Raw genomic sequence first — 971059 nt, forward strand, 5'->3', positions numbered from 1 at the left:
CCCTCCGATGAGGGTGGGCGGCATCTGCCATGTGTAGGTAACTGCGTGTTATTGTAGTGGAGGATTGTGTTATGTGTGGTGTGTGAGTTGCAGGGATGTTGGGGACAGCACAAACACCCAGCCCCCGGGCCATTAGAATTAACCAATGAAGGTTAAAATCCCCGACCCGGCCGGGAATCGAATCCGGGACCCTCTGAACCGAAGGCCAGTACGCTGACCATTCAGCCAACGAGTCGGACATTACATAGTGAACACTTGTAAATAGAGAGAGTTCTTCCATATTTCTTCATATCGAAGGTAATATCAGCAACATAACACACAATAAAAGAAAGTATAAGACATTTCTTTATTTAGCGTATGACATTAAAAATAAAAAACACACAATCACAAATTAAATATACAGTACATTATGTAGGTTACAATTTCACCATCAAGCTCTGCAATAATAGTCTATACAAAAAGGATTTGGGTCAAGAAAGTATTTTGGGTTACCCTGATAAGCACTCAGGGGGCACTGTTCCACTATATGACGAACTGTTTGCTTAGGGGCACCGCAGCTACATTCCGGGGAGGGAAGTTTGCCCCATTTATAAAGGAAGTCAGCGCACTTTCCATGGCCTGTCCTGATACGATTGAGGGTTGTCCAGGTTTTGCGAGGTTGGTCAAATCCTTTTGGAATACTTGTTATACAGGGGAAGTTCTGATACTCAGCTGGAGCCATAGAAGTCCATTCTTGAAACCAATCCTGCTGCAGGCTGAATTTGTCAACCAGGATTTTGGCAGTCCTTATTGGTGGATTTCTGGACCGAAGTCTGTTGTTCAAGGCGTAGGGTATATCTCCATGAATTGGCAGATTGGAATTTCTCGACAGCTTCTGGTACTCATGCAACAAGGCATTCTTTCTCCGTAGGTGAGGTGGAGGAATATGGCTCAGAACTGGTAGCCAAGAAGTGGGGGTAGATTTTATGGTTCCCGATATAATGCGTAAAGTATGATTTAGCTGAGTATCAACCAGTTTTGTGTAACAACTGTTCAGCCAGACTGGAGAGCAATATTCTGCAGTTGAGAAGACAAGGGCAAGGGCTGAAGTTCGTAAGGTCGAAGCAGAAGAACCCCAGGTGGTGCCACACAGTTTGTGGATGATATTGTTCCGTGACTGGAGTTTAGCTTTTGTCATCTTCAGATGTTCCTTGAAGGACAGTGTTCTGTCAAGGGTTACTCCGAGGTATTTTGGGTGTTTGTTGTGGGGAAGTCTAGCGTTCAGGAATTTGACATTAAGTTCACGGTGGGCCAGTTTGTTGTTGAGATATAAACATGAGACTTCAGTTTTACTCAAACTTGGCCTAAGTCTCCACTTACGAAAGTACTGATCTAAGGTGGCGAGATCAGCTGTCAGCGTATCTTCGGTGTTCTCCATAGATTTGCCCTGCGTTGCAAATGCCCAGTCATCCGCATAACCAAATGCTTTAGAGGCTGTTTTCGGTAAGTCTGATATATATATATATATATATATAAGTTAAACAGCAGAGGTGCTAGTACCGATCCTTGAGGAAGACCGTTATTAAGGATCCTTTCCTTACTTGTCTTGTTTCCCAAAATTACACGAAACCTCCTGTCTATAAGCATATGAGCTTGGCGATTTTCTTGCAAGTTATTACTCGAAGCAGTTTGTAGATGAGTCCTTGTGAAGCAGTTTGTAGATGAGTCCTTATCTCCATACTGTATCGTATGCTGCAGTAAGGTCCACGAACACAACTGAGGTTTTTAGTTGATTTTGAAAACCAGCTTCAATATATGTAGTCAGAGAGAGAACCTGGTCTGTGCAACTTCGATTTGGGCGAAAGCCCGCTTGTTCAATGGGTAGATGGCCAAGAAATACTGAGCCAATTCTATTGTAAAGAAGTCTCTCCAGTAATTTGTAAACCACACTCAGAAGTGCAATTGGGCGGTAGCTTTGAGGATTTTTACAAGATTTGCCTGGTTCGAGAATGGCGATGATCTTTGTCTGTTTCAGAAGTCGAGGGGTGGACCCTGTTTCTAAGATATTGGAGTAGAACTTGGCTAACCAGATCATTGCATATTTCCCAGCATGCACTAAAGTTTCTGAGTGAATGCCATCAAAACCAGGGGCTTTTCCTGATTTCACATCTTTTAAAGCCATAGCAACTTCCTCTCGAGAGAGTTGACAAGAAAATGGTTTTCCGTGGTTTCCCATTTTCACACCAGGCAAATGCCGGGGCTGTACCTTAATTAAGGCCACGGCCGCTTCCTTCCACTTCCTAGGCCTTTCCTATCCCATCGTCGCCATAAGACATATCTGTGTCGGTGCGACGTTAAGCAAAAAAAAAAAAAAAAAAAAAAAAGAAAATCTGCTGCCCTCAAGACTGTTTGATTTCAATGCTCTGATTTTCCTTTTGATTGCAATGGTATGGTCGCGATCTTTAGGAGCATTTGAACTTGACAAGATATGAGATGCAACTTTGTTGGGGTTTATACGAATAATATCTCGAGCTACTCGGCTCCCATCTCCTAACTTCCTTAACAAGAACCATGCCTTCCTGCTTGAATGTTTGAAGTCAAGGTTTTCAACTGGTTCTGTCCATTTATGTCGGCGAGCAGTGTCCAGGCTGTGTAGTAGTTGATCAGCTGTGTTCTTGTTTCCAGTTGTTTGGAATTCTTGATACAGTTCTTCGCTAGCTTCGCTCCAGGAATATATTCCTTTCGATAACATTATGATGGTAACACATCATCGTTACAGAAATTATTCATTGTCACTTCGAACATTTATCAGTTTGTAGCAGCCTTAATCTCACTCACTTTCACTAGCACAATTTCTACAAACTGGAATGAGATGCTCCAAACAAATAATTCTCTTCCACTTTTCACATTCAATCTTGGAGTTCCTCTCCCTAAACCGTGGACATAAATGACAACCTCCTTGGTTAGCCGGTTTAGGTGGAGGTAGAGACATCCTGGTTGGCTCTCTGCAAGAAAAAGAGATTCAGTTTTTCTTTCAGACTCCTTGATATATGTATGACGTTTGCTCTTTCTTCCATGAAGGGTCTGGGAAGTTCTAGCCCAAGATTTTGCAGATACTTTCGCCTCTTCGTGTTTTCTTCGGAATTACTTCCATAAATTATCTGCGAGTTAATTCCACATACATTCATCAGTGTAAAGAACACTGTAAGTGGCCATCGTCTACTCTTTATGTTGATATCATATTTAGAACATAGATAGTATACATCCTATGCCCCCTTTGTGGGGTTGTACACTGAGTTAATCTGTGTTTTCATTGATTCTCCTGCACTGGTATCAATTGATGCATCAGTCGGAAGGCCAGCCTCATTACCACCACTATGAGCTTCTTCTGGATCGTCGTTCAATTCGTGGATCATTTGCCAGATTCGCTCTTGTTCAGCATCATATGATATCTGAGGTAAAAGAATCGAAAAACAAACTGTATTTGCTGCAAATAATTGCTAAACTTAACATACAGAATACAAAACACAAAAAACTATATAAATGATGATGTATAACGTACCTATAAAATAATTATTTAGTTACAGATGACTCGGCTGGGGTGTGATACATCCCGGACAGAGTTTGACGCGCCTCACAGAAATGCCCGCCAGGTGACTGGCTGACGGTTACGGTCTAATCATATTCCTCCTAACTCATCTTGAAAGTACAGGGCTGCACGAATATAACGCCTCAACAGTACAACGGCAGCAACTGAAAATAAAACCCTTGAAAAGACAGCCAACATGACAGGTTTGAGAATCTCTGCCGAGAAAACAAAATTTTTGACGAATATAAGAAGTGGCCGGAAGTTTTTAGTAACAGATATTGGTCAAATAGAAAAGGTAAAGCAGTTCAAATAATTGGGTAAGACAATTCAAGAAAATGGTTTAAAATATCTGCTGTAGAGGAGAGGATACAGAAGATGGAAAGAACTTACGGTATAACTAATAATAATAATAATGGCGTATGGTCTCCGGAGAGGCCTGGTGCAGCTCTTTTTCTAGTAGACGGCCTATTAGCCGACCTGCATGTCTGTGAGGATGAAGATGAGGGCCCTACCTAGGATGATTTCTAATGTTGAATACGCCACACACTCCCAGCCCCGAGCCATTGGAATTAACCAATTAAGGTTAAAATCCCCGACCCGACAGCGCGCAGCTGTAAGCTCGCATCCGGAAGATAGTGGGTTCGAACCCCACTGTCGGCAACCCTGAAGATGGTTTTCCGTGGTTTCCCATTTTCACACCAGGCAAATGCTGGGGCTGTACCTTAATTACGACCACGGCCGCTTCCTTCCTATTCCTAGGCCTTCCCTGTCCCATCGACGCCATAAGACCTATCTGTGTCGGTGCGACGCAAAGCAACTAGCAAATATATATATATATTGTACTACATTACTGAGTTCCTGTCATTTGCAAATGCAATTTAAGAATCTCATAAGTGTTCCGTATCGACTTTACATTAAATAAATGATGTAATTTCAAACGTTTGTCTTGATCAATACACAAATGTTGATTAAAAAAACAATTAAAGATACATGTTTTGGCCTTCTTCGCTCTACAAGAAACAGCACACTAAAAATCCATGAAATAATTGATCTTGAAGGATGAAGGATGTAACCTGCCATAATGTAAACAACACAAATATAACAAATAATCATAAGGAAGAATATATAGAAAATCACATCTTCTTGAAGTCTTGTAGAAAAGTATAAATCGCGTCAGAAATATTGTGCTGTAGAAACGTTAGGAAAATTACGATTAGAAAAATTGAAACGAAATGTGTTGTGAAAACGGAAAACAACAGAAACGTAGCAAAAACATGGAACTGATAGACTGCCAAGCAGGCAAGGAAGGGGAAAGAAGAAATCGTGGGTAAACTTTTATGAAATGTCGGAATGTGACTTTATGTTTTAATCAATTTTCTCGAAAAGAACGTTAGTTTCTTCAGTAATGCCATTTACATTGGAAATGGGGTTAATCCTTTCTGTAAATGGTTGAAAATATTTTCATAGATGTTCAATAATTTTCCCTTATTTTCTCTATGGCGAATTAATAGATCTTTGCCAATGGAGTGAATTCATGATGGAAATCTGACATATAGGCGAATCATTCATAGCTGAAAATCGATTGTGTCTTTTGGCATAAACATGTTCTTGATAACGGATATTGAAATTTCTACCAGTTTGGCCAATGTAGTTTGAATTGCAGTTTTGACACTTGTGTTTCAAAACTTTGCATTCTCTTTCATGACTGAAGAAGGCCCAGTAGGTCCGAAACATATATCCTTATGTGTGGTTTTTAATCAACATTTGTGTAATAACCAATGTGGGCTGTTGAAATTAAATAATTTCTTTCCAGTCATTTTGCATTAAGAAATTTATTTTCATTTTGTGTTGTCACAATAAATGTCCAGCTCCTTGGCCGAATCTTCAACGGAGTTGTTTTCCGTTCAGAAGGCCCGCGTTCGATTCCCGGCCGGGGCAGGGATTTTAACTGCCAATGGTTCTCCCTCTAGCCCACAGACTGGTTATTTATGATTGTCTTAGTATGGTACACATCTGCATTTCATACTACCAACCACCACAGAAACACGAAATATCCAATGCATCCCTCGACATAATGTTGGCGTCAGAAAACCGAGTTTAATTTATCATTATTCCTATTTTTTATTTAGTCTGTTTATCGTCTAGGGTTGGTTTCTCCCTCGGACTCAGCCAGGCATCCCACCTCTACCGCCCCAAGGGCAGTGTCCTGAAGCGTGAGACTTTGGGTCGGGGAGATACGTTGGGCAGGAGGACCAGTACCTCGCCCAGGTGCCCTCACCTGCTATGATGAACACGAACCTTGTGGGGGATGGAAAGATCGGAAGACATAGTCAAGGAAGAGGGAAGGAAGCGGCCGTGGCCTTAAGTTAGGTACCATCCCGGCATTTGCCTGGAGGAGAAGTGGGGAAACCACGGGAAACCACTTCGAGGATAGCCGAGGTGGATATCGAACCCCCTCTACTCAGTTGACCCCCCGAGGCTGAGTGGACCCCGTTCCGACCCTCGTACCACTTTTCAAATTTCATGGCAGAGCCGGGAATCGAACCAGGGCCTCCTGGGGTGGCAGCTAATCACACTACCCACTACACCATAGGGACGGACATCGTTATTCCTAACCCTAGATAACTGGGAAAAATGCCAGGAAAAGGAAAGTGGCGGTGGTGGTGGTACTAGTACAACTAGGTAACTATCCTCAATTAATATCAATTAGAGTATGGCTGCCTAGATTACTTCTTCCTAAAACAATAAACACTACCACCACCTCAATTAACGTTAACCAGAGGTAAAATGGAAGGGATTCGACAATTCGTAAAATGTAGGTATTGAGCAAAGACAAGGGCCATGAAGGGCATGAAAATGAAAGACTCTCTAGGCTTCGTGAACGTAAAACCGTTGGGGTTGGAAAAACATGAACTGGTCAATAGGGGTCGGATAGAAAATATGGAAATGAGGAACTTGGCAGAAGTAAATGAAAGCATTATTGCCAGGACTCAGCTAAGAGCCCCGTGATCGCTAAATTACGACCTCAAGTTAAGCTTCTGGGGCCCTTTTAGTCTCCTCGTACGGGAGGCAGGGGATACCATGGGTGTATTCTAGCGCCCTCACCCATCGGGGTACAGGAAAAGGGAAGTGTTGCCAGAAAAAATTACATGATGTAAGTGATTCTCTTTTGACTTTTTCTTTGCTAATTGCTCAATGTAAGGAACCATGATGTCATAAATCTAAGACTACCGAAGGAGAAAACCATTCCCCCCTTTTTAAATTTTTTTTTTTTACCAAAATTGATTGTTCACGCCAAGAACGAAGTTAGTCATTAGTCATAATTGATTACCGTATTGAAATGGATTATTCTTTAAAAGTCAATTATGTTTATATTCGTCGTTCGTGTCATTGGATTTTGCCCAGAAGTGCTTTGGGGCATGGGTGTGACTTCCCACCATGGTAATTCGGTACGGCGCAATAAAAGACAACCGTACTATACGGAGATCTTAACGGGCGGTTTATCAAACAAACACTTCCTAGAACTGACAGAAGAACGTTTGTTCTCTCCAACGGTGAGACGTGGATGTTACACACTTATCGGATCACCAAGCTTTGATTGGCAACATCTGCACCACCACTTCAGGAATGAGGCGTATTGTATTTATATCTATTCATGTCTTCATCCTTGAACACTTTTTAATTTGATTTGTAATAGCCCGCGTAATGAATCAAAGCTGTAAAACGAATTTTGATGCGCAATCTTGTATTGAACAGAAGCTCTTATCACTCGGGAAATGACTCCCAGATGGCAGCACATTCCATGAAGCTGGAAGGTGTAATTCAAAGAGCGCAGATGGGAGCGTTCCCTGCTGGCGAGACACTTAAACACATCGGCCACCAACAGTCTCCTCACAATATATGCCGCGACTTTCGAAAAATCTGATGCTGGAGTTCGTCCACCTAGTAATCCCGTAATTCAAGGATCAAGTAGTGCTTGGGGTATTGAAGGAATATGTTTTAGCCAGTCTGGCCCACTAAGACGTAACTTTTTGCATCAATCATTTTCTTACAGGCATGTTTTTTCCGCACTAATTTATGTGTGATTTCGCGAAAAGGAAACATTTTTTTTTGCCTTGTTTCGCGAAATAGGGCTTGCCCCATCGTTGAAATTTCACAAGGAATTCAATTTGTGTGCTTTTGTGAATTATTTATCTGAAGGTAGATATATAAATAGAAACATACTGATACAGTAATCATTCATTATTTCTTATAATATAGCCCTAATCAAGATTACATAATAAATTATACTTTGACCCTACTCATGGTGCAAGTCAAAGGATTTATTTATTTATTTATTTATTTATTTATTTATTTATTTATTTAATTAATTTATTTATTTATTTATTTATTTATTTTTGACATTTTATGAACGTCTGTGGTTTCCTCCTTGTGAGATGTATCAAATACGTTCCATAGAAGTTATTCTCTCCATCTCCCACCCCATTCGTTTTCTCTCCTTCTCTTATATATATGGCGAGTCATTAGCACCTGATGTTTTGTTATCGCCATTGTTAGTAGTGACTCCTTCGAATAGTTCTAACTACTGTAAATATTGCACTTCCGGCCTCGCGCTCAAGTAGGTTCTTTGTCATCATTGATTAGGGCAGTGATATATAACAGCTAAGAAATAATTAAGAAACGAGTTCATTAAAGAGAAGACAGCAGATGGGATACGCTTATTTACTCCCAATTAGAGTATGATTCCAGTGAATGGGACCCGCACCAGGATTACTTGATACGATAAATGGAAAAAATCTAGATACTACCACTACATCCCGAAGGTGCTATTCACAAGTTACAAGTATCAAATCATTTATGCCAACGCTGAACTATAATAAAAAATAATGTTCCTAGAAGGAAACCATAATTTAATTTCATCGAATGCAAATGTTAAAAACATATAAGCTCTTTTTGATGTAAAGGCCAAAGGCAGACACATGCTTCTCCTAGTGCACCGTCACTGCATTGTCCTACACGAGAGACTTGTATTGTTGGGAGATCAGAAGAATGCACATGCCTGGTGAGGCACGGGGCGAAGGGATTTTCACCAGCAGAGCCAGTGACGCAATGGTTACCATAGCAACTCCACTACTACCCAGGACACTTTATATTATTTTCTACTGGCAGCTATTCGCTCATGTCAGTTGTAATCCAGCAAACTGCAAAGTGTGAGTCAATGTTTTTATGTAGCAGATAATAACCGATCTGTCTGGGCAGAACAGGAAGTTCGTGCTTGCAGGCCACATTCCTCATGCTTGCATTCTTCTCATCTCCACACAGTAGTGGTGTCTCAACGGCGCACTAGCCACCAGCGTCTTGTAAAGGTGTAGCAATCCAACTGATGAGCCCACTGCTACACTGGGGCGAAAAGCTGGTAATTTCACGATTGGAAAAGCCTAAAAAGCTTAAATGTTTATAACTATAATATCCATAATTGAAAATTATCTGTCAAAACAATAGAATGATGGTGAACATTGTTTTAATATGAAATATAACTGGACAACCATCCTTTATTAACACTAATCAGAAGGAGAATAAAGGAGGTCCGACACATCAAGGAATTAAAGTATCGGAAAAAGCGAGGGAAGGTCCATGAAGGGCGTGAAAATAAAAGACTCGGCCTAATAACGTCGGGGTTGGAAGAGAACAAGAATTGACCAAGGAAGGTCGGATAGAAAAGACGAAGGTGAGGAGCTTGACACAACTGGAAGTAATGCCACACTCAGCTAGGGGTCCGTGGCCACCAAACCACGCTCCCAAGTGGTGATGGTGGTGGTGATTATTGTTTTAAGAGGAAGTACAACTAGGCAACCATCCTCTGTATAACACTAATCAGAGGGAAAAGTGGAAGGGATCCGACACTTTGAAAATGAAGATATCGGCCGAAGGAAGACAAGGGCCACGAAGGGCGTGAAAATTAAAGACTCCCTACCCTCGCAAACCTAATAGCGTCGGGGTCGGAAAAGAACAAGAGTTGACCAAGGAAGATCGGATAGGATAGATGAAAGCGAGGAGCCTGGCACAAGTAAATGGAAGCAATGTCAGGACTCGGCTAAGGGCCAATCCACGCTCCGAAGTTCAGAGTCTCTGAGGCCCCTTTTAGTCGCCTCCTACGACAGGCAGGGAATACCGTGGGTGTTATTTTACCGCCCCCACGCAAGTTTAGAGTCTCTGGACGAACTCTACCGCCGCCACCAATAGGGGATTTCAAAACGATAGAGTAGACTTATAAAAGAACGTTGTGCCCTCGTTAATCATGAATCTGAAAATTGTGATCACTATCATTCGACCCCGATAGCTGAAGTGATCGTGTTTAAAGTGCTATGGTGAAAAATCTAATATACGGTAATGATTTTAAGTAAAGTTAACGTCTAGTTTAATGTTTCAGTAGAGGTTCAATGATTGCGAAGAAAGATACGCTGGGGGTAGTGGCCAGGTTCTGATCATGAGATGTCGAGCTCCACCCCGATTTTCGGAGTTCTGTTTAGAAGGGCATGAATTAACCTCGGCACTTTTCGTAATATTGTTGCCATGTTAAAGAACTCTAGCGACGCACTCAGAAGTTATTCTCAGTCTCATCCGGTAAATTTTCCGACTTGATAGAAAACAAGCCACCTAAATTACATCACTGCGAAAATCTACAACTCAGTAGTTGAGGTCAGGAACGTAGTTAGAAACTTATTTCGGGGGTGGTGTGAGTCCAACATCATTTGTCAATTACTTCATATTTTGCCTAAATTTCGCGGTTTTGGAATACGTAAATCACCATTAGTTCTATCCTCGATATCCGATACATTAATCCCATTCGAATCAATTTTGAATAATAATGATGATAATGATAATAACTAATTCTAGTGGATGTTAATCAACTAATGACTTCTTCAGCTTGCAACGTGAAGTATTTGTAGATAAACTGAACTTTGAATACGTCGAAGTGACCGATGGCATGGGTTAAATTTATTATTGCATATAGGCCTATTAATAAGAATGATGCAGGGGCATGAGGCTGACAATCATATGCAAACATCTTATTACGGCAGGCAGGGGATACCATGGATGTATTCTACCGTCCCCATCCATCAGGGGACAGGAAATGGGAAGTTTGATGTTATGTTTCACACTAGAACGCACACATCGGGTCTTTTCTATCAAATAAACGTAAAAGAAATAAGGCAGAAAAATAGATTTAATGTTAAAATTTTGTGTTTGTCAGACCATTAGATTTAATCTGAAAGAAGGGATATGTTTTGTAATTACGATTTACTAAAAGGTGGAACTGGGAATACCTTAGGATCTTAGTTTTGAAACTGTTTATTTAATTTGTAATTTAAAGTCTGGAGCTGCCCTAGAGTTGTTCTCGAGAATATAGGCTATTTAGTGCTTTCGAGTTACAAATTTGGTGACACTGACAGTGCCAATTTCAATTTCCTAATAAATGAACTATTTTTAATTGTCATCAGTCAATATATTTTTTAATGACTGAAGCCTTCTCCACGAAGCTATTCAATGTTTAAATGGCTATAATTAACACGTTGGTACTTCAACCAAACTTTAAAACATAACCTTATACACCTCTGTACAGTACTAGCATCCACTCGTTATGTCTTTCCCTAGAGAAATGCTTTTTCGACAGCTGAATGTAACGGGTAAATATGCATTTTACCACTAACAGTGCAACATTAGATCAGAACATCGTTAATTTTCGCCCAGAAACAGAGGCTAACGACCCTACTTCCTACAACACAGAAGCTGCGCACTGATCACCAAAGAGAATAAGTACTGATCACTGAAGACTTGAAGAGTGTGAGTGTTGCGGTACACTCCAGAGATGGCAGGGCAGTTCACTGTAAAGACTGTAGCTTGTATTAGTCTCCGCTTGCTCGCCAGGTTGGGACTGGTGTACGATCATTATGTCGCCATGTTTTTGCCACAATTTACAGCTTTGTAATGTTAAAAGTGTCAAAAATCCTGTACACAAATTTATGAGATTTTATAATTCTTTTACAGCTATTAAGAAGGAAACGGAATACATAATGTATGTTTAGGTGCTGTCATTTAAAGTCTGGAGCTTTCCTAGAGTTGTTTGTGAGAATATAGGCTATTTAGTGCTTTGCAAAGAATCAGTTTTATCCTGGTACAATAAACTGAGTCAAGTAAGGATAAATATTTCACATAGCCACGTATACTCTAGAGACCTGAAAAAAGAACACCACATCACAGAAAAAGGCAAGTTCCCAAAAAGTGAGTGTATAGACAAATGTTAAGAATACAATGGGAACAGGACCGAACTAATAGGCCTATATAATTTTATTTTAGAATCATTGAATATCAGAAACGTTTGCCCAAGGAAACAGACATTTTGGATGTAGTGAATCCAGAAGAGTCCGCCTTTGTGATGTAGTGGTTAGTGTGATTAGCTGCCACCCCCGGAGGCCCGGGTTCGATTCACGGCTCTGCCACGAAATTTTGAAAAGTGGTACGAGGGTTGGAACGGGGTCCACTCAACCTCGGGGGGTCAACTGAGTACTGGGTTCGATTCTCATCGCAGCCATCCTGGAAGTGGTTTTCCGTGGTTTCCGACTTCTCCTCCAGGCTAATGCCGGGATGGTACCTTAAAGCCACGGCCGCTTCCTCCCCTCTTCCTTGTCTATCCCTTCCAATCTTCCCATCCCTCCGTAAGGCCCCTGTTCAGCATAGAAGGTGAGGCCCCTGAGCGAGGTACTGGTCATCCTCCCCAGTTGTATCCCCTGACCCAGAGTCTGAAGCTCCAGGACACTGTCCTTGTGGCGGTAGAGGTGGGATCCCTCGCCGAGTCCGAGGAAAAACCAACCCTGGAAGGTAACCAGATAAAGAAGAAGAAGAATCAATAAAAATCGAGGAGAAGGAGAAGAAGTGGTCTAGAAAAATGATCATGCAAGGAGAAATGTCCGAGAAGCAGGTCTCAAAATCTTTGAGGGGGCCAGGTAAACAGACCCATGTGGAAAAGAATGCATGAAGCTATCCATGTAGCTCGAGATTAAATCACTTTAGAGATGTTCGGTATGCGACCTCCTGTGGGTTGGGACGATCGAATAACAACCACGGTATCCCCCACCTGTCGTAAGAGGTAATTAAAAGGGCCCCCAGGGGCTCTGAACTTGGGAGCGTGGGTTAGTGACTACGGGACTTTTATGTGAGTCATGTCATTCCTTCCACTTATTTGCGCCAGGCTCTTCACTTTCATCTATCCTATACGACCTTCCTTGGTCAACTAAATAGAGGATGGTTACCTAGTTGTACTTTCTCTTAAAACAATAATCTCCACCACCACAACCTTGGGCAACTCTACTTCTGTTTCGACCCCAATGGTGTTTGGTGTCGAGGCCTACGGAGTCTTTCATTTTCACGCCCTTCGTGCCCCTTGACTTTCTTTGGCCGAGACTTTCATTTTTCGAAGTTTTCGGACCCCTTCCACCTTTTCCCTCTGGTAGTGTTATTAGAGGACGGTTGTCCGGTTGAACTTCCTCCCGAGACAATAATCACCACAACCACCTGTTCAGTATGTGGAATCCAAACAGTAGATATCGTGCTCTTGTTAGAATAATAGGACTGAAGAAAAAGAAACACACAATAATGTCTTATAGAATCAAAGCGTTGGAACAAGAAAGCATACGAAGGCACCTTTTAGTCTGACAACAGCGAATTTGCTGCACTGTATTGCGCTAATGTGTACGGTTTTTTTCAGCAGTTCTCTAATATTCCAAACGAAAAGACAAAAAGTACGGTGTGTTATTGCCGATAATCATTTATGGACAGCAGGAAGCTAGAGGGTCTACGCCTGTGGTGTAGTGGTTAGAGTGCTTAACCGCCACCCCCGGAGGCCCGGATACGATTCCCGGCTCTGCCACGAAACTGGAAACGTGGTACGAGGGCTGGAACGGGGACCACTCAGCCTCGGGATGTCAACTGAATAAAAGGGGTTCGATTCCTGCCTCAGCCATCCTCGAAGTGGTTTCACACTTCTCCTCCAGGCAAATGCCAGGATGGTACCCAACTTAGGGCCACGGCCGCTTCCTTCTCTCTTCCTTGTTTATTCCCCCTGTTCAGCATAGCAGGTGAGGCTGCCAGGGCGAGGTACTGGTCCTCCTCTCTAGTTTTATTCCTCCCACTCAATGTCTACGGCTCCAGGACACTGCCCTGGAGGCGGTGGAGGTGGGATATCTCGCTGAGTCGAGGGAAAAAACCAAGGTAAATGGATTAAGAAATAAAGAAAGAAAGAAGGAAAGAAAGAAAGAAAGAAAGAAAGAAAGAAAGGAAACTAGAGGAAGAACGGTCCACTAAGCCTGCGTGACTGCAATTGACGATTTATTTGGTGGTAAGATAGCGGCCCCGGTCTAGAAAGCCAACAATAACGGCCGAGAGGATTCGTCGTGCCGACCACACGACACCTCGTAATGTGCAGGCCTTCCGGCTGAACAGCGGTCGCTTGCTAGGTCATGGTCCTTCGGGGCTGTCGTTCCATGGGGTTTGGTTTGGTTTTTAGAGGTGGGATTTTACGATTTCCAATGAACTACGGATTACATTAAGCGCAATGTCTTGTATTCTAGTTTTTTGAAAGCCAAACTTCTTCCAGAACATCTGAATGTACATTCCGACCCACGATGTGTGAATTATTGAATATTGAATATAACACCTAACATAACGGTACTGTTGTGGTAGACTTAGACAAAATAAAAATATGGCAGAAGTTACATAGCGTTAGAGAAATGTTGTAAATGACCAAATATATTGAAAGAATATGTTCGGGCTATATAGGCCTAATTAGCCATACGTATAATTAGACGACCAACCAGAAAACTTGGAAATATAAGCGAATGGTTGACGAAAGTGAGTGATTTCAATACATTTGAAACTATATTTCATGCTCTTTAAAAAAATGAAATAGCGGTACTGCTTGAAACTGATGATTCTGAAATGGAACGCTATGTCATATGCGTTGTAATACAGCGAATTTGTTGGCACAAATATGGCGGTTTGAAGAATGTGACAGTACGTTCGATGGATCTTGGTGTTTAGCGTACACGACAAACACAGACGACCTCTAGCGAGCTGAAACGTTACTACTACTCTTTGTGTTATCCATTTCCTTTCATACTTTACATAAGGCGGCCTGTTGGTCTAGGGGTATGATTCCTGCTTTGGGTGCAGGAGGTCCCGGGTTCAAATCCCGGACAGGCCCGATTTTTAAGAAGTGAAATTTAGTTCCATGTAAACTTTCTGACGGTGGCTCTGAAGTTTGTGTGAATTACTACAGTGCTGAAACTGAATCTTACCGCAGATGTTTCAACTTGAAATCGTTCTTTCAGCTACAAGTGTTGCGATGAGTGACACTGCACAGTTAACCGATTATGGTTAAAATTCCCAACCCTACCTGGAATCGAACCCGTGATCCCTGTAACCAAAGGCTAGCACGCTAACCATTTAGCCATGGGGCCGGGCAGCTTTCTCTAGAAACGGCGCTTTAACTCTTCAAGATCAAGGTCATACCAACTGTGAATTATGCTCATAAATTTGATATGGCACCCAAAGAAACGGCGAAGACAAATGTTTAAAGAACCTTTTTTGGAACTTTTTTTGCATGTTCAAATATGCACGACTCTAGCTTATGAGTTAACGAGAGAATCTTTCTTTACATAATATTTGAGATCCATGATGATGTTACATCTAATTCACAAAGCGAAGCAATATTGCCAGAGATGAAAGAGAGGAGAAACACCAACTCGGCCTGTTGGTCTAGGGGTATGATTCCTGCTTTGGGTGCAGGAGGTCCCAGGTTCAAATCCCGGACAGGCCCGATTTTTAGGAAGTGAAATTTAGTTTCGTGTAAACTTTCTGACAGTGGCTGTGAAGTTTGTGTGACTTACTACAGTGCAGAAACTATATCATGCCGTAGATGTTTCAACTTAAATCATTCTTTCAGCTGCAAGTATTGCGATGAGTGACGTTCCAAATTTAAACCAGCTTTCTCTAGAAACGGCGCGTGAACTCTTCAAGATCAAGGTCATACCAATTTGTGACTTATGGTCTAAATACGAGTATTATATGGGATCACCTCACTTTGAGAGCCATGAAAGAAGCGGTGAAGAGAAAATATTTAAAGAAATTTCTTTGCATCTCCAAATACACACGAGGCTAGCTTATGAGTTAACGAGAGGATCTTTCTATCTTTGCAGAAGACTTGAGATCCATGATGATGTTACCATCTAATTCACAATCGAAGCAATATTGCAAGAGATGAATGAGAAGAAGAAACGCATTTGGCAGTTCTGTTCTACGGCGGCTATGACTTCTGTTGAGGGGACACAGTCAAGATTTCAAATGAGACACACTGTAACAAGTTTTGCGGTGCATTGATTTCACCGTAGAATTTGTAATGACAAGAAGTTTCATGAACCGTCTCCGGAATGTGTTTGTGAATGGTACGAACATTTTTGCGACAGATACCACGCATTATAGTGTACAATTACGCAACAATGTAGTGAGTGGTTCACTTATCTTGTTACTTTAACATTGTATTTATTTCCCACATATATGGCCGTTGGCTGTTATCCATATACATAAATGATAACATTCAATCCGGTAAACATCAGCCCGTGTCACATGTGAGTCGTGTGAGGTAATGATGAGCGCGACCGAATTTACCATTGTCTCGAACCTGTATGTATTGTATTGTAGCTTGCTCCTAGCTAACACTGGGTGATAAAAATGGAGAAAGCTCGTCGTCAATGGTTAAGGTTACGGTACTAAATCTTGCACACTCAATCAGGTAATGTTTAAATTCGGGATACTTGTGTCGATATATAGTCCGATGTCCTAGATATCAGACCCCTTTAAACAATAAGCAACAAGCACCTATCATATTAGGCCTGCGTTAAAATACACTCTGTTAAACCTGATTACAGCTGAAAAGTCCGGCTTCATGGCTAAATAACTCCGAATTCCAGGTACCTTCAACATTTCATGTTCCTAGGGTCAACAGTAAAATAAACTACTTTCTTTCTTTCTTTCTTTCTTTCTTTCTTAATCTGTTTACCCTCCAGTTACCCTCCACTTCCTCAAGGGCAGTGTCCTGGAGCGTGAAACTTTGGGCCGGGGGATACAATTGGGAAGGATGACCAGTACCTCGCCTAGGCGGCCTCACCTGCTATGCTGAACAGGGGCCTTGTGAGGGGATGGGAAGATCGGAAGGGATAGACAAGGAAGAGGGAAAGAAGCGGCCGTGGCCTTAAGTTAGGTACCATCCGGGCATTTGCCTGGAGGAGAAGTGGGAAACCACGGAAAACCACTTCCAGTATGGCCAAGGTGAGAATCGAACCCTCCTCTACTCATTTGACCTCCCGAGGCTGAGTGGACCCCGTTTCAGCCCTCACACCACTTTTCAAATTTCGCGGCAGAGCCGGGAATCGAACCCGGGCCTCCGGGGGTGGCAGGTAGGCCTAATCACATTAAGCACTTCACCACAGAGGCGTACGTAGAAGGAACTTCCCATTTCTAAATGAGAACAACAGCGCAGTTCGTAAAAACCCGAAAGACCTGCACCAGGCCGCTCCGGAGGCCACACATTATTATTATTATTATTATTATTATTATTATTATTATTATTATTATTATTATTATTATTATTATTATTATTGTTATTCGCCTCTGTGGTGCAGTGGTTAGTGTGATTAGCTGCAGCCCCCCGGGGGCCCGGATTCGATTCCCAGCTCTGCCACGAGATTTGAAATGTGGTCCGAGGACTGGAACGGGATCCACTGAGCCTCGGGTGGTCAACTGAGTAAAGGGGGGGTTCGATTCTCACCTCAGCCATCCTCGAAGTGGTTTTCCATGGTTTCCCACTTCTCATCCTGGCAAATGCCGGGATGGTACCTAACTTAGGGCCTCGGCCGATTCCTTCCCGCTTCCTTGTCTATCCCTTTCGATCTTTCCATCCCCCTACAAGAACCCTGTTCAGCATAGCAGGTGAGGCAGCCTGGACGAGGTACTGGACCTCCTCCCCGACTGTATACCCCCGACCCAAAATCTCATGCTCCAGGACACTGCCCTTGAGGCTGTAGAGGTGAGATCCCTCGCTGTGTCTGAGGGAAAAACTAAACCTGGAGGGTAAACCGATTAAGAAAGAAAGAAAGTTTATTATTATTGCCACTGCAGCTGAAAAGAAGTTAACACACAGCATAACTTTCCTCCTGTTTCCTGTTAATTCTTTATGTGGTCTGTTCTGTTCATCTGGTGTAGTGTTACCTTCGTCCTCTCTTTCGACTTCGTTGGCCGTTCATCATATGTATCTTGACCTTCTTCTTCAGTCTTTCCCTACAAGTTAATGCTTCTAAACCTTAATCATCCATCTTCCAAGCATGCACGCTCTTCCCTCTTTACACAAATACAGTAAATATTTACTTACGTGATCTTCGGATTCATCATGAAAAGTAAAAATATGCGTAATGTCATTGAGAACAACCGCGTTAGCTGACTTAAGTAGATTCAGAAGACGTGTAGGTTCGAATTCACCGTGAGGTGGTGGTTTCTCATTTTCATATGTTAGAATGGCGTCTTCCGAGTCCAGCTCCTAGGTTGAGTGGTCAACATAGTGACAATGTGACAGTGTTTACTAAGCTAATAGTAAGTCACTGTACCGCTGAGCCTACTGCAGAGCGTTGTTTTAAGGCACAGGAAATATTTAAGTTACCTACGAATCTGTGCCTTTCCTGCCCGGACCAAGTGTTTACAGTGCACTTTGTCTTTTGGTATGGGCTATTGATCTGTCTCAGTCTCATCTTTAGCTTTGACGAAACGAAAGTGACTGTGGTATGAGCGATGTTACAGTAGTAATGCCTTTCCTTACGCAGTCTGTCCCTGCTATGATTGGTGTGAGAATGTCGCTTATAGGGTCGACTGGCGCGTGTGTTTATGTGGGCTTGGTAGACTGCTATGTAATAGCAACTTCTGGCTCACTGAGGAAAGTAGCGTGAAACCAAATCACTACTCTTTTCCCTAGAGCGCATCTTCAGTGACCATCTATGAGAGCTAATGGTGGAGCTGTGGAGGATCAAACCAGCCTTCGGGCTGAATACCCAACATACATCTGCGAATTTGTATGTGATTGTCTTGTAACATTTATTTTGCTACACTACTTATAATGGAATATTTTGTAACTTTTGGGTGAAATTCTGAGTGACTGGGTTGTAATCATGTTACACTATATACAAGGGAATATTTTAAAGTTATTTTCCGAGTTAGTACTAATTTCTATGGTACTCCTTTCAATGATTTGGCTACCCTTGTGTAGAACTTGTGCTTTTACAGGTTAAAAATCTGATAAGCCCTGACTGTCATGGGCAGTAAAGGATGTATACAAACTCAGAGAAAAAGACGGGTAAAATGGAAGCATGGTATGTGTAAATGTGTCTCTTGTTAAGAAAACTAGAATCTGTGAAATGAATTGGCGTATGGCTTTTAGTGCCGGGAGCGTCCGAGGACATGTTCGGCTCGCCACGTGCAGGTCTTTTGATTTGACACCCGTAGGCGACTTGCACGTCGTGATGAGGATGAAATTATGATGAAGACACCACATACACCCAGCCCCCGTTCCAGCGAAATTAACAAATGATGGTTAAAATCCCCGACCCAGCCGGGAATCGAACCCGACACCCTTTGTGACCAAAGACCAGCACAGTAACCATTCAGTCATAGAGCCGGACACTGGAATCTGTAATTAAGAACAGTAAACGTGTGCAGAATCATAGTCGAGTATCAGTGCGTTCTTGTAATGTGTATTCAGTTTTCCATACTGCAATAATTACTATACGCGAACTTTTTCTTGAGCCCGATTTTTACGGGGTGGGGAGTAAGGAGGGAGCGCTGTCGGTTCCGGTTATACTGCCAACTGGATGGAAATGAAATCTGAATTGAATCGATAATATGATCGATCGATATGAATTTTCTAAACATTTATTATCTTCCGTCAACAACTGTGTCACACATACATTATTTAACATTATATAACATTTCTCGATGCGAATCTTGTTACTAGCATGAATGATATAGTTTGGCTTTGCTGTGTAAACAACAACAGTACTAGTTCGTAAAGTGTACGCCAGATGTCGTACAGCGATGAATAAGCGATTCATCGTTTGTGTTTCAAAGATTGCCAATATGGATGTTGAAGATAATCGAGGTCTACCGATTCAGCACTAGGGAGCTCAGGGCTCAAGAAAAGGTTCGCGCATAGTACTAACTATGCTACATAATGGCGACCGTGACAGGACGGGAGAAACTGAAGAAGGGAAAATCGCAAGCGAAACGCATGTTTGCGCAGGCTATCAGCCAAGTGAAACAAAATCTACAGGAAAATGCCGTAGATAAAGTGGAATTGCAGTCGTCGTGCAACATATTGGAAGATAAGGCAAATCGTCCCTTCAAACTGGATGAAGAAATCCGTGAATCTTGGTTATATGAGAGCAAAGCAGATGAGGAAGCCTACCAGAAAGGCTACGATGATGCAGAAACCTACAGAGATGAGTATATTATTATCAAAACAAGGTATGAAAGTGTTATTCAAGTTAATTGTGAAGCTGCAGACCAGACCTACGAGATAGTGTTATAGTACAGTCACTAAGCAGAAATTTTCGTTTCCTCAAACTGGAGCTCACGAAATTCGACGGAAATGTAAAGAACTGGCTTGGATTTTGGGATCAGTTTAATAAAATTGATGCCGACAAATCTTTAGACAACCAGGATAAATTTCCGGATCTTTTGCAATCGATGGTACCAGGTTCGAAAGCTGAGGAGCTGGCCAATTATCGTCATCCTACTGAACAGTTCAAATCTCGCTTTGCAAAGGACGAACTCATTGAAATTTATGTACGTGAGCTTTTGTATTTAGTTTAGTCACCTCCGTACAGGCCATGAAGGCCCTTGGAGGAGTGGAAGGTAAAGGCTTCCACCATTGTTAACCTCGGCACGTGATGGGGTAGAGTGGTTGTGAGCTTTTGTCGCTCGTTATAAATCAAGCTACTAGGGGGAAAGTATGGCGCTGAGCACTTTACATGATAAGCTGGAAACTCAGCTGCGAGCTTTGGAAACCTTAGGAGTTACTCGGGAGAAATATGCTGCCATGTTATACCCTGCAGTGGAATCTTCATTGCCAGAAGGTGTAATGTTAGTCTGGGAAAGAACACGAGGCAACAGGAGTGAAGCAGAGGAGCAGGATATTCTAGCTGGCATTTTTCAGGTTAGAAGCAGGCGCGGTTCTGCCTTTAGGTCACATGGTCACGTGCCCCTCCACCGATTAAAACTATTATAAAAATCAGAACAACATTATGCACGATTAGTGTCACGACCATCTTCAGTGAGTTCAAGAGGCTATGATTCACCATGGTTGTTCTTGTTCTAGCAGCCCTGGACTAAACTAGGCAACATAGTAAAGGTCTAATCCTGGATGGGACCGACTCGTTCTTATACCTGAACATCATCCACTCATTCTGCGAGCTGTGAGGGGTGAAGGGGGTAATGGCAAATTCCATTGACCCGGTCACAGTATTTCTACGACGTGACACTTCAGCGCTAGTTCGTATTTTGAACTTACTTCTCCTACAGCCTACTAGATAGCACCCAGCTACTTTCTTGTCGGCAAGGTCTGTCTAGGGAGGTCAAGTCACGAATGCTACTTATGGAGCCGCCATATTGGGTCTTTAAGCGAGCGTAACCAAAGGCAAGTGTATTCGAATTTAGAGGATTTCGGTACCGTACATTGAAATAAAAACAACATACCAACTGTTTTTCATAAAATATTTAATTGGGCATCTACTGGTCATGTATATATAACTGTATAACACTTAAATGATATGAATACATTCACAGCTATTTGCATAGGAAGATAATTAACAGAGCTTAAAATTCTTTTTTGAGAAACAAGAATCAACAGAAAAGCTCATGTTCTTCTCTTTTACTTCCTTACAATTTGGTCTTACTGTGTTTCTTATTAATATCATCTGTCAAATACGTAATCTTATTGACAGAAACATAGAAATCTGTACAGTACCTGTGTCATATTATGATTACCGGGACATGAAATACTGAACTTGAAGTACTGTGTTTAAAGTACTAAACGACGGTTGTAATAAATTACCTTCAGCGTTTTCTTTATTAAGAAAGTAATTTCCGATATCTACTGCGTTTCTAAAAGGTTACCCCAATATGTTGACAAACACTGAATGCCTCTTGAGTTGAGTGCATTAAATTATGTATGGTAACTGTTGTTATCCATTCATGTGGTATTTCTTTGGGTTCTAAGGCAAAAATATTCTGCACATATGCAACAAGAGTGATGTTCTTAGCTACTCTTAACTAGTTTATTGATAACCCATGCAGTTATATGGTACAAAGTGGTGGTGGTGATTATTGTTTTAAGGGGAACTACAACTGGACAACCATCCTTTATAAACACTAATCAGAAGAAAACAAATGGAAGGGGACCAACACTTCGAAAAATGAAGGTATCGGCAAAAGAAAGATGAAGGCCACAAAGTGCGTGGAAATGAAAAACTTCCTAGGCCTCGAATGCACTAATGCCGTCGCGCTCGGAAAAGAACAAGTGTTGACCAGGGGAGGTCGGATGGGCTAGAATAGTGAAAGCCATTTCAAGACTCAGCTAAGGGCCTCGTAGTGACAACCCAAAATAGATTTCCCCCCGTGGGTGGGGCAATAGAACAACACCCACGGTCTCCCTTGCCTGTCATAAGAGGCGACTGAAAGGGGCGTCAGGCGCTCCTAACTAGGGAGCGTGGGTTGTGGACCACGGGGCTCTTAGTCGAGTCCTAATATTCATGCAAATAATAATAATAATAATAATAATAATAATAATAATAATAATAATAATAATAATAATAATAATAATAATGGTTAAGAAAATTAAAGCCATTGGTAGACACGATTCCATCAGAAATAGAAATTCAGTCGCTATTAAGTTGAGTTAACTTGGGTTAGGCTATTTTAGGGATTACATTAGGATATAAATTACAGTAGTTGGTTAGTGCGAGTGAAGCGAGTGTTGTGATCTTTAAGTATTTGTCCAGCCATATAATGTACTCTATAGAGCATTTAAGATGAATGATTAGCTGTAAATAATAACTACAGTACAGTATAAGACTGCTATTATCAATAAAATTGTTGTAACGATGGCCAGCTGGACATAAATTGTTGGTTTGAAGTGATGGGCTTATTCTTTGTTGTGATTATAATTGGTAAATGAACAGGAACAAGCATTTCAAATATCTGTGAAACATTTCTACGTTGCATGTAGGGTTAGAAAGATACTGTCTGTAGTTTACATGAAAAGGAATGGAATGAATTGGCGTTTGGCTTTTAGTGCCAGGAGCGTCTGAGTACAAGTTCGGCTCACCAGGTGCAGATCTTTTGATCTGACTCCCGTAGGCGACCTGCGCGTCGTAATGAGGATGAAATGAAGATGAAGACGACACATACGTCCAGCCCCCGTGCCAACGAAATTGACCAATTATGGTTAAAATTCCTGAACCTGCCGGGAATCGAGCCTGGGACCCCTGTGACCAAAGGCTAGCACACTAACCATTTAGCCATGGAGCCGGACACATGAAAAGGAAATTTTCATAAACATCAATACTAATATTACACACTTCCTGTTACTTTTCTTGCTTGTTTTGAAAGACAATTCTCTTTCTTTGGGAGGTTTCCTATTATATGTCAAAGACTTAGGTGGATTAGGGACGTTGAAAATTGCTGGGATGGAATTCCACTTGAGTAGATTCCGTCCATCTGCCCTCTTTAGTTCAAATTGCGATACTTCAAAATGATGCTAGAAGAAAATACATAAGACCTATAAATATAGAACATCGTTCATATAAAGGTACTATTATTCAGGAATAATACGAATGTATAACTTCACTAACCTAGCACAAGAAGAATTATCTGTAGGTTGACATTTGTCACGCCTACAGTTTTGTACCCACTGAGCTCTCCTCTGCTTATCTCTCGGGAAGCGAAACACTAATTCCGTCAGTTGTCTTCTTTTGACCATTTGGTGCGGCGCAGTATCCCGTTTTCTTTCAAAATACAAGTAATAACTCACATCATTACATCGGGCACGCCCACATGACAACGATATTTGAGACCCAATATGGCCGCCACCGCAAAGGATTGTGGTAGCGTGACCAGACCTCCCTAGACAGACCTTGCTTGTCGGCAAATGTATTATTAACGCGCGCAAAAGTAGTGTTTGTAGCAAACATGTGCTTACCTTGTACGTCTGTTAGATTAATCGTGTCCATCGGTGTCGATGTTCATTGTAAGTCTGAAAAGTGTGTGAAGATTAGTGTGATGAATCTGAGTGTATTCCTGTGCAAGCATAAGTGTTTTTAAAATGAATCAAGTGAGCTACTTACAAACAAATTCGCTTAATTACGAAAACAGATTATTAGCTAAAGAAATGGGCCGACCAAGACCAGAGCTTAGCATAAATCAAGTGAAGAAGTAAGTATAAATAACCACCTAATCGATACTTTATTAATGCCTCCGGCAAAATTGAATAAAATTAAAACTTACAGGACATGTTTCGACCATTTAGTGGTCCTCTTCAGCTGTATAAATAAAGAACTGAAAAGAAAAACATGTATCGATTAGGTGGTTATTTATACTTACTTCTTGATTAAACATCGATACGGTCATGAAATGGACAACTTGTAATAAATCAAGTGTTCAAACAACCTACAATCACAGTTTTATATGCAAGAAATAAAAAGGTAAGATTAATTTAATTGATTTGATTCCTAGTGTTCCTAATATATTGAACGTGCCCCACCTATTTTTATGATCACGAGCCGCCACTGGTTAGAAGTTGAAAGTGAAGAACGGTTTGCACTCGCTAGACCTGGTTTCAGCTTAAGTTTTGATGTTACGAATTCTGCGTCAAAAGTAGATAAAGTACCCACTGATGCATACATTTTAGCAAGTGAGAATAAGTGTTCTACTAAGGATGCATGTTTATGGTGTGATAAATTATCCCATACTTCTGCAGAGTGTTTTAATGCCAAGAAGTTAACGACAGAGGCCAAGAAGAATTTGCTAAAGCAAAAGGCAATATGTTACTTGTGTCTTAAAGCAGGGCACAATGCTAAGAAAAGTAAATGTTTCATGAAATGATTGATCTCTGAACTCTGATACAGTTGTGTACGGAAGTAAGACAAGTGACCAACAATACATCCAGGAAATCACAAACCAATGGAAGAGACAGAAAATCAAATGGATCTTCAACCCTACGGCCGCACCATGGTGGGAGATGGTGGGAGAGATTGATCCGCATGGTAAAAGAACTCCTGCGACGAATCCTAGGCAGAAAAGTTGTAAGTTTTGAGAGTTGGAAACCATACTGTGTGACTGTGAAACCACATTATAGTCTAGACCATTCACCTTCATATAAGACACGACAAAGACTCTGAAACCATTGACACCGGCTATGTTTGTGCAAGGTCTACCAAGAAATGATAAATGGAGCCCGCAGCCTGAACAGAAGGCTGAGATATCTTCAGAAGCTTCGAGATGACTTCCGCCAGCGTTTCCGCAATGAATATTTGGCCATACTGGTCCATCAGAGGTTGAGGAAGCAGGGAACTCTACAGGTGGGAGAGATTGTGCTGATCCAGTCAGATGGGGTGAAGCAATTCAACTGGCCCCTCGGTCTGGTATTAGAAACCTACCCAGGAGCAGGTGGCGACGTAAGAGTGGCGAGAGTAAGGACTGCTCATGGTGAAAGGATTAGGCCACTTGAATGTCTTTATCCTTTCGAGGTGTGTGCAACAATGAAACAGCTGCTTGGGGAACCTGATTCTCCATTGAACGTCCAGCCAAAAGACTCCAAATTGTCCGAGGTCGGAAGGTTGAAAAATGTTGTGTTACTTTTAAAATTGAAAGGGGGGAAGCAGGATGTGTAAAACTTGTGTTTTTACAGGGTAGAAATCTGGGAAGCCTTGACTGTCATGGGCAGTAAAGGATGTATATAAACTCTGAGAAAAAGGACGGATAAAATGGAAGCATGTTCGTGTAATTGTGTCTCATGTTAAGAAAACTGGAATCTGTAATTAAGTACAATAAACGTGTGCAGAATTTTAGTTTAATATGAGTGCGTTCTTGTAATGTGTATTCTATTTTCCATACTGCAATGATTACCAACTCTCTTACAACCCTACCCGTACATAATAGTTGTCAATTTGTTGCTTGTGTCTTGTTTCATACGTGTTAATTTTTATTCTTCTTCTGTGATCGTGATCTTTTTTTGTCTTATGAAATTTTTCATTTCGATATAATTTCTTGTAATAGTTGGTTTTCATGCAATTATTTGTAGTATTTTTGTAGTTGTTGTTTTTAAGAAATTTGTTTTAATTTTACTTCATTGTTATACTAGACTACTATAAGTAAGCATTGTAATATATTTGTTAATGATAATAATAATAATAATAATAATAATAATAATAATAATAATAATAATAATAATAATAATAATAATAATAATAATAAAAGGACATTCCTTGAAATTGAAAAATACCTTCAACAAATCAGCATAAGAGGTGAAATTATATGGGACAGGGTTAGCTTTAGAAAGCTGGTGAACAAACATCATTTTGCTGAAAAACCCAAGATGACAACCACCACTACATGTACGGAAGAACAGAAGAAAAACACAGAGAGAGAGGATGAAGATATTCTGGGAAGAGAAGAAAGCAAATTCAAGAGCTAAAGAAGTTAAATCGCGCTCCTTACTTGGGCACAAAGTTGTAAAAAAAAAAAAAAAAATACTACGACATTCTGTTCACAGGGTCCTGGGGTCGATTCCCAGCCGGGCCGGCGATTTTTACTTCGTAGGCTCTACCGTTAATTCTTCTGTCTCGGGGACTGAATCCTTGGATTTCCTTTGAGTACACATCTCTTTATCGATACTCGTCCGGCTCCATGGCTAAGTGGTTAGCGTGCTAGCCTTTGGTCACAAGGGTCCCGGGTTCGATTCCCGGTAGGGTAGGGAATTTTAACCATAATTGGGTAATTCCCCTGGCACAGGGACTGTGTGTGTGTGCCGTCTTCATCATCATTTCATCCTCAACACGACGCGCAGGTCGCCTACGGGTGTCAAATCAAAAGACCTGCACCAGGCCTCTCTGGAGGCCACACGCCATTATTATTATCATCGACACTCAACACATCACGCTACCAACCTCCGCTGAAACACACAATAGTGAATACATCCCTCCACATATGACTGGCATCGGGGAGGCCATCTAGCCATAAAACTAGGCAAAATAGACAAATCTACAGAAAGTGCTGACCAGAAAGAAATTGAGAAAAGTGCCATGAAGAAGAAGTATGGTACACTCTGAAAAGTCACGTCCGACTGAAGAAATACCCTACCTAGCCCATCCTCATTTCCCTCCCAGTCTGATAGGTAAATTCTTTACTCTCTTCGTATTTAATGGTCACGCTGCTTCATTTTATACTCACTGTCAGTCCGATGGTAAAGCGCGGCTGAAGATAACCGAAACAATAAATCGGAAGAACAAGACGGGTTCTCAGGTAAGTAATGTAAATATTCTTTTAAACATGAAACTGAAATTCAATGTGAATATTCTGGACTAAATGTGTATGGTATAAATGCAAAATATTGCTTCAGTTAAAAGCAGATAATTGTTTTGAAATGTACTTACTAGATTTGCAACGTCGTTTTTGTATGTGTTTGCGAGCCGTACGAGGAGAATAAAGGAGAGAGAACGGACAAAGGAATAATCTCCACGGACCATATGGTTGTTATGCCACAAGATTACGTAACATGATGAAATATAATCGTGAGATTCCCTTCTTCGAGTTCCATGGGTCTCAGACGTACTGTGAGGTTCTCTAATGTGGGTTTATGGGTCGTATCACCGTTGTGGGTGAGAGCGTAGAAAAGCTTCACGGTATCGTCTGTCTGCCGTAAGAGGCGGCGAAAATGGGCACCCCTCACTAACTCTCTTTTGGAACTATTCGGCCTCTAGCAGAGCCTGGTATTGATTCCAATTAATTGTACCAGGCTCCTCACTTTCAACTGTGGTATGTTTCGAGCTGTCAATGGTGTGTTGGCGTGGAATGACATAAGTAGAAGAATACGCTTGAGTGGAGCTGTTAAAAGTTGGAAAGATCATAATATGAAGATAAAGTTGGAATTCAAGAGGACAGATTGCGGCGAATATTCATTTATAGGACGGGAAGTAAGATATTGGAATAAATTATCAAGCAAAATGTTCGATAAATTTCCAAGTTCGTTGAAAATATTTAAGGAAAAGCTAGGTAATCAATTGATAGGGAATCTGCCACCTGGGCGACAGCTCTAAATGCAGATCATTGATTGCTGATTGATTGACTGATTGATTGATTGATTGATTGATTGATTGATCGATCGATCGATCGATTTATGTGTTCTATCGGATCTTCCTTGGACAATTCATGTTGTTTCGAACCCGACTATAGTGGTGGTGGTAATAATTTGTAATTTTGTGTGGCTATTTCTAGCCGAGTGCAGCCCTTGTAAGGCAGACCCTCCGATGAGGGTGGGTGGCATCTGCCATGTGTAGGTAACTGCGTGTTATTGTGGTGGAGGATAGTGTTATGTGTGGTGTGTGAGTTGCAGGGATACTGGGAAGAGCACAAACACCCAGCCCCCGGGCCATTGAAATTAACCAATGAAGGTTAAAATCCCCGACCCGGCCGGGATTCGAACCCAGGACCCTCTGAACCGAAAGCCAGTACGCTGACCATTTAGCCAACGAGTCGGACAGTGGTGGTGGTGATTATTGTTTTAAGAGGAAGTATAACTAAGCAACCATCCTCTATCTAACATTAATCAGAGAGAAAAATGGAAGGGATCCGACACTTCGAAAAAAGCGAAGTTATCGGCCAAAGGAAGGGTTCGATTCCCGGCTCTGTCACGAAATTTGAAAAGTGGTACGAGGGCTGGAACGTGGTCCACTCAGCCTCGGGAGGTCAACTGAGTATAGATGGGTTCGATTCCCACGTCAGCCATCCTGGAATTAGTTTTCCGTGGTTTCCCACTTCTCCTCCAGGCAAATGCCGGGATGGTACCTAACTTAAGGCCCCTATTCAACATAATAGTTGAGGCCGCCTAGGTGAGGTACTGGTCATCCTCCCCAGTGGTATCCCCCGACCCAGTGTCTGAAACTCCAGGACACTGCCCTTGAGGCGGTAGGGGTGGGATCGCTCGCCGAGTCTGGGGGAAAACCGACCTGGAAGGTAAACAGATAAAGAAGAAGAAGACAACGGCCACGAAGGGCGTGAAAATGGACTCCTTAGGCTTTTTTTTTTTTTTGCTAGGGGCTTTACGTCGCACCGACACAGATAGGTCTTATGGCGACGATGGGATAGGAAAGGCCTAGGAGTTGGAAGGAAGCGGCCGTGGCCTTAATTAAGGTACAGCCCCAGCATTTGCCTGGTGTGAAAATGGGAAACCACGAAAAACCATCTTCAGGGCTGCCGATAGTGGGATTCGAACCTACTATCTCCCGGATGCAAGCTCACAGCCACGCGCCTCTACGCGCACGGCCAACTCGCCCGGTCCTTAGGCTTCAAGTTCTCTAATACCGTCGGGGTCGGAAAAGAACAACAGTTGACTCAACGGTATCAGGTCTACTAGGTCTATGAAGTCTTTCAGTTTCACGTCCTTAGTGGCCCTTCGCTTTTTCTTGCCGTTACTTTTACTTTCATTCTTCTCGGGAGTTAGTGGCTTCGAACCCCACTGTCGGCAGCCCTGAATATGGCTTTCCGTGGTTTCCCATTTTCACACCAGGCAAATACCGGGGCTGTGCCTTAATTAAGTCCACAGTCACCTCCTTTCCACTCCTAGCCCTTTCCTATCGCATCGTCGCCATAAGACCTGTTTTGTGTCGTAGCGACGTGAAGCAAATTAAAAAAAACTTTCATTCTTCTTCGAAGATTGCTCCTGGACAATTTTTTTTTTCGATAACAGATGGTAGGGGATGGTTTTCTCATTGTACCTCCCCTTGAAACCATTGCTGTAGTTGGAGAAAAGGTATTGGGTATTATTAAAATCTTTACTGGACTGCGAAGAGATCTAATAAGTCCAAATTTCAGGAAATCAACCCAGGCTGTTCACTGGAAGGTCAAATACTCAGACAAAAACTAAAGTACTTCGGTCATATTATGAGAAAACATGATTCACTGGAAAAGACCTTAATGCTGGGGAAGACTGATGGTAACAGGAGAAGAGGGCGACAACGGATGAGGTGGATTGATGGCATCAAGGAAGCCACGGCTCTCAATTTAGAAAGACTTCGGAAAATAGTATACGACAGGAAGAATTGGCGCACTTTGGTCTATGGGGTCACGGCGAGTCGAAAGCGACTAAACGACTAACAACAACAAAATCTTTACTGTTATGTCAAAGGAGGCTCCAAATGGACTTACTTACATTACTTCTTTTGTGGCGTTTTTTTCTTTACACTTATTGTATTCATGACAAATAGCCAACGTTGTCAGACTAAAAATCACCACCTCGAAATTTAAGATGGTGAAACAATGAAATTTTAGTGGCTAAATGGACTTCTGAATATGGCTAAGCAATCCTTTTCCAATTTAAAACTAAATACATTCTGTGAATAAACAGTACTTTGGAGGGTTAGGTTTAGCCACAAGTTGTTGCATTGTTGATTTTTGAAACAATCCAATCACTGCAGCGCAATTCTTGAGGCGTTATTAAATTAGCGTTAACTAGCCAATTCGAGGGTACGCCGCGAAATTTTGAAACTAACTACATTTCTCGTCACGCAAGGCTATACAATAAAAGGCAAATATCTCCGCTCTATTCTCTTATTTTTAATGGCTTAACTAGTTACATATCGAAATCACGAGACATAACCATCAAAAGACTAAGCTCGACGTATCAAGAGTGGAGGTTTCCTTACCAAGTCAATGCCGAAATGAAATGAAATGCCGTGTGGCCTCCGGAGAGGCCTGGTGCAGGTCTTTTGATTTGACTCCCGTAGGCGACCTGCGCGTCGTGATGAGGATGAAATGATGAAGACGACAACATACACCCAGCCCCCGTGCCAGCGAAATTAACCAATGATGGTTAACATTCCCGACCATGCCGGGAATCGAACCCGACACCCCTGTGACCGAAGGCCAGCACGATAACCATTTAGCCATGGGGCCGGACAAGTAAATGATAATAAATGATCAATCAAAATATTCATATTTAAGTTGGTTTTCAATCTTAATGAGGAATTGATGATGATGCTTGTTGTTTAAAAGGGCCTAACCTGTAAGGTCATCGGCTCCGAATGAGGAATTAAGGAAATACACACTCTGTCTCTCACCCTCACTCAATTTAATGTTATTCCTGTATTTCTGCCTTTATTTTGAAATGCGCATTACTAAAACCGTATTCTTCGGCATTTGCCTGGTGTAAATAATTCAGCTCCCTTCTTGAAGTTTGCTGTTACTTGTTGGACTGAAGAGATAAGGTAAGGGGTTGTTCTGCCCGAAGGCAGGTCCGAACCTCCGCAGAGGTATTCCTGAGCCGGAGTTTACTTGCGGTAGGGTGGCCAGTTCCTTTCCGCTCCTCCATTCCCTTACCCCCCACCAACAGCGCGTGGCAACCCATCCAACTCCTGACCACGCCCAATGTTGCTTAACTTCGGAGATCTCACGGGATCCGGTGTTTCAACACGGCTACGGCCGTCGGCGGACTGAAGAGAAACCACGCAGTAATAATAGATACAAGCAAGCATATTGCATGTACGTATGCCTTAAGTCAATAGGTATACACAAAGGCTAAGTCTGCAAACCGTACGAAAGTCGCGACAAGACAAGGTTAGGTTAAGTTAGGTTGATAACGAAATTTCCTTCCATTTGAAATGAACTGATCTTTATAGATGATGTAATGTTGCTTTACTTTTCGGACTTCTTAGACATCCTAATCGAATTATGTATGTAAGTATTTAATGAAATGAGACTGTAATTAATGGTGGGGACGTCTACCTCAATTGAACGTGCAGTGTATTGTCAGAAGCAAGAGGTGTTGTAAAGCTCTTTCTACATGCGAAGGGTTGCAGTAATCTTTATTAAGACGCTTAGTTACTACGTACCGGTAGCCATTTTGGTGTATGACCTGGGTCCGCTTTGTTTATGACACGTTGTGCAATGACGTCGTTCATTTCAATTCTTAATTGTTGCAAAGAAGAAGGTTTGTTTTCATTGCTTGTGTGTTTCATTTCAATATGTATACGTATCATGGGGGTATGAACTTGTAAAAGTGTGACCAAATTTCTTTTTTCAGCAATGTATTATACTGACATACTGTATTTGATTTACAGTCGGTGGCAGAAGGGGCTTGTGTTGTTCGGGGTGGTTGGTTTCTCGCTCGTAGGATTTGCTCCACCAGACTCAAGTCGGGACTTCTAGATGACCCGTCCATTCATTGCATGTGGTGTTTTCTCCAAGTAACCTCGCCTGAGGTATTACATGTGGCACTAAAATCTCATCAGTGTACCGCCTGGCAGTATATTTACTATTGTGTTTTTATCTAATGCTCGGTAGTGCGATGCATTGTATGTAAATGAAAATTTGTATTAAGACGGCATAGCCTCCGAACCAGAGGAATTAACCAGACCCATTAAAATCCCCGATCCGATCGCGAGTCTAACCCAAGGCTACTTAACCGAAAGCCACTAAGCTGACCATTCTACTACGGAACGGGACGTTTGGAAATTGATGAATGGATCAATCATTATGTTACCTACAGAATTCACTTCTCTTCCGGCTGAAGTTTCACCCTTCACACTCTCCACCACAATCGGATTTGTCTTATTAGTCTTTGCCGTGTGTCAGTCGCGCTTTGTGTGCCGATAACGATGCTAAGCAGCCGTGTTCAGCTTGAAGCTTTCGTCATACGATTGCTTCTTTTCAACGGCCAATCTCGCATTTTGTAGTCCATATATATCAATTACATGTGTATTACAACAGTACTCTCCCAAGGTAAATGTTAGAATTCAAACCAGTTCTCAAACTGATGTTCATCCGATATTTTTCTGTAGGATGTCAGCCGGATTGACTAGCTCAGACAGCAGAGCGCTGGCCTTCTGAGCCCAATTTGGCAGGTTCGGTCTTGGCTCAGTCCGGTGGTGTTTGAAGGTGCTCAAATACGTCAGCCCCATGTCGGTAGATTTATTGGCACGTTTAAGAACTCCTGTAGGAAAAAATTCCGGCACCTCAGCGTCATTGAAAACCGTAAAAGTAGCTAGTGGGACCGTAAAATCAATAACATTATTGCGGGATGTGAACAGTCGAAGTCTCATTTTTCAAAGTATGTCGAAGTTAGTCCGAGCAAAGGTTAGAGTATTTGTCTTCTATACGTGGACTTTATATTCCTCCTGAGAGAAAACTTACCGCTCAGTTTACGATCATGTTGATATGTTATGGGGCCTATTATTGTGGTTATAGCAACCTCCGTCTCCTTGGAGGGGTTGAATGCATCCACAGTACCCTATGCCTGTTTTAAAACCTCTGACAGACTCTTAGCTTGAGAGAGAAGTGTGTCTACCATGAGAGCGACCTCCAGTTGAGTCTTACCGCTCTGGGTAAAGATGGAAGAACACATCCACGGTATCACCTGCCTGTTGTAAGAGGCGACTGAAAGGGATACCAGGGGCTCTGAACTTTGGAACATGAATTGGTGACCACGATTCTCCCAGCTGAGTCAGTCATTGCTTCTACTTACTTGTGTCGGGCTCCTTACTCTTCCAATTTTCTCTCTTATTAGTGTTAATAGTTGTACTTCCTCTTAAAATTATAATTCACCGCCGCCACCACCATTCCAGCTGAGTATGCAGTTGTTTCCACTTACTTGTGTAATGGATCTCATCTTTATCTTTCCTATCCGATCTCCCTTGGTCAACTCTTCTTTTTTTTCCGACCCCGACAGTGTTGGGGAGTCTTTCGTTTTCATGCCTTCGTGGACATGCCGATGCTTTCATCTTTTGAAACCGGGCGAGTTGGCCGTGCGGTTAGGAGCGCGCAGCTGTGAGCTTGCATCCGGGAGATCGTGGGTTCGAACCCCACTGTCGGCAACCCTGAAGATGGTTTTCCATGGTTTCCCATTTTCACACCACCGAGCTCGATAGCTGCAGTCGCTTAAGTGCGGCCAGTATCCAGTAATCGGGTGATAGTGGGTTCGAACCCCACTGTCGGCAACCCTGAAGATGGTTTTCCGTGGTTTCCCATTTTCACACCAGGCAAATGCTGGGGCTGTGCCTTAATTAAGGCCACGGCCGCTTCCTTTCCATTCCTAGGCCTTTCCTATCCCATTGTCGCCATAAGACCTATCTGTGTCGATGCGACGTAAAGCAAATAGCAATAAAACATTTTTTGAAGTGTCGGACCACTCTTAAAATAATAGTCACAACCACCACTCCAGCTGAGTCTGGCATTATTCCTACTTACTTGTGTCATAGACCTCACCTTCTTCTTTTCTTCTTCGACATCTATTGGTCAACTCTTGTTCTTTTCCAACCCTTACGCTATTAGGTTTACGAGGGCTAGGTAAGTTATATTCAGTTTTATCTTCTGCCATAGTTTTTCCCTTTATTTAGTCGATTCGTCCATTTCATCTCTGTTAGATGGTTACAGTTAACTTTCCATCCCATGCCCCAGTTAACTCGAAAGTTAACACTCATCTTCCGTTGTCTCAACCACGAGTTAACTAGGGTTTCAAATGTCAAGTTCTCTCCCTATCCCGAGTTTAGTCTGCAGTTCTGTTGTTAATGCAAGGTAGAATCACCTGACAGTAGCATATGAAGACGACAATCGATTCGATATATCGCCTTACTTTATCGTTGCGATAATTCTGCATCTTGTGTTTTGCATTAATATCTTCTTCTCTCTTCAAACAAGACTGTGCCTAGATATGTAGAAAGCATAATGGAAGATGATATTTTAGATATTTCAGGGAATGATGATGATGAGTCTGCAGCGAATGTTTCTGTGAAAATTTGTGACGCAGCTGTTACGAGCCAAGAGACAACTATTGTTAATGATTTCTTTTCAGTAACTTTAAAAATATTTGAACGTACAAGTAATGTATTAGCATTTAGGGGCAAAAGATCTCTAATAGGTCGACGCCCGAACAAATAGCATTTAAAAAGAGTGTATTAGCATTTTGCAGCCTTTGTCAAAATATCCGAAAAAGCCTGGAATGTATGAAGAGCAGTGAAATGGTTAAGATTTTTTACCTTTTTGCGGCTTAACGTCGCATCAACAACACTGGAATGGGAAAGCAATAGCGATGCAGTTCTGACATTTACCCTCTTGAAAATGTGAAACCATGGAAAACAATCTTTGGAGTTGGCAATGCTTGTGTTATAAGTTATCCCAAATCTAAGCTTACAGTTAAACGACCCCCAGAAGTTTGTTCATAGGGAATTATCATCTTGATGTTTTTCTCCTGAAAACAATAGTCAACACCATCACAACCACCGATATCAACTACAGTCCGATCTGTGTAGATTTATTCATCTAATCGCTTCCTGACGTAACACACATTTGTGGAGCGATTTCAAGTGGATAATTATGAAATGTTCAATTGAAATGAAATATACAGAAGAAATTGCAGATTCTCGGAGAAAGTTTGCCCCACATTCACTAAGTCCCGCCTCTGTGGTGAAGTAGTTAGTGTGATTAGCTGCCACCCCCGGAGGCTCGGGTTCGATTCCTGGCTCTGCCACGATATTTGAAAAGTGGTACGAGAGCTGGAAAGGGTTCCATTCAGCCTCGGAAGGTCAACTGAGTAGAGGGGGTTCGATTCACACCTCAGTCATCCTCGAAATGGTTTTCCGTAGTTTCCTACGTCTCCACCAGACAAATGCCGGGATGGTACCTGACTTAAGGCCGCGGCTGCTTCCTTCCCTCTTCTTTATCTATCTCTTCCTACCATCCCCAATTAGGCCCCTGTTCAGCATAGCAGGTGAGGCCGCCTGGACGAGGTATTGGTCCTTCTCCGAGTTGTATCCCCCGACCCAAAGTCTCACGCTCCAGGACACTGCTTTTGAGGTGGTAGAGGTGAGATCCCTCGCTGAGTCCGAGGGGAAAACCAACCCTTGAAGGTAAACGGATTAAGAAAGAAGGAGAGAAAGAAAGAAAGAAAGAAAGAAAGAAAGATTCATTAAAACGAGATACAGTGATGATGCTCACTATAAGCCACAGAGGGGCTTATTAGATCATGCACCCCTCCTGTTGATCTTGTTGATCAGCTGTCATACTTCGCTAACTCGGTCTAGCATATCTGTTTTAATCATCTTCTGTACACAGATTATTTTAATCAAACGCCGCGAGGATCACATCTCAAAGGCTTCTAATTTCTTAATGCCACCTTTGTTAAGGGTCCCTCTTTCGCAACAGAATGCAGTAATTGGCCACACGTAGGTCTTTACAAGATGTTTTCTTGAGCTGAGAGACATGGCTCGCTGAGATATGAAAGACTGTTTTCTGTTACGAAAAGTCTATGTAGCCCTAACTATAGGACTCCTGATTTCAGTTTAACACACAAAATCTTCCATCAGAATTTCTCTGTGTTGAAATGTTTCATACGAAAAATTATTCTTTAAAGTGAACACTGTATACTCGCCACATATTGTTCAAACGGTACGACTCTTCACCTTCTACAACTGACCTTTTCCCTTTTAATCGCTTGCAGGCTGGGATACATGGCACGTCGTGCAATATAATGGATTAATATGTAATGCGGTGCGGAAATGATAACCCAGAACACATTCTTTTTCTTATTTTGAGAATACGTTGAAATATATGGAAAAACACTATGCATGCGTTAATACTATCTTACATAACTTGCAGGTCTTTAAAACCTTACTGAGTTGGCCTTAGAATACATCAAAGGACGAAATGATGTGAACGTTGTAACACTGGAGGGCGAAAACAATAACAAGTGGGATGGGAAAAGGAAGAAATTAGTGATGCACATATTGAATGCAAGTGTACATATGAGACTGCTTATAATGTGGGGTGGTGTAGGCAATTAATTTTGAGATAATAATTGTTACCGTGTTTTTGTGGTAGTTATGCGTGAAAGAAAGTGCGGGTGTGAACGGGTCTCAAACTACGAAAGTAAAATTAATTTAAAATTTAACAAGGTTATATTTTCTTTTCAAAAACAAAGAAATAACAAGCATGGCAGGTACAAAGTAGCAAGTCAAAGGGTAGTTACAATATTTACAGGATTTGGGCTTCGAGCCCTGAAAACACAATGCTTGGGCAATCAGCTCAGTTTTACCCCAAACACAAGTTTCAACAGAGGGGCAGAAAACCCCATTCATGTCTAGGAGCCCTTGCTCCAAATTACACTGAAAAGCCTCCACGAGGCATACAACACTCAATTTACAAAAAGAGCCACTCGCTCTCAACTTTAAGCCTCTCAAAGGCCACACCGAACTCCACCTTCAAGTTGTCCTCACTGGACATAGACACAGGGGTAAAATACCCAACCTACTGAGGTCTATTAAATGAAAAGGGGTAATTACATGACCTCTAAAATAACAATTTGAGAGGAGGCGATCTGCACTCCTAATACACTTGTTTTTAAAACCTAATCCGGCTCTAGGCCACTAATGCAAGGGCTAATCCCATACTACAGAGGTGACTTTAGAAAAGAACAATTTGTTTTACGTTAACGAAGAATAGGTTGAGAAAATAAGTTCACCTCAAAACAATATGATTGGGAGCACGAGAGGGTTAAGCACTCTCTATCCCGATATGCAGTTTAAAAGATAGGATAGATACCAGTTTCTTTACATTTTACGGAAGGTTACATAATGGAAAAACTTCGGACCCGCCCCGAGAGTTAAACTGCTGAGCTAGCAAAGAAAGAAGTTATTAATTGGCCATTACCTTGTTGTTGACCGCTGCCGAAGAAAGGGGCGCTTCCCGCCCCCTGCTATGTACTTTACACACAGAAAGATGGAACAGAAGTGGCGCAGAGACCCTAAAATCAGCAGTTTATATACTCTCGCGGAAGGTTCTAGGTGTTAGGGGAATGAAAACACCCTCCCACAAACTTTTTATTGGGTAGGATACAGCAACATATTCAAGTTGGGGGAAGATACCTATGATTGGTCAGAAATTAATAACGGAAATTCGGGATTGGTTAAATGCAAAACAAGGGGAAAGAGAGGGGTATACAGCCAACTTAAACAATAACAGAAAGAAATTTAACAAAGAACAAACTTTTGAAATAAAATTTTCTCCAAAGAACAGTTATTTTTCTTCGCACTAGGGTGCACTATTGTAGTTCTTCAGTAGTGTCCTCTAGAAGAGAAAGTTCACACTTCTTACTTCAAGCAAAACAAAAACACATCAAAAATGACACAGTTCTAAAACTCCGAAATTTACAAGTAGTGACATCTTCTGTGAAAGTAGAAAATTAATACCGTCAATAAAGTTCAGACTTCCTCCAGCAGAGGAGTTTCAACTGGCGCACATTTTAAATTAGCGGCGTGGAGGTGTACCGCCCGGTACAGACCTCCCCCCCCCCCCAAAAGTTCCTCCAGGGGTTACACATGAAATCTGTTTGAGACAAGGTCCAAGTTATGATGTGGATATGAAGATTAATTGCTGAAGAATTTATAAGATTTTCGTAATGAGGTTTGATTCAGTTTCAAAATTTTTGTTGTAACTGGAGAAGTACAGTTTTTATGTTTGTAGAAGTTGAATTCAGAAGGAAAACTTTAGTTTTTAAAGTTTTGGAAAATTTTCTAAGTCCACCAAAAATTGCCGTAGAATACCCAAGAAAGGGTAGTAAAGTTGATCTGGAATGTCCATATAGTTGATGTTGATTAAGTTGGATGGCCAGACCGGCCATTGCAGCTTGCGTCCAGAGGAGGCCGCCCGGACCCCTCAAGTACCCTGAGATACCGCTCGCCCGCACTATGAGGGGAGCAGTGGTGTTGAAACACGCCGCGCCCGCGGTGAACATATACAGGCTGCGGGCAAGTAGCAGGTCGTGCGCCGCACATCAGCCTTGGCCGGGAGGAGAGCTCCGGCTCGCCGTGCACAAGTCGTCCTCGCTGGGGTCGAGGGGGCCCTTCCTCGAGCCCAGGCGCGGCAAGGCGCCACGCGGCTGCGGGGGCACTGAAACATTAAAACTAGGCGGCAGAATTGTTGGACCATCATCATTTTTTGAGGGCACAGGCTTGGTGGAGAAGTTGAGGGGCCAGCGGCGTGCAGATATCCATGGCATTTAATATACGCAAGCCACAGTGTGTATAGCAGGAGACGGGAACGTGGTAATGGCCGTGGTAAGGACAGAAGGGCAGTTTAACGGATCGGGGAAGGTCTTACAAAAGCTTACATATAAAACAAAATATAATAAGAGGAGCAGAATGCCTTAAAAGTGAAACTCAAAAAAAAAAAAAAAAATTATATATATAACCTTCATATTCCTTTCAAATTAGATGAAGCAAGTTAACACAGAAATTACACCGGTTTCACCTGGGACAGGTGAACCCTAAATATCCTCTCGGTGGCTGGATTGCTTACTAACAATGTAACCGGCGTAAGAAAATCGAGAATGATACAAGGCCCATGAAATCTGGGGGCAAGCTTGCCCGCGGGAACAAGGTTCTTGACCATAACTTGGTCACCTGCCTTCAAAGGGGTGGGTCTCCGTCCACGATCATACCTTTCCCTAACCTTTTCATGAGACACTTTAAGATTGGCTTTAGCCTTCTTCCAAAGATCTTTAATGTTGTCCGGATTTATTGTCTCGGGTAGAATGTCACTCAGAGACCAGAGGTTAGAGAGCGGCGTGTTGGGAACAAACTTGAACATCAACGAGGCTGGAGTAAATTTATGTGATTCATGAACCGCCGAATTCAAAGCAAAAGCTAACCAATGCAAGGACGTGTCCCACCTGGAATGATCTTCATGATGATAGGCAATAAGCGCGGACCTGAGATTACGGTTAACCCGTTCAGCCAGCGATGGTTGAGGGTAATAAGCAGAAGTAGTTACATGAGAAATAGACAAGTCAAAACAGAATTTACGAAAAAGGTTTGATGTGAACGCCTTAGCATTATCAGACACAACATATTGGCACGGACCAAAAGAAGCAAAAATAGAATTTAGGCAAGTAATGGTGGACTGAGCGGTAGCCAGCTTAGTCGGAAATAACCAGGAAAATCTTGTAAAACCATCTACACATACAAAGATGAATTTGTTGGCATTTCCCTTCGACTGGGGGAAGGGTCCTACATAATCGATATACAGGCGTTCCATGGGGCGCGACGCTTGATGCGAAGACAGAAGGCCTACCTTGGTGGACATGGTGGGTTTACTAAGCAAACAAGATTTACACGCTTTTACAAGTTCACGGATTTCACCGTCCATACCCTTCCAGATGAACATTTCACGAATCTTTTCACGAGTTTTAAATATTCCCAGATGCCCCCCCCAATGGGATCTCATGATAGTATTTGAAGATCATAGGCACAAGAACAGCTGGAACGACAACCTTCATCATCTTGTCATGCCTCGAAGGGCAACATAAAACACCATTCCTCAGAACATAAGGGACGACATGTTCCCCAGAAGAAAGGGTTTCCATTATCGGAGCCAGCGTCGGATCTTCACGTTGGTATTTCTCAATATCCCTAAAAAGCATGGGAGCATCTGTTAAGATGGCATTAACACCAGATAGTATGGACTCGGGAGGTGATGAACTGTCGACCGGTTCCTGGGTCTCGACGTCGTTAGAAAACATACGGCTGAGTCCATCAGCAACAACATTTTCGGTACCTCTGATATGCCTGACATCGAATTGGAAGGCAGAAATACGGATGGCCCAACGGGCTATACGACCAGTACGACGCGGCCTACCTAAGACCCAGCTTAAAGCTTGATTATCTGTCTCCAGGTCGAATTTGACGTGTTCCAGATAGAGACGGAACTTTTCTAAGGCAAATAAGACTGCCAAACCTTCGAGCTCATAGATGGAATACTTGGCTTCTTGAGCCGATAGAGTCCTAGATGCATAGGCGATGGGTCGCCTCCCTATTTCAGTCTGTTGAAGAAGGACTGCCGCAACAGCTGACGACGACGCGTCGGTTTGGACGATGAATTTCTTCGAGAAATCAGGCATAGCAAGTACAGGGGCATTACAAAGAGCTAATTTAAGATCTTCAAAAGCGGCTTGTTGAGAAGGTCCCCACTCGAATTTGATGCCTTTCCTACGAAGAAGGTTTGAGGGCGCCGCTCTATTAGCGAAGTTAGGAATAAACTTCCTGAAGAAATTCACCATACCAATGAACCTGGCGATACCTTTAATGTCCTTGGGAGGTTTAAAATCACGGACGGCCTGTGTTCTAGAATGATCGACTGCTACACCATCAGGTGACACAATATGCTCTAGGAATGACATAGAGGGCTTAGCAAAGGCGACCTTGGACAACTTAACGGTTAACCCAGCCTTACGAAGGCGATTAAGAACTTCTCGCAGATGATCTAGATGTTCTTCAAAAGTCTCTGAAAATACGACGACATCATCCAAGTAGTGATATAAGTACTCAAATTTGATGTCGGAGAAGACCCTATCTAGTAGCCTAGTGAGTACAGCTGCTCCCGTGGGGAGCCCGAAAGGCACGCGGTTGTATTCGTATAAGTTCCAGACCGTGGCAAACGCTGTAAGATGTTTAGACTCTTCGGCAAGGGGAATTTGATTATAGGCCTGATTCAAGTCCAAGATAGTAAAGAACTTGGCCTTACGAAACCATGAAAAGCAAGAATGAAGGTCAGGAAGGGGCACAGATTGCAACACCACCTTCCGATTGAGAGCCCTATAATCAATGACAGGCCTGAAGCCTCCTTGGGGTTTCGGGACTAGAAAAATAGGCGAAGAATACGCCGACTTAGAGGGCCTAATAATACCATCCTTCAACATTTGATCGATGATTTCTTTCAATGCCTTCATTTTAGGTGGAGATAGCCTATATGGTGGAAAACGGACAGGAATCGAATCCGTGACCTCAATTTTGTATTCAATAAGGTCAGTAACACCAAGAGTATCAGAAAACACCTCTGGAAATGACTGGCATAATTTGCGAATACTATCAGCCTGCTCCTCAGGTAGATGTCTAAGGTCTAACAACATCTCATCCTGGGTAGGCGAAATAGATGAACATGACACAGAATTACACTTTAACAAGGGAATTTTACATTTGGACGCAAATTTGAATGTGCACGACTTACTCTGAAGATGGAGCACAAGACCAGTGTGAGAAATGAAGTCCGCTCCCAGTATGATGGGGCAAGACAAGTGCTTAGCCACAAACAGTTTGGTTTTCCATGTAAATTTAAAAATACGAATTTTGACCAGTAAGGAACCTAGAATTTCTAATGGAGATGAATTAGCCGAAACATATTGAACAGGAGAGGAGACATAGTCAGGTAGTTTACAAACAGACTTAAATTTTGAATACCATTGGTCCGAAATAATTGAACAAACACTACCTGAATCTAATAGAGCGGTTATAGGCTCGTTATTTAACTCAATCTTAAGAAAAGGAATAGGTGCGGGGGTATCCGCCGCAATCCTAAGACATTCTTTAGGGCATTCAAAAGATGAATTTGAAGACTGCTCGTTCCCTGAATTTACAACCTGTTTACCAGGGGCTGAGTCCCGGGAAGATGGATTAGTCGACTCAGCCGAAGCCACTAGTCACTTTTTATTATTGGCATAGGTGGAATTTGCACCAGAAGTTGAGCAGGACGGGGTGCTATTTGAGTTTGGGCAATTCTTGGCGATATGTGAGAAAGCCCCACATTTAAAAGAGCCTTGTGATGAACCAGCCCCATTCCTTGTCCCACTCGACTTGATCAGTGGACACTTATTGCGCAGGTGGTCAGGCGACCCACAAGCATAACATTTACGAGGGGTGACTGATCGGCGAGGTGGAGGCCGAGTATTACTAAAGGAAGGCGGGGGTTCTTTCGCTACACGCAAAGAATCGGGGTATCTAACTCCTTCTGCTGAGACGGCCAATGCTTCAAGTTCAGAGAAAGTTTGCGGGCACGCCGCGAAACACAAATATGACCTATAGGGAGGTGAAATTCCCTCTACAATAGCCTGTACACTCTGATCCTCCGGAAAGTGAAGAGCAAACACCCTAGTATAGAATTTAATATCTTGGATGAAGTCAGCCAGGTTTTCATCCAAACGCTGTACACGTTAATAGTACTTCTGAATCAGAGATGACCTCGCGCGGGCGGGAATAAAATTTGCAAGCAGATGTGCATGAAAATCTTCAATAGATGACTGTTCGGCTATGGCTCTTACTATTTTGTCAGAGAGAATACCAATTGCATAAGGATAGATAATTTGCAAAATTTGACATGGAGAAAGAGAAAACACAAGGGCATGATCCTGAAATTCAACTAGAAATCTTAAAAATGAAATTACGTCACTGGTGGTGTTAACGGAAAATTTAGAGATACCTCTGAGCAACATTGCCAATGGATGAGGCAAGCTACTGAACCCGGGTGACATAGTAGGCAAAGGTTTCAATGGCAAGGAAGTTAATTCCGAACGGATGTTACTCAACGATGCACGGCGTTCAGATTCGTTGTCCAATGGGGCAGGGATAGTTTGAGCAGCAACGGTTATCCTATTGACTTCTCCCTTGGGAGGCGTTTCCTCACTACCTGCATTCACTGTGGTGGGTAGGTCGCTTTTGGGAGGAACTTCCCCAGTTAACAATTGAGTGACCTTGCTAGATAATTCAGACATATTTTCAAGCAGCGTACTAGCTTCCTTCTTCTGAACGTCATTCAACTTTAGAGACAACAGATCGTTAACTCTATTTGAAAAATGAAACAGCCTAGCTTGCACACGCTTAATTTGATTGGGAGAAGGATCATTTTCATCAAAAAAACTAACTACAGAAGCTAGCCCAGTAATATTCTCCGTGATCGTGGAAAGAGAGTCGTCAATTTCTTTCTCTCCCAAATTGGGGATGGAAATGGGCAAATCTAGGGACTCTCTAAGCTTGTTTTTGTCTACTGCAACCGTGCCTCCAGATTGTACATTTCTGATAGTTAACTCATAGATCAACTCCTCCTTGCGAAATAGTTAAGATGGAGAACATCGCGAAATCCGGGCATGATGACAGAACAATTTTGAAAAACTCAAAAAAATTCCAGCAACTGAGAAAATTGTTAGAGTTCGGAACAAAACAATGTTTAGCCGTCAAAAGGGGCTAAATTGAGACCCATTCAACCACGCTCTGCTACCACTTGTTACCGTGTTTTTGTGGTAGTTATGCGTGAAAGAAGGTGCGGGTGTGAACGGGTCTCAAACTACGAAAGTAAAATTAATTTAAAATTTAACAAGGTTATATTTTCTTTTCAAAAACAAAGAAATAACAAGCATGGCAGGTACAAAGTAGCAAGTCAAAGGGTAGTTACAATATTTACAGGATTTGGGCTTCGAGCCCTGAAAACACAATGCTTGGGCAATCAGCTCAGTTTTACCCCAAACACAAGTTTCAACAGAGGGGCAGAAAACCCCATTCATCCCTAGGAGCCCTTGCTCCAAATTACACTGAAAAGCCTCCACGAGGCATACAACACTCAATTTACAAAAAGAGCCACTCGCTCTCAACTTTAAGCCTCTCAAAGGCCACACCGAACTCCACCTTCAAGTTGTCCTCACTGGACATAGACACAGGGGTAAAATACCCAACCTACTGAGGTCTATTAAATGAAAAGGGGTAATTACATGACCTCTAAAATAACAATTTGAGAGGAGGCGATCTGCACTCCTAATACACTTGTTTTTAAAACCTAATCCGGCTCTAGGCCACTAATGCAAGGGCTAATCCCATACTACAGAGGTGACTTTAGAAAAGAACAATTTGTTTTACGTTAACGAAGAATAGGTTGAGAAAATAAGTTCACCTCAAAACAATATGATTGGGAGCTCGAGAGGGTTAAGCACTCTCTATCCCGATATGCAGTTTAAAAGATAGGATAGATACCAGTTTCTTTACATTTTACGGAAGGTTACATAATGGAAAAACTTCGGACCCGCCCCGAGAGTTAAACTGCTGAGCTAGCAAAGAAAGAAGTTATTAATTGGCCATTACCTTGTTGTTGACCGCTGCCGAAGAAAGGGGCGCTTCCCGCCCCCTGCTATGTACTTTACACACAGAAAGATGGAACAGAAGTGGCGCAGAGACCCTAAAATCAGCAGTTTATATACTCTCGCGGAAGGTTCTAGGTGTTAGGGGAATGAAAACACCCTCCCACAAACTTTTTATTGGGTAGGATACAGCAACATATTCAAGTTGGGGGAAGATACCTATGATTGGTCAGAAATTAATAACGGAAATTCGGGATTGGTTAAATGCAAAACAAGGGGAAAGAGAGGGGTATACAGCCAACTTAAACAATAACAGAAAGAAATTTAACAAAGAACAAACTTTTGAAATAAAATTTTCTCCAAAGAACAGTTATTTTTCTTCGCACTAGGGTGCACTATTGTAGTTCTTCAGTAGTGTCCTCTAGAAGAGAAAGTTCACACTTCTTACTTCAAGCAAAACAAAAACACATCAAAAATGACACAGTTCTAAAACTCCGAAATTTACAGGTAGTGACATCTTCTGTGAAAGTAGAAAATTAATACCGTCAATAAAGTTCAGACTTCCTCCAGCAGAGGAGTTTCAACTGGCGCACATTTTAAATTAGCGGCGTGGAGGTGTACCGCCCGGTACAATAATAATAATAATAATAATAATAATAATAATAATAATAATAATAATAATTGTTACGGAGTTTTCGTGGAACAGAGAGGTGAACTAAGGTGCTAGCTTGAATGGGTCTATCTACTAAAACCAAAAGATTAATTAAAAGCTTTAATTTGAAAGTTATATTTATTTTCTCTTCCTTTAAAAAAAAAAATAAAACATGAACAACCAAGTCGCTAAACGACGGCAGAAGATTTCAGGTACAGTAGTTTAAGTAAAAGATAGGAGAAATCAGAAAACCAACAAAATGTGTTAATTGAACCTCTGAGCTTGAAGCTCGCGATTTTTACAAACGTTACTGGAGCACCGTTGCTCCGTACGCTCAAGAGTCAAGGGGACAGGTCTCCTACTTCCTTTTACAGAATTTAAATAACACTACTACAACAATGGAAAGGGCCTCTGTGCTCTATGAATATATGGGGGGCTACGCTCCAAGCTAATACCTTTACTGGCAGAACATATTTGCTCACTAAAATTTACACTTTCAGGTCTCTTGAGGCACAACCTACATTTTACTAGTTCAGACAGACATCACTGTTTTCAACGCTCAACAGTTTAACCATTTGAAAAGCTTTTACAGGAGTATAGAATACTCAATCTGTCCGACTCGTTGGCTGAATGGTCAGCGTACTGGCCTTCGGTTCAGAGGGTCTCGGGTTCGATTCCCGGCCGGGTCGGGTTTTTAATCGCTCCTGATTAATTCTTCTGGCTCGGGGACTGGGTGTATATGTCCGTCCCAATACTCCCCTCATCATATTCAGACAACACACTACACTACCAACCACCACAGAAACACGCAATAGTGCTTACATCCCTCCATAGAGGGTTGGCGTCAGGAAGGGCATCCGGCCGTAAAAACAGGGCCAAATCCACATGTGCGACGCAGTTCGCACCCGCGACCCCACAGGTGTGGGAAAAGCGGCAGGAACAGAAGAAGAAGAAGATAGAATACTCAATCTACCGGGCCTTGTTGGGAAAGAAAAACACGGGTTAATGTTACTGGTCCAAAAATTAAAATGCTGCGGAGGCAGACATTTGCACTCCTTGAAATGTGCACACAAGATAAAATCCTATTTGGGCTCCTGGCTCGAAGTTACAGGGGCTAATCCCATTCTACTGAGGTGACTAGATGGAGAAAATTTAAGTTCCAAGGCTACATATAGAAAACGGTTACAAAACATAGTCACCTCAAATACAAGTTGATAGGAAACTCGAGAGGGTGTCACACTTTCTACTCCTGAATTTCAGCTAAGTGCTTTTAGGCTGGTTTTGAAATTTACTTTAGAAGATGAAGTTTACATTATTGAAGATTGGAAATTAAGGTTACATTGTTAAGGACAGGAAACCTTCCCCTCGGGTTAGCTTTCAAAGGCTATCATCTAGTTAGAACATTGCTGCCATTACCTTATTGCTCAGGACTGCTCGATGAAGGGCGAAACGCGACCACCTCCACTATTAACACACACTCAGTACACTCGACAATCAAGACGACAAGGTGGCTCGAAAAAATGCCAGCTTTTATACCCGAGGGGAAGGTTTGAGAGAGATCTAAACTAATGCCCGACACACTCCCCGTCTTTTATTATCTAATTAAATATGTACAAGAAAACTCTGATTGGTTGAAAACTAAATAGGTACCCAAAATTTCTAATTGGTTACTTTTAAAGTTGGTGGAAATAAATCGAAGTGTGGACAACTGTGACACACACACACACACACACACACACACACACACACACACACACACACACACACACACACACACAGAGAGAGAGAGAGAGAGAGAGAGAGAGAGAGTTTAGGAAACTTTAAAATAAAACATTACTCCATAACTTTTGTAGTGACATCTATTGACCAACGTCCCAACTTCTTGCACTAGTTTTTTCAAGTTTTAGGAGTAAGATGTCAGTTCACAAGACGCTTGATTTGAATGCACGGGGCGGGTGTACCCTTGCGGTACAATAATAATAATAATAATAATAATAATAATAATAATAATAATAATAATAATGATAATAATAATGTTTTTACATCTCACTAACTACTTTTCTCGGTTTTCAGAGACGCCGAGGTGCCGGAATTTTGTCCCGCAAGACTTCTTTTACGTGCCAGTAAATCTACAGACACAAGGCTGACGTATTTGAGCCCCTTCAAATACCACCGAACTGAGACAGAATCGAACCTGCCAAGCTGGGCTAGAAGACCAGCGCTCTACCGTCTGAGCTACTCAGCCTAGCTTTCAAATGGTTTGTAATGTCGAGTAAAAAGGCAAGGTCATCTATCCAGCGTGTGCGTTCTTACATGGCCACAGATGCAGCGGGAGAGAGTATTGAAGGTCAGCCCTGGGAAGACAAGGGGCTCCATAGCATTGACACGCTGAGTAGTACTGAAGGTCAACGCTGGGAGGACACGGGGCTCCCTAGCCCTAAAACGCTGAGTAGTATTGTAGGTCATCCCTGGGAAGGCACGGGGCTCCCTAATCCTGAAACGCTGAGTAGTATTGTAGGTCAACCCTGGGAAGGCACGGGCTCCCTAGCCCAGAAACACTGTGTAGTATTGTAGGTCAACCCTGGAAGGACACGGGGCTCCCTAGCCCAGAAACGCTGTGTAGTATTGTAGGTCAACCCTGGGAAGGCACGGGGCTCCCTAGTCCTGAAACGCTGTGTAGTATTGTAGGTCAACCCTGGGAAGGCACGGGGCTCCCTAGTCCTGAAACGCTGTGTAGTATTGTAGGTCAACCCTGGGAAGACACGGAGGTCCCTAGCCCAGAAACGCTGTGTAGTATTGTAGGTCAGCCCTGGGAAGGCACGGGGCTTCCTAGCCCTGAAACACTGAGTAGTATTGTAGGTCAACCCTGGGAAGACACGGGGCTCCCAAGCCCTGAAACGCTGAGTAGTACTGAAGGTCAGCCCTGGAAAGGCACGGGGCTCCCTAGCCCTGAAACGCTGTGTAGTATTGGAGGTCAACCCTGGGAAGACACGGGGCTCCCTAGCCCCGAAACGCTGAGTAGTACTGAAGGTCAGCCCTGGGAAGGCACGGGGCTCCCTAGCCCCGAAACGCTGAGTAGTAATGAAGGTCAACCCTGGGAAGACACGGAGCTTCCTAGCCCTGAAATGCTGAGTAGTATTGAAGGTCAACCCTGTGAAGACACGGGGCTCCCTAGTCCTGAAATGCTTTGTAGTATTGAAGGTCAACCCTGGGAAGGCACGGGGCTCCATAGCCCTGCAACGCTGAGTTGGGATGGCCCGCTGCAGAACGAGTGGGGGACGTACAGTGTGTACTTATAGTAGAGCTTGTAGTATTACAGAAATACCTCCATGTGTGTACGACTCACAACCATTTTCTCGTTGACAGGGACTGACATGCTACCTCTGAGTTGTTACAGCAGCTGCCATACGGCGTCACGTTACACTGCAACAGCTGAGCGAGGTGTTATGGAGTAGGATAGGTTAGTACTTCATGGTTTGGTATTTTCATCTGGCTGGACTTCAAGTGTAAAGCTATTAAGAAGAGGAAAAGGTGATTTATTTTTATTTACATTGCCATGTTGCTGTCTGCACACGATATAGCACGTTATTTTTATTTTGACATTTCGGCAATAAATCTGACTCTCTTTTTCATTTTTATTTTTTCAGACACTAAGACGTAGATGCGGTTACTCACTGCTCCACGATTAAACCTGGCTGAAAGAGAGCAGAACAGGCAGACTGCAGGATGACATTTCCTTGGCTGCATATGATGAATGGAGTGTTTCGGGATGTTAAAATACAGTATTTGCACTGGTTGTTCAAGTAATCTGGTTGGACGTTTCGGGTAAGAATCCAAATTTTCCGAGGAATATATTTGTTCCTTTGTTATTTTGTTAAATATTACACTAAGACTGACAGATTTCCGGCAACACTAGGACAGGAAACGTAAAGTAGCGACCATTACAGAGTAATAAATAAGTTACAAGATTGTGAGCAACTGCAAAATGACCTCGATAATGTTGTAAGATGACAGTAGGCAATGGTATGATGATAAACGGGGTTATGTGAGTTTCACAAATAGGAAAAGTCCTCTCAGTTTTAATCACTGCGTTGATGGGGTGAAAGTTCCCTTTGGGAATCATTTTAAATACCTAGGTATTAATATAAGGAAAGATCTTCATTGGGGTAATCACATAAATATGATAGTAAATAAAGGGTACGGATCTCTGCACATGGTTATGAGGGTATTTAGGGTATTTATGGGTTGTAGTAAGGATGTAAAGGAGAGAGCATATTTGTCTCTGGTGAGACCCCAACTAGAATATGGTTCCAGTGTATGGGACCCTCACCAGGATTACTTGATTCAGGAACTGGAAAAAATCCAAAGAAAAGCAGTTCGATTTGTTTTGGGCGATTTCCGACAAAAGAGTAGCGTTACAAAAATGTTGCACCGTTTGGGCTGGGAAGACTTGGGAGAAAGGAGACGAGCTGCTCGACTAAGTGGTATGTTTCGAGCTGTCAGTGGAGAGATGGCGTGGGAGGACATCAGTAGACGAATAAGTTTGGGCGGTGTCTTTAAAAGTAGAAAAGATCACAATATGAAGATAAAGTTGGAATCCAAGGGGACAAATTGGGACAAATATTCGTTTATAGGAAGGGGAGTTAGGGATTGGAATAACTTACGAAGGGAGATGTTTAATAAATTTCCAATTTCTTTGCAATCATTTAAGAAAAGGCTAGGAAAACAACAGATAGGGAATCTGCCACCTGGGCGACTGCCCTAAATGCAGATCAGTAGTGGTTGATTGATTGATTGATTGATTGATTGATTGATTGATTGATTGATTGATTGATGAACTTAACCCATTTAACTACAATGACGTGTATGGTCGTTATCACAATTTTGTCTGTATACTTCAAATGTTTGCCTCATAGCCTACATTGTTTTTATTCTGGATTATGTCTACAAAAAAAAAAAAAAAAAAAAAAAAAGCAAGTAAGTTCAGTTCAATTTTTGTCTGTCTATTTATGACATCACGGGAGAACTGCTGCACAGAGTATCTCAGAACTGGATATTTAATTTCAGAGATAGCCGAGATATTATGTAACTATTGTAGAGTGGCGTAAGAGATATTCGGAGAATCAACACAAAAATGTGCCGGGCTGAGTGGCTCAGACGGTTAAGGCGCTGGCCTTCTGACCCCAACTTGGAAGGTTCGATCCTGGCTCGGTCCGGTAGTATTTGAAGGTGCTCAAATACGTCAGCCTCGTGTCTGTAGATTTATTGGCACGTAAAAGAACTCATACGGGACAAAATTCCAGTACCTCGGCGTCTCCAAAAACCTTAAGAATAGTTAGAGGGACCTAACAACCAATTGCGTTATTACTGTTAACGCAAAAATGTTCAATTTCTTTGTTAATGTTAGCTGCATTGAAAAGCATCACTATACGAAAGCTTTGTAAAATATAATATCCGATCTTTCATGCTTTACGTAGGGATTTTTGTGCGAGGAATAATAACGGAGATATTTCGCAATTATTTGTCCAAATATTTCCGGAAAGATTAGTATAATACAGTACAATATAGTCCACCCCTGTGATGTAGTGGTTTGTGTGATTAGCTGCTTTCCCCGGAGGCCCGGGTTCGATTCCCGGCTCTGCCATGAAGTTTCAAAAGTGTTACGAGGGCTGGAACAGGGTCCACGCAGCCTCGGGAGGTCAATTGAATAGAGAGAGGAGGGGGTTCGATTCCCACTTCAGCCATCCTCGAAGTGGCTTTTCGCAGTTTCCCACTTCTTCTCCAGGCAAATACCGGGATGGTACCTAACTTAAGGCCACGGCCGCTTCCTTCCCTCTTCTTTGTCTATCCCTTCCGAACTTCTTATGTCTAACAAGGCTCCTGTTCAGCATAGTAGTTGAGGCCACCTAGGTGAGGTGCTGGTCCTCCCCCCCCCCCGCCCCCTCAGATCTCACGCCCCAGGACACGGCTCTTGAGGCAGTAGAGATGGGATCCCTCGCAGAGCCCGGGGGAGAAACCAAACCTGGACGATAAACTAAAAAATAAAATTAAGAAGATCTGTGTCCGCCTCTGTGGTGTAGTGGTTAGCGTGATTAGCTGCCACCCCCGGAGGCCCGGGTTCGATTCCCGGCTCTGCCACGAAATTTGAAAAGTGGTACGAGGGCTGGAACGGGGTCCACTCAGCCTCGGGAGGTCAACTGAGTAGAGGTGGGTTCGATTCCCACCTCAGCCATCCTGGAAGTGGTTTTCCGTGGTTTCCCACTTCTCCTCCAGGCAAATGCCGGGATGGTACCTAACATTAGGCCACGGCCGCTTCCTTCCCTCTTCCTTGTCTATCCCTTCCAATCTTCCCATCCCCCACCAAGGCCCCTGTTCAGTATAGCAGGTGAGGCCGCCTGGGCGAGGTACTGATCATTCTCCCCAGTTGTATCCCCCGATCCGATGTCTGAAGCTCCAGGACACTGCCCTTGAGGCGGTAGAGGTGGGATTCCTCGCTAAGTCCGAGGGAAAAGCCAACCCTGGATAATAAACAGATTAAGAAAGAAAGAAAGAAGATCTGTACATGACAAAAGTTATAGAGTTATCGAACGGTACAGTTCCTGGTCCGAAGTTGTACGAAATTCTCCCTGCTTCTTGGTTACAAATTGTTCTCTGACCACTGGAATGGCGCTGTGGCTAAAGACTCATGAAACCCATCATTGTTGATAACCTCCCTCATGTTCTGTAAAATGGCCTTTTAGTTCTTCCCGTTAACCCACCTTAAAAGTAACATGCACCAAGTGTTTTACTGGCCTTGCACAGAAAATTCAATTTTTCGTTAGCATCTCAGTTATTATCCGTCGTACGATAAATACGCATATGGCATAACATAACGTTAATAACGTGTTCTTAAACATTTGTTTTATACAGACCTAATTTAACGAATTTAACGAATACATGTTGAGAATAATCTTTCTATAAACGCTAACTCTAAGTGATGTCCACTAGGACATAACCTGCGAAACCGCCGTTAATGATATCTCCCTTATTACTCCTCCTATCGAAAAGGTGCACATGAGAAAAAAGTTTTAGAAATAGATTTCCATTAAGACTGGAATATTTCCATTCAGGTTGGTCTTGTGTATATTTAATGGGATAATAAAACCACTGTTTCGATTTCCTATAAACCCCCAGGCAATTCCTGAAATTTGAAATGGTATGGACCTTAAAATCTACCTTTGAATAGGTGGATGCTAAATTTGAAGTTTGGTTAAAATATTTCCAGTAGTTTTGTAGTTATAAGAAATATGCTTTGCACCTACCCGTTTTCGGGGTAAGTTTTAGAAATCGATTTCCATTGAGGCTAGTAGATTTCTACTGAGGTTGATCATGTATATTTTGTGGAAGTGGAAAATCACTGTTTCGATCTTCCTATAAACCCCCACTCCATTCAGGGATAGAGAAATAATATTGGTTCATAACCTACCCAAGAACAGGTGGATTCTACATACGACATTTGGTAGAAAACTATTCAGAAGTTTTCCAGTTATAAGAACTCAAAAGGACAAACCGACAAACAGACAGACACCACAGGTAAAAATATGCACATGGTCACTATTATACCTGAAACGGATAACTGTACGAAAATTTCGCCAAAATATTCAATGTACAGAAACACGGTCGTCACGATTTTATTTATATAGATATAATAATTTTTCAAAAAGTCCATTAATATTTAGTATGTACATTTTCAAAGGAATTTCCCATTATTTATGAGTGTAGGCAACCCAAACCAGGAAAGACGAAATGATGGGTGTATGATAGTTTTATGCAGTACTTTGCGTTGCTTCAGTGAACTGAAAAGTTTCAATCGTGTGTTGACATTTCTTTATACAACGAGTAAAATAATTACTGTAGGTCAGTGATATTTAAAACAGCTGTTATAGGAACACTGCAACAATTGTATCACATTTAATGAAAATCAAATTAATCATCATCATCATCATCATCTGTTTACCCTCCAGGTTCGGTTTTTCCCTCGGACTTAGCGAGGGATCCCACCTCTACCGCCTCAAGGGCAGTGTCCTGGAGCTTCAGACTCTTGGTCGGGGGATACAACTGGGGAGTATGACCAGTACCTCGCCCAGGCGGCCTCACCTGCTATGCTGAACAGGGGCCTTGTGGAGGGATGGGAAGATTGGAAGGGATAGGCAAGGAAGAGGGAAGGAAGCATCCGTGGCCTTAAGTTAGGTACCATCCCGGCATTCGCCTGGAGGAGAAGTGGGAAACCACGGAAAACCACTTCCAGGATGGCTGAGGTGGGAATCGAACCCACCTCTACTCAGTTGACCTCCCGAGGCTGAGTGGACCCCGTTCCAGCCCTCGTACCACTTTTCAAATTTCGTGGCAGAGCCGGGAATCGAACCCGGGTCTCCGGGGGTGGCAGCTAATCACGCTAACCACTACACCACAGAGGCGGACGAAAATCAAATTAATACTTTTCAATAAAATGGCTCACAAGTTTATAGCTATTTTAGTAACGTCTCATGTCCGGGTCACCTTTAAACGACACCCCCTGTGGGTGGGGGACGCAGACGAAGAATACACCTGCGGTATCCCCTGCCTGTCGTAAGAGGCTACTTAAAGGGGCGATCAAGGGATGATGACATTAGAACCTGAAACTACTTGTTCTTAGTACCATTACGTGAGGAACGCCATGGGTCGACGTTACTTGCAGTTAGAACTACCATGTGAGGAACACCATGGATCTACGTTACCAATGAGTAGTGCATTTATGTGAGGAACGCCCCGGTTCTGTGGTTAGTAGGGTCTACGATCGTGTGTATTCCACCGAAGCGGGGGAGCGGGCATTCGGCTGCGCGAACTAATGTCCATGTGCCGTAACGCTGTGCTGGAATGTGCCGGTTCTCCAGGGTTCAGAATAGATCTGCGCTACCTATGAGTAGTACCACTTTACGAGAAATACCATGGATGTACGTTGCCTGTGATTAGTACCACTATGTGAGAAAAACCACGGGTTTGGCTGGCGCCCGTTGTAAGTACCACTATGTGCGAAAACCATGGGTGTGCGTTACCTGAGAGTAGTTCCATTATGTGACGAATACCATGGGTTTGTATTACCTGTGATTGTTACCATAATGTGTCGTACACCGTGGGTCTATATTGCCTGTAATTAGTAGCACTATGTGAGCAACACCACGAGTATACGTTGGCAGTGATTAGTTCCACTTAGTGAGGGACACCACGGGAATACCGGCGCCCGTGATTAGTCCCACTACGTAAGGAGCACCACGGGCCTGCGTTGCTTGTGAATAGTATCCTTATGTGCGAAACACCATGGGTTTATGTTACCTGTGAGTGCTGCCATTATGTATGACATACCATGGGTGTACATTACCCGTGATTAGTACCACCATTAGAGAAACACCATGAGTCTACGTTTCCTGTGATTAGTACCACTATAGGAGGAACACCATGGTTCTACTTCCCAGTGATTAGTACTATTATGAGTGGCCGGAGACCTGGATTTTGGACCCCCTTATATAATAATGCATCATCCCAGTAATTCAGGCTTTGCGAATTGGAACCACTGTGTTTTTTTTTCCACTGTAATTTTTTTCAGCATCATTCGTTTTAGATTCTAGCCAGTGGTTAAATGTTTAAGCTTTAATTTTCGTTTCGTTCACCTCTTACCATAGGGGCGGATGACCTAGCTGTTGGGCCGCTTTAAACAACAAACATCATCAACATCGTCCTTCAAACGGCTTCAGTTATTGTTCGTCAGCAGGAGTAAACATGACCAAACGAGAAGCAGTGGTTAGAAGGTGTCACTGACCCTTAAAAAATGGACAATGGCTTCATCACTGGCTCGCGCTGGTGTTTAGGTTCATTAGCCGAGGAGATCTCCAAAAGAGACTAATGTGAGTGGCGGCTGCTTCCACTCTATTGACACATCTGTTGACCTACTTATGAGAGGCGCATGGGACAAGGAACGTTTAGGCGGAGGATTGTTTCATTTGCAGTGTTGTCTAATAGCTCGCAGAGTTGTTTCCTTGCACGCACACATGCACTCGGTACATCTGTCTTACGCCAGTTGCTAAACCAAGGAAATCAATAACGGAAGTTATTATAAACAGTTTCTGAAATGTTTCTGATGTAAACATTATTACATCGCTGGAAATACGACAGTCTTGTATCAGAGATGGCTGGTAAAGTTCAATGGAAACGACTGACAAGGAGCATTCACTACTCATCACCACCGATTTCGCTCAAATTTATAGAATATTCAGGGCTTGGCTAGAAATGAAAGTACCCGAAGTGGGAACTCCAGATGGTCAATCGTATAGAAAATAAAAATATAAATGTTGACGTGGCTCTCGCACCGTATAAGCCACTTACGTTAGTGCGCACGTCGAGCGGTAGTTGGCGTAGAGGTAAGAGCTCGGACAGGTAATTCGATGGTCGTGGGTTCGACTCGCCGTGTGGAGATTGTTTTTTTTCTGTCAACTTTTATATTATTTATGTTCCAATTAAGCAAAGAGGTGAATAATTCATTTTATTTACTTATACGCAAAATTCACAGAAAAGGTAAAAACAATAGGGATTTCATTGTCAGACTTTTTTCTTCTTGCGCCAAGAATCTATTGTCGGTGTACAGCCGCCAGGAGCAACCTTCACTTGTCAGGTGAAAACGAATCTTACAGCGAAATGACTATTCACGTTTATGGCACAGTCCCCAAGGAGGGGAGATAGCCAAAAAAAAAAAAAAAAAAAAAAAAAAGTTTCTGTTTGAACACGTCGGGAAAGTTCGCAACTCCAAATTTTCTACAATTGTGCGCTCATTAAAAAAATGACGTCCTATATGTCTTTTGCATTTAAATAAATAAATAAATAAATAAATAAATAAATAAAATAAAAATAAATTAATAATATAAAAATTGAGAAAAAATTCTCGTCACGGGGAGTCGAACCCATGGCCATCGAATTACTAGTCCAAGCTCTTACCGTTACGCCAACTACTACTGCTCGGCGGACGCACTAACATAAGTGGCTTATACGGCGCGAGAGCCGCTTCAACATTTTTATTTTTATTTTTATTTTCTATACGCTTGGCCATCTGGAGTTCCCACTTTGGGTACTTTCATTTCTAGCCAAACCCTGCATGTTCTATAAATTTGAGCGAAATCGGTGGTGACGAGTAGGGAATGCCCCCTTGTGAGTAGAGAAGGAGAGGAATGTGACTCAATCCCGCTCAGTTTCCTGATCATCTGTATGTATCACCTAGGTGGTTTAAAAGATACCGATACCGGCGCTCCTCTGTCGGTCGTTATTTAAGCGAGATTCTTTTATGAATTTGTTAAAAAATGAACGATTTTGTTTATGAGGGTGTACATTAGTTTTAGATTTGTTGTATATAATGATAGGTTAAGTTTATAAAGTATTACCAGAAAACGCGGCTTGTTTATGTTCATGACAGGACTGACATAGATATTCTTTGAAATACGGCATGTGGTTGGATCTGAGTGGTGACCCATCCAAAGACCAACCATGCCGGATGTTACTTTTGGGGTTGCAACTGCACATGCCGTATGTTTTACGCTAATTTAAAACAAGGTTTTAAATTTAATGCAGATGTTGGGTATTTTTGAATAGCAGCCTTGATGTTTGGCTTTTAGCGGCGCGCCCGTCTCGGCTTTTGGCGGTTTCAGTGTTTTATTAGGTTAGGAAGGCTCAAGGCTTTAGTTGTAGGAAGTGAGATCTTTTATGCGGGATCTTGGTGCATAGTTTTATGTGATTTGTTTAGTAGTGGAGAGGGCGGGGGGAGGGGGGGAGAGTTCTGGTTAGGTCTTGTGATTAGTGTATTGAGGAAAAAAGAGGTAGGAGATGGTCTGATCTGGGTCGTGAGTAGATTTAATAGCAGTAATTGAAGTAGACTATTTGGATCATATTTTGGGAGATAAGGGAGGGGGCGGTAATTGAGGTACCTGGGTTCGTTGGTGGAGGGGTTTGGAGACTTACGGGGTGGGGGATGTGTGTTCGTGTGAATGAGGTGGTGTTGTCCGGGATGGAAAACACAATCAAGTCAGACTGGATTACAAACTGAAAGAAGTTTGTTTGAACTATCTGTTCTTTGCTGAACACCTCACCATTTTAGCTAAGGACATAGGGAAGCTTGATTGTAGATGTGTTGGGTATTCAGCCCGAAGGCTGGATGGATCTACAACAGGTTTACCATTAGCTGTCATAGATGGCCTAGGTGTCACTGAAGAGGCGTACAAGTGAAATGAGGAGTGAGGTGGTTTCCCGTTGCTTTTCTCACAGAGCCAGAAGTTGCTATTTCATATCAGTCTATCAAACCCACTTAAATGCGAGCACCAACCGACCCTATGAGCGACATTTTCACACCATTCATAGCAGCGACTGGCTGCATAAGGAATGGCATTACTAGCATCACTCATACCTCAGCCACTTTCATATTGTCATAGCCAAGGATAAGACTAAGACAGGTCAATGAAAGTAACAAATTTATTCTAGCCCATATCTGAAGACATAGTGCACTGTAAACACTACATCTTGCCAGCAAAGGCAATGATTGTATCATTTGAAAGAAACACAGCATTAATACATCACGAACTTGAAGAATGCACCCAGAGAGTTGAAGACCGATTATGGCAACAAAATAAACTGAAGAAATTCACACACCTAGTAGAAAATACCCAGCTTAGTAGGTTAGAAAAATAAGGCAACCAAATGAGAATATTAGGAAAATGGAAGCAGCACTAGAACTAACCAGAAATCTCTATAACAAGTAAGTCATCCTTATCCCAGCTATCTGGGGCCGGTTCTCATGTAGATTAAGCACAGTTTTATGGTCGGATGCCTTTCCTGACGCAAACACTATGTGGAGCGATGTATTCATTATTGCATGTGTCTGTGGTGGTTGGTAGTGTGGTATGTTCTGTGAAAATGAAGCTGTATATTAGCATAAACACCTAGTCCTAGGAATCAAACAGGCGTGGCTAAAACCCCCGTCTGGGCTGGGAATCAAACCTGAGGCCCTTTAAAGATACTACGCTGACCATTCAGTCAAGTAAACGAACGAAGTTATTAAATGCAGTAATGAAACTAGAATATTCCTATGCAGTAGAGTGTTTCAACATGGTCAGAAGTGGGGGACTACAAGAAATTGAAAAAAAGAAAAGATAGGAAAACCATCCAAAAATATCCTTCAACCCAGACAAGTTTTAGGTCAGTACAGACTGAGAAGTGGAGGAGAAATATGATCATATTGAGAAAAGTACAAATATCGTAAGAGGGACGTTCGATGTGCACCTGAAGAGAATGGATTCCGAACAGACTAACTGAACAAAATTTTGACATCTTTAATCGGAGACCTAAAACAAGCTTGAAGTGTTTCCAAAAGACCAAGAAAGTACTAAAGTCAATAAACTCAAATCAAAACTCAATAATGGACTGAAATTTATTTAGGATCTCGATAGTGAACGTTAAGGGGTTCTAGGAAGACACCAACATCAAGAACTGGTCACTAGAAAGGAAGAAACAGCTAGACAAAGAAGGCTGCAATGTTGGAAAAACAAAAAAGTGCATCATAGACTGTGTGTGGTTCTAAGGCAGCCTTAAACGGTGAATAATTATTATAATCACTACCATTATACATATTATGATGATGATGATGATTATTATTATTATTAATTATTATTATTATTATTATTACTATCAATAACAACAACAAAAGCAACAACAACAAGAAAAATAACAGTACCATCATCGGACTCGGTCAGGGTTGTCCTGTTTGCCACTCCACGCTCACTAGCTGAGTAATCACCCGTTTTACTGCGTTCTTACAACAGACGGAGTTGAATATTTTCAGTGCGTACCATCCTCCCACCCACATAAATTACAATAGTAATGTTATTTGTTTTACGTCCCACTAACTACTTTTACGGTTTTCGGAGACGCAGGTGCTGGTATTTAGTCCCGCAGGACTTCTTTTACGTGCCAATCTACCGACACGAAGATGGCATATTTGAACTCCTTCAAATACCACCGGACTGAGCCAGGATCGAACCTGCGACGTTTGGGTCAGAAGGCCGGCGCTTTAACCGTCTGAATCACTCATCTCGGCAAATAAATTATAGTTTTTTTTTTTTTTACTAGTTGCTTTACGTCACACCGACACAGATAGGTCTTATGGCGACGATGGGACGGGAAAGGCCTAGGAGTGGGAAGGAAGCGGCCGTGGCCTTAATTAAGGTACAGCCCCAGCATTTGCCTGGTGTGAAAATGGGAAACCACGGAAAACCATTTTCAGGGCTGCTGACAGTGGGGTTCGAACCTACTATCTCCCGAATACTGGATACTGGCGGCACTTAAGCGACTGCAGCTATCGAGCTCGGTAAAATTATAGTTTAACGTGACTGTTGATATTGTGGGAACTCCAGTTTAAATGAAATTCTGACCTCCCGAACGTGACTTCTGATTTCACATTTCAAAAATCGTTCATGCATAGGCCGTGATACGAACCACATCTGCCTTGGTGAGGCTATCATGGCACCCTAGAAGTAGATAAATGAACAGGTGTCGAGGAATTTACAAGGGTACACTCCTAAGAGATTTACATCTTGACCATTTTCAGATACCGTCCTTGAGCGCCCTGAAAAAAAAAAAAAAAACATAGTTCCAACTTTCCTGAGAGAAATTGTTGACCACGAACGTACTACGCTGGCGAAGCAGGGGGAGAGGTGATACTCCCAGGAGGCGGGTAGTGGGGTCCTAAACGGCTTGCCGGCGGACTTGAGCGAAATGAAATAGATCTCGCGGACCAAGTACACAACCCCCTGTGGGTGGGGGAGAAGAAGAAGATTACACTCACGGTATCCCCTGCCTGTCAAAAGAGGCGACTACAAGGGGCGACCAAGGGATGATTAATAATAATAATAATAATAATAATAATAATAATAATAATAATAATAATAATAATAATAATAATATTAATAATGCTATTTGCTTTACGTCCCACTAACTACTTTTACGGTTTTCGGAGACGCCGAGGTGTCGGAATTTAGGTCCACAGGAGTTCTTTTACGTGTCATTAAATCTACCGACAGGAGGCTGACGTATTTGAGCACCTGCAAATACCACCGGACTGAGCCAAGATGGAACCTGCCAAGTTGGGGTCAGAAGGCCAGCGCCTCAACCGTCTGAGCCACTCAGCTCGGCGGATGATTGCTTAAGAACCATGGCACTACTTGTGATTAGTACCATCACGCGGGGAACATCATGGGCCGCCTTTACTTGCGAGTAGTACCACTATATTAGGTACACAATAGGTTTGTAATTAGTAGCAGCAGAGGGAGGTTCAATGTGGGTTTACGCTACATGTGGTTAGCAGTACTATATTCGGAACACCACGATCTTACGTTGCCTGTAATTAGTACCACTATATGAGCGACAAAGTGGTTTTGCGTTGCCTGTGATTAGTACCACTATATGACCGACACCTTGGGTCTGCGTTGCCTGTGATTAGTACCACTATATGAGCGAAACCGTGGGTCTGCGTTGCCTGTGATTAGTACTAGTGATGGGATAATCGAACACAAAATAATCGCTTATTCGATTATTTAATTTTATTCGATTATATTTCCCAATCGATTATTTTTCGATTATTCATTTGAGTGAAGGAGGCAATCGAATAGTGAATAATGTTTTCTATCCGATTATTTTTTCGATTATTAATTCGATACTCCATTCGAATGAATGAGGCAATCGAATAGTGAATATTTTTTCAATCTGATTATTTTTCGATTAATCATTCGAATAAATGAGGCTATCGAATAGCGAATTTTTCCATTCGATTTTTGTTCAGTTATTCATCCGGAACTGCACTGGAATGAATGCTTTCGAAATAGTCGAATGAAAAGTGATGTTATTAAGACAGTTAATTAACTCATTTAGTTTCAACATTTGGACATAAGTTTGGAAAAAGGCGTGTTTCTATTTTTCATAAGAGATCATCTATTCGCATATTTCGATCGATTATCCATCCGTCACACTTAAACCGAAAAATTGATTCATGATGCATCCGAATATTCTATGCGATACAACTGAATGATATTTGAAAATCATTCGATTATTTTATTCCATTATTTATTCGATTATCTAAATAATCGGATGGAGGTTATTCGAATATTAAAGGTATTCGATTATGCCATCACTACAACTGAATGGTATTTGAATCCTATTCGATTATTTTATTCGATTATTTAAATCATCGGATGGAGGTTATTCGATTACTAAAAGGATTCGATTATCCCATCACTAATTAGTACCCACTATGTGATGAACACCACGGGATAGTTCGGGTCCCTGTGATTAGTACACCTAGGTGAGAAACACCACGGGTTTGCGTTGTTTATGGGTGGCGCCATTATGTGAGAAACACCATAGGTCTGCGTTACCAGTACGACGTACATTACTTGTGAGTAGTACCGTAACGTGTGGAACACCGTGAGTCTACGGTACTTTTGATTAGTACCGCTACATGAAAAATACCATGGTTCTACTTTACTACCGATAAGTGCAACATTATGAAGGGCTGTTGACCTGAATTTTGGATCCCCTTAGACAACAAGCATAATCGATTCAGGATTGTGCTTTGGAAGCAGTACCTTGGTCACTAATAATATTGTTTTAAATTAGTTTCTGGGAAGGTGGGGAATTGAGGGCCGGAGCCACTACTTGTTTTAAGTTCATAATAATTGTTCATCGTCGTCTTTTTGAATTCTAGTCAGTGGCTCGCTGATTATTTTGAAATTAATATTTATCCGTCCATTCTTCATCATCACGTTTTGAATTCTGGTCAGTGGATAAATTTTGGGTCCACCTGTGTGGTGTAGTGGTTAGTGTGATTAGCTGCCACCCCTGAAGGCCCGGCTTCGATTCCCGGCTCTGCCACGAAATTTGAAATGTGGTACGAGGACTGGAATGGGGTCTACTCAGCCTCGCGAGGTCAAATAAGTCAAGGTGGGCTCGATTCCCACCTCAGCCATCCTGGAAGTGGTTTTCCGTGGTTTCCCACTTCTACTCCAGGCAAATGCTGGGATGGTACCTAACGTAAGGCCACGGCCGCTTGTTTCCCTCTTCCTTGTCTATCCCTTCCAAGCTTCCCATCGCCCGCAAGGCCCCTGTTCAGCGTAGCAGGTGAGGCCGAATGGGCGAGGTACTGGTCATCCTCCCCAGTTGTATCCCCCGACCCAGAGTCTGAAGCTCCAGGACACTACCCTTGAGCCGGTAGAGGTGCGATCGCTGAGTCCGAGGGAAAAACCGACCCTGAAGGGTAAACAGATAAAGAAGAAGAAGGATAAATTTTGGACTTTTAAATTGTAATTACATTTTGCCTCATTTCGTGCCATTAGGGGCCGATGACCTAGATGTTAGGTCCCTTTAAACAAAAAACATCATCGTCATCATCAGAAAATGTTGAAGAATACTGTGTTAAAGTGGTTCCTTTTATGGCCATATCCATTTTCACCCGTTGTAATGTTTTGCTCCCTTTACGCCTTTATTGTCACGAAGAGAGGAGTAATGGGCGATATCACTTAGCGCTGATATGATGCTGATCGTATTTAAGGGCTAATACAACGAGATTATCAGCCTCCCATAGGAGCTGCTGATGTCAACTGTGATGAAATTTTACTACTTGTAACAGAATTCGTTTATTGAGGAGAAGGCATATAGAAAAGTGAAAATCTTTTGAAAACGTAGCGATATTTTGATGGTCACTTTTTGTTTTCACAAACTTATAGGAATACCTTGAATTACTTCTAAATTGAAAAACATTACTCCTTGCGTTGATTTGAACTGGGGTAATTTTAGCAGAGGATGGTGTATCTTATATACTCCGAAAACTAGACGACGAGTGCTATGAAATACAGATAAAACTGAATATATTGTTGCGAGAAATGCAAACAGATCTATTGTTGAACCGGGAGTTGTGAAAAAGAGTCAATTAGTACGACTATCTTGGTGTTACTTTTACAAAAGAAGGTATGAGTGAAACAGAGACCAGAAATCGGATACATTAAGATAAACAAGTGAAAAAACAATTACTTACATGTCTTATTGTAGAGCACTCAAATGATACCAGCAACTAAGTGTGCAGGATGTACTACGCCCTTCCGGGCCTCGAACGGAAGACCCGCGCATAAGAATGCCTCCACATAACAGGGTAAACACCCACGGATGAGACTAGAGTAAGGAGCGGCTCGACTTGCCTAACGAGCTTCGAACCGATCCCCTTCCTACTTTCTGTGCTGGCCGCGGCAGCTCGAGCACTTGGGGAATGGTACGTTCGAAAGAAAGAAAAAAAACAAATATTTAAGATGGAGCCTTATGTAATGTGAAAGTAGGATTCTCTGGGTTCAACTGTTTACTGGATACTGCTTAGCACTGCTACAAATGACAAGAAGCATATAATTGGGGGTTTACAAAGACTAATTTATTCAAAATATGGCATAATAAAAAAAAAAATACAACCCTCTACAATGAATTCCCCGCATACGGGAGGGAAAGGAAATAATTAACACTTTGAAATTCGACTCGCCTATGGGCATCGTTTGCACAAAGGTATGATTGAGGTTTTGCGACCACTACCGTCTATCTTTCCCTCATTAGTTCGTACCTTTGATGAATTATTATAATGTGTCGATCACACCGTGAGATGAGCAGATGTCCCTACACTTACTAATTTCTGTTCTTAGCACGTAATTAACCGGTTCCTGCACTACATGATTACCATATTAAAAGATATATTTACATAATTCATAGACAAAACACACATACCATTAGCTAAAATCCCCCCGGACTTCCCGTCTCTGTCACCAAGAAAAAACAACGTGGAACAACGGTTCTGTTTGAACTCAAAATAAATGCACATTAAATACTACACACACAGATATATACACATCATGCATAAAGGAGGCTATTCCTGTAAGGAAAACATAGTTATCAGTATCTTCTGCCCCCGGCGCAAGCTTAATGGAAGCTTGCCCAAGGTGAACCCCTCCTGATCCGGGGCTCGAACTGGATGAATCCCGACTGAGAGGTACATTCCTGAAAGAAAAATCCCTAACTAGCTACGGTCTCATATCACCGGATATTGGGGGGGGGGGGTGAGATCCATATTCATTTATTAATTACTTGCTAAATCACCGTGATATTATCATTATATAAGTATTCTTAGCTGAGCCATTTAAACCAAACAAACGAGCACGGTGAAAACCCAGAGCCCCGAGTCTTACTACAATAGTACAGCAGGACCCCTCTATCACGAAGGGAGCGGAACAGACACGCACAAAAAAGAAAGGAAGGGAGGGTCATTCGCCGTACTGCAACCAGCACTCATTCATTAGCTACGTCGGATTCTTGACCCCTCTCAATTATAACGGCCATCCCCCCGTTCCTCGGAGACACCTTGGCCCATTTGTTTACTCATCTTACCGCAGAATTCTCATGAAATACTCATTTATTCTATACCTTCTCATTCTTTTCGTGAGCACCATCACTTCCGAATTATCTCATCATAAACTATCTGGGCATTCGGCCCTTTCATTACGTCTCATATCGCGCATCTTCTTTCCTTGGGCATAGGACTCTCATGATTCCTCAGTTCCACGTTCCTCATTTTCTTCGCTCACCGCCCAAAGTTATGCATATATTTATATTTCTACCATACATAAGACTCTGGCTCTCCTGGATCTCAGCCGGTTGCATACAAAAAAACTCCATACATTTCTAGTTAAATAATCAAGAATCAAGGGAAACTCGCGAACTGTCCCTCACTATTATACCTAAATAACATATTTATGCACCTCTCTCGGTCAGGATTTCTTCTCTCTTGTTGTACATGCACTTATGATAATTACGCATGCATCGTCTGATTGACCCATGAGTTTCCCCAGCAAATACGATAGCCATGTTGGACATTAACTAGCAACCTTTGGATATGGTTTTCCCTGCTCATTTATTATTGTTCCAGCCACCCCTAGGGGAACTCAAATATTCTCCTATCCTTGTCTCCCTTACTTGCTAGGATATTCTACATATTACTCAGGGTAACCCCTGACGATAAACTAATCATTAAGAAGAAAACGAATGGGTTGTCCGGGGAGTTAGCTTCCTTTGAATTTTAAGTTAACATGATCAAGAATAATAAAATTTCCATATTAGGACATGCATTATTTTATAACATTTAGGTATTACAGAGGAAAGCTCATCCTACTACCGGTTCTACATTAACGTGCTAAGATATATATTGACATCACTCATCTATTTGGTGGCCGTGGTTTTTCCTTCCACGGGAGACCCATGGCGGTGTTTACTGCTGCATGGCCTCGGCGCTGGAAACGGGCGTGCTGTCCTTCACTCCTAGTCCACACAAGTCTGACATCCTGGAGATCTCGTTCACAGCTGAAATCTCAGAGTAATCCACATGTGTAACACTTCACCACTCGTCACACGGCCTTCTGTTTACCGCGACACGAACACAGAGTTAACACCACGAACAAGCAGGTCATGCTAATCACAGCGAGCGCGTTCACAGCATGAATCGGGTAGCTCACAACACTTGAGCACCCTGACTTTGAGTAGCAATTTGGGTGATACCAATTTACTAATATCATGGACTCATTTAGGCCGGCATTGTACAGTATATAGCCGAAACCCGCTACTCGTTTATAAATTCTGCTCGCAGCTTATTTAATGACACGCGGCACAGAGACATTCGCCTAGGCTCGCTTGGCTTCCCGTCCACACTTCACAAAGGCTTCGTATTTCACGGCCGCGACGGACACAATAGCACTGTCTTAGTATGCGGTCGGTAGGGTTCGGACTGTAAAAACTGGAGCACAACGTGACACACTGTCCCCTCTCAACGACCCGCTAAGAACTGTCTCCAGCGAGGGTCAGCTCAGCTTTTATGGTCTATTCACCGGAAAACAATGGGCGTAAACGATTCACGGTTCATTAAGGACAGCAGCTCCTTTCATCCCAGGAATTAAGAACATTTAAATGGTGCATATAGTAACCCACTCTTTACTCTCTTATTTGAACCAAGTGTGTTCTCCCGACGATCGCAGGTTTTCACGTAATTTGCTTCCCGCTTTTAATTATTCCATGAGCGTCATCTGGGAGGTGGAGTCAATTTTGAGCGCGACTCTTAGCTTGGGGGACGCTTTCTCGTTCACATGTGTTTACAATCTGTTAAATCTGGACATCTGGTGACGTCCTTTCTTCCCCTGAATAAAGTATTACATATTTTTAGTCTGGGATACGCAGAAAATTCAGCTCTATTCATAGGTGTGTCTCACATAATTTTCCCATGTCTGGATCAAAGTATCTTATTATCTTTACGCGCCAAAATTCGACGTTGGCAATCGTGAAACGTGCATAAAAAACCGGAAGTTCCTTCTGTTAGTTTGGATCCCTGGTAGAATAGGCCACACCTCAGGGCGTGTTTGACTACGGCCGCGTCGCGTCATATCTCCAACTCTCTCTGCAAGTTGAGAGGGCTTTTTCGCGGGAGCTTGGCTCCTGCTCAGTCTTCCTTTTGTTTTCCAGGCGCTCTTTCGCGGGTTCCGTTCTGGCCCGACGCCGCTCGATCCCCATCGCCCATACTACTACCAATGACGCGACCTTTAGAAGTGATTTTAATTAGGTAGAAAGGCACCTATAATTCCAATGAGCTGTACAGGACACTGTACGGTTTCAGTACCAAAAGTTATCGGCAGCATTTCGGTAATGGATTAATCATAAATATAGAGGGAAGAAAACAAGAAAGGGGTATTACAACTTGGGTTCAGAGAACCATAATTGTATAGTCATCCTACATTTTAGTCAGTTCATAATCAACAGCGGTCGAATACTTAACGTGTCCCCGAAGGTAAAATTCTAGAGAGTTTAAGTCCGGAAAACATGGTGACCAAGCAGTCGGTCCACCTCTACATTTCTAACCCCGTATGGGTGTGGGTGGTAAAATAACATCCACAATATTACCTGCGATTTAATGGAGCCCCAGGGAGAGTGGTTTGGCGACCACGTGGCCCTTAGCTGAGTCCTGACATTGCTTCCAATTACTTGTGCCAGACTCCTCATTTTCATCTATCCTGTCCGAACTTAGCCGGCCCCACGGTGTAGGCATAGCTTGCTTGACTCTTACCCGGAGGCCCCGGGTTCGATTTACGGTCAGGTCAGGTATTTTTACTTGCATCTGAGGGCTGATTCGAGGTCCACTCAGCCTACGTGATTACAATTGAGGAGGTGTCTGACGGTGAGACGCGGCCTCAGTCTAGGAAGCCAAGAATAACGGCCGAGAGGATCCGTCGTGCTGACCACACGACACCTCGTAATCTGTAGGCCTTCGGGCTGCGCAGCGGTCACTTGGTAGGCTATGGCCCTTCGAGGATATTGCGACATGAGGATTGGGCGGTATCCGACCTCACTTGGTCAGCTCTTGCTCCTTTCCGACGCGACGGTATTAGGTTTCCAAGGCCTAGGGAACCTTCCTTTCCATACTCTTCGGGGCCATTGTCATTTTTTCACTCACAGCTCCAAATATTGTTCTCACCCAGGTGAGTTGGCAGTGCGGTTAAGGGCGCGCAGCTGTGAGCTTGCATCCAGGAGATAGTGGGTTCGAACCCCACTGTCGGCAGCCCTGAATATGTTTTTCTGTAGTTTCCCATTTTCACGCCGGGCAAACGATGAGGCTGTACATTAATTAAGGCCACGGCTGCTTCCTTCCCGCCGGGCTGAGTGGCTCAGACGGTTGAGGCGCTGGCCTTCTGACCCCAACTTGGCAGGTTCGATCCTGGCTCAGTCCGGTGGTATTTGAAGGTGCTCAAATACGTCAGCCTCGTGTCGGTAGATTTACGGGCACGTAAAAGAACTCCTGCGGGACTAAATTCCGGCACCTCGGCGTCTCCGAAAACGGTAAAAGAGTAGTTGGTGGGACGTAAAACAAATAACATTATTATTATATTCCTTCCCACTCTTAGCACTTTCCTGTCCCATCGTCGCCATCGTCGGTGCGACGTAAAGCAACTTGTAATAATAATAATAATAATAATAATAATAATAATAATAATAATAATAATAATAATAATAATAACAATAATAATAGGCGTAATTCGGAGGTGGTAAGGGGTGACATTCTCCCCCTCCCCACAATATTTGGAAGGAAACCAAATTTTCGAAATGCATATTTAGAAGTACGTTTTACGGTACTCTATTTAATTTACCTCAATGATACAAAATTATCGTTACAAAATGTTATAGGTATCTATATAATGTTGATATAAATAATTTCTATTATTGTTCAATTTTACCTCAACATTATGTAAAATAAAGAAAAGTTTTTGTCCTTGTTTTCTGCTTGAATTTTACTTTTTTGTTTTATGGATAACAACAGGCTGAGTGATATAAATAATTTCTATTATTATTCATTTTTACCTCCACTTTACGTAAAATAAAGACAAGTTTCGTTTTTTTATGTTGTCCGCTTGCTTTTTAATTTTACAGATAAAAACAGGCCAAATAACAAATACATTTGAATTACGACAACTTTTTAATTCTGTGCGAATGTTGTTTACTTTACAGAGGTTTGGTTTTCAAATTAAGGGTATTAGTATAGAATAGTAGTAAAACTGCTGTAGTCGCAAATTACTCTCAAAGAGGACCCATGGAACTACCCCCCACTTCCAATCAAAATGCTCAAATTAAGCCCATGGTAATAATAATACAAATAATACTACGGGGGTTGGTCTAACTGTCCCATTCTGCAACTGTAACTCCTGAGAAACGCCAGTAACACGAGCTTTGGCACCCAGTAGTCACTACTGTGTGAGTCATGTGCGTCAGTCGAGACCTCAACTGTAAGAAAGTGAAGAACAGGTGAGAGCCCTGTGCTGATAATGGGTGACCTTCACACCTTTGTGTGCGTCACAGGCATTGTGTAAGGACGTGCATAATGAGTTTCGTTTTACTCCCAATAGAGATGGTATCGGAACTGGAGCAGGGAGGACGGGACGATAGCACCAAGGTTACAGAAAACATGATCACTGTATATGTAACGGCATCTTCCGCATCGTATTAATCAATGTACTACACGCAACTCTTGCAGCTGATCCTAGTGGTTCACAGAAGTAATTTATTGCGTGTGTAAGCTGGGTGTTTACATGAGTGGACAAGGGTAACTGGGTTACCTCCTACTTCGATGGGTACGCATCACGGGCGTAGCGTGGTATTCTACTTAGAGGAAGCTGTCAACTAAATCATATTATTGAATTCATTTGCATTATCGTTAAAACTAACACAGTAGTTTCTTTTTAGCTTTTTAAGAATTACTGAATGGTTATGCAAGCATTAAAGTAAAATATTGCTTGTCTTAATACTTCTTGTAAACTAGATCAACTCTCCGATTTTTCGTGGATAAATACGGTAAGAATTAAGGAAGGAATACGCGCCTTTGAGAGTCAACACCTGAGAGAGCGAGAGAGGATATTAAATCATTCTAAATGTGGAGGGAAGTACCACGAAAAACGACTGAAGTGCCAAAGTAGGTTCGAAGTTGATTGTCGTAACGTGCCAAGATATTCAGAATCAGAACATTGATATCTCGGCTCAATGATACACTACTTTCTTTTTGACCCCTAAAAGCAAGTCCCTCAGAGCCTAGAAAGTAAACAGTAGTTATTAAAAGACACCTTATGTACCTGTTCTGTTTAATAGTTTCTGTACCGGGTGGTGCATCTCTATGACGCACATTTAAATCTTGCGCCAATTAGAACTCCTTTATAGGAGAAACACTGAACTTGGCACTTGACCTACTTAAACTTTTCCTCTGAAGATGTCACTACCGTAATTTTGTGATTATGAAGTTGCCAGTACTGTGTGAATTTCAACTTGTTTTTGTTTTTCGTTCATCAAGAAATTTGGACATTCTCTCAGAGAGGTCACTACAAAAAACTATGATCATGCACCCTGGTGCGAAGTGAAGGAACTATTGAACCCTTGAACTTACCATTCCATCGTTGGTCGGCCACGGCTGCTACAGTAGAACAATTTAGAACTCTTAAATCCTGGGTCGTTGCGGGAATAAATTCGGTAACGATCTTAACCAAACGATGGGGTTCAGAAAAGAGCCTAACTACTTGAAATGAGGAGCAAAAATGTGCTTACTAACTTTTATTAAATTGAAAGAGCACGATAACATCATTAATTTAATATGCATTCTTGCAAAATAAAAAATATATAAATTATTGATTTTTGAATGTTCCAAACACAGTCACATTACATACCGTCACTTTGTTTCTTACAATGTCGAAGAGTTGCTTCGGAGAAGCTAATATGTTAGTGGACAGCGAAACTGAAAAACTGAAAAAGGGAAGACCTGAAAACCGGGCACCTATTATTCCAAACGAGAACTGAGAGTTAATCCACACGATCCGTGGAAAATCTGACTTTCAACAAGTAGAACGCCTGAATTTCTCTCAATTAAGGTTATCCACCAGTCGAATACCCTTCACGGATAAGGAACACCCGCCGAATGGACCCTTAATCGAACCAAACTGACTATCAGTTGCTTTGGATAGGTTGCGAAATATTATGGGGAAGCATGGTGTTCACTACAAGTTAACAACATCATTCACAATTGAAATAAAATTCCACCATGTATTTGTCATTCATGACACCCTTAAGTGATAAGGTAATCCCGATGCTAAATGTGCATCAACCCAAACAGCTGTTCGGAAGGAACCAACAACAACAGGATCCGTGAGGATCTTACGTTATGTCGTTCTAAAGGAACAAAACTGCGAAATGCAGGAAACAATTACTAATCATGCATTTAGAAGAAATGCCAAACACTGAAGATAATTAAAAAAGTGGAAAGTCACTTGAAAAGTATTATTATCGAACCGATTTTCAGGTTAGAAATGGGTTTGTTATGCTTAATAAAATTACCAGTCCACGCTAAAATTTACTACAACTTTAAGGAATTCTTTCCCTTGAAAAACAATGCTACCAGTACAGATCTCTCTATTTACTGTCTGTCCCAACACACTACTTGTAAAGTGATTACTTACTTACTTTAACTATGAATAAAAATGAAAGTGCGACAAGATTGAAAATAAAATAAAATACTGGCTGACGAATCGAAACCGCATTCGCAACTCAAGTCTCACACTAATACACTGAGTGTCAATATGCACACTATCCAACGAAAACGGACGTTAAAACGAGAAAACAATGAAGTCCGTAAAAATAAATTAACATCTCGAAGTCAGTAAAGCTTAACACGCCCGGAGAATCACAGAAAAAAAAATTAATCTATATCGAGCCGATATCCAACACTTGGACAACCCTCACTCGTCAACAGCTGTCCCGTTATCTCAATGGAGAGCTACGCATTGACCCTCTTCATAAATCATATCGTACTGTAACCGCTACCTTCATCCAGGCCGCTTCAACAAAAAAACAAAAGAAACATCTAAACTGAGACTTGAGTGTGTACAGCTACCATCCCAGACCTATCGTCGGGCTCACTTGAAATCTGTACATCCTAACACTAATCATTATGTACATGATGCCTTCCAAATTCTATCGTCGGGCGTGAACTAGGACGTCTCATCATCAGTGACTCCAAGAATAACATGTGACGTCCTAAATCTATCGTCGGGCGTCAAAGTGGGTCGTACTACGCCTCCCTTAACATATCAGGCGAACTAGCAATTTCAAACACCTCCGACATTTAATACTAAATCTGGTCAGACAAAATACGCACGACGGAACTACGTCTCTTACTATCAAATGAATGCAAGTCGAAAAACACAGTAAGTCTCTACCATTACAATACGTGAACTCAAAAATAAATATCCGTGACGAACGATTCTCCACCTCGAACACACTCTCAGCCTGTGCACTGAAATGTTAGGGAAGCAAATGAAAATTCCCAACACACGTTTACCATTTAGTAAAATAGTAATCATCACTACCGCATTCGAAATTCTCAAATCGCCTATCATCAATTCCAACTATTTTTATCAATGACCTATCCAGTGAACAAATTCAGTACAACCCAACCATGGGTCCAAAGTGCTCTTTGATCCTTGAGGTCGCTCATTATCTTATTATCCATACGGGCTTACGTAACAAAATCACTGGACGTTTACTACCCAGACTTGAACATTTTACTAGAGTCGTTTTCACTTGGGATCTTTCTATAAATTTACGATGCTTCACACCATAGTCGTCTCAAATTCGGATTGATTTCGGAAAACAATACAGCCTGCCTCAACACAGCCTGTTTCCTAAATACTTCCTCTTCAAAAATATAACTTGTCTCAAACTCCTTCTCCTCGCTTTATTCCAGCGGTATCACTTATCTCCACATACATATAAATTCGTCGCTCTCAATCCCTTTTCCTTCAAGACCCTTTTTCATACTTCGATCCCCTGGTGAAAACGACAACCATTATTAAACACATCTCTTACTTTACTATTATTACGACTTTCGAACCTCGAGAGTCCAAGAGCACCCAGCGACTTTTCGTATCATTGATATACACGACGTCTCAAAATTTCCTTCCCATTAATGACTGTGACTCTAACAAATTTCACCGAAATCATCTAAATATGCCTGCGATCCTTGTAAAAATATACTGGTTAAATGCACTTTAACATATAAAAATTTCCTTATCCCGCGGTAGACATTATTATTATTATTATTATTATTATTATTATTATTATTATTATTATTATTATCGACCAACATTTCTGAATTCAACTGACATCTGAGATTAAGATATTCGCCACGACTAATTTACACTTATAACGTTCCAAAAATCCACGCTTTGGATGATATCTCATCGAACATTCAACACAAAATTTTAAGCGTCGCATTTTACCGTTCTTGACATGAACTTTACACACTGAAATTTTCACACGCTGACCAAAAATTACAACACATTTCACCTGATAATTACGAATATCAACCCGACAATCATCTGGAAAATTTGTTGGGACAGAACAATAACTAACTAACTACAACATAATATAAAATAGACAGACCTGCACAATGGTGACATTCCCAGCATTCTGGTTACATCGCCACCAGCTGACCTCGGGCTTAGCCGCTCATTTTCACAGATAACATTTTCATTTCCAAAATCTCACTCATACAAACACTACCCTTCACACACACGATATTAAAATTACCATATAACTCAGGCACTTTCTCTGTAATTTGCACCACGAACTTCCCTCGTTCTGCAGTCGACTACAACTGTCTGATGCGTTCCCAGAGTGGTTTCTCTCCGTTACTTCAATAAAAACAGGTGTTCAGCAGATAAAGGGAGCAGAACTACTCTGAATAGCTTCCCACAAACCCTCTTCACTTTCAATCGTACATGAGATGATATAAATGAAACTTGCTGTGTATATTTCAACCAGCCTACACCTTCCTAGTTCGTTGGCAAACGTTCAGAACTTTCCCAATCACTTTCTCTTCTTAACCAAGTATATGGACCTAGCCACGGACATGTATTTAATTATTTGTCGGTCAATCTGGCGCGAATTTCCAATGACGGCGGGCACAAGCTCCCGCGGCTTCAAGTTCCAGATCGACACTGAAAAATCCACGGTGGGGGGTTTCTTTTATAATCTCAGGAGGGACGCAATCCCACTTTGAGGCTTGATTGTGAAATCTGCCAATTTTGCGTCTAATAGACCGATTTTGATGAAACTTGTCCCAGAACTCCGGACAGGCTTGCACTGATGTTAGATGTTAAATTTATAAATTTTCTACACTCACAACAGGGGAAATAAATTATTTCTGTCCGTGCGTTTCGCGCGTTTTCTTCATCCCCTGACCTTGGCACGTGTAGCTGGTTCGCTGATCTCACGCTAACATGTACTTAGGCTTAACTGCATTTAAGTTTTTCCCTGGGGGCTCTGTCTTCACGTAGGGTGTACGAATAATTTTGCTTATTTATTTCTTTCTTTACTGTATTCCCAAAATCCCTCATTGTATAGAATTCCATGAATTTAAAGAATTGTCGGGCACTCGAGTTCCACCGAGGTGTCCCGGCAATTCACGAGCTTGCCGTGAGTGAGAACCTTCCCACGCGACATCGGGGCTCTTAGGAGCGCAACATGGCTGCCTTCAAACATAAAAGTACTTTCTTAATACCAAATAAATATTGGAGGAAAAAATTTTTTTCTCACCGTAGAATTATGGGTTCACTATATTTGAACAAATGTTGTATTCATAAGTTTTCTCTTTACTAAATTTCGTTCATTGATTTGTGGGTTGGCAATATTTATCCTTTCTTTCCGCATGTTTTGAATTTAAACAATCAAGAATTTATGTAATTAATTTCCAACCAATCTCGTCTTTCTTCTTCGATTTTGAGTGTAAACTTTGTATCCTCCAATAAAATTCTGTGGGTGTGTCTTGATTATTCATGAAAGGTCTTGAACTTTCCCCGAGGGTTTATAAACTGCGGATTTTCACTGCTCTTGGCCACTTGATCAACATCTAACTAAGTGTGTGTATGTGAAGCAGGAGGCGGGAGGTGCCTCTTTCATCATGCAGCAGTATTTCGACAAGGTATGGCCACTTAACATTTTCACATTTTGCTAGCTCCGCAGTTTAACCCGAGGGATAGGTCCGAAACTTTTCCATGTAACCTACTTTTCTAAATATGTAAGTTTTGCCGGCTTATGTGAAACTTCATAAAATCTTTAACTGTAAATCGGGGATAGAGAGTGCTGTACCCTCTCGAGCTCCCCTTCCTATTGGTTTGAGGTGACTACGTTTCGTAACTGTTTTTCTTCCTTTCTGTAATGCCTTAAATTATTCTTATACGAGTCACCTCCATAGTTTGGGAATAGCCCCTGTTTCATCGGCCTAGTGCCTTATAGGTTTTAGAACGAGTATTTAGGAGTGCAAGTACACGCCTCCATTCATTTTGGTATTTCGGGCCATTTACTTAGCCTGTTCTTATTCCACTAAGGCCCAGTAGGTTGGGTACAAGGTACCCCCGTGTCATTTTTGTAAGTTGTGCCTTGATGGCAATTAATTGTAAACTCTGGTATTGCCTTTAAGAAGCTTGAAAAACTGAGAGCGTGTCAGCTCTTTTCAAGTGTTGTAAAGGTGCCTCTGGGAGGCTTGACATTGACATTTTGAGAGCATGTTCTCTAGGCATTAGGGGATTTCTGCCCTTGCTTTTTTGGTAAAATTGAGCTAAGAGCTCAAAATTGTAAAACTAGGGGCGCGTAGCCCAAGAGTGTAAAAATCACTAAAATTGGGATCTTTCTTGTCTTGTTTCTAGTTTGTCATTGTACCTGATGTATTATTGTGTTCACTTAGTGAAAGATTGTTAAGTTTAAAATTCTAAAAAAAGAACGAAAATATAACCTTGTTACAGTTTTAAAATTAACTTTGATTTGGTAGTTAGACCCATTCACCCCGGCACCTTCTTTCACCTCTGCTGATCCACCAACCACGGTAACAGTTTCAATACGCTCTTCCACGGCTCTGTTATGCTGCTTTCTTAAACAAAACTCAATTTGCGTATTTATTTCAGATAACTGAAGCTTTTTTTAGATTTGTGTCTTTTATCTGCTTTATTAATGTCATTCAAATCGTCGTACTGATGCGTGTTCCATACGTTCCTTTTTGGAAAATATAAGACAAGGCCAACAATGCATATTTAATTGTTTATAGCCACACAGACACGGTACAGAGTCATATATGCGCTCGTTGAAATACTGACTAAATGTCTTTGTTTTCGTTCTCAGAGAAAGTGTTAGGTTCAGTGGGTCATTTTCAACGATATCTAATTTCTCATGAAATGGTAACAAAAGCAAAAGAGCCTTAAGTAGTTTTCAATTGAACACTTCCAACTACTTTCTGTAAGCCCTATACCGCAATCCGTACTTACACCACCTTTGCCCGCTGTCACCAATTTTTCCATGCTGGGTTCAGTGGGATGTAAGTTTTCAACTTACATCCATCTACGCTAGTTCATAGCGTACTGGAAGACTCAAATGTATGGTAACTTAATTCACCTCTAGTGCAAGATAAAATTCACTTCACCGATATACGTAACACCATACACTAATTAAATATACTACTGACTTTCAGAATTCACGTAATGAAAAACTAAACTGAAATACGGAAGATATCTTTACTGTGAGTTCGTACAACTTCGCCATCTCGCCTGTAACTTCAGAATCACATCCATGGGATTCAGGAGTTACTGCTTTCTATTACCCGACGGCCGACCTTGCAATGGGGGTTGGGAGTCTGTGCAGTAACCAGCATGCGGATTTACTAGAAAGTAGTAGGCATGGATCTGCAACTTGCGTGTCCTGCGCGTTGGGCAGATTTATCGCCCATCGAACATGTCTTGGGCGCCAAATTCAAGAGCCTAGGGAGTTTATATGATCACCTAGAGAACCAATAATTATATTAATGAATTAATTAGCACCGACGAATGGGAGTGCTATGTCTGTGAATTCTCGATATCTTCGTCCATCGTGACTAGCGTGGGCAGTTCAAATGGGAAAATGGAGGTGGAAAGTATGTCGTAAATAACACAAAAATGATTTTTGTTGAAAGAAAAATAGCATTATCCCAGGACCATTAATTATATTAATTAATGAGATGGGCACAAGTCAACAACTCGCCCCACCAAGTAACATCAAGCAAAGCAAAATAAAAAAGTTCAAAGAAGTTAAGTGAGCAAAGACTACACACACAGAAGTGTTACATGAACAAAAAACATACTGAAGCGCTGTGACGTAGTAAAATTCATAGTCGTAATATAACAAGGTATGTATATATTTCTCTAGTAATAATGGCATTTATTAATTTTCCGCTAATTTTACTCTTAATTTGCCCTAAAAAGCAATTATTATCTTCCATTTAGGATACAATTATAATGAAATTTCATTGATACAATTCTTTCACGTACCGTACCCAATGTGCACACATATGCTCTAGGATACCATACGAAAACTGTGCACCTCCATGTCCGCTGGTATCACATCTTGTATTCAAGATAGAGGCAGACACATATGGTACTAGAGCCTGCCTTTAAGTTTTCAGTTTTTCGAAGTAAACAATCCTTTTGTTCTGAAATTGCAATCCTTACTTATATTGTAACAACGTTACGATCACCCATATCAAGTTTCACAACTCCTCCGTACTGCGAAATTTATTTTCACAATGAGCGTATTTATAAACATAGCAGAGAGAACCGTGTTCAAATACAATCCTCTTATTTTTCTCCCCCCGTGGGAGGGGGCGGTAAAATAACACCTACGATTTCCCCTGCCTGTCGTCGTAAGAGGTGACTAAAAGGGGCCCCAGGGGTTCTGAACTTTGGAGCGTGGATTGACGACCACGGGGCCCTTAGGTGAGCCCTGGCGTTGCTCCCACTTACTTGTGCCAGGCTCCTCACTTTCATCTATCCTACCGATATTTCTTGGTCAAGTCTTTGTTCTTTCCCGACCCTGGCGGTATTAGAACTTTCGAGGCGTAAGGAGTCTTTCATTTTGACGCCCCTCGTGGCCCTTGTTTTGGCGATGCCGTCATTTTTCGAAGTGTCGGATCCCTTCTATTTCTGCTCTCTTATTAGAGTTATGCGGAGGATGGTTGCCTAGTTGTACTTCCTCTTAAAACAATAATCATTTCTTCTTCTTCTTCTTCTTCAGTTACGGGTAGGAACTTGGATACTGTATTAGATAGGAGGACTTTGCCCTGTTTTCTGGCCGGTGGTAGTAGTGGTGGTGATTATTGTTCTAAGAGGAAGTACAGCTGAGCAACCATTCTCTGATTCCCTTCCTGATGTCAACGCTATGTGAGATGATGTACTCACTATGGTGTGTTTCTGCGCTGGTTAGTAGTGTGATGTGTTGAAGAGGTGTGTATTTAGACACAGAGTGAGTTGGTCATGCGGTTTGTATCGCGCAGCTGTGAACATGAATTGGGGTATTAGTGGGTTCGAATACCATTGTCGGCAGGCCTGACGATGGTTTTCCGTGGTTTTCCATTTTCACACCAGGCAAATGCGGCGCCTGTACCTTAATTAAGGCCTTGGCTACTACCTTGCCAGTCCTAGCACTTTCCCTACCCTCTGTCGCCGAAAACCTTCTATGTGTTAGAGCAAAGTTAAACAAGTAACGAAGAGAATTGTATTGAGACTAACCTAAACACCTAGTACCACCAGACATGGCTAAAATCTTCGATCCGGCCGGAAGTTGAACCCAGGCCCCCGCGACGCTGACCATTCATCAAGGAGCTGGAGGTACTGAAATACAGTAATGCTGCCTTATATTTTTGTGAAGACCTAACCAAAATTGTAAAGGATTACCTGACTCACTCAGTAGAACGTGGGTTCGATTCCTAACCAGGAAGGCAAGAAATTTAAATAATATCAAAATTCCTCTTCTGGAGAGGCACATAGCCGTTGTGTTCACTTAGTATACTTCAAAAACAAGTATCTGGTTAATTCCTGGGGTCAAACGTGACTGCGAAGAGAGTTTACTACTCCATCCCCACTTATAACTGGGTGCACCATTCGCGGTAAATATCAGGCGTTACGAAACTGTGGTAAAACTCTTACTGTGGTAGAGTTATTAACCTGTTACAACATTGCTAATCCTTGGTTTCGAAACCGCGGTTTCTTGACAATCGTTTATCTCGCTATTATTCTCCTCCTAAGTAATTCAAATTAATATTCAGAAGGCAGTGATTAGCTCGACGGTCGCTTGTCTTTAATCACTGCCTTCGTAATGTGCAGGCCGTACTGTAGAAAGCGCGCCAAGCCAATCAGCTGATCAATTGCGGCGAGCTAAGCGAATGTTACATATTGTACTTGTGAATGTAATCCATAAGGATTAATTAATATTTAATTAATATTGCATGTTTTTTCTTTAAATTTATCACATCAGGATTTACGTAAACAGCTGTTATTAAAATAATGAGACCTCATAGTTTAGGTTAGGCATGGGATCTAGACGTGGTGAGTATTGTAAATTCAAGGGATGTAATATTTCTAGTGTAATTTATTCATTTAATTGTTATCGTATAAGACGTTTTTACGGAAATATAATGTGCTACAAATTTAAATACAGTGTGAAGTTCACATTTGTCACGATGCTAAGAACTTGTGCGTACCACGCCGAAATACAACTATACAAGTAAATATACATTAATATTTTCATTTTCTTCGTATGGGAGCAGGTTACCTTTATGAAAAACGAAAATACCAACCGAAAAAATACCTGTTACGAAGAATAAAGGTGTATGTTTCAGTCATTTTCCAGAACTGATGATGAGTTCTGCTTTTGACTTTCTTGTTTTGACATTTTTGTTGAGACAGAAAAAGTTTAAAAGTGGACAGTAACCAATGGAACCTACATATGGTTATTTCTTGGGTTCGTAATGTCGAGTACGCGCTGCCTTTTCTCCCCAAAATGAATGCGAGTAAAAACCATTCCTCGGCACTTTTCGTGAATGTGGGAAGTAACTAATAATGGCCATCTAAAGGTATGAAGTAAAGTTTATTATTGAACGTTTGTTGTCACCATATTTGTATTAATGCATAATAGGCTAATTATTTGTTGGGTACATTGACGAGTAAAACACTGAAGCTTTGACGGCGTAGATCGCACTTCAAACCTACTTCTCCCAAAATTACACAGACCTGACTTACGAGTTACCGATGCGATTACAGGTTTTAGTGATCTCACCTGCAATATTAATACAACTTTTGTGAATATTTCATAATTACAAGATACAAGCGCATCATGTCCTTGCATTACGCGGTTCGGACGGAGGAAGCAGTTCGCCCCTTTGCGTGACGTCATCGGAGGTACAGTACGGCCTGTACATCACGAAAGCAGTGCTTTAATTTATCCAGATGGTAGTGATATTTTCGATAGTCATCTACCTAATTTATCCAGTTCCCGGTGTTTACGTTTTGTCTGAAATCATCGGCTGTCTTTTTATTTCTAGGACGAATTATTATTTAAATTATTTTACACTTGTATGAAATAAGTTTTGTAATCATTTTTCTCCTTGTCATCATCATTGTAGTCATTTTTATAATTTCTTCTAGTGCGATAGACTGCTTTAGTTCTAAGATGAATGAATTTTGTTTCGTTATTTCTATGAGTTGGGAACTCGAGTTGGTCACCTATCAGGCCCTAATTATAACAAGGACGCCACAGTCTCTTTCCTCTCTGTTCATCGTGAGATATTGTAGATGTACGATATGTGGTGTCAAATCCATTTTAACGATAAGATCACGGCACTTTGGATGCACGCAATGTGAATTTATATCGCTCGTTCATGATCGGATCACGACACTTTAGATGCACGTATTATACAACTTACTCGTGAGGTTATGTAGCGTACGTAGGCCTTATAGCCTCGGTTAGCTACAAACCGCTCGCTCACGACCGGTTAACTCATAATCGCGGTACAAACGTCACAAATTTCAAAACTGAGCTTGGTGTAAGAGAAATTCAACTTAATCATGCTAAGCTATCCATTTTACTACGGTTAAGTCATAACCGAGTTTGACACACCCGGGCATTACGATTGAAGTTAATTTACCTTCCATTCGCTGTGGGCCTGCATGGACTGTACAGCTTTTAATTTGTTTTGATTATCTCTTTTAAGTGTTCTCCCTCGACAATTCCAAGGATGAATGATCTCACCAAAATTGGGGTATCCTGTTTTCAAAGTGATGAACGAATCTGAGGATTTACAATTAGACGTAATGAGTTATCATGTCTGTTACCACAGTGTCTTGTTGTTAACATCGGGAGGCTGGGTCCGTACTAGGCACGCGCTGGCACAGGTAGGACTATTACTTGTCGTGTTCTATAATTACTCCAGCTGACGGCCTGTGACATACTGTGACTTATTGGAAGTAGGCCCGCGCAGAAGAAATCTCGACACAGCGCTGTGCAACACGTAATGTTATTTGTTTTACGTCCCACGAACTACTTTTTAAGGTCTTCGGAGACGCCGAGGTGCCGAAATTTAGTCCCGCAGGAGTTCTTTTACGTGCCAGTAAATCTACCGACACGGGGCTGTCGTATTTGAGCACCTTCAAATACCACCGGACTGAGCCAGGATCGAACCTGCCAAGTTGGGGTTAGAAAGCCAGCGCCTTAACCGTCTGAGCCACTCAGCCCGGCTGTGCAACACGAAGAACAAACATTACATCATTATATTCTTGGAAGGTGTGGATTCACTTACTTCTCTTACGTGTCTTGTACTTGAGAGATAGTAATAGCCATGAGCTATGTAATCCACAGCTCGTTTCGAGTCATTCGACCGGGTCGGGAATGGAATTAATGAAGCTCCATCTAGCAGCGAGGATATATATATATATATATGCTATTTGTTTTACATTGCTCCGACACAGATAGGTCTTATGGCGACGATGGGACGGGAAAGGCCTAGGAATGGGAAGGAAGCGGCCATGGCCTTAATTAAGGTACACTCCCTGGCGTGAAAATGGGAAAGCACGGAAAACCATCTTCAGGGCTGCCGACTGCGGGATTCGAATCCACTATCTCCCGGATGCGAGCTCACAGCTGCGCGCTCCTAACCGCACGGCCAACTCGCCCGGTAGAGGAAAGGACCTGTGTCGGCTGCCGAAGCCTGTTGCAATCCTCTGGGGCAATGATTAATGACTGACAGATGAAATGATATTGGAGAGCGCTGCTGGAATGAAAGATGACAGTGAAAACCGGAGTACCCGGAGATAAACCTGTCCCGCCTCCGCTTTGTCCAGCACAAATCTCACATAGAGTGATCGGAATTTGAACGAATGAACCCAGCAGTATGAGGTTGGCGCACTGCCGACTGAGCCACGGAGGCTTTATGTAAGAATAATTTACCCAAATGTGATTCATATGGAATCCTACATCACTGTTTCGCCAGTCTTGTCTTGCTACTCGGAAAGAGCATCATTTCAAACTGGCAGTGAGGTGCAGGAAAGGATATTCTAAAAAATAGTGAAAAAATCGTTCCAATCAAGACAAATTTTCCCTTTCAATTGTCTATTCACTTTACTAGTTGAAGATATTGCTGCAAAATGGGTTCACCATCAGGGGGGACCTGATATATTGAGGAAAAAGTAGAAATATATAATCTTTGCAAAGATACTACTATTTTTATCGTGCATACATTATATTGCCATTATTTTCTCGAATATGAAACTGTAGGTAATGTTTTAAGAAATGTGATTGTCTTTGTAAGATATAAATTAATAATAGAATAAAAGAGAATTAATTTCGCTTCGAAAATGAAATGCATGCGTGAGACGGTTAAAGCCATTTATGAAATGATGAGGGACAACAGGCGTTTGAGACTGAATCAGTGTTGTGAGTGAAATAATTCAACAAATAGGACGCTACTTTCTATCGTCAGCGGGACGCTATAATACGCTATAATGAGTTCGAGAGTTACATCGAAAGATAAAGCAGTGGCGGTGAAATAGGTGTGGTTCATACAGAACTATTTTACACGTTCACATATAAGAAAACTGACCGAGCAAATTGGCCATGTGGTTAGGGTCGTGTGGCTGTGAGTTAGCATTCGGGAGATGGTATGTTGGAATCCAACCGTTGGTAACTCTGAAGATGGTTTTCCGTGATTTCCCATTTTCACACCAGACAAATGCTGGGGCTGTACCTTAAATAATGCTCACGGCCGCTACCTACCCAATCCTAGCCTTTTCCCTTCTTTATGGCGCTGAAAACTTTCGATATGTTGGTGCGACATTAAACCGCTAGAAAAAGGATCATTTATGGGAAGAAGAATTAGGGAATGGAATAATTTATCAAGGTACTAAATGCTCGATAAACTTCCAAGTTCTTTGAAAACATTTAATAACAGCCTACGTAAACAATTGATAGGAAATCTCTCACCTGGGCGACAGTCCTAAATGCAGATCATTGATTGACTGACTGATTGATTTATTGAATGCTTTAAATGTCGAAGGATGGGCACTAAAAGCTTCGTCATAGTATCGATTGCAGGTCTCTGAAATGTGGACTTCTGCAGAGTGTTTAAGATCTCATGGGTAGGCCACGTTATCAACGCGGTATTATTTTTTCATGACAGGAACTCGTGTGTTGTCTTAACTCCCATAAAAAGCTTGAAAGTAGCATATTTCGTTCATATCTTGAGAGATGGCAAAATGGTCGTAGAAGGCACGATGGCAGGTGAACATGACGTGGGAAAATATGATTATCATAGGCGCAGAACCTCAGTCAATGGTTTAATAATAATAATAATAATAATAATAATAATAATAATAATAATAATAATAATAATAATAATAATAATAATAATAATTGTACCGGGCGGTACACCTCTACGACGCAAGTTCAAATTTTGCGCCAATTGAAACTCCTCTACAGGAGAAACTCTGAACTTTAACAACTGAACTAACTCTACTGGTTATCGGAAGATGTCACTGTGTGTTTTTGATTTGCTTTTGTTTTTCATTGATCAAGAAGTGTGAACATTCTCTAACAGATGTATCTACCAAAAACTATGATAACGAACCCTGGTGTAAGTGAATGAACCTTCTTGGAGAAATTTTGTCTTTACTAAATTTTGTTCTGTGGTTTGTGGGTTGGCAGTATTAATCCTTTCCTTCCGCCTGTTTTGAATTTAGCCAATCAGTAATTTCTGTAATTAATTTTCCTCCAATCATAGCTTTCTTCTTCGAATTTCCATGTGTAACTCTTTGTCAACCAATAAAAATTGAGTGGGTGTGTCTACTCATTCCGGAAAGGTCTCGAATTTTCCACGAGGTTGGGTATAAAATACCCCTGTTTCTTTGTGTGCCTTGAGGGCAGTTAGAAGTGAAGTTTGTTATGGCCTTTGATAGGCTTGTAAAATTGAGAGCAGGTCAGCTCTTTCTGGTATTTTGGAAGGTGCCTCTAGGAAGCTTGACATTATTAAGCGGGAGCAAGAGCTCCATGTAATTAAGGGTTTTCTGCCCTTTGGTATTTTGTGATTGTGAGCCGAGAGCTCAAGGATTGATGAATTTGGGCCCGTAGCCCAGAATTTGTAAAGACCACTTAACTGGTGCTTTTCTTGTAAAGCGGCATTGTACCTGATTTTCTTGGTTATTTCCCCTAGTGGACACTGGTTAAATTTTTCTCTAATCTTGGACTTCTTGATCGTGTACCTGATTTAACTTGTTGTTATTTGTTGTACGCTCAAAAATTCTGTGTTACCATTGTTAAGTTTTGAAAATATAACCTTTATTGAAATTTTAATTCATCTTTCGAACTTGTAGTTAGACCCATTCCAGCCCGCACCTTCTTTCACCTCTGACTTCCACGGATAACTCCGTAATAATAATAATAATAATAATAATAATAATAATAATAATAATGCTATTTGCTTTACGTTCCACTAACTACTTTTACGCTTTAAGGATACGCCAAGGTGCCGAAATTTAGTCCCACGGGAGTTCTTTTACGTGTCACTAAATCTACCGACACGAGGCTGACGTATTTGAACACTTTGATATACCACCGGACTCAGCCACGATCGAACCTGCCAAGTTGAGGTCACAACGCCAGCGCCTCGACCGTCTGAGCCACTCAGCCCGGCGACGACAATGGTTTGCCATCCACGATACTGCAACTCTGATACGGGGGATAATAGAAAAAACTTACTCCATAACCATCACCAACAATAAAGACACGGCACCAGAAGAAGTAAGGAAATAATTTTTGCGTAGTAGATATTCGTAACGTACAGATCGCAAAATGGGATCGTATCACTTTCTGCATAACATCAATTTAAAATGGCTATCATGATGATTACTCCTCCTTCTTCTTCTTTATCTGTTTACCCTCCAGGGTCAGTTTTTCCCTCGGACTTAGCGAGGGATCCCACCTCTACCGCCTCAAGGGCAGTGTCCTGGAACTTCAGTATCTGCGTCGGGGATACAACTGGGGATGACCAGTACCTCGCCCAGGCGGCCTCACCGGCTAAGCTGAACAGGGGCCTTGCGGGGGGATGGGAAGATTGGAAGGGATAGACAAGGAAGAGCGAAGGAAGCGGCCGTGGCCGTAAGTTAGCTACGATCCCGGTATTTGCCAGGAGGAGAAGTGGGAAATCACGGAAAACCACTTCCAGGATGGCTGAGGTGGGAATCGAACCCACCTCTTCTCAGTTGACCTCCCGAGGCTGAGTGGACCCCTTTCCAGCCCTCGTACCACTTTTCAAATTTCGTGGCAGAGCCGGGAATCGAACCCGGACCTCCGGGGGTGGCAACTAATCACACTAACCACTACACCACAGAGGCGGAACATGATGATTACAACTTATGAATTTCATAGTTTGTTCCGTATTGGCATTAACAATACGCTAAAATTAATTCTTAAAAAGAATCTACAGTATACAGTATATACATCTAAAATAATAAAAAGGATGTTTTTGTCTGTGTGTCTGTCTGTGCGCGATGCGCAGCAAAATCTACAGCACGCAGAGATCTGAAATTTTGAACATAGGTAGATGGAAGGGGGTCCGAATGCACATCGAAGCCGGAATTTTCATTTTCGCTTTCGTTGGTGAGTTATGAACGAAAAACCATCGGAAAACGTGTATTGGGGTATGACAATCCAACGTGCTGTCACCAAGACTAAAAGCATAGAGTCGCTGTCGCTAGGCAACGTACATAAGATAGGTAGAGAATATAATTCAAGGAGCCAGGGCGTAGGAAGCCGTTTTTCGTCTTATATGGCGTGAGGGCATATGACGGTGTTGATGGTGATTCGTCCGTCGGATCGGGACGTAAAGTCTTGAGCTATTCGAGAGGAGTGGGCATATGTGCTGGCGCCGGGTTTCATCCTCTGCATTCTTACTATCATATATAATGTCATTCATTTCATCTCATTAATCATGTGATTAGGTTGACGTCATGAAAGTCATCCGGTCGTAAAAACTCGCTACGAAGATCATCTCACTTCAGACCCAAACTCCGTAGAGAAAGGGGAAAGGGTTGGACACGTATGCATTTAGAGGAAACATATAGGGCACAAGATAGACGATAAGAATAAACAAGGAATAATACATATATCAGTCAAGATGCCATTTTAAGTCCGTGGAATAGCAAGCCATTTTCCTTCAATCCATGACGTCTGTCTGTCTGTCTGTCTGTCTGTCTGTCTGTCTGTCTGTCTGTCTGTCTGTCTGTCTGTCTGTCTGTCTGTCTGTCTGTCTGTCTGTCTGTCTGTCTGTCTGTCTGTGTTCATATGTGCGGTGCCCAGCAAAATCCATGGCAAACAAAGATCTAAAATGTTTGTCACAGGAGGGCACAGGTTTTCACCTAAGACGCATGGTTGTGTCTAAGAGCAATTCTTGCACCAAGACATGAAACTGTCAACGTCATTAACAAGCAACACTCACAACAATCATCCGGTTTTCGATAAATTGAAGAGTCTATCGACACGACATGTCATACATATGAGGCTGTCAACTACACGACAGATATTTTGAACAATTTGGAGTCACCTGGAGCACCCTCGAACATCTTGGGGTGGACGATTGTGGCACCGATTATCCTCCTCAGGAATATGAATCATTCCCTCTGCAATTAACACGGCTCTGAAACTGATGACGAATATTATTGAAGCCACCATCATGACTGAACATGCCGCGGGCGAAGTAGTATTCCTCGGACTGTAAGTCCATTGAGTAGGAAGCCATTTTCGGTCCGCGACACGAGGAGCCATCAGCCTGTAATATTCGGAAGTGTTTGTGTGCATGTGTGCGAAGCCCAGTCAAATCTATGACACACAGAGATCTGAAATTTTGACCTAATTTCTTCGGATATATCGATTCAATTTAGATGACTGCAGTTCCTCCGTTTGTTTGAGTTTCGCTGTATGCATCAACAAGGCACAAGGACAATCGCTTAAAGTTGTAGGACTCCATCTTCGAAAACGGTGCTTTTGCCATTGTCAACTGCACATGGATTGTTCAATAGTTCGAACAGCAAACACAATACAGTAGGGGAGGCCGGGGCTAGTTGTTACACGGGGCAAGTTGTTATATTTCAATTTTAAATCAGATGGTGTCACTTGTCGGTTCCGATTCTCCTTTCAACCCCGCCACTCGTGGCATTCAGCCACGCAGCGTTTATGTGAGCAAATGTGTATTTCGTGTCTCTGAGCAATTTCTTTGTTAACAGTATATTGTTTCATAGCTTCTAAGAATCAACAGATTGGGATTCGATAATTATATCAATAATTCATCAACATTGAGGTAAGTAACGGTATATTCACAAAATCTAAATTGTGATATTATGGTGTTGATGTAAGCTGCGAAAGTAAATGGCGTCACAGGGAGCTAGATGTTACAGTAAGCTGTGGGTAAGTTGTTACACTGTAACAAATTGCCCCTCACTAGATTTTAATGTATATCAAGTACGTAGGATGCATACAGCTTACTTTTTACAGGAAATATGAGGAATTATAAACAGAAGACAGATAGAGGCGGTACGCCAAAGTACGTTGTCTATCTGGACACCGTAGGCAACGCGTTTAAGTAGAGCAACGAGTTTTAATAGGCACAACGTGGGAACATTCTTTTAACAAGTTGAGTGTCGTGTATGACCGGTATAAGTTTCAGTGTCATGAAGTGTACGATGTGGACGAAACCGCTGTAACAACTGTTCAAAACCCAACCAAGATACTTGCAAGGAAAGGCGTGAAACAAGTTGGTTCTTTGACATTGCTGTGGCTGTAAGTGCGAGTGGAAATTCAGTGCCGCCCTTTTTCGTGTTCCCAAGGAAGAATTTCAGAGATCATTTTATCGCAAACGGAACCAGGGGAGTGCAGGATCTGCAAATAAATCAGGATGAATGACATGTCAAGATTTTCAGTCCTTCATGAGACATTTCATTACTCACTCCAGGGTTACCAAGGGGAAGCCAGTTCTTCTTCTTCTTCTGGATAACCAACAGTCTCACCTTGTTATTTCAGTCCTCGACCTCGCAAAGGAAAATGTTGTGGTATTGGTTTCCTTTCCACCGCACACATCTCACAAACTACAGTCCTTGGATAGATCTGTTTTCGGACCTTTCAAGAAGTTTGTGAGCTGTGCTTCTGACGCGTGGATGAGAAGTAATCCTGGAAAAACTCTTTCCATCTATGATATCCCAACCATAGTGCGTCAGTCACTACCCAAAGCTGTCGCTCCTACCAACAACAAGTCTGGGTTCTTATTACAGGCATATGGCCCGTTAACAGCCAGATCTTTTCAGACGATGATTTCTTGGCTTCTGCTGTAATTGATTAGTCCACTCCAAGAGACCAACAAAGAACAGTGTTCTGGGGATCTTGGTGCTTTATTGCCAATTTTGAACAGCTATGTATGCAGCGACTCTTCTGCATCGTCTCCTACACCAGGACCTTCTTCAACTACTCTTCGCATAAGGCCAGAAGTAAGGCCACTTCCTAAGGCAGGACCTCGTAAGACCGCACGTAAGCGGAAGACGAGAGAAAGTGCCATTTTGACAGACACTTCGGCAAAAGCAGCGTTCCAAGCGGATATTCATGAATTTCTATTTTTGTTGCTAAGTCCAGATCAGTGCAAAGCCACGAGAAAATAGATGAACAGAATTTAATGAAAAACCGATATCTAAAGTCGTGGAATAAAGAACTACAGTCTAGTCTATAAATAACTTTTCACATGTGATTAAAATGGTAGTTCGGAGAAGGAGGCAAAAATTTAATTTTGAAATAAGTATGCTATTATGCAATTTAATAAAATATTATCCAAAATATGTAAACCACAACATCTAGAATTCAGTATACAAATGTAGAATTCCGTAGCGAAGCATGGGTACACCAGCTAATTTATTATATAGGCTCCACCTATTCAACTCTTAAAATCGATTCATTTAACATTTAAAAGTCATCCTTAAAGCTGGAACATGTTTCGGCATTCTTGTGGCCATCCTCAGTTAGATTGTATTAAATATTTTAATCACATTACAGCGACGCGTTAAAAACATGATATATACACTGGGACAATGCAACAATAACATTTTCACAGAATAATTAGCCTAATTATTTTAGTTTGTACAAGAATGTTTCAGTGTGTGTCATGATTCTAACGCGCCACTGTCATGTGATTAAAATATTAAGTATTGAATAGGTGGAAGGTAACTTTATAAAAACTTTTTTATTTAAGAAGTATTTCTTGCATATTACCATGATGATATCTGTAATTGGACAAGTTCTCCTTTAAGGTGCGTCATGATTAAAATGTTTCGACTTCTGTCCAAAAATCGAATTTTCAATTTTAAGCTTAAAAATCCACGAATTCTTTAAAATACCGTTATCATTTTTGCCCTAATGCCATTTTAAAAACTCAAACTGCCGGATATAAAGGGTAGGGACACGGCGTATATAGACCAATCATACGTCATTTTCAACGTTCTTTGGAACTACCATTTCAATAATCCCTCTGGAATATATTTACCTTGTAGAAGGCCTACGCTGTGCATGAGAAGAGAAAGAAGTCTGAGGGAGTAACTTACAGTCCACAACAGTTTTAATGCAAGTATGTTTCTTAAAATTTTCAGTTAATTTTTTCTAGCTTAAAATATTATCAACTCCTTGGCACAGAGTTCTTATCAGATTCACCTGGAATATTGTGATAAAGTGTCACTATGTACAGGAATTAAAATAAGTTCTGCATTTTACTATCCGATGAATATTACCTTCATATTTTTGTTCCAAAAATAGCACCAAACTAGAGTTTTGCCTATTGTGTGAATAATGAAAAATTGAAAAATGCATATCTGGAATAGTTTATAATTATCTGACTGAAAAACCCAGAGTTATTATTAAGTATATAAGCATTTTTGACAAGTTTGTCAGATTATAACCCAAAAATAATTAAAACTGTGCTTCAAGAAGCATTTTTCATACACAATAAAAAAATATTTGTTGATGATTTTGCAAGAAATAAACAAATCAACTTCAAATTTTGTTTGATACTCTATCTGATTAATATGTGCTTGGTTTTTTTTTGCTTTACGTCGCACCGACACAGATAGGTCTTATGGCGACGATAGGACAGGGAAGGAAGCGGCCGTGGCCTTAATTAAGGTACAGCCCCAGCATTTACCTGGTGTGAAAATGGGAAACCACGGAAAACCATCTTCAGGGCTGCCGACAGTGGGGTTCGAACCTACTATCTCCCGAATACTGGATACTGGCCGCACTTAAGCGACTGCAGCTATCGAGCTCGGTATATTGGATAGTATTGGTGAGAATGGGAGTTCGTTTCGCGTGATAGTATGAAAGGGAGATATGTTCACCTTGTATGGTTCACCACGCAATGCACATTTCGTTTCTAGATTTACCTACACGAGATATGTTTCCATCGTAATGATGTACATCAATAACTGTGTTTCGAGGAATGAGGACACGAGTGGTGCACTGTTTACATTCTAGGCTTATTGAGAGACGAAGTTACATGCAACTTTGTAGTACACCCTTATCCAAATTGAAGAATGAAACTAATATTCAGAAGGAACCAAACTGATTCGCAGAGAATGTTATTTGAAAGCAAAATCAATTTCTTTCGAGGCTTCATTGTAATGAAACAAATGACTTTCTGGTATATTCTTATTTGAGTGACTATTGTCTATCTCTCAGGTGTAGTGGATAAGGCAGTGGACTGTTACATGATAGCCTTCAGTTCAATGCCTGACTTTGCCAAGAATTCTCTTTCAGAGTGTGCGACGTGGTCTGTTGGAAGGCAAAGATATGCCCTAGCTGACGTTGGTTCATCCACATTTATTTTCTCCAGTTTCTTAACTTGTGTGGCTCTGCGTTGAAAATGGTAATTAACTACGTTACAATAATTCTGTTGGTACCTCACATTATAAGCATAAAACAGTAATAATTACATTTAAATAATTAACAAGAATGAATAACTCTGAAAATGAATTTAGAATTACTTAGCGAGTTGGCCTCGCAGTTTGGGTCACATAGCTGTGAGATTGCATTCGGGAGTTGGTGGATTTGAATTCCGTCGTCGGCAGCCTTGAATTATGGTTTTCCGTGGCTTACAGCAAATGCTGGGGCTGTACATCAATTAAGGCCACGGCCGCTACCTTCCCAGTCCTAGCTCTTTCCCTTCTTTGCGTCGTTGAAAACCTTCGATTTGTTAGTGTGACATTAAATCACCAGAAAAAATCGAAAGTAGCGTACTGCAGACGACTAAGCATAATAAGTGAAAGTCGCCCAACCTTGATTATTATGAAATAGAGAGAACTCGATAATATTCGTCATTCTCATATGACTAATGACATTGCCCGCAGAACTGCCTCAGGAAGGATATTTAGTTCTGAACTAATTTGAGAATCTGAAATGAGAGTAACAAGAAGCAGATAATGAATTATTACCGAGCTCGATAGCTGCACTCTCTTAGTAAGTGCGGCCAGTATCCAGTATTCGGGAGATAGTGGGTTCGAACCCCACTGTCGGCAGACCTGAAGACGGTTTTCCGTGGTTTCCCATTTTCACACCAGGCAAATGCTGGGGCTGTACCTTAATTAAGGCCACGGATGCTTCCTTCTCACTTCTAGCCCTTTCCTATCCCATCGTTGCCACAAGACCTATCTGTGTCGATGCGACGTAAGGCAGTTTGAAATTGATAATGAATTATTAATGTTGTTATTCTGTTTCTGTTTGGCTCCTTGGGTGAATGGTCAGCGTACAAATCCTTCGTTCATGCCCTGAGTTTGATTCCCGTCCGGGTCGGAAATGTTTAACCATATATGTTTAATTCCTCTGGCTCGGGGACTGGGTGCTTGGTTAGTCTTAATACACTTCTCATGACATGCATACAAACACACCATACTCCCAACCACTATAGAACCACGCAGTAGTGAACACATCCCTCCACATAGTTTGGAGTCAGGAGGATAATCTGGCCGCAAATCTAGACCAAACTCGCATCAAATGCTGACCCCAATAAACTGGGAATAAAGCTAGGAAGAAGAAGACATTCTGGTTACTGGGCTTAGGGCATATTGGTTATCAGTCCTGTGTAATGTATCATCTGGTTGCGTGGGTGGATGGTGAGGTTTATGTGAAGTCTATGGCTTTGGTATCTGAATTCGAGTGTGTATTTGAAATTAATTGGAGCCAAGATGCGAAACGATATGGTCCTAATCTATGTGTTACATACCATCGTAGAGTTGAATTGTGAAATAACTATCTGGAGGGCTCCCTGGATAAACGGTTAGCATGCTGGCCTTTGCCTACTGGGGTCCCGAGTTCGATTCCCAGCAGGGTCGTGAATTTGAAGCATACTAGGTTAATTTCGCTGGCACGAGGGCTGGGTGTCTGTGTCGTCTTCATTATCATTTCATCCTCATCCCGACGCCCAGGTTGCCTACGGGAGTCATATCAACAGACCTGCATCTGGTGAGCCGAACTTGTCCTCGGACACTCCCGGCACTAAAAGCCATATGACATTTCTTCTACTATCTGGAGGGTGCCCCAAAGTTTGATTGCAGACACTCGAATAAGTTTCAAATTAATGTCATTTTCCCCATTTTGATATTACATAAAAGGCCAGCCTAGTTATAACGATTATGCATCGCTGAGAATCAGGTTGCTTACTTCATTCGATGTCAGAGTCACCGTCATGAGCCAGTGGTTTGTACAGTATCTTGCCGTGTTAATGGTATGAGTTTTATTCCTAACTTTAAATATGCAGTATTCATAAAATATGTAATTAAATACGTAATATTTATAAAATAAGTAATAGTATTAATGCACTAAAGTTACGAAAATGTTCGTATATTCCTTTTTTTTTTTTTTTTTTTGCTAGTTGCTTTACGTCGGACCGACACAGATAGGTCTTATGGCGACGATGAGACAGGGAAGGGCTAGGAGTGGGAAGGAAGCGGCCGCGGCCTTAATTAAGGTACAGTCCCAGCATTTGCCTGGTGTGAAAATGGAAAACCACGGAAAAACTTTTTCAGGGCTGCCGACAGTGGGGTTCGAACCTACTATCTCCCGAATACTGGATACCGGCCGCACTTAAGTGACTGCAGCTATCGAGCTCGGTCGAGCCCTAGTTATAACTAATCGACTAACGAAACTTATTTGTTGTGGAAATCGTAGAACAAAAGCGTTTCGAGTTCAATTATAAAAGAATTCCACTATTATCATAAGCCGAATGTAGGAGAAGAAACCCTCCGTCTAACCAAGCGGCTAGGATGGTCATCATTAAGTTCAGTAGTGCTGTTTGGAAGTTAGATTTACTGATTTCATCATCATCATCATCATCATCATCTGTTTACCCTCCAGGTTCGGTTTTTCCCTCGGACTCAGCGAGGGATCCCACCTCTACCGCCTCAAGGGCAGTGTCCTGGAGCTTCAGACTCGTGGTCGGGGGATACAACGAGGGAGTATGACCAGTACCTCGCCCAGGCGGCCTCACCTGCTATGCTGAACAGGGGCCTTGTGAAGGGATGGGGAAGATTGGAAGGGATAGGCAAGAAGAGGGAAGGAAGCGGCCGTGGCCTTAAGTTAGGTACCATCCCGGCATTCGCCTGGAGAAGAAGTGGGGAAACCACGGAAAACCACTTCCAGGATTGCTGAGGTGGGAATCGAACCCACCTCTACTCAGTTGACCTCCCGAGGCTGAGTGGACCCCGTTCCAGCCCTCGTACCACTTTTTCAAATTTCGTGGCAGAGCCGGGAATCGAACCCGGGCCTCCGGGGGTGGCAGCTAATCACGCTAACCACTACACCACAGAGGTGGTTTACTGATTTCATGTAAGCAAACTTCGTCCACTGGTAGACATAACTCCACCTTGCATCCTTAGGAGTATGACTACCGATATAGGAGGAACGAAACAGCACGCCGACGTTCATCACTCGCTTTATGAGCACCAACCTGCTCCTCGGAGACTTCGGTCAGATGAAAAACTACATTTTCTTGCTCTCTATAAAATTTAAGGCTTACAAAGTGGAAGGACGAACTACATCTGCCACCGACTGAGGAAGAATTGGCGTATACCATTTCTAAGTCTTTCAATCGTTTACGTGTCGGTGTATCTAGATGTAAGGATAACTTAATGGAGTGGCGATTCCTTGGTGGATCGGGCGACACTCTTTGTGAGTGTAAGGACACTCAGAATCAGGAACAACAGCTTGTCTGCCCAAATATGAAACAGTCGTGTTCTCAAGATGATCTATGGGCCGTCAATGGACTGCCAGTGCTAGACGGGCCTCGTTGTTGAGTTCTTTAAGAACCGTGTTTGATCCGGACGAGGAAATGAACGTAAATACAGTGCAACACCTGTTAACCGAACTAAAGGGACAGTAGCTGTTTTGGATAACGATTTTTTTGGTTAATTCATGAACTATATAGTCTTTTAATAAATACTTTCTTTACAACATATTTTTATTGCGATCGTTTCCTTTCCCTGTCATGAGTCACCATTGGAATTGAGAGTCCAGGCATAGAAACGAGACGTTGTTTCTCGGAAGTTTTTATGATGGAGTGGGGAGAGAATGAGAACCGTGTGACTGTAATAGACCTTCACAAAGTAGAAAATTCTGCATCTGATATTTTCAAGGCATTAAAGAACTTTGAAAATTAGTAGAATGTTCGTGTAGCGCACTATCCAGAATTTCCTCGAGACCGAACTCTTGGTGATTGGCCAGATCAGTAAGACCACGCTGCGTCAGGACTCTAACGCCGTGGAAAAATGGCTCATGAGCAAAATGTCTCGGAATAAGAAAGAAAACATATCCCGCGTGTTACGTAGTGACGTTAGATTGAAAGCTTGCCGGCGAAGCACAGGACACTTTCTCACAGAGCAGCAGGAGATGCAGAGGAAGCTTAAACCAAAACGCCTCCTGCAGAGGTACGCTCGAGATGGGCACAGGAGAATTCTTTTTACAATGTTCACTGTTGAAGAATCCACAATGACAATATGTATGCCTCATCATCTCGTGAAGGCCGTGCAAGAGCTCCTAGGCTCCAGCGAGGCCATCATCCTGCTTCAGTAATGGTTTTGGTGGGTGTAAGACAATCTGCCACCACTGAGCTCCATTTCTGCAAGTAAGAGGTGAAAACTTCAGCGAAGGTCTACAAAGAGACAGTGTTAGAGCCAGTAGTAAATCCCTTTTAAGCAACGAATTATTTAAAAGTAAAGAATGGTGTTTCTAGCAACATTCAGCGCCAGTACACCCAGAAGTGGCCATTGTTCCCGACTTCATATCTCCAGCAGATTGGCCCTCCTCCAGCTCCGACCTCAATCCCTTGGATTACAGACTGTGATCTGCACTTGAGGAGATGGTTTGCAAGAAGAGACACCCTAGTATCAACAGGCTGAAGCGTTCCTTGGTAAAATCAGTGGCGGATTTCCCTTTTAAGACAGTGTTCTGCCATAGGTGATTGGCCTAAGAGACTTGCCGCCTGTATAAAGGCAAACGGCGACTTTCTGAGAAATGATTGGTGCTATGCATTCACAATAGATGTAATATAAATACAGATCAATCAGAATAAGATATCTTGAACTATATTTATCTTTTGGTTTGAAAACTTTGTAACAGTATTTATGACAAAACTAGAAATTTTTTGAAGTCCAAACGAATTCAAAACTCTCATTGTAGGCTACACTTATGTTCTTTATTAATTTTAAAATCACATTTGTAGGATTACAGAACATCAGTTAGTAGTATGAAATATTCATTCAAAAAATTCAATAATTTTTGTTTATTTCTTGCGTCTTTTCCAACATTTTCGAGAAGTAATGTCCCACCATCTTTCATTAGAAGGACGTCAGGCGGTGGTGGTTCACTGCATTAAATCTTAGGGCAACCCAGATGTACGCACTATAGTTTCTGTGTAGCTTTAAAAGAAAAAGTATTTCCAAGGCATTTGTGATAAGATGGGATTCGGTTAACCGCGATTTTACTGTATACTCTTTAAATATGTATACTTCTTTCGTTTAGGCCAATAATGGACCACGTTAATTCGAATTAAGTTTCATCTGTTTTGTGGGCTTCAATCCTCGCCGAGTAACTCCTTCATCCTTTCACTCTGTAATCACCTTCTTTCTTCTGTCCACGCCGCTTAGGTAAAACCACTAATTTAATAATGATTATTCTCTCCACCTGTAGGGGGCTGGGTTCGCTCCATGCCAGTAATGCAGAGAATGGTGAATGTCAGGTAAGTTAAACTCTCTGAATCTATTCATGTTTCGTAGGTGTACTATTACAGCAAGATTATGTTTTTATACTTTCACTTAAAAAAGAGTAAAAAAACGGTGTGGGGGAATTGGAGAGTAGTATGTAGCGTTTGATAAATGAACTTCGAGGAGTTCCTTTCAAATCATATACAGCTCATAGCTTGCAGAATATCAGTCAGGTGTACAAAGGCAATCTCAGCTGATACATGCCAACAAATAGGAAAGTAATCCATAGTTGACGAGATTAATATGTCACAATTCACAGTCCGCTGAACCTTGCTGTGTTCCAGCATACCAGTTATTAGACTGCCCCTTCTAGCACAATGTACACCGTTAATGACAAACAGTAGCGCTTGAATTGCATTTTAGATCAACAAAATATATTATATTGCATTAAATCCCCGGAGAGGAATAATAATATGTATGTATGTATGTATGTATGTATGTATGTCGAGTACTCTTCCCGTAGCTGGTTTGGACCTCTATAGCTCCACCATCAGCCGTTATAGGTGGCCCTGGCATCACTGAAGAGGCGTACTAGGCAAATGAGGAGTGAAGTAATTTCCCGTTGTTGAGGCTTTTGCATCAGAGGGTCTCGGGTCGGATTCCCGGCCAGGGCGGAGATTTTAATCGCGTCTGATTAATTCTTCTGACTCAGGCACTGGGCGTTTGTCCCAACACTCTACTCCTCATATTCATGCAATACCACCACACTACCAATCACTACCAGAATACTGTACCAGTAAAAGATAGCCCTATTAACTTATTACTTGAAAAGAGCACGAATTTAAGTTCTCAAGACGCTTCCTAGGCAAAAATAGCTAGGGTTTGGTACAGGAGGATAGGTTCTATCTACAATAATGTTCTTTAAACTATTGGTATATTCAAAATTTTAGCAAGTTTGAAATTTATATCACCTTGGTGCAGTGAACCACCATCTCCCGAATCGTCTTCCAGAATGGTTCTCCAGGCAACTCGTACTGCAGGGTCCTCTCGTCACCATGGGGTTGTACTTGTACTGCAGGATCCTCTCGCCACCATGGAAGCGAACCCTTACCAAGTACCTGAAGCTCTAGAATTTGTCGGAGGTCTACGGCGATCTTGATGCGGGGTAATCACTCGTGGTATAGCTTTATACGAGTGTCCACAGTCGTACAGTCCCTGACACGTTCGCAATAACTTGTCACCAAAATTTGCGAAGTACTGCCTTTAATTTATATAGGAAGACAACACGTTGTTTGGAAAATGCCAATTAACTTCACTTGACACTTGCAGATAGAAGATAATGAATGTCACTTCAAAATGTTAAAGTTGAAAATGCGGATAGCATTGATTTAAGAAACGAAAATGGTACTAAAAATGTAATAATGATGGAACACAGTATGGTTATTTACCACTGAAAAACGATGGAACTAAACACGGTTCATTTCCTATATACTGTCTGTGGTTACTTGCCACAACGTAAAAATAATACTGACGCACTTGACACACAAAAAATAGCTATTAAAGAGTTTATCTGTACGACGCTTCTAATAGCGATGAAATAACAGCAACTAGTCAGTCACTCTTAGCACAGTGAGTGTCATAAAACAACAAAGTCAGTGAAGAATATTCAGAAGCAATTATATACAGTTATGTGCAGATATCAGTTCGAATCCAGGTAAGATTAACACCGTAATGGATAATCAGTTTATGTCGCTCGTATTTAATAGTACGCTTGGCACAGTCTATCGTACTCAAAGTTTATCACTAGTTAAGGAGATCTTAAGTGTTGAATGGAAAGAAATATGCAGACACTTGTGCTATAACGGTGAGATATCTCAATAACTTTCAAATATCACAGTTAGTAAAATATTAAATAATGTTCTAACATTTCCACAGCAAAGAAATAAGTTAAACACATGGAAATCAAACTGAATGACTTAAAAATAGAAGCTAAAGAAGTAGGCTTAAAGATTAATTACAAAAAGACTAAAGAAATGCGCCAAAATCATCGTAACAATTGTATCTTAACTCTAGATGGAATGGGTATAGAAAGGGTAGAGGAATTTTGCTACTTAGGGAGCATGGTAAGCCAGGATGGAGGTGCTTTTAGAGATGTGATGAACCTGAAATGTTACGATAGTGGTCGCGCGGAGGTACGACGATACCCCACGTGTGAAGAAAGAGCAAAAACGACTGTCATAGCAATCCTAATTATAAGCACTCGCTGAACACTTCGAGATCAAGGTCACTTTGAGAGGTATAAGCGATTACAGCAGGCTAAACAAACTCGATCCCATGATTTAACTTAACAAATGTACGTCGGGTGTTGCCAACACCCCGCGCGACTCTTTGAGGGTTAATAAAATCTTACTCACAACGTGTACACTTCTTCATCTAGAATTCTGTATACAATATAGACTTCCATAGCTAAGCTAGTGTCGGTGCGACGTAAAGCCCATAGCAAAAAAAAAAAAGCTAAGCTAGTAATAATATAACTGCACAATAATGACCTCTTTCAAGACTATTGCCGTATGTTATGCTGTCTGCAAAGATTTTCATTTCTCGCCACTCAGGCTACCTACGTATCAATTTTGACGTTCCATTTTCCTTTGCCCAATGGTAGAACGACTATGATTCTACTGGTTGGCCTCTTGTGAGTTGTATCTCATTTTGTGGGGTAAACATTCGATTTGTTCGCAATTATATCTTTTTTACATGCCGTCATCGTACGACATGGAGTGTGGAATGAACGCTGCCTTCATCTTTGATAAATTTGATTGCATTGAATTCGCGATGTTCGGAGCCGGAGGCCGACACCGTACAACCATTCCACACAGGATGGAATGCCAGTCCTGGTCGTAAATTCAATAATCCTCAACTTATGGATTCTTCGAAAGTCTTACTTACTGCCCAATTCAATAAATAAATCGATTGGAAGGGGTAATATTATTTTCGAGTGGTTATTCGCTAGCCTGGCGCAGCTCTTGTGAGGCAGACCTTTCGCCGAGTGTTAGCGGCGCCTACCATGTATGGGAAACTGCATGTTAATGCAGGGACGAACGAATGTGTTACGGGCCCGCCTGCCAAAATAAAACTTCGAGCCCCCTCAAATAAAATGTAAAACCTACGAATAACTAATATAAATTTAATTACAGCAAGTTGTCTAATAATACTGGGGACAAAACATGACGACCTCGCCTCACAACACTACCCTCCGGCGTCTATTAGCAACTTATAGGATTTACTATGTCTACTGTAGCCGGACTTGCCAATACCGTCTACTGCATCCGATACGAAGAAAACGTAAAGACTGAAGAAAGTGGTTTGGCAACCTCCCCACACCAAACAAGGATCACTTAGAACTCGTTAACTCAGCAGGGTGCAGGGTGTGATTGACAACTGGCTTCTAGCTGGCTTCCAGGAACTGAGGCCATCATGTTTTGTCCCCAAGTATAACAATGTAATATATATACTTGGCGAGTTGGCTGTGCGGTTAGGGGCGCGAAGCTGTGGACTTGCATCCGGGAGATAATGGGATCGAACCCTACTGTCGGTAGTGCTGAAGAGGGTTTTCCGTTTTTTCCCATTTTTACACCAGGCAAATGCTGGGGCTGTACCTTAATTAAGGCCACGGTCACTTCCTTCCCATTCTTAGCCCTTTCCTATCCCATCGTCGCCATAAGACCTATCTATGTCGATGCAATGTAAAGCCAATTGTAAAAATAAAAAGTTTATATATTGTCAAATCATATAAAGAAGAGAATTATTTATTATTCTAAGACAATAACAGCTAAACAGCTGAATTGCTAACTATACACCACATAGTTGTTCGTACTTAAAATTGGTTTCTTTTTTAGTAAATGCAGAACTATACTCACGACATCTCATAATCTGCAGGCCTTTCGACTGAGCAGCGGTCGCTTCGTAGGCCATGGCACTTCAAGGGCTGCAGTACCATAGAAAAAGAGAACTACACTCTGTAACCGATACCGAAGTCTCATTTAGATTTATTTATTGGATTACAACACAGAAAAATATACGAACAAAATTAAATGAAAAACTGTTCAAATAAAGTATAAAAAATATAAAACAGTACAACTGATAAGGTCCGCCTCTGTGGTGTAGTGGTTAGTGTGATAAGCTAGCAACCCCCAGAGGCCCGGCTCTGCCACGAAATTTAAAAAGTGGTACGAGGGCTGGAACGGGGTCCACTCAGCCTCGGAAGGTCAACTGAATAGAGGGGGATTCGATTCCCTCCTCAGCCATCCTGGAAGTGGTTTTCCGTGGTTTCCGCACTACTCCTCCAGGCAAATGCCGGGATGGTACCTAACTTAAGGCCACGGTCGCTTCCTTCCCTCTTCCTTGTCTATCCCTTCCAAACTTCCCATTCCCCCACAAGGCCCCTGTTCAGCATAGCAGGTGAGGCCGCCTGGGCGAGGTACTGACTGTCCTCCCCAGTTGTATCCCCTGACCCAGAGTCTGAAGCTCCCGGACACTGCCCTTGAGGCAGTAGAGGTGGGATCCCTCGCTGAGTCCGAGGGAAAAACTGATCCTGGAGTGTAAACAGATTACGAACGAACAACTGATAACCCTGTTTTTACCTTCGGGCAAAGAACTGACTGACTCTTGTTATTACACGAACATTGTTACCCCACTGTCGGCATCCCTGAGGATAGTTTTCAGTGCTTTCCCATTTTCACACCAGGCAAATGCTGGGGCTGTACCTTAATTAAGGCCACGGTCACTTCCTTCCTACTCCTAGCCCTTTCCTATCTCATCGTCGCCATAAAACCTATCTGTGTCCGTGCGGCGTAAAACAAATTATAAAAAAAACCCATTGTTGTTCAATAACGTGTGATAAAAGGGAAATGTTCAGAAAAATCTGTGCATAATACGAATTGTTGCACCACACAACAAATACGTCTTTTTCCAACATTTTTGTTATCAATTTTCATTGCTGTGATTATTTTTTAAATAATTTGGCGCAGGTCTTAAGTGAGGAGACTGTTGCGGTGTTGCAAGAGACGGCAACGGCAAATATTGTATGCAGCTGTACACAATTAAAATAACTGCTGCTAGATGCAACCAAGTGGCAATTGCTCTCCTGCGTACAAATTGTAAACCGAACTATTTCGACTGATTGTACAAAACGGCTCTGACCAGTTTCATGCAGAGTGACATTAGGCTAGATATATATACTTTTGCTTTCTTTTCATTACGCCCCTGTGTTAATGTGTTCGAAGATTGTGCTGGGAGTGGAGTTTGAATTGCAGGAATATTGGGGGTGGCATGAACACCCAGTCCTTAAGCAATGGGAATTTTGAATAAAAATTCTTCGACCCAGCCGGGAATCGAACCCTGGGCGGCAAGGAAGAAAGACCAAGACGCTGACCACTCAGCCATGGAGCCCAACGTAGGAATGGAGTAAAGAGATTAAAATAAAGAAATAAATATATTAGGAGATCCTATGTTAACCGACAACAGCTTTGATGTAGGACTAGTTGAAGTGGAACATGAAACGATACCTTTAACCTCTTTAGGTCTGTCAGACAATTGTTGTTAACTCCTCCTTTCTTTAGAAGACAGAGCAACTGTTTCTAAATGCTTTTATATTCAATTTCTGAGAAACCCCGAGATCAGATCTTACGTTAGTACATTTCACCAGAAGAGGGATGTGAAGAATGAGGTTAAAATAGTGTTTCTCTTTAGTTGACAGCCGTGAAATGGGTGCGCTCGAGAGATGTGGACCAGAGATAACGAAGAGACATGCCAAGTCTTTGTGGACAAGATGAATGTCACGGTTTTAACAGTGTCCTGCTTGTCAAATACGTGTTCATTAGTCTGCAATGAACATCCCAGGTCGAGAACCTCGTCTGTGATACGTACAGTACAATGAAATATTAATCGAATATCTAGGCAACCCAGCGAAGACTACTGCATAAATCATAACGGATAACATCAAATTTTGCTGCACTGTGTTCATACTGACACCTATGAACAATAAGAGTATCTTACAACAAGTGGCGTAAATTTAGGACCTGTAAGCCCAATGCAGGAGGGCCCAGGGCTTAAGGGGCCCTCGGACTTCCCTAGAAAAATTAAAAATATGAATACATAACTTTACCCAATGCTACTCTAAGCAGGAAAGTTGACGTCGTGATGTGTTTGTAGAACTGGCCGGGAAAAACAAAATGGTTTTACAGTGCGTACGTAGAGTAATTTTCTGATGGTTGCACCTGACTGCAAATTATTGTTATGTTAATAAGTCTAAGAGAGCTGTCTCTCGTAACACAAGCGACACGCTCTCGCAAAAATATCTGTGCCAAGTTGTTATTAAAGAAACCGTGAAAATTTGTTCCAAAATATCAGATTTTAGACCTAATTATTCCTGTTAGTGTTTCTTCAGCAAAACGATCATTTTCGAAAATGGAACTTTAAAGAACTACCTACGAAATGTTATGGCCCAAGACAAACTCTGTAAACTTAGCCTCCTCAGAATCAAATAATTATGCCATCCTCGGATATCACTGAAAACGTCAATGCCTTTGCATGCCCGAAAGTGCGCTGCGTGGTCCTCCTTATTTTTACAATCAAATGTGAGTACAGAAAAGTTTAAATAAAATTAAAGATAAAAGATTGAAAAAATATTTATTTATTTATTTATTTATTTATTTATATATTTATTAGTCTGTTTACTCTCCAAGGTTGGTTTTTTCCTCGGGCTCAGCGAGGGATCCCACCTCTACCGCCTCACTTTAGGTCGCGGAGATACAACTAGGGAGGAGGACCAGTTCATCACCCAGGTGGCCTCACTTGCTGTGGTAAGTTTTATACGATTTCTTTGAGGGGCCCAGTTTTGTTTCTCGCAGGCGGGCCCGTATCCTATTATTCGCTACGCTACCGCTTACAACTAAGTTATATAATAAGAACGTAGTATGTGTTTGTTCGTTCGCTTTTTTGTTCTTGTTTGTGTTTGTTTCCGAGAGGGTTGGTATATGCTAGTATACACCATACGGAGACAATATCCATCATTTTTTAAAGTTTTATCCGTCTTATCATTCCGCTTGGATTGAATAAAGGCGTTTCTAGTCGACGTGTTGTCACATGCCCACTTTCAAGTTAGTAGTTTCTCCACCCCTGCTTTCTTATTCATGAAAATATTGAACTTCTATCAACAGAAAGCAACATGTTTCACAATCATTAAAAAAATATAGGACACACTTTCTAGTGTTGATCGCTTTTATACATGGCCAGAAATTTAATTTCCACGCATGTGAAATCGCAGCTAGTTACTCAATAATCACGCGTCTGTTTACGCCACTTCAACTGTTAACTTGAGATGGCGATAGTGGTGATTTTTGTTTTAAGAGGAAGTACAACGAGGTAATCATCCTCAGTTGACTTGAGAGACTTGAGAAAGTCAAAATTTTGTTCTGAAAAGGTATCATCAGCACGACAAAAAATCTGACATAGGCTTCTCAGACTTAAATAGGCCTAGTGCGCTGCTCTTCTGACCCGAGATATTGGTTCGATGACCGTAAAAGCATTATTATTATTATTATTATTATTATTATTATTATTATTATTATTATTATTATTGTTCCGAGGTATCTGTGGAACAGCAGAGGTGAAAGAAGGTGCGGGCTGGAATGGGTCTAACTACAAGTTCGAACGATGAATTAAAATTTCAATAAAGGTTATATTTTCAAAACTTAACAATGGTAACATAGAATTTTGAGCGTACAACAAATAACAACAAGTTAAATCAGGTACACAATCAAGAAGTCCAAGATTAGAGAAAAATTTAACCAGTTTCCACTAGGGGAAATAACAAAGAAATTCAGGTACAATGCCGCTTTACAAGAAAAGCACCAGTTAAGCGGTCTTTACAAATTCTGGGCTACGGGCCCAAATTCATCAATCCTTGAGCTCTCAGCTCACAATCACAAAATACCAAAGGGCAGAAAACCCTTAATTACCTGGAGCTCTTGCTCCCGCTTAATAATACCAGAAAGAGCGGACCTGCTCTCAATTTTACAAGCCTATCAAAGGCCACAACAAACTTCACTTCTATCTGCCCTCAAGGCACACAAAGAAACAGGGGTATTTAATACCCAACCTACAGGGCCTTCGCATGAAGAAAACAAAACATCAGGTTAAGTTACTGGCCTAAAGTACAGAAAGGACTGGAGGCGTGAACTTGCACTCCTAAATACACATTTTAAAACCTAAGTGGCTCTAGGCCGATACACAGGGGCTAATCCCAAGCTAGGGAGGTGACTCGTATGAGAAAACTTTAATACATTAAGGAAGAGAAGAAACGGTTATGAAAACGTAGTCACCTCAATTTCAAAAATGAAGGGGAGCTCGAGAGGATAAAGCACTCTATATCGCCGCTTTACAGTGAAAGAGATTTGTAGTTTTTACATAGACTGAAAAGGAATTTACATTTTAAAGAGATGGGTTACATATTAAAGGTTTCGAACCCTCCCCGAGAAACTGCTAGCTAGCAAGAAATTAAGATGTTAAAAGGCCATTACCTTGTTGAAGAACAGCTGTCTGAAGAACGAGGCGCTTCCCGCCCCCCTGCTACATATTCGCACACTGAGTTAGATGTTATACGAGTGGCCCCGAGACAAGAAAATCAGCAGTTTTATACCCTCGTGGAAAATTCGAGACCTTACAGGAATGAGTAGACACCCCCTCAATTTTTATTGGTTGACTAATAATTACACATGGAAATTCGAAGAAGAAAGCAATGATTGGAGGAAAATTAATTACAGAAATTACTGATTGGCTAAATTCAAAACAGGCGGAAAGAAAGGATTAATGTTGCCAACCCACAAACCGCAGAACAAAATTTAGTAAAGACAAAACTTATGAATACAACATTTCTCCAAGAAGGTACATTCCTTTACACCAGAGTCCGTTATCATAGTTCTTGGTAAAGACATCTGTTAGAGAGTGTCCACACTTCTTGAATGAAAAACAAAAGCAAATCAAAACACTCAGTGACATCTTCTGATAAACCGTAGAGTTAGTTCAGTTTTTAAAGTTCCGGGTTTCTCCAGTAGAGAAGTTTCAATTGGCGCAAGATTTGAACTTGCGTCGTAGAGGTGTACCGCCTGGTACAGCCCTCCCCCCCCCAAAATTCCTTCCAAGTGGTGACAAAGAAGAGATTTTTTTTTTTCCAAAACAAGGTCCAAGTTTGTTGCTGATTAGTTGAAGAAGAATTTCGAAGAGAAAAATACAACTTTTCAGTAGTCGGAGGTCTCTGAAGTTCATTAATATGGATGGGTAGGACTAGTTTAATTCCAGTTTTAGAGTTTCTTTGTAGTAGTATAATTGCGAAACAAAAACATTAATTCATGGAAGTAATATTTTTCTATGTCCACCAAAGGTTGATTTGAAGCCAAAAAATTATTAATTGCAGAAATAGAGTGTCCATGTAGCAGAAGAAGTGCATTAGCTGTCAATTAATTTTGACGGCAAGACCAATCGCCGCTGCCAAAGTTCTGTCGAGGTCGCCCTGACCCCTCAAGTACCCTGAGATACACCTCTCCCGCTACTATGAGAGGGGTAATCGTGGTGAAGCTCGCCGCAGAGGCGAAGTTTGTTTCCAGACCTCGAGCAGTTTGTGGGTGGTGTGCCGCACATCAGCCTTGGCCGGAAGGAGGGCTCCGGCTCGCCGTACTCTGGTTGACCTCACTGGAGTGGAGTGGGCCCGTACCCCACCTCAGTGGCGGTACGGCGCCGCACGGCTGCAGCGGCACTGAAACAGTAATATCTCAGCGGCAGAATTTGTGTTGGACATTAATGTTTTAGGGTACTGTCTTTGAGGTGAGGCTGAGGGGCCAGCGGCGTGGAAATTTTTATTTTATTTTAATGCCACTGGTGTGGTTTAGCAGGAGACGGGAGCGTGGTAATGGCCGAATTGACAGGACAGCAGAGTAACTATGGGGAAGGTTTTACAAGGTAAATGAACAAACACAGAGCAGAAGGCCTTAAAAATAAAACCAAAAAATATAATCTTTGGGGTTCTTACAAGATGTTAAAGATCCAATGAGCAAGTAATTTACACAGGTTTCACCGGAGACAGGTGAACCCTAAAAATCCTCTCGGTGGCTGGATTGCTCACTAACAAAGTGACCGGCGTAAGAAAATCTAAAATAATGCACGGCCCATGAAATGTGGGGGCAAGCTTGCCCGCGGGAACAAAATTCTTGACCAGAACTTGGTGTCCTACCTTTAAATTGGTGGGTCTCCGTCCACGATCATATCTTTCCCTAACCTTTTCATGGGACACTTTAAGGTTGGCCTTAGCCTTCTTCCAAAGATCTTTAATATTATCTGGATCTATTGTCTCAGGTAGAATATCACTAAGAGACCAAATGTTAGAGAGCGGCGTGTTGGGTACAAATTTAAACATCAATGAAGCAGGGGCGAATTTATGAGATTGGTGAACCGCCGAGTTCAAAGTGAAGGCTAACCAATGCAGGGATGTGTCCCATCTGGAGTGATCGTCGTGATGATAGTCAATCAGAGCCGACCTCAGATTACGATTGACCCGTTCAGCCAGAGATGGTTGAGGATAGTATGCAGAAATTGTTACATGTGAGATAGATAGATCAAAACAGAATTTACGAAAGAGATTAGAGGTAAAGGCTTTAGCATTATCAGACACAATATATTGACACGGACCAAAAGAAGCAAACATAGAATTTAAACAAGAAATGGCGGACTGAGCGGTAGCCAGCTTAGTCGGAAATAACCATGAGAATCTAGTGAAGCCATCTACACACACAAGGATGAACTTGTTGGCATTACCCTTTGACTGGGGGAAGGGTCCTACGTAGTCGATGTAAAGACGTTCCATGGAGCGCGACGCTTGATGAGAAGACAAGAGCCCTTGCTTAGTGGACATGGTGGGTTTACTAAGCCAACAAGATTTATAAGCTTTTACTAATTCACGAATTTCGCCGTCCATACCTTTCCAGATGAACATTTCTCGGATCTTTTCTCGAGTTTTGAAGATGCCTAAATGCCCCCCTAATGGGGTCTCATGATAGTACTTGAAGATCATAGGCACAAGAACAGCTGGAACCACAACTCTCATCTTCTTATCATGCGCCGACGGGCAACATAAAACACCATTCCTCAATACATACGGGACGACATGTTCCCCAGAAGAAAGGGTTTCCATAATAGGAGCCAGCACTGGATCTTCACGTTGTTATTTTTCGATATCCCTAAATAACATGGGAGTATCCGTTAGAATGGCATTAACCTCAGGTAGTATGGACTCGCGAGGTGAAGAACAGTCTTCCTGTTCAAGGGTATCTACATCATTAGAAAACATACGGCTTAGTCCGCCAGCCACAACATTTTCAGTACCTCTAATATGCCTAACGTCAAACTGGAAGGCAGAAATTCGGATGGCCCACCGGACTATACGACCAGTACGACGCAGCCTAGCTAAGACCCAGCTTAAGGCTTGGTTATCCGTTTCCAAGTCGAACTTGACGTGTTCCAGATAGAGGCGAAACTTCTTTAACGCAAATAAAAAAGCCAAACCTTCAAGCTCATAGGTGGAATACTTGGCTTCTTGAGCCGATAGAGTCCTAGATGCGTAGGCGATGGGTCGCCTCCCTTGTTCAGTCTCTTGAAGAAGGACTGCAGCTAGTGCCGACGACGACGCGTCGGTTTGTACGATGAATTTCTTACAGAAATCCGGCATAGCAAGAACAGGGGCATTACAAAGCGCTAATTTCAGGTCTTCAAAAGCGGCTTGTTGAGAAGGCCCCTACTCAAATTTGATGCCTTTCCTACGAAGAAGGTTCAAGGGCGCCGCTCTATTAGCAAAGTTAGGAATAAATTTCCTGAATAAGTTCACCATGCCTATGAGCCTGGCAATACCTTTGATGTCCTTGGGGGGTTTGAAATCACGGATGGCCTGTGTTCTAGAATGATCTACAGCGACACCATCGGGCGACACAATGTGCTCTAGAAATGACATGGAAGGTTTAGCGAAAGCAACTTTGGACAGCTTAACTGTTAACCCTGCCTTACGAAGGCGATTAAGGACCTCTTTCAGATGATCAAGGTGTTCTTCAAAGGTCTCAGAAAATACGACGACATCATCAAGATAATGGTATAGATACTCAAATCTGATGTCGGCGAAGACCCTGTCTAGCAGTCTCGTGAGCACGGCTGCTCCCGTGGGGAGGCCGAAAGCACGCGGTTGTATTCATACAGGTTCCAATCGGTGGCAAACGCTGTAAGATGTTTAGATTCTTCCGCCAGAGGTATCTGGTTATAAGCCTGATTGAGGTCTAAGATGGTGAAGAACTTAGCTTTACGAAACCATGAAAAACAAGAGTGAAGGTCTGGAAGGGGCACAGATTGTAACACCACCTTCCGATTGAGAGCCCTATAATCAATCACACGCCTGAAGCCACCTTGGGGTTTCGGGACTAGAAAGATAGGCGAAGAGTTTGCCGACTTAGAGGGGCGAATAATACCATCTTTTAGCATCTGATCTATGATTTCCTTCAGAGCCTTCATCTTAGGTGGAGATAGTCTATAAGGTGGAAAACGGACTGGAATCGAATCCGTAACCTCAATCTTGTATTCGATAAGGTCAGTGACACCAAGAGTATCAGAAAAACTTCAGGAAACGACTGACACAACTTGCGAATGCTATCAGCCTGCTCCTCAGGTAGATGTCTAAGGTCTAACAACATCTCATCCTGGGTAGGCGAAACAGATGAACATGATACAGAACTACATTTAAGTAAAGGGATTTTGAAATTACTAGCAAATTTGAAAGTGCACGACTTGCTCTGAAGGTCGAGCACTAGACCAGTGAGAGACATGAAATCAGCTCCCAATATAATGGGGCAAGACAAGTGCTTAGCCACAAACAGTTTATCTTTCCAAGTAAATTTAGAAATACGAATTTTGGCATACAGGAAACCTAAAATTTCTAATGGAGATGAATTAGCCGAAACATATTGAACCGAAGACGAACAATAATCCGGAAGTTTACAAACAGATTTCAATTGGGAGTACCACTCGGCCGAAATAATGGAACACACACTGCCCGAATCTAATAGAACAGTTACAGGCTCATTATTCAATTCAATTTTGAGAAATGGGACCGGTGCGGGAGTATCCGCCGCAATCCTAAGACATTCTTTGGGGCCTTCAAAAGATAAATTAGAAGACTGAGTTTTCCCTGAGATTGCGGCTGGTTTACTTGGGGCTGAGCCTCGGGAAGAAGAGATAGCCGACTCAACCGAAGCCACTAGTCATTTCTGATTGTTGGTGGAAGTTGCACCCGAAGTTGAGCAGGGGGGAGTGCTATTAGAATTCGGGCAATTTTTGGCAATATGGGAGAAAGCGCCGCATTTAAAACAGCCTTGGGATGACCCTGCTCCATTCCTTGTCCCGCTAGATTTAATTAATGGACACTTGTTCCGAAGATGGTCAGGCGACCCGCAAGCGTAACATTTATGGGGTGTGACGGGTCGGCGAGGTGGAGGCCGAAAATTACTAGAGGATGGAGGAGGTTCTTTCGCGACACGTAAGGTGTCGGCGTATCTAACTCCTTCCGCTGAGACAGCCATAGCCTCTAATTCGGCAAAAGTTTGAGGACGCGACCTAAAGCACAATTATGACTTGTACGATGGGGAAATGCCTTCCACAATGGCCTGTACAATCTGGTCTTCAGGAAAATGAAGACCAAATACCCTGGTGTAGAATTTGATGACTTGGATGAAGTCGGCAAGATTTTCATCCAGCCGCTGTACACGGTAATAGTACTTCTGAATTAGGGATGACCTAGCCCTAGCCGGAATAAAATTAGCTAACAGATGGGCGTGAAATTCTTTTATAGATGATTGATCAGCAATTGCTCTTACTATTTTGTCAGATAGAACACCAATTGAATAGGGATAAATGATCTGCAAAATTTGACACGGAGAAAGAGAAAAAACAAGAGCATGATCCTGAAACTCAACAAAAAATCTTAATGAAATAACATCACTGGTAGAGTTAACAGAAAACTTAGAAATACCTCTGAGCAACATTGCTAAAGGATGGGGCCAACTGCTGAAGCCAGGTGACATAGTAGGTAGAGGCCTAAGTGGTGGAGAAGCTGATTCACAAGGTGCATTATTCAAAGAGGTACGACGTTCAAATTCATTGTCTCAAGGGGCAGAGGTTTGTTGAACTCCTACTGATTTCCTATTTTCTTCTCCTTTAGAAGAGTCTTCCTCGCTAAGTATGTTTACCGTAGCGGGTTGGTCGGTTTTGGGAGGGACTGCCCCAGTTAACAATAGACTAACCTTACTGGACAATGTGGAAATGTTTTCGAGAAGAGCACTAGCCGCCTTCCCTTGAATGTCCTTCAACTTTAGAGACAACAGATCGTTAACTCTATTAGAAAAATGAAACAATCTAGCTTGCACACGTTTAAGTTGATTTGGAGAAGGATCATTTTCTTCAAAAGAAACTGACTACGGATGCTAGCTCAGTAGTACTGTCAGTGATCGTGGAGAGAGAGTCGTCAATCTCTTTCTCTCCCAAAGTGGGGATGGAAATAGGCAAATCAAAAGAATCTTTAAGCTTGTTGGTATCTACCGCAACCGTGCCTCCAGATTGCACATTTCTAATTGTTAATTCATAAATTAATTTCTCCTTGCGCAAATAGCCGGGATGGAGGACATCGCGAGGGCCGGGCATGATGACAGACACTTTACAAATTTAGAAAAATCGAAAAATTCCATCGACGGACAAAACTGTTAGAGTTCGAATCAAAAGCAATGTTTAGCCGTCAAAAGGGGCTAAATTGAGACCCATTCAACCACGTTCTGCTACCACTTGTTCCGAGGTATCTGTGGAACAGCAGAGGTGAAAGAAGGTGTGGGCTAGAATGGGTCTAACTACAAGTTCGAACGATGAATTAAAATTTCAATAAAGGTTATATTTTCAAAACTTAACAATGGTAACATAGAATTTTGAGCGTACAACAAATAACAACAAGTTAAATCAGGTACACAATCAAGAAGTCCAAGATTAGAGAAAAATTTAACCAGTTTCCACTAGGGGAAATAACAAAGAAATTCAGGTACAATGCCGCTTTACAAGAAAAGCACCAGTTAAGTGGTCTTTACAAATTCTGGGCTACGGGCCCAAATTCATCAATCCTTGAGCTCTCAGCTCACAATCACAAAATACCAAAGGGCAGAAAACCCTTAATTACCTGGAGCTCTTGCTCCCGCTTAATAATACCAGAAAGAGCGGACCTGCTCTCAATTTTACAAGCCTATCAAAGGCCACAACAAACTTCACTTCTGTCTGCCCTCAAGGCACACAAAGAAACAGGGGTATTTAATACCCAACCTACAGGGCCTTCGCATGAAGAAAACAAAACATCAGGTTAAGTTACTGGCCCAAAGTACAGGAAGGACTGGAGGCGTGAACTTGCACTCCTAAATACACATTTTAAACCTAAGTGGCTCTAGGCCGATACACAGGGGCTAATTTCAAGCTAGGGAGGTGACTCGTATGAGAAAACTTTAATACATTAAGGAAGAGAAGAAACGGTTATGAAAACGTAGTCACCTCAATTTCAAAAATGAAGGGGAGCTCGAGAGGGTAAAGCACTCTCTATCCCCGCTTTACAGTAAAAGAGATTTGTAGTTTTTACATAGACTGAAAAGGAATTTACATTTTAAAGAGATGGGTTACATATTAAAATTTTCGAACCCTCCCCAAGAGACTGCTGAACTAGCAAGAAATAAAGATGTTAAAAGGCCATTACCTTGTTGAAGAACAGCTGTCTGAAGAACGAGGCGCTTCCCGCCCCCTGCTACATATTCACACACTGGGTTAGATGTTATACGAGTGGCCCCGAGACAAGAAAATCAGCAGTTTTATACCCTCGTGGAAAATTCGAGACCTTACAGGAATGAGTAGACACCCCCCTCAATTCTTATTGGTTGACTAATAATTACACATGGAAATTCGAAGAAGAAAGCAATGATTGGAGGAAAATTAATTACAGAAATTACTGATTGGCTAAATTCAAAATAGGCGGAAAGAAAGGATTAATGTTGCCAACCCACAAACCGCAGAACAAAATTTAGTAAAGACAAAACTTATGAATACAACATTTCTCCAAGAAGGTACATTCCTTTACACCAGAGTGCGTTATCATAGTTCTTGGTAAAGACATCTGTTAGAGAGTGTCCACACTTCTTGATTGAAAAACAAAAGCAAATCAAAAACACTCAGTGACATCTTCTGATAAGCCGTACAGTTAGTTCAGTTTTTAAAGTTCCGGGTTTCTCCAGTAGAGAAGTTTCAATTGGCGCAAGTGGTGCGTCGTAGAGGTGTACCGCCCGGTACAATTATTATTATTATTATTATTATTATTATTATTATTATTATTATTATTATTATTATTATTATTATTAGTTCGTTAGGCCTGGGGACCACGGTGCTTGTGCTTTAGCTGTGTTGTTGTTGTTGTTGTTGTTGTTGTTGTTGTTGTTGTTGTAGTTGTCGATGTTTGCCGTATCTGGTGTTCTTAATGGTAGGTTGGCTGATACTTTCTTCTTGGTACATTGACCTTTCCTCTTGCCTCAGTAATTCTTAATTTTCTCGTTGAACTCTATTTTGCGTTCCACGGACCATTTCCTGGACTGATCATCTCTAAGGGATGTTAGGAAGGGTCTGGTTTTGATAGTTGAACGGTAGTTGCTTCTGTTAATTCTGGCATTATTAATGTTAAGTTCTGCCAGAACCTTCTCTACCTGATGGATCCACAGCGATCCAGTGGCTTTACCCTCGCTGGCTACTTTGAAGGTCTTATAGGACAGCCTGTGGGAGTACATTCTATACAGGTGTCCGTAGAAAGCCAGCCGTTTTCTTGATGTCATCTGTGAAGGTTTCTTTGTATTATTAGGTAAGGTAAGGGTTATTCTGCCCGAAGGCAGGTCCGAACCTCCGCAGAGATGTTCCTGAGCCGGAGTTTACGTACAGTAGGGTGGCCAGTTCCTTTCCGCTCCTCCATTCCCTTACACCCCACCAACAGCGCGTGGCAACCCATCCAACTCCTGACCACGCCCAATATTGCTTAACTTCGGAGATCTCACGGGATCCGGTGTTTCAACACGGCTACGACCGTTGGCTTGGTATTATTAGAGATGATAACTTTTTGCTAGGGGGCTTTACGTCGCACCGACACAGATAGGTCTTATGGCGACGATGGTATAGGAAAGGCCTAGGAGTTGGAAGGAAGCGGCCGCTGTCTTAATTAAGGTACAGCCCCAGCATTTGCCTGGTGTGAAAATGGGAAACCACGGAAAACCATCTTCAGAGCTGCCGATAGTGGGATTCGAACCTACTATCTCCCGGATGCAAGCTCACAGTCGCGCGCCTCTACGCGCACGGCCAACTCGCCCGGTGAGAGATGATAGTTATAGGCTCTGAAAGCAATTAAAATAGACAGGCATATAGACTTAAAATAGCCAAATTAGGCATTTAATTAGGCAATAACTTGTAAGTAGGCAACAAAATAGGCATGAAAAATACTTATAATTTAATAACACACTCAATTACTATAAAAGGAATTTACAACAAGCAACTTTCGAATGTTTTCCGGTAACAATCTTGTTATCCTGTCATGCAGAATGTTTTTGTACCGAGAGAAAGATCTCTCAACATCACATGAAGTGATCGGACAAAACTTCAATGAAGCCACTTCATCTGGTCTTAGTTCAATTGTTTCATCTACCTCACCTCGTAGCACCCTGGCTACTTTTACCATCGCTTTCCATCCTGGATTCCGCTGCAGGACTCTGTCGAGCTTGTCGCTGACAGCGGCTACCTTCCAAAAGGTTTGATCAAAACTTTCTCTGACTTCTTCCGCAATCCTAAATGACTCCACCAGGCGCATGCCGTTCTTCTCCAACTTGGTGTTTGCTCCTGGCAGCTTGTTGAAGTCTGCCTGCAGGAATGCCAAATCGGATGGAACCGATGGGCAGGAAAAGGCTTTCTTAGCTTCTCATTCACAGAGAAGATTGAAACGTAGGTTGAATATAACTTGGTGTTTACTACTATAAAATGACTTTTTAAACTTACCGATAAGTACGATGACTAGGTAATTCGGGATATGCTGTAGTATTACATTGCTCGAGTTTTTTCATAAAAATTCTTTGAAGTTTTAATGCTCCAGTTTATGCAGGGGAATATTAGTTTCCACCATTGCAGTGCATAGATCTGAAGAAAATTGTTTTTGGTCACTGTTCACAGTGGAGTGGTATAGAGGCTGCGTTGATCCAGCTCTCTGTACTTGTGTCAGATGCATCGCAGTACTTCTATGTTGATGTATTTTTTTTTCACTTTTGATCTGAAAAATAGTAAAATTGAGTTAAAATACAGTGTTCATATATCTTAAATTTCTACAGTTTGGCTAATTGGCAATAATGCTTAGTATGTATCGTGCATTTGTTTCATTAAAAACAAGAAAAACTCTGAGAGATGATGTTTCCAGAATTACAAAACTTTAAATAGTAACAAGGGTATTCGAAATTTACATGAAAATATGTCCTCAAAGATTTTCCAGTTATAATTTAACAGTATCGTGTCGAGATCATCGGGTGAAAAAATAATAAAAATGACGTGAAACAACACCTGAGTAGCGTATAGAAGAAATCCTTTATATGTATATACTTGCCAGGGACCCATCAAGGTTCCCCTAGCAGTATTTTTACTTACATAGGAGAATTAAAACGGAGGCACTATAAATCTCAGATTTGTGAACATTTTATTTGTTGCTATTCGCCGACTTTGGTCAGCCGGGTCAGCTGTCATGAAGACTATTTTCTGTTGCCTGCAATAGATCCTGCATCATGTGTGCCCACAAGGCTGCCACCGGCGTAGAAAATTAGAAAACCTCGTAATTTGAAATGGTCGTGGCATTCGACAATAGCCTTACTTTCTGTCACAATTTAGCAAGACTCCAGAGGATGCTAGAGGCTTCTTGACCGCTTCACGGTCCTAACCTGGGAGCTTACGCCCCCTAGACTCTCTTTGCTTGTTTCCCAGCACAACTGTTACTAACCGGACTTCGCCAATCCAGACCAACGGTCTTTTCACTGGCCTAGTCTTGTAATGATAGTTTTGGCAATCTTGTAAACCACACTGTGACATCGTCCTTGTCGCGCCACACTGGATTTGCAGCCTATGTTTCGCGAAGGCTTAGCGGAAGCGTAATAGAGTTCATTAAAGCCTACACAAGTCTGGTGAAAGTTACTCACGTATTATTTTTAAGTTTAACTTATTTAAAAAGTTGCACTTCAGTTAAAAATCACTATTTTCACAGGAAATGAAACACAGTTCAAAATACCGATTTTTAATTTTCATCCACTCTGTGACAAGAGACCATCGCCGTTCTAACGTCTCGTCCAGCAATTAAATTATTATTTACATTTTAGCAATAAGAATTATTGAAAGTTCACGACTAATACAGTATTGCAACAAAACAACTTGCCACAATACATAAATTAATAGGCTTATGACTGCTACAATGAAATGCGATCGTAGTTCTCAATAACAAAGACGATAGCAGGAACAAACGATCTTACCTCCTTACAGGAAACTTGCCAGAAGACTACCCTTCCATTCGTAGTGAAACTGGGATGCCCTGGGATCCACTGCTTCAGCCAGTAGGACTTCGACGATTTTTCATTGGGCATTGCCGTGGATGTACTACTTCTTCTTCTTCCTCCTCCTCTTCTTCGTCTTCTTTACAATAAATCACAACACATTCTGGAGATGAAGCGTACGCGTACAACAGTTCGCATCGAGAGGGAGGTAGGTAGGTGATATAGGTTGTGCAACATAGTTCTCGCATATGTTTTAGGAGGTTGAAGGGATTGAAGGCTTCGAGGTCAAATTGTTCCTTGTTTCTCCTGATGGAAATTCCCCAAGCACTATTTCTGCTGACTTCCGAGAATTCCCGTTTTTGTTCGTGGGTTAAACAGATATTGAGAATCGAGAAGATAATAGCCTACTGTGGAACACACCAGCATTATATAATGCATTGGAAGAAAACTGGCTTCTTTAAAATAAAGTCAAAAAAGGCATCAAATAATCAATTATACCCCAATTAGGAACAGATCCCTGAAAGAGGCATTTACAGGCATAAAAAACCAACACAGTCTAACTAAAAAGACCCCAAAACGGATTATATCTCAAACACGTACGTTTCTGAACACAGGAATAAAATAGACAAATATCCATTTCTAATTATTATTATTATTATTATTATTATTATTATTATTATTATTATTATTATTATTATTATTATTATTATTATTATTATTATTATTATAAACCGAGCGGAGTGTCCGTGCGTGTTAACGTGCTACGGCTATGGAGCTAAGTTCTGCATTCGGGAGACGAATGGGTTCGAAGTCACCGTCGGATGTCCTGAGAATGGTTTTCCCTTATTTCCCATTTTCTCTTCCAGGAAATTTCCGGATCGGTTCTTATTCATATGCCACAGCCGATTCCTTCTACATCATCACACAATTTAATTCACGATCATTCATTTCATCTCCATTAACTCCTAACTGAGACTGGCGTCAGGAAGGGCGTCCGGCCGTAAAAATATGTTATGTAATTTCATCTCCCCTCATCTCCGATCCCGTATGAGGAAACGGGACTAAGGGGTACCATTTATTATTATTATTATTATTATTATTATTATTATTATTATTATTATTATTATTATTATTATTATTCTTGTTTCGTTTCGGCCAACTAAGGACCACGTAATTTCAACTGTTTCCCTTGAGCTTTATTGTTGGTCCAGTATTCCTTCATTCGTATACGGTGTTGCTCCTTTCACTCTTTCGTCCATGCCTTTCCAGTTTTCATCTTCGGCTTTGGTTGGAAACTCTAATGTTCTTGTAGTTTTTTCGTAAGTGGGACACGCTCCTGGATATCTTCAAATGAGATCTCAATCTCCTGCAGATCTTTCTGTACCTCACTGAACCATGCCCCCTTTGCCTTTTTCTCTTGGAGGAAAGTGAAAATGCGGTTGGTTAACCGTGTTGAATTCATTCGGGCCATGTGTCCATAAAAAGTAATCCTCCTTTTTCGCATCACATCGGTTATTTTCTCCACATGCGAGTACAACTCCTGGTTGTGCCGTCTCCTAAACTCGCCGTTGTCTTTGACTGGACCTAAGATTTTTCTCAAAATCTTTCTTTCCTTGTCCTCCAATTACTCCATTATGCCTTTTTTGTTCATGGTGAGACATTCCGCTGCATGTAGAGCCTCTGGCCGGATGACAGTGCAATAGTGTTTGATTTTTGCATTCAGTGATATAGATATTTTGTTATAGACATTTTTAGTCAGATGGTAAGCCATTTCCATTTTATTCATGCGTTAAGCAAAGGTTTCTTTTTCGGACATGTTAGGTTCTATCCATTCACCAAGATACTTGCATTTTTCAACTCGCTTTACTTTTCCGTGAGCCCCTTCTAGCTCACTTGGCGCCAGTTTGATGTTTGTAATGAATTTCGTTTTCTCAAAGGAGATTTGGAAGCCCGCCTTTGCAGCTTGTGTTTGAAGCTGGTTGATCTGCTTCGTGGCCACATCCAAGAAATAATAATAATAATAATAATAATAATAATAATAATAATAATAATAATAATAATAATAATAATAATAATAATAATTGTTATTATTATTATTCTATTTTTTCAGAAAATAGTCCTTTAGACGCCATGCAACGCAATGAACTTCTTAAACTACTTGATGTTAGCACAAGAACATAATCCGTCCTTCCGTGTATTAGAACAAAATGGGTAAATAACAGAACAGTTTTAGTTACTCAATTTACATCATAAAAATGTAAAGGAATAATTCGAGATTAAAGAAAGGAAAATCATGAGGAAAATGTTAGGCCTAAGAATTAAAAATAGAACAAATTACCTCAAACTCAACTCGGAAATACATTTAAAAATACCGTATTTAAACTTACTGATACAATGAGACTGAGACGAATTCAATTCATAAGCCATTTGGAAAGAATGAACAACAACGGACTTACTTATCAAATACATAACCTTTTGCAAATCAAACGCACGAGATCAAAATGGTATAAACATTACGATCACGAAATCTGCAGGATAGAAATTTAATCAGGAAAATTTTTCACACAAGGGGATTTGAGGAAGTCGAGAAGGAACCAACACGACATACTTGGTCGGAGGAATAGAAATTACAACAATCGATGAAAATGAAGAACTATTAGGCAAAGAGGATAGCTCAACACATGTTGATTCCGCGTGGTCCTAAGTGACCCATTCGCTCGGAAGAAGAAGAAGAAGAAGAATCCCGCCTAGTGGGCATGATCGTTATGGCATCAAACCTATAAGTGTGACACCGTGGTTACCGGTTCGAGTCCCGTTGGTGAAAAAAGAAAATCTCAATCAAATATTGGTCGGCAGGATAGGAGAGATGGTGGTATACAATTTCTAATTACTACATTGCGAGCCAAAAGTCTGGATTCAATTCCAGACCTCACCGCAATGTTCGTATAGATGGCATATGACGCTGTTGATGGTGATTCGTTAGTCGGATGGGGTCGTCAAGCCTTGAGCAGACCCGTTCGTGCTATTCGACGGGAGTAGGCTATATGCCAACACCGGGTTTCACACTCTCCGTTTCTACTATCATATGAATGGATGAAAACCATAACGTTATAAGTAGCATTTTGTTCATTCAGAGAAAAACGCATTTAAACATCTTAACACTCATATAAAGCATGCTATTTGTAGTTATACCACCCATCACTAGAGCGCAGAATATTACCGCTATCACTTGTATCTCTTTGCTGGTGAAAGGATACATCCTCCCGGAGTTACATCCTGCAGTTAACTCATTTTTTTAAAAATGTCACTTATACCGTTATGGTTTTCATCCATTCATATATCATGTCATTCATTTCATCTTATTAACTCCTGTGATGAGTTTGACGTCAGAAAGAGCATCCAGTCCTTTTTTGTTCTTACAATTTGCTTTACGTCACACCGGCGGATATCTTATGACGACGATGGGATAGGAAAGGCCTACGAGTGGGAAGGAAGTGGCCGTGGCCTTAATTAAGGTACAGCCCCAGTATTTGTCTGGTGTGAAAACACGGAAAACCATCTTCAGGGCTGGCGACAGTGGGGTTCGAACCCACTATCTCCCGGATGCGAACTCACAGCCATCCAGTCTTAAAATTCGCTGCGAAGTTTCATTTCGCTTCATATCTGAAGAAACGAGACAAGGGTCCGACACACACTGTGATAGCTCGTGCGTAGATTATTCGTATCGTGTTGCTATCCCTTGTTGATCACAATTACATTAAATTTTAACTCTACTAATTGAAAAGGAGCCGTTTACAGAGGTTAAAAATAGCAGCTGTAAGCCTTTGTATTCGTTCAGAACAGATGGAGTAAGTCTAATGGTGTAAAACCCAGCGTTTGTTAGTTAAATTGACAGACGAGATGAAAGACCTCTGCTGATAACGAGATGACGGAAATATAAGAGTAGGGCAGACAGTTGCAGGGTAAAGCAGTGAGCCAAACATTTGCATGCGCACTTCACACAGTGTTGGCTACCGGACAATGGGCTGCACTTGTTTTTCTTCCCTTGTAACAGCGAGGTGACTGACACCTGAAGATGTAGCTCACTACAACTCTTTTTGTAGCATACTCAACACAATAACTGTTCTAACGAGCTTGATGATGCAGAACAACTGTAAACAATTAACTCTTTAACTACCTGCGACAACCAGCTAGAGAACTGCCCACTTTCTTTGTCTACAATGAACGGGTACTGTATATAGGTATCATAATCTCATCCAGAGCGTCTTGGCAGGCAGAAGTTTTACGTTACCTTCGTAATATTAGTGTCTTGAGTGAGTTTGCTACAAGCTTGCATTCAGAAGACGGCGGATTGATGCCTCACGACCAGAAAGAGGGGCGTTACGTTAGGGCCAGAAGGGCCTGCAATGCAGGTGGGGCTGGGCCTTGAAGGAACCCCGCAGACTTTTCGCAAAAACATAAAAATAATATTATATCTAGCCTAATTTCACTCTCCACGGAAATGGTCAGAAGAGCAGATCACGACGAAATAGTTCGTTTTACAATTTACACATAGAGGAATTGCCATTAGCTTCCATCCAGCATCGGTTATCGTAATTGTATTGAATGTAACACAGCACAGCTGTTTACAATGTTTACCTTCCCGTTTCTCGCATAGAAATGTGACAAACGGTTATTTTTGTGTAACTGCTACATGTGTCACTGCTACAATAAAGTAACTGTGAAAAGTAAAGGTTAAAAATAACGTCCTACGTTACTCACCTTTTATTGGTCACGGCCTGGTCACGGCTTCAAGCTTATCCCCTTACAGTTGCGTTGTGAAGTCCCATTCATTCACTCGGACATGCGTGCACGCATCACTAGACTGTTGAAAGTCGGTGCAGCAAAACACGCATTCCTATTTGCTATAAAGTTAACGAGAGGCAGACAACCGATGAAATGAGAAGACAACATAGCGTCTTTTCTGAAATCTAGAGGAGTGAGTTTGACAATGCCCCGATTAAGGACAGAAGACAAGAAAACATGATGATCTGTCTGCCAAACCTCGACACAAACCGATACAAGAGGATCGATTAAGTAAAACGAAGTAATGTTTTGTTATCTATAATATGATATCTATAATGTCAATATAGAATGTTAGCATTCTAATTTATTTATGGTACAAGAAAAAATTATACGGGTGAAACTTGTTGTTTGAGTCATCAGTCGATAGACTGGTTTGATGCAGCTTCCATGCCACCCTATCCTGTGCTAACCTGTTCATTTCTACGTAACTATTGCATCCTACATCTGCTCTAATCTGCTTGTCATATTCATACCTTGGTCTACCCCGACCGTTCTCAACACGTAAACCAACTGAACAAGTCCTGGGTGTCTTAAGATGTGTCCTATCATTCTATCTCTTCTTCTCGTCAAATTTAGCCAAATCGATCTCCTTTCACCTATTCGATTCAGTATCTCTTCATTCTTCATTCGATCTACCCATCTCACCTTCAGCATTCTTCTGTAACACCACATTTCAAAAGCTTCTACTCTCTTTCTTTCTAAGCTAGTGATCGTCCATGTTTCACTTCCATACAATGCCACGCTCCACACGAAAGTCCTCAAAAACATATTTCTAAATCCTATATCAATGTTTGAAGTGAGCAAATTTCTTTCCTTAAGAAAGCTCTTCCTTGCTTGTGCTAGCCTGCATTTTATGTCTTCTTTACTTCTGCCATCATTAGTTATTTTACTACCCAAGTAACAATATTCATCTACTTCCTTTAGGACTTCATTTCCTAATCTAATATTTCCTGCATCACCTGCCTTCGTTCGACTGCATCTATTACTTTTATTCTGGACTTATTTATTTTCATCTTGTACTCCTTACCCAAGGTTTCGTCCGTACCATTCAGCAGCTTACCGGGCGAGTTGGCCGTGCGCGTAGAGGCGCGCGGCTGTGAGCTTGCAACCGGGAGATAGTAGGTTCGAATCCCACTATCGGCAGCCCTGAAAATGGTTTTCCGTGGTTTCCCATTTTCACACCAGGCAAATGCTGGGGCTGTACCTTAATTAAGGCCACGGCCGCTTCCTTCCAACTCCTAGGCCTTTCCTATCCCATCGTTGCCATAAGACCTATCTGTGTCGGCGCGACGTAAAGCCCCTAGCAAAAAAAAAAAAAATAATTCAGCAGCTTCTCGAGATCTTCTGCAGTCTCAGATAAGATAACAATATCATCGGCAAATCTCAAGGTTTTGATTTCCTCTCCTTGGATTGTGATTCCCTTTCCAAATTCCTCTTTGATTTCCTTTACTGCCTGTTCTATGTAAACATTGAAAAGGATGGGGGAGAAACTGCAGCCTTGCCTCACTACTTTCTGGATGGCTGCTTCTTTTTCAAAGCCCTCGATTCTTATCACTGCAGACTGATTTTTATAGAGATTGTAGGTAATTCTTCGTACTCGATATCTGATCCCAATCACCTTCAGAATCTTGAATAGCTTGGTCCGAAACTTATAACGATATTATAGTGTAGGTAGCCCTGAGCAGTTGAATATGTCATAACAGTTTACGCTTTAGTTACCAGATGACAGCAGAAACTTAAACAAATACACTATAGAGTATATTATTATACACTATAGTGTACTTGAGGGGCTGCCTGGTCGAGGCGGTAAAGGCGTGCTCGGTCCGCCCGGAACCCCCGTCAGGAAGTCGTACAAATTAAGAAACGAGATTTTCACTTCCAGAGGTGCATATGGCCATGAGGTTCACTCAGTCTACACCAAAGATGAGTACCAGGTTAATTCCTGGGGGCAAAGCTAACCACTCTACCTCATCACATGCCGCGGTTAACAATGGTGGAAGCCTTTACCTTCCACTCCTCCTAGGGCCTTCATGGCCTGTACGGAGGTGTCTTTGTTTTTTATAGTGTACTTGACTTAAAGTAATCTCCTACGAAAGCGCTCTCACTTGGAAGACATCCGTATTATCTGAACTCTGAAGGTCACATTCTGTGTCTGTTATAAGCTGCTACCAGTGACAGTTCCCACTTCCCAGTTACTGTTTTCACTAGTACGTTATTCTGTTGTCGTTACTCGGTAACCTGTTATTTTTTGTCCTCGTTACATTTGTAACAGTGGCAGACATGTAACTACTGTATGACAAAGTAACTGCTACGTTATTTTTCAGCCATCTCTACGTCTCGCAGCACCGCGACATGCTCCTCAAAAAACGATCTGCACCAAATTATTAAAAAATAATTACAGCAATGGAAAGTGATACCAAAATTTCATACTTTACTTAGAAAATGATACTTTCTTGACGTGTAGTGCATCTGAGATCGTATTATGCGCAAAATGTGCAGATCATTAACGTTTTTCCACACATCTATTAGGCAACAATGCATAATTCCAACCATCACTTGATGTAGTAACAACCAGTCAACTCAGTTTCGAACGAGCTCTCTTGGCGTACTTGGTGTACTTACATCTTTCTTATCAGTTGTGCGGTTTGTTATTTTTCAAACTTCATTGAACACTTTTTGATTTAATTTTGTTCGTATATTTTCTGGGTTGTAATCGAATAAATTATTATAACTGTGACTTCAAATATCGGTTACAGGGTATAGTTCTGTAATTACTGAAAAATGAAGCCAATTTTAAGTACAAATATCTAAGTGATGTATGGTTGAGTTGGCAGTTCGGCAGCCTAGCCATTAAAACAGGGAGACAGTCAAATAAAACCTATTGAAACATCATTTTAAATAATCTTACAATGAATACTCCCTTTGTTCGTATAATTTGACAATAAATTTTGTTAGTTCTACCTGCTGTAATTACGTATATGTCAGTTATTCTTAGGTTTTACATTTTATTTGAGGGGGCCCGAACTTTTATTTTGGCAGGTGGGCCCGTATCACATTGTTACTCCCCTGGTCAGAAACCTTGAAAATGGTTTTCTGTGGTTTCTAATTTTTAAATCAAAGAAATGTCAAGGATTTACCCTGTTAATGTCAAGACCGCTTCCTGTTATAACTATGATATATCGGAGGCGGTGAACATAGAATTTTCATATCGTAATGTTCTGCGACATTTCAGAAAGGACTCAAATCGAAAAGGATACAAGGAAGCAGTGGACAGGAAAGGAACTCTTTGATCAAGACAATCACAAGACCCATATATCACTCAAGTTATTTTAGAAAACAAAAATATCAATTGTTCCTAATACAAACTAATCATTTGATTGGTTCTGCGTTCCACTAACTGCATTTTTATGATTTTCGGAGACGCCGAGGTGCTGGAATTTCGTCCCACAGGAATATTTTTACGTGGAATCTACTGATTCAGGTCTGACGTATTTGAGCACCTTTAAATACCAACGGACTGAACCAGGATTGAACCTTTCAAGTTTCGCTCAGAGGGCCAGAACTCTACCACCTGAGCCACTCAGCTTGGCAGTAGGGTAAAATGGGGGAGGCTGGCACAGGGGCTAATGGGCAAGATGGCCGCTATACATTGGCCATATGGGGCTAACTCTGGGGGAGCTTCGCTAGGGCTCCTAAGGTGGATAGTTGGTCACATTTGTTTTAGAGGACTAAGGCTGACAGTTTGGCTGTTACGTCTTCCTAAATGGCTGCCATTCCCTACACCAGACTGTTACAATCAACGCTCCCTATCTCGTAAACGGTGCGTCCTAGAGCAAAACAGACAATTTTCAATGGTGCTTTACAAGTTCATGAGACCCCACCAGCTACGTCCTAGTTAGAGACTATGGCAAAAGAAAGAAGCGAAAAATAAAAAATAAAAAAACTCAGTAGGTGAAATTAATTTTCTTTCTGCATAAGCTACATGTTTAGAACTAATACTACCAGTTTCAAGTGGTGACTTTCCAATCCAGTTTATTCACTTTCATGTTTATCCGATATTTTTTTTCGTTGCTAGGGGCTTAAATGTAGCCTATGTATTTCTTATGACAGAACTAACATGGCTTTTTTTTTCTTTTCCGCATGAACTGCAAGCTTAGAATTTAAGCCAAAAGATTCTAGCGGCATGTTCCCGTTTTAATTTATTAAATTTCATGTTTGTCCTATAATTTGTTTTGTTTCTAGGGGTCTTTTTTTTTGCTATTTGCTTTACGTCGCCCCGACACAGATAGGTCTTCTGGCGACGATGGGACAGGAAAGGGCTAGGAGTGGGAAGGAAGCGGCCGTGACCTTAATTAAGGTACAGCCGGGCTGAGTGGCTCAGACGGTTGAGGCGCTGGCCTTCTGACCCCAACTTGGCAGGTTCGATCCTGGCTCAGTCCGGTGGTATTTGAAGGTGCTCAAATACGTCAGCCTCGTGTCGGTAGATTTACTGGCATGTAAAAGAACTCCTGCGGGACTGAATTCCGGCACCTCGGCGTTTCTGAAGACCGTAAAAGAGTAGTTAGTGGGACGTAAAACAAATATTATTATTATTATTAATTAAGGTACAGCCCCAGCATTTGCCTGGTGTGAAAATGGGAAACCGAAGAAAACCATCTTCACGGCTGCCGACAGTGGGATTCGAACCCACTGTCTCCCGAATACTGGATACTGGTCGCACTTAAGCGTCTGCAGCAATCGAGCTCGGTCTCGGGGGGGGGGTGTCTAAATGTTATCTATGTATTTCTTATGACAGATTTGACTGTGCTTTTTTTCTTTTCTGCATGGGCTGCAGCTTAGAACTTATGCAAACACATTTAAGTGTTATATTTCGGATCCAATTTATTCACTTTCATGTTTATCCGATAAATTGGTTCGTTTCTAGGGACTTAAGTGCAGCCTATGAATTTCTTATGGCAGAACTATTTAACAACAAACAACATAACCATTCAATTTGTAGGTAGAATAACCTTGAACGTTAATAAACTCTCGAATGACGCTTTAAATGACAATTAGAGTAAAATATGGGTTGGGATGACAACTTAAAAGTTCATTATTTCCTTAACTATTAGTTATAAAAAATTAATTTTAGCTTCAAATTACCCTCTAATAGGTGATATATAATAACTCACCCCTAACCGTTTATATTCAAAGTTTCAGGATAAAAATGATTTCTAACGTTAAAATACAGTCTAGGATGATATTTTGAATTAGGTCTACATTTAGTCAAAAATAAGTTGGGGCTGAAAACATCCTTTAAGTTAAAAATGCAATCTCTCTTCAAGCGATGATTCTAGAAAACTGATTTTTAGCTTAAACTTTATAAAAACAATCTAGGTAATATACATATAACAACTGACACTCGACATTTTTTTTAAATTTCGTGTTCGAAATAACCTCAAACGGTAAAAAGGTTATGGATGACGATATTGCTTTTAGAGTAAAAACAGAAAGGGCTAAAGGTATAAAGGGAGAAAGGGCTAAAGGGCATTAAAGGACATTAAATGAATAAATGGGACTAAAGAGGTAAAGGGCTAAAGGGCACTAAAGGCTGAAGAGCATAAGGGCACTAAAAGGCTAAAGGGTAAAAGGGCACTACATGGCTAAAGCCAAAAGGGCTAAAAGACACAAAGGGAATAAAGAGCACTAAAGGACACTCAAGTGTTAAGTTTTAAAGGATGCTAAAGTCAGGAACAATTAATTTCCGATTTTAATTTTAGAGCTTTGAACTCTAGAGCCAACAGTATTTATATATCACTTACAGATTAAAACCTTGTGTTCGCAAGTACGCAATACTTACCTTATTAAAGACATAACAATTTACCTGATATATTTACAACATTTCCGAAACATGAACTAGACTATAATCTTTTAAGAAATAATACTTAGCATGATACAAACATACTTGGATAGCTATTGTATTACTCTTACGGGACTAGGGAGGTAGCGCAAGGGCTAAAGCGTATACGTAGCTACCTCAGGGACTCACAACTTGCAACTAAGGACCTACTTGTCTTATCGCATTAAAGATGTGGAGCTGACGCAGGGGTATTGCGTTTAAATTTCTCTAGTATTTAGGGTGACTCTCTTCCTTTATCCGGGCTTGAGACCGGCTCTACAGTTAAAGGCGGAGTTAACCCTAAGGAGGGAGATGTTATGAAGGAGACAGTGACAATATAGATACTTGATCCCCTGTATGAAACCGCGTATCCAGCCTCTAGGGTGATAACTTTACGGACTAATGACTGGAGACTAATAATGGCGTATGACCTCCAGAGAAATACTTGTGCAGGTTATTCGGCTTCCTGTTCATGAGCTCATGAGTCTGTGAGAGTGGAGTTTCAACTAGGATGAAATCTAATGTTAAAGATGGCACAAAATCCAGTCTTCGATCCCGGGGAAGTAAGCAATTAATAATCCAAACTCCCGCATATAAACAGCTACACTAGTTTCCAAACGTTAAGCATAATCACTAAACGAGGCCATACCACCTGATAGGAATGTCAGACGGATTGCTGAACAAACGGAAGCTGAGTCACACACCATTTGTCACACAACTTGTCCAAAAACAGTGTCGGAAAGGTTCTGATAGCTAAGGCACACCTTTGACAACAACTAACAAAACTTGACAATGTCTTCCACAACAAAATATGCTGTTAATAGGGTACATGGTTACCCCTTACAGCCACACATGCATCGCATCCACGTGGCATGGTCTCTATCAGATGGTCTAGGAGCTCCCATTCCTCCCAAAGGGCAATACGAAGGTCTTGGAGGGTCCTTGGTGGATGATGAAGGCATGCAATTTGCCTCCCTAATGCATCATAGGCATGTTCTATAGGATTCAGATCCGCAGACCTCGTTGCCCAGTCCATGCGATGAATGTCTGCCCAGCCATAAATTCATCCACCAGTGCAGTGCGGTGCGGTCGGGCATTATCGTCCATTACGAGGAAGTCTGGACCAACCGTACCAATGAAGAGTCGAACATGTGCTCTCAGTACCTCATACCTGTATCTCCAAGCGTTAAGTGTTCCTCGCACCACCCACGAAGATGTGCAGGTCCGTACGGCCATTCAACATGATGCCGCTCCACACCATGACACCACCACCATATTGGTCCCGTTCCACGATGTTCCTGTGCTTGTATCGGCTACCCGGTTCTCTCCAGATTAATGTGCAACGGGAATCGTTCTGCAAACTGAAAGGGGATTCGTCCGTGAAGAGCACATGCCTCCATTCATACATGGTCCAGTTTCGATGTTGACGGCTCCACAGTAAACGGGTCCGTCTCTGTGCTGGAGTGAGCGGGACGCACACCGCTGGACGTCGGGAAAACAGTCCTGCTGTTCTGAGCCTCCGGTACAAAGTTTGCCGAAAACGGCAACCCCTGAGACGGCTGCAAGCTCCGCCGACAATTGTCTTGCAGGTGCACTCCGATTTCGTGGGGCGGTTAAGGCCAGATATAGGTCCTGCTGTGGGTTGGTTACCCTTGGTCGACCTGGTATTGGCCTATGACTAACATCTTCTGTGTCTCGAAATCGCCCTCAAAGCCTGGAAATGACACTTCATGGCACATTGAAGGATACGGTGACTTCGGTCTGTGTCTGGCCTGCTTCCAGGCGGCCGAGAATTCTACCCTGCAAACCGAGGTCCAAATGGCGTCATTGTGCCATTATGTTGTCACGTTCACCACGAGGCTACACTCCGCACACTATAACAGGGCAAACACAACTGAGGGAATATGGAGCGCAGGCACTGGCTGTGTTTACCTTGGTGTTACGCCGCTAGTCAAAGCATGGAACACTCCTTTCCTATACAGAGCGAACACGTAAGGTTGGTAGGTGCATATGTCGTGAGATTTGCGGTCTATTTCCTGTTGCCCTGCTTACTCGTAACTTATGCTTAACTTTTGGACACTAGTGTATGTACCAATACCGCATCAGGCTTGAGACGTTGACGCCACACTAAGTTCCCTGTCGTATCCTCCTACCTCAACTGCTACCACTCCCACTTCTACCACCCTTAGCATTCTCAGCCTCTGGCTTCTTCTCCTCTTCAGCCTTCTCCTCCTCCTCTACCTCCTTTTAATCCCCCTCCTCCTCCTCAGACTCTATCTACTCCACCCCAACATAGCCTGCAGGCTATGTCAATACTGCACTGCAGTAATAAGTTGAGGTGGAGATTGAGACGGCGGTTTAAGGCGAGGAGGAGATGAAGAAGGTAGAGGAGGAAGAAGCTGAGGAGGAGGAGAAGGAGGCGGAGGCTGAAGGGGAGGATGCGGAGTATGGTAGAAATGGAGGTGGTAGATGTTGGGGTGGAGACAGGAGGATACGACAGGGAACATAGCGTAGAGTACCACGATTTGTTCTGGGTAATTACCGACAAAAGAGTAGTGTTACAAAAATGTTGAATGGACAAGCAGCAATGCAGTTTCGGTCACGTAGCTTTCAGCTTGCATTCGGCTGTACCTTGATTAAGGCCACGGTCGCTTCCTTCCTACTCCTCGCCCTTTCCTATCCCATCGTCGCCATAAGACCTATCTGTATCGGTGCGACGTAAAACAGATTGTATTAAAACCGAAAATGTTGCAAACTTTATGCTGGGAAGACTTGGAAGTAGGGAAACGGGCTGTTCGACTATGTGGAATGATTCGAGCTGTCAGAGGTGAGATGGATTAGAATGACGTTAGTAGAGGAATGAGCTCGAGTGGGATTTTTAAAAGTAGAAAGGATCATAAATTAAGGCAAAGTTTGAATTCAAGTCGGGGAAATGATCATTTATAGGAAGAGAAATTAGGAAATGGAATAATTTATCACGGGAGAATGTTTGATAATTTATCAAATTCTTTGAAATCATATTATAAGAACAGTTTAGGTAGGGAACTGTAAGGGAATCTGCCACCTGGGCAAAAGCCCTAAGCGCAGATCGTTGGTGATTGATTGATTGATTGCAATTGCAAAAGATTAAAAAAAATTATTTAATGACACTGTATCTAAAATATATCATTCGGCATTCCTTTCTTCACACGATTGTTTATGTTCAGTTTCTCTTGCACAGAGTACGCTTATCTTTTTTATGGCATCACAGCATCTGCACCGAACTCGGAGTCTGTCTGACAAAAGATAAAATTCAATGCGTTCACCTGTTTCGTAAGCGAGGGTGTAGGAAAACAAGTTGTTGACGGGGATTAAGAAGGGTCAACTTTCCCCTGTGTACACACAAGCTTGGGGCTGCTCCGAATACCGTAGGAAAGTAGTTAGAGGGACGTAAATCCAATAACATTATTAATTACAAAAGCTTGGCTAATTTTTCACGTCTAGTTATTTCTGTGAATAGACAGGCACGCAGTTTCTAAAACCCCATCCAGTCATCCCTTGAAGTTCTGTTGGGCGCGGAGTCGGTAACAGTTATAGATTGTAAAATAGAATCTCTGTATGCAGTTCGCTACTGCATTAAAACAAGAATTTTATGGAATTTTTATTTCGGAGACGTGCTTTGTACCGCGTTCAATCCAAATTTGCAAGAATCGGACCATATCTAACCCGACTTCTACTGTATTACCTCTTTCCTCGAATTGTTTGTTGAAATATTTCATCGCCTGATGTGACGACTGTTGAACATCAGAAAATCTCTGCTCAAAGTCTGCTATAACTAAATCTGTGTTTTATTGTGTTTCACCAACATTGCAGCGCAAAAAATGTTGGTGTATGATTAGTTTGGTATTCATTATAAGCCACACGAGCAGTTGTTACCAACACTATCCACCACAATAAACAATGAAAATTCAACGTCGCAAAACAAATTACACAAAAAGATATGAACTGGTTGGATGCCAACTCCCAGCACTTAAACACGGAGTAGTCTTACATTTAATTTATGACACCAGTATGGTGTGTTTATTAGTGGCGAGCGTTGTACAAACTTGTGACGGTTAACAAAAACGGATCAAGTTTATCCTTGTTGCATATGCAACCATCATCACGCATTAGTTGAGCGTGTAATCTAAAATGCCCGAGTTTGCTCCAGTTCTTTCGACAGGGCGTCTACAAAGCGAAGTTTGCTGGCTAGAGAGCGTTGCAAGCAATGTGGTTCATCCAGAGATGAGTAAATCGTTGTTTACAAAGAGCAAAATCCAGGAAATTGAAGGTATAACAGGATGATGGAACGGTTGAGTTAACCATTACCTCCATTAGTTTTGAGCTGAAATTCACCATGCCATGTGAATCGACGGACGGCGTTATGGGCAAAATTCAAATGAACTAATCAAGAGAGATGGACTCAGTTCTGATGTTTGGAAGAAGATCCTGCCTGTGGTCACTGCTGACAGTCTGCGGACAGGATATGTTTCCTGTGAAACTTACACACGTACAATGCAGTATTAATATATAAATCCGGTACAATACGTTAAATAAAACACTATCATTAAAATAAATAAATAAATAAATAAATAAATAAATAAATAAATAAATAAATAAATAAATAAATAAATAAAACAACACAGGACAATGTTCAAATTGTTGAAGCTTTCAAATATTTAGGACAGTTGCTAGATGTGAAGTACAATGAAAAACAGGGCATGGGGGCAAGATCGATATAAATTAAGGCAGCATACGTGAAGACTCTTGAGATATACAACAAGAGAGCATTACAATAGGGTGCTAAGATCCGACACTACCAGACTGTTGAAGACCAGAAATTTTATATGTATCAGAAACAGTGAGCTTGAGAAATACAACCTCAAAACGAGAATTGGAGAAACTAGAACGAAGGATAGGGAGGAAGATCTTGGGACCCATTAAAAAAGAAGTAACATGCAAGCTCAGGAAAAATGAAGAAGTGCACAACAAGGTGAGCGAAGTAACGGACGTCATCAGGAAAATGAGGCTGACTTTCGTCGGTCATGTGTTCCTCACGTCTGACAGCAGACTGACGAAACAGATTCTAACACAAGTTTGGAATCTCAAAGGTAAACCCTGATGTCACCAAGGAGTGGCTGATGATTTGTGGCTGAGCGGGATAAGAGAACAAGATGTCCTAGATAGATGCATCTTGAACAAAAATTCTAGGATTGGAGGGTACCTGAATATGAGTTCAAACCAGCGAAACGACTTCCCTGGTCAGAGGACAGAAGAAACGCTCATATTGAGAGAATGAAGGACATGTGGGCAAGAATACGTAAACGTGGTTGGAAACGTAATTAAAGGAGGTCCAATGAGGCCGTAAGGATGTTAAAAAGTAAGCGGAAAAATTATTATATCTGGATTAATTCCAGTTTATATTAACGAATCTAAGAAAATAAGCCGACTTTTTAGACAAGTTTCACTGGCTTTCATCAGGGCAAAGCATGTGAATGTCTGCTGCTGCCAGTGAGCATAGAAATTCTTCAATGGACCTGGAAGTAACGACCATACTATCCACGGCCCTCCAATAACTGGACTCATGGATCGTCGCGCTGTGCTACGGTGGTTGAGAAGGAAGTTACTGAATCATCGCTCTCTGCCGACAGTTCCTGAGTGCGTCGCGCTGTGCCATGGTGGTGTTACGCATGCATTACTGGAGTACATGTTACCATGTATTTGATAACTTGAAGCTCTGTTGAAGTTACTTGGGCGCAGCTCGATCTCTACGGTTTTCCTCGCAAGTCGAGCATAGAAGAATGACCCTTGCCTGGTCGAAGAGGATTTGATGGTCTGTATTGTAGAAGTGTTTTGCTATGACAGAGTGGCTTATGGCATTTTATGTAGAAGATAGAAGAGTGACTTCACTGATCTGATGTGTTCTTTCACCCTGGTGCTAACAAGCTTTTTTGTCATGCCAATATGTGATAGACCACAACCATATGGAACTTCATAGACACTCGGTGTTTCAAGAAGTAGTTTTTCTTTGACCGGTCAAAACAAGGATTTGAGCTTCCGGTCTGTTGTAAAAACTGGAATTATATGGTATTTCCTAAGAATGCGCCCTATCTGTCAGTTATAGCTTCCACGTTTAAAATTTAATGCTAGTGCTTCTTGGCAAGCATTGTCCGGAAATACACAGCAAACCGCAACCAACGCGTGTGTTTTCATGTGTGCCAAATATTTCCGACCATTCATCACTGTTGCCGGAGAAGGATTTTTAAAAACTTAACGAAGTTCCTCTGTTACACGGAGAATCATAGAAGTATGGTTATGGTTTTTTCTGTCCTGGCGTATATGGATAAGGTACAGTGGTTTCTATGGTTACCGCAGTGTCGAAAAATTGTCGACGCAAAACTGCCCATGCTCATTCTACTGTAGATGGACCCCCAGCCCAAAAATATATGCATGTTAATTAGGAAAAGGACTTATTGATAACGGTGCTAATTTAGGCAAAGTAGATATTGTTGTCACATTCTTCCACCATTAGCGGAAACAAGGATGGGAGGAGAGGAGCACTTTTACCTGTGATTGTGATAGCGCGTGAAGGAGCGAGTATATAGGGGCAAGGACGAACGAACATAGCTCACATCGCCTTTCAGATGCAAACTTCGGTCACAGTCATGCTCGACAAATATGAACCGAGGATAGAGCTTGTTTTGCATGACAATAGTGTTTATGCGAGAATAAATGTGAAGATTGAGAAATATTCTTTGGGGCAAAGCGACTCTTATCGCAACCTGTTGTGTGGTTTACTCATTTACACCTTCCTTTCCCTCCAAAAACTGACCTGGTACTCATTTCTGCTGTAGACTGTATAAACTTCAGAGTCGCATGACGTTTCTGAATTTCCTAACTTCCCGACGAGGAACGAACCCTAGTTCTTTTGCTTTATTGCCTCGAATAGGCAACCAGTATATCTAAACCCTTTGAAGTCTAACATAACAGCACTGTCATGTCCACGGGACATTTTCTGCTTCCGTCTTATTACTTACGAAAGAGAAGTTCGTCAGAGTACTTAATTCCTTCGTTGTCATGCTTGCAACAACAGTAATAGTTTTCCTAAGAAAATATTCTTGTGTCCGCTAACCTGTGAAACATGGATTCAACATTCTCTGTTACACATATAGACCTATCAGTGTTTACCGTAAAATAAATCCATGGAGAGTGTGACTATCTCTGATATCATCCAGTCCTTGACGTAGGGGTAGTGTGAGTGCCCCTTATCTGGATGTTTTGTGTCCTATTTCCAGATCGTCGAAGGTTTTTAATCCTGTGACAAATCTGTCCATTCGGGTAATTCCTTTTTTGTCGTAGAATCGAACCACTACCACCACCAATGTAGTTTTAATTCCTATGATGGGTAAGAAAATAATAATTTTGTTTGTTATTATGAAGTACGCATTAATTAATAGAGTTTTGTTAACAGAATGGGAATACAAGAAATATATTATTAAAATAATTTGGAACAAATAGATCCCTTCAGTCATAGGATGAATCTTAGAGTAACGAGTTAGGGATGGTAAATTTCTATGAAACAATCCATATTTTCGCTAAGGACATAATTTTGCAGCTCATTTGATCATCGTGCGGCTCCGGGCAGCTAACCTGCAAGTGAGCCGAGTAACTGCCGTGAACGAGATAGGTATGACGGAGTAACTGAACAACAGGGTCAGGAGAATGTTCATCCCAAAGAACAACGTGGGAAAAACTGTCTTGCCTAACATTCTCATGATAAGCATGCATTTTAACATAAAACGAATTTAATTGTCTTATAAAAATAATCGAACATTAAATATTTTAAGTCCGCCTCTGTGGTGTAGTGGTTAGCGGGATTAGCTGCCACCCCCGGAGGCCCGGGTTCGATTTCCGGCTCTGCCACGAAATTTGAAAAGTGGTACGAGGGCTGGAACGGGGTCCACACAGCCTCGGGAGGACAACTGAGTAGAGGTGGGTTCGATTCCCACCTCAGCCACCCTGGAAGTGGTTTTTTCGTGGTTTCCCATTTCTCCTCGAGGCAAATGCCGGGATGGTACCTAATTTAAAGCCACGGCCGCTTCCTTACCTCTTCCTTGTCTATCCCTTCCAATATCCCCATCCCCCCACCAGGCCCCTGTTCAGCATAGTAGGTGAGGCTGCCTGAGTGAGGTACTGGTCCTCTTCTCGAGTTGTATCCCACCCAATGTCTCACGCTCCATTACCCCGTTCTTGAGGCGGTAGAGGTGGGATCCCTCGCTGAGTCCGAAGGAAAACCAACCCTGGAAGGTAAAACAGATTAAGAAGAAGAAGAATGAATATTTTAAACTTTTAAAGAAGGGAGATTGATTATTCGTAAAAAAAGGCGTAAATTATTTTTTTCGCCAACAATAAAAACAAAATGTTGATGTTTCTGATTTTAACACATTTATAAAGAAATTACTATATCAAAAATGAAATTTCGATATTTTCGCTTTCAACACAATTTTAAATAAAGGATTGTTATTTTGAAGCATAATAGTTACGTGTTTTTTTCTCAAAAATAATTTTAAAAGTTGTTTTAGAATTTTAAACAAAAGGAATTATTTAAAGAAATACATAATCCGAAATGATTTTATCTCAAAATTTTCAAAGAAACACGATGTTTGAAATTTAAAACAAACAAGTATAAGTACTAATTTTTTTCTATCTCACATAATCCAACCAATACTTCGGTCTCTTTGAACTGAAAACAAGTCTCCTTCATCTCTTTGAAATAGAAACTTAGCACCTACTAGATTCCACCAGTTTATATATGTTGGGATAAATATTTTGGGCTGAGTGGATGCGTAATATAGCTTCTTAAACTGCATCTGATATACATGGTCATTTTTTTAAGGCTTATTAACGTTCATTATTGAAAACATTTGCTCTCAAGCATGCGTAGAGCCAAACTTTACAGCAAATCGGCATGCCTGTGCATGTAGCCGTGGAAACTCTTGCAACGACAAATCTTTAGAAGATCTCTTGTAGAACAGTACTGATCTTTAAGGATTGTATTGCCTTGTAACCTGATCAACTCCCTTAGGTAGTTGGCTGCGGCATCTTCAGGAGGAATAGAAAACGCTGTCATAAAAACCGCCAGTTCACTTGGATTTCCTCCACTCCTTTGAATTGCTTGCCAGGCTGAGTGGTTCAAACGGTTGAGTCACTGGCCTTCTGACACCAATTTGGCAGGTTCGGTCGTGGCTCAGTCCGGTGGTATTTGAAGGTGCTGAAATACGTCAGCTTCGTGTCGGTAGGTTTACTAGCACGTAAAAGAACTCATGCGGGACAAAACTCCGGCTCCTCGGCGTATCCGAAAACCGTAAAAAAAATAGTTAGTGGTACATAACACCAACATTATTATTTACTGATCCTTGACTGCATTTCATGACGATATATTTTTGATGCGAAATAAGATTCAATGTTCCTTATTTCGAAGGAAATCAGTGAATAATGCGTAGGAAATAGGCTATGATACATTTGTGTAGTTGAACTAAGTGATATTTCATTAATTCACCACGAAAGTGGCTGCATACCTAATTCAGTTGCAATAATTATAACCTATTTTAGTGAATTTGCTACACAATATTTAACGATACTTGTCTTAAACCTCTCCAGACGGCCATATAAATATCTCTAGCGCTAGAGAGCCAATACTAGGGTAATTCAGTATGAATAATCATGAGTGGAATGAACATCTGATCTGGTTGACTGGCATTGATATGAAAATCATTTTTTATTTATTTATTGACTTTAAGTTAACAGTGCCGAAGTTAGGTCTAGTGGCCCTCTCTTACACTTAACCACACAATTTACAGATAATACATACATAAAAGGAATGTACTATTCTATTTTAAAATCAAATATAAGCTAAAAATTACAGCTTTGGACAACATATAATGAAGAAAGAAAGCAAAGTTAAACAAATAAAATAGAATGAAATAAAATGGGTTCCGTGGTTCAAATCCCGGGCACTCCATGTGAGATTTGTGCTGGGAAAAACGGAGGAGGGACAGGTTTTACTCCGGGTACTCCGGTTTTCCCTGTCATCTTTCATTCCAGCAACACTCTCCATTCTCATTTCATTTCATCTGTCACTCATTAATCATTGCCCCAGAGGAGTGTGACAGGCTTCGGCAGCCGGCACAATTCCTATCCTCGCCGCTAGATGGGGGATTTCATTCCATTCCTGACCCGGTCGAATGACTGGAAACAGGCTGTGGATTTTCATTTTCAAAATAAAAGAAATCCGGAGGACAAAGATAAAAAGAAAGAGACAAAGTCATAATGAAAAAGTAAGATAGGCTACAAACTGAAAAATATAAGCAATGCATAAAGAGAACACAATGCATAGTAAAGTAAATGGAAATATAAGTATGGCCATGAAAAGTGATCTATGTGTAGAATGTTTCAAGATAAATATTTCGGATGATTAGAAAAAAACGAGTGGGATTGTTGTGGGATCGAGTTCCGATCTGTTTCGGAATTTCCACTTTTTCACTATCAACGAGACTGTCACAATTTTGTATAAGTTCGGTCGCAAAATTTAGATAACAGACATGACTTTATCACTTAAAGGCAGACCTTGTTGTGAAATATCCTTCGACCACTTGGAGAACAGAGATTGATCTTATGGTAGTACAAAAGAAACGTCATTTTTCTTTTGACTCTTTGAGTAAATAAATGGCGTGTGGCCTCCTAAGAGGCATGGTCTTTCGAGTTGACATATGGGCGACCTGCGTGTCTGTGAGTATGGGACCCAAACTATGATGAATTCTAATGTACAAAATAGCACGAACACCAAGCCCCTGAGCCGTTGGAATTAACCAATGAAGGTTAAAATCTCCGACCTAGCCCGGAATCGAACCCGCGACCCCTCGGGTTAAAAGCCAGAACGGGAACCATTTATCAAGGAGATGGACGTAGCTCGGCTTACAGACAATATATGTAGGAAATGCAATGATGCAGAGGAATCAGCTGAACACACTTTTCGAATGTGAGGCGCTGGGTAGAATCCGACTCTCCACTCTAGGGCTACCAGGTGAAGAGAGAGAAAAAAATCCAAGAAGACCCAATAAGAACAACCTGCAGCTTTGTGAAGGGAGCAGGTATATCTAGGTGGGAATGAAGGAAAAACATGGTAGAAAAAGATCTTAGAGGTTGACGCTAATTAGGAACTAATATTTATAGGCCTCATGAAGAAAAGAAGAAGAAGAAGCCCGACTTACAACCCATGACATAGCAAGCTGCAGGCATGTTAACGTGCGGAAGTTATTTGATATGTATAGCAGAGTAGGCTACACGTCTTACCTGCTCTGTAAAAGAATATCTTGTACTTTTCAATTTTCAATTCACAAAAAGATAGCACCAGATATTTCTCATATTTACTATTACCGAAGAAAGATTAATTGAGAAAACGTGCTTCTCGTTGCCTTCATAGCGACAGCAGCGCTGCAGGCGGCGGAGAACATCCACTCCCTGCCTGTTAACATGATTCAGCGAGAATCGTCACACTGGTCATTTCTATTCGTCCTGGCATAAGCGGCGTAGAAGGAACTGATGAGTGAGGTAGTTTCTCGTTCCATTCCTCACCGAGCCAGATGTTGCTAATAATAATAATAGTAATAATGCTATTTGCTTTGAGTCCCACTAACTTCTTTTACGGTTTTCGGAGAGGCCGGAATTTAGTCCCGCAGGAGTTCTTTTACGTGCCAGTAAATCTACCGACACGAGGCTGACGTATTTGAGCACCTTCAAATACCACCGGACTGAGCCAGGATCGAACCTGCCAAGTTGGGGTCAGAAGGCCAGCGCCTCAAACAGTCTGAGCCACTCAGCCCGGCCAAATGTTGTTATTATAGGCCTATATATCAGTCTGTTAAGTGCACTGAACTGCGTACACCAACCGACCTTATGAGTGACATTTTTGCACCATCCTTAATGCGACTGCCTGCATATCGTTGTTCATACCTCAGTCACTTTCATACTGTCCAAGCCAAGGATGAAACTGAGACAGGTTAAAGAAAGTAACAAATTTGTTCTAGCCCATACCAGGGGAGTACACTGTTAACACCATGTCTCGCCAGTAAAGGTGTAACTCCGATGTACAAAATAGTAAATATAAATATTTTGAATTCGTCCTTAGTGGACAAAAATTAACTAAAATAAAATTTTCTGATTGGGCTTAGTTTATTTCAGTTCATGTACTGAATAGCACCATGTTACGCTGTTTGAAGTCTCAGCTTTGTAGTCAAGATGTGTTATATGTTGTCGATTTCTCTAAAAGAACCTGTGAGTTGAAATAAATTCCTGTTACAATCCTACATTAAATGGGCATAACATATCAGAAAGTTTTTGTAGAGACGTTAGGATCCCATATGAAGCTGGTGAAAAGGACTGCTATTTCTACGCATGAGGAGAAGAATGTGAATATGAATGGTCTGTGGTACTGTTATAAGATGTAAATGCGGTAACCGGGCAGGGCACACAAGAAAACGTAAGTGACCGAGCTTTATTGAATAGGTGGCCAGTAGATCGGATGATAAACGATGCAAAAAAGGAGAGTCGAGCAGAAGGAAAGAGTTGAAAATCAGTAATCCTCTGAACTGTAAGTTCGTCGCTTGAGGACATGAAGGTATCGGTAGGGGAAGTTGGAAATTGATTTGGATATCTATATTAATAAACAGTCATATCTATAATCTTCAGTGTCTGAATTAGGGCCTACACTAAGTCATCAATGACAATGAATACGAATTCGGTAAATATACAGTCGATATCTCGAATCACATCAGGAGCTGAATTTTATTTCGAGCTATCGAAATTTCGAGGTATATTGAATTCCCGCCTTTGAGTATTGCACATTATCGATTCTCTTTGTAACGATTTAAAATCAATCTCGAAGTATTTTGTCATTTTATTTACAACGCTTATTATAGCAAGTTGTAGACAGAACACATACAGTAGAGGTACATGTTTTTCACTGTCAAGCTTGTTTTCTTCCGCATAGTTATCAACAACAGTACTGCTGAAAAAATTTTTCATTCGACTGTCTCTGTATGTAGGATCGAAGAAGACAGTCAGTGCACTTAACGCTTGGTATAGCGACAATCCAGAAGAGGGTTCATACAGCTCCAGCCGCCTCTGGTCACCGCATCAGGAGTGAGAAAGATAAACAGTAGTACTGTACGTTAAAGAACAATAACACAAAAATATTAAATGCTGTAATGCACAGTTAATGTTGTACAAAATTCCAGTTACATAATATTTTCAGTTTATATGGAGGAAACGCTTCGAGAAATGGAAATTCGTGTAATGGAATTTCGAGTAATAGAGAAATAAGTACACGTGAAGAATATAACAGACGACAAGGGGATTGAAATTATTTCGAGGTATTGGATATTCGATTTATGGACGTTCCAGATATCGAGATTCGACTGTACTATGCAGTACAACAGGAACAGGTGTCAGTTCTATGTATGTAAAAAATTAAACTTCTGTTGCTTATCGGGAAAAGATATTTTGAAACTATATTATTTCGAAGATACTGTGTGCTTATATTCGGGAGATAGTGGGTTCGAACCTCACTTTCGACAGCCCTGAATATGGTTTACCGTGATTTCCCATTGTCACACTAGGAAAATGCTGGGGATCTGCCTTGATTAAGGCCACGGCTGCTTCCTTCCCACTCCTACCCCTTTTCTATCCCATTGTCGCGATAAGATCTATCTGTGTCGGTGCGATGTAAAGTAGCTTGTAATAATAATAATAATAATAATAATAATAATAATAATAATAATAATTTAAGTCTTTGAGCCTCACTCAGACAACATAAAAAGGTCAGTGCTCAGAATACAAGAGATTCTAATTTTTATTTATTTATTTATTTATTTATTTATTTATTTATTTATTTATTTATTTTGTTACTCGGATATAGGAGAGAGGGATTTACCTTCTCATCATAAGGCCCGTTATGGCATCCAGTGGTACACGTGAGTGGGCCATGGAACAGAAGGAGGTAAGAGTGTTGTACTTCTGGTAGGGTAAGCTCGATGCTAGCTGAAGGTTTCAGATTCGCAGTCCAATGTCAGAAAGAAATGCATACAACTCAAAGTATTCAGACTGGTCACTTTTGTAGAGAATTGACGAAAGAATTGGTGCTAATTGGTATCCAATGACAATACATTTTGTAGTAGGCAAGTAGTGTGAACAAGGTGGTGTGAACATCTAAAGAATGTGTGATTAAGATCTGCAACTGTTATCAGCTGAACATGAACAGAAGGGTGGTCGCAGTACTTGGATATTGTGCAGGTGCTGAGGGAAACAACCATGATGAAATTTCATTCTTCCGATTGCTGTGATGAATGAGCGCGAGTATGGACGCTTATAGTGTCAAAGTACGGTCAGAATATCAATACATGTTTTGTTGGAAACAGAGGAGTGGAAGAGGTGATACGTTTATCCGTCCCCAAAACGAACTGAAAAATACAAATTTGGAAATACGTCGCTCTAGTCCTGACACCTCGATATTTGATAGGCTGTTTACTGCTTCCGATTTCTAACGTAGTTAAAACATTTATATGCGGCTGTGGTGTACTATAAAATTGTCCTTATTAATGAAGGTAATCTAGGAAGAGCTTACTGAGAAGTTTCTTTTCGTTAAAAATAGATAGACAGGCTCTACGACTCCATTCTCCCAACTATCACTTGCTGCAGGCGTCGATGGTCGGAGATAGTAAAACAGCTATCTTAAAAAGTTACGCATATGAATTACTGAATATGAAGACTAACTGCGAATACTCCACCCACGATAGCTACACTGTACATAAAGTCATGTGCGAGAAGTTTCTTCTTTTTGTGACGCCGTCTCCATACGGAGGTTGGCGATCAACGTACCCAGCTCTAATTTTGCATTACAGCATGAAAAGCTTCTTCTGATGTACATCTGTGCCATCTTCGACTGTCCTTTAGCTGTGTCATCTTCGAATGAGCTTTAGCCATGAATTTCTCCGTCTACGAACGGACCGTTTCCCTTGTATCTTTCCTTCAATAATTGGCATAAATAACTGATACCGCTCGCCCCTCATAACATGCCGTAAATATTGTATTTCCCTTTCTTTCGTTTGTTTTTTGCTTTTTCATACGATGAAGGACCTCGATATTTCAAATTTTCAATATCCGAGCTATGCGCATGAGACGGCGATACAGATACATTTCAAAGGCATCTATACGAGAAGCTAATGTTAAGGAAAATTGTAATATGTGGTGAGGCGGAAAACTGGAACAATGGGAAATAAAATTTTAAAGTTCTTTTATTTAAAGTGTCTCAAGGATTTCATTTTTGTTTGGAATATTTTTTATGTAATTGGAACATGCTTGTAATAATATTTTTTAAAATAAGGAAACATCAAGATATATTGAACAGTATGAACATTGCAAGATGCAAAAGCGTTTTGAAGTGATTTTTTGTGTGTAAATTTTATGTAATTCTGTATGTCAAAATTGTAATCTGGTGCTTTATTTTGAAGCATCCTATACCGCACGCGCGGTTACCGATGTTGAAACAGGTGATGTAATTCCTACCCAGGAAATGACCATTTATGGTCATGCAATTGTATTGACAAACAGAAATCTAGTGTAAGTTTGATCTTATTGGTTAATTGTGATCGGCCCATTTCCGGTCTTCTTCCGGGTTTGGGAAAATGATGCGTGTGATCGGCGTCAGTTATATCCGACCGCCCTAGCGAGCGCTTGCGCTCGAGGGTGTAACCTTTTTTATGATAATAATAAATAAAAATATAAATAAAAATATATAAATAAAATTACTTAAACACTTAATAAAATTAATAAGCATAATTAACCGAAATGTCCGTAGTATGGGCGCCAGAGTTCACCAGAATGGATCCCTCGAATTTAGATAAGAGCATGATAGACTTTATATCCCAGGGCGTGTACATAATGCTGCGTACTGGTACATCTGCTGCAGGCCTTACCTAACCTCCTGAAAACGACTAATTAGGTAGGAACTGCACCTAGGTTCATCAATAACACTGATTCTAAAATAGCTAACTATATTCTTAACAAATTCCGTGCATGAGCACCTTATCAACATACAACATTATACATATAATACACACATAAAATATTGCTGGAAGACTCCATATTTACAACAACAACAACAACAATAATAATGAAAATCGTGGGAAAACGAAAGCGAGAACTAAGCTACCATTTGTAGATAGTCCGATGAACAATGTACATGTATGAAGATAAATACCCTTCACTGTCTCTATATCAATTCGACTTACCGATTCTCATAATCGGCAGTTATCACATCACACAGATACTGTGCCTTGTACTACTGTGTTCACATATTTTAACACTTGTTGTAAAGATATATACACACGTCTGTCGATCCTCAACATATAAATTTATGGAAAGTCTGAGATAGCTTTCACCAACATATAATGCTAGGCCGCCACAAGTGCTACACTACTTAATGCGCAAGCACTCTCCACAATCAGCCACTTTCCACAAACATAACAAGACTATGCTCCACGAACGTTTGAAGTCCAGTCCATTGCAGCCGTGTCACTCCAGTACCGTGTATCAGCACCACTTCCTTCCAGTACAGTGCGTCAGTTGTCGTTCCTTCATACAGTGTTACTGCTTGTAGTTGTAGTAGTTCCTTCTCGTTCCTTTACAATCACTCTCACAATGTTCCTTACAATGTCTTATACAATGTCCTGGTTGCCGCCGTATGATCAACCTTTATAGACATCAACATCCCCCTCCTCTCAGATGAGACGTCTTGATTGGTGCTTGCCCACCAATCATGAGTGAACCTCTTGTCAAGACCAAGCCCTGAACTACTTCTTCCTCCCAAGACAATAACAAACTCTCGGGAGTTTTACATGAATCTCCAAATTTTCCTAATACAACAACAAGCTCATCTCATCAGGCTGGGATATATACATGACTCATTAATTTCCCAACACAAGTACATCACAACAAACACTGGGGAAGCCATATGACTCATTCAAATTACCAGAGTTATTAAAGCAATCTTTTCCCACTCGTGCAAAACAAATTACTCATACCTACATATATGGATATCTTCCAGCTTACCAATATAAATGGCAAAATATATAAATGAAATAATAATAATAATAATAATAATAATAATAAATCGAATACTGACAATAATATCTCTAACTTCTACATATAATTCTGGGGTGTGATATATGTACTATCACAAGGGCTTCCCTCGGGAACTCCTGTTTTTATTGGTAAGTGTTATTTCAGTGCTATTTTATGTCATTCTCTATGTTTTCTGATTTCGCTTGATTTAATGTAATTCCTTTTGCGTTTCGGTATTTATTTGCTTAATGTAATTTTTAAAGTTTTAAATTTAACGTGTCCGAGTTTGCCCTAGATTTCCATTGCCGTAATGTCAGTTCTTTCACTTACTTTCGTTTTAAACTATTCATTGTAATGTAGCATCACCTCTCTATGTTAAATCAAGTTTTTCTCTAAGTCACTTAAGTATGTCTTGATTCCGTGTCGTGGAACTGTATTTTGTCCAAGTCTTTTAAGCACCCTTTATTTGTGAATTAGGGATTAGTTGCTATGTCATGACCTTGTTTCTTGTAATATTGACTTTGATTATGTTAATATGATGAGTTTCGAGGTGATGATCGTAAATCTTTTCTCCCCCATAACGTCATACCTTCCCATGGACCTTATAGGGTTCCTGCACCTTCCACAATTCCTCTTAGTTTTCATTTTTAGGCCTGTAAGTGTTCCCTTGTATATGATTCGGATTTGCGTATTGAAAGTTATTCGTCACGTTTCCATTCTCTGATGTGTAATCACGGCGTGATTTTAACTATTTATTTATTCCCATTTTATGTTAATATTTATTATGATTATTGTTATTATTTTCGCATTATTATTATTATTATTATTATTATTATTATTATTATTATTATTATTATTAGTATGTGTAGCCGTAATTGTCCCCAATACGGTTACATTGTTACCAGAGCGTAGGTTATGGAAGGAGAAAGGGTTTACAATGATCATTCCCGGTTAACTTTTATAAAATTAATTTTAAATCTTAAGTTTGAATATAGGTTGTAAGTGTTACGTGTGTATTCTTAATCCCTATTTATTTCTTTTTGAATGATTCTTGCGCGAGTTCATTTCACCACGTGATTTTCGTGCGGCGATGTGCAGTTTGTGTTGCTGTGTGTCACCTTGTAATTAACGGTTGGAGGAAATGGTGCGTCACTATTTGTAACAAGTTTTTTTGGTTCGTTAATTTTAATACATTTTCTTGTGTGGCAAGGTTTCGTTTGACCATGTGTTTTGTAGTAAAGTGATATCTTCACATTTCGTGTGCTGTGTTCGCGTTCCGAAAGTCTTGTTTGATAAATTTCAACATGTTTGATTATTTCAAGTTATTTCAAGTATACGTGTGTTTTGATCTTAACATCTTAGTGATTATTTGTTGTTTTAAACTACATCGTAATATCGAGCTAAGTAATGTACTTCCGTGTCTGAATTCATGTTTATCTCTTGAACAGCTGAACTGTGTTGAAAACAGCTGAGCGTTTGACCCGCTGCAAAGTGTACACACCCTACATCCTAAAGTTATCGTGTGTCGCGTTCTGCTTGTTTTCCTTCTAGACCACGTAAATTGTAGTGTGAATTGTCAGAGTGATCAGTGTGTTCTGGTCAAGTTTTAGCAGGATGTCTCATTAAGTTGTATGAAATTTATATTTTGGTAAATTTTCGGCAACAATTTTGAGGTGAATGTACGTAAATTTTCGTCTATTTCTTCGAGTGTTTTTCTGTTTGCAAATCCCGTGTTTGGCAAAGTATTTTCAAAATTTTTATTTTTATCGCCTGTTTTATTTTATTTGGCAGTATTCCACGTGTGTGATCTTTTGGAATTAGTTTGGTGTCGTGTTTTAGTTCGGTATGTACTTAAATTTCTGGTCATGTGCTGTTGTTTTTGGTCTTTTACTGTGTTTGGGTTCGTTTCTGAGTAGGTATGGGTCTAATTTGGGGATGTTTCCTGGCCATCTGCCAAATTCGAAAGTTTCCTAGTTTGTCTTGTGCTTTTCCATCGTGTAAATGTCTGTTCCCTTGTCACGTATATTTATTTACCCGTGTGTTCATATACTTCCTAGGATGGGTACTACATTGACTGTGATTGTCTTGTAGGGTGAAACGTGCTCACCATATTCACAGACCAGCTAGGCTTAGGCCATTAGGCAAAAATTTTGACGGGTCACGGATCTGCACTTATGCTCGTGACATGTTTGAAATCTGGTGCATCTGGTATGAGATTCCTCGTAATTTTTTTCTTAGTATTAGATGCCTAGATGGAAAATGATGTCCCTTGTTATTGTAGAGTGATTACTAGGAAGATTTTCTACTAATGTTCATTTCAGTGTCCTTATGCTGAGCTATACATTGTTGTTAAATTCATTGTTGGTTTGCGGGTCCTTAAGATTTGTTTCGGTTATTTTAATTTCATCACCAAAACCTTGTAGTAATATTTTGTAGGTGTTACGATTTAGGAAGAATTCTGCAATTCATTTTCCTGCTTATTTGGTTTTAGTCGAGTTTCTTGATGTTAAAAGTTTCTTGCATTACGGGTTTCGTGTCTTCTAAATGTATTTACTCAATTTGCGGAAGTATGGGATTCTGTAAACTGAGTAAGGTTCAAAGTTTGGTTATTCATGCCATATCTGTCCTACCATTTTTGTAAATAATTGTCTGCTTGTCATGGGTGCGTTGGGAAGACATATGTGTGTGTACTGAGACTTAGGACATAAGGTGCTGCGAGGCCATTCCTCTCCTGGGAGTACGATATTGGCCCTAAGAGTCTCATTGTCGTATGATAAGTTCAAGTGTACTTGAGGTCATGTACTGTCCTTTTTTATTTTGAGTACTTCTTGATGTGTCATCGCACGGGTGTTTCTGTGTGTGTACTGTGTTTTGTGATGTCATGTGATGGGTGTCGGCGTTGAGGTCATTCGTGCCTTTTACCATTGGTTGGTTACGCTGATTCAGGGATCGTCGCACTTGTGCTTTGGTGGTTTGGTGATGTTGTCTGTGTGTATGTCGGAGGACAGATGAGCTTTGTAGTCTTGTGTGTCATGCGGTTATCTGGCAAACTCTGGTATGAAGGTTGTACTTGTCCCTTTTTATTTTTATATCAGTGAGTTGTATTTCTGTAGGCGCATTCTTGCAGTGCTTTCGTTTTTCATTTTTGAGTTCCTGTTGGTAAAGTAATGTGATTTCGATTCGGTATTCCTGGCTTAATTACGCCTTAAGTTGACTTGTGTGACATGTAATACGTAATGTGAGTTATCGGTGTTAAAAGTTTATGTGTTCATGACATGGTAAATGAATAGTGACTTACTAACCTCAATTTATTGGAAATGGTTGCAAGCTAACGTAATTAACTATTTATTTCCCTGTTTTGAGTTCCCTTGCAACATTATAAGTTCTTCCTTTTATTTGTTTGGTTCTTTTCTTAATGTTATGTGATTAAGAATGCACACGGTAACTTAAATTTAGTAGTTATTAGGAATTTATTTAGTAGTAAGCAAAATTCTAGTTAATAAGCTGCGCAGCAATATTTTGGACCTGACAGTTAATAATTTAATTAAGAGTTGCCTTTCTTGTAATAAGGGTGGTCGTTTGTGACCGTACTAGGTATACTTTAATGTTATGCATTTTGGGATAATATTAGGATTTTATTCATATGCTTAGATAGAGATTTCGTAATGTTTTTGGTACTAGGGTAAACTCTGGAAGATTTCCTTTTAGTTTTTTAAATTGTCCTAAATTCTGAAATAGCACTTGCCAGGGAGGCTGGGGTATCCCATAATTATAAGAGGGAACCTCCCTAAGGAGGCCTGTTATTGTTACAAAAAACAAAAAAAGGCTACCCTTGAAACTCAACTTTAAGTCGTCAATAGTTCAGGCCAGTGGCCTTATTTCTTCAGTTCCAACTTTCTGCTGCGTCTGTGTATGTTCCTGTGACTGCAATACCACGGACTCTGTTTAACCTGGGGTATCTGTTTGGAGTCTGCGACGCACCTATTGGCCACTAATATCTGATGGTGGAATGGGAAGGTGGTTCTGATGGCGGCAGTCTGCAATGTTGCGCCAACAACCTTCGCCTATTTTGGGCCGCTTCACTAAGCTGGTGGGCTGTGCTGAGGATGTAAGAGAACAATGGTGGGACTGTAATTTGGATGGAGACGTTGTCGTCGGCCGTGGTCAGCGCCTTCGTTTGACAGCGATACAAACGTTCTACTTGTTTTTGCCTGTATGGATGTTCCTGAAGAGAACGAAGGTAAAAATTTGTTGTGTGGTGCAATTGTGGCGTTGCGAGAATCTTCAAATCTCTATTTAAGCCTCCCTTGAATTTCATTTAGATTTTTTATTTTTTATTGTATTTTGTCGAGCGGAGCTCGACTTTGGGAGGAAGAGAATGTAATATGTGATGAGGCGGAGAACTGGAACAATGGGAAATATAATTTTAAAGTTTTTTATTTAAAGTGTCTGAAGAATTTCATTTTTCGTTTGGAATCTGTTTTATGTAATTGGAACATGTTTGTAATAATCTTTTCTTAAAATAAGGAAACATCAAGATATATTGAACAGTATGAACATTGCAAGATGCAAAAGCGTTTTGAAGTGATTTTTGTATGTAAATTTTATGTAATTCTGCATGTCAAAATTGTAATCTGGTGCTTTATTTTGAAGCATCCTATACCGCACGCGCGGTTACCGATGTTGAAACAGGTGATGTAATTCCTACCCAGGAAATGACCATTTATGGTCATGCAATTGTATTGGCAAACGGGAATCTAGTGTAAGTTTGATCATATTGGTTAATTTTGATCGGCCCATTTCCGGTCTTCTTCTGGATTTGGGAAAATGAAGCGTGTGATCGGCGTCAATTATATTCGACCGCCCTAGCGAGCGCTTGCGCTCGAGGGCTTCCCTCGGGAACTCCTGTTTTTATTGGTAAGTGTTATTTCAGTGCTATTTTATGTCATTCTCTATGTTTTCTGATTTCGCTTGATTTAATTTAATTCCTTTTGCGTTTCAGTATTTATTTGCTTAATGTAATTTTTAAAGTTTTAAATTTAACGTGTCCGAGTTTGCCCTAGATTTCCATTGCCGTAATGTCAGTTCTTTCACTTACTTTCGTTTTAAACTATTCATTGTAATGTAGCATCATCTTTCTATGTTAAATCAAGATTTTCTCTAAGTCACTTAAGTATGTCTTGATTCTGTGTCGTGGAACTGTATTTTATTAAAGTCTTTTAAGCATCCTTCATTTGTGAATTAGGGATCAGTTGCTATGTCATGACCTTGTTTCTTGTAATATTGACTTTGATTATGTTAATATGATGAGTTTCGAGGTGATGATCGTAAATCTTTTCTCCCCCATAACGTCATACCTTCCCATGGACCTCATAGGGTTCCTGCACCTTCCACAATCCCTCTTAGTTGTCATTTTAAGGCCTGTAAGTGTTCCCTTGTATATGATTCAGATTTGCGTATTGAAAGTTATCCGTCACGTTTCCATGCTGTGATGTGTAATCACCGCCACTGCGTTATCTTAACTATTTCTTTATTCACATTTTCTGTCAATATTTATTGTTACTATTATTTTAGCATTATTATTATTATTATTATTATTATTATTATTATTATTATTATTATTATTATTATTATTATTATTATTATTATGTGTAGCCGTAATTGTGTCCAGTATGGTTACAAAAATAATTGAAGTTTATACTGAATTACTTTTCATCTAGGCAAGAGCAGTTTTGGGAATAATGTTTCTTCTTCTTTCATTCTCTTAATCGTTCCGGGTTCCTACTATCTCCCGAATACGGGATACTGACAGCACTTAAGTGAGTACAGCTATCGAGCTCGGTGTTCCGGGTGTTGGCTGTCATCATATCTACAGTATCTCTGATTTGTCGAGTACAATCTCGAAGAATTGAACAGAATTCAAAGCATACAATTACTGGGCGAGTTTGCCGTGCGCTTAGGGGCGCGCAGCTGTGAGCGTTCATCCAGGAGGTAGTGGGTTCGAACCCCACTGTTGGCAACCCTGAAGATGGTTTTCCGTGGTTTCCAATTTTCATACCAGACAAATGCTGGGGCTTTACTTTAATCACGGCCACGGCCATTCCTTCCCACTCCTAGGCCTTTCTTATCCCATCGTCGCCATAAAACCTACCTGTGTCGGTGCGAAGTAAAGTAAAAATGTAAAAAAGAAAAGAAATCATACAATTCTCTCAAGTTTTGAAACCAAGAGATACTTCTTCTACCAAATTTTCTACTTCCTTGTAGTTTCCCTTGCGTTATGACTTGCAGAGGGCAACACAAGCAGTTTCGTAGCATGGTTGGTTAATATTCACCTCATATGCTCAAGATTCTTAAGAGTTAAAATATGAGGCCCTGTAATACTTTTACGGAGATGAGAAGTCGACCCAGGGAAACTTTGTGACACTGCGGTGTCCCTTAAGACTCAAAGTTAGTGGATGGTACATAAACACCTATGTATTCTTTCTTTTTCTACCTTTTCCCACATCCTCGGGGGGTAATGGTACATAAACACCTACGTATTTTTCTTTTTTTATCAGTTTTCCTACATCTCCGTGGGGGTAATGGTACATAAACACCTATGTATTTTTCTTTTTCTCCTCTATTCCCACATCCTCGCGAGGTAATGGTACATAAACACCTATGTATTCTTTCTTTTTCTACCTTTTCCCACATCCTCGTGGGTAATGGTACATAAACACCTATGTATTCTTTCTTTTTCTACCTTTCCCCACATCCTCGTGGGTAATGGTACATAAACACCTATGTACTCTTTCTTTTTCTACGCTTTTTCCACATTCTCGTGGGGTAACGGTATTTAAACACATACGTATTTACCTTTTTCTTTCGTGCTCCCCACATCGTCGTGGATTCGAGGGTGCGATGTCTCTCACACATCTACAACTGGTCTAATTTTACGGACGAATGCCCTTCCTGTCGCCATCCCTGTGTGGAGAGATGTCATTCACTACTGTATTTTTCTGTGGTTGTTGGTAGTGAGCTGTGTTGTGTGTTATAATGAATACACACACCCAGTTCCAGAGTCTGAGGAATGTACGAGAAGCGGATAAAATGCCCAACGTGGCCAGAAATCGAACTCGGGACCCTCTGAACTAAAGGCCTCAATGCTGGCCATTCAGACAACGAGCTGGTCATTACGTAAAATACATGATACAGTACTATTAATTATTTCAATGGTGCTGGTGCGAAATCATTTTAAGCTTCTTCTTCAAGGTGACTTGCTTCACATACAGTACACGCGAGTGAACAAAAATACACCGAGCAGGTGGGAATAGGGCGCAGTTTAGTCTCATTCTGGCATATTCTCAAAGCAACGAGCAGTCAAGGCCAGGCCTATGGTATAGGACAGAATCGAGTTATGACTTTGGTGACCTTACTCTGGAGACATCAGCCAATTGTTCTTCGCTTGCAGACAAAACCGGAAACAGAACCTACTTAAACCTTGAACTTCATCAGCGGCTTTCAAGGGAGTATCTCCCCTTCTGGATCACAATTTTCAACAGCCACTCACTCAAACTAAAAACAAGTAAACAGAAGCGTGGCACACATAGCCTACTAGTTTCTGTACACATGCTTCACTACGGAATTCTAAATTGCATACCGAATCCTAGATGAATTCCTGTACACTTCTATATATATATAAAATAAGAGTTTTGTCTCTACATTGCTCAGAATTTGAAAAGAATGGTATTTCTGTATCGATCATGTCCATAGTAACAAGGAAATGCACTTTTTACTTTTCCGTAATGTCTGTCTGTCTGTCTGTCTGTCTGTCTGTCTGTCTGTCTGTCTGTCTGTCTGTATGTATGTATGTATGTATGTATGTATGTATGTATGTATGTACACGCATCACGAGAAAACGGCTGAAGAGAATTTAATGAAAATCGGTATGTGAAGTCGGGGGATGAGCCACTACAATCTAGGCTATAGATAATTTTACTCACGCTGAGTTAAATGGTAGTTTAGAGGAAGGCCTAAGATTTCATTCTCAAATATTTATTTTATTAGTGGTCCTATCAATAAATACTACATAACTAAAGTTATATATAATAAAATTTCTGATCATTTACGTCATACATTGTTACCGTGCCGGCTCTGATAAAACAGATATTCATGAATTTGTATTTTTGTTGCCAAGTCCATATCAACGCCGAGCCACGAGAACATGGGTTAACAGAATTTAATAAAAGTCGGTATATAGAGTGGGGGAATAAGAAACTACAGACTAAGTTATAAACAATTTTATTCGCCCTGTATGAAATTGTAGTTTAGAGGAAGGCGCCTAAAATTTAATTTTAAATACCTGTGCTATTGGTCCTATCGAAAAGTACTACATAACAAAAGTTATAGAGAATACAATTTCCGACCATTTATGTATTATTCAATTTTACCTACCGACTATGATAAGAGTGGTATTTCAGAGTCGGAAGAAAACTAAATGTGAAGGTCTACAATATTGGAAGCGCATAACATTCAACAATAACATTACATTGACCATTATTTGTGGTGATGTTCTTTGTCTCTTATGCTGCCGCTCATCTCCGATAGATGTGATTACTGTTGCGTACCGAGTATAACAGCCTGACTGAATACTGGCGGGAAATAGCTGGGGAGTTAGAAAACTTTATTCTTTAGCATGTCATTCCTCTGGTTCATACATTTTCTGATACCGTTCTGCTGGTACGGAACTCACTGGTTCATCATAGTATTCCAGCTATTCGATCCCTACTCTGACGCACTGTTTTGAATGAGCGGTGTGGACTCTTAAGGCAGAGGCTCACTTAGTAGTAGCAGTACCGAGCTCGATACTGCAGTCGCTTAAGTGCGGCCAGTATCCAGTAATCGGGAGATAGTGGGTTCGAGCCCCACTGTCGGCAGCCCTGAAGATGTTTTTCCGTGGTTTCCCATTTTCACACCAGGCAAATGCCGGGGCTGTACCTTAATTAAGGCCACGGCCGCTTCCTTCCACTTCCTAGGTCTTTCCTATCCCATCGTCGCCATAAGACTAATATGTGTCGGTGCGACGTAAAGCAAGTAGCAAAAAAGTAGTAGTAGTAGTAGTAGTAGTAGTAGTAGTAGTAGTAGTAGTAGTAGTAGTAGTAGTAGTATGACCTGGCCTAGAATTACAATTTAGACATATTCCAAATTATAACATCACAGTTCACTAAATAACTCAAAATTCAACCCTGAAAAGAGCCGTTTCTTAAAAAGAGCGTCTTCCTCTTCACTTTTATTAAATTCTACATTAATTTTATTCAAACTTAGCAGTGAAGAGGGGGGTTTCTCCTCTGGCTTGGAGGAAAAATTTGCCTCCAAGTCAGATAGATTTTTCCGCTGCCAGGGTAGTGAATTGAGATTTTCCGACTCATCGGGTACTCCTAGGAAACAGATTAGTAAAAGGGCATAGTTTCACCATTCGCCCCCTCCCCTCCCCCGGAAAAAGACTAAGAGTGGTCACGAATCACGGCTCTCTGCGGCCTGGTCATTCCAGTTCTGGAACTTTGGACTGTAAGATCGGCAGCGTTGTGCTGTTATTTAAAAGTGAGAAAATATGTGGTTTTAATTTGATCGAGTATTTCATGTCAAATCATTGCTTTTACTCGCGCCATTCCTACTGACGTCATTGTAATGACCTATGTTCATTTTAGTTGGGAAAACCACTAAGACAGTCTTTCAGAGGATGTAAAAGGGCAGGTGGAGAGTGATTGTCTGCCATTATAATGCAATTCCCCAACCTGACTGTGACTGATGGTAGGCAAGTGGGCCTACCATTATAATGAAAATTCCCTAACGCAGTCTTCATATGAGAAAAGACGTTTGGTGAGTTCTCCGTCGCGTTTCTAGGGTAACGGTAAGAGCTATGCAATTTAATACAGTCTTGCTCTCAACGTGTACATTACCGAACCTACAATTCTGTATACAATGTAGAATTCCGTAGCGAAGCACGAGTACATCAGCTAGTCGTGAATAAGATAATAACGTAATAACACATTATTTAAAAATTACACTTTTAGCGCCCTCCCCGAAACTACAATTTCATCCAGCATTAATCAAGTTATCTATAGCCTAAACTGTAGTATTTTATTTCCAAACTTTACATACTGATTTTTATTAAATTCTGTTCACCCATTTTCTCATAGCTCGGCACTGAAATGGACTTAGGAACATAAATCGAAATTTATGAATATCTGTGTTATCACAGCCGGTACGGTAAAACTGTATGAACCGAGCTCGATAGCTGGAGTCGCTTAAGTGCGGCCAGTATCCAGTATTCGGGAGATAGTAGGTTCGAACCCCACTGTCGGCAGCCCTGAAAATGGTTTTCCCTGGTTTCCCATTTTCACACGAGGCAAATGCTGGGGCTGTACCTTAATTAAAGCCACGGCCGCTTCCTTCCCACTCCTAACTCTTTCCTGAACCATCGTCGCCGTAAGCCCTATCTGTGTCGGTGCGACGTAAAACAACTAGCAAAAAAAAAAAAAAAAAAAAAACTGTATAAGACATAAATAATAGGACATTTAATTGTGTATAACTTTATGTTTATCGATAGGACCACTAATAACGTAGATTTTTTAGAATTGAATTTTAGGCCTTCCCCTAAACTACCATTTAACTTAGCCTGAATTATTTATAGCCTAGATTGTAGTGTCTTATTTCCCGACTTTACACACCAATTTTCACTCAGTTCTCTTCAGCCATTTTTTCGTGATGCGCGTACAGACAGACAGACAGACAGACAGACAGACAGACAGACAGACAGACAGACAGACAGACAGACAGACAGACAGACAGACAGACAGACAGACAGACATGACTGTGGACACGACCGATACAGAAATACAATTCTTTTTTAATTCCTTGCAATGTACGGACAAAACTCTCCCTTTATATATTAAGGGATGGACTGAGTGATTCAGACATTAGAAGCACTGGATTCTGAGCCCAAGTTGGAGGATTTAAGTCCGGCTCAGTTCGATGGTATTTGAAGATGTTTACACTTGCCAGCCTCGTGTCGCGGTATTTAATGGCATGTAAAGTAACTCCATTGGCAGAACATTCTGTAAACAAAATGTATATGATTAAGCTATTATTATTATTATTATTATTATTATTATTATTATTATTATTATTATTATTATTATTATTATTATTATCTGCGTTCGTATTGGCCTACTAAGTACCAGGTTATTTCAGCTGTCTTTCCTGGGCTTTGGTCTTTGCCCAGTGCTCCTTCATTCGTTGCCGGTGTTACTGTTTTCTTTCCTCCATCCACGTCTTTCCCGTCTTTAATTTGGCCTTTCTTGAAAACCCTGATCGTCTCTTAGTTTCCTCCTGTGTTGATTGCGCTCTTGTATATCTTCATAAGTGATCCCCGTCTCCTGTAGGTCCCTTTCCACCTCCTTGAGCCAAGTTGGCTGGGTCTTCTTATCTTTAAAATAGGTAAAGATCTAGTTCGATAATCGCGTGGGTTTCATTCGTAGCATGTGGCCATAAAATGGAATTCTCCTTCTCCGCATGACACGAGAGATCTTCTCATCGTTATGCCAATATTTACTTTCATCTATGTCTGTAATTGGGCCAAGATTTTTCCTTAAGAGATCTTTCTTTCTTTCTTTAATTTCCATTTTTTCTATCAGGCCTTTCTTGTTCATAACAATATTATTATTATTATTATTATTATTATTATTATTATTATTATTATTATTATTATTATTATTATTATTACAGTCTCCGTGGCTCAGGCGGCAGTGTGCAGACCTCTCATCGCTGGATACCGTGGTTCAAATCCCGGTCACTCTATGTGAGATTTGTGCTGGACAAAGCGGAGGCGGGACAGGTTTTTCTCCGGGTACTCCGGTTTTCTCTGTCATCTTTCATTACAGCAACACTCTCCACTATCATTTCATTTCATCTGTCTGTCAGTCATTAATCATTGCCCCAGAGGAATGCGACAGGCCTCGGCAGCCGGCACAGTTCATATGCTCGCCGCAAGTTGGGGGTTTCATTCATCCCATCCCTGACCCGGTCATTGACTGGAAAACAGGTTGTAGGTTTTCATTATTATTATTATTATTATTATTATTATTATTATTATTATTATTATTTGCTATTGGCTTTACGTCGCACCGACACAGATAGGTCTTATGGCGACTATGGGATAGGCCTAGGAAAGGAAGTGGCCGTGGCCTTAATTAAGGTACAGCCCCGGCATTTGCCTGGTGTGAAAATGGGAAACCACGGAAAACCATCTTCAGGGCTGCCGACAGTAGGGCTCGAACTCACTATCTCCCGATTACTGGATACTGGCCGCACTTAAGCGACTGCAGCTATCGAGCTCGGTATTATTATTATTATTATTATTATTATTATTATTATTATTATTATTATCATCCTCTTAATGGGATTGGCCTGCCTCGACGAATACTGTCCAATCAGTTGGCCTGCAGATATTCGAAAGGCTCGTGGGCAACATGACGAAGTCCTCAGCCGCATTGCATTGCTATTCGTCAACAGATCTGCTGCGTCTCATATCAATCACCCTGTGGGTGGGGGCGGTGGAACAACATACACAGTATCCCTGCCTGACGTAAGAGGGAACTGAAAGGGGCCGCATGCACTCTTAACTTGGAAAAGTGAGTGGTTCGGTGACCACAGGGCCATTAGCTGAGTCTTCACATTGTTTCCCCTTACTCGTGCCAGGCTCCTCACTTTCATCTATGTTATCCGATCTGTGCTGGTCAAGTCTTGTTAATTTCCGGCCCCGACAGTATTGGGTTTTGAGGCCTAGTGAGGTTTTCATTATCACGCCTTTCATGGCCCTTTTCTTTCTTTGTCGATACCTTGATTCTTCGAACTGTCGGACCTCTTCCATTTTCCGTCCGATTAGTGTTAATAGAGGATGGTTGCCCAGTTGTACTTCCTCTTAAAAATATAATAAGCACCAACCACCCCACAACCACCACCACCACTGCCCTCATTTCAAGAGCTCCTTAGTTGGTCTCACGAGGCTACGCGAAGCTCGTTCCACTCATCACGCCAGACTTAAAAACAGTTGGACTGGTCGGAAATCGAAGCCGCGGTCTCCTGGGTACGTCACTCTCGCCGCAGCGGACTGGCTACTGAAATATAACTTTCTTTGAAGCTATAAGGTCTTTTATTTTACATGCTGCTTCACGTCACACCGACATAGATAGTTCTTTTGGCGACGATGGGATAGGAAAGGGATTAGGAGTGGGAAGGAAGCAACTGTGGCCTTAATTAAGGTACAGCCCCAGAATTTGCCTAGTGTAATAATGAGAAATCACGGAAAACGATCTTCAGGGATGCCGACAGTGGGCTTCAAACCCACTATCTCCCGGATACAAGCTCATAGCTGCGCGCCCCTAACCGCCCGGCAAACTCGCCCGGTACAGATAAGTATTACGGCGACGGTATGATACGAAAGGTCTGGGAGCTGGAAGGAGCGATCGTGGCCCCAGCATTTGCCTGGTGTGAGAAGAAAGGAAAAACATTTTCAGGGATGACGACAGTGAGGTTCAAGCCCAGTATCTGCCAAATATAAGCTGCCAGCTACATGGCCCAAACCGTAAAGCCACTTACTCGGTAAGTTAGAAATTATAAGGCACCACGGGTCCTCAAGTTTACTACCGACTATCGATATAGATATGCATATAGTCTTGTTGATGTCGCTTCTTGAGATGAGAGTTCTTATCTCACACTTTCGAGTGCTTATGTGACTTAATCTTGTCTGGTAAACTGTTCAACTATGGTGTTTCTACTGCTTTGTATATTTCTACTCGCTATTATACCCGTCGTTGTTGGCACAATCATTTAGCATGTGCATGATTACGTACTTGTTGACCCCTCAAGTTGGACATGCGGCGGTCAGCTGCTGGTCGTGACGTAGGCTAATCGCTTCCTGGCTTTCTGCGGCCTTACATTATAGCTGCTCTTCATTTTGATATCTCCCTTCTGGTGTAAAAATCAAGTATCAGATCAATGGTGAGAAAGTAGACTACAGACAGGATATGTATAAAGCCTTTTAAACGTTGTCAGGATGATTTTCATAGCAACTTCTCATAGAGTGACTGACCTGACAAACTTTCACTTGACCGGTACTGACATATTACTTATTTTTCACTTTGTCAGTAAACGTTATAGAACAAAAAAGAAGTTTGTAAATAATATTCTAAATAAAGCGTGTCACAAGAAATTTTTCTGCAAAACGAACCTTGAAACATACTTCGAGTTTTATGTTTAAGGCCGATATGAGTCCCCATTTATGCTGAATTTTTTGAACGAATAATAGCTAAGATCCTACTTGCTCTAATCCTAAACTTTAATTCAAGGTTTAACGAAAATTCACCCATCCATTCTCCCGTAATGCTGTAACACACAAACAGAAAAACAAACGAACAGACCAAAAATAAACTGAGTCTGTCTCTGTGATGTAATGGTTAGTGTGATTAGCTGCCACACCCGGAGGCCCGGGTTCGATTCCAGGCTAAGCCACGAAAGTGGTACGGGGCTGGAAAGTGGTCCACTCAGCCTCGGGAGGTCAACTGAGTGGAGGGGTGTTTGATTCCCACCTCCGCCATCCTCGAAGAGCTTTACCGTGGTTTCCCACTTTTTCTCCCGGCAAATGCCGGGATGGTATCTAACTTAAAGTCACGGCCACTTCCTTCCCTTTCCCCTGTCTGTCCCTTCCGATCTTCCCACCCCTCCCCATAAGGCCCCTGTTCAACATAGCAAGTGAGGCCACCTGGGCGAAGTACCGGTCCTTCTCCTCAATTGTATCCCCGACCCAAAGTCTCAGTCCAAGGACAATGCTTTTGAGACAGTAGAGGTGGGATCCCTCGCTGAGTCTGAGGGAAAACCAACCCTGGAGGGTGAAAGAATTAAGAAAGAAAGAAATAAACTGAATCGGATATAGGCTATTACCTGTATGTCTTGCCCGGTTTAAAAACCAAGTATCAGGCTAATAGGTTATTCCTAAAAAGTTTAGAGGAAAGACGATTGTATAGATAGATTGACTGGGGCTAGTGTTCGAGGGGTTGTCTGTCAGAGGTGGTAAAGGCGTGCTCGATTCTCCGCCAGGAGGTCAAATAATCCCTTTTCAAGTGGGGTAAAATTTCATTCCGTCAGTGTGTATTTCTATGTAGAGCTCGAGCGTACAAAGGAGAAGCTTCCGACTTTCTTCACGCAACACCCTCTGTTATTCAGCGGTCAGTCAGTGAATCTAAGAATTTAAGCATTCCATTACTCCCTTGCCCTGGACTTTTCATATTTATTGTAAAAATATTTTGTTACCGAGCTCGATAACTGCATTCATTTAAGTGCAGCCAGCATCCAGTATTCGAGAGAGAGTGGCTTCGAACCCCACTGTTACTGGGAGAGTTGGCCGTGCGGTTAGCGGCGCGCAGCTAGGAGCTTGCAACCGGGAGAGGACAATTTGGGACAAATTGGACAAAGAGAACAAATTGGGGCAAATATTCACTTATAGGAAGGGGAGTCAGGGATTGGAATAACTTACAAAGGGAGATGTTCAATAAATTTCCAATTTCTTTGAAATCATTTAAGAAAAGGCTAGGAAAACAACAGAGAATCTGCCATCTGGGCGACTGCCCTAAATGCAGATCAGTATTGATTGAACAGAATTAATAGTGAGTTCGAGCCCCACTATCGGGAGCCCTGAAGATGGTTTTCCGTGGTTTCCCATTTTCACACCAGGCAAATGCAGGGACTGTGCCTTAATTAAGGCCACGGTTACTTCCTTCCCACTCCTAGCCCTTTCCTGTCCCATCGTCGCCATAAAACCTATCTGTGTCGGTGCAACGTAAAGCAATTTGAAAAAAAAAGTTCATTTTTAAATATATGTTATTGCTACAAGTATGCTATACGACAAGTAATTTTTCTTCTTTTTCTACTACTCTTCACATACCTGTGGGATAGCGGGTGCGAACTGCATCAAACGTGTGGATTTGGCCCCGTTTAATGATCGTATGCCCTACCTGACGCCAACCCTTTATGGAGGGATGTAATCACTATTCCGTGTTTCTGTTATGGTTGGTAGTGTGGTGTGAATATGAAGAGGAGTGTGTTTGGAAGTATACAAATAACCAGTCCCCGAGGAAGGAGGATTAATCAGGAGCGAACTAAATTCTCGACCCAGGACACTCTGAACCAAGAGGCAGTACACTGGTCATTCAATCAAGGAGACAGACCAATACGATAAATAAATAAATAAATAAATAAATAAATAAATAAATAAATAAATAAATAAATAAATACAGTAATTATAATTTACCAATTCGGGAGAGGCACACTAAAAATGAGTATCACGACATTTTCTAGCAGCAAAGGTGGCCGTGCATGTGGCTAGCCACTCTGTCCCACCTACTGTCGAAGTTCCGGTTAGTGGAAGCATTTAACTTCCACTTTTCCAAGTGCCTTCATTTCCTGTATGGAGATGTTTTTGGTTTGCTTTTGGTGTTAACATAGGAATAAAGTGGTGATGATAGGCTTACATGTGTTAGATGGGTACGGTAAATTACGTACGAAAACTCTCGGGTTGTTCACCTCATAAGAAAATTCTGTAATCAGTAATTCTTCTATCAGAAGATGATGATAATAATCCGAGTGAGTTTGCAGTGCGGTTAGGGTCGTGAAGCTGTGAGCTTGTATTCGGGAGATGATGGCGTCGAATCCCACCGTCGGCAACCCTGAAGATGGATTTCCGTGGTTTTGCATTTTCACTCTAGGCACATACTTGGGTGTAACTTAATTAAGGTCACGGCCACTATATTTCTAATCATAGCCTTTACCCATCCTGGCGTCGCTGGAAACCTGCGAAGTTTTAGTGCGACGTTCAACCACTAGGAAAAAGGTATGAATAGGCTATATGATACTTGTATATATAAAGTAAATAAAAATAACAATAAGTTAGGCTATTTGTACTGATTTACGGAGTCAAAGGACGAACACTAAAATCTTTGTCAATGAACAGATTACAAGCCCGTGATATATGGATGTAGGCTATCACATAATGTTGAAGATACCATGGGTAGACTTCGTCATAAAGCAACAGATACTCCATCGTGTCGGGAAATCATGCATAGTATTAACCCTTGAAAATGCAGGAAATCAGCCTATTTCGGCCACATTTTCTTCCTCTTCACTATTGGAGGACTAACAGGAGTTGTATTAGCCAACTCCTCAATTGATATTATTTTACACGACACATACTATGTTGTTGCTCACTTCCACTATGTTTTATCTATAGGGGCAGTATTTGCAATCATGGCTGGATTTATTCAATGATACGACCGGTAGAAGATCCTTATATTCTAACTGGCCAAATCCTCACTGTCCTATATTTCCTTTATTACATCTTAAATCCTTTAATTTTTTATATTTGAGATAATCTAGTGAATTAGTTATTAAGCTTATGAAAGCATATGTTTTGAAAACATAAGACAGAAGTTCAATTCTTATAACCTTATACAATTGATCATTGAAGACAAGGTAGCTCGAAGAAGTGGACGTCGGCGAAGATTTTGCCCGGTGCAGAACCTGGTACAGTGGTTGAACATCCACAGTATCGCAACTCTGCTATGGGAAACACGAAAAAATGACAGCCGGGCTGAGTAGCTTAACTGGTCTTCCGAGCCAAACTTGGCAACCGACACGTAAAAGAACTCCCGCGGGACAAATTTCTGGCACCTCGGCGTCTCCGAAAGTCAAAAAGGTAGTTAGTGGAGCGTAAAATGAATAATATTAACAAATTATTATTATTATTATTATTATTATTATTATTATTATTATTATTATTATTATGTCCGACTCGTTGGCTGAATGGTCAGCGTACTGGCCTTCGGTTCAGAGGGTCCCGGGTTCGATTCCCGGCCGGGTCGGGGATTTTAACCTTCATTGGTTAATTCCAGTGGCCCGGGGGCTGGGTGTTTGTGCTGTCCCCAACATTCCTGCAACTCATACACCACACATAACACTATCCTCCACCACAATAACACGCAGTTACCTACACATGGCAGATGCCGCCCACCCTTATCGGAGGGTCTGCCTTACAAGGGCTGCACTCGGCTAGAAATAGCCACACGAATTAAAAAAAAAAAAAATTATTATTATTATTGTTATTGAGCCTATGTGGCTCAGGTAGCAGCGCACCGGCCTCTCACCGCTGGGTTCCGTGGTTCAAATCCCGGTCAATCCATGTGAGATTTGTGCTGGACAAAGCGGAGGCGGGACAGGTTTTTCTCCGGGTACTCTGGTTTTTCTTGTCATCTTTCATTCCAGCAACACTCTCCACTATCATTTCATTTCATCTGTCACTCATTAATCATTGTCCGGGAGGACTGCGACAGGCTTCGTCAGCCGGCACAATTCCTGTCCTCGCCGCTAGATCGGGGCTTCATTCATTCCATTCCTGACCCGGTCGCATGACTGGAAACAGGCTGTGGATTTTCATTATTATTATTATTATTATTATTATTATTATTATTATTACAAGAGAATGCGTCAGAAAATAATGCCATTAAGGAGCGGGCGAGAAAAATGGAAATGGCATTTCAACTGACAAAGAACACCTACAACAAGAAGGTTTTGTCTTATGGGGCTAAATTGAGACATCCTGAGACCGTTGTTAAACTTGAGTGCCTGTATGAAGCGGAAAAATGGACATGATTTCGAAAGGTGGACTTGAAGATAACCGGAAGAAAGAGAAAACATGCTGAGAAAAAATCTGAGCCCAAATGTAAAAAGTGGAGAGAGAGGAGACTCAAATCTAACAAAGAATTATATCAAAGAACAGAAGGAGTGGTTGAAGTGATGATATTCTTTTTCTTTTTTTGCTAGTTGCTTTACGTCGCACCAACACAAATAGGTCTTATGGCGATGATGGGACAGGGAAGGCCTAGGAATGGGAAGGAAGCGGCCGTGGCCTTAATTAAGGTACAGCCCCAGTATTTTTCTGGTGTGAAAATGGAAAACCGCGGAAATCCATTTTCAGGGCTGCCGACAGTGGTGTTCGAACCCACTATCTCCCACATGCGAGCTCACAGTTGCATGTTCCTAACCGCACGGAACTGATGAGAAAGTTACAGTTCTAAGGGCACTTATTGGGGATGGACAATAATAGACTAACAAAGAGAATCTTTGAATTCTTCAGCAAGATGAAGACAGAGCTGAAATGGTTTCGAGTAGCGAGGTTGGACTTGAGGAGGAGCGATGATTCGGAAGATTATCGTGGACAGAAATCAATTTAGACAACAAGTCAAAAAGTTCCGTGGTTTCCAGGAGACCGGGCGAAACGCTAGTGAATAAAGGAGGCCGTATATAGAAGAGCAGAAGAAGGAAGTAGGAGAAGTATGAAAGGATACTGGCAGAGAGTGAAGGCAGAGATGGCTAAAGATACTGCAAACGTAGACGGCCGAAAAGAAAACTAAATAATAATAATAATAATAATAATAATAATAATAATAATAATAATAATAATAATAATAATAATAATCACTCGGTGTTGTCCCAAGCCTCTTTCTCGTAACAACGCCAACCACCTTAACGGCGTTCAGATCGCCGTCGCCCTGGCATTGTCTCTTGTTCCTGCCGCGCTCCTCACGTCGTGTGCTATCAACTTGTCTCATTGCTGCTGCTTGGCCTGGAGTATAACACAGTATAGTCAAATGTTCTCTTTGTTGTTTATTTCTAGAAGTTAATGAATAACAGTGCGTGGCAGTAACTTCTTGCTGCAGCCCTCACTGCACGGCACGTCACCATTGCTACGTCACTGTTACGTCACGAAGAGCGCGGCCACGCGGTCGCTTCGAGACGAACAAGCGAGCAGTCCGCTAATATCAGACCACGGGGCGACACGCGCCGCCTTATCTTATACTGTATGTGTTTACGTCCATCCGCAGTCTTCCAACGCCATACAAACTAGGTACTGTACCCATACTTCTCTTATGCAGCTTTGATAGCATTATGACGATCAGAAGACACTGTCATGTACTGTGTTACTGAGTACATACCAGTTAAATGCCAGTGGAATTTCAGTAAAATATTTATGTTAACATATAATTTTATAAACAGTTTTCATTGCTTAATAAAACGGATATATTGTAACGAAATTGTTTTACATATATCGCCGCAAACGTGATATTATTTAATGCTAATTTACTACTAACAGGATAACAAAACGTTTACAATGAGTGAATTACTATAGGCATTTATCAGCGTATTACCATTTTTAAACCGCAGCAAAATATTTGTATTGTTCTTTCATGAAATGTTTAATTTGCTAAAACAGCGAAAGTATTAAACCTTTTGAACCCTGGGTTCTATTGTCGGACAACGCACGTTTCGAAAATAGCGTTCTCATTTCGACGTGGTTTTTGAGTATGATGATTCATTTTAATACATAAACAGATGTTTATTTGCTTGTTTTTAACAAAACGTGTTGCGTACTTAACAATAACTTCACTGTTACTGTTAAATTCTGATGTGGCTTTTAAAAACAGTAATTTGATGTGATTTTTTAAACATAATTGAATGTTGTTTTGATGACATATGTTGAATACTGGCCGATAGAGGGGAATGAATTATCGGAACATGTCCTATTCGCAGAATACATAACCTTTCTCTTCATTACTAAAACAACAGTCGCATTTCTTCGTATAATTTTCAAGAGTGTGGTTCTGTGTGACTTCATTGGTAAAGACAACATGGTCATTAACAGAAAAAATAGAAGAGTAGTTTTTGAATTATTTTTATAATAATAATAATAATAATAATCATGTAATTCTAATCTACTAAATTATAACATAATTTATGTGCAGAAAAGTATTGTATGTGTGGTTAAGTGTAAGAGAGGGCGATGCGACACTTGAAGGAAGACAAATAAATAAATAAATAAATAAATAAATAAATAAATAAATAAATAAATAAATAATCATCATCCAATTTCAGTGACGCAATCTGATAGTCATCGGATTCTGTTCCCGAGATAGGTTTCGCCCCTTCTGAGGTTAGTGACATGAGGGTAAATGGCACGACTCTGCGTTGTTGATCCGGAGATGTTAACAAATACACGTGGATCAATTTGCCGACAGTCTGATATTAACAGTTATAACGAGTGTTATAATAATAATAATAATAATAATAATAATAATAATAATAATAATAATAATAATAAATTCACACGGAATAGTTGCTCTAGAACAAGGTAAGAGTATCAAAGTGATAGTAATATACTGTAATACCATTCAATTTTTCATACAATATTTATAGGATTAAATGAGCATATATATAATTTTAATTCTAAAAATTGTACAGCTAACCCCGACGAGAAATAATTTTCTTTGCATACATCTTATAAAATGGTGATTTTTCTATTGGCAGTGAATTACGTAAAACATCTAATGAAATATCCTTTAAAATGGTATACGAAAACGAAAGAAGAAATTAACTGAGAATTTTGTGGCAGATCCTCGCGCACCGAACAGTAACCCAACCATCTCCCAGCAACTGACGGGAATGCGACATTTTTCTTCAAAATACTTAAAACAGGGTTCGTAGTCTCTCTTCGTTTCAATATCAACTTCTTTGGCCTGTGAAGTGTTACTCTCAAACCTTATTGTTGGATCAATAACAATAATCAATGTAATAAATAAGAAAAATATTTTAGAAATGAGTTTAAAGTGGATTTAAGGAATGACTTTTAAGGGATTTACAAAAATGCATAGTTGTTAAATAGTTTTGAAGACATCAGCATTTGCAATACTCCGTGTCCAGTAGGTGATTCAGATACAGTATTATTTACCATAGTTTGGCCGGGGTAAGTAGTTCAGAATATAGAGCGCTGGCTTTTTCAATCTAAGTGGGTGAGTTTGAACCCGGTTCAGTCCGGTGGTATTTGAAAGTGCTCGCATACGCCAGCTTCATGTCAATAGATTTACCGGCACGTAAAAGAACTCTCCAGTCGGAGAAAATTCAGGCACCTTGCTTGTCTTATGAAACCGTGGAGGTAGTGAGACGTCCAGTCCTAATTATTATATTATTATTATTATTATTATTATTATTATTATTATTATTATTATTATTATTATGGAACATGGAGACTTTCTGACAATGGTTATTATAGGAAAATGGATTCGTGAACGTCTTGAGAATCTGTTGAAATCTGTTTCGTCTCACGTACCTGAGTCTGGCATTTTTCTGAGATTTTTCTCAGCTAATGTCTATTCAGAAACTTCCCGTATGCTTTCGTATTTAAATTGACGAGTCTTCCAGTTTCTACCGTCCACGGCCCTTCGTTTCCTCTACTCGTTAACCTCGAGTGTTCGGAGTTGTATTTTCACCGATTTATATTACGATGAACTGTTAATGTTGCACCTGTAACAACGATAAAAACTACTAAACCCTGATTTAGTATGTTATTAAAGCGACTCATGGTTTTATGAGCAAAATATCAACAAGGACGAAATATTTTACAAACTATAAGGTTTAATGACATAGGACATCTTGCATTTTAACTAACTGCACGTGCTGAAAACCATCTGTCGATTAATGTGTTAAGTTAAAGTTTATATATGTTTTCAGCAGACAAATTTTAGTGTAACATTCTGTTGTTCCTTGTTCAAAGGGAAAGAGTGCCTCAATGTGTTGCACAGCAAGAACGCAGGGACTTCCGCTCAAGGCTAAATAACAGCTGTAGTTTCTTCCGGTACCATCCAACAGACACTATGTTGGAGAAAACTACTCGTAGCAGGATAAAGTCATTTGAAAATCTTCTTCTACCACTTTTCCCGCACCTGTGGGGTCGCGGGTGCGAACTGTGTCACATACGGGTGTATGTATGTATGTAGATAGATAGATAGATAGATAGATAGATAGATAGATTTGGCCCTGTTTTACGGCCAGATGCCCTTCCTGGCGGCAACCCTATGCGGAGGGATGTACTCACTATTGCTTGTTTCTGTGGTGGTTGATAGTGTGGTGTGTTGTCGGAATATGAAGTTGTGAGTGTTGGGACGAATACAAACACCTACTCCCCGACACAGAATAATTAATCAGACGCGAGTAAAATCCACAAGCCGGCCGAAAATCGAGCCCGGGACCCTCTGAACCAAAAGCCTTTACTCTGGCCATTCAGCCAAAGAGTAGGACAGCAAGATCATTTGATTTCATGTTTTTACAATTGGCCTTACGTCGCACCGACACAGATAGGTTGTATGGCGACGATGGGATAGGGGAGGAGTCGGAAAGGGAAGGAAGCGGGAGTGGTCGTAATTAAGGTACAGTCCAGCATTTTCTTGGTGTGGAAATGGGAACCCACGGAAAACCATATTCAGGGCTTAAGACAGAGGGTTCGATCCCATTATCTCCCGAATGCAAGCTCACAGCTGCGCGCCCCTAACCGCATGGTCACTTCCTCGGTCTTCTTCTTCTTCTTCTTCTTCTTCTTCTTCTGCTTTTGCTACCGCTTTTTCCCACACTTGTGGGGTCGCGGGTAAGAACTGCGTCGCACATGAGGATTTGGCCCTATTTTATGGCCGGATGCCCTTCCTGACGCCAACCCTGTATGGAGGGATGTAATAACTAGGGCCCGGATTTTTAGGTTCTTAAAAACCACGTTTTAGTTGTTTAATAGCTCAAAATAGGTTTTTTAGTTTTTTATCCTCCTGAAACAGTTTTTAATCATCATTTCAATCATTACTAAAGTTATACTATTCATTCAAACTTTTTCTGCAGTCGCTTAAGTGCGGCTAGTATCCAGTAATCGGGAGATGGTGGGTTCGAATCCTACTGTCGGCACCCCTGAAGATAGTTTTCCGTGGTTTCCCATTTTAACACCAGGCAAATGCTCGGGCTGTCCCTTAATTAAGGCCACGGCCGCCTCCTCCCCATTCCTAGGCCTTTCCTATCCCATCGTCGCCATAAGACATATCTGCGTCGGTGCGACGTAAAGCAAATGATGACTTGCCTTTAGGCATCGCTACTTCTGAGATGCGCAAGTTTCTTAAACTGCCTTCAATAATAACTTGATTTATAGGGAAAATTAATTTTAGTTTGTCGCATAATAGTGTGTATAGAGCTAAACAGCCGTAGCTGGCGGTAGTCGACCGTAGAGAATGAGAGATGCACTGAAGCTGGCAAGTTAGGCGGGCTTGTACCTGCTAGATACAGGTCAGTGAACGCCAGGGGGTTGTCTCTTGATTTGTGCTGTACCCTAGTGGAATAGTATCGTATCACGTTGTTTCGCTCTCACTAGTTATACTTGCAAACCACTTCCAGTTCCAAACCATGAAGTCATTTCAAAAAGTCGTGCATAATGTTTATTTTTTAAAAAATCATTCAATTTCATTAATATTTGGTACTTCTATTTCAAAATAACGTAATACTGTCTTGAATAGCCCATTTAGTTTTTTTAAGGTTTTAACGTCTTATTTAGTTATTTTTAGGTTTTATAAGATTCGAGTAATTTACTCCAATGATAATGAAATGGATAAGTAAGTTAAAATACTGCAGTTAACTAGCATGGAATAAAATAGTTTAAAACCTAAAAATCCGGGCCCTAGTAATAACTATTGCGTGTTTCTGTGGTGGTTAGTAGTGTTGTATGTTGTCCGACTATGATGAGGAGAGTGTTAGGACGGACACATACGCCCAGTCCCCGAGCCAGAAGAATTAATCGGAAGCGATTAAAATCCCCAACCCACCAGGGAATCGAACCAGGGACGCTTTGAACAGAAGGCCAGTACGCTGCATAGTCACTTGCTCGGTATTAATCGATTTTAGAATAAAACTGTGCAGGTTAGGTGAACACGACTCCTACATGTCTGTCTTGTTTTTCCACCGATTTTCCCACACCCTGGTCGGGTCACGGGTGCGAACTGCATCACACGTGGCCTTGTTTGTGGCCGGATGACCTTCCTGACAGCAACTCCGTGTAGAGGTATGTGTTCACTATTGCGTGCTTCCCTGGTGGTTGGTAGTGTGGTGTGTTGTGTGAATACGACGAGGAGTATGTTAGAACAAACACAATCACTCGGTTCCCGAGTGAAATGAATTAACCAGACGCGGCTAAAATCCCCGACCCGGCCAGCAATTGAATCCAGGGCCCTCTGAAACGAAAATATTAACGCTGACCATTCAGCTAAAAAGCCGGACGAACAGTGATATTTAGAAATTAGCTTTCTTACTTGTTCTTACCTAGCTTAATGCAACGAGACTTGTTCCAGATATGCAGTAGAGGTCAAGTTTTATCGATAATTGTCTGAGGCAAGTGTGATAGTGTCATCCGTTACTAGTCTTCAGCGTGTTATTTTCCGAGCGAGTTGGCCGTGCGGATAGGGTGGTGTAGCTATGAGCTCGCATTCGGGAGATGGTAGGTTCGAAACTCACCGTCGGAAGCCCTGATGATGGTTTTCCACGATTTACCATTTTCATAGCAGCCAGTTAAGGACATGGCCACTTCCATCCCAATAGCGCTTTCCCCATGCTTGCGTCGCCGAAAACCTATGTGTTAGTGCGACGTTAAATCACTAGTTAGAAAATTCATCTCTGACCTGGCACTTCTTACAAAAAATTGTTTAAAGTAGGTAAGAATTTATTTTAAAGAACTGTGAAGGGCTACTTACTTCGTCAACTAGAAGAGCTACTGTATTTTTCTAAACAAGCTGTCTCTGAGCTGCTTACGCTTTTCAGGAGCGTAACATTACCTTTCAAAATATTTGACGTGAAATAAAATAGACGTGGTAGCCTGTCCGGTTTATACCTCGAGGAAAGAAACAAACTGTTGGAAAACATTGAAAAGGAATAATAATAATAATAATAATAATAATAATAATAATAATAATTTCATGTGGCTATTTCTAGCCTTGTAAGTCAGACCCTCCGATGAGAGTTCCATGTGTAGGTAACTGCCTGTTATTGTGGTGGAGGATAGTGTTATGTATGAGTTGCAGGGGTGTTGAGATAAGCACCAGCACCCAGCTCTCGGGCCACTGGAATTAACCAATGAAGGTTAAAATCTCCGACCCGGACGGGAATCGAACACGGGACCCTCTGAACCGAAGGCCAGTACGCTGGCCATTCAGCCAACTAGTCGGACATTGAAAAGGAATGATGACCGAGAGGCATTGTCGCTGGATTGTCATCAAGGTTTCCGAGTCCCAATCCCGGCCATTGCATGTAGAATGATTTTATGTCCCTGTGATTTGCATGAGGAGCCTATACGTGAAACTGAAGGCTACGTGGCTATGATCACGTTTTAAACAATCACGTAAAACTACAGTTTGCGCTTGATTGATTGATTGATTGATTGATTGATTGATTGATTGATTGATTGATTGATTGATTGATTGATTGATTGATTGATTGATTGATTGATTGATTTTGGGGAAAACGAGAAGTTTAAAAAAAAGTACGCCCCTTCTTTATCGTAGTTTTTTCCTTAAATTTAGATATGGCATTCGGTCTGGATCGACCATACTGCCAACAATATACACATCAACATATACAAGTCGTAAATGAACACGTTTAGAATTCTGCTCTGAAAACCACAGAGTTCGTGTTAGGCAAGAAATTAGTTGATCTGCAAAAGTCTGAAATCAAACAAGCTAGAGGTGAAATGAATTATTTAAGAAATATTAAAAATATTGCATGTAGATCGGGCACTGTTACCATGCACTTAAAAGTAAAAGTAAAATTAAAACGCAAAACAAAAATACCACACACACTCAAGTTGACACAGAATCAATACTCGATATATAGAAAGAGATAACTCTGTTATTCACCTTAAGGGTTAAACAACCAGTTGAGTTTGTTGCATGGTGCTGCATAAATTCCAAAGTCATTGGTAGCTAGGAGTACTGGAATCCTCGTTGGCAGTGGCTGTTTGAAAACGATCAACATGTGGAGAAAGATTTGCTGTTGTATATTGTAACGTTGACAGGCAAAGAAGTGATGATCTGGTGTAGTCAGAGATAGGCCATCGCCCGAACAGTAAGTGGTAGGCCTATCTACAACATGTAGGCGATATAAATGACTATTGAACCTTCGTTGATTAAAGCGCAAGCGTAAGATTGACGTGATGTATCGTCGATTCCAGTTCCTTTTGGAGAATCACGATTTTTGGGGGACAGTAGCGGCGATTAGGACGGGCGACGGGGTTGGTCGCCCCCTCCAATTTGTGGAGAAAACATTACATTTTTATTCCATTTTAGTCGCCTGACATTAGGAACTGTATGAATTATTAAGGGGAGGTATGACTGAATTTTTCGTATTTTGAGCCAAAAACTCGGGTTTTCTTGTTATTCATACAAAAATAGCCCAATTCTTCCTCATTCAGAAAATGATATTATTTTAGTCATCAGGCTTTTTTAAAGCATGTAGAAGCCATTTAATATGAGTCCGAAGGACATTTAAAAGCCCATAACCACGCTCACACATCATTTAATGCAATGGAGAAATACAGTGGAGAGGTCCTGTAGAAGAGATCTATCAGGAATGGTTTCCGTTATACATCAATGTTGTCAGATGGGGATGCCAAGTCCTATGTCCATTTGAATGAGATTGAAGTGTATGGTCCAGAACCAACGATTGAGGAAGAGGAATGCATAAATCATATTTCTAAGCGCCTTGGTTACTGCTCTTCGCAACACTGTAAAGGAATGGAGGGCGAAGGTTGTGACACTGGGTGAGCGAAACGAGGGCAATTTGAAATAGAGCACTATAACTAAATTGACCCATTATTATAGGCATGCCATAGTTAGTAATATGCCAGGATGTAGGGAAAATGAAGAGGGCAGTTTTTGCAACTCTTACAAGGGGACATTCCCTACTCGTCACCACCGATTTCGCTCAAATTTATAGAACATGCAAGGCTTGGCTGGACATGAAAGTACCCGAAGTGGGAACTCCAGGTGGCCAAGAGTATAGAAAATAAAAATAAAAATGTTGACGCGGCTCTTGCATCGTATAAGCCACTTACGATAGTACGTTCGCCGAACAGTAGTTGGCGTAGCGGTAAGAGGTTGGACTAGTAATTCGTTGGTCGTGGGTTCGACTCCCCGTGTGGAGAATACTTTCCCAATTTTATATTATTCATTTATTTTAATTTATTTTATTTTTATGCAAAAGGCATATAGGACGTTCATTTTTTAATGAACGCACAATTGTAGAAAATTTGGAGTTGCGAACTTTCCCGACGTGTTGAAAGAGAAATTCTTCTTTTTTCTCCTTTATTGGCTATCTCCCCTCCTTGGGGAATGTGCCATAAACGTGAATAGTCATTTCGCTGTAAGATTAGTTTTCACCTGACAAGTGAAGGTTGCTCCTGGCGGCTGTACACCGACAATAGATTCTTGGCACAGGTAGACAATGACAATGAAATCCCAATTTTTTTTTACCTTTTCTATGCCTTTTTCGTATACATAAATGAATAAATAAATAAATAAATAAACATGAATGATTCGCCTCTTTGAGTAATTGGAAAATGAATAATATAAAAGTTGACAGGAAAAAACCAGTGTCCACACGGTGAGTCGAACCCACGACCATAGAATTGCCAGTCCGAGCTCTTACCGCTATGGCAACAAGTGCTCGACGTGCGCACTAACGTAAGTGGCTTATACGGTGCGAGAGCCGCGTGAACATTTTTATTTTCTGTACGCTTGGCCATCTGGAGTTCCCACTTCGGGTACTTAAATTTCTAACCAAACCCTGCATGTTCTATAAATTTGAGCGAAATCGGTGGTGACGAGTAGGAAATGCCTCCTTGTTAGACACTGTAAGTCAACTGACCGCAAACCTCACCATTTGACTTGTCCTAAAGGTTTCGACTCCTGATGTTTCTACAACCGACAACAGGCAGAAGGAAAACCAACTGATAGCCACAGTAGAATGAGTTGTAAGTTTAGTCCTTCTGTTGTTTTGAATCAAAATCTTTAAAAAAACTATTTTTTACCACACTTAAATTGGTAAACTGTTAACTTTTTCGATGTTTGCTCAGAGAGAATAAAAACCTGCACCATTTGGTAGATTCTTTTATATATATTTACACCCCCCCCCCCCGGCCCACTCTATCCCAGAAACCGGCGTACTTTATTGTCATCAGTACATTGTTTGCCCCCACCAGGAAAGTTCCTGTATTGTAGAGTAATGATATCCTCGATCGTTTATAACGTAGCTCGTCGCGTTTCACGAGTGTGAGATGTTTGGGAGGATCTTGTGTTTATTTACCTGAATAACAGAGGTCGTTTGAATAACAGAGAACTCTCTTGTCATTTGCTGAGCACATATTGATCCCCATTCAATATTTCCTCCTAGCATTTGGGCTGGTCTTCCTAGAAAAAACAACGGACCAAAATCATTCCACAGTCATTTTAATGAACAGGTCTACGCCCAACGCTATAATGTGCATGAAGTGATTGACGTTCTTCTTTCAGTTCAAGAAGAACGTCAACAAATTAAAATAAAATTGTTTAACGCCCATAGTTAAGTTAAGGGTGAAATTAATAATGAAATATGAAGCATATAAGGCTGATGAAGTAGTCCTAATGGAATATTTAAAATATTCTTGGTTTCATTATGGTCCAAATTCGTTTTAAATCTGCAAAATCTGATAGTTCTCTTGATAATTTTTAATTTAAGAGACAACATTTTTAATCATACCATGGCATCAGTTACAAGCAGTGGTTGCTATTAGCTGGTGTAAATGGAGGGTCTGGTTCGATTCCCGGTACTGCCAGAGATTTAAGAAAGACATGAGTGCTGCTGATATGTAATTAAAAGGTTACATACAGCTATAGAGTTATACTGCTTTGGGACGAAGATACGAGCATAATAATAATAATAATAATAATAATAATAATAATAATAATAATAATAATAATAATAATGCAGAAGGTGGAAAAATAAATGAAGAAATTGGAAAGAGCATCCAGCAAGCCAACTGGTTTTACCAGTGTGTGACCCAGGAAGACCGAGAGAAATGCAAGAAAAGTCTGTACTCCGCGTATTACACACCAATTTTGGCATACGGAGGGGGAACAAGTACAACAACGAAACGTGATGAAATCAGGATTGAAGGAGCCCGAGGTGACTTGAGCTTACATGTTCTCCAACTTCAACCAAGGAGGCTGTGCTCCCAAATCCGGACACACCCTCTCATTTTTATTGGATAGTTTAAAAATTACAAGATTCTTATGATATGCTGAAAAATAAATACACAAAGTTCTAATTGGCCAGATTCGAAAGCTGGAGCGAAAAGGAAGTGTTGCAAACCTTGAAATATCAAAATAAATGAAAGTTAATTTAGTTGAGAAAACATAAGAACACAAAACTTTAAATCACTAATTCTTCCACCGTGCACCAGAGTGCATGACCACAGTTTTTGTAAGGACATCTATGGATCTATGGAGAAAAGTTCTTACTTCTTGCTGTACACCAAAACAAAAGAAAGAAATCCAGTCAGTTTAGGAAACATTAAAATAACACAGTACTCTGTTATTTATGAGTGACATCTTCCGATTAATGTCCCATCTTCATGCACTAGCTATTTCGAGATTTGTATGGGAGATAGCGTTCCTTAAGGCGCTTCTTTAGATGTGCGGAGTTGAGGTGTACATCCGGTACAATTATTATTATTATTATTATTATTATTATTATTATTATTATTATTATTGTGTGGTCTCAGTTGCGATGTGCAGGGATTTTCATTTGAAGCAATTTAGGTTGCCTGCGTGCCGATTTCGACATTTCATTTCATTGCCAAATGGCAGAGGTACAGAACTCTATTCTAAGGCTGAATTTTAATTAATTTTGTCGATTAAACAACTTAAGTTTTATTAGAGTGCTAAATGGACTTCTCCAGTTCTTCAGAAATCCAACTACGTCCGCCGGAGTTGAATCTGTGATACTGAGATTCGGTGGCCATCACACTACCAATGATAATGGAGGGAAATAGGGTGAGCACCCAATGTATACATTAGACTTTCGAAAAATGTAGTATTATGCTCAATTCTCAAGGTAGAAAATGAATAATAATCTTCTTCTTCTTTTTATACCGCTTTTTCCCACACGTGTGGGGTCGCGGGAGCGAACTGTGTCGCACATGTGGATTTGGCCCTTTTTTACGGCCGGATGTCCTTCCTGACGCCAACCCTTTATGGAGGGATGTAATCACTATTGCGTGTTTCTGTGGTAGTTGGTAGTGTAGTGTACTGTCTGAATAAGATGAGGAGAGTGTTGGGTCGGACACATACACCCAGTCCCCGAGCCAGCAGAATCAATCAGAAACGATTAAAATCCCCGACCCGGCCGGGAATCTAACGCGGGACCCTCTGAACCGAAGGCCAGTACGCTGACCATTCAGCCAACGAGTCGGATAGAAAATAATAATAATAATAAATAATGTTGTTTGCTTTACGTCCCATTAACTACTGTAACGGTTTTCGGAGACGTCGAAGTGCCGGAATTTAGTCTCGCAGGAGTTCTTTTACGTGCCAGTACATCTACCGACATGAGACTGACGTATTTCAGCACCTTCAAATACCACCGAACTGAGTCAGGATCGAACCTGCCAAGTTGGGGTCAGATAATAATAATAATAATAATAATAATAATAATAATAATAATAATAATAATAATAATAATAATAATAATAATAATATTTGTTTTACGTCCCACTAACTACTGTTATGCTTGTCGGAGACACTGAGGTGCCGGAATTTAGTCCCGCAGGAGTTCTTTTACGTGCCAGTAAATCTACCGACACGAGGCTGCTGTACTTGAGCACCTTCAAACACCATCGGATTGAGTCAGGATCGAACCTGCTAAGTAGGAGTCAGAAGGCCAGCGCCTCAACCGTCTGAGCCACTCAGCCCGGCGGTAGAAAATGAATGTTACTCGTGAATTATATTGGTTAAATACATTTTTCATTAACACTTTGGTGCTGCGTGCTATTTTGATGGTGCAAACCTAGGAGATATTCCGACCTCCTCGTTTACAGCCCAACTTTTCCTTACGATAAATATCTATTTTTGTGGCTAGATTTCGGAATTTGATGAACAGTGCTTAGTTTATAAGATAGACAAAGTAGTATCATTCAGAGCTGTCTGACGTGTTGCTTATTGATTTGGGAGAATATCATCTTGCACTCCCAAGGAGTATGTTGCAATCTTCCCGAAATACGTATGGACCGCAAAGGAGCAGCGCAGTTTGTTATCAAGATCGCACGTGGATGTGGAGCATCACAAATGATGGAAGCAAGAAATAGGTCACACGTGTTAGAAAATGGTTAGATTCTGACAATACTCACCTTATACTGCCGTTCTATTTCTGTGCGGAGTATTGAAAACTAATTTCACTGGTGAAATTCTTACAGTCTGGACGTTGACATGACAGCCACCCACATGGTTGACTGTTTCAATTCCTGTTCTGCCATGAATTCATACGCATTTCACGTGGAGAAGTGGCGTTGAATGCTATTACCGGCGATAACTTCTATACAATCAGGCCACATGCATTCAAATCTTAATGCGACGAAATCGTGTGATTTCGTGCTTGCAACTTTGGAATTAAAGATCCAGTACAACTAGTAGAGGTACATTTTGATTGCAAATGTGTGGTATGAGTGAAAATATGACACGCGATGGTGTTCAATAAAATACGCAGGATGAAGGGGAGCTTTTAAAAATGTGACTGTTTTGAAATATGCAATATTCGTTTGCGATTAATTACACCAAAATCAGACCCACGAAGGTTGTTAAGATGTCCAAAGATAGAGCATTTATAAAAGAAGATGGCCCGCATCCCAAAAGAATAACATTCCAAGGAAGTGCCCCAAAACTTGATTTTACTTCTTGTATAATCTGCGAATCTTCCGTCCAAATGTAATTTCTGACCCCTCATATGATGTACCTTTAGAGTCCGACTCCTTAGATAAATGGACAGCATTGATGCCTTGGGTTCAGAGGGTTTCGGGTTTAGGTATTTTAATCGTGTGTGATTAATTATTATGGCTCTGGGACTGGTCGGTTATTTGTGTCTGTCCCAACACTCTCCTCTTCATATTCAGATCACGCACCCACTACCAACCACCAAAGGAACACGCAATAGTGAATACATCCCTACAAATAGGGATGGCGTCAGGAAGGGCATCCAACCGTGCAACAGGGTCAAATCCATACGTGTGATACAGTTCGTTCCCGTGACTACCAAGGTCTGGGGAAAACCGGTAGGAAAACAAGACGGACATGTAGGAGTTGTGTTCATCTAAACAGCATAGTTTAATTGATTATTTATTGTCAAATTATCCTGCTAGGGAATCGTTAATACTATCTGTGTCAGAGAAACGCAATCCGGCCCCACGGTCTAGAGGTAGCGAGCCTGCCTCTTCTTGGAATGTCCGGATTCGATTCCCGGCCAGGTCAGGTATTTTTAACTGAGGTAAACTATTCCCGTGTGATTACAATTCAGGAGCCATCTGACGGGTGAGATGGCGACCACGGTCTAGAAAGCAAAAAAAACAAAACGGCGGGTGGGTCGGTGGCGTTTCGTCTCGTTGATCACGCGTAACCTCGTAATCTGCAGGCCTTAGAGATAAGCAGTGGTCTCTCAGTAGGACATGGCTCATAAGGGTTGTTATGCCCTTTGGAGGAAGGTGGTGAAGGGGGATGAAAACTGTAAATAATAAAAATTCTGTTAAATAAAATTTTCGACCGTCTATGTTTGATGTGCTTTTACCATTCGAGGAATAATAACAGACATAATCGCGGTTCAAGCACCTAAGCCCCGAAAGCTTATCAAGAATAATGGGAAGAGGACGAGGTGGTGGAGGAGGAGGAGGAGGAGGAGAATTATAACTGTTAATGTTTCAATATTGTAAAAGCTGGGATAGGAAAAGACGAGGCCTGAGGAGGTAAACGCTTTGGCCTTAACTGAGGAAAAGGACGAGTGTTTTGAAAACATGTGACCATTGAGAACTACCCTATATTCAATGCTGCCGATACTGGGAATCGAACTCACCCCGTCCTGAATGCAAATTTACGTCCTGTACCACGTAGCTAACTCACTATATCATTATCATCATCATCATAATCATCATCATCATCATCTGCAAAGATCCTAACTGGGCCTAGGTAACTTAAAATATTATTGTAATACCGAAGATGAAAACATATCTGTAGTTTTCCTACAATGGGACACTAAATCGGGGGGCTAGAAAATAGGAGACGACGTAAACAACCGTGCTGATTAAACTTTCAAAAGAATCCGGAGCTTCCCGTTCTGGAAGCTAAAATTGTGGTCATTAGATCTCCTCTATAAAGAGACTTCCGGCGGAAGGACAGCAAATACAGCGCTATGTAGGTCACCGGCTCATTAAATTGTGGCCCGGGTTGCAAACAAAATGTCCAATGACTATTACTGAAATACACTCTTATATTAATTTTATCTAGCTCGATAGCTGCAGTCGCTTAAGTGCGGCCAGTATCCAGTAATCGGGAGGTAGTGGGTTCGAACCTCACTGTTGACAGCCCTGAAGATGGTTTTCCGTGGTTTCCCATTTTCACACCAGGCAAATGCTGGGGCTGTAACTTAATGAAGGCCACGGCCGCTTCCTTCCCATTCCTAGGCCTTTCCTATCCCGTCGTCGCCATAAGACCTATCTGTGTCGGTGCGACGTAAAGCAAATAGCAAAAAAAAAATAAAAAAAAAATAAATGTGTGTATACTGTATATATATATATATCGTTCTTAATTGTGAAAAATCATAAAATAGGATGAATTACGCTTAGGAGATCACTGCCGACTTCTGAAATCATTAAGATGACCATCGTCTTCTTCTTGTGTCTGCTCCTCACGATAGGTTGGCTATCTTTGTGGAGTATTTAGTACAGTTTTGCGCTTCTCATTTCAGGATTACCGTATCCTGGATGTTGAACCACTGTTGGAGATACCACTCTCTACTCTCACGGCCATATTTCCCTTGTATGTTACCTTAAATAAATAAATAAATAAATAAATAAATAAACCCGTGTGGGAATTTACCAGTTACCTCCATCGGGCGCGTCCCATTGGAATTGGGGAAGCTCGCTGGCTCTGCCGCCAGCAGAGTCAGAGGGTAGTAGGGAAATAAAATACCACCGTGAAAAAAGAACTGGCCCCTTGCCAGGGTTACGGCGAAGACTGGTAAATGACCAGAAGCCAGAAAACATCTTGAGGCAACCTCTAGGGCTAACAACCCTAGTTGTAAAAGGATGGGTACCCGTCCAAAGCAAAGTCAAGTCAAAAAGCATGATGGCACAACATTTCAAGAAACATACCCCAGGGGGTAAATATTCGGATAAATCCCTCGTCGTGAACGCCACGGCGCACGAGTCTCATTCGGATTCTGGGGGAGACTCTACGTCATGCAAGAGACGAGTCGGAGCGTCTCGGTGTACCCCGAAGAGTCAAAAACTCAGGCCAAAATCTAAAACCCTTCTAGCAACTTTCAACATAAATTCACTTACACAAACTGGCAAGCTGAAAACCCTCACCAAAGCTCTTCACGAAAATCAGATATCCACAATGGCCCTACAGGAAACAAAGTACCCAGATGAAGAGATTTTTGAATCCGAAGGCTACCGATTTTTCAAGAGCAAAGCGCAAAGAGGAATCCTCAATGGAGCTGTGATGCTTGGAACCGCGTTTGCTGTTAGAACCAAGATCCTTAAATCGGTTGCAAATTTCGAACCTGTGAATGACAGATTGTCTATACTCAAAATTAAATGCGCGAACAAAACCTACGCCCTAGTTAACGCTCATGCTCCTACAAACGATAAGAACAAGTCTGATCCAGACGAAGTTGATAATTTATGGGACCTACTGGATGAAAAATTAAACGAAGTCCCCAAACACCATGTCAAGCTTCTTTTGGGTGACTTCAATGCCCAACTAGGTCGTGAACAGAAGTACAAGAAAGTTATAGGAAATTACCCTGCTCACAAAAGAACCAATCCCAATGGCAAAAGACTGGTGTCCATTTGCGAAAATCACAACCTGCAGGTCATGTCGACCCATTTTCACCATCTACCTAGAAAGCAAATGACTTGGCGTTCTCCTGTCCAAACTCTCGGAGAGTTCCAAATTGATTATGTTGCAATCTCCAGGAGAAACAGCCCTGAGATTATGAATGTCAAGGTAAAGAAAGGCATCAATGTGGCCTCAGATCACTATATGTCTCTTATCAAATTCACTCCAATTCCCGCAAACACAAGGAAGACAACCAAACAGATCATACGCTTCGACAATGATAAACTTCCGCAAAGGGTCGAGGAGTTCCAGGAGAAGGCTAGACCAAATGACTGTGACTTTAACAACGCCAAAAGTATCCTTGTTGAGGCCGCCAAAGACGTTGCAGAAATTACGAGAACCAAAAAGCATGCCTGGTGGAATGGTACCTGCGAATCAGTCCTCCATGAAAGACTCAATGCGTGGAAACAGTACTACTCTACGAAATCAGAAAATGATTGGGAAACCTACAAAACCCAACGTGCCCAAGCAGCTAGGGTGTTCAGAACTGAGAAACGTAAATACGAGAAATCTCTCATTGAAAAGATAGAACAAAACTTTAGGAAGAATGAAAGCAGAGAGTACTACAGGGCCTTCAAACGCAAACTCACTGGCTATAAACCACCATCTCTATGCTTTGAGCGAAAGGACGGCACACTGGCGACGTCAAATGAAGAAAATTGCAGCATTCTGGCAGACTACTTCAAGAATTTACTTAATTGCTCTAAACCGCAAAGCCCCATTGAGACCAAGGAACCCTTACTCAGGTACCCAGATTCCAGACCACCCGACAGAGATGAAATCAAGCGCCACATTGCCCGTCTCAAAAATAACAAAGCGCCGGGGGAAGACTCAGTAGTAGCAGAACTATGGAAATATGCCCCAGAGGAATCACTTGATATCTTGCAAAAGCAAATAGAAGAAATTTGGAACGAGGAGACCCTACCTGAAGATTGGAAAATAGCTTTGATCCATCCATTACACAAAAAAGGCAGCATGAAGAACATCAACAACTACAGAGGAATATCTTTGCTACCTGTGACTTACAAAATTCTATCACTTGCCATCCTGGAGCGTTTGGAAGCACAAGTCGAACATCATATAGGTGAATACTTAGGAGGGTTCAGAAAAGGTCGCTCAACAGCCGAACAGATCCAAAATCTCAAAACGATCATCAGATATTGTACACTAAGGTCCAAGCAGTATGTGTCTGTCTTTGTGGACTTTAAGAAAGCGTACGACTCCATTGACCGGGAAGTCCTGCTAAACATCTTAAATGAATTTGGAGTTGATTTGAAACTGCTGGCTTTAATTAGAGCCACCCTGATTGATAAAAAATCCAAGGTAAGTTCCACGGATGTCTCTCGCATTCCTTTGACATCAAAACAGGAGTCCGACAAGTTGATGGGCTATCCCCGGTACTCTTCAACTGTGTTCTTGAAAAGATCATCAGAACCTGGCGGGTGAGATTACAGGAAACCAACTACAGTGCATTGAGAATAGGAACTAAATCCAAGGGGATCGCAACAAACTGCCTAGCATTTGCCGATGATATTGCTGTTCTCTCAAACGACATAGAAACCGCTAGAGCTCAAGTTGAAATTTTAAAGGAAATTGCCGAACAAACTGGTTTGCAGATATCGTTTGAGAAAACGGAAGTAATGACTAACATCAAAGAGGCTCCACCAAAACTCCATACGAAATACGGGGACATCACCCGAGTAGACAAATTCAAATAGCTGGGTGAGATAATCATGAAAAATGGACTGGACAAAGAAGCACTTCAGGAGTGAGTACGCAAACTGGAAATAGTCTACCAAACATCCCGCACAATCTACAACAAAAAATGCCTTTCCCAAAACACCAAGATACGTGACTATGAAACAGTTCTGAAGCCAGTAGTTCTATATCCAGCCGAAACCCTGTCTCTAAATGCCAACAAAGGAGTCCTTGAAGAACTGGAGAAAAAAGAACGCAAAATTGTGAGAGGAATCTTGGGATCATAGTACAGAAATGGAATCCATCAAAAGAGATCCAACGAGGAAGTCTACAGCAAAATAGAGAAAATTACAGACACAATCAGAAAAAGACGGGCACGATTTTTCGATCATCTGAAAAGAATGGGCGGAAGAAAGTTAACTAAAGAAATCTTTCACTTTTTTTATTCAAACCCCAAAACCACAATTCCCTGGTTTAGAAATACCAAAGAAGACCTGCAAAGGCTACATATCTCAGCTGAAGACGCCCTTAACAGAGATCTCTTCCGCAAGAAAATATTGACGAACGGGCTAAACCGAGACGAGCAACCGAAGAGAAGACACGGTGCCCCTTGGACAGAGGAACGCAAGCAGGCCCACTCACAAAGAATGAGGGAAATTTGGGCTCTAAAGAAGGCCAAGTTCAGTGTCAAATGCAACAAGACTTAACGTGGTCCTTGATGGCCCCAGCGAATTATATAAATAAATAAATAAATAAATAAATAAATAAATAAATAAATAAATAAATAAATAAAATAAATAAATAAATATTTAATTAATTTATCTGCATCTAGGGCTGTCACTGTATTTATAATTTAGGAAAATGATACTTAAAAGGCAACTTTCCTACGTTTTGCGAGGTTTGAGGTTTCATAGAATTTTGCAATACGACGTAATACCTTCCCGTTGTTGACACTATGGGCGTACGGGATTATCAATATTCTGCGATATATCCATAGTTTTTAATGATTTATTATTTGGTATGCTTTGTGATGTTCCACCTGTTGCTATTTATCGATGGGTGCGGTATTTTTGCCTCCGTCTCTTGGGGACAGACCAAAGCAAAACGGAGCTTCTACTGAAATCTCATTCTCACTTTGACTGTGAGAATGTGGAACTTGCTGAGATGTGAGATATGTAATGATACTCGGAGCACGTTAGTGCGTCTGATTGTTAAGGAAGACGTTACTCGTAGGGCCAATCGTGCTGCAACAGCTTTTTTTTGACCCGATGAGGGAAGGAATGACAAACTACCACACTAATCATGCCTTGCTCGCCATTAGAGCACCACCATAGAGTTTTGCAGTTTCGCTATAATTTTCTTGAATCGCTATTTGCTATTTGCTTTACGTCGCACAAACTGAGATAGGTCTTATGGCGACGATGGGATAGGAAAGGCCTAGGAAGTGGAAGGAAGCGGCCGTGGCCTTAATTAAGGTACAGCCCCGGCATTTGCCTGGTGTGAAAATGGAAAACCACGGAAAACCATCTTCAGGGCTGCCGACAGTGGGGCACGAACCCATGATCTCCCGATTACTGGATACTGGCCGCACTTAAGCGACTGCAGCTCTGTGAATCGCTATTTAAGGATCCAACCAACCTCAGGGCTGAATGCTTTAGTTCACTGGATTGTGACAATGGTTTATTTTACACACAATTAAATGCGCACATTTTAAAAGTATATTTTCTGGTATTTCCGTTTTGCAAATGGTTGTTGATTTTACAACAAACAAAGAGCTAACCTTTCTAAGCCACCTGCTAACCATAAATATGAAGCATTACTGTCTGATTTTGTACAAGGTGTTCAAAAAAGCCAGCGGTGGTGGTGGTGATTATTAAAATAATTCTAATATATACATTCCTCAAGTTAGGTACATTTTTCTTGGACCGTTCTTCTCTAGCACCTTTCATTATTTCCTGAGGCTTGAAAAAATTGAATAGGTTTGTTTTTTCTTGAATAATTATTTTGAGTATTTAAAAATTAACCATTTCAAAAATATTTGTGCCTCTTAATATGTATGATTTTTTAATTTATAAATTGAAAAGATAAATATTTTAAATTTCTTTCCATTCATTTGATAAAACTAGATGGTTACCAACACATTACAAAAAATTCAGGCTTGTAACTGAAGTAATACCTGAGAAAAGTATACCAGAAACTCTAAAATCTTAACTTGCGGGAAAATGTAAAAACTAACTGGATGTGTGTCATGGCTTACTCATCATAATTCAGAAGATTCCAGCACCGTAGTCTCCTTGTTCCACTGATTCCTGACCTTTGGTCTTCCTCTTAATAGACATGTAATAAATAAGCCAATAAGCTAATTGTAATGCAAATTCATTTTTACGCATATGTTTACCGGTATATATCAATAAGTGACAACTACAGGTATTTTCAAACAAATGTTAACACCCCCTATATAAATATTGAACCACTGGTAACAATACTACGAGTGGCGATGGCTATCCTTGCTTTAGTAGTGGTATTATACTTATTCCCATGACTATTTCTACGGTTTACGTAAGAGCCGAGGTGCCAGAATTTCGTCCCACAAGATTCCTTTTATGTGCCGGTAAATATACTGGCACACGTTTGGTGTATTTGGGCACCATCAAATTTCACCGGACTGAGCCGGGATTGAATCCGCCAACTTCAGCTCAGAAGAGCAGCACTTTACCGTCTGAGCCACTCCGTCCACCGTTGTTGTTTTAAGTGGGCAAAGCAGTGGGATTATCAGTTCCTTTTTCACTACCGGTAATTGTTGGAGAATGTTAAAGATTTTCCACTCTTCATGGCAATCTATACTTTCGTGTGGGCAGGGAGGCGTGGTCTCCGAGTGGCGTGGGTACTGGCTTTTCGACAAGGTGCCCGCGTTTCGAATTCCGGTCAATGCATTAAAGAGTTTTCAGACGAAAAGTCACATCAATGTTGTTACGAGTCACTTAGAGCCGCAAGCTTCTTCGCTAGCTTTATAAAACCTGTCGTGGTAAGTTAAGTACCTAGGTGTTAATATAAGGAAATATCTTCATTCGGTTACCCATCATATAAACGGGATTGTAAATAAAGGTTACAGATCTCGTCATATAGTTATGAGGGTATTTAGGGGTTGTAGTAAGGATGTAAAGGACAGGACATATGCATCTTGGGTAAGACAACAAATAGAGTATGGAATGACGACGAATAGGTTTGAGTGGTGTTTGTAAAAGTAGGAAAGATTACAACAGGAAGTTAACGTTGGAGTTAAATTGGACAGATTGGGAAATATTCGTTTATTGGACAAATTGGGAAATATTCGTTTATTGGAAGGGTATATAGGTAAAGTGTTCACTGGCATCGTGGAAACGAGGGTGCGATCAGTGGTTGAGAGGAAGCTGGTTGAAAACCAGTGTGGTTTTAGACCACAGAGGGGGTGTCAGGATCAGATTTTCAGTATGCACCAGGTAATTGAAAAATGCTATGTGAGGAATAGAGAGTTACAAGGGCAGAGCAGAAAATAAGTTGCACTTCCCAGTTATGGTCATTTATTACACCACCTATACTACAGCAACACGACTATAACGACATACACTGTAACGTCATTTTTCCACATAGTTTCCAAGAGACTCCAAACATTTCTGCGAACGCACAACCAACTTGTCGATGCTGGATGCATATAAATTTCCTCCAGCGTTCTGCAACCACTCGGAGACAGCGGCCTTCACCTCCTCATCGGTCTGGAAACTTCGACCACCGAGCTCCGTTTTGAGCTTACCGAACAGATGAAAGTCACATAACGCTAGGTCGGGACTGTAGGGTGGACGTTGCCAGACTTCCCACTTGAAACGCTGCAGCAGTTCTCTCGTTTGGCGGGCCTTGTGAGATGTTGCGTTATCGTGCAACAAAATCACACCGGCACTCAATTCCCCCGGCGCTTCTCTTTAATCGCTTTACGCAACCGGTGCAACGTTTGACAATACGACGCCGCGTTGATCGTCGTTCCTTTCGGCATGAATTCCACGAGCAGCAAACCCTCCATGTCAAATAACACTGTCGCCATAACCTTACCGGCTGAAGGTTGAACCTTGGCCTTCTTTCGTTGTGGTGCACCCATTCCATTGATGTTCGCTTCGTTTCGGGGAAGAAGTGGTGGACCCACGTTTCGTCGCCTGTGACGATTCGCCGCAGAAACCCGTTGCCGTCTACGGCATAGCGTTGCAAAAATGCCAGGGAGGATTGGAAACGTTGCCCCTTGTGCTCATCGGTGAGAACACATGGGACCCATCTTTGACACAGCTTACGATATCCAAGGTCCTCGTGAACAATGGCGAACACACTGCCATACGACATGTTCAGCTGCGTCGTGATTTCTCTCAGTTTAATGCGCCGGTTCTGTCTAAGGATCGCATTCACACTGTTGACCTTTGCACGGTCCTGGACGTTGCGGGCCTGCCTTCGCGACGGTTGCCCGTGATATCCGTGCGTCCGGCTTCGAATTGTTAACACCACTTTACGATACCTTGCCGGGAAATGGCCCGCTCCCCATACACAGCACTAATTTCACGATGAATGTCCGTGTAATTCTTCCTTTTGGCCCATTGGAATCGGATTGTCGCACGCACCTCATGTTTGGAGTGAACGTCCAGTTGACGCGCCATTGCATTTGGTCGCTATTCACACAATACTAGACGAGACACCACAGCGACCTGCCTAACAGACCTGTGGGCTGTGTCTGTCCCTTTCTCCGCTGTGCCCATATTTGCGACACACAGCGCGCTGCTGCGGCGCGTTAGTGCAACTAAACTTTTGATCCACCTACGTATGTTTGTTTCGTAGATCTAGAAAAAGCATTTGACAAAGTACTAGAAAAAGCATTTGACAGAGTACCGAGGGAAAATGTGTTCGCCATACTGTGGGACTGTGGGATTTAGGATAGATTATTAACATCAATCAAAGACCTTTATGTTGAAAATTAGGCTGCAGTGAGAATTGATGGTAGAATGAGTTCTTGGTTGAACGTACTTCCAGAGGTTAGACAAGGCTGTTATCTATCACCTTTGTTGTTCATAGTTTAGATGGATCATCTGCTGAAAGGTATAAATTGGCAGGGAGGGATTCAGTTAGGTGGAAATATAGTAAATAGTTTGGCCTATGCTAACGACTTGGTCTTAATGGCAGATTGTGCCAAAAGCCTGCAGTCTAATATCTTGGAACTTGAAAGTAGGTGGAATGAGTATGGTATGAAAATTAGCCTTTCGAAGACTAAATTGATGTCAGTAGGTAAGAAATTCAACAGAACTGAATGTCAAATTGGTGATACAAATATGGAACAGGTAGATACATTTCTTTTTTTTTTTGTCATTAGCTTTACGTCGTACCGACACAGATAGGTCTTATGGCGACGATGGGACAGGAAAGGCCTAGGAATGCGAAGGAAATGGCGATGGCCTTAATTAATGTGCAGCCCCAGCATTTGCCTGGGAAATGGGAAACCACGGAAAACCATCTTCAGGGCTGCCGACAGCGGGGTTCGAACCCACTATCTCCCGGATGCGAGCTCACAGTTGCGCGCACCTAAACGCACGGCGAACTCGCCTGGTGGTAGATAATGTCAAGTATTTTGGATGTGTGTTCTCCCAGGATGGTAATATAGTAACTGAGATTGAGTCAAGGTGCAGTAAAGCTAATGCAGTGAGATCGCAGTTGGGATCAAAAATATTCTATAAGAAGGAAGTCAGAGAACGAAACTATCTTTACATAGGTATATTTTCAGACCAACTTTGCTTTACGGCAGTGAAAGCTGGGTGGACTAAAGATATCTTATTCATAAGTTAGAAGTAACAGATATGAAAGTAGCGAAAATTACTGCTGGTAAAAACAGGTGGGAACAATGGCAGGAGGGTATTCGGAATGAGGAGATAAAGGCTATGTTAGAAATGAACTCGATGGATGAAGCTGTACGCTTAAACCGGTTCTGGTGGTGTTGTCATGTGATGCGATTGGAGGAGGATAGGTTACCTCGGAGAATAATGGACGCTATTATGGAGGGCAAGAGAAGCAGAGGGAGACCAAGACGATGATCGTTAGACTCATTTTCTAACGATTTAAAGGTAAGAGATGTAGAACTAAACGAGGTCACTGAACTAGTTACAAATCGAGGATTGTGGCGAAGTTTAGTAAATTCACAGAGGCTTGCAGACTGAACTCTGAAAAGCATAACAGTGTATAATGAAGAGGTATGTATGCATGCATGCAAGTAGGACGGTTTGAAATAATTTACCAAGAGAGATGTTCTAATAATTTCCAAATTGTTTGAAAATTTTAAGACAATACTAGGTAGACATCTGATAGACAACCTGCTACCTGAGAGACTGCCGTAAGTGCAGATTGATTGATTGATTGATTGATTGATTGATTGATTGAACGTTATATTAGAGATGAAATTTCTACCAATATTATTTTCAATGAAGTGTAGACCTACGTGTGGCGGCAGTAGATGCTGGTTGTTTCCGTAAGTTTAAAACGCTTTCCTTCCTCCGCTAGCTCGGAATCTGGATTAATTCCATTATGTATCATTCCATGATCAAGGTGTTATTCTGTCGCATGCTAATCCATTCTTGCTTGCAGAAAAACGTGTTTAATGAATGTTTGTAAATAACCTTTCTCGGAAATCCTTGAAGAGGCACGTAACAGAATAGCACGCCTCACAATCGTGCAACATAGGGAACGAGCCATATAGAACCACTTGACCGGCCGCTTGTTACGCAGGATTTTCAATTTTCTTACAAGAATGAGCAGGAAATGAATACCCATTCTTAACTCTCACGATTCTGTTCAATATTTCCTTGAAAAGGACTGATATCGTTGACAGAATGATTTTATATTAGTTCAATGTTCTTTATTTCTTAATCTGTTTACCCTCCAGGGTTGGTTTTTCCGTCGGACTCAGCGATGGATCCCACCTCTACCGCCTCAAGGTCAGTGTCCTGGAGCGTGAGTTTGGGTCGTGGGATAAAACTGGGAAGGATGATCAGTACCTCGCCCAGGCGCCCTCACCTGCCATGCAGAACAGGGGCCTTTTGGGGGGGATGGGAAGATTGGAAGAGATAGATAAGGAAGAGGGAAGGAAGCGGCTGTGGCCTTAAGTTAGGTACCATCCCGGCATTTGCCTGGAGCATAAGTGGAAAACCACGAAAAAACCACTTCCAGGATGGTTGAGGTGGGAATCGAACCCACCTCTACTCAATCAATAATGAATTTTCACGACCGCATTGAACACGTACTAAATGTACGTAACACGCCCTAATACGTTGAAAGGCGGTTTTGATCACCTCTACTCAGTTGATCTCCCGAGGGTGAGTGGACCCCGTTCCAGCCCTCGTACCAGTTTTCAAATTTCGTGGCAGAGCCGGGAATCGAATCCGGGCCTCCGGGGATTGCAGCTAATCACGCTAACCACTACACCACGGAGGCGGACATTTTCAATGTTAAATACGATAATATGTAGCTATCTTCAGCGTTTCCTTTGTGTCACCTTTGGCTCATCACGGTCTTGCTGATTCAGAGTGACTTCTTCTTCTTGTCATTATTATTATTCTACTGCTTTAGTGTGGTGTGTTGTGTTGTCTGAATATGAAGAGGAGTGTGTTGGGACGAAAACAAAATCCTAGTCCCTGAGCCAAAAGAATTAATCGCACGCGATTAAAATCTCCGAACCGGCCGAGAATCGAACCCTGAACTGAAGGCCTCAACGCTGAACATTCAGCCAAGTAGTCGGAATAATGCTAATAGTCACTCTGAATAGTTTAAAAAATGCTGACATTTGAAATGGTGAATCGAAATCATCGATTTAATGAATGTCGGCAATGTGATCACAGAATACATTAGAACATCGTCGCAGGCCTACATTTGTTGTAGGTGTTGCTCACATGAAACGGATAATTTTGTCTGTTTCTGTAATGGTTTATTGTTTGGAATACGTAATAACACTGGTATTTGCTTTACGTCGCACTAATGACTTTTGTGATTTTTGTGATCACCCCAGGCAAATGCTGGGCCTGTACCTTAATGAAGGCCATGATCGCTTCCTTCCCACTTCTAGCCGTTTTCATTCCTATAGTCGCCATAAGACCTATGTGTGACAGTGAGACGTGTGTCGGCGTGACGTAAAGCAAAATACCAAACCGAACCCCATGGCAATACAGCCCTTGAAGGGCCTTGGCCTACCAAGCGACCGCTGTTCAGCCCGAAGGCCTGCAGATTACGAGGTGTCGTGTAGTCAGCACGACGAATCCTCTCGGCCGTTATTCTTGGCTTTCTAGACCGGGGCCGCTATCTCACCGTCAGATAGCTCCTCAATTCTAATCACGTAGGCTGAGTGGACCTCGAACCAGCCCTCAGGTCCAGGTAAATCCCTGACCTGGCCGGGAATCGAACCCGGGGCCTCCGGGTAAGAGTCAGGCACGCTACCCCTACACCACGGGGCCGGCTGACGTAAAGCAACGTTGTAAAAAAATACTGTAAAACGTTTCTTTGATTTTATAGTCACTCAAGAAATGTACGATTGCATGGGATTGTTTGCTCCTCGCACTTAATATTTAATCAGACATTTTTAATTATTATCAAAATATAATTCACCTTCTAGGCCTATGTAGATACCCTGTGGATACCCACAACAAACATATTATTTACAGGTTCATTTCTTTCTGAGAAAAGTATACCTGCGAGGAACTTACATAATACCATGTGCTTGATTACTTTTTTAGCAACTGAGCGTTACATAAAATATTGACTCGGATATCATCGGTAAAATATTAAAGTCAAAATTCAGAAAATTTTCAACATTATCTGTCTTTTAACAATATCACTTATTACAGTTACTCAGGGACATCCTCCCTGTTAACAATAACGTCATGACTGTCATTCAAGTTCCTGAAATATATCCTGCGTATTAACAATAGACCAGGAGAAAATTTTCAAGGTTTCAGTAAAACCGTCATAATGAGGCGGACATGTATGCTTTCTCTCTGAAAGATGTGGACGGACCGATTAGCTTCATTTCTGTTTTATTTTCTCCGGAATTACCTGTTGGTGAATCATGAGACATTGATAGGTCTCTAAGTTCAGCCAACTTTGAGTAATCATAAAATAAAGTCATTAAATAATCACTCCAATAATTGCAGGCAAACGCCTACACTAATCCGCAATACATTCTGTACTTAGCAAGTTACTGAGCGGCTAACACTTTCATTAATATTCTGATATGTGATTTTTATCCTTAGCCGTGTTTGATTACTACCTGTCAAGCCAGAGAGTGTGCACTTCCTCTCATCATGGAAGAATACTGTTCTCTCCTAGATACTCTTTGGTTCTCTGACCTTCTTCAGCTTCGGAATAAACTCAACAGATGGCAGAACGTTCCTAATAACTTACATGCTGCTAAGAGAACACAGCCAACGTACGTACAGACGGGAAGGTATCAAGTCGACCAGCCTTCTGTTTGACCATCAATAAAGCGCATGGACAAACTCTTGAAAAAGTGGGTAGTCTACTTCCTCCAACCAGCATTCAGCCACGGCTAATTGTATGTTGCACAATCGCGAGCAAGATCGTTTGAAAATGTTAAGATCCAGATACGGCTGAATGATCGGAGCACAGAGAATATTGTATGCAAAGAAGTGTTATAAAGGATATTAGCGGTGTTAAATGTTCATAAAACTATTGAAAAGGGCAGGAAGAACAATATGACTGCGACAGGCAAATCAAGATGAGTTATCTGACCTATTTATAAGGAATACTGTGGAACAGCACGGGTCCAGTAAGTTTATGTGCATTAAATCTATTTTGTCGGAAAATGGACATGTGTGGTTTCCAAAATAATCGATTAAGTATGTAACTGAGTAAAATATTCCTGAACGTAACCCGAATCACTCAATCGCTTTTCGAGCTCTATCTTGTCTACATGAGTTACATGCTTGTGTGTATTTGAAAGACAACTTATTTAGTGCGAGTTCTGGAGAGAGTAGTATCACGAGTATTAGAACATCATAAAAAGTGCATACATTAAATCGAGTAAAACTATCCAATCATTGAATGTACAACAAAGTATTTAAACTGTTACCAATATTAGAATTTGTATGGCAAAAGCCTTATAATTTTGATTAAACATCTGGGAAACCTTTCAGGTAATGGAAAACTTAGGTAAATGAAGATTAATACCTATTAAACCTTGTAAAACCGAATAAATAAAATAGTAAACAAAACAAAATCAAATTAAATTTTCCCCATCATGTATTGATATTTTGCTCGATTGTTCTGACTCCAAAATTATTTAATATTATGCCACCTTTCACTGTATTTTGCGCTTACAGTTTACCACGTCTGGTCTACGAGGACAGAAAAAAATTAAATGTGTGAGAACCAATGGGAGAAGAGGGTCTATTACAATTTCAGCAGTTCCCTTAAGGTGTAGTAGATATTGGGTGTTAAAATAATATTGGCCTCTTATTCCTATTTTTACAACCTAAGAACTTAGTTATAGCACATGCTATAGATAACGATAGTAGCATTTTCATCCACTAGACGTACACTTAGCATAAACGTAACCGGAGTTGGGAAATAAATGGGTAAAAATAATAACATTCTTAGTCATTTTTATTTGTAATAGTTACTTTGTACAAAATGCAATTTTTAGTTGTAGTTTACTTCTTGAAAGAAAATTGTAATCGTTACGTTCCAGTAACTGATATCTCTCTTTTAATACAACAACGTCAAAACTCAAAAACTGCCTGTTTTGAGTTATTTATACCAATCATATATGCATGAAAAAACCAGTAAAATGGTACACATAACTGAAAACACGCTGTTTTTGAATTATGACGTTCTTGTATTAAATGAGCGATATACATCGCACGGAAACGGGAACGGGAAAAATATAAATGATGATGAAGATAACTTTTCAGTTCTACTACACTTCCGTCTGTTGTATTACTGTAATTTATCTCAGGACGACCCATAAAATGTATACAAACACAATTCTAACCAGCCATGAATGGCTACACTTGCTAATTGGTACAGCAGGTTGTCCGGCCCATTGCTATTACCTGGGGGCGGCTAATACTTACATTCACTTTTCTAAGTCCAGTCACCTCATACAGCAGCTGGGTATAGGCTGCTGGATTTAAACACAGGGAGCCGGAATTCACAACACACGATTAATATTCCTTGGTTCGACTCCAGAGACAGTCCAGTAAGTCACACAGTGACATGCAGTGATCAACTAAACAGCAACAGCTCTACAGTATTCAGCAGCAGGACGATACTCACAACAGCGAATATTAACACAGGTCCATTTACACTTACACTCACTTAAGCGACTTCCCTCGCTGATTCTCGGCGATCCTGTTCACAGAACCACAGAAACACACAGTACTCTCAGGTAGTAGCCTTCCGATCCGCACGTCTTCAGTCTATCCCCTCTCTGGACACTTCGATACCAATAACAACAGCTCTTCGTTCAGACAAGTGTGGGACACTAACGGCAGCCAACACCTCTGTCACCCTCAACCCAACCACCGAACCCCAGTACACTAAGTCTCACGCTGACTCCGAGTCCAGCACCAACACTAACTGGCCGCGGCTAGCCGCCCTTTTTATAGCTCGGGTGATGCGAACCAGAATATTCGCGAGGTGGCCAGAGGCGGAACATTCTCGTTGAATCTCCTAGAAACCCATAAGTAAGCCAACGGACGACAGCAGTACACGGAAATGCCAGCCATGCCCTCCAGGCTGGCTGGGAGCTCGCCGGTCGGCTAACTCACAACTCCTTTCCTAGAAATACTGAAAGCGGCTACGACAGGGCTGGCACGTAACATTATGATTCTTGTTCACTTGTTATCGACTTTCCCATTTGAAAATAGAATTACAATCAATGGCCCTAACTTAATTAAGATTCAGTTCATTTCTCTGTTTCTATCAGCCAGAAGAGTAAAACAATATTCAAGATAAAATAAACCTATTCCTTTAGGGAATTCAATTACGCACTGAGTTCCCTTAATTATTTAACAAAACAATAATTAATTTATCATTGCGTTTCCTATCGGTCTGTATTATTGTTTAATTACTGTACATTTAGATGTATGAACAGAATATGGATTAATTTGCCATTTGTAGTTTATTAATATTTTTATTCAATTTGTATATATAAATAGTAGGATGAACAAACGGTTGTTCCTGTACTTCAATTTTAAAAATTGTAAATAAATATAACTGCATCTAAAATATTTCCGCTCAATACAAGAAGGTTGTAAGCAATAGAAGGCGAAGATATATTATCCAAAGACATCATTTTTCATTAGATACTTGGGTGAGTGGGATACCATACTGAACTATTGGCAAAGAAATGACACAGAAACCGAAAACGATGTTTTGGTGCTAATAGATACTCGAAAACTTTCGGCATGCGATGGTGCCTTTCTTTATTTTTACAATTGTATATGTGGCCATTTTTAATGGTCCCGCGGAGATATCTCCCTGTGGTTGGGGGCGATGGAATAACATCCACGGTGTCTCCTGCATGCGGTAAGAGGCGACTAAAAGTGGACCTAGGGGCTCTTAACTTGATAGCGTGGGTGGTGGCCATGGTGCCCTTAGCTGAGTCCTGTCATTGTTTCCACTTACTTGTGCGAGGCTCCTATTTTCATCTTTCCTATCCGACCTCCCTTGGTCAATTCTTGTACTTTTCCGTCACCAACGGTATTAGGTTTGCGAATCTGAGGGAGTCTTTCATCTTCATGCCCTTTGTGGCCCTTGTTTTCCTTTGGCCGATAGCTTCATTTTTCGAAGAGTCCGATCCCTTCCATTTTTCTTTCTAATTAGTGTTAAGAGAGTATAGTTGCCCAGTTATACTTGCTCTTAAAATAGTAATCACCATCACCACCTTCCACGGAGAGAAATGAGGAGTGCCTGTTAAACAGGTGCTATTTCTCCTTCGAATTTTTAAAACGTATTATTATTTTGCAGTCGCTTAATTGCGGCCAGTATCCAGTATTCGGGAGATAGTAGGTTCGAACCCCACTATCGGCAGCCCTGAAAATGGTTTTCCGTGGTTTCCCATTTTCACACCAGGCAAATGCTGGGGCTGTACCTTAATTAAGGCCACGGCCGATTCCTTCCCACTCCTAGCCCTATCCTGTCCCATCGTCGCCATAAGACCTATCTGAGTCGGTGCGACGTAAAGCAACCAGCAAAAAAAAAAAAAAAAAAAAAAAAAACGTATTTCGTCCACATTAATTCCAGTAGCTGAATACTGTCGCATGCCATGAGCATTCCAAATCAGACAGTTGTAATTCGTTCCAAGTAGTATCACACCCGATCATGTGTACGTTCCATGTGTCTTTTGTTATACGTTTCCTCGCGTTTATCACACTTTTCGTAGGGTAGAAATAGCTTCTATTGAACAGACACTCCTTAATTAAATTGCAGGAGTAGTTTTGAATGTTTTTAAAGTTATGATATGACCTGTGGTTGACAGGCCAGTAGTTCGCAGCATCACCGACTTATTTGTAACCATCGCCGACGTGTAACCTGTCACTTTTAGATCACTTGTAACGAAATGAGTTTAGTTAACAACTCCATGAATTAGTTCTATACTTGTAGTTAACCCACCTGGAGCAAGAACACACTGGTCACTTCCTTTACTGCCGGGCTGTGTGGCTCAGACGGTTGAGGCGCTGGCCTTCTGACCCCAACTTGGCAGGTTCGATCTTGGCTCAGTCCGGTGGTATTTGAAGGTGCTAAAGTACGTCAGCCTCGTGTCAGTAGATTTACTGGCAAGTAAAAGAATTCTAAAAAAAAGAATTCGTGCGGGACTAAATTCTGGCAGCTCGGCGTCTTCGAAAACCGTAAAAGTAGTTAGTGGGACGTAAAGCAAATAACATTAATTAATTCCTGTATTGACTTCCTGCTAAAGCTACACAGAGCTGGTCATGGATATGCATTATAACAATTATTGGTTCCACACTATAGCGTTATACGCATACGTCCGGTGTCCTGTCTGTCAGTTGCCAAGACCTACCAGGAATCGGCCCAACAGCCAGCCGAACAACGCTCAACCGGTGGATGCTGTGGAACGCGGACTTTAACACCTAAAAGCGTAATTTTCAAGATAATAATTAGATTTAGAAAGGAAATCAGTATGAATTTTTGTAGAAAACTGAATTTTTAGTTCACGTGCTGGGCATTATAGTGTTAACCATTTGGCCATTATTCTAATTTCTAATGGATTCAGGCTCAGTAAGTACCTGCATGCCTACCATTTTGAAACGTTCAAGTGCTGAAAAGTTCGAATAAGCATGTGAAGAGTCCGCTGCAAAAACGGGGAATGTCAGATTGTATCGATTTTACAGGAAAGAAGTTTGGAACCGTAATACTCTGCATTAAGCAAATGAAAATTGTTTATTTCACTTCCATATGCGGAATGGAGAGAGGCTATCAAGATGACAGCGAATGTGTGCGCCGTTCGCTCCGTGCCAGGAAGGTTCCAGGACAACACCCTCTGTCGGCGTTGCCACAGAGAGCACGAAACTCTTGCCCATGTCCTGCGAGCCTGCCCTCACGGGGAGGTATTGAGAAATTCCCGCCATCACACAATACGACACATGATTGCGACCTCGCTGAGGGATCATGGTTCCACGGTGCACGAAGAGGTCTCTGGCCCAGCTACCGACGGGAGTAACAGACGTATTGACATGATAGCCTTTCAACCAGCTAGCAAGCAAGTACTAATCTTAGATCCCACGATAAGCTTCGAGTCGCACGTTGGCCAGCCCGAAGAGGTGGACGCCGAAGAGAAGTCAATATACCAGCCAACTGTAAACTACTATAAAGATAAATATCACCTAGACAATATTCCCGTCCATGGACTCATGATCGGAGCTCGAGGCACAATCCCTAAATTTATTGTACAGATATGGAATTCTCTCGGTCTCAGCCGGACACGACTTCACGACATCGCTATCGCGGCAATACGAGGTTCAGTGACCATACTCTGTAATCATCTATATAACATCTGAAGAACCGTATTGCAAATTTATTCCTGAGCCTTGTGATGATTTTTCTACCTGGCCCACTAGCAAAGTCAACAGTAACTTAGAAGACAAAATACTGTGTAGTCGACATACTTTGTCCTTGTGGCAGCCTCCGCATGGGGGAAGTTGTAATAATAAAGTATACTACTCATCCAATGAACATCAGCCGGAGCCTCTTGATAGTATATTCCTGACTCTAGAATGATTTCTTTCTGAGCACAAAATAAAATCACAAGAAAGAGAAATGTCACTAGCCTTGCAGACCAGTTCTAATTTGTTCTCGACACAGAAGAAGCCTTATTGCCCTTGCTGAAAGAGGAGTTTTTGTAGTATTCTCTTGCATTTGGACCACTAAACTACTTCTTACAACTCTTTGAACTTCTGCCGTGAAATAGGCAACAAATCAGAAACATATATTTTTCATCAAACCAGTGCTTTTTATTGTAACGTTTGCGTTCCTTTTCACGTAAGCTCAATTATTTCACATTCTACTGTATTTATACTGAAAAAATCTTAACTCATATGTCACATTGTGACAATGGAAACATGTATCGTGATAACTCATAGCACCAGCAAATATACTACGAAGCAAAAAAAAAAAAAAAAACATTTTTACGTGAAGGAGGGACGCCAATGTAAATCAGCGACTGTCTCGCTTCTTGCAATGTTTCCATTGTAACATTCCCGAAATTCCCGCATTGCGTGTTGTATGTCAGTTCTTTAAAATGCTGTAGCTATTACAGTGTCATTCTTTTTTTGAAGTGAATAATAATCTTCTTTGGATTTCGAATCTATCTGCGACAAACTGAGCCCAGCTATCGGCGTTCTACACAGGCTGATATATAAAGTTTCTCGTGACTTATTGAAAAGTGTTCTCCAAACACTAATTGAAAGCCATATTACTTACATGATCTATATATGGGCATGTTGTACTAAAGGAGTATTCACCGGAGTTGTTTTACTGCATATAGGAGTATTGAAAATACTTTTTAAATAGCCTCTGTTAACTCCTACTGAACACTTGTACAGGCTATGCAATGTTCTTTCACTGGGTAGCCTACGACGGAAATCATCATGGTTATCTATATAAATAAAATCGTAGCGACCGTATGTCTATACATTGACTATTTTGGCGAAATCTTCGTTCAGTTATCCGTTTCAGGTGCTTTAATGACGTATGAGTTCTTATAACTTGAAAACTACTGGATATATTTCTAACAAACTTCATATTTAGAATCCACCTGTCCTTGGGTAGGGTTTAGGGCCAATATTGTTTCTAAATCCCTGAACTGACTGGGGGTTGATACGGTACCGGAACCGTGATTTTTCACTCCTCCAAACTTAATGGAAATCTACCTGCCATGGAATTACATTTCTAAATTTTTCTCATGAGCATCATTTCGATGCGAGGATTTATAAGGGAGGCACTGTTTTACAGGCATCCATGTCATTTCAAGTTGGATTAAAGGGTTTACCTATAAGGCCATTTTACTCTTTGCGATAAAACAGATAATAAGAGAGGTTATCGTCAGCGATCGGTTTCCTGAGTCCGTAGCCACAGCACCGCTGCCGGTTTCAGATTAATAGCAATATGTAACTGAGAAGTAGGGAGAATTACTCACAACTTCGGACCAGGAACTGTATCGTTCAATATACTCTGTGATCGTCCTCATTCTGTCTCTACTTTGTTGAGCTTTATCATAGTTCACGTTCCTGCCACGTGCTATCGTAGAAGAAAATCAGTCTAACATGCCGTATTGAACTTTTGAATACAGGCATGTAACTTCGCATAAATTCATGAAGGCATCGTGAATCGATTACCAATTCCCGTGCGAAGGACGGGTACATATGCAAGTGATGTATAAAATTATTCGTAATTTTGACAAACTCGAATACATCATGTAAAACAAATTCAGTAATATGCAATTATAATACAAGAAATGCTAATGATATCCACTGCACAGTTATCCATTCAAATAAATATGGAAGTAATTAATTGTGACATTATTCAGTCAGTATCTATAATAAACTGCCAGAAGATATAAAGAATGTTAGCCCCTCTAAACAACAAGCATCATCATCATCATCATCATCATCATCAATACAAATGTTCAAAACGGAGTTAAAGAACAGAACTATCTTAAGTAAAGAAAAATTTAAGTTCATACATTTTGAAACTGACTGTTACATTTTCTGTCTTGTATATTTGTTTAAAATGCTATTTATTCGGGGCGTCGACCTAAGAAGATCTTTTGCCCCTACTTTGCACCATATGTTTTGAACCTGTGTGTATTTCGAAATGGCGGAAGTGTAAAGTGTTGAATGTGAGGAAAGAAACATTAAGGACGACACAAATACCCAGTCCCCAGGCCAGGGATATTAAATCATTTACAATTCAAAAACCCCTGACCCAGCCGGAAATCAAACCCGGGGCCGGCGGGTGACAGGCCCCCTACTTCTTGTATATTTAGTTGTTTGTTTGTTTGCTTGTTTGTTTACTCTTACAGGGTATCAATATCAAATAATTCAATTATGTAAAACGAAACATATACACATGATTATATATCTATGATATATTAATATGTTATGATATTAACGTATGTGTTATATGTAGTAAAAAATTATTGTTGAACTAGTTGATGTAACAAACATATTGCTGGAGTGTATTAATTTATTTTATAAATACTCTGTAGCCATGATAATATAATATACTGCACTACAGTGAGCTTTATCTCAGGTGCGTTGACAAATAAATAAATAAATAAATAAATAAATAAATAAATAAATAAATAAATAAATAAATAAATAAATTAAAAAAATATATCATTGTAACTACTGATCATAAAATTCCTGATGGTGTATGAACTAAACCTTTAACCCGTTATCTACAAAATATTGACATGTCCCCCTCCGCTTTTTTGCTGTCGACTTTTCGTGTGTTTGAACGGAATATCTAAAATATGTCCGTACCCAATTTGAACTCAATTTTTATTGTAGTATTTTTCGTGATTGAGCGAGAAATAAACAGGCAAACACACCAAACGAACCCCATGGCACTACAGCCCTGAAGGTCCCTGGCCTACCATGCGACAGCTGCTCAGCCCGACAACCTGCAGGAAATAAATAGGAACCATTTTATTTAAAACTATAATCCGTAAATATATTTTTTCTATTCAGGTAAAATCTTAACGCTTTAGTTGGAGCCATAGTATTCAACGACTAAAGATTTGTGTATCTTAGAAATGACTGTCACTGCAGAGAATATAAATCTCAATATGACCTTCTCGTATGAAGGGGCTTGAAACAATGTGATCACTTTTTTCTTTTTTTATTTCATTCCTCCCCTGAAGGGGGAGGCGGGCCTCTTAGACGGTGACGCCGTCGCTCAGGCCGGGAGATTTGTTATGGTGAAGGAGATGTGCGGAGAAGGGGAGGGGGTAGGCGGCCGTGGCCTATACTACGAACTGTCCCGGCATTCGCCTTAGTGCAGGATAATGGAAAACCACGGAAAACCATTCTCAGGACAGCCGACGGGCGAGGCCAGGCGAGAAATGCAGCACTGTGCCCCAGGCCCGTCTCCCAAATGCAGAGGCGTAGAGCCACGGTAGAGCCGTGACCACCTCTCCTCTGCTCGGTAGGCCGGTCAGAGTACAGAGCATATGGGACAACAACCCACTCTGCATCTACCGACGTGTGATCACTTGGTTCATCATTAGTCTTAATCTGTATATGAACGTGTATGTCAAGGTGGTGATGGTTTAAAACATTATTCAATTTCAACACAGAATTGTCCGAGATTCGAACCTCAGCCTACTGGGTGTGAAGCCACCAGCTAAGCCACTAAGCTAATCACGTACCCCACAACATTATATTATTATTATTATTATTATTATTATTATTATTATTATTATTATTATGGGTTGTGTACGGATGACGTGTTTATTCTTACCTGGAGGTGCCGGTTTGATGAACCACGAACTGTTACTAGGTGTGTGAAAGTACAGCGTATTAACTTTTTCTGATTTAAGACTTCAATATTACACAAAACGGAGAATATACACTAGTGTTATTGATACTAAACGGAGAGGTTGTTTTAACATAACTAACATCAGGACTACCAGACTGTCACGGCTAGACAGATGAAGGGCATGAAAAGCGTTAAAATGAGACACCCAAGCCATCACAAACCTATCACTGTCGGGAACTGACCGATGGGAAGTCGGATAGAAAGTAACAAGGGAGCCTGGCATAAGTGGAAGCAATGATAAACCCAGCTGGAGACAAATTGTGATCCCCTGGGGGAGCGAATGTATGACAAGTAGCTCTATTAACTCTCCAGTACACGAGAATCTAATCATATCGTGAATATAGACGGAGAGAACCACATTTTGATGTATGGTAATATATAAAATAATGTGATCTTACCGGGCTGAGTGGCTCAGACGGTTGAGACGCTAACCTTCTGACCCCAACTTCGCAGGTTCGATCCTGGCTCCGTCCGGTGGTATTTGAAGGTGCTCAAATACGTCAGCCTCGTGTCGGTAGATTTACTAGCACGTAAAAGAACTCCTATGAGACAAACTTCCGGCACTTCGGCATCTCCAAAAACCGTGAAAAATAGGAAGTGGGACGTAAAAACAATATCATTATTTCATGTATTCTATCACTTCTTGGCTTAAATCAAACACATCAACGTATCTCGTAACTAGGGCTAGGAAGTTGAGGAAAAATCCTTCTTTTCTCGAGTGTCCGAAGACTAAGCCCAACAAAATATATTTTCATTCTGGGTCATTGTAGGTCAGAAAGTGGTAAGTTGTCCTTCTGTGCCTTTTCTGTTTATATATATATATTTTTTTTTGCTTATAGGTGTTTTTTTGGCACATTTTTAGGTGTTAACGGCCTTTCATTTAGTAACTTCACCTTCCTTAGACGACATTTCTACTGCCCATTCTCAGTTCGAATCTTCATTAGTTTATCCATCACCCCTTAAACATATTTTCTATAGTAAGAGAAAATGAAGTCCGCCTCTGTGGTGTAGTGGTTAGTGTGGTTAGCTGCCATCCCCGGAGGCCCGGGTTCGATTCCTGGCTCTGCCACGAAATTTGAAAAGTGGTACGATGGCTGGAACGGGGTCCACTCAGCCTCGAGAGGTCAAAAGAGTACAGGTGGGTTAGATTCCCACCTCAGCCATCCTGGAAGTGGTTTTCCGTAGTTCTCCACTTCTCCTCCAGGCAATTGCCGGGGTGGTACCTAATTTAAGGCCACGGACGCTTCCTTCCCTCTTCCTTGTCTATCCCTTCCAATCTTCCCATCCCCCCACAACGCCCGCTGTTAAGCATAGCAGGTGAGGCCGCCTGGGCGAGGTACTGGTCGTTCTCCCCTATTGTATCCCCCGACCGAATGTCTCGCGCTCCAGGGCACTGCCCTTGAGGCGGTAGAGGTGGAATCCCTCGCTGAGTCCGAGGAAAACCGGCCCTGGAGGGTAAACGGATTAAGGAAGAAAGAAATAAGAGAAAATGAAATGATACAAATGAAATTAAACTTGAAAAATTAGGAGTATCAAATTATGCCCAAGATAAGTGAAATATTGAAAGGAGAAAATTTTGATGCGAGTTTTTGAACAGGAAGATCTCACTTGATGTGAAGAGAAGTTTTTCGATGATTTGCAACGTGCTATCTGAAGACTGACGATCCTTTACACCCAAGAACCTGGAGATGACTATTGTGATACACTGCAAAGCCAACTGTGGTTCGCTGAATTCTTTCTAGGTCGAAAAATCATTTCATTCTAAATCCTGCAAGTACTATTTTTTAACAAACACGGAATCCTTCACTCATATATTTTTGCCCTTTATGTTGCATACCATCAGAATTTTGTAATTTAAAACATTAAATATGTAATTAAAGCTAAAATTATAAATTATAAATGAATTTGGATAACTTTTTTACATCCTTTTTGCCAGGTTTTAGGTCCTTTTTCTGGATAGTTTACAGGTCTTCTTTAGGCAGTTGATAGGTCTTCAACTTCCGAGCCCGAACCATTAACGTTTACTAAGTCTCTTTACTTAACGTATAGAAATGAGAGTACAGCACGGAATGCATCGTCATCTTCGAGACCAAACACATTTTCGAACTTTTTTTGACAAAGGTTAATTTAGCCACCTTACAATGTCTGAATAACTTGGCATGATTAGATTGTATCGCTCCATCTACTCGTAATAACATACAATTTGAATATTACTAAGAAACAGCAGTTTTATAATGGACAACCTAAAGCACGGTTCGACGATGCACAAAAGCCAATACACGCGCGGAGCACAGCGGTATTCTACTATACTTTTCGGAGTGTTAAGCAAAACACATTATTGTAAAACAAAGCATAAGACTGACTGAAAAAATGCGGAGGAATATGTCAGGAAGTTACACAGAACATCAAGGACACCAGTTGTTCCATTTCTTAGCAACACGAACTGAAAGTAGTGGATCGCTATTATGCTCCGTGAGAAGTCTAGCAATATGTGCAATTGTAATTACAGTATTATGAACTAGAATGGGAATAAGTGTATGGAGACTTGTTAAAACAAAGTACCGCTGAATTTACATGGAGTTGACAGAGCGAACTTGCTGTGTGTTACAAGAGATGGGGGTTCGAACATCACCATCGACAGCTCTGATATTTATCCTTACTTCCCACTTTCATTTCCTCCCCAGTCTTATTCTCTCATCATCGGAGACCTATCTGTCTTTGTGTTACGTTAAACCATTAGCAAATGAAAGAAATATCGTGTGGATGGCGGAGGAGGGTGCGTAATAGTCGCTGATTTTTCATCAAGGCGCCTGCAGTTCAAATCCTATGCAGTGTACGGGGTGTTATTCCGCGTGCTTTAGATTCCTCGTAAAATGGGAGGTTTCTTGGTTAAGGTCGCAGTTTCAATATTCACACAAAACTACTACTACTACTATTACTACTACTACTACTACTACTACTACTACTACTACTAACTGTTTTCATAACTCCCCCTGAAGGGGGAGGCGGGCCCCCTAGAGGGTGATGCCGTCCCTCAGGACAGAATATTTGTATCAGAAAAGGAGATGTGCGGAGCAGGTGAGAGGGTTGGCAGCTGTGACCTATAATAAGAACTGTCCCGACATTCACCTTAGTGCCAGAGAATGGAAAACGACGGAAAACCATTCTCAGGACAGGCGACGGTGGGGGACCAGCCTTTCCCCGTCTCCCGAATACAGAGGAGTAGAGCCACGATAGAGCCGTGGTCACCCTTCCTCTACGCGGTTGGCCGGTCGGAGTGCAGAGCTGTCAGACCACGGACCAGCCGTGGTCACTTGTGACCCGAGACCCACTCTGCACCCGCCGACCTGGAAAACAAGCTTAAGTGCTATTTTTAATACAGAGTGAGAAAAATGCAGTAGAAAGTTTGACGCTAGGGTTCGTACCTTGAATGTTCACGAAACTGTTGTGGAATGGACTGAAACGCACAACAACGAAGGCCACAATACCTGCCGTCAGAATGTCAAGCAGATTGACTAATTGTCTTTAAGCGTCTTATGGTAGGTCAATTAATACAGGGAAAAGCAGGAAGTGTCAGTCTCCTGGGAAAAGGCCAAAGCTAGCTTAAAATTGTGCAGCTCAATGAAATCCTATGCTACAGGATCTCTAGTTTTATATGGAATGGAGTTCTTTGTTTTAATTACATTGTTGTTGGGGTGATAGTACCTCATGGGGATAACAGTAAGTATCGAGGTGTTAATATAAGGATTGATCTTCATTGGACTAATCATATTAACGAGATTATTTTGAAAGGTTAAAGATCCTTTCACATGGCTATGAGAGTATTTAGGGATTTAAGGATATAAAGGAGAGGGCATATAACTCATTGGTACGACCCCAATTGGTTCAAGTGTATGGCACCCACACCAAGACTACTTGATACGAGAACTGGAAAAGATCTAAAAGAGAAGAACACGATTTGTTCTGGACATGGGAATAGTGTTAAGATAATGTTGCACACTTTGGGCATAAGGAGACGAGTTGCTCGAATGCTGTCGTGGAAAAAAAAAAGTATAGACACCAGATAATATCTTAATTAAACGTTTATCCTTTGTCCAACAAAGAAACAAGCTTAATCAAAATTGAGATTATTTTATCATCATCATCTGTTTACCCTCCAGGTTCGGTTTTTTCCCTCGGACTTAGCGAGAGATCCCACCTCTACCGCCTCAAGGGCAGTGTCCTGGAGCTTCAGACAATTGGTCGGGGGATACAACTGGGGAGGACGACCAGTACCTCGCCCAGGCGGCCTCACCTGCGATGCTGAACAGGGGCCTTGTGGAGGGATGGGAAGATTGGAAGGGATAGGTAAGGAAGAGGGAAAGAAGCGGCCGTGGCCTTAAGTGAGGTACCATCCCGGCATTCGCCTGGAGGAGAAGTGGGAAACCACGGAAAACCACTTCCAGGATGGCTGAGGTGGGAATCGAACCCACCTCTACTCAGTTGACCTCCCGAGGCTGAGTGGACCCCGTTCCAGCCCTCGTACCACTTTTCAAATTTCGTGGCAGAGCCGGGAATCGAACCCGGGCCTCCGGGGGTGGCAGCTAATCACGCTAACCACTACACCACAGAGGCGGACGAGCTTATTTTATTCTACGTTTAATTATGCGGATAAGAAAATTTTATCGTACCCAGTTAACATCTTAACGGAAATTGAACAAAAAAGTGCCGGTATTTTTTCAATTTTCAACAGAGCGCTCGCTTTGAAAATTCATAACTTAAAAAGTATTGATCTGATCGTTACCTAACTTCTGTATACCAAGTTTGTATTTCATCTGATATTTGTGAAGAAGATTCTTGTAAATTTTGTGAAACAGGTTTTTTCATTAATGCGTGGTCTTAGCCGTAAAAATTCGGCTTATCGTGAAGCTCATAAGCTCATGAGAATGTCAGGATAAAATTAAAACTGCTTTCGGCCTGCATGCAATTCTTGATTTTATATTGATTCATATTTAATTGGGTGGTTATGGTATGTTGCGAGCTGTTAGTCGAGGGATGGCGTGGAATGACACTGGTAGACGGATAAACTTCCCCAGAGCTTTTAAACGGAAAAGGAAAGATCATTATATGAAGATAAAGTTGGAATTCAAGAGGATAAATTGGAACAAATATTCATTTATAGGACGAGGAGTAGGGGATTGGAACAATTTATCAAGGGAAATGTTTCCAAGTTTAAAACATTTAAAAGGCTAGATAAAATAACTAATAGGGAATCTGCCACCTGCAGGACAGCCCTAAATTCAGATCATTGATTGATTGATTGACTTACCAGGAAATGTATTTAAATAATAATCACCGGGCGAGTTGGCCGTGCTGTTAGGGGCGCGCAACTGTGAGCTTGCATCCGGGAGATAGTTGGTTCGAACCCCATTGTCGGCAGCCCTGAAGATGGTTTTCCGTGGTTTCCCATTTTCACAATAGGTAAATGCTGGAGCTGTACCTTAAGGTCATAGGCGCTTCCTTCCCATTCCTAGCCTTTTCCTATCCCACTGTCGTCATAAAACCTATCTGCGTCGGTGGGACGAAAATCAAATAGTAACAACATAAATAATAATCTGTACATTGACCAGGATTCTATCCACGACTGGCTTCGTGAAAGCCTGTTATCACCGTGCTCTCAAAAACAGAGAGAACTTGGAATGTTGGAGTCGGACAGGATACGGCCGTGAGTTATCTCTTTTCCTCTACAACCATAATTAAGGGAGACTAATTTCAGACGAGGTAGATGTCAATTAAAGAAAAGGTGAAGTGTCTGACACTTGGCCCTGTGGTTACGTGTCTCTTTGTGATGACAAACCCGTCTTACATTCTGAATGATTGTGAAACACTCTACCAAAAACATGAATAAGTACATATACAGAAGCTGTTTCCACTGCTAAGTGGAGTGTATAACCTCATAATTAAATAGAGATTAGGACTGTAGATGTTGGTCAATGTAGACAAGTTTTGGTAGGAAAAAGCTCAAAAGTAATTTATATCATGTTGCCGAGTAATATAATTCGACTTGCAAGTAGAGAAAGAGAACGCATATGAATGGAATTGCTGATTAATCTAGAGCAGGGTTACCCAAACTACGGTAAACGCATTCTGGGTCGTTCCAGCAAGAGCGAAGCGGGGCCCGGGTTCGACTTCCGGCCTGATTTTAACCTTAGATAGTTATTTCCCCTGGTTCGGGGACTGGGTAACTCTCACGTCACTCACAACACTATCTTCCAGTACAATAACACGCAGTTCCCTGTAAACGGCAAATGCCGCCCACCCGCGCCGGACGTTCTGCCTCGAAGGGCTGCACCAGGCTAGCAATAGTCACACATTATTATTATTATTATTATTATTATTATTATTATTATTATTATTATTATTATTATTATTATTATTATTATTATTAGAAATGTGAGACATGAGACATGATATGATATACTTGGGAGCTCTCAGTTAAAGTCACACATACCGAGCTCGATAGCTGCAGTTGCTTAAGTACGGCTAGTATCCAGTATTCGAGAGATAGTTGGTTCGAACCCTACTGTCGCCAGCCCTGAAGATGGTTTTCTGTGGTTTTCCATTTTCAGAGCAGGCGAATTTGGGGCTATAACCTTACTTAAGGATACGGCCGCTTCCTTCCCACTACTAGCCCTTTCCTGTCCCACAGTCGTCATAAGACCTATCTGTGTCGTGCGCGTGCGACGTAAAAAAAGTAAATAAGGAAAAGTAAAGCCTACACAGAGCGAGGGGTAGGGGTTGGGGACTTTAAGAGAAGTTATCATTTTAAGTACAGTGGAAGCGCCTTTAAACGCGGTCCGATTCACCGCGAATTGAGCGCCGTATACAGTATGTCTACGAAAAATGTCATCAATAAAATTCTTTTAATGTATCAACGAACTGCACGGAGGGATTCTGCGTTACAATCTGTAACTGTTACAGACTCCGCGCTAAACACAAAAATAAAGGGACATGAACAATTGGCCAAGCTTTTGAGTACTCACCTTCCCCCATCCCCTTCAACAACTCGTTCGTTTGCACCTGCGCTTGCAAAATAAGTGACCATGTTGATTTTTAGCTTTTGTCAGACACTCTCTTAGTTGAGTCTTGTGATGTCACAGAAAATGAAAAGCGTACTCTGTGAACGATAAATTGAACACAATATTGATCGTGTGAAGAATGGAATATCAAATGCGTGTATTTAAGGCACAATGTCATTCATAAAATTATGTCCTCTTGTAACCGAGTATTTTTGCCCAGTCTAGTAGATCGGGCGGTAGAGCGCTAGCATTCTGACCCCAACTTGGCAGGTTCAATCCTGGCTCAGTCCGGTGGTATCTGAAGCTGCTCAGATACGTCAGCCTCGTGTCGGTACATTTACTGGCACATTGAAGAACTCCTGCGGGACAAAATTCCGGTACCTCCTTGCCTCCGAAAACGTTAATAATAGTACGTAAAACCTAAAACTTTTTTCCTCCAATCTTCTGTCACCCTAGAGGTCATTTTTCATTTACCGCGGTTAAACTACAACGCGCGCTAAAGCATGTTCCCAGACATCCGCGTTAAATCGAGCTTCTACTGCGTGAGTTGGTTTGCGATCAATAAATCCGGAACTAAATGGCACAAAAAGGTGCTAGAGATGTTGACGTTTTACTTTCGCAAAACTTAATAAAATGGTCCGAATCCCACGGAAAGGGATAAACCCAAAATTTGCGTTGAAAACGTTTCTAAAATATCGGCGATGTGTTCGTCTAAACATCAATTCCGATCCTTCGCGTGGGGCACCGTCAAAAATCTATCTCTGAGCCCAAGATAATGGAAGATCATTGGTTGTCTTAGGCTGTTATTAGCAACGAATTAAGCAGAGATCGAAAATGAGAGAGAATTTTTTAATTTGCTTGATATCGACTTTTGAATATAACTTCAAATTAATGTTGTATCATTGAACAGAGAATCTCATGCCCAGCATAACAATACCATTGTGGTTGAATGAGGACAGTTGGAGCAGATGTTACGTGCTGTACGAAATTTCGACATTTACCAAATATTTTGAATCATCACTGTGTTTGAAAATATTGGAGAGTAGAATTCGAATAAGATTGAAATGTTCCATCATAACTATTCTTGGAATTTGTTTTCGCAAACCGCCGGCCTGAGTAGCTAAGACGGTAGAGCGCTGGCCTTCGGAGCCCAACATAGCAGCTTCTATACTGGCTCAGTCTGTTGCTCAAATACGTCATCCTTGTCTCGGTAGATTTACTGATACGTAATAGAACTCCTTGGAGACAAAATTTCGGCACCTTAGCGTCCCCGTAAACTGTAAAAGTAGTTAGTGGGACGTACAAACCATTATTATCGGGCCACTCACCTCAGACGTTAGGTCCCTTTAAACAACAAGCGTCATCGAACTATTATTATTATTATTATTATTATTATTATTATTATTATTATTATTATTATTATTATTATTATTATTATTATTATTGTCTTTTTTCGTTTAGGCCTGCTATAGACCACGCTATTTCAACAGTTTTCTGTCTTCAGCTTTAAGACTTGCCCAGTGCTCCTGCATCCTTCTTCGGTGAACTTCCTTCCGTTCTTCGGTCTACGTCTTGCCTGTCTTCATTTTAGGTTTTATTCGAAAACTCTGCAGATTTTCAAGTTTCTTCTTTAAACGTCATGTGGCAAGATGTCATCACTGTAGATCCCCAATTCTTGTACACTATGTTCCACCTCAGTGAAACAGACCCCTTTAGTTTTCTTATTCAGAAAGTAGGCAAAGATTGGAGTGGGCAATCTTTCTGGTCTCACTCGTGTTAAGTGACCGTAGACAGAAATAATTATTTCCCCAATAGTGTGTGTTATTTTCTCTATATGCAGGTATAGTTCATCATTGTGCTTTCTCCTATATTCTCCATTTTCTTTCAATGGGCTCCAAGATCTTCCTTAGAATATTCCTTTCTTTTGTTTCTAGCTGTTCTGCCAGACCTTTCTTATTCATTCAGAGGCATTCTGCTGCATATATAGCTTTTTCCTTTTTTTCTATTTGCTTTACGTCGCACCGATACAGATAGGTCTTATAGCGACGATGGGACAGGAACGGGCTAGGAGTGAGAAGGAAGCGGCTGTGGCCTTAATTAAGGTACAGCCCCGGTATTTGCCTGGTGTGAAAATGGGAAACCACGAAAAACCATCTTCAGGGCTGCCGACAGTGGGGTTCGAACCCACTTTCTCCCGAATACTGGATAATGGACTGCAGCTCTCGAGCTCGGTATATAGAGCTTCAGGTCGAATTACCATATAGTAATGTCTAAGCTTGGATTTGAAAGATACTGAGCGTTTGTTATACATATCATTGGTGAGGAAGTAGGCCATTTCCATCTTGTTGATTCTTGATTTGGATGCCTCTTTCTCAGAAATATTAGGTTATATCCACTCATTATTATTATTATTATTATTATTATTATTATTATTATTATCACAAACCGTTTTGGCTACCTCAGCTTTCTCGGGATTCACAGACGCAGGTATAATGTGCTTCTATTCAGTCATCATTCAAGCACAAATTTCATACTCCACCTTATTACCGTGCTGATGATACATAGCTTATCACATTGTAGTCCCCACTCCGTGTAATATTTGTAAGCATTCCCTACCCCACTTTAACCAATAACATTTATCATCCAACCGCTTTGCTAGACCATCTTGGAAGAAATATTACACTTTTTTTTTTAACTTGCCTTCTCCATTTCCACGTTGTCCTCATATGTAATTTTCAGACCACAGTTGGATAGGGGAATGAAATATATATATGCAGTCGGGTAACTTTTAAGGGTGTTTGAATGCGGGAGAGTTCTGTTAGATGACTAGTAGGTTAAGAAAACTTTTTCCATGGCAAAATTGACAGGGATTTTTAACAGAGAGATGATTCGAGCTTCACTCAACCTACGTCAGTATAACTAAGGAGCTATCTCGTGGCGAGAAAACTGCCCCGGTCTTGAAAGTCTAGAATAACGGCCGAGAGGATTCGTACCACTGACCACGCGTCACCTCGTAATCTGCAGTCAATCGCGCCAGTTCAAACATGCGAACATAAACGCTTTCTGTAGGTCGCATAAGTTGATTTCCGAAAGAAATGGTTTGGTCGTTGTGTTTTTCTTAGCTCATTTAACGTGTGTGTACAATTTACGTAAGATCCGTGATTCCCTGGTACGCACCCTTCTCTTGTAAGAGTGAATTTGGTAGTGGAGGTGGCACAGATTAGGGCATAAGGAAGCTACTGTACAAGGAAATGAAGAGTAGTGCAGGACGAAGAAACGATGGCCTGTAGGGACTACGGAAAACTTTCAAGCATAACTGTCAGTAAAGATAAACTTCTTCCTTTTTCTCCCAGGCCTCCTCCCAGGTACTCGAGTTTTTTACAAGTGGCTTTACGTCGCACCGACGCAGATAGGTCTTATGGTGACGTTTGGATATGGAAGGCCTAGGAGTAGGAAGTAAGCGACCTTGGCCTTAATTAAGGTACAGCTCCAGCATTTGCCTGATGTGAAAATGGAAAACTATGGAAACCCATCTACAGGGCTGCCGACAGTGGGGTTCGAACCCACTATCTCCTGTATGCTAGCTCACAAATGCACACTCCTACCCGCACGGTCAACTCGCCCGGTGTAATCGAGTTTCACAGTTGATATCAATTAAGTCAAGTTTTACGGCCGGTTGCTCTTTCTCCCTATGTGGAGGGATGCATTCGTTATTGTGCTGCTGTGATGGTTGGTATTGTGGTATGTTGTATATAAATGAACATGTGTGTATGAAGATGAACAAAACTACCCATTACATAGTATTCGGAAGACAGTCGGTTCGAACACTACTGTCGGCAGCCCTGAAAATGGTTTTCCATGGTTTCCCATTTTCACACCAGGCAAATGCTGGGGCTGTACCTTAATTAAGGCCACGGCCGCTTATTTTCCACTCCTAGCCCTTCCTTGTCTCATCGTCGCCATAAGACCTATCTGTGTCGGTGCGACGTAAAGCAACTAGCAAAAAAATATATATATCGCCGACCTAGTTTTAACTGTCTAGCAAGTGGGAAAGGGGACAGTAAATGAAAGGTAAATGTCATTATCGTAATATGGAGTATTCAATGCTTTTTTAGTGTCCATCTACAGGCTATTACTTCACGATTAGAAGGTAATGATTCGAAATGTCATGTACCATTCTTCCTCGATGCCTCGGGCGGGAGTTGAGGGAAATTACTGCGAGGATGACTAAATGTGGGATTTTAACTAGCTTCTCCTCCCAGCTGTGTTTAAGAGCCTGAGTACATTGCGATGTAAATTGTCAAATTAGTCTTAAGGTGGCACTAACTGTCCTTCATAAGGGATTCTTTCCCGCCATCAGAACCACTAGCTCAGTTGTAATGACAACCTATAGGCCTACACACAAATAAAATATTTAGAATAGAATAGAATACTTCCATCATTTATTGTGAACCAGAATGTGTTTTGATACATGCATTCTTTTCCCTAATACTACATTAAACATTACAAATAAACTTATTAACTATTTCAATCCAATTTCTAAATGGTAGTTTTTAGCTTATTTTTTTTTATTTTGCCTTAGACCGTGGATCGCAAATTTATACCGAATAGCGTGTCAGTTAAGGTCTTGTGTTTTAATTTTTACTGTCTAATGTACCATCGGTTATTTTCCTTTAAAATCATCATGAAACTTCTCATTTGACTTCATTTAGGTTTTTTTAAATGCTATTTGTTCGGGGCGTCGACCCATGTGGATCTTTTGTCCCTATTGGCACCATATTGTATGAACCTGCGTGTAATTGGAATGGCGGTAGTGTGGAATGTTGTGTGTGAGGAAAGGAGGGTTAAGGACGTCACAAACACTCAGTCCTCAGGCCAGGGATATTAATCATTACAATTAAAAACCCCTAACCCGGCCGGGAATCAAACCCGGGGCCGCCGGGTGACAAGGCGGACGCGTTGCCCCTTACACCGCGAGGCCGGACTCATTTAAGTATTAGATTGCATTACATCTGAAAATTACATTTAAAAAACAGGTACATTTTAGGAATAACTTCTTCTTTTTCTTCCTCTTCTACTTCTTCGCGAATGGGTCACCTAGGACCACGCCGAATCAACATTTTTCGGTCTTCCTTTTTTGCTCACTAGTTCTTCATCTTCAATGATTGTGCACGTCTCCGGTCTTCCGACCATACCGATCGTGTGGGTTTCCTTTTTTGTTTCTCAAATCCCCGTGTTTGAATAATGTTTTGTTTGGAAGGGATAGACAAGGAAGAGGGAAGGAAGCGGCCGTGGCCTTAAGTTGGGTACCATCCCGGCATTTGCCTCGAGGAGAAGTGGGAAACCACAGAAAACCACTTCCAAGATGGCTGAGGTGGGAATCGAACCCACCTCTACTCATTTGATCTCCCGAGGCTGAGTGGACCCCGTCTCTGTTACTAACATTATAAATTAACGAATTCCTAAGCCTCACAATTTCAATAGTTTATGTCCTGTCCCTGCCTGAATGGTCAGCATAGTGGCCTTCGATTCAGAAGGTCTCAGATTCGATTCCTGGCTGGGACGGGGATTTTAAATTCGTGTGGATAATTATTCTAGCTCGAGGACTGGGTATTTGTGTTCGGATTAATACAAATATTCATTTAGATACAACACATCATAACCCACCGCAGGAACACGCAATAGTGAACACAGCCCTCCACGAGGGTTGGCGTCAGGAAGAGCATCCGGCTGTAAAACCAGACCAAATCCACACAAAGTGCCAACCCCAAGAAAATGGAGAAAAGGCTGGTAAGAAGGAAACACTAAGTATTCACAGTTATCAGTTAACTATTTAAGTAGGTGATTTAAAATTCAACATACGTCGAGATAAATGTACACATTGCAAAATATGGAAACATTTTTGATTCATTGTTTTCTTCCCAAAAATGTCATAATTTAGAAAATAGTGTAAGTTATTATTCAGGGGCAAAATATCTCTGTAGGTCGACTCCCGAACAAATAGCATTGAAAAAAGTTACTACTTTTTTAATCATATGCTATGACCAATACAACAATTACTGTTCAAAATATTAATTTATAATAACCTGTACTCACAACCTAATAATTCCAGGTTGATTGGTGTAATGGTTTTGAAAATAGTGCACCTTATTCTTATAAAAATAAAGGTTGTTGGAAATGGCCCTCGAAAAAACTCCGAAAATTGATAACAGTTTTGTTATCTGTAAATGGCTTATGAAAGTTATATTATCAAAGGCATACAACCCTCCCTAGTATGAATCCGTAGCATACAATGAATTGTAGTATTTTTCACCCAAAATGTAATGCCACCTTAAACTGGGAAACATAACCAGGATCAAGCAGGCGGGAACTCATTAACTGTCTTTGGACCACCGTGATAATGATATAGAGTATGTATATATCTTCGTATCTAAGAAAGTTTGTCGCCAGTTTCTTGTATTCCAGAAAACATTTAGTACGTTTACATGGGGATTGAGATCGATTTGAGTACACTTACCGTATTGAATACGATCCCAGTTTACATGCAGTAGGCTATTTAAGAATCGTATTGAATCCGCCAGGCAACATCAACGTATACGAACGATGCAGAATTGTAGTAAAATCGTTATCACCTCTTAGAATTTAAAAACGCCAAATGCAGTAGAAACCCAAAAGATAACTTTCAGTTTTGAAAGTATATGTGGTATTCCAAACGTAATTGGTGCAATAGATGGAACGCACATTCCAATTTTACCCCCAAAAGAAGGTTACTGTGATTTTGTAAATCGCAAGGGCCGGCCGTCTTATGATATGATTGCAGTTGCTGATCATTTATACAGGTAAATATATTTACTGGCTTATTATATTTGGTATTTCGACAGAACTTTGATGATGATGATTTCGTCAGAACAAACATGGAGTGTGTGCGCAGTAGTTTTCAATACGATCTCAGTACGATCCGCGTTTACATGGAACTCAATTCGAACTGAGTACGATACGATCCCAGATTTTACCGTATCGACCTTGAGACTCAATCCGAACTGAGTCCCCGTTTACATGGCGTTTTCAACACGGGAAGTGTACTCAGATCGATCTGAATCCTGCATGTAAACGTACTTATTGATATATCCTGAAGAAGGGATTAAGTCCTACTGAGCGAATTGGTGGTACGGCTAGGGGCGCGGAGCTGTGAGCTTGCATTCGGGAGATAGTGGGATCGAATCGTCCTGTCGGCAATCCTGAAGATGGATTTCCTTGGTTTCCCTTTTTCACGCCTTAATTAAGGCCACTGCCGCTTTCTTTCCACTCCTAGCCCTTTCCTATCCCATCGTCGCCATAAGATCTATTTGTATCGATTGTATCGATGCGACGTAAAACAGATTTAAAAAAGGATTAACCAAGAACTAACCCCATGGCACTATAGCCCTGAAGGGCCTTGGCCTATCAAGCGACCGTGCTCAGCCCGAAGGCCTGCAGATTACGAGGTGTCGTGTAGTCAGCACAACGGATCCTCTCGGCCGTTATTCTTGGCTTTCTAGACCGGATAAAAATAATTATTTCCATGAAAATATAACTCGTAGAAGGGCACTCATGTTCAGAGTGTACTCCGCGCACGACTCACTAAGGAAACCTCTTCATGTACACCTGTGGGTTTGTGAAACGTCATAAAGCATCCTTGGTAACCCACTGATAAATAATAGAGAAAAGAGTTATAGATGAGATGTTTTCCTGTTGTGGTCTGTCCTTTACGTAACCTCTGTATGTAAATATTCTAGTTACCTAGAACGAGCTGGGTGTTGCCGGACGTGCGAGTTGTGGCTTCCAACCGGAAATATCAGGACGGCGGTGCAGAGATTAAGGCACATTGCGGAATACTGTACAGTAGGTGTAGGCTCTGTAAACAATAAGATCGACAGTTCGAATCCCATATGATACTCTTGTTGGGTTGTTAGAGATGTCTTGCTAAAATGTAGAGCACACCCATCCCCATATCGGAAACGTCCCACAGCGTCCAAATCATGCATTTCCGGATATGGGTTCTTCTTTGAAAAAAATATCAATTTGCCGCCCCGCACAACATACTGAGCATTGTTGGTGTCGTTCTGAATCAACCTGAGATCATTGGATACAGTTGTTCGGAGGAATATCTCAGGATCGCATATATAGGGTGGTCGGAAACAACGTGATCCGGGTGATTGAGCATTAGAGAACTGGTCGTACATATAAACCATTTAAAGAAAATACACACCGAGCTCGATAGCTGCAGTCGCTTAAGTGCGGCCAGTATCCAGTATTCGGGAGATAATAGGTTCGAGCCCCACTATCGGTAGCCCTGAAAATGGTTTTCCGTGGTTTCCCATTTTCACACCAGGCAAATGCTGGGGCTGTACCTTAATAAAGGCCACGGCTGCTTCCTTCCCACTCCTAGCCCTTCCTTGTCCTATCGTCGCCATAAGACCTATCTGTGTCGGCGCGACGTAAAAAAAAACAGTCGAACTTCGATATCTCGAACCACCATTACTCGAATTTTCGGTATCTCGAAGTAACTTAAACTTCCCGGCCGTATGTCCTATTCTTCACGTGTGTTTATTTCTCTATTACTTGAAATTCGGTTACACGAATTTCTCGATTTCTCGAAGCAAATATTCCCTCCCTTGAAGCAAAGAATACTCTGTAACTAGAATTTTGTGCAACATTAACTGTGCGATACGACCTATTTGTACTCTATTCTCTAAATCTCGTAATTTCGATAACTCGAAATAAAATTTAGCTCCCGAGGTGATTCGAGATATCGAGGTTCTACTGTAATTCGATACCTCGTGCCGTTTTCATTTTATCAGCTGCTGGAGTTAGCTAATCAGATCGATCCCAGGCACGTGGATTAAGACTGGCTTGGAGGCCATACCGAGAAATAAGACATCAAACACAAATACACTTTGGGTTTCAGCCGGTGTCACCATAGCTAGCGATCCTGTCAGCTCGGAGGTCCATGTTCAGATCTTCCCTCTCGGCCAAGTCATTATCTTGGACTGATGCTCTCAAACTGGTGCAGATTTAACACCACCTCCTCGCAAAGCCCATCGCCCGCGAAGCGATGTGATCAGCTAACTTCAGCGGCTGATAAAATGACAGCGCTGAGAGATATCGAATATTTTTTTCAATCTTTTTTTTTTTGCTAGTGGCTTTACGTCTCACTGACACAGATAGGTCTTATGGTGACGATGGGATATGAAAGGCCTAGGAGTTGGAAGGAAGCGGCCGTGGCCTTAATTAAGGTACAGCCCCAGCATTTGCCTGGTGTGAAAATGGGAAACCACGGAAAACCATGTTCAGGGCTGCCGACAGTAGGATTCGAACCCACTATCTCCCGGATGCAAGCTCACTGCCGCGCGTTTCTAACCGCACGGCCAACTCACCCGGTTTCAAATTATTTATCAGTATGACCAAACCTCTAACGCTAATATACCAACCATCCTGTATAATTCGAAGTATACAGTGATTTAATTTACGACAAATTACATTGAAAACCTTGTTGGGAATTAAAAATAATATGTGAATATTTAGCTTTCACGATGACCGCAATATACTTAATAATAATAATAATAATAATAATAATAATAATAATAATAATAATAATAATAATAATAATAATAATAATAATAATAATAATGTTTTTGATTTACGTGCCACATAGGGGCCGATGACCTTAGATGTTAGGCCCCTTTAAACAACAAGCATCATCATCACGTGCCACTAACTGCTTTTGCAGTTTTCGGAGACGCTGAGGTGCCGGAATTTAGTCCCACAGGAGTTCGTTTACGTGCCAGTAAATATACCGACACGAGGCCGACGTATTTGAGGGCCTTCAAATACCACCGGACTGAGCCAGGATCGAACCTGACCAGATGGAGTCAGAAGGCCAGCGCCTCAACCGTCTGAGCCACTCAGCCGGGCAATCTACATACTTCAAAGAGAACTTCTAAGGCCGTGTCGAATATATGCCCAAGAGATGTGCAAAACAAAACATGATAACCAGGCACCGGCGAGAAATGAAACCGCAGTCTTTGGATTTCATAGCATCGGGCGTGAAATCAGAAGACAATTCAAATATTAGGTCTAAAGAGAGGGAAATAAAGTAGTAGTTTTCTTGTGTAATCAAATTTCTTAGAGTCGGCAATAAGTACAATGTTACGTAGATCTCTATTTTCAGTGTGTTAGCTGGGCTGAATGGTTTCTGACCCTGGTGTGTCTGACTTGATCTCGGATCAGTCCGGTGATGTTTGAAGGTGCTCAAATACACAGCTTCGTGCAGACATATCAACCGGCACATTAAAGTACTCCTATGTGAAATAGTTGATTACTCTGTCTCTTTAATTTCCCTGTATGCTATAGAGAGCGTGTAAGGAGGAAATATAAATATGTTGGACGATTTTGAGTAAGAAAGTTCATATAAACGTGTGTGGAATTACAGCTGTTTGAAAGCTAGACATAAGAACCACCTTACAAAAAAAAGTCATCTTCTTCTTCTGATTATTATTCATTTACCGCTCTTCCCAAACCTGTAGGGTCGCAGGTACTAACTGTATCGCACTTGTGGATTTAATCCTGCTTTATGGCGGTATGCCCTTCGTAACATCAACCCTATGTGAATGGATGTAATCACTATTGTGTGTTTCTGTGGCGGTTGCGTACTTTATCCGACTTTGTGGAAATGTATTTAAAACAGTTTTTACTGTAACCAAGTACTTGATAACCTGCTAGTAACATTGTTCATGATCATTTAAAATCATCTCATACCAAATTAACTGGTTAATTGACCTCATTTGATAGGCACTATATTCTGACGACTCAGCGTGGATAAAATAGACTTGGCTTAGCAATCTCAAATCTGTCTTACTAAAGACCAATTGTCTTACAGATAATTACAGGACACTAATTATACTCCGTTCATTGCTAATTCCTTTATTTAAATATACTTATTTAACCAAAACTTTCTTCTGTATCCATCCACCTTCGACACATGCGGATGACGTCACATCTCATAGCGTGGGAAAGACAGCAGCCATCTTCCTGCATCGTGTAGCCTCTGCGATATAAATAAGTATTCGAGCTTCTCATTTAGATTGACATGGGGTCTCAATTGGTACCTTTAAGATTCAAAATTCTTGGGACACAAAGGTCAGTACGTCGTACTTTCATTTTTTGTATTTCACAAGGGATGGAAAACGAAGTAAAAGAGACGCATTGGTGGTTCGCATTGCGCGTAGTTCTGTCGTCAAGAACGCCAAGACCACCTCTGACGAGCTTCACGTACTATAGCCAAGGAGTGGAAAAGACGTCATTGAAATCGGTGGTGGATTTTTTTTAACATGTGCTGTAAATTCTTCCGAAGGACGTAGGTTTTTCCGTCAATAAATATATCGATAAGTCATTTGAGTTAAACTGTTACACATTGTAAGGTTTTGCATCAACAAGTAATTTGGGTTGGACTGTTGCAAATTTTGTGAGCCAATAAATACGTAATTTAATAATTTGTGTGTATTTATTATTTTTTGGAAGGTTGCTCTTATTCCTACCATACAGACACGTAATTCAAAACATATTGCAAACTGGATACATGTTTATGACTTGTACTTGAAATAGTCCACATTACTGCCTCCCAAAATCCTGAAACCTCCCCTCTCTATTATTTAGTTTACCCTATGGTACAAAATCTCTTTTTTGAGAATTCGTTTCCGATTCCCGGCTCGTCCAATGATTTTAATCCTGAACCGAGTGCTAGTACGGGATTCAATCGACTCACTGATGTTTGTTACGGGGCTTGTTGCGGTTATTGAACCTACAATTTTATGACGTGCAGGTAGAATAGTTGATATATTGACAGATTTGGACCAGGGAGTTTTTATTAAAGGTCAGCGTCTCAATAATATCAGGTACGCAGATGATAATTAGGGTATATTTTTAGATTCCTCATGCCTACAACCAATGCTGAATACGATTTCAGAAGCGCAATGTGTAGTTTAAAATTCACCGCGAAAAATATGAAAGTTAAGATTATTAGTAAGGCCCGGATGTTGATGACTTAAAGAATATTAAAAGTGCACTTGAAATTATTAAAATGACTTTATTAAGTGACCTAGAAATTAAGAAAATTCCTTATAAAATGTAAAAAGTTATGTCAAAAACTAACGTTTAAAAACCCTTCAGAAAACACTAGGACAGACACAAACATACGAAGTACACAATATTGGTAGAAAAAACCGTTTGAAAAGAATTCGAAATAATAAAAGATGATTTGTGAAATTAAGGTCTATGAAAACCATTGAAAGTTATAAGAAACAACTTGAGAAATTAATTTCTACAAAATTTAAAATATAAATATGATTCAGAAACAAATACTCGAAAGAATAAGACTACTTAATATTATATTGAAATGTTTTAGTTCTTGTATAACTAATACTTAAAGCTTTCAGACGTAATTTCATAAAATAATATGGTAACATGACAAAAGAGTCAAAAACTCCAAAATATGATCAAAAAATCTCCAAAATTAAAGGAAATGCTCTTAAAATATAAAAAAAACAAGAAAGGCAAATTATGCAAAATAAAAAGGATATATTTGTAATGAAGGTGCCACGAGTCCGCCTCTATAGTGTAGTGGTTAGCGTGATTATCTGCCATCCCCCGGAGTTCGATTCCCGGCTCTACCACGAAATTTGAAAAGTGGTACGAGGACTGGAACGGGGTCCACTCAGCCTCGGGAGGTCGACTAAGTAGAGGGGGCTTTAATTCCCACCTCAGCCATCCTCGAAGTGGTTTTCCGTAATTTCCCACTTTTCCTCCAGGCAAATTCTGGGATGGTACCTGACTTAAGGCCATGGCCGCTTCCTTCCCTCTTCCTTGTCTATCCCTTCAAAACTTCCCATCCCCTCACAAGCCCCCTGTTCAGCAAAGCAGGTGAGGCCGTCTGGTCGATATGCTGCTTCTCCTCCCCAGTTGTATCCCGGACCCAAAGTCTCACGCTCCAGGACACTGCCCTTGAGGTGGAATCCCTTGCTGAGTCCGAGGGAAAAACAAACCCTGGAGTGTAAACAGATTAAGAAAGCAAGAAAAGAAAAGGTGCCACGAACGGAGTGAGGTATTGCACCTGACCATTCTATATGACATGTAATCAACATCTGAGCCGTAGTTATTAGAAAAAACTAAACATTTAAAGACAATTATTTCTGAATTTTACAGAAATTGAGAAAGTGAGGAAGTTTAAATACCTAGGGAGTCTATGTAAATTTATATGTGACCCGTTGCACAGAAAAGAACCTAAAGTCGGGAATGAATTCTTTTTACAGAGCTGCTTTAAGGTGTACAAACATGGACACTAACTGCAACCACTACAAATAATAATAATAATAATAATAATAATAATAATAATAATAATAATAATAATAATAGTCTCTTTGATGTGGGTCCTCAGACGCATTTACTGAAAGAATATGAGAGACAGACCATACAACAAATTATGAGGTATTACTGAGACACAAGAAGTATTTAGCAAATATTGAAACTGTTAAGAAAAATTAAACCGAGCTCGATAGCTGCAGTCGCTTAAGTGCGGCTAGTATCCAGTATTCGGGAGATAGTGGGTTCGAAGCCCACTGTCGGCAGCCCTGAAGGTGGTTTTCCGTGGTTTCCCATTTTCACACCAGAACCTTAATTAAGGCCACGGCCGCTTCCTTCCCACTCCTAGCCCTTTCCTGTCGCATCGTCGCCATAAGACCTATCTGTGTCGATGCGACGTAAAGCAACTAGCAAAAAAAAAAAATAAAAATATCTGGGACCCATAATGTACATCCTGAGATGTTCGGACTCCTTCAGTTAATACTTGAAGGGAAAGTAGCTGAAGGCCTCGGATGACCTGGCCAAGATATCTGGAGGGGACGATCTAACCAATATCCGAGTGTTTTAAAATAAATAAAAGTTGTTTTCTCAGGAGTACGAAAACAAATACCCTTGAAAATTATAAACAAAGTTTATTCAAGTGATGTTCAAAGGGCAGCATCGTCCTGTGCAAGATTTGTAAATAGAAATCATGAACATTGTCAAATAATACACTGTACAAATTTGAAAAACAAAATCCATACTAATTTCAAATAAATTAAGCATATCCAAGAGAATCACAGTTCCTTTCTTCCAATTCTTTTTCACGTTCACGACGTAATATTAGAGCCCTCATTTCGTGAAACCACACTTGCACTTGGTTAACATAGGTCAGCCAGTTTACTACCGTATATTACGAAGCATTTCTCTTTTCTGGGACAAATGAGAGCTTATCTTAACTAAAATATCTGAATAGGAAGATCTAACCAATTTACGAGGTGATAATTTTACTAACAGACAGAACATGAGAGATTTTTATTTATAGAAAACGATTCTTATTATTTGAAAAGCTCATAATGAATTGATTTGCTTGGTATTTCTTGATACTCAAGTATAGGTATTGTCAGGGAGTGTTGAAGATAACATAGTATTGATAGAATGAGAGGGTCTGTTGAGCTACACATTAAATGCGTTCGTTGTCATGCTGAAGTCGAGAGAAGTTCAAGAGCTCATGAACAACTTTCAAGGGCCGATATTTCGTGGGCGTACTTGTGCTAATAATATACTGAGGGTCATTCACCCTACTCCTGGGATTCAGTCAGACTTCTCAGACAACGAAATTTGACAAAGAAAATCTGAACATCCCTTGCCCCATTTACAAAGGAGATGGAGATCAAATGACAGTTTTATCATATAAACAATGTTACAGCGCCTACATAAGCTTCGAAAATCTTCCGAGGAAACATTGTGCAGGCCTGGCCTTTAGGATGTATGGTAGAAAACTACACGGTTATAACGGGCTGTACAAGCACCCGGATAAAAAAGGAAAAGTCAATTGATAATCCTGCGCGTGTTCCTGAGAAAAATTCTGGATTGTACAGGCCGTCCTGTACATGAATAGCTATCGTCAGGCCGATTTTCGAAGAATCAAATTTAATGACATTATCGAGGTATTTTTTAAGAAATACACAAATCTGGCAGATTAGAAGTAAGGGCTACCACGATAGGATCAAGAGAGAAGCTGTCTTCGTGGGTTGATTTGCGAAATTGCAGGCTATGCAGCCAAATTCCACCAAAGAAACGTTGCTTCTCCCAGTTCGCATATACCTGAAGATCACTGGGAATCTCTCGTGAGGTGAAATGGCAACTCTCATAACAGCAGTCTATTTTCTTTTTTAATCATTGGCGTAACCAAAGCTAACAGATTTAAAAGTTTGCTCTTATAGTTGTTCCAATCCTTCAGTTCTGACAGTAAGTTTATACGGGAAAACTATCCTTTTTATAGCCACTCCTTACGCCATTTACCTCTCTTAACACGCTCCTTGACGCGTGTTTTAATATGTATTGTTGCGAATGAGCTCCCGATAATATCCTGGAAATCATCTAATGTTGCCACTGACAGCTTCAAACGTCGAACTGAACTGAATTGAACTGAACTGATTAGATTGTCTTCCTGATTATCGTGGAGCTCATTGTTGGGCCTGATTCTGTAGGTGTCATCCTATTCTCTTATGGGTCCTAATATCCTCTTTAAGATTTTTCGTTCCATGAATTCTATTTTCCTGAGTGAGCTCTTTTATGTCATCAAGAGACATTCAGAGACGTAGAACACAGATGTGTCTTATTAACTGAGTTGTAATGTTTAAGATTCTTGGACAGATATTTGTATGTGTAAATGCTCTTGCAGGAGTGGTAAAACCCTCTCCAACTTGACACATCTGGTGTCTATTGTCAATGTCTCAATGGCTGATATCCATTCTCCTAGGTACTTGACTGCAGGGACTTAACGAATGGTGCTGTCTTTTAGTGGGAGTGTACATAGGGCTCCCTTAATGTTAGTCATGATTATTACCATTAACAAAGCTGACGGGTGCTGATTTACTGAATTAGGAAGCGTGCAAATAACTCACGCTATTTGCCATATTCTTGTTCTTTTGTTATACTCTCTGGAATGTTATGATGGGAAAAGAACGGCGTGCCGATACAGAATAAGAATTTACGTCATCCAACATCATTTAGATCGCGACTGATCTTGTGTACTCATCGTTAGCTGTGTGCAGAATGTGACAGGTGTTCAAACGTTACAGTGGAATGTCCCATTTTACACCTACCATTCTTCCGGTTGCACTTATAGAATACGTAAATATTTCTTGATAGTGCTCCGAAATAAACGCTGCCCTGAGTGGTTCAGATGGTATCACTGTTTTTCTACAGCAGAGCCCAAGTTGTCGGGTTTGGTTCCAACTCAGTCCAGTTGTAATTGAAGGTGATCACATTCTGCAACCTCTTGTTGATAAATTTGTCGGCGCGTAGAACAAATCTCGGGGAAGAAAATTCCAACACCTCGGCATTTCTGAAAACCGGAAAAGAGGTAGTTACTGGGACGTAAACCAATAACATCGCTATTTCTAGCCGAGTGCAGCCGATGAGGGTGGGCGGCATCTGTCATATGTAGGTAACTGCGTGTTATTGTGGTGGAGGGTAGTGTTATGTGTGGTGTGTGAGTTGCAGGGATGTTGGGGACAGCACAAACACCCAGCCCCCGGGCCATTGGAATTAACCAATGAAGGTTAAAATCCTCGACCCGGCCGGGAATCGAACCCGGGACCCTCTGAACCGAAGGCCAGTACGCTGACCATTCAGCCAACGAGTCGGACAATGACATCATGAAACATGTAAACTATCTGTGAAGTGGACCGAATAGCGCTGGATTCAATCTCACAATCTTGAGCAAGGGGAAGTGTGTCGAACTAAGTTAGTTACCACATGCAACCAGAGTATAATAATAATAATAATAATAATAATAATAATAATAATAATAATAATAATAATAATAATAATAATAATAATAATAATAATAATAATAATAATAATAAATGTCCACCTCTGTGGTGTAGTGGTTAGCGTGATTAGCTGCCACCCCCGGAGGCCCGGGTTCGATTCCCGGCTCTGCCACGAAATTTGAAAAGTGGTACGAGGGCTGGAACGGGATCCACTCAGCCTCGGGAGGTCAACTGAGTAGCGGTGGGTTCGATTCCCACCTCAGCCATCCTGGAAGTGGTTTTCCGTGGTTTCCCACTTCTCCTCCAGGCGAATGCCGGGATGGTACCTAACTTAAGGCCACGGCCGCTTCCTTCCCTCTTCCTTGCTTATCCCTTCCAATCTTCCCATCCCTCCACAAGGCCCCTGTTCAGCATAGCAGGTGAGGCCGCCTGGGCGGGGTACTGGTCATACTCCCCAGTTGTATCCCCCGACCAAGAGTCTGAAGCTCCAGGACACTGCCCTTGAGGCGGTAGAGGTGGGATCCCTCGCTAAGTCCGAGGGAAAAACCGAACCTGGAGGGTAAACAGATGATGATGATGATGATGATAATGAATAATAATAATAATAATAATAATAATAATAATAATAATAATAATAATAATAATAATAATATTGACTTGTTCGTGTGAATGAGAATAACAAGCCCCATATGGACATAAGGGAACAGTATAATATGTAAAAAAGGAAGGATTTAAGTTGTCAGTCTTGAAGTGTGGAGATAAGCGCTGATTAACGAATACGTGATACCAGGTCAAGATAACGACGAAAACAAAAAACAACGCTCGTTTGAATGTTTACCAGATCTGATTCTAATAAAGAAGGGAGTGGATATCCCTCAAAAATAGATCTCAAAGTGGCAACTCTTGAGGTTAGCACTGTTTAAAAACCGATCGTGTACAGGTGGTTTCCATGACGATGATAGACTTTCACGGATGTTGGAGAGGAGCATCTGTATCAAATTGAGATAGGAATCTCCGGTCTGGAAACTCCTTAGTCGCACCTCATATGCCAATACATTTTTTTGTTGGTAGCAGATTCCTCAACGCATGTGGGTTCAACATAATGTAACTCCAGACCACTTTTCACATTATGCTTTTGTGGGCCATATTTCCCGGACAAGTGGATAGGGAGAGGAAGCCCTGTTGAGTGGCCAGCTCGTTCGACTGATCTGATCCTAATGATTTTTCCTTCTGGGGTCATGAGAAGAGTCTTGTCTGCGAAACACCTGAAGAGAGTGAAAATGTGCTCCTGGAAGGAATCAACCCTGTCTGTGAAATCGTTAGAATGACGCCAGAGTTGTTCGAACGATTCGCCAGAATTTACTGTGATGGGGAGGGTGGTGACATCATATTGAACAGCAGTTTTAAATGTCATCGACTCTTAACAGTGTGTAGTACAGCGCTGTTATATAAAAATATCACTGTTCCACACAATTTTTTTTAAACTCGCGCTCTTAGGCTCTCGAAACAAATTTGGCTTATACCCGGCGACTGCGGCGTTTCCCAATCAAGGTTCTATATCTGAAATCGATACATTTACCCTTTCCCAGCATTCTTGAAAGTGTGTATCGTCATAACCGGAACACCTTGTATGTATATCGTTACGCTTGCGTAAACCGCTTTGTGATAATGTTGTGGCGGAAATACTGACCCGCAGCACATATTTCATCAAGAGCGAGAAAATGATAATCCACAGCCTGTTTCCAGTCATTTGACCGGGTCAGGAATGGAATGAATGAAGCCCCCATCTAGCGACGAGGATAGAAATAGTGCCGGCTGCCGAAGCCTGCCGCACTCCCCAGGGGCAATGATGACAGACGAAATGATAGTGGAGAATGTTGCGTGTTGCTGGAATGAAAGATGACAGGAAAATCCGGAGTATCCGGAGAAAAATCTGTCCTGCCTCCGCTTTGTCCAGCACAAATCTCACATGGAGTGATCGGGAGTTGAACCACGGAACTCAGCGGTGAGAGGCCGGCATGCTGCCACCTGAGCCATGGAGGCTCATCAAGAGCAAGAATTCTTTGTAATGATGTATGGTAGGTCATCGGCCCAGAGGCTGGTTGGATTCTCACAGAACACCACCAAAGGTCATGCGGTGATAGGGAAACCGTAAAAACTAGGAAAGAAAAGGAGTGAGGTACTTTACCATTGCTTTCCTCACTGGGCCATAAAGTGCAATTGTAGTACGAGTGACCAGACAGTCCGTGCGAATTAATCGGAACAATGGATTTTGTTTCCTTATTTTCCTACACAGTGTGCTACACATGACTTATTCTTAGCTTTTGAGCTCTCTACACGTTATTTGCACTGTCATTCAGTGTTTTTTAATTTGTGTGGCGATTGTTTTGGATAAAAGGCGATATTTATATCGAAATGAGTCACTTTGGAGGATGATGTGGTAATAAAATATATTTCTTCAATGGATACTATTCCCAGGAAGCGTAGTGCGATTATAGCATTATCTCAAAATACTTCTATGACACAAAGAGAGTTAGCTACTAAATTTTGTGGCAGTTTAGGCACTATAAATAGAATTATTCAGCGGTACAAGCAAACTGTATCAATTTCATCGAAGGCAACGGAGAACTGTGGCAGGAAAAAGAAAAGGACTGATGACCGTTTTCTCTTCAAGAGAAGTAAATTATACCCTAGGCTAACTGCTGTGGACTTGTGACGTGAATAGGAGGAAAGAGGAGTGAATCTGCACGTTTCTAATGTTCGCCGTAGACTTCTGTTAGCTGGGAAGAAAGCCTGAAAACATGTAAAGAAACGCCTTCTAACAGGATAAATGCGCAATAAACATCTTTTTACGAGCACGTAGTCATCAGGACTTACCTCTTAGCCGGAGGCCCCGGGTTCGATTCCCGGCCAGGTCTGGGATTTTTACCTGGACATGAGGGCTGGTTCGAGGTCAAATCAGCCTACTTGATTAGAATGGAGGAGCTATCTGACGGTGGGATAGCGGCCCCGGTATAGAAAGCCAAGAATAACGGCCGAGAGGATTCGTCATGCTGACCACACGACACCTCGTAATCTGCAGGCCTTCGGGCTGAGCAGTGGTCGCTTATTAGGCCAAGGCCCTTCAAGGGCTGGGCTGCCATGGGGTTTGGTTTGGTTTTAGTCGTCAGGACTGGACAGTGGAACTCTGGAAGACAGTTCTTTTCTTTTATGACTTATTTTCAGGTTCAGGGGCAGAGGGTTCAATATGTGCGCCGAGCGTATAATGAGCCAACAACTTCAGATCACTTGCAAGAAGATGTTTTGGGGGGTGTTTCACACATGAAGGATTGGGACCGTTAGTACCAGTCGAAGGGATGATGGAATATTACCAGTACATCCAAATAGTTGTTCTAGAGCTGCAGAATAGGTTTCAAACGGTGATGGAATTTTTCAGCAAGATCTGGCTCCTTGTCATACTTCAAAGAAAGTGAGAAAGAATCATAGAGAACAATATTCGTGTTTTTAGAGTGGCCAGGGAACTCTCCTGACATAAATCCCATAGAAAACTTGTGGGCTATTTGCAAAAGACGGCTCGCATGATTGTCCCTAATTAAGGGGAGGTGGTACCTCCCCCCTCTCGTTCAAAAATTAATTCATTTTTATGTGGATTTTTAAATATTGAAGTGTATTTAATTATGTATGAGTAATATGATTAGCCACAATCATTCCTAACGCCCTCAAATACAATTGAAATGGTAAGTTGACACTTGAGGTTACGTCCCCTTTTCAGTTAGAGTTAAAATGCTTAAATATACTCTGATATTTTACTTCCTGTGGCGAAAGTAATGTTGTTGATCACCAAATGGAATGTTTTTGTTGTGTTTATTTATGTTGTGGCTAGCCTGTGTCGCATATTCCCGCTCTTCTGCTCATTGTTTGTTTCCCTCGTATGAAAACATTTTGTAAACAAGTCTTCAAAATGCCTAGAGAGAAATCAGTTTTAAAAGTCAGAAGGTCGGAAAGGAGGTTCTGGTAGAGGAATAGTCACATCTATAAATACAGGTGGGTGTCGATACAAATGATAATATTAGTGAAAATAGAGCTAATACGAGAGTTAGTGAAGGAAGTATGCAGCAATTAGGGATCGAACCAGGAGTGAGCACTCTCGGTACATTTTAAGAAATTGCTAATATGAGGAGGAAAAGGTCTGACCTGGATGCTTCTGTTATCTCCAAAGCATTAAGAACTGTGCAGAGAAGCCAGAAACGGTCTAGGGAAGATGCTTATGAACCCGATGATCCAGAATATGGTGCTGGCATGCATTAAAAAGGCAATCTTAACTTGTTCCTTTGTTTTCTCCATTTGAGATTATTTTAGGAAAAGGGACCAATATTTCAGGTAGTACTAGGCATATGAGCATGCAATTTTAATCACTTATACTCTTGGGTGTTCTACACATTTCTGTGCTTTCATAACATCATTACTTAATAACTGTGGATTTTACTTGGCTACAATATGTTAAAAAATCAATAAAAATAGGTGTCCGTTAAAAAATTATATACATTCAGTCGGGTTATTATCCAAAGTCTAAAAACAATTGTTGTCGCAAAAGCACTTAAGATGTATGCATACCAAATTTCAAAGTGATATTATTGATAGTTGTCACCAAATGTGTACCTGATGTAGGTAAAATTGACATTGCAATGCTAGGGAGTACCACATCATCTTAAAGTGTGGTTTAATGATGACGAACTGAAAAATATGTCCTCAAAGCTTGTGGAATCAATGCCAAATTGTGTGAAAGAACTTATAAAACACAAAGGAGGAACATATTAGCTATTAGAAGGTATTCAAGGTACGCATTGTGCAAATAATTGAAAAATAAAACATGTGTACTTTATTGCCGCGTTCCGATTAATTCGCACGGGACTGTGTGAGTAATACCTTTCATTACAATCACATGCACTATTCTTGTTACGAAGTCATTCAGCACCATCCATACCCCTACAGCTTCCATAGTGTGTGTGTCCCGCTCCCATCGGGGCCGGCAGTAGACATCCACATGCACGCTCCGAGCGGTGTATTCATAACCTAATGCTGACTCACTGCATAAGCCACGAGGCCCCATATTTTTCAACGATACCATGAATTCCGAGAGTTACCGCACAAATATTGTACACGCAACTTTTAGTGATAGCGGTACCCCCTGTGGGTGGGGGACGCAGATGAAGAATACACCCACGGTATCCCCTGCCTCTCGTAAGAGGCGACTAAAAGAGGCCCAAGGGGCTCTCAACTTGGGAGTGTGGATTGGCGACCACGGGGCCCTTAGCTGAGTCTTGGCATTGCTTCCACTTACTTGTGCCAGGCTCCTGACTTTCGTCTATCCTGTCCGACCTCCCTTGGTCAACTCTTGTTCTTTTCCGACCCCGACGGTATTAGAGCATTCGAGGCCTAGGGAGTCTTTCATTTTCACGCCCTTCGTGGCCCTTGCCTTTCTTCGTCCGTTAATTCATTTTTCGAAGTGACGGATCCCTTGTTTCCTCTTTTTTCTCTCTCTTTACCCCCTGTGGGTGGGGAACGCAGACGAATAATACACCCACGGTATCCCCTGCCTGTCGTGAGAGGCGACTAAAAGGGGCGACCAAGGGATGATTGAATTAGAACCATGAAACTACTTTTGATTTGTACTATCATGCGGCGAACACCATGGGTTGTCTGTACTTGCGAGTAGTACCACTAAATTAGGTACGAAATAGGTTTGTGATTAGTAGCAGTAAAGAGGCTGTCCTGGGAGTTTCCAGTACCCGTGCGTCGTACCATTGTGAGCAACACCGCGGGTCTGGGCGTAGCCTGAGAGTTGTACCGCTATATGGGCGACACCGTGGGTCTGCGTTGCCTGTGGTTGGTACCCACTACTGTATGTGAGGAACACCACGGGATGTGTGGTTAGTACACCTAGGTGAGGAACCTTATAGGTTTGCGTTGGCTATGAGTGGCGCCATTGTGTGAGAAACACCATAGGTCTGCGTTATCTGTACGAAGTGCAATACTTGTGAGTAGTACCATCTTGTGTGGAACACCGTGAGTCTTCGCTACTTTTGATTAGTACCCCAACATGACAAATACCATGGTTCTACTTTACTCGCGACATGTACCATTCTGTGGGGCCTTAGACGTGGATTTTGCACCCCTTTAGACATCAAGCATCATTGCGCTTTATAAATGGTCCCTTGGTCAGTATTACTATTATTTACGATCTTTTTTTTAGTCTTATCCACTGTTTTATGTTTGCTTGTTTTTTATTTGTTTTTTTGTTGGGTTCATGTCCATCCATTCATTCTTCATGACATTTTTTATTTTTTTATTTTGGTCAGTGGATGAATTTGGAACTTTTTGTTATTTCATTTCGTACCATTAGGGGCCGATGACCTCGATGTTAGGCCCCTTTAAACAACAAGCATCATCATCATCATCATCATCAGTGATAGCGGTGTTAAGGGATGAGGAGTAAGGAGGGAGCACACCCGGTTCCGGTTATACTGCCAACTGAACGAAAATAAAATCTGAATTGAATCGATAGTATGATCGATCGATGTGAATTTTCTAAACCTTTATTATCTTCAGCCGACCACTGTGTCACACACACACATTGGGGCCTATATAACATTATGTAACATTTCTCGATGCGAATCTTGTTCCTAGCATGAATTCTATAGTTAGGCTTTGCTGTGTAAACAACAACAGTACTAGTACGTAAAGTGTACGCCAGATGTCTCACGGCGATGCATAAGCGATTCATAGTTTGTGTTTCAAAGGTTGCCAATGCGAATCTCGAAGATAACCGAGGTCTACCGATTCAGCACTCGGGTGTCCATGTGTCACTAAAAGTTGCGCGTACTATACACTATTCTCGCAGCATTGTTTCAAATGTTGGCAGATAATGAGATAAGATGGCTATTTCCAACGGGATTCTGCTACAGCTCATACCCCGATCTTACTGTGTGTGATTTTTATTTGTGTGAAACCCTAAAAAATGAAGTTTACAGAAATAATCCTCACACCATAGATTAAATTAAAAACAATATAGCAACAGTAATTAGGAAAATTACGCAACAGGAACTTATGCGTGTGAATAGCAATTTCATTAGAAGATGCCAGACCGGGCGAGTTGGCCGTGCGTGTAGAGGCGCGCGGCTGTGAGCTTGCATCCGGGAGATAGTAGGTTCGAATCCCACTATCGGCAGCCCTGAAAATGGTTTTCCGTGGCTTCCCATTTTCACACCAGGCAAATGCTGGGGCTGTACCTTAATTAAGGCCACGGCCGCTTCCTTCCAACTCCTAGGCCTTTCCCATCCCATCGTCGCCATAAGACCTATCTGTGTCGGTGCGACGTAAAGCCCCTAGCAAAAAAAAAAAAAAAAAAAAAAAAAGAAGATGCCAGGAATGTTTGAATGCTGAAGGACACCACTTTCACCACTGCCTGTAAAAAAGGTTAGTACTCATGATAAAGGATATTGGTGCACAATAAAGGCTACTGGGTGCATAAATAAGCAATAAATGTAATAATATTGGAAACAGAATAGGCGAGAGGTTATCAATATACCGCTCGGAACATGCATGCTGTCTCCCGGCCCCGCTGGGAGTGGGACACACTGTAGTTACAGCTATGGATGAGACTGGAACTACGGTGAAAGCTACATTTTGCTCAGGCCTGCGCCAAGAGTTGGTTGCAAAAATACTGCATCCATCAAGAAATGGCAAAAGGCCTTCTTTGAAATTATTCGCACAATATTGAACCTTAAATGACAGAACTTTATCAGCCAAAGTCCTAAGCAGAAATATTTTACATAGCTGTTTTCGCTGGCACAACGACGATGTCTGGATTCTGTGTAATGTCCATGTGCATAATTGTGAGTATCTGGGACTAGAACCAGGTCTCGGATTATAGAACTATGAGCAGAAATAAGATACCAGCCTCACATTCCTTATAGATTTTTTTATTACCTTGTAGACCACCACCTCCGCCTCCTCTCTCCTTCTTCGTCTACTTCTTTCCAATCAACTTCTCAATTGAAATGTTGTCTCGGAACGGTAACGGACCTTGTGATCACATGAACAGCGGTCACAAATTCTAACCACTTACCTGTTTGTGACTGCTTGATGTATTTATTTCCTAATATCATGGCTAGGTGGAATTTTATTTTACCGTATTTACTGTACGTCGTTTTCTAGTAGAACGCAGTGCACTGTGAATCCACATAATCTATTCAAAAGCTTTCTTAGAATGTCAGTAATGAAGAAGAGATGTAGGTTTATTTCCAATTCCAGACAAATGTCGGGACAGTTCCTTTTCATAAGCCACAGCAGATTCCTTCCCCATCCCTAGCCAATTTCATTCATTCTTATTCATTTCATCTTCATCAGCTCCTCGACCGAGGTTGATGTCAGATAGAGCATCCAGCCGTAGAAATTGCCATATCTTCTCATCTCATCTCATCTCATCTCATCTCATCTCATCTCATCTCATCTCATCTCATCTCATCTCATCTCATCTCATCCCCGACCCCGTCCGAATCCATGGCTAAATGGTTACAGTACTGGCCTTCGGTTCAGAGGACCCTGGGTTCGATTCCGGACCGGGTCGTGGATTTTAAACTTCAGTGTTTAATTCCGATGGCTTGGGGGCTAGGTGTGTGTGCCGTCTTTATTATTAGAATTCATCATAGGTAGGGCCCCAAACTCACAGACGCGCAAGTCGCCTAATTGCGTCAAATTGAAAGACCTACACTAGACCTCTTCGGAGGCCACACGCCATTTATTTATTTATTTATTTATTTATTTATTTATTTATTTATTTATTTATTTATTTATTTATTTATTTATCCCCGACCCCGTATAAGGAAACGGATTAAGGGGAGCAAACATGCATACAAGATGAAGATTTATTATCAACTTGGAAAGTATTCAAATCTATAACGGATCATTCTATTAATAAGATGTTTTGAATATTCTGACCGTACAAGAGTTCAAGCACATTTTACAGAAACATAAAAAGTTTCAAACACCGTACCATTAAGGAAAATAATTTTTATCGGTATTTAGTTACTCTGACGCGAGGGGTTGCTAAGTCTATGTGGTGAAGCCGTGCTCGGTTCACCAGGAAAAAACGTTTGTTGGATTCCCCGTGAGGAAGTCAAAACGCGCAGAAACTAGAGAGACATGGCTCCTGAAGTTCACTGAACCTGCATCATAAATGAGTGCCACGCTACTGCCTGGGGGCAATGGCAGTCGGGCACAGGACTAGCCATCCTGTTGTAATGTGAACTGAGATTATGGATAGTGAAAATCTTTTCCTTCCAGCACTTCAAGTATTATCTTGGCATTCTTATTCAGACACGACTGACTGACTGACTGACTGACTGAGGAGATCATTTTGTTAGCTAATCGTCTTCCACGGTAAAGGTTGTGCAATTGATCGTCGCGCAATCTATTGACATAAATGAGAACTCAAATTTTTCATCAAAACCCTAGATTTACTGACACAAAAATCCTCCCGGAGTACCACTTTTATAAGCTCAAGTTGATGGGTTTAATCCTGGCTTACTGTGGAGTTGCTTCGTCATCAAACACACCAGCTTCCTGTTGGCAGATAACTTCTGCGGGACAAAATGGCTGTCACGTCAGTGTCTCCGAAAATCATAAAAAGTAGTTAGTGGGACGTAAAACTAGTAACATTATAATTACATACTTATGAGGGGGGCATTTGTTTCCACAATGACTTAGATGCTTATTTTACACTTGGGTGGCCTGGGTGCGAACTCCGGTGGTTCTTCGGTTGAACGTTTCATCTGAAAAATCATATGTCGACCGGAGGAGTATTCGACTCAAGTTTCTGACCGAAACCCAAACTGAGCCAGGACTAATTCAGATAAACATTATTATTATTATTATTATTATTATTATTATTATTATTATTATTATTATTATTACGAAGACTAAATTGATGTCCGTAGGTAAGGAATTCAACAGAATTGAATGTCAGATTGGTGATACAAAGCTAGAACAGTTCGATAATTTCAAGTATTTAGGTTGTGTATTCTCCCAGGATGGTAATATAGTAAGTGAGATTGAATCAAGGTGTCGTAAAGCTAATGCAGTGAGCTCCCAGTTGCGATCAACAGTACTCTGTAAGAAGGAAGTCAGCTCCCAGACGAAACTATCGTTACATCGGTCTGTTTTCAGACCAACTTTGCTTTACGGGAGCGAAAGCTGGGTGGACTCAGGATATCTTATTCATAAGTTAGAAGTAACAGACATGAAAGTAGCAAGAATGATTGCTGGTACAAACAGGTGGGAACATTGGCAGGATGGTACTCGGAATGAGGAGATAAAGGCTAATTTAGGAATGAACTCGATGGATGAAGCTGTACGCATAAACCGGCTTCGGTGGTGGGGTCATGTGAGGCGAATGGAGGAGGATAGGTTACCTAGGAGAATAATGGACTCTGTTATGGAGGGTAAGAGAAGTAGAGGGAGACCAAGACGACGATGGTTAGATTCTGTTTCTAACGATTTAAAGATAAGAGGTATAGAACTAAATGAGGCCACAACACTAGTTGAAAATCGAGGATTGTGGCGACGTTTAGTAAATTCACAGAGGCTTGCAGACTGAACGCTGAAAGGCATAACAGTCTATAATGATAATGTATGTATGTATGTATGTATGTATGTATGTATGTTATTGTTATTATTATTATTATTATTATTTTTTTTTTTTTTTTTTTTTTTTTTTTTTGCTAGGGGCTTTACGTCGCACCGACACAGATAGATCTTATGGCGACGATGGGATGGGAAAGGCCTAGGAGTTGGAAGGAAGCGGCCGTGGCCTTAATTAAGGTACAGCCCCAGCATTTGCCTGGTGTGAAAATGGGAAACCACGGAAAACCATCTTCAGGGCTGCCGATAGTGGGATTCGAACCTACTATCTCCCGGATGCAAGCTCACAGCCGCGCGCCTCTACGCGCACGGCCAACTCGCCCGGTATTATTATTATTATTATTATTATTATTATTATTATTATTATTATTGTTGTTGTTGTTTCAAGGCTATAGTCTGGCTGTTGATAATTTCTCCGTCGTTGATTATGTTCTATTGTCTCACAGTCCTAAGAAGCTCCAGCCAACCGTAACGGTAGTTTTACTCATCTGGGACGGACGATAAAATATGGTCACATTTTCGTTACATCACACATACATAATACCAGGCTTGCCTTGCAGTATCGTTATCGCATATCTGCCAACATTTGCCGCTCCTAAGAATTTTTCGCAAACTGTTGTCATGCAATGAGACTTTCCTAGAATTGTCTGCAGTTGAAGTTAATAATGGTTATCTCCTCCTATTTCCAAGAATTCTAAAGCGGAGATTGCCTTTATTTAGCTCAGTAATTTGCTCATATTTCCTCTTATTTTATGGCTGAAGAAAATACTGATGGTTCCAATATATCCTACAAATTATTTTTAACTTGTACCGCAATCATTGATTACAACCGAGAAATATTTAGTGAGGAGCTAGTATAGGTCGTTTGTTTAAATGATGATTCGGTTTATTGAGCAATAATACGATTTCATTTCGAGAAGGACTAAGGTACTTTTCCTGAGTACCTCTAAACCCATCGTGGCTCTGTAATACCGATAGGCCCACCACTAATACGAACTATTTAATACGTTGTGCGAAGTGGTCTGTTGTGGCAGATTGCAAAATGAATCCTGTGAAACATGAATTAGAGAATATTGTGAGGTGGATGGCCGTGCACTCCAGGTTCGCAGTCCTTACGCACACTTCCGTTTGTAACGTAAGCGTTATTTGCATCTTTCATTGCTTTAAGAGTCCATTTGAGTTTCAAATATTGAAGTAACTTTGGCGCTAACGATTCCTTTTATCTTCCTTTGTCATATAAAGTTGTGAACTCTTACAAAAATATGTCCATATGCCTGGATTCGAAACACCAATTCGCTGAACAGCCCCGACGGGTGACCTGCACTTCCGCTACAGTTGCCAAGTAGCGCTTGGTTCTTAGAAGATATAATTGAAGTATTTTGCAAGTGATTAGGCGACAATTGATATTTGTATGGGAGATTGGTGATATATATAAGGAGCCTTGAGACCATAAAGCCGTAAATCCCACTATCGGCGGCCCTGAAAATGTTTACCGTGGTTTCCCATTTTCACACCAGGCAAATGCTGGGGCTGTACCTTAATTAAGGCCACGGCCGCTTCCTTCCAACTCCTAGGCCTTTCCTATCCCATCGTCGCCATAAGACCTATCTGTGTCGGTGCGACGTAAAGCCCATAGCAAAAAAAAAAAAAGCCGTAAATCTGACCTTAGCCTAACTGACTCGTGCCCGCAATTAGTGGAAGGAAGGAAACAAAGGTAGTACATCGGTAGTTGCCGCAAGAGAAAATCCCTCATAAACCTGTCACTGTGGAGGCTTTGGTGCCAGGTATCAGGCCTATTACAGATCTATCCGTTTTAATACCTTGTATGTAATATACTGTAGTTATAGTGCTATTAAAACAATGTGCGTGTTCTGACAGTTCGCAGCACGTGGCGCCGAAGAAAGGAGTGGGAGCGCTGTGTTGCCACATGATCCGGCATGAGTTACTACATCACAGTCAACAGCTCTCGTTCTGCGCTAGGCTCTGCGGAAAATAATATCCATTAACGGCGATCATGAAAGAGTTAGAAAAACGTTAAATATCGTTGCTATTATTCCAAGATGGCTCAGCAGTAATTCTATCAGCTCAAATATCGTAAGACAAACTCCTCATTCGCCTTCCTCATAGGCTTTAATGAGTCGGGTTTTGCCCGGTGTTGATAACCTGTCATGTGATGGTCCAATTACATCCACTCCCTCTCTTTCCCCTTCACCTTCTTCCCAAGGCTCCTTTTCTTTCTTTTCTTTTTCTTTCCCTATTCTAATTACTGTAGCTTGAGAAATTTTAAAGCTGCTGCTGTTCTTTTTACAACTTTGTTAACGTCTGTCAGTGGGCCTCCATTTTTCCCTTCAGCCTCAAAATATTCCCGTAAGGCACATACCATATCGCGAACTTGACCACGTATAGCGAAGCCATGCCTCTCCATTACGCTTGCCTTTTTTCTAGGTGAATGAATTCTAGGTCGCCCTCGGTGTTTAGCGGCGCTCTGAACGGGTTGCAACATTTTGAATTCAGTAAATGAGACGGTGTTAAAATTACACTATACTACACAATACTATAATTTACACTACACTAGAATGCCAGCCTCGATAACGATACACTTATTAACATGAACACAATAGCACTATAATATTTAGTTGATTTAAAAAACACACGATACAGACAATGATATCTCTCAAAGTAGACATTGTTAGCCCAGCCACATGTGTTACGGTATACTATATTGGCAACGTGGAACTCGGACCGACCGCCTCACGAAGCTTTCAGACAGCGGGGGTAGGAAAAGGGAGAGTGCATGCCGAGCTGGGATTGGCTGAAACAGGAGGCGTGTACCGGTTGCCATAGTAACTGCCACCTCCTACTACCACGCTGAGAGCTGTCAGAACACGCACATTGTTTTAATAGCACTTATAAGTGTTTACAATATCCGAGGTTAACCATTCGCGGATGCGGATAACTTTTTGCATATACGCGCAGGGCTCTACCCATCTTACATTTTCTTAAGGGAGTGAATACATGTGTTTGAAAGTGTTGTTACAAAATAGATTACGAAGGCTGTGATCGCGGATTTAGCTTCATCGGTCGAATTTCACCGTAAATACACCTCCTTACCTCCGCCTGACGGGACTGTCGGCATACATCCGTCCTTTTTTTAAATGAATGTTTTCATTCCCCTTCCCGATAGGGGAGGGGCGGGCCACCTAGAAGATAACGCCTTCTCTCTGGCCAGAAGATTAGAAGGGGTTGGGAAGTAGTGTAAGAAGAAGGAGATAGGTAAACGGTGATGTGTATATGCAGGGAAGATGTAGGAGAATTGGCCTCTTGGCTAAGGTTGGTGTAGTTAGTCAGTGCTTTATTGATACATAGATACATAGGTACATAGATTGAAATACATGTGCGTCTAATAATGTTATTTGTTTTACGTCCCACTAACTACTTTTACGGTTTTCGGAGACGCCGAGGTGCCGGAATTTTGTCCTGCAGGAGTTCTTTTACCGCCACGAGGCTGTCGTATTTGAGCACCTTCAAATACTACCAGACTGAGCCAGGATCGAACCCGCCAAGTTGGGGTCAGAAGGCCAGCGCCTCAACCGTCTGAGCCACTCAGCCCGGCACATAACAAAGATATGAATAGAGATGGTAAGAGGGGAGAGTTTAGACGACGTTGCAGGGGGGAAGGTGAAGTGCGAGGATGTGGAATAGGGATGAGAAGTTTACCAGAGAAGTAAGTAGGAGGCGGAGAATGTCAGATGGAGGCGGTAGTTGTGGAAAGTTTCTGGGTAGGGGTGGTAGAAAACGGATAAGTGCACTAGGTGGTTGTAGAGGATCACACAGTTCAACAGAATAGCCGTAGCGTTGGCCGGACGTGGTTTTGCTCAAGTGGCGCGATAGCGCGCAAGTCTTGGCCACTGCTGGCTTAGATAAACAAAGAAATGAGCTACGATAATCCGCAAAGTTAACAATTCGATAGACTTCGAACACACAATTACCCAAACAAAGCTTAACAAAGCAAAGTCATATCTGAAAGAATGAAATGTGATTAGCACTTGCAAAAAATGAAGTGGATCATTGTTCACTCGACTGCATTTGCCTTCTGAATGAACTGAGTGAACTTAAGAGACATGTACTTCTCCTTTATGAATGTCTCGATTTGCTGAAGAGAAATAGAGCCCATATTCTTCCAGATGAACCAATCGTGCTTCTAAAATCTCACGTGTGCTGCCGATTCCTGAGAATACTATGGTGTTGAAACAGAACAGGAATGGACCAGTAGATTTCTAAAATTGAAAACGAAGCAGTAAGTTACTATCGAACAAGTGCGCCGTGCGGTTAGGGTCGTGCATCTGTGAGCTTTCATTCGGTAGCTAGTGGGTTCGAATCCCGTTATCGGCAGCCTTGCAGGTGGTTTTCCGTTGTTTACCATCACACCAGGCAAATGCTGGGGCTGTATCTTAAATACGGCCACAGCCGCTTCCTTCCCACTCCAAGTCCTTTCCTAACCCATCGTCGCCATAAAACCTATTTGTGTCGGTGCGACATAAAGCAAATCGTAAACAAAAATAAGAAGTACTGGACCCAGTTAAGGGTTCCTTGATTGCGTAGTATAGTATTACGTAGCATAGTATATTAATCTGTGAACAGCGAGATTGGAACTGTAGGTAGCTATACATTTCAAGATTAATTTAACTGTTCAGAACAGGGCTGAGTGGCTCAGACGGTTGAGGCGCTGGCTTTCTGACCCCAACTTGGCCGGTTCGATCCTGGCTCAGTCCGGTGATATTTGAAGGTGCTCAAACACGTCAGCCTCGTGTTGATCGATTTACTGGCACGTAAAAAGTCATTCTTCTTCTTATTTATTGTTTTTCTACCGCTTTTTCCAATACCTGTGGGGTTGCGGGTGCGAACTGTGCCGCACATGTGGATTTGGCACTGTTTTACGGCCGGATGCCCTTCCTGACGCCAACCCTATATGGAGGGATGTAATCATTATTGCGTGTTTCAGTGGTGGTTGGTAGTGTATTATGTTTTCTGAATATGATGAGGATGGTGTTGGGACGGACACATAAACCCAGTCCCCGAGCCAGCGGAATTAATCAGAAGCGATTAAAATCCCCGACACGGCCGGGAATCGAACCCGGGATCCCGTGAACCGAAGGCCAGTACGCTGACCATTCAGACAACGAGGCACGTAAAAGGACTCCTGTGGGACTAAATTGCGACACCTCGACGTCTCCGAAAGTGGTAAAAAATGTAGTTCGTGGGCCGAAAAGCCAATAAAATTATTATTAACTGTTCAGAAACAACTTATTTTAGCCACTCTTAAGTAGTATTACGAGAAGATTCATGTGAAAATTTACTCAGTTGAGTTCGAACCATCGGTCTGGGTGGCTCTATGACTCGAAGATAGTGGGTTCGACGCGGACTTTTATACTCCAGACTTGTGTCGATAGATCTGTCATTACGTAAAACAATTCGTATAGAACAAAATTTGTGACACTTCTGCGTCTCTGAAAACCGCAAAAGTAGTTAGGACATAAAACCAATAGCATTACTTATATATAGTTTTCCAGCCCCATGGTGTAGGGATAGCATCCCTGCCTTTTACCTAGTTTCCTTGGATTCTATTCTTGGCTTGACGAGAAATTCAGTTCTGGAGTGAGGAATGGAACGGGCTGTAATGAGTAGTGTAAGACCAACATAGGAGCTGTGTTTTTTTTTTTTTTTTTTTTTTACAAGTTGCTTTACGTTGCACCGGCACAGATAGGTCTTATGACAACGATGGGTCAGGAAAGCCTAGGAGTGTTAAAGAAGCGGCTGTGGACTTAATTAAGGTATAGCCCCAGCATTTGCCTGATGTGAAATGGGGAAACTACAGAATACTCTCTTCAGGGCTCCCGACAGTGGGGTTCGAACCCACTATCTCCCTAATACTGAATACTGGCCGCACTTAAGCAACTGCAGCTACCGAGTTCGGTGCTGTGTGATGTGAGAAAAGTCCAAGCAATACGGCTGTGTCTGTGGATGTCGTCACCAAGACCACGCAGCACTCTAGTATCTGTTCACCATCTGGCCAAGGATCTGCATGACCTATTGACTTGCTTCAGTTTTGTATAATAGTTTTTAAAGTAGACTTACGTTCCTTGACAACGAGTACATGGAAGGAACAATTTGAAGACCCTTTTAGTGTTTGGGTAGAACGCGTGTATCGCCAAGAGTATTTAATGTAGGATTATGTTCAATATCTCAATTGACAAACAAAAGAGGAGCCTACCTTTTATATCAAAAAATGAGCGTTTCAAAGTAAGCCAAAATTTGTGCTCCATGAACCTACTACGCTGGCGTAGCAGGGGGAGAGGTGATACTCCCACGTGGCGCGTCCCAGGTGGCGGATAGGGAGGTACTAACCGGCTTGCCGGCGGGCTTGCGCGAAATAAAATAGCTCTCGCGGACCAAACACAAAACCCCCTGTGGGTGGGGCACGCAGACGAAGAATACACCCATGGTATCCCCTGCCTCTCGTATGAGGCGACTGAAAGGAGCGACCAAGGGATGATCGAAATAGAACCATGAGACTACTTGTAATTAGTACCACCACGCGGGGAACACCATGGATGGGTCGCTTTTACTTGCTCGTAGTACCACTATGTTAGGTACATAACAGGTTTGTGATTAGTAGCGACAGTGTGTGCTTTCGGCTTTTACAGTACCTGTGATTAGTACCACTTCATGAGCGACACCATGGGTCTGCCTTGCCTATGATTAGTACCCACTATGTGAGGAACACCACGGGATAGTACGAGTCCCTGTAATAAGTACGCCTATGTGAGGAACACCATAGGTTTGCGTTGCCAGTAAATCGCGCTGCGATGTGAGAAACACCATCGGTCTGTGTTACGTGTGCGCATTACATTACCTGTGAGTAGCACCATAATGTGTGGACTACCGCTAGTCTATGCTACTTTTGATTAGTACCACTACATGAGATATACCATGGTTCTACTTTCCTAGCGATAAGTACCATTATGAGGGCCGATGACCTAGATGTTAGGCCCCTTTAGACAACAAGCATCATCGATTCAGTACTGTGCTTTAGAAGTAGTCTCTTGGTCAGTAACACTATTGTTTAACGCTAGTTTCTGGGAATGTGTGGCATTGCGGGTCGGATCTACTGATTGTTTTAAATTCATATCCATCCATTCATTCTTTGTCATCACGTTTTGAATTCTGGTCAGTGGAGGATTTTGGACTATCAAATTGCCATTATATTTTGTCTTATTTTGTACCAGTAGGGGGCGGATGACCTAGATGTTAGGCCCCTTTAAACAACAAGCATCATCATCAAAATTTGTGCTAAATATGACGTCACACGCATACTTTCTTATTGGATGGCGCTGTGTTGACTCGCGCGCTCAGTTGGAGGTTAGCTGTCTTCAATACTTCGAGGTCAGTTGTATAGTATATCAAATTTAATAATGGAAAAGAAAGGTTTGATTTGGATTCGTCAAAAACCTGTAAAAGAAAGTAAGTGAGTCTGCGAAACCCTTAAAACCCTGCGTCCGTTAAAATAGTGACAGCCTACCACCAAGTTTTTAGTTTCAGTTTGCGAACTGGGGTGACTTTCGGTGCCTATTCTGTATGAATGTTGCCTGAGTATTTCTTCATACCTTGTAGACACATTGAAATGGTACCTCAATTCCAGCTCTGGGTTCCCATTTTCAAGTGCCATTACACGTACTACTCCAACAACGCCATAACACTGCATATACCACGGGTTTCGTTCGTCTTTTTTTAACTGCATCACACTCGCAGGTTTGAGGTTTTCTTAGACATCTAGAAGTTTTCTTATAGGCGAATAAATAAGTTCAGGTTGGTGTTTTTGGATATTAAACAACTTAGATGCTGTGAAATGTGATCATATCATCGTTTTTAGATTTGCCATATAACCCAGAAAATCGTTTCTGAATACATCCTCGTGATACAGTTTCCTCCATACTAAATGACCTACATCTTATAATTTGCTGGCGGAAAGGAATGGCAGTCATTATCAAGTCGTAAGTCGTAAGCATCTCCTTGTTACCAGCTACTACATATCCAGGGTTGTAATATATTTCGATGTTGTTGAATACATATTTATTAATCTAAGTACATTTTTAGAACAGAATTTAAACGTTCTTGCATTTTGTGTTCCTTCTGACATTCTTACCATAGTCGAGAGAGTTATCGCATTCCCTACGCGAACGCTGTAAGGAATGTTCAATTTTTCCAATACAGGTTTAAATCTTAAGCGTGATTCCTTCTTAGATGATAGAATTGTGTAAAATATCTCTGAATTCAACTCGTCCGCTCCTTGAATAAAAATGTTTTATTTATTTCCTTCCCCTCTCGGTACATATCGGGTGCAAACTGGTGCATGTGAAATGAAATTGGACTTATTTCTGCAGATGTAATGAGTGACATCATTTGAAGGGACTAAAAGTATGACAAGCAGAAGATAATGACGTTCAAACTAATAATTATTAGAGAGAAGAGGAGGAAGAAGGTTGTGGCAAAGGCTAGGAAGAAGACAAAGAAAAGGGGAGAACTACGGAAGATATGAAGAAAAATAGGAATAGGATAAGGAATCCGGAGAAGAAGATAAGAACAATGGAGAGGAGCATTGGCCTGGATTATAAAATTTTGTTGGGTAAGACGCAGCTTAGAAAAAGCTGTCGTGGATGAGAACAAGCAAATAAGGAGAATGTTGATAATATCAAGAAAATGAGAAAGACAGAAACAAGAACGAATGATACGGAAGTAAATGAAAGGAAAATGTACAGCGAAGAATATAATTATGATGTAGATAGTTATATGAACGAAGAAGAGTAAAGTTTCCGGCTCTTTGGCTGAACGGTCAGCGTTAAGGCATTCGGTCCAGGCGGTATCGGTGTCGATTCCCGGCCGGATCGGAGATTTTAATCACGTTTGGTATTCCTCTGATTAGAGATCGGGCGTTTGTGTTTGTCCCAAGAAACACATCACAGTACCAGCCACCATAGAAACACGCAACTGTGAATACATCCCTCCAGAGATGTTTCGTGTCAGGAAGGACATCCTGCAGTAAAACTGGGCAAAGTTCACGTGTGACAAATTTGGCACCCTCGACCCTACCAGGGTGCGGGAAAAATCTGGAAAAAAATAAAGGGGGGTAAGTATGCAAACTAGAAGTTACGTGATGAATAAGAGAATGGCGAAAACAAAGGAAAGCTACTAAAGCGTAAGATGAAAAAAATCAAGAGGAAGATATAGATAATGAAGAGGCATGCCCGGAAGATAGAGATAAAGTGACCAAGTAAGTGGCCGTGCGGTTAGGGTCGCGCAGCTGTGAACTTTCATTCGGGAGATAGTGGGTTCGAATCGCACTGTCGGCAGCCCTGAAGATGGTTTTCCGTGGTTTCACATTTTCACACCAGGCACATGCTGGGGCTGTTCCTAAGTCCACGGCCTCTTCCTTCCCACTCCTAGCCCTTTTCTATGCTTCCGTCGTCATAAGACTTATCTGTGTCGGTGCGACGTAAAGCAAATTTAACAAAATAAAACAAAATATGGAAAGGATGAGTAAGAAACATTGGATGTCAACGTGACCAAAATAGCAGGTTATGTCTGACAAACAGAACGAGGACCACAATCATGAGGATGTGTATGATGAGAATGGCAATGAAAACAAAGGAAAGGATGAAGACGAGAAAGGGAGATTAATGGCGGTAAAAGGAAATGGGATTAATTTTATTATTACTGTATATTCATTTTTTATTTAGTTACGTTCACTGTACAGAATTACGACATTTCGAAAATATCGGTAGTCTGCTCCGGTTCTGTTTACAGGGACGCGAGTTATTAAAAAGGAATATTCCGTAGTTGGAGTGGTATTTCTTTTATATTGGGGGAATATTTGCCTCAACAGAGAGCTAGTGCAGACTGGCAATAATATTACTTGTTCGTGTGAATGTCTGAATTCCGTGATACTCTCACCTCACGACACATCTGTGACGTCAAAAATCCAATACAAAAGAATCGACATACACACAAGCAATACTAAGTTCACTCTTTACGATGTTCTGACTGTTGATCAATGGTAGAGAATTGTCTGTGCTAGTCCCAAGATGTTGGTTCAAACTGGCAGAGGAAGATGGATATTTCAAGGGCGAAAAGAGTCCATTCGGTACTCTGTCATAAGATGCCGAAATGTTAATGTTCTCTGGTGGCACATTCGATGGTTACTCGACACAACTAATTGAAACTCGGCCCTTGGTCACCCAATGAAGTCTCGGTTTCTCTTCAATTTGTTACAGTAAACGAGAAGTCAAAAATTAACTACCGTAAATGACGTCGAATGAAAATGTCTGCACTTGAAGTAACTTAATGATTTTCTACCTTTCCTTTCCTTGCCTTATTGTGTTTCCAGTATGTCTTCATTCTTTCCTCCGTCCGGACAGACTTCCTTTCCTTTTATCTAATTCTCCTGAACCCCCCCCCACGCCCCTCCCTCATACTCCTTAGTCCCTTTCCTGAAAATGGCTCTGTCTAATATCTCGTTTCTTGTGATACTCAGCTCAGAACTATCCTGTATAATTTCGATAAACCACGCTTTTTATTGAAATGATCAACTATTATTTCCGTTATTATTATTATTATTATTATTATTATTATTATTATTAATTCTTCGTTTCGGCCGTCTATGGACCACATTTGACAATCTTTGCGGTAATTTTAGCCTTTATTCTCTGCCCGTATCTTTTCATGTTTTCTCCTGCTTCCTTCTTCTGATTTTCTGTACAGGATCGCTCTTTTCTCACGTGTGTTTCCCCAATCTTCTGGAAACCACGGAACTTCCTAAAGAGTTGTATAAAAATCGATTTCTGTCCATGAAGTAATCTTTCGGAACCTCCATTTTCGTCAAGTTCAACCTCACTTCTTGAAGCTATTTCAGCTCTGTCTTCCTCTTCCAGAAGAATTCATTCTCTTCGTTAGTCTGTTACCGTCCCGTCCATCTTTAACAAGTGTCCATAGAACTGTTACCTTGTCTTCCTCTTCAATTCAACCAATCCTTCTGTTCTTTCATACAATTCTTTGTTAGGTTTGAGTCTCCTCATTCGAGTTTTTACATTTGGGTCCAGAATTCTTCTTAGCATTTTTCATTCTCTCTTCCGGATAACCGTAGTAGTAGTCATGGAACTAATTATATTACTACACTGAAGAAAATGGAAATTGCAACACCCAGAAGGAGTAGTGCTACATTGCTGCAATTGAACATGCAGGACAAGTGTTCGGTTGTGATTCGATGATTACACTTTCAGGTACCTCAGACGCAAGTTTGGACAACAATCAATACAGGATGTGCCCACCACGAGCTGCAATACATTGATTAATTCGTCGAGGCATGGAGTCAATAAGGCCCTAGATCGCTTCCTGAGGACTTGTAGCTCATGCTTGCTGCACTGCACGGGTCAGTTGTTCCAGAGTTGTGGGTGGTTGAGGACGGTTGGCCAGTTGTCGACCCATCATGTCCCACACGTGCTCAATAGGACTGAGGTCCGGGGATCTGGCGGGCCATTCTAAGGTTGTGATGTCGTGGAGAGCTTCTCTGGAGATGCGTGCAGTGTGAACCCGGGCATTGTCCTGCTAAAACATCCCATTAGCAATGTTTGCCATCATAGGGACAACCCTGGATTGAGTACCCTATCAACGTACTGTCGAGCAGTCATAGTGTCCTCAAAACGCACTAATTGTGATTTCACATTAAAGCCAATAGCTCCCCAGACCATAATGCTTGGTGATGGCCCTGTGTGCCTCTCGACAATAAGATCTGGGCGGCCCCTCTCTCCGGTACGTCGGCGCACACGATTCCGGCGATCACTGCGGGCAAGACAGAAGCGCGATTCATCACTAGACGACCCTATGCCATTCGTCGACCCACGTCGATCTTTCTCGACACCAGGTCAGCCTTACACGTCGCTGTTATGAGGTCAACGGAACACCTTCTGCAGGGACACGGGCTTGTAAGCCAGCTGCACGCAGGCGATTACCAACTGTTTGTTGTGTAAGGTGGGATGCCACAGCTGCTCGAATTTGCGCTGCTGTTTCATGGGGTTCCATCCGGGCCATCCGAATGATGCGGCGATCCTCTCACAGTTGTTCGTCGCGCTGGGCCTGTGCCATGTCTACGAGTGTGGGTACCTTCATTTGACCACTGCTGCCATACACGTTGTACCGTAGATGCCTATCGGCCAACACGTGCAGCGATAGTCCTTAGCGATAATCCAGCCTCACACAGCCTAATTAACCGAGCCCTCTCAAATGGCGACAGTTGTTGATAGCGTGCTCTTGTCTGTCGTCGAGGCATGTTTGACGGGGAACACTTCACTGCACAGACTGCAAGTCAACTACGCTACACCAGAGTCCGTATACTGGAGTTGATTCCTCTGCGACCAATCACGTGGGGGGACCTGTAGCAAAAATCCAATAGGTCTGAAACTTTGATCGTTTACATACCTACATGGCATCGTTCCATATCTTGAAAATCAACACAAGCGACCAATGCCTTCATGGTGTTGCAATTTCCATTTTCTTAAGTGTAAGAAAGAAACCACAAATTTTCTGTCTACTGATGAATTGAAGAAGACAATAGAAATGAGGAATTCAAAAAATGTTAAACGCAATATTCAGTGTTTTCTGACAGCTTCTCCCAGTTAGATTCCATTTATATCAATAACAAATACTTTAAATTACACGGATGGTTTTATACAATTTAGAAGGAATCTCTCAAAATAGATATTGACATACCATGCCGAACATTAGTATGGAGTTGAAAACATTCACCGTCGCCAAAAATTTTCGCTGTGTTAGTGCAACGTTAAAACACTAGCCTAAAAAAAAAAAAGAATTCCCGGAGAAATTTGTTATTCTTCCACGCGCACCAAACGACATACAATAAATTTCCAGTTACTTATACTTGTGCCCCAAGTCACGAAAGCTTGGCTATTATTATTGTTTATGAGAAAGCTGACATTAAAATCGCCAAAATCTCCGAAAACCATAAAAGTAGTTAGTGGGACGTAAAGCCAATGACATTATTATTTCAAATTAAAATACCATGTCACTTCATACGTCGTGGGGGATTCTGTCAAGGAATTTCAAGGGAATTTTGGACTACGGAGGTTATCTGAAGCGGCGTTTCCTTGGTCGCTTCCGTTAACTCTCGAGTTATAGGGTCGGTTACTACCCTAATTTTAATTGCCACGATCCCTTTTATTATGATTTTTGATTATCGGACAACATTTTTCTAACACTTTCTTTCCAATCCATGCCTGGGCCTATTGCCTACCACTACTGCCTTCCTCCCTGTGTGGTGGGAGTTGTGTGGTGCTAGGGATAGAGTGCATCCACGGAATCCCTGTCTATTACAAGTTTGATCTTCAGGGGCACTGAACTTGGCGATTACTTGCTCTTTAGCTGAGACTGACATTTTTCACTCACATTTGTTAGAGTCTTCACTTTGTCTTATCTGACCTCCCGGTCAACTCTTCTTCTCTTTGACCCTGATGGTATAAGCAATAAGACGCCTAGGGTGTCTTTCATTCTCATGCATGTAATGGCTGTCCCTTCCATTTTTTCAGATACTCTCACTTATCGAAGGGTCGCAGTTCATCCATTTCTACTCTGAAAGGCTGTTTGTCCAGATGTACTTCGTCTTAAATTAATCACCACCACCGTCTTCCCTGCTCTCGCCCCTTCAGATTCATATGCTGCAATACCCCCACCCTCCCCCAGGTTTTCTTTCTACAATATGTATTACTCTTTATTAACTGCATGCACTCAACATCCAAAATAAATAAGAACAATAACAGATTGAGGCTTTAATCCCCCATGTTATAGATATTTTCCACAAACTGTTTCTTCCTCACCTACAGTTGATCGCTATCACGACCTCTACTTGATATTTCTTTTTACCTTGAGGATTGATTTCGTTGACCGGTTTTACGACCGTAATAAAGTATTATGTATGTGATATGCTAATGTATTCTGTTCACCCGTGATGCAAATTTGAGGGATCGATTACCCTTGAACTTCGAAATAACTTTCTTGGACTTCTCAGAAAGACATCGAAGGTTAAGAGATTCAGTATTAATATAAATAAGCTGATGCTTGAAAGAAACTCCCAATGTTTTCCGTTAAGCCTTCGTTGGGTAGATTGCTTGGTGCCGGGCTGAGTGGTTCAGACGATTACGGCGCTGGCTGTCTGAGTCCGAGTTAGCAGGTTCGATCCTGGCCCAGTCCGGTGTCATTTGCAGGTGCTAAAATACGTCAGCCCCATGTCGATAGATTCAAAAGAACTTCTGTGAGACAAAATTTCGCTATCTTGGCATCTTTGAAAACCGTAAAAGTGATCAGTGGGAAGTATTAAAAACATTGCTTGGCTTTCTCGATTAGTTTCACTGCCGGGCTGAGTGGCTCAGACGGTTAGGGCGCTGGCCTTCTAACCCCAACTTGGCAGATTCGATCCTGGCTCAGTCCGGTGGTATTTGAAGGTGCTCAAATACGACAGCCCCGTGTCGGTAGATTTACTGGCACGTAAAAAGAACTCCTGCGGGACTAAATTCCGGCACCTCGGCGTCTCCGAAGACCTTAAAAAGTAGTTAGTGGGACGTAAAACAAAAAATATTATTATTATTATTATTATTATTATTATTATTATTATTATTATTATCATCGATTAGTTTCACGTATTAATATCCCCTCAGTCAACCTAGTGAGGCTGAGTTTCAACTTTCAAATCAGGATTAAAATCGTGGAGGAACAGGAAATCGAATCCCGAAAAAGATGATTCAACAGGGACTGATAAAATGTAGGAAATTACAATATACAATTTGATTATGATATTTGCATCATTGATGATAAAATGTTGGGGGGGAAACTTCATCCATTATTTTCGACTTAAGATTTTTTAGTAGAACAGTACGAGATTGACTTTTATATGAATACATTTAAAATAAAAATTAGATGGCCAAGGTTCGTGTCAGTGACATGCATACCGTGATGATCAGTGTATCCTAGCATTGGAGTTTGTTCTTTCGATGGTTCCATAATTCAGCCTTGGATTGTACGTGACTGTTGATATCGTAATCATAGCCACGGGACCTCCGGTTTTACGTAGATCCCGATTTACAGTTACACGACATTTTCATTTCAAAAATTAATTACTACGTGCATTGTCACATTCTTTGAAATAATTTCTAAGTTAGAACTTTAAAATACTGTAGTTATTTACCCCCATTCAATTTGTATCAACGTGAAAACATACAATAAAAAATTATTCAGTGCATTTGAAATAGTTCCTTAGGTTCTTACCGCTGAGTCATGCGAGAGAGTTCATACGTCTATCGACTGATTCATAAACGATATCGATTCTTTCAGGCATGAATAATGCAAATGGTGGTGATGATTGTTTTAAGAGGAAGTACAACTGGGCAACCATTCTCTGTTAACACTAATCAGAGGGAAGAGAATGAAAGGGGTCCGATACTTCGGAAAATGAAGGTATAGGCCAAAAGAAAAGAAATGGGCCACGAAGGGCATGAAAATGGAAGAAGCCCTAGGCCTCGAATGCTCTAATACCGCTGGGGTCGGAAAAGAAGAGTTGACCAAGGAAGCTTGGATAGGAGAGGTGGAAGTGAGGAACCTGGCACAAGTAAGTGGAAGCAATGCCATGACTCAGCTAAGAGTTCCGTGGTCGCTAACCCACGCTCCTAGTTAAGAGCTCGTGGGCCCTCTTTTTTCGCCTCTTATGACAGTCAGGGGCTGCCTTAGATGTTATTCTACCGCCCCCACTCACAGGGGGATAAAGAATGTAAATGTATGAAATTCGACATACTGTAGTATAATAAAGTAACGTACTAAATCTACCCGATACGGTGCACTGTGAACACTTTGTTTAAAAAGGTAAAATACGCCAGTTGTTCTGCGGAACTGAGGCTATTCCTGGAGAGTAAATTGTTACAATATTTTTGAACTAACAGTCTTCTCCTTTACGTCACAATTAGAAGTCTTCTACTTTATTTTCATTCTTAAGTTTGCAAGAGTCGGTATTGTAACCCTGTTCGGAGTACATTTTGGTGGGCTGAGTGGCTCAAATGGTACAGCGCCGGCTTTCTGAGACAAAATTGGAGGTTTCGGTCCCGGTTCAGTCCGGTGATATTTGAAGGTGATCAAATACTCCAGCCTTGTGTCGATAGATTCACCGGCACGTAAGGGAAATTCTGCGCGACAAAATTCCTGCACCTCAGCGTTTTCGAATACCTTAAATGTAGTTATTAAGACATAGAGCAATTATTATTATTATTATTATTATTATTATTATTGTTGTTGAGATGACAGAAGATGGCCATGGTAGCATGTCTGTAAAATCAGTTTGTAGGCTGCACCAACGGTTTATACGGAAGACTCAAAAACCAATGGGGACAATATAATGAGGCGTACTTAGGAAAACGAGGAGCGAAGTAGTTTGCCTTAGTTTTTCTCACAGAGCCAAAATGTACTATTGCAGTATGGCGTACTCTCATAGCATCCCGACTCGCTGCCCTGAATGTCATTTTTCATCAGCACCACTCGTACATCAGCAGCTTTCACACGGCCACACCTAAAAATGCGACTGAGACTTCCATGGAAGCAATATGCGTTCTCACTTGTGCTAAGGGAAAGATGGAAAAAATTCTGCATCCATCAAGCAATAGCGAAAAGGCCATTTATTCCAATTTTCAAACACCATGGCGCAGGCGCCGACTTCAGGTAATTATTGGGGGGGGGGGGGCATGATTAACATGAACACAGGCACGTGAAATGGGGAACAACTATTGATGCAAATATGCTTATATGTCCGCCTCTGTGGTGTAGTTGTTAGTGTGATTAGCTGCCACCCCCGGAGGCCCGGGTTCGATTCCCGGCTCTGCCATCCTGGAAGTGGTTTTCCGTGGTTTCCCACTTCTCCTCCAGGCAAATGCCGGGATGGTACCTGACTTAAGGCCACGGCCGCTTCCAACCCTCTTCCTTGTCTATCCCTTCCAATCTTCCCATACCTCACCAAGGCCCCTGTTCAGCATAGCAGGTGAGACCGCCTGGGCGAGGTACTGGTCATCCTCCTCAGTTGTATCCCCGACCCAATGTCTCACGGTCCAGGACACTGACCTTGAGGCGGTAGAGGTGAGATCCCTCACTGAGTCCGAGGGGAAAACCAACCCTGGAGGGTAAGCAAATTAAGAAAGAAAGAAACATTCCTATATAATAACAATATTCGCAAACAAAGAGAAAAAACAGGACAGTAATGGAGCTTGTTTCTGAAATACATTTTTGAACGAGTCTTACGTACGGAATGGGCTGCCTGGCCGAGGCGGTAAAGGCGTGCTCGGTTCGCCCGGAAGGACGTGGGTCCGAATCCCCTCCAGTTCACTTAGCCTACACCAAAAATGAGTACCTGGTTAATTCCTGCGGGCAAAGGCGGCCGAGCGTAGAGCGAACCACTTTACCCCATCAAGTACCGAGGCTATGGGTAGTGGAAGCCCTTACCTTCCATCCCTCCAGGGGCCTTCATGGCCTGTACGGAGATGACTTTGCTTTTTGCTTACGTACAGGGTTTTCTATAATATTCAAAAGTACGCAGAAAAATTGAACTTTATGAATAAATATATATTTTCAAGGGATGTTTTATGTACGGAACTATAAAAAATAATCACGAGTAAAAAAAGTTGAACTTGCTTTATAAATACATTTTTCAGGTGTCGTAAACTACAATATATTGGACACATCATGAGGTGTCGTAAACTACAATATATTGGACACATCATGAGGAATCAGCAAAGATATGAGCTGCTACAACTTATCCTGCGAGGAAAAATAGAAGGGAAAAGATTTCCTGAGAGAAGAAGAATTTCCTGGCTCGACAACCTTAAAACCTGGTTCAACAAAACATCTGCAGAACTGTTCCGAATTGTAATGGATGAAGTCAGAATAGCCATGTTGATCGGCAACGTCCGAGGCGGACAGGCACGCTAAGAAGAAGAATAAATTTACTGTTACTGTATATTGTTCGTTTCATGTTTCGAAATGTGAAGAGCTCTATCATCAGATGTACCGCCTGAACAGTTTCCACTGGGAAATGTAGTTGTCTGAAGGAATGCCGGCTTTCTGATCTCGTTTCTTGATATAAAACCATCTACCACCTTCTCCAGATTGAACGTCTTAGCAACCTCCGAAGACTAGAAAACTCCACGTTTTGAGGGGACTTAGCATCTAGAAGCAGAATATTTGGAGGGATAAAGGGCACTCTGCCCCTCTAAGATCAATTTGGGGGTGGAGGGTTGGGGGAGAAAACGTATCTCTCTCTCTCTCTCTCTCCTCACAAAGTCGGCGCCACTGCCATGGTGCCTTGAAGAGACATGGGACTGCTAAGAACGTGGAGATAATCTCCTGGCCCATTAGCAAGCCATTGGTGTGATTAGGCTACCAATTAGAGCGGTGAGCTGTGGCAGCTATTGACAGGTACTGACTTATACACGGACATCCAGTGTTAACTTCTCAACAGTGCCCTGCTTTGAGGACTGTTGACGGATCCCTGCTCGTGTTTATTTCACAACCATACAACTTCAGAAAAACAGTCTCGTATAACGTGACATCCGCTATGTGATATCAGAGGCGGATCCAGGACTCCCTAAAGGGAGGGGTCAACTTAAAAAAATACCACACCACAAAGAAAAAACGAGTAATTGGTGCATTTTACTTCCGCAGTGATATATATATATGCTAGTTGCTTTACGTCGCATCGACACAGATAGGTCTTTTGGCGACGATGGGATAGGGCTAGGAGTGGGAAGGAAGCGGCCGTGGCCTTAATTAAGGTACAGCCCCAGCATTTTCCTGGTGTGAAAATGGGAAACCACGGAAAACCATTTTCAGGGCTGCCAACAGTGGGGTTCGAATCTACTATCTCCCGAATACTGGACACTGGCGATTTATGTATTTTAAGGAAAGTTTAAGGAAATAGTTACAGTAGAGTAAACGCTAGTTAAAGTAATGTATTTATATTTATTTCACCACAATATTCCATTAAATAGTGTTTAAAGAATATGAATTTTACTATGTACAGTCACGTATTACCAGTTCACATCAATCATCATTTGACCAGTTAGAAGTATCCAGCTTTCGTAGTTTTGAATTAAGAGATCTTCAACATTCATTGCCCTTTCATTATGGACGTTTGCTATTGCAAAGCCATTAAGCAGTTCTCTCCCATTGTACTTTGTACTTGTAGGATTTTAGCTTACGTAGGGCCGAGAAACTTCCCTCTGTAGAGGCTTTCATGGCGGGTAGGGTGGCAAATATTTGTAGAAGTAGTCTATTACTGGGAAAGAAGTCTCCATTTCGTAGAGCTCATTACATTAACCTTCCTATTACGGTGCCAGTGAAAAAAATGCAGCTGTTTCCAAACCAATGATAAATTCACTTCTTCTCAAAGACGTGCCTAAGGCAACAGTTTTACTTTACGTCTCACTTTCTGGATTTTCTTCTATTTGTCCAAGAAGCCTTACATGTAATATTAGCTCCTGAAATACAATAAAGCTATAATGACTCTTTATCCAATGAGTAGGACAAATTTATTTTTACTTTGTGTCTTTCTGACCCACTCTTTGAAGAACAGACATTCTTTTCGCAGAAGCAGAGATAAACGTTGTCACTGATGAGATAAACCCCGAGCCCGAAAATCTTGAAAGTTTACTCAAACTTTTAAACTTTTAGCATTTAAATGTAACTAGAATGGAATGGGGGGCCAAATCTTCCTTAGTCCCTCCCTCTGCATCCGCATATGTGTGATAATATTTTAGATTAGAACTCTGACCAGAAAGGTTCTGTCACTAAGGTTCATTATTACATGAACTGTATTAAGGAATTTTCCTTCTAAGTGGTACATGTGCTGCGGGTCAGCATTTCTCCCTTCAACGTTGTCACATAGCGGTATTTCGAGGCACAATGACGATGAAATGAAATGTCGTATTGCTTTTAGTGCCGGGATATCCCAGGACGGGTTCGGCTCGCCAGGTACAGGTCTTTCTATTTGACACCCGTAGGCGACCTGCGCGCCGTGATTAGGATGAAATGATGATGCAGACAACACATACACCCAGCCCCCGTGCCGTAGGAATTAACCAATTAAGATTAAAATCCCCAACCCGGCCGGGAATCGAACCCGGATCCTCTGAACCGAAGGCCAGTACGCTGACCGTTCATTCAACGAGTACAATGACGATATCTTCCGGTATTAATAGACACGTACGGTACCTCTCATAGCCTCGATTGAAGAGCTGGCCTACCTCCTCGGTATAAATTTTTGAAATCATACCCTCTGTTTCCCTCGCATGTTTGATCCTTTTTTCTTGCACTTACTATACTTTTTCTCATTTCATTCGCCGCTTCATTCGGAATGCAAAAAAAAAACAAAGAAAAAAACCCTTGCCTCGCCTAAAACTATATTACTTTTTCCTTGTTATGCTTCCTTTACATATACGTTTCTTGAAATCTGCGCTCCGCCGATAAGTCAATTTGTCTCTATTGGTATAGTCCGCAATGTACTGATGCCCGTTGTAAATCAAAAAAGGCTTGGTGGTCTTGGTGAACTCTATAGCTCCAGAACAATTCAATACAGACCAGTAGTTGTCACCAGGTGTCTACTGTGGCAATATCCAATTGCATGGCTAAATGATTAGCGTGCTGGCCTTTGGTGCAAGGGGTTGCGAGTTCGGTTCACAGCCAGGTCGAGGATTTCAACTTCCATCCGTAAGTTCCTCTGTCTCACTGGGCTAGGTGTTTGTGCCGTATTCGTTATTAGAATTCGTCGCAGGGAGGACCCATCCTCACAGACTCGCAGGTCTCCTATACGGCGTCAACTCAAAACACCTGAACCAGGCCTCAGCGGAGCTCATACACCATTATTATAACTGTAGCAATGGACTCTAAAGGCTTCTATCTATCTATCTATCTATCTATCTATCTATCTATCTATCTATCTATCTATCTATCTATCTATCTATCTATCTATCTTTTTACCGGGTGTTCCCTCCCCTCCCATACATCTCCACTCCAACCCTCCTTGAACCACCGTACAAGTGTCACTGTTTGACATGCCCATGCATAGTAATTTCCTGAAACGTTTGGTCTTCCGTGCAAATGTCAACACATTCCATCTCCGTGCAAATGTCTCTCCGCACAAGTGTCACAACCTCGACAGAATACATTCACGGTCTACCTTACCTGTCGTAAGAAGCAACTTAAAGGGGGGCACTCAACTTACGAGCGTGAGATGGCGACCACAGAGCCCGTCGCTGAAAATGACATTAATCCATTTAGAAGCATATAGAATGTAAGTACCCGTATACATTTTTCTATACTTCTAAACAAGTGTGATTTGATGGAATCTGTTTTTTTTTTCAAGAACGTAATTCTTTATTTAATAGTGGGTGTTTTTACAGGTATGTTATAAGTGTTATAATTCGTATGTGACCGATTGAAAGTCCACAACCTGTTTTCAGTCAGTCGACCGGGTCAGGAATGGAGTGAATGAAGCCACCATCTAGTGGCGAGGATAGGAATTGTGCCGGCTGCCGAAGCCTGTCGCACTCCTCTGGGGCAACGGTTAATGAATGACAGATGAAAGGAAATGATAGTGGAGAGTGTTGCTGGAATGACTTATGATAGGGAAAACCGGAGTACCCGGAGAAAAACCTGTCCCGCCTCCGCTTTGTCCAGCACAAATCTCACATTGAGTGACCGGGATTTGAACCACGGAACTCAGCGGTGAGAGGCCGGCGCGCTGCCGTCTGAGCCACGGAGGCTCTCGTATTTGACAGATTGAAAAACTTTATAGTTACATTAACTGAGTCAACTTCCTTCTTAAGAAACGAGACGATAAACGTATATTTCAGTTTTAAGGACGAGGTTGCAATTTCCCGCGAGGATATCCAGAGTATTAGAAAGAAGACATCTGCAATTGAAGATCTCTCCAGAATACAGGTGTAACTAACAAACTTTTGAAAAATGAGATTTCGGTGGAACTAGGGTGTATCATCAAGCTTCTATGATGTGGTGTTATCTTCTGTCTTACATTTGAACTTCAAACAGCCAGCATAACTTTGTCCTCCGTGGTGTGAGGATGCAAAATCAGTCAAGATGATGCTTATGTTGGTTCATCACCAGGTGTAATAGATCATTTAAATAAAGGCCATAGACTAAATCACCTCTACATTTAGATTTTTTTAACCTTTTTATTGTTGTTATTTTTATTGTTACACTAATATTATTTGCTATAATTTGTGTTCCAATTGCACGTACAGAATTTCTCTTCTGTTATATGAAAATGTAAGACATATTTGCAGATTATTTTCAATTGTATCAATCCCCTGTGGGTGGTGGGTGCAGACGAAGAATACATCCACGGTATCCCCTGCCTGTCGTAAGAGGCCACTAGAAGGGGCGACCAAGGGATGATGGAATTGGAACCAGGAGATTAATTGCGACTAGTACCATTATATGAGGTCCGGTCCCGCGGTGTAGGGGGCAACGCGTCTGCCTGTCATATGGAGGTCCCGGGTTCGATTCCCGACCGGGTCAGGGGGTTTTTAATTGTAAATGATTAATATCCCCGACCTAGGGAATGGGTGTTTGTGTCGTCCTTAACGTTCCTTTCCTCACATTCAACACATTACACTTCCATAATTTACAAAATACACGCAGGTTCCTCACATATGGGGCAAGTAGGGGCAAAAGATCTTTCTAGGTCGACGCCCCGAACAAATAGCTTTTTTAAAATAAAAAAAACTTTATATGAGGAACACTATGGGACTGGGCGTTGCCTCTGATTAGTACCATCGTGTGCGTCCCACCAGAGCGGTTGAAGGTGCCGTGAGAAGGTGCCGTACGCTGCACTAAATTGTGTTGGTTCCCCTGTATTCAGAATGGGTCTACATTACCTGTGATTAGTACCACTATGTGACGAACACCACGTTATTGTGCGTTGCTCGTGATGAGTACCACTATATGAGGAACACCATGGGTCTGCGTTGGCTGGCCCCGTGGTGTAGGAATAGCGTGCCTGCCTATTTCGGAGGCCCCGAGTTCGATTCCCATCCAGGTCAGGGATTTTTTACCCGGATCTTAGGGCTGGTTCGAGGTCCACTCAGCCTACGCGATTAGAATTGAGGAGCTGTCTGACGGTGAGACAGCGACCCCGGTCTAGAAAGCCAAGAATAACGGCCTAGAGGATTCGTCGTGCTGACCACATGACACCTCGTCATCTGCAGGCCTTCAGGCTGAGCAGCGGTCGCTTGGTAGGCCAAGGCCTTTCAAAGGCTGTAGTGCCATGGGGGTTAGTTTTATGGGTCTGCGTTGTCTGTGAGTAGAACCTTTATGTGAGGGGAAACCATGGGTCTGTGTTACCTGTGAATGGTACCTTTATGTGTGACATACCATTGTTCTACATTACCTGTGATTAGTACCACTATATGAGGAATACCAATGTTCTGCTTTACCAGTGATTAGTACCATTATGAGGGGCCGGTGACCTGGATTTTTGGCCCCTTCGAACAACAAGCATCATCTCAGAAAAGAAGGCATTGTGAATTAGATCCACTGACTGTTTTGGACTTATGGTCATTTATCAACATTATTCGTTTTAGATTTTAGTGAGCGGATACATTTTGAAGATTTAATTATCGTTTCATTTCGTTGCTCCTCGTACCCTTAGGGGCCGTTAACGTAGCTGTTAGGCACCTTAAACAACAAACATCATGATCATCATCAATTGTATCACATTGTTTTTAATTGATGAACTCATTCGTATACTTGCATATGCAGTTTGATCAGGTAGTGTAAACCATGAAATAAGGCCCCCCCCCAAAAAAAAAAGTTCCTCTCTCCTGAAAAATTACTGATTTATTGATTACATCTTTATTCCGGGAAGGTCTTCAATTTCAGAGGTGTTCACCATAGTAGGCTACCATATGGATTTCTGTAGATAAAGTTAGCCGGACATAGAGGCAAACACTCTTTCTCACTTAGTGCCAAGTTTCTGAATGTCGGATTTCTTCACTTTCCACTTTTCGAGTCTCTGCCATGGCCTGTAACAGATTTTTCGTTGATCTAGACACTTGGAACATAGCTTTTGGCACACGACGATGATATTCATGTTCCTGTTTCTGTATCCTTCCCCGAAGCACGGATTTTTACTCTGTCACTCAGCAAGCGGCTGTTCATCATTAGCACTGTGTGACGTCATCACTGAGGTCACTAGAGTGCATTATGCATAACAACAGGTGCCCGCTGCTGGCCTATACTTTCACATGTTGAAACTGCTGCTGTACACTTCCGATGAAGGTTTCCTACCTCTTGCGCGATGAATAAAGGTTACGTGAATCTTTCCCAGTCTGCACGTACTTCTACAGGGTTGGATTGTCTACGTTTCATAGCACACGACTGAGCGATTCTTACGAAATGTAGCAACTATACCGCTTGAAACACAAGTTATTCCGCTCCTAAATGTAGACAACTACTTTTCATTATAGAAGTGACGTCAACTTTTCATTCATTCATATTATTTTTTACCAATCATCAATTACTGACAAGTCTTACAAAACAGCATTTTCTTCGTCTTCATTTCGAATTACCCATCTTTGGGGTACGTCAGATCAATCACTTCTTAGATGCTTGTGCTCTTTTCTTCTCCCAATAGTTCTACATTCTAACTGATCTCCTTTCCTCCTCTGATATCTGAATCGAGTTTCTGGTGTTTTTCTTAACTTGGAGCCTCCTAGTTTTGTCTTTGTTACGGTTTTGGCCGTATTTCTTTAACATGAGTTCGGTAATCTTAAGATCTCTCAGATCCTTTTCAACTTCCTTAAACCAATTGGGTTTAGCCTTTTTTTTTTAAAGAAGTCAAAGATCTGTTTAGTTAATCGGTCAGGATTCATTCGGAATGTGTGTCCATAGAAATCAATCCTTTTCCTCATGGTATCCGAGAGTCTCTCCGACTTTACGTAGAGGGATTCGTTTCTATAAAAAACTTGTTTGTTATTTTGGAATTTGGGACCCATGATCTTCCTCAATATTTTCCTCTCCTTGATTTCCAATTTCTCCATTTGCCCTTTCCTCCCCATGACTAGCGTCTCTGCTGCATAGAGTGCTTAATTACTGTGTTATAATGCCGTTTTCTTTTTGCATGTTGGGTGAGGAAATAGTCTTGTACGTAATTTCTATGTCCAAGTATGCATGAATAAAGTATTAACGTTTAGCAATTTCACCCATTAGAGTCCAAATTATTTTCTATACATTTTACGTTTCAGTGGAAACATACCACTTTACAAATACGAAGAGAAAAGCTAATGATCTGAATTGGGGTGATGCGGGCCATCCTATCTACGTCATTGATTCTCACATTCACGCAAGTATTCGTACAAGCTGATTACGCACTTAGAAAGAAATACCGGCAATATATTTTTAAAGGAGTCTAATATAGTGCAGTTCCTAACTCTCGATTGGAAGTAAGTCCATATCCTACCACGATTTTAAAGATTTCATTTTAAAGGTTTCATTGAAAAGCCATAAAGTGAGTATAGAAGTGTACAAATATTTCATTTCCATAATCATTAACCAGCAGAGTGTATCGTAATAGGGGATGATATGAGCTTTGTACTTTAATGAAAAAAATAAAGTAGATGAAAGAGTTCTAGTTGTTTGTTGCTAAGTAGCATCGACGAATAAAACATCGCGGTAGTTCAGTATGAGTAATACGAGCGTCTGAATTAATCTTACTTTCATATTGTGTGTAAGGAGCGACTGGTGAAGTGATACTTTCCAGAAAATTTCAGTTATTTATTCATTCCAGTCTAGAGTTTCATACTCACTGACCCTAAGGCTTCCCACTAACTTTACAATGGCATTATCACATCGTTGATCTCTAGTTGGAGTGGAGGTAAAGTACTTATTTTCGAATAGCTACAGCCCTTCTCCGTCTTATAATTACAGTTCGTATATATTTATCAGTAATAGAACGCTTCTCTTACAAACACTATTATTCATGTTAGGGAGCCCAAATAATTTTTATTTATTTATTTATTTATTTATTTATTTATTACTGAGCTCGATAGCTGCAGTCGCTTAAGTGCGGCCAGTATTCAGTATCCAGTACCCCAAAGACGGTTTTCCGTGGTTTTCCATTTTCACACCAGGCAAATGCTGGGGCTGTACCTTAATTGATGACACGGTCGCTTCCTTCCCACTTCTAGCCCTTTCCTGTCCAATCGTTGCCATAAGACCTATCTGAGTCGGTGCGACGTAAGACAACTTGTATTTTTTTTGATAACTTAAAAGGGAAAACTCCCAAATATACTCGAACATAAAACAGTTAAGTTTGTGCTGCTGAAGGTGTGGAAAATGTAGCAGGCTATATTGTAAACTTGCCAGAGTGTTGGTGACTTGACGGTGAATAAATTAAGAACACCTTGCTTATTACAGACGGCAGATCGGCGTCGTACCAATTAGAGAGAAGTTCACTGGTACGGACACATCATAAGGCCAGCACCCAACAGTGTCGCAAGCACTGCCTACCATGTCAATGTGCAAGGAAGAAGAACTTGTGCGTGTCCAAAACTACGATCGCAAGACATCATCATGCATATTTGAGAGAAGTACAACTGCAACCCCAAGATGTAATAAACGGAACAATGTGGCTTTCAAAAATACATACACTGCACCCCGCGCCTGCAGGACATGAACAATAATAATAATAATAATAATAATAATAATAATAATAATAATAATAATAATAATAATAATAATAATAATAATAATAATAATAATAATAATAATAATAATAATAATTGTACCGGGAGCTACACTTCTACGCCGCACATTTAAAACTTGCGCCTAAAAGAACTCCTCTACTGGAGAAATCGTGAACTTGATACTAGTCCTACTTCAACCTTTACTCAGAAGATGTCACTACAGTAAATGGACGTAATTTTCTTATTGTGAAGTTTCATGTACTGTATGAAATTCTACGTGTTTTGTTTACCAGTCATCAAGAAGTTTGGACCCTTTTCAACAGATGTCACTTCTAATAAACTATGATCATGCACCGTGGTGCGAAGTAGAAAAACCCTTTTTGAAGAAGTTTTGTATTCATGAGTTTTTTTTTTTTTTTTACTAAATTGTGTTCAATCATTTTTGGGTTGGCAATATTGATCTTTTCTTTCCGCCAGTTTTGAATTTAGCCAATTCCTAATATCTGTAATTAATTTTCGGCCTATCACAGGCTGCTTCTTCGATTTTGTGTGTAACTGTAAGGTAACCAAATAAAGTGAGAGGGTGTGGCTTGATTATTCATGAAAGGGCTCGAACTTTCCCCGAGGGTTTATAAACTGCGGATTTTCACGTCTCTTGGCCATTTTGATCAACATCTAACTAAGTGTGTGTGTGAAGCAGGAGGCGGGAGGCGCCTCTTTCATCTGGCAGCAGTTCTTCAGCAAGGTAATGGCCGTTTAACATCTTTATTTTTTGGTAGCTCCGCAGTTTAACCCGAGGGATAGTTCCGAAACTTTAACGATGTAACCTACTTTTCTGTAAATGTAACTTCTGCCGGCTTATGTAATGATACTCTCAGTTACATAAGAGTTCTAAATTGTCTTAATTTTCTTTCCATGTACCCGTTTTTTGAGGAACGTAAGTTCACGTTAAAATCATGAAAATAGACGACAGCTCCATCCTTCTTCATAGTCATCGCGCTGTCCCCTTGAAATTAAAATAGCAAGGATAACTTCATTATTAAACCGAATATATTTAATCCAACATTTTGTGGCTGAATGAATAATTAATTCTCAACAACTTTTGCCTCAGTCTTGACTGCCATGAGATTCTTTTCTCTGTTGATATTGAAATTTCGTAAACATTTTTACGACAGCTTGGTTCTAAACCTACTTCGTATCTGTATCTTAACTGGATGGGAAAAGTTTTGGGGTGAATAAACAAAATATATAACTTTTCCTTTGAACTCACAAAAAAAGTTTTGGCAGAAAATAATTTCAAATTATCACTGGAAATAATCCGTTCTTGTATGTAAACTGTGCTAGTGCACACACGATGTGCAGCTTACTTCACCGAAGTAGGTCAGCCTGTCATGAAACTTTGTTTCCAGTGTTAAATCAAACGTTCAGGCAGAATTGAAATAATACCACAAGAATATTGTTAAAAACATGGTGGAAGAAACGGAATATGAAGTGCCGCGGTGTGTATTGCCTGACATACAAAGTCTGCTGACATGGTGACACTTGAGCCGCATTGCGTGACATTCATGCCTGCTTTCTCTGACTATCATATCAGCCAATCTTCTCAATGAGGCTGTAAACCCCGTTCAAACGCTTACCAACGATGATTTATTGTTGATAATAATGATGATAATAATGTTTTTGTTTGAGTCATCAGTTGATATACTGGTTCGCAGCAGCTCTCCATGCCACCCTATCCTGTGCTAACCTTTTCATTTATACGTAACAACTACATCCTACATCTGCTTGTCGTATTCATACCTTGGTCTACCCCTACCGTTCTCACCTCCTACACTTCCCTAAAAAATCAACTGAACAAGTTCTGGGTGTCTTAATATGTGAGTGAGCTCGGTAGCTGCAGTCGCTTAAGTGCGGAGAGTATCCAACATTCGGTGGGTTCGAACACCACTGTCGGCAGCCCTGAGGGGTTTTCCGTGGTTTCCCATTTTACACCAGGCAAATGCTGGGGCTGTACCTTAATTAAGCCCGTGGCTACCACCTATCCACTCTTAGCCCTTTCCTGTCCCATCGTCACCATAAGACCTATCTGTGTCGGTGCGACGTAAATTGTAAAAAAATAAAAAATAATAATAATAAGATGCGTCCTATCATTCTATCTCTTCTTCTCGTCAAATTTGGCCAAATCGATCTCCTCTCACCAATTCAATTCAGTATCTCTTCATACGTGATTCGATCTACCCATCTCACCGTCAGCATTCTTCTGTAACACCATATTTCAAAAGCGTCTCTTCTCTTTATTTCTGACCTTCTTATCGTCCATGTTTCACTTCCATACAATGTCATGCTCCAGAGCGCAAATCCCTGCCCACTATAATGCTTCAGAGGAGGAAAAGGAAGTCTGTCATACACACCACTTCCCCTCTCTTCCTTGATTCACAGCACCGGGCAGCGATTTGCGCTCTGATAGAGCAAATACGGCGAGTTGACCAATTTAAATCGCGCGCCTGGAAGTAACAGAGGAACCTCATGTTCTCGAAAAGAAAATTTTCTCCACCAGTCCGATTGCGCTATCATTCTTTATATAAGACGAAGACAGTCACGAGCGAGACATCGGGAAGTGCGGACGTGTGAATGAGCTGAGGTGCGCAATATGGGAATAACGATACAGCAATACAGGCTAAGAATTGGAAGATGGCATGGTGCAAGGCAGTGTTGGAAGGAAGGTGGAGTTGAGAGAGGAAGAGAAAATAGTGGTTATAAAGGACTGTTGGAGATTATGTTGTGTGCGACGGTTATTGCGACGCTGCTGGTGGTAGGAGGTATAGAAAAAAATCCGGGTCCAAACCAGGGACCGTTCGGCTGGGAGGAGCTTGAAGAGATCAAGAGAGTGGTGAAGGAAGCAAGCAAAGGAGAAGAAATTAAGGAAATGATGCAGGAGCACAAGGAAACCCAAATGAAGGAGATGAAGGACTTAAAAAGTTTTATAAAAGAAGAAATTGGAGGTGTAAATGACAAGTTAGCGGAGATAGAAGATGAGGTAGGGAGCTTGAAAAAGAAGGTGGTGGTACTGGAAGAGGAATTAACAGCAATGAAGAGAGAAGTGAGGTTAGCGAGGAACGAATCAGCAAGAAAAAATGTGTTTGTGTATGGTGTACCTGAGGAAGGAACAGAATCAAAAGTGGAATTAGTATTGAAAGTGGTGGACATAGTTTCGAACAAAATGAAGATAAACTTTTCTGAAGTTGATATAGATGATATATATAGAGTGGGAAGGAACAAGGGACATAGGCCGGTGAAGTTAAGATTAATATCAACCCTGATGGCTGATATACTTCTGAGGAATGCTGGAAATTTGAAAGGATCGAACATTTATTTGAAGGCTGAGATAGAGAAAGAAGACAGGATGCGGTCGGATGTCTATAAGCGGCATATGTGGCGTGCTAGAGCGCAGGGATTGCGAGTCAAGATAGTGGGGAGGTGTCTGGTTACTTCAGGCAGAAATTGGTCGCGATCGTGGACACAGGAGGAACTGCTGAGGATGGAAAATTGTGAGGAGGAAATGAGTTGCAGAAATCGAGAGCAGGGCGACATCAGTACGGAGAAGGAAGAGAGAAGAGGGGACTGCGGTGTCAGCGGGCAGGTAGCGAAGACAGCAGAGTCCTTGGTGAGTCAGAACAGCCCAGGAAGGGGTGAATCAACAAGTAGGACACTAGACCGAAGTGAAGTGGATACAGGTAGTGAAGAGGTGACGGGAAGGGAAAGGAGTCAGGGTAGTGACTCAACCTCCCCGAATAGGAATAATGCAGAAATAAACCTGGAGAGAAAGCAGGCGTTAAATAAGGCGAGATCCTTAAGCTTAAAAGATCTATGGGGTGGGAAAAAAGGCTCTGGCACGGAAAAGGGGAAGGATGGGGGTGAGAAGAAAGAGAGGGGTGGGGTGGAGCCAAAAGGAAGAATTACGAGAAGTAAGGGGGGAAGTGGTGAAATGCAGAAGTATAGGGAGGGAGGGGGAGGAAATAAATAACTAGATATGGTGATAGGGATGCTGAATATTGAGGGGTTGATGGGGAAGTTAGGGAATAAGGAAATTGTGGATTTAGTGAAAGATTTTGAGATTATTGCTCTAGTAGAGACGTGGTTAGGGAAGGGGGTTGAAATTACATGGGACGGTTATAGAGTAGTTAACGTGTTAAGGAAAAAAATAGGGAAGAGGGGCCGAAACCCAGGGGGCATAGTAGTTTTAATAAGAAATGAGATAGCTGAATGGGTGGAGACGTTACAGACTAGGGTAGAAGGGGTAGTGTGGTTGAGAGTAAAAATGGGGAAGGGGGCAGCGGAAGCAATTTGTCTGGCACTGCTTTATAACCATCCGAGCGATTCAGTGTATGCAAATAAACATTTTTTTGACGAACTGATTGAAGAAATAAACACAATTAAAGGAATGTATGTAGAAGATGGGATGATTTTATTGGGGGATTGGAATGCGAGAATGAGCAATAGAGTACCGGTATACGAGAAAGAAGTAAAAGTAGACGGGGTACTGCAAAGGAAGAGTAAGGATAATGTTGTAAATAGTTATGGAGAAAGGTTATTAGAGTTATGTGCTCTAGAACATTTATTTATTTTAAATGGGTGGATGAAGGGGGATAGTGTGGGAGATTTGACGTATATTACAACAAATGGAGGGAGTGTGGTGGACATAGGAATGAGCTCAGAGATAGCGTTAAGGAGAATAATAAGTTTTGAGGTGTTAGAATATGGGTTGACAGAACATATGCCTATCAAAATAAAATTGAGAACGTTGGTCGCTGATGAGAAGGGAAAGATGGAGGAAAGTAAGGAGAGGTATAGGAATGGAGGATGGAAGTATGTATGGGATGATAATACTAAAGAGAAATTAAGACGGCATTTGAAAGAGGAGGGAGATATATTAAGGGTAGGAATTGAAAGGGCGGTAGAAGGGAATGATATGGATAACGTGCTAAAATTAATTGAACTCCCTGTATGGAGGGTGGGGAAGAAAGTGAGGAGAAGGGTAGAGGGAAAAAAGAATAAAATGAATGGGTGGTTTGATGAAGACTGTACGAGAAAACGTGAGGTTGTAATGAGAGCCCTAGCGGAGTTTAGGAAGGAGGGTGTGCAAGAAAAAAGGAAGGAATATTGTAAATTGAGAAGGGAATATAAGGAGGTATTGAATGAGAAGAAAAGAGGATGGAAGGAGGCGGAAGCTGAAAAAATAAACATATATTGTAGAGAGAAGAAATTTGAGAGAATTTGGGAGTCAATAAACAAGATTAGAAGAACGAAACCGGAGGGGAAGGGGGATAAAATAGGAGAAAACGAGTGGGTTAGGCATTTTAAAAGGCTTTTAGAAGGGGAGAGGAAATTGGGTAGAGAAATAGACAAGTCACAAATTGGAAGGGAACTGGAAGTAGGCATTACAATATTGGATGGGGAGATAACAAGGCAGGAGGTAATTACAGTATTAAAAAATGCTAGACCCAAGGCTGCAGGAGGTGTGAATGGTATTTCCAATAGTGTATGGAAAGAGGTAGGGGCAAATGAACCGATGTTGAGAGGGATTGTGAAATTCTTTAATAGGTTGCTGGAAACGGGGAAATTTCCTAGAGAATGGAGGAAGGGGGTATTATGCCCTATTTATAAAAATAAAGGAGCTAGTAGTGATCCAAACAACTATAGAGGAATTACACTCCTAGACTCGCTATCAAAGGTGTACACAGGGGTTTTGGCGAATAGGATAACAAATTGGGCGGAACAGTACGGTAGGATATCTGAGTTCCAAAATGGATTTAGGAAAGGATGTAATACAGTTGATAATGTTTGGATTCTGGACACTTTGATTACAAAGTATGTGAGGATAGCAGGGCGTAAATTATTTATAGCAGCGATTGATTTAGAAAAAGCCTTTGATACGGTCAGTAGGGAGGCGCTATTTTTGAGATTAGGGGAGGTTGGAATGTCGAAAAAAATGAGGGTGGCAATTGAAACTATTTATGAGGAAGTGTTTGTGATGATTAAATTGCAGGATGGAAGGTTGAGTAAGTGTTTTGAGTCAAAAAGCGGGGTGAGACAGGGTTGTAAGCTATCCCCGATATTATTTATATTATTTATAAATAATATTTTAGAGGGTCATGGTGGAGACGCATGGCAATGCCCTTGGGTAGGGAAAATGGAGGTTCCGGGGTTGCTATTCGCGGATGACCTATTGATTTTGGCTTTGACGGCAAATGGCTTGCAAAAAGGGTTGGACAAGGTAGTTGAATATACTAGGAAATGGTCTCTCAGAGTAAATGTAAGAAAGACTCAGATAATGGTGTGTAGGAAAAGGGGTGGGAGAAAGAATAAGGAAGTCTGGAGGCTTGAGCAGGAAGAAATTAAACCAGGGGGGAAAATTGAGTACCTAGGTGTAATAATTAGTAAGAATGCTTCTTGGAAAAATCAGTGTAAGAAGGCAAAACTTAAAGGAAGAGGAGCGCTTGCTGTAGTAGGAGTATTAGAAAAGAAATTTCCAGACGTTAAATACAAAATTCAGAAAACGGTGTTTAAATCACTGGTAATGGGCAAAATGCTATTTGGGGTTGAAGTATGGGGAATGGAGGAAGGCAGGAGTGAACTAAACCAGGTGGTGGCGAAATTTAGCAAGATCATGATGGACCTGCCGAATTGTACAGCCAATGCCGGGGCCAGATTAGTCTGTAAAGAGTCGATAGAGGTTGAAATTGCTAAGAGGGTGTTCAAGTACTGGATTCGATTGGAGGAAGGGAAGGGTGGGGCGTTAGTACAAGAAACGTTTAATTTTCAGAAAGGTATGACGAATGAAGGTTACTGGGTGAATAAGTGCAAAAAATGGTTACAAAAGATTGGATTGGGGGTATATGGAGAGGTCTGGGGGGATGGTAGGAATAAATGGGTATGGGAAAGGATAAAGGGAAGACTACTAGATATTGAAAGACAGAGCTTAATAGAGGAATGTAGAGAGAGAGAGTCTCTTTATCAGTATTAAATAAATTGGTGGAAGTAATAAACCCGAAAACGGAGTTTGAGGGTAGAAGGGATAAGAGAGGTTTGTATTGGTGGGTATTGGGTCTTCCGAGGAATAGGGGGTGGGTTGGTAGTGAGAATAGGGATAGATGTGTGTTATGTGGAGAGAAGTGGGAGGACCTGCATATTTTTAATCAATGCCGACCTTTGGCGGAGATAAAGATCAAACTACTAAGTAAGAAGGAGCTGCATATGGTAGGGGAAAGCTATAAGATAACATCTTGGTTATGTAGAGAGTGGGAGAAAGGAACGAATATAGCGAAATTCTTAAATGTGGCCAGAGCTATATTTATAAAGAAATTGAGGGAGTAACAGGGGTTGTGCAGATAATGTGGTTCGTGCTGAGGGAGAAAGGGGGAAGGCATTCTGCTCAGAGGAATGGATATCCGCCCTGAGCAAATGCGGGAAGGGTATCATGGTAATCATGATATCAGAAGAGGGGGCTGTAGTGTTAGGGGAAAGGGGGAGAACACCTTGCCCTGTGGAAAGGTGATCCACCTGGGGCAAAGGGAAAGCCTGAGAAAATTAGGTAAGCGTTGAGAAAAAAGGGAGGTTGAGTAGGTTTGAGGGTAGTGTAAAGCTTAGATAAAAAAAAAAAAAGCGAGTTGACTGAGTGAACTAATGGACTTGGAATGGAGTACTGTCTGTTGGTGTGTAAATGAGGAGTGAAAAAAAATGGATTGTTTAAGTGTATTTGTGTGAGGAGGGAGTATAAAGAAGGTATATGTGATAGAATTGTGATAGATTAAGTGGGAATGTAGTTAAGGAGAAAATGTTGGCAGTATGGAAATTATGAAAGTAGGTAAAAAAAAAAATCTTTTAACAAGAATTTAAATGGTGTAGATGCCTTGATGAGGGGTGTAAAAATTGAGGGATTCTTGATGTTTATGTATTAAGTTTAATAGGATGGAAGAAATGGGATCTAACAGTTTGATGTAATTGCGGTGTTGTAGACTGAGAAGACGGAGTGAACTAATGGATTTGGAATGGAAACTGTTTGTTTGTGTGTAAGTGAAATGTTAAAAAAAAAAGTCAAATTGTTTTAAGTGCGATATAAAATGATTGTTAGTTGATGTTTAAGTCTGAAGCTTAATAAGGTGAGTCGGTTTGATATATGAAGTGTGGTGCGGTAGGTGGAGAAGACTGAGTGTACTAATGGACTTCGAATGAAAAAAGTTTTTGTGTGTTAAAATAAAAGTGTTAATTGTTTTAGGTGCGTTGATGAGGGATTTTAAATGGTCGTTAGCTGATGTTTAAGTCTTAAGTTTTTATAAGGTGAGATGTAAATAGCGGGAGTAGTGCGTGAGAGGTGAGGGTGACGTATCAAGGGAAGAGGGAGGGGTGGGGGACTTGACCCCACTCCAAAGAAGATAGACTTGAGCATGTCCGCACGGAAATGAAAAGGATAGGGAAGGTAGTGTGCTGACAAGGGACAAGAGTATGTGTGACGTACATAGCGGAAGTGTGTTGCAGGCCACCTGTTGGGTCTGGTTTCAGCCAGGGTGGCTTGTAACACATGATAAGGAAAGGAACACAGTGTTTGTCAGCGAGGGTCGGTGAGATACGATACCAGTTCTCACGTGGCAAGGCTGGTGGCTGCTGTAGACGGGTTGGTGGGCGTGTGTTCCATGCCAGGGCTGTTGCAGCGACCAGTCTAATATATATTTTTTTTAGGTGGTAGTCAGGGGTTGGGCTTTGGGTAGTTAGTAGTGCGGTATCGTCCTGCATGTGTGCTGGCTATCCGCGTACGTGTTGGATGATACTGAGTAGATGTAGAGGTAGTAAATGTAGTTAAGTAGTTTTAAGAGATATGTAGTTGTTATTATTGCTTGTTTTCCTTTGTTTCGCTCTGTCTGTCTTTATTGCCTGTAAGCCGATGGTGTACACTAGGGTGGGCAATAAAGATATGTATGTATGTATGTATGTATGTATGTATGTATGTATGTATATAAGACGAAGAGCATTCTCGATTTTTCGGTTCTGCGGCTCTCGAGATTAGTACGCACAAATATCTACCAGGGGCATTAAAATATGTGTATTTTATTTATTTACTGTATTTATTTAGAGTATGGCTAATATAAAATCAAAACAATTAAACTGGAAAAATACAATATTAATAAAACAGAAAGCAAAAATTTACAATGAAGCTACATTTGTACAGAAAACGGTCACAAGGCTAACGTGTACATTTTGAATGTTCTCGTAGAACTACACGCTGGACTGTTTGTTTAGTTTTTACTGTCAAATCACAGCTTGCAGAAGATCTCATGCTCCATTTATGCATCGAGTCAGCACAATTGCCACAGTCGATCCTTACTCTATGAAGAGCAGAACAGGATCTACGATTTAAATAAACTCCTGTTGGTTTGGTCGTGATTCAGGACATTTTAAGCTGTTTAGGTGTAGCTATGGTTTGTCATATTTCCTTCCATCGGTCAATCAATGTTCAACGAGCTCACTTTCAGTTCTGTCCGGCTCTATGGCTAAATGGTTAGCGTGATGGCCTTTGGTCACAGGGGTTCCGGGTTTTATTCCCGGCAGGGTAGGAAATTTTAACATAATTGGTGAATTTCGCTGGCACGGGTACTGGGTGTATATGTTGTCTTCATCATCATTTCATCCTCATCACGACACGCAGGTCGCCTTCGGGGGTCAAATCGAAAGACCTGCACCTGGCGAGCCGAACTTGCCCTCGGATATTCCGGGCACTAAGAGCCATACGCCATATCATTACTTGCAGTTCTGAATGGAAAGTGACAGGATCGAAGCCCGTTTATGTTGACAGAAGTAGTGTCATCGTGGATTTATACTGTACGCATTTATGAGAACTATAATGACTAATCAAGTATTTTCAACAAAATTTATTCCAAGTAATTAAAATCATCGTAATTTTTTTAATGTACCTGTTCTCGTATGGAGTTCAAACACATACTTTCACGGCTTGCACGTGATAATGGCTTAAACGTTGCAAGCTTATTTAACGCAGCTTTGGATTTCCTGAAATGCACACATTGCTATGACTAAACAAAATTCCCATTCTAGGAATCTTTTAATAAATGCTCTCCTAGAAGGCTTTAGCTTTGTTATAAAAGGAAATCACCTTGAATATATATTATGAGGGTGCTTTCAGTGCCTCAGTATTGACAAGAATCTAGGTTGGCTCCGTCAAAATGTGCGAGTATTTAGCGTTAAACATGAAGTGAAGTGTTTTTAAATTTTTGCTCCTGCATGTCACTCCCAGTCCAGACTAAGGATTAATTTCCATTTTTGAAGTTTTCAGTATGAGCAGCCTACGTCAAGTCTCCGCAGTGGACCCTATTAAACAGAATGACTCACGTCATTTGAGAACAATGAGTCTCGAAGCCCTGACCTTCCACGTTAATAGCCGAGATACTATCTGACGTGATAGTAATTGTAGAGTAATGGTCCTCGAGTGCTGCAGGTTAGGTAGCTGACCTCCAGGGGTAACCAAATATAGAAATAACCTAATAATAATATTTAAGATTGTTTTCAAGTCATATTTTTATTTATTTTTATTGTAAACTAGCAACCCGTTCTTCGCACGGGAATTGATTCTTTCATGAATTTATGCGAAGTTACATGCCTGTATTCAAACTTTTTATACGGCATGTTAAACTGATATTCTTCTACGAAAGCAAGTGGCACTAACGTGAAGGTGGTGGTGGTGATTATTGTTTTAAGAGGAAGTACAACTAGGCAACTATATAACACTAATCAGAGAGAAAAAATGGAAGGGGTCCGACACTTCGAAAAATGAAGGTATCGGCCAAAGGAAGACAAGGGCCACGAAGGGCGTGAAAATGAAAGACACCCTAGCCCTCGCAAACCTAATAGCGTTGGGGTCGGAAAAGAACAAGAGTTGACCAAGAGAGGTCGGACAGGACAGATGAAAGTGAGGAGCCTGGCACAAGTAAGTGGAAGCAATGCCAGGTCTCGGCTCAGGGCCCCGTGGTCGCCAACCCACGCTCCAAAGTTCAGAGCCCCTGAGGCCCCTTGTAGTCGCCTCTTACGACAGGCAGGGGATACCGTGGGTGTTATTCTACCGCCTCCACCCACAGGGGAGACTAACGTGAAGTACGATAAAGCTAAAGTTAAAGCATTTAACCCAACTTGAAATGACATGACAGCCTGTAAAACAGTCCATGAATGACAGCACCCCTGTTATCATCCTATCGAAAAGGTGCACATGAGAAAAACATTTTTAGAAATTGATTTCCATTAAGGCTGGTAGATTTCTATTAAGTTTGGTCATGTATATTTTGTGGGGGTGGGGGTAAAAATCACTGTTTCGACTTTCTATAAACCCCCAAAGCAATCCGGGATTTAGAAATAATATTGACCCTAATACCTACCCAACGAAAGATATAAATTTTAGTAGAACTATATAGAGTAGTTTCCCAGTTATAAGAAGTCAACAAATGGACAAACAGACAAATCGACACAAAAGCTAAAAATAAGTCCGCTCGAACTTGGAGTGAAAAACGGTCCGTTAATGATATCTACCTTATTAATCCTCGTATCGAAAAGATACACATGAAGAAAAAGTTTTAGAAATTGATTTTCATTAAGGCAGGCGAATTTCCATTAAGCTTGGCTGTGTACACTTTGTGAGAGTGAAAAATCACGGTTTTGGTTTCATATAAACCACCAGTCAATTCAGGGATTTAGAAACAATATTGGCCCTAAAACCTACCCAAGGACAGCTGGATTATAAATATGAAGCTTGGTAGAAATATATCCTGTAGTTTTCAAGTTATAGGAACTCAGACAGACAAACAAACAGACACCAAAGCTAACAAATATGCAGATAGTCATTATTGCACCTGAAACGGTTAACTGAATGAAAATTTCTCCAAAATAGTCATTGTACGATTTTATTTATATAGAAGATACATCATACAAATACGGCGGATCAACTAGCGGATTGTCTGTGTATGGGATGTTATTTAATTACGTGTCGGTGTTACAGCTTCCCGTTAATCAAACACCGGGCGAGTTGGCCGTGCGCGTAGAGGCGCGCGGTTGTGAGCTTGCATCCGGGAGATAGTAGGTTCGAATCACACTATCGGCAGCCCTGAAGATGGTTTTCCGTGGTTTCCCATTTTCACACCAGGCAAATGCTGGGGCTGTACCTTAATTAAGGCCACGGCCGCTTCCTTCCAACTCCTAGCCCTTCCCTATCCCATCGTCGCCATAAGACCTATCTGTGTCGGTGCGACGTAAAGCCCATAGCAAAAAAAAGCAACAAAAAAACAAATAGCGTTAATCAAACTCCTTGGATGAAACGTCAGTGCATTGGTCTTAGGTTCAGTTGGTCCTGGGCTCGATTCCCGGTCGGGTCAGTAATTAATTCTGCCTATAGTTAATTACTCCGGCTCTGAAACTGGGTATTTATGTTGTCTTCATGATGACCCAACACTACACGCCACATTACCAACCACAGATGCACGCAATATCCCTGCACACAGGGTTGGTACCAAGAAGGCCATCCGACCGTAAAACTGGCCCAACTGCACATCAAATGCCGACCTAAGTAAATTGGGAAAAGACCAATAATAATAATAATAATAATAATAATAATAATAATAATAATAATAATAATAATAATAATAATAATAATAATAATAATAATAATTGTTACGATGTTTTGTGGATTTGCAGAGGTGAAAGAAGGTGCTGGCTGGAATAGGTCTCAACTACAGAATTAAAGTTAATTTAAAACTTTGACAAAGGTTATATTTTCAACAGACAACAGGGTTTAACAATTTTCATATAGACTTTCAAAACTCAACAAATAACAAGTCAGCAACAAGCCAAAATCAGGTACAAAGAAATTACAAGATTTCGGGGGTTATTACCAAAATCTGGGCTTCAAGCCCCAAGTATAATTCCTGAGCTCTCAGCTCATAACTACCATTGCTGAATGGCATAAAACCCCTAAGTACAAGGAGCACTTGCTCCTAATTACAGTGTTAAGAAAAGAGCAGACCCGCTCTCAATTTGACAAGCCTATCAAAGGCTACAACAAACTTCATTTCTATCTGCCCTTAAGGCACACCAAGAAACAGGGGTATTTGGTACCCAACCTACAGGGCCTTTACATGAGGAAAATAAAACATCAGGTTAAGTTACTGGCCCATAATACAAAATAGAATGGAGGCGAAACTTGCACTCCTAATACACTTTTAAAACCTACTTGGCACAAGGCCGCTTACGCAAGGGCTAATCCCATACTAAGGAGGTGACACGATAAGAAAACTTTATTACATTACGAAGAGAAGAAAAACGGTTATGAAAACGTAGTCACCTCAAAACAATATGAGTGGGAGCTCGAGAGGGTTAGGCACTCTCTATCCCCATTTATAGTTAAAGAGACGAAATTTTACCAAATGTCTATTACATTTTAAAGATAGGTTCCATGAGATAGGTTTCGAACCTGCCCCGAGGGTTAAACTGCTGAGCTAGCAAGAAATAAAGTTATTAAGCGGCCATTACCTTGTGGATGAACTGCTGCCCGAAGAAAGAGCTGCTTCCCACCCCCTGCTACATAATCACACACTAAGCAAGATGTCGATGAAGTGGCACCGAAACAAGAAAATCAGCAGTTTATATACCCTCGTGGAACATTCGAGACCTTTCAATAATGAGTACACACACCCCCCTCAACTTTATTGGATAGCTTAAAGCAACATCTCCATATCGGAGAAGACATACGATATTGGTCAAAAATTAATTAGAGAAATTCGGGATTGGCTAAATTCAAAACAAGCGGTAGAAATGATTAATGTTGCCAACCCACAAACCACAGAACAAAATTTAGTAAGGTCAAAAACTTATGAATACAAAACTTCTTCAAGAAGGTTCGTTACTTTGCAACAGAGTGCGTACATACGTTTTTCTCTGTAGAGACATCCAGAAGAGAATGTCCACACTTCTTGATACGGAATAAACAAACACAAATCGAAATAGACACAGTTCAGAACACTTCAAAATTACACCATTTACCGTAGTGACATCCTTTAAGAAATAGTAGAACTAGTTCAGTTTTCAAGGTTCCAAACTTCTCCTGTAGAAGAGATTAAATTGGCGCAATATTTGAAGGAGTGGCATGGAGGTGTACCACCCGGTACAATAATAATAATAATAATAATAATAATAATAATAATAATAATAATAATAATAATAATAATAATAATAATAATACAGCTTCAAATCAACATTTTGCCCATAATATACACAAAAATTAATGTATAAATACAGCATCCAAATTAGTTCTAAATTGTTTGAGGGGGTGTCGATGCTACGACCGCAGGAGTAGAATACGTTGCGTGGGTATTGGGTGGTTGTTGGAAATAAGTAAATACCAAGAGTTAAGATTTAAGTTTCCTGACTTTGCTCTTTGCTACGTATATTTTTGAAATAACACTATTTCCAATCTTCATAGACTTGGTTTTACATTTCGGGTGTTTTTCAGGTTTGTCTACCTCCAAAGGCCAGAAAGTTAAGTTAAGACCTGCTCAATAGCGGCTTGCATAGCTTAGCCACCTCGGTTTTCTTACATTGCTCTTAGGCTCTTTCACGCACACTCTCGGATATCTTCAGCTTGTTCGCCAGGCTGAGTAACTCAGATGGTAGAGCGCTGGCCTTCTGAGTCCAACTTGGCAGGTTCGACCCTTGATCATTCTCGTGTCGGTAGATTTACTGGGACGTTAAATTACTCCTGCGGACAAAATTGCTGCACTTCGGAGTCTCCGAAAACCATAAAAGTAGTTACGTGAACATAAAATTATTATTATTATTATTATTATTATTATTATTATTATTATTATTATTATTAGAGCCTCCGTGGCTCAGGTGGCAGCGCACCGGCCTCTCATCGCTGGGTTCCGTTGTTCAAATCCCGGTCACTCCACGTGTGATTTGTGCTGAACAAAGCGGAGGCGAGACAGGATTTTCTCCGGGTACTCCGGTTATCCCTGTCATTTTTTATTCCAGAAACATTCTTCAATATCATTTCATTTTATTAATCATTGCCCCAGAGGAGTGCGGTAGCCTTCGGCAGCCGGCACAATTCCCATCCTCGCCGCTAGAATGGAGCTTCATTCATTCCATTCCGTACCGAGCTCGATAGCTGCAGTCGCTTAAGTGCGGGCAGTATCCAGTATTCGGGAGATAGTAGGTTCGAACCCCACTGTCGGCAGCCCTGAAAATGGTTTTCCGTGGTTTCCCATTTTCACACCAGGCAAATGCTGGGGCTGTACCTTAATTAAGGCCACGGCCGCTTCCTTCCCACTCCCAGGCCTTCCCTGTCCCATCGTCGCCATAAGACCTATCTGTGTCGGTGCGACGTAAAGCAAGTAGCAAAAAAAAAAAAAAAAAAAAAAAAATTCCATTCCTGACCCGGTCAAATGACTGGAAACAGGCTGTGGGTTTTCATTTTCATTATTATTATTACTATTATAATTTGAACGTGTTTGATTTTCTTTGATTAATTATTTCTACTTGTTTTCATTTGCGATAGCCTTGGACCTTCCTTAAATGAAGATATTTACCGGGCGAGTTGGCCGTGCGCGTAGAGGCGCGCGGCTGTGAGCTTGCATCCGGGAGATAGTAGGTTCGAATCCCACTATCGGCAGCCCTGAAAATGGTTTTCCGTGGTTTCCCATTTTCACACCAGACAAATGCTGGGGCTGTACCTTAATTAAGGCCACGGCCGCTTCCTTCCAACTCCTAGGCCTTTCCTATCCCATCGTCGCCATAAGACCTATCTGTGTCGGTGCGACGTAAAGCCCCTAGCAAAAAAAAATGAAGATATTTAGAAATTTCGCGAATTTTCATAAAATTCTCAAACAATTTAAAATTTTTCGTGTACCTCGACTAATGTTCTGACATATATTACTATAGATATCGATATACCTATCGCAGACGAAATGAATGACATTTCGCGGTGCGTTCTGTCATATCACGGTCCCAAGTTATATTCATTTTACCGCACCCTCAGAGTTCCGATTTGATCACAAAACGGCGAAGGCCCGTGTCGCTCACTATTGTGCCATATGACTTTGAAATCTGTTTAGCTACACTCTTTGAGCCTCCCTCTTTTGCCAGATTTTGTAGTTTTGAAACTAGGGTGATACGGAAAAGGCGAATACGTCAAGAATTGATAAAAATGAGACGAGTGCACCTAGGGTTAGAAGACCATAACGTCATCATCATCATCATCATCTGTTTACCCTCCAGGTTCGGTTTTTCCCTCGGACTTAGCGAGGGATCCCACCTCTACCGCCTCAAGGGCAGTGTCCTGGAGCTTCAGACTCTTGGTCGGGGGATACAACTGGGGAGTATGACCAGTACCTCGCCCAGGCGGCCTCACCTGCTATGCTGAACAGGGGCCTTGTGGAGGGATGGGAAGATTGGAAGGGATAGGCAAGGAAGAGGGAAGGAAGCGGCCGTGGCCTTAAGTTAGGTACCATCCCGGCATTCGCCTGGAGGAGAAGTGGGAAACCACGGAAAACCACTTCCAGGATGGCTGAGGTGGGAATCGAACCCACCTCTACCCAGTTGACCTCCCGAGGCTGAGTGGACCCCGTTCCAGCCCTCGTACCACTTTTCAAATTTCGTGGCAGAGCCGGGAATCGAACCCGGGCCTCCGGGGGTGGCAGCGAATCACGCTAACCACTACACCACAGAAGAAGACCATAACGTAATATTTCTTTTGGTAAAATAAAAACAAGGCATAAGGGGATATCAGACGTAGATTCGTCAATTTATCTAATTTGAGATCATATAAAGAAGCTTAAAAATTATCTTGTTCCTCTCCTGTAATTTTGTACTTTTTGACTTATTCATTACGAATGAAGCCACATACTATTTTTAGTGTTGACTCATTTCACATAACTTAATACCTGTAAAAATTAACAATTATACCACATTCCACATACATCAATTATAAATGTTAATTTTCTTACACGTATTTGACATTATTCTGTTTTATTCGTATTCGGCAGACTGAGAAGCTTATTAGTTATGTTCCGTACCACCCTGATATTGCTTAAGGAAAGCTGGTGTTGTGATAGTACATATATCACACCCCCGAATTATATGTAGAAGTTATAGATATTATTGCCAGTATTCGATTTATTATTATTATTATTATTATTATTAGTAGTAGTAGTAGTAGTAGTAGTAGTAGTATTTCATTTGTATATTTTGCCATTTATATTGGTAAGCTGGAAGATATCCACATATGTAGGTATGAGTAATTTGTTTTGCACTAGTGGGAAAACATTGCTTTAATAACTCTGGTAATTTGAATGAGTCATATGGCTACCCCAGTTGTGATGTACTTGTGTCGGGAAATTCATGAGTCATGTATATATCCCAGCCTGATGAGATGAGCTTGTTGTTGTATTAGGAAAATTTGGTGAATCATGGAATATACCCCAGAGTTTGTTTATCTCTTGGGAGCTAGGTCTTGACAAGAGGTTCACTCATGATTGGCTGACAAGCACTAATCCAGACGTATCATCTGAGAGGAGGGGGATGTTGATGTCTATAAAGGTTGATCATACGGCGGCAACCAAGAACATTGTAAAAAACATTGTAAGTGTGATTGTAAAGGAACGAGAAGGAAGATAACTACAACCAGTAACACTGTATGAAGGAACGACAACTGACACACTGTACGGGAAGGAAGTGGTGCTGATACACGGTACTGGAGTGACACGGCTGCAATGGACTGGACTTCAAACGTTTGTGGAGCAGAATCTTGTTATGTTCGTGGAAAGTGACTGATTGTGAAGAGTGCTTGCGCATTAAGTATTGTAGCACTTGTGGCGGCCTAGCATTAAATGTTGGTGAAAGCTATCTCAGACTTTCCATAAATTTATGTTGAGGATCGACAGACGTGTGTATATATCTTTACAACAAGTGTTAAAATATGTGAACACAGTAGTACTAGGTACAGTATCTGTGTGATGTGATAACTGCCGATTATGAGAATCGGTAAGTCGAATTGATATAGAGACAGTGAAGGGTATTTATCTTCATACATGTACATTGTTCATCGGACTATCTACAAATGGTAGCTTAGTTCTGGCTTTCGTTTTCCCACGATTTTTCATTATTTTTATTGTTGTTGTTGTTGTTGTAAATATGGAGTCTTCCAGCAATATTTTATGTGTGTATTATATGTATAATGTTGTATGTTGATAAGGTGCTCATGCACGGAATTTGTTAAGAATATAGTTAGCTATTTTAGAATCAGTGTTATTGATGAACCTAGGTGCAGTTCCTACCTAATTAGTCGTTTTCAGGAGGTTAGGTAAGGCCTGCAGCAGATGTACCAGTACGCAGCATTATGTACACGCCCTGGGATATACCGTTTATCATGCTCTTATCTAAATTCGAGGGATCCATTCTGGTGAACTCTGGCGCCCATACTACGGACATTTCGGTTAATTATGCTTATTAATTTTATTAAGTTTTTGAGTAATTTTATTTATATATTTTTATTCATGATTTTATTTATTAGTATTCATCATAAAAATTACAGTGTATATTTGTTCGACGTATGGATTTTCATGAAATACCAGAGTCGAAGGATGGATACGAATGGCTTCGTCACTGAATTAACTGTAGGTCCTTGAAATGTGGATGTATCGCAAAATGAACAAGATTCCACGAGACGACCATGGCACCAACGAGTAGGTATTCCATCGTACCGAGAAATCATTCGAAATCTTAAATGCTGACGGAAATTTTTATTTCGGTCACACTTCCCGAAATGATAAATACAGCCTGGTACAACAAATTTCAGAAGAGAAGATTAAAGGGCAGCATGGCCAGTGGTTCTGGAAATAAAAATAAAATTCTAAGGTGTGAATACAAGACAGAAGAAGAAGAAGTAGAAGAGGAAGAATAAGAAACACCGGCGCCGTTTGGGTTATCAGACAGACTTTACATGCGCAAAGTACAGAGAGCTATTAAACAACTTACCCATGTCGTTTATCGTAAAGCGAAACAAACCTTTTCCTTGCCTTCTCGCACTGTCGAGAAAGTCTGTAAAATGGATGAATTGGAGAGATAATAATCAGGGAAATTTGGGCTAAGGGATCTTGTAGAGAAAGAGATAAAATGATCGAGAAACAAATAAAACATATGGGTCATGGTTCAACATGGTAACGTAATTAAAACCAACACAATTTGAGCAAGAAATAGTACTAGTAGTTCAGTTCATGGCTTGAGGGAAAATACTGATGAGTTCTTAAGTAACATTAGAAAGGTGAGAAGAACACCTGGAGAACATCTTCCATCATAAACTAAGTATCATTTCAAAGAAATTGCCAATTATTTCTTACTTAAAAGGACTGCACGTGAAATCCTTGCCTTATGGTGTAATTGAGTGTCCCTCTTTATTGTGACCGGAAGGACTCTACTTTTGGTACTGTCAGATGGTATCGTTAGGCGTATTCGAACAAATATTGTTTTACTTACTTCCCGGTGCTACAGTTCATCGAGAACGCTAGCTTTACAATTATCGTATTCGCGTTGTGTCTGTCTCATGCTGCAGTTCTCACATTGTTCACAATCACCGCTTTAATGTCAGCTTCTTCTTTGTTTAGCTATCCTTTCCAAGAAGTTCTGGATTTCCTCTTCCCGTTCACCTTTACCTTATAGATTTTCTTGACCCTTCTATCGTTCATGCATGCTTCCTAGGTGACCATTCCATCTCAGAATCCCTCCTTTAATGTTTGTGGTGTCCTTATCTTCACTGATAATGTTAAGTTCTTGATTGATCCGACTTCTCCACACTCCTCTTTTATTCTTCTTTTCCCACCATCATTTTCCACACACCCTGGTGGGATCACTATGTCTCACATGTAGACTTGACCCTGTTTTACGGTCAGATACCCTTCCTGATGCCAACCCTATGTGGAAGGATTGCACGTTTTTGTGGTGGTTGGTAGTATGGTGTGTTTTGTGCTTCTATGAAGGATCAGAAGAATTAACCAGAATAGATTAAAATTCCCGACCAGGCTGAGAATTGAACCTGGGACCCACTGAAACGAAGGCCACGATGCTGACCATTCCCAGAACACGCTCCTCTTTCATTCACAGCCCGAAATATTTCTCTCAGAACATTCCTTTTCCACACTGCAGATATTCTCTTGTTCTTTTGAGTTGTGGTACAAGTCTCTTAAACATTTTCTTTTAAATTTGCTTTACGTTGCACCAACACAGATAGGTCTTCTGGCGAGCATGGGACAGGAAAGGCCTCGGAATGGGAAGGAAGCGGCCTTGGCTTTAATTAAGGTACAGTCCCAACATTTGCCTGGTGCGAAAATGGGAAACCACTGAAAACCATATTCAGGGCTACCAACAGTGGGGTTCGAACCCAGTATCTCCCAGATGCAAGCTCACAGCTGCGTGCCCCTAACCGCATGGGCTACTCGCCTGGTCTCTTAGCCATAGATTGAAACGGGTTCAATGAGAGATTTTTAAATATGATGTCTGACTTTCGTGATATTAAGAAGGGTTTGAGAAGAGGTAGAATAGCATAATAGCGCTCTTTCCAGCGGCTATACAAGGTTTAGTTGTGTCGTTTTATCATTTCTCTCTACAACAGGAGTTCTTAAACTAGCGTTAAGGTGATCCGTAAGAAATCTAATAAACAGTTTACATTCATATTCACTTAACTTAAACGTCGGTCTAAAAAGCCAAGGATAATCGCCGAGAGGGAGTCTCCGTGGCTCAGACGGCAGCGCGTCGGCCTCTCACCGCTGGATACCGTGGTTCAAATCCCGGGCACTCCATGTGAGATTTGTGCTGGACAAAGGGGAGGCGGGACAGGTTTTTCTCCGGGTACTCCGGTTTTCCCTGTCATCTTTCATTCCAGCAACACTCTCCATTCTCATTTCATAGCATCTATCAGTCATTAATAAATCACTTTGGGAGTGGCGACACCATCGTACTACCAGCCTATATCTGCTTCATTCATTACATCCCTGACCCGGTCAATGACTGGAAAACAGGTCTAGGTTTCCATTTCCAATCGCCGAGAGGATTCGTCCCGCTGACCATACGGCAATCAGCGATTGCTTGGTAGGTCAAGGTCCTTTGGGGCTGTTTTGCCACTTTTTAATGAATTGAACGTGAACAGCGGAAGGGTATCTGATAAAATTTATTTTCTGTAACGCATAGTAATAATAATAATTATTAAGCATCGCAGTCAAACGGTAAATATTTGTGTCTGTATTTATTGCAAATGAGTTGTAAATGCACTAATTCGTAACCAGCCAAGCGCTGTTTGTAAATGCGTGAAAGCCGGGCTGAGTGGCTCGGACGGTTGATGCGCTGACCTTTGGACCCCAACTTGGCAGGTTCGATCCCGGCTCAGTTCGGTGGTATTCGAAGGTGCTCAAATACGTCAGCCTCGTGTCGGTAGATTTACTGGCACGTAAAAACTCCTGTGGGACTAAATTCTGGCACTTCGGCGCCTCCGAAAACCGAAAAAATATTTAGTGGGACGTAAAGCTATTATTATTATTATTATTATTATTATTATTATTATTATTATTATTATTATTATTATTAATATTAAATGCGTGAAAAGTAAATCTGGCAATGCGGGACGTTTGCTAAGAAAACAAAAAGAAAATAGATTGGATATCGAAGGTTATATGCGTGTTACCTTGTCCGAGACCATTCCACAGGTTAATTTTATTTATGCCAAACAACATCAACACCACCACCGACGTCAACAATGTTCCCATTGAAATGAGCTCTGAAGTTGGATCCAAGATCTTTGTTTTGTTATATTTGTCCTGTTTATGGTTTGTTTCCGCATGATAATTGTATTTCATTTGTTAATAGAGTGGTGATGAATTTTTCCATGATAATGATTGAAAATGATAGTTTTTTAGTAAAGTGTGGATACTTTCTTCATACATTGCGTTTGACATACGCAGTAAATCAGTTTACGGTAAAATGAAAGACATGAGTTGCCTGCAAATTTGTGTTTATGTGGTTCAGTTCATTTTCATGGGGAGAATGTGTATAGATTTCACAAAATTTTCAAGGTGATTTGTGAAACAAGTTCTATAGCTACGGATCCAAGGTCTTTTAACTCTGATGCTCATTTTTATTGCATGCCTTCACTTTATTTTGTCACTACTTCGAGGATCACTGTGTTTATTAACAGCATGCAGTTTACAACGAAAGTTATTCCTTAAGACTTCTGTGATATCTGTCCATCTCAGCCGGTCGAGGCGCTGACCTTCTGACCCCAACTTGGTAGGTTCGATCCTGCCTCAGTCCAGTCGTATTTGAAGGTGCTGAAATAACTTTCGTTAGCCTCGTGTCGGTAGATTTATTGACACACAAAAGAACTCCTGCCGGACAAACTTACGGCTCATCGGCCTCCCCGAAAACCTTCAAAAAGTAGTTAATGCGACATATAAACAATAATATTAACATTAGTGTCATCTCCACTTACGAATCTCCCGTGAAATACGCTTTCATAAGTTTCAGTAGACTGCAAGTATATCCTGATATTTTCAATTGAGAAAATAGCGTTGGCCCAATGACTAGTCGGTCCGAGTCGCCCAGACTGCTGAGCGCTAGCTTTCTGAGCTCAAGATGGCGGGCTTGACGACGGCTCAGTCGGGTGGTATTTGAAGGTGCGCAAATACGTCGGTCTCGTGTCGGTAGATTTACTGCGATATAAAATAACTCTCATGAGACAAAATTTCGAGTTTCGGCTTCTTTTAAAACTATTAAAGTAGGATAACTAATAGAATGTTCAATCTAGAAAATAATAATATTAATACCGGTAATAATAATATTAGTTTACGTCCCACTAACTACTTTCATGGTTTCCGGAGACGCGGAGGAGCCAGAATTTTGTCCCGCATGAGTTCTTGTCGACACGGAGCAAACGTATTTGAGCACCTTCGAATACCACCGGACTGAGCCAGGATCGAACCTGCCAGTTTGGGCTCAGAGAATCAGCGCCTTAACTGTCTGAGCCACTCAGACCGGCACATTATTATTATTATTATCATTATTATTATTATTATTATTATTATTATTATTATTATTATTATTATTATTATTATTAGCCCCGTGGTGTAGGGGTAGCGTGCCTGCCTCTTACCCGGAGGCCCCGGGTTCGATTCCCCGCCAGGTCAGGGAGTTTTACCTAGACCTGAGGGCTGGTTCGAGGTCCACTCAGCCTACGTGATTAGAATTGAGGAGCTATCTGACGGTGAGATGGCGGCCCCGGTCTAGAAAGCCAAGAATAATGGCCGAGAGGATTCGTCGTGCTGACCACATGACACCTCGTAATCTGCAGGCCTTTTGGCTTAGTAGGCCAAGGCCCTTCAAGGGCTGTAGTGCCATGGGGTTTGGTTTATTATTGTTATTAAAATCTAGACGTATTAAATAATAGCTTTTAAAAGCACAGTTTCTTCGTTTCTTGGTATGAAACAAAAAATATCGCAACTCCCATTCCACCACCGTGATAAGAATGTCTATTTTACAAGTAAGGGCCGTAGTCCCCTAGAGTTAAATGGGTTAGATCTACTGCGTCACGCATATTAAACTTCATTCACGCAATTATTCTCTATAGTTGGCTATTAGGCCTGTTTCCTCGCGGGTGATATTTGAAAGAAGGCCGAAACGAATTACGTCCACTCCCAGCAAATTTATCCACAGTAGAGGCCGTGTGAGTCACGAATACTGACGTGGCTTAGGGATTCAATTATCCGTACTTACACAAGAACATTTTGTTTGTGAAGTACGTGTTAGGCAAGACTTCATTTCCGTTCCTTCGGGCTGTCACTCATTGTAAGGGAGATTATAACTGAAATCTAGAAAACACGTAATGAAATATCTAGCTTTATGCATAATAGGCCTACGTGTTATGTTAAGAGTCAGAGCGAGTTACCTATCCGGTTCTTGCCGATAGCTGTTGGCTTGCCTTCGGGAGACGAGTAGGTTCGAACCCCACCGTCGGCTGTCCTGAGAATGATTTTCCGTGGTTTCCAATTCTTGTTTCCAGATAAAATCCGGGATAGTTCCCTATTCATGGGCCACAGCCTATTCCTTCCATGTCCTTACCCAGTTTCATTTACCATCATTCATTTTATGTACATTAACTCCTTAACTGAAGTTAGTGCCAGTAAGGGCATCCGGCCGTAAAAGGTGCAATAAAATATAATCACGCTTCATTCCTGAACCCTTATCAGGAAACGGGACTTAGGGATAGATATGTATTATTATCTTCATGCATACACTATAATCTTACGGTCACAGTACGACGTAAAATTTATCTCAAATTTTCATTCCACGTACTCTGATAGGTAGTGAATTAACACATGTGGTTATGTAGATGGATTTATTTCACCCACCACAGTTATTTGGATAACAAGAGCCGAAAATTAGGTTTTAATTTTAAAATTAATTTTTTGAAACTAATACATGAGACACACCCAACCTTGTAACGTACAATATTTGATTTAATACAATGTTGTTTTATTATTTTTATTTAAATCGTGTAAAGATGAATGCTTAGTTGAGGACCGACCATTGAAAAAATCGAGGCCATCCATAAAAAAAAAATCTATATCCGAGTTGACAGGATCACGCTATAGGAAGTACGCTAGGGCAGAGTCTTCAAAGTGTGAAACACCTACCACTAGGGGTGCGAGAGGTCATCTCAGGGGGTACGCAAACTTATTGTAGCTTCTATCTATCCTCAGTGAGCAGTTCACTTTCAATAAAATCTTGTTTTGATTTAGTGCTTTTGCCTACCACTACATAGAGTCCCCTTTCCAAACTATTCATTCTAAAATATATCCCAGTTTGTACCTCCCATTGGCAAAGTGTGAAAAATGCTTACTTATACTCTATTGATATATTTAATTTTTCTGTTTAGAAATCCACTCATTAACTTGATTTTTACCGGGCGAGTTGGCCGTGCGCGTAGAGGCGCGCGGCTGTGAGCTTGCATCCGGGAGATAGTAGGTTCGAATCCCACTATCGGCAGCCCTGAAAATGGTTTTCCGTGGTTTCCCATTTTCACACCAGGCAAATGCTGGGGCTGTACCTTAATTAAGGCCACGGCCGCTTCCTTCCAACTCCTAGGCCTTTCCTATCCCATCGTCGCCATAAGACCTTTCTGTGTCGGTGCGACGTAAAGCCCATAGCAAAAAACTTGATTTTTCTTCAGCAGCAGTGTAGTCTATATACTGTAATAAAATAGTAATTGTTGCATTAATACTTTTCGTTGTTAGGCAATGGAAACCTAGTTAATTCCACTCACAGGAAAACCACTTTTCCGTCGGTAGATACGGAGTGGGTCTCTACCGATACGTGGCTACGGCTGATCCGTGGTCCAACTGCTCTGCACTCTGACCGGCCAACTGATCAAAGGGGACAGGGCTGGCCCCTACCGTTGGCTGTCCTGAGAATGGTTTTCCTTGGTTTTCCATTCTTCTGCACTAAAGCGAATGCCGGGCCACCAACGGCCACCAAACCCCTCACCTTCTCCGAGCATCTCCTTCATCGTTACAAATCTCCCGGTCTGAGAGACGGCGTCACCGTCTAAGAGGCCCGCCTCCCCCTTCAGGGGACGTGTGAAAACATTTTAGTAGTAGTAGTAGTAGTAGTAGTAGTAGTAGAAGAAGAAGAAGAACCACTTTTCTCCATCTGCCTTGCGAAGGCTTGCTGCTTTGCCTGAGAAGGGAACAGAAGAATCGAATGGTCGAATAATTGGGCTATCATTAAACACTGAAGATGGCACGAACAGTTCTTCGGCCATTGCTGACCGCTCAGGTTTCAGTGTCTTCTGTAAACTTACGAGGTCTCCTTTCCCCAGCGACGATTGTATACAATATACCATTGTTATTATTGGGAACAAGGTGGTTTTGTAGCTGCTTAGCTGCTTGCCTGTCATCCAGACGACCGTGGTTTGATTCCTGGTGTTGCTGGGGTGAGATTTTCAATTAAAACTCCCGTGGTGTCAGGAACGGCATGCGACCTTAAATCCCTGGTCACAACTCTTTCATGCCTTAGGCTTGCAGGGACCGTGAGCAAGCGGGATGAGCCGTGGAAGATGATGATTATTATTATTATTGTCCAAGTCACTGGCTGAATGGTCAGCATTGAGGCCTTCGGTTCAGAGCGTCCCGGATTCGATTCCCGGCCGAGTCGTGGATTTTAATCGCGTCTAATTAATTCTTCTGGCTCGGGGACTAGGTGTTTGTGTTTGTCCCAACACTTTCATCTTCATATTCAGACAACGCACTACAATACCACCCACCACAGAAACACGCAATAGTGATTACATCCCTCCTTATAGGGTTGGCGTCAGGAAGGCATCCGGCCGTAAAACAGGGCCAAATCCACATGTGCGGCATAGTTCGCACCCGCGACCTCACAGATGTGGAAAAAACGGTATTATTATTATTATTATTATTATTATTATTATTATTATTATTATTATTATTATAGTTTAATTCAGCCACCATCATTTGCTATTTCTGATATAATAGCAATATAGGCTACTTGTACTTCGAGGGTACCATGGTAAGACAATTGCATTTTGGGGGTACGCCAACCAAATGTTTGAATAGGTACCACTGAGCTAGGGTGACAACGGCTGAAACCTACCGTGTATTTGTGTTTGGTGCTGATTTCTCGGTGTCGGTACTTTACGGAAATGTTCGTTAAAGGAGCCATGTGGCAGCCACAAAGGACTTGGCCCGACACTGCACCTCAAGCCTTCGTCGATTGGTGCTCTTAAGCTGGTCTTACGCCACGTGCCGATCTAGCAACACCGCCGCGCAAAGCCCATTTGAATTCACCCGTGAAACGATCTGATTGGCTAACTTCAGCAGCTGATAAAATAACATCGGCGCGAAATATAAAATTATTTATTCAAATTATTTATCAGTATGACCAATCCTCTAACGCTCACATACTCGATTCACGTTGTTTCCGACTCCTGTATAAAGATTACTGGAACGTAACGATTACAATTTTATTTCCAGAAGCAAATTACGAGTAGTCCGCCTCTGTGGTGTAGTGGTTAGTGGGATTAACTGCCTACCACGGAGACCCGGGTTTGATTCCCGGCTTTGCCACTAAATTTGAAAAGTGGCACGAGGACTAGTAGAACGGGGTCCATTCACCGTCGGGAGGTTCGATTCCCACCTCAGGCATCCTCGAAGTGGTTTCCCACTTCGTCTCCAGGCAAATGTTGGGATGGTACCTAACTTACGGCTACGGCCGCTTCTTACCTTCTTCCTTGTTTATCCCTTCCAATCTTCTCATCCTCCTCCCCCCCCACCCACAAGGATCCTGTTCAGCATAGCAGGTGAGGCAGCCTGGGGGAGGTTTTAGTCCTCCTTCCTAGTCGTATCCCCGACCTAAAGTCTCACATTCCAAGACGCTGCCCGTGAGGCATAGAGGTAGGATCCCTCACTGAGTTCAAGGAAAAAACCAACCCTGGACGGTAAACAAAGAAAGAAAGAAAGAAAGAAAGAAAGAAAGAAAGAAAGAAAGAAAGAAAATTAATTACGAACAAAAATTACATTGTGTACAAAGTAACGATTACAAGTAAAATTACCAAAATGGTATTCGTTACAAATAATTCGATTAATTTTACTGAGTTGCTTCCTAACTGATGTGCGGTAAATAACTACAATATCCCGAAGTTCCACTTTCCACATTAATTTGGTGGAAGTAAACAAACGCGATTCTTCATGGTATGAAATAAACTTTACTGAAACCTCCAAAATACCGCAGTGAATCGGTTTTGTTCTTGATGCCGATATCAAGTTTTCCTTACTATGTAAGTCCCCCATTATGCCCTGCTGATCGGAGCCAGCACGCGAACCTGCAGTCTAAAGTTTGAAGTTACGAAATCTGTTTTTAGTCTCGTAGCGGCCTGACCTTGCCTATGATACTTACATTGTTCCTACAGTGACAGTCTGACATACTTACAAAGATCACAAGTGGTACTTAGCTGGAGAGCGGAAAAGGCAAACACTCACGTTCTCTGCTAGATTTCCCGTAGCGAATTTCTGAATGGGAATGAAAATGAAGCATACTACCGGTATGTACTCACTCTTAATGTTTCATATCATATTTGTGACACATTGTCTCTAATGCGAGAGGACTGGGACAAATAGAGATATAGAAGCCTAAATAAGAGGTTATGTCTTAAAATTGGGAACCCGGAAGTGTGATAGGCTCAAAAATGTCAATTTTCGTTTTTGAGTTTAAAAATCTCCAATCTTTCCTAAAGAATTTGATGTATCAGTTATTATGATGAAGTTGTATTTGAGGCAATAAAATTAAGGTTAAACATAACTCTGCACGCTGAGTATCATTGGATGCCAACTACCAGTAATTTTTTTGATTTTCCGTAAGTCATATTTTTTGAAACCTCGTGTACCTTTTTCTCAGAAACTATCATATCAATACATTTGAAACTTGGTAGTCGCTTAAACACTATTTAGTTCTGCTTGTGGACGTAAATTTAATCAGATATCTTGATTAGTTCATGGAGGCCAGCTTAAAGAGCACTGAACATTTTACAGAAAATTCCTATTTTCAACTAGGATATATATAAAAGAAGGATTCTCAAATCCTGTAAACAATAGGACAATAATTTTACTTCATCTACTCAAAAAGGTTTTAATATTATGCATGCAAAGTTTCTTGGGTCTGATTTGGGGAAAGGTATATGTTGAGGAAATGTTTAACAATACTTTTAAAAATACTATATTTATGTTTTTCAGGCACAAAACATTAACCACAGGAGCTTCATATTCTACCCAAATAATCAATAGTGTGTTATAAATATATCAAAAGAACATTTAATGCCTCTTTTAGTTTCTGAGATATATAACTAAACATGGGAAGTTACATTTCTCTATCATTTCATACTTCCCGGTTCCCTTATAGTTTTCGTAAAAATATGTGTAGAATACGTTTTAACATCGAAATGTTTTCGGGCTGGGGTTCTGTCTGGAATTAGCGCCATGAGATTCTCGACGCCACTGTTACCATGGCAACCATCGTTCGTCTTATGTATACGAGGTCGGTAACGTCATCTTCTCACCTCGTGCCTCTTTCTTGTAACTAAGGTCTTGAGACAATCTCATATCAGTAATGACTTTATTGGATTTACGTCCCACTGACGACTTTTACGGTTTTTGGAGACCCGGGGTGTCGGAATTTAGTCCCGCAGGAGTTAATTTAAGTGCCACGAAACTTTTACTGACACTTCGTTTCACGGGGGTTAGGTTCAAGGAGGGAACTCAACTTTTCCAGTAGAACTGCCAGCTGAACGGAATTGAAATCTGAATTGAATCGATGGTGTGATCGATATGACTTTTCCAAACCTTTATTATCTAAAGCCCACAATTGCGTAACACACGCACACACATATATAAATCATGTCTTGTTGTGACATTGTTCTTTATTACCCATAATAATATCAATCACACCTCTTTTACCAGGGTGCGTTGAGAGGCAGGACATGTTTTAATTCTCGTACTTATTGTGAAAACAAATTTTCCAGTATATGTGGCAGATCGTTCAATCAACTTACTGAAGAGGAAGAACAACAGTTTATTTTATTTTTCTGTATCACAGCAGCCTTCTACGTCAGCTATTATTTTACTTTTTCTTTACTAAAATATTTTCATTCCTCCCCGGAAGGGGGAGGCGGGCCTCTTAGACGGTGACGCCGTCTCTCAGGCTAGGAGATTTGTTACAGTGAAGGTGATGCTCGGAGAAGGGGAGGGGGTTGGAGTCCGTGGCCTATACTAGGAACTGTCCCGACATTCGCCTTCCTGCAAGAGAATGGAAAACCACGGAAAACCATTCTCAGGACTGCCGACGGTTGGGGCCAACCTCGAGGTCCAGCCCTGTCCCGTCTCCCGAATGCAGAGGCGTAGAGCCACAGTAGAGCCGTGGCCACCCCTGCTCTGCTCGGTTGGCCGGTCGGAGTGCAGAGCTGTTGGACCACGGACTAGCCGTGGCCACTCTGCATCTACGTACCTATTATTTTTCTACCCTCACTGTATATAGACTATGATGTTCTTTTCCAAGTAGAATTTCTAAGGTGTTCATGTCGTGTACTTGGATCTTCCTCAGCCATTGCAATAGGTTTCAAAAGTTCATTTTTCACCTATATTCCTTTGATTTATTGCAAAAATAACAATAGTATTCGAAGTTCTGCGATTACACCGCCAGATGTCTTACGGCGATGCATAACCAATTCACTTCTGGTGTCATAAGTTGCTAATCCTTATCTCGAAGCCAAACGAGCTCTACCGATTCAGCACTACAGAGCCGAAGTGCCACTAAAAGTTTCGCGGATAAGTAAATCGACCGACACGAGGCTGACGTATTTGAGCACCTTCAAATACTACCGGACTGAGCCAGGATCGAACCTGCTAATTTCGGGTCAGAAGGCCAGCGCCTTAACCGTCTGAACCGCTCAGCTTGGCACTCTCGTATCAAGTTAATCCCGTCCTACTACTCGGTTCAGAATTAAAATCCTTGAACTGGCTCGGAAAACAATACCAGGGCATGGCTAATAATAATAATAATAATAATAATAATAATAATAATAATAATAATAATAATCTAGCCATGTATGCCAGGTATACCAAACCTGAGAGAGCTTTCCTTCTCTGTAAGAAGGTTTGCGAGTCCAAATCCCTTTACCTTCACCTCAAACTTAGACACTATGAAAGCGTAGTAAGTCCTTCGGTATTGTATGTCTCAGAATGCTTTAACATGGTCAAATAGGGACAACTCAGGAATTTTGAACTGAAAGAACGAAAGATCCTGAGAAAAGTGATGGGCCCCATTAAATAGGGAGGTGAATACAGAATCAGGCATAACAACGAGCTTTACCTGCATTTAGTTAGCATAACAACAACCAACAGAAAGAGGAGACTTATCTTCTCTGGTCACATGGTCAGAATGAACAACGAGAGACTGACCTCAAGAATCTTAAACACTCTTTCTAGAGGGAAGGGGACAAACGCTAAATGGACGAAACTGATTTGAAATGACCTAGAATTTTTTAAAATTGATCCCAAGTACATATTCAACAGGGAAAATCATAGAATACTGATCAGAACATCCGATCCAGTCACTGACAGCTAAAACATTGCGTCCTGGAGCGGGAGTGAAGTGGACTCAGGAGAGGAACGCAACCCGCAGCGCAAATATGAAGGAAAGCTGGACTAAGAAGATAGCTCACCAGAGTTAAGAACCATGTGGTCCAAGGGGCCTCAACGAAACAAGAATTAGTGTTGCATTTACGACGTCTAGAATGTCTTTCAGTTATCACAATTAATGAGCCTTGCCAATCCTTTGTTGATACATTCATTTTTCTTTCGGTTTACCGGAACGTTTTATCTGCCTGTGGATGGAGGCAAAGGATGCATTATCTGTACCACCTGCATGTCGTAAGAGGCTACTAAGAGGGGAACATCCAAAAAATCTGTACTTGCTCTCTCGTCTTCTAAGCCCAGACACAAATCTATGATTATTTGCATTTCCGTGTAGCAGAGAAAATGTGCGAGTGCAAAGGTTTCATACCAGTGATATGACACAGGCATTTAAGGGAACCGGGACGTGTAAAACGATAGAAAATGTAACTTTCGATGGTTAGTTACATATCTCAAAAACTAAGAGATATTTCCTTGAATGTTCGCTTGATATATTCAGAATACATTCATTATTATTTGCGTAAAATATGAAGCTTCTATATTTAATATTTTTTACAGAAAGTACATTATAAAAATGTCCGGCTCCATGGCTAAATGGTTAGCGTGCTGGCCTTTGGCCACAGGAGTCCCGAGTTCGATTCCCGGCAGGGTCGAGAATTTTAACCATAATTGGTTAATTCCGCTGGCACCGGGGCTGGGTGTATGTGTCGTTTTCATAATTTCATCCTCATCACGACGCGCGGGTCGCCTACGGGTGTCAAATCAAAAGACCTGCATCTGGCGAGCCGAACTTGTCCTCGGGCACTCCCGGCACTAAAAGCCATACGCCATTTCATTTTTTTCATTATAAAAATAGTCTTTTTAAAGAGTATTGATAAAAATTCCCTCAACTGATGTACCTATTTCTGAGAAAATACCCAAACCGTACCCAAGAAACTTTGCATGCATATTATTTAAAAAAATTGAGCTGCTGAAGTAAAATTATTGTCCTATTGTTTACAGGAGTTGAGAATTATTTTTGTAATATCCTAGTTGAAAACTGAATTTTTCTGTAAAATGTTCACTGCTCCTCAAGCTGGCCTCCTTGAACTAATCAGGATATCTGATTAAATGTACTTCCACAACCAGATCTATATAGTGTCTAAGGGACTACCAAGTTTCACATACATTGACGCGATACTTTCTGAGAAAAAGGTCACACAAAGTTTCAAAATATATGACTTACGGAAAATCCCAAAAGAATGTTTGACTGGTAGCTGGTATCTAATGATATTCAGCGTGCAGAGTTAAGATAAAATCTAATTTTATTGGCTCAAATATAACTTGAGCACAATAACTGATACACCAAATTCTTCAGGAGAGATTGAAGACTTTTCAAAGCTCAGCACACTTCCTGGTTCCCTTAAATTAAAACCAGGGCCACGATTTTGATGTTATGACATCTTTTAATTGGTTCACAACAGACATTGCTAACTTGTACAGAAATCCTGATCAAAGTTCCCACATTGTAGAAATGCTAATTTATTAGGTCATGTTTTGTCATTTTTTGCCATTTTGTACTTTAAGGTCATTTTCTAAAATTATACTTCATTATTTGCTCATCTTATGGAGTTTATTAGACTATTTTGTACTTTTTGAGATTTTTTCCTAGATGTTCGAGAATTTTGAAGCATTTACGTGTGTTGTATTGGCTATTATCGTAACTTCAAGTGAGGATGAATACGAAGACTTCAGAATCTTCACAACGCTTTGTCGATCTGGGGACTAAAGAAACTTTGTTCACCGCTTACTTCTTGTAAATATCCACAGTCCAGGACAGACACCTCCAATTGGAGAAGTCTTCCACATGAAGAGTCTAGATTTTCTTCTGAAGACCCGGAGCAAAGTTCTCTGCGAAACGTAAAGAATTTCCCCTTGTTTTCTTGACACGGCAACAGATCAAGGGATTATTTTAATGTCTATAACATAAATATAGGCTATACAACTCGATTGGTAAATCGATTGTAAAATTTCATTTAACATTTGTCATTTTTTGAAGTTTTCGGATCATTTTATTGGATTTTTGCCCGAGACTTTTAGGCCGTCTTCTTTACATCCTTACTACAACCCCCAAATACCCTCATAACCACGTGATGTGATCGGTAATCTTTCTTTACAACCTCATTAGAATATCATTCCTTATACGGGCAGCCCATGAGGTACTATCACCCCATCAACACAGTAATTGTTTAAGTTTGTTGTCCGCTGATTTATGATCTGACTGACTATCCGTGTTTACATTACTGTGAAGCGGAGTTCAATCAGAGACGATCTAGAATAAAACAGTCCAAAAATAATTACAGTATGGTAACGTTTCATTTTCCATACACGTTTGAGTACGGAAATAAGCCAATTATGTCACAGTATGAAATAAATATAATTTTTTTACTTTAAAGCTGCTTTCTCAATCGATGTTTGTTCGTGTGGTATTTATTTTAAGTCTGTTTTTGTTTATTTATCCAAAAAAAGTCACTAGACCAGAACGTTGGCACATTGGAAAATGACGAAGTTACTGCATGATCCGTTTTCTGCAGGCAAACAGACGGAACCTCTTAACATTCCCAGGAGGCTTATGTCTGTATATGGAGAGAAATTGGTATCTGTCCAAGCAGGGAAGTGGTACCGTCGATTTTCGAAGGGCCGAATGACTGTGGAATGGCCGTCCATTAAGATCAGACGTATTAATTAATACCATTGATAACAGACGTGTAACGCAAAACCAATTAGTTTTTCAACTAATAGGACGCCACTTTCTATCGTAATTTTGCGCTATGAAAAATTCTTGAAAACCTTTCGTGAGTATGTTGAATAATATAGGGGTAATGCCAAACGATGCCGGCCGTGGTGTAGGGGTAGCGTGCCTACCTCTTACCCGGAGGCTCCGGTTTCGATTTCCGGCCAGGTCAGGGATTTTTACCTGAACCTGAGGGCTGATTCGAGGTCCACTCAGCCTACGTGATTAAATTTTGAGGAGTTATCTGACGGTGAGATAGCGGCCCCGGTCTAGAAAGCCAAGAATTACGGCCGAGAGGATTCGTCGTGCTGTCGACACGATACCTCGTAATCTGCAGGCCTTCCGGCTGAGCAGCGGTCGCTGGGTAGACCAAGGCCCTTCAAGGGCTTTAGTCCCATGGGGAGGGGGGTAGGTAAAATGCCAAAAGATAGTAGTGTCCTTTATCATCACCTATCTTCGTCTGTTCACTTACAGGATGACTTATTGACTAACCCTCGTATATTAATTATTTTCATACCTTTCCATTAGACACACACTCCGTCTCCACGGCTGAATAGTCAGTGTCTTACAGTTGATTATCGGGATCCCTGGTTCGACTCCCGCCATGGTAGAGGGATTTTAATCTTAAGCGGTAAATTTCTTTGCCTCGGGGACTGGGTTTTGTAATGTTCTCAACGCCCTTACAACTCATACAATTCACACACAAACATGGTAGACGACGCCCACCATCGTTGGAGGGTCCGCCCTAGTAAGTTAGCAATAACCACATCAAATTGAATTGTTTAGAGTTCAAACACTGATAACTCCTATCTTCGGCAATCACTCAGCTGGAGAACAGGATCGTAAGAAATGCACAGCTGCGCAGATGTCAGTCCTGATGGTGCCAATGAGCGTTCAGAGTAATACAGAGCCTCCCATTGTATTTCTACCACGAAAATCGCATGCTTTCGTCCGCAGCCCGGTAGATGTGGTGAACGATCAGACTTCATTAAATCTAAATTTGGAAAATTTAAAATTTAAGTTGCGATTTGCAGTCACCTCCAGATCCCCAGTCTTAATAGAAAATGTTTGGACTGTGACCTAGGTGTTACGTTAATGAATTTTGGAAATAATGCAACCTCTGCGATTGATGATGATGATGATGATGATGATGATGATGATGTTATTGGCTACACTGAACCCTTCCTCAAGTGTGCTTTGAACATTAGCACACCGTGGCGATAAAAGCATTTAGGCTTAATTGCACATGAAGGGCAATTTTAGTGAGTCTTGTCTACACACTACAGCTGAATAAACGATCCTCGCTTTACGTACGAGCACTCCGGTAAGTTTCACTCTGTTTGTATGGCAAACGTTGTGATAAGTAGACTTGTATTTTAGTCTACAATGAGTGTCTTTCAACACTGTTGCTCACTTAAGTCGTGAGCGTCAATAACGCGCATTCTTTGTTCAAACATTAGGCTCACTCCTTTGTTAGCCATCAAACACAACTGGAATTTTGTAGTGGAATGGAGAAGAGAGGGAACGGACCCTGCAGATTTATATCGTAGTCGTACCCGTAAAGTTAGCCTGTTAATTTCTTGACGGATACAGTTTTTCTTTTGCATCTATCTCTCAGCACAGACGTGATCAAAATGTAGCTTCCACCGAAGTCTGAGATTGATTGATGGCTGTGGCAATATGGAAGCTGATAAAATGTGCTTGGTGCTGAGTAATGCCCAAGGCGAGGATTTAGTCATAAATGCCTATTTTTGACCTCAACCCAAAATTGTAGGCTCATAAGATTAAAATCTGTTTCCGTCGGTTTGTGAAGGAAATTCATGGGATCTCTAGTGCCAATGCAGGCCTGTTTCGTTCATTAATGCCTATTTTGAAGATATTTGCATGTTAAGTGCCTTGGCCTATGCCAGCTAAAGAGCCTGCAATTATTGAATTTCTACGTTTTCACCTTGGCGTTGTTCTCAGTTGGATTGCTTATAGCTTAGTTTTCATGGCCGGTTACGCTGCTTCCTGTATCAGCAATTCCCCACTTGGTCTCATAAGTCTACGTGAACCTCGTTCCAGCCTTATTTCCAGGATCAACAAGTCGTAAATCAAACTCAGAGCCTCCAAGTGAGAGGCAGGCACATTGTTCCTATACCACGGGGCTCAATGGCCACCACCACCACCACCACCACCACCACCACTATCGGGCTCGTAAGTGGTGAGTTTCTCCTTACGCTTATAGTTTCAATTTGGAAACCTTCAGTTTTAATTAATGGCGTATGGCCTCAGAACCGATCTTTTGCGATTTTTTCGAGTTGACGCCGCAAAGGTGACCTGCGCTTCTATGAGGATGGGGCTCCACCTATGATAAATTGTAATGATGAAGATGGCATACACACCCCGAGCCGTCGGAATTAACTCAGAAAGGGCCGGGCTGAGTGGCTCAGACGGTTAAGGCGCTAGCCTTCTGACCCCAACTTGGCAGGTTCGATCCTGGCTCAGCCCGGTGGTATTTGAAGGTGCTCAAATACGTCAGCCTCGTGTCGGTAGATTTACTGGCACGTAAAAGAACTCCTGCGGGACTAAATTCCGGCACCTCGGCGTCTCCGAAAACCATAAAAGAGTAGTTAGTGGGACGTAAAACAAATAACATTATTATTATTAACTCAGAAACGTTAAAATCCCCGACCTGGCCGAGAATCGAACTCGAGCCGCTCTGGACTAAAGGCCAACAAGCTCACCGTTTAGCCAGCCAGACAGAAACCTTCAATAGGCTCCATTTTTAGTGATTTGTCTTGCTTATCAAAATATACTTCATCGAACTGTGCATTTAAATATCTTCTGAGTATCCTTCTTCGGCTTTCCCCGATTATATTCCCTAATTTATAATCAAAATGCTTACATTTATATGTATGTATGTTGAGTGCTCAGCCCGGAGGCTGGCTTAATCCTCAACAGCTACGCCGTCAGCTCATTGGTGGCCTAGGCGTCACTGAAGAGGTGTACTAGGGAAATGAGGAGTGGGATAGTTTCCAATTGCTTTCCTTTCTGAGCCAGAAGTTGCTATTACATCTCAGTCTGTCAAGCCCATTGAAATGCCCGCACCAACTAACCCTATGAGCAACATAAGGAATGGGATTACTAGCATCACTCGTGCCTTAGTCAATTTCATATTTTCAAAGCCAAGGATGAAATGAAATGAAATGTCGTATCGTATGGCTTTTAGTGCCGGGATATCCCAGGACGGGTTCGGCTCGCCAGGTGAAGGTCTTTCTATTTGACACCCGTAGGCGACCTGCGCGTCGTGATGAGGATGAAATGATGATGAAGACAACACATACACCCAGCCCCCGTGCCATTGGAATTAACCAATTAAGGTTAAAATCCCCGACACGGCCGGGAATCGAACCCGGGACCCTCTGAACCGAAGGCCAGTACGCTGACCGTTCAGCCAACGAGTCGGACAAAGCCAAGGATAAGACTGAGACAGATCAATGAAAGTAATAAATTTGTTTTAGCCCATACCAGAAGACATAGTGCACTGTGAACATTAGGCATCGCCAGATATTCTTATAAATTCTAAAATTAGGTTTCGAAATCCTTTTATAAGTTCCTGTCAAAGAAAGTTGGAATTGATTTTAGCTTTCAATCTTCACAGTTGAAAATGGTGGTTGGTGCAGGCGGTGAATCTCACGTCGCGAATGCCTTACGTTGTAAGCTTCATTTGAGGACTCTTAAATACGAGATACTGACATTAGAAAAAGTTGATATGTACTAAACTATTTCTGTAAGCATTGAAGTGCGCCCTTTCAGTGACAAAGTGTAGATAAAGCTCTGCGTAATTTTTTTTCTGCGGTTAAATGTAAATGAGCGAATTCTATTAACTCTATAACATGAGAATACCACATTGTGTGATTAATTTATGGAACAGAATTTAGCTACTGGTTGTGGATACTTCCGTTGACGGAAGGCGTCACTGACATGATGAATGCCGTGCAGTAGTCTTGTGAAGAGTTCATTGTATCGTGAAGTATACACTAATTTGCTCTATTTGTCTGCGGTTAATCGATCTCACTTGCCGCTGGAAGTCACACCAACAAAATTGATTAATAAGGATCCCGTGGTGTGGCAGGCGACTCAATTGTGTCTGCAGTACTTTGAACGGCGTAATTGAATCAGCTGGCCAACGCAGCAGATGTCTCGTCTATGGAACACCGCACACTAATCTTTACAACACCACTCCTACGTTTAAGTTCCCTGTACCTGCTCCTGAAACGTGCGATACAAATTCAGCATCCCTTCTGTATAAGATGTTTAAATAAAATAGTATTTTCTGTTTGCAATCATTAGTCTGCCTCCGTGGCTCAGGTGGCAGCGCGCCGGTCTCTCACCGCTGGGTTCCCTGGTTCAGATCTCGGTCACTCCATATGAGATTTGTGCTGGACAAAGTGGAGGCGGAACAGGTTTTTCTCCGGATACTACGGTTTTCCCTGTCTTCTTTCATTCCAGTAACACTCTCCTATATCATTTCATCTGTCATTCATTAATCATTGCCTCAGAGAAGTGCGACAGGCTTCGGCAGCCGGCACAATTCGTATCACCGCTGCTAGATGGGGGATTCATTCATTTCATTCCTGACCCAGTCAAATGACTGGAAACAGGCTGTGTAATTTCAATCATTAGTCTAATAGTACAGAATATTAGGCAGTAATAGGTTAGATTGTATATTTCTTGAAGCGGGTAATGGCTAGTCCACACCAAAGTTAATAAACAATATTAATTAAAACATTTCTCAACATAGTTAATCAACATTTGTTAACAAATTTCTTCAACATTCAGTCCACACCAGAAAATCTGTTTGTTAGATTACGATGCATAGGGGCAGGAAGGAAAAAATAGACGCGAAATGTGCCAAAGAAAAATATAGGAAAGGCGTGTAGAATTACTGTAAGTTGGGAGAGAACACTTATGTCGGAACTTTTAATTCATGATGCAGCAGGCTTTCAAAATTTTCTTGAGAATGCCCCCAAATGACTTTCAGTTCTTGTTGACAGTAATTGGACCTAAAATTCCAAGAAATGATACAAATTATGGGAAAGACGGCTCCACTAAGGGCATGCCACTTTGTATAGTAAGATTTCTAGCAACAGTAACAGTACAGGTAAACCTCGCATTTGACACTCAACCGAGGACATAAAATGAAGAGTTTTTCCAAACATTTGACCTTCGTTTAGTTTCAAGCGAAATACACGTCAAAGAATGTGACGATCAAGGGTTAATGACCGTATTAAATGACATTTCTTCCCACTTCGGGTTCTTTGTACTTGTAATAGAAAAGTCAAATCAGAAATATTTACACATGCAACAGAGGGAATTAATTCATGAACTCATATTCATCAACGACGTCTAGTGAAAATGACTGAAAAGAAAACTCTATTTTCGCGACTTACGATATTTTTAAGGTGACGGTATCTCTCTGCTCTATTCGTGAATTCTTGTATAGATTGAATTTGCAGTCTCTATCTTCGCAAAAACGCCAGTAGTTCATCTCACCTTGCCTTTATATGATTTGATAAGAATAGAAAGGGGCTTATATTTTCTTTAGAGGAGACCTTCCTTCCTGTGGAAAGCCTCGCTTGTCACATTCCTTTCACTACCTTGTCCGTTGTTCACTAGTTATAGCGGACACACTATTTTTCTTGTGGATCCAGCATGACTCCTTTTGCAGGTGGACATCCAGTAATTTGGAATGTGCCGTTGTAGGATCTGACAGACTGAAGGAAATGTTCATAGTTGGCATGTGTCCCTTCGGTAGAGAACTGAGAGACTCTGATAAATCAACCATCGGATCTAATTAATTTTGGAAACGGAAGATATCTAGTTTCAGTTGAGAATGAGCTTAATTTTCTTGCAAGTCTTACTCTATCTACTTTCAATAGTTTACGATATTCACCAGTGGTCTCTGATCTGTGTTACTGATCTGGCCGCCTTTTCTTATCTCCGCTGAACAACAGGAGATATTCCTGTTTATTTGGAATTTCTTGTATAAATGAAAGGACCTTCCTAACAGATTTATTCGATCCATCCAACTATTTTTCACTTAAACGGTACTCTCTAATCATCTGAGAACAGACAAAACGTAGCTTACGATCAGCATCACACACTGAATATCGAGCAGTGCCCTTCTTGAAACTGTCGACAGAGCGCCTCGTCTCTGACTCTGAAGTAATGCTACAGTGCTAAATGGGTTAGAGGGTAGAGCGTTGGCTACCTGTCCGCAAGCTAGCGTGTTTGATCCTGCCACAGTTCGATGGCAAGTGAAGAGGCATAGCTTGTTGAAAGCTGCAAATCTGCACGAAATATCCGGCACTTCGGCGTCTATGGACACTTTTTAACGTAAAACAGCATCACCCTCTAAACGTCATCTCAAATCTGCCCGCATTAAAACCGTCTTCACGTTCAGAGGCATTTTCAGACGCCCTAGACGTAGGCCGGTGTTTTTCAGCTCTTCAACTTCCTCGATAACGACCGGCACGCCTTAGAAGCCTAGCTGGCTGGCTGCGTTTACATTATTTGTCCGTGTGGTGCCAGGATTTCCCCAGCTCGATACACAGCGTTGTCAACCCTCCATTTTAGCAATATAGCTACTGAGAGTGAGCAGCAAGACTGGACATTACTGTGCAACACTGGAGACCTGACAGGGCCGGCACGCTTCTGAAGTACTTCACTTGGACTGTCACTTAAAAAGCAAGCAGGTTATTGGTCAACGGCCATCTGCTATTGGCCACAACAGAGGCGAAGTCTGGTTACTGATTGCTTATTGTTTGAGTCACCGATCGTTCACGAGGAAATTGTGAGAACTATACTTGAATTGTGTCAACCTCTCAGTGGCTTTTCCGCTCAATATAACAGCCCTGGTGATTCTTTTTAGCTGATTACCACGAATAAAAATAGATACATATGTTCTAAATTAACTTGTTTTCAGCAATTACAGGAACATCAGTGCATTACGTCATGTTAGGTTAATCATGAATAATGAACACAGTACCAGTCAAGATTGGTATTTACGAGGTTATAACCTTAGCTACAAACTTAATGAATGAATTTAAATCCCGAGCTGTTCTTTCACTGAGCGAACTGCTCTGATATTAAACTGCAGCCATATGTTTCCCTGTGTTTAGATCTGTAAATTAAAATGTATTATTGTTCTGCTCTTCGACTGTATAGTAAGCTTAGTCGACTTCGGCTCAGAGAGCGCCGGGTTCGTTTCCCGGTGGCGCCGCGGAATTTTTTAGCGTCTAGTTAATTCCTTTAGCTCGGGAGATAAGTCTTTGCGATCGTCTTAATACACATATTCATCTCACTGCAACACATAGCACTACCAAGCACCATAGTGAATACATCCCTACATTTAAGATTGGTATCTGGAAATGCATTCGACCGTAAAACTTGGATTAATTCACATTAGTGCTGGCCCTAGATAACTAGAAAGAATGCCAGAGAAGGAGAAGACATTAACGTTTATCATGAATGTGGATTGCTTAATAGAGATACTGTAGCTTGAAGGAAATTTCCATGTATGCCTGCAGAGTGACAGCTTTGACAATTTGTAAACAAAACAGAACAATGCATGTAAAGTGAATTTCGGAATAATAAGAATAAGAAAGAAAGGTTATAGTTTTATGCGTGATCTTCCTCACAGGACCTCCCAAGTTATGCAGGGAATACGAACCACAGAGATGTGGGTTTCTTATTTAAAAACAAACACATTACCTGGGATTCGAACAACGGCCCATTTTATGTAGAAGCAAAAGAGAAATAAATAAATGTTACGTGGACTTTCTGAATACCGTAAGAAAGAAAATGTTAAAAAATCCCTACTGAAGTTCACAGTGAAAATTTCACTTGCTTTTGAATTCTTCGGAATTGCTATCTCCTAACATCAACCACAATATTTGAGATTCCGAACGATAATACGATATCATGCCGAGACGATTATGCATAGTATACAGCCTAATATATTTCGGTAGAGGTGAAGATGTTTGTGTCACAGTGCAATGTGGAGAGGTGCTAGTGCTGATTATTCAGATCTTTCAGATCTGAATATTATCCTCAGTGAGAAAAACAAATATTATTAAGGAGGACTTCTTGAATGGGCTGAAATGAGAAACAAGAAATATTAAAAATTCTTACCGTAGTGTTTATAAAAGGCGTAGCCCCTAAAAAAACTGTGAGTGCATAACACAAAGGACTGCGCAGTGTGTTCAAATAGGAAAATGAAGGGTGGTCGACGGGAAACTTGTGGTAAGAAACCCGGTCTGTATCCAGGCGTTTGTTTCGAACGGTACCACACGACAGTCGATTACAGGACTAAGGACTAAAGGTTTAGGTGTGAAACAAATTAGAAAAGCAAAATCATTAGCAATATGTATAACAAATCTGTTTTGTTGTACAACTAGCAGTGTTACCAGTACTTCGAATGGCAATTTTAGGATATGATTTCTCCATGATTGTACGCAAAGTTGTCAGGTCCCATTCACACTGATTTTTTTCTCCGGAAGCATGTAGCAAGAATGGGAAGTACGGTAATGATGAACCAAATTGAGACAGAATGAGGACGATTTCCGAATGTATAGCACCCACTGCTTGCATTGCCAATGTTGGTTTTTGTTTTTCTACATCCGGATATCATTCTTGTGTTAGCCAGTTGAAATGTGACACCCTTTCCATGATGTTTACGCCCAGAGATATAAAAATGTTTCGTTCTTCTTACTGTTAACCATGATTGTTATGAAATTAATTTAATATTGGTTCCGTATTGACGATTATGTTATATAAATTTTAAGAGCTCGTATAATTATTCCACATAGTCAATACATTCAAATTTATTCACAATTCAAGATTGTAAACACATCCGATTAAAAGTAACATTAAGCCATCTTCAGCTACATTGAAATAACATTGGCTTAGAATGTAATGTATCGAAAATTACAGGATATGAACAAATTTACTTTCGTAAGATATATGTCTATTTTAAGATAAAATAGATAACTGCTAAAACATCGTTAGATGCTATTCTTGTTCTTCGAAATTTTGTCCAGGTAGAAAAGGCAAAAAAAATATTATAATATTATTGTCATACAGTATCGAAAGCTGTTCATTTTCAGACTCATTCTCACTTCATTATACCACATTGGGCGATTCTATCATCTAATAACATTTTTTGTTTTTACAATTTGCTTACCGACATAGATCTTATGGCGACGATGGGATAGGAAAGGGCTTGGAGTGGGAAGGAAGCGGCCGTGCCTTACTTAAGGTACAACCTCAGCATTTGTCTAGTGTGAACATGAGAAACCACGGGAAAACGTCTTCGGGGCTGCCGACAGTGGGGTCCGAACCCACTATCTCCCGAATGCAAGCTCACAGCTGCGCGCCCCTAACCGCACTGCCACTTGCTCGGTTAATGATGCTTTAGCACACATCTACTTTATATTAAATTGTATCTTACGAATGTAAATTCTATTCATGTTTTTTTTAAATTTTCAATACAATAAATTCTAAGCCAATTTCCAGGCAGCTGAAGATGGCCTAATGAGACCGAAATATGTACTGTTACTTTTAATCTGATGTTGTTGCAATTTTGTATTGTGAATAAATGTGAATGTATTGACTAGGTGAAACAATGATTGTTATATTCTGGATATTTATATTAAGACCGAACTAGTTACCTACTTCATCGATCCTCTTGTGAAGGAAATGAAGTTCTTCTAAATCGTCAGCTGCTATCAGTTACATCTGCACAGCATATGGGGTTCGTCTGCTTTTCGTTGATATTTATTCCTTTATCAACTATACCACGGGGGATAGGAAATATTCATTAATATTATATACGGAGCGAATTTGCCGTGCGGTAAAGGGTGCGCAGCTGTGAGCCTGAAATCGGGAGTTAATGGGTTCGAACCCTACTGGCGGCAGTTATGAAGATGGTTTTCCGTAGTTAACTATTTTCACATTAGAAAAATGCTGGGGCTGCACTTTAATTAAAGCCACGGCCACTTTCTTCCCACTCCTATCCCATCGTCGACACAAGATGATGCGGTGTGATGTAAAGCAAATTGAAAAAAAAAAGAAATGGCGGTAGGCTGTCACTATTGTAGACCCCTAACGGCCGCAGAAATAAAAGACAGATATTATGTGGATAATAAATGTTATTCAATTGAATGTGTTACACTTGGAATGTTGGTAATATTGCCGAATCGTTATTAAATCTTCCTTTTCCATTATTCAATTTGTCGTTCTATATGATTGACCACCATGTATTGACAACATCTGACGTCCAACTGAGTGCGTGAGTCAACACAGCGCCATCTTATGACAGAGTATGCATGTGACGTCACATATTTTGCACAACTTTTGCCTTGCTTTGAAGCGTTATTTCATTTTCCTTCTTTCATTTCTTTAAACATAATTGTAAGTGAAATACTCTCGCCGATATACGCGTTCTGCCCAAACACTTAAAAGTGTCTTAAATTTTTTCTTTCCATGAAGCCGTCGTCGAGGGACGTAAGTCTACGGGGTAAAAAGGGATTATAATTTTTAAAAATTACTAAATACAGTTCAATGGCATTTCTTAGTAAATAAATAAATTAAGTAAATGCATAAATAAATAAATAAATCCTACCTCATGTAGTTTGTCTATCACTCTCATCTGGCCAACCCATGGCTAAATGGTTAGCGTACCGGGCGAGTTGGCCGTGCGTGTAGTGGCGCGCGGCTGTGAGCTTGCATCCGGGAGATCGTGGGTTCGAGCCCCACTGTCGGCAGCCCTGAAGATGGTTTTCCGTGGTTTCCCATTTTCACATCAGGCAAATGCTGGGGCTGTACCTTAATTAAGGCCACGGCCGCTTCCTTCCAACTCCTAGGCCTTTCCCATCCCATCGTCGCCATAAGACCTATCTGTGTCGGTGCGACGTAAAGCAAATAGCAAAAAAATGGTTAGCGTGCTGGCCTTTGGTCACAGGGGTTCCGGGTTTGATTCCCGGCAGGGTCGGAAATTTTAACCATCACTGGTTAATTTCGCTGGCGCTGGGGCTGGGTGTATGTGTTGTTTTCATCATCATTTAATCCTCATCACGACTCGCAGGCTGCCTACGGGAGTCAAATCGAAAGACCTGCACCTGGCGAGCCGAACATGTCCTCGGACACTCCCGGCACTAAAAGCCATACGCCATTTCATTTCATCTGGCCAACAGTCGTGGCGGCGCAGTGAGCGTTCTCGTCTACTGTAAACACAGTCTCCGGCAGACAATATTTTTTGCTGCGTACGGATGCGCACTCGCTACGTTCTAGGTCATTACTTGTTCGCGGTAGCGGAAAATGTTATTCCTTACCGCTCGACTGTAATACAGTTTGCACTACAGTAAGTGCTATTCATTCCAACTGAGTCGTCCGATAAGGTTCATCTTTCGAAAACTACTTTATTGACAGATAACCAGGGGGTTCTATTTGTGGCTGTGCAGATGGTAAACAGGACTCCTGAAGTACAGTTTGTTCGAAAGGGAAACTCAAGTTTGCTTGGTATTCCGCATTAGTTAACACGATTCTTTGCTACCCCATTAATACATTACAATAATAATAATTTCGTGTGGCTATTTCTAGCCGAGTGCAGCCCTTGTAAGGCGGACCCTCCGATGAGGGTGGGCGGCATCTGCCATCTGTAGGTAACTGCGTGTTATTGTGGTGGAGGATAGTGTTATGTGTGGTGTGTGATTTTCAGGGATGTTGGGGACAGCACAAACACCCAGCCCCCGAGCCGTTAAAATCCCCCGACCCGGCCGGGAATCGAACCCGGGACCATCTGAACCGAAGGCCAGTACGCTGACCATTCAGCCAACGAGTCGGACATACATTACAATAATACTATGAGAGGGAGCCTCCGTGGCTCAGAAGGCAGCGCGTCGGCCTATCACCGCTGGATACCGTGGTTCAAATCCCGGTAACTCCATGTGAGATTTGTGCTGGACAAAGCGGAGGCAGAACGGGTTTTTCTCCGGGTACTCCGGTTTTCCCTGTCATCTTTCATTCCAGCAACACTCTCCATTCTCATTTCATAGCATCTATCAGTCATTAATAAATCACTTTGGGAGTGGCGACCCCATCGTACTAACAGCCTATATGTGCTTCATTCATTCATTCATTCATTCCATCCCTGACCCGGTCAATAACTGGAAAACAGTTTGTAGGTTTCCATTTCCAATAATACTATGAATGCTGATAATTTGAAATATAAACTACAACCATTCGACTATCCATACTCAAAGTTCCACGCGCGTTAAAATGTAGCCATGGATTAGTAGATACTAAGGACAATGTTATTTACCTAAGTATTAATAATAGTCCCGTACATACAACCAGTATACAGTTTTACGAGGACAAGGCAGAACAACTTACTTCGCCCTTACGCAGTATCTAAAAATAAAGCCCATGGCGCGACAGGCCCGAAGGACCATAGCCTACCAAGCGACCGCTGCTCAGCCCGAAGGTCTGCAGATTACGAGGTGTCACGTGGTCAGCACGACGAATCCTCTCGGCCGTTATTCTTGGCTTTCTATACCAGGGGTGCCATCTCACAATCATATAGCTCCTCATTTGTAATCACGTAGGCTGAGTGGACCTCGAATCAGCCCTCATATCCGGGTAAAAATCCCTGATCTGGTCGGGAAGCGAGCCTCTTAAGGCTGGCAAGCTACCCGTATACCGCGGGGCCGGCTTATGCAGTAGGTGCTTCAAAATGAAGTATGAAGTTAGTGTGTGTGTGTGTGTCCTTGTTTGTTTCGTTTTATAAATGCAATCGCATTTCCTATAAGGTATTTCCAATATGGGCATTGGCAAGAATTCTGTGGGGTTTACTTTTTACAGAAGTGATATAATGGAAGATGCAATTTTCAAGTGCGGTTCGAACCTGATACGTTTTCCTTTGTTTTTAAATGTTTAAATATATTATGTTATGATTGTATAAATTGATTATAATTGATATTTAATCTTATGTTCAGAACGCTCTGTAATTTGTTTGCACCATCATATTGTGATGGCCAATAATAATAACACCAAGTCAGATGGCTACGCAGTTTGAGTCACGTAACCGTCTGCCTGCATTTAGGAGGTAGTGGGTTCGAACCAGACAGTTGGCAGTCCTGAATTTTTTCTGCTATTTTCTATTTTCATACTACGTAAATTATGGTCTTCTTCTTCTCCTCCTTTTCCTGGCGTTTTTTTCACACCTGTGGGGTCACGGGTGCGAACTGCGTCGTACGTGTGGATTTGGCCCTGTTTTATGGCCGGATGTCCTTCCAGACGCCATCCCTATATGGAGGGATTTAATCACTATTCCGTGCTTCTGTGGTCGTTGGTACTGTGGTATGTTGTCTGAAACTGATGAGGAGAGTGTCGGGAAGGACATATACACCCAGTTCCCGGGGAAGAAGAATTAATCAGAATCATTAAAATCCCCGACTCGGCCGGGAATCGAACAAGGACCCTCTGAACCGAAGGCCAGTACGCTGACCATTCAGCCAACCCAGGTAAATAATGGCAGTGTAGATTAATTCAGGCCACGGTCCCTTCATTTCTACCCCTAGGCTTTTTCTACCCGATTGTCGGGGACTAGCCAGCAGACGGACTGGGGAATTGCCGTCTCATGCGTAGGCTGCTGTTAACACAACAACACAGACGGCTGCGTTTGAGCGTTGTCTCCCCCTGTGGGTGGGGGCAGTAGAATAACACCCACGCTATCCCCTGCCTGTCGTAAGAGGCGACTAATAGGGGCCCCAGGGGCTCTGAACTTTGGAGCGTGGGTTGGCGACCACGGGGCCCTTAGCTGAGTCCTGGCATTGCTTCCACTTGTGCCAGGCTCCTCACTTTCATCTATCCTATCCGACCTCCCTTGGTCAACCCTTGTTCTTTTACGACCCCGACGCTATTAGGTTTGCGAGGGCTAGGGAGTCTTTCATTTTCACGCCCTTCGTGGCCCTTGTCTTTCTTTGGCCGATACCTTCATTTTTCGAAGTGTCGGACCCCTTCCATTTTTTCCTCTCTGATTAGCGTTATATAGAGGATGGTTGCCTAGTTGTACTTCCTCTTAAAACAATAATCACCACCTTTGAGCGTTGTCGTGACCTGGAAGCACGGACTGCTGATGAATGGTGTCGCATTCTGTTCAGCGATGAATCGCGGTTCTGCACCACCCCGAATGACTCTCGTCTGCGAGGATGGCGGCAATCTGGGGAGAGCTCCCATTCTTCCAATGTTTTGGAGAGGCAGAGCGGTGTTAAACTTGGCGTCATGGTGTGGAGAGCAATCCGCTATGCCTTCAGGTCACGGCTGGTAGTGATTGAGGGAAATCTGACGGCACAACGGTACTCGACGGACATCCTGCGTCGTCATGCGTGGTGTCATTTTACAACAGGACAATGCTCGTCCACGCACGGCACGTGTCTCCATGATCTGTCTGTGTGACGTTGAAGTACTCCATTGGCCAGCAAGATCTCCAGATCTCTTCCCGATAGAACATATGTGGGAGCAGCTTGACCGTCAACTCCGTCCCCGTGCCTGTATCCAGGATATCGAAGAGCAGTTACAACAGTTGTGGGCCAGCTCGCCTCAGGAGAGGATACAACGGCTTTATGACGCCCTTCCTAACTGAATCAGCGCATGCATCCAGGCCAGAGAGGCTGTAAAGTCATACTGATAAGTGGGCTCGCACTGCCAAGTTCTTTGTAAATTTGACTCGATTTTGTAATCACTAAAATAACATCACATATCCTTTCAACACGTGAAGTTTCATTTTGCTTCCTCTTCCCCTTCTGGGTGCGTCAAAATTTTTTTGTCAGAAAGTGTAGACGTTTTTTAAATTACTACCCCAAAATTTTACGACTTTCAAAATGTTAGCAGAATACGTATCTGAGATTCTTTCTCTGTACGTGATCTGAGGAGACCATCAGCATGAAACTAAGATTGATGTGGGACGATGACCTACATGTTGGATCCCTTTAAACAATAATTATCATTATTATCATCGGCCGGCCCCATGGTGTAGGGGTAGCGTGCATGCCTCTTACCCGGAGGATCCGGATTCGATTCCCGCCAAGCTCTGGGATTTTTACCTGGACCTGAGGGCTGGTTCGACGTGCACTCAGCCTACGTGATTAGAATTGAGGAGCTATCTGACGTTGCGATAGCGTCCTTGGTCTAGAAAGCCGAGAGGATTCGTCGTGCTGACTACCTGCCACCTCGTAATCTGCAGGCCTTCGGGCTGAGCAGTGGTCGCTTGGTAGGTCAAGGCCCTTCAAGGGCTGTAGTGCCATGGGGCTCATTATCATCATCGTCATCATCATCATCATCATCATCATCTAATATTGATGTAAACACTCATCTTCCCCATAACAACATACGCGTCAGAAATTTGGACTGTGAAGATGGCTAAACCGTCGCATAATCGATGCGTTGAAAATGTGGTGTAATTGAAGACTTACGAATATCATGAACAGCACGTCGCACCAACGAGTCGATCCTGAGAAAACAAGAAAACAAGACTGCCGATCCTTGTGAGTCAACAGTTTTGAAAGACTTCACACACACATTGCCAGAAGACCAAAGGCAGTGGAAGAACTGATAATTGAGGGAAAAGTTGACGGCTGAAGACTCAGTGGACGTGTACTGCCGCGATATGTACTGGGCAGACCTACTCTAGAGGTGATCGGGAAGGGCCTGCAAGGTGGGATCCACCATACTCAGGATAGGGAATCCTTGAGGAGAACTATCAAGGCATCATGCCATCACACCGCTAAGTAGGGTTAGAACATTAGAGAGAGAGGGAGAGAGAGAGAGAGAGAGAGAGAGAGAGAGAGAGAGAGATGTTACGGGAAAGCCTTTCTTCGTACATGTAAGAACTGTTCTCGACCATAGCGCTTCAATTCTGCAGTAATCTTCCCTGGAGGTGTGTCCTACCAGGCGAAAAGAACTGGTTTTATGTTGTCAGATTGGCAGCTGTTATTATCTGCTGTAGTGATGTTCTTTGTTATTCCAGGAACTCTATTATTACAGGCCACACGTACGCAGAAGCATGTTAAGAATAGAAATCTCTTCTAATAACCAGAAGTGATAATCTGTAGACTTAATATAAAGCAATCTGTGTTGAACATGTAACAGTGAGGCTACAACTGTGGTTTGTATCCAGCCTGAATTTGTAACAAATATGGACTGAAGTGTTCTCTTTGTGTGTGTGTGTGTGTGTGTGTTTTTTCAGTCCTCAGCACTAAGGCTGGTTGGATCCTCAACAGGTCTGCCATCAGCTGTCATAGATGGTCTAGGCATCGCTTAAGAGACGTACTAGCGAAATGAGCTCTGAGGTAGTTTCCTGTTGCTTTCTTCACCGAGTCAGAAGTAGCTATTACATATCAGTCTGCCAAGCCCACTGAAATGCATGCATCAACTGACTCTATGAGCAACATTTTCACACCATTCATAGCAGGGACTAGCTGCATATGGAATGACATTACTAGCATCGCTCATACCTGAGTCACTTTCACATTGGCAAAGCCAAGGATAAGACTGAGACAGGTCAATGAAAGTAAGAAAATTTATCTAGCCTATACCAAAAGACACTAGGTCCCACTAGCAACGGCACGTTTTCTTTATATCTGGAGCTAATTTGAAAGTGGTTCTGTGTTAGGAGGTTCAGATAGTTATTCAGTTCCTGATACACACTAAACTTCAACGGCAATGATATTAACTTTGAGTCTGCCTTGTTTTCTGCGTAATATCAAAGTGACCGGGCGAGTTGGCCGTGCGGTTAGGAGCGCGCAGCTGTGAGCTTGCATCAGGGAGATAGTAGGTTCGAACCCCACTCTCGGCAGCCCTAAAGGTGGTTTTCCGTGGTTCCCCATGTTCACACCAGGCAAATGCTGGGGATGTACCTTAATTAAGGCCACGGCCGCTTCCTTCCCATTCCTAGGCCTTTCCTGTCCCATCGTCGTCATAAGACCTATCAGTGTCGGTGCGACGTAAAGCCACTAGCTTTCTTCTTTTTTAATATCAAAGTGACTGTAATGGTGGTGGTGGTGGTGGTGGTGGTGGTGGTGGTGGTGGTACTGTTTTTATACGAGGTGCAACTGGATAACCATCCTCTCTTAACACTAACGAGAGGGAAAAATGGAAAAGTTTCGAAACTTCGAAGAATGAAGCTATCGTTAAAAGATAGAGAAGGACCACGAAGTGTGTGAAAATCAAACCCAGACTCGCGAAACTAGTACCGTCGAGGTCCGAAGAGAATCAGAGTTGACCAAGGGAGGGCGGATAGGAAAGATTGAAAAGAGGAGCATGGCAGAATAAAGTGGAGGCAATGTAAACTCAGCTAGGGTTGTGATAACCAAATTGTGAACTCCCGGGGTCCTCATTTAGTCTCCTCTTACGACAGGCAGGGAATTTTATCGTCCCCACCAACAGGGGGAATGGATGTAATGTACATACAAAACCGTCATCGAAAACACTCTAGCCGTGGTAAATTCAGTTATCCTTCCATACATCCGTCAGTCATCATACACTACCTGATCAAAAGTATCCAGACCCCTATATGAAACTGCACTTAGATTTTACCCGTGTCATGTTCCCTATTATTGGACATTAATATGGCGTGGGTCCACCCTTCACCTTCATGACGGCTTTAAATCTGCTGGGGACACACTTTTTTTGCTACTTGATTTACGTCGCACTGATTTAGATAGGTCTTATGGCAACGATGGGATAGGTAAGGCCTAAGAATGGGAAGGAAGCGGCCATGGCAATGAGTAAGGTACAGCCCCAGCATTTGTCTGGTGTGAAAATGGGAAACCACGGGAAACCATCTTCAGGGCTGCCGACAGTGGGTTTCGAACCCACTATCTCCCAGATGCAATCTCACACCTGCTCGCCCCTAACAGCACGGCCAACTTGCCCATTTGGGACACATTCAATGAGGTTTCTGAATGTCTGTGGAGGAGGGATGGCAGCCTATTTTTCCTCAAGAGCCTAAACCAGATAAGGTAGTGATGTAGGACGCTGGGGTTTGGAGCGAAGTCTACGTTCTAACTCATCCGAAAGGTGTTCCACGGGTTCCTATCGGAACTCTGAGCAGGCCAGTCCATTTCAGGAATGTGATTATCCTCAAACCATTGCCTCACAGATGCAGCTTTATGAAGTAAACAATCATCGTGTCGGAACTGGTCCTGCACTGTACACATTACCCAGTGGTTTAAAATGTGTTCATACCTTTCCGCATTTAGAATTTCCTTAAGAGCAATAAAGGGTCCAAACCCTAACCAGAAAAACACCCCCATACCTGATACCGCCTCCTCCGTACTTCACTGTTGACACTATGCATGAGTGCAGCTAACATTTCCAACCATTCGCCAAACCCAACCCCTTCCATCGGATTGCCATACTGTATAGCGTGATTCATCACTCCAAATCACTCGTTTCCAGTCATCCACTGTCCATTGGCGTCACTCTTTACCCGCCTCAAGCGTCGCTTAGCTTTGACTACAGAAATGTTTGGCTTATGAACAGCAGCTCGACCATTGCACTCCATTCTTCTTTTACTCCCGGCGTAAAGTTATCGTGCTGTTTGGACTGCTGGTACCACTTTGGAACTCATGAGTGATTCCTTCCACTGATTTCTTGCGATTTTTTACAACCATCCTCCGCAACGCTCGACGGTCTCTGTCCGTCATTTAATGAGGTCTGCCGGTTTTGGTTTCACTGCGGTTGTTTCTTCGCGTTCTCACTCGCAATCTCATCAACAGTCGACTTGGAGAGCTTTAGAAGGGTTGAAATGTCCCTGATGAATTTGTTACTCAGGTGACATCCAATGAATAGTCTTCGTTCGAATTCGCTGAGCTCTCCTGACCGACCCATTCTGCTGTTACTGGTTATCTGCTGACAACACAATACTCCCTCCTACTTTTATACTGGCAGGTCCACCTCTTGTGACATCTAGGATTCAATTCTGCTTACATATGGGTGTCCGGATACTTATGATAAGGTAGTGTAGACTATTATGCCTCTCAACATTCAGTCTGCAAGCCTCAGTGAATGAAATAAGGGTCTCCAAACTTCCTCTGTTTGCAGCCAGCTATCCGTCAGCTTCAGCGCCCATTAACCTTGGAATCATTATGAACTGAGTCTGACCATCGTCGCTTTGGTCTGCTTCTGTTTCTCTTATCCTCCATGCTCGAGTGCTTCATTCACCTAAGTAAAAACTATCGTCCTCTATTCGTCTGACATAACCAGCCCCTCCACCGAAGTCTGTTCATACGTACGGATTCATCAATCGAGTTCATTTCTGACTTTACTTTCGTCTCCTCATTAAGAAAGTCCTCTTTTCAGAGCTGCTGATGATGGCGTTCGATCTTACCATCTCCCGAAATCAAGCTTACGGCTATATACCACGAAGTCATCTCGTTCGGTTGCATGACCAAAGCCGCCCCTTCCCCTCCACCCACTCGTACCAGGTACTCTCTCGATATACCAGTGAAAATGAGTGAAGGCCTTTCCACACCTTCAAACCAATCTCAAATTCTTAGCGGTGCTTGGACATGAAACCGAAATATTCTCATTTTGGATTTTCACGACCGTCAACACTGTTTTGCTCCTTGGCTGAATGATTATCATTGAGGTTTTTATTGGACAAGTTGTGTGACATCTGGTGTACGAGTCAGCTTCCGTTTGTTCAGCAATCCGTCTGACATTCCTATCAGGCGGTATGTCCTCGTTTAGTGATTATGCTTAACGTTTGGACACTAGTGTACTTGAGATTCATGCAAGGTCTCTCAGCGGGTCATACGCTACTTTGGACATATGAGATAAGAAGGTAGTCTTTAGGAGTTAATTGTTGAGAGCAAAGTGCAAGGAATCAGACCACGAGGAAGAGTACCAACACGATGTATCGTTATCGAGTTCTCTCTGAGCAACCACACTGTGAGCTTTGGATGGAGAAGAATGGTGCAGTATGTTTCATCGGCCAGATAGCAGAATTATGATAGCCATGACACCTCAGCCATGAGGCACAGCGAATAAGAAAAAGTGAAATTACAACGATCGAGTTCTTTACCCGTACACTATGACTTCAAAGAGACGCCGGGCACAACCAAATAGGGTCACTAGTGGCCATAGCTTTGTAGAAAACATCTTGCGAAGCGATATACGTCTCCACTAGATAAATAGACATCCACCATACTTGATGGTCCCTGGAAATACGATCTCCATAGACTGAGCAATTAGATTTGAAACTGAAAGAAATCACCGTGAAATAGTAAATGCTCGAATGAAGAATTCATGAACAGTAATTAATTAGTTAATCAAGCAAATTATTTTATCAAATTAATAATAATAATAATAATAATAATAATAATAATAATAATAATAATCATGATGTTATGGGCTTCAGGTCCTACTAACTATTTTTACGGTTTTCGGAGATGCCCAGTTGCCGGAATTTAGTTCCACGGGAGTTCTTTTACGTACATCTACCAACAAGAGGCTGATGTATTTGAGCACCTTCGAATACCACCGGACTAAGTCAGGATCGAACCTGCCAAGTTGGAGTAAGAAGGCCAGCGCCTCAACCGTCTCCACCAAATTAAATTGGGAACTGAGGAATCTTAGTAGCATAAAGTATGTCGTAATCGATGTTTCGTATGCTAAATTCATACCATAACGAACGCCGAAGGGATGTTTTCTCCTAAAAATCGAATTACCTTCGCCAGGTTTAATTCCAAAATCATATCGAGGTAAATAGATATATTTCTGTCTATTTACAGGAAGAAAAGTTGTACTGGACAGATTTACATGTTCTGTTTCTAACTTCCTCACGTAACATTTTTGTGTGTCTAAAGTAGACTTGAGCGATGCGGAAAGCTAATCCTCTCCCAGATTATTTCTTTAACTAAAACAACGTTCACCATCAGTAGGCCTACAGAATATAACCCTCACAAAAAAGATATAAAGATAACGCTCGGAACACAAGGAAGTACTTATCTTTCATGTTGAAACTTCTAGTGACATGTTTGCTAACACAATATTTACTCTCTTCACTTCGTCATATTTATTGAGATTAGAAAACAAATCGAGTTTTACAGGTTAACGCCCATACATGTGTACAGGAAATTAGGATAATATTGTGAAATGTCGTACAGTACAATGGCTTTCAATGATAACTGTGTAACATAGTCACTGACCTCTATCAAGGTGAACGTGGTTCGAATCCAATTCACTTTATTCGATATTTCTCCAGAATGGCAAGCCGTGTGATGCGTAATCGGAATGTTGTTATTGTATAGGCTACTTGTACTTGAGAAGGCTTCAAAGAAAGCGAAACATTTGGCTTCCTCGCTTCATTCGTGAAAATCAATCACATTCAGCTTGTGCGTTAGCCCGAGAACTTTAAGATGGTTATGAATCGTATTAAATTTATAATAATAAACGTCCGGCTCCATGGCTAAATGGTTAGCATGCTGGCCTTTGGTCACAGAGGTCCAGGTTCGATTCCCGGCAGGGTTGGGAACTTTAACCATGATTGGTTAAATCCCCTGGCACGGGGACTGGGTATATGTGTCGTCTTCATCATAATTTCATCCTCGTCATGACGCGCAGGTCGCCTACAGGAGTCAAATCAAAAGACCTGCACCTGGCGAGCCGATGTCCTCGGACACATCCCGGCACTAAAAGCCCTATGCCATTTCATTTCATTTTTATAATAATAAACTATGGTTGGAAAGTGCATTGTGGGTGCTTTTATTATATTTATCGATAGGACCACAAATAACATTAGATATTTGAGAGTTTGGTGATATTATGAACATGTATTAACAAATAATGATTGTATTCGTATTTAACCGTAACCGTATTAACTTAATGAAATATTATCTAATGTGTAGAAGCGTTGTCCGTTGTTTTCTTAAACTGTTTCCGGGCTGTGGTCATGGGGAGGCTAGTGGAAATTTTTTTGCGGGCTTCGCGGAGAGGGGAGAGGAAGCAGGTGAGGATTGAGGTGAGCGTTTTGGATCCTTCCTTCTATCCCCAAACTGTTAATCAATGACAAGCTTCCGCTACGTAAACAATACTGTACATATGTACGCATGATGTAAGTGATTTGATGGAATCTGAGGATGTTCTTGTAGAATGAGACATGTCATTCTTTAATAGTGTGTGAGTTTTCCTTTTACAGGTGTGTTAGTGTTATAATTCTTATTTTGAAATTGTGTGTTTGACAGGCTGGAAAGCTTTTAAGTTACATTTAACTAAGTCGATGCTGGAAAATACGGCATCCTTCTCAACAAAAATAAATAAAATAAAATGTTATTCAGTTTCTTTAAAAATCTCTGCATTATTTTAAGGTGGAGGTTTAGGGAGGTCTACTCCAATACGTTTGACAAGAATGGGCCTAAATCACTGCACAACAGACTGATTTATAACAGGCGTGTTCGAAAACCATCAAAAGTATTGGGACCTAAAAATAATAACATTATTATTGATTTAAAATTTGTCAGTCTGAAACTTATCTTGTACAGTGTTTATGTATAGCACATCGAAATTCAAGGAGTAAGAAGCATTTGACCTGCAATACGTGGTTTCCATGACTTAATGAGTGACCCTCGTAGTTGAATGTGTGTCAGCGCCTTGGGAGACAAGAATAGACTGGCATTGGAATACATTTGCTTGATGCACGTGATAAATATCGTTGACAATGACCTTCAAATATCATATTCACACACAATACAGGCGTCAATTGAAGTAACAGCTGCCGTACCTCAAGTACTAGTTGGATAAAGCCGTGAGAACAAGACAATTTAACAGGTGTTTACGGAGGAGATGTTATAATAAGGATGCAATAGTATGCAATGCTGTTCCAATAGGATTTAACTGGGTACTTCATCCGTTTCAGTTTATCCAGGACAGTATTTGCTATTTTTATCATTTTCCGGGGGATATGTAGATGAATAAAGTCAAGTTAATAATTCTACCTCAATGACACAAGCGATTAGTGGTTGCTGTTTTGTTCCCATATGGTTACAGTTATGTACTTTACAAGGGCCAAAAACTGCGATTTCACGTATGAGTTCTGGTGAATTTGGAAACGAACACGTGAAATACTTTCACTCTTGTAACCTGCAGTATCCTGTTATGTACTACCGGTACGTTGAATATGTTATTAAAATAATATTAAGATGAACACATCATGCTCTGTTGAGATAGTCGACAGCGTCCATGAAAGAATCGATATCAATCAAGAATCATTCGATAGACTGACCCCCCCGCATGATGCAGTGTAGCCATCTGGTAAGTACCTCTAAGTAACTGCTTTACATAGATTGAAGGAGGTTTGCTATTTTTTATGTTGGTAGAAGTCCTTAAGTAACCACAAGGTTGTTTAGTTTCACTTCGCACTTTATTGAAGAACGTAAAAGCATGAAATTGGTAGCAGTATGGAATAAATTAAGGGGCTGCCTGGCCGAGGCGGTAAAGGCGTGCTCGGTTCGCCCGGAAGGACGTGGGTTCGAATCCCCGTCAGGAAGTCGTAAAATATAAGAAACGAGATTTCCACTTCCGGAGGTGCACCTGAGGTTCACTAAGCCTACACCAAAAATGAGTACCAGATTAATTCCTGGGGGCAAAGGCGGCCGGGCGTAGAGCTAACCACGCTACCCCATCACGTGCCGAGGTTAACAATGGTGGAAGCCTTTACCTTCCTCTCCTCCAAGAGCCTTCATGGTCTGTACAGAGGTGACTTTGCTGTGGAATAACTTAGTGTAATGTATAGGTCTAAGGGAATATCGGAAAAAGACGAAGGATTGTGGATGGCAGAAATAAAATGACTTGTAAACATGAATACAAAAACACCTGAACAGAATTTGATTAGTGGCTATACAAGAGAAATGAGAGCAGTAGTCTACCACATACAAATAGAAGTAAAGTCAGACAAGAACGAAAGCGAACGCGACGGTGAGACGAAACAGATTTCACGAGATTCTCTAAACATTCGCAAATCCATTTTCCGAAATAATAATAATAATAATAATAATAATAATTTGGCCGTGCGGTTAGGAACGCACAGTTGTGAGCTTGCATTCGGGAGATATTGGGTTCGAACCCCACTGTCGGCAGCCCTGAAGACGGTATTCCGTGGTTTCCCATTTTTACACCAGTCAAGTGCTAGGGATGTACCTTAATTAAGGCCACGGTCGCTTCCTTCCCACTCCTAACCCTTTACCGAGCAGGGCTGTCATACTCAACAGTGGAGTAACACACAGACAAGGCGGTCATCTGCAGTGTCTGAGGGTGGGCACCCCAACTGGACCTGTCAATTTACGAAGGATATCATTTCTCGTAGAGGGCAGGGTAGGATAGGGTACAATCTAAAGCCACCCTAGATATTTTGGTGTAAAACAATGTTCCAGCTGATTTCCTTCCATCTAATGTTGAGCTTCCTTACTGCTTCCTTGTTTCTAAGGTGGAAGGCACAAACATGAGTCTTAATATGTCCGAACCCACTATCTCCCAAATGCAAGCTGATAGCTGCGTGATTCAAACCCCACAACCACTTGTTCGGTCTCCATTACGAACAAATGTACTCACCACGTATGATGACTTGGCCTAGTTTTACGTCTAGATACGCTTCCTGTTTCTGAAAATGTTCTAACGTCGCACCGACTCTGTTAGGTCTTTGGTGGCGCTGGATTATGAAAAGGCTAGGAATGGGAAGGAAACGGCCGTGGAATAAAAATAAGATTAATTCCAAAAATGTGCTGGTGTGAAAATGGGAAATCACGGAAATCCTTCTTCAGGACTGCCGTCGGTGGATTTCAAACCCATTATTTCCCGAATACCAGCTCACAGTTACGTGACCGAACTGCGAAGCCAACTCGCTCGGTGGCTACCCTTCCTGAGGTCAACTATATGTGAAGGAATGAATTCACTCCTGTCTGTTCTGTCGCCGGCCCCGAGGTATAGGGGTGAAGTACTTGCCTCCTACCCGAAACCCCCGGGTTCGATTTCCGGCCAGGTCAGAGATTTTGACCAGGATCTGAGGGTTGGTTCCAGGTCTTCCCAGCCTACGTGATTACAATTGAAGAGATATCTGACAGTGAGATGGCGGCCCCGGTCGAGAAAGCCAAGAATAACGGCTGAGAGGAATCTTCGTGCTGACCACACGACACTTCGTAATCTGCAAGACTTAGGACTGATCAGCAATGGTGCTGGTGCTGGTGGTGATTATTGTTTTAAGAGGAAGAACAACTAGACAACCACCCTCTATATATCACTAATCAGTGAGAAAAAATGGAAGGGATCTGACACTTCGAAAAATGAAGAAATCGGCCAAAGAAAGACAAGGGCCACGAAAGGCGTGGAAATTAGACTCTCTAGGCCTCAAGTGCTCTAATACTGTATGGGTCGGAAAAGAACAAGAGTTGACCAAGGAATATCGGAAAGGATAGATGAAAGTGAGGAGCCTGACACAAGTAAGTGGAAGCAATGCCAAGACTCGGCTAAGGGCCTTGTAGTCGCCAATCCACGCTCCAAAGATTAGAGCCCCTGAGGCCCCTTTTAGTCACCTCATACGACAGGCAGGGGATACCGTGGGTGTTATTTTACCGCCCCTACCCACAGGGGATCGGACTGAGCAGCGGTTGCTTGGTAGGCCAAGGCTCTTCGAGGCTGTTACTCCATGGGGTTTGGGGGTGTTTCTGTGGCATTTGAGTGATGAGAAGGATATATTAAAATAACCACAAAAACCCAGTTCCCAAGGCAGATGAATGAACCAGGCATGGTGAAAATTCCCTGCTTGGCCGGGAATCAAACACGACACCCTCCAAACTGGAAGCAACTACGCTAACCATTCAGTATGGATCCGGACTTTCTGACAAGTTGCACGAATTTATATTTAATATTAAGACAAGAAATAGTTTTCTTATGACAGACCATAGGTACAAAGTCTGACTCGTTGGCTGAACGGTCAGCGTACTGGCCTTCGGTTCAGAGGGTCCCGGGTTCGATTCCCGGCCGGGTTGGGGATTTTAACCTTAATTGGGTAATTTCAATGGCACGGGGGCTGGGTATATGTGTTGTCTTCATCATCATTTCATCCTCATCACGACGCGCAGGTTGCCTACGGGTGTCAAATAGAAAGACCTGCACCTGGCGAGCCGAACCCGTCCTGGGATATCCCGGCACTAAAAGCCATACGGAATTTCATTTCATACGTACAAAGATTGACATTAACTCAAACATGGAAGTTTTTTTTTTTTTGCGGAAGTATATTTACATTTCAGTGATAATGATTCAACTGAATAAAAATGGTCTCTTGTTTTGCTGTCTGAGGGTATGAACGTGGTGATAACGCTAGCTCAACATTTCCTGACGATTAAAGTTACATACCCGGAAGGTACCACCCACGAAAGATACACGCACGCCATAACTTGTGGTGTATTAGGAAGTGCTGGTTGCGAAAGGCACTCTTATCATGAAGATAGTTTTACGACCTTGTGATGCAATGAACTGATAGAAATGCATTATTTCCGAATGGAATGGTTATAAAAAGCCTCTCTATCGCGCAGTTCTTCAACTGACAGCTGTAAGAGCCTCTCAAGTGGAGAGGTTACACGTGCCGCCGTGAACAAATTGTGAGTAACTTCTCAAACGTGAATGATATAAACGTAACATTAAAACATTTCTAGTATTTTTAAACTGTGTTTCATCAGGAGAGTGATATTCTGAGCTATTCTTGTGAGTAGGCCCTACCCTTCTCTGCTTTCTGGACTACACAAAATATTGGTTGAATGGGTGGCTAAATTTCTAGAAAATTAGAACATCACTTTACAATGTATACGAACAATTTTTCCTTACTTTCTGGTAAAGTGAACTTTTGTTGAGCAACTTTAAATAAAGGATAACGATATTTATGCTGCATCTTTTCCTTTTAATAAAACTGAAGAGTCCTGCTTTGAAACAGGATTAGTCTAGAAGATATTTATCAATTATAATCCGTAAATATTTCCACTTCCTATTAATAAACTTGATTTGCCAGGCAATTTGATTCTCCATTCATCTTTTTCATCAGAGAGAGAAGCATTCATTTTAGATTACCTCTCATGGTAAATAGCTTCTCGCGAACAAATTGCAGGATATAAAATCTCATAAAGAAATGTTTACTACCGCCATTCTATAAGAGTGCTGGTATCCAGAATAACTAAGGAGCTACAGAGAGAATATTACCAGAATTATAATTTTATAATTCTCTTGTGGTTATTGCTATTAGTATGAATTTGAAATTAATAACTGCATGGCTACGAAATTTCACAAATAATTTTACGATATTATTTCATGTATTAATTATCTATATATTAAGAGTTTACTAAAAGCAGCTTCGACAAATCCGTCCGTCCGTCCGTTTTACTCGACCGATTTGCCTCATTTTTGTTTTATTCTTCCCGGAAACACCTGCCGGTGAATCATGAGACATTGATAGGTCTCTAAGTTCAAGCAACTTTGAGTAATCATGAAATCAAATCATTAAATGACAACTCCAATAATTGCAGGTGAAGGCTTACACTAACCCGCAATACATTCTGTACCTAGCAGGTCGTTAAGCGACTAACACTTTCATTAATATTCTGATATGTGATTATCATCGTTAGTAATGTTATTGCATGCAACCTTGTTCGATTACTACCTGTCAAGCCAGATAATATTATACTACCTCTGATTACGGAAGAATACTATTCCTGCTAGATACTCTTTGATTCTCTAACCTTTCCCAGCTTCCAAATATATTCAACAGATGGCAGAGCGTTCATAATAACTTAGATGCTGCTAAGAGAAAAGTCTACGTACAAACAGACCCCATCATGACATACACCTTAGAAATTATCTAGAAATACTTATCGGAGGCTAATCTAGTTACAATAGAAAGAGTTAAGGCCATGTATCTTAAAAAAAGTTCTCTGTCTGGCAAAAAATGCTCCTTCGAGACTTATCTATGAATCCACAAGACAACCGTTCTATGTTTATAGAAGAATTGCTATTAAAAATACAATTGCTTTCTAAGACAAAATACCAAGCTTTACATCAAGAACTGAAGGATAAAAGAGCGAATATATGGATGGACTTTTACCATACAGACGACATGTTGACGTTAGAATGGATGAATTCTGACTACGAACTGTGGCATACCATACGCACTTCTTATTAAATGTTCATAAAACAATTGAAAATGACAGGCAAAACAATATGACTACGACAGGCATATCAAGACAAGTTATCTGACATATTTATAACGAGCACGGTTTCCCTACTTATTCTTGTTTTCGTATAAGACCTGACGGCTCGCGCGCTGCTGTGGCAAAGCCGGCTTGCTTCCCTCACACCCGCGACCCATCTGGCTGTCTGGTTCGCTCCCTGCCCTTCACTTCCGATGCTGTAGTCAGTAGCCTGCGATAGTTTGCGAAGATGAGGAAACAGTTACCTTTCGAGAAACATATTTTTGTATATAAATGTTATTATAAATATGAAGCGGTTCGTTGCGTTCGTGCGGAGTTTATCAGTAGGTTCTTCGGGCAATTGTTTAATTCCAGAATTTCATGTTACGATCTTGTCAAAAAGTCTGAGACTACTGGCTCAGTGAACCAGAAACACACGCCAAAGCGTACAGAGTTGACAGAAGGAGCATTGGAAGAAATTGGTGCCAAACGTCTCAACGTTTGCCACAAAAATTACTACCAAAATTAGCACATTAAATTGGGGTTTCAATCATTTTCTACACATACAGTACTGCAACAAAATTACTAGAACTCAACCCTTACTAGTATTCACGTGTTTATATTTTAAAACCCGCACCTGTGTGTTGTTGCGAGTGATTTCTGTCGTCAGTCAGTCGGAATGTGTTTACCCGGTACAATGCCTGTTTAGTTGCGGAAGGATGACGTTTCCAGCATTGTGTATGAGGTAAGAGTTTAGTTCAGATTCTTATGCTATATATCGTAGTTGTGTCTCGAAATACCGTTACGTGACAATGCTGTCAAAGAAATACTCGTCGTCGTAAGACCTATCTGTGATGGTGCGACGTAAAGCCAACAGCAAAAAAATAAAACCCGAAGCACATGTATCAGAGACCGAAAAATTTGTTGAACCCTTCTAGTCAGAGTTCAAAGCTAAAATATATCACATAGCGGGTTTTCTATGAGCAACAACAGGTATGAAAATTTACAAATTTAAGAAGCGAAGACTTGAGTACAGGTTGGCTGTGACCAGGTCGGCCGCAGCTGGTGGGGAAGCCAGCCGCCCAGCCTTGGCTCAGCTGCTACGATCGGCCAGGACCTTTATACATCGAAGAAGATAGTAGCCTCCGAGTACGCATCAGGAATTGACTGATATTCATGGTATTAGCTACGATGTCTACAGTACATATACACTGACTGACAGTGACAATGCAACACCAAGGAGGAGTGGTTCGAAAGGGATGAAAGTTGGGGAAAAAACAGAGACGGCACGGATGAATAATTGATGTTTATTTCAAACCGATATGCAGGTTACACAATGCGCACGGCATCGACTCAGTAGGATGTAGGACCACCGCGAGCGGCGATGCACGCAGAAACACGTCGAGGTACAGAGTCAATAAGAGTGCGGATGGTGTCCTGAGGGATGGTTCTCCATTCTCTGTCAACCATTTGCCACAGTTGGTCGTCCGTACGAGGCTGGGGCAGAGTTTGCAAACGGCGTCCAATGAGATCCCACACGTGTTCGATTGGTGAGAGATCCGGAGAGTACGCTGGCCACGGAAGCATCTGTACACCTCGTAGAGCCTGTTGGGAGATGCGAGCAGTGTGTGGGCGGGCATTATCCTGCTGAAACAGAGCATTGGGCAGCCCCTGAAGGTACGGGAGTGCCACCGGCCGCAGCACATGCTGCACGTAGCGGTGGGCATTTAACATGCCTTGAATACGCACTAGAGATGACGTGGAATCATACGCAATAGCGCCCCAAACCATGATGCCGCGTTGTCTAGCGGTAGGGCGCTCCACAGTTACTGTCGGATTTGACCTTTCTCCACGCCGATGCCACACTCGTCTGCGGCGACTATCACTGACAGAACAGAAGCGTGACTCATCGGAGAACACGACGTTCCGCCATTCCCTCATCCAAGTCGCTCTAGCCCGGCACCATGCCAGGCGTGCACGTCTATGCTGTGGAGTCAATGGTAGTCTTCTGAGCGGACGCCGGGAGTGCAGGCCTCCTTCAACCAATCGACGGAAAATTGTTCTGGTCGATATTGGAACAGCCAGGGTGTCTTGCACATGCTGAAGAATGGCGGTTGACGTGGCGTGCGGGGCTGCCACCGCTTGGCGGCGGATGCGCCGATCCTCGCGTGCTGACGTCACTCGGGCTGCGCCTGGACCCCTCGCACGTGCCACATGTCCCTGCGCCAACCATCTTCGCCACAGGCGCTGCACCGTGAACACATCCCTATGGGTATCGGCTGCGATTTGACGAAGCGACCAACCTGCCCTTCTCAGCCCGATCACCATACCCCTCGTAAAGTCGTCTGTCTGCTGGAAATGCCTCCGTTGACGGCGGCCTGGCATTCTTAGCTATACACGTGTCCTGTGGCACACGACAACACGTTCTACAATGACTGTCGGCTGAGAAATCACGGTACGAAGTGGGCCATTCGCCAACGCCGTGTCCCATTTATCGTTCGCTACATGCGCAGCACAGCGGCGCATTTCACATCATGAGCATACCTCAGTGACGTCAGTCTACCCTGCAATTGGCATAAAGTTCTGACCACTCCTTCTTGGTGTTGCATTTGCTCTGTCTGTCAGTCAGTGTATATAAAATAACATGTCCTGAATGACTGACTGACTGACTGATTTATCATCGCCGAGCCAAAACTACTGGACATAAATAAATGAAATTTTTGGGATACATTTATATTAGGGTGTAGGTGCTCACTAAGGGAGGATTTTTGGATATTCCGTCGCTGAGGGGATCCAAAGGGGGAGGTGAACTTTTCAAATGAGTGTATCTATATTTCAAAACCTTAACAGTTTAAAGACGTAAAAATTGGTATTTGGAATCTCCTATAAAAATAAATAAACACGTATTTCTTTGGGGGGGGGGGGATCAATGTAAGGGGAGTATAAAAGGAGTTGAATTCTTCTTATGAGGATAAAATAATAAGCGGACTTAAAACGAAAAACCCCTAAGGGGTTTCCGTTGGGGGAGGAGGAATTATGGCATTTATATGAAACCGTTTGAATTACAAAGTTAAAATTTCAAATGATATCCTAGGTGTTAAATAACAGAACGTTTGAAACAAATGTAACTCCTCAGAGAATTAAATGAAAGTTAAGATCAAAAAATAAATATATTCATTCATTTCTCCGAAACGTACGAAGACAAAATTCTAAATAGTGGTATATATTTTAAATCCTAGAGCCTCCGTGGCTCAGACGGCAGCGCGTCGGCCTCTCACCGCTGGACACCGTGGTTCAAATCCCGGTTACTCCATGTGAGATTTGTGCTGGACAAAGCGGAGGCGGGACAGGTTTTTCTCCGGGTACTCCGGTTTTCCCTGTCATCTTTCATTCCAGCAACACTCTCCATTATCATTTCATAGCATATATCAGTCATTAATAAAAATCACTTTGGGAGTGGCGACCCATCGTACTAATAGCCTATATATGATTCATTCATTTCATTCCTGACCCGGTCAATGACTGGAAAACAGGTTGTAGGTTTTCATTTTCATTTTAAATCCTAGATGTGAAATAGGAAATATTTTTTAATGTTCAACCTCATAAAGTATTAAATGAGGTTAGCTCCATAAACGAAATTATTCATCCCTCCATCCCTTCATCCCTTTTATGAGAATCTTCTTTTATGTCGTAGGTGTAAAATATCGTATACTTCAAAATATTCTCCCCTGAGGAGTTTAGGTGGTGGTTGACTCTCAAAAACGCAATCTCCATTCTTCCCAAACCATTTCAGGCACGTGCTTATTTTTTTTTTTATGAAGGGTGGCCTTCTATATCCTAGATGTTATTAAATGTTTAAAAACCGGGAGAGTTGACCGTGTGGTCAGGGACACGCAGCTGTGAGCTTGCATCCGGGAGATAGTGGGTTCGAACCCCACTCTCGGCAGCACTGAAGATGGATTTCCGTGGTTTTCCATTTTCACACCAGGAAAATGCTGGGACTGTACATTAATTAAGGCCACGGCCGCTTCCTTCCCACTCCTAGGCCTTTCCTCCCCTATCGTCGCCATAAGACCTATCTGTGTCGGTGCGACGTAAAGCAAATTGTAAAAAAAAGAATAATTTAAAAACATCCACCCCTTAAAAAAGTATTCATTCCTCCATGCTGTTCGACGTACAAAACAAAAATTTATCAGGTTGGTTGGTTGATTTTTGATCCTTTAAATAAGATTGGGTTAAAACATTCAAATTCTTCCGTATGGTTTCAAATGAATGTTAGATCAGATAATAAATAATCATTCTCCCAAAACCGTTAGACGTACGAACTGAGGGCGTATTTTACAGGCTCAGCTGACAAAATGTAAAACTTTGAATAATAACTTTCAGTATAAAACCGTAGCGAAGCACGGGTTCTTGCTAGTACTTCGATAAATGTATAATTTATTTATTGATTTATTTATTTATTTATTTATTGATTGATTGATTGATTGATTGATTTATTTATTTATTTATTTATTTATTTATTTATTTATTTATTTATTTATTTATTTATTTATTTATTTATTTATTTATTTATTTATTTATTTATTTATTTATTTATTTATCATGTCAGAAGCACTAAGTCAGCCACATATAAAAGACAAATTTTACAACATAACACATAAACTACAAAACATGACTGAAAAGAAAGAAAGAAAGAAAGAAAGAAAGAAAGAAAGAAAGAAAGAAAGCCCAAAGTGCTGGATCTGGGCAGTGTATGTGACCGCGTATATAGCACATCGCTTGGAGATGATGATGTTGCGTTTGGATTTTGACTCCTTAAGATGAGGCCAGTCCTCAGAGGTGATTAAATATAACGGAAGGCATCTAAAGAGGACGAAAATCAAGGAGGATGAACAATCTTATATAGCAACGTTCATATAGAGTACGGTGTAGCAGTCATGAGCTCGTCCATAGTACATGTTGTTGGACACAGTCTTCACTGAGGAAGATGGGGAGTTTTCCATGGTGAGCCGCAATCCCATAGCCCTGAGTATACTTTAAAACTCCACTTCAACAAGTCAGATTTGCTTCTTGTAACACCTGAGCGCAGTCTGTTTAGCGCGTTCCATGTCTCTGATCCTTCTGTATGGCCAGGAGGAAGTTCCTCGAGTGGTGTATCCATTCTTCAGGACTACTGAGCCCCCTCGCCATTGGTGTGCTGTCCCTCCAAGATCCTCTGTTGTTCTGAGGAAACTTTTTTCTAGAAGCTAGGTGAGGAAATGCTGGCTGGTGTCCGTATATCGGGTGAGAGTCAAATGTAACTAAAAATTCCTCACCTATACAGTACATGCCACACGGTGAGCGATTCTCGTTTCAGTGTGTTTCTGTTTACCAACTGGTGGCAGTAACCTAGGTCTGCGTGTTAGATAGGTCCGCCGTTAGTGTTTCGGTTCATCTAACGTTGTTTGTTTAAACCTCATTCTTTCCACAGGTTACAAATTACTATCTATTGATGCTCTTTTATTTAGGGAACAAAGTCAAGGTCTGTGGAACAAAGCTACTCTGTGACCTCTGTTTTAAGATATGACTGAGGCCACTTTTGAATTAAAATTCTTAACCCAAAGAAGTCATTTGCATGGTACTCTTTGTTCACTAGACAATCCGTAAATACAAGAAAACATTCTTTATCTTCTGACACCTTCCTTCATAGCTGAACGCCTAGGAAGAAAAGAACTGCTTAAAGGTCAACATTCTACAAGAGATACCAAAAGATAAGAAACGAGTCGAGGAGAATGGTCTCATTTTAAAGTCTCGTAGCTGTATTAACTATTTTTAAATATTGAATATAAGTTGTACTGCATGAAAATTACTTTTTTTTTTAATCCTGATACTTGCTGTTGTTTCCCTCGTTCTAATCCCACCACCACTTTTCCCAGGAGAAATAAAGAGCATCAGATTTTCTGCAAAGCTGTGACTTCCACAAATGTGGGCGTCGGGTGAGAAGAGGTTAACTCGCCATTTATTATTATTATTACAACTTCCCCCATGCGGAGGCTGCCACAAGGACAAAGTATGTCGACTACACAGTATCTGCTGATGCAAAGTGTCATTTAAACAATACTGAATACCAGTGTACACGGCCGGGAGCCGACCGAGCGACATTAATTCCACAGGAGGCGATGAAGTAACCAGCACTGGCAAACCACATCACTGTTTTCATACGTACCGTACACGTATCTCAAGACTAGAGCCGGGTTTTATGAACAATAGAGTACTAAATAACCATTCAGATATCCATGAAACATGTAAAATTTATGCGCAATAATATGCAAAATCCAATTTAAAAAATTCAAATAAACTACAGTACTCGTCTAGAGGGAAATCTCATCTTATTCGTGACTGTTAATGCATATAAGGAAAATTAACCTGTGATTCTCTTATGTGAAGCACTTATTTATGCTGGTGAAGAATGTTTTTTCAACAATAAAAATGTCCTTTCTACATCACGCGATGTCATAGGTACCTGTGAAGAACACCACATTTCTTCTTCGGTGAATTTTCTATTTCAGTATTTTCGCCGAACATATTCTTGATAATTTCAAAAATTGTTTCGTATTGAGCGTTTTTATTCAACACCTAAGCTTAATGAATACAATTCAGCAAAATCGTGATCTTCTAAAGACAAACAACATTTCTTCTATCAGAGAAAGTGAGTACCCATACTGTAAGAAATTATACGGCATCACCAGTTGAGTTATAATTTGCGGTAATTTGGAGAACTAGATCTTTCTCTCGATGCCATCTTCAGGTAAATTTTTTCTTTCTTTAAGTTTTCGCCATCTATCGAACACTCTTGAAAGTACAATAATTTTCAACGCTTCTGATTTCTTTCTCTCTCTGCCAGTATTTTTCATCCGTTCTCCTACTTCCTTCTTCTATGTAGGATCTCTTTGTTTCATCATCGTCTCCTCCCCTGTCTCCTGGAAACCTCTGATAACATTTAATAGTTTTCTAAATTGATCCATGTCTTCTTAATCCTGTCTTCTTCTTTTTCACTCCCGATCTTAGCCAGGTCCTTTCTGACTTCCCGAAATCATTTCCTCTCTGTCTTAATTTCACTGCAGAATTCGATGATTAATTTCTTTATTCTATTTCTGTCCATCCGTAGTAGGTGTCCATAGTTCAACAACTCCTCCTGTCTTCTGGTACAATTCATTGTTACGTCTTAACCTTCTTTCCCTTTGTGACAACGTTTCTTTCTCTTTTATTGGTGTCTTCGACACCATCGAAGCCTGTCCCTGTCCTTTAGGGCAATGACTAATGACTTACAGATGAAATTGAATGATATTGGAGTGTGTTTCTGGAATGAAAGATGACGAGGAAAACCGGAGAAGCCTGGGAAAGGACTGTCTGCCTCAAATTTATCCACCACAAAACTCACATGGAGTGACTGGGATTTTAACCAGGGAATACAGCGGTAAGAGGCCGGCGCGCTGCCCCCTGAGCCATGGAGGATCTCTTCCATATACTTCAAGCTCCTAAATCTATTTATCATTTCCCCTGCCAGCTCCAAGTGATGGGAACCTCTTTGATGTCGGGCATGAACTCAGTCTTCTATTCCGGACTTGTAGCCCAGGCTTTATTTATTTATTTATTTATTTATTTATTTATTTATTTATTTATTTATTTATTTATTTATTTATTTATTTATTTGGGAAACCAAAACAGCCAGAAGCCGAGTTACAGAGTTCCGCAATGAAAAATATACAATGGAGTAGCACATAGCACCATAAACAAATATGTGGAAGAACAGTGACGATAAAACCTCTAATGATAAAAATAAAACAAAAAACCAAACCCCACGGCACTACAGCCTTGAAGGGCCTTGGCCTACCAAGCGACCGCTGCTCAGCCCGAAGGCCTGCAGATTACGAGGTGCTGTGTGGTCAGCACGACGAATCCTCTCGGCCGTTATTCTTGGCTTTCGAGACCGGGCCCACTATCTCACCATCAGATAGCTCCTCAATTCTAATCACGTAGGCTGAGTAGACCTCGAACCAGCCCTCAGGTACAGGTAAAAATCCCTGACTTGGCCGGGAATCGAACCCGGGGCCTCCGGGTCTAATGTTAAAAATAGAGGAAAAAATTAAGAGCTAACAAATTAATAGTAGAGACACCAATTAACAACAAAACACAAAGGCAAAAGAAACAAAGAGGAAAATTAAAAATTGAACGTAAAACTAAGAGAATAACTTACAGCTAGGCACACTAAGATAAATACAGATATAACACGTAAGTAACGGTATAGTACAGTAAAAAAAATAGATTTACGAATGAGGGGACAGCAATGTGAAGAGAAAAAAGGAATATGAAGAAAATGAACTAGGTTAAGTTAAGGAAGAATCTATTAAAGGAGGAATACGAAGAAAAGATGTATAAGTTCCTGTCAGAAGATAAAGAGTTAAGGAGGATTGGTATGCGGAAAAATAAATTTCGTTGAACGAGAAAGACGTGGGAATACGAAATATGAAGGGGTGGATTAATCCTGGTTTTGCTAGTTGGAACCTGTAGGAAAAACAGGGATGCAGGTTCAGGAGAACGAAATAAACCGTTTACAGCATTATATAGGAATCTAAGGTCGGCTACTTTCCTGCGACTAGATAACGGGCGAAGGTTTAATTTATCCAGTATCTGATTACTGCTCACGTTTCGACAATCAGATACTCTGGCTCTAAGAATAGCACAAAAGAATGACTGCACGCGGTCAATGTGATTCAGATTAGTGGGCGAAGAGGTAGACCAATTGGGAGACGCGAATTCAATAATCGGTATCATTTGGAGATCTTCAACCCTTTTCTTCGACGTTGCAACATCGTTGGCGGGTATCATTATGTTGTCGCTGTCTGAAATAACTTTTCTGTAAAGCTGTGAAAAAGTATACGGTTGCTGGCTTTCTGGCTTAATAACGTCAAGCAACATTTAGGTGAGAACAAACCTTTATTATAAGATTATTCGTTTTAAATGCAAATTTTAAGTTAAATTAAACATAATTACGAAGTGAAATGAAATGAAATGACGTATGGATTTTAGTGCCGGGAGTGTCCGAGGACAAGTTCGACTCGCCAGATGCAGGTCTTTTGATTTTACTCTCGTAGCCGATCCGCGCGTCGTGGTGAGGATGAAATGACGATGAAGAAGACACATATACCCAACTCCCGTGCCAGCAGAATTAACCAATTATGGTTAAAATTCCCTACCCTGCCGGGAATCGAACCCAGGACTCCTGTGACCAAATGACAGCACGCTAACTATTTAGCCATGGGGCCAGACAATTAATTACGAAATTATATTTACAAACTAAACTACACTTCTGACAAAGTAGGCGATATGGCAAGATGGGTAGCCTCAGTATGCAACCCGCAATGACCACGTCCATAGTCGGTTCAGGTCGATCGACCGTAAGAGATGTGATGATGATAATGTTATTGCTGTTACGTCCCACTTACTACTCTTATGGTTTCGGATACGCCGAGGTGTCGGAATTTTTATCCCGTAGGAGTTCTTTTACGTACCAATAAATCTACCGACATAAAGATGGTATATTTGAGCACCTTCATATACCACCGGACTGAGCCAGGATTGAACCTGTCAAGTTGGGGTCAGAAGGCCAGCGCCACAATCGTCTGAGCCACTCAGCCCGGCTACAGAAGTAGTTGCGCGACCTCTATAACTCCTGGCACCTCTTGTTGCATAGTGGGTAAATGCCCTACACTTTGAAACCTAAATGAACGAAATGCACCAACAATTTCCTATCATACGATCAATACAGAGTCCTACCACATTTCGTTAGCCAACTTTTCTAGCCAGTCGAAAGAACGTGTATTTCGCATATAAATTTGGGCTCTTCTTATGCCTGAGGATGTAGCAATTACAGTATACTACTAATCGCGTAAGCCTTAAACTACTTTGATCAAGGATCAGAACACTAATTTTCCACTATTTATCAACTCCAACACCTCCCACGTTTACTAGAACCCCTATTGTAGGAAAATTACCTACAACTTCCTTGGCAACGAGAAGGATTGCTGGTTAATTTAAGGAAATGTATTGGATCTTCCTGGACGTATTTGTCTAGTCATTACACATGTCGCTGTATGCCAAGTATCGCCGTAAGTAAAGCAGAACATACATCACAGCGTCATGCATTCTGCTCCTGGTTGCTGCCAAGAGCATCTCTCTTCTTGTCTGTTAGTAAAAATACTCACTACAGCGGAGAATGTGATGCCTTGCTCCGTTCTCTGTGGAGTTCGTCTTCTGAACCGAACCAGGATACTGAAACAACAGGCGGGGAAGTTCTCATAGGCGCTAGACTGTTGTGAAATGCCCTCCTAATTGACGGGTTAGTTTTCGTAATTCTAACTAGTGGAGATGAGTGGCAGCAGAAGAGTCGGCGCAACCCTCAGCAAACAACAGTAGTCAACGAGTAAGTGGCTGCACGGTTTGGTCACCTAGCTATAAGCTTGCATTCAGGAAATAGTGAATTTAAACTCCACTGTCAGCAGCCCTGAAGATGGTCTTCCGTGGTTTCTCATTTTTACATCAGGCAAATGCAGGGGCAGTACCTTAAGGCCACGGTGGCTCCTCTCTCACTTCTAGCCCTTTGCTATACCATTGTCACCGTAAAACCTATCTTTCTCGATACGACGTAAAGCAAATTGTAAAATAATATAAAGAAAAACCACAATAATAGACATTGCAATATTATTTTTATTAAGTTTATATTAAGGCCATCACATTTCATTTCCTTTCATCTCGGTGATATTGCGACGTTCGAAACCTAGGTCTTTGCTTCAAGCCCCTCTCCACCGGCACCTTTATGATTCCTGTGGTGGTGGTGGTGGTGGTGGTGGTGGTGGTGGTGGTGGTTATTGTTTTAAGAGGAAGCTCTATCAGCCAACTGTCCTCTTTCAGAAGGAAAATGAAAGAGGTCCGACACCTCGAAAAATGAAGGAAGAGTCACGATGGGTGTGAAAATGAAACAACTCCGTAAGCCAGGGATGACTAACCTTTACCGACTAGCGTATTAGTTAAGGTCTTATTTATTACTTTTTACTTTTTATCTAGTGTGCCACCGGTTATTTTCTTTTAAAATCATCATGAAACGTATCGTTTGACCTCATTTAGGTATTAGATTGCATTACATATAAATCTATTCGACTGAATGTTCCATGAATTTCTTTGCAGACAACACTGATTTTTTTTTTTAAACAGGACAGTTTTAAGAATGTCCGACTCGTTGGCTGAATGGTCAGCGTACTGGCCTCCGGTTCAGAGGGTCCCGGGTTCGATTCCCGGCCGGGTCGGGGATTTTAACCTTCATTGGTTAATTCCAATGGCCCGGAGGCTGGGTGTTTGTGTTGTCCCCAACATCCCTGCAACTCACACACCACACACAACACTATCATCCACCACAATAACACGCAGTTACCTACACATGGCAGATGCCGCCCACCCTTATCGGAGGGTCTACCTTACAAGGGCTGCACTCGGCTAGAAACAGCCATACGAAATTAAAATTAATTAAAGTTTTAAGAATAAGGTATTTTTTGCTTTAACCTAATACAATTTGTAAAAAATATGGCCATAGAATTGAGGCATACTTTTTTCATCAAAGCGTAATATTAAAATATGCTATGTTGTTAGATTTCCGACCTATTTATTACGTGTTAAAAACATTCGAGTATGTTAGTATGTTGTCTGACGTGCCAAGGAAGTCCTGTTCGCGTGTCATAGGTCAAAAAGAACCAGAGTTGACCGAGAGAGGTCGGATAGGAAAGGTAAAAGCTTGACACAAGAAAGTGGAAGCAGTACCAGACTCAGCTAGGGGAACCGTGGTCACCAACCCACGCTCCTATTTCCCCCTTTTAGTCACCTCTTACAACGGCCAGGAGATACCGTCTACCGCCACCCACACACAGGGGGTTTATGATACCTTCCTCACTCCGTGAATGATAATTCCTTCAAATATTTATTCTCATTTCGATGATTTTGCACCCTTGTGGGTAGGAGCGGTAGAATAAAACCCACGGCAACCCCTAGCTGGCATAAAAGGCGACTAAAAGGGGCCCCAGGTGTTCTGAACTTTGGAGTGTGGGTTGACAACCATCGGAACCTTAGCTGAGTCCTGAAATTGCTTCCACTTGTGCCAGGCTCCTCACTTTCATAGAGATCCATATTTTACTAACATACTTACCAAAAATATGGGTCTTATATATATATTGATCTAATATATTAAATATTAAAATGATAGACAAGGTGAGGAATGAATAGATAGTGAAATATAATTCTCACAGGTTTTCTCCTATACTATCCCACTTCCCATGGTCAACTGTTGTTCTTTTTCGACCCCGACGACATTAGGAATCGAGGCCTAGGGAGTATTTAATTTCCACGCCCTTCGTGGCCCTTGTCTTTCTTTGGCCGATATCTTCATTTCTCGAAGTGTCGGATCCTTTCAATTCTTTTCTCATTAGTATTAGTAGAGGATGGCTGCCCAGTTGTACTTCATTTTAAAACAATAATGACCAACACCAGCACTTCGATGATTTTCACCTTATAAAAACAACAACAGCATTGCGAGTTGGTTCGTTACCATGACGACTGAACGATATTTTCACACCAGCGGTGCTCGCCATTGATGGACTTAGCAATAAGAATCTAAATGAGTGAATGCCTCCATTTATCGTAATTCGTACAGTAAAAATGTGTGAGGCTTAAACAATTATTTTCTGTAATTTTCGTCAGGTACACTTCTTAGATAGAACTAATATTTACGTGAATATTTGGAAGTTCAAGTGAAATGTAATAATCACAAATGTTTAAACTATATATTACCCAACTTGTATAATGTTAAATATTGTTACGCCACTGTATACTAATCAAATATTACATAGCCCAGTACAAAACTCAGCTCTCCCTAAGCTTAAGTACTGAATTTCGAGAAATTCTATTGAGTCCTTTATCCGTAATGCCGTAAATGACAGACAAAATTTAAATGGATCTGCTGTCGATTTTTATATTTTAAAAACCAAGATAAATATGACACTAAAATTTTAACTGTACAGCCAGAATAATATCTTCCGGGCCGAGTGGCTCAGCCGGTTGAAGCGCTGGCTTTCTGACCCCAACTTGGCAGGTTCGATCCCGGCTCAGTCCGGTGGTATTTGAAGGTGCTCAAATACGTCAGCCTCGTGTCGGTAGATTTACAGGCACGCAAAAGAACTCCTGCGGGAATAAATTCCGGCACCTCGGCGTCTCCGAAAACCGTCAAAGTAGTTAGTGGGACGTAAAGCCAACAGTATCATTATTATTAGAATAATATCTCTATTTATAGAGCTAATTTCCATTCAGCCAAGGTGCTTGACGTTCTTAGCCGAGTCTGGTTAACTCCTCTGCACCCACGATCCCTGTAGTGTGTGAGAATAATAATAATAATAATAATAATAATAATAATAATAATAATAATAATAAAATAACAGCATTATTTTAATTTTCTCATGCAATATATTGTTGTAATTGCAGTTGATAATTTTTAATAATTTTCTCTTTCCTCCTGGCATTTTCCGTCAAGTGGATGGATGTGTTCACTGTTGCGTGTTTTTGTTATAGTTTTTAGTGTAAGATGTCGTGAAAATTTGGTGTTTTAAGATGTTCACAAATACCTTGTACCCGAGCAAGAGGAATTAACTACATGCATTTAGAATGCCCGATCAGATCGGTAATCAAACCCAGGGTCCCCTGAGCCGAAGATTAGTACACTGGCTATTCAGCCAAGGAAGTGAATGGTTTTTTTTTTAAATCGAATTTGTTCAACTGTGGACAGCATAAAAAACTCTGATTTCAGTTTTCTTTGCCGCCGGTTTTCGTTTATTTTCGGTACCTTGTTTCTGAATGTGGTTCTGTCGTGGATGTCTTTTTCCATGATGTCCATTTCTTGCAGGTTCTCCTTGGTGATAGTAAATCATATTTCATGTGAGTTGTATTTTTGTATTGCATTTGTTAAAAATGGTTGAATTACCGAGCTCGATAGCTGCAGTCGCTTAAGTGCGGCCAGTATCCAGTAATCGGGAGATAGTGGGTTCGAGCCCCACTGTCGGCAGCCCTGAAGATGGTTTACCCTGGTTTCCCATTTTCACACCAGGCAAATGCCTGGGCTGTACCTTAATTAAGGCCACGGCCGCTTCCTTTCAATTCCTAGGCCTTTCCTATCCCATCGTCGCCGTAAGACATATCTGTGTCGGTGCGACGTAAAGCAAATAGCAAAAGAAAATAAAAATGGTTGAATTTTTAGTGAGCCTATCGTCTCTCATTCTTGAAATGTGTCCTTCGTTTTCGTACGACGGTTGTTATTTTTATTATTACTACTATATTATTTTTTAAATTGTATGTTGTACCTACATTGTGAAAGCAGCAATTATGTTGGAAGAGAGGACCCGGAACCCTACTTTGCCGAAAATAAGGATTTCATCTACCTAGTTCTACGAAAAAAACCAGACGAACTGCATACTGCGGCCTTCTGGCTTTCTGGAAATCCACCTACTTAAGCGAGCGTAAATCGACGTATTTAAACATAATTTGTAAGTCAATATGGAATCATCATGAGGTTTATTGTGTGTAATATTTCAAACATTTGTTTATTTTCAATATTGACTTATATTGACTAATTGACTAATATTGAGATGGTGATTTAAAATTTGGCAGAATTTCATTAGCACCGTTACTACCTAGGTACAATCTCATCTTTAAGAGAGAATAGTAAGCCAAATCTTCTTAAACGCTTCAAAAAGCCTCGGTATGGCTCCTCGATCTCCCAATAGAAGATCAAAAGCCTCCATTGACTCCAGGTGATTATAGCAGTGGTTTTTTATCTTCTTAGAAGAGGCCACATTTACCGGACGCCAATCTGTTCTACAAGACCCCTGCCCACTTTCTGCTAACATACTCACACACCACGCTCACATAGCCATGACTCAGCGAAATAACACCCGTTACATTACAATGGCCCTAGTTATCTATCACTTATTCTAAATACGTGCCAATTTAACCTCTGTAGAATACCGAAGTGAAAAGTGATTTCGACCATTATTTCGTACTACAATACAGTACTATTGTTGAATGATGCAGAAACGCTTAGCGGACCGGGTCGTTTTTACTACCTCCTGGGCTTAAACTCTTAACGACCATGGGGGAGCAGTCTCGGCTTTTAACATCTGTAAAGAAAAATATGTTTGCAAATATTATGCTTAAAAAGCCTGGATACTTTTTTGTTACTCTTATATTTTCAATCGGTGACATTAAATGAGGGCACCCTACTGGGAAATTAATTTTGATTTTGAAAGGTAGGGCAGGCATACATATAATCTAGCAGTGGATATACTTCTCTAACCTAGTACACTGTCACTGTATTGTGCTTGAAGGGAGGCTTGGAGTGGTATATCAACAACATAATCTCCTTCACCATTAACTTCATGCCTCGTGGGCTGTTCCACTTTTTCAGGATGAGAAATTAAAATATTTCTTATTTCGTGTATCTGCAGTTTAATCACCTGACTGACCAAACACTGGAACTGATGACCACGACATTGCTCACCAACCACACGCAAATATTGGCTACCTATATATAAATGAATAGAATACTCTTCTTTCCCTGTCACGGATGACCACCTGGGGAGAGAATATTCATTTATTGTGATCAAAATGTAATCCATGCAGTTAGTTTTAAAACAATATTTAGAAACAGTATTACAACCATTTTTACAACCTTAGCCTTCTGAGGCATTTCCTACACCTTGACCATGTTACATCGCCCAGGATACCTCCTCTTATACACTGATCAGCCGGAACATTATGCCGGGCTGAGTGGCTCAGACGGTTAAGGCGCTGGCCTTCTGACCAGTGCGGTGGCTCAGTGCGGTGGTATTTTAAGGTGCTCAAATACGTCTGCCTCTTGTCGGTAGATTTGCTGGCACGTAAAAGAACTCCTGCGCGACAAAATTCCGGCATCTCGGCGATTCCAAAAACCGTAAAAGTAGTTACTGGGACGTAAAGCAAAAACATTATTATTATTATTATTATTATTATTATTATTATTATTATTATTATTATTATTATTATTATTTATTTAGCGTATGGCTAACACATCACATTATAGATACAATAATAATAAATAATATTTACAATTTGAAGTATTTACAGGTTCAAATTATTTACATATTCAACACACAAGGGTGAGAGCAGAAAAAAGTCTCTTGGGTTTCCCTGGTAGGCAGTGAGAGGACACTGCTCCACAATGTGCCGAACTGTTTGCTTCACAGCACCACAACTGCACGCTGCCGAATTAAGTATTCCCCATTTATGGAGGGAGTCGCCACATCTGCCATGGCCAGTACGAATCCTGTTGATAGTTGTCCAGGTCTTCCGTGGAAGATCAAAACCCTCTGGTTTGTTTTTCAGCCATGGTAGATAGTGATACTCTGATGGAGCACTGGATATCCATACTTGCTTCCAGGCCTGAAGCAGATTAAAGTTAGCGTCTGCTAGGTTTCTGGCTATTCTAACAGGTGGGCGTCTTGATTTTAGCCTGTTAATAAGAACATCATTCATGTCGCCATGAATTGGCAACTGACTGTTGTTAGTTATTTTCTTATAATCTCGTAGGAGAGAATTTTCTCGGCGGAGGTGAGGTGGTGGAATATGGGATAGAACAGGTAGCCAGAAAGTGGGAGTAGATCTAATTGTCCCTGATATCATACGCATAGTGTGATTCAGCTGAGTGTCAATTAATTTCGTGTGACTGCTGTTCAGCCATATTGATGAGCAGTATTCTGCAGCAGAGTATACAAGACCAAGAGCTGAAGACCGTAGGGTAGATGCTAATGATCCCCAGGTGGTTCCACACAGCTTCTGTAAGATGTTGTTTCTTGATCGTAACTTAGCACATAATGACCACCTACTTACTGTCGATATAAACCCGTCCAGGCGATTGTAGTATCACCTGATGAGGAATGACTGCTAGTCAGAAACACGCACGGTGCGTGTAGTATCAGTGAGCGTACTGTCCGTGTGTAGAATGAGTAAGGTGCGGGATCTATCTGAGTTTGACCGAGGGCAGATTGTGATGGCCCGGAGGCTCAGCACGAGGATTTCGAAAACTGCACGACTTGTCGGGTGTTCGAGGAGTGCTGTGGCGACTCTCTTCAACAAGTGACGAAACCAACGTTAAACCACGTCCAAACGTCCGGGGGGGGGTTGGGCGGTCACCCCTCATTACAGATGTCGGACGTCGTGGGCTGGGCAGACTGGTAAAATAGGACAGACGGTGAACTGTGGCGGAACTAATATCAGACTTTAATTCTGGGTAGAGTACAAATGTTTCTGAACACACAGTGCACCGAACACTCCTAAAGGATGAACCTCCGCAGCCGACGACCCATGCATGTGCCAACGTTAACACCGCGACATTGGCAACTACGACTTAAATGGGCACGTGACCATCGTCACTGGGCGTTGGCGCAGTGGCAGAATGTTGCATGCTCTGATGAATACCGCTACCATCTTCGTAATGCCGATAGGAGGGTGCGAATCCGTCGTCTTCCAGGGGAACAACTCCTTGACATCTGTACTGCGGGACGGAGACAAGCTGGTGGCGACTCAGTTGTGCTCTGGGGAACATTCACGTGGGCATCAGTGGGTCCAGTGGAGCTCGCGCAAGGCACCATGACGGCCAATTATCGTACTCTGGTTGCAGACCACGTACACCCCTTCACGACGATCAAGTTTCACAACGGCAGTGGCATTTTTCAGCAAGATAATGCGCCATGGCACAAGGCCAGAAGTGTGATGGAGTGGTTCGAAGAGCACAGTGGTGGGTTGCAATTGATGTGCTGACCCCCCAACTCGCCAGATCTGAAACCGATCAAACACATCTGGGATGTGATTGAACATGGCTTCAGAGCTCATCGCCACCCTCCCCGGAATTTACGGGAACTCGGTGACTTGTGTGTGCAGATGTGTTGTCAGCTCCCTCCAGCGACCTACCAGGGCCTCATTGCTTCAATGCCAAGACGCGTCGCCGGTGTCATCCATGCCAAAGGTGGACATACTGGCTATTAGGTAGGTGGTCATAATGTTTTGGCCGATCGGTGTATATAGTACTCCTTTTACATATGCATGGTCGAATAGAATGAACATAATCCCCCTCCCCTCAGTCACGGATGACTACCAACTGGGGGAAAGAACATCCGCCCACAGCAATCGTCGCAATCACATGTAACTAGTTTTGTTAGTAATGCAAATGAAAAAAAATACCAAACGTATTCCAGTTAAAAACTGGCACAACAGGATGCCTATATATAGGGTGATTTGATTGTTGTGCGTTCCTTATTTGGTGAAGAAACCTCCACCAACCTAACATCACATCGTGCACTAAATTACAAAGGGATTTGAATTGTCGACCTTCACAGGCAGACATTGGTGCACATGGTCAAAGACGTGTGGCTGTATCTACAGCATTTCAGTGACTGCGTGGATTCTTGCAATAAGGTCCTCATTTGATGACACATGAATCTGGTACCTGTATCCTTGTTTCTACCCCAAGGTATAATATCTTTGACCATGTGCACCAATATTTGCACTACCGATGCAGGCTCTGTTACCAAGTTGAAGGTCAACGGTTCGAACTTCTTTTGTAATACAATGCACACTGTGATGCTCTGGTTGCATTCGTAGACGTTTATTTCGCAAATTATGGAACGCACATCCACCGCCATGTCAGGAGTGTTCTCAAACTTTGAAGCCTCACAGCACTCAAATCATGCATTTCTGGACATAAGGTCCCTCTTTAAATATATTAAATTTGCCGTCTCAGATAAATTAAGTGTTGTTGGTGTTGTTTTGAAACTACCTGTAATTTAGCTGTGCAGATGCATATCTTCCCAAGTGCACCGTAACTGCATTGTGCTTCAGAGGAAGTTTACAATTACAATGGTGTCTCAAAAGTACGATCTCCCAACTAACCAAGCAATTGATCTGATAAACTCCAGCTACGAGCAAAGAATGATTGACTACATATATCCGCCAGTCGACATGAAAAGAAAAAAAAGTTAACGAAGATGTGTCGGGATTATGATGGGCACCTTCCACGTCAAAACGTACTAAAACTGCAAGAAATGAAATTAAGATATTTTTAAAAGTACTAAAATTTTAAAATTTTAAAGCTTCAAAAATGAGATTATGTAAATAATATTTTTCTAACAGCGGTCAGAGAAAGTTAAATTCATCGTTGTAATATTGATTTTCGTGACTTCAGAGGCCCATATTTTAGTAATCCTCAGAGATAGAACATTCCATTAGGTTTTGTTTTCACAGATACAATATAGGTTTTGTTATGACATGCAAATCATGCTTATTGCTCACAATAAAAACGAAGTTAACTAGTGTTCTCATCCCGAGATAAATAATAATTTCGTATGGCTATTTCTAGCCGAGTGCAGCCCTTGTAAGGCAGACCCTCCGATGAGGGTGGGCGGCATCTGTCATGTGTAACAGCGTGTTATTGTGGAGGAGGATAGTGTTATGTGTGGTGTGTGAGTTGCAAGGATGTTGGGGACAGCATATACACCCAGCCCCCGGGCCATTGGAATTAACCAATGAAGGTTAAAATCCCCGACCCGGCCGGGAATCGAACCCGGGACCCTCTGAACCGAAGGCCAGTACACTGACCATTCAGCCAACGAGTCGGACTCATCCCGAGATGGTACATCTCTTATCAGACACACCCCCAATGTAGGTGAGCTGCATGTACCATTTCAACCACATACCAGCCGTCATGCCAGTCTTAAATTTCTGGCAGTACCGGGAATCGAACCCGGGCCTCCGAGGATGGCAGATGATAGTGCTAACATATTGTTCACGATGTTATTAACGTAATCATTGAAATGCTAACCTATATATTAAAAGAGTTTACTAAAAACAGATTTGGCAAATCCATCCTCCCGTTCAACTGGACAGATTTACTTCATTTGTGTTTTATACTCCCCGGAATCATGACTAAGATGGTGTCATCTCCCACTCGGAAGGCTAGCGCTCAGCGAGCTGTCTACTGACGAACAAGAGAACCACTTACTATAGACCAGCGATATAGCATTCTTTAAATTCAAACCTTCATTATTGGAGATGTCTTGGTCGTGAACGGACGAGATTTTCTTCTGAAGATGCGAAGCAACGTTCTCTGTGAAACGTTAAGCATTTCACCTTGTTTTCTGACACTGCAGAAGCGCGAAATCTTGTTAACATATCTACAGTTACGCGCCATGAAAACATCTGTCTAATTATTATTAGACGGCATTCGTGTGGAGTGGAGCATTGTGTGGAAGTGAAAAATGGATAAAAACTAGTTCAGAAAGCTTTTAAAATGTAGTTAGAACAGAATGCTGAAGGTGAGATGGATAGACTGGATTACGAATGAAGAGATACTGAATAGAGCTGGTGAGAGAAGAACAATTTGCTGACATATTGACCAGAAGAAGAGATACAATGATACGGCATACCTTGAGATACCCAGGACTTGTTAGTTTTTGAAGGATGTTTAGATGGTAAGAAAAGTAAGGGTAGACCAAGGTATGAATATGAAAAACAGTTTAAGAGTAGATGTGGAGGTTTTCACAGGACATGGTGGCATTGAGAGCTGCGACATACCAGTCTATGGATTGACAACCCAAATACCAACGTTCTTGTTACTAAACATCTAGCGACAAAATTCTGGCCCATTTGAGTTCATTCAAACCTTACCTTAGGCACTTTATTGTGAGCCTCTCAGTTCGGAATTTCGACAGTCATTCCTCACCTCCTTAGATGTGACATTCCCACGCTGTAGAGCTATGCTGATGCGCTGAATCAGGAAAATAGTTGATCAGGTATCGCCTGAAATACAAGCAATACTTCGGCCAACCTCTTTGATAAATCTCAGGCTATCATTGCCCCCAAGTACCACTGGATTCAATGGCTACGTTCAAATTGTGAAATATTTTAGCAATTTAAAACGTACGTGAAATTTTCTTACTAGTCTCATATCTTAGCACGGCTGAGTAACTCAGACAGTTCAGGTGCTGGCCTTCTGACCCCACCTTGGCAGGTTCGATCCTGGCTCAGGCTGGTGGTATTTGAAGGTGCTCAAATAGGTCAGCTTCGTGTCAGTAGATTTACTGGCACGTGAAAGAACTCATGAGGGACAAAATTCCGACACCTCGGCGTCTCCCAAAACTGCAAAAGTAGTTAGTGCGACGTAAAGCTATTATTATTATTATTATTATTATTATTATTATTATTATTATTATTATTATTATTATTATTATTATTATTATTATTATTATATAATTCGCTGGGGCAATCAAGGACCACGTTAAGTCTTCTTGCATTTGACACTGAACTTGGCCTTCTTTAGAGCCCAAATTTCCCTCATTCTTTGTGAGTGGGCCTGCTTACGCTCCTCTGTCCAAGGGGCTCCGTGTCTTCTCTTCGGTTGCTCGTCTCGGTTTAGCCCGTTCGTCAATATTTTCTTGCGGAAGAGATCTCTGTTAAGGGCGTCTTCAGCTGAGATATGTAGCATTTACAGGTCTTCTTTGGTATTTCTAAACCAGGGAATTGTGGTTTTGGGGTTTGAATCAAAAAAGTGAAAGATTTCTTTAGTTAACTTTCTTCCGTCCATTCTTTTCAGATGACCGTAAAATCGTGCCCGTCTTTTTCTGATTGTGTCGGTAATTTTCTATATTTTGCTGTAGACTTCCTTGTTGGATCTCTTTTGATGGATTCCATTTCTGTACTTTGATCCCAAGATTCCTCTCACAATTTTGCGTTCTCTTTTCTCCAGTTCTTCAAGGAGTCCTTTGTTGGCATTTAGAGACAGGGTTTAGGCTGCATATAGAACTACTGGCTTCAGAACTGTTTCATAGTCACGTATCTTGGTGTTTTGGGAAAGGCATTCTTTGTTGTAGATTGTGCTGGATGTTTGGTAGGCTATTTCCAGTTTCCGTATTCGCTCCTGAAGTGCTTCTTTGTCCAGTCCATTTTTCATGATGATCTCACCCAGGTATTTGAATTTGTCTACTCGGGTGATGTCCCCGTATTTTGTATGGAGTTTTGGTGGAGCCTCTTTGATGTTAGTCATTACTTCTGTTTTCTCAAACGATATCTGCAAACCAGTTTGTTCGGCAATTTCCTTTAAAATTTCAACTTGAGCTCTAGCGGTTTCTATGTCGTTTGAGAGAACAGCAATATCATCGGCAAATGCTAAGCAGTCTGTTGCGATCCCCTTGGATTTTGTTCCTATTCTCAATGGACTGTAGTTGGTTTCCTGTAATCTCACCCGCCAGGTTCTGATGATCTTTTCAAGAACACAGTTGAAGAGTATCGGAGATAGGCCATCACCTAGTCGGACTCCTGTTTTGATATCAAAGGAATGCGAGAGACATCCGTGGAACTTCACCTTGGATTTTGTATCGGTCAGGGTGGCTCTAATTAATGCTAGCAGTTTCAAATCAACTCGAAATTCATTTAAGATGTTTAGCAGGACTTCCCGGTCAATGGAGTCGTACGCTTTCTTAAAGTCCACAAAGACAGACACATACTGCTTGGACCTTAGTGTACAATATCTGATGATCGTTTTGAGATTTTGGATCTGTTCAGCTGTTGAGCGACCTTTTCTGAATCCTCCTTGGTATTCACCTATTTGATGTTCGACTTGTGCTTCCAAACGCTCCAGGATGGCAAGTGATAGAATTTTGTAAGTCACGGGTAGCAAAGATATTCCTCTGTAGTTGTTGATGTTCTTCATGCTGCCTTTTTTGTGTAATGGATGGATCCAAGCTATTTTCCAATCTTCGGGTAGGGTCTCCATGTTCCAAATTTCTTCTATTTGCTTTTGCAAGATATCAAGTGAATCCTCTGGGGCATATTTCCATAGTTCTGCTACTACTGAGTCTTCCCCCGGCGCTTTGTTATTTTTGAGACGGGCAATGTGGCGCTTGATTTCATCTCTGTCGGGTGGTCTGGAATCTGGATACCTGAGTAAGGGCTCCTTGGAATCAACGGCGCTTTGCGGTTTAGAGCAATTAAGTAAATTCTTGAAGTAATCTGCCAGAATGCTGCAATTTTCTTCATTTGATTTCGCCAGTGTGCCGTCGTTTCGCTCAAAGCATAGAGATGGTGGTTTATAGCCAGTGAGTTTGCGCTTGAAGGCCCTGTAGTACTCTCTGCTTTCATTCTTCCTAAAGTTTTGTTCTATCTTTTCAATGAGAGATTTTTCGTATTTACGTTTCTCAGTTCTGAACACCCTAGCTGCTTGGGCACGTTGAGTTTTGTAGGTTTTCCAATCATTTTCTGATTTCGTAGAGTAGTACTGTTTCCACGCATTGAGTCTTTCTCGGAGGACTGATTCGCAGGTACCATTCCACCAGGCATGCTTTTTGCTTCTCTTGATTTCTGCAACGTCTTTGGTGGCCTGAACAAGGAGACTTTTGGCGTTGTTAAAGTCACAGTCATTTGGTCTAGCCTTCTCCTGGAACTCCTCGACCCTTTGCCGAAGTTTATCATTGTCGAAGCGTGTGATCTGTTTGGTTGTCTTCCTTGTGTTTGCGGGAATTGGTTTGAATTTGATAAGAGACATATAATGATCTGAGGCCACATTGATGCCTTTCTTTACCTTGACATTCATAATCTCAGGGCTGTTTCTCCTGGAGATTGCAACATGATTAATTTGGAACTCTCCGAGAGCTTGGACGGGAGAACGCCAAGTCATTTGCTTTCTGGGTAGATGGCGAAAGTGAGTCGACATGACCTGCAGGTTGTGATTTTCGCAAATGGACACCAGTCTTTTGCCGTTGGGATTGGTTCTTTTGTGAGCAGGGTAATTTCCTATAACGTTCTTGTACTTCTGTTCACGACCTAGTTGGGCATTGAAGTCACCCAAAAGAAGCTTGACATGGTGTTTGGGGATTTTGTTTAATTTTTCATCCAGTAGGTCCCAGAAATTATCAACTTCGTCTGGATCAGACTTGTTCTTATCGTTTGTAGGAGCATGTGCGTTAACTAGGGCATAGGTTTTGTTCGCGCATTTCATTGTGAGTATAGACAATCTTTCATTCACAGGTTCGAAATTTGAAACCGATTTAAGGATCTAGGTTCTGACAGCAAACGCGGTTCCAAGCATCACAGCTCCATTGAGGATTCCTCTTTGCGCTTTGCTCTTGAAAAATCGGTAGCCTTCGGATTCAAAAATCTCTTCATCTGGGTACCTTGTTTCCTGTAGGGCCATTATGGATATCTGATTTTCGTGACGAGCTTTGGTGAGGGTTTTCAGCTTGCCAGTTTGTGTAAGTGAATTTATGTTGAAAGTTGCTAGAAAGGTATTAGATTTTAGCCTGAGTTTTTGACTCTTCGGGGTACACCGAGACGCTCCTACTCGTCTCTTGCATGACGTCGAGTCTCCCCCAGAATCCGAACGAGACTCGTGCGCCGTGGCATTCACGACGAGGGATTTATCCGAAGATTTACCCCCTGGGGTATGTTTCTTGAAATGTTGTGCCATCATGCTTTTTGACTTGACTTTGCTTTGGAAGGGTACCCATCCTTTTACAACTAGGGTTGTTAGCCCTAGAGATTGCCTCAAGATGTTTTCTGGCTTCTGGCCATTTACCAGTCTTCGTCGTAACCCTGGCAAGGGACCAGTTTTTTTTCACGGTGGTATTTTATTTCCCTACTACCCTCTGACTCTGCTGGCGGCAGAGCCAGCGAGCTTCCCCAATTCCAACGGGACGCGCCCGATGGAGGTAACTGGTAAATTCCCACCATTATTATTATTATTATTATTATTATTATTATTATTATTATTATTATTATTATTATTATTATTATTATTATTATTATTATTCTCACATCCTATACAATGCTTGATGCAATTAACTTCAAGTAAATATAAAATATATGCACAGTAGAAAATTATAAACCGAGAATTGTCAGACCAAACATTTTAATAGGGATTTTCAGAGTATTGCTAGTGTCAGTATTAAATAGAAAAATTCCAATATGAATCGGATTACTAGTATTTTTCTACAGTTACTCTCTTCTACTTCAGACGAATAACGGTTTTATTCCTAAAATAGGGATCATAGGCCCTTCCTTCCCAATACTAACCCTAATTACAAATATACGTACACTAAAACATACCTGTTAGCGGTATTGTGTATCAGACAACATTTCCACGCTATGTGCACGGGACTGTCCACCACGATGTCCCAGGCCTCTCACCTGAAGTAACAGGAACGCGTAACGGAACCATACCGGAACAAAAAATGTAAAGTAGGAATGTACACTGACTTAGCAAATGTCATTGGATGGTCACCTAATAGCGTGTGGGGCCTCCTCTGGCCCTGCGAACTGCAGTGAGACGCCGTGGCAGTCCTCTGGACGCAGCTGACACCAAATCGTTTGCAGAGCGGCCGCCAATGCTGGTCTGTTCGTTGGTTCAGGATACATGGCACGGAACCTGCGTTCCACATCCCAGATATGCTCGATAGGGTTCATATCGGGCCTCCTGAGTAGCGATGGCAGTCGTTGGACCTCCGCTGCATGTTCCTGGAACCATTCCCGGGCGACGTGGGGGCGACGTGGGGGCGATGTGGTGGCGCGTTATCATCTTGAAACACCGCAGAACCGTCTGGGCGCTGGAAGGCCCAAAATGGGTGGACATGGTCTCCGAGCAGATCAACATACCGCGTACCATTCAAAGTCTCTTCCAGAACAACTAGGGGGCCCATTCCATACCAGGAAAATGCACCCCAACCATAACAGAGACACCAGCGCCCTGGGCCACATCTTCGAGGCAGGCGGGATCCATCGTTTCATGTGCCTCCCATCGGCATGGTGCAGTTGAAATCGTGATTCGTCCGACCATATCACGTTACGCCATTGTTCTAGTGTCCATCCCTAGTAAATGAAATGTCGTATGGCTTTTAGTGCCGGGATATCCCAGGAAGGGTTCGGCTCGCCAGGTGCAGGTCTTTCTATTTGACACCCGTAGGTGACCTGCGCGTCGTGATGAGGATGAAATGATGATGAAGACAACACATACACCCAGCCCCCGTGCCATTGGAATTAACCAATTAAGGTTAAAATCCCCGACCCGGCCGGGAATCGAACCCGGGACCCTCTGAACCGAAGGCCAGTACGCTGACTGTTCAGCCAACGAGTCGGACTCCATCCCTAGTGACTGGCGACAAATGCGCGTCGTTGTGTCCGATAACGTTGGGTTAACAATGGCACCCGTGTGCGGCACCGGCTCCCATATCCCATAGAACCCATGCTCCTACGGATTGTCCACTGGGAGACGTGTCTTGCACGGCCTGTGTTGATTTGAGGCATAATTTGTTGCACGGTTTCCCGTCTGTCACTATTGACAATCCGTCTCAAATGTCGCCTGTAACGGTCATCGAGGGTGGCTGGACGGCCGGTCGTTCGTCTGTTGTGGACGGTAACACCCGCATTCAACCATTCACGATACACCCTGGACACGGTTGATCGTGTGAAGCCGAATTCCCGCACCACTTCCGAAATCGCACTTCCCATCCATCATGCACCGAACACCATACCCCGTTCGAACGGTGTCAGCTCACGACGACGTTCCATGTTACACCTGTCACATGCACAGCTACTGCTCACAAGGTCTCCTATACAACTGCATCTGGCACAGTGGGCGTGTGGTGCGCAGACAACACACCTGTGCATCAGTGCTCCGCTATCCCATGACATTTGCTCAGTCAGTGTACTTAGATATTAAATACAATAATATATTAAATAAGTGGCAATGTATTGCTGGTATTGCAGCGATCACGGTACCTTGAATTTGCCTTTGTTGAGTTTAATGCATTATTATTAATTTTAACTAATACTTGTTCTTTCTTTCAGATTCGATGATTTTGATTTCCGGAGTATACGAGTATATGAATTAAATGAAGAACGAACTGACATACAACATACGTGAGTACTCAACCCTATCATTAAAATATAGCGTTAAGTGACAGTATTGTCTCCATTATTTATTATTCATGTCGTGGATGATTTCCCTATATGAACTGTGAGTAATAATATCTTTATAAAAACTCTAGGAATTATGAGGACATATTGATGGATTTCAGTGAAAACTGTAGATGTTGCGTCACCAAGAATGTGGAGCATAAAAGTGTATGGTGGTATGGTGGTGGTGCTTATTATTTAAGAGGAAGCGCAACTCTCATAACTCTAATTACAGAAAAAATAGAAGAAGTGAGACATTTAGGAGAATGAAGGAATCTGCAAAAGGAATTTAAGAGCCGCTAAGGTCGTGAAAACAAAAACAAAATTGCTAGGCCTTGCAAACTTATACCTTCGGGGTCCGAAGACAACAAGAGTTGACCAAGGGCGGTCCGTTCGGAGAGATAAAAGTGAATAGGCTGGCCCCTGGTCACCACGCCTTCAGAAAGAGAACCGCTGCTGGTTCCTGTTTTAGTCAGGCTGGGGATACCGCGGATGTATTCCAACTTCCCCAACGACAGGTGGTGGTGGTGGTAGTGATTATTGTTTTAAGAGGAAGTACAAGTAAGCCACCATCCTCTATTAACTTTAATCAGAGAGAAAATATAAAGGGGTCCGTCAATTCGATAAATGAAGGTATCGGCTAAAGAAAGTTAAGGGCCACGAAGGGCGTGAAAATGAAGTACTCTCTAGGCCTCGAATGATCTAATATTGTCCGGGTCGGAAAAGTAAAAGATTGACTAAGAGATGTTGGGTTGTATAAATGAAATTGTGGAGCCTAGCACAAGTGGAAGCAATACCAGGGCTCAGCTAAGGGTCTGTGGTCACGAACCCACGCTCCCTGAGACCTCTTTTAGTTGCCTCTTACGACAGCCAGGGTATATCGTGAGTGTTATTCTACCGTACCCGTCCACAGGGTGAATGAAGGTGTATACTGCCAGAAATTTGGTGACGGTGCAAACGGCATGTGACAAGAAAAAAAAGAGAGATACCGGAAGGGTTAATAAAATCAAATACTTTTCTAAAAGTAGATAGATATGGGTGCGGCTATGCTAGTTCCGAATCGTTGCGTATCCGGCAAGAAATTACAACATGAGAAATTAGTTTTTAGAGAAAATCAATATGACATAAGTCAGATAAAATGCTCAGATCTTGAGGTTTTTCCTTCTTTGCCAGTGGTAAAGAGTTCAATATACAAGGCTTCTTGATGTGTTATGGACTATGTCTGTGGGTTATTGAACTCCACGACTGACGTCATCCTGTGATAGGGACTAGGAAGCGAGGAGACTGCGTCTGGCCCATCCTTCTGCTACCAACTAGACTGATAACTCTAGAGATAGAACTCGCTCTCAAATTAGGTTTAACTTCGGAGTTTGATACTTCGTCGAGACCTCTGAATGCTGTTCATTGCAAGTCCATCATGAGATGCGACATCACTCGCAGGTGCGTAACGAATGTTATTCGGGTCCGCCTGCCAGATACAAATTAGGGCCCCTCAAATAAAACACAGATCCTATGAATAACTTAATCTCAATTAAAATTACAGCAGGTAGAAATAATGCAATATATTGTCAAGTTTTATGAACGTCCGCCTCGTTGGCTGAATGTACAGCGGACTGGCCTTCGGTTCAGAGGGTTCCGTGTTTGATTCCCGGCGAGGTCGGGGATTTTAAGCAAAGCAAAAGCAAAGCAACGTCATTTCCGTACAGGCCATGAAGGCCCTTGGAGGGGTGGAAGGTAAAGGCTTCCACCAGTCGTAACCTCGGCACGTGATGGGGTGGAGTGGTTAGCTCTACGCCCAGCCACCTTTCCCCCCAGGAATTAACCTGGTACTCAATTTTGGTGTAGGCTGAGTGAACCTCAGGGCCATATGCACCTCCGGAAGTGGAAATCTCGTTTCTTAAATTTTACGACTTCCTGACGGGGATTCGAACCCACGTCCTTCCGGGCGAACCGAGCACGCCTTTACCGCCTCGGCCAGGCATCCCCTCGGGGATTTTAATCGCTTCTGATTAATTCTTCTGGCTCGGAGACTGGGTGTATGTGTTCGTCCCAACACCCTCCCCATCATATTCAGACAACATGCCACACTACCAGCCACCACAGAAACACGCAATAGTGATTTACATCCCTACATATAAGGTCGGCGTCAGAAAGGGCATCTCGTCGCCATAAGACCTATCTGTGTCGGTGCGACGTAAAGCCCCTAGCAAAAAAAAAAAAAAAAAGAAAGGGCATCCGTCCGTAAAACAGAGCCAAATCCACATGTGCGACGCAGTTCGCACCCGTGACCCCACATGTATGGGATAAAGCGATAGGAAAATAATAAGAATAAGAAGAAGAAGAAGGAGAAGGAGAAGGAGAAGAAGAAGAAGATGATGATGATTGTCAAGTTACATGTACAAAGGGATTATTCGTTATTGTAGGATTATTATTATTATTATGTAATGTTTAATAGATTGTATTTGACAGCCTCCGTAGTTTAACGCTAAGCCTCTGAGCTGTCAACCATGAACCACTGAAATGTTCGTATTAAGTTTAATTGGTTTCATTTCTCAGTAACTCTGTAACCGATACCGAAGTCCGGTTATAATAATTTATTTTATTACAACGCAGAAAAATGTAACTTACGAACAAAATTAAATCAAAAACTGATCAAATAAAATTTGAAAAATATCTAACCACACAACTGATAAGCCCATTACTAACTTCACGCAAAGAGAGCTCGTTTGAAACTGAGTTGACTGATTGTTACTACATCAACTTCTAATTGGTTGTCTAACTATTGTCGAATAAATGTATGACAAGAATTAAATGTTCTGCAAGAGTTGTACATAATACGACCTCAAGTGCACTACACAGCAAAAGAGTATAATTTTGCAATTAAAATATGATACTTTGGTATCAATTTTCATTACTGTAATTATTTTAAAATAATTTGGTACGGTCGGTGTTGCGAGAGAAGACAAGGACAAGCATTTGTTTATAGCTGTGCTGTTTTACACTCAAGACAATAAAGTACTGCTATAGCTCATTCCATGTTCCATATTGCTCTTATGGACCTACAAGGAGTGAACACACCCCCTCTGAGACACCCGTAATTCCCCGTGATTAAAGAATATTATAATGTACTTTATATTGCATTATGAAAGAAAGGAAATGGATGAGGCATGTTTTTTCCCGTGAGTTATTTTAATAACTACTTAACATTGTCTATTTAATAAATACATTCGCAGGGAGGAAGCACAATGGTGGTAACAGCCATCGCTTTGTTGCCTTCCTTCATTTTCTTTCTGAGTTGCTCTGGCACGATACATGTTTCGCGCAATCCATTGTGCTGTGAATCGCCGGCAACTTATCACTGTTGAAGTGAAGTCATCTATTTATTTACTTATTTGTGTGTGTGCTCTGATATTCACGTACTGTACAGCAGATGATAGTGAAGATTTTGATTCTGTGGTGGGCACAACGATACATCACGGCATCACTAGTACTGATACAGAAATTCGCTGTGATGCTTATCTGTGCTTGCTTTTGTTATTTAACTTTTGTTTATTAAGCGCATTTTATTTTTGCTACATTTTTACCGAGCATATAAAAATTATCTTTTGCCTATTTTCTTCCACTTTGCCTTGAACTTCAATGCTGTGGTTTGTATGTGCAGTAGTTTAGCCAAGTTGCTGTAAAAACCTAAATACGCCCTCCACCCCCCCCCCCCCCGCCAACAAACCCAGTAACCTAGATTTAAAAAAATTGCAGCTTACTTTCATCCTTATTTTATTTTCAACTTAAGCACTGACTGTCACCAATATAATTATATGCCACGGTTTTCCCGTAATGCTATTGATCAGAGCCGTTCGATATGGCAACCTTGTTGTTATAAGAGCAGTACTGTTTTCTTAACATGGAATGCAATCAAGTGGAAATTCCTCCAGAGACAAATTGTTAAAAACAAACTACAAAAATCGTCCCGATCATTTTCGTGCAGTGTGACGTTAGGGTAGATTATATAGTATTTTTATTTTTTCGCGAGGGGACCGCGGGGCCCCTTGAAGACCCGGGCACGCCTGCATTGTAGACTCTGCAGGCCCTAACGTTACGCCCCTAATCAATTGGGTATTATCTATAGCTACTCAAACCCAGACACAGACAGTCTGGGTTACAATAGCTACAGCCTGCATTTATATGGGTCAACAGGATGTTTTCGAATTTGAATTGATAATTCGGTGTACATAAATCATAAGTCCGCCTGTTGATGTTCCGTGATGAATACAGTCCTTTCACGTCCGCCTCTTGGCACAGGCCAGAGCAACATAGCTTCAGGTGAATTCTCAGACTCGTTATGGCTGTGACGGTATGCACACTGCTGAGTTATGGATGTTGGATGATAGAAACTAGTGCGTCTGGATGCTTTGAGAAATGTTAATCACAGGACCGGTCGTGCTTCAATAGAAATATATGTCTGGCTCTGTGAGGAAAGCAATGACAAACAACCTCACTCCTCATCGTACCTTGCGCGCCTCATTATTGGGTTGCTGTTTCTCTAAAGCTCGTTTTTTTAAAATTATTCTTAACATATTATGATTGCAACTTATGAATTCCATGTTGGTTCCGAATTCACAATATAACATACATAAATTCATCTCTTATAATATTATTTTATTAATGGGTCCACCTATTCCATATCTATCTTGTTATAGTACAAATTACTTTAAAACAGCAGGACATGTTTCGGCCTACCATATTTGGCCATCTTCAACTGCTATCAAAATTAAGCTATACACTTTAAAAAAGTGAGTGTCATTACAAAGATACATATTAAAACTACAGATTGATTTTGCAATTAAAACGTTCACTTTAACGGTTTTGAATAGCTGATTGTAAGATGGAGAATGTACAAGTTGTTTCCTCTTATCAAAACAAATGACCAATGTGAAGATGTTACTCAAATAAAATACTGACATACTGTGTACTGGTCGTTATAAGGCTGGAAGCATTTGACTTTAAGGACCTTGACAAGCTTTCTGTAGTAATGTATACGTTATACAGCGTGGTCGGGAAAAACTTGAACCGGGTATACGAGCGTTAGAAGGTTGGTAATACTGATTATTAATTGAAAAAGATAATGGGATATATCGCGCTGTTGTCATTTTATCAGCTGCATAATTTAGCCAATCAGATCACTTCGCGTGTGACTTCAGATGGGCATTGCGAGGCGGTGTTACTAACGAGGGAACACATACATGTGTTACACTCGGATTCGATTGAAATTTGGTAGGAATACTCGTGGGAGGCAGTAGAATGCTAAGGTAAAAACTGCATGTGCCCAGCGCAAGTTTAAACGCCAAAATTGAACAAATAAGTAGTCGTAAAATTAGAAGTGCCGCGGGAGTATCGGGGTGTGGCGGAGAGGTAGGGAGGAGCGAAGCAGCGGACGTGAACCAAGCGGGCTGTAACGAGCTGTGCCAGCAGCCAGGCAGCGTATAGTTAGCGTGTTCCCCTTAACTTCCCGATCAGATGTGCAAAACGTAAATATTAAAACAGCACATGAAACACGTATGCAAAGGACGACGTTTGAACAACGATGCCAATAAGGTTTGAAAAATTCACGCCCGAGTTATTGTTACTCGTAATTTTTCAAACCTTATTGGCATCGTTGTTCAAACATCGTCCTTTGTACACTTGTTTCATGTGCTGTTTTCATATTTACGTTTTGCACATCTGATCGGGAAGTTAAGGGGAACGCGCTAACTATACGCTGCCTGGCTGCTGGCACAGCTCGTTACAGCCCGCTTGGTTCACGTCCGCTGCTTTGCTCCTCCCTACCTCTCCGCCACACCCCGATACTCCCGCGGCACTTCTAATTTTACGACTATTTATTTGTTGCATTTTGGCGTTTAAAGTTGCGCTGGGCACATGCAGTTTTCACCTTAGCATTCTACTGCCTCCCACGAATATTCCTACCAAATTTCAACAGAATCCGAGTGTAACACATGTATGTTTTCCCTCGTAAGTCTCGACGTCACTTATGAGCGCCAATAGAAGAAATAAACTTCTCTAGGGGAGGGACTTGAGCAATGACCTCCCTACTGATAGGCTCGCCCCATAGCAAGCAAACTATTGTGGCATTAGGCTGAAACCCATGGTGTATTAGTATTTGATGCTCATTTTCGGCATGGCACTCAAGCCCGGCCAAGCCGCGTGCAGATATAGCAACACTACCCTGCAATGCCTATTTGAATTCACTCGCGAAGCGATATGATTGGCTAACTTCATCAGCTAATAAAATGACAACAGCGAGAGATATCGACATTTTTTTCAAGTTACTTATCAGTATGACCAATGCGCTAAAGTTCATATACTCTGTTTATGTTGTTTGTGACCACCCTGTATTGCCGATTCAAAACTTAATGACATATTGAAAAAATAAGTGACTTCTAATAATTTTCTTTCTATTTGCCAAATGTCCTATCTTTCACCCCTCGAAGTTGATGCTGTCAAGTAAGTTAGTCGTCTTTTATAACAATTGAAATAATGCATAATTATGTTTTGATTGGTTGTTGTGCGGATGAAAGAGAAACTGCTGTGTTCCTTTCAATACTTTACTTTGCCGTGTAGCCTGCAGATCGCTATCACTTAGCTAGAACTGCACTGTGCTACTAGATAATGTTTAGTATTACAAGAAGGAGTAAACATTTCGAGTGCTTTATCTTCACATAAAACGATCGTAAACGTACTGACATATTGCTGAATAAACGTTAATGTGGTCTAGTTCTTGGAACTGGCTCGCGACTAACAAGTTAATTGCATGTGACTGATCGTAAAGACCTGACTCAGGGATGTACAGCCTGGAAACTGTGTTACTGGTAAAGGAAGGGGAACGTCGAAGAACAAACAATTCGAGAAATACTACTTCTAGTTCTTGCCAAAAATTTTACGGTACACTATGACAGGGAAACGCTCCATATTAAATTCGATTAATGAGCATTCTGATTTGTTTTAAGAATTTTGAATTGAGGAGGATAAGTTTTCTAAAAGAATAATGAACTCGGTCACGGAAGGTAAGAGAAGTAAGAGTACACAAATTCAAGAGATGGCTTAAGATCAAATGAAATGCCCGATATTACACATGTACATGAAAATGTGTCAAAGGATGAAAGAGTGTTTTAAAGCATAATAAATAACACACGTCTATGTTGTTTTTTATATGTAATTAATATACTTTTTCCCACTTTCATCTTTGAATTTATTTGAGAACACAACGTATATTGGATTCACATATTCTTCTTGCCTTTATTAAAATCTGCGCAGATTTTGTTACTGTGTACAGTTTACTTTGTCTTCTGTATAATATATAATTTCGTGTGGCTATTTCTAGCCGAGTGCAGCATTTGTAAGGCAGACCCTCCGATGAGGGTGGGCGGCATCTGCCATGTGTAGGTAACTGCGTGTTATTGTGGTGGAGGATAGTGTTATGTGTGGTGTGTAAGTTGCAAGGATGTTGGGGACAGCACAAACTCCCAGCCCCCGGGCCATTAGAATTAGCCAATTAAGGTTAAAATCCCCGACCCGGCCGGGAATCGAACCCGGGAACCTCTGAACCGAAGGCCAGTACGCTGACCATTCAGCCAAGGAGTCGGAGGTCTTATTATATAGACTACAAGAAATACGTTCGTTCGTTCGTTGATTTCATTCACCTGGCAAAGTCTGATCTTTGAAATTGACTCTGGTGTGGTGTAACACCATTCCTTACACAACCAGTCCCTCTGTCGAGCAGTTAGTGGATCAGCCTCGAGATCGCGGGTTCAAACCCGGAAGATGTAGTCGGATTTTCGAAGGGCGAAGGAAGAGATCCATTCGGCATTCCATATCGTACGATGTTGGCCTGTAAAAGATCTCTGGTGACAAATTTGATGTTTACCGGAAAAAAATTAATTAATCCTCAGCCCAACGTATGTCCGGATTCTCTGCCATCTTGCAGAGTAAAATGGAACGTCGAAATTGACACGCAGTCAATATAAATAGTGTTAAATTAACATGTCTGCACACGGTAGCTGAGACTATTCAATTATTAGTTAGTCCCTGTGATGAATAGTGTGAGAATATGGCCTGCACGGTTAGTAGTAAAAGTATATGTTTTAATGGAACTGGCAGAGTGATATGCAATAGCAACTTCTGACTTCATGAGGAAAAACGTGGAAACTACCTCGCTCCTCATTTTCCTAGTACCGAGCTCGATAGCTGCAGTCGCTTAAGTGCGGCCAGTATCCAGTATTCGGGAGATAGTAGGTTCGAACCCCACTGTCGGCAGCCCTGAAAATGGTTTTCCGTGGTTTCCCATTTTCACACCAGGCAAATGCTGGGACTGTACCTTAATTAAGGCCACGGCCGCTTCCTTCCCACTCCTAGCCCTTTCCTGTTCCATCGTCGCCGTAAGACGTATCTGTGTCGGTGCGACGTAAAACAACTAGCAAAAAAAAAAAAAAAAAAAAGCATTTTCCTAGTATGCTTCTTCATTGACACCTAGGCTAACATTAACAGCTATTGGTAGATTATCATTCTGATGTCACTCGACTCTCTTATTTCTCCTTTCGTTTGTGACAGTTGTGTCCATATCGAACAAACTACCAACCTATTCATTGAGGTTAGTTACATTACAACACTCTGGTCTGCATTTGGGACTTTCACCCAGGTGACAGATTCTATATACATTTTTACCTAGTCTTTTCTTAAGTAATTTCAAAAAATTGAAAATTTATCAAATATCTCCCTTGGTAAATGATAATGATGATGATGATGATGATGATGATGACGATGATGTTGGTGATGATACCGAGCTCGATAGCTGCAGTCGCTCAAGAGTGGCCAGTATCCAGTATTCGGGAGATAGTGGGTTCGAACCCCAATGTTGGCAGCCCTGAAGATAGTTTTCCGTTGTTTCCCATTTTCATACCAGGAAAATGCTGGGGCTGTACCTGAATTAAGGCCACGGCCGCTTCCTTCCTACTCCTAGCCCTTTCATGTCCCATCGTCGCCATAAGACCTATTTGTGTCGGTGTGACGTAAAGCAACTTGTAAAAAAAAAAAAGTTGATGCTTGATGTTGTTTAAAGGGCTCTAACATGTAGGTCATCGGTCCACTTGGTAAGTTATTCCATAACCTAATTCCTCTTCCTATAAACGAATACTTGCTCTTATTTGTTCTCTTGAATTCCAACTTCATCTCCATATTGTGATCTTTGTTACTCTTAAAACTCCACTCAAGCTTATTTGTCTACTGATGCCATTCCACGCCATCTCTCCACTGACATCCCGAGAAATATCACTTAGTCGAGCAGTTTTTCTCCTTACGCCAAAGCTATCCCAGGCTAAAGATTGTAACTTTTTCATACCACTGTTTGTTTATTACAGTTCATATGGAAAACTTGAAATACCATGTTCAGCAATCAAATCATTCTTGGAGTGAGGGCTCAATATGTATATTTTCTAGTACTGTACTTTGAACCGCCTAATAGCTTGTCTATGAATCTTGGCTTTCTTTGCCCATTTGCACGAAGGAATTATGGTGCCGTATAATAACAATAATTTTTTCTCTTGATGTACTTGTGAAATTAACTTACGCAGGATTTGAAGCAAACTGTTGTATCTTTTATGTAGCGCATTGTATACCACAGTATTATTATTATCTGCCTGTGCAGGTGGAGTCGATCTTCCTCAAGGTCTGCTTTATGGAATATCTTATTCTATAGTATCCGGTAATGCGGAGAGTATCATTATACAGACAGGAACCAGAAACATGGGCGAGTGCTCGTACTGAACAGTTCTCTTCCGTTAACTGTCAAGCTACCCTGAAATAGTTCTTTATAAAATACCTTGACTGTCACTAGAGAAAAGTAAATATTGCGTTTGCTAACTAATTGTCACCGGGCGAGTTGGCCGTGCGCGTAGAGGCGCGCGGCTGTGAGCTTGCATCCGGGAGATAGTAGGTTCGAATCCCACTATCGGCAGCCCTGAAAATGGTTTTCCGTGGTTTCCCATTTTCACACCAGGCAAATGCTGGGGCTGTACCTTAATTAAGGCCACGGCCGCTTCCTTCCAACTCCTAGGCCTTTCCTATCCCATCGTCGCCATAAGACCTATCTGTGTCGGCGCGACGTAAAGCCCTTAGCAAAAAAAAAGAAAACTAATTGTCAGTCTCTTCTAAAAACTTTAATTTACTCCGTTACTGATGCAATTCTGCCAGCGATTGGCGTGGTTTACGTAGCGGTCGAAGAAAATATATATTTGTACTGCCATTTGGTTTACTAATATTCATTTCATGTGGTTTTTTTTTTTACTAGGGGCTTTACGTCGCACCGACACAGATAGGTCTTATGGCGACGATGGGATAGGAAAGGCCTAGGAGTTGGAAGGAAGCGGCCGTGGCCTTAATTAAGGTACAGCCCCAGCATTTGCCTGGTGTGAAAATTGGAAACCACGGAAAATCATCTTCAGGGCTGCCGATAATGGGATTCGAACCTACTATCTCCCGGATGCAAGCTCCCAGCCGCGCGCCTCTACGCGCACGGCCAACTCGCCCGGTCATGTGGTTATTGCTAGCCTGGTTTATCCCTTTCAGAGCAGACCCTCCGAGGAAAGCGGGCGGTGTCTGCCGTGTATGAGAAACTGGGTGTTATTGTACAGTAGTGGATGGTAGGTAATGTTGTGTGTGAAACGCAGGAATGTTGGGAACAGCACATGTGTACCCAGACCTGAGCTCAGAGGGTTTTCTAAGATTAAATTCCCTCAATCCGCCCGGAAATCGAACCCGAAGCCACAATTGCTTTAATGAAATGGTGTCATGCCACTGAATACAGCCATTTCCTCACTCGTAGGTAGCAAAATGAATTCACCAAGTACCGAGCTCGATATCTGCAGTCGCTTAAGTGCGGCCAGTGTCCAGTATTCGGGTGATAGTGGGTTTAAACCCCTCTGTCAGCAGCCCTGAAGATGGTTTTCCGTGCTCTCCCATTTTCACACCAGGCAAATGCTGGGGCCGTACTTTAATTAAGGCCACGGACGCTTCCTTCCTATTCCTAGCCCTATTCGGTCCCATCGTCGCCATAAAACCTATTCTGTGTTCGTGTGACGTTAAGCTAGTTGTAAAAACAAATCACCAAGTTAGAGAACTTTGGTAGTCATCCCTTGGCATTCTCATTTAAATATGTACCGAGCGAATTGCCTATACTGTTCGATGCGTGTAACTCTTAGCTTGCATTTGAGAGAACTGCATTGTCGACAGCCCTGAAGGTGGCTTTCCGTGATTTCCCATTCTCACTAGGCAATTTTTGGACTTACACGTAAGGCCACGGTCGCTTCCTTCCCTGTCCTAGCCCTATCCTATATTATCTCCGCTTTAAAACTTCTCTGAGCCAGCGAGACATAAAATAAAAATTGAACATTTACTTTTGTGTCAATGAATAGGGCGAGTTAGAAGTTCTGCGTGAACATTGTAGCTCTAGGTAAAGCCACATGGTTTATATCAAAATTTCTTTTTTTTTTTTAGGTTGCTTTACGTCGCACCGACACAGATAAGTCTTATGGCGACGATGGGATAGAAAAGGGCTAGGAATGAGGGGTAAGCGGTCGTGGCCTTAATTAAGGTATAACCCCAGTATTTTCCTCGTATGAAAATGCGAAACTGCGAAAAACCATCTTCAGGGCAGCCAACAGTGTGGTTCGAACCAACTATCTCCCGAATGCAAGCTTACAGTTGCACTCCCCTAACCGCACGGCCAGCTTGCTCGGTATATATCAATAAGATGAAGGTGGTGATGATAATAGTTTTAAGGTGAAGTACTAGGATCCATCCCGTTTTAAATCTAACCAGAAGTGAAAATTAAAAAGTTCCGACTTTTCGTAGAATGAAGACATCATCAGAATACGGAAGGGGCCCACAAAGATTATTGAAATGGAAGAATCCGTAGACCACGTAAACGTAATAAAGTCGAGGTCGAAGGAAGGAGCTCAAATTCGTCAGCCTCGTTTTCCTAGATTTACCGCAACGTAAATAACTCCCGCGGGACAACATTTCTGGCTCCTCTTTCCCTAAAACGGAAGAAGTACAGTAGTGTTTGGGTCGTAAAACCAATAATATCATTGCGATTTGCCATTGTAAATATTAGTAAGTTTCTTGTTAAGTTTGTCGAGAAGATGTAGAAATCTCTGAAACCTTCAGCCACCTAACCTCAGTTAGAATAATTGCTGATGAAACATCGCAGACGCTTGCCTTATGTTTCGAACACTAGATTGTTCATCCCTGGTCTATAATGCAAACAAGACTTGCTACTGCACGAAAATTAGTAAACCATGGACATTTATTGTGTGCTGCAGAACTCTGAATGAGCACATTTACAATAACTTCCGGTAACTAGCTCTTTCTCTCCCTCTGATTCATAATTGGATGTCAGTGAGGCAGTGAATATTCTTTTCTAATGCTGTTGACTTATTACCTGTTTTTGTTGAAGTTTATTGTCCAAACATCCGACGCTGATTTGATAAGACGGATACATAAATATTAATGGATTTCCTTTCAATTGTTCTAAGAGAGAATAGCTCATTGTAAGGCATTTCCGCAACTCGTATTCCACTTCAGTGATATTCTCTGGGATAGAGGAAAACTCCATTGATTCACTATTTCATTCTACTTTGACTCTATGATGTTTCCAAGTTTGGTTTGGCCCTTATCTTAAGATACTTTCGAATTTTGAGGAAAACTGACAATACGTTCGGTATCTTCCCTCGCACTTTAATGTCCATGTGCCTTTCATGTGGAGGATTTGTATAGTTTGCTCGGATTTCATTCCAATGTGGTGCAATTTTAAGCACTAAGGGCCGTATTAACCATCGTTAGTACCTTTTGCTGTTATCTTAGATTTCCGAAACCCGAATAATGCCATTATCTGGAATAACGCTCAATTCTGCATTCACCAATACTTTCTTTTCGATCTGAATTTGAACCTCAAATGTTTCGTACTAACGCACGGAAAACAAATGATTACGTGCTTCCGTCACTATCTAAATGTAAACAAGTTTTGATTGCATTCGGGGTTTGCAAGTAATTTATCATAAATTTATGTCCGCTATTGACCAGAAACAAAGAAGGAAGCCTAATATTAATTTCCAAGATAGCCGGGCTGAGTGGCTCAGACGGTTGAGTCGCTGGCCTTCCGACCCCAACTTGGCAGGTTCGATCCTGGCTCAGTCCGGTGGTATTTGAAGGTGCTCAAATACGTCAGCCTCGTGTCGGTAGATTTACTAGCACGTAAAATAACTCCTGCTGGACTAAATCCCGGCACCTCGGCGTCTCCGAAGACCGTAAAGGTAGTTAGTGGGACGTAAAGCAAAAAACATTATTATTATTATTATTACTTTCCAAGATAGTAAATTATTGGATTGGGTGGCAGAAATCATTAACATAATCGAGAATAAGAAAACTAATTATAGTCTACACATTGTATATTTCACTCAAGACATAAGGCAATATTGCATAGTTCAACCAGTAGTGTACCGTACAAGATATAACCTATGATGGAGAATTCATCTCAGGCCTACCTTTGTGTTGGGAATTCCAGGTTATGTTCGATCATGAATAACCTTGACAGTGTCCAAGCTTTAGATAACCTAACATGTGTTGCAAAATCATTGTCATCGTAGTCTTCAAAGTATGTAGCGCTTTCTTTTTATCCACCTAGGACGTTTTATTACATAATCTTGGTTATATTCCTCGTCACTCTGATTTTTCCTTTCAGTTAAATATCCCAGCCGTCTATGAGCCGCCATCTTGAAAGGCTATTAGATTTCCTTTTCTTACCAGCCAACCTTTCTCAGGTAAAATTTTACACCGAGATTATATTGTTGGTGAATACCAATGTACTGTTATCTCGGTTTTCTTAGCTTTAATCCAAGAAGAAAGCTCTTACTCGTGTTGGTGAGTATGGGCCTAAGACCCCCCCACTTTTAATAACATCACTGCTGTCCACTGTTGAATTTATTCGATAGACGTGTTGATGCTCATCTTGGCATTAGTTGAAATATTTACCTTGTTTTAGCCACAAGACTGTCACTCGCGTACACGGATTTTATTTGCTGCTATTTACAGGTCATACATTAACCACACAAATCACCATTTTTAACAATTGCCGATTACGAAGCACATGGAGATTGCAACCTTGAAATAGCTGACTGCTTACATTAGCACGTCGGCCTAAACACAACACGAGTTCACAAAAACCACTCCAGCTAACCAATAATTCAACTCCACCATCAAGACCGCTTCCTTATAAATGTCGCCTGGCCAGGCTTCTAGAAGGATATGTTACAACATGTCTTCTAGTAAATTCTAGAGTGCTTAATACATAGTTAAATTGGAAGGAAGGTTAGATATAGCTCTCGTCTTACCCAGTGTTATTCTGGATATTACAATGTGTTGCATAATACTGTAGTGGATTACACATTATATATACAGGTAATAATAAATTACATACTATTAATTACAGGTTATTACATTAACTAAACTCATATAAGTATATATTATATACACAGCACATGTTTCATGAAATAACCTCACAAAGAACGCGATCGCATTGTCCGTACATATAACTTAACTACGTAAAAAATAATAATAATAATACTAAATGGATGTAAACACTTCATAGCCATACCTCACATGTCATATAATAATAATAATAATAATAATAATAATAATAATAATAATAATAATAATAATAATAATAATAATAATAATAATAATAATTCGAGGTCGTTTAGGCATTATTTACCCATGGGTTAAAGAATATTTTTAAGTTATATCAGTTTATCACACTTGCGTCAACCTCAAATTTTGAAAGCACGAGGAACAAATCAGGGATTGCTTTTACATTTATTGATCAAGTCATCAATGATCTGACTCCTTTGCTCTATGGCCAACGTAGCGGCATTCAGTTCTGACGATCCCGGTTTCTATAACTGGGGGATCTTATCCCCACCTGGCTAGGGGACTGAATGTTTATGCTTCTCTTAATGAACAAATCTTCATTTAACATAAGCACTATACAAACCTCCACAGAAACGTGCACTAGAGTAGTGGATGCATCCCTATATATAGAACTGCCGTCAGGGGGGACATCTGGTCGTTAAGCCAGCCTCAAGTCCACATGTACACCCCTTATATATCTTGTTACCTGCCCAATATTTTGAAATACTCATTGAATCTCTAATGGCATAGTTACTTCATTCATTCATTCATTCATTCATTCATTCATTCATTCATTCATTATTAGAATAGTAGTAGCAAATTGAGAATATTCAGATGATAAGGAGGTCTAACAATAAGAAGGCGAACGTGCTCATTTTCCTGACTGAGAAAAGTGTGTTCTTAATTAGAGCAATACTTACCATATCAGATAGAATAATTAGCCAAGACATCAGATACTTCCATGTCATTGTTGTTTGGAATCCACATAAACCTGTAGGTAATTTCATTCCACGCCATCTCTCCCCTGACACTTCGGAACGTACCTCTTAGTCGAAAAGCTCCTCTCCCTGCTTCCAAGTCTTCGCAGCCCAAATTTTGCAATATTCTCGTAACACTGTACTTTTGTCGGAAATCACCTAGAACAAAATTTGTTGCTTTCTTTTTATCTTTCTAAATTCTCGTCATTAAAACTGAGAGAATACTTCCTCTTGGTGAAATTTACAAACTGGCATTTTTTGCTGTCTATCTCACAACGTTGTTGATGTCTTTTTGTAGTCGCGTCGCAGGTAGGTTATCTTAAAAGGGCTTTTATGAATACAAAGTATTATGATTACCGATAATGTTGGAAATCGCTTTTTTCAACTATATCCTTTCTATTCTCTAACTGCATTTTCTATGAACAGGTTAAAGAGATGTGGTGACAGTGTCGGTGAACTGGCATGTGGTTCATATAGCAACATGAAGAGGCCAGCAGAAGATCGTCAGATGTGGCTACGGCGACATGATGATGATTACAACATAGTTGCCGAATTTTTTATGTTCGTTTACTTCACATTCTTATCTCTGTTAGTGTTGAACGGAGTGTTACTGGCACCCAGCTGAAACCATACCCAGCGACCTCAATAATGGACGATCCCACTGTTGATGATGTTGACTTCGGAAGTGTACGTCACCTTTGATTCTCAATACTCTTCGACTGAATCGTTACCCATGTGTGCCTTTCTAAGGGCAGAATGTAAACGTCGTAAATTATTCGTAAGGAAGCTACACATTTGTTTACATCTGACGGTGCATGGGAGACATATGTGTCGTACCGTAGCTTCTGTCTACATAGCCGTACATCCTGAACACTGTCTTCTCATTAATATGGCTCATGACCTCAATAAGAAATAGATAGTGAATTTTGAAAATAGTTCAGAATAGCTACTACAGATAACAGTGAAATATCATCGTTGAATCTTGGATAATCACTATGCGAAATATTTCAGCTTAGAATTTTGGCTTGTAAGGCACTGTTATTTAACGTTCAACATTGTTTCGAGTAATTTCAAAAAATTCTCGCTGTCGATGCCGCCCCCCGTTGTGTAGGGGTAGCGTGCCTGTCACTTATCCGGAGGCCCTGGGTTCGATTCCTGGCCAAGTCAGGGACTTTTATCTGGATCTGATGGCTGGTTCTAGGTCCACTCAGCCTATGTGATTACAATTGAGGAGCTGTCTGATGGTGAGATGGCGGCCCTGGTCTAGAAAGCCAAGAATGTCGGCCGAGAGGATTCGTCGTGCTGACCACATGACACCTCGTAATCTGCAGACCTACGGGCTGAGTAGCGGTCGCTTGGTACGCCATGGCCTTTCGGGGCTGTTGCACCACGGGTTTTGGTTTTTCTTTTCTCGCTAAGAAATGTGTGCTGCGGGTCAGTATTTCTCCCACAACATTAAGACATAGCGGTTTTTGCAGGCGCAACGATTATATGTTTATTAATTACATACTGTTTATATTTTTAATTTAATTGAATGTAATTTTATTTTGCGAGTATAATATGAAATAAACATTATAGAGGCTAGACTGAAGTCAGTTCAGAAGAGACACAAGAGGACTGAATGCCATGTAGGGAACTGGCCAATGGATATGGTGGTGATAACCATTGTTTCAAGAGGAAGTATAACTGGACAAAAATCTTTCCTTAATACTGATCAGAGGAAATGTGGATGAGGTCTGATCCTTCCATGAATGAAGATATCGGTGGAAGAAAGAGGAATAGTAAGGGTGTGAAAATAAAAGACCCATACGTCTCGTAAACCTAATACCGTCGGGGTTGGAAGAGAACCAGAGCAGACCAAGAAAAGCTGGACTGGAAAAATGACCGTGATGAGTCTGGTATAAGTGACAGAAACAATATCAGACTCACGTAAAGGCTCCATTGTCGCCAAACCTTGCCCCTAGTTGATAATTAACGTCATTGCTTTACGTCCCAGTAACTACATTTTCTGTTTTCGTAGACGCCGAGGTGCTGGAATTTTGTCCCGCAGAAGTTATTATACGTGCCAGTAAATCTACTGATACGAGCACTTTCGAATACCACCGGACTGAACCAAGATCGAACCTGCCAAGTTGGGTTAGGAAGGCCAGCGCCTCAACCGTCTGAGCCACTCAGCCCGGCTGTCCCCTAGTCGGGAGCTCCTGTGGGATGTCCCTTAAGTCGCATTTTTCAGAACATGCCGTTGATGTATTACTAACTTCGTGTTCGAGCGCCTGGGAATCTTTCCATCTTCTCATCGATGTAGGATTTCATCCGAATTGGGAGAGCTGGAAATTTAAAATGAGTGTGGTCAAAAAGAATTTGTAGAGAATGCCTACACGTATCAAAACCATGTATTCCTCCGGCTTCTTAATTGGAGCTCACGGCGCTCAACCTGGTCGTACACCTCCAGTAGGACCCTCGAGATGCTTACAGTACATTTCTGTGCGAGCTCTCTGGGAACATGATCTTCATTCTGTTTGTCCTCCCTGCTCCCTTGTATTTCCTTTGACTAACTAGTGATTGCTGTATTATTATCCCTCGTACATCATCCCGAAGCTGTGAGTACGACATTAAGCTGCCATTGGCTAACACGCGGGATGTTTCTTCAGAAGCTTTACATATCCACAGGGCATGTTACTGAATTGTTAGCTTAATACTTGAAGATGTTAGGGAAAGGAAAGGTACATACGGCAGCTGACTTCACTGATTTTCTTCATTCATTATTGCCTTAATTAACTGCTTTATTACCAAAAAATTCGAAACATGTATTATTTATGTGCTATTATTTTTTTACAGTTGGATTTTCGTCATACCGACACAGATAGGTCTTATGGCGACGATGGAATAGGAAAGGGCTAGAGTGGGAAGGAAGCGACCATGGCCTTAATTAAGGTACAGCCCCAGCATTTGTCTGGTGTGAAAATGGGAAAAACCGAAAACCATCTTCAGGGCTGCCGACAGTGGGCTTAAACTCATATCTCCCGAATGCTAGCTCACAGATGGGCGCCCCTAATCACACGGCCAACTTGCAATAATTTATTGATATGGAACTTGTTGACGCCGCGTGGAGAGTTGTCACAAACATTTTAAGACTTACGAACGTAAACTAGTGATATCTCGACAGATTGACTTGAGAATACTTTTTGCTGATTTATTAGTCATCGACCTCTATAGAAGACTTAAAAAATATTCATCTAATTGATACATCGACGTCTAGGATATTTGATAGATGTGTTCCTAGTTGAACTGCCGAAGGCTAGGAGACTTGATCGAAGTGCATTTTACTGATAGCATATACTGACCGCTAGAAGACCGCTAGGACGGAGATTTGATTTATCGACTGTTTGCAGACTTGATTAATAAAGTACTTCTAGCTGAGATGTTGATCAATTTGGGACTTGATAGAAGAATTGGCTTTACGTCGCACCGACACAGATAGGTCTTATGGCGACGAGGGGATAGGGAAAGTCTAGGAGTGGAAAGGAAGCGGCAGTGGCCTCAATTAATGCACAGCCCCAGCATTTGCCTGGTGTGAAAAAGGGAAACCACGGAAAACCGTCTTCTGGGTTGCCGACATTGGGACTCGAACCCACTATCTCCCGGATGCAAGCTCACAGCTGCGCGCCTCTAACTGCAAATCCAACTCGCCCGGTGGGGTTTGATAGAAGTACCTCTAGCTGACATACTTGCCTATAAAGATTTGATAAATGTACCTCTAACTGTAATAGCGTCCCCAGCTGAGATGACTGCCACTAGGTGACTGAATAAAAGTACATTCAAAACCGTTTATTGCGACATCGCTTTTAACGACGTATTCGATATAACAGCGAAATCTAACGGTCCTGTCTAAATCCTTTATAAACACTGTATAAAACTCACTTAGTACGACGTCGCTTTTTACGACGAATTTTGATCAGATTTTCGGAAAAATGTATCGGCTATAACGTCCAATGTTGATTTTTGTTTGTTATACTTTTCTTGCTAGTGACTTTACGTCGCACCGACACAGATAGGTCTTATGGCGACAATGGGATAGGAAAGACCTAGGAATTGGAAGGAAGCGGCCGTGATCTTAATTAAGGTACAGCCCCAGCATTTGTCTGGTGTGAAAATAGGAAACCACGGAAAACATGTTCAGGGCTGCCGACAGTGGGATTCAAACCCACTATATCCCGGAGGCAAGCTCACAGCCGCGCGCCCCTAACCGTACGGCCAACTCGCCTGGTTTGTTTGTTACGTATTTAGAGATTGCTGACAACAATGAAAATTATTATTGTAGATTTCAAATCACTATGTCTATTAAATAGTCAAGGCAAGCATTGCATATAATTGCGATTAGAAAACTGGGAAACAAATATCAACATCATGAAGGATTTGTGTGTATCACACTGAATGATTTTTACAATTTCGAAGGTCAGAGAGAAAATCCAGTCTCTTTTCGAAGAAAATTCTTTAAAAATCAAGCTTGTCACAATATCTGATCATATAGATATTGAAGAATCTTAATTTAGGTGGTTTACGCAGCAAAGAACAAGTAATCTGCCGATCAGTGGACCTAATCTTTAAGAGAAAGTCAATTAAATTCCTCGCATTCCCACTCCACAAATACTATTCTATAAATACAGTTACTTACTTACTTTTAGTTGCGTGTCTAAAGATATAACTTCATTGGGTAAGTGTGGAACCTAAAACTTAGAGATATAATATTTTTAGCAACAAAACAAATAACCAGTTTGTGCGACTGTCAGCTATGACGACAGTTGATTGACGGTCCTTTCGGTGTCGTTATAACCGATTTCGACTGTACTTCTCACTGATTGGCCGACCATTAGGAGATTTGATAAAAGTGCTTGTAGCTGATCTGATCTGTAACCACAATAACATTGGCCGGCCTTGTGGTGCAGAGCCAGCTATCTGCCTCTTACCTCGAGGCCCCGGGTTCGATCCCTTGACCAGGTCAGGGGTTTTTACCTGCATATGAGGACTGATTCGAGGTCCACTCGCAATCAACCTAGGTGATTATAAATGAGGAACTATCTGACGGTGAGATAGCGGCCCCGGTCTAGAAAGACAAGAGGGGGAATCAAAAGTATTGTATATAGTACTACTCGCTGACAAGCCAAATATGATAGAATCACTGGCATATAACAAAGATGATACTCAGTAATTCTCCACATTCACTCCAGACAAACGAGGAAAAGTAATAATATTACTGCCCGGTATAGTCTACATATCTCTATTATTTGTCCAAATAATGAGCAACAATTCAAATAATCAGCTTCCTTCAATACAGTAAAAGTACATGTGCCATCGCGATCTACGGATTTTACGCGATGCGTTGGTTCGATTGACTGAGAACACACAGTTGTTATAAGATGGCTAACAGTAATGTTTTGTTTCGGCAACGTGCTGGCATGGAATTCCTTGTTAAAGAGGAAATTCCCGCTGCTAAAATATACCAAAGACTTCAGTGAGTGCATGGAGATATTTACTGTACATGGACGGTTGGAGTTGCACCTTAGTAAACGACACATATCTGTGAAGACCACAGTAAAGTAGTAGAAAAACCCTATATTTTCCATCATAATTTGGACAGAAACACGTATTCCAAGTAGACAAGATTTATCTTGTGCAATGAATGAACATTGTAGATTGTTATTTGCTTGTTAGTTACTGGTTATAATTCATGGTTACTTTTTTATGGCAGTTTATTCCTTGCGATGCTTTTTAAAGCTTCAAATTCACTCCAAGCTTTCGGAAGGGTAACCTCGGAAACTACTCATGTGACATGAATGAAATTTTTACAGCTACTACCCACAGCATGCAGGTACAAAGTGGACTAGAATCATGAAATTTGGTAAAATAGTTTTTTTTTCAAGGAAAGTTAAAATGCTGTTATTCGAATTTTTATGGACTTTGTCGAAAATGTTATTGCCCGCATGTTCATAAATAAAGAGCTACACTCATGATTACAGTCCATTTTAAAGATAATTGCACCTTGAAAAAGTTTTCGAATTTCATTGTTCTGTGATTAGTGGTCACAAAGATAGTAAAATTAATATTGTAAAAGTAGTCTCTTTACAGAAGAGTATTACAAAGTAAAAAAAAAATGTCCAGTACCTCAGTAACTGTTAATGATAGACCAATGTAATTTGGTACACTGTTTCAGTGTGTAATTGTATTAATCATGAATGCTTCTATTTATTTTCGAAAAATAGGTCATAAAATATTCGACAAAGTTTTCCTACAAAAAATTATATTACTAAATATCATTATTGTAATACGCTTTGTACCTACATTCTGTGGGTAGTAGCTGTAAAATTATCATGATTAGTTTCAGGGTTCACTATGCCGAAAGCTTGGAGTAAATTTGCAGTCTTAAAAAATATTGCAATGAGTAAACTGTTGTAAAAAGTAACTATGAATTATAACCAGTAACTAATAACCTAATAACAATCTAAAATGTTCATTCATTAGATATGATAATTGTTGTCCACCTAGAATAAGTATTTCTGTCCAAAGTATGACGGCAAAGATAGTGATTTTCCACTACTGAACTGCGGTCTTCACAGACATGTGTTAAGGTCATGGCTGCTTCCTTTCCACTCCTAGGCCTTTCCTATCCCATCGTCGCCATAATAGCTATCTGTGACGGTGCGACGTAAAGCAACTTGTAAAAAAAGAACAAAAAACAAGGTAATATATTAAAATTGTTTCTATAAAGTTCTATTAGTTAAGGGAACCTCTAAAATGTAATGTAAACAGCTGAGATTTAAAAAAAAATTGTTTTATAACTAATGGGGTGGTGAAGTACAGTGATAAGGCAAGGATGAAATGGCTTCATGGAATAGTAGGATTGGCGTGGATTTTAACTAAGGTATCTTCTGATCGGATTAAAAGTTGAAAGCCGTTAACACATGCTGTTCTTAAAATAAACATACGAGCATGACAGAAGATGAGATGTCACAGCACAATTATTTCAAAGTCACGTCCCTTTGGTTCTTATTCTACCGCAAAACTAGAAGAAATCTTTAGGATACGATCGCGATATCAACAGTCACGTAAAAGTACAAGCATGCTTCTTTATTTTCTTTCCGTACAAGCATCAGGTAGGCTACTGCACGTACTGTTGAAAGAGACTATAAACATATGGACGTTAACGACTTCCTCGAAAGTACACGTTGCCTATAGCTTACATTAGATGTTATACATTATGGTCTATTTGTAAAAAAAAAAAAAAAAAAGGTAAGATGTAAGGTAATTCAAATAAGCTTTGAGAGGTTTCTACCAATCTTGTACGCCTAGCGTTTAACGCAAACAAGCCACACAATAAAAAGAAACTGGACCAATAGCCTCATTGAAATCCAGTACACATGAACCTGTTATAGAAATTGCTAGAGAATTTGAATTCTACAACGACTCTTAAGTGGTACTTTGCATACATTATTTGGCAGTCGGTAGCTGTACAACAAGCATGCAGAGGGAAATTCCTAAGCCATGAATACACTTCATGGGCCACTTGCCGCCAAGTTATGCCGGCATAAAGCGAGTTACAGCCGCTTTAGCAGTATTGTTGGTGTTAGATATATGTGGTATCTATTTTATTGAAATGTTACGAAAGGGTATCGTAATAGTTTTCATTAATATTTCAAAAGAAAAATTGCTCAGTTCTCCGAGGTAAAGCAGAGGTTGTCCCTTAACTATTGTACTGTATGTAAACTGAGGCAGGTCTGAACGAAACGAGTTGCTTTCCAAGAGATATACAGATCCTATTTGTAGCGATTGTTTCAAGAGGAACTGCAACTAACAAAACATTTTGTTTCAACAATAATCGGCGAGAAAAAGGACGATTTTTGGATGAAGCTATCGGTATAACAGAAAAGAAAGGCCTCGAAGGGTGTGAAAATGACGGACTCTTTACGTCTCTTAAATACCAACTGGATCGGAACGAAGGGGATCAGCTTTGTACACGGAAGTAGAAATAATGTAAAAATCAGCTAGGGGATTCAAGGTCGCCAATCCATGTTGCTAAGCTGAGAATCCCAGGGGCTTACTCCTTCTAGTCGCCTCTTAACAATTGGCTTTACATCGCACCGACACAGATAGATCTTATGGGGACGATGGGTGAGGAAAGGGCTAGGAGTGGGAGGGAAGCAACCGTGGCCTTAAGTAAGGTACAGCCCTAGCATTTTCCTGGTGTGGAAGTAGGAAACCACGGAAAGTAATCTTAAGGGCTGTCGACAGTGGGGTTCAAACCCACTATCTTCCGAATGCCTAGTCAACTCTTACTACAAGCAGGGGATATTTTGGATGTACTCTACAGGCCCCACACTTGAGGGGGCGGCGGTCTGTGCCTGGTGGTGGTGGTGATTATTTTCGTTTTGAGAGGAAGTGCAACAGGGTAACTATCCCTCGTTTTAATGAGAGAAAGAAACAGAAGACTTCAGACTCTTCGAAGAATGAGACTATTGGCAAAATAAAAGAAAGGGAAGGACGAAGGGCATGAAAATGACTCCCAAGGCCTCGCGAACTTAATGACATCGGGGTCAGAAAAGGGGTGAGGAGGTTGTCGCAAATAAATGTTAGCAATTCAAGACCCAGCTATGATCCCGGTGGTCACCAGTGCACTGATTGAGAGGCCATACGGGTTAAATCCTTTACTCACATCTTCCGAAAGACAAGGGACACTGAGTGTCATTTTACCACCACCCCACCATCCACTGCGGAATACAGGGCCATTAACCTAAAAGTTTACATTTAATATCATTTAAACCGTTATAGGTATTAGTTTTATGAGCGGGGTCGGGTAACTCTTGACTGTGAGCGTTGACCTTCTGGTCTCAAGGTGGTAGGTTCGATCCTGATCCAGTCCGGTGGTATTTGAAGGTGTTCAAATAGATCACCTTCGGCACGTAAAACTATTATTCATATTCTTTATTCTTATTCTTATTCTTATTCTTATTCTTATTCTTATTCTTATTCTTATTCTTATTCTTATTCTTATTCTTATTCTTATTCTTATTCTTATTCTTATTCTTATTCTTATTCTTATTCTTATTCTTATTCTTATTCTTATTCTTATTCTTATTCTTATTCTTATTCTTATTCTTATTCTTATTCTTATTCTTATTCTTATTCTTTCCGATGAGGCCTGCTAAGGACCACGTGCCAATTTCAATTCAGTTCTTCATACTTTGTTCTTTTCTCTTCCGCTCCTTACAGTATTCTTTCATCCTTTCGCCATGCTGTTCCCTTCTGTCCTCGGACCACTTCGCACTAGGCTTCTTGTTCAATCTTCCTTGGGATCCTTCCATACTTACTACCCTCTTTCTAAAAATGTATCTGTCCATAACTTCTTCTTCTCTTATATTATTTCTTTCCAAATCTTCCTATACTTCTTGAATCCAGCTAGTTGTTGCCTTCTTGTCCCAAAGGTACTTGAAATCCGTTTTGTTAATCTGGAATCATCCATTCTGTAAATATGTACGAAAAATTGCAATCTCCCTTTTCTTATGATTTCTGTTATGTGTTCTATGTTCCTGTATATTTCATCATTAGATCTTAATTTACATGCTTCTATTGTTTTCACAGGGCCTAAGATTTTTCTCATGGTTCTCCTTTCTAGTACCTCAAGTTTATCTAATCTATAGTTTAGTACCAGGTATCACTTGCATATAAGCATTTCGGTTTCACCACTGTAGTGTAGTGCCTTATTTTAAAATTTTTAGATATGCACTTTTTGTTATCAAAATTCTTTGTGATACCATATGCTATTTCCATTTTTCCATCTTGTGTACCCTTTCTTCTAATGCATATTTGTCTAAACCATTTTTTAAAATTATTTCTCCCAGATATTTGAATTTCGTTACTCTTTCCACTAGACCAGTATCTGTTGCCAAAAATTTTGGAGCATCCTTGATGTTTGTAATAAATTTGGTTTTTCTATGAGATTCTCAAACCCGTCTTGTTGGCTATTTCTTCCAAGAGATTGATTTGTGTTGTTCCACTTGTTCGGTTTTTTTGACAATATGGCGAAATCGTTCGCAAATGCTAGGAAATTTATTTCAATGCCTTTGTTTTTTCTCCCCAAAGTTACCGGCAAAATAAAATGCCCTTTAAGCTTTACGTTCCAAATTCTTACAATTTTCTCTAGAAGACAGTTGAATAGAGGGGGTGACAGGCCGCCACTTTTCCGTACCCCTGTATTTATCTTAATAGGTTTGGATATCTCACCCATAAATTTCACCTTTGAAATTGTGTCAGTAAGGGTTTCACGTATTAGGTTTGCCAATTTAGTTTTCACTCCAAAAACACGAATTATTTTATGTATGGTTTCTCTATCAACCGAGTCAAAGGCATTTTTAAAATCTACAAAAGTCACAATGTTTTTTGAATTCAATATCCTATGGCGAATTATGGATTTTAAGTTAAATATTTGTTCTGAACAAGATCTATCTTTTCGAAATCCAGCTTGATACTCACCCAGTTGCTTGTCAAGTGATCTTTCTACTCTATTCAGTAATATTTTTGAGAATACCTTGTATGCAATTATTATTATTATTGTTACGGGGTTACCCGTGGAATGCAGAGGTTAAAGAAGGTGCGGGCTGGAATGGGTCTAACTACAAAGCTGAGATATTGATTAAAATTGCATTAAAGGTTGTATTTTCGAAATGAGCAAAACATAACTATTTTGACATAGAATTTGAACATTCAACAAATAAAAAGAAGTTAACAAATCAGGTACAAGACCAAGATTTAGAGACACTTCAACGATCTGGGCTTCAAGCCCCACTTTTTACAATTCCTGAGCTCTCAGCTCACAACCACATATTTATCAAAGGGCAGAAAACCCCTAATAACCTGGAGTACTTGCTCCCACCTAGCACTGTCAGGCCTCTTAGAGGCACATATCCAAATACAAGAAAGAGCTGACCCGCTCTCAATTTTTTAAGCCTATCAAAGGCCACAATGGATTTTACTATTAACTGCCCTCAAGGCACACTTACAAAGAAACAGGGGTACATTGTACCCAACCTAATGGGCCTTAGAAGAAAAATAATAGGTTAAGTTAATGGCCCGCAAAACCAAGTAGAATGGAGGCGAGTATTTGCACTCCTACATGAAATCTTTTAAAACCCTAAGAGGCTCTAGGCCGATGAACCAGGGGCTATTCCCAAACTATGGAGGTGACTCGTATAAGAAAATTTAATACATTAAGGAAGAAAAAGTTACCAAAACGTAGTCACCTCAAGGCAAAAATGAAGGGGAGCTCGAGAGGGTAAAGCACTCTCTATCCCCGATTTACAGTTAAAGATATATGAAGTTTTACAAAAGTGACGGCAATTTACATGCTTAAAGATAGGTTACATAATAAAGGTTTCGGACCTTCCCCGCGGGTTAAACTGCTGAACTAGCAAGAAATAAAGATGGTTAAGTGGCCATTACCTTGTTGAAGAGCTGCTGCCGGATGAAAGAGGCACCTCCCGCCTCCTGCTACACTTCCATACACTATGCTAGATGTAGTTCGAGTGGCGGAGAGCCAGGAAAATCAGCAGTTTTTATACTCTCGGGGAAGATTCGAGACCTTTAAAGAATAATTAAGACACACCCACAGTCGTTTATTGGCTGGCTAAAAGTTACACATCAAAATTGAAGAAGAAAGACACGATTGGTCAAAAATTAATTACAGAAATAATTGATTGGCTAACTTCAAAACTGGCGGAAAGAAAATATTTTTATTCCCAACCCACAAATGAAAGAACGAAATTTAGTAAAGAACACACTTATAAATACAAAATTTCTTCAAATAAAGTTCTTCCACTTCGCACCAGGGTGTATGTTCATAGTTTTTTGTAGAGACATCTATCAGAGAATGTCCACACTTGTTGATCAATAGAAAACAAAACAAGTTGAACTCCACACAGTACTGACAACTTCGTAATCACAAAATTTACGGTAGTGACATCTTCTGAGAAAACTTATGAGTTGATACAGTTGTTAAAGTTCAGAGTTTCTCGTGTAGAGGAGTACTTTAAGGCGGAAATTCAAATGTGCGGCGTAGAGGTGTACCAGCCGGTACAATTATTATTATTATTATTATTATTATTATTATTATTATTATTATTATTATTATTATTATTATTATTATTATTATTATTATTATTATTATTATTATTATAGTTTTATGGTATTAACTCATGTAAATGGCAATAGAGTGCTCATAATACAGTGGACCTTAATTTTGCACTACGCTCGTAATAAGAGAAATGGGGATGTCAATACAGATTTCGAAATGAAACTTGTTAATTATTATCGCATAATTGTCTTCACTCATTTTTGCTCATTGGTGTGGTTAATTTTTGAAGTCGAATAATTCTAGACCTCTCCTGGTTCTTTTCTTCCGACCTCGTCGGCGTTCGCGAGGAAGTCATACTTTTTTACCCCCTTCGTGGCCCTTTCCATTCTTTTATCGATATCCTAATTATTTTTAAGGTATGAAACTGTTCCACACTTCCCTCCGGTTAGTGGTAAGAGAGTATCGTTATATTTTAATCACTACGAATTAAAATTAGATTTCTAAAAAAAGGTAAAGGTGAGGAACCGGGCACGAGTGGAAGTTTGGAATGATGAACTTAAGCTCTGCGTGGTCACCATTCCTTGCCTCCAAAATGAAGCCTTCTAGTGGTCCGGCTCCGTGGCTGAATTGCCAGCACAGCGGCCTTCGTTTAAGAAGGTTCCGGGTTCGATTCTCAGTCCGGAGGGGAATTTTACTGGCGTCAGATTCTTTCCTTTGGTTGTGAAACTGGGTATTTGTCTCGCTCTTTCGCAGCGTACTAGTTTTCGATTAGGAAGTCCCCGGGTTCAATTCACGGGTACGCCAAAGATTTTGACTGTGCATTGTTAATTCGTCTGGCTCAGAGACTGGGTGTTTATGTTCGCCTTAATACATCTCTCTTCATCTACACATTCAACACTATCAACCAACACGGAAATACACAATGGTGAATACCTATAGCCCCATATATGGTTGGTGTCAGGAAGGGCATCCGACCGTAAAAGTGGACCAAATCTACAGCAATTACCGCTTCCAGTAAACTATTAAAAAGACTAGGAAGTTGAAGAAGCGGTGACTATATATTTGCCTTGATACACATTTCTTCATTTATTTTATCGAGAAAGTTGGCTGTGCGACGTGGGTCACGAAGCTATCAGCTTGATTCAGGAGATAGTGCGTTCGAACCCCACTGTCGGCAGCCGTGAAGATGGTTTTTGTGGTTTCCCATTTTTGTACCAGGCAAATGTTGAGAATGTACCTTAATTATGGCCACGGTCGCTTCCTTCCTACTCCTAGCCCTTTCCTATCCCATTGTCGCCATAAGACCTATCTGTATCGGTGCGACGTAAAGCAAATAGCAATATATGATTAAGTGAATGGTTTGCTAGAAAGAGGAAAAGAAAGAAGCGAGTTATGACAGATAATGTTCCCAGCGGGAAATGCGTCTAGCCCCTGGAATGAAGTTAGTAATAACGAACACACGTTCTTGTCGGGCAAGCTGTTCTTATCAACCACCTGGCTCACTGGTGCCCGATAACGCTTGTAAATCAGGCCAAGCGTCAGGACAAGGACATGTAGCTGATAAAGCCCGCGACCGGTCCCCGTACACAAACACTGCACGTAGTTCTTGGCTCAGTGTAATAACTATTCTTAGCAACAATCGTCACATGCACCCTTTCCTACCTCAAACTACAATAACAATATATATAAAACACTGACGCTGCTTGCATAAAGGCTGACCGCAAGGCCAACTCGCCTGGTCCTACTGTTTTAGCACCTACACTTACCTCAAAAGCAACTGAACAAGACCTGGATGTTTTAAGATGTGCCCCATCATTCTGTCTCTTCTTCTCGTCAAATTTAGCCAAATCGATCTCTTGCAACCAATTCGATTCAGTATCTCTTCATGCGTGATTCGATCTATCCAACTAACCTTCAGCATTCTTCTGTAACACCACATTGCAAAAACTTCTATTCTCTTCTTTTCTGAGCTAGTTATCATCCATTTGTCACTTTCATACAATACCACGCTCCAGACGAAAGTCTTCAAAGACATCTTTCTAATTCCTATATCAATGTTCGAAGTGAGCAAAGTTCTTTTCTTAATAATGACCTTCCTTGCTTTTGCTAGTCTGCATTTTATGTCCTCCTTACTTCTCTCATCGTTAGTTTTTTACTACCCAAGTAACAGTATTCATCTACTTCCTTTAGGATTTTATTTCCTAATCTAGTATTTCCTGCATCAACTGACTTCGTTCGACTGCACTCCATTACTTTTGTTTTTGACTTCTTTACTTTCATCTTTTACTTCTTACCAAAGACTCCGTCCATAACATTCAGCCATTTCTCTGCATCTTCCGCAGTCTCAGATAAAATAACAATATCATCGGCAAATTTCAGGCGTTTGATTTCCTCTCTGTGGATTGTTATTCCATTTTCAAATTCCTCTTTGATTTCCTTTACGGCCTGTTCTATATAAACACTGAAAAGGAGGGAGTAAAACTGTAGTCTTGCCTCATTCCTTTCTGAATTCCTGCTTACTTTTCGAAGTCCTCGATTCTTATCAGTGCAGACTGATTTTTATATAGGCTGTGGATAATTCTTCGTTCTCGGTATCTGATCCCGATCACCTTCAGAATCGCAAATAGCTTGGTCCAATCTACATTATCAAATGCCTATTCTACATCTACGAACATCATGTACGTGGGCTTGTCTTTTTTTAATTCAATCCTCATATCATGTAAGGAACGTTTATGCGTTATGCTTGTACGTACCAGTTCCTGTGCGATTCCCATGATAAGTGTACTAAATAGAATTGTAGAAAATGTTTTCTGACATGGTAATATAGCGTTTCCATACACGTGTCCATATATTCTCTTCTTCTACTTGTGAGGAATGCGCCCTGAAAGTTTAGCCTACCTTATTTTCACACCCTGTATTTCTCTGAGATACATTATCGACTTCACCATAATGACTGAAGACCATGATTGTCTGCTAGAAGAGGTTCGTGAAGAAAAGTGTAGAATCTACAAATCCATCATCCCCTACTCTCTGGAAAAAATCACTTCATACCCATTCAAGTGATAAGTTTGATGGCTGGAGTGGGAGGAACAATACCTCGCCTTTTCTCAGATTTCTATAAGAAATTCTCCTTGACTAACGCCGTTATGACTGATATTGTCCTCGCCGCTGTGAAATTATCTCTGTCCTTAATGAAAAATCATTTATATTCCGTGTAACCACCAAATACTTGATATATTGTTTGATGGAACTGTTACTGAAACTGAATTTGGGTAGTTTAAATAGTTTAAGAAGACCATATGGACTTAATTTTTTTATTTAGAATCTGCTTTACGTCGCACCGACACAGATAGGTCTTATGGGGGACGATGGGTTAGGAAAGGCCTAGGAGTAGGAAAGAAGCGTCCGTGGCTTTAATTAAGATACAGCCACAGCATTTGCCTGGTGTGAAAATGGGAAACGACGGAAAACCATCTTCAGGGCTTCCCACAGTGGGGTTTGAACTCACTATCTCCGGAATGCAAGCTCAAGATCACAGCTGCGCGCCCCTGACTGCACGGTCAATTCACCCGGTTTTTAATTTCTTTGGACTGTATTTCTTTTCATTGCTTTGTTGGATCGCACCAAGTAGGAGAGCAAATTTTTTCGAGATACTAAAAATTATGTAGTGAAACCAAGCACAAAGTAAACTTTTAGTATTATGGTCGCATTGTTGATGCAGGCAAATGCTGGTGCTGTATCTTAATTAAGGCCACGGCCGCTTCCTTCCCATTCCTAGGCCTTTCCCATCCCATCATCGCCATAACACCTATCTGTGTCGGTGCGACGTTAAGCAAATAGCATTGTTGATATCATCGCTGTGTTCATTGCATGTGAAATTGTTTAGGTTAAAATAGATTAAATGTTCCTTCCTCAGCTGCTGGAGACCCGTAGGTGTAGGTTGAGCTCATTCATTCAATGATTCATTCATTAATTCATGCATTCATTCATTCAATGATTCATTCATTCATTCATTTACTCACCCAGTAATAAAGGCTCTTTCCCCAGTTTGTGGTTATCCATGTCGGGCTGAGAGAATGTTTCTTTTCCTTGCATGCATGAATACAGTTCATTCATTCATTCGTTCACTCACTCACTCACTCACTCACTCACTCCTGCATGCATGCATTCATTAATCATCCATTCGTTCTTTCAATCATACATTCATCCACATTGAATATTCTCACCTTATCTGCTGGAGTTTTGTAAATGCAGGCTGAGAACATTCAGCTCATTCAATCACCCAATCACATTCATTCAAGTCATTCATTCATTCATTTTAATTTAATTTCGTATGGCTATTTCTAGCCGAGTGCAGCCCTTGTAAGGCAGACCCTACGATGACGGTGGGCGGCATCTGCCATGTGTAGGTAACTGCGTGTTATTGTGGTGGAGGATAGTGTTAGGTGTGGTGTGTGAGTTGCAGGGGTGTTGGGGACAGCACAAACACCCAGCCCCCGGGCCATTGGAATTAACCAATGAAGGTTAAAATCCCCGACCCGGCCGGGAATCGAACCCGGGACCCTCTGAACCGAAGGCCAATACGCTGACCATCCAGCCAACGAGTCGGACATTCATTCATTCATTCATTCATTGCCCCATACTCATTTAATAACAAAAGCTCTCTAGCCAGCTGGTGGTTATCCGTGACTAGGCGAGACCTCTCTTCACGCATGCATGAACCCAGTCATTAATTCGTTCGCTCATTCATTCAGCCGCCGTGTATTCATCCGTTCAATCACAATTAATTCATTCATTCATTCATTCATGCCAGTGTACAAATATAATACAATCAGGCAAGTTATTCATTCATGCATGCATTCATTCGTACAGTCATTGAGTTAATTCATAGTGTCTATTGTAAGCTAAGGATAACATTGTTCAGACTCGTGACACAAGTAAATACTGGCACTAACGCGAATTAATAAAAGCAAAGCGAAACTAAGTCTTCTCCGTACATGCCATGAAGGCCCTTGGCAGGGTTGTGAAGGTAAAGGCTTCCACTATCCGCAACCTCGGCACTTGATGGGGCAGAGTGGTTTGCTCTACACCCGGCCGCCTTTGCCCCCAGGAATTAACCTGGTACTCATTTTTGGTGTAGGCTGAGTGAATCTAGAGGACCATGTACACCTCCGGAAGTGGAAATCTCGTTTCGTAAATTTTACGACTTCCTGACGGGGATTCGAACCCACGAGCACGCCTTTACCGCTTTGGCCAGGCAGCCCCTACACGAGTAAGATACATGTTATCCTAGACTATATACGAGGACAGATCAAAAAATAAGTTGCACTTCCCAGTTATGGCCATTTATTACACCACCTATACAACAGCAACACGACTGTAACCACATACACTGTAACGTCACTTTTCTACATAGTTTCCAAGAGACTCCAAACATTTCTGCGAAAGCACAACCAACTTGTCGATGCCGGATGCATAGAAATTTCCTCCAGCGTTCTGCAACCACTCGGATACAGCGGCCTTCACCTCCTCATCGGTCTGGAGACGTCGACCACCGAGCTCCGTTTCGAGCTTACCGAACAGATGAAAGTCACATGGCGCTAGGTCGTGACTGTAGGGTGGATGTTGCCAGACCTCCCAGTTGAAACGCTGCAGTATTTCTCTCGTTTGGCAGGCCTTGTGAGGTGTTGCGTTATCGTGCAACAAAATTACACCGCCGCTCAATTTCCCCCGGCGCTTCTCTTTAATCGCTTTACGCAACCGGTGCAACGTTTGACAATACGACGCCGCGTTGATCGTCGTTCCTTTCGGCATGAATTCCACGTGCAGCAAACCCTCCATGCCAAAGAACACTGTCGCCATAACCTTACCGGCTGAAAGTTGAACCTTGGCCTTCTTTCGTTGTGGTGATGAGGGGTGCACCCATTCCATTGATGTTCTCTTCGTTTCGGGGGTGAAGTGGTGGACCCACGTTTCGTCGCCTGTGACGATTCGCCGCAGAAACCCGTTGCCGTCTACGGCATAGCGTTGCAAAAATGCCAGGGAGGATTGGAAACGTTGTCCCTTTGCTCATCGGTGAGAAGACGTGGGACCCATCTTTGACACAGTTTGCGATATCCAAGGTCCTCGTGAACAGTGGCGTACACACTGCCATACGACATGTTCAGCTGCGTCGCGATTTCTCTCAGTTTAATGCGCCGGTTCTGGCTAATGATCGCATTCACACTGTTGACCTTTGCACTGGTCCTGGACGTTGTGGGCCTGCCTTCGCGACGGTTGTCCGTGATATCTGTGCGTCCGGCTTCGAATTGCTGACACCACTTTACGATACCTTGCCGGGAAATGGCCCGCTCCCTATACACAGCACTAATTTCACAATTAATATCCGTGGAATTCTTCCTTTTGGCCCATAGGAATCGGATTGTCGCACGCACCTCATATTTGGAGTGAACGTCCAGTTGACGCGCCATTGCATTAGGCCGCCATTCACACAATACTAGACGAGACACCACAGCGACCTGCCTAACAGACGTGGGCAGTGTCTGTCCCTTTCTCCGCTGTGCCCATGTTTGCGACACACAGTGCGCTGCTGCGGCGCGTTAGTGCAACTAACTTTTTGATCCACCTACGTAACAATGTTAACGTCTAGGACAAAAATAATAAAATATTTAAAAATCCTAGAAACTAAAATTTAGAGATCAAGTGTAATTAGTGAGTAATATTTAAGGTAGTAATAGAAAAATTAAGTTTAGCGAAAACATGTATCAAATAACTTGGATTGCAAGAAGTGATTACTCTCTCTCTCTCTAGTTTCTGGCGATCTGGAACTGGGAGATGAGAGTATTCCATTCCATTCTACTCATTGCTTTGTTTTTTGGTAGCCTTTGTTCGAAGAAAGTAGAAAGTTGAGAGCATTTTCAACATAAAATATAACTGAAGCTAACGTATAACGAAGTATAAAATACTCCGGTATCCGCACAAGCCTACATTATAGAAATCAAATCTAATCAGAAGTGCATGATGTTGATATAATACTTTATTGGCGCAACCGAATTGCCTATTTGGAATATCTCATTTTATCACGCTGTCGAGAGCCCATGTAAAATTGAGAGGCATGCAGCAATGTTCTGAAGTCATAATTATGCATCTCAACAAGTTTCATTGTTATAGATACCTTCAATGCACCACGTTCCATTTAAAACTGCAGCAACATGTTATTACTTTTTAAGTATGTAAATAATATTTTACGGCAGAATGACCATTGCCACTAAGCTTATGACAATAATTAGACATCTTGCATCCGGGAGATAGTTGGATCGAACTCTACAGTCGGCAGTCTTGAAGGTGGTTTTACGTGGTTTCCCATTTTCACACAAGGCAAATGCTGGGGCTGTACATTAATTGAGGCCATGGCCGCGTCCTTCCCACTCCTAACCCGTTCCTATCCTATCATCGTCATTAGACCTATCTTTGCCGGTGCGACGTAAAGCAAAATTTTAATACAAAATTTTCAAAGAGAGAGAGAGAGAGAGAGAGAGAGAGAAAATAAATTTTGCTTAAAGCGAACACTTAGTTTAAAGCAGCCACTTGAGTTGTTGTTGCCATCCGTAATGGATGAGGCTGGCCTCGCAGATCGACGGACGTCTTGTGTCGAAACGCGATCGATACGGAACTTGGTGAACCATTCCACAACGGTGGTTTTCGACATACATGTTGCTTCATACACAGTCTTCATTCTCCGGTGGATGTCCACGGGTGTTTGTCTTTCGGCAGCCAAGAACAGAATAACAGCATGTTGGTCCTGTTTGGACGCATTTGGTAATAACGTCACCATAGTCCACGTGGTCCATTTAACGCACGCACCTCGATTCGACACCGCTGCCACACCAATCCTTTTGCCTACATGTCCGTTTTTATATACCCGGATCGGAGTCGCGCTACGTTTCATGTCCGCTGTAGCAACGCCCTCAAATGGAAACTTTATGGTCACGCTTTGTTATATGTTATTCTCAAAGAGCATCTGAGAAAAGAAAGGTAATTGTAATAACAGCATTTGCGGGGGAGGGTCGGGGGCGGAGGTCGGGGTCATGGGATTTTCAGAACTTACAAAGTGCTGTAACAACTGGAAAAGTTCGGGAACTGCCGTTTTAGAATGAGCGTTTACGACCGAGAACGAAGATGCAAATTTGTTACCTGCGTGGAAGCAATTAATCGTCGCTACATACGCTCGCAGACGGATGACCTAATTGTGTATCCTGGGTACCACAAACTGAGCGCATTGTGTATCCTAGTGTGAAGAGGGGAACCAACTGAGGCTGGTGGGAGGGTTTGGTGACCTTAATTGACGCGGTCACCAGTTTGTACAGTGCGGTGGGAAGAGAGCCACACTAACTCACGTGGAATTCACTGGAGCACATTTAATGAGATCCCTGCTGGCCCTTCCAGAGGCACGGCTTGACAATGGTTACTTTAAGAGGCTCTTAGAAATTCCAGGAAATTATTTACAAACGAAATCTGGGACGCTGTGGGTGTTATCTGCGACTTTGTGGCAGAGTGAAAGGAAGTTTGTATTTTTTCTATTACTTTTACGTCGCATCGACACAGGCAAGTCTCCTGGTAACGAAGGAACAGGACACGCCTAGGAATGGGAAGGAAGTGGCCATGGTCCAGCCTTTGCCTGGTGTGAAATTGGGAAACCGTATTCAGGGTTGCCGACAGTGGGATTCAAACCCACTATTTCCCAAATACAGCGTCACAGCTACGTGCACCAAACCGTGTAGCCAACTCGCTCGTTTTTTTAAATTCTTTACTTCATTGTTAATGTAGTGCTCATTGCCAAGTGATTATTGCTTAATGGAGAGTGCAGCTATGTAATAAATTAGAACCAGGATTTGTATGTAGTAACAGGCTAGAACGCAAACTAATTTGGCTATTAGGAAATGTCGTCTAGCCCATTCTTCTGTTATGTTCCGGGAGTAACATAAATTCTGGAGTTCTGATGGGCTGTGCCCCTAAGGTTTATGCAAAGCTCATAGCATAACGGTTGTGCGGGATAGGCTATACTAGTTATCCGCTTGACTAAGACTGCATTCTAACTATTAGGCTACGTCCTCACCAGAGATGGATTGCATGGGTAGGTGCCTAGATAGGTGTGTAGATAAGAGCTGAGGTGGGATATTTGGTGGCCGCACTGCCAGGAGCTGCGTTAGTTGCTCTCAATACGAGGACGACTTAAAAATGTCTCTGTCGAAGTTAGAAAGAAAATGAATTCTTATTAAGAATTCTTGTTTGAAGTACTTACTATTCTACTTTAGTTTTTCTTCTTGTTGGGTACATGAAGTAAAGAAGCCTAAATCTGTGAATGGGTTGTTTCATCTTCTCTACAAAAAGTTACGAAATCATCCGGACACATTTTATGAATGTTCATGAATAACTGCAGAAACGATCGATATTCTGCTTATTGAAATTCAAGAAACACTGCAAACGCAGGACACAAACTATAGGATATTCATATCACCCAAAGAACGACTCGTCGTCACTTTCAGGTAAGTAAAAGGCCAAAGGTATCATTTTGTTTTTATTGCATACTTTAATTTTCATTCAAAGTAAAAATGCGCGCAAGTCCAGTTTAAAGTGAACAAAAGCTACGTAAAACGTACGTCAAGTACGTAAACAAGTTCACCTTTCTACCTGGATAGAAGCTTATATAGCGACTACGCAGAGAGCCAAGCCGAGCTGAGCGATCAGTGCGGCCACTTCCATACGTTCTTGAGAGTTCGTTCGCTTGGATGAATCCTAGCGGCTATTCACCATCTAGGCCCTAAGCAAGCCGCGGTGTAGGGGGCATCGCGTCCGTCTGTCACCCGGCGGCCCCGGGGTCGATTCCCGGCCTGGTCAGGGGTTTTAATTTAATCTTCCTTTCCTCACACACAACATTTCACACTACCGCCATTCCAATTACACGCAGGTTCATACAATATGGTGCCAGTAGGGGCAAAAGATCCAAATGGGTGGACGCCCCGGACGAATAGTATTAAAAGGAGAAAGCCACTTCTGGTGCGGACGTAGCCTTACTGCCTAAAAGTGCGTGCTATAGACTTAATTATAATCTCTAATGGGAATAAAAGTAACCAACAACTCTAATCTGAATAAAAAAGGAAGGAACAAGCAGAATGGTCTTCGGCTCTACAATGGATAGTTTTACTAGTCTTGCAGCTCTGCACTTAGGAGGCGGAGGGACTAGTCCCCATCGTCGGATGTCCTCAGGATGGATTTCCGTGGTTTCCCATTCTCCTGCACTGGGAGCGGTGCAGGGACAGGCCACTTTTCATTGGCTACGGCCGCTAACCGCTTACCTTCTCTCCGAATCTCAAATCCCCGCTTCAAATCTCATTGGCCTTAGAGAGGAGGACCCCTAGCCCCATACCCCTTAAAAGGTATGGAATGTAAACATTCTTAGGAAGTGGTCTGACCCTGCTTAGAATGAAAGTATCGGTAAAGGGAAGGAGCTGCATGAAGGGCGTGAAAATGAAGAACTGCCTAGTCTTAGTGCTTGCAAGCCTGATACATTCGGAGTTGGAATACTAAGTGGTGGTTAGATAGAGAAGGTAAAAGAGAGCTGCTTAACATAAATAAGTGGAATCAATGCCAGCACGTGATCATCAGCTAATGAATAGCAGCGGTTCCCAAAGTGTGTGTGACATGAAATTGTTTGGCTACGCCGCGAAAAACAATTGCATTAAGAAAATGATGAGTATACGAAAATTGGCATGTATGATAGATATTTTAGTAGTACCATTTACCCTGTAAGAACTACAGAGATATAATAGGAAAAAAATTAGAATGTGCGTCACTAATTCCATTCTTGTTGAAACCCTGTTAGAGATCTTGGGTGGTTTACTTTTGCACAAATGACAATACAGGGAAGAAACACAGAAAAACACTCCCGTAATTCTTAAACTGCAGAAGGAAAGCTCTTGCACTTTTTTTATTTTAACATTGATCATTGCTGAAAATCCTTATTTGCACAAGTACGTTGTTGAAAACTGAACTAGTATTAGGTAGCGCATGGATGATCGGCATGTTTCTGGACCGTTCCCCTACTTTGCGTTAGGGTTTGTGATCTTTTAGAACTGCGTCCTAGAGTTTGAAATCATTCTAAACCATGCTGGATGTGCCGCAGTATTCCACAAGTTGAAATAGTGTGCCGGGAACTAAAAGGTATTCGAGAAGCCCTGGTTTAGAGACTGTGAGATTATCCCCTAGTTTTCTTAACAATCTGCTTTACATTGCGATGATACAACTTTGGTCTTACGACGATGATGGGTACTGTGTCCACTGCCCTCGTACCAACAGCTCATCATGTTCTCATGAGGTTTAGTTAACCCTGTTCCAGCCATCAGTCCATGATTACCATCCTCGGACGTACTATTAATCGAACCCGAGGCCTCCAGGGAAGAAACAATCATGCTACATCTACGCTATGGGACTGATGGAAGGGATTACACTCTGCTTATATAATGCAAATTAATATTTATTTATTTTCCGTGGTTTCCCATTTTCACACCAGGCAAATGCTGGGACTGTACCTTAATTAGGGCCACGGCCGCTTGCTTCCAACTCCTAGGTTTTTCCTATCCCATCGTCGCCATAAGACCTATTTGTGTCGGTGCGACGTAAAGCCACTAGCAAAAAAAAATATTTACAGCCGGCCCCATGGTTTAGGGTTAGCGTGCCTACCCCTTACCCGGACGCTTCGCGTTTGATTCTCGGCTAGGTCAGTGATTTTTACATGGATCCGAGTGCTGGTTCGAGGTCCACTCAGTCTACGTGATTGCAATTCAGTCGCTATTGATCAATTGAGATAGAGGCCCCGGTCTAGAAAGCCAAGAAGATTTTGTCGCATTGGCCGCGTGGCACCTCGTAATCTGTAATTCTTTGGGCTGAGCAGCGGTCTCTTGATAGGTCAAAGCCTATTAGGACTGTATTGTTAATGGGATTTCTTTACTGACGTTTACCTGCGGCTCTGTATGCGTGGAATTATTTTCGTTTCGATATGAATTTCAACCAATGGTAGCTCGCACCTGTTTTCCTGTGAGGAAACGTCAGTGCTTCAGCGCTCCATACGAGCAGTATATGAAGCTTGTCAGTATGATTGTAGCTGGCAGAAGCAACATGCACACAGTCCCTCGACCTTTCAGTGTTACGTTACTTCTCCTCACTCTTTGCCTTCGTCACCGCACAAGTAGGAGGGGCTGATCTTTGTTTCTCGCCTCTTTACCCACACTCAAGCATCCTAAATCTTCCATAGAAGCATGTGTGTGATTTCTTGTGAACACTTCCTAAAGCGATACAGCTAATGGAAAATACATATTGTAGCAAATATTTTTGATCATTATTAAATTCTATTTCTTACTGAAAAATTTATTTTCACAAGCTCCTGGAGATTTTCCAACATTGGTCCAGGCATTTCACATACACATTTTCTGACTCCACGCTGGACGTATGAGTACTGTACCTTCGGCTGCATGGTCAAAATGTCCCTCTATCGCGCGATAAAGCATAATTTTCTAGGAAATTATTATAACTTAGTTACAAAGAAAATGCATATGAGAATTTGTATAGGAAGTTTAATTCCAAATCATGTATGTATGCTCCTTATTCGTAAAAATTGTTAGCCAGCGAGAAAATTCATATAATCTTCCTTCTACGAAATTGAGTTCTAAATACATCTGTTTAATTGGACTCACCGTTAAGACAGCCTATTGTCTCTTCAGGGTTCCAAATGTACATTTTCCTGCGTCTTAGAGCACATTATCTTTCGCTTCATTTCCCCCCTTAAGAGAGCGTAATAGAAAGTAGTCTTGTGTTATTCGAAGTTGTGTTTCCCGATAGGTTAACAACCGGCGATGGGAAGAGGAGGAAGCGGAGTTGTCAGTTTTCTTTCAGGGTGGAGCAATGTTTTATTTCATGTTGCTACACACTTCATATTTATTTTATGGTTTGATCAATTAAGTTTGATATTGGGAGTTCCTTAGTGCCCAAATCACTAAATATTGAACTTGTGAAATATGTAATAACGATACGACAAGATATCGCAAACCAGCGTGTCACGCAAGTCGGAGTTGACAAGAACCTGTCATTCAGCATTATCGAGGTTCGTAATCTAATGATTAGAAATTGTGAATCACCACTTTTCCTACCCTGCCGGTCACCTTTCTGATGGTGATTTTTTCCCCGCTAACAGGGCTGGAACCGGTTAACCACAGTTTCAGACCACATAGACTTGACGCCTTAACTATCATGGCCACCAGGCGGGCCATAATCACGCACGTAGTGACTGGGCGAGATGGTTAGAATGTGCAAGAAGAGTAACAATTTATAATTATTTCTGTAAATAAAGTATAATTTAGTCTAAGTTCCAAGAACTTTTTGAGTCTTTTTTCCAAGAACTTCTCAGTACTACCTCATGCAATAAATGACGGAAACCAATGCCACTATCTTAGAAGTCAGAGAGGTACAATAATAACAGAGCTATACGCCTGCCTAATTTGAGCTCAATCGGCCAAGTTAGTTTTTCGCGAAAGAAAGAGAGGAAGACAGACAAAAGAAAGATATGTCAATTTCTCCGCTAGACGAAAAAATAAATGTTTTGGGGCTTAGGAACGAGAGAGCTATTACAGATTGTTTAGTTGTTCCCCTCTTGGTAGCCTCTTACGACATGCAGGGGGCACTGCAGGGGTGATAATAATAGTTCCGATAAATCGAAAGGAAAACATAAACAGTGATAGACAATGGATGATAGAACGATGCCATTTTGGCGGACGGAATGACGAAGTCACGGAAGTGCTGCAAAGAAGGAATAACTATGTCGTTATGAAAAAAATATAATTATTATTATACTCTAATCGAAAACATACAAATTTACAGTTAACGTAAAAGTCATTTTGAAGTACACAAAACATAACATGTGAGACCATATTACGCATTTTGCAATGTCCAGTGAACTCTGAGTGGCTTGTAGAATGTTGGGCACAGAAGGCACTGAAGCATGTGGCTCGTGGTTTGTTCTTGTCCACATTCACATCTTGTACCAATTGTGCTGAACTCGCATTTCTTCAAGCTATCCCTGGATCTTCTCACTGATGATTGTAGCCTGTTCAGGGACTTCCACATCAGCCAGCTTTCATTATGTCCAGCTGGTAACTGCTCAACTGCTGGCATTCGTCCATGAAGGTGAGGAGTCTTCTTCTTCCACTGCTCCAGCCTTTCTTTCTCTGGTGAGACGGTAAGCACCTCAGGTGTGCTCAGGAAGCTCTTTCGGCATCTGAGCCGTTGCTGAGGAGAACTATGTCCATGCAGCGGGTGGGCGCTGTTCTGTTCCACTTTAATCCTCTTCCTGTTGGCTGCTACTTCTCTACGTACATAGGGTGGGGTTATTCTAGGCACAGGATAGAGCTTATCTGTCGGAGTAGGCTTTAAGCAACCTGTAACCATCCTGCAGGTTTCGTTGAGAGCAGTATCTACCCGTCTGACATGAGATGAACTGTACCAGACTGGGGAAGCATATTCAGCGGCACAAAAACACAGTGCCATTGCTGAAGAAAATATAATAGGAAGTGCTATTGGTCCAGGGCGCATGATTTTATGTCCAAATAAATAACTTTCTCCTCCTTCAGCAGTATTCAAAATACTACTATCAATGTTTTCCCGTCAATATTATTCAACATTGCTTTGTTTACAGCATGTCTTTATAGACCTAATACGTCCCAACATCAGCATCTTCCAAAACATGTCTTTCCGTCCACAAAAATGGCGTTGTTCTTCCATTCATATGACGTACACTGGTTGCCTGGTTACGGTGTCTGATTTTTTTCCACGCAGCTAGCGCGCCTTCTGGCCATGATCATTAAGCCGTTGAAGTCTAAACGCTCTGATACCGTGGTTTTCCGATTCGAGTCCCTTTGGTCGAAAAAATTTCACGATCAGAATGTTGGCCGGCAGGTTAGGGAAGTTGGTGGTAATCACTAGATTGCGTACTAAAAACCTGGATTAAATTCCAAACTTCTCCGACGTGCTCATATGGAATGAGAGCATATGACGCTGCAGATGGGGGATTCGTCCGTCGGATGGGTACGTTAAGCCTTGAGCACATCCCTTGATGTTATTCGACTGGAGCAGACTATGTGCCTTCACGGGTTTCACCCTCTCCCTTCCTACTATCATATAACACGTCACTCGTTTCATCTCATGAGGTTGACGTCGGGAAGGGAATCTGGTTATAAAAACCGGCCACGACAGTTTCTTCTCACCTCATACCCGACCCCGAAGAGAAACGAACAAGGGTTAGACAAACAGACAAAAGGAGCAAAACTGTCCTCGCTAATTTCAGATAGACCCCCAGCCCAAAAACATATCCATGTTAATAGTAGTGATGGTGGTGGTGATTATTGTATATTTTGAGGAAGTACAACTAGGACACCATATAACACTAATCAGAGAGAAAGAAATAGAAGGTATCCGACACTTCGAAAAATGAAGATATCGGCCAAAGAAAGACAAGGGCCACAAAGGGCGTGAAAATGACTCACTAGGCCTCGAATGCTCTATTACCGTCGGGGTCGGAAAAAAGCAAGAATTGACCAAGGAAGATCGGATAGGATTGATGAAGGTGAGGAGCCTGGCACAAGTAAGTGGAAGTAATACCAGGACTCAGCTAAGGCCCCCGTGGTCTCAACCCACGATCCCAAGTTAAGAGCCCCTGTGGCCCCTTTTAGTCGTCTTTTACGACAGACAGGGAAGATCGTGGGTGTTATTCTACTGCTCCCACCCACAGGAGGATGTCCATGTTAATAGATCAACGTTCAGTTTTGTATATTAGAAAATATTTATGCATTTATTTATTTATTTCATTTTTCACCGGTGCTGTTGCTCCTTTAGGCTTGTTTCACACCTACCCGGCAGCCGGCCCGTACAGTGGGGGCTGCCGGCTTCCTACTACAATAGCACGGCAGCCGGGTGCCGTTTATACGGCAACGACTTTAACCGGGCAAGTGCGAAACGTCTCGTACACTTCTCGCCCTGACAACCGTGTACACGGCACCGGTTACCCGGCAGCCGGATAGGTGTGAAACAAGCCTTAGGCCTACTCCTCTCAACACGAAGCTTATCCCTTTTCTGTTAACATGGGTAAATTATTTATTACGCTTTTTAGTATCGCACCTTGGGCAGTAATATAATATGCATTATTATATTGACGTAGTATGTGCTACAGAGGAATTTTAAAAACAACTAAAGGCTGTTGATAATATCATTGAGCATCACATCAAATAAATTGTAATCATGTCAATTATTTGCGACCAATTAGCAAGAGTCTATGTATGCTAATGGAATATTATTCCATAGTCCACCACGTAATGGTAATACATGTCGAACCGAATGGAGGTAAAATATCGTTGAAATATATTTCAGTGATGATTAGTTATGTGCACGGGGAACTGCTTTTCACGGCTGTTGTTATTCAGTATTTCTGTACCGGCTCATCTTGTTATTCTATTATTTCATTTATCAAATGTTAGATGGCATAATTATCATTATCTGAAATTTTGTGCCGATATGATGTCTGTATGGGAGTAAACATTCTTCTTAGTTTGCTACCGTTTTTTCCCACACCTATGGGGTCACGGGCGCGAACTGCGTCGCACATGTGGATTTGGCCCTGTTTACGGTCGGATGCCCTTCCTGACGCCAACCCTATACAGAGGGATATAGTCACTATTGCGTGTTGCTCTGGTGGTTGGTAGTGTGGTATGTTGTCTGAATATGAGGAGGAGAGTGTTGGGGCGGACATATACACCCAGTCCCCGAGCCAAAAGAATTAGTCAGAACCGATTAAAATCCCTGACCCGGCCGGGAATCTAACCTGGGACCCTCTGAATCGAAGGCCGGTACGCTGACCATTCAGCCAACGAGTCGGACTCTGTATGGGAGTAAATATTCGTGCTTAATTGAGGATGGTCTGCATATTGAGCTTGATGTCTGTCGCAGAAGGCGACTGAAAGAACATCCATGAGCTCTCATTATGGGAGATTGAGTTCGAACCACGGGGCCACTAGCTGAGTCTGGAATTACTTCCACTTACTTGCGTCAGGCTTGTCACCTGCCTTTTTCCTATCTGACCCCCCTTAGCCAGCTCTGATTCTCTTCCAACAAGAATTGGAATGTCAACCCAATCCCTTGCCAAAGGGGGTAAAAAGCTACATCAGATCATAATGCCATCATGGATGACAATTATTTCATAGTATACCGGGCGAGTTGACCGTGCGTTTAGGGGTGCGTGTCTGTCAGCTAACATCCGGGAGATAGTGGGTTCGAATCCCACTCTCGGCAGCCCTGAAGATTGTTTTCCGTAGTTTCCCATTTTCACAACAGGCTTTAGCTTAATTAAGGGCACGACCACTTCCTTCCAATTCCTAGGCCTTTCCTAACCCATCGTCGCCACAAGACGTATCTGTGTCAGTGCGACGTAAAGCCACTAGAAAAAAACCTCATGATAGGACTTCAACAAAATATGAAATGTCTGCTGACAGACTAATATGGTGGTATTAGGTTTGGGAGACTGGGGAGAACAAAAATGGCCAATCGGACACCAGTCGGATCCGAACCCACAACCTTTTGATTTCTCGTCGGTTGCTCTACCATTGAGCTATAGTGGCTTAGGTCGTATCTTGTCTGTTGGAAAGGATTTAAGCTACTGGTCGGGCACTACTGCCATCACACTGTAGAGTGCGTGCAAGTCGCCCGTTGTGGGCCAAGTGCATTGTAATCGAAATCAACTTTCAACCCATTAGGTCCTGTAACGTAATTAACATCTCTTCGTCACGTACTCCGTGTACGTAACACGACCTAATGGGTTGAAAGTCGATTACGATTGAATATTTTAAAGCGTATTTTACATGTGTAATATAAATAATACTTCAATTGCTGTAACTTCACCTGCGGGTCACCTGCCACCCGGAAGAGAAACGCACTGAAGATGTTACTGGAGATTAATTCTACCTGACAGGCACCAAACATCCCAGCTGAGTTCTTTTACATGTCGACATGCGTAACATGGAGAGCAGTGGCTCTTTCCGCCCATCGCAGTAATCCGATTACCTTGTTTGGAATATTGAAGCACCTGCGTTCTTTGGGAATGAAGCTGACTAGCAAAGCAGCTTGTTAAAAAATAACGATTCGATCCCTTCGTCAGATGGTGAGATAGGAGAGGCGGGCGACTTGGATGCATGGATTGATAGATTCATTTGTTTATTTATTTATCACCAAAGCAGCCGTGGTTTGAATATCGACCACTGCATGAAGAATGTTTAAATGCCGGGCTGAGTGGCTCATATGGTTGAGGCGCTGGCCTTCTGACCGCAATTTGGCAGTTTCGATCCTGGCTCAGTCCGCTGGTATTTGAAGGTGCTTAGATACGTCAGCCTCGTGACTGTAGATTTAGTGGCACGTAAAAGAACTCCTGCTGGACTAAATTCCGGCACCTCGCCGTCTCCGAAAACCGTAGAATTAGTTAATGGGACGTAAAATAAAAATAAAAATAATAATAATAATAATAATAATTAATTATTATTATTATTATTTATTATTATTATTATTATTATTATTATTATTATTAATGTTTAAATGACATTCGGATGTCATACCAGACGCAGCTAAAATCACCATGGCAAAACTACGCAGTAACGGGTTAACTCAGACCAACCGAGTGTCAACATTTCTGTCACGTCTCACACTCACAGTCAAACGATGCCTCAACCTTTCGGACTGGATCTTTAATTACGAAGCTGTAAGGGCGATTGTGAGCAATTGATTTCGTCACACTAAGATTCGAATGTAAGCAGCCTAATTTATACCAATATTAAACATATACTGTATCTATATTGTTTACGGCTCCTTGGCTGAATGGTCAGCACCGAAGCCTTCGGTTCAGAGGGTCCTGGGTTCGATCCCCCTGCCGGGTCCGGGATTTTAATAATGACATATGGTTAATTCGTATAACTCAGAGACTGAGTAGTTGTGTTTGTCGCAACACACTCCTCTTCATACTCTCACACCACACTGTCGACCACCACAGAAACACGTAAAAATGAATACATCCTTCCACATAGGGTTGCAGTTAGGAAAGGTATCCAGCCGTAAAACTAGGCCATGTCCACGTCGAGTACCAACCCCAATAAATCTGGGAAAAGATGAGAAAGAGGAAGCCTGTATATATGTTGTACACATCTGTATGTGAACTATAACATTTTTCATAAATATTATTATTATTATTATTATTATTATTATTATTATTATTATTATTATTATTATTATAAGGGTATGGAAAATTTGAAGATGCCCTTTAATTAGAAGTAATAATTATGTTATTGTCTTCTTACGAACTGTTCTTGTTTCAAATTTTAGCCTATGTCTTCTATAGTACAATTTAAACTCTGTTAGAATAGTTTGTATCCACGCCATCCTGATGGATTACCTTTAACCAGCCTGACATGACAGATACAAGCTCATCGATATTTTGAGCGATTCGAAGGAGGATATTTCTTAAAATCACCTCCGAAATACCTTTCTGCACCTCTAAGAGGAGAGGTTTTAGGAAAAAATGAAAGATACACGGTTAGACTAGCCTTTCAGTGACTAACCCTAAATGACAATGTTCCGCTTCCTACATTCTAGTTACTCTGTTTTACAAACCGGTGAAGCCCAGCCCGGTGATCTCACCTCTCAAGTTAGTGGGTTGTGGAGAAAGTTTTAAAATACAAGGAGTGAGATGGCGCAGGTAGCAGTAGTCCTGAAATAAACTCGTACCTTGGCAGACATCCTGAGCTTTGCGTTTATTGATCTCGGGGCCACAACCTAACACACCTAAAGCTTTCTTAACATTGACTACAAATTCCTCTAATCTGTAGTCTACCCGGGCCTTCTTTTATATACACAATTCATTAAAGCATTTCTCTGCAACTTTGCCAGGGAGGCTAGTAGTTGTGATTATTGTTTTACGGAGAATGAGCACTCGACAGCCATCCTCTTGAAGAGATAAAAGAAAGTCTGAATGAAGGTACCAGGAAAAGAAAGGCAAAGGTCACGAAGGCCGTGAAATTTAAAAATTCCCTAATTTTTGTAAACCTAATATCACCAGGTTCGGAAGGGACTAATATCTGGTCAAGGGAGGTCAGCTAGGAAAGGTGAAAATGGGGATCTCCAAGGCTACAAATGCTGGGCCAAGAGACGGTATACGCAGCACGGTTGGGGTTCACGTGCTGCAAAAATAAGTTACGAAGACGTCCTGTGGGCGGGGTGAAGAATACACCCATGATATCCCCTGCCTGTCGTAAGGGGTGACTAAAAGGGGCAACCAAGGGATGCTAAATATTGAACCATGACCTTAGTTGTGATTAGTACCATCACGTGAGGAACACCATGAGTCGACTTTTATTGCGATTAGTAGACCTACCACTATTTGAGGAATACCATGGATCTGTGGGTGGATCACTATGGGTTTACACTACCCGTGTATAGTATCCGCCACTATGAAGGAGGCTCTCTCTTTGTCCAGGTACGGATGGAACACCCCGAGGAGAAAAAAACGAAAGACGCTATCCTCATTGGGGTGTTTCAGCATCTGGTTGTGGACATCATGGGTCTGCGTTTCGAGGAACACCACAGGTCTTGGCGTTGCCTGTGATTAGTACCACTATATGAGCGATGCCATTGATCTGCGTTGGCTGTGATTAGTACCCACTATGTGATGAACGTGTGGAGCGTGGCATTGTATGGAATTGAAACATGGACGATAACTAGCTCAGAAAGAAAGAGAGTAGAAGCTTTTGAAATGTGGTGTTACAGAAGAATGCTGAAGTTGAGATGGATAGATCGAATCACGAATGAAGAGATACTGAATCGAATTGGTAAGAGGAGATCGATTTGGCTAAATTTGATGAGAGGAAGAGAGAGAATGATAGGACACATCTTAAGACACCTTGTTCAGTTGGTTGTTGAAGGAAGTGTAGGTGGTAAGAACGGTAGGGGTAGACCAAGGTATGCATATGACCAGCATATGAGAGCAGATGTAGGATGCATTAGTTACGTAGAAATGAAAAGGTAAGCACAGGATAGGGTGGCATGGAGCGCTGCATCAAACCAGTCTATGGACTGATGACTCAAACAACAAAATGTGAGGAACACCACAGGGTAGTACGGGTGCATGTGATTAGTACTGCTATGCGAAGAACACCATGCGTTTGCGTTATTTATGAGTGCCGCCATTATGTAAGAAATACCAGGTCTGCGTTACCTGTGCGTAGTACATTGCTCGTGAGTAGTACCACAATGTGAGGAACACCATGAGTCTACGTTACTTGTGATTAGTACCGCTACATGAGAAATACCATGGTTCTACTTTACTAGCTATAAGTACTATTTTGAGGGGCCGTTGACCTGGATTTTGGACCCCTTTAGACAACAAGCTTAATCCATTCAGGATTGTGCTTTGGAAGCAGCCTTTTGGTCAGTATATACCATTGTTTTAAGTTTGTTTCTGGGAAGGTCCATAATCATTGTTCATCGCCGTATTTTTTAATTCTAGTCAGTGGATTGATTATAGAATTATTTATCATCATCATCATCATCTGTTTACCCTCCAGGTTCGGTTTTTCCCTCGGACTTAGCGAGGGATCCCACCTCTCCCGCCTCAAGGGCAGTGTCCTGGAGCTTCAGACTCTTGGTCGGGGATACAACTGGGGAGTATGGCCAATACCTCGCCCAGGCGGCCTCACCTGCTATGCTGAACAGGGGCCTTGTGGAGGGATGGGAAGATTGGAAGGGATAGGCAAGGAAGAGGGAAGGAAACGGCCGTGGCCTTAAGTTAGGTACCATCCCGGCATTCGCCTGGAGGAGAAGTGGGAAACCACGGAAAACTACTTCCAGGATGGCTGAGGTGGGAATAGAAACATTTATAACTTTCAATATTGTGTGTTGGATCCGCTGATTACTTTAAATTCCTATTCATCCATTCATTCTTCATCATCAAGTTTTAAATTCTGGTCAGAGGATGAATTTTAGAATTTTAAGTTTTCATAACATTTCGTACCATTAGGGGCCGATCACCTAGATGTTATGCCCCTTTAACCCGGCAAGGGGCACATGGTGAGCAAATCTCTCACTCCTTCAATTCGTCATATCCCACTGCACAACGGTTTTGCGCACGAGCCTCTCCTTCCAGGTATTCCACGTTCGTTGTTTTCCGCGTATGTCTGCAATCGTTGTTTGTTGTTGAAGGTTCCTTGTTTTCGTTTGCGATGCATTGTTTTAATCCTTGCAGTTCAGTGAGATTTTCCCTCACCTTGCGCCTTGTTACGTTACTATTTCTGGCATTATTAAGCAAGGTAGAATATTCTACATTTGTAACCAAAATATTGTAAAATACAATAATTCTTATGAAAATAAATTCAGAAAGCTTAAAATCACCAATTAAATCTAAATGTTTAATATAAAGATGATTTTCTTCATTCATTTCATGGGTGAGAGAAAATCTCACCACGCACCCGTTGAATATCCTGCATTTGTAACTAAAATGTTATACAATATAATAATTCTAAATGGTTGGTGGGCTGGCCTTTTGTCACAGGGGTCCCGGGTTCTATTCCCGGCAGGGTCGGGAATTTTAACCTTAATTGGTTAATTTCGCTGACACGGGGGCTGGGTGTATGTGTCGTCGTCGTCGTCATCATCATTTCATCTTCACCACGACGCGAAGGTCGCCTACGCGCGTCAAATCAAAAGACCAGCATCTGGTGAGCCGAACTTGTCCTCGGACACTCCCGGCACTAAAAGCCATACGCCATTTCATTTAATTAAAATAAATACAGAAAGCTTTAAATCAACAATTCAATTTAAATATGCACTATAAAGATGATTTTCTTCTTCAATAATTTTATGGATGAGAGGAAATCTCACCACGCGCCAACTCCTGTTCCAACACACTATGCACCAGTTTCCGGGTTAAACAATAATAATAATAATCATCATCAGCATCAGCATCGGAGTTGCAAAGATAACGAACGTGTCGTCTGTTAGTATTCGTTCTCGATTACGGCAATAAGGGCTACATCCACAAAGTAACGTAATGCGAGCTGGCCTTAGATTTTCAACCCCATTATAAGTATACAAATTTCTTAAAGTAAGGATATTTAATTAAATTGCCGTGCTCTATCTACTGTAGTTATTTACCTTGTGAACATAAACCTGCGTACAGAATGTAGCTTTGTTTAACTTGCCCAAGCAACTTACAATTTACGCGGTAAGTCCAAGGTAAATACCAACTAGCGACATAGCAGTGGCATGGGTGTGCGCAAAGTTGAAACAGATAGTCTCCATATACCTAGTTTATTGTCGGGGCTTACAATAAGTGGTGGTGGTGATTGTCGTTTTAAAAGAAAGTATAACTGGACAACCATCTTCTATTAACACAAATCAAAAGGGGAAATGAAAGAGATTCGACACTTTTTTTTAAATGTAGGTATCAGCAAAATAAAGACAACAGCCAGGATGGGAATGAAAAAAGAAATACTCCCTAGGGCTCGCAAACAAAATACCGTCCGAGTCGGAAGAGATTAAATGTTGACCAAGCGAGGAGTCTGGCACAAGTAACACCAGACTCAACCCCAATCACCATTCATGTTCCCAATTTGAGAGCCGCTGTTCCGCCGGGCTGAGTGGCTCAGACGGTTAAGGCGCTGACCTTCTGACCCCAGCTTGGTAGGTTCGATCCTGGCTCAGTCCGGTGGTATTTTAAGGTGCTCAAATACCTCAGCCTCGTGTCGGTAGATTTACTGGCACGTAAAAGAACTCCTGCCGGACTAAATTCCGGCACCTCGGCGTCTCCGCAAACCGTAAAGGAGTAGTTAGTGGGATGCAAAGCAAAAAACATTATTATTATTATTATTATTATTATTATTATTATTATTATTATTATTATTATTAGCCGCTGTTCCCCCTTTTAGTCACCTTTTACGACAGGCAGGGGATATCGTAGTTGTAATCTACCACCCTTACCCACTGGGGGAAACGAGCCTTGTTGTACGAGAATATTCTTACAAAATTTTCTACTAATGAATCTAGGCCAACCGGTTAAGAAACTGCTATGCCAACCCCTAGACTACGTCGTCGGCCCACATTTATTGCCCTATAGCGCAAAGTGTAGCTTCCACTGAAGTCCCAGTCTCATCCATGGCTGTGACAATATGGAAGCTGCTGGGGTATGAATGGTGCTGATTAATGACATTCAGAGCACAACCAGTGTGTCCGAGTGTCATGAAAGGTGTTGCTCATAGGGTTAGCTGTGCTACAATAGCACTGTCTGGCCCAGTGAGGAAAGAAATGGCAAACTACCTCACTCCTCATCTTGCCTAGTACGCCTCATATTGGTACTGCCATTGGTTTTTGTGGTTTCGCTATAACTGCATAGCCTTTGGTGATGCTATTTGAGGATCCAACCAGCCTCTGGGCTGATGACCCAACAGGCAGACAGCGCTAAATTCTAAATAAAGTTGATTGTTTATAAAAACTGAACAGTTTAATAAAAATGCCATTCATAGAACACTGTTTAAAGTAATTAAACGGTAGAAACATATAAATGAAAAATATTATTTATAATATTTTGCTTTGCGTCTTCACTCACTCGGTTTTTAGCAGAAGTAACATCTACCAAGGAATTAAGCTTGGACGTTGTTTTATTAATACTGTATAATTATTTACAATGCGCTTACAATTTGTACTAAGGGCGGTGACTTTTTGCGATATCACGAGATTTTTTTTTTTTTTTTTGCTAGTTGCTTTACGTCGCACCGACACAGATAGGTCTTACGGCGACGATGGGACAGGGAAGGACTAGGAGTGGGAAGGAAGCGGCCGTGGCCTTAATTAAGGTACAGCCCCAGCATTTTCCTGGTGTGAAAACGAGATTTTTCTTCCACTTTCAAAAATGTTTGGTAAGCGTGATAAAATGTAAATCCCGTTGTAACATTTCCTTCACGTGGTGTGAAATGAAATTCCTTCTGACCCCTCTCAAATGAAGCAACCAACGCAACTCAACTGAGATCAGCCTATTTACTAGCTGCGAGGCAGTCACCTGGCAAAATAATCTAATCAGCATACTCCGGGGCGTATTCTCTGGAGGATTACAAGGAGATCGTTCTTGATGAATGGAGGTCAGGAAATTTTGAGTGCAATTAAGATCTAATTAAGGAGGCATGTGTCTCGGGTGTTATAAATATAAGTCCTATTTACCGGTGGAGTTTATGAAAATATGTCAATCGGCTTTACTTTTGCTATCCACTATTCACCCGAAACTTTAACGTAATTCAAGTGGTAAAAAATCTCCGTTGAAGCATTTGAATGTAATTTTTTTTTTTTTGCTATTTGCTTTACGTCGCACCGACACAGATATGTTTTATGGCGATGATGGGATAGGGAAGGCCTAGGAATTGGAAGGAAGCGGCCATGGCCTTAATTAAGGTACAGCCCCGGCATTTGCCTGGTGTGAAAATGGGAAACCACGGAAAACCATCTTCAGGGCTGCCGACAGTGGGGCTCGAACCCACTATCTCCCGATTGCTGGATACTGGCCGCACTTAAGCGACTGCAGCTATCGAGCTCGGTATATTTATTTGTCGTATGATAAAGTAAACTCGTGTCCTCATTCCGAGGTGGTACAGTTCTCTTCAGGCACACCCCTAATGAAGGTGAGCTGCATGTACTATTTTAACCACATACCAGCCCTCCTGTCATTCTTAAATCTCTGGCAGTACCCGGAATAGAATCCAGGTCCCCGAGGATGGCAGCTATTAACGCCAACCGTAACGCTACGGAGGCGAACTATAGTATGATTTTTTTTTTAATGAAATGGCGTATGGCTTTTAGTGCCGGAAGTATCCGAGGACAAGTTCGGCTCACCAGATGCAGGTCTTTTGCTTCAACGCCCGTAGGCGACCCGTGCGTCGTAATGCAGATGAAATGATGAAGACGACACATACATCCAGCGCCCGAGCCAGTGGAATTAACCAATATTATGGTTAAAATTCCCGACGCTGCCGGGAATCAAACCCGGTACCCCTGTGACCAAAGGCCAGTACGCTAGTCATTTAGCCATGGAACCAGGCAGATATTTTAATTCCATGCAATTTACGCTGTCTGCGAGCCAGCTCCGACCGTTCCAATCTTACTATGCCAGATGGCAGAGTAAACAGCATCTCTGTTGGGGGATGCAAGACTGATTTTTCATTAACTTTATTGGTTGAACACCAAATACTTCAGCAGAGAGATTTTACATGCCGACATCATACATCTCGTTTCCCACTCTATTTAGCGCTGATTTACATTGAAAACTCCTCTTCACAGGCCATGTGCTCGCTATTAGCTGATATGCTCTAAGTGTGCACTTTGATTCAACTTGTGCCATATCACAGCCTTCTGCATTCTTAAAGCCTGGTGGGCACATCTCTACATCTATTCTATACTGTAAAACACGTTCGTCTGTTCTACTGTCGTGCTGAGCAGACACAACATCCACATATGAGGACAATTCTTTATCTTTGGCTAAGAATGTAATGTAATTAGCATTTCTCAGCAGTTTTACTTGGAGTGTGTTCTCAGAGATAGTAGTACTATCGTCCTATCACACAGGTCATCAATATTCTTTAACCAATGCGGTGGTCTTTTAAATGAACTGTCAAGAGGGAGTAACAATATCTTCCACAACAATTCTTGCACTAAGCTGTACCCTAAACGTGAGGAACAGAACTAATGGTTTCTAAAAACCGGATCAGATTAGGGTGACGAAGTATTTCCTACGACAAAATTACTTCGTTAACCTTTGGTAATTTTCACGTTCTGAATCATCTACTTGTTCACTACAGGTTGTACAACAGAGACGACCTATCAGGTTTCTTGGCCTTCACCCCAAGAAAGTTGATTTTGGAAGTTTAGAAAACTGGCATTTGCCGAGCGAGTTGACTGCACGTTTCAGGTCACGTGGCAGTAGTGGGTTCGGACCCCGACTGTCTGCAACCCTGTGGATGATTTTCTGTGGTTTTCCGTTTGCACGCCATGAAAATTCTAGGCCTGTACCGTAGGTAAGACCACAGCTACCTCTTCACCGTCCTAGCCCTTTCCTATCCCATCGTCTCCATAATACCGGTCTGAATCGGTGCGTCATAAAGCCATCAGCAAAAGAAAACTGGCATTCACTTATTTCGAGAAGCATTTAATATTCGATTCTGTTTCCCTTTAAAAGGTAGATCCAAAAGAAAGTGAACGATATATCTTCGACTATTTTTTTAACTCTAAATATAATTAATTTCTCTACAGTATGGTTCCTTAGCTGAGTGGTCAGCGTATCTGTCTTACGTTCAAAGGGTCTACGGTTTTAATGCCTGGTCGGGCCGGGGATTTCAACAGTGTCTGGTTAATTTCTCTAACTCTAGGATGTATATATACGTCTTAACACAAATATTCATTTACTACGACACACCACAGAAACACGTGATGGTGAATACATCGCTACAGGTAGACCTTAAAAGTTCCTACCCCAAGTAATATGAAAAAGGCCAGGAAGAAGATACTAATTTGTCTAAGTACAGAAATGCATATACAGTAGGCCTACATAATGTCTACAGTTGAGGAGTGTCTGTTCAAAAGGCACAACTTCCACCCTAAGAAAGTTGTAAAAAATGCAAGGAAACGGACAATCCATCGTATTCATGATCGGAAAAGGTACTTATTTTAAAGAATAACATATTTCTGGGTCCACCTCTGTGGTGTAGTGGTTAGTGTGATTAGTTGCCACCCCCGCAGGCCCGAGTCCGATTCCCAGCTATGCCACGAAATTTGAAAAGTGGTACGAGGGCTGGAACGGGGTCCAGTCAGCCTCGGGAGGTCAACTGAGTAGAGGTGGGTTCGATTCCCACCTCAGCCATCCTGGAAGTGGTTTTCCGTGGTTTCCCACTTCTCCTCCAGGCAAATGCCGGAATGGTACCTAACTTAATGCCACGGCCGCTTCCTTCCCTCTTCCTTGTCTATCCCTTCCAATCTTCCCATCCCCCCGCAAGGCCCCTGTTCAGCATAGCAGGTGAGGCCGCCTGCTTGTATCTCCCGACGCAGAGTCTGAAGCTCCAGGACACCGCCCTTGAGGCGGTAGAGATGGGATCCCTCGCTGAGTCCGAAGGAAAAACCGACCCTGGAGGGTAAACAGATGAAGAAGCAGAAGAAAAAGAAGATACTTCTGGTCCTGATTGCTCATGGTATTCGATAGTATTCAACTACTGCAATGCATGTGGACGAAATAATACAAAAATTGAAGTGGAAATAGCACCTTTTGAAAAGACGCTCCTCAGTTGTGGACAAATCAAAAGTACACATTTTGTTTCTGGAAAGCAGCCTACCACAGTTGACGGTCATTATGAAAGAACGGTGACTCGGAGAGAAGTTTCATTTTTCTGGCTTACAAACGTAGGCGTCGGTTCTGAAGATGTTATCGTTTTCCTCATTTTGAAATAAGTATGTCTTAGAGCGCCAGCCCCGTGGTGTAGGGGTAGCGTACCTGCTTCTTACACGGAGGCCCGGGGTTCGCTTCCGAATCAGGTCAGCAATTTTTACCTGGATCTGAGCGCTGGGTCGAGGTCCACTCTGCCTACGTGATTACAATTGAGGAGTTATCTGACGGTGAGATGGGGGCCCCCTTCTAGAGAGCCAAGAATAACGGCCGTGAGAATTCGTCGTGCTGACCACACGACACCTCGTAATCTGCAAGCCTTCGGGCTGAGTAGCGGTCGCTTGGTAGGCCAAGGTCCTTCGGGGCTGTTGCGCCATGGGGTTTGATTTGGTTTTTTGTCTTAAAGCTAGTGGTCATCCGAAAATATGCCTAACAAAATGTGTGACGGAAGTTTAACCTAGCAACCGTGCAGGTTGTGATGTCAGGTATGGATGGACGGCCAGACATTGTTACCTAGCAACCGTGCAGGCTGTGATGTCAGGTATGGATGGATGGCCAGACATTGTTACCTAGCAACCGTGCAGGCTGTGATGTCAAGTATGGATGGACGGCCAGGCATTGTTACCTAGCAACCGTGCAGGCTGTGATGTAAAGTATAGATGGTCGGCCAGACCAGACATTGTTACCTAGCAACCGTGCAGGCTGTGATGTAAAGTATGGATGGACGGCCAGACATTGTTACCTAGCAACCGTGCAGACTGTGATGTAAAGTATGGATGGATGGCCAGACATTGTTACCTAGCAACCGTGCAGGCTGTGATGTAAAGTATAGATGGTCGGCCAGACCAGACATTGTTACCTAGCAACCGTGCAGGCTGTGATGTAAAGTATAGATGGTCGGCCAGACCAGACATTGTTACCTAGCAACCGTGCAGGCTGTGATGTAAAGTATGGATGGACGGCCAGACATTGTTACCTAGCAACCGTGCAGACTGTGATGTAAAGTATGGATGGATGGCCAGACATTGTTACCTAGCAACCGTGCAGGCTGTGATGTCAAGTATGGATGGACGGCGAGACATTGTTACCTAGCAATAGTGCAAGCTGTGATGTCAAGTATGGTTGGACGGCCAGACATTGTTACCTGGCAACCGTGCAGACTGTGATGTAAAGTATGGATGGACGGCCAGACATTGTTACCTAGCAACCGTGCAGACTGTGATGTAAAGTATGGACGGACGGCCAGACATTGTTACCTAGCAACCGTGCAGGTTGTGATGTAAAGTATTGATGGATGGCCAGACATTGTTACCTGCCGACAGTGGTGTTGGAACCCACTATCTCCCGGATAAAAGCTCACAGCTGCGCGCCCCTAACCGCACGGCCAACTCGCTCGGTAGCTGACTTGCTGTGCATGACGTCAGCACAAGATGGCAGCCAAATTAGGGTAGGTTTCTGGCGCGGTGTATCTTGGCATGTAGATGTCGTGAAGAGGCGGGTGAGGTGCCATGTGATTTGTCTGGATGAGAGCTATCAGAAAGCACCAACGAATGAGACGGCTATAGGAGTGGCGAAAAACTTGAGCCTGTATTGAAAAAATAAATAACAAATAAAATGATATTATAAATCGCACATATCATACTTTTCACGACATTCACCATTAGTGCTAAAAATTTTGCAAATAAGAATTTAAATGAATGATTACAAACACGCATTTTCATCATAGACGGTCACGACTTTCAGCGTTCAGTTTGCAAGCCTTTGTGAAATTACTAAACGCCTCCGCAATCCGTTATTTGCAACCAGTTCTGTGACTTCGTTCAGTTCCACACTTGTTATTTTTAAATCATTAGAAACCGCGCATAACTATCGTCATTTTGTTCTCCCTCTACATCTCTTCCTCTCCATGACCGAGTCCAGAAGCCCCAGTAATATTGATAGCTCCCAATCGAATTCCATTTCTTTTCGCCAAGTCTCTCGCCTGTCAAATGGGTGTCGGTCTCCGTTACTCCCCTAGGTTCGAGGCTTGCTTAAAACGTTCTGAACGTGCTCGGTAAGAATTCTGTGAACAGGATTCTACCCTACTTACGGGTTAGGAATCACCGATATATTATATAGTCCTAGTCGCCTGAACAAAAGGAGGGTCATGACTCAGAATACTTCAGAAATGCCCAGTCCTTTTTCCATAACAACTGGTATTTCTATTCTGTAAACCACTTACTTGATCACTCAGCTGTTGCCCATGGTTCAAGAACTATGACGTGACTACGGTAACCCACAAAATGAACCATTAAAACGATGTAAATATTTAAACTTGTATTTCTAACTGAAATACAAGAGATTCGTTTTACGAACGTAACTCACTAGGTTTTTTTGGTGAAGGATTTCCTTTAGCATCTAATACTGTGCATAAAAACTAAACGTTGTACAAAACCTTCAACGACATAAATATTTTGCTTTCCAAAATTGAATGCGGTATGGATTTCTTGTGAGACAAGTGGCAAAGGAGTTGATTTGCAGCTACTTAAACAAGAATAATCACAACTGGCATAAACATCAGAAGTGAGAAAATAGTTCACTTAATTTGGAATTAGAGTAGGTTAAGTGTTATCTGATTCTGCAATGAATAAGAGGAGGGTCCCACAGGGCAGTATTATTGGACCTTTGTTTTCTCATATATAAATGATATGAATAAAGAACTGGAACCACAGATAAGACTATTTGCGGATGATGTTATACCACATAGAATAGTAAATGAGTTGCAGGATTGTGAGCGACTGCATTGGGGCCCAGACAATGTTTTGACATAGACAGCGGATAATGGTGTGATAGTAAATGAGATGAAAGTCAAGTTGTATGTTTCACGAAGAGGAAAAATCCTCTCAGTTTTAATGACTATGTTGATGGGGTGATAGTACCTCGCGAGGAACACTGTAAGTACCTAGGTGTTAGCCCGACTCGTTAGCTGAGTGGTCAGCGTACTGCCCTTCGGTTTAGAAAATCTTAATCACTTTTTAATCACTTCTGATTAATTCTTCCGGCTCGGAGACTGAGTGTTTGTGTATGTCTCAACACTTCCCTTTTCATATTCAGACACGCCACAGTACCAACCACCACAGAAACACGCTATAGTGATTACATCCGTCCATAGGGTTGGCGTCAGGAAGGGCATCCGGACGTAAAACAGAGCAAAACGCGCATGTGCAACGCAGTTCGCACCCGCGACCCCGCAGATGTGCGAAAAGCGGTAAAAAAAATAGGACGAAGACTGTAAGTACCTAGGTGCTGTTATATGAAATGATCTTCATTGGGGGTATTCATATTAAAGAGGTAGTTAAGAAAGGTTACATATATCTTCACATGGTTATTGAGAGTATTTAGGGGTTGTATTAAAGATGTAAATGAGAAGGCGTATCTCTGGTAAGACCCTTTTTTTTTTTTTTTTTTTTTTTTTTTTTTTTTTTTTTTTTGCTAGTTGCTTTACGTCGCACCGACACAGATAGGTCTTATGGCGACGATGTGATAGAAAAGGGCTAGGAGTGGGAAGGAAGCGGCCGTGGCCTTAATTAAGGTACAGCCCCAGCATTTGCCTGGTGTGAAAATGGGAAACCACGGAAAACAATTTTCAGGGCTGCCGACAGTGGGGTTCGAACCTACTATCTCCCGAATACTGGATACTGACCGCACTTAAGCGACTGCAGCTATCGAGCTCGGTCAAGACCCCAATTAGAGTGTGCTTCCAGTGTATAGGACTCACACCAGGACTGCTTGATACGAAAACGGAAAAAGATTCAAAGGAAAGCAGCACGATTTGTTCTAGGTGAACGTTGCAAACTTTGAACTGGCAAGACTTGGGAATAAGGAGACGGGATGCTGGACTATGTAGTATGTTTCAAGCTGTCTGCGGAGAGATGGCGTGGAATGACAATAGTAGACAAATAAGCCTGAACGGAGCTTTTAAAAGTAGGAAAGATCGTAATATCAAGATAAAGTTGGATTTCAAGAGGACAAATTGGACGAGCGAGTTGGCCATGTGGTTAGGGGCGCGCAGCTGTGAGCTTGCATCCGGGAGTTAGTGGGTTCGATCCCCACTGTCGGCAGTCTTGAAGATAGTTTTAGGTGATTTCCCATTTCCACACCAGGCAAATGCTGGGGCTGTACCTTAATTAATGCTACGGCCGCTTCCTTCCCACTCCTACGCCTTTCCTATCCCATCGTCGCCATAAGACCTATCTGTGTCGGTGCGACAAACAAAGGGACAAACTGGGGCAAATATTAATTTATATGACGAGGAGTGAAGGCTTGGAATACATTATCGGGAAATATTCAATAAATTTCCAAGTTCATTGAAAACGTTTAAGAAAAAGCTAGATAAATAATTGATAGGGAATCTGCCACCTGCCTAAATGCAGATCATTGATTGACTGATTGATTGATTGATTGATTGATTGATTGATTGATTGATTGATTGATTGATTGATTGATTGATTGATTGATTGATTGATTGATTGATTGATTGATTGATTGATTAACTGAGCTCGATAGCTGCAGTCGCTTAAGTGCGGCCAGTATCCAGTATTCGGGAGATAGTGAGTTCGAACCCCACTGTCGGCAGCCCTGAAGATTGTTTACCGTGGTTTCCCATTTTCACACCAGGCAAATGCTGGGGCTGTACCTTATCTAAGGCCACGGACGCTTCCTTCCCATTCCTAGGCCTTTCCCATCCCATCGTCGCCGTAAGACGTATTTGTGTCGGTGCGACGTAAAACAAATGGCAAAAAAATTGATTGATTGATTGATTGATTGATTGATTGATTGATTGATTGATTGATTGATTGATTGATTGATTGATTGATTGATTGATTGATTGATTGATTGATTGATTGATTGATTGATTGATTGATTGATTGATTGATTGATTGATTGTATTTAAAGGACTTCCATTGTCGTTACTTCTAAATAATCAAACAGAAGTTTCAAATCTTTGGCGAGCAACTCAGGATTTTCCAAGGCCACAGATTCCAGCCGAGGATATTTTAATTTAGAACTCAAGCTAGAAGATGATGCGCAGAATATACATATTTAAAATCCATACATTTCCTTTCCGAGTTACCACTGTGTGTTTGTGACGTCACTGGTGATATAGGTCAAGCCATGTTTGTTATTCGTTTCTTGCTTTCTATTTAAATAAACACACTCGAGTCTTCTCTCTTTCATTGATTATTTTCATAAGTGTCTAGCTATTTCCAGAGCCACTTGCCTGATGTTACTCCTTCAGTAGGAAGCAAAGGAAGGTCTTAATAATACTACGTTCATAGGAAAACTTCTTCCAAACGGGATTATCACATAAATGAGATAATTGACCGCTCTAGAATGAACGCAAGAAGTTCTTCGTGATCTAGATGTTAAAATATTTTCTTTCCAGCCCACTGGGTTCCAGTTCGATTTCCAGCATCCCAATTTAAATCTTGATGTAGAAACGGCACTTGGTCTCTTGAGTGCAATTCAAAAGATGAATTGAATCTTCCTCTGTCAGTCTAGAGGAGATATTCTACGCCAGTCTTTTCTTCATACTCGGTGAGCTGGCCGTGCAGTAAAGGGCGCGCAGCTGTGAGCTTGCATCCGGGAGATAGTGGGTTCGAGCCCAACTGTCGGCAGCTTTGAAGATGGTTTTCCGTGGCTTCCCATCTTCACACCAGGCAAATGCTAGGGCTGTACCTTAATTAAGGCCACGGTCGATTCTTTCCCACTCCTACACCTATCCCATCGTCGCCATAAGACCTATCTGTGTCGGTGAGACGTACACCAAGTCGTAACATGTTCTTCATAATGTTAAGTAAAATACTTGAATGGTATCTAGCCCCAACACACACACACACACACACACACACATATATATATATATATATATATATATATTCGTGGACCCGTGCGCTGCTCCACAGCAGGTCAGATAACTCATCTTGATACGCCTGTCGTAGTCATATTGTGTTTTCTGCCCTTTTCAATAATTTTATGAACATTTAATACCGATAATATAGTTTACGGATTTTCCAAAAATAAAAAAATGTGTTTATTTTTAAAGAAGTTTCCAAATACCAATTTTAACATCTGTAACATCTTCAGTTGTACGATCCCGCCCGTATGTGTGTCTTACCCTACAGTTTTCTTTCCCAAACAGTAAGTCATAACATGTTTACCATACCGATTGGGAACGAACTTTGACTTAAACGGCATTCAGAGTGTCACAGTTCATCTCAGCTACCCCAAAGACTACGAATTCGTCACTAATATAGTCATTTTCGGATTTTTAAGTTTCACTCCCTTCCTTTAGGGGTGCTAGGGGTTTCTTGTCCCTACAGTAATTTTTCCAGATAAAAGCAGAAATAAGTTTTAAGGAACACATCATAATCTTCACATACTGTTGGGTAGGCAACCCGCTGATCGACTTGTCTTGCTGTTTGCTTATCATCCCCTATTTTATTTTTTACCCCTTAGTGCCGAACTACCAATCAGATTTCGTTCAAACCACTTCACAATCCCTCTCAGATATAATAAGAACAAACTGTGAAAATTTCAGCGAAATCGGTCCAGTAGGTTTTGAGTGTATTAGCTTCAAACATACCAACATCTAATTTTATATATAGGTCTTATGGTGAAGATGGCATAGGAAAGGAAGGAAGCGACCGTGGCCTTGATTAAGGTACAGCCTCAACATTTGCCTGGTATGAAAATGGGAAACTAATGAAAACCATATTGAGGGCTGTCGACAGTGGGGCTCGAACCCACGATCTCCCCAATGCAAGCTAATAGTTACGTGACACACACCACGAGGCCACTTGCTCGGTACCGGTATATTCCGTTTCGTCGTATGCTAAATTGATCGAGAACAGTACTAACACTGAACTTAAGACATCACTCAGTCTTCGCGAAGTATGATGAGAGAATTTTATGCCTTGGTGTCGTTTTACACTGGACACAAGTCAGTTTCAACAAGTTCCTGCCTTGACCACGAGCGACATGTTAGTTAAAAATAGCTACATCTCTAAGCCACTCAAACAATTCAGAGATCCTAATCTGAGGTTGAATTCCAGGCCAAGAGTTAATAATTTCACTTAAAGTTGAAATAACCTAGTAAGAGGGAGAAGGGTCGCTTTTGGCGGTAGTGCGTGGCCCAGTGCACTGACTCGCCGACAATCAGGGCCAATTAGCTGCAATGGAACTCATTGAGGATGTGAGCTATGAACTCACTCGGCGACTCGCTCCACAATAATGTAGGGGAGGCAAATTTTCACTACTGTAAACAAGTTAGTGTCAGTTAGCAAGGTACTCCTCGGCTGGTTGTGTACTTCAGTGGACATTTAAGAATCCACGCTGACCTCGCAAGGTTTGAACTAGACACATTTCAGTGAAACTCGGATGAATTATGACGTGTCGTCTCAGAACTCACGAGTCTTAAAGCTCACGAGTATCAAAATTCACGAAATCGAAGAAGAGGATTAGTAAGAGTAGGTTTCTTTACCTGGGCCATGAACCGGGCCAGTTCTTCTTGAATGGTTATATACCCATCCTACCCACATAAGGACTTTAGATCATTGAAAATGTAATCGGAATTGTGCGGAAAAAGTCCATTGTTTGTGCCAGCCGGAACTGCGTGCCCTCTGTAATTGGCACTTCTCTCATCAAGAAGTGGGCCTGTCGTGTAGCTTCACATGAAGTATACGCGACAGAAAGATGAGAAACCCACAGACAGGTACACACTGGTGGGCTGTTTCACTTTAAACGCTATTGTCACTTGAAATTATAACTTTACCGGCACACGCGGATGACAGTATTTTATGACAAAACCATACTGTTCCGTCCGACTTGTTTTCTCTCTGCTTATAAAACCTATAAGTATTGTACATTAAATGTAATTCACCCTTTTGCGAAGTAATGAATTTCATGTCGTGCACTGCTCGAGGACACCCAGCGGAATAACTGGGTAAAGATCAGTGTTATACTTTGAGAATTTGGGCTGTGGTAGGATGATAATTCCTGTCAACAGTACCCCGTACATTCTAAGAGTGGGTGTACAAACATGGGTTGAAGGGCAGAGTGAGTCACTGTGCACCTTCATCATTCCTTCGGTGATCGCAGGCACCTGCTGTCCGGAGTCGTGAATTTTGAGACTCATTTGAATATTAATTTAACTACCAGTTTGTAGTCGTGAGTTTTGATATACTATTTTATACTCATTTTAGCCCGCGAGGTTTGAGACTCGTGAGTAATGAGACGTAACCAATTATGAAATAGTATGTCGTAAATTTAATGACAATGGTAATTTTACCGACGCCAGGCTGAGTCGCTTAGACCAGTGGTATTCAAATATTTTTTGGTTGGCATACCCCAAAAATCCAATTGTTTTATCTTTGTACCCTCGAAGTACGAGTATTTTGCGATTATACCAGAAATAATGAATGATTGTTGCTGAATGCCAAATATTTTTTTTATTTTTTTTTTGCTAGGGGCTTTACGTCGCACCGACACAGATAGGTCTTATGGCGACGATGGGACAGGAAAGGCCTAGGAGTTGGAAGGAAGCGGCCGTGGCCTTAATTAAGGTACAGCCCCAGCATTTGCCTGGTGTGAAAATGGGAAACCACGGAAAACCATTTTCAGGGCTGCCGATAGTGGGATTCGAACCTACTATCTCCCGGATGCAAGCTCACAGCCGCGCGCCTCTACGCGCACGGCCAACTCGCCCGGTGCCAAATAATTTTAACTATAATAATAATAATAATAATAATAATAATAATAATAATAATAATAATAATAATAATAATAATGGGCGAGTTGTCCCTGCGGTTAGGAGCGCAGCTGTGAGCTTGCATCCGGAAGATAGTGGGTTCGAACTCCACTGTCGGCAGCCCTGAAGATGGTTTTCCGTGGTTTCCCATTTTCACACCAGGCAAATGCTGGAGCTGTACCTTAATTAAAGCCACGGCAGCTTCCTTCCCATTCCTAAGCCTTTCCTATCCCATCGTCGCCTGAAGACCTGTCTGTGTCGGTGCGACTTAAAGCAAATAATAATAATAATAATAATAATAATAATAATAATAATAATAATAATAATAATAATAATAATAATAATAATAATAATAATAATCTTCTGCAGTTTAACCCGCTTGCGCAGGGTCCCTGCATGCACTGAGGCATGTAAGAGTTGTCGCCAGGGATTTAAGGTTGCATCCCCTTCCTGACACCACGGTATTTTCAACTGAAAATCCCACTCCAGCAACACCGGGAATCAAACCATGGTTACCGGCATGAGAGGCAAGCAGCTAAGCCGCTACGCCACCCTGTCCCCCAATAATAACAATCATGTACTGTATATATATCGTCGTCTGCCTATGTCGTGTGGTGGTTAGTGTGATTAGCTGCCACCCCCGGAGGCCCGGGTTCGATTTCCGGCTCTGCCACGAAATTTGAAAAAGTGGTACGAGGGCTGGAACGGGGTCCACTCAGCCTCGGGGTGTCAACTGAATAGAGGTGGGTTTGATTCCCATCTCAGCCAACCTAGAAGTTATTTTCCGTGGTTTCCCACTTCTCCTGTAGGCAAATGCCGGGATGGTACCTAACTTAAGGCCACGGCCGCTTCCTTCCCTCTTCCTTGTCTATCCTTTCCAATTTTCCCATCCCCCACCACGGCCCCTGTTCAGCATAGCAGGTGTGGCCGCCTGGGCGAGGTACTGACGATTCTCCCCAGTTGTATCCCCGACCCAATGTCTCACGCTCCAGAACACTGCCCTTGAGGCGGTAGAGGTGGGATCCCTTGCTGAGTCCGAGGGAAAAACCAACCCTAGAGGGTAAGCAGATTAAGTAAGAAAGAAATAATATATATATCGTCGCTGGGCAAAGGAAACCTCGTAACTCCTTCAGAATAAACTTTACTTAAGAAGCCCAAAACTGAGCGGTGAGCAGTGGCCGAATAATTGGTCCTGCCATGTTCAGTGCTTAATGATAGACAAATTATTAGACCGTTGAAGTCTTCCTCTCCTGCTGTATGGTAAGATTTTTTTTTTTCCTTAATATCCTGGGTTATCGTTCACAATGCCTTTCTCGATATCAAAATAACGGACAGTGTTCGGTTACATATCACACCTAATGGAGTAAGAGTAATCCGCAAGCACGAATTGAACAACAAGACGGTTGACTTAATAATGCGGAAATTCCTGTGTAGAGATGGATCATGTGAGTCTCCACAGCCTAACATTTACAAGTTTGTGAAGAACTTAAGAGAGCTACAAAATGACACACATTTTAGAATGAACAGGTCATAAAGGGGACTCTGTGCAGTGTTAGGCAGAAACACTAAATTGCAATAAGATTTCATTGAAAATGAGCTGGCTCAACTCTTTTCTGGACTGTTTACACCAAAAACAGGTAGGAGCTACGATAAATTTCCGTACCACTTGAGAAGAACCCGCGTACCGCTAGTAGTACACATACTACACTTTGCATGCCACTGGCTTAGACGGTAGAGCGCTGGCCTTCTGACTTCCAGTTGACAAGTTCGATCCTAGCTCAGTCCGGGGGTATTTGAAGATGCTTAGATACGTCAGCCTCGTAACGGGAGACTTACCAGCACGTGAAAGAACTCCCGCGGGACAAAATTCCGGCGTCTTGGAAACCTAAAGTAGTTAGTGGCACGTAAAATTATTATTATTATTATTATTATTGTTACCGTGTTTTTGTGGTAGTTATGCGTGAAAGAAGGTGCGGGTGTGAACGGGTCTCAAACTACGAAAGTAAAATTAATTTAAAATTTAACCAGGTTATATTTTCTTTTCAAAAACAAAGAAATAACAAGCATGGCAGGTACAAAGTAGCAAGTCAAAGGGTAGTTACAATATTTACAGGATTTAGGGCTTCGAGCCCTGAAAACACAATGCTTGGGCAATCAGCCCAATTTTACCCCAAACACAAGTTTCAACAGAGGGGCAGAAAACCCCATTCATGCCTAGGAGCCCTTGCTCCAAATTACACTGAAAAGCCTCCACGAGGCGTACAACACTCAATTTTTAAAAGAGCCACTCGCCCTCAAATTTAAGCCTCTCCCAGGCCACACCAAACTCCACCTTCAAGTTGTCCTCAACGGACATAAACACAGGGGTAAAATACCCAATCTACTGAGGTCTATTAAATGAAAAGAAGGTTAATTAAATGACCTCTAAGGTAACAATTTGAGAGGAGGCGAACTTGCACTCCTAATACACTTTGATTAAGACCTACTTGGCACTAGGCCGTTAATACAAGGGCTAATCCCATACTAAAGAGGTGACTTAAGAAGAGAACAATTTGTTTTACGTTAACGAAGAATAGGTTGAGAAAAATAAGTTCACCTCAAAGCAATATGAGTGGGAGCTTGAGAGGGTTAGCACTCTCTATCCCAATATGCAGCTTTAAAAGAGAATAGATGAAAAGAGTAGTTACATTTTAGGAAAAGGTTACATAGTGGAAACGCTTCGAACCCGCCCCGAGAGTTAAACTGCCGACCTAGCAAGAAAAGAAGTTATTAAGAGGCCATTACCTGGTGTTGAACAGCTGGAGAAGAAAGAGGCACTTCCCGCCCCCTGCTATGTACTTTACACACTGAAAGATGGAACAGAAGTGGCCCGGAGACCCTAAAATCAGCAGTTTATATCCTCTCGCGGAAGGTTCTAGGTGTTAGGGGAATGAAAACACCCTCCCACAAACTTTTTATTGGGTAGGATACAGCAACATATTCAAGTTGGGGGAAGATACCTATGATTGGTCAGAAATTAATAACAGAAATTCGGGATTGGTTAAATGCAAAACAAGGGGAAAGAGAGGGGTATACAGCCAACTTAAACAATAACAGAAAGAAATTTAACAAAGAACAAACTTTTGAAATAAAATTTTCTCCAAAGAACAGTTATTTTTCTTCGCACTAGGGTGCACTATTGTAGTTCTTCAGTAGTGTCCTCTAGAAGAGAAAGTTCACACTTCTTACTTCAAGCGAAACAAAAACACATCAAAAATGACACAGTTCAAAAACTCAAAATTTTCCACGTGGTGACATCTTCTGAGAAAGTAGAGAATTAATAGCGTCAATAAAGTTCAGACTTCCTCCAGCAGAGGAGTTTCAACAGGCGCAACTTTTAAATTAGCGGCGTGGAGGTGTACCGCCCGGTACAATTATTATTATTATTATTATTATTATTATTATTATCGTCCGGCTCCTTGACTGAACGGTCAGCGTAGTGTTCTTCTGCTTCAAGGGGCCTCCGGGTCGGAGATTTTAACCTTAAATTATTAATTTCCCTGGCTCTGGGACTGGGTGTTTGTACTGTACCCAACATCCCTGCAACTTACACACCATCACATACAACACTATTCTCCACTGCAATAACACGCAGTTTCCTATACACGTCAGATGCCACCACCTTCGTCGGACAGTCTTCCTTGCAAGGGCTACATCAGGCTAGAAATAGCTACACGAAATTATTATTATTATTATTATTATTATTATTATTATTATTATTATTATTAGTAGTAGTAGTAGTAGTAGTAGTAGTAGTAGTAGTAGTAGTATTGTCTAAAGATGAGTTCCTCAGCTCCGTTTGGTGTGTCATACACCAAGGATCATCGTGCAAGTCTCTCGAATATTAGCGAGTTCTAATGAGCTGCACACGCTCTCGGCAAATCATTCGCTCTGCCTGCCGCGAGTAACGCATTTGCTCATGTGGAAATCCTGTTCTTTAAATGAACTCCATTGATGCTGTACTGGTACATGAAAGATAAGTATCCAACTCAAACAAGTTCAAATTCATTAGAAATCCACAGAAATGTGATATAAGTAGTAGATTACGCCATACGCATTCGGATGAAATGAAGTTTTGTGCCATGAACACCACATTCTAGCTGCTTCCATGTTAGAAGCGTGGAAGTGTTAGTTCAGTTGTTCTGCATACTTCGTGATGTGAAAATACGCCAGATATGAATATCTCTTGTAACTTCAACAACCTTCATTGTAATTTATATGGCATTTGCTTAAATGATTTGAAAGAAGTTGGAACTTTTACTTCCTTCCTATGAACGAATACTTTACCCAATTAGTCCTCTACAATTCCAACTTTATTTTTACGGTTTTTCGTACCTTTTAAAAGCTCCGCTCAAGCTTATTCCCTTATAATGTCATTTTTAATTTAAAAATTTTGGCTTTCGGTCTTAACGACTATTTACCCAGCTACAATTTTGTATGTTTCTGATTATTAATTATGAATTGACTTGAGGAATGGAACTTATACATTTAAGATGAACACAACACTTAGTCTCCGAGACGGAGAGATTAACCAGACGAAGTTATAATCCCCGACGCGGCTGGGAATCCAACTCGGGACCCCAGTGACCAAAGGCCAGGGCGCTAACAATTTAGCCATGAAGCCGGACTATATCATTTCATACCACATCATCTCTCCGCTGACAGTCCGGAAATTACCACGTAGTCGAGCAGCTCGTTTCCTTACTCCCGTATCTTCCCAGCCCTAAGTTTGCAACATTTTCGTAACGTTACTCTTTCTTCGGAAATTACCATGAACAAATCGTGCTGCTTTCCTTGAATTGTTTCCAGTTTTCGTTTCAAGTAATAATCTAGGCATGGGTCCCATGCATTGAAACCATACTCTGAATGGGGCCTTCCAGAGACTTACTCGCCCTCTCCTTAACATCCTTACTACCAAGGTGTGAAATCAGAAATAATGGGCGCGGGGGGGGGGGGGGGGGGTGTAAGGACCATAAGGCTTAACAAATAGGGTTTATTGCAGGCAATTCCTAGTGGGGGAGGGGGCCTGGTGAGTAATTTCCCCCTTCCCCAGAAATATATCAGTTTTTGCAATCCTTAAGTGAATATTGTGCTATTGGCTACCTATCGGGAACACGCCCTCTCCAAGAAGTACAAGTACCGGAATGGTGTAAGCTCGAGCTACTTAGAGCGATGACAAGGGAGGAGGGCTTCAAGTAAGTTATTATTTTGCCCCGCTTTCAGATGGACTTGCCAGAGTGAAGCATGAACAATAGGCTGCAGGTGCGGAATTGCTACCGCTACGTTGCTTTATTGCTCAAGGTCTGCCAGTCATTCTATTATGTGTATTACTGCTGATGTTTTTATGAAAATATGCACAGTAAAAGACAGTATGTATGTTGGGTATTCAGACCGAAGGCTGGTTTGATCCTCTACAGCTCCACCAACAGCTGTCATAGATAGCCGACGTGTCACTGAAGAGGCATACTCGGGAAGTGAGAAGTGAGGTAGTTTCCAGTTGCTTTCCTCACTGAGCCAGAAGTTGCTATTGCATATCAGTCTGCCAAGCCCACTGAAATGCATGCACCAACTGACCCTATGAGCGATATTTTCACACCATTCATGACAGGGACTGGCTGCATAAGGAATAGCATTACTGGCATCGCTCATACCTCGGTCACTTTCATACTGTCAAAGCCAGGGATGAGACTGAGACAGGTCAATGAAAGTAACAAATTTATTCTAGCCCCTACCAGAAGACATAGTGCACTGTAAACACTACATCCCACCAGCAACGGCATAAAAGACAGTAATTTCAGTTATGTATGTGTTCTATACTTTCCTCATTATTTTATAATGAAATATTCCCCCTCCCCCCGGTTAATTTTAGTTGGGAGGAACCTTTGAGATAAAATCGTCGATGGGGAGGAACACCGTCTAGCGCGCTCCACCTCCCCCGCGATTTCGCACCCTTCTTTTACAACCCCTAAATACCCTCATAACCATATGAAGAGAACTACAACATTTATTTACAATCCTGTTTATGAAATTACTCCAATGAATATATTTCCTTATATTACCACCTTAAGTACTTAGTGACCCATATGAGTTACTGTCAACCTATCAACACAGTAATTAAAACTGAGAAGACATCTCTATGTGAAACTTACAACCAGACTTCTCACCCTGTTTACCATCTGCTGTTCATCTCACAACTTTGTCGAGATCTTTATGCAGTCGCTTACAATGTTGTAACCTAGTTTTTACTCCATCCAGTATAACATCATATGCAAAAAGCGTTATCTGTGATACCAATTCCTTACTCATATGTCTTTCTTCAGCTTATCGCAGTTATTTCTGGAGCCACCCAGGCTCATGTTGGTTTTGATTGGATTTTAAGACCAGATGCCTTTCCGGGCTGTAATTCTTGGGATGAAAATCTTGACCCAGGATTGACCGGGACTCGAGTCTCAGCTTTCCGGGTGAGAAGCCAGCAATTCAGCCACTGAGCTAATCACGCCGCTCCTCTCAACCCTTCTTCTTCTTCTTCTTCTACCGCTCTTCACACACCTGTGGGGTTGCGGGTGCGAACTGTGTCGCACATGTGGATTTGGCCATGTTTTACGGCGGGATGCTCTTCTTGACGCCAACCTTACATGGAAGGATGTAATCAATATTGCGTGTTTATGTGGTGGTTGCTAGTGCCGTGTGTTGTCTGAATATGAAGAGGAAAGTGTTGGAACAAACACAAATACCCAGTCCCCGAGCCGGAAGAATTAATCACGATTAAAATCCCCGACCCGACAGGGAATCGAAGCTGGGACCTTCTGAACCGAAGGCCTCAACGCTGTCCATTCAGCCAATGAGTCGGCCTTCTCCCAACCTTTATTCATATCATTTATACAAGGTATATAAGACAAAACACAGGTGCAGGAACAATACCTTGTGGGACACCCCTTTAAACAGTTACAGAATCAGATAATGCTTCACCTACTCGAATTCTCTGAATTCTATTTTCTATAAATTTAGCCACCCATTCGGTTAGTTTTATCTAATCCTCTACTGCATACTGTTGCCGTTAGGCAACATATAACTTTTTTCACCTGTATAAATGGATACAGATTGTGGACACAGGTAGTTTCACGGCACTCCTTCAATTGTACAGTCAATTAAACACATATACCAGTGATGCCTTGTTTATTTTTTATAACATATGACAAAACAGCCCTACAACAAAAGGTACTCCTTCCACCCTGTCAACATCCAAGCGTACCAACCACAGTTTATTTTACGTGACTTCTCCCCATCACATTACCACAGGCTTCAGGAGTACCTCTGGCTCAACCTCAAAGTTATTACCTACGTGCAAGTATACTTCCGCCATGCAATACGAACCCATGGCCAGTAGGCAGTAATGTTCGGTCTCTGTATGTTAAAAGATTAGCCTAAAATCATGAAAAATCGTATATACACCCCATTATGGCAATCCACATCAAATACGAGTGTTAAGCTATTAGCCCCAGTTAAAAATTGCTGGAAGATCTAAAACACTGAACGTAAGTTGAACATTAAAGCTTGAAATTTTCTTCACCAAATGAAAACAAAAACTCATTCATGCAGTAGAGGGCTAATCCAATAGTCCTCATTTTCGTCAATAATCTTCCGTGATCTAACCTTTCAAAAGCCTTGGATACGTCAATTGCGATACAGTCCATTTGGCCTCCTGATTCTAAAATATCTGCTGGACCTTCTTGGAACCCTACAAGTTGAGCCTCACAGGAATAACGTTTTCTAAACTGGAACTGCCTGCTATCAAATTAGTAATTGCGCAAACGATTCTTGTATAACCAAAGCTCAAACGTCACACACGTCAAGCTGACCCGAAATGAATCTTGTGCTGGACTTTGCCACGAATATCCAGCGGGAGAGTCCTTCCCTGTCACACATGCCTCTCCTACCACCCCCACAAACTCTGTATGCTTTTAACATTTCCTTTCTAGAACTTCAACGTCGCATTAATACAATGAATGTTTTCGGCGACGCCAGGATGGGAAGGAAGCGGCTGTGGTTTTAATAAAGGTACAGCCAACCCGCTCGGTTGTATGCTTTTGTATGGTGTATTCATATAATGCGTGTGATCTGGATGGTGCCTGATCAATTGGAAAAGCTTGTTACGTAATGCAGTTTTACAACCACAATTTATCAAATAGGAATCTTTGTGGGCGTTTCTCTTGGTCACAGTTCCATTATTTACTTTCGTAAATCAACCTGCGTTTTTTAACGGATCTTCTGAAACGAAATACGATCACATCAGAAAGAACGTAAAAATTATCTAACAAAAATGCGTAGTGATCGAATAGTACCAACTACAAAGACGTGGAAATCAGCCAAACAATATAAAGTACATAATCCAAGCCTAATATTTCTAGTAGACTATTTGTATTTCTGAAACCACTTACAGGAGCCCGGGAGCCGGTCTGAGTGGCTCAGACGGTTGAGACACTAGCCTTCTGACCTCAACTTGGTAGGTTCAATGCTGACTCAATCTAGTGGTATTTGAAGATACTCAATTACGTCAGCCTCGTGGCACGTAAAATAGCTCCTGCGAAACAAAATTTCGGCACCTCGGCATCTCCGAAAGCCTTGAAAAGTAGTTAGTGGGACTTAAAGCCAATGATATTATTCAAGGGTCCGGACATTAACGCACAGAAATGTATATAGCAACTCGTGAGGGTGTGACATTGGCCCTGTAGTACATGGTGAACTGAAACTTTCTATACATATTGTGACATTTAATGTCCAATAATGTTAAAAACGACCAGGAAGAGAAGTAGGAACATACAGGGTGTAACAAAAATGTACGGCACAAATCGCAGGACACATTCGTCACACGTAGACGAAGAAATTATTTTATATGAACATGGATCCGGAAACGCTTTGTTTCCATGTTACACCTCATTTTCTCCAACTCATTAATCATGGCAGACAAACAGCGTACCAGCATACCACACGCAACTCCTTCTCACAGGAGATGTTCAATATGCCCTCCGTGAGCTTTGAGACATGCTTGCCAAGGTCGTACTGATCACTGGAACAGTTGATGTTACCTGAAAACAAGCAATGATATAAAAGCGCATGGCAACAGGGACATGAAAAACAAAACAAAACACTGGCAGTGCACCAACGATAATAACACCGTTACCAGACGCAACAAAGAGTGCATATTTCCCTTGATTAATGAGTTGGAGACAATGAGGTGGAACGTGGAAACAAAGCGTTTCAGGACCCATGTTCATATAACATAATTTCTTCGTCTACGTGTCAGAAATGTGTCCGGCAATTAGTGCCGTACATTTTTGTTACACGCTGTATATCTTTTAGGCCTACTGGGATATTGGCCACGGCACATATGCCGACTGATTTTTCTGGCACTTGTATAGTTTTCCACGTACAGTTCACAATTATTGATTAGTGTGTTCCCATTTTTGTGGCTGGAGAAATATGAAAGCGGATAAGAGATGTTTCAGTAAAAAGCTACCAAACACAGGGAAACCATTTGTGACATTGCAACTGTTCTCTACCTTCCAGTCCTCCGAGGAGAAAATTCCGTGGTCGGCGGATGCAAGTAGATTTCGGCCTACAACTGGCCACGGCTCGTCCGTGCTCCGACAGCTCTGCACTCTAGCTAGAGTGACCAACTGTTGAAAGAAGGAATGAGGGACACGACAGTCAAAAAACGGGGACATTCCACAATTTTGGGAGACAGCCACATTTTTTGTAGTAATTTTAAAACTACAGACATTTTAACATTTTTTCTGACTAAGGGTACTCTTACTGAAATAATGAAAATGAAAATGAAAAATACATTTCATCCATCTTTATTGCACAATTTATTTTCCAGTCTTTGGGTTGAATACCCTTCATCTACATATTGAATATCTTATTTCAAGGTTTACAAAATGCCTTGTGGACATTACTTCAATGAAGAGATAAGTAGAGCGTGTTGGTTTCCCACTTTTCGTTATATGTATATATGCGTTTAATTTTCCCTTTTGCCTTCCCGGATTTAAATTGATGGCTTTCTTTTTTGTGACGAAGTAGAAGTAGTAATCACGATTCAACGCCGAATCCATTTAAAAATGGCAAAAGTTAAAGAAAAACACCAGTTGATACAACGCGTCTATGCTGATGCGCTTCGTGCTACAGAATGGCCATCCACACCACGCCACGAACTAACAATAACTCTGAAGTCGGAAGGTACATCCGGAACGCGTCTTAAAAGATGTTATAACCTGCTTCTTTGCACTTTCAAGGATCATACTGTTTGCAACGGTTACGCTATGTTTAGTTGAAGCTAGATAGCAGGACAGTTGCGTATCGCGAAAATTCGCACCGTACCGATGACAATAATACATGCCCTCCTGGTGGCCATGATCGTTAAGGCGCCGAAGTCTAAACCGGTCTGATACCGAGGTTAGCCGGTTCGAGTCCCGTTTGTCGAAAAAATGTTCATCAGAATGTTGGCCGGCAGGATAGGGGAGGTGGTGGTATACAATTTCTAATCACTAGATTGCGTGCCAAATTCCAAACCTCTCCGCAGTGCTCATATGGAGTGAGGACATATGACGTTGTTGATGGTGATTCGTCCGTCAGATGGTGACGTTAAGCCCTGAGCAGACCCCTTGGTGCTATTCGACAGGAGTAGGCTATGTGCCGGCACCGGGTTTCACCCTCTCCCTACTATCACATATCACGTCATTCATTTCATCTCATTAACTCCTCTGATGAGGTTGACGTCAGAAAGGGCATCCGGTCATAAAAACCCGCCACGACAGATTCATCTCACCTCATACCCGACCCCGTAGGAAAACAGGACAAGGGTTGGACATACACAAACACCGATGACAATAATATGGAAATTCGTTCAGAGAGAACATGAAATAATCGCGGGACAAATGACGTCCCGCGCGGGACATTTACAAAATAATTTAAAATGGGGGACGGATGGTCATCCTAATTCCAACCGACCAACTAAGCAGAGGATCCCTACCATGGTTCTACGCCTCTGTATTCGGGAGACGGAGAAGGGGCTGCTCACCACCGTCGGCTGTTCTAAGAGTGATTTTCCGTGGTTTTCCATTCTCCTGCACTAAAGCGAATGCCCGGACAGTTCCTAGTATAGGCCCGGCCGCCAACCCCCTCAACCCTCTGAACTTTTCGCCGCTTCAGTGGCCTTCGCAACGTATTACGTCAAGCATTTCCCCTCTATGCTCGCTCAGGTGCACTCGTTCCTCAACAGCGGGGAGCGAACTGGCTTCGAAATTGTTTCGCTTTAAGTTGACTCTAGCTGCTCTAAGAGGCCCGCCGTATACTTTCAGGGTACAGAATGAAAACGTTTGTAGTTAGTTAACATTTAGGTCTCTCAGCTAATACGTAAAACCTTTTCTCAGCCCTTGTATCGTAAAGAACTATTACTATTACTCCTTTCAAAAATCTATACCCAAAGTAATTATAAGTTATCAGTGTGGCCTTGGTACTACTTCGATATGCATTAAACAACTGATACCGTACGGTACTTGGTGAGTCAATTGTCTATCAACTAGGCGTTAATAAGCCAGTACCAGGTCACCTTGTCTTCTTTTCAACTCAACGAAGAGAGAACACAAGCAGTTCTGCTTCCAGGTCTGAAACAGTAAAACAAGGATTCGTCTTTATTGTAGTTTCGGAGCCGTAGTTGCGACGGTAGACGTTAAAAAATATGAATGTTTTGAAAACGAATTATTATAATATTATTTTTATTAGTAGTATTAGTATTATATGTTGTCCAGCAGGGAAGGGGAGGTAGAGGCATACAATTTATAATCATTAAATTACGTACAAAAAGCTTGGATTACCGAGCTCGATAGCTGCAGTCGCTTAAGTGCGGCCAGTATCCAGTATTCGGGAGATAGTAGGTTCGAACCCCACTGTCGGCAGCCCTGAATATGGTTTTCCGTGGTTTCCCATTTTCACACCAGGCAAATGTCGGGGCTGTACCTTAATTAAGGCTACGGCCGCTTCCTTCCCACTCCTAGCCCTTTCCTGTTTTATCGTTGCCGTAAGACCTATCTGTGTCGGTGCGACGTAAAACAACTAGCAAAAAGAAAAAGCTTGGATTTAATTCCAAACCTCTCCGCAGTGTTAATATGGAGTGAGGGCGTATGGCGCTGTTGATGTCGATTCTTCCGTAGGCTGGGAACATTAAGCCTTGAACAGAACACTTGGTATTATACTACAGGTGTAGAGGTCATGCGCCGACACCATGTTTCACCCTCTTCCTACCTCATGATGATGATGATGATGATGATGATCATCATCATCATCATCCTTAACCCAGACGTGAAGACCTCTCATGGGCATCAAATATAGGCTAAACGTCTACACCAGGTGAGCCAGACATCTCCTCGGACACTCCCGGCACTAAAATTCATACGATAAATAAACTATTATTATTGTACCGGGCGGTACACCTCTACACCGTTTATTTAAAAGTTGCGCCAGTTGAAACTCCTCTTCTGGAGGAAGGTTGAACTTTATCTATTCTATTAATTCTCTACTTTCTCAGAAGATGTCACCACGTGGAAAATTTTGAGTTTTTGAACTGTGTCACTTTTGATGTGTTTTTGTTTCGCTTGAAGTAAGAAGTGTGAACTTTCTCTTCTAGAGGACACTACTGAAGATCAACAATAGCGCACCCTAGTGCGGAGTCAAAGAACTATTTTGTTGGAGAAATTTTTATTTCAAAAGTTTGTTTCTTGTTAAATTTCTTTCTGTTATTGTTTAAGTTGGCTGTATACCCCTCTTTTTCCCCTTGTTTTAGATTTATCCAATCCCGAATTTCTTTTAGTAATTTCTGACCAATCTGGTGTATCTTCCCCCAACTTGTATCTGTTGCGGGGTCCTATCCAATAAAAACATTGTGGGCGGGTGTTTTCATTCCCCTAACGCCTAGAAACTTCCGCGAGAGTATTTAAACTGCTGATTTTGGGGTCTCCGGGCCACTTCTGTTCCATCTTTCAGTGTATTAAGTACATAGCAGGAGGCGGGAAGCGCCTCTTTCTTCTTCAGCCGTTCAACACCAGGTAATGGCCTATTAATAACTTCTTTTCGTGCTAGGTCGGCAGTTTAACACTCGCGGCGGGTTCGAAGCATTTCCATCATGTAACCTTTTCCTAAAATGTAATTACTCTTTTCATCATTTTCTTGTAAAGCTACATATTGGGATAGAGAGTGCTAACCCTCTCGATCTCCCACTCACATTTGTTTTGAGGTGAACTTATTTTCTCAAACTATTCTTCGTTTATGTAATGTAAAGTGTTCTTCTCTAAGTCACCTCTGTAGTATGGGATTAGCCCTTGCGTTAGCGACCCAGAGCCAGATTAGGTTTTAAAAACAAGTGTATTAGGAGTGCAAGTTCGCCTCCTCTCAAATTGTTATTTTAGAGGTCATGTAATCAACCTTCTTTTCATGTAATAGACCTCCGTAGGTTGGGTATTTTACCCCTGTGAATACGTCCTTAGAGGACAGCTTGAAGGTAGAGTTTGGTGTGGCCTTGTGATAGGCTTACAATTTTGAGAGCGGATCGCTCTTTGAAATTTGTTTCTGTATGCCTCGTGCAGGCTTTATGTGTAATGTTTGGAGCCAGTGCTCCTGGGCATGAATGGGGTTTTCTGCCCCTTGGCTAAAATTTTTTTTGGAGTAAGGCGGGGCTGATTGCCCAAGAGTTATGAAGTAAGGGCACTGAGCCCGAATCCAGTAATATTGTACCTACCTTTTTGCTACTCTGTACCTTTTATGATTGTTATCTCTTGTTTTTGAAAAGAAAATATAACCTAGTTAAATTTTAAATTAATTTTACATTGCACGTTAATTTCGTAGCTTGAAACCCATTCACACCCGCACCTTCTTTCACCTCTACCTACCACGGATATCTCCGTAACAATTATTATTATTATTATTATTATTATTATTATTATTATTATTATTATTATTATTATCTAAAGGCGAAAAAAGTCGAATATTGAAATTTTGAGAAAAAATGTGGTGCAAAGATGTGCGAAAATTTTCTCCTTCGCAAAATATCGCGACATATTGATAATGAACGACGTCAGAATGCTCAGAAACGCATTCCATAGGTTACAGCAGCCTGTCAGAATTCAAAAAACTGTATAACTACCCATGCATATTTTCAAAAGGATTTTCTGGGAGAGCTTCAAACTTATTGTAAAGCGTCATGAAGGAAGTTTCGCGAAACTGAAATCTACTGCATCCTTCGTAAGGCAGACTCTTCGATGAGGGTGGGCGGTATCTGCTGCGTTTTATAGTAATTAACACCTACTTCTGATGAAGAAATTAGTTAATTCTTGTGGTGGAGATTTGTGTTGTGTGTGATGTATGAGTGGCAAAGCTGTTGAGAACAGTACAAAAACCCATTCCCCGAGCGAAGTGAATGAACAATTTAAGATGAAAATCCCCGACCGGACCAGGAATCGGACCCACACCTCTCTGAACTTAAGGTCAATATGTTGACCATTCAGTCAACGAGCAGGATGTCGACCTAGAGCACCACATAGTGGAGTTTGTAAAGGAATTGTAGTATACTTTCGTTAGAACTTTACTGAAGGACTGGTAATGTTCATGATACGATGTAGGGAGCCAAGTAACTGGGTTTTCCGATACCCGTAAGAAACCCTGCAAAAAGATAAATCACTCTACACATCTCTAGAATATCGGTATGGTCTTTCCGTGATACCATTCACTGTGCATTTAAAGAGCTCATACAGCTGTATTTTCCAATCAAATGTTCATCAAAATAACGATGAAAATACTTCGTAAATTCTCTGTAGAAGGTATGAAAAGCGCACAGAATCATTATTTCCTCTTTTACAGACTTGGGACAGTCTATTGCTCACCACAGACGAAAGACTGAAAGACTGTCATCACAAAGTCTGTGGCCGGGCTGAGTGGCTCAGACGGTTGAGGAGCTGGCCCTCCGACACCAACATGGCAGGTTAGATCCTGGCTCAGTTCGGTTGTATTTGATGGTGTTCAAATACGTCAGCCTCGTGTCAGTAAAATAACTCCGAAAAAAACAGTAAAAGTAGTCAGCGGGACGTAAAGAAAATAACATAATTATTACCATTTATGTGCGTTACCAGTAGGTGTGGCTTAAAGAAACTGAGTGCCATCTTCCGCTGTTGTTTCAGTTTACGATCAGGTTTAGTCGATTGATCTCCTTTAGAATAAATTACTGAGAGCGATTCTGATTTGTTTAAGTGGTCTGTGTCCTAAATCTTCACACGTTTTATCTTATACAGGTGTTTTGGGGAGTTAACCTCGCAATATAACTGCCCACAATTTTCTCCACTACTATTACTACTACTGAACTCAAGACAGGTTTATGGGTCTAGCAAGGAGTACTCTATGCCTTAACGAAGATTATAAATGATAATAGTAATAATAATAATAATAATAGTAATAATAATAATAATAATAATAATAATAATAATAATAATGTTATTTTGCTTTACGTCCCACTAATTATTTCTACGGTTTTCCGAGACGCTGAGGTGCCGGAATTTTGTTCCACAGGAGTTCGTTTACGTGCCAGTAAATCTACCGACACGAGGATGACGTATTTAAGCACCTTTAGATACCATTGGACTCCACCAGGATCAAACCTGCCAAGTTGGGGTCAGAAGGCCCGCCCCTCAACCGTCTGAGCCACTCGACCCGGCGAATATAATAAAGAAGACAAATGGGATAAATCACATCCCTGGCCTTTATAGGAGTGTTTCTCCGTGGTTCCTGCCATTTTAAATTTCGGTAACGGTCCAAACCTATATCGACCACCAGTCGTTTTCTTTCCAATCCTAGTATTAGTTAACTGCAAATGAGCGCACTGACATAGGTACTGCAGCCACACAGCTTATCAGACCAACTTTCCAACTCTAGGAATACGTATCTTTAATCGCCGTTTTCCGATGGTCCCTTACATGAAACAGTAACAACAAGTACATGAGACAACCACAGATTTATATCATGTACCACCTATCTCATTTTTAAAAGTGGAAATAAATGGGAAATAATAAATCTCGCAATAGTTGAGTCTGTTTTGATAATTTTCTAAGAAAGATTTTAGTGCCTTTGGTAATAACGAAGTAGTTAATATTGGTTTACCCACACCTAGACGTTAGCAATGTATTCATTGCCCCAGGTAAGCTACATCATTACTGACGCATCGTCTTTCTGAGCTTACTTGTGGTAGGATGGCCAGTTTGTTACAGGTTTTCCTCTAGCCACCAGTACACGGTCACCCTTCCAAGTGTTGACCATGTTCAATATTGACTAACTCTGGATATCTCATGCGACCCAGTGTTTCAGTATAGCTACACCGTTATCCTTATTACTAACACACCAGTGGCGAAGCGTTCCTAGTATCCACTGTTACCATTGGTAACGGTTTTGAAAATATAAAAATCTAGTATTCATTAATATTATTTAATATATTTGTTTCTTTACCAGGACGTATCACTAGAACTCTGTTACAGTAGATAGTCACCGGCAAAGCTGAGTGAGAGACTGACTGTTACCAACTCGAGGCAGTGGTTACGCATTGAATCTCATCTGACAGCTAGGCGAGTATTACTGCGCCTGCGCTAAGCAAAGCCCCTCACTCCCCGACACAAAGATGTATTCTACTACGTTCTCCGGTCGTGTTACCACAATAAAAAGTGGTAACGAATGCTAAAAATGTTGGTGCTGAGCAGTGTTGTCCGTTCTTTCCGCCGTGCTCAACATTGCATTGTTATAATTTGTGTTAATTATTGTTTTCTATTATAATACGACGTGACTTTTCTCCTTAAAGTGTGAATTTCTATTGAATTTGTGTTAGGTAATGATATCGTATAGTACTGCACAACTTATTAAACGTCAAAACGAGTGCTGTCACTTCCACCTCGAAAATAAGTGAGTTGGTGGGCCCAGAATACTCATGTATAATAGAAAGTTTAATTGCGTTAAGAACCTTTGAAAAAAACAAAAACATAATTGAAAAGTTAGACCTACGCCTTCTCTTAAACATTTAGTCAAGGAATCGAAAAGAACAGTACGATATTTTCATGACCCGTGATTCAAAGATCTGCAATAATTATGTGATGTAAGAGCTAACCGTTCTGCTCTTTCTTTCTCTAAACATCTCCTTGCAGTGTTTCAAGAATTTCAGTGTGGTGTAAACTTACCTTGTGTAGCAGTGCTAGTATGGAGATGAAGTACTACGCCTTACTTTAGGAGAATTGACATCATGGACCAAATTTTGACTGCATAAAACTTAAAAGAGAATTTTCTGTCCTCCACACGAAATCAGACCTTGTGAAAAATAGTGCATATGCCTATAACCTCTACCACCCATTTTTAAGTTATCTTATACAGAAGTAAATTATTTAGTCTACCACTGTTATGATGTGGCATCTGTACTACCAGTAAAAAAGCTGCGGTGCGAGCGACAGTATACTTTCAAGGAGTGTGGTATCACCTTTCAAACGTCACGCGTCGCCACTGCAATGCACACATAAACAAAGTCCACTAACCTTACGACTACCATAACTTCTCATTAATCTTTTCCCCGCGATGGTGGTGATGGTGGTGGTGGTGATTTCACGTGACTCTTACAGCCTGAAAAGACAGAGTCTCCCGTGAGGATAGGTAGCGTACGTCTTGAAAAGTAAACTTCGTGTCACTGTAGTGGATGTAAGTGTGCTGTGTGAGTTTCAGAAGTGTCATGGTCAGAATAAACACTCAATGTCTGAGCTATGGGAATTAACTACTCGTAGTTAAATTCATGGCCGGCCCCGCGGTGTAGGGGTAGCGTGCCTGCCTCTTACCCTGAGGCCTCGGGCTCGATTCCCAGCCAGGTCAGAGATTTTACCTGCATCTGAGGGCTGGTTCGAGGTCCACTCAGCCTACGTGATGAAAATTGAGAAGCTATCTGACGGTGAGATAGCGGCTCCGGTGTAGAAAGCCAAGAATAACGGCCGAGAGGATCCGTCGTGCAAACCACATGGCACCTCGTAATCTGTAGACCTTCGCGCTGAGCAGCGGTCACTTGGTAGGCCATGGTCCTTCGGGGCTGTTGCGCCATGGAGTTGGTTGGTTAGTTAAAACCATGACTGCCCGAGATTTAAACTGAGTACCTCGTGGTCCAAAGAACAGAAAACCACGAAGTGGGATAATTTCCTTCGATAGAAAGAGTGAAAAATATCTAAGACATTTACATATATTGATATCAAATTTTCCCTCGTTATCGAAAGTTAATTTCTACAAGCTTTATAGAGGAACTGAGATACATTTTACGACCACTTCGGTCAATATTATTTACTAAAAAATACTCTTGACAGTGACTCGAGACCTTCATAACAGGAACTGTTAGACCAGTTATTTATTTAGTTCTCAGCTTTTTTTTACGGGCCATCTAAATTTAACGTGACTGTCACAGTTATGTTTGTTTGTTTGTTCAGGTTAGTCTACGTCAATCGCGACTACTATTTAAAATAAGTCGTAGATTCTTTTTTGACCTTAACATGAAGTGGGTGTGGTCATTAGGAGATTGCATCCGAAAGGAGTTCTCTGGTATTCTGGGCTTGTAGAGCTTTATGACGTTATTTCGGTATAATTTCTGGCTTAAAGAATTATTAGCCTATAAACTATGGATGGTATGGGTGTGAGGTACGTCACTTCCTGTTATTGCAATGTGTAAGCTGCTTTCAGGGTCACCAGGAGACGGGAAAGAAAACGAAATGACTGCTTTAACTGGATCATGAGAAGAATGTATCATCGACCACTGGTCATCGACCGATACTCTGTTCGGGTAAATGTTTTTCATATGAAAGTCACGTCCTCATGAAAGTAAAGTTCTCGTGGCTATTATAATAGTTAGGATTCGTAAGTTTATGACCTAAGGAAGTGCAAAGTATGCAAACAAATATGCCCTAAAATCTAGCTAAATATGATGACACCTCCCCCCCCCCCAAAAAAATAGGGGGAAATATGACAAGCATTTTAGGGCATTACTAACATTAAACGTGCCAAAAAGTGATAAGCGATAATAGAGCAGACACATCTAATCATGCAAAGTTTCAGAGCTATAGTAGGTACGTTCAAATTGTGTATAGTACATTCATGCAGTATCACAGACCTGAGGAGCAGTTTTCTTTTTTTTTTTTTTTTTTTTTTTTTTTTTGCTAGTTGCTTTACGTCGCACCGACACAGATAGGTCTTATGGCGACGATGGGACAGGAAAGGGCTGGGAGTGGGAAGGAAGAGGCCGTGGCCTTAATTAAGGTACAGCCCCAGCATTTGCCTGATGTGAAAATGGGAAACCACGGAAAACCATCTTCAGGGCTGCCGACAGTGGGGTTCGAACCCACTATCTCCCAAATACTGGATACTGGCCGCACTTAAGCGACTGCAGCTATCGAGCTCGGTAGTTTTCATTCTGTTTTCCTAAAAAATAACATTAGGATGCTCTTTGGTATCTGTCGGCGTGGGTTCGTACATCTCTTTCTCGGAATCATATACTCTGGGGCCCAGGGATGGCGAACTTAATGCCACGCGTGTCACTAGGTGACACGGCAACACGATTTCGGTGGCACACCACATGAACGTAATAATGTTTTTATGTACGTCTTGTACTATATACTGTACATATCTAGTGCATCGTATAGTTACAGTGTTTCAGGCTTAAGATATAAATACCAAAAATCTAAATTATAGTTCTATTCGGACGTGCATTATAACAAGACTGCAACATTAATAGGTCCGGAAATCAAGTGAGATAAATGTCAGATGCGGTCGGCGATCCATTCGCTTACCCACATCAGTCGACGTTTGTGTGATTGCGTAATTTTGCTTAGTGTGTAACTTTACTGTTTTTAATTTTGTAAGAAGAATAGTTGCCAAGAGATTATCCCAATTACGAGATTTGGAGAAAATATCGCACTTAATTTCAAACCCTCATATTGCAGAAATGAGTGATATTAAGGTCAATTTTTTGAGTGGTTAGAAATGGAGTTGACTGAATTTCAAGAAAGCAGTACATGGGTGAACACACTCGTACAAATTGGTGAAACACTGGTGAAAATCGAGTGTGCTGTTGATGGTTAATATTCTCTCCAGAAGCCGGAGAAATTAATACTAGAACAGTGGAACAGCCTCCCACAACTATTTTTGGACATGAAGTAACTTGCTAAAGCGGTACACACTTTGTTTGGGTCATTATACGCCGGCACAAAGCTATTTTCTACAATGAACTTTGTGTAGTCAACAGAGAAGGTCTTGGTTCACACCTAAGTGCTTCTTCTGTGTTATTGAAGACAAGTTATGAACCTTTTTTTTTTTTGCTAGGGGCTTTACGTCGCACCGACACAGATAGGTCTTATGGCGACGATGGGATAGGAAAGGCCTAGGAGTTGGAAGGAAGCGGCTGTGGCCTTAATTAAGGTACAGCCCCAGCATTTGTCTGGTGTGAAAATGGGAAACCACGGAAAACCATTTTCAGGGCTGCCGATAGTGGGATTCGAACCTACTATCTCCCGGATGCAAGCTCACAGCCGTTGCGCCTCTACGCGCACGGCCAACTCGCCCGGTAGTTATGAACCTAACATAAATGACGTGGCTACTAAGATTCAGCAACAAGTTTCACACTAAAGTTGAGAACGATATTCCCCTTAAAGCCTTCCGGCAATATTAGTATATTTTTTTGATTTCTATATCTAATATTACTCAATAACGAAGTGTGTTACAATGGGCGCTTATGTTAGGTATTATTAAAACTTACATATTAAAAATGTATTTTTGCAGTATTGGCAAATACGACCAAAGAACATGCAAGCAAAAGTATTATTTTACAAGATACATGTAATAAGGTAATAGCGTATTATAAAACATACTTTGAAATTAGGGATGGAAGCCGGGGGTGAGGAGGGGGCGTGGGTTGTAGCTATTCCAAAGGAAAATAAGTGGGCCGATGACCTTCGATGTTAGGCCCCTTAAAACAACAAGCATAATCATCATGAAGGAAAATAACTAGTGGCACAGTAGAAGGTTGAGAATAATAAACCAGACTTAAAATGGCATACTGTTTGGAAAAGGTTCGCCATCCCTTCGTCTAGGCTCTGTCAAACAGGAAGCGGACTGTCCGCGCGGATTTAATGACCGCAGACCGTCGCGGACTGAGGTAGTCAAGTAGAATGCGGACAAGTCAGGGCGAACCAGTGTGAAAGCAGTCGCAATCATGTGCGTACCGACTCAAGTTTTTCTTTCTTGAACTGCTGTTATCATTTTGTTGTTTTAATCAAATGTCCAGCACCCCCTGTGGGTGGGGGACGCAGACGAAGAATACACTCACGGTATCGCCTGCCTGTCGTAAGAGGCGACTAAAAGGGGCGACCACCGAGCTCGATAGCTGCAGTCGCTTAAGTGCGGCCAGTATCCAGTATTCGGGAAATAGTAGGTTCGAACCCCACTGTCGGCAGCCCTGAAGATGGTTTTCCGTGGTTTCCAATGTTCACACCAGGAAAATTCTGGGGCTGTACCTTAATTAAGGCCACGGCCGCTTCCTTCCTACTCCTAGCCCTTTCCTGTCCCATCGTCGCTATAAGACCTATCTGTGTCGGTGCGACGTAAAGCAACCAGCAAAAAAAAAAAAGAAAACAAAAGAAAAGGCCACCAAGGGAAGATGACATGATGACATTAGAACCATGAGACTACTCGTGATCTTTGTAATCGGCGTGCCATGTGTCGTACAGGTGGTCGTGACCACACACTAGATCAATTAATGTCTCCCTATCTTCTGGAGACATTGTTCAGTGTTGGCCGAAAGTTTACAACTGTCCGCCAGTCCGCTGCGAACTAGTCATATCCGCTGCGGTGGGCCGCATTCTGTTTGACCAAGATGATGTACTATCACAGTGTACAGAGTCCGCGCGCACAGTCCGCTTCCTTTTTGACGAGCAAAATATGACCAAAGTATTAAAAAATGGCGAAATATCCATTTATATGCAACATAAAATTGCTTTAAACGGGGGTCAGGAACACATCATTCACAATTATTTCTCAGATTTCCGATAAAATGACCTCAGGAATATGACTTTTCCTTAACATCCGAACCTCAATAATAATAATAATAATAATAATAATAATAATAATAATAATAATAATAATAATAATGGCCTCCAGAGAAGCCTGGTGCAGGTCTTTCGAGTTGACGTCGTATAGGCGACCTGCGCGTATATGGAGATGAATTCTGATGATGAAGACGGCACAAAAACCTAGCTCCCGAACCATAAGAATTAACTAATGAAAGTTAACATCCCCGACCCTGCCTTGGATCGAACTCGGGACCAAAGGCCAGCATGCTAGCCAATTAGCCACGGATCTGGACCTCGTGACTATAATCATGATATCAACACTCGCGTAAAACTACAAGCTTGTTGAGGTTTAATCTATCCCTGTGACTAGGCATGGTGGTGGTGGTGGTAGTGGGGGTGATACTTGTTTTAAGAGGAAGTACAACTGGGCAACCATCCTAAATTTTACACCAATCAGAGGGAAAATGCCAAAGGGATCCGATACTTCAAGAATTAAGGTATCGGTTAAAGAAAGATAAGGGCCACGAAAGGCGTGAGTATGACAGACTCCCCAGGCCTTGAATGCTCTAATATCGTCCGGGTCGGAAAATAACAAGAGTTGACCAAGGGAGGACGGATAGGATAGTTGAAAGTGAGGAGCCTGGCACAAGTAAGCGAAAAGAGAGGCACGGTCTCCAAGTGCCGTAACGTGGGAATGTTCTGCATGTTACATGTTCGAAACTGATGCAGTCAACGAGATGAAGTTCTTTAGAGCGTTCTGCTGACGTTTTACGTGGATAAACTCTTTTAGATGGTAATAAATGTGTGTATTGGTCATTTTGGGATATATGACAAAATGTGCACACAGCCAATGTGATTCTGTATACCATGATACATTCAAATGTCTTTCAAAACCTCCATGCGATTTAGTCTTTTTTTATTCAGGAGTGGGTCTGACAATCGAAATATTATTTCTTTTATCACGAAATGTGCGTGATCCTAATGGATGGTTTACAAGGCGCTCTATAAGATAATCACAATCATAGGAGAAGACTTCACCAGTCAATTTAGAAGCCTTGCTTGGGGAAGTGCAGGGTAAGGAAGGAAAACACCGTTTTCCTTTGTGTCTTACTGGCAAATAAAAGCAAAACACCATGTGCAACACTTTCTCACCATGGCAAAAGATTGGGCGAGTTTGCCGCTGAAACTGTGTACGCAATAACATGTGGCGTAAATTGGAAACACTGAAGACGTTTCGTATTATTGTACTATTCCGCCGTCATCGGGAGACAGGAAACTGATGTAAACAAAAATCATCATGTACTCATCCGCGGTCTTCACGTTGATTGGCGAATGAGCGGGCAACTTTCGAGCACATGGCAAGAGCCACGTGGGGTTGTCTAGGATTGCCTGATTGCCGCGATAATATCAGACTGTTGCTGGGTGCCACTGATGTCAACATGTACATGAAATGCAATGATATTATGGATACGAAGCAAATTATATTCACTGTCCACGAGGAATAAACTACAAGCGAATTACATCACATCTGGATATTTAACACCTCAGAACAGTAATACATAACGGAAGGTTAATGGATTCGAGTTTATGCCCAAAATGAAAATACGTAATAAATCATTCACAGCAGCACATATAGGGAAAAATGCACATTTTTGATATTTCATTTAAATTACAATCTAGAAGATAAATATAGTTTTGAAACGGCAGCATGAAAGAGTTTAAAAGGAGCAGCTTACCTAATCAGAATCTGGTAAAGAACGAACTCCTTTCAGTCGGATTCCTCTTTCTCTCTCTCTCTCTCTCTCTCTCTCTCTCTCTCTCCCCTTTTCCTCACTGTTGCTCGAATCATTCGGCTTAATGACAATACGATCGACAGTTATATCGCACAAATAGTGTCCGATTCCCAGAATCTAAAAGGCCCGCCACATTGCAGCTTTTAAACTCAGCAGAGTCTCATTAATATTCGTGACTTCTGCGAGTGTTGTTATTACGCGCAACGTATCCGTTTACTACGCTTCACACCAACTCTATGGAGATGAATGGATCTAGCCTAAAGTTTCCATCGAGCCTTCGCGAACGGACGACGTCATTGTGGTTAAAGATCCAATGCGACGCGAACCGACGATGTCATAGGAGCTAGAGATTCAACATGGCGGATTAAGAATGGGGACATGGGTACCCTGCATTCTTCAGTTTGAATTACTTGCTTATATTAATGACAATGAATCGGTTCTTGCATATTATTCTGCCTGAAATTATTTGATAAATTATATTGTGGACATTGTGCACGTAGGAAAGCATTATGCTATGATCTGAATAACTAACTATTTTGATGTCTCCTCACAGGCGTTGTGCGGTAGCGTCAACCAATAAACGTTAACATGAACGCGTGCTCATGTTTACAGCATGACTGCTTTTCTCGCTGACGGCGATTATAGGTACGAATATTAGACCGAGTGAGCTGGCCATGCGGTTAGGGGCGCACAGCTGTGAGCTTGCATTCGGGAGATAGCGGGTTCGAACCCCACTGTCGGCAACCCTGAAGGTGGTTTCCGTGGTTACCCATTTTCACACCAAGCAAATGCTGGGTCTGTACCTTAATTAAGACCACGGCCGCTTCCTTCCCATTCCTAGCTGTTTCCTATCTATCTGTATCGGTGCGACGTAAAGCCAACTGCATAGAAAAACAGGAAAAAAGTAATAGTTCAATTCTTTGGCGCTAGATGGTAATCACATCTTTTCTGGCGTTTTTAACGGAAATCTGATAGATTTAGATTATTGATAGAAAATACAAATTAGGTAATAAGGAATATGCCTAATTTTTATTTTTCGGTATGTTACCGGCGGCAATACAGGCAATGCAGACGTCACGCTGATGGTCTCTAATAAGGCTGGGAACTTGTATATTGGGAGATTCGAGGATTGAGTTCCGGTCATCACAGAAGCTACCTTCAGTATAGATACTTAAAACATTGTTGTAGATATTTTTATTAAAATGGGACTTGACCCCGTTATACGGTCGGATGCCTCTCCTGGCATCAGTGCTATGTCGAGGGATATATTCTATTATTATTTGATTCTTTGACGGCCGGCAATGTGGTGTATCGTGTGAAGAATGACGAACTGTGTGTTAAGGCAAAAATCCAATCCTGGGGCCCGAGAAATTAATCAGTTAGGACTGAAGCTCCCAAACTGGCCGGGAATCAATCCCCGGATCCTCCAAACCGAAGTTCAATACGATGACCATTTAAATAAAGAGCCATACACACGAATTCGTGACTCTGAACAATATAAATATTTTACCTGAGCGTGCTGGCTACCCGGTACGTGTCGTTCAGCTTTGAGCTTACTTCATGGAGATGTTGTTTGAATCCCACCATTGGAAGGTGATTTAACTCATCGTCAATAACAATCAGCTAAACACCTTGCTGTCCTAAACACAAAACAAATGTATATGACTAAAGTAGGATTGGAGAAACATTTACGGCATAACAAGAATCTTTATATATTGTAACTTAATTGATCGCCTGAATGAGTCTTTCATCAATTTCAGGAATTTTAAACAATATTTTTCGAGCGTTTGTTCGAGAACTTGCCAAAATAGTAAATGGATTTGTATCTCATGAAGTACGAAGCGGTATAATTGTATATTAGGACAATAAATCTCCTGACAATATACAGAACTGAATACAATAACGATAAGGTGGGCATCATAAATTAAAGTGATAAATCTATCTGACTGATTTACGTGAATTTGCACATGAGGTATTATCTTTGTTTTGTTCAAGTGTTTATCATCATATTATAAGGAAGAAAATATGTTTGTACCCTTCGCTAGGCAGGTAACAATGTTACTTTAACTGTAATCAGTCTTTTCTCTTTATTAATTGAGATGAAAAGTCCTGAAAAATTCTGAAACATTTGCAATTTTCACAACTCCAACTACCTTCTTTCAACTACGAAACCAACAACAGGACTTAGTGAAGCTGATAGTAAGAACATACCGATTGCGAAAATAACTTTCATTAATTAATGGTTAAACCAGTGTAAGCGCTATTTTACATTTTGTAACCGGTTTACTTACAGAATTCTTCCCTGAACGAACCATTATCTGTAAATACTTAAAGTACGTGTGAATTTGTATATGACGATGTTGTAATGTTCAGCTAGTAGTAAGCTCAATCTATAGTATTGTAAGCCGTAGTGTAATAATAATAATAATAATAATAATAATAATAATAATAATAATAATAATAATAATAATAATAATAATAATAATAATAATAATAATAACTACTTTTACGGTTTTCGGAGACGCCGACCTGCCGACATTTTGTCCCATCTCCCTGCCTGACTCCTGTCCTTATTTCATAGCCAAGCCAAGCCCCTTGGCACTACAACCCTTGAAGGGCCTTGGCCTTCCAAGCGACCACTGCTCAGCGCGAAGGCCTGCAGATTACGAGGTGTCGTGTGGTCAGCACGACGAATCCTCTCGGCCGTTATTCTTGGCTTTCTAGACCGGGGCCGCTATCTCACCGTCAGATAGCTCCTCAATTCTAATCACGTAGGCTGAGTGGACCTCGAACCATCCCTCAGGTCCAGGTAAAAATCCCTGACCTGGCCGGGAATCGAACCCGGGGCCTCCGGGTAAGAGGCAGGCACGCTACCCCTACACCACGGGCCCGGCTCTCCTTATTTCATAGGCGCCTGAAATTTCTCCTCTTAGTTTCGCTTCTGAAGTAGTGTCTATCAGGATCTGCTGAATAATTACTCTGTTCGAATCCAACCATCGGTAGTCCTGAACATGGTTTCACACCAGACAAATGGTGGGGCTGTACTTTATTTAAAGCCATGACCACTACCTTCCCAATCCTAGCCCTTTTCTATCCTTGCGTAACCAAAAACCATCAATGTGTTAGTGCAACGTTAAACAAGAAGAAAAAATAAATGCACTTGTTTTGTTGTCCAAGCCAAATTCTTTTATGATTTGTATTAAGGACAATTCGATCAATCGAGTCGTGAGCCTCTTTGAAATCGACGAAAGTCACCCAAATGTCTTGTTCTGAGCTTTATATATAAGAGGGTAGATTTTAGATAAATAATATGTTCGATACAAGACACCCTCTCCTGAACCTTTCTTTGTATTCTCCCAGTTGTGGATCTAGTTGTTCTTCTGCCTTAATATGAAGAGCCTTCGAAAGACTCTTGTAGGTAGGTAATTAGGATGAGGGAAATAATCCACGATAGCTGTTAAAATTCTTTTTTGTCGCCTTTCTTATTAAGGGGGTGAATTAAGGCAGAATTCCAGCCTCTTGGAAGTTTCCCTGCTTCCCAAGTCTCGTGGATTATTATTATTATTATTATTATTATTATTATTATTATTATTATTATTATTATTATTACGAGTATATTATCGTCATTTATTTGGTAATAACTTGGCTCGTACTTACTCATGTATAACAACAACTGTACCAGACATGTTCGGGGCTACTCGAAATGCAGACAAGTGGTGTCCGCAATAAAGGAGTGACTTCAAAGGGTTCACATTGGCTAACTCGGTGAGACGGATACGACTGAAAGTCCTCCCGGAAACAATAAATGTGACACACTTATTGCTTTTCTCTGTCCTGTAATGCCAGAGGAGCAATCGATGTCACCACATCGTGTGTGATTGCCAACTAGTCTCAAATACTTGAAATACATGTAGTACAGAACTATGTGACTTGATGCATTAAGGCTGGTTATCCCAAAACCATACAGCAACTTTATATGACTTACAGGGATATATTCAATACAGTAATACATAACAGTGAAGAAAATACCATATTTGTGTAGTATAGGAAGAATGGCAGTATTACACTAATAGCTGCCCAACCAGGTTTCCCAATGGATCGTCGTCCTAATAATTTCATCAGAGCAATGGTTTATTTAAAAAACATAGCTCGAGATTATATCTTTGAACCTGTGTGGTATATGGCTATCGTCATGGAACTAACTCGTATTGCTTACTTCATTGTAAACAAAACAAATTATTATTTTTATTATTAAGGAAGGTGATCAGTACTGGCAATGCAGTTGCCTCAAACGTGTTGTCGGGGCTTTTGAGAAATTCCATCGTTTCATGAGGAATAATGCCTCTCGCACCAAACACCAGCCCAACAGCTTCCCATCGATTTACTCCGTACTCCCCCCCCCAGGTCTTACTACTACTACTACTACTACTACTACTACTAGTAGTAGTAGTAGTAGTAGTGAATTTTTTCATTCCGAGGCGGGCTTCTTAAACGGTGACGCCTTCTCACAGGCCGGGATATTTGTGCTAGTAATGAAGATGTGTGGAGAAGGTGAGGGGGTTGGGGCCGTGGCCTACGTCACATACAGTAGAGACAATACGCGACACTTCCGGATTTAGCCTTGTTAAAATGGGAGACAATTCGACGGTGGCGTTCCTAGTGGCTTGACCTGAAAAGTCGCACTAAATTCAAATATCAATGGAAATGCATATACGAAAATGGATAAATAAATTACGTCTAGAAAGCAAGTTTTATTGAGATATTAAACTTCGAAGTCACTAAAGCAATTCTGGATAAATGAATGAAGAATTATTTAAAAGGTCATTATTTAAAGACTGAAATTAGACATATAAACAAGATGTGAAATGGACTGCTGTGAAATGGCTTGGTCTTTCATTTATGCATTACTTTTTTTGCTTTAGCATTCCTGGCTGAACTTTCACGGTTAGATTTGTCTTTTTTCTCATTTAAAAAACATTGTATCATCACATTAAGACACTTGTCAATAAAAATATCGGCACATTCGTTACACACATGATGCAATGAATTAACATTTAAAATCTGGACAATTTTCCTCTTAACATGAAGCCTACTAACAGAAAGAAAATCTATAAAATCCCGGCTTTAATCTGAGAAGAGGGATAAAAGTATGAAAATGTTGTTGATAGTGATGGTTTGAGGAATATTTACGTACAATTAGAGTAAAAATGTAACATACCCTTGGCTGTATAGTCGAGGATTTCTAAAGTCGCTGGCCTGGAAATGATCTGAACAGATCTTATAATTCCCTTCTTTCTTGTACACCTTATCCAAATCACTTCTGTGACATTTCAAAACCCACAGATCGCACCTACAACAACACATCGGTATTGAAGGTTAACGGCTGCACTATACAAAAAAATATGCGTATTATATTTTAAGCCAGTTAAAATACGGGTCGAGCAGGTCAGAAAATTATGAAGTACTATAAAAATCTCTTTGTCACTGAAAGAATATATATACAAACACAATATTACTTACATTTTCTTGTCACAACGGAAGCGAAAGAATGACCGCGCATTCTTCTCTACTTCATAGTTACTGCAGCCAAACACAGCACATACCTTTCCCCTCATGTTGAGAGGAATGACACATGCTACTATTTAATTATGTTAACTCACTGAAAACGCAAACACCAAACACCAAAAACTTCACACGCAAATACACGTGCTCTTATGACAGAATCGGTAGTTCTCAGGTCTACCCGCTAGAGAGGGCTCTAATAGCTGTCCCTCGATATCTGGCTGAGTGTCGCGTATTGTCTCTACTGTATTTGCCTACGTACTTGGGGACAAAACGCGGTTGCCTCTGCTCCTGGAAGCTAGCAATGAATCACACCCTGCCTTCTTCCTGCTGAGTTAAGGAGCTCTAAGTTCCCCTTGTTTGGTATGTAGAGGTTGCCAAACCACTTTCTTCCACACCCTCTTCAGTCTTTACCCTTTCTCCGTGTCGAGTGCAGCAGACAATTTGGCAGCTCCGACTGCAGTAGACGTAGTAAATCCCGTAAGATGCTAATAGACACCGGGCTGCCGCTGGAGAGTAGTGGTGTGAGACGATGTAGTCATGTTTTGTCCACAAGTATGCTAGAAGCTGCCCCGGCGTTCGCCTTAGAGCAAGGGAATGGATGACCACAACGCTCTAAGATCTTAAATGAATCTATCCATCCATCTGGTCAGTTTCATTGTTTGGTTCAACAGCACCTTCAGGCTCCTGGGCGATACAGGGATCTCACATCCCAGATTCCAGTATATAATTCTGACTTAAGCTTTATATTTCTTTTCTTTCTTTCATTAATTGTTTGTCCATTATCATTATCATTGTCCTTTTCCTTGCCATGTTTGTCTCCATTAATCAGTCCGGCTTTCTTGTGTTGAAGTTTTGCAACTTGATTTTTTACAGAACGGGGTGTCAGTCCTACGTCCAACCTCGCCCGAAGGACGGGTAATTTGAGTTAGGGTTTTCTTCCCTTAGCCTTTGGGGAGCCAACCCCACGTACTGCAAGGCAACAGCATCTTCACATGAGCCCCGTTAGCCGCCACTTTTCGGGGTTCCTGCTGAGCCTTCACAGTTACCGAAGAGGTCACGGTGCACACGCAATCCCCACTGTACATCACTGCACCACGCAATCCCTTAAATTATGATGTTGCCTGTCTCCCGCGGCGTGGACGAGGGGTAGGACTTACGGGAGACCAACAAAGAGTTTACTATGATCAAATTATTGCCACTGTTCTCCTGGCTGGTGTTAATAAAGATGATACGGAAAATGGAGGAAACGAAACGATTAGGTTTTCTCAGACCAAGGAAGCGTTTGAAGTAACGAGAACATCCAATGGCAACACGTACGGAGGGTAAAGAAATGGAGGGATGGAATCGAAACCGACTTTCAACATATTAGGTCGTATTACGTACATTTATTGCGTGTTGAAGAGATTTTAAGTACAGAACAAAACTGGCCAACCGGACACCAGTGAGATCCGAACCCACAACCTCCCGATTTCGCGTCGGTTGTTCCATCAATTGAGCTCCGTTGGCCTAGGTCATCTTTGTTCTGTTGGAAAGGATCTAAGCTACAGGTCTGGAACTACTGCCATCAAACTGTAGAATGCGTTTAAGTCGCCCGTTGAGGGCCAAGTCAATGAATATTGAATTTTCACGACCGCATTGTAATCGAAACCGACTTTCAACCTATTAGGTCGAACCTATTAGGTTGGAATTCGCGTTTATCAGCCCCATCCTCAGTAAATGTAAAAAGGACGATAAGAGCAAATAATGTTCTGGCCAGCAGGTCATTCGATAGGACAGTACACTCCACCGTATCCGACCATTGCTCCTGCCCCGAGAGCTATTAGGTCGAAAGTCGTTTTCGATTACAATGCGGACGTCAAAATTCAATATTCATTAAATGGAAGGATGCATCCGGAAAATCAGTGTTATCTCATTTGAAACAAAAGAGCGTTACATACTTTTAACGCAAATTAATTCACCTAAAGTAATTCTGATCGAGTACTGAATGTTTCAATATTTTATCAGGAATAGTAATACATTAACCGAGTTTTCTGAACTTTCGTTCGTAGCTGCTGTAAATGTATTTTAGTTTTCTCTGTGTTATACGAAAGCTGTAAATAAGGTAATGGCAATATTGATAGAACGCAATATTTAATGAACTAACAAGTACAATTCCATTACATTCCTTCAATCTAGTCACCCGCAAAGTATATTACCTTTAGCCAAATATCGGGAAGCCGTTGGGAACCGTTGGCAAGACCTTCTCTGTTTATGACAGGGATGGAGCGCCCTACTGCGCGGAGTACAGATGGCACTTCGGGAAATCGGCGGCTTCGGAAGGTTCCCTCAAATTCGGAAACAGGTCGAAGTCACAAGGACTCATGTCTGGTGAGTGCGGAGGGTGTTCCAGGACCTCCCAATAGCACCGTTGCAATAATATCTTGACATTATTTCCGACATGAAAACGCCTCTACGGATAATTCCCGGGCAGTATATCAATGGTCTACGGAAACGATACCACTTACGATGCCAATCTGATCTTGAGGAATGGATGGCAGACTTGTGCAGTGCAAATCCGCATTCTCACTCCGACCCACAGGAAACACCTTGACCCATCGTGCAACCTTTCTATACGGCAATGCATTCACGCCACAGGCTTCACGGAATCCTCCATAACATTCTGATATTTTTGCCACGGGCAACCTGAATTTTAATCCATGAACGCTGATAAAGTTTTGAAATCATGCTTTAGAGCGCTGAAATCGACACTCTTCACTTCAACTCCACACAGCAACAACACTCCCAACTAGATGCTCGTCAAATGCACACGCCACTGACCGCTCCCATATCCTATTTGCGCATATCCGATGTCCTGCGAGCATCTGGAATGCGTTGCCACTTTTTTTTTTTTTTTGCTAGTTGCTTTACGTCGCACCGACACAGATAGGTCTTATGGCGACGATGGGACAGGAAAGGGCTAGGAGTGGGAAGGAAGCGGCCGTGGCCTTAATTAAGGTACAGCCCCAGCATTTGCCTGGTGTGAAAATGGGAAACCATGGAAAACCATTTTCAGGGCTACCGACAGTGGGATTCGAACCTACTATCTCCCGAATACTGGATACTGGCCGCACTTAAGCGACTGCAGCTATCGAGCTCGGTGCCACTATTTTATTCATAGCTCTTGTAATAGAGGTTTTCATTTGTTCCTCGGATTATCCGACCTTTTCTGCGTAGCTTGTGCCGTGACGGTTAGAGAGGGTCTTCTGTATGTACACAAATTGCGAATTTATGCGATATATGTCATAGATTGAAAAACGCAAGTAGGATATACTTGGCTAACGTACATACTCAGAGGCGCGTTTGTGTGTGCATGTGAGAGCTGTTCATTTTTTTTTTTGCTAGGGGCTTTACGTCGCACCGACACAGATAGGTCTTATGGCGACGATGGGATAGGAAAGGCCTAGGAGTTGGAAGGAAGCGGCCGTGGCCTTAATTAAGGTACAGCCCCAGCATTTGCCTGGTGTGAAAATGGGAAACCACAGAAAACCATCTTCAGGGCTGCCGATAGTGGGATTCGAACCTACTATCTCCCGGATGCAAGCTCACAGCCGCGCGCCTCTACGCGCACGGCCAACTCGCCCGGTAATGAGAGCTGTTCAAGAAATACAATATCTGAAAGGGTTGTCCAAATGAAACTGAGACCTTTGTTGGTTTCTGCAATGTTTTTTGTTTGTCTGGAAAACTTAGGCATACATGAAGTAAAGAGTGGCGTGTGGGTGACATATCTGCTTAAATACAGTCGCCTCGTTCATGAAAGTGTCTCAGAGGGCCACTTGACGACTGATACCCCGACTGAACAGCGTTCGTCGTTGGCGGTGGAATAGTTCTTCGTTCTTCAGCGGCGTGTCTGACCCACTAGTGCTTGCAAACCGTCATCCTTTGATTGATTTTTCTTCATTTTTTCACCTACTGTGCCTGATCTGGTTTTGGCACGTCCTTATTCGTCAGTTTTGACATTCCCAACATCATCTGAACACTGTACAGCGTGATACCCACTCATTCTCATAGACATCCTTCATGCGACGGTATATGTCAGCTCTGCTACCAAAATACCGACGCTGCACAATTTTGGACTAATTCGTGCCAGAACCATGTCTAGCCAGTTGTAAAAATAGCACACGAACATTATGACATAAATATGTCTTACAGCTGGGGGGTCATCCGAAAATTTGTGTAACGAAATGCGACAAAATGTGTAACGGAAGTGTAACCATAGCAACCGTACAGGCAGTGATGTAAGGTATGGACGGATGGTCAGACAACGTTACCTAGCAACCGTGCATGGAATGTCTTATGGCTGGTTGCCATCTGAAATTAGCCGCTGATCATAGATGGCCATAACCGGGAGACATATTTGTGATCATTTCATTTTCTCAAAGGGAAAAGTGGTTTCTTTTTGAACGATAACCGATTTGTTCCTGACGTGCGTAGCCATACACCGACCCATGCGTAATATTATCTTTCTTCGAACAACGGTGCTCGAATTATAGTTTCGGTTTCATTAGGACAAACCTTTTATTTTTAAGTTTGCCTGCTGCTTTCTTTAAAGGTGTAGTGGTAAATGAAACCCAAAACCCACCAACACTGCCATCTTTAGATCAGATATTCAGTCGCTGCTATTCAGGAGATAGAGGAATAGAACATTCCCTGTTTCAGATTGCAAGTTTATTCTCATAAGAGGAACTTGACCTGAGACACCTTGTGGAGAAGCAGGAAACCTGACGACACTAGACCGGTCAGTGATAATTGGCCTATCCATAGGTCAAGTGGTAGCCGTCACAACATTGTAACAAGTAGAGACGTCCAGTGACAAGTTGTACTACCTTGCGTGTGTCTTCCCAGGCTCCCGCAAGCACCCAGGCGTTGACCTCTCCTGTCAGCAATATCACTCAATTGATACATACGACTTCTTGATCTCTTAAGAATGTTATAGTTCTTGCCGTATTCTTAGCGAGGCCACTTGAGAACTAACTTCATGTCTATAAATAGAGCCAAATAACCCCGAATTATTTCGTTTAATACGACACTCTGCTCTATGTCCTCAATAGCCATTGGTGTAAAAGCTTACAAAAAGTTGAACTTAGAAATAACTGGATGATAAAGTGATAATTGCACGATGAAAAAAAAGTATAGTGATTCTTTTTAAATTACTAACAGCTCCCTCTGAGGAAGTGGCCGAATGTCAGCCTCTGAATCCCGGCAGAGGTAGTTGGATTTTTGAAAGGCGAAAATATGTCCTTTCGACACTCCATGAACACGATGTCGGCATGTAAAACAAAATATCCTGGTGACATATTTGGTGTTTAGCCCAGAGAATTAATAAAACTTAGCCACAGATCACCCAAGAAAGATCTAGTTTATTCTGTCATCCGGTAGAGTAAAACCGAACGTCGAACTTGATGCTTAGGCGTTAAGTGGCGTCAAATTGAAAAGCCTGCACACGGGAATTGAGTCCATAATATTATGATGATGATGATGATGATTATTATTATTATTATTATTATTATTATTATTATTATTATTATTAATAATAATATCATCATCATCATCATCAAATATTGAAGGGCTTTAAGTTGCGATATTGGCGAAGTAACTATAGATCATTCCACGTTATGAAAACAGTGTTGCTCTTATGGACCTACAAGGAGCGAACACACCCCCTCTTAGACACAGACAATTCCTCATGATTAAGGAATATTATAATGTACTTTTTACATTGTATTATGAAAGAAAGAGAAAAGGATGAAGTATTTTTTTACCCGTGGATTATTAAAATAACTACGAAAGATTTTCAAGTTCATAAATACATTTGCAGGGAGGAAGAACAATGGCGGGAACAGCCATCGCTTTGTTGCCTTACTTCATTTTCTTTCTGTGTCGCTCTGGTACATGTAACATGCAATCCGTTTACTCTGTGAATCCTGTCAGCTTATTACGTTGTGGAGACGTCGTCTATTAATGTGATGCGTATGTTATGTAGACGTTATCAGTGCGTACTTACCTTGAACTTAAATACTGAGTGTCACCAATGTATATGCCGCAGTTTTCCCATTATGCTGTAAATACTAAAATGAACCCCTCTAAACCGCAATTCCGGCGAGTTCATAAGAATAATTTTCAGTTTAGTTTCTTTCCCAGTTTAACTTGAACTTACATACTGAGTTTCACAAATGTACGTGCCGCTATCTCTCCGTGATACTGTTGAGCAAAACCGTTCGATATGGCAACCTCGTTGTCATAAGAGCAATACTGTTTTCTTAACATGGAATGATCTATAGTAGTCTTATTGGCAGCATGTCGAATAAAAGCTGAGGGCAAAGCGCGAACAAGAGAAATATAATTCAAGAATTAGGAATAATATTATCAGTAAAATATTATCTCAAAGCTTCCCTCGCAGAAATACGTAGCTGTCATATCATAAAGTTATATTCCATACCTGTTTCTTTCCGTATTCGACGTAATTATCTCCCACACGACAAAACTGGTTTTAAACAGTTCTCGTAACATTCCATTTTTAATATGTAAAACTCAACCATAGTTCAACCAACAGAGATAGAGTAAAACAAAACGTTAAAATTGACATGCAGGCAACCTAAATGGCGTCAAATTATGATGCCTGCACATGGTTGCTGAGACCGTACGTTGTTTTTTTTTTTTTTTTTGCTAGTGGTTTTACGCCCGAGGGGAAGGTTCTAGAGAGATCTGGGCACAGGCCCGACACACCCCAATGTTTATTGGATAATCAAATAAGTTGGCGAAGAACATAATTGGTAGAAAAATACCCATACAAAATTTCTTATTGGTTAATTTTGAAGTTGGCGGAAAGAGATCGAAGTGTTGATAACTGTGATACACCAAAAAAACAAAGAGAAAACAACTCAGTTTAGGAAACATTAAAATAACAAATTACTTTGGAATTTTAATAGTTCCTCTTCATACAAAAGGACATAACATACGTTCTTTGGTAGAGACATCTGTGAAGAAAAGTCCAAACTTCTTGTACCAGTTGTTGCAAGTTGATATTGACGATGGCGTTCTGCAAGGCGCTTCATTTGAATTAACGGGGCGGGTGTACCCTCGCGGTATTATAATAATAATAATAATAATAATAATAATAATAATAATAATAATAATAATAATAATAATAATAATACCAGGCGAGTTGGCCGTGCGGTTAGAGGCGCGCGGCTGTTAGCTTGCATCCGGGAGATAAGGGTTCGAATCCCACTGTCGGCAGCCCTGAAGATGGTTTTCCGTGGTTTCCCATTTTCACACGAGGCAAATGCTGGAGCTGTTCCTTAATTAAGGCGGCGGCCGCTTCCTTCCCATCGTAGGCTTTTCCTATCCCATCGTCACCATAAGGCCTATCTATGTCGGTGCGACATGAAGCCAATTGTAAAAAAAAAAGAACAACACCACAGGTTGTCCGTGATTAGTACCCTTATGCGAGGAACACCATATGTCTGCGTTGCCTGAGTATGTGAGGAACAACATGGGCCTGTGTTGCCTGTGGGTGGTACTATAATGTGTGATACGCCGTGGGTTTGCATTGCCTGTGAATTAGTACGACCAGGTGAGCGGCACCAAGAGTATACGTTGTCTGTGATTAGTTCCACTATGTGAGGAACATCACGGGAATACCGGCGCCCGTGACTAGTCCCACTATGTGATGAACACCATGGGCTTGCGTTGCTTGCGATTGGTGCCATTATGTGTGACATACCATGGATCTGCATAACCTGTTGGTAGTACCACCATGCGAGGATCTCCATGGGTGTACTAGTACAACTATAGGAGGAACACCATGGCTTTACTTATCAGTAATTAATATTATTATGAGGGTCAGGTCACCTGGATTTTGGACCCCTTTTTATAACAAGCATCATTTCAGAAAACACAGCATTGTGAATTGGACCCACTGATTGTTTCGGATTCATGGTCATTTTTTTTTTCATCATTCGTTTTATATTTTAGTCAGTGGATACATTTTTGTTTTAATTATCGTTTCATTTCGTTGCACTTCGCACCATCAGGTGTCGATGACCTAGCTGTTTGGCCCCTTTAAACAACAATCGTCATCGTCATCATCATCATCATCATTTATACCAAATTTCCAGTGTAGTGCCGGGCTCAAGTGATTGGGGAAAATGCCAGAAAGAAGAAGGAAAACACGAAGGAGAATCTGTTCTCGTTCACTATGTTGTTTGCCATTCTTTGCTCGATAATGAAGACACTCTTGGAGCCGTAAATCTCCATTGGTTGACGTCCAGGACATGTAAATTGGATTCTCCAATATTGCTAAATTGTCAGTATACTTGTTGACCCTTAATTTTATTTCTTCCCTAGTATGTTGAAATCAAGCTCTCTGACACAGAAATGATTACAGGAACATAACTCAAGTGTAGGCATTGCATTGTAGTTTTTTATAGATGTTTATTAATTTGACCCAACATGTAGTAAGAGTGATGTTGGCTGGATTAATTATTGCGTAAGTAAGCCCATTTTCGTTTGCAGCAGACCGAGGCAGACATGTTGATTGAGAGATATGGACCAGAATTTACAACTTAGAATGGCGATATGTCGACAATTACGTGCGAGTTTGATGTATGTCCCAACCAGGTGAAGTTCGTCATGCGAAAAATTGTCTTGGCAGCGCCACCATCAGCATCCTTGTTCTTCTCTCGTATTTATAGCCGGTCGTTTGTTACTCTTGTCCCACGGCCTGAGCAACTGTATTTTGGTTCTATAAACATAAAAGTTTGCTAGAGCCGTTTGTTTTTTCACTTCATATTGTTTGTTCAAATGAAAGGATGTTCTTGATGGAGAAGGTACACTCTGTTTTGGTAAGGATATTGAAGCTAGGGTCCAGTGGCGGCTGGTGGTATCTGAAGCCTGGTGTTGCACCAAAATTTTCAATGTCACATTTTTGTATGAGAATCTTATAGAAATAACAATAAACTCTATTACCGTTAAGCAATGAAATACATTCCTATTAAAACTGAAATAATGTATTCGCGGAAATTACAACACAGGAAACACCTCTATTATTCTTACCTCACTTGAAGTCCTCGGACACTCCCGGCACTAAAAGCCATACGCCATTTCATGTTATTTTATTTTATCTCGCTTGAACAGAAAATTTGCCTTCCTATTTTTCATTGAAGCAGAATGTTGGTAATATTGTCGGCGGACCGGTATTGTGTACCCAGTAGCGTCGGAAGGAAGTCACCGTTGCAAGAGGAGAGAAAGCAGGAATCAAGTCATCGAAGTCATCTCCGCAGAGTGGTGCAAGCTAACAGGAACATATGGAATTGTTTCTGGATAGTTGGCTTGCTGGTCTCGTGCAACACCCAATGACCAATACTGGTGAGCGTGTTACCTGATGCTACGTACAGGCTTAGGCTCATCCCTGTTGAAATTACATTGAGCTGCCCGACCGCTTGGGAGTTGCTGTAAGAAAGCAAACCCCCTGAATTTGATCCGAAGCCGGCAGCGTTTATTGGTCCGTTTTGCGAATCATTAGTAATCGAACGACCAAAGATGGTTGATTTTAACATATTTTAGAATATATGTTAGGTTTATTAAACTCAAAAATTAGAAGAAAAGGCGAAAATGAAGTGTAAAATTATTGGGAGTTGTGCAACACTGCAACAGTACCGCGGACCGCCCGTACTAGGGTGTATGTCTTCTTTGGTCCCTCATACTTGATCAAGAACGCTTGCCACTCTTGCGTGTAAAAGAGCCTGGCACGCCGAACTCAAGTACTCAGGAATAAGAGGGCGTATCATAGCTTATCTAACGAAGTGACTGAAGTCCTTTCTGCAATCATAACTTCAAGTAAAGTCACGAACTTTCAAATCTCGGCACCAGTTCTATCCTATCCCCATGCCGAAATGAGTGGCTCGGACGGTAGAAGCCCTAGTCTTCCGACCCCAAGTTAGCGAATTCGATCCCCACTCAGTCCAGTGATATTTGAAGATAATTAAATCGGTCAGCTTCGTTTCCATACATCTAACAGCACATACAAGTAAAGGACAAAATTTCGGTACCTTCGTGCCCCGAAAACCGTTTAAGTAGTTACTGGGATGTAATAGCAAATATTCGAACACGAGATGATCGATTTTCCAGCTTAATCTGTGGGTCCTAAGATGGCTGCATAGCCCAGTGCGTGAAGCACACAATTTGCCGTAATGAATACAGGTAGGTCTAAGTACTATACGTGCCGAATACGATATAATACGTTGAAAAGTTTATTTCAAGTACAATGCGTCGTAAAAATTAAATATAAATTGGGATGTTGAACGGGAAGCTTTCTTTTACTAAAGGATCGCCGCAGGACTTTTTGGAAGAAATCTCTGCGTAGATGGAAGACAGCTCTGAATGTATTGTTCAACATAAAAGTATTGTTGTACTCCAATAACGATGACATCGAAAATTTTCCTCAATGACAACCAGATGCAATAGGACTGAGGAATTCCTAGTCACTGCAGCCTTAATTTACCATTCTAACTGTGAATAGAGTTTATTGCCCCTACACCTGGTCCTCTTTTGAGCCCACTCTTACCGTAGGGAACAGACGCCACTAGATGATTTTCAGTGACGTTTCCTTTTCTGAGGGATAAGCACCGTTCAAAGGGAGCTTATCCATTCGTAGCCGTTGTCTCCCTTAGGGAGTCAGGTTATTACGCCATAATAATGAGACGTAAACCTATTATTATTATTATTATTATTATTATTATTATTATTATTATTATTATTATTATTATTATTACGGAGTTATCCGTGGTAGTTAGAGGTGAAAGAAGGTGCTGGGATGAACAGGTCTCAACTTACAAAATTAAAGTTAATTTAAAATTTAACAAAGTTTATATTTTCTTTTCAAGGTCAAGAAATAACAAGTATAACAGGAACTCGGTTGTATATCAACAAGTTAAGAAAGTACAATTACAGTTTATTAATGGATTTTGGGCTTCGAGCCCCAGATTCACAATTCCTGAGCAATGAGCCCAACTTTACTTATACATAAGGTTTGACAAAGGGGCAGAAAACCTCAATCATGCCCAGGAGCACTTGCTCCCAATTACCCAGTAAAGCCTCCTCGAGGCACACAGAAAATCTACTTTTAAGAAAGAGCAAACCCGCTCTCAAAGTTCAAGCCCATCAAAGGCCACACCAAACTCCACCTTCAAGCTGCCCTCCAGGCACACAAGAACAGGGGTAAAATTATCCAACCTGCTGAGGCCTGTTCATTAAAGAAACAGGACAATAACATGGCCCCAAAATACCAACTTGAGAGGAGGCGTAACTTGCACTCCTAATACACCTTTTTAAAACCTATTTGGCTCTTAGGCTGCTTATGCAAGGGCTAATCCCATACTACGGAGGTGACACGATAGGAAAATTAATTACATTATGAAGCGAAGAAAAACAGTTATGAAAACGTAGTCACCTCAAAAACAATATGAGAGGGAGCTCGAGAGGGTTAGGCACTCTCTATCCCGATTTGTAGTTACGGAATTTATACCAAGTGTCTTTTACATTTTAAAGGAAGGTTACATGATAAAAGTTTCGAACCTGTCCCGAGGGTTAAACTGCTGAGCTAGCAAGAAATGAAGTTATTAAAAGGCCATTACCTTATGGAAGAACTGCTGCCCGAAGGAAGAGGCGCTTCCCGCCCCCTGCTACATAATCACACTAGGAAAGATGTTACTGAAGTGGCCAGGAGACCAGAAAATCGGCAGTTTATATACCCTCGCGGAAAATTCGAGACGTTTAATGAATGATTACAACCCGCCCACAAAAGTTTATTGGATAACAGCAAAAACTAATACACCAGACGAAGAAGAAACACCTTATTGGTGGAAAATTAATTACAGAAATTCCTGATTGGCTACATTCAAAACTATCTAATTGGTCAGTCTTCCCGGGTTCATTCTGTAGATATGTCCGAAGAGCATGGCTCTCCTCTTCCGGATGGTATATGAGATCTCTTCCATCTCCAGATATAATTCTTGGTTTCCTTTCTTTTTTGTATGATCGATCCTCTCTTCTTTGTGATCCCAGTATCTTCCTCGGAATCTTTCTCTCCACTAGTTCCAATTACTTGAATCCTGTTTTTATCAGGTTCAAAGATTCAGCTGCATATGAAGCCTCCGGGCGGATGACTGTCTGGTAGTGCCTGAGTTTTGCTTTGATCGAGATATTCTTCTTGTAAGTGTTCATAGTAAGTTTATATTCCAAGTTCATCTTGTAGATTCTCGATAACAGTGCTTCTCTTTTTGACAGGTTATTGTCTACCTACTCCATCAGATATTTGAATTTCCCCACTTAATTATTATTATTTTCTGTGCAGTATCAATAGACTAAAACTATACATTTTAAAGAAGAAGAAGAATAACTTACGATTGGTTACACAGAAGGCCTGGTGACCTCGTTTCGTACCAAGAAATTACAGTACGAAAACATAAATAGTCAAGGTTGGTCCAAAGGATGTTGTCTGTGTTCTTGAAGGGGGACGCAGGCTACTGTGGTAGCGCATGGCTGAGGCAGACCAGTCCAACAATGAAGGTTTCTAATAAAGAATGGAGATGTTCATAGAAGGAAGGAGAATTACATTCCCTAGGTCTCGCAAAACTCAGCCAAGACGACCGTAGCTTTGAATTCCAGGCTATATAAGATTTTTCGAAATGGAAATTCAAGTTTCATTGGTTCAGAATTCATGCTCAGCTGTGTGGCCTGTGACTGATGACTAAATACACTCATAAACACTGGCCTTTCTCGCTTTACTTGAATTTCAGTCAAATCGTGGCCTGACAGGAAAGTTGAGTAGTTTAGCTGGGCAGTGAAATCAACTTTAGGTAAAAGTATACTCCTAGATCTCCACACAAGACGTAGAGACTTTACACTTTTACCGAAGGAGTTCGCCGCGCGGTTTGGGCCACTTAGCTATGAGATCACATTCGGGAGATGGTGGGTTCGAATCCCAGTGTCGGCAGCTCTGAAGATGGTTTTCCGTGTTATCACATTTTCACTCCACGTAAATGCAGGATCTGTACCTTAAGTAAGGCCATGGTCGCGTCTTTCTCAGTCCTAACCCTGTCCTATCCTATTGTCATCAAGACCTGTCTTCGTCGGTGTGACGTAAACCAAATCGCAAACAAGAAAGGAAAATTACTATTTTCGAAAACATTTCCAGAATAAAGTCTGAAAACCTTAAATTACGTTGTCTGTCGAACTTTCACACTCACAATCGAACCCCATGGAGAAACATCCCCAAAGGACCATGGCCGAAGAAGCGACTGCTGCCCAGCCCGAAAGCCTGCACATTAGGAGGTGTCATGTAGTCAGAACGACGAATCCTCTCGGCCAATATTCTCGGCCACCATCTCACCCTCAGATGGCTTCTCAATTGTAATCACCTAATCACCTAATCACATAGGCTGAATAGACCCCGAACCAGCCCTCAGATCCAGGTAAAAATCCCTAACCTGGTCGGAAATCCGACCCGGGGCCTCCGGGTAAGAGGGAAGGCACGCTTTTCCTATACAGCGGGGCCGACCGAACTTTCAAATATTCAATTACTCCCGAAGATCGTTTTCTGTACATTCCCCACTTTTCTTGAACTGGCTTTACGTCGCACCGACACAGACAGGTCTTACGGCGATAATGGGATAGGAAAGGACTAGGAATGGGAAGGAAGCGGCCGTGGCCTTAATTAAGGAACAGCTCCAGCATTTGCCCGGTGTGAAAATGGTAAACCACGGACAACTATCTTCAGGTCTGCAGACAGTGGGGCTCAAACCCACTACATCCCGAATGCAAGCTAACAGCTGCGCTCCCCTAACCGCACGGCCAACTCGCCCTGTTTCCCCACTTCTACACCATGTAAACACCTTAATTAAGGCCACGGTCGCTTCCTTCCCAGTCCTGGCCCATTCTTATCTTACAGTCACGAAAACCAATTCGAGGTAGACCCACGTTAAAGAACTAGCGAAAAAGAAGAGAAAAGAGAACAAATAAAAACAAATCAATTAGTTCTTGTCTACTGACATAACGAACTAATCCCTATGTCTTAATATCGACATTTGCTTCTGGAAAACAGAGTTTACATAGCCATGAATGTCTTGTAAGTAGCGGTTCATTGTCGGTCCTTGCTCTACTTAGATAAACGAATGTCGTAAGTGAAGAAGAAAGTCGTCCACTGACTATCACAGTCAGTGTGTACTGAGTGTTAGTGAATTACAGGTGCAAACATACCGCGAACTCTGCCAGGATGGGGGTGCGCTGGTTCGGGGGTTGTATCCAGTGGTTCGACAAGGTAGTACTAGATGTTAACTGATCTAAGACTTTTACGACTGTTCAATTTAATGTCTGGTGACGTTGTTAATGAAGTCTTGTTCATAACGTCTATGTGTTTCTTAAACTAGGACACGGTTCAACACGAAACGTAATATATATTTGAATAATATCCAGCAATAGAAGCCAGAATTTTGAGTGTTGCTAAACTTGAATTAATAAAGCAACTTGCAATTTTACTAGTATGAAATATAGGGAAACATCCTGAATTACTTGCGCGGGTTAAATGTAGAAGTGCATTTAGGTACAATTAAACCGTAACATAATGATTAATATTTAGTACTGTTCGCAATAATAATAATAATAATAATAATAATAATAATAATAATAATAATAACAATGGTTTTAAGTCCCACGGACTACTTTTACAGTTTTCGGGGACACCGAGCAGTTTTCATACTTGCCGGCAACTCTGTTTTGACGTAGAATAGTTTCAGAACCGTACTGGAGCCGGGGATTGTTGCAAAAACACGAACGTTTTAAAATGGAAATATTTTATCTCACTGTAGAGAGGAATGCCCACTACCCCTACACCACAGGGCCGGCCACGGTTTTCGTTACTTAGGCATATACTTACTTTTATTTCAGTGCTTAGTATGTAACTCATATATATTAATTGATTTCACGACATTCAAGAATAGAGTGAATAGAAAAGTTTTGATTAGAACATCGTTAGTGAATTTCGTATTTATTCTTACCAGTGATCGCACGTGTGTCACGTCAAAGATAAATGGATATAAACAATACTTTTCTATCTTTCTTAATATGGTTACCCTCCAGGGTTGGTTTCTCCCTCGGTCTCAGCGAGGGATCGCACCTCTACCGCCTCAAGGGCAGTGTCCTGGAGCGTGAGACATTGGATTGGGGGATACAACAGGGAGGATGACCAGTACCTCGCCCAGGCGGCCTCACCTTCTATGCTGAACATGGGCCTTGATGGGGAATGGGAATATTGGAAGGGATAGACAAGGAAGAGGGAAGGAAGTGGCCGTGGCTTCAAGTTAGGTACCATCCCGGCATTTGCCTGGAGGAGAAGTGGAAAACCACGGAAAACTACTTCCAGGGTGGCTGAGGAGGGAATCGAACCCACCTCTACCCATTTGACCTCCCGAGGCTGAGTGGACCCCGTTCCGGCCCTTGTACAACTTTTCAGGTTTCGTGGCAGAGCCGGGAATTGAACGTCGGACCTCCGGGGCGGCAGCTAATCATACTAACCACTACACCACAGAGGCGTACAGAAACAATACTTTCGGAATATTAATGGGACATAAGATGGTAGGATACTTTTATAGGAATAATAAAGTAAGTTTTAATAAAATAAGATATTCATAACACTGTAAACTTAGCCTGGACATTGGAGGAATAATAATAATAATAATAATAATAATAATAATAATAATAATAATAATAATATGACGTCGCCTGCCATGTGCAGGCATTTTCATTTGATGCCATACAGGTTCTCTGAACGTTAATTTAGACGTTCTATTTTACTCTACCAGATGGAAGAGTAAACTGGATCTTGCTTGGACGATCGACGGCTTAGTTTCTAAATTAATTTTTCGGGTGAACACCAAATGTGTCATCAGAGCCAGGCTGAGTAGCTCGAACGGTGGAGCGCTGGCCTGCTGAGCCCATCTTGGGCCGGTTCGGTCCGAACTTAGTCCGGTGGTATTTGAAGGTGTTCAAATACTGTACATCAGCCTCGTGTCGATAGATTTAATAGCAAGTAAAAGAACTGCTGGGGGACATAATTCCAGCACCTCGTCGTCCCTGAAAACCGTAAAAGTACACCGTTCAAAAAATTAGGGGAACATGTCTTGTAACGTCTGGATTGTGAACATTAATTTAGTAGATGGGGTTCCAACGGTCGTACAGCATACCTTGAGACCTTAGCTACTCAGGGTATGTCAATTCGAGGTTATACTCCATCTGTAGGCGTAGCCATGCATTAAACTGTCAGGTCACCCCTCAAAACAAAGTGAATATTGGTGCGTCCGTGTGTCGTTGTGAGGTACACATACTACTGCGGTCATTCGAGCACGTTGTACGTGAACCGGCACATCCCACGAGACATCTTAATGAGGTTCAAGTCACAAGGGTCTTCCATCTAGAAGGATGGACTTTTCGTCGTGTTCCTGTGGATCTCAATGTCTGTCCGTCAGTTATTCAGCGCTTGTGGAATCGCTACAGTAAGACAGGTTAGTTCACAAGGAGGGTTGGGCAATGTCGTGGACACATGACAACCCCACAGGATGACCGGTATCTGACCATCTGTGCGTTGCGGCGTCGTTCAGCAACTGCCAGAGAACTGCAACAAGACCACAGGAGGGTCAATGGAGTCACGGTGTCTGACCAGACAGTAAGGAACAGGTTAAGAGAAGTGTCCTTACGACCCAGACACCCTGTTTGAGTGCGTCGTTTAACGCAATAACATCGCGCAACTCCCCTTCCGTTTGCCTGTACCCACGCCAAATGGCAACTTCGCCAATGGTAACCTGTGTTGTTCACAGACGAGTCCAAATTTCCACTGACACAGCGTGATGGACGTCAACGTGTATGGGAGACGCCGTGATGAGCAGTGCATGCCAAACATTGTCCAGGAAGGCGACCGATTCGGACAAGGTTCTGTGATGCTGTGGGGTGGCATCAGTATTGATGGCCGTACGGATCTTGCCGTCGTCCGTGGTAATCTTCCCGCTGCAGGACACATCGAGCAGATACTGCTACAGCATGTGTTGGCTGCTGCATACGGTCTTGACCCTGAATTCATACTCATATACGACAATGCCAGAGTTCATGCAGCGCACATCACCAGAGCTATCTTGCGAGAAATGGACATTCAAGAGTTGGAATGGCCAGCAGTGAGTCCCGGCCTTAATCCTGTCGAGCATATGTGGGATAGGCTTGACAGAAGTGTTCGTGGGCGTCCTGTTCCACCGCAGACTCTCCAAGACCTCGAACAGGCTCTCTTTGAAGAATGGGACCTGATACCGCAACGTGACCTCCGTCGACTTATACGGAGCATGCCACGTAGGTGCCAACCTGTGATAAATGATCGTGGAGGACATACACCATACTGAAGCTCTCCAACTGTGAAAAAATCCACCCAACAGGACTGTTATCACATTGTTTTCGCCCCTATTTGAACATTTCCGTTTGTGTTTGTGTTCTGAAAATGAATGTTATTTTGTATACTTCACCGGTAAAGAATAAAAGTTTAGTTGGTAATATACCAGGGTATGAGGTATTGTTTTGTGGAGCATGGCATACGTTCAAACACATGTTCCCCTAATTTTTTGAACTGTGTAGTTAGTAGGACGTAAAGAGAATAATATTGTCATTATTGTGTCACTAGAGACCTTTTAAATGCCGACATCGTGCAAGATGGACTTTCCCTATCCTTCGAAAATAGGGCTACCACCGCCGGCTTTGAATCTCCGATCTTGGAATTTTGAGGGCCACACTCTACCACCGATTAACAGAGGGAGATGATATTATTATTATTATTATTATTATTATTATTATTATTATTATTATTATTATTATTATTATTATTATTATTATTTGATCCGTTTACCGCCGGCCACGTGGTATGCGGGTAGCGTGCCTACCTCTTACCCGGAGGCCCCAGGTTCGATTCTCGGCCAGGTCAGAGATTTTTACCTGGATGCGAGGGCTGGTTTAAGGTCCACTTAGCCTACGTGATTAGAATTGAGGAACTATCTGACGGTGAGATAGCGGCCACGGTCTAGAAAGCCCACAATAACGACCGGGAGGATTCGTCGTGCTGACCAAACGACACCACAGAATCTGCAGGCCTTCAGGCTGAGCAGTGGTCGCTTGGTAAGCCAAGCCCCGTAAAGGGCTGTAGTACCATAGGGATAGGTTTTTAATCCGTTTACCCTCCAGTTTGGTTCCCCCCTCCGGTCTCATTGAAGGAACCGCCTCTTCCACCTTACGGGCAGTGTCCTGGAGCGTGAGATATTTGATCAGGGATAAAACTGAGGAGGAGAACCAGTACCACGCCCAGGCGGCCTCATCTGCAGTCCTGAACAAGTACCTTTTGAGCGTTGGGAAGACTGGAAGGGATTGGCAGGGAAGAGGGAACGAAGCGGCCGTTAAGTTAGGTACCATCCCGGCATTTGCCTGGCGAAGAAGTGGGAAACCATGGAAAACCACTTCGAGGATGACTGAGGTGGGAATCGAACACCCTCTATTCAGCTGGCCCCGTTCCATTCCTCGAAACAGTTTTGAAATTTCGTAGCAGAGCCGGGAACCGAACCCGGACCTCCGGGGGTGGCAGCTACTTACACTAAGCACTACACCACAGAGGCGGACACAGGGAAATGTTACAGGTTTAAATTAACCTTAACCCTTAGGTACTCGCCCTCAATTTCCCCACTTTATTACTCGCGTGGGGTCTTTAAGGCCTCCGGGACAGTATGCATTGAAAAAATACCCTAATTACAATACAATTGCATCTTATTTTACTGCAAACACTGCATCACATTAAAAAGGATGTTTACAAGAAATAAATACACATTAAGTAACATTAAGCTCATGAAAATGTTCTTTTTCTCACATTACACACAATTCTCACATATTTTCTTCATGTGCTCCCCACAGACATGTTCCTTGCATTTTACACATCTAGTTTTTATTTTCCTGTACTTTGACCTAAGGAAAATAACGCAACTCTTTCTTGAATTGTCTGGCTCCTCTACATTTTCCCTGTCACCACCATCTGTACGTAGTCTTTTCTTGAGATTTCTAGGCAGGGTAGGTATAGCAGCACGCACCAACATCCATGGTTTCATTAGTTCTTTCGCCAGCTCTTTCAAAAATACTCTCCTTGGGATGTTTTTCTCGTGGCTTGAATTGAATTCTCATACAACGAAAGCGTTGATACCAACCACATTGAAGAGATGATAGAAAACAACGAGTGTCCATTTGTTGGTTCGTCGTGCTATGTTGTAAGTTTGGCATAACTTGTCATTTGTGTCTACACCACCTTTCGTGCTTTTATAAAACAGAACTATTTCCGATTTCTCCTTCTCAGCCTCTTCAATAGCTACCATAATGCATTCTGGAGATCAGTATTACCTCTTTATGATTGTTCAATATTTCACAATCTGGATCAGAATCAGAAGCAACTGGGACATCATCATCATCATCAGCAGCAGCAGCATCGACTTCTTCCTCTTCTGCTTCTAAAAGCCACTGTTCAATATCCTGTACTTGACGACTGTGCCTTTCAGCCGTATTCATCTGAAAGCGAAATACAAATCGAAGTAACCCACTCTATTTGCTGCACTGTATCTCATGTCAAAGTAGACTCGCCTTATACTGTAGGTTATAGGCTTACTTTTGTATTTTAGCAATTCCCAGACATCACAAGAGGTTCAGATGCTGGCCAAAATATACGTATTACACGTTCACATCATCAAAACTAAACAAATAGTTAGTTATAAGCAATATGTACAAGAATATGAACATATTTTATTTTCATACGTAATTACTCGCGTGGGGTCTTACAGGCCTGGTCACTGCTCTCCACTAAGTACCTTACTTGGCAACAGTGAGCCATCTACTGAACTGAGCTCCCCTCCCCACTACATGAAGCTATTGCAAGTGTCAAGTTCACACCTAGTCACTTCGGGAAAATATAACAATTTAAAAAAGGAGTGGGGCCTCAAAGACCCCGCGCGAGTAATTAAAGGTTAAGAAAACTGCCCTAGCGGGTCACTGTATGTAGTCATCATCACTGCTTTAGAGTGTAGTCTCATAAAATGTAACATTGGTGAGTATATCATAAATAATTGCGCTCATTCATTACAACGATTTCTGATGATCTAATTTCCATTTTGATTAGAGTATTTCAGTCAGATCATATAAAATAATAATCTGATGCATTAAATAGCATCTCCCATAAATTGTTTAATGCTGAATCCAGTGTTATTATCTAAAACAAAAGGCCGCAGTCGCGCTTGAATATTTATTGATTTAACAGCTCTGTGCGTGCTTTCCGTAAATACCAGAGCGTGTAGCGCCATGGAAGTAGGCTGAACTGAATGGGCGGTACGCTTGAGATAATGAAGAGTGAGTTCATTCACAGACAACTGATCGATACTGTGGCACGTGCTCAGACACTTTGTTTTGTATTTACAGTGGTAATAGCCAGGCAATTTCCAAATAAACTCGATCATATGGGTGAGCCTTTGCCGAACAATTAGGAACTGTCTAGTTCAGCTGAGCAATTGAATCCCCCCACTGTCGATTGTCATTTAAAACGGCTAGGATATGACAGACACGCGACAACAGATTTAGAACCGCGATAGAGAACAACCTTCCGACACTATGTAGCTTTAAATGTGAGAGAACGTTGAGCACAAAGCTATTTTTATTTATTTATTTATTTATTTATTTATTTATTTATTTATTTATTTATTTATTTATTTATTTATTTATTTATTTATTTATTTATTTAATGTCAGGCTCCATGGCTAAATGGTTAGCGTGCTGGCCGTTGGCACAGGGGAGTACCGGGTTGGATTACCGCCTGGGTCGAGGATTTTAACCTTCATTGGTTAATTCCAGTGGTTCGGGATATGTGTGTGTGTGTGTGTGTGTGTGTGTGTGTGTGTGTGTCGTCTTCAGCATTATATTTCATCACAGACGAGCAGGTTGCTTACACGGCGTCAGCTCGAAAGACCTGCACCAGGCTACTTCGGAGGCCATACGCATTTATGTATTTATTTATTTATTTATTTATTTATTTATTTATTTATTTATTTATTTATTTATTTATTTATTTATACGTTGATATACTCTATCCCCACAGGTACGCTAGTGTCGTTGAGACGTCTCCTCAATCAGTCGACAACCATGTCCTCAGTGCCTTGTCCAAGCTATACCTTTGTAATGATAATAATAATAATAATAATAATAATAATAATAATAATAATCGTATGCCACCAGTAACCGAGTTTGGAAGAACATTCAGCAGAACCCCCAACTACACGAAATATTAAATACATCCCTCCGTGAAACTAGGTCAAAAAACGGAACGTGGCGACACCAGGTAATTGCCTAAAGGCCAGAAAGAACAAGTGCTTTTACCCCCTGGACAATGGTAGGCTTCTCATCCCCTCCCTAGCTTAACACCTGCTATGAAAGAAATATAATCTGGTTTCCTCCCAGAGACCTTCACTTGTACTTTTCAGTTTCCTGCCTTTCATCTCCTTCACTCTTCTTCTCTTCCACCCTTGGAGGCTGAGGTGAAATTCTTGTTCCCTCCGCCGGATTGCATTTCGCAAAACAGCCTACCTTTACCGCAAAACTTCCTATTTTCATTACAAAAAAAAAAAGGACATATCTTTCCTGAAAATTATTAGAAATCACTACCGCAAATGTAAAGTGTACAATAGCTTACCTTTAAAACTGGCAGCGCAGCGCATTGCTTGCCCCGGTGAAACACTTGTAAAGTGGGAACCGATGTGGAATTATTTTTATGTACTCCAGTAACGATAAGCCAACGGCCGTAGCCGTCTTGAAACACCGGATCCCGTGAAAACTCCGAAGTTAAGCAACATTGGGCGTGGTCAGGAGTTGGATGGGTTGCCACGCGCTGTTGGTGGGGGGGTAAGGGAATGGAGGAGCGGAAAGGAACTGGCCACCCTACCGCACGTAAACTCCGGCTCAGGAACACCTCTGCGGAGGTTCGGACCTGCCTTCGGGCAGAATAACCCTTACCTAGTAACGATAGTTCACCACGTTGATATTTTTCCTACAATTCAGTAGCAACACGATGATTTTCACGGTCACGTATATTTTTCTGTTATAATGCATTGTGTTTAAACACAGATATGTTTCACTTTGCATTTGCTTTAAAGCTTCCGCACACCCGTGGATAGAAGGATCGGGTTTGTAAAATTGTTGTTTTAAATGTCGATGAAACGACTCTGCACCATTTGTAGTTCTGATTTCATCTGTTGGTATAATGGCCTATAAATTAGGGGAAAATTTAGCATCTTCGCTTAGGCCTACATAGTTTTGAAGTACACAGTCTAAAAAATTAACTGATTGTGATTGTGAGCAATACTATGCAACTCTGTGAATGCATCTCCAACTGGGCTTGAAGGCAGACATCTTTTGGGGTTTTGAAATAGTACATTATGCAGCAAGCCTATAATGGCAATAATTAAGACACGAGTATGTTTATCAGAGACCTTGACAATGCCGTATGGTTTCAAAGCTTTGATAGGTTACCATAACCTAGCTTTTATTTCAAATACAAATTGTTGATTGATGTTAATATGTGTGTCCGACATGTTTGATTTTGGAAACAAGTGCGAAGCTAGTGCGTCGAGCGCTGGTGCAAGGTTATTCTTGCCTAATTGGTAAAACAGTTATATCATAATGAAAATATCAACTCTGAATGGTGATGAACCTGTATCATAATGAAACTTGAACTATATTGAACCTCATTAAGATTCATTTTTCTGGCATATAATAGTTGTATAACATTCGTATATTTCGACATCGTCGAGCATAAAGGTATTTTTTGTGGTAATGAAATTTAATTTTTGAGGAATTTCTTTAACGTTTTTTCGGATTTGCCATCCAGCCCTTCCGTCTACGATCCTCGCCCTCTCATCTACATAGCCTATCGTTCTAACAGGGTCTCCAATGGTCTCCCACTCCTAATAAAGCTCCTGTACAACCTAGATTTCAAGCGGATTATTAGAATAATATTTGTAAGTAGGCAAATAAACTTCTTTATTCAAGTTGCGTCTGTACGTGTTTCATCGCTCTTATTCCACTGCCATATATCAGCGAAGAGGAACACTTCTGGATATTTTCTACAAGGCTGAGTTTCGGTACGAGTCGTGTACCTATAAGCTTGCACTAGGGAGATGATTGGCAGTCGTGGTTTATTTTTTTAAACCAGGCAATTACCAACGCTGTCCTTAATTAAGGTAAAGATTGCTACTTTTGCTGTCTTTCCAATGCCAAACACTCTCTGTCCCATCGTCGTCGAAAATTCTCATGAGTTAGTGCGACGTTAAGCAAATAGCAAAAGAAAAGGAGGCCAAGGCTGAGTTAATTTTGTCAAGTGCGCTACCTAAGGTCTTTAACATGCCAATAGATATAACATGAAGTGCCAAAATTTATGCGTACCTTTTAGAAAAATACTATCTCAGCTGGGAACTACGGATCATGAGTCCTGTCACACTGCTCTCCGCCAAGCCAAAGGAGTGCTCATCAAGCATCTGTAGGAGTTTACTTGAAATATAATGGTCAGTTCCTTCTTAATCCCCCACCAATCAACAGTAGCCTACATGGCCATTTACCAGAATAATAACTGCCGTTCTTCTTTCCCCAACTGGAGATAGCCCCTGAGGCCAATTATACAAAAAGACAAGATGAATATTAAAAGTAATTGTGAGTCGGTTAGTACATTCGACATTCTGTATGTTTTTGCATTAAAACGTTTGGGAGGTATGGTTCTTCAGGATTTGGATGGAATATTTCAAGGCAGTCACTGCAGTTCTTTTATTAATGCCTGATTGATGTTAAATGATTTGCGGAACTGGATAAAAGAAAAAGGAATGGTTCCTCTAGCGCCAACCATTAATCCTATGATTTTTGATATCAACTGGCTGGTATTCTTGTTGATAGAACGGCATGGCTGTTGTTTCGTTTGTTTTTTCTTCCTCACGTACCTCATTGGGTTGTGTTTTGGATGTCTCGAATCTGATAGTTGGATCTATTATAAAGCCCTTTCGGTGGTCTTTGAAGGCTATCATGTCAATTCGAGGGGTGCTGCCTGTAACAGGGAGACCATGAACCTCCTCGAAGACAGTAAAGTCTGAGTTCCTTAACGCTTAAGCAATGACAGATCGTATTTTATGGTGCCTAGTATTCCGTAGAGCTTTCCCATGCGAGCAGCAACTTCTATCACGGGATCCGACTGAGCCGTCTGTAGTTTAGGCACTGTGGAGATGAAAGCATCTTGATGATAACTGATCCTAAATATTCATTAAAAAATAATAATAATAATACAATAGAAGAGATAGAGGAAATCATAATACAAATGAAAAATAACAGAGCAGCAGGGGAGGATGATATTATTGCCGAGATCTGGAAGTTCCAAGATTAAAATATCACCCAAAAATTCCATAAGATTATCACAGAAATTTGGACCACAGAGAAAGTGCCTGAGGAATGGAAATGTGCATTAATCCATCCATTACATAAGAAGGGTGGTAAGTCAGATCCAAATAATTACAGAGGTATTTCGCTAGTAACAGTTGCGTACAACATTTTCTCTAATATGCTATTAAACAGGCTGGAACCACAAGCAGATCCACAAATAGGGGAATACCAGGCAGGCTTCAGAAAAGGGGAATCATGTATTGAACAGATCAGGAACTTGAACACTTTTAAAAGTCACACAAACAAGAAACACTGTAGTTACCTTTGTGGATTTTTAGAAAGCGTACGACTCTATAGACAGACGCCCTTTGGCGCACTGGAAGAATATGGCATTGAGAGAGAAACCAGAGCACTTATACAACAGACGCTTTCAGACACCACCTCCAAGATCAAGTTCTTGGGAGAAATTTCGGAACCCTTCCAGCTACACACAGGTCTCCGACAAGGATACGGGCTCTCACCAGTCTCATTCAACATGGTGTTAGACAAAATTATCAAGCAGTGGGAGGAACAAGTTCAAGGAATACAGCCGGGAAGAACACGTGAAACAAAAACCATCATAAAATGTCTGGCATTCGCACATGACATAGCCTTACTCAGTAATAATGCACAGGAGGCAAAGGAAGCACTGGTACGCTTGCATGAAATAGGTGCCAAAACAGGTCTACAGATAGCTTACGAGGAGGCCCAATACATGGAACGACAGAGCAACAATGTGCACACAATGCGTAGTCTATATGGATCGGTAAAAATAGTCGAAAAATTTAAATATATATGAGAATACATGCAAATAGGAGGATCAAACAAGGCGTCTAACATAGAACGAACGGAAAAACTCCACAAAGCAAACACATATGGTCACATTATAATAAGAAAAGCATATCAAGACAGGCCAAACTTAGACACTACAAAACAATCGTATTACCAGAAGCATTGTAGGCGTCAGAAACTACCGGAATTGGAGCACCAGGCGTCATAGAGACAGAAAAAAAAGAACGTAAAATTCTCAGAAATATATTTGGACCAATACACAGAGATGGCATATGGATGAAACGACCTACTGAAGAGCTGTACCAGCACACTGATAGACTCACAGACATGATCAGGAAACGCAGACTAACTTTTTATGGGCACATACAGAGAATGGACAGCAACAGACTTACAAAGAAAATCTTTGAAGTAGTAAACAGTTCAAGCAAGAAAACAAATTGGTATCATGCAATAGGGCAAGACTTAAGGCAGGTGGGGATCAACAGGCAAATGATAGGAGACAGAAAAGAATTCAGAAACAAAATTAGGAATACAAAATTTATAGTAAATGAAAAGAAGAAGACAGGAACATTGTGGACAGAACAAAGGAAATAAGAGCACAGCCAAAGGATGAAGAAATTTTGGGAAGAGAAGAGGAAGAAGGGAAAGAAGTGAAAATAGTGTCATTATGAGATATTAGAGTTCAAACACTGTTCATAAGGACAAAAATGATATGATGAATAATAATAATAATAATAATAATTGTGAGAAGGTAATCGAAGATATCGTTGCTTTCAATGTCACCACGAATTATCCGACTCGTTGGCTGAATGGTCAGCGTACTCGCCTTCAATTCAGAGGGTCCAGGGTTCGATTCCCGGCCGGATTGGGGATTTTAACCTTAATTGGTTAATTCCAATGGCTAGGGGGCTGGGTGTTTGTGCTGTCCCCAACATCCCTGCAACTCACACACCACACATAATACTATCCTTCACCACAATAACACGCAGTTACCTACAAATAGCAGACGCCGCCTACGCTCAACGGAGGATCTGCCTTCCAAGGGCTGCACTCGGCTAGAAATAGCCACACGAAATAAATAATATATATACCACGAATTGAGTAGAGGAGTTCAAGAAAGACAACGACAAAAAAGGAGTTTAGGAGTCGAGTCGGCAATGTCAACAAAACAAAGTTTCCAGGAGAAACAGGTAAAGAGTGGGCACAACCGAGTTTTATTCGAGGAGAAGAATTGAACTGATTGAGCTGAATTGATTTCTTTTACACTTTGTTACAATAAGTCGAAGACACCTTCTACAATAGACAGCCTACATTGAATGGAAAGACTGAAAAATACACAGAAATTAACTCAAGCCATACAAAATAAGATATTTGAGTACGAAAGGAAACAGTTCTTACAGCCGGGCTGAGTGGCTCAGACGGTTGAGGCGCTGACATTCCGACCCCAACTTGGCAGGTTCGATCCTAGCTCAGCCGAGTGGTATTCGAAGATGCTCAAATACGTCAGTCTCGTGTCGGTAGATTTACTGGCACGTGAAAGAACTTCTGGAGGACTAAATTCCGGCACATCGGATTCTCCAAAAACCGTTAAAGTAGTTAGTGGGACGTAAAGCCAATATAATTATTTTAGGTTCTCCTTATAGGCTAGTGACACTAAGTTTTAAATTACAAAAGTTGTAAATTTTGTTAGTATGTCTTATTTGTAAATTATTAACAACGAGTAAAAATTTTCCAAATACGAGGTTCATATGAAAATGAAATATATGTATATTTAATTTTCATAGGGAGGCGAGGCAATTTTTGAAGGAAGCGGTTGAAGGTTCGTAGTGTTCCATGTTCGACAGTCGCTGGTTTTAAATGAGTTTCCATTAGGACAGCAGGAAGGGGTAGAATAAAAAAAAAATACCGGGCAAATTTTCATTCTGGAGATAGTGAGTTCGAACCCACCTGTCGGCAGCCCTGAAGATGGATTTCCGTGGTTTGCTATTTTCACACCAGGAAAATGCTGGAGCTGTACATTAATTAATGCCACGGCCGATTCTTTCCCACTCCTTGGCCTTTATCACATCGTCGCCGTAAGACCTATCTGTGTCGGTGCGACGTAAGGTCTATTGTAAAAATAAAGGAAGAAAAGCATTTCTGTGACATAACCGCCAAATAAAATCCCGTGTTGGTGGTAACACGCTTGAAGATAATCCTTATAACTTCGAAACGGTTAGTCTCGAAAAAGAAAATGTCGTTTAGAAGTCTACAGTATATAATTATTTTATTTCTTAATTTGTTTACCCTCCACGGTTGGTTTTTCCCTCGGACTGAGCGAGAGATCCCACCTCTTCTGTCACAAGGGCAATGTCCTGGAGCGTGAGACATTTGTTCGGTGATACATCTTGGAAGGAGGACCAGTACCTCGCCTAAGCGGCCTTATGTGCTATGCTGAACATGGGCCTTATGGGTGGGATGGGAAGATCAGAAGGGATAGACAAGGAAGAGGGAAGAAAGTGGCCATGGCCTTAAGTTAGGTACCATACCGGCATTTACCTGAAGTGGGAAACCACGGAAAACCATTTCGAGGATGACTGAGGTGGGAATCAACCCCCTCTACTCCGCTGACCTCCCGAGGCTGGATGGACCCCTTTCCAGTCCTCGTAAGGCTTTTCAAATTTCGTGGCAGAGCCGGGAATTGAACCCGGACTTCCGGGATTGGCAACTAATCACACTAACCACTACACCATAGATGGTGGTGGTGGTGGTGGTGGTGGTGGTGGTGGTGGTGGTGGTGGTGCTTAGTGTTGAAAGGGGCCTAACATCTAGGGGATCGGCCCTACTACACCACAGTGGCGGAAAACCTATATAATACCCTACGAAATTACTTAAACTCATTGAAACTGGTGAAGCCGTTGGTGACGAACGTCTCTTTAAAAAGAAAATTCTGTAATTTTCAAAAAAATGTTCAAAATATCCAACTTTAAACCACAACAAAAGCGAGCAGAAACGTTAGATTACTTCACGATTTGTAAGAAGATCAAACTAGTGAACAAAATGAGACCAAGAAAGCTCCACAATACAAAAATCGAGTGAAAAGAGATGAAAGGAAGTATACGGTAGGTTTTTCTTGCAAGTTGCTTTACGTCACCCGACACAGACAGGTCTTATGGGACAGGAAAGGGCTAGGAATGGGAAGGAAGTAGCCGTGGCCTTAATTAAGGTACAGCCCCAGAATTTGCCTGGTGTGAAAATGGGAAACCACGGAAAACCATCTTCAGGGCTGCCGACAGTGGGGTTCGAACCCACTATCTCCCGAATACTGAATACAGTAGATTTAAAATTTGCTAGAAATATGCATGTGATCGCTGAACCTCATGTTTCATGTTTCTCATATCATTACCCTGTATTTAATGAATGTTTGTTGTCCGTCTTCATGGCTAAATGGTTAGCGTACTGGCCTTTCGTCCAACGGGCCGCCGGTTCGATACCTAGCCTGTTCAGGGATGTTAACGTTCCTGGGTCAATTCCGATGGTTTGGGGGCTGGGTGTGAGTACCGTCTTCAGCATTACAATTGATTTTAGATTGGGTCCCATTTCCATAGACGCGCAGGTCGCCTAACAGGTGTCAACTCGAAAGACCTGCACCAAGCCTATCCCGAGGCCACACGCCAGTAACTAACAAATGTTTGTTGAAATAATGTAATTTAAAATAAGTCATAATAGATGTATTTTATTTATTATAACTTCTCTAAAGTCCGCCTCTGTGGTGTAATGGTTAGTGTGATTAGCTGCCACGAAATTTGAAAAGTGGTACGAAGGCTGGAACGGGACCCACTCAGCCTCGGGAGGTCAACTGAGTAGAGAGGACTTCGATTTCCTCCTCGGCTATCCTCGAAGTGGTTTTCCGTGGTTTCCCACATCCCCTCCAGGCAAATGCCTGGATGGTACCTAACTTAAGGCCACAGGAGCTTCCTTCCCTCTGCCTTGCCTATCCCTTCCAAACTTCCCAACTCCCCACAAAGCCCCTGTTCAGCATAGCAGGTGAGGCCACCTGGACGAGGTACTGGTCCTCCTTCCCAATTGTATCCCACGCTCCAGGACACTGCTCTTGAGGCGGTAGAGGTGGGATCGCTCGCTGAGTCCGCGAGAAAAGCGAACCCCGGAGGGTAAACAGAAAGAAAGAAAGAAAGAAAGAAAGAAAAAAAGAAAGAAACTTCTCTAATTACAGGGTTTCTGCTAGAACAAAGTATACACAACTTACCATCACTGTTTAAAATGTTATAAAAAATACTATCTAATAACTCATGTGCGCATAGAATATGAAATGTCTTTCACGTACAATGCAAAAAGTAACTAAAAAGCAAAGAGTGCGCTAGACATGATGCTATTGACTGTATAAATGGTTTCTCAAAATTAATATTAATCCGCGGATGGCAGCTACCGCTGTGTTTGTCAACAGATGTATTTCGATGTCCAACGAAGTCCAAAACTGCGATAAGAATTTTAAAAATCACATGTATTATGAAATAAATGATATAAGAAATGACGAAGTAATACATTGTATTTTGTATATTTAAACATCGTTACAGTTAACGGCTGCCTTCGCCGAATTTGTTTCGGTACACATGGATTCTTAATCGAGGGACCAGTACTACAGAAGGTAGTTCGGGATCTCTGGTGATGAGTTTGAAGGCCATCGGCGGCGCTGTTATCAACTTGAGCATGTCAAAACGGGGAGTGATGATTCACGTCAGTACTGAGTAGAGTTTCATGATATTAGCTACAACGATGTCGAAGCGGATTGACCCTTACTGGGTGGGCTACATAACAGTCCTTTAAAAGGACTATCGCACGTAAGTTGGGGACGTCTGTTTCAACATTTAAAGCCATAATAAACAAGGAAATGCAATTAGAAAAGCTCCATAAGTGCCGAGTTCACAAGTTGTGTTGCCTCGTCACATTTCGGAACGTCGCACTAACGCCAAGAAAGCTGTATGAGGACTATCTGGCAGGGAACATATGGAAAAAAGGTGGTGGCATTAAACGAAGCATATGTGTACCTTATATGACCCCGCTCTATTTACTACCGCCCTAGAGACAAAAGCATTATCAAACATTGTATAAAGAATGCCAGGGAAATTTTCCAAGGGCTTTCATGATCATCGCCGGATACCGCCACAATGGGAAGCTAACCATTCGCCGTGTCGCTCATAATGTGAAGGTGAACTCTACATACTGTTAGCAATAGGTTTTAACACCCATTTACAACACACACATACCGGGTAAGTTGGCCGTGCGGTTAGGAGCGCGCAGCTGTGAGCTTGCATACGGGAGATAGTGGGTTCGAACCCCACTGTCGGCAGCCCTGAAGATGGCTTTCCGTTGTTTCCCATTTTCACACCAGGCAACTGCTGGGGCTGTACGTTAATTAAGGCCACGGCCGCTTCCTTCCCTCTCCTAGCCCTTTCCTATCCCATCGTCGCCATAAGACCTCTCTGTGTCGGTGCGAGGTAAAGCAAAATTTTAAAAAAATAACATATCCCAGCACTGTATGGGAGTGCGAAAAAACAGATAAGATAAACATCAAGATAAAGTATCCAGCCACACCTCCCGTCCGACTCGTCTGTTCAAGCGAGAATGGAGATGGGAACTGAAATCCGTGCAATTCCTTTTACTGATATTCGGGTGAAGGCACCCGATGGGTCACCCATGGACTTCTGTGTATTTGGACTCCTGAAAAGATCCTTAGAAAATAGACGTCCATGCAATATCAATGGCCTCTGGAAAGTCCGTCAGGAGGAGTGGTATAAGATAGACATACTAGCTCTTTGAAAAAGTCTGCTGCAATGGAAATTACGTTGTCGGGCTATAACTAGAAATGCTGTCTTTCCAACTGAGCATGATCGTTGGTGCGGACATGGATTTTCACAATTTAATTACCCGAACGACCTTCTGTAGATCGAAATAACAGACCTAATCTGTGTGAAAACAACTTATACGTGCATTATAACTTTATTATTATTTGTAATAAGCTAGCAGCATGGTACTCGGTTGTATACATTTGGGCATGTTACATACTATCCACTTCATATCCGTATCGACTATATGATCCAATTAATTGAAGGAACAAGAATCCACCTGGTCGATACTTTCACTTTTATTTAGCCTTAGGCTATTTCAATAGATATTAAATTAAAAGTTCAGAACATGTTTCGAATGCATTGCATTCATCATCAGCTGCTTACATTTGGCAAAAGTAAAATTAGCTAAGAACAGTCTCACAATTTTCTTAAAACTTTAAAAACAAGTGTTAGTAGTGCGTGTGTGAATGGATGTGGGGGGGGGGAAGAGGGGGGGAATGCATTGAAGGCGATTGTTAGTTAAAATATGACTTATTATTAAAAATATTAATGTTAAAAACACTGATGGACTAAAATATAGTTCACTATAAGTCTTGTGAATTTTCCATAAGTTCGTTGATTACTGAAGAACTTGTATGCACTATGTGAAGTATTTCTGTTGAGCTATTGGTAAAAAGTTTCCTTAAGAAGGCATCCGGTGTTTTCACGTCTCTTATCTCCTGTTGGGTGGAGAGGTGTGGCTTGTTTCGAATATGAAGTTTGCTATTTGTAGTTTGAATTGAAAAAAGTTGGATCATCTGTATCACGACCACAGTAATGTCACAGGAAATTTAAAAAGTTGCCATGTGGTTCCGATCGTGACTTTTTAACGCTGATTGTACTAAAATATAGCTACTTCGTGTTTTTCGATGTACTTGACGGGTGGGAACTTTTTAAATTTCCTGTGACATTACTGAGGTCGTGATACAGATGATCCAACTTTTTTCAATTCAAACTACAAATAGCAAACTTCATATTCGAAACAAGCCACACCTCTCCACCCAACAGGAGATAAGAGACGTGAAAACACCGGATGCCTTCTTAAGGAAACTTTTTACCAATAGCTCAACAGAAATACTTCACATAGTGCATACAAGTTCTTCAGTAATCAACGAACTTATGGAAAATTCACAAGACTTATAGTGAACTATTTCGTGCATCAGTGTTTTAACATTAAGATTTTTGATAATAAGTCATATTTTAACTAACAATCGCCTTCAATGCATTCCCCCCCTCTCCCCCTCCCCCCACATCCATTCACACACGCACTACTAACACTTGTTTTTAAGGTTTTAAGAAAATTGTGAGACTGTTCTTAGCTAATTTTACTTTTGCCAAATGTAAGCAGCTGATGATGAATGCAATGCATTCGAAACATGTTCTGAACTTTTAATTTAATGTCTATTGAAATAGCCTAAGGCTAAATAAAAGTGAAAGTATCGATCAGGTGGATTCTTGTTCCTTCAATTAATTGTACATTTGGGCATGTGCTGTTTTCTCACTATTTACGCATAGTAGGAGATTGTAAGGTGTGATGGGCAAGGGATAGCAAGACATACCCGTAAGAGGGTGGGGTAGGACGGGCCTACCCCTAATATGTAAAAGAAGGGAGACATGTGAGAGGCGGGATATGGGAAGAGAGCGGCTCCAGCTTCACGTGGCCTGCCGCAATGGAATGGTGAGAGAACAGCACTATCATGTGGTAAGGTTGTTGGGGTCTTCTTTAGGGCCCCACGGATAGGGCCGGTCGTGTCATCATTGGGAGGACGGCTTTTTTCTCACCAGGGGTGATGACACGGCTGGACAGTAGCAGTAGATTGTCAATGTTTCTTGCTTTTATTTTATTATCTTTTATTTTTCATTTTATTTTGTTTCTTAATATTAAGTGGAGACGATGGACGTGGCATGTAGGGAATAAGGATGACTGCTGTGGTGACCCTCCCTTGGGAGTGTCACGTTTCCGGGGTATCCAATGGACATCATGGCATGCCCAAGGAATCTTGTATTTCTCTTATTTTCTTTTGTTGTTAGTTGTCATGCATGGAAAGGGGCCTTGTGAATATGTATCGGGGCCTCTTACGTTCAATAAATACTAATACTGTGTGAAAAAAAAAACGTAGCAAATAATTTACCTTGCCGATCCTGATGTCGAGCTACCAGATCCTAAATCATCTCTGTTAAGCTGCTAAATTTCTAAGGTAATATCTTCACTGTTGGCGGAGAGCAGTGTTTATTCTACTTGTTGAAGCAGGGTGCACGCCATGCGTGAGACCTTACATTGAACCTAGAGCCATCTATAATGGACGCGTCACCTACAATAACTGTGACCACAGTGCAGGGATCTTGCTTCCGAGACAATATCGACTGCCAAGTGCGAACAAAAGGACTGGGATTCTCGGAAGCGTGCGTGCTGTGTGATAGCCTAGTAGATAACTATCTGTACTGTTTCCTGCCAATAGGCCGCAGTACTGTGGTCGAGCCAATAATGTACGTGTGATTAAAGCACTGATGGGGTGAAAGCTCCTTATGGAGATCACTGTAAGTACCCAGATGTTAATATAAGGAAAGATCTTCATTGGAGTAATCACATAAACGGGACTGTAAATAAGGGGTAATGATCTCTGCACGTGGTATTTAGAGGTTTTGTAAGAATGCAAAAGTAGAGGGCACATAAGTCTCTGGTAAGACCTCAACTTCTTCCTCTTTTTAAGTTTTTACGTCGCACCGACACAGATAGGTTTTTGTGGCGACGATGGGAGAGGAAAAGGCTAGGAGTGGGAAGGAAGCGGCCGTGGCCTTAATTAAGGTACAACCCCAGCATTTGCATGGTGTAAAATGTTAAACCACGGAAAACCATCTTCAGGGCTACCGACAGTAGGGTTCGAACCCACTATCTCACGAATACTGGATACTGGCCGCACTTGAGCTACTGCAGCTATCGAGCTTGGTAAAACCTCAACTAGAGTATGGTTCCAGTGAATGGGAACCTGTTACTAAAATGTTTTAAAGTTTGGTCTGGGAAGACTTGGGAGAAAGGAGACGAGCTGCTCGACTAAGTGCTATGTTCCGAGATGTCAATGGAGAGATGACATAGAATGATATTAGTAGACGAATAAGTTGAAGTGGTGTCTTTAAAAGTAGGAAAGATCATATTATGAAGATAACGTTGGAATTCGAGAGGAAAAATTGGGGCAAGTATTCGTTTAAAGGAAGAGGAGTTAGGGATTGGAATAATTTACCCAGGAAGATGTTCAGTAAATTTCCAAATTCTTTGCAATTACTTAAGGAAAGTCTAGGTAAACAGCAGATAGGAAATCTGCCACCTGAGCGACTGCCCTAAATGCAGATTTGATTGATTGATTGATTGATTGATTGATTGATTGATTGATTGATTGATTGATTGATTGATTGATTGATTGATTGATTGATTGATTGATTGATTGATTGATTGATTGATTGATTGATAGATAGATAGATAGATAGATAGATAGATAGATAGATAGATAGATATTGGTAACAGGAGGTAATTTTTGTCAATGCAAATTTCACACGTTGTTGTGCGGTCAGAAGAGCATTCGCTCAATTTAGCACCTGGCAGCAGGTTTAAAATTAGATGTCCTTCCTGCTCCATTAAATGGTTCCAGTGAAAATCCCACTGAAATCAGCAGGAGTCGGACCCGGGACACCGTCCAAAATCAAAGAAGATATGCATATTAAACATTTCATCGGGTTATCGCGGTTCGAATCTCGGCCAGTGGACGTGAAATTTTTGAAAAAAGTCCTTGTAGTTTGGATTACGTTCTAGCTTATCCCAAGCAGTTTTGCCTTTGCAACAGCCACGTCAGCCAATTTTTTAGGTGAAAATTCTAACCTGAGATGCATCAAGATTCGAACTTCGCCTGTGTAAGTGGAAAGCTGACATATGTGTCACTTTACTCTTAGCGCCCTCATGATGTAGATGCCGATGATGATGATGATGATGATGATGATGATGATGATGATAAATGTCGTGTACCTAACATTTCTTCACCGACTATCAGTCTTAAGAGAGACCATAGGTCCCAAAATTTGTCCTGAAGAAGGATTCATAGCGCGCTAGTACCAAGAATTTCTGTAATAATAAAGGAAATATTTTTGGAAATGAAGTCTTAATGGCAGCAGGCGAATTTTGTTACTTGAGTATTAAAGTAAGTAACGATGGCAGAAGTAAGGAAGACATCGAATACAGACTAGCACGAACAAGAAAGAGCTTCCGAAAGGAAAGAAATGTCTCGTTTCAAACATTCGTTTGGAACGTATCATTGAATGGACGTGGAACATGGACAATAACTGGCTCAGAAAGAATGTAGATGATTTTGAAATGTGGTGTTACAGAATAATGTTGAAGGTGTTATGGGTAAATTGGATCTTGAATTAAACGATACTGATAGAGTTGGTGAGAAGAGATCGATTTTGTGAAATATTTTGACCGGAAGGAGAGATGGGATGACAGGAAACATCTTCTGACATCCAGGACTTATTCACCTAGTGTTTGAGAGTTTAGAGCAGATTAAAATATGATTGTTATGTAGAAATGGAGTGGGTAGGATGGCATGCAGAGCCGTCAAGCCAATCTGACGACTTAGACGACAACAACAACACCACAGATGACAAGCAATGCCCTCGCCAATAAATACAGGAGGTGGGAACCTATCAGCTGCAGCATCCAGCTTACTAAGAAATCAAAACAGTGACAGAGCGTTGCTGTGAGGTTTTCTCATGTCTGCTGTTTGCTGCATCGCCTAGTCAGGTTGTATGGATCGGGCAGCTGCAAGCTTGTAATTAGGATATTGCGTTCACGAACCCCACAGTTCGTTGCCGTGAAGAAGGTTTTTGTTGGCTTCTCCTTTTCACACCAGAAAAATACGGGAATGTACCTTAATTAAGGCTACGACCAGTTATTCTTCCAGTTCGAACTCTTCCACATGCCAGCAAAAGTGAAAGGTATGTGCCCGGCTACTATTTTATTGTGCAACATCGAATTCAGTCCGCCTCTGTGGTGTAGTGGTTAGTGTGATTAGCTGTCACTCTCGGAGGCCCGGGTTCGATTCCCGGCTCTGCCACGAAATTTGAAAAGTGGTACGAGGGCTGGAACGGGGTCCACTCAACCTCGGGAGGTCAACTGAGTAGAGGTCGGTTAGATTCCCACCTCAGCCATCCTGGAAGTGGTTTTCCGTGGTTTCTCACTTCTCCTCCAGGCAAATGCCGGGATGGTACCTAACTTAAGGCCACGGCCGCTTCCTTCCCTCTTCCTAGTCTATCCCTTCCACTCTTCCCATCCCCCTGCAAGGCGCCTGTTCAGCATAACAAGTGAGGCCGCCTGAGCGAGGTACTGGTCATTCTCCCCAGATGTATCCCCGACCCAGAGCCTGAAACTCCAGGACACTGCCCTTGAGGTGGTAGAGGTGGGATCCCTCGCTGAGTCCGAGGGAAAAACCAACCCTGGAGTGTAAACAGATTAAGATAGATAGAACATCGAATTCAGCTGCTCATAACTACTCTCTGAATATTAGTGTGTGTTAGACTTTCGATACATTTGTCCTTCAAAGAAATACAATTGAATTTGCAGTGACTCTTGATACATTTTTACTCGGTATAGAAAGCCAAGAATAACGACCGAGAGGATTCGTCATGCTGACCACACGACCTCACAATCTGTAGGCCTTCGGGCTGAGTAGCAGTCGCTTGGTAGGTCGTGGCTTTTCGAGTCTGTCGTGCCATGGGGTTTGATTTTTTTCTTGATAAATTCCTGGTATTTGAAAGGACTTTTATTTCTGGCCACTTAAACTCCAGTACTTCTCCCTGCCGAGACAATATTTTATTGTACTGATACTTTTATTAATTTTTTTATTTTTGTCGCAATCTCCAAATTTTAGTGTATAGCTTACATTGTAATCGAAGTAGGCCCTATATAATTATGTTTATATTATTCTTTTTTTTCACTTTGTCAGTTTAATTGATGTACATTGTGTAATTACTTCATGTATAGCATTTCTTTATTCGTTTCTTGATTACTGATACTGAACCACGTATTTTAGCTGGAATGGGAGCTGTCAATAAATAAATAAATAAATAAATAAATAAATAAATAAATAAATAAATAAATAAATAAATACGATCAGGAAAGATGCAGTGGTTGGTGACTACGTACTTGTAACTTGGATCCTCACAGTTGATAAGCTACTCCCTTACTCATTCATCCATCATGATGAAGATTTACAGCATGTAAATATTATCTAGGATACATTTGTTCTGGAATTTGATATAATGTGAAATCATAAGCCTACAACAGGCATTCTTATACGTGAACTGAACTCATTATTTATTCTCCAGAGAATACTCACTTCAGGTAAGCTAAATCACATTTCTTAATACTTCAAATTCCTCTCATCCAGTCCACCATATATGGCGATCAAAGTTACACTCTCAGCGTACCCTTACACCGTACTACCACCTGCAACTGCTCTTTCGCACTCATTGTTTCTTGGTCATGAAATTCCCTACCTGACAATCTTAGAGCCCATGACTTCACTTTAGAAATTTAAGATGGATTGCTTAGGCACTTGCTTGAGTCGTCACAATGACTTCAAAGATAAGTGATATAAGGTAAATCCGGGACAGATGCCGCCCCGGTAGAGATGCCGCATACACTGTAGCTAAAGGTTCCCATCGTTACAGCTAGATGGCAATATGTGTGGTTTTTCAGTTTCTAAGGAAGAACTACTGTCTGCGAGTGTGACGAAATTTGCTCGTATATTACGCCAATTATAGCCGATATCATGAGGCGAGTACATGTTTCCTCCTGACAAAGTTTTTGCGTGTGTTAATTTATTGTATATTAAGTTGGCTTCAAATGCTTAAATCAGACGTTTTTAGTACAGTAGACGTCAGAAACATAACTGTAGTTGAGAGTAAGCTAATTTTGGGCCATGATAGCCTTGAGGTATGAAAACAGGAGGGTGCAGCGTCTCTCCCTGATAGTTGGCCTTCGGGCTGAGCAGCGGTCGCTGTGCAGGCCAGAGCCATTTCAAGGGTGTTAAGTGCCGTGGGGTTTTATATAACACAGTGAAGAATCCATTGCACATGCACATTTATAGTAAATCGAAATTAAAATATGATTTTAATGTTGTAAATTATCAGATAGATTTTTTTTCCGTTGAATGATTATATTATGTGGATATAATTGTCTTGTAGTACGTTCTAGTGTTCGGTTATATTAAAGTTGAAGAAATTGGCTTAAATTTGATTTTGTCATTAATTATTTTACTCGCGGCATCTCTCCCGAGCAAAGTCGGCATCTATACCGGGATCCAGGGAGAGACGCCGCAGATGCAACAATTCCTTTGTTCACTCCTTTCTCCCATTTACTTTCAATTGCCAATATTTTGTTCATCCCTGATCAAATGTACATGTTTTCAAATTATGCTCGATGAATTTGCAACAATTTTTAAAGTAAATATACCGAGCTATAACAAAAGACATAAAAAGTGCGGCAACTCTCCCGGAATTACCCTATAAATGCGTGACTGAACGGTAAAACATCGTTGTGCCAAGTTTATAAGAGTTAGTTTCAGCATTATTGGTTTTCTGATTATTTGGATTCCAGTTGATTCTGTGAGGATTGTATGTTAACCAATCTCACTGTCGGCTTTGAGATACTGCCAATTTTTCTGAAGTTCACCGACAGTGCCTTTTCTCTCAGAGTACTTCATCTTCTAGGCGCTCCTTTCACTTTCAACCATCCGTCTAAATTCATCCCTGTCATTGATTTTATTTTCAGGATTACCAAACGGTCTCAGATCTTTCTCACATTCTTGGAACCATCTCAACTTTATCACCTTTGGTCTTGCAAAATCATATATCTTCTTAGTCCGACATTAGTCATACAGAAGATGTGCCCGTTGAACAGCTATCCTTCCTCTTTAACTAACGATGTTATAGTTTGAGTCTTTCTGTTTAATTTCTTACGAAATAAGATCTCAATCGTACTGACCCGTCAAAGCACTTGTGTCCAAAATATTTCGTAATGTCCTGCGTTCTCTTTCCAATAGCACCGGGTGAGTTGGGCGTGCGGTTTGGGGCGCGCAGCTGTGAGCTTGCATCCGGGAGATAGTGGGTTTGAATCCCACTGTCGGCAGCCCTGAAGATGGTTTTCCGTGGTTTCCCATTATCACACCAGGCAAATGCTAGGGCTGTACCTTAATAAAGGCCACGGCCGCTTCCTTCCCATTCCTAAGCCTTCACATCCTCGCTATAAGACCTATCTGTGTCGGTGCGATATCAAGCAAATAGCAAAGAAAGAAAAAGCTTTCCAATAGCTGGCCGACATGTCTGTGTCTAGTTACGGTCGAAGCCTCTAAAGTATACATTACGTCTGGTTTAACAACCATGCGCTGTAGAGATTAAGAGAGCCTCCGTGGCTCAGGCGGCAGCGCTCCGGCTTCTCACCGCGGGGGTTCCATGTTCATATCCCAGTCACTCAATGTGAGATTTGTGCTGGACAAAGCGGAGGAGGGACAGATTTTTCTCCGGGTACTTCGCTTTTCCCTGTCATGTTTCATTCCAGCAACACTCTGCAATATCATTTCATTTCATCTGTCATTCACTAATCATTGCCCCAGAGGAGTGTGACAGGCTTCGGCAGCCGGCACAATTTCTAACTTCGCCGCTAGATGGGGCTTCATTCACTCCATTCCTGACCCGGTCAAATGACTGGAAACAGGCTGTGGATTTTCATTTTCATTTTTCTGTAGAGATTAACCTTGTCTCCCATTTATTTATTTATTTATTTATTTATTTATTTATTTATTTATTTATTTATTTATTTATTTATTTATTTATTTATTTATTTATTTATTTATTTATTTGCTATAACAGAGCCCAGCTCGCATTACACCAGACTTCCAAATGAATTATATGCACAAAAATACGAAAGATTTTCCAAGTAAAAAAGTTAAAAAAGGAAAGATATAAATCCAAGTACTATAAAATCTATAAAACTGAAAAAATGAAAATTTTAAAAAATATTTTTACAAATTAATTATTTAACTGTGTAATTTCACACACTAACGAATAATTTCTAACAACATAATACAAATTAATAAAGTATGACTAAGTATACCTACGCAACCCAGAAGATCCTTCAACGGTAAAGCAAAGGCTACCGTCTTCCTAAATGATGCTAACCTAATATGTCTCACTCGTTCTTATTAAAGGCAAGTTATTATTAATAATGTTATTGGTTTTACTTTCCACTACCTTTATGGTTTTCGGGGACGCTTAGGTGCCGCAACTTTGCCCCGCAGTGGTTCTTTTACATACCGGTAAAGCTACCGACATAAGGTTGACGTATTTGAATTATTATTATTATTATTATTATGATTATTATTATTATTATTATTATTATTATTATTATTATTATTATTATTATTATATAGTTGTAAGTAGCCTACTTTATTTCTGTGATGTTCTGTTCAAATAATGCATGTGACGCTGAATATGTGTAAGAAAAGACCCAGAAGCTTAACTTAACCAGAAATAAAGTCCGGCTCCATGGCTAAATGGTTAGCGTGCTGGCCTTTGGGCCAGAGGCCCCGTGTTCGATTCCTGGCCGAGTCGGGGATCTTAACCCTTATTGGTTAAGTCCGATAGGATGGGGGCTGGGTGTGTGTGGCGTCTTCATCATTAGAATTCATTATAGGTAGAACCCCATCCTCATAGACGCGCAGGTCGCCTATACGCCGTCAACTTGAAAGACCTGCACTAGGCTTCTTCGAAGGCCACATGCCATTATTATTATATTAGCAGAAATAAGAAAACGGTATCCATCTTTCTAGGTATTATTCACCGAGAAACTAGTTCGTCTAGGAGTTCGTTTTGTATTTGATTTGAATTACATGAAGGAATGAACCTAACTTTAAGATTATAGATGCGTCAGGTTATCTACCTGTTGCAGTATGAATTGTCAACATTCGTAATACACACCTCTCTAAATATTTACCATGACTTTCGTTCGCGACAGTTTACACAGCGCGCAACGCATACAGTCTGAAGAAGTCTGTACCAGCATCCGCAATTACAATTGAGGACACGGCCTATTGCGTATATCTGAATAAATTTGAGCCCTCTAACAAATTGGGTAATGCTCTCAACGACCTTAGTTCAGCGTCAGAAAGAGGAACACACAAGATGAACTATATAGAAAGTGTTAAGCATTAAATTACTGGGTTGTTCGTAAAGTCGTGAAAGTTTTATTGTACGGAATTAAACGAAATTTGTGGATCTTCATATAGAGCGTTACTAAATAAAGCAAATATTACTCACTATACATCGGATGCTCTAATAACATCGCTGGGTGATCAGAATACGGGCTGAGCTAGGCAGGTTGAACTGCAAACATAGGGAGAGCTGTCCGCGACTACAGTCCGGATGTAACTTAGTATCTTGTTATCCGGTTATCTCGGGTTCCTTTCTCGGCTTTATAAGAAATTTAAGACATGTTTTAGGGACTTGAACTGATAGCGCATAGCCGTAGGTAACGCATTTGAAAGAAAATTTCCCCCTCGGTCATTCTGAAAGGAACGTGGTTATAGAGCACGGATTTTTCCAGAGCCAGGTTTAGAATACAAACTTATTGAAGTAAGTAGCACGTGCAATAGGTCTGTCTGTAAGAAGATTTGCATAAAGAGATGGTATGAGGTCTAATGGAACCCCTGCAGTGTATGCAACTCTCTCTTCAAAATACTTCGGGCTAGACGATACTACAACTCAACAAAATAAATTTTCATCCTGATTTAATAATCGTCTTTTTCCTCTGTTACCCTTATCCAGGGTGCTCCACTTTGATGCTTTATATCTATATATTTAAAAAATTATGAAAACTAAAATCAGTCAGTCCGGCCATTCTATCCGGTCGATTTCCTTAATTTTTTTTTTTTTTACTGAAGGGTATTCATGCACAGATTTGTCATCAGGTACTATAAATCACTTGACTTCCGTCTTCCTCAAATGATTTGATTTTTTCAATTTTTTGTCTCTTTGAAGCAATCATATCTTTTTTTCTAATTAAGGTACGGAGTTCGATTTGCCTAAGAACACTCAGTGGATCAAGCTCTTTCATTTCAACTCTTAATTATTCAAATTGGTTCATTCTGAGGAAAGTTATGAATGCACATTCAGTTTGACGTCTCATTTCTTCAACATTTTTCTCATTGAAGAAACCATATCTTTCGTTCTAATTGAGATACGCAGGTTGTTTCGGTCTTAAATACTCAGTGAATCAAGTGATTTCTTTTGAGGTAATAACTACTTAAATTGGCAGATTCTGAGAAAAGTTATGAGTACATTTGTCTCCATGATGAAGATCTCTGAAGGACTTTTCAACAGTTCGGCGCGTAGTGTTGTTCCAAGGAACGTTTATTTCAATTTCTTTGTGTGATTTATTTTCAAGTGTTTTGTTGATATAATATTAAATTCTATTAACTCGAAACTTTGCAAATACTTCCGTGAGGATAGTAACGAACAACACCATACTTTGTACATGTGGGCGGAGCCAGCGGGAAACTGCTAGTAGGCTATTATTACGATGGCCTCAGCTAACTGTCAGGTTTCAATGGAAAATTAGAAGAGGTCCTATACTTCCAGGAATGAAGGTATCAGAAAAAGAAATGGAAGGGCCACGAAGGCCATGAGGATGAAAGACTCCCCAGGCCTTGCAAAAGCTAATACCATCAGGGTCAGAAATGAACAAGATTTGACCAAGGGAGATTGGACAGGAAATATAAAAGCGGGGAGCCTGACACAAGTAAATGGAAGCAATGTCAGACTCCGCTGGGGGGACCGTGCATCCCAACTTCGAAAGTTCAGAGCGACTGGTCCCCCTTTCGCAACAGGTAGGAGATACCGTTGATGTATTTGACCACTTCCATCCACAGGGAGTTCTGACCTAATACTAAGTGCCACGTCAAAACCTGGACGTAGGCGATCTATACATTCATTGGCCGTCAGCTAGGCCAGAGGTCACTGATCGCATCCTGCGCCAGAGTTTCCTTGAGGTAGAGAGGTCACTTGTTTTCCGCTCGTCTTCTAGCCAAGAACACGTGAGCTATAGATCCAAATGGTGACCATGTTCCTTAACTTCAGAAATCTTACGGGATCCGACGTTTCAACACGGTTACGCTGTATCATCCTCGTCTACTACTACATAAAAATCCTCGTTCCCATGACATACCTGTAACGGTTTACAAGACTCGCCACTTACGGCGACGGGTATGCATTACATGGTTACTTCGATTAGAATCATTATTATAATAAGTAACCTAGTTGTCAGAAAGCCTTGGACAGCATACAATAATCCCAATGAAATGTCTGCATTCGTGCTATTTAAACGTTTAATCATACTTAACAGATGGCAAATCGGCGAGATTATGGCAATTGAGGCGAACAGATCGTTTATTAACCTATTTTAATTTAAATGGAACACTAAATAGCCTGAATTATCATTATTACTTGGATAATAATAGGGTGTTACTGTTGATTACTTCTCTCAGACTCTTACGTGATTTGATTACAAGCTTTGCCACACATGGTTTGCATCATAATACAACAGTTAGAATGGGATATATTCAACTTCCCAGGGACAGACCACGGAAGTAGTAGAGTCGATTTCTTGAAGCAGATTTCCTTTGCGTGATTTCCACTTCAACTTCAAGTGAAAATCAAAATGATCAGTAAAATGCAGACATAGATCGAGCTTTTCTAATTCTTAGTCCGAGTTGCTCATAAATACGTCCTTCAGTGAAGAATCTACTATTACATATTTTGTAGAATTTTAAAGAATAACAGTCTGATTACAGAGCCTGGTCTATAGACCACCATATCCTAACTCCATAAAATAACTTGTAATTAGCAGTGTTGTGTGATAGATAAAAAATATCTTCTTCTTCTTCTTAATCTGCTTACCCTCCAGGGTTGGCTTTTCCCTCGGACTCAGCGAGGGATCCCACCTCTACCGCCTCAAGGGCAGTGTCCTGGAGCGTGAGACATTGGGTCGGGGAGACAACTGGGGAGGATGACCAGTACATCGCCCAGGTCGCCTCACCTGCTGTGATGAACAGGGGCCTTGGGGGGGGGGAAGATTGGAAGAGATTGACAAGGAAGAGGGAAGGAAGCGGCCGTGGCCGTAAGTTAGGTACCATCCCGACATTTGCCTGGAAGAGAAGTGGGAAACCACGGAAAACCACTTCCAGATGATTGAGGTGGGAATCGAACCCACCTCTACTCAGTTGACCTCCCGAAGCTGAGTGGACCCCGTTCCAGCCCTGGTACCATTGTTTAAATTTCGTGGCAGAGCCGGGAATCGAACCCGGGCCTCCGGGGATGGCAGCTAATCACACTAACCACTACACCACAGAGGCGGACCTTCCGCGCACTTTAAAAAATATACCGTCGTTTTGTTATCAACTTCTGAATCCACATTTCAGAAAGTATTACTATTATTATTATTATTATTATTATTATTATTATTATTATTATTATTATTACCGTGGTTTGGTGGATTAGCAGAGGTGAAAGAAGGTGCCGGGGTGAATGGGTCTAACTACAAGACCGAGATATGAATTAAAATTGCATTAAAGGTTATATTTTCGAAAATAGCAAAACTTAACAATTTTCATATAGAATTTCAAAATTTAACAAATAACAAGAAGTCAACAAATAACCGACAATCAGGCACAAGACCAAGAAAGCCCAGATTTAGAGACAAATTAACACTCTAGGATTCAAGGCCCAATTTTTACAATTTCTGAGCTCTCAGCTCACAACCACATATTTATCAAAGAGCAGAAAACCCCTTCATAGATGGAGCACTTACTCCCAACTTTTAATATCAAGCCTCTCTGAGACACGCTTACCACAAATAAAGAGCTGAACCACTCTCAATTTTCTGAGCCTATTAAAGGCCATAACAGACTTTGCCATTTACTGTCCTCAAGGCACACTTACAACGAAACAGGGGTATCTTGTACCCAACCTACTGGGCCTTATCAGAAAAGAACAGGTTAAGTAAATGGCCCGCAACACCAAGTAGAATGGAGGCGTGTACTTGCACTCCTACATGAAACCTTTTTAAAACCTACGAGGCACTAGGCCGATGAAACAGGGGCTATTCCCAAACTATGGAGGTGACTCGTATAAGAAAATTTTAAGACATTACAGAAAGGAAGAAAACCAGTTACAAAACGTAGTCACCTCCAATCAATATGAAGGGGAGCTCGAGAGAGTAAAGCACTCTCTATCCCCGAATTGCAGTTACAGATTTTAATGAAGTTTTTACATCAAACGGCAAAGAAAAATTACATGTCGGAAAGATAGTTTACATTGTAAAGGGGATTCGGACCTTTTCTGAGGGTTAAACTGCTGAGCTAGCAAGAAAATAAAAATGTTAAAGGGCAATTACCTTATTGAAGAACTGCTGCCTGAATGAAAGAGGAGCTTCCCGCCTCGTGCTACATGTCCATACACTAAGTTAGAAGTTGATGAAGTGGCCGAGAGACAAGAAAATCAGCAGTTTTTATACCCTCGGAAAAAATTCGAGACCTTTCATGAATAAAACAGCCACACCCACTCAGTTTTATTGGTCCGTGTAGACGATACACTCAAAATTGAAGAAGAAAGATATGATTGGTCAAAAATTAATTACAGAAAATCTGGATTGGCGGAAAGAAAAGATTAATATGGCCAATCCACAAATGAATGAACGAAATTTAGTAAAGAGAAAACTTATGAATACAAAATTTCTTCAAAAAAGTTCTTCACTTCGCACCAGGGTGCATGATCATAGTTTTTTTAGTAGAGACATCTATAAGAGAATGTCCACACTTCGTGATCATTGAAAAACAAAACAAGTTGAAATCCACACAATATTGACAACTTCGTAATCACAAAATTTACGGTAGTGACATCTTCTGAGAAACTTATGAGTTGATTCAGTTTTTAAAGTTCAGAGTTTCTCCTGTAGAGGAGGATTTATTGTCGCAAGATTTAAAACTGCGGCGTAGGGGTGTATCGCCCGGTACAATTATTATTATTATTATTATTATTATTATTATTATTATTATTATTATTATTATTATTACGTAAACGCAAATGATGTGTCAGATACACTCAGTGGCAAGGTAAAAGGACTCCTATTTGATGTAAAATGCAGTCAACCAACCTCCCTTGTCTTTCCAAGTGACTGACGTCTCTCACTCACTTTTAATCGCCGGGCTGAGTGGTTCAGACGGTTAAGACACTGGCCTTTTGACCCCAACTTGCCAGGTTCAATTCTGGCTCAGTCCGGTGGTATTTGAAGGTGCTCAAATACGTTAGCCCTTTGTCGGTAGATTTACTGGCGCGTAAAATATTTCAGCAAATCGGCATCTCGAAAAAGTCGTACGAGTAGCCAGGGAATTGCACCAAAGATGTCTTTAACGTCTCACAAAGGAATTATTTGGATTGGACCGAACATATTTCAATGACACTTGGACGGATTATCAATTAACATATCCTAAGTTCAATGCTAATGTCCATTCTGCCATAAAATCAATGTTAATCGCTGAAAAAAGAGCTGGGCGTGCTTGGAACCAGCTGATGATGGCATGTCTTGCGTACGTACTGCAGAAATATGCCGATAATTCTATTTTACTACCCCTGTGTCGTCTGTAAATGAAAATGAACATCCCCAGCCTGTTTCAACTGGACCAGAAATGGATTGAATGAGGTCCCCATCTAGAGGGGAGGATGTGATTTGTGCCGGCTGCTGAAACCTCTCTTCCTCCTTTGAAACAATGATGACAGACAGATGAAACGAAATGATATTGAAGAGTGTTGATGGAATGAAAGATGACAGGGAAAATCTAAGTATCCCGAGAAAACTTGTCCCGCCTCCTCTTTGTGCAGCACAAATATCACATGGAGTGACCGGGTTTTAAACCATGGAACCCAGCTATAAAAGTTCGGCGCGCTGCCACCTGCGACACGGAGGCGCTATTGTGTCATCTATAATGGAAGCTAAAATATTATGTAGTAAGAATTCTTGTTCATCTATATAGACATGAGTGCTATGAATATAATATTGTATTAACACAAACGAGGGATATGCCGGATTCCTGTTCAGAATAACTCACTTATCATGCTGTGAATAGCCTACATGACAATGTGTAGCGATGTTTTGATGTCTGACTTGATCACTGTGCCAAGTGCAGTTGCTATCGGTCTGGTCCAACACAAACTGTTCCCTTGTCAGTAAATCGACTCACACAGGTCTATCTAATTTAAGGGGATTGCGTCGGGATTCGATCCCATCATCTTAATTAACTTCGTTTCTCAGGCAAAGATGGAGAAGAAAACTCTTTCTTACAAAATTAATTTCCTCCCAAGGCGTCCGTTTATTCGACAAATGGGATCGCTGGCATTTAGTAATATGAAAGTGCTTGGTGTTAATACTAACTTACCGTATTCCGAGTGTATTTTACCACGATGACATCAGTGTGTATCGACTTTAAATAGCCTTATCCTGCTTCATTATACCAAGTTGTAGAGCTCAAACAAGCATTGTTCACTGTGTTTATCGCCCTACAGCTCTGCCGGCTGCTTTATAAATACTGCATCCATTAACCAGAACAGACTTGAGGCATGTGGCGTGTAGAGAGTTTTTAAACATTCTCCAGTTCATTCTCCTGAGTTAGAATGCTTTATCAGATTATTCTCGTCTGCGTAACACAAATTGACGATGGATGAATTGCTCTTGGTGACAGGCTTAACTGTACTTCATACCTCCTTCTCCGAATATCCTTAGAATCATCACCTCCTTACGCAGAATAGAAGTAAACTCTACCAACAAATTTTCAGAGGTTGTTCAAGGATGATCGCTGAGTATTTTGAAATGAAGACTTCCCCGGAATAAGGACGTTGCCAACAAACTTTTGAGAAATGAGATTTTGTGAAAATAGGGTGTATCATCACACCTCTGTGTTATGGTGTCGTCTTATGTCTTACATTTGAACTTGTGTTGGCTGTAAACCAGATTGAACTTCGTCCTCCATGGTGTAAGGATGGAAAATCAGTCAAGATGATGGACATTGCTTATGTTGGTCCATCACCAGGTGTAATAGATCAGTCAAATAAAGGTCATAGGTGAATTTTCATGACAATTTTTGTTATTGTTGTTATTTTTATTATTAAACTAATATTTTTGCTGTCTTTTTGTTCCAAGTGCATGTATAGGATTTCTATTGTTATATACAAACGCAAGACAAAGTTGCAGATTACTTTTCATTATATCACTTCCAATTCATATATTACTGAAGAATTCACGTGTTGGATATATTTTTTTTAAACTGGCGTTTGCAATTTATGAATTTTTATTGCACTGTGTCTAGTCGTGACATTCGATCGTTGTGCAATGAATGTAGAACTATTGATGTTTTACAATTCATTTACCAGACAGAACATTAATAGACGAAAAAGGACAACGATATTGAACAAAACCATTCGCTTAGTAGTCGTCAATAGACAAAAGTAAATAAATGACCCCCCCCAAATAAAATCATCAGGATTTGAACACGGGACAAAAAAGCGTTCCTATTCTAACATACGGAATAGAGATAACATGGGAAAAGTTAAGCTATAAAGACCTAATACGAATGGAAAAAGTGAAAGCCAGATTCTTGAAAGCAGCCCTTGGAATTTCAAAGTACACCAAGTCAAGACTAGCGTACGAACTCGCGAGAGAAAAACTTCTAATAGAGGACCTGAGATGGAAATTTAATCTGCCCTGTACAGAGAACTGGAAGAAACTGCGGTTAGAGAGGGAGAAGAAAAAGAAGGAGATATGGTGAGAGTTCTACTCTTCAGAGGCCATGATGAACAGAGCATGGACCGGCACAAACCAGGAGCTGAGACATTTTGTAAATTCCATGGCAGTCCATGGCTACCATCACAAAATCTGTAGGTCGAAGACATACCACGACCCGGACTCGATGTGCATACGTGAACTCTGTGATAAAAATTGTGACCGATATCACGTACTGTCGTGTAAAAATCGTGTGAAATCAATCATAGACCTCTGTATTGATTAATTATCCTAATACTGCACAACTTGTGCGCAATAAAGTTTATATATACACTGACTGACAGAGCAAATGCAACACCAAGAAGGAGTGGTCAGAACTTTATGCCAATTGCAGGGTAGACTGACGTCACTGAGGTATGCTCATGATGTGAAATGCGCCGCTGTGCTGCGCACGTAGCGAACGATAAATGGGACACGGCGTTGGCGAATGGCCCACTTCGTACCGTGATTTCTCAGCCGACAGTCATTGTAGAACGTGTTGTCGTGTGCCACAGGACACGTGTATAGCTAAGAATGCCAGGCCGCCGTCAACGGAGGCATTTCCAGCAGACAGACGACTTTACGAGGGGTATGGTGATCGGGCTGAGAAGGGCAGGTTGGTCGCTTCGTCAAATCGCAGCCGATACCCATAGGGATGTGTCCACGGTGCTGCGCCTGTGGCCAAGATGGTTGGCGCAGGGACATGTGGCACGTGCGAGGGGTCCAGGCGCAGCCCGAGTGACGTCAGCACGCGAGGATCGGCGCATCCGCCGCCAAGCGGTGGCAGCCCCGCACGCCACGTTAACCGCCATTCTTCAGCATGTGCAAGACACCCTGGCTGTTCCAATATCGACCAGAACAATTTCCCGTCGATTGGTTGAAGGAGGCCTGCACTCCCGGCGTCCGCTCAGAAGACTACCATTGACTCCACAGCATAGACGTGCACGCCTGGCATGGTGCCGGGCTAGAGCGACTTGGATGAGGGAATGGCGGAACGTCGTGTTCTCCGATGAGTCACGCTTCTGTTCTGTCAGTGATAGTCACCGCAGACGAGTGTGGCGTCGGCGTGGAGAAAGGTCAAATCCGGCAGTAACTGTGGAGCGCCCTACCGCTAGACAACGCGGCATCATGGTTTGGGGCGCTATTGCGTATGATTCCACGTCACCTCTAGTGCGTATTCAAGGCACGTTAAATGCCCACCGCTACGTGCAGCATGTGCTGCGGCCGGTGGCACTCCCGTACCTTCAGGGGCTGCCCAATGCTCTGTTTCAGCAGGATAATGCCCGCCCACACACTGCTCGCATCTCCCAACAGGCTCTACGAGGTGTACAGATGCTTGCGTGGCCAGCGTACTCTCCGGATCTCTCACCAATCGAACACGTGTGGGATCTCATTGGACGCCGTTTGCAAACTCTGCCCCAGCCTCGTACGGACGACCAACTGTGGCAAATGGTTGACAGAGAATGGAGAACCATCCCTCAGGACACCATCCGCACTCTTATTGACTCTGTACCTCGACGTGTTTCTGCGTGCATCGCCGCTCGCGGTGGTCCTACATCCTACTGAGTCGATGCTGTGCGCATTGTGTAACCTGCATATCGGTTTGAAATAAACATCAATTATTCGTCCGTGCCGTCTCTGTTTTTTCCCCAACTTTCATCCCTTTCGAACCACTCCTCCTTGGTGTTGCATTTGCTCTGTCAGTCAGTGTAAAAAGCGTGAAGTCGCAGCTAAAGCCACTGCGCCATCGCGTAGTGCACGTACTGCTACTACTACTAAAATGTTTTTATTACTCCCCTGAAAGGGGAGGCGGGCCTGTTAGACGGTGACGCCGTCTCTCAAGCCGGGAGATTTGTTACGATGAAGGAGATGCTCGAAGAAGGTGAGGGGGTTGGCGGCCGTGGCCTATACAAGGAACTGTCCCGGCATTCGCCTTAGTGCAGGAGAATGGAAAACAATTCCCAGGACAGCCAAAGGTTAGGGCCAGCCGTGAAGTCCAGCCCTGCCCCGTCTCCCCAATGCAGAGGCGTAAAGCCCCGGTAGAGTCGTGGCCACTCCTCCTCTACTCGGTTAGCCGGTCAGAGTGCAGAGCTGTTGGACCACGGACAAGCCGTGGCTACTTATTGGCCGAGACCCACTCTGCATCTACCGACCGCCAATGCACGTCGGAAATGTCGACCATCATTTTCTCGGAAACGTTGACTGCCTACGGATAAGCCGAAACATGCGTTCGCGTATTTCGGTCTCTCTTTCACTGAGCGAAGTTTCTGGGAAATCGGGTTTTTACACTTGGGGTGGGGGCTCCCTCGTCAGAGCTGTGACCCTGGCAAGTAGGCAAACTTTGATACTTTCGGACCTCTGCTGCATAAACCCGTTCTGACGTCATGTACACGAGTCCAGTAGCTGCACAGATTCCCACTGATACATTAAGAAGAAGAGTGAAATCTTTCAAAACCTGGAACATTCCCTTCTCCATCAGTGAAAGAAAAATATGGTAGTGGTTGCAACAGTGCAATGGAAGGAAAATGAAAAAATCGTACAAAAGTCTCAATTGGAAGTAGCGCAAGAAAAGTCAATGCGTTTAAACAAACCTCTCTGGAAGAATTTGTTTAGTTCGTAGGCCTGTGATATGAGGCTCCTTCAATAGTTTCAACCTAACAATATCCCTAGCTTAGTGCTTGCCTAGTCCCTGAGCTTATTGGGTTGTAAACTTGGATTGTATATCATATAGACGATTTCGATGTACCGGTATTCGTTAACTTAGAGACATCCGTGGCATAGTCATATATAAATATATTGCCATATCCCTTGTTTCAGGAACACTGAAAATAATGAACACGGGTTTATTGCTTTATAAAAGAAACATTTATCGCTACTTGTTTTAAAGTTTATAAACTATTTCGTTAAAACCCTCATACACATTCCCCTCGGACTATTCTAATAATTTTCTCTACTCTTCCACATCTAGTTACTCGTATGTTAGTATGATGTAATACACAATGTCCGCGAGACTGAATCATACTCCACGTCCCGAGTTAAGTTCCGTGTGAGTTGACTGTGAGAGCGGGACTCGCCTGCTTCGAGACTGGCCGAGCGTATCGAGCGGGTACAGAACAGGTTTTTGCTCATCTCCGCAGGGTCGCTCATATAAACCCAGACCGAACGCACGGTGTTTGTACTCTGCGGTACGTCCGCTGCCTCAGCCGAAATTATGTCGAGTGCGGCCGCCCTGTTTTAAGCGTGTATATAATCTTATATGAAGTCTTACCTTATAAAAGATACTGGAAGTGTCGTCCTTCCTGGGTTGTACAGGCATTGTATCTGGTAACCATATTCTGGCTGACTCGACTGAGTTCTGCCAGTGTAATTTTTCTGATTTCATTCGTAATGTTTTCTCCCAGTTCTTCCAATGTGTGAGGATTTGTTTGATACACTTTTTCTTTCAGTTTACCCCACAAGTAAAAAGCACACACTCTTAGATCTGGAGAACGAGGGGGGAAATAGACCAGCAGTGAACTCTCTCTCTCTCTCTCTCTCTCTCTCTCTCTCTCTCTCTCTCTCTCTCTCTCTCTCTCTCTCTCTCTCTCTCTCTCTCTCTCTCTCTCTCTCTCTCTCTCTCTCTCTCTCTCTCTCTCTCTCTCTCTCTCTCTCTCTCTCTCTCTCTCTCTCTCTCTCTCTCTCTCTCTCTCTCTCTCTCTCTCTCTCTCTCTCTCTCTCTCTCTCTCTCTCTCTCTCTCTCTCTCTCTCTCTCTCTCTCTCTCTCTCTCTCTCTCTCTCTCTCTCTCTCTCTCTCTCTCTCTCTCTCTCTCTCTCTCTCTCTCTCTAAGAAGGGAATATTCTGCTGTATGAGCAGGGGCTCAACCTTGTTTGAAACTACCCACGTGATTTTTCTTCTTCTGTTAACCGATGAAAGAACGGCGTCAAAATGTCATCTTAATATCTCTCTGCATTTACTATTGTCTTGAAAAGAATAGGCCTAATTATTCCTCTTGCACTAACAGTACACCAAACACGAATCTTTACTATTATGATGAAGGACTGCATAAACACCTTTAGGATTTTCTAGTGAGAGTTATAAGTGTTCACACGACCATTAAGATGAAACCATAACTTTTACATACGAAAATACGGTGTTGCAATGATAACTGTCTCACCATGTTGACAGCTGAGATTGAGACTCGTGACTGATTCTTGCGTGGTCAAACACGTCGTGTTGGCTGCTTGCAAGGTCAAGAAGGTCTCATACGTCTCACAGAGTAAAAACGCCGCTTCGACGATCTTAGTTTATATGAGAGAGCTTGTACTTGCCACGGTACGAAAGTACTCGCTGTTAAGCGTAATGTTTACATTGCAGTTCGCAGTCTCGACATGGAGTGATAATATGAACAAAGTGCTCAGCAGCGATTACCGTTGCATTTATCCAAATGATAATGTGCTCGGTAAAAGTAATAATAATAATAATAATAATAATAATAATAATAATAATAATAATAATAATAATAATAATAATAATAATGCTATTTGCTTGACGTCCCACTAACTGCTTTTACGGTTTTCGGAGGCGCCGAGGTGCCGGAATTTAGTCCCTCAGGAGTTCTTTTACGTGCCAGTAAATCTACTGACACGAGGCTGACGTATTTGAGCTCCTTCAAATACCACCGGACTGAGCCAGGATCGAACCTGCCAAGTTGGGGTTAGACGGCCAGCGCCTCAACCGTCTGAGCCACTCAGCCCGGCCCCGGGTAAAAGTAAGCAAAGGTACAAGTCTTTCAAGTTGACGTCCATGGGAGACCTGCGCGTCTGTGAAGATGAGGTCCTTGCCTCCGGGAGATAGTGGGTTCGAACCCCACTGTTGGCAGCCCTGAAGAGGGTTTTCTGTGGTTTCCCATTTTTAAACCAGGCGAATGCTGGGACTGCCACGGCCTCTTCCTTCCCAGTACTATTCCTTTCCTATCCCATCGTCGCCATAGGACCTATCTGTGTCGGTGCGACGTAAAGCAAATAACAAAAAAAAGAAGACGGCACGAACAACCATCCCCCAAGCCAGAGTAAATAGCCAATGAAAATTAGAATCTCCACACCAGCCGGGCATCAAACTCAGGACCCCCAGGACCAAAGCTCAGAATTCCAACCATTTAGCTATAGATCCGGTCATACGCAAAGGTAATTTAGTTCGAAAAGCAAAATAAATTTCATGCAAATAAACAAAAATGCAGTTGAGTTAGAAAAAAAAGAAATACAATTACTCAACAATTAGTCACCAGCGAGCATGGGTTCCGTATATCAAAATACTCCGCCAACATCCTTGAAGAACCTTTGAAATTTGTCGGTGGAGTTCACTTCACCTCTGGATATTTCCTCAGTTTCATCTCTTATCACTGAACTACACTCCTGGAACACACTGGAAAGTTAACTGGCTCCTACCTATACCACCCCACAGAACTACACTACACGTTAATTACTCATTTGTGATTTATGCAGCACAACTGGGGAATTACTTACTCAACTCCCGGTCTAAGTATGCAGCTCATTCAGTAGACCGCTGACATTCTGAGCCAAAGTTTTCAGGTTCGAATTCTGACTCAGTCCAATGGTATTTGAAGGTGTTCATATACACCAGCTTCATGTCACAGCTATTTACATGAACGCAACGGAACTCCTACGGGACAACATTCCGGCACCTCATTGTACTCGTAAATGTTCGTCTATACTTGGATCAGCGTACGTGTATCAAGAATTTATACGCGATCATGTTACAGCCGTCTTTTTACAAGGCTGCCCGATCTGTATCATGTATTTGTATCATCTATGCGTATCTGTTAGTTTTCCACACATCGGTCTTATATCATCAGCTGAGTGTTGGATGCTGCCAGCTCTTCTAAGAGCCGCGATCAATACACTTTGTAGAATTCGATAGGATTTTCGCGATTTCCTACGACGCGTCATTCTTTTCCAACCGATTATAATGGTGCGGGTCCTTTCTGGCATATATAACGGTCTTTTGTTGATAATAACTTATGAACTGTTGAATTTTTTCCATGGATCACACCGAATCCATTTTTCTTCAAATCGGAAGATCCCCGAACAAAGGTTGATGCAAAACTAAACGAAGTCGTAAGGACGGTGAGTGGGTTAGGGGTGAAGGGAACAGTGGTGGGGACTCCGATCATGCGCAGCACACGAGACGATGATACGGAGTGCTGATCAGGGAAACGCTCCGTCCACACTGTCCGTATCTGTATCACGTATCTTCCCTTTGATACGAGGGTGAAAGACCGATTCTCGGTGGGAACATCCCCGATCCGTACATTGTATCATATTTGATACACGATCTTGATACAAAACTCTGCTTTCACAAGGCTGATCATGATGCAGATGATCTGATACAAGTGTGGACGCACCTTAAGACGTAAGTATTCAACGAATAACATTGCATTTCATTAATTACGCCTCATTACTCACCCAAATCTGTCAGAGAAGACTCGCCTGCAAGGTATAGGCAGCGTGAACGTCAGAATCTCTTTCCTGCTATTTCGTTCTTTCATTTGCTCTCCTGTAACTCCTCATTCTTTTCCTTTGTATTTTAAACTCTTCTCTTCCATCCAGACAGAGAGGAGGCGATGGGGAGGGGGAGGGGGAGGGGGAGGTAGGGATGATAGGGAAGCTCCCCAGGTTCCCCTTCAGCTTTCCCTCCACCGAGCGAGTTTGCCATGTGGTTAGGGTGGCGTAGCTGTGAGCTTGCATTTGGGAGATGGTGGGTTCGAATCCTACCGTCGGCAGCCGTGAAGTAATTTTTTCAGTGGTTTCTCATATTCGCACCAGGCAAATGCTCGGCCTGTACCTTAATTAGGCCACGGAGGCGATCAGAAGACCGGCGCCTCTGAACCGAAGAATAAAGTAATCATGTTTAAGAATACACTGTCCCATTCATGGACTGGCTAATTTATGATGTTATCACACATCTTATCAAAACTTTGCTGGCAAGACCTAGTGTTTACAGTGCACTATGTCTTCTAGTATGGGCTAGAACAATTTTTTGTTTTTTTACCTTTTTACCTTTTACTTGTCTTATCCTTGACTTTGATAATATGAAAAGTGACTGAGATATCAGTGATTCCAGTAATGCCACTCCTTACTATGAATGGTGTGAAAATGTTGCTAATTAGCTCGGCTGCTGCATGCATTTCAGTGAGTTTGGCAGACTGATATGTAACATTAACTTCTGGCTCAGTGAGGAGAGCAACGGGAAACTATCTGACTCTTCATTTCTACAGACCAAGCTCGATAGCTTAAGTCGCTTAAGTGCGGCCAGTATCCAGTATTCGGGAGATAGTAGGTTCGAATCCCACTGTCGGCAGCCCTGAAGATGGTTTTCCGTGGTTTCCCATTTTCACACCAGGCAAATGCTGGGGCTGTACCTTAATTAAGGCCACGGCCGCTTCCTTCCCACTCCTAGGCCTTTCCTGTCCCATCGTCGCCATAAGACCCATCTGTGTCGGTGCGACGTAGAACAACTTGTAAAGAAACAATTCTCCCGTACGACACTTCAGTGACGCCTAGGCCATCTATGACAGCTAATGATGGAGCTGTTGAGGATCCAACCAGCCTTCGAACTGAGGACTGAACATACACATGACAGAAATAACATATCTGCGATATATTTAACAAATATAACACAGAACCACTGCCTGATTAATAATATATTCCATTATCGATTAAAATATTACTCTTTAGCGGACCTTGCAGTATCTTGAGAAAAACACTGGGAAGAAGAAGATTACGATGAAGAAAATATGTTATGCTACCAAAGGAAGGTGGTGTTTAACCGTTCCAAAATATCCATCACTGTGTTTGTGTTGAGAATCTATAACTCGATAAACTGAAAAAAAAGTGAAATAAGAATCAACAGATCAATAGATACTGTGCATTTTAAATAGGTTTTTCAATGTGCATGAAGTAGAAAGGAATTATTCAATGGACGAAGTTGAAAGAGCTAATGAAGCTTCAATCCGTTCAATGTAATACACGAATGGATAAAGTAACGTATTGCATACATACTGCGCCCTGGTAGGGGTGTAATAAGCGTCATGCAATTGTAATTATTTATGGAGGAATATATATTTCAATTTCAGAAGCGAGAAGATCGTACTTCGTATATTATAAGTACAGACCAGGTCGAGAGGATGTTGTGAAACCTTCACCAGACTATTGTCTCCACTGAGATTAACAAAAACAATGAACAGCAGAATTAGAATTCTCAGAAATTGTGACGACGAGGAAAGAGAGAGGATAATTTGTTGCCAAAGTTTTCATAGCCCCGGGCAGAATAGGTAGTGGCAACAGCGCAAAGAGCCGGGTGCAAATTTCTGAGAAATGATGGCAGGGTATCTCCATGTACTAGCGGGAATTGAACGCGGGGTTGGCACTGGAAGAAAAAAATATGAGCCTTCCCGGTCCCGTGGTTTATGTGGACCAATAGAAAATTTCATCGACCAGTCGCAGGTACGCCAACTTCGAATTGTAAGAAGCACTAGCGGGGCTAACTCCGCGGATTAAACTGATAGAAGGGAGTGAGTTATCAATTCAGAATAAGGTGGAATTTAGGAGCCTTATTATATTATAAAACTTATAAAAAGTTAATAATTGCGGGAGATTGCATGGTGTAATTCTGAGAATTCATGGACGCTATTCGTTGATTGGCTACCGGCTAGGGACGCCACAATAGAGCGCGAAATCCCAGGCCGGGATACGGCAGCTAAATTCGCAAATATATCCATTACCAGCGAACGATAATAGTTGAGAATTGGTATAGAGCCTTTGAGAACATGATTACATCATTGGATATCATATTTAAGCCACGGGCCGAACCGCAAATTGACGTATGAAGATATCGGGACTGCGCGTCCCAAGATAACCTCCGGTGAACTCGGAAGAGAAGGGATACAAGTATAAATATGAGGTCGTGGACAAGGACTGACAACTACTTTTGACAAAGCGCTCAGGCTGATACCACGCCTGGGGTGCGTGACAACTTCTGATATTTTGTTCGAGCCGTGATTACGCCAGGGGTGCGTGTGTGTACTTACTCGTGGAGTAGGGTTCGAAGTATTATATTGTTACATAGTACAGTGATTCATGACGTGATGTAGCTCATATTACAGTCTTGAGCAGTATACTAGCATGAAGTGTTTCAAATAGACAGGACTCAGTAAAGCATAACTTACCGAGTGTGAGATTCTACCAACAGATTAGGAAGTACGTTACGTGAGAAAGGTCACGAGTGTTTGATGTATTTCACCTAGTAAACAGTCGATTATAAACTGATACCTAGTCAGCTGTGTGAACGCGTGACGGAAATTCAAGTGCGCGCACGGGCCGTTGTAAAGGGGATCCCGTAGTATCCCATGTTCCTAGTGTCCGGGAAAGGAATGAAGAATGTATATCTACATTAAGTGGGCTAGATACAAGGCCGAGAGTGTAAAATTGGTGAGTAGAATTCAGGGTGGAAATTATTCCAGAGTGCAACAGTTATTTCATTTGTTTTTATTCAAAATGTGTGAAGTTGAAAAGGGTCAAGGATTAATTCTTTAAGCTGGCATGAATACCAGTAAAATGCAGTGCTAAAAACCGGAGGAGCTAGGCTCCTTGTCCGGGTTTAGCAGACTACAAGGGCAGAGATGAGTAACCTTTTAAAATATTTGTAGATTGCTATCGTTAGGGGGAGGAAATCATATTAATTTATCATGGTAACTTGATTGTGAAACGAGCCGTTTCCGGCTCGTATAAATTCAAAGATAGATAGACAAAGGGACAAATTAATATGTACATAATTAGATCAAGCACTCATCATAATTTTGATTATTAAATAGAGTAGAGTAGGGTTGATTTGTTCATTCAAGTGCTTGAGTTGTTTGATATGATATGGAGCAGTTTCACGTAAAGATAATGTTAATATTCATTTAGAAGTGCTTCCAAAGTGTTTTTCCGTTATCGGTTTTTTTATAGATATTAAGGCATGTTGTTAAGATAATCCAGAGGTAGGGTTGCCAAGTGATTTAAATTGTTGTGGGGCGGAATGAAGTCCATTGATTTGTTTGTAAATATCGCGAAGTTCGCCAGTGGACAGAAATAATAATAATCAGTAGAAGTGTCGGAGTAGTTACATTAATATTGGGTAATGTGTAAAGGCGTTTTTAATAATAATCTTTGAGAATAAAGGCACGGGCCTAATTGGATAGAATGATTGCAAATTAAAGTAATTTAAATGTGGAGATAACATGTGGCATGAATATTTTATTTGGGCAGTGAATCCGATTTTAACACTAATTGTTGATTTAACGTTTTTGGACTCCATAATAATCATAAATAGTTTTGGTAGAAACGAGATAGGCATTTTGATAATATGGTCACGCTATGTTTGAGGCCCAGAGTGATTTGAGCCGAAAGTTGAGATTTGGAGTTTTGAGGGACACAAATCCGGCCCGAAATGAAAGTGAATTGTACTGATGTTGATGAAGAAATAGATGGATCTTAAGGCCTACATAGAGGTTGTATTTCTATACCGGTGTATTGAGTGGCAGAATAGAGTCCACACACCGAGGGTTAATTAGTGAAAATGTTTTGAAGAGTTCCGATGGATAAATGGACTTCAAAAAGGAAAAGGAAGGTATAATTTAACCCTTGCAGAGATTGGAGGTATTTGCCCAACTGCGAGGTGTTATGGGATTTGAGAATTGTCTTAGGAGCATATGGTCTCCATGAATTAACGACAGTACGAAAATAAGGTTGCGGGTTCGAACACTATTATGTCCCGACCGATGTGAATTCGGATCTTGGTGATTTCTGTTTGGGAGAGAACGTATGTGACTAAATTATACAGATGGGGAATACAAATAAAGGTTCTCGAAAGCATAAGAATATTAGTAATAATAATTCCAAGTAAATCATGTCTGGATTGATTAGTGCCAAAATAAATCGGAATTGTAAAAGGGGCTATGCGTTAAACATATATAGAGTGGATTACCGTGTAACAAGCGAAATTATTTTTTTAAATGAATGACGAAACTCTGCATAATGCACACGGCCTAACCACCCAAAAGCTGGTTCTATTGCTGTGATTATAAGATCTGCGGCCGTGAAAGCCTTTTTTGATATTATAATAATAATAATTATTATTATTATTAAAATATTTGAAGAAGAAGAATAAGAAGAATTTACTTTTTTATATTTCGGACATAATAATGATATTGGGAGTTGAAATGAAAAATTTGAAATTTTCAAACCACTTTAAAAATAAAAATAATAATAATATTTGAAGTATAAAAAAGGAAGCTACTTTTTTATTTCAGATGAGAATAATAAGAGCGAGAAGTTGAAGTATTATAACGAGGATGATTACGGGTTACGATAATCACGATCTCCACTATTAATAATAATGTTGATAATAATAATAATAATAATAATAATTTTTTATTATTATTTCGGATGCTGATGACGAATGATACTAGGGAAGTCAGCTGGCGAATTAACGTAATAATGTCAAGTTGTTGTGAATAATAAGTTAAGTTAATAGTTGTAAAATGAAGGCAAATCCCTACATCTGGACCATCAGGTTAGAGTCACTTTGTCGTTTCCTTCAACTAACGATTAGCATATCTTGGTTAGGAACCCGGGGAGAGTTTGTAGTTTCCCGGGTTGGTCTCATCTCAATCAAAGTGGAGGCGATAACATAGTTCATGTGATCGCGCCCACTTAGCCAACAGGTAATTGGTCCACGACCAAATATGGTCATGGTGTTAACGAAGGTAAATATGATACCTTCAGATATCAACGGTTCCACCACCCAAATGGAAGGGTGGTCAAAAGTGATAAATATTATGTAATCATTTTTCCGAAATAATTTGCCAAATTACTGGCAAATCAAGGGTCAACAGATTTTGATTGTGTGTAAAATTTAATTTGTTTACTTAAATAAAATGCTCCTTTAGCATTTGCAAGGAAACAGTTCCAGGTTCTTGTTCTTGTAGAACAGTAAACCCTTGGTGACCGTTTAAAGATCCGTCCCCATTCCTAGGACGGAGCCTTCATAATTTCCCTTTGATCTGAATATATATATAATTTGTGTGTTTTATAATGAGCCCTAAAGTTAAAGATTAGAGTGTCCCGTTCAGCCCTGTAGTACTGATTGGATGGCGCCCTTACATTTAGTTTGAGATCTTACATCTCAAAATATTTTTTATTGTGTATTAGTTACGATAGATTCGGACCGTAACACTCCCTGAGATAAATGCTGGTTGGGACTCAGGCTATGAGCGGGTACAATACAGAGCTTCCAAAAATGTACTCCGCTTCGTCTCATCTAGTCGGCTGAAATTACACGTACATGTAGGCAACATTTGTAAAATAAAAATACCTAAAGTTACATCGCTTCAGAATGGACTAAATGCACACTATCTTGCTATTGTAACGATATAGATTTAGCTGGTATATTTTATGGGAATAAAATATGTGAAAATGGGTTGAGGAACGAATTACTACTAGCGACTAACGTCGAGAAGGATTTCCACATCATCTCTAGCCTGTAACCAGGAATTAACTGTTTATTTCCCTTCTTTAAACTGCTTTATATTTAGATAACTTTCGGGAAAGGATATATCCCCTAAATAACCCCCTCGCTGGCGTGCCTCTGTTTCGAATTTCTTCAGATTCTAAGTAAACCCATTTACCCTGCTGCGAAAGATACATGAGCTTTGCAATGTAAATTTAATTTTACAAGCCAAAGGGAGTTGCAACATAACATATGATAGGTATCATTAAAATGGTGTTCTAAGTTTATCAGGCTAATTAACTCTGTTGGTTGGTTGGGATGAGTTTCAAATTGTCTCAGGTCAAACACCGACTGTACAGCTGTTCCCAGACTCGCCGTGCCAACAGGCAATTAGGTGAACAGCGAGTCAAGACACAACAGCTGCATATTAACTAGTGAATTCTACCTGGTGACAGTGATGGAGTGTCTACTATGATATTATACGAAAAATACTATATCTGATACCAATATTATTCAGATGAGAATTGTGTCCGACTCCCTCGATGAATGGTTAGCTTAGCGGACATCGGTTCAGTCGACCATGTATTATATTCTGACTGGGATATTAGCTGCTTCCGATTAATTCCTCATGCTCTAGGGATGTATTTTTGCTATGGTTTAAACGACGCACTGACACATATAGTTTTCGGCAACGAGAGGACAGGAAAGGGCTACGAATATCAAGGCAGTAATTGTGGCCCAAATTAATGTACAGCTCAGAATGTGCCTCCTGTGAAAATGGGAAACCATAGAAAACCAACTTCTGGTTTAACGATGGTGAGATTCCCGCAATTTCCCAATTTGGAAACTCACAGCTGTGCGACACGAACCGCGTAGTCAGGTCACTTTGTCTAGCTCTTCGTTTACTTCGTAATACATATCTTTCCATTTACAGACATTTACCAACAAAAACACCTAACAGTGAACAGGTACCCTCACATAGGGTTGGTTTCAGGTAGGGTATTCGGGCGTACAACTGTGATCAATTCAAATTCAAACTGGGGAACGGCCAATAAATAATGTGTTTCTAAAGATAATTGAATTGAAAATGTTCATTCCTTTTGGACTCGACTTGCAAAATTAACGTTCTTATGGTCGAATGTAAACGAAAGGGTGCGCAGGGTGCAGGGCAGTGGGGGAAGTCTTTCACCTGTGTTTTATTTGCAGAAATATGAGTCTGCTTTGTCGATAATCAGAATCTATCTAGTTGTAAAAATAATAATAATAATAATAATAATAATAATAATAATAATAATAATGTGATTGGCTTTACGTCCCACTAACTACTTTTACGGTTTTCGGAGACGCCGAGGTGCCGAAATTCAGTCCCGCAGGAGTTCTCTTACGTGCCAGTAAATTTACCGACACGAGGCTGACGTATTTAAGCACCTTCGAATACCACCGGACTGAGGAAGAATCGAACCTGCCAAGTTGGGGTCAGAAGGCCAGCGCCTCGACCGTCTGAGCCACTCAGCCCTGCTTCTCCAGTACAAACCCCCTGACCTGAGAGACGGTGTCGCCGCCTAAGAGGCCCGCCTCCCACTTCAGGGGAGGAATGAAAGCACCTTTTCTCCACCTCTTGGCTAAGCTCGAAAGGGTAGTATTAGTAGTAAGGTAAGGGTTGTTCTGCCCGAAGGCAGGTCCGAACCTCCGCAGAGGTATTCCTGAGCCGGAGTTTACGGCCGTTGGCTATTAGTAGTAGTAGTAGTTGGATAATTATATTTGTATTTTCTTTATTATCAGACTACTGTTAGTGCTCATTGCCACTGGAACGTTTCCCAATTGCGATGTATTTGTTAATAATAATACTATTTGTTAATTATAATAATAATATTGTGATGTAACACAATGCCAGTACCACATATTGTACTTTCACTTCAGATATTTACATTGTCCGCAGAGTTAATTCTCGCAGAATCTGTTACAGGTTTGATTAAAAAGTTCACAACGTTCATTTCCACGCTAACGAAGCCCGCAGAGCTGTCAGATATTCTAAACACGTACCATTATTAACATTTAATAAGGTTCACGTGTTTGAACAGCCTGTCTGTTCCAGAACCTCTTTCAAGTGCAATTTAGCAACACTATTTGCTCTGAAAAATTACTTTTATATTTCACACGATCAGACAATGTTTATTAATTATCATAAATTGTGTGTAACCGTGTAATATGAATGGAGCAAAGTAAGTTACCTAGGGTAGGAGACAAAGTGAAATGGCAGAGTAAGTAATTCATCTGTGTAAAAGAAGTGAAAGTCCGTCTCTGTGGTGTAGTGGTTAGCGTGATTAGCTGCCCTCCCGGAGGTCCGGGTTCGATTCCCGGCTCTGTCACGAAATTTAAATAGTGGTACGAGGGCTAGAACGGAGGAGTCCACTCAGCCTCGGGAGGTTAACTGCGTAGAGAAGGGTTCCATTCCCACCTTAGCCATCCTCGAATTGGTTTCCCACTTCTCCCCCAGGCGAATGCCGGGATGGTACCTAACTTAAGGCCACGGCTGCTTCCTTCCCTCCGATTTCCCATCTTCCCACAAGCCCCCTGTTCAGCTTAACAGGTGAGGCCACCTGGGCGAGGTACTGATTGTATCCCCCCGACCCAAAATCTCTCGCTCCAGAACACTGCCCTTCAGATGGTGGAGGTGGGATCCCTCGCTGAGTTCGAAGGAAGAAACCAACCCTGTACGAGAAACAGATTAAGAAAGAAAGAAAAGAAGTGAAGGGCTTTTGATTAATTTTTCCTAGTGTTTTAACAAAGTGACATAGTATTTATCCGATGAAATGAATGAAATGTCGTATGGCTTTTAGTGCCGGGATATCCCAGGACGGGTTCGGCTCGCCAGATGCAGTCTTTCTATTTGAAGCCCGTAGGCGACCTTCGCGTCGTGAGGAGGATGAAATGATGATGAAGACAAGACATACACCCAGCCCCCGTGGCATTGGAATTAACCAATGAAGGTTAAAATCCCCGACCCGGCCGGGAATAGAACCCGGGACCCTCTGAAGCGAAGGCCAGTACGCTGACCGTTCAGCCAACGAGTCGGACATTTATCCGATGAGGGGATAGAAGAGGGTAGAACTAGGAAAGAAGCGACCGTGCCTGGCATGAAAATGAGTAACCACGGAAAACCATCTTCAGGGCTGCTCATGGTCGGCTACTTCGAATATTAGAAGATAAAGGCTGCCATTACTTGTAACTTCACCATGTCGAGTGGAACGGTTAGCTTAAGGGGGAAATCTGGAGATAAACATCGATTATTTGGTCATTTTGGCGAAAAAAACATTTTCTGACTGAAATTGAAAGGATTGGGTTTATTCTTTCTTATCACGAAGTTATTCCGTTGAATTCAAACAATTACCATCTTAATAATGCTGTGTTTTCCAGTCTGCACACAGCAGAAATGGGCGTGGCGTCTGTTTTGCTTTCATTTTCCCACCAATTACAATTTTACTTATTATTCCCATTTTCCTCCCATAATATTCTGCCAAATGTAATAAAATTTGTATGATATATGTATCATGGAAATTTTGATTGCAGAATTTTTCAAGTAGTAGGGATCTTTAACTCTAAAATTTTGAAACATACAAATTACACAAATTTTAGTACAATACATCTCCTGATATAAATTACGTACATAAAAATCAATATACAGTGGTTTTTAAATAAGAATCATGTACCTAATTCCAAATTTTCAATGACATCTAAATTAAGTTTCATGAAAAATGGAATTATATTTTTTTTAATGTGTTGAAAAACATTTTTTTCGGAAACTATAAATAATTAAATGAATTTTCGTGACACCCCTTCTTTTATTTAGGTGACATTTCCACAAAGTTTCGTAAAAATCCATGCATTGAGTAATAAATATCTGTTTATCTCCAGACTGTCCCCGTAATGCCTGCCCACCCCTGCTCCCAGAAACGTGCCTGGTGTTCATTTCTACTGTGGAACCCATGACCATACGCCTCTACAGTAAATCTCATTAGTCTCATTTTTAAATTTCCCGACTTGAGAAATCCTTACGGATGGTTTTACATCCTATTATCCCACAGGAGTTCTAAGAAACCACCTCATGTATGCAACTACCCAATTGGTAGAGTAATAAAGATTAAAGAAAAATTTTGGTTGTGGTTATATCCCGTATTATTGTCGTTTTACAATAGAACGCTTGCTTTCTGAACCCTAGTTGTCGGGTTCTGTCCAGGCTCAGTTCGTTATTTGGAAGTGTTCAAATACGTCAGACTTGTGTCGGTAGATTTACCGGCATGTGAAAGAACTTATGTGGGACAACATTCCAGCACCTCCGCATCCCCAAAACCATGATAGTCGGACGTGTAATAATAATAATTATTATTATTATTATAATTAATAATTATTAATAATTTATTTTATTATTACTTGAGATAGAAATAAGATAGCTGCCCTTGTACAAGGGTAACCGTGAATAGAGTCTGATAATTATTTTTTCCACTGAGCGAGTTGGCCGTGCGGTTAGGGTCGTGCAGCTGTGAGTTTGTATTCGGAAGATAGTAGGTTTCAACCCCGCTGTCGGCAGCCCCGAAGATAGTTTTCCGTGGGTTTCCATTTTTTATTTTTTATTGATAAATAGGGTTGCAGAGAGCAAGAGCTATGTCAGCAGGAACAATACATACATCACCACAACAATGGCGGAATAAGGTCTAAGGTCTAAAAGTGAAAGAGTGATAATAGTAGTTTTACATATGCTTTGACTATCACTATTTACCTAATGGAGAGAATTACATTAAGTAAGTGAATTATTATCAAAGAAACAATACAGGAGGAAGAACTGTTTCGACTTTTTTTTTTTTGAAATAAAAGTTATAAGAGAAATAACTGTTACACATTCATAGTGCCTTAGAGGTACTTCTTAAGCTTATTGCAAAATGGTACAGTTTTATGATGAATGTTATATTGTCAGGAACACTGTTATATTAAAATATTGGTACGTGTTGCACTCTCTTAGTGCCATACTTTGTTGTATAATTTTTAAAAACGTGTAATTTATTTTTTGCCTTGCCTTATATGAATAGATGTCAGTGACTTTAGGAAATTCAGAGTTGGTGAGCATTTTATTATGCAAGACTTTATGAATAATAAGTGATGCTTAAGTGGTAATACATTGGTTTCAAGAATATAGTTGATGGAATACATACATAAATCTGATAAATCTGTTTCTGTTAGACCTCCGAAATATTTAAATTATTTTGGCTTGCTTTTTCCAAAATGAAACACAAGTAAGAAAGTCGAGATTGTATCACTGTGAAATAAATTAGACGAAGAGTGTCAATTGTTGCTATTTGCTTTACGTCGTACCGACACAGATAGGTCTTATGGCGACGATGGGATAGGAAAGGCCTAGGAGTTGGAAGGAAGCGGCTGTGGCCTTAATTAAGGTACAGCCCCAGTATTTGCTTGGTGTGAAAATGGGAAACCACGGAAAACCATCTTCAGGGCTGCCGACAGTGGGATTCGCACCCACTATCTCCCGGATGCCAACTCACAGCCGCGCACTTCTAACCGCACGGCTAACACGCCCAGTAGTGTCAATTGTTAGTAGGTACTTAATATTGCCAATGATATCCGACTCGTTGGCTGAATGGTCAGCGTACTGGCCTTCGGTTCAGAGGGTCCCGGGTTCGATTCCCGGCCGGGTCGGGGATTTCAACCTTAATTGGTTAATTCCATTGGCTCGGGGGCTGGGTGTTTGTGCTGTCCCCAACATCCCTGCAACTTACACACCACACATAACACTATCCTCCACCACAATAACACGCAGTTACCTACACATGGCAGATGCCGCCCACCCTCATCGGAGGGTCTGCCTGACAAGGGCTGCACTCGGCTAGAAATAGCCACACGAAATTATTATTGCCAATGATACCAACCAAGACAGAGGTTTTATTTTTTAAGTTTAATACATGTGGTGTCCAGGAGAGAGTGCTATCAATTATTAGTCCAAGGTATTTAACTTATTTAACCTATTACAACTTCAAGATGCCAAATAATATATTTGTAGTTGCATTTAGGTCATTTATTGATTTATGGAACATCATACAGACAGTTTTTGAGTAATTGGCTGTTAGGAGATTTTTTTCTCAGCCATTCGTCTAAGATATGACAGCCATGCTGTCATACCAGGCAAATGCTGGGGCTGTACCTTAATGCCACGGCCGGTTCCTTCCCACTCCTACTCCTTTCCTATGCCATAGTTGCCATAAGACCTATTTGTGTTGGTGTGGCGTAAAGCAATAATAATAATAATAATAATAATCAGAAGAAGAAGAAGGAGAATTTGAAGGGTAGAATTCATAAAGGACAGCCGTCCTTGTACCCAAGGGCGACCGTGAAGATAGAGCGTCATAACTATTTTTTCCAAACAATATTTCAGTAGTACTTTGAGTTAATGAGTATGTTCTTCATATTTAATTTTTTTAAATATTCACCTATCTCCGAAAGGAAACATTTTATTTAATGTTTAATTTGTTTTACCTTACAAATGGTGATTTACAATTTGGAGAGTCCCTGAGAATATTAGTGACAATTTCTTCCAGTTGCAACATACTCATTCTGAAACTCCGAACCATGTTCATGCAGAATTTAGATATCACTCTTCGAGCAACAGACAGCAGCCCTATTAACTCCCTGTTTCGAAACGGGTTGTTTTATTATTATTATTATTATTATTATTATTATTATTATTATTACTATTATTATTATTATTATTATTATTATTAGAGATTTAATGGATCAAAAGTGTTAAAAATGTTCTTATCTAGGACTTTGATTATATGCTTTTTTTTCGAAAAAGTTATCACCGTTGAGGAAATATATTCAAGAAACGCTGAGGAGATTATTTCTACATCCATCCCGCACCTCACTTTTCCACCTAGGGATATCATATTCGTAGTCTAGTTCCAGTATGCCTTCCTCTCAAATACCAGCTTTCATGTAAATTACTTCCGAGGACTTGGGGTCATATTACCACTAACAGACCAAAATCAAACCGAGGTTGGAATGGCGTATTCGAAGAAAAGGTGAAGTAGGCATTAGCCGAAAGTTTGAAACAAACATTTTTATACGTAGGCAGCGCCTCTGGTCGGACTTTCTTAGAGGTGCAGCAAATGACTTCAGGCGTGACCGTTAGATGGCCTTCTGATCTATAAATGATGAGAAGAAGAGAATTAACAATGGAACGGCTATGTTATTTCTATTATGCAAATAGAGAAATAGTGTATCGAGAATCATATACTGTATATATATATATATATATATATATATACAGAGCGAGTTGGTTGTGCGGTTAGTGGCGTGCAGCTGTGAGCTTGCATTCGGGAAATAGTGGGTTCGAGCCCCACTGTCAGCAGCCCCGAAGATAGTTTCCCATAGTTTCCCATTTTCACACCAGGCTGTACCTTAATTCTCTTTTTTCTTTTTGCTAGTTGCTTTACGTCGCACCGACACAGATAGGTCTTATGGCGACGATGGGACAGGGAAGGGCTAGGAGTGGGAAGGAAGCACCCGTGGCCTTAATTAAGGTACACCCGCAGCGTACCTTAATTAAGGTCACGGCTGATTCCTTCCCATTCCTAGTCCTTTCCTGTTTCATCGTCTCCATAAGACCTTACCTGTGTCGGTACCTGTACAGCAACTTGTAAGAAGAAGGAGAAAAAAGGAAACGTATATGATAGTACTCACGCTTTGAGGCATTTAAAAATAAATTGCACTCGTTAATTATTTATCGTGATAACATTGAAGATCAGTCCGGCTCCTTGGATGAAAGGTCAGCGTTGAGGTTTTCGATTCAGATAATCCTGGATTCGAATTCAGGCCGGGTTGGGGATGTTAATCGCGACTGATTATTTCCTCTGGCACGGGAACTGAGTGTTTGTGTTTATCCCAACACTTTCCTCTTCATATTCACACAATAGATCACATGATAGTACTCACGCTTTGAGGCATTTAAAAATAAATTGCACTCGTTAATTATTTATCGTGATAACATTGAAGATCAGTCCGGCTCCTTGGATGAAAGGTCAGCGTTGAGGTTTTCGATTCAGATAATCCTGGATTCGAATTCAGGCCGGGTTGGGGATGTTAATCGCGACTGATTATTTCCTCTGGCACGGGAACTGAGTGTTTGTGTTTATCCCAACACTTTCCTCTTCATATTCACACAATAGATCACACTCCCAACCACTAGAGAAACACGCAATATTCAGTACATCCTTCCACATAGGATTGGCGTCAGGAAGAGCAACCGCCCGTAAAACAGGGCCAAATCCATATCATATATATATATATGTGTGTGTGTGTGTGTGTGTGTGTGTGTGTGTGTGTGTGTGTGTGTGTGTGTGTGTGAAAAAGTTCGCGCCCGCGACCCCACAGGTATAAGAAAGGACAAAGAAGAAGACAGCGCTGAAGATCAATTACGAGGCGCGAGGTAGTGCATACAACGTCTTGTAGTGGTCTACATAGTGACATTTTACCCTGTTGGTCAGCGTTCGAATGTACAGAAACAAATAAATGAGCCTAAAATCAATCGCCACGTATCTATATGAGACTAATGTTTTAAGGTTAAGGTAAACGAGGGCTAAGAGATTTTTTCAGGCAATGGACCCAGACGAGGTATCGGTGAGGATTTGGTATGAGTCACTGCAGGCAGATCAGCAGACGGTAGACTGAGATCAGTGAACTGTTAGAGGAGCGGCGGAGCAAGAGGAAAGGGGCCAGTAGGAAAGGAAAATAAAGAGTAGACGATAGGAAAAGGGAAGTGGAACAGGGTAGTTTCATATAGCCTACAGTAGCTGTTTATAGTATGATCACAATCATTGTACATCGCAAGATACTTTTAGCGGGATTTGAAGGGTCAGAAACTAATATCACTCAGTTTTCACGACCCTCTGTGTCTGGCCCCATGGCTAAATGGTTAGCGTGGCTGGCCTTTGAGGTTCCGAGTTCGATTCCCAGGCGGCTCGAGGATGAATTTGGTTAATTCCGATGGTTCGGGGGCCGGGTGTATGTGCTATCTTCAGCATTAGAATTCGTTTAGGTAGGGCCCCATTCTCACAGACGCGCAGGTCGCCTATCAGACGTCAACTCGAAAGACCTGTACCAGGCCTCTCCGGAGGTCACACCCCATTATTATTTCTATTATTATTATTATTATTATTATTATTATTATTATTATTATTATTATTATTATTATTATTCCGAATCGAATTTCTGTACTCAGCCTCGGAAAGACAACGTCGGTTAAAGTACCACTACGCTGTTCGTTCTCTAGCCGATGCGGTCGTGCAGCTTTAAATTTTCATTCGGGAGACAGTGGGATCGAATCTGATCGTCGGAAACACTGAAGATGGTGTTCACTCAGCCTGCACCGAGCGTTAGTACCAGGCAAATTCTGTAGGTCAAGGGCGGCCGGGCGTAGAGCTAACCACACTATCCCACTGAGTGCCAAGGTAACGGATAGTGGAAGCCTTTACCTTTTGCTCCTCCAGGGGCGTTTCTGGCCTGTACGCAGATTGCTTTGTTTTTTCCTTGGGTTAAACAACCTACATAATCGAAGAAAACACTCTCGGCCATCGTGAAATTAATATTCCGTGTTTTCACTAATTCTTACCTTTTAAGTTTTCCAAGGTCAAAATACGAAAAATAACCATTATAAAAACCAAACCAAACCAAACCCCGTGGCACTACAGCCCTTGAAGGGCCTTGGCCTACCAAGCGACCGCTGCTCAGCCCGAAGGCCTGCAGATTACGAGGGGTCGTGTGGTCAGCACGACGAATTCTCTCGGCCGTTATTCTTGGCTCTCTAGACCGGGGCCACTATTTCACCGTCAGATAGCTCCTCAATTCTAATCACGTAGGTAGAGTGGACCTCGAACCAGCCCTCAGGTCCAGGTAAAAATCCCTGACCTGGCCGGAAATCGAACCCGGGGCCTCCGGGTGAGAGGCAGGCACGCTACCCCTACACCACGCGGCCGGCAATAACCATTATAACTATATAAAATACCTGTGAAAGATCACATAAATAACAGAAAGGCGTGTTTCGTTCTGCAACAGAGGTCCCCGCTTGGCATTCCGTTCCGCGGGCACACAGCACTGTGGGCGGCCTGGCAGGCGATGAGCGAATGCCATTCAACCACAGTGATGCTGTGACTACGTTCACAGGCCGTCAAGGTTCGGCGAAGTTCTCCCAGTCACTCTGTCACTGCTACGATACCCGAGTTTGAAATGGAGACAGAAAATAATGAAAGAGAAAGAGCAGAAATCGACGCCATTTTCCATTTTCTCTGTAAGAAATCATTTATGTTTAATGCAGTTTATATATTTTGACCGAATACAATAAGAGTTCGGCCTATAACCTCGATTTTTTTTATAATGTACGTAATGAATTATAATTTTCACGATTGTATTTTAAGAGGTGCTTTAGAAACAGTTCTAATATAATACGGAGTTACGGTGGATAAGCTGTGGCTTGTAGTTGCTTGGGTTTAAATTATCTGATAAACCCACCAACAGTCCAATTATGCTTACCGGGAATAAAATCAGTGAGGTTATTTATTTGAAGGCATACTGTAGATACATTTATACTGTAGCTGCAGTCGCTTAAGTGCGGCCAGTATCCAGTAATTGGGAGATAGTGGGTTCGAACCCCACTGTCGGCAGCCCTGAAGATGGTTTTCCGTGGTTTCACATTTTCACACCAGGCAAATGCTGGAGCTGTACCTTAATTAAGGGTACGGCCGCTTCATTCCCATTCCTAAGCTTTTCCTATCCCATCGTCGCCGTAAGACATATCTGTGTCGGTGCGACGTAAAGCAAAAAAAAGTAAATATCGATGTCCTCATTCGTGATGAAACTCCATCTCGCTATTTACAGGCTAGCTAATATCACAGGACACCTGTTAAATTTTAAATACTAATTTCAGAAATTCGGCGAACAGCGAAAGTCGCACAGCATTACAGCACTGTGGAAAATCATTGTTGCATTATGTAATTATATTACTTTTTGTTTAATGAATAACAGGAATTTTACTTTTTTAAATGAAAATACTGTCTTTCCCTTCCAAGCAATTATAAATTATAGCTTGTACGCTTAAATCTTGTAACTTTGTACATTGTAACACCAAAATAACGTGTCAGTTTTCTTTGAATGAATAAATGTATGAAAATAAAACTGACTGTTTATATTGAGCACAGTATATATGAAACCGGAATATCTTAAAAGGTCAGTTTTGGTTGGGATTATAGAGTTTCATTTTAAATAATGTATCCCAATTAGCACTTCGCTGAGTAGTGGAGGAGAGCTTCGTAATCATAATCAAAAGTAAATGCTCTCTCGCTTAACTGTGACGTAAGCTGCCCGCATTCACGTCACGCCAGCCCGGCCGCACTGGGCTAGCCGCAACGGGCGCCCAGATGAGCACCTCTGTTGTACAATACCCTCAAATACTAACAAATTATTTTAAAACTGTGTACAATATTGTTTTCGTTGCATAGACATGTCAATGATTTTGAGATTATTCTTTCTTTATTTCTTTCTTTCTTAATCTGCTTACCCTCCAGGGTTGGTTTATCCCTCGGACTCAGCAAGGGATCCCACCTCTACCGCCTCAAGGGCAGTGTCCTGGAGCTTCAGACTCTGGGTCGGCGGATACAACTGGGGAAGATAACCAGTAACTCGCCCAGGCGGCCCCACCTGCTTTGCTGAACAGGGGCCTTGCGGGGGGATGGGAAGATTGAAAGGGATAGACAAGGAAGAGGGAAGGAAGCGGCCGTGGCCTTCAAGTTAGGTAACATCCCGGCATTTGCCTGGATGAGAAGTGGGAAACCACGGAAAACCACTTCCAGGATGGCTGAGGTGGGAATCGAACCAACCTCTACTCAGTTGACCTCCCGACGCAGAGTGGTCCCTGTTCCAGCACTCGTACCACTTTTCGAATTTCGTGGCAGAGCCGGGAATCGAACCCGGACCTCCGGGGGTGACAGCTAATCACACTAACCACTACACCGCAGAGGCGGACTTTGTGATTATTAATGGGTGATAACTGAACAATTGTGACAAATTAGATGAATGTAGAAGTCCATTATTGACACTTTGTGATGTTATGAACATCACAGCATGTACATAAAATTATCAAACTGTGTAATTAATTGGAAAGATGTATATATTTAATTTATGGTAGACCATTCTAAATTATTATGCGTATATATAGGGTTTTTAGTCATATACTTCACATTATCATCTTATTTCTTTGTATCACGGCAATAACGAAATCTGGATGAGTTAAGTCTTGAGTAAGGTATTACAACACCCGTATTAATAGCTTGCAGTAAATTTCCAGTAGCCCGAGGTCAGGCGACCGGACACACCTTGCTAATTTTAGCCCTTTACCAGGAAAAGGACATCGTCGAAATTGCAGGATTACTTAATCCCCTCCATATTCTGAAGAAACAGTTAGAATTTATAAATTCCCACTTTTTGAAGCTGGCTACCTGACGCTTTCGAAGCCCGCAAAATTTCAACCTATGTGAATGAACGATGCGAATCAAGATGATGGATATAAAGCGATGGAAAAAAGAAGGGACAGAACATCAGATCTGACTGGACCATGTGATATGGGAGAAGTAGGGAGATTTTGAGCTGATATACTTAAACGACAAGAGCAGAAGAAGGATTTTAATATCAGAACAGCTTAATATGAGAACATCCTAACGTCTTAGTAGGAGAACTACTTAGGCACTAACATGGGAGCGTCTAAGGTCTTAATATCTTAGCGTCTCAGAGCCTTAACGTCTGAAAGTCTTAAGAGTCTGATGGTCACGTGATGGAGGAAGACTGTCTTTCTCATCGTTATTATTATACGAGAGAAGACAGGGCAGATAACAAGAGGAGGTTCTCCGTTTAGTTTACAAGTCCACTTCACATCTGCGTAGAGCACTACTCTAAGTTACTCTCATTGAGAACTGGCTATCTCAATGATGAGAGATAAAGCTAACGAGAGACCGGCTTTGACTTGTCTGGACCAGGAGATAATTTTCTATATCTTTAGTTACGCTACATTTCTGTAATACGGAAGAATACAAGTGTATTCTCACCATGAACGTAACCCAAGGCTGTTTTGATATTGAAACTATGGCTCATTACCACATTATGTAATGAGTATTATAGGAAGTGTTAAGGTCAGGAAAGTCATTGTCCAATTAATGGGCAATGCACGAATCGGAAATAGGACTGGTACTTCCTACGAGGGATGACAACGGCAGTACGAGAAGACCATCAAACAACAGCTCCTACATCGAAAGTGTCCGGATACCAGAATCTACAAACGGTGAGCTAATGGCACAAATTACTGCAAATCTTCGCGTAAGAGTCGATTTTATTAAATTTTATAACATTCAATTTTTCTTTTGTTTCCGTTAAGTTCAATTTTCATAAATACGTCGTCACGTTTATCATCCTAATAAATCGTTATTTTAATAAATTGCTACTTCCAAAATTCTTATTAATGATCCTTTATTTCCTAGTTTGAATGTACTTAATGATTAGTGTTCTGTCCCCCCACCTCTGGGAGTATCTAGAGTCTCATTACTTACTACTTTTATTATCAACTATTGTCTTCAAGCCATACGTTTGAAGGCTGGCGCCCAAGGGATGTTGTTTATGGAGAGGGAAATGAGCGAGTATTTATTTATATTAAAATTAAGATGACCCGGCACGTCACAACTTTAGTAGATTAGAGAAAGTTTCCTGAACTTCAGTACAGCTCTGGTCCTATACGTCCGTTATCTCCAGTGTCCGTGCCTGAACTGATTTCAGGTCGTGGCCTCGATCGTGATTTGCTAACAAAAACCTGTCTGTACTGAATAATAATAATAATAATAATAATAATAATAATAATAATAATAATAATAATAATAATAAAATAATAATAATAATAATAATAATAATAATGCCAATGTCGTCGTTCCGTTTTACTCTGCCGGATGGCAGGGTGAAGTAGTTTGCCATTGTGTGACTCACTGAGCTAGAAAGTGCTATTGCAAAACAACTATTCCTAACATCTTTGATTACATGCGGAGCCACTACTCGAACTCTGAATGCTAATACTCAGCAGCCTACATACTGTCAGTGCTATAAGGGAGATTCAACTGCATTTAGGCCTAGTTCTGGCCTGTACCAAGAGACTGATGCTGCACGTGATACGCCTAGCCACTCTTACCATTCGAGTTAGCCTCACGCTCTACTATTAGCGCCACCGCACACAGAAAGATAAGATAAGCTACGCTATGCTAAGCAATGCCAAGCTATGTTGTGTTATGTCACGAATAAAAAGCTATAAGCTAAACTACGCTAGGCGGCGGATTAATTGAAGCGGAGACTTTTTTATTAGCCGCTGTCGTGGAAGATGAAGAAAGAGAAAGAATCAGAAAAAGGAGAAGATTCTGCATAGATGAAATTGGAATTCCACCAATCATTGCGTCTAAATCAGGAACAGTTTCATGAACTCTCGTTTGTTACTGAGGATTATATTAAGGAAAACTGAATATGAAGTACCCAAATTATAGAAAGTACGGTAAAAATAGTAAACGTACCACATGATACGTACGATCAATTTCCAAAGTCTCATTTATTTCTTGCCAACAGTTGTATTTCATGGTTATCTTCAATAATTTTAGAGAAAAGTATATTGTTGTATCTCTTCAATCGGACTGCCTTCCTTTCGTCTACCATCCCTTATAATTAACAAACACAAAAACAATAAGCCAAACAATACCTAATGTATTGAGGTCATTCAAGAAGGCCACAAACATGCTAGATGCCGGCTAAAGATTGCGCGTATGCGCGAAGCCAGTTACAGGTATGAAAATCGCCTCCTCGGCGATATGTAAAATTTAGCTTGGCATTGCTTAGGTTAGCGTACCTTAGCACAGCAGTCTGTGTGTTCCATTTCGTTTAACTTCATTGGAACGATTTTTGTCGTTGGGTTGCATGCTATGCCGAACACAGCTTAGCTTTCCGTGTGTGGGCCGAACACAGGACCCTTTCACCAAAATGGCAACTTTCTCTAATTATTTAGAATAATACGGCTAAACGACGTAGAAGTGAGGGGTCTCATGAAATGGAATGCCGTGTGGCCTCCGGAGAGGCCTGGTGCAGGTCTTTTGATTTGACTCCCTTAGGCTACCTGCTCGTTGTGATGGGGATGAAATGATGATGAAGACCGCACAAACACCCAGTCCCCGTGCCAGGGGAATTAACCAATTAATGTTAAAACTCCCGACCCTGCCGGGAATCGAACCCGGGACACCTGTGGCCAAAGGCCAGCACGCTAACCATTTAGCCATGGAGCCGGACAGGGGTCACATAATCAGTGGAGAGGGACAGTCCCTAAGAAGGCCATAAAGCAGAAGAAGTTCTTCAACGTCAGTACCAAGGAGTTCATTGACTGGGGGCTGAAGGCGCTCAGGGGTTCTCGTGTTTTGATACTCAGACATCACTTGGATTCGCCATACTGAGATCATGAACTTATAATTTACTTTTATACTTTTTAGTAAAGTTGTTTCTTTGTCTAAGGTAGCCTCCAAATGCAGGAAGATTTTGAAAATAAAATAACTACTAGTTACACATACTGCCCATTAAGGACCTTGGCCTGCCAAGATGACTGCTGCCCGGCTAGATGGCCTGCAGATATTAAAGTGTCACGTGGTCAACGCAACGAAATCCTTAACTGTATTGCTTGTCTTTCATGACCGGTTCCAGGACGAAGTGACAGACAGAACCGAAGTATACTTTACGACATAACGTCAGAAGTAAGCTCTGGCGTCTGGCCGTTTTATTTTATATTGTTTACCCTTATTGTCAGGAAGAAGTTGTTAAAAAGAAGGGCGGCTTCCTTTACTAGACGCTATTGTTGTCAATAATGGTGCAACACCGTATTGCAGATAACTCGATTAGTTGGTTATCATGAATACGAAACCTTGATAATGCTTTTGTGAATGTGTTAACAGATATTCTGAACTAAAAAACACGGTTCATATTATATTCTCGTTTTCAATAGAGACCATTCAGCTGTGACAAAATAAATAACAAAGCCAGATGGCTCAATACTAAGACCGGACAATAGAATGGTGGCAAGAAAGGAATGTAAAGAAATGTTTTAACAAAGAACTAAAACAAGGTTATAGAATTCTCGAGAGACAGAATTCAATTTGCGAAATAATTAAAATAGAATTAAAATTTCCGTTCAACGCTTAAGTGCATAGAAATGAAGGAGGTAAGAAAACATCGATAAGGTCTCATTCTTTGTTCTACGTTTTCTTACCAGGAGGTACAATTGGTAGAATGTGCTTTGTATGGAGCCATAATGTAACGAATCAGCTAACATCTTCTAAATTAAAAATGTCATTTACAAACATACCGTACATATAACAAAAATTACAATTTCAAAATACTCGCAAACAAAACCAAACATGCATAGTGTAAAGAGCAGGAGGAGAAAGCTTCTACCGTTGTTTTATAAGATAAACCTCATTTTAATAATAATAATAATAATAATAATAATAATAATAATATCTAGAGAAAGCATATGACAGGGTACCGAGGGAAAAGATGTTCGCCATACTGCGGGACTATGGAATTAAAGGCAAATTATTAAAAGCAATCAAAGGCATTGATGTTGACAATTGGGCTTCAGTGAGAATTGATGGTAGAATGAGTTCTTGGTTCAGGGTACTTACAGGGGTTAGACAAGGCTGTAATCTTTCACCTTTGCTGTTTGTAGTTTACATAGATTATCTGCTGAAAGGTATAAAATGGCAGGGAGGGATTCAATTAGGTGGAAATGTAGTAAGCAGTCTGGCCTATGCTGACGACTTGGTCTTAATGGCAGATTGTGCCGAAAGCCTACAGTCTAATATCTTGGAATTTGAAAATAGGTGCAATGAGTATGGTATGAAAATTAGCCTCTCGAAGACTAAATTGATGTCAGTAGGTAAGAAATTCAACAGAATTTAATGTCAGATTGGTGATACAAAGCTAGAACAGGTCGATAATTTCAAGTATTTAGGTTGTGTGTTCTCCCAGGGTGGTAATATAGTGAGAGAGATTGAATCAAGGTGTAGTAAAGCTAATGCAGTGAGCTCGCAGTTGCGATCAACAGTCTTCTCTAAGAAGGAAGTCAGCTCCCAGACGAAACTATCTTTACATCGGTCTGTTTTCAGACCAACTTTGCTTTACGGGAGCGAAAGCTGGGTGGACTCAGGATATCTTATTCATAAGTTAGAAGTAACAGACATGAAAGTAGCAAGAATGATTGTTGGTACAAACAGGTGGGAACAATGGCAGGAGGGTACTCGGAATGAGGCGATAAAGACTAATTTAGGAATGAACTCGATGGATGAAGCTATACGCATAAACCGGCTTCGGTGGTGGGGTCATGTGAGGCGAATGGAGGAGGATAGGCTACCTAGGAGAATAATGGACTCTGCTATGTAGGGTAAGAGAAGTAGAGGGAGACCAAGACGACGATGGTTAGACTCGGTTTCTAACGATTTAAAGATAAGAGGTATAGAACTAAATGAGGCCACAACACTAGTTGCAAATCGAGGATTGTTACGACGTTTAGTAAATTCACAGAGGCTTGCAGACTGAACGCTGAAAGGCATAACAGTCTATAATGATAATGTATGTATGTATGTATGTATAATAATATGCTTAGTGGCTCAGGTGAGCGCTGCCTTTCTGAATAAAAGTTGATGAGTATGATCCCGGATCAGTCCAGTGTTACACCACACTCGGGTCGACAGATTTACCGGCACGTAAAAGAACTCCTACAGAAAAAATGCTGGCACCTCGGCGTCTCCGAAAACCGTAAAAGTAGTCAGCGAGACGTAAAACTCTCTTTCTTCTTCTTCGTCTTCTTCTTCTTCTAAACAGGTCCATCCCACCCGCTATACGGTTATGTACCAGCTACACCTACATTGAGGTCCAGGTATATGCTTCCTGAAAACCATTGCAGTCTTGCAAACTACATCGGCTACAGCAAGAAAATAAATGTGTTTCTTTCGACTTGAGAATAACCTGAGCTGGCCTCGCCCCTCGGAAAGCCTCACACCTGGGCGTAAACAAACATGGACTGTGTGGAGATCACTCAGTCGTTGGAGTTGGAAGAAATAAAAGCAATCTCCAGAAATGGCACTTCCCTGTCGACATCGCTAACTGCGACTGCGGTGAACCCCAGATCATGGAACGTCTAGTGGTTCGCATGCTGTGCCCTGCATCTTGTACTGCAGATGGTCATCTTCTTACGACACCAAACGCTACTAAGGTTGCAGGTCACTTCTCTACCGTGGTGCAACTTAATTTAAGATTGTCATTTGTGTATGTTGTTTCTGACTCGAATGAGTAAAATTATTATTATTATTATTATTATTATTATTATTATTATTATTATTATTATTATTATTATTATTATTATTATTGTTACCGTGTTTTTGCGGTAGTTATGCGTGAAAGAAGGTGCGGGGTGGTGAACAGGTCTCAAGCTACGAAAGTAAAATTAATTTAAAATTTAACAAGGTTATATTTTCTTTTCAAAATTAAGAATAACAATTACGGCAGGTACAGAGTAGCAAGGCAACAACAGTTCCAATTACAGGATTTACAGGATTTGGGCTTCGAGCCCCAAATTCACAATACTTGAGCAATTAGCCCGACTTTACTCCAAAATAATTTTTACCAGAGGGGCCGAAAACCCCGTTCATGTTCCAGAGCACTTGCTCCAAATTACACAGAAAAGCCTCCTCGAGGCATACAACACTTAATTTTCAAAAAAGAGCCACTCGCTCTCAACTTTAAGCCTCTCAAAGGCCACACCAAACTCCACCTTTAAGTTGTCCTCTCTGGACATAGACACAGGGGTAAAATACCCAACCTACTGAGGTCTATTAAGTGAGAAAAGATTAATTACTTGACCTCTAAAATAACAATTTGAGAGGAGGCGAACTTGCGCTCCTAATACGCTTTGTTTAAAACCTACTTGGCACTAGGCCGTTAATACAAGGGCTAATCCCATACTAAAGAGGTGACTAAAGAAGGAAACAATTTACATTAAGTCGAAGAAGAATAGATTGAGAAAAATATATGTTCACCTCAAAACAATATGAGTGGGAGCTCGAGAGGGTTAAGCACTCTCTATCCCAATATGTAGTTTAAAAGATAGAATAGATACAAGTTTCTTTACATTTTAAGGAAAGTTACATAATGGAAAAACTTCGGACCCGCCCCTAGAGTTAAACTGCTGAGCAAGCAAGAAAAGAAGTAATTAGTCGGCCATTACCTGGTTGTTGACTGTCGCCGAAGAAAGAGGCGCTTCCCGCCCCCTGCTATGTACTTTACACACTGAAAGATGGAACAGAAGTGGCCCGGAGACCCTAAAATCAGCAGTTTATATCCTCTCGCGGAAAGTTCGAGGCGTTAGGGGAATGAGAACACCCTCCCACAAAAACTTTATTGGGTAGGATACAGCAACATATTCAAGTTGGGGGAAGATACATCCGATTGGTCAGAAATTAATAAAAGAAATTCGGGATTGGCTAAATACAAAACAAGGGGAAAGAGATGGGAATACAGCCAACTTAAACAATAACAGAAAGAAATTTAACAAGAAACAAACTTTTGAAATAAAAATTTCTCCAAAAGAAAACAGTTCTTTCACTCCGCACTAGGGTGCACTATTGTTGATCTTCAGTAGTGTCCTCTAGAAGAGAAAGTTCACACTTCTTTCTACAAGCAAAACAAAAATACGTCGAAAATGACACAGTTCGAAAACTCCAAATTTTCCACGTAGTGACATCTTCTGAGAAAGTTGAAAATTAATACCGTCAATAAAGTTCAGACTTCCTCCAGTAGAGGAGTTTCAATTGGCGCACATTTTAAATTAGCGGCGTGGAGGTGTACCGCCCGGTACAGACCTCCCCCCCCCCCCCAAAAAAAGTTCCTCCACGGGTGACACATGCAATTTGTTTGGAAAGGTCCAAGTTTTGATGTTGATATGGAGATTAATTGCAGAAGTATTTATAAGATTTTCTTAATATGGTTTGATTCAGTTTCAAAATTTTTGTTGTAACTTGGTGAAGAAAAGTTTTTATGTTTTATAGAAGTTGAATTCAGAAGATAAACTTTTAATACTTAAAAGTGAAGAAAAATTTTGCAAGGTCCACCAAATATTGCTGTTGAATTCCCAAGTGCCGTAATTGCTGACAGTAAATTTCCATGTAGTTGATGTTGATGAAGTTGGATGGCCAGACCGGCCGTTGCAGCTTGCGTCCAGAAGAGGCCGCTCGGACCCCTCAAGTACCCTGAGATACCGCTCGCCCGCACTATGAGGGGAGCAGTGGTGTTGAAGCACGCCGCGCCCGCGGTGAACAGATACAGGCTGCGGGCCAGTAGCAGGTCGTGCGCCGCACATCAGCCTTGGCCGGGAGGAGGGCTCCGGCTCGCCGTGCACATGTAGTCCTCGCTGGGGAAGAGGGGGCCCTTCCTCTAACCCAGTCGCAGCACGGCGCCGCGCGGCTGCGGGGGCACTGAAACATTAAAGCTAGGCGGCAGAATTTTGTTGGACCATCATCTTTTTTTGAGGGCACAGGCTTTGTGGAGAGGTTGAGGGGCCAGCGGCGTGCAGAAATCCATGGCCTTAATTAAGCCACTGTGTAGAGTGGAGCAGGAGACGGGAGCGTGGTAATGGCCGTGGCAAGGATAGGACGGCAGTTTAACGGTGCGGGGAAGGTTTACAAAAACTTACATATGAAACAAAATATTATAGAAGGGGCAGAATGCCTTAAAAGTGAAAACTCAAAAAAAAAACATAACCTTCATATTCCTTTCACGTTTATATGAAGCAAGTTAACCCAGAAATTACACCGGTTTCACCTGTGACAGGTGAACCCTAAATATCCTCTCGGTAGCTGGATTACTTAATAATAACGTAACCGGCGTCAGGAAATCGAGAATGACACACGGCCCATGAAATCTGGGGGCAAGCTTGCCCGCGGGAACAAAATTCTTGACCATCACTTGGTCGCCTACCTTCAAATTGGTGGGTCTCCGTCCACGATCATACCTTTCCCTAACCTTTTCATGAGACACTTTAAGATTGGCTTTAGCCTTCTTCCAAAGATCTTTAATGTTGTCCGGATCTATTGTCTCAGGTAGAATGTCACTCAGAGACCAGAGGTTAGAGAGCGGGGTGTTGGGAACAAACTTGAACATCAAAGAAGCTGGAGTAAATTTATGTGATTCATGAACCGCCGAATTCAAAGCAAAAGCTAACCAATGCAGGGACGTGTCCCACCTGGAATGATCTTCATGGTGATAGGCAATAAGCGCGGACCTGAGATTACGGTTAACCCGTTCAGCCAGAGATGGTTGAGGGTAATAAGCAGAAGTAGTTACATGAGAGATGGACAAGTCAAAGCAGAATTTACGAAATAAATTAGATGTAAAAGCCTTAGCATTATCAGATACAATATATTGGCACGGACCAAAAGAAGCAAAAATAGAATTTAGGCAAGTAATGGTGGACTGAGCGGTAGCCAGCTTAGTCGGAAATAACCAGGAAAATCTAGTAAAGCCATCTACGCATACAAAGATGAACTTGTTGGCATTTCCCTTTGACTGGGGGAAGGGTCCTACATAATCAATATACAGGCGTTCCATGGGGCGCGACGCTTGATGCGAAGACAAAAGGCCTACCTTGGTGGACATGGTGGGTTTACAGAGCAAACAAGATTTACAAGCTTTTACTAGTTCACGGGTTTCACCGTCCATACCTTTCCAGATGAACATTTCACGAATCTTCTCACGAGTTTTAAAGATACCGAGATGCCCTCCTAATGGGGTCTCATGATAATACTTGAAGATCATAGGTACAAGAACAGCTGGAACGACAACTTTCATCATCTTATCATGCCTCGATGGGCAACATAAAACACCATTCCTCAGAACATAAGGGACCACATGTTCCCCAGAAGAAAGGGTTTCCATTATCGGAGCCAGCGTCGGATCTTCACGTTGGTATTTCTCGATATCCCTAAAGAGCATGGGAGCATCTGTTAAGATGGCATTAACATCAGATAGTATGGACTTGGAAGGTGATGAACTGTTGACCGGTTCATGGGTTTCGACGTCGTTGGAAAACATACGGCTGAGTCCATCAGCAACAACATTTTCGGTGCCTCAGATATACCTGACATCGAATTGGAAGGCAGAAATACGGATGGCCCAACGGGCTATACGACCAGTACGACGCGGCCTACCTAAGACCCAGCTTAAGGCTTGATTATCTGTCTCCAAGTCGAATTTGACATGTTCCAGATAGAGACGGAACTTTTCTAAGGCAAATAAGACTGCCAACCCTTCGAGCTCATAGATAGAATACTTGGCTTCTTGAGCCGATAGAGTCCTAGATGCATAGGCGATGGGTCGCCTCCCTAGTTCAGTCTCTTGAAGAAGGACTGCAGCTACTGCTGACGACGACGCGTCGGTTTGGACGATGAATTTCTTTGAGAAATCAGGCATAGCAAGGACAGGGGCATTACAGAGAGCTAATTTAAGATCTTCAAAAGCGGCTTGTTGAGAAGGTCCCCACTCGAATTTGATGCCTTTCCTACGAAGAAGGTTCAAGGGCGCCGCTCTATTAGCAAAGTTAGGAATGAACTTCCTGAAGAAATTCACCATACCAATGAACCTGGCGATACCTTTAATGTCCTTGGGAGGTTTAAAATCACGGATGGCCTGTGTTCTAGAATGATCGACTGCTACACCATCAGGTGACACAATATGCCCTAGGAATGACATAGAGGGCTTAGCAAAGGCAACCTTGGACAACTTGACAGTTAACCCAGCCTTACGAAGGCGATCGAGAACTTCTCGCAGATGATCTAGATGTTCTTCAAAAGTCTCTGAAAATACGACATCATCCAAGTAGTGATATAAGTACTCAAATTTGATGTCGGAGAAGACCCTATCTAGCAGCCTAGGGAGTACAGCTGCTCCCGTGGGGAGCCCGAAAGGCACGCGGTTGTATTCGTATAAATTCCAGTCCGTGGCAAACGCTGTAAGATGTTTAGACTCTTCGGCAAGGGGAATTTGATTATAGGCCTGATTCAAGTCCAAGATAGTAAAGAACTTAGCCTTACGAAACCATGAAAAACAAGAATGAAGGTCAGGAAGGGGCACGGATTGCAACACCACCTTCCGATTGAGAGCCCTATAATCAATGACAGGCCTGAAGCCCCCTTGGGGTTTCGGGACTAGAAAAATAGGTGACGAATACGCCGACTTAGAGGGCCTAATAATACCGTCCTTCAACATCTGATCGATGATTTCTTTCAGAGCCTTCATTTTAGGTGGAGATAGCCTATAAGGTGGAAAACGGACAGGAATCGAATCCGTGACCTCAATTTTGTATTCAATAAGGTCAGTAACGCCAAGAGTATCCGAGAACACCTCTGGAAATGACTGACATAATTTACGAATACTATCAGCCTGCTCCTCAGGTAGATGTCTAAGGTCTAACAACATCTCATCCTGAGTAGGCGAAATAGATGAACATGATACAGAATTACACTTTAGCAAGGGAATTTTAGAATTGGACGCAAATTTGAACGTGCACGACTTACTCTGAAGATCGAGCACAAGACCAGTGCGAGAAATGAAGTCCGCTCCCAGTATGATGGGGCAAGACAAGTGCTTAGCCACAAACAGTTTGGTTTTCCATGTGAATTTAAAAATACGAATTTTGACCTGTACAGAACCTAGAATTTCTAATGGAGATGAATTAGCCGAAACATATTGAACAGTAGATGAGCCATAGTCAGGTAATTTACAAACAGACTTCAATTTTGAATATCATTGGTCCGAAATAATTGAACAAACACTGCCTGAATCTAATAGAGCTGTTATAGGCTCGTTATTTAACTCAATCTTAAGAAAAGGAACAGGTGCGGGGGTATCCGCCGCAATCCTAAGACATTCTTTGGGGCATTCGAAAGATGGATTTGCAAATTGAACGTTCCCTGAATTCACGACCTTTTTGCCAGGGGCTGAGCCTTGAGAAGCAGAATTAGTCGACTCAGCCGAAGCCGCTAGTCACATTTTATTATTGGCATTGGTGGAATTTGCACCAGAAGTTGAGCAGGAGGGGGTGCTATTTGAGTTTGGGCAATTCTTGGCGATATGTGAGAAAGCCCCACATTTAAAACAGCCTTGTGATGAACCAGCTCCATTATTTGCCCTACTAGACTTGATCAGTGGACACTTATTGCGAAGATGGTCAGGCGACCCGCAAGCATAACATTTACGAGGTGTGACTGATCGGCGAGGTGGAGGCCGAGTATTACTAAAAGAAGGCGGGGGTTCTTTCGCGACACGCAAGGAATCGGGGTATCTCACTCCTTCCGCTGAGACGGCCAACGCTTCAAGTTCGGAGAAAGTTTGCGGGCACGCCGCGAAACACAAATATGACCTATAGGGTGGTGAAATTCCTTCTACAATAGCCTGTACAATCTGGTCTTCAGGAAAATGAAGAGCAAACACCCTAGTATAGAATTTAATATCTTGGATAAAGTCTGCCAAGTTTTCATCCAAACGCTGTACACGATAATAGTACTTCTGAATAAGGGAGGACCTGGCCCTAGCCGGGATGAAGTTAGCTAGCAAGTGGGCGTGGAAATCCTCAATAGATGATTGCTCGGCAATGGCTCTTACTATTTTATCAGAGAGAATACCAGTTGCATAGGGATAGATAATTTGCAAAATTTGACATGGAGAAAGAGAAAACACAAGGGCATGATCCTGAAATTCAACTAAAAATCTTAAAAAGGAAATTACTTCACTAGTGGTATTAACGGAAAACTTAGAGATACCTCTGAGCAACATTGCTAATGGATGAGGCAAACTGCTGAACCCGGGTGGCATAGTAGGTAAAGGTTTCAGTGGCAAGGAAGTTAATTCCGAACGTATATTATTCAACGATGCACGGCGTCCAGACTCGTTGTCCAATGGGGCAGAGATAGTTTGAGCAGCAACGGTTATCCTATTAAGTTCTCCCTTAGGAGGCTCTTCCTCGGAACCTGCATTCATCGTGGTGGGTTGATCAATTTTGGGAGGAATTTCCCCAGTTAACAATTGAGTGACCTTGCTAGATAACTCAGAAATATTTTCAAGTAGCGTACTAGCTTCCTTCTTCTGAACGTCATTCAACTTTAGAGACAACAGATCGTTAACTCTATTTGAAAAATGAAACAGCCTGGCTTGCACACGCTTAATTTGATTAGGAGAGGGATCATTTTCATCAAAAAAACTAACTACAGAGGCTAGCCCAGTAATATTCTCGACGATCGTGGAAAGAGAGTCGTCAATTTCTTTCTCTCCCAAGGTGGGGATGGAAATGGGCAATTCAAGGGACTCTCTAAGCTTGTTTGTGTCTACCGCAACCGTGCCTCCAGATTGCACATTTCTAATAGTCAATTCATAGATCAACTCCTCCTTGCGCAAATAGTTAAGATGGAGAACATTGCGAGGGCCGGGCATGATGACAGAACAATTTTGAAAAAATCAGAAGATTCCAGCAACTGAGAAAATTGTTAGAGTTTGAATCAAAGCAAAGTTTAGCCGTCAAAAGGGGCTAAATTGAGACCCATTCAACCACGCTCTGCTACCACTTGTTACCGTGTTTTTGCGGTAGTTATGCGTGAAAGAAGGTGCGGGGTGGTGAACAGGTCTCAAGCTACGAAAGTAAAATTAATTTAAAATTTAACAAGGTTATATTTTCTTTTCAAAATTAAGAATAACAATTACGGCAGGTACAGAGTAGCAAGGCAACAACAGTTCCAATTACAGGATTTACAGGATTTGGGCTTCGAGCCCCAAATTCACAATACTTGAGCAATTAGCCCGACTTTACTCCAAAATAATTTTTACCAGAGGGGCCGAAAACCCCGTTCATGTTCCAGAGCACTTGCTCCAAATTACACAGAAAAGCCTCCTCGAGGCATACAACACTTAATTTTCAAGAAAGAGCCACTCGCTCTCAACTTTAAGCCTCTCAAAGGCCACACCAAACTCCACCTTCAAGTTGTCCTCTCTGGACATAAACACAGGGGTAAAATACCCAACCTACTGAGGTCTATTAAGTGAGAAAAGATTAATTACTTGACCTCTAAAATAACAATTTGAGAGGAGGCGAACTTGCGCTCCTAATACGCTTTGTTTAAAACCTACTTGGCACTAGGCCGTTAATACAAGGGCTAATCCCATACTAAAGAGGTGACTAAAGAAGGAAACAATTTACATTAAGTCGAAGAAGAATAGGTTGAGAAAAATATACGTTCACCTCAAAACAATATGAGTGGGAGCTCGAGAGGGTTAAGCACTCTCTATCCCAATATGTAGTTTAAAAGATAGAATAGATACAAGTTTCTTTACATTTTAAGGAAGGTTACATAATGGAAAAACTTCGGACCCGCCCCTAGAGTTAAACTGCTGAGCAAGCAAGAAAAGAAGTAATTAGTCGGCCATTACCTGGTTGTTGACTGTCGCCGAAGAAAGAGGCGCTTCCCGCCCCCTGCTATGTACTTTACACACTGAAAGATGGAACAGAAGTGGCCCGGAGACCCTAAAATCAGCAGTTTATATCCTCTCGCGGAAAGTTCGAGGCGTTAGGGGAATGAGAACACCCTCCCACAAAAACTTTATTGGGTAGGATACAGCAACATATTCAAGTTGGGGGAAGATACATCCGATTGGTCAGAAATTAATAAAAGAAATTCGGGATTGGCTAAATACAAAACAAGGGGAAAGAGAGGGGAATACAGCCAACTTAAACAATAACAGAAAGAAATTTAACAAGAAACAAACTTTTGAAATAAAAATTTCTCCAAAAGAAAACAGTTCTTTCACTCCGCACTAGGGTGCACTATTGTTGATCTTCAGTAGTGTCCTCTAGAAGAGAAAGTTCACACTTCTTTCTACAAGCAAAACAAAAATACGTCGAAAATGACACAGTTCGAAAACTCCAAATTTTCCACGTAGTGACATCTTCTGAGAAATTTGAAAATTAATACCGTCAATAAAGTTCAGACTTCCTCCAGCAGAGGAGTTTCAATTGGCGCACATTTTAAATTAGCGGCGTGGAGGTGTACCGCCCGGTACAATTATTATCCGCTTATGGCCAATAAAAGCCACGTTGAAATGGCGTATGTCTTTTAGTGCCGGTATGTGTCCGAAGACTTTGGCTCGCCAAGTGCAGGTCTTTTGATTTGACTCCCGTAGGCGACCTGCGCGTCGTTATGAGGATGAAATGATGATGAAGACGACACATATACCCAGTCCTCGTGCCAGGGGAATTAACCAATTATAGTTAAAATTCTCGACCCTGCTGGGAATCGAACCCGGAACCCCTGTGACCAAAGGCCAGCATGCTAACCATTGAGTCATGGAGACGGACTAAGACCACGTTAAATAACCGTTACACATTTTTGGAGTCTTTTTTGCAATCCAGAATCGCTGCATTCCTTTCTTGGCAGCCTGCCTCCTTTCCATCTTTCAACCACTGTTCTGCTTTCGTTCTTCACGGAAGCCCTTGAAGTTGTTGATTTGTAAACGCTACTGTGCTCGGTTTGAGATGTCCTCTCGCCTTAGTCCAGCCTTGCTGAAGTACTTCCTCACATCAGAAACTTCAGGATTACTATCAAGTATCTGGAAGATGTATTTTGTAAATCGCTTTCCATCCATTCTGAATAGGTATCCATAGAATATCAGTCTTCTTTTCCTAATAGTTTCCATCAGTCTTTCATTTTCCTTTCCCGATACACTTCTCGTGTCCCTTTAAGCTATATTGGCCATTTACAATTTTTGGACCCTTTATCTTGCAAATCATTTTTCTCTCCACCTTCTGAGCGTCTCTTAGACCAGCCTTCTCAGACATTCGGACGCACTCACTAGTACATAGACATTCCATTTTAATCACAGTGTCGTAGTGTCTGATCTTCACCTGTAATGAGATTGCTTTCTTCTTATAAAGGTTGTAGTAAAATCAGTGACCATCTTTTCTTGCCTGCTATTGTTTGCTTCCCTTCCACATGGTGCTACCATACCTTGTCTTTAGGTGATGGGGTGCAGTTTTAATGTTTGTCATGAACTTTGCTTTCTCAAAGGAAATCTGAAGCCCTGGCCTTTCTGCTTGTTCCTCGAGTAGATTTATCTGTTCTAGTTGTGTCCATGTTTCTGGACAAGATTGCTAGGTCATCAGAAAATGCTAGGCAATTGATCTTGACACCGTTCTTCGATCCTCCGATGTGTATTTAGTTTAATAAAACCTTTCTTGGAAAGTCGCTCTTCCCATTCATGGATAACTTTCTCCAACACACCGGTGAAGAGAACTGGTGATAACCCATTACCATGCCTCGCTCCAGTTTTAATTTCAAACGCCATCTAAAATTCTCACAGGAATTTCACCTTTGAGAGACTTTGTGTTAAGGTTTCTCTGATCACGTCTGTTGTTTTCAAGTCTACTTCATATTCTGCTAAGAAGCCAAGTAGTACTCATCGAACAACTGAATCATAAGCTTTTTTTGAAATCTACAAAGTTTACCACTAGGTCCGATGGTAAACTAGTAGCATATGCCATATGGATGGAAGAATGACGCTAGTTTGATGGACGGGAAAATGTGTTTTGGAAGATGTTGATGTTGGACGTATTAGATCTACATATTTATTTTTTCAAGTGGCTATACGTCACACCGACACAGACAGATCTTATGGCGACGATGGGATAGGAAAGGACTAGGAGTGGGAAGGAAGCTGCCGTGGCCTTAATTAATTAAGGTACAGCCCTAGCATTTGTCTAGTGTGAAAATGGGAAACACCGGGCGAGTTGGCGGTGCGGTTAGGGGCGCGCAGCTGTGAGCTCGCATCCGAGAGATAGTGGGTTCGAATACCACTGTCGGCAGCCCTGAAGATGTTTTTCCGTGGTTTCCCATTTTAACACCAGGCAAATACTGGGGTTGTACCTTAATTAAGGGCACGGCCGCTTCCTTCCCATTCCTAGGCCTTTCGTGTCCCATCGTTACCGTTAAGACCTATCTGTGTCGGTGCGACGTAAAGCAAATAGCAAAAAAATGGGAAACCACGGAAAACCATATTCAGTTCTGCCGAAAGTGGGGTGCGAAATCAGAAGCTCTAAACAAAGCAATGGCGAATAATTTTATCTGGAAAATACAAATTAAAATTCTGAACACTGCGGAAGGAAGAGAAAATTCATCTCGATTTATCGGAACTCTTTCTCTTGTGGATGAGTGAAAGGATGCCTTCATTATCTGTACACCCTACATAATCAATCAATCAATCAATCAGTCAATCAATCAATCAATAAATCACCACTGATCTGTATTTAGGTCAGTGGCCCAAGTGGCAGATTCCCTATCTGTTGTTTACCTAGTTTTTCTTAAATAATTGCAAAGAATTTGAAAATTTACTGAACATCTCCCTCGATAAATTATTCCGATCTCTAAGTCCTCCTCCTATTAAGGAATACTTGCCCAAATTTGTCCTCTTGAATTCCAACTTTGTCGTAAGATGCTACTAAGAGGGGAACAGTTAAAGAACCTGTACTTACTCTCTAGTCTTATAAACACCCAAATATATCCATGATTCTGTGATTTTTCGTGTAGTGGAGAAATATACATACTTATTTCCCTTGTTTTGATGCCAGGAATTACGCTCCCACTTCTCCCCACCCCCTCCCCAACATCTTTTTACACGTGTTTAGATACGCACTGTATAGATAATACTAATGTGATTGAAAACATGGAGCAAAATCTTTGGTGATCTTGTTGAGGGTAACTTGATAACGGACGCAGGTGTAGAATCATTGGCTCCTTTCACACTAGGCTCTGGGATCCAAGTCTATGTGTGACTGAGAATGTGGGTCTGCCCGAGACTCGATTGTCTCTCAGTTTGAAGAGAGAGACACACTGAGACCGTTCAGGCTCCGTTGGTCTTAGCTAGGGACCTCCATTTATTTTTCAAACATGACAGTTCTTGACATTCTATCTTTGGAACAACATAGAATTCGATATTTGACTACTCTTAAAGGGGACGGAGGCTTGAGAGGACATAATATTTTCTCCCAGTAAAGTGATGGAGCCCGAGAAAGATGACGTGATACTCTGTATCCCTCTTCCACGTTACAGAATATCTCCCTCCAGCACCGCGCTTCCTTTTTTTTTTTACTTTATCATTGTATTCAAAACAACACGTGGCCCACAACGCGGGACCATCTCTACAGCATCAATCAATGTCTCAACATCCAAAATACTCATTATTATTGTCACATATCTCGGAAGTAGGGTAACAACAGATGGGAGGTCAAAGAATGAGATTTGAAACCGAATAAACCAGGCTAAGAAAGCCTTCAATAAGGGGTGAAATCTCTCCACTTCAAGAAGGATAGACGAAAATGTTTGTATGGAGTTTGAAGCGGGAGTCAGACATTCGGGGAAAATGAGAAGAAAAGGACTGAGGCCTTTAAAATCTGGTGTTATCGAAGGATGTTAAGAATTGCCTGGGTGGGAAAAGTGACGAACGAAGAGGTTCTGCGGAAGATTGAATTGGTGAAGCCGTATTTGTGGAATCTAATTTGCAAGGGAAGAGATGTGTAGATGAGACATGTTATAAAACACGAAGAAATACTGAAGACAATTCTTTAAGGAGCTGTGGATGGAATGAATGCTAGAGGCCGACCGCGGTTGCAGTACATCGATCAGGCTACGAGCGATACCATTTGTCAGTCCTACACAATTCTGAAAAGAATAGCCTAAAGCAGAGAATAGTGGAGAACGACTTGAGCCGCCGCGAACCAATCTTAGGACGGATAACGCAAGAAGAAGAAGAAGAAGAAGAAGAAGAAGAAGAAGAAGATTGTCATTGCACTGAGTTCCTAGTAACTATTGTGAACACCCAAATGCTACTTACTGTACTTCCTTATACGGGACTCCATGACGAGTCACCAAGAGGGCAGAGCCGGTGAGTGGCACATGTTGCCTGTAGACCACGTAATCCTATTCACAAGGAAGCCTAATCTGAAGGGGTCAAAGATGTTCTCGTTTGAATATCCGGACCTGCATTCCTCAACACCTACCACGTCACTGAAAGGCTGTGCTCCCGGAGCCTAGAGTGAAAGGAGTCATTCTGTAGATTGTTCCTTTGAGGCGTGATGGCCGAGTGGTATTTTCACTGGGTTTCCACCGAGGTTGCTGCAGTTCGAATTCCGGCCAACCCGTGTAGGGTTTTCAAAATGAAGTCATCCCTGGGGTTCGGATTCCACCCAAAACTTGAATTCCTGTGACTATGATCACGATATCAACAGTCACATAGCTTTGCTTTTGACGTAACGTCGCCTTACACCTCGACACTTATGCTCCCCGAGATGATGGAGGCAATAGAAATAACATCCGCGGTATCCCCTACCAAACGTGAAAAGCCGACTAAAAGGGGCCCCAGGGTTGTGTTTTGGCGACCGCACGGCCCTTAGCCGATTCCTGACATTGGTTCCACTTCCATCTATCCTATCCGACCTCCCTTGGTCAACTCTTCTTTTTTCCCGACCCCGACGATAGGCTATCAGATTTCAAGGCTTTGGGAGCCCTTTAATTTTCACGCCTACCGAGCTCGATAGCTGCAGTCACTTAAGTGTGGCCAGCATTCGGGAGATAGTGGGTTCAAATCCCACAGCCCTGAAGATGGTTTTCCGTGGTTTCCCATTTCCACCCCGAGGCGAATGCTGGGGCTGTAACCACGGTCGCTTCAATCCCACTCCCAGCCATTTCCTGTCCCATCACCGCCGTAAGACCTATCTGTGTCGGTGCGACGTAAAGCAACTTGTAAAAAAAAAAAAAGTAACGCCCTTCGTGACCCTTGTCTTTCTTTTGCTGATCCCTTCATTCTTCTATGTGCCGGGCCTCTTCCTCTTTTTACCTTCTAATTAATATTAATATAATAATATTATTGGTTTTACGTCTCGCTAACCACTTTTACGGTTTTCTAAGACGCCGAGGCGCCAAACTTTTGCACGCCCTCAGGTGTTCTTTTACGTGCCAGTAAATCTGCCGACACGTGAGCACCTCCAAATATCACCGGACTGAGCCAGAATCGAACCTACCAGCTTGAGCTTAGAAGGCCAGCGCTCCACAGACTGAGCTATTCAGCCCGGCAGTATTAATAGGGGAGCGTTGCTAGTTGTACTTCCTCTTAAAATAAATACCACCACCACCATCAACCACTCATGTTCGTAAAGTGAGTGTCATGATATTTTGTTCTCAGCTCCGTATCTCTTAAAGTATAAGCATGACGATATTTTGCATAGGTTAGTTCTCGGACTTCATACTTCATTGATAATCTTATCGCGCTAACCTCATTTGGCCACGGGTGAAGCTGCACTACGAACCTCTCATTTCGAAAGGTGCAGTACAAATCGAACCACTGTGCTGCAGTGAACGAACGGCTAATCTGATCGGAGCGATTCTGATATCAATGCATGCTTAAGCTAACGAGTTAACTAACAGAATAACAAACAAATATAAATTAAAAAAATATGCATAGTCGCTTTATAGCAAAAAAGGCCACTTTTTCTTTTACATTTTACAAGGCAGTTCGTCGATTTCACTGTCGAAATATGAAATCCGCCGCTTTATGTGGAGTATTGTTAGCTGTCTCCAATCCCGACACGATGGTCTACTACTAAATGTTTTCATTCCTCCCTGAAGGGGGAGGCGGGCCACTTAGACGGTGACGCCGTTTCTCAGGCCAGGAGATTTGTATCGGAAAAGGAGGTGTGCGGGTTGGCGGTCATGACCTATACTAGGAACTTAGTGCTGGAGAATCTGGAGAATGGAAAACCACGGAAAACCATTTTAGGTCAGCTGACGGTGGGGAACAGCCCCTCTCCGTCGGATGCGTAGAGCCACGGTAGAGCTGTGACCACCCCTCCTCTGATCGGTTGGCCGGTCGGAGTGCAGAACTGTCGGACCACGGACTAGCTGTGGCCGCTTGTGGGTCGAGACACACTCTGCACCCGCCGAGTCACGATGTTTGGTTTACAATGCTTAGGGGCAAAGTTATGTGTGGGAGGAAATGTGAAAAGTTCTTAACTTGTTTCATATCTACTTCTGAATTTAAATTCCAACTCAAGATGCGTGTATCATTGAATGAAGAATGTTACGCCCAACGTTACGGTACCATTGCGGTAGACAATTAGGGCAGAAGTTGAATGCTGTACGGAATTTTGAAAGTCTGGAAGTGCATTGAAACATAATATACTCAGTCTATAATTAGCCATCCTTGTTGCTACGCGACCAGCCAGATAAATTAGTTTGCAATTGGACATCAATAGCATGAGAGTCGCAAAGATAAAATCGGTTAGTAGTGTTTTATTTACTTCATTTTATTAATTTATTGACGTGCAAAATTGCCCACTGTGTTCCTGTTGATCTCTCTCTCTCTCTCTCTGTCGTTATCATCGGCCACTTTTAAATAACATTGCATTGAATTGTCTATCTTTCATTTTACTCATAGTTAGATGTATGCTGGGCGATGTCATGAAAACCCATTGTGACAATCCTTAACCTGTATCTTTCTTGTTCTATTGAAGTTCGTCAAGCGTCTTCGCTAATGTTAAAATGTAAAACATCCTAGAGTCCTTTTCTCTATTTTAAACTGTAGCAGAAAATGTAGCGTTCATCTCTAATGCAGCTGGTAAACCTCACACTTTACAGAAACTATTTCCCCGTGGCTATGTGAAATGAGCCGAGACGGAACAAAAGGAACGTGTTTCTTGGAAGTGCGCTCACTCTTTGTTGCGACGGACAGGACCAATAAACATCAGTGACGAAATGAAAACACACGAGCCAAAAACTCATTTGCTTCTTTTCGGAATTCGACTGGAGCTTGCAGTGAACTAACGATGAAAACAAATTACATTCCACTGTATAAAGACCATATCATTTAAGAAATTATCCAAAATCTGTTCCAAATGTTAAAGCATGCAGTCGGCTAGTCCTTGGCTGACCGTTGCCTACGTAGCGGATTCGATCCCGAAAGAAATTCTTGTCAGTTAAAGGTCTTCAAATGTGACGACTCGTGCCATTGCCCACCATACCAAATCACTTTGAGTGACGGCAAAGTGAACTCCTTCATGAAAAATCAATAATGTTTACACGGCCTACAAAATTCTGTCTTTTATTCTTTTACAGCGTTTAAAACTATTTGCTGAAAATGTTACTGGGGACTATCAGAACGGTTTTCGTAGTAACAGATCCACTACAGACAACATATTTGCAATTAAGACTATTAAAGATAAGGTGTGGGAACACAAGGAGTCGGTTCATTATCTCTTTATAGATTCCTTGAAGGCATATGATTCATTCCATAGAGAAGGGCTGTGGAACATCATGATGGAGTCTGGCTTTCCCATAAACTTAATTAACATGTGCAAACTGTGTATGGATGGTAATGTTAGCTGTGTTTTGCTCAGGGAAAGAAAATAAAGTTCCTTCCAGAATAAAACTGGTCTGAGACAAGGGGATGCACTATCTCCTCTTCTATTCAGTATTGCACTGGAGAAGATTATCAGGAAATTAGCTCTTGTACCTGCTGGCATCTTATTGGGGAGATAACATACAGTACTTTCATATGCGGATGATATTGTTCTTATTGGCCGCGATGAATTAGAAATTAGGCAGTTATTTGTGAAACTAGAGGAAATGGCTGCAAAATTTGGCTTACGGGTAAGTGATAAAAAGACACATTACATGGTTTTGAAATTAAAGACAAGCTTGTATACCTAGAACCACTAATATCGAACTCTGGAAACTCTCTACCTGAGATTCGCCGAAGAGGTGAGACAACAAGGACGGTTGTTGTAAGATCTGAAGAGATCATTGCATCACCAAACCAAAAAAGCTACTGCTGCTCAAGGCTCTCGTCTCTTCAATATTACCGTTTGTATAAGAAACATGGACAGTAAAGAAAGTCGTTCTTAAGAAACGCCAAGTCTTTGAAATGTGCTACTATCGTATCGTATGGACAGAAAAAGGAACTGGGAATTGACAAGCGAATGTGTGACATTATCAGTGAGAGAATCTTATTTTGGCTGCGTAGTAAAATGAGACGTCCGCCTCTGTGGTGTAGTGGTTAGTGTGATTAGCTGCCACCCCCGGAGGTTCGGATTTGATTCCCGGCCCTGCCACGAAATTTGAAATGTGGTAAGTGGACTGGAATACGGTCCAATCAGCTTCGGGAGGTCAGTTGTGTAGAGGGGTGTTCGTTTTCCACCTCAGCCATCCTCGAAGTAGTTTTCCGTAGTTTCCCACTTTTTCTCCAGGCAAATGCCGGGATGGTACCTAACTTAAGGCCACGGCTTATTTCCAATCTTCCCATCCCCCAAAAGGCCCCTGTTCAGCAGGTGAGGCCGCCTGCTCGAGGTACTGATCCTCCTTCCCAGTTGTATTCCCGACCCAATGTTTCACGATCCAGATGCTGCCCTTGAGGCGGTAGAGGTAGGATCCCTCGCTGAGTCTGGGGGAAAAACCAATCCTGGAGGGTAAACGGATTGAGAAACAAGAAAGAAAATAAAATGAGACACCGAGCAAGTGGCTATGCGTTTTGCTCATGCAGGTGTCAGCTTGCATTCGGGAGATACTGGGTTTGAACCCCACTGTCGGCAGCCCAGATGATGGTTTTCGGTGGTTTCACATTTTCACACCAATCAAATATTGGGGCTGTTGCGTAATTAAGGCCACGGTCGCTTCCTTCCCCACCTGGCTGAGTGGCTCAGACGGTTGTGGCGCTGGCCTTCGGACTCCAACTTGGCAGGTTCGATCCTGGCTCAGTCCGGTGGTATTTTAATGTGCTTCAGTATATATGTCTCGTGTCGGTAGATTTACTGGCACGGAAGAGAATTCCTGTGGGACTAAATTCCGGCACCTCGGCGTTTCCAAAAACCGCAGAAGTAGTTAGTGGGACGTAAAAAACCAATAGCATAACATTATTAGCTTACTTCCCACTCCTAACTCTTTCCGATTTCATCGTCGCCATATGACCAGTCTGTGTCGGTGCGACGTAAATCAAATTTTAAAATTAAAATAATAAGACACAACGTCCAGCTCTTGATGAAATGAAATGGCGTATGGCTTTTAGTGCCGGGAGTGTCCGAGAGTTCGGCTCGCCAGGTGCAAGTCTTTCTATTTGACTCCCTTACGCGACCTGCGCGTCGTGATGAGGATGAAGTGAATGATGAAGACGACACATACACCAAGTCCCCATGCCAGCGAAATTAAACAATGATGGTTAAAATTCCCGACCCTACCGGGAATCGAACCCGGGACCCCTGTGGCCAAAAGCCACCACGCTAACCATTTAGCCAAGGAGCTCTTGATAATGTACCTAGAAGTTAATATAAGGAAAGATCTTCATTGGGGTAATCATATTGTTGTATAGGAAGAGGACTTAGGTATTGAAATAATTTACCAAGTGAGATGTTCAATAAATTTCCAAATTCTTTGCAATTTTTTTAGAAAAGACTAGGTAAAGAATAGATAACGAATCTTCCCCCTGGGTGACTGCCCTAAGTGCAAATCAGTGGTGGTTGATGTTTTAGTGACTGAAGCCAATTAAATGGTAAGAGACCCAGAGATGGTAAACACAGATTTGCTGAACAACTGCAGTCCAGGCAACTTAAGATCCCAAGAACTGTGACGCAGAGAGTTACCATACCCCTGACAAGGGTACGGAATGAGGAGAATCCTCGCGTTAACCTGTAACCAAGCTATCTGTTGATCGCACCAGCCTTGCCAGTGGTGCTACTTTAATTAGGGGTTCATGTCACGATAGCTGTCGCCGTTCCCAACGATGAACAGTAAAACTGGTGACGGACAGTGCGATCTATAGCTGGCTGGTGAAGGGAGAGTTCGATTAATAGACTGGAAGGGCCACACCCTTCACTAACACAGCACGCGACGTCAAAGTGGCTGCCACTAGATTAGACCACTTGTGTGTCATTACATACAGACGACTGGCGACAACAAACAAACTTATTTCATTGTTGTAGGTTACCGAATTCCTTAAGGTGAAGACTAACCTCGTATGTACAACACATTTTACTTGAAATATCTCTGAGAAAAATTCTATCCAATCGCTAAAATTAAAGTAGTATATGTAAAAATATAAGTCATTAGAACAAACAGTTAAACAGTTGTGAATATATATGTGTGTATGTATGAGCCAAATATAATATTCCTTTTAATTAATGGGTTGTTAGAAGCCTCCTGTTTGGATCTAGGGGTACTCTTTCGAAAAACACAGCCACTACCCTCCAAAATTTAAAAAGTCAGTTTTATGACGTAGAAAAATTCTTACTACAGATCGTAAGAGATTCTCTGCAAATTATATAGTGTCGTTTATATCTGAAATCATAACCTCTGGTTAACGATGAATTTTCCAGCAAATATTATTAAGTATAATTAGATTATAATTATATACTGTGTAAGTTACGTATTCCGGACCTTTATCGTCACCGTCACTGGAGGACGAATGATTTACTTCTAATAAACCTTACTACTGAACTTGACCATATTCTATGTCTATTGATTCGTACTGACTAGTAACATTCATAAAACCTGTGAAACAGGGCTAAGATATGGTCCGTTTGTCAATACAATTAATATATAATAGTATATGTTTAATTATTTACTACATCCTAACATCGTACATGTTTTGAGAAGACATGTATTCTCTTCTTCAGCGACTAATAAAATCTGAAAACCCCCTAGGAGATCTGAAATCTAAAACACATAATAACGTCAAAACAAACGTTCACAGGCAACATGATTATTAGAGAGATGAGGACTGGGTTAGTTCTCCGTTGCTTTCTTAATTGGCCCAGATGGTGCAACTCGACATTGATCTGCCAAAGCAAATGGGATGTATACACTAGACCACTCAAAAAGTCGAACTTGCATATCATTCACCGCAGACAGTGACAGATTCAGCAAGGCGTCGCTGTCCTCGCTCATACCTGTCACTTTCATACTGTCTGTTAGGTAATCAGCCCGAAGGCTGGTTGGATCCTCAAATAGCAGGTTATGTAAATAGCGGTATGCAGTTATGCGGTTATAGGGGAAAATGAGGCGTATTACGCTTAATGAGAGTGAGGCAATTTGCCATTGTTTTCCTCACTGGGTCAGAAAGTGCTGTTGCAGCCTCGTTGACCCCATGAGTAACATTTCATAACACGAAGCGCACTCTGATTGTCATTACTCAGCACCATCCATTCCTCAGTAGCTTCCATACTGTCACGGCTGCAAATGCGACTGAGAGTTCAGTGGAAGCTACACTTCGCTCCGGCCTGTGCCAAGAGGCAGATACAAAAATTCTGCATCCATTAAAAATAATAGCAACTGGCGTAACTTCCTTATTATCATAGACAAATATGAGACTGGGTTACGTGAAAGAATCGTATCCATGAAACTTCATTGTATTTTTTGTCATAAATTGAGGATAATAATTGTTTCTACGCAGTTCAACAGTAACATTAGCCATCAATTAATGAAAAGAATGAAAATCCACAGCCTGTTTCCAGTCATTTGACCGGGTCAGGAATGGAATGAATGAAGCCCCCCTCTAGCGGCAAGGGTAGGAACTGTGCCGGCTGCCGAAGCCCATCGCACTCCTCTGGGGAAATGATTAATGACTGAGAGATTGGAGAGTGTTGCAGGAAAGCAAAATGACAGGGAAATCCGGAGTACCCGGAGAAAATCCTGTCCCGCCTCCGCTTTGTCCAGCACAAATCTCACATGGATTGATCAGGATTTGAACCACGGAACCCAGCGGTGAGAGGCCGGCGTGCTGCCGTCTGAGCGACGGAAGAAATACCATAATTATTAGAGAAATATAGATACATACCTCCCCGTAGTGTAGGGGTAGCGTGCCTGCCTCTCACCCGGAGGCCCCGGGTTCGATTCCCGGCCAGGTCAGGGATTTTTACCTGGACCTGAGGGCTGGTTCGAGGTCCACTCAGCCTACGTGATTAGAATTGAGGAGCTATCTGACGGTGAGATAGCGACCCCGGTCTAGAAAGCCAAGAATAACGACCACACGACACCTCGTAATCTGCAGGCCTCCGGGCTGAGCAGCGGTCGCTTCGTAGGCCAAGGCCCTTCAAGGGCTGTAGTGCCATGGGGTTTGGTTTGGTTTAGATACATACCTACGGCGACTATTTCGCTGTCGACACGACTATCTTCTGTGGCATTTCGCTTCATCGTGCCGTCTATTGTTTCCTTCTCGATGTCCAGTGCTAGCGCCGGGGGAATGGGAGTGCTACGTCTATGAATTCTCAACATATTTGTCCATCATGACCAGCGTTAGCAGTTCAAACGAGAAAATAGAAGTGGAAAGTGACACAAAAATGATTTTTGTCGAAAGAAAAATAGCATGATCCCTGGAACCATAGTTACATTAATTAATGAGTTGTGGGCACAAGTCAACAACTCGTCCCACCAAGTAACATCAAGCAAAAAAGAAAAGAAAACAAGTTACGTGAGCAAAGACTCCACACACAAAAGTGTTACATGAACAAAAGACATACTGAAGCGGTGTGACGTAGTATAATTCATAGTCGTAAATTAGCAAAGTATGCATGTACATATTTCCCTAGTAATAGTTGTATTTATTAATTTACCGTTAATTTTACTCTTTTGCATAACAGCAGTGTCTATCTTCCATTTAAGACAACATTTATAATGAAATTTCTTGGATACGATTCGTTCACTTAACCATGAGGCTGAGACAGCTATGAAGGTAACCAACAGAGGAGAATGTTAGCACAATATATCTGGGATATATCATCTACATCAAGTCAAATATTGAATGCCATGGTTACAAGCTTCCCTTCAAAGAGTTCGCTGTTCGCACTCGGCCAGTGCATGTGCAATTTTTTAGTTGAAGTCACCTTGTCACTCTAGCACGGGTTCTACATAAGACTTCCTCGCTTACTATTATTATTATTATTATTATTATTATTATTTGTAATGTCGCCCTAAACTAGGTTTTCGGCAACGCTAGGAGAGGAAAGCGCTCGAAGTGGGAAGGGAGTTACCATGGCCGTAGTTAACGTACAGTCCCAAAACAGGGAAACTATCTACTCTACTTGAAGGTGATATTGCATATCATTTAACCAAAACCAATATAATTATTTCCAACCCACTACCTCCTACATACTCCCTCATAAAACTAGATAACAATAGTTTAGTATGAGATGCTTTACCCTCTGTACTATGTTGTTGGTTTTATGTCGCACTAACTATGTTTATGGCTTTCGGAGACACCGAGGTGCCGACATTTTGTCCTCCATGAGTTCTTCTTTTAGCTACGTGCCGGTAAATTTACAGACACGAGGATGGCGTATTTGAACACATTCTCATACCACCGAACTGAGCCGGCATCGAACCCACCAAATTTGACTCCATGTTCTACCGTCAGAATGTCTCGGACAGGTGCTCTGAATATGAGTTACTCCTCTGATATCAATCAATCAAATCAATCAATCAATCAATCACCACCTCTGGGCTGTATTTAGGACTGCACCCAGATAGCAGAATCCCTTTCAATTTTGTACCCGCCGAGGGGGTGACCATGCGGTTAGGGTCGCACAGCTGTGCGCTTGCATACGGGAGATAGTGGGTTCGAACTCCACTGTTGGTAGCCCTGAAGATAGTTTTTGCGTGGTTTCCCGTTTTCACACCAGGAAAATGCTGGAGCTATACCTTAATTAAGGCCATAGCCGTTTCTTTCCCACTCCTAAACCTTTCCTATACTATCGTCGCCATAAGACCTGTGTGTGTCAATGCGAAGTAAAGCTTCCTCTTAACCTACCGCTTTCTCCCACACCTGTGTGGTCGCGGGTGCGAACTGTGTCGCACATGTGGATTTGGCCCTGTTTTACGGCCGGATGCCCATCCTGACGCCAACCCTTTATGGAGGGATGTAATCACTATGGCGTGTTTCTGTGGTGGTTGGTGGTGTGGATTGTTTGAATATGATGAGGAGAGTGTTGGGACGGACACATATCCCAGTCCCCGAGCCAGAAGAATTAATCATAAGTGATTAAAATCCTCGACCCAGCCGGGAATCGAACCCGGGACCCTATGAACCGAAGGCCAGTACTCTGACCATTCAGCCAACGAGTACAGTGCGATGTAAATCAAATTGCAAAAAAAAAAAAAAAAATAGTCTTTTCACAAATGATTTTTTAAAAAATTGGAAATTTATCGATCATCTCCCTTGGTAAATTATTACCAATACCAATTCCTATTCTTATAAAAGAATATGTGCACGAATTTGTCATCGTGAATTCCAACTTTATCTTCATAACATTACATTTCCTACATTTAGAAACTCTACTCCAGCTTATTCGTCTACTAATGTCATTCCCTACCATCTCTCCACTGACAGCAGGGAACATACCCAATAGTCGAGCAGCTCGTCTCCTTACTCCCAAAACTTCCCAGTCCAAAGTTGGCAACATTTTCGTAACTCTACTCTTTCGTCGGAAATCACCCTACTGGACCTTCTTAATTTCTCGAATCAGGTAATCCTCGTAAGGGTCCCATTCATTAGAACCATACTTTAATTGAAGTCTTACGAGTGACTCATACGGCCCACTCCACCGCTAAATACCCTCATAACATTATGAAGAGATCTATAACCCTTATTTACAATCCCGTTTATGTCATTACCCCATCCAAATCATTCCTTATATTAACATCTAGGCAAACTGACACCATAGAAAACTACCTGACTCGTGATCTTGCCTAGTATGTCTCATTTTGCTGCTGCCATTGTTTTTGGTTTTCCTATAACTGCATAGTCCTTAGTGGTGCCATTTGAGGATCCAACCAGACTCTGGGCTGATGACCTAACAGACAGACATACATACATACAGTGGCCCTCATGAGATACCTTCACTCCATCAACACAGAAATTATGACTAAGAGGATTTTTCCTCTTGGTAAATCTTACAAACTGACTTTTCACCCCATTTACCATTATACAGTACCCGCTGTGAGTGGGTGACGCAGACGAAGAATACGCCCACGGCATCCTCTGCCTATTGTAAGAGGCGACTTCGTCAGGAAACACTTGACCCTGACTGTGGTTAGAAAAAGAGCGGAAAACATGGAAATATGAGGGGGCAAGGTCAGGGTTATACGGAGGATGAGGAAGAGGTTCCCAGCCAAGTTCAGCAATCACACCTTTGGTCAATTGCGCTGCATGCGGACGAGCGTTATCATGGAGCAATAAGACTGGTTGTTGTCTTTGTCTTTTCTTGTCAATAGCAACGACAAGTCGTCTTAGCTGGTCACTATACACAGCAGAGGTAATCGTTACGTTTTTCGGGAGAAGTTCATGGTGAAGAATGCCATCTTTGTTTTCACGAAGCACACAACAAGATTTGCTGTGGATGGGCACTATTCTTGGCACGGGGAGTTGCTTTTTTGGATGGGATGAGCCACTCTTTCCTCTTCTTCATGTTGATGAACAGGCACCATTTACCGTCACCGGTGACACTGTTCGAAAGGATTGCTTGGTACCTATCACTAGCCAACCGGTGCCAGACAAGCAATGGCGAATAGATGTTTACTCGTTGATTTTTATTACTGTCACTTAGCACATATGGTACCCATATACCCAATTTCTGTACCTTACCCATCGAATACAAATAGCGTACAATAGTTGACTGACATTCAAAAACTTGCGCCATTTCTCGCGTTGTTCGACGAGGATTCTCATGAAGCAACTCATTCAAGCGATTTTCGTCCAACTCTGAAGGTCTTCCAGAACGTGGATCATCAGACAAATCAAACCGTCCTGCTCGAAAGCGGGAAAACCATTTTTGTGCTGTTCTTTCAGCAATTGCTTCATTCCCGTACACTTCACGGATTGTTCTCGCAGCTCCTACTGCACTGGATCCTCGGTTAAACTCAAAGAGTAAAATGTGTCGGAAATGCTCACTTTTCTCAACTTGACATTCCATATCCGTTTGTCGGAAATCTATACAAATAGTACGTTCACAATCAAGAAAACCTGTGTTTCACAACACACGAACTCCAAACTCATTTAAAACAACGGAATAACGATGAGCAATCCCGTCACGCCGCATTGTTGCCAACCCAAAAGAATACCGCACGAACATTAGATTGGCCCTGTTTTACGGCCGGATGCCCTTCCTGGCGCCAACGCTATATGGAAAGATGTAATCACTTTTGCGTGTTTCTGTGGTGGTTGGTACTTTAGTATGTTGCCCGAATATGAAGACAAAAATGTTGGGACAAACAGAAACACTCAGTCTCCGAGCCAGAAGAATTAATCAGACGTGATTAAAATCCCGAACCCGTGACCCTTTGAACCGATGGCCTCAACGCTAACCATTCAGGCAAGGAGTCGGATGTATTTGAATCAAAACTAATATTACCATATTAATGACTCCCATATAGTTTAAATTTTGAACATTCAAGAAGTAATATATTAAAAATACCAACAAATTAAATAGCATGCACTGACATGAAGGCAAACTAGCTTCATTATTAGCGAGGCGTTTGTATATCATTCATTTGCTTCATCAGTTCTTCAATGTTGCGACTGATGGTACATATTGCCTGAAGTAACATGTTTTAAGATGCTGATCAGTTACTGTTGATTGATATTCGTTTTTCACCATGCTCATAACTTAAAAAAAAAAAAGCTTTCAAATTATGCATGTTGACTCAAACCCACAGCACTATGCGGGGCCATGACTCGCAGCGCTGGAAATTGTCAGGAAGACAGTGGATCCAGTACAGGATACAGTTTCATATACTTGGCGCAGTTTCCTGATATGAAAATACAATAGTGGCGACATCTTGATAAGTAGGGTTGTAGAATATATTATTAAATTGATTACCGGGCGAGTTGGCCGTGCGGATGGGTTCGAATCCCACTGTCGGTACAAATCAATTTATTTATTTATTTATTTATTTATTTATTTATTTATTTATTTATTTATTTATTTATTAGAATTTGCTTTACGTCGCAGCGACACAGATAGGTCTTTTGGCGACGACGGGATAGGAAAGCCCTAGGATTTGGAAAGAAGCGGCCGCAGCCTTAATTAAGGTACAGCCCCACCATTTGCGTGGTGTGAAAATGGGAAACCACGGAAAAGCATCTTCAGGGCTGCCGACAGTGGGATTCGAACCCACTATCTCCCGGATGCAAGCTCACAGCCGCGTGCCCCTGACTGCACGGCCAACTCGCCCGGTGGTGGGAATTTCAATCACTAGTGGTCAATATCGCTTACTCGGGGACTGAGGGTTTGTATTTATCCCAACACACTCCTTTTCGTGTATACATTACACTACCAACCACAACAGAAACACTTAATAGTGAATACACCCCTTCATATAGCGTTGGCGTCATGAAACACATCCGGCCGTAAAACGGGGCCAAGTCATACGTGTGTCACAGTTCGCAACCCTAGCAGGGTGCCAGATCTTCATAAGAAGAAGAACAAGACGTTACCTGTTACCAGCTTTCATTATCTGTCAAAATACGGTTTTTTTCTTCTTTTTTTTTTCAAGTTGCTCTACTCGCGCCGACACAGATAGATCTTATGGCGACGATGGGACAGGAAAGGGCTAGGAGTGGGAAGGAAGCGACCGTGGCCTTAATTAAGCTACAGCCCCAGCATTATTTGCCTGGTGTGAAAATGGGACACCACGGAAAACCATCTTCGGGGCTGCCAACAGTGTAATTCGAACAAACTATCTCCTGAATACTAGATACTGGCCGCACTTAAGCGACTGCATCTACACAGATCGGTTCAATAAGAATTATCTCCTTCATTTTGATGTATCTGAATGTCTTAAGTAATTATTTTTTTCTCGAAACTTTGTGATCTTCCGTCAATCAAGATGGGATCCATCGTTTACCACATATTCGATAGTCTAAGCTTGCAACCATTTCCTGCACAGCACTGAATACTACAACTTTGCTGCATTTGTATCCACAATGACACGTATATCTTCTTTTATGTTGTCAACTCTTTCCATGTTATGTTCAGCGCAGGTAGTTGAGGATGTTCGTGTTTCTCTTTCGTTTTTTTTTTCTTTTTTCTTTTTTTTTTTGCTAGTAACTTTACGTCGCACCGACACAGATAGGGCGACGATGGGATAGGAAAGGCCCAGGAGTTGGAAGGAAGCGGCCGTGGCCTTAATTAAGGTACAGTCCCAGCATTTGCCTGGTGTGAAAATGGGAAACCATGGAAAACCACCTTCAGGGCTGCCGACAGTGGGATTCGAACCCACTCTCTCCCGAATGCAAGCTCACAGCCGCGCGCCTCTAACCGCACGGCCAACTCGCCCGGTGTTCGTGTTTCTATCTTTGAAAAATGTAATCACTATTGTGTACTATGAGCGAGGAAATGATAGCCTCAACTTAACCTAAGGACTAATAACTCAACTCTCAGGAAGCCTACATTCCAGTGTTCATTAAAAAGTAGTTAAATTCTTCAATACTTGGTAACAATAATTAACAATAATAATCGATAACGAATTTGTAGCTGATTTTGATGGCAAATAAGTTAACTCACCGGATCGCTTTCACCCTATTTTATTTTACTGTTGTCAGCAGGTGATTAAAGCCGGCTTTACATTTACGAGTAACTCTTATACGAGTGGGCTATTCCGACTGACTCGGATAAGAAATCGTAAATGTAAACGATGACTCGTACGAACTCGTAGCCCGTATGCGAATAGCAATCATAGTAGAGAGGCTTCCGACTTGCATCCGAGTTCGACTGTTTTAAAAATGGCGGAGACTAAATATTGCATGATGTCTGGTGAAAATCTGGAGGAGTTCATTGATTAATATTACAGTGCAGAGTGCCTGTGGAACGTTAAGTGTTCTCAATATCGGGACATCAATGCGAGAAATAAAGCCTATGGAGGTATAGCGGAAATGTTAAACATAACTACGGATCTAGTTTAAAAATCAACAACTTTTGGAATAAACAAGGAAATAGTTGAGGCTTATATACGCGTCAAGAATTCTAATGATTTGTAGCTATCTCCGGTAGCTAAAAATCTGAGTCACTGCCAGTTGCAGCTGAGAACTAATACAACTTCTTAACTGAGTATTTTCTTTGGAGATATGAGGAGCAACCTGGAAAACATGAATTACTAATAATATGCCAGTCTTTAGCATATCGGTACCGGTATTATAAAAGTCATTTCCTCCATTTACCAAAATGTACTAAAATCCACCCTTAAGAAGTTTCTATAACCATCTCCTCTCTCGTTTAATAAATAAACTGGTAAATGTTCCTGTATTCCAAAAACGGATCTTTTCTTCAAGGATTATTTAACCCAAACGCTTCTGACTTTTTTTCGCTTCTTTCTGTTGTCTTGTTTTAAAACACAACAGCAAGATACCAGCCAGAGCAAGACGTTTTCGTCTGCTTGGAGCCATATTGGAAACTGTACTCTTATACGAGTAAGCACCATACATGTAAACGCGTTTCCTACTCGGATACGAGCGCTCGTATACGAGTTACTCGTAAATGTAAAGCCGGCTTTACGGTACACAAGTGCTTCTGTCCGAGAGTCAGTTCTGAAACCGAGTGAGCGGCTACGCGATAAGTGTAAGCTTTAATTCGTGAGATGGTGGGTTCTACTCCCACTGTGCGTGGACCTAGCCGATCTCCGCCGTAGTCTAAAACTCCCGAGTACCATCTCTCTCATCCTAGGAGATGACGTGCAGTCGGCAGACCTCGTCATCCGTTTTATGAGGAATAATGGCCTTTTTTTATATCGTGTATAAAAGTGTATTTTCTATTAGTGTTTATTTTTTGTTAACTACGCTTTTATTTCAATGACTCTATTTAGTTTGTGTATTTTTCTTTCTTAATCTGTTTACCCTCCAGGGTCGGTTTTTCCCTCGGACTCGGCGAGGGATCCCACCTCTGCCGCCTCAAGGGCAGTGTCCTGGAGCGTGAGACTTTGGGTCGGGGGATACAACTGGGGAGGATGACCAGTATCTCGCCCAGGCGGCCTCGCCTGCTATGCTGAACAGGGGCCTTGCGGGGGAATGGGAAGATTGGAAGGGATAGACAAGGAAGAGGGAAGGAAGCGGCCGTGGCCATAAGTTAGGTACCATCCCGGCATTTACCTGGAGAAGTAAAAAGCCACAGGAAATCACTTCCAGGATGGCTGAGGTGGGAATCGAACCCACCTCTACTCAGTTAACCTTCCGAGGCTGAGTGGACCCACTTCCAGCCTTTGTACCACTTTTCAAATTTCGTGGCAGAGCCGGGAATCGAACCCGGACCTCCGGGGGTGGCAGCTAATCACACTAACCACTACACCATAGAGGCGTGTGTATTTTCTATTAGTGTTAATTTTTTGTTAACTACGCTTTTATTCCAATGACTCTATTTTAGTTTGTGTATTTTAATGTGTTATTTTAATGTCTAACTTGAATGATATATATCACTGTACTTCAAAGCAATGCCTCATTCCATTGTAATCTATATTTTCTATAATTTTATCAGAAAATAAAGCATTGTAAATTAGATCCACTGATTATTTTAATTTCATAATCATCTTTCATCACCATTTATTTTAAATTCTAGTCAGTGGATATATTTTAAAATTTTAATTATCATGTCCTTTCCTTCCATCTCGTACCATTAGGAGCCGATGACCCAGATTTTAGGCCCGTTTAGACAACAAGCATCATCATCATCATCATAATCCCACTGTCAGCAGCTGTGATGATTGTTTTTCGTGGTTTACCATTTTCACACCATCCAAATGTCTGCAACTTCATAAAAGCCATGGCCGATACCTCCCCAGTAGGCTCCTCCATACTAGCATCAGACAGAAGAAATACATTTTATCAGTTGCTGAATTATCACCTCCATTTTTACTGTGCTAAATTCAGACACAAATAGACGCTGATAATATTCGAAGAATGGGGAACCTAAAATATTTTTCTACCAACACGTATTAAATATTGAAATACACTGCAGAGGGAAGAGAAAGTATACCTTAAAATCATTATGCGTTAAGTGAATAACCCCTCTCGGATACTAGTTCTCGAATCGAAGCTCTGAAAGCTACTCAAGATGTATAAATAGCATATCATAATCTCCGGCGCACTCTACTCTCTATAACCATTCTACCCCATGTAGCTGGCAGATCCTTTACTTCCACAGACGGAAAAGGGACACCTTGTATTGCTCTGTGTAGTTGCATGAGTGAAACCAACCCCATCCCCTATATTACCGTGATGATCATATCACTGTATAATTGCATTCATAGCGATCTAGGTGCTATCCTGAGATTGATCTAGGGTCTAGAACGGAAGCCAAATTCTATAGCCATCGAAAATCCCTTTCTCTGCGATTAATCAAGTGAGCTCGGTCTTTTCATGATATATTACCTAAAGCAGACGATTATGCATGCAGGTAGTGGATGAAATACCAGACATTGATTCCTTCCTTTGTTTGACGTTTAACATCCGTTATAAGGCATAGAAGATACTTCATAGCGCGTTAGTAATTCAGAATGAATTCCGTTCTTTCCACAGCCATTTACTTACTTTCCATTGTATTCTGCAGCAGCAGTTCATTACCCATGCATCAGAGCCTCTGAGCGTGCTCTTTCACGTACAGCCATCTCCACGCTCCTTCGTTCCCATAACCATGAAAGCCATTAAATATCCCTCATTCTAGCAATAATGTTGCACTTTCTTATTACTCTATACTGCATTGTAACGTAACATCATAAATACGCTATTCATATTTAATTGCTTCCGTATAACTTGCTGATTGCTTTAATACCCTTTAGTTTTCATTCAATAGCCGGTTTAATGATAGCAGTTTACTGTGTTCTTTTTCCTTTTTAAGACCATGTCAACTACAGTTGGTTTCCAAGGCATACTCTTTACTCACTCAAATAAATAAATAAATAAATAAATAAATAAATAAATAAATAAATAAATAAATGCAGTAATTTTATGCTTCACCAGATACTCGTACGGCTTTAGGTAGTGCTGAGGTGCCGGAATTCGGTCATGCGGGATTTTCGTAACTTACTAATAATGCTAACGACATGACACTGGCGTACTTGAGCACCTACAAATACCACCTGCTATTTGAGGCACTTCATAATAATAAGGTAATTGGAAAGCAAGAGTACAGAAGTATAAATCGTAGAATACCAGACTAACGTGGTGGAAATATCCGGTGTAATCCATCAATGGAAGTTTCAAAATCGGTAGAGATTCTTTTAGGAATGAAAAAAATGTGTCGCAATATATTTCAAGTGAAGTTTCTCCAGCAAATGCACAAGAATCCTTAGAGATCTTTGCTGAATAAATAGTAGAAGAAATATTGCGTAAAGTAAGATCTTGGGAGGATTTCCTGTTAGTCTTTGCAAGTCTTTCATTGTATTTTGAGGGACTGATTTGTGGTGTCCCTCATCTTTTTCCGGCGTCACATCAAACAGGCAATCAGCTCCTACAGTAAGAATTCTAATTCAGCAGAATATGATTGATAACCCGTACACAATAATATTTACAGAGATCTCAGTGATCTCTTCTTATTAGTAATACTAGCTTTTATCCGAAACTCCAACCATGTCGACCAAGTTGTGCGAATCCCACCTACTGTGTCCCTTGAGTTGATAAAGTAAACTCATGTTCTCATCCCAAGGTGGTGCAGCTCTTTTCAGACACACCCCCAATGGAGATGAGCTGCATGTATCATTTCAACCACATACCAGCCGTCATGTCATCCTTAAATTTCTGGCAGTGCCGGGAATCAAACTCGGATCCCCGAGGAGGCAGAAAATAACACTAACCGTTACGCTACGGAGGCGGGTCCCTGATGATGAGAAAAGTGTACTAGTTTTAGCCATTGCAGTGAAATGGATATGAATAAATTTTGGGTTATCCTCGACTGTCAGAGGTTAGGCGAAACCTTCTGAGAGATAATACTTCCAAAGGTGACTGATGTTATATATATGCAGCTGTGTTTGTTTGTGTTTATTTATCACTCAGTGGTGAATTATTATTTCTTTTTTTTTAAAATCCATTTACCCCCCAGGTTTGGCTTTTCCCTCGAACTCAAGGGCAGTGTCCTGGAGCGTGAGAATTCGGGTTGAAGTTGATGGGATACAAATGGGGAGGAGGACCAGTACCTCTCCCAGGCAGCCTCACCTGTTATGCTGAACAGGGGCCTTGTGTTGGATGGGAAGATTGGAAAGGATAGACAAGGAAGAGAGAAGGAAGCAGCCGTGGCCGTAAGTCAGATACCACCCCGGCATTTGCCTGGAAAAGAAGTGGGAAACCACGGAAAACCACTTCGAGGATGGATGAGGTGGGAATCGAACTCTCTTCTTTTCAGTTGACCTACCGAGGCTGAGTGGACCCCGTTCCAGCCCTCGTACCACTTTTTAAATTTCGTGGCAGAGCCGGTAATCGAACCCGGGCCTCCAGGGGTGGCAGCTAATCACACTAACCAGTACACCACAGAGGCGGACATAAATGATTATATTTCCTAAAATATAGAACTTTGAATAGTATTACTTGTTGTTACCTAAATTTAGATCTCCCAACGGTGCGATAGGATAGGGAAGGAAGCAATCGTCGTCTTAATTCATGTGCAGCCTCAGCTCTTGCCTTGTGTGAAAACGGAAAACCATCGCCAGGGCTGGAGACAGCAGGGTTCGAATCTGCTGTCTCGCGATGGCAAGGTAATAGCTACACGCCTAGAATCGCGTAGCCAACTCGTTCGGTCTATTTCGTAGTCAATGTATACCTACCGCTAATGATACCAAAAAGCAATCGCTCGTGCACTGTGGGGGTTAACGTACTCTAAATTCAATTCGAAGACTTTACAAAACAATTGTCCCAGCTACAGCTCGAGCCAAGAATAGCTACTCTTCACGGTCGACCACTCTAGAACAGACTACCAGTGAAGTATGTGTGTGGTCTTGGAACACCGCAGTGTATTCATAAAAGCTAAGCCATCAAAACGATTGATCTACATTCAGGATAGTTTTGGTTCGAACACTAGTTGGAAAGATGAATTAAATCCTCTGAATTATAGTTATTCTGTTAGAGTAAACCTACTTGTATGCATGGCGTTAGTTGAGGATTTTTATACGCAATTTTTCTTCTTAAGCCGTCGTCTCCAAACGGCGGTAGACGATCCACACGGCCAGCTCCGATCTGAACGTTGCAGCCATGCCATGTGGATTTATTGGAATATCTCTCAGGATCTTTAATGCAGTGGTTTCCCGTTGCCTTCTGCATCCTAATGCCGTTATCCAATGCCACAAATAAATAAATAAATAAATAAATAAATCTCGGTCCGCCTCTGTGCTGTAGTGGTTAGCATAATTAGCTGGCATCCCCGGAGGCCCGGGTTCGATTCCCAGCTCTGCCACGAAATTTTGAAAAGTGGTGCGAGGGCTGGAACGGGGTCCACTCAGCCTCGGGAGATCAACTAAGTAGAGGAGGGTTCGATTCCCACCTCACCCATCCTGGAAGTGGTTTTCTGTGGTTTCCCACTTCACTTCCAGGGGTGGTACCTACCTTAAGGACACGGCCGCTTCCTTCTCTCTTTCTTCTCCATGCCTTCCAATATCCCCATCCGCGCACAAGGCCCTTGTTCAGCATATCAGGTGATGGCGCCTGGGCGAGGTACTGGTACTCCTCCCCAGTTGTATCCCCGAGCCAAAGTCTCGCGCTGTAGCACACTGCCCTTGAGGCGGTAGAGGTGGTATTTCTCGCCGAGTCCGAGGGGAAATCCAACCTTGGAGGGTAAAGTGACTAGGAAAGAAGAAGAAAAAGAATAAATCTCTACTTAGTATAAAATAAAGTCCTCGATCTGTCTGTCTCTCTGTCTGTCTGTCTGTCTGTCTGTCTGTCTGTCTGTCTGTCTGTCTGTCTGTCTGTCTGTCTGTCTGTCTGTCTGTCTGTCTGTCTGTCTGTCTGTCTGTCTGTCTATCTGTCTGTCTGTCTGTGAGGGCTAATCACAAGAATCGCTGAATGATTTTTATTCGGTTTTCACCATTCTATTAAGCATTTCTCGAGAAATTTTTATGTATAGAAATCTATGAGCAAATGAAGCCGAGCAATAACGATTTCAGTGAAGCAAGTCGAAAAAATAACTCGGTCGTTCCTGCACATGTTTAGCTTACGCACCGGGCGAGTTGGCCGTGCGGTTAGAGGCGCGCGGCTGTGAGTTTGCATCCGGGAGATAGCGGGTTCGAATCCCACTGTCGGCAGCTCTGAAGATGGATTTCCGTGGTTTCCTATTTTTCACTAGGCAAATGCTGGGGCTGTACCTTAATTAAGGCCACGGCAGCTTCCTTTCAACTCCTAGGCCTTTCCTACACCATCGTCGCCATAAGACCTATCTGTGTCGGTGCGACGTAAAGCCACTAGCAATTTAGTTTACGCTGGTTAAATCGTTCAAGATACATCTATACTATGAGGGTGAGAATTGCTCAGCATAATAAGTTCTATTAAAAAGTCCCCGACAGCATATACTGTAACTACATTTAAATTATAACTCACTATAACTGTTTTTATGTTACAGTTTGCAGTGAAAGAATGTCAAATTTAAAAACATGTGTTTACATTTAGTTAATCTCCTTCTTCTACTACTTCTTCTTATTCTTCTTAATCTGTTTACCCTCCAGGTTTGGCTTTTCCCTCGGACTCAGAGATCCCACCTCTACCACCTCAAGAGCAGTGTCCTGGAGCGTGAGACTTGGGGTCGGGGGATACAACTGGGGAGGGTGAACAGTACCTCGTCCAGGCGGCCTCACCTGCTATGCTGAACAGGGGCCTGTCTGGGGGATGGGAAGATTGGAAGGGATAGACAAGGAGGAGGGAAGGAAGGAAGCGGCCGTGGCCTTAAGTTAGGTACCATCCCGACATTTGCCTGGAAGAAAAGTGGGAAACCACGGAAAACCACTTCGAGGATGTATGAGGTGAGAATCGAGCCCTCCTCTACTCAGGTAACCTCCCGAGGCTGAGTGGACCTCGTTCCAACCCTCGTACCACTTTTTCATATTTTGCGGCAGAGCCGGGAATCTAACCCGAGCCTCTGGGGTGGCAGCTAATCACCTTAGCCACTACACCACAGAGGCGGACTAATTAGTTAATCCTTATCAAAATAAAGTGTTTATTCCCCTCCGACAACTAATGTAGAATAAAATGTAATTTACAGAACGTCATTTTCATCTATACTTTCGAAGAAATCGTCGTTTCATTAAAAGAATCGCGAATCTAATGGGAAAAAAATCGCTTTTAGTGCCGGAAGTGTCCAAGGACAAGTTCGGCTCGCCAGATGCAGGTCTTTTGATTTGACGCCCGTCGGCGATCTGCGCGTCGTGATGAAACGATGATGAAAACGACACGAACACCCAGCCCCCGTGCCAGCGAAATTAAACAATTGTGGTTAAAATTCCCGACCCTGCCGGCAACCGAACCCGGGGCCAGTATGCTAACCATTTTGGCATGGAGCCGGGCGAATCTAATGGAAATGACCTGCTTTAGAGTAACCTAGTAGACTGCGAGCCAGCGCGCGAGCTGTCAAAGACTTCACCCAGCATTTGTTGGACATGCTACGATACAATAATTAATAGTTTTCCAGTGATTTTTCGTATCTATATAAAATATTTGATATCCCATCCTGCTGAGGCGGAAAGGGACTATAGGTCTTAGGGCATTCCATTCGAAAAAGGTGCTGGCCTTCTGACCCCAACTTGGCAGGTTCGATCCTGGCTCAGTCCGGTGGTATTTGAAGGTGCTCAAATACGTCAGCCTCGTGTCGGTAGATTTACTGGCACGTAAAAGAACTCCCGCGGGACTAAATTCCGGCACCTCGGCGTCTCCGAAAACCGTAAAATAGTAGTTAGTGGGACATAAAACAAATAACATTATTCTATCATTCGAAAAAGTGCGTTTATTACGTAACAATAAAACTGACCGGCAAAGGGATTCTCGATTGTCACTGTACAGATAAAGAATGACTTCACAAAATTAAACGGATTCATCTTTCACCAAATTCACTTCCTGTATTCAAGTATTACTCAATATACACAGCAGTCGATAGTGAAGAAGTAGTTGAATACCCTACATAATGCCTACATTCTTTACATCCTTCCGGCTTGCCACCACATGAGCTGATTTTAAGAATAGGGGGACCGGGTGAGTTGGCCGTGCAATTAGAGCCGAGCAGCAGTGAGCTTGCATCCGAGAGATAATGGGTTTGAACCCCACTGTCGACAGCCCTGAAAATGGCTTTCCGTGGTTTCCCATCTTCACAATGGGCAAATGCTAGGGCTGTACCTTAATTAAGGCCACGGCCGCTTCGTTCCCACTCCTAGGCCTCTCCAATCACATCGTCGTGTTAGAACCTATCTAAGTCGGTGCGACGTAAAGCAAATTGTAAAAAATTAGGAAAAGGAAAATAGGGTTTGTCTGTTACATTGTTACGTAAACTACACCCCCGATGTTATGCAATGCGAAGCTATTGGCAGTGAAAATTTAGAGGAAAAAAAAACTGTTTGATTGAAGCTACTAATTAAATTGGCTGTGGCACAGGAGACGCGGTCTTAATACCGACAATTCTCATGATTCCTTCAGATTTGCCTTTTGATTTCAAACGAGCTCAGTTCCCAGTAAGTCTGCTGTGGCGTGACAACAGATCACAGTGTCAGGTACTTAAGAGTGGATGGAGTTGATCCCAGTGGAGAACGTTTTTCTCATGGACAGCTTTAAGTGTCACTTTTGCGTGTTACATCAAAACACAATCTTTTCGTGCTCATTACTAGAGAAAAAACGACTAATGTTGTATACAAGGAAATCCTATAAGTCCTCAGTTAAAAGTAGCCTATCGCCTTGTTATCATAACTGCTCCTGTGCGAAGCTGGGACGGGTAGCTAGTAAATAAATAATTAATTAATTATTTTTTTGCTATTTGCTTTACGTCGCACCGACACAGATAGGTCTTATGGCGACGATGGGATAGGAAAGGCCTAGGAATGGGAAGGAAGCGGCCGTGGCCTTAATTAAGGTACAGCCCCAGCATTTGCCTGGTGCGAAAATCATAAACCACGGAAAACCATCTTCAGGGCTGCTGACAGTGGGGTTCGAACCCACTATCTCCCGATTACTGGATACTGGCCGCACTTAAGCGACTGCAGCTATCGAGCTCGGTAAATTAATGAATGAATGAATTAATTAATTAATTAAATGATCTATTGCCTCAGGTAACGTGTGCAGGCATTTTAACTTGACGCCAATTAAGCTGCGTAGGCGATAATTTCGACATAACAGGTAACAGTGAAAACCGCTTAAAAATCTGTTCAGACTCTCGAGTTATAGATGCATGCCAGTGGTAGTTTTATGTTTGATTCGACTGCATTCCATTTCCTACCCACTAACTGTTCAGAGCCGGGGTGAGTAGCCTAGAGGCCTTCGACTCCAAGTTGGCAGGTTCGATTCTGTTTCATGCCGGTTGTATGTGAAAATACTCAAATACGCCAGTCTTGTGTCGGTAGATTTAAAGGCACGTACAAGAACATACACGGGACAAAATTCTGGTACATCGGCGTCTCCTGAAACCGTAGAATATTATTATTATTATTATTATTATTATTATTATTATTATTATTATTATTATTATTATTCTGAGTGTTCACAAAAGTATGCACTCGGAAATATCAGCTTATGGAACACTATTTGTCTTCAAAAGGATTCACAGTCCAAAAATGGGAGACGAGTGTCTGACAAAATAAAACCAGTTGGCCGTGCGGTTAGGGGCGCGCAGGTGTGAGCTTGCATCCGGAGGATGGTGGGTTGGAAAACCACTTTCGGCAGCGCTGAAGATGGTTTTCTGTGGTTTCCCTTTCTCACACCAGGCTGTGCCTTAATTAAGGCCATGGTCGCTTCTTTCCTAGTCCTAGCCCTTTCCTATCCCATCGTCGCCGTAAGACCTATCTGTGTCGTTGCAAATTGTAACAACAACAAAAAAATAAAACCAATCATATGTTGTGTCTAGTAGAAATAAACATCAAATGCATTCTTTTTACGATCTGTAGGTGAATTTCATTTCTTATTTTGCATATTCAGTTGTTTCACTTGCCTCACCATGACCGATTCAGATGTAATTCACTCAACTTTCGAATCGACAGAAGAAAATTGTAGCCCATTTCACTGAGTATATCTTAACTTTTAAGTACATCTTCGTAAGCAATCGCGAGGTAGTGCTCTTAACGTAAATATGTCTTTTAGCGGGCGGTTATCTGAAAATATGAGTCAGGAAATTACCGTCACAAAATGCGTGACGGAAATGTAACGTAGTAACCGTGCAGGTTGTGTCTTATTTCTAGTAGTCATCTGAAGTTAGCAGCAATTGATGCAGGGCCATGACCGAGAGATATATTTATGATCATTTGATTTTCGCAAAGGGAAAAGTGGTTTCATTTTTTGTTTCTTTTCGGTTAAATGAAGAATATTGTTCCGTCGTACAAGCTGAGAATACTTCTGTTCAGGACTGAGAGGTAGTCGCTTAAAATACTACAAACATTGAATGCACTTTTTAACGTAGGATGTGAAATATAAATAAACCTAATGCTCCTGGAACTTGAGCGACCCAGTGTTGTGTAGCAGTGATTACTCGACAGGGAACTGAGTTATGAATGCAGCTTCATTTCTTCCTTCAATTATACATTCAATCTCACCACTTGTTGGAACATATATTTCTGCAACAGAAACACACATTATCAAGAATCACATTACTTTATGAATGGAATTACTATTAAATGTATTTAGGAAGAACTTTTCAAAGCTGATAATATATTGCAGGAGAGACTAGTGGTTTTAGATCTTGGGCCAGGGAATTGTTTTGAATTTATATATAATTTTTCAGGTACTAAATACAAGATTACCGGACGAATTGGCCATGCGGTTAGGAGCGCGCAGCTGTGTGCTTGCATCCGGGAGATAGTGGGTTCGAACCCCACTGTCGGCAGCCCTGAATATGGTTTTCGTGGTTTCCCATTTTCACACCAGGCAAATGCTGGGGCTGTACCTTAATTAAGGCCACGGCCGCTTCCTTCCCATTCCTAGGCCTTTCCTATCCCATCGTCGCCATAAGACCTATCTGTGTCGGTGCGACGTAAAGCACATAGCAAAAAAAAAAAAAAATAGCATTTTCACACCAGCAAATGCTGGGGCTGTACCTTAATTAAGGCCACGGCCGCTTACTTCCCACGCCTAGCCCTTTCCTATCCCATCGTCGCCATAAGACGTATCTGTGTCGCTGCGACGTAAAGCAACTAGCAAAAAAAAAAAGAAAAATACAAGATTGTTTCATGTGCTTTAGTAAAATATCGACAATACGGTATTCCAAAAAATAATTCACTAAATGTTATAATTAATCCCGTGTGGGTGGGGGACGCAGACGAAGAATACACCCACGGTATCCCCCGCCTGTCGTAAGAGGCGACGACTAAAAGGGGCGACCAAAGGACGATGATATTAGAACCATGTGATTACTTGTGATTAGTTTTGCGGAACACCATGTGTTGACGTTACATGCGACTAGTACCAAGTTGCGAGGAATCTACGTTAGATAGGAGCAGTACCATTATGCAAGAAACACTACGTGTCTAGGCGTTGTTCGTGATAAGTGTCACTGTGAGCATTCCACCGGCCGGTTCCACTGTGTTCAGAATGGGTCTACGTTGCCTGTGGTTTGCACCAGATTGTGAGAAAGAACACGGGTTTGATCGGCGCCTGTGATAAGTACCACTGTGATGAAAACCATGGGTAGTCGTTGCCTGAAAATAATACAATTATGTGATACACCGTGGGTCTACATTGCCTATGAAGTCCGACTCGTTGGCTGAATGGTCAGCGTACTGGCCTTCGGTTCTGAGGGTTCCGGGTTCGATTCCCGGCCGGGTCGGGGATTTTAACCTGCATTGGTTAATTCCAATGGCCCGGGGGCTGGATGTTTGTGCTGTCCCCAACATCCATGCAACTCACACACCACACACAACTCTATCCTCCACCACATTAACACACAGTTACCTACACATGGCAGATGCCGCCCACCCTCATCGGAGGGTCTGCCTTACAAGGGCTGCACTCGGCTAGAATTAGCCACACGAAATTTTTATTATTATTATTATTATTATTATTATTATTATTATTATTATTATTATTATTATTATTATTGCCTATGATTGGTAGCACTAAAAGTATACGTGGCCTGTGATTAGTTCCACTAAGTGAAGAACTCCACGGGAATACCGGCGCCCGTGATTGGTCCCACTATGTGAGGAACACCAAAGGCCTGCGTTGCTTGTGAGTGGTGCCATGTGCGAAACACCACAGGTTTGTGTTACCTGTAAGTGGCGCCATTGTGTGTGCCATACCATGGGTCTACATTACCTGTGATTAGTACCACCATGCCAGAAACACCATGAGCCTAAGAACACCACGGTCTTGCTTTACCAGTGATTAGTACCATTATGAGGGGCTGGTGACCTGGATTTTTGAGCCCTTTAGATAAGTATCATCCCATTAATTAAGGCATTGTGAGTAGGATTCACTGATTGTTTCTGTTTCACGATCATTTTTTTTAATAGTCATTCGCTTTAGACTCTAGTTAGTAGATACATTTTGAAGTTTTCATTTTCATTTCGTTCACCTCGTGCCATTAGGGGCCGATGACCTAGCTGTTAGGCGCCTTTAAACAACAAACATAATAATAATAATAATAATAATAATAATAATAATAATAATAATAATAATTAATGAGCAGAAACTTAATTAAAACTTTCTTCAGCTTATCCCAGTTATTTGTGGGGTCACTGGAGCCACCTAGGCTCATTTTGGTACTGGCCAGTGGTTTAAGACCCTTAAGGCCCTTCCTGGCATCACGTGATTCTTGAGATGAAAATCTTGACCCAGAATCGACCGGGATTCGAACCTCAGCCTTCCTGGTGGGAAGCCAGCAGCTAAGCCACTGAGGTAATCACGCCCTCCTGAGCAGAAAATTATTGTGCGTAAATCCGTGTCGCCATTGCTTGTCTGGTAAGCCTTGTAAGGCGAACCATCAAACGAGGGACTCTGGCGTTTGCTGTGTTTAGGAAACTGCTTGTTATTGTTGTAGAGGATAGTGTTTGTGTGGTGTATGAATTGCAATAATGCTAGTGAAAACAAAAATACCCAGTCCTCGAGCCATGGGAATTAACAGTTCAAGATTAAAATACCTCGATCTGGCCGCGAATCCAACCCTGGTCGCCGAGAAATGAAGACCAAGACGCTGGCCATTCAGCCATAGAGCTGGACAAGAAATGTAATTGAAAAGTTGTAACGAAACTTTTTTTTTTACTACGTACTCTCCGGAGCCCACGTTTGCATGCACAAACCTGAGATAGGTGGATTTTTCGAGAGCGCAAGAAAGTATATTTGGCATTCCATGTCGTACGATATAGTCATGTGAAAGCGATCTGCATGTTTAGCTTTTACTCATAATCTGAAAACAATCTGCCATAATATTCTATATTCTGTAGTTGTGAGACATGGCTTTAGTCCTCCCAAATATATTTATATTGTGGGCGGCTGAATGTTGCAGTTAACTCATATATTTTGGATTGAATGGCAGTTCGCTTTCTTTTAAGAGTGGTTAAATAAAATATTATTTTTATTAGATTTACGGGGACTTTGAAAGAACTCTGTTTCACAAATGTGGAAATCTGGCTCTCTCTTAAGATATTCGTTATGCAGTCTCTGAAGTAGTATGGTTTTATTATTATTATTATTACACACACTGCCTTACGTTTTATAGTGACTACCGTCCATAAGTGTTAGTACATTAATTGAAAACATGATAAATCTAATCGTAAAACATTCTTGTAGTCTAAGCACAGATTTCTGTTTACATATTTAATGTGACTTCATCCTCAGATGAAGGGGTGTATTATTCCAAAATCAAATCAGGTTTTATTTTCATTTCTGAAATGTTTCTTCTTTGTTTACAGGTCTATGGAAAGAAGACGGGAGAGCAGATGATGGAAACTCAAGGAGGTGAAGCTCAATTGAACAAAGAAACTCACCCAAGTGCCAAACCACTACCGTCCTACACAACTGTCCAAGAAACGCAACAAATTTCTAAAGAAGTGAACGCAAATATGTTAAAGCACAAGGTCGTTCGTGATGTTAAGAAGGAACAGATGCACATACAGTCTCAAGAACGAGTATGTGTCAGAAAGTTGACTCCTATGGTGGATACCAGAGATGGTGCTTCACTAGACAATAATCATCTTGTTGGCCGCGTAGCTCATCATATAGCTGATCTTAAATTACAACCCGTTCTGGAGACAATTACTCTGGAAGACGAGGAAGTAAGTGACACAGAAGTGGAAGAAGGAAGTGTCGCAAGGAGCTCAGGCAATAATTCCAATATTGCTCAGTTAAATAATGTTAATTCACATGATGGCAATTCCGAAGGTGGTTCGCCCTCAGGTGGGAAAAGAAATAATTCTAGAAGTCTTCCAAACGTTCGTCTGGAAGCAGATGTTGCTCAGCGAGTAGATGTTGCTCAGCGAGTAGTCGTTGACTTATCAGACAATAATGTTAATGGCACTGTGACGGATGCGAGGGCTCAGGTTCCATCAGCACCGCCACCTGTTGTTAAAGCGCGCAGTGCGTCGCCGCCACACAGCGCCGCCTCCTCAGTTGATCGATGCTGTTACCCCGAGAGTGTCCGAGAAGTATCGGCGCTGCTCCGGCAGGCGCGGGAAGGATCTCCGACCCAACAGCAGCCACACTCCTGCGGGAGTCTCTTCGGTCAGTGTGCAACAGGCCACCAGCATGGAGCATGCTCTGGTGGGACAGCACCACTCTTGCAGACCTTCTCACAGCCAACCCCCAACAATAACACCTCGGACAATACAATCCCGGTCAGTCTGACCCAAATCCTACAACAACAACAACACAACTACCACGTTAACAGTCAACAAATTTTGGAGGAGGACGAAGAGGACGAAGAAGTGCTGCTGGAGGAGTATCATAAACAGCAGCAGAGGTTCTTGGCGTCAATGGGCAACGGCGCTGCCTCGCATATTAATAGTAAAGTGGTGCATAGTGACGATAGAGTGTCGTACAGGCTGCCTGAGGACTATGAATACTTGTGTGGACTCGTGCCGCAACTCAAGAGGGATGCCAAGGACTGGCAGACCAAGGCGGATGCGCTGGAGACGGAGGTGCTGGAGCTGAGACGAGAGCTCAAGAAGAAGGAACAACAAGTCCTGCGCCTGCAGAGAGAAGTTCACAAACTGAAGGTAGGACAAGACACGTTTTATTATGTACGGTGGATTTTTATGCTGTTCTGAAGATTGCATTTTAATTCTTGCAAATATTATTTTATAATGACCAATTACATAGTGTAGGAGTAACGCCACTTATTTCTTAGCCGGGGACCCTGGGTCCTATTGTTAGACCTGATTTATAGAACGTGGTCTTCACTCAACTTCGTGATCACAATCAGGAGCTGTTGGTCTCAGGGGAGGCGTTGTGAATACCAAGCTGAAACGGCTGAGGAAGTCATCACACCGATCACGTGTCGCCCTAAAATATTAAGACCACTTGGCTGGTTATGTGTCAAATTTTCAGATTATTCACACTTAATGACTTCATGTAGCCCGTGTTATTAAATCTTTAATTGACTTTCTCAGTACAAATACTAGTCCTTAGCACATTATTTTTAATAAAAAGAATGATAAATAGGCAAGAATGGGAGAATGTCTATCATCCTTTATTCATTCCAGCGAGGAAGGAATATAATTTCGTTCTGACCTATGATGACAATTAATGAATATGATTTTACACTATATTAGTTTTAATTGATAAACGTAAAAGAAATTAACACCTTTTTAGATGGTAAAAATGAAACACTACATTTTTCATTCCTACAGCACCAAGGTGTTCTGTAAATACTGAAAATTATGCCAATTTAATAAAGATGTTGAGTTAGTGGAACTGTAACAGTATTAGACCTACATGAGCTAGTATGGTGACCTGTAGCACAGCATAATAAACGAATTGCTCCTCAAGATACAACGGATAGCTGAAAATTCACATGTTAAAATAGTTGCGATTGCAAATATTTATTGATGTAAGATTTTTCGTTTAAAATATAGTGAGCGAAATAATCCTACACCCTTGCTCTTGATTTTGGCTTTCAAGAAACCATGTAAGAATTATGGCTGTTAAAAATAAAAGTAATGTAAAGCTTTTCAATTTCGCGATGCCAGCACAAGAAATATTGTGCATATCGTCGCTGCTGGGACAAAACCTCCTACTGTACGTGAAATATTTTAGCTTATAACTTTGGCCGGTAAGGTTCTGTCATCTAAGGTGCAATATTGTGTGAATATTGTCAAGGCATTCTCGCTCTTCATAATGTATGTGCTGCGGGTCAGTTTATCTCCAAAAATATTATGACATAGGAGGTTTTGTCCCGGCAACGACGATATGTATCACCTACTTTTTACTTTGTTCATCTTTTCTACTTCTCCATAAATATTTGATCATATTATTAAAGTATAGAAACAACACGTTTAAATAGCATAAATTTACGATATTTGGACAATAGTTTTATACTCTAATAATAAAAGCATTAGAACAGAACCAATAAATGCTCTTAAGAAGCAATTTTCTTTACATGCTTTGTTCAATTATCATTTTCTTTTATAAGTGAAACCGGATATCACCTCCAAAACCCGATATAGTTCTATGTAGGCAAATATGAAGGGGTAATATATTAGAGATCAATCGTATTATTAAGTGAATCTATATTTCTTATTTTATAACTGAAATACAGGTTTTTTATACATGTTTACACAAACATGCGAGTGCATAACACGGCAGTATAGATTATGACGTGGTGAAGTTGGCAATTATGATGGGTAAGATAAAACCTGGAGGCCTATATGTATCACGTATGAGTATCAACTTTACTTGTATACTATAGAAATAATCTTGACAAACTATGTCATCTTCTATTAACGGATAGATCATTTTAAATAGTTTCTATCTGAATTCGAACAAGAAATTAAGGTGTTCGTCCCGAAATTCTTTCAGTGTTTCCTTCCAAATATTTAAGTAATACTCACTAGAAGAAATGTTTCTTCTCTATTTTTATTTGTAGATATTACTATTATTACTACTTTTGTGTCTAATTGGTGTAAATTTTCTTGAAATTTTTCCCCGAAGAAAATTTACTGCAGAGTTTGTTTGAACGGGAGTAGACTGCTTGTGTGAGGTGGAAACGGTGTAGGCTATTTACTCCTCCGGCAGGGCATAGTTTGATCTGAGCATTTTTGAAAATTAATTGCTATATTAGGAGGGGAACATTTTACTAGGGTTCACTCAGCCCGCAACAAAAATGAGAAGGACAAGCTTAGAGCTAAGAACTGTATACCTGTGGTGCCGAGATAACCATCCACGCATTCAGGAGAATTTATGGTCAGTTTTTATTTATAACACTTATGAAAATCATCAGAGTGCATTGTTCTCAAAAGCTGCATTTTGAACCAACTTCTATAGTTAAAATAACGAAGCTTAAGTATATTCAGAAGAATACGAAACTCACATTATTCATACTGAAATGAGGTTTTTAGGTTAATGCTACTTTGGATATATTCGGTAGGTCTTACCTACGGCAAGAAAGAAATAATACAAAACGTATAATGACAGTAAATGCAAGAATATGTATTAATAATAATAATAATAATAATAATAATAATAATAATAATAATAATAGAAAATGTGATAATATTTTGGGTTATTCCGTGACAGAGGAAACAAAGAGAAATATTTTACGCTTCGTGGAGGCTTTACTCCGCGAAATCTAAATAATTTATCTTTGTTTACTTCTACAAAGGAAAACTTCAAAAGATTATCAAGCATTCTACACACGGGCTGTGAAAGCATCAATTTACATACAAAAACCACAATGTTACTGGTTTTACATCCCACTAACTACCGTACCCCTACGTTTTTCGGAGACAAAGAATGTCTCATTTAAATCTCTGGTGTCGGGCTGAGTAGCTCGGACTATTGAGGCGCTGGCCTTCTTACTCCAACTTGGCAGGTTCGATCCTGGCTCAGTCCGGTGGTATTTGAACGTGCTCAAATACGTCATCCTCGTGTCAGTAGATTTACTGGCACGTAAAAGAACTCCTGCGGGACAAAATTTAGGCACCTCGGCGTCTCCGAAAACCGTAAATGTAGTTAGTGGGACGTAAAGCCAATGCCTAATAATGGTGTCCTCATAATCGCAGAAGAACGAAGACTATGTAATTTAAATAACAACGCATAATTAAGATGCGAAGTTAAGATATAGACTAAACCAAATTCAGTCTCTTATCACTTTAAAAGCAGCAATGTCTCCTCTTTGGCTGAGAGATACCCAACATTAAGCATTTATGTTAGCGGTTTATATACACACAACACTGTCTAGCCTATTCTATCATAGATTATAAGCAATATGTTCCTGGTTACCTATAAGTTAGGAATATTGCACACTGATGCGGTCAATGGCTAGCAACATTGGATTCAAGGCACAAAGATTTCACTTCACTTCACTTCACTCTATCCAAGAATGTTCACTGCAAGCCACCACACCAGGAATAAAACATCTACAAATTAAATGATTTATTTATTTTCTATTCAGTAATAATAATAATAATAATAATAATAATAATAATAATAATAATAATAATAATAATAATAATAATAATAATAATAATTTCTTGCGGTTATTTCTAGCCAGGAGTATCGCTAGTAAGGCAGACCCACCGACGAGATGTTAGTTCATATTTAAATAGAGTTTGCTAATGAGAATGCAAAGAAACTGTGATAATGAATATAGTTACTTCAAAAATGACTTCCCTCTCAAAATAATTAATTGTGAATGCGTATAAATAATTGATGTTCTCATTTTTGTAGAAGGAGAGAGATAGAGAGTATCTTTGTAAGAAAATGCTGAATAAATGGCCTTTTTTTTAATTCAGAGTCGAGTAATAGAAAACGTAGTTAAATATAGTTTAATAAGTAGACCTTGTAAAATGAACAAATATATAAACATAAATTAAACACGAAACTAACTTTTGCAATTTTTCCGTTATTTTACTAATTTTGTTTCGATAGCTTTGACTCCACAAGTATTCTTTGAATGTTTAGTTTTCACTGCATTATGCGAATTACTCTTGAGTTACTGATCGATCCAGTCTCCGTACAACACTCTGGCCTATGCCACCAAAGGCTCACTTCGTCGTACCTTGCCTATGTGCAATGCAACGCACCGCACAACCAACCACCACAGAGACACGCGATAGGGGCAAATGTCCCTTTTTATAGGGTTGGTAGTTGGTGTCAGGAAGGGCATCCGACCGAAAAATTAGGCCATAGTTTATGGTTGAACTATGCGTCTTAGGGATGTATCTAAAGCACATTTCAAACGTTCTTGTTAAAACGCGGGGCTACTGCCTAGTATGTTCTATACTAGTACACGAATATCAACAGCTTACTTCCATAAAGGACGCTTTATCTGCGCTAATCCAAGAAAGTTAAGGCGAATAAACCTACAACGTCGTTTGATACGGTAGCCTATTATTTCCTTTGTTCTTTCCAGCTGACAACAAAGAAGAGCCAGATTATCAAATACCATTTTTTTTAAATTGTATATGCTTCTTGAAGCAGAATGCCTGTGGAGAACGGCTAATCTCTTGCAGAAATTCATTTATTCTCTGTGTATTAAAGGTTTGGAGCAGAGGTTTTTTCTATGGTACCTGTGACTCTTTCATTCGAACAGTCAATTAAATAAATTGAATCCATTCTTCAGTTTCTTATGTATCCGATCTCAAAGTCTCATGAGCTAACACGAAAAAAATACGTTTATAAAAATCTTGCATTAAACTTGTTGCTTGAAACGTCGTGGCCAACTGCTCCGTGGACGTAGTATGTGGTGAAATTGATTTCATAACGTGAGCAATGCTGGTATCCGTACTGGTGTGTATATGTTCGTTAACTGGAGCTGGGGGGAAAAAAGAAGGGTTACATGTTCCGTATTATTCAGTCGTTTACTTGGAGTTTTGGTGCAAAATTAAAGACGCCCCTTGCCCAAAGGATTACACCTCGTGATGTATTGTTTAATGACTAGCTGACTCCAGCTGAGTCTGCCACCATTCCCAGGTACCCTCGTTAGGCTTATTCGCTTTTTCGTTCCTAACGACTTCCGTTGGTCAACTTTTCTTCTGTACCCACCCTGGAGGTGTTAGGCTTGCGAGACCTAGGTAATCCTTCATTGATCGAGTGATTTGGCTGCGCGGTTTGCGCCATATCGCTCTTAGTTTGCATTCAAGAGATAGCGGACTCAAACCCCAATTATCAGTACCCCTGGAGATGGTTTCCGTGGTTTCTCACCAGATAAATGCTGATACTATGCATTAATTAAAGCCTTCCTAGTCATCACAGACTTTTTAAGACTTTGTCCAGACTTCACGAGTTATTTCTCAGGTCACCAGAGTCATTCCCGGTTTGTTTCAAATTTTGATCGGAGGTTTAAGACCAGAATCTATTCCGGATGTAGCATGACTTCTTAGGCGAAAATTCGACCCCACGATCTACTTGTTCACGAACATTAATAGTAAATAATAATAATAATAATAATAATAATAATAATAATAATAATAATAATAATAATAATAATAATAATAATAAATCTTGGAAGTTGAAAATAGGTGCAATGAGTATGGCATTAAAACTAGACTTTTCAGGACTAAATTGTTGTCAGTAGGCAAGAAATCCAAGAGAATTGAATGCCAGATTGGGGATACAAAGCTGGAACAGGTAGATAATTTCAAGTTTTTAGGATGTGTGTTCTTCCAGGATGGTAGTATAGTAAGTGAGATTAAATCAAGCTGTAGTAAAGCTAATTCAGTGAGCTCGCAGTTGCGGTCAACAGTATTCTCTAAGAAGGAAGTCAGCTCCCGGACGAAACTACCTTTACATCGGTCTGTTTTCAGACCAACTTTGCTTTACGGGAGTGAAATCTGGCTGGACTCAGGATATCTTACTCATAAGTTAGAAGTAGCAGACATGAAAGTAGCGAGAATGGTTGATGGTACAAATAGATGGGAACAATGGCAGGATGGTACTCGGAATGAGGAAGTAAAGGCTAAGTTAGGACTGAACTCGATGGATGAAGCTGTACGCATAAACCGGCTTTGGTTGTGGGGTCATGTGAGGTGAATGGAGGAGGATAGGTTACCTAGGAGAATAATGGACTCTGTTATGGACGGTAAGAGGAGTAGAGGGAGATCAAGACGACGATGATTACACTCGTTTTCAAACGATTTAAAGATAAGAGGTGCAGAACTAAACGAGACCACAGAACTAGTTACAAGTAGAGGATTGTGGCGGCGTTTACTAAATTCACAGAGGCTTGCAGACTGAACGCTTAAATGCATAACGGTCTATAATGAAGGTGTGTATAATAATAATTGTGTGAATACTACTAAAACGTTGGGAAGTATAAATAACGTAATGAATTATGGCCTACAGGCTACATTAGAATTATGTTGAAAACTAATAGCTACCTTCTACTAGTGAAGAAAATAATTAAGGGAGAGTTACCAAAATTAAGAAAAATACTTTGAAAAATATCCTTAGTTAATATTAGAGAAAATAAATAGTTCAATAAGAATTACAGTACAAAGGTAATGAGAAAGTTAAATTGAAAAACAAAAACAAGGAGAAACTTGTCTAAGTGCAATTAGGCTATACTACATGCTGAGAAAGATATTGTACTCCCAAATTTGTAAACTCCTGGAGGCGTGTATTTCTTCTAGAGCAGGAAGTTTCCTAGTGCTCGGGTAAGGTGTAATTACTTTTAATTTGATAGCAGTTATTAATGTATATATTTAATGACCCACAACGAACTGTGTTAATTTGATAAGTCGCTCCCGTTTCCTCTTACTTCAGTCATTAATATTAGGATGGAGGTAATTATTTTAGATGACGAGAAATGCACTGAATAGTGGTGTTACGGCTCTAAAGAAAAATAAACTACAAGATCGAAGAAGTCTTCATCCTGCATCATTATGATGTCATTAGGCTTTAAAAATTTGCAATTTCTTCCTTGGAACCATGGCCTTGCCTTCTACTCTCTTTTCTCTGTAATATGAATTACTCTATCGCACTGCATGCGCAAGTGTCCACAGAACCTTCAGGGTGAGGAATGAGAACGATTAAAAAATATGAGAGCACTTTTAGGACACAAGACGTGACCTCATTTCCACCACGATCAGCAATGTCCACCACCTTCACCATGTCAATTGCTCTGAACTTGCACTTTATACCACCTAACGGCCACGGTTTCAATGTCGTTTAATTATGCATGGACTTACGAACTTTTCTGCACCTTTTAATATCCTCTCAATAGAACCTGAAATTGGAATTTCGGCAGTTAACATATTTCCCAACTCAATTATTACTTTCGCAAGCTCAATAACAAGATAATTTTAATTTCAGATCTTTAAAATAACATTCAACAGTACATAGTGTCTTTGAGCCTGCGAAAATAGCTATGTGAAATATTTCAGCTTAAAACTTTGGCTGGTAAGGATTTGTCACTAAGTTTCAATATTGTGCGATGACCCTCAAAGGATTCTCGCCCTTGGTGAGATACGTATTGCGGGTCAGTATTTCTGCCACAACATCGTCGCATAGCTGTTTTCACAGACACAATAACGGTAGATACCACAACTTCTCACATCCCTGACATAGATCGCTCCCATTTACAAGCGATATTTCTCCCCTCGTTTTTCTCGGTCAATTCCAACTCTCCTCTATATCTCACAGTTCCCAAGAGTCAATGAAGTCGGATATCGTGCAGGAGCAAGTGTAACGCGCATCAGACATACTTCTTATTCGCACATCATTCACTTAAACACCAGCATTACGATGTTGTGTCACATATGGAGTGGGCTCTATGTTTTTCCAACCGAGCGAGTTGGTCATGCGGTTCGAGTCGCGTAGTTGCGAGTTTACATTCGGGTCCACGGAAAATAACCCTCTGCATTCATTTCGGCTTGTTTCCTGCTTCCTTTCTTGCTTTACTATAGTTCTTCATTATTTCACTGGGTTTTCCTACTCTCTTCTGTCCATGTTATTCCGTTTCTTCTTCTCTTTCTCCTGGAAATCCTTGACATTTTGTAAGAATCTCCTAAAAGTTGTTTTATCTTGTAGCATATCTGCTGTTATTCCCATCTCATATTATTATTATTATTATTATTATTATTATTATTATTATTATTATTATTATTATTATTATTATTATTATTATTATTATTATACAAGCGAATGGGCCACTAAGAATCGCGCTACAACTTCATTTCTTTCTCTTCGTGCGGAGTTTTATCTGTGATCAGTACTCCTTCATGCGTTCGCTGGCCTGCTTCCGTTGTTCATCTGTCCAGGCTCTTCCGATCTTCTGAGTTCTTCCTGCGGTTTGAACACCTTCCAAATTCTTCAGTGTGTTCCTAAATGTGCTCCTTTCTAACAGCTGGACTTCCAAGATGCTTAACCTATCCATCATATCCTTCTTCGTTTTCTTAATCCATGCTGTAGTGGTCTTTTTCCTCAAGAAGTAATCAAATATCTGTTTGGTAAGTCTGTTTGCGTTCATTCTGTACAGATGTCCAAGAAACGCTAGCCTCCTTTTCTTCATGGTCTCTGAGATTCTTTCCACCTTCTGGTAAACTTTTTTGTTGCTCCGAAGTTTCCACCCGCTTTCAGTTTGGACAGCTCCCATAATTTTTCTGAGGACTCTTCTTTCCAGGACCTCTAGCTTCTTGAGCTTGTAGTTCATGAACAGGCATTCACTGGCATACAGGCATTATTATTATTATTATTATTATTATTATTATTATTATTATTATTATTATTTCACGGGGACCAATATTTAGGTCACTGGTCCCTGAATCTACTTTCAATAAATGCAGTGTACTGTACTTATTTCATTTTGTATTTGAAATAATTCTCTTAATTTGAGATAGCGTCGATGCATTTCACTGAAATAAGTATAGAAATGCCTGAGGAAACAGGGACCGTCAGCTCTGGAACTCGAACTTCTATCTCCATATTGTACACTCTGGTTGCTCTTAGACATGGCAGTGAATAAGAACGAGCCTTATCTTCTTGAAGACTTTCCTTGGTATTACTTACGAAGCTCAGGATTTCGTATTGGTCGTGAAATACTGAAGCGTGTTGGATGGATTCAGTGATTATCTTTCAGAAAAGCTGGGCGAGCACGTGTGAATGAGAATCCTTAGAATTCACATCAAGAGTTTAATTATATTTTATAGTTTAGAAGACTGAACGAAGTAAAGGGTGATAGTCGATGTTACACGGGTCATTTTCTCCTATCAGTTTGGAACTGTAAAAACAATTTTCTTGGTTTAATGCATTGCTAGTGAGAAACCGTAAAGTTAATTTGGACTTTCTACCGGGCGAGTTGGCCGTGCGGTTATGAGCGCGCAGCTGTGAGCTTCCATCCGGGAGATAGTGGGTTCGAACTCCACTGTCGGCAGCCCTGAAAATGGTTTTCCGTGGTTTACCATTTTCACACCAGGAAAATGCTATGGCTGTGCCTTAATTAAGGCCACGGCCGATTCCTTCCTATTGCTAAGCCTTTCCTGTCCCATCGTCGCCATAAAACCTATCTGTGTAGGTGCGAGGTAAGTCAACTAGCAATAATTTGGACTTTCTAAAAAACATGAATTAAGAATTCTTTCAGGGTATATCGCACGGAAAATTCATCTCTTAACCACTTTTGCCTACTCCTATGTAACGTCATACTATCTCCTGAAGGGCTAATCCGTTCATCTCTGTTATTGTTATTCAGGTACTCTTTGTCGTTGGGGAACCCGCAGCTTTTGCGGGAAGATTGCTCTATAGAAATAATAAAATGTATAACAGTTTTAATTGATGTGTATATGTACATCGTTCCGAACAAAATTATTTGGTAACGACTTCAAAACCAGTACGCGTGCATGTAAGTATCGTCGAATTTCTTATGATTTTAGGTGGTTTATTCATTACAATAAAATATGCTTGTAGTTTCACACGACTGTTGATGATCTCAATTTTATGTGGAATTCGAACCGTAAAAACATGATTTTCCATTTCTAAAGTCGCACATACATCCATCAGGATTCGAACCGCGTCGATTTGATGAGAGGCCAATGACTAAATCACTCAACTATCACTTCATTGCTATTGGATATATGGCTAGATCGCATTGAGGACCACTCGTCCAGAATAGTTTGCAGATGAGGGTGATCCGTTCCATTTTCTGCTTCATCCCTCATAGCATCACAAGGGTTGTCAATTAACTTCAAGAGGCTAAGCAATAACCTGCTGTGCCGTATCATCACTTTTAGTTCTTCTTGACATAGCCAGAAACTTAACAAGAGCCTTCCCTGAATGTAGAAACTTGATGGTTAGCACACCCTCCTATAATGTTCTTTGAAATTTTGCATTTTAAGAAATTGCGATTTCTGAAAGAACATGTAGTTCTAGATAGTTTCAAACTTTAAAAGGAACCAGGTGAGGCGTGACGGTAGCAGTACTCTTACCCTGGTGTTAGTTTAGTGGTTCTCATGGGTTCGGAGCGTGATAACACAGTGGCATAGTCACTGGCTTCTCACTACAGTGGCCGTGATTGGAGACCCAGACAATGCGTGTGGGATAATTCAAAAGGGAAGTCGCTTGCTAAAAGTTGATCGTTGAGTTTACCTGTCTAGGGATACTGATTACCTCGGATCGTGTCAGAATACATCAGTCGCCATAGTAAAGAATACTTGTAATGTATTGAGAACATCTGCAAGCTGTACATGATGTATAGTCGTTCTTTTTTTTTAGAAAGAAGCCATATTTTCCAGTGTCGACTTAATTAAATGTAACGTAAATGCTTTCCAGTTTGCAAAACCACAATTTTAATATAAATTAAAACACTAAAACATACCTGTAAAATAATACACACTATTAAACAAAGAATGACATGTTTCGTTCTACAAGAACATCTTCAGGTACGCATATAGTATACGCATTATATGAAATGAAATGGCGTATGGCTTTTAGTGCCGGGAGTGTCCAAGGACATGTTTGGCTCGCCATGTACAGGTCTTTCGATTTGACTCCCGTAGGCGACCTGCGCGTCGTGATGAGGATGAAATGATGATGAAGACGACACAGACACCCAGTACCCGTGCCAGCGAAATTACCAAATGATGGTTAAAATTCCCGACCATGCCCGGAATCGAACCCGGGACCCCTGTGACCAAATTCCAGCGCGCTAACCATGTAGCCATGGAGCCGTACTATGCATACTATTAAGTGATTTGATAGAATCTGAGGATGTACTTGTAGAACGAAACAAGTCATTCTTTGTATAACATTGTGTATTTTTTTACAGATATGTTTTTAGTGTTATAATTTATATTTAAATTGTGTGTTTGACAGACTGGAAAGCTTTTAAGTTAAATTTGATGTATAATAAGGAATGAGTGCAAGTAATTGATGTTTCTTACATTTAGTGTTTTATCAGAATGGTAATTGAATACACAGAGTGGTTGGAAACAAAATGAACGAGGGTTAGTCATACAGATAAATAATTGGAAAAAAAATAGATATATTGTGCCGTTGTCACTTCATAAGCTGCTGAAGTTAGCAAATCAGATCGCTTCGCGGGAGGCTTCAGATAGGCTTTGTGAGGCAGTGTTGCTAAATCTTCACGTGACATGACTGGGTTGAGAGCGCCAATAGAAGAAATAAACTTCTCCAGGGGAGGAACTTGAAGAAGGACGTCCCTGCTGATAGGCTCGGTTCATAGCAAGCATGTTACACTGGTACTGGCTGAAACCCACGGTGTGTTAGTGTTTGCCGCTCATTTCTCGGCATGGTCTCAAGCCCGACAAAGCCACGTGCAGATTGAGCAACAGCGCATCGTAGAGCCTATTTGAAATCGCCCGCGAAGCGCTCTGACTGCCTAACTACAGCAGCTGGTAGAAAGACAACGGCGAGAGATACCGACCTACTTTTTAAAAAAAAAATACTTATCAGTATGGCCAACACTCATGTACTCGGTTCTCCGAGGCAACTCTGTATGTAAGTTAAGCAGATTTTACGACCTCAGCCCGTCAATTTTATTAACGTGCTAGCCCACTGTAAGAAATAACGAAGAAGTTAATAAATGAACTTTCGCGTAGCTGTGAGCAGCTTGCATTTGGGAGATGTTAGGTTTGAATTCCAACGTTGGCCAACCTGAATATGGTGTTCCGTGGTTTCCCATTTTCACACCAGGAAATTGCTGGGTCTGTACCTTAATTAAGGCCATGGCCGCTTCCTTCCCATTCCTATGCCTTTCCTGTCACATCATCGCCATAAGACTTATCTGTGCCGGTGCGACGTAAAGCAAATAGCAAAAAAAAAATTGGACACAGGGGTCCCGGGTTCGATTCCCGGCGGGGTCGGGAATTTTAACCATCATTGGTTAACTTCGCTGGCACGGGAACTGGGTGTATGTGTCGTCTTCATCATCATTTCATCCTCATAATGACGCGCAGGTCGCCTACAGGAGTTAAATCAGAAGAGTTGCACCTGGCGAGCCGAACATGTCCTCGGATACTCCCGACACTAAAAGCCATACGCCAATTCATTTAATTTTTTCTTTCACTTTATCTAGCACACCACTACTATTACCTTCTATCTACTACGGCACAGTATGTATTACATGATCAAAGCACCGTTGCACTACACATCATAAAAAACGTAACACACACAATTAAAAAATGAATACGAAAGAAAAACTCCCTCAGAGCTCACAACAAACGAGCAATGAAAGTAGCAACGACATAAGGGAATTGCCATGGAGCCTACAGCTGAAATACTGGTAGTCTGCAGTTTGCTAAGCGAGGCGAAATTACGGCGGGCTCTGTAGAGGTTACCTATACAAATTTTATTTTCTCTAGATACATTAAACACCATATTAAGCATGACGTTTCTAAGCACGGAATTTTTGAATCAATATTCCATCTAGAATTTCTCAGTTGTTGTAGTTTGAGTAATCAGTCTATAGACTAGTTTGATGGAGCTCTCCACGCCACCCTAACCTGTGCTAACCATTTCTACATAACAGCTGCATCCTACATCTGCTCTAATCTGCTTGTCATATTCATACCTTGATCTAGCCCTACCGTTGTTACCCTTTACACTTCCCTCAAAAACCAACTTTGCAAATCCTGAGTGTCCCTAAGATGTGTCCCATCATTCTATCTTTTGTTCTGGTCAAATTTAGCCAAACTGATCTCCTCTCACCAATTCGATTCAGTATCTCTTCATTCGTGATTCTATCTATCTATCTCACCTTCATCATTCTTCTGTAATGTCACATTTCAAAAGCTTCTATACTCTTTCTTTCTGAGCTAGTTAACGTCCATGTTTCACTTCCATACAATGCCACGCTTCAGCCGAAAGTCTTCAAAAACATCTTTCTAATACCTATATCAATGTTCGAAGTGAGTAAATTTCTTTTCTTAAGAAATATCTTCTTTGCTTGTGCTAGTCTGCATTGTATGTCCTCCTTACTCCTGCCATCGATAGTTATTTTACTACCGAAGTAGCAATATTTATCTACTTCCTTTAAGACTTAATTTCCTTATCCAATATTTCCTTCTCAGTTACCATTCTAGAACATGAAAAATGAAATGATTTATTTTTCTTCGAAAATTACGATTCAAAATACCAGAAAACTTTGTACAGAACTTAACAAGCTCGCACGGTTGACAAAGCTCTCTATCAGACCGTTTGCAATTGGCTTTACTTCGCACCGACACAGATAGGTCTTATGGCGACGATGTGATAAGAAAGGGCTAGGAGTGCGAAGGAAGTGGTCGTAGCCTTAATTAAGGTACAGCTCCAGCATTTGCCTGTTGTGAAAATGGAAAACCACAAAAAACCATCTTCAGGGCTACCGACAGTCGGGTTTGAACTCACTATCTCCCGAATGCAAGCTCACAGCTGCGGGCCTCTAACCGCACGGTCAATTCGCTCTATAATAGACCGAAAAAATAGTCATAAAGAGCTGGGATGGGGAAGGAAGCGGCCGTGGCCTTAATTAAGGTACAGTCCCAGCATTTGTCTGGTGTGAAAATGGAAACCGTGAAAAACCATCTTCAGGATTGCCGACAGTGGGGTTCAAACCCACTATCTCTCGAATGCAAGCTCACAGAATCGCACGGACAACTCGCTTGATCTATAACAAACCGCGGAAGCTTGACCTCGGATTATGAAATTCTGAAACCGGATACGAACGCTGTCAAAAATACTTGGAAGATACTGAACTAGCCGAAAGAAATAGGATTTCGGAAAATATTGCCATACACAGGTACAGTCACTCAAAAAAAGAATGAGTGCATGGTATTGTATAATTTCCTCGCAGGTACACTTTTCTCAAGAAACAATTGAAATTGTAGATACAACGTTTGTTGTAGGTATCCACAGGGTTCGTATCTGCTTGAGAGGGTAATTATATTTTAATAACTAGCTGTTACCGCGATTTCTCACGCGTGGATTTGGTAATTTGATAGAAGTAATAGTTCCTCTGTACTGTAGTAAGACATTATCTGGAAATTCCTGAAGTATAAAACTCACCTAAAAACTGAGTTTCATTTACCTCAGAAACTCTTGGTAAACCACGTTTGTGTATTGACTTTTGGGGCCAAGATGACCATGCGTCATAGAACTGTACATGTGAGAAACAGTCTTCTCTCAAGTCGGAAAAATAAAGAAAAGAAAACTTGTTGCTTAAATTTTTAAGGAGATTCCAAATGAGTATTTCCACGTCTCTAACATATTCAGATTTTTAATTATCAGCATCCCCATAAAAAGAATTCAACCTTTTTATCAGTCCTTCCCCCAGCTCCACCTAAGTGTATTTTCCGAAAACAAAACAAAAATACATGTTTCTTTATGTATAAAGGAGAGTCCAGTACTAATTTCCACACCTGTAACATTCTCAATTTTTGAGCTATAAGTATCCTCATTAAAAATAATTCAATATTTTTCGCTTTTTTCACCCCCGTTAAGTGCTTTTTCCGAAAACATAAAAGCATGTTTCTGTAATTTTAAAGTACTTTCCAAATACCAAGTTTCTTGTCTGTAACACGTTCAGTTTTTGACATATCCTTTAGATATACCGGCAGTCATATTTAAAATTCGCCCGCTTTTTCAATTCTTTCCAGCCCCTAAGTGGATTTTCCGAAAACAAATTATCTACGAGTATGTTTCTTTACTTTTACAGGAGATTCCAAATATAATTTTCACATCTGTAACATGTTACGTTTTTTTGAGATATACTGTAGATATAGTCTTTTAAAAATTCACTCCCTTTGTCACTCCTGTTCACTCCTCCCCCCATTAATTGGATTTTGCAAAAACAAAAACGTGCTTCTTTGTTTTTAAATGACATTCTAAATACCAAATTTTACGCCCGTAAACTTTTACGTTTTTGTGATATAGGTATACTCATTTAAGCACCCCCCCCCCCCTTGCGACCCCTTAGCAACGGAATATCAAAAAATCCTCCCTTTGTAAGCACCTACATTCTAATATAAATGTATCCCCGAAATTTTATTTCTTTATGTTCAGTAGTTTTGGCTTCATTTTGATACGTTTAATGTGATAAGTGATAATACAACAGACAGATTCAAACATTTAAACTGACAGAACTACTATAGGTAAATTAAAACTTCATACATTCATTATCATAACTCAGTTCTCATTCTCTTTTCCTAAAATATAATAACCAACAATGAAGAATCTATTTTTTTTTGTCGGCTTACGTACGTACTGCATCTCTCTCGGAATCATGTCTTCTAAATCTGGTATCTATCTGTTTTGGGAAAAAGAAAGAAAAATATACATCAGCTACGGTAATTGGAAATCCTGTGTTTCTAACCTGACGCAGATAACATGTAACTTGTTTTTTTTAAATGCTCAAAATGTAACGAAATATGACCTTATATCATTAAAATGAGCAAAATATGACCAAAGCAATACAAATGGAATAAATATACATTTATAGGCAATATAAATTTGCTCTAAACGGGGCCAGGAACACATTATTCACAGTTATTTCTCAGATTTCGAGTAAAATGACCTCAAGAATGAAATATGACTTTTCCTTAACATCCAAGCCTTACTGATAAAATATTAAATACGGTGAACATACAACACCTTACGCTCATTATTTGAAATGTTATACCGTCGCTGTTCGGGCAGAAGGTTATATCTCACAATGCTCTTCCTGTACATTATGTTCCTTAAGACTGGTCATGCCTCTGAGCCACATATGGATATGCAGTCCATCAGAACAATTTTCGTATGCTAACGCGTAAAGGAAAATGAACCGTAAGTACATTATGGGCCTACTGTAGTAGTGCGTAAATAAGCCATGCCATGTTTTTTAAACAAACACTTCTTTTGTGCAACGAAAATATAAATTAAACCTAAGTGATGCATGGAGTGAAGAATTGGGAGTAGCAGAGATTAAAGCTCCGCGAGACATTTAAATCGCTGCAGGGACTTTAAAAATAGCTATTGCGGTTCGGCGATGCAGTATTTCGATAGATGAGGGACTAAGGTATTTTATGACGTCAAAATCAAAATTTCAAACTTTTCTTCGATTTTAACTAAAATTCGCTCATCGGTTATCTTAACCTTCGTTAAACTTGAAATAGATAGATTTATGGAATCATTAAAATTTAAAATATGGTATCCCGAAAGTCTGCAACTTCAGAAAAGAGCCTGCGCCGCAACCCTGGTGGATAACCATTGTACTCCAACGTAAGAGAGGTTGAGAGTGACTGGTCCCCAGGGCCTCTTGCTACAGAATACGTTAGGTTAATGCCTAAACTTTCAATTACAGTATCTCCAAACTGAGTTGAACTTCGTCGAGAGGGCGTGACCGAGCACGCGTGGAACGCTAATCCTCATGATAAAGATCAGTTAAGTGAATGAGATATCATTCCCAAAACTACAGTGTGCTAAAGGCCAGTAGAAAAGTAATGTAATTTACCTTTCGAGTCTAATAAAAAAGTATTTATAATTCATTCATTTAGTATTTGTCCCTGTCAGCAGACAAATAATAATGATTCACACTCGACCAAATGCGTAGCGTGTTTGGCTTAAGGCACTCGTCCCTATGCTGAAGGTTCCGCGGTCGAATTTCAACCTAGTGGTCCATATAGAGTGAGACTTGTGTCGATAGTCTTTCTGGCTAATTAAGACATTCATTTAAGAGATCAATTCTGACACCGAGTGGATTGCTACGTGGTTTGAGTCACGTAGTTGTGAACTTTTATTCGGGAGTTAGTGAGTTCGAATCCCATTGTCGGCAGCCGTGAAAATTGCTTTCCATTGTTTCCCATTTTCACACCAGGAAAATGCTGGGGCTGTACCTTAATCAAGGCCACGACCGATTCCTTCCCGCTCCTAGCTCTTTCCTATCCCATAGTCGCCATGAGACCTATCTGTATCGGTGCGACGCGGCGTAAACAAATTCTTCCTCTGATTGCCCTTCGAAAATAGACTGCCTCAGCAAGATTGACCACACGATCATGAGTTGAATACTCAACCATAGGTTCACCGAAGCAGCTAATTGTAGGGGTTTGACACCAAGAATGGACCTCAATCTCATACACAGAAGCACCTACAATTGGGGCAATCAAGTCTCACTAAGCACTCGTTCGCTTTGAATAAGCAAGCAGCAAACTAGTTTGTAGTTTTATGTAGCTGCTGATTTCGTGACCAAAGCAAGGAACAATTTCAAGAAAACTTATCACCCTAGACGAAGACTTCACTGTCCCCCATCTACCCCCTCATCCCGCTTACATCTCCCTCCCTGCCCGGATGTAAAATGTGGAAAATATTCATTGAATGTGCATTGATTTTCTTGGTCAACAGTGATATTTATCTCAAAAGAAGTTTAGTGTAATAACATTTGTAAACAACCATAAAATACTCATCTCATAACATTTTTACAGTGTTAAGCACTTTAAAACAAATTGCTGTTTCATTAGTAAACGCTGATGAGACATACTAGGGTTAAGTGGTTTACTGACAAGTTACGGAAGTCCATTAAAAGGAACCATTCTGGCGTTACGGGCACACAGGTTGAAACGTATTATAATAATGTTATTTTCTTTACGTAGGACTAATTACATTTACGGTTTTCGGAGACGCCAAGGTGCGGGAATTTAGTCCCGCAGGAGTTATTTTACGTGCCAGTAAATCTACCGACACGAGGCTGGCGTATTTGATCTCCTTCCAATACCACCGGACTGAGCCAGAATCGAACCTGCCAAGTTGTGGTCAGAAGGCCAGCGCCTCAACCGTCTGAGCCACTCAGCCCGGTGAAACGTATTTAGTAGTAGTAGTACGGAAATGGAAATTTACTTTTGCTTATGGTTTAACTTCGCACTAACACGTTGAAGGTTTTCGACAACGTAAGGATGCGAAAGAGGATGGGAAGGAAGTAGTCGTGGCCTTAATTAATGTACAGCCCCAGCATTTGCCCGGTGTGAAAATGGGAAACCAAGGAAAACTATCTTTAGGGCTGCCAACAGTGGGATTCAAACCCACCATCTCCCGAATGGTGGAAAAATCCACAGTTGTGGTCCTTCAGGCAAGCAACTCAATGTTGAAACTATCCTAGGGATATGAGCGACGAATTTTAGGTAAGGAATATATAATAAAGTATAAGAATATAGTCTTTATTTATTCCTAAAAATTACAATCCTTTTCTTATTCATCGTTATTCGGTCGCTTAGATTAGAAGTTTGCGTTTTACTACCACTACGAGAGCTAATGTGAATCAATGCAGAGTTTCACATAAGCCCTTATAACTACATTCGGTGTAGCCATTTTTCAAAAATTCGAAAAACTCCTGAGGGTATTGAACAAAGGAACACATTCCACAAAGAATTATGTAAATAAGTTAATTTTGCTAGGATTTAAACCAAAAAGAAAACTAATAAAGAAACAAGTGACTTTAGGCTGTTTTTCGGAACTGCATTAGGTCGGAAGTTATTTTCGAATGTTTTTTAGTTCGATAGAGCTATCCAAGACTCACAATTTGAAAACTTTCCGAAATTGAGGAAATTGCTTAATGTTACGTTTGCGTAGTATGGGGACCTCTACTTCGCAAAGAAGTGTTTTCAGCATTAAAGTACTTTACCGTATTCTCAAACCCACGCGCCTGGTCTTTGAACACGTACTGTGGCCCTACCTGTTTTAAATTTCACCAGTCACCATTGCTACTTTCTGATATACCTCGGTGTAGACTGGTGAGAATATTCTGAAACTACAAGATCCATACACTTAGACTATGGAATATGAACTCTGTTTATTTGGCAATTACAGCCGCTCATTTTTACTCGCCTCTTTTTATAAGTGGTATCACATTGAAATGATTTGTAATATCCTATCCTTTGACTTCATTTTAATTTCCTTTTTTTTCGTTATATGGGCTTTGAAATGTAATTTCATTTCCTGTATCATGTTTACTCGACAGTTCCTTTTGTCATAAAGCAATATAACGTGATAAAAGACAAGAAAAATTAATTAGTTTAGTAGTTAGGCGTAACAGTGTAACAACCTCCCAGTTTAAATTCTTTATGAAGGAGCAGTGTCAGATTACGGGACGCCCCAGTCCGCTAAATGCCAATAGATGAAACTGCCTACAGTGCTGATCAAAAGTTAATTAACATTCCTTGTGATATCACCCCATCTCTAGGGGTTTTAAATATACAAAAACTCAAACCCCATGGCGCAACACCCCTGGAAGGGCCTTGGCCTACCAAGCGACCGCTGCTCAGCCCGAAGGCCTGGAGACTACAAAGTGTCGTGTGGTCAGCACGACCGATCCGCTCGGCCATAATTTTAGCTTTCCAGCCCGGGGCCATTATCTCACCGTCAGATGGCTCCTCAATTGTAATCAAGTAGGCTTAGTGGACCTTGAACCATCCCTCAGATCCAGGTAAAAATCCCTGTCCTGGCCGGGAATCGAACCCGGAGCCTCCCAGTAAGAGGCAGACACGCTACCCCTACACCACGGGGCCGGCTTTTAAATATACAGAGTGGTCGGATAAAATGTGAACCGAGTTTATGAAAGGTAGAGGATTGGTTATACTGATAAAAACTTGGAAAATATCATTATCTCGCACCTTTACCATTTTATCAGCTGCTTTATTTAGCCAATCAGATCGCTTCGCGGGCGAATTCAAGTGAGCTTTGCGAGGTGGTGTTGCTAAATCTGTAACTTGACTTACACACGGCTTGAGAGCCATGCCGAGATATTGACATCAAACACAAACACACCGTGGGTTTCAGCCGGTGTCGCTGTAGTGCATTTGCTATGGCGCGATCCTGCCAGCTTGGAGGTCCTTGTTCAAATCTCTCCCCTGGCAAAGTTATTTACCTTCAATTAGTGGTCTCAAGACGGTATTCAGCCACGCGCAGATTTAGTAACACCGCCTCGTAAAAGTCCATTTGAATTCACCCACGAAGCGATGTGATTGACTAACTTCAGCAACTAATGAAATGAAAATGGCGTGGGATATTGATTTTTTTCGAATTATTTATCAGTATGACCAACCCTATAGAGATATACTCGTTTCACATCGTTTCCCTCCACCTGTATAAGATCTGCCCAAATAATACTTAGTATGCATCCGTAGATGGCTACGAATGTCAGGAAGAAATCTGGTGCTGCTTGTAGGCTACGTGCCGAAGCAGAGTGACTAGATGCGATTTTGCCATGAAATCGTCAAGTATTGCCCAGCGTCGGTTATTCACTTTATTGTGGCAGTTGATGTTCGCGAAGCCAATGTTTACCGTCGTATGAAGGATGTGTATGGGAATGGGTGTGTGTCGCGCTCTACAGTGTTCAGATAGTATTGGGAATTCCATTATCAACAAATATGGACGTAGCAAACCGTTTGTAAGCAACGGTGAGTCCGAGACACATCGTTGAACTGCAGTTTCGCTGTCAACCACGGGCATTATTCGCTCTGGAAATCCGTCATCAAGTCGTTCCTTGAATCCCTAAAGCGATTAGGCCTATATTTAGACAGATATGTTACCTATACATCACTCTTTACTTCCTGTATGTTCACGTATTACAAACAATAAACCATTAAAGGGAACAATAAATGCATCGGTTTCATACCACTACCATGTCTGTGAATAACCTCGTCACCATTCGGGAATTAATCCGTTTTATGTGGCCGAGCCATTTGAGACGGGACGCGGAGATGGAGTGGGGAGGGAGTAATATGTCAAAATATTCGAAAACGACCTATATTCGTGTGGAATTCATAGTTTTCGTGGTCGCTGAGATGAATAGTGACACCGTGGGTGACATTTAAGTCCATGTTCACCCACCATCGGGATGGGGGTCAGGAGCGGTGAAAAAGAGGATGTCCAAAATGACCGAGATTAATGTTTGATCCCCAGTTTTCCCCTTCGCTAGGCTGATTAGTATCAATCCCAATGACAGTTCACTTGGTACATAATTAAGAGCTAATACACTGACTGACAGAGCAAATGCAACACCAAGAAGGAGTGGTTCGAAAGGGATGAAAGTTGTGGAAAAAAACAGAGACGGCACGGACGAATAATTGATGTTTATTTCAAACCGATATGCAGGTTACACAATGCGCACGGCATCGACTCAGTAGGATGTAGGACCACCGCGAGCGGCGATGCACGCAGAAACACGTCGAGGTACAGAGTCAATAAGAGTGCGGATGGTGTCCTGAGAGATGGTTCTCCATTCTCTGTCAACCATTTGCCACAGTTGGTCGTCCGTACGAGGCTGGGGCAGAGTTTGCAAACGGCGTCCAATGAGATCCCACACGTGTTCGATTGGTGAGAGATCCGGAGAGTACGCTGGCCACGGAAGCATCTGTACACCTCGTAGAGCCTGTTGGGAGATGCGAGCAGTGTGTGGGCGGGCATTATCCTGCTGAAACAGAGCATAGGGCAGCCCCTGAAGGTACGGGAGTGCCACCGGCCGCAGCACATGCTGCACGTAGCGGTGGGCATTTAACGTGTCTTGAATACGCACTAGAGGTGACGTGGAATCATACGCAATAGCGCCCCAAACCATGACGCCGCGTTGTCTAGCGGTAGGGCGCTCCACAGTTACTGCCGGATTTGACCTTTCTCCACGCCGACGCCACACTCGTCTGCGGTGACTATCACTGACAGAACAGAAGCGCGACTCATCGGAGAACACGACGTTCCGCCATTCCCTCATCCAAGTCGCTCTAGCCCGGCACCATGCCAGGCGTGCACGTCTATGCTGTGGAGTCAATGGTAGTCTTCTGAGCGGACGCCGGGAGTGCAGGCCTCCTTCAACCAATCGACGGGAAATTGTTCTGGTCGATATTGGAACAGCCAGGGTGTCTTGCACATGCTGAAGAATGGCGGTTGACGTGGCGTGCGGGGCTGCCACCGCTTGGCGGCGGATGCGCCGATCCTCGCGTGCTGACGTCACTCGGGCTGCGCCTGGACCCCTCGCACGTGCCACATGTCCCTGCGCCAACCATCTTCACCACAGGCGCTGAACCGTGGACACATCCCTATGGGTATCGGCTGCGATTTGACGAAGCCACCAACCTGCCCTTCTCAGCCCGATCACCATACCCCTCGTAAAGTCGTCTGTCTGCTGGAAATGCCTCCGTTGACGGCGGCCTGGCATTCTTAGCTATACACGTGTCCTGTGGCACACGACAACACGTTCTACAATGACTGTCGGCTGAGAAATCACGGTACGAAGTGGGCCATTCGCCAACGCCGTGTCCCATTTATCGTTCGCTACGTGCGCAGCACAGCGGCGCATTTCACATCATGAGCATACCTCAGTGACGTCAGTCTACCCTGCAATTGGCATAAAGTTCTGACCACTCCTTCTTGGTGTTGCATTTGCTCTGTCAGTCAGTGTATAAATCCTAAAAGAAAACATTCAAACAAGTACTCGGGAGCAGAGCAGCACGGTTCTCTAATAATAATAATAATAATAATAATAATAATAATAATAATAATAATAGGGGGCGCGCAACTGTGAGCTTGAATCCGGGAGACAGTTGGTTCGAGCTCTACTGTCGGCAGCCCTGAAAATGGTTTTCGGTGGTTCCCCCATTTTCACACCAGAAAAATGCTGGGGCTGTATCTTAATTAAGGCCACGGCCGATTCCTTCCCACTGCCAGGCCTTTCCTATCCCATCGTCGCCATAAAACCTATCTGTGTCGGTGTGACGTAAAGCAAATTGTAAAAAAATCTAATAATACTAATTGTAGAAAAACAAATCACAGCAGCTAATAACTAAAAAGAAGTGAAGAACTTTCATAAAGAAAGCCGAAATGATTCCGAGTAATTGAGACTTTGGAAAGTATCACACAGAAATTGTCCAAGTTTGTAACCAAAGCCACCTAGTGAGAACGTAATCTTGCTATGAAACTGGCTTGGTTATTTATTTATTTATTTATTTATTTATTTATTTATTTATTTATTTATTTATTTATTTATTTATTTATTTATTTATTTATTTATTTATATCTCCAACAGAGCATTTGCTCCAGTTAGGGTATTAATATACGTACAGAATATTAATAATATATAGATCGTGGAGAATAAAAATTATTAAAAATTTAAGAAATCACAACCTAAAAAATACTAAATTTCAAGAATGAAAAGAAATAAAATTAATTATTTAAAATTGAGAAATCAAGTAGTTTCAAAGCATAAACATAATGGAGACTGAGCATAGAAACAATATAGGCTAGATAATACGTGCCCAAGTATTAAACATGTCTAATTATTCACAACTTGAGCAGGATTCGTTTTAAACGCAGATTGGATAAATAAATAAAGTTACTAGAAGTGAGTTATTTTAATTACAAACATAAGATTAATTATGAACCAGAAGTCAACAAGTTAAAAACAAATTACAAAGAATTAAGAGAGAAAATTGGAGCGTTGTCTCTCATCTCGTTCTTGGGTTACCTCTTCTTCCTCTCCGCGAGACATCATGGCTATCCATCTCTTTCGCATGTAATGATCATCTTTCCTCATTACGTGACCTAACCATATTAATCGAGACTCACATTCTTTCGTACTTTCCCTCAGAAGTTATCCGACACCACATCGTTCGTCACTGGATCGTACATTATCTCTCCTTGAGACCATCTCAGCATCCTCATTTCCACGACCTGTACTTTCTTTTCCAGTGCTTGGTCACACTCACTGTTCCTAGTCTGTATGCAAGTGCGGAACGCACCAATGTTTTTGTACATCTTACCTTCGAAGTTCGGTGGCATCTTAACATCTCACAAGAAATATTTGTCTTTTTAGAGCCCGTTTAAGGTTAGCATACTTTTGCATACACTTATCAGGTTTCGTTTGAGGTGTTAGTGTTAATAACTTATACAAAAAGAATGGTTCATAAATAATAACTTAAATGAAAATTGTGCTTAATGTTTCGGCAGAAATTAGAAATTTTAAATGTGATTTGTTGCTACTTGCATCTCTGTTCATAAACTACGAGAAACAGAGAGTTGATATTATGCATGCGCTTTTCCCTAGTTGACGTTAAAAGGTGAATAAAGTTCATTAGTGTCGGAACAATGGAGGTATGAACCTACACCGGGTGATTCCAAAGGTTCTGCGAAATTGGAAGTATTCCATAAAGAAGTATTTCTCAAATATGCTAAGAAATACGAAGAACAGCAAATATGTTTACTTTAAATGTCAATGTTATGTGATATTACAAGTTGTCCATTTCATGACCGTATCGATGTTTAATCAAGAAGTAAGTATAAATAACCACCTAATCGATACTTTATTAATGCCTCAGGCAAAATTGAATAAAATTAAAACTTACAGGACATGTTTCGACCACTTAGTGGTCCTCTTCAGCTGTATAAGTAAAGAACTGAAAAGAAAAACATTGACAATAAGCACAAATAAACGTTCTTTGGAGACTCCTTTGATAAAAATGGAGGTCATCAGAATAGTTCATCTTGCCTCTCGTTCTTGTTTGGAAAAGATGTTTATTCTTATTTATACATCTTTTCCAAACAAGAACGAGAGGCAAGATGAACTATTCTGATGACCTCCATTTTTATCAAAGGAGTCTCCAAAGAACGTTTATTTGTGCTTATTGTCAATGTTTTTCTTTTCAGTTCTTTACTTATACAGCTGAAGAGGACCACTAAGTGGTCGAAACATGTCCTGTAAGTTTTAATTTTATTCAATTTTGCCTGAGGCATTAATAAAGTATCGATTAGGTGGTTATTTATACTTACTTCTTAATGTTATGTGAGTTATAAGAGTTGACGACTACAAATCAACCTTGTTCCGCATTTGACATTAAGACTATTAGTCATATAAGGTACAACTAACTTCCACTACTTACTTTTGTGTTTAATTCCTTTAATAACATAACCTAAAGAATATTTTAATGATGATTACATATCAAATTAAGAGATATGCAAGAACTCTAAAAAGATAATCGCCCTGAGAAAATATAATTTTCTAAAGACACTTTCTCACACAAAGGTTTTTATATTTTAATGTTAAAAATATTTGTATGTACTGATGATGGCCCAAGGGGCCGAAACGTATCTACATTTTAGATAATTATATATTAATTTTAAAAATTGTTAACATTGTGTATTGAACAAGGAGGATTAAATCCTACTTTTAACTTAGTCACTATTTTGATAATGAGGTTAACGTTTGGAGTTTTATGAGACTTTCTTCCAAACAGGGAATGCTGTGTTATTTTATTATCATTGCATAGTCCAGCTCCATGGCTAAATGGTTAGCGTGCTGGCCTTTGGTCACAGGAGTCCCAGGTTCGATTCCCGGCGGGGTCGGGAATTTTTTAACCATAATTTGTTAATTTCGATGTCACAGGGGCTGGGTGTATGTGTCGACTTCCTCATTTTCATCCTCATCACGGCGCGCAGGTCACCTACGGCGCCAATCAAAAGACCTGCACCTGGCGAGCCGAACTTGTCCTCGGACACTCCCGGCACTAAACGCCGTACGTCATTTCCATTTCATTTCATTGCAGAATTCTTGATACAGACACAAACTCTTAAATTTCTTGTGATGTGTTATAAAAATTGTATTTTATTTCAATTTTATGTCTTATTTATGTGTGTATTTGAAAGAACGGTTTTCGATCAATTAAAATTGTCTTAATAATTAGGCAAAAACTCGTCTCTTTTAAATCTATTATTTAGGTTTATTTGTATTGGTGGCAGTGGGTGTGGGATGTCATTGGACTTTGTCATGAGTGAGGGGTAGAATCGTATAGATGTTTGAGAACATATGCCTTAAACGGGTCGATGTATAACAACTCCCAAATAGAAATGAGGCCCGCGGCAAGCCTAGGAAATTTGACGAATGGCAGTTCGAACAACGTTTGTAAACAATGTTCAGTGTCCAGTATGTGACTTCATGAATGATTATCATTTTCATTCATTGTCAATTCTGAATACTTTTACGAATGAGAAGTATTTTGAAAAAATAAATAAAATAAATTGCTCATTAAATCGTTCCTGCATTCCCAGGCTTGTCCTCACGCCAGGTTTCATCCTAGAATAGATTATACGTCCCTATTCGAAAGTTGTTATATATCCACCCCTTTATGGACTACGTCATTTTCTGCACAACCTTCTGAGTCAACCCGTGAAGGTTTTAAATACGAGTAAGTTTCACGTCCAGGTGTCTGGATCCATCGCTAAATATAATGGCATGCTGGCCTTTAGTCCAAGGGGTCCGGGAATCAATTCCCGAACGGGTCGGCGATTTCAACTTCCAATAGTTAATTCTTCTGGCCCGGGGGCTGGTTGTTTGTGCCGTCTTCAACACTAGAATTCATTTTAGGTAGGGCCCTCTCCTTGCAGATGCGCAGGTCACCTATAGAGTGTCAATTTGGAAGACTCGCACATTGCCTCTCTGGAGACCTTATGTCATTGTTGTTGTTGTTGTTATTTTAATTTATTGTTATTATGTCCGACTCGTTGGCTGAATTTTCAGCGTACGGGCCTTCGGTTCAGAGGGTCCCGGGCTCGATTCCCAGCAGGGTCGGGGATTTTAACCTTCATTGGTTAATTCCAATGGTCCGGGGACTGGGTGTTTGTGCTGACCCCAACATCCCTGCAACTCACACACCTCACATAACACTACCCTCCACCACAATAACATACAGTTCCCTACACACGGCAGATGCCGCCCACCCTCATCGGAGGGTCTGCCTTACAAGGGCTGCACTCGGCTATAAATAGCTACACGAAATTATTATTATTATTATTATTATTATTATTATTATTATGTCCGGCTCCATGGCTAAATTGTTAGCATGCAGGCGTTCGGTCACACGGGTCCCGGGTTCGATTCCCGGCAGGCTCGGGAATTTTAACCTTCATTGGTTAATTCCCCTGGCACGGGGGCTGGGTGTATGTGTTGTCTTCATCATCATTTCATCCTCATCACGACGCGCAGGTCACCTACGGAAGTCAATTAAAAAGACCTGAACCCGGCGAGCCGAACCCATCCTGGGATATCCCTGCACTAAAAGCCGTACGACATTTCATTTTTCATTATTATTATTATTATTATTATTATTATTATTATTATTATTAGAACAATTATTTTGACTTTTGGGACTTTCCGGGATGTGAAGTCGATAACTGGTGCAAAGTGGTCGGATGAACTCCGCGCTCGACACATGGAGCTGATGAAAACCCATTGGATCAATCGAAAACTGAGTAAACGCCAGAACGTATAATGAAACTATCGTGGTCCCTAATTGGCCAATTAGCGAAAAATACATGACTATTATTATTATTATTATTATTATTATTATTATTATTATTATTATTATTATTATTATTATTATTATTATTATTATGTTCAGGTGTCCTTAATGCCCACTGCCTGCTATTGAGAATTACAGCTCATCAAGTCTGGCTAGCTGCACCTCCTAGAAATAGCATGACCCACGGTCATTTTCACCTGTAAGGTTAAGACGGTGGAGGTGGGGTTAAGTATGCGTGACTGTTCCCCGTGTTGGCGCTGGTCAGTGCCCTCTAGAGTCTTATCAGCCCTCAGGTCATTACCTCAGTCAATCTTCTAGAACCCCCCCCCCCCCCATTCACATCTATCTGACACATATCTTGTTCGAACTTCGGCCTGTTTATCTGACGAAGTGGTAGTTAATCACATGGACTGACTGTCAGAAGAGACTCCCCTAGGGATTGTGAACTTAAGTACGCCATATATTTGCCATGACTGTCGTAAAATAACAGATTGCAGATATTTCCATTTCTGAAGTAAGTTCATCACGGTTACATTAAGTGAACTTCTGCGTCGTCAAATAACTTACATATAAAAGTGATTATTGGAGAAAACTTCTCCCTACAGATATAGGGTACCTATTTACGAGAAATGAGAGGGGATGAAATAATAATAATAATAATAATAATAATAATAATAATAATAATAATAATAATAATAATAATAAGGTACCGAGTGAGTTGGCCATGCGGTTAGGAGCGCTTAGGTGTGAGCTTGCATTCCAGAGATAGTGGGTTCGAACCCCGCTGTCGGCAGCCTTGAAGACGTCGGTGCGACGTAAAGCAAATATTAACATAATAATAATAATAATAATAATAATAATAATAATATGGATTACGCTTAAGGGGAGAAATATACCAAGAAAGCGAAAGATTGACGCAGTCAATGAAGAAAAGAAGGCTCAAATTTTTTGGACACCTGCTTAGAATGGACGAGAAAAGGCTGGCAAACTGATGTTTAAAACAACTTTACAGTAGACCTAAAGTTTCCGAAAAACGGAAAGAAAGGATCTTGAGCAGTCCGGATTAAATCGGGAAGAAATCCTAAACGGAACAAAGTATAGATCAATGATCGACGGCTTCAGAGGCTTCCATGACGAAAAGAAACTGAATAAGGACAGAGGAAAGAAGACAGGCTGCCAGAGAAAATATGTAATATAATTTTAAAAAAGCAAAGTCATCTCCGTACAGGCCATGAAGGCCCTGGGAGTGGTGGAAGGTAAAGGCTTCCACTATTCGTAACCTCGGCACTTGATGGGGTAGAGTGGTTAGCTCTACGCCCGGCCGCCTTTCCCCCAGGAGTTAACCTGGTACTCATTTTAGTGTAGTCTGAGTGAACCTCAGGGCCATATGCAACTCCGGAATTGGAAATCTCATTTCTTAAATTTTACGACTTTCTGACGGGGATTCGAATCCACGTCCTTCCGGGCGAACCGAGTACGCCTTTACCGCCTCGGCCAGGCAGCCCCTAATATAATATAATATAATATAATATAATATAATATAATATAATATAATATTGCCATGATAGTAACCAAGTGTCAATCTAATTTTTCATGAAGGTGACCTATTTTCGAATCCTGGCGAATTAATGTGGATTTTTTAAATTAAAAGATACATGAAGAGAAAGAATTAGTCTTACTGTACAATAATTGTATTATTTAAGTGTAAAATAAGTTAATATCATGAGAAAGGTTTCTTCTTCCTGCTGTAAATGTTAATCAGGAGTGTTCATCGTCTAATGAGGTCGGTGTTTTTCTGAGTCACCTTCTAGCACTAACCGTTCAGTTAGGCCTTGCCCTGTGGCTCACCTCTTTGTGTCAACACCGCAGGCGAGTTGCAACAACACCACAGTCATGCTAATGGTTTTTTACGTCATTGGGGACCTAATATTTACTTCTACTTCCAAGCCTCGAGCGAGAAAGCACTCGCCGCACCGTCCTCGGTAGTTACACGATCAAAGCGTTCTTTCCGGGCTAATTGTGCGCAGTAATAACACGAACACAAAGTAAAAACAGTGCTTTAAACATGATTTAACAGCAGTAGCCAAGCTTGTGTTTAAAACTAAGCGTTGGCGAGGCTAAGATTCTCTGACATTGTAACCAATATAACACCAGATTGCTGAGGATTTAATGATGATGGTTTAAAACCAAGCGAATATTTGGGTTTTACGGTCACATTTTACTTGAAATGAATCGGTCATTTGGAAAAGGGCACATGTCCACTTTTTTCCAAATGCATGTTTTCTCATATTCCTGTAGTTGAAATGTAGACGCATTGATCCTCGAGAAAAAGACACGTCTAAGATTTCTACGTATGGAGCACGGGATCTGACAATTTCGTCATTCCATTCGAGAAGGTCACATGTCCCAATGGATCGCAGCGACTCCGAGGCGTTGCTTGTATGTTGCAGTTGTAAACATGGCAAGCTCAAGTGATTGTAGTGACAGTATAGATTCTGATAGTGCTACCGTATGCAAGAAAAGAAAGAAAGGAGTAATTAACCGCACGAATTATCAGCCTTTCCTAATTAAAACGGCTAAGATTAAAGGATTCTCTCATATTAACCACGTTGGTAAATCTATTGACGCCAGGTAAACTGGATCAAGCTGCAGGTATGTCCATATTATTATTATTATTATTATTATTATTATTATTATTATTATTATTATTATTATTATTATTATTATTATTATTATTATTATTATTATTATTATTATTATTATAGGAGCTACGCATTAAATTTAGGTTATACAAAATATTTTCTTTTGCGTTTTAGATGTCCCAGAGGGTGTTTTAACGGATTGACGGAAGAAGATAAAATGACTATATTGAGCTATGTTAATAACTTTGACACTAAGGATGCACAGGACACATATTTATAAAGTCTTATTGAGTTTAAGGAGATTTCAAGAGAACGAAAGAATCCAGAGGCTTCTGTTTCAAAACCTAAAATACACAGTTTCACATATTATATTTGCCTGAACAGTCGGCGAGTACCAGTATGCAAACAAGCTTTCATCAGTTTACATGGTTTAAGTTCTAAGAAACGATTTATGTGCATTGTTTGGGATATTTTTGTAATTCTCCTATTTCTAAGTGCTACAGGTTGATTAAAAAGAGACATTGCAATGATAAAATGTAATTTAAAACAAAATTAAAGAGACAGGGATGAAAAATGTGTGTTTAATTTCTAAGAACATTCCATTCCCTTGGAAAACGGCACATCTCCAGGAAACAAAATTTGAATTTTTGTCCTTTAGGGATGGAATCTGAAATCCAAATTATAGGAATAAAAGGCCCTTCAGCTGTTATATGCATTGCCAAAATGCAGCTTTGGTACTGTCACTCATTCACCATTTATTCACTTTTTTTCTCTCCTGTAAAATTTACTTTTGTGGACATGTGTCCTTTTCAAAATGACCGATTCAAATAAATTTTCATCTTATTATATCGTGTTGGTATGTGATAATTAAAGCTCGAATTTTCATGCGGTAATAGGTTAGATTGCAAATTAATTTGGTTAGTAGGAAATGCCGGCCACCAGCTGTTCCATAATGTAGAAAGAGTAACATAACTTATAAGGGTTCTGATGGGCCGTACCCCTAATGTTGATGCAAACCGCATAGTATAATTGTTGTGAAGGTAGACTATATTTGCTTCTCGCTTAGGTAAGTTAACATTCTAACCTATTAGTGCATAAAATTCCGGGCTCTAGTGATAATATTTCAGCTCAGAACTCTGATCAGAAAAGTTCTATAATCTAACGTTCAGTATTGCGTCAACTATATCAACAAATTTTCGTTCTAAGAGATACATGTGCTGCGGGTCAGTATTCTCCCGACAACATTGTTACATAGCGGTATTTCGGGGCGCAACGATGATATGCTGAAGAGATGTGCAAAACAAAGTTGAGCAACAGGACACCAGTGAGAATCGAACCCTCAGTCGCCTGATTTTGCATCGGATGCTCTACGATTGAGCTATGCTGGCCTAGGTCACATTTGTTCTGTTGGAATGAATCTGAGCTGCAGGTGTGGAACTAATGCTAGCATAGCTCTAGAGCTCGCCCGTGTTGCCCGCTATAGATCATTTCAAGTTAATGTTTATTTTTCACGATTATCCTCTCTCGCCAATTTTCATGTTTTCAAATTCAAGTCCCTGTGTATCTGAAGTTAGAACTCTTAAAATTGGAGAGCTCTCTGTGGCATCTCCTTTAAGTTTATTGTAGCCTACCTAAAATTTCGTAACTTTTACGATTTGAATAAGATTTATGATTTCCTTTTTGTGGAATAAGTATACGTCATTCCAATTTACACAATACGAGCAATTTTACTACGAGTTTGGTTCATTGGCTTCTCGTATACATTTTAAGAAATTAATGAAAATGTGAAATGCTAGAAACTGCAATCTAAGCACTTCGTTATAATGATGCAGGCAGTCATAATTGTTACTAGACGGCCATGCGGTGTAGAGGCAGTGTGCCTGCCTCTGACTCGGAGGCCCCCAGGTTCGATTCCCGTCAGGTCAGGGATTTTTACCTGTATCTGACGGCTGGTTCGAGGTCAACTCAGGTGTACGTGATTACATTTGAAGAGCTATCTGACAGTGAGATGGCGGCCCCAGTCTAGAAAGCCAAGAGTAACGGCCGAGAGGATCCGTTGTGCTGACTATACGACACCTCGTAATCTGCAGGCCTTCGGACTGAGCAGCGGTCGCTTGGTAGGCCATGGCCCTTCGGGGCTGTTGCACCATGGGATTTGGTTCGGTTTTAAATATACCCGTGCTTCGCTACGGTATTCTACCTTGTATAAGAATTTCTACGTAAGTTACTGTACACGCAGTGAGTAAGATTATATTAAATTGTATGTCTCTTAGCGTTGTCCGGAAAACAAAACAGGGAGGACGCCATACGATGTTTCCGATGTAAGGTGCACATTGGGGAAGTTTTGATGGTAGGCCACATTTCCTACTTCCATTCACAATCGAGTTCGAGTGTGTTTCATCTTATTATATCGTGTTGGTATGTGATAATATTTCAGCTTAGAACTCTGACCATAAATGTTCTGTCATCTATGGTTCAGTATTCCGTCAACTATAACAACAAAATGTCATTCACAGTATAGATACAGAATTTTCACTATAATGTCAGTGCCCTTTTCCTCATGCCAGTCACAATCGATTTGGAGAGATTTGATTATAATCGAGAATTACAACTCTGTCTATAAGGGATCGAGTTATGACAAAATGTCATAGGACCAAAGTTGTAGATCTCTCCAAATTGAGCTATAATTGTGCTATCTGTTTTGTCATACGACTTACCGTTTAGCGACCAATTACCCCGAAACGATGATCTGAACCGTCATTAAAGTTTCCTCCATATATCCTTAATTTTTGGGGCCATAAAGTTACACAGTCCGCCTCTGTGGTTTAGTGGTTAGTGTGATTAACATCCACCCCCGGAGGCCCGGGTTCGATTCCCGGCTCTGCCACGAAATTTGAAAAGTGGTACGAGGGCTGGAACGGAGTCCACTCAGGCTCGGGAGGTCAAATGAGTACAGGTGGGTTCCATTCCCGCTTCAGCCATCCTGGAAGTGGTTTCCCGTGCTGTCCCACTTCTCCTCGATGCAAATGCCTGGATGGTACCTAACTTAAGGCCACAGCCGCTTCTTTTCCACTTCCTTGTATATCCCGTCCAATCTTCCCATCCCTCACCAAGACCCCTGTTCAGCATAGCAGGTGAGGCCGCCTGGGCGATGTACTGGCTATACAGTTAATGGGAAACCACAAACACCAATGGCTGTACCAAAATGAGGAGTACTAGGCAAGATGATGAGTGAGGTAGTTTGCCATTGCTTTCCTCACTGGGCCAGTGCTATTGTAGCACAGCTAACCCTATGAGCAATACCTTTTATGACACTCAGACACACTGGTTGTGCTCTGAATGTCATTAATCAGCACCATTCATACCCCAGCAGCTTCCATATTGTCACAGCCATGGATGAGACTGGGACTTCAGTGGAAGCTACACTTTGCTCTGGCCTGTTCCAAGAGATGGACGCAAAAATACGGTATCCATCAAGAAATGACAGTAGGCAGGGAAGCAGATTAAGAGAGAAAAAGTTACGCATTTGGACAGCTTGGAATTTTTCCTCAAAGGAAAGAGTGTCCAGGTTTCGGGATTAGCACTCGCATACATACGGGGAAATAAAGGAAGAAAATAATACAGTTAAGAAAGTCGACATTAGTTGAAAATAGGATAATAACTGAAGACAGCCGTATTGGACAAATATGTAAATATCATATGTAAATACAGATCGAAATTCCCTCTAAAATGTAGTGGAAACTAACGCCTTCTGTACCATCTTGTTCAGGAAATAGAGATATTTCAGTATAACTGGAGGACCCCTGCTGCTCCATAGCATTCGTTATTAGTAGGTCATATGACATGTGTTGGTACGAAATTGCCCCATACGCTGAACGAGTACATTTTTGAATGTTTACTTTTAGGATTTGTATCACCTTTTAATTATGTGCGAAGTGAAGGTTTGTACATTTCTTTATTGTGATGTTGATGGATATTATCCGGAACTATTTTGTAGTTTTAGAGTTATTGTTGTGTTTTTAATTTAAATCTTTAGTTTTAGATTATTTTATTTCGCGTGGAACTTCGTCTTTATGGCAGCCCAGACTGTGTGAAAAGTAGCCGATTCTTTCAAACAAATAATTTAAATAAACTCGTGTCCTCATCCCGAGGTGGTGCAGCTCTTTTCAGGCACACCCGTAATGGAGGTGAGCTGCATGTACCATTTCAACCACACAACAGCCCTCCTGCCATTTTTAAATTTCTGTTAGTACCGGGAATCGAACGTGGGCACCCGAGGACGACAGCTAACAACGCTAACCGTCACGCTACGGAGGCGGACAAATAAATAATAAAAATAAGCTATGACTGTATCTACTTAGCCAACTGCCGTAACCGTGTTGAAACAATGAATCCCGTGAGATCTCCGAGATTAAGCAACATTGAGCGTGGTCAAGATTTGAATGGGTTGCCACGCGCTATTGGTGGAGAGTAAGGGAATGGAGGAGCGGAAAGGAACTGGCCAACCTACCGCACGTAAACTTCGGCTCAGGCACACCTCTGCGGAGGTTCGGACCTGCCTTCGGGCAGAATACACCCATTTTATCTACTTATACGTCGCGCTATATACATGATGTACATAATTCCAACTGTCAATGAGACTGTCATCAATCAGCCTAGCGAACTCCAAAGCTTTCATACAATAATCTCGGACATTTTGGACATTTTCTTTCACACCCGTTCTCACCCCCAATACCGATTCAGGTCAAACTTGGACTGAAAATGGCATCCATAGTATTAAAACCCATCTTAACGATCCAGAATAGTACGAATTCGGCACTAATATTGGTCGTATTTGATTATTTTTATATGTCACTCCTTCCCAACCCTCAACCGTAGGCGTACTAGGGGTGTCATACCACCACAGTATTTTGCTCTAGGTAACAAGCCATATCGGTACCAATTTTGGTTGCAGGCTTTGCTGAAACTGGATGGATGTTTAGTCCTCAGCCCGAAGGCTGATTGGATCCTCAACAGCTCCGCCATCAGCTGTCATAGATGGCCTAGGCATCAATGAAGAGGCGTACTAGGGAAATGAGGAGTGAGGTAGTTTCCCATTGCTTTCCTCACCACACATACTAATCCATAATCTCGGTCATTTTGGACATTTTCTTTTTCACTCTTTTCTCCCCCTATGCCAATGGTGGCTGAACTTGGACTTGAATGGCATCCGGAATGTCACTATTCGTCTCAGCGACCCCGAAAACTGTGGATTCAACACTAATATAGGTCATTTCCGATTGTTCCGATTCATTGGCTGAATGGTCAGCGTTGAGGCCTTCGTTTCATAGAGTCCCGGGGTTCGATTCCTGGTCGGATCGGGAATTTTAATCGCCTCTGATTAATTCTTCTGGCCCCGGGACTGGGTGTTTGTGTTTGTCCCAACACTTTCCTCTTCACATTCAGACAACATACTACACTACGAACCACCACAGAAACACGCAATAGTGATTGCATCCCTGCATATAGGGTTGCGTCAGGAAGGGCATCCGGCCGTAAAACAGAGCCAAATCCACATGTGCGACACAATTCTCACCCATGACCCCACAGGTGTGGGAAAAGCGGCAGAAAAAGAAGAAGAAGAAGAAAGGTCGTTTCCGATTATTTGTACATGTCATCTACTCCCACCTGCACCCCCCACCTCTAGGCATGCTGTGGATGTGTCACCTTCACGGTATTTTTCTCCAGATAGTATTAAGTCGTATGTGTACCAAGTTTGGTTGAAATTGCATTTTCACTTTTAACCGTTTAACTTCGCCGATACCTTAATCAGTGTGCAACCCGCTAAGTACATATGTATTGCGGGCAAGGGCCAGCCTGCATCTGCAATTATTGGTGTGGTCATTTGGTGATTTTTTTTTTTTTTTTTTTTTTTTTTTTTTTTTTTTTTTTTTAAGGATTAATCAAAGTTGACTCAACTTGCAGACCTTCACCTGCAGATAATTCCGGAGAGAATAAACAAGAAATGAACCACATCGGTTCAGTAGAACGGCCGGACGAACTGGAAACAGCTGTTTGGATTAAATGTTTCAACATTAAGATAAACAACTTTCTTCAGGTTATCACATCTAATTTTTGGATCGTTGATTTATCCGGGGGTTTAAAGCTGGATGCCCTTCCTGACGCCACGTGAATTTTGAGATTAAAATCCCAACCCAGGATCGACCGGAATTTGAACCTCAGATTTCCAGGTGGGAAGTCAGCAGCTAAGCCACTGAGCTTTTTTAATATATAGATAAATTGTAAAATAGAATAAGGTTTACAAGGCCTATAGCCTGATAAAACTTCTGACAATATTTGTTTCTAGAATGTATTTTAATAAATGGAAATTTTAAAATAGTTCGTAGGATGAAAATATGAAAATATCCAAGTTTGTAACTTTCTAGGGTTTCAGACCTTCTTCTTCTTCTTTTCATTCTCCCAGTTACACAGGGTCAGCACTTTGTATGGTTCTAGTCCAGTTTTACGGTTGGACAGTGTTGCCAACTTAGCGACTTTTCCGCTAAATTTGTCGGAATTAGAAGACTGTCGGCGGAGAAATATATCATTTAGCGGACAGCGGATTTTTTGGCGGAATTTCTAGATTTATTATAGCGGAATTTAGCGTTTTAACCATTTTACGTTTTTTTAAAATTGTACTCCAGTCTGTCTCCGAGCTATTCCGTATTTCTTGTCAGCAGCTAGCAGTCACATGAGGAAAAAATGTTATTTGGATTTGATGTTATGACATCATGGTATCATACATTTATAAGCGCGGGGAAAGGGTACTTACTGTATCTCTTAGTTGACGAATGACGACAGATAATGAAACTGTGAGAGAGTAGCATTTATATTTGTGCTATGAAGGAAGACTGTTTAATGAACTGGCCTGTTCTGTGTGTGGCCCTTGAGTTGGGAATTCACCTAGTTGGTACCCGGCAGTAAAACGCCTACAAGTTTTATCTCGCCGACTCGCAGGCAAGGGGTTAATCCCAGTGAAACTCACAGATGAGGTGAGTGCAGACATTCATTATTATTATTATTATTATTATTATTATTATTATTATTATTATTATTATTATTATTATTATTATTATTATTATTATTATTATTATGTAAGTTTAGATTTATATTCTCTAGTGTTCAAAGCATAACTTCGCCAGAAATAAACAATCAATCTGAACCGAAGACCATTACGCTGAACACTTACCCAACAAGCTGGACGGTCTGACACACGTTAATGATTATCGATTCTATTGTTAACAATTGCTTCAACAGAATATTTAAGTCATATTTTTAGAACTTTGGTACTTACTTCAAGGGTGACAGAATACCAGAGTTTCAGGTGTTTCCTTACTTATTCTTTTAGCGAGCGAATTATCTACGCAGTTTGCGTCTTGTAGCTGTCAGCTTGCATTCGGGAGATACAGGTTACGAAACCTAGTTTCCCACGTTGTTATTTTTATCTGCTTTATATACAGGTTGTCAGTGTTCCGAATACATTGGAATGCCGGGCTGAGTGGCTCAGATGGTTAAGGCGCTGGTTTTCTGAGCCCAACTTGGCGGGTTCGATCCTGTCTTTGTCCGATAGTATTTGAAGATGCTCAAATACGTCAGCCCCGTGCCGGTAGATTTACTGACACGTAATTTAAAGACCGCATGACAAAATTCTGGCAACTCGGCATCTCCGAAAACCGTAAAAGTCGTTGGTGGGACGTAAAAACAATATTATTATTATTATGAATACAATGGAGTATTTTATCAAGGCTACTAATCTACCGCTACTCGATCCAGTGCAATCACCCCCCCACCCCCGCCAGTTGCTAGGTATCGTTCACTATGGACCTCTCTGATATCCTCTCCTATGAGAATTATCCCCGAGCAGTGCGTTCGAAATAATTTTGGGTTAAGAGAAGAAAAAGGAAAAAAAAGAAAGAAATAAAGGAATCAATTACATCGGTATAATGAGCAAATAATTCAAGTAACAAAAAATGCAACTGCCAGTCTGACGGGCTTGGTAGTTAGTAGGTTCAATCCCGGGCCAGTCCGGTAGTATCTGAAGGCGCTGATGTTGGTACCAGCACGTAAAATAATTCCCATAGGAACAAATTCCAGCACCTCGGTCTCTCGGAAAATCAATATTATTATTATTATTATTATTATTATTATTATTATTATTATTATTATTATTATTATTATTATTATTATTATTATTATTTAATAATATAATATAATATAATATAATATAATATAATATAATATAATAATATAATTCATTGTATTTTGGTCAGTAAATTCATCCAATGCCTTTGCTGGCAGGACCTAGTGTTTACAGTGCACTATGTCTTCTGGTATGGGCTAGAGCAATTTTGTTACTCTCATAAATCTGTCTCTGTCTTACCCTTGGCTTTGACAATATGAAAGTGACTGAGGTATGAGCGATGCTAGTAATGCCAATCCTTATGCAGCCAGTCCTTGTTATGAATGGTGTGAAAATGTTGCTCATAGGGTCAGTTGGTGTATGCATTTCAGTGGGCTTGGCAGACTGATATTTAATAGCAACTCTGGCTCGGTGAGGAAAGCAACGGGAAACTACCTCACTCCTCATTTCCCTAGTTCGCCTTTTCAGTGACGCCTAGGCTATTTATGACAGCTGCTGGCGGAGCTGCAGAGGATCAAACCAGCCTTCGGGCTGAATACCCTATATACATACATACACAAATTCATCCAATTACAGAACGTTAGAGCCACAGAAAAAAAATTATCTTCGTATTTCAAAAGTAAGCAAATAGACTAAATACTGGTAAAGAGGAACCGCATGCAGCTACAAGCGCACGAGGCATGTTCAACAGACAAACAGAAGACTTTTCATCACTGTGCCCTGCAATATGCAATCTAAATAGAGTGTCGCGAATTAGACAAGCAAATGGCCTCTCATCACTGTGCGTTACAACATGTCACTGAGGCAGAGCTCAGTCCTAAATGTCCTCTCACAGATGGAACAGAAGAACAGACGAACACCACCGTACAGACCTGCTTACAAGCTGAACGCTAGAATAGTCATCTCCCATTATGGTCAGCAAACGCACTTGGCCATCTCTCTCTCTCCCTCGCTCTTTCTAAGCCACCCCACACGTGAGACAATGGAGTAGCCTACTATCATTATGACTATCAAAGTGTCTCCTAAGAATAACGACCGCTTAAATGCACTCCCACAAACAGAACTACCAATGGACCTACCCCCGCTATGTGTAACGCTACGCGACCCAAGAGAGGATTTAACCCAAAGGAGCTCCAAAGGAGTTTTATAAGAGGTCCCACAAACGGTACGGAAGTCGATCCGCACTATGACTGCTAGTGAGTACCTGACAATGACTATCTGACTGTGTGCATTGTTACTCTATGGAATTTAATTACCTATGTAACCTAATCATTGTGTATTATTGTGTGTATGGCCATTGGCTGCAAAAATTATTATTTAAAAGTAAGCAAATAAATGTGGTGGATAAAACTTGTTTAAATTAACGTACGTTCCACAAAGAGTCCGTAAATTTTATACAAATTGAATAACAAATAAGAAAAAATTAAATAATTGTTTTGGTCTTCCCATAAAACCCAAGACCATTGAGATAATAAAAACTTATGTACATTGAAACCTCATACAAAATAGGTAAACTCAAAATGTGCAGTTTAGTTGAAATATATTCAGTTTTTCCTGAGGTCCTAGAACTTGTTACAGACAAAATATCTAAAAGCTACTGATTTGATCTTGAATTGGCCTATAGCGCGAAAAGATGTAAATAAATTGCAAAATAAGCTAATCTAAGGACAGCGATTTACCTAACATTTTATTTTTATAGATTTCTTGCATTTGAGAGGTTCGAATCCCGAACAAACGTGGGTTGAGATTTTCATCTCTGAAGAGTGTTTTTCGTAGTATTAAATTTCCTCGCCAGGATGTACCTTAATTAAGGCCACGGCCGCTACCTTCCCAGTCCTAGCTCTTTCCCATCCTTGCGTCGCCGAACACCTTCGATGTGTTAGTGCAACGTTAAACCACCAATGAAAAGAATGAGCCTAGGTGGCTCCATTGAACTCAGAAATAATTGGAATAAGCTGAAGAATGTCACTTATAATTTTCAGCAAGGTTTATGCTATCTTCTTCTTCTTCAATACAAAACAAAAAACTTCTACTTTGTTTCAGCTGTGAACGAACCATGAATTGTCAGTAGTTTGCTCCATCAGCAGATTATTTTTATACTTCATTGCGAGGAATACTGCGACCGCACAACTGAACCAAAAACGAGCACAATGTTAACGGAATACATTTTGAATAAATTAAATAAGTTTATATTTGAACGCATTCATTTGTTTACGCATTTGCATTTTATTTAACATATTCATTTTTGTATACAATTGAGTATTAACAGATATGAGTAGAATTTAATGCTAACCGCAAATGCTTGGATTCCGATGAACTAGCTTCAAATCCAAACACACTAAGAACCATTTGTCGGAAAGATTAGTGAACCAGTGACTAGGCTACAAGCCAATGACGATTTTCGGCATTTATAATCAATGTAATTTTTCCCTCAAGTCTTCTCATCTACACAGATCCAGAAAAAAATATGTTTAAAATCAATGAAAATGAAATTCCACAGCTGGTTTCCAGTCATTCAACCGGGTCAGGTATGGAATGAATGAAGCTCCCATCGAGCGGCGAGGATAGGAATTGTGCCGACTGCCAACGCCTGTCACACTCCTCTGGGACAATAATTAACGAATGACAGATAAAATTAAATGATATTGGAGAGTGTTGCTGGAATGAAACATGACAGGGAAAAGCGGAGTACCCGGAGAAAAATCTGTCCTGCCTCCACTTTGTCCAGCACAAATCTCACATGGAGTGACCGGGATTTGAACCACGGAACCCAGCGGTGACAGGCCGCCTCGCTGCCACCTGAGCCACGGAGACTCGTTTTAAAATCATTATTATATATATATATAATTCTCTGGGGCCATCAAGGACCACGTTAAGTCTTGTTGCATTTGACACTGAACTTGGCCTTCTTTAGAGCCCAAATTTCCCTCATTCTTTGTGAGTGGGCCTGCTTACGCTCCTCTGTCCAAGGGGCACCGTGTCTTCTCTTCGGTTGCTCGTCTCGGTTTAGCCCGTTCGTCAATATTTTCTTGCGGAAGAGATCTCTGCTAAGGGCGTCTTCAGCTCAGATATGTAGCATTTGCAGGTCTTCTTTGTTATTTCTAAACCAGGGAATTGTGGTTTTGGGGTTTGGATCTAAAAAGTGAAAGATTTCCTTAGTTAACTTTCTTCCTTCCATTATTTTCAGATGACCGTAAAATCGTGCCCGTCTTTTTCTGATTGTGTCGGTAATTTTCTCTATTTTGCTGTAGACTTCCTTGTTGGATCTCTTTGATGGATTCCATTTCTGTACTTTGATCCCAAGATTCCTCTCACTATTTTTGCGTTCTCTTTTCTCCAGTTCTTCAAGGAGTCCTTTGTTGGCATTTAGAGACAGGGTTTCGGCTGCATATAGAACTACTGGCTTCAGAACTGTTTCATAGTGACGTATCTTGGTGTTTTGGGAAAGGCATTTTTTGTTGTAGATTGTGCGGGATGTTTGGTAGGCTATTTCCAGTTTGCGTACTGGCTCCTGAAGTGCTTCTTTGTCCAGTCCATTTTTCATGATGATCTCACCCAGGTATTTGAATTTGTCTACTCGGGTGATGTCCCCGTATTTTGTATGGAGATTTGGTGGAGCCTCTTTGATGTTAGTCATTACTTCTGTTTTCTCAAACGATATCTGCAAACCAGTTTGTTCGGCAATTTCCTTTAAAATTTCAACTTGAGCTCTAGCGGTTTCTATATCGTTTGAGAGAACAGCAATATCATCGGCAAATGTTAAGCAGTCTGTTGTGATCCCCTTGGATTTGGTTCCTAATGGACTGTAGTTGGTTTCCTGTAATCTCACCCGCCAGGTTCTGATGATCTTTTCAAGAACACAGTTGAAGAGTATCGGGGATAGCCCATCACCTTGTCGGACTCCTGTTTTGATGTCAAAGGAATGCGAGAGACATCCGTGGAACTTCACCTTGGATTTTGTATCGGTCAGGGTGGCTCTAATTAATGCCAGCAGTTTCAAATCAACTCCAAATTCATTTAAGATGTTTAGCAGGACTTCCCGGTCAATGAAGTCGTACGCTTTCTTAAAGTCCACAAAGACAGACACATACTGCTTAGTGTACAATATCTGATGATCGTTTTGAGATTTTGGATCTGTTCAGCTGTTGAGCGACCTTTTCTGAACCCTCCTTGGTATTCACCTATCTGATATTCGACGTGTGCTTCCAAACGCTCCAGGATGGCAAGTGATAGAATTTTGTAAGTCACGGGTAGCAAAGATATTCCTCTGTAGTTGTTGATGTTCTTCATGCTGCCTTTTTTGTGTAATGGATGGATCAAAGCTATTTTCCAATCTTCGGGTAGGGTCTCCTTGTTCCAAATTTCTTCTATTTGCTTTTGCAAGATATCAAGTGATTCTTCTGGGGCACATTTCCATAGTTCTGCTACTACTGAGTCTTCCCGCGGCGCTTTGTTATTTTTGAGACGGGCAATGTGGCGCTTGATTTCATCTCTGTCGGATGGTCTGGAATCTGGGTACCTGAGTAAGGGTTCCTTGGTCTCAACGGCGCTTTGCGGTTTAGAGCAATTAAGTAAATTCTTGAAGTAATCTGCCAGAATGCTGCAATTTTCTTCATTTGACGTCGCCAGTGTGCCGTCCTTTCACTCAAAGCATAGAGATGGTGGTTTATAGCCACTGAGTTTGCGTTTGAAGGCTCTGTAGTACTCTCTGCTTTCATTCTTCCTAAAGTTTTGTTCTATCTTTTCAATGAGAGATTTTTCGTATTTACGTTTCTCAGTTCTGAACACCCTAGCTGCTTGGGCACGTTGGCTTTTGTAGGTTTCCCAATCATTTTCTGATTTCGTAGAGTAGTACTGTTTCCACACATTGAGTCTTTCTTGGAGGACTTATTCGCAGGTACTATTCCACCAGGCATGCTTTTTGCTTCTCTTGATTTCTGCAACGTCTTTGGCGGCCTCAACAAGGAGACTTTTGGCGTTGTTAAAGTCACAGTCATTTGGTCTAGCCTTCTCCTGGAACTCCTCGACCCTTTGCCGAAGTTTATTATTGTCGAAGCGTGTGATCTGTTTGGTTGTCTTTCTTATGTTTGCGGGAATTGGTTTGAATTTGATAAGAGACATATAATGATCTGAGGCCACATTGATGCCTTTCATTACCTTCACATTCATAATCTCAGGGCTGTTTCTCCTGGAGATTGCAACATAATCAATTTTGAACTCTCCGAGATCTTGGACGGGAGAACGCCAAGTCATTTGCTTTCTGGGTAGATGGCGAAAGTGGGTCGACATGACCTGCAGGTTGTGATTTTCGCAAATGGACACCAGTCTTTTGCCGTTGGGATTGGTTCTTTTGCGAGCAGGGTAATTTCCTATAACTTTCTTGTACTTCTGTTGACGACCTAGTTGGGCATTGAAGTCACCCAAAAGAAGCTTGATATGGTGTTTGGGGATTTTGTTTAATTTTTCATCCAGTAGGTCTCAGAAATTATCAACTTCGTCTGGATCAGACTTGTTCTTATCGTTTGTAGGAGCATGTGCGTTAACTAGGGCGTAGGTTTTGTTCGCGCATTTAATTGTGAGTGTAGACAATCTGTCATTCACAGGTTCGAAATTTGCAACCGATTTAAGGATCTTGGTTCTAACAGCAAACGCGGTTCCAAGCATCATAGCTCCATTGAGGATTCCTCTTTGCGCTTTGCTCTTGAAAAATCGGTAGCCTTCGGATTCAAACTCTCTTCATCTGGGTACCTTCTTTCCTGTAGGGCCATTATGGATATCTGATTTTCGTGAAGAGCTTTGGTGAGGGGTTTTCAGCTTGCCAGTTTGTGTAAGTGAATTTATGTTGAAAGTTGCTAGAAAGGTTTTAGATTATGGCCTGAGTTTTTGACTCTTCTCGGTACACCGAGACGCTCCAACTCGTCTCTTGCATGATGTCGAGTCTCCCCCAGAATCCGAACGAGACTCGTGCGCCGTGGCGTTCACGACGAGGGATTTATCCGAAGATTTAACCCCTGGGGTATGTTTCTTGAAATGTTGTGCCATCATGCTTTTTGACTTGACTTTGCTTTGGACGGGTACCCATCCTTTTACAACTAGGGTTGTCAGCCCTAGAGGTTACCTCAAGATGATTTTTGGCTTCTGGTCATTTACCAGTCTTCGCCGTAACCCTGGCAAGGGACCATTTTTTTTCACGGTAGTATTTTATTTCCCTACTACCCTCTGACTCTGCTGGGGGCAGAGAAAGCGAGCTTCCCCAATTCCAATGGGACGCGCCCGGTGGAGGTAACCGGTAAATCCCCACGCGGGTATTATTATTATTATCATTATGATTATTATTATTATTATTTTTATATTCGAGTATATAATAATAATAATAATAATAATAATAATAATAATAATAATAATAATAATTCGAATATGCCATCTTAACATCGAAGGCATCAGTAGAGCAAAATGTGAATGTCTAGCTAAAATTCTGAAAGATCAACAGATTGATGTCATTGCGCTACAAGAAACTCATACAGCCAATGAAATGCAACTAAGAACAAGAGGCAAGATCCCAGGCTTCAAGTTAGTGGCTCACAGTAATCACGAGATGTATGGCTTAGCTACCTATGTGAGAAACAATATTACCAACTACGCAGTAGTCGACTGTAGCTCAAGTGATGACATTTTCACTGTCACAATTAAAATTAATAATCTAACAATAATGAGCGTATATAAGCCACCAAACACAAAGTGGCCCACTCCTCCTCTACCATCCTTACAACACCCAACCGTAATCATAGGAGACTTCAACAGTCATCACACATGTTGGGGCTATCAACAAAGTGATCTAAATGGGGAGGCAATTGTTGACTGGATAGATATGGAAAATCTTAAACTAATCTACGATGCTAAAGAAAAAGGAACCTTCTTCTCTGCCCGATGGGGTAAGGAATACACTCCAGATCTTTCCTTCATAACCCAATCCCAAAACTCTCCAAACCAGATACTTCGCTCAGTTCTCAACAATTTCCCTCATAGTCAACACCGGCCTGTCATACTCCGAATTGGCATGTATATTCCTGTCATTCGATCTTATCCGAAACCTAGATGGAACTTTAAAAAAGCTAATTGTAAAAAATTTACAGAACAAACTGATGCAAATATAAGATGGATTAAGCCAACCTTTAATAATTATGACAGATTTGTTGGAGTTATAAAAGGTGCTGCTCGGCGCTGCATTCCAAGAGGATGCCGTAAAGAATATATTCCTGGATGGACTGCAGAGAGCGAGAGCCTTCTTAAAGAATTTGAGGAAAATGGCAACAATGAAACAGCCACAAAACTTATTCAATCACTGAATGACAATAGAAAACAAATCTGGATCGACACTGTGTCATCTCTTGATTTTACCCACTCAAGTAGAAAGGCCTGGTCTCTCATTAGAAAGCTTGACTCATCAAAGCCAGCTGGTGGACAGAAGCTGAGTGTTAACATAAACGATCTAGCCAAACACATGATCTCTATCTCAAAGATCAATAGAGATAAGCAAGTTGTAAGGGAAATCCGGTCAGCACTTAAACATAAAAAGCAATTAGCAAAACAACAATCATCCCAATTCTCTTGCCTTTTCTCAAGAGAGGAAACCCTAGAAGGCATCAAGAACATAAAATCCGGGAAAGCAGCCGATATAGACGGCATCTACCCAGAATTCCTACAACATCTTGGACCTGCAACAATCACTTGGCTCACCAAATTCTTCTCCAATATTTTGGAGACAGGTAACCTTCCTTCATTATTCAAGAAGACCAAAGTAATATCGATCTTGAAACCCAACTAGGACCCTCTGAGAGTGGAAAGCTACAGACCCATTGCACTGCTAAGTGTTACTCTAAAGCTCCTGGAAAGACTAATATACAATAGGATTTCAGAAACCATCAATAATCTCCTTCCCACAGAACAAGCTGGCTTCAGACCTGGAAGAAATTGCGATGACCAAATTTTTGCTTTGACTTCTCATATTGAAAATGGATTTGAGAATCGGAAGATTAGTATGGCTGTCTTCTTAGACTTATCAGCAGCCTATGATACTGTTTGGCGAGAAGGGCTTCTGCTAAAACTCATCTCTGCCATCTCCTGTGTCAAGCTTACAAATCTCATTGGCAATATGATTAGCAACAGAAACTTTCAGATCTTCTCGGATGATGCAGTAAGCAAAATCTACAAACTGAATGATGGACTTCCACAAGGATCTGTTCTGGCACCCTTACTTTTCAACCTCTATACTGCTGACTTACCAGCAACTAAGTCCAGGAAATTTATTTACGCAGATGATATACTACTGGTTAGTCAAACACCAAGTTTTCCAGAAGCTGAACAAATACTTACAGCAGATCTAAAAAAGCTAGACACATATTTCCAAAAATGGTGTCTTCGTCCAAACCTCCAAAAGACTGTTGTATCTGTGTTCCATCTCAGAAATAAATTTGCCAACTACAAGCCTTCAATAACAATCAGAAATCAATCCTTACAGCATTGTCCCTTCCCAAAATATTTAGGAGTCACATTAGACAGATCCCTAACATATAAACATCATATTAACAACACAGCCGCCAAGATTAAAAGTCGGAATAATATCCTTCAAAAATTAGCCGGCACCTCTTGGGGCGCAAACAACCAAGTGTTGAGATCTACTGCTCTAGCCCTTTGCTATTCAGTTGCCGAATACTGCGCTTCAACTTGGCTGAACAGTGCTCATACTGCGAAGATTGATGCTCAACTAAATCAAGCAATGCGCATTATAACTGGTTGCATTCGCTCTACAAACGTGGCCTGGCTGCCTACACTCAGCAATATTCCACCGCCTTGCTTAAGAAGGTCTGAAGCTCTTTTAAAATTGTGGAAGAAGATCAGCCAGGACTCCAACCTCCCCGTTCATCAAGATATTAATCAATTTGCCCCTCCACGACTTAAGTCTAGATCTCCATCCTGGCGCGCTGCACTTACACTGGAAGAATCTGGGTTCTCCATCACGAACGCCTGGTTACATCAATGGCAACAGTCTTCTGTTCCCATTCAACATCTTGTGACCCTACCTCATGTTCAACCTCCCGGATTCCATCTACCCAGACGTCAATGGAGGACTCTAAACAGGATTAGAGTCAATCAAGGAAGATGCGGCTATACTCTTTATAAATGGGGCTGGCAGAAGTCTCCTGGGTGTGATTGTGGAGCTACCTCACAGACCATCCACCATGTAATTGTCGAGTGTCCACAGAGAGCATTTCAAGGTCCTTTGGAGGACATTCATAACGCAACTGAGGAGGCCTTAAAATGGATCAATGGACTTGATTTGGAACTATAGGCTTCTGTTTGTATATATTGTGTATATATTGCATACTTATTTATATAATATTTCTGTGTACATCATACGATAAATAAAATTATTATTATTAGTATTATTATTATTATTATTATTATTATTATTATTATTATTATTATTATTATTACTCGATTACGCGCACTCAGAACACTTCGGAGCGCCGTAGGAGTGAACGCGTCAACCGATTTAAAAGATTATGATCTCATTTCGTTCCCAATAGGTAGGATAACAAAAGCAAGCGATATCATATGTAAGTAAAGTTTGTGAATAAATGAGTGTGAACATTCAACATTTCCAAACAAAGAAACAAACAAACAAAAAATCTTAACAAACGGTGATTTGACCATCTAAATATGAATATATTCAGAGCTCTCATTTGGGGTACCATTAGAGATCTAGAGATGGTATTTCAGGGATTGCCGTACGACCCTCATAGAAAAAGTAATGCGGGATCGAATATGTGTGAGAATTTCTTAATTTGCTTCATATCGATAATTATCTGAATGTAAGTTCCGACTCATGATGTGTCTATTGAAAAGAGGACCTCACGCCCGATATTAACGATAGTATTAAACTTAGGACACTTAGGGAAAAGTTACAAAGTGCATGAAATGTTGAAAGTTTTCGCGTGGCCTTCGGAGAAGCCTCTGCAGATCTTTATAGTTGACACACATGGCCGACCTGCGCGTTTCGGTGTGTGGCGATGATAGCGATCAGGTAGCGAGAGAGTAAAACCCAGTATTGGCACAGAGACCAGGCGTGTCCAATACTACCAAGGGGCCTACTCAAGGCTAAATATCTCCATCCGACGAACGAATCACCATCAACATCATCATGGTACAACAGCTGCTCAGCCTGAAGGCCTGCAGATTGTGAGGTGTCGTGGTCAGCACGAAGAACACCCTCGACCGTTTCCAGTCCGGAGTCGCCATCTCACTGTCAGAAAACTCCTCAATTGTAATCGCGTATGCTGAGTGTTCCTCGTACCTGCCCTTAGACCAAGGTAAAAATCTCTGATCTGGCCAGGAACCGAAGCCGGGGCTTCTGGGCAAAAGGAAGGCAAGCTACCCCTACACCGCGGCGCGGACCAGCCTTCATATTCTCTCACTCCATATAAACAATGCGAGGAGGTTTGAACTTCAACCCTGTTTTTTTGGCTCTCAATCCAATGATTAGAAATTGTAGCAGCATGACCTCTTCTACACTGCCGGCCAACATTCCGACCAAATCTCTTGATTATCATATGTATATGAAGCCATCTCTTTTGAGTTTCGACTCAGTGCAAAATCATCTGTATAACTTAAAAGTAATTTGAGAGAATGAGAGATGTATTAAAGAAATGAGGGTGACCATTCAGATCCGGAATACAGTCAGGTTACATATTCAATGAAGTTTTAAAAACATCAAAAAGTGATAATTTAATTGTTAATGCTATTATCTTCTTTTTTTCTAGGGGGAGTGGGAGAGGACTTCTTTTTAACAATTTGTTTTACGTCGCACCGACACATGTATGTCGTATGGCGAGGATGGGATAAGAAAGACCTAGGAGTGAGAAGGAAGCGGCCGTGGCCTTAATTAAGGTACAGTCCCAGCAAATGCCTAGTGTGAAAATTGAAGAACCATCTTCAGGGCTGCCGACTATGGAATTCGAACCCACTATCTCCCGGATGCAAGTTCACTGCTGCACGCCCCTAACCGCACGGCCAACTCACCCGATGGGGAGGATTGCTCAGTATCTGCATTACTATAGTTTCCTATTTCGCAGAATGGAACTTGCAAATTTTGTAGTAAGGTCAATGTCTGACTAGGGAGGTTGCCTCGTGCTCCGAATAGCACGCCTCTGACAATCCACCGATCGATAGGTACTGTATTTTATGTTTTCTGACAGGTAATGCAAGTACGGAGCATAAATAGCTTGCTTTTCTAGGTCCACAACCCGAGCCTGGTTTGAGTCTCCTTCAAAGCGAATGGTGGGATCGAAGACCATTGCTCTACTGCCCTTTCTGTTGATGCTCGAGAATAATTAATATTACAATAATTAAAAATCCTAATAAAAATTAATTAAATGTATTTTAATTACTTTATTGTCAGCTGAAGCAGTACAATGGCTCAGAGAACTAGACATAGAATTAATTGTAAGATTGTACGAGCTTGTGACTATGCACATTTGTCCACAAACTTTGTATATAAAATGTATATATGAAAATATCTTTGATTCGTCATACGACAAATAATAATAATAATAATAATAATAATAATAATAATAATAATAATAATGATAATAATAATAATTGTCCTAATTGATTAATCACTAGGCTGAACCTTTGTGGTTTCCCTAGTATTAAGGCAGCTGTCCTAAGTGGATTGTCTCTGTACAACTGTTACGTTCTTCAGTTTGCCGAAACTAATTTGAATAAATAAATGTATAAACTGTGTGAACAAGAAAACATGGTAACAGAATTATATCTGAAAATGAAACAACTTAATAAAACATATTTTCGGACTAAATTAGCATCCACATCTTTAGGGGTCCAGCCAGACAAGTTAGTCCCCAATAAATAATATCACCGAGCGAGTTGGCCGCGTGAGCTTGCAGTCGGGAGATAGTGAGTTCGAACCCGGCTGAAGATCGTTATCTGTGGTTTCCAGTTTTCACACCAGGAAAATGCTGAGGTTGTACCTTTAAGGTCAGGGTCGCTTCCTTCCCACTCATAGCCTATTCTTATTCCATCGTCGCCATGAGACCTACAGTAGGCCTATATGTGTTGTTGCGACGTAAAGTAACGTGTAAACTACTACTCCTAGCATAACAGCTGTAAAGATAAAATTCAGTAAATCGCTTTTTATCATTTGATTTACTTATTAGTGTGGTATTATCCACTACGACGCGATTCCTCTCGTACTGTAGTTGTCATCAGCCACTTTTAAATGTTATTGAATTAACCATCTCACGTGGCTATCATTTCGTTCCAGTCAGACTTGTTCTGTGCGATATTGTTACGAAAACCCACCGGGACGGCCCCTCACCAATCCTCACCGAATTACTGTCACTGTGCAGAACAGGGCCATACCATTGTAAGTTTCACGCAGTTTGTCGTGACTGGTGGAACGCCAAATGTCTTGCAAACTTCCTGGTTCGAAACTTGATCCGGCCTACTGAGTCCTCGTGCACATCAAATCAAATCAAATCTAATCTAATCTAATCTAATCTAATCTAATCTAATTTAATTTAATTTAATTTAATTTAATTTAATTTAATTTAATCTCTGCATTTAGGGTAAACGCCCAGACGACAGACTCCCCATCAATTGTTTACCTAGCTCTTTACGTTTTCAACGAACTTGGAAATTTATCAACCATTTTCCTTGATAATTTATTCCAATCCCTTACTCCTCGTCCTATTAATCCATATTTTTCCCAATATGCACTCTTGAATTCCAACTTACTAAGCTCCACTCAAGCTTATCCGTCTACTAATGTCATTCAACACCATCCCTTGACTGACAGCTCGGAACATACCACATAGTCGAGCATCTCGTCTCCTTCCTCTGAAGTCTTCCCAGCCCAAAGTTTTTAAAACCTCAACTACATGAAATGCAACATTTGTTCATATTTATAAATAACTAGCTGATATACCCGTGCTTCGCTACGGAATTTTACTTTGTATTCAGAATTATAGGTTAGGTAGTGTACAGGTTGTGAGCAAGACTGTATTACATTGCATAGCTCTTAACGTCATCCTAGAAACGCGACGGAGAAATCACTAAACGTCTTTTCTCATTGACGACTGCGTTAGGGAATTGCATTGTAATGGCGGACACTCACTCTCCACCTGCCTTTTTACATCCTCACAAAGACTGTCTTAGTACTTTTCCCAACTGAAATGAACAAAGGTCATTAAAATGACGTCAGTAAGAATGGCGCGAGTAAAAGCAATAATTTCGCATGAAATACTCGATCAAATGAAAAACCACACATTTTTCTCACTTTTAATGAACAGTACTACACTGCCGATCTAACAGTCCAAAGTTCCAGAGCTGGAATGACCAAGCCGCAGAAAGCCGTGGTCCGTGAACACTCTTGGCCTTTTTTCGGTGGGGGTGGGGGGTCGAATAGTGGAGAGTCCCAGGGCAAAAGCTATGCCGTTTTACTAATCTCTTTCCTAGGAGTACCCGATGAGTCGGATAATCTCAATTCACTACACTGGCGGCGGAAAAATCTATCTGACTTGGAGGCAAATTTTTCTTCCAAGCCAGAGGAGAAACCCCCTCTTCACTGCTAACTTCGAATAAAATGAATGTAGAATTGACTAAAAGTGAAGAGGAAGAAGCTCTTTTTAAGGCACAGCTCTTTTCAGACATCAGCTAGTTGTGGTGCTTTAATTTGGAATATGCCTAAATAGTAATTCTAGACCAGGTCATACTACTACTACTACTACTACTACTACTACTACTACTACTACTACTCAGTGGCGAAGCTATTAGTTAATTAATGGGTAGGCAGGAAATATTACCTTAAAGTTTCTTGTCGAGGAGTTCCATAAGTCGAGTTTTCTTGGTTGTAAAATGGTCAATCACACGGTCCTTCAATTCTTGTTCACTCATCAATTCCTTCACAAGCATTTTCTCGATAGAAATGGTACTAAGACTGCTGAGTCTTTCAATGTTCATTGAATTACGCAGAATTGTTTTTATCCTCTTCAGAATGATCATACTCCTTACAGAGGAAGCCGTGGCCACAGGAAATGTTTTTTTGCTAGCGGCTTTACGTCGCACCGACACAGATAGGTCTTATGGCGACGATGGGATAGGAAAGGCCTGGGAGTTGGAAGGAAGCGGCCTTAATTAAGGTACAGCCCCAGCATTTGCCTGGCGTGAAAATGGGAAACCACGGAAAACTATCTTCAGGGCTGCCGACATTGGTATTCGAACCCACTATCTCCCGGATGCAAGCTCACAGCCGCGCGCGCCTAACCGCACGGCCAACTTGCCCGGTACAGGAAATGTCAATATTAAATTAATCAATTTGACACTTCCTCATACACTGGTTCAAGGTCATTGAGGACAATATAATGTAATTTTTTTGAGGGGACAAATGTTTTTCTATATCGGAATAAATGTTAATCAATTCATTTTCCAATATTTCCCTATTAAAAAGGGATAAATGTTCATAAGACTGCTCAGTTTAATAGCAGGGAAGCTCTCTTTGTAAACTATGAACTGATTTGGATCTAACAACTCAACAAACCGGATGCTTTCAAAATCGCTAAACCGTATTTCCATTTGCATAATTAAAGTGTCACCACCAAACAAAACACACGTATAACGAAAAAGGTTCTTGGTTTCGGAACAGGCTGTTAACCACGAATATCGTGTATACCAAGAAAATTGAAATTTCCTCGCTACTTTACCGTCAAAATAATTATTAATAAGTTAATGACCAGATTAGGCATACATCTTTTGTATTTGGATTCACACTTCTCTTCGTAAGTCCAAGATGAGAACGGTTTACGTTTTAAAGAGTTCAAAAGACTCGTTAAGTTCCCGAAGGGGCCTACATCACATATCATTTCAACTCGATTTTCAACCGGATGATGTCAGTCTCGTTTTACGCAACTAACAGTCCATGTCTGAATTGTTACAAATAAAGCCAATAACCTAATGCACGGATTTCTCACTAATTTCAAAGAAAAACACACACTTAACAATAGGGTACCGCTACTTCATTGTCACCTTCGCGCTGGGAATTACTACGCTCTGAAATAACACATGAGGCTTGCCTCTCTGGGGTCTAGACTTTCTGGTGAGAGGAGTGCGGGCAGTAAAGCTACCTTCCCTCCACCACCCCGCGCCAGTCATCAAGCTGACTGAAGGGAAACAAAACAAAAAATCCTGGGTGACACAACTTACAGACTGCCTCCCAGTCAGAACAAGTGGTCTGCTGTCGCCATCTAGCGGGGCGATCAGCGAAGCACATCATCTGCTGTCATCATGTAGCACATATAAAAGAGATTATTGTTGATTTAACACAATAACAACAGCAGATAAATTTGTTACGATATTTATGTTTAATCGTATTTCATAGGGTAGGCATTGCCTCAAATGACTCCAAGTAGTTTCGCCACTACTACTACTACTACTACTACTACTACTACTACTACGTTATCCTCTGCCTTAAGAATGCACACTGCTCATTCAAAACAGCGCATCAGAGTAGGAATCGAATAGCTGGAATGCTATGAACTAGTGAGTTACGTACCTACAGTACGGTATCAGAAAATGTGTGAAGCAGGGGAATGAAATGCTAAAGAAGAAAGTTTTCTAACTCCGCAGCTATTTCCTGCCAATCTTCAGTCAGGCGGTTATACTCGGTACGCAGCAGTAATACCATCTACCGCAGTTGAGCGGCAGCATAAGGGACAACGAACATCACCACAAACAATGGTCAATGTAATGCTATTGTTGATCAATGTCAGTATTGTAGGCCTTCACATTTAGTTTCCTTCCGACTCTGAAATACCACTCTTATCATAGTCGGTACGGTAAAACTGAATAAAACATAAATGCTCGGAAATTGTATTCTCTATAACTTAAGTTAGGAAGTACTTTTCGATAGGACCAATAACATAGGTATTTCATATTTAATTTTAGGCGCCTTCCCCTAAACTACAATTTCATGCTGGGCGAATAAAATTGCTTATAACTGAGACTGTAGTTTCTTATTCCCCGACTCTGTGTACCGACTTTCATTACATTCTGTTAACCCATTTTCTCGTGGCTCGGCGTTGATATGGACTTGGCAACAAAAATACAAATTCATGAATATCTGTGTTATCAAAGCCGGTATGGTAACAATGTATGACATAAATGATCGGAAATTTAATTCCATAGGCTATAACTTTAGTTATGTAGGTATTTATCGATAGGACCACTAATAATATAAATATTTGAGAATTAAATTTTAGGCCTTCCCCTAAACTACCATTTCACTCAACGTGAGTAAAATGAATTATAGCCTAGATTGTAGCGGTTCATCCCCCGACTTCACATACCAATTTTCATTAAATTCTCTGCAGCCATTTTCTCGTGATGCGTGTACAGACAAACAGACAGACAGACAGACAGACAGACAGACAGACAGACAGAAATTACGGAAAAGTAAAAAGTGCATTTCCTTGTTACTATGGACATGATCGATACAGAAATACCATTCTTTTCAAATTCTGAGCAATGTACGGAAAAAACTCTTATTTTATATATATAGATTTTCCGACCGAATCAGTGCTTGTAACCAGGCCAGTGGGGATGAAACGTCTTATTGATAACTGGGCTCGTTCTACCTTGTAAATTTGACTCGACTTTGTAATTACTGAAACAACATCACATACCCTCTCAACATGTGAAGTTTCAGTTCGTTTCCTCTTCACCTCGCGAGTGCTTCATTTTTTGACAGGCAGTGTATATCTGCGTACGCCTAGATTCAAATCGTCTATCTGTTGTCAGCCCTGATGAAAAACCGGCACCTTGACACTTGCCAAGATGGCTCTGGATTTTAGAATACGTACTTGGCGTACATGATCATTCATCTCGTAATGTAATATCCTTTTCATGTATCTGTGATTCATGTTTTACAGCATTCATTTTGCGTTCTGCCACAACGGATCACTTTACAGAACCTATTAACTAGTTCGTATTAGCGGCATATGTGTTATAAAGACACGCAATACTGTCAAGAGCATGTTTGTGGAAAAAATGCCGTCGCTGGTCTTCCATATTTAAGTATCCTTAAAAGCAACTGACTCTTCAGCAACTCCACTACACAGCTCCGTTAAGCTGCTTATCTTGATGGTGCACCGTAGACCAGTGAAATAATATACTGAACAAGTCTGAATAAATTTAGTGTGCGGTATAAGAAGTTATAGATGTTAATGTTAAGCCTGGGAAAGACCAAGAGGAAAGATTAAACGGGTTGAGTGGTTCAGTTTGAAGCCTAAGTTTGTGATCGATCCCGGCTCATTCTGGTGGTAATTGAAGGTGCTATTACACGCTAGCTAGCCTCAGGTCGGTACATTTACCAGCACTTAAATTAACTGCTCTGGGAGAAAATTCTATGAACTCTGTCTCCAAAAACTGTAGACGTAATTAGTGGTACGAACATATTTCAAGAATGCCTGATGAGACTTGCTAAGAAGATCTTTAACCACTTCAAAAAGCCCAATAGGAAAGGCAGCTCTTATGAAAAATGATTTGCTAACACGAAGAAGGATTTGCAAGAAATGAACATCACACATCAAGACATCCACAATAGAACCACCTTCAGAAAAATGTTACAAACATTTAAGGGTTACCTAGAGCCAGAAACAGCGACCAAGAAGAAACAACAGTGGACGGCTGAAAGGAAAGAAGCAGCAAGCAGGAGAATGAAGGAGTACTGGCGCCAAAGAAAACTTAAATCATGAGGAGTTATTTACGTGGTCCACAGCTGGCCAATATCGATTAAAGAAAATAATAATAATAATAATAATAATAATAATAATAATAATAATAATGAAAAATCCACAGCCTGTTTCCTGTCATTCGACCGGGTCAGGAATTAAATGAGCGAAGCCCCCATCCACCGCCGAGAGTAGGAATTGTGCCAGCTGCCGAAGCCTGTCGCCCTCCTCTGTGACAATAATTAATTAATGACTGACAGATGAAATGAAATTATATTGGAGAGTGTTGCTGGAATGAAAGGTAACAGGGGAAAACCGGCGTACCTGTCGCCTCCGTTTTGTCCAGCACAAATTTCACATGGAGTGACTGGAATTTGAACCACGGAACTCAGCGGTGAGAGGTCGGCGCGCTGCCGCGTTCTAACTTGTTCGCTGGCCTGGTGGTTTTCGCCCTCTTATCATCCTAAAATCTCTTCATGAATGCACTGTGTTGTATCTTGCGTTCTGTGGACCAGTCCTACCAGTTTTCGTTTTAGATTTCTGCACGAATTTGTGCTTGGCTACTATTTTACTAAAGGCTCCACGATCTTTTATGATGTCGTCCGTGATATTCATTTCTTGGAGGTCCGCCTTATTTCTTACAGCCAGTTTATTTTGACCTCCTTTGAGTTGATTACTTTAAATAATCTTTTAGTGTTGCTGTCGATTGTTTGGATATGGCCATAGAACTTCAGGCGTCTCTTACGTACGACATCAGTGAACCCGTCAGTTAATTAGTAGAGGTCCCGTATTCTCCTCTTCATCCCCATTCCATTTTAATATTATTGTTCCGGGGTAACCCGTGGAGCAGAAAGAGGTTAAAGAAGGTGCCGGGATGAATGGGTCTAACTACAATGTCAAGAATAGAATTTAAAACTTAAACTGAAGGTTATATTTTCAGAAATCAAAATTTAACAATTTTTACAAGTAGCAAACGTTAAACAAGGTTGGTAAAAAATCCAAGATTCAGAACCTTAACACCTTGGGCTTTAAGCCCCTAGCTTTACATATCCTGGGTTACACGCTCAAATTTACAAGGATCACAAATTTACTCAAGGGTAGAAATCCCTCTAATTCATGGAGCGCTTGCTCCCAAAATTACAACATCTAGCCTTCAAGAGGCATTCAGAAATCTTACTTTGAAAAAGAGCTAACAGGCTCTCAGTTTCTTGTAGCCTATTCAAGGCAATATCAGAAAATTACAGTCACTCGCCATCAAGGCACAACTTACAAATTTGAAACAGGGGTGTCTTGTACCCAACCTATTGGGCCTTTGCGGAAAAGAACAGGTTAAGTAAATGGCCCGAAACACAAATTGAATGGAAGCGTGTACTTGCACTCCTAGATATGAACTCTTAAAACCTAAAGGGCACTAGGCCGATAAAACAGGGGCTATTCCCAAACTACTGAGGTGACTCGTATAAGGATAAATTAATGTCTTACGGAAAGGAAGAAAAAACAGTTACAAAACGTAGTCACCTGAAACCAAGATGAAGGGGAACTCGAGAGGGTACATCACTCACTATCCCCGATTTACAGTCGAAGATTTATGAACCTTTTTACATTAGCCGGCAGAAGTTACATTTTTGAAAAGAAGGTTACATAGATAATGATTCGGACCTTTCCCTCGGGTTAAACTGCGGAACTAGCAAGAAAGAAAGATATTATGTGGCCATTACCTTGCTGATGTACTGCTGACCGATGCAAGAGGCCGCCCGCCTCCTGCCTTGACACACACACTCAGTACGATGACGGTCAATTGGCCAAGAGACGTGAAAAGCCGCAGTTTATAACCCCTCGGGGAAGGTTCGAGATCATTCATGAATAATCAAGACACACCCACAGAATTTTATTGGTTGAGTTCAAAAGTGACACTCAGAATCGGAGAAGAAGCCTGTGATAGGTGGAAAATTAATTACAGAAATTAGTGATTGGTTGGACACAAAACTGGCGGAAAGAAAAGGTAAATATTGAAAACCCAGTGATAAATGAACATCAATCAGTAAAAAACTTATGAATACAAAACTTATTTAAATCAAAAGTTCTTGCACTTCGCACCAGGGTGCATGATCATAGTTTTTAGTAGTGGCATCTGTGGAAGAATGTCCAAACTTCTAGATGGATAGCAAACAAAACAAGTAGAGATTCACACAGTTCAGGAAACTTCACAATAACAAAATTACATCAGATTTTAGTGGTGACATCCTCTGAGTAAATTTAAGTAGGTATAATTTAAGTTTCGCTGTTTTGGCAATAGAGGTGTTCTTTTAGGCGCTACTTTTGAATGCGCGGCGTAGAGGTGTACCTCCCGGTACAATTATTATTATTATTATTATTATTATTATTATTATTATTATTATTATTATTATTATTATTATTATTATTGTGTCGGGCTCCACGGCTAAATAGTTAGCATGCTGACCTTTGGCGCAAGGGGTCCCGGGTTCGACTTCCGGTTGGGTCGGGGATTATAACCTACATTAGTTAATTCCTATGGCTCGGGGGCTGGGTGTTTGTACCGTCTTCAGCATTAGATTTCATATTGGTAGGACCACACACTAACAGATGCGCAGATTGTCTGTGCGGCGTCAACTCGAAAGACCTGCTCCGGGCTTCTCCGGAGGCCACATGATATTATCTATTATTATTATTATTGTGCACCGGGTGAGTCGGCTGTTAGGGGCACGCAGTTGCGAGATTGCATCCGGGAGATAATGGGTTCGAACCCCACTGTCGGCAGCCCTGAAGATGGTTTTCCGTGGTTGCCCATTTTCACACCAGGCAAATGCTGGGGCTGTACCTTAATTAAGGCCACGACCGCTTCCTTCCCACTCCTAGACCTTTCCTATACCATCGTCGCCATAAGACCTATCTGTGTCGGTGCGACGTAAAGCCCCTAGCAAAAAAAAAAAAAAAAAAAAAAAATAGAAGTAATTAGTAGGCAACACGTGTGACGCCAGTGTTCAACATCTCGTTTGAACCAGGAAGGGCCTTTGTATCCGACTACAAGAGTCTGACTTCCTTGTGACGTCACCGGGTGATGCGATAAAGCCACCATGTTGAGGTACTAAAATCGCCGTGCTGCGTGGTTAACAAATAGTGTAAAGGAGCTCAGGACTCCACCATGGTAGCATGTCATGTGTAGGTTGCAGAAGTATGTAAACAAATAGTGAACATTTCTCGTGCAAAGAGTGTGAAAAATGTATTTTGTTCTTAGCATGTCACGACAGGTGGTTAATGAATGTCTTCAAAATGACCAAAAGTGCATTCGGAAGAATGGAGTAGCTTGCTAGAATTCCAAAAATTCCGAAACACTAATGTCGATCGTCAGTAGGTTTATCGGGAGCCAAATTACATCCTATCCGACACATACAATACCGCTCTGTCATTATTGCCTCTATCACAAGTAACTTAAAAGCTCTTCAGTTTGCCGAACACACAATTTTTTTTTTTTTTGCTAGGGGCTTTACGTCGCACCGACACAGATAGGTCTTATGGCGACGATGGGATGGGAAAGGCCTAGGAGTTGGAAGGAAGCGGCCGTGGCCTTAATTAAGGTACAGCCCCAGCATTTGCCTGGTATGAAAATGGGAAACCACGGAAAACCATCTTCAGGGCTGCCGATAGTGGGATTCGAACCTACTATCTCCCGGATGCAAGCTCACAGCCGCGCGCCTCAACGCGCACGGCCAACTCGCCCGGTAACACACAATTTAAATATAAACATTACACTATAACATACCTGTAAAAAACACATTATTAAAGAAGGAATATGCGCTAGTAATCCGATTACTACTCACTTCCTTCCCAATAATAATAATAATAACAACATACATACATACATTATCATTATAGACTGTTATGCCTTTCAGCGTTCAGTCTGCAAGCCTCTGAGAATTTACTAAACGTCGCCACAATCCTCGATTTGCAACTAGTGTTGTGGCCTCATTTAGTTCTATACCTCTTATCTTTAAATCGTTAGGAACAGAGTCTAACCATCGTCGTCTCGGTCTCCCTCTACTTCTCTTACCCTCCATAACAGAGTCCATTATTCTCCTAGGTAAGCTATCCTCCTCCATTCGCCTCACATGACCCCACCACCGAAGCCGGTTTATGCGTACAGCTTCATCCATCGCGTTCATTCCTAAATTAGCCTTTATCTCCTCATTCCCAGTTCCCTCCTGCCATTGTTCCCACCTGTTTGTACCAGCAATCATTCTTGCTACTTTCATGTCTGTTACTTCTAACTTATGAATAAGATATCCTGAGTCCACCCAGCTTTCGCTCCCGTAAAGCAAAGTTGGTCTGAAAACAGACCGATGTAAAGATAGTTTCGTCTGGGAGCTGACTTCCTTCTTACAGAATACTGCTGATCGCAACTGCGAGCTCACTGCATTAGCTTTACTACACCTTGATTCAATCTCACTTACTATATTACCATCCTGGGAAAACACACAGCCTAAATACTTGAAATTATCGACCTGTTCTAGCTTTGTATCACCAATCTGACATTCAATTCTGTTGAATTTCTTACCTACTGACATCAATTTAGTCTTCGAGAGGCTAATTTTCATACCATACTCATTGCACCTATTTTCAAGTTCCAAGATGTTAGACTGCAGGCTTTCGGCACAGTCTGCCATTAAGACCAAGTCGTCAGCATAGGCCAAACTGCTTACTACATTTCCACCTAACTGAATCCCTCCCTGCCATTTTATACCTTTCAGCATATGATCCATGTAAACTACAAACAGCAAAGGTGAAAGATTACAGCCTTGTCTAACTCCTGTAAGTACCCTGAACCAAGAACTCATTCTACCATCAATTCTCACTGAAGCCCAATTGTCAACATAAATGCCTTTGATTGATTTTAATAATCTACCTTTAATTCCATAGTCCCCCAGTATAGCGAACATCTTTTCCCTCGGTACCCTGTCATATGCTTTCTCTAGATCTACGAAACATAAACACAACTGCCTATTCCTCTCGTAGCATTTTTCAATTACCTGGCGCATACTGAAAATCTGATCCTGACAGCCTCTCTGTGGTCTGAAACCACACTGGTTTTCATCCAACTTCCTCTCAACGACTGATCGCACCCTCCCTTCCAAGATGCCAGTGAATACTTTGCCTGGTATACTAATCAATGAGATACCTCCATAGTTATTGCAATCCTTCATGTTCCCTTGCTTATAGATAGGTGCAATTACTGCTTTTGTCCAATCTGAAGGTACCTTACCAACACTCCACGCTAATTTTACTACTCTATGAAGCCATTTCATCCCTGCCTTCCCACTATACTTTACCATTTCAGGTCTAATTTCATCTATTCCTGCTGCCTTATGACAATGGAGTTTATTTACTATCCTTTCCACTTCCTCAAGCATAATTTCAACATCATTTTCCTCCTCCCCATGAGCTTGGCTGTTTGCAACACCACCATGATGATTTCCTTTTACATTGAGAAGATGTTCAAAATATTCCCTCCACCTCTCCAGTGATTCACTGGGATCTATTATGAGTTCACCTGAATTACTCAACACACTGTTCATTTCCTTTTTCCCCCCCTTCCTAAGATTCTTTATTACTGTCCAGAAAGGTTTCCCTGCTGCTTGACCTAGTCTTTCCAGGTTATTACCAAAATCTTCCCATGACTTCTTTTTGGATTCAACAACTATTTGTTTCGCTCTGTTTCTTTCATCTACGTACCAATCCCTGTCTGCCTCGGCCCTTGTTTTGAGCCATTTCTGATAAGCCTTCTTTTTACGTTTACAGCCTGCTCTCACTTCATCATTCCACCAAGATGTTCGCCTTTTCCCATCTTTACACACAATTGTTCCTAGGCATTCTCTTGCTGTTTCTACTACAGCATCCCTGTATGCCACCCATTCACTTTCTATATCCTGAACCTGCTTACTGTCTACTGTTCGAAACTTCTCACTAATCATATCCATGTACTTCTGTCTAATTTCCTCGTCCTGGAGATTTTCTACCCTTATTCGTTTGCAGACAGATTTCACTTTCTCTACCCTAGGCCTAGAGATACTTAGTTCACTACAGATCAGATAATGGTCTGTATCATCGAAAAATCCCCGAAAAACTCGTACATTCCTAAACGATTTCCTGAATTCAAAGTCTGTTAAGATATAGTCTATTATGGATCTGGTACCCCTTGCCTCCCATGTGTACCGGTGAATAGCCTTATGCTTGAAGAATGTATTCGTAACAGCTAAACCTATACTAGCACAGAAGTCCAGCAAACGCTTCCCATTCCCATTAGCTTCCATATCTTCCCCACATTTACCAATCACCCTTTCGTATCCTTCAGTTCTATTCCTAACTCTCGCATTGAAATCGCCCATTAGCACTATTCTTTCCTTGCTGTTGACCCTGACCACGATGTCACTCAATGCTTCATAAAACATGTCAACTTCATCCTCATCTGCACCCTCACATGGTGAATACACGGACACAATTCTTGTCCTAATTCCTCCCACTGACAAATCTACCCATATCATTCGCTCATTTACGTGCCTAACCGAAACTATGTTGCGTGCAATGGTATTCCTGATAAAGAGCCCTACCCCAGACTCTGCCCTTCCCTTTCTAAAACCCGTCAAGTACACTTTATAATCTCCTATCTCTTCCTCCTGATCTCCCCTTACCCGAATATCACTTACTCCTAGCACATCCAGATGCATCCTCTTTGCTGACTCAGTCAGTTCTACCTTCTCTCTTCCATAAGCCCCATTAATATTGATAGCTCCCCATCGAATTCCATTTCGTTCGCCAAGTGGTTTCCAAGGAGTCCCTCGCCTGTCAAATGGGAGTGGGACTCCATTACTCCCATAGGTCCGTGGCTTGCTTAAAATGTTCTGAGCTCGGTAAATTCATGAAGCAGGATGCTGCCCTACTTGCACATAGTCCAAGTGAGGTTCCCTCCTCTAGCGGGTTATGGACCACCGGTGAATTTTATAGTCCTAGCCGACTGAGCACAAGGAGGGCCACGACTGAGAATATGTCCGAGATGCCCACTCCTATTCCATAGCAACTGGTATCCCGACTCTCAGGACCACTTACTAGGCCACTCAGCCGTTGCCCATGGTTCACGAACTAGGACGTGACTACAGTAACCCACAAACATGAACCATTAATAATAATAATAATAATAATAATAATAATAATAATATTATTGTTTCTTGATAATGAGTTTTGAAAATTCGAGTCTATATTTCACCATAAAGTATGAGTTTGTTCATTTGTGAGTGATGAAAACTGTTTAGTTTGCATGACAAGAGTCATACAAGTCGGGGAAGTCCAATAAACATTCAGATGATAAAGAGAAAGGGGAGACACAGGCACGCAATGCTGTCTTATCTTCAGAGCATGCGCGGAACGTACCTCAGCCGGCCTAGAATTGGGAATATTATCTGTGGACAAAGAAAGCCAGCATGCTTAAGCAGATACAGTCATTTATATAATTTCCGTACAATGATGTTGGCAAAACTGGCAAATGAACGTGTTATGGCACTTTTTTGGCTATTTGCTTTACGTCGCACCGACACAGATAGGTCTCATGGCGACAATAGGATAGGAAAGGACTAGGCGTGGGAAGGAAGTTGACATGGTCTTAATTAAAATATAGCTCTAGCATTTGTCTGGTGTGAACATTGAAAAGCACAGAAAATCATTTTCAAGGCTGCAGACATTGGGGTTCGAACACTCTATCTCTCTAATATTAGCTCACAGCTTCACACGGGCAACTTGCTCGGTAGGTATAGGATTAACCTCTTCTCATCTTCCACCAGATGAACAGTGTAGCTGCTTCTGTTCGAGGTTGCAAGATTAAATTCCGACGCCGTTAACTGGCATTTCAGATTTATTGATGTCTTGTAAATTTCAATACTCTGGTGTCTCTCTAAATAACGTATTTATATTTCATTAATTCCTTCTGGCAGAATGTCAGCCTACGAATTCCAAAATGGTAGTTTAAACACGCCAGTGACAGTCGGATTTTTGAACGACGGGAGAAAATTCATTTGTCATTCCATGTCGTACGATGTAAAAGACCTATGGTGGCACACTCATTGTTTACCTGAACAAATGTACGTAATAGGATACCCAAAAAAGTTATGGTTTCTCTGAAATATAGTCGAGTTAAGTGAAACGTTGAAACTGAGAAGCAGGCAGCATAAACGGTGTCGAAGCAAAATGCCTGAAGGTGAAAACTGAGTTATTATTATTATTATTATTATTATTATTATTATTATTATTATTATTATTATTATTATTATTATTACATAATGAGATTCTTTTCTGGAGTGGACAAATAACATAGAAATAATTGCATTTAAAGATCTGTCCCGTTTGACTTGTTTCTAGATTAAAACTAACCAAGCTGTTAGTGCCGGTATATTTTAACTCGATATCTCTCGTCCTGTTTACTTCGTATATTATAATGAGTTATTCCTGTCAGTTCTCCTGATAAGAGCAGTTGATAATGCGCTGTGCATTCTATGCAAAAGGCAACCAACCTTATACTGTAGTTTTACGTGACTGTTGTTGTCCTCATTATAGCCATAGGACAACGTGAGCTGGACGTAATCATGAATTATTGAATTAAAAAAATGGTAAAAATGTCTTTTAGTGCCGAGAGTGTCGGACAACATGTTCGGCTCGCCAAGTACAGGTCTTTTGATTTGACGTCCGTAGGTGACCTGCTCGTCGTGTTGAGGATGAAATGATGATTAAGACGACACATTACACCCAGCCCCCGTGCCAGCGAAATTAATCAATGATGGTTAAATTTCCCGACCCCGCTGGGAATGGAACCCGGGAACTCTGTGACCAAAGGCCACAGCGGATCATTTCCCTCATAGTTATTCCACCGAGTAAGTGGCTGCGCAGTTTGGATCACGTAGCTATCCACTTGCATTCGGGAGGATAGTGGGTTCGAATCCCATTGTCGGTAGCCCTGAATATGGTTTTCCGTGGTTCTAACACCAGCCAAATACTAGAGATGTAGGTTAATTAAGGCCACGGTCGCTTTCTTCCCACTCCTAGCCCTTTCCTATCCCGTTGTCGCCATAAGACTTATCTGTTTCGGTGAGACGTAAAAAATAAACCGAAATATCTATGCTAGTCATTATTCTAGTGAATATAAGAACATCTAAGTAGAGCCTCCGTGGCTCAGACGGCAGCGCGTCAGTCTCTCACCACTGGATACCGTGGTTCAAATCCCGGTTACTCTATGTGAGATTTGTGCTGGACAAAGCGGAGGCGGGACAGGTTTTTCTCCGGGTACTCCGGTTTTCCCTGTCATCTTTCATTCCAGCAACACTCTCCATTCTCCTTTCATAGCATTTATCAGTCATTAATAAATCACTTTGGGAGTGGCGATCCCATCGTACTAACAGCCTATATCTGCTTCATTCATCACATCCCTGACCCGGTCAATGACTGGAAAACAGGTTGTAGGTTTTCATTTTCATGAGAACATCTAAAAGATGCAGGTCCATTTGAAAAATAGAACGTATTACTGACAAACCAGTGCGGACCGTGAATCTCGATAAGCAGATTAGCAGCGTATTAGGAAATTCTAGTGCTCTAGAACTTACAGAATAAGATCACAGAAGAACGTCAGGACTGCAACAGCTCAAAGAGCTTTGCAGCAGCTGCTGCTTTTCCGTACTAGTGCTGGTGCTTAAGAATATGTTTTTTGCTCAAGGGCGTGCGACCCTCTCATTCAGTTTTCGGTCCGGTCCTCGGGAGGCCTGGATGAGATTACTGGACGGGTCGCGAGATTACTTTTAAACATTTGATTTTAAAGAATACGAAGATGTTCTTATATAACAAAACATGTCGTTCTGTGTTACTGAGAGGTTTTTCTTTCAAGAATTTTACTAGTGTCCTAAGTGTTGTCCACCTCTGTGGTGTACTGGTTAGTGTGATTACGTGCCATCCCTTGAGGCCTGGTTTCGATTCTCGGCTCTGCTACGAAATTTGAAAGGTGGTACAAGGGCTGGAACGGAGTCCACTCAGCCTCGGGAGGTCATCTGAGTAGAGGGGGGTTCGATTCCCTCCTCAGCCATCCTAGAAGTGGTTTTCCGTGGTTTCCCACTTCTTCTCCAGGCAAATACCGGGGTAGTACCTAACTTAAGGCCACGGCCGCTTCCTTCCCTCTTCCCTGTCTATTCCTTCCAAACTTCCCATCTCCCCACAAGGCTCCTGTTCAGCATAGGTGCTGGTCATCCTCCCCAGTTGTATCCCCAGACCCTGTGTTTCACGCTCCAGGACACTTCCCTTGAGGCGGTAGAGGTGGGATTCCTCGCTGAGTCCGAAGGAAAACCAACCCTGGCGGGTAAACAGATAAAGAAGAAGAAGAAGAAGCATTTCTTGTTCTGGATAAGTAAATGGTTGTTATTTCAAAACGTTTAAAATATCTTCATTATTATTATTATTATTATTATTATTATTATTATTATTATTATTATTATTATTATTATTATTATTATTATTTTCCTTAAATTGTGCATGTGCAATCTAGGAGTGGTAGATGGAGAAAGGGCAAGCCCCACATACACGGAATTGTTAACAATGTCTACTAAAACAAGTTAACCATCTTGGGATAGAATATTTTTATTTGACTATACCGGCTCCATTTCTAAATGGTTATCGCGCTGGCCTTTGGTCCAGAGGGTCCCCGGTTCGATACCCGGCCGGGTCGGGGATTTTAACGTTAATTGGTTAATTCCAATGCCTCGGAGGGTGGGTGTGTGTGCCATTTTCATAATTAGAATTCATCATAGGTAGGGCCCTACCCTCATAGACGCGCAGGTCGCCTATACGGCGTCAAATTTAAAGACCTACAACAGAGGCCACACGCCGTAAAATAAAATTGACTACAAATCATTGTATATTTGATTATCACATTTTTAAACGGTAATAATTTCAGTAGATTTTGTTAAGACTCTAAACACAAACGCTGAGAAGTTCAGAGATAAAAACGAACAGGGAAATATACAGAGATATGTGTCAAATATCATCCCCTTTTTAATGACTCTTTGGCTGAATGATGAATGGGCTAGCTTTCCGTTAAGAGGTCCCCGAATTCGATTCCCGGCCGGCTCAAGGATTTTGACGACCAGGTGTTTGTGTTTGTGTCGATACACATCTTTAGTTACACTACACACAACACATCACTCTACGAATCATCACAGAAAGACGCTACACATCCTTTCACATACGCTTGGAGTGAAGAAAAACTGGTAAAACTGGTTCAAATCCATACAAAGTGTCTACCTCAGATAATTGAGAACAGGCAAGAAAAGTAAGAAATCACCCACTTGAAGGTGATAATTACACCACCATTATTTAGGAATTAAGATTAAGCAAACATCTGATAATTGTGCTATCTCTTTTTGAGAAAACCTATGCTTTGGAGAACGGCTGCAAGATTTCTAAACTTGAAGAATGTGGGAGAGGTAACTTCAAAGCTGTTAGAATGTCTGTTCTGGTATGTAAGCCAACGAGCCGTCCGTTGCAGTTGTGGTTATGTTCAATTACTATTTGTGGTCGACGTCCCTTCTGCACTGACATCGCTGATTGTACAGTGAGTGCTTGAATTAATGGCTCGATTAGGTGTTGTAACACTTCACTACAGTTTGAACTGGAAATTACCCCTCCACTCTGGATATAATGAAAGCGGGGAGCGATCTGTTTACACGCATAGATTGCAATGTTGTGTGGTCCACAAAATAATGTTACTCGTCCGAATATTAATGGGTAATAGAGCTTGCCTGTCGGTAATTGTGAACTCAGTCGTTCCATTGTTCGTCTGCCTCTTGCCACTGTAACCACATTGCCCAGAGATTTGACTACGCGCTGTGGATCATGTAGCTGTAATTCTTAATTCGAAAAAAATGTTGGTAGGTTCCGGAAGTTCTCAATATGGCTTTCATTGGTTTCTCATTTTAACACCAGGCAAATGGCGACACTGTACTTTCATTCCAGTGACGATCGCCTTCACGTAATTCAGCGTCGACGAAGATTTAACAGAGATCATTGGCTGAATGGGCAACGAACCGACCTTCTGTTCAGATGGGCACGGGTTTGATTTCCGTTCGGACCATGGATTTCAACTGTGTATGATTAATTTCTTTGACTCGGAACTGAATGTTTATGTTCGTCTCATGTTCATATCATCACGTCGGTTCACAATTAAGATGTATACGTTTCTAATAAACGTGCAGATCTAACAGATCGAATTAAAAGGCTATCAGTGTTAGTGCGACATAACTATATTATTTTTGTATGTTTTATTTAGTCATTTTACAGTCCACGTTTGGTTTCTCTGTGCGAGGGAACCCACATCCACCGTCTCAAGGTGATATTTGGTCGGGGATACAACTGCGGAGGAAAAGGACCAGTACCTCGCCCAAGCGGCCCCACCTGCAATGCTGAACAAGGACCTTGTGGGGGATGGGGAGATTGGAAGGGATAGGAAAGGAAGAGGGAATGAAGCGGTCGTAGCCTTAAGTTAGATACCACAGAGATGCCAACTACTGTGGATTTTACCGTACAGTGTACGATTTTCTCACTTATAATCGGCAGTACGGAAGCGCTCCTTATTATTATGGATTTCACGAAAACGAAATACTCTTTCATAAATTCATCATTTCGTCCGCGAACATTAAATCAGTTCTTAAACAGGAGACACTATTAGAAAACAGTTCATGAAAAAATGACTAGGCCTATATAGCGACATTTGTCTATGAACGTTAACGCAGACTGTAACATTCAGTGACATTCTTTGAAGAATCCAAATTGCCACCATATGTGCTCGGTTTTGTTCTATTATCTCTGATTTAGTAATGAGTTGCCTACGTTGATTAACACTTCCTTTGCCTGCTTTCGTTGCAAATTTATGTCGTATTGCGCAAATATTTATTCTAGTGAAGTGAAGAGTAACATTGAACATAATAGTAATATGTGTAAAAGTAAGACGGCCCCAAGCTGGATTCCCGGCCGGCTCAAGGATTAACTATCCTCTCGCCTCTGGGTTCCGTGGTTCAGATCCCGGTCACTCTATGTGAGGTTTGTGCTGGACAAAGCAGATGCGTGACAGTTCCCCGGGTACTCCGGTTTTCCCTGTCATATTTAATTCCGGCAATACTCTCCAATACGATTCCATTTCATATGTCAGTCATTACAGTAATCATTGCCCCAGAGGAGTGAGACAGGCTTCGGCAGACGCCACAATTCCCATCCTCGCCGCTAAATGGGGGCTTCATTCATCCCATTTCTGACCCGGTCGAATGAATGGAAACAGGCTATGGATATTCATGATGGGAAATTATCGCGCTGTTATGAATTTGCTTCGATTGTGAGCAATTAACAATCTGCGTTACACTGGTTGGATATAAGGTTACTTGAGTTAGTGAGTTGCAAACGACTTCCCTACAGGTAAGTAGCCTAAGGAGGAGAAAACGGAGAAGTCCTGACCTCTGAGAGGAATGAGAATATCAGAGCCTACTGCAATAAGGTTCGTATGGAGGCAAAAGTGAAAGGCACAGTAGCCTTGAGGACCTAACAGCGTCAGGGTACATGAGTTTTGTAGGAAGATTCGACGGTAAAGATCAAAGCAAGATGGTGCAAACAAATATTGAACAACAACAAATGTAGGCCTTATTGCTTATAGAGCCACAGGTTGTTTTAGTGTGCTAACTTCAATTCTCAAAATATACGTTTACTTTATTCATATTGAAGATACCGGGCGAGTTGGCCGTGCGGTTAGGAGCGCGCAGCTGTGAGCTCTCATCCGGGAGACAATGGGTTCGAGCCCCACTGTCGGCAGCCCTAAAGATGGTTTTCCGTGGTTTCCCATTTTCACATGAGGTAAATGCTGGGGCTGTACCTTAATTAAGGCCACGGACGCTTCCTTCCCATTCCTAGGCCTTTCCTGTCCCATCGTCGCCATAAGACCAATCTGTGTCGGTGCGACGTAAAGCAACTAGCAAAAAAAATATTGAAGATAAATTATAAGTTAAATTAAACAGAGTTATTGCAAACTAATTACAAATTAAACTACACTTCTGAAAAGGTCGCGATGTAGTGGTAAGCCTCAATCGACAGTAACAAATATGGTTGGTTGCACGGCTGCCAAGCTCGATTCTCCACGCCCCAATTTCTGATGTTCGGTGAGCGTCCTTTGGCTTTCAACATTAGTAAGTATTTCGTATTTGCCGTGTAATCTTCTCTGTTGATCATCCTATTTGGACATGTGAATGAAAGAAGGGCTGACCTCAGGGTGCTTGGATTTTTGCCATTTCCTGCATTTTCTGATCCGTTCAGCCAACTCATAGCGGATTTTTCCTGGTTTTCATGACCCGTTCTGTCAGTATGAACTCGTTTTCTGCACTTTTTGGTCCGTTCAGCCCACTCATAGTGAACGTTTCCTGGCTTTCTTGATCCGCTGTATCAGTTTGACACAGTTTGCTCAGTTTTCACTTAAAAATCTTCATTTGTAAAATCGCACAAACGGGATTATAAGTAAAGTTTACTAATATCTTCATAATAATTACAAGGGTATTAAGGATTTAGAAGAGAGTGCGTATAAGTCACTGGTAAGCGGCACGATTTGTTCTGAGTGATTTCCATGAAAGAGATCTTCTTAATCTTCTTATCCTTCTTCCTGTTAAATGGTTCTGACGGTTGAGGCGCTGGCCTTCTTACCCCAACTTGGCAGGTTCGATCCTCTGGTGCAGTCCGGTGGTGTAAGGTTATGTATTATTAAACTTCAGTTTAAACGGTAGATGAGTGGCAGTAAAATTAATCTCTAGTTAAACTTAAGATTAAGTTTTATAATACACGACTAACTGATAAACCGAAGTTTAAACTGAACCAACAGTTTAAACCTCTATTATAATACCGGCCCTAAGAGTTCACCAGGGTCAGTACTAAACCTTTTACTATTCAATGTTTTAACTGACGTGCTAACAAAGACAGAAAGGAAGTAACACGGACGATGATGTTTGCTGATGATGTGATATTTTGCACAGGATCGCAGAATGAAACTGGAGATTTAGTTTCATATTCAGAATATTAGTCTGTGGCTATTTCTTTATGGATCCATTTATCTCTTGGCACAGACCAGAACAATATGTATTTTGCTGAGTAATGACATTCGAGTCATAATGAGTGCGTCTGGATAGTGATATGAAAGGTATTACTTATATGTTCATTCGTGCTACAATAGTGCTTTTTGCTTCAGTGAAGAAATTCATGCCAAAGTAGCTCGTGTCTACCTCACGCCTTATTATGGCACTGCGATCGGTTTTCGTGGTTTTCCTAAACCAAAATAACCTTCGGGGGTGCTATTTGAGAATCCAGATTGAAGACTTATTGGTCAGGAATTCGAAATACTCTTGTTTCGATGTTTAATATTTGAGTGTTACTCCAAGTCCTATCTGTGGTAGGTACCGGGTTGACAAGAAAGAAATTACGATTTCTCTTTATGGATACATGTTAAATTTTTGTATGTGCTTAATATCAATATTTATTCTTGAAGGTGATATCAGCACACCTTTTTGGATTTTTAAAATCTCGTCCACTTGCACCGGCCTGGCTTATAAACAAACAAATCATCCAGGTATTCTTTAACAGGCAGAAATCAACAAATCATTTTTGAAATTTTGGAAATTGGAGTAAGTGAAAATCGCGCAGCACAATGTACAATCAATCTGATATAAACATCCTGGATAATTTTATACAACTTCATGTAGGTGACCAAATAGTGTTCAGGAAACTCTCTTTGATGATGATTATTGTTGTTTAAAGGGCCTAGCGTCTAGGTCATCGGCCTGAAACTCTGTTTGAGAGGAACACAACGGATTTCCTGTTCAGTTTTTCTTCTTCTTTCCTTTAATGCTATTTGCTTTACATCGCACCGACACAGATAGGTCTTATGGCGACGATGGGATGGGTAAGACCTAGGAATGGGAAGGAAGCGGGGTTCTAACCCACTGTCTCCCGATTACTGGATAATGGCCGCACTCAAGCGACTGCAGCTCTCGAGCTCGGTTTTTTTTTTTTTTAATGTATCAGGCGTAATTTCTCTAACTGACTCCATTTTACCCAATATGATAACCGCATTATTATTTGGAAGTAGTTTATCGTAAATAATGTTTTTGAAATATTGTAGGATCTGGATTATTTCTCTCTGAATATTCCACATCACATCGTCGCAGACCAGCGTTGAAGACACTTTATTCTACTGTTATCAATATTTAGAAAATATGCAACCCGCAGAACAATTCAAAGCGTAGACGTTGAGAGTGCAGGCAGTTTTATCAGGCCTTGCCTACAAGACAATTTGTTAGTAACTAGAGGATACAAACACCTTTATTTCTTTTATGTTTGAAGAATTTTAGTGTAGAAGAAAGTGGGAGGAGAATATACGGAACATTCTAGTCAAAGAAGGTTTCAAGACCAGTGAGTACAGGTGAAATCCGATTCAACATTTGGCCGCATGAATCGTAGAAAAAATCATTTAGTCTTTTGCAGCCTCCCCTTTTGTTCAAAAAGACTCTGGCGCGATTTTGTTACCTTTTCGTAGCATACCAAAAATTGAATGTCCGGTCAAAGAAGTTGTTCTCTTACATATATTGGGGGGCTCAAGTATCATAACGAGAAATTAACCTAAGCTCCGCTAAATGTTGATGAACAGTTACATTTTTGAGGAGAGGCATGATACACGATTAGCATAGTCACTGGTTTACGCATCGAGGTGGCCAGGCTTCTAATCTCGGTGGGTTTTTAAATGAAAATTCACGTCCTGTGGTTCGGATTCTATGAAGAACCGGAGATCCCGTGGCTATGATCACGATATCAACAGTCACCTACAACAGTGACCTTGTTTGCTCGCTTTTTGAATTATAGGAATTTTCAGTGTGTCTGGTAACTTCTAAGTCAATAATATTGAATTAGACTCAGTACGTACTCTTACGTGCCAGACGCGTGGTAGCTCCTTTCAGTACCTCCAGGAAGGGCCGAATGACTCACGGGACCTGAGATCTCCCAGCCGGATTGTAGGGTGGGGCCTGGCTTTCCGTGTATTGGTCTCGTTGGCCAGCTTACCTGTGAGTTTCTTGGAGATACAACGGGACTGTTCTGCCTCTAGTGACATCGCGAAATTTCTGGCTCAAATCACGCAAGCTATAAAAAGGGAGACTAGCCGCGGAAAGTCGGTGGGTGTTGGACTTGGAGTCAGTGTTGGACTCCGTGTGAGACCAGTGTGTTGGGGTTCGATGACTGGGCTGAAGGTGACAGAGGTCTGAACCAGGAGCTGTTGTTGTGGTGTCGGAGAGTCCAATGAGTGGGGTTGAGACAACAGAATGGAAGACTGTGCTGTGTATTCGTGTAATTCTGTGGGCTGAGGATCGCCGTGAGCCAGCGAGGAAACCCGCTTTCGTGAGTAGGAGGATAAATGGACCTGTGTTAATGTTCGCTGTTGTGAGTATCGTCCAGCTGTTGAATACTGTTGAGCTGTTTAGTTGTTCGCTGCATGTGACTGTGTGAACTATCTGTGGAGTCGAACAAATGAACAGTCGTCGTGTATCGACTGACCCGTAGCCCTGTGTTCAGATCCAGCGGTCTACACACAGCTGCTGCATGAGGTGACTGGACTTGGGGAAGTGAAAGTAAGGATTAAGTGTTCCCAGTCCCGAGGTAGAGTAACGGGCTGAACCTCCGGCTGGGGCATAAGGAAGAGCAATTTGTAAATAGACAGTAATTAGTACGTGTGGCCATTCATAACTGGTTAGAATTGTGTGTGTGTGTAAATATGCATGTGTACATTTATTAGGTCATCCTGAAATAAATTAGAAAAATGAAACAGATGGAGTTCTATTCGTAACAATACCTTCATTAAGCGGTAGTCGATTACTAAACGCCTGCTAATACATATCTTCTCTGACTTGGAATTTCGCACACAATGTCCGTGTAATTGATTTGTCGACACCATTCGCCCCATAAATACGTTTAGACTCTACGAAGTGCAATCCAACTTTTCATTGAAGAATATTATCACATACGGAAAAATAATTCGTTCATTCATATACGTAATTCAAATATAGAGAGTAACAAAAATTCATAACTCGAACTTTCAGGGAGAATAGAAGAGACCAAAACAAATCTGTTTGTTAAATAACCATAGGTCGGAAATTGACAGTTAAGGAACTTTTTTATGTGATTGATATTGGAACTATTACATTTCAGTTTAATTGTAATATTTTAAATATCTGTTAATGCACCCTCTCGTTGTAACAAACGCTCTGCAACGACGTTATTGACATATGCGCACGTTCAAAGCATAACGCGGTTTAAGTCACGTACCTGCAAGTTTATGTTCGAGACATGGTGGGCTCGAACCCCACTCTCTGAAGAGCCGTGAAGATGGTTTTGTATGGTTTCTCATTTTCACACCAGGAAAATGCTGGGGATTTAGCTTAATTGAGGCCACGGTCGCTTGCTTCCCAGTCATATCTATTTCTTATCCCATCGTCGCCATAAAACCTGTATGTGTTGGCGCGACGTAAAATAAATAGCTTACAAAGACTCTAGGCAGGTGCTCTAGTGAATAAGTTGCTGCATGAATTCGAGCGACGATCTCTTCTTTCGATTAACTGAACAAGTAGCTGCGCGGTTTGGGTTCCGTAGTTATCAGTTTCCATTCGGGAGGCAGTGCAATCGAACCCCACTCCTTGCAGCCTGAAAATGGTTTCCGTGGTTTCCCATTTTTTCAAAAGGCAAATTTTGGGCCGGTACCGTAATTAAGGCCACGGTCCTTCCTTCCCAGTCATAGCCCTTTCGTATCCCGTCGTCGCAATAAGACGTATCTGAGTCGTTGCGACGTAAGGCAAATTAGCTTCTTCCGATTCAATCGGAGTTCCGTACACCATACTCTTCAGGTGCCCTCACACAAAAGGTGAGGTGAAGTCAGAGAACGAGCAGACCGTGCAGCAGCAAGTTACACTTTTGAACAGATTCTGTAAAGGGCTACAATTAAATTGAAATGTAATAATTTTATTCTCAATCATGACAAAAATACCTCATTCATCAATGTCTGACCTGTAGTTATTTAATAAAATATATTTGGTTTGGCCTTTTCTCTTGTCCCTAGACGTTTAAGTACTGTATTTTGTTACGCTCGCCGGGCTGAGTGGCTCAGACGGTTGATGCGCTGGCCTTCTGACTCCAACTTGGCACGTTCGATCTTAAGGGGCCCATTCACAGCCGAGCGGGTTGGCGAGCCGGTTCGTGACCTTGGTCGCACTGACCGGCTCGAAGGTGTATGGGGGGTTGTTAAGGGTTGGGGTCGAGGTTGGGTCCGTGTTGGCGGTTCGACAGCTAAACCAGCGAACCCGACCGGTTCACCAACCCGTCAGTGCGTGTATGTCCACTACCTGACCGGCTCACTGTGGTTTCGTCTGTAGCTTAATTTGGTTTCTGTGTGAGTTAATTAGGCCTACCTCAAATAACAATGACTTTTGAGAAGAATAAGCAGTTCCGGGAAGAATTTATTGAAATGTACCGGGCGAGTCCTGGAGCTTTCCCATCCTTGCGTCACGTAATGCCTTCCATGTGCTAGCGCGACATTCAAACACTAATAATAATAACAATAACAACAACAATAACAATAGTAATATGAAGAAGAAGAATCCATGGTCTCCCGATACTCTCGATCAAATCTTATTAGCTTATAGACCATTCTGCTATGACATATATGCCTCTCGCGCCTCTGCACTTAAGTTGTTAATACTATAAGTATGTATCATACATTACTACAGTAGTGAAATTTTCTGTATTTCATAATTAGTAGTGAAATAACATTTCCCAAACTAATCACTTTCAAAATAATATTACGTTTGTTATATAAAAACGATCTTATAATACATCACAATCAAAACTGTGTAGGCCCACTTACGTGCAAATATTCCGACTGCAACGTATCGAAGATTGCCCAACACGTCTCAGGAATGATTTTTCCAAGTAGCTGAGGAGATATTACACTGCTAAATTTCAGATCTTCATAACTTTTCCCTGTCGCTAGAAATCGCAATGTTACAATTAACCTCTCTTCAGCACTGATGGTATCTCTCATGTGTGTCTCCTGTTTATGTTTGGCCGAATCAACTCCAACAATTCGCAAAAACTGTCGCTATCCATACGCAGAAAGTTCTTATAATCTGCAGGTTATTGTACGCACAGAGTTCTTAATAGGCCGACGTGTGAAAGTCCTGGTTTATCTCTCAACCATTCCATCATTCACACACGCTTCTTCTTCTTTACTTCATCAATGCACAAATTCTGCAACAGCTACAGCCACTTTGGAATGTTTTCGTTGGGCCATAACAAAAACTTTTTTTTGCTAGTGGCTTTACGTCGCACCGACACAGATAGGTCTTACGGCGACGATGGGATAGGAAAGGCCTAGGAGTTGGAAGGCAGTGGCCGTGGCCTTAATTAAGGTACAGTCCCAGCATTTGCCTCGTGTGAAAATGGAAAACCAATGGAAAACCATCTTCAGGGCAGCGACAGTGGGATTCGAACCCACTATCTCTATTACAAAAACTAGGCAATGCACATACTATTTGCAATACAGACTGGCGGACTGGTCCGCCAACGGGTTCGCCAGTGTATGGTCACCGTCGAGCCAGTAGGGTTCGGGGTGTGGATTTTATACATGGACGGGCTCGCCAACCGGCTCGACTGTGAATGGGCCCCTTTAGCTTGGTCCGGTGGTATCTGAAGATGCTCAAATACGTCAGCCTCGTGTCGGTACATTTACGGACACGTAAAATAACTCCTGCGGGACTAAATTCCGGCACGTCGGCGTCTTCAAACCCCGTAAAAAGTAGTTAGTTGGACGTAAACCCAAATAATACTATTATTATTATTATTATTATTATTATTATTTGTTACACTCTGTAGATCGCACAGTTACAATTGAACGCGACCCACTGTTAACCGGAAACATTTCCCGTCATGTTTTACAACTTCTTTTATGTTTTCAAATGGTGTAATTGCATACACGAAGGGCGTGAAAGTTTTCCTAGGTTTCGCAATACTTAAACAATCGTGGTGACAAGAGAACATGATTTGACCAATGTAGGTTGGATAGGAAAGTTGAAAGTGAGGAATCTGACATAAATACAATTGGCTTTACAATGCACTGACACAGACAGGTCCTTTGGCGACGATGGGATAGGAAAGGGGTAGGAGAGGGAAGTAAGCGGCCGTGGCCTTAATTACGGTACAGCCACAGCATTTGCCTCGTGTAAAAATGGAAAACCACGGAAAACTATCGTAGGGCTGGCGACAGCGGAGTTCGAAATCTCCCGAATGTTAATTCACAGCTGAACCCCCCTAACCGCATGGGCAACTCGCTCAGTCAGTGACCTCTTAAGACAGGCAGAGGATACCGTGGAGTTATTGATGTTTTTATTTAAATCCTGAGTTATGTCTTGGAGCAAAAAGCTTTCAGTATTTGTAGTGTAATGGCTTATCTGTTTATTTGTGTGAAGCAGGCAAGATTGAATGAGTCAGAACAATGTGTCTCAGATTGAGACTAATTGAAATCCGTGTTAGTCGTTGTGGTGCAAGGAAACCTCACTCCCAAGGAAGGTGGTTTCCTCTCTATTGTAGGTGTTATTAGATTTACCAGAAACGAATATTTCACATTGTCCGTGAGACAGGCTCACAAGGCGCAGGTAATTGGGCTAGCGATGTAAAGAGGTTAAAATTACCTTCAAGAGAAGGTAATGTGAGGGAGATGGAGCCGCACTGCTGTGCCCTCCTGAATAATGGATGAGCCTACTCCCTTCTCTATTTCATTGGGAATCGTAGCCACTTAAAGCAATCAAACTACATTTCATGTGCCACAGTTTCATGACTATCAAACATTGCTACTTAGCTGTTCGTCGCACCGACACAGACAGGCGTTTATGGCGGCGAAGGGCTAGGTTTAGGAAGGAAGCGAACTTGGCATTAATTACTGTACAGCCCCAACATTTGCACGGGGTGAAAATGAGAAACCATGGAAAACCATTTTCATGGCTGCCGAGAGTGTGGTTCTAAGCCATCACTCCCGAAATATTACAGTTATGATTCAGGAGAATACTCGAAATGTTTGTTATCTATATAAATAAAATCGTAACGACCGTTGGTCTGTACGTGTATTATATTGGTAAAGTTTTCTTATAGTTACCCGTTTAAAAAATAAACCAAACCCTACGGCGCAACAGGCCCGAGGGGCCATGGCATACCAAGCGACTGCTACTTAGCCCGAAGGTTGCAGATTACGAGGTGTCGTGTGGTCAGCAACCCTTCCGACCGTTATTCTTAGCTTTCTAGACAGGGGCCGCCATCTTATCGCCAGATAGCTCCTCAATTTTAATCACGTAGACTGAGTGCACCTCTAACTAGCCCTCAGACACAGGTAAAAATCCCTGACCTGGCCGGGAATCGAACTCGGGTCCGCCAGATAAGAGGCAGGCAAACTGCTCCTACACTACAGGGCCGATTGAATTACCCATTTTGGGTGTGATAATTACAATATACAGATTTTTTAGCTTTCGGGTCTGTTTGTCTGTGTGTTTTAATTTCTTAAAAATGAAAAACTACTGGATTAACTCCATATTTGGAATCTGCCCTTCCACAGGTAGGTTTTATTGTCCATACCACTTCAGAATCCCTGGCTGGGCTTTATTGGAAGGCCAAAGCATTGATTTTTACTCTGCCATAAAATATCCATGACCAACCCTGAGTAAAATCGACCAATCTTAATGGAAATCTATTTCTAAAACTTGTTTCTCATTTACATTTTTTCGATAGGTGGAATAATAGAGGAGAGATTATTTACGAAATAGTTTACAGTCGTGTTGTAGTGAACATTGCCCAACAGCGGGTGCACATAGTGCTACTGACACATTAATAGAGGCTGAAGACAAAAGGCAGAGTGAATGTTTGAACACAGTTATCGTCTACATGCTTTCACTTGGTTACACCGAGTCTAGCGTTGCCAGCCATTGCATCGCATGGAAGTGAAGCGCTATTGTATGGAAGCTTGACAGCTACTAATTGATTCTGTGACACTGAAAGTGATGTTCTCTGTTCTCAGCACCTTTTCTTCTTCTTCAGTTAAGGCCTTTATTAGGAGACCTACGCCTACACTGGCCGTGTTCGGTGTGGTAATTGCACGTCGGAAATGCTTGAGTAGTAAATCATTTCGAGAACCACAGCCCCTATCGTAGACATACACCCAAGTAATAACAATGCCATAGCCTACCAGTTTTCTTTGACGGTTTCACGTTAGTCCGTGCTTTGCTATGACTATCAACAAGTCCCATGGTCAGAATCCGAAAGTTGCAGGACTTGACCTCAGATCGAGATGCTTCTCGCACGTCAACTGTTGGTTTAGCCTAAAGTAACCTTCAGTACGGTACCATTCAGAGAAACGTTGGTCTAGCAGCGTATGTGATTATCTTTGAATCGATGCATTGTTACAGAGAGCTTTCTTAATGTCTGCAGTGCTCACTCGCGCGACTACTAACATAAGTGCTAATAACTTGTTGATTTCGCTACTTGGTTCTTGAAAATAACATTTCCTTTGCTAAGTGATGTAGTCACACTCTTGTACAGAGTACATGTCGGTCTCCGTGGCTAAATAGTTAGTGTGATGGCCTTTGGTCACAGGGGTCCCGGGTTCGATTCCCGGCAGAATCGGGAATTTTAATCATCATTTGTTAATTTCGCTGGCACGGGGCTGGGTATATGTGTCGTCCTCATCATCATTTCATCATCATCATCATCACCACCACCACCACCACCACCACCACGGAGCGCAGGTCGCCTATCGTCAAATCGAAAGACCTGCACCTGGAGAGCCGAACATGTCCTCGGACACTCCCGGCACTAAAAGCCATAAGCTATTTTTTTGCTAGTGGCTTTACGTCGCACCGACACAGATAGGTCTTATGGCGACGATGGGATAGGAAAGGCCTAGGAGTTGGAAGGAACCGGCCGTGGCCTTAATTAAGGTACAGCCCCACCATTTGCCTGGTGTGAAAATGGGAAACCACGGAAAAACATCTTCAGGGCTGCCGACAGTGGGATTCGAACCCACTATCTCCCAGATGCAAGCTCACAGCAACAGCCATAAGCCATTTCATTACAGAATAGACGTCATGGATGAATAAAATTATGCACACTTTTATCTGTGATATGTATTTTTTCGAGTACATCAAGAGAATTATCTATTGTTTATGGCATTGATTTCGTTCGTATATTTGTGCCCCAAAGAAAATGTTATCTGCAATTTTCGATAATTTTCGTTAAAAGGTAATCGTTATTCATGGTACGGAAATAAAAACTGGGGTGTTATCAATACCACGCGCTAGCTAGCGTTAGAGCAAAATGTGTGAAACCCACAGAGCTTAACTTCAAAACCTAAACATAAGTTTTGTTTAGTTTAGTCTTGAGGAGATTGTCTAATTTAAAATCCACTCTTCTGTATCCGCAGCTTTCTTTCCTGCGAACACGCTTCCAGAACGATACAAGATAACACGTTCCCTACCTCGCAGGTTCTAATATCCTAAAAGCTGTTGAGTAAAAAGCTACTTGAAATTCCTGTCTGTAGAATACCGTTGATGGTCGCTTATATCAAACTCTTCTTCCGTACTGCGTCCGTACCTGAAATGAAATGGCGTATGGTTTTTTTAGTGCCGGGAGTGTCCGAGGACAAGTTCGGCTCGCCAGATGCAGGTCGTTTTATTTGACGCCCGTTAGCGACTTGCGCGTCGTGATGAGTATGAAATGATGATGAAGACGACACATAGGCCTACACCCAGCCCCCGTGCCAGCGAAATTAACCAATTATGGTTTAAATCCCTACCTGAATTTCCATAACACGAGAACATTCACGCATTTAATATCGGTCATTCATGAACATATCCTAAATCCAGAGAGTGCAAATAGTTTTAATAATCATCTTACTCGCTTAATTTTGAGACCGAAACTATGTTCATCATTAATTACTGTATATCGCCTTAGCCCAAACTTCTCAATTATCTGATTTCAAAGAGGAGCATGCCATCTCCGTTACCATAGAAAATAATCACGATTATTATGAAAATGAAAATCCACAGCCTCTTTCAGTCATTTGACTGGTTCAGGAATGGAATGAATGAAGCTCCAATCTAGCGGTGAGCATATGAATTTTTGCCGGCTGCCGAAGCCTGTCGCACTCCTCCGGGGCAATGATTAATGATTGACAGATGAAATTAAATTATATTCGAGAGTGTTGCTGGAATGAAAGATGACATGGAAAACCGGAGTACTCGGAGAAAAACCTGTCCCACCCTCCCCTTTGTCCAGCACAAATCTGACATGGAGTGACCGGGATTTGAACCACGGAACCCAGCGGTGAGTAGCCGACGTGCTGCCGCCGGAGCCACGGAGGCTTTTACACGATTATTATGATTAACATAAAAATAACAACACTGTAATAACTGTATGGGCCCCAACTACCATGTGCAGGCATTTTATTTGAATCATATAGGTTGCCTGCTTGTCAATTTCGACGTTCTCCTTTACTCTAACAGATGGGAGAGAAATGTATCTCTGTTGGGTGAACTTTATTTCGCCCTTAAAAAGTACGACCCTCATTCTCCCGGGTTTTAAACGCGACCATGGTATCCGAACGTCGGCACTCGATCACTCATCCAGAGAGGGATCTTATGATGAACATGATTTATACTTGACCGGCATCATTATTATTGTTATAGGGGTTGTGTCCCCGAGGGTGCAAGGAAGTGCTTAGTTCGCACGAATACAATTTTTTTCGCACGTGCTTTAACGTCGCACTAACACAGCGAAGGATGGGCTAGGATTGTGCAGGTAGCATTCGTAGCCTTAATAAAGGTACAGCCCCAGCATTTTCCTGACATGAAAATGGGAAACCACGGAAAACCATCTTCAGGGCTGCCGACGGTTGGGCCTTTGATGAGAGAAATAGATATATATGTATAGACAGGTGGATAACTTCATAAGCCTGCCCTAGGTATATAGTAGACCTAATAAGTAAATGATTGGGCCGATGATGTAGATTTAGGCCCCTATAAACGAAGCCATCATCACCATTAAGTAAAGGACGGAGGAAGTGATTTGGAAGCTGTGTGAAGCTGTGGGTACTGATATGGTGATGTACTATAACAAGTTCCCGAGACGTATCTTATATCGTGTCATCGCCTAAGACGCGGATGTGAGTTGTGGGTGGTAAGGTTCTTAACCTGAACAGACTAAAAGCGTTCCTTACGTCAGGTATGAATCCCATCTCCAAAATACACCTCTAGGGTCGGGCTACAATATCGGTACGGTAATGTTAGCGACTCGGCTTTGCTCCACTTAAAGCCGAGTTTTAATTTCTCAGATGAGTTGGATCACCTCAACGGTGGCTGGTTAGCAGGTGCTTCGTCTCATCGCCAGCTCGTACATTAAAAAAAATCTATAGCGTCTTTCATTACCTGAGTTTATCTTTACATCATTTTCGTAATCGAGTGGGATGACAGGAGTGGCACCTGGCCCACTCGCCCTCGTTTATATTAGAGATGGGAGTCAAAACTCGCAATGTGACATTGTGTCCTGTTTCTTCACACTAAGCTGTTCCAGAAATGTTATGCTCCATCGGAGAACCAAATACGTAGAAAGTCTCTCAGCAAAATCAAGGATGTTTCTGACTGACTAACTGATGTTAGGATCCATAAGCAATCACAGCAGCGCGTTGCACGATAATTTTGGAATAGCTTACAGGCCGAGGAGATTAGGCCTCTTAGAATAAAATAGAATACTCCCATCCCCTAGTTCCCGATCGTCTGAAACTGGGGAGAGAGCATTCGTTTATTGCAATTTCTTCTTCTTCTTCTTCTTAATCTGTTTACCCTCTAGGTTCTGTTTTTCCCTCGGACTCAGCGAGGGATCCCACCTCTACCGCCTCAAGGGCGGTGTCTTGGAGCTTCAGACTCTGGGTTGGGGGATAAAACTGGAAGGATGACCAGTACCTCGCCCAGGCGGCCCCACCTGCTATGCTGAACAGGGGCCTTGCGGGGGATGGGAATATTGGAAGAGATAGACAAGGAAGAGGGAAGGAAGCGGCTGAAGCCTTAAGTTAGGTACCATCCCGGCATTTTCCTGGAGGAGAAGTGCGAAACCAAGGAAAAACACTTCCAGGATGGCTGAGGTGGGAATCGAACCCACCTCTACTCAGTTGACCTCCCGAGGCTGAGTGGACCCCGTTACAGCCCTCGTACCACTTTTCAAATTTCGTACCAGAGCCGGGAATAGAACTCGGGCCTCCGGGGGTGACAGTTAATCACACTAACCACTACTCCACAGAGGCAGCGTTATTGCCATTTCAATGAAAAACCCTTACAACCTGTTTTTCCAGCCAGTGACCGGGTCAGGGATGGAATTAATGAAGCCCCATCTTGCGGCGAGGATAGGAATTGTGCCGGCTGCCAAAGCCTCTCACACTCCTCTGGGGCAATGATTAATGACTGACAAATGTAATTAAAGGATATTGGGGAGTGTTTCTGGAATAAAACATGACAGACAAAACCGGAGTACCCGGAGTACCGCCTCCACTTTGTCCAGCACAAATCTCACAAGGAGTGACCGGGATTTGAACCATGGAACCCAGCGGTGAGAGGCCGACGCTCTGCCGCCTGAGCTACGGAAGCTTTTTAGCTATTTCAATACATGCATTAAATTATCCTTCTTACAATTATTTGACTACTACTACACTAAATATTGTACGTAAGCTAATAATATTTATATTCATTCCTCAGTTTGTCATCTCGTTTTTTCTTTTCTTTAAACTTTCCTTTTGTCCTAGATGGAGTACAATGCTACATATTCTAGAACAAACATGTATTTTACCCTTAATTTTCTTAGTTAATACTTTACCCGTGTAGGTGGGGGACCCAGACGAATAATACGCCCACAGTATCTCCCCCCTATCGTAAGGGACAGCTAAAAAGGGATGACCAAGGGATGGTGGAAATGGAACCATTTATTACCATTAAGTGAGGAACACCGTGGTTTGACGTTACTTATGATTAGTTCCAGTATGTGAAGAACACCATAGGTCTGGGCGTTGTCTATGATTAGTATCATCGTGTGCATTCCACCGAGGTGGGGGAGCAGGCGCTCGGCACGTGGACTCGGAGGAGCTGCCGTGCGCCGCGCTGAGTTGCATTAGTTCCCCTGCGTTCAGAACGGGTCTGAGTTCCCTGTGAATAGCACCAGTATATGAGCAACACCATGAGTCTGTGTTAACTGTGGGTGGTACCCTAATGTGTGGTACACCGTGGGTCTACATTGCCTATGATTATTACCACAATGTGAGCAACACCATAAGTAGGCTATACGTGGGCTGTGATTTGTTCCACCATGTGAGGAACTACCGGGAATACCTGCGCCCGTGATTAGTCCCACTAATTTAGAAACATCATAGGTCTGCGTTGCTTGTGAGTTGTACCCTTACGTGAGGAACACCATGGGTCTGCGTTGCTTGTGAGTTGTACCGTTACGTGAGGAACACCAGGGGTCTGCGTTGCTTGTGAGTTGTACCATTACGTGAGGAACACCATGGGTCTGCGTTGCTTGTGAGTTTTACCGTTACGTGAGGAACACCATGGGTCTGCGTTGCTTGTGAGTTGTACCCTTACGTGAGGAACACCATGGGTCTGCGTTGCTTGTGAGTTGTACGATTACGTGAGGAACACCATGGGTCTGCGTTGCTTGTGAGTTGTACCATTACGTGAGGAACACCATGGGTCTGCGTTGCTTGTGAGTTTTACCGTTACGTGAGGAACACCATGGGTCTGCGTTGCTTGTGAGTTGTACCGTTACGTGAGGAACACCATGGGTCTGCGTTGCTTGTGAGTTGTACCGTTACGTGAGGAACACCAGGGGTCTGCGTTGCTTGTGAGTTGTACCGTTACGTGAGGAACACCATGGGTCTGCGTTGCTTGTGAGTTGTACCATTACGTGAGTCCGACTCGCTGGCTGAATAGTCAGCGTACTGGCCTTCGGTTCAGAGGGTCCTGGGTTCGATTCCCTGCCGGGTCGGGGATTTTAACCTTAATTGGTTAATTCCAGTGGCCCAGGGGCTGGGTGTTTGTGCTGTTCCCAACATCCCTGCAACTCACACACCACACATAACACTATCCTCCACCACAATAACACGCAGTTACCTACAAATGGCAGATGCCGCCCACCCTCATCGCAGGGTCTGCCTTACAAGGGCTGCACTCGTCTAGAAATAGCCACACGAAATTATTATTATTATACCATTACGTGAGGAACACCATGGGTCTGCGTTGCTTGTGAGTTGTACCCTTACGTGAGGAACACCATGGGTCTGCGTTGCTTGTGAGTTGTACCGTTACGTGAGGAACACCATGAGTCTGCGTTACCGATGATCAGTACCACTATAGGAGAAACATCATGGTTCTGCTTTACCAGTGTTCAGTACAATTATGAGGGGCCTTTGGCCTGGGTTTTGGGCTCCTTTGGACAACAATTTGGGGCATTGTGTACCGGATCCACTGACTGTTTTGCATTCAAGGTCATTTATTCATCATTAGGGCCCGGATGTTTATGTAGTAATAGGTTAGAATGCAAACTTACAGAAACGAGTAACAGGTAGTGTACCCGCAGGACGGAAGTGCTATGAGGTTTGCAAAAGCATTAGGGGTTCGGCCCATTAGAAGCTCCTAGGACGTATGTTACTCCCACGACACTACGTTAGAGCGGGCTAGTCGACATTTCCTACTACATAACGTTGTTAGTAAGTTTGCATTCTAACCTATTACTGCATAAACATCCGGGCCCTATTCATCATCATCCGTTTTAGATTTTAGTCTGTGGATACATTTTTAAGTTTTTAATTATCGTTTCATTTCGTTTCACCTCGTATCATGAGGGGCCGATGGTCTAGCTGTTAGGCACCTTTCAACACAAACATCATCATCAGTTAGTGATTTTTTAATTTCCTTTTGTCACATATGTCTTAAATTACAAAACAATGCAATTCTTCGCGGTGTAATCCACTCTTTATTTAATAGTTTAACAAGTGTGTAGGATTCTTTCTATTTTTCTGTGAGCTTGCATCTGGCAGATAGTGGGTTCGAACCCCACTGTCGGCAGCCCTGAAGATGGTTTTCCGTGGTTTCCCATTTTCACACGAAGCAAATGCTGGGACTGTACCTTAATTAAGGCCACGGCCGCTTCCTACCCACTCCTAGGCTTCTCCAGTCCCATCGTCACCATAAGACCTATCTGTGTCGGTGCGACATAAAACCAATTGAAAAAACAATTTTTGGGCGGATGACGTAGATGTTACACCTTTTTATACAAAAATCAACAAACCTTTCTATTTTTCTTTTATATTCTCTAGCCAAATATTTAACTTCCACGAACCTACTACGCTGGCGTAGCAGTGGGAGAGGTGGCACTCCCACGTGGCGCGTCCCAGGTTGCGGATAGGGGGGTCCTAACCGGCTTGCCGGCAGACTTGAGGGAAATAAAATCCCTCTCGCGGACCAAACACACAACCCCCTGTGGTTGGGGGACGCAGACGAAGAATACACTCACGGTATCCCCTACTTGTCGTAAGAGGTGACTAAAAGGGGCGACCAAGGGATGATGGTATTAGAATCATAAAACTACTTGTGATTAGTACCACCATGTGGGGAACAATATACGTCGCTTTTACTTGCGCGTAGTACCACTATGTTAGGTACAGACTAGGTTTGTTTTTAGTAGCAACAGAGTGGGTTGCCGGCTTTTACAGTACCTGTGATTAGTACCACTTTAGGAGCGACACCGTGGGTGAGCGACACCATAGTTCTGGCTTGCTTATGATTAGTACACACTATTTGAGGAACACTATGAGATAGTGCGAGTCCCTGTGGTTAGTACACTTACGTGATGAACACCATAGGTTTGCGTTGCCTGTATATGGCGCCGCAATGTACCATAGGTCTGTATTACATGTGCGAATTTCATTACCTGTGAGTAGCACCATCATGTGTGGAATACCGCGAGTCTACGCTACTTTTTATTAGTACCGCACCGTGACAAATACCATGGTTCTACTTTCCTAGCGATAAGTTCCACTATGAGGGGCCGATGACTTGGATTTTGGACTCCTTTATACTACAAGCATCATCGATTCAGTATTATGCTATAGACGCAGTCCCTTGGTCAGTAACACTATTGTTTTACGTCAGTTTCTGTGAATGTGAGGCATTACGGGTCGGATCCATTGGTTGTTTTAACTTCATATTCTTCCATTCATTCTTCGTCCTCGCGTTCTGAATTCTGGTCAGTGGAGGATTTTGGACTTTTAATTTGTTATAACATTTCGTCTCCTTTCGTGCCGTTAGAGGCCGACGACCTAGAAGTTAGGCCTCTTTAAACAACAAGCATCATCATCAATATTTAACTTTAAATGAGTCAGTTTCCTTACATACTCTAAATAGATGCGCCTCTTCCATTGCTTCTCCCCAAAATAAGCAATGATTTTCGTTATGTTTCTCTCTCTAGAGGCGGCGCTAACACTCCTACTCTGTTGCTTGTCGGCCGATTATAGATACAGCATTACGGTATTCTTTAGTTGTGTGAAATTGGTAATGTATGTAACAACGCCGTGTAGCCTCCGGAATGGCCTGGTACAGGTCTTTGGGCCCTATCTAAGATGAGCTGTAATGCGGAAAACGACACAAACACCCAGCTCCCGAGTCAAAAGAATTAACTAATGAATTACCTAATGCAGTGAGCTCGCAGTTGCGATCAACAGTATTCTGTAAGAAGGAAGTCATCTCCCAGACGAAACTATCTTTACATCGGTCTGTTTTCAGACCAACTTTGCTATACGGGAGTGAAAGCTGGGTGGACTCAGGATATCTTATTCATAAGTTAGAAGTCACAGACATGAAAGTAGCAAGAATGATTGCTGGTACAAACAGGTGGGAACAATGGCAGGAGGGTACTCGGAACGAGGAGATAAAGGCTAATTTAGGAATGAACTCGATGGATGAAGCTGTACGCATAAACCGGCTTCGGTGGTGGGGTCATGTGAGGCGAATGAAGGAGGATAGGTTACCTAGGAGAATAATGGACTCTGCTATGGAGGGTAAGAGAAGTAGAGGGAGACTAAGACGATGATGGTTAGACTCGGGTTCTAACGATTTAAAGATAAGAGGTATAGAAGTAAATGAGGCCACAACACTAGTTGCAAATCGAGGATTGTGGCGACGTTCAGTAAATTCAGAGAGACTTGCAGACTGTACGCTGAAAGGCATAACAGTCTATAATGATAATGTATGTATGTATGTTAAAATCCCTGGCCGTGCCTAGAATTGAACCCGGGACCCCTGGACCAAAAGCCAGCTTGCTAACCATTTAGCCACGGAGGCGGACTACTGTTGGAAATACATAAGAGTAGCGTAGTTTTTCGAAACAGCTCCCCGTTATCTCTACGGTTTATATTTCGTGTCACGTTGTGTTCTGCACGATGAGAAAAAGGAGAAAACCGAGCGAGTCCTCTATGGTCTTATTTCACTGTCACAGACCATATAATTAAATCTTCCCAGTGTGATTTATGTGGACAAAAACTGAGTTACATGGAGACTGCTTCTAAGTTGAAGAAACACATAGAAAACAGACACTCAACAATAAATACTAAACACATTCATCCTGAAACTTCTACCAGTTCCCATAATGTTAATGCTACTCAAATATTTGGTCCTAAAAAGCCATCGCAAGTGCCATATAGGATACCTGTCTCTCCTTCTGAATCTTCGTCATCAACTTCAACTTCTGTAGCACCGAAGCAACAGTTGTTATCAATATTTTACATACGGTTGCCAAGATGCCATGTTCAAACCCGGCAGGGGCAGTCATATTTTTGAAGGGCGGACACTCCATTTCGTAAGTTGTCGGCATGTAAAAGATCTCTGGCAACAGATTTGGCATTTACACCCGACAAAATTTATTAAAACTCAGCCATAGACTCCCAAGAGAGATTTTGTTTTGCATCTAGTAACGGAACGTCGAGATTAACGATCAAGCAGCCAGATAGCGTCAAATTAAAATGCTTGTTCACGTTAGCTGAGGCCGTGTGATTATTATTATCAGTACAAAGGAAATAGAGTGCTGCACAGAAAGAGAACAAACTGCTGCTGCTACTACAGTTGTTTACTGCAAATTTCCAGTCTTTTCCTATTGCGGAAGACGAAGGATTTGTAGCCTGTTTTACTGGATAAAACCTTGCTTTCATTTTCCCTGATATTTCTCACTTTCTCATTCCGGCAACATATGAGCAGTGTATGATATTCGTACGTCAACATTTAATGTCGAGTTCTAGTGTCTGTTCAAGTACTGACCCTTGGACGTCAAGGAATGCAGAGAGTTACCTAGATGTCACTCTACACTTTACAGAGGAAGATTGCAAACTAGCTGCTCTAGGAATGTAAGTGGGTCGCTGCAAAAATTTCTTGGAAGTGTTAAAAATGTTGAGTGATTAAACAGGGTCACTGGGGTTGAAGAAACAGAGATGGAGATCTAGTACTGCTATTTAATTGCTTAGGTCCAGCTTGAGTCTGAAACGGAAACAGTAGTAAACGACTGTTCCTCCCGAAAACTGACCAATAAATTGTATTATGTTACGTTTAGAGCATAATACTCTAAACTGATGTTAGACTAGAACGGATAAACTGGAACATGATAATGGAAAGTAACCATTTGCCCCATCCATAGTTTATAATGATACCGAACGAACTGCCTTCCCGGTACAGGTTATGTTGTTGCAGGCTTATATTCGGGACTTTGTTAATTCATGGTTACTGGTGGGAACAATAATCTAAGTGTATTGCATAAGACGAAATAAGAGTAAATAAAAATATCATCAGACTAACAGTGTCTAAAATATTAGGCGGATTGAGTAGGTCAGGCGAAGAGCGTAGGATTTCTGGCCCTAAATTGTCGGGTTTGAATCTCGTTATTAAAGTATTTCGTTTAAGTAACATTTTCAGCATTAATAGCGGGAAAGTTGTTCAATTTAATTTTCCAGTAATGATTCGCACCAAATTAAACGAAACACTTTCACTAGTAAAAGGCAGTACAGAGTTTCTAACTCATATAAAGTTCACAAATATTATTAACAATTCCAACAATTCATTTTGTATAAAGTGTTCATAAGTCAATTGTGATTTAATTTTGCTCTTTACCAAGTTCATTTTTGAAAATATCAACCTCCATAGTGTAACGGTAAGCGTTATTAGCTGTCGTCCTCGAGCTCCCAGGTTCCATTCATGGTACTGCCAGAGACTGCCAGCAGGGCTTGTATGTGCATGTAGCTCATCTCTCTTGGAAATTTGCCTGGAAAGAACTGTATGACCTCCAGGAACGTGACGACACAAGTTTATTATAATTCAAAAATGCGGATTACAAGTGTATATTGACCAAAAACGCTAATAAACGCTTTCCCATTCTCAGAAGCTCGGTATATTAATTTACAGACACGTAGGCCCCAATATACATAACAATGTTTATAGATATATATATTCACGGAAGGTACATGTTTAGAAGCCGGGCTGAGGGGCTCAGACGGTTGAGGCATAGGCCTTCTGATCCCAACTTGGCAGGTTCGATCCTGGCTCAGTCCGGTGGTATTTGAAGGTGCTCAAATACGTCAGCCTCGTGTCGGTAGATTTAGTGGCACGTAAAAGAAATCCTGCGGGACTAAATTTCTGCAACCCGACGTCTCCGAAAACCGTGAAAGTTGCTAGTGGGACGTGTGGCCTATAACATTCTTATTATTATTTGCGAATAACCCATTAGGACTAAACAAAATACTTACAGGCGTGCTTTTGTCTTTCTTTGTGTCCATATTTCTTTCATTCTTTTGCTGTGGGCTTCCTTTCTGCTATCAGACCAGTTTGTTCCAATTTTCTACTTTGGTCTTTCCTCTCGGTCAATTTGCCATTCGGGATGTTTGGATCTGAAGATTATACTGTTTTGGGCATATGCTTATATAATTCCTGCCTGTTTCAAATCGGTTTTGATTTCACCATCCATTCCATTGTGTCCGTTTTAACTCTACTCCTGTTTTCGTAGAACTCGACGGTTTGTTTGGTAAGTCTGTCTGCATGCATTATTTTAATACGTCTATAGAATCCAAGCCTGTGTTTTCTAATGCCACTGTGAATATTTCTGCATTGTTTGATTTCCTGTCTGGCTCTAAGTTGGTATTGTCCGTCGGTGAGTTTTGAGCCTAGAATTTTTCTTGCGATATTGCACTCCTTTTTCGCAATGTTTCCAATGTCTGCTTTCCTGTTCAAAATTTGCGTCTCTGATCGATTATTATTATTATTATTATTATTATTATTATTATTATTATTATTATTATTATTATTATTATTATTATTATTCACATGATACTGTATAGGATTTTGGGCCTATGCCGTGTCAAGAATATAAGGTAAAACTCTTTACGTTTCGCAGAGAACTGTGCTCTGCGTCATCAAAAAGAAATCTCGACTGTCAGCTTCCGCTTCGAGCGCTAGCGCTGTGCCACGTCCGGAGAGCCATCTGGTGACGAATGAACTTACCATTTCTACTCCTATTCTATTACAACGCCTAAATTTCAAAAAGTCATTGTTTAAGAAGCCTTTCTCGTGAACAGTCGAGATTTTCTTCTGATGACACAAAGCACAGTTCTCTGTGAAACGTAAAGAATTTCACGTTATTTTCTTAACACGGCATAAGCCCAAAAGCCTATACAGTACCATGTGTATAAGTACGGGCCGTGAAAACATCAATGGCAACATTATTATTATTATTATTATTATTATTATTATTATTATTATTATTATTACGCGCAAGTCGCCTACGGGGGTCAAATAGAAAGATCTGTACCTGGCGAGCCGAACGTGACCTCGGACACTTCCGGCACTAAAAAAGCCATACGCCACTTCATTATTATTATTATTATTACTAGCGAATGTACCCGTGCTTCGCTACGGTATTCTACATTGTATTCGAATATCGAAGTAAATAGTGTACATGCAGTAAATAAGATAGTTTTAAAATTGCATGTCTCTTAGCGTTATCCGAGAAAGAGCATGGGGAGGTCCCCGTACGTTTCCAATGTAAAGTGTTTGTTACGGATTTGTGATATAACGGCAGGCTCACTTGCCTACTGGCATTCACAATCAGGTTGGGAAGTTTACATTATAATTGCAGGCCCCATTGCCTACTATGCGGACAGAATCGATTTGGGGAGTTTTCGTTAAAATGGCAGGCCCCCTTTCCTACCTCCAGACAGATTACAGTTTTTATTATAATGGCAGGCAATTACCCTACTATCACTCGAAATTGAGTTGTGCAGTTATCATTATAATGACAGGCCCCTTTTCCTACTGCCAGCCAGCGTACTGCCAGTCACACCAAGTTGGTGAGTTTCCATCAAAATAGCAGGCCACTATGCCTAATGCCAGTCACATTTTAGATGAGTACATTTCTTTATAATGGCGGGCACCCTTGCCTACTGCCAAACACAATCGGGTAGGGGAGTTTTAAACAAAACTGCATGCTCACTTACCTTCTGCAAGTCAAATCGAGAAGGGAACTATTCATTACAATTGTAGGCCTTCCTTACTAATGACAGTTACACAGGAGTTGGAGAAGGAACCCTTTCCTACTGCCAGTCAAAGTCGGTGTGGGGAGTACTGATTACAATAGCAGACCGACCCTTTCTCGATCGCTAAATCGACATCAGTGAATATATATAGATCGACATACGAAAGTATATGCGTGTTTACAATAGTGAAGACCTTCATTTACAGATTAACTGCTACTAAACGTACATCATATCGACAAAGGATTATACCATAAGACACGCCGGATTTAGTGGCCTAAATGGCTGGTCCAATGATATGTCATCTATTCTTGGGTCAGATTTAGAAACGTGGAACAGGGTAAAGGTTTTGTAAGATCATCTCACATTACATTACTTTTCGGATAATAATGTGACAGCTACATACGTAGCATTTGGCTCACATATGGCTACTGAGTGGGCCAATTTTCGTGAAGAGTTTGATGATTCTGTATTTCATATAAGTAATTGAAAGTATGAATAATGCATGTGAAAATTCCAAATTGACTTAACATCGATTAATAGAGAAAAATCAAACGTAAAAGGGATACAGATACGGCATAAAGTCATAAGACCAAGGTTGTAGATCATTCCAAATTGAACGGAGATTGTGCAATCCGTTACGTGATAGGAATTTCCGAAGGTCTGCACCATCATTAAAATTGCCTGCATATTTCGATATTCTTCGGGGATAAAAAATGAAAAATTTAATGATATAGGATTTTTCATTCGTTACAGGCTAAAACGTATAATTTTGTCAAATTTCAATTATCTTCTTATTCTTCTGGCAGATTATGCCACAATGTGGATTTTGGGCGAGGCGGGTAAAAATTAGGACTTTCAGGAAATCAAAAATTATGGAGATTGTTATTATTACCCCTTAAACGGAAAGCTGTAGGAAAATTTCGCCAAAATAGTCAGTGTAGAGGTACACAGTCGTTACGATTTGATTTATATAGATAAGGAATCTGCTCCATGTAAAACACCTTTTGGGCTATGTCCGCTGGACTTAACCTGCAAAAGTGACCATTCATGATATCTCCCTTATTAATCCTCCTGACGAAAAAATGCACATGATAAAAAAGGTTTAGAGGTGGAATTCCATCAGGTTTGGTCGATTTCCAGTCAGGTTGGTCTTGTTCTGTATATATTGTGGAAGAGTAAAATCACCATTTCGGTTCCTTATAAACCGCCAGTCCATTCCGGAACATGAAATGTTATTTACGTTTAAAACCTACCTTTGGACAGGTGGATGCTAAATATAAATTTTGTTTCGAATGTCTTCAGTAGTTTTCAAGTTGTAAGGAATACGCTTTACACGCACCCGCTCGTGAGTTAAGTCCGATGGGACTTGTACAGAAAAACGGTCCTTTAATGATATCTCCCTTATTGATCCTCGTATCGAAATGATGCACATGAGAAAAAAAGGTTTAGACATTAATTTCTACCAAGGTAGGTAGACTTCCATAAACTTTTGTTGTGTATATTTTTTGGAAGTGCAAAATCACTGTTTCGGTTTCGTATAAACCCCCAGTTAGTTCAGGGATTTAGAAACAATATTTGCCCTGAAACCTATCAAGGACAGGTGTATTCTAAATACGAATCTTGGTGGAAATGCATCCAGTAGTTTCTAGCATTCACGTACATACGGCGTAATTAAGGAAGAAAATAATACAGTTAAGAATGTTGAAACTAATAGAAAATGGATTATAACTGAGGACAGCCGGATAACGACAAATAAATAAATGCCGTGAGTTATGGATATAATAAAGCGCTAACAGAGGAGAAATTTAGGTTCAGTGATTCTTAGGTAAACAAATATGAAGATGACTAATGGTGTTATTACTTAATCTATTCGAGGGCGGTTATAACCTCCAACGATATTCCGCCAATATCCCGCAGATGAGCCGATTGATGCCTCTCTTGCCATCTACCCAAGGAACAACCACGAATTTAAAAGCATGATGAGGAAAATGGCAATACGTTACTTCCCTACTGGCATGCAGTCAGAGACGTTGCCATGGTAACCTGTAGGTTCGTTGTCGGTCTGTCGGTCACTAAATGCAGAGCATGATACCAGCAGAAAATTGTAAATTTCTCCGTCATGTGAAGAGTAAGGTAAATTATGAACATAACGAAAGTTGTTTATAATGAAGAGACGTTTCACGTACGGTAAACGAAGTTTACAGAAAATCAATAGTATAAGAGAAAATAGAGGAAAACCACTGTGGTTTTCCTATAAACACCCCGTCTATTCAAAGATTTTAAAATTATATGCATATCGGAACCTTTCCTGGGATGAGTATACTCTAAATATGAAGTTTGGCTGAGATCTATCCAGCCGTTTCGACGTGATGGTGGGAAAACCACTCTGGTTTTCCTATAAACCCCCCGTCTATTCAAGGAGTTTAAAATGATATGCATATCTAAACCTTCCCCGGGATTAGTATACTCTAAATACAATGTTTGGTTGAGATCCATCCAGCCGTTTCGACGTGATGGTGGAAAAACCATTCTGATTTTCCTATAAACCCCCCATATATTCAAATATTTTAAAATGATATGCATATGGAAAACTTCCCCGCGATGAGTATCCTCTAAATATGAAGTTTGGTTGAGATCTATCCAGCCGTTTCGACGTGATGGTGGAAAAACCATTCTGGTTTTCCTATAAACCCCCTGTCTATTCAAGGATTTTAAAATGATATGCATATCAAAACCTTCTCCGGGATGAGTATACCCTAAATATGAAGTTTGGTTGAGATCTATCCAGCCGTTTCGACGTGATGGTGGAACAGACAAACAGACAGACAAACAGAAACAATTTTATTTATATAGATTTTTACACTCGTTCTTCACCCCCTTTCCATCCCCGCCCAAAGGAGTCCTATGAGTGCCTTACACAACAGTATATTTTTTTCCCAGATATTAAGTCTTATTTGTACCTATTTTGGTCCCTAACCGACGGAAAAATTCCAAGATGTTCAAATTTTTCACTTTTTACCCCCCAAAGATATCGAAATATGGAGGCAATTTTAATGACTGTGCAGACATTCCTTTTGAGCTATTTTTTGGCTAAACGGTAAGTCGTATCACAAAACGGATGGCACAATGTCCCTTCAATTCGGAGTCAAGACCTCAAGAATATACGAAGTTAGAAATTCCAGTCATAGTCGAATTGGGAAGGATTTTTATAATAGCAAGCCCCTTACCTACTGCAATTCACAATCGAGTTGAGGAGTTTTAATTATAATAGCACTCCCCCTTGCCTACCACCAGTGTCAATCAAGCTCGAGAGTTTTCATTTTAAGGGCAGACCCCCTTACCTAGGGCCAATCGCAGTCAATTCGGAGAATTCCCATTTTAACGTAGGTCTTCTTCCCTATTCCCAGTCAGTGTCGATTTGGCCAGTTTTCATTATGTTGGCATGCCCCCATTTCTACTTCCAGATAATCAACAGTGTGCTTGGAAAAATTAAGTAACACTGATGATCTTCCCATAATTAGGAGTCTATTCGTTTATGGGATCAATTTCATTTAATTTGTCACCAGTACACGTACTGAAGCGAAGGAAGAACAGAGTCATTGAAGAACCTCTTGATAAACAATGTTTCGTGTTTTATTTTCTGGTGCACATATAAACAGGGACTTGCTGCTGCTGACTCGGGAACATGCGACGTACAGTTGCCCGTGGGAAAAGCAGGGTGATCTGAGGTCAAGTCCAGCAATACTCAACGTCTGGCCCTGGGATTTATTAATAGTCATCGCAAAGCAGAGGCTGACTGGAAACTGCAGACGCTTGAACTCAAACGGGTAGTTGGTTGGGATTAGTGGTATCCGCGGGATAAGAACTGACTCTCCTTCACCGCATCCAGTCATGATAGTTGCCTCTATCACATGTTTGTGGAGGGCGTTTACCTGAAGTCTTGTCCCATTGCACAAATTAGGTGGGCTGAGATTGCGCATGAGTATGATTGGTGCGCCGATCTTTAAGGTAATTTTGTGCGATGGAAGCCCCGGAGCCGTTATAGAATTCAGGAACTCAGGAGGATAGTGAACTGCGTCGTCAGAGTTGATTACTTCATTGACAGACGTATAAACTGTCTCCTCGCCGTGGAACATTGTGAGGATAGTCGAATTAATGTACGCCGCTTGTTCATTAGTTGGAGTTAAGATCGCTCTGCAGCAGAGCCATGAGATGGGTTTGCTCCTAATATTTTCTACGTCCGGGTACACCGATGAAATGAGAGCTTCAAGGTTAGAAAGCGACAAACAAAATTCATCAGAAAGAGTAATGATCCCGTTACTGTCTCCCAGTGAGCCGTTCCCAATCGACAACAATATTTCAGTGAATGTATGTATGTTTTCATCACCACCTAGATGTACCCTCATATTCTGTGTCAGAGACAGTTTTTTGATATTTGGCCAAAGTGATGATCTCCTTAATGAAGCGTTCACTTCATCTGCTCTGCTCCCTCTTGGAACAACCGGTAACGTTTGACGAAAATCACCAGAAAAGAGGATAGGGACACCTCCAAAGAAGTTATCACTGTTTCGGATGTCCCGCAGCGTTCGGTCAACTGCTTCAATCGCCTTTCTGTGAGCCATAGTGCATTCATCCCAAATTATAAGACTGCAGTCTTGCAGAACCTTGGATATGTTACTTTGTTTTGTGATGTTACATATTGGTGACTCTGTGCAGTCAAGATCTATAGGCACTTTAAACATCGAGTGAGCAGTTTTGCCACCGGGTAAAAGAGTGGCTGCGATCCCCGAAGAGGCTACTGCTACAGCAATCTTACTATCCTGTCTGATCTTAGACAACAGTAAGTTAATCAGGAACGTTTTTCCAGTTCCGCCCGGAGCGTCTAAGAAAAACATTCTACTTTCCTTATTTCTAACACAGTTTAATATTTCCCGATATACTACAGTCTGTTCATCTGTAAGTTTTGGTTCATTTAATAGAACAAAAGACCTTAACGCTTCTTTATTGTAATTTGTTTCCCTGAGATAGTCAGCATTTAACGTTTGTAAGATCTGAGGGGAAGGAAGGCCGTAAATGTTCAAAGGCTGACCGCCAATCGATAGAACGTATTCTTCGAGGTCTTGAAGACATCTGTCTTCCACATGGGCGATCATTTCATGAGCAGTACCGTCGTTACAGGGGGAAAGTTGTCGTAAGAAATCTTCTGCTAGGCTCTCCTTATATTTGTTCCACAGATCCAACGGATCAGAGAGACTGCAAAAGACTAACAATATGCCAAAAAGCCGGCGAAGTTTTGCTGGGCTTTGTGAAACTATCGCCTCCTTCAGTGTCTCTTCCCATTGAGAGTCATCCAGGAGTAATCCATGGGCTTTGCATGCACTCCGATATGTAGGGTGAAGTATGCCATTGACGGTGCGAAGGTCAGTGAAGGATGTTGGTCCCCTGACAGTGAACAGAAGCATGCGTAAATAGAAGCACTCGGAATTATTAGGATGGACTGCATACACTCGGCTAATTACGTGCTGCTTTCTAACGCCCGAAAATGCTACCACAGGTACTCCTTTCTTTCTTCTTACAAATGTACCTTGCTGTTTGTTATACGTATAGTAAGAGGGAACGTCTTCATACAACAGTGTCTTAGCAAAATCATCTGTCTGACATAAGTTAAAGAATGCCATTAAGGTGGTGTTACGTGGATTTTCTACTATGTCATGAGCCGTTTCTGCAGTAAAGACAATTCTTTGAAAATTTTGTAGATGAACATCTAAATGCATTACTGGAGGATACCTTTCATGGATAGGAAATGAAAGAATTCGCCAAACTGCTTCTGAGCTGGATATGTACCTTCCGCTCTGATACTGGCACACTTCATCATTTTTGTCTTGCAAACCTAAGACTGCCTGATCGCTTCCTTTGTTGATGTACTTACAGATGTATTTGATGGACTTAACACTGCTACAGTATTCAACATTGATGTGTGTTTTGAATACCCTAGACAAAACAGGACAGTATGGCACTATCCATCTATTATCCACTTCCATATCCTGTCCATTTATCATAAGGCGTGCAGTGAAGCCACCCATAGAAGGAATCCTGCGCTTGTAGGATGGGTACCCATCGTTCCCTGTGACAGTTTCATTGACGAATGCTCGTGAGTATCGTTTTGAGCATCGTCCACCTTTCATACATGGTGAGCCTACGTTGAAAGATCCGCATGGTCCATGGACCATGTGACATTTAACTATGTTAAAAAGCTGTGGATCTTTATCAGGATCTGGAAATTCAGCACTAATAACCTTATCAATATCGACGGGTCGTATCTTGTCCTCAAGCCATAATAATATGTGGGCGTGAGGCAAGCCACGCTTTTGCCATTCAACAGAGTACATAAAACAAAGAGTTGGCCCAAATATTTGTTCTCTGGTTAGTAAGTCCATGAGAGATTTTAATTTCATGTGAAATACACGTGTAATAATGTCGTGACGATCATTCGCTGACTGACCATTATATACGGCATTACCAATTTCTTCCCATTTTGGATTAGTTGTAGCTGTAATAAAAAGATCTGGACATGAGTATTTTCGCACATAACAGAGTGCATCTTGAGATCGCTCGTGCATATATCGGGGTCCTCCAGTGAAAGTGGACGGTAAAATGACTAACCGTCCCAAATCTGCCATGTTACCCTCGTCCTTCCTCAGGGCGTCTTTAAGGTGAATGTAGCTCTCAGCCCTTAATTCCCTTTGGTGTGTTCTGATATAGACTAACCTTTCAGTCTCTATTTTAGCATACATGTCTACCCAGAACTGATTGGACAGTTGACGGTAACAATGTAAGTAGTTTACCTCGCCTTGTCTTATCATTATACGATAAGAATAAAACTGAAGAGAAGATATTTTCATGAGAGGGGTCTTTAGTTCTCCGGTTCGTGGGTCTACGTGGTACAGTAGGAAGTGGTAGCCATCATCTCCACGAGGGAACATCAGGGGATATTGAAGAGCGTCGTATGATCGGTGGGTTTCAGATATTCGTCTCAGGCCCTGGTCTCTTGTCCGAAGCACGATGTCTCGCTTATCACATTCGTGTCCAACCAATATGACACCTATCTCGTTTGTTGTCGGCTGATTATAACAGCCTCTGTGCTCACCAGCAGGAACTCGGTCGGCGTGGATCACAATCTTGTGGGTGTCACCGTCCGGCATTGTCTCTAGAGTTGTCTTCAGTTCCTTGACATATGGGTTCACATCATGTAACATGCCCTGCAAATCATTAACTAAATGGGTTTTTAAATTTGGTATTATTGCTGTTCTTTGATCTACCTGTGCTTTGTGGTCTGCAATGAAATATATTTGAAGATATTTAGAATTTTCATTGTTTGCAGGGAGAAGTGAACCTATTAAGTGGTATACTTGTCCTTGAATTTTGAATGTTGGCATAAAATTTCCTTCCACTACTTTAGTAGCTCCGAAGCTTGTCATTTGGAATGCGCTGTTGTAGGCTCGCACAAATTGAAGAAAATGGCGAGAGTCAGTATGCGTCCCATTTAACAGAGAAATAAGAAGTTCCGGTAGAGGAGTTAGATGATTTAATTTAATTTTTCCGGAAGAGCAGCACATTCCCTCTGGCTCTTGCTTCCATTTGAGAGCCCTACAGAAAGGGCACACTTTACTCAAAGACCCTATATGGGCTCTTGGATGGTAGTCGATAAGAGGGTTATAAGCAAATGCACTTCGCTGCTTTTCATGCCATGGAATCATATTAGGACACCTAGATTCAATTGACGTTGAATGTAATTCTCTAACATTGGCATGTCTCACTCTATCTTCATCTAACCGTCTGAGATATTCATCAGTGGTCTCTGATGAACGTCTTTCTGCTGCACGTTGTCTTTTCTCTTCCTGCTGGACATTTTGCATTTCGTTTAACGATGCGTAGGTACTTCGTCGTTGTGTTAACGCCTGAGAATATTCCTCCGCAGCTAGGTTTTCGCGTGTGAGGGAATGGTGCTCTCTGTCATGCTCCATTCGAGCCATCCGCTGATCCTCTGATTCTGTTTCTCTTAAACGCATCTGTCTAAATCTTTGCGATCTGAGTATTGCCTCGCGGTCTGAAGCAGTCTCAGAAGCCCTAGATGTGGACTGGCGTGCTCTCTGTGAGCGAAGCCTGGCCTCGCGCTCAGAAGCAGTCTCCGAATCACGGTCAGTGCTCTTCCTCAGTCTGTCTGCATTGAGTCTGGCTTCGCGGTCTGAAGCAGTCTCAGACGCCCTAGATGTGGATTGGCGTGTTCTCTGTGAGCTAAGCCTGGCCTCGCGCTCAGAAGCAGTCTCCGAATCACGGTGAGTGATCTTCCTCAGTCTGTCTGCATTGAGTCTGGCCTCGCGCTCAGAAGCACTCTCCGAATCACGGTGAGTGCTCTTCCTCAGTCTGTCTGCACTGAGTCTGGCCTCGCGGTCTGAAGCAGTCTCAGACGCCCTAGATGTGGACTGGCGTGCTCTCTGTGAGCTAAGCCTGGCCTCGCGCTCAGAAGCACTCTCCGAATCACGGTGAGTGCTCTTCCTCAGTCTGTCTGCATTGAGTCTGGCCTCGCGGTCTGAAGCAGTCTCGGAAGCCCTCAATATCTTAACTTTTTTAGCTTTTGATATGGACCGTCCAATGTTAATTCGCTTCCTAGCAGGCATGGTCAAAGGAACAGTCACAAAAGTGTCGAAACCCAATCAGTAACTCTGTAATGGGCAGCAAAGTGCATGTGGTGGTGATTATTTTCTGTTGGTGACGGTGGTGTTGGTGATTATTGTTTTAACAGGACGTACAACGGGGCAACTATCCTCTATTAACACTAATCAGAAGAAAACTGAAAGAGATCCGATACTTCGAAGAATGAAGTTATCGGCAAAATAAAGGGAAGGGCCGCAATGAGCTCGAAAATATCAAAAACAGAAACCCCTCCCAGAGCATAAACTGGGAAGGCAGGAAGTACTAAGGGGTAATAGTCAACAAAATAGTGGTAGTTGTGATTATTGTTTCGAGAGGTAGTACAAATGCGCAACAATCTTCTGTTAACACTAATCAGAACGAAATATGAAGAGATGCGATACTTCGAAGAATGAAGATATCGGAAAAGGAAGATAAAGTCCACAAAGGGGTTAAAAATCGCAATCAGCAACAGAATTGAAATGGCCGTATTGGTGATTGTTTCAAAAGGAAGGACAACTCCTCAACAATCCTGCCTTATCACTAATCAGAACGAAATTGAAAGAGATCCGATACTTCGAAGAATGAAGATATCGGCAAAAGAAAGGGAAAGGCCGCAAAATGCTTCCAAATAACAACCACAAACCCCGCCCAGAAAAGAATTTCAGATGCAGTGGTTCCCAATGAAATTAGAGTATCCGAAAATTTCTAAAGTGGAAATAAATTAACGTACCGTCGCAACACTTCTGAAACAGGAAACAATATTTCAGATATTTTTAAACGCAATAACTGACATGAACACTCACATAGATATGTTAACAATCTCAGTTAGAAAGTAACAATGTAATACAGAGAAGAACTAAGCGCCACCAGTGTGAATACCATTAAGCAGTCAAGTTCCTTTTGCTCAGAGCAATATTGATTTCGGTTACGCTTATCGACATGGATGATATAGACTGCTGAAGCTGACCGAAGTAGCTGTTGCCTGTGACTCACGGGTGGCCCAGATTGGTTGCGCAGTAGTGTCGTAGGACAGGTATCCTAATTAGGATAAAACCTTCAATACTGGTATTTTGAAGGTTTATGATGAGCCGAAATTATTATGTTATTATATTTATGTTTCGTGTCCATGGACGTATAACGTGCGGACGTACGGCACACAGATTTCCAATATGGCGTCAAGGAACAGCACCATTAGATCTCTGATGTAAAACATGTATAAATTCTATGTAGATTGTTTTAGAGAGCGATTGTTTTCTTTTTTGTATTCCGAGAGAGGCACTGAATGTTTTCTTCTATCTGACAGGATAAGTTCGTAGCGATAATAAAGTTGCTTTTAGAATACGTAAAAGTGTTCTCGTGTGATATTTTTATTGCGTAAAATAGAAAATCGCATATAGAGAACGACAGTAGATGTTGGTTTTCCCCACAGGAGCACCGTGACTGTGTAGCACACAACCGCACGTGTATCTTATTTCTTTGTTTATAGCTGTCTCTCTTATAAAGGAAAGATTTCCATGTAACATCTGTACGTAATTTCTTTCCTTATATTGCTGTTGGTGTATATAGTGACCTACTGTATTTTGCGTAGCGTGTGCATCGTAGTTCGTTTCTGTGAACCGCCTGTTGCGTGGTGAAGGTGGGAGGGGGGGGGAGGAATACATCCGGGTTATTCCCTGCCTGTCGTAACAGGTGACTGAAATCGCCCCAGGGGTCCTTAACTTGGCAGGGTGGGCTCGCGACCACGGACCCTTTTAGGTGCACTTACTTATGCCACGCTCCTCACTTTAGCTATATTATCCGAACTTCCGTGGTCTATTCTTGTTCTTTGCAGACTCCGACGGCATAAGAACATTCGAGGCCTCATTTCCACGCCCTTCGCGGATAACTTAATTTCGGAAGAGTCGGATTCCTCCATTTTTGTCACTGATTACTGTTAATATAGGATGGTTGCCCCGTTGTAGTTCCTCTTGAAACAAAAATCAGCACCATCACCACTCTCTTCTCTCATCCGACTTGTGTTCTTATGTTTGAGAGATCTCGGGAGTTGGCCCAATTTTAAGATCGTATGCCGTTCCTGAGGCCAACCGAATGTGGAGGATTGTATTGAACAATTACGCCTTTCTGCTGGGATTCAATCAATCAATCAATCAATCGATCAATCAATCAATCAATAAATCAATCAATCAATCAACATACATACGGAGTAATTAAGGAAGAAAATAATAGTTAAGAAATCTGACATTAATGGAAAATAGATTATAATAACTGAGGAGAGCCGGATGACGACAAATATGTACATACCAAGTGAATGTATTGCTCTTACTTATGCCCCTCAATAAATTATGCTGGTGTGAGTTATGGATATAAGAAAGCCGTAACAGAGGAGCAAATTAGGCGCAGGGATTCTTAGGTAAACATATAAGATGACTAATGGTGTTATTACTGAAGCTGTTCGAGAACGGTTATAGGCCTAACCTCCAACGATATTCCGCCATTATCCCGCAGAATGGCCGATTGACACCTCTCTTGTTATTCTACCGCCCCCACCCACAGGGGGACGTTGTCGGTCTGTCGGTCACTCAATGCAGAGCATGGTACCAGCAGAAAATTGTAAATTTCTCCGTCATGTGAAGAGTAAGGTAAATTATGAACATAAAGAAAGTTGTTTATAATGAAGAGACGTTTCACGTACGGTAAACGAAGTTTACAGAAAATCAATAGTATAAGAGAAAAAGGAGGAAAACCATTCTGGTTTTCCTATAAACCCCCCATCTATTGTAATATTTTAAAATGATATGCACATAGAAACCTTCCCCGGGATGAGCATACTCTAAATATGAAGTTTGGTTGAGATCTATTTAGCCGTTTCGACGTGATGGCTTTCGTATAAACACCCCGTGTATTGAAAGATTTTAAAATGATATGCATATCGAAACCTTCCCCGGGATAAGTATACTGTAAATATGAAGTTTGGTTGAACAGACAAACAGACAGACAAACAGACAAACAGACAAACAAACAAACAGACACGAAACGTAAAAACCACCGATTCGGTCTTGAGTTGACCTAAAACGGATAAATATCTGAAAAATTGGCAAAACAAAAGAAATTACAGACAGCGGACCCCCTACAATTTTATTTATATAGATAATTTCGCTGCTGTAGAATCCTGGAGCTGACGTTGCCATGGTACGGTATTCTACATTGTATTCGAATATCGAAGTAAATAGTGTACATGCAGTAAATAAGATAGTTTTAAAATTGCATGTCTCTTAGCGTTATCCGAGAAAGAGCATGGGGAGGTCCCCGTACGTTTCCAATGTAAAGTGTTTGTTACGGATTTGTGATATAACGGCAGGCTCACTTGCCTACTGGCATTCACAATCAGGTTGGGAAGTTTACATTATAATTGCAGGCCCCATTGCCTACTATGCGGACAGAATCGATTTGGGGAGTTTTCGTTAAAATGGCAGCCCCCCTTTCCTACCTCCAGACAGATTACAGTTTTTATTATAATGGCAGGCAATTACCCTACTATCACTCGAAATTGAGTTGTGCAGTTATCATTATAATGACAGGCCCCTTTTCCTACTGCCAGCCAGCGTACTGCCAGTCACACCAAGTTGGTGAGTTTCCATCAAAATAGCAGGCCACTATGCCTAATGCCAGTCACATTTTAGATGAGTACATTTCTTTATAATGGCGGGCACCCTTGCCTACTGCCAAACACAATCGGGTAGGGGAGTTTTAAACAAAACTGCATGCTCACTTACCTTCTGCAAGTCAAATCGAGAAGGGAACTATTCATTACAATTGTAGGCCTTCCTTACTAATGACAGTTACACAGGAGTTGGAGAAGGAACCCTTTCCTACTGCCAGTCAAAGTCGGTGTGGGGAGTACTGATTACAATAGCAGACCGACCCTTTCTCGATCGCTAAATCGACATCAGTGAATATATATAGATCGACATACGAAAGTATATGCGTGTTTACAATAGTGAAGACCTTCATTTACAGATTAACTGCTACTAAACGTACATCATATCGACAAAGGATTATACCATAAGACACGCCGGATTTAGTGGCCTAAATGGCTGGTCCAATGATATGTCATCTATTCTTGGGTCAGATTTAGAAACGTGGAACAGGGTAAAGGTTTTGTAAGATCATCTCACATTACATTACTTTTCGGATAATAATGTGACAGCTACATACGTAGCATTTGGCTCACATATGGCTACTGAGTGGGCCAATTTTCGTGAAGAGTTTGATGATTCTGTATTTCATATAAGTAATTGAAAGTATGAATAATGCATGTGAAAATTCCAAATTGACTTAACATCGATTAATAGAGAAAAATCAAACGTAAAAGGGATACAGATACGGCATAAAGTCATAAGACCAAGGTTGTAGATCATTCCAAATTGAACGGAGATTGTGCAATCCGTTACGTGATAGGAATTTCCGAAGGTCTGCACCATCATTAAAATTGCCTGCATATTTCGATATTCTTCGGGGATAAAAAATGAAAAATTTAATGATATAGGATTTTTCATTCGTTACAGGCTAAAACGTATAATTTTGTCAAATTTCAATTATCTTCTTATTCTTCTGGCAGATTATGCCACAATGTGGATTTTGGGCGAGGCGGGTAAAAATTAGGACTTTCAGGAAATCAAAAATTATGGAGATTGTTATTATTACCCCTTAAACGGAAAGCTGTAGGAAAATTTCGCCAAAATAGTCAGTGTAGAGGTACACAGTCGTTACGATTTGATTTATATAGATAAGGAATCTGCTCCATGTAAAACACCTTTTGGGCTATGTCCGCTGGACTTAACCTGCAAAAGTGACCATTCATGATATCTCCCTTATTAATCCTCCTGACGAAAAAATGCACATGATAAAAAAGGTTTAGAGGTGGAATTCCATCAGGTTTGGTCGATTTCCAGTCAGGTTGGTCTTGTTCTGTATATATTGTGGAAGAGTAAAATCACCATTTCGGTTCCTTATAAACCGCCAGTCCATTCCGGAACATGAAATGTTATTTACGTTTAAAACCTACCTTTGGACAGGTGGATACTAAATATAAATTTTGTTTCGAATGTCTTCAGTAGTTTTCAAGTTGTAAGGAATACGCTTTACACGCACCCGCTCGTGAGTTAAGTCCGATGGGACTTGTACAGAAAAACGGTCCTTTAATGATATCTCCCTTATTGATCCTCGTATCGAAATGATGCACATGAGAAAAAAAGGTTTAGACATTAATTTCTACCAAGGTAGGTAGACTTCCATAAACTTTTGTTGTTTATGGAACAATTATGCATATCGGAACCTTTCCTGGGATGAGTATACTCTAAATATGAAGTTTGGCTGAGATCTATCCAGCCGTTTCGACGTGATGGTGGGAAAACCACTCTGGTTTTCCTATAAACCCCCCGTCTATTCAAGGATTTTAAAATGATATGCATATCTAAACCTTCCCCGGGATTAGTATACTCTAAATACAATGTTTGGTTTTGGAAGTGCAAAATCACTGTTTCGGTTTCGTATAAACCCCCAGTTAGTTCAGGGATTTAGAAACAATATTTGCCCTGAAACCTATCAAGGACAGGTGTATTCTAAATACGAATCTTGGTGGAAATGCATCCAGTAGTTTCTAGCATTCACGTACATACGGCGTAATTAAGGAAGAAAATAATACAGTTAAGAATGTTGAAACTAATAGAAAATGGATTATAACTGAGGACAGCCGGATAACGACAAATAAATAAATGCCGTGAGTTATGGATATAATAAAGCGCTAACAGAGGAGAAATTTAGGTTCAGTGATTCTTAGGTAAACAAATATGAAGATGACTAATGGTGTTATTACTTAATCTATTCGAGGGCGGTTATAACCTCCAACGATATTCCGCCAATATCCCGCAGATGAGCCGATTGATGCCTCTCTTGCCATCTACCCAAGGAACAACCACGAATTTAAAAGCATGATGAGGAAAATGGCAATACGTTACTTCCCTACTGGCATGCAGTCAGAGACGTTGCCATGGTAACCTGTAGGTTCGTTGTCGGTCTGTCGGTCACTAAATGCAGAGCATGATACCAGCAGAAAATTGTAAATTTCTCCGTCATGTGAAGAGTAAGGTAAATTATGAACATAACGAAAGTTGTTTATAATGAAGAGACGTTTCACGTACGGTAAACGAAGTTTACAGAAAATCAATAGTATAAGAGAAAATAGAGGAAAACCACTGTGGTTTTCCTATAAACACCCCGTCTATTCAAAGATTTTAAAATTATATGCATATCGGAACCTTTCCTGGGATGAGTATACTCTAAATATGAAGTTTGGCTGAGATCTATCCAGCCGTTTCGACGTGATGGTGGGAAAACCACTCTGGTTTTCCTATAAACCCCCCGTCTATTCAAGGAGTTTAAAATGATATGCATATCTAAACCTTCCCCGGGATTAGTATACTCTAAATACAATGTTTGGTTGAGATCCATCCAGCCGTTTCGACGTGATGGTGGAAAAACCATTCTGATTTTCCTATAAACCCCCCATATATTCAAATATTTTAAAATGATATGCATATGGAAAACTTCCCCGCGATGAGTATCCTCTAAATATGAAGTTTGGTTGAGATCTATCCAGCCGTTTCGACGTGATGGTGGAAAAACCATTCTGGTTTTCCTATAAACCCCCTGTCTATTCAAGGATTTTAAAATGATATGCATATCAAAACCTTCTCCGGGATGAGTATACCCTAAATATGAAGTTTGGTTGAGATCTATCCAGCCGTTTCGACGTGATGGTGGAACAGACAAACAGACAGACAAACAGAAACAATTTTATTTATCCCCGCCCAAAGGAGTCCTATGAGTGCCTTACACAACAGTATATTTTTTTCCCAGATATTAAGTCTTATTTGTACCTATTTTGGTTGACAGCTATGCCCAAACGTACATGCATAATCTCACTGCTCTAGAATCCTGGAGCTGACGTTGCCATGGTTACGGCAGTTCATTTCTTTATCCGATTCCTAGAGCAGGGGTAGTGTGGTGCCAATATCTCCGTAACGGTTGGTTTTAGGGCCTTAAAACATGGTTTTCGGGCCCGTAGGGCTTACCGAGTTTTGTTCTTTGCGTCAAGAGGATTAAATTGAGCTTTGTCTCGTCCTTATACGACAAATTCGATATTTTGCCTATAATAGTATAAGAGAAAATGGAGGAAAACCGTTTTTCCTATAAAACCCCCGTCTTTTCAAAGATTTTAAAATGATATGCATATCGAAACCTTCCCCGGGGTCAGTATACTCTAAATATGAAGTTTGGTTGAGATCTATCCAGCCGTTTCGACGTGATGGTGGAACAGACAAACAGACAGACAAACAGACAAACAGAAACAATTTTATTTATATAGATAGACTAGCAAATGTACCCGTGCTTCGCTACGGTACTCTACATTGTATACGGATTCCTCCGTAAATTACTGTAAAGGCAGTGAGTAGGCCCGTAACTTGGCAGGGTGGGCTCGCGACCACGGACCCTTAGGTGAGTCTCCAAAGCGACTTCAATTTATTAATATATATATTATATTTCACCCCCCTACCGAGGGGTTCTAGGGGCGTCTTGCTCCCACAGTACTTTTTCCACATAGTAGGTTATATTTGTACGCCCCCACCGCAAAGGGGGCTGAAGTTGAACTTTAAAAAATCCGAAGTGTCAGTATTCATGTCAGCGACCCCGAAATCTATGGATTCGACACTATTTTCGATTATTTGTATATATCACTCCCCCCCTCGCCACAAAGGGCGTGAAAATGAAAGGCCTCCACACGTAATACCGTGCGAGTTGAAATAGAACGAAAGTTGACCAAGGGAGGTCGAAAAGGATAGATGAAAGTGAGAAGCCTAGCACAAGGAAACAGAAGCAATGTCAGGACTCAGCTAAGGCCCCGCGATCGCCAACCCATACTCCCTACTTAACAGCCCCTGAGGTTGCTTGTAGTCGCCTCTTATGACACGGCATCATGATAGCACTCGAATTCGACTGCGACTGACAGTAGTAAAGGGAACGTGCCATTATAATGAAAATACCTTCCCTATTTCCAGTCGTAGTGTAGTTGGGGAAGTATCATGAAATCGCAGGTGGCCTTGGGTGTTAGCAATCAAAAACGTGATGGAGTTTTTCCGTTTTAATGCCAGGCCACCGTGTGTACTTCCAGTCGCTGTCGAGTTGGAGAGTTCCCATTACAATGGGATATCTTGTTTCCTTTTTCCAATGATAATCAGTTGGGGAGTTTTAACTATAATGGCAAGCGGACTTGTCTACCGACAGTATTAGTCCAATTGGGGAGTTCGAGTAGAAGTCAGAGTCGAGTTGGGAGTTTTAATTATAATGACAGTTCTGCTTACTTATTTTTTTGCTATTTGCTTTAGGTCGCACCGACACAGATATGTCTTATGGCGATGAAGGTATAGGAAAGGCCTAGGAAGTGAAAGGAAGCGGCCGTGGCCTTAATTAAGGTACAGCCCCGGCTTTTGCCTGGTGTGAAAATGGGAAACCACGGAAAACCATCTTCAGGGCTGCCGACAGTGAGGCTGGAACCCACTATCCCCCGATTACTGGATACTGGCCGCACCTAAGCGACTGCAGCTATCGAGCTCGGTTGCTTACTTAGTGCCGGTCACAGTCGAGGTGGAGGGTTTCCGTTATTACGGTAGATCATTTTTGCTATTCCCAGTCAGATGAGTTGGAAAGTTTCGGTTAGAAAAGAAGGCCCATTTGTCTACTGTTAGCGAAATGTATTTAGGGTTCTTCAATATAATGGCAGGCCCACTGGTGGGCAGGCGGTCACAATCGAATTTCAAGGTTCCCATTATCATTATAGGTCGTCTTTGCTATCCCCAGTCACTGTTGATTTGCGAAGTTTTCATTGAAATGGCATTTCCGCTTGCCTATGGCCAGTTAGTATCAAGTTGGCGACTTTTCATGACAATGTCAAGCCTTCTTGCCTATTACCAATCAAAAATGTGTTCGGGCGTGTGGGTTATAAAAGTAGGTCCCCTTGCTACTGCCAAACCCAGTCAATTTGGGGGTTCCCATGATAACGGCAGATCTTCTTTCCTATTTCCGGTTATCGTGTTTTGATTATATTGCCAGGCCCCCTTGCGTATTGGCAGTCACAACGAAGTTGGACAGTTTTCATTGTAATATTATTCCAGTTTGTCTACTGCGAAAAACATTGAGTTGAGGAGTTAAAATTATATTGGCAGGCCCCCTTACCTTCTGCCAGTCACAACCGACGTGGGGTATTTTCATTACAGTGGCAGATCCTCTTGCCTATTGCCAGTCACAGTCGAGGTGGAAGGTTCCCTACCGCTACAGACAGTAGATTTGAGCAGCTTTGGTTATGATGACAGCCAACGGCCGTAGCCGTGTTGAAGCACCGGATCCTGTGAGATCTCCGAAGTTAAGCAACACTGGACGTGGTCAAGATTTGGATGGGTTGCCACGCGCTGTTGGGTGGGGTTAAGGGAATGGAGGAGCGGAAAGGGACTGGCCACCCTACCGTACGTAAACTCCGGCTCAGGCACACCTCTACGGAGGTTCGGACCTGCCTTCGGGCAGAATACACCCTTTAGTTATGATGTCAGGCATACTTTCTCTTATTGCCTGTCACAATGGACTTACGCAGGTTTCATTATAATGGCCGGCCCACTTGCCTATCGATAGACACAGCCCTCTTTCCTATATTCAGTCATAGTGTAATTGGCGAGGTTTGGTTATAATGGTAGTCCCGCTTGCCTACTGCGAGTCAGAATCGAGTTGAGGAGTTTTAATTATAGTAGCAGTTCCCTTTGCCTACTACCAGTCACATTCAAAATGGGGAGTTTTCATCATCAATGCTGGTAGAGTTTACCAGTGCTAGTCACAGTCGAGTTTGAAGTTGCTATTATAACGGCCGATCTCCTTTCCTATTTCCAGTCATAGTCGAATTGGGAAGGATTTTTATAATAGCAAGCCCCTTACCTACTGCAATTCACAATCGAGTTGAGGAGTTTTAATTATAATAGTACTCCCCCTTGCCTACCACCAGTGTCAATCAAGCTCGAGAGTTTTCATTTTAAGGGCAGACCCCCTTACCTAGGGCCAATCGCAGTCAATTCGGAGAATTCCCATTTTAACGTAGGTCTTCTTCCCTATTCCCAGTCAGTGTCGATTTGGCCAGTTTTCATTATGTTGGCATGCCCCCATTTCTACTTCCAGATAATCAACAGTGTGCTTGGAAAAATTAAGTAACACTGATGATCTTCCCATAATTAGGAGTCTATTCGTTTATGGGATCAATTTCATTTAATTTGTCACCAGTACACGTACTGAAGCGAAGGAAGAACAGAGTCATTGAAGAACCTCTTGATAAACAATGTTTCGTGTTTTATTTTCTGGTGCACATATAAACAGGGACTTGCTGCTGCTGACTCGGGAACATGCGACGTACAGTTGCCCGTGGGAAAAGCAGGGTGATCTGAGGTCAAGTCCAGCAATACTCAACGTCTGGCCCTGGGATTTATTAATAGTCATCGCAAAGCAGAGGCTGACTGGAAACTGCAGACGCTTGAACTCAAACGGGTAGTTGGTTGGGATTAGTGGTATCCGCGGGATAAGAACTGACTCTCCTTCACCGCATCCAGTCATGATAGTTGCCTCTATCACATGTTTGTGGAGGGCGTTTACCTGAAGTCTTGTCCCATTGCACAAATTAGGTGGGCTGAGATTGCGCATGAGTATGATTGGTGCGCCGATCTTTAAGGTAATTTTGTGCGATGGAAGCCCCGGAGCCGTTATAGAATTCAGGAACTCAGGAGGATAGTGAACTGCGTCGTCAGAGTTGATTACTTCATTGACAGACGTATAAACTGTCTCCTCGCCGTGGAACATTGTGAGGATAGTCGAATTAATGTACGCCGCTTGTTCATTAGTTGGAGTTAAGATCGCTCTGCAGCAGAGCCATGAGATGGGTTTGCTCCTAATATTTTCTACGTCCGGGTACACCGATGAAATGAGAGCTTCAAGGTTAGAAAGCGACAAACAAAATTCATCAGAAAGAGTAATGATCCCGTTACTGTCTCCCAGTGAGCCGTTCCCAATCGACAACAATATTTCAGTGAATGTATGTATGTTTTCATCACCACCTAGATGTACCCTCATATTCTGTGTCAGAGACAGTTTTTTGATATTTGGCCAAAGTGATGATCTCCTTAATGAAGCGTTCACTTCATCTGCTCTGCTCCCTCTTGGAACAACCGGTAACGTTTGACGAAAATCACCAGAAAAGAGGATAGGGACACCTCCAAAGAAGTTATCACTGTTTCGGATGTCCCGCAGCGTTCGGTCAACTGCTTCAATCGCCTTTCTGTGAGCCATAGTGCATTCATCCCAAATTATAAGACTGCAGTCTTGCAGAACCTTGGATATGTTACTTTGTTTTGTGATGTTACATATTGGTGACTCTGTGCAGTCAAGATCTATAGGCACTTTAAACATCGAGTGAGCAGTTTTGCCACCGGGTAAAAGAGTGGCTGCGATCCCCGAAGAGGCTACTGCTACAGCAATCTTACTATCCTGTCTGATCTTAGACAACAGTAAGTTAATCAGGAATGTTTTTCCAGTTCCGCCCGGAGCATCTAAGAAAAACATTCTACTTTCCTTATTTCTAACACAGTTTAATATTTCCCGATATACTACAGTCTGTTCATCTGTAAGTTTTGGTTCATTTAATAGAACAAAAGACCTTAACGCTTCTTTATTGTAATTTGTTTCCCTGAGATAGTCAGCATTTAACGTTTGTAAGATCTGAGGGGAAGGAAGGCCGTAAATGTTCAAAGGCTGACCGCCAATCGATAGAACGTATTCTTCGAGGTCTTGAAGACATCTGTCTTCCACATGGGCGATCATTTCATGAGCAGTACCGTCGTTACAGGGGGAAAGTTGTCGTAAGAAATCTTCTGCTAGGCTCTCCTTATATTTGTTCCACAGATCCAACGGATCAGAGAGACTGCAAAAGACTAACAATATGCCAAAAAGCCGGCGAAGTTTTGCTGGGCTTTGTGAAACTATCGCCTCCTTCAGTGTCTCTTCCCATTGAGAGTCATCCAGGAGTAATCCATGGGCTTTGCATGCACTCCGATATGTAGGGTGAAGTATGCCATTGACGGTGCGAAGGTCAGTGAAGGATGTTGGTCCCCTGACAGTGAACAGAAGCATGCGTAAATAGAAGCACTCGGAATTATTAGGATGGACTGCATACACTCGGCTAATTACGTGCTGCTTTCTAACGCCCGAAAATGCTACCACAGGTACTCCTTTCTTTCTTCTTACAAATGTACCTTGCTGTTTGTTATACGTATAGTAAGAGGGAACGTCTTCATACAACAGTGTCTTAGCAAAATCATCTGTCTGACATAAGTTAAAGAATGCCATTAAGGTGGTGTTACGTGGATTTTCTACTATGTCATGAGCCGTTTCTGCAGTAAAGACAATTCTTTGAAAATTTTGTAGATGAACATCTAAATGCATTACTGGAGGATACCTTTCATGGATAGGAAATGAAAGAATTCGCCAAACTGCTTCTAAGCTGGATATGTACCTTCCGCTCTGATACTGGCACACTTCATCATTTTTGTCTTGCAAACCTAAGACTGCCTGATCGCTTCCTTTGTTGATGTACTTACAGATGTATTTGATGGACTTAACACTGCTACAGTATTCAACATTGATGTGTGTTTTGAATACCCTAGACAAAACAGGACAGTATGGCACTATCCATCTATTATCCACTTCCATATCCTGTCCATTTATCATAAGGCGTGCAGTGAAGCCACCCATAGAAGGAATCCTGCGCTTGTAGGATGGGTACCCATCGTTCCCTGTGACAGTTTCATTGACGAATGCTCGTGGGTATCGTTTTGAGCATCGTCCACCTTTCATACATGGTGAGCCTACGTTGAAAGATCCGCATGGTCCATGGACCATGTGACATTTAACTATGTTAAAAAGCTGTGGATCTTTATCAGGATCTGGAAATTCAGCACTAATAACCTTATCAATATCGACGGGTCGTATCTTGTCCTCAAGCCATAATAATATGTGGGCGTGAGGCAAGCCACGCTTTTGCCATTCAACAGAGTACATAAAACAAAGAGTTGGCCCAAATATTTGTTCTCTGGTTAGTAAGTCCATGAGAGATTTTAATTTCATGTGAAATACACGTGTAATAATGTCGTGACGATCATTCGCTGACTGACCATTATATACGGCATTACCAATTTCTTCCCATTTTGGATTAGTTGTAGCTGTAATAAAAAGATCTGGACATGAGTATTTTCGCACATAACAGAGTGCATCTTGAGATCGCTCGTGCATATATCGGGGTCCTCCAGTGAAAGTGGACGGTAAAATGACCAACCGTCCCAAATCTGCCATGTTACCCTCGTCCTTCCTCAGGGCGTCTTTAAGGTGAATGTAGCTCTCAGCCCTTAATTCCCTTTGGTGTGTTCTGATATAGACTAACCTTTCAGTCTCTATTTTAGCATACATGTCTACCCAGAACTGATTGGACAGTTGACGGTAACAATGTAAGTAGTTTTCCTCGCCTTGTCTTATCATTATACGATAAGAATAAAACTGAAGAGAAGATGTTTTCTTGAGAGGGGTCTTTAGTTCTCCGGTTCGTGGGTCTACGTGGTACAGTAGGAAGTGGTAGCCATCATCTCCACGAGGGAACATCAGGGGATATTGAAGAGCGTCGTATGATCGGTGGGTTTCAGATATTCGTCTCAGGCCCTGGTCTCTTGTCCGAAGCACGATGTCTCGCTTATCACATTCGTGTCCAACCAATATGACAGCTATCTCGTTTGTTGTCGGCTGATTATAACAGCCTCTGTGCTCACCAGCAGGAACTCGGTCGGCGTGGATCACAATCTTGTGGGTGTCACCGTCCGGCATTGTCTCTAGAGTTGTCTTCAGTTCCTTGACATATGGGTTCACATCATGTAACATGCCCTGCAAATCATTAACTAAATGGGTTTTTAAATTTGGTATTATTGCTGTTCTTTGATCTACCTGTGCTTTGTGGTCTGCAATGAAATATATTTGAAGATATTTAGAATTTTCATTGTTTGCAGGGAGAAGTGAACCTATTAAGTGGTATACTTGTCCTTGAATTTTGAATGTTGGCATAAAATTTCCTTCCACTACTTTAGTAGCTCCGAAGCTTGTCATTTGGAATGCGCTGTTGTAGGCTCGCACAAATTGAAGAAAATGGCGAGAGTCAGTATGCGTCCCATTTAACAGAGAAATAAGAAGTTCCGGTAGAGGAGTTAGATGATTTAATTTAATTTTTCCGGAAGAGCAGCACATTCCCTCTGGCTCTTGCTTCCATTTGAGAGCCCTACAGAAAGGGCACACTTTACTCAAAGACCCTATATGGGCTCTTGGATGGTAGTCGATAAGAGGGTTATAAGCAAATGCACTTCGCTGCTTTTCATGCCATGGAATCATATTAGGACACCTAGATTCAATTGACGTTGAATGTAATTCTCTAACATTGGCATGTCTCACTCTATCTTCATCTAACCGTCTGAGATATTCATCAGTGGTCTCTGATGAACGTCTTTCTGCTGCACGTTGTCTTTTCTCTTCCTGCTGGACATTTTGCATTTCGTTTAACGATGCGTAGGTACTTCGTCGTTGTGTTAACGCCTGAGAATATTCCTCCGCAGCTAGGTTTTCGCGTGTGAGGGAATGGTGCTCTCTGTCATGCTCCATTCGAGCCATCCGCTGATCCTCTGATTCTGTTTCTCTTAAACGCATCTGTCTAAATCTTTGCGATCTGAGTATTGCCTCGCGGTCTGAAGCAGTCTCAGAAGCCCTAGATGTGGACTGGCGTGCTCTCTGTGAGCGAAGCCTGGCCTCGCGCTCAGAAGCAGTCTCCGAATCACGGTCAGTGCTCTTCCTCAGTCTGTCTGCATTGAGTCTGGCTTCGCGGTCTGAAGCAGTCTCAGACGCCCTAGATGTGGATTGGCGTGTTCTCTGTGAGCTAAGCCTGGCCTCGCGCTCAGAAGCACTCTCCGAATCACGGTGAGTGCTCTTCCTCAGTCTGTCTGCACTGAGTCTGGCCTCGCGGTCTGAAGCACTCTCAGACGCCCTAGATGTGGACTGGCGTGTTCTCTGTGAGCTAAGCCTGGCCTCGCGCTCAGAAGCACTCTCCGAATCACGGTGAGTGCTCTTCCTCAGTCTGTCTGCACTGAGTCTGGCCTCGCGGTCTGAAGCACTCTCAGACGCCCTAGATGTGGACTGGCGTGTTCTCTGTGAGCTAAGCCTGGCCTCGCGCTCAGAAGCAGTCTCCGAATCACGGTGAGTGATCTTCCTCAGTCTGTCTGCATTGAGTCTGGCCTCGCGCTCAGAAGCACTCTCCGAATCACGGTGAGTGCTCTTCCTCAGTCTGTCTGCACTGAGTCTGGCCTCGCGGTCTGAAGCAGTCTCAGACGCCCTAGATGTGGACTGGCGTGCTCTCTGTGAGCTAAGCCTGGCCTCGCGCTCAGAAGCACTCTCCGAATCACGGTGAGTGCTCTTCCTCAGTCTGTCTGCATTGAGTCTGGCCTCGCGGTCTGAAGCAGTCTCGGAAGCCCTCAATATCTTAACTTTTTTAGCTTTTGATATGGACCGTCCAATGTTAATTCGCTTCCTAGCAGGCATGGTCAAAGGAACAGTCACAAAAGTGTCGAAACCCAATCAGTAACTCTGTAATGGGCAGCAAAGTGCATGTGGTGGTGATTATTTTCTGTTGGTGACGGTGGTGTTGGTGATTATTGTTTTAACAGGACGTACAACGGGGCAACTATCCTCTATTAACACTAATCAGAAGAAAACTGAAAGAGATCCGATACTTCGAAGAATGAAGTTATCGGCAAAATAAAGGGAAGGGCCGCAATGAGCTCGAAAATATCAAAAACAGAAACCCCTCCCAGAGAAGAAACTGGGAAGGCAGGAAGTACTAAGGGGTAATAGTCAACAAAATAGAGGTAGTTGTGATTATTGTTTCGAGAGGTAGTACAAATGCGCAACAATCTTCTGTTAACACTAATCAGAACGAAATATGAAGACATGCGATACTTCGAAGAATGAAGATATCGGAAAAGGAAGATAAAGTCCACAAAGGGGTTAAAAATCGCAATCAGCAACAGAATTGAAATGGCCGTATTGGTGATTGTTTCAAAAGGAAGGACAACTCCTCAACAATCCTGCCTTATCACTAATCAGAACGAAATTGAAAGAGATCCGATACTTCGAAGAATGAAGATATCGGCAAAAGAAAGGGAAAGGCCGCAAAATGCTTCCAAATAACAACCACAAACCCCGCCCAGAAAAGAATTTCAGATGCAGTGGTTCCCAATGAAATTAGAGTATCCGAAAATTTCTAAAGTGGAAATAAATTAACGTACCGTCGCAACACTTCTGAAACAGGAAACAATATTTCAGATATTTTTAAACGCAATAACTGACATGAACACTCACATAGATATGTTAACAATCTCAGTTAGAAAGTAACAATGTAATACAGAGAAGAACTAAGCGCCACCAGTGTGAATACCATTAAGCAGTCAAGTTCCTTTTGCTCAGAGCAATATTGATTTCGGTTACGCTTATCGACATGGATGATATAGACTGCTGAAGCTGACCGAAGTAGCTGTTGCCTGTGACTCACGGGTGGCCCAGATTGGTTGCGCAGTAGTGTCGTAGGACAGGTATCCTAATTAGGATAAAACCTTCAATACTGGTATTTTGAAGGTTTATGATGAGCCGAAATTATTATGTTATTATATTTATGTTTCGTGTCCATGGACGTATAACGTGCGGACGTACGGCACACAGATTTCCAATATGGCGTCAAGGAACAGCACCATTAGATCTCTGATGTAAAACATGTATAAATTCTATGTAGATTGTTTTAGAGAGCGATTGTTTTCTTTTTTGTATTCCGAGAGAGGCACTGAATGTTTTCTTCTATCTGACAGGATAAGTTCGTAGCGATAATAAAGTTGCTTTTAGAATACGTAAAAGTGTTCTCGTGTGATATTTTTATTGCGTAAAATAGAAAATCGCATATAGAGAACGACAGTAGATGTTGGTTTTCCCCACAGGAGCACCGTGACTGTGTAGCACACAACCGCACGTGTATCTTATTTCTTTGTTTATAGCTGTCTCTCTTATAAAGGAAAGATTTCCATGTAACATCTGTACGTAATTTCTTTCCTTATATTGCTGTTGGTGTATATAGTGACCTACTGTATTTTGCGTAGCGTGTGCATCGTAGTTCGTTTCTGTGAACCGCCTGTTGCGTGGTGAAGGTGGGAGGGGGGGGGGAGGAATACATCCGGGTTATTCCCTGCCTGTCGTAACAGGTGACTGAAATCGCCCCAGGGGTCCTTAACTTGGCAGGGTGGGCTCGCGACCACGGACCCTTTTAGGTGCACTTACTTATGCCACGCTCCTCACTTTAGCTATATTATCCGAACTTCCGTGGTCTATTCTTGTTCTTTGCAGACTCCGACGGCATAAGAACATTCGAGGCCTCATTTCCACGCCCTTCGCGGATAACTTAATTTCGGAAGAGTCGGATTCCTCCATTTTTGTCACTGATTACTGTTAATATAGGATGGTTGCCCCGTTGTAGTTCCTCTTGAAACAAAAATCAGCACCATCACCACTCTCTTCTCTCATCCGACTTGTGTTCTTATGTTTGAGAGATCTCGGGAGTTGGCCCAATTTTAAGATCGTATGCCGTTCCTGAGGCCAACCGAATGTGGAGGATTGTATTGAACAATTACGCCTTTCTGCTGGGATTCAATCAATCAATCAATCGATCAATCAATCAATCGATCAATCAATCAATCAATCAATCAATCAACATACATACATACGGAGTAATTAAGGAAGAAAATAATAGTTAAGAAATCTGACATTAATGGAAAATAGATTATAATAACTGAGGAGAGCCGGATGACGACAAATATGTAAATACCAAGTGAATGTATTGCTCTTACTTATGCCCCTCAATAAATTATGCTGGTGTGAGTTATGGATATAAGAAAGCCGTAACAGAGGAGCAAATTAGGCGCAGGGATTCTTAGGTAAACATATAAGATGACTAATGGTGTTATTACTGAAGCTGTTCGAGAACGGTTATAGGCCTAACCTCCAACGATATTCCGCCATTATCCCGCAGAATGGCCGATTGACACCTCTCTTGTTATTCTACCGCCCCCACCCACAGGGGGACGTTGTCGGTCTGTCGGTCACTCAATGCAGAGCATGGTACCAGCAGAAAATTGTAAATTTCTCCGTCATGTGAAGAGTAAGGTAAATTATGAACATAACGAAAGTTGTTTATAATGAAGAGACGTTTCACGTACGGTAAACGAAGTTTACAGAAAATCAATAGTATAAGAGAAAAAGGAGGAAAACCATTCTGGTTTTCCTATAAACCCCCCCATCTATTGTAATATTTTAAAATGATATGCACATAGAAACCTTCCCCGGGATGAGCATACTCTAAATATGAAGTTTGGTTGAGATCTATTTAGCCGTTTCGACGTGATGGCTTTCGTATAAACACCCCGTGTATTGAAAGATTTTAAAATGATATGCATATCGAAACCTTCCCCGGGATAAGTATACTGTAAATATGAAGTTTGGTTGAACAGACAAACAGACAGACAAACAGACAAACAGACAAACAAACAAACAGACACGAAACGTAAAAACCACCGATTCGGTCTTGAGTTGACCTAAAACGGATAAATATCTGAAAAATTGGCAAAACAAAAGAAATTACAGACAGCGGACCCCCTACAATTTTATTTATATAGATAATTTCGCTGCTGTAGAATCCTGGAGCTGACGTTGCCATGGTACGGTATTCTACATTGTATTCGAATATCGAAGTAAATAGTGTACATGCAGTAAATAAGATAGTTTTAAAATTGCATGTCTCTTAGCGTTATCCGAGAAAGAGCATGGGGAGGTCCCCGTACGTTTCCAATGTAAAGTGTTTGTTACGGATTTGTGATATAACGGCAGGCTCACTTGCCTACTGGCATTCACAATCAGGTTGGGAAGTTTACATTATAATTGCAGGCCCCATTGCCTACTATGCGGACAGAATCGATTTGGGGAGTTTTCGTTAAAATGGCAGCCCCCCTTTCCTACCTCCAGACAGATTACAGTTTTTATTATAATGGCAGGCAATTACCCTACTATCACTCGAAATTGAGTTGTGCAGTTATCATTATAATGACAGGCCCCTTTTCCTACTGCCAGCCAGCGTACTGCCAGTCACACCAAGTTGGTGAGTTTCCATCAAAATAGCAGGCCACTATGCCTAATGCCAGTCACATTTTAGATGAGTACATTTCTTTATAATGGCGGGCACCCTTGCCTACTGCCAAACACAATCGGGTAGGGGAGTTTTAAACAAAACTGCATGCTCACTTACCTTCTGCAAGTCAAATCGAGAAGGGAACTATTCATTACAATTGTAGGCCTTCCTTACTAATGACAGTTACACAGGAGTTGGAGAAGGAACCCTTTCCTACTGCCAGTCAAAGTCGGTGTGGGGAGTACTGATTACAATAGCAGACCGACCCTTTCTCGATCGCTAAATCGACATCAGTGAATATATATAGATCGACATACGAAAGTATATGCGTGTTTACAATAGTGAAGACCTTCATTTACAGATTAACTGCTACTAAACGTACATCATATCGACAAAGGATTATACCATAAGACACGCCGGATTTAGTGGCCTAAATGGCTGGTCCAATGATATGTCATCTATTCTTGGGTCAGATTTAGAAACGTGGAACAGGGTAAAGGTTTTGTAAGATCATCTCACATTACATTACTTTTCGGATAATAATGTGACAGCTACATACGTAGCATTTGGCTCACATATGGCTACTGAGTGGGCCAATTTTCGTGAAGAGTTTGATGATTCTGTATTTCATATAAGTAATTGAAAGTATGAATAATGCATGTGAAAATTCCAAATTGACTTAACATCGATTAATAGAGAAAAATCAAACGTAAAAGGGATACAGATACGGCATAAAGTCATAAGACCAAGGTTGTAGATCATTCCAAATTGAACGGAGATTGTGCAATCCGTTACGTGATAGGAATTTCCGAAGGTCTGCACCATCATTAAAATTGCCTGCATATTTCGATATTCTTCGGGGATAAAAAATGAAAAATTTAATGATATAGGATTTTTCATTCGTTACAGGCTAAAACGTATAATTTTGTCAAATTTCAATTATCTTCTTATTCTTCTGGCAGATTATGCCACAATGTGGATTTTGGGCGAGGCGGGTAAAAATTAGGACTTTCAGGAAATCAAAAATTATGGAGATTGTTATTATTACCCCTTAAACGGAAAGCTGTAGGAAAATTTCGCCAAAATAGTCAGTGTAGAGGTACACAGTCGTTACGATTTGATTTATATAGATAAGGAATCTGCTCCATGTAAAACACCTTTTGGGCTATGTCCGCTGGACTTAACCTGCAAAAGTGACCATTCATGATATCTCCCTTATTAATCCTCCTGACGAAAAAATGCACATGATAAAAAAGGTTTAGAGGTGGAATTCCATCAGGTTTGGTCGATTTCCAGTCAGGTTGGTCTTGTTCTGTATATATTGTGGAAGAGTAAAATCACCATTTCGGTTCCTTATAAACCGCCAGTCCATTCCGGAACATGAAATGTTATTTACGTTTAAAACCTACCTTTGGACAGGTGGATACTAAATATAAATTTTGTTTCGAATGTCTTCAGTAGTTTTCAAGTTGTAAGGAATACGCTTTACACGCACCCGCTCGTGAGTTAAGTCCGATGGGACTTGTACAGAAAAACGGTCCTTTAATGATATCTCCCTTATTGATCCTCGTATCGAAATGATGCACATGAGAAAAAAAGGTTTAGACATTAATTTCTACCAAGGTAGGTAGACTTCCATAAACTTTTGTTGTTTATGGAACAATTATGCATATCGGAACCTTTCCTGGGATGAGTATACTCTAAATATGAAGTTTGGCTGAGATCTATCCAGCCGTTTCGACGTGATGGTGGGAAAACCACTCTGGTTTTCCTATAAACCCCCCGTCTATTCAAGGATTTTAAAATGATATGCATATCTAAACCTTCCCCGGGATTAGTATACTCTAAATACAATGTTTGGTTTTGGAAGTGCAAAATCACTGTTTCGGTTTCGTATAAACCCCCAGTTAGTTCAGGGATTTAGAAACAATATTTGCCCTGAAACCTATCAAGGACAGGTGTATTCTAAATACGAATCTTGGTGGAAATGCATCCAGTAGTTTCTAGCATTCACGTACATACGGCGTAATTAAGGAAGAAAATAATACAGTTAAGAATGTTGAAACTAATAGAAAATGGATTATAACTGAGGACAGCCGGATAACGACAAATAAATAAATGCCGTGAGTTATGGATATAATAAAGCGCTAACAGAGGAGAAATTTAGGTTCAGTGATTCTTAGGTAAACAAATATGAAGATGACTAATGGTGTTATTACTTAATCTATTCGAGGGCGGTTATAACCTCCAACGATATTCCGCCAATATCCCGCAGATGAGCCGATTGATGCCTCTCTTGCCATCTACCCAAGGAACAACCACGAATTTAAAAGCATGATGAGGAAAATGGCAATACGTTACTTCCCTACTGGCATGCAGTCAGAGACGTTGCCATGGTAACCTGTAGGTTCGTTGTCGGTCTGTCGGTCACTAAATGCAGAGCATGATACCAGCAGAAAATTGTAAATTTCTCCGTCATGTGAAGAGTAAGGTAAATTATGAACATAACGAAAGTTGTTTATAATGAAGAGACGTTTCACGTACGGTAAACGAAGTTTACAGAAAATCAATAGTATAAGAGAAAATAGAGGAAAACCACTGTGGTTTTCCTATAAACACCCCGTCTATTCAAAGATTTTAAAATTATATGCATATCGGAACCTTTCCTGGGATGAGTATACTCTAAATATGAAGTTTGGCTGAGATCTATCCAGCCGTTTCGACGTGATGGTGGGAAAACCACTCTGGTTTTCCTATAAACCCCCCGTCTATTCAAGGAGTTTAAAATGATATGCATATCTAAACCTTCCCCGGGATTAGTATACTCTAAATACAATGTTTGGTTGAGATCCATCCAGCCGTTTCGACGTGATGGTGGAAAAACCATTCTGATTTTCCTATAAACCCCCCATATATTCAAATATTTTAAAATGATATGCATATGGAAAACTTCCCCGCGATGAGTATCCTCTAAATATGAAGTTTGGTTGAGATCTATCCAGCCGTTTCGACGTGATGGTGGAAAAACCATTCTGGTTTTCCTATAAACCCCCTGTCTATTCAAGGATTTTAAAATGATATGCATATCAAAACCTTCTCCGGGATGAGTATACCCTAAATATGAAGTTTGGTTGAGATCTATCCAGCCGTTTCGACGTGATGGTGGAACAGACAAACAGACAGACAAACAGAAACAATTTTATTTATCCCCGCCCAAAGGAGTCCTATGAGTGCCTTACACAACAGTATATTTTTTTCCCAGATATTAAGTCTTATTTGTACCTATTTTGGTTGACAGCTATGCCCAAACGTACATGCATAATCTCACTGCTCTAGAATCCTGGAGCTGACGTTGCCATGGTTACGGCAGTTCATTTCTTTATCCGATTCCTAGAGCAGGGGTAGTGTGGTGCCAATATCTCCGTAACGGTTGGTTTTAGGGCCTTAAAACATGGTTTTCGGGCCCGTAGGGCTTACCGAGTTTTGTTCTTTGCGTCAAGAGGATTAAATTGAGCTTTGTCTCGTCCTTATACGACAAATTCGATATTTTGCCTATAATAGTATAAGAGAAAATGGAGGAAAACCGTTTTTCCTATAAAACCCCCGTCTTTTCAAAGATTTTAAAATGATATGCATATCGAAACCTTCCCCGGGGTCAGTATACTCTAAATATGAAGTTTGGTTGAGATCTATCCAGCCGTTTCGACGTGATGGTGGAACAGACAAACAGACAGACAAACAGACAAACAGAAACAATTTTATTTATATAGATAGACTAGCAAATGTACCCGTGCTTCGCTACGGTACTCTACATTGTATACGGATTCCTCCGTAAATTACTGTAAAGGCAGTGAGTAGGCCCGTAACTTGGCAGGGTGGGCTCGCGACCACGGACCCTTAGGTGAGTCTCCAAAGCGACTTCAATTTATTAATATATATATTATATTTCACCCCCCTACCGAGGGGTTCTAGGGGCGTCTTGCTCCCACAGTACTTTTTCCACATAGTAGGTTATATTTGTACGCCCCCACCGCAAAGGGGGCTGAAGTTGAACTTTAAAAAATCCGAAGTGTCAGTATTCATGTCAGCGACCCCGAAATCTATGGATTCGACACTATTTTCGATTATTTGTATATATCACTCCCCCCCTCGCCACAAAGGGCGTGAAAATGAAAGGCCTCCACACGTAATACCGTGCGAGTTGAAATAGAACGAAAGTTGACCAAGGGAGGTCGAAAAGGATAGATGAAAGTGAGAAGCCTAGCACAAGGAAACAGAAGCAATGTCAGGACTCAGCTAAGGCCCCGCGATCGCCAACCCATACTCCCTACTTAACAGCCCCTGAGGTTGCTTGTAGTCGCCTCTTATGACACGGCATCATGATAGCACTCGAATTCGACTGCGACTGACAGTAGTAAAGGGAACGTGCCATTATAATGAAAATACCTTCCCTATTTCCAGTCGTAGTGTAGTTGGGGAAGTATCATGAAATCGCAGGTGGCCTTGGGTGTTAGCAATCAAAAACGTGATGGAGTTTTTCCGTTTTAATGCCAGGCCACCGTGTGTACTTCCAGTCGCTGTCGAGTTGGAGAGTTCCCATTACAATGGGATATCTTGTTTCCTTTTTCCAATGATAATCAGTTGGGGAGTTTTAACTATAATGGCAAGCGGACTTGTCTACCGACAGTATTAGTCCAATTGGGGAGTTCGAGTAGAAGTCAGAGTCGAGTTGGGAGTTTTAATTATAATGACAGTTCTGCTTACTTATTTTTTTGCTATTTGCTTTAGGTCGCACCGACACAGATATGTCTTATGGCGATGAAGGTATAGGAAAGGCCTAGGAAGTGAAAGGAAGCGGCCGTGGCCTTAATTAAGGTACAGCCCCGGCTTTTGCCTGGTGTGAAAATGGGAAACCACGGAAAACCATCTTCAGGGCTGCCGACAGTGAGGCTGGAACCCACTATCCCCCGATTACTGGATACTGGCCGCACCTAAGCGACTGCAGCTATCGAGCTCGGTTGCTTACTTAGTGCCGGTCACAGTCGAGGTGGAGGGTTTCCGTTATTACGGTAGATCATTTTTGCTATTCCCAGTCAGATGAGTTGGAAAGTTTCGGTTAGAAAAGAAGGCCCATTTGTCTACTGTTAGCGAAATGTATTTAGGGTTCTTCAATATAATGGCAGGCCCACTGGTGGGCAGGCGGTCACAATCGAATTTCAAGGTTCCCATTATCATTATAGGTCGTCTTTGCTATCCCCAGTCACTGTTGATTTGCGAAGTTTTCATTGAAATGGCATTTCCGCTTGCCTATGGCCAGTTAGTATCAAGTTGGCGACTTTTCATGACAATGTCAAGCCTTCTTGCCTATTACCAATCAAAAATGTGTTCGGGCGTGTGGGTTATAAAAGTAGGTCCCCTTGCTACTGCCAAACCCAGTCAATTTGGGGGTTCCCATGATAACGGCAGATCTTCTTTCCTATTTCCGGTTATCGTGTTTTGATTATATTGCCAGGCCCCCTTGCGTATTGGCAGTCACAACGAAGTTGGACAGTTTTCATTGTAATATTATTCCAGTTTGTCTACTGCGAAAAACATTGAGTTGAGGAGTTAAAATTATATTGGCAGGCCCCCTTACCTTCTGCCAGTCACAACCGACGTGGGGTATTTTCATTACAGTGGCAGATCCTCTTGCCTATTGCCAGTCACAGTCGAGGTGGAAGGTTCCCTACCGCTACAGACAGTAGATTTGAGCAGCTTTGGTTATGATGACAGCCAACGGCCGTAGCCGTGTTGAAGCACCGGATCCTGTGAGATCTCCGAAGTTAAGCAACACTGGACGTGGTCAAGATTTGGATGGGTTGCCACGCGCTGTTGGGTGGGGTTAAGGGAATGGAGGAGCGGAAAGGGACTGGCCACCCTACCGTACGTAAACTCCGGCTCAGGCACACCTCTACGGAGGTTCGGACCTGCCTTCGGGCAGAATACACCCTTTAGTTATGATGTCAGGCATACTTTCTCTTATTGCCTGTCACAATGGACTTACGCAGGTTTCATTATAATGGCCGGCCCACTTGCCTATCGATAGACACAGCCCTCTTTCCTATATTCAGTCATAGTGTAATTGGCGAGGTTTGGTTATAATGGTAGTCCCGCTTGCCTACTGCGAGTCAGAATCGAGTTGAGGAGTTTTAATTATAGTAGCAGTTCCCTTTGCCTACTACCAGTCACATTCAAAATGGGGAGTTTTCATCATCAATGCTGGTAGAGTTTACCAGTGCTAGTCACAGTCGAGTTTGAAGTTGCTATTATAACGGCCGATCTCCTTTCCTATTTCCAGTCATAGTCGAATTGGGAAGGATTTTTATAATAGCAAGCCCCTTACCTACTGCAATTCACAATCGAGTTGAGGAGTTTTAATTATAATAGTACTCCCCCTTGCCTACCACCAGTGTCAATCAAGCTCGAGAGTTTTCATTTTAAGGGCAGACCCCCTTACCTAGGGCCAATCGCAGTCAATTCGGAGAATTCCCATTTTAACGTAGGTCTTCTTCCCTATTCCCAGTCAGTGTCGATTTGGCCAGTTTTCATTATGTTGGCATGCCCCCATTTCTACTTCCAGATAATCAACAGTGTGCTTGGAAAAATTAAGTAACACTGATGATCTTCCCATAATTAGGAGTCTATTCGTTTATGGGATCAATTTCATTTAATTTGTCACCAGTACACGTACTGAAGCGAAGGAAGAACAGAGTCATTGAAGAACCTCTTGATAAACAATGTTTCGTGTTTTATTTTCTGGTGCACATATAAACAGGGACTTGCTGCTGCTGACTCGGGAACATGCGACGTACAGTTGCCCGTGGGAAAAGCAGGGTGATCTGAGGTCAAGTCCAGCAATACTCAACGTCTGGCCCTGGGATTTATTAATAGTCATCGCAAAGCAGAGGCTGACTGGAAACTGCAGACGCTTGAACTCAAACGGGTAGTTGGTTGGGATTAGTGGTATCCGCGGGATAAGAACTGACTCTCCTTCACCGCATCCAGTCATGATAGTTGCCTCTATCACATGTTTGTGGAGGGCGTTTACCTGAAGTCTTGTCCCATTGCACAAATTAGGTGGGCTGAGATTGCGCATGAGTATGATTGGTGCGCCGATCTTTAAGGTAATTTTGTGCGATGGAAGCCCCGGAGCCGTTATAGAATTCAGGAACTCAGGAGGATAGTGAACTGCGTCGTCAGAGTTGATTACTTCATTGACAGACGTATAAACTGTCTCCTCGCCGTGGAACATTGTGAGGATAGTCGAATTAATGTACGCCGCTTGTTCATTAGTTGGAGTTAAGATCGCTCTGCAGCAGAGCCATGAGATGGGTTTGCTCCTAATATTTTCTACGTCCGGGTACACCGATGAAATGAGAGCTTCAAGGTTAGAAAGCGACAAACAAAATTCATCAGAAAGAGTAATGATCCCGTTACTGTCTCCCAGTGAGCCGTTCCCAATCGACAACAATATTTCAGTGAATGTATGTATGTTTTCATCACCACCTAGATGTACCCTCATATTCTGTGTCAGAGACAGTTTTTTGATATTTGGCCAAAGTGATGATCTCCTTAATGAAGCGTTCACTTCATCTGCTCTGCTCCCTCTTGGAACAACCGGTAACGTTTGACGAAAATCACCAGAAAAGAGGATAGGGACACCTCCAAAGAAGTTATCACTGTTTCGGATGTCCCGCAGCGTTCGGTCAACTGCTTCAATCGCCTTTCTGTGAGCCATAGTGCATTCATCCCAAATTATAAGACTGCAGTCTTGCAGAACCTTGGATATGTTACTTTGTTTTGTGATGTTACATATTGGTGACTCTGTGCAGTCAAGATCTATAGGCACTTTAAACATCGAGTGAGCAGTTTTGCCACCGGGTAAAAGAGTGGCTGCGATCCCCGAAGAGGCTACTGCTACAGCAATCTTACTATCCTGTCTGATCTTAGACAACAGTAAGTTAATCAGGAATGTTTTTCCAGTTCCGCCCGGAGCATCTAAGAAAAACATTCTACTTTCCTTATTTCTAACACAGTTTAATATTTCCCGATATACTACAGTCTGTTCATCTGTAAGTTTTGGTTCATTTAATAGAACAAAAGACCTTAACGCTTCTTTATTGTAATTTGTTTCCCTGAGATAGTCAGCATTTAACGTTTGTAAGATCTGAGGGGAAGGAAGGCCGTAAATGTTCAAAGGCTGACCGCCAATCGATAGAACGTATTCTTCGAGGTCTTGAAGACATCTGTCTTCCACATGGGCGATCATTTCATGAGCAGTACCGTCGTTACAGGGGGAAAGTTGTCGTAAGAAATCTTCTGCTAGGCTCTCCTTATATTTGTTCCACAGATCCAACGGATCAGAGAGACTGCAAAAGACTAACAATATGCCAAAAAGCCGGCGAAGTTTTGCTGGGCTTTGTGAAACTATCGCCTCCTTCAGTGTCTCTTCCCATTGAGAGTCATCCAGGAGTAATCCATGGGCTTTGCATGCACTCCGATATGTAGGGTGAAGTATGCCATTGACGGTGCGAAGGTCAGTGAAGGATGTTGGTCCCCTGACAGTGAACAGAAGCATGCGTAAATAGAAGCACTCGGAATTATTAGGATGGACTGCATACACTCGGCTAATTACGTGCTGCTTTCTAACGCCCGAAAATGCTACCACAGGTACTCCTTTCTTTCTTCTTACAAATGTACCTTGCTGTTTGTTATACGTATAGTAAGAGGGAACGTCTTCATACAACAGTGTCTTAGCAAAATCATCTGTCTGACATAAGTTAAAGAATGCCATTAAGGTGGTGTTACGTGGATTTTCTACTATGTCATGAGCCGTTTCTGCAGTAAAGACAATTCTTTGAAAATTTTGTAGATGAACATCTAAATGCATTACTGGAGGATACCTTTCATGGATAGGAAATGAAAGAATTCGCCAAACTGCTTCTAAGCTGGATATGTACCTTCCGCTCTGATACTGGCACACTTCATCATTTTTGTCTTGCAAACCTAAGACTGCCTGATCGCTTCCTTTGTTGATGTACTTACAGATGTATTTGATGGACTTAACACTGCTACAGTATTCAACATTGATGTGTGTTTTGAATACCCTAGACAAAACAGGACAGTATGGCACTATCCATCTATTATCCACTTCCATATCCTGTCCATTTATCATAAGGCGTGCAGTGAAGCCACCCATAGAAGGAATCCTGCGCTTGTAGGATGGGTACCCATCGTTCCCTGTGACAGTTTCATTGACGAATGCTCGTGGGTATCGTTTTGAGCATCGTCCACCTTTCATACATGGTGAGCCTACGTTGAAAGATCCGCATGGTCCATGGACCATGTGACATTTAACTATGTTAAAAAGCTGTGGATCTTTATCAGGATCTGGAAATTCAGCACTAATAACCTTATCAATATCGACGGGTCGTATCTTGTCCTCAAGCCATAATAATATGTGGGCGTGAGGCAAGCCACGCTTTTGCCATTCAACAGAGTACATAAAACAAAGAGTTGGCCCAAATATTTGTTCTCTGGTTAGTAAGTCCATGAGAGATTTTAATTTCATGTGAAATACACGTGTAATAATGTCGTGACGATCATTCGCTGACTGACCATTATATACGGCATTACCAATTTCTTCCCATTTTGGATTAGTTGTAGCTGTAATAAAAAGATCTGGACATGAGTATTTTCGCACATAACAGAGTGCATCTTGAGATCGCTCGTGCATATATCGGGGTCCTCCAGTGAAAGTGGACGGTAAAATGACCAACCGTCCCAAATCTGCCATGTTACCCTCGTCCTTCCTCAGGGCGTCTTTAAGGTGAATGTAGCTCTCAGCCCTTAATTCCCTTTGGTGTGTTCTGATATAGACTAACCTTTCAGTCTCTATTTTAGCATACATGTCTACCCAGAACTGATTGGACAGTTGACGGTAACAATGTAAGTAGTTTTCCTCGCCTTGTCTTATCATTATACGATAAGAATAAAACTGAAGAGAAGATGTTTTCTTGAGAGGGGTCTTTAGTTCTCCGGTTCGTGGGTCTACGTGGTACAGTAGGAAGTGGTAGCCATCATCTCCACGAGGGAACATCAGGGGATATTGAAGAGCGTCGTATGATCGGTGGGTTTCAGATATTCGTCTCAGGCCCTGGTCTCTTGTCCGAAGCACGATGTCTCGCTTATCACATTCGTGTCCAACCAATATGACAGCTATCTCGTTTGTTGTCGGCTGATTATAACAGCCTCTGTGCTCACCAGCAGGAACTCGGTCGGCGTGGATCACAATCTTGTGGGTGTCACCGTCCGGCATTGTCTCTAGAGTTGTCTTCAGTTCCTTGACATATGGGTTCACATCATGTAACATGCCCTGCAAATCATTAACTAAATGGGTTTTTAAATTTGGTATTATTGCTGTTCTTTGATCTACCTGTGCTTTGTGGTCTGCAATGAAATATATTTGAAGATATTTAGAATTTTCATTGTTTGCAGGGAGAAGTGAACCTATTAAGTGGTATACTTGTCCTTGAATTTTGAATGTTGGCATAAAATTTCCTTCCACTACTTTAGTAGCTCCGAAGCTTGTCATTTGGAATGCGCTGTTGTAGGCTCGCACAAATTGAAGAAAATGGCGAGAGTCAGTATGCGTCCCATTTAACAGAGAAATAAGAAGTTCCGGTAGAGGAGTTAGATGATTTAATTTAATTTTTCCGGAAGAGCAGCACATTCCCTCTGGCTCTTGCTTCCATTTGAGAGCCCTACAGAAAGGGCACACTTTACTCAAAGACCCTATATGGGCTCTTGGATGGTAGTCGATAAGAGGGTTATAAGCAAATGCACTTCGCTGCTTTTCATGCCATGGAATCATATTAGGACACCTAGATTCAATTGACGTTGAATGTAATTCTCTAACATTGGCATGTCTCACTCTATCTTCATCTAACCGTCTGAGATATTCATCAGTGGTCTCTGATGAACGTCTTTCTGCTGCACGTTGTCTTTTCTCTTCCTGCTGGACATTTTGCATTTCGTTTAACGATGCGTAGGTACTTCGTCGTTGTGTTAACGCCTGAGAATATTCCTCCGCAGCTAGGTTTTCGCGTGTGAGGGAATGGTGCTCTCTGTCATGCTCCATTCGAGCCATCCGCTGATCCTCTGATTCTGTTTCTCTTAAACGCATCTGTCTAAATCTTTGCGATCTGAGTATTGCCTCGCGGTCTGAAGCAGTCTCAGAAGCCCTAGATGTGGACTGGCGTGCTCTCTGTGAGCGAAGCCTGGCCTCGCGCTCAGAAGCAGTCTCCGAATCACGGTCAGTGCTCTTCCTCAGTCTGTCTGCATTGAGTCTGGCTTCGCGGTCTGAAGCAGTCTCAGACGCCCTAGATGTGGATTGGCGTGTTCTCTGTGAGCTAAGCCTGGCCTCGCGCTCAGAAGCACTCTCCGAATCACGGTGAGTGCTCTTCCTCAGTCTGTCTGCACTGAGTCTGGCCTCGCGGTCTGAAGCACTCTCAGACGCCCTAGATGTGGACTGGCGTGTTCTCTGTGAGCTAAGCCTGGCCTCGCGCTCAGAAGCACTCTCCGAATCACGGTGAGTGCTCTTCCTCAGTCTGTCTGCACTGAGTCTGGCCTCGCGGTCTGAAGCACTCTCAGACGCCCTAGATGTGGACTGGCGTGTTCTCTGTGAGCTAAGCCTGGCCTCGCGCTCAGAAGCAGTCTCCGAATCACGGTGAGTGATCTTCCTCAGTCTGTCTGCATTGAGTCTGGCCTCGCGCTCAGAAGCACTCTCCGAATCACGGTGAGTGCTCTTCCTCAGTCTGTCTGCACTGAGTCTGGCCTCGCGGTCTGAAGCAGTCTCAGACGCCCTAGATGTGGACTGGCGTGCTCTCTGTGAGCTAAGCCTGGCCTCGCGCTCAGAAGCACTCTCCGAATCACGGTGAGTGCTCTTCCTCAGTCTGTCTGCATTGAGTCTGGCCTCGCGGTCTGAAGCAGTCTCGGAAGCCCTCAATATCTTAACTTTTTTAGCTTTTGATATGGACCGTCCAATGTTAATTCGCTTCCTAGCAGGCATGGTCAAAGGAACAGTCACAAAAGTGTCGAAACCCAATCAGTAACTCTGTAATGGGCAGCAAAGTGCATGTGGTGGTGATTATTTTCTGTTGGTGACGGTGGTGTTGGTGATTATTGTTTTAACAGGACGTACAACGGGGCAACTATCCTCTATTAACACTAATCAGAAGAAAACTGAAAGAGATCCGATACTTCGAAGAATGAAGTTATCGGCAAAATAAAGGGAAGGGCCGCAATGAGCTCGAAAATATCAAAAACAGAAACCCCTCCCAGAGAAGAAACTGGGAAGGCAGGAAGTACTAAGGGGTAATAGTCAACAAAATAGAGGTAGTTGTGATTATTGTTTCGAGAGGTAGTACAAATGCGCAACAATCTTCTGTTAACACTAATCAGAACGAAATATGAAGACATGCGATACTTCGAAGAATGAAGATATCGGAAAAGGAAGATAAAGTCCACAAAGGGGTTAAAAATCGCAATCAGCAACAGAATTGAAATGGCCGTATTGGTGATTGTTTCAAAAGGAAGGACAACTCCTCAACAATCCTGCCTTATCACTAATCAGAACGAAATTGAAAGAGATCCGATACTTCGAAGAATGAAGATATCGGCAAAAGAAAGGGAAAGGCCGCAAAATGCTTCCAAATAACAACCACAAACCCCGCCCAGAAAAGAATTTCAGATGCAGTGGTTCCCAATGAAATTAGAGTATCCGAAAATTTCTAAAGTGGAAATAAATTAACGTACCGTCGCAACACTTCTGAAACAGGAAACAATATTTCAGATATTTTTAAACGCAATAACTGACATGAACACTCACATAGATATGTTAACAATCTCAGTTAGAAAGTAACAATGTAATACAGAGAAGAACTAAGCGCCACCAGTGTGAATACCATTAAGCAGTCAAGTTCCTTTTGCTCAGAGCAATATTGATTTCGGTTACGCTTATCGACATGGATGATATAGACTGCTGAAGCTGACCGAAGTAGCTGTTGCCTGTGACTCACGGGTGGCCCAGATTGGTTGCGCAGTAGTGTCGTAGGACAGGTATCCTAATTAGGATAAAACCTTCAATACTGGTATTTTGAAGGTTTATGATGAGCCGAAATTATTATGTTATTATATTTATGTTTCGTGTCCATGGACGTATAACGTGCGGACGTACGGCACACAGATTTCCAATATGGCGTCAAGGAACAGCACCATTAGATCTCTGATGTAAAACATGTATAAATTCTATGTAGATTGTTTTAGAGAGCGATTGTTTTCTTTTTTGTATTCCGAGAGAGGCACTGAATGTTTTCTTCTATCTGACAGGATAAGTTCGTAGCGATAATAAAGTTGCTTTTAGAATACGTAAAAGTGTTCTCGTGTGATATTTTTATTGCGTAAAATAGAAAATCGCATATAGAGAACGACAGTAGATGTTGGTTTTCCCCACAGGAGCACCGTGACTGTGTAGCACACAACCGCACGTGTATCTTATTTCTTTGTTTATAGCTGTCTCTCTTATAAAGGAAAGATTTCCATGTAACATCTGTACGTAATTTCTTTCCTTATATTGCTGTTGGTGTATATAGTGACCTACTGTATTTTGCGTAGCGTGTGCATCGTAGTTCGTTTCTGTGAACCGCCTGTTGCGTGGTGAAGGTGGGAGGGGGGGGGGAGGAATACATCCGGGTTATTCCCTGCCTGTCGTAACAGGTGACTGAAATCGCCCCAGGGGTCCTTAACTTGGCAGGGTGGGCTCGCGACCACGGACCCTTTTAGGTGCACTTACTTATGCCACGCTCCTCACTTTAGCTATATTATCCGAACTTCCGTGGTCTATTCTTGTTCTTTGCAGACTCCGACGGCATAAGAACATTCGAGGCCTCATTTCCACGCCCTTCGCGGATAACTTAATTTCGGAAGAGTCGGATTCCTCCATTTTTGTCACTGATTACTGTTAATATAGGATGGTTGCCCCGTTGTAGTTCCTCTTGAAACAAAAATCAGCACCATCACCACTCTCTTCTCTCATCCGACTTGTGTTCTTATGTTTGAGAGATCTCGGGAGTTGGCCCAATTTTAAGATCGTATGCCGTTCCTGAGGCCAACCGAATGTGGAGGATTGTATTGAACAATTACGCCTTTCTGCTGGGATTCAATCAATCAATCAATCGATCAATCAATCAATCGATCAATCAATCAATCAATCAATCAATCAACATACATACATACGGAGTAATTAAGGAAGAAAATAATAGTTAAGAAATCTGACATTAATGGAAAATAGATTATAATAACTGAGGAGAGCCGGATGACGACAAATATGTAAATACCAAGTGAATGTATTGCTCTTACTTATGCCCCTCAATAAATTATGCTGGTGTGAGTTATGGATATAAGAAAGCCGTAACAGAGGAGCAAATTAGGCGCAGGGATTCTTAGGTAAACATATAAGATGACTAATGGTGTTATTACTGAAGCTGTTCGAGAACGGTTATAGGCCTAACCTCCAACGATATTCCGCCATTATCCCGCAGAATGGCCGATTGACACCTCTCTTGTTATTCTACCGCCCCCACCCACAGGGGGACGTTGTCGGTCTGTCGGTCACTCAATGCAGAGCATGGTACCAGCAGAAAATTGTAAATTTCTCCGTCATGTGAAGAGTAAGGTAAATTATGAACATAACGAAAGTTGTTTATAATGAAGAGACGTTTCACGTACGGTAAACGAAGTTTACAGAAAATCAATAGTATAAGAGAAAAAGGAGGAAAACCATTCTGGTTTTCCTATAAACCCCCCCATCTATTGTAATATTTTAAAATGATATGCACATAGAAACCTTCCCCGGGATGAGCATACTCTAAATATGAAGTTTGGTTGAGATCTATTTAGCCGTTTCGACGTGATGGCTTTCGTATAAACACCCCGTGTATTGAAAGATTTTAAAATGATATGCATATCGAAACCTTCCCCGGGATAAGTATACTGTAAATATGAAGTTTGGTTGAACAGACAAACAGACAGACAAACAGACAAACAGACAAACAAACAAACAGACACGAAACGTAAAAACCACCGATTCGGTCTTGAGTTGACCTAAAACGGATAAATATCTGAAAAATTGGCAAAACAAAAGAAATTACAGACAGCGGACCCCCTACAATTTTATTTATATAGATAATTTCGCTGCTGTAGAATCCTGGAGCTGACGTTGCCATGGTACGGTATTCTACATTGTATTCGAATATCGAAGTAAATAGTGTACATGCAGTAAATAAGATAGTTTTAAAATTGCATGTCTCTTAGCGTTATCCGAGAAAGAGCATGGGGAGGTCCCCGTACGTTTCCAATGTAAAGTGTTTGTTACGGATTTGTGATATAACGGCAGGCTCACTTGCCTACTGGCATTCACAATCAGGTTGGGAAGTTTACATTATAATTGCAGGCCCCATTGCCTACTATGCGGACAGAATCGATTTGGGGAGTTTTCGTTAAAATGGCAGCCCCCCTTTCCTACCTCCAGACAGATTACAGTTTTTATTATAATGGCAGGCAATTACCCTACTATCACTCGAAATTGAGTTGTGCAGTTATCATTATAATGACAGGCCCCTTTTCCTACTGCCAGCCAGCGTACTGCCAGTCACACCAAGTTGGTGAGTTTCCATCAAAATAGCAGGCCACTATGCCTAATGCCAGTCACATTTTAGATGAGTACATTTCTTTATAATGGCGGGCACCCTTGCCTACTGCCAAACACAATCGGGTAGGGGAGTTTTAAACAAAACTGCATGCTCACTTACCTTCTGCAAGTCAAATCGAGAAGGGAACTATTCATTACAATTGTAGGCCTTCCTTACTAATGACAGTTACACAGGAGTTGGAGAAGGAACCCTTTCCTACTGCCAGTCAAAGTCGGTGTGGGGAGTACTGATTACAATAGCAGACCGACCCTTTCTCGATCGCTAAATCGACATCAGTGAATATATATAGATCGACATACGAAAGTATATGCGTGTTTACAATATTGAAGACCTTCATTTACAGATTAACTGCTACTAAACGTACGTCATATCGACAAAGGATTATACCATAAGACACGCCGGATTTAGTGGCCTAAATGGCTGGTCCAATGATATGTCATCTATTCTTGGGTCAGATTTAGAAACGTGGAACAGGGTAAAGGTTTTGTAAGATCATCTCACATTACATTACTTTTCGGATAATAATGTGACAGCTACATACGTAGCATTTGGCTCACATATGGCTACTGAGTGGGCCAATTTTCGTGAAGAGTTTGATGATTCTGTATTTCATATAAGTAATTGAAAGTATGAATAATGCATGTGAAAATTCCAAATTGACTTAACATCGATTAATAGAGAAAAATCAAACGTAAAAGGGATACAGATACGGCATAAAGTCATAAGACCAAGGTTGTAGATCATTCCAAATTGAACGGAGATTGTGCAATCCGTTACGTGATAGGAATTTCCGAAGGTCTGCACCATCATTAAAATTGCCTGCATATTTCGATATTCTTCGGGGATAAAAAATGAAAAATTTAATGATATAGGATTTTTCATTCGTTACAGGCTAAAACGTATAATTTTGTCAAATTTCAATTATCTTCTTATTCTTCTGGCAGATTATGCCACAATGTGGATTTTGGGCGAGGCGGGTAAAAATTAGGACTTTCAGGAAATCAAAAATTATGGAGATTGTTATTATTACCCCTTAAACGGAAAGCTGTAGGAAAATTTCGCCAAAATAGTCAGTGTAGAGGTACACAGTCGTTACGATTTGATTTATATAGATAAGGAATCTGCTCCATGTAAAACACCTTTTGGGCTATGTCCGCTGGACTTAACCTGCAAAAGTGACCATTCATGATATCTCCCTTATTAATCCTCCTGACGAAAAAATGCACATGATAAAAAAGGTTTAGAGGTGGAATTCCATCAGGTTTGGTCGATTTCCAGTCAGGTTGGTCTTGTTCTGTATATATTGTGGAAGAGTAAAATCACCATTTCGGTTCCTTATAAACCGCCAGTCCATTCCGGAACATGAAATGTTATTTACGTTTAAAACCTACCTTTGGACAGGTGGATACTAAATATAAATTTTGTTTCGAATGTCTTCAGTAGTTTTCAAGTTGTAAGGAATACGCTTTACACGCACCCGCTCGTGAGTTAAGTCCGATGGGACTTGTACAGAAAAACGGTCCTTTAATGATATCTCCCTTATTGATCCTCGTATCGAAATGATGCACATGAGAAAAAAAGGTTTAGACATTAATTTCTACCAAGGTAGGTAGACTTCCATAAACTTTTGTTGTGTATATTTTTTGGAAGTGCAAAATCACTGTTTCGGTTTCGTATAAACCCCCAGTTAGTTCAGGGATTTAGAAACAATATTTGCCCTGAAACCTATCAAGGACAGGTGTATTCTAAATACGAATCTTGGTGGAAATGCATCCAGTAGTTTCTAGCATTCACGTACATACGGCGTAATTAAGGAAGAAAATAATACAGTTAAGAATGTTGAAACTAATAGAAAATGGATTATAACTGAGGACAGCCGGATAACGACAAATAAATAAATGCCGTGAGTTATGGATATAATAAAGCGCTAACAGAGGAGAAATTTAGGTTCAGTGATTCTTAGGTAAACAAATATGAAGATGACTAATGGTGTTATTACTTAATCTATTCGAGGGCGGTTATAACCTCCAACGATATTCCGCCAATATCCCGCAGATGAGCCGATTGATGCCTCTCTTGCCATCTACCCAAGGAACAACCACGAATTTAAAAGCATGATGAGGAAAATGGCAATACGTTACTTCCCTACTGGCATGCAGTCAGAGACGTTGCCATGGTAACCTGTAGGTTCGTTGTCGGTCTGTCGGTCACTAAATGCAGAGCATGATACCAGCAGAAAATTGTAAATTTCTCCGTCATGTGAAGAGTAAGGTAAATTATGAACATAACGAAAGTTGTTTATAATGAAGAGACGTTTCACGTACGGTAAACGAAGTTTACAGAAAATCAATAGTATAAGAGAAAATAGAGGAAAACCACTGTGGTTTTCCTATAAACACCCCGTCTATTCAAAGATTTTAAAATTATATGCATATCGGAACCTTTCCTGGGATGAGTATACTCTAAATATGAAGTTTGGCTGAGATCTATCCAGCCGTTTCGACGTGATGGTGGGAAAACCACTCTGGTTTTCCTATAAACCCCCCGTCTATTCAAGGAGTTTAAAATGATATGCATATCTAAACCTTCCCCGGGATTAGTATACTCTAAATACAATGTTTGGTTGAGATCCATCCAGCCGTTTCGACGTGATGGTGGAAAAACCATTCTGATTTTCCTATAAACCCCCCATATATTCAAATATTTTAAAATGATATGCATATGGAAAACTTCCCCGCGATGAGTATCCTCTAAATATGAAGTTTGGTTGAGATCTATCCAGCCGTTTCGACGTGATGGTGGAAAAACCATTCTGGTTTTCCTATAAACCCCCTGTCTATTCAAGGATTTTAAAATGATATGCATATCAAAACCTTCTCCGGGATGAGTATACCCTAAATATGAAGTTTGGTTGAGATCTATCCAGCCGTTTCGACGTGATGGTGGAACAGACAAACAGACAGACAAACAGAAACAATTTTATTTATCCCCGCCCAAAGGAGTCCTATGAGTGCCTTACACAACAGTATATTTTTTTCCCAGATATTAAGTCTTATTTGTACCTATTTTGGTTGACAGCTATGCCCAAACGTACATGCATAATCTCACTGCTCTAGAATCCTGGAGCTGACGTTGCCATGGTTACGGCAGTTCATTTCTTTATCCGATTCCTAGAGCAGGGGTAGTGTGGTGCCAATATCTCCGTAACGGTTGGTTTTAGGGCCTTAAAACATGGTTTTCGGGCCCGTAGGGCTTACCGAGTTTTGTTCTTTGCGTCAAGAGGATTAAATTGAGCTTTGTCTCGTCCTTATACGACAAATTCGATATTTTGCCTATAATAGTATAAGAGAAAATGGAGGAAAACCGTTTTTCCTATAAAACCCCCGTCTTTTCAAAGATTTTAAAATGATATGCATATCGAAACCTTCCCCGGGGTCAGTATACTCTAAATATGAAGTTTGGTTGAGATCTATCCAGCCGTTTCGACGTGATGGTGGAACAGACAAACAGACAGACAAACAGACAAACAGAAACAATTTTATTTATATAGATAGATTATTATTATTATTATTATTATTATTATTATTATTATTATTATTATTATTATTATTATTATTATTATTACAATAAAAATGTAATTGGAAATTTGCCAGGAAAGAGCTGTATCACCTCCAGGAACGCGAGGACGCAAGTTTATTGTATTTCGGAAAATACGAATTAAAATTGTATGTTGACCAAAAACGCTAATAATCACTGTGCCATTCTCAGAATCTCTGTATATTAATTTATAGACACGTAGGCCCCAATATATATTAACATTTTTAAAGGTATTTTTCAAAGCCGCATCTTCTTGTAATTCAGTGTGATTTGCTTTCACGTCCCACCAACTACTCTTGCGGTTCTCAGAGACACCAAGGTGCCAGAATTTTGTCCTGCATGGGTTCTTTTACGTGCCTGCAAATCTCCCGACACGAAACTGACGTATATCAGCACCTTCAAATATCATCGGACTGAGGCAGGATCGAACCTGCCAAGTTAGCCTCAGAAGGCTAGCTCTCAACCGTCCGATCTACTGAGCCCTGCTCTTTTGTAATTCAATTCGCTCTGATTTAGAAGGTCTTTTTGACTCTAAAAAATATTTGCATCTGCTTCACTAGACCATTCGCCGTGGGTTCCAAAGAAGTAATTGTGTTTTTAAAAAACCTGTGCTAATTTATTACTTCTTTTAGCAAGCAAGTTGGCCGTACGGTTAGGGTCGCACACCTGTGAGTTTGCATTCGGGATATAGTGAGCTCGAACCCCACTGTCGGCAGTCCTGAAGATGGTTTTCCGTGGTTTCCCATATTTGCAAATGCTGGGGCTGTACCTTAATTAAGACCACGACCGCTTCCTTCCAACTCCTAGACCCATCCCACCTATTGGTGTTGGTGCGGCGTAAAACAAGGTAAGATAAGGGTTATTCTGCCCGAAGGTAGGTCCGAACCTCCGCAGAAGTGTCCCTGAGCCTGAGTTTACGTGCGGTAGGGTGGCCAGTTCATTTCCGCTCCTCCATTCCCTTACCCCCCACAAACAGCGCGTGGCAACCCATCCAACTCCTGACCGCGCCCAGTGTTGCTTAACTTCGGAGATCTCACGGGATCCGGTGTTTCAACACGGCTACGGCCGTTGGCACGTAAAACAACTTGTAAATAAAATATGTGTATGTTTTGAAAAATCAATTAATCCATTCCGGGCTCGGCTAATAAATCAGAGATTACCTAAGTGAAACTGTTGTGTTTCATTATTATTTTTTAAAGTTTCCTTTCGATTTTTCAATTTTTATTCATCGTTTCACCAGAATAGAAAGAGAAGCTCTGCGATCTGGATTCGGACCGGAGTCCGCAGTTGACGACTACGTATTTTCTTAACGTGTGGAATCTATATTTCTTAGACAGCAGGTAATAAAAGCACGGATATGTAACAAATGTACCGTGAACTCTGCATATCCTATGCAGCCGTAGTAATAGCCTCTATAAGTGGTTTTGTTTTCCCGTGTGTAGTTCCGGTCAGGGGAAACATGAAAAGCGCATTGCGGGTTGCGTTGTTTATTTCATTGAATGCCTCATCAATATTCAGGTCTGTGGGCAATGAAAGCACTTAAAACCATTAAAAATTGCACTTGTCGTCTATCCCTTTGGGTAGGGAGGATGGAAATAGGTTTGAAGCAAATTCGTTTGACTTCCTATGTTGATGGTTAAACGAACAGGATTAGCATTAGAGGGGATGTACTTTAAAGAGAGGTTTGGATGACATTACACTACCACAAAAATTCTAGTATGTTTTCAACGGCCCAGAGGATAGAAGAGTTATTATCTTGAGATAAACATCAGACAGATGATCCGATATTTCAGTAGAAGCTTCCACACAAAATTATCGTTCGATATCGACTATATCTAAGGCGAGATGGAGTGGAAAATAGATTAAATACATTGTTTGCCGAAAGACGCGACTAAGAAACGAGCGTGTGGCTTAACGGCCACGGGATACCTACTTGAGTTTGCCACTGAATCCACTTACGTATGCCAAAAGCAAAAGAAAGTTATCTCCGCACATCCCTTGGAGGGATGGAAGGTAGAGTCTTCCACTATCTGTAACCTCGGCACGGGAATGGTTATCTCTACGCCCGGCCGCCTTTGCACCCAGGAATTAATCTCATACTCATTTTTGGTGTAAGCTGAGTGAACCTCAGGTCCATGTACACCTCCGAAAGTGGAAATCTCGTTTCCTGTCGGGAAATCGAACACACGTCCTTCCGGTTGAACCAAACACGTCTTTACCACCTCGGCCAGGCAGCCCCTACTTACTTATACCAGGCTCATCATTTTCAGGTTTACTATCCAAACTTCTTTGGCTAACTACATTTCTCTTCCCCAATCCCGACAGTATTAGGTTTGCGAGGCCAAAAGTCGTTTCCACGCCTTTCATGGCTATGCTCTTTGTTTTTCCAATACTTCTATTCTGCTTGAATTGTCTCTCCTAATTGTAATTAAGACGGGGAATTAAACAGTAATAATAACAATAGTCCGCCTCTGTGGTGTAGTGGTTAGTGTGATTAGCTGCCACCCGCGGAGGTCCGGGTTCGATTCCCGACTCTGCCATGAAATTCCCAAAGTCGTACGAGAGCTGGAACGGGGTCCACTCAACCTCGGGAGATCAAGTGAGTAGAGTTGGATTATATTCCCACCTCAGCCACACTCGAAGTGGATTTCCATGGTTTCGCACTTCTCCTCCAGGCAAATGCTTGAATGGTACCTAACTTAAGAACACGACCGCTTCCTTCTCTCTTCTCTGTCTATCCTTTCCAATCTTCCCATTCCCTAAAAGGCCCCTGTTCAGCATAGCAGGTGATACCACCTGGCCGAGGTATTGGTACTCCTTCCCCGTTGTATCCCCACGACCCAAAGTCTCACGCTCCAGGACACTTCCCTCGAGGTGGCAGAGGTGGGATCCCTCGCTGAGTCCGAGGGGAAAACCAACCCTGGAGGGTAAACGGATTAAGAAACAGAAAGAAAGTAATAATAATAATAATAATAATAATAATAATAATAATAATAATAATAATAATAATAATAATAATAGCGTGTGGCCTCATGAGAGGCCTGGTGCTGGTCTTTCGAGTTGACGCCGTATAGGTGACCTGCGCGTCTGTGAGGTTGAGGCCCTAACTATGATGAACTCTAATGCTGAAGAAGGCACACACAACTAGCCCCTGTACGATCGGAATTAACTAATGAAAGTTAGAATCCCTGACCCGACCATAAATCGAACCCGTGACCCTTTAAGCAAAGGCAAGCACGCTAACCATTTATCCATGGACTATAGAGTAGTATTTCCCCATAAACAGCCACCATCACCGCCACTTCTAATGTTTGTAAACGACATTATAGATTATAGACGTGCCCGTTTCCTATCCCATCGTCGCCATAAGACCTATCTGTGTCGGTGCGACATAAAACAAATTGCAAAACAAGAAAGTTAGTAAAATATCAATCAACTTCACAATAAGGAAATGTACAATAATTCACTTCACACATAATTAACAGTTAGTACAATTCATAAAAATAAAAGTTCAAAAATGTACTCAGGCATCACGTGGAGCATTTTTATATCAAGACACGTTATCTTATCTATTTATAACGAATGCTGCGGAGCATCACGGGTCCTATAGTTACTATTATTATTATTATTATTATTATTATTATTATTATTATTATTATTATGTCCGACTCGTTGGCTGAATGGTCAGCGTACTGGCCTTCGGTTCAGAGGGTCCTGGGTTCGAATCCCCGCCGGGTCGGGGATTTTAACCTTCATTGGTTAATTCCAATGGCCCGGAGGGTGGGAGGTTGTGATGTCCCCAACATTCCTGCAACTCACACACCACACATAACACTATCCTCCACCACAATAACACGCAGTTACCTACATATGGCAGATGCCGCCCACCTCATCGGAGGGTCTACCTTACAAGGGCTGCACTCGGCTAGAAATAGCCACACGAAATTATTATTATTATTATTATTATTATTATTATTATTATTATTATTATTATTATTATTATTATTATTATTATTATTATTATTATTATTATTATTATTATTTGCAACACTGTTGTTTACTTATTACGTGTTACATATACCGTAGGTAGCAAACTTTCAAACAAAAATATTAATAATGCATATACAAGTTTCAGTTCGAACGCGAATGCCTGAAAGTATTCATACTAGACGCTCTCCTGATATTCTGAAGCTCACATTTTGTTATTACATAATTCAAATATGCCATTCTTAAATGCAATATATTTTACGAACCATGTATGCTTGTTCTGAATGCCGACGAGTAACATTTTTTTTTTTCATATATCGTATTTTAATGGACTCTTTGGATGCGCTGTTCATGTAAAGGCGAGCAACTTATTGAATGAATAATGTAACGGTGGAACCCTCTGTCACAACTTCTGCGCCTGGAGTAGACTGGAAGTAAAATATTTCTCAATACAGTATCTTGAAAACAGGGTGAGAATACAGCAGAGGACCAGGCAACTGTAACATCTTCCATGAACTGCTCTTTAATCCTACATATTTTTGTGATTTCTATAGCTGATATAGACGCTATTTCTATTTTTAGAGTTTCTTCCATTGCAATAATAATAATAATAATAATAATAATAATAATAATAATAATAATAATAATGTTTTTACGTCCCACTAACTACATTTTTGACGGTTTTCGGAGTAACCGAGGTGCCGTAATTTGTTCTGCAGGAGTTCTAAGCGCCAGCACTTCAAATACTGCACTGAGTCAGGATCGAACCTGCCAAGTTGGGGCCAGAAGGCCATCGCCTCAACCGTATGAGTCACTCAACCCGGTGACTCAGAAGCAGACAGGAAATCAAACATTACACAAATGTTTATAGTGACATTAGAAAACGCAGGTTAAAATTCTCCGGGCGTATTAAAATAATGCATCCAGACAGACTTACAAAACAAATATTCGAATTCTTCGAAAACAGGAGAAAAGTCCGAACAGACACGATGAAACGGATTGACGAAATGAAAACCGATTTGAAGCAGGCAGGAATTACACCAGCAGATGTCCAAAACCGGGTAATCGTCAGATCCAGAATTCACAAATGACAAGTTGACCAAGACAGAAGACCAAAGAAGAAGACTGGATCAACCTGGTCTGAAGGCAGAAAGAAAGCCCGCAGTAAAAGAATGAAAGAAATATGGGTACAACGGATGGCATATGCACGCCTCTACTGTGAGTACTTTGCGTACCCCTAATGGGCTTAATCGCATATATATAGTACGATATCAGGTACTGAGTGCAAACATTTTTGACACCATTTAGGCTTCCTGCGTAACAATGATTCATTTTTTTTATTTTACTAGTGGCTTTACGTCGCACCGACACAGACAGGTCTCATGGCCGCGGCCCTTTATTAACGTACAGCCCCAGCATTTGCCTGGTGTGAAAATAGGAAACCACGGATTGGCAGGTTCGATCCTGGCTCAGTCCGGTGGTACTTGAAGGTGCTCAAATACCTCAGCATCGTGTCGGTAGATTTACTGGCACGTAAAAGAACTCCTGCGCGACTGATTTCCGGCACCTCAGCGTCTCCAAAAAAGGAGTTAGTGAGACGTAAAGACAATAACATTATTATACCCGAAATATGAAAAATAACGTTGAATGATGGATTCCTGATCCCGTTTTAAGCAATTTTATGTAGCATATAAATGCATATTTCTCCCGTTATAAGCAATTTTATGTAGCATATAAATGCCTATTTCTCCCGTTTTAAGCAATTTTATGTAGCATATAAATGCATATCTCTCCCGTTTTAAGCAATTTTATGTAGCATATAAATGCATATTTCTCCCGTTTTTATTGCTTGGCTCATTTTAGTGACATACGGTCATATTTTGAGTTATTGTTTAAATTGAGGCGCCATTTTTAACAAGGTAGGTACATGTTATCAGCTTCGAATGCCAAACAAATGATAACACGGAATTTCAAAAGACTGTACTAAATGTATTTTTCTTTCTTATCCCAAAACAGATAGGTATCAGGTTTAAAAGAAATGATTCCGAACAAAGGAAGGTACTGTACGAAAGTACGCCGACAGATACTAGTACTACCGAGCTCGATAGCTGCAGTCGCTTAAGTGCGGGCAGTATCCAGTATTCGGGAGATAGTAGGTTCGAATCCCACTGTCGGCAGCCCTGAAAATGGTTTTCCGTGGTTTCCCATTTTCACACCAGGCAAATGCTGGGGCTGTACCTTAATTAAGGCCACGGCCGCTTCCTTCCCACTCCTAGCCATTTCCTGTCCCATCGTCGCCGTAAGACCTATCTGTGTCGGTGCGACGTAAAACAACTAGGGATACTAGTACTTAGGTTTTTGTTCTTTTTAGGAAAACATGCTGAAAAGTGCGCCTACTGAATGAGTATAAAGTTTTACCGTAACGCACCTACTGTAGCTCTGTCAGATTGAATGACTTTTTTTTTTTTTTTTTTTTTTTTTTTTGCTAGTTGCTTTACGTCGCACCGACTCAGATAGGTCTTATGGAGACGATGGGACAGGGAAGGGCTAGGAGTGGGAAGGAAGCGGCCGTGGCCTTAATTAAGTTACAGCCCCAGCATTTGCCTGGTGTGAAAATGGGATACCACGGAAAACCATTTTCAGGGCTGCCGACAGTGGGGTTCGAACCTACTATCTCCCGAATACTGGATACTGGCCGCAATTAAGTGACTGCAGCTATCGAGCTCGGTGGATTGAATGATTAAATGTGTCTGTTGTATTATCGCTAATCACCCTAGTACTTGCTACCTATCACTTACATGCTTAAGTCATATTTTACCTTTTTTATGGTCCATATTTAGCTAGATTTTAGAGAATGTTTGCTTGCATACTTTGTACTTCTTTAGGTCATAAACTTGCGAACCCTAATGATAACAACCCACACTCGCACTCGCTGTTAGTCTGCACTTGACTTGTCTTGCGCTGTCGTACATACTTATGTTGTCAGAGTGATTGCAAGCTTTCGCTAACTATGGATATGTATTCCTAATTTTATGGCAAAATTTCGCGGATCATTTTAGCGATGTTATATATTTACTACGAAAGCTATCCCACCCAATTTCACTATAACACATATAAGTCAGAGCTTAGGCACCTAGGCTGATTTATAAAAAAAAGTCTTTGATCGTTTGATTAAGAGACAATTAACGTGGTCGATGTACCGTCCGATCCATTGTCGGTATGCTCCATGAAGAAAAAACACTTTGGCAATCACTTCGATGTAGTCCGCCAAATAACAGCAGCGATAAACTATTATTAGCGAATCTGAAAGGCATAAAGAGGTCGAAGACATCTTCATTTGAGAGGCACTTGACCTGATAATGACAAAATCAAATTCTATGATTATAACTTAATTAACACAAATTCCTTCTTGCCCCGGAAAGGAATGGAATTCTTGAACCTGGCCCATCTGAAACGGTTAGCACAAGGTTTCGCCATCAAAGGAACAAATTATAACATAAATATGTTTTTGGGCTGCGGTCTATCTAGAATTAGCGTCATGAATTTAGCGTAGACAGAAAACCGACACCGTGGTAACTAGGCAACCAGAGTTCGTCATCTGTTTATACTAAGTCTTCGTCATGTATTTCCTCACGTTATTACGGTGTGCCAGAACTCTGCCTTCTTTATATTCGTAGAATTGCGCCTAGTTTTAAACGAGTTTCCACTCTCATTCACTGGCGTTTTGTCTAGGTCACAGTAAAGCCCCTTACACAAGCTAATGTCACCGAAGGCAGCAGAATAATTCTCATGATAGGTATCTTGTGAAGATTTATGGTCATAAAATTGTGTGCTAAATCAGCGATCATTTTGTTGGACGTAGATCATGATAGGTGGGGCGATCTTGTGACATGACATGGGAATTTTGTGTGCTGGATCAGCTGCCATGTTGTTGGACGTAGATCTTGATGGGTGGGGCGATCTTGTGGCATGGAATGGGAATGTTGTGTTCTGGATCAGTTGCCATATTGTTGGACATAGATCTTGATAGGTGGGGCTGTCTTATGACATGGCATGGAAATGTTGTGTGCTGGATCAGCTGCCATATTGTTGGACGTAGATCTTGATAGGTGGGGCTGTCTTATGACATAGCATGGGAATGCCGTGTGCTGGATCAGCTCCCATATTGTTGGACATAGATCTTGATAGGTGGGGCTGTCTTATGACATGGCATGGGAATGTCGTGTGCTGGATCAGCTGCCATATTGTTGGACATAGATCTTGATAGGTGGGGCTGTCTTATGACATAGCATGGGAATGTCGTGTGCTGGATCAGCTGCCACATTGTTGGACATAGATCTTGATAGGTGGGGCTGTCTTATGACATGGCATGGGAATGTTGTGTGCTGGATCAGCTGCCATATTTTTGGACGGAGATCTTGATAGGTGGGGCGATCTTGTGGCATGGAATGGGAATGTTCTGTTCTTGATCAACTGCCATATTGTTGGACGTAGATCTTGATAGGTGGGACGATCTTTTGGCATGACATGGGAATGTTGTGTGCTGGATCAGTTACCATATTGTTGGACGTAGATCTTGATAGGTGGGGCTGTCTTATGGCAGGGTATGGGAATGTCGTGTGCTGGATCAGCTGCCATATTGTTAGACGTAGATCATGATGCTACGTATTTCTTTCGATCCCACGCGTGTCAAAGCCCAGTGCCCGATCTAGAAATACTTGTGCACACGAGGGAACAAGTCGCTTCCGCTCTGTCGGCTTGTACTTCCCCACGTTGCTGAGTCAAGGCTGTTCACATCTAGCGGTGACAGGCTCCAGTTACCTGTTTTTGTCTACAAGTATTGGTTGGAACAATCAGCTACATGGGCTGTGGCATAAGGATTGACATTAGTAATTTGTTAGTGTGTGTTTGTGCTTGCTTGAAGAGATGCTACTTTTATTATAGTCTATTTTCTTTTGTTCAACTTTATAAAAAATTACGTTTTCCTACAGAAGCGATATGGTAGCGGCATACGGTAGTAGTCGTATTATTCTACTTCATAATTGTTCATAAGAGAGTTGAGCATGTTAAGGCACTAAAATATAAATTCATTTTATTTTGTACTTCGTTGCTTATGGCAACCTTTGAAGATAATATTTTCCGGCTACACGGTGATTACAAAGCACGTTGCTAGGCAAATTGCATAAAAACTCTGTGCTGAACATGTTTAATTATGCACGTCCTTATACGAACGAATATATACATGTATTGTACGGAGTACCGTAGTTATGGACGTGTAATGTACACCCCTGCAGACTTGTGCTATCTGATAATGTCCTGGGCTAGCGCTCATAACAGCTGTTTCTTGTACACGCAGAGCTGTCAGTCAGCTCGTGACCTTGGCATCTCTGAGAAAGTAGCGGCCATGGAATAAATTAAGTACAGCCTCATCATTTGCCTGGTGTGAAAATGGGAAATCACCAAAAACCATCTTCAGGGCCGCCGACGGTAGAATTCGAACCCACTATCCCCCGAAAGCAAGCTCATACATGTGCGGCGCTAACCGCACGGCCAACTCGCTCGATATTATTATTATTATTATTATTATTATTATTATTATTATTATTATTATTATTATTATTATTATTATTATTAACTGGAAGCATGGTTGGACTTCTAATTTTTAGGGGATTCCAAACCACGGGGACGACTTTTCCATTTCAATCCCAAATATATTGACCGAGATTCCAACCACGACCACCTACTTCCACACTCCAGTCCATGAACATAACCGGCTGTAGCAGTATTAATATCATTATCCATCACATCGTTGAACTTTTTTCTTCTATCTCATTGGGGTTTGTACGTGTATCGAATCGTGCTGGTGCCACTAGTATTAAAGTATTCGACCGTTCCGGTTTCTAAGGGCGATATGTTGCTACGAACTGTGTGTACGTCTCCAGATATAGGTTGAGCCTTATTATTGGCCCGAAGGTAGAAGAGGCCAGGTGCTTGTTACTGGTTGCAGAATACCATTATTGAGACGTGTGCTCCTCTCAACAGAATGTGATACGACACGGTCTGCTAACAGGAGACAATTTTCAAGTTGAACTGTCCATTACATCAATTTTGTTATTCTTGGCTTTCTAGGTCGGGTTCGCTATATCACGGGCAGAAATCTTCTTAGTAGTTCTCACGTACTCTGAGTGGAACTCGAACAACCCTCATATCCAAGTAAAAATCCTTGACTTGACCGGGAATCGATCGCGGGACTTCCGAGAAGAAGGTAGGCTTGCTATCCAACACTAAATGGAAGGTAAAAAAGAAGAGGTCAGATGCTTTGAAGGACGAAGGTATCAGTAAAAGAAACCGAAATGCCACGATGATCGTAAAAATTAAAAACATTCTAGGCCTAGAAAGAGAACAGGTGTTAAGGGAGAAGCTGGCTACTGTGGTTTTCCTTAGGCCATGGTGGTGCCCTACTTAATGTTCTGAACGTCAGCCGCATCCCTCGTCGTTCTTAATCTACAACTGAAATTGCTGGCACACTCGTCGGAAGGCCAGTTCACATCTACCCACTTCAAACTTAGTTGGCAATCTTGCTTGCAGGGATAAGGCAGAAACGATGCAGTCTACTACGCAGATCGGTTCAAGGAGTACTGTACCGCTGAGCAGGCCAAGCATGTTAAATCACGAGTATGACTGTTTGTTATTGCAAGTCGCCACGTATCGTTAATCCCGCCTGGAGTCAAACCAAACATACTGGGTGGTTCATCATTCACATCTGACACCTTCACTGCTGTGCAACATATTTGTTATACTTCTCCGGAGTGGGTGGTCGAGTGTTCGTCAGTTTTGCCACATCTGTGCAGAGCTCTACGTTGTTATTATTATTATTATTATTATTATTATTATTATTATTATTATTATTATAATTATAGACTTTGATCGTACAGTCTGCAAGCCTCTGGAACTTACTAATTGCAACGACAGTCCTCTTTGGCCTCTAGTTCTACACCTTTTATCTTTAAATCGTTAGAAACTGAGTCTAACCATCGTCGCCTTGGCCTTCCTCTACTTTTCTTACCCCCCATAACATAGACCATTATTCTCCAAGGTAACCTATCCTCCTCCATTCGCCTTACATGACTCCACCACCGAAGCCGGTTTATGCAGACAGCTTCATCCAGCTTCTAACTTACGAATAAGATGTCCTGAGTCCACCCAGCTTTCACTCCTGTAAAACAAAGTTGGTATGAAAACAGACCGATGTAAAGATAGTTTCGTCCGGAAGCTGACTTCCTTCTCATAGAATACTGTTGATCGCAACCGAACTCAATGATTTAGCTTTACTGCACCTTGATTCAAAATCACTATACTACCAATCTGGGAGAACACACATCCTAAATACTTCAAATTATCTACCAGTTCCAGCTTCATACTCCCAATCTGACATTCATTTCTCTTGGATTTTTTATCTACTGACATCAATGCTAATTTTTATACCATACTCATTGCACCTATTTTCAAGTTCAAAGATATTAAACTGCATGCTTTCGGCACAATCTGCCATTAAGACCAAGTCGTCAGCATAGGCCAAACTGCTTACTACATTTTCACCTAACTGAATTCCTCCCTGCAACTTACTACCTTTCAGTAGATGATCCATGTAAAGTGTGAATAACGTTGTTTTTTTCTTTCTCTTTCACATCGTTGTGCCCAAGTAAGGAGCACGAATGATCTTATTTAGCAGATGAATTTGCTTTCTTCTATTCCCAGAATCTCTTTATCCTCTCACTGTGGTTTTTCTTCCTTTCTTCCGTCCATACAGTGTTGGTTCTCATCTTGGGTTTCTCAGAAAAATGAGGTTTGTTCGCCGGTTGTCTAAAGCTAGGCCTCTCCCATATAATTTCACCTGTTATGCTGATTTCTTGAAGGTCTTTTTCAATTGCGATTATCCAATTAATCTTGACTTTCAATGAGAAGGCATAATTACATATCTTATTAGTAAGTCTTTCATTGTCCATTCCTTGAATATGACCATAAAATTTCAGTCGGCTTTTTCTAATAGTACCTGATATTTTCTCAATGATGGCATACTTCAGGAGACCTCCTTTTCATGCATACTGGATCAAAGACTTTCCTGAGGATATTTCTTTCTTGTTTTACGATATTTTTAGATATGATCTGTTTCCAATGATCATGTTTTCTGTTCCGTACAATGCTTCAGGCCTAAGTGCAGTGATATTATTAATATTACTTTAAAAATAATGCCATACCAATAATAATGAGAGCGATACCAACAAACCAGTAAGGATTCAAGGAAAGCTACATTACAGGCTACAGGGTAAGTCCCAGAAGAAATACAGTGAACGATCAAATTCAACTACTTCCCTTCATGATATCTTCATTGACTATTCTAAAGCTTTCAACAGAATCGACAGGAAACTACTTGCTAAGGAACGTTTTGCTATTTGCTTTACGTCGCATAGACACAGATAGGTCTTATGGCAACGATAGGAAGGAAAGGCCTAGGAATTGGAAGGAAGCGGCCGTGGCCTTAATTAAGGTACAGCCCCAGCATTTGCCTGGTGTGAAAATAGGAAACCACGGAAAACCATCTTCAGGGCTGCCGACAGTGGGGTTCGAACCCACTATCTCCCGATTACTGGATACTGGCCACACTTAAGCGACTGCAGCTATCGAGCTCGATTGTTAAGAAACTAGAGGGAACACTTTACAACTTGGATCACGAGGTGGAAATAATAAAAGCCATACTCAATGTAAACTATGGCATAATATACTGTTTAATAGCCAATGAGTCATTCTTCTTGGAGGACATAAAATCTCTATTTGAACTGCTTGATACTGCCGCATCGATTGTTTTACTAGGAGAAAGACGACAAAAAGCTCAGTAGATTCCAGAAATGTGTTTGTTTTCTGTTTTTTGTTTTTTTTACAATAATAGCCTTTGATTATACACCATTTGGCCATCAGGTAGTGATAATGATAGGAATGATTCTATGTCTTGTCGCCATAAGGCCAGTCATGGTATTGCTAGAGGGTGGCAATGGGGTGGAACAGTTAGGAGATTATTAACTACTTCAGTTGGTGGCTTCTGCATAAGGGTTTATATATATTCGTTTACGGCCATTAGAGACCACGTTAGATAACAATTACATGTTTCTGGAAGCCTTCCTCACAGCCCAGAACTTCAGCATCCTCTCTCTGGCAGCCTGTCTTCTTTCTTCCGTCCACCCACGGTTAAGTTTTGGTTCGTCATGGAATCCCTGAAATCTGTCGATCACTGACCTAAACTTTGTTCGGTTTGAGATGTCTTCTGAATTTAGTCCCATAAAAACCAGAGCACCTTCTAAGACTAGAGATAGGAAGTTCATATTCACAGAATATGTGCATTAGTATGTTCTGAAGAAACGATTAGCATTTGAACCATGTCGCCCCTCAGGTTCAAGGTCCACATCGATATCTCGGCGCACCATCACCGACTGGTAAAACGTGCCTACGGCTCTCGTTGTCACTATAAACAGAAGGTAATGGATCAGAGTGACTTGAGAATACGTGCAGGATGCCTCGCAGACGTATGCGAGAACCGTACCCTCAATGAGTGAGTTTGAAAAAGGGCGCATCATTGAAGGGAGAGAACGAGATGTTGCATCCATCCGGGAAATTGCAGCTCGTGTGGGACGAAGCGTGTCGGCAGTGCAACAGGTGTGTACAGAATGGTTCACAAACCGCTGTAGAATACGGCGAGAATGGTCAGGTCGCACCACCCAGACCACCCCTCCCCCTCCCCCTAAAGAAGATTGACACCGAAATTTCGGGACAGATCTGCATCCTCCTCAGCTCTGGCGCAACAGTGGAACAGTGTAAAACATCGTACACTATCAGGAGTTACAGTCCGTCGCCGTTTATTATGGTCTGGGTTACCAGCGCGTCGTCCACTTCTCCGCCTACCTTTGACTAATGTGCATAAACATGCAATGGTGTATGGAACGACGTCACTGGGGACAGGAATGGCATCAGATAGTGTTTTCGAACGAATCCAGGTTATTATTTGTTTGAAAATGATAGCCGCATTTTGGTTCGCCGCAGACTGGGAGAGAGGCATCACATTGCATTCGCACAAGACATACATCGCCAACTCAAGGTCTTATGATGTGGGGTGCTATAGGGTACAACCACAAATCACATTTGGTGCGTGTCCAGGGTACTGTGAACTGTTTGTCGTACGTGAATAACATCCTGCGACCCGTAGCCATACCCATTCTGCACGACGCCCCAGACGCCATATTTCAGCAGGACAATGCGCGACCACATGTCGCTGCACGAATACGTGCCTTCTTATTGTCACAGGATGTCAGACTGTTGCCCTGGCCCGCCCGATTACCGGACTTGTCACCAATCGAAAATGTGTGGGATATGGTGAAACGACGGGTGCGGCACTGTGACCCAATGCCAACCACCAACGATGAACTGTGGAGTCAGGTGAATGCAGCATGGATGGCTATACCCCAGGACGCCATTCGCGCCTTATACGCGTCGATGCTATCACGCATGGAACAAGTTATCAGTGCCCATGGAGAACCCAGTGCCTACTTGGCAACAGGACACATGCTGAACGTAGGTGACTGAAATGCTAATCGTTTCTGCAGAACATACTAATGAACAAGTCCTGTGAATGTGAACCTCCTATCTCTATTCTTTCAAAGCGTTCTGTTTTTTATGAACATGAGTGTAGTTTGGTTGGTGTCTTGAAGAAACTGGATCAGTGCTCTGTAGATTTTGTTATCGTGGTCTTGAAGAATAATGTTGACATTTGTGGAGAATGGGATATGTAGTGACCGACGCTGTGCGAGTAACTTTGTTCGTTGTTGCTTGTACCTAGAACAAGAAAATACTATATGATTTAGATCCGCACTATCGTAATCGTTGTGTGGGCAAACTTTCGAGGTAGTCACTCCGTGTAGCATCCGTGTCTAAGCCTCATCCTTATGATGGTTGTTAGTTGTTTCCTTGCAGTATTGTATTTCTAGAACCAGCGTTTTTCGGTATTTTTGTTTGCAGTCTTGCGTAGTGTGTTCCTCGTTGGTAGTTAGCTCTTGCCCATTAATCTTTCCACTGGGCATAGGCTCTTCTTGTAACTAGCGGAATAAAGTCAGTACATGGAAGCTGTATCCCTTGAAACATACCACTGATTATACTTCATTTCGCGAGGTGATCTAAACCTTCATTGTCCGTTATTCCACTCTGTACTTTTATCCAAGAAAGTGTACTTGACTACCAGATGTTTTAGCTTCTTCAATCTCTTAGGGTACATCATAAAGGTAAGGGTTTGTGGTTCTGTTTTGAGTTGGGTGTTGCAGTTTTTCCAAGTCACTTCTCGCGTCGGTAAGTATGAGTATGTTCTGAAAATGGTACGAGAGACCATATTTTCCTGCAGCAATGATGGCTAGAGTTTCGGTGCTCTAAATAGATGTTTCTGTAGGAAGTCTGAGTTGACCATATTCTTCCGTGAGTGAGGAATAAAATGCAAGCCTTGTTCCTTCAGAAGTTTTTGAGCCATCGGTGTAAAATTGGACATAGTTGGACCAGATATTGTTGACAAATGTGAAACTGCATTGTTGAGGGTTTTAAACTGCTTGCATATATTGTGGAAGGTGATAAACCGAAGGTTTCAGAAGAGTAAAATTTTGGTCATATTGGAAGGTAATGTTGATTGGACTTTTTTAAATCTAGGGTATCCTCATTTTGTTTTCACTGTAGCTGATGGTGAGCAAAGAAAGTTGGCGTGATTGGGACAATCGTCCGTCAGCGATGGCCTGTGTCAGGCTCTCCAATTTGTTCTATAATGGGTGTTCTGACATGAAAGTTGTACGAAGTATAAAGACATCCGTAAGAACCCGACGACGTAGAGCTAGAGGCTGTGGCCTCAATCAGCAAAGTGTTGGTAGGCGTTGACATCATTGCACCTACACATAGCTTGATGGATTGGTGATGAACTACGTCCAGTTTCTGCAAGGTGTGGTTTGGTGCATTTTCGAAGAAAAAGCAACCATAATCAAATATTGGGGGAATAAGAATGTTATAAAGAATTAATACACAGGATGGACTCCTCACCGCGTACGTGTAACAGCCCGTAGCACATCAAATGTTTTGATAATCTTCCTTAGTATATTTTCGATATGTCGTCTCAATGTTAATCAACTGTTGAAATATGATCCAATCAGTTTTTCTGACGATAAAATACGAAAGGTATATAGACCAAATAGAATATTTGTTGCCTCATATGTACGCTATTTCCTGGTGAAACCAATGCATGGGGTCTTTGGTGGGGTAAGTGTCAGGCCACGGTCTGAGGTAAACAAAGAAAGAGCTATCGCAGAATCATTTAGCCAAAGTATTGTTACACAGAAGCATGAAGATTTAGCGTAGATGCAAATATCATCGGCTTATTGGAGTACTTTAATATTTGGCTGGAAATGTTTTTAAAATCAGAAGTGTACAAAGTGTACAATAACGGACTCAAAATGGCCCCTAGCGGAAGACCTCTTATTATATAGCGTGGTCCAAACAGATTATTGTCTTACTCTCGAACATAAATTATTCGATGGTGGAGTAGATTATAAATGCCGAGACAGTATCGAGCAGGAACCCCTAAGTTCAGAAGTTTGTTAATGAATACCTCGATAAAGACGCTGCCATAGGCTCCAGAAATGTCAAGAAATTATTTCCGTAACGTATCCTTTCCCCAAAAAAGTCCGGCTCCGTAGCTAAATGGTTAGCGTGCTGGCCTTTGGTCACAGGGGTCCCGGGTCCGATTCCCGGCAAGGTCGGAAATTTTAACCAAATTAGTTAATTCCCCTGGCACAGGGGCTGGGTGTATGTGTCGTCTTCATCATCATTTTATCCTCATCACGACGTGCAGGTCGCCTATGGGTGTCAAATCAAAAGACCTGCATCTGGCGAGCCTAACTTGTCCTCGGACACTCCCGGCACTACAAAGCCATATTTATGTCATTTCATTTTTCTCCCAAAACGTTCTCTCGATGTCGGTAGTTTTGACGCTAAGATAATCGAGTGAACTACGGGACTTTCTAAATCCGAATTGTGTCTTTGGCGTCAGTTTGTTATTCTCTAACCACCATTCTAGTCGTAGTCTTACGAGACGCTCGAAAGTTTTAGCGACGCACGATGACAGTGCTATGGGCCGATAAGACGCTGGATCGCTAGGGTCCTATCCTGGCTTCAAAATAGCAACGACGATTTGTGTGATCCAGTCCCCGGGAAATGTCACATTAACCCCAATTTCATTGAAGAGGTTCACGATATAAAAAAATATGCGTTCATTAGGAGATAAGAGATCTTGCTCTAGTGTATGTAGTCATAGCTCGGTGCTGTATTTGGAGACCTTTCTAAAACGGTCTCGAGTTCATTCAGTGTGATGGCGCCATCAGAATATCTTGTGTGTTGCCAGTGCAAGCCAATGGTGTTATATAATATTGAGATGCGCAGTACGAGGAGTAATAATGTTCGCAAATTCTTCCGTGTACGAGTGGGCTGTTCGAGGCGGTGGTGGTTTCTTTTTTAGTTTAGTTATCATGGTCTAAACTTTCGAAAGGTGAGTCTTCTTGGAGAGAGTTTCACAAAATTGGTTCCACTATTCTTCTTCTGCTTCATTATCTTGTTCCCTGTAGGCTATGAAATTTTCCCAAGTGGGAGATCTCCTGTAAGTACTAAAGCAGAATTTTCGCTTAGCTATCATTTTTGAACATTCAGGGTTCCACCAAGGTACCATGTACCCCCGAGGTTTGCAGATGTTTCTTCTCTTCTGGATTACTATCGAAGCGGCTACATTTATGCGCTAAATGAAATGATTGTATTTGTCCAAGACAGGACGAGTAGGTGTAATAGTATCTATCAGTTTTTCTACTGTGCAGCTATAATGTACCCAGTTCGGTTTCTTCACGTTCCATTTGGTTGTAGGATAATAAGTTGCAAGAGTGACTGTGTTAGTAGGATTTATTTCAATGCTTAAATTACTGGATCCCATGGAGAAAGGATGAACTGTCCAGATCAATTCTGTTGAAATTAATGAAGAGCCCAGCGTAAGATCAATAGCTGATTTGCGTTGTTCGGGAACGGGAATTAAAGTTGGAGAGTCTTCATTCAATATGAACAGCTCCGAATCTTCCATGTGTGTTACCGCTTGTGTCCGTATATTCACAACCCCAGGCGGTATTATGAGCGTTTAAGTCTCCGATAAATAAAATGGGTTCACTGAGCTGTGTCATGTGAGCATGTCATCCTCGTGAAGTAATGATGTTCCTAGGTGGACAATATATTGATTCTGTGATAATTTCCTGACAGCATAAGGCGACTCTGAGTGCTATGGCTTGTAAACTTTCTATTTCACTGTGGCCAATATAGATTACAGAGAGGGGTAAATTGCTTTTAATTATAATGGCGACTCGACCCCAACCATCTTCTCGGTCGTTACTGTACATCAAATGGCCGGAAATCGATATATCTCTATCTTGTTTCATCCATGTTTCAGAAAGTACGGCCATAGAGATGTTTCGTGGAACGATTTGATGTAGAAGTGAGGCTAGATTTGCATTCAGAGAGCGTATATTCCATTGAAGAATATTTCCCAGTATCTTAATTTTTTAATAATTTGATTGTTTAACGATTATTTTGTTTACGCCAAAGTAAGTACAATTGACGAAGGGGATCTAGTTGAATGTCACTACAAGGGGATGTTCGGATTTCAGATATCATACGCACTATAAGCTGTATTATTTGCTCAACTACTAGGGAAGAAGGCGATTGTGCGGGAGGCTGGATATTGCGGGGATGGGGTGAAATGGGTTATGAATAATCGGTGTAATCTGGATATGATGGGGAACATACATTCTCTGTTGAATAGGTGAGTAATTAGGTGTTTGTATTAATGGGTTTCTTCTCGGTAGTTTTTGTCTATTTCGAGTACTTGTTTCTACTTGGATTGACTGTTGCTGATAACCTGGTGGCATGGTGTAACTGTTAGTCAGCGTAGGATTCTGTTCAACTGGTTGTAAAGCCACTGTCGTTAAGGGAGGAAACGATATTGGATCTTGGTAGTTATGTACTGTACCAGCCACTTGTGAATATGGTTGAGTCATGTATCGCATGTTGTGTTTAACGAATGTTTGTTTGGCTTCCTGTTGTTGTTTGTAAACAGGGCAGGCCCGGTCCGTGGCGAAATGTGAGCCCATGCAGTGTACACATTGCGGCTCGGTTGTGCTCGGGCATAACTTCATGGAGTGAGGACCTCCGCACTTGCTGCAGCGCGTGGCACTACGACATTGTAAGTGACGATGTCCGAATCGTAAACAATTTCCACATAACAGAACTCGTGAAATTAATGGTTCTACAAGGCATCGTGTTCCGAATAATGCCACATGAGATGGAAGCCACTGAGATCGAAATGTCATTGAACATACTGGTATTGGTGTGCCTTCATTAGGATGTCTTGTATTGGGCTGCGTGCAGCGTTTCACTGTGACAATCGGAACGTCACACTATGTGTAGCTTTAAATTTCCTCCTCGGTTAATGTCGTGTCGACATCTCCTATTATCCCTTGCTTATGTATCATAAAATTGGGAATATACACCTCAAGGTTATTGGCTGTAAACACTGGAGATGTAACTAGAATGTTAGCTGCACCACCTGCCTTGGTTTCAATTTTTATCATTTTACGTCCAGAAGATATTATGTCATCTATATCGTTTTTGTAGGCCTGATTAGTGGAATATAACAATTTACCTATCGCCATAGGGTGGAGTCTGCCTATGTTCTTGCTGAGGCTTTCGACAAACACGTAAAATGGTCCTTGATCTGTGCGACTATATCTATAATTTTTACTACGATCCTGTACTTGTAAACGATTGGTAGGAGTATCTGTTTGATTGACTGGACTTTGCAACTCGATAAGTAGCTGACTTTGATTTTAGGCATCGTTACTGGTGTTCATGATGTTTAAAAGGACAGGTGTATCGGTTTCCTCAGTCTCGTATTCTACGTCCATGATGATGGTTATGCAACGCATAACCTAGTACTATGTCTGAAGAGTCACTTAATTGAGATGGAGTATTATCTTCTTGATGGAGTTGAGTTGTGACTGAATGTTGTTAGAGTTCCATTAGTGTGTCTACGCTCAGACTTGGCTTAGTAGAATGTTCCGGAAGTTGATAGCATATCTGAAATGCGATGTTGATGTGTTGCCCTGTATCGGGCGGGTCCGCCATCACCTAGCACGTTTATATTAAATAAATATTGGTCCAAATACATATTACATGTTAAAAATTAAACACTTACTTCACTATTAAATAATGGTCCGATTATACAGTACTCTGATATGAAGCGCTTCACTTGTTGACACGACTCACACTGAAGAGCTGTCCAAGCACATTCATACGCTGTGACTGACGAAGCGAGAATGCGATTCCAGAAATGTTCAACACGGAAGGAGTGAAGACGAGTAACTGGAGAGGGCCTAACTACAAGTTACGCCACATATATTCTCCAAGGAAGGACTGTACTTGCCGATTCTGTGGTATGCCTTGTTCACAATAGGCCTTCTAATGAACTGTGTCAACCGCTCAGTACATTTACCAAAGACTTACATGCGTTACGTTTTAAGTATTTACGTCTGTACGCACATTGTGAACAATTCTAATCATCGTCATCGTCGGCTTAAATATTCATTATTGTTCAGATTTCCTTCCCACTAACTATTTGTATGGTAGGCCTACCTGGAGATGCCCAGGGGCAGGAATTTTGCTCCACAGTGCACCGTCGAACACCAGATTAAGTTGGTATAGAACGCATCAACTTGAGTACAGTGAAATAAAGACCATTGCACTCCTGGCATTGGTCCACTATTCGGTACTGACAAGAGAACTGTTTGGCGCGGATCAGACCGAATGCGATGAAACTTGCCAGAGTGATCAAATAAGAAATACTATAAATAAAACAAAACAAAACAAAACCCCGTGGTACATAGCCCCAAAAGCTTACCAAGAGACTACTCCTCAGCTGGAAGGCCCGCAGATTACGATGTGTCGTGCGGTTAGCACAACCAATATTTACGGCCGTGGCTGCTATCTCAGCGTCAGGTAGCTAACCAATTGTAACCGCGTAGGCTGAGTGGACCTCGAATGAATCCTCATATCCAAGTAAAAGTCCCTAACTTGGTCGAGAATCGTCACCGGGGCCTCCGGGTTAAGGCCAGGCTCGGTACCCGTAGACAGCAGGGTCGGCAGAGAAATATTGTAAACTTAATGGGAAAAGTCATGATGCGAAATATAATATATGAATAATTAAAATAGTAATGTGTTGCTGCAGTTCTGAATGGAATGTGGTGTACCGAAGGCATCGATTGCAGAGAAATTTGGTAGGATGATCAATTAACATGTCAGACCACCCCTGCACGCCTGCGGTCGTTATATAGGCTGTCAACAGAGTGATTCTGAAAAGGCATCCTGCAGTTTCCTCCTTTGTGCTAATAAAATATGCATGTTTATATAGATGACCAAGAGTTCATACTACAGTACATAATAGTTTAGCTTTCATTATAAACGATACAGAGGTACTGAACCCTCATATTTTGATATATTCATGTACTGCGCGTGTTGTTAAAATAGATTTGTACAGCATGAAATTCTGTTCGTGTTATCAAAATTTCGTTTTCTGTGTTGTTGTTTGAGTTATCAGTCCATATACTAGTTTGATGCAGCTCTCCATGGCAACCTATCCTGTACTAATCTTTTCATTTCTACGTAACTACTGCATCCTATATCTGCTCAAACCCCCTTGCCATATTCATATTTTGATCTAACCCCTACCGGTCTTACCACCTACACTTCCCTCAGGTGTCTTAAGATGTGTCCTATCATTCTATCCTATCTTTTCGTCGAATTTAGCCTGATCGATCTTCTCTCACCAATTCGATTCAGAATCTCTTCATTCGCGATTCGATCTATCCACCTCACCTTCAGCATTAGGCCTATTCTGGAACACCACATTTCAAAAGCTTCTATTTTCTTTCTTTCTGAACTATTTGTCGTCCATGTTTCACTTCACAAAATGCTACGTTCAAAAACATCGCTCTAAATACTATACCAATGTTTGAAGTGAGCACATTTATTTTGGAATATATATTTATCATCTACAGGATAACCCAATTACAGATGATGCAATAGAAAATTAAATAACTGACCACAATGAGAGAAAATTTACAGATAAATACAAATGTACACACTTGTACAAATTCTTTGAGTTTCAAGAACACTACTATTACTACTCAAGTAACAACATTTACAATTGGAATAATAGGGTATCTAATCCTAGTTTATAATCCACCGAGCTCGATAGCTGCAGTCGCTTAAGTGCGGCCAGTATCCAGTATTCGGGAGATAGTAGGTTCGAACCCCACTGTCGGCAGCCCTGAAAATGGTTTTCCGTGGTTTCCCATTTTCACACCAGGCAAATGCTGGGGCTGTACCTTAATTAAGGCCACGGCCGCTTCCTTCCCACTCCTAGCCCTTTCCTGTCCCATCGTCGCCGTAAGACCTATCTGTGTCGGTGCGACGTAAAACAACTAGAAACAAAGTTTATAATCCAACTTTCAAAGCTTCATATATCATTCCTAAGTTCTACATAAATTCAAAATTCTACCTTTAAAATCTTTTAAACTTATAAAGAATCTATTCACTTTTATACTAATAATGTTTACTCTAACCGCGGCGGCTGGCACGACTTTAGCCGGGTACATATTATATTACTAACTCCAAGTCACCTTGACAAATAATATTAAATACTGCAAATATACTTTACTATTTAAGCATATAAAATCTATATCCACAAAATTTCACATGTAAAACATATAAAAAGTAAACAACTAAGCAATAATAAAACTTTTTAAATCCATTATTAAACAATGGATCAAATAATTATAATACTAATAATAGCATAACATCACATAATATAATGAACCCATTTTGAGTATTTCCTGGCGTTGGATTTTCATCGTATTTTTCGCCCTTATACAATGAAAATATGAATTTATCCACAAAATAACATATGGGACAAATCCACCATATATTGATAAGTTTACTTTGTTTAATTGGTTTAAACCCGCTCTCAAAACTTCGCAGGCCACGTAATAAATATTTCATTAGAATAATAAACGTAGTATATTTTTTATGTATAATTATTGAAATATATACGTAAATAGGTATATTTACTATAAATGTATATACGATAATAAATACTTTAATGTATTGTTAAAAACTAAATAGCTAATTAATATAGGTTATTATATATTTATCCCTATATCTCAAGTATATATTATATAAACATTTATTAATATATAAATTCATATTTAATATATATGTAGATATAAACCCCCTACAATGCTAGAAATATATATAAGATCCTCTTTTTCAGATTTTCTAAAGATACGATATATATACTACAGCCTATTCACATAATAATTCACACACAGTTTACACAATTACCACGTTCCGCTCGTGAGAAGGGCTTTCCGTTGAGACTTACCTAACTGTCTGACTAAATTTACAAACATATTACACTGCATTTAACTTAAAAAATCTGAATATCTGCATTTAACATGAAAATTATGTAAATTAACATTCATTAACATTAAATAAAATACACAATCGTCGAACCCTGGACTCACACTTACTTGTTACCTGCTTACTTACACATACGTTATTTGAAGGGCGGCAGCTACCACTCAGTGCAGCAATAATAGAATGAGAATCTTGACTATCTCTAGGGTGTGGGGTAATAAGCTTACTTTTGACAACATACCATATAAGTTCTGGGAAAAGGAGATTGGCGTTCGGTTTCCCCATTAATTTTGAGGTTAAGAAATTTTACTGTCATTGAAATAAAACTATGAATTCGTTTGATAGAACAAAATATATTCTTTAAATAATATATAAAAACTAGTGAGTCTTGTTGCGATAAAACAGATGAGAATATGAAATTATGACATTGCAACTTCAACACTTTGAGTGCAATTACGACGTATTCCTTTGATCTGGTGTTTACTGTAGATGTGTCACGCCTAACTTGGTGATACATCCTTGTGACTGCTTCTTCTCCATATCATCTGACTTCTTTGTAAGTCAATATGGTATTACCTCATAGCAGGTGGTATCCCTCTCTGACTCCATGGTAAGCCCTTGCGTCCGTGTCTTCAACTAAGTGACGGACCAACTTTGGCCTCACTCTCTCAATGACCAATAATTAATGGCTCATTGAGTCTTCTCCATCTCTCGTTCACACTCGTTGACTGACCGACTGAGGCCTCTTCATCTCGTAGACTTCTTCACTGTTCAGCTTCCGTTTAACTAATGACTGACGCTACAAGATGTAGCCACCTTTTTTAGACGTTGGTTGACACAGCTATGTAATCTCCAGAAATAACAATGACATACTCCCACAACGCCTCAAACTGTTGCATGTAATGGTGAATTTCCCTGGGGCGGCTGAGTCTCTGAGCGCATTGCTAAAAGCTCACGATGACGTAGCCATGGCGTAGCAATGACTTGGCAGAATCACCAGTAGTGCAAAATATAACAACGTCACATCCACATCTGATATATCGAAACTTTCACTGTACAGGTATTTAATGTTAATCTACATATACGTATATATGCATACACTCAATTACAAATACGCAAGCGACAAGCAATGCATAATCGAATTGAATAATAATTATAACAAAATAATAGTAATCTCACAGATAAAATAATAATAATAAATCGGACATAATAATAATAATACAGATAAAATAATAAAAATACAGATATCATCTTGTAACGGGATTTGAACCGTTACACCGTATTGCAATGGAAGAATGAAAGAAAGGCATTTCTTGCTTGTGTTAGTCCGCATATTATGTTGTCCTTCTAGTTATTTTACTGTCCAAGTAACAATATTCATCTACTTCCGATAATACGTACGACATTGAGATTTTCGGTATGAAGTGTTTTATGTAAAACCGAACGAGTTGGCCGTGCGGTTAGGGGCGTGTAGCTGTGAGCTGGCATTCGGGAGTTAGTGGGTTCAGACTCCACTGTTGACAACCCTGAAGATGATATTCCGTGAATTCCCATTTTCACACCAGATAAATGCTGGGGATGCACCCTAATTAAGGCCACGACCGCTTCCTTCCCACTCCTAGCCCTCTCCTATCCCATCGTCACCATAAGACCTATCTGTGTCGTTGCGATTAAAAGCCAGTTTCAAAAAGGTTTGTCACTTTAAAACAGAACGATTCCTATGTTTCTGTAGTGCATACCTAGTCGTTATACGTCACCAACTAACTGATCCGAGGCGCCTAGCCATATATAACAGCAATTGATTTTGCGGCAAAATGATTGTTACAATTAACTTTAGTACTTGTTAATTGATCATTCACCTACATTTCCTTTAAGTCTATGTGGTCCAACTCAAACAATTTCCTTATCGGTCTATCCCCTGATAACTCTACTTCCAAGAGCAATCCTAGTACCTATTTCTAGTCTATTCTTAGTGAATAGATGTGTACTCAAGAAGACTGTACGTGTGTACTACTTCATTTCTTTTACAAGTTGGTTTACGTCACACCGACACAGGTAAGTCTTATGGCGACGATGGGACAGGAAAGGGCTAGGAGTGGGAAGGAAGCGGCCGTGGCCTTAATTAAGGTACAACCCTAGCATTTGCCTGGTCTGAAAATGGGAAACCACGGCTGTACTTCTTCCTGGCTGCCTTTTCCACCTTTAACAAGTCGAGTGGCGCACTACCAACCTTCTAGAAATAACGTTTTTCCAGATCCCTTTTTGAAATACCGCAGTAATATAAACCGTGTGTGACCGGCTAATTTGTATAACTAGCGCCCATTATCTAGTGGCGGTGATCGTTTTGAAGGTAAGTCAAACTACGCTACCATCCTAAATTAACACTAATCGGTAGGGAACAGGAAGACGTCCGAGTCTTCGAATTATGAATTTATTGACAAATGGAAAGGCCACGAAGGGTGTGAAGATGAAGAAATTCCTAGACCTCGACAATCGAATACCATTGAGTTCGAAAGAGAACCAGAGCTGACAAAGGATGTCGGTTGGAAAGGATGAAAGAGGAAGCAATGCTGGACTCAGCTGGGGGCCTGTGATAGCCGACCCACACTCCCAGGTCGACAGCCCTTTTAGTTGCCCCTTCAGGGGAAAACGTGGATAGGCCCTATATTATACGCCTTACCCACAGGGAACACGCGCTTTTTATGCTCAAGGGCACGGGATCGCAACCTACTGAAACCTGTTGGCACGTAGGAGAGGATAAATGCCCGTTAAAGGAATTCTCTTCATTAACATTAATCAGAGAAACCAAATTGGAGGGGTCAGACACTTCGAAAAATGAAGGTATTGGCAAAATAAAGACAGGTGTCACGATGGGCGGGAAAATTAGACTCCTTAGGTCTCATTACCTAATACTGTCTTAGTCGGAAAAGAATAAGAGTTGACCAAGGGAGGTCGGACAGGATAAATGAAAGTGAGGAGTCTGTCACAAATAAGTTAATGCCAGGACCCAGCTAACGGCACCGTGGTCACCAACCCACGCTCCCAAGTTAAGACCCCTTGGGTCCCTTATGGTTGCCCCTTACCGCAAGCAGGGAATACCGTGAGTGTTATTCTACCACTCCCACCCACAGGGGAACACTGTTAAGTAGAACAGTTAATATTTCTGGAACGATATGGTTGATTTGCTCGAAAATTTTACCGCTCAGAGCAATCAGTAACCTAATTTTTAAAGTTATAATTCTCCTTCTTCAATATTTTCTTTCTTACAGGGTTGCCGAAATTGCTTACGGTACATTATCTCTGAAACCACCCATGACATTGATCTCAATTTTTTCTTACTGTATCGTGGGAGTAATCTGATCCGACAAAATGATTTGTTTGTCAATAAAAAAAATATTATTGTTTTTAAAATAAATTTCAGTTCAGTGTTTTTACAATATTTAATTTTTAATGTTATTTGCTTTACGTCCCACTAACTACTCTTTACGGTTTTCGGAGACGCCTAGGTGCCTGAATTTAGTTCCGCAGGAGTTCTTTCACGTGCCAGCAAATTTATAGACACGAGTCTGACGTATTTGAGCACCTTCAAATACCACTGGACTGAGCCAGAATCGAAACTGTCAAATATTTCATTTTAATTTTTATTACTGAAAACGTGTTATCCACTACTACATTTTTTAAAGTTCAAATTGGTGCGAAACTACTAACGAACTTATGCTGAAATTTCATGTTAAAGAAATTATACTTTTAGAGAATATACAGGTTGTGTACGAAAATTTATGAATGCTGGGAAGTAAGGGGTAACATGAAATATGTATCTGTACAGCTAAGATACTTAAATGCTACTTTTTTGGCCGTCGGTTAGGGGCGCGCGGCAGTGAGCTTGCATCTGGGAGATAGTGCGTTCGAACCCCGCTGTCGGCAGCCCTGAAAATGATTTTCCGTAGTTTCCTATCCCTTCGTCGCCATAAGACCTATCTGTGTCGGTGCGACGTAAAACAAATAGCAAAAAAAATGCCACATCCACCTTACAGCATCAACTTCAAAATTCCGCAACTTGAAAATTATTGTAGATAAAAACAAGAAGTCACCTAATGCAAGTGAATATTAGTTTTTAAAAGTGACAATATTTTCTCCATGTTTTGACCTGGAATTTTTGTTGCAGCCCCCTTAAGAGAAATCGGTGAATATGACAGGTCAGGGTTGGAATATGGTACCGAGATCTGCATACCATCCCAACAATATTTAATTGGCTCATTAGAGTGCAGGTAAAATTTATGAAGTGGGTGAGTTATACAGGCTTCGAAATTAAGAGGACGTATTCGTTATATGATGAGTGTTGCTAACAACTGCAAATGGAGAATTTACTCCTGCGTCGCCAATGAGCTAAAGCAGTGTTCACAATAAAATGCATAAGAAATAGAATAAATTGCCTGGAGCTCCAGCAGCTAATACCAGTTCATGATCCGACACGAAACACAAGTCACAGAGTCACCATTCATGAGATCAAGTGTAGAACTGTACAGAACAGGAGTTCGTGGTCAATACAGTCACTAAGGACACTGAACATTGTTGCGAAATCTGTGGATTGCTTCTGTTCTGATATAAAGACAATTAGAAACGCAGTATTACATAGGCCTACGGAAAAATAATAGATACATATGTAGTATTGGAAGATGTTAATTTTTCAACATTATAGTTTGTGATTATTTGTAAATATAAGTTAGTTGTAGTGAATATAATATAGGTGTAGTACACCATCTGTAATGGGGAATTAGCCTGTTAGTTGTTAATAAATCTATCTATCTATCTATCTATCTATCTATCTATCTATCTATCTATCTATTTATCTATCTATCTATCTATCTACCTCTCTATCGCCTATCACGGCTATCATGCATCCCAGGAAAGAATAAATTTTGCGGGCAGGGAGGTGGGATGGCAACAAACTGGAGAAGAGTCGGGAAGTGTCTGCTTGGCAAGTAAAGAAGGAGCCATCATAAATATCACGCAGACTCGCGCTGCTGCTCTAGGCTCGCACCTCGTAAATTGACGCCGCCCTTACCACACAAGGCGGCATCTGTTACGGACGGCGCTCTGGCGATGCCAACTGCGGCTGGCTGTCATCTATCTCTCATCAACCCACCCACCTGAGGACACAGTCAACATCTTCTTCGCATTCGAAACTCTTCTACGTAAATATTAGTCACCACAAGGTGAAACTGAATTTTATTAGCTCCTGGTACAGAGCCGGGCAAGTTGCTCTACAGTACTGATCGTTATCGCAGGCGAGACCAAGACAGCGAGAATGCCATTTCCGATAACGGCATCATCGAACCCCTACTATCGACAACTGTTCACTATCTGCCCGGCTGAACGACACACCATAGCACTTGGGGAGATCTCACGTCACTTGATAGTAACATCACACCGCGTGAATTGGCCGTGCGGTTAGAGCCACGCAGCTGTGAACTTGCATCCGGGACACAGTGAATAACCCCACTGTCGGCAGCCCTGAAGATGTTTTTCCGTGGTTTCCAATTTTCACACCAGGCAATGCTGGGGCTATACCTCAAAGCCACGACCGCTTCCTTCCCACTCTTATTCCTTTTCTATCTCATCGTCGCCATTGGACTTATCTGTGCCGGTGCGACTTAAAGCAACTTGAAAAAATAAGATAGGAACATCAAAGTGACATGGCATTGATACACACCCATAAATAGTATACCTATCGTAAAGAGTTGTTGAGTCCGTTCGAGTGGCTCAGACAGTTGAAGCGCTGGCTTTCTGACCCCAAGTTGGCTCAGTCCGTTGGTATTTGAAGGTACTCAAATACGCCAGCCTCATGCCGGGGACGTAAAGCTATTATTATTATTATTATTATTATTATTATTATTATTATTATTATTATTATTATTATTATTATTATTATTATTATTATTGGAGTCCGGACTTTCATGCATTAATAGGTTAGAACGCAAAGTTATTGAAGCGAGCAGCAAGTATGGTCTACCTTCACAACAACCATGCTATGGGGATTACATAAACATTAGGGGTATGGCCCATCAGAACCCCTATAATTTATGTTACCCTTGCTATATTATGAAAGAGCGGGTGGCCGACACTTTCTACTAACCAAATTAGTCTGCAATCCAACCTGTTACTGCATAAAAATCAGGGCTTTAATTATTATTATTAAGCGTTGTTGAAGAAGTCAGTGCAATTCCGGGGCCTCTGCTGAAGATATTTATGTACTTGAACTCGGCTACTTCAATTTGCTTTCTTTCCTGAGCGATCAATACCCGCCTAGAGAATCAGTAAACAAAATCCAACCCAAATCATTCATTAAAAGCTGTTTAATATATAGCAGAATGACTTGACAATATCTGGTGAGTTGGTGATTTCGTACTGTTTAAATTTTTTTTTAAATGCTTCCCCTCAGAAATTTAATTGACTTTTCTTGTTATGAGTGATATGTCAAACTATTATCCAGTAAACAGGTACTTGTAATTAGTTGCTAGGGAAACGTGGACAGCAGATGAGAAATGATGTCAGTGTGGTTTGTTTTGACGTATACCGTATATTGATACGAAAACCGAGACGAAATCTTGTACTCGCGTTCGTGTGCTGTAATTCTTCTGATATTCAGTTTAATCAAAAAGAGCACAACAATGAAAACATCACGTCTTAACTAAACTAAACTAAAACATACAAAACACACGGCTCATATAATCTATTAAGAAAATGAAAAAATCCACAGCCTATTTCTATTCATTCGACGGGGCCAGAAATGGAATGAATGAAGGCCCCATCTAGCGGCGAGGATAGGAAATGTGCCGGCAGCCGAAGCCTGTCGCACTCCTCTGGGGCAATGATTAATAACTGACTGATGAAATGAAATTATACTGGAGAGTCTCGCTGGAATGAAAGATGACAGGGAAAACCGGAGTACCCAGAGAAAAACCTGTCCCGCCTCCGCTTTGTGCAGCACAAATCTCAGATGGAGTGACCGGGATTTGAACTACGGAACCCAGCGGTGGGAGGTCGGCGCGCTGAGGCTGAGCCACGGAGCCTCTACAGTCTATTAAGCAACTTGGCCCAATCCTAACAACTCCGCCTTGTCCAGGTGGCCTGCTGTATAGAAGTGTCCCTTCCTCGGCCATATTGCTTGGTTTTTATGACCTATTTATTAATTTATTTATTTATTTATTTATTTATTTATTTATTTATTTATTTATTTATTTATTTATTTATTTATTTATTTATTTATTTATTTATTTATTTCAGGGATCAGGCCATGAAGCCTGCAATTATGCCAAACCGTATAATTATACACATGCATAAACATAATATAACCGATCTCGATAGCTGCAGTCGCTTAGGTGCGGCCAATATCCAATATTCGGGAGATAGTAGGTTCGAATCCCACTGCCGGCAGCCCTGAAGATGGTTTTCCGTGGTTTCCCATTTTCACACCAGGCAAATGCTGGGGCTGTACCTTAATTAAGGCCACGGCCACTTCCTTCCCACTCCTAGCCCTTCCCTGCCCCATCGTCGCCATAAGACATACCTGTGTCAGTGCGACGTAAAGCCAATAGCAAAAAAAACATAATATAGAGAGTATTATAACTACTTAAGGCGACACTCCGGAGATGAAAATACAATTTTACCCAATGCATGGATTATCACGAACATCTCTTTCATATACAATTAATAGTTTTTCCAAAATATTTTTTTGAACTTTTGATTCCATTTTGTTCATGAAATTTTATTAACATATTAATGTAAATTCGTAATTAGGTAGATAATACTTATTTTAAATTCACTACGTATCGATTTTTCTGTACATAATTTATATAAGGAGATATATCGGAATAAAGTTTGTGCAATTTTTACGTTCTAAAATGTTGGACTTAGAAATCCCTACTACTTGAAAAATTCTGCAATCAAAAATTTCATACGCAGGTTTCTTAATATAGCCTATGAAACATATGCCATACAAATTTTGTTACATTTGGCAGAATATTATGGGAGAACAAGCAAAGCATTATTACAGTGAAAAATTGTTTCCATTCAGCAGAATAACTCGTAACAAGAAAAAAGAAAGTCAATCCCTTCAATTTCAGTTACTAAAAACTTTTCACCATAATGAGCAAAATATCAATTTTTATCTCCGGTGTGTCTCCTTAAAATTAAAAGTAAATTTGATATAATTTGAAGTTAATTTAAATTTAATGTAACTGAAATTAAAATAATCGTGAAAGCTAATTTTAAAATTATTACATGAATGAACATTATTTAAAAATTAAATCTGGAAAAAATTAAACTATAGTGTTATTAACCTTACATTTACATAATATTTATTTAATAATCTAACTTTTGAGGGTGCTCTTTAGTGTCATTAATCTCAATATAGTACAATTTCCAGACTTTCTTCTGAATAGCTGTAAGTTACTTGTGTCTCTCCTTTCAGCCGGCGTAGTGTTCTCTTGTCTTTCACGCCAGTAACTGCACAGTGGACCTCACGAAGCCAAATTAATCCTGCTGCATCCCCTACACTACAGACGAGCTGCGAATCAAGTCCCGAGTTTATGTGTATGAAGCAGAAGTACTATCCTTATATCACGAGACTGGCACTGTTTAACTACACCCTTGAGTATAAAAAATGTATTCAGTAGATAGTGGGTTCGAACCCCTCTTTCGGTAGCCCTAAAGATGGTTTTCCGTGGTTCCCCATTCTTACACCAGGTTGTACCTTAATTAAGGCATCGGCAGCTTCCTTCTCACTCCTAGCCATTTCCTATCTCATCGTCGCCATAAGACCTGTCTGTGTCTTGTGCTACGTAAAGCAAATGGTAAAAAAAAAGTACAAAATGTATAGGCCCAATACGTTTGTAATCACCTCCATGGAATTAAAATGTTAGAATTTGATTTGTATTTGTATTGATAGAGTCAAAAACTATGAAGTTTCCAAATCAGACTTCTTCTCTTTTAAAGGGGACAAAGCAAGGAATTCGTCAGGCTTTCTAGAAAGACTATTTCACCCGCGGAATTTCACGGGGAACCAACAGCGTCTGTGGCTTGTTATTATTACCTGATCGCAAGGAACTCATTACCAACATGATTGTGTTGCTTATCAGTGTGGCTAGGCGTCAAACAACTTCATGCCCAGAACTCTGCACGTTGTTTAATAACCGCTCTGTTGCGTTTCCCTTGCCTGTGTGCTTGAACCTTATATTGCAAGCTTTGACAGATGTTATTTTACTCACATGAGCACATAAAAGAAACTACTTTAATTATTTTCATGTAATTGAATCTTATCCTCCTTCTTACATTAATAATAATAATATGGTCTCGGCTACCGTGACTGAGCGAATCGTCTATGCCGTTTGGGTCACGAAGCAGTCAGCTCGCATTCGCGAGATAGTGAGTTCGAAACGCACTGTCAGGGCCCCTGAAGATGTCATCTGTGGCTTTCCACTTTCACACCGGGCAAATGCAATACCTTAATCAAGGCCATGGCCGCTTCCTTCCCACTTCTAGCCCTTTCCTATCCCATCGGCGCCATAAGACCTGCCTGTGTCAGTGCGATGTAAAGCAAATTGAAAACAAAATTAAGAAACTTCATCATATGATAATACGCCACGCAAGTCATCTATCTAAACAGTACATCTTTAATAGTTCCCAAATACTATTTCTATTTTACACAGACTTAAGTGGTAATACGGAGCTCACGGTTCACCTGGCTTTATTTTTCTGCTACTGCCGTGCAGAAATTTTTATTTAACGCCACTACTACACGTGCGTGTCAATTTGGACGTTCCGTTTCACTGTGGCAGATGGCAGGGCAACCGGGACTTTTTCGGGCGATTTATACTTGGATTTTAATTAAATTTTTCGGTAAGTACCAAATGTGTCACTGGAGATCCTTTACAGTCCAATGTCGCACGGCGTGGTGTGTCGCATGGACTTTTATTAACCATTCAAATTTCGACTGCCTTACCAGGGTTTGAGCCGGCGATCTTGGGACCCGGCGTCCGATATTTTACTACTGATCTACAGAGACATTTTTCAATTATTAAAATTCAACGCTGGTGAATTTCAGTAGATATTGATTCCTTGGTTGAATGGTCAACGTGCCGGTCTTCAGTTCAGAGGGCCCGAGTTCGATTCCCGTCCGGGATAGGATTTTAACTTTGTATGGCTCAGGGGGTGGATGTTTGTATTCGTCTCGATACAGTTCTCTTCATATACTGTACACACAACACACCACACTACCAACCACGGTATAACAAGCAGCAATGAATACATCCCTCCACATAAGCGGTTGGTGTCATAAAGGGCACCCAGTCGTAAAAATAGGACAAATTGATCGTCTGGTTCAAGAGTAAGACATCTCAAAAAAGCTAATTTTGAGGTATATGAGAGTGAAAGTTTGTGTCTATAAAATCAGACATTGTTATCTTCTTATTCTTTTTTCCTTCTGAGCCACTGTAGAAAAATGGTGCATAACATATTATTCCTGTTCAAAACTATCATTTTTCGAAAAGGTGCAGTTGTGTAAAGCTCAACACGACAATTGTGGACGTTTCTATAGTTTTTTCTCGGTTTAGTTCGTATTGGATTAGCGATAGGACTTATTGCACTACTCAACCAGAGAGAGCTTGAAAAATGGAAGAGAATGATATAAATTACTCATAATCAACAATTTTTGAGTTGGCGCACATTTGAACCTAGCGATTGAAATACACATCCACTGGCGACCCCAATAATAAATGGAAAACATCAGGAAGGGGAATATCGAGCATGTATGTCGAATTTCATATCAGTTTATTTATACTGGCTTTGAAAACATAACAGAACAGGCCGGGCTGAGTGGCTCAGAAGGTTGAGGCGCTGGCCTTCTGGCCCCAACGTGGCAGGTTAGATCGTGGCTCAGTCCGGTGGTATTTGAAGGTGCTCAAATACGTCAGCCTCGTGTCGGTAGTTTTACTGGCACGTAAAAGAACTTCTGCGGGACTAAATTCCGGCACCTCGGCGTCTCCAAAAATCGTAAAAGTAGTTAGTGGGACGTAAAGCAATTATTATTATTATTATTATTATTATTATTATTATTATTATTATTATTATTATTATTATTATTATTATTATTATTATTATTATTATTATTATTATTATTATTATAAGAACAATGGAAAATTGCATAATAATTCAGTAGAGTAGTGGATACATATACTACAGAGTTCAGTTCATTTCGAACGATTTCTACTGAATGTTGAATATTTAAATAGCATTAACAATGTTCCAAGAAATAACCCGGAGAGAAGAGAGCTCCCAAGTTCTTTCTGCGTGAAAAGACAGCTTGAAGTTACCAAGACAAGGTTCTTAATTTGCCCCGGAGGTACTTGTTATTAATGAGGTACTAACACTGGTCTTCTGCTAATTAGTCCCTGTGTTCGCATAGCAAGTTCAATTATCTGAACATCGACGTCCTCACAACATAGTGTGTTGTTAAAAGTACGCTAACTTTTCATGAAGAATACATTTGGGAATACAAATTTACATCAGCAGAAGAAACTCGAGCAAGTTTCTTCTACCAAAATAAACAGAAAAGTGGTTTATTTCATGTTGTGTAAAAAGTCGTGAGCGATTGAAATTGTAGTAAACGTGTAAATATTTTCAGTGACTGAACCAAGAAAATGATTTCCTTCTTTTAGAGGCTGATGTAGTGTACTGCTTAAAGTGCTCTAGGTCTTCTGGCACAGTACCAGTGGTGCATGCTGGGTTCAAGCCTCGGGTTACCAGTAGTCTTAAATCACCAATCTTCGCTAAGCAGAAGATATGTAACTAGAATATTTTGAACATTATTACTAGTAAATTTCGCAATAAAAATGAAAAAAAAGGAAAATGAAATGAATTTTGAAAATAAACACCAAAAAGATTAACACTGCTTTGACAACAATAATATTAAAGAACCAATTATACACCTAGAAGCGATTGTCAAACGCCACCTTTACTCACGATATCACAGTATTATGTAATATTCTGTTGAAACTTTAATAAAGTAAAAGATGGGTATCCAACACATAACCCCCATTCTCGATACAGACATAATGAACATGCTTGCTAGAAACTAATCGACCGGGCGAGTTGGCCGTGCGCGTAGAGGCGTGCGGCTGTGAGCTTGCATCCGGGAGATAGTAGGTTCGAATCCCACTATCGGCAGCCCTGAAGATGGTTTTCCGTGGTTTCCCATTTTCACACCAGGCAAATGCTGGGGCTGTACCTTAATTAAGGCCACGGCCGCTTCCTTCCAACTCCTAGGCCTTTCCTATCCCATCGTCGCCATAAGACCTATCTGTGTCGGTGCGACGTAAAGCCCCTAGCAAAAAAAAAAGAAACTAATCGCGTGGGCTGTATATACGGCACGGCTGCAAGTTTTAGGTATAACAACGTCTACGTTCAGAGTTGAGCGGAATGAAACACATGTTTTGAATGTAATAATAATAATAATAATAATAATAAATAATAATAATAATAATAATAATAATCGCATCTAGAAATAAATTGAATATAACACAATGTTCGCTCCGTATCGCTGCATCGCCGCGGCAGGACTGGATAAGTAAGGTGCGTCAAAAGATGGTAGTGACGCGGATTACGTCATGTTAGCGTCGGACGTACTAAAATCATATTGTTGGCCCCATATCTCTTGAACGGTTTGAGATATCTAACTGAATTTTTCACTATGATGTTTTACTTGATGAGGTATACCTATATTCTAAATTTCAGCATGATGTATACTATATTAACAGAGACACAAGCCTTAACGGTCACTTTGAGCCTCGAGATAAAACTTGAACTTCATATTTAACACATTATTTTCATAAGTATTGTTAACACCTCTTGTAGAGTGTTCGTCTATTCAGCTTTGAAATTTCACCCCAATCAAATTAAACAACCGGTATGTCCGCTATTAACAGCGAGTCGAACAATACTGAGTTGGACTCGGATAATAGTCAAAGATAGTAGCTAGGTAACAACATGAGAACAATTCCTTTGTGGTTTATACAACCTTTAACTTTTTCAAAATAAAAATATAGGCCTATAACACAATAGCATATCAATAAATGAAGCTATGTTATTTCACAGGTATGTTATAGCATTATGCATTTGCTTTTCGTGCTTCGACAAGTGGAAAAACTCTTAAAGGTTGTTTTAACTGAGTCGAACGTGAAATTAATGGCTTCGTTTTTTCACCAAAGAATGATTTATAGAGCCAGAGCAGTAGGCTGCTACAGTGAGGTCTGTTTTCTTTATACAATATTTCAATATTCACACCTCTCCAGTTGAAGATATTGTTAAAACTATATAATTTATTAATTCTAGACCACAAATATTTAGAACTGACTCCATTTATTCTTAATCACCAACCATGCCTCTCCAAACGAAGATTGTTACAACAACTCATTTATCCTATAATCTATTTTCCTTCTTTTGACTGATCTTTCTTTTTTGCTCAATCTCGTCGGGCTGAGTGGCTCAGACGGTTGGGACGCTGGCCTTCTGACCCCAACTTGGCAGGTTCCATCCTTGCTCAGTCCGGTGGTATTTGAAGATGCCCATATACGTCAGTCTCGTGTCGGTAGATTTACTGGCACGTAGAAGAACTCCTGCGTGACAAAATTCCGGCACCTCGGCGTCTCCGAAAACCGTAAATGTAGTTAGTGGGACGTAAAGCAAATAACATTATTATTATTATTATTATTATTATTATTATTATTATTATTATTATTATTATTATTATTATTATTATTATTATTATTATTATTATTGCTTAATCTCCGTGTCACCATGAAGCAACTAAACTACTCCCCCTCCAGCGACAAGGTGACAAGCTACATTGTCACATCATAGAACATAGACAACTATATTAATTAAAATAATTAAAACGGTTTACTTCATTCCCATAATTATTGTTCTGATAAGGATGTCCCTGTCAGAGAAGCCTCACCTGCTAGTTTTAGGCAAGTTTATCACCGCTACCTACTAAATAATACGTCAATTAAGTCCTAAATTGTTATTCGTATGTTATGAAAATATTGTAGATTGTAGATTGTAGCCTTCCTCAAACTATAGACTTTATATAACCTCACTGTTATTACCAAGGTGTCCGACTCGTTGGCTGAAATGCCTTTGAAATGTGGATCCACCGTAGGATGCTCAGGATTTCGTGGGTTGCATGACTAACGAACCAAGAAGTACTCAGAAGGGCAAGAGCAAGTCGGGAACTCGTTCAAACAATAAAACTCCGGAAGATCTCTTACCTTGGTCACATCCTTAGAAATGACCGTTGTACAAGGCAAAATACAGGGTCGAAGAGGTGTCGGGAGGAGTCGAACATCATGGCTTGGAAACATCAAAGAATGGACTGGAATTCACAGTATTGAAAGACTTTTCCACCTAGCAAGAGATCGTACTGCATTCGCTACAGTGATCGCCAACGTCAGGAGGACCTGATACGGTACTATGAAGAAGAAGAAGTTAATTCCAATGGCACGGGGGCAGGGTGTATGTGATGTCTTCATCATCATTTCATACTCATCACGACGCGCAGGTCGCCTACAGGCGTCAAATAGAAAGACCTGCACCTGGCGAGCCGAACCCGTCCTGGGATATCCCGGCATTAAAAGCCATACGACATTTCATTACCAAGGTTAATAGAAATTAGCTAATCATGTCATAATTGTGTACATAATCACCTTAATCATCATCATTATCATCACTCCTTTTTTACCATAATATTGTATTGTTTAGTAGTTGCAAGATGTTTCAATTGTAAGTGTATTTATTTTAATTTTGCACGTGTAGATACTGTATTTTCTGGTTAGATGAAAGAGAGGGCCTAATGGCCTTAATCTTGCCAGACAAAATAAATTCATTGTACTGTATTGCATCAGTTTTATTTCCTAAGGGAGGTTGTTATCTCTTGGATATTCTCTCTCTCTCCCTCTCTTGATCATATTGCAATAAGAAAAAGGAACGTGCTTTATCCATGGGTCAGTCGTGCCAGTTCGAAGATATTCGAGTGGTATAGCACTCAATACGACTGAGCGAAGACCCGCACCTATCCCATATCCATCAACAAATCTATATGGTGGTAAGGAGGTAATAACGACGTAGAAGCTGGGTTGCATTACCATTTTCCGAAGCTCTATGCGTTTAGAAGTGCTAGAATTCTGTGTTTCTTCCGCTATAGATTTCAAGTTTAAGTGTAACAAATGCTCGAAGGCGTTTTGGACTTCATTTGTTCCCATTTTAGATTCGCCCTCACTAATAGCTTTGGTAGTCCTCAGTATACGCCACTGCACAATACTGCTGGCCGGAAGCTTGTAAAATTTCTAGTGCCTTGGTTCATGAAGTGTGTCACGTGAGTCATAAGTATGGGTTTGATCTGCACATCAAGAAGATCAAATACATGATTATGTGTAAGGCAACTATTCCTCCAGATATTCTTACAATGAAGAGTCAACCACTAGAGAGGGGTACCACATCTGAGATCTGAGTCCACCGTAAATGAACATTGGGATCGCGGTTCGAAATCAGATGCAGGAATGAGAGAGAAAGAAATTTTTACCTGAACATGAAACTCACTCCTGTATTCCAGTGATCCGGTCCTAGGCCTGCAGAAAAGGATAATCTCATTCTATGTCTCCTCAACTCTTTTAAAAGGGCCTTAAAACTTGGCCTCTTTCTGTAGATACAGAGGAGAATATCCGATATTTAGAAATGTGGGCGCATAGGCGGATCTTGAAGATCTCGCCACATTACAAATCAGGAGGTTCTTCAAAGAATTTTCTGTCAACCTTAGTTGATGACGCTTATTAAAAAGAATCGGCTTGAACATCTATTGCACATTATGATGAACGAGCAAAATATCGGCTGCCAAGTTTTAATATAACGAAAACTATAATACATAGCAGGACAAGGCAGAAGAAAAGTTTCCTTCTTGACGAACTTGGCGAAATGGTATAATTTGAACACTACTCAACTCTTCAAAATTGTACTCGACAAGCCAATATCGGGGGGAGATAAGGCAATCAAAGAAGAATAATTTCATCTGGTCTAGGCTAGAGCAAGTTTGTTTTGTTTTTTCCTTAACATTTCTCAGCCTTATCCTTGGCATTTAGAATTTTTCAGTGCCTGGGCTATGTCAGTAACATCGTTCATTATGTAGCCATCTTTGTGACGAATGTTTTTAAATTATGGTTTATACGGTTTGTTGATTTGTACGTCTTTTAAGTTTTGTTGGCATACTGATATGTGATCACCATCAGCATACACGGTGCCTTGTTGGCTTCACTGCGTTTGTTCCAGGCCTGAATATCAGTGCTCCCAGTACTCCACAGAGTCCAGTTAGCGACCTCACGATCAAAGTGAGGCTTTGTGTCTGGTGTCATGTTGATAGTAAAGGTACTCATGTGGGTCTTCTACTCCAATATCACAAAGAAATTAAAAAGTTGAGTTCTAATCTACCGGATAATCTGGAACCTCCTTCGTTGAATGTGGCTGTCAGTTGGACCTGACGGTATCCAGGCAAGTCTAGCAAGATCATTTCAAAAAAAATTGTCCTATCTGACTGTCACCAGCTAACAATTTGAGTTCGTTTTGCCATGAGCAAAAGGCCGAAATTCAATCAGAACGGTATGGTAACCTCCTCAGAAATGAAACAGATTTTGGCATTTAAAAGCTGACCTGAAATAAAGACTTCACTCAATACAGGCTACGACCCGGCTGTAATCTTGCGACTTTCATTCTGTCAGAGTACACACACGAGCCGATTGTCGGCACAGGTTCCGAACTACGCTCATCATTGCGCTAGGGTACTTCGAATTGAGAACGTGTCACAGCGATGTCCACCCAAGCAATAATACAAATGGCTTTACGCCGCACGTTATTTTTGTTCGATAGCAGGTCATACTTTCAGTTTATTATTTTACAATATGATACTTGACACAAAGTGTCATAAATAAATTATTTTAAATTTTGTTTGCAGTGCAATAAATGTCGAGTGTCTTTACAGCTGTTTGTAGCCCCAGTGTAAGCATACATCTTCATACTTGAAACAGCTCTAAGAGTTTCGAAATGAAAACAAACACTAGATTTATTTTTACGCCTAATTAGATTTTGGCAGGCTCTCAGTAGAACACTTAAAGACTTTCAGAGGTTCGGTTAACATAGCAAACCACCTCAAAGTGCTCGATAAACAAAGATTTGTGTAATGATGATAAATTGCCTGTAAAACAGTCTGCTATCCTATTTCCTGATTAACAGCTTGTCATATTTCTCTGTAGTAAAATACACACTGTAAGAAGTACTTTGGATATTTAGGTTGTACACGAAACTTAAAATTACTATCTGATACTATCAAACAGAAAACTGCCACATCCAGCATTAGTGGCACGATTGATTGAATGTTGTACTTCTCTTCCACAGACGGATTGTAACAATGTAGAGGGAACCAATTATTCTCTTATTTTAAGTAGTAAGCCTTTTTATACTGACGACTTCAATACTGCCAACATTATCAACTTTTACCCGTTCCTCAGAACAGTGATTACTAGTCCCGCGACTCCTCAGTATTAATCGACTTTCAGTGTGAACTTACACTGGATTTCCATTTCAAAACATCTAATTCTAAATAACTTTTTATTTAATTTTCATTAATGTATATAAACAAAAAACAAGCCAGTTCAGATATTGAGGGGGCGGTTTATAATCAGGATTAATTGCATTTTAGGATTCACCTTCTAACTCTCAGCCACCCACTTTTTAAATTTCATTTTCATTTGTTAGCACATCTTTTGTTTTCTGTCGTCTTAGCAACCTGAAACCATTTGAATTTGAACAAAGTCAACTGGATGAAAACATGGATTATTTTGTGAAATTCCCTGCATGTAATTATATTTACTAAATTAAATATTAAAAATGTATTCCATTAATACAGCCTATATCAGAAATCTTCACGAACTTTCTTGAGTGTTTCTTGATATGTCAGCCGACATACTCGATTTATAATATTTTTCAATTCTTGAAAATTCTCAGGCGGAGGAGTATAATAACTGATTTAAAATGACCCCATATGAATAAGTAGAAAGGATTCAGATCTGTTGATCTTTCTGGCCATTCTAGAGCACTTCTCATGCCAAACCATTTTCCATGAAATGGTGTATCCAGCCCCTGTCGTTCAGGTACTAGTCAACAAAATCAATAATCTAGGTTACCAAGGCGGTAGAAAACAAAAGATATAAGAACAAATGAATGAGATGTACTAAAAATTTAAAATTATTTTAAAAATAAAACATAGCGGTGTCATTAGAAATTTCGAAGAGTGAGTGGCTGGGGGTGAGGGGTTGAAACCTAAATAAATTAAATAAATAGCTATTTAGACTCTGATGTTTTGAAATGAAAACGCGGTATAATAACTAGCTGTTGTCTACCCGTCCTTGACGAGTTAACTTTTGTCATTGCAACAATAATGTCGCATTACGAAGAGGAGTAGCAGCATAAGAGACCTGAACTAACAACAAGAGTCGGTCGGTGTAATGTTATTGTTGATAAGTTTTAAGGGCGTAGGATATTGTAGGTCATCGCATTTAGTTTTCAATTTTCACTCGTCTCGGCGAAATTAGAGCAACCCAGGTCAAGAGATTCTTCCATTTTCCCGTCCTTTCATGTACCCTTTTTCACTTATTAAATTTCTTCTCATTTCAATGGTCATTATCAACCTGACCACATGTATTTTCACCTTATAAATGAAATCACAACCACGGTCAGCATCGCCAGTTAACTCGTTACCATGACGATTAAATGTCTGTCCTTTTTTTTTTTTTTTTTTTTTTGCGACGATGGGACAGGAAAGTGGAAGGAGTGTGAAGGAAGTGACCATGGTTTTAAGGTACAGACCCAGCATTTGCCGGGCGTGAAAATTTTAAAGCCACGGAAAACCATCTTCAGGGCTGACGACAGTGGGATTCGAAGCCACTATCTCCCGAATATAAGCTCACAGCTACGTGACACTATTATCATAGCCCGCACAGTTAAAATGTGTCGAACAAATAATTTAATATTGTAGTTTCTATAAATTTCGCTATGCACAGCTTTTAAATAGAAGTGATATTTAAAAGTTCGTGAAAAACTGAATAATCGTGAATATCTCCATTACTATTCATCGATTAAAACATAAACAGGAAAGATTGGAAATTATACTTACACAACTTTTATCACACACCGCGTTTTGATTAAATTTACTCCATAACATTTTCTGCTTTGGTCCCCTGAATATTGATATAGATAATTCAATAATATCTAGCCTAATTAATGCCCCTGCTATTCCTGAATTAATATATACAGAGTTTCGATAAAATCAGTACAGCCGGTGGCAAATAAACAAACAAACAAACAAACAGATACGTGAAAACTAAATGGGACCTACTTTCGATTTTTGAACACCTAACCCCAGATACAAATAACTAAGTATGAAGCAAAAAATTGCTTACAGACAAAATTGATTATTTTATTTACAATATTCAGATTAGCAAGTGTTGCCTCCGTGGCTCAGGCGGCACCTCGTCGGCCTTTCACCGCTGGATACCGTGGTTCAAATCCCGGTCATTCCATGTGAAATTTGTGCTGGACAAAGTGGAGGCGGGACAGGTTTTTCTCCGGGTACTCCGGTTTTCCCTGTCATCTTTCATTCCAGCAACACTCTCCATTAACATTTCATTTCATCTGTCAGTCATACATCATTGTCCCAGAGGAGTGCGACAGGCTTCAGCAGCCGGCACATTCCCTATCCTTGCCGCTAGATGGGGCTTCATTCATTCCATTTCTGACCCAGTCGAATGACTGGAAACAGGCTGTGGATTTTCATTTAGATTAGCAAGTCTCCTCCAAATCACTTTGCAATTGTGTAGCGAGTGTTGTATAAGTAATAGGGGCGTGATAACCGAGTGGAGTAGTCGGTGTCTTCTCACTAAGGTGATCGCGGTGCTAATCTCGGTCAATGCATGTAGGATTTTTAAAATGGATATGCACGTGGATAGGATTTTACGTAAAACTGGAGGACCCGTGGCAATGATCACGATATCAACAGTCCTGTAAAACTACAAGTTTGCTTGTTTGCACAAATAAAACGGATTCTAACAAGGTCATACGTCTGATGTTCATGTAAAACTGAATGATCATCGTGTAAACTAGAAAGATACTTAGCCCTGAATATGGTTTTCCGTGGTTTCCCATGTTCACATCAGGCAAATGCTTGAGCTGTACCTTAATTAAAGCCAAGGCCGCTACCTTCCCGATGCTATCCCTTCCCCATCTTTCCGTCGCCGAAAACCTTCGATGTGTTAGTGCGACGTTAAATAAGTAGGAAACAAATAAGGAAAATAAAATAATGTACTTGGTACGTGTTTGCATTCTGATCTACTGTATTACTTCATAAAAATCTAGACCTTCATCATTATTCATTGTTTCGAAAGACGGGCGGTTTGGATTCCCTTCGTCGAACATTGTTCGAACGATATACTACTACTACTACTACTACTAAAACGTTTTCATTCCTCCCCTGAAGAGGGAGGCGAGCCTCTTAGACGATGACGGCGTCTCTCAGGCCGGGAGATTTGTTACAGTGAAGGAGATACTCGGAGAAGGTGAGGGGTTTGGCGGCCGTGGCCTATACTAGGAAATGTCCAGTCATTCGCCTTAGTGCAAGAGAATGGGAAACCACGGAAAACCATTCTCAGGACAGCCAACGATTGGGGCCAACCATGACGTCCAGCTCTGTCCCGTCTCCCGAATTCAGAGGCGTAGAGCCACGGTTGGCTCGGTTGACCTGTCAGAGTGCAGAGCTGTTGGACCACGGACCAGCCGAGGCCACTCTGCATCTGCCGACATCGAATAATATTCAGTTGTGCTCGCTTTAGTTTATGACAGCCGCTGAGATGGTGTAAGTGGCTGCCAGGTCAAGGCGATAAAGACGTGCTTGGTTCACAAGGGACAGGAATTCCACCCCCAGAGAGGCACAGGACCCCTCAGTCTACACTTGAAATGACAGAGAGAAGGTTAGATATCTCGTATCGGAAGCTCCTCGTGAGCACTACAAAGATGTAAATTGAATTGTCCGAAGATGAACAGCTCTTGGTAGAATTCCGCTTTCGCTGCTAGTCATCAGAACAATTGGAATGTCAAGATTAGTAGGCAGGCTACCTAACAAGGTTTACAAGTCGTTAGCCGAGTCCTTACCGTGCATGTTTCCAGTTCCAAAAGAGTCAGAAATCTGGCTCCATGGCTAAATGGTTAGCGTGCTGGCCTTCGGTCACAGAGGTCCCGGGTACGATTCCCGGCAGGGTCGGGAATTTTAACCATCATTGGTTAGTTTCGCTGGCACGGGGGCTGGGTATATGTGGCGTCTTCATCATCATTTCATCCTCATCACGACGCGCAGGTTGCCTACGGGTGTCAAATCAAAAGATCTACACCTAGCGAGCCGAAGTCCTCGGACACTCCCGGCACTAAAAGCCATACGCCATTTCATTTACCGGGTCAGGAATGGAATTAATGAAGCCGCCATCTAGCGGCTAGAATAGGACAGGTACAGTTCACTTTTATGCCATCTTCTGTTCGCACCATTTTCTCTTATTGGTCCCAGGATCTTTCTCAGGATTTTCTTTCTTTGGCTTCTAACTTTTCAATTAGACCCTTCCTGTTCAATGAAAGGCATTCTGCTGCATACAGAGCCTCTGAACGAATAACTTTTGCTAGTTGCTTTACGTCGCACCGACACAGATAGGTCTTATGGCAACGGTGGGATAGGAAAGGTCAGGAGTTGGAAGGAAGTGGCCGTGGCTCTAATTAAGGTACATCCCCAGCATTTGCTTGGTGTTACAATGGGGAAAGTGGCTGCCACATTCAGGGCTGTCGACAGTGGGATTCGAACCTACTCTCTTCCGGATGCAAGCTCACAGCCGCGTGCCCCTGACCGCACGGCCAATTCGCCCGGTAAACGAATAACTGAGCAATAATTCCTAAGCTTGACGTTGAAGGACACTGATCTTTTGTCGTAGATATTTCTAGTTAGTTGGTATGCCACTTCTATCTTGTTGATCCTGGATGTGAATGCTACTTTCTCAGAGTTGTTAGGTACTATCCACTCGCCTAAGTACTTACAAATTTCTGCTCGTTCGATTTTCCCCTGTTCTACAATTAACTCTCTAGGATCCGGCTATTGTTGTTGTGGTTAGTAGTAGTAGTAGTAGTAGTAGTAGTAGTAGTAGTAGTATTCAGAGAATATAAAAGGAAACAGAAGAAATCCGTATTTAGAATAGCCTCTGAAAGAGGCCTTACCAGGATCCCCATCACTCAACTTTGATTTCCCCATCCTATCATAAGACGTTAGCTAGTTGGCAAGTGAACACAGCCCAGTCGATATCGACTTGCCGATATAAACAGAAGTCTACTTTACCGACTGCACCACCGTCAGTCTGTCCCTGTGGACATGAGATCGCGTGCCTGGCGTAAACACGCACTTGACGGCGGGACGGCGGCGGGAGTTCGTCGGTTAGCGTCCACCGTACCGGACACCTGCTGACAAGGTCCCGGGCAGTCGTCACCATGTGAGGACGCTCGTCTGCAGGATACTCTCTCTCCCTCTCAGTATGATCGTGTGCACTTTATCGGTATGTTCTCTGATACACTCAATTTTTCTTTGTGAACACTTCAGGCCTCGATATGTGCTATTTGTGTGAAAGTAATTACCGAAATGGGAGACCAAAGTAACTCTTCATTACAAAACGAACTGTTCCTTATTCATGGTAAGCTATAATTTAAATTAGAGTTTGAAATAGCAGTGCCATAATAGAGCATAGGTAATGCAGAACTTTAATAACAGAACTAATTTAACGAATTCACATGACTTTCATTTTCTTGAAGAGTGCCGAGTGGAGTGGCTGAACGTGAGTCTATGGAGCGAACATCTCCATTCGGGAGGCGAGTGGGTTCGAACCCCACTGTCGGCTGTCCTTAGAATGTTTTTCTGTGATTTCCCATTTTCACTTCCAGGCAAATGCTGGGACAGTACCTATTTGTAGGTCATAGCTGATTCCTTCCACCTTCTCACCCAATTTAATCCCCCATTCATTCATTTCATCTTCATTAGTTCCTCAACTGAGGCTGGCGTCAAGAAGGGCATCCGGTCTTCAAACTACGCCATGTAATTTCCTCTCACCTCATCCCCGAACCCGTATCAGGAAACGGGACTAAGGGATAGATATACATTTGCTTAAATGGAGTAAGAGTTTTTGAATCCAGAAAACACATCTGTCTATCTGTCCCTATTACAAACTTGACTTGACTTATTTCCTCTCGTTCCAACTAGAACAGAGGTCATCCGTGAAACGTCTCCATTGTGGTCGTCGACTTGCCAATGCTTTAACTTCCTTCCAAGTCCTACCTGTTTCAAGAGCCTCCTCCTCTACAGTCCTCTTCCAGGTCTTCCTAGGACGACCTCTCCTCCGTGCCCCTTGCGGATTCCATTCCAATACTGTGTTGTATAGATCCCGCTGGCTTTCTCAAAATATGACCTATACATTTCCACTTCCTCCTTTTGGTTTCCACTGCGACTGGAACTTGGTTTGTTGTTCTACATAGTTCGTCATTGGATATAATTCCCTGCCATCTGATGTTTATGATGCGTCGTAAGCAACGGTTTATAAATGTCTACAAGAGATTAGTAATAGTTCGTGTAACCTTCCAAGTTTCACAAGCATATAGAAGGACTGATTTAACATTTGTATTGATTTTTTTGGTTTTCCTTGAAATGTTTTTATTCTTCCACACTGAATACATCTGTATGAAGGCTCCATTTGCTTTCCTTATTCTTCAATCTCTTCTCCAGTCACAAACAATCCTTCATCAATTTTAGCATTTAGGCCTACTCCCATTTTCTTGGTCTTAACAACATTTATATTAAGTCCTGCAGCCTCTGATTCCTTCGATAATCCTTCTAACTTGTGTTTAATATCACTAATTCTTGAAGACAAAAGACAAATATCATCTGCAAATTCTAAATATTCCAGTCTTTCACCCATTCCCTATTGTATTCCTCTTTTACTTCCACCCAACATTTTTCTCATGACATTGTCTAACACCACTAAAAATATTGTTAGTGAAAGAATGCATCCCTGGCGAACTCCACTTGTCACATTCACATAATCTATGAGCTTTCCCTCATGCACTACTTTGCATCCCTATTACAAAGGTGTATATTAATAGCTTTTAAAATATGGTGGCAACACTGCACCATTCCACTGTCAGTAAACATCACATTTACGAAAGTGAAAGTTTTCAAAATCCAAACCGCACAGCCGGGTAATTCCCAGTTTTTTTTGAACCCATTTTAGTACTTTGGATACTTTTGGATACACTTGAAAGATTTTCTACGAGTATTATTAAGTTGCACAAAAAGTATTATGACTTAATAAGTAATATCTTTTGTGTAAATTATACCCTAAATTTGTGGCAAAAATTTGAAATTTCAAATGTGTTTTTGCTATTTGTATTCCTATTGATAAACTAAGAGAGATCCCTAGCAGTATCGTAGTTAGTAGCCTCGTGTACATCAGTGTGTATGAAGTCTAGTTACGGAGTGAGTTGATTACCCGGTCTATGCCACGTAGCTGTTAACGTGCATTCGGGAGATGGTGGGTTTGAACCCTACTGTCGTCAGCCCTGAAGATGGTTTTTAGGGCTTTCCCATTTTCACACCAGGCAAATGCCTAGGCTGTGCCTTAATTAAGGTCGCTGTAGCTTCCTTCCCAGTCCTAGCCCTTTACTATCCCACAGCACCCATGTGCGTCAGTGCCACGTAAAGCAAGTAGAAATGAATTTCTCAACAATGAATCTACAAAATGGACATTAAAACATATAGATTTCACGTCGAGATATCCTTAAATTTACAATGGGGACTTCTCCTATTATTTCAACCACAACTGTACATTTAAGTAAAAAATTTAGAATTTTCCTTTCTTGTTTTCACAATGTAATGATAGTTTAAAATGTGTTACTGAAATAAGCAATAAACGTAAAGTGAATAACTTAGAAATACGGGTATTAACTGGGAAGCATCAGGAGAACATCGTATCATTCACGAATGGTTTCATCTCTCCCCTTTCTCTCAAAGTGTGATGTCATTCGTGTTTAAAAATGTTTGCGAAATTACTAACTGGTTTAATAGAAGGCAGTTCGAGGTAGGGCTCAACCCGTAGGAATCCAGCAAATTATAGCAAATATTTTAGATTCAACATTGGACTAGACAAAAGAGCGGTTTAATGAAGGGCTAAATTTCTAGAATAGGGAACTCAAATAGTAAGTGAAGTGTTATCAGGTTCTTTAATAATTAAGAGAGGGGCCTTCCAAAGCAGTATTACTAGACATGGAATCAGAGTTAAGGCTAGTTGCGGATGATGTTTTACTGTATACAGTACAAAATAAGTTACAGAATTGTGAGTGACTGCGAAAAGACCTCGACAATGTTGTTAGATTGATGCAGACAATGGTATGATGGTAAATCGGATGAAAAGTCAGGTTTTAAGTTTCACCAACAGGAAAAGTCCTCTCAGTTTTAATTACTGTGTTGTCGGGGTGGAAGTACCTTATTGGGATCACTGTAAGTACCTGGGTGTTGATGTAAGGAATGATCTTCATTGGGGTAATCACATTAACTAGATTATTATTAGTAGTAGTAGTATTTTTGCCGGCCCCGAGGTGTAGGGGTAGCGTGCCTGCCTTTTACCCGGAGGTCCCGGGTTCGATTCCCGGCCAGATCAGGGATTTTTACCTGGACCTGAGGGCTGGTTCGAGGTCCACTCAGCCTACGTGATTAGAATTGGGTAGCTATCTGACGGTGAGATAGCGGCCCCGGTCTAGAAAGCCAAGAATATCGGCCGAGAAGATCAGTCGTGCTGACCACACGACACCTCGTAATCTGCAGGCCTTTGGGGTGAGCAGCGGTCGCCCTTCAAGGGCTGTAGTGCCATGAGGTTTGGTTTGCTTTGATTTAGTATTATTATTTATTCCTAAATGTAAGTTAGGACTAAAGATAACAATACAATACTGAAAAGAATATTGCAATGAGTTAAACACATTCTCTAAGAAACAGATAAAAGCTGAAGTGCAACACCTTTCACAAATATATCAGAAACTGAAGTTTACATTGTAGTAACTCAGGTGTCTTAACAAATTTTCCTTTTGATAGCGTGTAGTGGACAATAGACAATTAAATGAGCTTTTTGTTTTGTTCTGATTGGCACTTACAAAGGTATCCTCCTTGTGATTGTATTTTAAACAGTTGAAAATAACTTAAATAAACTGTGTAAGTATAAAAGTGATTTCGAAGAAGTTTCAAGATAAACGTAGATAAACAGTTGGAAAGAACAACACCCGCGTGACTTGTCGCTTCATGCTATTTGTCCATACAGAGTTCCAGCTCTCTTCCATTTCACTTCTAAACATTCTTCATATGAGAAACGGGACACGTGGAGAAGCTGAAACCTGTATCCCATCGAGTTTAGGATCTCGCTAACATGTCCGCCCTCTCATTTCCAACAGTTCCAGTATCACCTTTTACCCAACTACAACAGATATGCAAGTTTCTGGATAAGATTACATTAATAATGTTTGAGTCCAGTAGGTGTAGGTTATATTTGTCTCTTATGGCGGTGATGGAAGACTGAGAATCATTGGATATTTGAACACTATAAATATTTTGTAAGCACCATCTTACTGCCTGTTTTGTAGCAAAGTGTTCTGCTTGAAAAATGGTTGTAGAAGGTGCTAACCTGGTAGGTAGATGCAGAATGAATCTCGGCCCATAAGTGGCGACGGCTGGTCCGTGGTCCAACAGTTCTGCACTCTGACCGCCCAACCGAGCAGAAGATGGGTGGCCACGGCTCTACCGTGGCTCTATTCCTCTGTATTCGGGAGACGGGACAGGGCTGGACGTCACGGCTGGCTACAACCATCGGCTGTCCTGAGAATGGTTTTCCGTGGTTTTCCATTCTCCTGCACTAAGACGAATGCCGGTACAGTTCCTAGTAGAGGACACGGCCGCCAATCCCCTCACCTTCTCCGATCATTTCCTTCACCGTAACAAATCTCCCGGATTGAGAGACGGCGTTACCGTCTAAGAGGCCCGCCTCCCCCTTCAGGGGAGGAATGAAAAGATGTTAGTAGTTAATTCCTATGTTTTTAGTTCACTTATGATTGCTTAAGGCTCATGTTGAAACTCCTGTTTCTGGATCAATGATTTAGCAGGTGTATTATTCAAGTTAGGAGGACATGGGTTGTTGCGTGTATATTCAGTAATATTGAAGTATAACTATATTTGGATTGCAGTAGTAGCAGGTGCTAACCTGTATCGCTTATTCAAAAATTATGAATTATTAATATACATAACGAATGATCATCCTACATAGACCGTTTTGGGGTCTGAGACAGTTATCCAAGAGCCGTCAGTGTATATGAAGCATTGATGTATATTGTTGCAGAGAGTTATCTGCAAGCCAGGGTGGCATGATACCAAGAAGTGTGACTTCTATACAACATCGTAGCGGGGCGTTGTAAAGAAAGGATACAGATCTCTTCACATAGTTATGAGTGTATTTAAGGATTGTAGTAAGGATATAAAAGAGAGGGTATAGAAGTCACTGTAAGACGACAATTGGAGTATGTTTCTAGTGTATGGGACCCATACGAGGAGAGAACTGGAAAAGATCCTAAGGAAATAAGCGCGATTTGTTCTTGGTGATTTCCGACAAGAGAGTAGTGTTACGAAAAATGTTGCAAACTTTGGACTGGGAAGACTTGGGAGTAAGGAGACGAGATGCAGTATGTTCCGAACTGTCAGTGAAGAGATGGCGTGAAATGGCCTTAGTAGACGAATAAGCTCGATTGGCGCTTTTAAAAAGAGGAACGATCATAATATGAAGATAAAGTTGAAAATTCAAGATGAAAAATTGGGGCAAACATTCATTTCTAGGAAATGTCCGATAAATTTCCATGTTCTTTGAAAACAAATGATAGGGAATCTGCCACCTGGGCGACAGCCATAAATGCGGATCATTGATTATCTATTGATGACTGATTTATAAAGCTAAAACAGGGAGAAGTGAAATTTATGCTGAGCTGGAAAACAAGCTTGAGAAATTATTCTGAAGTGACGTCCTATAAATTAAACTAAAACATAAAAATAATTGTAAAAGCAAAAAAAAAAAAAGCGGAAAACATGAACTTTTATAATCCTGCCATTATTATTATTATTATTATTATTATTATTATTATTATTATTATTATTATTATTATTACCAACTTACATAGGTTTCTAGCAATCACGGGATACGAAACGATTAAGATTGTGAAGTGGTAGTAGCCTCAAGGCACAGCCCTAACATTTGTCTGGTGTGAAGATAGAGAAAAATGAAATGTACATTCTTCAGGGCTCTCTCTATCTGGGTTCGAACTCGTCATCTCTTGAATGCAAGCCAACAGCTACGCGGACTGAACCGCGCATCCAGCTCGTTCAGTCCTTATACCTTGTAGCTCTCTGCTTAAGTATAGTAACCAGAAAGCTACTTACAGCTATGAATGCGTGGTTTTAACTTCAAACATAAATATGTATGGGCCCAATTGAGACTCACTTCACATCACTAAATACGAAATGAACCTCATGTTTACGGACAATGACACTCCCTAATGGCCCATAGTATCGATCAGATTTATACAGCTCAAGTTAGCTGTATTTGTAATGCCATTCGTAGCGACTATTTCTGCCGACATGTATTGCTGCTTGATTTATTCAATAGCTGAAGTTCATACCTTAGTTTAATTAATATCTCTCTCTGTGATAGCCAACGGCCGTAGCCGTGTTGAAACACCGGATCCCGTGAGATCTCCGAAGTTAAGCAACATTGGGCGTGGTCAGGAGTTGGATGGGTTGCCACGCGCTGTTGACGGAGGGGGGGGGGGTAAGGGAATGAAGGAGCGGAAAGGAACTGGCCACCCTACCGTACGTAAACTCCGGCTCAGAAACACCTCTGCGGAGGTTCGGACCTGCCTTCGGGCTGAATAACCCTTACCTATCTCTCTGTGACAGAGAACATCGCCGTACGCTTTGCGGCGGGACTGGGAAAATACATCTTACTGAGAACTTGATAGACACTATTCTGAGAGTGGTTCTCTTCCAGGATATTCCTCTCTGACATAGTACTCTATTCATTCTTACTGCCTTTTTTTATTTTGGTCACTGGATGATTTTGAACTTTTTGTTTGTCATTTCATTTCGTACCTGTAGGGACCGATGACCTCGATGTTAGGCCCCTTTAAACAACAAGCATCATCATCATCATCATCATCATCATATTTTATATTATACTGACATGTTGTAGGGGCTTTCTGGCCGAGGCGGTAAAGGCGTGCTCGGTTCGCTCGGAAGGACATGGGTCCGAATCTCCGTCGTAAAATTTAAGAAATGAGATTTCCACTTCTGGAGGTGCATATGGCCCTGAGGTTCACTCAGCCTACACCAAAAATGAGTACCAGGTTAGTTCCTGGGAGAAAAGGCGGCCGAGCGTAGAGCCTACCACTCTACTCCATCAAGTGCCGAGGTTACGGATAGTGGAAGCCTTTACTTTCCACCCCTCCAAGGGCCTTCATGGCCTGTACGGAGATGACTTTGCTATTGTTGCTGTACGTGTACTGCACTGTGTAAACATTATTTTAAAAAATTCTCTCTGTTCCACTCTACAAATACTATATTTTGAATGTTAACGTTTCTGTTAATTTGTTAGTTTGTGCGACTATCGGCTATAACGAGCGTTAATTGGCGGTCCCTTCGGAATCGTTATAACCGGTTTCTATCGTATTTAAAATTTATTTTATTAAAATTATTTCCGGTCACCCTTCATATCTTTAGCAATTGAAATGAGCTGGGAGTTCTGTTTCGTATTTACAACCTGTCATTCAGTTTTCTAAAGTTTCTTCCCAAATGACATAACTGTAGGTTGTTTTGTTTTTATTTAGGTTGTTTTGTGTTTGTTTAGACGTATGTCTATGACTTCGGATCAGTACTCCAGCGCCATCCCAGAAAGTCGACCGACATATTTTCAGGCGAGTTTTGTCACGTTTATAATTTCTAAACTACTAGAAATATTCGAGTGAAGTAAACGGTGATCTACAGAGGAGGGATTGAATTGGAGCGAGTGACGTCATTTAGCGATACGCGGGAATAGGGAAGCTGAGGCACGAATTGGTGGGTCGCACGGAAGCCGAGTCAGTGTAATTCGAACCGAGTGACTTGGCCATCCGGTTAAGGTCGCGTAGTTGTGAGCTTGCAGTTGGGAGATTGTGGGTTCGAATCCCACCATCGGCGGCCCTTAAGATGGTTATCCGTAATTCCCCATTTTTACACCAGGCTAATGCTGGGACTGTACCTTAATTAAGGCCACGACCGCAACATTGTCAGTCCTATCTCTTTCCCGTCCCTCCGTCGCCGAAAACCTTCGATGTGTTAGTGCGACGTTAAACAAGTAGCAAAAAAATGTGTAACTCAAGAATGTGAAGTCATAGAATGTTCCCAATAGTGAGAAAAAATTGTAACGAACTTGGCTACAACCTCAGTTGAGCAATTATCAGTAGTCGAAGAATTAAATTGGATAAATTCTGATGTGAAGAACGGAATTGGAGGTGGGGGGAAGGGCCGACCCCGTGGTGTAGGGTTAGCGTGCCTGCCTCTTACCCAGAGGCCCTGGGTTCGATTCCGGCCAGGTCAGGGATTTTTACCTGGACCTGAGGGCTGGTTCGAGGTCCACTCAGCCTACGTGATTACACTTGAGGAGCTATCTGACGGTGAGATAGCGGCCCTGCTATCGAAAGCCAAGAATAACGGCCGACTGGATTCGTCGTGCTGACCACACGACACCTCATAATCTGCAGGCCTACGGGCTGAGCAGTGGTCGCTTGGTAGGCCAAGGCCCTTCAAGGGCTGTAGCGCCGTGGGGTTTGGTTTGGTTTTTGTGGGGAGAAGGAGTTAATTGATGGATAGCAAACGATAGAACACGTCGAGATGAAGAAAACAATCGCATATTTAGCAATGCTGAGAGGAGCAGAAGGTACAGAGAGCGAAAGAAACTCTGAGGCGCAGAAAGTCGACCACTACCTGAGCACTTCTAGCGTGCCTGTGCCAGTGATGATGGATGTGGACGACTATGGCAATCTATCCCAAGCTAATGAACACAATACGGTATACTCTGAAGTGCAATTCAAAGGTTCACTCATACTATCGACCTATTATAAATAGAATGATACTTGATTACTAAAGTTGTTTGCATTTCTTCATGCTTATGGCTTACATTTAGGGGCTGCCTGGCCGAGGCGGTAAAGGCGTGCTCGGTTCGCCCGGAAGGACGTGGGTCCAAATCCCCGTCAGGAAGTCGTAAAATTTAAGAAACGAGATTTCCACTTACGAAGGTGCATATGGCCCTGAGGTTCACTCAGCCTACACCAAAAATGAGTACCAGGTTAATTCCTGGGGGCAAGGGCGGCCGGCCGTAGAGCTAACCACTCTACCCCATCACATGCCGCGGTTAACAATGGTGGAAGCCTTTACCTTCCACTCCTCCAAGGGCCTTCATGGCCTGTACGGAGGTATCTTTGTCTTTGTCTTATGGCTTACATTTAACATCCCATCCCGAGACATGTATTCACGCATAGAACTTGCGGTTCTTTCTCCTACTCGACTTTTTTAACTGTTGAATTTACTTTTTTTATAAACCTCAGAGCTCATTTTATGTAAGTGGCTTTTATAGCTACCAGTCCCTTCAAGTTATCAGGGGCTGCGATGGATAAGTACAAACTTAGCTGACCGCGTAACTATCTATTGGTACAATCCTTGTGTAGAACAGGCGCAAGGTTGTTTCTAAGAACAGCTTTTCTACGTTGTAGATGTAAAGAATGGCCTTATTTGTTGCTGTGCATCAATCTTCTATGTATCTGATAATTGTGTTTTCTATTTTACTTGTAATATTAGTCCTAATTAATTATAGGAGTCTAAATTCCAACTGATCAGTGCCGCAAGTGGAGATGTCTATCTTGGATATGTTTCCTCCTCTTATGAATGTTTAGTGTGTATTTCTAATCAGTTCCTTTGCGACCATTTTGGAATCCTGTCTAGTTCACCCTGAAGAGCTAATTTGGTAACTTTTGGATTCAGGAAAGCTTATTCTATTCCAAAAAGTGAAAAGCAAATTAAGATTTGTTTATTTATTTCCACGTCCATGTGCCGTGAAGAAGAATCTTTTCGCCATTAAAGCGCATAACCCGCTATTTCTGTCAGTAGAGCAGGAGATGGATTGCCTTGAGCTTATTTCATCTTGCTATTTTATTCACCTTCTTCACTCTCACTTGTTGCATCAATTCCATTTCCGCAAGTCATCCCATACAGCTCGACTCGGAACACTTTACGTTACAGTGATTGTTCACTTCTAGCATTTAAACAACATGAGTCATCGTCCGAAGCGGCATCGTTTGGTGGGGGAAGCATTGTTTTTCAAATCAATATATTTAACATGGTTATGTTTTGGGGCTAAGGGTGTATTTGGAATTACCATCTTCGGTTTAACTTACACAATATTGCGTGGAGAGGAAACCAGGCAACCAGTGTTCGTCATCTGTCTGTACTAAGTCTTCGCGATCTTCTTCCTCACGTTAATACCGTGTGCTAGAACTCTGTCTCATATACAGGGTGTATCATAATTAATAGCGCAAATTGAAACAGTTGTGACTACACGATACTAGAAGCAAAAGAGCCTAAGGAAACATGGATCCGCGAACGAGCCGTTTGTGAGATAATTTAGAATTTGTGCTTACCAGCCACCACAGACTTGATTGTGTGTAAACTTCAGCCTATTTATGAAAAGGTACCAATATAACATAAAGAAAAGTTTTCAGATACTTCGGTGTAATTGTTTTTAATGAACAAGAAAATAGTCTTACACTCAACTCTCGATTTACTGTAATGGGATCAACCGCGTTGCGGCTTAACCGCGATATCAAAAACACTAAAAACGCACCAGTGTTAGGAGTTACAGTAATACATAGTTACAATGTCCCAGGATGACACTCTCATCAGCGAAAAACTTGTTTTGAGAAACTGGAGAAGCAAAATAAAGAAAAAGTGTTTCTCGGTACAAAAGCAAAAAACCATTACTGATTATTTTCAGAAAAAGTAAAGTCAGGTAGTCTGAATATTTTTCTTTCCCTTATTAGTTTCAACGAAAAGTACTGTTTATTTTTCCATTTATTAATTGTGCTAAATGCTACTTTCACTGGAACTTACTGGGTAGGTTAATAAAATAACAATACTGTAGTATCATTTATTATCATTTTAACAGTACTTTAAGTACGCCTATTCTATTTTTTTTAATTCAGGTTAACCGCGATTTTACTTACCCGGGGAGCCTTAACCCTACATTATTCCGGTTAATCGAGAGTTGAGTGTACTTAGTATGTTACACATGCTGTGCATGAGACATCACTTCAGCGACGTTTCTCATTGAATGTGAAGTTAGGGGTACTAGGTTATTGTCTTATTGGGTCGTACATTTTACCAAACAAACTCAATGGACGGAATTACCTTCGGTAAGTCGGGTACAGGAACGAGTAAATACACTGTACAGTCATTGCAACATACTAAGTGAGACTGTTTTCTTGTTCATTAAAAACAACTGCACTTCTACCAAAGTATCCAATAAATTTTCTTAATGTTATTTGGTACCTCTTCCTCACTTGGATGACGTTTACACACCATTCAGTGCTGGCTGGTAACCACTAATTCTAAATTACCTCGCACACGGTCAGTTTGCGGATCCATGTTTACTAAGACCTTTTTGCTTCTAGTATCGTGTGCTTACAGCTTTTTCAATTTGCGTGTTCAAGTCAAGGATATAAGACCCTAAGTAGTGATAGGATAATCGAATACAAAATAATCGCTTTTCGATTATTTCATTTTATGCGATTATTCGATTATATTTCCCATTCGATTATTTTTCGGAATAGTGAATATTTTCCATCCGATCATTTTTTCGATTATTCATTCGAAACTCCATTCGAATAAACCAGGCAGTCGAATAGTAAATACCTTTTTCCATTCGATTATTATTCTACTATTTCATTTTATTCGATTATTCGATTTTATTTCCCATTCGATTATTTTTCGATTATTCATTCGAATCAATGAGGCAATCGAATAGTGAATTTTGCCGTTCGATTATTTTTTCGATTAATTATTCGGAACTGCATTCGAATGAATGAGGCAAATGAATACTGAGTGCTTTCGAAATAATTGAATAAAAGGTGATGTTATTAAGACAGCTAATTCACTCATTTAGTTCACTACAACAATTGGGGATACGTTTGGAAAAAGGCATATTTCTATCTTTCATAAGAGTTCATCTATTCGCTTATTACAGTCGATTATACATCCGACACACTAAATCGAAAGACTGCTTCATGACGCATCCGATACAACTGAACTATATTCGAAACTCATTCGAATATTTTATTCGATTATTTATTCGATTATCTAGTTAATAAGATGTAGGTTATTCGAACATTAAAAGTATTCGATTATGCCATCACTATAACTGAATGATATTTGAAACTCATTCGATTATTTTATCCAATTATGCCATCACTATAGCTGAATGATACTTCAAACTCATTCGATTATTTTATTCGATTATTTATCCGATTATGGCATCACTATAACTGAATGATATTTGAAACTCATTCGATTATTTTATTCGATTATTTATCCGATTATGCCATCACTATAACTGAATGATATTTGAAACTCATTCGATTATTTATCCGATTATGCCATCACTATAACTGAATGATATTTGAAACCCATTCGATTTATTCGATTACTTATCCGATTAAGCCATTACTATAACTGATTGATATTTGAAACTCATTCGATTATTTTATTCGATTATTTTATCCGATTATGCCATCATTATAGCTGAATGATACTTGAAACTCATTCGATTATTTTATTCGATTATTTATCCGATTATGCCATCACTATAACTGATTGATATTTGAAATTCTATTATTTTATTCGATTATTTATCCGATTATGCCATCACTATAACTGAATGATATTTGAAACTCATTCGATTATTTATCCGATTATGCCATTACTATAACTGATTGATATTTGAAACTCATTCGATTATTTTATTCGATTATTTATCCGATTATGCCATCACTATAACTGAATGATATTTGAAACTCATTCGATTATTTATCCGATTATGCCATCACTATAACTGAATGATATTTGAAACTCATTCGATTATTTATCCAATTTTTTAAATAATAGGATGGAGGTTTTCCATTATTAAAAGTATTCGATTATCCCATTACTAACCCTAAGAATTAAACACGGGATTCCGGGAAATATAGGGTTGCTGCCCTTGGATTTGTGGAGCTGTCTATTAGTACACTGTACATTTTACAGTACTTAACTAAAGTATCACGGAACTCGGTGGAAGGCTACAAGGTCTCGACCTGAGCTACAGGTGTGACTGTCAGCAGCGTGACCGATGAGGGAAGTTTGCCGCGTATTAAGTCTTACAGTTGAGAACTTTAAATTATCAGCGTAATGATATTCATTAATAATTACATTAGCAGCAAGTGTTTGTCCTTCAGTGTTTTAAATTTTTCTAACGTTATAGTATCACTAACACGAGTAGAATTTTGACGAAGCTGGTGTAGGAGTGGAAAGGTGGTCTTAAAATACAGTCGCAGTCTTAGCCCGGTGGTTTTCCGTGAGAAAACACGGAAAACCATATTCAAGGCTGCCGACAGTGTTATTTGAATCCACAACTTCCCAAATTGAAGCTTAAGAGCTGCACGACTCCTACCGTTAAGCCTGGTCACTCGGTGGGTGTTTCATTAATATCACCCACCAATTCCATTACAAGAAAACACATATAACGCAAAAAACGTATTATCTTGTGCATATTTAATTTAGAAATGAGTACAATGGTTGTGCTGGTGCTCTATTTCATAACTAGGATTTATATTACTGATCAGTTCTTTGACATGGGTTTTGTGCGAAATACTTCTGTTATACACACGGTTTTCTTATTAGTAAAAAAAAAGTTAAAGTTGAAGTTCATAGGATGTTCAGAGAAAAATTACGTGGAATTCTCTAGCGGCATAAAGAATAACAATCATAGAAGCCAGCGACCTCTGAACGCCACAGGTTTTGTTATTTATTCAGCGTGTGGCTTTTAGCAGGTCAGTAGGCATGACATGAAGGAAACACGGGCAGGGTGGGAAAGGAACTTCTTCCCAACCGCATAATTCCATGCGCTGACCGTCAGGTACAGGGGACGGTGAAGAAGAAAAGCGATCTTACAGGCTTAATGTACGTGAATGAACGTCAATTTAACTCCCCCCGTCTCCCCCCCCCCCCTCCCTCTGCATCAGAATATTGGCCGGCAGGCTAGGAGGGGTGGTGGTATACAATTTCCAATCAATATATTGCGTGCTAAAAGCCATTTTTAAAATTCCAAACCTCCCATTTGTTTTATATGGCGTGAGAATATATGACGCTGTTGATGGTGATTCATCCGTCGGATGGAGACATTAAGCCTTGAGCCAACCCCCTGGCATTACTCGACAGTTGTCGACTATGTGCCGACACTGAGTTTTATCCCCTCCTTACTTCATCATCATCATCATCATCATCATCATCATCATCATCATCATCATCATACCGAGAAAGTTGGCCGTCCGGTTAAGGGCGCGCAGCTGTGAGCTTGCATTCGGGAGTTCGAACCACACTGTCTGTAGCCTTGAAGGTGGTTTTCCGTGATTTTCCATTTTCATACCAGGCAAATTCTAGCTGTGGTTGTACCTTAATTAAGGCCACGACCGTTTCCTTCTCACTCTTAGCCCTTTCCTCCCCCATCATCACCATAAGAACTAACTGTGTCGGTGTGATGTAAAGCAAATTGAAAAAAGAAATACAATCGATGTTATTCCACCGTCCCACCCCAGAGGAGTTTCTAATAATAATAATAATATTAATAATAATAATAATAATAATAATAATAATAATAATAATAATAATAATAATAATAATCAAATCTCACATAAATGTTTAATATATTGGAAGTAGTTTTGAAACAAATATAGTTCAGTGCCACTTTTACAATTAGAATTCATGAAAGTCTAGCAATAATAATCTTCAAAACTAACAAATTTTTCTGCATATTATAATAATGATTTCGTGTGGTAATTGCTAGCCTGTGCAGCCCTTGTAAAACAGACCTCGGACGCGGGTCGACAATATCTGTCGTGTACGGGAAACTACGTATTACTGAGATGAAGCATTAAGTTGTGGTCGTTGAATGATTTGCAGGACAGCACAAACATCCAGTTCCCAAGGAACAGGAATTAACCATAGACGATTAAAATCCACAACCCTGCCAGGAATCGAACCCGGGATCCTCTGAACTGAAGTCCACTACGCTGACCATGCAGCCATGGATTCGGACTTCTATATATTTTGGAAAGCAAGTTTCATTTCGTTGTGATAGGTTTTATAGGACTGGAAGATATTTTTATTTTATATACAAGTCCACAGCCTCGTGCGACTGGGTCAGGAATGGAATGAATGAAGCCCCCATCTAGTGGAGAGGATAAGAATTGTTCCGGCTGCCGAGGCCTGCCGCACTGACATGGCATGTAATTGGAGAGTGTTTCTGGAGTGAAGGATGATCAAGAAACCCGGAGTATCCAGAGAAAAAACCTGTCCCGTCTCCGCTTTGACCAGCATAAATCTCACATGGAATGATCGGGATTTGAACCACGGCGCGCTGCCGCCTGAGCCACGGAAACTCCCTATTATTTTATAAAAAAAGGTCAAATTTTCAATGATGAACGGTTTGTAAACATTAAGGCGCGAGAACAGAAGAATGTCCCAGAAAACGATCGCTAGCGATTGATAGGCACGTATGCTTTCTTTGTCCCCGTGGAAACCGTCTAGCTCCGTAATGACAGGAGACCATTCGCCTTATTTCCACGTGTGAGATAACGAGTGTGGCGAGACAGTACAGTAAGTGGATCGTCAGATATTAACCCATTACTAACTAGGTTTGTGGGTCACTGTAATTGAAGAATATCCCACCGCCTCTAATGTGTACTTTTCCTCCGTACGAGCTCACTTTGGTCACGGCTACACATGCACTCTAACTTAAATTAGCCTCGCATGTATGGGGTCCGTCACATTGGAACTTGACTTCCTGTGAATTAATACAGTCGATAAACTTTGTAACTGGGTCATTGCATGACGAAATAGTTAGAAACTAACGTCACTATTTGTGACTTTCTGAAACCTGTAAGATTCTGGGGAAGAAACTACAGTATAATAATATTCATTGACTTGGCCCACAGCGGGCGACTTGCACGCATTCTACAGTGTGATGGCCGTAGTGGCAGACCTGTAGCTTAGGTCCTTCCTTACAGAACAACTATGACCTAGGCCACTAAAGCTCAACCGGATAGAGCAACGACGTGAAATCCATAGCTTGCGAGTTCGCATCTCACTGGTGTCCGGTTGGCCACTTTTGTTCTGTATTGGAAGTATGTTTCGAAATTAGTTATAAACTACCGTCACTATCTGAGACATTCTGGAACTTGTGAGATTCTGGGGGAAGTAATAATAATAATAATAATAATAATAATAATAATAATAATAATAATAATAAATTAGTGAACCCGTGATGCTCCGCGCACTCGTTATAAACAGGTCAGATAACTCGTCTTGATATACCTGTCGTAGTTATATTGTTTTGCTGCCCTTTTCAATAATTTTATGAACATTTAATACCGGAACATAATAATTGGTCCCCCTCTGTGGTGTAGTGGTTAGTGTGATTAGCTGCCACCCCCGGAGGACCGGGTTCGATTCCCGGCTCTGCATGAAATTTAAAAAGTGGTACGAGGGCTGAAACGGAGTCCACTCTGCCTCGCGAGGTCAACTGAGTAAAGGTGGGTTCGATTCCCACCTCAGCCATCCTGGAAGTGGTTTTCCATTTCTTCTCCGGGCAAATGCCGGGATGGTACCTAACTTAAGGCCACGGCCGCTTCGTTCCCTCTTCCTTGCCTATCCTTTCCAGTCTTCCCATCCCCCTCCAAGGCCCCTGTTCAGCACAGCAGGTGAGGCCGCCTGGGCGAGATACTGGTCATTCTCCCCGGTTGTATCCTCCGACCCAATATCTCACGCTTCAGGACACTGCCCTTGAGGCGGTAGAGGTGGGATCCCTCGCTGAGTCCGAGGGAAAAACCAACCCTGGAGGGTAAGCAGATTAAGAAAGAAAGAAAACATAATAATTGATTAATTCGTAATGTAGTTTGTAACACTTTTTCTATACACACTGGCAGAAAATAATATCCAAACACCATAAAATAAGGAATATAAGAATACTGAAATTTTGGAGATATATTTATCGACTGACCAGCCATGGCCACTTGAGGGCCGAGACCCACGCTGCATCTACCGACCTCTACCACCAACTGCAACAAATATAACAAGCAATGAGGATGAACGCGTCGTTGTGAGGAGTGACTACTACTACTACTACTACTACTACTACTACTACTACTACTACTACTACTACTACTACTACTACTACTACTACAAATGTTTCCATTCCTGCCCAGAAGGAGTAGGCGGGCCTCCTAGACGGTGACGTCGTCTCCCAGGCCAGGAGATTTGTATCGGAGAAGGAGATATGCGGTGAAGGTGAGATGGTTGGCGGTCGTGGCCTATGCGAGGAACTCTGCAGGCATTCGCCTTAGTGCAGGAGAATGGAAAACCATTCTCAGGACAGCCGACGATGGTGACCAGCCCCTCTCCGTCTCCTGAACACAGAGGCGCAGAGCCGTGGCCACCTCTCCTCTGCTCGGTTGGTCGGTCGGTCGGAGTGCAGAGCTGTCGGACCATGGACCAGCCGTGGCCACTTGTGGGCTGAGACCCACTCTGCACCCGCCGACGGAGGAGTGGTCGAAGAACGAGCACTGAGGAGATACCGGATTATCACCACTCGACTTCGTTCTCTTTCCACCGCTGAAAACTCGTCTGAAGGAGCCAAGATTTGCTAACGCTGATGAAGTTACTGCAAATGAAACGAAAGCACTACGACTGATTTCGCAAAATGGCTTCCAGCAACGTTTCCAGTCACTCTAAAAGCGCGACAGAAAGGGAAGGTTGTCTAATTTCCATTTTGGTATCTAATTTCTGAGTTATTAACCAATTCCGGGAACTGTTTGAAGGTAGTATGTAGTACGAACAGAACAGCAGGAGATATATCCTTTCGTAGTCAACTCAAACCAAATTCCACAGGAAGTTATTGCTCCTAGGCCTGGAGTCAGCCACCCAAACTTCAGATACAAAAATTAGCCTATATCGTCGTTGAGCTGCGAAAAACGCTGTGTGAAATATTTCAGCTTAGAACTTTGGCCAATAAGGTATAGTGAGAATAATAGCAAAGAATTCTCGTTCTCCATGATATAGCCTATGTGTTGCGGTTCAGTTCTCCCATAAAATTATTCACATAGCGATTTTCGCAGGCGCAACGACGATTATTTACAGACATGAAAAATTCAAGATAGTGACTGCTTAAAATGTAATAAAATGTGGCCTCTTTAAACATTAAATTACAATTTATTAGACTTTCAACTTTAGTTAAGAAAAACACTACCGGTCAGAATGGCCGGTATGGTCCTTCTAGTGTTAAATTTTCGGCTGTCTGACAGGGAATCGATCCCACGTCCATCCGAGAAAACGAAGCACGCCTTTACCGTCCCAGCTGCCCGACTCATTGGCTGAATGGTCAGCGTATTGGCCTTCGGCTCAGAGGGTCTCGGGTTCGATTCCCTGCCGGGTCGGGGATTTTAACCTTCATTGGTTAATTCCAGTGACTCGGGAGCTGAGTGTTTGTGCTGTCCCCAACATCCCTGCAACTCACACACCACACATAACACTATCCTCCACCACAATAACACGCAGTTACCTACACATGGCAGATGCCGCCCACCGTCATCGGAGGGTCTGCCTTACAAGGGCTGCACTCGGCTAGAAATATCCACACGAAATTATATTATTACCGAACCAGCTAAGCAGCCCCTTGCAAGAGGAAATACAAAAAGATAAGCATTTTATATTTTTAATCATACAAGGTGCCTTTGCTGGCGGGACCTAGTGTTTACAGTGTACTATGTCTTCTGGTATGGGCTAGAGTAGTTTTGTTACTTGTATTGATCTGTCTCAGCTGTATCCTTGGCTTTGACAAAATGAAAGTGACTGAGGTATGAGTGATGCTAGTAATGCCATTCTTTCTGCAGCCAGTCCCTGCTATGAATGGCGTGAAAATATTGCTCATAGGGTTGGTTGGTGCATGCATTTCAGTGGGCTTGGCAGACTGATATGTAATAGCAACTTCTGGCTCAGTGAGGAAAGCAACGAGAAACTACCTCACTCCTCACTTCCCTAGTACGCCTCTTCAGTGATGCCTAGGCCATCTATGACAGCTGATGGCGGAGCTGTTGAGGATCCAAACAGCCTTCGGGCTGAGGACTAAACATACATACATACATACATACATACATACATACATACATACATACATACATACATACATACATGCATGCATACATACATACATACATACATAATCATATAAGAAAAGGGTAGAGATTCGACCCTTCAAGTAATGAAATGAAAAAAGAAATGGAAAGGCCCTGAAAATGCTAAAATAAATCGCAAACATAAACCGTAGGGTTCGGAAGATAACATGACTTGACCAAAGGAGGTCGGATATGAGTGAGGAGTAGGAGTAGCCTATTGAACAAGCAAGTGGAAGCAATGGTGCTCCCAAGTTGAAAGTCCCTGGAAAAGTTGTTTCCTTGAAAAACGTGAACAAAATGGCCACGTGAAAAATGAAGTCGACTGAAATGGGGTGATTTATAACAATCGCCCTGATAAATGCATGAAAATTTACCCGGTAATGTCTAGACAAATTATTGCACTGATTCCCGCCCAGGTCAGGAATTTTTACCTGGACCTGAAGGCTGGTTTGACGTTCATTCAGCGTATATGAGAAAAATTGGGGAGCTATCTGACGGTGATATAGCGATTCCGGTCTAAAAAGCCAAGAATAACGACCGAGAGCATTCGTTACGCTGACCACGTGCCTCCTCGTAATCTGCAGGCCTTCGGGCTGAGCAGCGGTTACTTGGTAAGCCAAGATCCATCATAGCTGTAGCGCCATGGGGTTTGGTTTATATCCTTAATTCGAGGTCCCAACTCTCCGGCTCGAAGGGAAACAGACAGATCGATACAATCTAACTAGGCCAAAGTATCAATTGCCACATCCTTCACTCACCAGTTGGTTTGTCCAAAGCGACTTGCCCTCTCTCATCTTCTGACATTTACGTCTGTTGTAATAATAATAATAATAATAATAATAATAATAATAATAATAATAATTTTTACGTCCCAGTAATTACTTTGATGGTTTTCGGAGACGCCGAGGTGCCGGAATATAGTTCCGCAGGAGTTCTTTTACGTGCCAGTAAATTTTTCGACACGGGGCTAACGTATTTGAGCCCCTTCAAATACCACCGAACTGAGCTAGGATCGAACCTGCCAAGTTGGGGTCAGAAGGCCAGCCCCTCAACCGTCTGAGCCACTCAGCCCGGCTGTTGTTGTTGTTGTTGCTGTTGTTGTTATATTCATCACTGGGGTCTTTCTTTCTCCTTCATTTTCTTGAGCCGGTCTGAGTGGCTCAGACGGTTGAGGCTCTGGCCTTCTGACCCCAACTAGGCAGGTTCGAGCCTGGCTCAGTCCGGTGGTATTTGAAGGTGCTCAAATACGTCAGTCTCGTGCCGGTATATTTACTGGCACGTAAAAGAACTCCCGTGCGACAAAATTCCGGCACTTCGGCTTCTCCGAAAACTGTAAATATACTTCGTGGGATTTAAAATAATAATTACAGTACTTTTTTATTATTAATGTTGTAAACATTTCTTAGCAGACAAAGTAGGGGTCATCACACTACGGAAAACGTAAAATTAAGCCATTTTCTCAATTGTGCCGAAAGTTGAAGAGCTAAAGCGCCCGGAAAGATTCCAAATTGTGAATTCTGGATAGCTCTATCAAACTAAAAGCATAAATTTCGAAAATCACTTCTGGCCTAAATGCAGTTCCGAATAAACAGCCTAAAATCGCTTGTTTCTTTACCCGTATTCTTTATGATTCAGATCCTAACCAAATTGTCTTATTTACATAATTCTTTCTAATGTGTTCCTTGATTCAATACCCTGTTCATTGAAAAATGTCCGCACCGAATGTAGTTACAAGGGCCTAAATGAAACTCTTCATAGACTCACATTAGCGCTCGTAGTAGTAGAAAAAGGCAAATTGCTAATCTAATCGACAGGATAACGATGATTAAGAAAAGGATTGTCATTTTTGGAAATAAATGAAGGACATATTCTCATACCAGTTTTATATTTTATTTGTCTAAAATTCATAGCTCATATCCCTAGGAGGTTTTCAATATTCAGTTGCTTGCCTGCGGGGCTACGACTGTGGATTTCATTACCAATATTATTATTATTATTATTATTATTATTATTATTATTATTATTATTATTATTATTATTATTATTATTATTATATAGAAACTTGAGCATATTTTTTAAAAATGTGGAAGTTACCAACCTTCAGCACAACTCGCCTCCTGGCGGACAAAAGTTCCTGTTGCTGTTGTCAGTGTTAGTATACTTTAGCTGGTCCGGCCCCGCACTGTAGGGGGCAACGCGTCCACCTGTCACTCGGCGGCCCCTGGTTCGATTCCCTTCCGGGTCAGGTGTTTATAATTGTGAATGATTAATATCCCTGGCCTGGGGACTAAGTGTTTGGGCCGTCCTTAACATTCCTTTCCTCACATTCAACACTCTACACTTCCGCAATTCCAATTACACAGGTTCATATCATATGGTACAAGTAGGGGCAAAAGATCTCTATAGGTAAACGCCCCGAACAAATAGCATTTTTTAAAATACTTTAGGTGAAAGGACACAGTTTTAAAGTGACAGGTACTCACCCATCAGGACAAAATGGAAAGATTGTGAACTTATATTCTATGAATTATTAGTAGAAAGTGTTGCAATGTCCACCTTAGATTATTGGGACGTAGTTTACAACAACCTAAGCACATCACTTTCCACCAAACTACAGCTAAACCATAATGCATGTTAGATTTTTTCCATGATGTACCTTTTGGCCGTACGGTTATGGGTGCGCAACTGTGAGCTTGCATCCGGGAGATAATTGGTTGCGAACCCCGCTGTCGGCAGCCCCAAAGATGGTTTTCCGTAGTTTCCGATTTTCATACCCGGCACATGCTGGGGTTGTTCCTTAATTAAGGCCACGACCGCTTCCTTCGCACTCCTAGACCTTTCCTATCCCATCGTCGTCATGAGACCTATGTGTGTCGGTGCGACGTTTAGCAAATTGTATCATCATCGATGTACCATTGTTCCATCATATCACCCCAGATTTCTCCGAACTAGCATGGTTACGTTTGAAACAGCTGCAAAATCTTCCTCTGTCGTCATGTTAGATCGCGTACTGACCGTGAATACCCAAGAATACCTCGTTATATCCATTACCTATTAACTACAACCAGATCCTTATCTGGCTCTGTGCTAAGTTTACCTTTTTCGCCGATCAGCTGCTACAACAAGCCATAAGTTATTTCTACAAACAGCACCTGGAACTACCGATATTAGGAGCATATCAAGTACTGTATCTCAATCTTAAAGAGGCAATGCAGGAAATGGTCATATATACAATGGCTAGCAGTGGAATAAATATGTATTAACAATTAAGGAGTAAATTAATAAACAATTATTATTTCAAAATTAATTATTTATAGTTTTAAGTGAAATACGTAACTCGTATCACATTTTAATACAGGTGTATGTATGGTCGAACAGAATAGAATTATGGAATGTAAAGTAAGGTATTACAGTAAATAATTAAAGAAATAAATGAGAACGTATGAACCCACACAGTTACGCCAAAATTGCATATCACCCTTCTGGCAAGAAAGTCGTAAGAAGACCAAGAAGAAGATGGACTGAGGCCGAAATAGGACATGTCGCATAATCCTTGTCAAGAAGAACTCAATTTATGTATTAGTTTTGTAATAAGCAGATACCAAGAAAGAAAACTCCTATCTATAGGAATTTCAACTTTTATGCTTTTAGAAACGGAGTACTTATTAAACATGTTCAAATTGAGGAAATATAATTCCATGTCCCAATAATCATTTGCCTGTTAACCTTCCCCTGCTTTGAATAAATTTATCTTGGTAATTTGTCGGGCGATACATGAGGAATCTACTGAACAAGTGAGGTTAAACTCTCTGTGGTCGTCAAACACACGATTATCGACCCTGGCTTCTTCTTTACATTGTTATTGTACGTTGACGGCTGAACACAACTCTTACAATTAATATTGCTACACGGAGAGGAGTTTAGCCATTAATACACCACTTTGGTCTATTTAATGAGCTGTGTTATAGTAAGGAGTAAAACTAGTATTATTGAATTCCATTTTCTATTGAGTGCATACAAAAATCTCCCACGCTATTGTAGATCTTATGGGGATCTGGCATATGGTATATCATCGTAAAGATAACAAAACCTCATATCTTAAAAACGTATTTCTCCGACAACATTTTAAAGATTAAATGTTTTGCTATCTTAACGACGATATCTCATATCGTTAATGTCAAAAATTGCCAAATTTATATCCCTCACAAACAACTCAGGCTTTCGGGAACGCTGCGATGGAAAAGGTCCGTGGTATTAACACACTTGGATCCAGACTTTTAAATCTGTACCGATCGTTCTGGTCTTTTTTTTGTAGGTGTTTAAATACTTTTATCTCTGTAATCATTACTGTCGTTTGTGAGCTTACTTTTGTATTGAATCAGGTGGACATTTTACATTAATTTGATATATGCATGCCAAACACAGCTTGCACATGGTACTTCCCTATTAAAAGAATAATGACCATGTTATTTAAAAAACTGCCAGCCGATGGGATTATATATCTTTGTGTTGTAGAAACAACTTACAGGTTTATGGGACAGAATATCGTCGTTGCCGGGACAAAACCTCCTATGTGATAATATTTTTGGAGATATACTGACCCGCAGCACATACATTTTGAAGAGCGAGAATGCCTTGACAACATTCACACAATATTGCACCTTAGATGACAGAACCTTACCGGTCAAAGTTCTAAGCTAAAATATTTCACATAGGAGGTTTTGTCCTGGCAGCGACGATATGTTATTTTAATGACAAACACTATGAGCAATACAATAAATATTTACTTATCGGTAAGGATCTAAATGTTCAAAATTACACTCGCGTCTGGCCTACAATACAATAATGGTGCGCATAGCTCGTTCCCAATTTTTAATATTTATTTATTTATTTATTTATTTATTTATTTATTTATCTATTTATTTATTTATTTATTTATTTATTTATTTATTTATTTATTTTATTTATTTATTTATTTATTTATTTACTGCGCACTACAGGATTTCTAATCCAAATTGCAGCGGTAATTGTTTACATTTGTTTATTTGTCAATCTTTCAAAACAGTCTAATAGACTAATATCGAAACTGTTCTAATAGTATATTTACAATGAGAAGGAAACCATATTTCATATCTAATCCTTACAAGAAACAAGTAGATGAAAATGAAAAACCTCAGCCTGTTTCCAGTCGTTTGACCAGGTCAGGAATGGAATGAATGAAGCCCCATCTAGCGGCGAGGATGAGAATTGTGCCGGCTACCGAAGCCTGTCGCACTCTCCTGGGGCAATGATTAATGACTGAAGAATGAAATGAAATTATATTGGAGAGTGTTGCTAGAATGAAAGATGACAGGGAAAACTGGAGAGCCATGAAACAAACCTGACCTCTCTCCGATTTGTTCAACACAAGTCTCGCGTTGAGAGACAGGGATTTGAACCACGGAACTCAGCGGTGAGAGGTCGACGTGCTACCGTCTGAACCACGGAGGCACACAAGAAACTAGTAGATGAAAAACATAATTTCGTATCTAAACTAGTCTATTATCTGAATTATTCTAATATTATATTTACGATGAGAGAGAAACAATGTTTCATATCTAATCTAACTTAATCTCTACAAGAAAGAATAAAATATGAAATTAAAAAACGTAATTTCATATCTAAACTATAATTTTCTTCTAGTTCTAACATTTATGATTATAATCATGAGATAGGGCTTAATATAGGTTTGAAGTATATTTTGTGGTTCAAATCAGTATGACATGTTATATAGAGAGTTTTCACGGAATTGGTTAATTGTTGTAGAAACAGATCTAGAGGCACACAGAAGTCTAAAGAATTAATTTTCTGAACTGCACTGTTGTAGACATTGCATAACCTGTAGAGTGGGGAATTTTTGCGAGCGGTTGTTCTGACAGTTTTATTCGGAAACGTTACATTTATCCTGGCATGAAAGTGGGGCATATGAAAGCTCAAGAGGCATTAAAAGTCAGGGTTGTCAATGATAGAATTTACAGTTTTATACAGAAACTTCATATCAACCTTTTGTCCCCTCATTTCCAAGCTTTCTATTTCAAGATTTAGGAGAAGTTCGTTGTATGCTATATGTAGATAATTACCGGGTTTTTTAATGTAACTATTTTAAATATCCTGTCAAAGCCTAGTTGTGGTCTGTGCTCACACTGCGACGGGAATGTAACTTCTAACACTGTACGCTATGATCGCACTTACTGTAGGCCGGGTTGTGTTAACTGAAGTACAACCCTGACATTTGCCTGGTGTGGGAAAACCACGGGAAACTATATTCAGAGCTGCTGGCGGTGGAGTTCGAAGCCACAGTCTCTTGAATATAAGTTTAGAGCTACACAACACGTACCGCGTGGTCAACTCACTGGGATCATAGTATGTTACATTTTCTTTGCATTTGTCCGTACATGCCGCAGAGCATAGTCGAGTCACCCGATTCCGAAATTGTATCACTTGTTAATTAGCCTCTGACAGTCATGGAGTTGTTTAATGAGTTACTGTGATTTAGTTACCTGATTCGTTGTGAGAGTATAGTTCCGAACAGGAAACGCTGAATTTTCAGTCAGCGTTCACTGTACTGAAAATCCGAGAAGAACAGTAAAATCGTTCCCAATAATAAAGATTACATTCACGATATGCTATGAATTTTTGAACACTCCCACGAGCCCATGGAGGGTACATCCCATCCCCTGTGACCCAGTAATGTTATTGGTTTTACGTCCCACTAATTACTTTTATGGTTTTTAATGACGCTGACTACCGGAAATAAGTCCCAAAGTACAGGCAAGAGAGCTTGCGTATTTGAACACCTTGAAATACCGCCGAACTGAGCCGGGATCGAACGTGCCAACTTTGACTCAGACGGCGAGTGTTCTACCGTCTGAGCCACAAAGCCCGGCCTTGTGATCCCACTGGTTTACCTGATACTCTATTTTTGAAGGGTGGAGACATTTCATCTTCTCCCCTTCCATTATTGTTTCCCCTCAAACCCACTACAATAGGAATGTGGTTAATTTCAGTCAATCAATCCCCACTGATCTACATTTAGGGCAGTCGCCCAGTTGACAGATTCCCTATCTGTTGTTTGCCTTGTCTTTTCTTAAATAATTGCAAAGAATTTGGAAATTTATTGAAATTTATTGGTAAATTATTCCAATGCCTAACTCCTCTTCCTCATGAGGATTTGCCCCAATTCCTCTTGAATTCAAACTTTATATTTATATTTTGATCTTTCCTACTTCTAAAAACATCACTCAAACTTATTCGTCTACTAATGTCATTCCACGTCATCTCTCCACTGAAAGCTCTTAACATACCACTTAGTGGAGCAGCTCGTCTCCTTTCTCCCAAGTCTTCCCAGCCCAACCTTTGCAACATTTTCGTAACGCTATTCTTTTGTCGGAAATCGCCAGAAAAAATCGAGCTGCTTTCGTTTGAATTTTTTCCAGTTCTCGAATCAAGTAATCCTGGTGAGAGTTCCAAACACTGGAACCATACTCTGGGTGGGGTCTTACTAGAGACTTACATACTCTCTCCTTTACATTCTTACTACAGCCGCAATATACCCTCACAACCATGTGCAGAGATCTTTACCCTTTATTCACAATACCGTTTATGTGATTATGTCAATGAATATCATTCCTTATACTAATACCTACGTACTTACATACGTAACTTTCACCCCATCAACGCAGTAATTAAAAGTGAAAGGACTTTCCCTATTATCGAAACTCACAACCTTACTTTTAACCCCTTTTATCATCGTACCATAGCCTGTTGCCCATCTCACAACATTGTCGAGGTATTTTTGCAGTTGCTCATAATCTTGTAACTTATTTATTCCATACAGCATAGCATCATCCGCAAAACGCCTTACCTTTGATTCAAGTTCTTTACCCATATCATTTATATATGTATAAGGAAACATAAAGGTCCAAGAATACTGCCTTGAGCGTTCGATGCAGTGAGCAGGGAGGCCTTGTTTGAAAGACTGGGGGGGGGTAGGGGGGGGGGAGAAGATGAGAAGAGCGATCAGAAGCATATATGAAAAAGTCTGTTGTAGCATTAAGATGGAGGAAGGGGTGGTTAGTGGATTGATTGAATCGAAATTTGGGCTGAAACAAAGGTGTAAATAGTCGCCAATTTTTTCCCTTATAGTTTATTAACGACTTACTAGGCGGTCATGCAGAGAAAAAGTGGGCTTATCCGGTACTAGGCATACAAGACATTCCGGGGTTGATTTTTGTGGATGATGTATTATTGCTGACGTTGAGAGCTGGGGGCCTACAAAAAAGCTTGAACGAGGTTTTTGAGTTTTGAGAATAAATGGTCATTGAAGATCAACTGTAAAAAAGATTAAGGTGATGGTATGTAGGGAAGGGAACAGAAAGGAAACCGGGAAATAGCGGGCAATAAATGGGGAAGAGACAGAGGTGGTGGAAAAGATGGAGTGTCTGAGGAGTGATGATAAGTAGAAATGGTAGCTGGGTGGATCAGATTAGGCGAGCCAAGTGGAAAGGCCAAGCGGTACTTTCAGCAACTAGATATCTATATATATATATATAAAAGTCATTGTATGTATGTGGGTGGGTGGGTGGGTGGGTTTGTACCACATCTCCTCCCAAACCATTGGAGCGATTTCAACCAAATTTGATACACTTATGACTTGGTATCAAGAGACAAACCGCGTGGGGGTAAGACATCCCAAACACCCCTGGTGCAGGGGGGGCGAGGGGGGTCATATATAAAAATAAATGAAAATAGTGTCGAATCCATACTTTTCGGGGTCGCTGAGATGAATAGTGACACTCCAATTTTTTTTAAGTCCAAGTTCAGCCCCCCTTTGGGGTGGGGGCGAGGGGGGAGTGATATATACAAATAATCGAAAATAATGTCGAATACATAGTTTTCGGGGACGCCAAAGTGAAAAGCGACACTCCGGATTTTCAGTATCAGGCGACAAACCACGTGGGGGTAAGACACGCCAGGAACCCTTAGGGGCGGGGGGCGAGGGGGGTCATAAATAAAAATAAACGAAAATAGTGTCGAATCCACACTTTTCGGGGTCGCTGAGATGAATAGTGACACTCCGATATTTTTAAAAGTCCAAGTTCTGCCCCCTTTGGGGTGGGGACGAGGGGGGGAGTGATATATACAAATAATCGAAAATAGTGTCAAATACATAGTTTTCGGGGTCGCCAAAGTGAATAGCGACACTCCGGATTTTTGGTATCAGGAGACAAATCACGTGGGGGTAAGACACCCCAGGAACCCTTAGCGGCGGGGGGCGAGGGGGGTCATATATAAAAATAAACGAAAATAGTGTCGAATCCATACTTTTCGGGGTCGCTGAGATGAATAGTTACACTCCGAATTTTTTAAAAGTCCAAGTTCAGCCCCCTTTCGGGTTGGGGCGAGGGGGGAGTGATATATACACATAATCGAAAATAGTGTCGAGTCCATACTTTTCGTGGTCGCTTAGGTGAATAGTGACATCCCGGGATTTTTTAAATTCCAAGTTCACCCCCCTTTAGGGTGGGGGACAAGGGGGGAGTGATGTATAAAAATAATCGAAAAGAATGTCGAGTACTCTTCGGGGTCGCTGAGATGAATACTGACACTCCGGATTTTTACTATCAGGAGACAAACCACTTGGGTTAGGGCACCCCAGGAACCCATAGGGGCGGGGGGCGAAGGGGTGAGATATAAAAATCATCGAAAGTAGTGTCGAATGCATACTTTTGGGGTCGGTTAGATGAATAGTGACACCCCGGGATTTTTTTAGTCCAAGTTCATCCCCCTTTGGGGCGGGGAGCAAGGGGGTGAGAAATAAAAAATAATAGTATTTAGTGTCAAATATACAGTTTTCGGGGTCGCCGAGGTGAATAGTAACACTCTGGAATTTTAATATCGGGAGACAAACCACTTGGGAATAAGACACCCCAGGAACCATTAGGGGTGGGGGGCGGGGGGCTTGAGATATGAAAATCATCAAAGTAGTGTAGAATACATACTTTTTGGGGTTGCTGAGATGAATAGTGACACTCCAATTTTTTTTAAGTCCAAGTTCAGACCCTTTGGCGTGCGGGCGAGGGGGAAGTGATATATACATGTAATCGAAAATTGTGTCGAATACGTAGTTTTCGGGGTCGCCAAAGTGAATAGCGAAACTCCGGATTTTTAGTATCAGGAGACAAACCACGTGGGGATAAGACACCCCAGGAACCATTAGGGGCGGGGGGCAAGGGGGGGTCATATATAAAAATAAACGAAAATAGTGTCGAATCCATACTTTTCGGGGTCGCTTAGATGAACAGTGACATCCCGGGAAATTCTTAATTTCAAGTTCAGCCCCCTTTAGGGTGGGGGGAAAGGGGGAGTTATATATAAAAATAATCGTAATTAGTGTCGAATCCACAGTTTTTAGGGTCGCTGAGGTGAATAGTGGCACTCTGGACATTTAAAGTCCAAATTAAGGCCCCTTTTGTGGTGAGTGGTTAGGAAGGGAGTTAGATATAAAATAATCGAAAATAATGTCACATCCATGGTTTTAGGTGTCGCTTAAATGAGGAGTGACACTCCGGTTGTCGTTTAAGTCCAAGTTGATCCCCAATTGCCAGGCGGGTGAGAAGGAGTCAAGAACAGAAAATATCCAAATGACCGAGATTAGGGATGTTTTTTGTACGTTCCAGTATAACTGTCAGCAGAACTTAATACAAATATTACCTACTACCTGAAAAAAATACTAAGGGGGAAAGACACCCCTTGAAGCCTTAGATAAGGGTACGAAATGTAATTAAGACTGAAAATGACCGATATTAAGTGTTGAACCCATACGTTTCGGGACTACGGGAACAATTTCAAACAAACTTGGACACTTATGACTTATTATCAGGAGACAAAGTGCGTGGAGGTATGACAACCCTAGCACACCTACGACGGGATGAGATGTAGAAATAACCGAAAATAGTGTCGAATCCATTCTTTTCGGGGTCGCTGAGATGAATAGTAACGCTCCAATTTTGTTAGAAGTGAAATTTCTGCCTCCTTTCGCATAGCGGTGAGAAAAAGTGAAAAAAAAATTCGAAAATGACCGAGAGAATGGACGCATGTGTGTATACTGGACCTACTGTCTGGAGAAATATACGCTAGGGGTAAGAGACTCCTAGCCTCTAAAGTAGGGGCGAAATGTAAATATTAACCGAAAATGACCGAAATTTGTGTCTAATCCATAGTTTTCGGGGTCGCTGAGATGAACTGTAACACTCTGGATGCCGTTTAAGATAAAGCTCAGTCCTACTCGGCAGGCGGATGAGAACTGGCAAAAAATTGAAAACGTCCAAACGGACAGAGTTTAAGGATGTGTGTATGTTTTAGCATATCTCTCAATCAGACTTGGTATACACATGACTTACTATATAGAAAACATTACTGTGGGGGTCAGATACACTTAGCCCCCGCTGGTGTTGGAGAATGAGAGGGGCTGACTTGCAAAAATAAGGAAAATAACCAATATTAATGTCGAAATCCATTGTTTATGTGTCGCTGATACGAACTGTGACGCTGTGGATAGCGTTTAAGTCCACGTTCAGCCTCCATCGAGGCAGGAGCTGAGAAGGGCTTAAAAGTAAATAGTATAAAATGACCGAGATTAGTGTCTACTCAAAAATTAAATAATCTAAAACTTGAAATCAGATACATCTAAATAACTATAAAACTACATGATAAGTCGTAAAATCAACATCTCACAAAGAATTCTATAAGCATTCACTTCACACTCAACTAACTGGTAATACAAATATTAAAGGTAAACATTCAAAAACTATCCGGGCAACGCCGGGTACTACAGCTAGTTGGATAATAAATTTCGGGGGTAAGCTATGATATACAAAGCATGGTGTTTAATGCGGTGGTGAAGAGTAAAATGGTGTATGCTTCTGAAGTTTGGGGCGTTGAGAAGGAGTGTGGGGCTCTAGAGCAGGTAGAGAGTAAGTTCCGAAAGATTTTTATGGGGTTGCCATTGTGTACCACGACTGCAGAAGTCAGGCTGTCGTGTAAAGAGCATATCAAGATTGATTGGTTACTGGTGCAGATTGAGAGAAGGTGAAGGACGGCTAATTCTGCAGTCGGCTTACCAGTATCAAATTAAGTGCAATTATGGGGATTACTGGGTGGACAAGGTAAAGAATGCCCTAGGTAGACTGGGGTTAGGTGAGTTTTATAATATTGAATGTGGGTGGAGTAGGGGTACGTATTGGAAACACGTGATTAAGAGGGCGAGCGATATTGCTGAACAAGAGCTGGTAGAAGAATGTAGGAAGAGGGCTACCCTAAAGATGTTTCTGAGGGTTAATCAGTTGGTGAATTTGATAGTGGAAAATGTAAATAGGACGGTGAAAAGAGGTTTAATTTGGTGGGTTTAGGTTTATATACAGTATGAATAAAGGTTGGACGAAGTTAAAAGTAAATACGCTGTGTGTATTATGTGGTGATGAGAGAAAGAACTTCCATTTGCTGACAGTATGTAAAGAAACGATTGAAGAGAGGCGGGTGTTTAATGAACATCAGTTGAAGTGGATTGCTCTTCCGTGCAATGGAGATACGCTTTTGAGGTGGTTTGTATCTGAGTGGAAGTGTGCTGGTAATTTATGTAGGTTTTTGATCAGAATTAGAAGTATGTGTGCAGCCGCCTTAAAGACTAATTCTGCCCGTTGTGGGTGGGGGACACAGATGAAGAATACACCCACGGTAACCCCTGCCTGTCGTAAGAGGCGACTAACAGGGGCGACGAAGGGATGTTCAAATTAGAACCATGATACTACTTGTAATTAATACCACCACGCCGGGAACACCATGGGTCACTTTTACTTGCAAGTAGTACCACTATGGTAGGTACACAATAGGTTTGTGATCAGTAGCGACAGTGAGTGGCTCAGGATGCATTTTACAGTATCTGTGATTCGTACCCCTATATGAGCGACAGCATGGTTCTGCCTTGCCTATGATTAGCACCCACTATGTGAGGAACACACGGGATATTGCGAGTCCCTGCGGTTAGTCCACTTATGTGAAGAACACCATAGGTTTGCGTTGCCTGTATAGGTTTGCGTTGCCTGTAAATAACGACACAGTGTGCGAAACACCATAGGTATGTGTTACATGTGCGCATTACAGTACCTGTGAGTAGTACCATAATATGTGGAATACCGCGAGTCTACCCTACTTTTGATTAGTACCGCAACATTACAAATACCATGGTTCTACTTCCCTACCGATAAGTACCATTATGAGGGGCCGATGACCTGGATTTTGGACCCCTTTAGACTACAAGCATCATCCATTCAGTATTGTGCTTTAGAAGCAGTCCCTTGGTCAGTAATACTATTGTTTAACGCTAGTTGATGGAAATGTGGGGCATTGCGGTTCGGATCCACTGATTGTTTTAACTTCATACCCATCCATCCATCCATCCATCCATCCATCCATCCATCCATCCATCCATCCATCCATCCATCCATCCATCCATCCATCCATCCATCCATCCATCCATCCATTCATTCTTTGTCCTCACGTTTTGAATTCGGGTCAGTGGAGGATTCTGGATTTTTAATTGTCCTTGCATTTCGTCTCATTTCGTGCCATTAGGGGCCGATGACCTTTATGTTAGGCTCCTTCAAACAAGAAGCATCATCATCATCATCATCATCATCATCAAAGGCTAATTCTCAGTTGTGTTAAGAGGAGAACGAACCAGGTAGTGGATTATCAGAACACAGGTAGAGCGTTAAATTTCGCTATTCAGTATAGTTTGCCGCGCTGCCAGTATTTTGTTTTGTCCACTAGCGTGGAGTATTATTGTATCTTTATAGTGTATTTTCTGATATTGTCTTGGTTCGATTATTTTTGCTTGTAATTTTTCCTAGTTTTGCTTGTTTTTTTCTATTGTTGGTTTCTATTTTTCTCCGTTGAGATCGATTAGGTTGGAAAACTGTAAGGTCGGGAGAAAGATAAAGGTTGCTTACTTACTAGTAATACTGCCTTGACGAATTCCGCTCTTAAAGGTTACAGGATCAGATAATGCTTCACCTACTCTAATTCTCTGAGTTCTATTATCTAGAAATATCTCAAGATGGATAATAACACTCGAATGGCTCCATAGGAGCCCAGATGTGAGTGATCCCCTTTAATCCAATGGCAGTCCCGAAGGGAGTGGGATGAGTTGAAGGCGAGTTTATTTTACTAGAGAGAATAATTACGAGAATAAGTTTACAAAAGGGCGAGTCGCCGGCCACGCAAGCTCCACAGTTCATATGGGACCGGCGACCACAGAGTAATCGTAGATAATTAACAAAATTGTGATTATCTAATACTCTTGCACTCGTATATCGGATGTTAGACCTTCGTTTATTATAAGAACAGTGCACGTTACGGGCAGTATTGAAGCTTTTAGCAACTCTTAGACAAAATCATAGATTCATATTTAATCTCTTCTTATTTTTATTCTTGTCCGTTCCAGCCACTTTGGGCTACACTAGATCAATCTGTGGTTAGAGAGTCGTGTTTTTCTGTCCTCCCAGTACGTTTACACACTTTCAGATCTTGCCTTCCACTCTTCTTCAGAAATTCTGTATAGTCGTGTGGGCTTCACCCTATCCTGGAAACTATTTATTTTATCTTTGATTATTTCCTTCGCGGATCCATCTACAAGCATGTCTTCTGTAATTTAGAACTCTCGTAGGTCCTTTTCAGTGTCCTTAAACGAGTTCAGCTTGGTTTTCTTATTGCGGAAATAGTCGAATATATTTTTAGTTATCCTTTTCGGGTCCATTCTTAGGATTTATTTCATTTTTTATTTTTTATTTTTTACTATTTGCTTTACGTCGGCCCGACACAGATTGGCCTTTTGGCGACGATGGCATAGGAAAGGTCTACGACCGTCAAGGAAGAGCCGTGGCCTTAATTAAGGTACAGTCCCAGCATCTGCCCTGTGTGAAAATGGGAAACTACGAAAAGCCATCTTCAGGGCTGCGGACAGTGGGGTTCGAACCCACCATCTCCCGGATACAAGCTCACACCTGCGCGCCCCTAACCGCACGGCCAATTCGCCCGGTGATCATAGATTTAAAGTAGCAGTTCATCGTCATTTGGTTAGATTTTTCTAGTCAAGACGAGCAGGCACATAACAGTAAATCACACCTTTTCTAACTTCACACTGAAAATTAGAAGATTACAAGGTAATGTGTTGAGTATAGTAATAGATAGAACAAAGAAAGACAAAGAGAAATCTACTTCCTTTCTGATATATTTTATTGGAATAATAACAAAGTAATTTGCTTTTACGTACCAGTAACTACATTTACGGTTTTCGAAGACACTGAGGTGGCAGAATTTTGTGTCACAGGAGTTCTTTCGCGTGCCAGTAAATCAGGGCCTCTCAAACGCCCAAAATCTCACGCGTGCAAATCGAGGCGCAAGAGCTCCGTGCACTGTGCATCGGTCCCGCTCGGTTCGTCTCGGACGAACGCTTCGTCTCTGGGCTACTCGGCTAAGCTCGGCTCAACTCGGCTCAACTCGACTCGGATGTGGAGCTCTACGGACCAAGTGAGAAAGAGGGAGACAGACGGAGCGAGCGAGACAGGCGCGGGGAAAGAGAAAGATAGCGCTATTGCTCCAAATCGAGGCGTGGGTTGTCTGCACTCTGGTCAACCAAGCGAAGTCGTCTTTTGCACCGTGCACAGTGCATGCACTCTGAGAGGCGCTGCAGTAAATCTACTGACACAAGGCTGGCGTATTTGAGCACCTTCACATAGCACCGGACTGAGCCGGGATCGAAACTACCAACTTGGACTCAGAAGACCAGCATTCTAAGATTGTGCTACTCAACCCGGCGCAGTGGAACTAAAGGGTCCGATGATCTAGATCAGAGATATTCACGTTGTGCTTTTCGTACCGCATACAAGTGAGCGGGAGAGTGATCAGTGTGCGTGCTTCAGCGATAGTAACGTTATAGTTACGTCACAGGCCGTGAAGGTGAACGTTCATTTGAGTAGCACCGAATACATTATAGAGAACGCGTGCCACTTTGCGAGATATCGCAAGACATTGATTGCCAGCGCACCTAGCAAGACGGCCTTGAAGCTGAGTGTAGTACAGTAGCACACTGATACACTCCAGTGAATTATGCCGAAAATGTCAGGTTCCAAGTCGTCTTTCATTAAAAAGTGGTTACAGGAGTTTCCCTATTTCACATCAGATGGTAAAATTATGTTCTGTGACGTTTGCAGCAAAGAGGTGAGTGAAGCTTGTTTTATATTTCTCCCTAAAGAGTTATCAATTTAGCAAAATAAACATGGTATTTTAATCGATAGCTATTAAAATACCTAAAATTGAATCTACCTACACTTGTTTTAGAACCTATTTCAAAGTCTATTTTAGACAGCTAAAATGGCATTTAAGTACCTAAAAACCCGAGGTCTAGGTGCATGTTTCTGTGGTGTTTGGAAGTGTAGTGAGTTGTGTGAATATGAAGAGAAACGTGTTGAAGCAAACACAAACACCCAGTCCCCGAGACACAAGAATTAATTAGATGCGATTAAAATCCCCGATCCGGCGGGGAATCGAATCAGGGACGTTCTGAACTGAAGGCCTCAACGCTGACCATTCAGCCAAGGATTCTGACAAAAATAAATAATTAAACTAAATGAACAGGGAAAGTCACATATTATTACAACGCATTGCAAAATCGAGCTTTAAACTTGTGGAAGTATGTAAATATGTTATGTTCTACTCGGAAATTTTACTTTTCTTAGACGTAATTCTGTCATTCCCAACTAAGAAGTTTTAAATAGTAGTTTGTATGCATCATATTTCTACAGTGTAACTCCCAACTTGTAACGTGTCAATTTTCTTTGAATGTGTGGGACGAAGTAGGATGAGAATGGTCACTGTGTATTAACCGTGTGAGAGTACAGATGAGGATGAAGCTGATGAGTCTTTTTAAGCACTGAGTGACATCGTAGTCAGTCAACTGCAAGGGTAGGATAGTGCCAATGGGCGATTTAAATGCGCGAGTTGAAAGTAGAAATCCAGCCTCGCGGTGTAGGGGCAGCGTGCTTGCCTCTTACCCGGATCTGAGGGCTGGTATGAGGTCCAATCAGCCTACGTGATTATAGTTCAGGAGCTATCTGACGGTGAGATACCGGCCCCGGTCTAGAAAATAAAGATTAACTGCCGAGAGGATTCATCGTGATGACCACATGACACCTCGTAATCTACAGGTGTGCTTTGTCTCCTCTGCTGCCTCTCATCTCAGTTCGTTAGATCTTCTTATTTTTCCCAACTACTTGGGGTCGAGATTATATGAAGATTAATTCCACTTTTATAGGCGGATTTATTTCATGACGCCAACACTATGTGAAGGGCTGTATTCATTATTGCGTATCATTGTGGTGGTTTGTGTTGCATGTAAATGAATATGTGTATTCATGCGAACAAAAACACCCGGCCCCCGAGCTAGAGGAATTAACCACCCCGACCAGAAATAGAAGCCAGTGCCCTCTGAACCGAAGACCAGTACGCTGACCATTCAGCCGAGGAGTCGGACTCGATAGATGGCATTACTTCTGCAATTACAAAAACTAACCCGTCAACGAAGGGTACGCAACAGCTGAAATGAAAATCCACAGCCTGTTTCCAATTATTTGACCGGGTCAGGAATGGAATGAATGAAGCCCCGTCTAGCGGCGAGGATAGGAATTGTGCCGGCTGCCGAAGCCTGTCGCACTCCTCTGGGGCAATGGTTAATGACTGAGAGATGAAATGAAATGATGTTGGAGAGTGTTGCTGAAATGAAAGATGACAGGGAAAACTGGAGTACCCCGAGAAAAACCTGTCCTGCCTCCGCTTTGTCCAGCACAAATCTCACATGGAGTGACCGGGATTTGAACCACGGTATCCAACGGTGAGAGACCGGCGCGCTGCCGTCTGAGCCACGGAGGCTTGACACAACAGCTAATTGGTCATACTCTAAATATACACAAGTTGAAGAAAGGCTGAACATTTAGAAGCGGGACTTCTGGGATGGGACATAGCCCTGCATTCATCAGAAATGAGTCCCAGGTTAGTTGCTGGAGCCAGAGATTGCCAGGTAAGGAGCTAACCTCTCCGGCTTCGAGGTTCAGGGTAGCAGAAGCGCTTGCCTTCTGCACCTCCATGGATCTTCTTCGGTATTTCAACTTATTTTGACATCAAAAAAATTATTTTTATTCGGTTATTTAGAAAAAATCTTCGTTTAGAAAGCCAAGAACAATGGCCAAAATGATTCTTCGCACTGACCACATGATATCTCGTAATCTGCAAGACTTCGGACCGAGCACCAGACGCGTGGGTTTTTTAAAAATGCTATTTGTTCGGGGCGTCGACCTACAGAGATCTCTTGTCCCTACTTGCACCATATGATATGAACCTGCGTGTAATTGGAATTGCAGAAGTGTAGAGTGTTGAATGTGACGTATGCCAAGGTCCGTTAAGGCTGTTGTAGCATAGAGTTTGTTTGTTTTATGTCGTTAAAATTGAACACTGAAGTAGTCATATACTGAACTCTTTCGCCTCAGACAACGGCCACTATTCTCTCAGACTGTTTTTAAGAACCCAATAGCCCCTTGCTCATTTACGCCACCAGCATTCATATTCAGTTTCTTCGTGTTCTGTTTCAGAGTGTTCTGCAGCAGGCTACAAGTTTCGCGCGAGATGGTGACCTACTGGCTACCCTTCAGGAGCAGCATGGTATGGCAGGGAGGGTCATATCAAATACAGCGAGCAGCAAGAAACAGGGAGTGTCGGGTGAAAGTTCAGACGTTGGACAGACAGCCGACGATATCCAGATCACTCGCTACGAGAAGGACTTCCGGTAAGTACTCAAGTTTCCATCAAACAACTTATCTCCTTAGAACTAATCCACTCGCTGCTCAATAATAAAGAAATTTCTGGCCATGGCCAGCTTTCTTTCAATTTCATTGCTACGTTGTAGATTCCTTCTTCCTGTAGGAATTCAAGTCTCCCACTTGAGTTACACTCTTCTGGCCAACAGATCGCATTTAGCAGTATTTTATTGTAAAACTGTCTTTCTCTGGTCGAATGGCACGACTAGAGAGTCAGCGGAGTACAATGGAGTCGATGAAGTTACCATTGATAATTTTGGACGATCTCTTCTTAAAGAAAAGCTTCCGTGGCTCAGGCGGCAACGCTCCGAACTCTCACCGCTGGGTTCCGTGGTTCAAATCCTGGTCACTCTATGTGAGATTTGTGCTGGACAAAGCGGAGGCGGGGCAGGTTTTTCTCTCCGGTTTTTTCCTGTCATCTTCCATTCCAGCAACGATCTCTAATATCATTTCATTTCATCTGTCAGTCATTAATCATTGCTTCACAGGAGTGCGACAGACTTCGACAGCTGGCACAATTCCTATCTTCGTCGCTAGATGGGGCTTCATTTATTCCATTCCTGATCCGGTCGAATGACTGGAAACAGGCTGTGGATTTTTCTTCTAAAAGAGCAGAAATTCCTACAAAGAAATAAGTTGATATTTATTTATTTATTTATTTATTTATTTATTTATTTATTTATTTATTTATTTATTTATTTATTTATTTATTTATTTATTTATTTATTTATTTATTTATTTATTTATCCAAGTCACAAGCATCACAATAAACAAATAAAAACTTATTTCAGGTGATTGACTAAATCTGTACGAGGATTAGTAATAAGGTTCCTAGTCTGTCAGAAACAACTGTTTTATCCGATTGTTCATAGTGCACAAGTAAACCAGAACGTAGGCACTACGACAGTTTTTAAAATGGCGATGCTGCTGAAAAAGTATTCATAAGAGAAGGTTTCCATAGTGGTCCTTTTCCTTTAAGTCAGGCTGGTGTTCCACTATCAAAGAAATTTGTCAAAGATCTCTTGTAAAATATATTTTATAAAATATACAACAGTGTAATGGGAGAATATTTCATTTTTAATAAAGGTATGTTCATCGTAAAAGATTTGATGCGTTTTGTCGAAAATGGTGGATTGTAAGTTCAGTTGAGTTGTTGATACAATCAAACTGATATTTTGAATGTAGGATTAAAATGGTATGGTTTGAAATACAGGGCATGAGGCTACCGTACATTTCACCAATGCTGAGTATAACGTATCAGATTTCGCCCTACATAAAGGAGAAGGAGTGGATGAGGACTATTTAAAATTATTGTTACAGGGATTTATCGTGGACCACAGAGGTTAGGAAGCGCCTGGGGTGAATGGCTGGACAAGGTAGCACTTACAGTGAAAATCCCTCTAACAAAAAACTGGAAATGTTATTTCTTTACTCTCTTAAACCCCAAACAGATTAAATGAACGATTTAACAAGAATCAGAAACACACATGAGTTCAAAAATTCCTTGACAATAATAATATACAACACAGAGCTCGTCAGCTCCCACAATAGAGCGGACTTAGAAGTCCTTAAATCAGGTAGCCTACAAGTCTAATGGGGAGAAACCCCCAGTTATTAAACTACATATCGAAGAGCATAATTGCTCCTAACGGATACAAAATTATAGAGTCTAAGCTCTAATAACATAGAGGTTAGCCTAAATAAAGCGATATGTCGCTTGCTACCCATTTTAATCACACTGGTAAGCAATTGAGTGCCACCACTTCGTAGTGTTCATAAACAGTTTGCCCTATAGTGGGCTTAACATTTACAAAATTTCACAACCATTTGCAGTACTCTTCCACAAAGTGAGAAGTTCCTAACTAACAGACTAACTTTTGAAACATATAAATCTGCATTTAATTTGAAAAATCTGAATATCTGCATTTAACATGAAAATTATGAAAATTAACATTCATTAAATAAAATACACAATCGTCGAACCCTGGACTCACACTTACTTCTTACCTGCTTACTTACACATACGTTATTTGAAGGGCGCCAGCTACCACTCAGTGCAGCAATAATAGAATGAGAATCTTGACTATCTCTAGGGTGTGGGGTAATGAGCTTACTTTTGACAACATACCATATAAGTTCAGGGAAAACGAGATTGGCGTTCGGTTTCCCCATTAATTTTGAGGTTAAGATATTTTACTGTCATTGCAATAAAACTATGAATTCGTTTGATAGAACAAAATATATTCTTTAAATAATATATAAAAAATAGTGAGTCTTGTTGCGATAAAACAGATGAGAATATGAAATTATGACATTGCAACTGAAAGAAACTAGGCATGAATTTGAATTCTTCTTGACCGGACATTTAACAATTTATACAAAATATATCCCTCACTGTTTCACTTGACTGTACCTTCAACACTTTGAGTGTAATTACGACGTATTCCTTAAATCTGGTGTTCACTGTAGATGTGTCAAGCCTAATTTGGTGATGTATCCATATGACTGCTTCTTCTCCAAATCATATGATTTCTTGGTATATCTGTATGGTATCACTTCTATGCAAGTGTGTCCCTCTGTGACTCCATGGTAAGCCTTTGCGTCCGTATCTTCAACTAGGTGACCGACCAGCTTTGACCTCACTCTCTCAATGACCAACAACTAATGGATTGAGTCTTCTTCATCTCGTTCACACAATGACCAACTGTGGTCTCTGCTTCCAGTAGAATAATGACTGACCACTTATCCATTTGACTTCTTCACTGTTCAGCTTCCGTTTAACTAATGACTGACGCTACAAGATGTAGCCACCTTTTATAGACGTTAGTTGACACAGATACGTAATCTCCAGAAATAACAATGACATACTCCCACAACGCCTCAAACTGTTGCGTACTGGTGAAATCCCCTGGGGCGGCTGAGTCTCTGAGCGCATTGCTAAAAGCTCACGATGACGTAGCCATGACGTGGCGATGACTTGGCAGAAATGTCAGCAGTATAGCACGATATAACAAAGTCGCATCCACATCTGATACATCGAAACTTTCACTGTACAGGTATTTAATGTTAATCTACATATACGTATATATGCATACACTCAATTACAAATACGCAAGCGACAAGCATTGCATAATGGAATTGAATAATAATTATAACAAAATAATAGTAATCTCACAGATAAAATAATAATACGGAAATAATAATAATAATAATAATAATAATAATGATATAATAATAATAATAATAATAATAATAATATAATAAAATACAGATATTACCTTGTAACGGGATTTAAACCGTTACAAAAGCAACCTCAATTTGGACACGGTTACCCCCAAAACCATAATTCATATACAGGGGCATATTGCCCATCCAACTAGATCTTACGAAGGAAAAGCTTAGAACTAATACAGGCCGTTAAGAAAAGGGCAAGGAGGCAAAACACCAGCACTCCTTAGAAGAATATTCTGAAAAAGACAAGAACCTATGTGGGATTAAGGCCCAACGACACAGATGCTATTCCTATGCTAAACAGAGTGACTAAAAGGGGAACACATTAAAGGCCGATACTAATTTCTAAATGTAGAGGTTGAAACATTTTTGTCACCTAGCACAAAAGTAGAGTTCTGAATATAACCACTCGTGCTCCCTTACATCATTTTCCCGGTAAGGAATATATATTGAGTCCGAATACTGAACAGAAGGTCCTACATTACAGCAAAAAATGAAAAGCTGCATATTATATTTTAAGGAAAACCGCTGAAATGTTCCCCTTAGAACACACGCCGGCACAATGACATATTTAGGTTTTTCTCCCATTACCTGTCAGCTATGGATCTTTTTCAAGCCGGCCGCTCCATGCCTCCTACCCACTCTAACCTCCGTCAAGTCGCGCACATCATCACCGGAACAATATCAGACAAGACGGCCCCTTTTTTCCTTCCACGTTTTCATTACCCACCCTGAAGGGGTGGGGCGGGCCACCTAGAGCGTGTCGCACTCTCCCTGGCCAGGGGAGACGGCCCTAATGTGCTCAGCTTAAATAGATCCCCAGGGGAAAGTTCTAGACTATATTAGAATCCAGAGCGCTGCTAGGCTAAATTTTCATTCGCTAACCTGAATTGTAATTGGTTGGAAAACTTCATTATAGGCATGTGATATGCAGATTACATTAGAGGAGGAACCAGGAGTAAAGTTGAAAACTTCGGCATATAAAGGAAACAATAAAAAGGTTTCCAACCATAAGAAATTCAATTTTTCAACAGATTAACTGGGATTTAGCCTACCAGAGATCTCTACAAAATAGATTCTAGTACCATCTAACCATCGGAGAAAAAAGTTTACGAAGACATAGGAGTTCTTAATCTCTGTTACAGATGGCCATAGTGGAGAAGCGCAGAGTTGAAATAGCCGGGGAATGTGATCCTGGTATAATTACAATCCATAGTTTTGTGTTGTAATTTCAGTCTAGAATACCTAAGAGCAATAAAATACATACAATAAATATTCTTGCAATATTTAATGATCGTAGCAGAGATTTTGTGGTGATTTCTCGTGATAAGTTTTAGATGCTTAGTTTCTCACAAATTACTGCAATTCGGGGACTTAAGTTTCGACGTTATTCAAAGTCATCCTTGGCCAAGAGAAAAACATGTTAAGTTGTTACTAAATACAACCTCTCTACACCTATATCTATCTAATCTTACAAACTAAGGTACATTAAAATGTCAAAAACAAACAATTAAAAAATAAACCTACCTTCTGTAGAATGAAGGTTTGAAATCAACACATGGTATTGACAAAGGAAAATTTGGCAGTGGAAATAAGCTAAGGGGTGGAACTGTACAATTTATTAATCGCAGAATGGTCAAGAAATATAGTTTATTCATTTATACATATTTTTCGATAATTTTTCCGGTCTCGCGGTGTAGGGGTATTGAGCCTGCTTGTTACCCGGAGGACTCGGGTCCGATACCCGGTCAGGTCAGATACTTTTACCTGGATCTCAGGGCTTGTTAGAGGTCCGCTCAGCCTCTGTGATTACAGTTGAGGTAGCTGATGGTTAAATAGCGGTCCCAATCTGGAAAGCCAAGAGCAACGGCCGAAAGGATTCGTCTTGCTCACCACTTGAATTCTCGTAATCTGCAGGACTTAGAGGTGAGCAGCGGTCGCTTGGTATGTCATGGCCCTTCGGCGCAGTTGGGCCATCAGGATTTATTTTGCTTTCTTGGTTATCCTCGACACACTTTAGTACTTCTGAACAATGTAATTGATGATGTTATTGGGTTTACGTCCCACTAACTACTTTCACTGTTTTTGGAGACGCCGAGGTGGCGGAATTCAATCCCGCAGGAGTTCTTTCACGTGCTAGTAAATCTACCGACATGAGGCTGACGTATTTAAGCACCTTCAAATACCATCGGAGTGAGCCAGGATTGAGCCCGCCAGGTTGGGGTCAGAAGGTCAGCGCCTCAACCGTCTGAGCCACTCAGCCCGACAAACAATGTCATTTGGAGCCGTTGGTTTCAATATGAATAATTTTAAGGTCCTCATTTGGATTGAAGAAATTATTGCTTCTTAGGAGGGGTTTCTCAAACTGCGACTCTGTGCGGTTATTTCGTCCTGATTTTAAAATTTCGTCTTGTCTGACCGACGTAAAAGGATTTGCCATCACCACACTACAATTTATCGCACGCTTTATTTAGGCTATTATGGTGGTAGGTTCACCATACCCTAATGCATTACATACCTAACTGCCAGGTTTCAGTGACACCGGCCCTAACCTGCTAAACAGACGCTGCCTGCTGGATTTTTCTCCACAGAGGGACCAGTACCTAACTAACGGCGCTCCTCTTCCCTAAGCGGGTTATTTACCTCCGTCCAACACTCAGCGTTGACTTGCTAGCTGTATGGTCTAATCCATCCCGTAGCAAGTAACCATGGCTAGACTAAAACAATATTGTAATTACCTTTCCAAAATATTGTGATTACCTTTCCAAAATACCTCAAACAAAAGCAAGCTCGTGTTTTTTACGTTTTGATATCGTGATCACAATCGTGGTGCTTCCAGTTTTACAGGAAATCCAAATCACAGTGACGTGAGTTTTTATTTCGAAACGTGCATAGACCTAAACAGAAGCACGGATTCGATCCGCAACCGCCTCCTTGAGATGTCAGTGACGATGTAACTCATTCTCTGAAATCGCAAAAATTGTATCAATATTATACCGAGCAACCTTTCCAAAAACCATAATTACCGTGAATAGCTGCAACACTTGAACATTAGCCCACGAAACGTAACGCAAGTGGGACATAACAGCCAAATACGCCGTGATTCTAATCTACCTATGCCCAGCTCCTTGGTTAAATGGTCAGCATGGCTTCGGTTCACAGGGCCGTGGGTTCCGTTTTTGGTCGGGCATGAGATTTTAGCTGCATTTTGTCGTTTCGTCTGGCTCGGAAACTGGGTGTTTGTGTTTGCCTGAATGCACTCCTCGTTCTACAAACACAACACATCAGACAAACAACCACCACAAAAATATATTGGCGTCAGGAAAGGCATCCGGCAGTAAAACTGGGCCATATACATATGTTTTGTTGACTCAAAGTGATTGTAAAAGCATCAGGAATAATAATAATAATAATAATAATAATAATAATAATAATAATACAAGGACAGTTTGCCTGGGAGCGGTGGAACAGGCAGAAGAACCAAGACTAGACTAGGAGACTAGAAAACACGCAGCCAAAATCATCCACGGAGTGAAACGTGTCTTGGGAAAAAAAAGAAGCTAGTACAAGTTGACCAAAATTCAAGAAAAACACCATCCGAGATTTCCACAAAACCTACGCAACTTCACACCCCACTAAGTCTACACTTCATAGGTCCTGATGGTAAAGTTACTTACAGTGACAAAGAAAATTAGCAGAGGCTGTCAAAGTAATTTGCATCCTTCCTCATCTGTGAGGCTCAAAAATTACAATTCACCTTCGAAGAAAACACGCCCACCACCTCTGACTCATCTCCACCCACCAGAGAAGAAATATGACAGACCATTAAGTCACTCAAGAGAACAAAACCAACTGGTGAGAATTCTATAACCTCCAAACCCTGGAAATATGCAGGTGACAAGGCAATCGATAAACTGAGATATTCTGTGAGATTTGGGGAATAGAGAAACTTCCGAATTGATGGAGTACAGCATTGATGAACCCTCTTCATAAAGAAGGATGGTAACATGGCGTAAGTACTTAGAGACATCTCACTACTCCCAAATACGTACAAGATCCTCTCGAAAGCCTTCCAAATCAGGAAAATACGGCCAGATATGCAACTGGGAGACTACCAAGGAGAGTTTAAGTAAGGACGCTCGTGTGTTCAACAGATTATGGACCTTTTGCGTGGATTACAAATTGTAGTCCAAATTGTAATGGTTATTTCATTAAACATGTCTTCAAATATTGATATTTGAAATTTATAAGAGGTATGAGTGCCATATATACTAATCACAGACAAATACATCAAATATCAAACATTCTTGACACAGCATGAAAACATTATTTAATTTGAATTTTTTAAAGAAATTTGGTAACATTTCCCATATTGAGTGAAAACATGGGATATTTGCTAACAGGTTAACATTTTTCTACAATTAAGTTTTCATAATATATTTCGTTTTCTAATCCTATACAATCTTATTACACTTACACAACCGACCCAACCCAGTGGAAAGATAGACTTGCCACTTCACAAGTAGATCCATAAATAGTCACTTGAACTACAGTTGTTATCCAAAATAAATTTTATGTATGCCACTGGCATGCTAATAGTCGGTGAGGTAATAGTTTACGGTGATAGTAGATGCTGCACAGCATGTACCAAAAGTATATATGGAACAAAGAGGTTGTATTACAATAATTTGGTTTGGGAAATAAAACAAGACCTATCATTGAACATACCCTGATGGATTATTAATCCAAAATGAAATTTAGAGGATGAAATTCAGACATCTTTGAAATCAGGACTTGAGTTAGGCAGGTATATATGCTCTGTCTTGTTCTCTTCAACTGTGTGCATGAGTTAGTTGCCTGTGAGCGGCGCAAAGAACTGAGTAAAGAAGGTATTGAAAAGCGGATCACACTGGGATGTAAAAATAAGAACGTGACAGTCGACTCCCTACCATTTGCGATTTTTCCTATTGTATTGGCACGGCTGTAAAAAAAATCAACCAACTACTGTAAAAACACAACTGCTAAAGGCCGGTCACAAGATCTTCTTTTAAATAATTGGAATTCGTAACGAATATCAAATCGGTGCCCAGAGAAATAGCAGTGAAGCACGGGAGAACAAAGCAGGCAAAAAAATTCAAATATCTAGGCGAGTGAATACAGCCTAACATATTTGAAAAAGAAGTATTCTTATCCAGGATTAGTAATATGGAAATGGCATACAAACTAAACAAAGACATCTTTAGTAAACGATCAGTGTCGTCCAACGCAAAGCTCAGACACTACAGTACAGTCATTCGACCAGAGGTCCTGTACGTAGCAGAATGCATCGGAATGAATAAGAAATGTTTGGTAGAAAAACTAGAATACAAGGAAAGTATGATGCTGAGAAAAATATTGGGCCCCGTAAAGGAAAATAGCTATTCCAGGAAAAGCTATATTCCCTTGTGGAAGAGACAATAGAATGTGATGCTGCTATTTTGAATGGTGTCCACGGTCACCTGACACGAATCAGTTCAGACAGACTGTCTAGTCGGACCTTTGGCTACTTTCTGGGTTAGACCAAAAAGACTGGTTCACCGAGATGAAAATGGGCCTATAAGAAGCCGGTATCACACGTGACGACATCCTGAAACGTGATGCTATTCGAAAGAAACTTGGAGGACACCATGGTTTTCAGAAAGTGCCCTGACTCAAAAATGGCAAGAAGTGGACTGACGAGAGAAAAGAAGCTCGCCGGAAACGAATTCTGGAACACTGGATAATGGACTCAGCTACTGAGTTGGAGACCTTCCGAAGAGGCGCCATCTAGGCGAACTGCCCACCACTTTCGACATTCCGATAGTGCTGCTGTCTCTTTGTTGTTAAGAGGAAAGCCATACTTTTTAGTGTCGATTCAGATAAATGTAACTTAAAAGCTTTCCAGTCTGTCGAAAACACAAGTTCAATATAAATATTACACTATAAGATGCCTGTAAAAAGAAAACACCTTTAAACAAGGAGTGAAAATATACACCGTTAATCAAAGAATAGCATCTTTCGTTCTTAAAATAACATCATCAGATCCTATCAAGGCACACTCAATATTTGTAAATATTTATGTTTATTTCTGTTCCAAACACCTAAAAATTTGAAATTTGGAACTTATCTTAATTAAGTCCTTCTTTGTCTCGGCGCCAGCATACAATGCGAGGCGTTTGAAAACCGTCACTCTTTCATTGGCTCGAATCCAAACCGGCTGCCAGTCCACCGACCCTCCACCACGTCACGCCCCCAACCCTGATCAGGTCAATGACACACTTCCCCTTTAGGTACTCTACTCCTAGTGTTTCCTTAGTATTATCATTATTGTTTCTATCCTTCTTCATATTATTATTATTTCTCTTATTACAATTATTTTTTTAAGCTATGCAAGGGTTCTCAACGAGCATTTAATGGTCTGCCTATTATGCCGGTAGTTTTATTATTTTTAGTGATAAATTATAATCTAAAAGATCGTCTCGAGTGGCGAACATGGTGCGTAAATTCAGAAAATGTACTACGTATACGAATATCATAACCCGCATTCCAGACCAGTGCTACTATCTATCAACGAAAGTGGAAATCTACTGTACTGTTCCTACGCGTGACATTGAGTGTGCCGTTAGAGGTATACACCAACAGCAGTAGCACTGAGTACCAAGATTCTTTACTGTCCTTCGAAACCCGACTCCCTCATGAATCGTATACTCTGCCCCTGACGCGGTGGGGCAGGCTGATATTTTCATAGTATATGTTAGGTTTATCCTATCCCTTTTTCCAGTCGAGTTAACTTCATATTGACAATTCCTTGGTTCTCGTTAACTTGTCTGCCCAGTAGTTGCTTTTAAAACTTTTCTTTGCAACATGTTGAGGAGAAGTTAGAGCGCTCGGTCTCCGCGTGTAACAAGTTGAAGAAGTACAACACAGCATCACAGCAGAGCGTGCTGTGTGAAGTACCTGGGGTCCCGGGGGATAATGAGGGAGCGAACCCTTGAGAGCCATTTGCAAACAACTCTAGCTGCTACGTGCCTGCACTCGGCGATGTCGTGCCTTTCCTGCAACTTCACGATGACCAATTACCCTGTGACTTTGATGGTCAGAATTTTAATATACATACGACCTGCTAATATAGAATGTGATATAAATATTTATAGTGTCATTAAAGTCTCTTTAATTTGCAAGGTGCAGTTCGTTACACGCTCACCTCCTCTGTTAAAGGTAACGGGATCTTATTTCGTCAGGGTCGGGTAACGTTTAACAGTACTTAAATGAAAGATACCTATGTCACTGTATTAATTGTCACATTAAAGGACCGCCTCTCTGGGAAACTTAAAACTAAGGGTAATTGAAGGAACGTATAAACATAAAGCATTCTTGATGGTTTAGCTTTCACGTGTACGTAAAATAGACTTCCAGCTCATTAGATTGTCACCGGGCAAGTTGGCCGTGCGGTTAGGGACGCGCAGCTGTGAGTTTGCATCCGGGAGATAGTGCGTTCGAACTCCACTGTCGGCAGCCCTGAATATGGTTCTCCGCGGTTTCCCATTTTCACACCAGGCAAATGCTGGTGCTCTAACTTAATTAAGGCCACGGCCGCTTCCTTCCCATTCCTAGGCCTCTCCTATCCCACCGTCGCCATAAGACCTATCTGTGTCAGTGCGACGTAAAGCAAATAGCATTAGATCGTGTCGAGTTCGCATACTACAGGCCGAAGTGATGTTATGTACAGAAATAAAATGACCAACCAAATGTTGGGAACGGAACCCACGACCTTCGTATTTCACGTTCGATGTTCTCCTGATTTGAGCTAAGACGGCCTCAAGAATTACTGTTCTATAAGCAGGGGTCTGAGCTACAGGCGTGTCCCTAGCCCTAGCGTAACTACAGTGTGCATTAGTCGCCCCTGTGGACCATTCTATGCTTTCTGTTCTTCCCTTTTACAACACTGATCTGTTATTGTGTTTATCCTGATTTTTTTTTTTTTTTGCTAGGGGCTTTACGTCGCACCGACACAGATAGGTCTTATGGCGACGATGGGATAGGAAAGGCCTAGGAGTTGGAAGGAAGCGGCCGTGGCCTTAATTAAGGTACAGCCCCAGCATTTGCCTGGTGTGAAAATGGGAAACCACGGAAAACCATCTTCAGGGCTGCCGATAGTGGGATTCGAACCTACTATCTCCCGGATGCAAGCTCACAGCCGCGCGCCTCTACGCGCACGGCCAACTCGCCCGGTATTCTGTTTTTTTGTTGTTTTTTTTTTTCATTTTACGCCTTACCGTTCTATAATGCATGACTTAAGCTTTGAGCAGTAGATTTTATCTCTGCTCAGTGGCGTGGCTATCTCTTAGCTTCTGAATGCGAGGACTTACCAATTAGTTCACTCGGAAGTGAAGCCATATTCCTTCCCCGTGTGGGAGTAGGGTAGAGGAACATTCAAGTAATCAGATATACTTCTAGACAGTTCATTCGTCATGCTTTGCAACGCGTAAGACAAAAGGAAACATTCATTCGTGCGTGTGAGAAAATAATTCATACAACCGGTATTAAGAATGAAAAGGATTTCCCTAGAAATGATTCCTTATAAAGGAATTGAATTTAGCCTCAACTATGTTTACAGTTGTACTTGAAATAATTATAAGGGAAAAAATTAGTTTGTTAAGTGTATCAACCCATTAACTGTCAAATTTCCTTTCTCTAATTCAATCCGTTTTGAGATTTCTTAAAGCACCTAATAACAAGAAAAAATAACACCTCGAACACAATTTGAATAATTATAATCTATCATGGGCCTCAAATGAGAATAAATCTTCCACAGCGACAGAAAATCTGCTCCATAAACGAAATACTTTTATATACAATGAATAGACTATGAGAAAAGAATGGCATCCTGGAATTGCAGACTGACTGTATGATAAACTGACGTACAATTTTTTCGTTTGGAGAGACAGATGAAAAACCCGTCTTCTTCCCAAGGTAACACAGCACAACTGAGATGTTTTAAACAATTCAACGATATTTTCATGCACAGGCATGAACAATTTACAGGCAGCAATGGAAATAACAAAACGGCACTGCCAACCTAAGGTTGGGTTCAAAACGTATGCTGGAAAAATTATTCCCAAATGGTGGACTCAGAAACCACTGGACCGATTTGCCTGAAAATTTCACAATTTGTTCTTATTACTCTTGAGAGGGTTTAGGAAGTGGTTTGAACGAAATCCGGTAAGTAGGTTTTTATAACGAGAAATTTTATATAATATTGAATTACAAAGCCGCACAAGGATTGACCCTGATAGATTTTCGCCAAGCGACAGCGACTTATTCTGTATCATGGCAGTCCGATAAGAAATGCTGTATATGGGAGGATGGGAACACGCCGCTATATTTTATGAAGTACCTTCCCACATTTCAACCAAACTTGGTACACTTATGTTCTACTATCTGGAGACAAACACTGTGGGGGTAAACCACCGCGATCGCCCCGAGGGGTGGAAGTGGGAATGGGGTTGAATATAAAAATAATCGAAAATAGTGTCTAATCCGTAGTGTTCGTGGTGGCTGAGACGAACAGTGACATTCTGGATGCCGTTTAAGTCAAATTTCAGCCTCCATCGGCATAGGGGTTGAGAAGGAGTGAACAAGAATACGTCCAAAACGACCGATATTTGTGCCGAGTCCACAGTTTTCGGGATCCCTAGCCTGACTGGTGACAGTCCCAATTGGAATCGCATACATCGTATTGTGACCGTTCACCATCATGCCATGGAGATGTTAGGAGGACTGGTCCGCATCATCCTGTGACATATAATGCAGTAGTTAGCATTCTGTATATCAAACCGGGGTATGATCCGCGACGCGCCAGTCCGGAAGGAGCAGTTTCCTACGCTGTAATGAGAAGAGGACAACGCAGTATTGCTAACCTTGAAACCGCGCTCTCTTTCCGAGCGAGCGAGAAGAGAAGATAACGCTACGCACGGAGATGGAGGTTATTGGAGACCGGGCCGAATTAAGGTGTGTTAACTTTTGAAAAATAAATGCCCACTATAAATTCAACACCGCATTCATTAGTACCACTTCACCATAATTTACGAAAAAGAGGAAGAAGAAGAATACTTCTATATGAAATAATTTTTCTAAATTTATAAATCAGGTCCCATTCGAACCAATGTATTTTATGCTGACTGTCAATGCATATAAATACAATACTTCAATAATGGATCAGTAATGACGCCTATCATACAGTAGTACGCAGATCAAAGGTGACTACTGAAATCTGACAACATGTGGAAAAAAGTGGGAGATATTGCATGATGAAACATGACGCGTTTTCCAAAAGGACTCTTTGGAAATTATGAATAACCTACTGATCGCTTTGGTTTCACACATGTTCAGTAGAAAGTAGAGGTCATAAGCTTTAATTCGACTGTTATCACGTCGTTCAAAGACTCCGATTACCGGACCGTCATTTTCAACAAGGACATAATTCATCTCCCCCCTGACTATTTGTCCGGAGGCTATAAGTATGACCAGGACCCAGATACTGTATCTCATTCTTATCCGTGTAGCTGCAGTGGTAACACGTTACCTTATTGTCGTCTGTGTAGTTTCAGCTCAACATATTAGAAGTGGACCTGGATATCAGTGATTTGGATATCAGTGTACAAAGTGTTGTGCCACTGAAGAAACACATCAATGTGATGTAAATATATTTACGGAATAAGTCGTGTGGTACAAGTTACTGTACATAATTGCCGAATAGAAGCCTTAATTTGGCATTTTAACATCACAATCGTAGAAGATAGTTAATTATGACTTATGGTGCAATCACCAACGGAGGGCAAACGCTTCAGGTTATTTAGCGTGGAGAGACAGTTAATTAATATATACAGGGGTTAATTATCACCACTCCTGAGCACTTAAGAACGAGTGACATTTAGCAAAAATTAAATAAATGTTCTTGACAAAATTAATATTCGCATCCTCCAGGGACATTCGTTGTGATAGCCTGTGTGACGGTCAGGGAATCAACAGTGATTTTTACAAACTTATCACTACTTGCGTTAATCTATTTCAACTTAAGAGTGGATCTTGTTACAAGTAGGCCCTTTCTAAAGTGCATAAACAGTATTTAATAACTCATACTCAATTTTTCTGTGTGTTCGTGAGTGGTCGTCGAACCCAAGACTCGGAGCTTACAAGAGTCGCGCCTTAGTGCCTGCGATCAGCTTTACAGGGGACATCCAGAAATTCAACTGAGAAAACAACAGTTCGAGTCATGGATCGTCGTATGAAGAGGAACCGAGGACTACCAGGAACGAGAATATTCATCATGTTTGTGTAAAGATCTAAGATGTACCCTAGATGACAGCAAGCCTTACTCACCATGTATTAAGTACATACTTTTATATACCCTAAACACGAGAGATGCATGCCAGTAATAATAATATTTGTAAATATTATAATGTCATAATTAAACATTAAATGTGTAGGGAACATTATGCGCGTATGACTGGGAAATATTTATTATTATTAGTTAGGATCATCAAGTTATTTTCAAGATAATCATTGATATTTAACAAAATTCATTTGCATGAATTATTATATAGACTCCAAAGTTCTTAGCTTATATGAACTATCTTTGGGAAATACGGCAAGTTATATTTCTTCATCTGATCTTCAGAGTAGTTTGTATATAAACTATACGTTTGTGATTCAGGTATTTGTAATCCCGGATAATAATAGATAATCATTGGAGTTGATCCAAACCGAGGTATAATTAATTTATAATTATATATGAAATTGTGAGAAGAATTAAATAGCCTGAAATAATGGAGTCTTCTCTGTGAATTAAATGAACGGATTGAGATACGATGGCATGATGTGAGAGTGCGAGGCAGTAACATATTATGTTGTTGTAGTAGTAAGGAATAATAAATGATTATAGCTGTTGTGAGATATTGAATTGGGCTGAATATATAGCCAAATAACGAGTAATAAGAAATAATGGCTTTCAAGTGAGTGCATACTTGACAATAAGCCGAGATGATATGTAAGGAAAATGACAGAAAGAGTAAAGGACGATTTATGGTGTCCGCAGCCTAGGGCTGGTTACTCAGCTGTTATCGTGATTGACAGGTATATGGCCGGTCGACTGTAGGCCGAGCGAACCTTTGCAGTTCTAGCAAAGCGATGTTAACGGGCCAAGCTCTTTTCATTCACCAAAGTAATCTCAATCCCATTCTAATTATACGTTGCGAGTAACACGGATAATTTCCTGATTTTGTGAAGGATAGATCCCTTCTCATGCTTAAGCATTAATTTAGCCTCTGATTGGAGTTCAAAAATTTTTACCTTGGAAGCCGAAGCCTGTTGGTTCGAATGATGCTGGAGCGAAGATTTAACCAGATATTATGGCTTGGTTAAGCCATATCTTCAAGATGTGTTGTGTAAATATATTTGATATTTTTATATGTATGTTTCTGTGTGTTTTATTATTTCCCAAAGTATACTATGGTGATTGGTTCGATTCCAGCTTTGGCTGATTTTCTTTAAATATATAATTTGTTAGGTAAACGCACATATATGTTCAGCGTGTATGTTCATCGTAAGTGTTCAATGTAAATATACATTTGTCGTGGTCAAATGGATCACATGTTCGATACTCGGCAATGCAATCTCGTGTGTATAACAGATGTGCTTATATTGTGTTATTTTTTTTCTTCTTTCTCTATCCAAATCATGACCAGTAAATAAAGGATACCTGGTTCTTACCCAGGAGGCTCGAGTTCGATCCCCGGTACCGGAACCATATTTAATATCCATTTGTGGCGAGAGTTTAATAGATAAAGGATACCATTCAATATCCATTTTTATAAATAAATAAACTCATATATCAGTGTATGTTGATAGAGTGAATTGATGTATGCCAAGAACTAATTATGCCAGGACAATTTCAAGAAAAGAAGGCATACAATGTATATAATTGTATCAGTTTAATTGTTTTCTTTTGCTCATATGTTGAGATAGAACATTATTTGTGTGGTTCACATCAGTATAAATAAAAGGTTTAGAATATATACTTGAACGGAGATTCTTCTCATTTAACAAATATTAGCATATTCCTCTCATATTATAGAATCCTACTTTCATTATTTTAGATAGTGCCTATTTTATTTCTTTATCGAACATTCCATTACCCGTGTTGCTCTCCGAATTCAGCCGGTGATGCTATGAAAGTAGGGAGGATGAGACTTCAAGCCTGGTAAGGACTTCTGGCGGTTCTCATCCAAATGTTCCATCTGTACATTTGTTTGTAAAACCAAATTAATAATTATTGCCCTAATTATACCCAATGTAAGCCTCGTTTTGTTGCCCAACTAATGGGGCCAGTTTCATTCATTTTCTTTCGCCCGATGTGCTCAAGGCTGGTTCATACTTAGTTTTGGTGCGACGACTTATGCCCTAAAGGTTACAGTATCAATTGCGAGGGCGTAAATACGTACAGTTATAACTTACTTCTCTAGCAATCTGGGCTGCCACAAGGAAATAGTTTAACGCGAAATTATAATATCAAACTAAAACTTAAACACACAACATTAACTCTAAATTTACAAAGGAGTTCGTAAACTTAGTCAAGGTCACAATAAAGAAATCTACAAAAAATTACTTCGAACAATTAATTAAAATCCTAAAACAAAACATTCAAAGAAAGTTGTTTTTTTAAATTTGCTTTACTTCGCACCGATACAGATAGGTCCCATGACGACCAACTCGCCCGGTATTCAAAGAAGGTACCCGAGCAGAGCCGGGTACTGCAGCTAGTAGGTCTTAACAACAAACTTGGAGGAGACACCCTAAATGAATTTGTCCTCAAATGTGGATTTTGGGTCAGCAGAATGCGCACGCGCATGTGTGTGTGTGCGTGCGTGTGGGCATTATCTTGTTGAAACGGAGTCCTAGAAGTATAGGAGATTGCTCCCCACACCATCATGGACCCAGCTCTGGCTTAAGATTCCATACTCTGGTGTGGTAGTCATCCGCGGCAAAACAAAAATCTTGAACCATCACTAAAGACGACCCGTCGCCAGTTCTCAGCTGTTCATGCCGCCTGCTCGCGACAGCACTCCAAACGACAACGACGCCGATCTAGTGGTATCTATGACAGACAGTGTAAGTGACGTCGCGAATGCAAGTTTTGTTCTGCGAGGCGCCTCGAAATGGTACTGGTGGATACTGGAGGTCTCTAGCGATACCTCAACGTGTTGTTGGATGCTGGACAGCGATACCGTTGGTTGCTTTCGCGCCTGTCTAACAACGAGAAGATCCTCTCGTCCAGTGGTGTTTCTAGTTCTTCCAGGCCTTCCCTCCTGTGTCCACTGCTCCTAATATAGTCACAACGGTCCAGGTCGCGGTCAGTTCGACGGAACGTCCATTCTACCTCCTGTAGTCCAATAACCCGCCCTCTCTCATACTGTGCGAGTTGTTCATACTGGCTACTCACTACTCACTAACCTTTCCTCCACATTCATACAGCATTGTCCTACGGTCGTTCCAGTTACTGATGTTGTGTTGCAGTAACTGCCCTATTGTGGCGTTTCTGCTTGACCGCTCACAGCCAAACTGAAATAATCTTATCTACTAGCCTTGTTGGTACTGCATACCAACTTCTATCTCTTTAAGATTATTATTTCTGGGTGCGGCTTTTTCTTATGCCAGAGTGCATAATCGAGGTAGATTTACTCGACACCGAGTTAATATTTCTGGTATGCACACTTTGTTATTTGAAATTAGTTATACTTCTTAAAAATTAGCAGTAGTTTTAAGAGAAATGTTACTATCTTACGGAATTTATGTTGATTTAATACAGTTACCTTACCAATAGGCTTCAGTTGAGAATGTTCACATAAATATAGGTAAATGTTCGTCTATGAAGTCTTTAGCCCGGAGTCTCTTTGGATCCTCCAGTAACACGACCTAAGTTCACGCAGTTCTACGGAAACCGTAAAAGCCAATGCCATAATTGAGGTGTGTAAGGCATGAGGAGAAGCGATGCAGTTTGCCATTGCCTTCCTCACTTCTAGAAAGTGGTACTGCAGCATGGCCAACCCTATGAATACACCGTTCTTAGCATGCAGATGCACAAGTCGTCCTCTGGATGTTATTACTCGGCGCCATTCATACTTCAGCAGCTTCCATACTGTCACAGCGACAAATTACTGAGACTTCGGTGGAAGCTACAGTTTGCTCTGGTCTTTGCCAAGAGACAGATGCAAAAATACTGCACCACGAAGTAGACTCAAATGCTCGTTAGCTCATTGTTGTGTTATTTCAAATTCATTATGACCGGGCGAGTTGGCCGTGGGGTTAGGGGGCGAGTTGGCCGTGGGGTTAGGGGGCGCGTCGTCGTCTAAGACCTATTTGTGTCGGTGCGACGTAAAACAAATTGTAAAAAAAAATATGTTTTGTTATATTTGTTAGAAGTTTTAAGAGTGATTTCACGTGCTTGTCTAATTTATGTTCACTTAACGTGCTCAGCAAGAAATGGTAACAGGTAAATGCAGTGTTGCCAACTCATATTTTTAAGATCCGCTAAATACTACTAAAAATCCGCTAAAATTCCGCCAAGAAATCCGATCTCAAATAATGGGTAATAATAATAATAATAATAATAATAATAATAATAATAATAATAATCTGAGGAAAATTCTCGGCCCCCGAAAAACAGAAGATGGATATAGACTGAGGTCACGCAAAGTGACAGAAGAGCTTTCCAGCATTGCAGCAGACATCCGCAAAAGACGTCTGAAATTGTATGGGCACGTCCGCAGACTGCCGGCAAGTAGACTGACACACAAGATTCTAACCTACATAGAACAGCTAAAAAATATTCCATGGGTACTGGAAGTGAAGAAGGATCTGGAAAAGCTGCGATGAACTCAAATGACACCGGGGACAGAAACCTCTATAGGAAAAAAATTGATGGATGGAAAGTGCAACCAGAGAACGAAGTGAAAAAGAAGACTGGAGCAAAGTGGACAGAAGAACGAAAAAGGATCCACGGAGAAAGGATGAGAGCTGTTTGGCAACTCAGAAAACAGAATCGTTAGAGCTTTGCGTGATCCATTGGGTCCATACGCACATAATAATAATAATAATAATAATAATAATAATAATAATAATAAATGTCTTTACTCACCTGATGTGCGAGTTCCACTGGGATTAACCCCCTGCTTGCGAGCCGGCGAGCTAAAATTTGTAGGCGTTTTAAGGCCGGGTGCAAACTAGGTGAATCCCCTATCTCAAGGGCCACACACAGAACAGGCCAGTTCATTAAACGGTCTTCCTTCATAGCATAAATATAAATGATACTCTCTCACAGTTTCATTATCTGTCGTCATTCGTCAACTAAGAGATAAGTAACCTCTCCCCATGCATTGCAAATTTATGATACCACGATCTCATAACATCAAATCAAAATAACATGTTTTCCTCATGTGACTGCTAGTTCCTGACAAGAAATACGGAATAGTTCAGAGACAGACTGGAGTACAATTTTTTTAAAAAATTAAAATAAATAAAACGCTAAATTCCGCTATAATAAATCTAGAATTCAGCCAAAAAATCCGCTGTCCCCTAAATGGTATATTTCTCCACCGACTGTCTTCTAATTCCGCCAAATTTAGCGGAAAATACGCTAAGTTGGCAACACTGGGTAAATGTATAGGAACGAATTAATTTTGAAGTTAATTTGTCGAAATGTTTACCATGCAGCTATTACGAGGATTGGGGCAAAAGTCATGGCCACCATTTTTTTCTTGTAGATCACAAACGTATATGCGTCGAGTGGAAGTTCTGGAGGCATAGTGTGTATTCAGAACAACAGATGGCTCTGTGATAGCTGGAAGTAGAGCAGCGAGGGCTGTGAAATCAGTCAGTTCTTGAGTGTCGTGCGAGATGGAAGTAACCCGTGTTGAGCAGCGTGCTTACATCAAAATAGCCGTTCTCCGAGGGAGAAATGCGATGGAATATCACAGTGAATTAGTGGAAGCCCTTGGAAATAATGCCCTACCATACCGTACAGTAGCACGGTGGGTAGAAAAGTTTCAGCAAGGACGTGTGTCAACCAGTGATGAGCAACGTTCGGGACGACCTGCCAGTGTGCGGACCGACGTGGCACGTGCCGTCATCGAGCAGCTCCTGGATGAAGACAGACGATGGACGCTACTGGAGTTAGAGAGGGCAAGTGGCATCGAGAAACGCACCGTCCACAGGATATTGCGTAATGAGATGCAACTGCACAAAATCGCATCGCGGTGGGTACCGCATGCACTGACGGAAGTTCAAAGGTGGGTGCGCTATGCAAATATGCTCCGACCACCTTGCACGCTGGCAACAGGACGGCGATCAATTCTTGTCACGAATAATCGCCATCGATGAATTTTGGGCCAGAGCATACGAACCAGAACTGAAACGTCAGTCCGCGGAGTAGCAACATGCTGGATCACAAAGGAGGCAAGGAGGCAGAAGGTCCGTCAGAATCCTTCCCCAGTCAAATTGATGATGATCGTCACGTATGACGCCAGGGGTGTCATTGTTTGCCACTGTGTTCCACATGGCAGAACAGTGACCGCATAGTACTACAGGGACTTCCTGGTGCGACAGGTACGACGTGGCGTTCGGGAGAAACGCCCGGATCTTGTGGACAGTGCATTAATCCTGCACGACAATGCAAAACCACATAAAGCAGAGTGTGTAGGACAGCTACAGCGACGTTGTGGATGGGAAGAATTGGAGCACCCACCGTACTCTCCCGACATTTCGCCCTGTGACTTTGATCTTATTCGAAAGATTAAGGAACCACTGAAACGAAATGGTGCATGGCTTTTAGTGCCGGAAGTGGCCGAGGACATGTTCGGCTCGCCAGGTGCAGGTCTTTTGATTTGACCCCCGTAGGCGACCTGCTCGTCGTGATGAGGATGAAATGATGATGAAGACGACACATAGACCCAGCCCCCGTGTCAGCGAAATTAACCAATGATGGTTAAAATTCCTGACGCTGCCGGGAATCGAACCCGGGACCCCTGTGACCAAAGGCCAGCACGCTAACCATTTAGCCATGGAGCCGGTCAAGGAACCACTAAATGGTAGGCTGTTTGCAAAACGAGAGGACATTGCTAATGCTGTGTGCCAACAGGTGACCCAATTCACACATCGTGCGGCAAAACTGAGGCTGATAGTATTCAGCGCCTCCCACATCGTTAGAAGCGTGTGGTGTCAGGAGCAGGGGGACTACTTTGAGTGTCTTTAGGCCCAGGTTTGTCATGTCAACTTTATGTGTACTGTGTTGTCATTCTTTTGCACCGGCAAGGCCATATTGCCCTGTATACTACCGTAATAAATCAGTGTGTTACCATATTTCAGTGCTATTCATTGTCCACATATATAGTTAACACCTAGTCCTTTCGTCTGTATATGTCACATTTTCCAACCGGACTGGTATCTTCAAGAAAAAAGTAGTTGCCATGACTTTTGCCCCAACCCTCGTATTTCGAGTCTGACTCATGGATTGCTCGTTCAGTCTTGCCTTACAGTTGTTTACTGGAATTGTAGTGACAGGAACCGTCTGCTGCTGGCATCTAGTAATTATGGGAGCGCGCGCACTTTGTCTTCCAATCTCTACGCTAGTGATTTAACATCTCATGACCTCAGACAGATTTTGGCGAAGATGGGGGAGGAAATGGGCTGACTCCACGGTGTAGGGGTGACATGCCTGCCTCTTAATCCGAGGCCGCGGATTCGTTTCTCGGCCAGGTCAGAGATTTTCACCTGGATCTGAGGGCTAGTTCGAGGACCACTCAGTATACGTGATTACAATTGAGGAGCTATCTGACGGTGAGATAGCGGCCCCCGTGTAGAAAGCAAAGAATAACGGCCGAGAGGATTCGTCGTGCCAACCACACGACACACGCCTTCGGCCTGAGCAGCGGTCCCTTGGTAGCCCATCGTCGTTCGGGGCTGTTGTGCTATGGGATTTGGTTTGGTTTTGGGGAAGGAAATGACTAGGACTGAGTAAGAAGCGGGCATTGCCTTAGTCGAGGTACAACTACAGCGTTTTTCTACTGTGACAATGGGAAACCACTGAAACCCATCTTCAGGGCTACCAATGGTGAGGTTCAAACCTATTGTCTCTCTGATACAATCTTCCAATCACAACGCTCGTACCGCGCAGCCAACTCACTCGGTAATACAATCTGGGATATAAACTAAATCCTGGAATAATGGCCATCACTGAATGGATTCAATTCTCGTGTCAGGTAGAAATACAGCGTTCCGTGGAGTGTGACTTCAAACACTGGGCTGCAGAAGTCTCTCGTCTCACCTTTACACGAAATACAGTATGCCAGCAATGTAAAGTAAATGGCTTCCATAAATATAGACTGAAAGTGAGTGCAAGGTGGTTTCCCCCAATCACGGATATTGCCCGTTCAGGAGAGTTGAAAGGAAGCTAATGAGCTGGTCTTCCCATCTCCGGCTCTACTCTCACCCTCTGAACGACACTTTTCTCTCCTCCAAAACATGTTCCATTGGTCAGAATCGTATCCACGAGGCGATACCAAGCTAAAACTATCCTTTTTTTTAGCTATTTGCTTTACGTCGCATCGACACAGATAGGTCTTATGGCGACGATGGGATAGGGAAGGCCTACGAGTAGGAAAGAAGCGGACGTGGCCTTAATTCAGGTACAGCCCATGGCCGTGCGGTTAGGGTCGCGTTGCTGTGAGCTTGCATCAAGGAGATAGTGGGTTCGAACCCCACTGTCGGCAGCCCTGAAGATGGTTTTCCGTGGTTTCCCCATTTTCATACCAGGCAAATGCTGGGACTGTACCTTAATTAAGGCCACGGCCGCTTCCTTCCTACTCCTAGGCCTATCCTGTCCCATCGTCGCCACAAGACCTATCTGTGTCGGTGCGACGTAAAGCAAATAGCAAAATAACGGTACAGCCCAAGCATTTTCCTGGTGTGAAAATGGGAAACCACGGAAAACCATCTCCAGGGCTGCCGACAGTGGGATATAAACTCACTATTTCCCGGATGCAAGCTCACAGCTGCGCGACTCTAACCGCACGGCCAACTCGCCCGGTACTATCCTTTTTTACTATTACTACTACTGAGTGTTGTTTGTGACACAGTTAAAATCGTATAGCTAGGAACTTGCATTCGGGAGATGGTAGTTCGAACTCCACTATCTCTAACTCTGTTTCTCTGTAGTTTCCCACGCCAGACAGTATTGGGGCTGTACCTTAATTAAGGCCACGAGTGCTACGTCCGCAATCCTAGCCCTTCCCTTGCCATGAACACCGTAAAACTAATCAGTGTTAGTGCAACTGCATGGCCGAGGCGGTAAAGGCGTGCTCGGTTCACCCGCAAGGACGTGGGTTCGATTCCCCGTCAGTAAGTCGAAAAATTTAAGAAACGAGATTTCCATTCTGGAGATGCACATTGCCCTGAGGTTCACTCATCCTACACCAAAAATAAGTACCAGGTTAATTCCTGGGGGAAAAGCTGGTCTGCATAGAGCTAACAACTCTACCCCACCAAGTGCCGAGGTTACGGATAGTGGAAACCTTTACCTTCCATCCCTGTCATGGCCTCTACGAGATGACCTTGCTCTTTTTTTTATTCACATAGATATTATCTCATGGCTGACTCAGACTAGGGACTATAATATAAAATCAAGAATTGCATGAAGGCAAAAGCAGTTTCAATTTTAGCTTGACATTCTCATGAGCTTTATAACAAGCCGAATTGTTTATGGCTATGATCACCCAGTAATCAGAAAATGTTGTTTCACAATATTAAAAAACTTTTTAAAACAGATAAAATAAAAAACTTGGTATACAGATGAACAATAGGTCAATTTAATACCTATTAAAGTTTTATAACGATCAGATCAATAATTCTAAAGTTATGAATTTTCAAAGTGAGCGCTCCGTTGGAAATGGCTAAAATACCTGCACTTTCTTTTCAACGTGCGTTAAAATATTTACTGGGTACGATAAAAGTATCTACTCCACATAATAAAACGTATAATAAAATATGCTAAATTTTGGTGTAGCTCTTTTCTATGTGGGACAAAGGATAAACTTTTTATCAACGTTTAAACTCGGGTGTATATAATTTTTCCACGACAGTGGGTGGGGGAGGGGAGGTGTCTAGACGATTAGGTAAAGACTCATTTGACTTGGAAGGATGTGGTTTTGATTCTCCGTCAGGAAGTCAAAAATATGTAAACGAGACTTGCATTCGGGAGATGGTGGGTTCGAACCCCACTGTCGCCAACTCTGGTTACCTACAGCAAAAATGAGTACCAGATTTAATTCCGGGTGCCACCAAAGGTGGCTACTCTACTCTGTCTCACTTACTGTTGAGATTACGGTCAGTGTGCGCCTTTACCTCCCACTCTTCGATGGGCATTTATGGTCCGCACAGCTTTGGTCAAGATAGACTATTGGATATAATATGTAGACATTCCTTGCGCCAATCCTATACATGGTGGTATCTACAAATCTGAGTTCCCTGACATGGCTATTCCTGACATTCGTTGAGCCAGTCCTGCACACAAATTTTTCCATTAAGTTGAGCTCCGTGACATGGTATTCCTGTTACTTTAATAAGTAGACGGAGCGAGTTGGCCGTGCGGTTAGGAATGCGGAGCTGTGAGCTTGCATTCGAGAGATAGTGGGTTCGAGTGTTTATTCGTTCATTTATGCACAAACACTATTCAATCATGAAATTATTCATTCGATTCATTCATCCATGAATTCATGTGACTCTCTCCCAAGTTGGAGGTTATCTGTTACTGGGAGAGAGGACTTTTTTATTTTTTATACAGTTTATTCATCCGCTCAATCATGAATGCTCTCTCCCCAGTTGGTGGCTATCCATGACTGCGTGAAAAGTGTGTTTGTTCATTCATTTCTGCACGGATACAGTTCAATCATGAAATCATCCACTCACCAATTCATAGTCCATTCATTCATTCATTCATTCAGTTAATTCAAAACGTACGTTGTAATTGTATGGTAACTCTATAAAGACTTGTGACACAGAAGTAAACACTAATACAACTTAGGGAGGGTAAGATACATGTTTGTCTTAGACTATATAACTCTGTTAACGTCTATTACAAAATAAATAAATAAATAATAAAATAAATTTTAAAGACAAAACTGCAATTTAGAAATTGGATTGAAATAGTTAACAAGTTTTAATTGTAATGTTTAATGTAGTGATAAGGAAAAGAATGCATGTACTCGTATCAAAAGACATTTTGGATTACAATAAATGGTTATTCCCTCCCCAGTGTCACGTGATCCAAAACTGGGGGTTGGGAGTATTCTATTCCATTCTACCCTATTCTAACTAGTCCTGTACACAATCGTACCTATTTCTTTGAACTCCCTGGCATGGCCATTGTTGCGTGACATATGACGACAGATTTGGTGGAGGAATACACTGTCCGACTCATTGGCTGAATGCCCAGCGTTGGGGCCTTCGGTTTACAATGTCTCGGGTTCAATTCCCGACCGGGCCGGGGATTTTAATCGTTTCTGATTAATTCTTCTGGCCTGGGGTCTGGGTGTTTGTATTTGTCCCAACATTTTCCTCTTAATATTCACACAGAAACACGCAATAGTGATTACATCCCTCCATATAGGGTTGGCGTCAGGAAGGGCATCCGGCCGTAAAAGGGGCCAAATCCACATGTGCGACACAGTTCGCACCCGCGAACCCACAGGTGTGGGAAAAAGCTGTATAAAAAGAAGAAGAAGCAGAAGAAGAAGAAGAAGAAGAAGAAGAAGATTAAGGAGGAATAGACTGTGAAGGCAGAAATTTCTCATTTCTTCCAGTCTACGTTAATTTAACCAATAAAGAACCTTTCCAATATTTTGCCTTTGTTTTACCTTCATGATATTCCCTCTCATTAAAAACTGTGTTTTAAAGGCCTCCTCATTTATTTACCAAACACGCATCAATATGGAGCCATTAACCAACCTATCATTTCTGTTATTTCTTTGCTCATTAATCTTCCTTGCGGTGGTCTCTTGTTTACTGACTTTCATCCTCTACTGTAATTATCAACGTTGCTCTGTATATGGCTCTCCGTTTTTCTGAGGGAGTATTCTCTTCATTAATACTTTACTTAACCATATGACTTAAAACGGAATATACTTTTCAAGTAAAGTTCCACAAAACGTGAGTAATGTGTGTGTATGTAAGTAGGTATTTTCCTTCCATCCTACCGTTCTCATTAGAAAAAATAATTAAATTTAATTTAATAAGACTCCCTCAACTGCTGACTCTAACCTCAGCCAACCGAGCAAGTTGGCTACATGGTTTAGGGTCACATTTCTGTGAGCTTGCATTCGACAGATGGTGGGTTCGAATCCCAAAGTCGGCAGACAAGAAGTTATTTTTCCGTGGTTTCCCAATCTCACGCCAGACTAATGCTGGAGCTATTCCTTAATTAAATTCACGGCCTCCACCTTCCCAATCCTAGTCCTGTACCATCTTGCCGCCGCCAAAATCCTTCCATGTATTACTGCGCCGTTAAACCACCATTTCAATAAATGTAAATAAAATGTTTAATTAATTTCTTGTCAAGAATATTGATCATCTTCCTCTCAGATAACCACATATTACAAAATTTATGTTTTTAGATCGGCAAAAAAGTAAATTCTGAATTTTACTTGTTAAATTACTTCGTCTGTTGACATTACTTGAATGTTGTTAGAATCTGGTGAAAGTCAATTACTTTATTCTATAGAAACATAGATATAACCATTTTCACTACACATACGTACGTACAAGGGGTTAGAAAAAGGCTGGGACACCTTTCAATGACTTTGTAAATGACCATACCATAAATGCCAATAAAAGTTTGAAGTGGTTTTTTTTGTTTTTTTTTTTTTTTTTTTTTTTTTTTTACAACTTGCTTTACGACTCACCGACACAAATAGGTCTTATGACGACAATGGGACAGAAAAGGGCTAGGAGTGGGAATGAAGCTGCCATGGCCTTAATTAAGGTACAGCCTGGTGTGAAAATGGGAAACCACGGAAAATCATCATCAGGGCTGCTGACGGTGGGGCTCGGACACACTATGACCAGGATACTGTATACTTCTGGCCGAATTTAAGTGACTGCAGCTATCAAGGTTGGTAGGTATTCTTTTAAAGAATGGTGCTCTTGTTAGGAGATCATCAAAATAAATTTTCTATCGATCGAGACTAAGCGGTATGTTCCGAGCTGTCAGCGGAGAGATGGCGTGGAATGGCATTAGTAGACGAATAAGTTTGAGCGGTGTCTTTAAAAGTTGAAGATAAAGATAAAGTTGGAATTCAAGAGAACAAATTGGGGCAAATATTCGTTTATAGTAAGGGGAGTTAGGGATTGGAGTAACTTACCAAGGGAGATGTTCAATACATTTCCAATTTATTTGAAATAATTTAAGAAAGGCTAGGAAAACAACAGACAGGGAATCTTCCCTAAATACAGATCAGTAGTGATTGATTGAACTATCATTTTTGAATGGGGTAAGTGGCTGTTCTTAATTTTACTTGTTAAATTAGTATTAATTCATCAATTATACTTCAACGCAGTGAGAGTTTCCGGTAGGACAGTTGATATTTCATAATTTAGAAAACGTGATTCATCATGAAAATAGTATACAAATTTGACAACATATGCCGTAGTTACAAACATTTCTACTTATAACAATTCTTTTTACAATTTGCTTTACGTCGCACCGACATGGAATGTGAAAGGGCTAGGAGTAGGAAGGAAGCGACCATAGCCTTAATTGAAACAATTATTTCTGAAAGGTCACATGTCCACTTTTGTCAGTTTTATAAGAGAAAAGCAAAAAGCTGTTTATTTTGCAAACGGTATTTCCTTCTGTAATCAGATATATTTTATTCGATAACAGAGATGTAAGTAACATTTACATGTATAACCTGATGGTAGCATCACTAAAACTTATTGTAAAATAATATTATGTATGATGGACTTGCGCTCTTTTAATAATAAACAGTAAGTGAAACATACTCGAATGAATTTTTAGGTTCCTGTATGTGTTTTAGCCAAGGCAATATGTCTTATTTCTGAAATAAAGCAGTTTAACATCATAAGAACTTATATTGATACTTCATTAAACACTTCCTCTGAAGTTTTCATTCATCTTCATCGTTTCTTCCTCCTGTCGACCACTGGAGAGTGTCTTCATAAAATTGAAGATATTCAGGAAGTACATCTTGCTGACGTCTTGAACTTTCTTCTTATTTATTGGGACTTTTCCATAACATGCTTTACTTTCAGGCAGTCTGAAGTCCGAGATACATTGCATTAGTTCCAAGCAGTAACTTGAATATGTGTTTCATTAGTCCGTCAATATATTCATATGCAACCACTGTACCCAGGGACCTTGCCTCATAGACCATTATTGAATACTGTGAAATTTGTAAGTATACTTTCTGATCTTTGGGCACACCTTTCCCTAATGATTCAACTGATAATGGTGTCTTCTTAAACCAGTTAGGCCACCAACTTTTATACTCCATTATCTTTTGAGATTTTCAATGTAGTTCACAGTCAAGTTTCCCTTCCTGTTTGAGCAATGTATTGAGCATACTGTTCTGGTGTATAGACTCTGTCTATCTTTCTGAGGAAACGTTTAGTTGTTCCAAAAGTCCTTTCACATGGGAGAAAGTTATGTCCCTTCAAAGAATGATGGGAGAATAACAGTGGATTGTTATTGATATGTCACATGTCCGAGACACATGCCCTTTCAATACTAAATGGAAACTTTTTCGCTGCCACGCTTGGGAGAATGCACATACGTGTGCCTTTCCTTCATCAAACGGTGCGCCGCAATAAGACGAATGTGAAGGCGGTCACAACTGGATTTGTCCAAAAAGTTGACATGTGAACTTTGAATAACAATCGATTTAATTCAGGTACAGCCCCATCATTTGCCTGGTGTCCAGCTCCATGGCTAAATGGTTAGCGTGCTGGCCTTTGGCCACAGGGGTCCCGGGTTCGATTCCCGGCAGGGTCGGGAATTTTAACCATTATTGGTTAATTTCCTTGGCCCGGGGGCTGGGTGTATGTGTTGTCTTCATCATTTCATCCTCATCACGACGAGCAGGTCGCCTACGGGCGTCAAATCAAAAGCCCTGCAACTGGCGAGCCGAACCCGTCCTGGGATATCCCGGCACTAAAAGCCATACGCCATTTCATTTTTCATTTGCCTGGTGTGAAAATGGGAAGCCACGGAAAGCCCTCTTCGGGGCTGCCGACAGCGGGGTTAGAACCCGCTATCTCCCGAATGCAAGCTCACAGCTGCGTGACCCTAACCGCATGGCCAACTCGCTCAGCCTACTTACAACAAGATGGGAGGAGGTTCTGACTTAAAGCAAATGGTGGTCGACTTACTGGGGAGTGATGCCAGTCATTCTCCCCCGGAACACACATGTCCGAACGTGGAATCGTGTTGTAGTATTCCGTACATTGTAACTGTCCCTCGCCTTTGTAATGCGTTGAAGGAATACTAACCAGCCTTAGGTAAGCCCAGAACCGTCTTCTATCCATTATTGTACACAGTCATTCTCGCAACAGTAAGGCCGTGTACTTTTCCAACAGAACAACACCCGCCTGTATGCTCCCCATTCTACTCGAGATGCTCTGAAAATTCTTCGACAGCTTCCCTGGTCCGTACAATTGGCTAATCTTTCTCACAGTCGACAAGAATTAGACTTGATCAGTCCACACTGACTCATTTTGTTAGTACAACAGAATACTCGCAAAATCACGTCAACAGGTCCAAGAGACCACAATTCATATATAGTACGATGATATCGATCATCTCTGTAAATTATATAAGGCGAAAGAGGATACTCGGAATATTGATGTGATTTCTAATGACATTTTTCTCACCATATATGTCTTAACCTTTGCAAGTAATTCATAGTAACCCACAGTCACCTAAATATACAATCTCTAAGAAATTGAACCAAGTGTTCGAGGTGCTGAAATGTATTTTCCATTAATATAAATACTATCAGTTACTTTGCCTTTCAGTGAATGCATTTTAGTGTCCAAGTAATGAACTAATTGAAACGTAAATTAGTTAAAGATCCCTCCTTAGTGCAGGGATGGCAAACCTTTACCAACTAGCGTGTTAATGTAAGGATAACATAAAATGCAGACTAGTACAAGCAAGGAAGGACTTTCTTAAGAAAAAAAATGTTCATATTTATTACTTTTCACTCTCTAATGTGCCATCTGTTATTGTCCTTTAAAATCATCATGAAACCCTCTCGTCTAACTTCATTTAGGTATTAGATTGCATTACATATAAAACCATTCGACTGCATGTTTATTGACTTTATTTTGCAAACATTACTGAAAATGGCATGTTTTTAAAAAAGGTATATATTTTTTGCTTTAACCTAATAAAATTTGTAAAAATTATGGCCATATAATTAATTGAGATATACTTATTAAAGCGCAATGTTGCTAGATTTTCTACCTATTTATTACGTGTTAGAAACATAAAAATATGTTAGTATTTTGTATGACGTGCCATAGAATTCGTGTTCGCGTGTCACAGGTTCGCCATCCCTGACTTAGTGTATTTACCTTTCAATTTTGTCGTAGTTACTGAAAGGAGAAGTTTTCTGTTAGTATCAAAAGGCATATCTCGCAGCCCTTGTTGAATTTTCTTGGTAAAAGGTTATTAGTCTGTCATTCAGGTGGCCTCAGACTATGGAGAAATACAGCCTGTGACAATAAAGTTCGGTGAATGAAGTCAGAATGGTCGATCCGGCAACACTGGCGACACACAACGCTGCACCTGCGTAGCAGCAGGTTTTGATCACCTGCTCCCAACGTTGTTCAGTTGAGCATCGTGTGCGTGTGCCGTGTAAGACCTGCTTGACACAGTGCGTGTTTAGTGCGTTTGTTCTGAACTGGGAACAGGAACATGAATGACCAAAAGATCAATGTACAGTTTTGTTTTAAGCTTGGCAAGACACCGAAAGAAACACATGCGATGCTGGTACGCATTTATGAAGATCAAGCACTGTCCTTGAAATGTGTGTACGAGTGGTTCACCCGTTTTCTAGGAGGCCGGGGAAGTGTTTCTGACAACCCCCGTAGCGGAGGACCGGCGACCGCCATCAGTGACGAAAACATTGACAAGGTGAGGACAGATCTCAAGCCTCCAGACTTCTTCCTATTCCCACGACTCAAACTCGCTTTGAAAGGAAAGAGATTTGACGATATTCCTGACATCCAACGAAACGTGACGAGGCTTTTGAACACCATCCCAGAGGAAGCCTTCATGCAAAGTTTCCAGGTTATGTATCGCCGATCTCAGAGTGCATAGTTATGGGAGGGGATTATATCGAAGGACAGTAAGGTCACTGTCGTGCATTGTTCATCTATGTTGATATTACAGGACTATTCACCGATTCTTATGCGGAAAATGGAAAAACAGCAGTTGAGATAGGAAGCAGGGCAGATATCAGCTGTAGTTTAATGGCGATGTCATTTATGTCAATTATGCATGGAAATGTCGATAGATCCATATGAAACTGTTCTCAAGAGGATGGATGACCGGGTAACTTCACTTTGAGGTTCGGGCCGCGCATTTTAAACCTTGTATTCAGGAAATGGTGAATTTGGATGCTACCATCGGCAGCCGTGAAGGTAGTTTTCATACTTTTCTATTTTCACACAAGGTAAATACCGAGATTGTACCATAATTATAGCCAGGTGGCTTTTCTTCTCTGCCCTAAATATTTACCACGCCGTTGTTGCCGAAAATACGTGTTGATGCAACATTAAATGACTATCTTCGATAAAGGATCAAGCGGAAGACATTACTTTCTTTTCTCATCATGTTAAAAGTAACTAAGAAAAGGAAATGAACACACGCTGTAAAGAGCCTATCCTACGAGTAAGTAGTAGAATACCACTAACATTTTTTTAGTGGTCCGGCTCCATGGCTGGTTAGCGCGCTGTCTTCTAATCCATTATATCACGGAATCGATTCCCGGCCGGTTCGGGGATTTTAACTTTCATTGGTTAATTCCGATGGTTGTGTGTTTGTACGGTGGTTGGCAGTGTGGTCTGTTAAGTCTGAATGAAGAGGGGTGCGTAACGACAAAACAAACATCCATTCCCCGATCCAGAGAAATCAACCAAATGCGATTTAATTCCCTAATCCAGCCGACCATTCACCCTAGGAGACGGACGAAAGAATATTAAAAAAAGGTAATTATGAAAACTCTACAAGAATTTAAATATTATGATGCCTTTCATCACATCGGCCAAGTAGACATTCCAAATAACGATTTAACACACTAGTCATATAGGAAACAGTACGTAAACTCTGAGAATCCTTTTCAGAAACACTCCATCTCTATAGACATGATATAGGCCTTTGGGCTTATGCCGTGTCAAGAAAATACGGTGAAATTTTTTACGTTTCGCAGAGAACTTTGCTCTGCGTCATCAGAAGAAAATCTCGACTGTCCACGAGACAGTTCAAAAGCCTATATCATGTCTAAAAGTACGGGCCGTGAAAGCGTCAATGGCAACTCCATCTTTAGTTATTAGTTCACAGTATAATACAGATCTGGACGTCTTGAATGTGTTGTTTAGAACTCCCACCACTGGCACCTCAGTGCTCCCTCAAGACCGACTATTTGACAAATTGTAACAAATAAAAGCTAAAATGACATATTAAAATAGCAACTTTTCGGCAGAATACTTAAGATTTTACTATAATCTTGTCACTTCTGCTTTCAGCTGGAATTTATTTTACACAAATAACGAACTACACCTGTGTCAGAACGTACCCATGGAAAGAATACATTGACAGCTGCCTATCCAGAACCAAACTTAATAATATTGATTATAGACGTTTGCATAAATTTATACCGTACCTTATTAAAATGCAACTAGTACTTTCAGCTATTATGCTCTTTAAAAATATCGCTTGAAGAATAAAAATTGACTCAAAGACTTTTAATATTGAAATACTTATAATAATTTATTTATTTATTTATTTATTTATTTATTTATTTATTTATTTATTTATTTATTTATTTATTTATTTATTTATTTATTTATTTATTTATTTATTCATTTATTTATTTATTAGTCGTGACAGCCGAGAGACATAGTTGCTTGCTTCTCAGCAGGGTGGAACCCGTTCGAATCCCAGCCAGTTGATGTGGGATTATTGAAATGAAGTCTTGTATCTGTGGTTCGGATTCCACGTAAAATTGGAGGTCCTGTGACTATCGTCACGGAAAATACAAGCTTGTTCATTCAACCGTCTGTTTATTTTATTGCAAGGCTTTTTTCTTGCTGTTTTTTATAATCTTAAATCAAAGCAAACAAAGAGCATGGCGCTACACACTTATGGGCCTTGGCCTACCAAGCGATTGCTGCTCAGCCTGAAAGTCTGCATATTACGAATTGACGCATCGTCAGTGCGACGATCCCTCTCGTCCGTTACTGCTAGCTTTCTAGACCGGGTTCTCTACCTCATCATCAGTTATCTCCTCAATAATTATTCTTACATAGGTTGGTTGGGCTTCGAACCAGCTCTCACGTCCAGGTAAAACACCATGACCTGGCCAAGAATCGAACTCGGGAGGCATGCTCACTACCCCTAGATCGGGAAAGAGGGTTCGTTTAACATTTTAAATATTATAAGGTAAGTTACCTTCTGTTTTAGCTGTGTAGCGACGTTCAAAACTATATTCTATTTAATTCAGAAGGCATTTGTTATTGTATTCTAAGCAAACATGGTCATTAGACTATCTCCCGAATGTAATTTACTTCCTTTATCCAGACTATTAGCCTGAAGGGAGTATGACAAGGTGAATATCAATCTGAGCTCTCGTCACACATTCTTCTCCCAAGATCTATAGACTGCTGTGCAGGGAAAGAAGGTACCTTTAACTGACGTCTTCAGGCGCTTGGGAATCGATTTCGTCTGTCCTTCCAGAAATGTTTCACATATTATTGAGGATACTTTCTGCTTTATACCACATTCCTATGGCATAGTTTGTTACAAAGGAGGCTTTTCTCTTCCAAATGTAATTAAAATGTCGATTTTTATCTTGGGGGAAAATACTGTACAATGAGATAATCATTCCTTCATAAGTATAATCATACGAGGAAGCACGGCTCTATGGATAAATGATTAACACGCTAGTCTTTGGTCCAAGGGGTCCCGGATTCGATTTTCGGTTCGGTGCAGATATAATTGGTTAACTTCTCCCTGGAGACCACACGCCATTATCATTACATTAGAAAGACAAACAAGTCTGATTCTTTGAATAATGAAGATATCGACAGACATAATGGAAGAACTATAAACAGCGAGGAGATGAAACTTTCCTCAGGTCTCGTAAACCGTTGGAGCCGGAAAAGTACAAGAATTGACAAGGATGAGTCAGATATGAAATATGGAAGTGAAGAGCATGGCACAAGTATGTGAAGTAAATACTAGATTCAGCTATGATCCCTGTGCTCACAAACGTACACATCGAAGTTATAAGCCCCTCAGGAGTCACCCCAATTTTAGTCGCCTCTTACGGTAGGTAGGGTATGCAATGCGTTTGTTCTACCGTCCACCCGCAAGGGTAAAGGGAAGGTGAAATTCCTGAAAATGTTTCCATAGTACGTTATCCATAGGAGGAAAACAATGAGAAACTACATCACTCCTCATTAACCAAGTTCGCCTGTCTTCAATAATGATTAGGTTATCTATGCGAGTTGAGGGTGGACCTTTTGGAGATCCAACCAGTCTTCGGGCTGAGTACTTAACATAAAGTTAACCATACATTGAAAGGATTTCTAATTTGCCTTTAAAATGTCTCAAACATTTTCCACTCATTCACGTTTACAAAAATTTAAACAGAATATGGAATCTGTGAGAATTTGAACGATATTAAAAATGTGTGCTCAAGAATGTACCATAGATTGAGATACCGCACTGCCGTAATCAAGGAAATCACACTTTTATTCACGTCTATTAGTGCCAATTCCCTCGTATAATAACCCCTCCCCCAGCCCAGAGCCCTCCCAGGGAAGACTGTATTTCTGATCATGAAATCTGTCTTAAAACTAGCAGATTCATTTTCCAACACCGAAAACGTTCACTAGTTTTCATTAGTTCCGATTTAGAAATCACAGAAATAATGTAATAAATGATTATAACCACTATGTTTCACTAGAAACCTAGAAAGTAAATCTCGACTGTTCTGGTTAGGCAATGATTTCGGTTTTTTTTTTCTTTACAAGTTTTTAAGTCCCGGGGCACAGATATGAATAATTTAAAAACCCAGTTCGTTATATTAACTCATGTCGTAATGAATATCAGATTGGCATAGTTTCACAGAAAATGTTCATATGAATACATGGTCTTGAAAACAGCTGATTCCCTTCCATTACAAAAATAAGTCTTTAGAGACCACCGGTTCTATGTATGTATGTATGTATGTATTTTTAAATCATATATTACAAGCATGCTCCAGTACAGAAAGTAACACTACATGCTTATGTATAGATAATGACAGTAGTAATTAATACTCTATATACATACGACTTTTGCCAATATTACACTTAACTGCTATCTAGTTGTATGATGTCAAAATTTATTTTGTTTACAAATTTAGAAAAATCCTTTAGGTGTTTGTATTTCGTATTTCGTATTTCGTATTTCTCCATCGGCCAGTGGCCCACTGAGTTTATAATACTTCTACAAATTTCACATCTCTCGAAGTTGAGGAACTTACATTTCCAAAGGATATGGTCAACTGTATGATGACTTGTTTCACCACACACACATGTAGGGTCTTCTGTTATTCTGCAGCTAGAGAAGTATTCACCAAAATTCCCGTGGTCTGTTGTCATAGCTGTTTGGTTTAGTTTTCAGTTTACTCCGTACATTAAGGAAAGTATGATTTTGTTAAGTTTCCATTTATAGTATTTACCCACTCTCTCTCTCTCGCACAATCGAACAGTTTCTTCCCTCAGGTTTTGTTTTATTGTACAGATATGTGTTCGGTTGTAAACCATTTCCAGGTTGTTCGCAGCTCGTTTGGCCAGATGGTGTGTAAGTTCGTTTCCTTCATTGCCAAACATGAGCCTTGATCCATGTAAAATCTATGATCCAGTTTTCTTGCTGAAGATATCGTATAATACTTTGTATAATACAGTGTATTGTGCTCGCGGTTGTTTCGTAAAAGATCCAATGTAAGTACGTATGTAAGTATGTATGTGTATGTATGTATTGAACCCATGATCTTTGACCACCAAGGGTTCAGTATGTATGTATGTATGTATGTATGTATGTATGTATGTATGTATGTATGTATGTATGTATGTATGTATGTATGTATGTATGTATGTATGTATGTATGTAAAAAACTCTTATTTCCTTGGGAGTGTTTGAAGGTAAAGTATTCTACTATCCATAACCTCGGCACTTGATGGGGTGGAGTGGTTAACTCTACGTCCGACCGCCTTTGCCCCCAGGAATTAACCTAGTATTTACACTAGTGTCCAAAAGTTGAGCATAAGTTACGAGTAAGCAGGGCAACAGGAAAAAGACCGCAAATCGCACCACATACGCACCTACAATCCTTACGTGTTCGCTCTGTATAGGAAAGGAGTGTTCCCTGCTTTGACTAGTGGCTTAATCGCAAGGTAAATACAGCCAGTGCCTGCGCCCCATATTCCCTCAGTCGTGTTTGCCCTATAATAGTATGCGGACTGTAGCCTCGTGGTGAACGTGACAACATAATGGCACAACGACGCCATTTGGACCTCGTTTTGCAGGGTAGAATACTCGGCCGCCTGGAAGCAGGCCAGACACAGACCGAAGTCGCCGTATCCTTGAATGTGCCACAAAGTGTCATTTCCAGGCTTTTGAGACGATTTCGAGACTCAGGAGATGTTAGTCGTAGGCCAGTACCAGGTCGACCAAGGGTAACCACCCCACAGCAGGACCGATATCTGGCCTTAACCGCCCGACAAAATCGGAGTGCACCTGCAAGACAATTGTCGGTGGAACTTGCAGCCGTCTCAGGGGTTGCCGTTTCCCGGCAAACTGTGTACCGGAGGCTCAGAACAGCAAGGCTGTTTGCCCGACGTCCAGCGGTGTGCTTCCCACTCACTCCAGCACAGAGACGGGCCCGTTTACTCTGGAGCCGTCAACATCGAAACTGGACCATAAATGAATGGAGGCATATGCTCTTCATAAATGAATCCCGCTTCAGTTTTCGGAACGATTCCCGTCGCACATTAATCTGGAGAGAACCGGGTAGCCATACAACCACAGGAACATCGTAGAACGGGACCAGTATGGTGGTGGTGGCGTCAAGTTGTGAGGTGGCATCATGCTGAATGGCCGTACGGATCTGCACATCTTCATGGGTGGTCCTAGAAACATTGTTAACGCTCGGAGATACAGGGATGAGGTACTGAGACCACATGTTCGACTCTTCAGAGGTGTGGTTGGTCCAGGCTTCCTCTTAATGGACGATAATGCCCGACCGCACCGCGCTGCTGTGGTGGATGAATTTTTGGCTGGGGAAGACATTCATCGCATGGACTGGCCAGCGAGGTCTGCGGATCTGAATCCTATAGAACATGCCTGGGATGCATTGGGGAGGTGAATTGCATCCCGTCAGCCTCCACCAAGGACCCTCCAAGATCTTTGCATTGCCCTTTGGGAGGAATGGGATCGACTGCCACAAGACCTCTTGGATCATCTGATAGAGAGCGTGCCACGTCCCTGCGAAGCATGTGTGGCCGTTAGGGGTAACCATTCACCCTATTAAGAGCATATTTTGCTGTGGAAGACATTGCCAAGCTTTTTAGTTGTTGTCAAAGGTGTGCCTTAGCTATCAGAACCTTTCTGACACTGTTTCTCTGGATAAGTTGTGTGGCATATGGTGTGTGAGTCAGCTTCCGTTTGTTCAACAATCCGTCTGACATTCCTATGAGACGGTATGGCCTCGTTTAGTGATTATGTTTAACTTTTGGACACTAGTGTATTTCTTGGAGTAGGCTAAATGAACCTCAAGGCAATGTGCACCTCCGGGAGTGGAAATAGTTTCTTTATTTTTCAACTTCCTGACGGAGAACACTAAACTTTCTCTCTCTCTCTATCTATCTATCTATCTATCTATCTATCTATCTATCTATCTATCTATCTATCTATCTATCTATCTGTCTGTCTGTCTGTCTGTCTGTCTGTCTGTCTGTCTGTCTGTCTGTCTGTCTGTCTGTCTGTCTGTCTGTCTGTCTGTCTGTCTGTCTGTCTGTCTGTCTGTCTGTCTGTCTGTCTGTCTGTCTGTCTGTCTGTCTGTCTGTCTGTCTGTCTGTCTGTCTGTCTGTCTGTCTGTCTGTCTGTCTGTCTGTCTGTCTGTCTGTCTGTCTGTCTGTCTGTCTGTCTGTCTGTCTGTCTGTCTGTCTGTCTGTCTGTCTGTCTGTCTGTCTGTCTGTCTGTGTGTTCGAATATCGTGTGAAAATGGCGCAGGGCATACTGTTATAAAACTCGTTACATACCGTACGTTCATTACAATATTGTGTTACCTTAGGTACTTGGCTAACTGACACTGCGATATTCAAAGGAGGAAACGGTTAAGAGAGGGTTGAAGCATGTTGCTTTATTTCAAATAAAACTTACTTTAGGTTTAATTTTTAAGATTTGACGACCTCCTTCGATGGAGCTGATCCTATTTGAGATATGGAGATAGAGGTGTTTATAGTCGAGATTATCTCCGTAAAGTGCATAATTACATGATCATCTACCGCTTTTAATCAGGAGAAAATGGTGACTATCGAAAGGAATCATAAACCGGAGGAGGGGGGATCCCTTGACTTCCGATGTTATAATATCACCGAACCAGAATAAAACGAAATGTGATAGTCTACATTGCCCAAAAACCTAAAAATGATTAACACTAACAGAACTGTGACTGCTGCTATTTGACGTGTGATCTTTCTCTTCTGCTACCGTTCATTCCCATTAGATGAAATTACTGTTGCAATTGTGCAAAAACTGCGAATTTTAGGTAAATAAAATGTAATAAAGTATGAGAATGTATTCTTTATTTATTCCTAAAAATTACAATCCTTTTCTTAATCATCGTTAGATTAGAAGTTTGCCTTTTTCTACCACTACGAGCACTAATGTGAGTCAATGCATTGTTTCTCTTAAGCACCACTATGAGCGCTAATGTGAGTCAATGCATTGTTTCAATTAAGCACCACTATGAGCGCTAATGTGAGTCAATGCATTGTTTCACTTGAGCACCACTATAAGCGCTAATGGGAGTCAATGCAAAGTTTCACTCAAGCCCTTATAACTGCTTTCGGTGTGAATATTTTTCAAAAAATCAAAAAATGCCTGAGGGTATTGATCAAAGGAACACATTACAGAAATAATTTTGCAAATAAGTTAATTTAGCTAGAATTTGAATAAAAAAGAAAACGAGTAAATAAACAAGCGATTTTAGGCTGTTTTTTCGGAACTGCACTTAGGTCGGAAGTGATTTTCGAATGTTTTTTAGAGCTATCCAAGACTCACAATTTAAAACCTTTCCGGGCCCTTTATCCCTTCAGTTTTCGGCACAGTTGAGGAAATTGCTTAATTTTACGTTTTTCATAATATGGGGACCCCCTGCTTTCTCTTCTACGAAATGTTTTCAACATTAAAAATACAGGGTAAATATCTCCTCTGTGGCAAAAGGGCGATGATAAGGAGAATACGAAGGCAAGAAATAGGCCTATTGTCAGTGCATTAGAGCAGTTTGTTAATAGCAGTTTTTAAACTGGAGGAAAACGCGCATTACTTCCAGCAAGCTAAACAGGTCTACTCAACGTTGACTACTGTGGAAGTTACCACCATTCCTTTAACTTTGTTTCTCGCGCGGCTCAGCGTAAACCCAGTTACACGAGGTGCACCAGACTGCAGTACGAAAATGTGTCGTACACACCCACTATTCATACTTACGCTTAAATTGAGTATGCTATGAGTTTTACTTAGGACTGACAATTGTTCAAGCGTCAGCGGATGCAGGCCTAGAAGCACAGTTGGTATCTTATCAGTAGAGTCCGGATTTTTATGCATTAATAGGTTAGAATTGACGTCAGAAAAGTTGGATGGCGCAGCCACGCGGTAGAATTTTGAAGCTGCAACATAGTGACTGGTGAGATTTATTTACATGGCGAAGCATTGACGTCGTGATGGAAACAGAAAGAAAATTGTCAAATTTGAGGAGGTACTGCTCTGTATACGGTTGTAAATCGTATAAAACGGATGCGAAATCTGTTCACTACTTTCCTGTACAAAAGGTTCAGAGAGAAAGATGGGTTTCCGCGCTGTCAATTGGAAAACGCGTTACGCGATATATGACAGTGTGCAGTCTGCATTCTCGTGAAGACGACTTCTTTCCACAGCGTAGGTATCGATACTGTCTCTAATTTGTATTCACAAAGATTTAGCTACATCAAAAATACTGATAAACTTGTAGCCTAATACTTCTGTGCCGCACATAGAATGTAATCCGCTCTTTGTAAACTTCTTCATATGTGTAACAGCAGACAGTAAATTAACTATCTACATGTGAGTAATATCTTTAACTGGTAGTAATTAAGCGCTGCATTTAAATTGCCTATAAAATACTTCTAACAATGAAAGAAAATATGTGGTATTTTTCCATCATAAATTAACTTTTTTTGCTATTTGTTTTACGTCACACCGACACAGATAGGTCTTATGGCGACGATGGGAAAGGAAAGGTCTAGGAATGGGAAGGAAGCGGCCGTGGCCTTAATTAAGGTACAGCCCCAGCATTCGCCTGGTGTGAAAATGGGAAACCACGGAAAACCACCTTCAGGGCTGCCGACAGTGGGGTTCGAACCCACTATCTCCCGGATGCGAGCTCACAGCTTCACGATCCTAACCGCACGGCCAACTCGCCCGGTCATCTTAAATTAGAAGCCATAACCTAATTATTTGGTAGAATTGGACAAACCAAGTATTCTTCAACCCCAAACAGCTGTGACTGTAAAGGTTATAGTACTCTTAAATTATAATTTTCCAACTTTGGTCTGCATATTCTGTAGGTAGTTATAATTTTTATACTTATTATTGTCGGTTCTAAGTTCTAAATTTTGTGCTGATGGTAAAAATGGAAGAACATTAAGTTAATGTGGACTGTTCCAACACAAGCCTGTATAAAGCCTAGGATTTATTTGCTTTACAACATTTACTTAGTAGCATTGTTATTTTCTTTCTTCCCCAAGATTACAGTTTACAAAACAGGTAACTCCCCCGTCACGTGGCTAAGGCTTTGGCATGGACCAAATCAACAAGAAATTACTCCACAACCTCTAATAGTGGAAAATTACAGTAGCTTAACTGTTAAGGTGAATTAGTGTGTCAACGGTAACATTTCTCTGACAAACCCGCTTCATATATACAGTTGCACTTCACATTTTCACCCCCTTGTTCAAGACAACATTAACTTTGTGCGGTTTTGAATCGATGTGGGATGATTGTAAACACAACGCTACAACACCAGTTTCATCTTCGGTTTCAAACTTTTTACCTACACATATCAAGTAATTACGCTTGAATATTTCTTTCCCTTCCACCAATGGACGCGTGAAATCTCCGACAACTCTCAACAGTTGCGCATACGACACCAAAGACATTTTGAATACTTAATAAATCCTACAGACGCACACCCGATCACTGTCGTGTTTACTTCCCGTCACTATCTCGCCGCCATATTGGAAACAGCTGACCTAAGCTCCTCCCCCGTTTCGGACGTCAATACAAACTTACTGAAGCGAGTAGCAAGTATAGTCTACCTTCACAACAATTATGCTTTGGGGTTTGCATACATTTTAGGGGTACGGTCCATCAGAACCCCTATAATTTATGTTACTCTTGCTACATTATGGAAGAGCGGGTGGCCGACACTTCCTACTAACCAAATTAGTTTGCAATCTAACATGTTACTGCATAAAAATGCGGCCTTTACTTATCAGTAAACGGTAGTGAACTGGACTATATACATTGGTTTTATGTTCGTCACTTCTCGAATCACTTCCTTGTTTACCGAGCGAGTGGCTGCGCGGTTTGAATCACGTATCGGTCAGCTTTCATTCGGAAATCCACGAACCTACTACGCTGGCGTAGCAGGGGGACAGGTGATACTCCCACGTGACGCGTCCCAGGTGGCAGATAAGGGGTCCTAACCGGCTTGCCGGTGGACTTGAGGGAAATAAAATACTTCTCGCGTACCAAACACACAACCCCCTGTGGGTAGGGGACGTAGATGATGTCGTAAGAGGCGACTAAAAGGGGCGACCAAGGTATGATCAAATTAGAACCATGATACTACTTGTAATTAGTACCACCACGCAGGGAACATCATGGGTCGCTTTGTACCACTATGTTAGGAACACAATAGGTTTGTGATTGGTAGCGACAGTGTGTACTCAGGATGCATTTTACATTACCTGTGATTCGTACCACTATATGAGCAACACCATGGGTCTGCCTTGCCTATGATTAGTACCCACTACATGAGGAACACCACGGGATAGTGCGGGTCTCTGTGATTAGTACACCTATGTGAGAAACACCATAGGTTTGCGTTGCCTGTAAATGGCGTCGCATTGTGAGAAACACCATAGGTCTGCGTTATATGTGCGAATTTCATAACCTGTGAGTAGTACCATAATGTGTGGAATACCGCGAGTCTACGCCACTTTTGATTACTACCGCAACATGACAAATACCATGGTTCTACTTTCCTAGCGATAAGTACCATTATGAGGGGCCGATAACCTGGATTTTGGACTCGTTTAGACTACAAGCATCATCGATTCAGTATTGTGCTTTAGAAGCAGTCCCTTGGTCAGTTATACTAATGTTTAACGCTAGTTTCTGGGAATGTGGGGCATTGCGGGTCGGATCCACTGATTGTTTCAAATTCATATCCATCCGTTCATTTATCGTCATCACGTTTTAAATTTTGGTCAGTGGAGGATTATGGATTTTCAATTTTCCTTACGTTTCGTCTCATTTCGTGACCTAGATGTTAGGTCCCTTTAAACAAAAAGCATCATCATCAGCATCATCAGCATCATCAGCATCATCATTCGGGAGATAGTGGGTTCGAACCTACTGAACCCCACTGTCGGCAGTCCTGAAGACGATTTTCCGTGGTTTCCCATTATCACACCAAAAATGCTGGTCCTGCGACTTGATCAAAGCCACGTTCGTTTCTTCCCCATTCCTATCTCATCGTCGCCATCGTGTCAGTGCGACGCAAAAAAAATGTTAAAAGAGACTTCTTGTGTTTTGCCATAGAGCAGAGACTCGCCCTGTAGTTTCCGTATTATAAAACCTTAAAGACATCTGTGCTACAGATCAGTATGACTACTGCAATGGTGAAGCTGAGGCCTATGTTCTTTCTTATGCTCGTCTTCGTAAGGTTGTGTTGCGGGCTAGTATTCTGTGTTGTAGAACATTTTCCCCGCTTACTCTGCGTGTGTTGCGGACCAGGAACAATACGGGAAGTGGGGATAGAGTAGAGCACAGTGTTCGATATAGAATTGTTAATAATGTAGAACTATGATTTTCATGATACACACATAAAGCTGTCCTTTTTATAAAAGTATATTCATTTGCAAGCCAGAAATACAGAGACAAGGTGAATTGTACATCAAATAAAAAACAGTTTTCTAGTGATGTTCCATATCCCACAGAGCTTGTTGAAAGCGGTTTTTTTTTCTTTTTGCCATGTATAGTCTATTTGAACCTTATTATTATTTGCAGGAAGCTAGCAGCATGATACTTTGTTGTATACATTTGGGCATGTGCTGTCTTCTCACTATTCACGCATAGTAGGAGATGGTAAGGTGTGATGGGCAAGGGAGAACAGGACATAACCGTAAGAGAACGGGGTGGGAGGGGCCCACCCCAAATATGTAAAAGAAGGGAGAAATGTGAGAGTCGGGATATGGGAGGAGAGCGGCTCCAACTTCACGTGGCCGGCCGCAATGGAATGGTGACAGAAATGCACTGTCATCTGGTAAGGTTGTTGGGGTCTTCCTTAGGGGCCCACGGATAGGGCCGGTCGTGTCATCATTGGGAAGGCGGCTTCTTCTCACCAGGGGTGATGACACGGCCGGACAGTAGCAGTAGATTGGCATTAATATTATTTCTTGCTTTTATTTTATTATCGCTTATTGTCCATTTATTTTGTTTCTTAATATTAAGTGGAGACGATGGACGTGGCATGTAGGGACTAAGGATGACTGCTGTGGTGACCCTCCCTTGGGAGTGTCACGTTTCCGGGGTATCCAACGGACCTCATGGCATGCCCAGGAATTTTGTATTTATCTTCTCTTCTTTTCCCGGTCTAGGGAGCCAAGAATAACGGCCGAGAAAATTCATCGTGCTGACCACACGACACTTCGTAATCTGCAGGCCTTCGGGCTGAGCAGCGGTCGCTTGGTAGGCCAAGGCCCTTCAAGGGCTGTAGTGCCATGGGGTTTGGTTTTTTCGCTTCTCTTCTTTTGTTGTTAGTTGTCCTTGTGAACATGTATCGGAGCTAATTCGCCTGTTATGTTCAATAAATAATAATACTGAAAGCTATAGTCTATTTGACTTTCTCTGTATCAACCATTCAGAATTGCCATTATCAAAATGGGCCTATCCGTAGCTTTGTAAATTAATGTACCCGTATATGTTGAAGATGTAATGCTTTGTGAATCGAGAGTAAGTTACATAGTTGGAGTTAATTTATATTTTGCTTCACACCGTCAGATAACTTAAAAATCGAGCTCGATAGCTGCAGTCGCTTAAGTGCGGCCTACCGGGCGAGTTGGCCGTGCGCGTAGAGGCGCGCGGCTGTGAGCTTGCATCCGGGAGATAGTAGGTTCGAATCCCACTATCGGCAGCCCTGAAAATGGTTTTCCGTGGTTTCCCATTTTCACACCAGGCAAATGCTGGGGCTGTACCTTAATTAAGGCCACGGCCGCTTCCTTCCAACTCCTAGGCTTTTCCTATCCCATCGTCGCCATAAGACCTATCTGTGTCGGTGCGACGTAAAGCCCCTAGCAAAAAAAAAAAAAAAAAAAAATAAGTGCGGCCAGTATCCAGTATTCGGGAGATAATGGGTTTGAACCCCACAATCGGCAGCCCTGAAGGTGGTTTTCCGTGGGTTCCCATTTTCACACCAGGCAAATGCTGGGGCTGTACCTTAATTAAGGCCACGGCTGCTTCCTTCCCAGTCGTAGCCCTTTCCTGTCCCATCGTCGCCAAAGACCTATCTGTGTCGGTGCGACGTAAAGCCAATAGCAAATAGTAGATACCTTAAAAAGTAATTTAATTTGGTGTCATTCATTTGAACTGAAGTTATCCCGTTTTAATTTAATTCCAGTTTATAAAGTGATGTTTTATATAAAATAGATAATGTAATATGAGCGAAATGAATAGTATTGTATTATATTTAAATATAGGCCTATATTATAATGTGTTCAAAATACAATAATTGCACTCTGCCATTCCAGGAGCTAGTGCTTGTTTACTTCCAGTGATATCATCCAGCTTGCCGACGGGTACAGTAGCGCGCTAAATCTATGACTGCTCAGTTAGTCAGTCCGTCAGTCCTTGCCCTCTTGAATAATCAACACACATTGCATTCTGATTTCACCCTATTGTTTTTGTATTGGTAGCACTCACCAATTATTCTCTAAAATTCATCTTGTCAGTAAAACGAGCCTCATTTGATGTATGTACTCCTTCCACTGACATGCCCGCTGTCATCTACCAACGGCGATCAACAAATATCAGTGCCTCTTCACCCAAGAGCAATCGAATTTTGAATAAGTAATACCAACGAGCAGTGTAGGTAAACCGTAGAGTAATTGGATCTCATAATAAGCCCTGCTGTGTATGAAATACAACGAATAAATAAATAAAACAGTTGACATAAGAACAAGAAAAACACCACAGCGAATTCATGAACGGATTTTTGGGGGGGGGAGAAGAAGAAGAATAAGAATACCTTTAGAAGAAAGGGCAACAGCCAGATCAAGATAAGTTCAAACGTGCCCTTTAAATTGCGCATAACGAAGAAAGGAGAAGAAAGGAAGAAAGAAAGAAAGAAAGAAAGAAAGAAAGAAAGAAATATAGCAGTGTTACTAGTTTCTAAATGTGACTCTTTTCAGTACTCTCTTGTTAAGGAAATACAACTCTTAGAAACATTCGACGAATAGACCCTACACTTATATTGTAATGATAACATTCTGTTCTAGCTAACATCAGAATGTGAATAATTGCTGGTAAGAAATACTTGCAGAATATCTATCAAGGAAATATATGGTTGGATACACCCTAGGGACTGCCTCGCTTGGTTTTCGTGACAATGTCGCGCGACTCAAATCTGACCGAATGTAATCAAAGACACATTAGATAGCCAGTTCGATAAAATTTTATTTACAAGTGCCCGTTCCGTACCATGGCACACCAGTGGCCCGTCTGCTTATGTAGTCTGTATGATTCCGTGCGATTATAATTTGTGAATTTGAAATATGAGAAGACGGTACAGTTCAGTCTTTGAATTCTCTTTCCAGCGATACCAAACACGGTAATGTTTCTAAACATTTGGTAATTTTCAAAATGTCTTCGACAATGTAACTTCTGCTCTAATTATCCTAAGTCTACTAAGTCCTAAGTCTACCACTATATCGGGTGTAAGATTTCCTGTTCAATTAAAAATACATCCTGGGTCAGACTTTGCATTCAAAAGTCGATATGAAGCAAATTAATAAATTCGCACAATTTTTACCCCCACATAACTTCTTCCCTAAGGGATTAGGTTCGCCGTTTTAGTACTATCATTTCCGGTACTCCACATGAGGGGTCTTAATTTATATTTAGACGCAAATTTTCCAGCTTTCAAAAATATTTCCTTATTCAGATTTTGAGCCCCTTCCTTACCGTGTTACTTTTTGTGGAAGGGATTACATGTAAGGCATCAAATACGCTATCATAAGACATCATAAACACCTTCGTATGTGTCTTAGTTTCTGAGCTATTAATCGTAACCAAATCATATTCCTCTAAATCGTCTTTTTATGTGCCCCACCACCACCACCACACGTATCTAACGGAGCCCACCGAGTGTCATATTTTTCTTTTCGTCCCACATTTCCAATCAAACGGTACCTTAACCATTCGGATTTAATCTTCAGTTCTGAAGTTATAAGTCCGAAGGTTACGCTAAGCTTCGAATGTATGTAGCCTGATTTTATAGACGTTCTCACATCAGAAAATGCACTCAGAAAAGTTCACTCGTTATGTTGTAACGTGACGATACCAACTGTGTTCATTTCTTGCAGCAAATAGCATAACTAAGCACCACTTGTGCACAGTAAGAGAGTGCAATCGCACGCGAATCAAAGCGGCCACAAAAAGGAGAAACTAATCAGAAAAAGTAATTTAAAGTGAATTTCAAAGAAGGCTCCGCTTATTTCCGCAACGAGTGGGAAGCCCAAGTCTCGTAATGGTGTGAACTCGTTGTGAAGACTTGGCTACTGCTAGTCACTTTAAAAACCAAATATGTATTACTGCATTTTGTTTACACAGATGAATTTTGAAATTGTATTTCTTTTATTTGGGCGTTTATGCGCGACTGAACTCTTACATAAAACTCTATTTAACTCAAAAGTGACTATTAATATGAACGAGTTCTCTTCTGCATGTTTCAGATCCAAACAGCTAATAAAGGAAGCCATCATGGACAATGACTTCCTGAAGAACCTGGACACAAGTCAAGTACGTGAACTGGTGGACTCAATGCACCCTCAGGAGTACGCGAGGGGCAGCTATGTCATCAGAGAGGGCGAAGCTGGTAAATACCTCGTGTTCATTTATACATTATAAAAAATCCTACTAATAATGCTAGCCTGCAAAGATTCTAGTAAAAACGAATGATTTCTATGTAAAACGATGCTCTGATTTCTAAAATATCAACGAGTTTGTCCTAGCACGTACAGATTTTACGTAATTCGACATTACATGAATTTTACTAGGTACTACCATTGATTTACACAGTTGTAAATGTAAATTGAAGACATGCAAAGTGCCTTATTGAGCTCATATATATTTCTTTAATGTGTTGCTGCATGACTTACAAAGATTCATAACTCTTGAACGCATGGACGTCAGCCGAAGCAGACTTGACTTTAGAAATCATTAAACAGCTCAGCTCGCGACCTTCCCTTATGAGATGCGTACTTCATTCTTCCCATGTGTGCTTCAAGGAGCATCATGTCATGGTATACTTACAACACAGACCCCTAAGTACTGCCAACTGGTTGTCAAGTATCAGGTAGTGTCGTTTAGCCTGGTGTACAATTATGTAGGGATAGTTGCATAAATTGTAGACCGTACCCCTAATGTTTAAATTATAAGGGCTGTTCAAAAAGAAACGAGCCGGAGGTTATAAAATGAAAACCTGTACCGTTATTTCAAAAGTATTGTCCAATACCATTGAAGCACTTGTCCCACTACGACACAACACGGTGAATGGCCGTCTCGTAAAATTCCTGGGGCTGCGTTGTGAATCACTTCCGAACGTGCTGTTTGACGTCGGTATCCGAGGTAAATCGTTTGCGTCTCAGAGCCTTCTTTATCTCAAATAGGATTTTTTCGATGGCGACGACCCTGCATGCTTCCACTGCAGACTTTGTCGTTTAGACTCGGGTTCGAAGTGATAACACCATGTCTCGTCTCCAACAACCACTCGTGACAGGAACTCATTCCCTTCCTTAGCACAGCGCAGCACATGTTCAAGAGAGAGGTCCATTCGACATGCTGCACTTTCAGCGAAATTTCAATCTGTCCTTAATGAAGGCGTTAACACTTCCGACGCTCACTCCGACCTCTGCGGCAATGGCTGCTACCGCAACTCGCCCGTCTTACACAACGAGGGTATCCACCTGCTGGACAATGGCATCAGCAATGCGGTGTGGCGTTCCAGACCGTGCATCATCGGCCAACGACATGCGTCCTTCCCTGCATCGCTTGTGCCATGCCTTGACCCTTGCAACGGAAATGCAGTGCTCTCCGTACATATGTGCCATTCTTCGATGAATTTTCGTTCACCTCACTCCCTCTGCTGTCAGAAAACGCTCTACACCCCTTTTTAAGCCTCCATTTCACTGGGTGCAGTGGACGATCTCGCATGCTCGCTCTGTCGTCACGTGGTGCGACGAGTTTAGGAACTCAGCGTTCTTATAGGGTCCACACCTTCTTCTGCAGACAGTTGCATTACGATCCTTTCAGCGGTTTTCATTTTATAGCCTCCGACTCATTTATTCTTGAATCGCCCTCATAAATCTCGTTGCACTCATGCTGGTTTGAAGATAACTACTCAATAGAATATGAGAGAGTTAAAACGGATCATGGTTGATGCAGGGATATTATCCATCCATTAGTTCCTTGACTTTCGAGAGAATTATTATTTGGTTAGTAAAGTAGCTCAGTATTTGGCGAACAGTAATATTTTGTCCTTAAATAAAGTAAGTTGTCTCCGAAACCGTAAAAGTAGTTAGTGGGACGCAATACCAATAACATTATTATTTAGAAATGTAATATAACGACCACGTCGACTACATGGTGCAGATCATGTAGCTTCAAGCTTGCATTCAGTGGGTAGTTGAATAGATCTCCGCTGTCGGTAGATATGATGATAGTTTTCTGTGGTCCCACACCGGATAAACACCGAGGCTATGGATCAGTTAAGATCACGACTTCTACTCTCTGTCCTATATACCTGTACCACATCCTAGTTAGTGTGACGTTCATGAGAATAATCTAGAAGCACGCTAAAATTAGCACATATTTGCCAATAAAGTTAGGGTGACAAGATTGGTTTTCACAGGTTTCTTCTTTTTTATCCCCCTATACTGAGAGTCGTGTAAAGCAGGGCCTCTCAGGGTGCATGCGCTTGGTGCATGCACTGTGCACGGTGCAAAAGACGACTTCGCTTGGTTGACCAGAGTGCAGACCCCCACTCCTCGATTTGGAGCTATAGCGCGGTCTCTCTCTTTCCCCACGCCTGTCTCGCTCGCTTCCCCTGTCTCCCTCTTCCTTACTTGCTGCGTAGCGCTCCAAATCCGAGACGAATCGATCCGAGTTGAGCCGAGCTTAGCCGAGTAGCCCAGAGACGAAGCGTTGGTACGAGCCGTGCCGAGCGGGAGCGATGCACAGTGCACGGAGCTCTTGCACCTCGATTTGCACGCGTGAGATTTTGGGCGTTTGAGAGGCCCTGGTGTAAAGTATCGAATATCTTGAAGATATCCTGATTTTTTAAATCATACTACTAAAAGTCCTACGTAATAAAATTTTAAATTCTGTCTTGAATTGTCCTGAACTCTATTTGTTTCTCGGAGAGGCACAATTGTTAAAAACAATACATTCCAGTCTGAAGTATGAATAAATAGTTCACTGAACAACAACTACGACTAAAATGTTTTCATTCTTCCCCTGAAGGAGGAGGTGGACCTCTTAAACGGTGACGCCGTTTGTTACGGAGAAGGTGAGAGGGTTGGCGGCCGTGGCCTATACTAGGACTAGGAACCGTCCCGGCATTCGCTTTAGTGCAGGAGTATAAAAACCACGGAAAATCATTCTCAAGACAGCCGACGGCGGGAGCCAGCCCCTCTCCGTCTCCGTGGAACACCCCAGAATAGAGAATTTAACAATTTTGGACTTCGAAACCTTAGTTTACACGTTTACATTTCAAAAGAGGTATTGTTTAGACCAAGATAGAAATCTCTCAAATTCAAGAGCACTTGCTCCAAAAGTTACAATCTTTAGCCTTCCAGAGGCACCCCTCACAATTACAGAATATTTAGAAAAGAGCTTACATGCTCTCAATTTCTTACAGCCTACTCAAGGTAACATTACACAAAATGTTGCGATCCCTGGCCTCTCTGGGTGCAATTTACAGTTGGCAAAAGTTCGTATATAGGGGTATCAAGTACCCTACCTACTGGGCCTTCATGGAAAAAAATAAGAGGTTAAATTAATGGCCCGAACACAAAATGAATGGAGGCTTATACTTGCACTCCTAAATGAAGAATAAAATCCTAACCGGGCTCTCGGCCCAGTGATACAGGGACTAATCCCAAGCTACTGAGTTAGTTCGAATGAAAGTTACTTAAGGCATTACAGAAAAGAAGAAAAACAGTTACAAAGTCGCAGTCACCTCGAACCAAGTTGAAGGGGAACTCGAGAGGGTAACGCACTCTCTATCCCCTATTTACAGTTAAAGACTTTATGAAATTATTACATTATCCGAACGAAAAATTACATTTTAGAAAAAGTTGGTTACATAGTTAGAAATTCGGACCTTCCCCTCGGATAAATCTGCGGAGTTAGCTACAGAAAAATAGACCTGGTGGACATTACCTTGGCTGCTGGACTTCCTGGCGAAGAGTGAGGCGCCTCGCCTCCTATCTTAACACACACACTCAGAAAGATGACGATCAATAGACAAGATAGCCAGAAAAGTCTCAGCTTATATACCCGAAGGGAAGGTTCGAGAGGATTCTGGACTAGTCCGGACACACCCTCTCAATTGTATTGGCGAATTCAAAAGTTACGCCCAAAGAACCAAAAGGAAGCCTGTGATAGGCTGAAAAATAATCACAGAAAATTATTATTGGCCAGATTCAAAACTGGCGGAATGAGAGAGAAGTGTTGCAAACCCAGAATTACATAAAGAAACAAATTAAGTTGAGAAAACCTATAAACATAAAATTTCTTTCAATAACAAATTGTTCTTCCTTGCACCAGAGTGCGTGACCTCAATTTTGTAGAGATATCTATGGTGAAAAGTTCATTCTTCTTGAAGTAAACAAATACAAAGCAAATAAATTCTGTCAGTTTAGGCAACTTCACAATAACACAATTACTCAATACTTCAGCAGTGCATTCTTCTGATTAATGTCCCAACTTCCTGTAGTAGTAATTGCACGTTTTGGTCGATAGAGGAGTTCATTAAGGCGCTTCTTTTGAATGTGCGGTGTTGAGGTGTACTTCCCGGTACAAATTGTATTCGTCAATTATATTGTAATTTATGAACAAGTACATATATTTACTGACAGAGTTAGAAAATATGGTTGCTAGTGGTCCTTGGTAGAAGTATACAATCCAGCAAACAGAGTTCCTGATGATAGTAAGCGCACTTCATCAACGTTTGTTGCAAGCAATATTCCGAATCACATTGCTTTCAATTTCAAACATCCACACAGGTGGTATGTGAAACCTCTCTGGTCTGATGGTGAATTCATCATGTCCATACACAGTCCAGGAATGTCGAACAAAGCATACGAAAAACAGAAGAGAATGTTTGTTACACACGCCAGCAATGAAATTGAGTTACTCGTAGATGGTGCGAAGTTAACATGGTTAAGAATGACGTGATCTACAATCCGCTTCAGCACCGCATTTCGGTTGTATAGTATACAGGGTGGTCGCAAACAGCGTGAACCGCGTTTATAAGCGTTAGAGCGTTGGTAATACTGATAGATAATTTGAAAGAAATAATTCGATAGCACGTCCGCGAAGTTATTTGATTGGCTAAGTTCAGCAGCTGATAAAATGACAATGACGATTTTTTATTTCATATTATTTATCACCGAGGTGTAGGGGTAGCATGTCTGCCTCTTATTCGGAGGCCCCGGGTTCGATTCTCGGCCAGATCAGGGATTTGTATCTGCATCTGAGGGCTGGTTCGAGGTCCACTCAGCCTACGTGATTACAATTGAGGAGCTATCTGACGGTGAGATGGCGGCCCCGGTCTAGAAAGCCAAGAATAACGCCGAGAGGATTCGTCGTGCTGACCACACGACACCTCGTAATCTGTAGGCCTTCGGGCTGAGCAGCGGTCGCTTGGTAGGCCATGGCCCTTCCGGGCTGTAGTGCCATGGGGTTTGGTTTGGTTTGGATATTATTTATCAGTATCACTAACCCTCTATCGCTTATATACCCGTTTCACGTTGTTCCCGACCATTCTGTAGGTGAATGGTGCATCCAGGAGGGATGATCTTAACCGTAGGTCGGATGGTATCTGCATGGGTTCTGCCATGGTATGTCAAGAGGGAATCAATCAGAAGAACAAACTGTTTCACTGCGTGTCGGGAAAACATCTCAGAAAAATAACACCATGATTTGTTTCGTGATAAGGCTGATCTTACAAGGAACCGTCACGAGTGCGAGGTCGCGAATGACCAATGGTACTAAAAGCATTCGAAGCCCCATCTGTCGTCTACACCGCATGCGCAGTTTTGGTTGCTAATAATAAGAAGGGGAGGAACTATAGGTATCCAAAAGTGGACAGGGCGTGAGGCTATGAGACGCAGATTAACTGCACAGTCACCGCGTACATCACAACAGTGTTATACTGCTAGTAGCACTGATATAAACCAATGCAATGGCAAACATAAGCAAAGGAAACATTGCCTTATATATACAGCAACAGTTGCGGACGTTGAATTCCCATCGAAAGGAAACGCAATATATTTATCAGAGTGAGAAGGAAGTCACAGACGACATATTAGCGGTTTTTCTTTTAGTGGAATGTATAGTGTCGTATAATCTCGACTATGTGGACACTGCACATGCAGATTGCATTGATGACGATAAGAGTGAAAGTGACATAGAAATAGATGTCCAGGCATGAAGTTCATCGTCCATGTCGGAGCCACAATTCCCGGCTCCACTGAAGAGTAGTAAAGAACAGTCGTTTTTCAGCAAGCGAGTACAAGACATAATAACGTACTTGAATTGCCATCCACACATAGTAAAAAACAATTACAAACAGATTTCAAATAAATCTGCAGCAAAATGACAGTGTGCTGCATAAGAAAAGCTATGGTACTTCAACGGAGGACAAGTCGAATCTGTAAAAAAAATATTATTGTTTGCGCGATTCAAGGACGCTCGAGACAAGTCACACGATGTGCATGATAAATACCTAGTACTTTATGGGCATCAAATTACGCAGGATATAGGTTACAGTGACTTCAAGGGATGTAGTGAATGGTTGCACAACTTCGAACGAAGCTACAGCACTGAACGACGCAAAATAACGAGATTCTAAACAAAGCTGGCACTTGACGATGCACAGCAAAGTGGGTCGAGCATTTGTAGGTGAGGTAAACAACCTTATCCCATCGTTTAGTGCGGAATTCGTTTTCAACATCGACCAGTCGGGATTTGACGAGGAAATGCATACGAAATACACTCTGGGAGTTAGAGGTACCAAGAAAGTTATAGGACGAGGAACGAGCATCAGTGCCCTAACGCATTCGTACACAATTATGTCAGGATGGCAAGTTGGCTGAAAAGTTATTTATTGTGCTGCGAGAAGTTGGAGGTCGTCTGCCTTCAACGATTCTGTCGCGTGTCAGGGGCTGCTATGATAGGAACACTGCTTTTGGCCCAAGCTGGTGAAAATAACTTCCTGTCGCTTGACTCCTGCTCTGCCTATAAAAATCATACTGTGTTCTAGAAAACCATCCCTCCTGGAAAGTGTCTGACATTGCAGTTCATATCACTTGGAACCGCGGAACAAATTCAACATCTGGATGTCTTTTTTTTTTTTCGTGCCTACATACTATCACACCATCTGCTGCCACACTGCAGTATAGCCAGTTTAACAATGAACTACACGATAGACTGGTTCGCATTCGGTTGCATTCAATCACTTTCCATCAGTTCTCGTCACCACGTTGTATGAATATGATTATCTATGTCAGGGCCTCTCAAACGCCCAAAATCTCAGGCGTGCAGAGTTCCTGTGCACAGTGCATCGGTCCCACTCGGCTCGGCTCGGACCAACGCTTCGTCTCCGGGCTACTCGGCTAAGCTCGACTCAACTCGTCTCAACTCGGCTCGGATTTGGAGCGCTACAGAGCAAGTGAGGAAGAAGGAGACAGGCGGAGCGAGCGAGACAGGCGTGGGGAAAAAGAGAGACAGCGCTATTGCTCCAAATCGAGGAGTGGGGTCTGCACTCTGATCAACCAAGCGAAGTCGTCTTTGCACCGTGCACGTGAGGCCCTGATCTATGTATTCTGTAAGAGTGAATACCGAGCTGATCGCCTTTGATCTTATTGGCGCTGACTTTTGTGATCACTATGGCGCGTCATTTTTTATTTGGTGCTCATGGTGCAAGTTAGTTTTTTTCTGAACATGTTTTGAACGTCTATGAAGTCCATTCTGCGAAGTGTATCACATACATTCCATAGAAGATTGATCTCTGCACCACCCGCACACTCATTTGCTGTCGCCCTCCTATGCACATGGTGCTTCATTAGCAGCTGATGTTGTTTCCTGTCTCAATTGTTACTACAGCACTTTCAAATGCCCCTTACTAGACATCGCGCCTCCGACCTCGCACTCGTGAGGGTTCGTTGTTAGAGACCACTTGAACCAGATTTTGTGGTTTTAGAATGGAGAACATATAAGCATCTCACATTGTTTTTATTTATTTGGCATTCGGCAAGTAGCCATGCAGCCAGCAAAAACATCATGTACCGGGCGAGTTGGCCGTGCGGTTAGAGGCGCACAGCTGTGAGCTTGCAACCAGGAGATAGTGGGTTCGAACCCCACTATCGGCAGCCCTGAAGATGGTTTTCCGTGGTTTCCCATTTTTACACCAGGCAAATGCTGGGGCTGTACCTTAATTAAGGCTACGGTCGCTTCCTTCCCATTCCTAGGCCTTTCCTGTCCCATCGTCGTCATAAGACCTATCTGTGTCGGTGCGACGTAAAGCATCTAGGAAAAAAACATCATGTACAAATACATAAAGGACATACTACTTCATTAAGTCAGAAAATGAGTCTGAAGTGTCTTAAATCCTTTGTCAGGGATAATAAAACTGTTATTGAAGAAATAACTAAATGAGAATATCACGTCACCATATTAAATTTCTATTCGATGCTCCACCATGTGCTGTTGATCATATCCATCATTCACTCATACCCATACTCGTACTTCAGGCATCATTTAAAAATATATTTCTCTCTATGTAATTAATATTCTAAATTACCACACACAAGGTTTCACCGTACGTGGTATTTTACTGATATCTACTCGACTCTGTTGAGGTTAGTGTGATTTTGTTATGTATAATAATAATAATAATAATAATAATAATAATAATAATAATAATAATAATAATAATAATTTATTTAATGTGTTCAAGAGAGTTAAAAGTTCAATTTATTTTAAGTGTTAATATGTTATTAATAATACTACTACTACTACTGTAATATATGTTGTTTAGTTACAAGATTCCTTTTTTCTCAAGTAATAATGTTACACTAACTGACAGAGCAAACGCAACACCAAGAAGGAGTGGTCAGAACTTTATGCCAATTGCAGGGTAGACTGGCGTCACTGAGGTATGCTCATGATGTGAAATGCGCCGCTGTGCTGCGCACGTAGCGAACGATAAATGGGACACTGCGTTGGCGAATGGCCCACTTCCTACCGTGATTTCTCAGCCGACAGTCATTGTAGAACGTGTTGTCGTGTGCCACAGGACACGTGTATAGCTAAGAATGCCAGGTCGCCGTCAACGGAGGCATTTCCAGCAGACAGACGACTTTACGAGGGGTATGGTGATCGGGCTGAGAAGGGCAGGTTGGTCGCTTCGTCAAATCGCAGCCGATACCCATAGGGATGTGTCCACGGTGCAGCGCCTGTGGCGAAGATGGTTGGCGCAGGGACATGTGGCACGTGCGAGGGGTCCAGGCGCAGCCCGAGTGACGTCAGCACGCGAGGATCGGCGCATCCGCCGCCAAGCGGTGGCAGCCCCGCACGCCACGTCAACCGCCATTCTTCAGCATGTGCAAGACACCCTGGCTGTTCCAATACCGACCAGAACAATTTCCCGTCGATTGGTTGAAGGAGGCCTGCACTCCCGGCGTCCGCTCAGAAGACTACCATTGACTCCACAGCATAGACGTGCACGCCTGGCATGGTGCCGGGCTAGAGCGACTTGGATGAGGGAATGGCGGAACGTCGTGTTCTCCGATGAGTCACGCTTCTGTTCTGTCAGTGATAGTCACCGCAGACGAGTGTGGCGTCGGCGTGGAGAAAAGTCAAATCCGGCAGTAACTGTGGAGCGCCCTACCGCTAGACAACGCGGCATCATGGTTTGGGGCGCTATTGCGTATGATTCCACGTCACCTCTAGTGCGTATTCAAGGCACGTTAAATGCCCACCGCTACGTGCAGCATGTGCTGCGGCCGGTGGCACTCCCGTACCTTCAGGGGCTGCCCAATGCTCTGTTTCAGCAGGATAATGCCCGCCCACACACTGCTCGCATCTCCCAACAGGCTCTACGAGGTGTACAGATGCTTCCGTGGCCAGCGTACTCTCCGGATCTCTCACCAATCGAACACGTGTGGGATCTCATTGGACGCCGTTTGCAAACTCTGCCCCAGCCTCGTACGGACGACCAACTGTGGCAAATGGTTGACAGAGAATGGAGAACCATCCCTCAGGACACCATCCGCACTCTTATTGACTCTGTACCTCGACGTGTTTCTGCGTGCATCGCCGCTCGCGGTGGTCCTACATCCTACTGAGTCGATGCCGTGCGCATTGTGTAACCTGCATATCGGTTTGAAATAAACATCAATTATTCGTCCGTGCCGTCTCTGTTTTTTCCCCAACTTTCATCCCTTTCGAACCACTCCTCCTTGGTGTTGCATTTGCTCTGTCAGTCAGTGTATTAGAAGAGTTATGTATATAAGAAATAGAGTCCTGTAAATATGTAAACAACATAATGAGTGAATAAATACTACTACTACTACTACTACTACTACTACTACTACTACTACTACTACTACTACTACTACTACCACCGCCATATATAAAAGAACTCTATATCTAAAAATACAATCAACAGATTAAATATATCTACACAAAAGAAATACAAGGCATTCACTTCACGGCACACGCAAAAGAACCTTCGGCGAGAAATGTCTCATTCAGCTCTTCACATCAGTCATATGTAAATTTGGGCAAGTTGATATCACATCTTCTTACTAAGCACAGTTCACTGGTAGGAAAAGGGACATGAATAAGGGCCAGTTTTTTATATAAAACACGTTGTCCCTGTCGATATTTACTGCAGCCGAGAATGATTTGGTTAAGATCGACAATTTCCTCTTGGTCCTTGTCGCACATAAAAGAATCCACTACTCTAATTCTATGAAGATGATTTCGGTAGCAGCCATGACCAAGACGGATGCGTATGATGGACGTAAGATGGCGCCTACTAAGACCTAATTTGCAAAACCAGGGTCTTGGAATATGAGGCTGATGAGCAGCGTAGTGTCATCCTTTAATCTCCTGCTGTAGTTATTCTTCTACCAGTCATTGTGAGATTTGCTGTGCAGTAATGGTATGAAGTCCGTATATGGAATCACCATAGCGTTATAGGTCCCATCTAAGATTCCCCGCTTTGCTAGTTGGTCAGCTATTTCGTTATGCTCTATGCCAGCGTGACCTTTCATCCAAAGGAAATCTATGTCGATGCCGATGATTTTTGATCTGTATGCCATTTGCAAAATTTTTAAAAGGTAGTGATTACATTTTATGGTCCATTGAGGGTGTTGTAGTCGCTGCAGAACACTTTGGGCATCTGTAAAAATTAATATTTTCTGTGTATGCTGTGAAAGTCCAATGATGATTGCAGCACGAAAAGCGAGTAGTTCTGCCGTAAATATGGACATCTGCTGCGTTAGTGAGTGCTTTTCAGAAGTATTCAGAGTAGGGCAGTGATAAGTATATCCAACACCGCCGATAGTTTTTGATCCTTCCGTATGTAAATGAAGAGAATTGAGCCAGATCGATTGAATGAATGCCGTTATGCTATTGTTCCTTTTACTGGAGTGGCGTAGGTAGTTAGGGAGGTAGAATACTGCAGGTCGGAAAAGAGAGATTTTATATGGATAACCGAAGCCTGGAATAGATATATCCCTTAACACAACGGGTATGATATATTTCAGTTCCTTGTAGCTTTTGACGAGGGCTGGAATTCGCTGAATACTTTCTGCTGGTCTTAAATCCAAAGTGTCCAAAGTGTCCGCTGTTAGTTTTACCTTCGGAAAGAGACAAAGTTTCTTGAGTGTAGTTCGCCGAAGTAGGAATATATTTGATAATAATTGTCGTCTGAGAGATAAAGGCATTCCATTTGCTTCGATCAGAAGAGTTGCTTTTGGTGAGGATGTCATAGCACCGATGCATAACCTAATCGTTCGGTACTGCATTACCTCTAGTTTATGAAGAGTTGATTGCGATGCATTTGCGAAGAAGATACTACTGTAGTCTGAAATTGGTCGTATTATAGCTTTATACATAATGAGTAGTATGGTTGGATCTGCTCCCCACCAAGTGCGTGTGATGATAGCCCGAAAAACATTCAGGACAAAGTTGGTCTTCTCTATGGCATGCTTAATATATTTATTCCATGTAAGCATGCTGTCCAAAAATAGCCCCTAATATTTACCATGCGATTTGAACCCTGTAATGCCCAAACCAACTGTATGATGATATAAAAATCATATTACCAGTAAAACTACTTCCTAAGCCTCAACTTACTCTATTATATGCATTTTGTACCATTTCAAATCGTTGACCCTTTTATTTTTAATGTGACATATTTGTCACACTGGGCATTTCCTAGGTACACGATAGATTTCATTCAAAAAATATTTTATTATTAACTAACTCCCTGTACAGTTATTCTCTTCCTAAAGAGTGGCTTGATATTAATTCTTTACATTTTAACAGAAATAGGCCTTAAAATTAGAATAATCGAGCATATAAAAATGAGCATAAAAAGGAGCAGTTTAGTTCAATTTCAGTTCAATTTTCACTATGATTATAATTTTCTAGCGCTATCTACACATGGAACCTTCTGAAGCAATTATTGTCTTTGTTCAAACAAAGAAATACACTACACTTTTCACACCAAATGTGAGAGGCCATCTTAATGCATATCTTGCAGCATCCTCGTGTGTCCTTCCATATTGGCCAGTGCTCGTACTTGTGTTTCTGGTAATCAGTAACTGGAAGAATTGTTGTAGCTGCTTTCTTCCTAGATGTTGACACATCGTCTCTGCTAGGTCATCCTCGCTTTGCTTTACCTTTGCCAGCTGAAACAAGGGCACATGCAATTTCAGCCTGAAACTTTCTCAATGGCAGATGTTGCTCTTGTAGACGTTTGCAATTCTCCCTGTACTTGATCCAACTATTGACAACTGTAATGCATATCAAATGCCAAAAGATGTACATATACCATCTTCTACTCGTTCTAGGAAAATCTGAAAATGATAGCAAATTATTATTATTATTATTATTATTATTATTATTATTATTATTATTATTATTATTATTATTATTATTATTATTATTATTACCTTATATTTTACTCGTATATGGCACACGTGATGGTCAATAATCACTCAATTTCAACAGGACAGACAACAAGCAACAGCAATACATAACACACGCCATTCATTGAAAACACCCTCCAATGCCCAGTGTTACATATTTGTAACATCAGATTCTGAAATGGCCATACAGCTACACATATTGAGCTAGTGAACTCCCAAAGTACATTTTCTCTTCGATGAACATTATGTTTTAATAATACAACTTTATAAGTATGGAAAACACTAAATTATAGAAACAGTAAGAATAACAAACTTTCCTTGCGTGTCATCTTCCTTCACAGCAGCGACCGGTTGACTTCAGTAAAATGGCGCGAACTTCCCGGACCACAGTTGAAGAAAATATCCATCAGGGTGTGTTCACAACTGTGTGACAAATGTGCTACACTGGGCAATAAGAATAAAAAAGATGTATTCTAGCTTCTGATAGCATCTGAAAGTCGTGTGACAAATTTGTCACGCCGGGCATTATAGGATTAACGGGAATGAATACGAGCCGAGGAGTATAGTTGGTGTAGTAAGAGTCCTGCGTTTTCGTGTGAAAATCACTGCCGATGACTTAGCTGAAGATGTGAGAGTCAGTTTCCAGTGTATTTGCTGCATCAGTCAGTCGTAGTCGGGTTACCCATAAACACGAAGAATAAGTGTATATACAGGCACCGTCATCATATTGTAGAACTTTTATAGCAGGAATAAACATGGTGTCTAAGTCCGTTGTGTAAATGCTATACAAAATTGGACACAGTATGGCACCTTGAGGAAGTCTCATCAACAATGTACAAGGGCCGTATAAACTATTGTCAAGGCGGCGAATGTATATGGTACGGCAGCACAGTAATCCTTAAACTTATTTCCTCGAAATGCAAACTTTCACCCCCTCCCTGTTTTATGACGGCGTACACATCAATAAATCGGAATATGACATTGAAAATTAATACCGTAAAAAATGGTTTGTCCTTCAGACTGTCCACACGGTCTCATACTGTCGAGCATCAGTTGTGATATTACATAAATGTAATAATGTCTGTCCTTTTTTGTCATGCAGAAGCGGCGAGGAAGTACATGATCCCCATTCTGGACCGTCTAATTCTGCTCAGAATATTTTTCTCAAAGAACGCCGACTGGCCTTAAAAGTGGCAGCATCGTAGCATTGTAATCTATGTTTTACCACGTGGCACGTGGGTATTGTTACTCAGAGAAGGGGATGGGAAGAAGTCGTCTTGTTCTGAGCCAAACTTCAATCCTGTTGATGAATTATTAAACGCAATTATATTCTTCTCTTCGGTCCCGTACCTCTCTCTCTCTCTCTCTCTCATCAGTAATTTTTAATGAATATTTAATCACAAAAATTCGACAAAGGGGCTTCCCGTCTAGTGAATATTGCAGCTACGGCTCGGGTGATAAGACATTGGTCTTCACAGTGTACTCGCACTTCAGCTGCTAATTGATGATGATGATGATGATGATGATGATGATGATGATGATGCTTGTTGTTTAAAGGGGCCTAACATCGAGGTCATCAGCCCCTGCTGCTAATTGAAATCAGCAGTAAAAAAGTATGAAATATCTACCAATCTCCTCATAAAACAAAAACTTGCCGTCATTGTAAATAATTGACTGAATTTGTATCACGTCATCTAAATATAAATCTACAACCAGCTCGTCGGACAAATGCCGACCTTTAATTACATTCACGGGAAACATCTAAGTACCAACCTTAAGAAATGTAAGGTTTGCACGATTCAAATCTGTTTTTTTTTTTTCTTCGATCTGTTCATCAGAGCTTACTAATATGATGGTGTTTTTATTTTTCTTCCAGGTGCCCATCTGTTCGTGTCAGCCGAAGGAGAGTTTGAGGTGATAAAGGAGGAGAAGGTGCTTGGCAGGATGGGTCCAGGGAAAGCCTTCGGAGAGCTGGCAATCCTCTACAACTGTACTCGCACAGCATCCATACAAGGTACTGTTACAGTATTATAATTAAATTAAATTAAAATCTATGGTAAGAAGTTATGAAATATGATCTTATTATACATATTTATTGTGAACTGTTATGCCTTTCGTCGTTCAGTCTGCAAGCCTTTCTGAATTAACGCCTGCACAATCCTCCATTTGTAACTACAGTAGAACCTCTGTTAACCGAAACAAAGGAGGGGAGTGCTTTCGGATAATGAAAATTTCGGATAATAATTAAAATCTCATTTTTATAGTTAAGAAACTTTTTTGACGTTTTAGATTATAGAAAATGAATACAATACATATACATTTTAACAAACCCAAACTACTGTGCATGTTCAGAATAAACCATGTTCCATGCTGCATATACTTACACTGTACATATTACACTGCTTTTTTTAAACAATCGTCGACTTTTTTCCATATCGTTTTCTATCCGTTATGTCACACCATTCATCAGCAGAACGTCAAAAAGGCTTTGATTCGTCATATCAAAAACTGAGTTGGCAACAGAGAAGGAAAGGAGGCAGTCAAGGTCATAGCCCACGCATCCCGCTATTCATCCTTTTTGTCGTAACATAACAGAGAATGTTCCTTTAATTCGTTTTTACCGAGAATAATTATTTTCGGTCGTTTCGGTTAAAGGGCATTTCGGTTAAAATTGTTCCGGATAACAGAAGTTCTACTGTAGTTCTGTGGAGTCGTTTATTTCAAATCCTCTTATCATTAAATCATTAAAAACTGGGCCTTGTACCAGGTGATCACTGCCATTGCCAAGCTCAAGGGAACATTTTTATGGATCTGACAATTGCTACCTCCAGTCTTTCCTATGAAACATTTCTATTTGCCACTCTCCACTGTATATTAACGTAAGTGTTCCATCCGAAGTGAATCAATCTGTACTTCAAGGTTTAAAAGTAAAAGTGAAGTTATGAAGACCTTTCTGAATGTTGCTGCCTATTATAGATTATATTTTTGAAAATACCCCATTATTCTTCTGTAAGTAAGTCAAGTTCTCTTCTGCATGACAAAGCTATGGCACACACAGCAGGAGTTGTCTGAATTATTCAATCGTTGGGATATTCTATCACCCCACATACTTTTTGGATGCAAGTCCCTGCGACTTCGATCTAATCCCCAAGATGATCGAGCCACTACGTGGGAAGCGCTTCCGTAGAATTGAAGACGTTTTGCAGGCTACCGACCGCTTTCTTCGCACGATCGACAGACTGGGCAGTGCCAACGGGATCCAATGGCTTTCGCATCGCTAGGAACACGTTGTACGCAATGCTGGTGACTGGATCGAAGGCCCATGGAATTTAGAACCATTTATGTATGTACGTATGCTATCTATTAATAAATAAAATAGTTTCCAGAACTTAAAAACCAACTCTTGAGCTTCGACTAAATCCTAACAGTCCGGGTTGTTCCGCAGTAGCCCATGTATTTATTGACAGTAACACAGCAAATACCGTGTTTACGTGAATAATCTCCGGATATTTAAAAAAAATGAGGCACGAAATTGGGGTGCGGGTTTTTATTTGCGTCAAGATTGTCAACACGCTCCTGGGTCACGTAGTTTTCGATGTTGGGTGCACAGTGTTTTAGACGTGGGGTGTAACGAATTTTTAAGTAATTTAGGAAAGGATTCTAGTAACGCAAGAGACAAAGAATCTTCCGATCTACAGCAAATCGACCCTATTGCAAGTTCAGATTAATTAAACACTTGCCACGTAAGAAGGTCTACGTGCTAATTTTCATGACATATATATTTTATAGCAGTGATTATGCATTTTCATCACCTCTAATATGTTCAGCCAAGGTAGCTATATCCGTCATGTTCATATTTGCGCACCGAGCTCGATAGCTGCAGTCGCTTAATTGCGGCCAGTGTCCAGTATTCGGGAGATAGTAGGTTCGAACCCCACTATCGGCAGCCCTGAAGATGGTTTTCCGTGGTTTTCCATTTTCACACCAGGCAAATGCTGGGGCTGTACCATAATTAAGGCCACGGCCGATTCCTTCCCACTCCTAGCCATTTCCTGTCCCATCGTCGCCATAAGACCTATCTGAGTCGGTGCGACGTAAAGCAACTAGCATATTTGCGTAAAGGCCACATGGAACTCGAGGAGTGGTATGGAATGTTTGTTTATGCCTACGTTACTCTTTCAATGCAAGGAATTTTAGTTCATTTCATTTTTTCAAAATGATCCTTCCTAAATTAGGGTGCGGGGATTATTCGGTGGCGGGTATTATTCGCGTAAATACGGTAATACTATTTGTAAGTAGAAATAAATATTGTAGAAGTGCTCACGTTAAGGAAACCTCTCTTCCAAACACACTAAACAGAATAAGTACAGAAGTTTGTTGATGCCACCACCAAAGGCATCAACAGCATAATTTACAACCATTACCATGAGAGTACGAGATGTTTAGAGAACACAGTACGCTGATCAGAACTTCTCCTCACACAGGAGTGAAGTCTCAGTAAAGTTATATTTCAGTTACTGTGAAATTAGTCGCAACGCGGGTTTAGCAGAGTCTCGCCTAAATTTCAAGTTTAGTTCTCTGTAGAATAACTGATTTAATTCTTTCAAATCAGGATTCACCTCTTAATGAATGATGCGGCTCAGTGACATTCGACCAGAACTGCATATTATGCTATAAATATATTGTATAGCCTATTCCTGGCAATACAATACACGAGTCAGACAAGGCGATGGATTATCCCCCTTATTGTTTAATTTAGTTCTGGAAAAAGTGATTAGGATTATGTCAAATGAAACATAAGGTATAAATATTGGTAAATGTCTCCAAAACAAAATTAATCGTAATTGCCTAGCATTTGCTGATGACATTGCCATTTTATCCAGCAACAAACAGGAGGCAATCCAGTCTCTAGAAAAAACTCCAAATTTCTTATGAAAAGACAAAGTATATGGAAGGGACTAAATAAGGTTTCAACAGTCAACCGTTAATCACCAAGTATGAAAATATCCCTGAAGTAGACAAATTTAAGTATCTAGGTGACATAATTGAACCATCAGGGTTGAATCAGCAAGCTAACAAAGAAAGAATTGCAAAACTTCAAAGAGCATACAAAATTACTTGGAACAGATACAATAAAAGAACTATATCAAAAAAGGCAAAATTACGGCATTATAACACAGTAGTTAAAACAGAAGCGCTTTGTGCATCTGAAAGTATTATAATTGGTGGCAAATCTCGAATAAAGGTGATCTAAAAACAAGAAATAAAATTCCTCAGGAAAATCTCGGGACCAAAATGCGAAAATGGAATTTGGATGAAAAAGAAATCACATGAAATCTATCAAGTTACAGAATAAATCACAGATACAATCAGGAAACGGCGATTGCAATGTTACGGTCACTTATATAGAATAGATAATAATAGGCTCACAAAGAAAATGTTAAACTTAGCCTTATCAGTGGAAAATAACTATAATTGGCTAAAATAAAACAGTCAAGACGTAAATTAAATTGGTATTAATGAAGAAACCATTCAAGATAGAATCAAATTCAGAACATTAATTCACAAACACAAATTTTCTGTAAAGACCACCCGACAAGAGACAGGATGGCCTGAACAACTAAAAATGAACACAGCGACAGGATGAAGAAATAGTGGAAAAGGAAGAAGAAAAACCAAAAAAGTGCTAAAAAGTTTAAACGCGCTGCTTAAGGGAATAACTATACAATTAAGGGTGGAGATGGAAAAGCTTTCTTTCTATATTAATGACCGGCTGCGTATCCCAGTTCGGTAGGCACTCGCCTTCTGTAATAAAGATTTCTGGATTCCAATCCAGCCGCTGTCGGTTGACATTTAAAAGGCCATAAATAGAAGAGACTCGTGTTAGTAGATTAGCTGACACTTTAAAAAACTCCTTTTTATGACAACATTCTAACGCTACGTTGCCCTATGAAATCTACAACTGTTAGGATGTTTATTATTATTATTATTATTATTATTATTATTATTATTATTATTATTATTATTATTATTATTATTATTATTATTATAGAACCTAGATATTCCTTCCACTGGGAACTTACATTTTTCTTGATCACAATATCCTTCGTGTACCGGTATGCTATGTTGTTTTAATTGATCTTTGTGGTGACATCATACTTCGTATTCATGTGTAACTGTGTTTTCTTTTTAAACATTCTAGCTGTCACGGATGCAAAAGTATGGGTGCTGGATAGACGAGTTTTCCAGCAGATCATGATGAGGACAGGCCTGCAGAGACTGGAGGATAATCTCAACTTCTTACGTAGTGTTCCTCTGCTGCATCAACTCAGCAATGAACTCCTTACCAAGATAGCAGATGTTCTTGAAGTGGTGAGTATCCCTGCCTTTCAGTTTATTCAGTTAAAACGGTAGCAGTAAAACAAACCACTTCTACATTGTTAAAATTTGTGTTTGTGTTGAGAAAAATTGCTTAAGATAACGAAACAAGGTTTGATTTATCACACAAGATATATTGCTTGGAAGATACAAACAACAATACGCATACGCTTCGCGAATTGCCAGATGGAAAAGCCCAGTTAACATACAGAAAAGTTGACTGAATTGTACACTCCAGAGCACGGAATCGTGCCGATGCATCTACTTTACAATAATATTTAATGTTGGCAGAACATCCTTTTACATTTGATGGCCATTGAGTTGACAGATTCTCCGAGATTTCGGAAGAACTTCCGATTTTTAACAATATTCCAGAAAATACGAAATTAGATGCAAATCTTCCGATCTTTACTTTGTAGACACAAGCTTCTAGGAAGATGTACTTTATACGGTTGCAGATCAAAACAATATTATCTGTTTAACTTCCCTTCATCTACTGTCAGTTTTGAGAGACTTTGGGTGCGAGAATGAGTTATTTAACGTGCGAAAACCACTGGCTTCTCTCATATACCCATTCTAATTATGACAGCCGATTGAGTTGGGATATCAATACATGACCTACCACATAACTCCTAGGGCAATCAAAGAGTAAAATTATGTTAGGATTTTGAACTTGGTATGGTCTTTCTGTCTCTGACGAAGAACTACATCTTCGCGGGCGAGGAAGAAAGAGGAAGGGTCGGGGGGTTGTTGACCAAAATGTTAAGCCCATTTTAACAATAATCATCATCGTCATTATCAGAAAGGGGAAAATCCTCAGATGAATGACTGACTGAATTATCACCCAACGTTAATTGCATGATCGTTTAATTTTCAGTTAAAAAACCTGACATATTTCTATACATCCTCAGAAATGTTGACTAAATCTTCCGAAATTTTCGAACCCTATCTTCGGAAATATCTGGCAACACTATTCCGTAGCGTATTCATGGGTTTGTTTCAACGTTTTGTACGTTATTTGTGTGTGTGGGGTGAGGGGTTCCGACTCTCTTTGACCCTACAGACCAGGGCCATCCAGTCATTGCGCTCCGAGAGCGCGCCCGCGCTTGGGGAGCACTGGGCAGTCAGACTAGCGCTCCTTCCCCTACCAGCACTACACTGTGGCAGCGAGGAGACCTGAGACAGACGGACGATGTTCAGACCACGCTGACTAGATACATATGTACAGTCGTGCGGCCGACGGCTTCTGTGGAATTGTTGACATCATATTGATAGGACTGTTTTGCCATAACAAATATACCGCATATACAAATCGAAAGGTACTCCGATGTATGGAATATGCAAGAAACAAAATCAAGTGTTAAGTAAAGAATAATGTGATTTATTCAAAACTGAAATTTGAACATATCTCAGTGGAAAATTCAACAAAATTTTACCAATATGAACAGGTAGTACAGACCTTGAGTGACTTTTGCTCAGTCGTTTTTACGAGCTTTTAGTTTTGTAGCAAACAATCTTCTCCAAATTGGGTACAATAGTTCTGGACACAGCTATTCTTAAACAATTGCGCAAGTTTCTACCGCTCATCGTTGCACGATGTTTACTTTTGGTAAACTTAAGAACCGAAAAGAAAGGCTCACAAATGTACGTTGAGCCGAACATTGACAGAACTTTACATGCATGTTTATACAAAAGCGGGTATTCTTCTTGCGGAAAGCCGCTGTAAAATTCTTCTAAACTTAGTGACATTAGAAAGCGGTCTTTAAGACGAACATTGCGCTGCAGTTCAATCAACTCTTAATTGTAGAGCACTGTCTGCACTAAGAGAAAATTGTCGAACAAATACATCTAACACCGTTTGCAGTTCTGATAATTCTGAAAATCTATTTTCTTCTTGTAATTGGCGAATTACCCGCAAGTGTTCGAAGTACTCAGATGGGCAGTAACGTTGCTTAAAAATGCCAAGTCCCCCACCCACTTAGGATCACACAAAAGACCCTTTCATGTCACAAAAGGTATCTATTGCGTTCCGCAAGCAAAAAAATACGATGAAGCACCTTTGCCTTGCTCAGCCATCTTACTTCTGCATGATACGGGATATCTGGATACTCCGCTTCGATGTCATCCAAGAACTCACTGAATTGACAGTGCGTGAGTCCATGGGAGCGAAGAAAATTTACCATTCGCACAACTGTTCCCAATACGTCCTTAAGCTTGGCGACTTTTGCACAGATTGCCTCCTGGTGTATCAAGCAACGGATCGCCGCCATGAGGGTACTGCTGCTCTCAGCCATTTTTAATTTTACATAGCTGAGGAACACCGTGCGTAGACCACGTAAAGCGGGAGCTCCATCCGTCATTACACTCGTCAACCGCTCCAATTTAATCCCATTGATTCAAAAACACCCTCCACAGCTTGGAAACTATCGAAACCGGTAGTGGTGTCTTTGAGAGCTACCAAGTCTAAGAAATCCTCGGTGACCCGAAGTTCGTCATCCACCCCTCGAATGAAAATAACGAGCTGAGCTGTGTCCGCATTGTCGGTTGATTCGTCGAGGGCGATAGAAAAGGATTCAAAATTTGCTGCCTTCTCCATTAATTGCTGTTCCATATCAACAGCCATATCGTCTGTTCTGCGAGCCACAGTTTGAGGAGAAAGAGAGATTTTGTCAAATTTCTCAACTAGCTCCTTAGGACAAATGCATGCCGCCGCGTCCATTAGGCACTTCTTGATTAAATTCCCTTCCGTGGAGGGCTTCCCAGCTTTAGCAATTCGCAGCGAACATTTGTAGCTTGCTTGTAAAATGGGTCCATCAACCTCACTCTCCTCAATCTCCTGTCAGACAAAAATACGGCAAGTCACAATTTTAGTGTTCTTCAGATAATTCAATCATTTCTTCATTCCCGTTTGTAAACAAGCATTTTAAAATTAAAACAATAATACTTACGGAATAGTGCTGCTTGAAATTTTCTTTCAATTCTTCCAACTTCGATTGGAGACTGGCGTCTGTCAAATAACCGTAATCATCCCTGTGGTTGGCACTGTAGTACCATTCCAAATTGTGTTTCTTTATACATATTAAATCTCGGTGGCACACTAAACATTTGGCATGCCCTTTATAAGCTGTACAGAAAAATGAAATTTCCCATTCTGCTTTAAAGGCTGCTGCTTCACCACTCCTTATTTTTCTTGTATGATGTTGAGTCAAGACAACTGCGAAATTGACTTATTTACACGCTGTCAACAAAGCGCATTGGACTAACTAGCGACTGATGGATCGGCTGCTCGTTTCGGTGCGGCGGGCAGACCGCTCGCTCAGCCGGCCAAGCTCCTCCCTCACTACCGAAACTACCTTCCCCCAAAGTGCTCGGAGCACTGGCTTAGAGCGTGTCCAGAGCGCTATCGCTCGGGGAGCGCTGTTTGGATGGCCCTGCTATAGACCAAAGCTCGCCATTTCTTTCTGACCTGCATTATTTCCCCAAGACTTCCCTGATTGAGATCCATGACTTCCTTGAAATCATCAATCCACCTCATCCGTTGTCGCCCTCTTCTCCTTTGACCATCATTCTTCCCCAGCAGGAAGGTGTTTTCCAGTGAATCAAGTCTTCTCGTAATATGAACAAGTTTATATTTCAGTATTTGTCCTTCCAACGAGCACCCTGAGATGATTTCCTGTAATAGACTATAGACTTATTAGTCCACAGAACTCTAAGGAGTTTTCTCCAACACTATACAGGGTCTCTCATGAAGAAGACCGAACGCACGGTGTTTTTACTCTGAGCTACGGCAGCTGCCTCGGCCAAACTTATGTCCACGCGACCGCCCTGCTTTAAGTTTGTATACAATCTTATAGATATCTTACCTTGTAAAATATGCTGGAAGTGTCGGCCATCCTGGGTTATACAGGCATTGTATCTGGTAATCACATTCTGGAGAGCCTCCGTGGCTCAGACGGCAGCGCGTCGGCCTCTCACCGCTGGATACCGTGGTTCAAATCTCGGTCACTCCATGTGAGATTTGTGCTGGATAAAGCAGAGGAGGGACAGGTTTTTCTCCGGGTACTCCGGTTTTCTCTGTCATCTTTCATTCCAGCAACACTGAACATAATCATGTCATAGCATTAATCAGTCATTAATATCACCTTGGGAGTGGCGACCCCATTGTAATAATAGCCTATATCTGGTTCATTCATTACATCCCTAACCCGGTCAAAGACTGGAAAACACATTCTGGCTGATGCGAGTGAGTTCTGCCACTGTAATGTTTCTGATTTCATTCGTAAGTTTTCTTTCAGTTACTCCAATGTGTGAGAATTTGTTCGATACACTTTTTCTTTCAGTTTACCCCGCAAGTAAAAATCACACACTGTTAGATCTGGAGAACGAGAGGGAAATAGATCAGCACTGATCATTCTGTCTGCAAACACTTCCGAGGTTCTAAGAAGGGAATCTTTTGCTGTATGAGCAGGGGCTGAATCTTATTGAAACCACCCACGCGAATTTTCTTCTTCCGTTAACTGGTGGAAGAATGGCGTCAAAATGTCATCTTGGTACCTCTTTGCATTTACTGTCGTCTCGAAACAAATAGGCCCAATTATTCGTCTTGCACTAACAGCACACCAAACACCAATCTTCTTATCATAATGAGGGACTTCTTAAACATCATTAGAATTTTCTGCACACCAGTAGCGAGAGTTATGACTGTTCACACGACCATTAAGATGAAACCAGAACTTTTACATATGAAAATACGATGTTGCAATGATAACTGTCTCACCATGTTAACAGCTGAGATTCAGACTGGCGACTCATGCTTGCGTGGTCGAACACGTGCAGGCTACTTGCAAGGTCAAGAACTATACGCGCGCCTCCCATACTACAGCTGCCGTAGCGCAAAAGTACAAACACCGTACGTTCGATCTGGGTTTATATGCAGTGTTGGATTAAGGTGTTTGGGGGCCCTGGGCTATTTAAAAACGTGGGGCCCCTTCTTCGTAACATCACGTACGACTAGCATACTGAAGTCGTTATAGAACTACTTGCACTTAAATTGATGAATAGGGAAGTATTGAAATAGACTACAATTTTTTTCTATTTTTCACGTTAATATTTCATAATGCCAAAAGATATTCCACATTTGTCTCATCATCACTATCAAATCGACATACAAAACAGAACTTACGTTTTTTGGCACCACTAGGATATTTTCGATCAATTTTACAAAAATATTACATTTGTAACTTACGAATGGTTCAATAATCAGAGGTGAACTGGAAGTTCTCTTCCTGATGCAAATATATAGTATACATGCACATTCCACCGTGCTTCCCCTGTCTCCTCCTGCTCACTTCCTAGACCTCTTCACCCCCTTCCCCCTCTGCCCGTACTCGCAAGCTACCAGATTTAAATTTTTGTCAACAATAACCTTTACAATAATTACAGCGCGTAAGTAGCGAGGATTCGTGTCTCTGGACGGTAATTGATTCTAGCAGTAATGAAATACTAACGCGGACAACTGATAAGAAGGAAGGAAGAGTGCGTGTTCGATACTTTGCGAGCGTAAATATTCATATACATGCACGGAGGTGGAGCAGAAGGTCTTTTTATACAATTTTAGGTTCGGCCAAAGGCCGGGCCCCTTGGCTCGCGGGGCCCGGGGCTGCAGCCCCTTTAGCCCCCCTCTTAATCCGGCCCTGTTTATATGAGACCCTGTAGTTCGAATGCGTCTGTTCGCAGTCTTGTTGTCCAGAAATCGCTTCCGTACATCGCTACTCGGAAGACCATAGCCTTTACTATATGATTCTTTGTTCTAAAAGTTAGTGTCTACTCTAGAAAATACTGTCGAGATTAGCCATTCCCTTTCTCCTAAGGAGCAAGCGTCTTTTAATTTCATGGCTGCAGTCACCATTAGCAGAGATCTTGCAACCTAAGTAGATGAAACTAGGAACTACCGGTACCTCCATTGTTTCTCGCTCTAAATGTGAGGTGTGGTAGGTTTAGTTGCCATGATTTTCGTTATCTTGACATTCAACTTTAGTCCAGTCTTTGTACTTTCTTCTTTCACTTTCAGTAGGAGACACTTTAGCTCTTCTTCACTTTCTGCCGTAAGGGGGACTTCATCCGCATATCTAAGGTTATTTATCTTTCTCCCGCCAATTTTGATTCCAATTTCTGTTTCATTACGGTACAAGCACATTAAAGATATCCACAATAATATGTGTTCAATAATGATTTGACTAATGTGCGTATTGTCATCACCATCTGCTTCTTTACGAGAAATCTGATGTTATGTTGTATCGAAATATGAGCACCTTACTGTTAAATGTTGATTGTTTCATGAACTACGCAAAGAAAAGAAAAATGGGTCCGGAAGTGCATATTTACAGAGCAATCCGACCTTTATTAAGCTTAGTGTATTCCGACACTCTGATCACTGCTGCACTGAATAGATCTGTAACGCCAGCTGGAACACTCTGTTCACGTATCAGATGAAATAATCAAAGTGGCCTCCTCCTGCCTGAATACGGGTCGAACACAATCAAAAATGCCTGATGTAGCACGCACTGCTTGACAGGCTTCCACGATACGGGAGCCCAGAGGTATTCAGACCCACGTCTTCCAGTATTCGCCAGTGGCGAAGGCTACCAAGACTATCGGTGAAGCCCAAACCTCAAATGAGAATGATGGAAGTCTAAAGCACATTATAATATAAGCATCTGGTAGATTGTTCCATTTACAAAACTTGAAAGCGGAAAGAACAACGTCGCGCATATTTCTGAGAGCCAGGCATCGGAGACATATTGCAGCCTAGACTCTGCGTCCCTCTCCCCTCGGCCCACCTCAAGCGGCTTGCTGACGTATGTCCGATAGGTGCTGGGACCGGGGTGATAGGCTGATAGCTTCGTTCCTCCAGATCGCCACTGCTATCAACCATACATTACTCATCGTATAAACTTCCTCACCTCATACTCATAGATAACAGAGCGATGGTATTTCACTCTTGTTCACTTCCTCATTCTTGCGGGAAGACACTGCAGGGCTGCTGTTATTCGAGTAATAATAGTTTTCTTCTTATAGGTAGATCTGCCAAATGAAATGCATTCTCTCAGGTTTAGTGTTCTCTTTTGTTGGTTGGAATCGATACCCGTGATCATGGGTCGGACACCACCATTGACCTCCCGAGGAAGCTAATTTATCAGTGAATGATGGGTACGACCTCCATAAAATTCTACATGTTTGTTTCATATAATAATGATGCATGGCATCTGTATAGGCTTGGTGATGACCTAATGAGGATAAAGTGAATGGCGAAGACATAATAAGCACCCAGTCCCAAAGCCAAGGGAATTAACAGTATGAGGGGGTTGATTCTGAAAATTGAACCGGGGCTATCAGACCAAAGACAAGCATTCCATCCATTTAGCCACAAAGCCGGACTTTAATTTGCTAAACCTTGGCTACTATCTCCACTGATCAGATGTTGAGTATTGGCAATGGCAGAGACCAGGGCAGTAGCTTGCGAAGCAGTCTTGACAATACAGCAGGCTTCTCTGTTGGCTATTGGCTGCAACTCAAAACGCTGAAGACTTCACGTTCACTAAACCAACTATCAAAAAGGGGGTAACCTGTCTAGTAGTAGCCGACGTCTTGATCCCAGCATACACCAGTGGTATTCGCTACCAAATACCTGTACAGTGTGAATGGGGACCAACAGCTTTCTTGAACTGGTCGAGAGAAATTGTTTGTTTTTCGACAAGGTGGTGATCGAATAACAGGGTTGCAATGAATTTTGTTTACATCTACCACTAAATATGTTCTAGAAAAGAGCTTGCGATCAGCAGTGGAGGACCAGAGGCAAGTAGCAAATTCGTAATATTAGAAAAAATTATTCGATGATAATGATTCAGAAAATTATTTAGTACTAGATGATGTACCCGTGCTTTGCTACGGGTTAGCTAGTGTACACATTGTGAGGAAGATTCTATTAAATTGCATAGCTCTTAACATTACCCCAGAAACACAACGGGCTTGTTGTTGTTCTTTCCAGCCTCAAACACTCGGCCAAATCCTAATCTGAGCTTGGGTGCTCCACCAATCCATTATAAACATGAGAAGGTGGCTTTAGAGAGAAACAATCCTGCCTCATACATATATTACATTATATTATATTATATTATATTATATTATATTATATTATATTATATTATATTATATTATATTATATTATATTATATTATAATTCCAACAAGCCAAAGGCTCATATACAGGAATTGTATAATACAATTTGGTAAGCGAAGCATCTAACTGAAAACCAATTAACATTACAATATTTCAGTTGTGATTTATAACACGTAGTTCAGTAAGTGCAAATATTGTACTATTATCGGATTACCCTCTTCAGTTCCGAGCCTGTTGATGCATTCAATGCATTATATTTTGCTCAAATAATTTTTAAAAATTCACCATAGAAAATTAGTGTGTTTCACTAAGTTGTTTTATTCGTGTAGCACATATGCTACATCAGGACTCAGAGTTGACTTTCCTACCATTACCGGTATTACTTTTTTCCTTAAATTATTTTGTTTTATTGTAAGTAGACAAAACCACATGTAGAGCATATGCTACATACGGACTGAGGAGGTAACTTATTTCATTATTTTATTGGATTTAAAAACTGCATTTAAAACAATATTTCCACTTATAACCATAGAGTATTGCATATTAAATATGGTGGTTATATTTAAATAATTAACTTTAATAAAGTGACACTGTCTTCTTACAAATATCATGTAAGTTGTTTGTTAACATTTGAATACTGTATTTCTGTCATAGGAATTCTATCCAGCAGGTGCACACATAATCCGTCAAGGAGCAAGTGGTGACACGTTCTTCATCATCAGCACTGGCAGTGTTAAGGTAACACAGAGACTGCCAGGACGACACGAGGAAGAAGATATCCGAACACTGCAGCGAGGAGATTATTTTGGAGAGCAAGCGCTTCTCAAGGAAGATTGTCGGACTGCTAGTGTCATTGCCCTACCTCCAGGAGTGGAGTGCCTTACCCTTGATCGAGATTCTTTCATTCAGCTGATTGGTGATCTTAGTGAGCTGCATGAGAAAGACTATGGTGACCAGAGTAGAGGGATCTCTAGACCGTCCAGCTCCTTCAGTATCTATACTGACAGTGAACAAGGTAATTCCCCACATCAATAATACTGTCACAAATAAAACACAGTCTGTTTTATCGATCTAACTTAATGTAGAATGGCCCATTTAGTACAAACACACAATTATATTTGAGAATGGATGACAAGCTACGTACAAAGTAGTTAGTCCTCGCATCACATTTCCAACTTTACCTGGAATATTGGCCCCTTCTGTAATCTTGATTGACATCTCACCTTTTACTTTCAATTGGTGGCCACACTAATTTTAGTGAAAAATGGAAGAGTATGTATAGGTGCTTTAAGGTAGAAACAGGTTCCAAGAAGGACATTCCAGGAATCATTAATGACCAAGGGGAGTGTGTATGCGAGGATCTTCAAAAGGCAGAAGTATTCAGTCAGCAGTATGTAAAGATTATTGGTTACAAGGATAATGTCCAGATAGAGGAGGTGACTAATACTAATGAAGTATTAAAATATACCTATGACAGCAATGACATTTCCAGTAAGATACAAAAGTTGAAAACTAGAAAAGCAGTTGGAATTGATAAGATTTCTGGGGATATACTAAAGACAATGGGTTTGGATATAGTACCATATCTGAAGTACTTGTCTGATTATTGTTTGCATGAAGGAACTTTACCAAATGAATGGAGAGTTCCTATAGTAGACCCTGTATATAAAGGAAAGGGTGATAGGCATAAAGCTGAAATTTACAGGCCAGTCATTTTGACATGCATTGTATGTAAGCTTTGGGAAAGCATTCTTTCTGATTATATAAGACATGTTTGCAAAATTAATAACTGGGTTGATAGAAGGTAGTTTGGGTTTAGGAAAGGTTATTCCACTGAAGCCCAACTTGTAGGATTCCAGCAAGATATAGCAGATATCCTGGATTCAGGAGGTCAATTGGACTGTATCGCGATTGACCTGTCTAAGGCATTTGATAGGGTAGATCATGGGAGACTACTGGCAAAAATGAGTGCAATTGGACTTGACAAAAGAGTGATGGAATGGGTGGCTCTGTTTCTAGAAAATAGAACTCAGAGAATCAGAGAATTAGAGTAGGTGAAGCTTTATCTGTCCCTGTAAAAATTAAGAGGGGAATTCCTCAAGGCACTATTATTGGACCTTTATGTTTTCTTATATATATCAATGATATGTGTAAAGAAGTGGAATCAGACATAAGGCTTTTCGCAGATGATGTTATTCTCTACAGAGTAATAAATAAGTTACAAGATTGTGAGCAACTGCAAAATGACCTCGATAATGTGGTGAGATGGACAATAAGCAATGGTATGATGATAAACGGGGATAAAAGTCAGGTTGTAAGTTTCACAAATAGGAAAAGTCTTCTCAGTTTTAATTACTGCATTGATGGGGTGAAAGTTCCCTTTGGAGATCATTGTAAATACCTAGGTATTAATATAAGGAAAGATCTTCATTGGGGTAATCACATAAATATGATTGTAAATAAAGGGTACTGATCTCTGCACATGGTTATGAGAGTATTTAGGGGTTGTAGTAAGGATGTAAAGGGGAAAGCATATTTGTCTCTGGTGAGACCCCAACTAGAGTATGATTCCAGTGTATGGGACCCTTACCAGGATTACTTGATTCAGGAACTGGAAAAAATCCAAAGAAAAGCAACTCGATTTGTTCTGGGCAATTTCCGGCAAAAGAGTAGCATTACAAAAATGTTGCAAAGTTTGGGCTGAGAAGACTTGGGAGAAAGGAGACGAGCTGCTCAACTAAGTGGTATTGGTATTATAAGTGGTATGTTCCGAGCTGTCAGTGGAGAAATGGCGTGGGAGGACATCAGTAGACAAATAAGTTTGGATGGTGTCTTTAAAAGTAGGAAAGATCACAATATGAAGATAAAATTGGAATTCAAGAGGACAAATTGGGGCAAATATTCGTTTATAAGAAGGGGAGTTAGGGATTGGAATAACTTACCAAGGGAGATGTTCAATAAATTTCCAATTTCTTTGCAATCATTTAAGAAAAGGCTAGGAAAACAACAGATAGGGAATCTGCCACCTGGGCGACTGCCCTAAATGCAGATCAGTAGTGACTGATACTTTGCCTCACTACCTCGGTCACTCCAGTCAGCAGCATAAGGCACAAAGATTCTAACCGAGAGTCTATTAGTAATCACGACGCAAAACGACTGTTCCTTGGCTTGACTCCATTGAAGTCCCGTAACTCATGCAATTATTTCACATGACCAATCCACACAGTGAACTACTCAGCATATATTGCTCGGCAAGCACCACAAAACAACAGCGACCATTCTTAAACATTACTTTCTGTCGTACTTCTCCAACACACTCAACGACGTCATCCTCGACATGAACTGCTACTGCTCACCCACTCCAACAACCACCACAGTTCTCCAGCTCCACAGAGTACAGACAACCACACTCCAATACTATTGACACTGACACAACACTCTGGCGACAGCCAATACTACTGCTGTCTCGCTCCTCTACAATGACTGTTTGTGGTGAGCCTGCCTTTATATCCTAGTGATAAAGTGCTAGAATCTTGGGAATGTGGCTAGAAAAGGAACATTTCAGTTTCGCGTTTCAGAAGACCCATGGGAAAACCACACGAAAGCCCCCAGGCCGGGTGGGAGGTCACCGGCCTGATTCACTCATCCCTTCTAGGAAGTACCGAAGAAGGCTACAAGAGGGCTTAGGGTCACTCGAGCTCATAACAATACAAATCATGTTCGTAATACTTTCAACCTCTAGGACTCACTACATACTATGTATTTCAAACTGGTGTTATTAACAAGATATTTTATAAAAGCCTGCCCGATGGCCATATTCATTAAAGACACTATAGTTAGTCGGTTCGAGTCCCAACGATGGAAATAGTGTTCACGATCAGAATGTTGGCCGGGAGGGTAGAAGAAGTAGTGGAATACAATGCCTAATCACTATATTATGTGCCAAAAGCCTTGGTTCAATTCCAAATCTCTCCATGGTCTCACATGCAGAGAGGGCATATGACACTGTTGATCAGATTCGTCTGTCAGATGGGTGCATTAAGCCGTAAGCAGACCCCTTGATATTATTCGATAGGAGTAGGCTATGCGCCGATACTGGGTTTCACCCTCTCCCTACCTCATTATCAACATCATCATCGTCTTCATCATCATCACATTATACAACATGCAGTTATCACACTCATGTAATGATCTTTGCCCCTGAATCCACGAGTAACAAACTCCTTGACCAAAGATGTTGTGCACAAATAAATTAAGATTGCAAACTGCCCCATCATCACAGCCAATGTATACGTACAATAGTGCCAGGGCATTAGAACACACACTCACACAATACCGTATATTTCTATCCATATTCAAGATATTTCTATCATGAGGTGGTGATGGTTTTAAGAGGAAGTACAAATGGACAATTGTGGTCTCTTAACACTAATCACAGGAAAAAAAGAGAAAGAAGTCCTACCCTTCAAAAAATGACCATATTTGAAGAGGAAAGGAAAGTGCCACAAAGGATATGAAAATGAAATACTCCCTAGGCCTTGCAAACATAAAACATCAGGGTCAGGAAAGAACAAGTGTTGATGAAGGGAGGCCAGATAGGAAAGTGATGAACAAAGTATGAGTAAGTGAAAGCAACGCAGAATCAGGTAGGAGTCCTGTGGTCACCAATCCTCACTCCAAAGATGAGATTCCCCTTTCCATCACCTCTTACGACGGGCAGATGGTACTGTAGACCTATTGCACTGACCATACCCACAAGGGAATTTCAATTGTGAAATAACCAGCATTTCATCGTAGTGTAGCAGCTGGCTCATTAGTTGGCTAAAGAACGCCATTGAGACACCACTGCAAGCCTCCATTCAAAGCATAATGCAGTAACAGTGCACTAGAGGAGATAATTGTCTACCACCACATGTAAAAATTTGAACGGGGCTTTGTCTGGGCAATGGCTGCAAGTTTTGACATACAATATATACTGCATGATAGGGATTAGTGAACTAAAAGTACCTAATCAGTATGGGTTTAAAATGTTATCTCTGACATTTTATTTCTTAATTTATAAAAATTTACACATCTTCAGGACCATTTCTAAATCATTACTGGGGCATTAAATGTGCTCGGCTGATGCTCTAGAAGTGTAGAACTGGCTATGTGACATTCGGTCACCTTTACTTTGTGACGCACCTAATTAGCATTTTTTTATGCTAAACTTTGGTGATTTTGTCCTTTCTGGAATCCTTACAAGGTGCTCTGTTCTCTTCAATGTGTTTTTGATCATTTTGAAGCCATTATTATTTTTGGTTTTCTAGAACTTTAAGATATAGAACCAAATCATCACCACCATTATCATCTTTGATCACAACTGACAGTCTGCTAAAATCTTCTTGATGTCATTGTTAATGTACAATAAGCTAGTATCTTTCAAGAGTTGACCTATAAAAGTAAAGCATCTTGGAACTTCTCCTTCCAAGATGTTTTGCAAGAGATTCTTGTGTTGACACTGAACTCCATCTACTTACATCAACCAAGTTTTTGCTTTTCCTCACACTTCTTTTAACGCTTCCTCATTGGTAGTACTTTCTGTCTTGATTCCTATATGACACCTTGGATGTTTCCAATCCTATTAGCACTATAACATTTCTGGTCTACATTTTTGACACATAGGGAGATACAAGTATCGGTGAATGTTTTTTCTGTTTCCTGTGAGGATTTTAACCAAGGGTATGTTCACTCAATTTAGAGTGCAATCTTTCCTTTTGTAATTCACATTATCATTCTTGGAACACTTGGCATGAAAAAGAGCTTTCTGTTGTGTCATAACTACATTGTTTTATTATGAAAATTGCTAATAAAAATGTTGAAATGTTTGACCTTCAGAGTATGACTACATCCGTTTAGATGACTTGGATGTAATAGCAACGTTAGGTGTTGGTGGCTTTGGGCGTGTTGAATTGGTGCAGTACCTGTATGACAAGAGCCTGACCTTTGCTCTCAAGTGCCTCAAGAAACAGCATATTGTGGATACTCAGCAACAAGAACATGTGTACAGTGAGAAGAGTATCATGATGAGCTGTCGTAGTCCTTTTATATGCAGGTGAGTCAGTTAGGTTGTGTTTTCCTATGAATGATATTTTGTGTACAGTGAACATGAATTGTCTGACTCTTATCCAATGTTTGAAACAAAAGCACATTTTACCATTGTCATTCATTGCAACATCATCATCATCATTGTCGTCATCATCATCATCATCACCATTTCTCCACTCCAGCAAGCTGGGTACAGGTATAAATGAGCCCTCTTCCAATTTATTTGATCCAACCATATTTGCTGTTCCAATTTTTGTTCCCATCCTTTATCTCTCTAGGCTAAGTCTCTACAGATTTGCTTTCCTCATACGTCTCTAGTTCTTCCTCATGGTCTTTTGCCTGGAATATTCTGATCAAAATACATCCTTCAGAGCTTACTATGGGCAATTCTTTTCATATGACCACACCACTTCAGTCCTCACAGTTCTAAAGTATCCAACAAACTCCTTCCCAAACAAAGCTGTAGGCAAATTTCCTAGTTTCATATTTTGTCTCTTCTTCATATTTTGTCTCTTCTGGTTTTCTGTAAACAAGATCTGAAAAAACTTAATTTCAGTTGCTTGGAGTCTACTGTTGTCTGGCACTGTCCATGGTAGCTACTTCAAGTCCATAGGTCAAAACTGGTTCTAAACAGGACTGATACATTGTAATTTTGGAATCCAGGGAAAAAGAACCTTCCCACAAGATATAGTTAACAGAGCAGTGGAATTGTGATGGTTCTTGTATTCTAATGCCAATTTCCTGTTTCCTAAGTATTTGAAAATGTTCGTGATGTCTATGTTGTCAGTAGCCTACCAATTTGGAGATGAATCTTTTCAGATTTCCTGCTCATAACCAAGCAAACTATCTTATTAAACTCTCTCTTTCAATTATTGTCTCCTTGAGTGTGTTCCATTCTTCACTGACAGACTTGATATCATCCCCTAGAAGCATTTGCATATTTTCTTGAAAAATTATTTTCTTACATTTGGTTCAGAAAGATGTCATGTGTTTATCCTTGTTTTTTTTTTTTTTGTTTTTTTTTGACTTTATATGGTTGTTTCTTTCTCACATCAGCTACTAATAATCCATTGTCTTCATCCAAACTTTCACTTGAAATGACTTTTATATCGTTTACAAAATTTTCCATATCTCATGGTCTGTTAAATGTAATCAATCGCTACCACTTTAGTCACCCCAGTGATATTGCATGCTATTGTGAGAGTCCCCTTTCTTGAACCAAGAGTTGTTTATGACAAAGCTGTTTCTCATGCATAGATCTATAAAAAATATTCACCTTCCACATTCCTATTTCCCATCCCATGAGGACCCAATACGGTTTCATATACTGTTCTTTGTAAACCGACCTGGACATTAAAACCTTCCATTATGAGACTGTTTCTACAGTCTGTATGTTATTCCAAGTTTCTCAAGAAGCTCTTTAGCACATCCAACTTTGGGACCATAAATGTGGATCACATAATATTTGTCTACATTCTGTTTTATGATACTTAGAATAAATATTCCAGTTTTGTTCAGAAAGAGATAGGAAATACTTTTCACCTGAGTAAGAGAACATTGGTCACAGTCTGATCCTAATATATGTTTAAAATTTCCTTTATTGATGTGGTCCTTTAGCGTATAACCATTGTCCATGCATGAGTTGGGTACTAACTTTTAAAGGTAAACAAATGACTGTCCTTTTCAGATGATCATAGAGGAATTTTTAAATAGTGTAAGTAATATGTTTAGTTAAAAGTACAGCTTTAAAATACTTTTGAGATGATATCATCCCTAGAAAGCCAGATTGTCTTAAGTGATAGAAATGTAATTTTACAGGAGATAAAACTGTTTTGTCATCAGACAAGTTACGTTGTTAATACGACAGGTGCAGAGGTCAGATTTCATCCTATTGTAATTGTAGGTCCAGAGGTTAGGATATTTTGTTGTTAGGCAGTCTGAGAAGACACTGATTTGAGTTATAAAATAATTTTGAGCTTGCCGCAAACTTCTTAAAATGATTGGTACTGGTAATTATTAGATAAAAATGAGTTCTACAATAATGAATGAACAGTCTCATTAACATTTCAGAAAGTAACTACATGATTAAGGTAAATGTAAATGTTCCATTTAGTAATTTCTCCCACAAACATTGATAAAATTTACTGTTCTTTCCTCTTCACTTAAGGTAATGTACTGATTCTGACATTTTCTTCCAAGACAAGGGTTATCTTCTTCACATATCCAGATTTCATTATTATAAGTTTCCTCTCAGATTCTTGTTGGGTATCTTCTTTGGTTTCTGTTTATCTGTTTGAGTCTCCTTCAGGCTATTTTTATTGGTTAAGGGGACTCCCTTATTACTAGTGGCTTCAGGTACTGAAATACTGTGCTGCTCCTCTTCAGCAATCTTCTTAGGATTAACAGTAATCTCCTCAATTAAAACAGCTTCTTCTATATTAGTGTCATCTTCCTGATGAAACTAAATATTATTTAGCTCATCAATCTGATGATTAACCTCCAGTGATGGGAAAAGTATGGTATATGAAAAATATAACTGGGCTGATTTACAGTTACTTGGGAAATATTTTACTCAATTGCAATTACAATTACTTCACAGAACTTAAGTCTTCAATCCTTGCATTTAGTGAAAAAATGCTCTACATGGACTCCTGAAGGAATAGGTCTGCTGGTGTTTAATTTAAGAGGATCCCCAGTAGTGATTGATATTGTAGAATAAGTATGATGCCTTTGGATTTAACGTAGAAGTAAGAAAGTACCTCATCCAGCACTGGTGAAGCTGCTGGTTCTGCTGTATTAGAAGTGAACAAGTTATCTTTATCATCATCATTGAATTTTCCCCCCTATTTTTGCTTCCATGTGATGTATACCGGTTACTAGAATATAATGATTATAATTAATTTAAAGAAGTAAATTATAAGGAAAAATTACATTTTGTAAAATGTAACAATTACAAGTAAAAATTACTAAGCATTTTCATTACAAGGTAATACAATTACTTTTACACAATTACTTCCAATTCTCATAAGCTCACACAACACACCAGCATCCAGGGCCAGAACTAGGGCGGGGCAGCGGGAGCACGTGCCCCGGGCGGCAGATTTCAAGGGGGTGGAAAAATTTGAAAAGTGTATTAAAAAATAATTAGTTATTCAATTTTTTAAAATAATAATGCCACAATTAATATCGTTCAATTTTATTTAATGTTGTTGCCCAATTCATCAACTTTATTACACTGACACTGTATACCAAGTTATTTTCTTCATTATAAGACACGACACAAGAATTAACGTAATTCATGGGTCTTGAGGGAGTCTTATACTGTTATGCCTAATACTGATATGAATAATTAGTAGCCTTGAGCGCTCGGCAGTGGGCTCGGGGACTCGAAAACAGTCCGAACTTGACGCGATGCGCGAGCATCTCACCTACCTCACCCCCTTTTTCCCCATGCTCCCTTTTGCTTCCAATAAACAGTAAACTAAACAGACACCTGCAGTCCTCGTTGTCGTTATCGACGGCTACACACATAGCCTGCTTACACTGTTGTTACACTTTGAGCTGCATTTTTATTAGTTTCCAAATTATGGATGGCAGAAAATGTCTCAGTGGAGCCGAGTATAGAAAATTTGCCAAAGAAGAAAAGGAAGAAAGAAAGCGATGTGCTGTCACAAACACCAAAATTAGAAGCATATTTTTAAAACCTAATGTTAATGAAGATGAAGGCTCAAAAGAAAAATCAGGTAAATAACAATTCATTTTTATTTCAATAATTAAATTATAGCACATTAGGGAAGAGATGAATTAATTGTGCCTTTTCGGACTTTACGACAATTTTTTTAATACTTCATTTTGTAATATATCATATTACTGATTGTATTTTAATCCCGGCTTTTAATATTTTAGATGACGCTGAAGCTGGAGAGGAAGACACGCAGCATGTCGAACTTTGCAAGAAACTCAGTCCTACTAGTAAAGACCCTACAACTGGTCATCAAGAAACGTCCGAGTTTTCCTTTGATTTTAGGGATCCTGGTTCATGGCCACAGAGATTTTCAGATTCTGAAAGGTGTTACATAACAAAAATGAGCTTTGAAAATCTTATTGAGCCAAATTTAAGTAATAGCAACAGAGAAGGACGTAACTTAAGCAAAGATTGGTTTCATAAAGTTCTCAAAAATGGAGAAAAGGTAAAGAGATCATGGTTAGGCTATAGTGAAAGTAAGAAAGGTCTATATTGTGTTCCCTTCAGGCTGTTTTCACACTTAGCATCAAATCAAGTGTCTTCCTTAGCTAAAGAAAAAGGACATAAATAATTGGAGAAAACTCAGTGAAAAATTGCCCGAACATGAAAATTCATCCAACCACAAACTTTGCTTTTGATCGTAGAAAGTTTTAGAATCTTGTTTAGGAAAGGGAGGTATTGATACAAAACTCCAAAACCAGATCAATCAAGAAGAGTCTCACTGGAAGGCGGTATTCTGTTCCTAGCAAAGCAAGGGAGTCCATTCCGAGGAACTAAAGAAGACTGTAAGTTCAGCGACCCATCCAGTGGAAATTTCTTGAACACAGTAGTACTTATATCGCATTACAATGTCCCTCTCCTACAACATATTGAGCGGCATAAGAAAGGGCAAATCTCACATTTCTCACATAAAATACAAAGATGAGTTCCTTGAAATTATTAGCAATAACATAAGGCAAAAGATAATACAAGACATTTTGGATGCGAAATATTATTCCTTAATATTTGACTGCACTCCGGGATATCAGCCACAGTGAGCAAATGACTGAAATAGTTCGTTACGTCAAAACAAATACATTGGAGGTAGAAGAAAGTTTTATTGATTTTTTTCCCAGTTAGTGACAAAACAGGTGAATGTCTCAGCCAAGAAATCCTAAAAAAATTAGACAAAGATGGACTAAACTTAGAGAACTGTAGAGGCCAATCCTACGACAATGGTGCAAATATGGCCGCGAAGTATAAAGGAGTTCAGTCCAGACTACTTCAGGAAAACAAGCTAGCATATTTTGTCCCATGTGCTGCTCACTCCCGCAATTTAGTTGGTGCTAATGCAGCCAGTGCTACTATTGAGGCTCAGAATTTTTTTGGAACTTTGAACAATATGTATTCTTTTTTGCGGCTTCAACTTCACGCTGGGAAGTTCTCCAAAAATATGTGCCACTGACATTGAAACCTGAAAGGAATACAAGTTGGTCTTCAAGATTAGATGTGGTCAAAGCTGTGTATAAACATTACGGTAAAGTTGTGCAGGCTCTAGAGGAACTTAAAAACCATGATCTCTCAACACCTCAAAGAGTGAGGCCAGCTCCCTTTTGAAAAATATTGGGAAACTTGAATTCATCGTTTTCACATATTTTTGGCATGCTTTGTTCAAAAAGACAATCATGTCAATGAGTTTCTGCAAAGAAAAAATGTAACAGTAGATTTGACTGCCCGGAACCTTCAAGGTTTTTTAATGCTCTTGTTTTGCAGAGAGTTTGCTCCATCTGAGGCCATTACTGAGGGTAAATTCTTAGCAAGAATGAGTGATCTACCATCTGAGGTATCAGAAAAAAGACAAAGAAAAAAGAAAAAAATATCTTATGAGCTGTGTGGCAATGAAGAGGTTATTGACCAGATTATTACGGAACTCAGTGACAAGTTTAAGGCTATGGACAAATAAACAGCAAGTTTGGATTTTTTATTGGAGTTCGAATTAAAGAAATGCAAACAAAAGATGTAAAAATGAAACCAGAAGAATTAGCAAATATCTGCACTGCTTATCTCAACATTTGTAATAATTTGTGAATGCCCATAAATAATAATAAAATATATAAATAAATAACCGAATAAATAAAATTGAAATAAATTAAATTAATAAAAATATTTACACTATAAATTGAGGATAATTATGTCCACCTTTTCAATACAAATACAATGCGACGTCATTAACACATCACAAATTTATTACCTTTCAAAAAATTGGGACCGGTTTTGGCATTATTTGTATGCCATCATCAGCCATAGGAAACTTTGTGACAAGGCTTAAGTGCAATATTAACATAACATACAACATGAATATATATAAAAATTAACCATATTCTTACATAACTATTTTAAAAAAATTTTTTTGGTGTAGTCCTTAAACCTTAAGTTTAAAATTGGTAGCATATTATATGCAACATATTATGACTTATTACTTCTATACAATTTTTGACTGAAGTTAAAACTTTGTTGGGTTCTTTAAATATTACAAAATGCTGATTTAGCATCCAGTTAAATTTTTTTAGTCAAAAATTGTATAGAAGTAATAAGTCATAACATGTTGCATATAATATGCTAGCAATTTTAAACTTAAGTTTTAAGGACTACATCAAAAAAATTTTTAATAGTTATGTAAGAATATGGTCAATTTTTATATATATTCATGTTGTATGTTATGTTAATATTGTACTTAAGCCTTGTCACAAAGTTTCCTATGGCTGATGATGGCATACAAATAATGCCGAAACCAGTCCAATTTTTGGAAAGGTAATAAATTTGTGATGTGTTAATGACGTCGCATTGTATTTGTATTGAAAAGGTGGACATAATTATCCTCAATTTAGAGTGTAAATCTGATTCAATACAGATCAAAATGAAGTTCTTAACTTTAAAAATATTTAATCGAAATGTCCGTAGTATGGGCGCCAGAGTTCACCAGAATGGATCCCTCGAATGTTGATAGAGCATGATAATTCTTTATATCCCAGGGCGTGTACATAATGCTGCGTACTGGTACATCTGCTCCAGGCCTTACCTAACCTCCTGAAAACAACTAAATAGATAGGAACTGCACCTAGGTTCATCAATAACTCCACTGATTCTAAAATAGCTAACTATATTCTTAACAAAATCCGTGCATACAATTACACACAATTATACATATAACACACACACAAAAGATTGCTGAAAGACTCCATATTTACAACAACAACAATAATGAAAACAGTGGGAAAATGAAAGCGAGAACTAAGCTACCATTTGTAGATAGTCCGATGAACAATGTGCATATATGTAGATAAATACACTTCACTGTCTCTGTATCAATACGACTTGTCGATTCTCATAATCGGCAGTTATAACATCACACAGATACTGTACCACGTAATACTGTGTTCACAGACTTAAACACTTGTTGTAAAGATATATACATTTGAGTAACACACACTTGTCGATCCTGAACATAAATTATGGAAAGTCTGAGATAGCTTTCACCAACATATAATGCCAAGCCGCCACAAGTGCTACAGTACTTAATGCGTAAACACTCCACAATTTGTTGATCAGCCACTTTCCACGAGCATAACAAGACTATGTTCCACGAACGTTTGAAGTCCAGTTCATTGTAGCCGTGTCACTCCAGTATCGTGTATCAGCACTACTTCCTTTCCGTACAGTCTGTCCGCACTACTTCCTTCTCGTACAGCGTCAGCACTCCTTCGTGTCCGTACCGAGTGTCTGTTGTAGTTCCCTTCCGCTGTGATGTCGCTGTATATAAAGACCTCAGGTCTCAGATGACTCGCCGAGATTGATCCTTGCCAGCCAATCATGAGTGATCCTCTTGTCAAGACCGTGCCCTGAACTTCTTCTTGCTCCCAAGACATAAACAAACTCTCGGGTGTTTTACATGAGTATAGAACTTTCCTAGTACCACAACAAGCTTATCTCAACAAACACTGGGATGTCCGCATGAGTCATACAAATTACCAGAGTCCAATATAGCAATGTTTTCCCAGTACAAAACAAATTACTCATACCTACATATGTCGATATCTCCCAGCTTACAAATATAAATGACAAAATATACAAATGAAATACTGATAATAATAATAATAATAATAATAATAATAATAATAAATCGAATACTGACAATAATATCTCTCACTTCTACATATAGTGCGAGGGTGTGATATATGTACTATCACACATTGAAGAATTTAAATTGGAAATAGAAAGTTTGAAGCACCACGCTTTATCAGTTGACGAAAACTTAAAGGAAGCCATATCAAGAGAAATGTGAAGTCTTATTTATAAAAATAAACTGGAGGAAGGCTACCCTAACATTACTGCTGCACTGTTGCCAGTTACAGTGTCATCTGGAGAACAAAGTCTTAGCAAACTCAAAATAATCAAAACCTACATGAGAAGTACAATGGGACAGGAGAGACTCTCTAATCTAAGTATAATATCAATTGAACACAAACAAGCATCCCTTATCAACTTTGATGACATCATCAGTACATTTGCAGATAAGAAGACTCGAAGAATTTAATTTTGAGATACAGTACTTAAGAAATTTGTGCGTAGTTACAATTGAGTTGCACTACAAACAAATTATTTGTATTAGTCATCTATAAGTATATTATATAAGTATTTTTCAATATAAGTGTAATGTATGTATTAATATGTATAAGTATGTATGTCTATAAGTGTTTCTCATAAATGAACTTAATAGTATACATATGGTGTGTAATTTCAACTTCCGCATCTAAAAAATAGCTTACGGAGGTATTATATTTTAGTGGTAGGGGGAGGGGGAGGGAGAGGGAGGTTGTTCGGGGGATGAGGGGCGGCAAACTGATCTTTGTCCCCCCTGACAAATCTCCTAATTCCGTCCCTGCCAGCACCTTATCACTAAGCTTAAGAGCATGGTAGTTGTTTGCATATAATGTTCATTTATTTGCTTGCATTCACCTATCAAACACAGCTGAAGAACTTTGTACCCTTTAGACTGTTTATTCACTTTAAAGCATACACACAAGCACAACACACCAGAACACTACCTATGATTGGATGTCACTAATAATCAAACTGGTACATTATTGTTTTGATTGCTGCACGTGTTTATGATTATTCTACTTTGTCACTTTTGATAGTCCTGAATGTCTCTTACAACAATTCTGCATTGTTGGCTTCAGAGTATGGCTTATAATAATATGATACACTCAGCATTGTAAAAAAACCTGGTTATGTTAATTTCAATTCTCAAACCTTTTCAACCCTTTATATATGCTGCCTGTATCCAATGCTACTCCACCTGTATGTGCTAATGGCTCTGTTGGGTGCATTAAATTTGTCACTTACGACACTGTTGATTTCTAGGGATATCATCCATCTTGGCCATGGAAATGATTTATAAGAAGAAGCAAATCAGAGAGATCCTTAATGAATAATGATATCTAAGGGAGATGTCTTTATCGTCAAAACCAATGATCCCTTGAAAGACTCAGACATGGCTTCTTTGTTTCCTCCCTGTTTCTTTCATAAATTAATAATTAAATAATGCTCAGCTATTTATGTTCCTTGAAATATTTAACCATCCCATCTTCAACCATCTCTTAATACTAAAAAATAATTTATGGATTGTTACAGACTTCATCGAACGTTCCGCGACTCTAAATACGTATACATGTTACTGGAAGCATGCCTGGGTGGAGAAGTGTGGACAATTCTGAGAGATCGAGGATGTTTCGATGATCATACAACTCGTTTCATCACAGCGTGTGTGGTTGAAGCATTTGAATATCTTCATGCTCGAGGAATCATTTACCGTGACTTGAAACCTGAAAATTTGTTGCTGGACCTTCATGGATATGTTAAACTTGTAAGTTATTTAGTGTCTGTTTTACATATTCTTTTGCAATACCTAGATTAAAAAGTTAGTCATAAATTGATGATATTTGGTGTTAGTTTTCATTAAACGTTTTGTAAGGTACATTACAGGTGACAGTAATAAGAGTTCTGGACTCGCATCATCATAATTCTATATTAATTTGATGAATATGATATAAACATTGAAATTGTTTTAAAAATAACAGATACATTAAATTAGGTAGATGTGGTTGAATACAACCCATGGTGGTGATGATGATGATGGTGATAATTATTATTATTATTATTATTATTATTATTATTATTATTATTATTATTATTATTATTATTATTATTATTATTATTATTATTATTATTATTATTATTATTATTATTATTATATATATATATATTGCGAATGAGCCCATTAGGACTACGCAAAGTACTTAGAGACAGGCATTTGCCTTTCTTTGTGCCCACACTTCCTTCATTCGTTTGCTGTGTGCTTCTTTTCTCTCTTGAGACCATGTTGTTCCGGTCTTCTTCTTTGGTTTTTCCTCTTGGTCAACTTGCCACTTATGAACTTTGGTTCTGAAGATAACCCGGCTTTGGATGTCTTCAGGTGTAATTCCTGCCAGTTTGAGATCTGTTTTAATTTCGCCAATCCATTTTATTGTGTCCGTTTTAGCTTTACTTCGGTTTTCATAAAATTCAACTATTTGCTTGGTAAGTCTATCTGGGTTCATCCTTTTTATATGTCCAAAGAATCTTAATCTGCGTTTTCTGATGTCGCTGTGAATGTTAGAAAATTGTTTGATTTCCTGTTTCCCTCTAAGGCGGTACTGTTCATCTACGAGTTTTGGGCCTAAAATTTTTCTAATGATCTTGCATTCCTTTTTCTGAATATTTTCTAGATCAGTTTTCCTGTTCAAAATTAGTGTCTCTGATCCATAGAGGCATTCTGGTTTAATAACTGTATTATAGTGTCTTAGTTTAGCATGCTTGGAGAGACACTTTTTGTTATAGATATTTTGGGTGAGTCTATACGCAGTTTCCATTTTTTGGCATCTAACTTCATTGGCTTTTGTTTCCATTCCATTCTCCTGAATTATTTCACCGAGATATTTGAAATGCTGGACCCGTTTTATTTTGCCATATTTTGTCTCCATGAATTTAGGGGCTTCTTTGCTGCAGGTCATGTATTCAGTTTTTTCAAACGATATTTGGAGGCCGACTTTTTCCGCTGTTTCTTTCAGGAGTTTGATCTGGTTTATGGCTGTTGAAACGTCACGAGTTAAGATTGCCAGATCGTCCGCAAATGCCAGGCAGTCTACTGCTAATTTGCCCCTACCAAGAGTGATTGGCTGGTCAATCTTGAGGGCAGACTTCTGTTTGCGCCATTCCTGTATTACCTTTTCAAGGACGCAGTTGAAGAGTAGTGGAGAGAGCCCATCTCCCTGTCTTACTCCTGTTTTGATCGGAAAAGGGTCTGAGATTTCCCCCATGAATTTAACCTTAGATTTTGTGTCTGTCAATGTCTCTTTTACAATTGCGAGTGTTTTCCGGTCTAGACCCTGTTCTTTTAATATCTGAAACAGTGTTTATTATTATTATTATTATTATTATTATTATTATTATTATTATTATTATTATTATTATTATTATTATTATTATTATTATTATTATTATTATTATTATTATTATTATTATTATTATTATTATTATTATTATTATTATTATTATTATTATTATTATTATTATTATTATTATTATTATTATTATTATTATTATTATTATTATTATTATTATTATTATTATTATTATTATTATTATTATTATTATTATTATTATTATTATTATTATTATTATTATTATTATTATTCCAAAAAGCAGCACAATTTGTTCTGGATGATTTGGAACAAAAAGGCAGTGTTACAAAAATGTTGCAAACTTTTGGCTGGGAATACTTGGGAGTAAAGAGACGAGGTAGCAGTTGCAGAGATGGCATGGAATGACATCAGTAGATAAGCTTCAATGGAGTTTTTAAAAGTAGGAAAAATCATAATATGAAGGTAAAGTTATAATTCAAGAGGACAAATTAGGGTAAATATTTGATTATAGGAACAGGAATTAGGGATGAAATAATTCACTAAGGGAGATGTTCGATAAATTTCCAACTTCTTTGAAATCAATTAAGAAAAGACTGGGTAAACAACTGATAGGAAATCTGACACCCAGGTGACATCCCTGAATGCTGATCAATGGTGAATGAGTGGTTGATGGGATGACTGAGACATTTTAATTGTACTTCCTCTTAAAACAATAATCACCACCACTGTCACATTTTAATTTGATACTATATAGGTTCCTTGCATGTCAATTTTGACATGTTTTACCCTACCCAATAAAAGAGGAACCAAAACTCTGTTAGGTGAACTTTGGCAGAGTTTTAACTAATTTTGTTAGGTAGAAAACCAAATATGTTACCAGGTATTAATTTAATATCCCAACACTGCATGAATAGGTTTTCTTTCCTTCAAAAATCAGACTGCCTCTGCTGGGTCTATCTTGGAATCATTGATCCACAGAGGGACCCCACCTAGACCACAAAACTGTTCAAAAATAACTGAACTTAGAAATTAACTCTTTAGAGGGCTTACCTGCAGTCTAGTTAGGTTTGTCTCCTTTTGAAGTCCTCCCCTTCTCTCTGTCTTAAGACGGAGCCTCGGCCTATAGGAAACACTCAAACGCATACTAGCCGATGTACTGATCTCGTCATCCGCTTTATGTGCGACAGTGGACTTATCAAGGGTATTTAAATTACAAGTGTACTGTTACTCAGGGATCGTACATTTCCTTATAATATGTTAGTAATCCTTTCGGCCTAATTCTATAATTGTTTTTGTTTTATTTTGTACTGCGTTTCCAAATTCCTTTGTTGAATAAATAATTTTGTTTTCTATTTTAAATTTCTTTTCCACTTATTTGTTCAGAGCGGATGATTACCTCGTTGTACTTCCTCTTAAAACAAAAATCACCACCACCACCTCCTCTACTAATAAAACTCTCCCAATGTCATCCCCAATTACAGAAGCAATTCTGATAAGCAATTTGGGGGATCATATACAATTTCAGTTTGATCTCTTCGATTGATTGAAATCATTGTCTTTACAGGTTGATAAAAAAATATCCTATGGGTCTCAGTCATATGAGTAGCGGGAGGGGGGGAAATGGAAAAGCGTAGTTGCCTGTGCTTGTCAAAAATTCACAAATTAACAGTGATGCTTGAGCTGGTGTATTGTCATTATGGAGGCTCCAGGAATTATTTCTCCATAAGTCTGGGCTTTTTCTCCTGACATTTTCTCTCAAACATCTCAAGTCTTTGAGATAATACCAAGAGTTCACCGTTTGAGCCTTGGTTAGGTATTCATGGTTCAAAACACTACCAATGTCAAAAAAAGACCATCAATAACACTTTCACGTTTGAACTGACCTGCCGCACTTTCTTCGATTTCAGCAAATGTTTTCATACCACAGTGATGATTGCATATTTGCTTCTGTGTCATATCCATAAATCCATGTTTCATCACTAGTTATGACTTTCTTTACAAAGTTCTCATCTTAATTAGTATTATCTAAAAGTCTTCAACAGGTGGAAACTGAAAGGTCTCTCTGGTCCTCAGTCGGAAGTTGTAGAACGAGCTTTCAAGTTTTCTGGCACATTTCTAACTTTTCCATGAGAATTTCATAACATGATCTTACCAGAAGTTACATTCTTTTCCTACTTCCTAAATCATTAAATGACAATTAGAATGCATGAATTAATGACCTTCTGCAACATGAGCATCATCACATGACAATAGCGGCAATTCTTAAAGTAGATCATCATCTGCTGACTGTCAACTGCCCTTGAAACATTGGAATCACTCATAACACTGGACACAAGTCATGCACTAATCAAAATAAACTGTCTTCACCATTTGGTATGTCAGTGTGAAGAAGATGCAAGTGTTAATATGCTGTTCAGAATATTCAGACATCTGAACAATCTCAACACATATTCTTACACTCACAAACTAACAGCTGCAGAGCGATAACTAACTGCAAGGCAAATGACTTAGTTATCCTAGAAAGGATACCAATATACAGCACCACTTACTAGAAGGTGCTAAGGCTTCACATTTGCATGGTTTTATCAAAATGTGGTTATTTTTCGAACAGCTACCATATACTAAACCTCTAAAGTAGCCTGAAACTTATGATTACAGGTAACTTTAGAGCTTTAGAGTATTTTAAGTAGGCAGTTGAGAGCAGTAGCAGTTGCCAGCTAGCCATCAGACTGAAAGGGTTGAAAATCTGGGTAACACCAGAAATAACTGAAATTAAATACATCAATGTGTGTTTTCTCAAGGAATATATTAATAAGAGAAACCAATCTACATCTTCGGTTTTGTAGAATTTTTAAACATTTGCCATTGATCCTCCCTGCCCTATTTGGACTGGCTGCCACTGGTTGTAAGTTTCCCAGACTGAATAGCTCATATGATAGAGTATTAGATCAAGTTAGTGGGTTTGATCCCTGCTTGGTCTGATAAAATTCGATGGTGCTCAAATATGTCAGCATCGTGTTAACTCCTACGGGACAAAACTCAAGCACCTTGGCCTCTCCAAAAACTGTAACAGAAGTCAGTGGTATGTAAAACAACAACAACAACAACAACAACAACAACAACTACTACTACTACTACTACTACTACTACTACTACTACTACCACCACCACCACCACCACCACCACTATCACTACTACTACTACTACTACTTGGTCCATCCCTTTTTAATTTTGATAACCTTACTAAGTCTTCAATGATATCTGAATTAAGGGTGACTCAGTATGAATACTGTATTTAAGAATTGAGTAGGTTTCAGCTTAAGAGTAGCTACCTTTGGCTAGCCTTACATCTCTATATTTGGGAGGCAGAGGAGCTGGTCCCCACCATTGGTTGTCCTGAGAACGATTTTCTGTGGTTTTCCATTCTTCTGCACTAAGCAGAGTGCCAGGACGGTTCGTATTTTAGACCACGTCTGCACCGAACTTACCATCTCCAAATATCACACCACTCTACTGCCACAAATCTCCCTGGCCTGAGAGATGGCATTAGCATCTAGGAAGCCCACCATATCCTGTCCAGATACCGTATGGAATGAAAATTTCTACCCACCCATATCCCTTATCTTCTTCTTCTTTTGTCATCAACCTGCAGGTTGGTTGGCTGCAGCTTGCCACATCTTTCTATTTTCAGCCTTCCTTTTGAGAGTGTTGTAAGTCAGGCAGCCAGTCTCTTCCATTATCTGGTTGATATACTCCAATTTCTGCCTGCCTCCGGTGGTACTTCCCTCAACTTCTCTCTCAATGATTGTTTTAATGAGACCATCTTTTCTTAACAGATGTCCTATCCAAATGATTCTTCTGGTTTGGATGAGTTTCCAAAGGCATGGTACTGTGGTTATAATAGCTGGCATAAATCCATATGGTTGTAGTTCTTTCAAAATTAAATAATGCCTTGATAAGGGTATCTATAATGGAAGTGAATTGGCATCCTTCTTCAAAGTTATCATTTAAGATAAAGAGCACTGGAGATGATATTCACTGTATCATCTGTATGACATTGAATACTGACCCAAGGAAGTCAGATAGGTCATAACCCTATTGACAGCAATAAATGTTTATTTGCTCTTCTTACATGTTTTGAGTTCATGGATTAGGTATATTGTGTATGGTTAATGAATTAAGTTCAGACTAGAATTTATAATTCAGTTAAAGATATAGGCCTGAGTAATGAAAGAGGAACAATGAAGTACAAGAGCTACTTTTAATTAAGGGCCATGTTGCAATATAAACATATAACAAAGGCAGAAATAAATAAGAATAGAATCAATCATAGAGGATATATGCAACAAGAGATCAACAATCCTATGTACTTGAAGATGGCAGTGTTTGGAAATGTGGAGATACTCCTTGTCCTTTTGTGTTTTCCTGTTTGTCCTCTACTCCTCCCTGTTCTGATACTGACCTGTCATTGTGTTTATCATGTTATGTACTCCTATTCACTTTTCAATCTTTTAATATATATGACTTCACTTGTCACTTTTTTTTTTTTTTTCCTTATTGATATTGATCCATTAGGTTCCTTTTCTCCTTTTGTGTTCCTTCTATGTTCCTAGTCTTCTATTACCAGTGTCATTTAAAAATATATATTTTTGTCCATTCCTTTTTCCTGTATTTTTCTGGCTTTCTTCTTATCCTTACAAGTCTCACATTGATATCAAGCTAGAAGAGCTGTCAAGATGACTCCTCAATGAGTGTTGATGCCTACCCTCCTGATGGAGGATGGAAGCAGAAAGAAATCCATCAGAGTTTGAGAAAGTATTGATTAGAGGAACAGTAATTGATAAAATACTTCTTCAAGATGGCAGCACATGAAGATATGGAAATAGTCCTTGCTCTTTTGTATTTCATGTTTGTCCTTGTCTCCACTTTCTGCTGCTATCTCTTCCAATGTTGACCTGTTATTGTGTTTATCCTGTTACATGTTCCTATATTTCTGTTCATGACAACAACAGATCAATGTAAGAAATGGAAAGGAACAAAGAAGTGACAAATCAGTGTGAGTAAAAGAGAGAGGGCACAAAGTCACTTTGTAATAGGATACATAGGAACACACTGGGTTGCAGGAGTGGATAAATTTTCCATGAACAACCTTCAACTTGCATTAAAAGAAGGCCTCCCTCCATAAAAGATTAAAAGAGGCCTCTCAATAGCTGAGAACTAATATCCCTAGTACCGGGCACACATCAACAGAACTACGTGGTGGTGGTGGTGGTGGTGGTGGTGGTGGTGGTGGTGGTGGTGGTGGTGGTGGTGGTGGTGGTGGCGGCGGCGGTGGTGGTGGTGGTGGTGGTGGTCTTCTTTGTTTTAAGACAAAGTACAACTGTGCAACCAACCTCTATTAACACTAAACAGAGGGAAAAAATGGAAGGGATTCAACACTTTGGAAAATGAAGATATCGGCCAAAGAAAGATCATTATCTTCACAAACTACCATCATTCGTCTCATCAATCCCAATCTCTCTATATTTCCTCTTAGTCCACAGCAAGTTTATTTTTGCTTCCAGTTTATTTGCATATTAAGAGTAAATATGTAGCTGTCAGAAAAGAGAAAAAAGCAGTCATCTCCGAACAGACCATGAAGGCCCTGGGAAGGGTGAAAGCTAAAGGTTTCCACTATCTGTAACCTCAACATTTGGTGGGGTAGTGTGGTCAGCTTTATGCCCTAGGAATTAACCTGGTACTCATTTTTGGTGTAGGCTGAGTGAACCTCAGGGCCACATGCACCTCTAAAAGTGGAAATCTTGTTTCTTAAATTTTTCAACTTTCTGACTGGGAATCAAACCCACATCCTTTCGGGTGAACCGAGCATGCTTTTACCGCCTTGGCCAGGCAGCCTCTAGCTTTCAGAAGATAATGAAGGATCTGTGATAAGTCAAGAGGCTCAGGATTCATACACAGTAAATGCCTTAGCCACCTGATTAGTAATTCACAATAGAAGAATGGTTTTCAGCAAGGAAGTGTACTCTCACCGTTACTTATCATTGCAGTAATGGGTGATATAAGGGTGAGAGTGGCAGAGGAAACTGGGGAAGAAAAGATGTAAGCAATGGCATTAGCAGATGATTTGATGGTCTGGAGAAATACAGAGGAGAAAATTAAGGAGCAGTTGTATGCATTGTATGATATAGTCCAAGGATATGGTATGAAATTTAGTGTAAAAAAAAGAAAGATAAACCAACAACTGGAGTAACAATTGGTGAGGAACACCTGAGGAAGGTGGAGAACTTCAAGTGCCTACAGGCAGCTTAATACAGAAAAATGGTAAAAACAATAAGGAAATAAGTGAGTGTGGGAGACAAACTTAAAATTTTAGGAGCTAGGTGTGGAGCAAAGATATCCCCCAAAACAGCAAAAGAGTGATATACCAGACATACTATATCCCAATACTAACATATGCATCAGAAATATGGGTAATAAGGGGAAGAGAGAAAAGCAGGATTCAGGCCAGCAAGATGAAATCTTTGAAAAGTAGAATAGGAGTAACCAAAAATGGATAAGATAAGAAGTGTGAAGGTTAGAGAACTAGTGCAAATAGAATCATTGCATGGTAGGATAGAGGAATCAAGGCCTAGATGGTATGAATATATGAACAGGAGAAGAGGAGGATACACAGAAAGAGCAGAAGGCAGGAGACGAAGACCAAGGGACACATGGCGGAAAGAAGTGTAGGAGCAGATGAAGAAAACAGGGGAGGGGTGGGGCAAACTACTGTTAATACTACAATGTTTTTATTCCTCCCCTGAAGTGGGAGATGGGCCTCTTAGATGATAACGCCATCTCTCAGGCTGGGAGATTTGTTACAGAGAAGGAGATGCTTGGAAAAGGTGAGGGGGCTGGTGGCCGTGGCCAATACTAGGAAGTGTCCTGGCATTTGCCTTAGTACAGGAGAATGGAAAACCACGGAAAAACATTCTCAAGACAGCCGGCATTTGGGGCCAGCCATGAGGTCCGGCCCTGTCCCATCTCCTGAATGCAGAGGCGTAGAGTCACAGTAGAGTCGTGGCCACCCCTCCTCCACTTGGTTGGTTGGAATGCAGAGCTGTTGGACCATGGACCAGCCGCGGCCACTTGGGGGCCAAGCCCCACTCTGCATCCACCGACCTGGCGCAAAGTGACAACAGAGAGATGGTGGGAAGACCGAAGATGATGGAGAGGCTGTGTTCTAAACACACCTGGCCAGTGGCTGGATGCTGCGCAGGATAATGATTCACCTGTATGTCAGTAATTTATATCATCGATGTTATGTATAGTACATCAAACAAGTGAATGAATCATACACATATTACTGAAATCAACTGATAATCGGAAACTCAGTTAATCATTTCATATTTGTCATGCCAATTATATGGCTACAGTGAGACATCTGTATTATATCATGTTTCTACAGAAAATAGTGGGCAATATACCAGTAAAGTACAGAAATAGAAAATTAACTGAATGTTTAGCATTTGAAACAACCATAATATTATTCGTCTGAATATTTCTTTGACCTAAAAATGGTCTTTGGTTGTCCATCATATCAGTTCTTCAGGTATTGCCAATTACAAGTAGGCCTACTGCTAAGTGAAAATCGTAAAGGGTCCTAATTTTATTGCACTAGTATGTACAAAAACAGGACTTGCATAGCATAAATCAAAGTATTTTATGTCTAGGATACTGGACTGAGAAGCTTTATAATAAAATCTTTAATCTAATATTGTTTGTTTCCAGGTTGATTTTGGCTTCTCAAAGAGGCTTGGTTACAGCTCAAAGACATGGACTTTCTGTGGTACTCCTGAATATGTAGCACCAGAGATTATCCTCAACAAAGGACATGATAGGGCAGTGGACTATTGGTCGCTGGGAGTGCTCATGCATGAACTATTGACAGGAACGTAAGTAATATATTTTCTTTAATATGTAAAGTCTTATACTTTATGTATTTTTTTAAATATATATTTTCTGGATATTTTTCCCAACACCTTAGTCTTATGTATTTTTTTAAATTCCAATAACAGAATGCTAAGAAGTTCTGATACATTGTATGGTGCTTAAAAATGACATTAAGTATTGAAATAAATCAGAGCCATTTTCATTAATATAATCACACATAAGTGTCCAGAGTTAACATATATATATAAAGAACTGGCTATTATTACACAACAATGCTGCTGCACATCACTCTGTTCTTGTCCAAGATGAACTGGCAAGGCAACAGGTTACCATTGTGTTACATTATCCATACTCGCCTTATCTGGCACTATACAACTTCTTTCTGCTTCCCTGCTTGAAAGCAAAGCTAGAAGGGGGTAAATTTAATTCCACGGAGGAGACCATCACTGCTACAAGAGCAACTATACAGGATCTTCCTGCCAATACCTTTCAACAGTGTTTCTCTCTCTCTCTTTTTTAAATTTTCTTTTTTTACAAGTTGCTTTACATCTCACCGACACAGATAGGTCTTATGGCAACGATGGAGCTTTACATCTCACCAACACAGATAAGTCTTATGGCAACGATGGGACAGGAAGGGGCTAGGAGTGAGAAGGAAGTGTCTGTGGCCTTATTTAAGGTAGAGCCCCTGGTGTGAAAATGGAAACCCACGGAAGACCATCTTCAGGGCTGCCGACAGTGGGGTTCGAACCAACTATCTACCGAATACTGGATACTGGCCGCACTTAAGTGACTGCAGGTATCGAGCTCGGTAAACAGTGTTTCCAACAGCGCTACCAATGTGGGCAGACTTGCATAGTTGCCAATGGCGATAATTTGGGGGAAAATGTGGAGTTTTCTAAGTGCATGTGGTGTTGCATCGCTGCCTACAGTCTATGTCCCAACTCACTAACTTACTGACTGGGGTAGTAGACCCCTTTTTTTTTTTATGTATGTGTATTTTATTTATCATTAGTTGCAGATAGGTCTCTCGATATTGATAAATGCTGTCTCCCAGTTCTAAAACTTATAAACCACCACTGGATTTCGGGTCATAAAGAATTTTGTCTTTTTACAATGTGTCAGAATAAATTTCACAATAACGTTATTTACTAGCCTGTTAAATTTTGTAGCAGTGTGGGATGATTTAAAAGGTGACCACTTAGAAGTGAAGAGAATTAAATCAATTAAATTAAAAGTCAATTGTTGTTACACAACACACATTTCTGCTTTAATCTAGTACATTCAGTACTTGGAAACTTTGAATTTCTCTTGTATCACATAACTGCAGGGGCCTACTGTAGCAATAACCTTCTTCAGTCTGATGAACAATCCAAAGACTAGAGAATTCTTAGTGTTCTTGAAGGCTGATTATTTGACAGGAACTTGGAAAGGAATCACTAGAAAAAAACACAATGATTGATCAGTATGGAAAGATGTAGCAACAAAAAGAAGGAATGAGAATGAGAATGAAAACACGAAAAGACAAGAACAATGTCCACCTTCTTATACACTGTCATTTTCACATTCTCTCACATCATTCTGCTGCTCCGACTTCCTACACTGACCTATCGTATTTGTTTTATATGTGCTAACATCCAAGTTCCTGTATGACTTAATTCTTCACTTGCTGTTTCTTTCTGTTACTTACATTAAACAAGTTGTCTTCTTTTCCCCATATGTGTTTGTCCTATGTTCCTAGTCTTTTACTGACAGTTTGTGATGTCTTCATCATTAGAAATCATCTTAGGTAGGGCCTAATCCTCACAGACTCGCAAGTCACCTGTATGGCATCAACTCGAAAGACTTGCATCAAGCTACTCCAGAGGCCACAGGCCATTATTATTACTGACAGTATTCATCAGCTTTCTGTCTCTTCCCTTTTCCTGTGTTTGTCTAGTTTTCTTTGTTTATCCCTTCCCTTGTGAAGACTGAATACCTTCAAGATGGTCTCTCAATGAATGTTGATGCCTGTCCTGATGAAGCTAGGAAGCAGAAATAAGTTTTTTAAGGGTGAAAAGAAATGGACATAGAGATGAGAAGAGAGCCTATCGATGTAAAAATGGCAGAGTATAAAAATGTAAAGGTTTTCCTTAGCTTGTGTTTTCATGTTTGTCCTACTTCCTCTTTTAATTACCATATTTGTCAATATTTTCTTCCAATTTCTATGACAAAATCTAGGTTGAGCTTTTATGTGAGGTAAAAAGTTGCAAAGAGAAAATTAGGCATAATAAAACATGCACCATCTCAAATGTGAAATAACCAATTGATAACTAGCACAAGACAAATTGGAGCAAACATTCATATATAGAATGAGGAATAAGGACTTGGAATAATTTATTAAGAAAAATGTTTGATAAATTTTGAAGTCCTTTGAAAACTTTTAAGAAGAGGCTAAGGCTAGGTAAACAATTGATAGGGATCTGCCACCTGACAACAGCCCTAAATGCAGATCATTGATGACTGATGATTGATGATCAGCTGTGTAACTTAAATAGTGGAACGCAGATGGCATACTGTAACTTAAAATTAGAAATAAAGTACAGAAGTAATTACTGCTAAAACAAAACATTAGCATAATAACATTTTATTGCTACTATTAACATGCAGACTTATCTCATTCTTGACAACTGCAGGCATTCTAATAATACTGGGTTATTAGCAAGGCTTCTATTATTGGCTGTTGAGAGTATTATGTGTGCATTAAAAAGAACCAATAATGATTAGAGTTTTCATGCATTGTTGTTTAAAAACTTGAATTTGAGCATGACTGCTCTGTCCTTCATTTCTCATCATCACCAATAAATATTGCACACAAACTCTAAAAATACTGCACCCTGTCATCCCCTTTACTCACACATCCTTTGCAGAAAGTATATTGTGTGGTCAACTTAACTGAATGTGCAGTCATTCATCTCTGTTTACTAGTTTTGTTGCGTGCTACAGTCCATCCAATTTTAACACGTTGAGTGCCAGACTGAAATTCATAGGATTGCCGCCTAGTGCCGTGAGCTAATAAGATTGAGTTACTCCCTGATGTCAAAACATTCACATGCTTAACCAAGCAAATTATCACTGAAATGAGGATGTATTTATGATATGTTAGGTTAACTTATTAAGTATATTAGGTAAAATATTGCGACCCCATGACAAATTGTACACGTAAACGCGCCCCCATAAGGGGTCACACTTATACAGTAGTTACTGTCCTGACGCTCGGTCATACTTACCTTTTCCTTCTCAGGGAAGCGTTATATGCCATTCATTATGAAAGACGCGTTAGCTTGTTCATACTGGAACTGTAAAAATGTACAATCCCCTTTTTTAGGTCAGGAAATGTTTGTGAACGACGATCTTCCGATTTGAGGGTAGGAAATTTTCGTATAAAACGTTTATATATAAAGTAGTGAAAAATCATGTGAACTTGGTAAATTAGGATGTAAGAGAATAATATTAGAAGAATAATTAGTAGTTACGGAATATTGAATAAGAATATAATTATGTTTGCGTGACTTTTAATTTGGGTAAGAGAACCTAGCAGCTGTAATTGTGCAACATGGGAACCAGCGACTATATCACTGAAGACGGTCATAATTGTTGCAACAGCTGGCTTGGAAACCCAGACTACAGTGGGGATGTGTATTCTAAAGACTGTAATTCATCAATGTGGATGAACGTGCGAGATCACTATTTGCTCTGTACTGGGTTCAAAATCACTGTAACTATTTACTTCATCTATATCATCATTGTCCGACTAGTTCGATATATCATCCAGACTATTTGCACTAAGTATTTTACTGCTCAATTTACTTGTAATGACTTAAAAAAGAAAAGGGAACTCACAGCACTGCACACTTACATAAACAATCCGTGCACGAGATAGACAATGATTTTGTCACCCTACAGAGCACGCTTAACGTACCCATATGGGGTCGCGCCAAAACAGGAATTGACAAATGGAAAGTGGACTATGTACGTACTTAAATAGACGACCAACAGATGGCAGGAAGATACTTTATACAGCTTCGGAACACATACTTACTGCGCACCCAAAGGGGTTCGCACAGTTCACGATTTAGAACGAACGTACGACCCCATATGGGGACGTGAGGTTCAAAAACTTGACCTCTCTCACGTACCCAAATGGGTCGCTTGGCACTCAACGTTTTAAGACTAAATATTACTAAGACAATGTTTCTTGAAAATGAAATGCCTCCACTTAGTAGATTTTTTCTTTCAAAATTTTAAGGGGATAATTGGGGTGCATCCATCGTGCAGTGGTGTCCATTATTAGGGTAAACACAGTATTCTCTCTTTGCACACTGACTTGTCATTGTGTTTATTTTAAAGTGTGCCCCTATCCAAGTTCTTACCTTCCTGGTAATATCTGTTTGCTTTTCTCCATAACTTATATTCACTATAACGTGAGTTCCTTCAAAATTAGTAGTAGTAATTATTATACTGATTCAGTTATTTCAATAAAAACCTTTGTGTAACCATCTTTGCCTCTCAACTGATTATTATTTACTACTTTTATTCAGACCACCATTCACGGCAGCTGATCCCATGAAGACGTACAACATTATTCTAAAAGGTATCGACATGGTTGACTTCCCACGCCATATCACTCGAGCTGCTCAAAGTCTGATCAAGAGACTGTGTAGGGATGCTCCTTCAGAACGGCTAGGATATCAGCGAGGAGGTATACTGGACATTAAAAAGCACAAGTGAGTTAATAGATGTATTTTAATTTAAATATAGATTATATTATATTTTTCCATATTTTAACAGCTGCTTACATGTGGTGAAAAATAAGTATAAACGATGTAGCATAATGAGAATTGTTATTTTAAAGAGAGAGAGAGAAACTGAATATTGAGACAACAATGGAACTAAAATAGTAAAAGATGGTAAACTCTCAGCACATTCTAAAAAAATATTGATATCATTATGGTTTGAAAATGGGCAATCACAAATTCATTCATAACTTGTAATAATAATAATAATAATAATAATAATAATAATAATAATAATAATAATAATAATAATAATAATAATAATAATAATAATAATAATAATAATAATTTATAGCAGGTAATGTAATTTTTCTACATAATAAGACACAAGACAAAAAGAAAGGAAAGAATCAATGGAGCATGAAAAGAATTCCAAAATTTATAGAGATAATAGATTAAGTAAACACAGAAAAAGAAGAAATCCTTCATGGAGATTGTGCAAGTGATTTCTCAAATTGGATAATGAACAATTAAATACACCTATACAGTACATGGAATGAAGAATGAATTTTAGTGTCTAATAGAGAGATGAACCTTTCTTGAAAAGAGCAACACATGTCTAGGCTTTTAAAGTTCTTGTAATATTGTAGACTTCATTCTTTATCTTCTAGGAAGGCAGTTAATGTATGAAGAATAATTTTTGTTATAAACATTATCTGATCAAAGGATAAATCTAGAATGTTGAGATAACTTCATGAAGACATATGAGAATTTTAAGATATGGTGTTAAAAGATAGAAAGCTATTGTATCAGAGACGTATTTACTTTGGAAACGGAATGATTATAACAAATTACACTTACTTCAATACTGTTTTGTATAGTCCAGGACAGTAGTGAATTTGGTATAATTCATTACAATTCTTATCATTTATATATATAAAATAACACGTACTGACTGACCGACCGACCATCGCCAAGCCAAAACTACTGGACATAAAGAAATGAAATTTTGGGGATACATTTATATTAGAGAATTTTTGGATATTCCCTTGCTAAGGGGGTGAAAAGGGGGTATGAATTGTTTAAATGAGAATATCTATATCTCAAAAACTTAAAACTTTACAGACGTAAAAATTGGTACTTGGAATCTCCTTTTTTTTTAGTTCCGTTTGGGCCTGCTATGGACCACGTGGTTCTTATCTCTAACAGCTTTCTTCTTTGACCAGTACTGCTTCATTCTTGCACTGTGAATGTCTTTTCGCTCCTGAGTCCATTTCACACCTCCTCCCGGACGAACTGTTTTTTCTGTTAGTGACTGGAGAGAGTTTGATGTTCTGATCAACGTTCTGTACCTATTCCTGTCATAAATTTCACTGGGAGCAATGTCCAATTCTTGAAGGTCTTTTCTGACGAGTCTTGCCCACTTGGCATTAGTCACTTTCTCTCTAGAGATGGTGTAGAAGATTCTGGAGGTGAGCCTCTGATTGTCCATTCTCATGACATGACTGTAGAAGTTCAGTCTCCTCTTCCTCATAGATGTTGTAATGCTCTCCAATTGTTGGTACAGTTCATTGTTGTGCCTGATTCTGTACTTGCCTTCTTCTTTAATAGGGCCCATGATTTTTCTCAGGATCTTCCTTTCCTTCAGCTCCAGTTTTCTAAGTTGCCCTTTCCTTACCATGTTTAGGCATTCTGAGGCGTATAGTACTGACGGTCTCACTACAGTAATGTAATGCCTGATTTTGAGGTTAAGGGAGAGGGATTTGGATTTGTACATGCTCTTACATAGGTGGTAGGCATTTTCCAATTTGATGCATCTGCTGTTCATGGCCTGATCTTCGTTCATGTTTGGGGTTATCCATTCTCCTAGGTATTTAAAGGAGTTAGTCCTTTGTACTGTTTTGTTCCCCAGTGGGATTGATTTAGGTGCATCTTTGATGTTGGTGATAAACTGTGTTTTGTTGATGGCGATCTTCAGCCCTACTTTAGCTGCTATGTGGTTGAGAGAGGATAGTTGATGGATAGCTTCCTCCACACTGGATGCCAGGAGTGTAAGGTCGTCTATGAAGGCTAAACAGTTGACTGTTAACTTGTCTTTCTTGTAGCCTATTCTCAATCCAGAGTCATCCTTTAGCATCTCCTTTTAAAATAAAGAAACTTTCTTTTTTTTGGAAAATCCAGTTAATTGGGGATGAACAGGAGTGACAAAAGGGGTGAATTTTTAAAAAGACTGTATCTATAGTATATTGAAATAACTTACCAAGGGAGAAGTTCAATAAATTTCTAATTTCTTTGCAATCATTTAAGAAAAGGCTAGGAAAACAACAGATAGGGAATCTGCCACCTGGGCAACTGCCCTAAATGCAGATCAGTAGTGATTGATTGATTGATTGATTGATTGATTGATTGATTGATTGATTGATTGATTGATTGATTGATTGATTGATTGATTGATTGATTGATCGATTGATTGATTGATTGATTGATTGATTGATTGATTGATTGATTGATTGATTGATTGATTGATTGATTGATTGATTGATTGATTGATTGATTGATTGATTGATTGATTGATTGATTGATTGATTGATTGATTGATTGATTGATTGATTGATTGATTGATTGATTGATTGATTGATTGATTGATTGATTGATTGATTGATTGATTGATTGATTGATTGATTGATTGATTGATTGATTGATTGATTGATTGATTGATTGATTGATTGATTGATTGATTGATTGATTGATTGATTGATTGATTGATTGATTGATTGATTGATTGATTGATTGATTGATTGATTGATTGATTGATTGATTGATTGATTGATTGATTGATTGATTGATTGATTGATTGATTGATTGATTGATTGATTGATTGATTGATTGATTGATTGATTGATTGATTGATTGATTGATTGATTGATTGATTGATTGATTGATTGATTGATTGATTGATTGATTGATTGATTGATTGATTGATTGATTGATTGATTGATTGATTGATTGATTGATTGATTGATTGATTGATTGATTGATTGATTGATTGATTGATTGATTGATTGATTGATTGATTGATTGATTGATTGATTGATTGATTGATTGATTGATTGATTGATTGATTGATTGATTGATTGATTGATTGATTGATTGATTGATTGATTGATTGATTGATTGATTGATTGATTGATTGATTGATTGATTGATTGATTGATTGATTGATTGATTGATTGATTGATTGATTGATTGATTGATTGATTGATTGATTGATTGATTGATTGATTTCAGAAATGTAATATGTTACAGACGTGAAAATTGGTATTTTAATCTTTCAAAAATAAAGGAACATGTATTTTTTGCTTTAGGGAAAAACACTTTAGGTGGTAAAAAGGACTGCAAAGGGGGTTGAACTCTTTTTATTAGGATACTGATATCTCAAAACTGAAGAAGTTACCGATGTAAAAATTGGTATTTGGAGTCTCCTTTAAAAATAAAAAAAATACTTACTTTTTATTTTCAGAAAATTCACTTGGGGGGGGGGGGGAGTGAAAGAATTTAAACATTAGTTGAATTATTCATATGAGGATACTTGTATCTAAAAAAAGCTAAAGATGTTACAGATGTGAAAATTGGTATTTGGAATCTCCTTTAAAAATTAAAAAAACACACATTTTGGGGGGAAAAGCAACTTGAGTGGGGGGGGCATAGGAGTTGAATTATTTTCATGAGGATACATATACTTCAAAAAGTGAAGATGTTACAGTCATGATAACTGGTTTTTGAAAGCTCCTTTATAAATGAAGGAATATGGGGTCTTTTGCTGAAAAATTCACATAAGGGGGGGAAAGGAAGTGGAAACATTGAACTCTTCTTTTTACTGGAACACTTATATCTCGACAGCCTCTATGGCTCAGATGGCAGTGCGTTGGCCTCTCACCGCTGGATACCGTGGTTCAAATCCCGGTCACTCGATGTGAGATTTGTGCTGGACAAAGCGGAGGCAGGACAGGTTTTCCTCCGGGTACTCTAGTTTTCCCTGTCATCTTTCATTCCAGCAACACTCTCCATTCTCATTTCATAGCATCTATCAGTCATTAATAAAAATCACTTTCGGAGTGGCGACCCCTTCATACTAATAGCCTATATATATTATTCATTTCATTACATCCCTGACTCGGTCAATGACTGGAAAACAGGTTGTAGGTTTTCATTTTTTACTTATATCTCAAAAACTGAAGTTTACAGACGTGAAAACTGGCATTTGGAATCTTCTTTAAAAATGAAGAAACACCCATTTGTGGGGTGGGAAATGAACTTAACGGGAGGGGGTGAAAAAGGAGTTGAATTCTTTTTATTAGGATCCTTATATCTCAAAAGCTGAAGATGTTACAAACATGGAAATTTATATTTGGAATCTGTTTTCAAAGTAAAGAAACACATATTATTTTGTTTTCTAAAAATCCACTCAAGGGGGTGAAAAAATTGAAAAATTATTTGAATTACCGTATGTGTATGAGGATACTCATATCTAAAAAAAACTAAAGATGTTACAGACTTGAAAATCAATATTTGGAATCTCCTGTAAAAATAAAGAAACACAGTTTTTCTTTGTTTTCAGAAAGTCCACTTAAGGGGGCGGGGGTGGAAAGAAGTGAAGGAAAATCATTTTTATGAGGATACTTATATCTCAAAACCTAATGATGTTACAGATGTGGTATTTGGAATCTTCTTTGAAACTAAGAGGCACATACATTTTTTTGGAAAATCCACTTAAAGGGCTGAAAAGAATTGAAAAAGCAGGTGAATTTTTAAGGAGAATACTGGTACATCTTCAGTATTTGCCAAAATCTTAACATCTTACAGACATGAAATTTGGTGTTTGGAAAGTCCTTTAAAGACACAAAAACATTTACTTATTATTTTTGAAAAAGGCACTTAACGGGGCTGAAAAGAAGTTGAATTATTTTTTTATGAGGATACTTATATATCAAAAACTGAAGATGTTACAGGAATGAAAATTTGTATTTGGAATCTCCTTTAAAAATAAAGCACCATGTATTTTTTTGTTTTCAGAAAATCCACTTGGGCAGGGCAGAACACTGATAAAGGGGTGGAATTCTTTTTATGGGGATACTTATATCTCAAAAACTGAAGATGTTACAGATGTGAAAATAGGTATTTGGAATCTGCTTCAAAAAGAAAGAAACATGTCTTTTCTTTTTCTTTCTTTCGTCTTGAGAGAAGACCATTTCTCACATGTACAGTTCTATTTCGCATGGTCATCTTAGCCCTAAAAGGCAATACCACAAATGTGTTTTACAAAGAGTTTCTGAGGTAAATGAGTTTATATACTTTGGAGATTTTTAGATAATGTCTTAGTACAGTACCAAGGAATGATTACTTTTATAAAAATTACAAATTCCACACAAACTAAGCCACGGGTAACTATTAGTCACTATATAAGACACATTAACATTGAAAGATTGTTGTAAAATACAATCCTCCTCTATATGTGATGATCTCGAGGAAGCTTTACTTTAAGTCATGCCGGAAGATTTGCATACATACATACATACATACATACATACATACATACATACATACATACATACATACATACATACATACATACATACATACATACATACATACATACATACATTATCATTATAGACTGTTAAGCCTTTCAGCATTCAGTCTGCAAGCCTCTGTGAATTTACTAAACGTTGCCACAATCCTCGATTTGCAACTAGTGTTCATTTAGTTCTATCCCACTTATCCTTAAATCGTTACAAACTGAGTCTAACCATCATCGTCTTGGTCTCCCCCTACTTCTCTTACCCTCCATAACAGAGTCCATTATTCTCCTAGGTAACCTATCCTCCTCCATTCGCCTCACATCACTGAAGCCGGTTTATCTGTACAGCTTCATCCATCGAGTTCATTCCTAAATTAGTCTTTACATCCTCATTCCGAGTACCCTCCTGCCATTGTTCCCACCGGGTTGTACCAGCAATCATTCTTGCTATTTTCATGTCTGTTACTTCTAACTTATGAATAAGATATCCTGAGTCCACCCAGCTTTCGCTCCGGTAAAGCAAAGTTGGTCTGAAAACAGACCGATGTAAAGATAGTTTCGTCTGGGAGCTGACTTCCTTTTTACAGAATACTGCTGATTGCAACTGCGAGCTCACTGCATTAGCTTTACTACACCTTGATTCAATCTCACTTACCATATTACCATCCTGGGAGAACACACAACCTAAATACTTGAAATTATCGACCTGTTCTAGCTTTGTATCACCAATCTGACATTCAATTATGTTGAATTTCTTACCTACTGACATCAATTTAATCTTCGAGAGGCTAATTTTCATACCATACTCATTGCACCTATTTTCAAGTTCCAAGATATTAGACTGCAGACTTTCGGCACAGTCTGCCGTTAAGACCAAGTCATCAGCATAGGCCAAACTGCTTACTACATTTCCACCTAACTGAATCCCTCCCTGCCATTTTATACCTTTCAGCAGATGATCCATGTAAACTACGAACAGCAAAGGTGAAAGGTTACCGCCTTGTCTAGCCTCTGTAATTACCCTGAACCAAGAACTCATTCTACCATCAATGCTCACTGAAGCCCAATTGTCAACATAAATGCCTTTGATTGATTTTAGTAATCTACCTTTAATTCCATAGTCCCCCAGTATAGCGAACATCTTTTCCTTCGGTACCCTGTCATTTGCTTTCTCTAGATCTATGAAACATAAACACAACTGCCTATTCCTCTCAAAGCATTTTTAAATTACCTGGCGCATACTGAAAATCTGATCCTGACAGCCTCTCTGTGGTCTGAAACCACACTGGTTTTCATCCAATTTCCTCTCAACGACTGATCGCACCCTCCCTTCCAAGATGCCAGTGAATACTTTGCCTGGTATACTAATCAATGAGATACCTCGATAGTTGTTACAATCCTTCCTGTTCCCTTGCTTATAGATAGGTGCAATTACTGCTTTTGTCCAATCTGAAGGTACCTTACCAACACTCCATGCTAATTTTATTACTCTATGAAGCCATTTCATCCCTGCCTTCCCACTATACTTCACCATTTCAGGTCTAATTTCATCTATTCCTGCTGCTTTATGCCAATGGAGTTTATTTACCGTCCTTTCCACTTCCTCAAGCGTAATTTCACCGACATCATTTTCCTCCTCCCCAAGAGCTTGGCTGTTCGCAACACCACCAGGAAGATTTCCTTTGATGTTGAGAAGATGTTCAAAATATTCCCTCGACCCCTCCAGTGATTCACTGGGATCTATTATGAGTTTACCTGAATTACTCAATACACTGTTCATTTCCTTTTCCCCTCCCTTCCTATGATTCTTTATTACTGTCCAGAAAGGTTTCCCTGCTGCTTGACCTAGCCTTTCCAGGTTATTACCAAAATCTTCCCACGACTTCTTTTTGGATTAAACAACTATTTGTTTTGCTCTGTTTCTTTCATCTAAGTACAAATCCCTGTCTGCCTTGGCCCTTGTTTGGAGCCATTTCTGATAAGCCTTCTTTTTATGTTTACAAGCTGCTCTCACTTCATCATTCCACCAAGATGTTCACCTTTTCCTATCTTTACACACAGTTGCTCCTAGGCATTCCCTTGCTGTTTCTACTACAGCATCCTTATATGCCACCCATTCACTTTCCATATCCTGAACCTGCTTAAAAAATGTGATATGATGGGAAATACTAATTTGTTTTCATTTCAGCACCATCTGTTAGCCTGATCCTTAAAAACTACTCGATAGTAGCATCAACAGCACTATCAGTTCACTGGAAACTCTCTCTAAAAGTCCCATCGATACAGGTTATATACACTTAAAAATTAATTCTGTAAAATCTGTCTAAACGCTTAACTTACTGCAAATACTCAATTTACATGTTAGAAACTTCAGTTGTGTGTTTGAATCATCAGTCCATACACTGGTTTGATGCAACTCTCCATGCCAACCTATCCTGTGCTAACCTTTTCCTTTCTATGTAACTATTGCATCCTACATCTGCTCTAATCTGCTTGTCATATTCATACCTTGGTCTACCCCTACCATTCTTACCACCTACACTTCCTTCAAAAACCAACTGAACAAGTCGTGGGTGTCTTATGATGTGTCCTATCATTCTATCTCTTCTTCTCGTCAAATTTAGCCAAATCGATCTCCTCTCACCAATTCCATTCAGTATCTCTTCATTCATGATTCGATCTATCCATCTCACCTTCAACATTCTTCTGTAACACCACTTTTCAAAAGGTTCTATTCTCTTTCTTTCTGAGCTAGTTATCATCCTGTTTCACTTCCATACAATGCTACGCTCCACACGGAAGTCTTTAAAAACATCTTTCTAATTCCTATATCAACGTTTGAAGTGAGTAAATTGCTTTCTTAAGAAAGTTCTTCCTTGCTTGTGCTAGTCTGCATTTTGTGTCCTCCTTACTTCTGTCATTGTTAGTTATTTTACTACCCAAGTAACAATATTCATCTACTTCCTTTAACATTTCTAAATCTAATATTTCCTGCATCACCTGCCTTCATTCGTCTGCACTCCAAGAACGAGATGAGAAGTGGTTCAGGTTTTCCCCACAGTTCTAGATAAGTTGTAGCTTCACTCAGGCTAACTCATAACCGCTCTGCTTGAAAATAATGTTTGCCTCACAGTCATACTTCAGATCCAGAAACTCCATCTGCAAAGAGTTATGAAGCTTATCCACAGCTTTAAATGAGGATGGATCTAGAATCCAATCCGGAATTTGTAACTTGGTCAAATATTCAAATCTTGATTCCATGTCAGTTTTTAACTGGTCAAGGTGATCAGTAAAAATTAGGATTTTGTCTTCTGGGACTTCAGGAGTCTCGTTATCCAACACTGAACACTTTTTAAGGGTCAGAAACTGAATCAGCTTTTTACGGCTAATATTTACTTTGTCAATATCAAACTTGGCAAAGAATGATAAAATAATTCATTTGGCCTTGATAAGGTTCATCTTGTTCCTTGAAGCCTTATATTATTGACTTCGTTTATTTTTTCAAAAATGTCTGTAAAGTACGCAAGTTCCAAGTTGCGTTGCTTCAAATTCTCACTTAAAACAGGATCAGATGTGTCAAGAAACTCAGTAACCGTGTCAAATAATTCAAAGAAACGGCACAAACAGTTTCCTTTAGAAAGCCACCTCACGGTCGTATGTAGAAGCAAGTTTTCGAATTCCTCATCGTTTTCATGGCAAAGTTGTCCGAACAGACGTTCGTTGAGGGAATTAGCTTTGATGTTGTTGCTCTTCCTTGCTTGTGCTAGTCTGCATTTTATGTCCTCCTTACTTCTGCCATCGTTAGTTATTTTACTACCCAAGTAACAAAATTCATCTACTTCCTTTAAGACTTCATTTCCTAATCTAACTATTGCATCCTGCATCTGCTCTAATCTGCTTGTCATATTCATACCTTGGTCTACCCCTACCAGTCTTACCACCTACACTTCCTTCATAACCAGTTGCAGGGTTTCATGCAGGACACTACTCAATTTTTTGGAGCTAAGTGTTGACGATGAATGACACAGTGAATAGTGAGAAACCCAGCATGACAAGCTGACATGGCAGAAGCAGCGTATGTTGCACAAGCGCTCACATTTGTTAGGGGAATCTCTTTTTCCCCAAAATATTTTGCACCACTTTAAAAATCGACGATCCCTTCGCACGAGTGATCAAAGTTCTAGCAAACATCATTGCCTCGGTAATTTCCTTTTGTTCATTGATAAAACTCACATAAGCTAATAAAATTGCTTTGTTATCAATCACAGTTGATTCATCAATCTGCAATGCAAATTTATTTTTTCAACCTATTGGTGAGTTTGGATTCAACGTCCGTCAATTCGCTTGGAACCAGTATTGCTGTTCAAAGGAATTGATTGACTTATTACTAGGGCCCTTGCCTAGCATGATTTCAACATTTTTTGGTAGCCGGTGAAACAAGAGTTTCGCCAATTGTGTGAGGTTTACCACATTTAGCGATCAAAAAAAGGCATCTCGTAAGAAGCAAGAAGACCTTTGTCAAGATCGGTTGCTCGTTTTTTAAATAATTCACTCACATTAGGCCGTTTATCAGCTTTGAGGTGTTGAAAACAACTAAGTGTTACTCACTTTATCACTGTATACTCTTGAAAAATGATCTTTCGTTCGTGATTCATGGCTTCATTACTAGTAAATGTTTTATCGCACAAAAGACAATGTGGAAACTGCACATTTTGCGGTGATGCGATAAAACCAAATTTTAAATACTCAGCTGAGTATTGACGACACTTCTTCGGTTTTGAATCCATTGTGCATGAACTTCTACACTTTAAAACAAACACACAAAAACAGAAAAGACATGCACAAAAACTGATGGTGAGGCACACAAAGGCTAGTTGAGACTGAAGACGAATGTAGGTCAATGGCAAGTGTATTTCGATGGCAGGAGGAGGAGGGGGTTGAGTCACCAGTCGGCCACGCTGAGCAACAACAAATCGCCCCCAGTTATTTATTGGCCCCCTGATAACCCAAATCGCCCACTTGGGGGCGATCGCCCCGAGGTTGGGAACCACTGATCTACCCTATCCAAATCCTTGGATAGGTCAGTAGTAATACAGTCCATTTGACCTCTTGGATATAAAATATCTGCTATATCTTGCTGGAATCCTACAAATTGAGCTTCACTGGAATAACCTTTCCTAAACCCAAACTGCCTTCTATCAAACCAGTTAGTAATTTGGTAAAATGTGTCTAATATAATCAGAAAGAATGCTTTCTCAGAGCTTACAAACTACATCAAGCTGACTGGCCTGTAATTTTCTGCTTTATATTTGTGACTCTTTGCCTTGTACACTAGGGTTAACATTGCAACTGTCCATTCTTTCATGCAAACAGTAATCAAATAGGTATTTCAGATATGGCACTATATCCCAATCCATAGCCCAGGAATCTTATCAACCCCAGCTGCCTTGAGGATTCTGAACCAGAATTTTCCGAAGATGAAATAACAATATTAAAATTTGCTCCCATAACATGGTGTAATGTTGAACGGATTTTCTCCAGGTATAAAAACATCTTATCTGACAACCTAAGAGGCTTCCAGTTTGCCATGTTGAAAATGCATGTGATTATCCAGTGTAATTTCATTGACAGTGAGAAATAATGCTGGGTACGGATATTTTATTCTCATGTTTGTAAATAATTTTCTGATTAGACACTAGCCAAGTATTTTGTCTCTGATTGTTATAACAATTATTTTATTACTTTGTTTTATTACTTTTCAGGGTTCATAACTTGCTATAGATGAAGGTGAAGTAGAAAAAGAACTTTCTGATAGATGATAAAAATGGCATGTAACCAGTAATGATTATGAGAAGTTAGTTGTATGTGAATTAATTAAACTATAAGATCACATTTTTGTACATAAATTAATTAGCATCTATTTTTGTCTTTTTGTGTCATATTTGAATATTTAGGTCATATTCACTTGCATGATTAGGTACATAACAGATGTGTGCAAAATTTATGGTAGGTAATCCAGAATTTTTTAAAAAATGTGTATTCCTTGTAAACCATCACATTCCTTGTCCCATAAAAATAAATTTCAATATAGATTAATGGTTTTTGTTTCCTCAACAGGTGGTTTCAAGGATTTGACTGGGATGGCTTGAAGCAGAGAACTCTCATTCCTCCCATCATTCAGCAAGTAAGAACAATATGTGTAACAAATATTTGAGGTCCTGGCATACATAAGACAGTAATTCTTTTAGGGTGATTTTGACTTGGGTTGTAGGTCAACATTTTGTGTTATATAGTAGATCTGAATTTGAATCCAAAGTTGAGGTAAATTAATGCAGAGTGACTATGTACACTGCAAAAAAAAATTGGAATATCAAGGATACAATGCAATAATGATTTTTTTAAATGCTACTGATGGCATTTGGCCTTGAAAGACCATGTGACCAGCATTTACAGAGTGAGAGAGCATACATAATGTTTATTGTATTACAATGACACACAACCTGGAACTTTCACAATCTCAAATGTTTTTCTTCTCCGGCATTGTTCAGGTCTCCGGCACACTGTAGCATGTTTGCAATCAGTACATTGATGTCATCTAGAGGAAGGTCCTATTTCACCTGGAGAACTCCAATGAGGTCCAAATGTATCTGTTGAGGTTGTGGACAATAAAAAGAACAGCTGTTTACAACCTGTCACATGCATGCTCAATGCAGTTCGCGTCCCATGAATTCACTGTCCAATCCATATGGTTGTTACCCGCCTCTTTCATGAAGTTCCTCACTGATGCACCTTGATGAGAGCGAGCATTGTTATCGACAAAAGAGAATTCAGCATTCCTATTCATCCTCAATGGGTTGTACAAACGGTCAATGAATTTCATCTGTATACCACTAGGCAGTTAATGTCCCTCGAATTGGTATCAAAGATATATGGCGGCTATGCGTAACCCCAACCCAAAACTTTACTTCACCACCTCCAAATGCATGCACCTCTTGAGCATGCAGGTACTTGCTACTACATCCTTTACATCTCCACAGTCTTTGCCGTCGTGTTTCTGGCCTATGTGATATCCATGTTTCATCTGCAAACATGATACTACACCATTCATCCAAACCCCTATCAAGATGTTGGACAGCCTCTCAGTACGATGATGATTCTCTAGTGGTATGCATTGAATCACTTGAAACTACCTTAATTGGACACTATGTAGCTGATTGTGTACAGTTTGTACAGATACATGGACCCTGGTTGCCCTCAAGTAATCTTGTAATTGTTGAGCAGTCGAAGTTCGTCTCCTCTGTGCTGTTACATGGATATACCGATCTTCATGCGGAGTTGTCAACCTTGGTTGACCTTCCCTCAGTCTGTCAGTCACATCATTAGTCTCACAGTATCTTTTCCTCATTTTTAACACTGCATTTGTGTTACCTCTGTGGTGCATGATACTGCTGCTTTTATACAAGCTGAAAAAACTAGTATACTTGTTCCACCTAGTCAATACACGTAAGTTTATTTACAATTCAAAATTGTAAAAACATCATACTAAAAACAACTGTAAATGTTTTGGCCTCATTAGGCCATCTTCACCTATCTAGAATAACTTAAACTTATAATTAATGTACAGTAGAGTCTCGTTAATCCAAACTAATTGGGACCGGAGTCTGTTCGAATTACGACATTTTCGGATTAACCGGAAGATATTTTCTAATAATAATGTTATTGTTTTTCGTCTCGCTAACATGGTTTCCGGAGACGCCTAGGTGCCGGGATGTTCTCCCACGGGATTTCTTTTACGTGCCACTAAATCTACTTACACGAGGTTGACGTATTTGATCACCTTCAAATACCACCGAACTGAGCCAGGATCGAACCTTTCAAGTTGGGGTCAGAAAGCCAGCGCCTCAACTGTCTGAGGAAAATAGTTTCTACAATACAGTATATACTGTAATTTGAAATGTCCATTCTTTAGCAGTTACGTCAATAAAATACTGTATAAAATTACAGTAGGGTAGTTAAGAACCCGTAGAGGAGAAAACAACTAAAACTAGGTTAAACTTGTTTCCTAAACAGTAACGGGTTACACTTTGCATTGTGCCTGGGATGCGAAGAGCTGCTTGTGATGTTTATTTAATAGCAATTCGATGGAAGCTGACTGTCATCAATTACAAACAGACCAAGAAATTGTAGCTATGGTGGAAAAAGAATCTGGAATTGATGAGGAACAGAGTGACGACGAAGAAGACCACAATGAACAACTAGTGTCCCATTCAGATGCCGTGGCCGCCTTAGAACTAACCTTGCCGTACGCTACGTCGAGCAACACTCCCCTGCTATGCCCACTGATGTGATGTTTATCTCGGTAACATGTTTGTCCTTGTATTAACTCTAACATCCTAGAAGTTTTTATATGAAGTGGAACAACAAGTTTATCGTAGTTCATCGTAATTACCGTAGCTGTCAATACTTTTATGTGAAAATTTTTCTGGTTTAACACTGCATCTTCGAGTAGGTTCCAATCACTACGGCAAAAGAAACTAACACACTTCGTAAAGATATACGACCCGTATTTGATGGTTTATGATGTGTAATTATGTTTACATTAAGTTATTCTAGTAAAATATGACTAATGAAATGCAAGTAAGTCTGTATTCTATACTATATTCTTTCATTTCAATAATGAGAATGTTTAAAAAATTGAATATTTCAGTTCGGATTAACCGGACTTTCGGATTAATGGGACTCTAGTGTATTGAAAATTGCAAAACACAAGTAAAATTTACATTCATGTGATATCGTCACACCTATACCAAAACCCCAAATGTGACAATGCTCTTCCTATCCATTATTTGCCTTAAGACTGGTCACGACTCCCAGCCACATACTGATATACAGTCCATCAGAACAATTTTCATTGAGTTCATTGTATGTTTGCATGACATATTTACCCACTCCTAGAGTATAATGTATTTAAGGTTCATTTTCCTATGTGGCTAAAACACTGTGAGATGAAAGAGTCGCTTGATGTAGTATGATGAAGTGTGACTTTGAACAGTTTTATTTAATAAATTACAGTGATAATGTAATTAAAAGTTTCTTCTGTTCCTTAAAGTTTGTTTCACGTAAAATAATTATTGATAGCTAGTTCATTAAAATTGTGTTCCCCTTCACATAAAATCTTCTAAGATGTTAAAATTTACAAATGTAGATCAAATTTATTTCAATGCCAGCCAGACCGTTGAGTGAAGTTGAACTGCTGTCAGGTCATGTTGAGAGATATGAAATTTTCAACAGCTCTATCTTTGCATCATATCATGTCTGTGCACTGGCTAAGTTGACACTAAGTCGGTAACATGTTTGTCCTTGTATTAACTCTAACATCCTAGAAGTTTTTATATGAAGTGGAACAACAAGTTTATCGTAGTTCATCGTAATTACCGTAGCTGTCAATACTTTTATGTGAAAATTTTTCTAAGTTACAGAAGAATCTTTTGATTACTTTATCATGTCATTTATTACATAAAACTGTTCAATGTCAGACTCATTCTGACTTTCATCATACTACATGATACTACTAAATGACTCCTCCATCTAATTGTGTTTTAGCATGCACCTATTTTATTTTTAAAATATTTAATATGAATATAAATTTTCCTCATGTTTTGCAATTTTCAATACAGGAATTAGTTTTAAGTTAGAGTAATACTGCTGCCTTTGTATGTCCACCGTGAATCAATACACGATTCTAGGTTAGTCAAACTGGAAAATATGCATATGAATCCTAAACACTACCTGAAGCTCATACTGTACTGTATATACTACTAAAAGTCTTCACCTCAAATGGCATAGTTCACCCCAGACCTAAGACAGACTGTAGGCAGTGACATCTGCTGTATTGTAAAGAAGCAATTGAATTACTTGTGTGTAAACAGTGCTCTGTACCACTTACAACAGAACTACATATGCTTTACCATATAACATTCCAAATCCCATTATATTCCAAACATTTTCGAGGTGTATATTATTTAGTAACCAACATATTCACTTTATTGTCTTGCTGTTCTTCAAAAGTAAAAGTTAGTCAAACTGTATAGAGAATATGGCTATGATCATCCTCTACTCTTAACTAACATGATTCCAGTTCAGTCCTTGCAAGCAGCAAAATACAAAGGATATTAACAAGGAAAGACAAGAACATTGAAACAAATACATAATAGGATAAATGCATGGTGTCAGATTAGTGTGGAAAGAGGGAGAGGTAGAAAGAAAACACAAAAGCACAAAGGAGAGAGCCAATGTATTTCAAGATGGTATTGAATGAAGGAGTGGAAATTGTACTTGTTCTTCTATGTTTTCTTGCCATTTCTCCTGCACTTACTTCTCACTGTCAAGTCATATACAGGGAGTATCAGAACTATATTGACAAAAACATCCAGTGATGCTCTTCTTGTTTTGTTAAAAATGATGGTGCAATTGAATTGGCAGAGAAAATTTCTCTTTTCAAGGAAATGAGGTTATTTTGTTACTTCCGGGCATATGATTCAAATTGATGAACTCACCGTATTTGTATGTCAGAGTACAAGCTGCTGCCATGCTTCAGGGTAGAGAAGGGGAGAGAGGGGAAGTGGAGTGTATGATAGAGACTGAGATAATGCTCCGCGCGTATGCACAAGTTTCCTCGTTCAACTTACAGAGGATTGTCCTTTTCTCTTACAGGCAATATCCACAGTTCACTTATTAAACAGCCATAACTGCATACACAGTACAAGAACAAACCAAAATTAAGCCACATCTGTCAGTCAAGGAATGCACCAGATTGTTTCTCCTCTTGTCTGTTGGTCGCAGTAACGTTCTTTATTATTAACATGCTCAAAGATGCAATGCTGCTGCCCCACGATTGTATATTCCTTCACTCACAACACTGTAAATAGAATTAAATACTGAACAAAGGAAACAATATGTTCAATGGTTTGAATAAAGTAGATGTTCAACATGCTCCCCTCCTACTTCAGAGCACAGTTCACAACAGTGTACTAGTGACATTTAGACTCCATTCAGGATGCATGGTGTGTCGTGAATGACCTGGAAAGCTGCCTGTATTCTTGGTACAAGTTAATCTCTTTCTATGGGGTTCGCATAGTAGTCAATTTGTTGCAGATCAAACTCTACACTGTCTGCTGGGGCTGGGAAGTGACTATGTGAAACAAATGAGAAACTTGTGCATTCTCAGTGAGCATAACCTCTGTCTCCAACTTTCCACTTCCCCTCCCTTTCCTTCTCAGACACACAACAACAGGCAATGGCTAGCTCTCCGGCATAGCAAATATGGCAAGTTCGTCGGTTTGAAATGCACACCTGGAAATAACAAATTAACTCATTTTTCTGAAAAGAAAATTTTTCTCCACCAATCCTATTGCAGCATCCTTCTTAACATAACACAAAGAGCATCGATGAATTTTTTGTTGGAATAGTTCTGATACACCCTGTATAGACAGATAGGAGGAACAAGAAATGGAACACAAAAACAGGACTAACATAAAGGCAGATCAGTGTGTGTGAAGAGGGAGCAACAGAAAGAGAAGACATTTTCCTGTTGGGATTCTTTTCTCCTTTTGTGTTTGTCCTGTGTTCATAATCTTTTACCACTTATACCTGTCTTGTGTTTCTTCTCTTTTCCTGTACTTATCCAACAGGCTTTGTTCTTATCCTACACCTCCATATCGAGGCTGAAGATCTGTAAAGATGGTTGATGTCCACCCTCCTAATGAAGCTGGGAAGCAGAAACAAGCTTGTCGGGGGCTGAGAAGAGATGGATGTAGAAGAACTGGGATTGATCAGGAGAGAGCCTATATATTTGTAAATGGCATTGTATGGAGATATGGAGATTGTCTTCATCCTTTTGTGTTTTCATGTTTATCCTTGTCTCTTTCTGTTGCTCCCTCTTCAAACACTGATCTGCCTTTATGTTCGTCCTATTTTCTGTTCCTTTTCTTGAAATCAATCAATCAGTCACTACTGATCTGCATTTAGAGCAGTCGCCCAGGTGGCAGATTTCCTATCTGTTGTTTTCCTAGCCTTTTCTTAAATGATTGCAAAGAAATTGGAAATTTATTGAACATCACCCTTGGTAAGTTATTCCAATCCCTAACTCCCCTTCCTATAAACGAATATTTGCCCCAATTTGTCCTCCTATCTACGGTATCTAATTATGACTTGATTTGACAATTGTCTGCCCCTTTCCAATACTTATTTGACACTGTGTTTAACTTACTGCATGTTCCTTTTGATGTTCTTACCTTTCTATATATCACTTGATTTGTACTTGTTTGTTTCTTTCCATTAACTTATGTTGACTTGTTGAGTTCCTTTGCTTCTTTTGTGTCTTTCCAGTGTTCCTACGTTCCTAGTCCTTTTGTGTTTGTCCAACCCTTGTCCTGTTTCTCTACGAGGTCGGTATGAGGTGAAGTGAGATGAATCAGTCTGTTGTGGGGGGGTTTTTATGACCGGATGCTCTTTCTGACGTCAATCTCATCAGAGGAGTTAATGAGATGAAATGAAAGACATGATTATGATAGTAAGAATGGAGAGAGTGAAACCCGGTACTGGTACGTAGCCTACTTCTGTCAAATAGCACCAAGGGGTCTGCTCAAGGCTTAACGTCCCCATCCAACGGACGAATCACCATCAATGCCCTCACTCCATATGAACACTGCAGAGAGATTTGGAATTTAATCCAGGGTTTTGGCACGCAATCTAGTGATTAGAAATTGTATACCACCATCTCCCTTACCCAACATTCTGATGGTAACATTTTTTTCGACCAACGGGACTCGAACCAGCTAAACTCGGTGTGGACAATTTAGACTTCAACGCCTTAACGATCATGGCCACCAGGCAGGCACTCCAGTGTTCCTAGTCCTTTAACACCTGTATTTATCTGTATCATTTTATCTCTTTCCTTTTCCTGCTTTTATCTGGCTTTCTTCTTATCTTATACTTCCCACATCAAGACTGATGATCTGCTAAGTTCCTCATGAATCTGGGGAGCAGAACTCATTGGGGATGAGAAGAATTGGATGTAGAAGAAGCAGGCTTGATGATGATGATGATGATGATGATGATGATGATGATGATGATGATGATGATGGTGATATGGCCTCAGCTACAGTGTGCAAGCATTTTAATATGATGCCATCTGGCTGCTTGCTCATCAATTTCGATGTTTTGTTTTACTCTAGGCCTAGTAGATGGCAAACTGAACTGAATCTCTCTTAGATCTCTATGGCTGAGTTTTAATTAATTTTGTCAGGTAAACACCAAATGTGTCATCAGAGGTCTTTAACATGCCAACATCGCACAACATGGAGTGTGGAAAGGACTTTTTCCCGCCCTTCAAAAATCTAACTAACTCTGCCGAGTTTGAACCCACTCTCTTGGCATCCGGAGACAGACACTCTACCACTGATCCACAGAGGGAACTACTGAGCTTGATGAAGGGAGAGCCAAACTCTCTGAAGATGGCAGTACATGAAGAAGTGGAAATTGTTTTTCTCCTTTCATATTTCCTTTCTCCCTCTTCCCACACTGCAGTCATTGCATATATCATATTATAATGTGTTCCTTTTGATGTTCCTATCTTTCTATCACTTGATTTGCACTTGTTGTACATTTCCATTAATAACAAATAATTTAGTTATTTTACAGATAAATTAATCTAAAAATGTATATAGTACAGGGTGGTTGGACACAGCGTGAACCGGGTATATGAATGTTAGAGCATTGGTCATGCTGATAAAATAATTTGCAAGAAATCATTCAATATCTTGAACCATTATCATTTTATCAGCTGCTAAAGTTGACCAATCAGATTGCTTCACAGACAAATTGAAATGGGCTTTTGCAAGGTGGCATTGCTGAACCTGTACATGGCTTAAGACAGGCATGAGAGCACCAGTCAAAAAATAAAATTTTGAATACAGACCTCGGACCTGATAGGATTGGGCCAAAACAAATATGCTACCGTGATACTGGCTGAAACCAATGGTGTGTTTGTGTTTGATGCTGATTTCTCTGCTTATGACCCGCCCTCTAATGTTCACATACCTGATTCACATTGTTTCCACCACCCTATATACATATCAGTACTAACTTGATTTGCTAATTAATGTGACAACAAAATGTTCACATATTTATCCATGTGTTACAGTTATACAATAGTTCAGTAAGTAAGGCAATCAGTGAAGACAATGCTGGACAACGTTTCTTGTATACTGATAATATTAAATTGATTTGACCATTTCAATGGAAAATAAAATTGAACCGTATTCATGTTTAGGTTTCTTAAGCTCACTGGCCATAGAGGTGAATATTTATTATCTTACAAATAATAGCAAATGCGATAGTGATATTCCAGCAAGTTCATACTAATGCAGATAATTGTAGGTTACTTTTATCTGTTGAAAAGTAGTAGAGAAGCTAATTTTTCTGATCTCATAAAGATATGATCATAGTAATTAATGAGTCACAATAAGTAATAGTCCTTGCCACCACCATCATCATCATCATCATCATCATCATCATCATCATGTTAATAGTTGGTAATTGATTCTCCAAGCTACAATCTAGACAAGCGTTTGGGAAAACTATTACAGCACCACATTAGAATTACATAATTATTCTGACATAATGAATTCCACGCACTTTGTGCAAGTTCATCAGGAGGTGGAGATAAATGACACGGACGTAATAATAAGTCTCAACATCATGACACTGTTCACTAGAGTATCGGTGAGTGATGCTACTCCCTACACTGCCAATATATTGCAGGCTGATATCTAACATATCTTCAACCATTGCCTACAAATGACATATTACCTATGGACACAGTGGAGCAGCTTACTAAGCCCAGTCATAGCCAATTTCTACATGGAGAAATTTGAATAAACTGCACTAGGGGCAGCTGAATTTAAGCCTATGAAATGGTTATGTTATGTTAATAACATTTTTGTACTTTGGCCAGCTGGATGAGAAAACCTGCTCAACTTCCAATATCATACCAACAGACACATCATAGGTCACTATATTCTTTGGATTGCTGAAAAGAGTGAATAGACCCTACATGTGCCTGCATGTGAAGTATTATTATTATAAAATAGATATTATTTTTGTCAAAGACATTGAACGAATAGTTGAAATGAAAATCCACCACCTGTTTCTGGTCAATTGACTGGGTCAGGAATGGAATGAATGAAGCCCCCATGTAGCGGCAAGGATAGGAACTGTGCTGGCTGCTGAAGCCTATCGCACTCCTCTGGGGCAATGATTAATGACTGACAGATGAAATGAAATGATATTTGAGAGGTTTGCTGGAATGATAGGTGACAGGGAAAACTGCAGTACCCAGAGAAAATCCTGTCCCACCTCAGCTTTGTCCAGCACAAATCTCACATGGTGTGACCAGGGTTTGAACCACAGAACCCAGTGGTGAGAGGCTGGCACGCAACCACCCAAGCCATGGAGGCTACAAACGAATAATTATCATTGTTGAAAAAAAGTTTCTTGACTTTGGTTAGAAAAATCACAAATGCATAATATCCAGAAATTTATGTCATTTACTTTCATTAGTGCTGTAGTTGGAATTTATATAAGTCAGCAAATTGTTGGATTATGAAGACTGTAAACAAGGTTTTTACTTCATCAGTTTGATTTCAGCACAATGCCCATCTCCACAGTGTAGCATTATAAGCTGCCACTCTCAGGGAGCCAGGTTTGATTGCTGGTACCACCAGAGATTTAAGAGTGGTAGGAGAGCTGTGTGTTGTATGTTTGGTATTCAGCACGAAGGCTGGTTTGATCCTCCACAGCTCCACCAACAGCTGTCATAGATAGCTCTAGGTGTCACTGAAGAGGAATAACTGGGGGAGTGAGGTAGTTTCCCTTTGCTTTCCTCACTGAACCAGAAGTTGCTATACATATCAGACTTCCGAGATCACTGAAATGCATGCACCAACCTACACTATGAGCAATATTTTCACACAGCTCATAACAGTGACTGGCTGCATAAGCAATGATATTATTAGCATCGCTCATACCTTGGTGACTTTCATATCGTCAAAGCCGAGGATGAGATTGAGACAGGTCAATGAAAGTAACAAATTTATTCTAGACCATCCCATTAAGACATAGTGCACTGTAATCACTACATCTCACCAGCAAAAGCATAGGAAGGCTGGTATGTGGTTGGTGCACAGCTGTGAGCTTGCAACCGGGAGATAGTGGGTTCGAATCCCACTGTTGGCAGCCCTGAAGATGGTTTTCCATGGTTTCCCATTTTTACACCAGGCAAATGCTGGGGCTGTACCTTAATTAAGGCCATGGCCGCTTCCTACCAACCCCTAAGCCTTTCCTATCCCATCGTCGCCATAAGACTTACCTGTGTTGGTGCGACGTTAAACCACTAGGGAAAAAAAAAAAAGGTACATACAGCTCACCTCCATTGGACATGTGCCTGAAAAGAGCTGCACTACCTCGGGACGAGAACACAAGTTTACGTTTAGCATAATCATACCTTCCACTTAACCCCACCTGCTACGATGTTCATTATACATGAGTGTCTCACACAGACACACACACACATATATACACAAACACACACTTTCACTGAATATCGTGATGTTGGCAAATAGCTGGAGAGTCAGCCTGATTTAGATGTGCTCCTGGGGCACATTAGCATGTGAGGAAAGCAAGTCTTGGCCACCGCTGCTTTAGAGTATGGATGAAGTATTTTCTGCAAATGCTTTCTGTAACAGATGTGTAGAAACCTAATCACTTTTTACCTTTTTTATGTTACAGATTCGTGGACCAACTGATACATCAAATTTTGATTCTTATCCAAAAGATAATGATATTCCTCCTGATGAACTCTCAAACTGGGACATAGACTTTTAGTAAACCAAATCGTAGCTGAATACCATCACTTCTGCTTGGAAGAAGCCATGTATGGTGGCAGTGAGGCTGAATCAGTATGAACTATTCGGTCACAGAGGACATTAAATTGTAGTGATCACAAGGCATTATTTTTTACTTGTGATAAGTTTTAAATTCGACAATAGCAAACTCAGCTGTAAAAAGAAATGAGGAATCAGTGAAAGGTTGTATTTATGAACATGCCAAGCATTCTAAGCTGTTTACACAATTTCATTTGACCACATCACTTTGAAATTCATTGAATGAATAATCACCACTGATAAAAAGAGGTTTCTTGTCTTTTGTTACAGAAATCTGTGCCATTTATAGTGCTGTAGTTGGAAATGATGGAAGTCAGTGAATTGTGCCAGTAATGAATACGTGTGTGAGTGTATTGACAAAGGCTACTAGTTTCCATAAATGTTTAAGTAATTATACTGATTAAGTCCTCCTGTTTCAGAATAGGTCTTAAGCTTAAAGTACACAATTTATGAAGGCGAATCTTTGAAATCTTACCTTGTATTACAGGAGAGAGGGGTGTGTTCAGTGTCAATGCTGGGGACCCACCATCCTGCTCTTAGAAATATATGTTTTAGAGTAATATGTACAAGACGACAAGCAGTCAGTAGACCTTGTCATCCATTTTATGAGGGATAGTGGCCTGTTTCATTGTGTTTAAAAGTCAATTTTCTATTTGTTTCTAATTTTCATTTTATTGTTATCTTTTTAATTCTATTAGTTCTGTTTTAGTCTGTCTTTGTGTTTGTTCAATGTGTTTTTTACTTTTAATTTGAATTAAATATGATTTCATTTCAAATGCAATGCATTATTCCAATATTAATACTTATTAATCACTTTTTAAATAATTGTATAAGAAAATAAGGCATTGCAATTTAGATCTGCTAATTATTTTAAATTCATAGTCATTTTCTTCATCATAATATTTTAAATTCTAGTCAGTGATTAAATTTTAAATTTAAATTATTATTACATTTAGTTTCACCTTGTACCATTAGGGCTCATGATCCCCATGTTAGACCCCTTTAAATAACGAGCATCAAGAGTAATATTTCAGTAACTGAGCAAATGTTTCCAGCCTACCTACCTGAGCGACTACTACTATTGGCTGAAATCTATTCAATATGGTATCACTCCAAAAATTCAGCACAGATATATTTTATTTCTTCTTCTTCTTCATTTCATTATGCCTGTCCAGGGAGCTCCTGAGTTGGACAGTGGATCGTTGATCACCATTCCTGTTTCACTCTGAAGGTTTATATTGGCTGTTGTTACAGTAAGTTCACCATACCCTGAGGCATTTTGTACCTAACTGCCAGATTTCAATGAGGCCACCCCTAACTTGGAGAACAGATGCTGCATCATGGATTTTAACACCTTTTCTCCAATGAGGGACCAGCACCCACCTAAAGGAGCATTTTCACCTGGAGCCTTGGGCCCTTTAGAAAGTCAGGTTATTAACGACTGCCCAACCCTTGGTGTTGTGTCACTGGCTGTACAGTCTATTCTATGCCATAGCAGGCATGAAACACTAACAGACACTAATAATCATAAGGGGTGAATAGAGTTATAGGATAGGAAGCCAGTTAATTAATTTATTTTTCAAGGAGTGTATCTCACATTCCAATACCTCACATCATCATCATCAGCAGCATCATCATCATCATCATCATCATCATCATCATCATCATCATCATCATCATCATCATCAATGTCCCACTCCAGTTGCCCGGGTATGGTTAACAAGCCTCCTCCACTCCTTTCTGTCCTTCCACTTTTCCTGTTCCACTACTTCTGCCACATCCAATCCAGCTTCTCTAATGTCCTTCCAAATCTAATCCATCCACCTTCTTCTTGGTCTCCCAACTGGTCTCTTTCCCTTAACTTCTCTTTTCAATTCCCTTCTTGCTACCTATTCCTTTCCCATTCTTTTTACATATCCGAACCATCTCAGTCTTGCTTTCTGTATCTTCTTTACGAATGGTTCTATATTTAGCTCTTCTCTGATTTTAATATTTTGAATTCTATCTCTTCTTGTCTTTTTAACCGATGTTCTTAAAAATTTCACATCAAAGGATTAAAATTCAAAATCATTATATGAGTAATATTTTCAAGGATGTAAAAATTCTGTGAATTACTTTCTCATCATGTACCTTGTCTTGTTTAGGAGATAAACTGCTAACCTACTAACCTGAAGAAATGTTATGCTAAGAGACCAATCTAGACTAAACAGTTCAGTGAGTAAGAATTTATTCCATGCACAGACAAAAATATTTTTCCAACTACAGCACTTATTACTATAAACAATCTAGTCTGTAGTTAGTATTTGTAACAGATCAGCCAACCCATGCATGGCATAATGTTTGTATACACCAGAGTGTAAAGGCAATGTTAGTTCCTGCCTTTTATTTACTGGAAAATCAGGGTTCACTGATATACAGATATTTTGTATAGAAGTTGGTTTTAACATTACAAACATTAGTTGTAGAAGACTTTGAAGACAGCTGTTGTGGCCTTAATCTTTGTTAATATATTCTTTATAAAATCTACTTCCATTTACTATACATTAAACAATTCCTTCCAGATCCAGTTACAGAAAAGTATTTATGTATATATTAATAAAAGTACTATATAAGCATATTATCTCCATGGATTGGGAGTAATGAAATGATATGCAAAACTTTTGCAATATTTCATTTAGATGAAACCAGAAACCTCTGTCTCCATCATGAAATTAATAATGGAATATAAAGGGAGCAAAAGAGCTGTTCATAAGAATTATTTGTATCTGCAAGCATATGCAAACAATTCTCATGCATACATAATCCACCAGTGTAGAACACAACACATATTCAGTGCTATATGTAATAAGCCAACCATTCTTATTTTTGCCTACAGTAAGGAATTCAGAGAGATTCTGTGTTTATTCATGGACAAGCCTAACTGATAAAATTAATTTTAGACAGGTCAGGAAAAATATATTTTTATATATATTATCAATATAAATCAGATTTACAGGCACTAATAAAATACTGGTATCTAGTAAGTGACCTTGCATAGGTTAATATTAGAATGAAACCTATCTCTTTAATCTGATTTGTAGATGTGTACATATGGATTGGTACAGGTGCCAGAGTACCCAGTGGAAATTTTGTCCATAAATAAGTCACTTAATATCTTACCTAGAAAGGAAAAAGTCCATATATGTTGCAGTCAAAGTGAACCATTGGCACTCGTTGTAACTAGTAAAAGTCATACCACTACTAAAATTGATGTTCCTGCACTGGTATGGCAGGATTATGTACCATAATTTGTTTTATTTATTTTTTCTATCTAAATAAAAAGTGCTCATAAAATGTAAAAAGTTATTTTTTTTAAGAATTTCCTTAATTTGATTTGATACAAGGGTTGTTTAATAAGCCATGGCAACTGTGTTGTATCTTCCAACAAAGTAGCTTTCATTTGAAAGCCACTGGAATTTGCTTCTAATACCAGCACCAAATTACATCCCGGCACAGCATTTAATGGTAAGCAGCAATTGAAAGATAAGTAAATAGAAATCATTGTCTTATTATTCACAAAATGAACTCAAATCTTCTGTATCTTCACTTTGTGTAGTAAAATTTAGGCACCGTCAACATAGAAGAATTCCTGCACAGTCCATGGCACCTCTGTTTGAGTGGATATAGGATATAAACAGTTGCTATGAGTCTACGTTTGAAGGCCTCAACAGTTTGGTATGGCAAAATACCTTTATTTAACATTCTTCTCAGCTCTGCAAGGTGCCGATGTGCAATTCTGTGAAGGAGAACTGCAGTTTTCTTAAATAACCACTGTTCAGTTTTACTTACATTCATCCAGGAGTACGGCCGGCACCATACTATCATTTTTGTACATCCCTGAGCTCGATTGCTGCATTGTTTAACTGCACCCATTATCCAGTATTCAGGAGGTAGTGGTTTTGAATCCCACTGTCGGCAGCCCTGAAGATGGTTTTCTGTGGTCTCCCATTTGTACACCAGGCAAATGCTGGACCTGTACCTTAAGGCCATGGTTGCTTCCTTCCCACTCCTAGCCCTTTCCTGTCCCATCGTCGCTATAAGACCTATCTGTGTTAGTGTGACGTAAAGCAACTTGTATTTTTTTTTTTAAATTGTACATCAGATACCATCAGTTGGTGGCATTTAGTAGAGCATGACAAAGGTTCAAACGGATATACAGAACTGGGCTTACTGTGCTCCCTCATGTTCGAAAGATACAACACTTATGAAATGACCTACATATCATTTTGGCTAGTTGCTTTACGTCGCACCAACACAGATAGGTCTTATGGCGACGATGGGATAGGAAATGGCTAGGAGTGGGAAGGAAGCGGCCGTGGCCTTAACTAAGGTACAGCCCCAGCATTTTCCTGGTGTGAAAATGGGAAACCACGGAAAACCATTTTCAGGGCTGCCGACAGTGGGGTTCGAACCTACTATCTCCTGAATACTGGATACTGGCCGCACTTAAGCGACTGCAGCTATCGAGCTCGGTACATATCATTTTATTAACAATCAAAATTTGTTTTGTTTATTTCAATTATTGAACTTTTAAGGCTATATTTTATTAAGGTAACTAGACCTCTTATTTACAAGAAATATGTTTTTCACTGTATGACATTTATTCACTTTCTTAATCGGGCCCATACAGAGTTATTCAAAAGGTTGTACTGAAACTGAAGAAGCCCATAAAAAGGTCAAAATATAACAATTTTCAAATAGGTGCCTATAGTTGAGGTTGAAACCCTGTGTCGCTGTGATACCTTCACTGAATATAGCAGGTGACAGTTCAAACAGCTTTTCTAAACAATATTCCATGTCCAGTGTCTAACTTCATTATGTGCACAAAAACTATCTGTCACTTCATCGATTGTCAAGTACTGAATTGCTTAAGAATTTAGAGTATTAAGGAATTTAGAGCACTTTGGAAAAATAAATAAAATGAATTGTCCATTATGTTGTTCCTGATATTGGCAGGCTTGCCCTGACACAGGAGTTTCATTTTAGGCTATACATTCCTATTTGAAAGTTGTATTTCACCCTTCCAGGGGCTATTCTTCAGTTTCTGTGCAACCTTTAGAATTATTCAGTGTAAAAAATTAGAGAAACATATCACCTCACCTCTCTTTTCCATATTGATCCCCATGAAAGATCAGCTGCCGTAAGACAGATAAAGCCTTACACAATATACAGTAATTACATGTTACTGTTTTCTTCCATTCTTCCCAGTCTTAAGAGCTGATAGAGAACAATACTGCTGTCTTCTTGATGGTAAATCAGATAGGCAGAATACAATAACTTATGTGAATATTTTTCTGGTTGAGAGAATAAACTGGAAAGACATATACAGTTTAAAAAAACTAATCACAAAGAATATGCGATATTCCATAACCAATTTCAATTTTTAGAGGTTTTTTGTTATCATTTTATTTGAACAAACTCAAGTCAGTGTAGCACTTAGTAGGACCTTTAGGGATTCTAAAAGGTAGGTAGACTGGTGCTTCCACACATATAGACTACTAATTAGAGATGGCAACAGTATACTTGCATCAGCACCATTAATGTTATTTTATTGAAAATGAAAATCCACAGCCTGTTTCCAGTCAGTCAACTGGGTCAGGAATGGAATGAATGAAGCCCCATCTGGTGGTGAGGATAGGAATTGTGCCAGCTGCCAAAGCCTGTCTCACTCTTCTGGGGCAATGATTAATGAATGAAAGATGAAATGAAATGAAATGAAATGATATTGGAGTGTGTTGCCGGAATGAAATATGACAGGGAAAACCGGGTACCCGGAGAAAAACCTGTCCCTCCTCCGCTTTGCCCAGCACAAATCTCACATGAAGTGACCGGGATTTGAACCACAGAACCCAGCGGTGAGAGGCCGGTGCACTGCCATCTGAGCCACAGAGGCTGTGGTTAGGATTCCATGCAAAGCTGGAAGTCGTGTGGCCATGACAACAATATCAACCACTCAACTGGAAACTAGGAAATGAAGGAAATGAAACTGGGAGTTTTCTTTATTTTTTACTAATGAAACATTCTTTTAACTTTACCATACTTAAAACAAGAGTATAAAGCAGTCTTAGATTTTGTGTAAATATTTTGACTTAAGTATTAGAAAATCACAGGTAATTATTGCTCAGTCTTAAATGTTCATAGAATTCACTCTTAAGTAGTACCCATCTGCCGAGCAGTATTGTCCAATTTGGCTTTTAATTTTTTTTAATTTTTTTAATATCATCCTATAATGTGAAAAATGTTTCTGGGTGGGTGGGGTTACAGTTTTGTATTTTACTTCCCAATTGCAAAAAATACAATGAGTCTCCAAGATAGATTCACTTTTTAACACCATTGCTTCCCCTTCTCACTCTGATTTGTTTTTGTGATTATCATAATACTGTATATATTCCTATTCTCAAACCTAGCTGTTTTGATGACTTGTTTGCTCACTTGCTATTACATGATACCATTTAAGGTATTTTATTTGGCAATAATATAAGATATACCATGAAAAATTTTCTGAGACCTTAGAACACTGTTCCATTTTTACATTGGTTCCTTACAAGTCCACAAAGCCATTTTAAGTGAACTTCCTTGTGTTTCATGTGGAAAAGCAGTTTGTCTTCTTAAGAATTTAAGTTAGATGACCATCTTTGGTTACTGTCCAAGTATAGTTGTCCAACTAAGCAGCATCTTGTTTATTTCCTGTTCCTGCATTATTGATGGTATGGTGAACGAGTAGCATTGTCTCTGGCTTCTCACCAAGGGGATTGTGGTTCATATCCCAGCCCACCACCACCACCACCACCACCACCACCACCACCACCACCACCACCACCACCACCACCAATACACGTGGAATATTTTTAATGAAAAGTCATGTCCCTGTGGTTAGGATTCCACGCAATGCTGGAAGTCCTGTGGCCATGATGACAATTTCAACAGTACATGTAACAACCTTTAATAGCTTCATTTCTAATAACAATAATCCTGTATTGACTATACATCAAATAGAGAATATTTAAGATGAAATTAAATATTATAAACAAGTGATCCGCCTATTCAATACAATTCATCATTTACTAGCAGTTTCCCGCTGGCTCTGCCCGCAATGTACAAAGAATGGTGTTGTTTGTTACTATCCTCACAGATGTATTTGCAAAGCATCGACTTAACGAAATAAAGCACCCTTCAAAGATCTTCGTCATGGAGACAAATGTATTTATAACTTTTCTCAGAATCTACCAACTTAAGTAGTTATTACCTCAAAAGAAAGCGCTTGACGCTTGACCCACTGAGTATTTTTAGACCAAAACAAACTGCGTACCTCAATTAGAACTAAAGAAATGAGTGCTTCAAAGAGGCAAAAAATTGAAAAAATAAAATAATTTGAGGAAGGTGGAAGTTAAGTGATTTATAGTACCTGATGACAAATCTGTGCATGAATACCTTTCAGTTAAAAAAAGAATGAAGGAAACCGACCGGATAGAATGGCCGGACTGACTGACTTAAATTTTCATAATTTTTTTAAATATATAGACTAGCAGTTTCTCGCTGTTTCCGCCCGCAATGTACAAAGAATGGTGTTGTTCGTTACTATCCTCACAGATGTATTTGCAAAGCTTTGACTTAATGAAATAAAGCACATGATCTGCTGTGGTAATAGAATGTAATATTATGTCAACAAAACACTTGAAAATACATCACGCAAAGAAATTGAATTAAACGTTCCTTGGAACAACACTATGCGCCGAACTGTTGAAAAGTCCTTCAGAGATCTTCATCATGGAGACAAATGTACTCATAACTTTTCTTAGAATCGACCAATTTAAGTAGTTATTACCTCAAAAAAAAAAAAAGCACTTGATCCACTGAGTGTTTTTAGACCAAAACAAACTGCGTACCTCAATTAGAACCAAAGATATGATTGCTTCAAAGAGGCAAAAATTGAAAAAATCAAATCATTTGAAGAAGGCGGAATTTAAGTTATTTATAGTACCTGATGACAAATCTGTGCATGAATACCTTTTAGTTAAAAAAAGAATGAAGGAAATCAACCAGATAGAATGGCCAGACTGACTGACTTTAGTTTTCATAAATTTTTTAAATATATAGATTATATCAGTACATGTTTCATCCCCTAAGGGACGTCATCAGCTATAATAAATTAATATTAATACAGTATATCAGAATACCAAAATAGACATCATTAAAACTGGCAAGACACATTAAAATCATTGGTGTATGGTACGACATTTAAAATACAATCTTAGCAAATTTTGTTAAAATTATAAGTCATATGATCGATAAAAACAGTTGAATTGTACATTAAACTCTTGATAATGTTCTTGAGAATAACAGTTGTGCTTCATAAATTCTTAAATGATCACTGTTGTGAATAGCAGTCTTGATTTAAAGTATTTCTTGATGAAAGGTTGTTAGGTCATGATATGCATTTCTTAAATGGTATATACATTGAATGCTTCAGAATTGAAAGTCAACTTGGGGCCATAGTGGTAAAGCTCACATAAAACTACGAACTTGCTTATTCCTGCATTATTTTTTTTCTATTTTCTTGTATTATTATATACCAGACTAGCTGACATACCCGTACTTCACTACGGAATTCTACATTGTATACAGTATTCTAGGTTAGGTAGTGTACACGTTGTGAGCAAGATTGTATTAAATTGTGTAGCACTTAACGTTACCCTAGAAACACGACGGGGAAGTCACCAAGCATTTTTTCTCATATGAAAACTGGGTTAGGGAATTTTCATTGTAAGGGTAGGCCACCTTGCCTACCATCAGTCACAATCAGGTTGGGCAGTTTTCATTTTAATGACAGACACTCACTCTCCACCTGCCTTTTTACATCCTCAGAAAGACTGTCTGAGTAGTTTCCCCAATTGAAAATGAAATGACGTATGGCTTTTAGTGCCGGGAGATCCCAGGACGGGTTCGGCTCGCCAGGTGCAGGTCTTTTGATTTGACTCCCGTAGGCGACCTGCGCGTCATGATGAGGATGAAATGATGATGAAGACAGCACATACACCCAGCCCCCGTGCCAGGGAAGTTAACCAATGATCGTTAAAATTCCCGACCCTGCCGGGAATCGAACCCGGGACCCCAGTGGCCAAAGGCCAGCACGCTATCCATTTAGCCATGGAGCCGGACACCCCAATTGAAATGAACATAGGTCATTACAATGACGTCAGTATGAATGGCGCGATTAAAAGCAATGCTTTTATATGAAATACTCAATCAAATGAAAAACCACACATTTTTTCTGCCGATCTAACAGCCCAAAGTTCCAGAGCTGGAATGACCAAGCCGCAGAGAGCCATGATCCGTGAACACACTTCGTCTTATCTTCGGCCGGGTGAGAGTGTCGAATAGTGGAGACTCCTAGGGCAAAAACTATGCCCTCTTACTAATCTGTTTAATAGGAGTACCCGTTGAGTCGGAAAATCTCAGTTCACTATGCAGGTGGCAGAAAAATCTATCTGACTTGGAGACAAATTTTTCCTCCAAGCCAGAGGAGAAACCCCACCCCACTGCTAATTTGAAATAAGATGCATGTAGAATTTAATAAAAGTGAAGAGGAAGAAGCTTTCCTTAAGAAACGGCTCTTTTCAGGGTTGAATTTTGAGTTATTTCGTGAATTGTGGTGCTATAATTTGGATTAGTTCTAAATTGTAAACCTAGACCAGGTCATACTAATACTACTAAGTGAGCGTTTGCCTTAAGTGTGCACACTGCTCATTCAAAATAGTGTGTCAGAGTAGGGATCGAATAGCTGGAATACTCTGATGAACCAGTCTGTAACGTACTGGCAGTATCAGAAAACATATGAACCAGAGGAATGGCATGCTAGAGAAGAAAGTTTTCTAACTCCCTAGCTATTTTCTGCCAATATTCAGTCAGGCTGTTATACTCGTTACGCAGCATTAATCCCATCTATTTGAGTTGAGCAGCAGCATAAGAGACAAAGAACATCACAACAAACAATGGTCAATGTAATGTTATTGTTGATCATTGTTATGCACTTTCAATATTGCAGGCCTCCACATTTAGTTTTCCTCCGACTCTGAAATACCACTCTTATCATAGTCGGTACGGTAAAACTGAATAAAACATAAATGACTGGAAATTGTATTCTCTATAACTTATGTTATGTAGTACTTTTCGGTAGGACCAATAACATGGGTATTTAAAAATTAAATTTTAAGCGCCCTCCCCTAAACTACAATTTCATCCAGGGCGAATAAAATTGTTTACAACTTAGACTGTAGTTTCTTATTCCCCAACTCCATATACCGATTTTCATGAAATTGTGTTAACCCATTTTCTCGTGGCTCAGCGTTGATGTGGACTTGGCAACAAAAATACAAATTGATGAATATCTGTATTATCAAAGCCGGTACGGTTACAATGTATGACATAAATGATCGGAAATTTAATTATATATAACTTTCATTATGTAGTATTTATCGATAGGACCACTAATAAAATAAATATTTCAGAATTAAATTTTAGGCCTTCCCCTAAACTACCATTTCACTCAGCATGAGTAAAATGATTTATAGCCTAGATTGTAACGGCTCATCCCCCGACTTTACATACCAATTTTCATTAAATTCTCTTCAGCCGTTTTCTAGTGATGCGTGTACATACATACATACATACATACATACAGACAGACAGAAATTACGGAAAAGTAAAAAGTGCATTTCCTTGTTACTATGGACATGACCGATACAGAAATACCATTTTTTTCAAATTATGAGCAATGTACAGACAAAACTCTTATTTTATATATATAGATGAATCAACTGCTTCTTCTTCTTCTTCTTCTTCTTCTTCTACCGCTTTTCCCACACCTGTGGGGTCGCGGGTGCGAACTGTATCGCACATGTGGATTTGGCCCTGTTTTACGGCCGGATGCCCTTCCTGACGCCAACCCTATATGAAGGGATGTAATCACTATTGCGTGTTTCTGTGGTGGTTATTAGTGTAGTGTGTTGTGTGAATATGAAGAGGAAAGTGTTGGGACAAACACAAACACCCAGTCCCCGGGCTAGAAGAATTAATCAGAGACGATTAAAATCCCCGACCCGATAGATGAATCAACTGCCCCTACCAATATTTTGTTCTGCAGCCTGACAGGTTTGTGAGATTGTCGTGAAGTTGATATTTCTCTGCTAGCATGGTAATAATGCACTGTAGTTCACAATTATAAATTTGGATGTCTCCATCTAATCAAAATTATGTATGATATTGGGCATATGTATTTACATTTTAAAATACATCATAATTACAGTACTAGTGTTTAATACTATGAGGATCATCTTCAGCTGTTATACACACCTTTAATAATAAAATAGCAAATTTACTGGTTAAAATATCACTCTTCTCAGAGTCCATGTGCACAGCCCTAAATTCTAATGATAAGTTCACATTCTATTATCTTATTTCACTAGTTTGGTAAAACAGAGCAACATAAAACTTTATTGCACCAGTCAAACATACGTAGAATGGTCACATTCCCTGGATCTGGTTCTATGATAAGTACATAATCTTAAAAACTAGTAATGAATTCACAATTGATAATGTTGTCTATCATCACTGTTAGAGTGATTTTGACCAGTGAATTTGCTATTTTAATTATTAATGGTGTGTATAACAGGTGAAGAGATCCTCATAGGATCAAAATGAGTACTGTAATTATAATGTATTTTTAAATATACATATACTCAATATCATACATAGTACTGATTAAATGGAGACATCCAAATTTACAATTGTGAACTGTAAAGTCATCAATATGGAAATGAAACTAATATTATATGATAAGCACTTATTTCCACACATCTATTTTTCAATGTACAGTATTTTATCATCACATATTTAATTACTTTCCAAATGCACAATTTTGGCCTATAACCTGTTGAAAGGGTACAGTGTTTTGGAAAGTAATAAGATTGGCATTGTTTATATTAGACTAACTGCATGTATTATAGATGTATGCATAAAGAAATCAGCAGAGTTACCTCTGCAGTTGATTCACAAGGAATTATATGGGCTACACATGAGATATATACAGGGTTATTCACCTAACATGTTACATGGAAATAACTTCTAAATGTTTAAAGATATCGGCATTCTATTTTCATATTCGTAAATGGTACCCAGGGTCTTGTAAAATAACGTGCTACTTAATCTCGTGGGGTGATTAATAACCTAGATATTGATATTAACTCCATATTTTTAAATGGAACAGCACAAATTCATACAGCTGGCCTAGAAGTTCAACTACGTACAAGTTCAAATATGCAAGTATTTTCAAAATCGGACAATTACTTTTTGAGATGTAAATAAGAACAGCATGCGCGGTTTTGCATGTCGCATCTGATGGCGTGAAGTCGGGCAAGGACATATTGATGCGCAAGCAGTTTCCTGGGAGTGAGTTCAGCCTCAGAATGGATACCAGGCATGTAAGCACCTCGTACACATGTGATGGGTTTGCAAAGTATGTATGACAGGGGAACTCATGACAGGACAGGTAGGGTTGATGTGTTTAAAAGGAATAAAGTAAGTACTTTGCCTTGAAAGGAACATAACGAAAGCTATCCCACTGTCGGCAGCCCTGAAGATGAATGCTAAAAAGAAAACCAAGCTCGATAGCTGCAGTCACTTAAGTGTGGCCAGTATCCAGTATTCGGAAGATAGTAGGTTCAAACCCCACTGTCGGCAGCTCTGAAGATGGTTTTCCGTGGTTTCCCATTTTCACGCCAGGCAAATGCTGGGGCTGTATCTTAATGAAGGCCATGGCCACTTCAGCTTCCTCTCCAGATGTACGTGATTAAGACACTCGAAGGGGTACAGAGAATAGTTGTTATTTCATTTCTGGGGCTTGGACATTGTGGTCGTGTAGCCCAATGTGCTTGGGTGTGTGTGTTTGTGTGTACTGTATGTCTGTTGGAATGTGTCTGATAACCTGTGTTATTGTGGTGTCTATAGTACTGTACTGTAATTGTAATTCCGGTGAGGAATTGGGACGGAGGTGGCTATTGTCGTAAGTAAGCAACCATCCTGACATTTGCCTGGAGTAGCGGTGGGAAACCACGGAAACACTTCCAAGGTAGCTGAGATTGATACCGAACCCACCTCTTCCCCGTTTTGCCTCACGAGACTGAGTGTAGCCCGTTCCAGCCCTCCAACCAGAATTAAATTGCTTATCAGAGCCGGGAATTGAATCCGGACCACCGTGGCGACAATGCTAGCCACTACACATGATTTAGAAACTCGACAGGCTGCGGAGAAGAGTGGCTGTTTTCTAATTTCATTTCCGGGCTTTGACAGCGTGGTCATGTAGCCCGGGTGTGTGTGTGTGCGTGCGTGCGTGCGTGTGTGTAGTATAAAGCGCACCTCGTTTTGTGCTGGGTTATTTCAGGCGAAGGAACAGTGTTACCAATGCTGGATTATTTGGGTTGGGATAGGTTAGACATTAGGAGACAAACAGCTCGACTTATTATGTGGGATGTTCAGAGCTGATCGTGGTGAGATGACAGCAACACTATTATTTGTTTATTTTACACGTATTACTCTGCGCGGAGCTCAAGCGCGATTGTAGTAGCGTGCATTCAGGAGAGTGCAGGTTTGAGTCCTGCCTCACCCAACCTGAAAGTGATTTTCATTGTGTCCCATGTTCAACACCAGGCAATTGTCGGATAGGTACCTTTGGGATAGGCCACGGCCGACGTCCTTTCCAAATCCTTCCCATTCCCATCCGTGGGAAAAGATGCTAAACTGAGCGCAACCTATTACACATGGATGTCAAAACAAAACAAAACAACTTTAATATCCCTTCCCCGTTGTGTGTTTGCCAGTCATACAATAACGTTGCACACCCAGGGTATGTTACGGTACATCACATTATGTTTACAGTACATGCCTGGTATCCGTTCTGCGGCTGAACTCGCTCCTAGGAAACTACTTGCGCGTCAGTATGTCCTTGCCCAACTTCACACCGTCAGATGCGGCATGCAAAACAGTACATGCTGTTCTTATTTACATCTCAAAAAGTAATTGTCCGATTTTGAAAATATTTACATATTTGAACTTGTACGCAGTTGAACTTTTAGGCCAGGTGTATGGATTTGTGCCATTCCATTAAAAAATATGGAATTAGTATCAATATCTTGGGTATTAATCACCCCATGAGACTAACTAGCACGTTATTTTACGAGATCCTGGATACTATTTAAGAATATGAAAACAGAATGCCGATACCTTTAATGGTTTAGAAGTTATTTCCGTGTAACATGTTAGGTGAATAACCCTGTATACCAGCTAAATCAGTGGATCAGTGTTAGAATGTCCAACTCATTATCTCAAGTTTGCTGCTTTGATCCCAGCTGAGTAGTCAATTTTAGAAGGGCAGTCAAAAATCTTAGCACTGTATGTCATTTTTGTTGGCATGCTAAATATCTTCATGTCACCCAACAATATTAAATTAACTCAGCCATTGTATCCATCCAGTAATATATAAGTAAGCTGCTAGATACCAGTAAAACTGGAATGTCAAAATTGGTAGGCAGACCTCCTACATGGCATCACTTCAGGAATTCATTGTGAGTAGCTACATTATGAAGTTTTATGACATGGGATGTAGACTCCAGTTATTAGCTAGAAAGCTACTATGCACATCACATACTGTAATCTTCAGAGATAATGACTGTTATAAATGAGATGAGTAACCATTTCAAATAGTTCAACTATCTTTATGGGTTAGATTCTTCAATGATGCACGCCAAGAATTTTGTTAAATATAAGAAGGCTTTTTATTTATACCAGACGTTTTCTTCCCTTCATTAACTTCAGTTGAAGTGAATGAAAAGTATACTGCAATAAGAGTGCTTGGCTAGAGTAGCACAGTGTTTGATAATACAGTCAATGAGACACCATTACAGAGGCATTCGCCTGTATTTACGTTAGTCTGTGTGTGAATTGAAAATGTCTCTGACAATTGACGGTCCCACCTAGTATGAAGTACACACTGTGATTTGTTTTCTAAATACAAAAGACTTGAAAGCTGTTGAAATTCATCGGCAGAATAGTGAAGTGTATGGTGAATACACTACGAGTAAAGGAATGGTAAGAAAACAGACTCTTTATGATTTTGTCATTAAGTTATGAGTTGCCTGAAATTTCAAGGAGTATTCTTTATGAAATCATGTCAGGATGCTTAGATTTATTGGAAGTTGTGCTCACACAGGTTACTGAGGATGCTGGCAGAGGTGCACAAAACCAAGTGCATAGGCAGTCCTTTGACTTTCCTCAAGCAGTACAGTTATGAAGGTGATGCATACCTAAGTCGAATTGACAATTTGATCATCTTCCGTAGTGTCCTGACTAGCACCTAATGACTACCACTTGTTCCTGCTCTTGAAAAAGCATTTAGGTGGTCAGCGCCACAACGATGATGATGACGACCTAAAAATGACCATGCTTCAGTGGCTGGCACGTCAGTCAGCAGATTTCTATGAGGATGGAATTCAGAAGCTGGTTTCAAAATATCACAAGTACTTTAATATGCTTGAAACATGTTTAGAAGTAGTTTAAGGTACAGGCTTACATGTAAAATAAAAGCATTACTTTTTTTTTTTCTATACCAAAACAGTACTTACTTAAAATACATGCCTCATACAATCCAACTCTTATGGGCAGAACAAAAGAGTGTATTTTACTGGAAGTGTTGTTTGGTGGTGACAAACCTGAACATTGATCGCTCGTGTAATATTAGTTGATCTGATCAGTACATGTTGTCAGTGCATGAATTTGGGGTATTCTCCCGCTCCCTCATCGCACGGTTGAGTTTCCGCCATTTCCAAATCTAGTGAGAAATTGTAAAGGTAATTCAATTCACTTCCAAATATCGATGCTTCAAGCTCAAAACAAAAGAAGTGCTAACCAGAAATGCCTCTCATTATCCATTACATATTTATTATAAGCTTTTCTGTCTTTCTTTCTTTCTTTCTTTCTTTCTTTCTTTATAAGGAATACTGTTAGAATAAAATACTGTTGGAGTATCAAATTATAACACTAATGCAAGCAGAGGCAGATACAAGAAGATTCTTTTTTTTCTTTTTTCTTACTGTATGCATTATTTTGCATAAACATTGTTTTCATACATCATACCAGCTGGTCATGTTATTATTTAACATTTACACCATTTTAATTTCTGTAAGTGTTATTTATAATCCTGTAGCTTCTTGTTCAGACTTTGAGAAGAATTTCTTATCCATTTTGTGTACTGAACATATTTTATAAGAGTATTATTTTAAAATAAAAATACTGAATTTAATCAATTATATTTCTGTATATTTTCTTCTAAAACCTGTCAATGAACCTGTATTTTAAAATGTGAGATGTTTTGCTATAGTTAACTGACTGACTGACTGACCTGCCATGGCATGACATCACAGGTTTTATCTTTATAGAACAAATGTTGACAAGTTCACAAAAATAATAACAAACTTCATTAACTCATAATCAAGCAGAGATAAGGAGATAACTAAATATTACTAATAAGTTAAGAATAGTACTATGTGAAGATTTTGTCTCAAATTTGGTTTAGTTAGACCAGATTTTAAGTTCAAATAAAAGACAGTATGATCCTCTGCTATGTATTTTCTGTTCTCCTATATGGATGTGAAAGCTGGACTCTGGATCCAATCATAGACAAACGTATTGATGCCTTCAAAATGTTCCTGTATCGCTGTCTCTTGCAGATATCCTGAGTAATGAAAATCTCAAATGCCGAGGTCCTTCGTCAGATGTAAAAGCAAAAAGAACTACTGCTCACCATAAAACAGAGGGAAACACAATAGGCCTACCTAGGACATATCATGAGAGGTGAGAGGTATCAGTCATTACAGCTTATTATCGAAGGAAAGATACAGGGGAAGAGATTTGTTGGGAGAAGAAGAAATTCATGGCTGAAAGACCTTTGAAGATGGCACTGCTGTACTTCAGAAGTGGCAATCCGTTCTGCGCTGTCAACATCAGAGCTAGTTATGTGGCTCGCCAACCTCCGCTCGGAGACAGCGCCTTAAGAAGAAGAAGCCAGTATCTATCTATTTGTTTGGCTATGAAGCACAAATTTCTCTCTGCAAGGCCTAATTTTGTTTTTTAAATCACTTAAACTCTTATTAATACTCACTCCTCTGAAACTGCTCAGAGCCATAAAATAAGAGAGCTTGTTCTGTCTTCTTGTCATCACCTGAGGAGCTAATCTACTGCAACCTGCTGTAAACCCTCAGGATTACTATTTTGCATATAAGATTGAGTTTCCTTAGTGACGAGAGGTTTTTGTGCAGAGAACTTAAAGCAGGGCAGTATGTGTCAGAATGTCATACAGTCCCAGTGCTCTTGAGTTATGTTACTTGTTTTACATCCCAGTAGCTATATTTAAGGTTTTTGAAGATACTGATGTGACAGAATTTTGTCCCTCAGGAGTTCTTTTACATGCCATTAAATCTACCAGCATGAGGCTGACATATTTGAACACCTTCCAATACCACCAGACTGAGCTGAGATTGAATCTGCTAACTTGCGCTCAGAAAGCCAGTGCTATACTATCTGAGCTACTCAGCCTGGCTCCAGATTTCTTGAAATGTTTACTACACAATCACTGCTTCCCAAAGCAGTATATAACAATGGATCAGCATGGGAATTTACTGGCTGTTGCTGGTTTGAATCTGGTACATTCATCGAGAGGATGAAGTTCTTTCAAGCAATCTACCGGTACTAACATTTTACAGGGGAAAAAGATGTATTTTCCAAATACAATATCCAATGTACGGTACAGAATTATACAAAGAATAATAGAACTATAAGAATAGCAATAATAAGTGTGTGTATTTGTCATTTTGGAAGATGTGACCAAAATGTACTTACAGACACAGTGGTTCTGTATACCCTGATACATTAAAATCTCTTTTGAAACCTCCATGTAATTTAGTCTTAAAGTCTTTTAATTCAGGAGTTGGTCTGCTATTCAGAATAATATTACTTGCCTCACTAAATGTATGTGATCCTAAGAAACAGTTTAAAAGGCTCTCTATCTATAACAGTCACAAGGAGAATACTACACCAGTCAATTTAGAAGCCATGCTTGGGGAGTGTAGGGGAAAGGAGAAAAACACCACTTGCCTTTGTGTCTAACTGTCAAATAATGCACAACATAAAAACGTGACAATCTCTCACTATGGCACTAGACAGAATTGACACCCAGCCTGGACAAGTTTGCCACCGCAGCACTGCAGGCAATACATGGCATAAATCAAACACACAAGATGTTTTGTGTACATACTATGTGTCAGTTCAATTCTTTGGCACTAGATAGCAATCATATCTTTTCTGACATGTTTTACAGGAAGCTGATGGAATTAGATTGTTGATAGAAAATACAAATTACATTATCAGGAATATACATCATTTCTGTTTCTTCTGTATGTTGCTGGCAGAGACACTGGCAACATAGACTCCACTTTGCTGGTATATAGAAGGTATTAGTTATCTATTTCTGGAATATATGAGGAAGTGATTGTTATTTTGAGAAAGCAAAATATCTTTATAATTCCCATTTCTGAATGAGAAAAGCATGGATTTGGCTGTGTTGTCTACATGGCCATAGGGATTTGTGCATGACAACATATGGGCAGTGAAAGAATGACAGACTCTGTGGGTCTGGCAGACTCAATAATCAATTCATGTTGTTAATACTACCAGTTTTCTTGTGAACCCTATATTTTGAACGTTTTGGCTTGTAACCTGCAAAGAAAATATTTATTGGTTAGAAAATCACTATGTGTATTTCATTGTTAATCTTTGAATTAGTTAGTTTGTTTGGTTATGCACAAATTGGCACCAGAATTGCTCTGAACAGATGAGCTGGTATTTATAGTCATGATAATATAGCTTTTGGGCTTTTTCTGTGTCAAGAAAGCAAGGTGAAATTCTTGGTTTCGCATTGAACTTTGCTTCGTATCTTCAAAAGACGAGAAAGACTTCTCTGTTAATGATGGTTTAAGTTTAAGAAAACATTACCATTGGTCTATTGTAAGTGGTAATCTCGTTTATCACCAGATGTCTCACTTCATTATTGGAGAAGTCTTCCTTGTGAACAGATGAGATTTTCCCCTGAAGACGCGGAGAAAAGTTCCCTGCGAAACATAAAGAAATTCAACTTGTTTTCTCGACATGGAAAAAGCCCTAATTTTATATCATCTTGTCTATAATTACGGGCCATAAATGCATCAATCTAGAGCTGATATTTATTTCTTGTGAAGTAACTCATCTGGCTTATCAGCTAACAACACAGATGGCTAATTATGTAGTCCAAGAATGCTCTCTGTCTCATTTCATACCAGTCAGTGTGTCTGCTTTGTAAGTAAAAAATCATGTAACTCTACACTAATTAATTGTTGTAAGTCTATTGATACTGTTATGTTAGGTCAATATGAAACATATTAAAGAATTCTCACATTTTCTAGCTCATACAATGTCATCCTTAAGGGTTGTAGGAAAACTGTTGTGGTATCATCATGTTGGGCTCAGAGACAGCTTCCTACTAGTACCCTCTCTGGTGGGTCAGAATTGATATTTTAATGGTCAAAACACAGATTTTTCTGGAAATTTGCTAAGAAAATGTTAATTTTCGTTAGAAAGTTGCAATGTGTGTTAATCACTTACGTCTGTTGGTTATTGTATTGCTTGTTTATGCATAAATTGGCAGAGAATTATTCTGAACAGATGAGCCAATTGCTCTCTGCAGAGGTTCTAAGTGGACTAAACAAATCAAAATCAGAGATTCTCTGAGCATCTCTCCCATGCAGTCTGATGATATCACCACAGTAAGAAGCATGTATTTCAAGGACTGTTCTATACAATGGTATCTCATGTATTCTTATTCTCAAAGAATAATGGTCACTGATCCAAGAACAGAATTTTGTGACACACTTTCTTGAACATGAGTAGGTGAGTTGTAAGATGTATACCTTATAGAAATATCTTCTACTATTTTGAATCATATTTATGAACATCTCCTGGGAAAAATAAGCACGTAACATAATGAGACTATGGAGTGGGTACGTGGGAAACTGGGAGTGAAATTTCTAGATCCTAATGGGTGGGTAGGAGATAGGGATCTGCACTCAGATGGCCTTCATTTAAACCGCAGTGGTACGTATAAGTTAGGAAATTTGTTTGGAAGGGTAATAGGGAGGTACATTCAGGGAAACGGGATGGCCTAGGGAGCGGTGATAAGGGAACAGGGAACTGGAAATCAAGTAGGGATGACATAAAATTGTTAGTGTTGAACTGTAGAAGTATTGTAAGGAAAGGAATAGAATTAAGTAATTTAATAGATATATATTTACCAGATATTGTAATAGGAGTTGAATCATGGCTGAGAAATGATATAATGGATGCAGAAATTTATTACTTGTACTGGAGTGTGTATCGTAGAGATAGGATAGGAAGGGTGGGAGGGGGAGTGTTTATTCTGGTGAAAGAAGAATTTGTAAGCTACGAAAAAGTTAAAGATGAGACACATGAAATTCTAGGTGTAAGGTTCATTTCTAAAGATAATAGGCAACTTGATATATTTGGAGTGTACAGATCGGGAAAGGGTAGCACTGACGCGGATTCAGAATTATTTGATAGGATAGTCAGCTGTGTGGGAAACGACATGGAAAGAAATGTGATTGTAGCGGGAGATCTGAATTTGCCAGATGTCAATTGGGAAGGAAATGCAAACGACAGGAAGCATGACCAACAAATGGCAAATAAGTTAATATGGGAAGGACAGCTGATTCAGAAAGTGATGGAACCAACCAGAGGGAAAAATATCCTGGATGTCGTGCTGATAAAACCAGATGAGCTCTATAGGGAAACTGAAGTAATAGATGGTATTAGTGATCATGAAGCTGTTTTTGTGGTAGTTAAAAATAAATGTGATAGAAAGGAAGGGCTTAAAAGTAGGACTGTTAGGCAGTACCATATGGCTGATAAAGCAGGCATGAGGCAGTTTCTAAAAAGTAACTATGATCGGTGGAAAACGGTAAATAAAAATGTAAACAGACTCTGGGGTGGGTTTAAAGAAATTGTTGAGGAATGCAAAAACAGGTTTGTACCATTAAGGGTGGTAAGGAATGGTAAAGACCCACCTTATTATAATAGAGAAATAAAGAGACTAAGAAGGAGGTGCAGACTGGAAAGAAATAGAGTTAGAAATGGCTGTGGAAGTAAAGAGAAATTGAAGGAACTTACTAGAAAATTGAATCTAGCAAAGAAGGCAGCTAAGGATAACATGATGGCAAGCATAATTGGCAGTCATACAAATTTTAGTGAAAAATTGAAGGGTATGTATAGGTATTTTAAGGCAGAAACAGGTTCCAAGAAGGACATTCCAGGAATAATTAATGAACAAGAGGAGTGTGTATGTGAGGCAGAAGTATTCAGTCAGCAGTATGTAAAGATTGTTGGTTACAAGGATAATGTCGAGATAGAGGAGGAGACTAAGGCCAAAGAAGTAATAAAATTTACATATGATAACAATGACATTTACAATAAGATACAAAAGTTGAAAACTAGAAAAGCGGCTGGAATTGATCAGATTTCTGGGGATATACTAAAGACAATGGGTTGGGATATAGTACCATATCTGAAGTACTTATTTGATTATTGTTTGGTCGGAGGAGCTATACCAGATGAATGGAGAGTTGCTATAGTAGCCCCTGAGTATAAAGGAAAGGGTGATAGACATAAAGCTGAAAATTACAGGCCAGTAAGTTTGACATGCATTGTATGTAAGCTTTGGGAAGGCATTCTTTCTGATTATATTAGACATGTTTGTGAAATTAATAACTGGTTCGATAGAAGGCAATTCGGTTTTAGGAAAGGTTATTCCACTGAAGCTCAACTTGTAGGATTCCAGCAAGATATAGCAGATATCTTGGATTCTGGAGGTCAAATGGACTGTATCGCGATTGACCTGTCTAAAGCATTTGATAGGGTGGATCATGGGAGACTACTGGCAAAAATGAGTGCAATTGGACTAGACAAAAGAGTGACTGAATGGGTTGCTATATTTCTAGAAAATAGATCTCAGAGAATTAGAGTAGGTGAAGCTTTATCTGACCCTGTAATAATTAAGAGGGGAATTCCTCAAGGCAGTATTATCGGATCTTTATGTTTTCTTATATATATAAATGATATGAGTAAAGGAGTGGAATCGGAGGTAAGGCTTTTTGCGGATGATGTTATTCTCTATAGAGTGATAAATAAGTTACAAGATTGTGAGCAACTGCAACGTGACCTCGAAAATGTTGTGAGATTGACAGCAGGCAATGGTATGTTGATAAACGGGGTTAAAAGTGAGTTTGTGAGTTTCACAAATAGGAAAAGTCCTCTCAGTTTTAATTACTGCATTGATGGGGTGAAAGTTCCTTTCGGGGATCATTGTAAGTATCTAGGTGTTAATATAAGGAAAGATCTTCATTGGGGTAATCACATAAATATGATTGTAAATAAGGGGTACAGATCTCTGCACATGGTTATGAGGGTGTTTAGGGGTTGTAGTAAGGATGTAAAGGAGAGTGAATATAAGTCTCTGGTAAGACCCCAATTAGAGTATGGTTCCAGTGTATGGGAGCCTCACCAGGATTACCTGATTCAAGAACTGGAAAAAATCCAAAGAAAAGCAGCTCGATTTGTTCTGGGTGATTTCCGACAAAAGAGTAGCGTTACAAAAATGTTGCAATGTTTGGGTTGGGAAGAATTGAGAGAAAGAAGAAGAGCTGCTCGACTAAGTGGTATGTTACAAGTAACTATTCTCCTTTGGTTCCGTATTGATGTTATTTGAGACATAAGTGGTATGTTCCGAGCTGTCAGCGGAGAGATGGCGTGGAATGACATTAGTAGACGAATAAGTTTGAATGGCGTTTATAAAAGTAGGAAAGACCACAATATGAAATAAAGTTGGAATTCAAGAGGACAAACTGGGGCAAATATTCATTTATAGGAAGGGGAGTTAGGGATTGGAATAACTTACCAAGGGAGATGTTCAATAAATTTCCAATTTCTTTGAAATCATTTAGGAAAAGGCTAGGAAAGCAACAGATAGGGAATCTGCCACCTGGGCGACTACCCTAAATGCAGATCAGGGCTGGCTGGCTGGCTGGCTGGCTGGCTGGCTGGCTGGCTGGCTGGCTGGCTGGCTGGCTGGCTGGCTGGCTGGCTGGCTGGCTGGCTGGCTGGCTGGCTGGCTGGCTGGCTGGCTGGCTGGCTGGCTGGCTGGCTGGCTGGCTGGCTGGCTGGCTGGCTGGCTGGCTGGCTGGCTGGCTGGCTGGCTGGCTGGCTGGCTGGCTGGCTGGCTGGCTGGCTGGCTGGCTGGCTGGCTGGCTGGCTGGCTGGCTGGCTGGCTGGCTGGCTGGCTGGCTGGCTGGCTGGCTGGCTGGCTGGCTGGCTGGCTGGCTGGCTGGCTGGCTGGCTGGCTGGCTGGCTGGCTGGCTGGCTGGCTGGCTGGCTGGCTGGCTGGCTGGCTGGCTGGCTGGCTGGCTGGCTGGCTGGCTGGCTGGCTGGCTGGCTGGCTGGCTGGCTGGCTGGCTGGCTGGCTGGCTGGCTGGCTGGCTGGCTGGCTGGCTGGCTGGCTGGCTGGCTGGCTGGCTGGCTGGCTGGCTGGCTGGCTGGCTGGCTGGCTGGCTGGCTGGCTGGCTGGCTGGCTGGCTGGCTGGCTGGCTGGCTGGCTGGCTGGCTGGCTGGCTGGCTGGCTGGCTGGCTGGCTGGCTGGCTGGCTGGCTGGCTGGCTGGCTGGCTGGCTGGCTGGCTGGCTGGCTGGCTGGCTGGCTGGCTGGCTGGCTGGCTGGCTGGCTGGCTGGCTGGCTGGCTGGCTGGCTGGCTGGCTGGCTGGCTGGCTGGCTGGCTGGCTGGCTGGCTGGCTGGCTGGCTGGCTGGCTGGCTGGCTGGCTGGCTGGCTGGCTGGCTGGCTGGCTGGCTGGCTGGCTGGCTGGCTGGCTGGCTGGCTGGCTGGCTGGCTGGCTGGCTGGCTGGCTGGCTGGCTGGCTGGCTGGCTGGCTGGCTGGCTGGCTGGCTGGCTGGCTGGCTGGCTGGCTGGCTGGCTGGCTGGCTGGCTGGCTGGCTGGCTGGCTGGCTGGCTGGCTGGCTGGCTGGCTGGCTGGCTGGCTGGCTGGCTGGCTGGCTGGCTGGCTGGCTGGCTGGCTGGCTGGCTGGCTGGCTGGCTGGCTGGCTGGCTGGCTGGCTGGCTGGCTGGCTGGCTGGCTGGCTGGCTGGCTGGCTGGCTGGCTGGCTGGCTGGCTGGCTGGCTGGCTGGCTGGCTGGCTGGCTGGCTGGCTGGCTGGCTGGCTGGCTGGCTGGCTGGCTGGCTGGCTGGCTGGCTGGCTGGCTGGCTGGCTGGCTGGCTGGCTGGCTGGCTGGCTGGCTGGCTGGCTGGCTGGCTGGCTGGCTGGCTGGCTGGCTGGCTGGCTGGCTGGCTGGCTGGCTGGCTGGCTGGCTGGCTGGCTGGCTGGCTGGCTGGCTGGCTGGCTGGCTGGCTGGCTGGCTGGCTGGCTGGCTGGCTGGCTGGCTGGCTGGCTGGCTGGCTGGCTGGCTGGCTGGCTGGCTGGCTGGCTGGCTGGCTGGCTGGCTGGCTGGCTGGCTGGCTGGCTGGCTGGCTGGCTGGCTGGCTGGCTGGCTGGCTGGCTGGCTGGCTGGCTGGCTGGCTGGCTGGCTGGCTGGCTGGCTGGCTGGCTGGCTGGCTGGCTGGCTGGCTGGCTGGCTGGCTGGCTGGCTGGCTGGCTGGCTGGCTGGCTGGCTGGCTGGCTGGCTGGCTGGCTGGCTGGCTGGCTGGCTGGCTGGCTGGCTGGCTGGCTGGCTGGCTGGCTGGCTGGCTGGCTGGCTGGCTGGCTGGCTGGCTGGCTGGCTGGCTGGCTGGCTGGCTGGCTGGCTGGCTGGCTGGCTGGCTGGCTGGCTGGCTGGCTGGCTGGCTGGCTGGCTGGCTGGCTGGCTGGCTGGCTGGCTGGCTGGCTGGCTGGCTGGCTGGCTGGCTGGCTGGCTGGCTGGCTGGCTGGCTGGCTGGCTGGCTGGCTGGCTGGCTGGCTGGCTGGCTGGCTGGCTGGCTGGCTGGCTGGCTGGCTGGCTGGCTGGCTGGCTGGCTGGCTGGCTGGCTGGCTGGCTGGCTGGCTGGCTGGCTGGCTGGCTGGCTGGCTGGCTGGCTGGCTGGCTGGCTGGCTGGCTGGCTGGCTGGCTGGCTGGCTGGCTGGCTGGCTGGCTGGCTGGCTGGCTGGCTGGCTGGCTGGCTGGCTGGCTGGCTGGCTGGCTGGCTGGCTGGCTGGCTGGCTGGCTGGCTGGCTGGCTGGCTGGCTGGCTGGCTGGCTGGCTGGCTGGCTGGCTGGCTGGCTGGCTGGCTGGCTGGCTGGCTGGCTGGCTGGCTGGCTGGCTGGCTGGCTGGCTGGCTGGCTGGCTGGCTGGCTGGCTGGCTGGCTGGCTGGCTGGCTGGCTGGCTGGCTGGCTGGCTGGCTGGCTGGCTGGCTGGCTGGCTGGCTGGCTGGCTGGCTGGCTGGCTGGCTGGCTGGCTGGCTGGCTGGCTGGCTGGCTGGCTGGCTGGCTGGCTGGCTGGCTGGCTGGCTGGCTGGCTGGCTGGCTGGCTGGCTGGCTGGCTGGCTGGCTGGCTGGCTGGCTGGCTGGCTGGCTGGCTGGCTGGCTGGCTGGCTGGCTGGCTGGCTGGCTGGCTGGCTGGCTGGCTGGCTGGCTGGCTGGCTGGCTGGCTGGCTGGCTGGCTGGCTGGCTGGCTGGCTGGCTGGCTGGCTGGCTGGCTGGCTGGCTGGCTGGCTGGCTGGCTGGCTGGCTGGCTGGCTGGCTGGCTGGCTGGCTGGCTGGCTGGCTGGCTGGCTGGCTGGCTGGCTGGCTGGCTGGCTGGCTGGCTGGCTGGCTGGCTGGCTGGCTGGCTGGCTGGCTGGCTGGCTGGCTGGCTGGCTGGCTGGCTGGCTGGCTGGCTGGCTGGCTGGCTGGCTGGCTGGCTGGCTGGCTGGCTGGCTGGCTGGCTGGCTGGCTGGCTGGCTGGCTGGCTGGCTGGCTGGCTGGCTGGCTGGCTGGCTGGCTGGCTGGCTGGCTGGCTGGCTGGCTGGCTGGCTGGCTGGCTGGCTGGCTGGCTGGCTGGCTGGCTGGCTGGCTGGCTGGCTGGCTGGCTGGCTGGCTGGCTGGCTGGCTGGCTGGCTGGCTGGCTGGCTGGCTGGCTGGCTGGCTGGCTGGCTGGCTGGCTGGCTGGCTGGCTGGCTGGCTGGCTGGCTGGCTGGCTGGCTGGCTGGCTGGCTGGCTGGCTGGCTGGCTGGCTGGCTGGCTGGCTGGCTGGCTGGCTGGCTGGCTGGCTGGCTGGCTGGCTGGCTGGCTGGCTGGCTGGCTGGCTGGCTGGCTGGCTGGCTGGCTGGCTGGCTGGCTGGCTGGCTGGCTGGCTGGCTGGCTGGCTGGCTGGCTGGCTGGCTGGCTGGCTGGCTGGCTGGCTGGCTGGCTGGCTGGCTGGCTGGCTGGCTGGCTGGCTGGCTGGCTGGCTGGCTGGCTGGCTGGCTGGCTGGCTGGCTGGCTGGCTGGCTGGCTGGCTGGCTGGCTGGCTGGCTGGCTGGCTGGCTGGCTGGCTGGCTGGCTGGCTGGCTGGCTGGCTGGCTGGCTGGCTGGCTGGCTGGCTGGCTGGCTGGCTGGCTGGCTGGCTGGCTGGCTGGCTGGCTGGCTGGCTGGCTGGCTGGCTGGCTGGCTGGCTGGCTGGCTGGCTGGCTGGCTGGCTGGCTGGCTGGCTGGCTGGCTGGCTGGCTGGCTGGCTGGCTGGCTGGCTGGCTGGCTGGCTGGCTGGCTGGCTGGCTGGCTGGCTGGCTGGCTGGCTGGCTGGCTGGCTGGCTGGCTGGCTGGCTGGCTGGCTGGCTGGCTGGCTGGCTGGCTGGCTGGCTGGCTGGCTGGCTGGCTGGCTGGCTGGCTGGCTGGCTGGCTGGCTGGCTGGCTGGCTGGCTGGCTGGCTGGCTGGCTGGCTGGCTGGCTGGCTGGCTGGCTGGCTGGCTGGCTGGCTGGCTGGCTGGCTGGCTGGCTGGCTGGCTGGCTGGCTGGCTGGCTGGCTGGCTGGCTGGCTGGCTGGCTGGCTGGCTGGCTGGCTGGCTGGCTGGCTGGCTGGCTGGCTGGCTGGCTGGCTGGCTGGCTGGCTGGCTGGCTGGCTGGCTGGCTGGCTGGCTGGCTGGCTGGCTGGCTGGCTGGCTGGCTGGCTGGCTGGCTGGCTGGCTGGCTGGCTGGCTGGCTGGCTGGCTGGCTGGCTGGCTGGCTGGCTGGCTGGCTGGCTGGCTGGCTGGCTGGCTGGCTGGCTGGCTGGCTGGCTGGCTGGCTGGCTGGCTGGCTGGCTGGCTGGCTGGCTGGCTGGCTGGCTGGCTGGCTGGCTGGCTGGCTGGCTGGCTGGCTGGCTGGCTGGCTGGCTGGCTGGCTGGCTGGCTGGCTGGCTGGCTGGCTGGCTGGCTGGCTGGCTGGCTGGCTGGCTGGCTGGCTGGCTGGCTGGCTGGCTGGCTGGCTGGCTGGCTGGCTGGCTGGCTGGCTGGCTGGCTGGCTGGCTGGCTGGCTGGCTGGCTGGCTGGCTGGCTGGCTGGCTGGCTGGCTGGCTGGCTGGCTGGCTGGCTGGCTGGCTGGCTGGCTGGCTGGCTGGCTGGCTGGCTGGCTGGCTGGCTGGCTGGCTGGCTGGCTGGCTGGCTGGCTGGCTGGCTGGCTGGCTGGCTGGCTGGCTGGCTGGCTGGCTGGCTGGCTGGCTGGCTGGCTGGCTGGCTGGCTGGCTGGCTGGCTGGCTGGCTGGCTGGCTGGCTGGCTGGCTGGCTGGCTGGCTGGCTGGCTGGCTGGCTGGCTGGCTGGCTGGCTGGCTGGCTGGCTGGCTGGCTGGCTGGCTGGCTGGCTGGCTGGCTGGCTGGCTGGCTGGCTGGCTGGCTGGCTGGCTGGCTGGCTGGCTGGCTGGCTGGCTGGCTGGCTGGCTGGCTGGCTGGCTGGCTGGCTGGCTGGCTGGCTGGCTGGCTGGCTGGCTGGCTGGCTGGCTGGCTGGCTGGCTGGCTGGCTGGCTGGCTGGCTGGCTGGCTGGCTGGCTGGCTGGCTGGCTGGCTGGCTGGCTGGCTGGCTGGCTGGCTGGCTGGCTGGCTGGCTGGCTGGCTGGCTGGCTGGCTGGCTGGCTGGCTGGCTGGCTGGCTGGCTGGCTGGCTGGCTGGCTGGCTGGCTGGCTGGCTGGCTGGCTGGCTGGCTGGCTGGCTGGCTGGCTGGCTGGCTGGCTGGCTGGCTGGCTGGCTGGCTGGCTGGCTGGCTGGCTGGCTGGCTGGCTGGCTGGCTGGCTGGCTGGCTGGCTGGCTGGCTGGCTGGCTGGCTGGCTGGCTGGCTGGCTGGCTGGCTGGCTGGCTGGCTGGCTGGCTGGCTGGCTGGCTGGCTGGCTGGCTGGCTGGCTGGCTGGCTGGCTGGCTGGCTGGCTGGCTGGCTGGCTGGCTGGCTGGCTGGCTGGCTGGCTGGCTGGCTGGCTGGCTGGCTGGCTGGCTGGCTGGCTGGCTGGCTGGCTGGCTGGCTGGCTGGCTGGCTGGCTGGCTGGCTGGCTGGCTGGCTGGCTGGCTGGCTGGCTGGCTGGCTGGCTGGCTGGCTGGCTGGCTGGCTGGCTGGCTGGCTGGCTGGCTGGCTGGCTGGCTGGCTGGCTGGCTGGCTGGCTGGCTGGCTGGCTGGCTGGCTGGCTGGCTGGCTGGCTGGCTGGCTGGCTGGCTGGCTGGCTGGCTGGCTGGCTGGCTGGCTGGCTGGCTGGCTGGCTGGCTGGCTGGCTGGCTGGCTGGCTGGCTGGCTGGCTGGCTGGCTGGCTGGCTGGCTGGCTGGCTGGCTGGCTGGCTGGCTGGCTGGCTGGCTGGCTGGCTGGCTGGCTGGCTGGCTGGCTGGCTGGCTGGCTGGCTGGCTGGCTGGCTGGCTGGCTGGCTGGCTGGCTGGCTGGCTGGCTGGCTGGCTGGCTGGCTGGCTGGCTGGCTGGCTGGCTGGCTGGCTGGCTGGCTGGCTGGCTGGCTGGCTGGCTGGCTGGCTGGCTGGCTGGCTGGCTGGCTGGCTGGCTGGCTGGCTGGCTGGCTGGCTGGCTGGCTGGCTGGCTGGCTGGCTGGCTGGCTGGCTGGCTGGCTGGCTGGCTGGCTGGCTGGCTGGCTGGCTGGCTGGCTGGCTGGCTGGCTGGCTGGCTGGCTGGCTGGCTGGCTGGCTGGCTGGCTGGCTGGCTGGCTGGCTGGCTGGCTGGCTGGCTGGCTGGCTGGCTGGCTGGCTGGCTGGCTGGCTGGCTGGCTGGCTGGCTGGCTGGCTGGCTGGCTGGCTGGCTGGCTGGCTGGCTGGCTGGCTGGCTGGCTGGCTGGCTGGCTGGCTGGCTGGCTGGCTGGCTGGCTGGCTGGCTGGCTGGCTGGCTGGCTGGCTGGCTGGCTGGCTGGCTGGCTGGCTGGCTGGCTGGCTGGCTGGCTGGCTGGCTGGCTGGCTGGCTGGCTGGCTGGCTGGCTGGCTGGCTGGCTGGCTGGCTGGCTGGCTGGCTGGCTGGCTGGCTGGCTGGCTGGCTGGCTGGCTGGCTGGCTGGCTGGCTGGCTGGCTGGCTGGCTGGCTGGCTGGCTGGCTGGCTGGCTGGCTGGCTGGCTGGCTGGCTGGCTGGCTGGCTGGCTGGCTGGCTGGCTGGCTGGCTGGCTGGCTGGCTGGCTGGCTGGCTGGCTGGCTGGCTGGCTGGCTGGCTGGCTGGCTGGCTGGCTGGCTGGCTGGCTGGCTGGCTGGCTGGCTGGCTGGCTGGCTGGCTGGCTGGCTGGCTGGCTGGCTGGCTGGCTGGCTGGCTGGCTGGCTGGCTGGCTGGCTGGCTGGCTGGCTGGCTGGCTGGCTGGCTGGCTGGCTGGCTGGCTGGCTGGCTGGCTGGCTGGCTGGCTGGCTGGCTGGCTGGCTGGCTGGCTGGCTGGCTGGCTGGCTGGCTGGCTGGCTGGCTGGCTGGCTGGCTGGCTGGCTGGCTGGCTGGCTGGCTGGCTGGCTGGCTGGCTGGCTGGCTGGCTGGCTGGCTGGCTGGCTGGCTGGCTGGCTGGCTGGCTGGCTGGCTGGCTGGCTGGCTGGCTGGCTGGCTGGCTGGCTGGCTGGCTGGCTGGCTGGCTGGCTGGCTGGCTGGCTGGCTGGCTGGCTGGCTGGCTGGCTGGCTGGCTGGCTGGCTGGCTGGCTGGCTGGCTGGCTGGCTGGCTGGCTGGCTGGCTGGCTGGCTGGCTGGCTGGCTGGCTGGCTGGCTGGCTGGCTGGCTGGCTGGCTGGCTGGCTGGCTGGCTGGCTGGCTGGCTGGCTGGCTGGCTGGCTGGCTGGCTGGCTGGCTGGCTGGCTGGCTGGCTGGCTGGCTGGCTGGCTGGCTGGCTGGCTGGCTGGCTGGCTGGCTGGCTGGCTGGCTGGCTGGCTGGCTGGCTGGCTGGCTGGCTGGCTGGCTGGCTGGCTGGCTGGCTGGCTGGCTGGCTGGCTGGCTGGCTGGCTGGCTGGCTTAATTTAAAACCCATGCATAGTACTTTTATGTCTTGAATGAATTAGAAAATGTTAAATATTTCATTCCTATGGTAACTTTCAACATTTTATGGCATGCATATGTACAAATATTTTCATACTGGTAAGTCCCTGGTACCGCAATGATGGGATAGGATCGGAAGGAAGTGGCCGTGGCCTTAATTAAGGTACTTGCCTGGTGTGAAAATGGGGAACCACAGAAAACCATATTCAGGGTTGCCAATAGTGGGATTTGAACCCGCTATCTCCCAAATGCAGCTCACAACTGTGCGACCTTAACCGCATGGCCAACTCACTCAGTAAAAGTTATTTTTATTTGATAAGTGGGAAGAGAGTGTGTGCATGTGATGCAGCACTACAGAAATAGAACAAGATTCTCAAACAAGATCTTGAACTACTTCCTAACATGCTTGAGATGATAGGTTAGAATGCAAATATTTTACTGACTAACAAGTTTCTCCTAGCCTACACAATGGTTCTGAAGTGAGATTTGCATATGTATTAGGGAGACGACCTATTAGAACCCCTACAATGTATGCAACTCACCTACATAACTGCAGAGCAGGCTACACATCACTCACTACATGCCAAATAAGTGTGCATTCTAACCTATTAGTGCTTATAATTCTGTACTCTGCCCATATCTTAGAAAAATGCACCATTAAAACAAAAATTTACATTACAAAAGTTGCACAAATTGTTCTCAAAATCCAGTACCATAATGGATTTCAAAAGAAAGAGCTTGTACCTCTGTGTAAAGACATAGTTTTCAAACTATATAATGTAATAATCAAGTTCTAGCTATGAGAAAAATAATTTTCTGAGCTTGCATCCAGGAGATAGTGGGTTCGAATCCCACTGTCGGCAGCCCTGAAGATGGTTTTCCATGGTTTCCCCATTTTCATACCAGGCAAATGCTGGGGCTGTACCCTAATTAAGGCCATGGTCGCTTCCTTCCAACTCCTAGCCCTTTCCTATCCCGTCAATGCCATAAGACCTATCTGAGTCGGTGCGACGTAAAGCCACTAGAAAAAAAATTCCATCATGTAATATATTTTGAAATTCAAAGTTATTTGAAATATTTTATTACCTGTTGAAATAAAATAATCTGACAGCAGTATTCTTCTTTTGTTTCTTCTGTTATAGATGAGGAATTTGCTTTAATGTCTTGATTGATTTTGATAAAGCTTTCTTGGACGAGAGTATGTGTTTAGAGGATGAACCTAATTCTCTGTATAAGTAATTTATTAGAAAAAGAAGGCTGAGAAACCCAATAACAAGTATACTCATCTCAAAATGTAGACTCAAATTACCACTATTAGAGATGGCCGTAGGAGCCAGTGGCAATGAGATAGATGTACTGAAACAATGAGTTGAGATATAAGATTCTAAGCTTGTCTACAACTCTCACTCAAATGTATTTTCATGATTTCTTTAATAAATGTAGAGTTAAGTTATAACAGTGGTGATGAAGATTCAAGATTGTAAAAAAAATGACCAAATCCAATCATAAAATAATAAATGGGCCTCAAAAAGGCAGGTTTCTATTGGTACAGTTGGTTCTTTAAGCAAATTCATTCCAGGCTTGTTCCAGTTTTGGGAGATGTGTAAAGAGGAACTAGATTTATATTTTGAAGCAAATTATATTACTTCCGAGGTAAAGAAGAAAGCAATTTTTTTCTCAGCTTGTGGTTAAACCACACATGCAACACTTTGCTCATTAGCGGCTGTTATTAAGGTAAGCAATTTATTGTACAGAGATGCACTTACATTGTTGTCAAATCATTACAAACCCGAGACTAAGCAAATATATGCAAAGATTTCATTTTAATACACATGATCAGTTACTTTTTTTTTTTTTTTTTTGCTAGGGGCTTTACGTCGCACCGACACAGATAGGTCTTACGGCGACGATGGGATAGGAAAGGCCTAGGAGTTGGAAGGAAGCGGCCGTGGCCTTAATTAAGGTACAGCCCCAGCATTTGCCTGGTGTGAAAATGGGAAACCACGGAAAACCATTTTCAGGGCTGCCGATAGTGGGATTCGAACCTACTATCTCCCGGATGCAAGCTCACAGCCGCGCGCCTCTACACGCACGGCCAACTCGCCCGGTGATCAGTTACTTAATGAGTCATTAGCAGATTACTTAGTGGAGTTGCAGACGAGCATTGTGAGTTCTAAAATTTTGAAAAAATGTTACTCGACAAATTGATTTGCACTTTACAAAGGAACTATAATATGTCCTCCTATTCAATACATACACATCTCCATCAATAGATGGAGTAATAATAGTCCAACATGTTTCAACTCATTTGAGCCACCAGCCCTGCATCCCCCTCCCCTTCCCCCTTCACTCCTCCCATCCTCGCAAACACAGCTGAGCCAACAATGGACACAATTGTAAGAACGGGACCGTTAAATTTGAGAAGGTCAGGCCTTTTTTAGAGGACAGCTACTTCATAAGTAAATTTAAAACTTTTCTTCACACTTATTTTTTACTTCTTAACCCAAGTTTCTCAAACAACCTCATTTTTCCATTACAGATTTGAACTTCATTGATGGTTTCCACTATGTGTCACATACAGTTTAACAGGCAACAGTTATCTTCTTTAACATAGCTTCTCAATGTTTTTGCTGCTCTCCTGACAATAATAAATAAAACAAACACACCTAGCCAACATTGGACACAACCATTGAGAATGGAACCACTAAAATTTAGAAGTCAGGCCTTTCGAGAGTGCAACTATTCAAAAATTTGAATTTCATTGGCACTTTTCCCCTAAGTGTCACATTCATTTCACCTGGCACATGTTTCCTTTCAAACGTAGTTTCTGAAGTTTTTCGCTCCCCTCTTAACTATTTATGATGGTGACTCAACAGAGACAGGCTATCATATTGAATTTTCAACACAGTAATTTTGTCCTGTTTTTAAATTATAACACACTGCAAGTTTTAGACTAAGAGGTCCACAACCTCGCCATAATCACTTATTGTTTGTTTCTGTCTTGTCTCATTTGTTTTCATTCTTTTCTTCATTAGGTTTTAACACATTTTTAGCATCAATTATGTAAAAAAAGTTAACTATTTTTCACGGAAGATGTCTCAAAAGCGTTGATTTTTACTCCATCTAATGATGGAAATGTGTATATATTGAAATGCTTTTTTATTTCCATCATGTCTCTTTTGCTTTTCATTCTTTAGCATCTATTATGTAAATAACTTTAACCTTTTTTCACTGAAGATGGTTCAAATGAGTTGAAACATGTTTGACTATTATTACTCCATCTAATGATGGAGATGTGTATGTATTGAACAGGAGGACATTATATTTCCTTTGTAAAGTGAAAACCATCAATACGGAATGATTCCAATATCTTGTAATAATAAATTGATTTGCAGTATGTGTGATGAATGGCTCCAGGACTGTCTCCTCACAGACTCTCACTTAACATACAAAAAGGTTTATAAGTTAGCTACAGCAGGTGAATCTGTTTCAAAAAACTTAATGGAATTAAAAAAGAAGCATAAACCCAATTTTTTGAGTTGAATTGAAAGGCAACAAACATTCTGATTTGTCAATAGATAATATTTTCGGAGTGGAAATAATCATCCTGTTACAATGTGCAGTCAAGAAAAATCAATTTGCAGATACTGTAACAGAATGAGGGATATCGAAAAGGGTGTCTGAAAAAAAATATAGAGAAAGTGGAAAATATCATTGTACTGGGCGGTACACCTCCACGCCGCTAATTCAAACATTGCACCAGTTGAAACTCCTCTACTGGAGAAAGCCTGAACTTTAACAACCATATTAATTCTAAGGTTTCTCAGAAGATGTCTCTACTGTAAATTTTGAAGTGTTCTGAACTATGTCTGTTTCGATTTGTATTTGTTTGCTCTGTAGTAAGAAGTGTGAACATTCTCTTCTAGATGGCACTACTTAAGAACTACAATTGTGCACCCTAGTGCGAAGTGAAGGAACTTTTTTTTGAAGAAATTCTATATCTCTAAGTTTGTTCTTTGTTAAATTTCTTTCTTGCATCTTTTGGGTTGGCAATATTAATCTCTGTTTCCGCCAGTTTTGAATTTGACCAATGAGTAATTTCTGTAATTAATTTTCCACGAATCCTAGATGTCTTCTTCAGTTTTGACTTGTAATCTTTAGCCGACCAATAAAAATTTATGGACGGGTTGTTATCATTCATGAAAGGTCTCGAATGTTCCACGAGGGTATATAAACTGCTGATTTTTTTGTCTCGGGGCCACTTCAGTAACATCTCTTCTAGTGTGATTATGTAGCAGGGGGCGGGAAGCACCTCTTTCTTCGGGCAGCAGTTCATCCATAAGGTAATGGCCATTTAATAACTTCATTTCTCGCTAGCTCAGCAGTTTAACCCTCGGGGCAGGTTCGAAACTTTTCTCATGTAACCTATCTTTAAAATGTAATAGACACTTGGTAAAACTTCGTCTATTTAACTATAAATTGGGATAGAGAGTGCTAAACCCTCTCGAGCTCCCACTCCTATTGTTTCGAGGTGACTTTGTTTTCACAACCGTTTCTTCCTTTCTTAATGTAATAAAGTCTTCTTATACAAGTCACCTCTTTAGTATGGGATTAGCCCTTGTGTATGCGACCTAGTGCCAAGTAGGTTTTAAAAGTGTATTAGGAGTGCAAGTTACGCCTCCAGTCAAGTTGGTATTTTGGGCCATGTAATTAACCTGCTTCTTTACTGAATAGGCCCAGTAGGTTGGGTATTTATTACCCCTGTTCTTGGTATGCCTTGAAGGCAGTTTGAAGTATAGTTTATTGTGGCCTTTGATGGGCTTGAACCTTGAGAGCGGGTTTGCTCTTTCTTAAATTTGGTTTCTGTGTGCCTCGAGGAGGCAGTGCTCCTTGGCATGATTGGGGTTTTCTGCCCCTTTGTTTGAACTTGGTATATAGGTAAAGTTGGGCTTATAGCTCAAGGTTTGTGAGTCTGGGGCTCGAAGCCCAAATTCAGTAACAAACTGTAATTGTACTTTCTTAATTTGTTGATCCGCTATTTGGTACCTGTTATATTCTGTTATTGTTTATCTGAAAAGAAAATATAACCTTTGTTAAAGTTTTAAATTTAATTTCATAAGTTGAGACCTATTCCCGCCCGCACCTTCTTTCACCTCTGCTGTTCCACAGGTACCTCGGAACAATCATTATAATAAGGAGGTCACTTCCTCCTGTTGGTCTGATACTTTAAATATTTCAGTTTCTGAAAATAATTTGATTCAGTGCAATAATATTCCAACTCAGGTGAAGTGATTAGAAAATATTCTCTCTAGACAAGGAGAGTTCAAGGGGAAACCTGTACATATCATAATCACAGAGAACACCAAATCAACATTTAAATGTTACAGACTAGCACTATTTGCAATTCAATCAAAAGTAGAAGCAAACTTTACAAAAGATGGAGGAAAAAATATTTTACCGGTACTTACAGAACAATCTAATTCAAGGGCCACATCAGTTGTTCCAGTCTTGGAAATGATGGGAGAAAGATTATGTGGCAATTACAAAGTAACTGTTATTATGGCCATTAAACCAGATACTGTATTTAACCCCCTACCATTCATTGGTGAAGTGTTAACTAAGTTAACGGGTGGTTGGTGGTTTACAAGTTGATCTTGATAAGGTCCATCTATCTACAGATTCCACTAGATGAAGAATCATTGGAGGTTTTGACCTTGAATACAACTAAGGGACTTTTCAAGGTATTGAATTTACCTTTTGATGTGTCATCAGTCCTAAAACTAATAAATATATAGACCGCACGAGATGAAGCACATGTTATTAACATGTGACAATTTTTGCCTGGTATTAGCTTTTGAAATTGAAATCTCTGGCTCTCAGATCAGGGAACTCCCTATATGTACCCACAAAACTGTACTACCCATCACAGATACTGTTGATTAAGGAAATTCATAACCATAGGGACTGACACTACCTTAAATAGGACAACTAAGCCAACCACAGGACTACAATGGCATCCTTACTTAGTGATAACTGAGGAGAGGCAAAAATATGTCCTAAAAATAAAATAATTTACTCTTTTTATCTGTCTGACTATATTTTTGTAAGTAATCTGTTTAAAAAATTTACATCATTAGGAAGGAGAGGAAATAAACTTGCACTGTTTCTAATTACAAACTCCACAAAGTAAATTATTGTATCTAATAAATTTATATAATAAGGTCAGAAATGTTTCGATCGAAAGATCAGACAATCAATGATGATGAGTCTTCTAATGAATAAATCCACCGGTGTGGACAAACAACAACAAGGATCTGCACAAAGACACCACTCGGAATCGGTGGGGTGTCAAGTAGAAGACCTAGGCGAATCGGAGCGCCTGGAAGCCCAACAGACAATCGACAGACAGCTGACAGACAGTGGACTAACCCAACAATGTAAGAAGAGACTTAAGTTCAACAAATCAGGAAAATTTTCATACTTTGCCACATTAAACATTAATTCACTAAGTAAGGTGGGCAAGTTGAAACATTTAACTGATGTGATGGACCAACATAGGATTTTAATAATGGCTTTACAAGAACTTAGGAACACAGACCAGGACCCAATTGAATCAGGAGGTTATCGTCTCTACAAAGGACCTCCAGGAGAAAGAGTAATGAAGAATGTCCCTCAATTTGGTGTAGGTTTTCTTGTTCATAGTAGCATAATAGACTCAATTGAAGAATTTTCTTCAAAATCTTCGAGGATGGCACTTCTAACAATTAAAGTAGGGAATAAAACTTATACTTTAATAAATGTCCATGCACCAACAAATGACAAAAACAATAAAGATAGAGAAGGAGTTGAAAACTTTTGGGAGGAACTTGATTACATATTAGCGAAGATCCCTGATGAGCATATAAAAATCTTACTTGGAGATTTCAATGCTAAAATAGGCAGAGAAAAGAAGTATCGCACAGTTGTAGGAAAATGGCCAGCTCATAAATTAACGAACAAAAATGGCCAAAGATTAATTGAACTTTGTGCAGATCATAGACTCGTTTTGGAAACCACCAGATTCATGAGGCGACCACATAAACTTATGACATGGAAATGCCCTAACGTAAAATTGGGAGAGTTTCAGATTGATCATGTTGCCATGGATAAAGATTATCATAAAGAAATTTATAATGTCAGAGTCCTCCGTGGGGTAGACATTGACTCGGATCATTATATCTCAAAAATAAAAATCAAGTTAACACCAAAAAGGAAACACAAACATAATCATCTCAAAGCAAGGAGAAATTATGATCCCAGTTACTTAATAAATAATAAAATATATTTAGAGAGATCCAAAACACCTTTAAATGACAAATTAGAGACAATGATCAACAAACTTAAAACCATAGCTGAAGAAATTGCCCCAATCAAAAGGAGAAAGAAACATGCGTGGTGGAACGAGGAATGTGACAAAGCAATTCAAGCAAGACACAAGGCATGGATAAATGATCAACAGAGGAAAACGGAAAAATCTCGAGAAGAACTAATTAATGCCAGAAGACAAACAGCTAAAGAAATTAGGACAATTAAAAGGAATTATCAAAAGGAAATGCTTAGCACTATAGAAGAAACATTCAATCAGCATAAAACAAGAGACTATTACAAAACATTCAAGCAATATCAATCTAAATTTACCCCTCCCACACTTATGTTAAGAAATAAAAATGGTAAAATGGCACACAATAATCAGGATAATGCTAACATTCTTGCAGAATACTTTAAAGAGTTACTTAATTGTGAGGATCCTGTGGAACATTTAGAATTTGATCCTAACCCAAAAAATAAAACTCCATTACAAAAGATTATACCACCAGTTTACAATGAAGTGAAAACGGCAATTAATGCACTTAAAAACTACAAAGCAGCAGGAGAGAATCAAATAGTAGCAGAAATATGGAAGAATGCTAATGATCAGACTATTCAAAACCTACATAAATACATCATTGATATTTGGAACACGGAGAAGCTTCCTGAGGAATGGAATACAGCAATAATCCACCCGCTGCACAAGAAAGGTGATCGCTCCGATCCAAATAATTATCGGGGGATATCCTTACTTGATATTACATACAAGATTTTATCCAAGATTATATACACAAGAATCCAAGAACAACTCGATCAAGAACTTGGAGAATATCAGGGAGGATTTCGACCAGGTAGAAGCTGTCCAGATCAAATCATTAGTTTAAAATGGATAATGAAGCACCAAAGAGTTCGAAGTAAGGGTCTGGTCATCACGTTTGTAGATTTTAAAAAAGCATACGACAGTATTCATCGTGACTCATTATTAAAAAGCCTTAAAGAATTTGGCTTACATCAAAAACTTGTTAACCTCATTAATATGACTTTTAAAAATACGAAGGCAAAAGTTAAATTTAGAGGTGAATTATCAGAATCATTCACTATAAGAACTGGACTTCGACAAGGAGACGGACTTACACCATTGTTATTTAATTGTGCATTGGAGAAGGTTATGCGTGAATGGAACAAGAAATGCCAACCAACTATCAAGATCGGTAGAAATATTAAACTCAACTGCCTTGCTTTTGCGGACGATTTAGCATTACTTGCAAATACAATAGAAGAGGCTAAATTTCAAATTGAACAACTAGAAATTATAGCTAAAAAAATGGGATTACAAATTTCATTTGAAAAAACAGAAATGATGCCAACTTTTAAAGTTGATTTACCAGTTATTCAGCTGAACAGTAATAAAGAGATTAAAATTGTTCAGAAATTCAAATATCTTGGGGAAATAATAACATGGAACACAAATGAAAAAGAAGCAATAGAACACAGAACAACTAAATTTAAACAAGCACAAAGACTTACCTGGCCAACCTATAAAAAAAAATCTCTTTCGATAAACGCTAAGCTGAAACACTATAATTCCATAGTTAAACCAGAGGCAACCTATGCTAGTGAAACTTTATATTCAAATTAAATGTAAAATCTACAACAGACAAATTACAGAAAACTGAGAGAAGAATTCTTAGAACAATTATTAATAAAAAACACCAAGTTGATGGACAGTGGAGATTGTTGCCTAACAACATTGTCTATCGTGAATGTGAATCAATAATATCTACAATGCGTAAAAGAAGAATTTCCTTTTTCTGTCACATATCAAGATTAGCAGACACCAGGATATTGAAACAACTATTCGATTACTTTTTGAAGAATAAAATCAATAATAATTGGTTCAAAGAAGTTAAGGACGATTTGGAAGAATTGGGTATAACTCGGCAACAAATCAAAGACAGAAAAGAGAAGAGGATTTTGAAGAACAAAAGCATAAGTCTCAAACTAAAAGCAGTTGAACGGAAACAATATACTATATCGGACACACAAAGGGCTTCCAGGTCGGAGAGGATGAAAAAGTTCTGGGAGAAGAAGAAGAAGAAATTAACTCAAATGTATTGATTTCAGTGCTCCAATGTGGGCGTAAAATATGTAAATAAATATATAATAAGGTTATGCGTAAAAGCATATTTACTGTATACCGTCCATTGAAATTTCTGTTACCTGATTAAAATAGAAGACAATGTTCTATTATGATTATTCCTGGTAGTAGTATTTAAAAATATAATTTATTGGTTTTGAATAAGTTTAGTTTTTATATATGTATTCAGATCTATGAAATAAACATAAAAAACAAATACTGTAATTTCAAGTGATGTGAATTTGATAAGTAATATGACAAGTGTTAAGTAGATTTTTGTTTGTTTTATGGAATGACACTGTATTTATTTCAATATCAGTATAATTCTTATTTAAATAAACACCTTTTAATTTATTCAGTAAAAGCTAACTTGTTTTGGGTACACTTGTACCAATCCAGAGGCCATCCTGTCCTAGCCTGATCCTAGTGAATACGAAAATAACAGCTATTTTCAAGGGCTAAATAAACATAAATTTGTAGAAAATGAGTAGCCTACCAAATGTGAGAACAAATTACTCAAACTGGAAAAAAAATGAAAAGATTGTCATACAGCAGGCAATCTCTCTTTTAACAATCTTTCTTCTAACCAATGAATTGCGTCCTCATTCCAAATCAGACACCCCTATACTTACAGGGCAGAGTACAGAGCAAATAATATCATTGTAGTCGTCATCGTTATCATCATCATCATCATCCAGCTATATTTTCCTGGCTGTGGTGTACAAGCGCTCACCAATCCTTCCTATCAAAGTATAGTTTCTGTTCCTCTATGTCCTCCCACTGAACGTCCCTCTTGCTGACTTCTGATTTCACTGTGTCTATCCATCAATTCCTTGGCCTCCCTACTGGCCTCTTGCCTTTCACTTCTCTCTCAAAGTAATTCCTTGTTGATCTCGTTCTGTCCATCCCTCATAACATGTCCAAACCATTGTAGCCTGCGTCTTCCTGAAAGCTCAGTAACAGTTATTTTGATACCAGCCTCCTTCCTGTTTGATTCATTTCTAATCTTGTCTTTCCTGGTCTTTTGGTTCATTGTTCTGATGAATTTTGTTTCTGTTGACTGGATTTTATTATTACATAGGGTACATGTTTCGAGCTCATAGGTATTTGAAGTTAGAAGAGTTCCCTCCAAGAAAATGATTGAATCTGTGCCTTTCCTGTTGATAGTCATTTCAACAGTTTTTTTTTACTGATGTTTAGTCCATATTCTTCAAACTTGCCATTCCAAAGATTTAGTTTCTACTGTACTTCTGCTACATTTTCTCCCCAGATCAGAACATCATCTGCAAGTATTCGTGTTAGGCTCTTTGCAATGTTTAATTTTATGATCCAATCCATGACAATGTTGAACAGGTGTGGTGACATGGCACTTCCCTGCTAGACTCCTCTTTTGGTTTCAAATCAATCTGATCTTCCATCCCCTACTTGGACACAGCTAAAGCATTTCTGATAGAGCAGGAAGTTTGACATACCTATACTTTCTAGGCATTTGCAGATTATCTCCCTAGGCACACTGTTGTAGGCCTTCTCAAGGTTCGTATAAACCATCACAAACTTCTTACCATATTCCCAGTGCTTTTCTGTTAGCATTCTGACACAAATATCAGGTCTGTAGTGCTACGGCTTTTCCTAAACCCATGTTGCTCCTCCTCCTATATCAGTTCAACTATATTCATGATTTTTCTCCAGAAGTTTAAGTGAGTGAGAAAGTACAGTGATGTCCCTATAATCTCCACATTTCTTCCTATTTCCCTTTTTATAAAGGGGGATAATGATACCTTTCATCCAGTCCTCTTGTATCCTGTTATCTTTCTGACAGAGAGTACTCTAAGATACAACCATTGTGTGCCTTGTGCTCCAGCTGCCTTTATCATGTCAGCAGTGAGGTCATCAAACCATGGGGACTTACCATTTCTCATGTTCTTTAGCTCAGACTCTACTTTTAGCCATGTTAGCTGGTGTCGTGCTCCATCACTTGCAGTTAAACTGCGATCTGCAGTAATAATAATAATAATAATCATATGGCCTCAGTTACCGTGTGCAGACATTTCGATTTGACGCCATCTGGCTGTCTGCTCATCAATTTCGACGTTCCGTTTTACTCTAGGTCCACTAGATGGCAGACAGAGTAAACCGGATCTCTCTTGGGCATCTATGGCTGAGATTTAATTAATTTTGTCGGGTAAATACCAAATGTATCACCAGAGATCTTTTACGTGCCGACATCGTATGATATCTTCAGTGATATCATATCAAAGACATTCTCCATTTAATAAAGTAATGAAGTAGTTCATCATTTCTTCTCTGATGCGTTGATCTGCCTTCATCAGGTTCCTATTATCTGTTTCCAGTGCAAGGATTTTGCCATGCTCATTTCTTCTATTCTTGACTACTTTATGAACCAAGTACCATACCTATTACTTTTGCAGTCTTCTGCTAGCCTGGTAGTGAACTCGCCCCAATACTTTTCCTTCCCTTCTTTACTCAGTCACTTCATAGATAGTTTCCTGTGTCTTGTATTCCTATGCCAGGTCTTTCATCTTCTTGGTGGACTGATTCTTTTTTGTTATCTAGCCTCCTTTTTGCTGCATTTCTTTCACAGCAGTTTTCACCCACTCATTCTGCCATGGATTTTCTTTCCCGCTATATATTGCACTTGTCTTTCCACATAGTGATTTGGCTTCTGAAATGAGGTGTTCTTGAATGACAGCCACTCTACTTCTACTCCTCTTTCTTTATTCTTTAATAATTTGGCTAAGAACTTTCTTTGTCATTCTTCTTTCTTCCCATCTTCTCCTAGCATACAGATCTTTATCTTTGACATTTTGCACATGGACTTTCCCAATGTGTGTGACCAAAAGCCGGAGGTCACTGACAAGACTTTCACTTGTAATAACCTTAACATCAGTGATGAGCTGGCCAGCATATCAATCAGTTATTATATGGTCTATTACTGTCCTGCTTTCCATCCCAGCTGTAGCACATAATTTTATGGCTGTCTCTCTTCTGAAACAAAGAGTTTTGTATGCTCAGGTTATTCCATCCACAGAAACCTATCAGGTTTTCCTCCTCCTGGTTTCTGCCACCATAGCCTTCGCAGCCTTGTCTATCTATCCCAACTTGGGCATTCAGGTCTCCCATAATTGTGATATTGGCTTCCTTTATTTGGTGCTCTAGATCTACAAGGAACTAATCTTTTCCATCTGCAGGACAGCCTGCCTGTGGGACATATACTTGGAGAAAAGTATGAAATACCTGGCCAACACATAATGTTATTTAAAGATTTTGTTACTCAATGTAACTTAAGTATCGTACGTCTGAACATCAACATTTTTGTGGAAAACGAAAGCAACTCCATTTCTGGCTTCATTAGTGTTCCCATTCCAGTATAATATATAACCATTTCTTAAGGTTTTCTTTCCTAAACCTTTCCATTTTGTCTCACTCAACCCTAAAATTCAGAGTGTGCATCTGTCCATGAGGTCTACAATTTTTTTGCATTTACCAGTAAGGGTGAGGATACTGAGGGTTCCAATTCTGAGGTGTTTCTTCCTGTGTATTGTTGACCTCTTTCTGCATCTCCGATGAGCTTTAGGTTGTTGGCCGTCATAAGTTCATGAGTTGCATGAAGAGTTGTTGTCATGTCTGGTAATTTTAACGCTTTTATATCTAAGGCTTGGTGTGGTTTTGAAAAAACAAAATCATCAGCTATGCTCAGCTGGCTTGCTAGGCCTTACACTGTAGACGATTTTCTGTTAGGGTAATCTTCCTTAGCCTTTCGCAGTCCTCCTGCCACACTTGCAAGGTGAATTTGTGAATTTGTGAATTTGTGAATTTTGGTGAATTTGTGTCATTCACCAAGCCTTCTAAGGGAGAACTCCTCCACCCTTAGCCATTGGTTGTCCCTTAGTTTATCAGGTTTGGTACTGGCCACCCTACCCTTAGCCAGATGATTGCAGGTAGTACTATCTACTGTTACATATGACCTGACCTGAGCATACAAAAAGTTTAAAATTATTTGTTAATGTAGAACACATCGTCCTACCACTGTATCGATTGAATCTTGATTGTTTCAAGAGGGTAAAGAGATTTCAGTTACTGTCAATGTTTGTTACCAACCACCCTATCAACTACAGCATCATGATAAATCACATCAAAGGGCATGTTTACTATATGGTATAGGGTAGATGATAAGTTTATAATTATGTTCTCATTGGTTCAGGTAAATTGATTTTAGGCCTATCAGGCATTGGTTAAACAGAGGATACTTGAGAGTCAGACTGTCAGTTTTTATTTAGCAGTGATCACTTGAAGCCATTAAGGATGGTACATTGACAGGAAAGACAGTCCTATTTGTCAATTTAATAAAAGTGAAAGAAGTTACATTACCGGCATGCCACAGTATAATCAAGGCAATAAAACTCAGCGGGATACAGCATTTCTGTAGTGCAGAAGATAGTTAGAACAAGGACAGAGGGAATGTTCTGAAGGACACTGGCCAATCAATCAATCAATCAATCAATCAATCAATCAATCAATCAATCAATCAATCAATCAATCAATCAATCAATCAATCAATCAATCAATCAATCAATCAATCAATCAATCAATCAATCAATCAATCAATCAATCAATCAATCAATCAATCAATCAATCAATCAATCAATCAATCAATCAATCAATCAATCAATCAATCAATCAATCAATCAATCAATCAATCAATCAATCAATCAATCAATCAATCAATCAATCAATCAATCAATCAATCAATCAATCAATCAATCAATCAATCAATCAATCAATCAATCAATCAATCAATCAATCAATCAATCAATCAATCAATCAATCAATCAATCAATCAATCAATCAATCAATCAATCAATCAATCAATCAATCAATCAATCAATCAATCAATCAATCAAATGATTGCAATGAAATTGGAAATTTATTGAATATCTCCCTTGGTAAGTTATTCCAATCCCTAACTCCCTTCCCTACAAATGAATATATACCCTAATTTGTCCTCTTGAATTCCAACTTAATCTTCATACTGTGATCTTTCCTACTTTAAAAGACACCACTCAAACTTATTCGTCTACTGATGTCATTCCACGCCATCTCTCCACTGACAGCTCGGAACATACCACTTATAATACCAATATAAATGGTCCGTTATTGGAAATGATAAATTTCCCAGCTAACTCATTCCTGGTTGCCAGCGTTTCACCCCTGTGTGCTAAGTTAGGCTCATCAGTTGGTAATTCCCAGCCCAAACTTTGAAACATTTTTGTAACTCTACTCTTTTGTCAGAAATCACCCAGAACAAATCAAGCTGCTTTTCTTTGGATTTTATTCAGTTCTTGAATGAAGTAATCCTGGTGAGGGTCCCATACACTGGAACCATACTCTAGTTGGGGTCTTACCAGAGACTTACATGCCCTCTCCCTTACATCCTTACTATAACCCCCAAAATACCCTCATAACCATATGCAGAGATCTGTACCCTTTATTTACAATCATATGTGATTACCCCAATGAAGATCTTTCCTTATATTAACTCCTAGGTACTTACAATGATCCCCAAAAGGAACTTTTACCCCCATCAACACAGTAATTAAAAGTGAGAGGACTTTTCTTATTTGTGAAACTCACAACCTGATTTTTAACCCCGTTTTTCATCATACCATTCTGTACTGTCCATCTCACAACATTATATGGTCATTTTGCAGTCGATCACAATCTTTTAACTTATTTATTATTCTGTACAGAATAACATCATCTGCAAAAAGCCTTATCTCTGATTCCACTTCTTTACACATATCACTGATATACCATAACTTATATATAAGAAAACATAAAGGTCCAATAATACTGCCTTGAGGAATTCCCCTCTTAATTATTACAGGGTCAGATAAAGCTTCACCTACTCTAATTCTCTGAGATCTATTTTCTAGAAATATACCGGTAGCCACCCATTCAGTCACTCTTCTGTCAAGTCCAATTGCACTCATTTTTGCCAGTCGTCTCCCATGATCTACCCTATCAAATGCCTTAGACAGGTCAATCGCAATACAATCCATTTGGTCTCCTGAATCCAGGATATCTGCTATATCTTGCTGAAATCCAAACTGCCTTCTGTCAAACCAGTTATTAATTTCACAAATATGTCTAATATAATCAGAAAGAATGCTTTCCCAAAGTTTACATCCAATGCATGTCAAACTGACTGGCCTGTAATTTTCAGCTTTATGTCTATGACCCTTTCCGTTATACACAGGGGCTACTATAGCAACTCTCCTTTCATTTGGTACAGCTCCTTCATGCAAACAATAATCAAATATGGCTATATTCCACCCCATTGTCTTTAGTATATCCCCCGAAACCATATCAATTCCAGTTGCTTTTCTAGTTTTCAAATTTGTATCTGACTGTAAATATCATTGTTGTCATAGGTAAATTTTAATACTTCTTTAGTATTTAGTCACCTCCTCCATCTGGACATTATCCTTGTAATCAACAGTTTTTATGTACTGCTGACCGAATACTTCTGCCTTTTGAAGATCCTCACATAGGCTACACACTCCCCTTGTTCATTATTGATTCCTGGAATGTCCTTCACGGAACCTGTTTCTGCCTTAAAGTACCTATACATCCCTTCCATTTTTCACTGAAATTTGTATGACCACCAATTATGCTTGCCATCATGTTATCCTTAGCTGACTTCTGTGCTAGATTCTATTTCCTAGTAAGTTCCTTCAATTTCTCCTTACTTGCACAGCCTTTTCTAACTCTATTTCTTTCCACCCTGGACCTCCTTCTTAACCTCTTTATTTCTCTGGTATAATATACCGGTAGTGGATTTTTACGATTCCTTACCACCTTTAAAGGTACAAACCTATTTTCACATTCCTCAACAATTGCTTTAAATCCATCCCAGAGTCTGTTTAAATTTTTATTTACAGTTTTCCACCGATCATGGTTACTTTTTAAAAACTCCGTCATGCCCTTTTTATTAGCCATATGGTACTGCCTAATAATCCTAATTTTAATACCTTCCTTTCTTCCACATTTATTTTTAACTACCACAAAAAAAGCTTCATGATCACTATTACCATATAGGTATTACTTTGGTTTCTCTATAGAGCTCATCTGGTTTTTAGCAGCACCACATTATGAATATTCTTCCCTCTAGTTGTTTCCATCACTTTCTTAATCAGATGCCCTTCCCATATTAACTTATTTGCCATTCGTTGGCCATGCTTCCTGTCGTTCTCATTACCTTCCCAATTGATATTTTGTAAATCGAGATTACCCGCTACAATCATGGTCTTTTCCTTATCATTTCCCACATAGCTGATTATCTTATCAAATAATTCTGAATACGCATCAGTGCTACGCTTTCCCGGTCTGTACACTCCAAAGACATCAAGTTGCCTATTATCTTTAGAGATGAGCCTTACACCTACAACTTCGTGTTTGTCATCTTTAACTTTTTTTGTAGCTTACAAATTCTTCTTTCACCAGAATGAATACTCCCGCCTCCTACCATTCTTATCCTATCTCTATGATACACACTCCAGTTCCCCGAGAAAATTTCTGCCTCCATTAAGTTATATAATTTCTCAGCCATGACGGAA

At 41.2% G+C, this 971059-nt stretch overlaps 1 protein-coding gene and 2 non-coding genes across 3 annotated transcripts; all 3 read left to right on the forward strand.

Moving 5' to 3' along the window:
- The first annotated feature begins 14756 nt into the window (after positions 1 to 14756).
- Positions 14757 to 14828, forward strand: TRNAP-UGG (transfer RNA proline (anticodon UGG)). Its single transcript has one exon. It is a non-coding gene; the product is annotated as a tRNA-Pro (tRNA).
- Positions 14829 to 15371: 543 nt separating this feature from the next.
- TRNAP-UGG (transfer RNA proline (anticodon UGG)) lies at positions 15372 to 15443 on the forward strand. Its single transcript has one exon. It is a non-coding gene; the product is annotated as a tRNA-Pro (tRNA).
- Positions 15444 to 164384: 148941 nt separating this feature from the next.
- LOC136878905 (cGMP-dependent protein kinase, isozyme 1) lies at positions 164385 to 923601 on the forward strand. The gene is made up of 14 exons (XM_067152503.2): positions 164385 to 164472; positions 352315 to 352386; positions 568939 to 570240; positions 795072 to 795265; positions 843438 to 843580; positions 858031 to 858168; positions 862357 to 862526; positions 871365 to 871725; positions 876588 to 876804; positions 886216 to 886447; positions 895815 to 895978; positions 900557 to 900742; positions 912447 to 912513; positions 923178 to 923601. Exons 3-14 carry the CDS (start codon positions 568966 to 568968, stop codon positions 923271 to 923273), a joined length of 3243 nt encoding a protein of 1080 aa, XP_067008604.2. The 5' UTR covers positions 164385 to 164472; positions 352315 to 352386; positions 568939 to 568965; the 3' UTR covers positions 923274 to 923601.
- Positions 923602 to 971059: the final 47458 nt, after the last annotated feature.

Source organism: Anabrus simplex, chromosome 8, assembly GCF_040414725.1.
Source record: "Anabrus simplex isolate iqAnaSimp1 chromosome 8, ASM4041472v1, whole genome shotgun sequence".
Classification (NCBI taxonomy): domain Eukaryota; kingdom Metazoa; phylum Arthropoda; class Insecta; order Orthoptera; family Tettigoniidae; genus Anabrus; species Anabrus simplex.

What these genes read in the sequence shown, in the direction of transcription:
- LOC136878905 (XM_067152503.2), top strand. Translation starts at nt 568,966, where the DNA reads ATGATGGAAACTCAAGGAGGTGAAGCTCAATTGAACAAAGAAACTCAC. An exon ending in GAGAAGTTCACAAACTGAAG is followed by an intron (nt 570,241 to 795,071) that starts GTAGGACAAGAC and finishes GTTCTGTTTCAG; the next exon opens with AGTGTTCTGCAGCAGGCTAC. An exon ending in CGTAGTCCTTTTATATGCAG is followed by an intron (nt 876,805 to 886,215) that starts GTGAGTCAGTTA and finishes GGATTGTTACAG; the next exon opens with ACTTCATCGAACGTTCCGCG.